General features: G+C 45.5%; 2 protein-coding genes across 4 annotated transcripts; both read right to left on the bottom strand.

The window, feature by feature from the left end:
* Positions 1-11,295: 11,295 nt before the first annotated feature.
* On the bottom strand, positions 11,296-528,681 carry LOC144792664 (solute carrier family 2, facilitated glucose transporter member 11-like). Its single transcript, XM_078667810.1, has 12 exons — positions 528,567-528,681; positions 457,870-457,965; positions 381,745-381,905; positions 322,073-322,197; positions 312,288-312,417; positions 311,727-311,875; positions 142,830-143,017; positions 99,934-100,044; positions 76,572-76,673; positions 42,792-42,867; positions 30,701-30,828; positions 11,296-12,128 (listed from the first exon to the last, which is right to left on the bottom strand). Exons 1-12 carry the CDS (start codon positions 528,588-528,590, stop codon positions 11,925-11,927), a joined length of 1,494 nt encoding a protein of 497 aa, XP_078523936.1. The 5' UTR covers positions 528,591-528,681; the 3' UTR covers positions 11,296-11,924.
* Positions 528,682-634,223: 105,542 nt separating this feature from the next.
* Positions 634,224-1,039,381, bottom strand: SLC2A11 (solute carrier family 2 member 11). Of its 3 annotated transcripts, none has more exons than XM_078667813.1 (12): positions 1,039,322-1,039,381; positions 701,761-701,859; positions 693,770-693,930; positions 693,487-693,611; positions 690,649-690,778; positions 671,213-671,361; positions 658,572-658,759; positions 646,164-646,274; positions 645,510-645,611; positions 640,631-640,706; positions 639,290-639,417; positions 634,224-636,376 (listed from the first exon to the last, which is right to left on the bottom strand). In XM_078667813.1, the coding sequence occupies exons 2-12, from the start codon at positions 701,839-701,841 to the stop codon at positions 636,176-636,178; spliced, it is 1,452 nt and encodes a 483-aa protein (XP_078523939.1). In that variant the 5' UTR covers positions 701,842-701,859; positions 1,039,322-1,039,381; the 3' UTR covers positions 634,224-636,175. The 3 variants fall into 3 exon arrangements, with proteins under 3 accessions (XP_078523939.1, XP_078523938.1, XP_078523937.1); XM_078667812.1 differs by lacking the exon at positions 1,039,322-1,039,381 and adding an exon at positions 848,096-848,132; XM_078667811.1 differs by lacking the exon at positions 1,039,322-1,039,381 and adding an exon at positions 733,088-733,371.
* Positions 1,039,382-1,153,433: the final 114,052 nt, after the last annotated feature.

Raw genomic sequence — 1,153,433 nt, forward strand, 5'->3', positions numbered from 1 at the left:
CATCATAGCGCTGTTTTTTGTTATTGTAAATGGAGGCTTAGCAATGGGGACGAGTGGAGGAGAGGAGACACAATAGGGACAGTAGGAGGAGGGGGAAAAGGGCAAGAAAACACAGGCAACGGAACAGAGAGGAAGTGGGTAAGTAACAGGGAGAAAGGGAGGACAGGTAGGGGCTAGCACATTTGATGAAATTGGGCACCATGCTGAAAACTGAAGCAGCCACCCTTGTAGGTTTTATGGCATGCACTAAAAATGCTGGCATCTTGAAGATGCTGTAGAGTAATGCAGCAGAGGGGGAGTGGAAGGGGCTAGAATGTATGTTTCAGGACTTTTTTTTAAATAATATGCTTGACAGTCGAACAGAATTTAAATAAAGGTTTTTTGTTTATTTATAAAAGTAGCCCTCGCTTATAATATCCCCCCCACAAAACGGCTGAAATACTCAATGGGTTGGATGTGGTGGGAGGGACAGATGGGAGCTGAAATAAACCACACAAAAGATCTAGCAGAAAATAAATACCAAGCAGGAGGGAGGAGGAGAAGGTAGGTGCAGCCCAAAGAGAGGGAACCAGTGTGGGCGTGAGCGAATTCCAGAGCCTGAACAAGCAATAATAAAGAAAGAGTACATGTAAAGTAATAAATATCATGACAAGTAAAAGCACATGTAAGAGAGACAGTCCTCATAGGAGGTTACAAAAGTAGAAAAGGAGGGAATACTGAGCATATTGCCCTAAGGAAAGCAGCCATTTATGAAGGACCATAAAAGGAACCAATTAGAAAGATGAGAGGTGCCTAACGCCCCTATTCCAGATACACCATGTCTCGAAGAGGTAGCGCAAGCACTACCTAGACGAGACATAATAAGCACTCATGACAAAGTCTGCTCCAAGACAATTTCACTCTGCCACGCCAGATTCAACCAATGGCAAAAAAAAGCTTAATCATGCATTAATAATCATCAGAATCAAAAAGGCCAATCCGCATCAGCTCACAGAGTTATACAATCTAAGAAAATTCTATAAAAAATCTTGTGGGAAGATTCCAGTTTACAACAGGATCTGTAGTGGCAGAAACGTATTAAAGCCTGCAAAAAAGGCAACTTAAAAACTTAGGCATATGGTCAATAGCGGTAACAGATCTATGAAGCCACTTCATATATGCTATATAACAGAAACTGACTGGTTCAAACATCTAACACTAATTCAGAGGCAGGTATCTGGAGATAGAGATGGAAAGGGGTACAACCAGTCATCTAGGGATATTTGTGGAAGCAAGTCAGCCCCCAATATTACAAAACAGATTTGTACTGTCATACGACAAGGCTGACAAGATGGTGCACCCAGCCCTAATGGAATCCCTCAAGCCCTATATAAAAATGACTTTGAGTTTTGGGCAGAGAAATTGAGCATATGATTTAATTATAGTTTGCAAACCAAAATAATTCTGGAAACCTGGCGAGGTTCGATAAATTGCTAGAAATCCAAGGGTGAAGACAGAACAGGCTAGGAAAATTATTGTCTGATAGCGCTATTAGGCGTCAAAGCTAAAGATTTTGCTACAGTCATTTAGAAAGATACTACTAGATGGGCAGAGGAGAAGAAGCCAATTCCAATAAATCAGTCTGGCCTTGTAAGTAAGTAAGAAATCGTTTATTGTCTGGTCATTAAAGGTCAATTAAAACCTTTACTATTTCTCATAAATGAAAAGTTATAGCAGCAAAGTTCATTATTTAAGACTAGTTAAAATACCATTTCATAAAACATCTGTGCATTATGCCAACATCAATGATGCAATTATCAATAATTGTTGTCTAATACAGTACATTGATAAGGGGTTTCAAAGTTTCAGTATATTGACGGATTTTCAAATGATTTGCTAATACTGTCCTTTCTCAGTTCCTGAGAATTTTTAGGAAGGAAAAGAAAATGTAGATGACTTAAAATTTGATAAAACATGTACTCAGGTCTCAGTGGAGGGATAAGTGTGCAATTATAAGTTGCTTTATGGACAGCTGCAGCAGTATGTTGCTGTTGACTGTTTTGCTGGAGCATATGTTGTCCGGGTGAGGGACAACCTAAATATGTGTTGTTTTCTGTGAAGTGACACTTAAAAAGTCATTTTATTGCAGTGCTAAAGTGTTTAACGACCGAGTTTCTCCCCTACCGCTTCCATAGATTGCACAAAGCGGCATGCTAGCTGAATGTCTCCACCTCTGAGGCATGCCATCATAGCTTGTCTACAGGCACCTTACTTACGAAGATTGGCTTCAGTAATTGATGTTGTTCAGCTTGGAGTTCTCTGCAGATGCACAAAAGGTGTAATACACTTTCATTGGCTCCCACACATAAACGGCATGTTGTCTGACCTGGTGATCGTTTCCAAGGGGAAGGAAATGATGGTAAAATGTCCATTTGGAGATGAAGATATTTTTCTTTCTTCCTCCTATTGAAACCTGCGCCTAGGTAAGGTTGAGGGGAGGACTTGACATAGCTTTGCACAACAAACCCTCTGTGGATTCTTTCTATGAGTGCAGCCTTGTCTTCTAATAGGGATAGTTTTTTCACTGTCGTATTTACAATTTGTTTAAAACAATGGTAGGACCCTGAGGCAGACCAAAGTTCCTCCAGACCCAGACGCTCTTTTTGTGCTATCAGATAGCACATAGCTGCGCAGTCCCTCTTTCGATGTATTCCGTTCCGTAGGCAGGTATTCAATGTTCCTGCTTCGGCCCTTTTGCTCTTGTACCAGTGCTTGACATATGCTCCTTTGCGGGCTAATTCTTGGCTTTGAAGGCCAAATTCTGACCTTATTTGGGCCAGTGGAACATACTTAGGTCGATTAAAAATCATTCTGGTCGCTCTTGAGACAGTGCTGTCTAATATGGCCGCATCTCTTCCCCTCAGGCACTCACTCCCATAAGTGATTGCCGGAAGGTATGGAGAGAGAGAAGATCAGGGCTATGAGTGTCTGATTGCCCACACTAAGCGAGAGTGGGAGCAGGACAAATGGGAAAACCTCACCATTTCTTTGGCAGCTAGGGACTTCCGCAAATTCTGGCGCAATGTGAATACAGGCTCTGAGGAGCTAGCCTCGGCAATAGAACCCAATATTGCCCCCAAGGCTTGGCAAAACCACTTCCAATCCCTGTATAGGGCAATCGATGGGGGCCGTATCCACCCTTCCCCTGTCCTCTAGCGATTGTATTGCGGGGGATTCCTTCACAGACTTGGAGGTAAGAGTAGCAATTGCTGGGCTGGCATCAGGCAAAGCACCTGGCCTTGATGGTTTACCGGGCGACCTATTCAGGCAGGTACACGATGTTTGGGTCCCATATTTAACGTTGCTGTTCAACGCAATCCTGAGGGGCATGGAGGTACCAGGCACTTGGCTGGGTGCAGAGATTGTCCCAATATACAAGAAGGGGTCGCCTCTGCTCCCAGCCAACTACAGACCCATCAGTCTTATCGATGTTTCTCAGAAACTATTCGGTAGACTGATACTCGATCGCCTCCAAAACTGGATCGATGAATTCGCCATCCTAAGTCCCCTACAGGCCGGTTTCAGAAGGGGGGTTTCAACTACGGACCAGATCTTCCGTCTGAACCTCCTATTCTGGAAGACTGCGAGAATCGAGGGCGGCAGCTTGTACACGGTTTTCGTGGACCTGCGAGCAGCCTTCGACCTAGTCCCTAGAGACAAATTGTGGTCCGTTCTAGCAGACCTAGGTATCCCGGTTGACATCTTGTCAATTCTGATAAGATTACACCAGGGGAACTTTGCTAGGGTCAGGTGCGGCAGAGGGGGGGCTCTCTCGGGAGGTTTACCCGTTGACAGGGGGGTAAGACAGGGCCGTGTGCTCGCGCCGACTCTGTTCTGCCTCTTTGTCAACGGGGTAAATGACCACCTGAATAGGCTCAGTGACATTGATGCCCCTAAGCTCAACGGCAACCGGGTGCCCGCTATTATGTTTGCGACACCCTGCTGCTGTCCAAGTCCCCCATGGGCATTCAACGGGCACTAGATGGGTTCTCGACCTTTTGCGCCGAGCGGGGGTTGGAGATCAACGCCCTTAAAACCAAATACATGATCCTCAACCCGCCATCCTCAACCCGTCCGAATCCTACCATAGGGCCCCTAAGACTCGAGAGGGTCTTCACATTTGAATACCTGGGGTTACAATTAACCAGAACATGACGTGGGACTCACACCGAGTCAAGGCAAACATGAAATTGGCCCAGCTAACGGGTGGTATCTGCAGGATGGCAAGTGGGTCGACTTACAAGCCTTTTGGCCCCCTCCTCCAAATTTATAAAATGCAGGCAAGAGGGGCAGTCACTTACGGTGGAGAATTATGGGGTCATATACCTGCTCGGAATTTGCAGATCAGCGAGAACAACTTTATTAGGCAGTTGGCAGCCCTACCATCTAGCACCCCACTGCTTCCGCTGAGATTAGACCTGGGTCTCAGACACATTACAGAAAAACTGGGACTCAAACCTTTAACTTTTTGGCGTAGAATCTGGACCCAGCGAGAACTATCCAATTATAGGTCTGAGCTTGAAGAGATCTTACGCCTACCTAATGCTGGACAAATCCCATGGCTGAGATATATCAGACAAATCTGTGAGACACTGGGCAGTCCGGAATTGTGGTCAGATCCAAGAAACGCATGCTGCAGGTTCCCACGTCAACGTCTTTCCAAGGCATTTTATGAGCACAAACTAATTGTCTCAACTGAGAGTATACGCGAGGGATCTTTAACTAATTTGTTTATTAAAATCAAAGACTCATACCACCTAGAACCTGTTCTTGATAGCATTAGCCCTGTCCTCACCAGGAAATTATTTATGCAATGGCGACATGGCTCTCTGCCTCTCAGGGCATTCACGGATCGCTGGGCAAAATTACATTCTACAACACAGTGCCCAGCATGCTCTTATCCCAGTGAAACTGACCTGCACATTATATTTTTTTGCACAGCTTACCATAGACCCAGGAAATACTGGCTTGTCCCACTTCTTAAAAACCGTGGCTTTAGGGACTATTCTCCAGCATATAGAATACTAAAGACAGATTTATCCCCTCCAATCGTGTTTGCAGTAGCAACATTTTTAACAGCCTTGTGGCATATTCGTAAACGCTACATTTCGTTAAATATAGGATAATGTACTGTATTTGATGATTCTAAAATCCTCTGTATTTTAATTTATCTTTATAGATTTATTGTACTGTTTTTATATTCTTATATTGTTTACTGCTTTTAAATGTGTTAAATTGCTGTACACTTTTATGATCTATATTGATCGAAATAAAGACCAAATGAATGAATGATTGCCGGAATGAGCTTTGCTTGCCAGACTTGTAAAAGTGGAGTAAGATTTGGGCCAGTGGTTTTATGTTTGATAGATTTAGTTGCTGCCGCAATAGAGTTACCTCTTCTTTTGAGAACATTTTTTGGTGAGTTAAGTGTGCCTCTATTGTCTATTATTAAATGTAAATGTAAATGTCAAGGTATTTGTAGCGCACACTGCCACCAAGCAGTTTCCTGGCGCTATTACTCATACCACTGTGGAGCCCTTCCTGGCTTTCCCTGTGAAGTGTCCACTCCTGGGCACCCCCAGGGTGAAGCCAGGTATCCTAGCGCTGTTGGGGCCGGTGTGCAGCGTGGGGCCCATGATTAGAATAGGCACCGAGGTGAGAATTGTCTGGTCCGAGGAAATGGAGCCCAAGACCCGCCGAGGCGGGATTTGAACCCTGGTCCCGGGCCAGAACTCTGCATCAGGGTCTGCGGCTCTAACCATTGAGCCACACTCCTCCACAAGCATTACTCCTAAGCATTTATATTGGTCAACTACTTCTATTGTTGAGTTGTCCAGGTGCCAGCAGAAGTTAGAGGTTTTTGTTCTTGGATGAATGCTCATTACCTTCATTTTGTTGTAGTTGATGGTTAAACCATTGTTTACTGAATATCTATTGGTTGTGTCTAATAGATGTTGAAGGCCAATGGGGGTTCGACTAACCAGCATGAGGTCATCTGCATACAGGAGGTTGGCAGCCCGCTTATATTTGGTGCATGTGAGTTACAGGTTTCCGGTACAGACGATAGATCAAACCTGTACAAGTTAAAAAGTGTTGGCGCCAAGACACACCCCTGTTTGAGCCCCATGGTTGTTGGGATTTTCCGACACAGGAACTTACCATCTCCTAGCTTGACTTGAACCCAGGAATTTGTGTGGAGAAGTATTAACTGATTTAGGAGAGCAGATGGTATTTTTTTTATCCTTGAGGTTGTGTCATAGCTTACTCCTGTCGATTTTACCAAACGCTGATGAATAGTCAATGAAACACATGAATAGTGTTTTGCTAATTTCACCCCATCTGCCATTAGGGACAGGGCAAGTATGTTTGTAGTTGTATCCATACCCTTGCAAAAGTCAGTTTGATTGATGGGTACAATTGATTTTTCGTCTGTCCGGGCAATGAGGTCTTCCAGAAGTAGGCCAGTTTAATATTTTACCTCAATATCGATTAAAGACACAATCCTGTAGCTATTTGCTAAGTTCTTGTCCCCCTTCTTGTATATTTGGGATATGATTGACTCCCTCCAAGAGTCTGGGATGGTGTTTTCTTCTGCGATTTGAGCAAGCAACGGTAGCAGTTTGGAAGACCAATAGTCTAGGTCTTTTTTTAATAAGCTTGGCGGAATCCTATTAGGGCCCGGGGCACCCTCCCGCTTGACTTTAGCTATCCTGGCCTTGATCTGGTCAGTTGTGAACGAAAGATGGTCGTTTTCTGGTGTAACATTTTGACTTCAAGGGATTGTCTCAAGGATATAGCATGTGCTCTCCTTTTGATCAGAATTGAATTGATGAAGCAGATCAGGGGACCAAGCTTCCTCTGTGAGGTGTGAGTTGATTCTTGGAGTGTTCAGATTGGCTAGGCTGTGTATTGTGCGCCAGAATCTTGCGCTGTTGTTTGATTTTGAGTCATGTAACAGTCTAGTAAACAGATATTCAACCAAATCCCTTTTTGCCTGACAGAATATTTTTTTCTTTTCTGCTTTGAGTTGCACTAGTTCCCTTTGTAAACTCGGATCCTGACCGGTATGCCAAAGACTGCGTAATGTTGTTTATTGCTCTCTTGAAATTACGGAGATTTGGAGTAATAAGAAATTGTTAGTCTTGATGATCTAAAGGCCTGTTTGTCATTAAGGCTGGAAGAACGCTTACTGTGTGCTTTGCTCCTAATGTTTTGATGAATTTTTCCCAGTGCGTTATCTCATTTATGTCAGTCTCATCCCTTTGTTCCCGTAATGACTTTGCTAAGGCCAGTAGTTCATCTAGTTGGTTGGTTTTGAATTTACTCCTCCTGAAATTGTCCGTATGTATGGACTCGTGGTCCTCAGCAGGTTGGTCTAGTGGTGATCTAGTTATTCTTGTTGAGATTTCCAGTGACAAGTGGGCACTTTGATCTTGGTGTCCCTACCTGAAAGCCTATAATACCACTGAAGAGTGATAAAGATACAAAGTTGTAGTCTATTAGCGTGCTAGAGATTGTGCTGTGAAATGTTGCCGCTGGGGGCTGATCTCCCGGGAAACGCCCACTTAGTGCCACAAAGCTTAGGTGTTCCAGATCCTTGAAAAAGTTCCTAGCAAGTACTGATTGGTGCTTCTTGGTACTCAGTTCATGACACGGAATATTCCAGGCTGTGTGTTGTTCCTCGAGTAGCTCGTCCCTCACCTGTGGCCCCATTAAGTGCATGTTGAAGTCACCCGTCAGCAGTAGATTTTAAGTTGGTTCTTTTTTCGGAGAGGAGCCTAATAATTTCTGCCTCCACCATTTGGACACCTTTAATTTTGTCACAAGCATGTATGTAGGTGTTTAAGAGTAGAATTTGTTGTGTAGTATTACCATCCCGTATACTCACTCTGAGTGCTTTAATTGCATTGGTGAAGGTGTCAACATCTTCAGTCGCTGGTACTGTTTTTATTGATGAATAGATTGTTAGGCCACCCTTTAGATGACCAAATTTGGAGTCTTTCACTGAGGGAGTATGATGGGTTTTGAAACCAGATAAATGGAAGGGTTCTTCTAACCATGTTTCTTCTGGCAGGATGAGATCGAAGCCTTGAAATTAAAACAAAAGATCTTTATCCAATGTTTTATTGCCCAGCCCGTTTATATTCCAGGAGCAGATTCGTAGGTGATGTTTGCTTGGAGGTGGTGGTGAAGTGGAATGGCAGTAAACATCATGCTACTCTCCTTTTTAATTGACCAAATAAGGGACATAATGCAAAACTCACATCTCTGTTTCATGGATTATAAGGCAGCCTTCGATGCAGCAGACATGCATGTCCTATGGGCCAAAATATACACGTTCAGCATACCGGATACGCTATTTGAAGCTAATGAGCTTCTCTACTCAAAGTCATGGATCAGAGCCAGCGACGACAGAATAGCGGGACAAATCCCAACAACGCAGGTCTTCAAACAAGGCTGTTTGGGTACCCTAGTTGTTTATTCTGTTTATTGGCCGACCTCTCACAAGCTCTGGACAGGGTCATTTCACACTCATCTAGACTCCTCAATAGATTGGGTATCTCCAATCTACTCTACACGGATGTGTTAGCTTTTGTCAACCAAACCAAGATTGGCTTACAGAGGATAATAAATACAATAACACAGCATGCTGAAGCATACATGATGGGGTTAAATTACACAAAGATAGTTACACGGTTGATAATAAAGGAAAAAAAATGCAACAATACAAATGCCACTGAAAGGATCAGCCCTTAGAAAACATTGCAAAATATAAGTACCTCAGAGTCATAATGGATGCTAAAGGAATATTTGGAGAACTAAAATGACTAATCACAAGGAAAGGACTGACAACTCAATGGACATTGAACGAGCCATTCTAAGAACGTATACATTTTATATTTCCCTCCCAAAATACGTATGACGTGGACAGATACAACAACGACGTATCCAAATTTAATTCTGGTCTTTCATCAGCGATTGATCTTATTGCCCCGCTGGTACCTCTTGCTTCTTTAAGATCTGAGTCTTCGGCCCCGTGGTTCTCATCGGATCTGCGAGAGGAAAGAAGTAGGTGCAAGAAATTGGAACGCATTTGGCGACAGTCTTATGATCCGGTCGCTAAAACTGCTTATAGAACTGCCCTCAAGCAGTTTCATAGACTCAAACGTTCTATCATGAAGGACTATTTTGTAGAGAAAATCAAGGCTGCTGAGAATTCATCCAAGACCCTATTTAATATCATTAAAGAATTCTCTAATCCCCCTGCCGTGGCTTGTCCGATTGTTGCTAGTCAGACCCTTTGTGATGGTCTTTCAGAAATTTTTAATGATAAAACTGTCAAGATAACGGACACATTTCATCACACTAGGATTTCCTTACCATCCATTCCCAAAACTACTCATAAGGACACTTTTGTTTCTTTTAAACCCCTAATAGAGGAATATGCCCAGACTTTGTTACTGCGATGTAAATCAGGTTCTCCTCTTGATCCTGCCCCTGCACAAGTACTAAGTAATCTGGCTCCCCTGCTGCTTAATCCACTTCTCGAGATTTGGAATCTCTCACTAGCCTCTGGCCTATTCCCTTCTCTTTGGAAACAGGCCATGTTGATTCCTATCCTGAAAAAGGCTGATGCTGACCCAACTCTCTTTGGTAATTATCGACCTATCTCACTCCTCCCTAAGCCTGCGAAAATCTTGGAAAAAGTGGTGCAGGAGCAGCTTGCGGAACATCTGGAATCAAACCAACTTCTTTAGGCCCGGCTTTAGCACGGAGTCTGCACTTCTGGAGGTGTCGGAGGCTATTCGAGAGTGCGTGGATGCGGGCGAGGAGGCCATGCTGGTCCTCCTCGACCTATCCGCGGCTTTCGATACTGTCTCACACGACATCCTGTTAGATCGTCTCCGAGATATTGGCTTGGGGGGACGCCTTTGGCATGGGTGAGATCCTTCCTAAGAGATAGAACTCAGCAGGTTTTCCTCCAGCCCTATGCTTCTGCAGAGAAACCTTTGATATGTGGCGTTCCGCAGGGTTCGGCACTCAGTCCCCTGTTTTTTAACGTTTACCTTGCACCTCTGGTGGATGTGGTTGAATCCTGGGGAGTCAGAGTGATCTCTTATGCTGACGACACTCAGCTTGTGTTTTCATTTAGATATCACTCTGAAGGCAATCTGTCCAATTTTCGACAGTGCCTGGTCAACATCTCCTACTGGATGACTACCAACAATCTGAAACTTAATGCGGATAAGACTGAGGTCCTATTTTTTAATCAAAAATCTCCTCTCCCGGCTAGAGTATGGTGGCCTGCTGAATTGGACCCTGCTCCAGCTCCTGTCTCATCTGCACGAAATTTGGGCTTTCGATTTGATAATGCTTTGTCTTGTAATGCCCAAGTTAATAAAGTTTCAGCAGCATGTTTTGGTAAACTGCGCATGATTAAAAAAAAATTCCCTTTTCTTCCGTTAGACTCACGGAGAACTGTGGTTCATGCGTTAATCACGTCTCATTTGAATTATGTAAATAGTTTGTATGTGGGATCCCCGGCCTATCTGATTAAACGATTGCAGATCGTACAGAACGCCGCGGCCAGGCTGATCTGTAACATTCCGTATCGCCACTCCATTACTCCATATCTGGCTAAACTTCATTGGCTGCCTGTGTCCTATCGTATTCAATTCAAAGCATTGGTCATTGCATTTAGGGCACTCAATGGTCTGGGCCCTGCTTATCTGAGACACAGGCTGAAACCTGTTCAGTCGGTTCGTGTTCTCAGATATAATCATCTCCGCCTGCTACACGCCCCCCGTTTACGTCTTTCTAGAACGGAGGTCGAGCTTTTGCTGTGGTTACAGTAAAACTCTGGAATCATCTTCCTCCGGACCTGAGGTTCATGACATCAGAGCCACTATTCCGGAGTAGACTTAAAACCTGGTCATTTTCTAATGTCTAGACTTCGCTGTACCCCTTTTGGTTGACTGCTGTTCGTAGCGCCGGGACACCCCCGTCGGGGGTAGCCGTGCGCTTTATAAGCTTCAAAATAATAATAATAATAATAATAATAATAATACACCTAGAGTTTGGAATTCCAAAACAAGTATTTTCAAAACATGGGGCTTGCTTGAAGATGTTTCGTAGATTCAAATTAGCTCTTAATGGAACTTTAAGTGAACAGTAGGGGAAGTAAACATTGGAGAATGTGTCAAGGTGAGAGCTCCTGTTGGTTGTTTGGAGTGGTCAAAGTACCCTAAGCCAATAAGAGTTGTGCAATTATGTATTAATGCTGTGAAGACAGAACAAGTAAGGATTTGGAATTGTAGTCAGGGAGAAGTGTGGGGACAGGCTGGATTCTAGTTTGAGTGGCGAAAGGGCTGGTGACAATTTAAAAGGTTCTTATGTGCGCATGGCCAACAAAACATTGACAAAACATTTATGCTTATACGACTGCATAAAAAAAAGATTGTTCATATGTAACTAATTGTGTGATTTTAGTTGTGAAAGGAGAAGTAGGGTTTTTTAGATGTACTAGAATATTCCAGCATTATGTAGTGTATGTGTAGAACATGTTTAAAGCCCTTGAGGGGTGAATATTCGATTGTGCTATGAAAGACAAGCAGGGCTCTTGTCAATTACTGCACAGGTTGTGGCATTGAATTAAAAATGACATCTTCTTCAACGTGTACATTGTGTGACAGATATATAAAAATTCACAGCAGTGCCTTTCAATAAAAGATGCTCGACTCCTATGCTTCGTGCTTCTTCTTCATTGGCTCATTCTGAATGGCATGTGGATGCCTGAGTTTCAGCTGGAGGGGACCACAGCTAAACCTTGTGTATCCTATAATAGATGGTGCTGGTATCCCATTATCTAGTGATAATTTTCCTGATCAGAGTTTAGTGGCAAGGATAGCAAAGTCATTGTTCTCCAGGTCCTCCTTCTTTTTACACTTCTGGAAGTTCAGATGGTTAAACGCTTCCATAATCTCAAGCATGGTCCTTCCCTTGGTTTCTGGCAAACACCCCCAGACAAAGACTGTCATCAACAGGGAGTACATCAGGAAAATTAGGAAACAGTATGTCCCCAGCCACTCCTGAAAGAGAAGTCAAAAGTTCAAGGAGAATCCCATCTGCCAAAATGCAAGTCCACAAACATTTCACATCTTCTTTACCCTGAAACATAGACTCCACTAAGGTCTTTATACTTGTATCAGCCCTTGTGTGCATCTGGTTAAGTGATAATCCATTCTATTAAGTACACAGAGCATTGTTTGTACAAAGTGCATATGTGCATTATTTTTGGAACGTAAATGCCCTCAGTGTGGTGTTTCTTTCAAAACTGAATTGAAAAGATATGCCATTTTTCCCCACAGCCTTTTTTTCTGCAACTGTGATGGATAAAAGAAAACTGTTATTTCTTGGGTGCCTAAAAGCCCAAGACTAAAGTGCAAGTGCTTTCAAAGAAATGTGTTCATTCATAACTTCTAAATGTTAACATTTCTGAAACCTGAGGATTCTCCTGTCTCTTAAAGAGAGGTAGCCTGTATCCTGTGTTCTGAGGTGCATTTGGACTGAGGCCTGACTACCAGTGTTAAGCCAACCAGGACCTTATACCTCCTTCTGGTAGCAGTGGGCTAGTCCAGCCTGCTGCTTTGCCCTGGCTGACTGATTTTATTTATATAGGTTCTATGGATTTTCACATCACTAACAAATTGATCATGACATACATACAGGCGCAGGAACAATTTGAAAAGGTACATACATATATGAAACATCCCAACATCCCAACACCCCCCACCTCCTAAGCTGCTTATTGAAGTACACAATAGGTATTCATACTACTTCAAGCCAGTAGGGCAATAGGCATGTGGTGTAGTTGTCCCTCCTCATAGTGGAGTTCCACACCTGCAGCTTCAGTGTTCTTATTTTTGCTTGTAAACTACATATCTCACTGGGACCCACTGCATTGCCTCCCAACTACTTGACCTGGCATCCCTACTCCCAGTGTGTTTTATTCCTATGGTACACTGCCAGTGCCATTTTTATGTGGTGCTTCACCTTGAAGATCTACCAGAATATGCCTCCATGCTGCCAAATCATGATCCAAACATTCATCGTGTCTCATCTGTTTAAATCTGACTTCCTCTGTTACCACCCACTCGGACAAATCACTCAACCATTCAGCATTCTTGGAAGGGTGTGCTCCCATCTATTTAATGGTGATTCGTCTTTTGGCGAGTACTCACTCCAACATTAGAAACTTATGGCTACGCTTCTTTTTTGGGAGCAGGGATCAGCCAAAGTAGTATTGCACAAGGGTCGTATGGGATTTCCCATCCTATCATATTAATTAAATATCGCAAGATGTTTTTTAAGGAGGGTACTATTGGGGGGCAAATCTACACCACATTATCAAACCCCACAACAGGGGCTCCGTATCGCAGACATCGATCAGACTGTGTAGGATGTATATCATGTAGTGCCTTGAGCCAGAGATACGCACAGACTGTAGTTATTTTGCATCAGCTTAAAATGTGCATTAGAACTCACAGTGTGCATCCCTGTATGGACTTTATCCCAGTCTCTTGAAGTGAAAACCTCACCCAACATCCCCTCCCACTGCTAATCCATCTTCTATTTTCGACAGACCCTCTCGGAGTGCACTGTATGAGTGCGCAAATAATCTATGGCCCCTAGACTGTTCTAACATGCTGGTCAGTGTTTGTGAGGGCTTGTGCATCCTTCCAATGGATTCTCAATATTATCCACCAACTTTTATAGATTTATGAAGATGACACCCAATAGTAGTTAAAAAATAGATTATATATATAATTGCATAACGTTTTTTAAAGACAATACATACATATATATATATATATATATATATATATATATATATACAAAAGTATACAAAAACATATACACATGAAAAACAAAAAAATCAAAAAATCTATCTGTATATATAGTCAACTTCCCTTTTTACCCTACGTTGATACTACGGATGCCAAACCATTGTTATCAGCAGTATTCCATATACCGAAGATAGCCCTCAAACATAGATAACCCAAATGAGGGGAAATCTCTACGCTCTTTTGTTGACGTTATTATATTTATTAATTACTTTTACAAAATGTAAATTTGTGGAGGGCTTCTCCAATCTGTGGAGTCGATGCATTTCATCCCTCGTTTCTTGGGCCTCATAAGGACAGGGGCAAACAAGGAAACCTTATTAGGGTCTCACACTCACTGGGACTTCTTATGACATAACATCCACAGTAACCTGGCGCAAATATCTACTTATGGACGTGATCGGGGGGAAAGGATCAGAGGGCACTCAAAAGGCAAGACAGCTCCAATCGGTTTGTTTGTACACTATTACTTATGTGTGTAATGATGAGGCCGTTATCATTCGATTATAAAGTGATCCGGTTGAGAAATAAAACGTGGCTGGGTGCGGCTAGGGAAGACCTTCAATGTCTTCTATCTATATATAAAAACCAAAGTATCCGATCGGCATGAAACTTTGGGAAGTTGTTAAGTACATTCCCGCGAAGGTTTCTGGCAAAAAAAAATATATATTTTTAAAATAAAAAATAAAAATAAAATGTTAAAAGTTGTTGAGTACAATCCCACGAAGGTTTCTGGCAAAAACAAAATTGTTAAATATCGCCCCCCCCGACCCCTCAGGGCCCTCATAATCTTTCCAATACTGAACGTTTACAGTTTCCGGTGCGACTCGCTTTTGCAATGACCATCAACAAAGCACAAGGACAATCGCTGCAAGTGTGTGGACTAGATTTGGAGAGTCCGTGCTTCTCACATGGACAACTGTATGTGGCCAGCTCACGCGTCGGAAAACCTTCTGATTTATTCGTGTACGCACCAGACGGAAAAACAAAAAATACCGTGTATCCACAAGCACTCGAATAAATAAACAGAATTAAAACAACACTTTAAAATGTTTTCCATATTAAAATGAATACGTTTCAATAAAAATGACACAATGTAAATTAAATGTTATCATAACAAGTTTCCTTAAATTTCCTTTCTTCTGAGATCGCAGCAACGCGCGACGGGTAAGCTAGTTTGTTATATATAACGTTCACCCAAAGGAACAATTCTGGAAAAAAACGCGGAGTGGGTTAGATTTCAAATCACAACGCCACCGAACAAAAATCGCCTAAAATTCTGCCTGGTGCATGCTAGTTCAGCGTCTCCATATCGCCGACTCAGATACTCAAACCAAGTGTTTGCGAGGGCAGCGACTCTTTAGGAAAACATGGCCAAATCTCATGGACTGGAGTTGATATCGTGGTGTACTGTAGATATTGTCCGTCCAAAGCATAAATGAATCCACTGCATAAACTGTCCCCCTAGATATAACTCAACTTCCATTTCGCCACTTCTGCACCAACATCACCTCTGCTATGGCTGAAAATGGCTTCAAAGCCCATATCTGCATATCGCACACAAAGAGCGCGTTACGGATTACCCTCTTTACAGTCCGTTCCAATATCCAGCTCACTTGCAGAACTAGGGACGGCATTGCGGCAGATACCCGTCTACCACTCATGAGCCGGTCTGGGAGATTGGTATCCCCATAGGTACCCCTGAGGAGTCTCTGCTTCCAGATGTCACCCTTACTTGACCAATGAATAGCATGTTGAAGATGGGCCGTAAAATAATAGAGTTCCAGGTTTGGGAGTTCAATCCCTCCCAATTCCCATGTCTGTTTCAATGTGGCAAGGCCAACCATTTTCTGTTTAGTGGCCCATAAGAGGTCTATGATCAAACTGTCCAGCTCTTTGAAATATCTCTCATTGAGCTCAGATAAAGTACCATGCAGTATATATAAACACCATAGTGACACCACCATCTTAACCAGGGAAGCCCGTCCCATGAGCGAGAGAAGGAAGTCTTTCCAAAACTGTATCAAATCATGGCGGCCTTCCATGCCTATATTAAGAACTAGGAATCCCTGTTCCCCGTGGGTAATCCGAATTCCCAGATACCCAACCTCTTCTTCACCCCACAGCAGCCCCACTTATGGCAGCAGTGCAGGGTCCAAGACGGTTAGTTCACCTAATGGTAACAGCTGGGATGTGCAAGGGTTTACCCGCAGCCCTGACACCTCAATAAAATCTTTCAGCACATGCGTAAGCACCGCGACAAATTCCTTTGGGTTCCCCAAGTACGCAAGGGCATCATTGCCATAGAGAGATACCAAATGTGTGCAGTGGGGGCCGCTATTTATTGGGGGATGGCAGGCCAGGAGGAGGAGAAGGGGTGGTTGTAAATTAACATAAATTTAAATAAAAAACGTACCTTCTCGCCGGCCACCTGGCCACACGCCGCCTCTTAGTCCGTTCGCCTCATCCTCTCTCCTCTGATGAGAGAACCAGGAGAGAACCAGGAATTACCCAGGATCCTGACTCACCAAGCCAACCACAACGCTGCAGTGCCGTGTTGTGATTGGTCTGAGTGCCGTGGTTCAGCACTCAGACGGGGAATGGGGGCCTGGGCATGTTCTGTACTCAGGCTTAATAGGAAATATAATGTGTTGGATGTGGTGTGTGTTACTTGTAGGATGAGTCCTTTGGGGAACAAACCCCCAGTGTATGCAGCGAGTAGCGGTCTAGCGTGCGCTTGACCAATGTTTCTTTAGTAAGGGGAAACCATGGATTGTCAGGGAGGGAAAGACTACCAGTGTATAAATGGCCTCCCCCTAGCAGTCGTCAAATTCTGTGGTAGGCCCAGCAGGTCAAAGAGACAGCCTAAATATCCTGGGTCTTTAGTGGTATGCTTTTAGACAACATCTGTGAATGTAATAATCCTTCTAGTTGAGAGCGTTCAGGGTGAATGTACGTGATGCGTGCCCGGGTGATACCACCAGTAAGTATCGAGGCACTGGGCAGCAAGATAGTTGAATTGGAAATCTGACACCCCAAATCTTCCCAAGTCGTGTGGGAGCATGAGGGTGTTCCATCGGGTTTGCGGATGGCACCTGGCCCATATCAGTCTTTGTAGTCTACTGCTTATTATGTGGAAGAATGTCTGCGAGAGCGGAATGGGAATGGTTGTGAATAAATAGGGGACTTTGGGAAGTATCACCATTTTAGTTATAGCTATACACCCGCCATGGAGAGGGGTAGCTTAATCCACCGCTCTACTTGTGTCATGAGGGAGGCTATGGCAGGGCTGTATTCTCTCTGCAGGATCTGATCCCTGTTCCTGTGTATGTATACACCAAGGTATTTTGTGCCATCTGTGGCCCATCGGAGGGGGAGGTCAGGAGTTAGTGGTCGGGCAAAGTTTGTCAATGGGAGGAGTTGTGATTTATTTCAGTTAACCCGGAGTCCTGATAATGCACCATATTGTACTATTTCTTGTATCAATGGAGGGATGTTGTCTAGGGGATTCCGAGCAAAGAGTAGTATATCGTCTGCTTATAGAGAGAGTAATAGGGTCCTGCACATCAACTGCAGACCCAGATGTGCGTGATTGTCCTGCAATATTCATATCAATGGGTCCATTCCCGCTATAAAGAGAAGAGGGGACAGAGGGCATCCTTGTTGGGTGCCTCGAAAGATAGGAAAGTGTCTGCGAGTGCCTCATTTATTCGTAGGTGGGCCACTGGGCCAGTGTATACCAGTTTATTCAGGGCTAGGAACGGGTGGGGAATTCCCAATTTACGTAGTACCACATAGAGAAAAGGCTATTCTAGAGAGTCTTATGCCTTTTCGGCATCTGATAAGGTCACTGCTGCAGGTGTAGTGGGTGAAACCTTGCTTAATACATTAAATATAGTACGGAGGTTTATTGAGGTCGACTGGTGGGGCACAATCCGGACTGCACCGGTGAGATAATCTGCTCCATCCTCATTGAGAGCCTGGTGGCTAAGATTTTGGCTAAAATGTTATTGTCTAGGTTTAATAAAGAAAGAGGACGATATGATGCCCAGGGGCTGCGGTCTTTACCTGGTTTTAATATTACAGTCAGTGATGATTCTCGGAGCGAAGGTGGCACCCCTATCCATTTCTTCATTGCAAACCACTTAGAGTTGTGGAGCCAACTGCAACTTATAAGCTTTGTAAAAGGCACCTGTCATCTCATCCAGTCCTGGCACCTTGGAGCTGTCGGTGCTGAGGTTGCTTGATTGACCTCTTCCAGAGGGGGGGGATCAGTGACAAACTCCTGACAAGCCTTCAACAACCACACCATCGTAATCTCCGCAAGATATGGAGTGATTTCGGAAGGGTCCCCGGTGGTGCGAGCCATGTACAGTGTCTGGTAGTACCGTGTGAACTCCTGTAGAATGTTTTCCCTCCACTTATGACCATACCGTCATCAGAGAACAGTGCTGCTATGTAGTCCTGTTAGCGGCTGGACGTAGTAGGTGCACCAGCGTACGCCCAGGTCTCTCACCGTCCTCGTATCCCATATGTAAGATCTCGGGGTTGGCTAGATCTCTGAATTCAGCTAAAATATCCCAGCGTTGGTTCAGCTGGGTCGCCCCTGTATCTGCAGTGTTCTCGTCCAACTTCTGCAGTTCGGTCTCAATGCGCCCCAGCTGGTTATGGGTGTCCCGTAGAACTCCGGTGTTTTCGAAATACACACTCCTCAAATATGCACCTTGAAGTCTTCCCAGAGAGTGGCTTGCATGGGTACTGTGCCGGTGTTTAGTGTGAAATATTCAGTAACAGCTATTAGCTCGGCTCGAAACACAGGGTCGTGCAGGGTATCCCCTTAAACTCGCCAGCTGAAGGCAGCTGGGCATCTGTATAGGATCTCTAATGTGATAACGGGGCTCTGATCCAACAGTGCATGGGGGGAGTAAATCAATGTTGGTAACCAACAGGGCTGCACTCCTGGGTAGAAACCAGTAATCTAGTCGGGTTCAGAATTCAGATGGAGTGGGGGATGAGTAAAATTAATGTCCAGGTGTATGTTGGTGGTGCGCACCAGATATCTACTAAGGAGTATGCATCTGTTATGTGGCAGGATTATTCTGTGGCGCAAGGTTCATTAGTAGGTTTGGCACTGCTTGAGTCAACCCTCAGATAGTGTGGCATGTTTCAGTCCCCTCCCAACAGTATGTGATCCGCTTCAAGGCCATCCACTTGAGTCAGTAGGCCGTGGAAAAAATCGGGATTGTCTGTATTAAGTTCATAAATATTTATTAATAGAACTCTAACAGCCTGATTCATGAAGCGAAATAGCGCCCGCAATGGCTGCGAAAACGCAATTGCGGGTGCAAAACACGGAATCGGCATTCAAGTATGAAATAGCGAATTCGCAAAAAAATAATAGCGATTGGAATAGCGATTACGCTGTAATAGTCGCAGACTCCGGGAAGTCGAGCATTAGCGATACGGAAATAGCGACCAACCACGGAATCAGCGAAATGAATAGCGAAACGCAATATTGTCTCAATCGGCATTCATGAAAGAAATACATTAGCGAAAAAGCGCTAAATCGCACGTTTGCGCGGCGCAATTTAAGGACAACTCAAAGCAGGTGGTAACCATAAAAGCCATGATTAAGTAAAATTTGAAAAACTGTTGGCCAATCACCAACAGGTCCAGGCCTGACCAATCACACATAAGGACATTCAGCAGCAGCATTAGGCGTTCCACAATGCCTGGGATGTACATGGTGGTGAGGCGGCGAAGGCTACAGCGAGCAGCACGGAGGAGACGCATGAGGCAGGCAAGGATTTACCGGCAGCGGGTCACCTTGCTGGGCCAAACCAGAGAACAGATTTATGCAAAATACAGGCTGAATGGGGAAATGATCACCTGGCTGATACAAGAACTCGACCCCATCATGCAGCACCCAACAAGGCGAAGCAATTCTGTGCCCACACATGTGCAGGTATTGTGCAGCCTGCACCTCCTGGCCTCCGGCAGTTTCCAGGGCATAGTAGCCGCTGCTGGGGGGATATCCCAGCCCACCATGTCACGCTGCCTCCACACTTTTGTTGACGCCATGCTCAGCCAGCTCCACCGGCACATCACATTTCCCACGAGCCAACAGGAATTGGACCTGACAAAACTACAATTTTATAATGTCGCCCATTTTCCCCATGTCCTCGGCTGCATAGACTGTACCCACGTCGCCATCTGCCCACCAGCTGGCACGGAGTATATGTACCGCAACAGGAAGTCCTACCACTCCCTCAACATACAGATGGTCTGCAATGCCAAGACCATCATCACTGATATTGTGGCCCAGTACCCAGGGAGTACCCATGACTCCTTTATCTTCAGGCACAGCGGACTCCACACACGACTGATCAGGGGAGAGTTTGGGGAAGGACACCTACTTGGTAAGTACACTTTGTCGACAATGTCACATTGCTATGAAGTAACTGCGCTGCACAGGCAATCAACATCTGCTCCTCTCATTCAGGTGACAGTGGCTACGCCCTACGGGAATACCTCCTGACCCCTTACCTCAACCCTGCCACACCTCAGCAACGGCGCTACAATGTTGCGCACATCCGGACAAGGAACTGTATTGAAAGGACATTTGGCCTGCTCAAGAGCAGGTTCCGTATACTGCACAAGACAGGTGGGGCCATGTATTACAGTCCTGCAGCGTGCTGCCGCATTGTGGCTGTCTGTGCAATGCTTCATAACATTGCAACCAAGCGCCGGATACCAGTTGACATCTCAGGCAGTGAATCTGAGGGGGACGACCGGCCACCAGCACATGCGCACCATGCACGCGGGGAGAACCCAGCTGAAGGCCACAGACGTCGCAACCACATCACAGCTAACAATTTCTAGCCCACCCCCTTCCCCCACCCCACATATCACAATTGCATGCAAAATGTAATGATTACACAAGGCGAATGTGTGCAGCAAAATAAATGTATTTGTTTGATTCACAAGAAAAAAGGGTCATGGTAACAACTATTTACAAAATACAGTATTCCTGCATACTGCATGTGAAGGTTCATGGCAGGCTTAGCGTCAGCCTGCGCCTGTGTCCCTCACACAATGTCATTGGCGCCTCCGGCGCGTAATTCCCAGGCGCCTGTGAGGCTCTTCCTCATCCTGGGCAGCTGTACCAGGCGTAGCCCTGGTGCTGCGCCTAGGTGGGGGGACCTGCGTGGCAGAGTGGCTGCTCACACTGGAGGCACCCTCACTCGCATCGTCTCCCCCTACAATGGCCGGTAGCACAGGTGTATGCAGTGCGGTAACGGCGGTGGTCAAGTGCTCCAGCACCCGGGTAATGTCCTCGCAGCACTGGACCAGTTGGTGCTGCTGGGTCAAAGAGCGCCGCGCCAGCTGGGTGGTGGCATTCGCTGCCACATAATTTGAGCGACTATAGGTCGACAGCCGGCTCAACAGTTGGTGGTGGCGCCTGCTTGCAACACTGCGGTGTTTCACGAGCGCTGCAGTATTGTCCTCCATTGCCGCCGTCATGCGGTCCATGGCCGCCGTCATGCGGTCCATCCGCTCGCCGACTCCCGCCACATTGCGGCCAATCTTATGCAGCTGGAGCTGGATGGCTCCTTGCTGCTGCGACTGGCGCTGGTGTATTCGGAGCATGCGGCGCTCCACGCTCATGCAGGCATGGAGATGCCCATTGCCCCTCCTGCTGTGCGGCCGCTGTGTTGCGGATGTGGCTGGCCCAGATCTGGTTGGACGAGCTGCAGGTGGTGTAGCAGCTGGTGTTGCAGGTGCGACAGGCACTGGAGGCACATTGGTGGGGTGACTGGCTCTGGCAGCCGGTGGGCCTGCAGATGTAGCAGCAGGTACGGTGGGGGCCCTGGTCTTGGCAGCCGGTGGGCCTGCAGATGTAGCAGCAGGTAAGGTGGGGGCTCTGGTCTTGGCAGCCGGTGGGCCTGCAGATGTAGCAGCAGGTAAGGTGGGGGCTCTGGTCTTGGCAGCCGGTGGGCCTGCAGATGTAGCAGCAGGTAAGGTGGGGGCTCTGGTCTTGGCAGCCGGTGGGCCTGCAGATGTAGCAGCAGGTACGGTGGGGGGCCTGGCTGCTGGTGTTGGCGCAGCGGCAGGGGCTGGTGGCTGGGTATCGGGTAGGGATTCCTCCTCCTGGGCCTCCTCATCAATCAGCAGCCTCTCGCTGTCACTGCTATCATCCGCACCTGTGAGGGTAAGTGGATACTCATTAGGTGCATGTGACTGTCAGACGTGCAGATGTTACATGCATGCTGGGTGTCATTCCCTGGATGGCTGTGGATTTGCGCACTTTGGAACCTTTCTGGCCGCATTGTGGTACTACTACATTGTGGACATACTACGTCTCCCACAATGCTTCAGGGCATTTCCTGATGCACAACATAGGCATGACTAAGGGCCAATGAGTGAGCCTATTTGGTCAGGGACGGTCATAGGGGACAGGGTCGCAGTCGCATGCCACTTACCTTGGGTGTCTTGGGTGGGGCGGGAGGAGTCCAGAGGGGTCACGCCAACACACGCCTCCCTCTCCAAGGTGTCCTCTACCTGGTCCTCCAGGGGGGTGTTGGGTGGGACAGTCGGTCCACCACCTCCAGTGCCTGATGCCTCACCAAGGCGCTCCGCCACCCTCTCCTTGGCACGCCCTCGGAGGTCGTACCAGCGCTTTTTCAGCTCCTCCAACGACCTGTCCGCAACGCCCACAGAGTTGACGCTGGAGGCAATCCCCACCCAGATCCTCCGCTTCTCCTGCTCTGGGACCCTCCTGGAGTTGGCACCAAAGAGCTGGTCGTGGTTGGCCACCACCCCTTCTATAAGGTTCTCCAGCTCCTGCTCGGAGAACTTTAGTTTGCGCTTGCGGCCAGCGCTGTTGCTGGGGCCAGGGAGAGGTTCGTCGGACATGGCGGTCGCTATTTCGGCCGGTTCGGGAGTCGCTAACGGAGGTTTAGCGGCAGCTTTCCGTCGTGAACACTCGAATGATAGCGTCACTGTGGTGTTTGGGGGTGGGATTTGGCTGCTTCCTGGTTGTGATGTCATCACGGTGCTCGGAATGCGTCTTCCCGTTTTCCAGATCCCGCGAGAATGCGACTCGCATTCCCGATCGCACAGAATTGCGAGTCGCAATCCCGTGCGATCGGGATTGCGAGTCGCAATCCTGTGCGATCGGGATTGCGAGTCGCAATCCCGATCGCAGGTAGCCGGAAATAGCGATTTTTCTGCGTTTTTTGTAGGTCGCTAACGGCTTTAGCGCCCGCGTGCGAGTCGCTATTTTTTCCCCGAAAAGTACATGAATGCCGTTTTGCGTTTCCTCAATAGCGAGTCGCTATTAATCGCTATTAGGGACACGCAAAACGGCCCGTACATGAATCAGGCTGTATGTTCTGCTATGGTACCCTGGAGTTTGCTTGGTTCACCCTAAACTGGCAGGGTATGCCCAGACCTGGGTCCCTTGCTCACTTTGCCACTGGATTCAAGCTAGACTGGCTGATGAAGGGTGTTACCCAGAAACTGGTCCCAGGATGCTTGCTTCCAGTTCAGGGAAGACCTGGCTTAGCAGTTCGGGCTAGACTGTTCCCATGTGGCAGAGGGTCAAGACTGAGTTGCATATAGCTGTGTTTGAACTGAGGTGGTGAAGTGAGCTAAAGAATGATGAGGGACTCAACCCAGATCTGTGACTAGGGTGTTTGTCTGAAAAGTTTCAGCCCTCCGTCCATCATCTCTTTGGGTTTGCTTTAATAGTGGGATTGGCACTGTTTGAGTCAACCCTCAGACAGTGTGGCATGTTTAAGTCCCCTCCCAACAGCATGTCATCCGCTTCTAGGCCATCCACTCGAGTCAGTTAGTCATGGAAAAAAATAGGGAATGTCTGTATTAGGTGCATAAATATTTATGAATAGAATTCTATGGTCTGCTAGGGTACCCTGGAGTAGCGTGTAGCACCCATTCGGGTCTACGTAATGTATCTGCCTAATATACGGAATACTTCTGTGGACCAGTATACAGTTGGTTCTGGAGTAAGAGCTGTAACATGAGTAATACCGTGAAAACCCCATTGTTTTGCAAAGAGTACAGGTGCATCAATGCTGTGGTAGTGTCTCTCCTTAATGCCTGGTGCCTGGGTCTCCTATGCTCTGTGTATCAAGGTCCCCTGCAGCTGGGACCGCCGAAGAGAAGGATCTCGGAGTATCTTTCTCAGGGCCAGCGGTTGACATATGCCGCGCTGGCGAGGATTTTGCCCTGATCTCCTTACAGAAGGCTCCCACTGCTGTTGGCGTGTCCATAATTTTTATGCATCCTTGGCATTCAACTCGTAGGCGCGCATGGTATAACAGAGCATATTTGAGTCCTCATTTGCGTAGCGTATTCTTGACATCCATGAATTTCCATCTAGCTTCTTGCACCATGGGGATGAAACCCGGAACTAACGATATGCTGGCACCTTGGTATCTAAGTGGGCCTTTTTCACGTGCTAGTCGGAGGGCCGTGTCCCTATCCCTATAATTGAAAAGGCGTGCTATGATGTATCATGGGGGGTGCCCTCTGGGGGCCTGTGACCAAGGGATCGTGTGCTCTTTCCACAGCGAAGGCAGTGGAGAAGCTAAATCTGTCAAAGAGTTCAACTAGTAAGTGTTCCACGAAGGCCTAGGGGTGGCCCGTGTTGGTCATCTTCACGATACCTGCTATACGGATATTATTTAGGCATGACCTGGCTTCATGGTCTTCATTTTTAATGGGTACCTATTTGAGCACACTTTCAATTTTTTCAACACGTTTTTGGGTAGGGGCCCATGCGCCCTCCAAATCCAATATCCTCTGTTTAGCACCTGCAAGCAATATTCCTTGATTGTCCAGCCATTCACCTAGTTTGTCTATGCGGCCCGTTAGCGTATCAAATTGGGCGTCTGTTGTGCTGAACCCTGCCTTTAGTTCAGACAAGATGGCTTACATATTGTCAGTGCCGGTTATCTGCAGACCTCTGTCCATGGGTTCATCCATATCTGAGTGCACACCTCTGCCCTCAAGGGGTTTTGTGTGATCAAAGGTGAGCTGTCTCTGTTTGGGATCCGTTCTGCCCATGATATAAGAGTTAGGGTGGAACTAGAGCCAGGGAGTCAGTAATGTTCTCTCCGTCATTTCCTTCGTTGCAGTTTGGTTGTGTGTATTTGCATTTTCCCTCTATTTGTTATGATGTTGAATGATCTACTACCACCAAAGCCTGCCGGGCTTCCCTTCAGTCGCCCTGTGACAGGTACAGTCTTCCCAGTGTCAGTGTGCAGTTGCTGTAGTCACAGCGCGTGGTGATAGCTAGAGGTGAGCTCTCAAGGACTAATGGCCCACTACCACATTGCCTCTCTGCCCCTGTATGGAGGGGGCAGGGTTTAAATATCAGTGGCTCAGGTCTGGCTGCCCCCGGCTGACAGTCAAAAGTTGCAGCAATGTCCTCCTCTATGGTACCTACAGCCGGCAGGGGGGCCAGGACAGTCCAGCGATTGAAAAGAGAACTCAGGAGAGCCAGTTCATTCATTGGTTGTGACATCCCTCTCTGCAGGCCCAGCTGCTGTCAGAAGCTGCCTCCACAGCCCTCAGGAACCACAGCGCAGCCGCATGGTGTCCAGAGCACATCTAATGGGAGCATTAGATTAGATTAGATTGAATGATCTGGAAGAAAGGGGACATGGATAATGGTTTACCATTGACCACCTATGTAAATCTTGTTTATATACCATTAGAGAGGGCCAGACATTGGACGGTCATCCATGGGATACGTGATCGATCGACTCGTTGGTCCTACTGAGGAGGGTTGTAGGTATGCAGTAATTCCGCAACGTGCAGGTAATGATCTATAATAATGTTGCAAGTGAACTGTGTGCCACAAGAATTCTGACCTCTACCATGTCATTGTAGAAGGCAGATTGATTTTTTAACTGGCTGTATGTGTTGTGTGTTGTTATCTACCATCACAGGTTTTAGCTAATACGCAGTAAAGATTGTGAAGGTGAACCCCCAGTTGCCCTGATGAAGTTGCGAGAGGATGTAGCAACAAAACATGTTGGCATTATGAAATTAAATATGGTTTGATGGGAACCATTTTTTAATTTGGAGGGCTTGCAGCTCAGAATAAAGGTTGGTTGGCCATCAAGCCTTACTAGTTTTTAATGGTGAGAATGATGTTCATTATTTCTCACAAGGGTTTACTGAGCACGTATACACAATAGTAAGCACAGTTATTTTTCCTAACTATCACATGTGCTACCACATATATTATTATTATTTTGTTGTGGTTCTCGTAAAGGAGAATAAACGCTGCCTTCCTTCTCCTTTTTTCTTTCATGCACAGAGAGAGAGTTGCCAATGATGAGAAGTTGGTAAACTGACGAATGCTAGTCAGCAACCCAGTTGGCGGTTCTACCGTGAGGTACTCTCTCTCTTCCCTCACATTTTTTCTAATTGTAGAAGTTGGGGAGCCAGAATGGTAATATCTGTTGTTATATGGTTTGAATAGTCATCGATACACTGTGACAAATTAGAGTAGTTGAATTGATCACACTCAAGGAAATTGGAAAAAGAATTGAAATCCCTGGGCTTGCCATTTTTGTTAAAGACTCTGTGTATTCTAGGTGAGGCCCTTTTGTTGTTTATAATGTTGTGAGTGGGGGGCGGCCTTGAGAACAACTTAGTAGTGTCAAATCTGGTTCCAGTGAATGTTTGTCTGTTGTGCCTCTGTCAGTTTATAAAGCGATTGAAATTTAGCTTTGCTGTAGCGACCTGTAACACGCACTGGTTCACGGAGTGCACAGTTTCCGCTGAGTGACCAGACATTTGCACAGACAGTTATATTGATAAAACTATGGAGAACAATTAGTAGTGTCAAATCTGGTTCCAGTGAATGGTTGTCTGTTGTGCATCTGCCAGTAAGTACCTTGATTTCTTTTGGCTGGGTTAAAATTATTGTTCCGTAACCCTTCAGGATTATAAAACTGTGCTTTACCTTTTCCTTTCTTCACTGCTGAGTGTGCCTAGTCCATTCACACTACTTGCCCACCTGCTATGACTCTTGTTGCTTAATCCAGCAAATATACCTAGTTCACTTGTTTTTTCCCTGGATTTGATTGCCCTCCACCAGACTCAAAGACCTGCTGTGTTTCCGCTTACCTTATAGCAACTTTGTAATTAAAGTTCGAACATTTTTACCTAGCATAGCCAGACAGTCATGCGTTGCCATTGCCCTCACTCATCCTATGCTCTTTGACATAGAGCGTAGAGCAGTGCCATCTTGTTGCCTGACACTTTATGATCCGTAGGGGGATAAAATAACTTCCTTTACAGCAATTCTACATGTTGTGCCCTACAGCAAACCTGTAAATTATTTACAAACATTTGTTACTCTGTAGAGTTACCACGTTATGCTAACTATTCAACAATAGCCTATTTACGTAAAAGCGATGTTATTGTCACTTTATAATGTCTATGCTGTGGAATAACAGTTACGCTGGAAATAATATATAACCAAACCATTAATGCTGGTTAGAACATTTCACAACCTTTGGGCCAAAAACCTGCCTTGGCCAATTTGCCTCAGTTGGATAATGGAATAAACTTTTTGCAAACTGAAGCCCTGTGAATGCCCAAAACCTGCTCCAGTCCCCCACTGCACCGCAAAGTACAACCACTCGACATCTTCACAATGGGGCACCGCAGCACCATGGAACGGGGCTGCAGATGCATTGGTCCTGCAGGAACCACTTCACTGCATCATGGTAGGGCTAATTTGTATACCTGGTGGAAGAAGGCTTCCGTAAGCTAGCCCCTACTGTACATCCCCAAAGTTGTTTCCACCTGACCCAAAGATGTAGGATCAAATAAAACGGATTCTTCAGAACACAAAAGAATCAGTCCTTACTCCCTCCTTAAATCTCTAGTCCCACAAAATGTTAACCGACTTGAGGTGGCCGCTAACCTTATTTCTAATTAAGTAAACAAACAAACCAAATCAGAACCGGGCGAAACCCAAGACCGAACCTTCCCACCCGCCAACCATGCCTGTCTGCTCCTCAGGTCACCATGTGGCCAGAGGGCAGCGTAAAAGCGGGAGGAGCAGAGAAGGAAGAATCTATGCAAGCTAGGACATGCAAGCGTCGCTCTCCTAACCCCTTGCTATGGAGGGCCAGAGTCTTGCTGGGGCCACATATGAAATTCCCCTAACTTAGAATAACAATTGGTGCGGGAGAACCATTGCTTACCACAAGCAATGAACTTGTAGAAATCATTTTACGTTTATAATTCACGTTTGAAGAAGGACACTTTAAAACTCCTCTAACTCAGAATAGCAATTGGCACGGGAGAACCATTGCTTACCACAAGCAATGCACTTTTAGAAGTTATTTTACGTTTATAATTCACCTTTGAACAAGGACACTTTAAACTCCCCTAACTTAGAATAGCAATTGGCATAGGAGAACCATCGCTTACCACAAGCAATGCAATTTTAGAAATCATTTTACGTTTATAATCCACCCCCTCACGGCCATCATCAGACAGCATGGACTCAACATAGTATCCTACGCTGATGACACCCAGCTCATCCTCTCCCTCACCAAGGACCCCGTCACCACCAGACGCAACTTCCAGGACGAATGAAGAACGTTGCAGCCTGGATCAGCAGCAGCTGTATGAAACTCAACTGGGAGAAGACAGAGGTCCTTGTCCTCGGCCCCTCCCCCTCTGCATAGGGCAACACCTGGTGGGCCCCCCCACCCTCGGCAGCCCTCCGAACCCCCACACACGGTGCCCAGAACCTCGGCATTGTACTCGCCTCCTCCCTCTCCATGATCAGACAGGTCAACGCCGTCACCATCAGCTGCTTCGACTTCGACACCCTTCACACCCTACGGAGAACCTTCAAGTGGATCCCTCATGAATCACGAAAACCGTCACCCACGCACTCATAACCAGCAGACTGGACTTGGGAAACGCCCTCTATGCCTAAATCAACAAATCCCTGCTCTACAAACTCCACACCATCCAGACCACTGGAGCCAGACTCATCCTCAGAATCCCAGGACATGAACACATCCCCCAGCACCTGTGCAACCTCCACTAACTCCCTGCTGAGAAGAAAATCACATTCAAGATACTCACCCATGCCTACAAATGCCTCCACAACACTGGACTTCAATAGGTCAACGAGAAGATGTCCTTCCATGTACCCAAGAGAAACCTCCATCTGCCGACCTCACCCATGCCGAAACCCCATGCATCCGCAGAGCCAGAACGGGGGGAAAGAGCTTTCTCCTACATAGTGGCCAAGACCTGGAACATGCTCCCGGTAGACATTCGACTCGTGCCCTCTCTGAACATCTTCAGGAAGATGCTCAAGACCTTGGGACCCTCACAAGTGAGTAGCACACTTGCAATCCTCCTGATTGATTGATTGACCTTTGAACAAGGAAACTTTAATCAGTGGACACCCCTTTCAAAACAAAGGAAGGTAGACCGTCCCCACACTGTGACACAGTTTGCAAGCAGGTCACTATCCCTGCAACACTGTGGCTGCCGTGAATCTACGGCAGTGTAACCAGAATGCCCCCCGCAACCTTTGCTCCCCTGATCTCGAACCACACTATTGAGCCACACTGGAGGCCGAGTAACTGCCCCTAAAGAGAGGGGGATTGGGGCTAGCAGAACAACAGGCCCCAAAGGCCCAAACTCACCACAACCAAACAACAAATGCTATCTCGAACCCGGAACGCAACATGACATGACCGACGGCATGACCAGGAGGAACCAAACGGACGGACAGATGGGCAGGGGTACCTTGCCCCAACCCTCTGATGTGCCGGTAGTGACACATAACCGGCGCCTGACTTTGTGGACTCCCAGGGGGTCACCGCCGCTAGACGTGTTGATGTGCCTAATGTGACGCTAAGGTGACTGCGCTCTTGAGTGGGCACTGCACGTACTGCGGGCAGCCTCATTTTTGCCTTTTCAATCTAGATGCTCACACTGAGAAAGCAGCATGCCACCCTTTTAGGATGAGGCAGCTCTTCAATGTGTGGTAGAATGAGGCAGCACTTAAATCATCCAGGTGTTTAGCGGGATTACTGTCCCCCCCTAAATCAGGGGGCAGATTTATGATGACTGGCGCATCCCCAGGGATGCGCCAGTCATCCTGCGCTGCTGCTCCGCCACCCATGGTGCGCCGCATTTACAATGCGGCGCACCATGGGGCAAAAACGGCACAGATGCGTGACGCATCTGTGCCGTAAAGGTGGCGCATTGCTGGAGCTGCGTCGCAAGCGCGACGCAGCTCCAGTAAGGCTCGGGGGTGCCCCATCTCCACAATGCTGCGTCAAGACCTACGCCTGCTTCAAGCAGGCGCAGGGTTTTGACGCAGCATTGTCCTGAAAGTGACTGAGTGAAATCTTATAGATTTCACTCAGCCACTTTTGCGAGGCGCACCTGCCCCGGAACGCCCACCCTGCGCCGGAACGCCTCCTTATGGCGCAGGGCTTTACAACGTGACTCATCTCCTAGATGCGTCACGTTGTAAATAGGGCGCCGCCGTTGCGTCAAATAAAGTGACGCACCGGCGGCGCAAGGCCTTCATAAATCTGCCCCCAGGTATTTAAGGTTTGCTAAAGTTCTAAAGCAGTCCTTAATCTTAACTCCTCCTTTTCATCCCTCTAAAAATCTCTCCACCCTTCCACGTTTGTGCCTTACAAAATGTAATAAAAATATCTCACCACAAGGAAAGGGAAACCAAGTCCTATAATGAACATTCCCAACCAGTTCACGAATCCGTACAAGGTGAGAGAGGCTGGTCTGTAAGTCTGCAGGAAGAGCTCTGTGGGCAGCGGGCAGGACACACTACCTAGAAGGGACATTCCAAAATGAAGACGAATGTAAAGAACTCTCTAGATAAAGAAACACAGCCTGGCTTCTGTCATTTTAGAGGGTGTGACTGTGTAAACTAGTGGTTTGTAGATTACTATACCAGCAAGCAAAATTACACTTTTATGGATTAGATATTCAATTAATCAAATCGAAAATATGTAATCAACTTTTTTCCAGACTAGCCTTACTTCATTACAAAAAAGTAAAACCAAAATTAGTCATGGTCTGAGCACAATTATTGCATCATTATCTACAGGTATTCCTCAAACAAATACAAACTTTCAATAACAAGAAGAAATTTCCACGGGTAATATAGTTAACAAATAATACTCTAGACTACAAAGGAAATTAAAATTAATAATACATTCAGCATTTACATTGGTTACTCAATCGTGCTTGCTGAGTAACATCTAATCAACTCTAAATCTTATGCACACTCAAAAGTAAAAAAAAAACCTATTTTTATTAACATTTGTATGACAAACGAGCGGTCAAGAAAATAATAAATTGACACATCTAATATTGATATTTCCACAGTACATGGTTTTGTTGACTAATATCATCAAACAAGCACACAATATACCTTGGTATGCTTGACTGGATATGATCCAGACACTCCACTTTTTCTATTCAGCATCATGTTTAATATTTACACAATTAATCCAAAACCGTTAACTACTTCATAGCAGTGAAAAGGCAGATTTTCCCTCAAGAACCATCATATGGTGTTAAAGCCTCTCCTTTTCAGAACGTCTTCTAAGGTCAGTACCATGCAAGAATGTTTTATAATTGGCCCAGTCTTAAGCTGAGAAAGTAAATGTAAATTGAAATGTAAATTGATACTTGTATAGCGCACTACCTCACCCGCAAGGGTCTCAAGGCGCTTGTACGAATACCGCTGTGGAACCCATCCTGGCTTTCCCTGTGAGGTGTCCACTCGTGGGCACCCCCAAGGTGGAGGCCAGGCATCCTTAGTGTTGTGGGGGCCGTTGTGGAGATTAAGCAAGCTATTGCCCAGAGTTGCAGAGTGGGACTCCATGATTGGAGTAGGCACCGAGGTGAGAATTATCAGGTCCGTGGAATTTTAAGCCCAAGACCCGCCGAGGCGGGGAATTGAACCCTGGTCCCGGGCTAGACCTCTGCATCAGGGTCTCCCGCTCTAAGCATTGAGCCACACTTCTCCACGAGTCCCCTTCTCTACCTTGGACATTTTTCTTGTTTTAAGTAGCAATCCAATCCACATTCCCCTGTGTATGTGATTGCTATATGTGGAGTATGCCCGTTAAAAAATACACAGAGGTGCATATTATCAAGGACTTATCGCCGAGTTATCTGCACTTTATCACAGCCAAAGTGGCGATAAATGTATCGCCCCATTCACAAGCCTATATCACTACTTTTCCTGTGATAGCAGCCGCAAAAAACATCGCCACAGATGACCGCGGCAAAAACGCTAATGAGATGCAGAGTAGGCGTTCCCGTGAAAAAGAGGCAAAAACACCACTTTGCAACATTCTCAATGACAATAAGATCCCACTGACCCTGCTTGCAGGCCAGGTCACCCCCTACTGCCGAACAGCACCACCTGTGTGTGCTCGCCCCGCAGCTGCCGCTCCTTGCGTGTGTTCGAGTCTTCGGTGCCCCTGTTCACCGCTGTACACTTGTTTTCCCTAATTTGCCTTTTTAACTTGCCTTTTGTATTGAGTTTGCCTTATCTTGTATTTTCTGCCTGTTATTCTGTGTCCACTTGCTCCGTTTTTCCCGCTGTTGCCCAGTTTGCTCCCCCACCCCCCTTTTTGCCTTCTGTTTCCCGCTTTCCCGCCGCTGCCTCCTCACCGCCTCCCAACCTCACCTCCCTCCCCGCCTTAAATGGCGGTCGCTGCCCGGCCGCGCAGCGGACGCGTGCAGCGGGCGTGCCACTGGCGTGCCGAAGGTGCACCAAAGGCAAGCCCGTCTGCGCCCGTCCGCGCGTGGACCGCGCCCAGCGCCAGATCCCCTAGACCCCAGGCATGCCACGACGCCAGACTCCGGTATGATGCCGACACCCTCCATGCTCTCAACACCAACCGAGACCACTGCTGCTTCCAGGCCGCCCCGAAACGAACCCAAGGGCCCTTCTCCTGCCACACCTGCCACTTCACCTGCGACAGAACTACCAAACCTCCCAGGACCGGACCCAACAACAACCTTCGCTGCATACTCCTCAACACCTGCTCCGCATGCAAACACGCTGTCGAGCTCTGGGACCTGCTCGACACCCCCGCCCCAGATGTTGCCTTCCTCACCGTGACCTGGTGGAACGACTCCGCGGCACCACACATCGCCAAAGCCATCCCGGACGGCTACAAGATCTCCCGCAGAGACCGCACCAACGGAATTGGAGGAGGAATAGCCATCGTCCACAAGTCCACCCTCCAGGTCCACACCCTCGCAGACGACTCCCTCAACTCTGCCGAACACCTTCACTTCAGGATCCACACTGACCCCAACACCACCCTCAGAGGAACACTCGTCTACAGACCCCCCGGACCCCAGACCCTCTTCAGTGACGCCATTGCCGACCTCGCCAGCACCCACGCACTTACCTCCACAGACTACATCCTCCTCGGGGACTTGAACTTCCACCTCTAGAACAACAACAAAGCCAACTCCACCACCCTGATCGATAACCTCGCCAACCTCGGCCTTCAACAACTCGTCATCGAATCGACCCACGCCGCCGGCCACACACTCAACCCCATCTTCTTTACAAGCACCAACATCGCCTTCAACCACACCACCGAACTCCACTGGACCGACCACCGCTGCATCCACTTCACCCTCAAGAAACCAACCATGCACCACCACACCCAACAGCTGCCCCGCCGCTGCTGGAGCAAAGTCACCGAAGACCAGCTGACCTTCACGCTCGCCGATAACCCGCCAACCGACCCCACCGACACAGATGCCGCCGCCCGAAACTTCAGACAGTGGATCGACGACTGCGCCAACACCCTCACCCCGCTCAAGAAACCCTCCATCAACCACCCCAGCAAGAAAGCCACCTGGTTCACCGAAAAACTCCAGACCTCCAAACGTACATGTCGGAAGCTGGAGAAGAAGTGGCTCCACGACCGCACACCAAACAGCCACGCAGCCCACAAGGACGCCACCCTCAGACATCACCACCTCATCAGATCAGCCAAGAGATCTTCCCTCAAAACCCGCCTGGACAACAACACACACGACAGCAAAGAGCTTTTCAACATAGTGAAGGAATTCTCCAACCCAGCGCCAACACCAACGACATCCCGCCCTCGCAAGATCTGTGCGACTCACTGGCCACCTTCTTCCATCGCAAGATCACCGACATCCACGACAGCTTCAACACATCACCCTCCCCGACCACAACAGACCCCACACCGACCCTCTCCGGCACCAACCAGCTGACCTCCTGGACCCACGTCAACGACAACGAGACACGCAAGGTCATGAACTCCATCCACTCAAGATCTCTGTCAGACCCTTACCCACACCACGATTCAACAAAGCTGATGCAACCATCGCACCCCAACTACGGAAGATTATCAACATCTCCTTCGACACAGTGACATTCCCGGAAAGCTGGAAGCACGCCAAAATCAACGCCCTCCTCAAGAAGCCCAAGGCGGACCACAAAGACCTCAAGAACTTCCGGCCCATATCCCTGCTCACCTTCCCGGCGAAGGTCATTGAGGAAATCGCCAACATACAGCTCACCCGCCACCTCGAGGACAACAACATACTAGACCCTTCCTAGTCTGGCTGTAGACAAAACCACAGCACCGAGACAGCCCTCATCGCCACCACAGACGACATCAGGCGCCAACTAGACGACGGCGAAACTTCAGCCCTCATCCTCCTGGACCTGTCAGCCGCCTTCGACACGGTCTGCCACCGCACACTAAGAACACGCCTCCAAGAAGCCGGAATCCAGAAGAAGGCCCTGGACTGGACCACGTCCTTCCTCTCCGACAGAACCCAATGAGTCCACCTCCCACCCTTACGATCCGAAGCCACTGACATCATCTGCAGAGTACCTCAGGGCTCATCCCTCAGCCCAACGCTGTTCAGCGTCTACATGGCCCCCCTCGCATAAATGGCTTGCCAGCACGACCTGAACATTATCTCCTATGCCGACGACACCCAGCTCATCCTATCTCTCACCAAGGACCCACACACTGCCAAAACCAGCCTCCACAAGGGAATGAAGGCCGTCGCCGACTGGATGAGGGAAAGCCGCCTGAGGCTGAACTCGGACAAGACAGAAGTCCTCATCCTCGGCCCCACCCCCTCTGCGTGGGACGACTCCTGGTGGCAGACGGCACTGGGAACAGCTCCAACACCCACGGACCACGCACGCAACCTAGGATTCATCCTCGACTCCTCCCTCTCCATGTCAAAGCAGGTCAACACCGTCTCCTCCTCCTGCTACAACACCCTCCGCATGCTTCGCAGGATCCACAAGTGGATCCCAACCGAAACCAGAAGAATAGTTACCCAAGCCCTCGTCAGTAGCAGGCTGGTCTATGGCAACGCACTCTACGCAGGAATCCCGGCCAAACACTTGTGATTACTACAATGCATCCAAAACGCCTCAGCCCGACTGATCCTCAACGTCCCCCGCCGCAGCCACATCACCACCCACCTGAGAGACCTGCACTGGCTCCCTATCACCAAGAGGATCACCTCCCTTCTCCTTACCCACGCACACAAAGCACTCCATAACACTGGACCAGCCTACCTGAATGTCAGACTCAACTTCTACACACCCGCCCACCATCTCCGCTCCACCAGCCTTCGCCCTTGCCACCGTCCTACGCATCCGACGAACAACCGCCGGTGGCAGATCCTTCTCCTTCCTCACCGCCAAGACTTGGAACAGCCTCCCCACCCATCTGCGGCAGACCCAAGACCTACTCACCTTCAGACTGCTCCTCAAGACCTGGCTCTTCGAGCTGTAGCAGCACCCCCTCAGCGCCTTGAGACCCTCGCAGGTAAGTAGCGCGCTTTACAAGTTCACTGATTGATTGATTGAAAACAGGTGATAAGGCGCGTTAGCAGCAGGAAGTTAACACCTGCTCTTACCTGGTATAAAGTCAGACAACAACCTGCACCATAAAAGGGAGGCCAGCCCAGGGCCACACCAGAAGAACAACAGATGCCATGGAGCTACTGATCATGCAGCTCGGAGCCCCAAGAGGGACACAACACCCACTGCCACCACCACCAGGCCTGCATCCCCCCCGACTCACCCCCTGCCCCCTCAAACTACCACTGAGGCAGCATAGACAAAGACAGTGGACCTTCAGAAAATGCACCAGCCTCACAGACCTATCACCAAAGGATGTCATTGCCCACTACAGGCTCAAAAGGACAACCATCCTCCGCATCCTGAACATCATAGCACACAGGCTGATGGTACCAACACAGCGGACAACCAACATCCCTCCGCAGACAGAGATGCTGGCTGTGCTGCATCTGTTGGCCTCTGGTACCTTCCAACCAACAACTGCCAGAGTCGAAGGAGTCTCACAGCCAGCCCTATCAAAGTTCCTCACAACTGTCTTGGTAGCCATCATCATCTTGGTACCCCAGTACCTTCACTTGCCCCACACTGCACAGGAACATCTGGAGAACAAGCATGGCTTCTATGCCATAGCCGGCTTCCTGCACGTGTTGCGGGCAATTGCCTGCACACATGTCCTACTTGTGCCCCCTGCCGACACAGCAAACAATTACCACAACAGAATGAACAAGCATTCCATTAATGTGCAGGCAATAGTGGACCACTGGGGACTCTCCACCAAAGTCGTCGTCAACTACACAGGCCTGATTCCTACATCTTCCGACAGTCCATCATCAACCGGTGCTTCCAGGATGGCACCTATGGAAATGCTCTGCTCATTGGTAAGTTCCAAATGAACACACCACACACCCCAACTCTACAATCATGCAACTCACAACTCTGGTAATGCACACATTACAAACTCACATAAAACATACCAAACAACATGACCACTCACCATACATGATGGCAAAACCTACTGTGGTAACCTGGGCTAGCCCTGTACATGGGCCATCAATGGCATGGCACCTCAGCCACACACTAGAAGAATTTGGCGAGATTTGGGAACCAGGCATGTGCAAAGGAGGCAAGTGACCCATGAATGAGTACGTACAGAATGCCAAGTGTGGCATGGATGCGCTGGCCAGAGTGCAGTATGCAGACCACGGGCATGTCTATGTCGACATATACTGCTTGTGTTTGGAGCGTAGTGGACAGTGGACGCAACCATGTCACCCCAGCCACTGGAGAAGATCGCAAAAATGTAGCTTGTTACGTCCCACCCTGTAAGCGTGAGCGGAGTGGGCTGGCCCTGCGTATGCTAGGCCAGGGTTGGGGTGTGGATAATAAGCACGTAGCTCTGGGCGTGGTTCTCTTCCAGAATGCCCAATGTGTCTGCCAGGGCAGCACCTCTCACCTCGCCACAAGGCCGATGCTTTCGCCGTAAGCGGTGGTGCCTGCGATCCTGTGCCTGCTGCAACCCGTCTTGGCCGCCCCTGCACAGCCAGACCTCACTGCTCACCTGCCGACACCGGCGTGTGTCAAAGAGGACCCACCACGTGCTCGTGCAAGCTCCAAGCCCGAGGCCCGAGACCTTGCCAGCCTCCTTAGACCATCACGGCCTCCGCGACACAGGCCCGCAGTACTCCTTTCTCATTGACATACTCCACCGCTGTCTCCGGCCTACACTGCAGTTTAGTAGGTCACACATTTGGAACTGATTCTTGATATCATTATGGCCGAGTTCATATGTCAATGGCTGCATTTACATCAATATACTCCCTTAGGGTGTGGTGCCACCAACTCTGTGCATAGCATTCCAACCACGCCGGTCTGTGGTCCCTTGCTGACTAGTGCTTTCAGCCCACACTGTGGTCAAGTAGGTCACACATTTGGAACTGAGTCTTGATTTCTCAATGGCAGAGTTCATATCATTGCACGCAAGGAGAGGTGTAAGAGGAAGACGCATTTCAGTCCGGAGGAAAAAAGGACCATCGTCATGAAGGTGATTGAACACTACCAACAACTGCTCTGGTGTCACTAACTCTGTGCATCGCAAGCCAACAACATGTGGCTGTGTGTCCCTGCTTTCCGCTGCCTCCGGCCTACACTGTGATCGAGTAGGTCACACATGTTGAACTGAGCCTTGATTTATTTATGGCAGAGGTTATATCACTGTACAGGCCTCATCGCAGACTGAATACCCTTTCAGCTCCGGTGCCACTAAGTGTGTTCCCGGACATACATGGACTCTCACTGGTTGAACTTTGGTGGGGTCTTAGTATATGGTCTGGGGGTTGTCCTCATCATCATGTAGCTGATACTGACCTGGTGGTAAAAATGAGTCTGTAGCATTCATCTCCTCCATATTGCCTGTTTCTGCTTGGTTCTATCCTCTGCATCATGCCCTGGAAGAACACCTTCCACTGTCCCCCGCATCCCTCCATGACATTCACCTTGGACAACGACGAGGGCCCACTGAGCCCGTGTGGCCCTACCACAGTGCACCGCAAATCACCGTCCCGTGACGGTGTGCCTGTGCCAGCCACAGTGCATCCAGGGCCACTAACTCTGTGCAGCTCAAGTCATGGACCCTTGCTGTTTGAACTTTGAACTTCTTATTGTCTGATCACTGTTGTAGTTGTTGCCATCACCAACCAGCCCCTGAGGGGTGGCTTACACTCACCCCACACACATCCAGCACAGGCGTCACTGGACATGTGACCCGGGCAATAAAAGGGGCCGGTCGCACGTGCCCGTAGCCAGTCCCACAAACTATCTAAGTGTGTCCGTGTGGTCATTATGTATGCATGAGGGCCCCGTGTCCTACCACATTACATTGTACTGTGTACAGCAGACGCAACCATGTCGCCTCAGGCACTAGGGTTGACCTGGGCTACTTTGCTGTGTCGTACCCCCCTGTAAGCGTAAGCGGTGTGGACTGGCGTATGACAGTCAAGCGTAGGGGTGTGTTTGATCAACCCGGGGCTCTGGGCGTGGTTAAGTTTTGGTGTTGCCAAGGAAGTAACTAATGCGTGTGTCTCTGTTGTAGTGTCAGCGACCCCAGTCCCGCAATGGACAAAGTTGCAATGTATCATACACCCGGAGTGCGTGCTCGGCCGAAGGGGTAAACGAGGGAGCGCAAGCCTGCTCGGGGTCAGGGATCATACATGCCAACTGTTGTATGTATCGCTATTACCCCTGCATAAGCCAAGGTCTACCCTCAATCGCTTGGCAAGTTCAGCCAGCTATGAACTCTACATCTGTGCCACTCTATCCTTACCATAGGCCTACACAAATGTGGCCTCCCACCTTCAGCGCACATAACAGTGTCGTTGTCAGGCTTGTGGACATGCGCAGACAGGCATGACAATGGTGTGTCGTAGGGGTGCAAGTGATGCACCCGCGCTACGCACACTAGTAAATTGGCCTGGGACAATGGAGGAACAGCAATGAGGCTACGTAATACACATTGATGCCGCTCATTTGCTTCAAGCAGTACATGTCAAACAGGAATCACTATGTCACAACATATCACCAATGTACTAGTGAGCCTGCCGACACATCATGCAGACTCAACTATTGACGCAATGTTTCTCTGCACTTTCACAGGTGATCAAGGATATGCACTCTGCGCTTAGATTATGACACCCCTCTGAGCCCCGAACACACAGGCCAAGAGGCAGCACAATTTGGACACAAACGCACCGGGGGCATCGTGGAACGCACATTTGGCGTGTTGAAGTCGAGTTTCAGGTGCCTGAACATCACAGGTGGAAGGCACCTGTACAGCCCAGACATCATGTGTAAGATGATTGTTGCATGTTGTGTGTTGCACAACATATGTGTACGCACCAATGCCCCATGGATCCAAGTGCCAGATGTACAGTACGATGATGATGAAGATGAGGCAGGTGGACCACACCCCACTGCAGACGCAGCAGGAATAGCTCGTAGGAACACCATCATTGACAATTTCTTCACATGAGCGCGTCACTTTGTGACAGTCCTTAGCAATCATGGGACAGTACAAAATGACCACAGGCACAGCATTTGAAAATAAATGCATTACAACACACATTACCTGAGTGCATGTCACTCATCTGTACAAGCACATCACTCAGACAAGTGTAAGTGCAACATGTAGTGCTAACAGTTTTATGATTTGATAATAGATGGTGTGTGCGTCACCTCTGTACAGAGGGGCTGGTTATTGTGTCACGTATTTGAAGTGCCATGTTTGTGTGTCACAGATAGTATGGTATCCCACTCTTCGGCGTTTCATATGTGTCCCACATCATTACATATTGGTAGTCATTTGTGTCCTACAAGTGATAACAGGGCTTCTTTTGGGGTCACATTTGTACCACCATGATGCAGGGTTGCACTCTGTGACTCAAGTCCCACAACATGAGCAACATGTACGTAAGGGGAAGTCACTGCCCCTACATTCGTCCATGCTTTCATACTTGATTAATCATAGAAATGTCACGTCTGTGTGCAGGAGGTATTTATTGTCCCTCTGAAATGTAAATGGGAGATGCGGTTTCACAGTGTGTTCCATGTATGTTTACGCATTGGCGCAGTTTACATACAGACTGCATGTCAATGTACATTGTGACTGTTTGTGAGGAGATGCCTATTTGATGGGGGACAATGGACATTTGTTCTACATCACAGATGTGAGGTTGTACTCATACATTGTCATCTCACAGTTTTTTCCTCTGCTGTTATGGTCCATTTTCTTGCAGGACGCATGGGAATTACAGGCCTGTCACTGGTTATCGCTGATGTTTGTTTTGCAGTTTGGGACATCGCAGCTTTTTTCGCATTTGTGTTTCGCATTTTTGTGGCGTCGCATTGATTTTGACGCATCATTTGATGCGTAATCTTGAGACTATCTCATGGTACCGCAGCGTTGAGAATACAACGTTAACACAGCGTTATTTTCCCATGATAGACTGCGACGTAATTTTGCAATAATTATCACACGTTCTTGATAATAACCCCCATAGTTTGATCTGAATCACTTCCTAGCCTCTTGCCTGAAAAATGTATGTAAGACATACCATTCTATGTAAGGTGATATAAGACAATTTAACATAATAAAACATGCTAAACCATAATATGTCAGCAAATGTAATCTATAACTGGGGTTCCCTGAGTGGACTTTAAGGGGGGCGACATTTCATAGCAATGAAGTTGATCATTTTTCATATCCCTATTGGGTCTCATTAAAATAGAGACGTTTAAGCTACTTTGCCTGACACATGAAGCTAACCACGGTCATGCAGCACCTACTTACTTTAATTAGTTCCTCATTATGCCCTACAATAAACTCTCTGATCCACAGTTGTGCGCAATACCATCACAAAAATCACAACCAAATGCAAATAGCACCTCAGCCATCTGAGGTTAAGCTTCTAAAAATGAAAGGCCCTCTGGTCACTTGGGGCCAGATGTAGGTGAAATAGATTTACCGATTTTAAATTACCGAATTTTACCGATTCGGTAATTAAAAATCGGTAAATCTATGGGGTCGACATGTAGTTTTTTCAGATGTGCTGGAATACCGAATCGGATGATTTCGGTATTTACCGATTCGGTAAATACCGAATCGGTAATGCCCATTCATTCCTATGGGCTATGAAGCCCATAGGAATGAATGGGCATTACCGATTCGGTATTTACCGAATCGGTAAATACCGATTTCCACAAGGGTGCAGGGGATGTCACTTTGACACCCTCTGGCACCCCCAAAACAGGCATGGGTGCCATGTGGCAGGCATACATGCCCTAAGGGCAGGTCTGCCTGTCACATGGCATAGGTGTGCATGCACACATGTGCATGCACACCGGAATCGGTATTTTACCATCAAATTTATTTGATGGTAAAATACCGATTTGGTAAGGCTCCTGGGACTCTGAAGAGTCCCACCTACATATGGGTGGCTCAGATTCGGTAAATTTACCGATTTTTTTATTTTACCGAATCGGTAAAATTACCGAATCGGTAATTTTACCGATTAGGTAAAATAAAGCCCCCTACATGTCAATCACCTGTTTACCGATCGGTAACGGCCGAAAATACCGATTTTCGTCCATTACCGGCCGACCTACATCGGGCCCTAGATATTCCCAGAACTGAAATTGTCTCCCTTACAATGATAAAGCACTTGTTGAATGTTGTTCACGACCAGTGTCTTTGCTTGTGTGACCAGGTAGGGAGAGTGACACACTAGAAATCATAAATGTAAATAGAAAATGCATAACACACTCCAAATTGCGGTTTTCATAGTCGCTTAAATAATATGTGATTACCCATCTGAATGGCACCCCTTTTATTAATCTTGGAAGTATGGAAAGCTGAATCATCTCATCAGGATTCAAACCTATGACATGTAAGTACTACAACGATTTCTGCAAGAAGCGCCTTAGCCCAATAAGCTAATTTCAGGTTTTTTAATGATTTTTGAGACTATGGAGAATACCATCTTTTACTGTAGCTCCAGATTAGGAGTACCCTTTGGGATGGTCGAGGAAGGCTGAGAAAGAACCAGGCATACAAGGAGTTGGATAGGTAGCTCCGAAATTAGGTTGGGTTGATAACTATGGTAGTACTTGTTCACATATGTCTCAGACAGGATATCTAAAAAGGATGGACATCGTGCTGACACCAGCAGTTGGCTTTTTCCATAGTTTGTGATTTCGGTGGTCCTCAAGCTCTCTTCTTATTAGGTGTAAGTGCCTCCTGTGGTGATCACAAAACTTGTTGCTTCCCCTCCGGTTTGTGCTACTGGGAGTGTCACAATGGCCATGAAAGGTGAGGCGGTAGAAAGAGAAGAGATACAAACCTGGCCCTAGTCCAAAACTCAGGATGAATAGGAAGATGAGCACAGTGGAGGAATAAGGCATCCAAGAGTACATGTCCTGAAGAGGAAAGGAAGATACAGTTAGTAAACAGTGCCTGTGACACTGCTAATGCTACCACAGGTGACAATCACTCATGAGTCAATATTACTAGTTTCAAGCAAAGGAATATTTTGTGTTTTGTTTCATAGTGGTAGAGTTGGTAGGTTAGAATCCCACATCACTGCCAAGTTGGTGAATGGATAAAGGCCATCATTACTCCATACCCTTAGTTACTGTACCATGCACCCCAGCCACTACAATGCAATTACAAGTTAAACTCAGTTGCAGTTAGCTCAAGTAACAATAACTTGTGCACAATTGTTAGAAATTGGGTTACTGGTTGACAGTGGTGTGAACTCTGCTCAAGCAGCAACCACAATCCTTGTAAGTGTAAGTCACAAACCCCATATTAGCCTGTGGTCATCCTTCGGTAGCTTGACACAGCGCAGTCAGGCTGAACTAAGAGGCAATGTGTAAAGTTTTTGTGCAACACTTAAACAGTGAAAACACCACATAAAATACCTCACACTAGGTTCACATATTAGACCTGAATTTAAGAAATACAAGAATACCAAAATGACAAAAATCCAATTAGTAGAATCAGAGTTATTGATTTTTAAAGTTTATAGTGAACATTGCACCAAAAAGAGCAAAGCACTATTGGGGATATATGGTCGTGCCAGGCCGGGACAAAGTTTTAAGGTGAGGCCGACAACGATGGAGCCCGGGCTGGCTACAGGGACCCAGTTAGGCCTGCTGACCAGAGTACCTTAAATCCTGGTTGCCTAGCGTTCTGTGGATCCGGGTTGAAGATGCATCACGCAGCTGAGGAGATGAGTCGGTTCTGAGATGCGTTTGAGGTACTGTTGCGTCGACGTTGAAGATTCAACGGGGTTTGTAATGTGGAGTCTGGTGTCAGGGATGCGATGCGCAGTCGTGGCGATGCGTCAATTCCGATGAGTGGTAAAACTGCATTGCAAATTTTCATCGTTGAAGCTGCCATCGATAAGAGATGCGAGGAGCTGAGCCAGGGAAAATGTTGTGCAGCAATGGTTCTGAGGGCAATGTATTGGTCCCAAGATGCGAGTTGCCATGGCGATGCAAGTCTTTTGCGATGGGTCCAATCCATGCAGCAGCAGCAATGCTGCATTGGTGCTCAGTATGTGAAGCTCACTCGAGGAGATGCATTGGTTTCTGCTCGGAGGTGTGCCTCTCATCAGAAAAGATGCCGCTCATCAGAAAAGATGCATCATCCTGCTGGCAAGCACCTCAGACCCACTTCCAATGTTCCAGGACTGGGATGGCACTACTTGGCAGTGCAGACTCACAGATGGCAGTGTCTAGATGCAGATGCAAGTAGGTTGGAAGTCTGTTATGTCTCTGAGGCTCCAGATCAGGAGGGCAGCCAACTAGCCCTTAGAGTTACTCTGGGTTCTGGGTTCAAGAGATGCAGGTACAGTCCTTCTAAACTAGGCAAAAGGGAAGCTGGCAGCAAAGCAGGAGTCCAGCAGAGTGCAGTCCAGAATAGTGGCAGTCCTTCTGTAGTACAGTGGTCCTTCTTCCTGGCAGAGTGTTCACAGGTCCAGAAGTGTACTGGAATTGTGGTGTCTGAGGTTCGGTATTTATTGTGAGGGTGCCTTTAAAAGATATGTCTTTTAAGTGCACAGATGTCTAGCTTTCCTTTGCCTGCCTCCAGGCTAGCTACAAAGGGTATGCAGCCTTTCGTGTGGGAACAGGACACAGCCTAATCAACTGTAAGTGAGTCTGTGCCCAGCTCCTTCCTCCCATCCAGCCAGTGATGGCCCACTGAGACACACCTAAACACCCATTGTGTGTGGCCCTCTTGGAGGAATACACAAAGCCCAACTGCCAACTACACCTAGTCATGTGACAAGAAACAGGCTGCAGGCATCAAATGGCTAAAGTAAGAGAATGCCAACTTTCTAAAAGTGGCATTTTCAGAAATGTAATTTCAAATTCAACTTCACCATAAGTTAGGATTTTAAATTAGGATCCAGAGACACGAAACTTGATTCAGTTATATCTTCACATTTGTAAATTACTCTTATAAAATATAATAAGCAACCCCAATGTTATCCTACAAGAGAAATAGGTCTTACAAAAGTGAAAAGCAAATGTAAATTCGCTACTAGATCATGTAAAACTAAGAGTACATGTCCTACTTTTTAAATACACTGCATCCTGTCCTCTGGGCTGTACAGGGCCTGCTCTTGCGGTGACTTATATCCATTAAAAAAGGAAAACTTGGGCCTGGCAAAAGGTTTATTTTGCCAGGTCACAATTGCAGTTTAAACTGCACACACAGGCTCTGCAACGGCAGGCCTGACATGTGTTTAAAGGGATACTTAAGTGAGAGGCACAACCAGTGCTGCAGACCCCCTAGTAATATTTAATGTACAGGCCCTACATACATATATTTTCACTTTACTAGTGACATTTAATTTACATGCGCTACATACATATAGTATCACTTTACTAGTGACTTCTAAGGACATTAAATATGGCATTTAGGGATAAGCCAATATTGCCATGTTTAGAGGAGAGAGCACAAGCACTTTAGCACCAGTTAGCAGTGGTAAAGTGCACCAAGTTGTAATGCCAGCAAAAACTAGGTCAGAAAAAGTAGAGGAGGAAGGCAAAAATTTGGGGGAAAGACCACCCTAAGGCTGTAACGTCTAACAACAATGTTGTCATAAATGAGATGTCCCGCCGCTTTCAATAGCGGATCCTGGTGCTTGCGATTGTGACTTCAGGCACCTTGTGGAGTGGAGGGGGCCTCATCTACGGAATGTATTGGCGGACAGTTTAGCTGCACCATGATTGCTTTCAAATTTGGAAAGAAGGTCGCAGGACCCACTGGGGTGTTTTTTATCAGCAACTCATGTCTTGACAAGTGATGAACTGCAGATACCAGAATGCTCTGCTTGTCAACGCCCACAGGGGCGGGACTGTGTTATTAATTAAATGAATTTCTGAGTGCAGCTGCCACCTCCGTGTCTCTGTGAATGCCAGTGAACAAGGGCTTACTGCTTGAAACGCGTCTGGCGAAATTCAGGAGGGAAGTAAGAAGGGCAGTAAGGCTGCCGCTGCCGTGGGTGCGAGTGTGGTAACTCTTCCAGGAGTAACATCTCCTCAGGGGCACCTTTTGTGTGTACTTACTTAGCGGCCGGCCGCGCCACGGAGATGTCCCTCCGCTTTCAGTAGTGGATCCTGGTGCTTGCGATTGTGACTGCAGGCACTTTGTGGAGTGGAGGTTTCCTAATCTACGGAATGTATTGGCGGACAGTTTAGCTGCACCATGATTGCTTTCAAATTTGGAATGAAGGTGGCAATACCCACTGGGGTGTTTTTTATCAGCAACTCATGTCTTGACAAGTGATGAACTGCAGATACCAGAATGCTCTGCTTGTCAACGCCCACAGGGGCGGGACTGTGTTATTAATTAAATGGAGTTCTGAGTGCAGCTGCCGCCTCCGTGTCTCTGTGAATGCCAGTGAACAAGGGCTTACTGCTTGAAACGCATCTGGCGAAATTCAGGAGGGAAGGTAACTCTTCCAGGAGTGACATCTCCTCAGCGGCACCTTTTGTTTGTACTTACTTAGCGGACGGCCCGGCCGCGGAGATGTCCCGCCGCTTTCAGTAGCGGATCCTGGTGCTTGCGATTGTGACTGCAGGCACCTTGTGGAGTGGAGGGGGCCTCATCTACGGAATGTATTGGCGGACAGTTTAGCTGCACCATGATTGCTTTCAAATTTGGAATGAAGGTGGCAGTACCCACTGGGGTGTTTTTTATCAGCAACTCATGTCTTGACAAGTGATGAACTGCAGATACCAGAATGCTCTGCTTGTCAACGCCCACAGGGGCAGGACTGTGTTGGTAATTAAATGGATTTCTGAGAGCAGCTGCCACCTCTGTGTCTCTGTGAATGCCAGTGAACAAGGGCTTACTGCTTGAAACGCATCTGGCGAAATTCAGGAGGGAAGGTAACTCTTCCAGGAGTGACATCTCCTCAGGGGCACCTTTTGTGTGTACTTACTTAGCGGCCGGCCCGGCCACAAAGATGTCCCGCCGCTTTCAGTAGCGGATCCTGGTGCTTGCGATTGTGACTGCAGGCACCTTGTGGAGTGGAGGGGGCCTCATCTACGGAATGTCTTGGTGGACAGTTTAGCTGCACCATGATTGCTTTCGCAACATTCTATTTGGAATTACTTTGGCGCCGGTTGACGAATCTTTGCGAAATTCTCAAAACTTACGGTCAGCTCCAGTTTGAAAGTTTCACGGTGATTCGTAAAGCGGGGGCTGAGAAAAAAGGGGGGTCCCAAAACGTGTTTTCCCCATGTAATTTCCTATGGGACCTTTAGCCACAGCTACAGCCCGAACTGCTGAACGGAATTACACCAAATTTGGCAAAGATGTAGTCCTCGGTTCAGCAGTTCCTGAGAAAATTACAGTTAAAAGCATTTATATATCTAGGAGTGCGCTCGGTCCGCGGACCATGAGCGCACCATAAGCGCACCTTTCCGATCACGCGCTGGATGCTAATTGGCTGTCAAGTGGTTGTCAACATTCGAAACCAGGAACTGTTGGAAACCATTTTGTGCCTCGGTACAAGCGAGGCAGAAGAAGTCAGTGGAATATGTGTGCAAAATGTAGAAAGGGGACAGGGTAGAGATACTTTTGGAAACCAGGAACTGTTGGAAACCATTTTGTGCCTCGGTAGAAGTGAGGCAGAAGAAGTCAGTGGAATATGTGTGCAAAATGTAGAAAGGGGGCAGGGTAGAGATACTTTTGCCCTCTAGACCTGCTAGGGCGTCCTAGAAGGACCCCCTGGGCCCCCAACATTTATTTTTTTAAAAGACACTCCAGGTGCGGTAGGGTGCGCGGACTCTACCGTAAAAAAATAAAACAGAGATTTTTTTATAATTAGCCCCCGGGGGGGCTAAATACTGGGGGAAACTTTCTTAAGTTTCATGGGGGACCCAGAGGGGCGCCCCAGCCCCGGGGATCGGAACCCCACCGGGGCTGAAAGAAAAATGGTGGGGGGAGGGATCCAAGGTCCCCAAAGCCACGGGAACCAACACTCCCCGGGGCGTTATGTATTGTGGGAGGGTCAGCTCCTGCAGTGTCCCGGTGTGTCCATCCCACCCTCCCATAGCAAGGAAATCTGTTCTCTCTTTTAAAATCTAAATCAGATTGCTTTTTCACATGAGGAGATGCATGTTAGTAGCTCCCCATGTTGAAAAGCAATGCCGGCTCCCAAACCTGTAGAAGTTGTGCACCAAAGGGGCTAGAGTTTTGCACCCTACAGATTATGAGTTGTACATTAAGCGCATGTACACCAGGGGGCCGGACTGAGCACTGCGCTGGGAGCGCGACTTCTAATATTACCGTAAAAAAAATAGCCCCTGTCAGTAATTTCTAATATCCCTGGGGAACCTTTCCCCCACTGTCCCGCCGGCTCTACGGGTCCTTCGGGAGCCGGCATTGCTTTTCCACATGGGGAGAAGCTAACTTGCATGTTGAAAAGCAATCTAGCTTGGATTTTGAAAGTGAGAACAGATTTCACTGCTCTGTCTTTCAAAATCCAAACCAAGTTTGCTATGGGAGGGGTGGGAGCCGCAAGACTCCCACCCTCTCATAGCAAACAGTCAATCAATCAATCAATCATAACACTTGTATAGCGCACTACTCACCCGGAAGGGTCTCAAGGCGCTTGGGGGAAAGGGTCCGCTACTGCTCGAACAGCCAGGTCTTGAGTTGTCTCCTGACGGCGAGATGGTCCTGGGTCACCCGAAGGTGGATGGGGAGGGAGTTCCATGTCTTGGCCGCCAGGTAGGAGAAGGATCTTCCTCCGACGGTGGCTCTTCGGATGCGTGGTACGGCGGCGAGGGCGAGGCTGGTAGACCGTAGCTGGCGGGTGTGCATGTAGAAGGTCAGGCGGTCGTTGAGGTACTTGGGGCCCAGGTCGTGGAAAGACTTGTGTGCGTGGGTGAGGAGTCGGAACATGATCCTCTTGTTGACGGGGAGCCAGTGCAGGTCTCTCAGGTGGCCAGAGATGTGGCTGCGTCGGGGGATGTCCAGGATGAGTCGGGCGGAGGCGTTCTGGATGCGTTGGAGTCTTTTCTGTAGCTTGGCTGTGGTTCCGGCGTAGAGGGTGTTTCCGTAGTCCAGTCGACTGGCTACGAGTGCTTGGGTGACCGTCTTCCTGGTTTCGGTCGGGATCCATCGGAAGATCTTGCGAAGCATGCGCAGGGTGTGAAAGCATGATGAGGAGACGGCGTTGACTTGCCTGGTCATCGAGAGTGAGGAGTCCAGGATGAAGCCCAGGTTGCGTGCGTGGTCTGTTGGCTTGGGTGCGGTGCCCAGGGCGGGGGGCCACCAGGAGTCGTCCCAGGCGGAGGGCGATGGTCCCAGGATGAGGACTTCCGTCTTGTCTGGTTCAGTTTCAGGCGGCTGTTCTTCATCCACTCGGCGACGTCTTTCATCCCTTCGTGTAGGCTGGTTCTGGCGGTGTCGGGGTCTCTGGTGAGGGAGAGGATCAGCTGGGTGTCGTCAGCGTAGGAGATGATGTTGAAGTTGTGTTGGCGTGCAATGGCTGCAAGAGACGTTGAAGAGGGTGGGGCTGAGTGATGATCCTTCGGTACGCCGCAGATGACTTCGGTAGCCTCGGATCGGAACGGGGGGAGGCGGACTCTCTGTGTTCTTCCGGCAAGGAACGAGATGATCCACTCCAGTGACTTCTCTTGGATGCCGATGTTGCTGAGGCATTGAACTAGGGTGCGGTGGCAGACAGTGTCGAACGCTGCAGAGAGGTCCAGGAGGATGAGTGCCGCTGTTTCCCTGTTGACGAGCAGGGCTCGGATGTCATCGGTGGCTGCGATGAGGGCAGTCTCGGTGCTGTGGTTGGCTCTGAACCCGGACTGCGAGGGGTCGAGGGATCCGTTCGTCTCGAGGAAGGCGGCAAGCTGTCTGTTGACGATCTTCTCGATGACTTTAGCAGGAAAAGGGAGGAGCGAGATGGGGTGGAAGTTTTTGAGGTCGGTGGGGGCTGCCGTTGGTTTCTTCAGTAGGGCGCTGAGTTCGGCATGCTTCCAGCTCTCTGGGAAGTTGGCGGTGTTGAAGGAGGTGTTGATGATGTTCCGGAGTTGGGGTGCGATGGTGGAGTCGGCCTTGTTGAAGACGTGGTGGGGGCAGGGGTTGGTTGGAGATCCGGAGTGGATGATGTTCATTGTGCGGACTGTGTCTTCGGTGGTCACCGTGGTCCAGGTGCGGAGGGTGGAGGTGAGGGGCGTTGGTTCGATGGTTGGGTGCGTGGATGGTGCACCGAAGCTGTAGTGGATGTCGGCGATCTTGCGGTGGAAGAACGAGGCGAGGGAGTCGCAGAGATCTTGTGACGGAGTGATGTCGTTGTTGCCGTTGCTGGGGTTGGAGAACTCCTTGACGATGCTGAAGAGTTCCTTGCTGTCGTGGGTGTTGTTGTCCAGTCGTTCCTTCAGGGATTTCTTCTTGGTGGTGCGGATAAGCTGGTGGTGCTTGCGGGTGGCGTGTTTGAGGGCGGTAATGTTGTCAGTGGTCTGATCGAGGAGCCAGGCTTTCTCGAGGGTGCGGCAGGTCTTCTTGGAGTCCTTGAGTTCGTCGGTGAACCAGGATGCCTTCTTGCTTCTGGGTCTGCTGGGAGGGTTCTTCAGTGGTGTGAGATCGTCGGCGCAGGCGGTCAGCCACTGCGTGAAGTTGCGGGCTTCTTCGTTGGGGTCCGTTGTGCTGGCGGGTGGGTTCTGGCTGAGGGAGGTGGTGAGCTGGTCGGCGGTGATCTTGCTCCAACTTCTGTGGGGAACCTGTAGCGGGTGGTGGTGGTGGGTCGTGGTTCTTCTGAAGCTGAAGTGGACGCAGCTGTGGTCGGTCCAGTGGAGTCCGGTGGAGTGGCTGAAGGTGATGTGCTTGCTGGATGAGAAGACGGGATCAAGCGTGTGGCCGGCGTAGTGGGTGGGGGTGTTGACCAGTTGCTTGAGTCCGAGGTTGGCGAGGTTGTCCAGCAGGGCGGTGGTGTTGCGGTCCTTGTTGTTCTCCAGGTGGAAGTTGAGGTCCCCTAGGAGGATGTAGGTGGCGGAGGGGAGGGCGTGCGGGCTGATGAAGTCCGTGTTGTCTTCGCTGAATTGTGTGCGTGTTCCCGGGGGTCTGTAGACGAGGGTGTCTCTGAGGGTCGTCTTTGGGTCGGTGTGAATCTGGAAGTGGAGATGCTCGGCAACGGCGAAGGTGTCGTTGGAGTCGGTCGTGATGCGGATGGTGTTCCTGTGGACGATGGCAATGCCTACTCCGGTCTGGTTGACGCGGTCCCTCATGATTATCTTGTACCCGTCCGGGATGGCGATGGCGATGTCGAGGGCTGAGGAGACGTTCCTCCAGGTTTCCTTGAGGAAGGCGACGTCTGGTGATGTTGCGTCGAGGAGGTTCCAGAGTTCCACGGCGTGTCTGTGGACGGAGCGGGTGTTGAGCAGGATGCACTTGAGGTGGTTGCTGCTGGTGCTTGGCTTGGCGGGTGCGGTGCAGGTTCGGAGGGAGGTGAACTTGCAGGCCTTGCAGGTGAAGGGTCCGTGGATGCGTCTCGGGGTGGCTTGGCAGCAGGCGGGGTTCCGGCCGGCATTGAGCGCGTTGAGGGCAGCAGCGTCGTAAGTCTGTCGGGTCGTCTTGCATCGGCGGGGGCCAGGGGTCCTGGCACTGGGCGCGGTCCAGGTGCGGACGGGCGCAGGCGGGCTTGCCTTTGGCGCGCCTTCGGCGCACAATTGGATCACCCGCTGCGCGTCAACGCTGCGCGTGCGTGAGGGCGGCATAAGAAAGGAGCCGGGAGGGAGGAGCAGCTGGGTGTTGGGAGCGGGGCGGCGAATGGGCAGGAGGGGGGTGTGTCTGCCGGGAGTCAGCGGCGGGAAAGTGGCGGCCCAGCGGCAGCTGGGGCGTCCAAGGCAGGCAGCGAGGCAAGTGGCAAAAGAGCGAGGCAGGAGTCAGCGGGAGCAGCGGTGAGTGGGGGTGACCTCGCCTGGAAGTAGGCTCAGCGGTCGCTCCCTTCACCTCGTGCGCGGTCCCCTTAAGTAAGGAGCCAGGAGGGAGGAGCAGCTGGGTGGCGGGAGCGGGGCGGCGAATGGGCAGGAGGGAGGTGTGTCTGCCCGGAGTCAGTGGCGGGAAAGTGGCGGCCCAACGGCGGCTGGGGCGTCCAAGGCAGGCAGCGAGGCAAGCGGCAAAAGAGCGAGGCAGGAGTCGGCGGGAGCAGCGGTGAGTGGGGGCGACCTCGCCTGGAAGTAGGCTCAGCGGTCGCTCCCTTCACCTCGTGCGCGGTCCCCTTAAGTAAGGAGCCGGGAGGGAGGAGCAGCTGGGTGGCGGGAGCGGGGTGGCGAATGGGCAGGAGGGGGGTGTGTCCACCGGGAGTCAGCGGCGGGAAAGTGGCGGCCCAGTGGCGGCTGGGGCATCTAAGGCAGGCAGCGAGGCAAGCGGCAAAAGAGCGAGGCAGGAGTCGGCGGGAGCAGCGGTGAGTGGGGGCGACCTCGCCTGGAAGTAGGCTCAGCGGTCGCTCCCTGGGGTAGGTACCCCGGGACACTGCAGGAGCTGGCCCTGGTGCGTGGCAGTCCCCAGGGCCCTCGAGGGCTCCAGGCGGAGGGCCACGCAGCCTGCCTCCCACAATGCACAAATCCCCGAGGGTGGTGGTTCCCGGGTCTTGAGGGGGGTCCTTGAGGCCCACACACTTCTAATTTTGCTGGGGGGGGGCTTGGACGCGAAAGTGGCACAAGGGGGTTGTAAATCTGGTACACAGTGTTCTGTTTTACTTTGCTTTCCTTTCTGTCATGTAGAGGATCCTGGGTAAATATAACAGTTTCTGTACAGCCAGTACCTTTCAACCCTACCCCCAAACTGTTTACTGCCTGTTACCATTGTAACAGTTCATGGAACACTTACTGTGCTGCAGTTTTAAACATTTTCCATAGGAACCGTTAGTGATAGCTATAGACTCAGGTAAAGAGCTGGTAAAGAGTTAGCCTCAGTATTATACTTCTAGTTATAAATATCATTACTATTTTTAAATGTTTTATAACTATATGATTATCACACTAAATAATAGTGAAATGTTGTGAGAAAAAGAAGACGTATATACTTTTTTAATTAACTTTTATTAAAACAACAATAAATAACTGGAAACGTTACTTAAAGATAACAATGTAATAAATAACTATAAACATAACTTTAAAAAAACAATTAAACAAAATGTGATATGGACTCCAATAGAAGTAGGTTAGGTAATCTGCAAAACAAAAATGAAAATAAGTGTTCAAAATTAGATTGATGTGACTAAATGAGGTCAAAATTACAAGTTATTGTAATACTTGGTGATATTTTTTAATTTGCACATCTGCAGTGCGCCTGATACATTCCACCTCTCTTATAGGCTCACATTCAAGAGGTGTCTGTACGGAAGTGCCTACTGCATCACATTTACAGTATGGATCAACAGGTCGTTAAAATGAGACAGAATTAGGTGAGAGATCAAGTCATTATGCAGGACATAATTCTTTGGGGCCTATTTACAAGTCCCTTGCGCCACTTTTGCGTTACTTTTCCCATGATAAATGTGATGCAAAAGTGGCGCATGGGCTTGTAAATAAGCCCCTTTATTTCTGACACATTAAATCGGAGGCATTGTATATTTAGGCCACTCTGCTTATCTTGTGTAAACACTGTGACCAACAGAGTTCACAACTTGAACTCAGCTTTGGTTGACCACGGCAGAATGGACAGCAGCTTCCATAACTTTAAAAGAGAAAGAGAAACGATGTGAGAGAGAGTGAGAGAGAGAAAGAGAGAAAAAATGACATTAAAACATGAGAGAAAGTTATAGATGGAGCAGTTAATACTGAAGGGAAGGAAATCTTCGTAGCTCAACTTTTGCCCTTGTTGTGTGTCCAAGCACCTGCTGGTTCATAGTGCACCCTCCAGTTTAGTTATCTGAAAGATAGTATATTGAATTAGTAATAGAATAGTACATACAACTGCACAAGTATATTTTTGGTTTATTTATTTGTACACTCAGGATAATGTATTTCATCAACTTCCACTGTAAGGAGGTGTCTGTGCGCTGTTTTTCTTCCAAAGTACTATATCCCATTCACTCCCACTGCATAGCGGTGAGTTTTCAATATTGCGTACCTAGACTGTTGCACCCCATTGACTCGCAGAGTTGGGAGGTGAGTGCTTTTCTTGCGAACTCAGAGGCAGTTTTACAAGCTCCTTGTGCCACTTTGCCCATGTTAAAAGTGACACCAAAGTGGCGCAAGGGGCTTGTAAATTTGCCGCTCAGACTGTTATAAACTATCTATTCTCACTGCTGGGAGGTAATTGTAGGTTCCTACGCAGTGAAGCTGCTGCACATTACCCACTCTCTCCGCCCACAGGTGACTTATTGTTGCGTCGGAAACAAGCTTCTTTGCTCACCTTGTGCCATTGGCGTGATTCAAAGAGGGTGCACCACGTGTCGAAGCAGCTTTCTCAGACGTTGTTACCATGGCCAAGCATCATCGCAGAATCCACGAACGCAGAGCTTTGGAGGTGTTTGGGCGGATGACGCTAATTTGTGAAACACAACCTGTAAGATAAAAAGGAAGATAACATTGTGCATCACTTGTTTATGAAAGGAGATTGGAAGTAAGAGAGTGACTGAAAAGAATAGTCGAAGCACACCTTTCTGTCACCGGTGTGTTTTTTACCACGCGCTGGGACATAATGCACCCTGAAGCTCTACATCTAAAAGATAGTAAAAGAAAGATGTTATGATTGGTATTTGTTACTATCTTAATGTGGAGTAGAATTACATTGCCCTTTCACACACCTTCCCTCCCACATTTAAAAACAACTATTTGTACCGTTTATATACCGGACATTTGACCGATTATAAAACGTTCCTGCTATTGGAAAAAACTTTTTTTAATGCAATAAGATACAGTATATAGGACTGCGTACGCCTAAATCGCTGCGTTTCTTTTTTGTATCCCATCTGCTGCACCCCATCAACTCCCTCTGATGCGCACCCAGGCCTCACTGCTCATCTTTTTGTGGACAGGACACCTTCTACATCATGCAGTCCCGCTCTGCCACCAAGAAATCTGATATATAGTGCAGAGTCATGATATCGGTATGTCTAACGACATATTTGTGCTCCCATCATCATCGCAGGTTCCTCACCCACTCAGTCCTTACGGTACCACTAACTCAGTGACCAAAGAGGCCACGCACATAGTGGTGGGCCCTTCTACTCGGAGGTTCGGGCCTACACGAGGCGTCCGAATCACCAGGACGGACCATCACAGTGCTTGGGATGGGAGCAACTCTAAATGGTATAGAGCACGTGCGCTCCGTCTTTTTTATTGGTAGGGTCACAGGTGTAGTGACGCATGTGCTGTATGGGTGTGGTATGGGTGTATACCAGCTAAGAGGGAGTGTGTGTGTGTCGTGCTGATAACTAGACCTGGAAGTAAGAAATCAGTACAATGGAAATCTGGGCAATGCTTAATTTTTGTTTTTTCCTGGTAGCGTAAGTGGAGTGGGCTGGCCTGATGTATGCCAATGCTGCCCGAGGCTGTGAACCATGATTCCGGAGCTATGGGCATGGTTCCGTCATGAGCTATATGAGAAATCAAGTGATTCGGGTGTCTGTTTTGTAGTGCTGACGTCACCCGGGTCTTAAATGCAAATGTGCCATTATATCTGTAAAGTTCCACAACATGGCCAACATGGAAGGTATGGGGTATCACTGACTGTATATTCATCCATAGTTGCACACATACAAGATGGTGGACATGACGCATTTCTGTGGTTATGAATGTTTTGTTGTACATTCAGTGGAGTGTTGTAGCTGTAGTAATACAGGGCTGTGAAAGGTTTAAGTAGCGGTTTTTGACACATGAAGGGCAGCTAATATATATATATATATATATATATATTCAAACGAAGAGTTGCCCAAAAATGAGGGAGCCACACAAGTTGAGCTTAAATCCATTTAATCAGAGGATTGCAGTCTTCCTGTCACTCACAGCGCAAAATGTAGAGCCAAACGCGTTTCGGGCGTGTCACCGCCCTTGATCACTGGCAAACAAATGAAGCAGCAGCAACAAGGGAACCATCTGCGCATAATTAAATATCCCGCCCCAGTGTTTGGCTCTACATTTTGCGCTGTGAGTGACAGGAAGACTGCAATCCTCTGATTAAATGGATTTAAGCTCAACTTGTGTGGCTCCCTCATTTTTGGGCAACTCTTCGTTTGAATGTTAGCGGTCTGCCGAGCCGCGAGGAAGCCCCACTGCCTACAAGCGGGTCTGCAGTGACGGAGATAAAGGGACACTGCGGAGGGATGAGTCCGTTTGGAGGATGGTGTTACTATGTGTCAGCCTGTCTGCTTTCCGCATGCCCACTGGGGCAAGATTGTACATTGGATGATACGGCAGGACCCACTGTGGTTGGAATGCCAATGAGGGAGCTTCAAAGACCAGCATGCAATCGCGCATACGCCCACTGGGGCGGGATATTTAATTATGCGCAGATGGTTCCCTTGTTGCTGCTGCTTCATTTGTTTGCCAGTGATCAAGGGCGGTGACACGCCCGAAACGCGTTTGGCTCTACATTTTGCGCTGTGAGTGACAGGAAGACTGCAATCCTCTGATTAAATGGATTTAAGCTCAACTTGTGTGGCTCCCTCATTTTTGGGCAACTCTTCGTTTGAATGTTAGCGGTCTGCCGAGCCGCGAGGAAGCCCCACTGCCTACAAGCGGGTCTGCAGTGACGGAGATAAAGGGACACTGCGGAGGGATGAGTCCGTTTGGAGGATGGTGTTACTATGTGTCAGCCTGTCTGCTTTCCGCATGCCCACTGGGGCAAGATTGTACATTGGATGATACGGCAGGACCCACTGTGGTTGGAATGCCAATGAGGGAACTTTAAAGACCAGCATGCAATCGCGCATACGCCCACTGGGGCGGGATATTTAATTATGCGCAGATGGTTCCCTTGTTGCTGCTGCTTCATTTGTTTGCCAGTGATCAAGGGCGGTGACACGCCCGAAACGCGTTTGGCTCTACATTTTGCGCTGTGAGTGACAGGAAGACTGCAATCCTCTGATTAAATGGATTTAAGCTCAACTTGTGTGGCTCCCTCATTTTTGGGCAACTCTTCGTTTGAATGTTAGCGGTCTGCCGAGCCGCGAGGAAGCCCCACTGCCTACAAGCGGGTCTGCAGTGACAGAGATAAAGGGACACTGCGGAGGGATGAGTCCGTTTGGAGGATGGTGTTACTATGTGTCAGCCTGTCTGCTTTCCGCATGCCCACTGGGGCAAGATTGTACATTGGATGATACGGCAGGACCCACTGTGGTTGGAATGCCAATGAGGGAACTTCAAAGACCAGCATGCAATCGCGCATACGCCCACTGGGGCGGGATATTTAATTATGCGCAGATGGTTCCCTTGTTGCTGCTGCTTCATTTGTTTGCCAGTGATCAAGGGCGGTGACACGCCCGAAACGCGTTTGGCTCTACATTTTGCGCTGTGAGTGACAGGAAGACTGCAATCCTCTGATTAAATGGATTTAAGCTCAACTTGTGTGGCTCCCTCATTTTTGGGCAACTCTTCATTTGAATGTTAGCGGTCTGCCGAGCCGCGAGGAAGCCCCACTGCCTACAAGCGGGTCTGCAGTGACGGAGATAAAGGGACACTGCGGAGGGATGAGTCCGTTTGGAGGATGGTGTTACTATGTGTCAGCCTGTCTGCTTTCCGCATGCCCACTGGGGCAAGATTGTACATTGGATGATACGGCAGGACCCACTGTGGTTGGAATGCCAATGAGGGAACTTCAAAGACCAGCATGCAATCGCGCATACGCCCACTGGGGCGGGATATTTAATTATGCGCAGATGGTTCCCTTGTTGCTGCTGCTTCATTTGTTTGCCAGTGATCAAGGGCGGTGACACGCCCGAAACGCGTTTGGCTCTACATTTTGCGCTGTGAGTGACAGGAAGACTGCAATCCTCTGATTAAATGGATTTAAGCTCAACTTGTGTGGCTCCCTCATTTTTGGGCAACTCTTCGTTTGAATGTTAGCGGTCTGCCGAGCCGCGAGGAAGCCCCACTGCCTACAAGCGGGTCTGCAGTGACGGAGATAAAGGGACACTGCGGAGGGATGAGTCCGTTTGGAGGATGGTGTTACTATGTGTCAGCCTGTCTGCTTTCCGCATGCCCACTGGGGCAAGATTGTACATTGGATGATACGGCAGGACCCACTGTGGTTGGAATGCCAATGAGGGAACTTCAAAGACCAGCATGCAATCGCGCATACGCCCACTGGGGCGGGATATTTAATTATGCGCAGATGGTTCCCTTGTTGCTGCTGCTTCATTTGTTTGCCAGTGATCAAGGGCGGTGACACGCCCGAAACGCGTTTGGCTCTACATTTTGCGCTGTGAGTGACAGGAAGACTGCAATCCTCTGATTAAATGGATTTAAGCTCAACTTGTGTGGCTCCCTCATTTTTGGGCAACTCTTCGTTTGAATGTTAGCGGTCTGCCGAGCCGCGAGGAAGCCCCACTGCCTACAAGCGGGTCTGCAGTGACGGAGATAAAGGGACACTGCGGAGGGATGAGTCCGTTTGGAGGATGGTGTTACTATGTGTCAGCCTGTCTGCTTTCCGCATGCCCACTGGGGCAAGATTGTACATTGGATGATACGGCAGGACCCACTGTGGTTGGAATGCCAATGAGGGAACTTCAAAGACCAGCATGCAATCGCGCATACGCCCACTGGGGCGGGATATTTAATTATGCGCAGATGGTTCCCTTGTTGCTGCTGCTTCATTTGTTTGCCAGTGATCAAGGGCGGTGACACGCCCGAAACGCTTTTGGCTCTACATTTTGCGCTGTGAGTGACAGGAAGACTGCAATCCTCTGATTAAATGGATTTAAGCTCAACTTGTGTGGCTCCCTCATTTTTGGGCAACTCTTCGTTTGAATGTTAGCAGTCTGCCGAGCCGCGAGGAAGCCCCACTGCCTACAAGCGGGTCTGCAGTGACGGAGATAAAGGGACACTGCGGAGGGATGAGTCCGTTTGGAGGATGGTGTTACTATGTGTCAGCCTGTCTGCTTTCCGCATGCCCACTGGGGCAAGATTGTACATTGGATGATACGGCAGGACCCACTGTGGTTGGAATGCCAATGAGGGAACTTCAAAGACTAGCATGCAATCGCGCATACGCCCACTGGGGCGGGATATTTAATTATGCGCAGATGGTTCCCTTGTTGCTGCTGCTTCATTTGTTTGCCAGTGATCAAGGGCGGTGACACGCCCGAAACGCGTTTGGCTCTACATTTTGCGCTGTGAGTGACAGGAAGACTGCAATCCTCTGATTAAATGGATTTAAGCTCAACTTGTGTGGCTCCCTCATTTTTGGGCAACTCTTCGTTTGAATATATATATATATATATATATATATATATATATATATATATATATATATATATATATATATATATATATATATATATACGTATGTGGTTATTCGGGTATACTGTGGAACTTGGTGCGGTAAATCAGTGTTCGAGCCTCAGAGTTGCGACCTCATCCTGGTATTGTAGAGAAATGATATAATTTACAGGTGCCTGAAAATGTACTGTAAATACGGTGTTCATGTAAATTGCTGATATACTTTTGGGTTGATTTGCACTATATAAATATGCTAAAAAATTTTTTTTAAAAAGGAGGAATAGCCCACACTTACTGTCAGAGGTAAGATGGTTGCATACTTTATTTATATCACAATATAATGTGGTAGGGCGCAGGAGCAGCATTTTACGAACATAATAATTATACAGACACATATAGATAGTTGAAGTGTGTACGGGCACGGGTGCTTGATTCCATTTTATTACTTTGCTGTTGGTAACAAGTAGAGTAGTAATCATCATATCATACACAGATATTCCATCATAAACGGTTTATGACTTCTGCTGTACAAAGGTAAGATCACTACATATAAAAAAATACACAGAAGATTCTATCATAAAGTGTTCATGAGTTGTGGTGCACTGAGGTAGGTTAGGTTTGTGTGGAACCTGCGATGATGTGTGGTTCAGGCAGACCGCACTGCTAACAATCTATTTGGCTACTGAATTTTGCCTTAATAAGGCCACGTGGTGATTATTTATGGTGCACTGAGTTAGTGGCACGTCTGGTAGTCAGCGTATTGCCTACTGGACTGCATGATCTGTAATCACGATTGAAATAAAAGATTAAACGTATGGAATACATTGTCAAAATGTGTATGTTGCAGGGACATTATAGTTCAAGTCAAGTCAAGTCAAAGATAGCTTTATTCGATTCCATTAAAAAAATCATAAAAGCACATAAAAGTACATGTATATACAATAAAATACAGCAGCAAAGTTAGTAAGTCACGATTCACAACCCAGCACAGGGGCCACTAAAGAAAGGCAGCTGATATCGATGTTCTCCACACACCTCCAGGGAACACACAAGAAGGCTCAGCAGCGCGCGGCACCCGCGAAGCGGGGGCCGCAAGATGCAATATAGGCTGCGAGCGGCAGGTGGGCTAATTAGGGGAAGAGGCACCAGCTGGCAGCAACAAGGAATGCTGGTCCTCGCAGTCCCCTGCACCCGCGTCTCTCCAGCAGCAAAGTTGGTAAGTCACAATTCACAACCCAGCACAGGGGCCACTAAAGAAAGGCAGCTGATATCGATGTTCTCCACACACCTCCAGGGAACACACAAGAAGGCTCAGCAGTTCAAGTTGTGACCTGTGCTGTCCGCAGTGTAGACTGCCATTGATTGTGCCTTTGCAATTGAAGCATGAATTTTATTTTTCAACTAAACCTAGAACTGATATAAAAGAAGTTTTTGAAAGAAGGTTACTAAAGGGATATTGTATAGGTTTTGATAGGTGTTTTATTTATTTTGGTACTGCACTCTGCAAATAATTAATAAAGAGTCAGTTGAATTCTGCCTGAATATGGCCACGTGGCGATGAATTATGGTGCACTGAGTGAGAAGTACCTTTGGGACTGAGCGTGTACGATACCTGCGATGATGCATGGTCCGGACAGGTCGCACTGGGAGTAATGTTTTTTGACTACTGAATTTTGCCTTAATAAGGGCACGTGGCTATTATTTATGGTGCACTGAGTTAGTGGTACGTTTGGTGCTCAGCGTGTGCTCACCCTGCAATGATGCATGATTCTAGCAGTCTGTACTCAAAGCATTGACTGTTGCATACTGTACTGCATGCACTTTGAGGGGAAAAAAACTACCATCAATGGTTATCAATTGCTCTGCAAACTAGGCCTACTGATAGCTACCCATAACAAATTAAACAATTGCATTTCACGCAGTGCATTCTAACTTTCTCAAAATGGGGACATATGTCTGGTGGTGATGTTGAAGGTGATGCTCCAGAGGTACTTGGTATTGCCGGTGGTGGAGGAACATTTTGGCGCTGTGTTCTACGTTCCTTATGAACATAGTTCACAGGATACTGGGATTAAAGCTGTTTGCGAGTACTAGCAGTGCCACAGGAGAATTATTTCTCTGTGCCTTAAATAAATGAAGGCTAAATTCTCTACTGTCCGTAGTATAGAATATGTATTTCTATTCAAGTTGTGAATACTACTGTCTGCAATGGACAGTGAAACCACTAGTCGGCACAGTTATAGAAGATTGCTTTTTTTCACTTATATAAACAAAATGTAAATACATACAGTATAATTGTCTCTGCATTAAGTAAATCAAGACTGAATTCCCTACTGTCTTCAGTGTACTTGTAAAGCTGTATTCAAGTTGTGAACCCTACTGTCTGCAGTGTAAATTGAAGGCAGTAGTTGACACAAACATCGATGAATGCTATTTTGTCACCGTAAACAGAATCTAAGGACACAGTACAATTGTCTCTTCCTTATATAAATCGAGAATTAATTTAATGTTGTCTGTAGTGCTGATGCGCTTCTGGTATCAAGTAGTGAACTCTGTTGATCGCAGTGTATATTTGAGAACAGTACTCAGTACACTCATTGAGGAAAGGTTTTTGTGGCATCCTTTAACAAAATTGTCTCTGCCTTACATAAATCAAAGATACCTTGAATGCTGTCTGTATTGTAGATGAAAAGCTGAATTCAAGTTGTGAACCCCGCAGTTAGCAATGTACATCTTAGGTTGCACTGCATTATCTGTAATGTACTCCATACAGTGACTGTTGCATACGGGACTCATGAACTGGTATCAAGTGATGAACTCTGTTGATAGTAGTGTACATTTGAAGGCAGTACTCAGTACAATCATTGAGGAATTTATTGTGTCGCATCATTTAGCAAAATTGTCTCTGCCTTATATAAATCAAGGCTAACTTGAATGCTGTCCGTAGTGTAGATGGAAAGCTGAATTCAAGTTGTGAACCCTGTTGTACGCAGTGCGGTACGCAGTGTGGATTGAAGTCAATAGTTGACACAGACATCGAGGAATGCTTTTTGTCACTTATTAAAACAAAATCTAAAGACATATAGTATAGTACAATTGGCTCTGCACTAAATAAATGAAGGCTGAATTTCCTACTGTTCATAGTCTAACAAAATATGAGGTCGAGACTGAATTCAATGTTGTCTGTAGTGCTTCTGCACCACTGATATCAAGTTGTAAACTCTACTGACCGCACTGTAGATCAAAGGCAGAAGTCTTTTAGTCTCCTCATTTCCTCTCTTGCAAAGTTTCCCCGATGTTTTGTCTGAAGATGTCTCCTCATGATTGCTGATCCACAAGACTATTTTTTTGTAGGGTCACCCCTGCACTGCACCGCCTTGCAGATTTTGCAAGTGACTTTGGTAGCATTAACCTTCTTCTGCCTCGGAGGAAAAATAAAAAACTTCCAGACAATTGATGTATACTTCTCTGGAGGGGGAGGTTAAGGCACAAATTCTTCATTTCCAGAGCGTTCTGAATCAGAAAATGCTTCTTTAGTAGCCATTTCTCCAAGTTTGCCCTCACAATGTAGATCGAAGGCAGTTGTCAGCACAGATATTGACGAATGATTTTTGTGACTTATGTAAAAAAAATCTGAACACATACAGTAGAATTGTCTCTGTATTACATAAATCAAGGCTGAATTCCCTACTGTCCATAGTGTAGGTGGAAAGCTGAATTCAAGTTGTGAACCCTGCTGTCCGCAGTGTAGATTGAAGGCAGTTGTTGACACAGACATGGACAAATGCTTTTTGTCACTTATTTAAATGAAATCTGAAAACATATAGTACAATTGTCTCTGCATTAAATAAATGAAGGCTGAATTTCCTACTGTTCATACTTTAACAAAATCTGAGGACATAGTACAATTGTCTCTGCTTTAAATAAATCGATACTGAATTCAATGTTTTCTGTAGTGCTGATACGCAACTGGTATCAAGTTGTCAATTCTACTGACCGCAGTGTAGATTGAAGGCAGTACTCAGCACAGATACCAATGACAAATTTAGATCCAAAGCTGAATTCAAGTTGTGCACCCTGCTGTCAGCAGTGTAGATCAAAGACAATAGTCGATACGGACTTAAGTCTGCGTGCTGTGGTACTGAATTCTCAATGGGCCTGTATCGAGGAGGCACGTGGTCATGTTGGCAGCCACGTGGCAGGGTGCGGGCTTTCGCTGTGGCACAGTCTCTTATCTTTGTAGAAGTGAACCATGCCCAAGGCGTAGCCTAATTATTTATAGTCTTGCGTTTACATTGTGTACGTTGGACCAGCCCAGTCCGCTTCTGTTTTAAAGTGGGGTGGTGAACACAGCTTAATGACGGAAATATTCACCAGTGTCTGAGATAATATGGTTGCGTCCACTATTTAATACACTACAAGTATCAATGGTATATCTACACACGGAAAAGTTTTTGGTTTGTATAGTGAATTGTGTATAGTTTTTCACCGGTAGTGATAGCGTTGTGTACATTATTGTTGATGTTCGAGTTCTTTCCCTTATACATACCTGGTTGCCACATCTCTGTACATTGAGCTAGTGTGCTGTTGAGGAGATATATTATTTTGGAAAGATCTGTTGTTCTGTTTTGCATTGCCTCTGAGGGGGGAAGGGTCCGGGGGGGGTGGTTGTGGTGGTGGTGGCGCTGGGTATTGTGATTTTGTTGTGTGTCGGAAGTGTATAATTAGAACCTCTATCACATATTACTCTTTAAATATGGGTGTGAGTTGGATGTAATTCATGCAGTACATATTCGACGTTCTTCCAGTAGTTAAATGTTGATGTTAATTTGTTAGTGGTAAGTGGAACTATTGCCTGATTTTTAAGGTAGCATTGCAGATTTGGTTTCTTATTGAAAATATGGGGAAGTGGTCAACATTAAAAGTAGGAATTGTCATTTAAAAAACCTTTCAAATTCACTGAAAAAAACATGGGTTTCAAGCAGGTTATAGTTAGGAATTATCATTTAAAAAACCTTTGAAATTTACTGAAAAAATATGGGTTTGAAGCAGGTTATAGTTAGGAATTATCATTTAAAAACCCTTAGAAATTCATTGAAAAAACCATAGGTTTCAGGGGTGTTATAGTTAGCTGGACATTTCACTCATACAAAACCATTGAAATTCCTCTGTTATAGTTAGTTGTACTAACTGTAACTCTCGCGCCCGCAATTCACTGGTGATGATGTTACATATTACATCATTCATGACATGGTCAGTGACATCATTGATGACATCACTGATGACATCACTGATGACATCATCCACGTGACAATCAGATACACCTCATCATACACTACTATAACCTTTCATCACTCACTATAAAATACAGAGTACCATATTTCAATCCATTGACACAGCAATACAAGTATCCCACTCAGTAATTACTAGATCCACACACACATCTAGGGCCCGATGTAGGTAATCAGATTTTACCGTTTCTTAAATACCGAATTTTACCGATTAGGTATTCAAAAATCGGTAAATGAGATGTAGGTAAAAAATCTGTATTTTTTACCAATTCGGTAAAATTCGGTATCGGACTTTCGGAAATTACCGATTCGGTATTTACCGATTCCGTATTTACCAAATCGGTATTTCCCATTCATACCTATGGGCCAAAAGGCCCATAGGAATGCATTGGAAATACCGAATCGGTAAATACCGAATCGGTAAATACCGAATCGGGAAGCAAGCAAAAGTGAAACTAATGAAAACAGCCAATCAGGTGCAACCACCCTCCCCCTCCCTACCAGGAAGTGGCTACCCAGGCAGCTGCAACTCATTAGAAGGTTCTGGAGAGGCAGTCAGAGCTGAGCAGAGACACAGAGCAGCAGGGAGTGATTTTTGGGAGTTTACCACAGTGAAAATGGTTAGCAGCAGTGAGAGTCAGAAGGCAGAGAGGAAAAGGAAAGTTAAGTTCAGCAGCATGGAGCTGCAGGTCCTTGTGGAGGAGGTGGTGAGAGTCCACAAGCAACTGTTTGGCAGGCACTCCCTCACTGTAGCTAAGTCAGCAAAACGCAAGATGTGGCTTGCTATTGGAGAAAGGGTCAATGCAGTGGGAGTTACAAGCAGGAGCATTGATGACCTTAAGAAACGCTTCTATGACATCAGGAGCCTCACTAAAAAGAAGATGTCAGAGCTTCATAAGCAGGCTGGTGTCACCGGTGGAGGCAGGAACCCAGCGCCCCCCCTGACTGACCTGGAGGAGTTGGTGGCCTCAACCATCGAGCCAGACAGTGTTGTGGGACTCGGAGAAGTGGACAGCTCAGCCAGAGCAAAGGAAAAGGTAAGACGCATGCGCAGCATGACACCCCATACCAACCTGCTACCCTTAACCCTTTGTGCACAGGGCAACCCCAGTCCAGTACTGCTAGCGCTATACAGGAGCAATGCATTATGGGAAATGTAGTCAGCTAATGTAAGACCATGTGTAACTGCACAGACATCAGCAAGGCAGTGAAAGTAATGCAGAATAATGACAGTAAAATGTGTAAAGCATTTATTTTAGTGACTGTGACACAGTAGCACTCAGTTGACATATGCTTATTTATACCTAGGGGCAACATCAGCCAGTCGAGCCACACCAACAGCAGGGACTGCAGCAGCGAGGGAGGAGAGTGACGAGGCAGGGCCAAGCCATGTCCATGCCTCGCAGGAGGAAGAAGACACAACTGCCATATCCCAGGAAAAGGAGACAATCCAGACCCCCGAGTTTCCCCACTCCCCACACCTTTCACAATCCCCTTCATTGGTTTTCTCTCCTGAGACCTCCCCATCACTGTGACTGCCTGCACCTGCAACCTCACCTGCCAGGAGGCGAGTCGTGGCCCCACTGCCAGTGAGGGAGGCAGCAGAGGTTGAGGCTCAAGCCACTGCACCTGTGAGTCCTGCTGCACTGCAGCCCACCAATGAGTCTTTCACCATGCGCAGACGGCAACGCAGGCCCAGCAGTGCAGGTGGACCTGGAGATGGCACTGTGTTCCGTGGGCTGGAGGGGAGCATGGTGCGCATCCAACGCATGCAGGGGAAATCCATACAGGCCTGCCACCGCCAATTTCGTGTCCTAAACGAACAAATTGGAGAAATGGGGAAGGGCATCAGAGACATTGTAGAAAGCAACAGGGAGGTAGCAAAAACAAATGCTGACCTTGCTGCAGGAATGCAGCAAATGAGCACTTCAATCACCCACCTGTGCTCAAAACTGGACAGCCTGGAGCACACAAGGCGCAGGGACGCCCGTGTCAACAATAGGGCTATGAATCGTCTGGCCACTGCCACATCACAGCTATGCCGTAGAGGCATTAATATGCAGGAGAGCCTCACTCAGAACATGGCCGAGGTCACCAGGGGCATGACCAGGATCACTAGTGCCCTCGAGGCAATGATAATATCACACACTGCACTGAATCCTGCCCTGGATGTGGGTGAGGGAGACGACAGCAGTAGCAGCAGCAGCTTGGCAAGCGCTGTAGTTCAGCCACGTAGGAGCAGCAGGCACCTAGCTGAGGCTTCAGACCATGAGGAAAGCAGTGACCAACATCCCAGTGGCTCTGGGAAGCGCGGGCGCAAATGACTTTGCCGGTGTGGGTGATGTAACCCAGGACATGTAGTCCCCACCTTTATTATGTTTAATTTGTTGCACTTCAGTGCATGAACGTTGTGGCAACAATAAATTACGTTCTTCTCATTCACAACCTGTCTGTGTCTCATTACTTACTCAGAAATAGTTGTAATCTCCTCACGTCTGTATCTGCCATCACTTGGTGTTGTCACTCCAGCAGGTTGTGTTTCAGGCACAGCAATGTCGTCGTCATGATCCTCGTAGTCAGACAACTCCACCTCAGTACCCTTCTTAACAGCAAGGTTGTGCAACATGGCACAGGCAGCAATTATCTTACAGCAGGTGATGGGGGTATACTGCCTTGCACCTCCACTCTTGTGCAAGCATCTGAATCTGCTTTTCTAGATACCAAAGGTCCTTTCAACAACATTCTGTGTGCTTTTGTGGGCCCGGTTATATCTCCTTTGGCTGGGTGCTGAGGGGTTGAGGTAGGGGGTGAGTATAAAAGAGCGGAGGGCATATGCACTGTCTCCTAAAAGGAAAAGGTAATACATTACTAACATGCATACATTTTCTTCTCACTGCAATAGGTATTATGGGGGTCAGGCACTGTGTCTTACCTAGGAGGTATCCTTCACCAAATTCCCCTGCAGTCAGCCGTGCATAGATGCCGCTGTTTTGAAAAATATAGGAGTCGTGGGTTCTCCCAGGGAATTTTGCCACAATGTCAGTGATGGTGCACTTTGCATTGCAAATCACCTGCACATTGATGGTGTGGGTTGACTTCCTATTCCTGTAGATATATTCTGTGTCAGCAGGGGGACAAATGGGAATGTGTGTGCCATCTATGCAGCCAATTATATTTGGAAATCGAGCCATCTGGTAAAAGTCAGATTTTGTTTGCACCAGTTCAGCATGGGTAGCAGGAAAAGAAATGTAATGCTCCATCCTGTGTAACATGGTGTCAAGGAATTTGTGGAAAAACCTTGACAGGCTGCTCTGTGTCACCCCACCTACCGCAGCAACCACGCTCTGGTAGCTCCTAGACGCAAGCAGGTGGAGGCTGCACAGCACCTGCACATGGGGTGGAATTGCATGTGCCTTTGGGGTAGTGTGCTGCAACAGTGGTTGGAGGTCCCTGATGAGCTCCAAGATGGTGTCTGGGGCCAACCTGTACCTCTGCAGTATCTCTGCCTCTGTGAGCATGAACAAGGTGACCCTCTGCCTGTAGACCTGCTCCTCTCTCTGCCATTCCCTCTCTCCTTCCTCCTGTAGCCATAGCCGTCTTTCAATTACATAAAATGCCGCCATTGTGCAAATAGAATTGCATTTTGGGTCCATTTTTATAGGTTGCACCTGGTTACCACCTGATTCCAATCCATGGTAAATACCGACTCTTAAATACCGAATTTGAAGCAAATTCGGTATTTAAAAGCTTCCCTACATCTCAATATCCATTTTTACCACTTCTTATTTACCGATTCGGTTTTTTACAGAATCGGAAAATTTACCGATTGGGTAAATTTACCGAATCGGTAAATTTACCGAATCGCAAACCGTTGCGATTCGGTAAAATTACCGAATCGGACAACTTTCCGAATCGGAATTTTACCGAATCGGTAACTTTTCCGAATCGGTAAATTTACCGATTCGGACTATTTTCGGTCTCCTACATCCCGAAAGCTCAATACCGGTCGGTAACGGCCGAAAATACCGATATTCGGCCGTTACCGATCGGTAAAGGGCTTCCTACATCTGGCCCCTAATCACTTATCTATAGATTCACTCATACATGTTGTCAATGATCAATACAACACTATCAAATATACGTATACACTTATATTAGCATTACACACAGCACACATCCTATTCAGTTATGCAGTCATCCTACTCACTTTTGCAAACAATGTATCTTATTTGTATTTACTCAACTACCCACTTATATAAATATCACTTCATGCATTCATATAAATAGTAACTCATACTTAGTGTGTTATGAAATCACTATTACAAGTATACAATTATCTATACAGTCACTTAGGCAATTAATGAGTTTTATGTACACTTAATTATATACAACAACTGTCACATACACTGTCTTTTACTTTTTTCTACATTGTTGGACATGTACCATTGAGAAATGTTTTTGCTCATCACCACACCCATAAAGATATTCACTCACCCAAACAAGTATTATAATACGTAGTCTTAATCTCATATACGTACTGAATTAACTATTCACATATCTTTGGGCAGTCACAGATCCCCCACCCAAGCACACACACATTCACACATTCACTCTCCATTGCAAATAATCAGTTAATTAATCAATAACTAATGTAGACTTTCACGTAGCTAGTAACCAACTGGTGCAGCAGTTTACACAACAACTGACCAAGTAATACAGGTATTCACACTGTTTAGTCACTATCCAATATATTTAGTGAGCCACTATAAATTACTCAAGTAAAGACTCAATCACACTGCTATTAAATCCTCTATCCAGGTTTGTATATATCCACTCATTCTTCAATGCAGATTGCTATATATATAATACATATTTAAATATGGAACCAAACCACATTCACTGGATGATGTCATCAGTGATGTCATCAGTGAAGTCATCAGTGATGTCATCAGTGATGTCACTGACCATGTCATTAATGATGTAATATGTGACATCATCACCTGTGAATTGCGGGCGTGAGAGTTTCAGTTAGTACAACTAACTATAATGGAGGAATTTCAATGGTTTTGCATGAGTGAAATGTCCAGCTAACTATAACACCCCTGAAACCTATGGTTTTTACAATGAACATATATATATATATATATATATATATATATATATATATATATATATATATATATATATATATATATATATATATATATATATATATATATATATATATATATATATATATATATCCAACAATACCAGGTTCCCAAAATTGAAGTAGACCACCTGGAAGCTTACGTTTGTAAAACACAAGGTTTATTTGCAGCATGCTCGTGGCAGAAATGCATGGGAAGCCAACGAACCCGCCCTTGTCCTTGATTTATATCACACACCTACCCCTGGGAGGGGGCGTGGCCGTACTCACGGCCTCTTGGGTGTTGTTGTTCAGCCCACTGGGGTTTTTATCATTGTTTATGGTGAACGAACTACCCACCCACTTGGGACATTAACTGTACTACAACACCCAAGAGGCCGTGAGTACGGCCACGCCCCCTCCCAGGGGTAGGTGTGTGATATAAATCAAGGACAAGGGCGGGTTCGTTTGCTTCGACTCAGTGCCACGGAAGAAGGGAGTTGGTTCCTCCCGAAACGCGTCTGGCCCAAGAACATTTGAATTGGCTTCCCATGCATTTCTGCCACGAGCATGCTGCAAATAAACCTTGTGTTTTACAAACGTAAGCTTCCAGGTGGTCTACTTCAATTTTGGGAACCTGGTATTGTTGGATTTTGTGCGGCCATCCCTGGTCGCGAAGAGGACCCCCCGTATTAATCACGGACCCGCAGCACCACCCGGTGTTTCTGCGAATGGAGGGAAGCCGGGTGAGCACTATTCCAGTATGTGCTCACTCGAACACCATTTGCAAGCAACAAAGCAGCGTGACAGAGAGCTGGCTGCCCCTTCAGCCCACTGGGGTTTTTATCATTGTTTATGGTGAACGAACTACCCACCCACTTGGGACATTAACTGTACTACAACACCCAAGAGGCCGTGAGTACGGCCACGCCCCCTCCCAGGGGTAGGTGTGTGATATAAATCAAGGACAAGGGCGGGTTCGTTTGCTTCGACTCAGTGCCACGGAAGAAGGGAGTTGGTTCCTCCCGAAACGCGTCTGGCCCAAGAACATTTGAATTGGCTTCCCATGCATTTCTGCCACGAGCATGCTGCAAATAAACCTTGTGTTTTACAAACGTAAGCTTCCAGGTGGTCTACTTCAATTTTGGGAACCTGGTATTGTTGGATATATATATATATATATATATATATATATATATATATATATATTTATATATATATATATATATATATATAGAGAGAGAGAGAGAGAGAGAGATAGAGAGAGAGAGAGAGAGAGAGAGAGAGAGAGAGAGCAAGAGAGAGAGAGAGAGAGAGAGAGAGAGAGAGAGATAGAGAGAGATATAGATATAGATATGTATGTGTGTACGTTTTATAGTAATACATTTAAGAAAATGTAAAATAATGTAAAATAAAGTTTTTAAATATAAGTTTTATGTAATATATCTGCATATAAATAACATAAAACATATATATTTATGTGCATATGTTTATTTAACTATATATTTACACATACTATACGATGTTACTTAAACTGATGTCTTTTACATTATAGTAATGTTATATATAAACAAATGTAATATTTACTATTTGAACCTATATATTCCTATTAAAACGATATTCTGATTTTTTTTACAATATTAATGTGAAACAATAGTTTTTTCCTCTCTTTTTGTATTTGCCTTTATATGTATAGTAAATATTTGTGTGTTAGATATTTTTGATACAGTATTTATGTATCACAATATTTGTGTTTTAAATTGTATGTCACTGATCAGTGAATATGTGGAAAAGTAAATTTTGCCATGTTCCGTGTCCCTACGTGTCATCCATCATATGTTATGTGTGCATGATTAAATATGCATATGCATTCCCTATGTTCGATTAATGACGCAATCACAGTTGTGTCCACCTCTAGTATGCCAGTTTCCAGTTCTCGTGAATACTACGAATATCAGGCCTATGTAAAGCTACGTTGCCACGTTTCTCAGTGTGCACGTTATTCTATTGAAAAGTCCCCGTTTCTAGGCCTCAAAAGGGCCCGGACACCAGATCCGGCTTCTGTCTCCTGAACCCTCGCTGAGGAGCGATACAGCCCCCACCTGTATCCTCGACCCTTCACTTACTTCCTGCCTCGCAGTGCCCGGCTCACCCTGGCTCTGCCTCTGAGTCTGCCAAGAATATGTTATGATTCCAGTTATCAGTTCAGTCCTCCTTCTCTACATTCCTAAAGCTACTGAATCGCATCGATAGTTTCCGTCATTGTCTAGCCTTCACGTCTCCACGTTAGAGGAATACTGTATTAATGGTCATTTAATATTCTTCATCACGCACTACATGTAGAATAATGCATGCTCCAGTCTTAGAATCAAGTTAGCCTTTCCCCTCCTGACTTCTAGTTTATATCAACATGTTCTCTAAACATCAGATACTAGATACTGCTTAGGTACATGTCGCCCTGACTCTCCAGACTTCAGTCTCTGCTCCTAGCACAGAGTTCATAGCCCCCAGCTTCTCCTAGTGATACGTCATTGCTAGTTTGCGCGCACCATCAGGTTAGAGGTCCCGGCTCCTCAGGTAGCCCCCTCCATGGTTTCCGCCCCATTCATGACATAATCTGTTACGTTTGCATCACATGTCTATGTATACGCCCTGTTACACCTCTTTTCACCCTTATCTTTCACGACTGCTATGCGTCACGCCTATTGCTCCACCCACTGCTACGCCTATTGCAATGTAATGCTATGTGTTTGCGTTATGTATATATGCTCATGCCCTGTTATTAAGAAATGATTCCCTTGTCCCGATCCTGTCCCCGGCAGCTGCCATCCTATTCCCGTGCAGGTCATCCTGTTCCTGTCCTTATGCTGTATTAAACCTGCAAAACTCCTACTACCTCGAATCTTGACTCTTATTTATTGAGCTATCTGTTATTCATTTATTCATTCAAAAATAGGGTATTATTTATTCATTTACCACATAATGGCGCCCGAATAGGGACTTGCCCTTTCCCCACGCGTCGGTGAAGCCACGCCGACCCCCTGACCCTCTGCAGTCGTGACGGAACTCTTCTGCGCACCGGCAGATATTTCTGCTTCAAGTATCCCTCAGGCCCACGGAGGAGACGGAGGAGGCGGTCCAGCATCCAAACGAGACGGTGGAGGAACGCGGCGAGTCCCGACCAGAGCCCAAGCCGAGAGTCCAAGGTCCGAGGTATCCGGAGGTCCACCCGTAACTGAAGTCCGAAGTTCGTCGTCCGTCGTCGAAGCGGTCCAGTCCAGTCTGAGGCCTTCCGTTCTTGCTGCCCGGTGAGTACCATTACTGGGGTAGTATCTAGACAGGGTCAATTTAATTGACTCTGGCCCGTGGGTTGGTGGTACACAGACCCACAAACGAAGTGTCCACTTCGGTGGATGCGGGTCCTGACGTGTCTCTTTATGAGACCGGTAAGTTTTGTACTGTTTCAGCAGTGCACCTAGTTTCTGTTCCAGTCAGTTCTGTTCTCGAGGAAATTCATGTATTCTGTGTTCCGTATTCCAGGTAGTATTCTGTTCGAACTGTTATTTTTAAATGTTCTTCATGTATTTTAATGTCGTGGTATGAATGGGGGATAAGTATCGTGTTCATTGTGTATTGTATTGTGTCTAGATTATAGTCCAGTCATGCCTTTGTTTTCTAAGTTACGTCAGTTAAAAACCAGAAAGGGTCTGCTGGAAGCAGCAGTTCCGGTTCCGCCTAGGGACAGTCCAGGTCATTTTATGTATCAGAAGCATGGCATAAGTGCCATACTATATCTAGATTTATGGGTAGAGTACACCAAACAGTTGGAAGAAAAGTATAGATGGCCCGTATCGGGTACATGGGATGCCGAGTGCATCATGCGAGTAGAAGAGGCATTATGGAAAAAGAAAGCCAGACAGTCACAGAAAGATGCCATCGAGTTATGGCGCAAAGAAGCTCATAAAAGAACCGAAAAAGAAATCAGAAAGTCAGAATTAAGTAGAGAATCCTTGGAACGAGCACAAGAAAAAGAATTAATCGAGATAGGTGAACGAGTTAGAACTGAACAATCAGACAGACAGAGGAATGCCCTCATTAAGGGTATGTATCCTCTTCTTGCCGAGGGCTTGCCAAAAGCGACCCCAGAGGCATCCAGTAATTTCCCGCCACCATTAGTTCCGACCAAGTTACGTCACAAACAGACCGCAGCTGATATTTTTATTTCGTCCTATTTGGACGACACAGTCCCAGAATATGCAAATCCTGTTCGCGCTCCGCCAGTCCCTGTAAATCAGGCACTTCCCGCTCCGTCACGCCTATTGCTCCACCCACTGCTACGCCTATTGCAATGTAATGCTATGTGTTTGCGTTATGTATATATGCTCATGCCCTGTTATTAAGAAATGATTCCCTTGTCCCGATCCTGTCCCCGGCAGCTGCCATCCTATTCCTGTGCAGGTCATCCTGTTCCTGTCCTTATGCTGTATTAAACCTGCAAAACTCCTACTACCTCGAATCTTGACTCTTATTTATTGAGCTATCTGTTATTCATTTATTCATTCAAAAATAGGGTATTATTTATTTATTTACCACAAATAGAATGGTCATTGTTAGAGTGGAACACTAAAAGGATGGATGGATGGATGGATGAAGGATGGATGGAAAGAAATGGTGGCTGGGTGAGTGAAAGAAAGAATGGTGAATGTGTGAATAGATGGATGGATGGAATGGTGAAAGGATGGACAGAATGATAAAAGGTTAGATCAATTAATTGCCTCTTGGTGGAGGGGATTGTGCGAGTATAAATAGATAGATGCATAATATAAGGATGGCCAAAACTATTTCTAGAACGTGTTGGACTTGGTTCGCTCACGTGGTGTCATTAGAGCTTTGCTTCAAAATGGGGGTGGGGCATTTTTAAATTTATGTGCCTCTCCCTTGTGTGTAGATAGTAAATTATTTAAGAAGGTTGGAGCAAATACAAAACAGAGAACATTTTCATGTGACAATATAAAAGCAGTGAGGTCATTCTATTATATGTCCAGTTGTGAGCAACATTAGGAAGTACATTTTGAAACCACTTTTTATAGCAGACTTTATAGGAGGTTAATTGGAATCAGCATATTGTGCTTCGAAGGTGAAGCTAACAAGTTAAGCAGCCGAAGAGAGGCATTATTATGTTATTTTCTGGTTTTCCCATCACGCCAAATATTAGAAAAGAAAACACAAAGGGGCTTATTTACAAGCCCCTTGCGTCACCCCTACGTCACTTTTCTCATGTTAAAAATTACGCAAAAGTGGAGCAAGTGGCTTGTAAATCTGCCCCAAAGAATCTTTTACCCAAAGAGTCATTCCTTGCATTCTGAATTACTATTATGGTGCAATATGTATGCCTTAAAAGACCGGTGTAATAATTTACTTGTATTTTAATTGATGTTATCTAAACAAATTCTTACCATGCTGTGAATCTATTCATTTTTTTATCAAAAATTCATAAATTGATTGTTTATAAAGCTGTGTAACACTGAGTTGTGCCTCATAGGAATCTTAATTTATCTTACTCATTTTATAGTCTGAATGTAATCAGAAAAAATGATAAGCTTAACATCGGAGCCAGATATTAAATTCAAACTAAACAAGTACTTATCGAAAATATATTTTTTTCTAAATAAGTATTAATGGACTTTTTCCTTGACTGTCCAAAATAAATGGATGAATTAGGAATTGTGCTATGGTCATCAATTGAATATCGATGCACATTTAATGAAAATGCATCCTCAGTGATAATACTGCATTGTGAACATAGGTCCTATTTTACGATGTTGGATGGACTGCCAGCGACAGACCATCAGTGGCTGTCTGCCTGATATCCAGGGCATTTATTTATTTATGAGATTTTTAGAGCGCGCAGCTACCCCCAGCGGGGGTGTCCCGGCGCTGGGGATGGCAAAGGCAAGAACCAAGAAGTTAGTAGCTGGAGAACAGCCATGTCTTGAGTTTACATCTGAACTGAGATTCTAACTCAATCAGTCGAATACTCAGCGGGAGGGAGTTCCAAAGTTTAGATGAAACCACCTCGAAGGAGGAGGCAGGGCAGTGATTTGACCATCGCATTTAGATGCAGCCGGTTGGACCGGAGGTTGGGGCGGAAAGATTGCCACCTCCAGCAGGATCCAAGATCCCACCAGGCAACAGCCGGAATCCTATCCCTTCAATGGTAGGGATTACAATGTCCCTTTACGACTGCCTTTTATGAGGGTCCCACCACCATGAGAAGGCAGATGGAAATGAAAGTCATGGTCCCCAAGGAGGGCTCCCAACCCCTCTCGGCCACTGCTAAGTGGCCCTGGGGGCACATGCAGTGCCCCCCACCCATCCATGTACTTTGTGCCAGGCACCATATGGTGCCTGGCATACAGTGCATGGATGTGCACAAAGTGTCCCTTTCTACTGTGGCTTGTGCTGCAGCCCCTTTTCCTGGGATGCAGCACAACACACCAACTGCACCGCGGTAATAGGTCGGATGGTCCCCTGCCCAATACGATGATGGTAGGCCGTCCGACCAACTTTCACTGTAATTAGGGCCATAGAATTTTATAAATAACCATTCACAGAACACAACATCTGCTACAGTGAAGTCCCTTCATTCTGAAATCCAACCCATTTCTGGTGCAGACTCCTGACAACCCTGATAACATTAAAATAAATTCAGATGTGCACGATGTGACTCAAGCCGTAAGCTGCTCGGCTCTCATGTAAGAGAACTGGACTATCTGTTGTACCTTCAGTGTGAGTGTGGCAGTCAGCAGTCCTAGGATCACAGTGATTGATGCGTAGCCACCCACAAGTAAGGTCCTTCTCCCAAAATACTCGATCACGCAACCCTGCAAGAAAGAATAACAACCACTGGTCAGAAAGCACTATGAAAGTTTATTTTTAAAACTGCAAATTGTTAGGGGTAATTCACAGACTTTTGGCCACTTAACAGTATGCTTGTAATGCGGCCAAATTCCACCAACGACTACATGGCGGAATTCTTTCCTCATAAGCGGCTTGCCTACAGTAATTTGGTAAGCAAAATTGGCATCCCCTGGCAGAATTTTTTGGGTGCTAGGAGGGCATATGCAAGATATTCACAATGTGGGTGATCATGACCATTCGCGATGAAAAAGCTGCCACTCGAGTAGAAAACTACTTGAGCTGCAGCAAAGAACCAGCACACCACATGGTGCCATACAAGTTGATTTTGCAGCATGGAACAAGCTCCTGGCACTAAAAATCAGCTAGAGTAGCGTGATGTGCTGATCTTGGGGTGTTTTCATGTACCTCCACGCAACTCCGAGAAGTGAAATTCCGCGAGTTCCAACCACCCCTATACATTTTATACTAATGAAAGACTATAATGGATTCAATCAGGAAACTGACATTTTGGAACAGCAGTTCTTTTTTTTCCTTTTTTATATCTCTTTATTAAACCAGCTCATTAGACATTACATGGCTGAATATATACACATGTATACAACCAGGTTGACTTGATAACAAAGATACATCTTGGAGGTTCATTTAATCACAGTCGTCTTAAAAGAAATCATAATTCTACCCTAAGCGCGGAGTGGATTATAGCAGGCTTACTGTCTTTTGTTGTGGGATAAGTGTGTCTGTGTGTAAGGGGCATTTGGCCTCTCTTTGCACCTCTGTAGCTTCGCCAGGGGGACCATATTTTTCCCATTTCTTTAGGCATCTCCTACTTTTATACACTACTTCCTGAGCTCGATGGCACTAGTCTAGGTCAATCTCCCATTCCGCCACTGACGGGGGCAGGAGCACAACCCAGTGCCAACAGCATTTCTTAACATTTGACGTTGAGGACTCCTGCTTAATCATTACTGGAATTTGGTAACCCCATTCCCAAAACAGTATTGGAATCTGGGGAGTCCCCCACTGAGACATAATTGGAAGCCTGTCTGTCTAAGCGATTTCAATAATTTGAACCTCAAAACAATACACAAAAGGTAGAAACAGGCATTCAGCAAACAAATACACAAATGTTTAGATATTTCTTTTATTTCATGAACAAATATAAAAATGTAAAAAAAATAGAATGGGAAGGGTGGAGCATTTCTAAATTCAATTGAGGTTGATCATACTACATACTGTATTATATTTGATGTTCTCGCACTGCTCTAATAAATACATTTGAGGAACTTTTTTTTAGTTCAGATTTCTTCACACTTACAGAAAATTTAAAAAAATCTGTTTTACATTCTGCTTCTTTAGTTGTATATACTTTATTATTCTATTCATATTATTTAATTTCCACACAATTGAGCACCCCCTGAGTAGGTAACCACGGATCAAGAAACACTTAGGGGTCCATTTGGATGTCGGGCGGTGGCACCACTGTGGTGTTGGCGATGTGGAAAAATGCATTTTTCTGCCCACGAGCAGCGCTACTCACGTCCGCCATATTAGTATGGCCAAACATAAGCCATTTCCCGTCCGCCGTGGTGCGACGTGCACCGCCATCAAAGTGCGCCCCCCGCCGCCGCGGTGGGAGACAATGGAGACTCAACGCCGTATGGAATGACGTCTGCCCCTCTCCACAAATTAGGATGCCCCAAACAAGCAGATGCACCGCAGTGGAGAAACCACACAATCAGAGATGGGGTAGCTCGACAGAGGAGTGCAAAACCAGAGTCCCGGGCCACACCACCCAGTCACGACTGCCATGAACCCAGCTCCACATGTTTTTCCAGTGCTGTACCTGCTACATCACCAGCAACTCATGGACCGCCGCGGACACCGCTGCAGGTACTCAATTACACAAACACAACACTCAACAAATGGGCAGACACAGGGTCCAAATCCACCCTGCTGGGGACAGGAACACATCCACAGGAGTACCCACACATGACCCACATGCCACCAAGTCACCCCTCCGAGTCCTGGACACATATCTTCCGCAACCATGCAGCAATGTCCCGCTCACGCCACCACAGCGGTGAACACAAGGGAATATATGCGCACAATGCAGAAGGCAGGGCCAGTGCCAGACATGGGCAGGGCACAAAGACCGCAGGACACACCTCCTACCACCACACATTAGCGCACCCCTAAAGGCACATGCCATGCGCTCCTTCTGTACACCCCCATGCATAACAACAAGCCAGGTCAAACCACACCCTGCACCACGCAACATATAACCAGGGATACAGCCACTGCAGGAGTGGCTGCACAAGAACACACAACACACAGCACAGTAGCACAGGGCGGGGAAACATACACACCACAATACCACCACACTCAGGGAAGCACCAAATGAACACATGCAAGGAACAAACATACAAATGGACACACAGGCTGCATAGTCACACAGACATTCACATTCCACAGACTGACACACAGACACATACACACCCCAAATACCAACAGCAATGGAGCACAACAAATAGGAAAGCCAAAGTGGGATGCACACAAATGGAAGGCCATGGAGACACACACAAGCATGTGTACATCACATGCAAGACAAGGAACACAGAACACCCCCCTCAGACCATCAAATCCACACATGGCTGGTACAGTCAGTGAAGTCAAACCACAGACATCACAGTGCAACAACACAGGGAGACAGCAAGGCAGACCATGTATAGGCACAAAGATGGAAGGAAGGCCCTGAAGTCAAACTGCGAACAGCCACACATGTATACAACTACTTCACAGGAGTACACCAACAGCACAAAACACTGGGCCCATTAACACACTTCATGAATGCCAAAGACCAGGAGGAATGTACACACAATACCCCCCTCACACCAGCAGCACACAGCACCAGTGCACACACACTGAAGGCTGTCAATACTTGCCAGTCTATACACACACAAACAAACACACACCCTGGGTGTAGCCACAAACATCACACACACAGGGATGCCTGAACAAATGTCTGAATAAAAACAACTGACAAACACATAACCCAACAGAAACACACACAGAACCACAACAAAAACAGACATGCCCTGTGCGGCCAAACTGTTGAAAGGCAATGGGAGCATAGACACCAGGAGTGCACAACCTCAACAGTCAGGAACAATTCACAGACAACATACCACAACACACACAAGAAGTTCACCATCACAGAACAACACAGCCACATCAAATAAACAACGGATGGAGAGGAAAACAAATCACAGAGCAAACATAGCAGGACATCAGGGGATGAACTCCAGGCAATGACAAGGCAACTTACACCCACAGCACTGCATGCACAACAAGCAGTGTGTGCACACCAAGCATACCAGGCACTCACAGACATGAGTGACACAACATCAACCCACATAACACAAATCAGCACTGCACAAGGAGAACAGCACACCCAGGAAGTGAAGCAACACCACAACCAACACACATACATCCAACACAACATCAACAGATGCACAAGTCTTGGATACAAAGGTGGAATCAACTTGACCAGATGAATGAGCAGCACACAGAGTTGAGCAGCAGATGAGCAACCATGACTGACAAACAGCACAAGAACATCACAAATAAACAATTGGGGAAATATCCTTAGTGGCACATTGCTTTTGGCCAAATAACTGCATCGCAAAGTGTCACAAATGAAGTGATGAGGAGGCACACACACTTGTAAACCAAGGGGACAGCTGACATGTAAGTGAAGTGTACTGCACGTCAGTAGTGGACACGGCAGGAGTGCACCATACACAAATAGAGGAAGTGCAGACCCATCAGGGTAGGCATCCGAAGCACAGATAGGGGATGGCATGACACCACACACAACATGCCATACTGAAGGCAAAAAGGTGACAACGATGCATGAAATAACACAACCACAATGGCAGTGAGGAGCAACAGGTCTGCACAGTTTCCACAAATAGTATCAAGACACATGGATGATCAACAAAACACAACACTGACTTGCCAGTCACACACTCTGCATACTCGCAAGTGACAAAAACAACAAGTAGGAGTCAGACAGAACTGCATGGACACACCAACACAGTGCACAGTGCACCGCATACAACTCACACATGTCCTGAGGCGGAAGCCGGGGCTGGAGGTACTCATTTGGTTTTTAAAAACTGTTCATGCACCACGCTCGCTGTTGTGTGGTGTCACTTATTGAAAAAAATTGTATTTTTTAAATTCACTACGAAGCCCTAAATCCAGCGCTCACTCGCTCTCACCTTTTAGCGCTTCAGCGCTCAGCTGACTTTGATAGCTGCTCGCTGCCCCCAGCTCCTCGCTCACAGCCGCCATCACCTGCGGCATGCGCGGTGACCACGCCCACTGGAGGCCACGCCCCCTTCTTTGAACTACTTAAACCGCTGACGACTAGCGGTCAGGTAGCAACCCTTAACCCAGTCCTGAGGCGGAAGCCGGGGCTGGAGGTACTCATTTGGTTTTTAAAAACTGTTCATGCACCACGCTCGCTGTTGTGTGGTGTCACTTATTGAAAAAAATTGTATTTTTAAATTCACTACGAAGCCCTAAATCCAGCGCTCACTCGCTCTCACCTTTTAGCGCTTCAGCGCTCAGCTGACTTTGATAGCTGCTCGCTGCCCCCAGCTCCTCGCTCACAGCCGCCATCACCTGCGGCGTGCGCGGTGACCACGCCCACTGGAGGCCACGCCCCCTTCTTTGAACTACTTAAACCGCTGACGACTAGCGGTCAGGTAGCAACCCTTAACCCAGTCCTGAGGCGGAAGCCGGGGCTGGAGGTACTCATTTGGTTTTTAAAAACTGTTCATGCACCACGCTCGCTGTTGTGTGGTGTCACTTATTGAAAAAAATAGTATTTTTAAATTCACTACGAAGCCCTAAATCCAGCGCTCACTCGCTCTCACCTTTTAGCGCTTCAGCGCTCAGCTGACTTTGATAGCTGCTCGCTGCCCCCAGCTCCTCGCTCACAGCCGCCATCACCTGCGGCGTGCGCGGTGACCACGCCCACTGGAGGCCACGCCCCCTTCTTTGAACTACTTAAACCGCTGACGACTAGCGGTCAGGTAGCAACCCTTAACCCAGTCCTGAGGCGGAAGCCGGGGCTGGAGGTACTCATTTGGTTTTTAAAAACTGTTCATGCACCACGCTCGCTGTTGTGTGGTGTCACTTATTGAAAAAAATTGTATTTTTAAATTCACTACGAAGCCCTAAATCCAGCGCTCACTCGCGCTCACCTTTTAGCGCTTCAGCGCTCAGCTGACTTTGATAGCTGCTCGCTGCCCCCAGCTCCTCGCTCACAGCCGCCATCACCTGCGGCGTGCGCGGTGACCACGCCCACTGGAGGCCACGCCCCCTTCTTTGAACTACTTAAACCGCTGACGACTAGCGGTCAGGTAGCAACCCTTAACCCAGTCCTGAGGCGGAAGCCGGGGCTGGAGGTACTCATTTGGTTTTTAAAAACTGTTCATGCACCACGCTCGCTGTTGTGTGGTGTCACTTATTGAAAAAAAAAATATTTTTTAAATTCACTACGAAGCCCTAAATCCAGCGCTCACTCGCTCTCACCTTTTAGCGCTTCAGCGCTCAGCTGACTTTGATAGCTGCTCGCTGCCCCCAGCTCCTCGCTCACAGCCGCCATCACCTGCGGCGTGCGCGGTGACCACGCCCACTGGAGGCCACGCCCCCTTCTTTGAACTACTTAAACCGCTGACGACTAGCGGTCAGGTAGCAACCCTTAACCCAGTCCTGAGGCGGAGCCGGGGCTGGAGGTACTCATTTGGTTTTTAAAAACTGTTCATGCACCACGCTCGCTGTTGTGTGGTGTCACTTATTGAAAAAAATTGTATTTTTTAAATTCACTACGAAGCCCTAAATCCAGCGCTCACTCGCTCTCACCTTTTAGCGCTTCAGCGCTCAGCTGACTTTGATAGCTGCTCGCTGCCCCCAGCTCCTCGCTCACAGCCGCCATCACCTGCGGCGTGCGCGGTGACCACGCCCACTGGAGGCCACGCCCCCACTCCCTGACCTACAAATGTGCTTACAGAGGAAGCGCAGCGGACGAGCGCAGCGGGAACGCCGTTTGCGCGCCGAAGGCGCGCCTAAGGCAAGCCCGTCTGCGCCCGTCCTCGCCAAGTCCTCGCCTCTCGCCAGACCCCCTGCCCAAAAATCATATGTAAATGACAGCAATATACTATGGTCGCTCAACCTTGGCACTAGATGTAATAATATAGAGGGATGCATTGGTCGAACCGCCCTTCACTATAAAAATTGTAATCTGGTCATACCTGAACCACGCCCTATCAGCCACAAAGAGAACAAAAGAAAGGAAACGTCACTTACCATCATGCAGCTGAATGTCAGATCTCTGGCTAAACACCATGCGGAGGTAAGAACTCTTCTAATGGACGAGAACCCAGACATAATGTTTCTGTGTGAAACCTGGCTTAAAGACGACCTAACTAGCATCCCCAATCTAGCAATACCAGATGGGTTCTCTATGACTTGCATCAATAGAGATTCAAGAGGAGGTGGCATTGCCGCCATCCATAGATCCTCCTTTACCTGCTCCTTTCAAAAGGAAAGTATTGCGGACAGCGAATGCGCTCGCTTCAAAATTTCCACAAGTCCCCATTGCACTCTTTCTGGCCTTTTTATTTACAGACCCCCGGGGCCTTCTACGAAATTCACTGAAGAGCTTACTGAGACAGCACACGCTATGATCACTGGCTCAGCCAACTTCACGATCTTAGGAGATCTCAATCTCCACCTAGACGATTTGTCGGATGCTAAAATCAGCAACTTCATTGCAGACCTAGCTGCCCTGCAGCTAATTCAGCTCGTCCGAACCCCCACACATGTCGCGGGCCATTTGCTTGACCCGGTATTTACTAACATACCAGAGGCCAAAGCTGACGACCCCAAACCCATGGCCTGGACGGACCACTCGTTAATAACCCTCTCAATCCCGAACAACTCCCCTCCCGTAAAAAAGTCACCCACCTCGTGCCTAAAACGACCTTGGCACAAACTCCAACAAAGTGATTTAGCGGTCAACCTAGGGGAACCTAACTTGGAGGATACAAACGACATTGAAACTTCATATGCGTCCTTCCAGGACTGGATCACCAAGGGACTGGACGCCATTATACCAGCCAAGTGGACAAAAGGGCGAAACAACCCTTCCAACCCCTGGTACGATGAGAACCTCAAAATGATGAGGAAGACTTGTAAAAAAGCGGAACGGCAATGGAGGAAGGAATACAAGCAGGAGGACAAAAACGCATACTTGGCCACTCTCAGAACATACCACAAGGCAATCCGGGTAGCCCGTGCTGCCTTCTACACTACTGAGATAAAAGCTAGCCCCAACCCCACGAAAACTATCTTCCAAATCGTGCAAAAATTGCAAAATGGAGACAAGCCGGCTTCTCACATCACCTCCAAGCAGCAATGTGAAGACCTAGCCACCTTCTTCACGGAAAAAGTGAAGAAAATTTACAACGCCTTCACCCAGGATAGTCCTGAGGACACCAGCCCCCCCAACGCCACCTTTGGAGACTCCAGGCTCACTTGCCTACCCGCTATCTCCGGTGAAGAACTTACCAAACTCTGTAGGAAGGTGAAATCTGGTGCCCCCACAGACCCGATGAGGCCAATTCACTTCCTGGGAGCTTTGGAATTCTTCCTCCCATCTCTGACCTCACTCCTTAATCTCTCATTTTCCACTGCCACGGTACCCACTTGCTGGAAACAGGCCTGGGTTACGCCGATTATAAAAAAACCTTCCCTAGACCCCTCTAAACCGGAGAACTACCGGCCCGTTTCACTGCTCCCATGGGTCGCAAAACTAGCGGAAGCCCACGCGAACAAAATTCTCAGTGATCACATGGCAAAAAACAACATCCTGGACCCCTCTCAACACGGGTTCAGGCCGGGCCATAGCACGGAATCCGCGCTCCTCACCTCTACGGAAAATTTACGGGAAATTATGGACACCGGTAAAAGCGCCGCGCTGATACTGCTCGATCTCAGCGCGGCCTTTGATACGGTCTCCCATGCCATCCTACTAAAACGCCTTGAAAACATCGGGATCGTAGATTCCGCGCTTCAATGATTCCGATCATTTCTAACCAACAGATCATTCAGGGTATCTGCCCCTCCGTTTATCTCCCAACCCCAAGACATAGGACAAGGAGTCCCACAGGGCTCTGCCCTCAGTCCCTCCTTGTTTAACCTATATATGCAACCTTTGGCGGAGGTTGCCAAGACATGGGGCCTCACAATGGTGTCGTACGCCGACGACACTCAGTTGGTCATCAGCCTCAATGAGGCCCCCTCTCCCGAGGCCACTAGATTCAGGGATGGACTGACTGCCGTCGCGAAATGGATGACAGCAAACTGCCTCCAACTTAACGGTGGCAAAACCGAGGTGCTGATAATGGGGAAAAACAGTGACAACTGGAATGACCTCTGGTGGCCCCAATCATTGGGCCCAGCACCCCTCCCGAAAACTCTAGCAAAAAATCTAGGAGTGTGGCTGGACTCTACTCTTAGCTTCCAGTTGCACACCAAAAAAGTTGCCGCAACTTGCATTGGATTACTGAGAAGTCTCAACCCCATCTTAGGCTACTTTGACTCCAAAACGCGACAACTTATCGTACAATCTACCATCTTGTCCAGGCTGGACTACGCGAGTGTCCTGCTGTTAGGAGCAAACAAAGCTGAAATAAAGAGATTCCAACGGATCCAGAATTCGGCTGCAAGGGCTATAGTAGGTCTTCCTAGAAGGTGCTCAGCGAGAGCGACCATTCACAAACTTCATTGGCTACCCATTGAAGCCCGCATCCAATTCAAGGCCCTCATATTCGCCTTTAAAATCCTGAAGAACGAAGGTCCAGAGCTCCTCCGTTCACTGTTGACCCCCTATATTCCCAAACGGAATCTCCGGTCCAAGGGGCAACACCTAGCCATGGTACCCCACATAAAGTTCTGCCGCATCGGAGGGCGTTCCTTCAAACTACTGGGGGCCAAGTTATGGAACTCCCTTCCCTTCCACATCCGATGCATCGACAATATGTTAGCCTTCCGCAGAGCGACCAAAACCCATCTCTTTCCCTCTTTGTAGGTCTCGTCTCTCGTTTCAGATGGCTGTGTTATGGTTCTAGCGCCGGGACGCCCCGTTGCTGGGGCAGCTGTTTGCGCTTTACAAAACAGATAACATAACATAACATAACATGTGCATACAACCACATCCACAGGGCTGAAAAATTCAACCAACACGCATCCACCTCCTGGGTAATACGTGTGTATAGTTAACAATGCAGGGGCACACCCACATCAACATTTCCTACAAAGTCACCCCTTTAACACTGCACACTTCTTGACTACCCAAGAGCACACATCGAATGTAGGCCATGGGACCAGGATGACTGGCCATCACAAGATGACCACACACATATACTGCTGGGCACACATAAAGGAAGAACACACATACATGATGACAATGGCCAGCCTGCCTGCAAACCTGTGGATAGAGTCACACTCTGTGCTGGCAGTGCCCCCCAACCTGACATGTGAAGCATTATAGCTAACATTAACAAATGTTGGGAAGGCGGAGGTACTTTGGACACCAGATTGGTGAACCACTGTACTGGGGGAACCCCCTTTCACTACAAAGCAGGTCAGGAATCTGGCAAATTCTGCTAGACAGCAAACTATTGTCCAAAGATTATGTAAAATCACTTTTGGGCACCTGTTTTGGAATCCTGAAGATACTGCGAAAGGTATTTCCTTGGATCCCCCTGGGTGCAAGAAAGACCCTGATTCAGGCGCTTATTATAAGCAGGTTGGACTATGGTAACGCCCTAGTGGTCAAAGCCAGGGAAGAACTGTTCACTAGGCTCCAAGTGCTGCCAAATACTGCTGTAAGTATGGTCTTGAATAAACCTAGACGTTCCCCTCGCGACCTTTGCTCCAAGCCCTACACTGGCTGCCCATCAAAAAAAGAGCAGTTTTCAAACATTTCACATTGGTGTTTAAGGCAAATCTAGGCCTGGGGCCAGCATACTTAAGGAAGAAGACGAGGCCTTATGTCCCTGCTCGCCTCCTCAGGTCAAGCAATCAAAACCTTTAGGTGCCATGCAAGATCAATAAATCTAAAAGGGGAGGGTGTGCATTTTCCCATCTTGCCCCCTTTCATTGGAACAGGATACCGCAAGAGATACGTCTCTGTACCTATCTGGGACACTTTTAAAAAAGCCTGAAAATCTGGATGTTTTAGGGGTTTGCATTGCTCATGGTCCCTGCTAGTGTCATGCCAAGGCGCCGAGAGGTCCCCTTGGGATGATCTGCTGTGCCATACAAGTGTTAAATAAATAAATTAAAATTAAAAATTATGAAAATGACAAGTGCATTACATGTTAGATTGACATCATAGACACCACAAGTTTCAGGGTCAGGAAGAACTGAAGTCCCTGTCACCTCAGTAAAAAAAGAGTAAGTGAGCCAAGACATTGGCAATGTTGAAGTGGCACACAGAGCATGGGGCACAGTAAACCTTATACACACACCAAATTAACTTTATTCAGTAAGGACACTGACAAAACAGACAACAGGAGTAACTGTCTTTATTTAAATATTGCACAGATAGGCACCAAGAGGAGATAAGAGCAAGGCACAAAATGCAGAGCACATCCATAAGAATCTGTACAGGCAAGGGCAAAACGCCAAGGCCAGTGGCCAGTTCAGGGAGCACAGCCTGTCCAGGAGAAGCTGCACAGGGAATAGTTAAACACAGCAAAGAGCAACAAGGCCAGAGGCCAAAACGAATTGCAGAGCATGTCCATGAGAATCTGCACAGGCAAGGGCAAAACAGCAAGGCCAGTGGTCAGGCAAGGGAGCTCAGCATGTCCAGGAGAAGCTGCACATGGAATAGTTGAACACAGCAAAGAGCTACAAGGTCAGAGACCAAAACCATTTGCAAAGCATGTCCATGAGAATCTGCACAGGCAAGGGCAAAACAGCAAGGCCAGTGGCCAGTCTAGGGAGCACAGCAAGTCCAGGAGAAGCTGCACAGGGAATAGTTGAACACAGCAAAGAGCAACGATGCCAGAGGCCAAAACAAATTGCAGAGGATGTTCATGAAAAGCTGCACAGGCAAGGGCAAAACAGCAAGGCCAGTGGCCAGTCCAGGGTGCAGAGTGAGTACATGAGAAGCTGCACAGGCAAGGATAAAAGAGCAGGGAAGGACAAGGCCAGTCCGCATGACAAAGGGCAGAGTGAGCACATGAGAAGCTGCACAGGCAAGGGCAAAACAGCAGTGAAGGACAAGGCCAATGGGCATGACAAAGTGCAGAGTGAGTACATGAGAATCTGCACAGGCAAGGGCAAAACAGCAGTGAAGGACAAGGCCAGTGGGCATGGCAAAGTGCGGAGTGAGCACATGAGAATCTGCACAGGCATGAGCAAAATAGCAGTGAAGGACAAGGCCAGTGGCCATGCCAAAGTGCAGAGTGAGCACATGGGAATCTGCACAGGCAAGGGCAAAACAGCAGTGAAGGACAAGGCCAGTGGGCATGGCAGAGTGCGGAGTGAGCACATGAGAATCTGCACAGGGAATGTGTGCGACTGTACCTTTCCATGGTCAGTAACACAGTCAGGGGGTACCAATGGGCAGTACAGGCCCACCTGTGTGAGAGACAGGTGTGTGAGTGTGACCACCACTCAGACTTGGCTTTCAGGTGGACTGGGAGCTGGCTGTGTGTCGGGGACAGTTGGAGCACTTGACCGGGGAGAGAGTGGCCCAGCTAAGGTAGGCTTGGCAAGCCGGCGGGCTGCTTGGACCAGGTGGTGTAGTGGCACGTGGAGGTGGAGTCATGCTGACGTGAGACACAGTGGGGATGGATGATTGTGGAGGGGTACCTTTCCACTTCTTGGGGAGTCTAAATGGCTTCACTCTCTTGGTAGGAGTGGGAGGTAGGGCGGACACAACAGGCACACTCTCCAACAAAGATGCATCCAGTGCACAGGCTGGCACTCCCTCTGGGGATGTGCTGGATCCAGCGGAACACTTCACCTGGCTTTGCCTTTGCCCCTCCATCCCCTGTTTACCAGGTGTTACCCATACAGTGCCCTCCTTCCCCTGCTTCAATGGGCTTGGAATGGGAGTCGAGGTGGTGGGTGAATATGCCTTGGGGCCCTTCTTAGGTGTACCCTTGCCATGCACCAACTCCTCAGTGGGCACAGAAATGGCATGCTTCTCTTTGCGAGACACTTTAGGGACAGGATAGTCCTTATCTGGGGATGCCTCTGAGGCAAGTGAGCCTGAGGGCTTCTTCTTTGCTTTTTGGGCTTTGGTGTCACCTGACTGACCTTTGTGTTTGCTCTCTGGTGTGGCTTTGGTCTTCTGTAGGGATGATGTCTGCGGCCGGGACCACTTGGGTTGTTGCTGCTGTGTGCTCCGTGTGCTATATCGTGACTTTCAGGTCTATGGAGCCTGGTCACTATTGTAAGACGTGGCCACTATCAGGGGGAGGACAAAGGCCGCAGAGCTGGACTGGGAGTATGTGTCTATTGCAGGGCAGACGTCACTGTGGAGGATAAAGCCTGGACAGTCCGGAGCATCCCACCCATGTCTGAATGTATGCCCTCTATGAAAGCAACCACCTGGGCCAATTTTTTGTCATGGTCAATGAAGGCATTGAGGAGAGCTGTCTGGCCTACACACAGCTGGCGAAAAAGCTCCACAGACTCAGTACTGATGGCAGCAAGGGAGTTAGGAGCAGGAGCAGTGGTGCCAGGAGTGAAGGAAACTCTTCCCCTCTTACTGAGGCGGACACGGGCAGCACCAGAGGAAGTGACTGGGAGGATGGCCACTGGCCATTGTGTGGTTGACGTTGATGCAGAGTCCCCGTCCTCTGTGCCCACCAACATGGATGCATCCATGCTGGCATCAGATGATGTGGTACTTTGCATCTCAGGCTTGGGATTTCTCCAGCAGACTCCTGTCCCCCTCTGAGGCGCTGGTGACATCTGGGTCACTGGGCTCCTGTGCAGCTGTTGCGCTAGTTTTACCCCCACTGGTGTCCGTCTCCTGTCCCTCTGTGACCACAGGAGATTTTGGATGAGAGAGAGAGAGATGTAGGGTCAGGTCAGTGGCAGCAACAGAACATACCTAGGCAAGCAATGCATTACAAAAGATTATCAAATCTACATGTTGCACACCACCCTCTGCAATCACATCGTGGCAACTCACTTTATAGACTCAAACAGTGCGTGGTACCTGGATATTTAGTCATGATTGAGCCATGGGTTGACCACACAACACAACACCCTGCTTGTGGCCCTATTCAACCAGACACAAAACTAGCTCTGCGCACACCTAGGGACATGATGGGGCACACCACTTGTTGCCACTGACAGATATGGATGGAACAGGAGGGGACAACACAGACACAGACTACAACATGACAGTCTACAATGGCAATGAGCCCATGCTACCCACCATGTTGTACTTTGGGGCCCAAAAAATGGTGCATATTGTTGTCAGATGTCTAGGCCTCCAAAATCTGGGTGCATGCAATGGACGCATTGATGAAGGCACACTCATATTGGGAACACTGCTGTTTCCTTCCAATGTGATTTCCAAGACTACCCCAATGCAGAAGAAACCTGAACAGCACAACTCAGACTGCAATGGAAATGGACAGCATTGAAAATTACCTTTGTCAGTACAGGTAGGGCAAGTGCGTGACACTGGCACCCAGCCCAGCAGCCACTTACATGCCACTGCATCGCACCACCACCATCTTATGTTTTTTTATTTATTTTAAAAAGTTGTATATAGCGCTGGCTAGACCCGGAGGTATCAGAGCACTTTACATGAGCATCAGATTATAGTTACAGGTTACATCGTTACAAAGGTTACACCGTTCTTAGAGCATGGCAACATAGTTACTTGTAAGTTTGAGATAAACAATAAGCACAACTACGTAAGGGGAAAAGCAGGCAAGGTGAGAGATTCAGAGGAGGGGGTTGGAGCAGGGGAAGTAGATAGATAATGAAGGCAGGAAAGAGGAGGGGAGGGTGAGAGACACAGCATGGGGAGAGGAGGGCAGTGAATTATTGTTGAATGTAAAACACTGCACAATAGCTATCACATTTACTGTGGCAGAGTAATACATATACCTACCCTCAGCAAGTCTTACTTTTTGGGTACATAATTTTGGGAGATCCTATCCAAAAACTTCTTCTAGCAAGCTGGAGCACTGGTGGGGATAGCACTGAGTATGCCTGTTTAGCTCGGGCAGGATTCTCAGCAGCCTGGTGTTCCTTTATCTTTCAGTGCATGGCAAATTCAAGGACAGAGAGGGGAGGTAAGTTTGGCAGTGCAGGACAGCTGCGGGCCACTTCATCTCTCCTTTAGAATTATACTATTAAGGGAGCCACTGGTAGTCTTCTTTATTCCTAATCTCCTTCTCGTTTTATAAGGGCTGGGCTTGGATAGTGTCTGGATCCAGATCAGTTAGAACTAGGGCAAGTTATAGAAGAAAACATCCAAGGAGGGAAATACGCTTCCTACCAGGTAGACTATAAAGAATAGAGAACCCACCCGCAGATAAAGATCTGTGGGATTCCTTTACCAGCTCCAGGCAGCCTAGAGGGTAGTATCTCTGGGCATCAGCAGCAGTAGAAAGAAACCGCAAACCATGACACAAGGAATGGCAACAGAGTGCAGGTCCAACACTTTTTTCTCTCGTGCTGGTTGTGGCGGAGTGGGCAGGCAGCTCTTGTAACAGCACTGAGAGACAGTGAGACAGTCACCATCACATAGCCCAGCGCCAGCATAGGCTCTGTACACATGCAGCCACTCTTAGCCAAAGTCACCCTCCCCAAATACTCACCCCTGGCTTGCTGCTAATGCTCCTTCAAACGTGCATCTAGCTCAGGCTGAGTAACTGCCAAGATGCAGTCCATTAGTGGTTATGCTGAGCCATGCCAAACGCCCAGTGCGCGGGAGCAGCCCCAAGGTCATCTCCGCCACGTTCTTGGCCAACCGGCTGATGTCATCCCACCTCTTGTGGCAATGGGTGCGCCGCCGGTTAGAGACCCCCAGAGCTCGCAACTTGGTTGCAATGGCCCTCCAAATGGCCTTACGCTGGTGTACCTTGAGCTGCAGGCATGGGAGACACGAGGTGGAAGTGATCAGTTATACAGTGTAATGTACCGACATCTATCAGTATAGCAGCAAGATACAGACTCATCACAAATGCAACAATAGATCTATCAGAGACTAGAGTACATCTCACATGGGACATCTGCATGGGACTTCTGCATGGGAAAAACTGATGTAAAGGCATACAGTTTTGAGGGGGAACACAGACCCTGCCCATCTCACACTGAAACCCCTATGTGGCCTTCCCACATCTCCAGTACATTGTTGGGTTGAGAAACACATACATCACATATCAACCTGTGTCTGGCACTCAATGTCCCTGCCCTGTGAATCGATAGCTGTGTCATGGGTGTTGCATTGAGGGACATGGACTCACAAATATGAATACCTCAACACAAGGCCGGTTGTGTGCAATCTACAGCGCTGAGATGGTGCAGAGCTGGAGTGCAATGAGAAAATACTGAGGTAATACGCTGTAAGTGAAGTGTTGTGTCCTTGTCTTTGTGGGCGGGCACTGTGCTGGCCAACTGGGCTCACACTGAGATGGACAACAGGGGCACATACAGCCATTCAGACAAGCAATCACTGTCCTGACTCCTGCATGAACAACCTTCTGCGTCACTGTATGGCTGAGAGCACAACACAGGTCACTCATACCCACATCTGCAGGCAGGGAAACCTGTGACATTGGGACACACACATTCACCCTGGAGACAGAATGTTTGGCAGTGCATGACACAAACCCACACTCTCAGGCACATACCGCATCAGTCCAACTACATGTGTGCCCCCCCTGCCCTACACCTCCACTTTTGAGGACTTACCGTGACATTTGGGGCACCATTCAGCCTTGGGTACTTTGTGAGAACCGCGTCCACCAGGACTTCCATCTCCTTGCTTGTGAATGGACTGGCACGGATTTTCTCTGTCCTTGCCATCACTGTGGACATGGAGCAACTGCGGCGGAATTGGGTGGTGAGGGGTATCTGGCAGCAAGGTCTGGAGGCAGCAGCAGGTCAGGGGTCTCAGGCAGCAGGCTCTAGAGGCAGCAGCAGCAGAGGGTTCTCAGGAAGCATTGGTCCCTTGAGGCAGCAGCAGAAGTGGGGTCTCAGGCAGCAGTCCCTGGAGGCAGCAGAAGAGGGGTTTCAGGCAGCAGTCCCTGGAGGCAGCAGCAGAAGAGGGGTCTTAGTCAGCAGGCTTTGGAGGCAGCAGCAGACGAGGGGTCTCAGGCAGCAGTTCCTGGAAGCAGCAGCAGCAGAGGGGTGTCAGGCAGCAGTCCCTGGAGGCAGCAGCAGCGGAGTGGTCTCAGGCAGCAGTTCCTTGAGGCAGCAGCAGAAGTTGGGTCTCAGGCAGGAGTCTCTGGAGGCAGCAGCAGAAGAGGGGTCTCAGGTTGCAGTCCCTGGAGGCAGCAGCAGCAGAGGGGTCCTAGGCAGCAGTCCCTGGAGGCAGCAGCAGAAGAGGGGTCTCAGGCAGCAGGCTCTGAAGGCAGCAGCAGAAGAGGGGTTCCAGGCAGCAGTCCCTGGAGGCAGCAGAGGGGTTTCAGGCAGTAGTCCCTGGAGGCAGTAGCAGAAGAGGGGTCTCAGGCAGCAGGCTCTGGAGGCAGCAGCAGAAGAGGAGTCTCAGGCAGTAGGCTCTGGAGGCAGCAACAGCAGCAGCAGCAGCAGAGGGGTCTCAGGAAGCAGGCTCTGGGAGAGTGGCAATATGAGGCTCCCTCCCACACATATATAGCCCCCTGGGGTCGTTTCAAAGGTGCCAAGCTGCAGCAATTGGTGGTCCTGGTCTGCCTCTTTCAAATGCATCCAGTGACCGCCTTCACGGTGGCGGAGCATGCCTACCGCGATTTTCAAAATTACATCATGCCACCGCAATCCACATTAACATTGGCTGTAAGGGCATGTTCCATGGCGGTAATACACTGCAGGGTCCCGGTGTGCGCTACTGCGTTGGTGCATCTTTCAAATGCATCCAATGACTGCCTCCGCAGCGGTGGAGCATGCCTACCGCGATTTTCAAAATTGCATCATGCCACCGCAATCCACTTTCCCATTGGCTGTAAGAGCATGCTCCATGGTAGTGACACACCGCTGGGGCCAGGTGGTAGTGATCGCGATTTGGGTGGCGGAGCATGCCCACCGCCATTTGGGCATGGCTCCATGCCTATAACTACCGCACTTGTGTGAATGGGGGTGCTGGAGACACACATCTCGGGTCAGGCGGTAGCTACCCCGATTTGGATGGCGGAGCATTCCCACCGCCATTTGGGCATGGCTCCATGCCTATCACTTCCGCACTTGTGTGAATGGGGGGTGCTGGTGACACAACGCTGGGGCCAGGTGGTAGCTACCGTGATTTGGGTTGAGGAGCTTGCCCACCGTCGTTTGGGCATGGCTCCATGCCGATCACTACCGCACTTGTGTGAAAGGGGGGTGCTGGTGACACACCGCTTAGGCCAGGCAGTAGCTACTGTGATTTGGGTGGCAGAGCATGCCCACTGGCATTTGGGCATGGCCCCATGCCTATCACTACCACACTTGTGTGAATGGGGGTGCTGGTGACCCACCGCTGGGGCCAGGCGGTAGCTACAGCAATTTGGATGCGATACAATGTCAATGGCCATCTGGCACACATCAATAGTGCACAATGGTCACATGGTCAATGGCTCATCACTGTGCACACAATGCCAATGTTCCATTTACTACACTGGTGACTACACATGCCATGTTTGTGTATGTGTTTCATAGATTGTGCTCCCTCACATGTCAATTATGATTTTGATGGTCGATGAGGCAGAACAGTGTTGTTGTGAACTCTACAATCTGTACACTTGTCAATGTGTTGAGGTGCAGTGAGAATCACAGCAATGCTTGTCTCAATGTATGATGTAGTTTCTTGCATGACCTCTTATCCCTGCTCATGCACACAACCGTCATTTCTGCGCCAATTGTGGTCACTGTGTTGTGGATGTGTGCCAGGTTGAAATGACGCACTAAGGTGTGACAGGTACAGCAGCTAGGTATGAGACAGTGGGGTTGATTTGTTACACATATGCCGGATGCTTTACTCCCAAACGTGCCCATGTATGATGTGGCTAGATCCCTATGTGCAACCACATTGACCAAGGTGGTGTTTGAAGTACTTGTTTTGAGTAAGTTGACATGTGTGCCCTTTGTGTAGATGAAGGTGTCCCTTAATGTAAGCTGGTCTGTTACTCAATTTTTAGGGCAGTCATTGGTGTTGTTGTGTCATCCAGAATGCTGTGCCTATCTCATGATGTATTGCATTGACATGTGTCCACTTTCATCTCAACTAGGAGGAGGCCAAATCTGCTTCATCACTTGACAGTGCTGGCGGACATGGAGGATGTGGCGATCATCCGGAAAATCCATCTGGATAGAGCCACCCTAAAAACCCTTTGTGATATGTTGGAGCCGCACCTGCAGCTCGCCGGACATATCCAACAGCTTTCACCCCAACTTATAAGGTTATGGCAGCCCTGCATTTTTTTGTCACTGGATCATTGCAGCAGACAGTAGCCAGTGCTGGTGGGATGTCACATCCAATGTTCAGCATGGTGCTGCGTGATGTTCTGTTCGCCATGATGATATACAAGGAAAGATATATCCATTTCCCCAGGGGTGCTGAATTGCCAGCTGTGAAGGGAGACTTCTATCCCCTTGGGCACATCCCCCATGTTGTTGGTGCCATAGATTGCACCCATGTCAGTCTTGTGCCACCACAGGCAAGTGAGCACATTTACAGGAATCGCAAACATTACAACTCAATAAATGTGCAAGTGGTGTGCCTGGCAGATATGATCATCTCCCACGTGTGTGCCAGATTCCCAGGCTCAGCTCATGACTCCTACATCATGCCTAACAGCATTGTGAACCAGCAGATGGATTATCTGCTTCCCATGCATGCATGGATTGTGGGTGAGTATGCCTAGTCATATAGCGTGCTGTGTGTGACTTGCTGCCCTCTGCCTCACCGACATAGCGATGTCTATTTGTGTTTGTCATGCCTATGTGACTCTGCATATCCCAACCGTCCCTGGTTGCTGAGTCCACTGCGGAAGCCCAGGCCCCCGGCTGATGTCCGCTACAATGATGCCCATGGAAGGACACGTCATGTGGTGGAGCGTACTTCTGGTCTGCTCAAGTCACGCTTCCGCTGCCTGGACAAAACCGAAGGTGCACTGGCATCCTCGCCCGGGAAGGTGTGCCAGATTGTAGTGGCATGCTGCATGCTGCATGCTCCACGACCTAGCCATTCGCAAGGAGATTCTCCTGTTGCTGGATGATGATGAGGACCCAAGGCCCCCGCCTGCAAACCAACCCATGTCCAGTGATGAGGACAGTGGAGAGGAGGAAGGTGTTGACCTATGCCAACAGATCATCACCCGCTACTTCACTTGAAGGTGGGTGACAATGTACAACATACCCATTGACTGATGATATTGCTGCTGTCATGAAGGGGTATGTGAGAACTGTAACAGCAGCCAGTTGAAGACTCAGCAGTGGCTGGCAATGTTTCCAGGACAGGTCATTTGGGGACATCTACAGGACCTGTATGTTGACACTTGTTGCCCATTGTGACGTGAGCATGTTGCCTTGTCTTGATTGTGGGTGTTGTGTGTTGTCTGTGATGCCACACCCAGACCAGTGAATGTTGTTCTGTTGTGTTTCCCTAGGTGCCTTCAACCTCTCCTTGCCTACATACACTCCAGTCTCCTGGTACATTTTAATCAGTATGAAGACTGTACATCCTGGAATAAACACGGAGCTGAAAAAACATGTGTATGTAAGGTGTGTTTATTTACAACGGGGACATGTGACAGGGGGTGGATATCTACGATAAGGTGATTGGTTGGGCAGTGAGTTGACCATCATGGTACATGAGGTAATCGGGTAGTCACCACATGGTTGTAGCGACCCAGTCTGACAGACAGATGCCGTTCACAAGGCAGTGTGGGGAAGGACAGTCCAAAGAGTCCATGCAGTGGTGAAGAGGGTTGCCACCAGGGCTGGCTCCATGACTGGAGTGTGGCAGGTACTTTGCCTCCAGATATTCCCGGTGTCTTCCTAGGATGGTCTCTTTGTCGCTTGGGAGGAGGGGGCCCTCCTGTAGGGCCAGTGGGGTCTGAGGACTCACCCCTCTCAGTGGGCACAGGGGAGGATGGTGAACTGTCATCCTGCGGCCCACCAGGGGGAGGTAGATGTGTTGTTTGTGGTGCAGGACTGTCCCTCAGTACCGCCCCTTGCTGACCCAAGAGTTCCACAATTTGGCCCATGCGGGTGTCAATGGACCTCATCAGCAGGTGAGCTCGCGTAACAGGTCGTCGACTGGCCTGTTTCTTCCTGGGCCTTTTCATAAGCACCAATGACTCTGGTGATGTGGTCCAGGGATTAGGTCCCAGCCTCCTGGTGTCTGTGAGTGACCCTGCCCCTCCCACCTACCCTGTTGCCACGGACCTTTTGCCTCACCACTGTGTGTATCCCCATCCTCTCCCTGCCATCCTCAGTTGGTGGTGTGGGGTGGTAATCCTCTGGGACAGGGAAGGTGTTGCAGGCAGCACTGGTGGTGGTGTTGGTGGTGGAAGTGGACACACAGTCCGTAACAGCAGGGGTCTGCAGTGAAGTTGCAATTGCAGCAGATGTGGTGGGGGGACGATGGGGTCCTGGGACCTGTTGGTCCCTGGCACACCAGATGGGCTGCTTCAAGCTCATCGGCAATAGGATCCTAGGAGTCAGCATCCAAGAGTCCATGTTCCGGGGGGGGGAGACTGGCTCTGCAGATTGCTGGTGTTGTCCTCTACAGTGAGTTCTTGGTCACCTGGGGATCAGATGGGAAATGGTCATTGCAGTACACCCTGCAAGCTCTGTGTTAGCTCTGTGTCATTCACTGTTTGTGTACTACACAATTAACTGATCATCACATTCTTTTCTATGTGCACTACTGTGCCTCCTGACATGATGCAGTGGTACATGCATTACTTGTCCATGGTGTGAAGGCCGCCAAGCCACACAACTAAGGATAGGCAAAGCAACACACCAGCACTACTCACACAACACACAGCACCACCACCACTTCCACACCTGCATCACCAACCCCCCTGCACATCACACACCATACCCATCACTACCATACCCACCACTCACACCCCTGCACCCACAAACACTTTGCACACCACACACCATGTAAACACATAAAATGCCCAAATTCACAGAGACTGAGTTGACAGTCACTCCCCCGGCTACTCCTGTGAGACTCTGGATGCAGTATTGCAAGCCCCTTCTCCTCCCATGGTGTGAATGGTTTTGGTGCAATGAGAGGGCCACCACCAGTCCTCTCAGCCAGCTCACGGTTCTTGCTTCTCCTCTCTTTGACAACCCTCTTCAGATCATGCCAGCGCTTCATGATCTCCTTTTTGGATCGTGCGGTGGTCCCTACTGCATTGACCCTTTGGACTATCCATGCCCATATTTGTGTCCTTGTGGCTTATTGTGTCTGTTGGACCAGGCTACCAAACAGTTGTGGTTCCACTCTGACTATCTCATTTACCATGACTGTCAACTCAGTCTCTGTGAATTTGGGCATTTTATGTGTTTGCATGGTGTGTGGTGTGCAAAGTGTTTGTGGGTGCAGGGGTGTGAGTGGTGGGTATGGTAATGATGTGTATGGTGTGTGATGTGCAGGGGGGTCGGTAATGCAGGTGTGGAAGTGGTGGTGGTGCTGAGTGTTATGTGAGTAGTGTTGGTGTGTTGCTTTGCCGATCCTTAGTTGTGTGGCTTGGTGGCCTTCAGTCTTTGAAAGTTGCAAAGAATTGTGGTCAGGGAAGGGGCTAGTTTTATACTCAGCTACGTGAGTGTGTCCGAATGGGGTATTGCGCTCAGGTGTGTTGTCCTGGGAATTGCCTTTTCCTTTTTGCCATGTGTTTGTGTCATTGGGGTGTGTTTTGTGTATTTGGGGGCATGGCTAGTTTGCTATGTGCACTGTTTGGCCTCATTGTGGGTTTTTTCTTCATCCGCAATATTTTCTACGAATCGTCCGCAGCGGTGGCTATGCTGCAGCTCTTCCGCCGGCTCTACCATTCATTCCAGTGTATGACCGCAGCGGTCGGAAACAGCAGAACATACCGCGGGACCATCAGGGATAGCCTAATTTCCCGTGTGGTGTCTCTGCTATGCTTGCGGCGGGTTGGAGTTTTTCTGTAGCGCATCCGACCTTCGTGGACGGATTTTGGCCATCACCACCCGTTACGGGTGGTTTTTCTTGGCCCCGTTCCACCACAGTCTGTGTTTTTTGACGGATGATCCTAATTTGCCCACCCATTTTTCCACGGTACCGGCGGGAGATTGTTTTCCGCTTCCATGGCGGTCAGGGTGGTTTTTTCCAATCACCATCCTACTCGACCCCTAAGGCTTCCATGCACGAGGTGTCCAAGTGGAAGAAACATCAGCCTACGTGATGGGCCTTTACTCATCATCAGTTTAGCGTTTGTGAGGTTTTAAGGGCAAGATAGACTCTGCCGGAGGTAGGGTCCATGGGTGCTATCACCAGGCAAGTAAGCTTCTCTAGCCAGGATAGGAGCACATCCATCTCTGATGGGTATAGTAAACAGGCAAGCATGTTTAGATGAATTAATCTTAATATTTGCTAAAGCAGGGCTAGACATAGTGCACACATTAAAGGTAATCTGGGCACAGGCACTGGGAGGATCATATGAATTCTGCACAGCAACCAGACAGAGGTTAGCAAGTAGGGGCTGATAAAGAGATTCAGATAGAGAAATTACAAAATGAATACGATGGTGCGTTATACATCTAACATAATATAACATCACATAAAAAAACAAAACATAGCATGAATATAGCAGAATATAGTCAAGAGAAAGGGATACATGGAATAAGAGGCTCAACAATGAAGGGCATAGGAAAGTGGTGGTCATGGGAAATTGGCAGGCAACAGGCTTTGAAACAGGGGGATGTGGAAGCAGTTCCAGTTGTACTTACACACAAGATGGTTGTGAAGATCTCTGTGATGGCCATTCCAAGGGCCATATAGCGAATCTGACCACTGGCAATTCCAGTATTCTGGAAAACATCATAGGCATAGAAGTACACCTGGGAAGAAGGAATATAAGAATGCTTAACAAGCTACAAGGATCAAAATGGATAGACAGAGAACCTACATATCTCACCAATGTTCCCATGCTCTTTGGCACATCCAATCAGTCCTACCAATTCTTGTTTTGATTCTTACTGAGGTTTTATTGACAGGTCAGACACAACTATAAGTTTACCAGCTTAGCCTTTAGTCTCATTAGCACAGCAGAGGTTTCAGAATATTAATGAGATTTTCACATCAACGAACAATATTGCATCCAGAATATTGACTACCATTATATTGTGAAGATAAATAAATATGAATACATATAGATTCTTACATTCACATCTATATCCTTAACAATATCTATGCACCTTATAGCCCAACATGCCTACATAGGTGTAAAGTTGAGAGAAGTAAGTCTGTACTTTATTGGTCATTCTTAACTTCATGATACTGTGGTAGTAGATAGTCTCGATTAAAAACTTTTTTGGTCAATGAGAAAAGCATAATATTTTGAGGTACAACTGCTCAGGTTGCATGTACCCCCGGGGAACAAACAGTGTATGGAATGCAGCTGTTGTTCGACAGGTTCATAAATCATCAGTGTCTCTTCCAAGATGTTTGAAAAATATTAGATCAAAGTGCTTAGGGAATCTTTTAACATTAGCTCAAAACTGTGACAGTCTCATGCAATTAGAATTTTTAAATGTTGTGCACTTAATAGCATGAACTTGGCCCCAGAGCATTAGAGCGCTTTACATGACCACCAGATTACATTACCCAAGGTAATTTTTTTATGCACAAGAATATTAAGTGATCTGCCCAGAATCACAGGATGTTGAGCTGATGCCTGAATTTAATCCTAGTTCCATAGTTCCAAAGCTGGTAGCTCAGGCAATAGGCCAGGCCACACCCCCGTCTTGCTCCTCTCCTTCTAAGGAGTGGCTAATTACACATTTACCACACACATGTAAAAATGTTGGGCCCTTATGTCATATTGGGGGTCTCTCTTGTCTTTGTGATCGCTTTAAATCACCATACCTGTGTGCCATTAGGTAATTCATTGCTGCAAGAACTTTCACTGAATCTATGTATTATTATAGTGCCTCAAGCTCTAGTGGCCCTCTTCTCTTAGAAAGTTCACTGCCCCACCATCTTAAATGTGTTTTATAGTTCTGGGGAGCATGACTTGGCCAGCCAGTATGGTGGACACATTAATCAGAGTTCTGCTGATTCTGCCTTGGCCTACTGGCGTGCTGCATACATTTCATAACTGTAATCAACTATGAGGCATTGCATACATCCTGCATAGATCTTGGAAGGTGTATTGGCTGCCGGATCCTGGTGAAGTGCAGACTAGCGGACACCAGAACAAGAAAGAGCCTTATGGAACCTTTTTGGATGCTCCCAAGGTCCTGCAGCAAGCATGAGTGCCTTGGTTGTTCGCTGAGATAGCAGAATAGGCATGGCTATGTGTATGTCACAACCTACTTCTCTGGAGCTCCCATACACCCTCCTTTGGAATGCCACCCAATCATCGTGTCCACTACCAGGTGGACACTGGTTTATGCCATAGCTGTTGTTCATGCTAATGCGAAATAAAACACAGGCACACAAGGTGTACTATTCAGCAGTGGCCACGAGCGACCATTCGCTCATTTATTTACAGCCCTGGGCTGCACCTTGCCCTCAGCGTGACAAACTGCAGCAATGTATAGTAGAGGGCTGATGGCACTCTATATCCCTGCCAACTTATACTGAACTGCACAGATTAGTGCATCTACTTGCACCTGACACACATGGTCCCTTAGTCCCTGCCTTGTCATGGGGTTTGGATGGAGATCATACCTAAGATTCCATATCCCTTCATCACTCCCACCTAACGGAGAGGGCATCTCTCTGCTCCCACTGGTCGGGGTGCAGATCAGCTCACCAGTGTTGCAAGCCATGAGACAGTGACCTCTCGAAAAGGCAGGGTCTTCCTGCGTTATCACTGGCATGTCACTCAAAGGTGAGTTGGGCTTGAACAGCTCACCCTTACTGTCGCTATCTGCATTCTCCAGCATGGCCCAGGGGTGCTGGCAGGACCTTGTGCCTCCTTGAACTAGTAGACGTTCCTCACAGCAGTGCTGGGCCCCATTACATGGTGATCACAGTTCCACTTACTTTCACAATGTGCCTGGTGTCTGCTTTATGATGGCGTGGTCCCCTACCTGGAACGGGGCTGTGGCTTCATCCTCCCTGCTTGTGCGATCATTGGTGGTTTGTCTTTTCTCTTGCCTGGTCTGGATGTCGAGGATGGCAAGTTGCCATTCGGGGCCTGCCGGGATACTGTCTCTCGTGGGATGTTTTTAACATGAGGTCTGCTGGTGCACAGCAGGTGGTGCTGGACAGGATCTGTTGGTATGCTCTCAGAAATCAATACAAACAGCACTCGGAGTCTTCACCCTGGTCCACTACAATTCTTAGTTCTCGGTTCAGGGTCCTCATAAATCGTTTGACTTTCATGTTAGCTTGGGGCCACTGGGGAGTCACTCTCCTGTGCTGGATGGCAAGAGATATTAGATAGTCTTGGAATTCCTGTCCCTGGAATGGGGGACCATTGTCTGTCTTAACTTCTCTGGGAGGCCAACCAGAGTGAATATGTTCTCCATAGCCGGTTTTACCTGTGAGAACACCATTAACTGTACCAGTTCCATGGCTGGAAATTTGGCATGAGACTCTATGAGGACTTCCGTCTTGGAATCTACCAGAATCCAAGCTCACTATTAACCAGGGTTTAAGACTGGGCTTTTCAGTTATCACTGGGGTGAGTCCCCACTGGTGAATGCGCCAGAATGGCAGTTGCTTATCATCCCATCCACTTGAGAGTCTATCCCTCAGAACCCCACTTTGTCCCAAAGCCTAGCCTTTGTTTTGACCACACCCTGGTGGAATTGGTGCACCAGGTTAACCACCTTGCTCCACAGGCTCTGCAGTATCATGATATGGGAAAGGTGCCTGCATGCGCGCTGTACTGGCAGTCATTCAAGCGTGCTGCGCTTAATATTGTAATTTTAAATTGCTCGTTTTTGACATTTGTATAATTTTCTTTGTTGAGCCTTGGTTTTAATTGTATTTTTGTCCAGCCCACATACTTGCATTTTAAATAGTGTCCCCACCGCGCTTAGCGCGGAGCTTACCGTTCTTTGCAGCTTCTTGGTGGCGCTTGGTCGCCATCTTGGGGTGGTCTCTGCCTCCTTCCGCCTTTTGCCTGTGCGCTCCAGCGCTTCCGGTAGCCCAGGTGAGCTGCTACTTAAGGCGAGCTCTCCTGTGGCTCACTCTTGGGAAAGGTGCCTGCATGCGCGCTGTACTGGCAGTCATTAAAGCGTGCTGCGCTTAATATTGTAATTTTAAATTGCTCGTTTTTGACATTTGTATAATTTTCTTTGTTGAGCCTTGGTTTTAATTGTATTTTTGTCCAGCCCACATACTTGCATTTTAAATAGTGTCCCCACCGCGCTTAGCGCGGAGCTTACCGTTCTTTGCAGCTTCTTGGTGGCGCTTGGTCGCCATCTTGGGGTGGTCTCTGCCTCCTTCCGCCTTTTGCCTGTGCGCTCCAGCGCTTCCGGTAGCCCAGGTGAGCTGCTACTTAAGGCGAGCTCTCCTGTGGCTCACTCTTGGGAAAGGTGCCTGCATGCGCGCTGTACTGGCAGTCATTCAAGCGTGCTGCGCTTAATATTGTAATTTTAAATTGCTCGTTTTTGACATTTGTATAATTTTCTTTGTTGAGCCTTGGTTTTAATTGTATTTTTGTCCAGCCCACATACTTGCATTTTAAATAGTGTCCCCACCGCGCTTAGCGCGGAGCTTACCGTTCTTTGCAGCTTCTTGGTGGCGCTTGGTCGCCATCTTGGGGTGGTCTCTGCCTCCTTCCGCCTTTTGCCTGTGCGCTCCAGCGCTTCCGGTAGCCCAGGTGAGCTGCTACTTAAGGTGAGCTCTCCTGTGGCTCACTCTTGGGAAAGGTGCCTGCATGCGCGCTGTACTGGCAGTCATTCAAGCGTGCTGCGCTTAATATTGTAATTTTAAATTGCTCGTTTTTGACATTTGTATAATTTTCTTTGTTGAGCCTTGGTTTTAATTGTATTTTTGTCCAGCCCACATACTTGCATTTTAAATAGTGTCCCCACCGCGCTTAGCGCGGAGCTTACCGTTCTTTGCAGCTTCTTGGTGGCGCTTGGTCGCCATCTTGGGGTGGTCTCTGCCTCCTTCCGCCTTTTGCCTGTGCGCTCCAGCGCTTCCGGTAGCCCAGGTGAGCTGCTACTTAAAGCTCACTCTGGTCGCGCAGCGGTGACGCGCAGCGGTCGCGCCTGACTCGCGCCGGAGTCGAGCCAGAGTCTGCCCGTCTGCGCCCGTCCGCGCTAAGTACGCGCGGGACGCCGGGGGTTTCACTCTGTTAGATCGCTGTATGCCTTCATCCTCCGATTTGATAGGATGATTGTTTATTCTAGCGCCTCGCTTTGAGCCATCAGGGATTCTCTTCCACGCTGCTCGGCCGCATCATACCATCCGTTATGTGGTCCGTGTCAGTGTGTCTGTGTGAGAAGTTGGCCTGATAGGTGATGTTTCCAATTCTGGAACCACCTATTATCAGACCAAACAATCCCTTATGGTGTCTGGTTGTAAGTCAACCTTATTAGACAAGCTATCCTAGGGGTAGCATGGACTAAGCAGCCTAAAGGCTTAACTTAAGAGGTCGTGTTAAGCGAGCTGTTTTACCACGTACAATCCTGTAATATCAAATGAAAGGACACCACACAAGTATATATTATAAAAATATATGTGTTTATTACTAAAAACAATCCCCAGTATTCTTTATGAATAAAGGGGCACAAGCGTTAAATCAAAAGCACTGTTTAAACATACAAGTTGCACAATTATGGATGAGGGCGGGTGGCCACTCAAACCATATACTAAACAAGTGGTATAAGAGATGCCACTCGAACAGTGGTTAGGCCTAGGGCCTAGGGAATCGCTGGGAGCAGTCAGGACAAGCAATGCTGAAGTCGGGAATGGCCCTCGGGATTCGGGAGATGTGCGGAAAGCGCACGCATGCACCAATGTTAACCAATGGTGCGTAAAAGTCATAAAGTTAAAGTTTAAGGACACTTCCGCTGGACCTAGAGGAACAAAACTTAACACACAGACCCTAGAGATGTGCACCAGTGTGGGAACACCGGCGGAGCAAAGTTACCTCACCCACAGGAAGTGGGTGCACAGGGTCGAAGTGGCGTCGGGTTTTGACACGCAGGCTCTTGGTGCTTGAAGCTGAAAGGGCTGCAGGCGGGTTGAAGATGAAGTGTCCGGTGGAGTCCAAGGGTGGACTCAAGTCGAAGGGTACCTTAAAGCAGAGGGGACAGAGTCTGGGTCACTCAGCAGTGACCAGGGTGGAACCAGGACGGAACCAGGCAATGTCGGGCGCAATCAGGTGGTCGTCGAGGAGCTTCTCTCCGCTGTCACGTGGGCTCTGGGGCATCTGCGACGTCCAGGAGCAGGTCACGATCTGTCCCACGCAGGCTCTCACCGTCGGTGCAGTCGGCTTCAAGTTTGGAGCAAACAAGCCTTGGCAAGAGCAATCCACGCAGGATCGGAAGATTGCTTCTCACTCGGACCAGGAAGGTCAGAGTCGGGGCTCCTTTTCAGGGGAGCTGGTGTGGATCTGGAGCAACCAGATTCACGAGTCTTCTTAGTAGTTTCGTTGGCACAGGGACCACTAGCCAGCTGGCAAGTGACCGGGCCAACGCGTTGAGCCAAATAGAGCAGAAGGGCCCCACGCAGCACTCGTCGAATGTGGAGGGCTGAACTTCGGCTCAGGAGTAGCTCAGGGTGGGGGCTTCTCAAACCCCGGTGCACAGCTTCGAGGGTCACTCGTGGGCTGCACGGTCAGCGTCTCGTGGTCAATTCAAGATGGCGTGCCCCACGCTTCCGGTCGCCTCCACGGGTCTCAGCTCTGCAGGGACTGTGGATCGGGCTGTTGGAAGGCAGGCAAGCTTGATCTCGTCAATCTCAGTCGCTCGAGTTCCGGCGGGAACTGCAACCAAGTAGACGTCGAGGGCTGGATGGTGCCTGCTGCTGCAGGGTGGTCGCTCCTTGACCACAAGGGAGATTCTTCGGGCTTCCACGTTGAGATGGAGGTCCAAGGGTCCAGAGTTTCGTTTCTAATGTTTCTTCCAGGAAATCTGATGTGCATTGGCACTGCTCCCACTCTTATTCCAATCTGGGGGGCGTGATTACCTGCTAGGTCCCCCCCTATGGGTGGGACCCAGGAAGGGGGTGGATACACCCCTTTCCTTTGATCCAGGCCGCCCTGGCACGAGGGCTGGAGTGCCCCAGAACCGGTTTGGCCGGATTATGCAAGGGGCAGCCTTGTGCGCCCCAGGCAGTGTCTGGTTTCTTTCAGACCTCCCTGCTACAATCCACTATCTCCTGTCTGGAGGGCGGTGACACCCTCCTGTGACAGGAAACCCTTTGTCCAGGACCCATTTGGCCGAGTTTCGGTCAGCTGCAGGGGTCCAGACATTTGTCTGTGGCAGAGGCATCCATTTTGTGGATCTAAGGTCTTTGGAGAAATTAACCGCATTACAGTAAAGGAACATGTCTTACCCCTCTAGAGGGGTGGAATGCTATCCCCGTCGCCAGAACTGGCGAGGGGATAGTATTCCAAATCGTATGACACCTTACACGACATGTTTTGATAAAGCCAAACCAAAGTTGCTATTTAACCGCGAGGATTATAAGGCACTTAAGAGTATATGGTATGGCATTATCCTGAAACAGCTTAGGGAGTTGTTCCCGACAGCTGCAGACAGGCTCAGCTCATGCTAGAGCTCCATCTCACATAAAACCACGCACTCTGCCTCTAGGATTGATGAGGCCTTCCATAGGAGTGGCTCACAGGTTTACTTGTGTCCAGATATAGGTTTAGATATAGGTATACTATATCTAAGCAAGGGGTGCTTACACCACCTTACCCCAGCTGAGTGATCAGCCAGTTGTGTCAATTTAAGAACCAACCAGGGGTGGCAAAAGATATGCTGCAGCCCCTGGTAGGCCTTGGTGGCCCCTATGCCCTGGGCACCTATAGTGCATTATACAGGGGCTGACAAGGAGTCCATTTCCAATTGGTATGTGCCTATAGCACATGTGTCAGTAATTTAGTGAGAGAACAGCAGGCTGGGGGTCTGATCAGCAGGCCCACAGCCTCAGTAGTCGAAAACCAGTGAAGCAAAAAGCAAAAATTTGGGGTGACCATAGGATAGCAGACCCTACTCTCCTACAGTCTGTACTATGTGGTCGCTTGATCGGCCTGTAGGGATTCGCGAGCCTGCTACTTCTCCCGCTCTACGAATTCGTCCCGGTGCTTTTTCTGCGCCTGGTAGCCTGGGACCTGGTCTACGTTTTTTAAATCTTAATACTAGGTCTTTAGCAAAGCACCACTTATCTGTGGCAGACCTTATTCTGGATGAGACACCTGATCTGCTGGCGTTAACTGAAACATGGCTTCTAGATACTGATGACGCCATAGTTAATCTTGCCTGTCCCCCTGGCTATTTATGTTTTAGATCTAATCGCCATTCTAGAGGAGGAGGAATTGCCTTATTTATTAAATCTGCTTTCATATGCACCTGGACGGTTTTGCAGATTGTAGGTTGCGAGAGCGCCCTGTTCAAAGTTACCATCAGCCCTCAGTTTACGCTGTCGGGGATGGTTGTTTACCGCCCCCCAGGCAGCGACGTAGCTTTTAGAGGTGCTTTTCCGGAGGCTGTGAGCCTACTGGCTAGTGGTTGCGCTAATTTTTCGATCTTAGGCGACCTCAACCTCCACTTTGATAGGTTGGAGTCTCTGGCCATCAGTGGTTTTTTGGCCGATTTAGAGGCTCTGCAGCTGACCCAGCTTGTCTCCCAGCCCACACATGTGGCCGGCCACATTCTGGACCCGTTTTTTACAACTCTTTCGGGTGTTCAGATTATGGCGGTTAATCCTGTGGCATGGTCTGACCACTACTTGGTGTCTGCCTGGCTTCCCCTCCCTACCAACCCTATTATTCCATCTCCTTTGCAGATACCTCGGCGCCACTGGAATAAACTTAGGCTGGAGGACCTTCACTGCATTATGGGTGCTGAGCCTCTGGGTCCTCTGCTGAATGCTACCTCGGGCTATGATCGGTTCTGTGACTGGATTACCAGGGCGCTTGATGCCCTGATACCTATCATCTCCAGTAAGTCCAGTCCTCGGCAGGCTAGCCCCTGGTATGACAGTGCGCTGCGTGCCATGAAGTCCTCTTGTAGACGGGCAGAAAGGGAGTGGCGCAAAACATATGACGCCGAGAGGAAATCCGACTACCAGGCCTTAGTCAAACTCTACCACCGAGCTATATGTAGGGCCCGGGCGGCGTTTTACGCAGCCGAATTCCGAAATAGCCTTAATCCGACTAAAACCATCTTCAAAACTATAAAAGACCTGATGGCAAAGAGAGTTTCCCCGCAGTTGGATAGTTCCACCTCCCACTGCGAAGTCCTGGCCACTTTCTTTCTGGACAAAGTTAAGAAAATCTACCAGGCGTTTCCGAGTCCACTGCCATCTGTGATTCCCTGGAGTGGTTCTAGTAACTGCCCGTCGCTGCATTCCCTTCCAACTCTTTCTAACGAGGAGTTTGTGAAATGGGCCTTGCGAGTCAAGTCTGGCTCGCCGGCAGATCCGGTAAGATCGGCCCTTTTCAGGGATGCTGCCTTTCAGGGGCGCACAATAGTGTGTTCTCTGATTAACCTCTCCCTGACTTCTGGCCTTGTTCCTGCCAAGTGGAAGCAAGCGGTGGTTTCCCCGATCCTGAAAAAACCATCTTTGGATCCATTGAAACCAGAAAACTACCGCCCGATATCTTTGCTCCCTTGGCCGGCCAAGTTCATGGAGGCCCATGTAAATCTGGCCCTCACAGAGCATATGACCCAAGTTAATGTTCTGGATCCCGTGCAGAATGGGTTTCGTGCTGGTCTCAGCACCGAGACGGCCCTTCTGGCAATGGTTGAGCATTTGCGGAGTGTATTGGATGCAGGTCAAACGGCAGCGCTTATTTTATTAGACCTGAGCGCTGCCTTTGACACTGTTTCCCATCGCATCCTTTTACACCGCCTGCAGGACATTGGCCTCTGTGGTTCAGCTCTGCAGTGGTTCCGCTCCTTCCTCAGTGATCGCTCCTTCTGCGTTGCCACCCCTCCCTTCCAGTCCAAATACCATCCATTGGACCTAGGGGTGCCTCAGGGCTCCTCGCTGAGTCCCACGCTTTTTAACCTGTACGTGCAGCCGCTGGCTGAAGTCGCCAGGCAATTGGGCCTAACCATGGTTTCCTATGCCGACGACACTCAGCTGGCGGTTACGATCAGCGGGGATGCCAAGAAGGATGCCCCCAGGTTCCGGAGTGGACTTAGAGAGGTGGCCAGCTGGATGAATAACAACTGTCTCCAGCTGAACGCATCAAAAACGGAGGTGATGATCGTTGGAAGGGATGCGGTCCTCTGGGGAGAAGGATGGTGGCCTCCCGAGCTGGGAACAGCCCCAGCCCCTGTCCTGGAACTCAGGAATCTGGGAGTATGGCTTGACCACACGTTAAGCTTTGTGACTCACACGAAGAGAGTGGCGGCCTGCTGTTTTGGAGTATTACGCGGGCTAAGAACCCTGCTTAAATTTTTTGATGCTCCTACAAGACAGCTGGTCATTCAAGCGATGATTATCTCTCGCCTGGACTATGCTAGTTCACTCCTTTTAGGAGCGAACCAAGCTGAGATACTCCGTTTACAGCGAGTCCAGAATGCTGCGGCTAGGGCGGTGGTCGGCCTGCCCCGGACCTGCCCTACCTCCAATACTCTGCGGTCCCTTCACTGGCTCCCGCTGAATAAGCGAATTCAATTTAAAGCCCTCACCCTGGTTTTTTAAATTCTTCGAGAGTCGGCACCTGTGTTGCTTAATAAATTGATCTCTCCCTATGTGCCAACTCGCGCACTTCGATCCCTGGGACAATCCTTGGTGGTTGTTCCCCGGTTCAGACTCAGTCGGATGGGGGGACGCTCTTTTCGAGTGAAAGCTGCAACCCTCTGGAATGCGCTCCCTTTGGAAATCCGTCTCTTGGATGACTTAATATCCTTCCGTAGGGCCTTGAAAACCTTTCTGTTTTAAACTTCCCCGGTTTTAAGTGTTCTGCTTTTTGTTGCTGGTTTTAGTGTTGTGTTGTGTCTGCCTTTCCCTGCGCCAGGACGCTCCTTCGCTGGAGCATCTGTGCGCATTAAAAATGTCACATAACATAACATAACATAACGTAACATAACATATGTTGGCTACTCAGCAACATGCCCTCCTCACTTCTGCTTAGCTCATTTTTTACTCTCCACAATTGATTTCTCATCCTCTGGTGTCAGTGATCAGGATCCATTGAGGAAAAATGTACACTGTTTCCTGGCTCTGGAGATGTTTTTGTCTTCTTTAGTAGAGTCCTGGATGTCCTGGATCATCCTTGTCTTAGGGCACACTTCGTGTACAATCATTCACACAAAAGCTGTGGCCACTTTGCCACTTTCCAGTTGGTCCACCCAGCTAGAGTCAGTGGGTATCTTGACAAGTAGTCTACTGGGTTGTTGGTGCCTGGCAGGTAGATTCCTTAGAAGGAGTAGGGCTGTAGCTGCACGGCCCACCTTTCTAACTTCAGGCATGCCAACCAAGCCAAACAGGTAAACAAAAGGACCAGAGACTTATGGTCAGTGAACACCCAGTACTGCCGGCCATATGGGTAGGGGAAGAAGTGGCAAAAATGCATACTGGATGGCCAGTGCTTCCCTTTCAGTCTGGAATACCTTAGCTTGTTGTGGAGAGTGCCCTGCTCTCATAGGCAATAGGTAACCTAGCAGGCTCAAGCTCCAGCTGGTAGTAGCCAGCATTCAAGTGTAACTTTGAAAACCACAGGGCGCCATTTACGTCTGCCACAATGTCACCCATTGTCAGCATGATGTGACACAACCTCTAAATAGCACTCTTAGGGAGCCTCATGTCCACACATAGCTTGATGGCTCTGGGCTTTCTTGACTTAGGTGCAATTACCAACAGGGATAACTACAACATGGGGTCATCAATATTTTCTATGACCCCTTTTTGATCTAGATATCAGAGCTCTTTCTCTGCTTGTGCCACAGGTGGAAGGGGACCCTCCGATTTTGTAGCACCTTGGGCTTGACAGTGTCATCGATGAGCAAGCGGATTTACTTTCTTTTTAATTTGCCAATCCCAGAGAACAGTCAGGCAAATTATTGTAGTATTGTTTCCTCTTGAGATTCATGGACTTGTTTCATGAAAAATACCATCTCCATCTCTTCCGCTGTGTGGTGCTCCGTATCAATGTGGCCATGTTTCCTTCAGTGATGTGGAATAATTTTGCTTTGGTTGAGGAGCCTTGCTTGCCATGTGTGTAGGAAAGTAGGATCTGCTTACTATGGTTACCCCCACTTTTTGCTGTGTTTCACTGATTTATCGACTTTAGTCTGGCTCTGGCCCTGCTAACCAGGCCCCAACCTAGCTGCTTCCTCTCTAAATTGAATGCATGTACATTAGGTACACTCCAGATTGGTTACTGGGTTACCCTTGTGAGTCCCTAGTATATGGTACCTTAGGTACTAAGGGCATAGGTAGCCCAGAGGCCTACCAGGGGCTGAAGCATGTATTATGCCACCCCTGGGAAGCCTTCCAAAATGACACCACAGGTCTGCTACTGCAGCCTGGGTAGGGTGGTACTTGTACCCCTTACTGAGATATAGTATCCCTAGATCTACCATTTAAAAATGACACATATGGACCTGTAAGTCACTCCTATGGCAGGCCTTGACAATCCTGAAGGCAGAGTGCTTGGTTTTGTGTGAGGGGGTGCACAAGCATGAGCTGAGCCCCTCTGCAGCTTTCAGAAACACTTCCTTATAGCTGTTCTGTGATACAGCCATACCACATACTCTTAAGTGCATTATAACCTCGAGGTAAATGCTAAATTTGGAATGGCTGCATCAAAACATGTCTTGCTTGGTGTCAAACATTTTGGAATCCTACCCCCCCGCCATTCGTGGTGGGTGGGGTAGAATTCCACCCGTCTAGATGGAGAAGACATGTACACACTTACTTGCCCGCTAATAGTTTTAAAGAGCCCAGCATCACAAAATGGATGCTGCTGCCACAGACACAGGTCTGACCTCCTGCTGCTGGACAACACTCCAGCAGAGGAGGCCTGGACAATAGGTTTCCTGTCCGGGGAGGTGCCAGCACCTCCCCAGACAGGCTTTAGTGTATTGGGGCAGGGTGGGTTGCATTCAGTGAATGCTTTTCAGACAGTGCCTGGGGCACACAAGGTGTCCCCGTGCATTTTCTAGTTCAAACCGGTTGCTGGGGCACTCAGCCCCAGCTCTGATGCAAAACTGGACAAAGGGAAAGGGGTATAACCACCCGCTCCCCAGGTCCTCCCATAGGCGGGACCTTGGAGTAAGTCCATCCCCTAAACTTAGTATAAGTATAGAACCCCAGTCCCTAGGACTTTACATTACCCATGACGAAATTCTGAAACATATATCTTAGAACTCCGACATTCCATTTCGACTGGAATACAGAAGAAATCTCCCTTGGGGTCAAGGAGTGACTCCCCTGTTCAAACAGGCACCGAAGAAGCATCTTGCCAGTCTGCATTTTCGAGGCTCCTGCCAGATCCTGAAGAATCTATGACACAGGAGATGGACTTCCAGACATCTCCAAGGCCAACACGAGTCCCCACCAAAGCACAGACCTGTAGCCATCACGAGAGACGTGGGACCGGAACTACTGGACATCCAGCACATTTTCAAGTGCATCAACTTACCGAGTTATCTCCAACTTGGGCATTGGGCTACTTGTAGTCCAAGCCCTGAGCATCTTTGCTTGAAAGATCACAAGCCTACACTCCATGAGTGTTCCGTGGGAACACTTCTAACTTGTCTGCTCGAGGTCCCCATGAAGGTAACTCTTCTACTTCTTGGGCTTTCCTGGTTGCTCCAGATGTGCCCTGACTCCCCTCCAAAGGTGAGTCCCTCAGAACTTGCTGGTCTGCACTGAAGCCAATCATTGCAGTTTGCATGGGTTGCTGTTGCCAAGGCTTGTTGGGTCGAATCTCGATACCGATACTGCAGCACTCGACATCCGGCATGGGCCAGCTCAAATGTACCTCCTTGTTGTCGTTGATGCCTCCTGGTCCTCGTGGCTGACGAGCCAAGCTTCACCTACAAGACTTGTTTTCAGGTGATGTAGGTGAAGCTTGACCCTTCAGCCACTTTTTTGCAGCTCTCCATTGGAAACGACGATGAAACCCGACACGAAAAGGCACCTATGCACCCGGCTTTCCTGGGTGAGGAAACACGAGTACATCGGTGCTCCCGTGGGTCTTGACTCTTGAAGTGTCCAGCACTGAAGGGGTTCTAATGTAGTCCACTCCTAAGTGTCCTTAATCTTTAAACTTGTAACTTTAACTTTCTCCATAGAAGTCAATGGTGATTTGCAGCTGTGTTTAGACATTGCACGCGTCCCCCGTGGATCTCCTGCGTCCCTACCTTGGGTGGTTCCTGTTTGCCCCAGCGATTCTACAGGCCCTAGGCCTTGTCTCTATGTTCTGAGCGGTACTTATACCACTTTCTTAGTATATGGTTCGTGAGGCCCCTAGGGCAAACATATATTGTGCTAATTTACTGTGTGCTATTTAAGTTCTTGTATTTTACATGTGGCTCTAGTCCCATTAAGAGACTAGAGGAGTGTGTTTAGAATAAATACATATCTTACATATATATACCTGATGTGGTGCTCCTTTCATTTGATCATTCATGAGATTATAGACTGGTAAAACAAGCTGCTTTACATTTCTTCAAGACCTAGCCGAAAGGCTGCTTTCCACAGCTACCACTAGGATAGCTTTCTATATAGGTTGTCTTTAAACCTACCATCAATAAGGATTGTTTGGACTGGTGGAAGGTGCCCACTAGAATAGTGGACAGGATATGCCAGACCAACTTCTCACATTGGTGTACAGCGTGTGGGATTCCAGCTTGCATTGGTTTACCAGATAATCTTGAGTATTGATCATTTGAAAAACCACTAAAGGTACCATAGGTACATATAATACAAGCTTATAATACTGTAAATTATACTGAACTTAGAGTTGTGTGTCAAGGGCTTAGCACACCCTTTCTACAACTCAAGAGAGTCCAGTAGGTACCCAACTAGAGTAGGTAGTGCATACACCACACCTCACTAGTAATGTCTTCAGGGGCAGGGCCTAGTGTGTCCTTGCCAGATGTCAGTATGTTACAGACAATCAAGTATGCCACATTCCCTTTTGCTGAGCTAAGGGCTCTGTGTACTATGAGGAAACTGAAGACTTGGAAAGGTGCCAACACCTAACGCCTCAGAGAGGTATTACTGTTAGATGACCTGAAAAAGGCTTCAGAGCCTGTAAGGGTGGGCAGTGGGTTGGGAGCAGCAGAGGAGGAGAATCCCAGTGGTCCAATCCCACAGGATTCAGACTCTGATGCTGACCAGGAAGTTGACAATGAACTATACCTGGAGAATCCAGTTCTGCCTAGAGATGAGGAAGGCCCACATGGCCCTCTCTCTGTCCCCTCTGGAAGAGTTGATGGTGTGCCAAGATGAGATAGGTCACCTTCAGTGGAATCCAATCATTCTGGTACATCTGTAGGGTTCCCTGCCTCTTCTCGTAGGAGGGCTACCTCCAAGGAGAAGAAGGAGCATCAGGTGAGGATGGAAGAAGCTCAACTGAGAATAAGGAGACAGAGAGTAGCCTTAGAAAAGGAAATCCGGGAGCTTGAAAGAGCAAGACAAAAGATGGGGCTAGAGCTCCATGGTGGCAGCAATTTCCCTAGTGGTAGGGATAGGTCTTATGTCCATAGAAACCTAAACAAGATTGTCCCTCCCTATCAGACTGGGGATGACATCCACAAATGGATAACTGCACTGGAGAGAGCCTGCAAACTACAGAAGTTACCCCAGGAGCAGTGGGCAGCAATCTTGTGGCTCTCCTTTGTAGACAAAGGTAGAGATAAGCTCCTCACTGTAAGAGAAGAGGATGCTGATGATTACAAGGTCCTGAAGAATGCTCTATTGATGGATTTGGCTTAACCACTGAGCAGTATAGAATACAGTTCAGAGACACCCAGAAGGCACAGGCTAAGGACTGGGTTGACTTTGTAGATTGTGCTACTAAGGCTCTGGAGGGCTGGTTATTGGGCAGTAAAGTGTGTGTACAGGATTGTATATTCTGATCATGGTCGAGCAGGTCCTTAATAACTGTCAAAATCAGCTGTTGCATCAGCACCTGGTAAACTCTGATCTGACCTCTCAACAAGAATTGGGAAAGAAGGCAGACACATGGGTCAGAACCAGAGTGAAGCAGAAGGTACAGAACTAAGGTGGTGACCAAGAGAAGCAAGATCAAAAAGGTGAAGCGAAGGGTAAAGACCAGAAGTCTTCACAAGGTCCTCAAAAAGCTTCTAATGGTGGGAATTCCCAAACCTCTAAAAAGAAAAAAATCCCAAGAAAACCATGGTGCAAAGTCTGTAAGCAGAATAGTCACTGGACCAGTGACTGCACCAAAAAGGAGATAACTCCAGCCACCATTGCCCCTAAGGCAACTGTTCCCCCTAGTTCAGCTACAAGTGGTGGTTCGCAGCAGAAAGGTGTAGTAGGGTTGACCCTGGGATCTGAGATGGACTCTGGCCTAGTCAGACTTCCAACTCAGGCTGTGTTGATCTGTGATGGAGGCATGGATATGAACTCCTCTGTGAGTCCCAATAACCTGGGTAAGTATAGACAAAAGCCTTTGATAAATGAGCGAAAGGCAGAAGCCTACAGGGACACAGGGGCAAGTGTCACAATGGTGACACCAGACTTTGTGGACCCTGGACATGTCATACTTGGTGAAACTTACCAAGTGATCAATGCTAGCAATGTCAGGACCAACCATAGCCTGTCAGTCTGTATTTTTTCCTGTGGAGGGGTAACTGGCCTTAAGAAGGTTGTGATTAGTGCAGACCTCCCTGTAGAATGCTTGCTTAGAAATAACTTAGAGACTTCAGCCTGGTCTGAAGTAGAGTTGAGGACCCTTGCAGCAATGCTGGGGATTCCTGCACATATGTTTGCTGTGATAAGGTCACAGGTCAGAAAGTCTAACACTGAACAGGCCCTGGATTCTGGAATTATGGACCAAGTGCCTTCCAGGAAAAGGAGCGATAGCGTTAAGTCAGTGCCTTCGCCCCAGACTCAGAGTCATGATCAGTCTTTTGAGGAAGCTGATTGTGAGCCTGAAGAAGGAACTGTCCCAAAGGAGCTTGAGCCTGATCAGGTTAAGTTCTTGGGTACAGGGGGCCCTTCCAGGGCAGATCTGAGTCAGGAGCAGCTGAGCTGCCCTTCTCTTGAACCCCTCAGACAGCAAGCTGCAGCTGAGGCTGCTGGGAATGCTAGTAGCACCCATACGATTTATTGGGATGATGGACTCCTGTACTCAGAGAGTCGAGACCCCAAGCCTGGTACATTGAAATTCAGGGGCTTCCAATTGACACTAGCCCATGATATTCCCTTAGCAGGACACCTAGGCCAGAACAAGACCTGGGTCAGAATTATCCCTCACTTTCACTGGCCCCACATGTCTGAAGACACAAAGGTGTTTTGTCGCTCCTGTGTAACCTGTCAAGCCAGTGGTAAGGCAGCTGGCACTACAAATGCCCTCTTGATACAACTACCTGTGGTGGGGTTCCCTTTGAAAGGGTGGGGATTGAAAATGTTGGACCAATGGATCCTCAAACTGCATCTGGGCACAGTTTTATCCTAGTGGTAGTGGATCATGCCACTAGGTACCCAAAAGCAATTCCCCTTAGGACCACTACAGCACCTGTTGTGGCAAGAGCCCTCTTGGGAGTTTTCTCAAGAGTGGGGTTTCCTAAGAAGGTAGTACAGAGGTGCAAACTTTATATCTAGCTACTTGACTGCAATGTGGAAGGAATGTGGGGTGAACTTTCAATTCACCACACCCTATCATCCACAGTGCAATGGTTTAGTTGAAAGGTTCAACAAAACCTTAAAGGGCATGATTAAGGGTCTCTCAGAAAAGCTCAGGCGGAAATGGAACATCCAGCTACCCTGCCTTTTGTTTGCATACAGGGAGGTTCCTCAGAAGGGGGTTGGCTACAGCCCATTTGAACTTCTGTTTGGACACCCTGTCAGAGGACCACTTTGTCTGGTGAAGGAGGGTTGGGAGTTACCTCTCAAACCCCCTAAAGAGGATATTGTGGACTATGTACTTGTTCTCCGCTCCAGGATGGCTGAGTACATGAAAAAGGCAACTAAAAACCTTGGGCCTCATTTATGAGAAATGACGCTTCGCTGCATGAAAGCAGCGATGCGTCACTTCTCAGTGCACACTCCTTGCGACATACCTGATGCGTCACATTTACTGTATGACGCATCATGTCGCAAAGAGTTACAGATACGTCAGTATTTCTGATGTATCTGTAGGGCGCAAAAGTGACGCATTGCTGGAGTGTGTCACAAAAGTGACACAACCCCAGCAATGTGTCCTTTCACATGGGGCAAGCCCCATGTGAAAGGGCTTGCGTCAGTCCTACACCTGCTGTGAGGCAGGCGTAAGATTTTGATGCATTTGAGTCCTAGAAGTGGCGCAGTGAAATCTGGTAGATTTCACTGCGTCACTTCTATGACCCTTTCTTGTGTGGGAACTCCCCCCCCTGCATACATTATACCTGGCGCAGGTATAATGTAGCGCAGGGGTTTACAAAGTGACGCATCTACCTAGATGCGTCACTTTGTAAATGTGGCGCAACAAGGCACATTTTTTACACTGCTGGTGCGTCACAAAAAGTGATGCACCAGTGGTGCAAAAGTGACGCAAGGGCTCATAAATGAGCCCCCTTGAGGCTAGCCAGGAATTACAGAAAGCCTGGCATGACCAAAAGGCTGTACTGACTGGTTACCAGCCAGGATAGAAAGCGTGGGTGTTGGAGCCTGTGGACCCAGCAGCTCTCCAAGAAAAATGGTGTGGACCCCAAACTATTGTTGAACAGAAGGGAGAGGTTACCTATTTGGTAGATCTGGGAAGTCCCAGGAGTCCCCATAGGGTGCTTCATGTCAACAGACTGAAACCATACGTTACCAGGGCACACATGGGCTTGCTCATGGCTACTGATGAAGGACAGGAGGAAGAGAGTGACCCTCTCCCAGACCTGCTCTCTCAGAACCCTGATGATGGATCAGTTGATGGAGTAGCCTTGGCAGGCAGCCTCACTGATCAACAGTAAACTGATTGCAGATAAGTTCTAAATCAGTTTAGACATATGTTTTCACTGACACCAATTCAGACTACCTGGTGCACACACGAAGAGGACACTGGAGAAAGTCTGCCTGTTAAAAATAAGATTTACAGGCAACCTGATCATGTCAGGTACTGAAGTCCAGAGAATGTTGGATTTGGAAATGATTGAACCCTCAGATAGCCCTTGGGCTAGTCCAGTAGTCTTGGTATACATTCTCACACCCAGGGAGATAAGAGAGAGATGAGATTTTGTGTAGACTACAGAGGTCTCAATGCAGTCACTAGGACTGATGCCCATCCAATTCCAAGAGCAGATGAGCTCATAGACACTTTGGCCTCAGCCAATTATCAGTGGAACATAGACCTGGGAGTAACAATGCATATGGACTCTCTAGATATATCCACTTAGAACATGAAGACTCAACTGGTCAAGGTTAGTTTAATGTCCCTGCGTTGGAGGGGGAGTGGTTGTGTAGGAGAGTAGGATCTGCTTACTACTATAACCCCCACTTTTTGATGCATTTCACTGATTTATCAATGTTAGTCTGGCTGTGGCCCTGCTAACCAGGACCCCAGCCTTGCTGCTTCCTCTCTAAATTGATTGCATGTACATTAGGTGCACTCCAGATTGGTTACTGGGTTACCCTTGTGAGTCCCTAGTATATGGTACCTTAGGTACTAAGGGCATAGGTACCCCAGAGGTCTACCAGGGGCTGAAGCATGTATTATGCCACCCCTGGGAAGCCTTCCAAAATGACACCTCAGGTCAGCTACTGCAGCCTGGGTAGGGTGGAACTTGTACCCCTTACTTAGATATAGTATACCTATATCTATCATTTAAAACAGACACGTATGAACCTATAAATCACTCCTATGGCAGGCCTTGACAATGCTGAAGGCAGAGTGCTTGGTTTTGTGTGAGAGGGTGCCCAAGCATGAGCTGAGCCCCTTTGCAGCTTTAGGAAAACCTTCCTCATAGCTGTTTTGTGATACAGCCATACCATATACTCTTAAGTGCATTATAACCTCGCGGTAAATGCTAACTTTGGAATGGTGTCAAACACTTTTGAATCCTACATCCCCCCCCCGCCCCCACCCCCTGCCAGTCCTGGCGGCGGGAGTAGAATTCCACCCTTCTAGAGGGAGGAGACATGTACACACTTACTTGCCTAGTAAAAGTTTGAAAGAGCCCCAGCATCACAAAATGGATGCTGTTGCCACAGACACAGGTCTGACCTCCTGCTGCTGGACAACACTCCGGCAGGGGAGGCCTGGACAATAGGTTTCCTGTCCAGGGAGGTGCCAGCACCTTCCCAGACAGGCTTTAGTGTATTGGGGCAGGGTGGGTTACATTCAGTGAATGCTTTTCAGACAGTGCCCGGGGCACACAAGGTGTCCCTGTACATTTCCCAGTTCAAACCGGTTGCTGGGGCACTCAGCCCCAGCTCTGGCCTGAAACTGGACAAAGGGGAAGGGGTATAACCACCCCCTCCCCAGGTTCTTCCATATGTGGGACCTTAGAGTTAGTCCATCCCCTAAACTTAGTATAAGTATAGGACCCCAGTCCTTAGGACTTTAGATTACCCTGGACAATACTCTGAAACATATATCTTGGACCTTCAACATTCCATTTCGGCTGGAAGTTGGAAGAAATCTCCCTTGGGGTCAAGGAGTGACTCCCCTGTTCAAACAGGCACCAAAGAAGCATCTTGCTGGTCTGCATTTCTAAGGCTCTTGCCGGACCCTGAAGAATCTGCGACACAGGACATGAGCTTTCAGACATCTCCGAAGTCGACACAAGTCCCCAGCAAAGCTGAGACCTGTAGCCATCACGAGAGACGTGGGACAGGAACTCCTGGACATCCAGCACATTTGCTAGTGCATCAACTTCCAGAGCTTTCCTGAAGTTGTGCATTGGGCTACTTGTAATCCAAGCCCTGAGCATCTTTTGCATCGAAGATTACAAGCCTACACTCCACTGTTTCGTGGCCAACATTTCTGCTCAAGGCACCTTTGTGATCCCTGGTCAGTTGACTGGTGGATCCCCACAAAGGTAACTCTTCTACTTCGTGGGTTTTCCTGGTTGCTTCAGGCGTGCCCTGACTCCCCTCCAAAGAGTGAGTCCCTCAGACCTTGCTGGTCTGCACCGGAGCCAATCTTTGCATTCTGCCTGGGTTACTGTTGCCAAGGCTTTTTGGGTTTAATCCTGATACCGACACCCCAGCACTCGACATCCAACGTGGCACAGCTCAAATCCAGCTCCTGGTTGTCGTTGACACCTCCTGGTCCTCTTGGCTGAAGAGTCAAGCTTCACCTACATCACCTGAAAACACACAACATCGGCTGGCAGCTTCTTGTTGCCTCGCTGGTCACTGGCTAGTGACCAGACTCTGTCCCCTCTGCTTTCAGGTTCTTCAGATCTCTGATCCACCCTTGGATCAATCCGGACACTTTTCACCTGGTCGCCTGCAGCACTTCTTTGCAGCTCTCCATTGGAAACGACGACGGAACCCGACACGAAAAGGCACCTATGCACCCTGCTTTCCTGGGTGAGGTAACACGAATACGTCGGTGCTCCCATTGGTCGTGACTCTCGAAGTGTCCAGTACTGAAGGGGTTCTACCGTAGTCCACTCCTAAGTGTCCTTAATCTTTAAACTTGTAAATTTCTCCATAGAAGTCAATGGTGATTCACAGCTGTGTTTAGACACTGCACGCGCCCCCCGTGGGTCTCCTGCGTCCCTACCTTGGGTGATTCCTGTTTGCCCCAGCGGTTCTACAGGCCCTAGGCCTTGTCTCTATTTTCTGAGTGGTACTTATACCACTTTTTAGTATATGGTTTGTGAGACCCCTAGGGCAAAACGTGTACTGTGCTAAGTTACTGTGTGCTATTTAAGTTCTTGTATTGTACTTTTGCCTCTAGTCCCATAAAGAGACTAGAGGGGTGTGTTTAGAATAAATACATATCTTTTATATATATACCTGGTGTGGTGCTCCTTTCATTGGATCATTCATGAGATTATAGACTGGTAATACAAGTTGATTTACATTCCTTCAAGACTTAGCCGGAAGGCTGCTCTCCACAGCTACCACTAGGATAGCTTTCTATATAGGTTGTCTTTAAACCTACCATCAATAAGGATTGTTTGGACTGGGGCAAGGTGCCCACTAGAATAGTGGACAGCATATGCCAGGCCAACTTCTCACAACATTGACATCTATTGTCCCCTTGAGGGGTACCTGCTTGGTGCCTCCGTAAGTATAGATTCTTGCTTTGGTGGAGATCACGTTGTGGTGGGGTGTGATTCGTTGTATTGTACTGAGTACATGACGCTTACCAATGCACCGGTATTGATCAGGGCTATGATGGCTGTGCCCCCTATGTTGATCGTGCACATCGCAGATGGCCTCTTCTTGTTGCCTTCTCTCCCAGCAAAAGATATTACACAGACCTCATGTTCGGCATCATCCAAGTATGTCCCTTGCTCACTATTACTGGGTGACGCTTCAGCTTCCCGCTCGTCTAGGGAGAGCTGTTGTGGGACTGCAGCTGTCTTACCCGGATATCCTGTGCTGGTCCCTTATTTTGTGCTTCTGCACACTTTGGTAAAATGATTCATCTTGCTGCATTTCGAACAAGCGCGCCCTCTCACTGGGCAGATATTTTGGGTCTTATGCTCCAAACCACAGTTGCCACATTTTCCGCCTGGTTGTCAAGGCACTACTTTGGCGGGACAGCGCTGGTCATCTTTGGATAGCATCCACTCATTCTTCTTTCACCTTTACTCTTGTCAGGGTCTCACCTATGGCCATGCATTTTCCTTGAGCTACTTCCTTGTCTTCAGCACTGCTGTTTGACAGTTCGTGGGACTGGGCTAAGACTAGGATTTCATCCAACAATATTCCCGGCTGCCTCAGGATGAGATGTCAAATCACTGCTGACTTGCATCCTTGTATTATCTAGGTGCAGATTTCTTCCTGTGGACTGATGCTCACGCACATGCCTACCAACTTTCTCAAGCATGTTTAGATCAACTGATTCATTCTCTGCCTCTCAGGCCAGGCATTGCTTGAAACGCTCATAATCTGGATTGAGCTGTGGGTCAAAGTGTCTATTTAGGGTTAGTACAGCAGCACGAACTCAGCATACCCTCCTGTGTTTGCCTGTATCTCGAACAGATCACAAAGTTCTGCCCCACCAAAATGCATTACCAGTGATCTCTTGATGGCTCCATCAGTTTCTCAGGTGGTGTGAAAGTTGGGTTGGATGCTATGTTGGGGCTGCTTGGTGGGGTCAGTTAGCTTGCTTAATGAGAGAGTGGGACGTCAGCGGCATGTGAGTACAGCACGGGATGGTATGCCTGATCAGTGGGTAGCTGTAACTCCTGATCTTATTGTTGGTCATTCATGTTACTGTGGCCAGCTCACTTGTCTTGCACTTGCATATGTGCTGTGTTTCCAGAGGTGAGCATTTTCTTTTCTTTTTCTTTTCCTTTGCTGTGCACTGTCCTTCAAACTCCATCTTCCTTCTTTCACAATTTTTTGGTTTTTGTTTTACAGGTTATTCATGTTGGATGCAGTGCCTCTCAGCTCTTCCTCATCCCACATTGTGCACTGAGATAAAACCAAGACCCACACTGAAGCTCAGCCTTCACATGTAGAGCACGTGACAACTCACCCGTCTTTCCTGCTTTAATTAAGTCCACATCCGCTTTCTCTGCAATGAGCGTTTGCCATTCACGCTGCTGGGCTGACTTTCCTGATGACACATTTTTCTGTTTGCTTCAGGGTGCGATGCACAGTCTGTCTGTCAGATGGCGCTGTGGGCATAGGTGACGTGCACTGAAGAGTGGTTTACTCTCCCCCCCCCCCCCTTGGTTCGAAGCAGGGACAATGAAACTGCAGCCGATGACTGGCCATAGAACCGCTGCAGGGCCAGATCAGGAGCCTGGACTCACTGGCAGCTAGGGAGCGTCCCCTGCCATTGTGGCCAATTCCGGGTAGAATCCCGGGCTTTGCCCACAGGCTACAGGCATGCATACCTCACGCACCATTCAGTGCACATGCAGGTCACCGTGGGCTGGCCTGCTCACAGCAAACACTGAGCTGTCCCAGTCCTTGTTGCCAGTGTCGTACCCATGGCTGGGTGGACACTGAATAGCGCAGTAGATATTGCTCACGCTAATGGTGAAAAAAACACATGCATACAAGGTGTATTAATCTGCAGTGGCCATAAGTGACCACTCGCTCATTTATTAATAGCCTCGGCTGCCCATCAGTGTGACAAACTGCAACAATGTATTGCGAAGGCCAGATGGCACTTTATTCCGATGATATGAACTAGTGGTGCCAGTGACGGCTCCACTGCTATGGGGGAGTAGCGTTGCACCACTCCTTTGGAGCAGTGAGAAGGAAAGGAAATATAAAATGATAATAATTTTAAGTCATTAAAATTATGTTTCCTTTGGGTGTGGACAGGGCTGCTCTGCTCACAGATCAGGATAGGGGAAGAGTGGATTGCCCACTCCTAAGTGTGCAATGACTGTTTGGTCGGCCCTCTCGGGCCACCTAAACCAGCCATGCACACTTTCCCCGTTCTCAATGCAGGTTGCATTATAGTCTGCGTGAGGGCAAGCCCAGGCCCCCATTTCCTGGTTGAGCGTCGAACCAGAAAGCTCAAAACAGCGTTATGATTGGTCAGGGGAGCCTGGGTGTTTACCAATTACAGTGCTGCATTGTAGAGTTGTGATTGGTCAGGGGAGCCTGGCTGTTCCTGGATTCCTATACCATGAGGAGAGCAGGAGCAAGGAGCAGAGACAAGGGTACTGGCGCCGGCAGCAAGGTAAGTGTGTAATATTTTTTTTTCCTCTCACATAGTTAAGCCTCGCGCTTCCTCCCCTCCATGGATACATCACTGTTAGCTAAGCATCACAAACACTTGGACATTCACACAAAGCTGAGTTTACACAACTACAAAGAATATATAGCATTATGTCACTTACACATCAGAGCCGCCTACGCCATCGCACCAGAACTGCAAGTGACATTCAACTGAACCCTCGAAATAGGCACATTCCCCGATGACTAGAAACTTGCAGAAGTCAAACCCCTCCTCAAAAGCCCTCCACAGACCCAATGGACCTCAAGAACTAAAGGTCCATCTCTCTTCTCCCCTTCGCTGAGAAAGTCAATGAGAAGATCGTCAACATCCAGCTAACGAACTTCATAGAATCCAACAACATTCTCGACAGATCTCAAGCCGCTTTCTGCAGCAACCACAGCACCGAGACTTCCTTCCTAGCTGCCACGGATGACATCTACACACTCCTTGATCAAGGCCACACTGCAGCCTTCACCCTACTAGACCTTTCAGCAGCCTTTGACACCGTCTCCCACTGCACACTAGCTGCCAGACTCCACGACGCCAGCATACAGGGAACTGTCCTAGACTGGATCCTCTCCTTTCTCGCCGAATGAACACAAAGAATATGACTCTTGCCCTTCCTCTTCGAACCCACAGAAATCAGATGCGGAGTACTCCAAGGATCCTCCCTCAGCCCCACGCTCTTCCCCATCTACATGCCCCCCCTAGCAACCATCATCAGAAAACAAGGACTCAGCATGGTATCCTACGCCTACAACACCCATCTCATCCTCTCCATCACCAAGGAACCCAACATCACCAGACACAATTTCCAGGAAGGAATGAAGGACAACGTATCCTGTATGAACATCTGCCTAAAGCTCAACTCTGAGAAAATGGAACTTCTCATCCTTGGACCCATCGCCTCTGTGTGGGACAGCACATGGTGGCCCCCTGACCTTGGAAACCCTCCCACAGACCATGCCCACAACCTCTGCATAATTCTTGACTCCTCCCTCACCATGAACCGACAGATCAATGCCAAATCCTCCACATGCTTCAACACCCTCCGCATACTCTGCAAGATCTTCAAATGGATCCCCCGAATTCAGGAAGACCATCACCCAAGCACTCATCACCATCAGGCTGGACTACGGGAACGTTCTCTACGCCGGAAACAACAAATCCCTACTTCACAAACTCCAGACCATACAGAACGCTGCAGCCAGACTCGTCCAAAGCATCCCACGACAAGACCATATCACCCATCACCTATGAGATCACCACTGGCTCCCTATTGAAAAAAGAGTAACCTTCAAGCTGCTCACACACGCCTACAAAGCCCTCCACAACACCGGATACCAATACCTCAACAAAATAATCTCCTTCTACGTCCCCAAGAGAAACCTCTGCTCCGCTGACCAAACCTTGGATGAAATCCCATGTATCCACAGAGCTAGTACAGGAGGCAAATCCTTCTCCTGCATTGCGGCCAAGACCTGGAACAAACTCCTCTTCAACATCAGACGAAGCTTCACACTGCAAGCATTCAGGAAGAGCCTCAAAACCCAGCTCTTCGGATGACCGGGGCTGCCCGAAACACCCCTCCCCCCAGCGCCTTGAGACCCTAATGGGTGAGTAGTGTGCTTTACATATCCCTGATTGATTGATTGATTGATTGATTGATTGATTGATTGATTGACAGAGGGATACATTGGGCAAACTCTTGGCCCATTTGATCTACTCAGACAATTCCCCCATGCACATCACAGCAATCAAACTTCCACAGAGATATATCTTCAACTTCCAGCTTGACAATTCTCAGTTTGCTGCTATCTATGAATTTTACATACTAAATGATTAAGCCTCTCAGAAACATTATGTATGGACAGTAGTGCACACTAGGTTGGGACTCCAACAACCTAAAGGGTCCATTGATATTGCCTCTGATCAAAGCAGTCATAAGCCATCGAGCTATTGGTAAAATTCCTCGATGTTCTGATTGACCTTTAGAATTTTACCAGGCCTTTAAGACAACGTTAGCACCTCGTTTGCTACAACATATGAGGCAAACTCGCACCCACAACTAAGGAGCTTGTTAACACTATGCTCCCTAAGCTTGGCAAAGATGTTCTGGACATGTCCCCATATCACCCTTTATTTTAAACTTAGATAATAACATTTTAGTCAAGATCCTTACTAACGGACTAAAATAAGTGCTAAAGGTTGACCAGGATGCCTATACAAAAATCCCACTGTAGGAGTACTTTGGGGACAATCTTTCTAGAACTGTTGGAAGTTTCATTCACCCATTAACTCCATTGCTTGTTGAAAAGCATATGTTTTGAGGAGTTCATTCATTCTTTCATTCACTTGCATCCTGAACTACATTTTTCTGTCTTTAGAAGTGTTACATTTTATTGTACACTGGTGTGAAATTTCCTGCTGCACCGAAATCATATTACATTCTGGAACATTTTGTCAGGATTGTTATGTTCTTCATCCAGGAACACAAACACCTATGCTCTGCCTACTGAGGGTGCTTAGGTTAAATGAGTGCAGCATTTTGCTCTCAGATACTTAGGCTGTGACATCCAGCAGTAGTGTTTTTGTACTCATTCCTTTAACACCGTTCTCCGTTCTCTGAGTGCTCAAGGCACTGATGTTTTTATGCTATTTTCTCCAGAACAAATGCCTTTGTTTCGGTACACAGGGAGAGCAGAGGGGAGATAGTCTAATAAGTGTCTTGTCAGCCGATAGAAAGAACTATGAGTTGCTTGAACATTTCAGAGATACAAACCACAAACTGGCTGAAAAAGAAATAAAATGTGGTCCTTGAAAAGCTAGAAACTTAAGTTGAATAACCAGTTGGACCAAAGTAGGAGGCGTGAACTGAGAGTTGTTCAAAGGTAAATAGTAAAAATAAGTTCAGCAGTAATGAGAAGTGTTTCCTTGTCGTTCTGACTGACTTCTTATTTATACAAACTTCTTTAACAGATTTGTAGATGTATTAATATTGTGCTTCACATCACTGAGGAGATGTGGCATGTGACTATGGTAAACCTCACTTCATTACTAAAAATGTGGCTTTTTACACGACAGATAACGTTTTTTTGCTCATGTTTAACATAATGCTTAGCTCGGCTGTCCTTTGATCAGAATACTACAGTGCCAAGACGCCTTTGGGCATAAGCCGCGCTTTCTAAATTTAATTACATTACATTACATAGGCTCACAGCTATTGCCTGCTCTTTGCCCATTACCAACGAAGTCCTGAAAACATGGGCACTCATATTATCTCTGGCACTGTTCCATAATGATTTGAACATCTGGGTGGATCACCCAGATGTCGAGAAATCAGCCTTATGGTTCTCCAGGGGTCATGCGAGCAGAACTCCATCCTCACCCAGTTAGGACTTTGTTTTCCATAGGCCCTAACAACTTATAGCAGTGGCAAAAGTATACACAGGTGAGGAAGAAGTAGAGAATGGGTAGGTGGAAAGGGAACTGGGAAGGCCCTCTGGGGCTGTGAAGCACAGGCCAGTGAGGTCAGCTAATGGTTTCACTTCATACAATGTGAACTGCCAGCTAAAATGACAGCAATCATAGAGCACTGTGCTGAGCAGTAGCGGTTGTTGGACTTTATCTGCTTTTGACTCTGTTTGCACCCATTTGGCATTGCTTCATGTTTTTTGTGTTTTCCCTTTGCACATTTCCCTCAGTAGTTAGCTCCCTGTTAGGCAGGTCTGTACCAGTTTCACCGCATTCCTATGTTGTCCTGTAGTTCTTTGTGACTTGTCAGTTGGCGTTCTTCCATTGATGGTGATCTCTTACTGATACATCTATGACTGAAGGCCCACTGGACTGATGCTCCCTTTCTTTTTTGTTTGCTAGCTATAGCCTGGTATCTGGCTAGCCAATCAATCAGTCAGGGGTTTGTTGAGCATGCTACTCACCCGTGAGGGTCTCAAGGCACTGGGGGGCGAGGGGGTTTGCAACTCCATAAGCAGAAGAGCCAGGTCTTGAGGGCCTTACTGAAGGTGTTCATGGTGGGGGCTAGCCTTATGTGTGCCAAGAGCTCGTTCCAGGATTTGACCGCAATGTGAGAGAAGGATCTTCTACCTGCTCTGGCTCTGTGGATGCGTGGGGTTTTGGCCAGTGTGAGCTTGGAAGATTGGACGTTTCTTTTTTTTTATATATTTCTTTTTATTAACAGTTTGACTAAACCACATCAATTGATTACAAGCAGGCAACTTCATCATTTCTCAGTAATATAATATACAATGTAAAATACGTTACAGTTGTCTGGTTGATTAGATCAAGTGGTTTCAAGAGTGTCAGTGTCAATCTGCCGACAAGGTGGTAGACAAATGTCACCTCTGTATCGGTTCCATGCTCCCCATACTTTATTCAATTTACCTGGGCATCCTCTAGCTATGAAAACTGACTTTTCCCTATACATGCACCAGTCTAGATCCTCTTTCCACCTCCTCAATTGAGTCAGCTGACAAGTGCCCCACTGCTGTGCGATGTTCCTTTTTGCTATCATATATGCTAATGTGGCCCATTGCGTAGTGTATGTGTTGAGATTTGTGGGTTCCCAGACATTTAGTATGCACCTCCGAGCCTATTGCTGCATGTCAACCCCCAGCACCGCCCGCAGTGTGCGGTGGATGGCTCTCCAGTACAATTGTATCTGTTGACAGTTCCACAGTATGTGGATGAATGTCCCTAATTCCCCAAATCCCCTCCTGCACTCTCCGCTTTCTGTCTGTCTCATTCAAACCAAGCAGGGTCCCGTAACATAGGTCCTATGCAATATTTTAAACTGCACTAATCTGATCCTGGCCATGATTGCTCCCACTCGAGGGGAAGAGACCACCTCTTGCCAGTCCTTGTCATCAAGTTCTAAGCCGTCACTGTACCATTTTCTTTTAAGGGTCTGTAATGGATCTTCCATGTTGTTGATCAATTTCCGATATATGAGGGAAATGTTTTTTTCTGGAAGGTGTCTGTCCAGCACTCTATCTTTCATGGGGGAGGCTTCCGGGAGCGTCGTGGTTCTAGGGATCTGAGTGAGTAACGCATGGCAGACCTGGAGATAACGGTAATACTCAGTGTCCGCCAAGCTGTACTGTACTTTAAGTGATGTGAATGGCTGAACCGTTCCCTCCCCCCAGACATCTTTGATTCGCGAGATCCCTATAAGCTCCCATTTATCAAAAGCCTGGGATTTCTAGAGGCTCCCCAGTTTCTCCGAGTTCCATAGTGGAGAGGCTAGTGTAGTGTGAGTTTGTCATCCCACTTCAGGTTTTTATTGACTGTGTGCTCTATCTGGACGGCGTGTGCTGTAGGTCCAGTTAGTGGGAATCTACGCGGTTTGGCGAATAACGCTCTAGCATAGTCTCTCCCTGGGAGTAGCCACCTATCCATGGCATATCCAGGATCATCTGGGTGGCCATATATCCTGTGGTTGATAGCCGCAAGCTGGGACGCCCAATAATATTTCTTTAGGTCGGGAAGACTAATTCCCCTGTCGTACCAGTTAAGAGTTAACTTGGAGAATGCTATTCGGGGCCTGCCATCCCAGAGAGGTTGCCTCTAGAGAACCTCAATTTTTTTGAAGTAGGACGTTGGGACCAGATCCATCGTATTTTGGAGTGCATATAAAAACGAGGCAGAGCCATCATCTTAAAAAGGACCGCCCTGCCTAGCATAGAAAGAGGAAGGGATCTCCAATGTGTGACATCGTTCTTGAGTCTCTGCATGGGTGGGTCCAAATTACGGGCAAAGCGAAGTTTTGAAACCAGCGTCACATAGATACTAAGATATTGGAAACCTTCAGGCGCAATCTCGATTGGGCAATCTCACGGTATTATAGGCGGGTCACCCTGAAGGACATGCACTACTGATTCGGACCAGTTTACTCTGAATCCAGAGTACCTCCTGAATATTGCCAGAACATCTAGGAGGCAGATCAATGATGCTCTTGGAGTAGTAAAGTAAAGAAGAATGTCATCTGCATATAGAGATATCTTTTCCTCCCATTCTAGGGACCACCGCAATTCGCGGATGGATCGGTCTTATCTGATCCAGGCCACCAGTGGCTCCAATGCCAACGCAAAGAGGAGTGGAGACAGGGGGCAGCCCTGCTGAGTGCCACTGCTCAGCTGGCAGTCTGGGGATTTGAAGTTATTTACCACGACCCGGGCCATCAGGCCAGAGTACAGGAGGCGAATCCAGCCTATGAATTCCGGACCAAATCCTAATTTGCCTAGAACCGCAAATAGATAGGGCCACTCAACCAAGTTAAATGCCATGGTGGCGTCTAATGATACTAGAGCTGCCGGCTCCCGTATGGTGGGTGTTCTACTCAGTACTCCATGTAGTCGACGCAGATTAAGGGCTGTATTGCGATGAGGCATAAAGCCTGTCTGGTCTCGGTGAACCAGAGTGGTAAGGACTTTAATCAGGCGTGTCACTAGCAATTTGGCAAGGACTTTGGGCTCCACATTTAGGAGCGATATTGGCCTATAGGATGCACAGCTGGTTCTGAGTTGCCTTCTTTATATATGACCACTATGTTGAAAACACGTTGGTCATATGGAAGCATTCCCATCTCTCTACTCTCCGTCAACATAGAACGGATATAGGGGGCCAGTTTGTCAGATCTCAGTTTATATAGTTGAATGAGAATACCATTAGGTCCTGTAGCTTTTCCTGAATTCACACCTCTGATAGCCTGCACCACCTCATCATCCATCAGTGGGGTTTCCAGGTAATCCCTATGCTTGTCTGAGAGTGTGGGAAGTCTTATATCTCTAAGCATCTCACTATTTTCTTCTTTAGAGAACCTGCTGGTCGAACTATACACCGTGTGGTAATAGTCTGCAAACGTGTCTGCTATGGCATGCGGGTCAGTTATTGGCCTGCAGTCTTTTCCCTGTATCTCGGGCACCAGTCGCGATGCCCACTCCCGTCTGTATAGCCACGCTATCAGCTTTCATGCCTGATCGCCATGCTCATATACTCTGCCCTGGACCTCTCTACTCTGAGCCCTGGCTCTATCTCTGGCGATGCTGTTGAACTCATCTTGCCTTAACTTCAGGAGGTAAAGATTTTCAGGGGTTACTGCTCAGGCTTACTCTCTTCTGACTTCAACACTTCTTCCTCCCCTCTTTAAAGATCAGCCTATCTTTCCCTCTTCTTCCCTGTGATCAGGGTGAGTTTTTCTCCCCGGATGACTGTTTTGTACGCCTCCCATAGGGTCTGTGCGGAGTCGACCGTGCCCTAGTTTTCCTGGAAATAATTATCAGTGGCTTTGAAATGTTCTTCCGGGTGGTCAGATCTTTCAAATACCATGGATTGATGGGGGCTACTCTGCCAACGCTCTTGTGATCCAATTCCATTCTCAGCCACACAGGGGAGTCTTCTGAAATGCCCCACCCCAGATAACAAATCTCATGGATAGCTTGGGTCTGTGCAGCCCGGACAAGGATATAGTCTATGCATGACAAACTGCGGTTTGCAGCAGATATGTGTGAATTGTGCCCTGTCTGGGTTGTGTGTTAGCCATCCATCCACCAGCCCCACAGTGTCTAAAAATTCAGGCCGCCATCTCTGAACGGGTCTAATTACATGTGGCGGATGTGAGTCTAGGTCCCCGGCCATCACTGCATTAAAATCTCCGACCATTATCAGGATTCCCAGAGGAAATGTCAAGAAAATCGAGCCCAGGTCTTTGAATGTTTCTGTCTGTAGGCCAGGGGGGATGTATACTGAGACGAATGTAGCTGTCTTCCCTTCCCATTGGCCCGAAACCCCTATATATCTACTCCGTTTGTCTGACCATGTGACCTGTATTATGAAAGGGAATGAGTTTTTGATTAGTTTGCCCACCCTTCGTGACCCAGAGGTAAATCCCATGTGTGCCACCAGCTTATACCCTCCCCTATGCAAGGCCATGCATTTCTTTACGATTAGGTGTGTTTCCTGTAAAAGGATCATATCTGGGGCGTGTCTAATGATAAATTGGTTGACCATGCCGCGCTTTATTTTATCCCCCAGTCCATTTACATTCCAACTGAGGACTCTGACACCTGATCCCTGTTTACCGCTCATCATTGTTTCTCTGAGGAAGTTGCTCTAGGACTGCTTTTCTCTTTGATAGTGTCGAAGAAATCAATTCTATAAACAATTCAAATTTAAGAAACAATTCTAAATTAAGAAACATTACACACCCCTCCCTGCACCCCTGCTCACTGAGTCCACCCATCACAAACTGGTAGAGTGCCTGTCGACCTATACACTAATACTAATAGATAACTAAAGGTAGTAAAGAGGAGGAAGCCCAGCACATCATCCCATCCATCTCCAAACCCACTTCTATACAAACAAATTGTCCCCTGAAGATCATGGAATGCATTGCTTTATTTCATCAAAAAACACAACAGAGAGATATAGGGTCACAGGGATATTTAAAGACCGGCCAACGTTCTAATCCCCAAATTATTCAATAACATTCTAGACCCCCGGTTCTGTTTGTTGTTGTTAATGCATTGCTTTATTGCAATAGTATGGTGAGAGCTTATGTCCAACTGTGGGGTCATACGACCCCTGTACCTGATAGCGTTCATACTGTCCATAAGCGTACTCACCGGTTCTCATTCCAGTTCCTCTGCCGACTGATCTTTGCCACTGTCCCGCATCCCAAAGCCACCGGTGGGACGACTGTCCAGCCAGTCAGATGCCACTTCAGGATTGACGAAAAACACGGTCACCCCTCAACCTCTACACGCAGTCACGCCGGAAACATCATGGCGTACTTAAGTCCTTTGTCCCTCAGTTTCTTCTTGACAGCAAGGAAATTCCTGCATTGTCTCTGCAGCAACTGCGTGAAATCGGGAAAGAAAGAGAGGGTGGCATTCTCATAGCACAGAGGGTGCGCCGCAGACATTTCTTTTGGGTACGTGGAAGTTGATTCTGTCATTGAGGTATTCAGGTCCGGTGTTCTGCAGGCATTTAGAGGCATGGGTGAGGATTTTGAAGGTGACTCTTTTCTCCACGGGGAGCCAGTGGAGCTTTCAAAGGCGTTGGCTGATGTGTTCATGCTGGGGGATGCCGAGGATGAGTCTGGCGTCGGTGTTCATGCCGCCATATAGAGCGTTTCCATCGTCGAGTCTGCTGGTGATGAATGTGTGAGTGACTGTCTTCCTTGACTCCTTGGGGATCCATTTGAAAGTCTTGCGGAGGATGCATAGGTTGTTAAAGCAGCTAGGGGTGATGGCGTTGACCTGTCGGTTCATGGTGAGGGATGAGTCGAGTACGATGCTGAGCTTTTTGGACCTTTGACCCTGATAGCAGGCAGGTCGCTCCCCATGCCACCACACAGCCGCCAGCTGCCTCGTTGCTCCTGCCGCAGCCGTCTCCCGCTCCCTCGTTCCCGCAGCTGGGTCCCTGCGGCCCTGCCCCCTCACAACCATTGGCCACCCTTCTCCCGCCTCCCAGCTGCTCCTCCCTCCCTTTCTTCCTCTTAAGGGGGCTGTGCAGTGGCGTAGGAGCGACATTTGACCCTGCTCACAGGCAGGTCGCTCCCCACGCCACCACACAGCTGCCAGCTGCCTCATTGCTCCTGCCGCCGCCGTCTCCCACTCCTTTGTTCCCGCCGCTGCGTCCCTGCGGCCCAGTCCCCCTGACACCCATTGGCCACCCGGCTCCCACTTCCCAGCTGCTCCTCCCTCCCGACCCACCTCTTATGGAGGCCACGCAGCGGTGGCACGCAGAGGTGGCTCGCAGCGGGCGCACCGCTGGTGCACCAAAGGCGTGCCAAAGGCAAGCCCGTCTGTGCCCGTCCGTGCCTGGACTGTGCGCCAGCACCCTCCACGCACTCAACGCCAGCCGAAACCACACCTGCTTTTGAGCCACACCGAAATAGACTTGCGGACCTTTCACCTGCCACACCTGCAGCTTCACCTGTGACAGAACCACCAAACTTCCAAGGACCAGACCCAAACACCTCCGCTGCATACTCCTCAACACCCGCTCCGCACACAAACACGCCCAAAGCTCGACACCTCCGCCCCAGACGTGGCTTTCCTGACCGAGATCTGGTGGAACGACTCCTTGGCACCCGACATTGCCATAGCCATCCTGGACGGCTACAAGATCACCCGCAGGGATCGCGCCAATGGAATCAGAGGAGGAATAGACCCTCAAGGTCACCACCCATGCAGACGACACCCTTAACACCGCCGAACACCTGCACTTCCAGATCCACACCGACCCCACCACCCTCAGAGGAACACTCATCTACAGGCCACCCAGACCCGAGCACAATTCAGCGACTTCATCGCTGACCTCGCCAGCACCCACGCACTCACCTCCAGACTACATCCTCCTCGGGGACCTGAATTTCCACCTCGAGAACAACAACGATGCCAACTCCGCCACCCCTGATCAACCACCTCCCCAACCTCGGCCTCAGACAACTCGTCACCGCACCCACCCACGTTGCTGGCCACACACTGGACCCCATCTTCTCCACAGGCACCCACTTCGCCTTCAACCACACCACCGAACTCCACTGGACCGACCACCGCTGCATCCATTTCACCTTCAACAAACCAACCGCACCCAACAGCTGCCTCGCCGCTGCTGGAGCAAAGTCACCGAAGACCAGCTGATCACCACCCTCGCCCAGATCCCACTCACTGACCCCACCAACCCAGATGCCACAGCCCGCAACCTCAGACAGTGGATCGATGACTGCGCCAACACCCTCGCCCCACTCAAGAAACCCTCCAACATCCACGCCAGCAAGAGAGCCACCTGGTTCTCCGACGAGCTGCAGACCTCCAAACGTGCCTGCCGGAAACTGGAGAAGATAAGGTTCCACGAACGCACTCCGGACAACCACGCAGCCCACAAGGACGCCAACCGCAAACATCACCACCTCATCAGATTAGCCAAGAGATCCTCCTTCAAAGGCCGCCTGGATAACAATGCAAATGACAGCAAAGAGCTCTTCAGCATCGTAAAGGAACTCTCCAACCCCAGAGCCAAAGCCAACAACATACCACCCTCACAAGAACTGTGCAACTCACTGGCCATCTTCTTCCACCACAAAATCGCTGACATCCATGACAGCTTCAACACCATGACCACCCGACTACGCCAGACCCCACCTCCCCAGTGAACACCACCAGCGCCAACCGCCTGACCTCCTGGTCCAACGTCAATGATGACGAGACACGCAAGGTCATGAACTCCATCCATTCAGGATCTCCGTCAGACCTGTGCCCACACCACGTATTCAACAAAGCAGACGCTGCCATCGCACCCCAACTACGGAAGGTCATCAACATCTCCTTTGAAACAGCCACATTCCCGGAAAGATGGAAACACGCCAAAATCAGCACCCTCCTCAAGAAGCCTAAGGCGGACCCCAAGGACCTCAAGAACTTCTGGTCCATCTTCCTGCTCCCGTTCCCGGCGAAGGTCATCCAGAAAATCGTTAACATGCAACTGACCCATCACCTGGAAGACAACAACCCATCCCAGTTAGGGTTCAGATGAAACCACAGCACCGAGACAGCCCTCAACGCTGCCACAGACGACACCAGGCGCCAACTAGACAACGGCGAAACATCAACCCTCATCCTCCTGGACCTGTCTGCCGCCTTCGACACGGACTGCCATTGCACTCTAAAAACACGCCTCCTAGAAGCCGTAATCCAAGAGAAGGCCCTGGACTGGACCACGTCCTCCTCTCCAGCAGAACCCAGAGTGTCCGCCTCCCACCCTTCTGATCCGAGGCCACTGACATCATCTGCGGTGTCCCCCAGGGCTCATCCCTCAGCCCAACGCTGTTCAACATCTACATGGCCCCCCTCGCAAGAGTGGCCTGCCAACACGACCTCAACATCATCTCCTACATTGACACCAAGCTCATCCTTTCCCTCTCCAAGGACCTGCACAATGCCAAACCCAAACTCCACGAGGAAATGAAGGCCGTCGCCGACTGGATGCAAAACAGCTGTCTGAAGCTAAACTCGGACAAGACGGAGGTACTCATCCTCGGACCTACCCCCTCAGCCTGGGACAAATCATGGTGGCCGACCACACTGGGATCAGCACCGACCCCCACCGACTATTCATGCAACCTAGGATTCATCCTCGACTCCTCCCTCTACATGTCTAAACAGGTCAACACAGTCTCCTCCTCCTGCTACAATTCCCTCTGCATGCTCCGCAAGATCTACAAGTGGATCCCGACCGAAACAAGAATAACGGTGACACAGGCCCTGATCAGCAGCATACTGGACTATGGCAACACAGAAATCCCAGCCAAACACCTACAATGACTAAAACGCATCCAAAACACCTCCGCCCGACTGATCGTCAACGTCCCCCGCCGCAGCCACATCACCCCCCACCTGAGAGACCTACACTGGCTCTCCATCGACAAGAGGATCACCTTCAAGCTCCTCACCCATGCACACACAGCACTCCTCAACGCCGGACCAGCCTACCTGAAAAGCAGACTCAACTTCTACACCCCGACCCGCCAGCTCCGCCCCTCAGCCTCGCCCTCGCCGATGTTCCCCGCATCCAATGAACAACCTCCGGTGGCAGATCCTTCTCCTACCTCGTTGCCAAGACCTGGAACACCCTCCCTGCCCACCTACGGCAGACCCAAGACCTACTCGCAGTAGCGGCACCCCATCCCCTCAGCGCCTTGAGACCCTCACGGGTAAGTAGCACGCTTTACAGCCACCAAGGGTTGTCCCATGCTGAAGGAGTGGTTCCGAGTATGAGGAATTCTGTCTTCTCAGCATTGAGCTTGAGGCAGATGTTGGTCATCCATACGGTGACCTCCTGCATTCCTTTCTGGAAGTTGAGTCTGGTGGTGGTAGGGTCTTTGGTGAGGGAGAGGATAAGCTGGGTGTCATCAGTGTAAGAGTCAATGTTGAGGCTGTGTTGTTGGATTATGGCGGCGAAGGGGGCGATGTAGATGTTGAAGAGAGTCGGGCTCAGCGATGATTGCTGTGGGACTCCGCAGGTGATTTCCGAGGGATCTGAGATGGATGGGGGGCAGTCTAATTCTTTGGCTTCTTACGGTGAGGAATGATCTGACCCAGTCTAGGGCTGTTCCTTGTATGCCGGCGTCGTGTTGTCTGGCGACGAGTGTGCAGTGGGAGACTGTGTCAAAGGCTGCCAATAGGTCGAGGAAGATGACGGCTGCAGAGTGGCCTTGGTCCAGGACTGTGGTGGCGAGTAGGGTGGTCTCTGTGCTGTGGTTGCTTCAGAAGCGGGATTGGGATGGGTCAAGGATGGCATTGTCTTCGATGAATTGTGTCAGTTCCCTGTTGACTGTTTTCTTTGCAACTTTGGCCGCTTAGAGGAAGAGCGAGATGGGCCAGTAGTTTTTGAGGTCGGTGGGGTCAGCTGTCGGCTTCCTGAGCATGGGCCTGACTTCTGTGCATTTCTAGTCATCTGGGAAGGTGCCAGGGTGGTGTTGATGGTGCATTGTATTCGGGTGTGATGGTGGTGGTTGCTCTGTGGTAGATGTGTGGGGGACAGGGGTCAGTGGGGCTCCTGAGTGGATGCCTTTCATGATTGCGGTGGTGTCCGTGACTGTAATCTGCGTCCAGGTGGAGATTGTGGGATGGCCGGTGCATGTGGGGGAAAGGCTGGCTCTGGCATGAGGTGGAGAATCAATTAAGTTGTTGAAGAGATTTTTGATCTTGAGGTGGAAGTATGTTCCAAGCTTGTCGCAGAGGTCTTGGGACGGGGTGATGTCTGTGGCTTTGTTGCGAGGGTTGGTGAATTCCTGGATGACAGTGAAGCTTTCCTTGGAGTTGGTGGATTTGGTGATGATTTTGGTGTGGATGAAAGTCCTCTTGGTGGTTCTGATTCGGTTGCGGTAGTTGGTCATGGTGTCCTTGTCAGTGGTGTTGTTTTCAAGTGTCTTGCCATTTCTCCAGTTCTTCTCCAGGTGCCTGCAGGTGCATCTCGTTTTTCAGAGATTGGCGGTGAACCAGGTGGCTTTTCTGGGTGCTGTTTGTAGGTGTTGGGTAGCGTGGCGAGCTTATCTGCGCAGTTGGAGATCCAGGTTTGGAGTTCTCGGGCTGCGGCATTGGCGTTGGATGCTGGTGTGTGCTTGTCTCAAGTGAGGGTGGAGTTGAGTTGCTCCTCAGTGACCTTGCTCCAGTTTCTTCTTGGTGGGCATGGGGCTGCTTTGTGTGTTTTGGGTTTGTCGATGGTGAAGTGTACGCAGTGGTGGTCAGTCCATGGGGGCTGCGTTGTGTAGCTGAAGTGGACGATTTTTCCTGCTGTGAAGATGGAGTTGAGTCCTGCCCTGTGGGTGGGTGTGGTGATGAGTTGGTTGAGTCCAATGTTGGTGAGGTTGTCCCGGAGGGTGGTGGAGTTGGGGGTCACTGAGTTGTCGAGATAGAAGTTCAGGTCTCCGATGGGTATGTAGTTCATTGAGGCTATGGCGTGGGGTGCGATGAAGTCAGTGATGGTGGCGGTGAAGGGTGCCCGGGGGCCGGGGGGTCTGAAGACAAGGGTTCCACGGATCGTAAAGTTGGGGCTGGTCTGGATCAGGAATTGCAGGTGTCGGCGGAGGGTAAAGTTTCACTGGAGGTGGTGAGGCAGAGAGTGTTCTTGTGAATGATGGCGAGGCCCCCTCCCGGGGGGTTGGGGCGGTCCTTCCTCTGGATCTTGTGTCCTTCCGGGATGGCGGCGTTGTCGGGCCTGAGGAGGCGTTGGTTCAGGTCTCTGTGAAGAACCCAATGTCTGGTGAGAGAGAGTCGAGTAGGTTCCAGATCTCCATGGCGTGTTTGTGCAAGGAGCACACGTTGAGGAGGATGCATCTAAGGGCATCACTGGTGTTGGTTATGGTGGTACTGGAGGCCGGGTTGGTGGTGATAGAGCTTCTCTTATTTTTTATACAAGTAAGAACTACATTGAGTCTAAGCTTTGGACTCAAGCATGCTTATTGAAGACTTGTTGCTGATGTGTTGTGTGCCTTTTGGTATAGAAACTAAGAGGTCTAGTGAGTTTTTGTGAAGTGCTGATCTGCATTGCCATCAGAACCTTGCGTGTCTCTTTTTCTAAACTGATCCCTCTTTTCCCTGTGGTAACAATATCTTCAGGAGTTGTATTCCTCACTCTGAGAGTGCGCTGACTTAGGGAGTGTCGTATTTTCCCCACTCTTGAGAAACCACAACCAGGCTTGAGTTCTGACACCAGGTAGGAAAGATATCCATATATGACAGAGGAGCAATACCTGATATAACAGAAAGCCTACCTAACATTGGTTCAAATGTTACTCTTACATTTTATTACATCATATAAGCATCAGCAAGTAGGCTTTTGAAGGGGTGGTGGGCTTTGGGCTTTGTTTTACCAGGAGGTGGTTACTGGTTGAACACATGGTGTGCATATTTATTTTCCCATCTTATATGATTATAAAGTTCTACAGTGATAAAGATGCCCATTAGTACCTGTGTCTAGAAAAAAAGAACCTGGCAGACAGTGTCTTCTTGTTGTTCAAGCATCCAAACATATTGTGGCATTCCGTTCTGTTGTAAATGTGTCTGTCATTTCAACCTTACATGTCCTGCCATGGGACATCTTGTGGTTCCTCTGGATTCTTTGTGTGATAGTTATAACCAGCAGATGCTGCCCAGGGACTGAACTGATAAATCATCCTCCTGGTGGTGTACTTGTTAGACCTGGCACCTTGGTGTGAGTTTCCCTTCCACTTTTTGCTGATGCGCCTCATATGTTTTGCTGGTGTTAGCCGATCAGGGCACCGTTCTACTGCCAATCAGTGCCACAGTGCAAGTGCTCCCTATGAAAAGTGTATACATTTATTGGATTCCATGTTTGACTTATATGGTTTACTGACAGACCCCAGTAAAGTGCACCAGGAGAGCCAGGGCTTGTAAATACAAATGCTGCTAGTGGGCCTGCAGCACTGGTTGTGCCACCCACAGAAGCAGCCCTTTAAAATGTGTCTAAGGTCTGCCATTGCAGAACCTGCATGCAGTCTGGTACTGTCATGCTGACTGCGCTAGTGCACCTACTTGCCAGTCCCTAAACCTTCCCTTAACTTCATATTAGTCACCCCTATGGTAGGCCCAAGGGCAGGGTGCATTGTAAGCATAAGGTGGGACAAGCCCTGATGTGTGTGGTATGTCGTAATAGTGAATTACAGCCATTTTCGTTTTTCACTAATGTAAGGTACCCGCACTCCATAGGCCAGAATGGGCTGCTGGAATTATTACACTCTATAATCCTAACAGACTCAGAGAGCATGGTAGAAAGTCAAGTTTAGTATGCCTGAACTCAGAATAATAAAATACTTATTTTAGTAAAGTTTATTTCAATATCCTGTGTTTGCAAATACTACTTTTAGAAAGTTAGTATTTGCTTGCCTAACCATTTCAGCCCGCCTCTGCTCTGATGTATATCTGCTGTCTGGTTTCTGTGTGTGACAGGGCTGGGGAATTCCAGGCGACAGGAGGGGCTGACAGGTGGTCAATAGAGAGATTACACCAGGATTGGTGGGGGGAGTGTCCCTTGACTCTGAATAGGGCTGTGCTCTGCCACCTCAATGCTGGCTCCGCCCCCGGGGGAGCGGCTGATGTCTCTGCCCTGCACCTTGTGAAGAGAGAGGGGAAGACTGTCAACAGAGTACTCCTGGACTGTACTTGTCACCACAATGCTGGCTCCACATCCTGCGGAGCGTCTGATGTCCCTGCCCTGCTCACTGAAAGGAGAAGCCAGAGTCTGCAAAACAAAGTGCTCAGGGACTGGACTGGATTAGGCAAATCCCCCCCAGGCCTGCAAGAACAAAGGATTTTGTGTATAAAAGTAGGAGCCCTGCTCCTAAAAATCCGATCCTGTTTGCGCCAAGAAGAAACTCTGCCCGCAGAGAAGGACCTGGGAAAGCTACATGGAGGACTACTGTCTCTGACCTGGGAGACTGGCCTGTGGTGGGTGCCGTGCTGCAAGAAGGAGAGGAAAAGACTGAGAGAGACTTTTTAATCTACTTGTACCTTCCTAAAAAGAAACGATCTCCAAGGGCTTGGAAGCAAGCTTGCCCCTGAAGTGAGCTCCAGGACCATTGGGCTCATCCTGCCTTCGCTGTCTGCTGCTGGTCTGCTGCCTTTCCCCCCTCGCTGGAGCTGTCATTCCCAGTGCCCCTCGCCCCCTCCTTGGTCCGTGACGCTTGTGCCTGGCCGCCCCCGCCTTGTGTGAGCCTCGCTCGATCCCGATCCGCTCACCCTATGCTTCACTGGGCTGCCCGCACTTTGTCACCTCGCCCACCTCGCATCGCACTGGGCGCATCTCACCCCTCCCGCCGGAATCCAATCCGAGTACTGTTCAAAGCCCTGGACGGCCCATACGTACGAGACGTACCTGGCCGCCCCGCTTGCACTCTGAAGTCCCGAGGGCCACGCCGCACGCTGCGAGCCTCCCGTACGTCCTGTACCGGAAGCCCTGTGCCGCGCCTGCCCCCCTTGCAATGCAGCTCCCCCCCGCAGACCCGAAGGTATGACTCGAACGTCGCAACGTCTCAACGTCCCCGAGGATCCGCCTCGTCCGCCTCATCACCCTGTAGCCCCCGCTCTCTGCCTCATTCCTACGAAGCCAGACTCAGCCGGGACCACCGCATCAGAAGGCCGACCTGCGCCCCGTCCTCCGCCACGCATGGCTTGCCTGTTTCGGCCGGACTCCTCAATCTCTATGGTACTGTGCCCCCGCTAAGGCCCCCTGTGTGCCCACCACGGACCCCTAAGTCCACAACGCCCGGGTAGCACTACTTGATTTTGTGAACAGTATAGGAGTCGGATAGAGAGTGCGCCACGCGCACACCAAAAAGAACTACACATTTATTCACAGAACGCTGGCCTAAACAATGTTGTGGCTCATTCTTAAAACGTTATTTGGTCTTGTCGTAAGTCTACTTAAAGAGTTTATATAAAGTACTTATTTTTATACATAACTACGTCTGGTGTCCATCTGTGGTGCATTCCTTTTTTACTGTATGTGGTCATAAATGCTTAACTACTGAAACGCCCTGAAGTTTAGCCTTGTCTGCTCGCGCCACACTACCTAGAGGGTGAGCAGGGGTACTTATTTTTAGGAGTAAGTCCCTTGCCCTGACTAGAGCAGAGCGTTCCTGTTTGTCACAAGTGCATACCTGTGCCAACCAGAGACCCCCAATTCTAACAGTACTTATATGCATACCTGACTACCTAACGTCTGTACATATCTACCTGATAATAAATATTAGTATGTAACTGTCTACCTCCATTGATATGTACCTGCAGCCACCATACCTTCAAATATAACACATTTTCCCTGAATCTAGCTTTGGTTTTTAGACCTGATCCCTCCCCTGGAAGTGATTCATAGGTCTGGGGACATCAATTATTTAAAGGATACCAGAAAAAAACATCTACATGTAGCGGTGTAAGTGATGTAAGAAGGGAGAATTACCACATTGATGCCAATGAACTGAAGACCTCCACAGACAAGCAGGAGGATGATGAGTTGCCGGCGGACCGAGTGGTCCTTGAGTAAATCCACCACACTCTTCGACTTTACACCATTAATCACCTCACGCTCATCCATCATGCTGGTCATCTCAGCCATGTGGTCTCTTCCTTTCCAGAGCTGGTTCATGGCTAGGGGTGAATAAAAAATAAAAGGTTATTCCAGGACAAGAAGGACCTCAATTGTATTAAGTTGGGACAGAGCAGAAGAGATAATAACTGATGATACTGCATTAAGATTGGCCAGTGTAATATGAGGGTGACTCCAGGCACTTGTCAGTGCTCCTGCCAAATGTCCGATGAATGTCCAAGGTGGAGAAAGGAAGACTCCAGGCATTAGAAGTGTTCTGGCTCACGGCCTTGGATTGGCCAGTGTATAGAGATGACTCCAGCCCATGCTAGTTCTCCTGCCTGCCACCATGTGTTGGGACTGTGAGTTTGAGATTCATTTCTGATACATATACCTACATCTTCCTGCTACCATGAGATTTGCTGTGGGAGGTGCTGTGACTCCAGGACCATTTCATGTGCATGATCTGTCTAAAGGCCTGGCTAGTGCAGGACAATCACTGAGTAACTGTGCTCTCTATCAGACCAATTATTGATTGGTTGATTGATTGATGTCATGGCTCGTATCCATTGCCCAGATTTTGGCAAATGAAATGGGGCATGGTGACTCCATCCCAATATCAGTTCATGAAAGTGCTGACTTGGGATTTTCAGAGGAGGTGATATTACACTAATGTCAGTGCTTCTGCCTGCTGACTTGTGATTTGAAGAGGAGGAGATATCACACCAATGTCAGTACTTCTGTCTGCTGCCTTGGGATTAGCCAAGGGCGGGAATGGTGACTTCAGGCGCATTATACATATATGCATGTGACCTAGAATCAGAAGAGTAGAAACACGTTATTTTTTGTTTATCAAACATAAAAATAACACATTTTCATCTACCCAGACCTGTTGGAATTGATTCTCTTCTGTATATATATATATATATATATATATATATATATATATATATATCCACCGATTCGGCTCTCAATTGCAGACCCCTGGCGCTCCCTTCTCCGGTGCTGTACTCCTCAGCAAAACCACGCTTTCATGTATTCAACAAACCTCCTTGATTAAGGAAAATGAGTACGCACTCACAAAGTTACCCGTTTCCCAAAGTTTTATTTGCAGTTATTTCCAGCAAACAAGCAAATAATTCCAAAACCGACGCTTTTTGCTACAAACGTGTAGCTTGCTCGCGGTTAATACTATGGAAAATTCTGAGCCCCTCCTATTTCTACAGAGGTCCCGCCAAACATTCTGTTGTGATTGCATCACTTCCTGTAACTAATGCCGGAAGCAACTTGGGAAATGTAGTTTTTACACAATATCTTCCATGTCACTATTTATTGAGGAAACTGGCGTTTTTTATTCAATGTTTATTTGTGCATATTTTATATCCCCCATCTATGGTCTATCTTAAAAAGTTACAGGGACGCCCATTTACTTTTGATGATATATTTCCGACCGTGTTACGACATTTAGTCACGTCTGATAGATAAATCCTTTTTGAATCTTGATATTTTATTTATAACCCTTTTTTTTGCCCTCCAGTGGGCCTTGACATTTTATTAAATGTTTACTTCAATCCTCCACAATTTTTTATATATAATAATTACAATGTGTAATTTATTTTTACATTTGTGGACGCCACCTAATTCATTTTACTCAATGCCATTTAGTGCCCTCTAGTGGGCTAATTGTGTGAGTATTGAAAAAAGCTATTGCAGATTCTACCATAAGTTGTGAAATTCATACTTTTAAATATTGTGTATGTGAATATATACTTGTTTATTTAGTGGTTGTCCCAGTAGTTTATGCACTGCAAAAGAAACTTAATTATCATCATGCCAGTTACTTCCTCTTTTTTTTATATAAAAGCATATGTTTATACTTTACATTCATTTCCATTTTTTATGTTTTTGTACATTGCAATTTTTTCCATTCCTCCTATTCCACTATTCTTTTCCAAATTACTCAAATCACCATGCATAATTAATTGACATCATATTCACAAGTGTACATACAGTTCCTCACTCTGATTCAGACCCATCGGGGTCATTGTCCTGAAATTGAGGATTTGTCGTGATTCTCTACACCTTACAATTCTTTCTCTATCCCTACCTCTTTCATGTGGGACGATTGTTTCTAAGGCGTAAAATTTCAACAAGGTCCAATCACCATTATGAGTAGTCTCCATATGTTTTGCAATAGCATTGCTTCTGTCCTTATTTACTGTCGCTCTTACATGCTCCAGAATTCTCTTTTTTAATTCATTCTTTGTGCTTCCGATGTATTTAAGAAGACACGGACATTCAATCACATATACAACATGAGTGCTTAGACATGTGATCAATTCCTTGATTTTTCACATTTTGTTATTTGGCATCAGTACCTCCTTTTTGTTTACTGCTATCTGACACACCTTACAGTGTTGGCATTTAATAAAACCTTTTGTTTTCATCCATTGTATTCCTTTCTTTTTTTTTGGTATGATCCTGATGATGACTATGAACTAGTCTGTCTTTAACGTTTTTAGCCCGCCTGAAGGTTACTTGTGGGTGCTTGCCCATTATTTTGCTTGTTGTTTGATCTAATTGAAGCAGTTTCCAATTTTTTCTTAAGATGCCCACAATTTGTTTGGATTCTCTTGTATAGTCTAACACAAGTCTTACTTTCCTTTCCTCTGGTTTACTCTTGTCCATGGTTTTTATGGCTTCACGTTTTGTTGTTAGAGCATCCTTTCTTTCTTTCTCTTTTGCTCTTTTCCATCCTTTTTCAATCATTTTCTTATTGTAGCCTCGATTTTTGAATCTAAGTGCCATTGCATGGCTAGTCTTTTTCCATTCGCTTTCCTCTGAGCAGATCCGCCTTAATCTTAAAAATTCACCATATGGAATGTTCTCTTTTACAGAAGGTTTGTGGAAACTGCTAGCATGTAGGGTTGAGTTTGTTGCAGTTTCCTTTCTATGTAAAGTAGTTTCAACTTTGTCATTTCGAATATATATTTCTGTATCAAGAAAGATTGCTTTGTCTTTACTGATGTTATAAGTAAATCTTATGTTTGTGCTAGATGAATTCAGGATCTGAAAATAGGCCTCGAACTCCTGATTAGTTCCTTCCCACACAATTAGTAGGTCGTCGATGTATCTGACCCATTTTGCTATTTTGTTCACATAGATATCATTATCCGGGTGCCATGCGACCTGTTGTTCCCACCAACCCATAGTGAGACATGCATACGCCGGGCTGAATGAGAAACCCATCGCACATCCTCTTGTTTGTTGGAATATTTGCTCTCCAAACAAAAAAATGTTTTGTGTTAGGCACATTTCCACCATGTCAATTAACATCTGATTTTGTCTGTTAAATTGAATGTCTCTTTCCTTCAAAAAGTAAGACATGCAGTAAGACATGCATTCAATCCAATGTTATTGTCAATATTAGTATATAATGATATCACGTCCATGGTGATGAGCATGTAATTTGACTGCCATGGGAGTCCCTGTAAATGTTTCAACAGATCAGTTGTATCTCGTAAGTAGGAACTTAATTCATAACAAACGGCATAAAAAAGAAATCAATGTAATTGGCTACTGGTTCCATAAGTGACACCTTTGATGACACGATAGGCCTCCCTGGTGGTTTTAATGGATTCTTATGCACTTTGGGCAAAAAATATATAGTAGCCATTACTGGGCGTTCTGTTGTCAAAAATTTGCTTTCATCCAGATCTATCAGATTTTGGTCTGTCCACAGCTTGAGTTTTTTATCCAGCTTTTCCTTGAAGATCTCTGTCGGATTCTTTTCCAACTTTCTGTAGTATTTTTTGTCTTCAAGTTGTGAATGGGCTTCCATCACATAATCTTTTGTATTCAAGATAACAATGTTGCCGCGTTTATCGGCCATTTTTATTGTTATTGTCTTATCCTCACTTAAATCCATTAATGCTGCTCTTTCTTCTGGTCTTAAATTATCTTGATATTTCATTCCCTTTATTTTATAGATGTCTCAAACGATTGCTTCCTTAAAAATTGCAATTCTATTGCCCTGCGGCAATTGTGGGTAGAATCTTGATGTTGTTTTCATACCACTTAAACCAGCTCCTTTTTGTGGGCACACTCCTAATTCCGAGATGTTTTCATCATCATCTGTTACATCCAGATTTGCCAGAGTAACTAATGCTGGTAAATCCAATGTTGTTAGGCCTCGCTCTTCTTCTGACAATTGCAGTCTCTTTTTCTTTTTTAATTTTGTGAAATTCGCCATTTGTGTATTTTCCTCAAAGATTTTGGCTAATTTGATCTTCCTTATGTACTTGTATAGATCGATACGGGTTTGAGCCATGTTCATAGATTCTGATGGACAGAAATTGATACCCTTTTTCAGGAGAGAAATTTCATTCTCATTTATAATTCTTCCCGATAAATTTATAACTCCCAGTTCTTCTTCATTGGGAATTATCTTCGACCAATTTATTTTTTATTCTTCTGGCGCATGGATCTGGTTTCCGTTCCTATTTTTTGGGGGCCATTTCCTCCTTTGGCTTCTTTTTGTTGGTTTCTTGGGGCCACTCCTGATTTAGGTACCCACTTGCGTCCTCTTCCTCTTCCTTTTGATGCTTGGGGTTGATTTTGTTCCCAGAATCTTTGTTTGAGGACCAGCCTCATGTCGCCCAAAAAATCTTTTGTTGTTTGGTCTTCATTTTCTGAGCCATCTTCACTCGTACCCGTGGATGTCATTGATGTTGCGCTAGTTGCGCTTTGGTATCCCGAGCCCTTTCCTCCTTGATTTTTGAAGATGTCAAATTTTCTTGCATATGTGAAAATCCTTCCATATGCGTAATCATCCGTGTCTCGCTGGAATTTGGATTGTTTCCGATTCCTTACAATCTCCTCATGTTTATCCACATATTTTTCAAGAGCTTCTTTCAATTTTGTCATTTCTGGATTCAATTCTATGGCTGCCAATTCTTTTTCCAATTCTGATAGTACATCTTTAATTTTAGCCAACGCTATTTCCAGATGCTTTATTAAAATTGTAATTAGACCAAGTGATGAGTCCAAGATGTGATCTCCCCATTCTTTTAGTAATTCATCTGTTGCATCCTGTTGGCTAGGCATCAATGAAAGCCTCAATCCCCGGGGAACTCTCTTTACTTCAAGATATTTTTTCAAGGTGATTAGTTCCCACCATTTATTGATTTCTTTCTTACTCAATCTTTCCCATTGTTTGAATTTACTCCTTGTGTCTGTTTTTTGAGTGTCGTGTTTATTTTTATCCTTACTGGGCAATGGTGTCTTTTGTTCGAAAAAAGAAGAGTCCAATAATTCAATTATTTTGGCGTCTCTTTTATCCATATTTTAACTGTGTCGTATTGCTATATGCTGGAAACTGAATTCATCAATTTTTACTGCTTAGTTTTGTAATTCCTTAAAATGTCCTGAAGGAATTAAAATCAAAGGGAATAACTTTGTGCAAACAAGTAATTGTCTATGTTGTTACTATTTTGTTTATCCGTTCCGCTCTTAGATACTTTGATCTGACTTGCGGTTTGTCCCAGTACAACAGAATTACTCTTAGTTCGCAAATTTAGCCAACTTCCCCTGTTCTTTTAATCCACTTCGTTAGTGGCCCGCTAGGTTAACCAACACTCCCCGTGCTTACCTTCACCCTTCGATGTCGGTCCGCCGGTTTGCGTTCGTTTTCCCCACAGGGCACTTCCACGTTGCAGCAATTCAACAGAGTTGGCGTTCACCGGGTCTGCTTTTTAAACATCCACCGATTCGGCTCTCAATTGCAGACCCCTGGCGCTCCCTTCTCCGGTGCCGTACTAGTAGCAGAGCCACGCTTTCATGTATTCAACAAACCTCCTTGATTAAGGAAAATGTGTACGCACTCACAAAGTTCTCCGTTTCCCAAAGTTTTATTCACAGTAGTTTCCAGCAAACAAGCAAATAATTCCAAAACCGACGCGTTTCGCTACAAACATGTAGCTTGCTCACGGTTAATACTATGGAAAATTCTGAGCCCCTCATATTTCTACAGAGGTCCCGCCAAACATTCTGTTGTGACTGCATCACTTCCTGTAACTAATGCCGGAAGCAACTTGGGAAATGTCGTTTTTACACAATATCTTCCATGTCACTATTTATTGAGGAAACTGGCGTTTTTTATTCAATGTTTATTTGTGCATATTTTATATCCCCCATCTATGGTCTATCTTAAAAAGTTACAGGGACGCCCATTTACTTTTGATGACATATTGCCGACCGTGTTACGGCATTTAGTCACGTCTGATAGATAAATCCTTTTTGAATCTTGATATTTTATTTATAACCCTTTTTTTTGCCCTCCAGTGGGCCTTGACATTTTGTTAAATGTTTACTTCAATCCTCCACAATTTTTTATATATAATAATTACATTGTGTAATTTATTTTTACATTTGTGGACGCCACATAATGTCATAGAATATATATATATATACATATATATATATATATATACATATACATATACATATATATATATATATTCTTTTTTGCACTGGTGTGTAAATAAATAACGCAAAAAACTATCTGTTGCTGTGCCGTGTCTTTGGTCTACTAAACGTAGGAAGAAGAAGCTGTGGCAATATATATATACATACATATATATATATATATATATATATATATATATATATATATATATATATATATATATATATATATATATATATATATTCTATGACATTATGTGTTTTTTTCCCTTTTACTGAACCTTGTCCCCTCTGACCTCCTTGGACAGTAATAACAGGTTAATATTTTTCTGTTATTGTATTAATCCGTTGTAATATTGGGCACTTGCCCTTCATTTTTATCACTTTTATTAATTCTATCATTGTATTTGTAATGAATATATGTATATTATATTATTTATATATGTGTATATATATATATATATATATATATATATATATATATATATATATATATATATATTGTGTCCTTTTATACCAATTTAGGGCATAGAATCCATTGAGATCTATCTCTACTCACACTATGTGGAGAAAGTTCAGATTCTATACACTATATATATATATATATATATATATATATATATTTCCTTTTTTATGAACTCTAAATACGATGATGTTATTAATGTACATTTGTGGCATTGAAGTAAAAGTGATAGCCAGCCGATTTTTATGATATAACATGAAATAGTATGTTCACTATGTCCATGTTCATTAATGGGAGGAGTCAGGGGGAGTGACCGACAGTATTTAACCACTTGTATCTCTGGGACTGTCATGTGATCAAGTCCGGGTTCCCCGGACGAAACGCGTCATGTTGCCGTTCCCATCGATGGAATAAAGCACTTTATAGGGCAAGATGTAGGTAACTTCAATTTACCGACTCATAAATACCGAATTTTACCGATTCGGTATTTATGAATCGGTAAATATGAAGGAGGGAGATGTAGGTAATTTTTGTTTTTAAATTACCAAATCGGTAACATTCGGTATTTACCGAATCGGTAAATACCGATTCAGTATTGCCCATTGATCCCTATGGGCCTTGAAGCCCATAGGAATCAATGGGCTATACCGATTCGGTATTTACCGGATCGGTAAATACCGAATCCTGCAAGGGTGCAGGGGGTGTCACTTTGACACCCTCTAGCACCCCAAGTACAGGCATGTGTGACATGTGGCACACATACATGCCCTAAGGGCATGTCTGTGTGTCCCATTGCACAGGTGTGCATGCACAGATGTGCATGCACACCTGAATTCGGTATTTTACCACCCAATAAGATTGGGTGGTAAAATACCGACTCTTAAGGGCCTGTGGCACTCTTAGGAGTGTCACCTACATATGGATTTACCGAATCGGTTAAATTACCGATTCTGTATTTTACAGAATCGGTAAATTTACCGATTCAGTAAATTTACTGATTCTGTAAAAGAATTGCCCCTACATCTCAATCACCAAATACCGGTCGGTAACGGCCGAATTCGGCCGTTACCGACCGGTATTTGGTGACCTACATCTGGCCCCTAATCCTTTAAATCCCTTGTTGTGGTCTGTACCTGTGTTCGTGTTGGTGCTGCCGGTGGGTCGCACACACTGCAGGATTGTGGAATCCTATATATATATATATATATATATATATATATATATATATATATATATATATATATCGCTCCAAATATCCCAGGAATATCACTCCAGAAGGAAAGTAGCACACGCAGGGGAGGTTTCCACAGATTTTTAATGGACAAACCAACGACGCGTTTCGCCTTGGGGCTTCGTCAAGTTGACGAAGCCCCAAGGCGAAACGCGTCGTTGCTGTTGGTTTGTCCATTAAAAATCTGTGGAAACCTCCCCTGCGTGTGCTACTTTCCTTCTGGAGTGATATTCCTGGGATATTTGGAGCGCTATTTTAAAACGGGTACACCCCCGTTTTCGTGTGCACCCACTCGTGTGTGCAATTGGTTGGTGTTTGGGAGCTATTATATATATATATATATATATATATATATATATATATATATATTCACTGAAAAAACCATAGGTTAGAGACCATATATAGTTAGCTGGACATTTTATTGACATAAAACCAATGAAATTCCATATATAGTTAGTTGCACTAACTATATATCGCGCACCCGCAATCCACTGCTGATGATGTCACATATTACATCATTCATGACATGGTCAGTGACATCACTGATGACATCACTGATGACATCTCAAATGACATCACTGATGACATCACTGATGACATCTCAAATGACATCACTGATGACATCATCTAGTGTCTGTGTTTTTGTAAAGTTTAAATATGTTTTACATATTGAAGAATGAGTGGATGTATGGAAGACTGAGTGTGTGTGTGGCTGGCTGGGAGGTGTGTGACTCTGTGCATATCAATGTGTACTTGTATCAGTGATTGTATAAGAGAGTAAGTATGTGTTAGTATATGTGTGAAAAGTATGGTGTTCTGTGTTTAACTGTATAGATGAGGAAATCGAACTGTGATTGATTCTTCACAGGACTGACTAGGTGTATGAGTGCATATGATAGTGTTGTAATAATGAGTGACTGTATGTATGAGTGATTGTATGGGTGAATGAGTGAATGTGTGTGTAGACGTAGGAATCAGTGAGTGCGTATGTAGTAACTGGTATTGGTGTGTCATGATGTCATCAGTGATGTCATTTGAGATGTCATCAGTGATGTCAATTGACATGTCATCAGTGATTTCATCAGTGATGTCACTGAAGTATGGTGTTCTGTGTTTAACTGTATAGATGAGGAAATGGAAGTGTGATTGATTCTTTACACGACTGACTAGGTGTGTGAGTAACTCCATGGATGAGTGGCAGTGTGTGAGTGTCTGCATAGGTGTATGAGTGCATATGATAGTGTTGTAATAATGAGTGACTGTATGTATGAGTGATTGTATGGGTGAATGAGTGAATGTGTGTGTAGACGTAGGAATCAGTGAGTGCGTATGTAGTAACTGGTATTGGTGTGTCATGATGTCATCAGTGATGTCATTTGAGATGTCATCAGTGATGTCATCAGTGATGTCATTTGAGATGTCATCAGTGATGTCATCAGTGATGTCACTGACCATGTCATGAATGATGTAATATGTGACATCATCAGCAGTGGATTGCGGGTGCGCGATATATAGTTAGTGCAACTAACTATATATGGAATTTCATTGGTTTTATGTCAATAAAATGTCCAGCTAACTATATATGGTCTCTAACCTATGGTTTTTTCAGTGAATTTTCAAGGTTTTGTAAATGCAAATTCCTAACTATATATGGTCTATAACCTATGGTTTTTTCAGTGAATTTCATTGGTTTTTTAAAAGCTAATATCTATAGCTGTAAAATATATTCTTTATTACGTGACGTATCACGTAGCCACGTGAGACGCCTCATGACGCGTCGCACAACCGTGACGTATCGGCTCTGCAGCGCAAACAAAACCCGTAACGTAAGCGTGCCGGAGCACGCTTACAGATATATATATTTTTTTTAACCTTAATTAGACAAAATCCACACGTGCACATATCTTGAGGCCTTGCAAAGGCACATCAAACAAACAGTCCCTACAATTTTGCCAAGTTTGCTGGAAATCTATTCCCTTAATTTTTTTTTTACTGTTTCTCTTGGTTTTCCCCTTGTTACGCTTACCGGGACGCTACCCGGTACGCGAACCGGATGCTCCAAAAACACAAGATGGCGGACTCCCGTTACGCTGCCGGTTAGCTGCCCGGTTTGCGTACCGGGAAGCGCCTCTACCGCGAAAAATCGCGTGGGACTTTAATATCCCCCTCATCAATCCTAGGGGGTCAGGAGGGGTTTACCTTGCCCCCTTTCCTTCATTTCCCCCTTCTTTTTTCACCACATCTTGTCTCTCGAACCTACCGAGAGACAAGATGGCGGCCGCTCCGGACTGTTTACAATGTTGACAGCTACGCTGCCGGTTAGCTGCCCGGTTAGCTGCCCGGTGAGCTGCCCGGTGACCTGCCCGGTTCGCGTACCGGGACACGCCTCTACGGCGTAAAATCGCAAAAAAAATTTTTTTTTTATTTTTTGCCCCGCGGGGCACTTTAATATCCCCCTCATCAATCCTAGGGGGTCAAGAGTGGTCTACCTTGCCCCCTTTCCTTAATTTCCCCCTTCGTTTTTCACCACATCTTGTCTCTCGATCGTACCGAGAGACAAGATGGCGGCCGCTCCGGACTGTTTAGAATGTTGACAGACACCGGAGAGCCAATCAGCTTCGCTTCGCGAAGTTCCGTTACGCGTCAGGTACGCGAACCGGGGCGCTAACCGGAGCGCTGTCACAGATATATATATTTTTTTAAACGTTAATTTCTCAAAATCCACTGGAGCACATATATTGAGACATAGCAAAGGCACGTCGGGCAAACCATATCTACAATTTTGCCAAGTTTCATGTAAATCTATTCAGCCGTTCGAGCTAAAAGTGAGTCCAACCGCCCTATGGAAAAATGAATGGGAAAAACGCGTTTTGGGACCCCCCTTTTTTCTCGACCCCCCCTTGACGAAACCCCCCCAAATTTTCAGGGGCTGCTCAGAAACAAAATTTCAGCCAAATCCGTCCACAAACGCCAAAGTTATTAGACATAGAATTTTCAGAAATCCCATAGAGAAAAAATCCTAACTATATATATACCCACTGGCTATCGCCAGTAGGTAATATACATATATAAACATATATAATCTGCATATCTATATAAATATAAATGCATGCATACATATACATATATGCATACATATGCATGTTATTTACATGAAAGTTTTAAAAACACTAATAAAAGCAAAGCTAAAAAGCCACCTCATTACAAACAGAATGGCTTTAACTTAAACGAGGGCGAGATCTATTGCATTTTCAATGCTTGTTTACTTTGGTTCTATCAAGAAGGCATTCAGATGTGTCACACATTTGCCATAAATTCTGAATGTTAGCACTCTAGTTGCTCATTAGATCACTGTAGTAAAGCTAGTGCTCACCAGGGAAGTCTGCTGCTAATCATGGTTTGCAGCCATTTTCCCACATTTTTTATCCCGCAGACTTTCAGTCCGCATACCATTATCCCGCAAGGTCATTGACCTCGCATACCATTATCCCGCATTTTTTCAAAACGCATGTGCATTTATCGCGCATGCCTTTACAAAGAATTACGTTTTAAAGGCATGTATGGTAAATGCATTTGCGTTGTGAAAACCACGATGACGAGAGAGGTAAGTGGGTTTGTGTTAATTTTTTCGTGGGTTAGTGATTGTGTAGTGTAGTGTAGTGTTGTGTAGTGTAGTGTTGTGTTAGTGTAGTGTAGAGTTGTGGTGGTTGTTTAGTGTAGGGTCATGCTGGGGGTAGTGTTTTTTGGTTTAGGGTTGTGTTGTAGTGTTTGCGTAGTGTAGGGTCATGCTGGGGGTAGTGTTTTAGGGTTTAGGGTAGTGTTGTAGTGTTTGCGTATTGTAGGGTCATGCTGGGGGTAGTGTTTTAGGGTTTAGGGTTGTGTTGTAGTGTTTGCGTAGTGTAGGGTCATGCTGGGGCTAGTGTTTTAGGGTTTAGGGTAGTGTTGTAGTGTTTGCGTAGTGTAGGGTCATGCTGGGCGTAGTGTTTTAGGGTTTAGGGTAGTGTTGTAGTGTTTGCGTAGTGTAGGGTCATGCTGGGGGTAGTGTTTTAGGGTTTTGGGTAGTGTTGTAGTGTTTGCGTAGTGTAGGGTCATGCTGGGGTGTAGTGTTTTAGGGTTTAGGGTAGTGTTGTAGTGTTTGCGTAGTGTAGGGTCATGCTGGGGGTAGTGTTTTAGGGTTTTGGGTAGTGTTGTAGTGTTTGCGTAGTGTAGGGTCATGCTGGGGGTAGTGTTTTAGGGTTTTGGGTAGTGTTGTAGTGTTTGCGTAGTGTAGGGTCATGCTGGGGTGTAGTGTTTTAGGGTTTTGGGTAGTGTTGTAGTGTTTGCGTAGTGTAGGGTCATGCTGGGGTGTAGTGTTTTAGGGTTTTGGGTAGTGTTGTAGTGTTTGCGTAGTGTAGGGTCATGCTGGGGGTAGTGTTTTAGGGTTTTGGGTAGTGTTGTAGTGTTTGCGTAGTGTAGGGTCATGCTGGGGGTAGTGTTTTAGGGTTTTGGGTAGTGTTGTAGTGTTTGCGTAGTGTAGGGTCATGCTGGGGGGTAGTGTTTTAGGGTTTTGGGTAGTGTTGTAGTGTTTGCGTAGTGTAGGGTCATGCTGGGGGTAGTGTTTTAGGGTTTTGGGTAGTGTTGTAGTGTTTGCGTAGTGTAGGGTCATGCTGGGGGTAGTGTTTTAGGGTTTAGGGTAGTGTTGTAGTGTTTGCATAGTGTAGGGTCATGCTGGGGGTAGTGTTTTAGGGTTTAGGGTAGTGTTGTAGTGTTTGCGTAGTGTAGGGTTATGCTGGGGGTAGTGTTTTAGGGTTTAGGGTAGTGTTGTAGTGTTTGCGTAGTGTAGGGTCATGCTGGGGGTAGTGTTTTAGGGTTTAGGGTAGTGTTGTAGTGTTTGCGTAGTGTAGGGTCATGCTGGGGTGTAGTGTTTTAGGGTTTTGGGTAGTGTTGTAGTGTTTGCGTAGTGTAGGGTCATGCTGGGGGTAGTGTTTTAGGGTTTAGGGTAGTGTTGTAGTGTTTGCGTAGTGTAGGGTCATGCTGGGGTGTAGTGTTTTAGGGTTTTGGGTAGTGTTGTAGTGTTTGCGTAGTGTAGGGTCATGCTGGGGGTAGTGTTTTAGGGTTTAGGGTAGTGTTGTAGTGTTTGCGTAGTGTAGGGTCATGCTGGGGGTAGTGTTTTAGGGTTTAGGGTTGTGTTGTAGTGTTTGCGTAGTGTAGGGTCATGCTGGGGGTAGTGTTTTAGGGTTTAGGGTTGTGTTGTAGTGTTTGTGTAGTATAGGGTCATGCTGGGGGTAGTGTTTTAGGGTTTAGGGTAGTGTTGTAGTGTTTGCGTAGTGTAGGGTCATGCTGGGGTGTAGTGTTTTAGGGTTTTGGGTAGTGTTGTAGTGTTTGCGTAGTGTAGGGTCATGCTGGGGGTAGTGTTTTAGGGTTTAGGGTAGTGTTGTAGTGTTTGTGTAGTGTAGGGTCATGCTGGGGGTAGTGTTTTAGGGTTAAGGGTAGTGTTGTACTGTTTGTGTAGTGTAGGGTCATGCTGGGGGTAGTGTTTTAGGGTTTAGGGTAGTTTAGTTGTTTAGTGTATGCTAAAGGCATATTCGTTCTAAAAGTTTTCGTTATTTTAATTTGCGGCCTAATAGTACATGCGGGATTTTTTTTGCGGACTGATGGTATGCGGGATTTCGTCATATATTCGCTAATCATACTTTCTATGGCAAAATGAACCCCCTCATTTTGTTCCTTTTTAAATTAAATGTTTTAAGAGTTACCACTTTATTCCAATCAAGATGGCTTCAGGTGTGCCATACCTTTGTAATAAGTAGGACTGTTAGCACTCTAGTTGTTCTTTAGAACACTCTGGGACATTCTGTCATTGGGCTACAGTTGGGCTACATCTGGCTGATATTTGGGCTACATTTGTTTTTTTTGTCTCTGGTGGCCACCTTTGGGCTACATTGGGCTACATTGGGCTACATTTGGGCTCCAACATATATATAGCCCAATGTAGCCCAATATATATTTTTCAAAGTAAATTTTCGTAAAAACCACTGGAGCCTATATCTTGAGACATAGCAAAGGCACATCGGGCTACCAGTCCCTACAATTTTGCCAAGTTTGGTGTAAATCCATTCAGCCGTTCAGGCTAAAAGTGAGGCCAACCGCCCTATGGAAAATTGCATGGGAAAAACATGTTTTGGGACCCCCCTTTTTTCTCGGCCCCCCCTTGACGAAACCCCCCCAAATTTTCAGGGGCTGCTCAGAAACACAATGTTCCATTTTCCTGAAAATTGCAGCCAATTCTGTCCTCAAACGCCAAAGTTATTCGACATAGAATTTTCAAAAATCCCATAGGAAAAAAATCCTAACTATATATACCTACTGGCTATCGCCAGTAGGTAATATATATATATATATATATATATATATATTCACTGAAAAAACCATAGGTTATAGACCATATATAGTTAGGAATTAGCATTTACAAAACCTTGAAAATTCACTGAAAAAACCATAGGTTATAGACCATATATAGTTAGGAATTAGCATTTAAAAAACCTTATTTTACTCACACAAAACCATTGAAATTCCATATATAGTTAGTTGCACTAACTATATATCGCGCACCTGCAATCCACTGCTGATCATGTCACATATTACATCATTCATGACATGGTCAGTGACATCACTGATGACATCACTGATGACATCTCAAATGACATCACTGATGAGATCACTGATGACATCATCCAGTGACTGTGTGTTTCTGTAAAGTTTAAATATGTTTTACATATTGAAGAATGAGTAGATGTATAAGTGTCTGGACGAAGGATTTAGTAGGTGCATGACTGAATGTATGAGTGAGTGATTTAATGTGTCTCACTGAGTGCATGGGTTAGTGACTAAACTGTCTTAATTTGTGCATCATTATGTCTGTTGTTCTGTAAACTGCTGCATGTGTTGATCAGTAGCTATATGATTAACTATATGGGTTATTGATTGATTGTCCAAGTATTTGTATAGGAGACTGAGTGTGTGTGTGGCTGGCTGGGAGGTGTGTGACTCTGTGCAGATCAATGTGTACTTGTATCAATGATTGTATAAGAAAGTAAGTATGTGTTAGTATATGTTTGAAAATGTAAGGTGCTCTATGTTTAACTGTATAGACAAGAAAATGGAAGTGTGATTGATTCTTTACAGGACTGACTAGGTGTGTGAGTAACTCCATGGATGAGTGGCAGAGTGTAAGTGTCTGTATAGGTGTATGAGTGCATATGATAGTGTTGTAAAGATGAGTGATTGTATGTATGAATGATTGTATGGGTGAATGAGTGAATGTGTGTGTAGACGTAGGAATCAGTGAGTACGTATGTAGTAACTAGTATTGGTGTGTCAATGGTTTCAAAAATTATACTCTGTATTTAACACTGGGTGAAACAGAGGTTATATTAAAACGTGAGGAGATGCATTGTATTGTCACATGAATGATATCATCAGTGATGTGGTCATTGATGTCAAATGAGATGTCATCAGTGATGTCATCAGTGATGTCACTGACCATGTCATGAATGATGTAATATGTGACATGATCAGCAGTGGATTGCGGGTGCGCGATATATAGTTAGTGCAACTAACTATATATGGAATTTCAATGGTTTTGTGTGAGTAAAATAAGGTTTTTTAAATGCTAATTCCTAACTATATATGGTCTATAACCTATGGTTTTTTCAGTGAATTTTCAAGGTTTTGTAAATGCTAATTCCTAACTATATATGGTCTATAACCTATGGTTTTTTCAGTGAATTTCAATGGTTTTTTAATAGCAAATATCATAAGCTGTCGAATGTCAAGTACGTGGTAAGTGAAAACATTTTCGTGTTTATGCACACTGATCTGCTTTGAATGGTGCCCCCTCCCCTCATTTCTATTAGGAGTACTCTCTCTTTGCAGATAGTGAAAGGTAGTTAACGCAGGCCTTTGCCCCCGTTGTAATCCGTCGTGCCTGCTTCTCTCTCCATTTGATTGATTGTTATCCAAGTATTTACTGTTTTAGAATTAGTTCTCTTTGGTTCATTCTCTATTTACAAACAAACACAGAGTCGCAATACTCTGTTTAGTCTTTGCAGATAACGAAAAATCGTGTAAAAAAAAAGAAAAGGAATCGAGTAAAATCAGTAGGCCACTAATGGGATCTCTTTTTGACCTCGCTAAAATAGAAACATTAGGAACAACCCCTCATGTCAAATACAAAACTAGTGAGATGAACTGAACTCCACACAATGATGGCTGCAAAACAGCTCGGCTCCGCCACCCACCCCGCCCAAAATAACGATAAAGAGCGGCTGCCATGATTGGTTGCGGAATGGCCACAACGGAGCTACGAAATGGTGCTGCTCTCATGCTAACCCCAGCTTCAGTCTGAAACATCCAGAAACACTGTAGACTACCAATTCGATCAGTTCCGGTAGCGCCCCAATGTAACCCGGTAGAGAAGAACTAGCCCTCCCCTCTTTGACTGATGGTTCTTGTTGCCTGTCCCTTCTGTTGTCATTTAACAGAACTATTTAGCCTGCTGAAAGAGGTTGTGTTCCGACCGCTGGTTGGTGGAGACATTTTGACTATATTCTGGACCTGCGTTGTCGCGTAATGCGTCATATGACGCGCCGCGTTAGCGCATCCGGAAGTCATCCGGGGCGCGCAGCGCGTAACGTAAGCATAACAAGTCATGTGACTTGTTAATAAAACTTTTCATTGGTTCATTTTACTTTTCTTATTGTAATGATGAAAGGCTTGGTCATATCACCTAAAAATTACGCTTTTCATTACTTCCGAACATTATTTTTTCTTAAATATATGTTATAATGTTCCAGGCTAATGTACTTTCCCGGAAATTTTACAACTGTCCTGCAAGTAAAATATATTCTTTTTTCGAGAAAAAGAGCGTTTCTTCGTCCCATGACGGAGCCGTTGAGCAAAAGAGGGTCGACCTGCTGTCTTAGTCGCCGATACGCCTGAATATGAGATTCTTATCGATCACTTTATGTTGCAGGAAAAGAAAACACAACAGCCCTTGACCATTTATCTTTACTGCGTTCCTTCGTATTATACCTTTTACCCTTCATGTAATTGGTCTGCTTTATTTCACTTGCCTTTTAATGATTCTAAAACAGTGACTATTATTAAAAACTTTACCAATGTATATACTACTACCATGTTTTCTTTTAAAAACCTTTATTGTGAAAATTTCATTATACAAATACGAGCCTATAACCACGTGGGCCTGCCACGGAGCAAACTGTAATCGTATATGATGAATAGACATTTACACTGTAGAGGAACGTAACGGGCGGGCCATTAGGTTGCAAGAACTAAGGTGTCTAACAGTTACGGAATCGGTGGACGTACATTTTATAATTAAAATACGACAGGGCCAGTTACAATAAAATTATCTAGATATACATTTGCGGGCAAGTACCATGGGTGACGTTAATTCGAACTTTCAACAGTACAGTAATCAATAACACATCAGAACTTAATATCAATAGGGATGTCGAAATATTCAATCAATTCTCGTCCCCGCCCGCCATGTGCTTCAAAACTGCATACGTATCTCGTGATTTCAAGGTTCTGCAACCAGTACACAACAAGGAGTTACGAGTCCCATTTATTCCGGCGCCATTTTGGGCGAGGACGGGCAAAATGTCTCTACCAACCATCGACTATGATGATGTTCATATGCTGTATTTATTAGAGTAACACTCATCTGTCCACATGAAATTAATTTGCCACAATCTAAACATGTCATTTTAATCTTTCCAAAGTTCTTCTAAATATTTGGGACCGTTTCCCTTGCCTCTGAAGCTCTCAGTGCCACTTCTTTGATGAATGTACTAGCAGGTCAGGGGTTCTCCTCCAAATCTCTCTTTTATGCAGCACTATAATTAATTGGTGCCACCTCTCCATATGACGATGCATGGTATAGTTACCACAACTATATTTTTTTTCGGTTCCTCTGGAGAGTTCATCGTGGCAGATGAAGCGTGTAACGTACCGGGCATTTACCTTTTTTTGCATGTACAGGAAAGGAAAAAAAAATCGAGCGTCCGAGTTCTAAGGTGTCCCAGGGCCATTTAAGTGGACCAGGCCCAAATCCAAAGAACAGGCCGCCATTTTGAGAGTCCTCTTGCAGCCGCCTGTTGCTGTAGCATCAACAGCAGCCGAAACTCAGCTGAATGGCAACTGAAACGGTAAAGGGGCGCCCCACTACAGCAGACGAGCCTCCACCTAGGAAGGCCCATTCACGCCGGCTCCCTCCCCCCCCCTTCGGGCACCCCACGCCGTTATTCGGAGCAGTATTGTAGGATGGCCACACCAGTGCGGCAACTTGCTAGACATCACCCCGGTGGTAACCGAATCTCAACGCCTTGTGGTGTCTTCTATTCAGAAAACATTGTTATGCTGCCTTCGACCTATTCGCCGCAAGTGCGCACACAACTCAACTGCATAGCTTGCTAGACACCACCTCGGTGCCATCCGGATCTTGGAATGTCAGCGCCTTTTGGTGTCTTCTCTTCAGAAAATATTGTTGCGCTGCCTTTGGCCCCATTCGCACATCGGTCCGCAACTTAGACATCACCTCGGTGCCATCCGGATCTTGGCATCTCAGCGCCTTGTGGTGTCAGTCAGAAAATATTGTTGCGCTGCCTTTGGCCCCATTCGCACATCAGTCCGCTACTGACACCATCTCACAGACCAACAGGGCGCCCCACGCCGACTTTTACCATTGTAGGATGGCCACACCAGTGCCACAACTTGCTAGACACCACCTCGGTGCCATCTGGAACTTGGCATCTCAGCGCCTTGTGGTGTCTTCAATTCAGAATATATTGTTGCGCTGCCTTCGGCCCCATTCACACATCGGTCCGCTACTGACGCCATCTCACAGGCCAACGGGGCGCCCCACGCCGACTTTCAGCATTGTAGGATGGCCACACCAGTGCGGCAACTTACTAGACACCACCTCGGTGCCATCCGGATCTTGGCGCGTTGTGCTGCCTTCGGCCTATTCGCACATCGGTCCACTACTGACGCAAACTCACAGGCCAACGGGGCGCCCCACGCCGACTTTCAGCATTGTTGGATGGCCACACCAGTGCGGCAACTTACTAGACACCACCTCGGTGCCATCCGGATCTTGGCGCGTTGTGCTGCCTTCGGCCTATTCGCACATCGGTCCGCTACTGACGCAAACTCACAGGCCAACGGGGCGCCCCACGCCGACTTTCAGCATTGTAGGATGGCCACACCAGTGCACCTTACTAGACACCACCTCGGTGCCATCCGGATCTTGGCGCGTAGTGAAGCTGCAGCAGCTGCAAATAAGCTTCAGACAGTGTTACAACCGCTGCTCAGAACTCTCAACTATGACACCACCTCGGTGCCATCCGGATCTTGGCGCGTTGTATTGCCTTCGGCCTATTCGCACATCGGTCCGCTACTGACGCCGCCTCACGTGCCAACGTATTTTCTCCGCATTTTATACCCTATGCCGCATAACAGGTCATGTGACTTGTTTATAAAACTTTTCATTGGTTCATTTTACTTTTGGTTTCCTAATGATGGAAGGCTTGATCATATGACCTAAAAACAACACTTTTCATTGGATGAAATTTTTTTTTTTTTCCCAAACGATGAAAGCCCCACCTTGTTTCTGGATGTTTCAGACTGAAGCTGGCGTCAGCATGAGAGCACCACCATCTCGTAGCTCAGTCGTGGTCATTCCGCGAGCAATCATGGCAGCCGCTCCCCACCAGAAGCCTGCAGGAGTAGGGGCCCCCAAAACTTTTGATGAATTCTCAAGGCGGAGGGGACGCTTTCGAGAATGGGGTCCAAGACCTAGCAGACAAGCGTCCGATTTCCAAGGTGTCCCAGGGCCATTTCAGTGGACCAGGCCCAAAAAGGAAACAGCCTGCCGCCATTTTGAGAGTCCTGTGACAGCCGCCTATCGCTGCACCGCAAGAGTGGGCGCAAGTCAGCTGAATTGCGGCTTTTGACACAGTGGACCAAAAACGGACGGAATGGCAACTGAAACGGTAAAGGGGCGCCCCACTACAACAGATGACACTCCACCTGGAGAGGCCCGTTCACGCCGCCTCCCCCGGGGCGCCCCACGCCGTTATTCGGAGCAGCATTGTAGGATACCAAAACCAGTGCGGCAACTTACTGGACATCACCTTGGTGCCATCGTTCTGCTGCCTTGGAACTATTCGCACAACAGTTTGCTACTGATGACCCACCCCCCGCGACGCCCCACGCCGTTATTTGCTGGGTGGCAACTTACTAGACATCACTTTCGTGTCATCTAGATTTCAGCGCGTTCTGCTGCCTTGGAACTATTCGCACAACAGTTTGCTACTGATGACCCACCCCCCGCGACGCCCCACGCCGGAAATCTGGACGTTGTGCTGCGTTGGGACTATTCGCACAGCCGACCGCTACTTCGTTGTTTTTCCCTAAAAATGTTTATATGTTATTACTATTTTTGTTTTCTTGTATATATTTATAAATTATTAAAGTTTTATAATCTTACTACTTTGTCGGAGTGCTATATATTTTTAATGTGACACATAATTGTAAAAACTTTGATGTACAAAGAGTCATCCCTGGAATCTTCCGCTTCAGGCTCGGTCCCCTCCCCAATCACAATACAGGATGGTTTTCAGATAATAGCAACGCTTCTGCTGTGACGGATCTCATCGAGTGTGGGCCTTGATCTACTATAACTCCTTTGAAGAGGGGTGATTCTTTACAGCTGTGGCCATAAACTACATCTGCAGGGCTAGCTGATACCCTAGGACCGGCCTGGACAATCGGACACAGAGGAAAAGGAGTGTCAGAGGGTGCGGTAGTGAATAGGGCAAAAGGGAGGTGTCGGGCGGGCACAGGGTGTGATTCTCAGGGAAGAGCAGCGCAGATGGGGGGAGGTTTATTACCCATGCATAAGACAGAGAGCGGGGGTGACCACTGCCTGGGGGAGATGCTTGCGAGGGTGGGGAGCCATGCTAAGGATCGACAGCGTGCACAGAGTGGGTCTGGTCAAGGCATCTAAAATGGCTGCCGTGCACGACAAAAGTGTGGCATTTGAAAAAAGACAAGATGGCGCAGACAATGTTTTTCAACACTTCCTGATTTCCTTCGAATCGAACGTTAACAGACGTTGGGGCATATTACCAAAGTTAAGCGATATTTATCCCTAACGATGCTTAGCAACGATTTTTTTACCGTCAGAAATTATCGCAGATAAACCTTGCTATTATCAAGGTTTATCGCAAATACGATAAAAAACGACCGCAATGCATTAATATCGCTGAAAACTCAGCGATATTCATGCATTACCGAGCTAATGCTCTTAGCCATGTTATCCACCTCCCATTGGATAACATGGCTAAGAACTGCTCAGGGCAGGTGGTAGCTTTTGGAGATATTCGCGCTTATCTCGAATATTTCCAAAAGTTGATAATAGGAGATAGCGATGTTAGCGACTGTTTCCAGTCGCTAACATCTTGGCATGCCCACTTTGCATGTCATTAGTGATAAATATCACTCACATGCAAAGTGGGGCCCAAGATGGTCGCTATCTTCTACTAGCCGTCGCTAACTGGTGTTAGCAACAGCTAGGTAATACACATATAGTTTTATCTCCGCGAAGCGGAGCGCTGTTACAGATATATATCTTGTTTTTGAACGTTAATTTCTCAAAATGCACTGAAGCACATATATTGAGACCTAGCAAAGGCACATCGGGCTACCAGTCCCTACAATTTTGCCAAGTTTCGTGCAAATCCATTCAGCTGTTCGATCCTACCGAGAGACAAGATGGCGGCCGCTACGGACTGTTTGGAATGTTTACAGACACCGGAGAGCCAATCAGCTTCGCTTCGCAAAGCTCCGTAACGCGAAAAGTACGCGAAGCGGTGCGCTGTTACAGATATATATCTTTTTTTGAACGTTAATTTCTCAAAATCCACTGGAGCACATATATTGAGATCTAGCAAAGGCACATCGGGCTACCAGTCCCTACAATTTTGCCAAGTTTCGTGCAAATCCATTCAGCTGTTCGATTATTATTATTATTTTTTTTTTTTGCCCCGCGGGGCCCTTTTAAAACCTCCACATCAAACCTAAACGGTCAGGGAGGATCTACTATGCCCCCTTATGGTCATTTGCCCCTTCGGTTTGGCCTCCGCTTGTCTCTCGATCCTACCGAGAGACAAGATGGCGGCCGCTACGGACTGTTTGGAATGTTTACAGACGCCGGAGAACCAATCAGCTTCGCTTCACAAAGCTCCGTTGCGCGAAAAGTACGCGTCCTGGAGCGCTGCCCGGTCCGCTGTTACAGATATATATCTTTTTTTAAACGTTAATTTCTCAAAATCCACTGTAGCACATATATTGAGACCTACAAAAGGCACATCGGGCTACCAGTCCCTACAATTTTGCCAAGTTTCGTGCAAATCCATTCAGCCGTTCGGCCTAAAAGTGAGGCCAACCGCCCTATGGAAAACTCAATGTTAAAAACACGTTTTGGGACCCCCCTTTTTTCTCGGCCCCCCCTTGACGAACCCCCCCCAAATTTTCAAGGGCTACTCAGAAACAAAATGTGCCATTTTCCTGAAAATTTCAGCCAATTCCGTCCACAAACGCCAAAGTTATTAGACATAGAATTTTCAAAAATCCCATAGAGAAAAAATCCTAACTATATATACCTACTGGCGACCGCCAGTAGGTAATATATATATATATATATATATATATATATAAATACTAGCAGCCCGTCCCAACGTTGTCCGGGTATGAAATGCTGCCGGCCAGTAGTATATTGTTTTGTAGGATTTCGTTTTGATAGCATTTCTTATCTATGACAGGCCTGTGAAACGCTCCGATTCACAGTGCACTGCTGATGCACTTAAGAGTGCACGTTCAGTCAGTAGTGTGTGAACTCGAGTTTCCCTACTTTATTTTTCCTTGCAATATTATATAGCACGAACTCGACAACATGGCATGAGCACAATTTACATTACAGAAGAACACATTAATTTGTGGTAGGCATGGGGAGACAAAGCGATTTGCTTGGAATCATAGGATGTTGAGCTGTTGCCGAGATTCGAACATAGCTCCTCAGCTCTAAAGTTCGCAATTCTAGAACTTGTTGCAGGAGGTGTGTCTAAAAGTGTATGTTGGTGCTGGCCATCAATGAGAGAGACCTGTGCATTTTTCAAATGGATGGTGAAAAAATATGAGTATGTGCTGGAGATGTGGGCCGCCGTGACACCAAATTACTTACCGGGGGAGGGTAAACACCCATTATTCCGCAACTTTATTTCCGCATACCATCACTCCGCATACTTTCTTTACAAAAGTACCATGACTCCGCAATGCCATTATAACGCATGGCATTACATTTTATATGCTTTTACCATGCATACATTTACAACAAAATTCGTTATAAATGCATGAATGGTAAAAGCATGCTTTTTAAAAATGTTTGGATAAGGTAAATATGGGTATAGGGGTATATGTTTTGGGGTACTGAGGTATATGTTTTGGGCTTTTTGGGTATTTTAAGGGTTCAGATATAGTTTTGGGTTATGGGGAATAGGGGTATTTTTAGGGTTTAGGGATATGTATGGGTTTTGGGTACAGGGGTATTTTTAGGGTTCAGGGCTAGGTTTGGGTTTTGGGGTATAGGGGTATTTTTAGGGTTCAGAGGTAGGTTTGGGTTTTGGGGTACAGGGGTATTTTAAGGGTTCAGGGCTAGGTTTGGGTTTTGGGTTACAGGGGTATTTTAGGGTTCAGGGCTAGGTTTGGGTTTTGGGGTACAGGGGTATTTTAGGGTTCAGGGGTAGGTTTGGGTTTTGGGGTACAGTGGTATCTTTAGGGTTGAGGCCTAGGTTTGGGATTTGGGGTACAGGGGTATTTTTAGGGTTCAGGGGTAGGATTGGGTTTTGAGGTACAGGGGTATTTATAGGGTTCAGGGCTAGGTTTGGGTTTTGGGGTAAAGGGGTATTTTTAGGGTTTAGGGATAGGTTTGCGTTTTGGGGTACAGCGTTTATTTATAGGGTTAAGATGGGTTAGTGTTTAAGGGTGTTGGGGTATTTTAAGGAGTAAGGGTGGGTTATGATTATGGGGTGCAGGGGTATTCTAAGGGAGCAGGGTGGACACCCGGAGCTGGAATGTACATAACCTGGAAAGAAAAAACAATGAAATATTGGGCACAACGCTCGCTTTTTTTCCGCAATCCTGCGCCCCGCACACGCTCACACCCCCAGCACACACCCACAGTACACGATATGAGACATGGCATGAAGGGCGGAACGTACCACACGCCCCCAGCGTTTGTCACGCCCCCAGCACATCTCCACAGCACAACGCAGACATGCCCACAAGGGACTACTTTGCTGGTAAGGTTCTTTTACCTTTCAAATGTATATGGTGGGCATCTTATAGCCTATGTCCTTCTGCTGCAACTGCCTTTTCCAATGCTGTATTGGATGTTGTGATTGGTGCTGTGGTTCCTGAGATTACCCGCCTCAAAGGTTTGGACTCTCTCTTTATAATATTAGTATGGATATATAATTAGCATAGCTATATAAATACAAATATAAATGCATTCATACATATACATATTACCTACTGGCGGTCGCCAGTAGGTATATATAGTTAGGATTTTTTCTCTATGGGATTTTTGAAAATTCTATGTCTAATAACTTTGGCGTTTGTGGACGGAATTGGCTGAAATTTTCAGGAAAATGGCACATTTTGTTTCTGAGCAGCCCCTGAAAATGTTGGGGGGGTTCGTCAAGGGGGGGCCGAGAAAAAAGGGGGGTCCCAAAACGCGTTTTTCCCATGTTAATTTCCATAGGGCGGTTGGCCTCACTTTTAGCCCGAACGGCTGAATGGATTTGCACGAAACTTGGCAAAATTGTAGGGACTGGTAGCCCGATGTGCCTTTTGTAGGTCTCAATATATGTGCTCCAGTGGATTTTGAGAAATTAACGTTTAAAAAAAGATATATATCTGTAACAGCGGACCGGGCAGCGCTCCAGGACGCGTACTTTTCGCGCAACGGAGCTTTGTGAAGCGAAGCTGATTGGTTCTCCGGCGTCTGTCAACATTCCAAACAGTCCGTAGCGGCCGCCATCTTGTCTCTCGGTAGGATCGAGAGACAAGAGGAGGCCAAAGCGAAGGGGCAAATGACCATAAGGGGGCATAGTACATTGTCGCTGACCCCCTAGGTTTGATGTGGAGGTTTTAAAAGGGCCCCGCGGGGCAAAAAAAAATAAAATAATAATAATCGAACGGCTGAATGGATTTGCACGAAACTTGGCAAAATTGTAGGGACTGGTAGCCCGATGTGCCTTTGCTAGGTCTCAATATATGTGCTCCAGTGGATTTTGAGAAATTAACGTTCAAAAAAAGATATATATCTGTAACAGCGCTCCGCTTCGCGTACTTTTCGCGTTACAGAGGTTTGCGAAGCTGATTGGTTTTTCGGCGTCTGTAAACATTCCAAACAGTCCGTAGCGGCCGCCATCTTGTCTCTCGGTAGGATCGAGAGACAAGAGGAGGCCAAAGCGAAGGGGCAAATGACCATAAGGGGGCATAGTAGATCGTCCCTGACCCCCTAGGTTTGATGTGGAGGCTTTGAAAGGGTCTCGCAGGGCAAAAAAAAAATATACCGTTTTTTTAGTTTTTTTGCGTGGAGTGCGCCCGGTTCGCGAACCGGGAAGCGTTCTGGGGAGCGTACTTTCTTGAAAATTAGTGAAAAAAGTTAGAGTAAAATAATAATTGTGAGTGATCAGATGTAGGGTAGCTCTGAGAAGAGCTTTTGGGTTTATGGTACATTTAGGTACTTATAAGTAGGTACCAATGCACAGTCTTAAATTCAGAGTGAAAACTCTGTTGCCCTCATCTGAGAAGTGAACTCCATCTCCTCTGTAGATATCTTGCATGTAGTAACGCAAGTTATTGTTGTACAGGGAGCCCATTCCATGGTCTCTCATGTAAGCTGAAACAGATTTGTTTACATGCTTCCTCGATTTCTCAATTTGTGGACAAAATTGGTTTGACCACCTCCATTTCTGTCTTTGGCATATATTTGAATATACCAAGGCAGTCTGAGGAAAAAGTGCCATCAATTGCTCAAAGGTGTCCTTTAAAAGCATTTCCAGACCTACCCCAGTCAAAGTGCCCAAATCATTACCTCCACAGTGCACAATTAACAGGTCAGGTTTTGGCAAATGCATAAAGGTTTTCACCAATGGTATCAATTGGTGACATTTTAATCCTCTGTGGCCAAACCACTTAATTTCCACATCTTGTAAATTGAGGTTAGGTAAATTCCTGTTTTCAGCGTACCTTTGAGCCCAATAGATGTAACTATGTCCAACAATCCAGACAGAAAACATGGTGAGAGAAGGTTCTGCTGCAGTCAGATGAAGTGTGGCAATGAAATGGCAGTTGAAAAAATGAGAGTGTAAAATGAAAAAAACTGAGGAGTTTCTGTGTTAATGAAGCAGTAAGAGTGATTGGTGGATTTTGATTGCTGAAAACAGAAAGTTAGTGTGCATGGATGAGTTCGTTGAAAGATGTATTTTGAGTGGCGAAGAAAAAATCATTAAATGAAAGAATGCTCTGGATATGCAGGTGCACTGAGAGTTCAGAGTTCAATTGCAACATTGTTGTGTGAGAGGTCTTGCAAGAGGTGGTTGCTATGCAGAAAAAGCAGAGAGGGGGCAGAGGGGGGAAGGGTTTTGCTTTGAAAAAAAGTGAGGGAAGAGTTTTGATTGGGTGACATGAGAGATATGTGTGAGGAATTACAGCATTTCTGTGCTTTTCATAGCTGCAGACTCTGGAGTGCATACCTTTTGCTCTGCTGAAGACAAATTGGTGTGTTTCTGAGACTGTTTTGAAACTCAAAGTATTTGCTAAGGTAAGAAAAGATTTCTTTAATTTAGATAGAAAATAGTGTGCTTTAAGGAGAAAATTATGAAGAAAGTTGTGTTTTTCAAATGTTGCTTTGTCTCAAGTGTTTCACAAATAGATTTTGTTTCTTTGAGAAATTGTAATTGGAGAAAATGTGAAGTATTAGTACTGACAGGGCTTTTATGTGCATAGGAGCTCTGGAGTGTTTTCAAATTATGACTTGTAAATCGTTTTTGAGAAAAAGCAATGGTTTTAATATTGATGAGAAGGACATAATGGTGTCTGCTTCTTTATAAGGTAATTGAGAGTCTCTGATGTTATTTTTCCCATTTCAATGTAAGAAGTTTGTCTGTGGAGCAAATTGCTTGTAAATATGCTCCCACCTGTGCATGGCAAATTTAGATTTTGAATGTTTCCGTTACATAGGCATGTTAAAGGTGACTGAAACATGCTGCAAAGGCAATCAAAAAATGCTTTTATGTGTCTTAAGGACATTTTAAGTCATTTCCCCATGTGCAGTGTTTTCAAATTATGAGTTGAAAATCGTTTTTGAGGTAAAGGAATGTTTTCAAAATTTATGTGCGCCATATGACCCCAAATTTCTTTTTCAGGGGTGCAGCAGGGTGTTCTTGAGACACCCCTGCACCGTCGGAAAAATTTGTAATTTGCGATGAGGTAATTGCTAATCGCAAATTGCACCTTCATTCCTATGGGCCTCCTGCTGCATGGAAATGAATGGGTAATTTGTAATTAGCAAATAGGTCATCGCAAACTAGGAATGGTAAAGAATCGCTATTTATTCCTTAAAGTTCGCTATTTAGGAAATGCAAAAAACTTTGATGATACATATGGCGGTTCATCTCTAACAAGATAAGAAGCATAGGGATAGATTTATGATGACTGGCGCATCACCAGGGATGTGTTAGTCATTCTGTGCCGCTGTTCCGTCACCTATGGTGTGCTGCATTTACAATGCGGCGCATCATGGGGCAAAAACAGCACAGATGCGTGACGTATTTGTGCCGTAAAGTTGGCGCATTGCTGGAGTTGTATCGCAAGTGTGATGAAGCTCCAGTAAGGCTGAGGGGTGCCCCTGTCGCAGGGTTTCTGTTCTCACACAGAACTGTGGACAGAGGATTGGAACCTCGGCGAATTAGGGTGTCCCAAAACTCACCTTAGTAATCAAAACCCCTTAGCAAGCTAGGTACAGTGTCACATTGGATATAACAAACTCTCAATGTTTAGACAATCCAGAATATGAACTTATAGTACCTCAGGATACGTGGAACTCATGAACAGTCGGTCGTTATATATTTCTTAGAAACCAGAACATGGAGTTAAGAAGAACACATGTGTATTTGAAATGTTTATTTACTAATGCCGTCTTCTCAGGCGTAGTATCTTAGATTATACAAGTACACATATTATCAGTAGCAAAATTACCAGCATAGTCAGTAGTACATAAAAAGCGAATGGTGACAGTATGTTAACATGCTGTAAATGAATAAGAGTTAGCAACACTTATAAGCAGCCGCGGGCCGTGGAGGGAGTTACGGTGGGGCAGGGAGGCGGGGAGGGGGAGGGGCAGGGTGGAGAGGGCTCCACCCTGCCCCCTCTCTCCCCGCCTCCCTGCCCCACCGTAACTCCCTCCACGGCCCGCGGCTGCTTATATCTCACCCTCCCTAATACACATAATATAATTTTTTGCTAAGAAGGTCTCTTTGTGTTGGTTTAGGGCGTGCCGATACTTTAGTGTCTTAGATTTGAAGGAATCACATCAGCATACACCAGCTCTCTCTTCATGTGAACCGCATCAAGTGTTGTGTATGTGTGTTCGGCAAAGCAATATAAAACCCGCCTCATGCCCAGAATTGGGAGAAGCTGCACTTATGTTATGAGTATGAAGTCGTGGAGATCAGACCTCATAACAATTCTGTATCGTGTTGTTCTTGAAACTTCAGCACTCGCTGTACAGATATAGTTTAAGAAGTAAAGCAGATAGTAGAGCAATAACATATTATTCTCATGTAAATCACGATGAACTATTAGGTTGAAAGCTAAAGCAACAACTAAGTGTCGTGTGCAGAAGTTGCAAAAAAGGAAAAAATGGCGTTTAAACCGGTAATGAGTCCATGCTAACTTAACACGGTGTAAAGATATCCAGGACCTAGATGACACCTCCCCATGATCCGGAAACGAACTGAATAAGATAATAGAAGTGCCATCTCATGAGAGCAGATTGCAACTTTATATGTGGACGGTCCGCAAGGTAAAACATTAAAAACTAGGAAAATGTAATGCTAAAGAAAAATAAAACAGCCAAGTACTTTATCGAGTCTTAAGCCAATAGGCAAGCTAAATAATAAAAACTTGACAAATAAGTCAATGAATTGTCAATGAAATGCTAGTACTCAGCATATCAAACATGAAAAAGGTCTATGACATAACTGTGTATGCAAAATAAGCTGCAACAGCCTCCAATAGGAAGTCACCGTCTTCATCCGAAAAGAGTTCAGCCATCCAATTTAAAAGCGGAAAAGAACATAAGTGCTCTCCCAGCACCGGATCCTCTATCAACATCAGAGGACAGCTCGGTGGGTTTTCAAGAAAGCTCTGTTCCAAGAAAGACTGTGTTGCCGCCAGTAAATTCCAGGGACCAATTAGTCCATGCATCAATGCCACAGCCATAATCCTTTCGCCAGGACAAACCAACTCGTGAGTAATGATAGGAGTCATCAGCTGATTAAAGTCGACGTCAGGAGAAACCGGTCCGCAGAGACACAAATCAATGGCCCAATCGAAATCACAAGTCAGGCAGTGAAATACAGGCTGGACACAGGTGAAGTAGGAGAATCGAAAAGATAATCCATATGCCGTGCTTAATATCGCCAACGGCATTGTGCCATAATATTCTAGCATGCGATTGCGGAACAGTGTCAGCAGCTGCAGGGCGGGAGCTTGCACAGGAGGGACATCCATATTTAAAAATGTAAAAAAGCACAAGAGCGTCCGCTGGTAATGCAAGTAAAAATGGGAATCCACGAAGCAGAGTGGAAAAAATAGAATGAAAGAAAGCAGGGATGACTCCAAAGATTTTCTCAAATGAAGTCACGAGACCACTGGTAACAACTTTAAAAAAGTGCGCCAGGCCCTTTGTGGAGGACGCGTTAGAGATAGTCCGAACCATCTTGCTGAAATGGAAAGGCGAATCTGTATTTAAAAGGGTCTGCACCTCTGTACGGGTGTTCGCTATGTGAAGCACGAAAGTTTCACGGGCCGAACTCAAGGCCACCTCTCTCTGAGACAAAAGAGCTCTTATTCTTGCCATGCCGTTGAAATGTGCTCCCAAGGTTGGTATTTGTGGCCAGATTGAAAACTCCCTATGTTCATGTGTGGGAGGAAATAGAACATTTCTGCAGCAAATAACCCGTTCATTTACTGTTACGATAAAATGAATACTTTTAATTAACCCAGAACAATCTTCATTATTGAGCATCAAATAACTACCATTTTCCAAGAACCTGAACGTGGGGATGATAGCAGGAACTGGTGTGCCTTGCAACACGCAAGCCATATTTGGTCGGTGTTTGTTGCATGAACCGTGTAACTGTATGTGCCTACACATTAGTGAATGATCTGGCGTCTCAGTGCATTCCTCTCCATTCAGATAAAGTTCTTGATCATCTTTGAAAATCTGTATGTGTATGGAAGCGACCAGACCTCATGAAGAAAACCACTACCTAAAGGTTAATAACGACCTATTGGTATATATTTCATACAATTTGAAAACTTATATAAAGCAAAAGGCAGCGCTATTAAACCGTGGATAAGGCACGTTGCCAAAGCAGTCAACCTTTTGGATTTATACTGGAAATGTTAAAGGAAGAATTACGGAGTAGGGCCTGTAAATCTTTAATGGACAACGAGTAAAATTACTCCAACCATCATATTCCTCTAACTCCGGGATAGTAGGGGTGTTTAATTTTTTAGAAGTAGCCAATCCAAAGCATTTGGTCTGGGAAATTGTTTCATTCACAAACAACATATGATTTGGGATGAGACATGCACGGTGGAAAGCCTCAGTGCCTTGTACCTGCCAGGTTCGTGAACCCCAAACTGATGTAGATCCTGGATATTTTTACTCTGTGTTACGTTAGCATGGTCTCATTACTGGTTTAAACGCCATTTTTCCTTTTTTGTAACTTCTGCACACGACACTTAGTTGTTGCTTTAGCTTTCAGCCTACCTGCGTCAAGATCTATGCCTGCTTCAAGCAGGCGCAGGGTTTTGATGTAGCTTTGTCCTATCTGATTGTAAATGCGGCACACCGTGGGTGGCAGAGCAGCGGTGCACGTTAACTGGTGCATCCCTGGGGATGTGCTAGTTAATATAAATCTGCCCCTTTACATTTAATTATGTGCAGGGGACACAGAGTAGGTGAGGTTTATCCAAGGTTAAGAAGAGATGAGTCCTGTTCAGTGAAAAATTGGAGATAGGCTTCAGTATATTATATACTTAAGTAGTGTGTTAAGTTTTTGATGACTGTTATTAATTTACTGTTGGGTAATAGTGGTTAATAACATTTTTTATTATATTTTACCACAGATTCAACTGCAGATTATTTCAAGATTTTAGGATGCCTAGCAAAGAAAGAGTGAGAAAGGCTGCAAAACGTCAAAGACAGCAGGACCATGGAATAATGCAGCAGTCCTCTAACAAAAAGATTTGTCAAGTCACCAAGAAAGCACCGGGTAAGAGTCCAAAAACAGTCATAAGAAATATGTGTAGTAAAAAAAATATTACTACAGAAAATGTTTCAGTCCAGAAAAGGAGAAAGAATTCAAATGGTAAGGAAAGGCCAATGAGAAATGTTACTGCTAGAGTAAGAGATAACTCTATGCATGAAAGTAGAAGGAAACAACAGTTTAGGGATATTCGTAAACGAATGTTCCGCAACAGGATAATTGGGAATTTGTTAAAAAATATTAAGAAAGGTCAACAGAAAGTGGTTTTTTATAAGAGAAAAAAAATAGTTGAGAAAGTTATTGATCAGGCATTTGAAATTAAACGTAAGTTATTTATTTTGACAATCAATAGAATTAGGAAGCTAAACAAGGTAATTTATGATTTCAAAAGAAATAGTAGATGGAAGAGAATAGTTAATCGTAGTAATTTTTGTGAAGTTTTTTCTGGAGAATGGATGCATAGTTCAAGCTCTGAGGCATTTTTTAATGAGGAGAGTTATTTCCAGGATAATGATTTGGTGCATGCAGTTGACACCAGTGGTCGAGCTTATGAAGTGAAAGATGGTTGTCCAGTTGAAAAAGAAAAAGTTGTGAGAACAGAGATAGAAGAGGTGTTAGGTAATGAGGTTTTAGGGAGACGTCCTAAGGGTCCTGTGTACACCTGGAAGTGTAGTAGTATTTGCAGTGTACGACAGGATTCCATCAATTTGCTTTGTGATTTTATACGGTCATTTAATAAGAAAAGTTTGAAGCAGAAAATGAAGTTGTTGCAAGAATTAGATCCTTGCAGAGTGAGAGAAGTGATAGGTTTGCATGGTCATTCACTGGCTTGTCTTTCCAGGAGAGTATGCCAGAGTGTTTTTCATCATTTCAGGATGCTAGCAGTGCATCATAATAAAGTGAGGAAATTAGTTAGAATGTTGTATTATGCTAAGAGTCCAGCAATTATGCTTAAACAATTATGCGCTGCTCTTTTGCATGGTTCTGAAATAGATGTGAAGAATATATGTGAAGAAATTGAGTTTTGTTACTTTGGAAGTAAAGAGGAGAATGTTGAAATTGACCAAGAAGAAGAGAGTAATGTGGAAGATAGTGTACAGGTTTCCAGTACAGATAATTTCCAGAGGGAAATTGCAACGTTTGAGGTGAAATCAAGTGAGAGGCCAAATTTCACTTGTGTGTGTTGTCGACGCACTTATTATAAGAATCAGACTAAGTTAGTGGATTTATATGGAAAAAGTGAAAGGGAAAATAATAGTGAATGGAAGGATTTTACAACATACTTGATGGTAGAAAATTGTTTTGATTTGGGATTGGATCAACGTGTGTGTACTTATTGTTGTAACAAATTAAATCAAAACCAGATGCCTGCTAGAGCAGTTCATAATAATCTGGAATTGGTTGAGATTCCTTCTGAATTGAAGGATTTAAATACTTATGAATCTATTTTGATTCAAAGTATCCATCCCTTTCAGGCTATTGTAAGAATGGAGCCAAAGACAGGGAAATTGCCTCCATCATATTTACAGAGAGGATTAAAGGGAAGAGTTGTTTATTTGCCTCTAGATTTGAAGAAAAACATTAACACAATTGGAGTAGAAAAAGTGGAAGAGGAACCTCTTGTTATCTTAGTTAATGGGGTTCCGACAAAGAATAAGAAAATATGGCAAGATTTAGTAGATGTTAGGAAAGTCAAAAGGGCAACATTGTATTTGAAAAAAAATAATAAATACTATAAAAATGTATATGTTGCAGAAGAGGAAGTAAGTGAGGAAGAGGATAGCGATTTGTGTGCTGGTCAACTTGAGAAAGTAGAACCCTGTACTAGTGAAGAAATATATGAACATTATAGTGTTCATCCTTTGCATTCCAAGGAAGTCATGGGGAATGCTATTGAGTTGTTTCAAATGAAACAAGCGAAAGGGAGTCCCATTAGTGTTTGGGAGGAAAGTTTGGAAGCTCGGTTGGTTGTAAAGCTTTTATTCGACACTTTGTCATAAAGCCGACACACACATATAATACATACAATTTAGTCATCAAAAAAAGGAAAAAAGAATGTTTTGATTAAAATTAGTAATACATTATCAACCATACTAATGTGCATATTCAATAGGTACAAGTATACATAAAGTGCAGGTCCAGTGCCATTCTTTACAAAAATTCATAACGTGATTCCATACATTTATAGACAATCTTCAATCCGGATATCTTAAAAGACCATAAGTAAAAAACGATTAAAACATTATAAATAATTAAAAATGCCAGATAAAACAATCTTATAATAACATTCCAAGTTTCTTTCTAATTAAGCATACACCATGGAGATACCTACTTAAACCAAATATTAATAGTTTCATAGTAGAAGTTCTAAGTATACGCTCTGCCTCTTTGAATGACCTTGTGCCCATATCTCTACAAAGAGGTATAATCCATTTCTTACGTAGTGATACATATAACGGGCAAAAAAAGAGAATATGAGCCTCGTCTTCTTTACATTTTAAGTCACACAATTTGCAATTTCGGTCTTTACGTAGCCCACCCCACCGATACGTATTAGCATTAATTTGCAAGACCCCGTATCTAAATTGCAAATAAACAGATTTGGCCAGAGGTGGCTCAATTTCATCCATAAAATATTCAAACGAGGGTTGGTCCTTAAATTGCAAGAACTTTTGGGTTAAAATACCAGTGGCTTGACCGTATACATTAACATTCACATAATACCAATAAGCAGATTTCACTTGTTCCTTACAGATATTTGGCGAAGTGATTGACAATGCTGGTGATTCCCAGAAATGTGATAAGCCAATTTTTATCAGCCAATAGGAAACATGTCTCAACCACTTGATTGAGTTAAAGGTATCCAACTCCCTTACTTCCACTAAACCTGCTCTATAATCAGCCAGTTCCGGTGTAGACCATAATCTCACCCAATAAAGCAATGGTCTTAGCCAGCACAAATAACCTGTGCGTTTTAAATTAATGTCCAGATAGACTGGAACTAGTGGTGTTCTTACTGGGATTCTTAATAGACGTCTGACGAATATATTTTCCTCTATGTCAAATGATTTTTTTGTGTAGGGTCCCCAGATCTCGGCACCATATAAGGTGGCAGATTGTGCTTTGGCTTTGAATACTTCAATAGCCGGGGTTATGGCTTTTGATGTACTCCCACCATGTATTTTTAAAATAGGGAGGGAATTCTGCTTCAATATTAACCTACTTTTTGACAGTTGGTTTATCCAAGACAGTCTGCTATCCAGCCTAATGCCCAGATAATCAAATGAATCCACATAGTCAAGTTTGGTACTGTTTAAGACTAAATTCTTCTTGAATGTTTTAGAGGGATTAATAGCCATGTATTTAGTCTTAGATGAGTTAATTTCTAACCCTTTTAACTCACAGTAACTGTTAAATTTATTTATTAGGTTTTGCAAACCTTTTGGCGTTTGGGATATTAGGATGGTGTCATCCGCAAATAGCAATGCTGTGACTGCCTCATTGCACAGTTTGGGAGAATCATGGTTGCATTGGGCTAAGTAGTGGGGAATATCGTTTACAAATAGGGAAAAAAGGGTTGGGGCCAATACGCACCCTTGCCTTACCCCCCTTTTGACTGGGATGGCTCGAGTAAGTTCACCATTCCTTCCCCACCTAACTTTAGCAAAATTACCCGTATGGAGTCTTATAAGATTAACCAATAATTCATCCGGGACACCCATTTTCTTTAAACAATCCCATAATAAATTACGGGGAACAAGATCAAACGCTGAGCGTAGATCTACAAATGCAACATAGATACTACACTTTTTTATCTTAATGTATTTCCAGCATATACACATAAACCTAAACACCTGATCTACCGTGCTTGTCTTTATTCTGAATCCAGCTTGGAATTTAGAAAGAATTTCGGTTTCCTCAATCCAGTTTAAAAGCCGATTTAAAATATGTCTGGCAAATATTTTTTGTAAAATATCAATTAAACTAATTGGTCTGTAGTTACCCGGATTGTAACGATCCCCTTTTTTGTAGATTGTCACAATTTCTGCACCCTTCCACGATTCAGGGATCGGGGTTCCCATTAAAATGGAAGCTCGGTGTTTCCCACAGCTTTTTCCAACAGGTCAGGGAGGAAGATATGATGAGCGACCTCATCAAATTCCTGCTTCTGAATACCGGACTTTGCGATTGTATGCAGGAGATCCTAGGTTTCGACAATGCATTCCTTATTTGTTTCATCTCCTGTTTGAAAGCGATCTGTCTGGACTGTCATATGCAGTGAACCACATCTTGAAAAGTGGTATACACATGCAAAACATCTCGGCAAGTGACTTTATGGATAAAGTCAATGTCCAAGACAGTATTTTGGATTCTCACCTGATTAATCTCATGGCGTGTCAGCGTGGTACTAATGAGTACTGGTACCGTCGTCATGGTGATTTAAAATGTATGCTGAGGAACTTAGGAACTCCCACATGGTTCCTCACTTTGAGCTGTGCTGAGTATGGCTGGGAAGACTTACTTGAATTTCTACGAGAGGCAAATGCTAACGTAGAAAACATTGAATTCAAGACACCCGGAGAACTGTGCTCTTTGGATCCAGTCAATGTATGTAGGTACTTCAATCATAGATTTGAAGGTATGATGTCTTTCATCATGAATAAGAAGAATCCACCTCTTGGAGAGGTGTTGGATTTCTTCTGGAGGAAGGAGTACCAAGCAAGAGGTGCTCCTCATATACATATGTTGCTGTGGATCAAGGATGCACCTAAATTTGGAACGGATGCAGACGACTCAGTGATGAGTTTCATAGAACAGTATTCTACGTGTGCTGTTCCAAACGCAAAGGAGAAAAAAAGCCTAAGAGAAAAAGTTCTACGTTTCCAAAGCCATCGATGTGGAAAGTACTGTCGTCGTAAATTCCGGAACAAAGACAAGTTCTACACCAAATGTCGTTTCGGCTTTCCACGATCGGTGATTTCTAAAGGAAGAGTGAACAGTTTGATGTCTTCGCTGCGACATAATGTGATGAAGAAATCACCTAAAAACACATACAATTTGAAGAGGAACGAAGAGTCTAAGTACATCAACGACTACAACCCGGTGATTTTGTCCATGTGGAATGCTAACATGGATATACAGTTTGTGGCTGATAACTGTATGGCTGTGGCTCGGTATGTGACATCTTACATCACCAAAAAAGAGAAGACAGAATTGAAGGATATGTGGGAGGACATTTCCCATGAAAAGAGCCTCAGCAAGAAGTTGTACAGTTTCAGTCTGAAGATGTTGTCGCATCGAGAAATCGGAGCTTACGAATGTTCTGACCGGTTGTCTTCAGCAAGTCTCTATGCCAAGTCCAGGAGTATCGTTTGGGCGAGTGTTGGTCTTGCTGCAACGCGTAATCGAGTTCTGAAACCTGTGCGGGAAATTGAGTATTTGGCGGAAAAGGAGCCAAACAGTACCGACATTTTGAAGAGCAACATGTTGGATACATATTATCCAAATCGAAGCAGTCACCTCGAGAATGTTTGTCTGTATGAGGTTCTGCAAAATTACATATTCAAGAGGAACATCAAAGAAGATACTGAGAAAGGAGTGTATGCTGTAATAGGAAGTGAGGGATGTCTGGTCAAGCAAAGAAAATGCCACTTGATAAACCATCGAAAATTGAGTGGCGAATCTCCTGAAAAAAAGGAGTTTTTCTATTTAGCACTTTTGCAACTTTTTAAGCCTTGGCGTGCAGAAGAGGAACTGCTTGGAGATTTCCTTTGTTACAAAGACTCGTTCAATGCTGCCAAGGAGACCATAGAATGTCCTGCTTTTCCCAAATATGTAGAAATGTTGAATGTGGAAATTGAGCAGGAAGCAACGATTGCAGCCGAGATTGCCAGAGACAGTTCTCAGGACAGTCAGAGTTCTGCTTCATTGAGTCAGGATCCACTAGGAGGACCTCTTATCGAAAATGAAGCTGCCACTGCTATGAATGAAGTGGAAAGAGCCATGGCACATGCTCAGGAGGATGCGGTTAACTTAGAAGAGTTGGAAAGACAACTCAACGTTGAGCAGAGGAAAATATATGACGAACTTACCATGCAAATTGATCATGGATTAAGTCATGACAAGAAAGAGTGCTCATGTACGTCGTTGAAGCCTGTCCGACTGTACGTGAGTGGAGAAGCGGGAACTGGAAAAAGTTTCCTTATTAAAGCAATTTCATGTTATTTGCAGGAAAGGACAGAGTCATCGCTGTCTTGTGTTGTCACCGCTCCAACTGGACTGGCAGCACATAACATTAAAGGGATTACTTTACATCGTTTACTGATGCTGCCAGTGGAGCATGACAACAAATTAGAATATCACAAGCTATCTGGAGATGCTTGTTTTGAAGTTTCAAGAGTCTTGAGGAAAATGAAACTTCTTATCATTGACGAAGTAAGCATGGTTTCCAATGTCATGCTTGCCTTTGTGCATTTGAGAATGCAAGAAGTTCTCAAAACAGAGTATGATGTGTTATTTGGTGGCAAACACATCATTGTTTTCGGAGATCTTCTGCAGCTGACACCAGTGAAAGGGCAACCTGTGTTCAAAATGCTCACGCATGAAGATACCAGGAAGTGCTTAGGGAGTATTGGCAACGTCAATATATGGTTAAACTTCAATTATGCTGAACTGCATGAAAATATGCGTCAGGCAAAGGATGAAGTTTACAAGACTATTCTACAAGATGTTAGAATTGGAAAAGTGACCGAGCATGGGAAAGAAGCTTTACATGCACGATTACTGACAAATTTATATCCAGACGAAGATGTTGTGCCTGAGAATATTTTTCAGAAAGTTACTGAGAAAATAATCTGGAATATGTTTGATGCCAACTCTTGCAGAATGTGCCAAATTCAACAACAAAATGTTGCATTTAGAAAAGCAAGAGATTGTGAAATTGGAAGCTATTGACAGAGTAGAGCATATGGGATCAACAATTATTTTGTCTGAGAATCTGAAAACAAAATTGGATTCATTAGAGAAGAGTATATCTAAAACTGCGGGTTTTGAAAAGACTCTGAATGTGTGCTTGAACTGCCGTATAATTTTAAGAAGGAATTTACATGTTGAAAGAGGTCTGGTAAATGGATCAATGGGTAATGTTGTTGATTTTGTGAAATACAGAAATAGAGATGGAATTGAATTTTTAAAAATTAAATTTGATGGCATTGAGGAAGTACAGCTAATTGCTCGTTGTTCTGCTAGATTTTTGCTTGTAAAAGACTTATATGTTCGTCGTAAGCAGTTTCCTGTTTGCTTGGCATATGCGGTGACAATCCATAAATCGCAAGGTTTAAGTGTAGACTGTGCATTGGTGAATATTGGCAGTTCTGTGTTCAAGGAGGGTATGGCATATGTGGCATTGTCACGAGTTAGGACTTTATCGGGATTGTACTTGATTGAGTGTGATGTCACAAACATTTGTGCGGATCTAGATTGTGTTAAGGAATACAATAGGTTGAGAAGAGAGTATGCGCCACATTTGCCTCAGTATCCTTTGTTTGAGAAACGTGTGGTAGGCCGGAAACGAAGAAATGTGACTAATACTGGGGAGGTTGTAGCAAAAAGACGAAAAGTCGATGAACCTAAAATTATAAGCAGAAACAAAAAGGATTCTGTTGAAGATGTTGTTGGTTTTCAATTTGAAAACAGTTCTGGTGTCAACTGCTATGCTAATGTAGTGGTTAATGTTTTGTTTTCTCTAGAAAATGTAAAAGAAGAGATTGTGGTCAATTCTGATCAAAGATTTTGCAGTTTGTTAAATTCTGTGTTAGAGAAATGTAGCACTGATAGAACAAACATAGAAAGTGTGTCTGAAATTCGAAATCTGTTAGACAGATGTTCAGGCCAAACACAATTCTCTCAAAATAGTCAGCAAGATTGTCAGGAGTTTTTAATGTATATGCTAGATGTATTGCATGAGGAAGGTGTAGATGTAGATCACCTGTTTGGGCTTTCTTATCAATGGCAGCATGACTGCGAGAACTGTAGGGTATCAAGTACTACTAGTGTAGACTCAGAAAGATTTATATATTTAACTTTGCCAGACAGTAAATCAGTCTCTTTTAATAAGCTAGTAAAAGCAGCTGATCACAATATGGAGTGTAGGCAATGTAAATCTGAAATGATGTCCACATTATTTATACGAACATATGGCCAGTATGTCATTTTAATGTTCCAACGATGTAGGCCTCATGTAACAAAATTGACAACTTTAATTAAAAATGTTGTGGCTTCACAGTTGTCAATATCAGGAAGGACTTTTGTAACTAGCAATTATATATCATGATGGTCCTTCAATAACATCAGGACATTATACAGCTTATTTAAAGTGTAGAAATGGCTGGTCATTCTGCAATGATTCTGTTTTAATTTTCAAAAAAAAATTGCCATATGACCTTAAAAACTCTTACCTGGTGTTTTTAAAACCAACATTTTAGGGAAAGAATCTCGGGATGTGCTCTGAGGAATTTCAAGAAGTTCTCATGGCTCCTACACTATTTGGCCTTGAGGATAAGTGTAGTACAGAGACATAACTTTTTACCATAACACTGGACGTCATTGAGAAATACGTGCACTTTGAATGAGTTCAGAAAAACTATTTCTTTTTATAAGCTAATTGAAGCAGCCAATCAAAACATGGAGTAGAGGGAATGTAAGTCTGCAATGCTGTCTACTGTTTTACATTGCTTTGTGATTAAAAGTGATGTAGAGAATTAAATAATTGTACTAGTCATAAAGGTAGTGTAAGTCTGCTTCATAGTAAGCAGTATCAGTGTGATAGGAAATGTAGAACATGATTGAGCAAGAAGGGGAAGATATTACTAGTCCAGGATTGTGTAAATGATCTTCAACATTTTAATTCTGAAAGTTGCGGAAATGCGAAAAGACGGGATTGGCTTACAAGAAATCCAAGAGTTATAAATGGCTTTGACAAGATTTGGCCTTGTGGAAACTTGTGGTAGAGAGCAAGAAGTCATTTATTGTATGTAACATGTTTTTGAAAACGATGAAGGTTTTCTTTCAGAAAGTGGCGGGTTGAAAGTAATAACAGCACAATAGAGTGTAAGCTGTTCATAGGACATCCTTGGCCGTCATGGAAAGTAAGTTAACTTTAAGGAGTTCTGAATTCTGATTTGGTATGTTGTATGGGTTTTTTAAACACAATCATTTTGATTGTGTTTTTTTTTCCCCGCTGTTATATGATGAATACCTTCAAGTCACTGTTTTTAGTGAAATTTGATACATTCTGAGAACAGCAAAAATAAACCATTTAACATGTATAATTAATTCTGTTCTGTTTGCATTTATGATGTACATGTAGAACTGTGTAGGAGGCATGGAGAAGGTGAGGCTTCTGTAAGTGTCAAAGTTGCTGCATACAGTGAACACATTCACACATCGGTCCACTCTTCCTTGGATGTGGTGGAGGTGGTGGGGAAGCACCAGCTGAAGCTACTAAAGAAGCCATTGCTCACTGGTAACAAAGGGTCTTTCTCTCACAATGATGAAAGTCAGAGTGAGGAAAGAAAGAGGGATTTTCATCATTTGGGAAAAACAATAGTTCTCAACCAATGAAAAGTGTTCATTTTAGATTATATGACCTAGTCTTACATCATTAGGAAACCAAAAGTGAAATGAACCAATGAAAAGTGTTATTACCAAGTCACATGACCTGCTGTGTTTATGTTACACGCTTTGCAGGGCCTTCCGGTTTGCTTCCAGAAACCTTTGCTTTGCGACTCGGTAAGCGTACCAGTTCGCTAACGTAGTACGTCATATGACGTATCACGCGACAACGCGAAACGTCATTGCGACGGGAGGCGTCACGATGTTGTTTTCTAACGCGGCAGTTGCGGTAAAGAAACGTTTACTGGCTCGCGGTCTATTTCGCGGCATCAAGGTCAGCTAACGGGAAGCTTCCCGATTCGCGAAGTGGGAACGAAGAAAAAAAAAATTTTTTTTAAAAGGTTATTAATAAACATATAAAATATATTTTGGGATTTAAAGAAGAATACATTTTACAGCTACAGATATTTGCTATTAAAAAACCATTGAAATTCACTGAAAAAACCATAGGTTATAGATTATATATAGTTAGGAATTAGCATTTACAAAACCTTGAAAATTCACTGAAAAAACCATAGGTTATAGACCATATATAGTTAGGAATTAGCATTTAAAAAACCTTATTTTACTCACACAAAACCATTGAAATTCCATATATAGTTAGTTGCACTAACTATATATCGCGCACCCGCAATCCACTGCTGATGATGTCACATATTACATCATTCATGACATGGTCAGTGACATCACTGATGACATCACTGATGACATCTCAAATGACATCACTGATGACAACATCCAGTGAATATGTGTTTCTGTAAAGTTTAAATATGTTTTACATATTGAAGAATGAGTGGATGTATAAGTGTCTGAATGAAGGTTTTAGTAGGTGCGTGATTGACTGTATGAGTGAGTGATTAAATGCATCTTACTAAATGCACGGGTTAGTGACTAAACTGTCTGAAAGTGTGCATCAATATGTCTGTTGTTGTGCAAGCTGCTGCATGTGTTGATCAGTAGCTATATAAGTAGCTATATGGGTTATTGATTGGTTGCACAAGTATTTGTATGGGAGACTGAGTGTGTGTATGGCTGGCTGGGAGGTGTGTGACTCTGTGCAGATCAATGTGTACTTGTATCAGTGATTCTATAAGAGAGTAAGTATGTGTTAGTATATGTTTGAAAATGTAAGGTACTCTATGTTTAACTGTGTAGATTAGAAAATGGAAGTGTGATTGATTCTTTACAGGACTGACTAGGTGTGTGAGTAACTCCATGGATGAGTGGCAGAGTGTGAGTGTCTGTATAGGTGTATGAGTGCATATGATAGTGTTGTAAAGATGAGTGATTGTATGTATGAATGATTGTATGGGTGAATGAGTGAATGTGTGTGTAGACGTAGGAATCAGTGAGTGCGTATGTAGTAACTAGTATTGGTGTGTCAATGGTTTCAAAAATTATACTCTGTATTTAACACTGGGTTGTAACAGAGGTTATATTAAAGTGTGAGGAGATGCATTGTATTGTCACATTAATGATATCATCATTGATGTGACCATTGATGTCAAATGAGATATCATCAGTGATGTCATTTGAGATGTCATCAGTGATGTCACTGACCATGTCATGAATGATGTAATATGTGACATCATCAGCAGTGGATTGCGGGTGCGCGATATATAGTTAGTGTAACTAACTATATATGGAATTTCAATGGTTTTGTGTGAGTAAAATAAGGTTTTTTAAATGCTAATTCCTAACTATATATGGTCTATAACCTATGTTTTTTTCAGTGAATACATATATGCATACATATGCATGTTATGTACATGAAAGTTTGAAAAACACTAATAAAAGCAAAGCTATAAAAGCCACCTAATTACAAACAGAATTGCTTTAACTTAAACGAGGGTGGGACCTGTTCCATCAAGAGGGTATTCAGATGTGTCAAACATTTGCCATAAATTCTGAATGTTAGCACTCTAATTGCTCATTAGATCACTGTAGTAAAGCTACTGCTCACCAGGGAAGTCTGCTGCTGGTATTCAAATGCATGTTTCAGTCTACATGTTAGAATCTTTTAATAAAATAGAAGAGGTTTTGAGAAGACAAAATGTGCCCTAATTTTTCTTTCTGCAGCATTAATCATAATTTCTATGGCAAAATGAAGCCCCTCATTTTGTTCTTTTGCAAATTAAATGTTTTAAGTGTTACTACTTTATTCCATTCAAGATGGCTTCAGGTGTTCCATACTTTTGTCATAAGTAAGACTGTTAGCGCTCTAGTTGTTCTTCAGAACACTCTGGGACATTCTGTCATTGGGCTATACTTGGGCTACATCTGGGTGATATTTGTGCTACATTTGAATTTTTTTTTTATCTCTGGCTGCCATCTTGGGAGACGTATTTGTTATGAAGTTTCCTAATTTCCTCATGTACTACAGTCTCTTCAGTAGGAAATACTTTCAGTGCTTTACTTTGGTTCCATCAAGAAGGCATTCAGATGTGTCACACATTTGCCATAAATTCTGACTGTTAGCACTCTAGTTTCTCATTAGATCACTGTAGTAAAGCTACTGCTCACCAGGAAAGTCTGCTGCTGGTATTGAAAGTACATGTTTCAGTCTGCATGTCAGAATTTATTTTAATGAAATAGAAGTGGATTTGAGAAGTCACTCAAAATGTGGCCTAATTTTTCTTTCTGCAGCACTAATTATACTTTGTATGGCAAAATGAACCCCCTCATTTTGTCCCTTTGTAAATTAAATGTTTGAAGAGTTACCACTTTATTCCAATCAAGATGGCTTCAGGTGTGCTATACTTTTGTCAGATTGTTAGCGCTCTAGTTGTTTTTTACAACACTCTGGGAAGCTGCAGTAGAACACAAAGTAATCAACTGACAGTCTCTGCCCTTGTTGGATCTACATGTTTTACTGAGAATGTCAGACTTCATTCTCACATGACTGAGAAAGATAATGTGAATTTACAGAAAATATGCTCTCAGTTTAGCTTATAGATCACATTCCAAACCTCTGTGGGAAAAGCATGAGAAAATAGTTTTGTCTCAAACATGATTCATGATATCCCAGCAGAAGGCTTTTTCACATGGTAAAATCACTTTAGAACACACCACAATTCCTAAAATGAGTATGTACCATTAACAAATGATTTATAATGTAACTATAGTCTTAAAACCTTCTATTAACTGCAATGCTTTTTAATGAGGTGCTATCACGTATGTATTATGGTGAGAGGAGGTCTGTCAGTGGGTGCGACAAACGGCAACAATCGCATAGCACATCCCCCCAAAAAAACGTGCTTTGAGGGTGTGTAGAAAACAAACGTGTGCGTTGGGCTGGGGGCGTGGCCAAGGCCAATGGGTGCGGCAATTGCGCTGGAGCAAGGGGCGTGGCCAATGGGCGCGGCAATTGCCGGGGCTTAGGTGGGGGCAGAAGCGACTGATCGTGCCTGCGGGGACAATAACCTTAAGGTATCCTGCGCGCTGTCGGCCAGTGAACTCTCTGCATAAAGGACCGTGCCTGCGGGGACACTAACTGCAGCGTCTCCTGCGTGCTGTCACACACAAACTGTCTGCATAAACGAATTGACACCAGGCGCACAACATCAACCAGGGCTGGAGCCGGGCTCAGGCGGTGGATGATGTGACTAAGCGCGCCTGCTGGGACACTAACCTTTGAACTGACTTCACTTTCCCACACGTGCAGCGTCTCCAGTGCACGCTGTCACCCACTCAACTCTCTGCATCAACGACTTTACACCACAAGCACAACATGAAACAAAACTGGAGCCGGGCCTTAAGTGGGGGATGATGCGATTCAGCGTGCCTGCAGGGACACGAAATTTACAACTGAATGCACTTTCACACATGCTTACCTACGGAAGTGGAGTACATACACACTAGAGACATCTGCTAATACTTCTTACTCCAAGGTACACACAGTATATGCACACACATGCCTAACTATTGAGACACTTCATGCTAAAAATATTGTCTACCGCGAGATTTTAAAATAAATTTCCCTTGCATATTACACACATTGCACACATTCTATTTCATACCCGGACACCGTCGGGACGGGCTGCTAGTATGTTTATATATGTATGTATATTTATATTATTTATATATATACACATACATATATATAAATGCATATAAATGCATATATATATATATATATGTATATATATATATATATATATATATATATATATATATATATATATATATATATATATATATATATATATATATATATATATATATATATATATATTACCTACTGGCGGTCGCCAGTAGGTAGTTATAGTTAGGACCTAGTTTCCATAGGAAATCCTCAACATTCTATTTGGATTAACTTTGGCCCTGGTGGATGAATCTTTGCGAATTTCTCAAGGAAGATGGCTCGGTCCGCTGCGCTCCTTCCCTGAAAGTTTGGGGGGGATTGGTGAAGTGGGGGCTGAGATAAAAGGGGGGTCCCAAAACGTGTTTTCTCCATGTTATTTTCCATAGGACGTTTAGACACGGCTACAGGTCGAACGGCTGAATGAATTTATAAGAAATTTGGCAAAACTGTAGAGTCCGGCTCGCAGATTACGCTTTTTTTGGAATGGTGTAAATCTGTTCAGTAGTTGCTGAGAAAATTAAAGTTAAAGTCAATTATATATCTATAAGCGCGTACGGGTGCGCGCACTCAAGCGGCTGCGCGCGAGCGGAATTTTTTTTTGCTGCGTGACGTCTGTTAACGTTCGATTCGAAGGAAATCAGGAAGTGTTGACCGCCATTTTGTCACTGCGAGTAAATATATTGTCATTTCAAAGCGCTGGAACATGGAAAGGGGAGAAGGTAGAGATTGTTTTGCTGCATAGGTTCTCTCAGGGTGTGCAGTAAGGCCCTTAAACGCGAAAATATATATATATATTTTTTTTTTTAAAGTTGCGGGGTGCACGCACCCGGGCGCGCACACCTATTTACAAGAGTGTGAAAATGGAGATAAATCAGAAGTGAGTGCTTTGATATAAGGTGGCTCTGAAAAGAGCCCTTGTGTTAATTGAGTTTTTTCTGCATTTATAAGTAAGTACCGATGCAGAGTCTGATGTTGCAGAGGAAGATTCTGTTTCCCTCATCCGTGAAATGAACACCATCTGTCCTATAGATGTCTGGCATGTGGTAACGCAAGTTGTTGTGGTAAATAGAACCCATGCTATAATCTCTGAGGAAAGCAGAAACAGATTTATTAACATGTCTCCTTGCTTTCTCAATTTGTGCACAATGTTGATTGGACTAATTCCATTTCTGTCTTTGGCATATATTGGAATATACGAAGGCAGTTCTGGCTTCGTTATTACGAGCACTAGAAAACAAGACATTCTGGGCAATACCATCCTTGACGCAGCCTTTTATTCTACAAGATGGTGTCTTTCAAAAGCCAGTGGTATAGGAGTATGTAACAAGCGAGCCATTTAATTGAAAAAACTAAATTTGACAAACGGTTGCAGGATCAGTGAAGGTTGATTTTTGTTATTGAAAGTATAACAGGATCAGTTACAATAAAATCGTCAATACGCATACCATGGGCGAGTATCATGGGTAACATTATTTCGAAGCTTTATTAATACAATAATCAATAATGAAAAATCGACATCAATAGGGTTGTCCGTATTCCTAGTCAGTACCCTTCCCCGCCCGCAATGTGCATAAAGACCGCATACATCCCCCATAACGTCAAGGCTAAGTAACTAGAACGTCATAAGGAGTTGCAATTCGCTCCCATACTGGCGCCATTTTGGTCGTGGTCAGGCAGGACCAGAGTATAGTTCAATGTGTCCAATAAGTAGCGGCAGGACCAGAATCCCTTTCGGCAGTTCTAGCTTCGTCATTACGAGCACTAGAAAACAAGACATTCTGGGCAATACCACCCTTGACGCAGCCCTTTATGCTACAAGATGGTGTGTTCCATTCAGAAAATATTGTTGGCAGCATTTTGAAAGGAAAGATAAACGGCCGTTCTCCTAGTGAGTCTCACATTGTTACATTTATGAAGAAAAAGCCTGAAGAATGTACAAACTGAAAACCAGTTTTTGTCTGCATAGCTTCAGCAGCAACACTTGAGTCAGCTTTGTGTGAAGCCGCCATCTTGATGCAATCAATACCGTCCCCCTGCACACATTCAGGGACCAGGCCGCATTGCGAGGGCACCGCAGGACGTGTCTTCAGGTCAAACGGATTGTGGGACAAGGTCCAGAAGACAAGAGTCACCAAAAGGCTAAAAGTCCCGCCGGACCCCGGGAGCCGGCCGCCTATGTCGGGGGCGATCTCAGATGGTGTCTTCCATTCAGAAAATATTGTTGGCAGCATTTTGAAAGGAAAGATAAACGGCCGTTCTCCTAGTGAGTCTCACATTGTTACATTTATGAAGAAAAAGCCTGAAGAATGTACAAACTGAAAACCAGTTTTTGTCTGCATAGCATCAGCAGCAACACTTGAGTCAGCTTTGTGTGAAGCCGCCATCTTGATCCAATCAATACTGTCCCCCTGCACACATTCAGGGAGCAGGCCGCATTGCGAGGGCACCGCAGGACGTGTCTTCAGGTCAAACGGATTGTGGGACAAGGTCCAGAAGACAAGAGCCACCAAAAGGCTAAAAGTCCCGCCGGGGGCCGGCCGCCTATGTCGGGGGCGATCTCAGATGGTGTCTTCCATTCAGAAAATATTGTTGGCAGCATTTTGAAAGGAAAGATAAACGGCGGTTCTCCTAGTGAGTCTCATATTGTTACATTTATGAAGAAAAAGCCTGAAGAATGTACAAACTGAAAACCAGTTTTTGTCTGCATAGCATCAGCAGCAACACTTGAGTCAGCTTTGTGTGAAGCCGCCATCTTGATCCAATCAATACCGTCCCCCTGCACACATTCAGGGACCAGGCCGCATTGCGAGGGCACCGCAGGACGTGTCTTCAGGTCAAACGGATTGTGGGACAAGGTCCAGAAGACAAGAGTCACCAAAAGGCTAAAAGTCCCGCCGGACCCCGGGAGCCGGCCGCTTATGTCGGGGGCGATCTCAGGCCACACCAGGGCAACAAGACTGAGATCAATTTGCTCATACTGATCCATAAAGCCCCGGCCTCTCCATGTCGTAGGCCGCAAGAGTGGGCGAAACTCAGCTGGCCGAGCGAGACTTGGGGAGGGCGCAGGAGCCTAGCGACCCTTGTCAGTCCGCGCCACCACACCACACCGCCCCTCGTGGGCCTCCGTCTAGCGGCTCATGGGGGCACCGCAGGCAGCGGTTCTTCAGATCAGTGGCTCTCACCGGCAAGGCTCCCCTCCGTCAGCAGCGATCGTTGGCGCTGTGGTTGCGGCTGGAGGCCCCGTCTAGTCAACGCCCTGGCCTCTCCATGTCGTAGGCCGCAAGAGTGGGCGCAACTCAGCTGGCCGAGCGAGACTTGGGGAGGGGGCAGGAGCCAAGCGTCCCCTCCCAGTCCGCGCCACCACACCGCCCCTCGGGGGCCTCCGTCAAGCGGCTCAGGGAGGCACCGCAGGCAGCGGTTCTTCCGATCAGTGGCTCTTACCGGCAAGGCTCCCCTCCGTCAGCAGCGATCGTTGGCGCTGTGGTTGCGGCCGGAGGCCCCGCCTAGTCAACGCCCCGGCCTCTCCATGTCGTAGGCCGCAAGAGTGGGCGCAACTCAGCTGGCCAAGCGAGACTTGGGGAGGGGGCAGGAGCCAAGCGCCCCCTGCCAGTCCGCGCCACCACACCGCCCCTCGGGGGCCTCCGTCAAGCGGTTCTGTGAGGCACCGCAGGCAGCGGTTCTTCAGTTCACAACAGAGTCTCATGCTCGATCGATTGAGCTGGCCGAATCAGGCAACATGAACGTGGGGAGGGGGGGCACCTCTTGCTCAACCACCACCTGAGGAGGTGTGGTTTAGTTCTAAACCAATGAAAAGTGTTACTTTTAGGTCACATGACCTAGCCTTACATCATTAGGAAACCAAAAGTGAAATGAACCAATGAAAAGTTTTATTAACAAGTCACATGACCTGTTATGCTTACGTTACGCGCTTCGCGCCGCACCCCGGATCGCTTCCGGAAAGCTGCGCTTCGCGCACCGGATGCGCTAACGCGGCGCGTCATATGACGCATTACGCGACAACGCGATACTACAGTGTTTCTGGATGTTTCAGACTGAAGCTGGCGTCAGCATGAGAGCACCCCGTGGCTACGTTGTGGCCATTCTGCGAGCAATCATGGAAGAAGCTGCCCACCGGAAGTCTGCGGGAGTCGGGGGCCCCGGTGACTCTTGTAGTATCTTCAAGGCTGAGGGGACGCTTTTGGGAATGGGGCCCATGTCGTAGCAGTCAAGCGTCCGAGTTCCAGGGTTGTCCAGAGCCATCCTTGCAGGCCAGGCCCAAGTCTGTGGAGCCGACCGCCATTTCCTGAGCTCCGTGGCAGCCGCCTGTCGCTGTACCGGAAGAGTGGGTGCAATTCAGCCGGATGGCGGGTGAGATGCTGTAATAGCAAGAGCAGGCGTAATTCAGCTGGCCGAGCGAGGCACTGTGCCGCAGGAGCGGGCGCAACTCATCTTGTCGAGTGAAGCGCTGGGGTGCAGCTGAGAAACCTCCACTTGGGGAGGTGGGGGAGGCTCGTTCGCGCCGCCTCTCCCTTCCAGTGCACCCCACGCCGTCTCCTGGCGCAGGTATATGTGATGGTTGGACCAGGGCACCGCAGGACGTGTCTTCAGGTCAAACGGATTGTGGGACAAGGCCCAGAATGGAAGAGTCACCAAAAGGCTAAAAGTTCCGCCTGACCCTGGGAGCCGGCCGCCTATGTCGAGTGAAGTGCTGGGGTGCAGCTGAGAAACCTCCACTTGGGGAGGTGGGGGAGGCTCGTTCGCGCCGCCTCTCCCTTCCGGTGCACCCCACGCCGTCTCCTGGTGCAGGTATATGTGATGGTTGGACCAGGGCACCGCAGGACGTGTCTTCAGGTCAAACGGATTGTGGGACAAGGTCCAGAATGGAAGAGTCACCAAAAGGCTAAAAGTTCCGCCGGACCCTGGGAGCCGGCCGCCTATGTCGAGTGAAGTGCTGGGGTGCAGCTGAGAAACCTCCACCTGGGGAGGTGGGGGAGGCTCGTTCGCGCCGCCTCTCCCTTCCAGTGCACCCCACGCCGTCTCCTGGCGCAGGTATATGTGATGGTTGGACCAGGGCACCGCAGGACGTGTCTTTAGGGGTGTAGCTGAGAAACCTCCACCTGGGGAGGTGGGGGAGACTCGTTCGCGCCGCCTCTCCCTTCCAGTGCACCCCACGCCGTCTCCTGGCGCAGGTATATGTGATGGTTGGACCAGGGCACCGCAGGACGTGTCTTTAGGTGAAACCCTCAACTATGGCACCCAACATCCAGGACTTATGACATTTATGGAAGGCAGTGACATCGAAGAATCTCAGGGACCAAGCATATGCAGAGTCTTCCCCGGGGTATTTGCACAACGGTCCTCCACCCCTAGGCCGCCAGCTATGCTACCTTGACAGGAACAGTGTCGTGCATTTGGATCGATGTTGCAGCAGGCTGCCATGTAAATAGTTAATTAATTAAACGTTTTACCCTGTTACTTTGTTGGTGTGTTGTATATATTTATAATATTTGCATAGGGTTTCTCGTTATTTTGGCAGGGGTGGGCGGCGGAGGAATTTCACTGAAAAAAACATGCATTTGGATCGATGTTGCAGCAGGCTGCCATGTAAATAGTTATTTAATTAAACGTTTTACCCTGTTACTTTGTTGGTGTGTTGTATATTTTTATAATATTTGCATAGGGTTTCTCGTTATTTTGGGCGGGGTGGGCGGCGGAGCAAATTCACTGAAAAAACTATAGGTTATAGACCATATATAGTTAAATATCTCAAGTCCATCTCTGCACTCGATGGAGATACAGGTCGTCGATCAAAAAATGTGCTGGCCACCTCTAATGGTAATAGCGTGGCCAGGGCTTTTGTCAATCCCTCTGCAAATTGCACAGGGTGCTCTTGTTTGACATGCCGCACCATGGTATGTATGGAAAAGGAATTTTTTTTGTGGGATTTCCTCTTGAGAGAAACGAGTCACATATCGTGCAGGTTACTTTTGGTGCATTTACTTTCTTTTGATCTTCAGGATAAGTGAAAAATTGCCAGATGAAAGATTCTTTTTTTCTTCTTAAAGGTAGTCGATCATTTTGTTCAGATTCGGAAGATGAATGAGATACGGTAGCCATTTCACCAAAGTCTTCCGAAAAATGTAGGACGTTGTTCTCTCTTGAGAGTAGAAAAGATAGTGAGAGAAGTGGGTGGAGTGCTGCGTGTAAATTCCAGAATAGAAACTAGTAAGAACCAATTGGAAGTGTTGTTTTCATGTTGCAGCAGGCTGCCATGTAAATAGTTATTTAATAAAACGTTTTACCCTGTTACTTTGCTGGTGTGTTGTATTTATTTATAATATTTGTATAGGGTTTGTCGTTATTTTGGGCGGGGTGGGCGGCGGAGCCGAGCTATCTTGCAGCCATCATGGCGTCGAGCTCGGTTTCTCTCACTAGTTTCATATTTCTCATGAGGGGTTGTTCCTAATGTTTCTATTTTAGCGAGGTGAAAAAGAGATCCTATCAGTGGCCTACTAATTTTGCTCGATTCCTTTTGTTTTTTCTAACGATTTTTAAGTTAAAGTTTGCTAGCACGATACAGTGGCTAGTCCGCATTTCATATATGTCTTTTTTATTAGGGGTCTCCTCCGGTGGAGTCGGACGATCTACCTCTAATAACCGGTAAGTGTTCCTCTGAAGGAATGCGTCTTGAAAGTGGCTGACTGTAATGTATGATATTTCACTCAGTGACTTTCAGGCCCATGCTGTTTCAAAACTGTGCATGTGCTTGAAGCAGGCGTAGGTATTGACGTAGCATTGTGAATATAGTGCATTGGTGAGCCTTGCTGGAGCTGCATCACAGTTGCGATGCAACTCTAGCAATGTATTAGTTTTTGAGCACAGATGTGTTACGCATGTATGGTGTTTTTGTACCGTGGTGCGCCACATTTCAAAAGGTACACCATGGGTAACGGAGCACTACCATACTGTGGTGCACATTAACTGGTGCATATCTGGGTATGAAGTAGTTAACATGAATCTGCCCCATAGGTTACAAATCCGCGTTTAGTAGACTGTTTGGCCTTTGTAGTTTTATGTTTTTTCTGTTATTCTATGTAGGTATGTAATATTGCAAGATTTTTGTCACGAAAAAGAAGCCATGAGTATTGGGTTTGTGAAAGATTGCAAGATTTTTAAAATTAAAAAGGAAAAATCATGGCATTGTTTAATATAGTATTGTAAATACTTATCTTTAACAATGATGACAGAGTAAAAAAAGGTTAACCTGATGTTCGAAAGTTATTCACAGGCTTCTTTAGAGGAAGTATTCTATATGATTGTAGCGTGGGTGTTTCACTTTTTTATAGGTAATAGAATGCATTCTGCAAGCATGTAGTACTCCTCCTGCTACAGCATAAATATTCTTCAGTGCTTATTTTCATTTCGTAAGTGGTATTGAGACCGACACAGAACTTCAATGGATCGGAGGGGCTGTTCCTGTGCATCTGGAGGACTGCCAAGCCGTTGCAGCAGTGGGAGTGAGGCCTCTCACGACAGAGAACTTCAATGGATCGGAGGGGCTGTTCCTGTGCATCTGGAGGACTGCCAAGCCGTTGCAGCAGTGGGAGTGAGGCCTCTTACAGGGGCGTAGCGCAGCTCCTTTTGATGTTCACAATTGCAGATAACAGGGTAGAGATGTGAGAGAAGTGGGTGGAGTGCTTCGTGTAAATTGCAGAATAGAAACTACTAAGAACCAATTGGAAGTGTTGTTGTGAAGTCACATGACTTCACATGCGCGTCTCAGGACGTGTACGCGGTGATATTATCTGGTCACGTACGCCATTTGGAAGTAGCGGTCTAATTCAGCGAAGTTTCAAAACGTGAAAAGGAGTAAATCCAAATATATCCGGATTTAATATATCTTCTGAGCTGGAATCAAGCATACAATTGTTAAAGTATAAAACCTTTTATATTTTTTTTTTAAATATCAAGGTGTGTACATTCGGTCACACACGAAAGTTTAAAAAGACATTCGGCTCCATTTAATGAAAATTTTCATAATAATAAAAAAGAAGCCTAGGTTTACTGTCTTTGACGTAGTATAAGTTCTTTGATGGGTCTATGAAGAAATTTAATAAGTTGCAATCGCGAAGTTTCCCGAAATATATAGGCGGGTGCGCGCACACGGTCGCGCACGAACGAAAGCCAAAAAAGGGGAGATAAACCCCCTTTATAATATGCTCCTGGAGCTGTTTTTGGTACAATGAGTTAGTTCTGAAAAGAATTTTTTTTTTTTTTAAACAAGTGTTATGTTGTTTTTTTTTGGACCAGGGCACCGCAGGACGTGTCTTTAGGTCAAACCCTCAAGTATGGCACCGAACATCCAGGACTTATGCCATTTGTGGAAGGCAGTGACATCTAAGAATCTCAGGGACCAAGCATATCCAGAGTCATCCCCGGGGTATTTGCACAACTGTCCTCCACCCCTAGGCCGCCAGCTATGTTACCTTGACAGGAACAGTGTCATGCAGTTTTTGATTTTTTTAACTTGCAACAACATTTTCATGTGTGACACAGGATCAAAATGAAATGAAGAAATTTATCTTTTCTCGGGGCATTTATGACTCTCAATTTTTAGTTTAGTAAGAATGAGGCTCTGCTCTCCGTACAGAAGAATTTCTCCACACTCGTTGCATTTCATGTGCACCTTTGCAAGATATGGTCTCAAGTCCAGCACAGCACTCGATGGTGATACAGGTCATCCACCAGAAGATGTGCTGGCCACCTCTGGTGGTAATAGGGTGGCCAGGGCTCTTGTCGATGCCTTTGCAAATTCCACAGGGTGCACTTGTTTGACATGCCGCACCATGGTATGTATGGAAAAGGAATATTTTTTTCTTGGATTTCCTCTTGAGAGAACCGAATTGCATATCGTGCAGGTAACTTTTGGCGCATTCACTTTCTTTTGTTCTTCAGGATAAGTGAAAAATTGCCAAATAAAAGATTCCTTTTTTCTTTTTAAAGGTAGTCGCTCATTTCCTTCAGATTCGGAAGATGAATACGGGGCGGCAGCCATTTCAGCAAAGTCTTCCGAAGGGTGTTGAACCTCGTTCTCTTTTGAGAGTATAAAAGATAGTGAGAGGAGTGAGTGGAGTCTTTCGTGTAAATTGCAGAATAGAAACTACTAAGAACCAATTGGAAGTGTTGTTTTCAAGTCACATGACTTCACATGCGCGTCTCAGGACGTGTACGCGGTGATAGTATCTGGTCACGTACGCCATTTGGAAGTAGCGGTCTAATTCAGCAAAGTTTCAAAACGTGAAAAGGAGTAAATCCAAACATATCCGGATTTAATATATCTTCTGAGCTCGATTCAAGCATACAATTGTTAAAGTATAAAACCTTTTATATATTTTTTTAAAATACCAAGGTGTGTACATTCGGTCACACACGAAAGTTTAAAAGGACATTCGGCTCCATTTAATGAAAATTTTCATAATATTAAAAAAGAAGCCTAGGTTTAGTCTCTTTGATGTAGTATAAGTTCTTTGATGGGTCTATGAAGAAATTCAATAAGTTCAGATTGCAAATTTTTCACGAAATATATAGGCGGGTGCGCGCAGTCGGTCGCGCACGAAAGCCTGGAAATGCGCTATCCATTTTATTGAGAACTGTTGCCGAGAGTGCGCACACCGGGTCGTGCACGAAAGTTTAGAAAGGCTATTTTTATTTACAGGCAAATTTTAATGCGTTGAAAAAAGGTAAGGTACAGACTTTCTAATTCTGTATCGCTTTACAAGGAGTCTGTATGCAACTTGAACAGTGAAGAAAACGGCTTGTTTCTGAAAAAAATATTGCCAGAACTTTATTGACAAAAGTATAGGTTGTATACACGAGATATTTCTGAATTAGCATTTTAAAAACCAATGAAATTCACTGAAAAAACCATAGGTTTTACACACGTTATAGTTAGGAAGTAGCATTTACAAAACCTATGAAATTCACTGAAAAAACCATAGGTTTGATACCAGTTATAGTTAGCGGGAAATTTTACTGATATAAAACCAATGAAATTCCACGTTATAGTTAGTTGGACTCACTATAACTTGCGCGTGTAATGCACTGCTGATGACGTCACATATTACATCACTCATGACATCACTGATGTATGGATTCTGAACCATAGATAAATACATACATAAATAACAAAGGCTAAAAGTACTCAACTGGTACTTCTAAAATACGCCTACCCCAATGTACCTAACCTAAGTCTAGTACGAGGGAAGAAGTGAGTGAGGTGTAGCCTAGGTTTAGTTTTTCTTTGCCAAGAATCTATCCAAGATTTCTCTTGGGGTCTAATCATCTCCATACCTTGGTTTTAGAATGAAGGAGGTATGGTATCTCTGTCTCTGGACTTGATTTCCCAACACCCCGCGAGGGGTGCTTGGAAACACTGGAGCTGGATACTCGCCAGGAGAAATGTAGCCTCTCGATCAGTGTGTCAGCTGGAGGGTCGGCTTCCTTCGGCACTTGCTGTAGCGAGCTGCGTCTGGCAAGTAGATAGTCGAGCTGCTCCGAACCACCGTGTGTTTGCTAGGGCAAGTGTAGGCATATTTATACCTCGAATGTGCCTAGTTTGACGTAAAGTCGGGCATAATAGCGTGATCATAGAACCCCAAGGGAATGGTAGTTCTTTGAAAACTCCATGAGTTCTTGGACAATTCAATACCAAGCAAGGGGATGTCCCTGACTGCTTAAGCCGATTTTTCCAAGAAATCGTTGTGGCTTTTTGGAACGGGTGGAAGTAGCCATGCCTGTATTTGGACTGCATGGGCTATGCCTAAATATGGGTATGATTTCTATCCCTATATAAGGGCAAAGTGAAATGTACCTATATAAGGGCATGAATCGGTAAATGTTGCTCGGATCCTAGAACGCCATACAACACCCACTCCACTTTATTATGTTCGATTTTACTAAATTCTGAGCATTTAAAACATATCTAAAGCATGATGTGTAAAAATTCCTCCCAAAATACATCAAATGCATTCGAAATGGTTGTACACGGAAGATCAGCATTTGTGCTGTACGCATTTTAAAAGCAATGTTGTCATTCAAAGCATGTGGTGTGACCTTGGAAGTGCTATCAGAATGAGACATGAAATACCATTTATGAAATGGCTCTTAAATACAGAAAAAAAAGGTCGAGACCATTCCATGACAGAATATATAAACTGTTTAGGTTGTGGACAAGGTAAAATATTGTCTCTTGGAAGCGTTTAAAAGAATTCTTATTCTCTAACAATAGTTCTACTTTAAGCAGATTACTTTGTGCCCAAAAAAAATTCAATTTTGGAAAAAGTCAAATCGCTGAAAAATAGAGTTTTAAAGTTGAAAGTTTTGTTTTGAAAAGTGAAGGTCGAATACAGAGTCCCATAGAACGCTGTGTGCTAACTTCAAAAGTCATTCTCGTTTGGAGAAAGCATCAAATCTTCTAAGCTGGTAAAGAATTCCTCTACCACAGTAGGTGAAAGTTGGACCACTTCGTTAAGTAAACCGATTGCACACAAATGTGAAGCATCGCCGCCAGCGTTAGCCACATTAGCAATGTTCGAAGGAGATGGGGATGGTACCTGTGTGCCTGTCGATCCACGTATCTCATTGTCAGCAGATTGCATCTGTGAGACCTCAACGAATGGCGTAATCAGGATTGGGTGCTGCTGGGGAGAACACAATGCATGGGCCGTTACTGAACCAAGCAAAGTATCAACATCCGTTGGCAGTGCTGATGGAAGTGTGAGACAGATTCTTCTCCACATAGCAGGCATTGTAGATAGAAGGTCAGATGCAATCTTGCCAGATTGGTCGGAATGATAGAAACCATGTGGTATTCAGATCTCTTAAACGAGCCAAGCCAAGAATATGTATCATGCGCTCACAACACTTCATTGCCAGGAGAGTGTTCTCTATGGTAATCTGGGTGTCGCTGGTGACCGGACTTGCTATTTCGGAGCAGAAGGAACAAGAATAGTATTCCCGCTACGAGTCCAAAAATTAGAGACAGGCCGCCAAACACAGAGTAAACGAAGTTTGGAAATATGCCAAGGACTGCTTCAAAAGATGCTAACGGTCCAGAAAAAACTGTCTTAAATACATGTAAAATACCACTGGTATCAGACATGTTTAAGTTACGACCTAACATTTCTACAAAATGTACAGGGCAGTTTGTCAATAAAAGGGCCTGTATCTCTGCAGTGGACCTTGCAACTTGTAGTTCATATGTCTCTTTGGACGAGATCAGTGGCACAGTTTTTTGTAAAAGAATGGCTTTCATTCTGCTTAAAGTATCAATTTGTATAGAAGAGATGTTCAGTGAAGGCCATAACGGCGACTCCCCGTCTGTCTTAGGTTTAGGAAACAATACTTGCATACAACAAGTGACCCTGGCTGACACAGTTACGAGATAGGCTATTCCTTGCAACATGCCACAGCAGCTGTCATCATTCAACATAATATAGCTTCCGTTAGAAATCTGCCTAAAAATTGGATCTATCACTGCACTTGGAGAACCTTGCAGGTGGCAGAATAAGTTGGTCAAAGAACCGTCACAGGCTCCATGTAAATTAATACCCCGACATAAAAGTGCGCTTTTACATTGTGTACCACTAAGAAATACTTCCTTTCCCCCACTCCAACATCTGTGTGTATATGGTAATTCCCAGGTTGACTTAATGTATTCTTTACAAAACCTTTCAAACAATATGTATGGTATATGTTTCAAATAATATTGAAAACGGAAAATTGTGACATACAGAGTGATTGTCCCGTGTATTAGTCATTCTGTTGCAGGTTTTTCTGAAACAGTTAATGATATTTTTTCCTGTTTCTCAATGCTCAGCACAGTATAGTCTGCTCCTTTTTGTGCCAATGTGATTTGTTTATCTGTAGGGTAAAATACAGAACACAATGATGTGGTGTTGATTAGACGCCATGGCACGTATCCAGAACGAAGATTTTGTAACGTCCAGCCTAAAAGCATTATAGAACGTAATTGTGACTGTCCATGCTGTAGCAAGAGCAAGTCCTGTTCCATTATGTCAATGGCAGAGGATACTATGCTGCCCAAAGAATACATTCTGGATGACAGAGTTGTTAACCCATTGTCAACTACAGAGAGAGCTTTCTCTAAATTAATACAATCAATTTCTCATATGTGTTCTGCAGTCTCTGCTTGTGCCGCTTTCCAAGCTTCATTATAAATGGCATATATACCAGCGTATATAAAACGTTTATGACGCCATTTCGCATGACCTTGTAAGAAGTCCTTTAAATCAACACCATCTTTAAGTAAAGATAAGTGTTGTTTTACCTCTGTTAGTGTGGATTTTTGTAGCCAGTCAAGGCACGGTTTTCTTATACTGTATTTTGTTACTATACCTGGATGTTGTCTCTGGACATATCTTGGATCTGGCCTAGTGAGTGTAAACCCTTGTGTCCTATTCAGGAATCTATCTTGACAGTTGTTTGTGTCTGTGGGCCAGATAAAAAAAAATTCCAATCAGGATCAGGTCTGTTTTTAAGTAAAATTGTTTTTACGTCGACCCCTCCTTCTGTAGTGTTCTTAGTATCAGGTGTAGTGTAGGTATGGACAGTTTGTTCAAATCTTTTATCTTGGCTAGGCCAAGGCAGGATGTCTGTTGCACAGTGTCATTCAAAAACATTATTTGTTCAAGGATAATGCAGGCTCGAAATAAAGCTTCTATTCCCTGTACTTGCCAGACTTTTGTGCCCCAGACAGTTTTTGTTTCAATGTTGTCTCTCCAAAAGTCAAAACCTAATGAGGACTGCTGGGCATAAAAGGCTGCAGAATAAAATTGCTTAGTATTAGTTAACATACTTTTCATTCCTGTTTTATTAACATTTTTAAAGTAAAACATTTCCGGGTTTTTGGTATTAAAACCTGAGAAGTATGGACATTTTTCATAGAATGTTTTTGAGCTACCTTTTAGTGGCGTTGGACAATGTTCCCAGTGATTAAAAGTATAAACATTTCTAGGATTTGCAGATTTGTGCAAATAATGATGACCATAGTGATTATAACCGTACCTTTGTTCATAATCTGATGAACCTTCTAAGTATTCATGTTTTGTAAATTTTGCAGACATCTCTAAGTCTAAGTCTGACATCATATTATTAACAGTCTCAATGTCCCAATCATCAGAAAATGTGCTGGGTGAAACAAAGTCACTCAAGGAAACCTTGAATTGATGTAGAATCTTCAACAGCTCTGCATAATCATAATCATAATCAGTTCTGTCCCATGCTATACCACCAGGTATAGGAATGGCTGTGATGTTCACTGATGTCAAGTCTCTCTGTTCCCGATGAGATGATTTGTGTGGCTTGAGGAGTAAGTTGATGTTCTTACTTGCTGTGTCCATTTTACTCTATCTTCCATTTATCAGCATTCCCAAACTTAATACAAGAATTAGCCAAAGTAGGAGAAAAAGTCCGCCTAGCACAACCCAAAGTTCAACCCATGGTGAAACCAGATAAGTTTTTTCAAGTTGCTGAAAAAGTTCTGTCACTTGTTCTTTAAAAGTTTTATATTCTGGCGTTGTTTCAGGTTCACTGGGATCCTCGGAAAACGTATCAAAGTTAATGACATAACCAGAGGCAGTTCTGTCAATTGTTGGTATTGCATCAGGATTACTTGAAATCGCTGGAGCTTCTGGATCCTTTGTCATATTAGTATAGTCAGATGTTACATTATTGTAGACAGGAGTTTCTTGCCGAACTGTTATTTGGGTCTCAAGAGGCACAAGTTCCATAGCTTTATTGCTTAGTCCTTCTTTTCGCCCTGCAGATTCTTCAAAGGTGATGAGTCTCTCAGTTTGAACCTCTTGGATAGAAGCAAGATTTGGTCGACTGCTACATCTTTGGAGTCCACTGGGCCTACTACTTATGATTGGCCACATAATGTGGTTTTATCAGGTCGATGGATACAAACCTGTTCTTCTTTCTTCCAGCAAGGGGCGGCAGTAACATTGTTCTTGTTCCGTGGATTGCTAGCACAGGTACTGGTTTTCTGTAAGAAGGTCTAAATTCCTTCTTATCCGTGATCTTTTCTCTGACTATATCCCCAATCTTTGGAATCCAGACAGGCCTTGCTGGGACGCGTGGTTCCCCTTCAGTGGTCGGTGGCTTCTGCAAAGTGTAGCTTTGACTTCTCCTTGTTTCATTTAAGTCCTTCAAAACAGCCAAACGGTCTTTTATATCAAAAGGTTTTTGTTCTACCACTGAAGTGTGACGATCAAGGTCCTGGACAAGAATTCTAGTAGGATTTCATATGGAGTGATTCCACCCAGAGAATTTCTTGGCAGATTATTTAGACTACGTTGGACACTTATGAGATGTTTGACCCACCTGTCCCCCGAGCCTAATACCCTAGCTGTTATAGATTGCTTTATGTCCCATTTTTTTTTTCTTTCCACTACAGAATTTCCCTCAGGATGGAATGGACTTGAATACCGCAATGCAAAGCCCAGATTGGCCATGGCCTCTTTGTAAGCTTTGGAGCTAAACGCAGGACCCTGGTCAGAATGTAGCTTGCCGACTGAGTATGTGCCAATAAAGACTCTCAAATCTTTTTTAAGAGTTTGGGCATCAGCCTAGCACTGAGGCTACATCCAAATGAATCTTGAGCATGAATCCACTGTGACCATGATATATTTGTAGTTACCATCCCTCTGTAAGGGAAAACAGTGGTGCAGGTAAACGCACTCTAATGGTTTATCTGAAATTAAAAGGGGCATCTGCGCCAGGCATTTCACTGTTGAAACCTTAATTTTCTGGCTGATTTCACATTCCAAAACATAGTGTCTGGCCTGTTTCCTCATGTGTGGCCACCAGTATCTTTGCTTTATTAATGACACTGTGGCGGAAACACCTGCGTGTGCAAAGGCAAGCCCATCATGTTCTGCTAAGATTAGTCCTAAATTATGTTCCATGTTTGGAATTACTCTATCCCCCACTCCAGGGATTCGAGCAAAAGGAACATTATTTGCATCAGTTATATATAAGTATTTGAGTGGAAAGACTTTTGGTAACGTTTTACCACTGTCTTTATCGGAAGTGGTGACAGCCTGCACTATTTCGCTATTTCGGTGCCGTTTGCACAGCTGCCTTCGCTGCTTCATCAGCCAATGAATTCCCTTCAACGTGAACGCCATCACGTTGATGACTCAGTGTATGGATCACGTGAGACTTTTGTAGTTCTTTCTGTAATTCATCTACTTGTTCCCAAAGCAATTTATGCTTGATTGTGCTACCTTTTGCATCTTTGAAACCGTTTTGAATCCAATTCGGCAAGTATTCATTGTAAGATTGAACGCAGTAATACGAATCGCACACTAGGAGTGTGGGGGATTCGCGATCTGTATTTTCAAGCGCCATCTTGAATGTCTGTAGTTCAGCTCGCTGAGCTGTACAATCTCCGAGAGATTGAGTTTTTGTGACCATAGGTCTGAATTTACCATCGCGCCAGCAACCTTTAACAATCGTGCATGCAGCACATAAGCTTGTTTACCCCCAATTGCGGGCTGTGCTGATCCGTCTGTATAAATTATACATTCGTACTGTTTTAGAGGCAGAATCTCAGTGGGCAGAGGACATTCTTGTTCGTATAGTAAGTAGGGGTCAAAAACGTATTCAACGTCTGTTGCATCAAGAGAGTTAACCCATTGTATCCATCTTGGATGTAAAGCCTTTGTATTCGGAATGCTTGCTTTTGTCACTGCCTCTAAGGCAGGTACAGGAGTAACGACCATTATGCGCTTACCCTGTGAGAGAGCTCTCTCTTTTGCTGCTGCAATTTGAACCGCTGTCAGAATTTTTTCTGTTGAAATGAATTTCATTTCTGCTCGTGTGTATAAGTGTGATTTACAAGCAATTGGTACTTTTTCACCTTCATTAAAGGTTAAGTACGAGAATCCGCATCTTCCTGGGATTATTCTGATTAGAAGATTGCGTACATTCACACGTGTCTGTAAATGTGTTGTTGCTAACATGTCTGTTTGCACTGAATGCAAAATTTGTGTGTGTTTTTGAGTCCAATTAGTTGTTTTAAAATCAGGTTTGATTAATTCGTAGAGAGGTTTAACCCTTTCTGCGTAGTTTAGAATGTAAGTTCTTCTGAAATTTAGGAAACCTAGAATTGACTGTAAGTTTTTCAGCATTTTTGGAGGTTGGAGCAGCGCACACTTTTCTAAAAAGTTATCTGCCAGGCTTTTGCCTTCACTTGATAACTCGTATCCTAGAAAAAGAACGTTGAGGTGGGCAAATCTTGATTTCTTAAAGTTGAATTAATACCCTTCAGAGGCGAATCCAAGTATAATGGTATTCACTCTGTTCAAGTGCCTGTCCAAGGCATCGTCTGTTAGATAGATGTCATCAACATAAGATAATTCCTGATCATCATACTTTTGTAGTAGCTCTGTTACTCTAGCTGAAAATAACCATGGACTGTTCTTGAATCCCTGGGGAGACGACAGACATGATGCTGTGTCCCCATAATTGAGAAAGCGGTCAAGACCTGCTTTCAGGTGCAATGTTTTGACAGAAGAAACCATTAGAAATATCTAATGTAGTTTTATATTTTTACACACAAAGTTATTCATTAGTGCTGCACTGTGTGCATTTTGTACAGGAAATGTTTTGCAACAGGAGTTTAAATGTCTGCAGTCCAAAACTAGATGATATGTATTGTCTGGTTTGGAGACAGGAAACAAAGGATTGTTAATGGATGAGGTGAACGTTTTAATTACCCCTTGGTATTCAAGTTGATCTAATATCTCCCTGACCTGTTTTTTTTAGCTTCTTGCTTAACTGGATCCTGCCGCTGTGCAGTTGGTTGAGTTTTTAACTGGATTTTATGATGAGGGGAATACTCATCCCATCCTACATGATTTTTGTATAATGCTGGAGCCTGGGCTACAGGCCATTTTCTGGCATAGGTGTATTTTAAGTGAATTGGAATATGATTGGAGAAGGCTGACATAATGATGTCTTCGCCATGTGGGTACTCCCTGACACATTTTGGTGGCCAGTCTTTTTCAGCTAGAAGAATGTCATAACCCTTAAAGAGCTTCTCCCAAAAGAGTGCTCTTATTTTCCTAGTCATGTCCCCCTCCATCTGGAGTGCTACTTTATATAACTTCTGGGGTACACTAACCCTGGTGTCAGCTGTTTCAACTTGAATGTACTCATTCAAGTCCACTGTCTCCAGATGATCCTTCAAGATCTTGCTAGCTATGGTGACTTCTGCTGCGCTGTTCAGCATTGTCTGGGCCCACTCCCCGTTCTTGAGTTGTGTCCTCAAGATCCTCGACATGTCTGAATTTTAGACCTGCTACCTTCTTTTTGGTGAATTGGGTTTTCTTATTTTTTTGGATGTGTTGATCCTCTTTGGACCTTACGCATTCTTCCTTGTGTTCTGACTGTCCTCTTCTTTCCGATTTCTGTGAGGAAGTTTGAAAGGTACGAGAGGAACGAGCATCTTGATATCTATTGTTTTGTTTTCAAAATATGCCTGTTCCTGAGGTTATACCTCTTTTCAGAGGGCTCCTTTTGAGGAGACCTTCCTCGGGAATGAGAATGCTTCTCTTTAGAAGTTTGTTTAGTGTTCTCCCACTTCTTTTTAGGAGTAGCTACAGTATTTTTAATAAAGACCTTTTCAGGACTTTCTGTTAGTTGGGGTTTAACTGGTTTCCCACCCAAACTATCTCTACCTAGTTCTTCATAGGATTTTTCAATTATTCTGGCCAGTGCATATGGTTGCTCAATTACATCAAATTCTCTTAATTTTTGGCGGATCGCCGCAGATGCTGCTTCACCTTTAATATTAGCTAATAATATAGCTGAGACCTGTTTAAAATCTTTCAGTAATTTCATACCAAGATTCAAAGCAGGCTCTGCCCGTACTCATTTTGAATCTGTTTCAGGACATCTGGTATTACCGCCATAGAGGGTACACCATGTATTTTAGTTTAGATTGCAGCAAAGACTGTACCCCATGTGTCACAGTCCTCCAGGTGTGATGTGATCCCCATTGGTACACAGATTGTTAGAATCCTGTGTTTCTCATGAGGGGTAGTATCCGGAAATACTGCCTCGATTTGGGTAATTTTTTGAGCTATCCAGAATGAAATTTGTTCCCATTTTGCGGGCAGTTTACCAATAACTGATTGTATAGTCTGTGGTGTGATTGTATTTGTGTTCCCCTGGTGAGGGGTTTGTTGTGGAATCCTCATAGGAGGTTGGACTGTTAGTGTCCGCATGACATATTGAACCTATTGTCTATGTATTTTTATTAGTTGTTTTAGTTGAACTAACAAATCTGCGTCTGACATTTCTTCAATGTCAGGATGTGGAGTAGTGTGGCCATGTTGCTCCTGTCTACCTAGTGCACCGAGCCTGGTAATATGATTTTGATGTTGTAGGGCGCCTTTAAAATAGAGCGCATGCTTTTGGTATGTTAGTGGAATTTCAACATCCTCGAAAGGAGTGTGTTCCGTTGGATTTTCTTCTACTTTGTAGAAGTGAAACACAGGTGATACTGGATTTGCTTCAGGGAAGAAAATCCATGAGTAGAATACCTCTGTCTGCCGATATTCATGTGCCTCTATGACAAAAATTACCCTACCACCTCTTGGTGATAGGCCATTTGTTATAAGCTTTATAGTGATGGCTTTCCTTAAGATTTCCTGGATGATTATAGCATACGGGTTGTTTTGTTGAAATCCTGTAACGTCTAAGCCCAGTTGGGTTGCAGTTCCTGCAGCTCCACCATTCTCGTTATTGTCGCCGTTATTCGACATTGTTTAATGAAAGTTTGCAGAACAAGTTTCAAGAAAACATAGATAAGGTGCACAATATTTTGGAACATTGTATCTGTAAACGTTGAACAAACCAAAAACTAATACATAGGATTTTGTCCTACTCAGTTATGGCGGATATTTTATCCTTTTACCCACTCCAGACATCGATTGGAGTATTTTAAGGGAAAAAGGGGTCTCTGTGAAAAGCACAACTGAGTTACTCTAGTATCTAGCGTTAAATTAGTGCCTTACCAAACGTTGGGCGCCATGTAGTGTAGTTCCTATATTCCCAATAGGCTCTGCGCATTGGAATAATATATCTTATAGATTTGACGTAGGACTTATGTCTACTAGGTCTCAATCGAATATATTAGACTTCATTGTGAGTGCCAGCTAGTTCAGAGGTCACTAGAAACTTTCTCGAATAAACAAGAAGGGATTAGTTTCTGACAACCGCATAAACATGACAACTTTGTTTCCCCAAGAATAAAGTATCTTCAGAGTCGTGGAAACAATAGATAGATATTTTACTCAGTCAATTGTGAATGCTTTGTTTCATCAGAGGTGAAGCGAAATTGAGAGACGGGTGTTTTCAATAGATGGATTTACTGAACAGTCTTCTTTCTCATGCAAGTAAAGTGAATAGCTACTATCGTAATACTGGCTGCAAAGTATAATGCGTACAGCGAGAAGAGTATTATAAAATAATACTGTAAAAGCATTGTATGGTTTCTAAACCATAGATAAATACAAACATAAAGAACAAAGGCTAAAAGTACTCAACTGGTGCTTCTAAAATACGCCTACCCCAATGTACCTAACCTAAGTCTAGTACGAGGTAAGAAGTAAGTGAGGTGTAGCATAGGTTTAGTTTTTCTTTGCCAAAAACCTATCCAAGATTTCTCTTAGTGTCTAATCAGCTCCGTACATTGGTTTTAGAATGAAGGAGGTCTGGTATCTCTGTCTCGGGACTTGATATCCCAACACCCAGCGAGGGGAGCTTGGAAACACTGGAGCTGGATTCTCACTGGGAGAAATACAGCCTCTCGATCAGTGCGTCAGCTGGAGGGTCGGCTTCCTTCGGCACTTGTTGTAGCGAGCTGCGTCAGGCAAGTAGTTAGTCGAGCTGCTCCGAGCCACCGTGTGTTTGCCTAGGCAAGCGTAGGCATATTTATATCTCGAAGGTGCCTAGTTTGACGTAAAGTTGGGCATAATAACATCATCAAAGCACCCCAAGGGCATGGTAGTTCTTTGAAAACTCCATGAGTTCTTGGACAAATCAATATTCAAGCAAGGGGATGTACCTGACTGCTTAAGCCGATTTTTCCAAGAAATCATTGTTGCTTTTTGCAACTGGTGGAAGTAGCCATGCCTGTATTTGGACTGTATGGGTTATGTCTAAATATGGCTATGATTTCTATGCCTATATAAGGGCAAGGTGAAATGTACCTATATAAGGGCATGAATCAGTAAATGTCGCTCGGATCCTAAAACGCCATACAACAGTAGCGAGGGTAGTAGAGAGTGAGTAGTAGAGAAAGTAGTAGAGAGTAGTAGAGTAGTAGAGAGTGAGTAGTAGAGTTAGTAGTAGAGAGTGAGTAGTAGAGAATGAGCAGTGGAGAGTGAGTAGTAGAGAGTAGTAAAGAGCGAGTAGTAGAGAGTGAGTGGTACAGAGTGAGTAGTAGAGAGTAGTAGAGAGTGATTAGTAGAGAAAGAGTAGTAGAGTGTGTAGTAGAGTGTAGTAGAGTAAGTAGTAGAGAGTGAGTTGTAGAGAGTGAGTAGTAAAGAAAGAGTAGTAGAGTGGTAGAGAGTGTGTGTTAGAGAGTAGTAGAGAGTAGTAGAGTGAGTAGTAGAGAGTAGTAGAGAGTGAGTAGTAGAGAGAGTAGTAGAGTAGAAGAGAATTAGTAGTAAAGAGTGAGTAGTAGAGAGAGTAGCAGAGAGTAGTAGAGAGTGAGAATTAGAGAGTGAGTAGTAGAGAGTAGTAGAGAGCGAGTACTAGAAAGTGAGTAGTAGAGAGAGAATAATAGAGAGTGAGTAGTAGAGAGGGAGTAGTAGAGAGTAAGTAGTAGAGAGTAGTAGAGTGAGTAGTAGAGAGTGAGTAGTAGAGAGAGAGTAGTAGAGAGTTGTAGAGAGTGAGTAGAAGAGTTGTAGAGAGTGAGTGCTAAGGAGTAATAGAATGAGTAGTAGAGAGCAGTAGAGAGTTAGCAGTAGAGAGTGAGTAGTAGAGAGTAGTAGTAGAGAGTAGTAGAGAGTGAGTAGTAGAGAGAGAATAGTAGAGAGTAGTAGTGAGTGAGTAGTAGAGAGTGAGTAGTAGAGAGAGAGAAGTAGAGAGTGAGTCGTAGAGAGTGAATAGTAGAGAAGTAGGGAGTGAGTAGTAGAGAGTGAGTAGTAGAGAGTAGTAGGGTAGTAGAGAGTGAGTAGTAGAGAGTAGTAGAGAGAGAGTAGTAGAGAGTGAGAAGTAGAGTAGTAGAGAGTAGTCGTCAGTGTCAGTCAGAGTCAGTCAGTGTCAGTCAGTCAGTGTCAGTCAGTGTCAGTCAGTCAATCAGTGTCAGTCGGTGTCAGTCAACCAGTGTCAATCAGTGTCAGTCAGTGACTGTCAATCAGTGTCAGTCAGTGTCCGTCAGTCAGTCAGTGTCAGTCAGTCAGTGTCGGTCAATCAGTGTCAGTCAGTGTCAGTCAGTTAGTGTCAGTCAATCAGTGTCAGTCAGTGTCAATCAGTCAGTGACAGTCAGTCAGTGTCAGTCAGTCAGTGTCAGCTAGAGCAGCTCTGCTGACCTGGTTCTCAGGCTCTAAAGCAGCTCTGCTGACCTAGTTCTGTGGCTCTAGAGCAGCTCTGCTAACCTAGTTCTTAGACTATAGAGTAGGTCTCCTGATCTGGTTTTCTGGCTCTACAACAGCTCTGCTGACCTGATTCTGTGGCTATAAAGCAGCTCTGCTGACCTGGTTCTCTGGCTCTAAAGCAGCTCGGCTGACCTGGTTCCATGGCTCTACAACAGCTCTTCTGACCTGATTCTGTGGCTATAAAGCAGCTCTGCTGACCTGGTTCTCTTGCTCAAAAGCAGCTCTGTTGACCTGGTTCTCTCCCTCTAAATCAGCTCTGCTGACCTGGTTCTCCGCCTCTAGAGCAACTCTGCTAATGTGGTTCTATGGCTCTAAAGCAGTTCTGCTGACCTGGTCCTCTGGCTCTAAAGCAGCTCTCCGGACCTAGTTCTCTGGTTCTAGAGCAGCTCTGCTGATCTGGTTCTCTGGCTCTAAAGCAGCTCTGCTGACCTGGTTCTCTGGCTCTAAAGCAGCTCTGCTGGCCTGATTCTCTGGCTCTAAAGCAGCTGTGCTGACTTGGTTCTCTCCCTCTAAAGTAACTCTGCTGACCTGGTATCTCTGGCTCTACAGCAGCTCTGCTGGCCTGGTTCTCTCCCTCTAAAGAGCTCTGTTGACCTGGTTCTCTTGCTCTAAAGCAGCTCTACTGACCTGGTTTCTCTGGCTCTACAGCAGCTCTGCTGACCTGGTTCTATGGCTCTATAGCAGCTCTGCTGACCTGGTTCTCTGGCTCTAGAGCGGCTCTGCTGACCTAGTTCTTAGACTATAGAGTAGCTCTGCTGATCTGGTTCTCTGACTCTACAACAGCTCTGCTGACCCTGTTCTATGGCTCGAAAGCAGTTCTGCTGACATGGTTCTCTGGCTCTAGAGAAGCTCTGCTGACCTGGTTCCATGGCCCTAAAACAGTTCTGCTGACCTGGTTCTCTGGCTCTAGGGCAGTTCTGCTGACCTGGTTCTTAGGCTCTAGAGCAGCTCTCCTGACCTGGTTCTCTCCCTCTAAAGCAGCTCTGCTGACCTGGTTTATCTAGCTCTATAGCAGCACTGCTGACCTGGTTCCCTGGCTCTAGAGCAGCTCTGCTGACCTGGTTCCCTGGCTCTAGAGCAGGTCTGCTGACCTAGTTCTTAGACTATAGAGTAGCTCTGCTGATCTGATTCTCTGGCTCTACAACAGCTCTGCTGACCTAATTCTCTGGCTCTAAAGCAGCTCTGCTGACCCTGTTCTATGGCTCTAAAGCAGTTCTGCTGACATGGTTCTCTGGCTCTACAGCAGCTCTGCTGACCTGGGTCTCTTGCTCTAAAGCAGTTCTGCTGACCTGGTTCTCCCCCTCTAAAGCAGCTCTGCTGGCCTGGTTTCTCTGGCTCTACAGCAGCTCTGCTGACCAAATTCTTAGGCTCTAGAGCAGCTCTGCTGACTTGGTTCTCTGGCTCTACAACAGCTCTGTTGACCTGGTTCTCTGGCTCTAAAACAGATCTGCTGACCCGGTTCTATGGCTCTAAAGCAGTTCTGCTGACCTGGTTCTCTGGCTCTACAACAGCTCTGCTGACCTGATCCTCTGGCTCTAAAGCAGCTCTGCTGACCCTGTTCTATGGCTCTAAAGCAGTTCTGCTGACATGGATCTCTGGCTCCAGAGCAGCTCTACTGACCTGGTTCTCTCCCTCTAAATTAGCTCTGCTGACCTGGTTCTCTGCCTCTAGTGCAGCTCTGCTGACCTGGTTCTATGGCTCTAAAGCTGTTCTGCTGACCTGGTTCTCTGGCTCTAAAGAAGCTCTGCGGACCTGGTTCTCTGGCTCTAGAGCAGCTCTGCAAATCTGGTTCTCTGGCTCTAAAGCAGCTCTGCTGACCTGGTTCTCTGGCTCTAGAGCAGCTCTGCTGGCCTGGATTTCTGGCTCTAAAGCAGCTCTGCTGACTTGGTTCTCTCCCTCTAAAGCAACTCTGCTGACCTGGTTTCTCTGGCTCTACAGCAGCTCTGCTGACCTGGGTCTCTCCCTCTAAAGAGCTCTGCTGACTTGGTTCTCTTGCTCTAAAGCAGTTCTGCTGACCTGGTTCTCTCCCTCTAAAGCAGCTCTGCTGACCTGGTTCTCTCCCTCTAAAGCAGCTCTGCTAGCCTGGTTTCTCTGGCTCTACAGCAGCTCTGCTGACCAAATTCTTGGGCTCTAGAGCAGCTCTGCTGACCTGATTCTCTGGCTCTACAACAGCTCTGTTGACCTGGTTCTCTGGCTCTAAAACAGCTCTGCTGATTCGGTTCTATGGCTCTAAATCAGTTCTGCTGACCTGGTTCTCTGGCTCTAGAGCAGCTCTGCTGACCTGGTCCCTTGACTCTAAAGCTGCTCTGCTGACCTGGTTTTCTCCCTCTAAAGCAGCTCTGCTGACCTGGTTCTCTCGCTCTAAAGCAGCTCTACTGACCTGGTTTCTCTGGTTCTACAGCAGCTTTGCTGACCTGATTCTCTGGCTCTAGAACAGCTCTGCTGACCTGGTTCTTAGGTTCTAGAGTAGCTCTGCTGACCTGGTTCCCTGGCTCTAAAGCAGCTCTACTGACCAGGTTCTTTGGCTCTAGAGCAGCTCTGCTGACCTGGTTCTCTGGCTCTAAATCAGCTCTGCTGACCTGGTTCTCTGGCTCTAAAGCAGCTCTGCTGACCTGGTTCTCTCCCTCTAAAGAGCTCTGCTGACCTGGTTCTCTGGCTCTACAGCCGTTCTGCTGACCTGCTCCTCTTCATCTAAAGCAGCTCTACTGTCCTAGTTTCTCTGGCTCAACAGCAGCTCTGCTGATCTGGTTCTCAGCCTCTAGAGCTCTACTGACCTGGTTTCTCTGCCTTTACAGCAGCTCTGCTGACCTGGTTCTATGGCCAAAAGCAGCTCTGCTGACCTGGTTCTCTGACTCAGCAGCAGCTCTACTGACCTGGGTCTTCGGCTCTACAATGTCTCTGCTGACATGGTTCTCTGGCTCTAAAAAAGCTCTGCTGACCTGTTCAATGGTTCTAAAGCAGCTCGGCCCACTCCTACAATCATCCTGACAGAAGCATGTGTTAGACCTGGCACCATTGGAGTGGGTCTCCCTTCCATTTCTTGCTGTTGTCTCCTCTGTTTTTGCTGGTATTGGATGCCCTGGGCGCTATGCCACTGCCATTCAGTGCCACAGCACAAATGCCCCCTGTGTAAATATGACTGTGAATTGGTATATCCCTGATTGGCTTATTTGGTTTACCTGTTAGTCCCTAGTAGTGTGGCCTGTGTGTGCCCAGGGCTGGTAACCCAAATGCTGCTGGCAGGCCTGCAGCGCTGGCTTGCGCCACCCACAGAAGCAGCTGGTTAAGTGTTCCTCAGACCTTCCACTGCAGTGTCTGCGTGCAGTCCAGAACTGCCATCTTGGCTGTGAAGTGTCCACACTTCCCAGCCCCTGAACCTTCCCTTAGCATCATGTTAGTCCCCCCTATGGTAGGTGCATTGTGTTTGTAAGGTAGGACATGGCATGTGTAGCATGTCCTGGTAGTGAACCACCCTCCATTTTGTTTTTCACTGCTGCAAGGCTACCTGTTCTCCATAGGCTAGAATGGGCAGACTGGCTATTACATCATATAGTCCTATCTAACTCAGGGAACATGGTAGAAATTTGAGTTTAGTATGCCTGAACTCAGAATGATAAAATACATCTTTTGGTGAAGTGGGATTTAACATTCTGTGTTTGAAAATACCACTTTTAGAAAGTAGGTATTTTCTTGCCTAAGCCTCCAGTGTGCTCTGCTGTTATGTGCATTGGCTGTTTGGGTTTAGAGGGGCAAGGCAGGCTTGAGTCAGACCTGGGTTGAATAGAGAGATCTACATTGAGTACTGGGAAGGGGTAGCTCCTTGACCTGAATAGGGCTGTGCCTGGCAAGGTGAATGCTGGCTTCACCTCCTACTTTGCGTCTGATGGCAGACCCCTCTTTCTGAAAGGAAGGATGCAACCTGGTAAACAAAGTGCTCCAGGCTTGAGCAGAACTGGTTCTGGCTGGGTTCAGTGAATAGAGGCTTTTGAGAACCAAGACTTTTGGGGTATAAATATCTGTGCCCAAACCCCTGATTTTTGTATTGCTCCTGGATGTCAAGAGGAACCTCTGTCCGTGTTACTGAAGGAATCTGCAGGAGAGGACTGTCCTTGTGCTTGTGAGCTGTTTGGATTGGCCTGCAGTAGTTCCCCTTGGACTTGGAAGAAGAGGGAAAAGTACTTTTGAGAGACTTTTATTTTGCTAAGCAATCACCCAAGGGCTAGAAGAGAGCTAGCCTCCTGCTGGAGTCACAGGCACATCTGACTCCCCCACAAGCCTCCTGATTCCTCCTAGCGAGGATTTCTATCTGCAGGTGAGGCCCCTGTGAGTTCCAGGGCCTCTAGTTGTACTACAAAGAAGAGAGTGCTGAAATTGTCGCTAACGGACGTTTGCGAGCCACCGCAGCTGAAGAGCGTAAGAAAAATCATCGCGCTGCTGCCACCGAGCGCTCGCAAACCAAAGATCATCGCATTGCACCCTTGCGTGCCACCAAGTGCTCGCTAACCCCCGAGATTATCGCATTGCACGTTTGCGGGCTTGTCGAAGGCTCGCTAACCCCAGATCATCGCATCGAGATCAGCACATCACGACATTGCAGAGCGGGCGCCGTGCATCCGCCATTTTCCTTGCGTCGCACCCGGATCGTCGGTCCCTCGCGGGGCGCCATTTTCTTTCATCGCAACAGGATCACACATGCAACAGGACCAGCGCGTCATCCTCCTTCACGGCAAGGATTCAATGCATCGCTGGCCTAGCGTGAAGAAGTCTGTCGCTTTGTCCCGCACGCACCTGCAGATCGGCGCATCATCCTCCCTTGCTGCAAGGATTCAACGCATCGCCGGCCTAGCGTGGGGAAAATCATCGCTACAGCTCGTTTGCGACATTTTGCTTGTTTTGCTACAAAATCCAGGTACTTTGTAAGTAGAAGGGTCGCAGAGATCCCTGCTTTGAACTGAACCCCTATTTGAACACCTTGAACTCTTTTACCAGCTTTTCAAGAGTACCCCCCTATTCAGTATTGTGGCTTTTTACTGTTATTGGTCTTATGTTAAGTCTACATATGAAGATAATTATTTTTTATAATTCCTTGTGTGGTGTCCCTTTGTAGTGTCCTAGCCTAGCTGCTCGTGCTACGTTACCACAGGGTTGAGCAGGGGTTATCAAAGGGTGTCGCCCTCTTACTCTGAATTAGGAAGAAGGGTGCCTATTTGGGCTGTGGCCAGCCACTGCAAACTAGAGAACCCCATTTCTAACAGCATGTCCTTATCTAATCACTCTGCTGAAACATAAATGCTTACAAATGTATCCTGCTGTCAACTACTAGCACTCTCGGAACCCAGTCACTGTCTATGCACTTGCAGAATGACTCAGGCATTGAGACAAGCAGTGGTACAGTCAAATGTGCACAATATATGCGGTCCCTTAACTCCTTGCAGACTACTGAGTCAGTACTGCAAAAGTCCAGGTAATAGTCATGATTGTCTGGAATCAAACTGTGAGTCTGTGTCCACTCCTACAAACATCCTGACAGAAGCATTTCCTTATCTAATCACTCTGCTGAAACATAAGTGCTTATCAACGTATCCTGCTGTCAATTACTAGCACTCTAGGAACCCAGACACTGTCTATGCACTTGCAGAAGGGCTCAGGCATTGAGACAAGCAGTGGTACAGTTAAATGTGCACAATATATGCGGTCCCTTAACTAATTGCAGACTACTGAGTCAGTACTGCAAAAGTCCGGGTAATAGTCATGCTTGTCTGGAATCTCACTGTGAGTTTGTGTCCACTCCTACAATCATCCTGACAGAAGCATGTCCTTATCTAATCACTCTGCTGAAACATAAATGTTTATAAACTTATCCTGCTGTCAACTACTAGCACTCTAGGAACCTAGTCACTGTCTATGCACTTACAGAATAACTCAGACCTTGAGACAATACCTAAGCACTTATAAATTAACTGAGCACTCTGTTTGCAGCACTGTCATCATTCTAGTGTCTAGTGATGTTCTTGTAGAATGACCTAAGCACCAACACAAGTACACATACAATATTCTGTGCACAATCCCTACAAACCTCTAAGCAGATACATACCATTGGTACACTCCACTAAATACTGAAGTAGTACTCATACAGCCTAGGGTACCTCCTGTCAGGCTCATGCAGTTCTTCAATCAGCCATCCAGCACTATGTTCTTATTGTATCACTCTGCCAATACCTAAGCACTTATGGGGCAGATTTACAAGCCCCCTGCACCACCAGTACATCACTTTTTGTAATGCAGTGATGGCGCTGTGGACTCCTCTATATTTACAAGGAGAGGAAAAGCCACCCTGCGTGACTTTTCCTCTCCTTAAAAATACGACCCATTCAAACGCAGTACTTTGCGTTGAAGGTGAGTTCCATGGGTGATTCTGTGTCTGTTCCCACACAACACCCAATGAATAACACATCTCAAGACTTACGCGAAAGTGTAAATCTATAGATATGTGTGAATGGTGCGCCACCCTAGAAGTGGTGATGCAAGACACAACAAGGAGAAATGTTTTCATTTCTCCTTGTTTTTTCGTCTTTCAATGCATGCTGCATTCCACAGCACACATTGAAGGAGGAAAATGCCTTTAGTGATTGTTTTTGTGCAGTAAATAGTCTCTTCCTGCATAAAAACAATCTCCCCACGGCACAGATATCCTTTCACCATGGTGCAAGGGTGTCTGCGTCACTGCATGGCTGCAGTTTATGTGCTAGTGCAGAGGTTGCACAGAATTGCGACATATTCCTATAAATATGTCACATCCCTGTGCTTCAGAAGTGCCGCCCTGTGGTGCAGATAAAGGGCTTGCAGTGTCACGCTGCAGCACTTCCTCATAGATCTGCACCATCAATTCATCATACAGCACTAATGCATTCTTTCAGTCAATCATGCTCTACACATACATTCAACCAAACTTTCAGACATTGCCATGCAATTATAGTTCTTTTTTTAAACCACATGAGGTAGTTCTGAACTTTTTTTTTCTTCTGTTTTTTGTTATCTATTTTTTTGTAGCTTTTTGTAACAATTTTGTACTTTTTGTGGTGTTTTTTAAGAATTGAACACAAAAGGAACTAATTGAACAAAAAAGGAACTAAGTAAACAGTTAGCTTTTGGAATTCAACATCATTCCCCAACATTTTTTTTTTAAATTGCATTCTTGGGTCCGTTGAGCTGCACAAATAGCATCCACTTACTGTTCACCATAACAGATGATGGTTTTGCACTTAGTGCAGTGCTGCTGCAGAAATGCAGATTCTGAGCAAATGTCTACTGGTGGTGCTGAAGTAGACGCTCCGGAGGTGCTAGCATTGTCTGGTGGTGGATTTTTTGCTGCACGCCTCATTTGTTCTTGTGCCAGATTCTTCGGGTGATTGGTCCGCAGATGTTTATACATACTCACTGTTCCACAGGAGTATTTCTTGTCACTGCCTTGCGACATGACCCTGTCATACAGCAAGCATGTGACTTTTCTTTCGTTGACCTTTTTTTCTCCGGCAGGAAAGGTGAAAAATTTCCATACTACTGATTCAGGCCTCTGCTTGGGTGGATCTTCCTCCAAGATATCTTCATCTGTAGAATGATGAGGAGCTTGCGAACCAGATGCCATTTCTCCAATGCAATTTAAAAAAAAAAAAAAAAATCAAAAACCATTCCTGTAAGAAGAAGAGATGTCTCTCATCAACTGCTCAAACGAGAATAATTAAAATGGGTGGGGTCATTCAATAGTTACAGTGGGAAATGTTATGAACCAATCAAATCTTTTTTTCTTGGGTCATACGGGATCCGCGCACAGTGCGCTCACGAAGAGTGCACCCGACGCGACTTTGCTAAAATATATTTTAAAATAATATATTACAATTTGAAATACATTATTTTTATGAATACCTTAGATAATCTTTTGCCCTAATATGTACATTAAAGACATGTACATATCATTTTAGAACATAAATATTTTCACAGGACTTGTGCACCCAGCGCACCCCAACACGTACATGAAGTCACGTTGGGCCCGCCACCGCGCAAGCGTCACGTACCATAATACGCACGTGTTGCGAATGCACAGAAGCTGGAGTCGCTGACCAGTCGCATACTGGTCGCGCACACCAAGTAACATTGCACGTATATGAAGTAACTGGAAAAACATGCACTCGTCGCTCACCATACGCAGAACCTTCACGACTTTTCCAAAATGGCTGCTAGAATACGCAGATACCCTGCGGTAGGTAAGCTCTGGGTGCGCAACTCCCCCAAAAATGTTGAAAAAATAATTAAAAAAGAAAATTATATAAATATATTAAAATACAAAAAAAAGAAAATAATAAAAAATATTTCAGTTTTAAATTTCTTTTTTATGTGCAATTTTCAGAAAAATATATAATGTTTATTAAATAAAATATTTATAAATAAACAGCTAAAAACTGTAAAGATTCAGTACAAAAAAATAGGTACAACTACTATTGCACTTAAAAATTAGCATTTAAAAAACCTTTAAAATTCACTGAGAAATCCATAGGTTTCAGAGATGTTATAGTTAGGAATTAGCATTTAAAAAACCTTTGAAATTCACTTAAAAACTATAGGTTTCATGAGTGTTATAGTTAGCTGGACATTTCACTCGTACAAAACCATAGAAATGTCTCCGTTATAGTTAGTTGTGCCAACTATAACTTGTGCGCCCGCAGTGCACTGCTGATGTCGTCACATATAACATCATTCATGACATGGTCTGTGACATCACTGATGACATCTCAAATGACATCACTGATGACATCACTGATGACATCATCCACGTGACAATCTGATACACCTCATCACACACTAGTATAACCTTTGATCACTCACTGTAAAATACACAGTACCATATTTGAAAGCATTGACACACACATATCAGTTACTACATACACACCCACTGATTCCTAAGTCTACACACAACTGTCCATTCACCCACAGAATCACTTATACATGCAGTCACTGATCAATGGTAACACTATCAAACGTACTCATACACCTTTATAGACATTGACACATCAGCAGTCATCCTAGTCGTTTATGCAGTGATGCTACTCACTCATGAAAAGAATCAATCACACTTACATTTACTCACCTACACAGTTATACACACACCTGATTTATACGTACTCATAGTAAATCATAGTTACTATGTTAAAAAATCACTATTACAATTATACACTCATTTATACAGTTACTCTCACAATCACTGACCCTTACTTATACATATGTATATACAGCAACTCTCATATACAAAGCCTTTTATTTTTCTAGTTTATTGGGGATGTACCACTGACACATATATTCACTTATCAGCACACACATAAACACACTCAGACACCCAAACAACTGTTTCCATAAACACTCCTAAACCCATATGCCTAGAAAATCAACCACTCACACATCTATGCATAGAGTTACAACACCCCCACCCAACCACAGATACAATCAGTCTCCCTTCCAAATACTCAGCCAACTAATCAATAACTAAAATAGACACTCATGTAGTTAGTGACCAATTGATGCAGCAGGTTAAACAACAACAGAGTGATACACACATTCACATAGTTTGGTTACTAACCCATATATTTAGTGAGACACATTTAATTACTCACTTAAACAAACAGTCAGACAGCTACTAAATCCTCCATCCAGACAGTTATATATCCACTCAATCTTCAATACAGATTGATATATAAATAATAGATATTTAAATTTCAAACAAAACCACATTCACTGGAAGATGTCATCAGTGATGTCATTTGAGATGTCATTAGTGATGTCATCAGTGATGTCACTGACCATGTCATGAATGATGTAATATTTGACATCAGCAGCAGTGCATTGCGGGTGCGTGAGTTATAGTTAGCACAACTAACTATAACGGAGGAATTTCTATGCTTTTGTAAGAGTGAAATGTCCAGCTAACTATAACACTCATGAAACCTGTAGTTTTTTCAGTGAATATATATATATATATATATATATATATATGTAAATTCACCTCCAGGGAAACTGAAGGAAGGAGCCACAAACGAGGACTGTGCAGAGAGGTTCTCTATTTGTTTAGCAGGCAAGGCGTTATGCATTTCGGCGTTTAGCCTTCTTCAGACGCCACTGCCCAACTGCAAGAACGTGCGCCCAGCTCATTTATGACTCTGCAGCACTCCTTAATTGATCGGTGCATGCCTGCCCCAACCATGTGATCGTTGATTGCAGTGTCGATCTGCTGACACTACAACTCCCAGCATACTCCAATCTGGGCTGATAGTACGTGGGGAAACCGAAGAAAAGTTCTTGTGTTTCAAGGCGTATGCAGTGCTCAGCGAACTTCAAACAGTCTTTAAAAACATAGGAACCCCTCAAGTCCCCGAGATACCGCTTCAACCCACAGGGTACAGGTCCACCAGGTCGTGGGTCGGTAATAATTCACCAATACCATCTGTGAAGTCATAGACTGCTCTCACGCAGCGTCCCGTGCTTTCCTGCTTAGCTATGGGTGGGTTGCCTTATGCCAATACCTTGACGAAAGAAACTGCAAGCGCAGCCACCAGAAAAAGGCAGCCAACTTCACTAAACGGGAGCTCCTTGACATATCTCTGGACGACACGGTAATATGCAAATCCACCTCCAGGGAAACCGAAGGAAGGAGCCACAAACGAGGACTGTGCAGAGAGGTTCTTTATTTGTTTAGCAGGTAAGGCGTTATGCATTTCGGCGTTTAGCCTTCCTCAGACGCCACTGCCCAACTGCAAGAACGTGCGCCCAGCTCATTTATGACTCTGCAGCACTCCTTAATTGATCGGTGCACGCCTGCCCCAACCATGTGATCGTTGATTGCAGTGTCGATCTGCTGACACTACAACTCCAAGCATACTCCAATCTGGGCTGATAGTACGTGGGGAAACCGAAGAAAAGTTCTTGTGTTTCAAGGCGTATGCAGTGCTCAGCGAACTTCAAACAGTCTTTAAAAACATAGGAACCCCTCAAGTCCACGCAATACCGCTTCAACCCACAGGGTACAGGTCCGCCAGGTCGTGGGTCGGTAATAGTTCACCAATACCATCTGTGAAGTCACAGACTGCGCTCACGCAGCGTCCCATGCTTTCCTGGTTAGCTATGGGTGGGTTGCCTTATGCCAATACCTTGACGAAAGAAACTGCAAGCGCAGACACCAGAAAAAGGCAGCCAACTTCAAGAAACGGGAGCTCCTTGACGTGTCTCTGGATGACACGGTAATATGCAAATCCACATCCAGGGAAACCGAAGGAAGGAGCCACAAACGAGGACTGTGCAGAGAGGTTCTTTATTTGTTTAGCAGGTAAGGCGTTATGCATTTCGGCGTTTAGCCTTCCTCAGACGCACTGCCCAACTGCAAGAACGTGCGCCCAGCTCATTTATGACTCTGCAGCACTCCTTAATTGATCGGTGCACGCCTGCCCCAACCATGTGATCGTGGATTGCAGTGTCGATCTGCTGACACTACAACTCCCAGCATACTCCAATCTGGGCTGATAGTACGTGGGGAAACCGAAGAAAAGTTCTTGTGTTTCAAGGCGTATGCAGTGCTCAGCGAACTTCAAACAGTCTTTAAAAACATAGGAACCCCTCAAGTCCCCGAGATACCGCTTCAACCCACAGGGTACAGGTCCACCAGGTCGTGGGTCGGTAATAATTCACCAATACCATCTGTGAAGTCACAGACTGCTCTCACGCAGCGTCCCGTGCTTTCCTGCTTAGCTATGGGTGGGTTGCCTTATGCCAATACCTTGACGAAAGAAACTGCAAGCGCAGCCACCAGAAAAAGGCAGCCAACTTCACTAAACGGGAGCTCCTTGACGTATCTCTGGACGACACGGTAATATGCAAATCCACCTCCAGGGAAACCGAAGGAAGGAGCCACAAACGAGGACTGTGCAGAGAGGTTCTTTATTTGTTTAGCAGGTAAGGCGTTATGCATTTCGGCGTTTAGCCTTCCTCAGACGCCACTGCCCAACTGCAAGAACGTGCGCCCAGCTCATTTATGACTCTGCAGCACTCCTTAATTGATCGGTGCACGCCTGCCCCAACCATGTGATTGTTGATTGCAGTGTCGATCTGCTGACACTACAACTCCAAGCATACTCCAATCTGGGCTGATAGTACGTGGGGAAACCGAAGAAAAGTTCTTGTGTTTCAAGGCGTATGCAGTGCTCAGCGAACTTCAAACAGTCTTTAAAAACATAGGAACCCCTCAAGTCCACGCAATACCGCTTCAACCCACAGGGTACAGGTCCGCCAGGTCGTGGGTCGGTAATAGTTCACCAATACCATCTGTGAAGTCACAGACTGCGCTCACGCAGCGTCCCGTGCTTTCCTGCTTAGCTATGGGTGGGTTGCCTTATGCCAATACCTTGACGAAAGAAACTGCAAGCGCAGACACCAGAAAAAGGCAGCCAACTTCATGAAACGGGAGCTCCTTGACGTGTCTCTGGACGACACGGTAATATGCAAATCCACATCCAGGGAAACCGAAGGAAGGAGCCACAAATGAGGACTGTGCAGAGAGGTTCTTTATTTGTTTAGCAGGTAAGGCGTTATGCATTTCGGCGTTTAGCCTTCCTCAGACGCACTGCCCAACTGCAAGAACGTGCGCCCAGCTCATTTATGACTCTGCAGCACTCCTTAATTGATCGGTGCACGCCTGCTCCAACCATGTGATCGTGGATTGCAGTGTCGATCTGCTGACACTACAACTCCCAGCATACTCCAATCTGGGCTGATAGTACGTGGGGAAACCGAAGAAAAGTTCTTGTGTTTCGAGGCGTATGCAGTGCTCAGCAAACTTCAAACAGTCTTTAAAAACATAGGAACCCCTCGAGTCCCCGCAATACCGTTTCAACCCACAGGGTACAGGTCCGCCAGGTCATGGGTCGGTAATAGTTCACCAATACCATCTGTGAAGTCACAGACTGCTCTCACGCAGCGTCCCGTGCTTTCCTGCTTAGCTATGGGTGGGTTGCCTTATGCCAATACCTTGACGAAAGAAACTGCAAGCGCAGAAACCAGAAAAAAGCAGCCAACTTCACGAAACGGGAGCTCCTTGACGTGTCTCTGGACGACACGGTAATATGCAAATCCACCTCCAGGGAAACCGAAGGAAGGAGCCACAAACGAGGACTGTGCAGAGAGGTTCTTTATTTGTTTAGCAGGACAGGCGTTATGCATTTCAGCGTTTAGCCTTCCTTAGACGCCACTGCCCAACTGCAAGAACGTGTGCCCAGCTCATTTATGACTCTGCAGCACTCCTTAATTGATCGGTGCACGCCTGCCCCAACCATGTGATCGTTGATTGCAGTGTCGATCTGCTGACACTACTACTCCCAGCATACTCCAATCTGGGCTGATAGTTCTTGGGGAAACCGAAGAAAAGTTCTTGTGTTTCAAGGCGTATGCAGTGCTGAGCGTACTTCAAACAGTCTTTAAAAACATAGGAACCCCTCAAGTCCCCGCAATACCGCTTCAACCCACAGGGTACAGGTCCGCCAGGTCGTGGGTCGGTAATAGTTCACCAATACCATCTGTGAAGTCACAGACTGCTCTCACGTATACATATATACATACACATATATTGGTCCAGTTGAAGGCAACAGTCGAAACGCGTTGATCGTCCTGTTTGTTTTGCACACGGTGTAATGTAATGAAATAAATTACCTGAAAAAAAGAAAGAACGTTGTGGACTCCCTCTGTGCTGTGGAAACTATGGTGGGAACCTTGCCAAGTTTTTCCTAAAGATACATATATATATATATATATATCCTTAACAAATGAGTTTCTGCCTAATCCATAATGTATTTATTTTTGATGGAATGATGGAACCCACTACCTACAAATGCAGGGAACAGCTATGAGGGCTCCCTTTGCCCCTACTTATATAATCTACTCATGGGGTACTGGGAAAAAGAAACAATATGAACTGATAAAATTCAGGATATGTTAGAACATTTGTCATTTTTGGTCATACCACTCTTTCATCACAGTTTGAAACGTTCCATGCACAAATTAGTCAAGAAGTAGCACCTTTTTGAAAAGTTTAATGGAGATTTATCAAACAGGGACAAAGTTATTACCAACACAAAACATTTTTTTCCTATGGTACAGCTGACCTAACTATAAAGACTGGCATAAGGTTTTATATATATATATATAAAAAAAGTTTAAAAAAAATTATATATATATATATATATTCACTGAAAAAACCATAGGTTATAGACCATATATAGTTAGGAATTAGCATTTAAAAAACCTTATTTTACTCACACAAAACCATTGAAATTCCATATATAGTTAGTTGCACTAACTATATATTGCGCACCCGCAATCCACTGCTGATGATGTCACATATTACATCATTCATGACATGGTCAGTGACATCACTGATGACAACATCCAGTGACTATGTTTCTGTAAAGTTAAAATATGTCTTACATATTGAAGAATGAGTGGATGTATAAGTGTCTGGACGAAGGATTTAGTAGGTGCATGACTGAATGTATGAGTGAGTGATTAAATGTGTCTCACTGAGTGCATGGGTTAGTGACTAAACTGTCTTAATTTGTGCATCATTATGTCTGTTGTTCTGTAAACTGCTGCATGTGTTGATCAGTAGCTATATGAGTAACTATATGGGTTATTGATTGATTGCCCAAGTATTTGCATGGGAGACTGAGTGTGTGTGTGGCTGGATGGGAGGTGTGTGACTCTGTACAGATCAATGTGTACTTGTATCAATGATTGTATAAGAGAGTAAGTATGTGTTAGTATATGGTTGAAAACGTAAGGTGCTCTATGTTTAACTGTATAGAGTAGAAAATGGAAGTGTGATTGATTCTTTACAGGACTGACTAGGTGTGTGAGTAACTCCATGGATGAGTGGCAGAGTGTGAGTGTCTGTATAGGTGTATGAGTGCATATGATTGTGTTGTAAACATGAGTGATTGTATGTATGAATGATTGTATGGGTGAATGAGTGAATGTGTGTGTAGACGTAGGAATCAGTGAGTACGTATGTAGTAACTAGTATTGGTGTGTCAATGGTTTCAAAAATTATACTCTGTTTTTAACACTGGGTGAAACAGAGGTTATATTAAAATGTGAGGAGATGCATTGTATTGTCACATGAATGATATCATCAGTGATGTGGTCATTGATGTCAAATGAGATGTCATCAGTGATGTCATTTGAGATGTCATCAGTGATGTCATCAGTGATGTCACTGACCATGTCATGAATGATGTAATATGTGACATCATCAGCAGTGGATTGCGGGTGCGCAATATATAGTTAGTGCAACTAACTATATATGGAATTTCAATGGTTTTGTGTGAGTAAAATAAGGTTTTTTAAATGCTAATTCCTAACTATATATGGTCTATAACCTATGGTTTTTTCAGTGAATTTTCAAGGTTTTGTAAATGCTAATTCCTAACTATATATGGTCTATAACCTATGGTTTTTTCAGTGAATTTCAATGGTTTTTTAATAGCAAATATCATAAGCTGTCGAATGTCAAGTACGTGGTAAGATTTTTTTTTTTCGTGTTTATGCACACTGATCTGCTTTGATTGCTGCCCCCCACCCCTCATTTCTATTAGGAGTACTCTCTCTTTGCAGATAGTGAAGGGTAGTTAACGCAGCCCTTTCCCCCTTTGTAATCCGTCGTGCCTGCTTCTCTCTCCATTTGATTGATTGTTCTCTTTGGTTCATTCTCTATTTACAAACAAGCACAGAGTCGCAATACTCTGTTTAGTCTTTGCAGATAGCGAAAAATCGTGTAAAAAAACAAAAGGAATCGAGCAAAATCAGTAGGCCACTAATGGGATCTCTTTTGACCTCGCTAAAATAGAAACATTAGGAACAACCTGTTGAAAATAGCAATGCGTATGTATATAAGCGGCGTTCATTTGTGTTCACAGTACCCCTTGTTGATTGTTTCAATCGAGCATTGAATTGTTCGAAGTTAATTCTCTTAACGATCTTCTCTACCTGCAAACGAGGAAGAATAGGAATATTCTATCTCCCTTTGCAGATAGTGAAGGGTAGGTAACGCAAGCCTTTAACACGTCGTACCTATTTCATTCCTCATTGATTGATTGATTGTCCGAACATTGACTGTTTGGGAATTAGTTCTTTTTGGAGGTATTCCCTGTTTGCAAATAAACGTAGGAAAATCTTTGCAAGTAGTGAAAGGGTACGTAATGCGGACCGTTCTCCCCCGTTGTAATCTGTCATGCCTATCTACTCCCCACTGATTGATGCACCTTTTTCACCCGGACCATTTACTAGAGATACGTCATCTGGCCCGACCAGAGAGCACCCCTAGTGAAAAGGACATATGCAATAATAACGAAGTGATCACTGTATCCTGTTAACAGAAACTTTACCATGAAACAACCTGGAAAGAAAAAAATAGGAAAACGAAAATCAGTAGGCCACTGATGAACATGAACTTTTATTAAACAACGAACAAAGAAACGATAACATAACGTAATGATAAAACCTATTAATGTCCTAGAAACAAGAAAACGTTAAAATATGCCAGTGGTGAGAGACCAGAAAAACAGTAAGAGAAACCAAATCACCCCTCGCTGTCCCACCGCCTGCCACGCCAAAAAAATCGATAGACTAGGGAAAATGCAAGTCAGTAGAACATCCACCCCCACTCTGGAAACTTCCAAGGTGGGGCAGGGTTCCGGCTACGCCCAGCCGGGAGCAGCCCATATAAGGCAGGTCCTGCTGCCACGCCTCGGCCAGGAGATCCTAACGTAGGGTGTAGCCGGAGGAGAGGCCGAGACCAGCGGGACCCGGCCAGGGGATTGCCTTTACAACGCTGAACAGTTGCAGGGGGGGGGAATGTCTCCTCGACCCTCCCCTCTCTCTCCCAGTCCGGCCGCGGTGGCCCTTGAGAGTTGCAGGTAGTCCCGCCACATGCTCTTCCGGTCCGACCACCAACGGTCGGGGGGCCGAGGCCGACGGGATCCGGCTGCAGCCGATAAACCAAGAAACCCGTTCATGGGGCCAGAGCCAGGGGCGTCCGGCCGACATCCACCGGAAGCCCGGCCCGAAGACGGACGGGACACTTCTTTCTTTTATAATGGCTGCGACAACACTGGAGGGGGATGTCTTGCACATGCCTCCGACCCCCCCCTCGTCCTCATCGCCTGGTCCGGCCATAACAAATCTCAAGCGAGACGCCGTGGGGTGCACTGGGAGGGAGAGACGGTGCGAACAGGCCTCTCCCGCCTCCCCAGGTGGAGGCTTCCCAGCTGCACCCTCAGCGCTCCAGGCGGTGGCATCCTAACAACTACAGTGCTGCACAGTTTCGGAACGACCTAGATAACGGTTCTTCCACTGTGGCCATGCTGCAACGTCTCGCCCGGCAGGGTGGAGCCCGTCCGCTCATGTGACCCCGCGATCGCCGGTAGCTGCCGAACTCTCAAAATGGCTGTCGACCTGGCAAGAGCGGGCCCAACATAAAGAAATGGCCCGGTCACTGGTTGACTCCACCACCGTAGTCCTCCACGACCTTGAAGATTCTAGAGGAGCCGCGGGAGTCTCCGACCCCCGATGGGGAATGACTGCCATGATCGCCCGTGGAGTGACGAAACTGTATCCGCGGGACGTCGGCGCTCCCATGCTGGCGCCAGCCTCACTTTGAATTACTACAATCCTGCAGACCTCACTTCCGGTGAAAGCACAGTGTGACCCGGTAGGAAAAATTATTGCACCCCCTCCCCTTTTTGACTGATAGTTCAAACCACCGATCCTTTCCTTTGCCCTTTTAACGGAACTTTGGACTGCCTCCCCCTCTTTTACATTTTCTAGAGAAAACAAAACATTAACCACTACATTAGCATAGCAGTTGACACCAGAACTGTTTTCAAATTGAAACCAACAACATCTTCAACAGAATCCTTTTTGTTTCTGCTGTGACCCTGCTACAGCACAGGCATTGTCCCCAGCAGTAATTCTGCAATGCCGGTAAGAATAGCTGTGGTGCCTACTGGACTCACTCACCCCCGCGGCGCCCCACGCCGTTTTTTGCTGGGCGGCAACTTACTAGACATCACTTTCGTGCCATCTAGATTTCAGCGCGTTCTGCTGCCTTGGAACTATTCGCACAACAGACCGCTACTGACAAGAATATTTCATTATTGGTGCTGTCAATTTCAATAAATCTATTGGATAATTAAAAAGAAATTGCCACGGTCTCTTCGTTGTTTAAATGTTTTTACTGTTTTTGTTTTGTTGTATATATTTATATGTTATTAAAGTTTTATATTCCTACTACTTTGTTGGAGTGCTATATATTTTTAATGTGACACATAATTGTAAAAACTTTGATGTACAAAGAGTCATTCCTGGAATCTTCCGCTTCAGGCTCGGTCCCCTCCCCAATCACAATACAGGATGGTTTTCAGATAGTAGGAACGCGTGTGCTGTGACGGATCACATCGGGTGTGGGCCTTGATCTACTATAACTCCTTTGAAGAGGGGTGATTCTTTACAGCTGGGGCCATAAACTACATCTGCAGGGCTAGCTGATAGCCTAGGACCGGCCTGGACATTCGGACACAGAGGAAGAGGAGTGTCAGAGGGTGCGGTAGTGAATAGGGCGAAAGGGAGGTGTCGGGCGGGCACAGAGTGTGATTCTCAGGGAAGAGCAGCGCAGATGGGGGAAGGTTTATTGCCCATGCATAAGACAGAGAGCGGTGGTGACCAGTGCCTGGGGGAGATGCTTACGAGGGTGAGGAGCCATGCTACGAATCGACAGCGTGCAGAGAGTGGGTCTGGTCAAGACATCTAAAATGGCTGCCGTGCACGACAAAAGTGTGGCATTTCAAAAAAGGCAAGATGGCGCAGACAATGTTTTTCAACACTTCCTCATTTCCTTCGAATCGAACGTTAACAGACGTTGGGGCATATTACCAAAGTTAAGCGATATTTATCGCTAACGATGCTTACCAACCAATTTTTTACCACTAAGCATCGTCAGAAATTATCGAAGATAAACCTTACTATTATCAAGGTTTATCGCAAATGCGATAATAAACGGCCGCAATGCATGAATATCGCTAAAAACTCAGCGATATTCATGCATTACCGAGCTAATACTCTTAGCCATGTTATCCACCTCCCATTGGATAACATGGCTAAGAACTGCTCAGGGCAGGTGTTACTTTTTGGAGATATTCGCGCTTAGCGCGAATATCTCCAAAAGTTGGTAATAGGAGATAGATATCTTGCATGTTGTAATGCAAGTTATTGTGGTATATGGAACTCATACCATAATCTCTCAGGAAAGCAGAAACTGATCCTTTTGGGACCGCCTAAAAAGGCCTAGGGGGTGAGGAGTACTCTACTTTGCCCCCTTTTCACGTTCCGAACTATTTTATTTTACTCTCTTCTGTAATTACACAAAATAGCAGCGATAAGATGCATCGGAGACACACAGTGAGAGAAAGGAGGCCGGAGATGAAGAAGAGATGTCAAATACACATTGGAGATAATATAGTGGCAGAAGGGAAGTAAATATGAGTAAACTTACCATGTAACATAAAAATGTTGCACTCTATACTATAAGTCTCATTTTATACTACAATCACTTCGCTACAACCTCATAAATTAAAAATAAAAATAAATAATGTCTCAAACAATTTTTGATTTCTAAATATAAATTTATTCTTCAGAATTTTCTAAATTTGAAGCAACTAGTAACATGTCCTCATCAGTAATTTCCTCTTCAATCATCTCATCTGGAATCTCCTCATTAAAAGTCTGCAATGATGATTCTTGTAACTCTATGGTCTCCAAACACTCGATAAATTCGCCATCAAGAGATTGATCAAAAAAATCATTCAAGTCATCTCCTCCTTCTGACAATATTTCATTATTGGTGCTGTCCATTTCAATCAATGTAGTGGAATCATTCAAGTCATCTCCTCGTGACAATATTTCATTATTGGTGCTCTCAATTTCAATCAATGTAGTGGAATCATTCAAGTCATCTCCTCCTTGTGACAATATTTCATTATTGGTGCTGTCCATTTCAATCAATCTAATGGAATCATACAAGCCATCTCCTCCTTGTGACAATATTTCATTATTGGTGCTCTCAATTTCAATCAATGTAGTGGAATCATTCAAGTCATCTCCTTGTGACAATATTTCATTCTTGGTGCTGTCCATTTCAATCAATCTAATGGAATCATACAAGTCATGTCCTCCTTGTGACAATATTTCATTATTGGTGCTCTCAATTTCAATCAATGTAGTGGACAATTCAAAAGAAATTGCCACGGTCTCTTCATTGTGAGCCATTTTATTTTGAAATTGCTTGCTGTAAATTGCAGAAAAAAATAATCACTTTCATTTATCGTTTTTAGTAATACATAATATAAAACTAACTTCATCAAGTATTTAGTATAACAGAAGGACTGCAAATAAATAACAGAAAACATTTTTCAAATTATCTTCAAGTGTACAACATAGTTCCCCTTACAAATTAACAACTCACCTTTTTAAAAGTAGCAGAAGTGTTAGTACTGTGTAAATCAAACACCAGAAATTCACCACCAAAAATTCCTCACAAATGTACCTCAGACAGTAGTATCACAAAATGGCTGTGGTTTCCTCTCATTTGACATATATACATAACCAATTAACTTTCATCACACACAAATACAAAACCAAAGTAACATTTTAATTGGTTCTAAATTTCAACACTTTCAAATGTGTTTTCCCCATGCAATTTTCCATAGGACATTTACATACGTCTACAGCCTGAATGGCTGAACGGAATTACACCAAACTTGGCAAAATGGTACATCAAACCTAAGAGGTCAGGAAGGATCTACTATGCCCCCTTATGGTCATTTCCCCCTTCGCTTTGGCCTCCTCTTGTCTCTCAATCCTACCGAGGGACAAGATGGCGGCCGCTACGGACTGTTTGGAATGTTGACAGACGCCGGAGAACCAATCAGCTTCGCAAAGCTCCGTAACGCGAAAAGTACGCGAAGCGGAGCGCTGTTACAGATATATATCTTTTTTTCAACGTTAATTTCTCAAAATCCACTGGAGCACATATATTGAGACCTAGCAAAGGCACATCGGGCTACCAGTCCCTAATATTTTGCCAAGTTTCGTGCAAATCCATTCAGCCGTTCGATTATTATTATTTTGTTTTTTTTTTGCCCCGCGGGGCCCTTTTAAAACCTCCACATCAAACCTAGGGGGTCAGCGAGGATCTACTATGCCCCCTTATAGTTATTTCCCCCTTTGTTTTGACCTCCTCTTGTCTCTCGATCCTACCGAGAGACAAGATGGCGGCCGCTACGGACTGTTTGGAATGTTGACAGACGCCGGAGAACCAATCAGCTTCGCTTGACAAAGCTCCGTTGCGCGAAAAGTCCGCGAACCAGAGCGCTAACCGGTCCGCTGTTACAGATATATATCTTTTTTTCAACGTTAATTTCTCAAAATCCACTGGAGCACATATATTGAGACCTACAAAAGGCACATCGGGCTACCAGTCCCTACAATTTTGCCAAGTTTCGTGCAAATCCATTCAGCCGTTCGGGCTAAAAGTGAGGCCAACCGCCCTATGGAAAACTCAATGTTAAAAACACGTTTTGGGACCCCCCTTTTTTCTCGGCCCCCACTGGACGAACCCCCCCCAAATTTTCAAGGGCTGCTCAGAAACAAAATGTGCCATTTTCCTGAAAATTTCAGCCGATTCCGTCCACAAACGCCAAAGTTATTAGACATAGAATTTTCAAAAAACCCATAGAGAAAAAATCCTAACTATATATACCTACTGGCGACCGCCAGTAGGTAATTATCTATTTTACCTGTAATGAGGCCATGCCCCTTTTTACACCTCTCTGCAACGCAGCCCCCTGGCGCATGCATGAGGTCCTGGTGGGTTAGTTGGCCCCCAGGGACCTCCAGTATTTAAGTGGATTTAGTTCCCCCTTTGGAAACATGCCAGGGGGCTGCGTTGCAGAGAGGTGTAATGAGGCCACGCCCCTTTTTACACCTCTCAGCAATGCACCCACCTGGCGCATATTGGAGGTACCTGGTGGGCTAGTTGGCCCCCAGGGACAACCAGTATTCAAGGGGATTTAGTTCCCACTCTGGAAATGCGCCAGGGGGCTGTGTTGCAGAGAGGTGTAATGAGACCACACCCCTTTTTACACCTCTCTCCAACGCAGCCCCCAGGCGCATACTGGAGGATCCTGGTGGGCTAGTTGGCCCACAGGGACCCCCAGTATGCAAGGGGACTTAACCCCCAACTTAGAACATGCTACGGGGCGCGTTTGCACAATGGTAAAGGTAGGGGGCAGGGATTGAGGTGATATGTGTGCAAACATGCCCTGTGGCGTGTTTTAAGTTTGGGAATTCATTCCTATTTAATCCAGAGGTCCCCTAGGGGCCAACTAGCCCACCAGGTACCTCTAGTAAGCGCCACGGAGCTGCGTTGCAGAGTGTTGTAAAAATGGGGCGTGGCCTCTGAACACCTCTCTGCAGCACAGCTCCCTGGCGCATACTGGAGGTACCTGGTGGGCTAGTTGGCTCACAGGGGACCTCAGGAATTAATTCCTCAACTGAAAACGCACCACAGGGCGTGTTTGCACACATGTCACCTCAGGTCCGACCCCCTTCCTTCACTATTGAGCAAAATATTCTTCTAAAATCAGCCGAACTACGAATTCCGATTTACTCACCTGTTATCACGGAAGACCTCGGTGCTGCATCTTTGAGTCCAGTACGGATCCTGAAAAGTAAATCTAAGCGTACTTACCAGTAACATGTACTTCCTTCTATAGGAATCTATTGTGTGGGTTTCACCAGAAAAGTTTCTAAGTGTCTATTTTTGAAACGTACAAATATTCCTCTAAAATCAACCGAACGGGGCGTGGCCAAGATGGCGGCGGTGTAGGACGTGCTCTCCTGTCCCTCCGGCACCGTCTGTGCATCTGCCTTGTTTAGCGCCCTATCTGGTGCCCATCTGGGCAGCCCGTGGGAATTTTTAGCCTCTGTAAACTGTGCTGCAGCTGCCGGTGTGTTTATTTCCTCGCTGCGGTGTGCCTGGTTGGGGTGGCGAGCGCCGCGGCCCAGGCACCTTGGAGGCCCCTCAGGCCTGGCGGGAGAGAGATACAGAGGCTGCCTCAGGCGGTGTGAGGCCCCGTTTGTTTGGGGTGGCTGCTGCCTTGAGTGACGGGAGGAGAGGAGCCCGCGTGCCCGGAGATGAGTGAGGCGGGGCCGCAGCGGTGAAGGACCGGTGCTTAGACCTGACGCGTGGCTGCCTTGTCCCGGTGCGGCAGCCTCTGCACATGGGGAGAGAGGGGCCTAGACGGTGGAGCGGCCTATAGAGGTGGAGGCGGCCCAGGCACTCGTTGGAGTGTGGCAGCTGAGACCGGGGCCCCTCCTGGGGGGCAGTGAGCCCCTGAGATGCGGAGAGGGGGAGTGCCCTTACCTGGGCCCTGGGACCGGCGCCTGCAAGGTGAGGAGCGAGGGGCTGCTGCCTCGCAGCTCGGAGACTGGTCCACGAATTGGCGGACGGCGGGAGGCCCCCACCTGTGGAGGAGCGGGGGTCCTCATTTCCAGCACTGGTGTGTGGTGTGGTTGGTGCCCCCCCTGTGACTGATAAGCTGTGGCCTGCTGAGTGGGCGCGGTGGCCACGCGGACTTGCCTTGTGAGCCGCGGTAATCTCCTTCAGTGAGCTGGCCTGATTGGTGGCACCGGGGGCGTGAGACCTGTGAGTGGTGAGGGGCCCTGGTTTGGCCTGCATGTCAGCGGGTGGCGCCTCGCATGCTGCTCCTCTGTCAACCTAGACCGCGCTTGGGGCCTGCCGCTGGCTGCGCGGCGGGAGCATCCCCACATCGGGGAGTGGCCTGCCTGGATGCATAGGAGAGGCCCGGAGCTGAGGAGGCGCATACATGTAGGCAGCTGGCTGGAGTACTGTGTTCTCTGGGTGTGCCGGCCACTGTGGAGCGGCGAAGTGCTGGGCCCAGCGAGGTAGGACAGTAGTGGCGGCCCACCCATCTTGTGAGCTGTGTGAGGCTGCAAGGACAATCTGCGCTAGGGTACTGCAGTGTTCAATACAGCGCCTTGAGTGATGCAGTGTGGTGATACGCAAGTGGAGCGCGTGCCCCGTGAGTTGCCGCCACCTCGGGGAATCAGGCCTGCTAAGTGAGTGTGGTGTAGAGCCTGGTGTTCGGAGACTGCTGTGTGGGTGGATCCTCAGAGTGGCCTGGAAAGGGGACTGTGATTGTGGCGGTGGAGGAGCGGAATCCCTGATCTGGAGTTCGTAGTTGCCTGTCTGTGCCACAGTCACGGCAGAGTGTGAGGGCACTGGGACTGGCCTGGGGGGAGTGTGGTGCCCCTCTGCCTCAATTGACTGGTGGACATAGCTAGGTACTCCCTGAGTGGTTGGTGGTCCGGGAGGCGGCCTGGTGTTCCACCTTGACGGTGCTGCGGTGGTGCAGGGGAGTCGGGGTCAGTGGGAGGTGCACCATCAACCCGCATATCGCCAGGCGGTGTTTCCCTCCTGGGTGCTGGGTCTGGGCCGCATAGTGAGGAGAGGGCACTGTTGTGGCCTGCACGTGTCCCGTTAGGAGCTTGGCTGTGCGGTGATGTCCGCCGCCAGGAGCAAGCGAGATAAACCCCTTAAGGACATGCTGCAGAAGACGGCGGGGGGGGGCTGCCTCGCAGTCGGAGGCTTAGTCCTCGCGGCCTGAGGATAATGATGCGCCGGCGATGAAGGCTTTTATGCTGGAGCTCTTCGCAGCCATCAAGGAGGACATTTTGGAGCTCCGCTCCCAGCTCTCTTTCACGAGATGAGACGCGATTTTGATGCCATTGGAGAGCGAGTGGCGACCCTGGAAGAACATGACCTAAGAGCTGCTGAGGAGGTGCATCAGCTTCAATAGGATGTGCTCCGTCTTACGGAACAAAATCTGGATCTGCAGGCACACACAGAAGACGTGGAGAACCACTTGCGGAGAAATAACATCAGGATACGAGCAGTCCCGTGGAAGAACGGGATATCCAGCTGGATCGCGTCCATCGCATTGGCCTGCCGAGGGGGGCCAAGGCTCCGCCACCAGACATTCTGGTGTGTGTGCATGACTTTCAGATTAAAGAACAGATCCTTCACAAATCTCGTGATCGTAATCCCGTACAGTTCAGGGGCCACCAACCCTCACTCTTTCAGGACCTAGCGGCCTCTACACTTGTCAAGCGCAGAAGCTTCAAACCCATTACGACCTATCTGCGAGAACAGGGCATCCCCTATTCTTTGGGATACCTGTTTTGTCTTATTTTTAAGTACAAAGGCAATCTCCTGCAGATCCGCTCGCTGGATGCAGCCTTGGAGGCACTGGGATTGGAGTGGCCCGCACCTCAGGCCGAGCCCGCTGGATCACCCTCTCAGCAGCGCAGATGTTCCACCGAATGGCAGCGGGTTGGGAGGTAGCCCCCGAAGGTGAAGCCGGACCTTTCTGCGAGCCTCTTGGAGAGGGAGGCGGCTGTCTCATCAGTGGCATTGGTGACTGATATTACTGGAGCCCCTTGAGGTCCGCAAGCTTGGCACTGGTTGGGCTCTTCAACGGCGCCAGAGGCGGGACGCCTGAGGGAGAGAGGGTTTCTTGTGTCTTTTTCTCTGTCCCGGTTGATTGGAGGTGCCCTATATCAGGGTTGGGTAAGGTTCTAAGATGGCACCATTTTCCCCCAACGGTTGGTTTTGCCAGACAGACTATAGTCATCCAACACGACTCTTGGTGTTTTCTTTTCTCCTTTTGATTCAGTACTTTCCAATGGGAGTTGGGGTTTGGTTTGGGGGTTGGGGTTATTTTTGGGGCTCTGCATCACGTCTCTTTGCTGCTTGGGGTAGTTTAGGCCTGCTGTCCCGGGGTACCGCGCTGGCTCTTCCCTTCTTTTTGGGGGTTATGGGTAGTTATTTGAAGATTGTAAGCCTGAACGTCAGGGTCCTAAATAACCCTGTCAAGTGTGTGGCCATCCTCTCCTTATTGGAGAATGCCGAAGGGGATGTGTGCTTGTTACAGGAGAATCACCTCCTCTCTAGGGATACTAAGCGGATGAAGGACAGGCGATTTCCTATACAACTGTGGTCCTCGGGTCCAGCGAAGAAACATGGGGTGTCAATCCTTTTTAGTGCGCGCGCGCATTGCAAAATTCTTTCCCAGGTGGTCAACATCAGAGGGCGGTTTTTAGCTGTCCGGGTACAATGGGGGAACACGCAACTAACGGTAGGGTCACTGTACGCTCCAAATGACTGGCAAGAGCCATTCCTGAAGGCGGCCCTCTCTAAGGTGTTGGCATCACCGGATGCGTTTGTACTGGTCAGGGGGGGATCTGAACATAGTAATGGACCCGGGGTTAGATAGGTCCGAGATGCAGTCCCACCAGGCAGGGGCCTTGTCGCAGGGGGGGAGGCAATGGTTACTTGAGGGTGGGCTGCATGATGTGTGGCGCGTCCAGCATCCCCTTGAGCGCGATTACATGTATTATTCCTCTGCACACAAAACTTATGCGTGCCTAGACCATTTCTTAGCTTCTTCCTCTCTGCTGCCTCACCTATATGCAGCGACTATCACTCCACGCTCCCTCTCTGACCATACTCTCATCTCAGTCCTGCTTATCTGTCACAGCAAGCGGCCGCCACTGTCGGTTTGGCGTCTCCGGGACTCCCTCCTCCATTCAGATTCTGCAGTTACCCGAATCAGAGACATTATCACACAATACTTCACCAACAATGATCAGCATGACATGTCCCTAGCATCGATATGGAAGGCTCTTAAGTTGGTGGTTCGGGGGCAGTTTATTGCGCTGGCCACGACATATGCGAGGGTGCGCAAGGAGAAGCGGGCGAAATTAGAAACAGAGGTGGGTGTCCTGAAAGCGATACATAAGAGGACGGGGGCCCCGCGAGTGTGGAGGGAGTTGGAGACAAAGCGGCGCATGCTAAAGCATCTTGACTTGGATAGGGCAGAGCACGCCCTCTTGCGCCTACGGCACAAATTCTACCTTAGTGGGGATAAAGGGGGGAGGAAACAAGCGCATAGGCTGAGAGCGTGAGCACAGCTGACGGCCATTCAATCCATCCGGGACTTTCAAGCCGTGGAACATACTACTGATTCACTTATTGTGGAAGCCTTTCGGCAGTTCTATCAGGATTTGCAGCAAGATTTTGCCTTTCAGTGGGTAACTTCCAATATTCAGTACTTGGGAATCCGTCTCACCCCCTCTATAGCTAAAATGGCCTCTCTTAACTATAAGCTGTTGGTGGACCAGACTGCCAAATCTTTGGTGGATTGGTCCCGCCTTAATTTGTCTTGGTACGGGAGGCTGGCGGCAGTCAAAATGATGGTGCTCCCTTGCATCCTGTATGTTTTTCAGATGCTTCCACTGAGCCCCCGTCGGGTGTCCTCCAGAAATTACAGGGACTCCTCAATATTTATAATTTATTGAGGGACTCCTCAATAAATATTTATGGGGCAATAAAAAGCTGAGACTTGCCCTATACGGCTTCTAAGTCCGCCGGGGGGATGGGTTTCCTCTTGCTGAAGGCATATTTTCAGGCAACATGTTTGCGTTATGTCATCGAGTGGAACAGGCCCTGGTCCAGTAAACACTGGAACTTTATGGATCAGACGGTGGCAGGGTGTAATATCTGGCGCGAATTATGGCTACCTCGCAAGCATAGAGCGTGGGGTCTGTACTCCTCTCCTGTGATGTTACCGGCGTGGCTGGACTACTTTCCCATCCCCGATGATTGTGGATAATCCAGATTTCCCTCCGGGCTGTGCATCCCTGATTTTCCAACGATGGAGGGAAGAGGGTTGTAAGAGAGTGGGCTCCCTCTTTGACCTTGACGGCCTGATCCCATTTCCCCAACAGTCCCGGGATTATTTTTCTCTTTTGGAATCCAATGCTTTTCCTTACTCGCAGGTGGCGCATTGGGTTACCCAACCTTCTAATATCGCCTCTATGTCCCGCCTTTTGACGGCTTTTGAAAAATGGGTAGTCTGCAAGTAGTATGACCGCAAGCTTATATCTGACCTATATGCTATGATCATGGCCCACTCGAAATCACCACATACGAAGGCGCAGGAGACGGAGCTGGGGCGCCCACTGACGCGTAAGGAGTGGGGACATGTTTTCTATGGTGCGCATCACACCACTGCTAACGTAGCGGGTACAGCTTATTGGTACTACACACCAGCATGTATCAACGCTTGGGATGCAACAATCTCAGGACTGTGTTGGAGGGGATGTGGTTCACCTGGTACTATAACGCATTTGCTGTGGCATTGTCCGAAGCTAGAGAGGTATTGGAGGGTGATTCTGGACGACCTGGATGAGGCCTTCCAGATCACATTCCCTCGAGCACCGGAGCATGCGCTCTTGGGGCTTCCACATGGTAAATTATTCCCTTTGCGCTCGCTGAGGGGTAGGCAGATAGCTTTAGCTTTGCTGGCAGCGCGGCTAGTCATCTTGTCGAGCTGGGGTTCCCCGGACCTTCCTGATCCGAGAGACTGGATACAGCGACTTTGTCACCTTTTAGCTATGGAATGCCTTTCGCTAAGCATGGATGGGAAGGGAGCTGAGTACGTGGAACAATGGGACCCATTCCTGCACCTGTTGTCCAGGGACTTGAGGGAGGTCACTTGTCCGAAGTACTTACAGATTCTTCAACTTATCCCTTTGGAACCTGGGGGTGCTGCTAAGCCTACCTGAGATGCGGAGTGGGGCCCTATTAGCGGTATGGAGTCTGACGAAGAAGGTGAGACTGATGCGGTGATTGGTGGGGGGTTGTGGAGGGGAGGTTTGGGGGGTGGGGGGAGTTTCTTTTGTTTCTATCTGTTTCTCTGTTCTGAAAAGGTGGTAACAAAGTTTCTGCCCTGGCTGCTCCATACAGCTTGATGCTTTCATCGCGGGGTCGCCCTCCGGGGTGTAGGCCCGAACGCTGTGTTAATTATTCCCAGAATTTGCTCTGCCGTCCAATGGATGTAGGCAGTTGAGCTGTGTTACGAGTTGTCTTGCCACTCAATAAAAACGATTGATTCCAAAATCAGGCGAACTACAAATTACGATTTACTCACCTATTATCAGGAGAGACCTCAGTGCTGCATCTTTCAGCCCGCTACTGATCCTGAAAAGTAATTCTAACCGTACTTACAGTAACTTGAATTTCCTTTCTTAGGCTAACATTGACTGGTTTCACTTGGAAATTCTTCTAAGTGAGGAGTTTTGGAACTTAAAAAAATTCCTCTAAAATCAGCCGAACTACAAATTCCGATTTACTCACCTGTTATCAGGAGAGACCTCAGTGCTGCATCTTTCAGCACATTACTGATCCTGAAAAGTAGTTCTAACCATACTTACCAGTAACTTGAATTTCCTTCCATAGGATATCATTGCATGCTATATAATATATATATAAATAAAAAAAATTAAAATAAAAAAAATATTACAATTTCAATATTTTTAAAAACATTTTATTTCAATTTATATTAAAAATATGTAATGTAATTTAAAAAATAAATTATCTAAAAATAAATAGTTAAAAACAATGTAGTAAATCAGTATAAAAAAATATAACAATTAATACATTTGAAAATTATCATTTACAAAACCTTAGAAATTCACTGAAAAAAACATTGGTTTCACACATCTTATAGTTAGCTAGACATTTCACTCATACAAAACCATTGAAATGCCCTTGTTATAGTTAGTTCAGCTAACTATAACTCGCGCGCCCGCAATGCACTGCTGATGACGTCCCATATTACATCACTCATGACATGGTCAGTGACATCACTCATGACATCACTGATGACATCTCAAATTACATCATCCTTGTGAAAGAGTGGCAGACCTCCTCTCACCGTAATATAACCTTTGATACACACATTCAAAAATAGAAACTCAAATTTTATAAAAAATGGAGATACTAATACCAGTTACAACAACCTATTCAGTAATTCCAACATCTACATACACATCCATTCATTCACCAAAGGTTCTATAGTCACTCATACATGTACTCACTCATCATATGTAATCATACACCTATACATCCTGTTACACACCAACACTCATCCATAGAGTTACTCACACACATACTCACACATGCAAATAAACTACCAAACATCCATTTACTTGCATATACAGCTAAACACACACCACTACACTTACTTCTACAGAAACGTACACATACTTACTCTCTTAAACAATCACTTATAGAAACACATACTTATTTATACAGGAACTCTTCCAATCTCTCACTCTCACATATACTCACTTATATACATCAAGACTCACATATACAAGTTTAAAACATATGTAGTTACTCATAAAATACTATTGAGACAGTCATCCACTCACTAACACACCCATACACACACTCATCCACCCATACAGTCCTGCACAGTATACATGCTGTCTTCAAAACACATACAAACAGTGAGTCAGTCATTCATGCATCTATGCGCTAAGTAATACTGCCCACCAAACCATACAGACACTCATACTGATACTCAAAAAACCAAATAATAACCCATATAGACACTAATGTAGCTACTCACCAACCCATGCAGCCACTTATACACAAAGTGAGACACTGATACAGATATTTACATATGTAAACATTACTCGCTAATACATGTATTCATTAAGATACACTTAGTAAGTTAGTTATACAATAATTTTTACCAAAAAAACATCCATTTAGACACTTATTTACCCATTTATTCTTCCATCGACCTTTAGATATAGATAAATAAAAAATATTTATTTTTCAGAAATACACCCATTCACTGGATGTTGTCATCAGTGATGTCATCAGTGATGTAATTTGAGATGTCATCAGTGATGTCATAAGTGAAGTCACTGACCATGTCATGAGTGATGTAATATGTGAAGTCATCAGCAGTGCATTGCGGGCGCGCGAGTTATAGTTAGCTGAAATAACTATAACGGGGGAATTTCAATGGATTTGTATGAGTGAAATGTCCAGTTAACTATAACATGTGTGAAACCTCTGGTTTTTCAGTGAATTTCTAAGGTTATTTAAATGCTAATTCCTAACTATAGCGTGGCTAAAACCTATGGTTTCCTCAGTGAATATATATATATATATATATATATATATATATATATATATATATATATATATATATATATATATATATATATATATTACCTACTGGCGGTCGCCAGTAGGTATATATAGTTAGGATTTTTTCTCTATGGGATTTTTGAAAATTCTATGTCTAATAACTTTGGCGTTTGTGGACGGAATTGGCTGAAATTTTCTGGAAAATGGAACATTTTGTTTCTGAGCAGCCCCTGAAAATTTGGGGGGGTTTCGTCAAGGGGGGGCCGAGAAAAAACGGGGGTCCCAAAACGTGTTTTTAACATTGAGTTTCCCATAGGGCGGTTGGCCTCACTTTTAGCCCGAACGGCTGAATGGATTTGCACGAAACTTGGCAAAATTGTAGGGACTGGTAGCCCGATGTGCCTTTGCTAGGTCTCAATATATGTGCTTCAGTGGATTTTGAGAAATTAACGTTCAAAAAAAGATATATATCTGTAACAGCGGACCGGGCAGCGCTCCGGTTCGCGGACTTTTCGCGGTACGGAGCTTTGTGAAGCGAAGCTGATTGGTTCTCCGGCGTCTGTGAACAGTCCAAACAGTCCGTAGCGGCCGCCATCTTGTCTCTCGGTAGGATCGAGAGACAAGAGGAGGCCAAAGCGAAGGGGCAAATGACCATAAGGGGGCATAGTAGATCCTCGCTGACCCCCTAGGTTTGATGTGGAGGTTTTAAAAGGGCCCCGCGGGGCAAAAAAAAAAAATAATAATAATAATCGAACGGCTGAATGGATTTGCACGAAACTTGGCAAAATATTAGGGACTGGTAGCCCGATGTGCCTTTGCTAGGTCTCAATATATGTGCTCCAGTGGATTTTGAGAAATTAACGTTCAAAAAAAGATATATATCTGTAACAGCGCTCCGCTTCGCGTACTTTTCGCGTTACGGAGCTTTGCGAAGCTGATTGGTTCTCCGGCGTCTGTAAACATTCCAAACAGTCCGTAGCGGCCGCCATCTTGTCTCTCGGTAGGATCGAGAGACAAGAGGAGGCCAAAGCGAAGGGGCAAATGACCATAAGGGGGCATAGTAGATCCTTCCTGACCTCTTAGGTTTGATGTACCATTTTGCCAAGTTTGGTGTAATTCCGTTCAGCCATTCAGGCTGTAGACGTATGTAAATGTCCTATGGAAAATTGCATGGGGAAAACACATTTGAAAGTGTTGAAATTTAGAACCAATTAAAATGTTACTTTGGTTTTGTATTTGTGTGTGATGAAAGTTAATTGGTTATGTATATATCTCAAATGAGAGGAAACCACAGCCATTTTGTGATACTACTGTCTGAGGTACATTTGTGAGGAATTTTTGGTGGTGAATTTCTGGTGTTTGATTTACACAGTACTAACACTTCTCCTACTTTTAAAAAGGTGAGTTGTTAATTTGTAAGGGGAACTATGTTGTACACTTGAAGATAATTTGAAAAATGTTTTCTGTTATTTATTTGCAGTCCTTCTGTTATACTAAATACTTGATAAAGTTAGTTTTATATTATGTATTACTAAAAACGATAAATGAAAGTGATTATTTTTTTCTGCAATTTACAGCAAGCAATTTCAAAATAAAATGGCTCACAATGAAGAGACCGTGGTAATTTCTTTTGAATTGTCCACTACATTGATTGAAATTGACAGCACCAATAATGAAATATTGTCACAAGGAGGAGATGACTTGAATGATTCCACTACATTGATTGAAATTAACAGCACCAATAATGAAATATTGTCACAAGGAGGAGATGACTTGAATGATTTTTTGGATCAATCTGTTGATGGCGAATTTATCGAATGTTTGGAGACCATAGAGTTACAAGAATCATCATTGCAGACTTTTAATGAGGAGATTCCAGATGAGATGATTGAAGAGGAAATTACTGATGAGGACATGTTACTAGTTCTTTCAAATTTAGAAAATTCAGAAGAATACATTTATATTTAGAAATCAAAAATTGTTTGAGACATTATTCATTTTTATTTTTAATTTATGAGGTTGTAGCGAAGTGATTGTAGTATAAAATGAGACTTATAGTATAGAGTGCAACATTTTTATGTTACATGGTAAGTTTACTCATATTTACTGCCCTTCTCCCACTATATTATCTCCAATGTGTATTTGATATCTCTTCTTCATCTCCGGCCTCCTTTCTCTCACTGTGTGTCTCTGATGCATCTTATCGCTGCTATTTTGTGTAATTACAGAAGAGAGTAAAATAAAATAGTTCGGAACGTGAAAAGGGGGCAAAGTAGAGTACCCCTCACCCCCTAGGCCTTCTCAGGCGGTCCCAAAAGGATCAGTTTCTGCTTTCCTGAGAGATTATGGTATGAGTTCCATATACCACAATAATTTGCATTACAACATGCAAGATATATATCTCCTATTACCAACTTTTGGAGATATTCGCGCTAAGCGCGAATATCTCCAAAAACTAACACCTGCCCTGAACAGTTCTTAGCCATGTTATCCAATGGGAGGTGGATAACATGGCTAAGAGCATTAGCTCGGTAATGCATGAATATCGCTGAGTTTTCAGCGATATTAATGCATTGCGGTCGTTTTTTATCGCATTTGCGATAAACCTTGATAATAGCAAGGTTTATCTTCGATAATTTCTGACGATGCTTAGCGGTAAAAAATCCGTTGGTAAGCATCGTTAGCGATAAATATCGCTTAACTTTGGTAATATGCACCAACGTCTGTTAACGTTCGATTCGAAGGAAATGAGGAAGTGTTGAAAAACATTGTTTGCGCCATCTTGCCTTTTTTGAAATGCCACACTTTTGTCGTGCACGGCTGCCATTTTAGATGCCTTGACCAGACCCACTCTCGGCACGCTGTCGATTCGTAGCATGGCTCCCCACCCTCGCAAGCATCTTCCCCAGGCACTGGTCACCCCCGCTCTCTGTGTTATGCATGGGCAATAAACCTCTCCCCATCTGCGCTGCTCTTCCCTGAGAATCACACTCTGTGCCCGCCCGACACCTCCCTTTCGCCCTATTCACTACCGCACCCTCTGACACTCCTCTTCCTCTGTGTCCGATTGTCCAGGCTATCAGCTAGCCCTGCAGATGTAGTTTATGGCCCCAGCTGTAAAGAATCACCCCTCTTCAAAGGAGTTATAGTAGATCAAGGCCCACACCCGATGAGATCCGTCACACCACACGTGTTCCTACTATCTGAAAACCATCCTGTATTGTGATTGGGGAGGGGACCGAGCCTGAAGCGGAAGATTCCAGGGATGACTCTTTGTACATCAAAGTTTTTACATTTATGTGTCACATTAAAAATATATAGCACTCCAACAAAGTAGTAGGATTATAAAACTTGAATAACTTATAAATATATACAACAAAACAAAAACAGTAAAAACATTTAAACAACGAAGAGACCGTGGCAATTTCTTTTGAATTATCCAATACATTTATTGAAATTGACAGCACCAATAATGAAATTTTCTCACAAGGAGGAGATGACTTTAATGATTTTTTTGATCAATCTCTTGATGGCGAATTTATCGAATGTTTGGAGACCATAGAGTTACAAGAATCATCATTGCAGACTTTTCATGAGGAAATTCCTGATGAGGACATGTTACTAGTTCTTTCAAATTATGAAAATTCAGAAGATGTTGCCTGGGGGTGGGTCGTCAGTAGCAGTCTGTTGTGCGAATAGTTCCAAGGCAGCAGAACGCGCTGAAATCTAGATGGCACAAAGGTGATGTCTAGTAAGTTGCCGCCCAGCAAATAACGGCGTGGGGCGCCGCGGGGGTGAGTGAGTCCAGTAGGCACTTCAGGTATTCTTACCGGCATTGCAGAATTACTGCTGGGGACAATGCCTGTGCTGTAGCAGGGTCACAGCAGAAACAAAAAGGATTCTGTTGAAGATATTGTTGGTTTTCAATTTGAAAACAGTTCTGGTGTCAACTGGTATGCTAATGTAGTGGTTAATGTTTTGTTTTCTCTAGAAAATGTAAAAGAGGGGGAGGCAGTCCAAAGTTCTGGTAAAAGGGCAAAGGAAAGGATCGGTGGTTTGAACTATCAGTCAAAAAGGGGAGGGGGTGCAACAATTTTTCCTACCGGGTCACAGTGTGCTTTCACCGGAACTGAGGTTTGCAGGATTCTAGTAATTCAAAGTGAGGCTGGCGCCAGCATGGGAGCGCCGACGTCCCGCGGATACAGTTTCGTCACTCCACGGGCGATCATGCCTTTGTCAAATGAGATGTCATCAGTGATGTCATCAGTGATGTCATTTGAGATGTCATCAGTGATGTCATCAGTGATGTCACTGACCATGTCATGAATGATGTAATATGTGACATCATCAGCAGTGGATTGCGGGTGCGCGATATATAGTTAGTGCAACTAACTATATATGGAATTTCATTGGTTTTATGTCAATAAAATGTCCAGCTAACTATATATGGTCTCTAACCTATGTTTTTTTCAGTGAATTTTCAAGGTTTTGTAAATGCTAATTCCTAACTATATATGGTCTATAACCTATGGTTTTTTCAGTGAATTTTCAAGGTTTTGTAAATGCTAATTCCTAACTATATATGGTCTATAACCTATGGTTTTTTCAGTGAATATATATATATATATATATATATATATATATATATATATATATATATTTATATATATATGTATATATGAAAGCTCAGAAAAAGAAAACCAGCACTCGCGGGGGGTTAAATCCCTGTTGGATTTATTTGGCACACAGAATATTGGTACAAACGCGTTTCAGTGGTACACCTTTGTCAGTGTATATGTATATGTATATCCAATAAAGTTTCCTCACGTACTTCTGTAAGAAAGAACGCCAAGCCCCAATTTTTCGTGCAGCAATGTTTATTTTATAAACAGCAGTGGCAAACTCCACCCGACGCGTTTCGGAACCAGCCGGCTCCTTGGTCAGTTGTTAGTGCACAATGTTTACGTGATATAGTGCAGAGTAATAAAAAGAGGACTACGGTTATTTTACTTTGCCTCGCTTTTCAGTTTGGTATTTCGTCGCCATGTTGGAACAGTTTGGTAAATCATAAATTCCCAATCATAGATACATTTGTTAACCCAAATAAATTGGTATATTCATACCTTTCATTCAATAACATGAATTCACACTTTGCGAGTTTTTAAATCAAAATTTGCCAATATTGCAATAAATGTTAGTCTGTGAAGCCCAAGTGGGCGATTTTCAACAGTTCATCAGTGTCCTTTAACCCAAGTGGGTTTCAATTCATTAGTGAACTATGATTCTCTTAGTGGAAATAATTCAATGATAATACTGCCCCAGTGGGCTGAAACCATAAGTCTCTTTCAATGTTCCTTCAAAGATCAGAAATTCTTCATTCTGGGCAAAATACTCCGTCTCCTACAAGTGAATAATGTGCGTATCAATAAAATGATCAAATATCAATTTAAAAACATTTGGTGACAAGCTTGAGATAGCAACATAGCGGCATAATCATTTCTTCAATTCTGAATAACACATAGCAATTATTTAGCCTAGGTGGACTGCTAGCTCTTCATCCTTATTAATCCCTCCTGGCTGCATTGTTTCGTATTTTATAATCAATCGAGATTCCAGTCTGCGTAAATATTGTTCCCTATTTCCACCCCTTTCAGATTTTGGGATTGAATCTAGAGCACAATACTGCAAAAGATTTGCATTTCCATTGTGATGTTTTTGAAAATGACGAGCAATCGGGTATTGTTTGTCGTCATTATATATATATATATTATATATATATATATATATATATATATATATATATATATATATATATATATATATATAAAAATGTAAGAACAAAGGAATGTCGCACTACAGTAGTTTAGCTGTTAGAGGTTTTTATTCTCCACTATCACCAACACGTTTCACCATACAGGCTTGTTCACGGTTAGGTAAGTCTGTTATCTGTTTCCATTTTATACTACTACTCCCATCTACCCATTATGAGGCATTCTGGGATATGTAGTTTTAGCTTTAGTATTTAAACAATATATTTACAAATACACAATTATGTAAACTGTTTTCATTCCAATCCTTTTCATGTATTTATTTCCTCGCCATATTGGGATGTCCACTTGTTGTTGAGTTAAGGTTTTTGGTTGGTTCTCCTTTATATGTATAGTTCTATTCAGTCTTAGTGACTAATTGCATCTTCAATGACTATAGTAGAGTATTCATATACTGTGTACTTTGTCCTTCATTTATGCACTATATTTAGTGGCAATATATAGGAGATCCTTCTCTCACTTTCGCCATAGTGACTTGTTTGACACGTCTGATGGTCTCTTACTGCCTAAGTGGCTTATGTGTCTCCCAACATGATCGTTTTGATTTCTGAGGATATGAGGATTGATATTAGCAATGAACAGTAAAAAGGAAAATGAATAAAATAATTCTCAACCGAGAACCTCAATTTTCAAAAAAAGAAAAAAGACTAATTGCGAAACATTTCACCATGTGCACAAGTGCAAAGAATCCCTCTGCTGTAAACATCAGAGGGATTTCCTTTTTCTTTTTGCCTCGGCAGGTGGGGAAGAGCTTCCCCAACCTCCTAAGGCATTTTTTTTCAATGTAATGACAATCGCGCCCATGGCGTGCTGTCATCATTACAATGAAAATGAAACTGAAGTTAGCTGATCGGCTAGTTTCAGTTACAGTGCTTTGGTGCTTGTGGGGCTATCTCAGTCCTCAAAAGCACCGAAACACAAGGGAGAGGTATCATTGGAAAATTGAGAATCTCGCCTCTCCAATGGTATCCCTCCTTAATGGATCCTTGCTTGAAGATTGCCAAGGAGGGCGATCCCTAAGCTGGAATTCACCCACTAGCACCAGGGAGGGGGGAGGGCCCCTTGGTCAAGTGTCTTTGCTCCCCCCATTTCAAGATGGACATATACAGTCTTTCTGCCCCCGGGTGGGCAGATGAGGGCAGTAGCCCCCAAATGTCCCCCCAGGGAGGGCAGAGAGCATCCTGAACACCATGGATTATTTTTTTATAGTTTAGGGGTCGGGGCTGCCCAGAATGGACATGCCAATGCCCCCACACTCATCCCTCCAAAATGCCAAAGTCTTTCTGCCTCACCCCCCATACCCTTCCACAGGAGGAATTTGGGCCTCAGAAATACCTGATTTGGGCTTCCTTATGGAGACTTGGTTAATCCCACCTCCACACCCGCTATCACTTTGGCCCTCCCAGAGCAATATTGATTTATAAGGGTTGATAGAGACTGTAGGGTGGGTGGAGGTATTGCTATAATTTATAAAGAGTCATTAAAAGTATCTAAGATTGAAGCCCGCACCGAAGACAAAATAGAAACTGCATCTCCAAAATTGAATTGTCACTGCAGGAATGCTGGAAAGCTGAGTTAGCATACCGTCCTCCAGGACCTCTTCAAGATTTCACCCTTAAACTGCTGGACTTAATTGGTATCCATGGGATTTCCTAGAAACATTTTATTCTATTAGGGGATTTCAACAATCACAGCGAAAACAGTGCGAAAGGGAAGTGGCACAGTTTTTGTCTGATCTGGCCTCCTAAGGTCTAGAAACAACCAATGTAGGGCCTGCGCACTCTGCTGGTCATACAATAGATTTAATTCTAACACATTCTTCTAAACTACAGTCTATAGCTCCTTGCCGGGTAGTGTGGTTGGATCATGCCATAATTGATTTTCAGATAGCTGGAACCCTGCCGGACTCAAAAATATTACCCTTCCCAGCTTTAAGAGACAATGGAATAAAATGTGCAACAGAGGCCTTCAAAGAAAAGTTTCAGGTGCCTTTGAGGGTGGTGCAAGGGGACATTAATTCAAGTTTAGCGCATTACCACGGGCTGTAAAAACTCATAATAATCATATAACCCCTTTAAAAAAAGCATAATCCTACTCAGAAACAAAGAAGACCTTGGTGTTCTCTGGAGTTAGGCAAAGAGAAATCAGCATGTAAATTGCTGGAAAGATGCTGGCGCTCATCTCAGAATCAAAGGGAGAGAGCAACTTATTTTAGCAGGAAATTCCTCTGAAGAATTGAACAAAACTCTTAAATCCTTTACAAATCCCATGGTAGCTAGGGACACTACCTCTCCTTCTCAAGGATTGTACGATATTGCTAATCACTTGGAAGATATAATAAATTTGATCCCTGCCTCATTTTGCACTACTGATAGACCTATTGAATATCTTTCTCGCCCCCCCCCATGATGACTAACATGATGCTCCTCTTGAACAGCTTTACTCCCTTACAAGTTCACACAGTGGAGAAAATGTTATAATCAGCCAAGTCTGGGTTGCCTACGGACATTATACCAGCTAAGGTTGCTGCCCTTTTATCTGCGCAGCTTGCAGCCGTGTGTACATTATTTAATCTTGTGATGAGTGAAGGTCTACTTCCCTGGGAGTGGAAGGCAGCGCAGGTTATTCCTGATTCACAAAAAGGTGGACATATCTGCATCAGTTCTATCAAACTATCGCCCCATCTACCTTCTTCCTCTAATGAGTAAATTATTGGAAGGATACATTAATAAAAAGATCACTGATCACACAGACTCTATTGGATGTCATGACCCTTCGCAATCAGGTATTAGACCTATGCATAGCACAGAGTCGACCCTGATTGTAGTATCTGATTACATCAGATGTTCCCTGGACAACAATTAAGCTTTGTTATTAGTGTTGTTTAATTTATCCACAGCTTTTGACACTGTGTCTCACTACATCTTATTGCAAAGACTTGAAGAGATTGGATTCTGTGTCTGTGCTCTTCAATGGTTTACAATCTTTTTGGCGGGCTGCATGCAGGTCATCAATGTGGGACCCTTCCAGTCCCGTGTGATGGACATTTCTAAGGTATCCCAAGGCTCCTGCTTAAGCCCCATGTTGTTTAATATATACGTGGCTCACCTTGCTACGATTGTTTAGGATTTAGGTTTCATCATCATTTCCTATGCTGATTTTACCCAACTGCTATTATCTTTCAATATTAATTCTCCATCCACAATATCCCATTTCTCAGAGGGCATGAAAACTATCTCCACGTGGATGACATACAATTAACTCCAGCTAAATGCTAGTAGGACGGAGATTATGTTGTTCGGTAAGCCAAGACACTTTGGTCTACAGATTGTTGGCCAGCAGACATGGGGACTGCCCCCGTCCCTAAAACGGTGGTAAAAGCTTGGGTGTTTATTGAGATAAGACACTGTCTATGTAGGACAAAGTGGGGGCTACCTTTGGGACTTGCTTCTATATGTTACACTTGCTACATACAGTCTTTTCACTCCTTCCGCTAGCCAGCTGGGGTATCCCAAAAGCTCTTTTAAAAATCATAATGCTCCTACATACCGATACCTGGGTACAGGTTAATCTAGGCACAGGGGCGCCTCTGTAAAAACAATGAAGGGCCTAAAACAGGGCTGCATGCAGGCACCTAGGATATTTAATTTATTCATGGCAGACCTACCACAGTTACTCAACACCAGCAATTTTCACGAGCCCAGGATGGGGGTCGCAACTCTGTCCAAACTCCTTTACGCTGACGGCGTAATCTTGAACAGCCACACAGTAGTTGGCTTGCAACATCTTCTCAACAGCATGCAGGATTATGGTGAAGCAAATAAGCTGTCAATTAACTTAAAGCTTAAAACTAGAACTATCCCAATCAACAACAAAAGGAAGGAAGTGAGAAGCCGGTATCTGGGCAGTACACAAATTCATTCAGCAGGAGCCTATAAATACCTAGGTGTCTACATTGACAAAGAAGGATAATTTGCTCGACACCTAGAACAGATTAAAAGGAAGGGGCTGGTGCTAGCACTAACTATGAAAAGCTTAACATCTGAATTATCGAGTCCAACATTGAATTCCGTACTGAATATAGCACAGACTAAAATTCTACCCACAATAACTGATGGTAGTGAAGCATTAAGAGTCAGAGATGCTAAATCGCTGGATACAACTTTAGTAAAAGCATATAGAATCACATTTAGCCTTCCAAACTACACTTTCCCGGTGCAAATTAGGCTGGAATCCGTCCTACTGAAGCAATCATGGGCCAGATACGGCCCATACATCAACTGCTGGAATAAGATCAGACTATCGGTCTCTAAAACTCTAAATCAGCATCTATGGCAAGATCTCCAACAGAGAGAGTATTCTCCTGCAAGAAGCTGTTTTCAGGAGGTTCTAGCATGTACTGGTCTCTTGGCCCTTTGGAACACACAGACTCACCATCCAGCTTTAAATGGAAATCCTTGAAAAAATTGGCATTGGTGGAGGACAAAGTAGCCTTTTCAGCAAGATCGCATGCCTGGATTACTTTGAACAATTACAGTCTTAGCCCCCCAAAAATATTTTAATTTGGGCTACCTTAAACCACAAAAATTGAATTTTTTAAAACTTTGCCTTGGCTTGATCCCATGCACCCAGAACCTTCCACCATGGAAGAGGGAGCCATCTCTAACATCTTGTGGTCTGTGCAAAAATGGTCAGGGTGATATAATCCCTTTATTATGTTCCTGCAAGGAGTTGATATAGGAAAGGAGACAGCTGGTAAGAATTCGCTCAAGGATACAAGCAGTTTTGGCATGCTTTGATCCAGCAACACCTCAATTAAACTGTAGACTAGTGAGATTCCTAGATGCAGCCGAGAAAGAAATGCCATTGTACACCCAAACTTCTTCCAGGCTAAGGGGCAACCCAATAGGCCAGCAACTCATGCAGATGGCCAGATGCCGAAATAATTCGGAATACTGTGTCTATCCATTCAAACTATGATATGAGACTGCCCCCAACAAGGTCGCCTTAGAAAGCCTCCGTACATGCGCTTGGACTGGCCTTTTAATAATGTCCTTCTTTGGTTAATAGCACTGCCCAGACAGAGTAATGAAGCTGGGCGGAATGCACAACTTAAATTGAGAGCTAACTGTATGAGGAACACGCACTTTTAATCTGATAGCAAATTAACTGTTTTTAAGCTCCTAATGATATATGAATTTTTGCAAATGTGTAATTAATATCGTATCATGATCTTATTGTCTTACTCGAAATTTGTAATGCAATGGTTTTAAGTGACTATGCAGATATAATAAATTCAATTCAATTCCTTCCGCTAGCGGTATGCAAAACCTTAGTGCAGCCACTGGTTATGAGTCGCCAGGACTATTGCAATGCGCTCTTGGACAATGAATCTCTACTAAATAGATTACAGGTTGTACAAAACACAGTAGCACACTTGGTTACTAATATGCCTCCTAGAACAGCCTCTCTTCCCCTCCTACAACAACTCCACTGGCTGCCCATCCACCAACAAATTATATTCAAAGTGTGCTGTACTGTCAACAAAGCCTTATATTGCAAAGGACCTAGCTATTTATCTTAGAAACGCATTCCTTACCAGCCCAGTAGAGTATTACACTCTGGTATGAAAAGTCTTTCTACTATTCCGTGTGAAGAAATTGCGTTCAGGTGGCAAAGTCTACACTTATAGTGCCCCATGGCTGTGGAACTCATTCCCCCATACTTTGCGCAGCTGTGATAATCACTTGCACTTCAGGAAACTCCTGAAAACTGAACTCTTTGTGGCTTAATTGACTGTAGCCCTAGCACTGCCTGATTTCAGCACGCAGAGCCCCTTCCAGGGCGATTCCTGTGCTTTATAAGCTTCTAAAATAAATAAATAGCCCCTGATCTGCCACCAGGGTGGGCAGAAAGCATACTAGACACCAGGCATTGCGTTTATTTATATGTAGGGGTGGGGGTCCCTTCCCAAATTTCTTCCAGGGCCACAGAGAGAAAACAAAGCACATCTTCTGAGCTAAGCTTTGAGCCCCAGCACTTATTGTTTTACAAATTAAGCATTGTATCCCGCAGTATTTGACAATAGTTGAAATTGCCAAATGAAGATGAAGGCTGCAGGCTACAGCAGAAAGATTCCATTCCACAACTTATTGTGTATATGTAATCTTGTGTAGGCCCTCAACATTTACCCACCCAATGAACAGTGCTCCAGTTAAGAATCTTTAGCAAAATCTTATGATGGCACCACAATTGGAATCTTGTGCTTTTGTAAACCTGAAATGTACTTGCTGTGTAACCAAGGAAGAGGTTTGGCGCCGCGGCAGGGTGACTGACTCCGGAATCTGGGGATCACGGTTCGATCCCAGGCACCGGTGGCAGATTAGCACAGCACCATGTGACTCTGGGCAATAGCTTGCTTAATCTGCCCGCAGCGCCTAGAGACCCTTACGCGTGGTTGTGCACTTTACAAATGTGGATTATTATTAATTCATGTCATGGTGGGTGAATCCAAATTGCAAATATGCCTTAAGACCCTTAACGTAGCACTTTATGTGTGGAAATGCACCATCTTTTCAGATTTTTAAGCAAAAGTTTGGAGTGATATTTGGCGCTGCACACATGCACGGTCTGGTTCCTTGCGCACATAGCCATGGTTGCAGCGCACAGAGACCCTCCACTACAACACACAGAGGAAAAAATTAGAGGGAACATTGTAGAGACTCCAGCGGAATTGTAAAAAATTAAAAAAGAAAATAGCGAGCGGGACAGCTTTCTTTTATTATTGGGAGGGGGCATGTGGCCCCTTCCCAGAGCCTTAAAAGGCCCCAAGGAAGCCATCCTACGTGGCCAACTCACTACCTATATCCTGGGAAGCCCTTAAACTAATTAAAAGAGAGGGGAAGTCACAAAGCCCCCCTCCCTGAGCTATTAATAGCTCCGAGGAACCCATCCCCTGGAGCTGCTTCACTAGATATGCCCCAGGGAGCCCGCACTCTGAACATAGAGGTTTGTGCTTGCTCCTATTTAGCGGGAGCACTTTTTAATCTCCCATCCAGAAGCAAACACAAAGTCTGCTCCAAGCAGGTAGGAACTTTGAAAATTCTCTTGCTGGTTGGGATCAGACTTTTGATGTGTTTCCTTGCCCACATTGATGCATGCAGGGAAACAGATCAAAAGATTGCTCCCACCCAAAGGGAGCAACAAACAGCCGGAGCTGGCATGCAGCAGGAGCATGCCAGCTCCGGCTGCATGCAGGGAACCAGATGGGGCTGCAGGGCCTTGGAGCTCCACCCACGTCCCCCGGTAAATGTATGGTGGATGCCATGGGTGGGCACCATGACACCAACTTCTAATGATACGGGCCCCTGGGGATTTTGGTCCTAGGGCCCGACAAGGAATGTGGAGGGGGGCGTGTAGCCCCCTCCCCTTTAACTTGAATGAACAGCCCTGGGAAATGGGCCATCAGGGCATAACAAAGCTCAGGGAGAAGGGGCCATGTGGCCCTCCCTCCCCTTTAATTAAAAGAAACAGTCCCAGATGGTGGGGTAGCCAGGGCCTACCACGGCTCAGGGATGGGGAGCCATGAGGTGCCTCCCTTTTAATACAAAACGGTCATAGGGATGAGGACCCTAGGGCATAACATGGCTCTTGGAGGGAGACCTCACTGAACACCTCCCCTTTAATTCAAAACAGTTATTTTATTAGTTTTGGCCCAGGGGTGTGCTCATTGTGGCCTATAATGGTTTGGACAGGGGGCATGTGGCTCCACCTTCCCTTGGAAAAAAAAGGGTATGGTGGACGGGGTCCCCAGGGCCAAATAAGGCATTGGGAGAGGGGGCCGCTTGGCCGCCACTCTGTAAAAAAGATAGATAGATAGATAGATAGATAGATAGATAGATAGATAGATAGATAGATAGATAGATAGATAGATAGATAGATAGATAGATAGATAGATAGATAGATAGATAGAAAGATAGATAGATAGATAGATAGATAGATAGATAGATAGATAGATAGATAGATAGATAGATAGATAGATAGATAGATAGATAGATAGATAGATAGATAGATAGACAGATAGACAGATAGACAGACAGACAGACAGACAGACAGATAGATAGATAGATAGATAGATAGATAGATAGATAGATAGATAGATAGATAGATAGATAGATAGATAGATAGATAGATAGATAGAAAGATAGATAGATTAAATATTAACCCTTGGCACTGCCGCAAAATGGGTGGAGTCAAGTCGGCTGTTGGCTGGCGGCAGCACTAGCGAGGTAGTACTCCCGTCGGCCAACGGCCTACAGAAGCAGGCAAAGGGTTAAACATTGGTGGTTGCAACTGTGTAGTTATAGGTAGGACAGACTTTCCATAGGATAACCCTCTTTTGTTTTGCTAACACCTTGCCATATTTTAACAAATCTTCACAAGCTTTTCCAGGAAGAAAGATTTTCCACCTCAGCTCTTTCCTGGAAAGATCTGGGGTGATCCGTAAAGCTGGGGCTGAGTAAAGGGGGTTCCCAAAAACAAAGTGCTACACACAAAATGGCTGCATAAAATTGCACCAAATCTGGCAGAAATCCAGATATTTCACCAAAAAACAAGCTTTTGCGATTTTTTTGTAAATTCATTCAGTACCATTAGAGAAACTAAAGTAAAAAATGTGCAACTATTTGGATGATTGGGCTTGCAGAATTCTAGCTGGGGTACTCCGGGCATTCAAATGTAATAATTAAATGCATTCTGATTGGCTAAGAGGCCCCTTTTTCCAATTGGCGATCCACTGGGTGTTGGGCGTAGGGCCCGAATGCAGGCCAAACCCTTCATCCAACCCGACGCTTTGCACTTATTAAACCCTTCTCCCAAAAACCTTCATCAGCACCCAACGATGGAAACTGTCTGAAGAAGACCTTCACAAATAAATATCTGTATCCGAAAATGCTAGCACACTCTGATGAGGAAATTCAAAGATTACAAGAAAACACTACAGGATTATTAAAAATGTATACAGTAAAATAAATAAGTAAACCAACATTACATGCTTGGATTGCATTACAAAAAGACAAGCCAGAGAACGCATGCTTTACCCTAGAGAAATATTAAAAAAATAATCAAATGCCTAGGGGCACATACATCAACATAAGGAATTTCGATTCCTTAATAGCGATTTTTTAGTAATCACAATTTAGGAATCGCAATTCCTTATGCATTTAGGAATCGCAAAACTATTTGCGAATCCTACATATTCCTTAATTGCGAATTACAAATTGTGATTCACAAATAAGGATTAGATTCACTTTCATTCCGAGGAGCCTAGAGGCCCATAGGATTGAATGGGAATTGCAAGAGCAATTTGTGACTACCAAATAGATACTCTCAAATTGCACATGCAATTTCAAGGGTGCAAGGGGGCCAAAAGGCCATCCTGATGCACCCCTGAAATTGGCATGTGAGCACATGTGGTGTACACACATGCCCCAGGGGCATGTGTGTGTGCCACATGGCACTTTGAAAAATGCACTTTTGTAAATTTTTCAAAGTTTATGCAAATTATCATAAATTTGAAGTTGATGGTAATTTGCGATTCCGAATTGCAAAATTGCAATTTAGAAGTGCATGATGCATTGCATTTAGGGAATCGCAATTTGCGAATCCCTAAATACATTAGCAATTTAGGTAATTGCAAAATTTGCAATTACCTAAATTGCGATTTTGCATTTTGGTTGATGCGTCCCGAATTTAAAAATACTGGTCGCAAAAGGGCCGATTTGCAGAATCAGCCCATTTGCTACCGGTATTTTCAATGATGCATGTGCCCCTTAGTTCTTTAAAACAACCAATCAAAGTAAAATTTGTTTAATATCATGAACAATTTCCAGGTGTAATCTTTGGGTTCATCTAATTTCATAACATGTACAATAGGTGAGATTTTCAAAAGATTTCACCTCTTTAGTGTAGACATATGAAGAATACAAGAAGACCTCAGTACACACATGCAGCAGGAAGAACTGGGGAAAGTTTTAAGAGAAATAGAGCCAAAATTAAACATTATGAAACAGAGAAAATACAAAAAAATATTCAAGATGATTAAGAATACAGCAACAACCTAGCCCATGACTGGGCAAAGGCTCATGCAGCATGGAAACAACTAAACCTCAGTTGCCCACAGGTGATAGATCATTCATGTGTGGCGACTATATCAGTACTTACATCAGTTATAAAGGAGAACCAAGCAAACAGGAAAATTGGGACATTTAGCATACAAAAAAATTCAACATTTCGCAATTTAAGTTCTTATTTTTGGAGAAAAGCCCCTGATTGGGCAAAAGATTAAACCATCCTAAATAAGGAAAACAAACAGTTGAGAAGACATAGTTTTGAGCATTTTTCCAAAAGATATAGAGGCAGATTTACAAGCCCTTTGTGCCACTTTTGTTTCACTTTTCTCATGTTAAAAATGACGCAAAAGTGGCGCAAGGGGCTTGTAAATCTGCCCCATACTATTTAGGACACTTAAAACACTTCATAAAGGCCTATATGTTGTACCAAAATCCAACGGTAATCAATTTGAAACCAGAATATCAAAATTTGGGAACAGTGTTATGGTGAAGTAGGACACAACCAGAAGTTAGGTTGCAAGGCGATTTAATCTTGAAGTATAAGTGCAGATAATATGACTGACTGAGCAGAGGAACAGCTCCAACTGCCAGTCAGGTTCCTCACAAAACATTTTGTCTACACATTCTGATTCTGGCATCAGAATCAAACCCAAAACATCTCCCCTCTCACATCTTTCCACACACAAAACAAAACAAGACAAAACATACATAAAAACAGTGTAACACAATCCATCTTTGCCATGAAATTTTGTAACGCATATTCTATGTCAATCAATGAAACTACAGAGGGTCACACATAGTCACGTAACTTAGTCTCCTTTCACAGGGTGCCCTTAACACACTACCAGGCCTCTGTTCAGCACGTACTCCCACACATGCATTACTACAACCTCTCTTTGTTCCATTTGTTGTCCTTCAACAAGACCACTCGATCATTGACTCCTCTGACCTTCTTTGGCTGGGAGATCCTAGATTGACCTATGATCCCAATACCTGGCAGTTAAACCCTGACCATATCACTTGGTTTAATGAATGAGGTATGCACTCTCTCTGGTTTAAATCCACCACCATACTTTTGCAATCTTTCACTCTTCAACTTCACAGATTGCAAACTCCTCTCCACCATGGAACCCCCATTCACACAGCCAAATAAACTTCGTTGTGAGTTTACAACCTTTGAGAAGGGTAAATGGCGACACCTCTTTGACCTCATTGGGCGCGGTGTGAATCACCCATAGTAAATCCTTAATTTCTTTTCCCCAATCCAACTTGCTAGTAATGGACAACTTAATATTGTCCTTGATGTTTCTATTACACCTTTCTAGAAGAACATTGCTGCGAGGATGGTCCAAAGACATTTTAGTGTGTTTCACAGCCCAATGGGAAAGAAATTCTTCAAACTCATCAGATGTATATTGAACCCCGTTGTCTGTCACCACCTCATTCAGAGCCCCTTCTCTCATTAATAACACTTGTAAAAATCCACTGACTTTTGAAGTTTTGGATAATCTCACGGATTCCACCGCCGGCCACAGTGAAAAATATGCAATAAGTGCAATTCCATATCTACAATTCTATGTCACAACATTGATGGGACCTATGATGTCCATTATCAATCTGGACTGTGCTCGGTCTGGAACAGATGCAGTTTCCACAGGACTGGGCACAGTAGCCTGGGATTGGTCGCTGATGGTGCATGCCACATACTCCCTCATAAAATAGTCCATCTCTTTCCCCAAACCCAGCCATCAAAACTTATCCCTAATCATCCTTTTCATAGCTCTCATCCCAACATGGTCTTCATGAGCTTCGTCCAACACCTTACCACAAATACCACTGGGTACAATCAAAGTTTCACCCCATCTAAGTATACCATCTGATTTATTTAACTCAGAAAACACAAGACTTTTCCTTGGGCCAATTCTTGCTGATCGTACTTCGAACATCCCTTTAAATTCTTGTTTCCCCCAACACAGCTCTCTATTTGCTTTCTGAAATACACCCATTTGTAAGACTGCAGATCACACCCACAACACGGAAATCTTCTACTCCGTCATCCACTGCCCTATCACCATTACTCAAAGGCAAACAATCTGCACATATATTCTTCACACCGGGAATGTAAGGCAGTCAGTACAAAAAATCCTGCAGTCTAAACTGTCATTTGGCAATTGGTGATGTTGCTTCCTAAGTAGTAGTAAAGAGATTGATTAAAGGCTTGTGATTGATTCTAATGGTGAATTCACACCCCACACATAGTTTATAAAATGGTTAATTCCCCATCAACATGTCAAAGCTTCCTGTTCGATGAGGGAATAGGTAAATTCGGAGCCCCTCATGATGCGAAAACTACTACTTCATCCTTCCTTTCACGAGTCTGCAAAAAAACAAAGCCTCCAAACCAATATTGATTGGCATCAGTGATGATGATAGAGAGGTCATGTGTGTTGAATGGCTTTAAAGGAATGGCACTACCCACTTCCTTCTTGATCACCTCAAACTGCCAATCCACCTCCATGCTCTACACAAACTCTCATTCTTTTTGAGAAAAATCCTGAGGATGCAAATTCTTTTGGTACATTTGGGAATGAATCAGGAAGAAATTCCAGCATGCCAAAGAATGACTGTAACTGATCCTTATTAGTGGGAGTCCGGGACTAAAAAATCGCCCTCACTAAGCTCTCCTTTGGTTCCACATCACTTGCTAAAGTCTTGTAGCCCAGATAGTCCATGTACTCAACCACAAATCTGCACTTCTAAGCCCTCAAAGCCATACCTTTCTCTTATAACATCTTCCATGCTCATGATGAGCTGAGCTTGTCATGAGCCACGGTGCTCCGGTGCTCATGACGAGCTCAGCTCGTCATGGCCCGTGGAACGCTCAGGTGCAGGGAGAATTCCCCCGCTGCGCTGAACGTTCCACGGAGCCAATGCACCTGTGACGAGCTGAGCTCGTCATGAGCACAGGAGCACTGTAGCTCATGACGAGCTCAGCTCGTCATGAGCATGCGGGTGCTGTGCGCGCCCCCCTCCCCCAGCACAGCAGGGGAATACCCCCGCAGCGAAGGGGTTAATGCAAACAAGGCTGTAGCCAGGGACTTATCATGGGTTGACGTATCATGCCCAAACACAGGAATGTTGTCCTAGAAGCATCAAACATTCGGTAGGCCTTTACACAGAGCCTCCACAACTCATTGAAAAAGCATGAGAGGCAGAGGCCAAACCAACTAGCATAAGCTTAAACCTTCAGGAGTGATGAACAATGTTAAATTCCTTTACTCATGTTTCAACGCAATCTGATGATGTTCAGCCATCATATCCAAAGTTGCAAACACCCTGACTCCCTTGAGAGAGGTCAACATTTCGGTTATGTTCGGTAAGGGATGCCTGTCCACCCAAATCCTTTCATTGAGGTTCCCTAATTCGATGCACATCCTCAACGACCCACGGGTCTTCCTTGCCAACAGAAATTGGGGATAGCCATTAGGAACACTCAATGGCTTCTATGATGTCTTGATCACACAGATTGTTTAATTCCTTCCTGAGCTCCTCCCTCATGGTCACAGACATATGTCTCACTTTATGCCCCACAGGGACAGCCATAGACTTTAGTATGATTTGATGGGAAAAACCCTTCAGCTTATAAAAGTTCTCTTGGAAAATGTCCAGAAATGCATTTATGCGCGTATCAAGAGAGAGAGAGAGGACTAGAAAGCTAGTCCGAGTCCCCGTGGTTTATATGTGTTATCAAAAGAGACTAACTTAAATATGACCAATATTGTTAGGACTCTGATTAGATTTGTCATGGGCACCTCGTTGGTGAGTTCATGAAGCCCTCACCCACCAACCTGGTTGGTGGCATGCTTCATCATCGGGCCCACCCAGTGACACCTAATGTGTCCCGGGTGTGCTGCGACGCCTGATTACAGCGGAGCTGGTATTTTACTGAGTGTGCAGTGTGAGGTGTAAAATGAAGTGTGAGTTAAAACGGCTTGGCGAGGGTCCCAGTACCCGAGGGTAAATTAAATTTTAATAACTGGGCCCCCGTCAGCGGTTAAAATAAGGCTTGGGGATGTTTAAGGGAGGTGAGTTACTACCTCCTACATCCATCAGTTGGTCGACATGTTTCAGCCAGTGCCTTAAACTAAATCTGGCTTTCCTCAGGACCTTTTTAAAATAGAGTGTAGTGCAGGTTAAAAAGGAGTGTAATCCAGGCTATGTGTTACACTCACTAAGGTGTTTCTCTAAGTGTGAGAGGGGGGATTCCCTTCTCATATATGCCTGTACCGACAACATTGAAGACATGACAATATTGGTCATATTTAAGCTAGTCTCTTTTGATAACACACAGAAATGCATTTGCCCATAGGCACACACCCACAGCACCAACTGCAACACAATTTTTCTTCAACAACATATTCTCTGGGCTACTGCGATCTACGATTATTCCCAACTTCCTTTTTTGTAAGCATCCTAATAGACATGATCCATCCTTGGTCATGTATACAGTAGACTAGGCCCTGTTCCTTTGAAATTCAACTCAGTATCAAGCTCCCTCACTACTTTGATGGACTTGCTCCATAAGCACCTGGTCGTACACACGACTTCCTCAAACTTGGATTTTTAAATTTCTCCGACTCTTTTGTACCAATCAGGGTGAAATATTGTCCTGAATCTGCCATCGTATTGACGGAAACATCTAATACATTCACCAAACAAAGTTGCCTTTGAACCCTTCAGATCCAATTTGTACACACCACAATCATTCTCCTCCTCCCCTGCTTCTTGTACACAGAATAATACATGCTCATCATCAGAGTCAGACTTGGTCACAACCAGGTTCCCAAGTTTTAGGGCCACCTTGTCAATGATAGATTTACACACTTTAGTGAAGTGTCACTTTTTCTTGCACTTTGCACCTTTTTATCCACAACAGGACATGATGTAGAATTGCCCAAGTGATATATATTCCTACACCTATAACGTTCAATAACCCTTTTTTGTCTCAGATTTCTTCTCTTTGTTTCACCTGCCCCCCCTTGCACAGCCTTTACATGTCAGCTTAAAGAATACTGCTTGCAATTTGAATAGCTCTCTCCAAAGTTAACTTTTTGGTCGTCAACAGCTTCTTTAAACCTTTTTGTTGTTGGTTTGCTCCACAACCTGATCCCTGATCATCGTTTCCTTGAACACTCCATAACTACATGTAGCTGCTAAGATTCTTAAAGCTCCAATGTAAGACTTAATGGACTCCCCGGACAGTTGTTGTCTGGAATAAAAGTTGTGTCTCTCCATTTTTATGTTGCAATCTGTTTGTTGAGTTTTATTTTTTACAACAAATATATGCGGTTTGCACATCTGACATAAAGAGTTAAATAGCAGCCATTAGTGTATTGTTTACATGAGTCAGATATATGGTGTACAGTAAGTTATGCTTTAAAGGTATTGTCTGTGTCAAAGGAGATGTTCATGTAATAGTTTGTATAAAGATGTCAAATGACATTGTACTCTTCCGGGTAATCAGTGCGCAAAACCAAGAGGTCCCAGTAATGAGGCCATTTGTGTATCCAACAATGAACGGATTAACTGAGTAAAAAACTATAACAAAACATCATCATTCCCATCTTAGCTCTCACCACAAATAGCTGCTTGACATGTGTTAGTCAATTAAGAAATATGCACACCGAGGCGTGATAACCAAATGTTATCCTGGGACCCTGTATGTGGCAGGTAGTGCCTACCCCAAGTAGAACTAGTGGTCATTTGACCAATTATTAATCTGTGTCCTAAGTCTGTTGTGGAGGTGAGTCTGATTGAGTGCCTGGAGCTGCTTGCATGGCGACTTGCAGGTCAACCAGGATGCCATCCCATTTGGCCGCTATGGGGTATTTGCATACCCTTAAACTGTCTTCCCTGTGCAAGGTGACACTTTCTACCTGGGCCCAAGACGTGAGAGACTGTGTCCAAGCTGCAAGTGCTGAGGGTTCCCGCAGCTTCCACCGTTGGGTGATGAGGCGCTTGACCGTTATTAGCCGTAGGCCTTAGGAATGAGATATGACCTTATTTTTCTTGATCCTGCGATATAAGCCTAGGATGCAATCCTTCCAGGAATAAGTGGCAAGAGCCCTGTACAGGTGGACAGCTGGGTGGTGACTCCCGCCCGTAACGCTGCAGGCACAGGCAACCCCAAAGCATATGTCGGTGTCTACTACATAACAGCGGTGGCAAGCAGTATCTATTCTCTGGAAATAGTGGTTTATTTTGGCTTGGGTGAGGTATGCCCTGTGCACAATATAGTATTGTATTAGGCGAAATCTGGCATTGCAAGGGAAATGTACCGGACCCTTCAGCAGTATCTCCCATTTATTGCTGGAACAAGGGCGAGCCAAATCTTCCTCCAACCTGTGCTGAAGGGACATGAGTTGCCACTCCACTCACGTGTGTCACAACATATAATGGTGTGTCTAACCAAGTGAGCAAATGCATCAAAAAACACTGGTCGATACTCCACACTGGCAACTACAAATGGGACAAACCCCTGTTTTCCTACAAAAAAGCACGCAGCATTAAAGACACTCTGGTAAATACTAGACCAAACAAAACTGTGACCATAAACCCAAGCATCACAGCCATATGGGGACTTCCTCCTGTCACGGGACATTCTAGATGTGGGGACTGCAGTGTCTGCCACCTCAATACCAACACGAAGACCTTGAATCTCGAAGAAGGCAAAATCTGGGAACAAAAAGCACACACCAACTGCAACAGTCACAATGTCGTGTATTTGATCAAATGCCCATGTGGCAAATCCTATGTAGGTATGACTACACGCAAAGTGAAACAATGAATATCCGAGCATCGCAGTACAATCAGATGCAGGAAGAACAATACCAGACTCACAGATCACTTTCTTACTATGTGTCATACCCCCAGTGACATGAGGTGGACCATAATCGCACAAATCCAACCAGGTCCTAATGTACAGGCATGCCTTTTCGAAAAAGAACAGTGGTGGATATATAGACTGTCCACCCATAAGATAGGAATGAACGATAATATTCCATGGGGCTCTGTATTTAAATAAACCCCCCCCCCTATATCGTGCCTTACTATGATCTGCCGCAGCAATTCCAATACTTTTCCACCCTTCTAACCTGTCCCCACAGCCATTGTGCCATGAGGACGAGCCAGCCCACGGTCTGGCTTCCCCTAGAGATACCATGTGACAATTTCTAGTATTTAAAACCAGTCGGGACATATACCATCCACCCTTGGGCTATTATTGCCAAATCCCTTTCGAATTCCCTTTCGAATTCCTGCTACTATATATTATTTATGGTCCCTAAATCACAACGCTACCATCCCCTCTTTTTTACGCTCCCTTCATGGGACATGAACATTCACCTACACGCCACGTCACTGCGTGACGACTGCAGGTCTCCGCCCCCTTCCGCAGGGTAGCCACGCCCACCCCGGAAGAGTGAGATCGCACTTTACCGGCCACGATCAGCGCAGCAGCACTAGCCGAGCAGAGGCCGGTAGAAGTAGGTGAATGGCCTTTCTCTCCGCCCGCTAACTGTAAGTAAGCACCTTTTCTCCTGACAGGAAGCCAGTTACATGATTCAGTCTTCTGGCATAGAACGCTCTCCGCAAGCGGGCAATATTCTCTTTTTGGCACAACCACTAGAAATCCCTCTCACTATTTTGCATTCCGCCATTACAGAATATGTTCTGACGGCGTGATGAACCTACCCCCTGCCCGTTGAAGCACAATAGAGCCTAATATTAAGTAAGCCCTTACTCAAACCATGGAATTTGTGTGTACTCCTATATGTTTACTTGTGTGTCAGTCTTGTATGTTATTACACGTTCATTCACGTTATGTAACGACTTAATGCACTATTGGAGCGCCGACTCTTTTAAACCACAAGATAATAATTGCCGAATGCGGCGATTATTTATATACGCCCCCATGTACAGGCACGTTCATAACGAACTACAAACTTGTAGTAATGCATCTATCGAGGCACAAACACGTCTCGAATGATTTATATGAGAGTCACTAAGTATAATGCATGAGAATATGCACGCATAGATTGGCAAATGCCTGTGTCTACCATACCTCACATGGACACATGGTTCATTATCTCACGGAGGGCCTCCACCTCCCTGGCATGATTTCTTGAGCACGGAGACACGTCACAACTTCTCTGGCATGACTTTATGAGCACGGAGACACGTCACGACGTTACAGGAGAGTAAGCATGATCACAACTGAATAATGTCTACATTTCTTTCCCCACAGGTCTCCCCTTTTTACATTTTTTCAGCTCATCGATTTTGATTGAGCTTGTACACCATTGGCCATTTTAGCCACTAGGTACTCAGGGGCACTGGATAGGGTGCGCCTTTTAGGGGGCGCAGACCTTCCGTCCACCTGATTTTGGTCCTGATGAATACCGGGCATCCGCCCTATTGGTAGAAACATGTCGACCAACTCACACCAACACATATAGAGACTCCCTGATCGTAACTCATCTACCAGGGTCTCGCCTTTAATTTTTAAACATTGTTCAGTTGCTCTAAAATAAAAGTATATTTTTAGTTAAAACCAGGACAATTTTTAACACTTTTTTACACCTACAGTCACAACCCGCTCCACTGTAGTACAGGTGTTGAAGCACATCCTGGTGACGCTAGGTCACCGGGGTGGACCCCGATGATGAAGCATGTCACCACTAGGTGGGTGAGTGAGGGGTTTTAAACAAAAGGCTGAATTTTCCCTTTTGCCAGAAAGTACGCCCTCAAGTGAGATTTTTTTGAAATCTCAGTAGGGGATACTCCTTCTTTTGTTGTACCAAGTTCCTTCCAGGGGAATAGGAGTAATCTCTTTTTTCACACCCTGTGAAAAAAACATCCCTTGCTCTCTCTCTTGTTTTCTAAGGGACATGAGTTGCAACACGGCTTGAGAGCATAGCTAGTCCACAAACCAACAGATCTGGTGAATGCCCAGTCCCATTAAATGCAGGTGTTGCAGGGTGAGGTGTGTCAGGCATTCCAGAGCCATGTCTCCCCATCTATTTCCCATGAGGGTCACCAGTGAATTGTATAGGAGGAAATTACCTGGTGGGATACCATCTTCTTCCATCAGAGATTCATACGACAGGAAGCTATTACCCCAATAGAGGTCCCATCTTCTGTGGATGCTCGCTGCATACCAAATGGTCAAATCTGCTGATGACCTAATGGTGAATCTTCTGGGCATGCCAAGTAGAGGTATCAATGGGGCATAGGAGGTTACTTGCAAAAAACCCAGTTGATGGACAAAAATGTAGAACAATGTCATACATTCACCCCAGTACAGGGATCTGGGCCTAAATCCATCGTTTTTTTGCACCCCACACCACCCTGGGTTAGACACTGGCTATATGCAAATCAGCTCTGACCCTGTGCCTTATGGGAACAGTCCAGTCCGAACTACCAAGCCATGTCTTTCCCAGACCGGAATCAAGCATCCAAGGACCGTTTTCTGGCTATCAGCCTTCATCAGCCTGGATAGCTTGACTCCAGTGGTGTGGAGAGCCTGGGACTCACGTCTGAGCATACCCAGCCCGCTCGGGGTGAAAATTGCAAAAAACACAGTTGATGGACAGAATGTAGAACAATGTCATACATTCACCCCAGTACAGGGATCTGGGCCTAAATCCATTGTTTTTTTGCACCCCACACCACCCTGGGTTAGACACTGGCTATATGCAAATCAGCTCTGACCCTGTGCCTTATGGGAACAGTCCAGTCCGAACTACCAAGCCATGACTTTCCCAGACCGGAATCAAGCATCCAAGGACCGTTTTCTGGCTATCAGCCTTCATCAGCCTGGATAGCTTGACTCCAGTGGTGTGGAGAGCCTGGGACTCACGTCTGAGCATACCCAGCCCGCTCGGGGTGAAAATTGCAAAAAACACAGTTGATGGACAGAATGTAGAACAATGTCATACATTCACCCCAGTACAGGGATCTGGGCCTAAATCCATTGTTTTTTTGCACCCCACACCACCCTGGGTTAGACACTGGCTATATGCAAATCAGCTCTGACCCTGTGCCTTATGGGAACAGTCCAGTCCGAACTACCAAGCCATGTCTTTCCCAGACCGGAATCAAGCATCCAAGGACCAGTTTCTGGCTATCAGCCTGCATCAGCCTGGATAGCTTGACTCCAGTGGTGTGGAGAGCCTGGGACTCACGTCTGAGCATACCCAGCCCGCTCGGGGTGAAAATTGCAAAAAACACAGTTGATGGACAGAATGTAGAACAATGTCATACATTCACCCCAGTACAGGGATCTGGGCCTAAATCCATCGTTTTTTTGCACCCCACACCACCCTGGGTTAGACACTGGCTATATGCAAATCAGCTTTGACCCTGTGCCTTATGGGAACAGTCCAGTCCGAACTACCAAGCCATGTCTTTCCCAGACCGGAATCAAGCATCCAAGGACCGTTTTCTGGCTATCAGCCTTCATCAGCCTGGATAGCTTGACTCCAGTGGTGTGGAGAGCCTGGGACTCACGTCTGAGCATACCCAGCCCGCTCGGGGTGAAAATTGCAAAAAACACAGTTGATGGACAGAATGTAGAACAATGTCATACATTCACCCCAGTACAGGGATCTGGGCCTAAATCCATCATTTTGTTGCACCCTACACCACGCTGGGTTAGACACTGGCTATATGCAAATCAGCTCTGACCCAGTGCCTTATGGGAACAGTCCAGTCCGAACTACCAAGCCATGTCTTTCCCAGACCGGAATCAAGCATCCAAGGACCGGTTTCTGGCTATCAGCCTTCATCAGCCTGGATAGCTTGACTCCAGTGGTGTGGAGAGCCTGGGACTCACGTCTGAGCATACCCAGCCCGCTCGGGGTGAAAATTGCAGAAAACACAGTTGATGGACAGAATATAGAACAATGTCATACATTCACCCCAGTACAGGGATCTGGACCTAAATCCATCGTTTTTTTGCACCCCACACCACTCTGGGTTAGACACTGGCTATATGCAAATCAGCTCTGACCCTGTGCCTTATGGGAACAGTCCAGTCCGAACTACCAAGCCATGTCTTTCCCAGACCGGAATCAAGCATCCAAGGACCGGTTTCTGGCTATCAGCCTTCATTTTTGGCCTCTGCATCCAGCTACTCTCTCCACAGCGCGGGGACACGCCGGGAAGGCGTCACCAGGCGCTTTATAAACTCATTTATTATTATTATTATTATTATCAGCCTGGATAGCTTGACTCCAGTGCTGTGGAGAGCATAGGAGGTTACTGCCTGCGTCAGATAGAGAATTTGAGGTAGCAACACAGTGGTGTAACCAAACTTGAGGAGGGAACCTGCAAAGTACATGGAAGTCTCCCCTCCAGCCAATAGTTCCAAAGCAAGGTACTATGCTAAGGGAGCCCTCTGGGGCTCTGGGCCCCCACATCACTTGACTGCAGGAGTCTATGCTACACCACTGTAGCAATGATATGCTACCTCCAACAACAAGGAGTTGGGTACTGGCATTCGAATGCAGGGGTGGAACGTGTGAAAGGGGACCAGCAGACTGCAAGCCGGTGAGGTCATCACCATGTCCCTCAGTGTCTGTTACCACCTCCTCAGTGGGAAGGGTTATCCCAGGTCAACAGCTTCTTTAAACCTTTAAACCTGATCCAAATTAACGCTCCTCTTGCAAAGGAGGAGAAGTTGGTAGCATAAATTTGGCCAAAATTTGTCTCTTCATGATGATGTTTTTCGTCTTCTTGAAATGCGTAATCAAGACCTTGATGACCATTGCATATTCCTCTAACAAGTCACCTTCTCCCGCCACATTGACAATTGGTAGGTGTAACACTTTCCTCCCCTCAGGGCCACAAGAGTGCCCTAAAATATCGATTTTTTTTACGTGTGAAAACCTCCTCTTCCATGGCTTCCAAATAGACCTCAAAACCCTACTTCACTGTTCCCATTCTATTTGAGGGGAGCCTGGGGTTGCCAAAAGGCAGGAGGAGGAACAATGTTCTGCTGAATATGTTTGAACGCTATTAAAATTCTAATAACACACTTGTACTGAAAGAATATGCAATAAAGTACATAAAAATTACTAGACGACAGCAACTGTAGATCATGCCCGCTAGTACCAAATAACATTACTGTTCAGTAATTAAAATTGATGTGTGAACCAAGCTGCCACAAAAATGATATGATTTACCACAAATGTGCATGTTACTACAGCACATTGTCACATGATGTGCAAATCAGCACTCATTGCTGAATTTGGCAAATACAGTCACACACTGTCATATGGTGGAGGAGAGGTGTGATGCAAAGGCCAGGGCGGCTGACTCCGGAGCGCAGGGCTCACAGTTCGATTGCCACCAGCAGCTCAACTCAGCACCATGTGACTCTGGGCAATAGCTCACTTAGGCCCAGATGTAGGTAATAGCACATTACCGAATGGTAAATACCGAATTTTAACGATTCTGTATTTACAATTCGGTAATTGCTATGTAGGTAAATAGTTCGGTAAAAATACCGAATCTGTAATATTCGGTAATTACCGATTCGGTAATTACCGATTCGGTATTTGCCATTGATTCCTATGGGCCTTGAAGCCCATAGGATTCAATAGCAAATACCGATTCGGTAATTACCGAATCGGTAAAATTACCGAATTTACAAGGGGGATAGGGTGTCACTTTGACACCCTGTTGCACCCCTGTTTCTGGCTTGTGTGCCATGTGACCCACATACATGCCCTTAGGTGTACATGCACAGATTTGCATGTACATTGGAATTCGTTATTTACCATGGAATATTATTCGACGGTAAATAACGATTCGGTAAGGGCCTGTGGCACTGATTACAGTGCCACCTACATCTTGATTTACAGAATCGTATATTTACCGATTCGGTATTTTACCGATTCTGTAAATTTACAGAATCAGTGAATATACCGATTCTGTAAATAAAATGCCCCCTACATGCCAATTCCCAAATACCGGTCGGTAACGGCCAAAATCGGCCGTTACCGACCGGTAATTGGCGACCTACATCTGGGCCTTAATATCCTTGATGGCCCCCTGCGACCTTTAGGGGTGAGTAGTTCACATTTTAAAAATATTGGATTTGGATTTAGTGGATTTTAGTGGATTTTAATACTTACCTCAAGTAAAAGTCACAGTACTTGTCAGGGTTAACCACTAATGTACCTAAATAAGCCTGAGATAAATCCCTTGGTAGCTATGACACAGAGCAGGCAGACTTAACCTATAGGCAATGTGTGAAGTATTTATGCAGCTCTAAATGCTGAAATGAAAAACAAAAAATGATAAAAGTCCAATAAAGGAATCTGGAGATATTAATTATTTAAGTTTCAAGTAGCAATAGCAGCAAGGAGTACACATTGCACTTAAAGACTCACAGGATGGCAGGCAGAGGTTCAAATTCAAATTCAAAATTGCTTGATTCGATTCAGTAATTCAAAATCATAAAAGCATACATATTAAAAACACATGTTACAAAATACATTGTGTTAAAACCAGTTCGATTCAAGACTGTTAATTTTGCCAGTAAAAAATTCAGTATTACACATCAAATAATTTGCACTCAGCTCATAGTGTTGCAAAACTTTACCACAAGTTTTAAAAAACAGTTCACTACATGAATTACATAATCGTCTTCCAGCCGTTGCAGTTTAAGAAAGGCTGGCTTACAGGATCGAATCCCCCATGCCTTAAGAATAGGTAGTAAGTACGCCCTTCGAGGTGCCTGGTAAAAATTACAAAATAGCACACAATGTATGTTAGATTGATAAGAAATGTCGTCGCAAGGACATACAAGCTTTAGCATGGACCAATTGTTACGATCGGGGAATGTAACCATTCGAAAGAAAGTATCGAGCCTAAAACGGGTAAGCAGCATGCGGGCATAGGGGCTACTAACAACTGATAGGTATTTTTGTAGCCCTTCTTGAGAAGTAATTTGCTGATATCTAAGAGTGCTGTGTTTTTCTCTTTCGATATTCCACCTCAAGATGACAAGGTGCTCCAGGGCCATCTTTTTAAGCTGGCCTCTTGGAACCTTCTCCATAGTGCTTGGTCTTAGGAAAAATTCCAGATGGCCAATCTCCTTAAACATGTTTTTCACAGAGTCTAGCCATTTGATTTTAAGGGCTCCATCTAAAGAAAGGCAGTCAGTGATTAATTCTCTATTTAGGGAGGTTTCTGGCGTGACCCAGACCTTGTGCCAAAGGAGCATCGGGGAAATCCTGATGGTATCTGTAATGTAAGAAAGACCTGCTTCTATGTGCAACATATACGTGGATGTGGTTTTAGGCACCCCCAGTAGATAAGTAAGGAAGTGATTTTCACACCTTTGCATCGCCTGTGCTTTTTCGATGCCCCATAAGCCAGCACCATAAGTGGCAGTTGAAACACACTTGTTTTTGTAGATATGAATTAATTCTTTGGCTGGCTTGCCTCCTAGTTTACTAGCGAAATTTCTCAAAGCGCCGACAGAGCGTAAGAAAGCTAAGTGCCTTGCATCAACCGCTGGTTGCCAAGAGCTTCTCCTGTCTAAGAGAATCTATCTGTGGATTCGATTCTCTTATCATCGATGAAGATTGAAGAGGGGGTCCTTTTTCTACCATTTCCGCAGACCATTTTATAGGTTTTGGATACATTTATTCTTAGACCACGGAGCTTCATGTAGATGTTAAATTTGTCTACGGTTCTCTGAAGCCCTAGTCTAGTCCTTGACATTAATGCTGCGTCGTCTGCGTATAGTAGTAGTGGGATGGGGGTTCCTTTGATTGTGGGGTAGTCGTGCTGAAAATCCCTAAGATATCATCCAATAGAGTTAATATATAAGGTGAATAGCAGGGGTGCCAAAATGCACCCCTGCCTGACACCCCTTTCTATGGGGAATTTATCTGAGCACTCGCCCCTGCGGCCAAACCTCACCCTTGCACCTGCGTCTCTGTAAAGTTCCTTGATGTATGTTATAATTTGACTGTCGATCCCCATGTCGCTGAGTATCGACCATAGGAATTCGTGATCAACGCAGTCAAAAGCCGAACTTAAATCTATAAATGAAATAAAAAAGTGACCGCTCTTTGCCTGAGTGTAGTTTGCGATAAGGAGAGCCAGATTTATACATTGTTCCGTGGTTCCTTTTCCTGGTCTGAAGCCGTATTGCAAGTTGGAGAAAATTAGTTTTTCCTCCCCCCAGGTTTGTATCCTATTTAAAACGATGCCACCTTTGCCAATGCATCCAAGAATTAAATTGGCCGGTAGCAGGTGGGGTCGTTCCTATTACCCTTTTTATAAATAGGTATAACTATTGCGTCAGACCAGGTAGGTTTAAAACCTTATTGGTTTGCTTTATTTAAGACATTGGTGATCATTGGGGCCCATAGATCCATCTCCGCCTTATAGGCATCTTTTAGCACACCGTCCGGGCCTGGTGCCTTGCCCGACGAACTGTCCTTTATGCCTTTAATGACTTCCTGGCAACTAGAAGTTAAGGTTAGTGGGAAAGAGCTGGAGTAGTTACCATCCAAAGGGTTGTTTACCTCATCAGTGGGGGCAATACCGTTATTACAGGGTGTAGATCTACCATACAATTTTTTAAAATGGGCAACCCAGAGATCACCTGTAATTGCAATATCAATGAGATCAGCCTCTTTAGTTTGTAGGAAGGGGTCGTTTACCACCTTCCAAAAGGCCGTATTGTCTCTTTTAGATGAAGCATCTATCAGAGCGGCCCATACCTTCTTTTTCAGGGTGGCTTTTCTCGTTTTTATTGTGCTTTTATAAGCTTTTCTTGCTAAACGGATTGAATCAGAGTTTTTTGGGGTGGTCTGCAGCACCTTTTTAAGATGTTGTAGAGCTTTCGTACACTGGCTATCAAACCACCTGTGGGGATTTAAGGCCCCGTTCCGATGTTTTCTTGTCATGAGTGATTTTACCGTAGCTTGTATTTTAGTAAAAGAGTTCATGACTCTTTCTGGCGCCTCTTCTTGTGTTAGGCAGATGGTTATGTCCTCGATGTGTAGAGCAACTAATTGTTCAGGAAGCCCATGGGCTCCACCTTCTCCCATTTGATTATATAACCATTTATTCAGGCTAATCTTAACACTGGGGTATATAACATATTGACCACTGCCCTACCCGGCAATTTTTTTATTTTGATACTAAAGACTATGGGGTAGTGATGAGAATGGGGAGCCTGACCAGTTTCCCAGGTTGCTACAAACCCACCATGTGATGCAGAGATTATTGTAAAATCAATTATAGTGTTGCACCCCCTCCCGTTAAAGGTAGGTTGAAATGGTATACTCGGTCTACAAGTCTCATTAATAAAAAGTAAATAAAAATAAAAATGTATATTGTTAAGAGAAGAACCGAGTTTTGTATGATAAAAATGGGTAGGGGAATCGTCCTCATGGTCAGATAGGCCTCACAAACCCATCGCATCATGAGGACAGATCGTACAGTTGAAGCCTCCCACCCATATCATAACGTTTTCTCCTACCGAATGAACATGAAGGGAGATTAGGGACGACAAGAGCTTGTTAAGTGTAGGCTCCCTCGTATCTGATGGTATATTATTGTAGAAATGTATTATTATCACTTTATGGGAAAAGCCCATTCTTAACCTAAATATCTGGTAGTACTCGGTCGTCAGAAATTTGTTGACTTCCATTCCCCCAGTAGTGGAAAAAAAAGTGCACAAACCCCCCTTATTACGGCCATGTGGACTTGGCACTGCAGGAGTGTGAAAGGTCTGAAACCCGCTAATGTGATATGGCTCCAGAGACCATGTTTCCTGCAGGCAAATAATGTTATGCCTGATAACAACATCTAACCAATGTTGATGAATCACTTTATCGGCTAGGCCAGCCACGTTCCATGAAAGAAAGCTTGTTTAGAGGTGTCAATTAATGGGACAAATTTTCCTTGCTTTTCAATTAATGTTTGCGAAGAATCTAAATCCGAAGCGTTATGAGAGAGTAAGGGTGGGTCGTCCTTAGCTGCTAGAGTGATTGATTGATCATTATGTAAATTACCCTATGGTATGCTAGTGTCCTCCTACATCAAGCCTTGCCAATTTAGGAGCATCTGACACTGTGATGTCAGCAATAGGCCCACTGTGATGGAGGATGGCCTGGCAGGGGGAGACAAAAGAAGGGTACAGGCTGTAATGAAATAATATTGTGACATTGTGATTGCATGTGGAATAGTTGAATGAGAAATGTTCAAGAGTGTAAGGGAAGGGCAAATTCAAGGTATTACAAGTCAGTTACGTGAGGAGATACTTAATATAAGATGTATTGATCAAATGCTCCAATAAACAAGATTGTAACTCTCTTACTGGCATTTCTCATAAATGGGAACTGTTACAATGGCAACGAGGAGGAAGACCCATGTATGCAACATGTCTGCATGCATCTGAAATGCTTTCTGGTAATTGAAGAAAAAATCATGAGCACGCCGCCTGTCTGAACCATGCCTGGTGTATAAAGTGATTGCTCCGCACTCAAAACTATTTGGGCTGGAAGGAAACATCAAAGGAAGTACGCGGTGAGTGCGCGAAAAGTAAATTAGAAGACAGTTGTGGACAGCGCACATGTGCAACATAAAATGAGGGCTTTCTGACTGCCATAACACATTCAGGCAGACTATTGTGAGCAGCACGTGTGTGCAGAATAAAGTGAAGGCATCCCAACAGCTATTTTTGAATCAGACACTCATGGGAAGTTGTTACATTTCATTCATGTATTATCATATGTGCATGTTACTGTTTAATGTATTCTGACCTGTTTCTTTAACAGCATGCGACTTGTGTATTTTCCACATGTGTTCTACACTCTTAATAGAATTCTCATAATGGACAGTTCCACTAGGTTGAGCCTAGTCGAATGCCTTTTGTCGTGCTGTAATTACATTTGTTACTTCACATTCATCTGATTCAAGAATTTTCTTAATATTAGGAACTAGCTGGACCTTTCACTCCTGCCTTTCCATAGCACGGGAGCGGAGTGTTGTTTGACCCACTGAATTTTTTTTTTCTTCTGGATATTCAATTTGTATTGCCCAGAAGTTTCGCTTTCACCGCACTGTTTGGATTTTTATTCTACAAGTTTTTGGATGTATGGTTTGCGGGATTCTACGACCATCGTTGTTCGAAACAATTTATTACTGGAGTTAATCGTCTTTCATTACCTTGGGCTCATCTTTCAAACTTTCACACAGCACAGGCCATTCTTACCTGACGCAAAACCTGCCATCAAAATCCAGTTGTCTTCGTTATTTCCTGGAATCCTAAAGAGGGAAGATTGTATTAACACGCAATAAGACCAGCACCACACGTCATTGAGCTGAACTTTGCGTGCGACATACAAAGCAGCCCTTTTGCCGTTACCTTGGTAACACTCTCTGTGCATCAGGAAGTGTGTTTGTATTGTAATTGACACACTATCGTGTGTGTTGAACTTGGAAACATTCACTGAGCATCCAGATGTGTGTTCAAGGTTTATTTCGAGCATATTATTAAGCACACTTTCTGTTCAAGTGGGGTGTTAAGTATTGGAGAACTCGAAGTGAGTATCTATTTCTTTTTTTTAATCATTTATTGCATGTATTACAGCCATAATTTGACATGCCACTTTATCAACTGGAGATAATAATCTGGTACTGTAGACTTATATTACAGTTTTTTTGGATTCTCAAACGTGTTATCAGTTAAAAGGTATTGTGATTTTTAGACGTAGATTCTTACAAAATGCAGTTTTTACCACCTGCAAAATTCCTTGAAATTAAAGGCAATCGACCCATACCGTAGCCTAAATGGAAAGAAGATATTCTCACCTATATAAAGGCCACAGATTGTGAGCGCATGGGCGCTGAAAGAAAAAATTGTATTTTGCTTCACTGCCTTGGTTCTTAGGGACAAGTAACGTTCAGAGCATTACCTCCGATTACGCTACAAAGTGGATAAGGTGACAACAAGAATGGATACGTTGAAGCATTGAACAGATTGGAAAAGAGGTTCAAACCTACATCTAATATCGCTTTAAATAGATTTGAATTCTACACCAGGGCACAAAAAGATGACGAGTCATTTGATGATTTTCTCACAGCCCTGAGATCCTTAAGTATACATTGTAATTTTGGCAATATCACAGATGAAATGATACATGATCAAATCATTGTACACGTCAAAAACAAAAAGATTCGATTCAAAAAACTTTATTCGATCATTAATTAATGATCATAAAAGTACATACATACATAAGTGATAAAACATGAGGAAACAGCAAATATTAAGTTAATCACATATCAAAAAGGGTGCTTTTCCTCAAACAAATCGATTTTAAAATAAATACAGCAGTAAAAAAACAGATGTCCTGTGAATCAAGTCCAAATAAAAGCCCCATGGCCGATACAATAGTGGATACATTATATTTTTTGAAAAGCGGTTTCAGATATATTTTTCGGAGGTGAAGATAAAGAGGGCATAACAATAAAAAGTGCTCCATACTTTGTTTTGTGGTCCCATCACACGGACAGGGGGCAGTAGTATAGGTCTTCATTACAGGATAAGCGACAAGCAAATGAACAATCCCCATCCGTAATCTTGTCAATACATATTGGTGGGATCGGATAGTGACCAATTTAAGATATCCTGAAAGCCCCATTTCTTCCTTAGTGTATCTGTCGTAAAAAACATGTGTAGAGAACTGGGCAATAGCTGCGTTACGCTTCCCCATGCTAACCCTCAAAAATTCATGTTTAAGCTCACTCTTCGGTATATCTAAGACACAAAAAGGGTTATCACGCACAGTAAGGTTAAAAACATCATTAAATGTTCGAATAATATAGTTAAGCCAAGGGATGCGGGCACATTTGTCCATATGAAGACAGTCTAAAATAATTTTCCTTGTGAAACCAGTCTGTTCCTTAATCCATATAGATCTCCATACTAACAGGGGTCTTAATCTGATCAAGTCAGATAGATGTTCTAGACCAACCTCCTGATGGATCAGCTTTGTTGAGGCAGAAGATGGTAAACACAGGAGTTTTTTGACAAATTTGTTTTCCTCAACCTGGAGCATGTTGTTATTACAATGGCCCCACACTCCTGAGCCATATAGGGCCAGAGCAACACATTTATGGCGGTATAAGTACAACATGTCTGGTATCCGTCTTGAGCCTAACTTGGATGCGAACTTAAATATGCCAAAAGAACACTTGGCCATTTTGGCTCTAACATTAATCTTTTCAGGTGTCCACATCCCCCCTCTGTTAAAGGTGATACCCAGATAACAAAATTTGTCCACCACTTTTATAGTTTGGTCCATAACTGTAAAGGGCCTTAAGTTTTTAATTTTCTTCCCACAGGGCATTATAAAAGTTTTTGAATTATTAATTTTTAATTTTCTCCCATTAATAAAATCTGCAAATTTATTCATAAGTTTTTGCAACCCAAGAGGGGTTTGTGAGAGCAGAACCGCGTCATCCGCGTAAAGCAATATTGGGATGGAAAGGCCGTCAGCAGTCGGTGCATCTGCACTGACGGTCCGTAGTTCCGACTCAATTGTGTTTATAAAAAGGGAGAAAAGAAGAGGTGCAAGGACACATCCCTGCCTAATTCCAGAACCTACTTTAATACTGGGTGTACACTCCCCCGATTGCCCGTAGCGTATCTTAGCCGTCAGATTCCTATAAAGTTGGGCCAAAAAATAGATAATATCCTGTGGAGCACCCATGTCCAACAAGGTTGACCACAGAAGACCATGATCAACCAGGTCGAAGGCACTGGTCAGGTCAGCAAAACAAAGAAACAACGAGCCTTGTTTAGCCCTTGTATATTTGCATATAATGAGATTTAAATTAATGCATTGTTCTATGGTGCCTAACCCCTTGCGGAATCCATACTGAGAATCCGCAAGGATCCCTTTATCTTCTACCCATTCCTCCAGACGACTCAGTAATACCCTACTCATAATTTTTAGGGAAGCAGTGAGGAGAGAGATCGGGCGGTAATTTTTTGCCTCACCCCTCTCCCCTTTTTTATACACCGGGATAATGATTGATTCCCCCCAGATGTGTGGGGCCGCAATCATTGCAGCTGCATTAAAAACCTTTGTTAACAATGGACTCCAGATAGAAACCTCAGCTTTATAAGGGTCAACGGGTACCCCATCGGGGCCCGGCGCCTTTCCCCCCTTACTGGCCCGGATGGCGGCATCCACCTCAGAGACTGTGATATTAAGAGGTAGGGGGGAAAAAGCCACGGTCTCCCTATCACCCTCTACAACTAATCCTTCAGGGTTAAAAATGCAAGACAAGTTATCGGTCATGGGTGATCCTAAATTAGATGAAGCAATTGCCACTACAAAAGCTAATAGATGGATGTGGTAAAACAGAATTCCAAAAAATCCACAACTAAGGAAGAAATTTCTGTTGTTAAAACAAAAAGTGAGGTGAGAAATGACATTTCATAAGGAAGATTTTCATCTAGATATAACAATTACAACCATTCTGGTAAAAGACATGGTAATTCTGCTAATTATAACACGTGTTACAGATGTGGAAGTAGATCTCATGTGGCATCTTTTCAAGGATGTCCGGCAATCAATAGAGAGTGCAGAGTTTGTGGCTGAATGGGTCACTTCAGCAATGTTTGCAGGGACAAACGCTACAACAACCAAACCTGAAGCCCTACGTCTGGTCCTTCTGATACCAACAAGGTCACCATTATCAGAGAAATTCCTGATCATATTAAAGGTTTTGTGGTTTCAATCATACATAATGGACCTGATATGAGTATTCGCATGAAGTCTCCCAAATGTATGTTTCAAATTTTAGGTATTGACCTAGAATCCATGGTGGATTCTGGATGCCCTTGGACAATTATCACTACACAATATTTTAAAGAAAAGTTACAATCTTTGTGTAATTATGATGATGTTCAACAGTCTGATATTAATGCTGAAAATTTTGAAGTGTCAAAAAATTGAAATGGAGGTTTTTTTTCCCGTGTTTCATTATATTTCAAAGGAAGATGTTCTCATATAAAACTATACATTGCTGTGAAAGGGGTAAATGTTTTAGGTTGGCGAGACCAGTGGAAACTGGGCATTATCCTCAATCCACGATCAGAAAATCCTGTTTCTCTTTGTAATGAACAAGAATTGCACAATATTGCCACAGTAAACTCAAATGTGGTTGATTTAGGAAGAGAAACAAAATTGGTGAATACATTTCACAGATTGGGGAGATTGAAGAATTTCTCACATAGAATCGTTTTAAAAGAAAAATGCTAGTCCTATTAAGCAGAAGTTGAGGGGAGTACTGATCAGCTTTAGAGATGAGTTGAAAGAGATGCTTAAAGAATTGTCAGATGAGGGTTTCATTGAGCCCAATGAGTCATCTGAATAGGTTTCACCCATTGTTTTAGTACGCAAACCCGACCAAAAACTCTGAGTGTGTGTGAATTTGAGAGCATTAAATTCTAACATTGTGATGGATTGCCACCCACTTCCTAATATCAATGAGGTAGTTTCATTATTAGAAGGTGCGCAGATATTTTCCACACTTGACCTAAGGTATGCCTATCACCAGATAGATCTTACAGAAGAATCAAAGAAATATACTGCCTTCATAACACCTCAAGGTCTTTTCCAATACACCGGGATGCCATTTGGGCTGGCATCGGCTGCGTCAGTTTTCCAAAGGGTAATGTTTCAGATTTTTAGGGACATTGACAAATATGTCAAATGTTTTCAGGATGACATTTTAATCTTCTCAAAGAATGAAGCAGACCATGAAGTCCAGTTTAGGAAAGCCTTGAAAACCTGGATTTTTAATCTTACTGATACCGCCTGTAAAGCCTTGGTGTAAAATGTGCAGGACTTTCCGAAACCCAACAGTCAGCCGGCCTCATTCCACCTGGCTATGGTACTAGCGCCAAGATGCTCCCCGGAGTGATAGCCACGCTATAAAAATGTGCCTTTACATTTACATTTACATTACATCACATTTAAATGAAGTATTTCAGAGACTTCAAAAATGCAGTCTTACTCTTAAGGCTCACAAGTGTAAACTTTTTAAACACTCTGTTGAATATTTAGGGTATACGTTGTCTGGTGAGGGTCTTAATGCTAAACAATTTAATGTCCAAGCCATCCAGAATGCTCCGTCTCCCTTAAACAAAGAACAATTACTGTCATTCTCTGGAAGGTGTGAGTATTATAGCAAATTTGTGGAGAATTTTGCCGCCAAGATGTAACCATTGAGGAAATTATTAAGGCAGAACGTTATGTATGAATGGAATAATGAGTAACAAAAAGCTTTTGAAGCCATAAAAAGAGACATTTTAATGCTCCCACTTTGAAACCATTTCGTATGAGGAAAGAATGCATTTTAACTGTTGATACCAGTTTATATGGGTTTGAAAGTGTTTTATTCCAAAGGGATGGTGGGAATGAATGGAGTGTAGCTTTTTCTTCAAAGACTCTCAATGAGATAGAGTGCAAGTATGCAGTAATTGAGAAGGAGTTGCTTGCATGTGTATGGGCAGTGGAACATTACAGAATTTATGTGTGGGGTAGCAAGTCCATACTTAGAACGGATCACAAACCGCTAGTACATATTCTGTCCACAGGAGGAGAATGGAACTCCACTGCCAGAATTGCCCGTTTATCTTCAAGACTCCAGGAGTATAATTTTAAAGTTGAATTTGTACCAGGAAAAAAAAATGTAACTGCTGATTTTTTATCACATCTTCCATGCAGCGATAATGTTGTCAATGTAAACGTTGTAAAGAGTTGGATTTTTCCTTAGGAATCACTGATGTTATTCCTTTACAGTACCAGGAAATCACAGAACAACACTGGAAAGAATGTCAACAGAGTGATGACAAGTGGTGTGATCTTAAAAAGTTTGTGAAGGAAGGTTGGCCTAGGAAGAAGGATGTGAGGTCAGATGTATTATCTTTTTACAATGTTGCAGATGATCTATGTATTGAAGGTGAATTACTTCTTAAAGAAGGAAAGTGCATTCCTCCAATTGGTATTCAAGATATTATCCTGAAGTTAGCTCACAATACATATAAAGGTATATCCGGTATGAAGCGTTTTTCTCAGAACTTATTTTTGGTGGCCTGGTATGGACAGGTTCCTTGATCGGACAGTAAGGGAATGTCCTGAATGCGTTTCCAGTGAAAAAATGTTAAAAGTACACATTCCCCCCCTTAAGATAGATAAATGGCCAGAGGAGCCATGGCAAAAAGTTGCTGTTGACATTAGAGGTTGTTTCAGTATGTTACCTGAGGATTCACGCTTTGCTTTGGTCATGATCGATTACCATTCTAAATGGGTCGAAGTTAAGCTTGTTCCTAAAGTCACCACTAGTGCTGTTGTGAACTTCTTTAAAGAAGTATTTGCATGTGAAGGATGTCCCTCTACTCTTATTTCTGAAAACAGGGTGCAACTTACGTCATCTGAAATGGAGAATTTTTTCAAAGGTTGTGGCATTAAACACATATTCACTTCACTTTATGAACCACACGAGAATGGTCAAGTTGAGCGTTTTAACCATGTGCTTAAGTGTTTTGTCACTGATTCTCTCAAACAAGGAGGAAATTGGTTGAGTGCTCTTAGGAAACATTTGTGGGTGTATTGTATTACCCCACATTCTACTACTGAGATCAGTCCCTTTAAGTTAGTCAAAGGCAGAGATCAGGCGTCCAGTGTTTGTCCCTGGTGGTTCAGGGAAAAATGCAAGAGTTTGTTGGAAAAAAAAGAATGTGTACATGATACTGCTAGAAGGGTGGAAAATAGACAAAAGAAAACCAAATGATGGTACAACAATAAATGGAGAACGAGGGAACATGATTTCAGGGTTGGTGATTGGGTAAGAATTTTAAAACCTGGATTCCGTATTAAAAGTGCCAATAAATATGGAAAGCCCATACATTTCAAAAATGTTTTAACAACAGCATTATTACTCAGGATGGTATGGTATGGAATACTAGGAAGGTTGCAAAATGTCCTGTCATGTTTTTCCACATATTTCTGATTATAAAGATGTTGACCACCAAAACGGTAGCCAGAGTAATGGATAATGTTTTGAATCTGTTGCTTCAAGAGTTAAAACCAATACTCGCATTAGAAATGTTCCTAAATCGTTTAATGATTTTATTTAGCTCTCCTCTTTACCCTCTCTCACTTTTGTTCTTCAAATGAGGGGGATGTGTTACATTTCATTTATGTATTATCATATGTGCATGTTACTGTTTAATGTAGTCTGACCTGTTTCTTTAACAGCATGCAACTTGTGTATTTTCCACATGTGTTCTACACTCTTAATGGAATTCTCATAATGGACGGTTCCTCTAGGTTGAGCCAGTTGCATCTGGACACCAACCTAGGTTTATGCCTTTTGCGGTGCTGTAATTAAATTTGTTACTTCACATTAATCTGATTCAAGAACTTTCTTTATAGAAGTGTCAAAAATAATTAAATAAATGATCGGCTAAATAATAAATAAGTAATCCGATACAAGTATTGACCTAAAATTTCAATGCGGGATGCGTAAAAAAATGTATGTGCATAAACAAAATTTAAAAAAGCTGAAATCTCGTGAGACTTCACTGAAATCTCGGAGGCTATCTTAAAACCACGCATTTTATCATGACATCCTAAGAAAAATTATAGAATGCTTTTTAAAATCAGGCTATGTATATTCTTCAGATAAAAAGACTGAAATTAACGCCAAATTGAATGATAAATTACACTAAATATAAAAAAGAGAAAAGAAATGTTAAGTGAGGAGACAAATAGTGAAGTCACAAGAAACAAGAGAAATTCAATGAGGAAGAAAGTTTAGGAGGTGTTTCAAGTACAATTATTAGAAGGCCATTACCTTTTGATACATCAGATCAGCTGAATATTGCCCAAAGATGGGAAAAATGGAAAAGAAGATTTGATTTTTTTTTTTAAAACATGTCAAAAATACACTGATGAACAAGCAAAAAATTTGTTGCTTAATCTTGTGGGAAATGAGTATCTTTCTGTGAATTTGAGACGTTAACGATGAAGAAGCAATAAGGTTGAGAATAAATCAAGATTGTAACTCAGTTAAACTCAGGAAAAAACTTCTGGAAAAAACATAAAATTTACAAGAAATCCTAGGTATGGCTAAAATAGAAATGCAAGCTCAAAAAAAATGCCACAAATATGGAAGAAAGCAGAATGAAATCTATAGAACAAGTAAGGCAAATGTCAAAGAAAAGTAGTAATAAAGACAAATGTTGAGGCAAAAGGGAAAAACTATACTATAGATGTGGATTTTAATGTCTGCATCTTTGAACATGCCCAGCGATTGGACAACAATGTAGAGAATGTGGAAATGCGAAATCTTTTTGCAAGTGTATGTAGATTTAAAAAAGAAAAGAAAAAAAATGGCATAAAATGAAAATTGGAACAAACAAGTTACTGTAGATGGTAAAAAACAAAGTGGTAATGCTAAGTATATAATACAACTGGATGATGTCGAAGAGGACTCTGAAGAAGGATCTGAAGAATCAGAAATACTTTATATGATGTGTGAAGAAACTTAAAAAGAGGTTCAATTACTCAATATGATCAAAAGAGAAAACATAAAGAAGACAATATCAGTGGATTTAATGGTTGGTCTTCAGAAAGTTCAATTTGTGTTGGATAGTGGAGCCACATGTACAATATTGTGCATATCAGAATATACAAAAATGAAAGAACAACCTATTTTAAGTCTGTCTAATGTCAGTGACTTTCAGTGTGGAGCTAAACATCCTGTATCTTCTGGAGGAAAATTTAGAGAAATATTAAAATATGGAAGCATGGCCAGTAAAGAGGAAATACGTGTCTTAAAACTTGAAGTTCCTGGACCATGCTTATTAAGCAATGTCACAGCTCAAGTTATGGGTTTGTTAACAATGGCATGTAATATAACAACAGATCATCCTGTGTTAAGAAAATGTCAAGAGTTGTTTAATGATTTAGGAAAGTTAAAAAATAAAACAATTACTTTGCACATAAATGAAGCAGTGGGACCAGTGGTGCAGACACATAGAAGAATTCCAATACACCCGCAAAACAAAGTAGAAAAAGAAATACAATTGTTGCTTTAACAGGATATAATTGATGAAGTCACAGGTCCAACGCAATTGGGTGTCACCCATTAAAGTGATCACAAAGAAAGACACAGTGGATATCAGAATTTGTGTTTAAATGAGACTTCCTAATACAGCAATTGAGAGCGAGAGGTATCCAGGTCCTCACTTAAATGATATGATTAGTAACATCAATGGTGCAATCATTCTCTCAAAATTAGATTTGTGTAAAGGGTATCATCAATTAGAAATTGACGAACAGTCAAGATATATTACAACATTCTCTACACATTTAGGATTGTTTGGATATGAGGTTAAATTTTGGAATATGTTCAGCTGCTGAGATTTTCCAGGAAACTATAAAAAAAAAATATCAGAAGGCCAATATAAAATACTATGAACGATAGTGATGATATTTTAGTTTTCATAAAAAATCTGAAAAAGCATGATCAAGCGTTGGACTAACACTTAATATAAACAAACTGGGAAATAAATAAACCTGAGTAAAATTTTGGGCATATATTTTCTCATGAACGAAAGAGGCTGGATTCTGTCTAGGTAGTAGCTTTAAATGCAATACGGAGACATAAAGATGTATCAGAATTACGCTCATTTCTAGGGATGGCTAGTTAGTGTGCAAGATATATTAGAAATGTTGCAAACATAAGTTCTCTGCTCAGAGAGTTAACAAAGAAAGGACAGATGTTTTGCTGGAATAATGACTATGAACATGCTTTTACTGAAATAAAACAAGAGATATTAACAGCAGCAAAACAGCAGCCAATTTGAAATGCTTTAATCTGGAATTGTTGCAAGGATTTCTGCTCATACAAAGAACTGTGCACAGAGACCTAGGACATTAGTGAATTGTGGTGTACCAGAAACTCACCTCAGTACCTAGAAGAACCCCAACCAGTTAGCATCAGTGTCTCATTAACTCTTCGTCCTATAGCAAAGAACCAATGATTAGACAACCTAGAACATGCGACTTAGGACCATCTCAGGAATGGTGGGAAGTGAGAACACTCTTTTGTTATACTCTCATACCAGTCCACAACAGGAGTAAAAAAGAGACACGGTAAGGTTAAAATATTTATTTTAACGAGATGATCTCATGTGCAGTATTTTAGCCAACCTAAGCAAACATATGATTAAGAATAATATGGTCAGCATGCTTACAATTCCATAAAATACAAAAGGAGGAATCATAAAACAATGATAGTGAAAACAGCTACTATATCGCCTAGTTTTAACACCCTCCCTATAAAGGAACTATGTATTATAAACTAAAGAAGGTCTCTTGGGCTTGGTTTGGGGGACCCCATTACCTTTCCGCTCAGTAAGACTAAATTACATCTGGATCAGCATAGTCTCTCTGCATCCCTGGAAACGAGAATCTTCCAAGTATGTGAAATCATGGCAAGTGTGTGATAATAAGGACGCCAGAATCTCACTTGGCTCACAACTGCCAAACTGTTGTGTCTAGAGAGCGTTACACGAACATGTTGAAAAACAGCGAACATGTTTTGATAACCTTGACAGGTCAGCACTGTTCAGACTAGGGGCACGATGTAAGTCTAGAGATGTCAAAAAACAAACCTTTTCTCATGTGTAGATCTTCGTGAAGGCTAACGACCAAAAACATCTATGCAGTGTCGATTGCGAAAGCAGCAAAAGGTAAAATGGCGTTTAAACTTCTAATAAGCCATGTTAACATAACATGCACGCAAAGCAGGCCACAGGCCATTCTACACTTTCCCTTGTTCGGGGAATGCACAATAAAGGGGGAAAGATTCATAGAACGCAGAGTTCAAGTTCGAATGAGATAGAACCAAGTTCAGGAATTTTGCCAAACGTGATAATTGGGAGTAAAAATCCAAAATGAAAAGTAACTAAGTTAGTGAAAACAATCATGGGTGGCCATGGTGTGAAAAAAGACCTAAAAGTTAAGAAAATTATTAAGGCCGTACGTGTCCATGAAGCAGAAAAAGGCACACTTCAGTCCAACAGCGTATAGGCACCATACGTCGCAACTGCCTCCAATAGGAAGTCGTTGTCATCATCCATGAACATTTCAGCCATTCAATTAAGTAACAGAAATTAACATACATGCTCTTTGATGGCTGGAGCCTCTAGCACCATCAGAGGACAACTAGGGCTTACTTCAATGTAATTGCATGCCAGAAAGTCATTGGCAGCAGTCCAAATGTTCCAATTGCCTAGCACTACATGAGCCGCTGCGCAGGCCATAATCCCGAAACTAGAACAATCTATTTCATGAGCAACTAGGACTCATTAGAAGATTAAAATCCAGTTCAGGAGACACCGTGTTGCAGAGACACAAATCCAGGGCCCATTCAAATCCACAATCCAGGCAATGGAAAACAGGCTGCACGCATGTGAAGCAGGACAACCGGAAAGATAAACCATACGCCACACTCAGAGTCGCCAGAGGCAGCGATCCATAGTATTTTAGTATCTGGTTACGAAGTTGGAGCAGCCGGGGCAGATCGTGGTGGGTCACAAATTGTGCATCCATTCTGGAGTAAACAAATTAACAGCAGTATGCCCGCTCCCAATGTGAGAACTAACGGAAAACCGCTGAGTACACTCAAAAAAATCATATGAAAAAATGCAGGGATCACACTAAATATAGCTTGAAATGAGGTCACAAGGCCAGAACATACTACTTTAAAAAATTGCGCCAGGCCAGTGGTCAACGAGGCTTTAAAAATTGTATGAATCAAAGCAAAGAAATGCATGGGCAGGTCTGTGTTTAATAAGGCATTCACCTAAGTACGAGTAATTGCAATGTGAAGGACGAATGTCTCACTCTCAGATGTATGGGGGACTTCCTTCTGGTACAAAAGAGCTCTTATTCGACTCATCTTGTTGAACTCTGCTTTCAAGGTTGGGATAGAAGGCCAGATGGAAACATCGAGCCTCCCATGTGGAGGAGGAAACAAGACATTCTTACAGCAAACCACACGCTGGGAAACTATAACGATATAAGGAATACCAGCAAGCATAGCACAACAATCTTCGTTATTTAATATTAAATAACTACTGTTTGCAAGCAGTGTGAAAGTCGGTGTGATAGCTGGAGTGGGGGTGCTTTTCAAAACACATGCCAGTCAGTATTACTTTATTCGGTTATAATGCACAATAACCATGAAATTACAATAAAATCACATTATCTGTTAAACATAAAATAAATATACAATACAGTATAAAAATGAAGCTATCCAGTTTCATACAAATTTCATACAAATTTCATACAAATGACTCATTACGATTTAGATAGTTATTGATTTCCGTGAAATAAATACATTTTTAAGAAAAGCCGAAAGGGATGCAGCAGTAAAAATATTATCTAACCTCTGTATAGCTAAAAAGGCAGGTCAACATTGTCTAAAATTCATATACTTTAAAATGGGCAGTATCCACCTTTTCCTGGGAATTGTATAAAACTTACAAAAAAATAAAATGTGAATGTCAGATTGATCAGACAAATCGTCACAGGGACACTTGACGATTAGCCTAGACCAGTCGTTCACAACGGGGAAACTTAATAACCTAAATAAAATACCAAATCTAAGACGGATTAACAAGAACCTTTCAAAGTCTTTCATTTGTCGATTGATGTATGGTTGGATGACATTTGAGGTCAATATTAATTGATGTGAAATCACAGATTTTTTATTGAGCTCCACATTTTCCCTACATTCCTCCAGGTAAGTTATACATAATTTTTTCTGCTCTTTCCTTGAGATCAAACTCATGAACGGGGGATCTTCATAATACTTCGAAAGACCAATGTTCCCAAGGAATATCTTAATATACTGTAACCATCTCATCTTATGGGCACAATCAAGGTTTATAGCGTCACCCAGAATGAGACGGTTAAAAGAACATTCCTCTGTGGTCCAAACCCAGTGCCACAGAAGAACCGGCTGCACCTTAATAATATATTCCAAGTACGGCAGTCGGAGTTCAGTATGACAATTAAGGGTGGACACACTATCCGGTACTGAAAGCAAATATCTTAGAAAATTATTTTCTATTACCTGAAGGATAGTCACATTTGTATTCCCCCAAATACCCGCCCCATATATAGCAATTGCAACACAACTTGCTTTATAAATACATAGGAGTTCTTTGACAGGTTTCTTTCCCGTTTTCTTACTAAACGATTTAAGCACCATGATAGATTTTAAAAACAGCAGCCGCCTAGTTTTTACTGCGTTGCACCATTGACCAGAACAATCAAACAAAATGCCCAAATAGGGAAAAGTTTGAGTAAAATCTAACGGTTTGGAGTTAATATACATTGTTTTCTTTAATTTAATTTAATTGTATGTGACCCTCAGTTCATACAAAAGGTTTTTGTGGAATTGACTCTCAAATCCAAGTTGGTCATAAAGGTAGCAAATGATGTGATCATTTTTTGCATTCCAAGTGGAATCCTGGCCATCAATACTGCATCATCAGCATAAATTAATGCTGGTATTGGGCGGTTGGAAGCCAGTGGCATATCCTGACATTCCTGCAGCAGAGTTTTTCTAAACCATTAATATAGATAGTGAATAAAAATGGGGCCAGGACGCATCCTTGCCGTAAACCCCTAGCTATGCAAAACATCCTGGTGCATTCACCATTTTTTCAAAATCTAATCGAGGCCCTTGCACCGTTATATAGAACCCTGAGGATTTGAATAATGTTGTCCGCCACTCCCAAACGTTCTAAAATTAGCCACAACTTACTGTGTGTAACACAGTCAAAGGCGGATGTAAGGTCTTCAAAAGTTAAAAAAATTCTACCACCTTTGGCTTTAGTATATTTTTCTAGAAGGATTAAGGCACTGATCTACAGTCCCAATGCCTTCCCTAAAGCCATATTGGAGGTCACTTACTATCTTATGCTCTTCTGCCCATATTTGTAAACGATTTAAAATCACTCTACCAAGGATTTTAACTGTCGAGTCTAGCAATGATATAGGGCGATAGCACGCGCAACTAGTCCTATCGCCCTTTTTAAATATTGGAACTATAATAGAAACGTACCAAGTTGATACCAATTCCACAGAACAAGAGGCATTAAAAAGTCGAGTGACCAGGGGTGCCCAAAAATTCATGTTATTCTTAAAAATGTCCACTGGCACCCCGTCAGGGCCCAGAGCTTTTCCTCCCAAGCTAGATTTAATGCTCGAAATGTATCCTCAACTGTAAAATTCAAATCAGAAGCAATCTTTGGGGGGTTGGGCGTGCCCTGCTCTAATACTACATCAGACATATCTTCAGTTGTGGTGCGTGTGCTATAAAGGGTTTCAAAAAAAGTACCCATTCGTCTTCGGTGATGGCAATCTCAATCCTTGCCCTAGAGTTATCGTTTAAAAAGGGAGCATGTACTGCATTCCAGAATGCTGTCATATCACAAGATTGTGAAGCATCACATAGAGCTTTCCAAGCTTCCTTCTTCTAAATGTCCTTTCTCTTCTTTTGAGCCGTGTTATGTCCCCTCCGCAGTTCCCTAATCAAAATCGTATCCCTGACAGGGGTATTTAGGGCACGTTTAAGATTGAAATAGGCCTTGGTACACTTGGTATCAAACCAGCTAGGTCTTTTTCTTTTCGGGTTCTTCATTTCAACCCATAGACTAGCCTTTATTTGTGCACTGCTAGTTTTAAAGTTATTAATTATTTCAGTGTTCTCACATGTCTCACTCAAGCAGACATTAAAACTAGATTCACAAGTCTTAAATAATTTACATAAGAAATCTTCAGGCACCATCTTAGATCACTTTAGTGCAAATCCGTTCTGTCTTTGCAGGGCGATATTGTTCGAGTAACGCCTAGATTCTTGATCATGCACAGGGTCAGAAGATGGGTTTACAACCTTGACCCTTGAAGGGAAGTGGTCACTAAGGGGATTCTCTAGTGTTTTATACCTTAGGACAGTTTCCTTACGACATGTCGATATCAGAATGAAATCAATTATCGAGAATACCCCTCTGCCATTAAAAGTAGGGGAAAATGGCATCTCTGGTTGACACATTTTGTTTGCGAACCCCAAACCACATGTAAAAATTATTTCATTCAAGAGGTCCCCAATTTCAGAATGATCAAAATGTGTTAAATTTGTATCTCTATCTAGCGTAAGACCACAAATCCCCCTCTCTCCCCGCATGCAAGGTGGACAGTTAAAATCACCCCCACATACAACAATAGACTCTTTAGTTTCCTTGCCTAACGAACTGCAAATATCGTTTCCCAAAGTTTTCAAAACAATTGGAACATCTCCTGAGGGGACATTGTTATAAAAGTTCACAATCAATATGAATCCTAACCATATGATAAAAACAATTATTATATAACATCTCAATACTATCACATTTAAGAAGGTTGGATACATAAGTGCAAAGCCCACCTTTGGTTCTGCCTCGTAATGAGCTAATAGCTGGAGTAAATATGATTTTAAAACCACTCAAATGGTGTGCTTCCACCATCCAAGTCTCTTGCAGACTAACAATATCGTATTCATTAACAAGTTTCACCCAATTATGGTTATCCAACTTGGATCTCAAGCCAGCAACATTCCAATACAAAATAGACCAAGTATCCATCTTAGTCACGTTACAGATGGTCCCCACGTCTGCTATGTTCCTAGCGTTATGCTCTTTATAAGACCTTTGTTCCTTGATTTCTATATTATACACTTTGTCTAAATGTACTGCCTCAGTAACCGCTCTTATTCCCGGGAATTGCTAGAAAAAACCTGAAGTTACATGTTTACCCTTCGCCATTTCGGGTGGAATCATTTCCGGGGCTTTCTCATATTCATTCTCCCCAATCGGTCAATCTACACACCCGAGCCCAGACAGAGAATCGTAACGGTTACTTGTTGGTACATTAAACCTGTTTTCCAAAGGGAAGCTGAGGCCACCTCGATGCCAGTTATAACGGAAGGGGCCTTTGAATGTTGGAAAGGGTGGAGGATAGAAGTATCTTAAATCAAAGCAACGAATACCCCCCATTTTCCTTTGATAATAGGAGCCACTTAAGTACTGTACCACAAGGGGATCTCTAAAATTAACGATGATACAGTCCCCAACAATGTCCTTTGTTCTGTGGCCCACCCAGCTTAATCTGCGAACATTTAATATTTCACCATGCAGATCCGGTCTTAGTGGTCTGTTCCTACTTAACCAAAACATGGTTTTGTTTTTTAATTCGTAGTATGTTTCAGTTTTGTCGTTATTCAGCTCTGGAACACCTGTTAATACAGCTACATAGGGTGTTGACTCCGGAGGGAGATCTAATATTTGACCACTACCAATTCCTTTAGATCTCTGTGGAGTGGTAGTATTGGGCACCCTCCTTGTATCATCTAATCTCAATTCGTCCCTAACACCCAAAGCTTCCTGACAATCCTCTCTTACATGGGGCTTAGATTTACCTGGTGATGATTTGTCTCCCACTAGCTTAACATTCGCCCGTCGTGGTGACTCATTATTCTGTGTTAAGGAGGTTTCAGATGGTCTAATTTGATGGTTAGTAGGGACGGTGGTTGCCTTTTGGAGTTCGATTGGCCTACTCTCAAGCAATTTGCCCAAAAGTGCAGAATTTGCCAGAGTTGCCTGTTCAAGCAGCTCTAGCTTATCGCTAATCCTTTTCGATCTCTCAACTAAAGGAAGGATTAAAGAGTTCACCAACTGTTCCATTTTTCCCATGAATCCCTCTATACTATCAGGCTTTGTACACACTAATACCACCACGTCTCTGTGAGAAGATTTATGTAAGGGCGCGGGATTCTGGGCATGTTTGGTTATATTATTACTGCCCTGAGTTGTTTTTACCGCTACCTTAGGGAATCTAGTGGCTTTTGTCTTTTTAGCGCAGCCTCCCTTCTGCGAATTACCACCCCGTTTCCTCTTAACGTTAGGACCCTTATCTACTAGACGATTGGGTAATTTGTTAGCATCAGTGTGTGAATTCGGTAATTGTTTTAATACACTAGAGCCAGAATCTGTCGATATATAGGCTAAAGAAGAATCACTGTTATCAACAATTACACTAGAATCCCCAATGACTAATCTATCTGGCTGATGTGGGATTCCAACTTCTACAGGAAGTTTGGGAGTACTCGTTTGCTCAGGGGAGGGTACAACCGCTATTGCCCCCAATGATGAGCGCTTATACATCGGGTCTAAGGACAAACGTCATTCGGTTAAAGCAATTTCATGTTCCAGGACCGATGTGGCCCTGACAATGAACGCATCTAGCGTTCCTGTAACACCACCACCCCTCCATGTACTTGTTGGCACATTCCCTTTCCCATTTTTCGATGCCATCTGCCTCGCAATGGAAGTATCAGTAGTACAAGGATACCGAGTAACAGTTCTAGATGGGCAGAAAATAAAGTCAGATACTTTCAATTGATAAGATAATGTTTAAGTCTTACAGAGAGGTCAACGTTCGGGGGGGGGGCGCAGCCCAGCCTCTTCCTGTCTCGGACGGGCTCAAACGGGCCCGCCCTTGGCCCGGGCTTCGCCCGGCTCGTCCCGCGCGCGTCCCGCATCACGAGAGAAGGAGCTTGATTAAGAACCTGGTGGTGGGAGGGGCTTCAGCAGCACGTTGTCCCTATGCCTCCTGGGTCATGTAGTCCTTGTGGCAATAGTTGTGAGTGCCCCAAGCAGCCTCGGTTGAACTGTGCGCAGCGTCTCCCGCGGATCGGGAGATGCAAGGTGTTGCAGGAAGTCCTTCCTGATAATCGCCGTTTAAGCCCCAAGCAGCCTCACTCGAACTCACTCACTCAAACTGTGCACAGCGTCTCCCACGAAGCGGTAGACGCAAGGAGTAATTAAAGCCCCCAGTCAGTGGTGGGGGGGGGGGGGCTGCAGCAGCACGTTGGATCCTATGCCTCCTGGGTCATGTAGTCCTTGTGGCAATAGTTGTTAGTGCCCCAAACAACCTCGGTTGAACTGTGCGCAGCGTCTCCCGCGGAGCGGGACACGCAAGGTGTTGCAGGTAGTCCTTCCTGATAATCGCCGTTTAAGCCCCAAGCAGCCTCACTCGAACTCACTCACTCAAACACACGTAAGATTTGGCGCCTGGACATTGCAAGAACCATGCAATTGCAGATTCCTACAAACGAATGAATGGTCTGGTGTGGATGTGCAATCTTCACCTTTCAAATAGACTTCCTTTTCTTCCCTCAAGCACCTATATGTAAACGAGAGATTCCAAACTTCATGAAGATAAGCACTACCTAAAAGTTCAAATCTACCAATGGCATAGTGCTTCATGCAAGATTCAAATTTAAACAGGGGAAAAGGTAGAGCAATCAACCCATGGATAAGCCAAACCTCATAATTCGACTCATCCACTGAAAAAGGGAACAGCTTTAATTTCTCAATATGCAACAGTGAAAACATGGCATCCTTCATTGACATAAATTGTTGTTTAACAGTCAAATTAAAAGGCAGATATAACAAACTTGTGTTCATGTAATCCCATGGCACCCTGCCATTTTTCTGCGTTTGAAGAGTCCATGCAAATTGCATAACAGAACGCAATTGATTCTGCCCATGGTATAGTACAGAAACCTCTTCTTGCACAATATCAACAACAGATGAAACAATATTGTCCAATGTGTAAATGCAGGAGGAAAGGGTGTTAATGCTATTATCTACAACGGCAAGCACTTTTTCTAAATTGGCCTGATCGATAGCTCTGAGCCTAGAAGCAGCTTCAATCTGTGACAGTTTCCAAACCTCGTTGTGAGCAGCATATATCCACCTCTTCGATCTGCCTGCACCAAGACCTTTAACAAAATCATTTGATTCAACGGTGTCAGTCAGCTTGGACAAATGTAGCTTAACAGCCGCTAAGGTCGAGTGTCTGAGCCAACTCTGACATAATTTGCCTACAGAATAGGTGGTGACTGAATGTTGAGTCTGAAAAATGGGGATCTACTCTAACCCAAACGCTTTTGTTACCTGGCTGCTGTCGGAGGAGGATACATCGCGCAGGCCGCCCTCTATCCCTCTGCTGAGGGATACCACCGCTACCCGCCGGGTGCCGCTTCGCGGTTAGCTGTGAGGGGCTGACGCTGCTTGGGCTCCAGTGCTGCTGTGCGGGAGGAAGATTCCAGGAGCCTCAGAGGTGGTGCATGAGCAGGGACTCTCTAGACCAGGAGTCCCTGCGCTGACCAGCTGTTCTTGGCCGCTCCCCCTGGGAGACACCCCCGCTCGACCAAGACTAAAAAGCGGGACCACCCGGGCCTTGGCGGGACACCAAACGCTTTTGTTACCTGGCTGCTGTCGGAGGAGGATACATCACGCATGCCGCCCTCTATCCCTCTGTTGAGGGATACCACCGCTACCCGCCACAACTCGCAGCACCCGCTTCGCGGGTGCCGCTTCGCGGTTAGCTGTGAGGGGCTGACGCTGCTTGGGCTCCAGTGCTGCTGTGCGGGAGGAAGATTCCAGGAGCCTCAGAGGTGGTGCGTGAGCAGGGACTCTCTAGACCAGGAGTCCCTGCGCTGACCAGGTGTTACACTGTTGTTTGCAGACAACACCCTCCTCATCGCCAAGACTCCCCAGGGTCTTCAGAAGCTTTTGACCCGATTCCAGGATTTCTGTTTGGCAAGGGGATTGGTGATCAATGTGGACAAAACAAAATACTTGATTATGCATCCACCACGGAAACCAGGACACCCTCCAGTCTTGAACTCTGTCCCTCTTGAGAAAGTTTCTGAGTTTGACTATTTGGGAATACGCCTGTGCGACACTATGAGCTGGACGTCACATATCAACAAGATGGTCCTCAGCCATAAAAGGGTAGGGGGTGCGTTGTTAAGGGAGTATCGCGCCTCATCCAAACAGTTTGTGGCACCCGCAATTGACATTTATAAAGCAAGAGGAGTCACTTCCGCACTTTACGGGGCAGAGTTATGGGGCCTCTGTAACCTGGAGTCCCTATCCAAGTCGGAGAGCAAATTTGTAAAAGACCTACTTGCTCTCCCCTTGAGCACCCCCACAGTCCCGGTATGCTTGGATGTGGGCTGCAATTCGATCAAGGATCAGGCTCGTCTCCGGCCGTTGCTTTTATGGGCTCGTTTGTGGAGGGTTCCAGAGTTTAAAATCATATGCTGATGGGCTGTCCGAGGTGATGGAAATGGGGGGCTGGCACAAGATCAAGTGGCTGAGGGATATTAAAAACCTCTTGGGGGAGCTGGGTGTGGGAGACTCTTGGGTTACAAAATCTGCTCCACCCAAGGCTATCCTGAAAAAACTGTACTGGGACTGGGTGTCCTCCCAACTTATCGGCAACCCACGCCACTGCAATTCGACCGCAGCATTTTTAAGAATTAAGGACGTGGTGGCCTACGAACCCTATCTGGATTTGATCACCATGCCAGTTGATAGGGCTCTTTACTTCAAGTTTAGAGTAGGCACTCTTCCGATTGGGGACCTTCTATCCCGATGGAAATCGCCAGTGCAGTTATCGCCCTTTTGTGCCTTCTGCCCTACAAGGCCTGAGACGGTGGCGCATATCCTCTTTGAGTGCCCAGACTACATTCGTCCAAGGAGGTGCTGGCTTAAACCCCTATTTAGACGCTTGGGGACACGCCAACACTTGGTGCCGCTACGCATTTTGTTAACTGACACTTCCCCTCCCATAGTTTGTGGTGTCTCCAAATTTTTAAAATGGTCATGGTTGATTCGCAGAAACAGATTGTCTATCTCAATTTAATCCAGTTTTAGTTAATTTATTGCATGCATAAAATGGCATTTTTACTTGTTCTTAATTTTTGAGACATTTATATTGTTGATCTGCAGTTTCTAAATGTATGTAATGCTTTCACGATATAATTGCATATCGAAATAAAGCTTTCAACCAACCAACCTAACCTCTGTATAGCCAGGGGTCAGACCCAGAAAACGGTGCTGACAGGAATCTGCACTTTTGTGCCATATCAACCAGCCTTCGAGATTATTGCTGGAGACATTAAAAGAGGAATTCTCCAACAGGGCTTGTAAATCACTGGTGTAATTATTCCAATGCTTGCAGGCCAGGTCGCTCCCCACGCCGCACAGCTCCTCCTGTGTGGGAGTGCCTTCTCGCCTCACTGCCGCTCAGCCCATGAGTTCGATCCTGATGGTTGTATTCCAGTTTTTTTGCTTTTTTAGTTTTGTGCCCCATTGATTGTGACCTACTGTCTTGTGCATTTTGACCATTGTTTTGCCCTTGCGTCCTCGCCTCCCCCTCCCCCTTTTCCTTCTTCAGTACCCTGCTGCCCGCTCCCACCGCTGCTCCCCCTCGGCCCCACCCCCTCGCCATCTATTTGCGCCCCGCTCCCATCTCCCAGCTGCTCCTCCCTCCCTAACTTAAATGCCGCCCACTGCGCGGCAGTGAGATTGACCCCTGACCCTGCCTACAGGCCAGGTCGCTCCCCATGCCGCACAGCTCCTCTTGTGTGTGAGTGCCTTCCCCCCTCACTGCCGCTCAGCCCGTGAGTTCGATCCTGCTGATTGTATTCCACTGTTTTTGTGCTTTTTTAGTTCTGTGCTCCATTGATTGTGCTCTACTGTCTTGTGAATTTTGACCCTCGTTTTGCCCTTGCGTCCTTGCCTCCTCCTCCCCCTTTTCTTCTTCTGTACCCCGCTGCCCGCTCCCACCGCTGCTCCCCATTGGCCCCGCCCCCTCGCCATTCATTCGCTGCCCCGCTCCCGCCTCCCAGCTGCTCCTCCCTTCCTCCCCGCCTTAAATGCCGGCCGCTGCACAGCAGTGAGAGCAACCCCTGACCCTGCCTGCACGCCAGGTCGCTCCCCACACTGCACAGCTCCTCCTGTGTGTGAGTGCCTTCTCCCCCTCGCTGCCGCTCAGCCTGTGAGTTCGATCCTGCTGGTTGTATTCCACTGTTTTTGTGTTTTTTTAGTTCTGTGCCCCATTGATTGTGCTCTACTGTCTAGTGCATTTTGACCCTCGTTTTGCCCTTGCGTCCTCGCCTCCCCCTCCCCCTTTTCTTCTTCTGTACCCTGCGGCCCGCTCCCACCTCTGCTCCCCCTCTGCCCCGCCCCCTTGCCATCCATTAGCCGCCCCACTCCCGCCTCCCAGCTGCTCCTCCCTCCTTCCCTGCCTTAAATGCCGGCCGCTGCATGGCCACACTGCTGGCGCCGTGGCGGCGCACCAGAGGCAAGCCCGTCTTCGCCCATCCATGCCTGGACTGCGCCCAGCGCCAGAACCCCTGGCCCCCGCGAACACCACAATGCCAGACTCCGCTACGATGCCAGCACCATCCATGCACTCAATGCGGGCTGAGACCACACCTGATTCCAGGACGTCCCAAAGCGCACCCATGGACCTTTTACCTGCCACAATTGCAGCTTCACCTGCGACAGAGCTGCCAAACCACCAAGGACTGGACACAACCACCTCCGTTGCATACTCCTGAACACCCGCTCCGCACGCAGACACGCCATCGAGCTCTGGGACCTGCTCGACACCTCTGCCCCAGACGTCGCCTTCCTGACCGAGACCTGGTGGAATGAGTCTTTGGCGCTCGACATCGCTATAGCCATCCCGGACGGCTACAAGAGCTCATGCAGAGACCGCACCAACGGAATGGTAGGAGGAATAACCAACGTCCACAAATCTTCCCTCAAGGTCTCCACCCACTCAGACTACGACAACCTCTGCACCGCCGAAAACCTGCATTTCCGGATCCACTCCGACCCCAACACCACCCTCAGAGGAACTCTTGTCTACAGACCTCCCGGACCCCGACCACAGTTCAGCGGCACTATAGATCTTCCTTCAAAAACCACCTGGACAACAACGCACATGACAGCAAAGAGCTCTTCAGCATCGTGAAGGAACTCGCCAACCCCAGCGCCAACACCAATGACATACCTGCCTCACAAGAACTGTGCGCCTCGCTAGCCACCTTCTTCCACCGCAAGATCGCTGACATCCACGACAGCTTCAACACCACGACCGCCGCAACAACGCCAGACTCCATCAACCCTGGAAACACCTCCCACACCAACCTTCTTACCTCCTGGGCCATCGTCAACGACGACGAAACACGCAAGATTATGAACTCCATCCACTCAGGATCTCCTTCAGACCCCTGCCCGCACCACATACTCAACAAAGCAGATGCAGCCATCGCACCGCAACTACCGAAAGTAATCAACATCTCTCTTGACACAGCCACATTTCCGGAAAGCTGGAAGCACGCCAAGATCAACGCCCTTCTCAAGAAACCCAAGGGGGACCACAAGGACCTCAAGAACTTCCGGCCCATCTCCCTGCTCCTGTTCCCGGCGAAGGTCATAGAGAAAGTCGTCAACACACAACTGACCCACTACCTCGAGGACAACAACAATCTAGACTCATCCCAGTCCGGGTTCCGAAGAAACCACAGTGCTGAGACAGCCCTCATCGCCACCAAGGATGACATCAGAATCCAACTAGACAACGGTGAAACATCAGCCCTCATTCTCCTGGTCCTGTCAACCGCCTTCGACACTGACTGCCACCGCACACTAAAGACACGCCTCCAACAAGCCGGAATCCAAGAGAAGGCCCTGTACTGGACCACCTCCTACCTCTCCGGCAGAAACCATAGCATCCGACCCCCCTTCCACTCCAAAGCCACGGATATCATCTGCTGTGTTCCCCAGGGCTCATCCCTCAGCCTGACACTGTTCAACGTCTACATGGCCACACTCGCCCACGTCGCCCACCAGCATGATCTCAACATTATATCATACGCCAAAGACACCGAGCTGATCCTCTCCCTCACCAAAGACCCACACACCGCCAAAACCAACCTCCACGAGGGAATTAAGGCCATCGCGGAATAGATGAAGAACAGCCGACTGAAGCTGAACTCAGACAAAACGGAGGTCCTCATCGTCGGATCCACCCCCTCAGCCTGGGACAACTCCTGGTGGCCAATCGCGCTGGGAACAGCACTGACACCCACCGACCAAGTACGCAACCTGGGAATCATCCTCGACTCCTCCCTCTCCATGTCAAAGCAGGTCAACGCCGTCTCCTCCTCCTGCTACAACACCCTCCGCATACTCCGCAGAATCTATAAGTGGATCCCCACCGAAGCAAGAAAAATGGTAACCCAGGCCCTCGTCAGTAGCAGGCTGGACTACGGTAACGCACTCTACGCAGGTATCCCGGCCAAACAACTACAACAACTGCAACGCATTCAAAACGCATCCGCCCGACTGATCCTCAACATCCCTCACCACAGCCACATCGCCCCCCACCTGAAAGACCTTCACAGGCTCCCCGTCGAATAGAGGATCACCTTCAAGCTACTCACCCACGCACACAAAGCCCTCAACAACACCGGATCAGCTTACCTCAATGGCCGACTACACCCCCACCGACAACTCCGCTCCCCCAGCCTCACCCTCGCCAATGTCCCCCGCATCCAACGTACAACCTCCGGTGGCAGATTCTTCACCTTCCTTGCCGCCAAGACCTGGAACACCCTCCCCACCCATCTACGACTGACCCAGGACCTGCTCACCTTCAGAAGACTCCTCAAGACCTGTCTCTTCGAGCAGTAGCAGCACCCCCCCCCCCCCACAGCACCTTGAGACACTCAAGGGTAAGTAGTGTGTTCTATAAGTACTATGATTGATTGAATGATTGATTGATTATTCCAATGGGGAAATTCACCCAAATCAGGAAACAATGGAGCATTACATTTTTTAGAAGTAGCCAACTCAAAGCAGGTGGTTTGTGAAATAGTAGCATTCAGAAACAACATATGGTTTGGGATGAGACATGCACGATCCAAAGCCTCAGTGCATTGCACTTGCCAACTTTTAGAACCCCAAACAGATTTAAGATCAATGGTATCTTTCCACATTTCATAGCCCCCAACAGCCAACTGGTCAATAAAGGACTTTGAATACAGTAATTTAGTGTGGGTAAGTCTAACCTTGGAAAAGGACTTCTCAGTCAACTTAAAATAAAATGCATCAGGGTTGAATTGATTAAAATCAGTAAAATAAAAAAACTTCCTTTCTCAAAAGCGTTTTTGAGCTGCCTTCCACTGGCGCGGGACAATGTTCCTACTGTGTGTAGGTACCCACATTTCTAAATGAATTTGTTTTATGCAGAAAGTGATTGCCAAAATGCTGTTAACAGTAAAAATCACCATAGTTTGCTGACTCTAAATATAAATCTTCAGCTTCAAAGGCAGCATAGTTATTTCAAATCAGAAAACAAAGCCTCTACGGCCTGGACGTCCCAATCATCAGAGCGAATATTTTGTTTAACCACATCCCCCATAGAAACACGGAGTACATTGGGAACATTAATAACCTCTGTGGGACCATGAATTTGGAACTTTACAGCATCCCATACAATCCCATCTAAAACGGGCCAAGCAGTTATATTCACAAATGTCTGGTCCCTTTTCATTTTGTGCAAAGAGGAGTGGGGGGGCCAAAGATCCATCAATCAGTCTAATTGAAGTTCTTTCTTGAACGTAGTGTCCATTAATAAAACAAAAAAAATACACCACAAATCCGATGGACATGAATAAAAAAAATTCAAAAAGCACCAGCCAAATGTAAGCCCAAGGGGGAATTAAAACTGTTTTTTAAACCAGGTAGCAAAAATCGAAACTTTTGAAGGGGCCTTAGATCTTGTAGAGCCAGTGTCAAATGAAAAACGGGATTGGGTAGGCACACGAGTCTCCAAATCAGGCATAGACAAGTCAGTGGGGTAAGTATATTCAGTATCATTAAGAGGATCACCAGCAGATGTATTCAATAAAGGGTTCGTAACTGTATTCATTTCAATGACAACATCAGGGCTGATGACAGGATCCATAACTAAAAGAGAATGTCGCACAATTGCTGGACACGAAACGGCAGGAGTCATACTATGAAGAATCGGCCACCCTGTGTAGTTTGACATTGTCAATGGAGATGTACCTGTTCCCCTTTCGCCCAGGAAGAGGAGGTAAATGACTGTTCCTGTAACCTGCATGCCAAGCATGGCAACTGGAGCTCGATAGGAAGGACCGAATTCTTTCTTGTTGTCGATCTTCTCTCGGACCAGTTCTACAACTCGTGATAGCCAGCCGACTACCGGAATCTGCAATGCAGCATCAAATGTAGTGGTAATATGTTCCTTTGCAAGACTGTCTCTGGTCTTTTGTAGGTTCTGTAAAACATTAGAATGTTCATCTATGTCAAAGGATGCGGCTGCCGCCACAAAGTCTAGACCATCAAGGTCCGGGACAAACATTTTGATGCCAAAGAGCATTTCGTATGGGGTCCGCCCACCCAGAGACCTTCTAGGGAGATTAGTTAGTGCACGTTGTACGCTATTAAGGTGGTTATGCCAGTCTCTGTCAGTACCTAATACGTTCGCTGTCAAGGATTGCTTTAAGTCAAGGTTCATTCACTCCATAACACTATTACCCTCAGGCCGGTATGGAGACGAAAATTTGACTTGGACCCCCAATGAAGCCATGGCATCCTTGTACTCCTTAGAGGTGAATGCTGGACCCTGGTCCAAATGAAAGATACCACACGGAAAAATTCACACAAAGACACGCAAATCCCTTATGACAGTCCTGGAATCAGCACTCCTTTGAGGTCACAGTCAGACAAAGCGTGTGCAAGAGTGAATTGCTACTACGATGTACTTATACGCGGTATTAGATGAGAAAGGACCGCAGTGATCTAAATAAACACACGCAAGTGGTTTATTAGATGTGTACAACTGAGTTTTGGGCAGGCGTGCAGCCGTAGAAGGTTTAATTTGCCGACAAATACCACATTGAAGGACATAATCACGCGTTTGTTTGTACAAACCCCGCCACCAATATTGTTCCTGGAGAAGAGAAACAGTAGCTGACACGCCAACATGTGATGAAGCCATCCCTGCGTGGGCTGCTGTAATCAAAGGCAGCTTGCGGTCCACGTTGGGTATTAACTTGTCACCAACGTTGTTAATTCTGACATATGGAACTTTATCAGGGCTTAAATGATAAGAGTATTTAGAAGGGAAACATTTAGGGTAATTACCTACCTTCTCTGTTGCAGCAATAGCTGCAAAGATGTCATCATCAATCTTACTTTTGGAATGTGTAACCACTGCTACTGCATATGTTGCAACTGCTGTCTTCGCAGCCTTGTCTGCAAGAAAGTTGCCAACAGCGTGAACTCCAACACGCTGATGACCCATAGTATGAATCACAAAGATAAGTGGCAGCCTCTCTTTAAGCTCAGCCACTCAAACGGGGTTTGTCAGCGTCGGGGACATCGTGTAAAGCATTAGACACCTGGAAACTAACCACATCCCCCTTGACATTAGCAAGGACGAGGTCGCGTACCATGTCAAACGCTCCCACGAGTTGCATTCCCAACTCCACAGCTGCCTCTGGCCCGTGTTCATCCTGAACACGCTTAATGAGGGAGGGCAGGACAGCCATTGACGGGGTGCCAAAGCACCTAGTATAGACTGCCGCAAAAATCACACCCCAAGTTGTACAGTCATTTACGTCTGGCACTAAGTCTTTCTGCAAACTTATGGTAAGAATCCTGTGTTTCTCCACAGGAGTAGTATTCGGGAATACTGGTTCCAGTTGGTCGAATTTCTCGGCAAGCCAAAAAGGCATCTCATCCTTATCCTGGGGACGCTTGCCCATGACTGCATTAACCATGAAGGGACTAAGCTTTAGCCCGCCTCCACCATCTGGTGGCGCTGCACCAACCCGGGGTCCCACCCGGGAGGTTGCGGGTAATGTAATGAACCAGACCCCCTAAGAACTGACATCGCAGAGGCATATAGGGGCCTTCGTTGCGGAGCTGCTAACGCCCCGCTGAGGATGCGGGGTGTAAGCAGCTAAAACAGGCCAAGTAGCACCTGGGATCGACAACGGCCCTTGTCTGACTGCCGTTATAATGTGTGGAGGGCGCCATCAAACCAAATGGCATGCTGCCAAGCAGAAATTGGAATTTACACTGTCCGATATGGAGCGTACGCTGCAGGGGCATCAGAAGGGGTGTAAGTGTGAAATACACCAGACACAGCATCTACAGCGTGAAACGTAACCCATGAGTAGAACAACTCAAACAGGTAAGCTGCGTCAGCTGAGACAACAAAAACCACCACCCGCCCCTCTAATGAAATCAGATAATCCTGCAAGTGATTCCGCACAGCCAAGCGACTGTGTGCCGGGATATCAACAGCCCTATCGACACAGTGATAGATAAGTACAGTGCAATATAAAAAGGCACAACTGGGTAGTAATTCAATAGAAAACCATTTTAAAATATCAAGCTTGAAAAGTCCTATGTAACTATAGGTAGGTTTTATCCGTCACTACTGTCAACCAGAAACAATAGTGAGGGGGTCGTAGACCAATATAAGCACTACTCACAATAAGACCACACTCGTTGGCGGCGCCATGTTGCAAGGATTTCTGCTCATACACAGAACTGTGCACAGAGACTTAGGACATTAGTGAATTGTGGTGTACCAGAAACTCACCTCAATTCCTAGAAGAACCCCAACCAGCTAGCATCAGTGTCTCATTAGCTCTTCGTCCTATAGCAAAGAACCGATGATTAGACAACCTAGAACATGCAACTTAGGACCATCTCAGTAATGGTAGGAAGTGAGAACACTCTTTTGTTATACTCTCATATCAGTTCACAACAGGAGTAAAAAAGTGACACGGTAAGGTTAAAATATTTATTTTAACGACGTGATCTCATGTGCAGTATTTTAGCCAACATAAGCAGACATATGATTAAGAATAATATGGTCAGCATGATTACAATTCCATAAAATACAAAAGGAGGAATCATATTACAATGATAGTGAAAACAGGTCCTATAGCGCCTAGTTTTAGCACCCTTCCTATATAGGAACTATGGGGCATATGTAGGTAGGCGTTTGTGATTAGTAAACGCTGGAATTCGCAGATTTACGGCGTTTACGAATCGCAAACGGCATTTTGGTATGTAGGTGGCACATAGCAAAATAAGGAATCGCAAAAATTGCGATTCCTTATTTTGCTCAAGCATTTAAGGAATCGCAATTTTGAAATTCCTTAAATACTATGCAGGGGTGCATTTTAAATAGCGATTTGGGCTTAAGGAATCGCAAAATACCACCTACTCCAAGTAGATGGTATTTTGCGATTTCCTGTCAAAATGCTTTTTTTTTTTTAATTCAAAGTGCCATGTGGCGCACAGACATGCCCTTAGGGCATGTATGTGCGCAACATGTACTTACAGGCACATTCCAGGGATGTAACAGGTGTCCTTTGGACACCCTGGCACCCTTGGAATTGCGATTCTCAAATTGCGATTTTCTCATAGAAAATCGCAATTTGAGAATGTATCCCCATTCATTCCTATGGACCTCTTGGCCCATAGGAATGAATAGGACACTCATTCCCTAATTGCGATTCGCAATTTGCTAATCGCAATTAAGGAATTTTAGGGATTCGCAAAAATCGCTATTTGAGAAACGCAAAATGTAATTTACCTACATATGCCCCTATGTATTATAAACTAAAGCAGGTCTCTTGGGCTTTTTTTTGAGGGACCTCATTACCTTTCCGCTCAGTAAGAGTAAATTACATCTGGATCAGCATAGTCTCTCTGCGTACCTGGAAACGAGAATCTTCCAAGTGTGTGAAATCATGGCAAGTGAGTGATAATAAGGATGCCAGAATCTTACTTGGCTGCAACACTGTTGTGCCTAGAGAGCGTTACACAGACATGTCGAAAAACAGTGAACATGTTTTGATAACCTTGACGGCTCAGCACTCACTGTTCAGACAAGGGCCACGATGTAAGTCTAGAGATGTCGAAAAACAAACCTTTTCTCATATATAGACCTTCGTGAAGGCTAACGTACAAAAACAGCTATGCAGTGTCGTGTGCAAAAGCAGCAAAAGGTAAAATGGTGTTTAAACTTCTAATAAACCATGCTAACATAACATGCACGCAATTCAGCTGTCATCAGCCTGGCTAGCTTGAATCCAGTGGCAAGTGAGCAAGGGACCCATGTCTGGACATACCCTGCTAATTTAGGGCGAACAAAGCAATACCAAATAGTCAGAAACCGGTCCCAGGATGCTTGTTCCCGGTCTAGGGAAGACATGGCTTGACAGTTCGGGCTGGACTGTCCCCATGAGGCACAGGGTCAGACTGATTTGCATATGGCCATGTCAGAACTGGGGTGGTGGAGTAAGCTAAAGAATGATGATGGATTAAACAGAGATCAGTTGACTGAGGGTGAGTGTTTAATTTTCTAAAGCGCTCCGTCCATCATCCCCTTTGGTATCATATTATAATAGTGGGCAGAATGATGGTGGTTGAGAAGCCTGACTGCCATGTATCTGATGGGCTCCTTGAGTCCGCGGTGGAGGCCCTCATATTCTCTACAATGGTGGCAGAGCCTACAAGGCCCCACCGTAGGGATTATGATGTCCCTTTCCACCTACCTGTTCATGGTGGGTAATCTGCCATGAACAGGCAGGTGTAAAGGGATTTTGGGGTCCGTAGCGGGCCCTCCTTATTTCCTGGCCCTAAGCTGTGGGCACTGGGGGCACCCAGGGTGCCACTACATATACCTGCACCATGAGGAGATACTTTAGATAACCTGTATTGATAAGATGCTCCAATGAACAATAATATAACTCTCTTACTGGTGTTTTTCATCAATGGGAACTGTTACACAGGCCTGGGTGTTGACTACATCTGCTGGTGAAAGGCTAGACATCTTTGAAGGTAATGAAGTCCTTGGGGTTTGCCCACAGGCAATCCTGTCAAGGGCACAACAGCACATCCTAATACCCAAATACTTTTTGTCCCTGTATTGGGAGAAAGTTCACACCTCTTTGCACCTATAATTAAAATTAAAATTACTTCCTGGCAGAAGTGAGGGAACAAAATGCCTGAGATTTCAGGAAGAGCAAATGTAAGTTTTCAAAATTCATCATTCCAAAATATATATTACAAACATCAGTAATTAATATTTCAAACAATTCAAAGATGTAGGGGCAGATTTACAAGCCCCTTGCGCCTCTTTTGCGCCGCCGTTGCGTCACTTTTGTGACACAGCGGCAGCGCAAAAGATGCACCATGGTGCGGGGTATTAACAACGTGACGCATCTGGGAGATGCATCACGTTGTAAAGCCCTGCGCCATAAGGAGGCGTTCCAGCGCAGGGGGGGCGTTCCTGCGCAGGAACGCCTCCTAAAAGTGGCTGAGTGAAATCTACAAGATTTCACTCAGTCACTTTTAGACCAATGCTGCGTCAAAACCCTGCGCCTGCTTGAAGCAGGCGTAAGGATTGACGCAGCATTTGAAGAGTAGGGCACCCTAGAGCCTTGCTGGAGCTGCGTCGCACTTGCGACGCAACCCCAGCAATGCGCCACTTTTACGGCACAGATGCGTGACGCATCTTTGCCGTTGTTGCCTCATGGTGCGCCGCATTGTAAATGCGGCGCATCCATTGTGGCGGAGGCCTGGCGCACAATAAGTGGCGCATCCCTGCTGATATGCAAGGATGCGCCACTTATTGTAAATATGCCCCTAAATGTATAGCCGTTTCCTAGCAAAATTTAACAATTATTAAACCTAATATTGTATCCCAGTGCTTTCCTTTCGAAATATCTTTTAGGGCTTTTTCATTATAAGGACAGGTTTAAATTATACTTATACATTTCGTACTTTTGAATACTAAGCACCCTTCCTTATGGGCAATAGGGCCTACATACGGGTGACTTATAAATACATGAAAGGAAGGTTTAGCCCTGTCAAAAAGGGCTACTTCAATAGGTCAAATGTGCAGTTAAAGCCTGCATAGCCAGGCTACTGGTATCAGACCTGGAATCATATTTACATTGTTGCTGTAGTGGATGGCACAACGGTTACTACAGTCCACATGTGACATTTAGCTTACAGGCTGTGGGTACCATACTAAGGACAAATAGGTAAGTTAAATATGCCAGCCAGGGGTATGCCAATTTCATCATGTTTAAAGGGGAGCAAAGTACTTTACCACTGGCTAGCAGGTGGTAAAGTGCAAATTCTATGGCCAACAAAAACAGGCATGGCAAAATTCTTTGGGAATACCATAGAAAAGACGGGCATTTCCAACACAAATTATCGAAATATGAAACTTGTACATGCTTTTGAATGACGAAACACTATACATAAAGGGAGATGATAAAGGTGCAAGAATAATCATTTAGCTTTACAATAACTTGATGAAATTCAATATCTGAAACTACCCTAGGATTAAACTCATGAACTACGTAGAAGCTGAATTAAAACGGATTGTATAGATGCTGGAAAAGACCTAAAGATTAATGAAAGAACCAAGCAAAATGTAATAAATATGAGTCCATGTATATTGAATCTATTTCACTTACCTAATTACACAAAAATATTGGAAAGCCATCTCCAAGACTAATGGTGTCCACTAATGAATCAGGGCTTAATAATGAATATGTTAGATGCCACCTCGAAAAGGTATTACCATTATTCATAAATTGCTCTAGGATGAAACACTTTCAATTAAACAGTTAAAAGATGTTTCAGTTTGCCTTGCTAACATTTTATTCATGTGCGATGTGCTACATATGTGAGACGCCATTTCCCAACTGGAGTATTTACACAAGTACACAAACTGATTATACAAAACACAGAATTAGAAATCGCCATGAATTTGATCATTTTCATACTCAACTTTATCTTATGCAACAGTTATTTCTGCTCAAAATCACTTACTGTTTGCAAAAAATTTACTTGGCCATGGAAAGCACAACAGTATCAGGGTAACCAAATATTTATATGCATTTCTAGAAGCAATAACATAACATTTTCTTAACATCTACACTGGTGGAAAGCAAAAACAACCAATGGTGGAGCTATAGATGACATTTTAGAAATTTGGACAGGAACAGATCATGAATTATCAATATTTGTGGAAGTCTCCAAATCACAAATCAGCCCACAAAACAGTTTTTTAATACTGCTGTAATACAGAACAAAATAAATTGAAAACTAATCTTTTCAGAGAGCTGCTTCACAGAAACAGGAATATTTTATTTAAAGCATAAACATTTTATCTAAACCACTTTTTTTTAATGAACTTTCTTGTCAATTGCTGAGAAGTCAAAGTGAAATAAAGGATGATGAATTGTACAAGACAAGGCAAAATGAAACACCTTTAATTGAACAAAATGTAGTGATCCACCAGAAACATTACACAAAGCCCAAACATGGATAGCCATTGCATCTACTCAACAAGCATTAGAACCTGCAACAAAAATACAGGATCAAAGGCACATGTTGATTATTCTACATACCGGACAATTGAGAAAAATGCAAAAAATAATTAGGAAGCACTGGAATGTTTTTTTTTAAATGATTGTGATTTATAAACACTCAAAATACAGCTCACTGAGATTCAGATCTACATCTAATTATAAGATAAGATACATATCCCTGTCTCACTGCACGCCAATGACATATTTATCTGTCTCAGCATACAACACCCACAAACAAGACAATGTATTCCTATCCAGTAATATGTTTTGTGTAACTCCTGGTATGTCGAACGTGTGTCTTCCATTGAATTTGTAACACCAAATCTAATTTGGTGTGACATTTTAGAGAGCCACAATATCAAATTCTTCCATTACAGTATCATATTTGTTAAATAATACGAATATCATTGATAAGTGGTGACATGAAAAAAATATACTTTCACAAGTCATATGAGATGGAAAAATTGTACCCATTAAAACCGGAAGGATTAAATGATGAGCAAGATTTGACATGGTTTTTTTAATGTGAATTATTTGTTCTGTTTAACTACAACAGCCAGAATTCAATGTAAAGAAGGCACCTAAGTCAGAAACCTAGATTTTCGAATTATGAAATATACATTGGGTATTGTAATGAATAAGAATATATCGCTTGTATGATTTCATGGGAAGTGTGAAAATGATTACATTGTTTTTGATCAGAGGAAACCAAACACATGGTGTAAAACAGCATTCATATGACTACAGATGCCAGCATCCCATATCCATACACCCTAATGACGCGTATACGGCTTAAGTAGTGGAAGGGAATGCTTGTTTGCTTAAAGGCAAACACTGCCGAACTGCATATGGAAATTTATCACGATGGTACTGATTGTTTGAAATGTGGCAAATGTTTTATATTTTCTGTCCAAATATAAGTTTCTCCGGTCTCTTTGAAATGATTTAGAAAAAGTACATAAAATAAACTGATATAAAGATTATACATTTCTCTCTCTGTTACTGTTCACATATACTTTTTAAAATTGCTCTCCTACTTTCGGTTTTATCCCGGAGTTCGTCAAGAACCATGGTATTTGTTCCTCATAAAAGAATAACGAAAGACGATGCAAAAATAAAATAACTTACATTTTTAAGTAATCATTTAAGAATTATCCCACAAATACATTTATTGTAATCCCATCTTTGAAGATCTGTTGAAGTGGAATTTTTCATCATTCACCGAGTTGTTTATGAACTACTATAGAAGACACCCCAGACTTTTTGCTTGTGCACATAATTTTTCTTGCATATCTTTAGATGGAGCAGAGGAGGAGACATGAGAATGACCAGAAAGCAGGAATTTTGCCTACCTGATGTGGTCAATGAAGGTGGTATATGATGCCTGAGACCCTTACCCAATGTTAAGACAGACAGGGGTGATCCTCCACAGATTGAGTCACTCAAGAGGGCAGTACCTTGCTTGAACACATGGCTGTGGCATATCACTTACATGATCCAGAAACAGAGTGGAGCATGGTACTAGGAAGCACTCTCATCTGTTCCAAGTTGGCTAGGGATAGCCGGATGCAAATGGCACTTAGGTACATCAGGTAGGAACACAAATGTAAGCTACAGTATCTCCAGTCCCATGGCTGGTGTATGGTCTACTTTAACTAATGCCACAGAAAGAGGAATAGTGACACCAGGCCCAGGGTAGTTCTACTGAGGATGTTCCTTTTACCTCACCTTTCAAGCAGCCTTCTTTGTCATCCATGTCAATTAATAGATACCGGGGTGACTCTGGAAAAAATGGCAGTGTAACCAGTTGTAAAAGTGCTGGAATTCCACTACTTGCCATAAGGAAAGGCCAGGCAGCTTCCGAAGCCAGGTACTCACTAAAAGAGAAAACAAGTAGCTTGAGCGTATCATTTCGGAAATTGCTTTTCCATCACATATTGAGTTGGCCATGGCCAAAGACATATGAGCGCAGTTTGTGTAGAAAGAAATTGTGGCTTTTGGAAATTGGTACTGGTACAGACAAAGAAGTCAAGGTGAGGAACAACAGCCACTCCTAGAAGAACCATCAGTAGCAATAAACAATAATAAAGGCTGCAGCAGGAAACATATAATATGGATGGCATTATTATACTATTTACAGACACATAAAACTCCAAGTGGGAGTTGTGTTACCCAATATCAAAATTCACGTTGGAGTTATTCTAAAGTTACAGAACATTTTTGAGTTTCATTCATAAAACACCGCTAGATTTTATGCTTTGTTCAGCAGCCTTCAAATGCCATGGCTACCTCATTCCAAAGGCAAGTCCGATGAGTTTTCCAACAGCGATGAAGAGTGAGGCAGACACAGTGATCATTCCCCACAACTTCCGTGGGGCACACTCCGCTATGTACATAATGTGAGAAAGCAGACCCAAACCTGTAGGAATAGAATCAGAACACGACTTACATGTAAATTCAAGAAGAAAACGGACACACTAAATAATGCCCTCTTTAGCTAATCTAGCCATCTACATAAGTCAAGAAATCACATGCAGTTCTTGGATGCAAGCAGCAGCTGTAGCTTTTCATGTTATATCATTACGACACCAGGAATAAATTGCCAACATCTCAAACCCATACATTCCATACAGGAATGTGGAACCTATAATGAACTTTCCAAAACATTGGGGCACATGCATCAACAGAAATTGCATTCGTAAATCGTGCGAATCGCAAAAATTTTCCGTTTGCAAATGCAATTCCATTTTTTGGGATGCATTAACATTTTTGTAATTTTCGCAAATTAAGAAATTGCAAAATTGCGATTTCTTAAATTGCGATTGCATTTAAGGAATCTCAAATTGAGATTCCTTAAATGCAATGCATCAAACTTTAAAAATTTGCGAATTCGCAAATAAGGGGAGCAAAATACCATGAAGTTGACCTTCATGGTAATTTGCGAAAACTTTTTCCATTTTACACACACACATGTCCTTGGGGCATGTGAGTGTGCAAAATGTACTTCCAAGCAGATTTCAGGGGTGCAACAGGGTGTCCTTTGGATACCCCTGCACCCTTGAAATTGCAATCTTAATTTGCGAATTTCTAATGGTGAATTGCAAATTAAGAATGTCTTTCCATTCATTCCTATGGGCCTTTAGGCCCATAGGAATGGATGGGGAGGTATTCCTTAATTACGATTCTCAATTAGAGAATCGCAATTAAGGAATTTTAAGAAATCGCTATTTTTATAGCGATTTCTTGATGTTTTGCAGTTTGCAATTCCTTAATTGCAATTCCTTATTTTTCGCAATTAAGGAATCGCGAAATGCAATATTGATGCATGTGCCCCATTATTCCTAAGCATCACATCACTGCAACAACGTCCCTCCTTACACATAATAATCTAAACATACTTGAGCATAGTATTACATACACACTCACCACCCCCAGCAAAATAATAATGAAACTAATAATGTTAATCCTAAGAAATACACAAACTATTCACACATATCATAATCAGCTTCAGGTATCAGCATGCTAAGTGCAAATAATAATAAGATTGTCTGATGAAATATGCATTTAAATCATACGCATCATGCCAGTATCAGTATGCTGTGCGTTAAACTTCACAGGTTTCCTTATAATCCTCTTTTCTCTGGTATTGCCTTGATAGGCTCCCCCTTCTCCTGGTGACAACGTATTACCATATTGTCTAGCTTGAGGGTGGTCACTCATGGTGCCTGGTCTAAAGTAGTTAGTTAGTGGTCATTTCCCTTGTGCACTTTCACTGCTCTAAGATTCCACCATTCGTGTTTCTTCACTATGACCACACTCCCCTGAACAGCCTCTACCACAAAGGGGTCTCTAAACTTTGATGACCCCTTTGGTACATATGCAGTTTTGTTTTTGCGAATCCAATCGCCCACCTGAATTTTACTAATATTCGTTCTGACATCATGTTTAACATAAAATACTGTTTTATCTTCATCTGAGACCTTTCCACTTTTGCACAAATTTCCAAGTCTGTTACTCATTTGTGCTCAGACCTGGTCCTCCAGCCTTTTCAACCATGATGGATAAATCACAAGTGAAGGTAAACGGATGTCATGATTTCAAATGGGATCTTGTCCGTAACATTATTAAGAATTGTGCAGTGGGAGAACAAAATGCTGTCAACAGCTTTGCATAAGTCAGCTCTATTTTTGATCGCCCCTGCACACACTCCACCAACATATGGTTCATTTTATATACAAGGCTGTTTGCTTATGGTTGATATAAAGCCACCCATTCATGAGTAATGCAACATGTTGTCAACAACTCTCTCATTTCACCTAACACAAACTGCACCCCATTATCTGACACTAATTCCTTAGATAAAATATTTTTGTAAAATCACAGCTTTAGTATTTGGCTCCTGCACACATTCGACCTCTCACAAATTACTGCAATAGCCAAAAACAACTATAACACATTTTTGGCTGTGTAGGAGCACCCTAATGGCTCAATAGAATCTATGGATAACTTTGACCAAGGTCCTTCTGGTAGTTCAAAAGGATGGAGTGGAGGTGTCTTTGTCTTCAAAGACTTATCACTAGTAGCACATATTACACACTCACTGACAGCATGAAATATTTCTATGTCCATGCTGGACCACCAGTACACTGATCTTATTTTCCTCTTGCTCTTTGTCTGACCTAAATGCTCTCATGCCCATCACGTACAATTTTGCTGTGTAATAGACTGGGCGGTACAAATTTGACTCCTCTCATTACAATGTTCTCTTTTTCCAAAGTTAGCTCATCAGCCACCTTTAAATACGTTTGTAAATCTGGGTTGTGATGACATCTCCTTCGGCCATCCTTCTGGATCGGCGTAGCTAGGGGGGGGGGGGCGGTCCGCCCCAGGCGTCACCTTTTTTGAGGCGGCCGGCACTGACTGACTGGAGGCCTAGGCCCGTTGCGGCCGCGGCGGGCTCTAGGACAGACAATTTCTTATTTCTAGGGATTGCATTTGCATTGCAATTTGCATGGCATACCAATAAAGTTATAAATAGTGTAACTGAAATCGGTTCGGCGTTCGTTCGAAAATAAGTGTCAACTAATCACCAATCTGTCTGTGTGACGACCGTTGTTGGGCCCCCCTCGCAGCCTCGCTCACACTAGTCCTCCAGGGCCGTCAATCCAGTGTTAGCGCGCGCGAGTGCAACCAATGACGGCCCTGTAAGGACATTTTTGGCCAGGCCTCACCGCCGGCGCCGCACCATAGCAGTGTGACGCGTTAAGCGCTCACAGCCCCCTACGCTCGCCCCTCGTCGTGTCGAGCCGAATTGGAGTCGGAGTGCGTGGAGACCACCCCCATTCTTCTTGCCCAGCAAGCCTGCTGCTTTCTTTTGTCTGTGTGGTGAGCGGCACGCACACAACTATAAAATAATTCAAGTGAAGGTGAGCTGGTGACTGTGAATTGTGCATGGTGCAGCTTGTGCTCCACCATGCTAGAGCTACATCTCTAATGCTTGTGACAATGTTATTGCTCAATTTAGGCCCAAGCAGGCAAATGGAGCGACTGGCGATGATTCCAGTGAACAATTCCATTCATCTTTGGATCCAAGCCGGCTGGCCGCTGCATGCCGTTGGCAAGTACTTATGGAATACATTTTGAAACTTACCTCCTGTCTGGGAGTTTCATTTAAAACACTTAGTTGTACAGATAATAGTATTTAGGGAATATTCTCCACTTCCAGCTAATCTAGTCCCACTTGGACCCACTCTTCGTTCTGTAAACCCTGTTACCCATTGCCATACTGATTGGAAATGGATGGAAATAGTAGATGATAGAAAACATTCCCTTTAGTAAATTACACTGCTGCTGTTTTTCCGTGATGCAGTTGAATTGCTGAGCTGCATTCTCCTGGTATTTTCACTCCTGGAATTCTATAGAAACACCACCACTTTTATATATTAGCAGCTTGCCAGTGGTTGCAATTAACATCCTGTGATTCTGGGCAAATCATTTGATCTCACAGTGCCTATAAAAAACAAAACAACCATTGGCATAGCCAATAGTTCACGTATTTCGCCAGAGCTATTGGCTTTGCCAATGACCGTGTCATGTATGTGCATGTAACTTGCATGATCAAGGTAACTGTTAGCAGCAATACTACGTGTCTCTCGGAGACTCGGACATCTTTCAAGTGCTCCCCGTCCTTTTTCCCCAGCAAAGGAGGGGGCGGCATTCTGAGGGGTACCCCCGGGCACCACAAGCTCTAGCTACGCCCCTGTCCTTCTGCCAAGTACTTTTGTGCCAATTTCAAATCCTCATCTGCCTCCAAACACTCAAACCACTCAATTTTTTCAATCCCACCTTCACAAGAAACTTCAATAGCAGCAATGAGACATTCATCATCATCCTCTTCACTGAACAAAAATGCTAATGTGTCTCCCCCCTGAGGTGCTCTTGACAGATAATCTGTCCTTATTTTCTTTCCACCTGGTATGTGTTGGATGCAAAATAATATTGCAAAAACTTCGAACTTAATCCAGCTATTCTTGGTAAATGATCCTTCATGACACAACTATCCAATATGTTAACTAACAGTAAACTTCCTCCCGCACAAACCTTTTTAATCATTTTACCACCCAACAACAGGCCAACAACTTTTTCTTGATCATGGAGACCGTTTTTTTATTGTCCCTCAGTGCTCTTGAGGGGAACCTGATTGTCCTTTACTCTTTGCTACTCAACTGTGGCAAGTTTGCCCCTACCCGACTATTGCTGGCATCTACAGTGATTAAACACGGACAGCCTGGATCAAATGGCGCGAAAACCTTGGCAGACCCAATTTCTCTGTTTAATGTTCAAATTCCATGTTGAAACTTTCATTCCACTCAAAAACATTGTTCTTCTTACGCAACAACCGTAAGTTTTCTAACGTGTCTGAGAAAATCTGATAAACTTTGAATACTCCTCATAGACACAAAGAAACTTGTTCCTTGTTTTCTGAAACGGAAGCCTGTTTAATGGCATCCAGCAACCCTCGACTTGGTTTCACCCCCTTTCTCAGATATCAAATGACCTAGATATTCCATGTTAGACCTACACTTCACAGCCCAATACCCCCACTTCACCTTACGGCTTGGAATAAAATATTTCTGATAAAGGGCCCCTATATGGGTGTCAATCAAGCATTGCAGCACAAGCCCGATGAGGAGCAAGCCCGATGATGAAGCATGATACCCAATTGGGTGTGTGAGGGCCCCAGTTCCAATCCGCCCCTTTGTACTCTAGACCAACCAACCATATATTCTCATGTTGTGATTTTGTCTAAAGGTACTGCATACTTATTTGTTACGATTAATTTTTTGAGGGGCTCGTATGCTGGACCTACAAGCACCCCTTGTCCCCTTTCCTTTAATGAGACCTTGCAAAAACACACTTGTCAATATTTGCAACAATTCGTGCCATGTCAAGTCTTTCTAAAATGATTTGTAAAACTCCATTGTATTTTGCTTCTATCAGTATGCCATCCTGAAATGTGACCACACCTTTAATACGTTGTAACACAGACTCCATAATGCACTGAAAAATGGATACAGGCAAAGCCAAACTGAAAGCCAGCCTCTTGAGCTGAAGCAATCCAATTGGAGAAAAAAATGCAGTAAGATACCTATTTGCCTGGTCTGACTCAACTGGTGATAGGCTGATGCTAAGTCAAAATTACTAAATACAAGGGAACTTGAAAAATTCATGTCAATGTCATCAATGCATGGTAACAGATGAGAGTCTACCCATTTAACCTTGTTTAAACTTCTTAGGTCAACACAGATTCATAGTTCTTCATTTTGTCTTCTTAGCAATCATTAATGTGGATAACCAAAATAATGATTTTATGGGTAGAATCACCCTATCCATGAACATTTTCTTTAGCATCAATTTTCTTTCCCTCACATGATGAGGGGCACATGTCCAGTGGTAAGAGCTCTTTCTTCCACCATTTGATAGTTAACAAATCCTCAGCAATGAGGTTTTTTGGCACCACAATCCACTAGTAGGTCTATTTTTTCCATCTACAATCTCCCCATATCGATCAACCCACTACAATTCGTTCTACCCACTCACAATCAATATTACATCCTTTGTCTTTTCAGTTAACTTATTCCAACCAACATCACTTTAATTCTCTCTTAGGGCACCCACGCTGCTCTTTTTACTATGACAAAGTGTCTTACTTTCCCACAATTTCGACAGGTTTCGAAAGGTTGCATTTGTTACTGGGCACTGATGACCAATTGATGTATGATTTGGGAACCCACACCTAAAAAGTTTTTTTTTATTATGGATTCAGATTTTTTTCCTCTTTATACACCCCTTGCCTCTTCTTCCTAGTTCCTAGTTTCCATGCATTGTGATCTTTGGTAATTTTTTCTGATCTTTATGTACTAGTTCTTTTGATGCTTTATGTGAAATCGCAATACTTTTCATGATATCAATAGCCTCTGACAAGGAAGGATTTTTCAATTTGAGTAATTTCTCTTATATATTCTTGTCCTAGCATCTGACTACTATTTGGTCTCTTAGCAGCTGAATGTGACTTCCCCAAATTCACAATCAGCAGCCAACATACATAAGACTGTCACATACATGTCTGTTGACTGTTCCTGGTGCTGCTCACGAGTGAAGAGCTTGTGCTTATTGACTTCAGGTTTGGTTGTGTGTCAGATTGTTTTTCAAATTTTTTCAGTCTCTTGGTACTCATCAAGTTTATTTTCCTCTTCTGACCACTTTTGCACTTCTGGAAATTGTTCTTAGATTGCCTGCCCTTCAAGACCCAAGTTGTGTTCCAATAAAAACCTTTTCCTTTCATGACACTATCTATTACCTCCAATGAAGCACAAATGTTTTGTGAATGCCCCGTACAAGGTTTTCCAATTGATAGGAAGATCACCTGGCATTTTCAAGAAATTCAGGGATGCATTAACCCTCTGCATGAATGCTGTTGACTCCAGTGTTTACACACTCAATGAATATAACATTTTCTCCACACACACACTGACACTTCATCACTAAAATCAATGTTGCCATACTTCTGTATATCTGTGTATAGTATCTCCACTGAAAGCACTAGGTTTTACTTCTGTTGTCCATTTATGAATGACACGCTCTTTTCTTGTTATCAGTGTGCATATTACTGTGATATGCTAACAGATTCCACTTGTGACACCAACAAGTGTGCATTTCATTGAACTTGTATGACCAGAAACAATGGCAGAGTACTGTTGTTGCCTCTGTTAAACCTTTATAGTCTGCACATCACTGATGCTTTCAGTTCCACACTTAAATATGGTGCCAGCACCACGCTGCCTGATCTGCCTTTCTAATAGTATGCAAGCAACTAATTGTTCCTTCAGATACATGTGTGCTCATTGCCACACCTTGGACAGAGGAGTACTGTTGTTGCGTCTTTTAAACTTTAATAGTGTCCGCCTCACTGATTTCCCTGTCAGGTATGCACTACAACATGGCGCCTATACCACGCCTCCTGATCTGCTTTTTTAATAGCGTGCATGTCACTGACTATCCCTACAGGTAAACGTGTTCTTGCTGCTGCACCTCCCAAAGATGGCGCCTGCACCATGCCTCTTGAGCCAACACTGCTTGTCTTTCTTTTAAGTAGTGTTTATGTCACTGACTGGTACATCACATTGACACCCACAATCCTTCAGGTGAAACCATCAACACTAATGCAAAGTGAGGCATGAAACCCCTCGAGCGAGCTGGTGAAAACACTAGGCTTGATGTCAAAATTTGAATGCAGCACTTGGCACAACCATAAGTGGTTATGCTTTTTTTTCAAGTAACACTGTCTACAAAACTTTGCCTCAAACTTAGCCTACTCACATTGCTTCCCTGTGTTACTCTTGACTGTCAATAGTCCAATTTTTTCCAGATAATAAAACCTTATTACTGTGTTGATATAGCACTTTTCACTTAGCGCTTACACCTTGATCTAAAACACCAACACAGTCACATACCTCAGCTCTGCCAGTTGGCAGCACGATTTCCTCAGCCAAAAAAAGTGTAATTTGATCCGCTGCTGTCACAGCGTCTGCTAATGTCATTTTTCTAGAGCAACAGGTCTCCATCATGAGATGACAATGAAGTTGAAAAGGTTGAATGTAGATGATTGCCAAATTGTAGAAGTCAGGAAATGAAACGCGGTTCTTGGGGGTCAGCAGCAACTGTGGTGTATTCATGTCATATCGTTACAATCCCAGGAATAAACTGCCAACTCCTCAAATCCATGCATTCCACGCAGGAATACGGAAGCTACGATGAACGTCGCTGAACATTTATCCTACGCATCACCACAACATCCTCAACTATTTTCTATACCTGAGGGCAGTTCCTACATATACTCCTGGAGCCATACCACCATAGCAAACAATTCTGAGATGCCCCCTTTCACTGTCACTCCCTTTTGCCAACTATCCAGCCACATCCCTTTTAATATCCATCACTGAGGAATATCCTTATTACCAACCATCCCTGAGACACACTGTTCTTAGCAACTGCTGCCAGTCAAACCCTCTTACCAACCACCCTTAAGCACCTCTCTTACCAACTATTTCCGAGCTATATCCCTTTTACTATCCATATCTGATTCACATCCTCTTAGCAACATCCAAGCCATACTCTGTTCATGCTCCATCAATGGGTCACACCCTCTTATGTACTACTCCTGAGCCAAATCCATTTTACCACCAATCCATGAGTGCACATTCTTACAACCCATCTCTGAGTCGGACTTCAATGAGACACAACCTCTCACCAAACATCCTCAAGCCAAATGAGTTTCACTATTCATCTATAAGTCAAATCTGACTTACGAACCATCCCAAGCCACACCTATCTCAACCAACCGTCCCTGAATCACACAACTATTACTAAGTGACATCCCTTTCACTCTCCAAATCCGAGTCACACTCTTCTTATCAAAAATCCTTGTGCCTCGCCTCTTTTACTATTTATTGATAAAACACATCTATCTTACCAACTATTCCTGAAGCATCATACCAAAAAACCCTGATTCACAGCTTTTTGCTATCCATTGGTCCACCCCTCTTACCAAACATCTCTGAGACACACACCTTTGAGGATCCAGTCTTTAACTATGCCTCTCATATCAACCGTCCCGTGCTACACGCCTCTTACCCACCATCCCTTAGTCAAGGTTTATGTCACACCCTTCTTGCCAATAATTTCTGAGCGACACTGTTCTTACGGACCATCCCTGAGCCACATACTTCAAACCAGTCCTTCATGGTCTACTTCTTCTTTCCAGCAATCCCAAAGCTAACTCCCTTTTGCAAACCATCTCTGAGCCATCTACTCTTTTAAGCCATCAGACCAATACCCATTTTAGCAACCATCATGCAGTCAAACTTTTTTGTCAATCATCCTTAAACCACTCACTTTTATAAGTCATCTTGAAGGCACACTAACCTTATTAATCATCTTGAATCTACACCTCTCTTGCCAACCATCAATGAGCCATACACCTCTTACCAAAAATTATGTAACTACACTCCACTTAACAACCACCACAAGGTACACTCCTGCTTCCATGGTGTGTTCTGAGCGCCACTAATCTCTGTAACAAAGTGAAGGTTTGCATGAAGCTTCCTTTGGATAACGTACTATTGATAGGCAGATGGTCCATGGATAGTTCTTGGAAAGTATGTAGTCTCATATAATGTGTTACAGGCATGCATACATTGATGTACCACTCACAGAAATGTATAGACTGATGCAAGAGCCATTTGCTTGAGCCTAATGGGTTAAGAGATGTGCCACACAATGCATATCGCCAAGAGTAGCCCAACTTGTGGCCCATGAATAGATTGATGCACATAAATCTGCATGATTACATGATCGCTACTCATAGCAACGTATGCCTCATGCACAGCATCATGTGTGACCTTCTATGGTCCCATGTGTAGGATACAACAGATCTTAATGCAATTCTCCATTGGGCCCATATACACGGTCCCCCTCCCCCTGATGCATGATATACGCATGTCTCCCCTACTCACCTGCATTGACCCCATATAGCATTCTTCCCAGAAGTATCACTTCGAAGGAGCCAACCGTCCTGCTGATCACCATAAGGACCGCCGCCAAGACAGCCACCAAGTTGTTGTACAGCAAGGTCCTCTTCCTGCAGTATGGCGAGAAATGGGAATGACATCTGAGTAAGGCTGATCCTTGCCCCCTGCCAGATCTCCTGCCATGGCTCCCACCCTTGTCCTTTCTCTCTACAGCTTTCGCTCGCTACACCTCTTTCAGTCTCCATGTTCTTCCAATTTAAGACCAGTATAATTAGATGTTTAAATTGAGAAGAGTGCTATGTTGTCATCCATGACCTCTAGTTCACATTCTCATCGACTCTAACTCCAGCCCAAGGGGCAGTGGCATAACCCAACCACAGTTCCTCAAAAGCACTTATTCCTTGAACAAGTATGCCTATTTATAGTAAACTAACTGTTCCTTTGTGGGTCGGTTCTTATACTATAGTATAGTGTGCTTCCTTCAATGACAGTCTCTTCCAATATTATTGTTTATCTTTCCCTCACTGATCATCCGTTTCTCCTTAAAATATAGCCCACATTCCCCTCATTGATTGTCTCTCGTTGAACTCTAGAATCTACTCTCTTCACTGACAGTCTCTTTCTATACTATTCCATGTTCCTCACACTGTTTGTCTCTTATTAGACTACAGTTACTGGCAGTGTGTCCTTTTTAGGTTTTCCCTACAAAGCACTTGTGCTGTGCTTATGATTAGGTTTCGCCTGCACAGCGCTTGGGCTGTGCTTGTAAACTATATTGCATTTAATATATCCTAAAAGGGCTTACATCCCCCTCCCCTTCATATTGATCTGTGTGCTTGTCACTTTACTTTTCCTTGTTTCTACTGGTTGTAGGCATTCTATTTCTTTGTGTTCCAAGTAGTTTCTCTTTCATTAGTCTCCTATGTCCAAAGTACTGGTTCTCATCTGCCCGGTTTGAAGGGAACTTCTTTTATTCTCGTAACGCTGCACAGGCTTTATTTGCTTTGACAACTGCATGCAGTAAAAGCTTGCTTTCTGACAGTCCTTCAGCATTCGCTGATGTCTTTGATTTACACGTTTTGTGTTAGCTCACATTTCAAGTGTGCTTATGAGTCAAAGACGGGACTCGTATCCGGCTCCCCAACTCCACAGTTGGCAGTTCAGGCTGTTATGCCACATCTTCTATCCTGACCATTCTTTTCTATTTTTACTTTGTTTCTGCAAACTTACTATGGTTTTTGGAGAAAAAAACTGTGCAAATGTACTGAAATCTGCTTTGTTTTTAAATGCAGACTCAAACACGGGTGCATCTGCAGGCCGTCTTCTCTCCTAGCTTCTCAGCCGCTTGCTTTCCTCCCGCTGTTACTTTTACTCCCCCGATGCCTGCCTGCTGTCTATTGTCATTTACTCACACTTCTGCCTGTGCAGTATCTGACCGCAGGCTCAGATTGGGAAAGTGGTCAATTGGGCATTGGTCAATGGGTCAGTGCCCTGGGGTCACCTGTGGGCCATTTTTTGGGGGGCCTCTGTAAACAAGCCCAAGAGACTGGCTTTCTTTCCAAGGCCCCACCGGGCCACTTTAATGTGGCGTCAGTATCTTGGTCCCTTTCCTGCCGTGCTGTAGATTGAGTTTCAAGCAACAAGGGAACCCCAATATTGAGACCAGGTGGGATTAAGCATTTTGAGGTCAGGGGGAGGCCACTGAGGTCCTCGTGTAGCCTAGGCTCCCGTTGAAGTCAATGGGAGTACTACCAAATCGTATCTGGAAGCATTCAGATGCATCGTACTCGGTTGGTTGGACTCTCCCGATCCGATTCGGTTGGAAACCATTCTCAAACCCATTCGGTCAGGAAGCTTTCCAAACCACATCAGAATTGGGCCCTTAATCTTTATACCGAAAATGAAAATTAATTTGATCTTGTGTTATGTAACTGGTGCTTATGTACATTGCTCCAGTGACTTTGGGCTAAGTTCACACTACAGACAACTATAACAAAAAACAACCGGCAGGATTCCAGTGAGACAAAACAGATAGATGGTAATCCATGAAAGGGATGATCAGGGACGTGAGCCACTTTTTTGAGAATGCCCGGGCGTAATTGTGATCCCAATCCAACCTTGTCTAACAGCACAACCTGTGCAAAATCTTTCAACTATAAACGCGGTACATCGGACAATTCAAGATTAAGAATATTTACCAGGCAAATTGGCAATTCAGCAGCTCGCAAAAAGATGCCTACTTGAGTAGCAAGTAAAGTAAATTAGCTTCTTAATCCTCTCTCTGTGTCCTCCCTCTCTCCCCTTCTTTTTCCTTTGTCTCCATCTCACATTTACTCTCATCTGTCACCTCCCTTGTCGATTGCGCGCTGCAGTTCGCAATTTCTGCCATAAAAGAACAGCAATTGCGTGCTTCTCTTTTCTTCTTCCCTAATGTATCTCGCTTTCTCTTTCTTTAGGATTCCCTCTCTCTCTCTCCTTCCCCCTTTCTCTTCTACTTTCTCCTCTCTCCGACTTCCTTTCTCTTTCTCCCCTTCTCATTCCTCCCCTCTCTATTGCACTCTCTCCTTCTCCATATACACACAATCTGTATAATGGTAATAGCAGCAAAGCGTAGCCTCGGTGTGCTTGTGTTTTAATTTAAAAAATGTTTGCATTCTATTATCCCTTTTCCTTCCAAGGCTTTTTCCATAATAAGTATGCTATAAGAATAATATCATAGTCGTGGAAAGCACAAAAACGCGGCAGAAAATGTATCTCTGTGTGATGCTACTGCTGCCGGTATACAACCTTTACCACGCATTTTTTACCACGCACTACCATTACAACGCAGGCATTACAACGAAAACCATTACAACGCATTGCGCTGGGGGGCGCTCTAGGATAGGGAATAAGTTTAATTTTCTATCCAACACCTTCCCTAGTGTCCACGGGGACTGGAGTTGGAATAGAAAATTATACTTACCACTATCCAGCCCCTCTAAGCACTATGCGTTGTAAAGGTATGCGTGGTAAAAAACGCGTTGTAAAGGTATGCGTGATAAAAGTATGCGTTGTAACGTCATACATCCGCTGCCGGTATACAACCTTTACCACGCATTTTTTACCACGCACTACCATTACAACGCAGGCATTACAACGAAAACCATTACAACGCATTGCGCTGGGGGGCGCTCTAGGATAGGGAATAAGTTTAATTTTCTATCCAACACCTTCCCTAGTGTCCACGGGGACTGGAGTTGGAATAGAAAATTATACTTCCCACTATCCAGCACCTCTAAGCGCTATGCGTTGTAAAGGTATGCGTGGTAAAAACCGCGTTGTAAAGGTATGCATGGTAAAAGTATGCGTTGTAACGTCATACATCCACTGCTGCCTGTCCATGCCAGGGATAGGGTTAATCATACATGTGAGCTATTGGGTGTACACACATCTGAGTAGAGCTCCTTAAGGATTTGACCGTTTTGCAGGACCACTATACCTTGCATGAGAAAAGGAATCGCTCACTTGCAAATTTCTTTTCGTGTGAGGGGATTTGGGAGTTAAGGTAGAACACTGTTCTAGTGAGGCTTACATACAATACATAAATGCAGTTTATGAAGCACATGTGGACAGTATATAAAGTATTTAGATTGTACTCAATAGATGATTTATACCAGTCATGGGAAGAGACACAGCTTATTTTCAAAAACGTTGGCCTTTAATGCCTGCAATTATCATTTGAATACTGTTACTACTTTGGTTACCTTTCTGGCATCTAAGTATACACAAAGGATGGCGGTGTGTGGACTTAGTTACTGTACTAAGTTTGTTGAGAGTGCTGCCTAGGTGGATTCAGAGCCCACACACAAGGCAGTTTAAAAGTTTAAAAAAAAGACACAAAATAGTTTTAAAGTTAAAAAAGAGTTATGTTGCAATCTGTGTTGACCATGTTATAGCGATGTTTCAAACTTTCAGCCATGCTGCAATGTGTAAGCATGCCCTGCTGTGTAACATCTCTAAAAAACATTGACAAAACCAACAGATTCCACAGAGGTGAAACCTATTTGTTTTTGCAAACACTTGTTTATACAGTACCTGTTAATCTATATGATAGGCTCTGATTATACAAAAATATATTTTCCTTTTTTTGCTGGTTTCTTTACCCAGAGCCACTGGAATTATGTGGCAGGCAAGCACCACATTATGCAGCAGAGTTGACAAAATAATGCTGCAAGGAAAGGCAAATTATGAGGCATATTGCAGCATAGTTTTTAATAAGTATTATTAAGTATTACTTCATTATTTTGTCATTTTTACACAGGCTAATAATGTCTGGTCAAAGATGTGACCTCATTTGTACCGGTTTAACAACCACATACAGAAATAGGCAACTGAAAGAAGGCCAGTTAATCTTTGTGAAAGGCCTTCCGCTGTGCTTGACATATGTTGCAAATATTTTTAGTAACTTTGGTCCATTTGAGCTAGAAACAATTTGTTTAGTTACAATCTGCAGATTATTCAGCAGATGATGGATTATGTGGCAACTGTGTCAAATCAATAATTATGCAAATAACAGCACAGCAGCACAATCACATAATTCCAGTAGATCTGTCTGGCTAATACTCTCTTATCTGTTCTGCCTACTTATGGTCCCTCCTTAGCCTTTAATATCTTCTCCTCATTGGCAGTCTCTCATTGCATTGTTCTATCTGTTCCCCTTTTTGGAAGTCTCGGCTTGGTCCATATTATCTGTTCCTCTCACTGTCAATCTCTTGAATCTGTTCCATATTATATAATATTATATTATATTATATTATATTATAAAAAATAGTTAGTAGTGTTCCCTATGAGGGAAAGAACTGCACATCAAATAAGGACAGCGTGACTATAACGGACAATAATGAGCATGAATAATTTTGTTGCTATAATTACAGCGAGGTGCTAAAGTAGCTTAAAAACACCTACTACCTAGAGGTGCTGTCAGCATGTTACAAAATAACATGCATATCAATACACAAGAAAAAAAGCTGATGCAGCACACCCATTACAATGCATAACAATCCAAAAACAATGTTGGACAAATACTAAACACAGTCTAGATTCCAATATATTCCTACGCACATGGGGATAATCCATCCAGACGAATGATATGCAGAGCATTAAAGTAGTCCAAACATGTCATCAGTTGATAATTCCTTTCCTTTTATTAATTTTTTTAAGATTTCCAGCACACAATTTAGCCGACACGTGTTTCGTGTTTACTCAGACTTTTTCAAGGCTGGAAGAATAAATATCATACAATCAATGTGCTATAAATATACAAAAAATATTTTAGTTTATAAACACCTGATACAAAAGGATAAAATGCCTCACATCCTTTGGTTTATCAGGACCATTCTACTTAGGTAGAAGAAGAAAAAACCTCACACAACATCAAAAAATCATTTCAGATCCCGTTCAAAAATATATTAGATTTCTGCTGATATTAGTCGAAGGGAGAAAATATCAAAAGACAACCAGTGTTTGAATCCTCGGAAGAAAGAAAAAAAGAAGAGTGCGACTAAGACCGCAGTCTGGTGTACATGCAAAAGATGAGTAAGAAAGTAAGCATAGAACCAAGTGATTTACTTTGAAAAAGGGAGTTTCCAAATATACCTAAAACTGTGTTGTGTAAACAGACATCATAAACCCAAGTGAATACATCCTTAATCTAAAAACTCAAAAAGAGACCCACCAAAATGGGAATAATGAAGCAGTAAATTCTAATGTGGAAATGTCCAAGTAGTATGTCCGGTTGCGTGTTCCGAAGCCCAAAATGTTCATATGATGTACCAGATGGTCTAGTTACACAAGATAAAGAAATTCAATGTATATATCCTGGAGACATACATATAAGATTGGAGTAAACTATACAAATAAAAGACATGTAAATCCAACATGAAATACAGTGGCGAAAAGCTTATAATTGTATGCTAAATCTGTCTAAGAAACAATAAAAATCGACCTAATAACGAGATATTGTAGCATGTATAGATGCATCCAACCTAGAAAGAATATTAGAGATAGGGCGATAGAATCCACAAGGTTACTTGACATGGCAATTCTCTAGGTTCATAAGCTAGAAAAGGACAAATTGATCCATGAGCTCGCTTAGTTCGTGGACCTAAATAATGATCATTATTCCTGGCACAGAGGGATTCTTTTAAAGAGGAAGAATCTTGGCCCGCTTCCATACCTCCGGGACATTGGCCTCCTGAAAGGACATATTAATGATGCTATTAACTTCCACATTAATAGTCTCAGCAGCCTCTGCCAGCAATCTGGCTGCACCGTATGTCAGATGGCGAGCCTGATTTCAAGCCCTTCAGAATTTTGAGGGAACCAGGCAGATAAACAAGAGGAAAGGCATGTACGAAATTGCGAATTTTGTCCATGAAGAAACCGGAGAGATTATCACATCAGGCATCTGTAGATGGAGACGTAGTTGATTGGGCAGTAGGGGACATAAAACTCTGGACAATGGAAACAATTTCCTTAGAATTGTTTTGGGCAGAGGCAATGCGAGCAGAATAGAATCACCTTTTTATATGGGCTATTGCCGCATAGTACTTTTTTTGATTACGTCTAAGTTTATGTTTAGCTGCAGGGCGAAAATCTCTATGACGCCAATCCCGCTCAAGTTTCTTTCATTCTTGTTTAAGCATTTTAAGGTCAGGCGTTAACCAGGGTTTGAAGGGTGACTCCCTAGAAAACCTAGGAGAGAGGTTTGTGGATAATGTATCCATGGTGTTAGACACCCAGCTTGTAAACCGGGCAATTCCACCCTCAAGATCTGATGGAAGGGCAGGCCTGGAGGCATCCAAGGCCTGGTTAAACATCAGCGGATCAATTTTGCTAAATGATGGTTTACAGTAACAACGAGCTGGTGGGTCGGCGTTGGCAACTAACCACGAAAAATAAGTTAAAAAGTGGTCAGACCAGGGAACTGGACAGGGGTCTTCCACCAAGATGGAAAAGTTGGAGCATTTTGGATCAAGAATATGACCCCCTTGGTGGGTAGGGAGGCTGATCCACTGTGAAAGTTGGGCAAGATGTAAAGTGTCAAAAACAATCCAGTGAGTCCCTAACATCAGCCTGGTCAAGTTGAATATTAAAATCGCTTAGAACTATATAGTGGGAGAAGCGAAGAGCCCAAGCAACCACACTGTCACCTGATGTTTTATAAAAGGCCCCAGCTGGGCCAGGAGGCCTATGAATCAAAGAGCCACCCAAGTGAAATGGGTCGAGAAGCGGATGCTGAAGTCAAGGGCTTCACAGTACCCCCAAGCAGTAACATCGCCCCTATGGAGGTCCCACTTATTATTGTAAATAATAACCACACCACCCCCCTACACTCTGGACGGTCTGCTCTTGGGATCTTATAGCCCTCTGGAGTGGCCAGTGCAACAATGGGATCAGACGTGCTATCTAGCCACGTTTCCGTAATAAACAAAAGGTCCACAGGTCTATCCACAAGGAGGTCAAAGACATCCAAATGGTGTTTTTTGAGAGAGCATGTATTAATCATGGCAGCCAAAATAGGGTACAGCCTTGTGGGCTTGCTAGGTGAGGTGCTGATTTGGGCAACGTTAGGTAATCCCAAGGCCAACCTGAAGCGGCACTTCGAACATATGTTGCCTTGACACATAGGCATAGCCCCATTGCATTGATGAGAGGAGGGGAGGGGGCGGAGTGACCGCAGAGCATCACCGGTGTAACACAACCTGCCCTCTGGAGCGGGACCCTGACGGGCAGCATGACTGGTGTTGGCCACTCCTGGGTCGCTGGCGGGTGCAGACCGGCTTGCCTTAGGCGCGCCTTAACGCACCAGCAGCTTGCCCAATGTGCATCCATGCCACACGCATGTTTATGGTCCCAGCAGCCAGGAAACTAGAGAATGCACTGCGCCAAGATGGCGGCTCTCAATGGCCAACCAGGGAACCAGGAAAGGAACAGCGCTAAAGAACAGTGAGCGGTGTTTAAATTCAATTCAGATTCAATTACAGCACAATACAGTAAAACAACATTAATTTGTTTAAAATTCATAAAAATATTCTAATATCAGCAAGCAGCATGTGAGAAATCAGCATAGAGTTAAGAAATCGTGAGCCCGGAGCATAGAAACACCTCAAGGCAAGGGCGTCCGCGCACCTATTTATGGTCCCAACAGCCAGGAAACTAGAGAGCACACTGCCCCAAGACGGCGGCTCTCAATGGCCAACCGGGGAACCAGGAAGAGAACAGCGCTAAAGAATGGTGAGCGGTGAACAAATTCAATGCAGATTCAATTACAACACAACACAGTAAAACAACATTAGTTTGTTTAAAATTCATAACAATATTCAAATATCAGCAAGCAGCGTGTGCAAAATTGGCGTAGCGTTAAGAAATCAGGAGCGGGGGGCAGAGTAACCCCTCAAGGCCTCCATTGAGGTAGTTAATAAGAGGCGCAGGGACATCAGTGCCAGGGTATTATCCGTGAGAGAAACAGATGCAATAGTGCACAGCGAGATAGTAACAGTTATTATATAGACTCCCTGTGAGAGGAACAGACACTGTGGGCCAAGTAAACTGTGTCAGTGAGGCAGGAGATCCTATAGCACAGGGAGAGACTGAGGGAGAGAGGAACAGACACTGTGGGCCAAGTAAACAGTGTCAGTGAGTCAGGAGATCCAATAGCACAGGGAGATACTGAGGGAGAGAGAAACAGACACTGTGGGCCTAGTAAACAGTGTCAGTGAGGCAGGAGATCCTATAGCATAGAGAGAGACTGAGGGAGAGAGGGACAGACAGTGTGGGCCGAATAAACAGTGTCAGTGAAGCAGGAGATCCTATAGCACAGGGAGATACTATGAGGGAGAGGAACATAATCTGTGGGCCATGTAAACACTGTGAGCGAGGTGTGAGATCCTACAGCACAGGGAGAGACTGAGGGATATAGGAACAGACTCTGTTGGCCAAATGAACAGTGTCAGTGAGGCAGGAGATCCTATAGCACAGGGAGAAACTATGAGGGAGAGGAACATGCTCTGGGGGCCATGTAAACACTGGGTTTGAGGCGTGAGATCCTACAGCACAGGGAGAGACTGGGGGATAGAGGAATAGACTCTGTGGCCACGTAAACAGTGTCAATGAGGCATGAGATCCTACACCATGGGGAGAGACTATGAGGGAGAGGAACAGACACCGTGGGCCAAGTAAACAATGTGAGCGAGGCATGAGATCCTATAGCACAGGGAGAGACCGAGGAAGAGAGGAACAGACACTGTGGGCCAAGTAAACACTGAGTGAGAGGAATAGACACTGTGGGCCAAATAAACACTGTCAGTGAGACATGAGATCATATAGAACAGAGAGGGACTGTGGGCCAAGGAAAAGCTGCCATTGAGGGTTAAGGTACTGTAGAATAGGGAGAGAGTGGGAGGAACTGATCCTATGGACTAAAAAGAGACTCACTCTTAGTGAGGGTGACATGGTGTAATATGGAAGAAGACTGTCAATGAGGGGTGTAGATACTATGAAGAGACTGCTGTTGAGTTACAGGTACTATTGTAGAAGGAGAGAGTGTCAGTGAGATAAACATATACTATAGTTGAATCTGAACCTGCTGGTGAGAGGATAAGATACTATGGGCACAAGTTACATTGTTTCTCTTCAGTCAGAGCCAGGCCCGGAAAAAGGATGGGGGTGGGGCCCCAGAACCAGCGCAGGAGGCAACGCAGAGGAGAGCTGACAGGAGAAAGGATGAGGTGGGGGCCCCAGAGACAGCAGAGGAGGCAGCGCAGAGGAGAGCTGACAGGATAAAGGATGGGGGTGGGGGCCCCAGAGACAGCGCAGGAGGCAGCGCAGAAGAGAGCTGACAGGAGAAAGGATGTAGGTGGGGGCTCCAGAGACAGCGCAGAAGGCACCGCAGAGGAGAGCTGACAGGAGAAAGACTGGGGGTGGGGGCCCCAGACCAGCGCAGGAGGCATTGCAGAGGAGAGCTGACAGGAGAAAGGATGGGGGCCCCAGAAACAGCGCAGGAGGCAGCGCAGAGGAGAGCTGACAGGAGAAAGGATGGGGGTGTGGGCCCCAGAGACAGCGCAGAGGAGAACTGACAGGAGAAATGAAGGGAGTGGGGGCCCCAGAGACAGCATTCCACACAGGGCACAGCCTCTGAGACGGGAGAGGACAAAGATGGGCGCGGGGGCCCCAGAACCAGCGCAGGAGGCATTGCAGAGGAGAGCTGACAGGAGAAAGGATGGGGGCCCCAGAAACAGCGCAGGAGGCAGCGCAGAGGAGAGCTGACAGGAGAAAGGATGGGGATGGAGGCCCCAGAGAGAGCAGGAGGCAGCGCAGAGGAAAGCTGACAGGAGAAAGGATGGGGTGAGGGCCCCAGAGAGAGCAGGAGGCAGCGCAGAGGAAAGCTGACAGTAGAAAGGATGGGGGTGGGGGCCCCAGAAACAGCGCAGGAGGCAGCGCAGAGGAGAGCTGACAGGAGAAAGGATGGGGGTGGGTGCCCCAGAGAGAGCAGGAGGCAGCACAGAGAAGAGGTGGCAGGGGAAAGGATTGGGGGGGGTAGAGACAGCATTCCCCACAGGACACAGCCTCTGAGACGGTAGAGGACAAAGATGGGGGTGGGGGCCCCAGAGACAGCGCAGGAGGCAGCACAGAGGAGAGCTGACAGGAGAAAGGATGGGGATGGGGTCCCAGAGACAGCGCAGGAGGCAGCACAGAGGAGAGCTGACAGGAGAAAGGATGTGGGTGGGGGCCACAGAGAGAGCAGAAGGCAACGCAGAGGAGAGCTGACAGGAGAAAGGATGGGGTGGGGGCCCCAGAACCAGCATTCTCCACAGGGCACAGCCTCTTAGACGGGATAGGACAAGGATGGGGGTGGGAGCCCCAGAGACAGCGCAGGAGGCAGTGCAGAGGAGAGCTGAGAGGAGAAAGGATGGGGGTGGGGACCCCAGAGACAGCATTCTCCACAGGGCACAGCCTCTTAGACGGGATAGGACAAGGATGGGGGTGGGAGCCCCAGAGACAGCGCAGGAGGCAGCGAAGAGGAGAGCTGACAGGAGAAAGGATGGGGATGGGGATGGGCACTGCAGAGACAGCGCAGGAGGCAGCGCAGAGGAGAGCTGACAGAAGAAAGGATGGGGGTGGGGACCCCAGAGACAGCATTCTCCACAGGGCACAGCCTCTTAGACGGGATAGGACAAGGATGGGGGTGGGGGCCCCAGAGACAGCGCAGGAGGCAGCGAAGAGGAGAGCTGACAGGAGAAATGATGGGGATGGGGATGGGCACTGCAGAGACAGCGCAGGAGGCAGCGCAGAGGAGAGCTGACAGAAGAAAGGATGGGGGTGGGGACCCCAGAGACAGCATTCTCCACAGGGCACAGCCTCTTAGACGGGATAGGACAAGGATGGGGGTGGGGGCCCCAGAGACAGAGCAGGAGGCAGCGAAGAGGAGAGCTGACAGGAGAAAGGATGGGGGTGGGGGCCCCAGAAAAAGCGAAATACAGTAAAACAACATTAATTTGTTTAAAATTCATAAAAATATTCTAATATCAGCAAGCAGCATGTGAAAAATCAGCATAGAGTTAAGAATTCGTGAGCGGGGAGCAGAGAAACACCTCAAGGCAAGGGCGTCCGCGCACCTATTTATGGTCCCAGCAGCCAGGAAACTAGAGAGCACACTGCCCCAAGATGGCGGCTCTCAATGGCCAACCGGGGAACCAAAAAGAGAACAGCGCTAAAGAATGGTGAGCGGTGAACAAATTCAATGCAGATTCAATTACAACACAACACAGTAAAACAACATTAGTTTGTTTAAAATTCATAACAATATTCAAATATCAGCAAGCAGCGTGTGCAAAATTGGCGTAGCGTTAAGAAATCAGGAGCGGGGGGCAGAGTAACCCCTCAAGGCCTCCAGTGAGGTAGTTAATAAGAGGCGCAGGGACATCAGTGCCAGGGTATTATCCGTGAGAGAAACAGATGCAATAGTGCACAGCGAGATAGTAACAGTTATTATATAGACTCCCTGTGAGAGGAACAGACACTGTGGGCCAAGTAAACTGTGTCAGTGAGGCAGGAGATCCTATGGCACAGGGAGAGACTGAGGGAGAGAGGAACAGACACTGTGGGCCAAGTAAACAGTGTCAGTGAGTCAGGAGATCCTATAGCACAGGGAGAGACTGAGGGAGAGAGGGACAGACACTGTGGGCCAAGTAAACAGTGTCAGTGAGGCAGGAGATCCTATAGCATAGAGAGAGACTGAGGGAGAGAGGGACAGACAGTGTGGGCCGAATAAACAGTGTCAGTGAAGCAGGAGATCCTATAGCACAGGGAGATACTATGAGGGAGAGGAACATAATCTGTGGGCCATGTAAACACTGTGAGCGAGGTGTGAGATCCTACAGCACAGGGAGAGACTGAGGGATATAGGAACAGACTCTGTTGGCCAAATTAACAGTGTCAGTGAGGCAGGAGATCCTATAGCACAGGGAGAAACTATGAGGGAGAGGAACATGCTCTGGGGGCCATGTAAACACTGGGTTTGAGGCGTGAGATCCTACAGCACAGGGAGAGACTGGGGGATAGAGGAATAGACTCTGTGGCCACGTAAACAGTGTCAATGAGGCATGAGATCCTACACCATGGAGAGAGACTATGAGGGAGAGGAACAGACACCATGGGCCAAGTAAACAATGTGAGCGAGGCATGAGATCCTATAGCACAGGGAGAGACCGAGGAAGAGAGGAACAGACACTGTGGGCCAAGTAAACACTGAGTGAGAGGAATAGACACTGTGGGCCAAATAAACACTGTCAGTGAGACATGAGATCATATAGAACAGAGAGGGACTGTGGGCCAAGGAAAAGCTGCCATTGAGGGTTAAGGTACTGTAGAATAGGGAGAGAGTGGGAGGAACTGATCCTATGGACTAAAAAGAGACTCACTCTTAGTGAGGGTGACATGGTGTAATATGGAAGAAGACTGTCAATGAGGGGTGTAGATACTATGAAGAGACTGCTGTTGAGTTACAGGTACTATTGTAGAAGGAGAGAGTGTCAGTGAGATAAACATATACTATAGTTGAATCTGAACCTGCTGGTGAGAGGATAAGATACTATGGGCACAAGTTACATTGTTTCTCTTCAGTCAGAGCCAGGCCCGGAAAAAGGATGGGGGTGGGGCCCCAGAACCAGCGCAGGAGGCAACGCAGAGGAGAGCTGACAGGAGAAAGGATGAGGTGGGGGCCCCAGAGACAGCAGAGGAGGCAGCGCAGAGGAGAGCTGACAGGATAAAGGATGGGGGTGGGGGCCCCAGAGACAGCGCAGGAGGCAGCGCAGAAGAGAGCTGACAGGAGAAAGGATGTAGGTGGGGGCTCCAGAGACAGCGCAGAAGGCACCGCAGAGGAGAGCTGACAGGAGAAAGACTGGGGGTGGGGGCCCCAGACCAGCGCAGGAGGCATTGCAGAGGAGAGCTGACAGGAGAAAGGATGGGGGCCCCAGAAACAGCGCAGGAGGCAGCGCAGAGGAGAGCTGACAGGAGAAAGGATGGGGGTGTGGGCCCCAGAGACAGCGCAGAGGAGAACTGACAGGAGAAATGAAGGGAGTGGGGGCCCCAGAGACAGCATTCCACACAGGGCACAGCCTCTGAGACGGGAGAGGACAAAGATGGGCGCGGGGGCCCCAGAACCAGCGCAGGAGGCATTGCAGAGGAGAGCTGACAGGAGAAAGGATGGGGGCCCCAGAAACAGCGCAGGAGGCAGCGCAGAGGAGAGCTGACAGGAGAAAGGATGGGGATGGAGGCCCCAGAGAGAGCAGGAGGCAGCGCAGAGGAAAGCTGACAGGAGAAAGGATGGGGTGAGGGCCCCAGAGAGAGCAGGAGGCAGCGCAGAGGAAAGCTGACAGTAGAAAGGATGGGGGTGGGGGCCCCAGAAACAGCGCAGGAGGCAGCGCAGAGGAGAGCTGACAGGAGAAAGGATGGGGGTGGGTGCCCCAGAGAGAGCAGGAGGCAGCACAGAGAAGAGGTGGCAGGGGAAAGGATTGGGGGGGTAGAGACAGCATTCCCCACAGGACACAGCCTCTGAGACGGTAGAGGACAAAGATGGGGGTGGGGGCCCCAGAGACAGCGCAGGAGGCAGCACAGAGGAGAGCTGACAGGAGAAAGGATGGGGATGGGGTCCCAGAGACAGCGCAGGAGGCAGCACAGAGGAGAGCTGACAGGAGAAAGGATGTGGGTGGGGGCCACAGAGAGAGCAGAAGGCAACGCAGAGGAGAGCTGACAGGAGAAAGGATGGGGTGGGGGCCCCAGAACCAGCATTCTCCACAGGGCACAGCCTCTTAGACGGGATAGGACAAGGATGGGGGTGGGAGCCCCAGAGACAGCGCAGGAGGCAGTGCAGAGGAGAGCTGAGAGGAGAAAGGATGGGGGTGGGGACCCCAGAGACAGCATTCTCCACAGGGCACAGCCTCTTAGACGGGATAGGACAAGGATGGGGGTGGGAGCCCCAGAGACAGCGCAGGAGGCAGCGAAGAGGAGAGCTGACAGGAGAAAGGATGGGGATGGGGATGGGCACTGCAGAGACAGCGCAGGAGGCAGCGCAGAGGAGAGCTGACAGAAGAAAGGATGGGGGTGGGGACCCCAGAGACAGCATTCTCCACAGGGCACAGCCTCTTAGACGGGATAGGACAAGGATGGGGGTGGGGGCCCCAGAGACAGCGCAGGAGGCAGCGAAGAGGAGAGCTGACAGGAGAAATGATGGGGATGGGGATGGGCACTGCAGAGACAGCGCAGGAGGCAGCGCAGAGGAGAGCTGACAGAAGAAAGGATGGGGGTGGGGACCCCAGAGACAGCATTCTCCACAGGGCACAGCCTCTTAGACGGGATAGGACAAGGATGGGGGTGGGGGCCCCAGAGACAGAGCAGGAGGCAGCGAAGAGGAGAGCTGACAGGAGAAAGGATGGGGGTGGGGGCCCCAGAAAAAGCGAAATACAGTAAAACAACATTAATTTGTTTAAAATTCATAAAAATATTCTAATATCAGCAAGCAGCATGTGAAAAATCAGCATAGAGTTAAGAATTCGTGAGCGGGGAGCAGAGAAACACCTCAAGGCAAGGGCGTCCGCGCACCTATTTATGGTCCCAGCAGCCAGGAACTAGAGAGCACACTGCCCCAAGATGGCGGCTCTCAATGGCCAACCGGGGAACCAAAAAGAGAACAGCGCTAAAGAATGGTGAGCGGTGAACAAATTCAATGCAGATTCAATTACAACACAACACAGTAAAACAACATTAGTTTGTTTAAAATTCATAACAATATTCAAATATCAGCAAGCAGCGTGTGCAAAATTGGCGTAGCGTTAAGAAATCAGGAGCGGGGGGCAGAGTAACCCCTCAAGGCCTCCAGTGAGGTAGTTAATAAGAGGCGCAGGGACATCAGTGCCAGGGTATTATCCGTGAGAGAAACAGATGCAATAGTGCACAGCGAGATAGTAACAGTTATTATATAGACTCCCTGTGAGAGGAACAGACACTGTGGGCCAAGTAAACTGTGTCAGTGAGGCAGGAGATCCTATGGCACAGGGAGAGACTGAGGGAGAGAGGAACAGACACTGTGGGCCAAGTAAACAGTGTCAGTGAGTCAGGAGATCCTATAGCACAGGGAGAGACTGAGGGAGAGAGGGACAGACACTGTGGGCCAAGTAAACAGTGTCAGTGAGGCAGGAGATCCTATAGCATAGAGAGAGACTGAGGGAGAGAGGGACAGACAGTGTGGGCCGAATAAACAGTGTCAGTGAAGCAGGAGATCCTATAGCACAGGGAGATACTATGAGGGAGAGGAACATAATCTGTGGGCCATGTAAACACTGTGAGCGAGGTGTGAGATCCTACAGCACAGGGAGAGACTGAGGGATATAGGAACAGACTCTGTTGGCCAAATTAACAGTGTCAGTGAGGCAGGAGATCCTATAGCACAGGGAGAAACTATGAGGGAGAGGAACATGCTCTGGGGGCCATGTAAACACTGGGTTTGAGGCGTGAGATCCTACAGCACAGGGAGAGACTGGGGGATAGAGGAATAGACTCTGTGGCCACGTAAACAGTGTCAATGAGGCATGAGATCCTACACCATGGGGAGAGACTATGAGGGAGAGGAACAGACACCGTGGGCCAAGTAAACAATGTGAGCGAGGCATGAGATCCTATAGCACAGGGAGAGACCGAGGAAGAGAGGAACAGACACTGTGGGCCAAGTAAACACTGAGTGAGAGGAATAGACACTGTGGGCCAAATAAACACTGTCAGTGAGACATGAGATCATATAGAACAGAGAGGGACTGTGGGCCAAGGAAAAGCTGCCATTGAGGGTTAAGGTACTGTAGAATAGGGAGAGAGTGGGAGGAACTGATCCTATGGACTAAAAAGAGACTCACTCTTAGTGAGGGTGACATGGTGTAATATGGAAGAAGACTGTCAATGAGGGGTGTAGATACTATGAAGAGACTGTTGTTGAGTTACAGGTACTATTGTAGAAGGAGAGTGTCAGTGAGATAAACATATACTATAGTTGAATCTGAACCTGCTGGTGAGAGGATAAGATACTATGGGCACAAGTTACATTGTTTCTCTTCAGTCAGAGCCAGGCCCGGAAAAAGGATGGGGGTGGGGCCCCAGAACCAGCGCAGGAGGCAGCGCAGAGGAGAGCTGACAGGAGAAAGGATGAGGTGGGGGCCCCAGAGACAGCAGAGGAGGCAGCGCAGAGGAGAGCTGACAGGATAAAGGATGGGGGTGGGGGCCCCAGAGACAGCGCAGGAGGCAGCGCAGAAGAGAGCTGACAGGAGAAAGGATGTAGGTGGGGGCTCCAGAGACAGCGCAGAAGGCACCGCAGAGGAGAGCTGACAGGAGAAAGACTGGGGGTGGGGGCCCCAGACCAGCGCAGGAGGCATTGCAGAGGAGAGCTGACAGGAGAAAGGATGGGGGCCCCAGAAACAGCGCAGGAGGCAGCGCAGAGGAGAGCTGACAGAAGAAAGGATGGGGGTGGGGGCCCCAGAGACAGCGCAGAGGAGAACTGACAGGAGAAATGAAGGGGGTGGGGGCCCCAGAGACAGCATTCCACACAGGGCACAGCCTCTGAGACGGGAGAGGACAAAGATGGGGGCGGGGGCCCCAGAACCAGCGCAGGAGGCATTGCAGAAGAGAGCTGACAGGAGAAAGGATGGGGGCCCCAGAAACAGCGCAGGAGGCAGCGCAGAGGAGAGCTGACAGGAGAAAGGATGGGGTGAGGGCCCCAGAGAGAGCAGGAGGCAGCGCAGAGGAAAGCTGACAGGAGAAAGGATGGGGGTGGGGGCCCCAGAAACAGCGCAGGAGGCAGCGCAGAGGAGAGCTGACAGGAGAAAGGATGGGGGTGGGTGCCCCAGAGAGAGCAGGAGGCAGCACAGAGGAGAGGTGGCAGGGGAAAGGATTGGGGGGGTAGAGACAGCATTCCCCACAGGACACAGCCTCTGAGACGGTAGAGGACAAAGATGGGGGTGGGGGCCCCAGAGACAGCGCAGGAGGCAGCACAGAGGAGAGCTGACAGGAGAAAGGATGGGGATGGGGTCCCAGAGACAGCGAAAGGAGGCAGCACAGAGGAGAGCTGACAGGAGAAAGGATGTGGGTGGGGGCCACAGAGAGAGCAGAAGGCAACGCAGAGGAGAGCTGACAGGAGAAAGGATGGGGTGGGGGCCCCAGAACCAGCGCAGGAGGCAGTGCAGAGGAGAGCTGAGAGGAGAAAGGATGGGGGTGGGGACCCCAGAGACAGCATTCTCCACAGGGCACAGCCTCTTAGACGGGATAGGACAAGGATGGGGGTGGGGGCCCCAGAGACAGCGCAGGAGGCAGCGAAGAGGAGAGCTGACAGGAGAAATGATGGGGTGAGGGCACCAGAGAGAGCAGGAGGCAGCGCAGAGGAGAGCTGACAGGAGAAAGGATGGGGGTGGGGGCCCCAGAGAGAGCAGGAGGCAGCGCAGAGGAGAGCTGACAGGAGAAAGGATGGGGGTGGGGGCCCCAGAAACAGCGCAGGAGGCAGCGCAGAGGAGAGCTGACAGGAGAAAGGATGGGGGTGGGTGCCCCAGAGAGAGCAGGAGGCAGCACAGAGGAGAGCTGACAGGAGAAAGGATGGGGGTGGGGGCCCCAGAGACAGCGAAAGGAGGCAGCACAGAGGAGAGCTGAAAGGATAAAGGATGGGGATGGGGTCCCAGAGACAGCGAAAGGAGGCAGCACAGAGGAGAGCTGACAGGAGAAAGGATGGGGGTGGGGGCCACAGAGAGAGCAGAAGGCAACGCAGAGGAGAGCTGACAGGAGAAAGGATGGGGTGGTGGCCCCAGAACCAGCGCAGGAGGCAGTGCAGAGGAGAGCTGAGAGGAGAAAGGATGGGGGTGGGGACCCCAGAGACAGCATTCTCCACAGGGCACAGCCTCTTAGACGGGAGAGGACAAGGATGGGGGTGGGGGCCCCAGAGACAGCGCAGGAGGCAGCGAAGAGGAGAGCTGACAGGAGAAATGATGGGGTGAGGGCCCCAGAGAGAGCAGGAGGCAGCGTAGAGGAGAGCTGACAGGAGAAAGGATGGGGGTGGGGGCCCCAGAGAGAGCAGGAGGCAGCGCAGAGGAGAGCTGACAGGAGAAAGGATGGGGGTGGGGGCCCCAGAAACAGCGCAGGAGGCAGCGCAGAGGAGAGCTGACAGGAGAAAGGATGGGGGTGGGTGCCCCAGAGAGAGCAGGAGGTAGCACAGAGGAGAGCTGACAGGAGAAAGGATGGGGGTGGGGGCCCCAGAAACAGCGCAGGAGGCAGCGCAGAGGAGAGCTGACAGGAGAAAGGATGGGGGTGGGTGCCCCAGAGAGAGCAGGAGGCAGCACAGAGGAGAGGTGGCTGGGGAAAGGATTGGGGGGGTAGAGACAGCATTCCCCACAGGACACAGCCTCTGAGATGGTAGAGGACAAAGATGGGGATGGGGGCCCCAGATACAGCGCAGGAGGCAGCACAGAGAAGAGCTGACAGGAGAAAGGATGGGGGTGGGGATCCCAGAGACAGCAGAGGAGGCAGCACAGAGGAGAGCTGACAGGAGAAAGGATGGTCCCCAGAAACAGCGCAGGAGGCAGCGCAGAGGAGAGCTGACAGGAGAAAGGATGGAGGTGTGGGCCCGAGACAGCGCAGAGGAGAACTGACAGGAGAAAGGAAGGGGGTGGGGGCCCCAGAGACAGCATTCCACACAGGGCACAGCCTCTGAGACGGGAGAGGACAAAGATGGGGGCGCGGGCCCCAGAACCAGCGCAGGAGGCATTGCAGAGGAGAGCTGACAGGAGAAAGGATGGGGATGGAGGCCCCAGAGAGAGCAGGAGGCAGCGCAGAGGAAAGCTGACAGGAGAAAGGATGGGGGTGGGTGCCCCAGAGAGAGCAGGAGGCAGCACAGAGGAGAGGTGGCAGGGGAAAGGATTGGGGGGGTAGAGACAGCATTCCCCACAGGACACAGCCTCTGAGACGGTAGAGGACAAAGATGGGGGTGGGGGTCCCAGAGACTGCGATGGAGGCAGCACAGAGGAGAGCTGACAGGAGAAAGGATGGGGGTGGGGACCCCAGAGACAGCGCAGGAGGCAGCGCAGAGGAGAGCTGACAGGAGAAAGGATTGGGGTGGGTGCCCCAGAGACAGCGCAGGAGGCAGCGCAGAGGAGAGCTGACAGGAGAAAGGATGTGGGTGGGGGCCACAGAGAGAGCAGAAGCCAACGCAGAGGAGAGCTGACAGGAGAAAGGATGGGGTGGGGGCCCCAGAACCAGCGCAGGAGGCAGTGCAGAGGAGAGCTGACAGGAGAAAGGATGGGGATGGCGATGGGCACTGCAGAGACAGCGCAGGAGGCAGCGCAGAGGAGAGCTGACAGAAGAAAGGATGGGGGTGGGGACCCCAGAGACAGCGCAGGAGGCAGCGCAGAGGAGAGCTGACAGGAGAAAGGATGGGGATGTAAGCCCCAGAGAGAGCAGGAGGCAGCGCAGAGGAGAGCTGACAGGAGAAAGGATGGGGATGGAAGCCCCATAGAGAGCAGGAGGCAGCGCAGAGGAGAGCTGACAGGAGAAAGGATGGGGGTGGGGGCCCCAGAGACAGCGCAGGAGGCAGCACAGAGGAGACCTCTCAGGAGAAAGGATGGGGTGGGGGACCCAGAGACAGCGCAGGAGGCCGCACAGAGGAGAGCTGACAGGGGAAAGGATGGAGGTGGGGGCCCCAGAGACAGCGCAGGAGGCAGCGTAGAGGAGACCTCTCAGGAGAAAGGATGGGGGGGCAGAGACAGCACAGGAGGCCGCACAGAGGAGACCTCTCAGGAGAAAGGATGGGGTGGGGGACCCAGAGACAGCGCAGGAGGCAGCGCAGAGGAGAGCTGACAGGGGAAAGGATGGAGGTGGGGGCCCCAGAGACAGCGCAGGAGGCAGCGTAGAGGAGAGCTGACAGGAGAAAGGATGGAGTAGGGGCTCCAGAGACAGCGCAGGAGGCAGCACAGAGATGACTTGGTCCAGAAAGTTTGCAGCTCAAGAAACAGGATCTGCTGGGACGCATTTGAAGGTGAGAGTTAGAGCTATTGATGTTGTAAAAGACGATGCATTTTACCTATGCATTTTACCTATGCGTTTTCTGTTTAGAGTGGAAGGAATGCGTGTGGTGTCAAGTGGACATATATGGTTTGGATTGAAATTGTTGGTTGTGGAATTGTGTTGCGTTGATTGTATCTGCGTAGTAAATTAATGTGGCATGGTGTGCAGTGTAAATATGTGGTATTGAGTGGAGTGGGATTGTGTGTCTTGGAGTAGTATTATCTGGAATGGTATTTTTTTGTTGTGGATTGGTATGTAGTAGAGTTTACTTATGTGGTGTGTTGTTAAATATTGTAGCATGATGTGGAATTTTGTGGTGTAGATTGGATGTATGTGGTGTGTTGTGCATTTGTGGTGTTGGTCTGAATTATGTAGTTTGTTGTGAATTATGTGGTGTGGAATGGAAATGTGTAGAGTTGAATTGTGTGACGTGGAAGTTGCGGTTTTGAGTGAAACTATGTTGAGTGGTATGATGAGGCATGGTGTGAAGTGTAGCTATTTGGAGTGTTGCTATGTGGCATAGACTGGATTTATGTGGAGTGTATGTATGCAGTATGGAGTACTGCTTAATTATGTGGAGGTTAATTATGTGGAGCTGTGTAGTATATGTGTAGTGCTATTATGCTGTATGATAAATGGCGTGGGGATGAAATGTGCAATTGTGTGATGTGTGGAATTATGTGGCGTGGTGTATAATTATGCGGAGTGGAATTATGCAACATGTTGCAGAGTTGTATTTTGTGGATTGTAATTATGTGTTTTAGAGTTGAGTGTAAATATGTTGTGTGAAGTGTAATTATATAGGTTGAAGTTGAATTATGTGTAGTTGAGTTGTGTGCAGTGTAATTATGGTGTTGGGAGTGGTATTAAATTGTGTGGAATGTTATTCTGTGATGTGGAATTATGTGGTATGGAGTAAAGTGGAAATATGTGTATTTGCAGGGTTAAATTATTTATAGCTGAATTGTGTGGCGTGGAATTATAAGCAGGGGCGTAACACAGGCCCCCGCAGCCCCCAGGTTGCAGGGGATGCCTGCTCTCCAGGGGCCCCCTCAGCGGTGCCAGCAAGCACTACACATCAGTGACCGTCTGGGGTAGGTAAATAATTAATATAGGTAGGTTATGTAACTTACGCTCACTCTAGACTTTTCTTCACAAATGAAATGGTAAAATGTAAAAAAATGGTAATGGTGCACACTGTGCAGCGTGCATATGTCTCCACTGCGCGGTCTTACTCTACACCCTTAGGGTGGGGCTGGTGACCAATTGTCATGGACATTGCTGACTGGTGAAGGGAGGAGGCATCCCAGAGGCCAGAGTGGAGACAATTGAGAGGTAAAGTGCGATTTCTCTGGCTAGCTTTGTTTGCCCTGTCTTCTGCGGCCCGCGAAGGTGAGTCTGTCTGTTCCCCCAGTCTATGCCACCCCCGCAGACAAATGCACCCTACCCAAAATTCCTTGCGACGACCACGTGTGTGCATAAGGTCTCCAGTTTAGAGTGAAGTCATTTAGTAAAAGAAAGGCGCCTTTGGTACATGAAGGTTGTTTGGAAAAGGGGGGGGGTTATGATACACATTAAAGATTAAAGGTGCGTGTCATCAGTTCCACCTGCACTTTATGTTGGTTTGCGGATTTTACAGAAAACACAAAAATCGTCATTGAAGTTTGTGGGCGCAAGAGAATGTATCATTCACCTATGAATTTACACCGTTGTCTGTGACTTTGGGAGAAGTTTCCAGGTTTCGCCCAACTTTATCAAGGCAAAGTGGTACCCACTTCCCCCCAAAACTGACCCGATTTCTTTTGTCGTTGATTTCGAGTTGCCGAGTGATGTCAGTTCTGAAGGGGCGGGTCCAAGTGAATTGGACATCAGGGTGTGAGTTGGTGGAGTTTGGGGGAGGGTTGGGACAGAGAGGGTGAGGATTGGGGCTGTGGTGGCAGTGGTGCTACATAAATTGCATATTGCAGAAAAAATGGTTTCTAGCTGAGTCAGATAAAAGTTACTAAAAGTACAGCAACAAGCATTGCTGCACAGTCAAATGCCCTTGACAGGCCACCTTTCAGTTACTCTCTACTGTTTGGTTGTTAAACTGAGTCTGAGGTGAAACGTTTGCCAGAACAGTCTTAAAAGATGTCAAAATTACAAAAAATTAAATATAAGTATCACAAAATGTGCGGCATTAGACCGCATAATTTGCCTTTTCCTGCTGCATAATTGAGTACCTACAGCATAATTCTCATTGCACTGCATACCATGTACTTCCCCTCTGTTTACTGCTGTCGCAAAGAGTCACCAATCCTACCCCATTGATATGAAAGGGAAAAAATAACATTTACAGCCCTTCTACCTTACGAAGCTTGTTCTACCAGAGGTTGATCGTGACTTCCGTGGAAACAGGCACCAGCGTGTGTAACTCTCTTCTCTTTCTGGACTTTTTTTTTAACACCAGCACAACCTACCTCACTTGCGACCTTTGAACTGTGTGGCGCTCCGTTCACTTTTCCGCCCTGAAGCCGTTGTACTCTGCTCAGTAGAAGTAAAAGGATCAATGTTTCTGGTCCATAAATGTCTCCAAATCCCTGACCCTGCACAGAATCCTTCCAGTCCCACAGACCTCCCCAAGCAGGGAAACCAGCCAGCCCCACAGACCACCCCGGGCACATAAACCTGCCAGCCTCACAGACATCCCCGGACCTCCCAAGCACAGAATCCTGCCAGGCCCACAGACCTCTCCAGGCAGTGAAACCTACCAGTCCCACAGACCTCTCAAGGCAAAGAAACCTGCCAGTCCCACTGGCCTCCCCAGGCACAGAAACCTGTTAGCCCCACAGACCTCCCAGGTCACAGACACCTGCCAACCCCACAGACCTCCCCAAGCGCAGAAACCTGCCAGTCCCACAGACCTCCACATGCACAGAATCTGCCATCTCCACAGACCTCTCCAGGCAGAGAAACCTGCCAGCCCCACAGACATCCCCAAGCACAGAATCTTGCCAGCCCCACAGACCTCCACAGGCAGAGAAACCTGCTAGTCCTAAAGACCTCCACAGGCACAGAACCTTGTTAGCCCCACAGACGTCCCAGGGCACAGAAACCTGCCAGACCCACAGACCTCCCCGGGCACAGAAACCTGCTAGCCCCACAGACCTCTCCAGGTGGAGAAACTTGCTAGTCCCACAGACCTCCCAAAGCAGAGAAACCTGCCAACCCTACAGACCACCCCAGGCACAGGAACCAGCCAGTCCTACAGACCTCCCAAGGCAGAGAAACCTGTTAGTCTCACAGACCTCCCAGGGTACAGAAACCTGCCAGTCCCACAGACCTCCCCAGGCACAGAATCCTGCCAGTCCCACAGACCTCCCCAAGCACAGAAACCTGTCAACCCCACAGACCTCCCCAGGCACCAAGACCTATTTGCCCCACAGACCTCCCAGGGTCCAGAAACCTGTCAGTCCCACAGACCTCCCCGGGCCCAGAAACATGCCAGTCCCACAGACCTCCCCAAGCACAGAAACCTGCCATCCCCACAGACCTCCCCAAGCGCAGAAACCTGCCAGTCCGACTGGCCTCCACATGCACAGAATCTGCCATCTCCACAGACTTCTCCAGGCAGAGAAACCTGCCAACCCCACAGACCTCCCCAAGCACAGAATCGAGTCAGCCCCACAGACCTCCACAGGCAGAGAAACCTGCTAGTCCCACAGACCTCCACAGGCACAGAAACCTGTCAGCCCCACAGACGTCCCAGGGCACAGAAACCTGCCAGTCCCACAGACCTCCCCGGGCATAGAAACCTGCTAGACCCACAGACCTCGCCCAGGCAGAGCACATTGCTAGTCCCACAGACCTCCCACAGCAGAGAAACCTGCCAGCCCCACAGACCACACCAGGCACAGGAACCAGCCAGTCCTACAGACCTCCCAAGGCACAGAAACCTGTTAGTCCCACAGACCTCTCAGGGTACAGAAACCTGTCCGTCCCACAGACCTCCCCAGGCACAGAATCCTGCCAGTCCCACAGACCTCCCTGGGCACAGAAACCTGCCAGTCCCACAGACCTCCCCAAGCACAGAAACCTGCCAGCCCCACAGACCTCCCCAGGCACAAAAACCTGTTAGCCCCACAGACCTCCCAGGGTACAGAAACCTGCCAGTCCCACAGACCTCCCCGGGCACAGAAACCTGCCAGTCCCACAGATCTCCCCAAGCACAGAAACCTGCCAGCCCCACGGACCTCCTCAAGCACAGAAACATGCCAGTCCCACAGACCTCCACAGGCACAGAAACCTGCCAGTCCCACAGACCTCCCCAACCACAGAATCCTGCCAGCCCCACAGACCTCCCCAGGCGGAGACACCTGCCAGTCCCACAGACCTCTCAAGGCAGAGAAACCTGCCAGTCCCACAGACCTCCCCGGGCACAGAAACCTGCTAGCCCCACAGACCTCACCAAGCATAGAAACCTGCTAGCCCCACAGACCTCACCCAGGCAGAGAACATTGCTAGTCCCACAGACCTCCCACAGCAGAGAAACCTGCCAGCCCCACAGACCACACCAGGCACAGGAACCAGCCAGTCCTACAGACCTCCCAAGGCACAGAAACCTGTTAGTCCCACAGACCTCTCAGGGTACAGAAACCTGTCCGTCCCACAGACCTCCCCAGGCACAGAATCCTGCCAGTCCCACAGACCTCCCTGGGCACAGAAACCTGCCAGTCCCGCAGACCTCCCCAAGCACAGAAACCTGCCAGCCCCACAGACCTCCCCAGGCACAAAAACCTGTTAGCCCCACAGACCTCCCAGGGTACAGAAACCTGCCAGTCCCACAGACCCCCCCCGGGCACAGAAACCTGCCAGTCCCACAGATCTCCCCAAGCACAGAAACCTGCCAGCCCCATGGACCTCCTCAAGCACAGAAACATGCCAGTCCCACAGACCTCCACAGGCACAGAAACCTGCCAGCCCCACAGACCTCCCCAGGCGGAGACACCTGCCCGTCCCTCAGACCTCCTCAGGCAGAGAAACCTGCCAGCCCCACAGACCTCCCCAGGCACAGAAACCAGCCAGTCCCACAGACCTCCCTGGGCTTAGAAACATGCCAGTGTCACAGGGCTACACTGGCACAGAATCTGCCATCCCCACAGACCTCTCCAAGAAGAGAAACCTGCCAGTTCCACAGACCTCCCCAAGCACAGAATCCTCCCAGCCCCACAGACCTCCCCAGGCAGAGAAACCTGCCAGTTCCACAGACCTCCGCAAGCAAAAAAACCTGCCAGACCCACAGACCTCCTCAGGCAGAGAAACCTGTCAGTCCCACAGACCTCCCTGAGCACAAAAACCTGCCAGTCCTACAGACCTCACCGCCGGGGCACATGAGAACATTTTTCTACTTTTTGTGCTGTGGCCAAAATGGAATAAGCTTACAATGGACTAATTATTGTTGCTATGTCAGTGCAAAATTAATTTGTTATGTTTTGTACCTGGTGTTAAAGTGGACTTATTGCGCGAAGTGGTAGGTCTGTTGTTTTTTTAATGAGATAGCTCAAAAACTGAAATAAGAGGCATTTCTGGCATCTTCATAGTGGCATAAGATAAGCCCCTGCAGCCCCCTCAGTGCGGGGTGGGCCATCAAGCTTCTGGGGGCCTCCTCTGCAAAAGTGGTAGGTGGTGGCACAGGAAGGGGGCCCCCTCCATGTACTTTGCAAGGGGGGCCCCCACAACTTTTGTTACGCCACCGCCGGGTTGAGTAATTGCCTGCGCATGGGCTGGGCTTGGAGGTGGTCAGCTGGTGCCGGCGATTGGGGTTTGTGCCCGCTGCCTGGGTTGCAACGCTGCTGGCGATGTGGGCGAGTGGCTGAGGCAGGCGAGGGTGACTAAAGGAGCCTGGCAACACCCGCTGGACCGAAGTGGCCTCATCGGCACTGCTGTTCATGCTGGCTCGGCACAACGATTGTGGTTGAGGGAGACACCGGTGAGGCACGGACAGGAGCGGCAGCGTGAACCGCCACACTGGCCAGAAAAGTCTTCCAGCTGTGAGCGTAGGTGACCGGCATGAAACATTGCCGCTATGAAGAGGGGGGAACTTAACAGGCTGTGTGCAAGGCGATAAGGAGCCTGGTGCAACAAGGAGCCTGGTGCAGCTGTGATAAGGAGCCTGCGGGAAAAGAGCCAATCCGCTTTGGTTGTGGCCCGATGTACTCGAGAGGCCCCTGACGGGGGGTTTAAAACCGCTAGATGACTTCTGCTGAATAAACCCACCTCATTCAGCAGAGAGGGACTTATCTTGTGCAGTGGGGGCTGCTGAGGAGAGGCGTTACTGCAGCATTACCATGTGTGTGTGAAACGCCACTCTACCTGATGACCGCTTTGACACATTCCAACCCCGCTGGCACTCGTTCAGGTGCCATACTGCCCAACTCTGGTGCCATCGCCCCTCCCCCATTCTAAACAGAGAGACACCTGCTGGACACTGAGTACGTTGACGGCACTGCCATGCTGAGGCCCTGGGCCGCTTCTAGCATCACTGCCAGGACTCTGCATGCATGCCTCTGCTACTGGCTAGAGCGGCCTTCCCTCTAAGCGCTCGCTCCCTTGACAGCAAAGCGAGCCTCATAGGCCCATTGACTGAGATGCCACTGGCTGCGTGACAACTGGAAAAACATCAAATGGCTGCCATTCAAGGATGGAAGATGAAGACATCTGCATTAACAGGCTACTTTACAGGGGGCTTTGTGTCCCAGCCTGCACTGGGGCCATCTCCCGCACCGTCAGCGCTATAAAGAGCTCAGCGTCATCCCACAGTGAGGCCTGTCCTTGCAAGCAAGAGGCAGGGTACGGCCACCCCATGGGAATCCGCATAAATTTTCCATGGGGGGCTAACCTGGCAAACGAAGGGGCGTGGCTAATGTTAATCAACAGGGCTTAAATGGCAGACAATCAGGATTGGGTAAGGCTCAGGCCAAGCTCAGAAAAAAAAAGTGGTGAATTCTGCATTTGAAACTGGACAACAATTAGAGCACACATATGAACCCTAATATTACCCCCTGGCCCCTTAACACTCATACATTCCCTGATCCCTAAAATTAGCCCCCTGGCATCCCAAAACCCATAACCCATACCCGCCCTGACCCCTAAAATTGTCCCCCTGGCACCCCAAAACCCATACCCGCCCTGAACCCTAAAATGTCTCCCCCTTGCAACCCAAAACCCATACCCACCCTGAACCCTATAATTACCCCCCTGGTACCCCAAAACCCGTACCCACCCTGAACCCTAAAATTACCCCTGCACCACCCAAAACTCATACCCGCCCTGAACCCTAACATTATCCCTGGCACCCAAAAACCCATATCCACCCTGAACGCTAACATTTCTCCTGGCACCCCAAAACCCATACCCGCCCTGAACCCTAAAATTACCTCATGCACCCCAAAACTCATACCCACCTTGAACCCTAAAATTATCCCTGCCACCCCAAAACCCATACCCACCCTGAACCCTAAAATTACCCCACAGGCATCCCAAAATCTTAACGCTACGAGGCAGATTTACAAGCCCCTTGCGCCACTTTTGTGTCACTTTTAACATGGGAAAAGTGACGCAAAAGTGGCCCAAGGGGCTTGTAAATCTGCCCCTACAAGCTTACACTACATTTGCATATTCGGAGGGGACTGTCCTCCTTGAGGTTTCCAAGCATGTAAGTCTAAAACACAGTAACCTAGATATGCAGCAGTAGGTAATGCTGGTGATGCAGTAGAATGCATTAAAATTACTGGAACTTACATAAAAACTGCTGCCTGCTCTTCTGATACTATTCAGTGGAGTCGGGCTGATCAGCAGCACTGTCGTCCTGGCATCCAGCCCCTCCCGAATGTCTCAATTTCTAGATGTGTGCCCATCCATGCAGCCGCGGTCGGTAGTGGGAGTAGCTGCCGGGCGGTGACGTCGAGAGGAGGAGGCGCAGGGTGGGGTTAGTAATCTATGGATTACGGAACTTTACAGGTAAGTAAACATATTAATAAATAAAATTAATTTTGTTGCATGCACTGCATCCCCAAATGCAATGCAGTGCACGCAAAGTAAAGCTGTAAAGCTCCGTAATCCATAGAATACTACCCCCGACCCTGCCCCTTCCCCTCCTGACATTACCGCCCAGCAGCTACTCCCACTACCAACCACGGCTGATTCCATGCCCATATTCATCCATTTACAAACCTATCCATCACGTTTCCTTCCATCCATCATTTCACTCATCGATCCCTCAATCAACCCTTTTACTCATCCATCATCCATCCATCCTTTCACCCTATCCATCCATACACTCATCCATCCACTCTTCCACCCATCTATCCATTAACTCATCCATCCAGCTATCCACCCGTTCAGTCATCCACTTACCCATCCCCCTTCATCTTTCAATTCCCCTTTCACTTAGCCATCCATCATTCCATCCACCCACCCATCTACTCATCCACTCATGAATCCATCCATTGAACCTATCATTCATCCATCCTTTCACTCATCCATCCACCCTTTCACTCCTTCACTCATCTATCCATTCTTTTGTCCATCTACCCGCCCTTACACTCACTCACCCAGCCTTATATGCACCCTTTCACTCATCCCTCCATCCATTCACACTTTCACTTGTCAATTCATCAATCCACTCTTTCACTTATCAATTCATCAATCCATCCACCCATTTACTCGCCCGTCATCCACCCTTTCACTCATTCATCCATCCATCATTTTCACTCATCTATCCAGCCATCCTTCCACCCATCCCTTCACTTACTTACTCACTCACCTTTTCACACTAATTATGAGACCCATCAAGAACTCCATCTTCGCTGTAGTTTCTAAAGCAAGGCGTGGGCGGGAGCAGGGTTCACTATACCCCTGCACATAGGCAATCTGAAAAAGTGGAAGGCATGTCATGAATGATGCACAGTGCCTTGACGTGGGGCGACTGTGACATGGTGTTGTTTCCAGAGCTTTAAGTGGAATGAAAAAAACTAGGGGTGGTCTCTCCAAAAGGGTGTTTGATGTAATAAAATGCGTGGCTTAAAACACATAAGCTAAAAATCTCTGCTTAATATAATGTGCCGCCCGACTGGTATTTTTGTTGCTTCTGTCATTGCATCCAGATATATAATACAACAAGTAACGTTACATTTAGAACAAGTAATGTTACACCCACAACAAGACAGAACTATTGGCCTTGTCTATAGTTGTTAGTTGCATGAAATAAAAAAGCAGCAACCGTGGCTGCTATACTATAACTATAATCCTTTCCTTTCAACTTCTTTCACCGCCTTCCTTTGGCTAACTGGATTCTCACCTAGCAGCAGCATGGGCGTTTTTGCACTTCCATGTGACAGAATGCCCTGCCCTGGACTGAGGCTGTAGGAGGCCACCACATGCTGTGCCAGCCCAGACGGCCCCATTGTCATTCTGTATGTGGCAATCAGCCCCACACAGAATGATAATGGGCGGGAGGGGCAGCTCTTGTGCTCAGAGGAGTGAGAGGCGACCCCATCAGGGAGCTGAGGCCTTTTGCAGAGGAACAGCTCTGTTCCCTGCAATGCTTACAATTACAGACAAAAGGCGATTTCCTGCCTGAGGACGAGCCCCGGCGTGTCAAGCCTCCCTCCGGGATGCATTTGTGCACATAGGCGTGCGCAGGGGGGGCAAGGAGATGTGCTCCAGGGGAGGGGCAAGCGCCCCTCCTTGCCCCCCTCACCCCCCCTGCGGACGCCCATGGCCACCCCTATTGGTTTTGCTCGTGACAAATCCATTCTTCCGGGATCTTACTGGTAGGCCCTGGCCCGCAAAGTAACTCACTGTATGGCACTGGACACGAACACTGGGTTCTAACAACAGGTGGCGTATGACTTGTTTTTGCTGCTCTATTGTTTGGGCTGTGGGAACTGCCTAATGCACCGAAAACGGCTGAACACTTGCCCGATTGCAGACACATTAGGAAGGGAGTGTATTTACTTGCACCTCTTTGAATGCATCAATTAGGGGTGTCGCTATACTTAAGAAGAAAACTTTTAAGGTGGAGGTACTTAGAACTGCTTACTTGCACCTCTTTGAATGCATCAATTAGGGGTGTCGCTATACTTAAGAAGAAAACTTTTAAGGTGGAGGTACTTAGAACTGCTGCAGACAAAGCCGGTAGATGGGCATTAGCACAATTTAACCTAATGAATTCAAAATATGTACTATGTGCCTTGTACGGATCAAACATAGACGATGCGGGGTTTTTGATCGTCTCAATATTGAATTTCTGGACTGGGAAGGGGACATAATAATGATGGGGGACTTCAACTGCGTTATGAACTACACAAGGGACACGACTAAGATGAATCCATCACAGCGTATGCGTAAAACCAGGGCAGCTATTTTAGAGCTATCGCGCATTCATAACTTAAAAGACGCTTGGAGGAACCTATATCCGAGACTTGCAGGATATACATACTACTCTGCCCCCCACCAAATGTGCTCCCGCATTGACATGGCATGGACGACAGATCGGGTTTTAGAGGGTAGTAAAATGGAGATCTGTCCAAAAGTAACTTCGGACCATAATCCAATCATACTACGGTTTAATATTGTATCCCCTAAACCGGCTGCCGGGTTATTTTTCAAGATACTTGTTAACAGAAACTTTTTTTGGTTCCCAATTAAAGAAACATATTAAAGAATTCTTAGAACTTAACTTGGACTCAGCACACCTCATTTATGTATGGGATGCATGTAAAACCAGCATCAGAGGGTTCGCACAACAATTTATTATGAGACAAAACAAAGAACGAAAAGATGAGATTTTGGAAATGACCTCTAGAATACGGTCACTGGAAGAACACTTGGCTGAGGCCATCATACAAGAGAACTTAGGGGGACGAATTTCGAAAAATAAACCTCTACTGGAACTAAAACTGACTACCCTTCGGTCTAAAACTAAAACTTTTTTAAGAGAAAAAGTTAGCTCGAAACTACACAAATACAAACAGTCTCAATACGAAAGTGGTGATAGAATCGGCAAAATTCTTGCTTATAAGGTTGCTGAAGATAGGGCCAATTCTATGATAAAAAACATTAAAGGGGTGGACGGGATTAGCTACAACCAACCTGAACAGATACTACAACAATTTGTAACATATTATAGTATCAAGTGATCAAGCGGTAGGGAGGAGGAAAAAATGTCCATCCAAAGGTTTAGAATTGTAACAAGTGTCCGTTTTTACACCTGATAACCCTTAACATATTATAGTAACCTTTATACACCTGAAACTACACCTACTGAAGAGAATATGCAAAGATACATAACCAAGAACTGGTCACTAGATAGGGAACCTGACTTAATGGAACCACTTGAAAGACATTTTTCAGTATCCGAAATACAAATGCCAATTTCTTCTCTCCCACAGAGGAAATCCGCTGGTGATGATACAATTCCAATGGAAATTTATAAATGTTGTAGCGAGGAATTGCTACCTACACTCTGCTCAGTGATTAATCAAATTGGAAACACAGGCAAAGCCCCTAACTCCTGGAAAACTGCCAAAATAATCTTTTTTTTAAAGAAGGATAAATCACCTGTCGAGTGTGGGTCTTACAGGCCCATTTCCTTGATAAACGCCGATGCTAAGGTTTATTCTAAGTTACTAGCCATGAGATTAGCCCCGTTAATGCCTAAACTAGTTAGTCAACACCAGCACGGTTTTGTGATGGGCAGAGACACGACAGGACATGTTAACACTGCTATTACTGCTTTTGACGTCACCAATACTAATTCCTCCCCACTCGGTATGGAGTTATTAGATGCAGAAAAAGCCTTCGACCGAGTGGGGTGGGATTATCTCTGGGCTATATTAAGGAGAATGGGCTTTAGGAAACAGTTTCTAACCAGGATTCAAGCACTGTATGATTCACCCAATGCAAAAATAGGATATGCCAATTTAATCTCTAATAGTTTCCCGGTTTTAAGAGGCACACGTCAAGGGTGCCCCCTTTCACCCCTTTTGTTTGCTCTCTCAATGGAGCCTTTTATTAATTCAATACTGACTCAAGAATGTATTATTCCATTTATGCATGGGGATAACTCCCTCAAAATTACTGCCTATGCAGACGATCTGGCAATTTATACAACCGATGTACCGAAAGCCATAGCTGGGATCATTAAGGAAGCTGACGAATTCGGCTCAGTTTCAGGATACAAATTAAATCTAAACAAAACGCAAATCGTTGTTAAGTATAAGCTTCCGGCCCCAGTTTTGGGGGTCTGCCACACTGCGAATTACTTGGGTATTAAAATAACATCCAACCTAAAAGAAATTATGGCTTTAAATTATGATACTTTACTGAAGGAGACAACAGGGACCCTTAAAAAATGGCATACGGTTCCCTTAAATTTAATTGGACGAATCAACCTTATAAAAATGAACATCCTGCCTAAATTTTTGTATTTGTTTAGGTCCATCCCTCTTTTTCTTAACAACTTATTCTTTAAAAAACTGGATGGCATTCTAGGAAGCTATATCTGGGGCTATAAAAAAAATTGTAGAGGTCTTTCTCTTCTCAAACTAACAGCTACTAAGGGCGGCCTTGAATTCCCCGACTTTAAATTGTACTTTTATGCTTCTTTCCTGGGTCGGATACGCAGCCTTTTTTCCTCTAGCTATCCTTATTTTTATCACCAATTTATGCTAGGAGCAAACTCTGCACAATTTTTAGCTAGAAGCAACGACCCGAACTACTACAAACGAGTGAAGTTTAAGACCGCTAAAGATGCGGTTCATATATGGAATACCGTCATGGCTATCAATAAAACTACATTCTTTCACCCAAAGCTAAGCATTTGGAATAATCCGGGCTTACCAGAGATTTTTAGCAATTCAATAGTTAGAACATGGGCTAATCTCGGTATAAATCAACTTTCCGATATATACGGATCATCAGGCTTTCTAACATTTGATACCTTAAGAACACTTTATAAACTACCGGTAAATGCGCTATTCAAGTATACACAGATACGTGATTTCTTCCTGAATAAAATGAAACTAAGGGAAATTTCAGACTCAGAAATATGGATCTGCATTTACGGGGAAACAAACAATGATATAATTAGCTTGGGGTACAAATGTCTTTGTCAATCTAAACCTGATGATTGCATTAAAATTGCACAGAAATGGACTACTACCTTAGGAATGCCCATCTCCCGAATAGCATTTCCACTTTTCTCCATAACAGCAACACTTTAACTAACTCTTCTAGCTTAAAACTCCAATCTTACAAGACTGTATGCCAGCTATACTACACGCCGCTTCACTTCTTTAAGTGGTCAGGGAACCATGCATTACCCGAACGAACAAAATGCCCAAAATGCGACCTACTAGCAGCAGATATAGTACATATAATTTTTTCATGCCCGGCTCTGCAAACATTTTGGTATGAAATAGAAAAAGTGCTGAAACTGAATAAAATGATCTTTGGTAAACTTTCTGCCGAGATGATACTTTTGGGAATACAACCAAATATTGTTACTTACAAGGACCTAATGTTTATTCTAACTTCTTGTGCAAGATTGATAATCGCTAGGGCTTGGATCTCAGATAGACCACCACTGGTAACCGAATGGTGGCTTCTGGTAAACGAGATATACGATATGGAACTTTCATCCGCAAAAATTCAAGGGATAGGTTCTTTGAAGAAAGTTGATAAAATCTGGGGTATTTTGTTCCCTACTCACGAATGAACGACTTTATCTTTGCTGTACTAGATTTGTGAATAGCTCCTATTTCCTTCACTTTAATTATTTTTTGTGCAGGATTTCAATTGCATAGCACTATTCCGACTATGATGTTTAGTCAACCCGGCTATTAACACTAGGGAATTCTTACTTAATTGACTATTTATTTATTTTTATTTTTTTTGGGCTTAAAGCTGGTCGAGAGCCTATTTGATGCAGATGAAACTGATGTATTTCTCTTTGATATACTGTAAATCTTTTTGCCTATTTGCTATTTGATTAAGTCTTCAAGGAACTGTATGTATTATAATTTTTTATTCTTGGAAAAATGCTTTATTTTTGTAATGTACGTCTGCTTGTGCTGTCAAGAAAAAAAAAAAAAGGAAGGGAGTGTAAGTGAAATCAGATCCATTTTTCTTTTATTTCCCTCCAACTTTTTATTTCCTTTCAAGATGGGCAAAAGAAAGGCTATAATCCACTCAAAGAAAAAATCACCAGAAAAAGCATGCATCACTTTAATGAAGTGTATCTGCAGCAATGTAACTGGGGCATGGGAGCACTCGAAAAACAGATTTTAACTGTGGAAGAGACCTTGAATTCAGGTGTAGAGTGGGCTGTAGCATCGCACGATTTGGGGTAAGGAGTCAACCCTGTTATTACAGCTAAGATTGGGAAGAGACATACAAATCAAAATGGGGGTATACTGTTTGTGCCTGACCATATATTTGTTAGTGAACCTAAGAATGATCTACAACCACCATCGAAATACCATAGAAACCCAGAAGCCAGTCCAAAAGATAACAATGCTGGGGTTGAAAGTTCTCGCTCTAAATTTAACTCATCAGCCACCCCAGTTATAGCGGGTGTTATGAGAAAAATTGGAATGAAAGCGCCACCAAAAATCTTCCCTTGCGATTTAAGAAAATTGACTATTGCAGTCGAAAGACTAGACACATTCATAAGAACAGCAATAGGCACACTAACTTCTAGAGTGGTTCAATTAGAGACCACACTAAATACATGCATGGATACCCTAAAGGCGGAAAGGGTTCAGCACACACCACAAAATCAAAGGGGAGATTGTAAGACTATAAATAGCGGTGAGGATACAACCATGCTATATGGCCAACGGGTAATTTAACAGACATCCGGGTCCGGAAAGGTACTGTAAAGAGTGTATGTTGAGAAAAGGTAAAATACATTAATAGGTAATATGACTCCTTCAAGACATCTTACACCTCTAGATAAGATGGAAGAGAATATAATGAGGAATGGAGACTCTTGCATAACTAGTAATTACCCGCACAACACAACGAACTATGTACAATTTAAGAATCTCCCTCATATAGACTGACTGGATTTGCCACCAGCAGCTACCCCCTATGTAATAGTACTAGCGATGGCCCGACTATACCAGACCGAGGAAAATATTAAAGAATCTTGGGATAAACTGAGGAATAAAGCCCTGCATTGAGTGCAAACCAAAACGGGGCAAACACAGGCTCTTTTCTCTGACATTAAAATGGTCAGAGGAGGGAGTTGGATTGGGAGAGACTGCAAAACTCTACTCGGCGACTGTGTTGTACTATCATTTAAACTCCCTGCCTGGTAGGAACCATTATCAATAGAGCTGGTACTTCTTTGGTCACCAGGCAGTGTCAACCTATTGCTGCTAAGCTACTTCTATCAACCAACAGGAAATACGGAGACAACAGAGGAGATAAAAGGAGGGAGGCCGTCATAAGGCTTTGTATAATATCCCAGTCAGCAACCGTTTTGAAGGATTTCCAACGCTAGATGGCATAGATTGACTCCCTGCCCAACATTCTATAAATATCGGACACAATGGGCACAGAATACACATGGGTCTATCCAGGGACGTTTCAAGGATTTTGGGGGCCCTGGGCCAAACTTATTTTAGAGGCCCCTGTTTGAAACTGCTTTGATTTTATGATCCAGTTTCAGCTCTTCCATGCCCTCTTTGGCCAGGTCACTGACAGTGCACAGGCACATTGATCCACATTCGAAATGGGTTTACAACTAATATTCAGGGATAGTGACCTGTTTTCAGTATTGTAACACAGCAGCACCTCATTAATATCGCTGCAAATAATCTCTGGTACACCCTCCCATTTCTAATATGCGAGGTCCTGTACTGATCTGAAATACGTTTTTGATGGATGTTGCATGAAACATAAACAAAACATTTTTCTGCAAAATATCTGTGATAGACTCTCACACATTACCCACATTAAAAATTAATTAAAGGAAACCCCTATTTACAAAGATCTGTTTAAGAATTATTCAAGGTCATCAGCGCAAGACTCTCTGCAGAACATAGCTGGCCCTATCCGTGGGCCCCCTGAAAGGCTGGGGCCCTGGGCCAGAGCCCACTTTGCCCATGCCTTAAACCGTCCCTGGGTCTATCCATACCTTTGCAAAGGGTTGATATAGGGGAAAATTCAGGAAACGCACTTGCCCCAGCTATTCTTACTATGACACCCTATCTCCCTCTAAATGCTAATTGTACTAAAACTATGGATAACAGAAGAGATGATCAGTGCACTGCGCTATTCTGGAATGTTGCGGGCTTACAAGCTAAATCCGCAATACCTGTATGTTTTTACCAACTTTAGTATTCTCTGCTTCCAAGAAACCTAGGCAGAGGATCCTATTAATATTAATGGGTACAAAAATGTCCATACTCTAGCCATATGGTCCGTACATGGAAGATCTAAAGGAGGGCTATGTACGTACATTTCAAATTATATGAATGTGATCAAGATAAAGTTGCTGGCATCCAAAATTCACTATCAAATTACTACAATTGAAATTGATAAGTACTGTAGCATAGTTGTGATACATTATCATAACAATCCTTCAACTGTACAGATTTGTGTGACTCTCAGACAATTGTGTGATGATCTTTTGTACATACACAATGACCCAGTAAAAGATATGTTTGTACTCTGGGGGGGGATTTTAATATCAGTTTGTGTCCATACCATGCAGGAAAAACCTGCCGGTTAACAAGCTACACTCACTTTCCTCATTCGCTCTATGGGGATAATTTGAATGATATTTTGTTTGAGTTTGATTTAGGATGTGCTAATAAATTATGCAATCCATCAGTTCCATTTGATTGCACCTTTAATGGGGGAGGTACGACCGCAACTATAGGTTTTGTGATAACAGCAAATAGGAACTCATCAAGAATCAATGGTTTTGAAATACACAATAATCCCTTAGGTAATTATCATTTTCCGCAGAGTGTAACTCTCAAACTCCCTAGCAAAGTAGTAAAAAGAAAGGGAAAGTGGTCACATGTGGTTAATGACATCTCTCTTAATAAAACAAATGGTTACTCCTTACGATGGTCCAAAGTTGAGCCAGGTACGTTCACCAAGCAGCTTGTAGGTTAACAAAACAAATAATTTTCAGCCTGCCTGGATTAGAATTCGGATTTTGTCAAAATTTTAGAATCCTTCCAACTGATCACACATGGGATTAAGGAATGTTTATCAGCCAAGAATAAAAAAGGGAATAAGAAACATCACGGTTGGTGATAAAATCTCGTTGAGCAAGCCTTACTGGACCATCTGTAGTAAGCTTTTCTTTTCGTAGCTGTAATCGCCGGGACGCCCCTTCGCTGGGGCAGCTGAGGGCTATATAAGTAGTTATAAAATAACATATCATAACATAATAGATGTACGAGGGCATATAAGATTCTGAAACAGGCTCTACACAAACTTTTGAAAGTGAACCAAGAAATCAAAGCATGTGGACTGGAATATAGAGAAGCTCTTAAAGAACGTAAGAAGGGCATGAGAGAGGTTGCATGGAGGACCCTGCAGGAAGCAACCTGGGCCAGAGATTGAAATGTGTTCTGGCGGGCAGTAAATGCCCCCTTCCTGAGCTCCCAGGCTACTCCAAACATAGAGATCGTGATCAGTGAAGAGGAATGGGTGAACCACTACTCCAATATGTGCAAACTCCCAGTAGGGAAGATAGGTACTGACAACATTCCAACAGTTACAAGTGCCACTGTTCCCCACTAGATTGTCAATAAACTTACAATTCACTCCTGAAGAGGTTAATCTGGCTCTAGAAGCAAGTAAAGAAGGGAAAGCACCAGGCCCCAACAGCATACCAGTAGATGTCTTCAAAGCCATTATTGCCCTGTGGGGCCCATTAATGGCACAGGTCACAGCAGCTTGCTGTACCATTGGTTGTATTGATACCTGGTAGGAATCACTTTTGGTTCACATATTTAAAAAAGGTGATTGCCAGAATCCGTCCTGTTATTGGCCAATCTCATTGCCTGATTCTTTGGTCAAGGTGTCTGGCTGCATTGTATTAGATAAACTCCAGGACTGGGCCGAAGCCAACAATATTTTATCTGAGTTGCAATTCGGCTTCCAACCAGGTATTTACACAGTCGAGCAGGGATTTAAATCTCAGCCTAATAATGGGGAAGTACATTATGGCCAAACAAGGTAGACTGTTTTTAGCATTTGTATATCTATCGCCGGCCTTTGATTGTCTAGAGCATGACAGATTATGGATTATAATGGCTAATTTAGGGGTGGAGCCACCACTCTTGGCATTCTTGAGACAATTGTGTCAAAACAAGGTTTCGATATGGGGTCATGGGTGAGTGCACTGCATCATTCTGTGTAAAGAGAGTGGTAAGACAGGGATGCATTCTGGCACCCTTTTTTTACGTTAAATATTAACGGTCTGGGACAGACGCTGTCCGATCAGTGCCTGGTTTTACCAAAAATTGTGCAGCGCCCAATACCTGCCCTCCTCTATGCTGATGATGCAGTGTTGATGGCACATGCTCAGCTGGGGCTACAACATCTATTGACTTGTTTTACCACCTACATGCAGAACTTGGGGTTACAAGTTAACAAATCAGAGACTTTTATAATGAAGTGTGGAAAAGAGAGCTCAAAGTGCAGCCATATCTTCATCAATGACAAGCACATAAAATAAACCAAGACATTTCCGTACTTGGGCGTCCTGTTTGACCAGAACGGCTAGTGGTACCAGGCAATCAAATCTAGAAAGTTACTATTTATGAAAGCCACGACTGCTTTGGCCAACTTCTCAAGGCAACTGTGCAAAAATCTGCCTGTAGAACTTATTAATATATATATATTTAAGGCTAAGTGCGTAACTACTGCTATGTATTGTGCTGGGGTATGGGGCTATTATGATTGTCAGCCCCTACAAGTTTTAAAGAATGGCTTTTTAAGATTTGTTCCAGCTGTTCCGGGTGGCTGGTCCACCTATATATGCCATGCTGAACTTGGGGTTACCCTATCTATCTAAAATAATTAAAATTTAGCCAGTCCTCTTATGGCATAATATCTGGTCTTTGGAGAAAACCACCCTTAATAGGGATTATATAAGGGACTGTCCAAGGTTTATCCAGGGTTCTACGTTGGGGTTATCAGTTAAAAAACAGCAAGCCTGTTTCATTAAGAGGTTTCATGTCTCAAGAAATCTTTGGCGAGATGGCAGGGAACTACTCTTTCTATCGTGATTTGTCTTTGGCAATAAAATTCTTTTGTGCACAAGAAGAAGCAGTAATTACTATACCGCCATTAGAACTCAAATCTTTATTAAAAACCGTAAGTGGCGAGATTAGCTAATTCGCTACAATAGATATTACATTTTGTAAATCTAAAGAGAGACTAAAGATAATAGCCAGGACAAATTCACAGAGAATCTCACAGAAATATTTATCTTGGAATTTAGAACATGGAACTCCACGACTGCGCACTCTAAGTCCTATGAATATCCTACCCTAAAATGACCTGACAGCAAACTGGTCCGAGAATTTAAACTGAACATTCAAACCTTGGATTATATTTTGTTTGTCTGTCCAGCATTGGTACCAAGTCGTCGTCGCTGGCTTCGGCAGATGTTTTTACAAAATTGTGTTAAAAATATAGCTCCAGCCCGTGATTTTCTCTTTTGTCTAAAGAACGAAGCAGTCTGTGTAAAACTATTTAATTATTTTAAGGAGTTTATGTATATATTTAAAATCATTTATATATATTTTTAAATGGGTTGTTAACCCCATGCCTGTAATTCTTTATGAAGTACTAATATTTTATCCTTTTTTAGATTGTACTTTGCACATTTACTGGCTGCTATTTATTGCTTTTTGTACAGTTAGGTTACGTAGTGTTTGTCTCTCATTTTTCTTTGTTTTCCTCTAGTTGCCAATTTTGAAATTTAATTTAAAGCGGGACATTGATCTGTACATTTCACATGAACTGGCTGCTACTGAATTGCTTTTTGTACAGATTAGGATATGCCCTGTTACTCCTTTTTTCTTGCTGCTAACCCTAAACTGAATTCTCTAGCGAAGCGGGATTGTGGATTATATTTTGCACTTCAACTAGCTGCTACTTATTGCTTTTTTAACACACTGGGATATGCTTGGCTACCTCAATTCTTCTGCTGTTAATCTCAAATCCTATCTCCTGCCAAAGTGGTTATGTGTTGCCTCCTAAATGCTTGAAAAATCTTAACTTGGCCTGATGTGATGCATATTATTCTAAATTTACATGAAGTTGTGTTTTTTAAGTATGGTCTTACACAGACCTCTTTTGCTGCTCTGGTTGAGGTCTCTCGGGCCTCTGTTCTACCCTATGAGCTAAATGGTAATATTGCTGAAAACCGTAGTTATTTCTCCTACTAGGGTGAATGTCAACATCTACTAATGATTTATAAGAAAAAATCTAGACCGGCTAGGTAGGTTTATGGAAATTTTTGTTGGTCCGAGTAATGAGTTTTCTTTATTTAATTCTATTTATTTAATATTTTGTATTTACTGTTCTGTGGACCTCTTTGGAGACCCAAATCTTTAATAAAAATTGAATTTAATAAGGGATTGTCTTAAATTACAACTGGTACTCAGCATACCTAGTATGAAGTCCATTAAAGACTTTACAAGTGACTCAGGCCACCCGGAATATTAAGAACAGCTGGAATCCATAAAGCACATCAACAAAAAAGACCTCAAAAGAGAGTGCATGATGTTACTGGAGTCTATAAGACTATTCTTGGAAATATTGAAGCCGAGAGTATGCAATAAACAAATTTTATTGCCAATTATAATATACAGCCATATTTACAGCTCATGGAGGGATGCATGATAGATTTGTTTTAACTCGTTTTAGGTTAGGCATTTTCCATCGCCTAACAAGCTTTCTTGTAATTAACGATGGTCAGGCATGCTTTGCAAGCATGTCACAGCAGGCAACAATCCAAGTAGTGCTCTTTTGTAAATTTTATGAAAATCAAAGAAAGGTTTGAATTTTACCGATCTTAAGGATCCCTGGCCTCAGACAATGTCGCCCAGTTTTTTTATCCCTTCATTTGCTTGCCAATGAATATAGTATTCAGTCTATGGAAATATTTTCAAAGAATGTAATTAGATGCAGAAAGGCCATCAAACTGTACTCTTCTGGTGATGTAAATATGATTGTATTCTTTGATTTATCTTTGAGCAGTAGTGGCTGTTACTTAAGACGTTTAATTTTTAAATAAGATTGTTATATACCTAATCAACTTGCACATTATTTTTTAGCTTTGCAAACAGTATCTGTGTTTTTATACATGTATTTTACTTTTATGGTTTCCACTGATGAAATCGAATAAAGTTTATTTTGAATTTGAATTTGACTGCAACCATCAAGGTTTCCCCCTGGGCGAAGGACTTCGCTACGCCCACGGAATGGGCGTAGTGTTGCCTACTTTGCCCTTTGCAAAGTAGGCGTAGCAGGCAACACTACATGCGCATTTCTCGCGAGAAATGCGCATGCGCGGGCGGCCGCGCATGCGCATTGGTATCCAAGACGGCGGCGTGAACGAGCAGAGGGAGCCCCGGGACGCAGCGGACAAGGTAAGTGCCTTTTATTTACTTTTCTTTGAGCATTTACAAAAATTAGGTATCTAGGGGAGGGGGCAGGCGGCGCGTAGTGGGGTTAGGGGAAGTGCGCAGGTGGGCGTAGTTTCTCGCCCACTTTGCGTAGCTTCGCGTAGCCCCACTACGCATACTACGCCCAGGGTTAGCATTTTCCCCTCCTTTGAGTACTTACTTTCTTTCCCTCTCATGGAAGACCATCAACCCTCCCTGTATGCCTCAATCTACATCTTTTGGTTTGGAAGTTGAAGTTTGTTAGAGCATAGACATTAAAGGAGGATTGTGGAAATGTTTGCCTGTTTAAGGCACCCAGTATGGTGGATGGAGCTTTCATTTTCAGAATCTCCTGGGTTGTTCCTGTCTCAGAAGTGGCAACTACATCAACATAATGACTATGATGATAATGAGTAGGAGTAATAGTAATAAGCATTGCTGCTAAGTAATAGAGGCATTATATAAAGTAAGAACAATGTTAAGAGCATCTAGAGTATTTGATGAAGGGAAAGGGCTGCTTTCTTTGAAAAAATTAAGTTCCTAATTCACAAAGTTAAACTCAACTTTTGTGTAAGTTTACTCGTTTTTTGTTTGCTCTTCATAAATTCTGATTTAATAGTCCGTTTATGACTGCAGAGGCTCTATAGTCGGGACGGAGAACTCCACACATAAAAAGATAGGCCTTTCCTATGTTTTTATGTGTGGAGTTCTGCCGAGTCTCATCAGTCGCAAACTTACTTTTGAATCAGAGTTTGTGAATAGCACAAAGAAAGGAAACTTACACACAAGTGTACGTTTACCGTTGTAAGTCAGGCCCTAAGTCATTATTTTATAATAAACATGTAAAGCTTAATGTTTAGTTAAAATTATAAATCTGGACCGGTGTGTTTACTTCCACATATGGCTGTAATGTATATGTTTTTAGAATTCACAGTGATTTCCAAGAGTTGATAGTCACAGCTTTCAAGTAGAAGGCAGAAAATCTTTTATGAAATCTCAATTATGTTCCTGTGAAAAGAGTCCTGCATGCATAATTAAATATAATGCACAATGAAGCATGCGCCAATGCATTCAGTGCAATTGTATATTTTATTTCCCCAAAGGAAAGTTTTTTCCTGGCAAAGAAATCCCTTCAATTACACCCACTCCAATGTAGGAGTGTTATTATTCCCAGTCTAGAAAGAGATTTGCTCCAGTTCCTGACAAAAGTAAATTTCTTTTTTCAGAGAGACAATTTGTTGTGAAGAGGGTTGTGAAACCACACAAACATTGGGTCCTGGAAGGGCACACACTTTGCAGGCCATTCTTGCTCCATGGAGCCCACTTCCCACTTCTGTAGAAGGTTTACTCTAACATATTATTATACTATGCTAGTGGAACATTATTCGGAAATAACCCATTTATGGGTATAATTTCCTTTTTTGAATTTCAAAATTTAATTTTCACTCTTATGGATGCAGGGATGTAGTATTTGCACAGTGTGAACCTAGCCTGAATACATATAAGTTCTTTAATGTAGAGAGACCATCAGCAATTTATTGGAGCAGTAGCTGGGCCCTGGGATCAGAAGTGTACTGTTACTGAATTGAGAAGTATTGTTCCTTAAAGGGATGCATCTTCAAACCTTTCCTGAATTGATGCAGCGGTGGGAGAGGATGTTGTTTCAGATTGTGGGTGCTAGATGGAGAAAGTCTGGTACCTTGATTTATTTTTCTTTTTTGCACTTCTTTGTTCCCACTCTGAATGTGTCCTGGCTGCCGGTGTGCTGACATCCACCAGAGATAGTGAGCTTATCAGTCAGATAGGCAAGAGTGCTGGTTGTGGTTGCTTTATAAGTGATTCACCTAGTTTTTAAGATAGTACAACCCGAAAGGAGAGACAGTGGAGTTCCATCAGATTGGGGGAGATGTGATTATATTTCTTTAGATCCTTGTTGAGAAGCACTGTGGCATGAGGATGCTCATAAGGGGTGGTCAATCTGAATTTGACGAGGCCATAAAGCACAGCGTTGCTACAATCCAGTTGCAAAAGAACGAAGGCTTGAAGTTGCTTTATGGTAGGAACAGTTTCACTTTCTTTAGAAGAAAGAGCTAGTACTACACTGTTTTTGTCTTCTCAGTAATGTGTTCTTTGAGGGGTGATATTGGTGTCCAGGTTAAATCTAGGTGATTTGGCAATGGCTGAAAGTTGAGATTCAGAGCTATCAAAATTCATGTTATTAAGAAAGGTCATGCCTATTTCTTATAGGAATTTCTTGGCAAATAAGAAGAATACTGTGTTGGCAGAGCTTAGCTCCAGACAGCTGCTGGTCATCCATCCCTGGATGAGTGCAGGAAGTGTTTGAAGCATTGGATGCCTGGAGAAGATGAGACTTTCAAGTTGCTGAATTGTGATGATAATATTGGTGAATAGATGCCCATGGGGTTTCAACTTCAAGTTGAAGATGATGGGGTACAGGATGGAACCCTGGGTCCTGGGCAGGTGCCAGTTGGAAGGATAGGAGGAGAACCAATGAAGGACTCTGCTAGTGAATCATAATCAATACTTCAGGGAGTGGATTCAAGTGGGATGGTTGATGTTGTTTTAGGTGGCTGAGAGGTCCAGAAAGTTCAGGAGGCAGGGGCTATCTTATCTTCATCTATTGGCAGGAGAGTATTATATACAATGTGTAAGCTATTTGTCACCAGGCCCGTAGTGTGTTCTGAATCCAGACTGGTAGTGATACAGAACCTGGTTTGCACTGCTAATCCAAAGACTTTTATCTACCATGCGGAGTTCCGCAGGGATCGTCGTTAAGTCCCACCCTTTTTAATCTTTATGTTGCCCCACTTGCAGAGATAATAAGAAATTGTGGTTTTACCCCAATATCATACGCTGATGATACTCAAATTGTAGTGACCATCAATAAAGACATAGAAGAAACAGCAGAAAAATTCCAACATTGTATGATACAGGTCAGCCAATGGATGGCAAGGAATTGCCTGAAGCTCAATGGAGACAAGAGTGAAGTGATGATATTAGGGGGTAACACAAACACCTGGTCCCCCGCATGGTGGCCTAAGGATATGGGCAGATGTCCTAGATCATCAGAAAAAGTAAAGAATCTGGGCTTTACCCTTGATATGAATTTATCATTTGAAGCTCAAGCCAATAAACTGTCATCATCACTCTGGTACATTTTAAAAATGATAAAAAAACTATTTCCATATTTACCACAGGATTCTCGCAAAACAGTAGTAACCGCATTAGGAAGACTGGACTATGGAAATGGTCTATATGCCGGAGCCAGAAAAAAGATCATAGATAAATTACAACGCCTGCAAAATGCTGCTGCTAGACAGGTTCTAGACATACCCAGGTTTGAGCCAATCAGACACAGACTGAAAAGTCTTCATTGGCTGCCAATCGAAAAGAGGGTGAAATTTAAATCACTCTGTCTAACCTATAAGACACTACAGGGAAAAGGATCACAATTTTTGAGGTACCATTTGAAACAGTATGAACCCATGAGATCTTTGAGATCGGGCCAGATGAAACTAATTGCTGTTCCCAGATTTAAAAGAGCTAACTGGGGTGGGAGAAGTTTCCTGATACATGCTGCACGTGCATGGAATCAACTGCCTTTTAACATAAAAACCTGCCCATCTCTGGAAACCTTTAGAAAGGAAGTAAAAACATGGCTTTTCTCTGAATAACACCAGACACTGCTACAGAGCTGGAAAGGACTTATCTTAGCGCCAAGACCCCCATGGGCAATCGTTGCGCTCTATAAATTGACAAATCAAATCAAATCAAAACTGCTATGATCATGTAATTGGTCGTAAACTGCTTTTTTGATGATCCTGCAGATGAAGGGTAGGTGAGTGTTGCACCAGTAATCAGGGAGGTTGTCAGGGCCTATTTATGTTTTGTTCAGGAGTAGCAGGTCCTGGCCTGTCTTGAGAGCTTCTTGAAAGATGCTTTACGTGAAGGCACCATTGACAATGGCAATAAGAGGCAACAGAGCACCACTGGAATAAGCTTTAAAAAAGAATAAGCGTAAGACATGATTTTCATAGGCGGTGTCTACGAGGGAGTTGAGTAGGTCGACAACATCTGTGAGAGCAAGGCTTTTGAAGGATTACCATTGCAGGATGCAATGAGAAGGATCGAGTCTAAGAGATAAAGTTGGTTTGATGCTGAGGTGCTTATGCTTCTTTTGTTGTTTTTCACAAGAAGTTGATGACATTATACTTGTCTGTGGAGTGTGGGATAGGGGAATTAAACAGAGGGTTTATGCAGTGGTTGAGTGTCTTGAAGAGTGTTCTCTTACTGTTCACAGCTTTACTGATGGTACAAGTATAGTATTGGCTTTGGCTGATTTATGAGGTGTCTGTGTGTTGCAAGGAGGGGCATAAGTAACATGACTTCATCAGGGGCTCTGCTTTTCTTCCATTTTCTTTCCTGCCTGTCGATGGAGTGTTTGTTGCCCGTGACATCTTTGGAGTACCGTAGTGCTGAAGGATTTGGCTTTCACTTGCGCATTTTAGTTAAACTATGGGTGTTCACATATTTTCCAAAAAAGTGTTAAAGTCATTTAAACTGTTGTAGATATAATACATGGAGTTGACAGGATGAGAGATGAGTTTGAGCTTTAGATTATTGATGGAGAAATCTTTAAACAACCTGAAGGTTTAGTGTTCTCTTTTGAGTTGACCTTGGTTTGTGGATTGGAAGCTTAGCAAGGAGATGGGAATGGTGAGTAGGTCTTTCCAGTGCAGGCATATGGGTGGTTGGCATGTTGGTAATGTCGAATAGGCAAGGTCAAACATATGACAGTCGGAGTGTGTTCACTGAATTGCATGCTGTACTACACTAAGGGGCCGATTCCGATTCGGGAAAAACCGCTCCGAATAGCCGTTCGTAGCGTTTTTCCCATACGAATCGTACCCTGCAACGTCCCCCGTACGTACGACGAAGTACGATTCGTACCAGGAGCCGTACTCCGTACGAGTCGTTCAGAGACCGTACGACTCTAATCTCCGTATGATTCTCCCTCGGAACCCGCTGTACGTGACATCTGTACAGTTCAAGGCTGGTTTTTACGACCCAGCAAGTACGATACGTATCGGGTACGCACCGTACGACCCTTTTTCTACGGGAGCTGAAAACTGCCGTAAAAGCAGAGTTTGCGCCGAAACAGGTACGGAACGCCCCCCCCGGGTACGATGCGTACCCCCCATGATCTCAGGGGTATGCACCGTACCCCTGAGATCATGGGGTGTACGAGCCGAACCCTATGTACGATGGGTGTACGAGCCGTACCCCATGTACGATGGGTGTACGAGCCATACCCCATGTATGATGGGTGTACGAGCCGTGCCCCATGTACGATGGGTGTACGAGCCGTACCCCATGTACGATGGTTACACCCATCGTATATGGGGTACGGCTCGTACACCCATCGTTCATGGGGTATGGCTCATACACCCATCGTACATGGGCTACGGCTCGTACACCCCATGATCGCAGGGGTACGGTGCGTACCCCTGCGATCATGGGGGGTACGGACCGTACGGTGTGAATGTGTTTGTGTGCATTTCCGTACGACTCGCCCTTACCTGACGTGGACCGTACGAATCGCGTCCTCATACCCCGGTCCGGATCGTACTCGTCAGGTCATACGGCATGTGTACGAGTCGTACGGCATGTGCAGGAGTCGTACGATTCACGGTTTCAGCCTTGCAATACGTATGGATCACGACGATTCGGACAGATTCACGGAATACGGATCGTACCGCGCGACTCGGACGGACGGGTACGATTCGTACGGAGAGGGCTCCGGATACAAATCGTACGGACGTTTTTTTTCCCAAATCGGAATCGACCCCATTGTGTGGCAATAAGGTTGAGAAGTGCATATCTCTTTTTTAAGTTGCTTTGCGAGGGAGGTTAAGTCACCCAGTAGAGTGGTGTGGGTGTAGCAGATAGGTGAAATGGTGAGGATGTTTGATAATTTGTCAATGAAGTCCTTGTTCTGTCTGGTAGAAATGCAGTTAAGGTTGGAGGTGTCAGTCATACTGAGTAGCAGAGTGGAAAGTGGCAAATAAGGAGCTCCGTGGAAAGGAGCATCATGGGTGTAAGATCAGAAGGACATACGGATGACCGCTTGACCTCCTCTCTTTAATGTGTATGTTCTTTCCATTGGATGCAGTAGGCTGTTGAAAAAATTGCACTTACAATATACAAGGCTATAAGGATGAGTCAAGTTTCTGTGATGAAGAGCACATGAAGCTTGTAATAATGTTATGCAATGTCTGCAGCATACAGTACTACAGAGCGTGCTTTAATGAGCATGAGCAAGAGGGTGTGTAGTGGTTAGTGGGATGTGCATGGGGTTGGCTCTGTGTTGTGTGGGGATGCAGTCTGAGGGCCTGATTTAGATCTTGCAGACAGGTTACTCCGACACAGTGGTGACGGATACCCTGTCTGCTGAAATATATATCCTATTATATCCTATGGGATTTATATTTCTGCAGACAGGATATCCGTCACTGTTCTACATCAGGCCCTAAGTGTGTGTGTGTGTGGTCTCGATCTAGCTACAAAATGTGATATTAATAATCTGGCAGGTACTCATTTTAGTTGCAGTGGAGCAGGGTTTCAGGCCAAAAAGCCTTCTTAAGTTTAAGCCTATGCGCATTCAGGTTGTATTTACATGTGCAAATTGTTTTGTAAATTGGGCATCTTAAAATATATTTGCCATGTTTCTCTAGTGTATTGCTAAGTGCAATACACTTTAGGACCGGTGAAACTTCCCGCCCATCTACTCTCTTCAAATGTCCCTCCCAATCATTAAAATTCACAAATGTTATATCTGCATCAAGTATTAAAAATATGCATATTTGTGCTTTTAAGCTTCCATGGAGGCCCTTGAGGAACTTCTCCTTTTGTTTCCTCTACCGTCCCACAAAATCATTGGGGGTGACTTTAATTCCCATTTTGAGCCGCGAGCTGGCATCCCCTCTGTAACTGTAGATGAGGACTCCAATTGGCATATCCCGGAGTGTACTATGTACCCGGTGAAGCGCATATCGCCTTTGGCCCTTGAGATTAATAAACTGGTAGTAACCCACTCCCTCAGGGCCTGAAATGGTAGAATACCTCCTGACGTACCTGGCACAAATACATTTAATAGACCAGGGAAAAGTACAACCATTGACTATATCTTGGTCAATGTGGATTTCTGGGCCCAACTTAGAGCGTTTAGTGTTATCTCAAGGGTAGATAGTGACCACAACCTCTTATCACTAGCATTGAACTACACACTGGGACAACGAATGAACTGGAGGTACTGGATACTCTTAACGATTTGAATTCAGTTACTGCGGCGGGTGGCAGATGCATTAGGTGGGAAAAGGTCGCTAGCCCCAGATAAATTAGCCGAGATATATCATTTTGTTGCTTGTTCCTTAGCAGACACAGATTCACACGAAAAGAGATTCATAAAGAAAAAGAGAAGAAAGAAGCCTATATTCCCAAACTAGTTTCAGAAAATACTTTTGATTTATTGGACATACAAAATTCAGATAAAACAAACTTCAGATAAAACAAACGCTCACAGAAAAGTGTTGGCAAAACAAAAGCAACCAACTCATATACCAAACACGTGGCTAACAAACAAACATTACATGTACAAAAGGAACAACAGAAATAAATATAATGTGTCCTTCACAACTTATGGCCACAGAATGCGTCAACGGCGTTTCAACCGCTGGGTGACTATGCGGTCAGCATCAGGACAAACAGTGACTTGAGCATTTTCAATAACAGCATTAGAAGTAGACCATTCAAAATTGGAACGGCGGGTGCAATACATTAAAATGTAATAAATAAGTCAAATATCCTCATAAAAGGAATCGAGGAATGATATTAAGCTTGCATTCCAGGATATCTCAGCAAGAAAAGAAAGGTCCGTGAAGAGCATTTAATTTTGGCCCATCGTTTGCCCAATCAATCGGCGTAAATACGTGGGTTATGCGGGACAATTCGTGGCACTGCTAACTTCGACACACACAGCCTGTGCCGCGAATTGTCCTGCATAACCCACGTATTTACACCGATTGATTGGGCAAACGATGGGCCATAATTAAATGCTCTTCACGGACCTTTCTTTTCTTGCCGAGATATCCTGGAATGCAAGCTTAATATCATTCCTCGATTCCTTTTATGAGGATATTTGACTTATTTATTACATTTTAACGTATTGCACCCGCCATTCAAATTTTGAATGGTCTGCTTCAAAGGCTGTTATTGAAAACGCTCAAGTCACTGTTTGTTCTGATAATGCCCGCATAGTCACCCAGCGGTTGAAACGCCATCAACGCATTCTGTGGCCATAAGTTGTGAAGTAAACATTATATTTGTTTCTGTTGTTCCTTTTGTACATGTAATGTTTGTTTGTTAGCCACGTGTTTGGTATATGAGTTGGTTGCTTTTGTTTTGCCAACACTTTTCTTTGGGCGTTTGTTTTATCTGAAGTTTGTTTTATCTGAATTTTGTATGTCCAATAAATCAAAAGTATTTTCTGAAATTAGTTTGGGAATATAGGCTTCTTTCTTCTCTTTTTCTTTATGAATCTCTTTTCGTGTGAATCTGTATTTGTTATTTAATTTTTGTACCTGAACCTTCTGTTAGGTGTTGCTATCAATTGTCCCTGGTTCAGGGTTGTTGGACAGCCTCTATTGTTGTTAATGATGTTCCTTAGCAGAGGCATGCGACCTCGTGGGTGCTAACCGTGACTTGCCCCACTTTCAGGATCTCCAACATATACATAATAAGCTCCTCTCTACTTTAGCCGACTATTTCTACACCATTGATAATAAGAGGCCACGGGTAAAAGACCAGGCACACTGGTTTAATAAAAATTGCAGGGCGGCTAAAAATACTATTTATTTATTTTATTTATTTTATTTGCAAGCTTATACCGCGCTGGGAATCGACTCCCTAGGGAGTATCTCCGCGCCATTGGCAACCTCAGAAAGCAAATAGCCCTGTCATGTCTAAATAACATACTACAAGTGTCAATAGTTGAATAAAAAAGTTTTTAGTTTTTTCCTGAAAGGAAGATGTTCCCTGCAAGATCTGATTTCCAAGGGGAGTTCGTTCCAGAATTTCGGGCCGGCCACAGACAGAGCTCTACCACCTTGTCGTGTTTTCCAGAATCTGGGGACACATAGTAGTTCATGGTCTCCAGATCTCAGAGTTCTTACGGGAATATATGGAGTGAATTTCCCTGTTAAGACCTCCGGGCCACTACCAGACAGGCACTTATGGATAGTACAACAAGTTTTAAACAGCACTCTCTGTTTTATGGTAAGCCAGTGGAGTTTTTTTAGAAGGGGTTTTGAGGGGGTTCTGGCCGGGGCGTTTAGAACAAGGCGGGCAGCCGTGTTCTGCACAACTTGAAGTCTAGCAATGACCCCTTCATTGGCGGATAGCAGCAGACCATTGCAATAGTCTAGTCTACTCAGCACGAGTGACTGAACTAAAGTTCTTCTGGTGGAATCAGGTAGCATGGGAAACACCCTACGGAGAAGACCAATAACGTGAAAACAGGAGCCTACTACAGAAGTAGCGTGATGTTTTAAAGTAAGCTCCTGATCCAGTTTGACTCCCAGATCTTTTACTACCATTTTTGGCTCTGGGACTGGGCCAAGATCACAGGGCCACCAGTCCGGAGTCCATAGTTGTTTTGCTTCCCCAAAAAGCATCACCTCCGTCTTGGAGACGTTGCACTGAAGGAGATTTGCTGCCATCCAGTGTGCTACTTCTTTCATCCCTTGAGCAAAGGAGTGGCGCACTTCAGGAGTCAAGATTTTAAAAGGAAAGAGGAGTTGTGTGTGGTCTGCATACGATACAGGGATAAACCCGTGGGATCTCACGATGTTAGCTAGGGGTGCCACGTAGATATTAAATAATGTAGGGCTCAAGCAGGAGCCCTGTGGCACCCCCTTTGAGATCTCCACCTCCTCTGACTGGTAGGAACCCAGTATTACTCTCTGAGTGCGTTTGCTGAAAAAACTCCTCAGCCAAGCTAGCGCCTTGCCACCCAGACCGATGTTAACTAGTCTGGCGGTCATGATCTCGTGTGACACTGTGTCAAACGCCGCTGACAAATCTAATAGCACCAGGATAACGGAGTACCCCTTATCCTGAAGCATACGAAGATTGTCAGTGACGGACAGCAAGGCGGTCTCGGTGCTGTGCCTAGGCCTGAAACCCGATTGAGAGGGATCTAGTCCCCCTACACTCTCAATGAAGTTGGATAAGTGCCGATTAACAAACTTCTCGGCCAGCTTCCCTAGGAAAGGGAGAAGAGAGATGGGTCTCAGGTTCGTGAGGTCAGTCCATGGAATGGAGCTGTTCTTACGTAGAGGCCTCACCAAGGCACGCTTCCAATTAAGGGGAACATCACCTGATGCTAAAGATAAATTAAGCACCTGTTGAATCCCTACTCCTAGATCTTCCCTTAGAAGAGACATGATCCGGGCTGGGACAATATCTGACGGGCAACCGCTCTTGGTCTGGTTGATTAGAGTATCAATTTCCTCGATAGATATACCCTTATAAAGGAAGTAAAATCAGGGTCTTTGTTGAGTATAAGAACAGCTAGGCAAAATTACAAAAGAATGACTACGGATGCTAGGACGGAGTGGGAGGCCACAAGGTGGGAAAGCATAAAAGTAGCCTTGGACGGAAGAGATTACAGGGCCTTCTGGAACCTAGTTAGATCAGGTTCAGCAGAGGGATCGTTAGCCATAACCCCTAACCTTAGTGAAGAGGTTTGACTAGCTCACTTTAGGCCCCTCTACTCATTCTCCGACCACTCAGCGGTAGTAGATCTAGCCCTATCAAAGAACACTCCTGATGTAGCTCAGCCGGATGCACTGGGTCTTGATTGCCCACCCTACACCCTGCTTGAAATCCAGGCGGCCTTAAAAAGTTTGACTACTGGGAAAGCGCCGGGTCTAGACAGGATCCCTGTAGATTTATACCTGAGTGAACACAAGGTATGGGCTCCCTATCTCTGGCTTTACTTTAATGCTATCCTACAGGGTATGGAGATCCCCCAAACCTGGTTAGGTGCAGAAATTATACCCAACCACAAAAAGGCTTCCCCTCTCGACCCAGCCAACTACCGCCCCATTAGTGTTATTTATGTCCTCCAGAAATTATTTGCCTGCCTCTTATTTAACAAGGTTGCAGAGTTGGATGGATGAACACCACATCCTAACCTCCCTGCAAGCGGGCTTTCGAGCAAAGGTTTCCACCATCGACAAAACTGTTTAGACTACAGCTTGTATACTGGAAGACGGTATCCTTGGGGGCGGGTAGTTTGTATTTGATCTTTGTGGATCTTCGTTCCACATTTGACCTGGTCCAGCGGGATAAGCTCTGGGTAATATAACTAGAGATGGGTGTTCCGGCATACTTGTGCCACCTATTTAAACACTTCCATCAAGGTACCTACGCTAGGGTGAGGTTCGGGAGTAATGGGGAGCTCTCGGCTCCGTTCCCAGTGGAAAAGGGCGTGAGGCAGGGGTGAGTGTTGGCCCCCACGCTCTTCTCCCTCTTTCTCAATGGGCTGATTGAACATCTAATGGGAGCAAGGGACCTATATTCACCTGTTTTGGCAGGCCGTAAGATATCAGCCCTGATGTTCACAGACGATACCCTTTGCTATCAAAATCTTCTATGGGTATTCAGCAAACACTGGAGGCGTTTTGTTCCTTTTGCAGAGTGAGGAATCTGGAGATTAACCTCTCCAAAACTAAGTTTATGGTTTATAACGCCAGATCATCCAACTGTCCCCATCCCCATTTGGATGGTCGGGGGTTGGAACGAGTGTCTACCTTTGACTATCTGGGGGTAACCTTAAACGATCGAATGGATTGGGGTCTCATATGGCGAAGGCTAACCTGAAGCTGGCTCAATCCTCTGGCGGTATCCTAAAGGTTTATAATGAGAGTTCTTCTAAGCCGCTGGGACCGCCCGTGGAAATTTACAAAGCCCAGGTGAGAGGAGGAGCATTATACGGCGCAGATCTGTGGGTCCATCTCTGTGCCACCCCTCTATCCCATACTGAGAACAGCTTTATTAGGTGCCTTCTGAAACTACCCAAGAGTTCTCCTCTGACCCCCTTACGGTTAGATCTAGGGCTGCTTCCCATCCAGGAGATTGTTTCAAATCACCCCCTGATGTACTGGAGGCGACTGTGGTCCACCCCTGAGCTCTCAAGCTACAGGGAGGACCTAAGGGACCTTCTGTCCAGAGTGGGCATGGGAAGAATCCCCTGGCTGATGTACATCAAACTGCTCTGTCACGCACTTGGTAGGGGTGACTTGTGATCTTCCCCTGAGGAATCCTGCGTTCTGATCTCCAAAAGTTCAATGAGTTTACTACTCAAGCGATACCGAACTGAAATCATGCTAATGAATTCCGCTTTGGGTAGGTTGACCAATACCTTCTTGGATATTAAGGTTATTCCCGACTTTGAGAAATTTTTGGGCAATATCCGGCCCTTACTGGCTAAGAAATTATATGTCCAGTTTAGACACGGAACTCTGCCTCTAAGGGCTATAACACATAAGTGGTCCAATGCTCCTCAGACTTAGAGTTCTTGCCCAGGGTGTGAGGGTAGTGAAGAGACGGATCTGCACGTTCTGCTCTTCTGCCCTTCTTACTCTAGGGCTAGAGCCAAATGGATCATCCAAGTTTGTAAGTCTAGGGGTCTCAGGGATTATAGGGAGGTATTCAGAATCTTAAAATATGACACTACCCTTTTGATTGTGTTTGCAACAGCAAAATTCCTTCTGTCTATGTGGTGCTCAAGAGGTGCTAAACTCAAAATGAAAAATTGTTAAATTGTTGCTTCCGTGCGTCCACTAAATATTGTAATACAGTAACTACTTTTTATAAAAAATAGCCTAGGGACTGCGTACGATTATCTCCTTTTTTAACTTGTATAGTTTTTTGTTATGTTTTAATTTGTGCCTTCTTCTAATATCATGTGAGTTCGGGCTGTTTTATGACTGTTACATACCACTTTTCTAAATCGTTTTTTTAATCTAATTGTGTATATGTGTGCTTTTATGGTTTTTAACCGATAATAAAGCTTTTTGACTGACTGACTGACTATTTTCTGTAGCGGGTTGTGGGTTTATAGGGGAATAGGGTGGGAAGTAATTTAATTATAATGAATTAAATATTTTAATTTAATTATTGGTATTTATTTTGAATTAATTGTTAATTAATTTTTAATTGGTAATTAATTAAAATATAATTGGTAATTCATTTTTATTAATTTATTAATTGATAATTATTTTCATTTTATTCATTTATTTTCTGTAGCGGGTTGTGTGTTTATAGGGGAATTGGGTGGGAAGTAATTTAATTGTAATTAATAACATTTTTTAATTTATTAATTGGTATTTTTTTTAATTAATTGTTAATTATTTTTCAATTGTTAATTAATTAATTGTTATTGGTAATTAATTTGTATTAATAGGTAATTAATTTTTTACATTATTTTTAATTGATTTATTATTATCATATATTAAATTGGAAATTAATTTTAATTAATGTGTAATTGGTATTAATATTTAATTTATTTTTAATTATAAATGAATTATTTTCTTTCCCTACTGTTGCTCTCCTTGGAGTGGGAATAGCAATTTTTACCCTCTCGCTATGCAATGCTTTCTTTACTTTTGCCCTCCCTGGAGTGGGAATAGTAATTTTTACCCTTACGCTATCCAACGCTTTCCCTACTGTTGCACTCACTGGAGTGGGAATAGTATTTTTTATCCCTACGCTATCCAACGCTTACCCTACGGTTGCACTATTTGGAGTGGGAATAGTAATTTTTACCCTCCCGCTATCCAATGCTTTCCCTACTGTTGCCCTCTCTGGAGTGGTAAAAGTAATTTTTACCTTCCTGCTATCCAACGCTTTCCCTACTGTTGCACTCCCTGGAGTGGGATTAGTAATTTTTACCCCTACGCTATCCAACGCTTTCCCTACTGTTGCACTGTCTGGAGTGGGAATAGTAATTTTTACCCTCCCGCTATCCAACTCTTTCCCTACTGTTGCACTCACTGGAGTGGGAATAGTAATTTTTACCTCTACGCTATCCAACGCTTTCCCTACTGTTGCACTCTCTGTAGTGGCAATAGTAATTTTTACCCTCCCGCTATCCAACACTTTCCCTACTGTTGCACTCACTGGAGTGGGAATAGAAATGTTTACCCCTATGCTATCCAACGCTTACCCCACTGTTGCACTCCTGGAGTGGGAATAGTAATTTTTACCCCTCCGCTATCCAACGCTTTCCCTACTGTTGCACTCTCTGGAGTGGGAATAGTAATTTTTACCTCTACGCTATCCAACGCTTTCCCTACTATTGCACTCTCTGTAGTGGCAATAGTAATTTTTACCCTCCCGCTATCCAACGCTTTCCCTACTGTTGCACTCACTGGAGTGGGAATAGTAATTTTTACCCCTACGCTATCCAACGCTTTCTCTACTGTTGCACTCAGTGGAGTGGTAATAGTAAATTTTACTGTCCCGCTAATCCATGGTAAAAATATTGAATATTTTTTTATTAATATTATGTTTATATATATGTATGTATTTAAAAATTAAATTGTATGTTTATTTATTTTTAACTTACATTAATTATTTATTAATTTTAAGGTTATTTAAGTATTTTAAGTATGTTTATTTCCTGTGATGTATCTGTATCTATGTCTTTTTTTGATTTCTATTAATCGAATAAAAGTATTTTGACTGACTGACTGAAGTATGTTTAAGTTAATTATTTTTAATATTTTATTATTTTTCAATTACTTTTAAGACTTTTAAAAAATTCAATATTTTGACTATCTATATTTTTTACAACGATATTTTTGATTCGATATTTTTGCACTTACCTGTTTGGAGATAGGAGTTCGATATTTTTGTATTCTATATTTTTTACTCGATATTTTGCTACATCGATATTTGTGTTATCGATATTATGTCAGTGATACGTGTGTGGTATGTGCTCCTCCAGACAGAAAATCTAAATTAAATATAAGTATTGCTTCCCATATATTCCTTACACAAACTATAGACTATAGATGCATTCATTTGTTGAATAATTTGATACAGTATCAGCCTGTTTCGTGCCAGCACCTTCGCAGTAATGAAAATGTCAAGTGATACAAGTTAAGGCAAAGGGTTGGTAATTCGGAATCAGACACAAAATTGTTACAACTTGTGTGGGAAAGCCTAATGGAATCTGCAGACAGAAAATACCTCAGAATCTGAGTTTTACCGCTTAAAAACTTGAAAGTATTCTGTACTGCATTATTCCCAATTCTGACATGTGGAACTCAGAATTGAGAGGTAATACAGCATTGGGTAAATACCACGCTTGACAATATCAGTATTTACTGGTGTGGCAGTACGACGCCAAATACCAGCGGAATCGTAACGGGACACACAGACAATACAACAATTCAGTTAGTTCCTTCAAATGTATACAGAGTAACTTTGTGGTGGTGCAAAGTTGGAAGTTGGATTCTTAATTGTTGTTCTCAGTATGTTTACATCTCTGTACCTCAAAAATCTTGAAGCGTCGCTTCAACTACTGAAAAGAGGATATTTGCGTATTATGAGTAATAAATGGTTAAATATTAACATAGAACGTAGATAGCAGTTCAACTAGCAATTTTCTGATCATAGAAAGGTCTAATTTCTTCATGTCATCACACAGCTTTTGGAGTGCTACAATATCTTCCACCTGAACAGTAAGTGGTAATCTAGCTCACAGATGTCCTACCCCTACTTACACCAACATTTAGAAAGAACAAAAAATGCATAATTGTGCAGTAACCTAAATCCTTGCTAATACAACAATTCTGGACTGAAGTAACGTAATTACTGCACTTGGTTTTACCACAGATTAAGATGACCCCTCTAAGTGATGGCCGTGATTCTTTTATAATGCACGTTCTGGCTCAAAATCTCTAAAGGTGTGTGTCTATATTCAGATGGGTGTAATCACAAAGGTAAATGTCCATGTGTAAATTTACTAACGTGTAAATTTACTACTGTAAATTTACTACTGCACCTAGGTGTTAATCTACAAATCTTTACTATCCACCATTTGAGTGGAGATTTACACAGAGGGGAAGAACTACATGTCTTCACTACCTGGTGCAGTCTTCTACTACATGATCTATGAGTGTAATGTTACTAACCTATATTTTAAAATGAAATATAAATGTAAAATAATTTAAAATATGTATTATAAAATGAGAATTAATAAAATAATATGTTACTTGCACATAAACTCATTACCTTGAGTGTATATGAAATAATTAATTAATTAAAAAGATCATTTCATTCATAAAAATCATTATTAAAGATGCTGTCTTATGTCATGGGTTGTTCTTGTAACAGAAGTTGTTACTGATGATGTTTGAAAATGGTAATCAAATGTGATTCACCTTTTGGAATCACAGCAAATTACCCCTGCATTTGTCGTACCTTGCTTGAGTTCAGCGCTCCCAATTTATGAGCTCTTTTTTGTCAGAGCCATGTGTGGTTGTAGTAACTTAAAAAATATAATTGGTCAATAGCTGTAAGTTTACTCTTTTGTGGGTGGCCATTTGTAGTAGTCTTTCCGTTCCTAGACCATTCTTTTAATTTTAACTACAACCCTTCCATTTCGTGGTAATTATTCACCATTTATCAGCCACAGAACAAAATGTATAAGGCCTTTGAGGGAATAACAACGGGACGGTTGATCAAACTGCAAAATTTCACTTTTGCTATCCATGGTGTGTTGGTGAACCTGCATTCACAGACTAGACTATAATATATATTAGAGACTATCTCTTAGACTATAATTGTCCTCCGACTCACTTGCCCTTCTGTGTCATAAATAGACAATTAACATCTGTGAGCGAGCAAGAGGATGAATAAATGAGTTGGTCAATTAGTCATTTAGTTTGTGAGTAATCAAACAACTTGGGACTTCACTGAATCAGTCAGCAAAAGCAAGTGAGAGAAGGAGACACTGAATGAGTTGATAAGTCGTCTGACGGTGAGTGAATCTATGAGACAGTCACTGAGTAGATGGTCTCAGTATTAATCAGTGGGTTCTAGAGTGGTCAGAAGATGGATTTTTCGTATTTTTCATTAATTTGCATGTGGGTTGCAGTACTGAATGTTTACAGATTCAAAGTCTGTTATCGTTGATTCAAATGGAAAAGTTATCATTGCTCAGGGAGGAAGTGAGAGGTTGAAAGTTACCTTCCATATTTACCACAGAGGGGACCTGTGAGTTGTGCTCCCAAGAGTCCACCAATGCTGTAGATCGACACGGTTAAAGACCATAGGAGCTTGACTGTTTCTTGACTGAAATGTGAGTCATATCTGTCCACCCAGGTCTGGTTCATGAATTTTTGGATATGCTGGCAAGAAAGAAAGTCATCACATTATAAAAAATAACTTCACGAAGGGCATCAAACAACTTAACACAATCTGTCACTGTTAACTCCGTAATAATGACACTGGTTTCAATACATTGTAAGCTTTAAAAAAATGTATCTGACTACATCCTACTGATTCCTGCCACTTGAGGAATTTAATAGACAATATTGCAGGTGGCTGAGCAAACAAAATCACTTGGGTTCCTGTGCAGGTGAAGCTTGGCGGTAAGGATGTCAGAAGGGCAAAAAAGGTCCAAGTCCACATCTTTATAATCAATTGCTTGGGCAATATCACCTTAGTGAATCCTAGAGTGAGAATAAAGAGTGTCTCTATAATCTTGAATCGTTTTGATAGGAAATATGGTAAGTTGTCTAATTGACTTTTTAAAATTCTACTAATGATGTACCCTGTTGCTATATAGTAGATCTTCCTGAATATTAATTAGAATTTAATGGAATGTAAAATAGGCAGAGATACTGTGGAAATCTATTCCAAAGAGTTTGCTAGATTAGAATTGGGAACAGATTGGCTAATTCTACAGTGATACAATGAATAAGATTATTGTGGAATAGATTTAAGATGACATCAAAGTGTACTTTGTTACTTACGTACAAAATATCTCAGTTTGCTAGAAAATGTCATTAAGAGTTAGAGAATTTTGAGCCGAGGGGCCTTTGTTATGAGATGTAGCCTAGAAAATATTACAAAATGGCAGTTTAAATGAGTGGTAAAATACTTATTGATGAAAAAGAGTAAATAGAAAGATCTAGACCTTCATTATAAGTTATTAACCTTCAAAAGGTATGTTTACCATTGTAAGTGGGGATAAAAAATCAAAAGAAGAAGAGAACTAGTATAAATGAAAAAATAAATGTATTTTCTCTTGGGAGATGATTAATTACCCCTCTAGCATTAGCGTTCCCTTTGCAGATCATTTTCTATGAAGAAGAGGTGTCACTCATGCATTAGATAACAAGAAAATTATAGTACGCAATGTAATCTTTAAATTTAACTAAATAATGGTGAAGTGGTTGAAGTTTATATTTCCTTTATTAATGACAGGTGATTTTGAATCCTATGAGAAATGTTATAATTTTCCTAGGTTGTGATGATATAAATATATATTAAGGATGGCTGAATAAGGCTGAACCTTTGAAGTTGCTTATTACCGGACATACGTAATCAAAATTGATGTCTCAAAATTAAAGACTGGTCACAAAAAGTAAATACACAATTTGCAACAACTTTTTGCAACCAATTTTTGGAGCATCTGGCTGACATGTTGTAACACTTTCAAATCACAGAAGAATCATTTGCTCCATCTAATTTGCCCTTCTTAGTCTTTTTCTTCTCCACCTGTACAGCACAGTCAGAGGAATTTGCCGTATTGCCAAGACGTTTCAGTCACACTAAGTAGATTTCTCTTCACTGCCTGGTAATAAAGCTACATGTAGAAAATGGACATGTGTACCATGAAACCTTATTACACGTATTGTGGCAATCGCAAAAATTAAAAATGTGAATGTTATCAAAAAAGCTACCATGAAGATACTTGCCAGAGAAAACTCACAGTAATTTTGCAATGATTGAACTGAGAGTGTTTACAGCGAGTGTCTGCTGTTTAAGGTAAGGCCATTGTGGTGAAGTTTGGATAAAAGGCTCCAGGTTGGTTACACATGAACACATGTGCACACACTTGTGTGCATGTGTGCAGGATGCGTGTGTTAGACAATTGTCATGTGCTGCCCAGTAATTGCCCACATGTAGCCTGGCACAGAAGGGATATTGCATTATAGGTACTGTAGTATTCAAGAGCCGGGGCAGGGTTTTAGTGAGAGAGGGTTGGATGGTGGTTAATTAGAGATTGGTAATTGTGGGAGGGTCCTGAACACATGTGTTGGGTTTAAATGTGGGCGACTGAAAACATCGGGCAATCCGTTTGTGAGAGAAAGGCGAGGATGAATGTTTCTTAGCAGGTACGTGAAGCAAGGATTGAGCAGCGCAGATAATTTCAGATGAGACTGGGTGTTGGTAAAGGAGGGTGAGGACAGGATATGAGTAAAGTGGAGGTTAACAGTGTGCGGTAGACAGCGGTTGAAAGTAAAAGCAGTTGTCAGTTCAAGGACGGAGAGAGTGCAGCGCGGTACACTCAATTTAGATGATTAAAATGAGGGTGTCGGCTGAATGAAAAAGAAAGGAGTGATATAATAAGGGGAGGATTTAGGAATGGTGTTGGTACGGGGGTACATAGTAGAGAAACATCAGAGAGTATGTCTACGTTTAATAGGAAGGTTTAACGATACGTAATATGAAAGTGGGAAGTTCTAATCTGGGAAATGTAATGGTTGTGTGGTCAGGGCAATGAGGCAAATAAGTAGAAGTTACCAGTTGAATAACGTGAAAGTACAACGTGAGGCTCTTGGGATTGTTAAATGGGTTATTATACCATAAACTGTGTGAATTAATAGTCATGCTGAAATGTGATAGTCACAGGGGACTGAAAAGCAGCCAATCACACATGAATGTTTTGAATGTTTTTGAATGTCGTTCTTTATGGAATTATAATGCATTTTTGACTGTTATTTGTAGTTACCCCTGACGAAGGGCCTCAGCAGCCTGAAATGAATTGGTTTTTTATAGAAACTGCTTCGGATGAACAATTCTTCTGTGCGTATTCTTGAAGAGAGGTCCGGATGGGCACATCTTAAATATGAGAATCCGTTGAAAATTGCATTACCCTGTGTGTGGAGGACATTGGATTTAAGCGAAAGAGCTGATAAAACAAAGGAGTAACAGGAGTAAAATAGAGTAAAAAGATGGATTGAAATTGAAGAAACAACATTGGCTGTGCCATTGCCATTGGGGCAGGAAATTGCCCCAAATATTAAGATATACTAAAGGGATTCTGCCAGGATTGGTGCTGGCCTGGGGTAAGCCTTATAATAATAATGAACATTAATAGATGGGTTTACTAGAAAATCTGTAGCGCTTTCTCTGCATTATACACATAGGTTAAATTTGCCACAAGGTACAGTTTCACTCTACTTAAGCCTAGACAATCCAACAAGGTGTCAACCTGGGGTAAAGCTTGCCTGCCCAGTTTGAATTTGTAGGTCCCAATAACCCACATATATGTCTAATGGGACTGCAGTATTGTCATTTTTCTCCGGCTCAGCTCATAATCAGATTCCAGGCTTTTGTCCCACCTGCTGGCCCAAGTTAATTACTTTGCCCCTCCAGCAGAGGTCCCAAAAGCCTCCCCACACAAATGGAGCAATTTTCAGTGACTTACCTAGCTCCTAGGTGAGGAAAGGGGCATGGGGGAATGTTTTAATTTTAGTTCTTATCCCATGACCTAACTATAACATCACTTTAACCCTTGATTTTCTTAACAGAGGTTAAAATTGTCTTTCCATACATAATTCAGTGTAAAACATATTTTATGCCTTAAGCCAGAGTTTTTCAAGCTGTGGGGCGCGCCCCCTGGGGGGGGCCAACACCATCCTAGGGGGGAAGTGCACTCCGCTTTAATTTTACCTTTGTTCCCTGTCGCAAGTCAAGGTAGGAGGGGGGGGAAATCGACGGGGCACGAAGTGCCCATGCTTTTAATATGTTCACCGTCCCCGGAGGGGGTTAATTCATTCAGCTTCAGCTGCACTGAGGGGGCAGGAAGACTCCTCTGCTAAATCCGAAGGCAAACGAACAGACAGGCCTATTCCTTGGCATTCAACAATATAGTAGAGGGGTCATCCTGCCTCTCACTGCAGCTGAAGCATTCAAGCTCTATGAATTAACCCCCTCCTGGGAGGTTTGGTGCTTCCCAGAAAGGAGACAAAGTTTCATTTATTGTTTGCAGGTGAACAATTCAGGGTACTGCTTCTGTTGCAAGTGTTAAATCTTGTGTTTAATGGTGACATGTATGCATTGAATGAAACAATGAAAAGATTGTTTTTCATTTATAATTGCACTCCCTGTATGAATTGTTTTAAAATAACAGTAGCAGATGAAAACAATTAAGGAAAATCTGGGAGTTTTAAGAAAGGAGTGAATCAGAAGGAGTCTACACTTTTAAAGCTGGTTAAAAATGTAACACTAAAAATTTAGAGTAGTTAATTAAAATGGTGCGTAGTTTTATCACTGTACAAAAAGTATTGTTAAAGCTTATACAGAATGCACTTGGAATGTCAAGCAAGCACTGTGGTATATTTTTAATGTTTTATCTGTGTTTTAATGAGATTATTTTTATATAGTTGCTAAACTACAAAAAACACTGTAAAAAAATGGTATGCGGACTACTCACACGTGATATTTTGCAGCTTTACTGTGTTGCCACTGCAGTAAGCAAGCTAAAATCTCCTATTACTTGTTAAGTTTTTGACTAAACACTGAGTAGGTGGAAAAAAAACGACACAGGCAGGCGCCCAAAATGCCAGCCAGCAAGCCATGTGTTCTTTTAAACAGACAGCAAATTGCTTGTCTATAAATAAAGAAGTATGTTCCTTTTTATTATCAGCCATAGATTATTCAGGCAGCCCTAGAAAACAAGTAAAAGTTATTTCAACTTATATTTGCTGTTCAAAGTATGCATGGACAAGTACTAACAAAACAGCTTTAGGTGATTACTTATTTGTGTACCGCCTGGGGCATCAAAATAATGAGCTGGCAATCATAATCACAAGACTGGGAGTTTGTTGCATGATCACCACATTATTTTTTTCCTACACCCTGATCCCTGGTTACTGCCATATTAGCAATAGTTTAACACATTTGAAACCCTACGCTGCCCTCAATAACATTCTGAGTTACTTCAAGTGTCTGGGAATGCACCTTGCATATAAACAACTCGCTTCTCATTCTCGCCCTTCACTTTCACGCTCACCCTGCACTCACACTGATCCGCATGTATTCACACCATTCACCCACTTACCCTGCACTCAGTGATCACTCTGCACTCACAATGCACTTGCACTGTGCACCCGGTACCTCAGCCTTGCCTTTCAGCTCGTTCTATTTATGTGAGATTGGGTTCTCAGCACTTGTGGTTTTAAAGACTAGGGGGCAGATTTACAAGCGCCCTACGCCACCAGTGCGTTACTTTTCGTGACGTTATGGTGGCACAGGGGGCTCCTCTATATTTACAAGGACGAGAAAAGCTACCCTGCGTGACTTTTCCTCTCCTTGTAAATACAGCCCCTTCACACACAGCACTTGGTGTTGAAGGGTTGTTCCATGGGTATTGCTGTGGGTGTTCCCACGCAACACCCATGGAACAAGACACATCTCCAGATTTACGTCGGTCCAGCAGCAACTCCCGGGAGCAATAAGCAAAGGGGAGACTGGAAATGGAAATAGGGCAAAAATTATACTAAACAGTAAGAAAGGAGCAGAGAGCAGACCACAATCCCAAGAAAGGGAAAACAGACTAACAGAAGGAATGTTAGGGAAAGAGAGAAAGTCATCCGACCTGAGTAGTAACTCATAAATGGCGGACATCTTGTAATACCCATTCGAATGGAAGAAGAGTAAGACTCCTATCATTAGTAGACACACCAAAAGGGAGGACATCTTGTAATATCAAGATTCCAAAACAAAAGAGTACAACAAAGGACAGCTTAAGATTGCTATCTGAAATCATAACAAATAAGTGCACTAAGTAATTTATGGGAAGAGAAACTGATATCCATTACCATCATAGTAGGAGAGTATCCAAAAGAGAAACTTGGTCACATAACCACAATTATGGAATACTACTAAAAAGCTGGATGCCTAGCGATATGCATCGTTAACTCTAGGGACAACTTAGTGACAAAGAGAAGAAACTTCATAAGGACTTATATTGTTTAGTAAATATGGGTGAAAGATACCCAGAGGCGGATGGTTTAAATGCCCATGTCATAAAATATCCACCTAAGTTATCCAAAAACGGAGCCAAAAAGTTTAAACACAATATCTTGAGGAAAAATGCGGACACACTGTTCTCCGACCCTTACTTTAATACAGATAAAGGCACTATAACTAATGACCTGATATTCTATACTAATAAAACGACTAAATGGCGCACTGCCTTCACTGGAATGCTCAACATAAAAGATACAAAGAACACTCCACATGGCACAAAAATAATGACCTCACCATCAAGAAGATGCAGAGCAGAACTATGCATCACCATATATAAAACCGGCATTGTATTGATACAGGCAGCTAACAGTGAACTAATGAAATTCGACAAGGTATTCCCTACTATAAAAGGATCACTTGAGAGCGTAAGACACCAACGACACCTGACCCCACCAGAAAATGAGACAGAACGAACAGAGGGATCCACGAGCCATGTGAATATACAACAAAACAAGCTCCAAAAGGAGAATACCACTAGCAGAGACGACGATCAAACTGGAGGCAGCCGAGAGCCAGATACCAAATCCGGAAAGAAATCCGAGATAGAAGTGTCTATAGCGAATAAGGAGACAGTAGGGATAGAGAGGTATACGAGTCATGTGAATAGAGAACAAGACCAACCCCAAAAGGAAAGGATGTCACCGTTGCTAAATACCGAGCCTCCCCAAGCAGAACCTACAGGGGCACAGAATGAATCATTCAAGGTGAATCTAGAAACCGAAAAGATAGGAAACATCAACTGTTCATTACCTATCTCGAATACTGTACTAATGCCAAGCAAAGCCCCATCCACAAAAACGCTCCTAACCTTACAAACCATAGATAACTCTCAAAACAGATGGTAAAAAGAATATGTCTGTGGCACTAAATAAAGATCAAAAACAGAGAAGAGCATTCTACAACCACCGGACACACCGACTAATCATCCCTAAGTATTCACTCAGGAACCAGAAGGTTATCAAAGATCTTCAGAAACTAGTCTGCAACTTGACTCAAGTCACAAAGAGTACCATACAAGCGATTGAAGAAATACGAGAAGTGACGGCAAGCACCTATTCAAGGATCACGAATATACAAAATCTCGTACACTCCTTACATAGAAAGAGCAATGAGAGGGATCTATCCCTAGCGAACAGGACCAACCGCCCATATTGGACGAAAGCCTTATCTAAGGAGGATGCCCTTGCCTTACTCCGAACTTATGAAGCACCAGACCGGAAGAATGAGGAGAACATCAAAACAGTTCCGATTGACTATAATAGAACAACAAGAAAGAAGGATAGAAAACCCAACCATAACAATTTACAACAAGTCCAGTTTAACTCTGAATACGAAAACTCGAATAGGAATAACCCGGGGAAACAGCTGACCTGCCTCCTACTCAACTGCCGATCGGCTACTAAACATGCATCAGACATAGCAGACCTCATCATTGACAAGGAAATTGATCTAGCAATCCTCACAGAAACGTGGCTATCGGAAGCATCATCTCCAACCATGGATCTCTTAGTACCACCTCAATATAACATTGTGAGACTGGATAGACCAAAAAAGTCAGGAGGAGGAATTGCCTGCATTCACCGAGCAGATTTAGAGGTCAGCCAAGTTCAAGCCGACCCGCTAGAATCCTGTGAATACTTAGGTATCAATATAAGATCAGCTACCAACCAAAGATGCAATATACACGCATTTTACCACCCACCAGGAGAGAATGCAAAGTTCATTGAGCAGCTAATTGAGATCATCACGATCAACTCAAACACAGATGCTAATAACATATTCCTAGGAGATTTTAACTTACATTGGGGTGACTGCAACGACAAACTAGTCAACACACTTAAGGATTTCCTTGCTGAGCTAAAACTCAACCAAGCATGCACGTAACCCACACACACTAAAGGAGCAACATTGGATTGGATTATATCAGGCAACAAAAACACATCAATCCTCTCAATTGACCCGTGCGACTGGTCTGATCACTATGCAATAACCTTCTTGATACCGATATTGAAAAAAGGCAAGACCATCCAACCTCCAAATTGCAAAAAATGGATCCGAGACACAAGAGAGGCTAACATTGAGCTACTAATAGAAACCTGTGAGAGAGACTTAAAGACACCTAATAACTTGCAGAATGTAAATGAGCTGACAGAACACTATCTAACTTCAGTCGGAAATATAGTCAACAACACCCTGCCATTAAAACTAAAAAGAATCACGGAGAAGATGAAAAATCCTTGGTTTGATGGATCACTAAACGAAGATAGGCGCAAACTGAGAATGGCGGAAAGAAAATGGAGACAACACCCATCATCCCCTGAGCTGAAAGCCCTTAGAAAAATGAGAAACGAATATAACAAGAAGATCATCAATTCCAAAAAGGAGTTTATAAGAGCGGAATTGGACAATGCCAAAAACAGACCACGAAAACTCTTCGAAATCCTGAAGCAACAATCGAACAAACTAGCCAAAACAGCACATGAAAACGCAAAAACGACGCTTAGCAGTGAGGAATTCTCAACGTTCTTCACAAAGAAGGCCAAATCGCTGGAAACAGAACTCTTAAGCGCCGCGACTAAACCCCCCAACCAACTAATGGCCATTGGCGAGGCCAACCCGACTGCAGGATGTAGAAATACAAAAAATAAGGCAAACTGGGACACATTCGAACTATATGATCAGGCCACGATAGCCAAAACGCTTTCCAAAATCAAACCTAACAACCACTACCAAGATCCCCTACCAGCGAAATGCGTAAGAGTAATTAGCCATATTGTGGTACCAATCTGGACCAAAATAATAAACGCATCACTATCACAAGGGATCCTCCCAGACTGCCTGAAAACAGGTCAAGTGGTTCCTCTGATCAAAAAACCAACTGCGGATATTACTGACCCGAATAACTTTCGACCAGTGACCAACATCCCTCTATTGGCCAAATTAATTGAGAAATGCGTGCAGGGCCAACTGAGCCAACACATCTCTAAGTTCTCACTACTAGATGAATGCCAATCAGGTTTCAGATCAGGGCATAGCAGGGAAACAGCGATCCTCCATATTGTGGATGACGCACTACAGGCGCTTGATCGAAATCAAGCATGCTTACTAATTCTCCTAGACCTGTCATCTGCATTCGACACAGTTAACCACGAAGCTTTACTGGCCAGGCTAAAGGACAGAATGGGACTGTCTGGAAATGTGCTGAAATGGTTTGACTCGTTCCTACGAAACAGAACACAACGTTTCCTGGTCAACCAATCAATATCACCACCTTGCCCCAACTCGATTGGAGTCCCACAAGGATCAACATTATCCCCTGACTTGTTCAACCTGTATGTAGAACCCCTTACAGCAATTCTCAGCAACTCAAAGATATCCTACCATATGTATGCGGATGACACGCAGATATATCTAAAGATATCTTCCCTTAAAGACATTGAGTGTATGAATGAAACACTAAAAATGACAATGGAATGGTTAACTACTAACCACTTGAAGCTAAATGCTCAGAAAACTGAGTTCTTACTAGTTTCTCCACCAAGGAGCGTTACAGATATAAAAGAGTGGACCAAATTGGTGACGGCGCTCAACTGCACCCCGACGCTCGTCAACTCAGCCAAGTCACTGGGAATTACTTGAGATGAGAACCTTGACATGAAAGCTCACATTAATTCAATGGCTAAAAGCGCCCGCTTCCACCTGAACTACCTAAGAAAACTGAAACCATTTATCTCGGAATCTGATATGAAACTAGCAACCCAATCCTTAGTCATTTCGAGAATTGAATATGGTTGCACTACCTTAGCGGGTTTACCAAAAACCTCCACAGCGCCACTAAAAGCCTGCCTCAACGCTGCGTCGAGACTCATCTATGGATCAAGGAAGTTTGACCACATATCCCCGCACTTGAAAGCTCTAAACTGGCTACCCTATGAGGCCAGGATTCAACTAAAGATCGCATGTATCACCCATAGAGCACTTCACCACAATACTCCTGGATACCTATCCAAGAAAATTGAGCTGTCAGGAGGAAACAGACCGGCCAGGAGCGCCAAGGAGTTGGTGCTGAGACCAGCCTTCTTCAGAAAGAAAAAAACTTATGACAGAGCGTTCTCCGGAGCGGCTCCTAGAATTTGGAACTCACTCCCCCCTAGCATTAGGAAGACTCCGAACACCTCAACATTTAAGCGGGAAGCGAAGAGCTTCTTAATGAGTAAATACCCTACATAGAAAATTTCATGGAACGCTATGTGTTACACTCCTGTACTCAAACTAAACACTTACGTCATCGAAAGAGAATTTTCGACGGAAATTAGATGAAAGAGAAACAATGAGGCAAAACTGATGACACCTCTTGTGATTAATCCGAACACCTACTGCTACCTCATGTTAAAGTGAACTTATACCACTATCTCTTCCTGAAACCATATAACCTACTACCTCTTATGTACAACGATAATGACTATGTTAATATCTTATGCTTTATAGTACGATATAATGTAATAGATAACCTCTCTAATGGAAGGTAGTTATTTATGCATTCACTAAAACCTTATAATTATCTAACTCACTCCTTATATGCTTGAATGGAAGGTAGCTATTTATGCATTCACAAAAGCATTATAATTATCTACCTCACACCTATATGCTGTTTAATGGACTTCATATTATTCATTTGCTTATCTTACCTCTATGTAAAGCGCTCTGATACCCACGGGTCTTGTTCGCGCTATATAAAACTTTTCAATAAATAATAAATAAATAAATAAATAATACGAGGAATCGTGAATCTGGAAATGCGTCTCAATGCTACGCCACCCTAGAGGTGGCTTAGCGAGGCGCAACAAGGAGAAATGTTTTCATTTTTCCTCGTTTTTCCCTCTTTCAATGCGTGCTGCATTCTACAGCATGCATTGAAAGAGGGAAATGCCTGTTGTGATTGTTTATGTGCAGGAAGGTGCCCCTTCCTGCAGAAAAACAATCTCCCCACGACGCAGGCATCCTTGCACCATGGTGCAAGGATGCCTACGCCAGTGCATGGCTGCAGTTTGTGCGCCAGCGCAGGGGGAAGTACAGAGATGTGTCATATTCTTGTAAATATGTCGCATCCCTGTGCTTCGGAAGTACGCAGGCATCCTTGCACATCCTTGCACCATGGTGCAAGGATGCCTACGCCAGTGCATGGCTGCAGTTTGTGCGCCAGCGCAGGGGGAAGTACAGAGATGTGTCATATTCTTGTAAATATGTCGCATCCCTGTGCTTCGGAAGTGCTGCAGCGTGGCGCAGCCAAAGGGCTTGCGGTGCCACGCTGCGGCACTTCTTTGTAAATCTGCCTATGGATGTGGAGCACAACCTGAGGGTGGCAGCAGCAAAAATCCATCCACATATTGACCGTCTGTGGCGAAAAACAGGCACACCTGTCACATTTATGTTGGTGGTGTTATCAATCAATGTCATGTGTAAAACAAAGCATCCTAGTAAAAACAATTTGCGCACATTTTATCTAGGAAAATGGTAGTTTGAGCTATGTAATAATCTGTCATTTCAGCACACCCACTCACAAACCTGCACTTAACTAAACACTATTATTATGTTGAACATTATATGCTGGATATGGCCGAGGATATGTGCGCGACGGTCAATTATGTAGTGTACCAGAATCCAGAAATTCCTGTCAGATGTTGGGGGGGCCCAACAGTTAAAAAAATTGAGCTGGGGGGCCTCAACCTACAAAAGTTTGAAGACCTCTGCCTTAGGCTAACTATAACTAATGCCCTCGCAATGCAAAGTTTTCTTATTAATAATTTGATTGCAGATCATGCAGTGATATTATCAATGATGTCATAGAAGATGTCATTAATGATGTTATATGTGAGGTAATTAGCAGTGTATGGCGAGTATGGCGAGAATGCAAATTATAGATACCGTAGGGCAGAAGTTATAGTTACCTGAGATATCTGTAACTACAACAGTTGAATTTCGGTAGTGTTTAGAGCTGTAAACAGTTTGTTGTTACTGAGGTCCCCCTCCCAAGTCCTATGAGGCCCCGGGTACCCTATCTCCTCGGGCTGCATGTTCTCATTGAATGGAGGGGGGCTGTGGACCCCCCTCATTGAGCTTATATTCTGCCCCAGGGCATTTTAACTTTAGAGGTGGGTGTCCACCCAGGGCGCCCACTGAGAACCATGTTGGGGGTCACATGGGGAGTTCCACGGCCACCGCGGCCAAAGCAAAATCCCACATGGGAGGGAGCCCGAGTTGCTTCCATCCAGTGGGAGCAACTGTATTCTGCTTGCTCCGCTTGGACAGGAACACGCAGGAGTGTGGTCTGGAAAACAGCACACAAGTCTGCTCCCAGCTGGCAGGAGCATTTTTAAATCTCCCGTTGTCTGGGAGCAGAATTGTATGTTGCTCCAGTTTGGAGGCAGATTAAAAAATGCTCCTTCCAGACCGGAGCTGACATATGTTTCTCTGCCCGCAAAAGTCCAGTAGTGCAGGCAGAGAAGCTACTGTGTCCTGGGGGTGGGCTTTCAGTGACCCAGTCACTGAGCGGATGGGTCCCTAGGGCCTTTAAAGGCTGGGAAGTGCAGCATGTAGCCCCTTTCCCCTTATGTTTACATGTTGGCCCTGCTGGATGGGGTCCTTTGGGCACCATTAGCAGTCACATGCCCCCCTCCCTTCATAAATAATATTAATCCATATGTGTAAAGCGCACAATCACCCGTAAGGGTCTCTAGGCACTGGGGGCCGTCGGGAAGATTAAGCAAGCTATTGCCCAGAGTCACATGGTGCTGGGCTAATCTGCTGCCAGTGATCGAACCGTGATCCCCGAATTCCGGAGTCAGTCGTCCTAGCCGCGGCGCCACACCTCATAGTAACATCTTCAGTTCCAGGGGCCCAACACAACCCCCCCACCTGAGCCTCTTTAGGCCCTGGAGACCCAATTTTCTTGGACCTTTTTTCTTTTAAAGGGGAAGGGGCAATGTGGGCCTGCCTTCCTAAATCTATTTAGGCCCTTGGGACCCCATCCTAAAGCCATTATAGGTGTGGGGTGCCCTCGCACAGGGTCAAAACTTACAAGTCTGCTCCCAGCCAGCTGGAGAATTTTCACAACTCCCACCAGTTGGGAGCAGGCTTAGTATTGCTGCAGATTGAAAATGCTCCTGCCAGTCATAAGCAAACACAAGTTTCCCTGCCCACTCCAGTGCGGGCATGGAAACTGATGTGTTTCAGGGCGTGACCTCCCCTAGACATTGCATGTGAGCTAGCCCAGGGAAATGGGGTCCCCAAAGCCATTATGGGCTCATGGAGGGAGGCCACATGTCCCTCTTTCTTTTAAGAAATTTAGCAGCCTCGGGGATGGAGTCTTTGGGGCTTGCAGAAGCTTGGGTGGGAGGCCTCTTTCCCCCAGAACAATAACTGTGGGCAGTGAGGATAGGAAGTTCTGGAGCCAAAGATAGGCAGGAGAGGGGGCCCCATGCCCCCTCCTGTGAAGAATAACCTCGGGCCCAAGACGATGGAGTGCCTGGGGTGAAAATAGCCTGGAAAGGCCCCCTTGCCTTATTAATTCAGGCCTGGACTGGGGTCGCCGGGGCCCATAATGGCTTAAAGAAGGGATGGCATGCCCCTTCCCCTTAAGTGAACCACATGTCCAGACAGCAATATATATTTTTTTAATTATTTTTATTGTGCTATTTATGTGGTATTACATGTTACTAAGTTGTTCTGTTTCTTTAAGCATGTATTCTAGTTTAGAATTGCGACATGTCAGATGTGTTGGAGTTCTGTTTTTAGGCAGTTACAGCTGGCTCTTAATTTGATTCAGTCGCTCTTCCTGTGAGCTCCTCTTTAAAGATATATTATATTGGTTATTACCAATTAAACCTATATTTAATAATCATCATCGCCTCCAGAGATTCTGTACTAGCCCCACACTACACATCAGCAGTGTTAGCAGACAACATTTCCACAGTACATTTCTGACAGTACACATAGAGCATCATGTTATACATTCAGAAAAATATTATTTTTTTCTGACTGGACAGTGATCCAGGTGAGCTGTCCCCACATCTATTGTGATCTCCCACCTACCATTGCATCCTGACTTCCTTCACATACCCCTGTACAGTTCCCAATGATTCCATACCCTTTCCCATTTCTTCGGGCAGCTACGACACTCACATATCGTTTTCTCTGCTGCGAAGTACCAGTCCATGTCCATTTTCCAAAGCGCCACTGTCGGTGGTTAGCTGGCACCCCAAGCCCCTGCAATATTTCTCTTGGCCACCAATGCAGCCACTAGTAGCCAGACTTTTTGATACTTGGGTCATTTTTGTTCCCCGGATACACCTTGAACATGCCACCGTGCCTCCAGAGGTATTACTGTTCCAAGGACTTCTGACATTACTTGTGTCACTCTCTCCCAAAATTGTTGTATAATCAGGCAGTCCCATGATATATGGAAGAAGGTGCCCTTCTGTGTACAGCCCTTCTGGCATTCCTCTGTGGGAGGCGACCCAGTCTATACATGAGTGTTCTGGTGGAATAGGACCTATGTAGAATTCTCAACTGGACCAGTCAAAATCGCGCCCTGATTGCCACCTCGCTGGGTCTTTGCACCGCCTCCACCCAGTCGTCATCTTCAAGCAAGCCTGGTTTGTTTCCTATGCCTCTCTTAACTTCACAAGAGGGTCAGGCTAATTGTTAATGATTTTCTTGTATGTATAAGACAGTGCCTTTTCAGATATCGGGTCCAATAAAAGCCTATTTAGTGGTGCTGTAATTAGGGAGATGTATCCCTGCCTTGATATGTTTATGTATTGCACGCCCTAATTGTCAGTGTATATACTCAATCAATCAATCAATCAAAGCATTTATATAGCGCACTACTCAACCGGAGGGTCTCAAGGCGCTAGGGGAGGGGGGTCCGCTACTGCTCGAACATCCAGGTCTTGAGCTGCTTCCTGAAGGCAAGGTGGTCCTGGGTCAGGCGGAGGTGGGTCGGGAGGGAGTTCCAAGTCTTGGCGGCCAGGTAGGAGAAGGACCTTCCTCCTGTGGTGGTTCTTCGGATGCGGGGGACGGCGGCGAGGGCGTGGCTGGTCGATCGAAGCTGGCGAGTGGGAGTGTAGAAGTTGAGGCGGCTGTTGAGGTATCCTGGGCCTTGGTTGTGTAGGGCTTTGTGTGCGTGGGTGAGGAGACGGAAGGAGATTCTCTTGTTGACCGGGAGCCAGTGCAGATCTCTCAGGTGTCCAGAGATGTGGCTGCGGCGGGGGATGTCTAGGATGAGTCGTGCTGAGGCGTTCTGAATCCGCTGGAGTCTCTTCTGGAGTTTGGTGGTGGTTCCGGCGTAGAGGGAGTTGCCGTAGTCCAGACGGCTGGTGACGAGGGCCTGGGTGACCGTCTTCCTGGTCTCGGTGGGGATCCACCGGAAGATCTTACGTAGCATGCGTAGGATGTTGAAGCACGACGAGGAGACGGCGTTGACTTGTCTGGTCATGGATAGGGAGGAGTCCAGGATGAAGCCCAGGTTGCGTGCGTGGTCCGTTGGTTTGGGTGCGCTGCCCAGGGCGGGGGGCCACCAGGAGTCGTCCCAGGCGGAGGGTGAAGAACCCAGGATGAGGACTTCCGTCTTGTCCGAGTTCAGTTTCAGGCGGCTGTTCATCATCCACTTGGCTATGTCTGTCATCCCTTCGTGTAGGTTGGCTCTGGCGGTGGCGGGGTCGTTGGTGAGGGAGAGGATCAGCTGGGTGTCGTCGGCATAGGAGATGATGTTGAGGTTGTGTTGGCGTGCGATGGCTGCGAGGGGGCTCATGTAGACGTTGAAGAGGGTTGGGCTGAGCGAGGAGCCTTGAGGAACGCCGCAGATGACTTCGGTGGCTTCTGATCTGAACGGGGGGAGGCGGACTCTCTGTGTCCTTCCGGCGAGGAACGAGATGATTCATTCCAGAGCCTTCTCCTGGATTCCGACGTTGCTGAGGCGCTGCACTAGGGTACGGTGGCAGACAGTGTCGAAGGCCGCGGAGAAGTCTAGGAGGATGAGGGCCGCTGTTTCTCCGTTGTCGAGCAGGGCTCGGATGTCATCGGTGGCTGCGATCAGGGCGGTCTCGGTGCTGTGGTTGGCCCGGAAGCCAGACTGCGAGAGGTCGAGGGATCCGTTTGTCTCGAGGAAGGCGGCCAGCTGTTTGTTGACGGTCTTCTCGATGACATTTGCAGGAAACGGGAGCAGCGAGATGGGGCGGTAGTTCTTGAGGTCGGTGGGGTCGGCTGATGGCTTCTTTAGTAGAGCGCTGAGTTCGGCGTGCTTCCAGCTCTCCGGGAAGGTAGCGGTGTCGAAGGAGGTGTTGATGATGTCCCGCAGGTGGGGTGCGATGACAGCGTCGGCCTTGTTGAAGACGTGGTGAGGGCAGGGGTCGGTCGGAGATCCGGAGTGGATGGAGTTCATCGTGCGGACGGTGTCTTCGGTGCTGATCAGGGTCCAGGCGCGGAGGGTGTTGGGGGGGGCGGTGGTTCAGTCGTGGCATGCGTCGGTTGAGTGCTGAAGCTGTTGTGTATGTCCGCGATCTTGTTGTGGAAGTAGGAGGCGAGGGAGTTGCAGAGGTCTTGTGAAGGGGTGATGTCGTTGTTTCCGGCGTTGGGGTTGGAGAGCTCTTTAATGATGTTGAAAAGTTCCTTGCTGTTGTGTGCGTTGTTGTCCAGTCGTTCCTTGAATGCAGTTTTCTTGGCGGCGTGGATCAGTTGGTGGTGTTTTCGGGTGGCGAGCTTGAGGGCAGTCATGTTGTTCGGTGTTGGGTCTCTGCGCCAGGCTTTCTCGAGGGCTCGGCAGTTCTTCTTGGAGCTCTTGAGTTCGTCGGTGAACCATGGGGCTTTCTTGCTGCCGGGTCTGCTAGGCGGGGTCTTCAGAGGGGCAAGGTCGTCTGCGCAGTTGCTGATCCACTTCGCGAGGTTGGTGGCCGCCTGGCTTGGGTTCGTTGCGCTGGTGGGGGGGTTCATGCTCAGGGAAGTCGCGAGCTGGTCGGCTGTGATCTTATTCTTGTTCCAGCTTCTGCGTGCAACCTGTTGCTGGTGGTGGTGGATCGTGTTCTTTATGAAGCTGAAGTGGACGCAGCTGTGGTCCATCCAGTGGAGTCCGGTGGCGTGGCTGAAGGTGATGTCCTTGCTGGATGAGAACACGGGGTCGAGTATGTGTCCGGCGTAGTGGGTGGGGGTGGTCACCAGCTGCTTGAGTCCGAGGTTGGCGAGGTTGTCCAGCAGGGTGGTGGTGTTGCGGTCGTTGTTGTTCTCCAGGTGGAAGTTGAGGTCCCCGAGGAGGATGTAATCAGCGGAGGGGAGGGCGTGCGGGCTGATGAAGTCGGCGATGTCTTCGCTGAATTGTGTGCGTGGTCCCGGGGGTCTGTAGATGAGGGTGCCTCTGAGGGTGGTCTTGGGGTTGATGTGGATCTGGAAGTGCAGGTGTTCGGCGGGTGCGAGGGTGTCGTCGGCGTTGGTCATGATGCGGATGGTGTTCCTGTGGATGATGGCGATGCCTCCTCCTGTCTGGTTGACGCGGTCCCTCCGGATGATCTTGTAGCCGTCCGGGATGGCGATGGCGATGTCGGGCGCTGAGGAGGCGTTCATCCAGGTTTCCGTGAGGAAGGCGACGTCTGGGGCTGTGTCGTCGAGCAGGTTCCAGAGCTCGACGGCGTGTCTGTGGATGGGGCGGGTGTTGAGCAGGATGCACTTGAGGTGGTTGCTGCTGGTGCTCGGCTTGGTCGGTGCTGGTGTAGTGTAGGTCCGGATGCAGGTGAACTTGCAGGAGTGGCAGCAGAAGGGTCCGTGGGTTCGTCTCGGGGTGCCTCGATAGCAGTCCGGGAATCGACCGGCGTTGAGTGCGTGGAGTTCGGTGGCGTCGTAGGTCCGGCGGGTGGGCTGGTGTCTTCCGGAGTCAGGGGTCCTGGCACTGGGCGCGGTCCAGGCGTGGACGGGCGCAGACGGGCTTACCTTTGGCGCGCCTTGGGCGCACAATCGGCGTACCCGCTGCGCGTGCGCACGGTCGCCATTTATGGCGAAGTGCAGGGAGGGAGGAGCAGCTGGGAGGCGGGAGCGGGGAGGGCACAGAAGGAAGGGGGCGTGTCCACACTCCCGCCGGCGGGAAGCGGGGCGGGTGGGCGCAGGGGAAAACTGCACAGGGGGGGGCAACAACACAAGCAAAAGGCACAAATAGGAATTAAATACAATTATAGTACAGTTAAATTACACAACAGAAAGCAAAGAAAGAGGGAGAACAACGAGCGGCGGCGGGGGGGCGGGGCCAGAAGGAATGCAGGCTCAGCGAGGCTGAGAGCAGCGGCAGGCGGGGGGCACACGCGACAGCTCGTGGCCGTGCGGCGCGGGGGTGTCCTAAGGATAGGTCACACTCACCTGTGCCGCACGGTCGCCATTTATGGCCAAGTGCAGGGAGGGAGGAGCAGCTGGGAGGCGGGAGCGGGGAGGGCACAGAAGGAAGGGGGAGTGTCCACACTCCTGGCGGCGGGAAGCGGGGAGCGGGGCGGGTGGGCGCAGGGGAAAACTGCACAGGGGGGGGCAACAACACAAGTAAAAGGCACAAATAGGAATTAAATACAATTATAGTACAGTTAAATTACACAACAGAAAGCAAAGAAAGAGGCAGAACAACGAGTGGTAGCGGGTGGGCGTGGCCAGAAGGAATGCAGGCTCAGCGAGGCTGAGTGCAGTGGCAGGCGGGGGGCACACGCGACAGCTGGTGGCCGTGCGGCGCGGGGGTGTCCTAAGGATAGGTCACACTCACTTGTGCCGCACGGTCGCCATTTATGGCCAAGTGCAGGGAGGGAGGAGCAGCTGGGAGGTGGGAGCGGGGAGGGCACAGAAGGAAGGGGGCGTGTCCACACTCCCAGCGGCGGGAAGCAGAGAGCGGGGCAGGTGGGTGCAGGGGAAAACTGCACAGGGGGGGGGCAACAACACAAGCAAAAGGCACAAATAGGAATTAAATACAATTATAGTACAGTTAAATTACACAACAGAAAGCAAAGAAAGAGGGAGAACAACGAGCGGCGGCGGGGGGGCGTGGCCAGAAGGAATGCAGGCTCAGCGAGGCTGAGAACAGCGGCAGGCGGGGGGCACACGTGACAGCTGGTGGCCGTGCGGCAGGGGGTGTCCTAAGGATAGGTCACACTCACCTGTGCCGCACGGTCGCCATTTATGGCCAAGTGCAGGGAGGGAGGAGCAGCTGGGAGGCGGGAGCGGGGAGGGCACAGAAGGAAGGGGGCGTGTCCACACTCCCGGCGGCGGGAGGCGGGGAGCAGGGTGGGTGGGCGCAGGGGAAAACTGCACAGGGGGGACAACAACACAAGCAAAAGGCACAAATAGGAATTAAATACAATTATAGTACAGTTAAATTACACAACAGAAAGCAAAGAAAGAGGGAGAACAACGAGCGGCGGCGGGGGGGCGTGGCCAGAAGGAATGCAGGCTCAGCGAGGCTGAGAGCAGCGGCAGGCGGGGGGCACACGCGACAGCTGGTGGCCGTGCGGCGCGGGGGTGTCCTAAGGATAGGTCACCGGATACTGTTCTGGTTCTGTTCGTTGAAACTCTTTTTGCAGTGCAGCGAATGAGGACAGGGCTTGTCCCCGCCATACATCTCCCAAATGCATTATATCAATCATTTTCCACTTACCAAACCCCTGTATCCTCACTACTTCCTTGAGCATCTCACTTTCCCACAAGGGGGCCTGGTCTGTGAGCTTGTTATTGCACCCAAGATATCTAGTGGCTTTTGCTCACACGTTGATCACAGTATTTGCATGCAGTGGCATATGTTTGTATACAGGGTGGGAGTATAACGCCCTCATGTACCCTCTTTCACCCATCGCCCAATGGTCCACTTGGTATGCTGGGTTGTTTCTGTCCATGAACACCCAATCATTGATAACCATAAACTGCGAGGCCCAATAATATTTTCGAACGTCTGGTTTGGCCAGACCACCATCATATACGCCTCTCAGTAGCTTAGCTAATGCAATCCTTGCCCCCCCCCCACCATTCCTTAGTAGCATCTGTAATTCACTCTCAACTTCCTTAAAGAATTTATCTGGAACTGGACACGGTGTATTCTGTAGAATATATAATAGTCTGGGAGAGACATCATTTTAAAAAGAACCGCTCTTCCCATAAGGGAAAACCGCAGGGTCCTCCAGTGGGCCACGTCACTTTTTAACCTGTCTAGTTGCGGTTGTAGGTTCTTTGCGAGAAAGTCTGTATCTGTTTTTGTAATTTGTATGCCCAAATATTTAAAGTTATCCTTAACCTGCAGTTGGGTGCCCGCCCCTAATAGTGGTGTGGGGACCATCTGACAGCATACATGACAAGGATTTGTCCCAATTAATCTGGTTTGGAGAGTATCTACCGAATAGTTAAAACATCTGTAGGTACCGGCTCACCGTGAATCTTGGCCGTGTCACGTACAGGAGGACATCATCGGCATGAAGCAAGATTTTCTCTTCCCATTGGTCCCCCCATGAATACCGGATATCACAGGGTCCCCTCTCACCGAGGCTACCAACGGTTCCAGCACTAGTGCAAATAATAACTGGGATAGAGGGCGCCCTTGTCTGGTAGCATTGTAGAGGGCAAAATAGCGAGACACCAAACCGTTCACTCTGAGCCAAGGGGCTGTGTATAGCAGTTTAATCCAGGATTGGAATTGGTGGCCAAACTCAAATCGCTTCAGAACTTCAAATAGATCATGCTATTCTAAGCTATTGAATGCCATAAGGGCGTCAAGGGATACCAGTGCCGCTTCCTTCTCCGGTTTTGTTTTCACTAGATGCATCACCCCATATAAATATCTGAGATTGAGACTGGTGCTCCCACAGGGCATACAACCAGACTGGTCTGGATGAATCAAGGTTGTGATTGGATCCAGTAGCCTATTTACCAATACTTTAGCCAGTATTTGAAATTCAATATTCAACAATGATATTGGCCGGTATGAGCCACAGTGGTCGGAAGGCTTGCCCGGCTTCAGAATCACGATTGTTGCCGTCTGCTGGTCCACCGGTAGACGCCCGTGTGGGGCTACTACACTCACGGTACATTTAAAAAGCTCCACTGGCAGCCCATTTGGCCCGGGTGCCTTCCCTGCCTGCAGATCTTGTTTCACCTCAATCATTTCCTCTGCGGTAATGTCCCTATCTATTTGTTCCTTACAATCAGTGGACAGTTCCGGTAGCTGTCCTTTCGGGTTGGGGCGCGTATATCTTTTCATAATAGTCTGCGAACACTCGCGCCACTTCCTCCCCGGTGTTGTACGTCTGTCTGTTCTCGTCACGCACTTCGGCCACCCAGATCCTATCTTTGTCTATCTTTTTGAGCCAGGCAATCATTTTATTTGCTTCATCCCCCAGGTCATACACTCTTCGTTACATGGTCAGAGCTGCCACCCTCGCCGCATTACTTGCTAGATCCTGCAATTCTTGCCTTTTGAGGTCTAGACGGTGTGCTTGATCTTGATCCTGTCACCTTCCCTCTAGATAGGTTGCCTCTCTCTCGGTCATCTCTGTCTCTAATGCATCCCACTGCAGTTTCTTCTCTTTATTCCTGGCCCCAATACATGCCTGGACATATCCCCTCATCACCGGCTTAAGCGCTTCCCACAGTGTGCAGGCCCTCGTCACTGACCCTTTGTTTTCCTGGAAGTAAAGTTGATCCCGCTCCCGGACTTTCTGTGCATTGTCCTCATTTTTTAAGAACCATGCTTTCAGTCTGGGCGGTGGAGTGAATGTCTGGCTAGGACCCCTCACTGCTACTTCTATTGGGGAGTGGTCCGATATACCACGGGGGTCAATTCTGTCACCGGTGAACCATTTTTTGCTTCTTCTGTGTGTTAATATGTGGTGAAGGCAGGAGTAGCTACGATGATGTGCAGCTGAGTAAAAGTTATATTGGCAAACCGCAGGGTTATGCATCCGCCAAAGGACCGTCAGTCCCATTTTGTTTTGTGAATGCTGTATGAGTCTGTATGTGTCTGGATGAGTTTTGTATTTTGTCTTTTTGGTATGTGTACATGTTTCTTTTCTGGGGGTCATTCGTTCAACAGTATACTGTGTGTACTCCTGAATTCTATGTGGAAATGCTGTTGACTTTTATCCATATAAACAAGAAAGAAATGAATTATTTTTTAATATATAAAGAAGCTAAATAAACAATGATGATTAAATCAATTTTATTGTTATGATCTAGTTGTTTATCGAGCCATGTTGCACTTAGTCCTGTTGTGATAAAAGAAATATAGGTCTTGAGGAAGCCCTTTATTTCATGTCACCACCCAGCACCAGCAACCCGGACAGGAGATCAACCAGCAGGGTCCCCAGTGCCGCGTACGCATCCGACCGCAGCACTGGAGGAATGTAGCTTGACACAACATTAATTGTATGTCTCTCCCATTTCCCCGTGAGGACCTCTGATCGTCCTAAGGGGTCATGCCAAATCTTATCTATTACTAATGGGAGACTCGCCTTTACCAATATTCCCACTCCCATGGATCCAGTCGTATAGCCTGCATGTGCAACAAATTTAAATCCATATCTATCTAATGCCCGGTACTTGTGACCTTTCAAATGAGTTTCCTGAAACAACACTATGCTTGGGGAGTGACGATGTAGGTATTGTAATACTATGCTATGCTTAATGCTGCACCCCAGGCCATTCACATTTTACAAGAAGATTTTTAAATCGGTTTTCCCATAGAGCTTATCCCGGTGTTTGCTATTCGAGGTATTACCTCTGCCCTGTACTGTCATTGTCTCATCGGCTGCCATTCCAGTGGTGTTGTTCCCACCCCTTCCCATCTGTGGTCACGCCTGTGTACAGTGACATTGAAGATGTAAATAACAAACAATAGCCCAATTAGAAAGAACAAAACTAAACAATTCCCCAGTAGAACTAATCCCCCTCCCTGCTACCTTGTTGGCGGTCAAAACAGTTCCCGCCTCCCCAACTCGCAGAGTGCCTGCCGTCTCAAAAGAAACACCTATGGTGGGGTAAGTCGGTGCCACATCATGCTGGCTCCCCGCCCCCGGCAACCCCTCCACCTGCCACCCGTTGGATGTCCATTTTATTCATGTTACAGCATTGCTATTCAGAAGACTGCGCCAAATGTCGTTCCATGAAAGAAGTTGAAGAACCCCCTCCTTCCCCCTACCTCTGCCCCCTATCCCCAACATAACTTGGACTTCATGTTCTTGGCGCAGTTCTGTGATAGTGTCCCCCATTCCAGACCCTCTGTCTGTCCCGGTCCTGACCGACCTTCTCGCCTGTTTAGTCATTGTTGTCCATCGCTGCTTTGGGCTGTTCTTGCCTCCTCCCTCGCTGAGAGCTAGATTCCACAGTGTGCCAACCTTCCAGCCATTCCCATGTGTCTTCTGGAGAGCTGAAGTACCATGTTTCCCTTTGGCCTCATCTCTCAATTGTGTTGGGAACATCATGGAGTATCTTAGTTCTTTGGCTCAGAGTTTTCTTTTAACTGATTCAAATGCCCGTTGTTGTCGTTGGACATTTAGGGTGAAGTCTGGAAAGAAACGGATCACAGTGTTTTCATGCTGTCGGTCTCCATGCTGACATGCCGTCTGTAGGATTCTATCCCTATCAAGGAAGTTAAGGATTTTGGTAATGATAGTTCTTGGCGGGGCTCCGGTTTGGGCTTTGGGATTGGGGCCCTACGCGCATGTTCGATCGTAAAATTGTTGGAGAGACGCTTTGGTTTCAGGTGGTTTGGATTAAATCCTCCAGGAAGAGGTCGACGCTAGGCCCTCCATACCTTTCGGTATTAGTAGATCGCCCTGGCCCCTGAGACCTGAGAGAAGACAGTATTCACAACCCCCTCAGGCCTCTTCCAGTTTAAAGTCCTGACTTTTGCCCTCCATGGCGCCCCAGCTACATTTCAGAGACTGCTGGATATAGTCCTACGACCCCATCAACTGTATGCAGCTGCCTACCTTGAAGACATTGTCGTATATAGTCCATCCTGGGAACAACACCTCCACCACCTGCAAACCGTGCTGAATAGCCTACGGCAAGCAGGACTCATAGCCAACCCTGCCAAATGCATTCTTGCAACCGACTCCGTGCGATTCCTGGGATACCACACACAGGAAGGGTGTCTCAGGCCACAGGTGGGCAAAGTAGATGCCATCAGGAACTTGCCCCTGCCCTCCACCAAAAAGGGAATAAGGGCCTTCCTGGGTCTTGTAGGGTATTATCGGAGGTTCATACCATTCTGCTACTTACCGAGCATGCACCTCTGGTATGGTTGGCCGGGAACAAAGACACCAATGTACGTGTGTTGCGGTGGTTCCTGGCCTTACAGCCTTTCTCATTTCAGGTGTTTCATTGACCAGGGGTACAACAAACCAATGTGGACTACCTCTCCAGGCCGGAGGTGGCTACGTGGCCCGATTGGCCATGTTTGGTGGGAATGCCATGTGACAGAGCAACCGTAGGGGTAGACCCAAAGTACCCCGGGGCGCCTTCAAAAACACACTCCCACTGGCTGGATGACCCACCGCTGACCTGGATGAGGAACGAAAAGGGGAAGCAGCAGAACAAGCAGTAGAACTCGTAAAGGCGGATGGAAGCAGTGGTGTAGATCCTGGAGACGTGGACTTCGAGGTCAACGAGGAAGACGTGAGGAGTGCGACGGTAACCAGATCCCAACCAGGCAGGAGCCGAGGCGTGGAGGACAAGGAACGCAGGGAGGTCAACGACGAAGCAAGCCCCGAGGGGACGGATGGCAAGAGCAAGAAACACTGGGAGAATACCCCTCCGGAAGGCTCGGAGGACGAGGCAGCCGTGACCCTGTTGCCGGGTCACTGTATTAGGCAAGTGCCGAGAGGGACAAAGGGGGTGTGGCAGAGCTGGGCAGTACCTTGGGTGTCATTTCTGGTCTATTAGGGTGTGGAGCTGAAACAAGTAGCCAGCAGTACTGCCTAACAGAAGAACACCACCAAACAATGCTAATATAACGGGGCCGGGCACATACTGACCTCAAGTGGAGATAAAACTCCTGGTCCTTCCTCCCCTTTCCCTCACGGGTGGGCTCCCACACAAACCCCTGCCTTTTCTTTTCTTTATGTTATGTGGACAGTCCTTGGAGCAACAGGGTGAAGCAACAAGTTGCTCGAAAAAACAAGTCCCTCTTTCTGTTGCCACCAAGTGGGCGGGAACGTTAAATAAAAGCACAGGGTCTCTAACTGCCTGTTCTGATCCCCAGTTCCTTGAGACGGAGACCCAAGAAAGAAGAGCCCTCCCAGAAAAGACCGGAAGAAGACTTGGAGAGAAGCCGAGAGCACAGACCAGAGACCACAGAAGCACAGTACAACAATAAAAGACCCAACTTTCACAAACTGTACCTCCATAAAAACGGTTTAAATCAAACCCCTGGCATTGCGTCCTTTCCGGTGCATGACAGTCATGTTGCTGCCTCCTCTCCGGGAGTTCAGTTATCCGTCAGGGTGGACACGTCAGGTGAGGTGCCAGGTCCCGGCCGCTTCCGGAAGGCTTTAGAGCCCCCCATCGGGGTCTCTCTCTACTGCGTCGCCACTCCACTCCAGAGGATTCTGCCAGGGATTATAGGCCCGGTGGCCCACTCAGATCTTAGCTGCCCAGGTTAAGATGGCGAGGGGGTGCGCCAGGCCCCCACCTACTGGTATCAGGCCCGGGCTCCTCCTATGACTCTCCCCAGTACCTCATCAATCGACTCTGCTGTTCCACTGAGGCGGCTGCACAATTTTCTGCGGTCTCTATGTTTTCACTGCGCCGTAGCCCGCTCGTGCACTCTGGGCCATTTCGGCTCCTCCAGACATGTGTAGATTTCCTCAGGACCGCAATCCGTTACAGTGGCTGAAGACACGACAATCACGCTATCTCATGTCCCTCACGTTCCAGTACACTGTCTGGGCATTTATAGTGCTGTAGTGATCGGCTGGTTGGACTGATTTACAGGTTTCAGGGACCCGGTCGACTGAACTCTGCTAAGACGCTGCCATTGCCTTCAGTGCCGACACCACGTCCTCCCAGGCAGCAATTTTCGTTTTCTCTTTTTTGATCCCACAATAGGATCATGGCAGAATCTTTTTTTATTTTGGCAAAAGAGTTGTCTCTTTGCTCTCCCCTCTGTATTGGGAATAGAAGCAGGATAGGGATACCCTGCCCCTTTATAGTTTTTTTTAAATTGACTACTTCAGGAGGGGGGACCAAGTCCCACAGTCTGGCTGCAGGTAAAACATGTCTGATGTTGCTGGCAGCTCATCAGAGCACTCGCTACCCCGGAAGTCTGACTCCCACTGGATCAAATTGGCCCAATTAAATAAAGCTCCCTCGGCCAATCAGAACACTCAATTTTTAAAGTGGCGCTCCTGCGAGGGACTCTTGAGCCTCTTGTGGACCCAATCATCCAGATATACAAATATTTTTGACACTTAAGGTCTAAAAAATTACTTAACTGATTTACACCAAATTACACAAAGCACAATCTGCAGATCAATACATAGTGTCATGTATTCCTATAGGTTCTGAATCGATCCCCCTATTCCTGACCCTATTCTAGTTAAACAAACCAACAAGTTAACTAGCAGTCAGCCCATGAGGCAGAAAACCCCCATGATGCAGATACCGTTATCTGACGCAGTCACACTACGGCACAGGAACGTGTTATCTGATTGGGTCATAACGCTTGCGATCTAATTAGACAAGCGATATTCCTCCAGCCCCTCATAAGGCATACGGAGTTCTCATAACAAATCAAACCTATGACAACCTGGGCAAAACCCTGCGGCCATTGTTTTGATTTCACCGAGAACTTCAGTAAAAGAATGTGCTAACGAGCAAGTCGTATGACATCTTTATTGACGTATCTATGTCCATCCTTACGTCAATCTCGGCACCTTAAAGGTATAAATATTACCGATCTTGCCCTATGCAAACACACGCGTGGTGACGAGACGGAGCAGCCATACTTGCCGAAGCCAAGAGCAGAGCAGACCCCGCTGGCAGCAGCCCCGCCTTCCTGACGCGCTGAGAGACGCGCTGCTTTCTCCTGCCGAGAATCCAGCACCGGCGTTTCTGGGCAGCCCTCGCAGGCAGCCTGGAATATCGAGACCAGAGAGAGAGATACCATTCCTCATTCATCCTAACTTCCAGGTACAGAACTGAATAACCCCTCACAGAGAATTCTTTAGTTATTCACTTGGCAAAAACAAACTTAACTTAAACTGTAACTTTCTATTCCCGCCCACGTATTAGGCTTAGGTCAGGTACACGGGGTAGGCGTATCTAGAAACACCAGTTGAGCACGTTTAGTCAAATGTATATGTGTATATAATATATTTTATTCATTTTAAAACATCTTATGGCTTAGAAACCATATCAATGTTTTTACAGTATTATTTTATACTATTGCTTTTAATGTATGCACTTTACTTAACTATAAGTATTGCAATAATATCGATCCATTTCTCTTGTATGAGAAAAGAGACTGATCAATAAATAACACCTTTTTATTGAACACGCCCGTCTCTTCCTTTTCTCTACATTCTGATGAGACTAAGAATGCACGTACTGACTGAGTAAAATAAATTGCCTTTTGTTCACACGACTCTCGAGATTTACTCTTGATTAGGGGAGAGCAAAGTTGTCATGTTCTATGGTTGTCAGAAACTAAATCCCTTCTTGTCTAATCAGGGAAGTTAAGTCCTCCTTGAACATTCGAGAAAGTTTCTAGTGAACTCTGAGCTAAGCTGGCAAACCCAAAACTTTAAGTCTAGTATCGACAGTAGTAGACCTAGTTAACGTCTGGCCTAGGCCTTTACTGCTGTAGGTATTATTCCAATGCGCAGAGCCTATTGGGATGATAGGAACTACACTACATGGCGCCCAACGCGTTTGGAAAGGGCGATAAAACTAACGTAAGACATTTAGAGTAACTCAGTCGTGCTTTCTCACTCAGACCCCTTTTCCCAAATACTCCAAAGACGTCTGGAGTGGGTGAAAGGTTATATCCGCCAGACCTCGCAGGAGGGAACTCCTATGTATGGTTCTTGGTATAGTCAACGTTGAAGGATACACTGTTCCAAAATATTGTGCATCTAATCTTTGTTTCCATAAGAAACCTGATCTGCAAACAAAAGAAATAAACTTCAGGACAGTAAAATGTCAGACAATGAAGAAGAAAGAGAGGCAGTTAGATTAGCAGCTGAACTCGCAGCGGCTGATGCTGCAGCACTAGATGCGGACGGGGATATAATACTCATCCCGGTCATCAAAAGGAGATCTATAACCCTGAAACTTATAGAAAATGGACTGACACCTAGAGGTGGCACAGTCATATTCGTAATTGAGGCACACGAATATCGGCAGACAGAGGTATACTATTCATGGATACATTTTCCAGCAGCAAATGCTGTAACAAAGTACTTCCACTATTACAAGATAGAGGAACCTCCTAATGAGTACACTCCTTTCGAGGAGGTGGAAGTACCACTCAAATTTCAAGAGCATTTGCTCTTATTTGATGGCGCCCTAAAACATAATAATCACATCACCAGGCTCGGTCCTTTAGGTAGACCAGGAGCAACGTGGCCGGTCCTAGCCGGATACACACCACATCCAGACATCAATGGGATGTCTGCAGCAGAGCTGTTAACACAGCTAAAACAATTAATAAAAATTCATAGACAATTAGTTCAGTATGTGATGCGGACATCAACAATTCAGCCAGCGATTAAACTTCCACAGCTGAGTCCTCACCAGGGGAACACAAATAAAATTACACCACAGAACATCCAGTCCTGCCTAGGTAAAGTACCGGCTAAACGGGAACAAATACCGTTCTGGTTGGCACAGAAAATCAGCCAAATAGAGGCGGTGTTTCCTGACACCACCCCGCTAGAAAAGCACAGGATTCTGACTATCTGCCTTCCAATGGGAATCGCACCACACATTGAGGACTGTGACACTTGGGGTACAGTCTTTGCTTCCATCTACACAAAAACGCACGGTGTTCCATCCATTTCGGTAATACCAGATGTGCTAAAACAAATTCAAGATGAATATGGTCCTGAACCCGCTTTAACTCTTGGTATGAAATTACTAAAAGGCTTCAAGCAGGTCTCAGCTATATTATTAGCCAACATAAAGGGAGAAGCAGCAAACGTGGCGATCCGCCAGAGGTTAAAAGAGACAGATATAGCAGACCAACCAGCTGAAATTGCCAGAATCATAGAAAAATCCTATGAGGAACTAGGTAGAGATAGTTTAGGTGGAATACCAGTAAAACCACAACTGACTGAAAGTCCAGAGAAAATATTTTTTAATAATAATTCACCAAAAAAGAACTGGGATGGAAACAAACAATCCAATCCTAAAGAAAAGAAATTCCAGTCCAGAGGAAGGTCTCCTAGGTGAAGAGAGAAATCTCCGAACCAAAGACACAGGTCACCCCAGAGTGACCCCTCTGGGAAAAGATATAACCTTAGAAATAGGGATAATATAAAAAAGCCTGATAGATATCAAGACTTTGATACCCGTCCCTCTCAATCTTTTCAGACTTCCTCGCAGAAATCGGAAAGAAGAGGACGATCAGAACAAAGAGAAGAGCACACCAAGTCCAAAGACAAGGTACCTGCTCAGCTAAAAAAGAAATTACAATTTCCAAAAAAGAAGGTAGCCAGTATCAAGGTAGTTAACAATGCCGAGAATACTGAGGACACAACTGAAAAACGGAGAGTGGGCTCAGACAATGCTAGACAGCGCAGCAGAAGTGAGCATAGCTCGCAAAGTCCTTATGAATCATCTGGAGACAGTGGACACGAATGAATATCTTCAAGTGGAAACTGCTGACACCAGAGTTAGCAAACCTCACAAAATATACGAAATAACATTGCGTATAGAGGGAGATAAGACTAGGATAATAAGGGGACTATTTTGGGATAATCTCTCCAAGGGCTATGATATCCTTCTAGCTGAAAAAGACTGGCCACCAGAGTTTGTAAGGGAATGCCCTCATGGCGAAGAAGTAATTATGCCTGCCTTCTCGAATCATATCCCGATTCATAAAAAATACACACTTGCCAGAAAATGGGCAGTGGCTTTAGCTCCTGCCTTATATAAAAATCATGTAGGATGGGATGAGGACTCTCCTCCTCACAAAATCCAGTTAAAATCACAACCAACTGCACAAAGGCAGTACCCAATTAAGCAAGAAGCTAAAAAACAGGTAAATGAAATACTAGATCAGCTAGAATACCAGGGGGTGATTGAAACCTGCACCTCGCAAATGAACAACCCTTTGTTTCCGGTCTCCAAACCAGACAATTCATATCGTCTAGTTTTGGATTACCGACACCTTAACACATGTTGCAAAACTTTTGCAGTGCAAAACTCACACAGTGCTGCACTAATGAATAACATAGTGCGCAAAAAATACAAAACAACATTAGACATCTCTAATGGATTCTTTTGTCAAAACATAGCACCAGAGAGCAGATATTTAACTGCATTCTCAATAAATGGCACTCAAAAACAATTCTGTCGGTTAGCCCAGGGGTACAAGAACAGCCCGGGGGTATTCTCAGCGAGAGTAACAGAATTACTACAACTATATGATGATGAAGCATTATCTTATGTCGATGACATTTACTTAACAGATAATGACTTGGAGACTCACTTGAAGAGAGTGAACACCATAATACTTGGGTTCGCAGCAGAGGGTTACAAATTCAATTTTAAAAAATCCAGAATTGCCCATCTGACAGTCCTATTCTTAGGATATGAATTATCAAGTGAAGGCAAAAGCCTGGCTGACAATTTCCTAGAGAAATGTGCCGTAATCCAAGCACCTAGAACACTAAAAAACCTACAGTCGATTCTAGGCTTCCTAAATTTCGGAAGAACATACATTGCAAATTACGCAGAAAGGGTCAAACCCCTTTATGATCTGATAAAACCAGATTTTAAAAGATCCAATTGGACTCAAATACACACAGAAATTTTGAGATCCCTACAAACAGACATGCTAATTAAAACAAAATTAGAAACACGTGATAACACACGCAATCTTGTGATTCGAGTCATCCCAGGAAGATGCGGATTCACATACCTGACCTCTAATGAGGGAGAAAAGGTACCAATTGCATTCAAATCACACTTGTACACTAAGGCTGAAATGAAATTTAGCCCTACGGAAAAAATTCTAACTGCAACACAGACAGCTATAGCAAAAGAACGAGCCCTGGCACAAGGTAAACGAATAATAATCGTGACACCGATACCAGCCTTAGAGGCTGTAACAAAAGCAAGCATTCCGAATGCTAAAGCACTCCATCCAAGATGGATACAATGGGCTAACTCTCTTGCTGCAACAGACGTAGCATACGAATTTGATCCCAACTTAAAAACACAAGAATTTCTCCAATATGAATTTGAATGTCCTCTGCCAATCGATATTCTGCCTTTACGACATTACGCCTGTGTAATTTATACAGACGGACATGCTCAACCTCCCGTTTGGGGAGAACAAGCATACAACCCCACATGTGGGATTACAAAAGAAGTGTGGCGCGGAGGTAAACTAAAAGCTCTATTAACAAAAACACACTCAGTAGAAACTAATTCTGAACAACAAACAGAAATAATAGCATTGAAAATAGCGCTAGATAATGCGGATCGCGAATTCCCGACACTTATAGTGTCAGATTCATATTATTGCGTCAAATCATATAACAAGGATTTGCAGACATGGATTCAAAACGGTTACAAAGATGACACAGATGCACCAATAAAGCAGAAACTGCTCTGGGAACAAATAGCTCTTTTACAAAAAGAACTACCAAAGACTCACGTGACACACTCACTGAGTCATCAGCGTGATGGCGTTCACGTTGCAGGGAATTCATTGGCTGAAACAGCCACAGCGGCAGCCACTAAAACGGCTCTCGTAGATCGAAAAAAGCGTACATTAAAATACATTGACGGTGAAACAGTGCTGGCAGTGAAAACGTCATCAAAAGGCGACTGCTCAGCGTTACCGATCAACTATCCACTCAATTATACATACATAATCGATGCAAACTCCGTCCCTTTTGCTCGAATCCCTGGAGTGGGGGATAGAGTGATCCCAAACATGGACAGGAGAAACTTGTTAATCGCAGACGCACATATGGGCGAGGGTCTCAGACACCTCAAACTAAAAGATTCTCTGGAAGAATTACAATCGCGGTACTGGTGGCCAGGCATGAGCCTGCGTCACACCATGTTTGTAAAAAACTGCCCAAACTGCAACAGAGATCGCAGTGGGGAGAGAAACAGTTTAATACCTCGTCGGTTTACTCCAGGAAAAATCAGGAGTAAAAAGGAAGGGTTGCGATTAACTTATACAGGCTAGTTCCACTTATAATGTAGATCACCAGCACTCGGCTGACGTCCGGACTGTTATACAAAGATTTGCGAGTCTAAATGGCATATACGCTAAGAGCATGCTATGTTTGACCATTGTCTCCACTCTAGCCCTCAAGCCTGGGGGGAAACATGGCCAAATGAGCATAGCCCAGCGGGAATCTTCTCACTTCCTTCCTGAGGGTACGGGATGGTGTAAAGAAAAAACCAAGGCATAAAGCAATCTATAACGGAAAGGATATTAGGTTCGGGAGCTGGGTGGGTCAAACATCTAATAAGTGTCCAACGTAGTCTCAATAACTTGCCAAGAAATTCTCTGAAGGGATTCAGTCCGTACGAATTATTATTCGGAACTAGGATGATTATCTCTGACCTTGACAGTCAGACTTCAGTGGTGAAAGAAAAAAGCTTTGATATCAAAGACCGTTTGGCTATTTTGCAGGACTTAAACAAAACAAGAAAAGACCTGAGCAACATAAAGTTGAAACAACAGCCAACAACCACTGAAGAACCACCACCTGTCCCAGCAAGACCTGTCTGGATTCCTAAAGTCGGGGATCTAGTCAGGGAGAAGATCGCGGTAAAGAAGGAATTTGGGCCTTCTTACAGAAAAGCAGTTCCTGTCTTGTCTGTCAACGGGACAAGATCAGTTGTACTACCGCCACTTGCTGGTAAAAAGGAGAACCGAGTTGTATCCATCGACCTGGTAAAAGCACAACATGTGGCCGATAACAAACAGTAGGCCAAGTGGACTCCCAATAAGTAGCAGAACACCAAGGTTTGCTACCAGTACAGAGGTTCTTACGAAGAGGCTCATCACATTCGAAACGCCTACAGAAGAACAACAAGGACTATGCAGCAATGCAATAGAACTCAGACCTCTGAAAACCCAAATAAAAACATTTAGCAGAGACACACCAATCTATAATGAAGTACCAAACGAAAATGCAAGAAACAGAAATCCTGAAGCAATTGGAACAATTGACAGAACTGCATCCGGATACTTCATAAACTTCGATGATTCCTCTTAAGGCTTCAGTGAATCAAAGACACAGCCATCATCAAAAACCTTTAAAGATAAAGCTAAGGAACTTTTGAAACAACTGAAAGAAACATATCTGATTTCTCCATGGATTGAATTTTGGGTGGGTTTTGGTGCATTTATCCTCATACTTTGGCTCATCATGATACTAACATTGGGACGCTTTATTGAGGGAAAATATGCAAAAATGGACACAGCAAGTCAGAAAATCAACTTGATCCTCAAACCACACACATCTTCACACGTCGAGAAAAGAGAACTTTCTTCAGCCAACTTCACAGCCAATCCGATACCTGGTGGGGTAGCCTGGGACAACACTGACTATGAAATTTATGGTCCGGTCGAGATCCTGAAATATCCACACCAAATTAAGATCTCCTTGAGTGTAAAACCAAACTCATTTGCTGATGATTGGGACTTCGAAAGCATTAATAATATGATGTCTGATTTAGTAATGTCTGCTAAATTTACCAAACATGATTATTTGCAGGGTTCTTCAAATTATGATAGTATGTACTGTTATAACCACTATGGTAACCATTTTTTACATAGATCTGCACAACCTAGAAATGTTTTAAACTATAATCAATGGGGACATTGTGCAACACCTCCAAAAGGGAGCTCAAGAACCGTTTACGACAAATATTCATATTTTTCAGGTTTTAACACAAGTAACGCTGAAGCATTTTATTTTAAATTATCAAATATGACAGGGACCAAGACCATGATAACCAACACAAAATTGATATATTCAGACTCATTCTTTGAACAAATGAATACTTTTGGTTTTGATTATTGGGACAAAAATGTTGAATTGAAAAGTGTTTGGGGTACAAAAGATTGGCAAGTACAGGGTATAGAAGCTTTGTTTAGAGCCTGCATGATCCCAGAACAAATGATATTTTTAAATGACACTGTTCAACAGACCACCTGTCTTGGCTTAGCCAAAATCAAAGATTTAAATAAACCGTCTATTCCAAAGCCAACAATGTTTAGCAATAACTCTGATACAGATGAAGAGATAGACGTAAACCATATATTAAACCAAAACAGAACACATCCTGATTGGAAACAGTGGTTGATCTGGCCCACAGATACTAATAACTGTCAAGACAGATTCCTGAACAAAACGCAGGGGTTAAAAATGACCAGGCCAGACCCTAGATATCCTCAAAGACATCACCCAGGGATAATAACCACCTACAGTGTGGGCAAATTATGCCTTCAATGGCTACAAACTTCCACACTGGCAGAAATTAAGCAACACCTAACTTTACTTACTGATGGTGCTGACTTGCGTGATTTCACTATGGGACCACGCAAACAGCGTCAAAAGCGTTTCATAGCAGCCTCTGTATATGCAGCATACAATGAGGCCTGGAAGGTTACTCAAATTGAAACAGCAGAGAGAATACGGGAAATTGACCGTATAAATTTGGAAAAATCACTTTCTGTAGTGGACAATGGGTTAATGACTCTGTCCTCCAGAATTTTTTCTTTGGACAGCATTGTGTCTTCAGCAATCGATATATTATCGCAAGACTTACTGTTATTACAACACGGTCAGTCACAATTGCGTTCTATTGTACAGCTTGGCTGGACGTTACAAAATCTGCGTTCAGGCTATGTGCCTTGGCGTCTAATCAACACAACGTCATTATTCCAAATCTTTAACCTTACTGATAGACAAATCAGTATGGCACAAAAGGGTGCTGATTATACAATCTTGAGCATTGAAAAACTCGAAAGATTACCAGTGACAATGTCAGAACGACCTGTCAGTGAATGGATAATACATGGGATAATAAATATTCCAATCTCAACCTTCAGGTTTCAATACTGCCAAAAATATATACAGGCTGACATGTACGAGAAATTGGGAAAGGGGTACCTTAAAACAACATGGAACCTGCCCTATTCACATGCATGTGACAGTAATAAAGGACAGAAAGTGTTTCTTAATGGCAACAATTGTGCGATGTCACTAAGTGGCACACTTCTGTGTAACGGAATAAGTTTGCATGGAGCCTGTGAAGGGAATTCATACAACCTTTCATGTCACCAGCAAGGCGCACCTGCAACAGAAATAGAACCATTCTTTCAAAGACTCTATAATGGGAGTTACATTCTTATTGTAGACCGCAGATGTTGTAGTCTTATGCCCGGGACTCCTTATCTAGTAACTACCACTGCGAAGGTCAAGTGCTGTGGACGCTCGTTGTTCCCCAGCTCCTTCCCAGACAGGGAGGCAAGGGCATGGCCCGATTTGAAAATTACTTCTATTCGAATAGATACTTTAAGCAGAATGAAAACAGTGCTTCTTCAGACGCCTACCAGGCTCTCGTCATCAAAAGAGACGTATGATCTACAAGTCGCAAGGACGACTGCAGAGATACATACATTATTATCAACTAATTCCCCCGTACATTTCGCGGAAATCCTGAATGAAATCTTAAATATTTCTGATACCAATGGGGTCTCAAAGGTATTTAAGACAGTATTTTCAATGGCATTAACACCATTCAAAGCCATACTGGGTATTTTTCCAGATTTCGTCCATTCGATTTTTGGCGGACTTCCCCTGATCTTGGGACTAATTGCAGGAATCCTATTCTTAGTCCTTATTTTTCGTTATGTCAACCCATGTCACAGACAAAACTCTGGCGACAAGAGAAGAAACAATCCTAGCCATTGGATACCGGGACCGGATATCAAAAATCCTGGGACTCTCCCGGCTTAGAGACCTGAACATGACTTGGTTTCTATCATTTCGACCAATGTGGCTAAGATGTGTTTTACCTGTATTAAGGTGTCTGCTATGCGGAGAAGAATGCGTGTTAGACACATGTCTGACGCTACAATCGGATGCGCCGATGGATGCAGAAACATTGTTGAGCCCGATCAAGGTTCATGCTTTGTGCTGCCCTCAAAGGCTACCAATCCTGATGACGGCATTCGTGGAAGCTTCACCACTGCGATTGATGGGTAGTGAAGTTCAAGATGAAAGCAGCATCGAACAGGTACGACCTTCTGTCAGCAATGCGAATCAGAATGTCAATGGAGACAATCATGCACAAGAATGCATGATTACACCTATTTCCGAGTTAGTGGAACTTTCCCAGGAAGCTGTTGACAGTTTTTTCGAAAGCCTAAATGATATGATGTTCTCACCCGAACAGAAATAGAGACTTTTGAGCAAGCTCGCACACGGCGTTCCCTGAATTCGGCCTTCAACTTTAAATAATAAAGTCACATGAACTATTTTTCACTCCAGTTCACGGACAGCAACTCTTTCAGAAGCCCCAATTCATTTTTTCGGTTTTTCGGGACACTTATCTTCTGCTTAAAGTAAGAAACTATTCCTAAAGAACTAAGATTTCTATTTTTAGATACTTTATAGACTTTAGCTGCCCGCTGGTATGTTCACAAATATTTTATTCTGTGATGGAATGGTCTCGAAACTTTTTTCTGTATTTAAGAAACCATTTCATGTGTAATTCTCATATACCAAATAAGCAATAATGTATACAAATGCGTGATTACTTTAGCATTATTCCATAGCTTGAGTGCATACGATATATATGTCTGCAAATTTTCCGTATATTTGAAGAATTTCAAAATGCATTTATGTATTTTGGGGTGGTAAGGTATACACACTACTCTATAGTATGTTGTACTATGTTATACTATGCCTAGATTAGTAAATATGTCCATAGTTAGCGTGGAGTGGGTGTCATGTATTCCTATAGGTTCTGAATCGATCCCCCTATTCCTGACCCTATTCTAGTTAAACAAACCAACAAGTTAACTAGCAGTCAGCCCATGAGGCAGAAAACCCCCATGATGCAGATACCGTTATCTGACGCAGTCACACTACGGCACAGGAACGTGTTATCTGATTAGGTCATAACGCTTGCGATCTAATTAGACAAGCGATATTCCTCCAGCCCCTGATAAGGCATACGGAGTTCTCATAACAAATCAAACCTATGACAACCTGGGCAAAACCCTGCGGCCATTGTTTTGATTTCACCGAGAACTTCAGTAAAAGAATGTGCTAACGAGCAAGTCGTATGACATCTTTATTGACGTATCTATGTCCATCCTTACGTCAATCTCGGCACCTTAAAGGTATAAATATTACCGATCTTGCCCTATGCAAACACACGCGTGGTGACGAGACGGAGCAGCCATACTTGCCGAAGCCAAGAGCAGAGCAGACCCCGCTGGCAGCAGCCCCGCCTTCCTGACGCGCTGAGAGATGCGCTGCTTTCTCCTGCCGAGAATCCAGCACCGGCGTTTCTGGGCAGCCCTCGCAGGCAGCCTGGAATATCGAGACCAGAGAGAGAGATACCATTCCTCATTCATCCTAACTTCCAGGTACAGAACTGAATAACCCCTCACAGAGAATTCTTTAGTTATTCACTTGGCAAAAACAAACTTAACTTAAACTGTAACTTTCTATTCCCGCCCACGTATTAGGCTTAGGTCAGGTACACGGGGTAGGCGTATCTAGAAACACCAGTTGAGCACGTTTAGTCAAATGCATATGTGTATATAATATATTTTATTCATTTTAAACATCTTATGGCTTAGAAACCATATCAATGTTTTTACAGTATTATTTTATACTACTGCTTTTAATGTATGCACTTTACTTAACTATAAGTATTGCAATAATATCGATCCATTTCTCTTGTATGAGAAAAGAGACTGATCAATAAATAACACCTTTTTATTGAACACGCCCGTCTCTTCCTTTTCTCTACATTCTGATGAGACTAAGAATGCACGTACTGACTGAGTAAAATAAATTGCCTTTAGTTCACACGACTCTCGAGATTTACTCTTGATTAGGGGAGAGCAAAGTTGTCATGTTCTATGGTTGTCAGAAACTAAATCCCTTCTTGTCTAATCAGGGAAGTTAAGTCCTCCTTGAACATTCGAGAAAGTTTCTAGTGAACTCTGAGCTAAGCTGGCAAACCCAAAACTTTAAGTCTAGTATCGACAGTAGTAGACCTAGTTAACGTCTGGCCTAGGCCTTTACTGCTGTAGGTATTATTCCAATGCGCAGAGCCTATTGGGATGATAGGAACTACACTACATGGCGCCCAACGCGTTTGGAAAGGGCGATAAAACTAACGTAAGACATTTAGAGTAACTCAGTCGTGCTTTCTCACTCAGACCCCTTTTCCCAAATACTCCAAAGACGTCTGGAGTGGGTGAAAGGTTATATCCGCCAGACCTCGCAGGAGGGAACTCCTATGTATGGTTCTTGGTATAGTCAACGTTGAAGGATACACTGTTCCAAAATATTGTGCATCTAATCTTTGTTTCCATAAGAAACCTGATCTGCAAACAAAAGAAATAAACTTCAGGACAGTACAATGTCAGACAATGAAGAAGAAAGAGAGGCAGTTAGATTAGCAGCTGAACTCGCAGCGGCTGATGCTGCAGCACTAGATGCGGACGGGGATATAATACTCATCCCGGTCATCAAAAGGAGATCTATAACCCTGAAACTTATAGAAAATGGACTGACACCTAGAGGTGGCACAGTCATATTCGTAATTGAGGCACACGAATATCGGCAGACAGAGGTATACTATTCATGGATACATTTTCCAGCAGCAAATGCTGTAACAAAGTACTTCCACTATTACAAGATAGAGGAACCTCCTAATGAGTACACTCCTTTCGAGGAGGTGGAAGTACCACTCAAATTTCAAGAGCATTTGCTCTTATTTGATGGCGCCCTAAAACATAATAATCACATCACCAGGCTCGGTCCTTTAGGTAGACCAGGAGCAACGTGGCCGGTCCTAGCCGGATACACACCACATCCAGACATCAATGGGATGTCTGCAGCAGAGCTGTTAACACAGCTAAAACAATTAATAAAAATTCATAGACAATTATTTCAGTATGTGATGCGGACATCAACAATTCAGCCAGCGATTAAACTTCCACAGCTGACCCCTCACCAGGGGAACACAAATAAAATTACACCACAGAACATCCAGTCCTGCCTAGGTAAAGTACCGGCTAAACGGGAACAAATACCGTTCTGGTTGGCACAGAAAATCAGCCAAATAGAGGCGGTGTTTCCTGACACCACCCCGCTAGAAAAGCACAGGATTCTGACTATCTGCCTTCCAATGGGAATCGCACCACACATTGAGGACTGTGACACTTGGGGTACAGTCTTTGCTTCCATCTACACAAAAACGCACGGTGTTCCATCCATTTCGGTAATACCAGATGTGCTAAAACAAATTCAAGATGAATATGGTCCTGAACCCGCTTTAACTCTTGGTATGAAATTACTAAAAGACTTCAAGCAGGTCTCGGCTATATTATTAGCCAACATAAAGGGAGAAGCAGCAAACGTGGCGATCCGCCAGAGGTTAAAAGAGACAGATATAGCAGACCAACCAGCTGAAATTGCCAGAATCATAGAAAAATCCTATGAGGAACTAGGTAGAGATAGTTTAGGTGGAATACCAGTAAAACCACAACTGACTGAAAGTCCAGAGAAAATATTTTTTAATAATAATTCACCAAAAAAGAACTGGGATGGAAACAAACAATCCAATCCTAAAGAAAAGAAATTCCAGTCCAGAGGAAGGTCTCCTAGGCGAAGAGAGAAATCTCCGAACCAAAGACACAGGTCACCCCAGAGTGACCCCTCTGGGAAAAGATATAACCTTAGAAATAGGGATAATATAAAAAAGCCTGATAGATATCAAGACTTTGATACCCGTCCCTCTCAATCTTTTCAGACTTCCTCGCAGAAATCGGAAAGAAGAGGACGATCAGAACAAAGAGAAGAGCACACCAAGTCCAAAGACAAGGTACCTGCTCAGCTAAAAAAGAAATTTCAATTTCCAAAAAAGAAGGTAGCCAGTATCAAGGTAGTTAACAATGCCGAGAATACTGAGGACACAACTGAAAAACGGAGAGTGGGCTCAGACAATGCTAGACAGCGCAGCAGAAGTGAGCATAGCTCGCAAAGTCCTTATGAATCATCTGGAGACAGTGGACACGAATGAATATCTTCAAGTGGAAACTGCTGACACCAGAGTTAGCAAACCTCACAAAATATACGAAATAACATTGCGTATAGAGGGAGATAAGACTAGGAAAATAAGGGGACTATTTTGGGATAATCTCTCCAAGGGCTATGATATCCTTCTAGCTGAAAAAGACTGGCCACCAGAGTTTGTAAGGGAATGCCCTCATGGCGAAGAAGTAATTATGCCTGCCTTCTCGAATCATATCCCGATTCATAAAAAATACACACTTGCCAGAAAATGGGCAGTGGCTTTAGCTCCTGCCTTATATAAAAATCATGTAGGATGGGATGAGGACTCTCCTCCTCACAAAATCCAGTTAAAATCACAACCAACTGCACAAAGGCAGTACCCAATTAAGCAAAAAACAGGTAAATGAAATACTAGATCAGCTAGAATACCAGGGGGTGATTGAAACCTGCACCTCGCAAATGAACAACCCTTTGTTTCCGGTCTCCAAACCAGACAATTCATATCGTCTAGTTTTGGATTACCGACACCTTAACACATGTTGCAAAACTTTTGTAGTGCAAAACTCACACAGTGCTGCACTAATGAATAACATAGTGCGCAAAAAATACAAAACAACATTAGACATCTCTAATGGATTCTTTTGTCAAAACATAGCACCAGAGAGCAGATATTTAACTGCATTCTCAATAAATGGCACTCAAAAACAATTCTGTCGGTTAGCCCAGGGGTACAAGAACAGCCCGGGGGTATTCTCAGCGAGAGTAACAGAATTACTACAACTATATGATGATGAAGCATTATCTTATGTCGATGACATTTACTTAACAGATGATGACTTGGAGACTCACTTGAAGAGAGTGAACACCATAATACTTGGGTTCGCAGCAGAGGGTTACAAATTCAATTTAAAAAAATCCAGAATTGCCCATCTGACAGTCCTATTCTTAGGATATGAATTATCAAGTGAAGGCAAAAGCCTGGCTGACAATTTCCTAGAGAAATGTGCCGTAATCCAAGCACCTAGAACACTAAAAAACCTACAGTCGATTCTAGGCTTCCTAAATTTCGGAAGAACATACATTGCAAATTACGCAGAAAGGGTCAAACCCCTTTATGATCTGATAAAACCAGATTTTAAAAGATCCAATTGGACTCAAATACACACAGAAATTTTGAGATCCCTACAAACAGACATGCTAATTAAAACAAAATTAGAAACACGTGATAACACACGCAATCTTGTGATTCGAGTCATCCCAGGAAGATGCGGATTCACATACCTGACCTCTAATGAGGGAGAAAAGGTACCAATTGCATTCAAATCACACTTGTACACTAAGGCTGAAATGAAATTTAGCCCTACGGAAAAAATTCTAACTGCAACACAGACAGCTATAGCAAAAGAACGAGCCCTGGCACAAGGTAAACGAATAATAATCGTGACACCGATACCAGCCTTAGAGGCTGTAACAAAAGCAAGCATTCCGAATGCTAAAGCACTCCATCCAAGATGGATACAATGGGCTAACTCTCTTGCTGCAACAGACGTAGCATACGAATTTGATCCCAACTTAAAAACACAAGAATTTCTCCAATATGAATTTGAATGTCCTCTGCCAATCGATATTCTGCCTTTACGACATTACGCCTGTGTAATTTATACAGACGGACATGCTCAACCTCCCGTTTGGGGAGAACAAGCATACAACCCCACATGTGGGATTACAAAAGAAGTGTGGCGCGGAGGTAAACTAAAACCTCTATTAACAAAAACACACTCAGTAGAAACTAATTCTGAACAACAAACAGAAATAATAGCATTGAAAATAGCGCTAGATAATGCGGATCGCGAATTCCCGACACTTATAGTGTCAGATTCATATTATTGCGTCAAATCATATAACAAGGATTTGCAGACATGGATTCAAAACGGTTACAAAGATGACACAGATGCGCCAATAAAGCAGAAACTGCTCTGGGAACAAATAGCTCTTTTACAAAAAGAACTACCAAAGACTCACGTGACACACTCACTGAGTCATCAGCGTGATGGCGTTCACGTTGCAGGGAATTCATTGGCTGAAACAGCCACAGCGGCAGCCACTAAAACGGCTCCCGTAGATCGAAAAAAGCGTACATTAAAATACATTGACGGTGAAACAGTGCTGGCAGTGAAAACGTCATCAAAAGGCGACTGCTCAGCGTTACCGATCAACTATCCACTCAATTATACATACATAATCGATGCAAACTCCGTCCCTTTTGCTCGAATCCCTGGAGTGGGGGATAGAGTGATCCCAAACATGGACAGGAGAAACTTGTTAATCGCAGACGCACATATGGGCGAGGGTCTCAGACACCTCAAACTAAAAGATTCTCTGGAAGAATTACAATCGCGGTACTGGTGGCCAGGCATGAGCCTGCGTCACACCATGTTTGTAAAAAACTGCCCAAACTGCAACAGAGATCGCAGTGGGGAGAGAAACAGTTTAATACCTCGTCGGTTTACTCCAGGAAAAATCAGGAGTAAAAAGGAAGGGTTGCGATTAACTTATACAGGCTAGTTCCACTTATAATGTAGATCACCAGCACTCGGCTGACGTCCGGACTGTTACACAAAGATTTGCGAGTCTAAATGGCATATACGCTAAGAGCATGCTATGTTTGACCATTGTCTCCACTCTAGCCCTCAAGCCTGGGTGGAAACATGGCCAAATGAGCATAGCCCAGCGGGAATCTTCTCACTTCCTTCCTGAGGGTACGGGATGGTGTAAAGAAAAAACCAAGGCATAAAGCAATCTATAACGGAAAGGATATTAGGTTCGGGAGCTGGGTGGGTCAAACATCTAATAAGTGTCCAACGTAGTCTCAATAACTTGCCAAGAAATTCTCTGAAGGGATTCAGTCCGTACGAATTATTATTCGGAACTAGGATGATTATCTCTGACCTTGACAGTCAGACTTCAGTGGTGAAAGAAAAAAGCTTTGATATCAAAGACCGTTTGGCTATTTTGCAGGACTTAAACAAAACAAGAAAAGACCTGAGCAACATAAAGTTGAAACAACAGCCAACAACCACTGAAGAACCACCACCTGTCCCAGCAAGACCTGTCTGGATTCCTAAAGTCGGGGATCTAGTCAGGGAGAAGATCGCGGTAAAGAAGGAATTTGGGCCTTCTTACAGAAAAGCAGTTCCTGTCTTGTCTGTCAACGGGACAAGATCAGTTGTACTACCGCCACTTGCTGGTAAAAAGGAGAACCGAGTTGTATCCATCGACCTGGTAAAACCACAACATGTGGCCGATAACAAACAGTAGGCCAAGTGGACTCCCAATAAGTAGCAGAACACCAAGGTTTGCTACCAGTACAGAGGTTCTTACGAAGAGGCTCATCACATTCGAAACGCCTACAGAAGAACAACAAGGACTATGCAGCAATGCAATAGAACTCAGACCTCTGAAAACCCAAATAAAAACATTTAGCAGAGACACACCAATCTATAATGAAGTACCAAACGAAAATGCAAGAAACAGAAATCCTGAAGCAATTGGAACAATTGACAGAACTGCATCCGGATACTTCATAAACTTCGATGATTCCTCTGAAGGCTTCAGTGAATCAAAGACACAGCCATCATCAAAAACCTTTAAAGATAAAGCTAAGGAACTTTTGAAACAACTGAAAGAAACATATCTGATTTCTCCATGGATTGAATTTTGGGTGGGTTTTGGTGCATTTATCCTCATACTTTGGCTCATCATGATACTAACATTGGGACGCTTTATTGAGGGAAAATATGCAAAAATGGACACAGCAAGTCAGAAAATCAACTTGATCCTCAAACCACACACATCTTCACACGTCGAGAAAAGAGAACTTTCTTCAGCCAACTTCACAGCCAATCGGATACCTGGTGGGGTAGCCTGGGACAACACTGACTATGAAATTTATGGTCCGGTCGAGATCCTGAAATATCCACACCAAATTAAGATCTCCTTGAGTGACTTTGTAAAACCAAACTCATTTGCTGATGATTGGGACTTCGAAAGCATTAATAATATGATGTCTGATTTAGTAATGTCTGCTAAATTTACCAAACATGATTATTTGCAGGGTTCTTCAAATTATGATAGTATGTACTGTTATAACCACTATGGTAACCATTTTTTACATAGATCTGCACAACCTAGAAATGTTTTAAACTATAATCAATGGGAACATTGTGCAACACCTCCAAAAGGGAGCTCAAGAACCGTTTACGACAAATATTCATATTTTTCAGGTTTTAACACAAGTAACGCTGAAGCATTTTATTTTAAATTATCAAATATGACAGGGACCAAGACCATGATAACCAACACAAAATTGATATATTCAGACTCATTCTTTGAACAAATGAATACTTTTGGTTTTGATTATTGGGACAAAAATGTTGAATTGAAAAGTGTTTGGGGTACAAAAGATTGGCAAGTACAGGGTATAGAAGCTTTGTTTAGAGCCTGCATGATCCCAGAACAAATGATATTTTTAAATGACACTGTTCAACAGACCACCTGTCTTGGCTTAGCCAAAATCAAAGATTTAAATAAACCGTCTATTCCAAAGCCAACAATGTTTAGCAATAACCCTGATACAGATGAAGAGATAGACGTAAACCATATATTAAACCAAAACAGAACACATCCTGATTGGAAACAGTGGTTGATCTGGCCCACAGATACTAATAACTGTCAAGACAGATTCCTGAACAAAACGCAGGGGTTAAAAATGACCAGGCCAGACCCTAGATATCCTCAAAGACATCACCCAGGGATAATAACCACCTACAGTGTGGGCAAATTATGCCTTCAATGGCTACAAACTTCCACACTGGCAGAAATTAAGCAACACCTAACTTTACTTACTGATGGTGCTGACTTGCATGATTTCACTATGGGACCACGCAAACAGCGTCAAAAGCGTTTCATAGCAGCCTCTGTATATGCAGCATACAATGAGGCCTGGAAGGTTACTCAAATTGAAACAGCAGAGAGAATACGGGAAATTGACCGTATAAATTTGGAAAAATCACTTTCTGTAGTGGACAATGGGTTAATGACTCTGTCCTCCCGAATTTTTTCTTTGGACAGCATTGTGTCTTCAGCAATCGATATATTATCGCAAGACTTACTGTTATTACAACACGGTCAGTCACAATTGCGTTCTATTGTACAGCTTGGCTGGACGTTACAAAATCTGCGTTCAGGCTATGTGCCTTGGCGTCTAATCAACACAACGTCATTATTCCAAATCTTTAACCTTACTGATAGACAAATCAGTATGGCACAAAAGGGTGCTGATTATACAATCTTGAGCATTGAAAAACTCGAAAGATTACCAGTGACAATGTCAGAACGACCTGTCAGTGAATGGATAATACATGGGATAATAAATATTCCAATCTCAACCTTCAGGTTTCAATACTGCCAAAAATATATACAGGCTGACATGTACGAGAAATTGGGAAAGGGGTACCTTAAAACAACATGGAACCTGCCCTATTCACATGCATGTGTCAGTAATAAAGGACAGAAAGTGTTTCTTAGTGGCAACAATTGTGCGATGTCACTAAGTGGCACACTTCTGTGTAACGGAATTAGTTTGCATGGAGCCTGTGAAGGGAATTCATACAACCTTTCATGTCACCAGCAAGGCGCACCTGCAACAGAAATAGAACCATTCTTTCAAAGACTCTATAATGGGAGTTACATTCCTATTGTAGACCGCAGATGTTGTAGTCTTATGCCCGGGACTCCTTATCTAGTAACTACCACTGCGAAGGTCAAGTGCTGTGGACGCTCGTTGTTCCCCAGCTCCTTCCCAGACAGGGAGGCAAGGGCATGGCCCGATTTGAAAATTACTTCTATTCGAATAGATACTTTAAGCAGAATGAAAACAGTGCTTCTTCAGACGCCTACCAGGCTCTCGTCATCAAAAGAGACGTATGATCTACAAGTCGCAAGGACGACTGCAGAGATACATACATTATTATCAACTAATTCCCCCGTACATTTCGCGGAAATCCTGAATGAAATCTTAAATATTTCTGATACCAATGGGGTCTCAAAGGTATTTAAGACAGTATTTTCAATGGCATTAACACCATTCAAAGCCATACTGGGTATTTTTCCAGATTTCGTCCATTCGATTTTTGGCGGACTTCCCCTGATCTTGGGACTAATTGCAGGAATCCTATTCTTAGTCCTTATTTTTCGTTATGGCAACCCATGTCACAGACAAAACTCTGGCGACAAGAGAAGAAACAATCCTAGCCATTGGATACCGGGACCGGATATCAAAAATCCTGGGACTCTCCCGGCTTAGAGACCTGAACATGACTTGGTTTCTATCATTTCGACCAATGTGGCAAAGATGTGTTTTACCTGTATTAAGGTGTCTGCTATGCGGAGAAGAATGCGTGTTAGACACATGTCTGACGCTACAATCGGATGCGCCGATGGATGCAGAAACATTGTTGAGCCCGATCAAGGTTCATGCTTTGTGCTGCCCTCAAAGGCTACCAATCCTGATGACGGCATTCGTGGAAGCTTCACCACTGCGATTGATGGGTAGTGAAGTTCAAGATGAAAGCAGCATCGAACAGGTACGACCTTCTGTCAGCAATGCGAATCAGAATGTCAATGGAGACAATCATGCACAAGAATGCATGATTACACCTATTTCCGAGTTAGTGGAACTTTCCCAGGAAGCTGTTGACAGTTTTTTCGAAAGCCTAAATGATATGATGTTCTCACCCGAACAGAAATAGAGACTTTTGAGCAAGCTCGCACACGGCGTTCCCTGAATTCGGCCTTCAACTTTAAATAATAAAGTCACATGAACTATTTTTCACTCCAGTTCACGGACAGCAACTCTTTCAGAAGCCCCAATTCATTTTTTCGGTTTTTCGGGACACTTATCTTCTGCTTAAAGTAAGAAACTATTCCTAAAGAACTAAGATTTCTATTTTTAGATACTTTATAGACTTTAGCTGCCCGCTGGTATGTTCACAAATATTTTATTCTGTGATGGAATGGTCTCGAAACTTTTTTCTGTATTTAAGAAACCATTTCATGTGTAATTCTCATATACCAAATAAGCAATAATGTATACAAATGCGTGATTACTTTAGCATTATTCCATAGCTTGAGTGCATACGATATATATGTCTGCAAATTTTCCGTATATTTGAAGAATTTCAAAATGCATTTATGTATTTTGGGGTGGTAAGGTATACACACTACTCTATAGTATGTTGTACTATGTTATACTATGCCTAGATTAGTAAATATGTCCATAGTTAGCGTGGAGTGGGTGTCATGTAATCCTATAGGTTCTGAATCGATCCCCCTATTCCTGACCCTATTCTAGTTAAACAAACCAACAAGTTAACTAGCAGTCAGCCCATGAGGCAGAAAACCCCCATGATGCAGATACCGTTATCTGACGCAGTCACACTACGGCACAGGAACGTGTTATCTGATTAGGTCATAACGCTTGCGATCTAATTAGACAAGCGATATTCCTCCAGCCCCTGATAAGGCATACGGAGTTCTCATAACAAATCAAACCTATGACAACCTGGGCAAAACCCTGCGGCCATTGTTTTGATTTCACCGAGAACTTCAGTAAAAGAATGTGCTAACGAGCAAGTCGTATGACATCTTTATTGACGTATCTATGTCCATCCTTACGTCAATCTCGGCACCTTAAAGGTATAAATATTACCGATCTTGCCCTATGCAAACACACGCGTGGTGACGAGACGGAGCAGCCATACTTGCCGAAGCCAAGAGCAGAGCAGACCCCGCTGGCAGTAGCCCCGCCTTCCTGACGCGCTGAGAGACGAGCTGCTTTCTCCTGCCGAGAATCCAGCACCGGCGTTTCTGGGCAGCCCTCGCAGGCAGCCTGGAATATCGAGACCAGAGAGAGAGATACCATTCCTCATTCATCCTAACTTCCAGGTACAGAACTGAATAACCCCTCACAGAGAATTCTTTAGTTATTCACTTGGCAAAAACAAACTTACCTTAAACTGTAACTTTCTATTCCCGCCCACGTATTAGGCTTAGGTCAGGTACACGGGGTAGGCGTATCTAGAAACACCAGTTGAGCACGTTTAGTCAAATGTATATGTGTATATAATATATTTTATTCATTTTAAAACATCTTATGGCTTAGAAACCATATCAATGTTTTTACAGTATTATTTTATACTATTGCTTTTAATGTATGCACTTTACTTAACTATAAGTATTGCAATAATATCGATCCATTTCTCTTGTATGAGAAAAGAGACTGATCAATAAATAACACCTTTTTATTGAACACGCCCGTCTCTTCCTTTTCTCTACATTCTGATGAGACTAAGAATGCACGTACTGACTGAGTAAAATAAATTGCCTTTTGTTCACACGACTCTCGAGATTTACTCTTGATTAGGGGAGAGCAAAGTTGTCATGTTCTATGGTTGTCAGAAACTAAATCCCTTCTTGTCTAATCAGGGAAGTTAAGTCCTCCTTGAACATTCGAGAAAGTTTCTAGTGAACTCTGAGCTAAGCTGGCAAACCCAAAACTTTAAGTCTAGTATCGACAGTAGTAGACCTAGTTAACGTCTGGCCTAGGCCTTTACTGCTGTAGGTATTATTCCAATGCGCAGAGCCTATTGGGATGATAGGAACTACACTACAATAGCTTCCTGCCAAATTTAGTGTAATTTCATTCAGCAGTGTTTGCTGTAGCCCTTCTTAACTATGTTTAAGGAAAATGCATGGGGATTTTGTGTTTTGGGACCCACACGTTTTTCTCTGCTCCCGATTGACAGATCCCCTCGAAACCTTCCATGCACACCCTAGTCAAAGAGTAGAACCTTTTTGGAATTTTTTTGTGGAGATTTGTCAACCTGGGCCAAAGTTATTAACCTATTCTGAATTGCGCTACCCCAAAAATTGGAAAACATCACCAAGATGCACTCTGGAATATATTTCAATAATTGTAAACAATGGTTCTTGAATTTTCCTTTTGTATCTTTATTTGTTCCTTCAAATTCGTTTTTTCATAACAATGATTGTATTCATCATGTTTTTCAATTATGCACCAATGCATTTCGGGCCTTGCCCTTCTTCAGGGGTATTTTTTCTGTAATTGGTAAAACTCATAGCGTTTAACATTTCAATCAGAATCACAATGTCATTTCTAGTTGATGCTTGGGAAAATATCATCACTGGTGAATACCTTATATCCCAAAGTGAGAGTCTTAAGCTCGGAGTGGTTAATGGTGTCACTCGATAAAGTTTTGTTGAAACAAATGCGTACAAAGAGTTATGACGTGAAATGCAAACTGAAAATGAACTGCGAAAGAAACCCTAACTGAGAATAAACAACATATGATATCACATTACTCTGAAAAGACCATACTAAGGTGCCCCAAACCGTATATCGCGGGTGTTCAAAAGGCCACCTAAAACCAAAACACTTACACATTTTGTCAGTAGACTCATATAAACTCATCACGGAAATTAGTACTTCAAATTTAAAGAACCTATGGGTCACTACAAGAAAACGCTGTCATATGTTGCAAACTAACCACACTTGCAACTGCGTTCAACATCATGGTTCAGGAAATGTAAAAAAGATAGAAACTCAAGGACGCGATGGGTGGCATAAGTTATGCTGCAGCTCATGGGAGATCCCTGGTGCACCTATACCCTGGGTACCTTAGTACCATATACCAGGGACTTAGAAGGGTACATCAGTAGCCAAATTGTAAAGGTACGAAAGTACTTACCATAGTCCAATTTAGGGAGAGAGCACCGTGACTGGGGTCCTGATTAGCAGGATCCCAGTCAGACTTGTCAGAAAACAGAATGACACCAGCAAAAAGTTGGGGTAACCATGCTAGAAGGATCCTACATAATTCCCCCAAATGAAACTAGATAAGTTGAGTCTCTATTTCCACATGGCCACATAAGGAAGGGCCTGCACTGGCATGGATACGCCCTGTGCTATGGTCCACTGAGAAGTTCCTCCCCTGTAGGGGCTTGGATCATCTCAAATGTTTGGGGTGTCTACCTGTCAACTGTTTAAGCCAAGAAAGGGGCTTGTGGTGTGTCTGACCAGGAAGTGAGGTCCTAATAGGGTTGGTCTCAACTTCCTCAGAGCACCAACAAAGCCTTTCCTCTCTATGACTGACCTGCAGTTATCCCTAAGAATCAACCTTTTTCAGATTACTGCTTTGGTTGATCCTGTTCGCTAGAAAAATGTGGGGCCAGTGAAGGTGTGGGACAGTCTTGTCCCAGGTCTTTCTGTGCTTAAAAGAGTCCCTTTGGCGGATGTCACTTGCAAGGGTAAGAGGGTTCCCTCACCTTGCTGAGGGCTATCTCCCGGAATAGTGCTACTATGCTGGGGGTCTCTAATCTATGGAGGAGGGGATTCCTCTTTGCAGAGGGCCCTGTGGGGTTCTTTGACATCCCTGGCCTCTGCAGCACCAGGCTGACTGAGGCTTGGCAGAGAGGGGCAGGATACCTGCTCCAGACGTGGTACCCCCTTGGAAGGTTCCCCTGCCCTCAGTGGCTCAGTCAAGACAGGCCTGACCTCTTTGGGTCAGTTTCTTCACAAGGGGCAGGATCAGTGCCCTGAGGAGGCTGACCCTCACCTAAGGTTTGGCGGAAAGGAACCTTTTCTTCCTCCCTTGTGCTCTCTGTTGGAGCTGGGTGGGCCATTCTTTCTTGCTGCACTGCCCCAGGGTTTCTTGGTGGTTGGCCTTGTACCCTAGGGGTCACACCAAGCTGCTCATAGAGGCCTATTATCTCTAGATGGGTCCTGAGTGCTTCTTCAGCCCAGGCTGAAATCTCTAGATCTTTATCTAGCAGACAATCTACGGGCAGGTTGAGGAATACTGCCACCCTTTTAGGGCCAGTTACCCTATTGATGTTTATTTTCGCCCCCACCCACTTCAGCTGGGCCTATCAATTTTGGAAGCACTGGAAGTTCTTTTCCAATCTCTTCCCCCGTCTGCTCACAAAATTATTGGCGTGGACCTCAATTGCCATTTTGAACCACTCTTGGGGATTTCCTCTATATCCTTGGATGAGGACGAAAGTTGGTCATTCCGGATTGCACCATGTACCCTGAAAAGCGGCTACTACTACTGGCCCTTGCGATTAACAAGTTGGTTCTTCTATACTCACTAAGGGCTTGTAATGTAGATTGGCCCCAGACGTTCCAGGGACTCGCACTTTTAATAGAGTGGTGGGAAGCTCGACAATAGACTACATATTAGTGAATGTAGAGTTTTGGCCCCGCCTTAGAGCTTTCTCTGTGATCCCAAGGGCTGACAGTGATCACAATCTACTGTCATTAGAATGATTAGCCCCCCCTTGGTTGTCACAATTAACTTGGGCGTGAGGAGACCGCCACTGACTGTAATTTAGTCACAGCAGCGGGAGGGAGAAGAGTTAGATCAGAGAGGATTGCGTTGGCGCCCGAGAGGCTGGCAGAACTTTATCAACTTGTTGTAAGCTCTCTTACGGAGGTCTCCAACCTCTTGGGTACCATTAGGGATCCTCTTCTTCCTTACTCCCAGGGGCTGCAACATATACATAACAAGCTTTTTGGCTTCCTAGCCAGTTATTTTTATTCTAGTGATCCAAAGAGTTGTAGGATAAAAAAGTGTGATCACTGGTTTAATAAAACATGTAGACACGCGAAGAGGTCTTTGATCAGGGAGGTTAAATCGGGTACAATCCCCAGCATTAGAAAGGCGAGGGAGGCGTACAGAAGCCTGATTAAGGAGGCTAGGGCTGAGTGGGAAGCCGCAAGGTGGGATAACATCAGGGCGGCACTGGGAACCCGAGATTTCAGGTTATTCTGGAATCTTGTGCGAGTTGGGTCGGTCCATGGGAAGTCTGCCATCATCCCTAATCTTAGTGAAGATGTCTGGCTAGATCACTTTAGGCCCCTGTACTCATCTGGCCATAGTGATTATTTTGGAGAGGCCTTAACCCTAACCTGCCCCCCAGAATTGGCTCTTCTGGTGGCCCCGGTCTTAGACTGCCCTCCTTGCTCTATCCATGAAGTACGGGCGGCCCTTGGAAGCTTGAAATGAGGGAAAGCACCGGGCCTGGACAGGATCCCATGCGACCTTTATCGCAGTGAACAAAAGGTTTGGGCCCCCTATATATGTGGTTATTTCGACACCATCCTTAAGGGCTTGGAGATCCCTGGCACCTGGTTGGGAGCTGAAATAATCCCCATTAATAAGAAAGCCTCCCCCTTTGACCCGGCAAACTACCGCCCCATAAGTTTGATCGATGTTCTCCCGAAAAATGTTGCCCGCATTTTGTTAACAAGGTTGCAGAGTTGGATGGATGACCAACACATCCTAACCTCCCTTCAGGCGGGCTTTCGTGTTAAGGTTTCCACCATAGACCAACTGTTTAGATTACAGTTTGTCTACTGGAAGACGGTCACTATTGGGGCGGGTAGTCTGTTTCTGATTTTTGTGGACCTTCGGTCCGCATTTGACCTGGTTCACAGGGACAAGTTTTGGGCACTAATGCTGGAGATGGGCGCTCCAGCATATTTGTGCCACCTAATTAAACGCTTGCACCAGGGTACATACGCTAGGGTGAGGTATGGGAGGAGTGGGGAGTTGTCGGCCCCCTTCCCGGTTGAAAGGGGAGTAAGGCAGGTGTGCGTCCTGGCTCCTACCCTCTTCTCCCTTTTCCTTAACGGGCTAATAGATCATCTCTCGGGGGCAAAAAATCTGGACTCCCCCAGTCTAGCCGGGCGAAAGATAGCTTCCCTAATGTTCGCTGATGATACTCTCCTGGTGTCAAAATCGTCAGGGGGTATACAGCGCACACTAGAGGCATTCTGCTCTTTCTGCCGTCTGAGAAATTTGGAGATTAATATCTCCAAAACTAAGTTCATGGTCTATAATAATAAATCGGCCAACTGCCCTCGCCCACAAATGAATGGAACGGTGTTGTACCGAGTGTCCACCTTCGAATATCTGGGGGTCACAATTAATGATAAGATGGACTGGGGGTCCCACAAGGCTAGGGCCAACCTAAAGCTGGCCCAATCATCGGGTGTTATTTTAAAGGTTTTTAATGATACCTCACTGAAACTTCTCAGCCCGCCCCTTGAGATTTACAAGGCCCAGGCAAGCGGGGGAGCGCTCTATGGCGTAGAGCTATGGAGCCATACCTCAGCTGCCCCCCCTGACGCTCACTGAAAACAGCTTTATTAGACGCTTGCTCCGCCTGCCTATGGGTTCTCCCTTGATTCCACTGAGGTTGGACCTAGGCCTGGTATCTATCCAGGAGATCGCAGCAAATCGCCTTCTCCTGTTTTGGAGGCGCCTTTGGGCGACCCCTGAGCTTTCGAGCTATAGGGAGGATCTGAGAGACATTCTGCAGAGGGGGACTTCGGGGAAAATACCCTGGCTGAATTATACCAAGTACCTCTACCATGCCGTAGGGAGAGGAGATCTGTGGTTGTTCCCCCAAGACACCTGTCCATTGCTCTCCAATAAATTACTGAATATGGCTCTAAGGAGGCACCGATTGGAGTCCATAACAAGTTATCTCTCCATGGGCAGGTTAACTGATACTTTTCTGAATATCAAGGATCATCCCCTTTTTGAAGTCTTCTTGGATGATATCCAGCCTCTCATGGCTAAGAAACTTTTAATCCAGTTTAGACAGGGCTCATTGCCACTGAGGGCTGTAACACACAAATGGCGGAATGCCCCCCCAACGGTGAGCACTTGCCCTTGTTGTTCGAGCTGGAGAGAGACAGATGTGCACGTTTTGCTCTTCTGCCCCTCCTACGCCAGGGCAAGGGAGAAAAGGATTTTGCAGCTATGTAGGGCTAGGGGCTTTAGGGACTACAGGGAGGTTTTTAGTATCCTTAAATATGATACTACCCCACTGATAGTGTTCGCCACAGCTAGATTTCTCCAATCTATGTGGTATACGAGATCTGCAATACTAAAGCTGGAAGCCCATATTTCGCCCTAAGGGTCTTTTTAGGAGGTGTCACACCTTTTTAACAATATTTTTATATATTGACATTTTGGTGTTTTAACCAATGTTTTTAATATCTGCAGTAACTGTCTATATGACATTTTTAACATTTTTAAAATTAGTACTATTAGTTTTAATTTGTTATTCTGATGTGTATCTTGTGTATATATGGCCTTTTTATGGTATGTTTACCGAAATAAAGTACTTTGACTGACTGACTGACTATTGCCATGGGGTGATCTGTTCTAACACCATCAGTGTTGGTCACCTAGTACATGTACCCAGTTTGAAGCTGAAAGTGGGACACACATTTCATGTCACCATAGTGACACTTACCCCTGTGTCCCTACAGGCTACAGCTTTCTGGCCATTGATCAGAGGATCCTGTATGTGCTTGCTCAAGATATTGGGACTTACAGTAAAAGAAGCAAAAGCCATGACATCATCATACACTAAGTTGGCCTGTGTTGGGGGTATGGCTCTACGGCAGTATCCCATGAGAAACCAACAAAACTCTTGGGTGCACTACTACTACTTGGGGTGCTACTACTAGGGGCACTAGCGGGTGTAGCGGTAGTAGTAGTCGTGGTATCCTTGGTACAGGCCTTGGGGCAATTGGAATCCCTTGCCTTTTGGCCTTTCTCTTTGCAGAGATAGCAATAGGATTTGTTTACCAGGAGAGGAAGAGGATTGGGGCTCACCCCCCATAGGAAGAGTTTTGGGGACCTTCAGAGGACTTCTCTTGGGACCTTTTCCCACCTTTCTCTTGGGGCTTGGAAGAACCTTTCTTCTGGTCACCAGCACCTTGAGACTTACTCCTAACCCTGGTACGAACCCATTTGTCTGCCTTATATCCTAATCCTTGGGAAGAGTTCAAATGAGAGTCTACCAGATACTGGTGCTGTTGTTGATTTTGACAATTATTAAGGATGTGCTCACTCACTTGTAACAAAAAAGGATACTGAGTTCCCCGGGGATCAAAAAGGAGGTATGGGAGAGTGGAGACAAAACTAAACTATAGTCAGGGAACTGGGTGTTCCCTTGTTGGAACTAAGGGACCTCACACACCCAGAAATCTAGGTGTCATGCTTCATCATTGGTCCCCTGCTCCTCGTCAGACTGGCGCTGCAATGTCTGACGGGCGCCGTAGGCGCTCTTTGTTGGAGATCTTTTGTTCCAGCCAATAGTTTGTATGCGTGTGAGGGGTCTGGTGGTGGTGTAGTCGTGAAGGGAAAGTGAGGTTTAAAAGGAGGTGAGTCAGTCCACAAGGGATTTTATTCGGGGACTATCCTGCTCGGGTTCCTAGTATCAAAGGATGATTCCCTGACTCTAGGTATACTAGTGGTGCCACCACGGGACTATAGTCCCACATGTTTCCAGCCCTTTGGCCTTCCAGGGTTCTTTATCAAGGGCCAACTGTTCTTGTCTGAGCTTGAGTCTAACTCTCTCAAGTTTGATCAGATGGTATTTCCTCTCTAAAGAGTCCTCCCTCTTGCTAGAGCTGGAGGTCCCTATGGAACTAACAGAAGCATTGGAATGTACAGAGGAGAATCTAGACCTCCTCTGCACCTTCCCAGGAGGAACAAAGGCGGGCCTAACTCTAGAACAGCCTTGGCCATGGCAACAGACGTGGAAAACGAAGAAGGTGTAATGTCAGAACCAGTAAGGTCCAAGGGACTCACCTAGTGCAGGAGAGTCATAGCAGGCTCTGAGCAAGCAGGGAAGCCCATTGGAGCCAAAGAAGACCATCAAGAGGACCCACAGGCCAAAGGCACAGGAGTCACAAGAGGAGCTTTGCATGTCACCAAAGATGCGGGCCCACGGTGCAGAGGATGTGGTGAGGATGAAAATCATGGCAGGAAGAGATGGTGGAGGCTGGAGCTTCTTGGAGCTTCAAGATCTTTGGAGAAGAGAGTCAACAAGCCTTGGCAATGGCAAATCGACGCTGTGCACAGGGGTTCTGTTCCAGCGGTTCCGGAGAGGGATGATGGCCTCAATCTCAGTAAGAAGACAATGCAGGCCTCGAGTGAGTTGCAGAACCACCACCTGTGTAGCTGGTCCTTATGAAATCCAGATGACGTCAGGAGAAGCAGACCGGTTAGCTTTGTTGTGGTGCCTGTAGATGCAGTGGAGTGACTCTTTCCCTCCAAGAGCGTTTCCTTCAGTGTCTTTGATTGCCACAGGCTTGGAGAGGAACCTGGATGAAGCACAGGCATGGATGACACAGAAGACTGGCAGGACAACAAGACCAGGAGCAGCAGGAGTCTTCCCAGATGCTGTCTCAGTTCCCAATGTGAAGTCGAATGAAGTCCAAAGTGCCCAGACTGTAGAAGTAGAAGCGGTTTTGGATCTAAATCTTGTCTAAGATAATCTGAAGAGCCACCCACAGGTAAGCACTTAAGTACCCAAAGGAAAGGGTTGGGACGATACAGACGTCCCTCCCAGAGGAGGGGCTGACCAGACGGGAGGATAGTCCCATGTCCTTTACCGAGTTGTGCGCCTGAGTGGGAGCCAACAGTTCCTTGAACTGGCTTCAACTGGGGTATGCAAGGAGGGCACCAAATGTGCCCTTCAAAGCAGTCTGGTGACGCTAGTAAGTGCCCCCACCCAAGCTCAATACACTAAGTCCAGTCCTGGAGGTGTTCACATCTCCCTGTGACAGGAAACCTATTTTTCTGCCTTTCCCTGCTCAAGCCTGGCTCATCAGCAGGAGGACAAAATCGTGTATATGGTCGGAAGCAGCACTAGCTTGTTGTTAGACCCTAAAAGGCTTGTACCGGGAATAGAGGGGGGCTCCCTAGGGGAGCCCCCAGTACATGGCATCCTACATTGAACACTAAAATCAGTGTTGGGGTAGGATTCCAACATGTTTGATACCAAATAGGTACCAAGATCGATTTTCATTGCAGTGCCCTTAGGTATAAAGAAAACATATATCTGTGGTGAGTGGTGCTAGCACCAGCTCACACAAGCGGCAAAGGCAAGCATGTAGTCACAGTTTGAGTCATCTCTGATTGGTGGCATAATGCATGCTGAAGCCCATGGGAGCCCCCTGTACCTTTGCCCCGTGTACCTTAGTACCTTCTAATAGGGACTTAGAAGGGTACACCAGTAGCCAATTAGGAAGGTACCAACATTTTTACCATAGTCCAATTTAGGGTGAGAGCACTGCGACTGATTCGCAGGATCCCAGTCAGACTAGGCAAAAACAGAATGGCACCAGCAAGAAGTGGGAGTGACCATGCTAGAAGGATCTTACCTTCCTACACACACCTCTTCATGTACATAAAGAGACATTGTCACACCCATTCACAAACCCATAGAGACACTATCACACCCATTCACATACCTAAACAGACACTGTCACTCCCATTCACATACTCATGGACTCTCTATTACACCCATTCACAAACTCAAAGATGCACTGTCACAGCCATTATGATAATAATAAAGACACACTGTCAAACCTATTTACAGTTTTACTCTCATTCACAAATCAATGCAGACACTGCCTCTCCCATTTAGAAAACTATACAGACAATGTGACACCCAATGACGTACTGAAACACACACGCTCACATCCATTCACATACTGATAGACACACTGGCACACCCATTTACAAACTCATACAGACACTGTTACATCCATTTGCAAACCCATAAAGACACTGTCATGTTGATTTACAAATCTATGCAGACACTGTAATACCCTTTCACATATACAAACAGATATGGTCACACCCATCGCATACTGATAGAGACACTGTTACACCCTTTCATAAACCCATACAGACACAGTCACGTGCATTCATATACCATTAGTGACTCTGTCACCCCCATTTAGAAACCCATAGAGGCACTATCATACACATTGAAATACCGATAAAGACATTGTCACACCCATTTACAAACCCAAACAGAAACTGTGGCATGCATTGATAAAGCCATACATACACTGTGACACTTGTACGGATGTAACCAGTTAATGTCACACCCATTTACAAACTAATGCAGACATTGTTAGACCCATTGAAAACCCCATACAGACGTTGACACCTATTCCCATACTGTTAGAGATACTGTAACACCCAATTACATACCTTTACAGACATTGTCACAGCCATTTATATACCATAAAGACACTGTTACCCCTAGTGAGAAACTCACTTATGCACCTAAACTGATACTCATTTTGACTCTGTTGTCTCCACTGTGATATGCATTCAGAAACATTTACTAGAAATATTAAACCTACTCTTTTGCATTTAATGTGTGCTTTTGGTTTGGGAATCTGTGTGGGATACACATAGTCAACAAATGTTGAAAAGAGGATTTTATATATATGATGACTACATAAATGAGTGAATGCAGAGTTTCAAGTTGTTCAGAAACACTCTGTTGCCTTCATCTGTGAAATGAACACTATCTCTTCTGTATATTCCATGCATGTTGAATTGCAGGTTATTACTGTAGACAGAGCCCATGTTATGGTCTCTGAGGAATGCTGAAAATGTTTTATTAACATGTTTCCTGACTTTTTCTATCTGTGGACAAAGTTCAGAAGACCAGTTCCATTTCTGTCTGGCATATGTTAGAAAACACCAACGCAGTGTGAGAGAAAAGTTTAATTCATTGTTCGAATGTATTCTTCATTAGGATTTCTAGTCCTACCCCAGTCAGCGTGTCCAGGTCATTGCCACCACAGTGCACAATCAAGAGGTCTGGATGTTGCTTCCCCATAATGCTTTTAACCACTGGAAGAAATTGATGCCACTCGAACCCTCTTAATATCCACATTAGGCAAACCTATGTCCCCGTCAATACCTCTGCTTCTAGCAAACTCTCTCGCCCAAAACAGAACACCGTGACCCACAAGCCACACTCTAACCATTTTTAAAGATGGACACACAGGAAAAGTCTGCAGCTCAATGAGGCAGTTTTCAATGTGATGTCAGTTACAAATAACTCTAGCAAGTGAAGTTTAATACAACACATTTCATTAAATGGTGTAAATAAAGTAGTGAATTAAACTAGGTTGTGCAATATATTTAAAATAAGAACATGTGTGATTGGTTATGAGTAACCCTGGGCAAAGCACTACACTACGCTTGCGTAGTTTGCGAAGTTTGCGCTACTTCGCACTACGCGAACTTCTTGTAGCACAGTGCAAACACGCGTAGCGGTCATTATTTCCTTGCTCGCGGTCCTCAACGTCAACTTGGTGACCGTGAGCAAGCAAAATGACATCCCGGCGAGACTTTTTCCTCGTTCGCGATCAGCAACATCAAGTTGCCGATCGTGAGTGTGGAAAATAAAACTCCCGGCAAGATTCTCAACGCGAGGAGGTCAGGTTTCTCATTGCAAGTGGTCCTGTATGCTCCCGACCGCTCGCGGTGAGAAACTACCAGTCCCCGTTGAGAAAGCTGCCGCTCAGGTAAAAATCTACTCGAGCGGCAGAAAACTACAGCTCGTACTGTGCAAGATGCCATTTTAAATGATTGCACTGTGCCGGATGCTTGTCCGCGCTGTGCAATCATTGAAAACGTCATCTTGCACAGTGCGAACAGGGTAGTAAGCAGTTCGCGTAGTGCTACACGTAGCTCACAAAGAGCGAAGTGCACTTTGCGTAGCTTCGCGTAGCACTACTTCACAGACTACGCCCAGCCCTAGTTATGAGGAATATTTATGTAGTTGTATACACTTGTGAAATTTGCCTTGGAAGTTAGCATGCTGCTGTAGAGACAGTTGTGAACTTCTGATCTACTGCTAAAAGAGAATGTTATATTGTTGGTTACCATGGAAGAAGAGCTACAGGAGTATGGGTCCACACTCAAGACTTAAGTTTTAGTCTTAAATTTAACTGAGACCAAAAAGTTAAACATAAGACCAAAACTTAAGTTTAACTGAGACTAAAGTCCAACTTTACAACTCGTAAATGCCCTTTGAATACCGAAAGTCATAAAGTTAGATTTTCGTCTCATTTTACCTTTCTGAATCGGGCCCATTATTTATACACAATATAGTGAATGTGATTTGTTTGGGTCTAAATTTAGGGTTTGCTATGAAGTGGTGTGTAAGTGGTAGTTTTTGGAGATAGTTTTTTAATAAGATCTCTATTTGCGGAGCAGATCTGCTGATTCTCTGTGAGGTTACATGGGGGCTGCGCTAACACACCCGGATTCCTTTGTAAATCCGCAGATACTGGCCACACTCGCTACCGAATTGAGCTATCTTCAGAGGATTTAAACAAAGGATTAAGAAATAGGACCCTGATTCAAAAGAGATGTATGATTAGTAAGGAAAGGAAATAAAATGAAATCACTATTTCTATTTGTTTTCAGTTTCTGTAACCTTGAAAGCAAAGGTAAATAGGTTGCCATTACTGGTTGCCTTGTTTGCCGCTGTTTTTCAGTGCTTTCTTGAGACAAGTTTGACAGCCTGCTACTGAGAAAGAAAAATACTCATCAATCATCACATTTAACAGCTATGTGTATTAAGCTGTAGCATCAAACAAAAGTTGATATAGAAGAACTGAGTAAGTGTGGGTGAAGGCGGATGGAAGTGAGTAAGATGCTTGACAAAAGTTAAAGGAAATGTTCAGAGTGAGAAGAAGATAAAAAAAGTAAAGTGTATTAATCAGGAACTATGAAGAAAAACTGGTGAAGAAAAACAAAACAGAGGTATACACCAATGTAGGGAGGGACATAAGGAGTGACATGCTAATGTATGGAGTGTGGAGGAGTGTGGCTCAATGGTTAGAGCGGCAGACCCTGCTGCAGAGTTCTAGCCAGGGGACCAGGGTTCGATTCCCGCCTCGGCGGGGTCTCGGGCTCAATTTCCTCGGACCTGTTAATTCTCGCCTCGTGCCTATTCTAATCATGGGCCCCACGCTGCAACTCTGGGCAATAGCTTGCTTAGCCTCCACACCGGCCCCAACAGCGCTAAGGTTGCCTGGCTTCACCCTGGGGGTGCCCAGGAGTGGACACTTCACAGGGAAAGCCAGGAGGGGTTACACAGCGGTATGAGTATCAGCGCCAGGAAGCCGAATAGGCGACACCGCAAGGTGACCGTCTGGTGACAGTGCGCTCTATAAATACCATGACATTTACATTTATGTATGCAGTGAGATATGAAGGTATTTTATTATTTATTCAATTATAGAATAACATATACTTAGATATGTACCACGCTGCAACTCTGGGCAATAGCTTGCTTAGCCTCCACACCGGCCCCAACAGCGCTAAGGCTGCCTGGCTTCACCCTGGGGGTGCCCAGGAGTGAACACTTCACAGGGAAAGCCAGGAGGGGTTACACAGCGGTATGAGTATCAGCGCCAGGAAGCCGAATAGGCGACACCGCAAGGTGACCGTCTGGTGACAGTGCGCTCTATAAATACCATGACATTTACATTTATGTATGCAGTGAGATATGAAGGTATTTTATTATTTATTCAATTATAGAATAACATATACTTAGATATGTAGATTAAGATGAGCTGATTCACACTGATGCTTTTGGTAATGGAGTAAGGTTTCATGAAATATATTTATTTTTTACACATAATGATCTGCATATAGTAACAGTTCAAAAGGTACAATGATGCACATATTTAGATAGCCAGAAGTAAGCTGATGTGTGCTTGCTTTCCTGTAATAATTTCAACCTCCTTTATACTCATTCACATGCTTATACAGACACCGTTATACCCAATCTCATACTGTTAGAAATGGGATCTCTGGTTGGCGGAGGCTTGTGCCAAAGCCAGGCAGAGACCACCACCCTAGTCAGGTAAATGGCGTTACACGCCAAAGATAACCCCTGCTCACCCCCTTGGTAGCTTGGCACGAGCAGTCAGGCTTATCCCAGTGGCCATGTGTAAAGCATTTGCGCATGCACACAGCGACAACATCCCAGGCACCCTACAAAAGGAACTCCACACAAGGTTATATCAAGAATAGTCTTTGTATTCTCATAACACATTAGAATAGTAGTCACACACCATACACTGTGCCGACTGGTACTGGGCAATATTTACAAGGGATTATCTACACATGACAGGGCCACATGGACCACTGTCAGAACCATCACAAAGTGAACTTAGTAAGTAAAACAGATCATAAACGTACAACCACTAACCACTGGTAATCAGTGTACTTAGCATCAGCCTGAAACATAAACTACATTATGCACTGCATCACATCAGGCACAAATTACTTTCTGCACCAACCTCACCAGCAAAACACATTATGCAATCCTCTGACAAGTCTAAACGCATTATACCCTAACCTCCTAAGTATAACTCACATTAGGGGCATAAATAACACCTATAGACATAATCTCATTAACATAAACCATGATGTGCAAAACAACCTCATAATCATATAATACCACATTGAGAGGTATAACACAGGGTGCGTAATCCTACTACATACATTACATTTCCTAGCACCACATCACATTAGGGCCTTGCGCCCTATAAAACTGTCCCCCTGGCCAATTGGCCATCTCAGAAAAGGGGCTCAAATGCCCTGTGTCCCAAAAGTCAGAGCGCACTGCCTAGCAGCGAAATCCAATTGCGCCACTGCACAAACCTACATGGTGCAGCTGGCACTAAGTGTTGCGCAGCTGTGAGTGTCAGGGGCAAAGGAGTGCAACTCACTTCTAACTCAGACATGCCCCCAAAGTCAAGAAAGACCTAAACGGTGCAACTGCCCACCACTTACTGGAATCCAATGAGGGCTGGCACCACTGTGCCGCTCCCGTCCCTCTCAGGGACTCCTAAATCAAACTGCGCCATTGCTGCAGCTACCTGCTCTCTCACAGGGCAGCTGAGATCAAGGGAAAATGGGCCCTGGCACCACTGTGCCTTGAAGACAAATGTGCCCGAACAAGCAAAGCATGGGCCTCTCTGGGCCGGCCTAAAACCATTATGGCCATTGTTGGAGCCACCTAGGCTCTTAAAGTAATTTTGCCGACCGTTGGAGCCACGCAGGCTCTGTCAACAACTATGCCCCAAGCTGGAGAGGCCCACTGCCATCCAGGGCCGCTCTGACTCTGGACTGCTGTCAGTGTAAAGTGCGGGCAACCCTGGCCTTCGGGGCCCCCACTGGGGCCTCTTAATCAAACCTGCTCACCACGTTGGAGCGGCCTGCAATGGTGGGCCATCTCAGGAAAGGGACTCTGGTGCTGTGCCTTACAAGGCACCGCTCTATGCATCGGGAGCTTCCCCCTAATCTATACTCACTAGGACTTCTGGCCAGCAGAGAGACTGCATGCAGGGCTCTCCTCACCTCGCGTGAGCCCCGCCTCCAGTGCAGTGCAGCCGGTCCTTCTCTTTTTGCCCGCACTGCCTTCATCCTCTTCACCCGAGCCCCCTCCTGGGACCCGGGATTTCCTCATGGAGCCTGCGAGGCTCCGACCAGCTCTCCTACGCAGCTCCGCTTCCTGGTCCCAATGTGGGGAAGCCCTCCAGCTTGAGCCAATCCAAGCGCGGCAGACCAATGACGTCGCAGAAGTCCCTGACAGCTGGGGCCAATCCCAGCGCAGCAGACCGATGACGTCGCGGGAGTCCCTGACGGCTGGAACCAATCCCAGCGCAGCAGACTGATGATGTCAGCGGCTCTTCTCTTCTCTCTGCAGCAACGAGGGGTGGGCTCCCTCATACTTGAAAAATATATAGTCGGGTGGGCTCCTGCTAGTCCATGAATAAATACCTGGCAGCCATTTGGGGTGGGCACCCACCATTGAAAACTCACATTGAAGCGGGGTGGGCACCCACATGGCAACTTCCTCATAAAGCGAGGTGGGCTCCCGGTTCGGTAGGCAAAACTCGAGGGAATCCCTACACCGGGTATTCCCTCCTGCACGGGCAGCTTTGTGCTGCAGGGCCCTTGCGCTTCTTCTTCCCGGGGACCTGCAAGTCACGCGCTCCTCCTTAGGACAAGTAGAGTGCTTTGCTGTCTGGAAAATAAAGCACTCCCATGGCTCTAGGACAACAAAAAGGTCCTGTAGGCAGATTAAATAAGTCCTTAAAGATGAAAGAAGGCAATGCAGGGTCCAGGGAGGCAAGCCTTCATGGTAGCCCCCCCTGGGCCCCAGCAGCAGCACGCCCTGGCAGGAACAGAAAACCAGAACTGAACAATTTCATGGGGTCACAGTCCCTATATTTATACCAGCAAATCCTTTGTTTAAAAGTATAGGCAATGGGAGAAAAAGATACAACTGGTTCAGGGGAGCTGTTGAGCACTTTGTTTTGCTCAGCTCCTCTCTTCCTTTCACAGGATAGAACAGGGACATCAGGGGGTCGTACATGGATGTTTAGGCTCTTTTTTTATTTTTTATTTCAAAATGAAAAATCTCGGCGTACGCGTACAGAAATACGTACAATTACGAGCAGGAGCTGCATGTTGATTGGATGTCAGTACTCCAAAACAGGAAATGTTGGCAGCCATCTTGTTTTTTCGCGAGAGCAGAGTCACAAGAAAACAGTAAAACAAAGTTGAGAAATAAGGAAAGGGGGCAGGGTAGAAACATTCTGACCCTATAGTCTTGGTCAGGGGAGTGGTACGTGGATCTTTAGGCTCAATATTTATTTATTTTTTTCAATAAAAAATGGCGGGGTACTCATGCAGTACTTGTACGCGGGGTAAAAGGTGAAAAAAAACTAGAAGTCCGTTTTGTTCATTAGGTCCCGGGGGGGCAAATTACGGGGGCAATTTTTGGAGCTATATTTCTATGACAGTATGTATAACTTTCCGTTTTTTTTCCTGCATCAGTTGTACTCTCTACGCATGTGCAGCCTTGTTTGCAAGTGCACTTTTTTTATTTTTCTTCAAGTTCGCCAAGCAAACTTCTCCTGATTTTAGGTATTAAATTTGCCGCTTTCTTTTCCCGGGTGGTGTGTGTCATCTGGTGCTATACTTTTGTAATATATTAATAAACATATTGTATATTACGAGCACGAGCTGCATGCTGATTGGATGTGAACTGTCTGTGAACACTGCAAACAGGAAGTGTTGGCAGCCATTTTGTTCATCGCTAGAAGCGAGTCACAAGAAAAGTGTAAAACAAAGTTGAGAAATAAGGAAAGGGACAGGGTAGAAATATCCTGACTCTCTAGGCTTGCTGAGGGGGTCGTACATGGATATTTAGGGTCAATTTTTATTTTATTTTTAAATAAAAAATGACGGCGTACGCGTATGGTACTCGTACGCGGTGGAAAAGGGAAAAGAAACTAGAAGTCTGTGTTATTCATTAGCTCTCGGGGGCAAATTACGGGGGCAATTTTTAGAGCTATATTTCCATGACAGTATGTAAAACTTTCAGGTTTTTTTTCCTGCATCAGTTGTACTCTCTACGCATGCGCAGCCTTGTTTGCAAGTGCACTTTTTTTTCTTTTTCTTCAAGTTCGCCAAGCAAACCTCTCCTGATTTAGGTATTAAATTTGCAGCTTTCTTTTCCCGGGTCATGTGTGACACCCGGTGGTATACTTTTGTAATATAATAATAAACATATTGTGTGTATATTTATTTGAAATGTAGTGTCGAGGCGCCAAACGTTGATTACATACTCCGTCCAACCGCCATTTTAGTAGTTTTCCTCCGTTATTTTTTATTATACCTGTTACTTTCATTTTACCCTGCGCATATTTTCTCTGTGATCAATGAGATTTTGTGCCACAGATACCACTGTGTTTGTCCTTGGCCTCTGATCTTATCAGACTTGGTCACACGTATACCTAGAAACTAATTTGAAGGACGTAAGGCACAGGCATTACAACACATTTTGGTCAACAAAAAAACATTATTAAGATTATGCGTTTATCATGTGTGGTAAATGCATACTAGTTGTAAAAGCATGTGTGGAAAAGCGATATGCGTGCTAATGGTTTTGTGGTGACGATCACGCGTGCTTATGAACCGGGTCTTGGCGTGGTGGAGTCTAGGGTACCAGGCGGAGGGGCACGCAGCTGCACTCATACAATATAGAAGCAATATAGGATTTTTAAAACTTAAAAAAAATTATTCCATAATTATCCTAGATTAAGTCTTCTGTTAGTATGCTCATTAAATACATGAATATATGTTTTTAAACAATTAAAAACATTTGTGTCTTTTTTGTACGGGGCGCCGTACATGACGTCACAAGGAAGCTTTGATGCGACGTGTAACGTCAAAGGGTATTCATAGCGTATGCTGAGAATGATTAGCAGTACAAACTATGGTGCAATCACTCTCTCACTGTATGCTTGAGCCACTTTTTCATTAATCAAAGGTGTCTGTCTGTACTTGCCCAGATTACTGGGGCTCACAGTAGTGGACAAATCTATGTCCACATCACAAATCAGAACAGCCTGTGTAGGGGTTCTGACTAGGCCAGACTCCCCCTCAGTTCCCAAGGTGATACCCACTACCCCCTTAGTTTGTGGACCAACACTGCTGACTGTACTAGTGGGTGCAGGTGCCTTAGGGGCTGCAGTGTTGGGGGCTCCACCCTTTTTACACTCACTGGTCCAGTGAGAGGTGTTTTTACAGGTCCTACACCAGGGTTTTCTTTGACCTTCTTTCTTCTTCTTCTTGGAAGTTTGGGACCCACCCTCTGTTTGGGGCCCTGTTGAAGACTTCTGGTCTTTAGCTTTCTGCTCCCCACCCTTCTGGTCTGCCTTCTTTTGGTCACCACCCTGGTTCTGGTTCTGGTTCTTTTGCTTAACTCTGGTTCTAACCCATTTGTCTGCCCTCTTTCCCAATTCTTGGGGAGAGGTCAGATCTGAGTCAACCAAATTTTGATGCAACTGCTGGTTCTGACAATTATTTAAAATTAGTTCTCTCATAAGCAAATTGTACAATCCTTTATAGTCTGTAACCTTACTTCCCGGCAACCAGCCCTTCAGAGCCTTAGTGGCACATTCAACAAATTCAGGTCAGTCCTGAGTCTGTGTCTTCTGGGTTTTTCTGAACATTAACCTGTACTGTTCAGTGGTTAAGCCCAACCCATCTATCAGAGCACTCTTCAGGACCAGGTAGTTTCTAGAATCCCCATCACTAACTGTGAGGAGTCTGTCTCGGCCTCTACCTTCAAATGAGAGCCACAAGATTGCTGCCCACTGCTCCTGAGGGATCTGCTGTACTCTGCAGGCTCTCTCAAGTGCAGTCATTCATTTGTGGATATCATCCCCAGCTTTGTAGGGGGGCACAATCTTACTCAGGTTTCTATTGTCATAGGACCTGTCTTTATCCTTAGGGATAGTGCTGCCACCAGTGGATCCTAATCCACTCTCTCTAGGCTGTCTTGCTTTAGCAAGCTTCTCTTGGATCAGGGCTACCTCCAGCTCTCTCTTCTGGATCCTAAGCTCAGCCTCTCTCATGTTGGCCTCATGTTCCCTTGTCTGAGGGCTAGTCATCCCCCTTCTGGAGTGACCATGAGAACCTCTAGAAGCATGGGAAGTGTCAGATTCACCTGAGTGATTCCTTCTCCTCCTAGACTCCTGGTTAAGTCCACTTGGGGGTCTGAGTGGGTTGGACTCTGACTCAGTCCCAAATTGGCTTAAGTTAGCCTGGCTAAGTCTCCTGACTGGCACCTGACTAAGTCGCTCATCATCAGAATCACTTTCTTCTTCCTCCTCTTCCTCCTCCTCATCCTCAGGCTGAGTATCTGCAGTGCTCTGGTTTTCCTCATCTATCTGGACAACAGGGACAGGGGTGTCAGTATTATCATCTTCAGTGGGAGAGTCTCCTTCAACATTCCCTGTGGGGTCTGCTTTAGAGGTCTTCAGAGCTTCAGACTGGTCTAAAAGCTCTCTGAGGTGTGCTGTGGTGGGGGCTGGACCCGTCTTGAGACCTCTTAGGGTACACAGCTGCCTCATTTCTTTAAAGTTTAACATAGCAAATTTGGATGGTGCCCTTGGAGGGTCCCTCTCAACAGGGACAGGTCCAGTGGACCCCTCTGCTCCAGACATTGCTCTAGTGTGGGTGGATATGTTGCAATCTACCTACACTGGTGTTTACCTACTAAACCTATCTAGTAGTTGTAGTCAGGGTGTGCTACTCCCTATCCTCTACAACAACTAAGTTCAGTAGAACTTAAGTATACTAGTCTTGTTTTATATGTGCCTAACAGGTACCCGTATGATCTTTCAAATGATACTCTCAAAGATTGTAATGGTAAAACAACAGCAAGCTCAAATCCCAACCGCTGCTCACCAATGTGAGAAGTTGGCCTGGTATATGATGCTCACTAGTTCTAGTGATCACCTTGTACCATGCCAAGCAACCCTTATGATGATTGGTTGTAAGTCAACCTTATAGACCAGCTATCCTAGTAGTGTGGACAAAGTATTCTTAGGCTAAACTCTGTAAAGGCATGTGAAGCAAGCTGTTTTACCATACACAATCCCCTTGAATACCAAATGAAAGGACACCACACAGATATATATTGAAAATATATATATATTTATTTACTACAAATATCCCCTATACTCTTTATGAGCACAGAAGCAAATGCGTTAAAACAAAACACAGTTTAAATATACAAACAATATGGATGAGCCCAAGGGGCCACTTAAACCATATACTAAAGTAGTGGTATAAGAACCACCAATTGGAAAGGAAATAGGCCTAGAGCCTGGGGAAGCGCTGGAGCTGTTCGGGACTAACAGTGAAGAAGTCTGGAAAGGCCCGCGGGACTCGGGTGCAGCGCTTAAAGCACACGCATGCACCAATGCAATGTCAATGGTGCGTAAAAGTTATAAAGTTACTGTTTTAGGAACCTTCCGACTGACCTAGAAGGACAAAACTTTAGATCTAGGCACTAGAGGTGTGTACCAGTGTAGGAACACCGGCGTTGCTGAGTTACCTCACCCACAGGATGCGGGTGCACAGGTGCCAAGTAGTGTCGGGTTTCGTCACGCAGGTCGATGGTGCCTGGAGATGAAGATGCTGCAGGCGGGTCGTTGGGGAGAGTTCCGGTGGATCCAAGGATGGATCTGAAGATGTGAAGACCTGAAAGCAGAGGGGACAATGTTCAAAGTCACTAGCCAGTGACTACCGTGGAACCAGGATGGAACCAGGCAATGTCGGGTGCAAACAGGTGATGAGTTGCAGCTTGTCTCCGCAGCCACGTGGACACGAAGAGGTCGAGGATGACCAGGAGTCGATCACGAGCTGTCCCACAAAGGCTCTAGCTGATGGCGGTGTCGCCAACTTGATTGGAGCAAACAGGCCTGGGCTAATGCAAGCCACGCAGGAAGTGAAGAAAGCTTAGTTCTCGGACCAGCAAGGTCAGAGGGGCTGCTCCTTTTTACAGGAGCGAGGGCCAGTCTGGAGCAACTAGACCAGTGGTTTAGATCGTAGATTTTTTCGCCAAGATGGCCACTAGCCACGTGGCAAGTGACCAGGATGACGCATCGAGTGGCAAAGTGCAAAAGGGCCCCACGCAGATCGTGGAGATGCTGGGGGGCTTATCTTTGGTGCAGATGCTGCTCGCTGGTGGGGCTTCTCAAACCCTAAAGCACAGCATCGAGGGAGCCTCGGGTGCTGCGCAGTCAGCTTCTAGGGGGTCTTTCAAGATGGCCGGTCCCACGTCTCTCGATGCCTCCACGGGTCTCTTCTTTTCAGGGACTGTGGATCGGGCTGTGAGATGTCTGGGAATCCAGGTCTTGTTGGGCTCTGGGCTCGGGCTCCGGCGGGAGGCGGCGACAAAGCAGACGTCGAGTTGCTGGTTGGTGCCTATATTCACAGGGCGGTCACTTCTTGGCCACAAGGGAGATTATCTTCAGTCTTCTGTGCAGCAGAATGTCGAAGTCCAGTTTTCTTCTTAGTTTCAAGTCGAGTTCAGGATGATCTGAATTCTTGGGACACAGCTCCTACTCTTATTCCAACTCTAGGGGCCGGATTACCTGCTAGGTCCCTCCTCTGGGTGGGACCAGGAAGGGGGGTGGCTACACCCCCTTTCCTTTGTCCATCTCCGCGCCAAGACTGGGGCTGGGAAGCCCCAGAACCGGTTTGGACTGGCTTATGCACAGGGACACCTTGTGTGCCCCAGGCATGTCTCATTCTATTCAGCCCTGTCCTACCCAATGCACAAAATCCTGTCTGGGGTGGTGCTAGCACTTCCCAAGGCAGGAAACCCTTTGTCCAAGCCTCCCTCGCTGGAAGGACTCCCAGCAGCAGGAGGTCAGACTTGTGTCTGTGGTGGCAGCATACATTTTGTGATGCTGAGGCTCATGTTTAACTTTACCCGGGTTTCAGGTTATGTACATGTCGTGTCCCTCTAGAAGGGTGGAATGCTACCCCCGTCGCCAGAACTGGCGAGGGGGTAGTATTCCAATTCGTATGACACCATACTCGACATGTTTTGATAAAGCCAAACCAAGGATAGAGGTTCATAATGCACTTAAGAGTATATGGTATGGCAGTATCATGTAACAGCTAAAGGATTTTGTTCCGAAAGCTGCAGACAGGCTCAGCTCATGCTAGAGCACCATCTCACATATTTCCAAGCACTCTGCCTCCAGGATTGATGAGGCCTTCCATAGGAGTGGCTGATAGGAACATATGTGTCCATTTTAAGTTAGATATAGACATACTATACCTAAGTAAGGGGTGATTACACCGACTTACCCCAGCTGAGTGATCAGCCAGTTGTGTCAAATATGGAGGCCAGGCCAGGGGTGGCATAATACATGCTGCAGCCCCTGGTAGGCCTTGGAAACACCTATGCCTGGGTACCTGGGTACACTGTTACAGGGGCCAATAAGGTGAACCAGTTCCAATTCGTAATGCACCTGGTGTGCATTGGTATTAATTTAGAGAGAGAACAGCAGGCTGTGGGTCTGATTAGCAGGCCCACAGCCACATTAAGTCATAAACCAGTGAAGCAAAAAGCAAAAATTTGGGGTGACCATAGGATAGCAGACCCTACTCTCCTACAGGTGGTCTGCATCTCAGGTTGAGCATGAGCTAGCTCATGTGTCCAGGGACCTTTCCTCTCTGTTTTCAAAAGGGAACATCTTCATAAATATGATAAGATGTGCCTTTTTAGAAAACAGCTGATGTGCCCTTCTTAATGTCTGAATATTATGAGATGTTGCCTTAGCAAGCACAGAAAAACCAAAGCACTGTGTTGTTGGACAAAATTACAAAATCTTAAGAAATGAACTAAATATTAATAACGTGCAGCCTATTTCTTTAATATTAGTGTGGAATAAAAATGAATTTGCTACATGCCATGGGCAAAGCATATGTGGCCTAAAACGTGCAGTTCGGCTAAAAGTTTAAACTACAATGGGCCAAAGAAGGAACTTACTACACTAGAAACATACTGTGATCTATTGGATCAGCAACTTTACATAAATTAAGGGAATAATGTTAATTAAAATGAATTAAAAAATAAAGAAATGTTGTCATATTGCTCTTGCAAAAATTATATTCTCACCAACATGGCTTTATAATTTGCAAACAAGTTACGCGATAACCTTCAAAGAAAAAGGATCCCTCCTAATATGGGTAAGGAAGTGAAGTAGAATACGTTTGGCAATCCTGAAAACTAGATACGGCCAAGGGAAGGCTTGAAACTTCCGGACCTTGAGCTTTTTTTATTTCGTAGTGCAGATGTAACATGCTACCTAGTGGTGTGAGGAAGAAGACAGTTGGGAAAAGAGACTGTTAAAAGGCTGCTACTGGAGCGACACACTCCAAACACGTCTGGGTAGGGGGCTGCCTTGATAATGACCATACATGATAAGGCATTCTGCAAATGTGTGGGTTGCAGTTGTGCATAGAGTGATTACTCACTCACCTTTTTCTAGATCATTAGAGATATAGAGGCTACAGTCATTCCGAAAGATAGCCCGAGAAATATCCATAGTATGATGTACAGAGGGTTGGTGCATGTTAATTGGAGACCTTTTTCAGGGAGACAGTTTCTTGATGTTCAAAGACACCCACAGCTTCCAATTTGTGGTGTACCCCAACAGATATTTTTAAGGGAGAGACAGGGGCAATTTCTTCAGTATGTATGACTGAGGAGGATGGTGAGAAGGCTTGGCTGGAATTTCCTGTAATACCTCCCACTGCAGCAACTCTGACAGAAATCCTGGAGACAAGTCACGATGTGCACGCAGTATCCAGACTGTACAACGCTTTGCAAACTGATAGGCAGGAATTTGTGCTACTAGTCCTTCAAACATGGGATGATAGTTTAGATATATTGACTAATAGGGACGGGAAACAAACTTGGGAGCTTGTAAAGTTGTAAAGACCATTTCTACTAATGGCCGATTACAACTCACATGCTTCAATTTCCTACAACGCACTATCTCACGCCACTGCAAATAACCAGAATTTACCTCACCAGATCAGTGAACAGTTCCAGGTGCAGGTTGGTTTTCTATATATGATGTGGAATTGTGAACAAATACAGGTCTACTGGCGAGTTATTGTTCCTAAACTGGTTGCAGTTCCTTGCCTACCTCTTGTAGTGTCAGTCAAACAATGTTTTCTCAATGGCATACCCCCAGGCATGAGAATGAAAATCAGGTACACATTTGCATTACTGGGCCTGGTGCTGGAGAAATGACGGTTTGCCATACAGTTGCTTAGATCCCGTAGACCAGCGCAGGCCTCCTGGGAGATACACCACTTGAAATAGGGGATTGCATAGGAAATTCAGAATGAAGTTGTTCGCACAGATTATAAACTGGCAGATGACCCAGAGGACTGGTCTGTAATGCTCAGGGAATTGCTAGAGTGTGGGGGGATGTCTGTAGGTGGGTACAAGAATCAATGCTACCACAACTGAATTATTGATGTCCACATATATGCATATGTAATACCGGTTCATACTTAGGGGTCCATTATGATGGCAGGCGGACAAAGTCCGCTCGCCACCGTAACCGTAAACGGGACCGACCGCCAGAGGTGCGGCAGTCCCGATGTGTCCATTAGGATGCAACCGCCACCCTGGTGGTCACATCCCGCATATTTAACATTGTGGTGGGCGGTGATTTGAGCACCACCGGCCACATTGTTAAATATGCATGTTGTGCATTGGCATGCACAATGTGACAGGCAGCGCGTGGTGCCTGCCACCTTGTGTATGCCAATGAAGGGGGGGTACCATGGGTACCCTCCAAGTGCAGCCCACCACCCCCTACCTCCCGGGGGCCTGCAACAGGCCCCCAAAGTTTTCACTGCATGCCTTTCAATGGCGGAGTCTCTGCCATGGAAAGGCATTCCACCGCAGGCATATTAATATGGATAGCACCGCCACCATATTGTGTCCCTTTCCCACCCGGCCAGCAATCTGACTGGCGGAAAAGCAGTGGATGGTCTTTCCATCCACCATGGTGCCCCTTGCCATGCTAATATGATGGGGTAAACCAGGGATATTTTGCGGGCGGATCGCCACAGTCGGGATGGCGGTGGCCAACGCCGGCCTGGCGCTGGCGATCCGCTTGATATCATAATTAAGCATGGGCGGATTTTGCGAATTGGCAATCCACGAAATTGCGTATTTACGGATTCGCAATCCGCAAAATCCGCGAACTCTCGCGAATTTTGCGGATTCCTTTTTTTTGTGTGTTCGCAAGGGTTTCTGCCATTTCGCAAGGGTTTTTTACCAGTTCGCAAACGCGAACTTACTTGTCGGGTAGCAACGGTTGCGACCATGTTGTTTCTACGTCTGGTTCATCACAGCACCCTTTGTTTCACCACTGCCACCCTCTGTTTCACCACTGCCACCCTCTGGCTCACCCATGCCACCCTCTGGCTCACCCATGCCACCCTCTAGTTTATCACTGTAGATTATGGGGGGGAAAGCACACTTGCCCTGCCTCAACTGACATGAATGAATTAGGGGCTGATTAATGTGTCACTGAATTTGAACTTCCAGGCTGGCACCTCCTTCCTTATCTGTAATTGCTTTCAGTTGTAGTGTAATTTTTTTAACAGGTCCTTTGTTGTATACTTGTAGCTATTCTCTGAGCCTGCTGTGAGGGTCAGAGCAGGGTCATAGAATAGTTGCAAGTAGGCTACTGAACTCTGAAGGGGCCCCTCAGGAAGCACTACAGGGAATGGTTACTAATGATAAGATTGAACTTTTGCACCTGCTGAGTGCTTTCAGTTTTGCAAAAATCCAAATATCCAGCAGCATCCACAAAAAGTAATCCTTCCAGGCACTACAGGGAATGGTTACTAATGATAAGATTGAACTTTTGCACCTGCTGAGTGCTTTCAGTTTTGCAAAAATGCAAATATCCAGCAGCATCCACAAAAAGTAATCCTTCCAGGTCAAGATCCAAATCAAAGTGACCAGCACATGAAGAAAGCACTGGGAGAAGCCTGCTGGACAGGAACAGGAAGTTGGAGACTGTGGGGCACTTCCTTCCTCCCACCCCCCCCCACCCCCAAATGGACTCCTTGCAAAAAAAAGTGCAGGCAAATGTCAACCTGAGGAGTTATTCTGATAAAAATCATAATTTTCAAGGTTTATGCTGCCTGCTGGTGGATTTCTTGTGCGAAATTGCGCAAATTCTGCAATCTCGCAATTGCGAGATTGTCACTGCCCGCCGCATCCACGTGTTCGCAAGTGTTTACTCCCGCGAAATTGTATAGTATTCTAGTTGGCAAGTGCGACCAAGCAAAAAATCCGCTTCGCACGGATTTACGAATTTTCGGCAAGTTCGCGAGAGTTCGCGGATTGCGAATTTGCCAAAAATCCGCAAAATCCGCAAGCGGAACGGATTTTACGCCCATGCTTAATCATAATGGGCCCCATAATGTTTTTTTATTACCTCTGATGCTAAGTCACCATTTGCTTTTGGTATCAGTGATAAATGCAAAAATAAAACTGTAAGCAAAATGAATAACAAAATTACTGAAATTGCAGACGGGAACCATTTAGTAGGATTTTGGATAATGAAAAAAAGTATTTCCAATGTATAATAATTTGTGCTTCCTGGGCTGGTCAGTGTAATTCATCTAAGAATTACATTTGTGATTCTCAATATATTTGTTTAGGCTACATTAAGAGTGTACTACTTTAATACATTTATCTTTAATTCACACAAGATTAAGAATTACGGCTGCACACATAATATTTGCTTTTTATTACCTTTCCACACAAATAGCCTACATTGGTTCTATTATTATTACAATATGAAATAACAATAAAACATAAAATAATGATGATAATAAATAATACAATTATTGTTAACATTGCATTGCTATTATTAATCAGCACACTCTTTTTAAGTTCATAATGTTTAAGTGAACAGAGTATATTTTTTGTCAGTGATGAGTTATCCTATTTTTATGTTTTTATTAAAAGGTAAAAGTCTTTATATAAAGCTGCATGCAATGAAATCTTTAAAGAAGAATGTGTCTCCACCTATCCTGATCACCCATGCTCTCATTGATGATCACTAATGAGGGAACATCACTGTGGTGCTTACCTTAGATGGGGAGTTGATGATGGAGATGTGTAGCCCAAACTGCAATGACCCGCCGATGCCCACTACTAAAGTCAGGCAGGCCAGCCTCCAGGTCATCTGTTGGGAGAGTGGGAAAGAAAGAGGAAGACAGTGAAATGATTAGAAGCGCTAGACCATATATTATATATTTGGCTTTTTCCACAAAGTGCTCAAATTGACCGTTGGATTAAATGTAATGTAGTGTAGCCCAAGACAGTTATCCTTTTTTCTTAGATCTCTTCAGAAGCTGCTTCAACCTACTGGGCTATCTCACCACTTACTGATTACTGGGTGGTTGCCTCTAGCAACTACTCTGCTTCCCCACCACAGACTCACCATTATATTTCCCATAGTTCAACATTGACGGTGATTCAACATTTCATGGAAATCAGCATAATATAATTGTATGGGTACCAGTATTTGTATCATGGATACCAGCAATAATTTTATGACAAAAACCAATAGTTTCATGGCACCGAGCAATTGTTTCAATGCTATCAAAAATAAATTAAAGGCAACCAGCAATTGTTGCATGGCAACCAGCAATAGTTGCATGGCAACCAGCAATACTTTCATAGCAACCAGTAATACTTTCATAGCAACCAGCAATAATTTCATGAGTGATCAATTATGTCAAAGCTGTTACTAACAGAACCCATGTTTACGTGTTCCAACTGAATTTTAGTGAACGCTTGCTGCAGTGTTAATGAACAACTTACCTTGCTAGAAGCCCTCTGTGCAAGTGGCCAGAATTTTAAAGGCAAATTTTCCATAGAAAATACCTGAACCTATATTTCGATCAGTGGAGTTTGCTGGAATTGATTATTACTCACAGATGAAGGGGAAAGGAGACTTAAGGTTTACTTGGGTGCAGCAATCATATGTAAAAGTGATGATATCTATGGAACAAGAGGTATTCGCTGCTCTAGCAGAGGAAAGAACATCATCAATAGAGGGAACAAAAATCAGAAAGGTAAACCTAGGAGGGCAATGAGAGACAAAAACCTGGGCCAAGGTACAGAGAGTGAGAAAATGCAGGGAAACCTCGGGATCTCCGGATACTCTCTATTATACATGTGGAAAGAAGGCAACATCAAGTCATTACTTTTCAGGCGTAATGTATTAAATGAAGTCAATTAAATTTGATTACAATGTAAAGGAACACAAATATATTCATATATTTGAGATGGGAATGATCCCAACTATCAGCCAGATTCTTCAAACCAAAATCCGCTCGCAAAGGGCCAGATTCTGAGAATCTGGCCCTTTGCGAGCGGTATTTTTGCATTTGGGATGCATTATCCCAAATGCAAAAATCGCAATTTTAGAAATCGCTACATTGCAATTATTTGCATTTAAGGAATCTCAATTTGAGATTCCTTAAATGCAGTGCATGAACCATTTAAAAATTGCGAATTCGCAATCTGGGGCCGCTATTTACTGCGAAGTCTAACTACGTGCATTTTTCTAAGTTGTATGTTACACACACACATGTCCTTGGGACAGTGTACATTACCATTTCAGGGGTGCAACAGGGTGTCCTTTGGACACCCTGGCACCCTTGAAATTGCTTCCTTATTTGCGATTCGCTAATTGCTAATCGCAAATAAGGAATGACTCCCCATTCATTCCTATGGGCCTTTAGGCCCATAGGAATGAATGGGAAAGCCATTCCTTATTCGCGATTAGCAATTAGCGAATCGCAAATAAGGAAGCAGTAGAAATCTCTAAAAATATTGCGATTTCTACATGCATCCCGTTTTGCGAGTCTTTAATAGCGAATCCTTAAAATTCGCTATTAAGGACTCGCAAAACATGACTTTGATGAATCTGGGGGTATATCTTTACAATGAAATTAACACAAGGGATTTTTTTTCAGTCAAACCAAATGAGGTAAAGCCTCAGGCCCACCAAGGTGTTACAAATTATGTTTATTGAAGGTACAGCAAGCAGTTGGACCCACTCTGCAGAAGAAAGCATGCTGCCTCTAGACCCTGCTGTCTACCACCTCGTAGCAAAAGGCATAATGAAAAGTGCACTGAGTTGAAAAAGAACAAAAAACAATAGGTTTGTAGTTATTGTAAATGAAAGGGTTTCATCATTGACTGGCAAAAAGACTTGCGTATGTTAGATTAAATGGGTGAATAAGAGAATGCAAAACTAAGTTTATGGTTGGCTGAATGAATAGATGGATGAGTAAATGTATTGAAGGATAACTGACTGGGGATAGATGGTTGGGTGAATAGATAAGCACATGGATTCATGGGTGAATGGGTGAGATGAAGGATGGATGAAGTGTCTGATGAATGACTGCATAGATGAATGAATGAATAGGTAGGACATGGGGAAAGAGAGCAGCAGCTACCTCAGCAAGCAGCAGTAAGAACCTTTAAAGTTATGCATCACTTACCAACAAGTTCTGAAAGCAACATATGCATTGGAACCCTTACAAATAGAGACTGTCAAGAAAGAGAATTTCCATAAAAATCATTGTATTCCATTCAAGAGGTTATACTGATTGGGTAACACGTGTGTTTCTCCCAAACAATAGCACCATTCCTAAGTTTCTGATAGCTCCTCAAGATTGTCCAATCTAATCTGCTTCCATGACACTAGCATCCCTAAAGGAGGGTTTGATTGGGCCAATGCCCAACTCCAGTTGTCCTGGCCCCGTCCCTTTGTGCCCCACCTTCACAGCTGTTGACTATTCCTCTGTGTCAAGAGGCACACAGGGAGAAAACTCCAACTTGCAACACACATTTAATATGTCCAACTCCCTTTCACTCCAAAGCAGCAAACCTTTGAGGCGCAACATGAGGCACTATATCAGCCTTCATATATGTGTGCACATCTATATCGTCCTAGATATAGGTATGCACACACATATATACAAAGGTTACAGTGGAGTTATAGTTCGGTTCAGATTTCACTTATACACAAGCAGTGAAATTCAGCAGTTATAGTTACCTGAGCTAACTAAAACCTGCCCCACACAAGCACTGCTTAAGACCTCATATTTCACATTGCTCATGACATGGTCAGTGACATAATTGATTAAATCACTGATGACATCTCAAATGATATCACTAATGTCATCATCCAGTGAGTGTAAGTGTTTCATGAACGTTTCTGAGACTTCAAGATGAATACTAAGCTACAGAATAAGTGATATTACTATTCTTTCTGTTCTACTGAGTGATACTGTTTCTAACATATGTCATCCAAGTGGCTTGGTGACCTTCTGTATCAGTGTGTGAGTAAGTGTCTGAGTGACTGTATGGTAGTGTGAGTGGTATGTGAGTCACATTATGGATCTGTCACTGGGTGTGTGGGTGGCTGTATATGTATGTCAGTGGCTGTATAGGTGTGTGGATTAGTTTTGTGAGTGTTTTTCTGGGTGTGTGATTGGGAGAGTGAGTGGTTGTATGAGTGTGTGAGTGGTTGTATGAGTGAGTGAGTAGTTGTATGGGTGTGTGAGTCGTTGTATGGGTGTGTGAAGAGGTGTCGGAGTAGCTGTGTGGATGTGAGTGGTTGTACGATGTGTGAGTAGTTGTGTGGGTGTCTGAGTGGCTGTTTGGGTATATAAATGAGTTTGTGAGTTCTTCTTTGGGTCTGTGAGCGGTTTTGCAGATGTGTAAGTGGGGGGTGAGTGATTGTGTGGGTCTGTGAGCTGTGGTATGAGTCTGTGAGTCTGTTAGTGGTGGTATTGGTTTGTGAGTGGTTGTACAGATGTGTGAGTGGGTGTTTGAATGGTTGACTCGGTGTGTGAGAGGTTGTGTGAGTGGGTGTATGGGTGTGTGAGTGGTTGTGTGAGCATGTGAGTGGTTCTGTTGATGATACATGTTAGACATAGTATCACACATTAGTAATTCACCTAGTATACTATGTTTAACACATAAACTCTTAGAAAATACTTACACTCACTGGCTGATGTCATCAGTGATGTCATTAGAGATGTCATGAATGATGTCACTGACCATTTCATGAGTGATGTAATATGTGAGGTCAGAAGCAGTGCATTACAGGGGGTGTAAGTCATAGTTAGCTCAGGTAACTATAACTGCTGAATTTCACTGGTTTTCTATGAGTGAAATCTGAGCCTAACTATAACAACCCTGTAACCTTTGTTTTTTTAGTGAATTTCTTAAATTTTTTATGTTATTTCCTTACTATAACGTCCCTATATTATTTGGTTTTTTTTGTGACTGTCTATGGTTTCTTAATGTTATTTCCTAACTATATAGTCCCTGTAGTATTTGTGAGTGGCTGTATGGGTCTGCAAGTGGATGTGTGAGTGGCTTTATGGGTCTGTGAGTGGTTGTGTGAGTAGCTGTATGGGTTGAGACTGGATATATGAGTGGCGGTATGGGTCTATGCTTGGGCACATGTGTAGCTATGTGGGTGTGTGACCAGTTTTGTGAGTGGCTGTATGGGTATGTGATTGGCTGAATGGTCATGTGGATGGATGTGTGAGTGGCTGTATGGATCTTGAGTGGGTGCATGAGTGGCTGTATGGATCTGTAAGTGGGTGTATGAGTAGCTGTATGGGTGTATTAGTGGGTGTTTCTATGGTTGTGTGAGTGGCTGTGTGAGTCTGTGAGTGAGTGTGTTAGTGTCTGTATGGGTGTGTAAGTGGGTGTTTGAGTGGGTGTTTGGCTCTGAAAGTGTATGCAAGAGTGGCTAAAAAGGTGTATCAGTGGGTGTGTGAGTGTCAGTGGGAGTGTGCCAGTAGCTGTGTGAGTAACTAGAAAAAATCTACCCAACTGGAGCACTTTCTATTGGTTAATTATTAAGTGCATAGTTGGGTAATAACTAGTGCATACTTTACATTACATCTGCATAATGAGCACACGAGGAAATGTCTCCAATGACCCTGTGTGCATGTAATTTCAGCAACTTTATTGTCTCTTGAGTGTCTTGATCACAGGTCTGTGATAACATGAATTCTTTTTTTTTATTATTATATTTATATTGAGAGTTCATGAAGACAGAATCAACATTTCAAAACACATTGATAAAAAAGATCATACAGTACTGGACACATAAATACAGAAACATGTTCAAATTTCATCAGTTCAAAACCTAATTTTAAAGTGCAATGTGCATAGGTAAAAATAATCTAGCAAACTAGTATTAGGAAGATATGATTCAGATTGGATATTGTCAGAGAACAGACTAGGATTCAAACAGACTAGGATTCAACACACTCCAGAATTTTTCATATTTCTTAAGAGCCCCTGATCTCAATGCATATTTTCTTTCCCTGCCCTGGATTTGTAGTAATTTTGCCTTCCATGCCTGAAATGTTGGTACTAGATCTGTTTTCCAGGACTGCAAAATAAGGGATTTAGCTATTAAAGAAGCTATGAAGAGGGGCTCGTCGTGTGGAGTCTGGATTGAGGAACAGCCTAAGACAGGAATTAAATCATCAAATACTATAGAGTCTTTGAGCTCGATAGAGAGGTATTTTTCAATTTCCTTCCAGAGTGGCTGAATTTTTGAGCACTCCCAGACAATATGCTTGGTACCTTTTTCTTTTCACGGAAAGCATTTGTCGGCAATTTGGGGAAAGATGTTGTGAAGGAAAGAGGGGGGTTCTATAAATTAACCATTTATTGTAAAATTGCATGTGTTTAAAATTAGCACCGCGGAAGATGGTTTTATTAAATGTATTTGTCTTATCCCATAACTGCGGGCTAATTTCGATATCTTCCCTCTTTTTCCACCTCTCAACGATCTTTTAGAACTATAATCCAACTGCTCAACCTCTTCTGTATTTGAGTATTCAGAGCTGTGGAGACATTTTCTTTTTTAAATAGATTTCCTATATCAAGCTCTCTAAGTTTTGAAATGAGCATGAGAAAAGAGCAGTTTAGAATTCTGTGGGAGTGTTGTAACTGTCTATAAATTTCATCCCAAGACTTCCCCCTGTTCCCCATAAGGAAGTCTTCGATTTTCACAAAGCCATTCTCCTTCCAGAGATGTATTATATTATTATCCATACAGCCCTCTTCTCCTAAGCTAAGGTTGGTTAAATCCGTTGTATTCCCTATTATAGGGATACAATAGAAGTTCAGAAACTGAGATTTCTGTTTAAAAATCCACTGAAGGGACTTATAGCGGACTTTCTTTGGATCTTTCATGATTCTAACTGGGTCAGTGATTTTTGATTCTGACAGCATCCTCTTCATAAAAAAGGATCTGCCTCGTGAGTTTCTAAAAAAAAACACCTAAAACTGTGGTGTGCAAAAGACACAAAGTAATATTCTCTAATATTCAGAAGAGATAGCCCTCCTTGTGCGGATGGAAGATATAAAGTGCTAAGTGCGAGTCTAGGAGATTTTCTTGCCCAAAGGAACGAGGAGATCAAAGAGCCTACTGTTTTAAAAAAGGAGACCTGAATAGCACAGGGTGCGGCGTTGAAAAGAAAATTAAAAAGAGGCAGAACCGACATACGCACTAGGGTTGCCCGTCCCATTAAAGACAAGGGTAATAAATTCCAGTGATCTAAAAGGGACCCCGCCTTCTTTAACAGAGGTAAGTAGTTCAGTGAATACAGATCTTCCAAATTATCTGATATAAATATTCCCAGGTATTTCTTTGGGGATGTGTTGTATATCTGCCTAAATTCTGGAATTAAACTGTCTATAGTGCAGTTGGCTAAAATAATTTCCGTTTTGTTAACATTAATCTTGTAGCCCCCTAATCTTTGGAAGTCAGAATTTTTTTTTTAAATTTTCAATTGACTTGCGGGTTTAGAATCTAAAAAAAGGGCAATATCATCCGCGTATAATTTTATATTTGTCATACCAGCTACTGGGGCTGTGTCGGACCTTATGTCCCTGATCGCGAATGCCAAAGGTTCAATGAATAGCGCGAATAAAATTGGCGACAGGGGGCATCCTTGACGGGTGCCTCTAGTGATCCGACATGTTCCAATGGTAGTATTATTAATGATAATCTGTGCCCTGGAATTCATATAAAGTTGTTTTAAAAGAGAAGTGAAAACAATCGGGAAATTAAAACTGTGCAAAATAGCAAAAAGACAGTCCCATGACACTAGATCGAAGGCTTTTTCTGCGTCTAAAAGCCAAATTTGAGCCTTCACCTTGTTGATCTTACAAAAATCTAGTGCTTCCAATAAACATTTTGTATTTGAATCAAGATGCCTGCCTGCAATAAAACCACACTGATCATGGGCTACTAGAGATCCTACTATTTTGTTCAATCGGTTTGCTAAAAGTTTTGTAAAAATTTTATAATCCGTATTTAAGAGACTTATGGGTCTATACGAATTTATGTTTTCCTTGTCCTTTCCTTTTTTAAAAATGCTGAACACCACAGCTGAATGAAAAGAGTCCGGAGGGGGCCCTCCTTTAAGTAAATGGTTAACTAAATGCAGTAATTCTTTAAGCAGGGTTCCTCTAAATTTTTTTAAAAATTCAATAGGAAGACCATCCTCACCATTAGCCTTACCGTTGGGGAGGGAGACAATCACCTCATCTAATTCTAACATTGTGAAGTCCTCTGTGAGGGATTTCCTGCCCCCATCATCTAATTTAGGTATTGCAAGTAGCTCTAAAAAATCTCCAATGGAATCGGATGTAGCCCCTTCAGTTGATTGGTAAACTCCCTCATAATGTTTCAAAAACAGCTCACCAATGGAGGTGGTGGTCTTAGCATGTAATTTAGTGATAGGGTCAGTCAGTTGATCTATCCTATTTCGGACCTGCTTTTCTTTGGCTTGCCAGGCCAAGAGCTTCCCTGTGTATTCACTCTCCTCATATATCCTTTGGGCATAGAGATTGCTAGTAGTCTCCCCTAAATTGTAGTAGAAGTCCTTCATCCTGGACTTTGCCTCAGTCAACTTTTGCCTAGAGAGCGTCGATCTAACCCTGTAATGTTCTTGGGTTGCCTCAGTGAGTTCGATTTGTAGATTGGCTTTCTCCTCCTTTCTTGCCTTCTGCTTTGGTATTTCTTTAGATGTAATTAGCCCTCGCAGGGTAGCCTTAAATGCATCCCAGGTCGTGTTTAATGGGGCAGTACCTCTATTCTGCACAAAAAACTGCTCGATATTTCCTTCAACATCTGTACACCATTGTTGGTCTAGGAGGTTCAATTTATTAAAAAAACCATCTTCTTAAAGGCCTTGCATCTTGTAATCCTAATTTTACCTCCATATAGAGTGCCGCGTGATCAGAGAAAGCATTTGGTAGGTGGACATAATAATGTGGCTCTAAAACATGGGAAGTTAAAAAAAAATCTAGTCTAGATGCAGAATTGTACTTAGCTGAATAACATGAATATTCTCGTTTGAGGGGATTGGAGACACGCCAATAATCAATAACGTCGAGGTCGAATTTACAGCTTTGAAGGGCCATAGCGACTTGAGGTTTGTTTTGGCGGCGATCTTTTTTGGAAGAGTCCAATAAAGGGTTTTGTAGAAGATTAAAATCTCCCCCCCCATATTATAGGCCCAGGAAGTCCTGTTATAGCATTCTTTAACTGTAAAATTGGTAGAGGGTCATCAAGAATAGGTGCATAGATTGTAGCAAAAATTATATTTGCGTTTCTTAATTTACCATGTGCAACTGCCCATCTACCTCTGGGGTCTGTTAGTGCCCCTTCCAGACTAAAGCCTACATGTCTTCCGATTAAAATACAAACTCCTCGCTGTGCCAGTCCAGCTGTTGACGATATCTTGTGGCCAACCCAGCTCTTGAAGATTTTATCTGACTCAGCCTGAACTCTATAATGAGTCTCTTGTAAATAGATAACATCTGCAATAAGATATTTTAGCCAACACTCAATAGCATTTTTTTTTCAAACATTGTTAAGACCATTTGCATTGAAAGAAATAAACTTCAACATACTATTTGTTCTTTAAAGTATTAAAAGCATCTATCAAGAACAACCAGTAATAGATCGATATATTCACAGAAGTCTTAAACCTCAGCATGTGCAAAAAGAGCAATAAGCAGCATATACATAAACTGGCAGCAATTGATCATACATAATCGTATTTAATCAAAAAAGAGCCACAGCACATTATTTGTTCTGGATCTCTCCTTGTGCAAAATACGCAGAAGAGCAGCACAGGTCTGAAGTAAAGGTAAGAAAGCCCAAAAAAGATCAGTATTACAATATTCTGAACCTCTCTTTGTGCAAATATGCAAAAGAGCAACACAGATGTGCACTAGCAGCGAAAGATATTGGACTAAACCTCCCCTTGTGCAAATACGCGGATAAGCAATGTTAAACCTCATCATGTGCAGATGTATGTTAAGCAGCATAGGTATATGAAAGCAGCAAATTGTCAAGGAGAAACAGCAGCAGCATTTTTATGCGGAAGGGCAGATGAGTACGTAACCAGCACAGTTGTGCAATTGCAGCAACACATGTAGTACTAAGCCTCACCTTGTGCAAATATGCAAATAAGCAGCGCAATTGAATAATAGCAGCAAAGCAAAGAAGAGAAGAAAGAAAACATATTACTTGGTCTTTAAAGTGACAAGTGCAAAATAATGAAATTGAAAGGCCTTTTAAGTATAACATTGTCCGTACCATAGCTGTGTTGAAACAAATAAATCTTCAATATATGAACTCTCTTTTTTTTCCCACTGTGACACCCCCCTTCACCTCCCTTCCCTCCCCCCCTAGAGTGGACGGTAACCCCCCGTGGCCCACTTCCTTCCTTCTCTGATATTTCTTCTTTTTGGATGTCATTTCATTGCATCCTTGTGTGCTTCCTGTCTCCACCATGTGTCCGCCATTCAAGAAGTTGAAAACTCAGCTGCAAATTTATGGACCAAGACCTTCAAGGAAAGACTGAGCCTCGTGCAGGATCGTAAAGATAAAAAAAATTCCCTTTGGCCAACACTTTAAGTTTTGATTGCTGCACTATCATGGCTTGAGCTCCCTTGCTTTTAAAAGAATCAATCAATTTAACAAAGTCCCTGCGTCTATCGGCAGATGCCGCCGACATATCAGAGAAAATCCGAAAGTTATTCGCCCCCTCCACGTTGAATGATATCTTGGAAAATGCAGTATTTAGAATTTTCTCTTTCACCCTAAAGTCTGAAAAATTAAGCAAAATTGTACGGGGATATTTCAAGTTCTTTGGTTTATACGCCGGGACTCTGTGCGCCTTTGTGATCGTTAGATCGCCCTGGAGCTCAGGTATGGCTTTTTTCAAGAGGGACTCTGACCATTTAACTACGTCCTTATCTTCCAGCCCCTCTGATATGCCTACTAGCCGTAGGTTGGACCTCCTATTGTAGTTTTCAAGGTCCTCCATTTTTTCTGCTAGTCGAGCTTTCTCTTTGTTGGACTCTGAAAGAACTTTCTGCATTGCCATTAAGGAGTCCTCTAAAGTCGAAATCCGAGCTTCAGCTTCGTAGACTCTCAAGGGAAGACTGCTGAGGCACTCCGCCATTTTCGTGAGCCTACTATGCAGCTGGGATATTTCCTGAGCCTGGGAGTCCTTAAAATCTCTTAGCTCCTGAAGGATGGTTCCAAGCATGTCTTCAATACCATTCACTTTTATGGCATTCGGAAGGGAGAACAAGCTGTCCTCTTGGTAGACCTGAGATGCTTGTAGACTAAGGTCTTGTCCGGAAAGCTTTCGTTGTTCGCTTGTGGCTTGGGCTAGTAATCTGCTGAGCTGGTGGTTGTGGTTGTGGGAGGGACTGAGGTAGGGCGGCACAGGGGGAGGCCATGGTTGATGTAAATTGTGCAGCTGGAATTGCATCTTCTGAGCCTACTGCCGCCCCTTGCGCTATTACTGGTGTCTCAGGCATTATGAGGCTATTTATATTCCCTCCGGCGTTAGAGACATCTCGGTCCGGCATGCCATTTCCCCCCTCTCGGTTGATCTCACCCCGCGCGGGGGTGCTCGACAGTTGCCCCTGTTGGAGAAGGGGTTTAGAAAAAAGAGGGTATTGCTTAGGAGTTGATTGACTCTCAGAGCCCTTAGCTATAGATGTTTTATCAGCCTTGACCCCTTTGTCCACCACTTTATCCACTTGGCCTGTCTCCACTCCCTTGCCCTTCCTGACTGCCTCTCCCTTCTCACCGACAGCCAGCATACTTAATTCTGCTGAGAGTTCCGACAGAGAAAGAGTCTCTGCATCCCCGTCCTCCTCGCCCTCCTCCAAGTCATCATCGATATCAAGATCTTCTTCAACTTGCTTTCTCAAGACATTATATTTATTTTTTCTGCACGACTCAGCAGCAGTTTCATTTGGTTTTTGTTTCAGGGCATTTGTTTGTTGTGTTTTCCTTCTATTTTTTCTCTTTCCCTTGGCCGCCGGTGGAGATCTAATTACCGCTGGAGATTTCAATAACTCCCTTCCCAATTCTGGCTTAGCCTGCTTGCTCTTTGTTCTCGCTGCCATAATTAAAGGGAGGATCTTAATCTCGTGAGCCTCACTGAGCCTCACTCAGACTGCACAAGTCCGTTTCACCTCAGTCCGTTTCACCTCTGTCCGGCGCTCTGCCCCTCTCCTTTGTGTGAGAACCCTGCCCCAAGCAACTCTGAGGCCCCAAAAGTTCCAAAGGAGGGGGTGGGGGGGAAGTAATGAGGCTCTACTCTGCAGCAAGGGTCAGCGAGGGTCAGCATATATCATTTAGCCTGCCCGCGGTACTGCTGCATGCTGAACAGGAGCAGGGGGAATCAAAGGTTTGAGCAAAATGAGTACCTCAGCGCTCCAGGCTCGGGCATCAGACTCGGGCACTGGATTCGCGCTCAAAGTCACAGAGGAAGGGCAGGGCGGCAGCTCGAGCTTCAAAACTCGGGCATCATACCCCGGCAGGCAGCGGCGAGGCGAGGCAAGGCATCCTTTAAAGTCAGCGGCGAGGCAAGGCGACCTTTAAAGTCAGCTTTGAAGTCAGCCGGTAATTTTCAGCGGAGCAGCGGAGCAGCATCTAGCAGCAGAGAGGCAGCGTTGCGGCTGTGGGCGGAGCCATGAGGGACAGGAAGCACAACAGCGGCATGCGTGGGCTCACGTCAGCCGCACATCCTCCCTTCCACAGCAATGATAACATGAATTCTCGTCTAGAGAAGAGGACAAGACTACAAAGAGGGGCATCTCCACCCAACAAGGGTATTTCGTCTTAACTATATAATATAAGTACTTCTTTGGTTGGTGGAGATGCCATTACACGTCACCCAAATCAGTGTGAAAGGCACTTGGAGACCTTTTAGTAAGCTGTCCATTAAGGTAGGAAAAGGCAGGAAGACCATTGCTTACTATTAAAAAAAAATGGGATGGGTCCAAATGGACGGACCTTGCAGATGATTTTGGACATTTTTATACTCAAAGGGGAGAACCATGGACTTTGCTCTCAAGACAAGAAATAAACCACTCATCACAGTCACCACAGATTAGATTTGCCTCCAATAGTTCAACAATGCATTCACCTCCATTAAGGATTTTAGATTTTTTTCAACATGAAATACAAGAGGAAACTCACTTGCTTTGCCTTCGTTAAGTCCAAGAAGTTTTAAGACAATTTGTGTTTTATAGCAGTAGAGCTTCAACTGGGGCACCAGCTGTGTTTATATTTCCAAGTGCTTTATATTGAGGTTAATTTGTGTGAAATGAGCATCAGGGCCATAACAGAACCTTTTTTTCCCAAGAAGAGTCTGCGGTTTTGCAGAAACCATAAACCCAACTGGAGTACTTACTACTAGTTAATTAGTAAGTGCTGCCTCCTTGGGTAAATGTCTAGTGCATATCTACACTACATCTGCGTAAAGAACCACAAGGTAATGTTTACAGTCACCTTGTGTGCATGTAATTTCAGCAATGTGATTGTTCCCCGATCATCTTCATCTACAAATTTGTGATAATGTGAATCCTCATCAAGGGAAAATGACCAGACAACAAAGAGGTGCGACTCCACCAAACACGGTACTCCCTCTTTTGTTTATGAAGTTTAGGGGAGGAGAGGCGCGCTGCCCCAATCTCTGAGCCAATTTTGGTCCCTGGAACCCCATCTGCCAGGGCCTGGCCTCTAGATGCCGGGTGCCCTGGAGCCCTTTCAAGACACCTAGTCAGCAGTGTTGGAGACAGTGGAGTGGAGCCTCAATGCCCCCACAGTACCTGCCAGTGTTATATTCCCGGGTTAGGTCCATGAAGCGTGGCAGCTTATTCCTTACATTGTCCTAGAAAATTACATTTCAGCTGTGACCTTTTGCATACATTTGCATGCATGACAATGTTGGATTCGTTTCTCTGAAACTATTTAGTTTAAACATCCAGCTCCGCATAACATTATCATGATGCCCTAAACCTCTTTGTAGTGTAGTTCATATATTCCCAATAGGCTCTGCGCATTGGAATAATATATCCTATAGATGTGACATAGGACTGAGGGCAGTACATCTCTATTGAATATACTAAACTTAATTGTGAGTGCCAGCTAGCTCAGAGGTCACTAGAAACTTTCTCGAATACATAAGAAGGGATTAGTTTCCGACAACCGCATAAACATGACAACTTTGTTTCCCTAGGACTGGAACAAATATCTTCAGAGTCGTGGAAACAATAGATAACTATTTTACTCAGTCAATCGTGCATGCTTCGTTTCTACAGAGTTGCAGAGAAAATAGAGAGACGGGCGTTTCAATAAAAGGGGTTTATTGAACAGTCTTCTTTCTCACGCAAGAGAGGTGAACTGCTACAATCTTTAGACAGAATGCAAAGTATAATACATACAGCGTAAACAGTAGTATCACATAATACTGTAATAGCATTGACTAGTGCTATGACATATAAATATACATACATAAATAACACAGGCTAAAATACTCAACTGGTGCTTCTAAAATACGCCTACGCCAATGTACCTAACCTAGGTCTAGTACGAGGGAAGAAGTAAGTGTGGTCTTTAGCATAGGTTTAGTTTTTGCAAAGAATTGCCAAAGGTTTCTCTAGGTTCTAATCAGCCCCATACTTCAGAATGAGAGAGGCTGGTATCTCTTTCACAGACTCAATTTCACAACACCCCGCAAGGGGGAGTCAGAAACTGGAACTGGATTTTCGACAGAGGAGGACAGTTTCTGATCAGTGCATCAGCTGGAGAGTCGGCTTCCTTCGGCACTTGCTGTAGCGAGCTGTGTCGGGCTAGTAGGTAGTCGAACTGCACCGAACCACACCGTGCTTTGCTGTAGCAAGTGACGGTATATTTATACCTTGAAGGTGTTTAGGAATGCCAGCTTTGAAATAAAGTCGGGCATATGAACATCATGGATGAACCCTCTAAGAACTAGTTGTTCTGCATAATAATGAGTTTCTTGGAGAAATCAATATCCAGGCTAGGGGAAGTCCCTTCTGCTTAAGAGTCTGGTTTTCCAAGAAATCGTTGTGATGTTTGATGAACGGATGGAAGTAGCCATGCCTGTATTTGGGCTGTATGGCCTATGCCTAAATAAGGACTGGAGTTCTATGCCTATATAAGGGCAATGTGAATTGTACCTATGTAAGGGCATGAATCGGGAAAATGCAAACAGAATCTAAAAATTTCCTCATTTAGAAGATTAACCGCACATAGATGTGAAGCATCGCTGTCAGCATTGGTCTCATTAGCAATGTTCGTAATGGATGGTACCTGCATACCTGTTTTCTCTCGTACCTCACCGTCATGAATTTGCGACTGTGAGATCTTAAAGAATACCGTCATCAGAATTGGTAGCCGGTGGAGACAACACTGTGGTACTGGTTCAAGCAAAGTATCAACATCCGTTGGCATGACTGATGGGAGTGTGAGACATGAGTCTAACATGCATTCTTATACACATAGCAGGCAGCACAGAACAGGTAAGATGCAATCTTGCCAGATTGGTGTGAATGACAGAAACCATGTGGTATTTAATTCTCATAGACGAGGTAGTCCCAAAATTTGGACAATGCGCTCACCACACTTCATCGCCAGTAGAGTTGTCTCCAAGGAGAACAGGGTGTAGCTGGTGAATTGGCCTGCCATATTGCAGCAGCAGGAGCAAAAATAGTATCCCTGCAGCGAGTCGCAAAATGAGAGGCAGTCCGCCAAACAGAGAGTGCACGAAGTTTGGTAATATTCCTTTGACTGCTTCAAAAGATGCTAACAGTCCAGAAAATACGGTCTTAAATACATGAACAATACCGCTTGTATCAGACATGTTTAAGATACAACTTAACATTTTTGAGAAATGTACAGGGCAGTTTGTAGATAAGAGAGTATGTATCTCGGCAGAAGTCCTTGTGACTTGCAGATCATAGATTTCTTTGGCCGAGGTCAGTGGCACGGTTTTTGCAAAAGAATGGCTTTCATTCTGCTTAAAGTATCAAATTGTATAGAAGAGATGTTCAGTGAAGGTCATAAAGTCTGTCTTGGTTTTTGGAAACAATACTTGCATACAGCAAGTGACACTGGCTGACACAGTTACTATGGTATACCTGGCAACATGCCACAGCAGCTGTGATCATTCAACATGAGGTTACTACCATTTGAAAGTTGGCCAAAAATCGGATCAATCACCGCAGCTGGTGAACCTTGCAGGTGGCAGGATCAATTGTAAGAGGAACCATCGCAAGACCCATGTAAATTAATACCCTGACAAAGGAGAGAACCTCTTAGTGAATTTTCACAGTTATTTCCGCTAAGAAACACTTCACGTCCCCCACTCCAACATCTATGTGTGTACGGTAATTCCCAGGATGTCTTGATGTATTCTTTACCCAACCTTTCATATGTGCCTGCTGGTATGTTTTTTAGGCAATACTGAAAATGGAAAATTGTAACAGGCAGAGTGATTGTTCCATGTATAATCTATTCAGTAGCTGGCTTTTCAGCGCCTGTAAATGGCAATCTTTCCAGTTTTTCAATGCTCAGCACCGTATTGTCTGCTACCCTTTGTGCCAATTTGATCTGTTTATCAGTGAGATTGAATTCTGAAATTAGTGACATAGTATTGATTAAACGCGAAGGCACATAGCCTGAACGTAGGTTTTGTAACGTCCAGCCTAATAGCATGATAGAACATAATTGTGACTGACCATATTGCAATATGACCAAGTCCTGTTCCATGATGCCTATGGCAAAAGACACTGTACTGTCCAATGAATATATCCTGGACGACAGAGTCGTTAACCCATTGTCAATTACAGAGAGAGATTTCTCTAAATTAATACGATCAATTTCTTGTGTTCGTTCTGAAGTCTCTGCTTGCGCAATCTTCCATGCTTCATATATGCAGCATAGATACGGGCATATATAAAATGGTTTTCTTGGGCCTAGCCAGAATTCCCTAAGATCAGCGCCATCTTTAAGTAAAGATAAGTGTTGCTTTACATCCTTAAGTGTAGGTCTATGTAACCATTCAAGGTACAGTTTCCCTACACTGCATGTTGTTACTATTCCTGGATGCTGTCTTTGAAAATATATTGGGTCCGGCCTAGAGAATGTGAAACCCTTTGTTTTGTTCAGGAATCTATCTTGACAGTTGTCTGTGTCTGTGGACCAATCAACCATTTTTTCCACTCTGGATCTGTTCTGTTGTGATGCAAAATAATAGTATGTACGTCAACCTCCCCCTCTGAAGTGTTGTTCCTATCAGGTGTAGGTGCAGGTATGGACGGATTGTTCTGGTCTTTTATCTTGGCTAACCCAAAGCAAAACGTCTGTTGGACAGTGTCATTCAAAAACATAATTTGCTCAGGGATGATACAGGCTCAAAACATAGCTTCTATCCCCTGTACCTGCAATCTTGTGTGCCCCAAACAGTTTTTGTCTCTATATTGTCTTTCCAAAAGTCGAAAGCTAGTTTAGACATTTGAGCATAAAAGGCTGCGAAATAAATTTGTTTGGTATTTGTTAACATCATTTTCATGCCTGTTTTGTTTACATTTCTAAAGTAACATGATTCAGCATTGGATACTTTGAACCCTGAAAACTACGGAAATGTTCTTGCAAATGTTTTGAGCTACTCTTTGGCAGTGTAGGACAATGTTCCCATTGGTTATATATTAATAAATTTCTAGGATTTGCAGATGTGTGCAAGAAATGATGACCATAGTGATTATAACAGTATATTTGTTCATAGTCTGATGAACGTTCTAAGTATTCATGATTTGTGAACACTGCAGACATTTATAAGTCTGACATCATATTATTAACAGTCTCAAAGTCCCAATCATCAGAAAAGGTACTAGATGAAACAAAGTCACTTAATGAAATCTTAAATAATTGTGCAATCTTCAACAGCTCCAACAGGACAAAAATGTCATAGTCAGTTCTGTCCCGAGCTATACCACCAGGTATATGAACGGCTGTGATGTTCACTGATGACAAGTCTCTTTGTTTACGATGGAATGATTTGTGAGGCTTGTGGAGTAAGAGAATGTTCGTACTTGCTGTGTCCATTTTGACATATCTTCCATTTATCAGCATTCCCAAAGTTACTACTAGAGTCAACCGAAGTAGAAGAAAAAGTACACCCAACACAATCCAAAGTTCAATCCATGGTGAAACCAGATAAGTCTTTTTCAGGTGATAAAAAAAGGTCTGTTGCTTGTTCTTTGAAAGTTCTTTTTACTGGCGTTGTTTCAGGTTCACTGGGATCCTCGGAAAACGTATCAAAGTTAATGAAATAGCCAGAGGCAGTTCTGTCAATTGTTGGGATTGCATCAGGATTCGTTGGAATCGCTGGAACCACTTGATCACTTGTTACATTCGTTTAGGCAGATGCTACTACATTGTAGACAGGCGTTTCTTGACAAACTGTTATTTGGGTCTCAAGAGGTACGAGTTCCATAGCTTTGTTGCTTAGTCCTTCTTTTCGCACTGCAGATTCTTCAAAGGTGATGAGTCTCTCAGTTTGAACCTCTTGGATAGTAGCTAGATTAGGGCGTCTGCTACTTGGTCGGAGTCCACATGGCCTACTGCTTAGTATCGGCCACATGATATGGTTTGACCAGGTCGATTGACACAAACCTGTTCTTCTTTTTACCAGCAAGGGGCGGCAGTAATACTGTTCTTGATCCGTGGATTGCTAGGACAGGTAGTGGTTGTCTGTAAGAAGGCCCAAATTCCTTCTTGTCCAAGATCTTTTCTCTGACTAGATCACCGAGCTTTGGGATCCAGACAGGCCTTGCTGGGACGGTCGGTTTTTCTTCAATGGTGGTTGGCTTCAGGAACATGTTGCTTTGTTTCGTTCTTATTTCATTTAAATCCTGTAAAATAGCCAAACGGCCTTTGATAGCAAAAGGTTTTTGGTCTACCACTGAAGTCTGACAATCGAGGTCTGCAATCAGCATCCTAATTCCAAAAAGGACCTCATATGGAGTGATTCCCCCTAGAGAACTTCTTGGCAAATTATTAAGACTACGTTGGACACTTATTAGATGTTTACCCACCCGTCAACCAAACCTAATACCCTAGCTGTTATAGATTGCTTTATGTCCCGTTTTTTTCTCTCCACAACTGAATTTCCCTCAGGATGGAATGGGCTAGAGTACCACAATGCAAAGCCCAATTTGGCCTTGGCCTCCTTGTAGGCTTGAGAGCTAAACGCAGGACCCTGGCCAGAATGTAGCGTGCCGACTGCGTATGTGCCGATAAAGACTTAGAAATCTTTTATAACAGTTCGAGCATCAGCTGAGTGCTGAGGCCACATCCAAATGAACCTTTTCTTAATATTTGTGGGACTGCATTTGTCCACAGGGATGTCTGTGGGTAGAAAGTCTAATGCTGTCTAACAATGGTGTCTGTACTGGGCTGGCTACACTGTAGTCAGGTATCTGGCGGCGTTCTGTGCTGCGATCTCTGTTGCAGTCTATGCAGTTAATTACCAATGTGTGAATGTGTACATTCATTCCTGGCCACCAGTACATCTCCTTTATTTCTAATATTGTTTTCGAGATCCCCTGATGTATCAGACCCTCTCCCAGATGTGCTTTGTAAATCAAAGGTACTCTTCTTTTCCTGTTTGGAATTACCCTAACCCCTACTCCAGGGATTCCAGCAAAAGGAGCGGAGTTTGCATAAATTATATACGAGTATTTGAGTGGAAACTTATTACGTAACGCTGCACCGCTGCCTTTGCTTGTGGCATTGACAGCAAGCATTATTTCGCCGTCTATTTTCATTTTTGAACGAGGGATTGCAGCTACGGAAGCCGTTTGGACAGCTGCCTTCACGGCTTCATCAGCCAATGAATTCCCTTCAACGTGAACTCCATCACGTTGATGACTCAGTGTATGTATCATGTGAGTGTTTTGTAGTCCTTGTCGTAACTGAACTACTTGTTCCCAAAGCAGTTTATGCTTGATTGTGCCACCTTTTCCATCTTTGTAACCGTTTTGAATCCAGTTTTGCAAGTATTCATTGAAAGATGGAACACAATAATACGAATCGCACACTATGAGTGTGGGGAATTTGCTGTCTATATTCTCTAGTGCCATCTTGAATGCTTGTAGTTCAGCTCGCTGAGCTGTACAATCTCCTAAGGATTGAGTTTTAATCAATCAATCAATCAATCAATCAATCAATCAATCAAAGCATTTATATAGCGCACTACTCACCCAGAGGGTCTCAAGGCGCCGGGGGGGGGTCCGCTACTGCTCGAACAGCCAGGTCTTGAGCTGCTTCCTGAAGGCGAGGTGGTCCTGGGTCAGGCGGAGGTGAGTCGGGAGGGAGTTCCAGGTCTTGGCGGCGAGGTAGGAGAAGGACCTTCCCCCTGTGGTGGCTCTTCGGATGCGGGGGACGGTGGTGAGGGCGTGGCCGGACGATCGAAGTTGGCGTTTGGGAGCGTAGAAGTTGAGGCGGTTGTTGAGGTAACCTGGGCCTTCGTTGTGTAGGGCTTTGTGTGCGTGGGTGAGGAGGCGGAAGGTGATTCTCTTGTTGACCGGGAGCCAGTGCAGGTCTTTCAGGTGTCTGGAGATGTGGTTGCGACGGGGGATGTCCAGGATGAGTCGTGCTGAGGCGTTCTGGATCCGCTGGAGTCTCTTCTGGAGTTTGGCGGTAGTTCCGGCGTAGAGGGCGTTGCCGTAGTCCAGGTCATGGAGAGGGAGGAGTCCAGGATGAAGCCCAGGTTGCGTGCGTGGTCTGTTGGTTTGGGTGCGTTGCCTAGGGAGGAGGGCCACCAGGAGTCGTCCCAGGTGGAGGGTGAAGATCCCAGGATGAGGACTTCCGTCTTGTCCGAGTTCAGTTTCAGGCGGCTGTTCTTCATCCCTTCGTGAAGGTTGGCTCTGGCGGTGGCGGGGTCGTTGGTGAGGGACAGGATCAGCTGGGTGTCGTCGGCGTAGGAGATGATGTTGAGGTTGTGCTGGCGTGCGATGGCTGCGAGGGGGCTCATGTAGACGTTGAAGAGGGTTGGGCTGAGCGAGGAGCCTTGAGGGACGCCGCAGATGACTTTGGTGGCTTCTGATCTGAACGGGGGGAGGCGGACTCTCTGTGTCCTTCCGGCGAGGAAGGAGATGATCCATTCCAATGCCTTCTCCTGGATTCCGACGTTGCTGAGGCGCTGTACTAGGGTGCGGTGGCAGACAGTGTCGAAGGCCGCGGAGAGGTCTAGGAGGATGAGGGCCGCTGTTTCTCTGTTGTCGAGCAGGGCTCGGATGTCATCGGTCGCTGCGATCAGGGCGGTCTCGGTGCTGTGGTTGGCCCGGAAGCCAGACTGCGAGAGGTCGAGGGATCCGTTCGTCTCGAGGAAGGCGGCCAGCTGCTTGTTGACGGTCTTATCGATGACTTTTGCAGGAAACGGGAGCAGCGAGATGGGGCGGTAATTCTTGAGGAGTTTTAGTGACCATTGGTCAGAATTTGCCATTGCGCCAACAACCTTTAACGATTGCGCACGCGGCACCATAGGCTTGTTTACCCCCGTAGTTGGTTGAGCTGATCCGTCAGTATAAATTATATATTCATACTGCTCTAGAGGCAGAATTTCAGTAGGCAGAGGACATTCTTGTTCGTATTGTAGAAATGCTTGTGTTTTCAAATATGGGTCAAAAACGTATTCAACGTCTGTTGCAGCAAGAGAATTAACCCATTGTAACCATCTCGGATGTAAAGCTTTTGCATTTGGAATGCTCGCTTTTGTCACTGCCTCAAAGGCAGGCAAAGATGTAACAACCATGATGCACTTACCCTGTGCGAGGGCTCTCTCTTTTGCTACAGCAGTCTGAACAGCTGTCAGAATTTTTTCTGTCGAAGTGAATTTCATTTCTGCTTGTGTGTACAAGTGTGATTTGTAAGCTATATGTACTTTTTCACCTTCGTTAAAAGTTAAGTATGTGAATCTGCATTGTCCTGGAATGATTCGGATCACTAAGTTACGCATGTTTACGCTTGTTTGCAAATGGTTAGTTGCTAACATGTCTGTTTGCAAAGAACGCAAAATTTCTGTGTGTTTTGTGTCCAACTTACTGTTTTAAAATCAGGTTTGATTAGTTCGTAGAGCGGTTTAACTCTTTCTGCCTAGTTAAGAATGTAAGTTCTTCCGAAATTCTAGAATCCTGGAATTTACTGTAAGTTTTTCAGCGTTTTTGGAGGATGGAGGAGCGCACATTTCTCTAGAAAGTTTGCTGCCAGGCTTTTGCCTTCACTTGATAAATGGTATCTTAGAAAAAGGACGTTTAAATGGGCAATTCTAGATTTTTTTACTTGAATTTGTAACCCTCAGAGGCAAATCCAAGTATAGTGGAATTCACCCTATTCAAGTGCTTTTCCAGGTCATCGTCTGTCAGATAGATGTCATCCACATATGACAATGCTTCATCATCATAAGTTTGTATTAACTCTAATACCCTTGCCGAAAAATAACCCAGGACTGTTCTTGATTCCCTGTGAAAGCATTTGGTAGGTGGACATAATAATGTGGCTCTAAAACATGGGAAGTTAAAAAAAAATCTAGTCTAGATGCAGAATTGTACTTAGCTGAATAACATGAATATTCTCGTTTGAGGGGATTGGAGACACGCCAATAATCAATAACGTCGAGGTCGAATTTACAGCTTTGAAGGGCCATAGCGACTTGAGGTTTGTTTTGGCGGCGATCTTTTTTGGAAGAGTCCAATAAAGGGTTTTGTAGAAGATTAAAATCTCCCCCCCCCCATATTATAGGCCCAGGAAGTCCTGTTATAGCATTCTTTAACTGTAAAATTGGTAGAGGGTCATCAAGAATAGGTGCATAGATTGTAGCAAAAATTATATTTGCGTTTCTTAATTTACCATGTGCAACTGCCCATCTACCTCTGGGGTCTGTTAGTGCCCCTTCCAGACTAAAGCCTACATGTCTTCCGATTAAAATACAAACTCCTCGCTGTGCCAGTCCAGCTGTTGACGATATCTTGTGGCCAACCCAGCTCTTGAAGATTTTATCTGACTCAGCCTGAACTCTATAATGAGTCTCTTGTAAATAGATAACATCTGCAATAAGATTTTTTAGCCAACACTCAATAGCATTTTTTTTTCAAACATTGTTAAGACCATTTGCATTGAAAGAAATAAACTTCAACATACTATTTGTTCTTTAAAGTATTAAAAGCATCTATCAAGAACAACCAGTAATAGATCGATATATTCACAGAAGTCTTAAACCTCAGCATGTGCAAAAAGAGCAATAAGCAGCATATACATAAACTGGCAGCAATTGATCATACATAATCGTATTTGATCAAAAAAGAGCCACAGCACATTATTTGTTCTGGATCTCTCCTTGTGCAAAATACGCAGAAGAGCAGCACAGGTCTGAAGTAAAGGTAAGAAAGCCCAAAAAAGATCAGTATTACAATATTCTGAACCTCTCTTTGTGCAAATATGCAAAAGAGCAACACAGATGTGCACTAGCAGCGAAAGATATTGGACTAAACCTCCCCTTGTGCAAATACGCGGATAAGCAATGTTAAACCTCATCATGTGCAGATGTATGTTAAGCAGCATAGGTATATGAAAGCAGCAAATTGTCAAGGAGAAACAGCAGCAGCATTTTTATGCGGAAGGGCAGATGAGTACGTAACCAGCACAGTTGTGCAATTGCAGCAACACATGTAGTACTAAGCCTCACCTTGTGCAAATATGCAAATAAGCAGCGCAATTGAATAATAGCAGCAAAGCAAAGAAGAGAAGAAAGAAAACATATTACTTGGTCTTTAAAGTGACAAGTGCAAAATAATGAAATTGAAAGGCCTTTTAAGTATAACATTGTCCGTACCATAGCTGTGTTGAAACAAATAAATCTTCAATATATGAACTCTCTTTTTTTTCCCACTGCGACACCCCCCTTCACCTCCCTTCCCTCCCCCCCTAGAGTGGACGGTAACCCCCCGTGGCCCACTTCCTTCCTTCTCTGATATTTCTTCTTTTTGGATGTAATTTCATTGCATCCTTGTGTGCTTCCTGTCTCCACCATGTGTCCGCCATTCAAGAAGTTGAAAACTCAGCTGCAAATTTATGGACCAAGACCTTCAAGGAAAGACTGAGCCTCGTGCAGGATCGTAAAGATAAAAAAAATTCCCTTTGGCCAACACTTTAAGTTTTGATTGCTGCACTATCATGGCTTGAGCTCCCTTGCTTTTAAAAGAATCAATCAATTTAACAAAGTCCCTGCGTCTATCGGCAGATGCCGCCGACATATCAGAGAAAATCCGAAAGTTATTCGCCCCCTCCACGTTGAATGATATCTTGGAAAATGCAGTATTTAGAATTTTCTCTTTCACCCTAAAGTCTGAAAAATTAAGCAAAATTGTACGGGGATATTTCAAGTTCTTTGGTTTATACGCCGGGACTCTGTGCGCCTTTGTGATCGTTAGATCACCCTGGAGCTCAGGTATGGCTTTTTTCAAGAGGGACTCTGACCATTTAACTACGTCCTTATCTTCCAGCCCCTCTGGTATGCCTACTAGCCGTAGGTTGGACCTCCTATTGTAGTTTTCAAGGTCCTCCATTTTTTCTGCTAGTCGAGCTTTCTCTTTGTTGGACTCTGAAAGAACTTTCTGCATTGCCATTAAGGAGTCCTCTAAAGTCGAAATCCGAGCTTCAGCTTCGTAGACTCTCAAGGGAAGACTGCTGAGGCACTCCGCCATTTTCGTGAGCCTACTATGCAGCTGGGATATTTCCTGAGCCTGGGAGTCCTTAAAATCTCTTAGCTCCTGAAGGATGGTTCCAAGCATGTCTTCAATACCATTCACTTTTATGGCATTCGGAAGGGAGAACAAGCTGTCCTCTTGGTAGACCTGAGATGCTTGTAGACTAAGGTCTTGTCCGGAAAGCTTTCGTTGTTCGCTTGTGGCTTGGGCTAGTAATCTGCTGAGCTGGTGGTTGTGGTTGTGGGAGGGACTGAGGTAGGGCGGCACAGGGGGAGGCCATGGTTGATGTAAATTGTGCAGCTGGAATTGCATCTTCTGAGCCTACTGCCGCCCCTTGCGCTATTACTGGTGTCTCAGGCATTATGAGGCTATTTATATTCCCTCCGGCGTTAGAGACATCTCGGTCCGGCATGCCATTTCCCCCCTCTCGGTTGATCTCACCCCGCGCGGGGGTGCTCGACAGTTGCCCCTGTTGGAGAAGGGGTTTAGAAAAAAGAGGGTATTGCTTAGGAGTTGATTGACTCTCAGAGCCCTTAGCTATAGATGTTTTATCAGCCTTGACCCCTTTGTCCACCACTTTATCCACTTGGCCTGTCTCCACTCCCTTGTCCTTCCTGACTGCCTCTCCCTTCTCACCGACAGCCAGCATACTTAATTCTGCTGAGAGTTCCGACAGAGAAAGAGTCTCTGCATCCCCGTCCTCCTCGCCCTCCTCCAAGTCATCATCGATATCAAGATCTTCTTCAACTTGCTTTCTCAAGACATTATATTTATTTTTTCTGCACGACTCAGCAGCAGTTTCATTTGGTTTTTGTTTCAGGGCATTTCTTTGTTGTGTTTTCCTTCTATTTTTTCTCTTTCCCTTGGCCGCCGGTGGAGATCTAATTACCGCTGGAGATTTCAATAACTCCCTTCCCAATTCTGGCTTAGCCTGCTTGCTCTTTGTTCTCGCTGCCATAATTAAAGGGAGGATCTTAATCTCGTGAGCCTCACTGAGCCTCACTCAGACTGCACAAGTCCGTTTCACCTCAGTCCGTTTCACCTCTGTCCGGCGCTCTGCCCCTCTCCTTTGTGTGAGAACCCTGCCCCAAGCAACTCTGAGGCCCCAAAAGTTCCAAAGGAGGGGGTGGGGGGGAAGTAATGAGGCTCTACTCTGCAGCAAGGGTCAGCGAGGGTCAGCATATATCATTTAGCCTGCCCGCGGTACTGCTGCATGCTGAACAGGAGCAGGGGGAATCAAAGGTTTGAGCAAAATGAGTACCTCAGCGCTCCAGGCTCGGGCATCAGACTCGGGCACTGGATTCGCGCTCAAAGTCACAGAGGAAGGGCAGGGCGGCAGCTCGAGCTTCAAAACTCGGGCATCATACCCCGGCAGGCAGCGGCGAGGCGAGGCAAGGCATCCTTTAAAGTCAGCGGCGAGGCAAGGCGACCTTTGAAGTCAGCTTTGAAATCAGCCGGTAATTTTCAGCGGAGCAGCGGAGCAGCATCTAGCAGCAGAGAGGCAGCGTTGCGGCTGTGGGCGGAGCCATGAGGGACAGGAAGCACAACAGCGGCATGCGTGGGCTCACGTCAGCCGCACATCCTCCCTTCCACAGCAATGATAACATGAATTCTCGTCTAGAGAAGAGGACAAGACTACAAAGAGGGGCATCTCCACCCAACAAGGGTATTTCGTCTTAACTATATAATATAAGTACTTCTTTGGTTGGTGGAGATGCCATTACACGTCACCCAAATCAGTGTGAAAGGCACTTGGAGACCTTTTAGTAAGCTGTCCATCAAGGTAGGAAAAGGCAGGAAGACCATTGCTTACTATTAAAAAAAAATGGGATGGGTCCAAATGGACGGACCTTGCAGATGATTTTGGACATTTTTATACTCAAAGGGGAGAACCATGGACTTTGCTCTCAAGACAAGAAATAAACCACTCATCACAGTCACCACAGATTAGATTTGCCTCCAATAGTTCAACAATGCATTCACCTCCATTAAGGATTTTAGATTTTTTTCAACATGAAATACAAGAGGAAACTCACTTGCTTTGCCTTCGTTAAGTCCAAGAAGTTTTAAGACAATTTGTGTTTTATAGCAGTAGAGCTTCAACTGGGGCACCAGCTGTGTTTATATTTCCAAGTGCTTTATATTGAGGTTAATTTGTGTGAAATGAGCATCAGGGCCATAACAGAACCTTTTTTTCCCAAGAAGAGTCTGCGGTTTTGCAGAAACCATATACCCAACTGGAGTACTTACTACTAGTTAATTAGTAAGTGCTGCCTCCTTGGGTAAATGTCTAGTGCATATCTACACTACATCTGCGTAAAGAACCACAAGGTAATGTTTACAGTCACCTTGTGTGCATGTAATTTCAGCAATGTGATTGTTCCCCGATCATCTTCATCTACAAATTTGTGATAATGTGAATCCTCATCAAGGGAAAATGACCAGACAACAAAGAGGTGCGACTCCACCAAACACGGTACTCCCTCTTTTGTTTATGAAGTTTAGGGGAGGAGAGGCACGCTGCCCCAATCTCTGAGCCAATTTTGGTCCCTGGAACCCCATCTGCCAGGGCCTGGCCTCTAGATGCCGGGTGCCCTGGAGCCCTCTCAAGACACCTAGTCAGCAGTGTTGGAGACAGTGGAGTGGAGCCTCAATGCCCCCACAGTACCTGCCAGTGTTATATTCCCAGGTTAGGTCCATGAAGCGTGGCAGCTTATTCCTTACATTGTCCTAGAAAATTACATTTCAGCTGTGACCTTTTGCATACATTTGCATGCATGACAATGTTGGATTAGTTTCTCTGAAACTATTTAGTTTAAACATCCAGCTCCGCATAACATTATCATGATGCCCTAAACCTCTTTGTAGTGTAGTTCATATATTCCCAATAGGCTCTGCGCATTGGAATAATATATCCTATAGATGTGACATAGGACTGAGGGCAGTACATCTCTATTGAATATACTAAACTTAATTGTGAGTGCCAGCTAGCTCAGAGGTCACTAGAAACTTTCTCGAATACATAAGAAGGGATTAGTTTCTGACAACCGCATAAACATGACAACTTTGTTTCCCTAGGACTGGAACAAATATCTTCAGAGTCGTGGAAACAATAGATAACTATTTTACTCAGTCAATCGTGCATGCTTCGTTTCTACAGAGTTGCAGAGAAAATAGAGAGACGGGCGTTTCAATAAAAGGGGTTTATTGAACAGTCTTCTTTCTCACGCAAGAGAGGTGAACTGCTACAATCTTTAGACAGAATGCAAAGTATAATACATACAGCGTAAACAGTAGTATCACATAATACTGTAATAGCATTGACTAGTGCTATGACATATAAATATACATACATAAATAACACAGGCTAAAATACTCAACTGGTGCTTCTAAAATACGCCTACGCCAATGTACCTAACCTAGGTCTAGTACGAGGGAAGAAGTAAGTGTGGTCTTTAGCATAGGTTTAGTTTTTGCAAAGAATTGCCAAAGGTTTCTCTAGGTTCTAATCAGCCCCATACCTTAGAATGAGAGAGGCTGGTATCTCTTTCACAGACTCAATTTCACAACACCCCGCAAGGGGGAGTCAGAAACTGGAACTGGATTTTCGACAGAGGAGGACAGTTTCTGATCAGTGCATCAGCTTGTGGTAAATAAATAAATAATACCTCTATTTTTGACTGGATATATAATAACAGATAGCTCAATAAATAAGAGTCAAGATTCGAGGTAGCTGGAGTTGGCAGGTTTAATACAGCATAAAGGACAGGAACAGGACAACCTGCACGGGAATAGGATGGCAGCGCTGCACAACTTTTAATAATAGGACACAAGCATATATATACTTAAACAAAATACATGAGGTTCAATACAATAGGCGTAGCAGTGGGCAGGGCCTGTAGCAGTCGCGAAAGATAAGGCAGAAAGTAGGTGTAACAAGAGGCGTGAACAGGGCGTATACATAGACATGTGATGTAAACGTAACGGAATATGTCACAAATGGAGCGGAAACATGGAGGGGGCTACCGAAGGAGCCGGGACCTCTAACCTAGTGGTGCGCGCAAGCTGGCAATGACGTGTTACTAGGAGGAACTGGGGGCTATGACTTCTGAGCTAGAAGGAGAGACGAAAGTCTGGAGAGTCAGAGCGACATGTACCTAAACACTATCTAGTATCTGATGTTTAGAGAACATGTTAATAGAATCCAAAAGTTATCAGGGTAAAGGCTAACAGACACTAAGACTGGTGCATGCATTATTCTACATGTAGTGTGTGTTGAGGAATATTAAATGACCATTAATACAGTATTTCTCTTACATGGAGACGTAAAGGCTAGACGATGACTGAAACTATTGATGCGATTCAGTAGCTTAGGAATGCAGGGAAGGAGAGCTGGACTGATAACTAGAATCATAACATACTCTTGGCAGACTGACAGGCAGAGCCAGGCCGAGCCGGGCACTGTGAGGCAGGAAGTAAGTGAAGGGTCAGGGATACAGGTGGGGGCTGTATTGCTCCTCGGAGAGGGTTCAGGAGACAGGAGCTGAATCTGAGTCCGGGCCCTTTTGAGGCCTAGAAACGGGGATTTTTACAATGAAATAACGAGCACACTGAAAAACGTGGCAACGTAACTTTACATAGGCCTGATGCTCGTAGCTTTCACGAGAACTGGAAACTGGCATACTAGAGCTGGACACAACTGTAATTGCGTCTTTAATCGATCATGGGGAATACATATGCATATTAATCATGCACATACAACATAAGATGGGGAACACGTAGGGACACAGAACATGGCAAAATTTACTTTTCCACATTCCCTCCTTGTCACTACGTTTCCATCAGGAAACATCAATATTCATGATACCATCTATCATTTCATACAGTATCATTTGCTCGTCTCGAATTGTCTTGGAACGGGATCTAGGACGGGACTTGGGACTAGGAATACAAGAGGTAGCACAAATGCCGCAAATCGCAGGGCCACATTGTATACAGAGGCAGCAACTGAATATGATCGCTACTGCAATACCTAGAAAGGACAATACTTTCCATCCCCAGGCAGAAATTATACTCCAAAACCAACCGGACCATGTCCAGGTGCCTGGATTCTGGTGTAACTGATGGGCAATTTTATGAAGTCTGGTTATAGCTGAATAAACAGACGGCGCGTTATTAGGAATGAAAATGCAGCAACTAGATCCGATGACTCTACATGCTCCTCCTCTATCAGCCAGTATGACGTCAAGAACGAGACGATTTTGGAGCACGACAAATCTCATAGCAGATTGCTCTTCGGTTAAGTTACCTAGGGCAGAGGCAGTCTCATTCACTACTGCTTCAAGGGTTCTGGTTAACCTACGGATTAACTTACTATTCTGGATAGGTCCTATAAAGAAGAAGAAACCTCTATTGAAGTCTGTATACTGTTCTAGAGCAGTTTCAGTTTGATCGACAATCGGGGACTCGATCTCCCTTCTATGTCTAATGTGTACTAGATGTGTGTTTCTGTGATAATCAGATGGGGCTAGAAAAACTGGTGGCAGTAGGAAGGCAATGTAACAGGTTCCATCCCAATCGAGGGGCAGACGAACATATGCGGTCTGACCACAAACAAAATAAGAATGACGTGAAGCTTTGAAAATAGATTTCCCACTGTCACTATACTTGACAATAGTAGTACAATCACTATGTCCTACATGTGCAGAACCATTATTTCGGACACATAATTCGCCTTTGAATGGTAGTACTGAAATAGCAGGTAAGTCTGGAGTAGGATCAGACTGAACATTCAGAACCATGAAATTCGAAGAATAATTACCTAAATTATAAACTTCATTTTCTAGGTCTAACCCGGTTCTATGGGTGAGACCTTGCTTGTCTGGAAAACATGTACTATTCAGAAGGGACATATCAGTTGAGGATGACGTTAACGTGGACCAGGCTCCACATGAACCATTATGTGAAAACGGATAAGGAAAGAGTGGCAGAACTCCCTTAGGTGTCTGGAAAGGGGGGAGTCGACCACACACCCAACAATTAGTGGCATTGCTGGTCTGGTGTGAATAATGTAACATACGGATAAACGTATTGTTGCGCATAGCAAGACGATAGGATAGTTCGTGAGGAGGCAGATCACTAAACGTATGCTCTACTGTAGCATTAGAATACTTATTTACATGAGAAATTGGAAAACATAAATGAAATGCATAACTTGTACAGGTAATCATTAAACTCAAAAACAATATAAAACTTAGAAAAACGATACATCGGATAGAGTTTTGACTAACTCTCTCACTATGGGGGTCTATCTCATACATGTCAGATACCTGTCTAACCGTTTCACCCAGGGGGACTTAGACAATTAAACTGGCTGACTTATTTTACTAGACCGGAGCTTACTTTTATACTCCTGCTGTGGAGTTTTCTCTAACAGGGAATCCTTTGAATCAGAGTCAATAGCGGGACAGTCCTTGATAATAGTATCTTGGCAGTCTTTAAAATCTTGACAATCCTTGGAAATGTTCTTGGAAACAGTTTTTAGTCGGAGTCCGTGAAATTTCTTGACATGCGACAGGTGCACCCACCCCTTCCTGCCTTCCAACTTGACGGCAGTGCGGGTGGTCAAAAGGACTAACTTCGGCTCCTTCCAGCGAGGCTCCAGCGGACTTGAACGATCGAAATTCCGGACAAGCACTAGACTTCCTGGAACTATTTCATGCGGTTTCACCTCGGTATTGTCTGGAAATGCGGCGGCAACCTGTGAACGACAAGAGTGTAGGGCAGACATCAAGGAAGCTAGGTAATCTGTCAGCATATTACTGGAAACATCTGTAATACTTCGGGGTCTAGGTGTACCCCACATGTTCGGGGGGCGGCCGAATACGACCTCATAAGGGGACAGACCTGATCTGGAATGTGCAACCATGCGCATATAAAATAGGGCGACTGGCAGAGCTACTAGCCAGTCTACACCTTTCTCTTTACAAACTTTGGCGATGCGGATTTTTAGGGTCTGGTTATGTCTCTCTACGAGACCGGCTGCTTCTGGATGGCGTACACAATGGAACTTCCACTGGTACCCTAACAAAAGGGACACATGCTTCATTAACTCAGATGAGAATGGCTGGCCGTTGTCTGAATACACGACCTTAGGGAGTCCATAACGGGGGAAAAATTCACGAACCAACTGCTTGGCAGTGGTCGCGGCTGTATAATCTGGGACTGGATATGCTTCTGTCCACCTGGACAAAGCGCATACAACTACAAGGACATACTTGAAACCTCGACATCGCTCCATCTGAATATAATCCATCTGGAGGGCTTCAAAAGGGTGGTCAGGAGGCTGGAATCCACCTTGTTCCACCGGGACACTTTTACCTGGATTGAACTGGCAACATATCATACAGGTACGGACTTTCTGCTTGGCTGCAGCTCGTAAATGCTTGTTGAACCAAATGTTCTGGATACTGTCTAACATGGCTTTTTCTCCTAAGTGTACTGGACTATGTGCAGTATTGATAATGACTTGAACCATTGAGTCGGGGAGAAACCATGTGGCTCTACCCTTCGTCACCCATCCCTGATCTGTCTGGACCCCTCCTTGTTCGGACCATTTCTTGATTTCCTCGGGAGTAGCATGTGACTGGATATCTATGACATCTTGAGTAGGGTCCTTAACTGTCATACAAGTAGTCGGTTCTAGAGTGGATGTCGGTGTCTTGTTAACTGGTATGTCTGGTGTCTGTGCTGTAAGCTTGGCTGTTCGATCTGCTAGATCATTACCTTGGGAAATAATGTCAGTAACTTTCGTATGTGCTTTGCACTTCATGATGGCGATAGCTGTCGGTAAATGTATTGCATCTAACAGAGCTTGAATAAGGAAACCATGCTGAATCTTGGTTCCATGAGAAGTCATGAAACCTCTCTCTTGCCAGAGCACTCCAAAGTCGTGTACGACTCCGAATGCGTAGCGTGAATCTGTGTAAATATTAACTTTCAGGTTATTGGCATGTATGCAGGCTTGTGTCAGAGCGACTAGCTCTGCTGCTTGAGCAGACAGGGTGTCAATACGGTGTGTTTCAATAACTTCAGTGTCAGTAGTCACTGCATACGCGGCTACTAGTTCTCCTGTACTTGTTCTCATACATGAACCATCCACATAAAGTGTCAGGTCTGGATCTGGTAATGGAATATCTGTCAGGTCTTGTCTTGGCTTTGTTATAGTGTTAACTATTTCCACACAGTCATGTGTGGCAGGATCTGAGGAAACTGACGGTAACAGTGTAGCAGGATTTAGAACGTTGCAGCGTCTGATTTCCATGTGTGGCTGGAACAGTGTCAATTCATAACCTGTTAAACGTGCAATTGTCAAGTGCTGAGTCTGTGTTCGGTTTAAAAGAACTTCCACGGAGTGTGGAACTTGTACTGTCAGGGAGTGTCCTAACACTATGGAATCACTTTGTCTGATAGCTAGTGCTGGGCTGCAACTGACTTGAGGCACGCAGGCAACGCCTGGGCTACTGGATCTAGTGTGCTCGAAAAATAAGCACAGGGCTTGTATTGTCCTGCTTGATCTTGTGTAAGAACAGATAATGCTGTACCATCACGTTCTGTGACAAAAAGCGTAAAAGGCTTACTGTAGTTTGGTGTAGCTAGAACAGGAGCTTGGCATAAGGCTTTCTTTAATTCATTAAAACTAAGTGTATGTTCAGATGTCCAGGGGAGAACAGTCGATACGGCTGCCTCCTGTGTCGTTAACTGTATCAGTGGCTTGGCTAGAAATGCATACTGAGGAATCCATTGTCTGCAATAAGAAGTTAGGCCGATAAAAGCACGTACCTCCTTCTGTGTCTTGGGCTGAGGAAGACTCGCTATTAACTGGATACGGTCAGGTGTCAACTGCCTACCCCACTTGGACAGTAAGTGGCCTAAGTAGATCACTTGCTGGACACAGAATTGAAGCTTCGAAGGGGACACCTTGTGCCCCATCTCGGCTAAGAAATACAGGACTGTAAGTGATGCTCGCTCGCAAGCACGTTCAGAACGGGCTGTGATCAGTAGATCATCGACATATTGGAGCAGGGCAGTGTCAGTTGGCATGTGAATATTGTCTAGTTGTCTCTTAAGTGCTTGACTGTAAATACTAGGACTTTCTGTGAAACCTTGAGGAGCTCGTGTGAATTTATAGCTCCTTCCATTTAAACAAAAACCGAAAAGGTACTGGCTGTCTGGATGAATGGGGACACTGAAAAATGCGTTTTTGAGGTCTATGACAGTGAAAAATGTGGCTTCAGAATCAATAGCTGTCAATAAGGAAGAAATATCTGGGACTACTGGATACTGGGGTATGATACATTTATTAAGTTCTCGAAGGTCAATCACTAATCGATATACTGGGGGTGCATTTGGATCAGTACGTTTCATGACTGGAATGATAGGAGAATTACATACATTGGAGTCAGTTTCTACAACTACTCCTTGAGCAATGAGCTCGTCAATAATTTTGGATAAGGCTGCTACAGCCTCAGGTGGCAATCTGTACTGTCTGATTCGTGGTAACACTACACCTTGCTTGAGAGTCACACGATGGGGTGTGATTTGCATAAAACCAACATCAGTTGGACCTTGTGCCCATAGGTGCTGCGGAACATTAGACAATCTCGGATCAAAATCTCGTAAAACATAGTGACCCTTAAAGTCACGCAAAAACAAACGTATTCCCTCTGGAGAACAACAAATAACTGCACCTAATTCTTTCAATGTCTTAATGCCTAACAAATTTTCTGGACATGACTTCGTAAGTAATAGATCAGTAGTTCGGGACAATGGACCAACTTCTAGAGTAACTGGCTTTGATATCTCGTTTACAATAGGCTTTCCTGAAAATCCAAGGGAAACATTTCTAGAGCCTGAGAGCGGAGCCCCTGGAACCTCGTCATGACTAATAGTCGTCCTACTTGCCCCTGTATCAATCAAAAACTTTCTGTCTTTCCCTAATACTTGACTATGAACATAGGGACCTTCTTGATCTACAGGAATCTCGATGAGAGGCAAGCCTACCTCCCTCTCTAGGCTGTTTCATGAATACGCTTGATACTCTGGATACTCGGACTGTGCATACTGGTACATCTGCTGTGTAACATGCTGTGTTGCAGCGATAGGCTGCGGTGCTGTAACTGTCTGTTGTGCATTCTGTGGCTGAGAAGTCTGTGAAACTTGTTCTTGTCTAGGCGGACGTGGTCTTTCTTTAGTTTTACCAGTGGCTATATTGTGTTTCAGAACTGCACACTCGTTTATAAAATGACCTGGCTGTTTACAATAATTGCAGGTCCCTTTAACAGGAACTGCAGGACGACTGGCTTGATTCGGACCCCTCTTCTGACTGTCTTGGGGAACAGATTGTGCAACTAGTACTTTCATTTTCGTGTCTTTCATACGTTTCCTTTCATGATCTTGCTCTTCCCTGATTCTATTCTGGTGATACTGGAGCATCTGGAGCATTTGGGACGGAGTATTAGCTTGCCAGGTACTTTTGACTTTCAAAACTCGATTCTTAACTTGTGGACTTGAATTCTCGACTAGTTTAGTAACAAAAAGATGAGGGTATGACTCACTACTCGTCTTCAAACCACTGTTAATGCTAAAACATTTCTCAAATCTAGAATAAAAATCACTAGTATCTTCGTCTGGTTTCTGTTTACAGGCTGAGATTGCATCCCAGTCTTCCTTTTTAGTGGCTAATAATCTAGGCAAAACTTGTATCAATAATTCTGGTAGTTCTTTACATTTGTCTCCAAGACCGGTACCTGGTACTCGTATCTTTCTTCAGCTTCTAGAACTGCCCAATCGATCTTTTTCTCTCCCACCTCCCAATCCTTTTCCTTGAGTTTTTCATATATGCCCGCAGGCAACAGGACCTTTAGCATTTTAATAATATCTGGATACGTGTATTCTCCCATACGGAGCATGTCTTTTAATTCACGGTGGAACCCTGCTGGATCTTTGTCGTGACAGGGAATTAACTTTTTCATCTCTAAGAGTTCCATCTTCGTAATCGGGGTGTAAACAAATACTCGTTGCATCTCACCACCCGCTGTCCTAACTGGGTGTACTTCTCGTAACGGATGCTGTCTGTCTATGTAAAACGGTTTACTTTCTGGAGGTGAGACATGAACAAAATGTGGGTTCAGAAACGTTCTATATTTATGGCGCTGTTCTAGAATGACACTAATTAAATCGGTACCTAAACCTTTCCATCTATACTGGAGTAACTCGTTCAGGATATCATGTAACGGACCTGGATCAGAATGTTGACCCTCATACAGCGTAATGAGGTGCTGGATCATATACATACCCACCAGTCGCTGCTCGGCTGGGGGCAATTTCAGAAACATTTGTGCCACTATTTCGTCTGGAAAAGTGGTAGAATCAGTAATCCATCGGACTGCTGATCGGGCTAGTTCTTGTTCATGCATGGTACTTAATTCACTATAACCGATTCGTGATTTCAGAATGTGATCGGTTGCTTGAAATACTTGTTCTAGAGAACCTTGTTCTGGTGCTGGAAGAGGAAAAACTTTCTTGTGTTCTAGGCGTGAATGTCGGTCTGGAAAATCTAGATTTACCTACATACGCTATTCTGGCAGTATTCTAGTCTTCCACCTCTTCAGTAGAAGAGTCATTTTCTTTCTCGCTTCCTAGAGCTTCTTTGCGTTGTTCGTGTAACCTTATTATTTCTTTACGTATTTTCTTGTACATACTCTCTATACTATTGAGTGTCTTGTGCTTACCCTCGGCTATATTATCACTCCACCTTGTCAGAACTTTCATTTCGGTCGGATCTTTAGTCGGGGAATCTTGTTCCCGTATTAAACAATTGATCAGAAACTTTAATAACATGAACTGGATCTCAGCTTTCCTGAGAGACATGACTTCACCAATACTTTCTGGATCTTGTCCTGTACGAATGAAACGATACATTCTGTCTAGATCTTCTTTCATATTTGGTAGGGTGTCCAAATACTCGGTCACCCGTCTTACACGTAATGAATATATAACCATACTATCATCACCTGGGACCGGATCATAACGGCATTCGGTAAGAGCTCGTCTGATATCTGCAACAGACTGATGTTTGGGCGTGCGCTGTAACGCACGTTCATGTAACTCGACTGACGTTACACGTTTGTGTGGCGGCGGGGTACCAGGAGGACCTCCTCCCGCGGCCCCTAAGCTGGAATTGTCGACTGATACTCTTCGTGCTGGCAGAGTGACTGATGTGGCGGGAATTTGTACTACAGGCTGGACCGGGGGTACCGTAACAGGTGCTGTAACAGGTGCCCCGGTGACTGGAGGAGCAGGATTTACATTATTTACAGGAGCTGGCGGAACAGTATTTGCATATTCTGGGACTGTGTCGTCCAAATAGGACGAGAGAAAAATATCAGCTGCGGTCGGTTTGTGACGTAGCTTGGTCGGAACTAAAGGTGGCGGAAAATTACTGGATGCCTCCGGGGTTGCTTTTGGCAAGCCCTCGGCAAGAAGAGGGTACATACCCTTAGTAAGGGCATTCCTCTGTCTGTCTGACTGTTCGGTTTTAACTCGTTCACCTATTTCGATTAGTTCCCTTTCTTGGGCTCTTTCTGAGGATTCTCTACTTAATTCTGACTTTCTGATTTCTTTTTCGGTTCTTTTATGAGATTCTTTGCGCCATAACTCGATGGCATCTTTCTGTGACTGTCTGGCTTTCTTTTTCCATAATGCTTCTTCTACTCGCATGATGCACTCTGCATCCCATGTACCCGATACGGGCCATCTATACTTTTCTTCTAACTGTTTGGTGTACTCCACCCACAAATCTAGATACAATATGGCACTTATGCCATGCTTTTGATACATAAAATGACCTGGACTGTCCCTAGGCGGGACAGGAACTGCTTCTTCTAACAGACCTTTTCTAGTTTTTAACTGACGTAACTTGGAAAACAATGGCATGACTGGGCTGGAGTCTAGACACAATACAATACACAATGAACACGATAATTACTGAACAACACATTCATACCACGACATTGAAATACATGAATGACATTTAGGATAACAGTTCGGACAAAATACTACCTGGAATACTGAAAACAGAATACATGAATTTCTCGAGAACAGAACGGACTAGAACAGAAACTAGATGTACTGCTAAAACAGTACGAAACTTACCGGTCTCAGAAAGAGACACGTCAGGACCCGCATCCACCTAAGTGGACACTTCGTGTTGGATCTGTGTACCCAAACCCACGGACCAGAGACAATGCAATTGACCCTGTCTAGATACTACCCCAGCAACGGTACTCACCGGGCAGCAAGAACGGAAGGCCTCGGACTGGACTGGACTGCTACGACGACGGACGGACTTCGGACTTCTGTTACGGGTGGGCCTCTGAATACCTCGGACCTTGGACTCTCGGCTTGGGCTCTGGTCGGGACTCGCCGCGTTCCTCCACCGCCTCGTCTGGATGCTGGACCGCAACCTCCGTCTCCTCCGTGGGCCTGAGGGATACTTGAAGCAGAAATATCTGCACGTGCACGGTATGGTTCCGTCACGGCTGCAGAGGATCAGGGGGCTGGCGTGGCTTCTCCGGCGCGTGGGGAAAGGGCAAGTCCCTATTTGGGCGCCATTATGTGGTAAATAAATAAATAATACCTCTATTTTTGACTGGATATATAATAACAGATAGCTCAATAAATAAGAGTCAAGATTCGAGGTAGCTGGAGTTGGCAGGTTTAATACAGCATAAAGGACAGGAACAGGACAACCTGCACGGGAATAGGATGCCAGCGCTGCACAACTTTTAATAATAGGACACAAGCATATATATACTTAAACAAAATACATGAGGTTCAATACAATAGGCGTAGCAGTGGGCAGGGCCTGTAGCAGTCGCGAAAGATAAGGCAGAAAGTAGGTGTAACAAGAGGAGTGAACAGGGCGTATACATAGACATGTGATGTAAACGTAACGGAATATGTCACAAATGGAGCGGAAACATGGAGGGGGCTACCGAAGGAGCCGGGACCTCTAACCTAGTGGTGCGCGCAAGCTGGCAATGACGTGTTACTAGGAGGAACTGGGGGCTATGACTTCTGAGCTAGAAGGAGAGACGAAAGTCTGGAGAGTCAGAGCGACATGTACCTAAACACTATCTAGTATCTGATGTTTAGAGAACATGTTAATAGAATCCAAAAGTTATCAGGGTAAAGGCTAACAGACACTAAGACTGGTGCATGCATTATTCTACATGTAGTGTGTGTTGAGGAATATTAAATGACCATTAATACAGTATTTCTCTTACATGGAGACGTAAAGGCTAGACGATGACTGAAACTATTGATGCGATTCAGTAGCTTAGGAATGCAGGGAAGGAGAGCTGGACTGATAACTAGAATCATAACATACTCTTGGCAGACTGACAGGCAGAGCCAGGCCGAGCCGGGCACTGTGAGGCAGGAAGTAAGTGAAGGGTCAGGGATACAGGTGGGGGCTGTATTGCTCCTCGGAGAGGGTTCAGGAGACAGGAGCTGAATCTGAGTCCGGGCCCTTTTGAGGCCTAGAAACGGGGATTTTTACAATGAAATAACGAGCACACTGAAAAACGTGGCAACGTAACTTTACATAGGCCTGATGCTCGTAGCTTTCACGAGAACTGGAAACTGGCATACTAGAGATGGACACAACTGTAATTGCGTCTTTAATCGATCATGGGGAATACATATGCATATTAATCATGTACATACAACATAAGATGGGGAACACGTAGGGACACAGAACATGGCAAAATTTACTTTTCCACAAGCTGGAGAGTCGGCTTCCTTCAGCACTTGCTGTAGCGAGCTGTGTCGGGCTAGTAGGTAGTCGAACTGCACCGAACCACACCGTGCTTTGCAAGTGACGGTATATTTATACCTTGAAGGTGTTTAGGAATGCCAGCTTTGACATAAAGTCGGGCATATGAACATCATGGATGAACCCTCTAAGAACTAGTTGTTCTGCATAATAATGAGTTTCTTGGAGAAATCAATATCCAGGCTAGGGGAAGTCCCTTCTGCTTAAGAATCTGGTTTTCCAAGAAATCGTTGTGATGTTTGATGAACGGATGGAAGTAGCCATGCCTGTATTTGGGCTGTATGGCCTATGCCTAAATAAGGACTGGAGTTCTATGCCTATATAAGGGCAATGTGAATTGTACCTATGTAAGAGCATGAATCGGGAAAATGCAAACAGAATCTAAAAATTTCCTCATTTAGAAGATTAACCGCACATAGATGTGAAGCATCGCTGTCAGCATTGGTCTCATTAGCAATGTTCGTAATGGATGGTACCTGCATACCTGTTTTCTCTCGTACCTCACCGTCATGAATTTGCGACTGTGAGATCTTAAAGAATACCGTCATCAGAATTGGTAGCCGGTGGAGACAACACTGTGGTACTGGTTCAAGCAAAGTATCAACATCCGTTGGCATGACTGATGGGAGTGTGAGACATGAGTCTAACATGCATTCTTATACACATAGCAGGCAGCACAGAACAGGTAAGATGCAATCTTGCCAGATTGGTGTGAATGACAGAAACCATGTGGTATTTAATTCTCATAGACGAGGTAGTCCCAAAATTTGGACAATGCGCTCACCACACTTCATCGCCAGTAGAGTTGTCTCCAAGGAGAACAGGGTGTAGCTGGTGAATTGGCCTGCCATATTGCAGCAGCAGGAGCAAAAATAGTATCCCTGCAGCGAGTCCCAAAATGAGAGGCAGTCCGCCAAACAGAGAGTGCACGAAGTTTGGTAATATTCCTTTGACTGCTTCAAAAGATGCTAACAGTCCAGAAAATACGGTCTTAAATACATGAACAATACCGCTTGTATCAGACATGTTTAAGATACAACTTAACATTTTTGAGAAATGTACAGGGCAGTTTGTAGATAAGAGAGTATGTATCTCGGCAGAAGTCCTTGTGACTTACAGATCATAGATTTCTTTGGCCGAGGTCAGTGGCACGGTTTTTGCAAAAGAATGGCTTTCATTCTGCTTAAAGTATCAAATTGTATAGAAGAGATGTTCAGTGAAGGTCATAAAGTCTGTCTTGGTTTTTGGAAACAATACTTGCATACAGCAAGTGACACTGGCTGACACAGTTACTAGATATGGTATACCTGGCAACATGCCACAGCAGCTGTGATCATTCAACATGAGGTTACTACCATTTGAAAGTTGGCCAAAAATCGGATCAATCACCGCAGCTGGTGAACCTTGCAGGTGGCAGGATCAATTGTAAGAGGAACCATCGCAAGACCCATGTAAATTAATACCCTGACAAAGGAGAGAACCTCTTAGTGAATTTTCACAGTTATTTCCGCTAAGAAACACTTCACGTCCCCCACTCCAACATCTATGTGTGTACGGTAATTCCCAGGATGTCTTGATGTATTCTTTACCCAACCTTTCATATGTGCCTGCTGGTATGTTTTTTAGGCAATACTGAAAATGGAAAATTGTAACAGGCAGAGTGATTGTTCCATGTATAATCTATTCAGTAGCTGGCTTTTCAGCGCCTGTAAATGGCAATCTTTCCAGTTTTTCAATGCTCAGCACCGTATTGTCTGCTACCCTTTGTGCCAATTTGATCTGTTTATCAGTGAGATTGAATTCTGAAATTAGTGACGTAGTATTGATTAAACGCGAAGGCACATAGCCTGAACGTAGGTTTTGTAACGTCCAGCCTAATGGCATGATAGAACATAATTGCGACTGACCATATTGCAATATGACCAAGTCCTTTTCCATGATGCCTATGGCAAAAGACACTGTACTGTCCAATGAATATATCCTGGACGACAGAGTCGTTAACCCATTGTCAATTACAGAGAGAGATTTCTCTAAATTAATACGATCAATTTCTTGTGTTCGTTCTGAAGTCTCTGCTTGCGCAATCTTCCATGCTTCATATATGCAGCATAGATACGGGCATATATAAAATGGTTTTCTTGGGCCTAGCCAGAATTCCCTAAGATCAGCGCCATCTTTAAGTAAAGATAAGTGTTGCTTTACATCCTTAAGTGTAGGTCTATGTAACCATTCAAGGTACAGTTTCCCTACACTGCATGTTGTTACTATTCCTGGATGCTGTCTTTGAAAATATATTGGGTCCGGCCTAGAGAATGTGAAATCCTTTGTTTTGTTCAGGAATCTATCTTGACAGTTGTCTGTGTCTGTGGACCAATCAACCATTTTTTCCAATCTGGATCTGTTCTGTTGTGATGCAAAATAATAGTATGTACGTCAACCTCCCCCTCTGAAGTGTTGTTCCTATCAGGTGTAGGTGCAGGTATGGACGGATTGTTCTGGTCTTTTATCTTGGCTAACCCAAAGCAAAACGTCTGTTGGACAGTGTCATTCAAAAACATAATTTGCTCAGGGATGATACAGGCTCAAAACATAGCTTCTATCCCCTGTACCTGCAATCTTGTGTGCCCCAAACAGTTTTTGTCTCTATATTGTCTTTCCAAAAGTCGAAAGCTAGTTTAGACATTTGAGCATAAAAGGCTGCGAAATAAATTTGTTTGGTATTTGTTAACATCATTTTCATGCCTGTTTTGTTTACATTTCTAAAGTAACATGATTCAGCATTGGATACTTTGAACCCTGAAAACTACGGAAATGTTCTTGCAAATGTTTTGAGCTACTCTTTGGCAGTGTAGGACAATGTTCCCATTGGTTATATATTAATAAATTTCTAGGATTTGCAGATGTGTGCAAGAAATGATGACCATAGTGATTATAACAGTATATTTGTTCATAGTCTGATGAACGTTCTAAGTATTCATGATTTGTGAACACTGCAGACATTTATAAGTCTGACATCATATTATTAACAGTCTCAAAGTCCCAATCATCAGAAAAGGTACTAGATGAAACAAAGTCACTTAATGAAATCTTAAATAATTGTGCAATCTTCAACAGCTCCAACAGGACAAAAATGTCATAGTCAGTTCTGTCCCGAGCTATACCACCAGGTATATGAACGGCTGTGATGTTCACTGATGACAAGTCTCTTTGTTTACGATGGAATGATTTGTGAGGCTTGTGGAGTAAGAGAATGTTCGTACTTGCTGTGTCCATTTTGACATATCTTCCATTTATCAGCATTCCCAAAGTTACTACTAGAGTCAACCGAAGTAGAAGAAAAAGTACACCCAACACAATCCAAAGTTCAATCCATGGTGAAACCAGATAAGTCTTTTTCAGGTGATAAAAAAAGGTCTGTTGCTTGTTCTTTGAAAGTTCTTTTTACTGGCGTTGTTTCAGGTTCACTGGGATCCTCGGAAAACGTATCAAAGTTAATGAAATAGCCAGAGGCAGTTCTGTCAATTGTTGGGATTGCATCAGGATTCGTTGGAATCGCTGGAACCACTTGATCACTTGTTACATTCGTACTACATTGTAGACAGGCGTTTCTTGACAAACTGTTATTTGGGTCTCAAGAGGTACGAGTTCCATAGCTTTGTTGCTTAGTCCTTCTTTTCGCACTGCAGATTCTTCAAAGGTGATGAGTCTCTCAGTTTGAACCTCTTGGATAGTAGCTAGATTAGGGCGTCTGCTACTTGGTCGGAGTCCATATGGCCTACTGCTTAGTATCGGCCACATGATATGGTTTGACCAGGTCGATTGACACAAACCTGTTCTTCTTTTTACCAGCAAGGGGCGGCAGTAATACTGTTCTTGATCCGTGGATTGCTAGGACAGGTAGTGGTTGTCTGTAAGAAGGCCCAAATTCCTTCTTGTCCAAGATCTTTTCTCTGACTAGATCACCGAGCTTTGGGATCCAGACAGGCCTTGCTGGGACGGTCAGTTTTTCTTCAATGGTGGTTGGCTTCAGGAACATGTTGCTTTGTTTCGTTCTTATTTCATTTAAATCCTGTAAAATAGCCAAACGGCCTTTGATAGCAAAAGGTTTTTGGTCTACCACTGAAGTCTGACAATCGAGGTCTGCAATCAGCATCCTAATTCCAAAAAGGACCTCATATGGAGTGATTCCCCCTAGAGAACTTCTTGGCAAATTATTAAGACTACGTTGGACACTTATTAGATGTTTACCCACCCGTCAACCAAACCTAATACCCTAGCTGTTATAGATTGCTTTATGTCCCGTTTTTTTCTCTCCACAACTGAATTTCCATCAGGATGGAATGGGCTAGAGTACCACAATGCAAAGCCCAATTTGGCCTTGGCCTCCTTGTAGGCTCGAGAGCTAAACGCAGGACCCTGGCCAGAATGTAGCGTGCCGACTGCGTTTGTGCCGATAAAGACTTAGAAATCTTTTATAACAGTTCGAGCATCAGCTGAGTCCTGAGGCCACATCCAAATGAACCTTTTCTTAATATTTGTGGGACTGCATTTGTCCACAGGGATGTCTGTGGGTAGAAAGTCTAATGCTGTCTAACAATGGTGTCTGTACTGGGCTGGCTACACTGTAGTCAGGTATCTGGCGGCGTTCTGTGCTGCGATCTCTGATGCAGTCTATGCAGTTAATTACCAATGTGTGAATGTGTACATTCATTCCTGGCCACCAGTACATCTCCTTTATTTCTAATATTGTTTTCGAGATCCCCTGATGTATCAGACCCTCTCCCAGATGTGCTTTGTAAATCAAAGGTACTCTTCTTTTCCTGTTTGGAATTACCCTAACCCCTACTCCAGGGATTCCAGCAAAAGGAGCGGAGTTTGCATAAATTATATACGAGTATTTGAGTGGAAACTTATTACGTAACGCTGCACCGCTGCCTTTGCTTGTGGCATTGACAGCAAGCATTATTTCGCCGTCTATTTTCATTTTTGAACAAGGGATTGCAGCTACGGAAGCCGTTTGGACAGCTGCCTTCACGGCTTCATCAGCCAATGAATTCCCTTCAACGTGAACTCCATCACGTTGATGACTCAGTGTATGTATCATGTGAGTGTTTTGTAGTCCTTGTCGTAACTGAACTACTTGTTCCCAAAGCAGTTTATGCTTGATTGTGCCACCTTTTCCATCTTTGTAACCGTTTTGAATCCAGTTTTGCAAGTATTCATTGAAAGATGGAACACAATAATACGAATCGCACACTATGAGTGTGGGGAATTTGCTGTCTATATTCTCTAGTGCCATCTTGAATGCTTGTAGTTCAGCTCGCTGAGCTGTACAATCTCCTAAGGATTGAGTTTTAATCAATCAATCAATCAATCAATCAATCAAAGCATTTATATAGCGCACTACTCACCCAGAGGGTCTCAAGGCGCCGGGGGGGGGGGGTCCGCTACTGCTCGAACAGCCAGGTCTTGAGCTGCTTCCTGAAGGCGAGGTGGTCCTGGGTCAGGCGGAGGTGGGTCGGGAGGGAGTTCCAGGTCTTGGCGGCGAGGTAGGAGAAGGACCTTCCCCCTGTGGTGGCTCTTCGGATGCGGGGGACGGTGGCGAGGGCGTGGCCGGACGATCGAAGTTGGCGTTTGGGAGCGTAGAAGTTGAGGCGGTTGTTGAGGTAACCTGGGCCTTCGTTGTGTAGGGCTTTGTGTGCGTGGGTGAGGAGGCGGAAGGTGATTCTCTTGTTGACCGGGAGCCAGTGCAGGTCTTTCAGGTGTCTGGAGATGTGGTTGCGACGGGGGATGTCCAGGATGAGTCGTGCTGAGGCGTTCTGGATCCGCTGGAGTCTCTTCTGGAGTTTGGCGGTAGTTCCGGCGTAGAGGGCGTTGCCGTAGTCCAGGTCATGGAGAGGGAGGAGTCCAGGATGAAGCCCAGGTTGCGTGCGTGGTCTGTTGGTTTGGGTGCGTTGCCTAGGGAGGAGGGCCACCAGGAGTCGTCCCAGGTGGAGGGTGAAGATCCCAGGATGAGGACTTCCGTCTTGTCCGAGTTCAGTTTCAGGCGGCTGTTCTTCATCCCTTCGTGAAGGTTGGCTCTCGCGGTGGCGGGGTCGTTGGTGAGGGACAGGATCAGCTGGGTGTCGTCGGCGTAGGAGATGATGTTGAGGTTGTGCTGGCGTGCGATGGCTGCGAGGGGGCTCATGTAGACGTTGAAGAGGGTTGGGCTGAGCGAGGAGCCTTGAGGGACGCCGCAGATGACTTTGGTGGCTTCTGATCTGAACGGGGGGAGGCGGACTCTCTGTGTCCTTCCGGCGAGGAAGGAGATGATCCATTCCAATGCCTTCTCCTGGATTCCGACTTTGCTGAGGCGCTGTACTAGGGTGCGGTGGCAGACAGTGTCGAAGGCCGCGGAGAGGTCTAGGAGGATGAGGGCCGCTGTTTCTCCGTTGTCGAGCAGGGCTCGGATGTCATCGGTCGCTGCGATCAGGGCGGTCTCGGTGCTGTGGTTGGCCCGGAAGCCAGACTGCGAGAGGTCGAGGGATCCGTTCGTCTCGAGGAAGGCGGCCAGCTGCTTGTTGACGGTCTTCTCGATGACTTTTGCAGGAAACGGGAGCAGCGAGATGGGGCGGTAATTCTTGAGGAGTTTTAGTGACCATTGGTCAGAATTTGCCATTGCGCCAACAACCTTTAACGATTGCGCACGCGGCACCATAGGCTTGTTTACCCCCGTAGTTGGTTGAGCTGATCCGTCAGTATAAATTATATATTCATACTGCTCTAGAGGCAGAATTTCAGTAGGCAGAGGACATTCTTGTTCGTATTGTAGAAATGCTTGTGTTTTCAAATATGGGTCAAAAACGTATTCAACGTCTGTTGCAGCAAGAGAATTAACCCATTGTAACCATCTCGGATGTAAAGCTTTTGCATTTGGAATGCTCGCTTTTGTCACTGCCTCAAAGGCAGGCAAAGATGTAACAACCATGATGCACTTACCCTGTGCGAGGGCTCTCTCTTTTGCTACAGCAGTCTGAACAGCTGTCAGAATTTTTTCTGTCGAAGTGAATTTCATTTCTGCTTGTGTGTACAAGTGTGATTTGTAAGCTATATGTACTTTTTCACCTTCGTTAAAAGTTAAGTATGTGAATCTGCATTGTCCTGGAATGATTCGGATCACTAAGTTACGCATGTTTACGCTTGTTTGCAAATGGTTAGTTGCTAACATGTCTGTTTGCAAAGAACGCAAAATTTCTGTGTGTTTTGTGTCCAACTTACTGTTTTAAAATCAGGTTTGATTAGTTCGTAGAGCGGTTTAACTCTTTCTGCCTAGTTAAGAATGTAAGTTCTTCCGAAATTCTAGAATCCTGGAATTTACTGTAAGTTTTTCAGCGTTTTTGGAGGATGGAGGAGCGCACATTTCTCTAGAAAGTTTGCTGCCAGGCTTTTGCCTTCACTTGATAAATGGTATCTTAGAAAAAGGACGTTTAAATGGGCAATTCTAGATTTTTTTACTTGAATTTGTAACCCTCAGAGGCAAATCCAAGTATAGTGGAATTCACCCTATTCAAGTGCTTTTCCAGGTCATCGTCTGTCAGATAGATGTCATCCACATATGACAATGCTTCATCATCATAAGTTTGTATTAACTCTAATACCCTTGCCGAAAAATAACCCAGGACTGTTCTTGATTCCCTGTGGGAGATGACAGAAGTGATGCTGTGTCCCCATAATTGAGAAAGCGGTCAAATACCTACTTTCTGGTGCAATGTTTTGACAAAAGAAACCATTAGAAATATCTAATGTGGTTTTATATTTTTTATGCGCAATGTTATTCATTAATGCTGTACTGTGTGCATTTTGCACTGCAAATGTTTTGCAACAAGAATTTAGATGTCTGTAATCCAATACTAGGCGATATGTATTGTCTGGTTTGGAGAGAGAAAAAAAGGATTGTTCATTGACAAGGTGCATGTTTCAATCACCCCCTGGTATTTAATTTGATCTAATATCTCCCTGACCTGTTTTTTAGCTTCCTCCTTAACTGGATACTGCCTCTGTGCAGTTAGTTGATTTTTTAGTTGTATTTTATGTTGAGGCGAGTCCTCATCCCATCCTACATGATTTTTGTATAATGCAGGAGATTGGGCGACTGCCCATTTCCTGACATAACTATATTTAAATGAATTGGAATATGATTAGGAAAGGCTGGCATAATGATGTCTTCGCCATGTAGGCACTCCCTGACAAATTGTGGTTGTCAGTCTTATTCAGCTAGAAGAATGTCATAACCCTTAGAGAGTCACTCCCAAAAGAGTGCTCTTATCTTTCTTGGTATGTCTCCCTCCATCCGGAGTATTATTTCATATAACCTATGTGGAGAACTAACCCTGGTATCGGCAGTTTCAACTTGAATGAATTCATTCAAGTCCAGTGTCTCCAGATGATCCTTCCAGTTCTTGCGAGTAATGGTGATTTCTGCTGCGCTTTCCAACATTGTCTGAGCCCATTCTCCGTTCTTGAGTTGTGTCCTCAAGATCCTCGGCATGTCTTATTTTTAGACCTACTACCTTCTTTTTGGTAAATTGAGGTTTCTTGCTTTTCTGAACGTGTTGATCGTCTTTGGACTTCACGCGTTCTTCCTTGTTTTCTGACCGTCCTCTTCTTTCGGATTTCTGTGACAAAGTTCCGAAAGGTTCGAGAGGAACTTGTAAAAGTGTCTTGAAATCTATCAGGTTTTCTCAAATTATCCCTATTCCTGAGGTTATACCTCCTTTCAGAGGGCTCCTTTTGAGGAGACCTACCTCTGGAATGAGAACACTTCTCTTTAGAAGTTTGTTTAGTGTTTTCCCACTTCTTTTTAGAAGGAGTAGGAGTGTTTTTAGTAAAGACCTTTTCAGGACTTTCAGACAGTTGAGGTTTAACTGCATAATTGTACTAATCTTTGTATATTACTAATTAATTCATCATCTGACATTCCTTCAATGTCAGGGTCAGGTGTGTAGCCGGCTATGGCCGACCATGTTGCTCCTGGTCTACCAAGTGGACCAAGGCTGGTGATGTGATTAAAATGTTTTAGGGTGCCTTTAAACCAGAGCTCATGCTCCTGGTAAGTTAGTAGAATTTCTATATCTTCGAAAGGAATATATTCCTCTGGCGGTTCATCTTCTTGTAGAAGTGAAACATCTGTGTTACTGGATTTGCTTCGGGGAAGACTATCCACAAATAGAATACCTTTGTCTGGTGATATTCATGTGCCTCGATCACAAAAACTATCCTTCCCCCTCTCAATGTTAGGCCCTTTTTTATAAGTTTTATAGTGATGGCTTTCCTTAAATTCATAGGAATACATATAGCATCCTCGTCGGTTTCTTGGAAACCTGTGATGTTAAAAGCTGCATCGCAGCTCCACCGGTTTCGGTGTTGTTGACGTTATTCGACATTGTTTATTGAAAAATTGCAGAGCAAGTTTCAAGGAAACAAAGATAAGGTGCACAATATTTTGGAACACTGTATCCTTCAACGTTGAACAAACCAAAAACTAATACATAGGATTTTTCAACCTACTCAGCTATGGCGGATATTATTCCTTTTACCCACTCCAGACGTCTATTGGAGTATTTATGGAAAAAGGGGTCTCTGAGAAAAGCATGACTGAGTTACTTTAGTATCTAGAGTTAAATGACTGCCTTACCAAACGTTGGGCACCATGTAGTGTAGTTCCTATATTCCCAATAGGCTCTGCGCATTGGAATAATATATCCTTTAGATGTGACATAGGACTGAATCAGTATGTCTCTATCGAATATACTAAACTTAATTGTGAGTGCCAGCTAGCTCAGAGGTCACTAGAAACTTTCTTAAATACACAAGAAGGGACTAGTTTCTGACAACCGCATAAACATGACAACTTTGTTTCCCTAGGACTGGAATAAATATCTTCAGAGTTGTGGAAATAATAGGTAACTGTCAATCGGGCATGCTTCGTTTCTACAAAGTTGCAGCGAAAATAGAGAGACAGGCGTTTCAATAAAAGGGGTTAATTGAACAGTCTTCTTTCTCATGCAAGAGAGGTGAACTGCTACAATTGTTAGACAGAATGCAAAGTATAATGCGTTTCGCGTAAACAGTAGTATAAAATAATACTGTAATAGCATTGTCTAGTGCTATGACATAAAAATACATATCTAAATAACACAGGATAAAATATTCAACTGGTGCTTCTAAAATATGCCTACCCTAATGTACCTAACCTAGGTCTAATACGAGGGAAGAAGTAAGTGTGGTCTTTAGCATAAGTTTAGTTTTTGCCAAGAATGGCCAAAGGTTTCTCTAGGTTCTAATCAGCTCCATACCTTAGAAGGAGAGAGGTGGTATCTCTTTCACGGACTCGATTTCCCAACACCCCACAAGGGGAGTCAGAATCACTGGAGCTGGATTCTCAGCAGAGGAGGACAGCTTCTGATCAGTGCGTCAGCTGGAGATTCGGCTTCCTTCGGCACTTGCTGTAGCGAGCTGAGTCGGGCAAGTAGATGGTCGAACTGCACCGAACCACACCGTGCTTTGCTTTAGCACATGAAGGTATATTTATACCTTGAAGGTGTTTAGGCATGCCAGCTTTGAGGTAAACGATTCAGAAAAGGGGGTGGTGATGAACAGAGTGTCTGAATTAAGCAGACCACTCTTACCCAGTCCAAAGATCAGGGCTTGATCCATCACCGTTATTTATCTCACTGCCCCATCCCAGCTCAGAACCTGGCTATATGCAAATTAGTCTGTCCCTGGCCCAGTGCATCATGGGAACAGGGCAGACCAAACTACCAAGCCAATTCTTCACCAGAAAGGAGACAAGCTACCGGGGACCGGTTTCTGGCATTTCAGCCTCTTCGGCCCGGCTTGCTTGAATCCTGATGGAGCAGTGAGAAAGGGACTCATGTCTGAGTATACCCTGCCACACCTATAGTTGTAAATTATTTTGTCCACCCTAAGCGTGGAAGGGTATACTCAGATGTGAGTCCCTTGCTCATTGCACCATCAGGATTCAAGCAAGCCGGGCCGAAGACGCCTGAAATGGCAGAAACCGGTCCCCGGAAGCTTGTTTCCTTCCCAGTGTAAGAATTGGCTTTTGTAGTCTGGTCTGCCCTGTTCCCATGATGCACTGGGCCAGGGACAGACTAATTTGCATACAGCCAGGTTCTGAAACTGGGATGGTGCAATGAGCTAAAAAACGGTGTTGGATCTAGCCCTGATCTCTTGACTGGGTGAGAGTACTCTGCTTAATTCAGAGACTCTGTCCATCACCACCCCTTGTTGTAAATTATTTTGTCCACCCTAAGCGTGGAAGGGTATACTCAGATGTGAGTCCCTTGCTCATTGCACCATCAGGATTCAAGCAAGCCGGGCCGAAGACGCCTGAAATGGCAGAAACCGGTCCCCGGAAGCTTGTTTCCTTCCCAGTGTAAGAATTGGCTTTTGTAGTCTGGTCTGCCCTGTTCCCATGATGCACTGGGCCAGGGACAGACTAATTTGCATACAGCCAGGTTCTGAAACTGGGATGGTGCAATGAGCTAAAAAACGGTGTTGGATCTAGCCCTGATCTCTTGACTGGGTGAGAGTACTCTGCTTAATTCAGAGACTCTGTCCATCACCACCCCTTGTTGTAAATTATTTTGTCCACCCTAAGCGTGGAAGGGTATACTCAGATGTGAGTCCCTTGCTCATTGCACCATCAGGATTCAAGCAAGCCGGGCCGAAGACGCCTGAAATGGCAGAAACCGGTCCCCGGAAGCTTGTTTCCTTCCCAGTGTAAGAATTGGCTTTTGTAGTCTGGTCTGCCCTGTTCCCATGATGCACTGGGCCAGGGACAGACTAATTTGCATACAGCCAGGTTCTGAAACTGGGATGGTGCAATGAGCTAAAAAACGGTGTTGGATCTAGCCCTGATCTCTTGACTGGGTGAGAGTACTCTGCTTAATTCAGAGACTCTGTCCATCACCACCCCTTGTTGTAAATTATTTTGTCCACCCTAAGCGTGGAAGGGTATACTCAGATGTGAGTCCCTTGCTCATTGCACCATCAGGATTCAAGCAAGCCGGGCCGAAGACGCCTGAAATGGCAGAAACCGGTCCCCGGAAGCTTGTTTCCTTCCCAGTGTAAGAATTGGCTTTTGTAGTCTGGTCTGCCCTGTTCCCATGATGCACTGGGCCAGGGACAGACTAATTTGCATACAGCCAGGTTCTGAAACTGGGATGGTGCAATGAGCTAAAAAACGGTGTTGGATCTAGCCCTGATCTCTTGACTGGGTGAGAGTACTCTGCTTAATTCAGAGACTCTGTCCATCACCACCCCTTGTTGTAAATTATTTTGTCCACCCTAAGCGTGGAAGGGTATACTCAGATGTGAGTCCCTTGCTCATTGCACCATCAGGATTCAAACAAGCCGGGCCGAAGACGCCTGAAATGGCAGAAACCGGTCCCCGGAAGCTTGTTTCCTTCCCAGTGTAAGAATTGGCTTTTGTAGTCTGGTCTGCCCTGTTCCCATGATGCACTGGGCCAGGGACAGACTAATTTGCATACAGCCAGGTTCTGAAACTGGGATGGTGCAATGAGCTAAAAAACGGTGTTGGATCTAGCCCTGATCTCTTGACTGGGTGAGAGTACTCTGCTTAATTCAGAGACTCTGTCCATCACCACCCCTTGTTGTAAATTAAATTGCTTTGAGGTAAAGTCGGGCATATGAACGTCTTGGATGAACCCCTAAGGATTAGTTGTCAATGCATAATAATGAGTTTCTTGGAGAAATCAATATCCAGGATAGGGTAAGTCCCTTCTGCTTAAGAGTCTGGTTTTCCAAGAAATCGTTGTGACGTTTGATGAATGGATGGAAGTAGACATGCCTGTATTTGTGCTGTATGGACTATGCCTAAATAAGGACTGGACTTTTATGCCTATATAAGGGGAATGTGAATTGTACCTATATAAGGGCATGAATCGGGAAAATGCATACGTAATCTAAATTGCCACACAACATCATGTACTATGCACAAGGTACAACGGTTGTCCTATCTTCATCCACGAGGCAACAGGGCTATCTACTTATCCATAACATCACTAATCTAGTGCGCACATCATGAAGGCTGATTTTTATTATAAATAATGGGCATCCTGATAAATTGGTAGAGGAGGCACTTCTGCTGACACAAAAAGCCCCTACATGCTGAGAAATCATCGTTCCTCCGGTCTGACATTCGGTGTGAGGTGTCCACCTTGAGTCCAAGATGGGGTCCTTCACTCTACCCAATCAGGTAATGGGGTTGGATCGTCCCTAGGGAAGATTATTGGCTCTAAGTACACATAGAGTAGGGTCTGCATTGTAGGAGTACGTTAAATTACCATATTACATACACGCTTGCATATATTCATTGCTTCAGCACCATGGTAGAAATGTATCTACTGTTCAGTAATGTCCTTTATTTACTTCTATCTCCTAATCATTACAGCACAAGTATTTTATACAAGAATAACATTGGTTCAATAAATATTATTGAAAATGTCCTACTGTGTATTCTATGTATATTTCTCTGAGAATAAGTGAACATGAGTGACTGAGCAACAGGTTCTGTACTGTTTCCACAATTCCTGAGTAATCAGGGTTGTCATGTTCAGAAGTTGCCAGAAACTGCTACCTGATAGATTAGGGGGGCATACAGTGGCACTGTGAGCTACTTGGTCTATGGGCCAACATATTCCGCGGGGGTGTCCAGAACCAGTCTAAGCACCAAACCCTGCGTTTATGTTGTCCAAACAATGCGCAGATCCTACGGATTAGTAGTGTTAGCCAGCACTGCTTCCACGTGTAGGGGGAAGAAAAAATTGCAGCTTTCTGGGTGTTGGGGCACTTTTTTCATCTATAGTCCTGCCCGCTGTCAAAATCTGCTCCCAGCCAGAAGGGGCAGTTTTCCTACTCCAACCCACTGGGAGCGGACTTACAGTTTTCCCTCACTTGGAAGAAGCTATCAAAGCTCCCGCCACATGAAAGCAAACTGCTATCTCCCAAGGGTGGGCACCTAAGGAAAATAAGGAGCCGGCCCTGGGGGGTGGTGGTCCGCACAGACAGACATCACATGGGTATCAGATGTACAAGGTTGTAGTAGGCACAGCAAAGTTGTAGCAACCACAGTGAGGCTGTAGGGGGTAAGTCTGGCTATGGAGTCCTGCCCATCACTTCCACCTTGGTCAGCAACTGCCCTAGGTGACCCAGGAGACTGCCGGATAGGGTCAACTGAAGGAACAGCATTAAAGGGGGTCAATGATCCAAAGGGGAAATGAAATACAGGCAACAGGGGTCAGAAGAAAAACAGCAGGAGCCAGCGCAAGCTGTCCCTGCACTTTGTGCATGTGCCCTCGTCACTGGGCTTGCAATTAAAAGAGCTCTTCTCTGTTCATGAATTGTAATGGAAGCCAAAATGTCCCTGCTCACTCATCTTCCAGTGCACATGATAAATCATGTATATAGCTGGGTACTCACTGGAATGGCATTGAGAGCAAAAAAACTATGGATTTAGACCCAGATTTTTGGAAAGTGGTGAATATATGACATTGTTCTGCATTCTGTCCATCAATTGTTCTTTTTGAATGGGTTGGGATAAAGGCATAAGCTGATATGTATTGCATGTCTTTGCTACCGATAAACTATCTATCTTTTGGTACCGCAATTCCTGGAGTGCTGCCCTTTCAGGTTATTTACTGTGGATTTCTTATTACAGGGGATTGGCACCATCCCCATGGTGTGCACTAATGCCATAAGGTTTATGTTACCTTCTGTATCTAAATAATGATATCTATCTATCTATCTATCTAACTATCTATCTACCATATATATGTTTATATATAAGTATATATATATATATATATATATAAATATATATATATATATATTCACTGAAAAAACCATAGGTTAGAGACCATATATAGTTAGGAATTAGCATTTACAAAACCTTGAAAATTCACTGAAAAAACCATAGGTTATAGACCATATATAGTTAGGGATTAGCATTTACAAAACCTTATTTTACTCGCACAAAACCATTGAAATTCGCATATATAGTTAGTTGCGCTAACTATATATCGCGCACCCGCAATCCACTGCTGATGATGTCACATATTACATCATTCATGACATGGTCAGTGACATCACTGATGACATCACTGATGACATCTCAAATGACATCACTGATGACATCACTGATGACATCATCCAGTGACTGTGTGTTTCTGTAAAGTTTAATTATGTTTGATATATTGAAGAATGAGTGGATGTATAAGTGTCTGGATGAAGGATTTAGTAGGTGCGTGACTGACTGTATGAGTGAGTGAATAAATGTGTCGTACTAAATGCATGGGTTAGTGACTAAACTGTCTGAATGTGTGCATCAGTATGTCTGTTGTGATGTAAACTGCTGCATGTGTTGATCATTAGCTATACGAGAGGCTATATGTGTTATTGATTGGTTGCCCAAGTATTTGTATGGGAGATTGAGTTTGTGTGGGGGTGGCTGGGAGGTGTGTGACTCTGTGCATAGATGTGTGAGCAGTTGATTCACTAGGTGTATGAGTTCAAGAGTGCATGTGGAAACAGCTACATGGGCGGTTGACTGTGTGCATGAGTGTATTGATGAGTGAATGGATATCTCAATGCTACATGTCATAGTAAGTACATATGTAAAACACAGTACATGTAAGAGTTGGCATATATAAATAACTGTGCATGAGAGCCACTGAATGTGTCAGTGGCTGTATGGATCATTGTGAACTTGTATCAGGGATTGTATAAGAGAGTAAATATGTGTTAGTATATGTTTGAATAAGTAAGGTGTGTATAACTGTATAGTTGAGGAAATGGAGGTGAGATTGTTTCTTTGCATGACTGACTAGGTGTGTGAGTAACTCCATGGATGAGTGACAGTGTGTGAGTGTCTGTATACACTGAGTGTATCTAAGGTTATATTAGAGTCTGAAGAGGTTCATCGTATTAGCACAAGAATGATGTCAAATGAGATGTCATCAGTGATGTCATTTGAGATGTCATCAGTGATGTCATCAGTGATGTCACTGACCATGTCATGAATGATGTAATATGTGACATCATCAGCAGTGGATTGCGGGTGCGCGATATATAGTTAGCGCAACTAACTATATATGCGAATTTCAATGGTTTTGTGCGAGTAAAATAAGGTTTTGTAAATGCTAATCCCTAACTATATATGGTCTATAACCTATGGTTTTTTCAGTGAATTTTCAAGGTTTTGTAAATGCTAATTCCTAACTATATATGGTCTCTAACCTATGGTTTTTTCAGTGAATTTCAATGGTTTTTTAATAGCAAATATCAAAAGCTGTCGAATGTCAAGTACGTGGTAAGTAAAAATATTTTCGTGTTTATGCACACTGATCTGCTTTGAATGCTGCCCCCCCCCCCTCATTTCTATTAGGAGTACTCTCTCTTTGCAGATAGTGAAGGGTAGTTAACGCAGGCCTTTGCCCCCGTTGTAATCCGTCGTGCCTGCTTCTCTCTCCATTTGATTGATTGTTATCCAAGCATTTACTGTTTTAGAATTGGTTCTCTTTGGTTCATTCTCTATTTACAAACAAGCACAGAGTCGCAATACTCTGTTTAGTCTTTGCAGATAGTGAAAAATCGTGTAAAAAAACAAAAGGAAACGAGCAAAATCAGTAGGCCACTAATGGGATCTCTTTTTGACCTCGCTAAAATAGAAACATTAGGAACAACCCCTCATGAGAAATACGAAACTAGTGAGATGAACTGAGCTCCACACCATGATGGCTGCAAGACAGCTCGGCTCCGCCACCCACCCCGCCCAAAATAACGATAAACTCTATGCAAATATTACAAATATATACAACACACCAGCAAAGTAACAGGGTAAAACATTTTATTAAATAACTATTTACATAACTATTTTATACTTTTTGTTGCCCGATCCGGCTAGCTCAATCGATCGAGCATGAAACTCATGCACTCTGATAGTTCAAAGTTTTGAGGAGTGCTTGTTAGACTGTCTGAAGCTTATTTGCACCTGCTACAGCTTCACTATTCTCAATGTAAGTGGGGGCTGTTTGAGGACGTGACTGCATTTGAAAACAATGTGATGCGGTGCCTCCCTGAACCGCTTGACGGAGGCCCCCGAGGGACGGTGTGATGGCGCGGACTCGGAGGGGGCGCTTGGCTCCGGCCCCCTCCCCAAGTCGTGTTGCCCTGGTGTGGCCTGAGATCGCCCCCGACATAGGTGGCCGGCTCCCGGGGTCAAGCGGAACTTTTTGCCTTTTGGTGACTCTTCCATTCTTGACCTTGTCCCACAATCCGTTTGACCTAAAGACACGCTGTAGTGGGGCGCCCCTTTACCGTTTCACTTGCCATTCCGCCCGCTTTTGCTACACTGTGCCTCTTCCGCTATTCAGCTGTTTACCGCCCGCTCTTGCGACTACAGCGTCTCGCTCACCATGTAGTTGAGTTGCTCCCGCTCTTGCGGTGCAGCGATAGGCGGCTGCCACAGGACTCTCAAAATGGCGGCCGGCTCTTCAGATTTGGGCGTGGTCCACTAAAATGGCCCTGCGACACCTTGGAACTCGGACGCTTGTCTGCTAGGGCTTGGGCACCATTCTCGAAAGCGTCCCCTCAGCCTTGAAGATTCTACAAAAGTCTTGGGGGCCCCCGACTCCCGCAGGCTTCTGGTGGGGAGCGGCTGCCATGATTGCTCGTGGAATGGCCACGACGGAGCTACGAGATGGTGGTGCTCTCATGCTGACGCCAGCTTCAGTCTGAAACATCCAGAAACACTGTAGACTACCAATTCGATCAGTTCCGGTAGCGCCCCAACGTGACCCGGTAGAGAAGAACTTGCCCTCCCCTCTTTGACTGATGGTTCTTGTTGCCTGTCCCTTCTGTTGTCATTTAACAGAACTATTTAGCCTGCTGAAAGGGGTTGTGTTCCGACCGCTGGTTGGTGGAGACATTTTGACTATATTCTGGACCTGCGTTGTCGCGTAATGCGTCATATGACGCGCCGCGTTAGCGCATCCGGAAGTGCTCCGGTGCGCGAAGAGCAGCTTCCCGGAAGCGATCCGGGGCGCGGCGCGCAGCGCGTAACGTAAGCATAACAGGTCATGTGACTTGTTAATAAAACTTTTCATTGGTTCATTTTACTTTTCTTATTCTAATGATGAAAGGCTTGGTCATATGACCTAAAAATTACACTTTTTATTACTTTCGAACATTATTTTTTCTTAAACATATATGTTATAATGTTCCAAGCTAATTTACTTTCCCGGAAAATTTACAACTGTCCTGCAAGTAAAATATATTCCTTTTTCGAGAAAAAGGGCGTTTCTTCGTCCCATGACGGAGCCGTTGAGCAAAAGAGGCTCGGCCTGCTGTCTTAGTCGCCGATACGCCTGAATATCAGATTCTTATCGATCACTTTATGTTGCAGGAGTAGAAAACACAACAGCCCTTGACCATTTATCTTTACTGCGTTCCTGCGTATTATACCTTTTACCCTTCATGTAATTGGACTGCTTTATTTCACTTGCCTTTTACTGATTCGAAAACAGTGACTATTATTAAAAACTTTACCAATGTAAATACTACTACCATGTTTTCTTTTAAAAACCTTTATTGTGAAAATGTCAGTATACAAATACGGGCCTATAACCACGTGGGCCGGCCACGGAGCAAACTGTAATCGTATATGATGAGGAGACATTTACACTGTAGAGGAACGTAACGGGCGGGCCATTAGGTTGCAAGAACTAAGGTGTCTAACAGTTGCGGAATCGGTGGACGTACATTTTATAATTAAAATACGACAGGGCCAGTTACAATAAAATTATCTAGATATACATTTGCGGGCAAGTACCATGGGTGACGTTAATTCGAACTTTCAATAGTACAGTAATCAATAACACATCAGAACTTAATATCAATAGGGATGTCGAAATATTCAATCAATTCTCGTCCCCGCCCGCCATGTGCTTCAAAACTGCATACGTATCTCGTGATATCAAGGTTGTGCAACCAGTACACAACAAGGAGTTACGAGTCCCATTTATTCCGGCGCCATTTTGGGCGAGGACGGGCAGGTCCAGGATATAGTCAAAATGTCTCCACCAACCATCGACTATGATGATGTTCATATGCTGTATTTATTAGAGTAACACTCATCTGTCCACATGAAATTAATTTGCCACAATCTAAACATGTCATTTTAATCTTTCCAAAGTTCTTCTGAATATTTGGGACCGTTTCCCTTGCCTCTGATGCTGTCAGTGCCACTTCTTTGGTGAATGTACTGGCAGGTCGGGGGTTGTCCTCCAAATCTCTCTTTTGTGCAGCACTATAATTAATCGGTGCCACCTCTCCATATGACGATGCATGGTATAATTACCATAACTATATTTTTTTTCGGTTCTTCTGGAGAGTACATCGTGGCAGATGAGGCAGGTAACGTACCGGGCATTTACCTTTTTTGCATGTAGAGGAAAGGAAAAAAAATTCGAGCGTCCGAGTTCTAAGGTGTCCCAGGTCCATTTTAGTGGACCAGGCCCAAATCCAAAGAACAGGATGCCATTTTGAGAGTCCTGTTGCAGCCGCCTGTCGCTGTAGCAGCAAGAGCGGGCGAAACTCAGCTAGACGGCGCTCCACTGCAGATGAAGTGCCTCAACCTGGAGAGGCGGGAGAGGCTCGTTTGCGCCGCCTCCCCCCCCTTCGGGCACCCCACGCCGTCTTTCGGCGCAGCATTGTAGGATGGCCACACCAGTGCGGCAACTTGCTAGACACCACCTCGGTGCCATCCGGATCTCGGCGCCTCACTGCAGATGAAGTGCCTCCACATGGAGAAGCGGGAGAGGCTCGTTTGCGCCGCCTCTCCCCCCCCCTTCGGGCACCCCACACCGACTTTCGGCGCAGCATTGTAGGATGGCCACACCAGTTTGGCAACTTGCTGGACACCACCTCGGTGCCAACCGAATCTCAGCGCCTTGTGGTGTCTTCCATTCCGAAAATATTGTTGGCAGCATTTTGAAAGGAAAGATAAACAGCCGTTGTGGCCCTCACTACACCGTTCTCCTAGTGAGTCTCACATTGTTACATTTAGGAAGAATGTTGAAGAGTAGTATGTTGAAAATCTGAAGCCATTGTTCTACAAACTCTCAACCAGCCTTGGATGGAAAAATCCTGAAGAATGTACAAACTGAAAACCAGTTTTTGTCTGTATAGCATCAGCAGCAACGCTTGAGTCAGCTTTGTGTGAAGCCGCCATTTTGATTCAATCAATAGCGTCCCCCTGCACACATTCAGGGACCTGGTCGTGTCTTCAGGTCAAACGGATTGTGGGACAAGATGCACAAAGGAAAAGGAAAAAAGTTCCGCCGGACCCAGGGAGGCGGCCGCCTATGTCATGGGCGATCTTAGGCCACACCAGGGCAATAGTGAAGCTGCAGCAGGTGCAAATAAGCTTCAGACAGTGTTACAAGCGCTGCTGAGAACTCTCAACTATGACACCACCTCGGTGCCATCCGGATCTTGGCGCCTTGTGCTGGTTCCGGCCTATTCACACATCGGTCCGCTACTGACGCCACCTCACAGGCCAACGGGGCACCCCACGCCGACTTTCGGCGCAGCATTGTAGGATGGCCACACCAGTGCGGCAACTTGCTGGACACCACCTCGGTGCCATCCAGATCTCGGCGCGTTGTGCTGCCTTCGGCCTATTCGCCGCAAGTGCGCACGCAACTCAGCTGCATAGCGAGTGAAACACCAAGGGGCGCCCCACTGCAGCCGAGGAACCTCCATCTTGGGGGCGACGCACAGCATCACATTGCTTTCCAATGCAGTCAGATCCTCAAACAGCCCCCACTGACTGACGCGAACTCACAGGCCAACGGGGCGCCCCACGCCGACTTTCGGCGCAGCATTGTAGGATGGCCACACCAGTGCAGATACTTGCTGGACACCACCTCGGTGCCATCCGGATCTTGGCGCGTTGTGCTGCCTTCGGCCTATTCGCACATCGGTCCGCTACTGACGCCGCCTCACGTGCCAACGGATTTTCTACGCTTTTTATAGCCCTATGCCGCATAACAGGTCATGTGACTTGTTTATAAAACTTTTCATTGGTTCATTTTACTTTTGGTTTCCTAATGATGGAAGGCTTGATCATATGACCTAAAAATAACACTTTTCATTGGATTAAAACATATTTTTTTCCCAAACGATGAAAGCCCCACCTTGTTTCTGGATGTTTCAGACTGAAGCTGGCGTCAGCATGAAAGCACCACCATCTCGTGGCTCCGTCGTGGTCATTCCGCGAGCAATCATGGCAGCCGCTCCCCACCGGAAGCCTGCAGGAGTCGGGGGCCCCCAAGACTTTTGTAGAATCTTCAAGGCTGAGGGGACGCTTTCGAGAATGGGGTCCAAGACCTAGCAGACAAGCGTCCGAGTTCCAAGGTGTCCCAGGGCCATTTCAGTGGACCAGGCCCAAAAAGGAAAGAGCCTGCCGCCATTTTGAGAGTCCTGTGGCAGCCGCCTATCGCTGCACCGCAAGAGTGGGCGCAACTCAGCTGAATGGCGGATTTTGGCACAGTGTACCAAAAGCGGGCGGAATGGCAACTGAAACGGTAAAGGGGCGCCCCACTACAGCAGACGAGCCTCCACCTGGGGAGGCCCATTCACGCCGCCTCACCCCCCCCCCCCGGGGCGCCCCACGCCGTTATTCGGAGCAGCATTGTAGGATACCAAAACCAGTGCGGCAACTTACTGGACATCACCTGGGTGCCATCCACATCTCAGCGCGTTCTGCTGCCTTGGGACTATTCGCACAACAGACCGCTACTGACGAGGCCTCCCCCCGCACCCCCTGGGACGCCCCACGCCATTTTTCGGAGCTGCATTGTAGGATACCAAAAACCAGTGCGGCACCCAGGTAACATCACCTGGGTGCCGTCCAGAACTCAGCACGTTGTGCTGCCTTGGGACTATTCGCACAAAACACAGCTACTGACCATTGTTGCTTCTTTTTTCAAAAAAATGTTTAAATGTATTTACTGTTTTTGTTGCGTTGTATATATTTATAAGTTATTAAAGTTTTCTAATCCTACTACTTTGTTGGAGTGCTATATATTTTTAATGTGACACATAATTGTAAAAACTTTGATGTACAAAGAGGCATCCCTGGAATCTTCCGCTTCAGGCTCGGTCCCCTCCCCAATCACAATACAGGATGGTTTTCAGATAGTAGGAACGCGTGTGGTGTGACGGATCTCATCGGGTGGGGGCCTTGATCTACTGTAACTCCTTTGAAGAGGGGTGATTCTTTACAGCTGGGGCCATAAACTACATCTGCAAGGCTAGGTGATAGCCTGGGACCGGCCTGGACAATCGGACACAGAGGAAGAGGAGTGTCAGAGGGTGCGGTAGTGAATAGGGCGAAAGGGAGGTGTCGGCCGGGCACAGGGTGTGATTCTCAAGGAAGAGCAGCGCAGATGGGGGGAGGTTTATTGCCCATGCATAAGACAGAGAGCGGGGGTGACCAGTGCCTGGGGGAGATGCTTGCGAGGGTGGAGAGCCATGCTAAGGATCGACAGCATGCAGAGAGTGGGTCTGGTCAAGGCATCTAAAATGGCTGCCGTGCACGACAAAAGTGTGGCATTTGAAAAAAGGCAAGATGGCGCAGACAATGTTTTTCAACACTTCCTGATTTCCTTCAAATCGAACGTTAACAGACGTTATCTCTCCCACACTACCGGTCCCCCTGGGCTTAAACGCCGAGATGGTAGGGACTGCATCCCGTGGAGATAGGCTGAGACGTCACTCAGCAGAAAAAAAAATAAAAAGTCTATAAACATACAATAAGTTAAAAGTCAATCATTCTTGTTTCCTTGTAGTACGCTCCCCAGTCCGCTTTCCGTTACGCGTACCGGGCGCACCCCACGAAAAAAAAAGATTTTTTTTTTTTTTTTGCCCCGCGGGGCCCTTTTAAAGCCTCCACATCAAACCTAGGGGGTCAGGGAGGATCTACTATGCCCCCTTATGGTCATTTCCCCCTTTGTTTTGGAGCTCCTCTTGTCTCTCGATCTTACCGAGAGACAAGATGGCGGCCGCTCCGGACTGTTTAGAATGTGGACAGACACAGGAGAGCCAATCAGCTTCGCTTCGCGAAGTTCCGTTACGCGTCAAGTACGCGAACCGGAGCGCTACCCGGAGTGCTGTTACAGATATATATCTTTTTTTGAACGTTAATTTCTCAAAATCCACTGGAGCACATATATTGAGACCTAGCAAAGGCACATCGGGCTAACAGTCCCTACAATTTTGCCAAGTTTCGTGCAAATCCATTCAGCCGTTCGGGCTAAAAGTGAGACCAACCGCCCTATGGAAATTAACATGGGAAAAACGCGTTTTGGGACCCCCCTTTTTTCTCAGCCCCCCCTTGACGAACCCCCCCCAAATTTTCAGTGGCTGCTCAGAAACAAAATGTTCCATTTTCCTGAAAATTTCAGCCAATTCCGTCCACAAACGCCAAAGTTATTAGACATAGAATTTTCAAAAATCCCATAGAGAAAAAATCCTAACTATATATACCTACTGGCGACCGCCAGTAGGTAATATATATATATATATATATATACATATATATATATATATATATATATATATATATATATATCCGCGCTCACTTTCCTGCCAATCTCGCGGATTAAGAACGGGAGCACCGCCACGCTGGATAGAGAAAGAAATTACACGGAACTGACTATCGCCGTTGACGGGGCTGGATCAGGACTTCGGAGGGAGGACTGAGAACGGACCACACGGTGGTAAGCGGACAACGTGTTTCTTTAATTTTGAAGCATACTTGGCAAGACGATAAGGGCGTAACAACTCCAATGCTGTATTGAAACAAACACGCAGTACAGAAACAATGGAAGGCGCAATGTTTAATGAGGCGTCCAGGCATGAAGCCGTTAAAGGGATGTTCAAAAAACGTAAAGAAGGGGCAGCAACCTCCAAACCCAGTCCACCTAGTAAAACGACTGACCTGGTAACATCTTTAGAGAGACTATATGAAAGAGAGGTCAGAAAGTGGTGGGAGGCAACCAGTCTGCAACACTATTATGATGAGCAAATGGTACCACGAGGATTAAGAGTTTACACGGTCCTGTCATATGAGAACCCTGATCCACAACTACTGACGGACTGGGAGGAACTCACCTCGCATTACTGCAAAGGTACCCTCGGTCTCTTAATCAAGTATGCATGGAGTGACCGGGATAAAGCGTTAGCAGAGATAAAGATCATGGAAGAAGAGTTAGCGAAGTTGGAGGAAGACAAAGAGGCGATAGAGAACATCAGGACACAGATGAAAGTTAGGCTTGGCAAATACGAACAAAAGATAAAAACGCGGAAACAAGAAAAATTTGACCGCGATGAAAGAGACTATTCCCAAGGAAGGATTCTGACGTTTGCGCGGAAATTCGATGTACCCAGAAAAGAGCTAAAGAAAAAAAGTGGGCAAGAACTAACAGTGACAGTAGAAACCTCAGAATCAAGCGCAACGGAAAATGAATCCGCAGATGAAACTGCAACAAGGGATAGAGTCCAAGCGAGAATTACCAATAGGACACCTTTTCAGGACGTGTTTCGAGTCATCAAACAGGCATGGTTACGGGATGGCAAGAACAAACCCCCAGAACGAGAAGAAGAAGAACCAGAAGAGGAGGGGGGGGCAATAAGAGGAAGAAGACGCGGAAGACCCAAGAGATCCAATTGGGTGTACCGGAAGAAGTAAATCAACTCCAGAAAATAACAGAAGATATCACCATCATCCATTTGACACCTAGAGTTTTAACCACAGCGGAGAAAAAAGTCCTAAGTCTAGGACTAACATTTTGCCCTACAAGCCACCTTGAGTATACCCAGACACGCATAGACCTGTTCAACTTTGTCCGTAGACTAAAATTACACAAATACTTCAAAATGAGACCAACTTTAAAGAACACGACTGGGACACCCATGAGAGTCACAGCAACTGATGCACTAAGAGGACAAGATTTACCTGCAGTAGAAACCATGCAGGGACTAGCCTTCGAGGAATACGCAAGTCAGCTTCCTCCAATCACGGATGAAGCATCAACCAGGGCAGCTGCCATAGGCATTGAACAACAAAGAGAGGAGAGTGGATATAAACCGAAATCAAATTTTAATCCACAGCTCACACTAGATGCCATTGACGTGTTCTCAGAGGCAATGACAAATGATTTGATAAAATACAGACAGAGAACATCGAAAATGGATAAACAGGGTAAGAACAGAAGCAACATTAACCAAGATGAAAGGAAAGCCATCACAGATCTAATGCGAGATAAAAATGTGGTAATAAAGCCCTCTGATAAAGGCGGCAACGTCGTCTTACAGACTAGAGACAACTATTGCAAAGAGGCGAATAACCAACTTTCGGATACAAGAAACTATGAAGTCTGTACTAAAGAACAATATCTAACCAGCATACAACATTATGATGAACTAATTCATAAATGGTATCAAAAAAACATGCTGGGTAAAGAAGAGTACTTATTTTTGAGAAGTGACAATCCGATAACTCCAACTTTTTACCACATTCCAAAAATTCATAAAAACTGCATTGATCCTCCTGGGAGACCTATAATCTCATCCCAGAATAGTCTAACCGAACATCTCTCTGTTTTTGTTGACCATTTTCTTACCCCTCTTGTGCAAGAACTAGACTCATACATAAAGGACACTAAAGCCTTTTTGTTAAAAATTGAAAAGATAAAGTGGGACCCAAGTTACAGAATGCTAGTATTAGATATAACTAGTCTGTACACGTGTATAAGCCATGGTAAGGATATTGAAGAAGTGAGATATTATCTGAACCAAAGACAACTGAGGTTTTTGGAACATAATTCAATGCCTGTAACCTTTGTAGAATTCTGTTTGAGGAACAATATTTTTATGTTTGGAGACACATATTACAGACAGACGTCCGGGACTGCGATGGGCACCTGCTTCGCCCCCAGCTACGCGAATTTATTCGTGGGCTGGTGGGAGGAGCAGGTGTCCAGGGCGGTGGAAATGGATGGGGAGAAGGGCCATGTGATTGAATGGTGTCGATATATAGACAACCTGTTTATAATCTGGCAGGGATCGGAACAAACAGCCATGGCCTATATTGATATCCTCAATAACAATGATGTAAATCTAAGATTCACAGGGTCTATAAGCAACAAATGTGTGGAATACCTAGATTTGAAAGTGTTCATCTTGGATGAAAAGATAGAAACTTCTCTATTTCGAAAAAGCACGGCAGGGAACTCTGTACTTTATGCAACCAGTAATCACCCTGATGCACTAATACAGAGTATCCCTTACGGGGAACTGCTGAGGCTAAAACGGAACAGCACGAGAGACTCAGATTTCCAGACAGCAGCATTAGAATGTGTCTCTAGATTCAAATATAGAGGCTATGCAATGGATACATTGGAGAGCGCTTTAAATAAATTAAAATCCATACCCAGAAAAAACCTGCTAAAGGAAAAAGATACAACAAGTGACACAAAAAGAACTGAAATGGGAAAATTCCGGCTGGTAACCCCCTATTCCGCAGAAGCCAATCACCTCAAACATATGCTTAGAAAAAACTGGCATATATTAAAAACAGACAGTATCATAAAAGATGATATCCCAGCTTTTCCATTGGTGACTTTTAAGAAATCTAGATCCCTGAAAGACATGCTGGTACAAAGTCATCTAAACAAAGTGGAAAAGAAATCCAATACTCTTGCAGATTTAAAAGGCTTCCATCCCTGTCATAAATGCAAAGCTTGTGCACACAGTAAGAGAGTAAAGAGCTATGAGATACCTGGCATAGGAATCAGGAAAACAATTGATAAATATCTTACATGCAGCACCCCATATGCAGTGTACTGTCTCAAGTGCCCATGTGGACTGTCCTATATTGGAAGCACCATCAAACCCTTGAAAATGCGAATTTTGGAACACTTAAGAGCAATCGATAAAAATGTTCAAACATATCCGGTTGCTCTGCATTTTCATGAGAAACACTCGAGCAATAGACATCAATTACAATATTTTGGCTTGGATCATGTAGTAGAGAGTCCGAGGGGAGGAGACAGGTTGCACAGACTTAGAAGGTTAGAGTCCCGATACATAATAGACTTAATGACAAAACACCCTAAGGGACTTTATGCGGGAGAAGAGCTAGCATCTCACATTGGATTCTAAAGCATAAGTCAAAGTGAGAATAGAAAGAAAATTAATCAAACTAAAGTAGCAAAAACCGATTAATTAGCTGGAATGGACATACTGAGAATCATACTGTGTAACACTAATAATAACAAACAGGAGAAAAAAACCTAAATAATGACAGTGCTTTTTGAATGGTGTTGATCTTTGATGAATTTGGTAATAGTATGCATATGAACAATTTTCTGCAAAACTTGTAAGAGAATCTTGGTAAACTTTTCGAATTTTGTAATGTATCCTTGAAAGAATGAGTTGTTCTTTAATTTATCAAAACCTCTTTGTAACTTTTTCAGGACTGCTTTGTTTAGAGAACGAATGATTGATTAAGCAACCTGATTTTGGGTATACCCCATCTGAACTACGGACATTATGCAAAATGTAATTACGGGAAACAATATATGTCAAGGGATTTAGGCCGATCCACGGCTTTATGACGTTTGAGAGATATACTCTGCCAACTGCAATCTGGTTAAAGCCGATACACGGCATAATTCTTTTATCATCACAGTCTCTTAAAAAACTACAAACATGGCGTTGATATCCTCGAGATAAATATGAGGCTACGAACGATACTTGACTTGTAATGATTCTATAATGTTGCCTAATTATCGCAGCATTAATCGAACCGCAATTTAAAAAACAAGACTGATTGCGCTTTAAAACCAGATTGCAAATGGGCATTGTAAACCTCACATATTAATATTTAACCAATGTAATGGCTTGAATCAGAAGTCCCTTGTTTGTTTCCGTCATGAAATCACAAGGATGTGTAGGATAAAACATGGCGCCAAACCACAATGTTTGTAACATTGAGGAAGGCGGAGCGCCGAAACGCGTCTGTTACAAACGAAATAAAATTGTTTGGAGAAAACGACCCTGGAGTGCGTGGTTCCTACTGAAGGTGGGGAAACCTTGAGCATCATATATTTATATATAGATATATATATAGTCCAAAGATTCAATCGGACCCTACGCATCATCACCTGAGGATCCTTTGGCTGAGGGGCGGAGCTTACATTCGCATTTATCCAGCGCGAGTGGGTGCACTTGAACTGCAGAGCGCCAGGAGTTCCGTTTCCACCACCGTAGGCGCTGATGAGGCCACTCGGCCGAAATGCATTCGCCATTCATTTGTCATTAAAGGCTCTGCCACTGAATTCCCCGCTGAGGCTCCTGCTTCTTTCATTGAGAGGAGGCGATTACTTCATATAACCGCGCGCTTTCCAGAGGCGCGTTTCAGGAACCCCCCCATCACAAGTGGCCTGGAGATTCTGGATTTTTGCCTTGGCACTGCGTGTTTCTTCATTTTCTGAATCTCTCCAGACCCGCCGGCAGTCCGAGGATTTGCAGCGTTACAGCGAGACATTGTTCTCAGCCAGGGCGGGTTGTATGCACCTCCTGCTCACGCTATTATTTTTGCTCGGACTTATGGTTGATGGGGTCTTGGGGACTCTAGGCGGGACCTTTCATTTCATTTTACGGGATGAACGCTATGCAGAGCACCTCTACCACATCTATTTTACTGGATTTCACCAATACCGTCCCCCAGCACTACTCACCTGGGAGCCACTGCTGCATCCTGGGCAATGGAGTCCAAAGATTCAATCGGACCCTACGCATCATCACCTGAGGATCCTTTGGCTGAGGGGCGGAGCTTACATTCGCATTTATCCAGCGCGAGTGGGTGCACTTGAACTGCAGAGCGCCAGGACTTCCGTTTCCACCACCGTAGGCGCTGATGAGGCCACACCGGCCGAAATGCATTCACCAATCATTTGTCATTAAAGGCTCTGCCACTGAATTCCCCGCTGAGGCTCCTGCTTCTTTCATTGAGAGGAGGCGATTACTTCATATATATATATATATATATATATATATATATATATATATGTATATTTACTTTTTATTGATAAAAATGAAGTCTAATTATTGTTTCATTGTATTATATTTTTGATTTTAATAATATAAAGAAAATTAAACTAAACTTTTTTAAATTATTTTTAAAAATATGAGAAGTATTTAAATGAATTTAAAATTTTATTGCATAATATTTAACCATGTTTATTACCAATTAAATAAAAATAAAAATGTTACTGCGGGCAATTTTCTTTTAATAATGATTAACAATAATATTTATAAATTAAGTTAATATACTAAAAATGTTTAATTCAAATTTATTTTGAGGATTTAATGTGCTGAAATATGTTAGTTTATTAATTTCAGGTTCATATTCCAGATCTGGCTAGCCAAGAAGCACTTAAAACTAAACACCCTCAAAACAGAATTCCTCCTAATCGCTCCCCCCAGCCAAACAACCATCATTCTCGAGTGGATGAAGCACCTAACAGCACTCCACAGTCAACCTCTCATTATCGACTCTGCGAAATTGCTAGGAATAACTCTGGATAGTAAGGTAAATATGCAGAGTCACTTCAGCACTGCAACTAAAGGAGCACATTTTCAGATGAGCACACTGAGAAGATTGAAACCCTTCATACCCGCAAATGACTTTAAACTGGTAGTTCAGACTCTAGTAATCCCCAGAATGGAGTATGGGAGTGAAGCTCTCAGCGGCCTTCCCAGATCAACGATGGCCACTCTAAGAGCCTCAATCAACGAAGCCGCTATACTCCTCACAGGCTTCAAAAGAAACTGTCATATCTCCCCAGATCTTCGTGCCCTCAACTGGCTAAATTTTGAGGCCAGAATCCATTTGAAAATCGCCTGTGGGACACACAAGCCATTGCGTCACAAAACCCTGAGATACCTAGCGGAGAAATTGGTACTATCGGGTGGTAACAGAACCACGAGGAGTTCTTATAATCTTCTACAGAAACCACAATAATTTACCAAGAATAAAACATATAACTGTACCTCCTTAGGAATGGCTCCCCGGATTTGGAATGCCATGCCCCCAGAAACGAGACAGAACACATCCGCGGCTTCTTTCAAAAAAGAAGTGAAATCGATTCTCTTGGCCAAATTCACCTGAACAATTTTACACATTCTTGTAGAAATTTGCTAGTATGTAATAGTTATCACTGCTGTATTAATATAACCTATAGTATTTGTATGTATATATGTTGCAGTACTATGTACATGTCTAACAACTATATTTGCCCTGTAAAGCGCTCTGATACCCACAAGGGTCTTGTTCGCGCCATACAAAACCTTCAAAATAAATAAATAAATATTAACTGTTTCACTTTATTTGCCATTTATGTTACACTTTAGATTTTGTCTCTATTTGTTCAATAATGAAGTTTATTAAAGGTTACTATTCTTTCCTAAAGAGAGATGCCCACCTGAATGGTACAGATCCCCAACAACAAGTTAAAATTTACTAGTAGTAATTTTACACTGGTAAATCCTGTTATAGAAGGCTCAAGTGCCTTACTGGAGTGCTATTCTTAGCAACGGGTCACCAGGAAAAACTGAAAAACTATATGATTCATTGCCACATAAAATGATCTGTCAGTGTATTTGTCTCCAAGAAAGGATGTGTACCATGCTCGCTGCCAGAAACATGATTTTGTGCCACCATCACATCCCAGTGGCGTAACACAAATTGAGGTGTCCTCCAGCAGTGTGTGTGGGGTCCTGAAACTGCCATCACAAATATCGGAATAGCGAAAGAGGGGGGTGCCTTGAAAAGAGGGGGGCATGCATAGCAGGCCCCTGTGCTACGCCTCTGTTACATCCCCTCTATTTAGTAAACTTAAAGCAGTGCTTTAAATGGGCCGGTACTGTCCGGTACGGAGTACCGGCAGTTTTTTATTTTGAGAGGAAGAGTACCCGCACTTCTCAAGAGTTACAAAATACTTTTAATTGGAAAGTACCGGCACTTCTCAGAAACAAGCAGGTACTGTGTTACAGGGTACCTGCACTTCTATTGTTCCATTTTAAGCACTGACTAAAAGGCCTGCTGGTCCCTAGCTGGGGCTGAAAGGGTCGAGCTTATCTGCTCGCTGTCCAATGGCTGCGTCCGACAAACCCACGCTTGAAGGCAAGAAGGGCATCACGGTCTGCCATCTGAGGGAGGGTGTGGATAATTGTTCTGCTCCCCATTGGAGAAGGGAGGAACCAATATTCAACGTTTAACCCAAACAGGTTGTGCCTTTGCACGGATGTGCGCTTGCAGAAAGGGGATGAGGTGGTTGTAAAATAGCCTCCTGTGCGAGATGATCCTTGTAAAAGCAAAATCACACCCACAGAATAATGGACAACGGAAAGAAAAAGGCGGCATTAAACGAAAGGCAAAAGATGAATTCTCATGCGCCTTTGCTGAGCAGTCAACTTCAGTTTTCACCACCAAATAAGACATTCCCCAAGAAAGCAGCCAAGCAAAGGAAGGGCAGAGCCCAGTGAACGTCACCTACCCCTGCAGCTGGCTGGGACGACATGGCCTGGAGCACGCGACGAACCCCTCTCGCCTGACAGCAGAATGTGGAATGACCAATGACTTAGTTCTTATAGAAAGGACACAGGTGGTTTGACTCCAAACCCTGGACACCGAGTCCTCTCCTGCCCTCCTCCCGCCCCTCTCATCTGCATATAATAATGAACTATCTTTTAATATTCAAACCCCATGTTCGGTCGGTTTGTCATTGGAACCCTATGTCTGGTGACCCAGTGTCTATGGATGACCGGGCCCGATAGCCAACAGCCAATGAAAAGAGAGGAGGCGAGGAACGCTTTTGCAGGACTAGAAAGAGGTGAGCGAGACTGGGTGGACAGGCGTGGGGTCAGCGTCTTTAAGAGGGGACATGCTGAAGGAAAAGAGTCTCTGACCTGTCCAATCTGGATGAGACCGGTTACCACGCTCAGTGCTCCTACCTGCCAGGTCTGCCGTGTAATACACAACAGTCGTCTTCATCTTGCCTTTGCCGTCGTTGGAATTGTTCCAGATTTCTGGAATACATTAACTTAAAAAAACAAAACAAAAGTAAGTCATACTTCATCCACTCCTCCACCCTGCCCTACCGATGGTCTGTCTGCACGGAGAGCTCTACACAAATCCTGGCTCTGCTTGGAACCAGTGTCAGGGCAGGGGGGCAGGGCATCCATACCTCTCCTGCTCCAGGACCAGAGCAGCCCCCCACAGACGTGGTTCAGCCTGGCATCTGCAGCCAGGCTGACGTCTTACACCCTGGTGACGTCACCGGGTGACGTATGGGCGAGATGGAGCTTGCGTGCTTCAGGGAGGTCCATTTCCCCGGCGCGCCTCCTGGATGGAGGGTTATAACGTGAGGAAACCTTCAAATCCCCGGACTCGCCCGCCCCTGTTCCATTCTAGCAGCACTGTGGCGACGAGAGTCGCTCTCTTGCTGGAGGGCAGCAGCCGCTCCCTCACATGGACTGAGGTCAGTGTGTGAGTGAGCCCCGGCTCCTCAGAGTGACATCATCTCGCGTCATGCACTGGCATTTTCTGTATTAGATGCTATGTAGAGAGCAGGCTTGCTTTGAAATGCATAAATAAAGGTTGCATCACAAGTGCGGGGCACAACAAGGGTAATAATAGCGCCGAGACAATTGCGAGCACGCCAGGGTTTCCACTGGAGCAGAATGAGCTGTTCCACCTCTGGGCCTTGAGGCAAACTCACCTAAACCTGCTGAACTAGTCGCGCTGCTCTCCCTGGCCCCTTCAGCCCTCTGGATGTCCTTTCCCGCCGCGCCTTCCCCACCGCCCATCTTCAACAACGACGCTAGGGTCATTAAAACTCAGGGGTCTCTTGGCTCCATAGGCTGTCCAGTTATGCCAACGCTCAGTGGTGGGTGAGGGTTTTACAAAAAACCTAAGGTTTTTCCCAGGTGAGGGGACTAGACTCCCCTTGCTGTAATAAGGTTGGGTCCTTTATTTCTATATATCATTCTGTTTGGAGAGTGGCCCCAGCCCACGTCCTCCGTCTCCACCCCTTTTGTTTTGTAGACAGTAATGACTTCATGTGGATGTTGAAAAGCATGGGTGAGATGATAGAGCCTTAAGGGACGCCTGCTTTCATGATGCAAGGTTTGGATGAGAAAAGAAGAGTATGAATGACATTTGTTCTGTTTTGAAGTTAGGATGTGATCCAATCTAGAGAAGTCAGTCACCTCAATGTCAGCTTCATGGAGTCTTTGGATTAAAGTGTCATGATCAACTGTGTTGAAGGCAGCTCAAAGGTCCAGTAGAAGTAGTGCCGGTCCCCCGTTGTGTGATACTGTGTTTTAAGGTCATTCCAGATGGTATTTAAGGCAGATTCAGTGCCTCTTCCTGGATGGAATCCTGATTGAAAGGTGGAAAACAGGGAGTTATCATCAATAAATTCTGACAACCTGGTGAATGCTGCTCTTTCTGTTAGTTTGCCCAGCAGTGCTCCATTTGCACTAGGTCTGTAGTTGTTTAGGTGTTGAGGGTCCATGTTTGTTTTCTTTAATAATGTGCGTATGTAGGCTTTTTTAAGTCTTCTAGAAAAGCTCTCGTTGTCAAGGAATTATTGATAATTTTTCTGACTAGAGTGGCAGCAGAGGTTGTTAATACAGTGTTCTTGAAAATTTGTGGTGGACAAGGGTCGAAATTGCAGCCAGTTGGCCTGCTTATTTTGACATGATCCATAAATGTAGTTTCTGATAGCTATTTGAATGAATGCAGAGGCTGGGTTAACCAATCCTTGGCAGAGATTGTTGGAAATTAATTGGTGCTGGTGGTTTTCATTTGGTTTAAATAGGAACCCAACATGCCTGCTTTGGCTGTGTAATGAGTTGCCAGTTTGTCAGTAAATTCTTTAGAAATGGGATGGCTTTCTTCTGTGCATTTAGGTTAAGGGAATTCAGTGAGAATTTTATATAATTCTTTATTTGAACATTTTGCATTCTGAATTCTGTTTGAATAGTAGATTTTTGAGCTTTTTGATAACTGACTTGTATATTCTGTTATGTTTGTGTAAGTGAGGTTTGTCTGGAGTGTTATTTGTTTTGAGCCAGGTGTGTTGCAGCTTTGCAATTTGTTGGTTTGTCTGTTTTAATCCTGCAGTCATCTAAGGTGCTTGTTTTCTTTTTGCATGTTTTGTTGTTTTTAGTGTTATCAAGATGTCAAAAGAATCCAGGAGCCATTCAGAGTTTTGAACAGAATTTATTGTTTTCAGATATGTGTTGGATGGTAGTTGTGTTTCTAGGTCCTCAAAATTCAGTTTGTTGGTCACTTTCAGGCAGTGAGGGAAGTGCGTTCCATGGGTCAGTCAATGACGCCAATTAGCTGTAGCATAACTAGCGACGCCTGGGTAGAGCACTTCTCAACTATTTATTCTGTCCCATCTTGACCCGATTTAATCCCTACTATTGGTAACCTAACGCCTATAGACATCGGCATCTTAGAAGTAACTGAAACAATTAATCAAAGCCTAGGCAATAAAGCGCCTGGCCCCGATGGGCTGCCCATAGACCTAATTAAATGGAACACGGCTTTCTGGGACCCCCTGCTTTTGAATATTTTTAATAATCTGACCCTGGCAAAGATTCCTGATACATGGGCCAGAAGTATAATAGTTCCGATCTTTAAGAAGGGCGATAGGTCACTCCTGTGTAACTATCGCCCCATCTCCCTAATCCCTAATCAACATTTTAGGTAGAGTTCTTTATAATAAAATTGTACATTGGACAGAAGCAAATAACATCTTAGACCCCTGTCAGCTGGGTTTCAGGAGCAAGGTAGGAACCCGGGAACAATGCCTTAACCTGAATCTAATCATCAGCAAATATGCCATCGCCAAGAAATCCCCGGTTTCTATGGCCTTTATGGATTTGTCCACAGCTTTTGACCTAGTAAATAGGTCAAAGCTGTGGGCAATCCTTCTGGCCAGGGGTCTGGATGAAACCCTGGTTAACTTCCTGGCCTACCTGCACAGAGACCTCAAGGCCGAAGTAAGAATTGGGGCGGGAGGAGAGGTTTCAGGATCCATCAACATCGGCAGGGGGGTCAGACAAGGTTGCGTGTAGGCCGTCCTGCTTTTATTATATATATTAATGACCTGAATGCCTCCCTGAAATTGGCCACACAAGATGTTCCATATATTAACAAAGTACCCATCCCTGCGCTGCTTTATGCTGACAATGCAGTTTTAATAGGTCGTACATCAAATTCATTACGCCTCCTTGTCCAAAATTTTAATATTTTTATGAAAAAGTTAGACTTGCAAGTTAATTTAAAAAAATCCTTTTTAATGAGCAGTGGCCCGGGTAAACATGCTATACGCCCGATCATAATAGACGGCCATAAGATGACCGCGGTAAAATCTTTTGTATATTTGGGTTTGGCCTTTGCTGCGAACAGCTCCTGGAGTTAGCACTTAGCTCACGCCAGGAGCAAGTTCTCAAAGGCCACCAATTCGATCCTAAGCATACCTCGCCCCAAGACCATAGCCGCAGTATTAGCCGTTCAAAAGATTTACAAACTCCAGTGCATCCCAGTAGCCACATATGGCGACGAGATATGGTGGACGGTCAACTGCTCTGGTATACAGCAGGAGGAGAATAGGTTTTGCAGGAAATTACTGAATGTTCCAATCTCAGCCTCTCATTACATATCTCATAAAGAGCTCAATATTAATTTTTTTACTGATTTTATTAGGGCCCGCCCGGCACTTATGTGGATTGCAGTATGGAAGAATGAAGCAGCCTCCTTGACACAGACAATTATTAAGGACTGTCTAGGTTGTGCTAATTGTCTAGAAATCCCATGGTTGAGCGATGTGTTGAGTAGTTTGCGCAGTATAAACTTTTTTGGCACCCTACACTCGCTACCTTAGTCGCAAAAAAAGAAATGCGGAATGCTCTGTACTCCCTATTTAAGATCGAGCGGGAGGCAGCAGAGGCCAGAAAAATTACTGTGCGCAACTACATGGACATTGAAAGGCATAGTCATCCACTTCATATGTATTTGTCCTTACCAATGAGCCGATGATGGGAGACAAGCCTATTGTTCCGTTTAAGAGCTGGCACAATTCGCTTTGCACTCTGCTTCCCACTTGGCCATAGTCCTAACTCACATTCGAACCTGTGCCCTTGTGATGGGAGGAGTGAGCAAACTATTAAGCACTTTATATTTTTTTGCAAATACTATTTTAAATATTTTGAACAGTTTTTATGTCCTTATTTTAACAAAAGAAGACCAATTAGTTTAGAGGCAGCATTTCGATCTATGTTAGCATTAGATGATGTGGACCTTATTTTTCGCACTAGCATTTTTTAAAAATTGGCAGTAAGGGCGCGCAGAACTATGATTGATGCCTGACATTGTTATAAATAGTTTTGTATTGTCTCTCTATTGTTCCTCTATTTAAACAATCTATCTGTACTGTCATGATGTATAGTTTTGCGCAAAGTCACTTTGGACTTGTAGAATGAATATTTTAAATTAATTTTTTATTGGTCAATTTTCCAATATGTACTTGTTTTTGTGCTTTTTTGGGTACTGTTGTATCCGAATAAAGTTGAACTGAACAGAACTGAGAAATGGGATGGCTTTCTTCTGTGCATTTAGGTCAAGGGAATTCAGTGAGAATTTTATATAATTCTTTATTTGAACATTTTGCATTCTGAATTCTGTTTGAATAGTAGATTTTGAGCTTTTTGATAACTGACTTGTATATTCTGTTATGTTTGTGTAAGTGAGGTTTGTCTGGAGTGTTATTTGTTTTGAGCCAGGTGTGTTGCAGCTTTGCAATTTGTTGTTTTGTCTGTTTTAATCCTGCAGTCATCTAAGGTGCTTGTTTTCTTTTTGCATGTTTTGTTGTTTTTAGTGTTATCAAGATGTCAAAAGAATCCAGGAGCCACTCAGAGTTTTGAACAGAATTTATTGTTTTCAGATATGTGTTGGATGGTAGTTGTGTTTCTAGGTCCTCAAAATTCAGTTTGTTGGTCACTTTCAGGCTCTCACGATTATGTAGGATTCTCAGACTTTTGTTGCCACCAATTGGCTTGGCGGCTGACAGGAGGTATATATGTTTGTTCCTGAATAATGTATCTTTAAGTATTACAGGCACTTTTATATTTCATTTTTGCTTTGGGCAGGAGTCAGTGTAAGTATTTGTATACCGGAGTGATCACATTTCTGTAGTAATGTATTCTCTTGTTCTTTAGAATGTTCCCTAGCACCATAGTAATGGAATATGTATATTAGAACTCCCAGGGACTGTTACTCAATTCCCTGGAAGCTGTGGAGATGAACGGTAATTAAACTCAAGGTTTACCACTTACCGTGTCTTTGTGTTTACTTCAATTGGCAACGAGTTGGTCTACCATTCTGTGTCTCTACCCACGCATGTTGCTGAGAAGAAGTGGAGCAGCCTGTGTACTCTGTTCTTTGTTTTCTGAAGTCCAATGACGACGGTATCTGCCAGGAAACTGCTGATGGGACATCGTGTCTTGGCTTAACGTGCTGTTCTGATTTTATGGACTGTAATTTCCATGCTCTCTCTGCTCTAATGCCCGAGATGAATTTTATAGTGCAACTTTTGCAATGGTTTTAATTAACTATGCTAATAAACGTACTTTACTTTAATGCCCGAGATGGTGGTGCACGAGGATTATCAAGTTGGAAAGTCAAGGGTGAATTCAGTGTGCCGATGGGACATTGTGTCTCGGTACACATTCTGCAGTCTTCAGCCTCCTTCGTTGTCCTGTTGAGCCTCGTGGTCTGCTCTGCAAAGCAGGTGCTTTTTTTTTATTTCTTTTTTATTAAATTTGTTTATTGGTTTCAATCACAGTCATACATACATGATTGGACAACATGTTCAAGTTAGTCAACATAATAACTGAGCAGACATTAATTCTCATTACATATTAAACATTGCCCACGTCCCGCTTGTCTATGCATCTCCATTTCAACAGTAGGCGACACACAGGGATCCCCTTGATATATATATACCAATGTGACCAATTCCTATCCCATTTCTTGGGGCAACCCAGAGTCTTAAAAACCTCGGTCTCTGCCGCTATGCATCTATCCATTTCTTTATCCCACAGGGTGACGAGTGGTGGGTTCACTCCCCCCCATCCTCTAGCCAGATCTCGTTTCACCAACGTGTATCCCAGTGTTGTAAATTGCTGTTCAGTTTCCGTGAGGTCAGTCGTCTCCCATATGTTCAACAGTCCCAGTTGTGGTTTTAATACTATGTCCTTTCCCAGGGCTGTTTGCATGTGTTCTTAGGCTCCCGCCCATGTGGCACGTATCTTTAGGCAACTCCACAGGGTATGATAAATGTGGCCTGTTGTCCACACCCCTTCATACACAGGTCGTCAGGTCTAGCTCCTATTCTCTAAGACAAGGAACAGAGGTAACCTTGTTCGCCAACCACATGGGCTGTATCAGAGGTAATGGATGGCATCGGTTACCATTGAATAGTCTTGTATTTAAATGAGTTCCCGAATTAATGAAGTTGGTTCTGCGGTCAAAGAGAAAATGTTGTTGATCCGTTTCTTCTGCTCATGGTTTTTTCTTCAATCTTTTGGCAATCTCTTGAGTATTACTCTCTATGTTGTTACATATTTCTAATTTAGCCTATGTTTTTTGATACTATAGGTACACGTTAGTATTGGTGCAAACATTTGTCTCTGGCTCAAGCAACCTATTTATTAGTGCTGTTTTTTATGATAATTATGCTGTAAGGACACAGTTGACTGATGACCCTTCCTGTGTGACATGCAATCAAAGTAAATGAACGATTTAAAACATCATTTCACAAACAAATCACTGTATATTTTTTTACTCTGTATCTGGCAGGTACCATTGCTACCTTAGTCCGTTTGACACGGCCTTTTCATGCCCTGAAGAAGGTGGTACCCGAATTGAGGTGTTGTACACCGAAAAGCGTGTCTGCTTTTTAAGAGGCCCCCCCTTCCTCTTATTCTTTTGGCATCGGAGGAATGTTACTCCTTTGAAAATACAACAAAATATGTATAATTATGTATGAAATTGTACAGTTGTACACTGATTTTCTGAAAATTGACTAGATATTGTGTGGGGCCACTGTGTTTATTTAGTTTCTTTTTTGTATAAGTGTGACATATGTATTAGTGGTGCTGTGTGAATCTGGTTTGAGTTTGAGAGTCTGTTGCGAATGACGGTTCATTAATGGGACCTCCCCTTAAGGTTCTAACAAATTTTGTTCTTTCAAAAAAATTTATTTTGTCACTTTTTAAGATATTTCTATTTATTAACTGTTAGCAGTATGCTCTAATGGGACTGTTTTTTCCTCTTTTTTCCAAAGAAAAATATGACAACTAAAATCAAATAATTTACAGATCCTACATGATTTTTTTGAATTATTATTTTTTGCTCCAGTCAGAGTGTCATTATTTGAATATATGATACATTGTACATATTTAAACATATAGGTAGAGAAACTTTTTCTGTGTGTCTTTTATTTATTTTATTCTCGCCAACACTTTCGCTGTGATGTATGATTGGTGAAGTATCCTAAGCTGAATCAGCCTGAATCTCTGTGTGATGGCAGCTTCTCGAGGGGATATGAGAGCCGTTTGCCAGTCCTCATCATCTATAGGACCTAAGTGGTCTTGCCACCGCTCCCTGAGCTTCGGAAAGGTGTCTGGTAGGTTATTGCTCAACTTCTTGTAAGTTAGAGATATTGCCTTTGAGTTGAGAGGCCTGTCTAATAGACGGTCTTCCAGTGGCGACGATTCTGGTATATCACTGAGAGACGGGAAAGCCACCTGCTCAGCATGTCTAATCTGCAAATACCTGTAGACTTCTCTTTGCGCCAGATGGTATTGCATCTGGGGGTCATCAAATGTAAGTAGTGCTCCCTTCCTAACCAGGTCTTTCACCTCTGAGATCCCGATGAGGTCCCACTTATCAAACCCGGGCTGATAGCACAGCATGCTCAGCTTCTGGGTGAACCACAAAGGTGTGGCCTGTGAGAGGGCGCCCGTCAACCCCAACCGGGAATTAACTATGCGCCAAATTTCCAGTGTATGTTGGGTAGGTCTGAAGAACCTCCCCCTATTCTTCCTATCAGTAGTGTACAGGGCCCCCAGATATCCGGAACAATCAGTTTGGTAACGATCAAGAACATATGCTGGGTCGTCCAGGGGATGATACACCCAGTGGTTAACAGTCACCAATTGCGCCGCCCAATAGTAACGCTGAAGGTTAGGGAGTGCTATGCCTCTGTCGTATCAGCCTTTTGTCAATTTTTGCAGTGCGATCCTGGAAGCCCTCCCATCCCACAGAAGCGTACGAATCTCACCTTCAACTGCTCTAAAATACGAGTCTGGGACTCTATGTGGACAGTTATGTAGTATATAAAGAAAACGAAGGAGGGCTAGCATTTCAAAGAGTGCAGCACGCCCCAACAGTATTAAAGGCAGAGATCGCCAGTGCTTCACATCTGCTCATAGCCTAGCCAAAGGGGGGGCCAGATTGGAGCTGGAAAAACAAGCTGGGTCTGATGTGACGAAGATCCCCAGATAGCGAAACCCCTCCGTTGCCACCGCTATAGTGCAGTCCGCCAGAAGTCGGGGGACTTGGCCCCTCAACATATATAATACAGACTTGTGCCGGTTAATCACATATCCCGAATATTTGCCAAAATTCGTGAATATGTCCAACACTACTCTGATTGATTTGTACGGGGAGGCTAGGTATACAAGGATTTGCGATCCTCCACTTCAGCTGCCCAGCGCATCCCTCGCACTCTCACATCCCAGCGCACCCAGGCCGCAAGAGTCTCTAGCATAAGAGGTGAGAGTGGGCATCCCTGCCTAGTACCCCTTCGTAACTCGAATGTCCGGGAGGTATAGTTGTTGACCCTCACCTGTCCCAGCACACTGGTATATTGAAACTTTACCCAGGCTATGACTTTTGGGCCCAGCCCCACCTCTTTTAGGACCTCAAACAGATACGGCCATTCGATAGAAACAAATGCCATTGAGGCGCCGAGAGATAGCACCGCCGCGTCCTCCTAAATATATTTCCTACGAGTCATCACATTGTGTAGACGCCGTATATTAAGGGTCATATTCCTGCCTAGCATAAATCCAGATTGGTCCAGGTGGACCAATGATGTAATAACTGTCACCAATCTTTTCACCAGGACTTTTGCCAACACCTTTGCCTCCACGTTAATCAGCGAAATTGGCCTATAGGAGCCACAATTATCCGCTGGTTTACCTTGCTTGTGGATGACCACAATGGTGGTTAGTCGCTGTTCTTCTGGTAGCCTACCCACTTCTAAGCTCTCTTCATACATGGTTCTCAAGTGTGGCACAGTCAGAGAGGCAGTGGCTTTCAAAAACTGGAATGGAGTGCCGTTAGAACCCATCGCCTTTCCGGACTTGATCTGTCCCAAGGCCTTGCGTATTTCTTCGTTCGAGAGGTCTGTCTCCAAGGTCTCTCTTTCTTCATCCGAGAGACCCGGCACATCGCTGTCCTGGAGGAGCTGAAGGGAGTCCTCAGCCGAGTAGTGTGTAGAGGGGGGAGTACACCCTTTCGAAATGGTCAGCGAACTCTTCCGCTATTTCTTGTCGATGTATCACTGTTTCACCCCCCCGTGTCGACAATTTGTGTACCCATCTGGATCCCTGCTCTCGTCTTTCTAACCACGCCAATGTCCTACCAGCCCTATCCCCTAGTTCATAGAGTCTGTGATGAGTGGCCCGGTATTTAGCCACCATATGTTCCCTGGTTTTTATCCTGTATTTGCCTTGCTTCAGTAGAAGTCTATGACTCATGTCTGGTGAGGGATTTTGTACGTGCTCCAGTTCGAGGAGGTCGGACTCCTCCTGGACCAGGAGTTCACGCTTTTTGGCGATATATCCCGTCTTCAATGACAAAGCTTGCCCCTTGAGAACTACCTTGTAGGCTTCCCAGATTGTTTGTGCAGAGTCCACCAAGCCCACGTTTTTGTTAAAATAGTTCTCTGATTGTGTGCGGAGTTCCTCCCTTATATCCGGTATATGTAGGAGCCATGGGTTAAGAACGATAGTGGTGCGTGCCTACCATTCCCAGTGCGTATAGTCAACCAGACTGGAGAATGGTCCGATATGCCTCTGGGTAAAACTTTATATTGGGCGAAGTTACCTATCGAGGACAGGTGTGTGAGGAAGTAATCAATACATGATAAACTACGGTGGACATTAGAGAAGTATGTGAATAATTTGCCAGTTGGTTGAATCGCACGACCTGCATCTGTCAAACCTAGTGCCGTAGTGAAATCAGCCATTAGGTCATTAGCTTTCTCTCTAGACTTCGGTGGGTGGCGATCCACAGTGTCATCTAATGTCATGTTATAGTCTCCCCCCATGATTAGTGTACCTTCCCGGAGTCCCGTCAGCCTACTTCCCAGGTCCTCCAGTGCTGCCTTAACCAGGACGGGCGGTAAATGTACTGAGATTATGTTGATGTCTCTTTCATCCAAGTGGGCCTCTGCCCCTGCGTAATGGCCTACCGTATCCGCCCATGTCTTATGAACAATAACGGGCGTACTTTTTAACCAATATGGCCGTCCCCCTCAAGCCGTGTTGTAATCCGCATGTACTAGAAGCCTGTATCCCCACCTGGTGAGGGCCTTGGATTTCTGGCCCACGAGATGCGTTTCTTGCAGCAAGACTACATAAGGTGAGTGTCTTTTTAGGTACTGTTGCACAATCCCTCGTTTAATCTTATCCCCAACACCATTAACATTCCAGGTCATTATAGAAAGAGTTCGGTCCCTATCCCCCCATATCTATGCATCACACAATTCCCTAGTACTCGGATTGTCGCAAATGGAGAAACAACTGTCGCCCGCTCAACAGTTGTCGTCCAGTGTTCAATATGGCTACGTCACGGTTCCGAATAACAGTTCACAGTGCTTACCAATAAAACAATCAAGAAAGAAACATCCCCAAATTCCAGACCCACCAGTTCCCTCCCCGCCCCCTCGTCCATAGAACAATGTAACGTCAAACACCCCCTTTCCCATCCCTCAACCTCCGCCCCCCCTCCCTGCCCCCCTGCCCGTGGATTTAGAACTACCCACTCCCGAACATGGCAGAGTGCCTCTCTGCCCCCCAAAATGCAGAAAATGCATGGGGTGCTCAACTCCCATCCCCGCCTACACATATTACAATTAACTTATACTTTAGCCATCCACAGTTTTTGTCATATGGTCCCTATCAGCTCACATCATTTGAACCCATCAAACTGAACTTTTGCTCTAGGTCCCCATTTGTAAGTCTCGCACTGATGGGTATAGCAACCCCTCACCCACTCCCCCTCTACTTGCGCTTTCAGTTGAGCACCGGCTCTCCATCAGTACAGCCAATGGTCATCACTCCTGCTCCTTCGACTGACCCTCTTCCTCCGCTGGGCCATTCTTAGGGGCATCCACACAGATACCTCTGTGTTGGTTAGGCCATCCAGAGCGATCTCGTCTTTGACTCTCCACCGTGCTCCAGCCTTCCATTTAGTCCCAGAGTGCCTCCGGCGAGTCAAAAAACCACGATTTGCCATCCGACTCCACCCTCGGCCGTGCAGGAGAGAGCATCGCAGTTCCCTGTTTACTGCCTGAAAGCTGCGACGTTGATCCTGGACCTTGGCCCTGAAATCAGGAAAGAAAGCCCCCTTATAGTTATCAATTTTCAGCGGGGATAGATCTCACTTTCTGCAGGATAATGTCCCTATCTTGATAGTTGAACTCTCGAGCAATGAGGGGTCTCGAGGGAGCTCCCGGTTTAGGTTTACCTCCTGGCACTCTGTGGGCTCTTTCAATTGAAAAGTAGCTGGACAGAGTCTTGGGCTTTAGGTACTTCATGATGAGGTCTTCTAAATATAAGTCAGCTGCCGCCCCTCCGTTATTTCCTGAACCCCTAAAATAAGGATATTATTCTGGCGAGCTCTGCCTTTGTAATCATTGAGCTTCTGTGACATCCTCTCCTGCTTCTAATGCATTTCGAGCATCTTCGTTTGAAGTTCCGACGTGCCCGTCTGTAGGGCACTGGCAACTATCTTGAGCTCTTTGACTTTCTCGTCCATTTTCCGGAGGTCTACCCTGATTAGAGAAACCTCCACCGTGACTGAGTCCACTGAAGTAGGCACTCCGTTAATAGCCGCCATAACATTGTGCAGGGTTGGCTCTGGTCCTTGTTTAGAGGTGTCCGCACCTTCTTCTTTCTCCAACTGCAGTGAATCACCTTTCTCTCCCACTTTGGACCAAGCGAATTTGGCCAGCTGCTTTTGGGCATTTGCTTTAGGTCCTTCCCACCTGTCGCCATGGAAGTGTGTTAGTACTTGGCCCCCCTAGTGAGAACACGGGCAGCACCGGAAAAGCAGCCGCAAAGTGTTGGTGAGAGTGACTAAGTTTGCGTGTATCACTTCTGGAGTCACCGTCTGGCTACCGTGGCCCCAAAACAGAGAGCATCCAGGCTGGACTTTGCACTTGGCGCCACTTTCGTTGATATGGCGTAGTTGCCTTCGCCAGCTCTCAACAGGAGGCGTCTCCGCACTCTGTCCGTGTCACTCTATTACATTATTCCCTTCAGGACTGGAGCTTTCAGCACCTCTCTCCGACAGTTCAGCCCAGGGTCAGAACGCCCCTTGGGCCCAAGCTTCAGCCTCCGCTCCCCCAACTTGTCCGTGATCAGCCCGGGAAAGTACCAAGAATCACTGCGCCCCCCCCCCTCGAAATCAATTGTGCCATATATGTGTTACCAGTAGTATGGCCCCGCAGGAGATGGCAGTCACCCACTGCGCCAGTGCACTGCAGTAGTAGGGAGTCATCAAGTCCAATAACCTCCGGCATCAAGCACCCCTCTTTGCCATCAACTGCCTCCTCTTATCAAGGCTTAGAGTCACTCCTATGTAGCGCTGTTGGCCTTATCCATATGTCAGGTCGCTTCGATAAGGCCCACTCCAGTCAGAATACAGGGTCAGCAGGCCAGCCAGTCACAACCTCAACTGCATATGCACGACTAGGAATCAGCCACGGACGCCCCCCTCCACCAATTCCTGGGCCTTGTGCACAGCAGAGTTGCTGAGCGGTACTTACTCAGGGTGGCCAGCTGGTATTACACCTTCGGATTCCATTCAGCAATTATCTCTGGGTGCCCTTTATCAACTAGCAGGACAGTATCCTCGATATTCAGCGCCCCTGGTCTGGCGCCCGTGTCTATGTATGCACTCATGTAGGCCGTAAGTCGGGGCCTCAATTTCACCCGCTACGCCTATTCCAGCGCCTGGTGGACCTCGGCGCTCTTCTTCTCAGGTGGACCACCAAATTCCGTCGCAGCAGCCAGGAGCATCTAATTTATCCAGCCATGGTCCACACAACACTCCGGCACCCACCCGGCACACTATCCGGAGCCAGCACACTTCTGTCGCTGACGGGCCGCAGAGACTGCAACGCAGTAAGATTTCCAGGCCCCGTAGCAGGGGCCTCCGTTGATCTTGGCACCCACCCGGGCTCTCCGCACCGGCCTCAGTGTAGGTCGCTGCCTTCCTCAGTTGCTACTGGAGGCACCATCGATCCACCCCCGGCGTAAGGGGTTTCCTCCGACTCACACTGGAGTGTAACAGGTCCGATCTACTTCCTGTCTCGGAGGCTGCCCCGTATTCCGATCCGCACTAGGGAGCCGCCATCACCGCTCGGGACGAGGCACCATACAGGACGATACGAGCCAGTCCACACTCCGCTGATGTATACGAATTTCTCCCGGGGGGGCAGGAATGAGCTACGGTCGTCTTAGTACTGTTTACTACCTTGGATGGCACAGGATAGGGCAGGTTAGACATCAGGGAAATGGGAGCTGATTCAGGCGGCGGCCATTCTCGAAGGCTACTAGCCACGCCCCCCCAGCAGGTGCGCATTTGAGTGTGGTGTTGTTTTATTGGGAGCTGCGCTGCGAGACTGGAGGGAAAATCATTGGTCTGCACTCTTCAGTTTCTGCGCTCCGAGTGATGACGTAGTCGAACACAACATCTGTGACGTGTGCTCTGCGCACGCTGTTTCTGCAATTCTTCCTTCATGTCCGCATTGGAACACACAAAAAGTGAAGAGACGTGCTTTAAATGAACGCAGCATCCGTCGGGTGTCTGTTGTCAGTTACGGACAAATGGAATTATCTACGCGCTGAAGGAAGAAGCCTAATTTTTAAGTTTATTTTGGCACTGTTATAGTTTAACCAGTTTAGTCCCACGTTTGTCGTTGAGGACATCTTGTACGCTTTACTGGTAGTCCCGCGTTGAGGACATCTTCTACGCTTTACTGGTGAGACTTTCTTCGTGGGATGTGTAACATTTTTGTGATTTACAGGTGTGACATCCTTCATACTATTTCAAACTTTGAGATTTTATTAATTTTTTTTTTAGTGTGTCGTTTTGTGACCTTAAACTTTAAAGAGTTTGTTTTATTTCTAAAACAACCGGACTTTCAAAAACAAAATGAATCTCAAAAGGTGTATTTGTTACTTTAAAGGGGGACGGAAGTTAGTTCACTCGTGATTGATTACTGTACACTATACATCTGTACTGTTTTTTTTAGGGATACAATTTCTGCTTCAGTGTGCACACTTTTGTATTTCTGTTTAATCAACATGCAAAGTGTACAAGCTCCTCCTCCTTTTTTACAGCTTCCAGGGGACCCATTCATTAGGTGGAAAGTATGGTATAGGGCTTTTAAAAATTATTTAGGAGCTATTGGAGGAATAAGATTTAGTGCAGAAAGAAAAAAATATATTTTAGAGCACAATCTTGGGCTAAAAGGACAAGCCGCTCTGGAACATTTACCTCCACTTGAAGTACTGGAGGGTTCGGAGCTTCTGAATGAATTTGACCAGGCTGTCGCTATGTTAATGTAATGTAAAAAAATTCTTGTGGAGCGCGACTTACACCGGACGGTTTCTTGGCGCTGGGGGAGAGGCACAGCAGGGAGGAAATGAGCGCCTATGTGTAGATGCAGCGGAAGAGGTGAGTTTTGAGGAGAGACCTAAAGTGAGGGTAGGAGGGAGAGAGTCTGAGTTCTGATGGGAGTGAGTTCCAGAATGAGGGAGCCAGGAAGGAAAATCTGAGACCTCCATGTTTTTTGCGCCTAAACCTAGGCGTCTGGAGGAGCGCATGGTGAGAGGATCGGAGGTGCCTGGAGGGGACGTAAGGATGTAGAAGAGAAGAAATGAAGGAAGGGCCGATGCCGGCCAGAGATTTATGGTTCAGGCAGCCTAGTTTGAACTTGCAGTGCTCCGATACAGGGAGCCAGTGGAGGGCTTTAAGCAGGGGGCGGACATGGTGATGTTTGGGTTGATGGTAGATCAGGCGGGCTGCCTGGTTCTGTACCAGCTGTAATCTTTTGATTTGATATTGTGGGATGCCTGCATACAGGGCGTTGGCATAGTCAATCCGGGAGATGACTAATGCCAGCAGTGCCAAAGTGAGGGCTTCGGTGGTCAGAAAATGGGCTATTTTCCGGATCTTCCTTAGCTGGAAAAAACAGGAGGACACAGTGGCACTGACCTGATGCTTCATTGAGAGATCATGGGAGATGTAAACTCCCAAGCTTTTCACCTTGTCCGCGGGGCAAGGAGAGGGGCCAAGGGAAAGGGGCCAAAAGGAGGAGTTTCACGGGTTGGATGGGCCTCCGACAAGAACAAGCTCAGTCTTGTCGGGGTTAAGTTTAAGGTGGTGAGCACCCATCCAATTACTGATATGGCAGAGGGTAGACTGAAAGTCCTGGACCGCTTCGTCCGAGGAGTCGAGGTTGAAGACAAGCTGAATGTCATCTGCATAGTTAAATGCAGTGTCATTCCTTCCCCGGAGGGAGCGGATCAGGGGGGCGAGGTACAAGTTAAATAGAAGTGGTGACAGGGACGAACCCTGCGGGAGGCCGCAGGTGAGCTTCATCCTATCAGCCGAGAACTGGGAGAGTCGGACAGATTGTGGCGGTTCGTCAAGAATGAGCGGACCCAGTTAAGGGCCGTCCCACTGATGCCCGCCTCCTTGACACGGTCGACTAAGATGGTATGGTCGACCGTGTCAAAGGCCGCCGACAGATCCAGGAGGATCAGGGCTTGACTAATGTTGGAGTCGGCACCTCTACGGAGTTCCTCCATGACAGAGAGGATAACAGCCTCCGTAGAATGGGCAGGTCTAAACCCTGCTTGCTGGGAGTCTAGGAAGTTGGAATCCTCAATAAAAGAACTGAGGACTCTGGTTACATGTGATTCGAGTACCTTACTCAGGTAAGGGAGAAGAGAAATGGGACGGAAATTACCCATGACCGCGGGGTCAGCGTTGTTTTTTTTTAGTATGGAAACCACCTCAGCGTTCTTAAACTGGCTGGGGACCTCACCGAGTAGGAGGGAATTGTTCAGGAGGGCCAGCGGAGGGGCAGGGCATGCCGTAAAAGCAGCACGGAGGATCACAGGTGGGCAACAATCCGTGGGGGAGCCAGATGAGACTTTATTAAGCAGAGAGAGAAAGTCTCCTTCTAGTATGGGGGGAAGCTGGGTCAGGGAGTGGGGGTTAAGAAAGGGAGTAGCCTCTGTGAGGGACATCACGGGGGATCCAAAGGAGATGCTGTTTTTTATTTTGCTGATTTTATCTGTGAAGAATTGATTGAGGGAATCACATAGTGCCTGAGATGGGAGGGGTTTGATGGTCACCCTGTCCGGGTGTGAGAGCTCCTCCACAATGGCAAAAATGTCTTTAGATTTTTGCGCGGAGTTAAGAATTTTTGTAGAGAAGTAGGCAGTTTTGGCGACTGAGATTGCCTGTTTGTATTCTCCAGATAGTTTTAAGAGTTTTAATTTTGCTGAGGGGTCATAGTTTCTACGCCAGCGGCGCTCGGCTTGGCGGAGTCCCAGTTTTAAGGATTTGAGGCTATCAGAAAACCATTGATGTGCGTCGTGGGGACGCTTAGTTCTAACTAACTTGAGGGGGGCGACCTTGTCGCTGGAGGACTCCAGCCATTTGACAAGTGCTGCTTCCTGGGAGTCGATGGAGCCGGGGCTGGGCAAAATCGAGGATGTTAAAGAGGTGAGAAATAGATCGAGGTCTGCTTTGTTCCAGTTGCGGGTTACGAGGCTAGGGCCTCGGTTACGGGGGGCGGTGGAGGGACCAGGAGAAGAAAGGAGATTAAGAAGTGGTCCGACCAGTGGCAAGGTGAGATCGCAAGGGACTTGATTTCAAGATTATAGGTCCAAACCTGGTCTAGGATGTGGCCCTTGGAATGAGTGGCCATATGGATGTGTTGAAGGCCATTGAGCCCACTTAATAGGTCGGTGAAAGCCAGGGAGTGAGAGCTTTCGTGTACGTCTGACGGCCAGTAGTTGAAGTCTCCCAGGACCAGGAGTTTGGAGTTGTTGATTGTGAGCTGGGAAAGTAGGTCGCCAAAGAGCAAGGGGAAGTTGGGCATTGGTTGGGGAGGACGGTATACCAGGACACAGGTGAGGGGAGACACCGAGGATTCGAATCTGATTGCCAGGCAATCAACCTGGGGAATAGTGAGTAGGGAGAGGGAAGTGAACCTAAGGGGGAGTTTGATAATGGCGGCTACGCCACCACCGGGTTTCCCAGCTGGCCGGTTGGCTTGGAGTATATAATACCCAGGTGGAATGGCTGCCAAGATGTCAGGGAGGGAATCCTCATTCAGCCAGGTCTCCGTTAGGAGTATAATGTCGGGTCGGTCTGAGTCCAGGAGGTGGCATATGTCAGATTGGTGGCTGACTAACGACCGGGTGTTAAGGTATGTGATTGCTAATTCCATATTGGCAGGTGCCTGAGCGGACAGGAGTTTAGAAAGAAGGGGGGAGGCTGTGTGCTCGGGGATGAGGGAGGACGGGAGGGTCCGGATCTCTGGAAAAGTACTGCGGGCTTGGAAGATGCCTAGTTGTTGTAATCTTGAGTAGGTGGTGGATTCCAGCGGCCAGAATGTGTGTAAAGCGGTCAAGTCCCTAGGGGCAAAAGATGTATATTGGGCAAGGTGACGGGCCCCAGGCCCCGGCCGGCCGCGGACGGGCGCAGACGGGCTTGCCTTAGGCGCGCCTTCGGCGCGCAATCATCGCGCCCGCTGCGCTTCCGGTAGGGACACATGCTATATACAGATAAAGGAGAGGGTTGGAAGGGGGCGTGGCCAACGCAGGTGGGCGTATCCTGCTGAACGCGGAAATGGCGGCAAAGATGACAACAAACACCTCACCTGCTGCAGCGCTGAATCCGCTGTGCGGGGGTGTCTATGGCCGAAGAGGATTAGGTGCGCCAAGGGTAGGTAGGTGAACAATTTTAAAAACACAAAGAACACGAAGAATTACAGTTTTAAAATTTAGCAAGATATTGTTGCTCCCGGCTGTGCCTCAGGAGAAATAAGTGAGCTGTGCGGCGCTCGTACTCAGCGCTATATGTAGACTTTGGTGGAGGGGGCGTGGCCAACGCAGGTGGGCGTATCCTGCTGAACGCGGAAATGGCGGCAAAGATGACAACAAACACCTCACCCGCTGCAGCGCTGAATCCGCTGTGCGGGGGTGTCTATGGCCGAAGAGGATTAGGTGCGCCAAGGGTAGGTAGGTGAACAATTTTAAAAACACAAAGAATTACAGTTTTAAAATTTAGCATGAGATCGTTGCTCCCGGCTGTGCCTCAGGAGAAATAAGTGAGCTGTGCGGCGCTCGTACTCAGCGCTATATGTAGACTTTGGTGGAGGGGGCGTGGCCAACGCAGGTGGGCGTATCCTGCTGAACGCGGAAATGGGGGCAAAGATGACAACAAACACCTCACCCGCTGCAGCGCTGAATCCGCTGTGCGGGGGTGTCTATGGCCGAAGAGGATTAGGTGCGCCAAGGGTAGGTAGGTGAACAATTTTAAAAACACAAAGAACACGAAGAATTACAGTTTTAAAATTTAGCAAGAGATCGTTGCTCCCGGCTGTGCCTCAGGAGAAATAAGTGAGCTGTGCGGCGCTCGTACTCAGCGCTATATGTAGGCTTTGGTGGAGGGGGCGTGGCCAAAGCAGGTGGGCGTATCCTGCTGAACGCGGAAATGGCGGCAAAGATGACAACAAACACCTCACCCGCTGCAGCGCTGAATCCGCTGTGCGGGGGTGTCTATGGCCGAAGAGGATTAGGTGCGCCAAGGGTAGGTAGGTGAACAATTTTAAAAACACAAAGAATTACAGTTTTAAAATTTAGCATGAGATCGTTGCTCCCGGCTGTGCTTCAGGAGAAATAAGTGAATTAGAAAAACAATTTGACGTTGAGGGTAGTTTAGTTGTGGCTAGGCACAAATTCTTTACTAGAGAGCAAGAAGCAGACAAAAGTATTGTATATTTATGTAGCTTCTTTGCGTATTCTGGTCTCAGAGTGTGAATTTGAACATTTCACTTCGCAGTTGATCAGATATCAAGTTGTGGTACGTTGTAAGGATAAAAAAGTACAAGAAAAGCTCTTAACATTGAAAAATCCCTCATTACAAGAAACTATTTCTATTGTTAATAGAATAGAGTTATCCCATATAACTTCTAGAGAGTTGAAACCAGACAAAACTGCTGTTGGTGTAATAAAAGAAGGGAAGGACCATGGGGAAAAACAAACCAGTGAACAAAAGGGAAATAGGTTACCTTTTGTTAAGCATGAAAAAAAAACTAGTCAACAAAGAAATCTTTGTCCGTAGTGTGGTTTGCCTTCACATTTTCCCAACAAACATGTGTGCCCTGTGAGGAATTTATCTTGACGAAAGTGTGGAAAACAATGTAATTTTGCCAAAAATGTGTATTTCCAGAGGTAATGTAATTGCAGTATGGGTTGACAATGATAAGTGTGACACATCTGTGGACATGGTAAGTTCTATGAATTATTTAATGTTACTGGTTAAGGATGACTGTGAGGACTGTGTAGATCCCATTGTTGGTATCATTGTAGATGGGAAAACTATTAAATTACTTGTTGACTCGGGTTCTCGTTTGATAATGATCACGGAGGAACTATTTGAGTCTGTGTGGACTGTTAAGTGTCTGGAAACTCCTGACAGAAATCCTGTCTCGTATGAGGGCAAAATAATTGAGTTGAAATGTTTATTTTTTAGTAACTTGGTGTTCAAAGAGAGATGTATCACTGGAAAAGTGTATGTTGCAAAAAAAGGTTCAAACATTTTAGGGTGGTACCACCAAGGGTTATTTGGTATGACTACTAGGCCTGGGACAAAGGAACCTGTGTCTGTGGTGGATGATGGTGTACATAATGAAGGTCCATCTCCTTGGGCTGTCAAGTTCAGCAGTGTGTTTGATGACAACCTTGGACTTATCAAAGGGTTCAAACATCTTATCAAGGTGAAGGATCAAGCCATTCCTGTTAAACACAAGGTGCGTAATGTACCTTTTAGGTTTGATTTATCAGAGGAACTTAAGATAATGTGTGAGTCGGGTGTCATTGAGCCTGTGGAATCGTGTTAGTGGTTAAGTCCATTAGTTGTGGCCCAAAACAATAATGGTAATCTTAGAGTCTGCATTGATTTGCGCAGCCTTAACAAGGAAATATGGGTTGATTCACACCCTTTACCCTGTATTGATGATATTCTTTCTAAATTTACAGGTTCAAAGTAGTTTTCTAAGATTGATTTATCTTCCACGTAACATCGGGTTGAGCTGGACTCATCTTCTAAACACCTAACTGCTTTTGTTTCCCCTGTTGGAACTTTTCAGTTTAAAAGGATGCCTTTCGGGCTCGCCTCAGCGGCATCCCTGTTTCAGCGTATTATGGAAAAAGTTTTGGTGGGAATTGAGGATACTGGTGTGTTCCAGGATGATATCCTGGTAGCGGGAAAATGTAAAACTTCACATGACAAGAATCTTACTGATGTGTTGAGCAGGTTACAAGAGAAGGGGGTTGTTGCCAACAAGCTTAAGTGTGTATTTGGTGTAGATTCCATTGAGTATCTGGGCCATCGTATTTCCGGTAAGGGAATTCCTCCGAGAGAGCGGTTGATTGACGCTATCATTAAGGCTCTATGTCCTAAGTCAAGGGAACAAGTGTCTTCGTTTTTCGGGAAGTGTGAGTTTTATTCTAAATTTGTCTCCAATTTTGCTGCTAAGACTGTTCATTTATGAGAACTTTTCAAAAAGAGGGCTACCTTTTAGTGGAAAAAAGTGTGCCAAGGTGAATTTGAACAGATGAAGCGTGAGCTTGGCACTTGTGAAATTTTAACTTCCTTTGACCCTTCTTTGCAGTGCATCGTCTCGGTTGATGCCAGTTTGGATGGTCTAGGTGGTATGATTACGCTAATCAAGCAGGGTGTCGAGCACACCATTGGGTTTGCCGCCCATTCTTTGCGTCAAAGTGATAAAAACTACTCCATCATTGAGAGAAAGCTTTTAGCTTGTTGTCAGGGTGTCAATAGATTTAAGACCTCTTTGTGGGGTAGGACTTTCAAGCTATTGACCGACCACAAGCCACTCATTCCCAATTTGAATTGGGTTGTGGTAAAGGAACATACCCCCAGGATAGCCAGATTGAGTTCTAAATTGCTTCAATAATAATTACTGGTTGACTACATTCCCGGTGGAAAAAATGTCAGACCTGATTTTCTCTCTAGATCACCATTACCTTGTTGTGAGTCTGATTTTCCTGGGTCTGATCATGATGAGGAGTGCTTAATTGCAGCTGTGGATATTTGCAAGATTGGTTGCTTCAATGAAAAGGAATGGTTTGATGCTTTGGATTCTGATTCCATACTCAGGAAGGTCAAGGATTTTATAGTTCAAGGATGGCCCACAGAAAAACATCTTGATTCTGAACTCCAGCCGTTTTCCATGATTGCTGATGAACTTTCTCTTGAGGGTGGTGAAATGATTGTATGTGGTGACAATTTTGTACCTCCAGTTTGTTTGAGAGATCGCATTGTTGATGCCGTGCATGAGGGTCATCTTGGACAGACCAGCACCAAACGTAGAATTTGTGCTGTTTATTGGTGGCCTTCCATGGACCGACAAAATGAAGATGCAGTCAAAAGTTGTGTTATTTGCTTCTCAAGTGACAAAGTGGTCAAAACAGTGACTCCTCCCAAACTAGTTGTTGAGCTTCCATCTGGACCCTGGATGAAGTTGGCTGTTGATTTTGTTGGACCTTTCAATGCTCTTCCCGACAGGTATGAGTTTTCCTTGGTGGTTGCAGATTATTAAAGTAGATGGTGGGAGGTGCATTTTATGGTTGATCCCAACACTCATGAGGTCATCAGATTTTTTGAAAATCTTTTTGCGAGAGAGGGTTTTCCTAAAGAAATAGTGTCAGATAATGGGGTCCAATTTATTTCAAAGGAAATGTCCAATTTTCGTGGTCAATTTGGCATCATTCATCGCTGTGTTGCTCTTTATCACCCGAAGGCCAATGGTTTTATTGAGCGCATGAACCGCATTTTGGTTGAGTGTGTTCAGTGTACTTTATCCAACGAGGTGGAGGTAAGAGAAGCTGTTCATGGCATGTTGTGGGCTCATCACACTACTCTTTGTGTGGTTGTGGGGAAGAGTCCTTTCGAATTGCTGCGAGAAAGAGAGTGGCCACTTTTGATATTTGTCCTGCTTGGATGAGGCGTTGAAGTTTGTGTTCTACTGTTACTCATGTCCCTGGAAGCTGTGTAGACAAACAGTAATTAAACTCAAGGTTTACCCACTTACCTTGCCTTTGTGTTTATTTCAATTTCTTAACTCCAGACAGAAGTCTAACCCCTGAGTGGATCACTGCTTTAATATGCCTAAAGTAGCCAGAAGCAACACATGCTTAAACCTACTAAAAATGAGACAACAGTTCAGAAATTAATAGGTTGGAGAAAGTGTTTCAGTTTTTAAAAAGCAAATAAAATGGTTTGGGTTTTGGTGGCTGTTAGACCTGGCATCATTGGCGTGTGTCTCCCTTCCATTTTGACGGATTGTCTCCTCTGGTTTTGATATATTTTTGCTGGATTTATTCTTTGGGCACTGTGCCACTGCGGATCAGTGCCACAGTGCAAGTGCTCCCTATGTTAAATTAATATAATGATTGGTTATTCCATGATTGGGTTATTTGATTTACCTGTCAGCCCCTAGTACAGTGCACCATGTGTGCCCAGGGCTTGCAAATCAAATGCTGCTGGTGGGCTTGCAGCACCGGGTGTGCCACCCACAGAAGCAGCTTGTAAAGTTTGTCTCAGGCCTGCCATTGCAAGGCCTGTGTGCAGTCTAGCACTGCCATGTCGACTTGGCCAAGTGCACCCACTTGCCAGTCCCTAAACCTTCCCTTTGCTTCATATTAGACACCCCAAGGGCAGGGTGCATTGTAAGTACAAGGTAGGACATGCTCTGATGTGTGTAGAATGTTCTAATAGTGAATTACAACCATTTTCGTTTTTCACTATTGAAGGCTACCTGTTCTCATAGGCCAGAATGAGCAGCTATTACATGCTATTAATCCTAACTGACTCAGGGAACATGGTGCACATTCAAATTTAGTAGGCCTGAACTCAGAATAATAAATTACATCTTTTAGTGAAGTTTATTTTAATATTCTGTGTTTGCAAATACCACTTTTAGAAAGCTGGTATTTGCTTGCCTAACCATTTGAGCCTGCCTCTGCTGGGTTGTGTATTCCTTGTCTGTTTGTGAGTGACAGGGCTGGGAAATTCCAGGAGACAGGCTGGGGCAGCCCAGTGGTGAATAGGGAGATCTACATCAAGATGGGAGGAAGGAGTGCACCTGGGACCTAAATAGGGCTGGGTCTTCCCTCTACAATGATGGCTCCACCCCCTGTGGCTTGTCTGATGTCTCTGCCCTGCACTGTGAAAGGAGAAGAGGAATCATGTCAACCGCGTGCTCCAGAGCTGTATCTTCCCTCCCCTGTGCTGGATCCACCTCCTGTGGGGGTGGCTGATGTCTCTGCCCTGCACAGTGAAAGGAAGAAGAGAGTCATGTAAACAAAGTGCTCAGGAACTGGTTTGGACTAGGCAGAGGCCTCTCTGCCTTCAGAGAACAAAGGATTTTGGGGTATAAATATTGGGACCCTGATCCCAAGAAATTAGATCACTTCTGGAACAGGAAACATTTCTGACAAGGAGAAGAACCAAGGAAGCTGCAGGAGTTTGGACTGCCCCTCTGCCAGTGTGCTGTTTGCTGGGTTGGCCTGCAGTTGTTGCTTCATTGCCAAGGGAAAGGAGAAGGAACTTTGTAAGGACTTTCATCTACAGAATATTCTCCAAGGGCTTGAACTGTGCTTGCCTCCTGCTGAAGTCCCAGGGCCAAAAGACTTCACCCCCAGCTCCCTCCTGAATTTCCTTACTGGGAATTCTGACTCCAGTCACTTGCGTGCCGCTGGGAGCTGGAAGCGCGACGCATCGAGAAGAAGTGTGTCGCCGCCGCAGCTGAAATCATCGCAACGCTGGAGAAGCGAGCCTTCGCCGCATCTCCCTGGAAGCGTGTGTTCATCAAAGCTGCCTGCTGTCCCATCACTAGAGAAGCGTGACAACATCGAGAGAGTCGCCATCGCATCACCTGAGAAGCGTGTCGCAGGGCCTGTCGCGGCTCCGAAGCACAGAGTCGTCGCAAGGCTGCCATGGCGTCATCGCATCGCCGCATCAAGGGCGCCATCTTTTCGCATTGCAACTGGATCATCGCATCAAGGCGCCATCTTGCGTACCGCAACGGGCCCACAAGCTGAGAATCTACGCATCACCTTCGCTCCGATAAGGCTCACGACGAGTCCCCTACTCTGAGCAAGCATTGAGGAAGGACGCAACCGTTCCCCTGGATCACGGAACCGGCGCATCTCTCCTTTTGCGAGCCTTTTGTTTACTTTTGCGTTACGCATCCAGGTACTTTGTTGAGAACTTTGTCGCATTTACCAACTTGAATTAAAAGACTTTAATCATCTTTTAAGTAATCTTAAGCGTAGTATTGTGGATTTTTGTCGTTTGTGGTCTTGTGTTTAAGTCTATATAAAGAATACTTATTTTTATAAAACCTGTGTTGTGTCCATCTGTAGTGTTTTCACTGTATAACTGTATATATTCACAAATGCTTAACACACTGCCTCTGAGATAAGCCTGTCTGCTAGTGCCAAGCTACCAAGGGGGTGAGAAGGGGTTATTAAGGAGTGTAATCCTCTTATCCTGATTTAGGAGTAAGGGTTCCTATTTGGACAAAGGTGATAACCCTTGCCAACTAGAGACCCCCAGATTGCTCAGGGATGCAGGCCAGATGAAGTTTAATATCAAGCCACATACCCAATATTTTTTACATGGATGATGCAGTAGGAGAACATTAATTTTTGTATTGAGTTGCAGCTCTATTAGGAGGAGTAATAGTTTTTTTCCGGAGTTTTGCATGATATGCAGATTTTCCATAGAGGAGATACTTTGAGATTGCTGGGTATCATATTGATGGAAGAATACTCCAGACTCTCCCTTCATCATTCCGAGGTGCTCCATATACAGATTAAAGAGGGTCAGAGCAAGGATTGAGCCTTGCGGAATACCTCATGTTATGGAGGTAGTCTGTGAAGTGTGTCTTCCAATCCTCGCTATTCATTAAAAAGGAAACAAAAAACACTCAATACTGCCCCTCCAATGGGCATTAATGCACCAAAATCTGTATGAGTCATCCATGGCCTACTGTATCTAGTGGTACAGATAAGTCCAGCGGCATCATTGTCTTAGTGCATATCACCAAGGATCATTGGATTAATTCTATAGAACTTGTCTATTTATACTGTTACAAAAGTCTGCCTGTGCCTCCCCAATAGGCACAGGCAGACTTTTGTAACAGTATAAATAGACAAGTTCTATAGAATTAATTAGAGCGTGGGTGGTATGGAATAGAAAACATGGGTATATTTTTGTAAGCTCATCACTTGTCAACATGCCGCAAAGGTCAGTCTGTCATAAAGGAAGAGGATAGAAGAGGGTGAGGTGATGGTGCACAAGAGGAGAGAAAATAGAGGGCCTCTGTTTGCAAAATAACAACATAAGGAACCGGCAGGAATTTTATCAGCCCCCTTTGGAGCTTTTGGACACATCGCTTCAGCCAATGGTGGATGAACGTGTAATTCACATTATGGGCCAACCTACCATAAAGTGTTCTTTTCACCAGACTCCACATCACTGGTGCATTAAGTAAATAGGTCAGCCTCTGCAGTGCCTACATTAACAAAGCCTGGACCAGGAAAGCAAGGGTGTAACACGTGAGTCAGCTGCTAAGGACAACCTCTTACTTGTATGCAGTAACCACTGACGAACACCCTCTCACAAGGTGGTGCAATCCTTTCGGGATTCAAAATGCAAACAAATGTTCCATCCAAAACATACTACTGATCCCCATTCTGCTATGAAATTTACTTTCTCTTCCTCCTAGTATTGGTTGAAAAGAATCACGTGGCCTCGAACTGGCTTCCAAAATCACATCTTCATTCTTCTCTCCTATTTACTGATAGGCCTTTAAAATCCCAAAAACTAAAAATATGAAAAAGGGGCCCAAGGGGAATCAGTATTTATAGACCTGCTTGTATCTTGTCCCCCAACTTAACAATATATTAACACACGGAAGATATCAAGGGTCTTTTGTAGTTATTCACTATGGTCGGTACCTATTTGTGGTATCCAGACTCACACATACCAAGAGGTTATCTAGGAGGTTGCAAAGGAGAGAGAAATGAAAGATCAAAGAAAAAGAAAAGATACCCATCAGCCCACTCATTAGCGGAACTTCATCATCTGGGTTTTCGTGGAAAGATGGTGTCCACTAGACACTTCCTCAGAGGTTTTCTTGAGGATTGCTAGTATCGGATCAACCAGTCAGACAATCAACCAAAATATGGGAGTTTTTAGGCTGAAGGGGCAAGTTGCAGTGCTCAAAAAGTGTGAAAAGTGTAAACAAATATAATGGTGATATAAAAATACCTGTTTTGATGTTCAAGAAAAACTTTATTGGATGCGACCATCAAAACGGCATATTTAAAAACAGAGTGAAAATAGTATGTAAATAATTACTATTCATCATGGATTGAAAATGGTCAACATGTTTCAGTCCCCACGGGCTTTCATCAGGACCTATGATGTACACTACTGTAACACTTACCACTTGACGTGATAATCAAGGTAGATTATGTAGACCTACCAGTTGTGAAGTAGTCTCATATATTAATTTTCAAACCTCTCCTATGGAACAGGAAACAAAAGAAAATATACACAAAACAGAGCAGGTGTCAGACATGAGGAAACGCTTCTGATGTGTTATACTAGATGCCTCCATCATATATTCCACTCACCTATTAATGTAGGGGGGAACAGCCTCACCTCGCCTGGCGCTCGCTCAGGACAAAGAGGCCACGCACTGGAACAGTAAAAACAAAAAAACGATATATGTGACATGGATACAATTATGCCATGATGTAACATACAATGGCTATGTGTCTCAAAATTCAAAATTGGAGATCAAGGCAGAGATGCAGGTACTAGGCCCCTGTGACAAATGGACTCTATCAAAGTATTCCAGCATGCTCAAATTGTAATTACATTTCATGAAGAAAAATGAATATGAATATGTGATACATCGCACATCTCTCGAGAATGATTGCCTCTGAACAAGTGTTGCAAAGCGAGGTGTGTTCAACATCGAAATCTACAAATATATAGACCTGAAAAGTAGCACACCTCTTGGATGTCGAATATCTGGAGAGTGACCTCCCAATAACGCGTCAGCATAGCTTCGCAGAGTGGCCCACCAGTAACCAAGCAGTACAGCTAAACACAGCCCGCACTCACCTTTCCGACGTTACCTCGGTCTGGCATCTGAGCCGAGGGGAAGGTGGCGAGGCTGTGTAGAGCTGGAGGTTATAATGCTCGAAGGCGGACCAGAGAGAGAGCCATCTCCATGGTTATTGGTGATAGGATGATTGGCTCTGTGCTCTGTCCGTTCTTGGACCTGCTGATTATTCCAAAAGAAGGACATCTCTCAAGTAGCTTGTATCGTAAACCTATGTCTCGCAACTCATTACTCAGGTTCGACAGTCATCATCCTCGCTCCCTACGAGAAAATTTACCCTTCGGGCAGTTTCTCAGGGTTCGAAGAAATTGTTCCGAAAAACTGGATTTTCAAATCCAAGCTAGAGACCTATCCAACAAACTTAAGCAACGCCTCTACCCTAGCTTGCTGATCAAAAAATCTTGTAAAAGGGCCTCCAACAACCACCGAGAGGCACTACTTGCACCACCTGTTGAGAAACCCCCTCTCAACAGATTAGCGTGTGTCACTACGTTCAGTACTGAATCATCAACAATCCAGAAGATAATTAGAAAGAAATGGTGCATTCTGAACAGTGCAGGCGACAAAATTCCCCTGCCACTTTTCTTGTTCAAAAGAAGTGCCAATTTGAGAGACGAATTGGTTCATACTAGACCCAGACACACCATCCAAGAAACCACACCGACACTGTGGAATCTTCCCCCGGTACAAGGACATCACCCTTGTGGCAATTGCTCGGTGTGTCCTCAGACTAAGAAAACATTGTCGGTCGACATTGGTACAGCACGCCCTTGGCTGTTAAAACAACATACCAATTGCAATAGCGAGAAGGTTATCTATCAGATTACCTGCCCATGTACCCTTCGCTATATAGGCATGACAACGAGGAAGATTAAGTTGAGAATACAAGAACATAAAAGCACCATCAGGCGCAACAAACAAGCAACCCGGTTGACGTATCATTTTCTCACCATGAAACATTCTGCGGATGAGTTGGAATGGCTAGTTTTGGAACAGCCATTCATACCTCCACATGTGAGCGACATTTCTCACTTTTTGCTCAAAAAAGAACAAAAAAGGATTTTCAAACTTAAATGTGATGTCAGGGGGTTAAACGACGAAATACGGTGGTTACAGTTATAAGAACTGATCCCATTCTACTATGACTAGCCATTAGAGAGAGTGATATGGTGCCCCCTGTGCGTTCCACAATAAGCGAGCATCACTTTCACTTTAAAGGTTTACCTTCAGACAGTCTGTCCCGAGTGATTTCGGTGGTGGTGGATGCTACCTCACACCATCTTCTGTTCAAAGTAACAGATTCCAGCATGCTCAAATTGTAATTACATTTCATGAAGAAAAATGAATATGAATATGTGATACATCGCACATCTCTCGAGAATGATTGCCTCTGAACAAGTGTTGCAAAGCGAGGTGTGTTCAACATCGAAATCTACAAATATATAGACCTGAAAAGTAGCACACCTCTTGGATGTCGAATATCTGGAGAGTGACCTCCCAATAATGCGTCAACATAGCTTCGCAGAGTGGCCCACCAGTAACCAAGCAGTACAGCTAAACACAGCCCGCACTCACCTTTCCGTCGTTACCTCGGTCTGGCATCTGAAGATTCCACAGTGTCGGTGTGGTTTCTTGGATGGTGTGTCTGGGTCTAGTATGAACCAATTCGTCTCTCAAATTGGCACTTCTTTTGAACAAGAAAAGTGGCAGGGGAATGTTGTCGCCTGCACTGTTCAGAATGCACCATTTCTTTCTAATTATCTTCTGGATTGTTGATGATTCAGTACTGAACGAAGTGACACACGCTAATCTGTTGAGAGGGGGTTTCTCAACAGGTGGTGCAAGTAGTGCCTCTCGGTGGTTGTTGGAGGCCCTTTTACAAGATTTTTTGATCAGCAAGCTAGGGTAGAGGCGTTGCTTAAGTTTGTTGGATAGGTCTCTAGCTTGGATTTGAAAATCCGGTTTTTCGGAACAATTTCTTCGAACCCTGAGAAACTGCCCGAAGGGTAAATTTTCTCGTAGGGAGCGAGGATGATGACTGTCGAACCTGAGTAATGAGTTGCGAGACATAGGTTTACGATACAAGCTACTTGAGAGATGTCCTTCTTTTGGAATAATCAGCAGGTCCAAGAACGGACAGAGCACAGAGCCAATCATCCTATCACCGATAACCATGGAGATGGCTCTCTCTCTGGTCCGCCTTCGAGCATTATAACCTCCAGCTCTACACAGCCTCGCCACCTTCCCCTCGGCTCAGATGCCAGACCGAGGTAACGTCGGAAAGGTGAGTGCGGGCTGTGTTTAGCTGTACTGCTTGGTTACTGGTGGGCCACTCTGCGAAGCTATGCTGACGCGTTATTGGGAGGTCACTCTCCAGATATTCGACATCCAAGAGGTGTGCTACTTTTCAGGTCTATATATTTGTAGATTTTGATGTTGAACACACCTCGCTTTGCAACACTTGTTCAGAGGCAATCATTCTCGAGAGATGTGCGATGTATCACATATTCATATTCATTTTTCTTCATGAAATGTAATTACAATTTGAGCATGCTGGAATCTGTTACTTTGATAGAGTCCATTTGTCACAGGGGCCTAGTACCTGCATCTCTGCCTTGATCTCCAATTTTGAATTTTGAGACACATAGCCATTGTATGTTACATCATGGCATAATTGTATCCATGTCACATATAGCGTTTTTTTGTTTTTACTGTTCCAGTGCGTGGCCTCTTTGTCCTGAGCGAGCGCCAGGCGAGGTGAGGCTGTTCCCCCCTACATTAATAGGTGAGTGGAATATATGATGGAGGCATCTAGTATAACACATCAGAAGCGTTTCCTCATGTCTGACACCTGCTCTGTTTTGTGTATATTTTCTTTTGTTTCCTGTTCCATAGGAGAGGTTTGAAAATTAAGATATGAGACTACTTCACAACTGGTAGGTCTACATAATCTACATTGATTATCACGTCAAGTGGTAAGTGTTGCAGTAGTGTACATCATAGGTCCTGATGAAAGCCCGTGGGGGCTGAAACATGTTGACCATTTTCAATCCATGATGAATAGTAATTCTTTACATACTATTTTCACTCTGTTTTTAAATATGCCGTTTTGATGGTCGCATCCAATAAAGTTTTTCTTAGACATCAAAACAGGTATTTTTATATCACCATTATATTTGTTTACACTTTTCATACTTTTTGAGCACTGCAACTTGCCCCTTCAGCCTAAAAACTCCCATCTTTTGGTTGATTGTCTGACTGGTTGATCCGATACTAGCAATCCTCAAGAAAACTTCTGAGGAAGTGTCTAGTGGACACCATCTTTCCACGAAAACCCAGATGATGAAGTCCTGCTAATGAGTGGGCTGATGGGTATCTTTTCTTTTTCTTTGATCTTTCATTTCTCTCTCCTTTGCAACCTCCTAGATAACCTCTTGGTATGTGTGAGTCTGGATACCACAAATAGGTACCGACCATAGTGAATAACTACAAAAGACCCCCCTTGATATCTTCCGTGTGTTAATATATTGTTAAGTTGGGGGACAAGATACAACCAGGTCTATAAATACTGATTCCCCTTGGGCCCCTTTTTCATATTTTTAGTTTTTGGTATTCTGTGTGCAGCCACGGCTGCGGGTCCGATTACAAAAAGGCGAGCTGCAGCAGCGGTGCCTGTTTCGAAGTTGAAATTTGCTTATGTGACAAGATGGCAGACTCTGCAGGCCTCGGTTTCGATGATGAGACTCTATCATCCATCTTAAGTGACAATCCTAGCATGCTGGATCTAGTACCTACCACAGTTTCTACACCCCCAGGTGACTGGGAAACTGTATTAAATCTTAAGAAAAGTCATTCACGCACGATCATACATGGACAAATTATGGCCGAATACCTACATGGGAAGTGCGCTCCCACAGGCCTGATTGTCACAAATGCGCCAAGACTATTCCTAACAGACAAAGCATTTGTCAAAGATTGGTCACTAATAGCTTGGCGCTGCACGCGTGACTGGCTTATCTTAATTATTACGACTGCCAAGAGGGTGGCAGATGCCATACTAGTAGAAATACAGATTTTAGAAGGCCAAATTAAAACTACACTTACGACCAAACGGTTCGAGAAACAACAAGAGGATTCTAACAAAGCCAACAAAGAATATAAAGACCCTATATTCTTTGCAAAAATTGATAAATTTAAAAAGGATTTAGCGAAATTCTCCCATGAGAAAGTTTATCCTTACACCAACGATAATTACATCCCTGCAGATTCCAACAAACAAGGGAACTCATACGGATCTAATTATGCCACCTCCTCTGATCCCGAATCTTCTGATTCAGACAGTAGTGGCACGTCCCAGTGGAGAGGGAAAGGTCACAATAACCGTCCAAATCGCATACGCAATGGACGAGGCAACATGTATCAACAAGGACCATGGTGGCCTCCCACCCCATGGGGGTATCCACAATTTCCACCACCCATGCCTCATTATCCGATGCAGCCTCAATATTATGACAGCCAGGCTTTTTTAGGACAGGGCCGTGGCGGGAACCGAGGGAGACGGAGAGGCCAGAATCAAGTACAATGGGCAGACAATCAAGAACCACCGACGACCCGCAGCAAGCAAGGTCAGTAACCACTATACCAGAGGGAAATGAGGATTTGGTGGTCAATTTAAGTGCTCGGATCCTGTCTCCCATAGAACATCAAGTACTCAATAAAGGCCTTGGCTTCGTCCCCACAAACAGTGGAGGCGCTTTCCAACTTCGTAGCGATATTGAAAGATTCTTTCGAACAGTGAGACTGTACTTCTTCTTCAAAGATAGCAGCAAGGACCCTACACAATTGAGTATAGACACTAACACAGGTCTAAAAACGAAGTCCACTTTCATGCCTCTTCTCCAACAGGTTTCATCAAGGGTAGGCATGTTCGAAACTGCTGTGTTACATGAGATGAAATCTCTTAATCTCTCTAGACACGGCAGTTTTCAAAATTTATCAAAGAATGAGAGGCAAGCACTTGAAACTCTGTCTAGTGACATGGACATCACGATCAAACCAGCCGATAAGGGTGGTGCGATAGTCATACAAGACACCACCTCTTATCGGACTGAGTGTTTGAGGCAGTTAGGCAACATTCATTCTTATTCACTCCTGAATGAAGATCCCACTACTAGACTACTCACTGAAATCAAACATTTAGTAGAGGAAGCGAGTGCGGAGGGCTGGATAACATCACAAGAGGCAAAATTTCTGGTTACATCCCATCCAGTCACTCCGTACTTCTATACGCTGCCTAAAATTCATAAAACAGCTAGGCCTCCTCCAGGACGTCCGAATATTTCGGGCATCGGATCCCTCCTCGAACCCTTGTCGTCCTTTGTAGATGTCTTCTTAAGTCCTCTTGTCAAAATAATGCCAACGTATCTCCAAGACACCAAAGATGTCCTGCGTTTACTACCTGAGGTCAAGTTCAACACCGATTCTGACATGCTTGTCAGTTTCGATGTAGAATCATTATACACGTGTATACCGCAAGCAGAAACTCTACAGACTGTGCAAGAACTTTTAGAAACCACCTCGCATGAGAGTATAACACCAATCCATTTTATTATGGAACTGGCCAGAATTGCCATGACAGAGAACTTTTTCAGATTCGAGGACTCTCTGTACCTGCAGACATCAGGGACGTCTATGGGCAGTAAATTTGCGCCAAGCCTGGCCAATTTATATGTCCATCATTTCGAGACTCATCATGTCCTCAACCACAACAATCCGTATTACCATCAAACGGTGTTGTGGAAGAGGTACATTGATGACATCCTGGTGGTATGGCGTGGAGATAGCCAGTCGTTACTGGCATTTCAAACTTGGCTTAACAATCAGAATCCATTTTTGAGATTTACTGTAGATCACAGCAGAACGGAACTTCCGTTCTTGGACCTGCTGATTATTCCAAAAGAAGGACATCTCTCAAGTAGCTTGTATCGTAAACCTATGTCTCGCAACTCATTACTCAGGTTCGACAGTCATCATCCTCGCTCCCTACGAGAAAATTTACCCTTCGGGCAGTTTCTCAGGGTTCGAAGGAATTGTTCCGAAAAACCGGATTTTCAAATCCAAGCTAGAGACCTATCCAACAAACTTAATTAACGCCTCTACCCTAGCTTGCTGATCAAAAAATCTTGTAAAAGGGCCTCCAACAACCACCGAGAGGCACTACTTGCACCACCTGTTGAGAAACCCCCTCTCAACAGATTAGCGTGTGTCACTACGTTCAGTACTGCATCGTCAACAATCCAGAAGATAATTAGAAAGAAATGGCGCATTCTGAACAGTGCAGGCGACAACATTCCCCTGCCACTTTTCTTGTTCAAAAGAAGTGCCAATTTGAGAGACGAATTGGTTCATACTAGACCCAGGCACACCATCCAAGAAACCACACCGACACTGTAGAATCTTCCCCCGGTACAAGGACATCACCCTTGTGGCAATTGCTCGGTGTGTCCTCAGACTAAGAAAACATTGTCGGTCGACATTGGTACAGCACGCCCTTGGCTGTTAAAACAACATACCAATTGCAATAGCGAGAAGGTTATCTATCAGATTACCTGCCCATGTACCCTTCGCTATATAGGCATGACAACGAGGAAGATTAAGTTGAGAATACAAGAACATAAAAGCACCATCAGGCGCAACAAACAAGCAACCCGGTTGACGTCTCATTTTCTCACCATGAAACATTCTGCGGATGAGTTGGAATGGCTAGTTTTGGAACAGCCATTCATACCCCCACATGTGAGCGACATTTCTCACTTTTTGCTAAAAAAAGAACAAAAATGGATTTTCAAACTTAAATGTGATGTCAGGGGGTTAAACGACGAAATACCGTGGTTACAGTTATGAGAACTGATCCCATTCTACTATGACTAGCCATTAGAGAGAGTGATATGGTGCCCCCTGTGCGTTCCACAATAAGCGAGCATCACTTTCACTTTAAAGGTTTACCTTCAGACAGTCTGTCCCGAGTGATTTCGGTGGTGGTGGACGCTACCTCACACCATCTTCTGTTCAAAATACACCCTCCAAAAAGCCTCTAACAAGCCCCGTGTGTGTGATAATGTCCAAAGAAAAATATAAAAGTTAAAACATTTTCAAGGCACCACGATAGATCGAAGAATTATACAACTATTGTGTTAGAGTGTGTGTAGTTGTCTGCATAACATCAGCATATATGGGCATATCAAACCCTGCTGTCTATGCGCTTTGGGGTCAGTGTACCTTTTAGTTACAACCAGCAGGTTTTCCGCTATGGTCTGCACCGGGCCCTTGTTTACAGGTGGATACGGTACTGAGGGCCGCCAGACTTTTTCTCTTCATCCGGCCCACGTTTTCATGTCAAAATCAATGACATTTCCAGTTGGTTCCACTGTTTCACTTTGCCAGCAATTATAGTATAACCATGCATAAGAGCTGGGCGACATAATAAATAGCGTCCTAGTCTTTGTTTACTTTCAGGCATACTCATGTTCCGGTTTAGTTGCCCTTCCGGTCCTGAGTTCGACCAATCAGCACTCTCTAATACAAAACCGCGCAGTCTTCCATCGCGGTCCGCTACAGGTCCTGTGAGTAGTCCACACTGTTAAGCATGATAGCCAGACTGTTCCGGTTCACGCCACCAATCGGAGCACGCTTCTGAGCACGAGCGGTGTCAATTCACACACCGGCTCCTATAGGGTCTTTAGTGTTTTAGCCCGACCATTCACAACAGCCGTTCCATTTGATACGACGGCATTCTAGTTTCAGCGCCATAGCGTGAGCACAGAGCCAATCATCCTATCACCAATAACCATGGAGATGGCTCTCTCTCTGGTCCGCCTTCGAGCATTATAACCTCCAGCTCTACACAGCCTCGCCACCTTCCCCTCAGCTCAGATGCCAGACCGAGGTAACGACGGAAAGGTGAGTGCGGGCTGTGTTTAGCTGTACTGCTTGGTTACTGGTGGGCCACTCTGCGAAGCTATGCTGACGCGTTATTGGGAGGTCACTCTCCAGATATTCGACATCCAAGAGGTGTGCTACTTTTCAGGTCTATATATTTGTAGATTTCGATGTTGAACACACCTCGCTTTGCAACACTTGTTCAGAGGCAATCATTCTTGAGAGATGTGCGATGTATCACATATTCATATTCATTTTTCTTCATGAAATGTAATTACAATTTGAGCATGCTGGAATCTGTTACTTTGATAGAGTCCATTTGTCACAGGGGCCTAGTACCTGCATCTCTGCCTTGATCTCCAATTTTGAATTTTGAGACACATAGCCATTGTATGTTACATCATGGCATAATTGTATCCATGTCACATATAGCGTTTTTTTGTTTTTACTGTTCCAGTGCGTGGCCTCTTTGTCCTGAGCGAGCGCCAGGCGAGGTGAGGCTGTTCCCCCCTACATTAATAGGTGAGTGGAATATATGATGGAGGCATCTAGTATAACACATCAGAAGCATTTCCTCATGTCTGACACCTGCTCTGTTTTGTGTATATTTTCTTTTGTTTCCTGTTCCATAGGAGAGGTTTGAAAATTAAGATATGAGACTACTTCACAACTGGTAGGTCTACATAATCTACATTGATTATCACGTCAAGTGGTAAGTGTTGCAGTAGTGTACATCATAGGTCCTGATGAAAGCCCGTGGGGGCTGAAACATGTTGACCATTTTCAATCCATGATGAATAGTAATTCTTTACATACTATTTTCACTCTGTTTTTAAATATGCCGTTTTGATGGTCGCATCCAATAAAGTTATTCTTAGACATCAAAACAGGTATTTTTATATCACCATTATATTTGTTTACACTTTTCACACTTTTTGAGCACTGCAACTTGCCCCTTCAGCCTAAAAACTCCCATCTTTTGGTTGATTGTCTGACTGGTTGATCCGATACTAGCAATCCTCAAGAAAACTTCTGAGGAAGTGTCTAGTGGACACCATCTTTCCACGAAAACCCAGATGATGAAGTTCCGCTAATGAGTGGGCTGATGGGTATCTTTTCTTTTTCTTTGATCTTTCATTTCTCTCTCCTTTGCAACCTCCTAGATAACCTCTTGGTATGTGTGAGTCTGGATACCACAAATAGGTACCGACCATAGTGAATAACTACAAAAGACCCTTGATATCTTCCGTGTGTTAATATATAGGCCTTTAAAATCTCCAAATTCAGAATATTAAACTTAAACAATTATGAGGTGCATGTTATTATGCACAGTTTGTCAGGAATTAAACCCCGGCTGTAATTTGCTAGCGCAACCTTATCAGGAAGTGCCACACATAGAGGGTGACACAGCACAGTCAGTCTGTACAGAAGAAATAGAACACAATCCCCACAAGAGAACAGACATTATCACGAAGTGGTAGAGAACGAGACTGTGCACATGGGAGCCAGGTTCACCAAACAATTAGGGCTCAGCACAAGGTCGCCAGAGGAGATCCATGGAGGTGGGAACAACTGTGGGCAGAGGGATCTCCTAAGTAATGTGCTCCATGGAGAACATGCCGAAGAACACAGAACCATCTTTTATTTGATTTTTTAATAGCGTCAACCAATCCGTGCTGGCCACCCAGGCTACCCTCCAATAAACCTAGAGAGCAGTGAACAAGCATTACAAATAGTTGGGTGGCTAATTAGGCGAGGCAATTATGTAATTTCATCATAAGGGCTATCACAAATAGCTTCCTTTGCAATCATGGCTGATTGATAAAATTAGGAGTGAATGTTTTATGCATAAAACACCTATCCACACCTACCCACCTGTGACTGCAAAACAGGGAATGTTTAGAGCAATAAACAAGCTTACATTTGGAAAAAATAATGCAGTGCAGACATGTTTTAATATTCAGTCATATCTGCAATAAACACAAACTAATGAACGCAACTGTTGCCTTACCATGTTATGTGCTGCTGTTATCTAGCAGTGAAGACGTATCATGTCAAATGTTTTATTTGTGAGACATTACAGAGTGTGCACAGAGGCACGAGGGCAGTTTAAAATGGATTTAAGAATCTTAGATGTTTGTGATCATCTTATGTTTTATTAGAGTTAGGAAGTGGGCACCTGAGTGTGTGAGAACTACATAAAAACAAAGATCAACTAGATATTATCACAAAAAGATGAATAACTTTTAAAGGATATTTTACCTATTGTAAATCGCACGTATATGTTACACATGATATGGAGTAGTTAACCCAGTAAAAATGTGTTACATTTTAAAGGGCACCTTTTCAAAAAATAAAACAACTGTTCTATGTTTATTGTTATAATGCTTCTATGTTAATGATCTTCTTAAGCAGCACACGTGACATTAACAAAACTAAATGCACCCGGACACGGCTGCACATATGATCACAGACTCATTTAAAGGACCACTTTTCAAAGAATAAAACAAATGTCATGGGTTTGATGTGGTAAAGCTCTGATGCCAGTGCTCTGACTCAACACATAGCACAATAAGAACACACTGTACGGTACACTGAAAAGGCTGCCCGTATTATAACAGGTACAATTAAATGGGCCAGGTTTTAAAAAGTAAAACCAATACTCTGTGTTTCATGTGCTAATGTTATGACACAGCACATACAATAAACAACACTCACGAAAGTGCACACTGGATAAGGGTGAACATGTGCTCGCAGAGGCGTCCAGATGCGATGGTGCTTGGATGTCACTGCACACACGAGCACCTTACATTAGGAAATAATTCACATAGCAGAAGACACATAACACAGAACAGTAGGCAGACATCCAACAAAGACCAGGTATTTCGAATAGCTGAGAGACTCCAAGCTCACAACAATAATAACTATTCCAATAACCCACTCTCAAGCACCAACAAAACACATTATGCAGAACAACATACTGTTAAAATGAAGACAAAGTTTAGGTAAGCGTGGAACTCTTCTTTATTAGTCTTTACACCACCACAGGTTCCAGTCAGCTGGAGTGCGCTGTGGAATGTTGGCACACAGAGAACAGGACAGTACCAACTGGGACAGGGAGAAGAGAGGGGGTCCGGAATGTACCATGAAGAGGAGATTACAACACATACGCAATCAATAAAGCTCAGGCACACCCTTGTTGGACCTTACCGAGCTCATAACAGCACTTCACTCTTTGAAAAAACACAATGTACCAAACTTTTTGCGTTGAGGTTGGAAGGTGGCAAATACTTTTCAATGTCCCATTCGTCTTTATGCTGTTAAGTCAAACTATTGAATGGAAGTTTTTACATAAAAAACAATAAACCACTTCATGACAGCACATTTACACCAAATCAACACCCTTGCAGCTAGCATGGTTATCATTACAGTGTTATACAAATGTCTGTAACATACCATTAATGGAATGTGTCATGGCAGCCAAAGTCTTTTTTTAAATTTGTTGGCTTTAGTTTTCATTTTGGAGTTCATCTTGTGTTACGCACCTTCTGTGGGGCGAAAAAACATTTCCAGTATCTGCCTCACTCCTTTCCTCTTCTGTGGACTCCTTGCAGCAATACAATTCAATTAAAAACCGTGTCACCCAAACTGAGTGAATCATGGAGCACAGCAACATATATCACATCCAAAGGTACTGCAGGTCCACCACAGAGACGCATTTATATTTTTGGAGGGTGGCGGGAATGAGAACAAAATGGCAGCTGCCACTGCCAATGAGCCTAATGACACCTCCAATCCCCATACAGTTTACTTTTAACAATATTCTATAAAATATTAAGCAAAATATTCCACTGCACATTTATGTGCCTGGCAGACTTGTAATGATCACAGTGTCATTTAAAATGTTATGTTAATGCACATTGTTCAATGGTCTTTAAAGGAACAGTATGGGATTCGTCAGGAAACCCCTTTTGTCGAAAGGTTTATGGAGGGTTGCAGGCGTTTTGCAGGTGCTTGCCTAGAACCATTGTTTTGTGGTTTCGGTTGTAAATGTTTCTGATGAGTTGTAACACCACTGCCTAAAGAAGCCATGTCTTGATGCGGTGACAAAGCTGGGTTTCTTACACAGCTATGTTTGAAGCCTTGAATTAGTGTAAACTCTTTCATATGTTACCAAAGCTATAGTAAGACAATAGCCCTTAAAAGTTGAATGCTGCAGTGAGACAATAGCCCTTAGAAGTTGATCTAGAATCCCCCAATTTAACAAGTTGGACCACCGTTATGTCCTGCCTAGTCTTTCCAAAGCTATCCTGAGGTCAATAAATTAGGTTTATACGGCAGCAACAGGAGTGCGGGTTGCCCTAAGTATCAGCATTGCTACTAGTGTCAGAAAGTTGTTCCCTATGCTACAACCTGGTTGAAATTTAGGGCCAGATGTAGGTAGCCCAATACCTGATTTTCGGTCGTTTCCGACCGGTATTGGGCTATGGAGATGTAGGGGCTCAAAAAACATACAGAATCTGTAATTTTACCGAATCGGTAAGATTACAGAATCGGTAAATTTACCGATTCTGTAAATGTTACCGATTCGGTAAATTTACCAATCGGTAAAATTACCGATTCTGTATTTTCAGATGTAGGTAGCACTTTGAACAGTGCTTCAGGCCTTTCAGGATTCGGTATTTACCATGTAGTACAATTGCATGGTAAATACTGAATCTCTGTGTACATGCACATCTGTGCCTAAGGGCATGTATGTGTGCCACATGGCGCACAAGCCAGTTACAGGTGTGCAACAGGGTGTCAAAGTGACACCCTGTCCCCCTTTGCAATTCGGTATTTTTACCGAATCGGTAAATACCGATTCGGTATTTGCTATTGAATCCTATGGGCTTCAAGGCCCATAGGATTCAATAGCAAATACCGATTCGGTATTTACCGAATCGGTAAATACCGAATCTTACCGATTCGGTAAAAAATACCGAATTTTTACCTACATATTATTTACCGATTCATAAATACCGAATGGGTAAAATTTGGTATTTATGAATCGGTAAATGAGATTTACCTACATCTGGCCTTTAGTTTGCTAGAAGGGTATTAGGTTATTGTCCTTTACCCAAGACTCTAATTCTTGAAGTAGCAGTTTAGTATATAAATTCAACCAACTATTGTCAGTAGCTTCGGGACGAGCCTGCCACACTGCCATCCTTAACCTTAACTTTATCATCAATCACAAGTTGAAGGCCTCTACTGATACTACAGTACAGTTAAAGGCCGTGTGCCTCTTAGGTCGCTGTGAGAAATCATGAAGAAATATTGTTAGGAGTGCAGCCATTTAAGGTTCTGAATGCCAAGCTGTGTCATTAATAAAATGATATTTCACCCACCTTTTCGCAATACCAAGTGGGGTGGTAGCAAGGTGGTATGGAGTGATGTTTATTATCCGCGACTATCCGTATTCTTCCTCCCCAAAAGAGAATACAGTTAAAGTTGCTAGTTAAAATTATGTGGGCGTTTTTGTAACTTGCTTTGATCGTAGTGTTGTGTAAAGGGGGTGCGGGGGAGCTTATTTTTCTTGTTCCTGGAAGGATTGATGTGAATATTACCTAAAACAAAGTGTGACCATCCTGAACCAGCCATGTAAGTGAAATCTAGACTGATGGCCAAGCATTGAGCAAAATGTACGTCAAAGGGGGAGAGGAGCTGCTTTATCTTGTTGGGCACAAAGTATGACCTTTGCTTTTTGGTTTTGCCATAGGAAAAAACACATTTGTGGTAACCATTTATGAGAAATTCGGAGAAAAAAGTATACATTTGCAGAGACAGGACAGTTTGAACAGTGAGAAAGGACAGTAAGAACATTCTAGGACCTCTCTGTTGTGGTGGGAGCACACAGTTCAAAGGCAGGGTTCATCTTGTACTCTCTAGGTTGCATCTTGTCCAAGAACGGAGAACACACCGGAAGTGATGAGATATGAACCCGAGGAGTTCATCCACGACCTGAATGCATGCCGGTATTGTGAGGAGGGGGGACGGACCACCCCAGTGTCATCCAAGGCAGCCGCCACCCGCACCACGCTTATCGGGCCTGGAAGAACAGTTGAAGGCTGCTATGAGATCCTGCAGCACTTGAGACGGTATTGCGAGGTGGAGGGGCGAACCACAAGCCCCAGTGTCACCCACGACGGCAGCCAGCCGCACCGCGCTTTTTGCACCCGGAGGCACAGTTAAAGGCTGCTTTGGGCTCCCTCAGTTCCAAAACGGGCCCGTCTTAGCCCCCAGGAGGCTGGGCTGGGCCCCCCCTCTTGCTTTTGCTTTTTGTTTATGGGATTTGATTCACTCATGTGCAAGGCTAATTCCATGGACTTGGTACATTTGTGATAGTTTAGCAAATCATTAAGTTAAGCATTTGCAGAAGACATCCAGTTTTTCGACCTACATTGCCCGTTTTACGGAATCCATTTTGTCTTTCTATCGGCCATTTTGTATGACATGAGCTCTGTCCTACCTGCCTGTCAACTGCTCTTGAAATCTGCCTAGAGACAAGATATGTTTAGTCTCCTCTACTTTGCACATGCTCAGCAGAGCATACAGCTGTCCCTAGCATGTAACTGTCAGGATGTGTTTACTCCAACTAGCTAACTGTTAGCTCCTCCCACTTGTCGACTGTGCATTTTCTGTATGACCTTGCATGTGCCTAAGAACAGCAGCTTGTACTTGTACCGTCTTCATTTGAGCCCCTGTGTGGGTATAAAAGGACCCAGTTCCTTCTAGTCAGTGTGCTACCTCATACTATACCGAAGGGTGTTGTGTGATTGTAGTTCCACCTCAAGAGGTTTAATGAATTCTGTCTTTTCTATTCCAGTTTCTGTGCCAACTTCTTACCACTGGTCTAAGGACTCTAAGCAGAGAAGGGCGAATCCCTTGCACTAGTAGGCCTGGCTGGGGCTTGCTACCACAATTGGCGCGTCCATCGTGGGGCTCATCAGCGACTCGGATGCCCGAAGGACTGGTCGAAACGAAGGATTGGATTCTTGCTTTGGACGTGATCACTGCCAGAGGAGACCCGAGTCTTGGCATCCACGGCATTTTCACTTTCTTTCTGATCTGACCATCCAGGTGGTGCCGGTCCTCTACTGAGATCTCTTCTGTTGATCCGCTGTGTAGTGACCGTTTGGTCAATTTGAGAACTTGGCAGGAGGAACCTGGACACTATTTCACTGCTAAGTGCCGTTTTACAACACTTGCTGTAAGTATGACGCCTTGTAATTAGTAAGGTAGTTTAGATACACTTACTACAGCAGTTTCCTATGTATTGGCCAAAAGTTTGAGATGATTCTATGTAAAATTGATATATGTCTTGCAAAACATATAGGCAGATAATGAGGAGATTTTTCTCTAATCCTATGAAATTCGAATGGTACAACGTACAGAGAGTACTTTAAGCGCTACTTTTTTTTATAATACTGCATATTTTGCACTATTTTCGGCATGCCTGTTTTTAGCACACTTCGTAAGTTGTGTTGCTTTTGTAGTGGTTCTAATTTGAAACTTGATAAAGCACAACCGGCCCCCCCTGGAGGGGACGCCTAATAGGGATATGTATATTAAATATGGTATTTCGTCCATAATGTACAGCACATTGTGGAATAAATACACCCGTAGGGATCCTGGGTTGCGTTGGCCTATGCATGGGTCATTTGATTTGCGAAAGATTCAGTATGTGGAGCAACGAATGTTCAAGCAAAAGGCTAGCCAAGATATGTTTGATTGTGTGCGAAAATGGGAGAAAGAAGTGCGTGAGCGAATAAAGCGTGAAAAGGCCTTGATTGAAAAAGAATAGCGTAAAAGTGTGCATGCGAAAGACTTGGATATGAAAAAAAAGAGATGAGAGAAACTAAAGAAAGGGAAGATAGGGAGCGTCAGTTACAGATAAATGGCCAATATGGTATTCGTAGGCCTCTCTATCCTATTCTTAATAAACCCCAAGATGATTCTCTTTTGTTAGATCGTTCTCCACCTCCGTATATTTTCCCTTCTGCTCCTAATGAGTCAGATGAGGACTCTCCTACAGATCATGATAAAGCCCGAGACACTCGCTCAATGTTAACTACCGAACGTTCCTCTGAGATTAGATCTGCGGCGCGAAAAGGGGATCATGGTATTCTCACTGCTTCTGAACTTCTAGATACCATTAAGAATTGGTCAGAAAAGGAACAAATATTTTACTGAGATATTGGCTACAGAGGTTGTTGAGCGATTTAGGAAACATTCGGTGGAAGTAGAGCCAGATGATATAGCAACTGATTGTTAGCAATTACGTGAAGGTTCTTTTGTCTTTTCCCAGGTGGCTGACATGATCAGACGCTTGGTTAAACTACATGATGAAGCAGTCCGTTTGCGGGAGGAGAAAAAAGGCCGCAGACGCAGCTGCACAAATATCTAGAATTAATATGGCACGAGCACCGACGCCCGAAACAGATAAGAATGTTGTAAATGTGGAACCCATGCGGGAAGCCACGCCTTTATATGTTCCTCCTAAAGGAACAGGCACAAGTGATGATAAGATTTCAATTGATGCGAAAGGGTATTTTATTTATAATTGGGTTTACACTCCTTGGAATAGAGCAGTTGTCATTCCTCTTAAAAATGCATTGCCTGATCCGCGAAATAATCCGACAGCTTTTTATGAAGAAATTGAGGATGCCATTAGCTCTTGTATTATGACTTTGTCTGACATTGATTTGTTTTTTGGATTAATATTACCGCCTGATATGTGGAGAACTGTGCTTAAAATTGACGATCGTGCGGTATTTGGAGCATTGTGGTCAGATAGAGAACAATCAGATAAAGATAGAGAACCTGCACAAAAACCGTGAGAGCAAATTTTACATCTTCCAGACGCTATCTTGATTAAATTAAAGACGATTATTCCCCCTAAAAAGTTAGATTGGACTATGTTAGCATCCTGTAAGCAAAAGACGGATGAATCGGTTTCAGACTTCTTCACACGCTTTGAAGAAGCATTCCACGATTTTAGTGGTCAGACATTGACAGATGACACGGGCAGGCATCTGTTCGTCGATAAATATGTCTCAAACCTTTTGCCAGAAATAGCTAGTCGCCTAAAAGCCAGCGAAAGTTCATGGACTACCTCCTCTCCGGCTTCTCTCCTAACTATGGCTCAGTATTATGAACGATAGGAATTAGAAGCAAAAAGTAAGGAGGATAAAAAATCTAAACAGTTAAAAAAAAAGGTTATGATGGCTCAAGCTTATAGCCCACCTTTTAGAGGTTATAATAGAGGAGAACGTGGATCTTAAGGGTCGTCTTTTCTTCCCTCTACTCGTGGAAATTTGTCTATTCATCAGTGTGCGTATTGCAGACAATTTGGCCACTGGATTTCTAGTTGACCGGTGCTAAGTGCCCAGCAGGGTTCACGTGGTCGGGGACAACTGAGAAATCATTCAGGATATTCAGGGCCTAGAGGAAATACAAATGATCGTGCTCGGTTTGATGCTAATACAGGTGGGCAAGAAGGGGCTAATACTTTTGATAGACGGAGTCAATATCAAATGTCTGACTATGAGCCATCTGATTTGCAAGTTCTGCTTATGCATAGGATTGCCTAGGATGGGGTAAGGAATCAGTTGAAGTTCCAGTAGATCAGAAGGGTCCCTATGTTACAGCACATGTTTTGGGTTTTACTGATCAGTTTCTGGTTGATACAGGAACTACTCATAGCACCTTGTCTAAACACTTGATTCCTAGGGCTCCCCGGTCTGGCTTAACTATTTCATCAATAGGTTTTGATGGAACATCCACCCATAGCCCATTGTCACAATCACTTGCACTTCATGTTGATAAGTTTACTACTCCATGTCCATTTTTGCTTTCTCCAAATACACCAGATAATATTGTGGGTCTTGACATGCTTAAATATTTCAGGGCCACGATATGGTGTTCTCCGGAAGGAGTACGGGTTATTTTAAATGACAACCACCCCATGATTGAGATCCTGTATTGTTAAAGAGAACATTGCCCTAGCTTCACTTCCTAGTACTTTGTGGGCCACTTCAGATACCGATGTAGGACAAATGGTTATTCCACCAGTGCATATTAGTGTCAAGGAGGGTGCTACATTGCCAAGACTGCCTCAGTATAACATTTCTCGAGAAGGAGAGGAAGCACTTACACGCATTGTTCATGACTTAATTAAAGTGGGGGTTGTGGAAGAGGTTCCTTACAATGTTTGCAATAGTCAGATTCTTCCTATTTTGAAAAAGATACTGACACTAAGGTTTATAGATTTATCATTGACTTGAGGGAGGTCAATAAGATTGTAATACCGCGATATCCTGTAGTGTCTGACATAACGACATTGCTTACCTTGGTCCCTCCAACAGCAACTACATTTTCAGTAGTAGATTTGAAGAATGCTTTCTTCTCAATTCCTATTCATCCTGATAGCCGATATTTGTTCGGTTTCACTTTGAAAAATCGATCGTACAGATTTTGTAGAGTTCCTCAAGGCTATACTGAAAGTCCTAGTATTTATAGTCAAGCCTTGAAATGACAACTTGATTCTTTTATTTTGCCTGATGGAGTGGCTCTCGTACAATATGTTGATGAAATTTTGTTAGCCGCTGATACACCTGAACAGTGTGAAACATGTACTTTGGCCTTGCTTTCTTTTCTTGCGGCACATCACCATAAAGTATCACGGAAGAAATTGCAATATTGTAGACCGAAGGTGACCTACTTAAGTCATCTTCTGTCTAAGGAGGGACGTGCATTTACACCAGATCGCATTCAAGCAATTTTAGACACTCCAGTACCTTCCACACAGAAAGATGTCCGTGCATGTTAGACCTGGGCTTACCAGTCAACATAGGGTAGCCTGGCACAGAGCGGGTTTGGCTAACCTCCCAGGCAACTTGCATCAATCACTTACAGTAACCCAATGCCTAGCCACTAAAATAACTGACACCACACCAGTTTCGAAAAATACGAGTACTTTTTATAAAAAATTCATTAAGTTATCTTGTTCCGTTCAGCTTATTAATGACACATATTTTTGACACCTCTTGCATCAACTGCTTGCACTTATAAAAAAACTCTCCAGTACATTGTTACATAGAATCAAAGGATTAACATTTACACTTATATCTTCTTTTGGAATTCACTGGATGTATTATATGAGGTTCACTTAAAGGACATTTCAGTTTAACTCAAACCAGTACATCAAAGCTTCAGACAGGTTGAAGAACCCCCTCCTCCTTATCTAGTTGAGCACTGGTTGATTTAGCTTATATTTTGCATAGAATTACAGGTTTTATTACACAATGGCTCTCTGGGACACTTCACAGTCTGATCAGCAAGACGCTAGGTTACTAGGTACTCAGATCATGTTTCTAATATCCCCCAAAGATTGTCTCCTCAGTTCAGCCCGACAGCTCCAATTTTATTTCCTCTGGGCCGTCTGGTCTCTAGGACCGGGAACGTAGGTGTCTATTTTTGGAACCCCTCACCTCTACCACAGAACCTGCTTACTTGTTTTAGCGGACCACCGCTTTCTCACTTCACTCCGCTTCACCAGGGATCTGCGAGCTAACCTCACCACCAGTCTCGGGTGTTCCGTGATGATTTCCCAGCACAATCAGGTCGCTTTACTTCAGAACCTGTGCTGAAAAAGAGTCGCGTTGATCGGCGGAAGCGTCGGGATCGCGTCTCTGAGTCTCCTCACTCGAGCGCCCCCGTCGCTCCCTTCACAAGCCGCACACTGGGCCTGTGCAAAAGAGCAGCGCCTGAAGCGCGGGGCCGCCTTCCTTCTTACGCAGCCGGCAAGCCCTCTTACAGTTCCGCCTCCAAGCGGCTGATTCTCCAAGGCCACTCCGCCCCCTGTCAATCTTGAACGATACTCAACGGGCCTGCGCAGGGGAGCAGTGTTTCCTCGATCCGGCCCTACCACCTATCGCTCTCCCCACAGTGCAAACATGGGCCTGATCTATTGCCTGCTCCAGGTCCACGGGGCAGGCTGTTTCTCACACAGCGGCTGTGCCACCAAACCCGGGAGGGTGACAGGGGGGGGGACCACTTTCCCAACAGCACGAAAGAAACCGATGGGACCCAGACTACATGGGCAGTGTTCAGGAAGGACAAGGTAAGAATAAGGCTGATTAATTCCCTCTGTCCGGGCCTTGCCCTCCCAAAGCTCCAAGGGTCTGTGGTTGACTCCCTTGCCAGAGGTAACAGGGTGGAATTCTCTATTCAGCTCGACCACACTACCCTTTTCTTCTCCTCAGTCTGTCAGGTCCAACCTAGTACTAGAGGTCAATTCCTCCTAACACGCCAGGAGACCCCAACCAAGTCCAAGAAGGTGGTCAGACAGCAGGGCCAGATCTGTAGGTAAGGGGGGTAGTGGCAACAGTAAGGCAGCAACCCTCTATCAAGAAGTCAAACCTCTGAGCTTCCTAACCCTCAATCCCCACAGCCTGCACTCCGACTTGTTCTGTGTCCACTCAAAATGGCCGCTCAGATTCTGGCCTTTTATAAACTGGGCTCTGGCTGTTAGAACCAGCCAGAAGGTTCTGGAATTTCCCATAGAGTCCTATAGCCCCAACTCTGAGGTAATATTCTGTCAGTTAACAGGCCACCATTTTGTGGGACTACATTTTCATGATAAAGGGGGGGCATCTAGGCCTAAAAGGAATTTAGAGGGTCAAGGACGCACCTAACCCCTAGGACAACACCAAAAAGTCAAGTGGACATAAAAATGAAAGGAATTGGCAGTCAGAAAGGGGACAAAAATAAATAAATAAATAGGAGGGACCACCCAAAGGGCTGACAGGTCTAACAGTGCATTTGTTGGTTTAACTTCATTTTGTAGTCAATGGATATTGGGTTTTTCACACATTGTTAAACCACTGCTAGCGCTTTTGACTAAAAACACTCCAATCCCCCTTCCTTGGACAGATGAATGTCAAAATGCTTTTCGCCAGTTGAAACAAGCTCTTTGCTCTGCACCAGTGTTAGGTACACCACTTTATACGAAAGCTTTTACACTCTATGTACACGAGAAAGATGGATGTGCATTGTCAGTTTTAGTACAGACACATGGTGACAAGCAACGTCCCTGTGCATACTTTTCTGCAGTTCTTGATCTTGTTGCTTGTGCATTGCCTGGATGTTTTCGTTCAGTTGCAGCAACAGCTGTGTCCATACGTCAAAGTGAAGGGATAGTCTTGTCACACAAACTGTTGGTGCTAGTACCCCATGCAGTAGATGCCCTTTTGAATCAGACTAGAACGCAGCATTTGACTAGTGCCCGCCTGACAGGATATGAATTGACACTATTAGCACCTCATATTACAATGAAGAGGTGTGCTACACTAAACCCAGCTACTTTGTTGCCATATCCTGTGACTCAGTCCCAGTCGAAGGAACCTCATGATTGTATATTCCTTACTTGAGGAACAGACAAAGGGTTGCATTGATTTGCAAGATACGCCCCTTTCAGATGTAGATGGGGAGTTATGGGTTGATGGGTCCTGTTTGAAGTTACCAGATGGCCCAACCTCAGCTGCATATGCAGTCACCACACTTGAAACAGTAGTGGAAACAGCTCGCATACCTCAGAAGTCAGCTCAAGCAGCTGAACTAATAGCTTTGACACGAGCATGTGAGCTTAGTACTGACCTATGTGTGAACATTTACACGGATAGTCGCTATGCTTTTGGAGTGGTTCATGATTTTGGCTTACTCTGGAAGGAAAGCGGCTTACTTACATCCCACGGGATGCAGATAATGCATGGAGAATTAGTGCATAATCTCTTGACTCCACTCACATATCCAAAGAAAGTTGCCATTATGAAGTGTAGCGCACACAAGAAGATCACTGATAAAATAGAGCAAGGAAATGCCTTCGCAGATCGTGCAGCTCGTGAAACTGCAATGCAACGAAGCACTACTTCTATGTACGTAGTGAAATCTCAAGCTGAGCGCTGGCATGATGCTAGAGAAGAAGTACTAGATGTTTAAAGATCTGCCTCTGTAGCAGAACTTGAGCAATGGTCCATAGAGGGAATATTGGACGATGAGGGTTGTTGGCGCAACAAAGACATGGATAAGTGGAAGTTACCTGCAGCCTATTTACAACCTATGGTTCAAATGGCACATGGGCTGGCACATGTTGGAGCTCTAGCAATAACTAAATTGCTTACACAAGTCTGGGAGCATCCTGAGATTGCCAGCAGAGCTAAAAGAGTGGTACAGTCCTGTTTGATCTGTTGGCAGTACAATCCTGGAAAAGGAACACGTACTCCTACAGGAGGGTTTGCTACACCAACCGCACCTTTTGAAGTTTTGCAGATGGATTACATCCAGCTTGAACTCTGTAATCATCTGAAATATGTCCTGGTGGTGGTATGTGCCTTCAGTAAATGGATAGAGGCGTACCCTACAAAGGATAATACTGCTCTTACTACAGAAAAGGTGCTTTTGAAGGAGTTTTTCCCTTGGTATGGTGTTTTTGTGGAGTGACAACGGACCTCATTTTATTGGGCAAGTTGTTGATTATGTCATGAAAGGATTAGGAGTCAAACAGAAATTCCATGCAGTCTTCCACCCACAATCAGCAGGATTGGTAGAAAGGTATAATGCCACTTTAAAATTGAAGCTGGCGAAAATAGTGGCTTCTACGCCCCTAAAGTGGCCGGATGCATTGCCTTTGGCACTGTTGTCCATAAGATCAGAACCACACTCACGATCAGGTCTCACACCATATTAGGTAGTATTTTGAAGACCGATGAATATTTGGAGAGTTCCTAAACCACGCCCTATACATGATGTACCTTTTGTTTTGTTGAGCGATTATTTGGCACAGTTAACTGATAGTTTGACTTCTATTCATCAACAGGTTCGAGAAGGTCTTCCTGATAGATCTACAGGTGAGGCCCATGATCTCCATCCTGGTGACCAGGTGATGGTCAAGGCGTTTGACAGATCAAACAGCTTGGAGCCGAGGTGGCGAGGTCCGGAGCAGGTGCTGTTGGCTACAAGGACAGCGGTTCGAGTGACTAACAGAAAGAATTGGCTCCATACCACGCATTGCAAATATGTATCGCCCGCCTCAGTGGAACCTGCTGTGCTGATCGACCATCGAGAGATTATGGAAACGGAGAAGGGTCAAGCTATCTCATCTGATGAGTCTACGGAAGCCTTCCCGGACCACACGATTCCTGGAACAGTGCGATATAATTTGAGACCGAGGAAAGAATCTGCAGTTTTGAACGAGACTGGTTGAGCTACCGCCCTGGGTTGTGAAATGGAGAGCCAATAAGGCAAGGGGGGGGATCAGCCCTGCATTAGTGTGGTGATACCCGTCTTAGCCTGTGGTGAAGAAATCAACGGCAACCCACGGGAAAAGAGCTCCAACGATTGTTTTGTTTTTTAGATTCTTTGAAAGATTGATCATCATTGCTATAGAAGATGAATAACACTAAGACAATTATTTGTGCTGTAGGGTTTGGTGTTGCCCTGATGGTTTTGGCAATAACCACTTGGTTTATTGAGAAAGCAGTTCCTGCTCGACAGCTTTTTGTTGCAACCACCCCAGCTCCACTGGAGCATCACTACTACACTCTTCCTTATCATGAGCAGAAACATCGACAGTCCTATCTGAATAACACATTCATTCAGATGTTGTATCATACCCATAATGCTACAAATACTACCAATTGTTGGGTGTATGGAATGATACCTGCACACCAGAAGAAAGGAGGAACACCTTTTATTCCTCTACGGTTTTCTCATAATGGTTCGTGTCAAGCTTGGTATGCCCTTTTGTTTGCTTATGGAAAGCGTTCAGTAGGTGGAATCATTTTTCAGTTGAATAAAGAATGTTACCAAGACAAAAATGGGTATCCTCAAGCTAAAGGGACTAAATGGGAATGGGATGAATACCAACCGGACAATATTTCAGCACCATATGTCTTCACAAATGTGAGAAATCTGAAGAACATTGGACCCTTTGTGATTTCTGTAACCAGAGCAAAAGCAGATTTATGTATTGGCAGTGTTGGGAGAATTCCCGTAGGACGAAGCGAATGTACTACTGTATTAAACATTGAAACTATTAACAATAGCAGCTTTGTAGCGCCTCACAACACCTATTTTGTGTGTGGTAACAAAGGATATTACCAATTACCTGTTGGATGGTCAGGGGTATGTTACATATCATTTTTGTTACCCCCTGTGTTTATAGCACCTGCATCATATCATCTTGACCTGAAACTGTTTAAAGATATTTCAATGAATAGATATAAATGGACAACAAGTACTGATGAGATTGACCAGACAGACACCGCCCTGTAACAATATGTTGATTTCAATTTGAGTTTGTTCTTCTTCGTGGGTGCTGCATTAAATAGCAGAAAGATCAGACGATTGACTCGTGTAGTGGAAGCTGTTACCAATCAGACAGCTATGGCACTTGGGAACATTACAGAAGAACTGCAAATTGCAAGAATTGTAGCACTCCAAAATCGGATGGTGCTCGATGTGACCTTGGCTGATCGTGGTGGTGCATGCCGCATCATCGGTAGCAGCTGTTGTGTCTTTATCCCGGACCATTTGCCTTCAGTTTATGATGCAATTTCTAAACTGCATAAAATTGCTGCAGACATTCACCAAGAGACTGGTACATGGACATTTTCAAACTGGATATGGACACTCTTTGTTACTTGGGGCTGGAAACTGACTTTTCTATGTATACTACTGGTGATACTATTTACATGCTGTACTTGTATACAATGTGGTCCCATGATTTGCTCTATGTGCGTTACTGCTTGTACACCTGCCAAGAGAAGTGTTACGAAAGAAGAACAATTGTTAAGCAAAGAGATTTCTGATATGATGAATATCAATGTACAGGATGCAGATCTAGATTACCCCAGACAGATAGATGTCTTCAGCAAATGCTGAAAGGTTCGTCTGATAGTTTAGCAAATCATTAAGTTAAGCATTTGCAGAAGACATCCAGTTTTTCGGCCTATATTGCCCATTTTACGGAATCCATTTTGTCTTTCTATCGGTATGCCATGAGCTCTGTCCTACCTTCCTGTCAACTGCTCTTGAAATTTGCCTAGAGGCAAGATATGTTTAGTCTCCTCTACTTTGCACATGCTCAGAAGAGCAAGCAGCTGTCCCGAGCATGTAACTGTCAGGATGTGTTTACTCCAACTAGCTAACTGGTAGCTCCTCCCATTTGTCGACTGTGCATTCTCTGTATGACCTTGTATGTGCCTAAGAACAGCAGCTTGTACTTGTACCGCCTTCATTTGAGCCCCTTTGTGGGTATAAAAGGACCCAGGTCCTTCTAGTCAGTGTGCTACCTCATACTATACCGAAGGGTATTGTGTGATTGTAGTTCCACTTCAAGAGGTTTAATAAATTCTGTCTTTTCTATTGCAGTTTCTGTGCCAACTTCTTACCATTGGTCTAAGGACTCTAAGCAGAGAAGGGCGAATCACTTGCACTAGTAGGCCTGGATGGGGCTTGCTACCACACATTCCCCACCTACACCTGAGTACTTTGCAACCTCTTAAGCTGACACCCTGGTAACATCTGATAGCAGCGGAGTGGATAGATGGCAAAGGCAGACAAAGGTGGGCGGTAAGTGACTCATTCTCTTTTCCCTCTTCTTTTGTATTGCTGCTTTGCCACTGTCTGGGGTTTCTCCTCAAGATTAAGTCCAATAGTGTTGCTGGGTTGTGGTAGATACAGGAGCAGAGGCCACATTGCACCCCGCACAATTGACGACTAAAATGGGGAAATGATCTAACAATGACACACAGCAAGTGCAGCCCCAGTTAATACCCACACCCCTGCCACAAACCTCAATTTATCCAATGCTCCAGAAGGCAATAGGGGTAGTGGCCAGTTGGCCAAGGAGATAGAACTCATAGAATGAGGGGTCTTGCTAACCCCAGACTTTCAATGCACAACGAACGGCTCAGCTCCAGTCTTAGTCAGTAGTGATCTTGAAAGAACCCCTCTGCGGTCTTTGCAAGCCCCAGTTACCGAAACTGGAAACACAACTAAATCATCCTTGAGGAAGAGGGGCGTGAACAAGGGTTCCGCAAACCCCAGTACACTCAAACAAGCTACAAGGGTTGGGATAAAGCATAAAAAATCCAATGGCGGGGGACCTTCACGTTTAGATCCACCGAGCAACCAGGCCTGGGACTATGGTCAAAGCTCACAACCGGATGTGGCATTCGCGCCCTGGGTGGATACCCTGAAGGAGGACCTATGGGCCAGATTAGAACTATTGTGAGTGACGAGCTCGCCCCTCTGGCAGCCCGACTTGACAAGTTGGTTAAAAATGTGGAGTAACAGGGACGGGAACACCCATGGAAGGGCCACTCTGGCCAGAGAAAGTGAAACTGACTCCTCTTGTCATACAGATACTGGCGATGCAAAGGTGATAGGAAAATCAAAAGAACCCCGGGAGGCAGACTCAACATTCGGCCCTGGCCGAAGGCAGTACAGAATCTGGACCCGGTGGAGTGGGTAGGTCGTGGACGAGGCGCAGAACGCATAACCTCAGTTACACATACGAGCAAAGCCTTATACGTGACACACAGGGTACTGTTGATGCCTGGGTACTCTACAGCAGTGTTTCCCAAACTGTGGTCCGCGGACCCCCAGGGGTCCGTGACACATTTGTGGTGTTGGGTTCAAATCAGGCCTACATACTCTGCTAAACTCTCGAACACCTTAGTATAGTGTCATGTATTCCTATAGGTTCTGAATCGATCCCCCTATTCCTGACCCTATTCTGGTTAAACTAACTATCAAGTTAACTAACAGTCAGCCCATGAGGCAAGAACAGCCCCCATGATGCAGATACCGTTATCTGATGCAGTCACACTACGGCACAGGAACGTGTTATCTGATTAGGTCATAACGCTTGAGATCTAATTAGACAAGCGACATTCCTCCAGCCCCTGATAAGGCATACGACGTTCTCATAACAAATCAAACCTATGACAACCTGGAAAATCCGTGCGACCATTGTTTTGATTTCACAGAGAACTTCAGTAAAAGAATGTGCTAACGAGCAAGTCGTATGACATCTTTATTGACGTATCTATGTCCATCCTTACGTCAATCTCGGCACCTTTAAGGTATAAATATTGCCGATCTTGCCCTATGCAAACACACGCGTGGTGACGAGACGGAGCAGCCATACTTGCCGAAGCCGAGAGCAGAAGCAGACCCCGCTGGCAGCAGCCCCGCCTTCCTGACGTGCTGAGAGACGCGCTGCTATCTCAAGCCGAGAGACCCAGCACCGGCGCTTTCGGGCAGCCCTCGCAGGCAGCCTGGAATATCGAGAGCAGAGAAAGAGATACCATTCCTCATTCATCCTAACTTCCAGGTACAGAACTGAATAACCCCTCACAGAGAATTCTTTAGTTATTCACTTGGCAAAAACAAACTTAACTTAAACTGTAACTTTCTATTCCCGCCCACGCATTAGACTTAGGTCAGGTACACGGGGTAGGCGTATTTAGAAACACCAGTTGAGTACGTTTAGTCAAATGTATATGTGTATGTAAATATATTTTAATCATTTTAAACATCATATGGCTCAGAAACCATATCAATGTTTTGACAGTATTATTTTATACTATTGCTTTTAATGTATGCACTTTACTTAACTATAAGTATTGCAATAATATCGATCCATTTCTCTTGTATGAGAAAAGAGACTGATCAATAAATAACACCTTTTTATTGAACACGCCCGTCTCCTCCTTTTCTCTACAATCTGATGAGACTAAGAATGCACGTACTGACTGAGTAAAATAATTGCCTTGTGCTCACACGACTCTCGAGATTGACTCTTGATTAGGGGAGAGCAAAGTTGTCATGTTCTATGGTTGTCAGAAACTAAATCCCTTCTTGTCTAATCAAGGAAGTTAATTCCTCCTTGAACATTCGAGAAAGTTTCTAGCGAACTCTGAGCTACGCTGGCAAACCCAAAACTTAAGTCTAGTATCGACAGTAGTAGACCTAGTTAACGTCTGGTCTAGGCCTTTACTGCTGTAGGTATTATTCCAATGCGCAGAGCCTATTGGGAAAATAGGAACTACACTACATGGCGCCCAACGCGTTTGGAAAGGGCGATAAAACTAACGTAAGACATTTAGAGTAACTCAGTCGTGCTTTCTCACTCAGACCCCTTTTCCCAAATACTCCAAAGACGTCTGGAGTGGGTGAAAGGTAATATCCTCCAAAACCTTGCAGGAGGGAACTCCTATGTAAGGTTCTTGGTTTAGTCGAAGTAGTGTGGCTCACTGGTTAGAGGCGGCAGACCCGAGAGCAGAGGACGGCCCGGGACCAGGGTTCGATTCCCGGCGCGGCAGGTTTCTGGACCAGGGTCAGCGGACTCGATAATTCTCTCGCCTCGGTGCCCACTCTGATCAGCGTTCACACTCGGCAACTCTGGGCATTAGCTTGCCTCATCTTCACTAACGGCCCCACCAGACCGCCGGGGATGCCTGGTCTCACCCTGGAGATACCCATTAAGGGACCATCTCTCAGGGAAGCCAGGAAGGGTTTCGCAGTGGTCGAAGCGCCTTGGGACCCTACGGGTAAGTAGTGCGCTATATAAATGCCTATACATATACATACATACAGTCAACGTTGAAGGATACACTGTTCCAAAATATTGTGCATCTAATCTTTATTCCATTGAGAAACCTGATCTGCAAATAAACAAAATAACCTTTCTAACAGTAAAATGTCAGAAAGTGATGAAGAAAGAGAGGCAGTTAGATTAGCAACTGAAATCGCAGATGCTGATGCTACCATGCAAGCAGCAGACGCGGATATAATACTCATTCCGGTCATCAAAAGAAAATCTATAACTCTAAAACTTATAGAAAATGGACTGACACCTAGAGGTGGCACAGTCATATTCGTAATTGAGGCACACGAATATCGGCAGACAGAGGTATACTATTCATGGATGCATTTTCCAGCAGCAAATGCTGTAACAAAGTACTTCCACTATTACAAAATAGAGGAACCTCCTAATGAGTACACTCCTTTCGAGGAGGTGGAAGTACCACTCAAATTCCAAGAGCATTTGCTCTTATTTGATGGCGCCCTAAAACATAACAATCACATTACAAGGCTCGGTCCTTTAGGTAGACCAGGAGCAACGTGGCCGGTCTTGGCCGGATACACACCACACCCAGACATCGAAGGAATGTCTACAGGAGAGCTGATAATACAGCTAAACCAATTACTAAAAATTCATAGACAATTAGTTCAGTATGTAATGCGGACTTCAACAATTCAGCCAGCGATTAAACTTCCACAGCTGACCCCTCACCAGGGGAACACAAATAAAATTACACCACAGAACATCCAATCCTGCCTAGGTAAAGTTCCGGCTAAACGGGAACAGATACCATTCTGGTTGGCACAGAAAATCACCCAAATAGAGGCGGTGTTTCCTGACACCACCTCGATAGAAAAACACAGGATTCTGACTATATGTCTCCCAATGGGAATCGCACCACACATAGAGGACTGTGACACTTGGGGTACAGTCTTTGCTTCAATCTACACAAAAACGCACGGTGTTCCATCCATTTCGGTAATACCAGATGTGCTAAAACAAATTCAAGATGAATACGGTCCAGAACCAGCTTTAACTCTTGGTATGAAATTACTGAAAGACTTCAAGCAGGTCTCGGCTATATTATTAGCCAATATAAAAGGTGAAGCAGCAAACGTGGCAATCCGCCAGAGGTTAAAAGAGACAGATATAGCAGACCAACCAGCTGAAATTGCCAGAATCATAGAAAAATCTTATGAAGAACTAGGTAGAGATAGTTTAGGTGGAATACCAGTAAAACCGCAACTGACTGAAAGTCCAGAAAAAATATTTTTTAATAATAATTCACCAAAAAAGAACTGGGATGGAAACAAACAATCCAATCCAAAAGAAAAGAAATTCCAGTCCCGAGGAAGGTCTCCTAGGCGAAGGGAGAAATCTCCGAACCAGAGACAAAGGTCACCCCAGAGTGACCCCTCTGGGAAAAGATATAACCTTAGAAATAGGGATAATATTAAAAAACCTGATAGATATCAAGACATTGATACACGTCCCTCTCAATCTTTTCAGAATTCCTCGCAGAAATCGGAAAGAAGAGGACGATCAGAACAAAGAGAAGAGCACGCCAAGTCCAAAGACAAGGAACCTGCTCAACTAAAAAAGAAATTACAATTTCCAAAAAAGAAGGTAGCCAGTATCAAGGTAGTTAAAAATGCCGAGAATACTGAGGACACAACTGAAAAACGGAGAGTGGGCTCAGACAATGCTAGACAGCGCAGCAGAAGTGAGCATAGCTCGCAAAGTCCTTATGAATCATCTGGAGACAGTGGACACGAATGAATATCTTCAAGTGGAAACTGCAGACACCAGAGTTAGCAAACCCCATAAGATATACGAGATAACATTACGTATAGAGGGAGATAAGACTAGGAAAATAAGGGGACTATTTTGGGATAACCTCTCCAAGGGTTATGACATCCTTCTAGCTGAAAAAGACTGGCCACCAGAGTTTGTCAGGGAGTGCCCTCATGGCGAAGAAGTAATTATGCCTGCCTTCTCGAATCAAATCCCGATTCATAAAAAATATACACTTGCTAAAAAGTGGGCAGTGGCCTTAGCACCTGCTTTATATAAAAATCATGTAGGATGGGATGAGGATTCTCCTCCTCACAAAATCCAGTTAAAATCACAACCTACTGCACAAAGGCAGTACCCAATTAAGCAAGAAGCTAAAAAACAAGTAAATGAAATACTAGATCAGCTAGAATACCAGGGGGTGATTGAAACTTGCACCTCACAAATGAGCAACCCTTTGTTTCCAGTCTCCAAACCAGACAATTCATATCGTCTAGTTTTGGATTACCGACACCTTAACACATGTTGCAAAACATTTGCAGTGCAAAACTCACACAGTGCTGCACTAATGAATAACATAGTGCGCAAAAAATACAAAACAACCTTGGACATCTCCAATGGATTCTTTTGTCAAAACATAGCACCTGAGAGCAGATATTTAACTGCATTCTCAGTAAATGGCACTCAAAAGCAATTCTGTCGGTTAGCCCAGGGGTACAAGAATAGCCCGGGAGTATTCTCAGCGAGAGTAACAGAATTACTACAACTATATGATGATGAAGCATTATCTTATGTCGATGACATTTACTTAACAGATGATGACTTGGATACTCACTTGAAAAGAGTGAACACTATAATACTTGGGTTCGCAGCAGAGGGTTATAAATTCAACTTTAAAAAGTCCAGAATTGCCCATCTGACAGTCCTGTTCTTAGGATATGAGTTATCAAGTGAAGGTAAAAGCCTGGCAGACAATTTCCTAGAGAAATGTGCCGTAATCCAAGCTCCTAAAACACTAAAAAACCTACAGTCAATTCTAGGCTTCCTAAATTTCGGAAGAACATACATTACAAATTACGCAGAAAGGGTCAAACCCCTTTATGATCTAATTAAACCAGACTTCAAAAAATCCAATTGGACTCAAACACACACAGAAATTTTGAGATCCTTACAAACAGACATGCTAATTAAAACAAAATTAGAAACACGTGATAACACACGCAATCTTGTGATTCGAGTCATCCCAGGGAGATGCGGATTCACATACCTTACCTCTAATGAGGGAGAAAAGGTACCAATTGCATTCAAATCACACTTGTATACAGAAGCTGAACAGAAATTCAGTAATACAGAAAAAATCATTCGTGCAGTTCAAACCGCAATAGCTAGAGAAAAAGACATAGCTGACGGTAGACATATCACAGTCAGAACAGCAGAATCAGCCTTGGAGGCACTAACAACACCGTGTAATTTACCAACAACAACATTGAATCCGGAATGGATACAATGGGTGAATTCCATCACAACGGACAAAGTATACTACTACTTTGATCCAGAACTAGAAGAAGTAAAAAAATCTAAAATATGAAAAGACGTATCCTCTGCCAATCGACATTCTGCCTCTACGACATTACGCCTGTGTAATCTATACAGACGGACATGCTCAACCCTCCGTTTGGGGAGAACAAGCATACAACCCCACATGTGAGATTACAAAAGAAGTGTGGCGGGGAGGTAAACTAAGACCTCTATTAACAAAATCACACTCAGTAGAAACTAATTCAGAACTACAAACTGAAATAATAGCTTTGAAAATGGCGCTAGATAATGCGGATCGCGAATTCCCGACACTTATAGTGTCAGATTCATATTACTGCGTCAAAGCATATAACAAGGATATGCAGACATGGATTCAGAACGGTTACAAAGATGACACAGATGCACCAATAAAGCAGAAACTGCTCTGGGAACAAATAGCTCTTTTACAAAAAGAACTACCAAAGACTCACGTGACTCACTCACTGAGTCATCAGCGTGATGGCGTTCACGTTGTAGGGAATTCATTGGCTGAAACAGCCGCAGCGGCAGCCACTATACCGGCTCCCGTAGATCGAAAAAAGCGTACATTAAAATACATTGACGGTGAAACAATGCTGGCGGTGAAAACGTCATCAAAAGGCGACTGCTCAGCGTTACCGATCAACTATCCACTCAATTATACATACATAATCGATGCAAACTCCGTCCCTTTTGCTCGAATCCCTGGAGTGGGGGATAGAGTGATTCCAAACATGGACAGGAGAAGCTTGTTAATCGCAGACGCACATATGGGCGAGGGTCTCAGACACCTCAAGCTGAAAGATTCTCTGGAAGAATTACAATCACGGTACTGGTGGCCAGGCATGAGCCTGCATTACACCATGTTTGTAAAAAACTGCCCAAACTGCAACAGAGATCGCAGTGGGGAGAGAAACAGTTTAATACCTCGTCGTATCAAGGCAGATAATATCACCAGTAAAAAGCAGGGCTTGCGATTAACATATACAGGCTAGTTTCCACTTATAATGTTGATCCTCAGCACTCGGCTGACGTCCGGACTGTTATACAAAGATTTGCGAGTCTAAATGGCATATACGCTAAGAGCATGTTACGTTTGACCATTGTTTTCACTCAAGCCCTCCGGCCGGGGGGGAAACATGGCCGAATGAGCACAGTCCAGCGGGAATCTTCTCACTTCCTTCCTGAGGGTACGGGATGGTGTAAAGAAAAAACCAAGGCAGAAAGCAATCTATAATGGAAAGGATATTAGGTTCGGGAGCTGGGTGGGTCAAACATCTAATAAGTGTCCAACGTAGTCTAAATAACTTGCCAAGAAATTCTCTGAAGGGATTCAGTCCGTACGAATTATTATTTGGAACTAGAATGATAATCTCTGACCTTGATAGTCAGACTTCAGTGGTTAAAGAAAAAAGCTTTGATGTCAAAGACCGTTTGGCTATTTTGCAGGACTTAAACAAAACAAGAAAAGACCTGACCAACATACAGTTGAAACAACAGCCAACAACCACTGAAGAATCACCACCTGTCCCAGCAAGACCTGTCTGGATTCCAAAAGTCGGGGATCTAGTCAGGGAGAAGATCGCGGTAAAGAAGGAATTTGGGCCTTCTTACAGAAAAGCAGTTCCTGTCTTGTCTGTCAACGGGACAAGATCAGTTGTACTACCGCCACTTGCTGGTAAAAAGGAGAACAGAGTTGTATCCATCGACCTGGTAAAACCACAACATGTGGCCGATAACAAACAGTAGGCCAAGTGGACTCCCAATAAGTAGCAGAACACCAAGGTTTGCTACCAGTACAGAGGTCCTAACAAAGAGGCTCATCACATTCGACACGCCTACAGAAGAACAACAAGGAATATGCAACAATGCAATAGAACTCAGACCTCTGACAACCCAAATAAAAACATTTAGCAGAGACACACCAATCTACAATGAAGTACCAAATGACAATGCAAGAAACAAAAATCCTGAAGCAATTGGAACAATTGACAGAACTGCATCCGGGTACTTCATCAACTTCGATGATTCCTCTGAAGGCTCCAGTGAATCAAAGACACAGCCATCATCAAAATCCTTTAAAGACAAAGCTAAGGAACTTTTGAAACAACTGAAAGAAACATATCTGATTTCTCCATGGATTGAATTTTGGGTGGGTTTTGGTGCATTTATCCTCATACTTTGGCTCATCATGGTATTTACTTTGGGACGCTTCATTGAGGGAAAATATGCTAAAATGGACACAGCAAGCCAGAACATCAACTTGGTCCTCAAACCACACACATCTTCACACGTCGAGAAAAGAGAACTTTCGTCAGCCAACTTCACAGCCAATCCGATACCTGGTGGGGTAGCCTGGGACAACACTGACTATGAAATTTATGGTCCGGTCGAGATCCTGAAATATCCACACCAAATCAAGATCTCCTTGAGTGACTTTGCAAAACCAAACTCATTTGCTGATGATTGGGACTTCGAAAGCATTAACAACATGATGTCTGATCTAGTAATGTCTGCTAAATTTACAAAACATGATTATTTGCAAGGTTCTACAAATTATGATAGTATGTATTGCTATAACCACTATGGTAATCATTTTTTGCATAAATCTGCACAACCTAGAAATGTTTTAAATTATAATCAATGGGAACATTGTGCAACACCTCCAAAAGGGAGCTCAAGAACTGTTTACGACAAATATTCATATTTTTCAGGTTTTAACACAAGTAATGCTGAAACATTTTATTATAAAATGTCAAACAAGACAGGGATGAAAACCATGATAACCAACACAAAGTTGATATATTCAGATTCATTCTTCGAAAAAATGAATACTTTTGGATTTGATTATTGGGACAAAAATGTTGATTTAAAAAGTGTTTGGGGTACAAAAGATTGGCAAGTACAGGGTATAGAAGCTTTGTTTAGAGCCTGCATGATCCCAGAACAAATGATATTTTTAAATGACACTGTTCAACAAACCACCTGTCTTGGCTTAGCCAAAATCAAAGATTTAAATAAACCGTCTATTCCAAAGCCAATAATGTTTAGCAATAACTCTGATACAGATGAAGAGATAGACGTAAACAATATATTAAACCAAAATAGAACACATCCTGATTGGAAACAATGGTTGATCTGGCCCACAGATACAAATAACTGTCAAGATAGATTCCTGAATAAAACACAGGGTTTCAAAATGACCAGGCCAGACCCTAGATATCCCCAAAGACATCACCCAGGGATAATAACAACCTACAGTGTGGGCAAATTATGCCTTCAATGGCTACAAACTTCCACACTGCCCGAAATTAAGCAACACCTAACTTTACTTACTGATGGTGCTGACTTGCGTGATTTCATAATGGGACCACGCAAACAGCGTCAAAAGCGTTTCATAGCAGCCTCTGTATATGCAGCATACAATGAGGCCTGGAAGGTTACTCAAATTGAAACAGCAGAGAGAATACGGGAAATTGACCGTATTAATTTGGAAAAATCACTTTCTGTAGTGGACAATGGGTTAATGACTCTGTCCTCCAGAATTTTTTCTTTGGACAGCATTGTGTCGTCAGCAATCGATATATTATCGCAAGACTTACTGTTATTACAACATGGTCAGTCACAATTGCGTTCTATTGTACAGCTTGGCTGGACGTTGCAAAATCTGCGTTCAGGCTATGTGCCTTGGCGTTTAATCAACACAACGTCACTATTCCAAATCTTTAACCTTACTGATAGACAAATCGGTATGGCGCAAAAGGGTGCTGATTATACAATCTTGAGCATTGAAAAACTAGAAAGATTACCAATGACAATGTCAGAACGACCTGTCAGTGAATGGATAATCCACGGAATCATAAATATTCCAATCTCAACCTTCAGGTTTCAATACTGCCAAAAATATATACAGGCTGGCATGTACGAGAAATTGGGAAAGGGGTACCTTAAAACAACTTGGAACCTGCCCTATTCACATGCATGTGTCAGTAATAAAGGACAGAAAGTGTTTCTTAGTGGCAACAATTGTGCTATGTCACTAAGCGACACGCTTCTGTGTAACGGAATTAGTTTGCATGGAGCCTGTGAAGGGAATTCATACAACCTTTCATGTCACCAGCAAGGCGCACCTGCAACTGAAATAGAACCATTCTTTCAAAGACTCTATAATGGGAGTTACATTCTTATTGTAGACCGCAGATGTTGTAGTCTTATGCCCGGGACTCCTTATCTAGTCACTACGACGGCGAAGGTCAAGTGCTGTGGACGTTCTTTATTCCCCAGCTCCTTTCCAGACAGGGAGGCAAGGGCATGGCCCAGTTTGAAAATTACTTCTATTCGAATAGATACTTTAAGCAGAATGAAAACAGTGCTTCTTCAGACGCCGACAAGGCTCACGTCATCAAAAGAAACGTATGATCTACAAGTCGCAAGGACGACTGCAGAGATACATACATTATAATCAACTAATTCCCCCGTACATTTCGCGGAAATCCTGAGCGAAATCTTAAATATTTCTGATACCACTGGGGTCTCAAAGGTATTTAAGACAGTATTTTCGATGGCATTAACACCATTCAAAGCCATACTGGGTATTTTTCCAGATTTCGTCCATTCGATTTTTGGCGGACTTCCCCTGATCCTGGGACTAATTGCAGGAATCCTATTCTTAGTCCTTATTTTTCGTTATGGCAACCCATGTCACAGATCAAACTCTCGCGACAATGGAAGAAACGATCCTAGCCATTGGATACCGGGACCGGATATCAAAAATCCTGGGACTATCCCGGCTTAGAGACCTGAACATGACTTGGTTTCTATCATTTCGACCAATGTGGCAAAGATGTGTTTTACCTGTATTGAGATGTCTGCTATGCGGAGAAGAATGCGTGTTAGACACCTGTCTGACGCTACAATCGGATGCGCCAGTGGATGCGGATACATTGTTGGTTCCTACCAAGGTTCACGCTTTGTGCTGCCCTCAAAGGCTGCCAATCCTGATGACGGCATTCCTGGAATCTTCACCACTACGATTGAAGAGTAGTGAAGTTCAAGATGAAAGCAGCATTAATCAGGTACGACCTTCTGTCAGCAATGCGAATCAGAATGTCAATGCAGACAATCATGCGCACGAATGCATGGTTACCCCTATTTCCGACTTAGTGGAACTTTCCCATGAAGCTGTTGACAGTTTTTTCGAAAGCCTTAATGATATGATGTTCTCTCCGGAACAGAAATAGAGACTTTTGAGCAAGCTCGCACACGGCGTTCCCTGAATTCGGCCTTCAACTTTAAAAATAAAGTCACATGAACAATTCTTCCCACCAGTTCACGGACAACAATTTTTTAGCAGCCCCAAATTATTTTTCACAAATTTTTCGGGACACTTATCTTCTGCTTAAAGTAAGAAACTATTCCTAGAGAACTAAGATTTCTATTTTTAGATACTTTATGAACTTTAGTTGCCCGCTGGGATGTTCACAAATATTTTATTATGTGATGAAATGGTCTCGAACTTTCTTTCTGTATAGCCATATTAAGAGCCATTTCATGTGTATTTCTCATATACCAAATAAGCAATAATGTCTACAAATGCGTGTTTACTTTAGCGTTTAATTCATAGCTTAAGTGCATACAATATATATGACTGCAATTTTTCAGTATATTTGAAAATTTCAAAATGCATTTATGTATTTTGGGGTGGTAAGGTATACACTATACTCTATAGTATGTTGTACTATGTTATACTATGCATAGATTAGTAAATATGACCATAGTTAGCGTGGAGTGGGTGTCATGTATTCCTATAGGTTCTGAATCGATCCCCCTATTCCTGACCCTATTCTGGTTAAACTAACTATCAAGTTAACTAACAGTCAGCCCATGAGGCAAGAACAGCCCCCATGATGCAGATACCGTTATCTGACGCAGTCACACTACGGCACAGGAACGTGTTATCTGATTAGGTCATAACGCTTGAGATCTAATTAGACAAGCGACATTCCTCCAGCCCCTGATAAGGCATACGACGTTCTCATAACAAATCAAACCTATGACAACCTGGAAAATCCGTGCGGCCATTGTTTTGATTTCACAGAGAACTTCAGTAAAAGAATGTGCTAACGAGCAAGTCGTATGACATCTTTATTGACGTATCTATGTCCATCCTTACGTCAATCTCGGCACCTTTAAGGTATAAATATTGCCGATCTTGCCCTATGCAAACACACGCGTGGTGACGAGACGGAGCAGCCATACTTGCCGAAGCCGAGAGCAGAAGCAGACCCCGCTGGCAGCAGCCCCGCTTTCCTGACGCGCTGAGAGACGCGCTGCTATCTCAAGCCGAGAGACCCAGCACCGGCGCTTTCGGGCAGCCCTCGCAGGCAGCCTGGAATATCGAGAGCAGAGAAAGAGATACCATTCCTCATTCATCCTAACTTCCAGGTACAGAACTGAATAACCCCTCACAGAGAATTCTTTAGTTATTCACTTGGCAAAAACAAACTTAACTTAAACTGTAACTTTCTATTCCCGCCCACGCATTAGACTTAGGTCAGGTACACGGGGTAGGCGTATTTAGAAACACCAGTTGAGTACGTTTAGTCAAATGTATATGTGTATGTAAATATATTTTAATCATTTTAAACATCATATGGCTCAGAAACCATATCAATGTTTTGACAGTATTATTTTATACTATTGCTTTTAATGTATGCACTTTACTTAACTATAAGTATTGCAATAATATCGATCCATTTCTCTTGTACGAGAAAAGAGACTGATCAATAAATAACACCTTTTTATTGAACACGCCCGTCTCCTCCTTTTCTCTACAATCTGATGAGACTAAGAATGCACGTACTGACTGAGTAAAATAATTGCCTTGTGCTCACACGACTCTCGAGATTGACTCTTGATTAGGGGAGAGCAAAGTTGTCATGTTCTATGGTTGTCAGAAACTAAATCCCTTCTTGTCTAATCAAGGAAGTTAATTCCTCCTTGAACATTCGAGAAAGTTTCTAGCGAACTCTGAGCTACGCTGGCAAACCCAAAACTTAAGTCTAGTATCGATAGTAGTAGACCTAGTTAACGTCTGGTCTAGGCCTTTACTGCTGTAGGTATTATTCCAATGCGCAGAGCCTATTGGGAAAATAGGAACTACACTACAATAGAAGTTGGCACGGACACTGGAAAAGGCAAAAGACAAGTTTATTAAGACCCCATGGGGTGGTGATACATTCCCACAACACCCTTCGGCAATGTAAGAAGTAGCACACCGAACATCGGTGCGCGACCTCTTTTATACAGTTTAATAGCAATAAAAAAGATAGGCGGTTACAAGTTACACATTTTCGGTACATATAAGGTCATTTTTGGAACACAGCCAGCACGTGGGAGGAGTTCAATAGCACTGGTCAGTTAGTGCTAACATTCCTAAAGAGTGACCAGTTGATGCATAGTGCGCATGTGTGCTTGACCAGTACTAAAAATAGCCTGTTGCCAAGCAGAATAGGTGACCATGGGTATCGAGGAAGGACGAAAGGGCACACTGACCACGAGGCAGTGTGTTCATAGAAAATGGAAGCCAGAAGGATTCAAAATGGCCCCCGTTCGTTTTGGTCAAGTTAACAAAAAGACCGTGTAGCTGTGCTAAACGCTAACTCAGGAGCTGCCAAAACACGACAGACGGCCCTTTTAGCGTTTAGCAAAAGCTACCTCATAGTGAACGTAATCAGAATGTTCATCATCAATGTTAATAGCCATTATTTTCAATACTTCATCATTGACCAGTTTCTCTTGCTTAACAATAGCTCGTTTAGACGGAATACAGGCTGTGATACATACAGAACATAATGTAGGGCCACATTGAATACATAGACAAAGGGAAAATAGTACTCCAATGAAAACACAGAGAATCGTTAATAATTTCCAACCCCAAGTACTAAGCAGGGTCCAGAACCAACCAGAAAAGGTCCATGTTCCATTTTCTGGGTGGATCTCAGCAGCTATCTTATGTAATTTCGTAATCGAATCATACACGGAAGGTGAGTTATCTGGTACGTACACGCAACAACTACTTCCGATGACGCGGCATGCTCCGCCCCTATCAGCTAGTATCACATCTAGAACCATTCGATTCTGGAGCGCTACAATTCTGGTAATTTGCAATTCCTCAGTAATATTCCCTAAAGCAGAGGCAGTTTCATTAGCGACAGCTTCCACCACACGTGTAAGCCGCCTTATCTTCCTGCTATTCAGTGCAGCTCCTACAAATGAAAATAACCCCAAGTTGAAATCTACATATTGTTGTAAAGTGATATCAGTCTGGTCAATTTCATCAAGATCTAATGTTCGTTTAACTCTGTTCAGTATGAAATCATGGTACAGAACGTAATCATTGTGGTACATGGGAGGAGCAATAAATACAGGTGGTAATACAAAAGCTATGTAACATGTTCCTAACCATCCCAATGGTAGACGATGGTATCCCTTATTTCCACAAATGAAATATGTGTTACGTGAAGCTACGAATGCAATTCCAGTTGGTGTATCAAAGGTAAGTGTAATATTACATTCACTGCGGCCTACAGGGATTGTACCTTTATTTCTAATACACAAATCTGCTTTTGTATCAATGACTGTTATCATATGCAAGCTCGTCACATTTATAAGTCTTTGATTCGTATATACACGAGGTGTAGAGACATTGTCCGGACGATACTCTTCCCATTCAAATTTAGTTCCTTCAGCATGTGGATAACCATCTTTGTCGTTATAGCATATTTTATTCAATCGAAAAAGTAGTCCACCTTTCGTTGGCCATCGCAGGGTGAAAAGAAGAGTGTACCAAGCATGACAAGAACCATTATGAGAAAACGGGAGAGGAATGAGTGGAGTTCCTCCCCTCTTCTGATGTCCGGGCAACATTCCACATACCCAACAATTGGACGTGTTGGTCATGTTATGAGTATGATGCAAAATCTGAATAAAGCTGTTATTCAAATAAGTCTGCCTATGTCTTTCTTCGTGAAAAGGCAAAGTAAAATGAAAATGTTCAGATGGACTTGGAGTGGTGGGCAGCAAATGTTCTCGTACAGGAAACAATAGTTCTATAGTCCAAGCTAATACTGCGATCACCACTACGGTCAAGACAAACAAAACAGCACCAAGAATTCTCCCTTTTCGTGTCGAAGGAGATGCCATAGTTCACAAAGCAATACTCTTCAAAAGCAACACTAAGCGAAAAAATAAAACGATGGTTCTGGACCGAGGCTGCCGTTGATTTGTTCTCCGGGATTCAAGACGGGTGTCGCTACACTGGGCAGAACTGATCCCCCCCCCTTGATATTCCCGGCTTCCGTTTCACAAACCTCAGAGCGGTTGCCAACCAGTTCAAAAATACAAAAAGGAATCTTATTTCCTGGGACGTAGATTGTACTTCACTTTATCAGAAACAACATGGTCCGGGAAGGCTCCCTCCAATTCATCAGGCGTGACAGCTGGGCTCTTTTCTGTATCCAAAATCTTTCTGTAGTCGGATAGCACCACAGGGCTCACCAGATCCGGAGAAACACGTCGGCAGTGCGTTGAATGTATCCACCGCTTCTTATTGGTGACTCTCACAGCAGTCCGCGTCGCCAGCAGCACTTGCTCAGGGCCATGCCATCTCGGTTCCAAGCTGCTGGAGCGCTCGAACACCCGGATCATAACATGGTCACCAGGACGAAGATCGTGAGCCTCACCAGTGGAGTTATCAGGGAGCGCCTCTCGAACCTGTTGATGAATAGAAAGTAAATCATTTGTTAATCGTGCCAAATAATCGTTCATCATTATACAAGGCACATCATGTATTAAACTAGGTTTTGGAACTCCCCAAATATTCATCGGCCTTCCAAACACCACTTCATAGGGTGTGAGGCCAGATCGAGAATGTGGCACTGATCGAATGGACAGCAATGCCAGAGGCAAAGCATCCGGCCATTTCAGAGATGTGGATGCCACTATCTTTGCTAGCTTCAGCTTCAGAGTTGCATTGTATCTTTCTACCAAACCTGCTGATTGCGGATGAAAGACAGCGTGGAATCGTTGCTTGATTCCCAATCCTTTCAGGACGTACTCCACCACTTTCCCAATGAAATGAGGACCATTATCACTCCACATAATTTTACAAACACCATAGCGCGGGAAGTACTCTTTCAGTAACACCTTAGCTGTTGTCAATGCTGTATTGTCTTTCGTAGGGTAAGCCTCAATCCATTTACTGAAGGCACACACCACCACTAGGACATACTTGAGATTATTACAGCGCTCCAGCTGGATGTAATCCATTTGTAGTACTTCGAATGGTGCAGTAGGTGGAACAAACCCTCCTTTAGGAGTATGAGTCCCTTGTCCAGGATTGTGCTGTAAACATATCAGACAGCTCTGCACTACTCTCTTAGCCGTGCTAGCAATGTCAGCATTTTCCCAAACTCGTGTAAGCAATTTAGTAATTGCAAAAGCTCCAATGTGTGCCAGCCCGTGTGTCATTTGCACCATTGTTTGTAAATAGGCCATGGGTAGTTTCCATCTCTCCATATCTTTACTACGCCAGCAACCCTCATCATCCAATACTCCTTCAGTGGCCCATTTCGTAAGTTCTGCCTCAGATGCTGACTTCTGTATATCTAGTATTTCTTCTCTAGCATCATGCCACCGCTCGGCTTGTGATTTCACCACGTACATGGGGGAATTATTTTGTAGCATAGCAGTCTCTCTCGCAATGCGATCTGCGAAAGCATTGCCTTGTCCTATTTTATCCGTCACCTTTTTGTGTGCACTGCATTTGACTATTGCTACTTTCTTTGGACGTAATAGTGCATTCAGGAGATCGCGTACCAATTCTACATGCATGATGTGTACTCCGTGTGAAGTCAAGAATCCTCGTTCCTTCCAGAGTAGGCCAAAATCATGCACTACTCCAAAAGCGTAACGACTATCCGTGTAAATGTTCACACATAGTCCAGCACTTAACTCACATGCTTTCGTTAAGGCTATCAATTCAGCTGCTTGAGCCGATTTCTGGGGTATTCGTGCTGCTTCTACCACTGTCTTAAGTGTCGTGATCGCGTAGGCTGCGGAAGTCGTACCATCTGGTAACCTCACGCACGATCCATCAACCCACAGTTCCCCATCTACATCTGGAAATGGTGTATCCTGTAAATCGATACGACCCTTTGTCTGTTCCTCAGTCAGAAAAACACAATCATGTTGTTCTTCCTTCTGGGTCTCAGCAACAGGATCCGGCAGTAAAGTAGCAGGATTCAGTGTCGCGCATCGTTTTAGTGTGATGTGCGGCGCCAACAACGTTAGCTCATATCCTGTCAGACGGGCACTGGTTAGATGCTGTGTTTTCGTTTGATTCAATAACGCATCTACCGCATGGGGAACTAACACCAACAATTTGTGTGACAAAACTATTCCCTCACTTTGTCGTATCGCTACTGCTGTTGCTGCAACTGCTCGAAAACATCCAGGCAATCCTCGAGCCACAGGGTCGAGTACCGCCGAGAAGTATGCACAAGGCCTCTGTTTGTCTCCGTGTGTCTGCACTAACACTGACAATGCGCACCCATCCTTCTCGTGCACATATAATGTGAAAATCTTCGTGTAATCAGGTGTACCTAACACTGGTGCAGAACAAAGAGCTTGTCTCAATTGTTCAAAAGCATTCTGACATTCATCCGTCCATTCAATGGAAATCGGTGTATCTTTAGACAACAATGCCAACAATGGTTTAACAATGTGTGAAAAACCCAATATCCATTGCCTACAAAAAGACGTCAAACCTATAAAGGCACGAACATCCTTCTGAGTGCGAGGAACTGGTGTATCTAAAACTGCTTGAATTCGATCTGGTGTCAATGCACGGCCCTCCTTAGACAAAAGATGACCGAGGTAGGTCACCTTGGGTCTACAATATTGCAGCTTTTTCTTCGAAACCTTATGATTATGTTTGGCTAGGAAGGAAAGCAAGGAAAAGGTACTCTTCTCACATTGTTCTGGTGTGTCTGCAGCAAGTAAGATATCATCTACATATTGAAGAAGAGCCACTCCATCTTGTAATTCAAAGGAATCAAGCTGTCTTTTTAATGCCTGACTATAAATGCTAGGACTTTCGGTATAGCCTTGAGGAACTCGACAAAATCTGTACGATTTATTATTTAATGTAAAGCCGAATAAATATCGACTGTCAGGATGTACAGGGATTGAAAAGAAGGCATTCTTCAAATCGATGACTGTAAAGGTAGTTGCCGTCGATGGAACCAACCTAAGCAACGTGGTGATGTCAGACACCACCGGGTACTGAGGCACTACTATCTTGTTTATTTCCCTCAAATCAATAATGAAACGGTAGACCTTAGCATCTGTATCTCTTTTAAGGATCGGTAAAATTGGGCTATTGCAAACATTGTAGGGGACTTCCTCAACTACTCCTGCCAAAATCAAATCGTTCACAATGTGTATCAAAGCAAGTTCACCTTCTCTCGAAATCTTATATTGTGGGACACGTGGCAGAGACACTCCCTCCTTTACAGTGATACGTACTGGAGGAATTATCATCTGCCCTACATCCGTGTCAGAAGTGGCCCACAACGTTTTTGGTAAGGAGGCCAATACTTCAGATTCATGAAGAAAACACACTCGCTCAAATTCTGGGTAATTCTCATTCAACACAACTCGCACTCCTTCTGGGGCACAGCGAATAGTAGCTCGAAAGTGTTTTAACATATCGAGTCCCATAATATTATCTGGTGTATTTGGAGACAACAAAAAGGGACAAGGGGCAGCAAATTTATCAACATGAAATGCAACTGGTTGAGACAGTGGGCTAGAAGTAGGTGTTCCATCGAACCCTATAGCTGTAATTACCTCGCCAGACAGGGGAGCCCTTGGAACCAAGTATTTGGACAAAGCGCTACGAGTAGCTCCTGTATCGACCAGAAATTGATCAGTAAAACCCAAAACATGTGCTTCTATATATGGACCCCTTTGATCAACTGGTACCTCAACCGATTCCACACCCCATCCTACGCAATCCTATGCATAGTGCTCATCCCGTGGCTCAGCAGAACCACCCTCATTTATCTGATATTGATTGCGATTATCAAACGTATTATAATCTGTCTGACCACGACCCCTTGCTCCATATCCTCCGCGATCATTCGTGCCATAACCTCCTCGATCATGCGTTCCATAACCTCCTCGATCATTCGTTCCCCATCCTCTTTGCCCTCCATAATTATTCCTAGACCTTCCACTTCCTCGCCCCCTCAAATTACACTGCTCTCGAAACACCGGACAGTCTGCAATCCAATGCCCAAACTGTTTGCAGTATGCACATTGATTCACAGAAATGTCAGAACGAGGGGGAGGAGCATTATTGTATGATCCTCGCCCTCCTCTGTTGTTTCCTCTCGTAGCCTGAACCTGAGCTAACATTACCTTCGTCTTCAAATCCTTCGCTTTCTTTTCACTACTTTCTTTTGCCTCCAATTCCTGTCGTTCATAATATTGAGCCATAGTCAATGAAGAAGCAGGGGTTGCTGTGGTCCATGAACTTTCACTCGCTTTTAATCGTTTCACAATCTCCGGTAGGAGATTAGCCACATACTTATCAACGAATAAATGCCTGCCTGTATCTTCTGTCAATGATTGACCACTGTAATCATGGAACGCTTCCTCAAAGCGAGAGAAAAAATCGGAAACCGATTCATCTGTCTTCTGCTTACAAGAGGCTAATATAGTCCAATCAATCTTTTTAGCGGGAGCAAGAGTCTTTAATTTTGTTAGTATGGCCCCTGGAAGGTCTAATATTAATTGACACGGCTTACATGCTGGTTCCCTATCCAAATCAGCTTGAACAAGATCTTTCCAAGTGGCCCCGAGAGTCGTGTGGTCATCAAACTTACGAATCGCTCTCCACATATCAGGGGGCAATATCAACCCGAAAAACAGATCAATATCAACTAATGTCATAATACACGAAGAAATTGCACTTTCAACACTTTCATAAAAAGCCGCAGGATTTTTACGGGGATCAGGCAAAGCATTCTTAAGCTCCATAACATATGCTCTATTCCAAGGCGTATAAACCCAGTTATATACAAAATACCCTTTCGCGTCTTTGGATCTTTTATCATCATCTGTGCCATCCCCTTTATGAGGGACATATAAAGGCGCAGCTTCTCGCATAGGTCTAACATTAATCGCAGCGATCTTATCTGTTCCAAAGATAGGGCATTCTTTGGATATCCCCGTCGCTCCGGACGCAGGCGGATTCTTCGACTTTTCCAACTCCCGTAGTCGTGTCGCCTCATTCCGTAGATGAATCAAACGTTTGAAGAATTCATCCGCATCTGAAAAAACAAAAAGACCTTTACGAAAATTCTCACGACCCTTGGATATATCCTTGGGTTCTAACTCTAGAGAATATTTTCTGAACCGGTCAACAACCTCATCTCCAAAATGATCTAAAAAATACAGTCGCTCCTGATCAGACCACTGTTCCATTTGCGCAGTAATTTCAGAAACAGTAACAGTATTAATATTTAGCTTTCGTGCAAACGAACGTAATTCCGCAGTTCGTTCCGCATGTAACCTTGTACGTTGTGTACGATCACTATCCTCGTCTGATTCCTCGTTCGGAGCCGTAGGGGCGACGTACGGAGGCGGACAGCGATCTAGTAATGAAAAATCATCTGTTTCATTAGTAAGGACCGGATAAAGAGGACGCCTGATAGGGAATTGACCATTAACCTGTAAATTATTTTCTCGCGTCTCTCTCTCTTTCTTTTCCTGTAATTCCTTCTCCTGTAGCTGTAAAGCTTTATCATGTGCAGCCTTCCGCTGCACCTTCTCCGCCAAGGCTTCCTCACGCTTCACTCGTTCACGCACCTCTTTCTCCCACATACGCACGCAATCAAACATATCTTGTCTAGACCTTCGCTGAAACAAACACTGCTCTACATATTGAACCTTTCGAAGGTCAAACGACCCATATAGTGGCCACTGTAATTCACGATCAGTTTTAGTATACTTATGCCATAACGTGCTGTACATTATTGGTGGAATACCGAATTTGACATACATCTCACGATTTGGAGTCCCCTCTGGGGGAGCCTGCTGTGATTCATTTAATCGATAATTGGTACCATTTTCAAAACAGCACATCCTTCGGAGTGTGCTAAAAACAGGCATGTTCAATAAGTACCACGAAAGCGCGATACTACACAAAATGGCACCTAACACGGTGTATCGTTCAAATCAAATAAATCAGAGAAATATCCCTACATGCCTGCCTATGTGAGGTGCACTTCACATATTCAAATTCAAATTCAAAGATTCAAACGTTAGCTAACTTCAAACAAATTCAAAATTCAAGAAGCCACAGTAAATGTCATTAGACTACCTCACCAATCAAAAGCTTACCAACTATTTTCAAATGTCCAAGGTCCAACTGCCAAGTTCTGTGGTCAAATCAGCCAAAACGGCACATCACGACAATCCAAAATCAGAATCTCAGTCGAAGACCGGCGCCACCTGGAAGGTCAGATCGGAAGGAAGGAAAAACACACCGTGGGTGCCAAGACTCGGGTCACTCAGTGGCAGCGTACGCGTCCATGGCGAGTTTCCTGACCTTCGTCACGACCTCTCCTTCGGGCATCCGAGTCGCCGATGAGTCCCTTCGTGGTCGCCAATTGTGGTGTTGGGTTCAAATCAGGCCTACATACTCTGCTAAACTCTCGAACACCTTAGTATAGAAGTTGGCACGGACACTGGAAAAGGCAAAAGACAAGTTTATTAAGACCCCATGGGGTGGTGATACATTCCCACAACACCCTTCGGCAATGTAAGAAGTAGCACACCGAACATCGGTGCGCGACCTCTTTTATACAGTTTAATAGCAATAAAAAAGATAGGCGGTTACAAGTTACACATTTTCGGTACATATAAGGTCATTTTTGGAACACAGCCAGCACGTGGGAGGAGTTCAATAGCACTGGTCAGTTAGTGCTAACATTCCTAAAGAGTGACCAGTTGATGCATAGTGCGCATGTGTGCTTGACCAGTACTAAAAATAGCCTGTTGCCAAGCAGAATAGGTGACCATGGGTATCGAGGAAGGACGAAAGGGCACACTGACCACGAGGCAGTGTGTTCATAGAAAATGGAAGCCAGAAGGATTCAAAATGGCCCCCGTTCGTTTTGGTCAAGTTAACAAAAAGACCGTGTAGCTGTGCTAAACGCTAACTCAGGAGCTGCCAAAACACGACACATTCCCAGGGGGTCCGTAGGCAACAGTTTTAAAAGCACAGAAACATTTCTTGTATAATTAGCAGCTTTCCAGCAGCAATAAAAGTGTCAAGATAAAGCCAGTGATTAATATACCTACTGGAGCTTGAGGAGAGTTTTGTTTAGTGGCAGCTTTGACTAAACTAATGTAGCACAGAGGGTTAATGTGCCTACTGCAAAGAACGTGTAACATGCATTTTAAAAAGCAGCATTTTATGTGCATAGGTTTGTGGTTACTGCTTTGTCACAGAGATTCTTTTGTTACTGTGAATTTCATTAGTGACAATCGTAATGTAGAAGAGGGACTTATAAACTGTCATCAAAGAGCTGCTTGCAAACTGCATGGTACCAGTTATTAACTTTTGTTTTTCCCAGTTATTCATTATCCTGATGCTGCTAAAAAGATTTATTTGGGTGGAAATACATTTTTAATGTTAAAGTCAGTGCTAGCCACTGTGTTATGTTCTGAATCCAGAGTTTGTGCTTTTCCTGACCAAGCACTCTTTAAACATTTTATATACACACAGTTTTACATGTACAATTTAATGTCTCTATATGTGTGTGATGTAAAGTGCTCTGACATCCCTTGGAAGGGGCATTCCCTTCCAAATAGCGAGTCTTAAAACCATGTAAAAATGTTTTGCGGTCGCAAAACACTCGCAATTACCACTTACTTCAAGTAGATGGTAATGCATTTGCAAAGGGGAAGGGTCCCCAGGGGACCCCTTCCCCTTTGCAAATGCATGCAAAATTATTTTTTAATGGCAGGCAGTGGTCCCAAGGACCTCTGCCTGCCCTTAGAAAATGAAACGAAAACGTTTCATTATTATTATTTTTTTTTTTTAAATGCATGGTAAATGGGCTGCATTTTTTTTAAACTGCTTTATTTAAAAGCAGTCCCAGACATGGTGGCCTGCAGAGCCCAGCAAGCACCATACCTAGGAGGGCTGGCATTCCCAATAGGCTCGCAAATTGCGAGAGGCTCATTAATATTAATGAACCTCGCAATTTGCGACCCCATTGGGAATCCGAAACAGTGTTAAACACACTGTTGTACATTCATTTAGCGACTCGCAATTTGCCACTCGCAATGTGTCACCAATTGCGAGGAGCTAAATGAAATGGTTCTACATCTGGCCCCAAAATCCTTAGGGGCAGATTTACAAGCCCCTTGCTCCTCTTTTACGCCACCGTTGCGTCACTTTCGTGATGCAGCGGCGACGCAAATGATGCGCCATGGTGCAGGGTATTTACAACGTGACGCATCTGAGAGATCCGCCACGTTGTAAAGCCCTGTGCCAGAAAGAGGCGTTCTGGCGCAGGAACGCCTCCTAAAAGTGGCTGAGTGAAATCTACAAGATTTCACTGTCACTTTGGGGCCCATGCTGCGTCAAAACCATGCGCCTGCTTAAAGCAGGCGTAGGGATTGATGCAGCATTAACAAGATTCGGCCCTCCCCAGAGCATTGCTGGAGCTGTGTCGCGCTTGCGACGCAACTCCAGCAATGCGCCACCTTTACGGCACAGATGCGTCATACATCTGTGCTTTTTTGCCCCATGAGGCGCAGCATTGAAAATGCGGTGTATCAATGGTGGGGGAGGCATGGCGCACAATAATTGGCGCATCCCTGCTGATATGCATGGATGTGTCACTTATTGTAAATCTGCCCCTAAGTACTTTGAGTATCTGTTTTGTGTGCACACGTGTGTATTTTTTTCCAAATACTGTTTTAATATTTGAAATTTAACTCCTACAAATTGCTTGGGGGTCCCCGGCTTCAAGTGGTGACTCAACGGGGGTCCTCAGGAGTCAAAAGTTTGGGAACCACTGCTCTACAGTATTGGGTAGATCCAGGTCCAAACAGGTATACTAATAATTAGATACTTTTACTGTGATACAATTCGATACCACTAATTCTAGGTGTAGATAGTCTAACCTTTCCGTTCCTGAAGAATCGCAAGTAGAATGAACTTAAAGCGAAAAGCATGTTGACCTACACTTTTCAACAAAGACACCCTAACCCAAGACATTAGACTTGGGCAAGTGCCTTGTTGTCTGTTTTTACTTAGGGTAGGAGACCCCCAGAATAAAGTTTGTCTTTCTAGATACTTTCAACCCTATTTTAAGCACCTTCCTACATCTACACAGGTCCGGCCCCACAACTGCACTTCACCATACGGCTGTTGGATAAAAGATCTCTGATAAAGTGCCCCTATTATAGGGAGCCCGTTGGGTATTGCACCGTTTACCCGACGAGGAGCAGCCCAAATGATGAAGCATGACACCTGAAAGGGTGTGTGAAGGCATTACAATCCAACATATGGATTCCCAACTCTAAACCCCTGCCGGGGCACAGTTGGTTCCGGTCTCCCTGACTCTAAAATCCTGACACTAGAGGAACAGCATAATTCTATTTTTTGAACATTTACACTGGGGCCTCTTTATGCTGGACCTCCCTCTCCCTTGAGAGAGGAAAAACCCCCAGTCCCTATTTTTGTAAACACACAGTACAGAATCTGGCCCTAAGCAGGGGGGTGGGTATTACTAATCAATGGTACCCTGAGGAACAGTATGGACATAGATGGGTCCCAGAAAAAAGAGGGTAGGGTAGGGTATGGAAACACGAGTAGGGACATGAATCGTGAGGATGTTTTACCATCAATAAACCTCCCTCCAGCCTTGTCCCCATACGTTATCGTACAAGCAGGTATAACTGAAGCTAAAGCAGGTCAGAGGGAATCCCAGCAAGAGCTCAAGAACAAATGCTTGTTTTGGCTGGCAAGGTATCGTCATTTTGCCTACACCTATGCAGGTGAAATTCTCATGACCCGTAGGGTGAGTTGGGTGGGCAATAGACCAAAGGATCTACGAGGAGATTGTGTAGTAATTGATTTTAATAACCCAAAGATTGTACAGCATCTCTTGCGAATGAATCATTCTGTCCAGGACGCAGGCACGTCAATAAAGTCGCTCCAGCGTACCTATTTTTATACCTCAAGCTCAATGGCCCAATCCAGCGCAGGTAAAAGTCTAATGCAGGATGGGTGGTATCAAAGCCAATCCCCACCGGGACGGTGGTGTCAACCACCTAGGCCACTATTATCTAATCTGCCTGGAAGAGGTAGATTGACTCGTAATAAAACCAAACAATGACCAGGTGATCATCCTTCAAAGGGATATACTGGACAGGGATACACGGTAAAGTATGAAGCACAAAATGAGTGTTCTGTATGGGACAGGTTGGAAAACAAGATGGTGCAAAAGAGAAAGACCTCAAGGGACAGGCACAGGGGTGTTATAACGGAAAGGCCTATGTCCACGAGTCTGTACACTAAGGATAACATTATGAATGTACATCTTAGTCTCACGGATTCTCATATTTACACCAGTATACCGGGTTTACCAGAAACCCAAAGTTCTGAATCAATCATGGTGTCACAAGAAAGAGTTTATCCCAGTTTTACTAACTCTCATGTTCAGACCAATATATTCGGAACACCAGAAACCCCAAGTTTCGAAATCGACTTGGGGACATAGCATTAACTGGTCCCACGGGAAAGAGCCCCAGTAACCAGATCGAAAGCGAATCGCTACCAAATCATGACACCAACGTTGGTATCCCAGCCGAACAACATGGTTTGAACAAACTGAAGAGATTGTCCTGGAATGTTGCGGGCCTTAAAAACAAACTGAGATGTTCTGACTGGGGGGATTTTGTTGACTCATTTGATATATGTCTGTTTCACATAACATGGGCAACCGAGGAGGTGTCGCGTATGGGGTTTGCAGCACACGGATTAGCTACCTCGTCAAGTGGAAAAGGAAGACCATCTGGGAGGCTATGTACCTGGGTAGGTTCCCACTTGGGTTGTACAACCATACAACTGGATTACCTCTCTGATGATATACTTTGTATTTTGCCTACCTTTTCACTGAATTCGACTGGGCACCTTGCCGCTCTGTGTCTTTACATGTAAATGGTCAAACTCTGCTCTGCATGAGTGCCCAGCTTGTAATTGGGAGTAAGAGTCAGAGCTTCATGTCTTTTTCTTTTGTCCTGGCTACAAACCAGCAAGGAAGCCTTGGCTTCTCCAAATCTGTAGAAACCTAGGATTTGTACACTGTGCAGAGGCATTTAGAGTTCTGGAATCTGACACTCGTATGCCCATTGTTTTTACCATTACATGATTTTTGATTTCAATGTAGCGTAGGTGCTGGACCTTTGTAAAATCGTTAGCCCCGCCGTAAGCAGCATATTTTCCCTAATCTCTCTAGGGTCTTAATTTTGTTTTATTGTTTTAACCTAAAGATGAAATTCGTTTATATTCTTTTAATAAATGTATAAACTTTTTTATTTATTTGTGGTTTATGCAATTTTAATCCAATCACCAATGTACGAGTAATCATAAGATTCCTAATGCTGCTCAATACTAATTAACTGTTTTTGTATTGACTTTATTGAAACTTTTTATATAGAATTTGTATCTATTAGCTACTGCCTTCTGCACAGTATACATTTTGCACATGCACTTTATTGAGCCTATTGGATTTGGATTTGTGATAGTATTGAATTTCAGGGCTCAATGTCATTTTAACATTTTACCTTTTATTCTTTTATTCTAATGAATTGTATGTTGTCTACTTTGTATACTTTTATGGTCGCAAAAGACCGAAATAAAGTTTTTCTGATTGACTGAAAATAGCATTGGTTAATGTCTACTCTAGGCCCGTGAAGCCCAGCCAAGAATCTTTGACCCTAGACCAATTAGATCGTTTTAGTCCCAGGCTTCCAAAAAATGTCTAGGTGATTATAGGGGTAGATCTTAACTGTCAATTTGAGCCCCTGAATGACTTTAGTGATACATTACCCTCCGATGAAGATGTGCTTTGGGATATTCCTGAGCCTAACATCTCTCCAATTACGGCATGGACAGCATTGGCTCTCAGATCAAGTCGCTCACCTTAAATCACTCCGTAAGAGCCTGCAATGGCCAAACCAAATCTGATTTTCCCAGGAGCCAAATCTTCAACAGAGTCGGCCATTCTTCCATTTTAGATTACATCCTGGTGGAAACCAGGAATTGGGGTAGGGTTGTCGATCTTACTGTCTTGTCACGACACAACAGCGATCATAATGCTCTGATCTTGGAGCTGCAGTTTCCAGCCACCTGGAACAATTTTGACTCCACTACACCGGCAGATGATAGATTAATACTCAGTAATGATAGGAGGAAAGTTAGATGGACGTGGATCGAACAATCGCCCAAAAGACTGGCTTCCTTATATGAATCTATCATACCGACCCGTCTGGAATTAGAAAAGCTTTCATCTGCAGGTGGTATTGCTGCATCTCTAACGGAAGTTGCCAAGATGCATGAGGCATTGACAGTTACTCTGGTGGATAAGTTCTGGCCTGTGGAGACACTGGGGCAAAGGTGAGGTGGTCTTGGTTTATTGGCAGCTGTTGGGAGGCTAAGAGGGCTCTGATAGAGGCTATAAAATCCAAGAACAGAATCTGAAGGGCCTCTTATAAAGATAGCATTATATACCTGGGAAATAGATCAATGGGCATCCCTGAAACAGGCCCTAGTTGTCAAGGATATGAAAGCCTTCTGTAGTATTGTCAGTGCAGGCAGCAATAATGGAAAGTCGTCGGTAAAGCCCAACATAGCAGCCGATAGTTGGAAAGAGCATTTCCAGGCCCTTTACTCCCCGCTAGAGGCTGAGACCAGTAGTCTTACTCTAGCAATCCAGCCACCACTAAACGCCCACATAGAGACCCTGACTGAAGTTACCAGTGCCATAAGCCAAATAGCCCCATGTAGAGCTCTAGGACTGGATAAAATACCCAGGCATCTTTCATGCTGAGCCTGAAATTTGAGGGCCATACTTGTGGGGGTTTGTTAATGCTATATTACAAGGGATAGCACTCCCCGCTACATAGGCTGGATAAAAAAGGGTCCCATTTATTGCCCACTACCTACATACCGATTAGTCTGATTGATGTAACCCAAAAACAAATTGCTCAGATTTTGCTGGATCGCTTCCAGACGAGGCTGGACCAACACAAAGTCCCCTCCAAGCTGGCTTCAAAAACAAAACATACACTATTGACCAAATATTTAGGCTCCAGCTCCTCTATTGTCTTTGTGGATTTAAAAAGTGCCTTTGATTTGATGCCCATAAATGCTCTTTGGGCGGTATTAATTGACCTTGGAGTCCCGTGTTATCTCTTGAACCTGTTAAGGAGACTCCATGAAGACAACTTCGCCTAAATCAGTTATGGGAAACACGGGGAGCTTACCTCACCTATCCCAGTCGATAGAGGAGTTAGACAGGGTTGTATGCTTGCCCCTACTCTGTTTTGCATTTATTAATTGGCCTGGTCGGTGTACTGAGCGGGCTGAAAGACATAGACGCTCCTAAGCTAGCTCATAAGATAGTGTCAGCATTGATGTTTGCAGACAACACCTTTTTGTTCTCCAAGACACCGATGGGCATCCAGAGAATCCTTGATGGCTTTGGAGAGTTTTTTGGAGCAGGGGGTTGGAGATTAATATACAGAAGTCAAAATATATGGTCTTCAGCCCCGTCAGCATGACCCGTCCCAATCCGCATATGTATGGCATCCAACTTGAGAGGGTAACTGTATTTGACTATCTAGCACTCACCCTTACAGAAAAAATGGACTGGGGGCCACAAATGGACAAATCAAGTCCCAAGCTAGCCCAGACCACAGTTGGACTGGCCAAGCTCTACAGAAATTATTTTCGTAAGCCCATAGGACCAGTCGTAGAAATGTATAAAACCCAATTAAGGGATGCTGCTATGTATGGGGCTGAACTCTGGGTATATTGTATATTGTTTTCCAAAAACCATCAAGACTGAGAACAATTTTTGGAGACAGTTATTTGGCTTTCCAGTGAGTTCCCTACTCACTCCACTAGGCTTCGATCTAGGGGTGAGACCAATCGCAGAGGAAACTGGCTGTAGACCCCTAACCTTCTGGCGGTGACTATGGGCGACACCTGAATTGACTGAATATAGGACAGAGCTAAAGGAGGTATTGGGACTCCCTAGTAGAGACAAGCTAGCATGGTTTGCATACATCACGGAAGGCTTCCACAATATAGGCAAGGAGAGTCTGTTGAGTAACCTGGAGGCAGCCTGCACTGCAATAACGCGCAAAGAAATAGTTAGTAGTTACAGGGTGGGTAAACTTGCTCAGATTCATGAAAACTCAGCCACTGGTTCTCTTACAGTCAACTTCTTAAAAATAAATGATACCTATAACCTAGAGCCATGTCTAGATGAGATACAACCAGCACTAGCCAGGAAACTGTACTTACACTGCAGGTACATTTCTGCCCCTCTGCATGCATTTTTCAACAAATGGGCTGGCTGTTCTGTCCTGCGGTGCCCAGCATGCAGTAGCGAAGAGGAGAACCAACTCCATTTACGTTTCTTTTGTCCTAGATACAATAAAATAAGGCAAGGGTGGTTGCTACAATTGTGCAAGAATCTAGGTACAAGGCGCTGCGAAGAAGCATTTAGGCTTTGAAGTATAACACGCAGATGCCAATTGTGTATGCTGTGTCGTGTTTTTTAACCTCTATGTGTGGGCACGGAAGGCTTTTTTAGGAACCCATAATGGACTTAATGCTGATTGATTTTTTACCTGTGTATTGTATCAATTTTTTCTAGTTTTCATTAGGTTTTAGCTTTCTAAATCCTTTTTATTATATTGTGGTTTTTGTAATGCTCTTTTATGGTCCATGGACCAAAATAAAGAAACATGATGATGGTGATGTATGCATATTGGTATACTAATTTTGCAGCCCTCTAAGCCAGTCACTGTTAGAGAGCCCAGGAGGAAGTTCACAGTGCAACTCTTCTTTAAAAGCAGCATGAGGTAGCCTGGTAAACTCGGGCCACATCCACAGTGAGGGGCAGTGTCAGCATAGAACTGACGTATGTGTGTTCTTTAGGCGAGTGATTGAAGAAAGGGAGTACGTATGCTCTGGGAGTTTCCACGGGTTCAGGGGGTCTCAGGCTGTTTGTGGTCTGACTGAGGGAGGGTCTTGCAGGTGACTGCCCAGAGGATAGTGGTATAGATCCTACCGCTTTGGTATAGAGGTAGTAGAGTGCGAAAGAAGACCTCTCTTTGATAAGACACTGGAAATAGTGAAGTGCCCTGCTGGAGGATGACCAGACCCTTAAAACCAAGGTCTGGCAATCTGGCACGACTGAGAGGTTTCAGCCACCGGCAGATAGATTCCCTAAGTCTGTCCAGGTCTCAGCCTGTCATCATCAGCTCCATTGCTCCATGGATCGAACTCCACGGGCACTTCCAGAGACTTTTTGGCCCTCTACCTTCCCTGAGACGGTGTCGGCTGCGGAGTCAGCTCATAACCTAGGGGTGATTTTCGGTCCTAACCTACAGCTGGACATGCACGTTAATAAGACCATCTCTTCGTGCATGATGCTGCTACGTATGTTACGTAAAGTCCTGCCCCTTCTCCCGGTACAGGCCAGGCCGGAAATAGTTTGCGGGACCCTACTGAGTCGCTTAGACTATTGCAATGCGCTACTTTTGGAGGCTCCAAAAAACCTGCTGGGGAAGCTACAACGGGTGCAGAATATGGCCGCTAAGCTGGCTCTTTCTCGCCCTTATTTGAGCTCCTCCACCCTAGCCCTAAGGGATCTACACTGGTTGCCGGTGCACTTGCGGGTAGTGTACAAATCGGCGTGCCTAGTATTTAAGGCGGTACACCAACAGGGCCCAGTGCCATTGCAAAATATGTTTGCCTGGTATTCTGCCCCGCGGACCCTTCGCTCTTCCTCGGCCCTACTGCTTGTGGTTCCGAGGTTCCAAAGAACTAGGATGGGTGGCCGCTCGTTTAGTGTCGCAGCGGCCAAACTTTGGAACTCCCTGCCACTCTCTTTGAGAAGTCAGAGGGATTACTTTCCGTTCAGGAAAGCCCTAAAAACGCATTTGTTTCCCTAGAACTGGCTGAGCAGTGGTGGTGTGGTTGACTGGATCTCAAGCGCCAGGATGCCCTTGGGGCGACAGGACTGCGCTATACAAGTATACAAAATAAATAAATAAACACAGAGGACCCAGTGGATTACCGATCCCGTGACTTCTGTGCGGGGAGTTAAAATCATACCCCACATTCAGCCCCTTAGGCAGCTCGGGAGTGGTGAAACTCACTGCTGATTGGCTGCCATCCCAGAATAGGTGTAGGATACGTCTATGTAAGTACTGCGGAGAAAGGAGGAGGTGGTCGCCATGTCTGTGGTGAGGTAGGATAGACCACAATGGTACATTATGACTATCTGTACACCACAAGAGCCTTTATGTACACGCATGGTCCTTTTTCACATAATCTAACAACAATGATAGTCCCAGAACCCAACAGGATCAACGACATATGGCCAGGGATTGACCAGATTAGCATGAAACTCTATTACCATCATCTTTCTTGCTACCACCTCCTTAAAGTTTCTAAATTTACTAAGCAAGGTTTAACGCACTGCACTTTTTTGCGATCCATGTAAAGTAGCCAGTCGCCGATCTCATGTTTTTTGGTTACAAAGAACTGCTCGAAGGCCATCATTCAAATGTAATTAACTAGTAAAGCAAAGTATGTAATTACATTCTAGACTTTTCACGCTATAACTGACTTAATTCGGCAAATCCCGACTCTAGTAGACAACCTCAGCTGGTTCCAAAAGCCAGTGAAAATGATTTGTTCCAGGAGAATTTAAAATCGATGCTTGTGCAACAATGCATTCACAAATGTTTCATAATACAGTAATGCAACTCTAAATCCTGATTGGTGGGCATGTCAAAGGGGGAGATCTTTTTATCCTGCCTTAATCGATACAAGAGGTGGTGGCAAGGAGTACAACAATAGAACATTTTCTCCAATGCCCTAACAACAAAGATTACCATTTACGGCCTCCGTTACAATACGCATGTAATTTGTCTAACTGTTGATGGAAATGATCACAAAAATGTAAAGCTCCCAACACAAGTTTTATTTAATACCAGCACCGCTCCGAAAGATGGCCTAGAAGAGGCACATGGAACACCAGAAGGAGTAAAAATGGCCCAAGGAGGTGCTACAACTAGCAGGTTATTAGGGGAAAGGAAGCAGTTTGGTTGAGAGGGAACCAAAGAAGGATCATATATACATACGATCTAGGGGCTGTCCAAATGCACTTTTGTCTGTAAAATTGGCCAAAATGTATAATTTAGTGCTTCGTGAAACGGTGAAATGTAGTTTTTTTGTCCTATCATACCACTGTGGACATAGAGCATCTAAAACCTCCAAGGTGTATAATGGCACAGTAAAAAGTCGGGATCTGGGTTTTGTCGAAAAACAATGATGCAAAACAATTAATGAGGGGATTCTAAATTTCGCTTGTTGAAAAACAATTCCCCCAAATGTCAGTTCAAAGCATTTTATTTTCCAGCGCAATAAATGAAAAAACTCTAACAAAGGTATTTGTTTATTTTGCTGAGAAACGAAATGAGAAGAATATAATTTGCTATGTTTTATTGCTCTTGTTTTTTTGCTGCGAGAACCAGTTTCTTTCTACGTTTTCTTTCTCCCACCCATTAATGTGGAATTTTTCTCACGTAATTTTAAGTCACGTTCGTGCAAAGTAAAAAAAAAAAATCTAAACAATTTCAAATAGTATGCGTAAGTGAGGTTCAGCAGTGTTTGCCATTCCAAATAAAAATAAAGCAAAGAGAATGAAATGGCGACAGAAAGGCTGCAGTATTCAACCCTTTAAACCCAGAACCACAGGCAGGTACCTGGTGCAAACATCTAACCATTCATTCGTGACTTTAAGAACAATCCACTAATTCACCAACCCTACCTTCCCCCATTACAAACAACCATTGCAGACACTGCAATTTTCATCCATTTTTAAAGAAAGAGAACAACCAACAAGACAGGAAAATAAACTACATTTATTGCGTTATATTCATAAATAATAAACAACATGCTCATTGGTTCATGCAGCAGAATCTCTATGACAGGACCAGGTTTATGGCCACCCCATAACACCTACTAGTCTCCAGTTCATGGCCATGAGAAATATTAACGCTGGTCCTTTTAGCAGAAATTATTCCCCTCGTGCATCCTCTTAAATAAAAAAGAAATACTTTTCACAAATTACCTGAAAATTATGCCAATGTGAAAACTGTTCTAGCAGAAAATGTGTTTCAAGAGACATTTTCTCCGCAAGAACATGTCCTCTTTGGTTTCTTGATTGTTGAACACGAGGCATGCCCTAGTGTTCAATTTTCACTTCAGTTATCCAAAATTGCATTTTGCATAATTAAGACATAAGTTTCTCAATATTTCATGCAATTTCATGAAACAAATTTTGCACATCTTTTTATTTCAACAGTCAGTTTTCGCCACATGAGACAGGGTAAAGGTTCACCTATTTATTGTTGGTAGCCTTATCTGTTCTGTCTCCACGTGGTGTCGAGCGACACCGCGGTATGCAGCAGTTCTAGACTTTGGAACAATATTTTGGACAGTTGATGGCATAGTAAAGAGCCCAGGCAACCAGAGAGTATGTGGCATTTTGGGATGTATGACATTACAACGCATGCTTTTACCACGCATGCCTTTACAACGCAGTTTTTACAACGCATGCCTTTACAACGCATAGTGCTTAGGGGTGCTGGATAGTGAATAGTTTAATTTACTATTCCAACTCCAGTCCCCGTGGATAGTAGGGAAGGTGTTGGATAGTAAATTAAATCTATTCCCTATCCTAGAGCGCCCCCAAGCGCAATGCGTTGTAATGACATGCGTTGTAATAGTTGCGTCGTAAAGGCACTGCGTGGTAAAAGTTGTATTGTAAAGGATGTTTCCCGGCATTTTAGATTATCCGCAAGCTGGAAAAGGCTACCTTGCGTTTCTGCTTGAGAAACCAAATATCATTTGTGGCATGTTCCTGGCATCTCCTTCAAAGAACCAGAGCTTTTGTCATCTGTTGCTGCTTCTCCATCTCCTGATACCAGCTGAATAAACCCAGCGGGCAATACCTCCCCTTCACCCTGTGTTCTTTGTTTAGGTGCTGAAAGATGTGAGGACCACAGATTCCCCATCTTCACCTCATGGGTTTGCTGATGCCTGCAATGTGGTTTCTACGGACCATATTCCACCCACTTTCGAAAAACAGGCGAGCTGAGGCTGGACTATTAAACTCTACTATTAGGTAAAGTTGGGGAGCCTGGGTTAAGAGACTGTTCTTCATGTAACCACAGCAGACAGCTTAAACCATGTAAAACCGTAGCAATTGCTGAAGAAGTGAATGGTGGATTAGAACCCAGGTCTCCATGTATCTGAGCCAACAGTTCAAGCATCCCACCACAGTTCTGTCCTGCGTTATTGGCATCATTTTCCAATGGCTCGGTGCAATTTCTGCTAAACAACCCTCAAAATCACTGCCCTCCCTTTCCTAATGTCTTCTGAAAGCTATAGCTTAGTGTCAAACGTAATGCAGTTTGGATGGGCTAGGACCCTCCCGGGAGTTCTGTAATGGACTGGGGTAGCATACTTCAAAGTAAGGATTCATAACAGAATCAAATCACATAGGGCGGTTCTGAGAGTCTAGATCAGAAGGCGGAGATGACCTTGAACTCGGCCTCTTTACAAGCGGTGAGCGACGAGGAGATATAAGGGAATCCATGCAGGCAACAAAGTCAGGGTTTCCGGGTGATGCAGTTTCTCTTTTGCTGTTAAATAAATGTGCATTGTCCTTCACTCCTTATGCGACAAAGATGGTTAACCGGTCTTTAAGTAGAGGTACAATTCAATTGGATTGGAAGAACGGAGTGGTTACGTCGCTTATAAATGACCTAGAGAGTCCTAAGAGGGAGAAGGTAAAAACCATCACCTTATTACCAGCTACGAATAAAAATCAAAGAAAGAGCTGTGTGCAAAAAGTTGACAAAGTGGCTAACATAAGTCGGTAGCGTACATGAATGTCAACTAGGCTTCAGGCTGACAGAGAAAGGGAATCAGCTACAGCCCTTACACTGGATGAGCTGAGTCTAACTGCTGGCGAAGGCAAAAGTGCTGGGCTGGTCCTGTCGATCTGTACGCAGCATGTGACAGTGTGGCTCATTACATCCTGATTTAGCATCCCAGGAGTCTAGGCACAAAGGAGGGCATACTAAATTGGTGTATTTCCTTCTTGGAGACTCGGTCTTATACAGTGATGGTAGCCTTCCCCCCCTCGCCCCCATTGCCGCTTGACATCGTAGAAAGTTCCGTGCAGAGTGGTCAGTGGTCGTCTTTATCACCTACTTTACTAATATATACATATATTCGGCCCGTTCTTGGCGCTCATTGAATCCTTTCTCTGAAAAGTAGGGCTCTATGTGGAGGACCCATAAATGATTGCGAAACTGGATCAAAATACACCTGCACTTGCAGGTACTTTTGCATCAGACTTCACTGCAGTACACTCCTGGATGGCTTGTAGCCTTCTGGAACTTAATACAAATAAAACAGAGATGCTGCTAAAGGGAAACAGTAGCACCAGGTGGAAGGTCGCCCTGTGGCTTGGGGGCATGGTTTTAGCTCGAGCCTCATTGTTTAAATTAAAGAAAAACTTGGTGTCCGTGTAGATGAACATCTGTTCATTGAAGGTTGATAGAAAAATCTTGTATTTCATACCAAAACATTTATACAAGTAAGTAGTTTCTGCTATTGACTATTGCATTAGGCTGTATCTGCTGTATCTAGGCCTTCAAGAATCCTCACTGAACACATAGCAGTGGGTTCAACATTTGAGCAGTAATCAAACCACAGAAATTCAAGCCTGTTTTTCAAGCAAGAATGAAGCTACACTGCCTTCCTGTCAGAGAATCCTGTTCAAAACTCACTGTTTGCAGTAGCGGCCTGTGGTGGGAGTGCTGCTGGGCGCTGACTTTGGGTAGGGGAGGGGTAGAGTGGGGGTAGTAAACTACGGATTACGGGCAATTAGAGGTAAGTAATCATATAAAAATGATCAAATGGATTTCGATGCACGCGCTGCATCGCCAAATGCGATGCAGTGCACGCAACAAAATTTGCTTTGTTTATTTATATGTTTACTTACCTCTAATCGGCCATAATCCGTAGTTTACTACCCCCCGCCCTGCCCCTCCCCTGCCCCACGTCAGCGCCCGGCAGCACTCCCACCACAGGCCGCTACTGACTGTTTGATGTTTAGGGTATTCTGGCGAGCCAAACCCACCCCCATTCATCAGACTGAACTGCGTTATAACCCGCAGAGATCTACATTACAACTCAAAACCATTATTTGTTGTGCTCCCAGTTAAAAGCTCTAGGATTGCAGGTAAAACTCTTTAACGCCTTCGACTATGGCCATGAAACAACTTTCCCCTTCGGATCAAAGCCACTGAGTCGTGCGCAGGCTTTCGGAAGGGTCTGAAGACCTCCTGTTTTGAAAGTTTTAATCATGACGTCTGTGATCTGTGCTTAGCTTGAGTGTTGACTGGCATGGGGCAGTCGGGCTGACATTGCACTGTATAGGTTTTGCATGTTCTGTACTTAATATACCTTTTCCAGGGATTCTGGAGACTTTGCCAACTTCCAGGAATGTTGCTGCCAACCGCCTTCTGCAGAAACAAGGAAGAGGCCTGTGGGAGTGAGGGCCCCGGCCTGAAGACGCCACCGGAGATGGGACGTCCCTAATTACACTGGAGGGAGAAACGACTGCCTCTTGAAATAGACTTCTGGAGGGTGACAGACTGGTGGGAGCTATGTCTAATTACTCAAAGGCGCAAAACCTGCCTTTTACTTCACTATGAAAAGCGAGGGGTTGATTACAGGTTGTCCATGATTACACCGGAGGTCCAGCCCGATTGACCCTGTTAGAGGAAATGAGTCTTGCCTGGAATACTCCATGCGAGGTAAGAGTGTGCTTGATTACAATAATGGGCTGTTCAGACTTTTTTGCTACTAAAGAGTTCCTATAAATGGGGAATAACATGTCCCATATTCTTTGGTTGATGAGTCACCATCAGTTAATCGTTGCTCTGAAACATTAACCTTTCACCTCCAAGATACATAAACACTTGGGTTACGCAATCGCACGACACCCCTCTCGCAATTGGTTGCAGCAAAATGACAAGGGACCAATCAACAGTCACCCCAGCCTCCTACGTGAGATCTGCTGGCGTCGCTCTACGTGGAAGCCGTGTCCTTAAATGACACACCGTGACGCAGCCGATAAGGGACGCTTACATTTTGTAACTCCAGGCGGCCAATGGGGTTTCATGCTGCTTGAAAACAAGCCCACAGAGCGTCTGACAGAGGGTCAGCCCTCGGACCTGTGTAGGTGAAAGGCAATACACCCAGGCGATAATTTACAGCTCCTACTCGGCGCAGTTATCACTCATTGATGAAAGCACGAGACTCCATTTCCATAGCAAAGCTGTGTTCTGACCTTAAGGACTTTTTCAAAATTAACCAGTAAGATTCAGCCGACATACTTAGGTAATAATGTTGGGGGTCTCATCTGCTTAGACGGTGACTATCCTTTCAAAAGTTTGGAAGGCCTGCTACCTAGTGGTAGGATGGTAAACTGCTTCCAAAACGAAGCACATACGAGGCTACCCGTGCACGACTGCGTCCACCCGCACGCTCTCTGCAGTTCCCCATTTATACCCAGTCAATGTTAGGACGTGGGTGATGAATGGGCAGCCAGTGGGAAATAACTTGTAAAACACGGGAAATGTCAGGAGTAATGGAATCACAATAACGGTAGTGTTTTAAAAAAAAAAAGTTTCTATCCCCTGGAACTGATTCACAAACAGAACGATAGACAAGGCTTGGTAATCAATAACATGAAAGCGGTTTAATCAAGCTTCACTGAGTGTCATAATCACATGATGGTATTTCCCTTCCCTCCCCCTCCCTTCTTGCCTCTCTGGAATTATCCTTCTCCTAACTGTCATCCTAAAGATTCTATTTGGTAAGAAAGAGACCCCTACTGGAAACAATCTTGCTAGCTGTAGGGAAAGAATACTATAAGGGGTAAGAAAGGAGCTAAACACAGATCTATAATATTTAAGTACTAATAAACACCAGGCCTGCGATCTTATACACATAAGTTTATGTGAAAATAAACATGTACCTATGAATGAGAACAATTCGTTTTATCACAAAATATATTTTTTATGTTCTCATTTTTATCCCGTTATATTTTTCTCTTATTTCTTGATCTTTTTGATATTTTTAATAATTATTGATACATATAGATAATGCAATATTTATGTTACATGAACACAAGCTCAAATGTACAAAAGCAAAATCCAATTTTTTCAATAAAAACAGTGAAATTACAGTGCTATACAAAGAAATCAATTTTTTTTAAAACATGAGAGAGAGTTCATAAGTTGGCAAATAGTTCAAAGGATGGCGGTCGATGAGATCACAACACACATTTCGACGTATAAGCCTTCGTCAGGTAAACCGTCTCAAACTTTCTCTATAATCCTGGGTCAAGACTGTGTTGTCTGCTAAAGGTCAGCAAAGATTATTAAACTTTGAATGTAAAAACGTCACACAAATTCTGTATTTTCTTATTAAAAGGGTCTATTGCTAGATGTCCAAATTGGACAGAACGATGTTTTATGCTTCGTGAAGATTTCTTAATAATAGATATATTTAGTGATGTTCATCCACATAGAGATTTAATTAAGATGTGGGGAATGTTTCTTCACAATGACGATAACAGTTCATTTGGAAGACTGCTGTTAGTGCCGGTTCCCCGTTATTGATTGCGGTAAAGACCCGATGAAGGGGAACACAAACCGTTGGTCTAAATTCATTATTTCATACTGACGCTGTATTTATCCTCAATAAGTTTAGATAGTATACGCCAGTTATCGTCATTGTGAAGAAACATTCCCCACATCTTAATTAAATCTCTATGTCAGTGGTTCCCAAACTTTTCCAAACTGCGGCTCCCTTTACCTATTGACTGATGGCCGCGGCTCCCCATTATTTTACTTTTTTTTGGCAGGTGGTGAATGTAAGCCCATTCTCGGTAGTACTTTCATGTTTTTCCCTTGAAATAATTGGGATGAAGGTGATGAAGGTATTATATAACATAGATGTAATCCTATTCTGGCCACTGCAGAGCGCCATGCTGTGTCAACGACTAATTGGGCTCATTGAACGGACATAGTGTTCTCAGAGAAGTGAACTGTAAATGCACATTAGTGTGCATGCATGAAACATATTGGCATGTGCACCACAGCCAAACAAATATACACTGGATAATACTATTGATAGTGACCACTGTTCTCTGGTTGTTTGTTCCCATTTCCTTTTAAATAAAATGTGTAAAATGACGACAATAGGAAAAAAAAAAGAATTAAAACGAACATGATCTAGACACAGTCAAGCACAATCAAGGTTTGGAGTAAGTCTGCAGCAATTTTTGGGAAACAGAAAAGGCAAATAAACATTAGATTGAGCACAGGCAATGCACATGGTTTTCCTGCAAATTCAATGTTATCTCATTTGATTTGATGGTCACAGCTGCTTCTGTGTGCTGGGCGCCTTCCTGTTGATCGTTCTAGATTTAGGAAAGAGAATAAGAAGGGCACAATAGGGAGCTAAAGGAAAGGCGTGATGAAGAATCAGCCTTGGAATTTAGAGGCCTGGATGTTAGCCCTTGTTTCGATCATCTCAAAAACCATGCAATTGTGGACAAACATCTGTTTCTAAGCTCACTAAATTGAAAATATTTGTAATAAAAAACAGCAGTGTCAAAACTAATATATTGTGCTGTAAGCTACTGCAATGTTAATCCAAAAGGTTTCTACTGGCATATTCTGTTTTGACCTGCAGGTCTGTTGCACGCTTATGACTGCAGCAGACTCTCAACCCTCTGAATTATCTAACTGAGATCGGAGCATGTTTTTTGTAACCTGTAAGTCACACTGTTTCATATCCCTTGCTCCCCACCTCCCACCTTTTTCTGAATAAGTGCATAAATAATATATGTGCCTCTTTGCAAAGATACTTTATCTTACTGCCTATCTCTGGCGCTAAGGCCTCAGCAGCAGCTTTAACATTTTTAAAGACCTTAGTAGAGTCTGGGTTGAGCTATGCTGCAATTCTTGTTTAGCCGGTCGCCTCCAGCTAAGCTCAATGAAGACAAATGACTCCCACTGTATGTAAACATGCCTTACTGAGTGTAAAAAGACCCACGGGTTGCTTGACGTGTTCTCTGTTGGTGAGACAGCGGGCTTCACCTCACAGGACAACGTGAAAGCAAATGCATTGAAATATCCTCGTCTCCCTGCTGTCCTGATACTAGATGCCTTGAAAGTGAGGTTGCACTGCCCTCTTCTGGCCCATGGCAACCACAGCAGGCCTGATCACACAGAGCAGTGTTAAATTTAGATGCACACAAGAAGAGCAACATACGATTTTTTAATGATTCCCAAACTGTGTGCTCATCTGTTCGTGGCGTCCCTGGCTACTTTTCATGGTGCACCAGGGAGCCGCGGCGCAAAGTTTGGGAACCACTGCTCTATGTGGATGAACATCACTAAATATATTTATTATTAAGAAATCTTCACGAAGCATAAAACATCGTTCTGTCCAATTTAGACATCTAGCAATAGCCCCCTTTAATAACAAAATACAGAATTTGTGTGACGTTTTTACATTCAAAGATTAATAATCTTTGCTGACCTATAGCAGATATCAGTCTTGACCCAGGATTATAGAGAAAGTTTGAGACGGATTACCTGACGAAGGCTTACACGCCGAAACGCGCGTCTCGCTCTCATCGACTGCCAGCCTTTGAACTATTTGCCAACTTACAAACTCTTTCTCTCTCCTGTTTTTAGAAAAAATTGATTTCTCTGTATAGCACTGTAATTTCAGTTTTTATTGAAAAAAAATCGATTTTGCTTTTGTACATATGAGCTTGTGTTCATGTAACATAAATATTGCACTATCTATATGTATCAATAATTACTAAAAATTTCAAAAGATCAAGAAATAAGAGAAAAATATAACGGGATAAAAATGAAAAAAATATATATATATTTTGTGATAAAAAGAATTGGTCTCATTCATATGTACATGTTTGTTTATTTTCACATGAACTTCTGTGTATAGGATTGCAGGCCTGATGTTTATTAGTACTTACATATTATAGATCTTGTGTTTAGCTCCTTTTGTACCCTTTATAGTATCCTAAAGATTCTAAACAGACACTGTATGCTGCCCAGCTGACTGGAATGTGATGGCACAAGTACATTCTAAGAAACCTATTGACAAGTAATGCGCTGAGAGTAACAGATCCCTGGGACTCTCACCTGAACAGCTGCAGAAGGATCTACAGCAGGAAACAAGAGATCCCAAAGCTCGAATGAATACAGAATCAATCAATCAATCAGTCATTTGTTAAGCGTACTACATACCCGCGAGGGTCTCAAGGCGCTGGGGGTGGGGGCCACTACTGTTCGAACAGCCAGGTCTTTAGTGTCCTCCTGAAGGTCAGCAGGTCTAGTGTATGTCGTAGGCTCAGTGGGAGGGTGTTCCATGTCTTGGCGGCAAGGTGGGAGAAGGATCTCCCGCCGATGGTTGTTCTTCCGATGCGCGGGACGGTGGCGAGTGAGAGGTTGGCGGAGCGTAGTTGGCGGTGTAGAAGGAGAGCCGTCTGTTGAGGTAGGCTGGGCCGGTCTTGTGGAGTGCCTTGTGTGCGTGGATGAGGAGCTTGAAGGATATCCTCTTGTTGACGGGTGAACCAGTGCAGGTTTCTCAGGTGGGGGTGATGTGGCCGTGTCGTGGTACATTGAGGATCAGTCGTGCCGAGGAGTTTTGGATGCGTTGTAGTTGATTGATGAGCTTGCTCGAGGCTCCCGCGTAGACTGTGTTTCTGTAGTCTAGTCTGCTGCTGACGAGGGCCCGGGTGACTGTCTTTCTTGTATCTGTCGGGATCCATCTGTAGACATTGCGGAGCATGCAAAGGGTGTTGAAGCAGGAGGAGAAGACGGTGTTGACTTGCTTGGTCTTTGAGAGCATTGAGTCTAGGATGATTCCCAGGTTGCGTGTGTGGTCGGTGAGGGTCGGGTTGCCCCCAGTGCCGATGGCCACCAGGAGTCGTCCCAGTCTGACGGGCTGGAGCCGAGGATGAGGACCTCCGTCTTTTCCGAGTTCAGCTTCGGACGGCTGATCTTCATCCAGTCGGGGACGGCCTTAATTCCTTCATGGAGGTTGGCTTTGGCGGTGATGGGGTCCTTGGTGAGGGAGAGGATCAGTTAAGTGTCGTCGGCATAGGAGATTATGTTGATGTTGTTCTGTCGGGCGACGTGTGCAAGCAGGCCATGTAAATGTTGAACAGTGTTGGGCTGAGGGAGGATCCTCGGGGTACGCCCAAGCTGCCAGACTCTGCCGGGACATAAACAAAAAGACTGATCACATTATTCAGGCGCTTAAAGGACTTTACTGATGTCCATGGGCGCAAAGAATAAAGTTATCATTTCCATTTTCAAAGAGCATTTGGGCCACAACTCAAAATACCTCTAACAAATAAATGTCTTTATGCTCTCCAGGAGAGACCTGATTGTGTATAGTCGAGATACACATTTAAATACGTTGCACAGTAATAACCTGAAGAGAGAAAGCATTATAACACTTGGATAAGCTACTTACCTTTGGTAACACTTTTTATGGTGAATGTTTTATCTGAGCACAGATACCTCACCTTTAGAACATTCCAAGGTCCCAGATTGGATCCAGAAATGTAAACATCATTGCTCCAGTGCACCAATAGGTGGTTTGGTGAGGCTCCATGTCCCATCCGTTCTACCTTGGAAGTGACGCATGGAGCTGCATATAAGTGCATCCCCCGCATGCCGCTGTAAGCTTTTCTCTTGATATCTCCGGAGGCCGCGCTTTCGCCAGTGAGTAGCAGACCTTAATGCAGAGGACTATCCACCTTTTCTACACCAGTTAACCATTCTTTGCCACAGAGAACCCCCAAAAAAACCTGAACATCCATCCGATGGGCCTTAGTGCTATCAATGTAAAATCTCAAAGTTCCTTTTGTGGTGCAGCTGACGGAGCCTCTCCTTCTCTTTCAAAGGGTGAGGCAGAGCAAAAAACACTGGGAGTGTGATGGATTGTCCAACGTAAAAGGGAGTCACGAATTTTAGCAAAAAAGCTGACCTGGTCTTCAACACCAGTTTGTCTAGAAAAAAGGTGGTGTAGGGCAGTTGCACCGAGAGAGCCTGCAGCCCAGCCAAACGACCGGCTGAAGAAATCACAATTAGGAAAAGACTTCACAGTCATAAGACACACTGAGCTGCTGTGGATCAGATACAAGGGAGTACACATGAGTAAAGTCTGGACCAAACTGAGATCCCACTGAGGATCATAAGGGTTTGGTGGGAAACATATGTGTCCAACCTTTTATATAACTCATAAGGTGATTTAAAGAAGGATAGCTGATTTGATAAATGGAAAAAGGCTGAAAGGGCTGGCAAATAACTTTTAATGGTGCCCCACTGCAAGTCCTTTCTGTGGCCGAGATATCACAAATAATAAGACATTCTTATAATGCATTTTTTATTCAAACTGGTGATGTACTTGTAAACACTTTCAGTCTTGTGATGTCTAATGAGCTGGTTTAATAAAAATATAAAAAATATATATATATAATAATAACACATTCAAAAGTTTGGCTTGTAAAGGGTCCATATTGTGGGCTCTACCGCAAATCACATATTTGTCCCAGCACACAGCGTAGATGAATTTTGTAGAGGGAGGCAGGGCAGGCAGGATAGCATCCATAATATTGGCAGAGAGATCGAAAGCAGTCAAATGCTGCCGCTCAGTCTCCATGCATGGAGGTGTAGATTGTGCAGCTGTAGAATCAAGCCCTGCCACTTCAAGAGAAGATACTTCAGAAGCAGTAGCCTGATCAGAGGACAGGTTCTCAAACCTAAAAGTTCCATGTTACACGCTCTCCTAGCCCCATCCAGAGCCACTAGGATGACTTAGGCCTGGTTGTTCATGATTTTCAGAGCTGGAGGCAGGGGAAAAAAGGCATCGAGTAGTTCTGTGCTCTACTCTAACCTTAATGACTCTGCTACAGAATGCCACTGCGCATTCTCAATGGTGGCAAAAAGATCCAGCAAGGGTTCTCCCTATTGTTGGAAGATGCTCTGCACCACCTCAAGATGCAACTGTCATTCGTGAGCCGCCAGGCATCTCTGGCTGAGCTCATCTGCCCTAGTGTTTAACCATCCCCCTAGGTTGTTCATGACCATGGATTTGCCCTGACGCTCTAGCTAACTACAGAGGCATAGTGTCAAGACACAAGACCCCACTCCACCCTGCTTTTTACAGTACCACATGGCTATGGTGTTGTCTGGGGGTATCTGTGCCAGCCTTTCTTAATGGACGGCAGGAAAGCCTTCAGTAGAAGGTGTGTTGAACTGCATTTAAAAATGACCCACATGACTCCATTTTGTGTTGCCATGCTCTCAGCAACCTGGTGAAGAATTGCTTTCCACGTCCCTGTCAAAACTTGCCTAACCCTCCCTGCTCCTTGTGGTCGAGCCGATTCCGAGAAGCTGCCTGTGTGCCTCACCCCCCCAGTTGTACTAGAGACTCAGCCACATCCTGTCCATTGTTGGTAACTCAACCTGTCACGACCAGCTACCCTGTGACCACACCAACTGATAAAGGAAGCATGAGGCTGTGCCCTGTGACCACACCAACTGATAGAGGAAGCACGAGGCTGTGCACTGTGACCACACCAACTGATAAAGGAAGCACGAGGCTGTGCCCCATGACCACACCAGTTGGGCAAGGAAGCATGGGGCTGCGTACATTGTGCAATCAGAGACAGATGTCCCCTGGCCACGATTACACCACACAAGACTGCCGAAGAACTTGTCAGATGAGGAACTTATCTGAATAAGGAACTTGTACTGTGCAAATGGGCGTGGCTAACGCCATAAATATGTGTAGGCTGCGGAGTAAAGCAGCAGTCTCCGTAAAATTGTCTTTGTACCATTCTGGGACCCTGTCCTTAGCTCAAGCTAATAAATAACTTACTTCCCTCCGCGGCTGGTTGTCCTGGTCTCTTTGGTAATGTATGATTTAAGCAAGAAGAACCCGTAGATTCTAGGTGTCCCCTGCACCGCTGGCTTTGACTCTCCTAGTGGGGAGGGGTTTCCAAAAAGCCGGTTCTACAGGTGAATGGCCCAAAGCTCTTGCAGAGAGATCCACATCAGTTGGGTTAGTGCCAGAGACCAGAGGCCTCCGATCTCCTCCTCTCCATGACGTCCTCCCCATCCCAGCAAAGATGTATCAATCACCACTGTTTTGTCTGGGTGGGGTTGGGAGAGGAGTCTTCTGCTGATTCAACTGCGGTTGAGCAGCCATCATTGCAGGTCTTTTGCAGTCTCCCCCAAAAGCTGGATGGAATCTGACAGGTTCCCTTGATGCTGGTCTCCCTGAGATTTGAAATCCCATTGCAGATTCCACTGCAGAGGCCATGTATGTCACCTGGCAAAATCAACGAGCAGGATGAAGGATACCTTTAGGCCAAGAAACATCAGAGTAACTTTCACTGAGACACAGGAATGAGGCAAATGCATCACGATCATAGGCCAAACGTCCTGGAATCGAGGGAAGATCGGAATTTCACCATACCGAAGATGGCAAAAATTAATGGGAGCCTCTGCAAAAGAATCAGGTGTGACTTTGGTACGTTGATCATGAACCCAGCTATGTTAGGAGGTTTGCCATTGTCTGTAGGTAGTCTACAACTTAATGCGGTAAGCCCGCCTTCAAGAGCCACTTGTTGAGGTAGAGCAAAACCGGCACACCTAATTTTCAAAGGTGTGCCTCAACCACTGCCATTGTTTTCATGAAAATCTGAGGGGCACTGGCGAGAAGAAAGGTGAGCATAGTACACTGAAAGTGTTCTTGTCCCACCCTGAACCGCATGTAATGTCTGTGGGATTGCAGGACAGGTACATGAAAGGAGGGGTCCTGTGAGCCAAAGGCCACTATTCAATCTCCCAGAACTAGGGCAGATAGAACCTAGGCCTGTTTGAGCATCTTGAGTCTGTCCTTTTGCAGAAAAGTATTCAGGTGGAAATTCACAATAGGACGAAGGCCTCTGACCTTTTTTGGCATCAGGAAGTAATAGGAATAATACCAGCCTCAATATCCCAGATCTGATACTCTTTCTTTGGCCAGGATAGTCTCCTCTGAAAGCAGCTCTGACATAAGCAGAAGATGCAGTGGGTTGCAAAGGAATGGCGGGGTGTGGCCCCACTGAATGATCTGAAGGACCTATATCTGTCGGATGCTATATTTTACTACGGTTAGTTTCTGTCCAAAGCATAGTTTATTTACATCCTTGTCCGAAGTTGAATGTGTTAGCAACAATGATTGTTAAGTTTGCAGTTACATTTGTAAGTGCAGTACAGGAGGTTCAGTCTGATCATAGTTTGACGTACTTTGAAGACCAACAGTTATTTAAACAATTAGTAAGCCTTTGGGCACATATCCATTTTTACAGAGAATCGCTAATGATTATGTAACTACATGTGTATGGACACACTAATGGTTTTTCATGTATTTCTTGTTTTGTTGTTGTTTTATTCATTGTCAGTGTTGAATATTTTTTTGGGGGTTATTTCAAACTTGTTAAGATGTTATTCAGCAATATTTACGTGTATTTTGTATTACAAGGCGTATTTTTTTCATTTCACTTCTCTGCACTGGTTGGCTGGATGTCACGTGGTATGCCCTAATCGCACAGTTTAATTCAAGAATATTCTGCACGCCTGCTTGTACTAACAGAACATTTGTTGATGGATCAATCCGTTTCGGTTCGGCTTCACTGGTGCCGTTAAATTGAGCGTTTTAGCTAATGGCACAATTATATTAACAGCTTCAATCGTTACCGTGTTTGAACAGGCACGTTTTGTGTTTTATTTTCAAATGTGTTTCACAAACACCATATGTTTTTCAGTATTTGGTACTAACACGTGGGCATATTTGTATTATGGACTTGGTTTTCGTTTTGGCACTAATCATTTAGGTTTATTCATAGCGATGTCGGGTTGGAACATTTACACAGGTTTAATAGTTCTAAATAAGCACCTACTTCACGCAGTCATTTTATTCTTTGGACGCACTCTGTGGAGGATTTTTATGGTATGCTATGCGCGAGCTTTTCTGATCACATAAGAGCATTTCTGATTACGTGCAGGACGCTGCTGGTTCTGATATCGTTTTTTCCATCACAGCTACCCCTGAAGAAGGTCAGTCGCCTGAAATGCAATGGGGATACAACATCCATGCTGATTTATGAGGAACACTGAACCCTCTGTGTGCTGAGAAAAGCCTGCATTGGCGTCTGGTTGAACCTGTTGTTTGTAACATTTTGGAACGAAACATTTATGGATTAAAAAGGATTACTTGGATTAAAAAAAAAAAGGTTTAAGCTGGATTCAGATCATGGCATCATTTTTCTTTTGATGGTTGTGCATTCTGTTTGGGGGACCTGACGAGGCTCCAGTTCTATTACAGGATGTTATAGTTTGCCACCCTTGGAGGAAATGTATGACCCTGCCCCCCCACAAAGCAGTTTTGGGGCAGATACTGCAGGGTTAGGGGACTGAGAAGTTTATTGTTCCAGATGGCTTGTACCCGACCTCAAAATGACTCGGGTGCTTGATGCGATAGTGGGAGGCCCTGACGTTGCCTGTACGCCACACCTCTGGAGTACACCTGAAAGGGACACAACTGCTGGGGAAACTGTCTAGCAGGGATTGAGAGACCCAAGGAAAGCATTGTAGCCCAGTTCTCTTTGAAGCACTCCAGGGCAGAAACAGCCATTTCACCAAATTGACAAGCTCCGTCAAAAAGCATATCCAAAAGAGATGCCTGCATGTGCCCGAAAATATCCTGTGATCTCACCCATGCAGGGCGATGAGGCACCACACTAGTGCTAACTGCGCGGTCCAAGCAATCAGTAGTATACAGGGCAGACCGAATTACATATTTGTTTGCATCCTATCTTAGATGGTTTGAGCCAGGAAGGCCGAATTTCCACAGTGAATGCAGCAAGATCTCACTGACCATGTCCTAAACAGCATGTGTATATCAGCCAAGCAGGCAGCCGGGGCTGAGTGACCTTGGGGCTAGGCTGGCTGATGAGAACATCCGTCGCCTGAATGCCTGGCTTCTCTTTGACTCTCTGTCCAGAGCGGCGAAGGAAATGAACTTGGGTTCATTTTGCTGGTGGAAGCATAGGATGTTGTGTCAAAATATTACTGTCTCCTGGAGTCAGCCTGTTGCATCTGGCTCCCTGCCTGTTCAATGATGGGCGAGACTAAAGCTCAATCCAGGTGCCCATTATTGTGTTGTAGAGGGACTCATTAAATGCTATTAAAGGTTCAGAGGGAAATTGCCCAGGCTTTAAACTTTTCGTAAGCACATTTACCTAAACTTCTCCAAAGGGAAACTGCAAGCCAACAACGCAGGTGCACATCTTATTACCACAGCAAAAGATGCAGTGTCTTCAGATGCTGATGGGGAGAAACCATGGGATGAGTCCAACCCACCGGTCTCCTGTAAGTCCATGTAAATATTTTCATCATTATGTGGGAGGTAAATCATCCCCGTCATTTCCATGGTCATCTTTGTAGACTAGTTGATTTTGATGAGTCCGAGTCAAAAACGTGGTGGAGCACAGGAGGGTGGGTCCCTGGTAAAGGAAGTGTCTTGTCTCAATCCAAAAGTACAGAGAACACACAAGTGAATTTGGGAGGCAAACTGAGTCCATACGAGATTGGCTGAAATGCGTAACAAGTTCTCTACTGCTGGGGACATTGTGGCCGGCATTTATGTTGAAGGAACCAGCATGGATTGTGGTGCAATAGTGAAAAGTGGCTCCGAAGCCAGTGTGGAACCCGAGACACGTTCAGGAGGCACAGATGGCACTGAGACAGATCCGCCACTGCTAATCTGACTGGAGGCCTCTGGAGTTCCCCGAGGTCCAAAGCACCAAAGGGAGCTGAAATAGTGAACGAGATTTGCAGCACAGCATCTTTCAAAGCCTCGATCTGCTATGACATCACTGATGGCTTAGTAAACTTAGGATGCATCAGGATCAAGGATGATATCAGCTTCTCTGAAGGAGTTCAGGAGAGAGACCGAGTAGCATCTTGAAGACTTTGTAACGTCTTTGTTGGAGAGAGGCGGGAAGGGTACAAGTCCCGCTTTGCCTTCTTATGCTTCCACTTCAACATGAAATTACCTGAAGACTTCGACTGCGAAGAGGACCTTTTGCATGAATGGCCTCAAGAGTGGGAAAATGTCTGCATCCTCGACTTTCAGCAGGACTTGCACAAGTTCTCCTTCTGATACTCAGCGAAGTGCAGCTACGCTTTTCGATCCATTATCTCCTGTGGGTTCATGAGGGCATACTCCTCACATGACAGTGTGGGTCTATCACAGACTATCGTTTGTAAAAGCCCAACAATGTTTAAACCATGCAGTCTTTGGAGGGAACATAGGGCCAGATTTACAAATGCAAAACAGCCTTTTCCTATGTAGAAAGGTCTTTTGGGAATGACAAAATGTGATTTCTACCCAGTTGAAACCGCATATTGCGATTCCCTAAATAGGAAATCGCAAAAGGGATTTCCTATTTGCGATTTCTTAGCACATGTACGAATCATTACCTAAATGCAAAATGAGCATTTCGGATATGCAATTACTTTCAGCTTAAAGTCGAGGGCAATCATGTGCAATTTTTTAAAAAGCAACCCAAAATGGTTTTATAAAGTGTAATATAGTGCACACATGCCCCTATGGCATTTGTGCGCTCTACATGTGCACAACTATTTTTGGGGTGCCTTACGGGCAGCCTTATGCCCATAGGCATCCTTGGTTTAGTATTTCCAAAATAGCGATTTCCTAATAGGTAATTGCTATTTTGGAAATGCAAAACCAGCCCATTGGTATGAATGGTATGGGGTTTCCTAATTGCGATTTCCTAATAGCAATTCTTATTCTGTAGGAATTTCTATAAAAAAATCTGTAATTTCAAACATATCATTTTGCATTGCCTAAATTGAAATACATATGTTGTCGCTATTTAGGAAATGCAAAAATGCATTTTCATACATCTGGCCCTTAGTTCCCTTGCGGACTGGCAGTTTTGGCAAGAAAACTTTTTTTGAAGAAAAACGCTCATCAACAGAAGAGAAAAAGTGAGAGTGGAACTCGGAACTGCATACAAATGTGCTGCACGAAAGCTACTGACATTGGCACACAGGGTTGGTGACTATACGTAGGTCCATGTGTCACTCCTTGGGTGGAATGAATTTGCCACAGAGCCGTATGATGCCATCTACGGGTGTTCTGTTTAAATCTTCCCAATCCAGTCTTATGCCTGGGGTATTCCATAGGTGAGGAATCTGTAGTTAGAAGTATCCATCAGAAATGTAAGTTTTCTAAATACAGTGATAGTATGAGCTTAATGACACTAGTAATCTATTCTAACTGAAGACATAACTGCCTAATGCTATGCCTATATCTCTCAGTTACTACAGCACTGTTTCTTGGGAACATATGCCTTTGAATATGAAACTAATACCTTCTTGTCGTGAGTGACTATATGTGATCTGCAAACACCTTCTCTATGATCTCCTGGGAGTAAAGTGGAGACATGGATTGAATTCCTGTCACATTCCATTTCTATGGTGGGAAATGTCCATTATGCAGTTTGGTTGAGTTTTTGAGACAGTCTGACAATTTTACAAACAAAAAATCAGTTTATACAAAGAAATGGGAATGAAAACTAAAATTATGAAAATCCAGGGACCCGTAGAGGATGAACACAGTCAAAAAAGTGAACAGGTGCTTTAAACTCAGTTTACATATGGTACTGGATGCAACAAGACCAGCAGTTAAACAGCACATAAACACATCCCTATAGAACATACATCAATAGCATTCTAACAATATAATATTTTGGGAATATAGTATTCACCAAGTGTGGCTAAAAGCAGAGAGACCAGCCTATAAAGACTAAAATACATTGGTATAGTGGCCTATACACAGAATATTATATAGAGAGGCAAGTCTTTAAGGAGTGTAAGGTGGAGGCAGTTTAATTTATAGAGACTAAGAAATATAGGCACACAGGTCCAAATACAGCGAACAGTAAAAGGGACCAGCCCATGTGGAATTAGTCATAGAGAGCCCCATCTATACTGAGTGCAAGATGTTAAGAGATTGGACTGTATAAAGTGAACCTCAGTTGGGAACAGTCTGAATGGAGTTCAAGACAAAGCAATGCAGACTGTAATATATTTGTAGACTGAGACAAAAGGAGGCCAGTCTGTATGGAGTGGAAGACAATGGGAATCAAATGAATAGAGGCTGCAATACATTGGCAAACTGCAGGCCTCTCAGCGATTGTTATGGGGCCGTGACACAAACTTCAAGTGAGACCCTTATCGTTCAAATATAAAACAAAATTCTCAGAGAATGAAGAAACTATTGCACCTCCAGCATCTGGTTCCATATAGTGTCAGGGTGTGTTTTCAGCCATACCATTAAAAACAATGCAGGTTTGCCTCAGAACTATATTTTTAGAAGCTGCGGAAGCGCAAGACCCTGAAAAGTGCTGAGCCTGGTGCATAGTGCCTGCTCTGCTCCATATTGGACAGCCTTGGGAGTCACAGGGTACACAGAGCTAATGAAAGAGGGAGACCAGTCTGTGTGGAGTTCAATACGAAGGGGCCCATTTTATACAGGCCGCCTGGTGGCCTGCCTGTATGGAGCCTATTGTATAGGAAAGTCTTGTTCATAAACAGTAATGAAAATATAAAGAGCCTGTGCAGGTTATGGAGTAAAACCAGTGCCAAGATAGCAGAGGGTTAACTTGCTTATCTACAGTACTGTGAAATGGAGACAAAAAGTTGGAGGAGAGGTGAGTACCTGCCTCACCATATACTTTACACCAAATGGCTTCAGATTTTGCCATTATAGTATGGTTGATTTCATCTCCGATAGCCTGGTCTGGCAATTAGATCATGGTTGGTTTCATCGCAGTGACCCTCGAATTGCCATTAAACCATAGTGAACTTGAGCTTGGATGTCTCATTCTTGGAGTTATAGCATGGTGCACATGATCTTGGAGGTTATTTGATGCCATCACTTCATGATGGACTTGATCTAAAAGGATTTTATCTTGCCATTACAGCTGGGTGTTTTTGATTTCAGTGGGATCTTTGCTGTAATCGCAGCATGGTGGACTTGATTCTGCTCGGTCGGCTATTGTCAATAAAGCATGTTGAATTTGATCGTTGTAGGCCTGTTTGTTTCTGTTTAGCATGGTAGGCTGGATCTCAGCCGTCTTTTGTTGCTTACAGTATGATGAATATGCTACTGACTGAAACTATGTTGCTCTTACAACTTGGTGACTTTGAGTTTTCTGGGCCTGTTACTGTCATTGGAGCATGGGGATTTGATCTCAACAGCTCTCTACTGCCATTAGAGTAGGGTGAATTTGATTTCGGACAATCAGGTGATGTTGTTCTAGCACGGTGGGTTTGATTGCGGTGGGACCTTTGTTGCCAGAGCATGTTTTTTTTTATTTTGCCTGTAAATTGTCATTAAAGGTTGGAGGACTTTTCAATACATCATGGGCAGCTTGATGTTGACAGGCCCTTTGTTGGCATTACTTGGCAAATTTGTTCTTGGAAGACCTGGTCCTGTTGTTATAACACAATGGGTTTGACATGAGCAGCCCTTTGCAGTCGGTACAGAATGGATGATTTTGATTTGGAGCATGGCCTACGAAAGCCATCACAACATGGTGGACTTGACTTTGAGGGGTCCGTTGAAAGCCTTGCCTCCGGCTGCACCTTTGAAGTTCCGCTTGTTGAACTCTTCTGTAATTTCCATTAGGGTCTTCCCTTTGGTCTCTGGAAGGAAGCAGCCAACATAGATGGATGTGCAGACACAGACGGTGAAGAACGGGATGTAGCAGAAGTGGCCCAACCCTGCCTAGGAGTGAAAGAAGAAATTGTACCACTTACTCCATTATGCCGAAATATGGAGCCTACCGCCCTACTTTTACTATCACAAATGACATTTCATATCACAAATGACTGACTCTGCTAAAGTTGGTACCAACGAGCATCTCCCTGCCTGGTCATTCCTCTCTGCTGAAGAAGGTTCTGTTTTTGATACATGTATTAACCCTGTTTGATCAACTAATGTGGGAACTCTCAAGGAGTGGTAACAATTGTGGAAAGTAAGCAAGTGATGGCACTACACAATGGGCTGAAGGATTGAGAGTGAATGTTATGAAAGTCCTACCTGCGGGGAAACAGGCAAAAATGCTGCTTTGGGAAAATGCAGTCTATTGGTAGGAATGGTGCTGATGTGCTGCTTTAAGGCCTGGAAGTGGAAGGGTCTGAGTCCAACGTGCAGGAATGCTAGAAGCAGTGATGCTGCAGGCTGTAATGGCCTTTGGGTGCTGGATGCTTGGGTATTTTAGGGAATGTTTGATAGCCATGGACTATGTATATTGCAAGCTTGGTGTAAGAATGCTGTAGGGACACTGAATGTAGGGGTGTCGGACATGGTGTGAAGCACTTTGTTGAGGAATGCTGTGTAGAATATATAAAGTGTGCTGGGTGCAGGTCTGCTGCAGAGAATGATGCAGGAATGCAAGTCTGCTTTAAGGAATGGTGTGGGGGTGCCGAATGGAATGTTACTGTATTGGATGGTATAGGAGGGCTGGAGGTAGTGTAGTGATGCTGTAGAGAATGATGCATGAGCACAGAATCTGTGGCTGCTCTATCAAATCTGAAGGAATGCTAAATGCTGGATGTTGAGAGATGGTGTTGGAGCTCTAGACAAAGGGGTGCTGTAGAACATGGCGTGGGGGCACTGGGAACAAGAATACTAAGTAGGGGATGGTATAGGAGCACTGGAAATAAGGTATTCTACCTTTACTACGCGGTCATTACTTCGTATTACCATTACTATGCCTATTTTAGTTCGCAGGTGCCATTACTTAGCATGTATTTACTTAGCTTGAATAAACGATACATGTTCCATTACTTAGCATGCACTTACTATGCATAATGGACCTGCTGTGCAAATTAAGTTAAGTTTAGGTTTTGGGGTGCTGGGGTAATTTTAGGGGTCATGGTGGGTTAGGGTTTTGGGGTGTAGGGGGTAATTTTAGGGTTCTGGGTGCTTTATGTTTTGGGGTACTGGGGTATTTTGAGGATTCAGGGTGTGTTTAAGGTTTTGGGGGGGCTGCGGTATTTTTGGGGTTCAGGGTGTGTTTAGGTTTTGGGGTACTGGGGTATTTTTAGGTGTCAGGGTGGGCTAGGGTTTGGGGTGTAGGGGGTATTTTTAGGGTTCAGGGAGCATTTAAGGTTTTGGGGTGCTGGGGTATTTTTGGGGTTCAGGGTGCATGTAGCTTTTGGGGTGCTGTGGTAATTTTAGGGGTCAGGGTTGGTTAGGGTTTTGGGTGTAGGGGGTAATAAGGTTCAGGGTGTGTTTAGGTTTTGGGGTGCTGGGGTATTTTTGGGGTCAGGATGGGTTCGGGTTTTGGGGTGCATGGGTATTTTGAGGGTTCATGGTGCGTTTAGGTTTTGGGGTACAGGGTTTTTTTATGAGTCAGGGTGGGTTAGGGTTTTGGAGTGTAGGGGTATTTTTAGGGTTCAGGGTGTATTTAGGTTTTGGGGTGCTAGGATATTTTTTGGGGTGAGGGTGGGATAGGGTTTTGGGGTGCTGGGGTATTTTTGGGGTTCAGGGTGCGTTTAGGTTTTGGGGTACAGTAGTATTTTTAGGTGTCAGGGTGGGTTAGGGTTTTGGAGTGTATGGGTATTTTTAGGGTTCATGGTGCATTTAAGGTTTTGGGGTGCTGAGGTATTTTTGGGGTTTAGGGTGCCTTTAGGTTTTGGGGTACAGGAGTATTTTTAGGTGTCAGGGTGAGTTAGGGTTTTGGAGTGTAGGGGTATTTTTAGGGCTCAGGTTGCATTTAAGGTTTTGGGGTGCCGGGGTATTTTTGGGGTTTAAGGTGCCTTTAGGTTTTGGGGTGCTGAGATATTTTTATGGGTCAGGGAGTGGGGAGTAGGGGGTATTTTTAGGGTTCAGGGTGTGTTTAAGGTTTTGGGGTGTATGGGATTAAGGTTTTGGGGTGTATGGGATTATTTTAGGGTTCAGGGTGTGTTTAAGGTTTTGGGGTGCTGCTGTATTTTTGGGGTTCAGGGAGCATTTATGTTTTGGGGTACAAGGGTATTTTTAGGGGTCAGTGTGGGTTAGGGTTTTGGTGTGTAGAGGGTATATTTAGGGTTCAGGGTGTGTTTAAGGTTTCGGGTGCTGGGGTATGTATGGGGTTCAGGGTGCGTTTAGGTTTTGGGGTGCTGGGATATTTTTAGTGGTCAGGGGAGATAGGGTTTGAGGGTTTAGGGGGTATTTTTAGGGTTCAGGGTGCGTGCCAGGGGATAGGTTACTATTACGATTCATTTTTTGTTTTAAAGTACCAATAACACGTTGTAATGGTATGCGTAATAATTAACTGCGAAGTAAAAGCATTTTTAATATATTTGTATATATTTGTGAAGTAAAAGCTTGCGCACTAAAATCATACGTAGTAATGGTATTTGCGAAGTAAAACTTCGAAGTAAATACCTGCGGAGTAACGGTATGCTAAGTAACATCATATATTCTGGACATAAGGATAACAAAGGAAGAATGACTGCCGGATGTTGCAATGGATAGTGTAGGGTCGCTACCTATGGATGCTGTTACCATTGTGCAGGAGCACTTGACTGCTCTACAGAATAAATTGGGGCACAAGGTGCAAGGATGCTAGAAGGCATGAAGTAGGAACGTAAACATTGAGATACAAAACGGTACTACACAAATACTGAAAACAAATCACCAGCAACTCACCACAATAAACGGAAAGGCCAGCCCAACCATGAAGAGCATGAGCCAGATGAGAGATCCCATGAGCATGTAGGCAGCTGGACGGGCCATCTGGTCGAAGATCTCAGTGGGCATTATCCCGGTCACACCCGCTGTCGAGGAAATAAACAAAGCGGTTATCAAATCCTAGTCTAACCACCAGCGGCATTGAAGAACAGAACTAGGGTCCTTCCTTGATGTAGTACAACTGGGCACAACAGGCACTCCCTTCATGAGCTCAGGTCAGAATCATGGTCCATTCTGGCCAAAACCCAAACACAACTTAAAGCAAAGGTCAAATAATAATATGCTGGTCATGGTTTACATTAATAGTGAAAATCCAATGAAAAAATGCTGTAAAAAATAACGTGGATTATTTGTTTTCTTTAGGGAAGCGCACTAGCACCCAGAGGTTTCTATGGACTCCTGAAGGGCTAACTTACATAACTTAACCAACTCCAGAAATAAAGTGTTATGACTCTTCCTGGGTCTTACCAGGTTGGGTTCAGCTCGTGTATTCAGAGGTAACAGACTCTGCTGGATCTCAAAGAGTGCTTAACCTGCCTGCCTTTGTCAGTGAACGGGCAGGATATATGAGAACGATTTATCAGTACCTCGTAATCTTCAACCTCATAAGCTTCTGCAGCTTCTAAAAATAAAGTTCTGAGACAAACCTGCACTGTTTATAAATGAAGTGGCTGCAAACACAACCTACCTCCATATGGCACCAGATGCTGGAGCTGCAATAGTTTCTTCATTCTCTGAGAACATTGTTTTATGTGCAGTGGAGAGGTCTCTAAATTGATTCATGTGCATCACTCACCGTTTTAAATAAGACCCTCTTGCGGATAGAGCCCATGTGATGCTGTGAGATGTTGAAATATAATTGTTTCTTATAGAAATGTATTACTTTTAACCCTCAATGGTCCTGTTGCTACATAAAAAATATGAACACCTGAACCAACTAGCTCCTCTGAGATTCGAACTTGTAAATCGGAGGTTACACACAGATTTTCATCGACAGCACCTTATCTTATGTTGTTATGTTATGTGAATTTGTAGAGCGCGACCAATCACCGGTGAGCGTATCCAGGCGCTCAGTAGGACGAGCCTGAGGAGGGAGGAGGAGATCATGCCTGTTTCGTGTATGTTATGTGAATTTGTAGACAGTGAGTCAGTGGACATCCCCATGGACCAGCCACTAAAGTCCAGAAATACATAGTAACTGACAGCAGCGATGGACTCCTGTGTACATCCATCCTTCCCTTTTAAGGGTCTGTGGCCTGCTCTTCAGAGTCTCTTCCTATGTATTCTCCTGGCACCTACCTGGTCCGATTCCGAAGCTGAGGATATAGGCGAAGATACAGGCCATGCTCAGGTAAGGCATCCAACTAACACGCCCCTGAGGACCAAAGAGAGACAGTGAGAGAGGGAGAGAGAGTCAAAGAGTGTTCCAATTTTAGCAGTTTTTTGTTGCCATAAAAACATTACACTGAATGCAAAAGGGCATTTCCTCCAAGCTCAGGCCGCTGAAATCTTCACTACTCAGCTTTTGAAAATGTAGTGGGTCTTAAACTGCCCATAACTCTTTATCCACGAGTACTGATGGGTGTGGCCTATCACCTTTTTAACAATAACTATAGACACAACTAATTTTGAAATGCCTTCTTGGGCGCACAGTCACAGCCAGCTAGTTACCAAGACCAGGTGAAACCTACAAGCTGCTCAGAGTCAATCCTTTTAAATCTTCCAGAGGAAGTATATCACTAAGTCGGGGCATAGCTATTCATTAGCCACTCTATTTTATTGGCCCAGCCCGCAGGTTCAATTTTAAAGATTGGTTCTCTTACAAAGGATGTTCATAAGCTCCCATGCATTTTTGTCCTATATGTAATAACAAAAATTAGGAAGGCCATTGGACGACAGCGCCTAATCACCCACAGAACACAATGAGGGTCTCCCACCCCAATTTTAAGAGACTCAAATAGGGGAGCAGCTGTATTTCCTCAGTAGCCCCCACACTTTGGAACGGCCTGCTTAGAAGTATTAGAGCGGTCCCACCTTATTGATTTTTAGGACGCTGCTCAAAACTTGGCCCTTTAACATTTAATCCTTTTTATTCTTCCCAAACTGCTAAACATACCAGCGCCAAGACACCCACGGGTAAACATAACATAACAGCGCCTAACCTCTTAGACCTAGACCAGCCAGTCACCTATTGCCCTGAGAACTCTTGTACCTCAACACACCTTTATCATTGAGTCCAGCAAACCTGCCATTCCCAGCACATGCTTCTTTGGCACACTGTGGCCTGGAAGACATCAGACCATTTGCAAAGTGTCTCCTGCAAAGTTCTAGCATGAGGCTTACAGGTAGAGAGAGTTTGATGTCCAACCAACTACTAGCCTGCTAAGAAAGAGCTGCAGCACTTCTCTGAATGCCCAGGGATAGTCAGACTACACGGTGGGGTCTCAGAAAAAAGCGAGCAGAAGTAAGAAGCCAGGATGGTCCTGGTGTACTGCAGTACCAATACCAGCCCCAGAACAGCTGCCCAGCAACAGTCACAGTTAAACCTGCAGTCAGCGGCCATGCACTCACTTCCAGGGCATTCATATGCAGATGAACTTCTCTTCCAATATAAACATCTTAGCTCCAACCCAGGAATATAAGAAAAAGGGCTTAATTTTATAAAATAAAAAAATGTGCGCGGATAAAAATGTCAAGGTATCTATATTACAAGGGTATTTCTGGAGCTCAACATCTTCCACCAGCACCCAGCTGTGGCTGTGAGGGGCTTCACAAGGCCAAATGTATTTTCCTTTTCCTGGCAGTTGACGTACCTTCTCCAAGTCCTTAGAAGGTCGAAACATTACTAAGTGGCAATATTTTTTTAAATAAAATATTTTTATTGGCATAACTCCTGCAAGTACTTCCAGAGCTAGGCTACAAAGGTGGAGCAACATCTAGTCCTCAGTCCTTCTCTAGACAGACACCGACCCGTCTGTTCTTCTTCAAAAGCTAGTTGTGTTTGTGGAGCTTTTCTTATAGAGCATGTTAGCCAGTGATTGGTGACAATTCTGGGTCCAGTCCAAGAAATTCCCTGTGCCCAGCATACCTTTAATACATCCTATTAGTTTCTGATGAATCATTCGAGCAAAGCTTAGTCTGGGCGAGTGTTATCAAAGTGGCAGGGGCCCAGGGCCCTTGTGTGGAGTTCGAGTCCCATCCCCATCCCATGGCGGCCTTTTAACAATGAAGAAATTCCCAATGAAATCCAACATTGGCTGGTTAACAGACCAGGTCGACTCCAAGTTAGCAAAGGGAGGCTGGCTGGGAACAGACCAGAATCAAATGCCTTCTCACACTAGGACGCCTGTTAGCTTCTGTATAAACACATGGCCATGCTTCAGCCTGGACTTTGTGATACCATCTGCTATTCCTGTCCACACATCTCCCACATGTCAAGATAAAAAGCAGTGTAATACCTGCACAGTAACTCCCCCTCGCTTTCATGCTATCACACCAAGCCTACAGTCTTCTCCTGTGGCAAGTATTTCACACCTCAGCAAAGAGCTAATAAGGCCATCTAGAGAGGGGAGAATCTGGTTTGAACTGAATTAAGCACTAACCAGTCTTTCACGTATAGAAAAGCAAGTTATAACAAACTCAACTTTCCAGCCTATTTCCAAAAATCTGTTTGCTACTCATTACATGTTTTATAAAGGTTATCATGTTAGAACTATAAGTACACAGTCACCTTTGCGGATCCTTTGATATAGATAAATATATGTTTATACTTTTACATTTCCTAAAAAAATAAAGTTGAAAGATAGTTAAAGTAGCCTGATATGAGAATGGAGGATGTGCCAATAAAACTAAAAAGGCATGAATTTCACAAGTTAAAGTGCTGCCTTCACCTCCGGTTCCAACCCCACCATACTCCACATACCAAGTTCACCTTAGCTACAACCCCTGTTATTACTTGAGAAAGCTTGAAATGAAATGTGCTTTAAAAAGTCATTGGTTAGGTCTATAGATGTGCAAGAGGTTATATTTTGGCAAAATTCATTTTTTTTAAAGTGTTATTGTAGGGCATAGAGGGCCCGATTCACAGAACTAACTTAAGACAAAATCCTAAACTTACTACCATTTCGGTATTCACAGAAGTTAGGAGTCCTAACTTTACTACTCCTAAACTGAGAAAAGTCCTAACTTTAAGACTTTCGGTATTCACAGAGGGCATTTAGGGGTCCTAAAGTTAGGTCTCCTAACTTTACCACTCATAAACTGAGAAAAATCCTAACTTTAAGACTTTCGGTATTCACAGAAGGCATTTAGGAGTCCTAAAGTTAGGACTCCTAACTTTACTACACCTAAACTGAGAAAAATCCTAACTTTAAGACTTTCGGTATTCACAGAAGGCATTTAGGAGTCCTAAAGTTAGGACTCCTAACTTCTGTGAATACCGAAATGAGTAAGTGCCTTCTGTGAATACCAAAATGGTAGTAAGTTTAGGATTTTGTCTTAAGTTAGTTCTGTGAATCGAGCCTAGAGTGTTTGGGTTCATGAAGGTTGAGATGATGGAATATGGCGCAGGTATTCGAATACGTCCAGAGCGTATGATGGCGGATGACTTTACAGGGCTAGATTGGGAAACAAAGGAAGCTCAGGTGAAAAGGTTCAAACTAGCGCCCACCCACTGTCTATCTGTTTCTTTCCAATCCTCTTTCTCTGTCTTCTCTGCAACTCTGCCGGCCGTTACAAATACCGGGAAGCTGGAGACCGAGGCAGTGGTCGCCCAGCTTGAAAGAGCAGCTTCTAAAGACTCAAGTCACCTGCGGAATGACCAATGGAATAAATGGCCAATCAGCCCTACTGCTTGGATACATATGGTAGGTGTGTTGGAGTATGATGGTGGCTGTGTGGATGTTTGATTGTGGCTGTGTAGTATTTAATGATGAGTGTGTGAACATATATTGGTGGATGTTAGAGTATGCATGTGGCTTTACAGTTATTGGTTATGGGGTGTCTAGGCCTATACAGGTGGTCGTGCACATATATAATGTTAAGTGTGTGGTCATCTATGATGATGGGTAGGTGACCTTATGATTGCGGAAGTGTTTCCAAATATTAGAGTTTGGACACAAGTATGAAGGTGGGGAGTTGGCACATTATGGTGCATTTGTTACCAGGCGTTCATTAGGTATAATGGTGAGTGTGCTAGCATATGATATACTGACATTTTATATTGAGTAGTGTGTTGCTTTTTATTTAAAATGGTGTGTGTACTTGCAAAGGCTGCATGCTGTGGGCAGGAGATAAGTTTGACTAAGTAGGGAGTGACTGAGGCCTAAGAGGAAAGCAGCTCCCCAAGTAGTGATTTTTCATTACTTTTAAGCTGTTATGCCAAATCCATTGCTTTTATACTTGTTAACCTCAACTCCCGTTCAATTTTAGTTTTTTTTGTGAATTGTGTTTTTTTGTGTTTGTTTTTCTTTTGCTTTTGTGTGTTGGCATATAATGTTGGTCGTGTGGATGCATGATAGGTTTCTGTAATGATGGTGGAGGTAGCAGTTATGTTGGTGGCAATAGTGCTAATGGAGGTGGTAATGGTATTGATAACGGATCATTTTGTGTAATATCTCCTAATCACATTATCTCTTTTTTACTAAGCTTTTTTGGGTGCTTTATTGCTTTGTTTTGGTCTGTTTTTTACTTAAATGCTGTGTTGGTGCTGCTTAAGGAAGTCATATTTCTCTCGGAGAAAGCCTATTGCTTTGTGCCACTGCTACTAGGGACTAACCCCTGGTTTGTTTATTGTACTGAGGTTTACCCAACAAGGCACTTGTTTGTTAACTTTGTCCTTCCATCCGTTCTTTTCCCACAATCGCACGGTAGGTGTTCAACGTATCGCATACTTGCTATGATTTGAGGAAGTGCCTTATCACTTCCACCAATCCGATTTAGCATACAACACTTAAAAAAGGTGTGGGCCAGTGTCATCTCTTATAACAAGACATGCTTGGGTAGTTGGGTGTGCTACGTTTTAAGTCTGTGAATACTGCTGGTGCTGACAGCTTAATCATGGTGGTGGTGGGTCTCTTATTACTGGTGGAGGCAGCCTGATACTACTGGCGAAGGAAGAAAGACATTTTAGTAAAAATACCACTAATACTAACAAAGTTACAAGGAAAGCTTGGAATACCTGTTGAGACAACGCAACCATGAATACAATGGCCCAGACTGACATGAGTCCGTATCCCCCGTATACGAGAATCCTGCGCCCCAGGCGCTCAATGACAAAGGTCTAAAATAAAAGAGCAAACAATTAGTTAGAGAGGAAATAAACTGCCATGTTCCACACACTACTTTGATAGTACTGGGGTTCAGCATCTACCTATGAAAAATAAACGGCGGAGTCATAATAAGAACCAGCATTCCAGAGGTTACCCTGAGCCTGTAACTGGCACCTCACGCAGAGGGGCACCATCATTGATAGATTTAAGGGTGTGCTACCACCTTTCATGCAGGGATACTCGTTGTGTGCCCACATTTCCAAGCATATACGCTCTCATGTATACATGCACCATTTGGAATGGGTGCCTTTTTGGACATGGTTACGTGTACACAACTATGTTTATATTTGTGTAAATATCTGGAGAGTTATAATAAATGCATAAATATAAAATAATAATGATTGATCTTTAATAGTGTGCCATTATTTATTTAGTCATTGGTACTTATGAATGATGGTGTCACTTTGGCAGGAATCAAACAAGTGACCTTTTGCTTGAGATTAGTTCTGTGGAGAGCCACATTGTATGGATAAACACGTCAGCATGGTGTTGGAGATACTCACACAAGTGATGGAGGTGATGAATTCGCAGCTCCCCGTGCCAATCACGACATACTGGATCTTTTCATAGGGGATTCCGGCCTCTTGGAAGACAAATGATGCATAAAAATACATCTACAAAAGAAACCCAGGTAACGTTACATGAGGGTAAATGTGTGGTGAAGTCAACCAGAAGGCATGGGTAAGACATACATGTAATGGTGATAAAACTAAGCAAAAAAGGCCTGGTTCTGTTACACAGCAGCACACTGTGGAGACCAGACTATGAGTAGAGGGAACATTGACCAGGCTTGGTGCAAGAGGAGAAATCTAGGGATCTGTAGAATTTTTTATTTAGGATCTCAGCAAAACTAGGAGTAAGCTAGCATTCAGTTCATCAATCTCTAAAAAATGAAGCCTTCATTAAATAAGTTATCTAACTGTAAGGGGATCTGGCAATCCATCAGACAGGATGAAGGCAAATTGAATGAGAGACCAGAGAGAATTTCTGGCAACCAGCATGTGTAAGAGGGATGATGAGACTAGAGAGTGTGCAGTGCTGATGTGGTGCATATACAGATTTAATGGGATGAAGTTCGAGGTCTGAGTAAGGCAGACATTTGGCAATCAGTGTGTGCAAGTGAGAGAACTGGAGGGAAGACAGAGTATGAAAGGTACTACTACCTTTCATACTCTACTAGACTTAATTGTCTACTAGACAATTGATTGTCCAGGCGGCCATTCTGTCTAGGCTTGATTATGCCAACTCACTTTTTTAGGGGGCAAATAAAGTCGAGATCATACACCTACAAAGGGTCCAAAATGCAGCGGCTAGAGCCCTGTTAGGACTTCCGAGAAGACGCTCCACTTCAGGCGCAATCCGGCACCTACATTGGCTGCCTGTAGCCAGGCGTATAGAACTTAAAGCTCTCTGCCGGGCTTTTAAAATTTGGAAACTCTCCTCTCCATGTATTCTGACTAACATACTGGTACCATACACACCTACGCGCCACTTGGGCTCTCTGGGGTCATGTCTTGCTGTTGTTCCGGGGGTAAAACGCATGCGTGCTGGGTGACGTTCTTTCCGCTGTTTGGCGGCCAAACCGTGGAATTTCCTCCCCATACATATCCGCAGCCTGGAGAATTATTTGACATTTAGGAAGGCTATAAAAACTCATCTTTTCCCTGCGGTTTAGGCTCTAGTGTTTTGGTCTGCCTGTAGTAAGCGCCGAGACGCCTCGTTGCCGAGGCAGCTGTTGCGCTATACAAGTCGGTCTAACATAAAATACCATAACATAAAGTTCTGTTGTGTAGACTAAGGAAGAGATCTGCAAATTACAGTGTGCAAGCAGGGAAGTCTGGTGATCAGACTATGTAAAGAGGAGATCTGGTATTATGCAAGAGAACAGCAGGAGATCAGGTGTTCACACCAAGCTCACATTAGAGATATTCTAATATAACTGGGTAAGACAGAGATCTGGTAATCAAGACTATACCTAAGTTCTTATAATTGTATTTCTGCATGTATTGTCTTCATGTTATATATATATATTGTTAGACTTGACATCCTTAGGGTGGTCTTCCCACAAACAGTTTTCCTGCTGGCCTCCTACTTTTGCTGATTCTTTATTTTACCGTAGGACTCTGAGCACTTTATCACTGCCAACCAGTGCTAAAGTGCATGTGCTTCTCCCCTAAAACATTGTTTGATTGATATATCCATAATTGGCCCATTTAATTTACTCACATCCCTAGTACAATGCACTATATGTGTCCAGGGCCTGTAAATTAAATGCTACCAGTGGCACACAACAGTGATCGTGCCACCCACATAAGCAGCACTTTCAACATATCTCAGGCCTGCTACTGCCAAGCCTGAGTGCTCAGTTTACACAGTCATTTCAACTTGGCATTTAAAACCCCTTGCCAAGCCTTAACTTCCCCTTTTATTACATATATGTCACCCCTGAGGTAGGCCCTAGATACCCCATAGGTCAGGATGCTGTGCAATCAAACGGTAGGACATGTACTTTTAAGTTCTGCATGTCCTTGTAGTGAAAAACTTCCAAACTCGTTTTTCACTATTGTGAGGCCTACCATTCTTATTGGTTAGCATTCGGTATTCTTTATTAAATGTAATATGCTGTAATACCTAATTGAGAGAAGGTAGAGCTGTGATGTTTGGTACCTCTGAAATGGTAATGATAAATCCTCTTTAATGGTAAAGCTGTATTTGAAGTTACCATTCTGAAAATGGCACTTTTAGAAGTTGTACAGCTACACTGCTGGACTGCTGCTGTGGAAGTCTGCTGCTTTGCTGTGCTCAATGCTGCCTACTGCTTCCTATAACTGGACCCACATCACCTAACCCAGAGTGACTTCAAGTGCTAGCTGACTAGCTTCCAGTTCCCCAAAGACTAAGGGACATCAAAGCCTTTAACCCTGCTCCTGTGCCTGGTTCATTGGAAGAGAATGTATCTTCTGCTGTGACGAGCAGAACCAACGCATTGCAGCGGTTACAGGCACAGAACCGGTGCATTGCTCCTGGAACTAGCACATCGCCATCGGAACAGCAGCATTAGAACCACTGAATCGCCGTCACTGCTAAAGGACAATCGGCACAGCCCTTCATTTGCTTGGAGAAACCAGGTGCATCAGCTTCGGAACCAACACATCTCAAAATCGGAGCTTCGTCTTTGAAACCAACGCATCGACATCTTTGCCTGAGGAAAATCAACACATCTCTTTTTGTGATCAGATTAGGTTACTTTGCTCAGCGGCTCCTAAATGGTTCTGTATCTGGCACGTGCTCCACCGCAGTCAGCCTGAACTCTTGACTTTGTCTTGGCCCAGGGCGAACAAATAATACTTTAAGTGCCATTTGCTTCAAAGCTATTTATGCATTAATTTTTAAAAATACATTTCTCAACTTCAACATATTGTATTTTTGGCGCTTTGGTCTTGTTTTATTGGTAAATTCATAATCTATTTTTTTAAATAAGTGTGGAGTCTTTTCGTGGTGACTTCACTGTTTTACTGTTTGTTGTATTGCACAAATACTTAACACATTGCTTCTTAAGTTAAGCTGCCTGCTCTGCTCCAAGCTACCAGAGAGTGAGCACCACAGGTTAATTCATGGTGTGTATCTGGCTTACCCTGACAAGGACTGCTTGGACAGGGTGCATAACTTCGCGAACCAGAAACCTAATTTGCAAATAGATATATATAAATACACACACACACACACGTTTATGTATGTTCACTGCAAAAAAAGGTTAAAGTGACATTGTAGTTAGTTGTTCAAAGGAGACATGAAACCCAAAAACCAAAGAAACATGCCTGTTATAGTATAGTGAACTAAGCAAACACAATAAGATGATGGACGGAGCGCTGGAACTTTTCAGACACACACTCTCAGTCACTATTAGATCTGGTTTGAATCCGTCATCAATCTTTTGCTCATTTCAACACCCAGGTTCAGAACCAGTCATAACCAAATCAGTCTTGACCCTGTTCCTCATGGGAACACTCAAGCCCGAACTGGCAAGTCAAGTCTTCCCTGGACTGGGAACAAGCATCCTGGGACCGGTTTCGGGTTAACACCCCTCATCAGGCAGGCTAGCTTGAATCCAGTGGCAAAGTGAGCAAGGGTCCCACGAATGGGCATTCCCAGCAAACTTATGACGAACTTGTAATATCCCTAAACGGGAATAAAAGGCCATATTACACAATTAGCTAATATGTATCCCCTCTCTCCCATCGGTGAAAGACATCAGTGTTGTCATCAATCATATAATTTGAGATGTCATCAATGATGTTGTTTGACATGTCATGAGTGATGTAATATGGGAGGTCATAAGCAGTGCATGGTGGGGGCACATGTTTTAGTTAGTAGAATTCAGGGTTTGCTTTCTCAGCTTAAAATTGTATTTTTAACAGACATTTTCACCTAGCTAAAACATCACTTTAGACGTGTAACATAAAGTAAGATATTATTATGGGACCTAACAATAAAGTCACTTTAACATTTGCTTTTTGAGTGAATTTGAATAATAATGCTTGTCATTAATAAAACTGACAGGGATATTTTTGACCTGCAAACCTAATGGTCTGGTGTTATTTTTCAGGAGCTCAGGTAACACTTGGGCACGTAACTGTGTGCGTATATTCTTCATTTAAGTTCCTTAACCGCTCTATTTTATCTAGATAAGTGCTTGGTATCACTCCCTTGTCGCCACTTAATAGTGACACATTTTCCAATAATTTATTTATCTATTCCTCAGTGCCGGGGGGTGGAGGGGTGAAGGGTTTATCCGTGTAAAATTGTATATATATTTGTATTCAGGTTTGTGGGGTACTCTAGATGTAATAAGTGATGGGTAATATAATATTTTTTATTGCGTGCAGTAATGTTCTTAATTAAATCAGGTTTCAATGAGAAATAAATGTCCCATTGTGATGAATATTGTGGACGCAATTGAACCCCATTCTATACCACTTTATCATTTGTTGACTGTTTAAGCCTAGGTTATATGGGGTTATATGGGCAAAGCCTCCTTCTTTTGCCCACACTAATATACAAGGCGGTACAAAAGGGGGTACAACAGGGGGTGGTGATGGACGGAGCATCTGAACCCATCAAATACTCACACCCAGTAAACAGATCTGGGTTTAATCCATCACCGTTCTTTAGTCCACTCTGCCACCCCAGTTCAGACATGGCCATATGCAAATCAGTCTGACCCTGTGCCTCATGGGAACAGTCCAGCCCGAACTGCCATGCCATGCCTTCCCTGGACCAGAAACAAGCTTCCTAGGACCCGTTTCTGGCATTTCATCCGTCTTCAGCCAGGCTTGCTTGAATCCAGTGGCAAAGTGAGCAAGGGACTCACGTCTGAGCATACCCTGCCAACTTATGGCAAACAAAGCAGTACAAAAGAATGCAGTGATGGACGGAGCATCTGAACCAATCAAACAATCACACCCAGTCAACAGATCTGGGTTTAATCCATCACCGTTCTTTAGCCTACTCTGCCACCCCAGTTCAGACATGGCCATATGCAAATCAGTCTGACCCTAAGCCTCATGGGAACAGTCCAGCCCGAACTGCCAAGCCATGCCTTCCCTGGACCGGAAACAAGCTTCCTAGGACCGGTTTCTGGCATTTCAGCCGTCTTCAGCCAGGCTTGCTTGAATCCAGTGGCACAGTGAGCAAGGGACTCACGTCTGAGCATACCCTGCCAACTTATGGCGAACAAAGCGGTACAAAAGGGGGTGGTGATGGACGGAGCATCTGAACCAATTAAACACTCACACCCAGTCAACAGATCTGGGTTTAATGCATCACCGTTCTTTAGCCCATTCTGCCACCCCATTCAGACATGGCCATATGCAAATCAGTCTGACCCTGTGCCTCACGGGAACAGGCCAGCCCGAACTGCCAAGCCATGCCTTGCCTGGACCGGAAACAAGCTTCCTAGGACCGGTTTCTGGCATTTCAGCCATGTTCAGCCAGGCTTGCTTGAATCCAGTGGCAAAGTGAGCAAGGGACTCACGTCTGAGCATACCCTGCCAACTTATAGCGAACAAAGCGGTACAAAAGGGGGTGGTGATAGACGGAGCATCTGAACCAATCAAACACTCACACCCAGTCAACAGATCTGGGTTTAATCCATCACCGTTCTTTAGCCCACTCTGCCACCCCAGTTCAGACATGGCCATATGCAAATCAGTCTGACCCTGTGCTCCATGGGGACAGTCCAGCCCGAACTGCCAGGCCATGTCTTCCCTGGACCGGAAACAAGCTTCCTAGGACCAGTTTTCTGGCATTTCAGCCGTCTTCAGCCAGGCTTGTTTGAATCCAGTGGCAAAGTGAGCAAGGGACTCGCGTATGAGCATACTCTGCCAGCTTATGGCGAACAAAGCGGTACAAAAGGGGGTGGTGATGGACGGAGCATCTGAACCAATCAAACACTCACACCCAGTCAACAGATCTGGGTTTAATCCATCACCGTTCTTTAGCCCACTCTGCCACCCCAGTTCAGACATGGCCATATGCAAATCAGTCTGACCCTGTGCCTCATGGGGACAGTCCAGCCCGAACTGCCAAGCCATGCCTTCCCTGGACCGGAAACAAGCTTCCTAGGACCATTTTTCTGGCATTTCAGCCGTCTTCAGCCAGGCTTGTTTGAATCCAGTGGCAAAGTGAGCAAGGGACTCACGTATGAGCATACTCTGCCAGCTTATGGCGAACAAAGCGGTACAAAAGGTAATATACAAGGCATGGCGACTGGCGTTGTCAAGGCGTCACCACATCATTATTTGAAGGCAAGCCTATTGGCTTTGTCAAAGGGTAATCACATATACAAGACAAGCCAACTGGGTTTGTCAAGGGGTCACCACATCCTTATATGAAGGCAAGTTATTGGCTTTGTCAAGGGTGACCACGTCAATATAAGAGACAAGCCTATTAGCTTTGTCAAAGGGTGATAACATCACTATACAATGGAAGACTACTGGCTTTGTCAAGAGGTCTTCACATCATTAAATATAAGGTGAGCCTATTGGTTTTGTAGCACAGTCACCATGTTATACAACACAAGCTTATTGGCTATATCGAGGTGTCACCACTTCAATATATGAAGGCAAGCCTATTGGCTTAGTCAACAATAAGGAACGTATGTTTCCTTTACACTCCTCAGGCCACATAATGCAGCCATAAGGCTAATAAAAAGAGACCCCTGAAACCCTACACTAGAGCAAAAGCTCCAATTCTTGGAATGCTTTGAAACACCATCAACGTTTCCCAGGGCCCGAAACATGTTACTTTAAAAAATGATTTCTGGTTGGATGCGCTCTCCTGTACACACTAAGAACACTTTTGTAACATGGTAATGGTGCTAATGCCCAGGGTGGGACATCACAAAGCAGGACAAAATATGAAAATTAGCAGACAAAGGGCATTATGGCAGAGAACAGTAAATAATAAATAAGCAGTTACGGTCACTCATTTATTATTATTTGTTTTGCCAGTTACATTTTCTATTTGGGTCCCTCGCCTCACCCGGGACATCCTCTTTTAATGTTGCGGGCCCCCGCCGCCCTGCCTCGTCGGGTCACCACAGGCAGGCCCGGTCCTATTGGCAGTGTGGGAGAAGGCAACATTTTCTGTGTTGGAGCAGTGTTTTTTCTTGGCTCCCGCCCGGTAAGAGAAAGCCCTGCTTCCTTGTCCGCTAGAAGGACCGGCATCGACCATGAACCCACTCTGTCCCGGGGATGGGGTCTGCGGGACAGCAATGTGTCGGGCCCCAGGGATGGGGTGCCTGGGGTCAGACATCAGCTCAGGGAAGGGGGATCACAGACCCCCTTCCCATTATTACATTTAAGTGCAGATGTGCTGAACACTGGGCCCTGGCCCATCCTGGGGGCATTTAAAAACAAACTTTGGCGTTCATGAACTAATAACAAATACAGTGATTAATTAATCTGCATGGAGTCTGGCCAGCTGTTAGCACATTAAGGGAAGGACTATGATGTGCTTAGGGCCTGGCTTGTGGCTCAACCCTGCAGACTACTCCCACTGCACACAGCTCAAGGCAATCAAAAGTGGGCAGGCTGCAGAATGACACAGAGGTGCTACCATTCACCACTACACATACCACACTCACATCACATATATCCACACAACCACTAGTGCAACACTGAAAGTAACTCATGAAAATCTTCTTTAGGAAGACACTGAAATTCACTGGAAAAACCCAGTTAAATTAAGTTACGATACATGCAGTGCAGTGCACTATACAAAGTACAGCTCGGACCCCAAACGCGCTGCTCACAACCTTAGTTACGTCATCACTGATGACATTTTTAATAACCTTCCTTATGAAATTACTGAAGGCATCTCAGATGACACCATGTATGACAATGCCACTGATATCACTAGTAATGTCACAGATGTGCTAATTGTTTATCAAGAAAACTGTTAAGATATTTACAGTTAAGTAACAGTTGTGGCCTAGCTTCAATCTTATGGGTATTTCAGATACACACACACAAACCACCATCTCAGATATTCATGCATCCATCACCTCACATACCCATCATTATGCAAGCACACAGTTACTATCAAACAACCATCTTAATGTCAACACACCTACCATCATACATCCAAACAGCCTAATTCATATGTGAGCACATGCACCATCACACAGTCAAATATTTAACATCATATAGCACCACACAAGCAAACAGCATACACTAACATCCACCATTAAACCACTCATATATCAACATAACCACACACACACCCAGCATCATATCCCCACACAATCAATAATGTAGGCACATGCACACACAACCAAATGACAGCACAGCTAACATCATACATCCACATACTCACTATCATGTCTGCACAACCACTATAAAAACTCACATACTTGCCATTATATTCCAGCCCACCTACCACCACATGGACGTACATCTACCTGATACATCTATGCACCCACCATAATGACCACAAAGCGACTATCATATGCCATCTCAATAACCAATCTACATCTATTCAACTGCCAAGCATCCACACAACAATTACAGACGAGCGCACACACCAATCTATTGTAAAAACAATGTTCACCATAGATAATAAATCATGCAAGCAAAGAAGAATCTGGTCTTGAAAATATTTTAATCAGATAATAAGATAATATATCAAGGGAAATGTTGAAGTAGGCACAAAACAGTACATTTGTATTGTATTTTGTATTGAATTTATTAGTTGCAGAGGAACACAGCATCCAGTAAGGGGGGTTTAACTAGTTAACATAGAGGAGTCTCGCTCGTTATCGAAATTATATGGCCCGGACACGGAAAGGATTGACAGATTGATAGTTCTTTTTCGATTTAGTGGGTGTTGGAGCAAGGACGTTCTTAGTTGGTGGAGTAATTCATCTGGCTAATTCCGATTACGTACGAGACTCCTCAATACTAACAGAAATAATTTGTGCCTTGTGACGGTTCAAGCTTAAATTACTACGGTTCGAAGTTGGATTAAACAACCCACCGCCTTAGCTGGACGCGCGTTCCTCTGCAGACCCACTGATGGTCAATTTCAAGGAGTCCTTCCCACTGGGAGGACCTGAGGTGCAGGGCTAAATCCAAAGTTACTTACTGGATACTAGGTGCTCGCACACCGTGTCCTGATGATGACCTCACATCTTTATAGGTTGAAATGTTGTCAACTATATACATACTGACTCCTTTTTTAACTGTATAAAAATAATCCACAGGTGGACTTCCGTCAACTTGAGACCTTTGTGGAAACATCAGGGGCGCTCCACCCAGCCCAGTCTGGTTTTAGAACATCTTTCAGCACGGAGACTGCGCTGGTTGAGATGGCTGAGGCGATTAGGGAGTGCTTGAATGGGGGCGGCAGAGCGGCTCTGATTTTATTGGACCTCTCTGCCGCCTTCGACACGGTACCTCACCGGCTCCTTCTCGCTCGGCTCTCCTCCATTGGCATCTCCAGTGAGGTGTGGGCTTGGTTAAAATCCTTTTTGGATGAGTGCACCCAACAGGTCTGGATGCCCCCCTTTTCATCCTCTGCCAGGAAGCTATCAACAGGAGTCCCGCAGGGCTCTACTCTGAGCCCGCTACTTTTTAATATCTACTTGACTCCTCTGATTGCCCTGGCTGAGGGGCTGGGTGCTAAAATCATGGCATATGCCGAAGACACACAGCTTTTATTTACTTGGTAAGGGTCTGAATTGTGTACTGGGGTTGCTCAGAGGTGCTTATCAGCCATGTTTACTTGGCTGGCCCAGGCTCATCTCAAGTGCAACAAAGAAAAATCGGAGATATTGTTGTATGGCAAAGTTCCCCCGCTTTTTAGAGAAGCCTTGTGGCCGCCGGACTTCCCATGCCCACGGTCGGAGGGCAGCCCGGCCAAGAACATAGGGGTATGGTTCGGGGAAGATCTCCGGTTCTCCGAACATATCAAAAAACTAACCGGCACATGTTTCGGCACACTTAAGACTTTTAGAACGTTTTTTCCTTTGCTACCGCAATCAGCAAAGAAAAGGGTGGCCTGGGCACTTATCCTTTCTAGGCTTGATTATGCTAATGCCTTATTCATTGGCATCCCTGGCTACCTGACGAATAAACTTCAATTGATTCAAAATGCGGTGGCCAGACTCTTATTTAACATCTCTAAACGATCCAGTGTGAGGCTACTTTTACGTGACCTACACTGGCTACCTGTGGCTCAGTGGGTTCAATATAAGGTCTTGACCATGGCCCATAAAGCCCTGCATGATTCTGGACCATCGTATATCAAGAAGCGCGTGGCCTTTTACAACCCTGGCCGCTCACTTTGCTCTGCCTCTCTTCGCCTGCTGTTCATTCCCCGGTTTTGTCGTCCTAGGATGGGAGGCCAGTCATGGTCAGTAAAGGTGGCCATTCTATGGAACAGCCTTCCCGACCTTTTGCAACATCCTCAGGATCTCCGCGTCTTCAAGAAACTACTTAAAACTCATGTTTTCAACCCTTCCAGCTAATTAATTGGGCTCCTTTGGTCTCAGTCTGTTCGCGCCAGGATACTCCTGAGTAATTGTGCGCGCTACAAATCATATATAACATAACATAACATAACTTGTCACTGCACGTTTCCACTTAATTGTGAGCACTGGATCTTATTTGACACTACTTGATCGATATACTTCAAATATTTTGCAATATAAAATATGCAATGAATAAATTAATTGCAATCAAAAATACTGGTTTTGTGCCTACTTCAGCATTTGCATTTGTATAATAACTAATTATCTGGTTAAAACTTTTTCTACACCAGAATCTGCTATAATTACATGAGTAATTATCTATAGTGAACAACAGTTTTTACAATACGATTTATAATCCCAGGTTCTCTAAAACTGTTGGGGTTCCTCTTGTTACTGAACACACACCCACTCTTATGCTCCAACACACACCATCATACAGACACATAGCCATTACACAATCACCACAATTTACAAACATATACAAAAGATACTACTCCTCACGCAAATTCAGGAGTGCCACAAACCCACCATCAAACAGCCACATAGCTGCCATACTACAGCTACTCAATCACCCCAACAAAAATATACAAAGATGCTATCATACACTAGCATACATACACCATTGTAAGGCCTCCAATCCATCATCATACACCTACACAACATGCATATCCGGTGAATATCTGTTCAGTAGGTTTTAATGGATCAATATCAACACATCAGTGACATCACAGGTGAGACATCATCAGTGATATCACCAAATATGTCATTTGAGATGTTATCGAAAGTATCACATCCGAGGTCGAAAGAAGTGCATGGTGTGGGCAGAAGTTATAGATTGTGTAGCATAACATAACTGGGTGAATTCCAGGGGTTTTAGGTTTTGTAATGGACCATAATGTCCCTTTAAATTGCTTTTGGAGTGAATTTGTTCATATAGAAGGATAGGAATAAGTTACTTTTAAGTGTGTTTTTGCAGTATAGAAGTTTCATCTCTTTGTTGTGATGATTTCACACAGCAAAAGGTGAGGCAGTCTTACACTGTTAATATCTGTTGACTACTAATGGTACAAAATACCTAAACTTTGTTGAGGACTTCAATGCAATGAAAAATAAGAACACAACAGATCTCAATCTAGGATGCTCAAGAACATATGTCTGGTGGGCTGGAGATGAGCTGCTCAGGCCATGTGCAAGGACAACATCAGGGGATCATACTATTTGCAAAATTATTATCTGTAAGAGGTGATTTGTTTAGACCATGAGTAAGGGAGGGATCTGGTTTTCAGACCAGGAGTAACTAAGAATATATTGATTGAATTATGAGCATGAGGCGATTGATAGTTAATATTTTGATACAGATAATAAGATTGCTATGAAGTAATATCTGATAAGCAAGTGAAAGAATTTCATAATATGAAGATGTGGTGCTCAGGCTACATGTGTCATGAAGATCAGTGGACCAGACTTTTTTTTTTAGAAGTGGAAGCCACTAGGTCAGATTTTACAATTAGGGAATTTCGTCAATAAACTGTTTGCAGGGCAGGAATTGTTGATCTGACTGTGTCAAGGGAAGAACTGGTAATGGCATGTTGTGATACAATGATGATATGGTGATAATGTACAAGCTATTAAGTATACGCAGTGAAAGTCCAAAGATTAGACCTATCACACCGTTACCATGCATTTTACATGGAAGGGCGAGGAAGATGGTTGTCTGAACTAAATATATTAGTTATAAAAGAAAGAAAACTGGGGTTTGGGGGATGTTTACTTCAATTAAACAGAATTTCCACCATAGAGTGTTCTTCACAAAATATTGTTTTTTAGTGCTGTCATTTTGTTATTTGATAACACGTTTATGGGGTACAGTCCAACACACCGAATCATTGCCACATAGCTGCATGGCACTGCTCAGAACAATGACGGTGATCAGCTGCCACCGGACGGATCGATCCCGGAACAGATCCCACAGCCCTTTGGCCTTCTGACCTTTGATGGCCGCTTGTTCCGCCAACATCTCCTCCATTTCACTGCTAAGGTCGCTGTTGCCTCTCAGCCGCTTCAGTGCTGCAAGATAAATAGAGAACTGCAATTATAAAAAGACCATGTGACCAATGGATGAGTAGTAACTCAAGACAATAGATCAGCTCCAGAGCCATACCTTATTAGCTTCACATGTCATATACAAAACATGGATCCATAAATGGCAGCCTCAAAAACAACACACCACTCTACTGGCAGCTTACTTCACCTTTGAAAAACATTCCACTGAAAACTGCATTTCACTCTTTAAGCAATAATCAACCAAAAAAAGTTAACAATTACAAAACATTTCACAAACATCACAGCATGACTGAAGAACAAAAGGATCCCTTATGGCAGAATTTCAAAGACGGAAACACGCCACTAATAAAACAGAATTCCACATGAACTCTTAAAACAAACTCACAGGATGATGTCATCAGTGATGTCATCAGTGATTTAATTTGAGATGTCATCAGTGATGTCACTGACCATGTCATGAGTGATGTAATATGGGAGGCCATATCAGTGTATTATATATATCCTACTGGCGGTCGCCAGTAGGTAGTTAGAGTTAGGACCTAGGTACCCGCCCCCCCCCAGGCCCCCTACAACCCCTAGACCAATTTCATCCCCAGGGATCACAGCCCCCCAGAGACCGGCCATTTACTAATAGGGGGGGTGGCCATGAGCACCACCCTTCCCTTTATTTAAAAGAGTGGCCCTTGTGATGCAGTCCCCGGGAGCTAACAAGACTTGGGGAGGTGAGTCATATGACCCCCCTCTCCTTTATTTAAATAAATAAGATTTTCCCCAAGGGATGGGGTTCCCAGAGGCCGAAAGAGGCTCAGGGAGGCAGGCTGAACAGGCCCCCTCCCCTTACTTTTCAGAAATTGCCCTGGCAGATGGGGTTCCACAAGCCAGGCCCTCGTCCCATGCATGGCAGGGGAGTTGCATTTAAGTATGGTAAATAAGTATTACTTTATGTTAAAAAAAAACCTAGAAATTCACTGAAAAAAACAAAAGGTTGAAGTAACATCATAGTTAGGTGTGAAAGAAAGACCGTTTTTTGTTTTTACAAAACCTTAGAAATTCACTTTGGAAAAAACAAAGATAAAAGTAACGATACAGCGGCTCATTAGGATCGCGGTTTTCCCGCATCCTCCGGGCCGGCGGAAGCCACCGCCGGCCCGGAGGATGCGGGAAAACCGCCGCGGAGCCTCCACAGACCCACCGCCAAATTAGGATGGCTGGTGGGTCTTGGTTTATGTCCGCCGCTTTTCCGCCGCGGTCGGCTTACAACCGCGGCGGAAAAGCTCTTATATGGTGGCGGTGTCTCTCAGACACCGCCAGCCATATTAGGATTGCGTATCTGATATGCTTTTCCGCGGCGGGTTCTCCGCCGTGGAAAAGCTTACGGATGTGCATTTCGGGGGCCCGTTGCGGGCCCCCAGGGTGAAGGGGGGGTGGGGGTGTGGGGGGTGCACATGGGGGGTAGCCCCCTGCATTACATGCAGACAGCGGCATGCACCGCGCGGTGCCCTCAGCTTTCTGCATGTAAATGCAATGCGTGCTTTTTTACCATTGCGGCGGGCGCAGCTTGAAGCCGCACCCGCCGCAATGTTAAAAATAGAGGATGTGACCGCCAGGGTGGCGGTCACATCCTAATTGCAGAGGAGGGAACGCCACAGCCCATGCGGATGTTCCCTCCTCCTCAAGGGTCGCGGACGGACTTGAGTCCTAATGGGCTCCATAGTTAGGTGAATTTGTCAATGACGACATAGCGCTTTGAGATTAAAAAAACACAGAAATCCACTAGTTATAGTTGTCAACAATAATTATAACCGTGCCCGCCACGTACTGCTTATGACATCACTGAAGACTTTCTCTATGACATCACTGATGGCATGTTCTATGACATCACTGATTACATCGGGGGGAAAACGCAAACTGATTACATCGCCCAAGGTTCATTTTACTGCATTCTGCTCTATAAATTACCATGGCATTAGAGGCCTGACAGTAAGTACAAAATAGCTCAGGAGAATATCAACCATCATTACTGTCATCACAGACACAACTCCCTTAGGTGTAGAAAACATGTGTTATGTGCAACATTGACCCTGTACCACACAATTTACAGCAACCATAGTTCATATTAACAATCAACCACAGATATATTGGAAACCCTTATTGAGTACGGTGTTCAATCTGTACACAGCTGTTCCCAGAAAGCCAAGTTCCTAAAAATAGTGAATGTCAGTTCCAAAACAAATGACCTACTATGGACAGCTCTTATCTGTATCAAACCCCTGAAGCTTACCGAACTTACATTGAGAAATAAAGTTGATAATGGAGAACTAGGTACTGTAAAAAGTGTTTACTCCTTGGAGAGAGTTTACTCTATACCACACTGTTTGCAAACACTGAAACCTTCATGAGAAACACACAACAGAGTATTAAAAATATCTGCTAAGAACAGTTTATACTCTATGCAATAGTTGTAAAAAAAAACAATATTTGCTCAAATTAACCAAGATCTGAAGGTACTAAACACCCCACTACCTGCACCCTTCATACTGCTGTGAAAACTGTACAGATAGCCCATCTTCTCAAGCAAACAAGCACATGTACATAGGTTAGTACCTATGCACACAGTCTTCTATGTTATGTAGAAATTGTTATACTGGGACAATTCTGTCTAATAACTCAAGGCTGCTTACAAAAACCTTAATCCAGTTGAAAACTGCTGTAGAGAACCAAAAAACCTAGTTGGAACATAATGAACACAAGTCAACTGTCATCTGCATACAGAGTTACTCTTGAATAGAAATATTTATTCAAGTTCAATACCTCTACACACTTATGGTGCATTAAGAGCACATGTTTTCTGTAAATACTTACACTCATTTGCTAGATCCAGGTTGTACAAAATTAGGTAAACAAGTAATATGGTAGTTACCAACCACTATGTAAACTATAAAACAAACTAGCATACTCATTGGATTATGTCATCAGTGATGTCATCAATGATGTCATGCGAGATGTCATCAGTGATGTCATAGAACATGTCATGAGTGATGTCATATGTGAGACCATAAGCAGTGCATGGCAGGAGCGCAAGTTATAGTTACAGTTATTTTTGTTGTTGTTCAAAACGTTAATGTTATCATTGACAAATTCACTTAACTATGTTACTTTAACCTTTGTGTGTTTCAGTATATATATATATATATATATATATATATGTATTTTATTTTTTTTCTTTCACACTGGTGTCTCTCTCCACTCCGATGCTAATCCCAGTTCTTCGACGCATATATAGTTGCTGCAGTCATCTTTGGAATGTGTGGCTCTGCAGGGGTGTTGCGTGGTGTCGGGCATGGCACCCACCCACAATACATGGAAATCCAGATGGTCCAATCCAAGACAAAAGGTACGTGCACTCAAGAAAGTCAAACATAAGTGGTTTATTGGAAAAAAAACACAAGCCCCTGCAACGCGTTTGGGGTCTTGACTGAAACGTGTAGCAGGGGTTGATGTTTTTTTTAATAAACCTATTATGTTCGACTCCCCAGCGCATGCATGACTTTCGTCTTTGAGCGTCTGGATTTTCAGGGCTCGAAAAATCCAAAAAATGGTACTAGTCCTGCAGGACTAGTACCTTAAAAAATGTCCTCGACCTAACTGCAACCTACTTGACCTCCGTCTCTGAAAGCGGAGCAAATGTGACAAAATAACAAGATTTAAAGGCATCTTTATTGCTCATTAACTTTGTGAGCAATACAAATGCCTTTAAATCTTGTTATCTTTTCACATTTGCTCCGTTTTCACAGACAGAGGACAAAAGTTGGTTTGTTTTCCTACTCATCAGAAAGGGCGAGTAGGACCTAAAAACAGCTCGACCTTGTTAAATTTAGCTCGACTATGCGAGCGGTCGAGTGGAATTTTCGAGCCCTGATTTTCATATATACATTTATAGTAGTAAATTTAAATAAATACTCCCAAACATTTTAATATAATGTAAATTATATATTTTTTATAAACATGTTACATTATATATATATATATATATATATATATTCACGCTCCAGGTTGTCCACCTTGTGAGTAGCACGCGAGCAGCAGCTTTATTTATGTGTAGGTGAGGACGGGGATCCGCTCGTAGATGCCGCTCCGTAATGGATCTGCCCGACGCGATTGGCGGGTGAGTTATATGAAATTGGAGAAGTGTAACGGGTGCGCACACCGCTTCCGTTAAAGCCCCTGAAGAGAAGCAGATGGAGCTTCGAAACGCGTCGGGCAGATCCATTACGGAGCGGCGTCTACGAGCGGATCCCCGTCCTCACCTACACATAAATAAAGCTGCTGCTCGCGTGCTACTCATAAGGTGGACAACCTTGGAGCGTGAATATATATATATATATATATATATATATATATATATATATATATATATATATATATATATTCACTGAAAAAACCATAGGTTATAGACCATATATAGTTAGGAATTAGCATTTAGAAAACCTTATTTTACTCACACAAAACCATTGAAATTCCATATATAGTTAGTTGCACTAACTATATATCGCGCACCCGCAATCCACTGCTGATGGTGTCACATATTACATCATTCATGACATGGTCAGTGACATCACTGATGACATCACTGATGACATCTCAAATGACATCACTGATGACATCACTGATGACATCTCATTTGACATCATTCTTGTGCTAATACGATAAACCTCTTCAGACTCTAATATAACCTTAGATACACTCAGTGTATACAGACACTCACACACTGTCACTCATCCATGGAGTTACTCACACACCTAGTCAGTCATGCAAAGAAACAATCTCACCTCCATTTCCTCAACTATACAGTTATACACACCTTACTTATTCAAACATATACTAACACATATTTACTCTCTTATACAATCCCTGATACAAGTTCACAATGATCCATACAGCCACTCACACATTCAGTGGCTCTCATGCACAGTTATTTATATATGCCAACTCTCACATGTACTGTGTTTTACATATGTACTTACTATGACATGTAGCATTGAGATATCCATTCACTCATCAATACACTCATGCACACAGTCAACCGCCCATGTAGCTTTTTCCACATGCACTCTTGAACTCATACACCTAGTGAATCAACTGCTCACACATCTATGCACAGAGTCACACACCTCCCAGCCACCCCCACACAAACTCAATCTCCCATAGAAATACTTGGGCAACCAATTAATAACACATATAGCCTCTCGTATAGCTAATGATCAACACATGCAGCAGTTTACATCACAACAGACATAATGATGCACAAATTAAGACAGTTTAGTCACTAACCCATGCATTCAGTGAGACACATTTAATCACTCACTCATACAGTCAGTCACGCACCTACTAAATCCTTCATCCAGACACTTATACATCCACTCATTCTTCAATATCTAAGACATATTTTAACTTTACAGAAACATACAGTCACTGGATGTTGTCATCAGTGATGTCATTTGAGATGTCATCAGTGATGTCATCAGTGATGTCACTGACCATGTCATGAATGATGTAATATGTGACACCATCAGCAGTGGATTGCGGGTGCGCGATATATAGTTAGTGCAACTAACTATATATGGAATTTCAATGGTTTTGTGTGAGTAAAATAAGGTTTTCTAAATGCTAATTCCTAACTATATATGGTCTATAACCTATGGTTTTTTCAGTGAATTTTCAAGGTTTTGTAAATGCTAATTCCTAACTATATATGGTCTATAACCTATGGTTTTTTCTGTGAATTTCATTGGTTTTTTAACAGCTAATATCTGTAGCTGTAAAATGTATTCTTCTTTAAATCCAAAAATATATTTTATATGTTTATGAATAATTTTTTTTTAAAATATTTTTTTTTCTTCGTTCCCGCTTCGCGAATCGGGAAGCTTCCCGTTAGCTGACCTTGATGCCGCGAAATAGACCGCGAGCCGGTAAACGTTTCTTTACCGCAAGTGCCGCGTTAGAAAACAACATCGTGACGCCTCCCGTCCGCATGACGTTTCACGTTGTCGCGTGATACGTCATATGACGTGCTACGTTAGCGAACTGGTACGCGAAGCGAGTCGCAAAGCGCAGGTTTCTGGAAGCAAACCGGGAGGCCCTGCAAAGCGCTTAACGTAAACACAGCAAGTCATGTGACTTGGTAATAACACTTTTCATTGGTTCATTTCACTTTTGGTTTCCTAATGATGTAAGACTAGGTCATATAATCTAAAATGAACACTTTTGATTGGTTGAGAACTCTTGTTTTTCCCAAATGATGAAAATCCCTCCTTCTTTCCTCACTCTGACTTTCATCATTGTGAGAGAAAGACCCTTTGTGATCACTGAGCAATGGCTTCTTTAGTAGCTTCAGCTGGTGCTTCCCCACCACCTCCACCACATCCAAGGAAGAGTGGACCACCTGCTCAAGTTGTAATTCAACAAGAAGAAGAAGAAGAGGAACAGGAGGACGAGCACGAAGAGAGGCAGTTTTTGCCTGAGCAGCCCAGGACGTCTCACCGGAAAGAAAACTTCATTTGGCAATTTTTTAAAATTCCCAAAGGTCAGAAAAAAGTAAATGCAAGATACGTAACTTGCCTTATATGTCAAGATAGACTGTCCAGAGGGACCGACAAAAAATACAGTTTCGGAAACTACACAATGCATCGCCATATGACTAGGTGGCATCCTAACAACTACAGTGCTGCACAGTTTCGGAACGACCTAGATAATCTCCCTATTATGGCCAGAAGATCTGTTGTACCGGAAGTAACGGGACCAGAGGGCAGGGAGATGGTGCCAAATATACAAATGAGATTTGGTGATGTAAAACACACCTGCGTATTTTGCGATGGATTCATTTCCTACGGAGAAAGAAGCATCACTCTGATCAACAGAGCTATTGACAATCATGCTCATGTTTGTCCGAAACGCCCCAAACAATAAATTCTTTTTTTTTTTGTTTTGTTGCTCCTGTTGAGCCCTTTACAATGAATCGTTTTCATTGCCCCCTCCAAGAAAAACCCAAAAAAATATAAAACTGTTCCGAAAAATTCAAAAACAGTAAAAAAATGTTCAGAAAAAAAAAAAAAAAAGTTCTTTTCAGAACTACCTCCCCGTTATTAAAAAATTGGTACAATATTTGGAACTGTGCCAACCTCTATTTCTCTTAGTTCGCTTCCTAGTTCGCTCGCTGGTACGCGAACTGGAAGCGAACCAAAAACAGTAAGTATAAGGGAAGGAAACACACACTTATGTTAAAAGAAAGACAGCTATAGGGGAGTAAACTAGAGATACCATTACCCGTAATCCACTGCTGATGATGTCACATATTACATCATTCATGACATGCTCAGTGACATCATCAGCAGAGGATTGCGGGTTTTTTGGCAACATGCCTTATCCACGGTTTAATAACGCTGCCTTTTGCTTTATATAAGTTTTCAAATTGTATGAAATATATACCAATAGGTCGTTATGAACCTTTAGGTAGTGCTTTTCTTCATGAGGTCTGGTCGCTTCCATACACATACAGATGTTTCAAAGATGATCAAGAAGTTTATCTGAATGGAGAGGAATGCACTGAGACGCCAGATCATTCACTAATGTGTAGGCACATACAGTTACACGATTCATGCAACAAACACCGATCAAATATGGCTTGCGTGTTGCAAGGCACGCCAGTTCCTGCTATCATCCCCACGTTCAAGTTGTTGGAAAATGGTAGTTATTTGATGCTCAATAATGAAGATTGTTCTGAGTTAATTAAAAGTATTCCTTTTATCGTAACAGTAAGTGAACGGGTTATTTGCTGCAGAAATGTTCTATTTCCTCCCACACATGAACATAGGGAGTTTTCAATCTGGCCACAAATACCAACCTTGGGACACGTTTCAACGGCATGGCAAGAATAAGAGCTCTTTTGTCTCAGAGAGAGGTGGCCTTGAGTTCGGCCCGTGAAACTTTCGTACTTCACATAGCGAACACCCGTACACAGGTTTGCCTTTCAATTTCAGCAACATGTTTCCGACTATCTTTAACGCATCCTCCACAAAATCCCTGGCACACTTTTTTAAAGTTGTTACCAGTGGTCTCGTGACTTCATTTGAGAAAATCTTTGGAGTCATCCCTCCTTCCTTTCATTGTATTTTCTGCACTCTGGTTCGTGGATTGGCATTTTTACTTGCATTACCAGCGGACGCTCTTGTGCTTTTTTACATTTTTAAATATGGATGTCCCTCCTATGCAACCTCCGACCCTGCAGCTGCTGACACTGTTCCGCAATCGCATGCTAGAATATTATGGCACAATGCCGTTGGCGATATTAAGCACGGCATATGGATTATCTTTTCGGTTCTCCTACTTCACCTGTGTCCAGCCTGTATTTCACTGCCTGACCTGTGATTTCGATTGGGCCATTGATTTGTGTCTCTGCGGACCGGTTTCTCCTGACGTCGACTTTAATCAGCTGATGACTCCTATCATTACTCACGAGTTGGTTTGTCCTGGCGAAAGGATTATGGCTGTGGCATTGATGCATGGACTACTTGGTCCCTGGAATTTACTGGCGGCAGCACAGTCTTTCTTGGAAGAGAGCTTTCTTGAAAACCCACCGAGCTGTCCTCTGATGGTGATAGAGGATCCGGTGCTGGGAGAGCACGTATGTTCTTTTCCGCTTTTAAATTGGATGGCTGAACTGTTTTCGGATGAAGACGGTGACTTCCTATTGGAGGCTGTTGCAGCTTATTTTGCATACACAGTTATGTCATAGACCTTTTTCATGTTTGATATGCTGAGTACTAGCATTTCATTGACAATTCATTGACTTATTTGTCAAGTTTTTATTATTTACCTTGCCTATTGGCTTAAGACTCGATAAAGTACTTGGCTGTTTTATTTTTCTTTAGCATTAAATTTTCCTAGTTTTTAATGCTTTACCTTGCGGACCGTCCACATATAAACTTGCAATCTGCTCTCATGAGATGGCACTTCTATTATCTTATTCAGTTCGTTTCCGGATCATGAGGAGGTGTCATCTAGGTCCTGGATATCTTTACACCGTGTTAAGTTAGCATGGGCTCATTACCGGTTTAAACGCCATTTTTCCTTTTTTGCAACTTCTGCACACGACACTTAGTTGTTGCTTTAGCTTTCCACCTAGTAGTTCATCGTGGTTTACATGAGAATAATATGTTATTGGTCTACTATCTGCTTTACTTGTTAAACTATATCTGTACAGCGAGTGCTAAAGTTTCAAGAACAACACGATACAGAATTGTTATGAGGTCTGATCTCCACGACTTCATACTCATAACATAAGTGCAACTTCTGCCAATTCTGGGCATGAGGCGGGTTTTATATTGCTTTGCCGAACACACATACACAACAGGTGATGCGGTTCACATGAAGAGAGAGCTGGTGTATGCTGATGTGATTCCTTCAAATCTAAGACACTAAAGTATGGGCACGCCCTAAACCAACACAAAGAGACCTTCTTAGCAAATAATATAATATGTGTATTAGGGAGGGTGAGATATAAGCAGCCGCGGGCCGTGGAGGGAGTTACGATGGGGCAGGGAGGCGGGGAGGGGGAGAAGCAGGGTGGAGCCCTCTCTACCTTGCCCCTCCCCCTCCCCGCCTCCCTGCCCCACCGTAACTCCCTCCACGGCCCGCGGCTGCTTATAAGTGTTGCTAACTCTTATTCATTTACAGCATGTTAACATACTGTCACCATTCGCTTTTTATGTACTAGTAACTATGCTGGTAATTTTGCTACTGATAATATGTGTACTTGTATTCTCCACCCTGCTTCTCCCCCTCCCCGCCTCCCTGCCTCACCGTAACTCCCTCCACGGCCCGCGGCTGCTTATAAGTGTTGCTAACTCTTATTCATTTACAGCATGTTAACATACTATCACCATTCACTTTTTATGTACTAGTAACTATGCTGGTAATTTTGCTACTGATAATATGTGTACTTTTATTATCTAAGGTACTACGCCTGAGAAGACGGCATTAGTAAATAAACATTTCAAATACACATCTGTTCTTCTTAACTCCATGTTCTGGTTTCTAAGAAATCTATAACGACCGACTGTTCATGAGTTCCACGTATCCTGAGGTACTATAAGTTCATATTCTGGATTGTCTAAACATTGAGAGTTTGTTATATCCAATGTGACACTGTACCTAGCTTGCTAAATAGTTTTTGATTACTAACGTGAGTTTTGGGACACCCTAATTCGCCGAGGTTCCAATCCTCTGTCCACAGTTCTGTGTGAGAACAGAAACCCTGCGACAGGGGCACCCCCGACCCTTGCTGGAGCTTCATCACACTTGCGATACAACTCCAGCAATGCGCCACCTTTACGGCACAGATACATCACGCATCTGTGCTGTTTTTGCCCCATGATGCGCCGCATTGTAAATGCAGCACACCATAGGTGACGGAACAGCGGCACAGAATGACTAACACATCCCTGGTGATGCGCCAGTCATCATAAATGTATCCCTATGCTTCTTATCTTGTTAGAGATGAACCGCCATATGTATCATCAAAGTTATTTGCATTTCCTAAATAGCGAACTTTAAGGAATAAATAGCGATTCTTTACCATTCCTAGTTTGCGATGAGCTATTTGCTAATTAGCCGAATGTAGCCCAATGAAGCCCAATGTAGCCCAATGTAGCCCAAAGATGGCCGCCAGACACACAAAAAAACAAATGTAGCCCAAATATCAGCCAGATGTAGCCCAACTATAGCCCAGTGACAGAATGACCAATCAGCTTCGCAAACCTCCGTTACGCGAAGCGGAGCGCTGTTACAGATATATATCTTTTTTTGAACGTTAATTTCTCAAAATCCACTGGAGCACATATATTGAGACCTAGCAAAGGCACATCGGGCTACCAGTCCCTAATATTTTGCCAAGTTTCGTGCAAATCCATTCAGCCGTTCAATTATTATTATTATTTTTTTTTTTTGCCCCGCGGGGCCCTTTTAAAACCTCCACATCAAACCTAGGGGGTCAGCGAGGATCTACTATGCCCCCTTATAGTTATTTCCCCCTTTGTTTTGACCTCCTCTTGTCTCTCGATCCTACCGAGAGACAAGATGGCGGCCGCTACGGACTGTTTGGAATGTTGACAGACGCCGGAGAACCAATCAGCTTCGCTTCACAAAGCTCCGTTGCGCGAAAAGTCCGCGAACCAGTGCGCTGCCCAGTCCGCTGTTACAGATATATATCTTTTTTTAAACGTTAATTTCTCAAAATCCACTGGAGCACATATATTGAGACCTACAAAAGGCACATCGGGCTACCAGTCCCTACAATTTTGCCAAGTTTCGTGCAAATCCATTCAGCCGTTCGGGCTAAAAGTGAGGCCAACCGCCCTATGGAAAACTCAATGTTAAAAACACGTTTTGGGACCCCCCTTTTTTCTCGGCCCCCACTGGACGAACCCCCCCCAAATTTTCAAGGGCTGCTCAGAAACAAAATGTGCCATTTTCCTGAAAATTTCAGCCAATTCCGTCCACAAACGCCAAAGTTATTAGACATAGAATTTTCAAAAAACCCATAGAGAAAAAATCCTAACTATATATACCTACTGGCGACCGCCAGTAGGTAATATGTTTATATAAACATACACATATATATTTGTTTATATAAGCATATATTTATATATGGCATTACATATTATTTATATGTATTCAATTTACATTGTTATAGGTTACAATATTTAAGATTTACTATTTAAAACTATATATATATTAAAAAAACAATATTTTTTTATGTTTCAAACGATATTAGTGTTAAACATTATTTTTGTCTGATATTTTTGTACTTACCATTATAAGTATAGGGAAACTTTATTTTTGTAACCAATTTTTTTGACACAATATTTTTGTATCACGATATTGTTGTTTTGGTTATTGTGTCAGTGATCAGGGCAACCAAAGTATGGCCTATATGCTTGGTTAATTTATATTTTCAATGTGTCACGGTCATACAAAATGCTTCCCAAAACGCAAGTTGCTCTTTCTGCTACATTTTAAGAGGCATTGCTTCTGAACTGTTTTCTCACAGACCTGAGAAGACATTATTGCTGCTAGTGGGCAATGTGAGAAGCTTCGGAGGCCTTTACACTCCAAGGCTCTCAATCTGCCCCCTATCTCCGGTACAACATTTCAATCCTAAATTATTCTTGGTGCCCGGAAGCGAATAGTCAACACTGTGGACTGAACATGAAAACTGATTCAAAACTAGAAACCAGATGGGAAAGGTTAGATCAGAAAGGTATAGGAATGAATTATAGTATTCAGAATGCAGTAATCCTGGCACTAATCAGCAGAGAGGGGGCGCTGAATGACACACAGTTCAGAGACACCAATTTGCTATTGGCAGGTACTGCACCAATGTTGTCACAGGGTACTCACCGGAGATGCAGGAATCTTTGTCCCCACGGTCAATCAACAGATATCGTGGGCTCTCTGGGAGCCATGGCAGGGTGATCAGCTGCAACAGGGCTGGCACTGCATTGCTGGCTAGCAGGAGAGGCCAGCTCTCTTCACTTCCTAAGATCTCCCTGAAACCATGAACATGGATACAAATAAACCAATGCATGAAAGGTAGATATACTCATATCATAATAATTTCTAATGTTCTACAAACCCTACAGACTCTTTGCGCTTGCCAAGTTTTCAAAAGAAGCTTTTATAGTTGTTGTCATGGTGAATATCTCAGGAAAAGTTTGGAACCCATGAAGATTGTGCAGAGCATCCAAACCTACAACCCATGACAATAGGCACTGAAAAGCCACTGTAAAAACAAAACTAAAGGCCAGATATTATCTCGGTGATAAAGGTCAATCCTCAAATTTTCTATCTCAAAGTTCTATCTATCAGGAATCGATTCCACCTTTGGAATTGTATTCACAATAGGCATAGTGTGGCAGATGATAACCTACATGTTGTTTTAGAAAATCATGCAATTACTGCAAGTAGTGCTAACAATCACTATGGCGGAGGATATTCCACAAGTGGATTACCTCCATATAAACATTGGATGTTACGCTACCAGCAGGCTATGAGAGACACACTCATCTCCTATCGAATTTCTTCCTTGATGCTCAATGCAAACTGTGTCATTTCACTAATCATATTTTCAAAGTTCTGTATTTCTTTGCATTTCCACATATATGAGGCATTAGCTAAGTTGAATGGTACTGTGTTAAAAGATGAAAAACACACTGAAACGATGGTCGTAAGGATAGGCCTGTCATACAAACCCTTGTCTGAGATACCTTGCCTCTGGAAAAGAGTTCCATCCTACAAATGTCGCCCTGTGGAGTTTGGAACCTGGCCATGCAGCTTAGAAAACCAACATGGCAGAGGGTAAAGAATGGCACAAAGAATTTAAATGGGCTGTAAATACCCATAGCACTCTGGTGAGGCTGAGCTCATAAAGGGCAAACCAAAGTTTACCATAAAGTATTCTTGTCTTTCCACTGTGTAGTTATGTCCAACCTCAAGACTTACAGCCAAAATGAGCATTTGGGATGCGGGTTCTTCGCCACAGAGGTGACAAAAGTACCCTGTCTGCTAAACCCTCGGTCCACTGCTCAATACGGAGTCGAGAGAAACGCAGTTTGGTCAAAGTGGAGTAGGGTCAGTCGGAGTAAAGCCATCAGACCATCCCCCCCTATTTAAAGTGGACAATTTGTTTACTCTTTTTCCTCTGTCTGTTACTGCCAGGAAAAATCTGGTGGTCACAGACACCCACTTTTGAAACTTGTTTGATGGACAGCCATCATAACCGACATGTCCTTCCCCAGATGTTTTTGTACCTTCAGAGGAATTTACAGGGCAGCGGTTCCTCTAAAGATGCAGAGGTCACTGCTGGGCCGGTAGTAATCTCTATATCTTACAAGCAGTATTCAATCACAGTGGCAGATGTAATTACATTTACCACGATGACTGACAGATTAACATTAACATTAACATTGGCAAGTCGATTCACGGCCTATAAGCGCCAAGCAGGCTTTTTTGGTCGACAGAGCCTGGTCCAGACTATCGATCAACGACTGGACCTCCAAGTTGGAAGATATGCCTCTTCCTTGTGAGTCGGACCCAGTTAAGGTGGATGCCAATATTAACCATTGGCTGTCTGCTTCTTTGGACGCTCTCATTCCGAAAAAGAGAGTTCAAAAGAGGGAGAAAAGAGTAGGCTCTGCTCCGTGGTATTCTGTCGAGCTTCGTACCCTTAGGAAGGGCTGTAAAAAGCTGGAGAGGTTATGGCGGAAGAAATGGGAATCATCCAGGAGAGAAGAATATCGTGTCGCAATGAGGGGCTATAAGTCCGCTCTTCGACAGGCAAAAGCCCTATTTTTTGAAGAGCGTATAAAATCTGCCTCTAGCTCTTCTAGAGAGAGTTTTAAAGTGGTCAAAGAACTTCTCAAAGTTCCCGAGCCGGCTGTCACTTATGACAAACAGAAATGTATGGAGCTTGCAGAGTTCTTCCACACAAAAAGTGTGAAGATCTTAAACACTCTGCCCCAACCCATGCTGTCTCAGGATAATGGTAAGCTGAACTTAGGAACACAGGCCAGAGAGACAGCTATACATCTCGACTCCTTTGGCCCAGTATCAGTGAGCGAGGTATCCAAAGTCTTAGCATCCCTGAAAAGTGGCTCCCCTATGGATCCGGCCCCTATGAAGTTCCTTAAACAAGCAGCAGCTTCCATTGTGGTTCCGGTGACAGACCTAATGAACGCCTCCTTTGCCCAGGCCCTAGTGCCTCCTACTTGGAAAACTGCTGTTGTTAAGGCTCTTTTAAAGAAGCCCAATTTGGACCCTTCGGACCTGTCAAACTTCAGGCCCATCTCTCTGTTGCCGGGCCTCGGTAAACTTGCGGAACGGCTGGTCAATCAACAATTGTCAGCCTTCTTGGAGTCCAACGGACTGCTCCGTGTCTCGCAAACCGGCTTTCGCCCAGGTCAGGGTACCGACACTGCTCTCTTGGCGGTCGTTGATGAAACCAGACGTATTCTGGATTCAGGAGGGTCAGTGGCAGTGATCCTCCTGGACCTCAGTGCGGCGTTTGACACCGTGAACCATCAGGTGTTGATTCGGCGGCTGGCTGAGGTAGGGGTGTTTGGGGTGGCCCTGCAGTGGCTGAGATCATTTCTCACCGGACGATAATCAGGTCTGGGACGGCGGCGAGCGATCTAAATCGATTCCCCTCCAGTGTGGAGTGCCACAGGGCTCCTCCCTTAGCCCTACTTTATTTAATGTTTATATGGCCCCCCTGGAGGACATAGTGTCCCCGTATGACATCAATATCGTTAGTTATGCGGACGACACGCAGTTGGTGGTTTCGTTATCCCAACTGGGTGAAAATCCGGATATTCTGTGCTCCTGTCTGTCGGACGTTCACACCTGGATGGAAGAATCGGCCCTCAAGCTGAACGGTTCGAAGACGGAAATAATGCTGCTAGGGAGCAAAACTCCTCGCCTCCCTTTGACCAGCTGGCCGAGCTGTATGGGAGACCTCCCGGACCCCAAAGAGGCGATTAAGAGCTTGGGAGTCTGGTTAGATCAAGACTTGTCATTTCGGAAACAAGCTAAGAAAACTGCAGGAGTGTGTTTCGCCCAGTTACTGTCTGCCCGAAAAATGTTCCCTCTCTTACCGGTAACATCGAGGAAGCTGTTGATTCAGGGCCTGATAACATCCAGACTGGATTACAGTAATGCCATCTTGCTGGGCGCCCCTGAATCCACCCTCAAGACACTTCAGCAGGTCCAAAATGCAGCGGCAAGGCTGCTTATGGACGTTCCGAGGACGCAATCAGCGAAACCCGCTTTAAAGGCGCTGCACTGGCTTCCAGTGCGGGAGAGAGTGATATTTAAGGCACTTTGTACAGCCCACAAAATCCTTTCAGGGAAAGGTCTCCTCATTTTAAAGAATTTAGCGATCCCATACAAAGCAAGCAGAACGTTGCGATCTGACCAAAAACACCTTCTTTTAGTCCCCAGAGTTAAAAGGGCTCGCACTGGCGGGAGAAGATTCTCATTCAACACGGCAAAGCTGTGGAACTCGCTCCCCTCAAAATTACGCGCCGAGACCTGCATATTGCGTTTTCGCAAAGGCCTTAAAACCTTTTTGTTTCCCGCTTGAGGGCTTTAAATTGGCCGTTTTTTACTATCTGATGGTGTCTGGAAAAGCGCTGGGATGCCTAAGGGTAGCTGCGCGCTATATAAAATTTTAAATAAATAATAATAAATAATTAGCATTATCTGGCCCTTAGTCTGAGGAATGCACTCAGAGGGTGCAAGCATCAAGAAATAAAATAAGTAACACAGTCAAGCGAAGAAAGGATAAGTTCTATATGCATTTAAAAAAAAAATTAATGTATTGCCTTACTATCCCAAAAAATGTGAACACAATTGATAACAAAAAAATAGGTTTTAACCATTTCAAGGTACGTCAACAGGAACAGAAGGGTCAACATGGAAGTCCACGGAAACTGGAGCTATGGAACGGTAAAAGTAAAATTCCAGGGGGGCGGAGCTTGGCCGTAAGCAAAGATGGCCGCGCTCTACTGAGCTCCGCATTTAGTGGTTACTAATCCTGTCATCCAACCATAATCGGATATTTGCACATCCAGCACCGGAATCGAGGTCCCTGGGGTTTGAACGACCTGGCCAGGACCGTGAAAACCGAGTGAGAGCAGCGGCCGCGGGTCTACAAGAGAGCCCCGGAGACGAGCCGAGAGCCATGAGGCCGTGATCTGGGAAGTGGATAGGTGCTCCAGCCGCAGAGTGACTACCTGGTGATCCCAACAGAGTGAGAAGATACCTTGGGGTGTCCCATGGAGTGGTGAAGGGTCTTGCAACTGAGCCGCGTCGGGGATGCCGTGGAGGAGGGTTGGAGTGTGCTGGGGCTCGTATACCGAGAAGATGGCGCCTGTTCCCCAACAGCGATAGCAATTGTGAGGGGCGGTGCCCGGTGTCGCGGCGGAACATTCCCAGAGTGTATGGAGTGCTTTGCCTGGGTGATCTAAAGTCACCAAGTGCTGCGGGGAGCCGTGGCCCAAAGACTCGAACCACATGTGGGGGCAGAACACACTTGTCACCAGATCAGACAGTGAAAGTTTGGCGCCAGGGCGCCACTTTGCCCACGAGATCCTCGGCGGCCCGAGTAGAGTTAAGAGGTGGCACACAACAGTCCACCACAGACCTTGGGAAACGTAGCGCCACCGTTCGGTTTGGGCGACGAGAGGGTGGGAGAAGACAAATAAAAGTGGGCACATTGGGCGGCCAGGTGAGAACATATAGGGCGGCCGGGTGAGAACAAGCCCACGGAGTGCTAATACAACTGCTGTTCGGCCCCCAGGTCTAGGATGGTGAAACCCAAGGGGCAATCCACAACATAATCCAACAAAATGGACAGCTACACAATCCCGAAACCTCCACCCATAGGGGGTAGCAAAGAAACCCCGTATCGCTCCCTGAAAACCATCATGGCCGCCACATAAGACTTAAAAAGCCCCTTGGAACCAAAGATAGACACAGTGACAATCTAAGTAACTCTAATCCAAACAGACCTATCCAAGCTCAGAGAAAAAGTAATGACCGCTGAAACACAAATAGCCCAACTACCATCAGTGACTAAACGACTAGAGGGGCAAGTGCAGAAATTAACCCACCACACCACGACGATGGAGGCTAAGCTTGCAGACCAGGAGGACAGGGCTAGATGGAATAACATTCGAGTAGTGGGGGTCCCGGAGGCAACAAAAGGCCCCGGCATGGAGCTGTTCAAGGAAGATTTTATTGTGAATAAGTTGAAACCTAAGAGACTGTCCACATTTTTCTCCATCGAAAGGGTGCATCAGGCCTCGGTCCCACCAGCCAGGCCAGGACAATAATCGCAAGAATCTTAAATTATTGTGAACGGGATGCCATCCTTCAGGCAGCCAGGGCCGCAGGATAAATACAGTTCGAAAATACTCAACATAGATTCTTTCCAGACTTTACCTTGCTGATGCAGAAGCAACAAAGGAACTTTGAGGAAGCAAAAAGGAAATTATGTGAGAAGGGAAGCAAATACATGATGCTGTTCACAGCCAAGCTCAAAGTCATTATGGACAGTAAAATCATCGCATTTCACCGACCCGGAGGAAGTATGGAAATGGCAGGAGGGGTGCTATCCAGGAGCTCAGACCCAAATAAGCATGCCGTGACAGAACCAAAGAGACCCCAACCGAGAACAACGATTCAAAAGGGGGTGGTGATGGACAGAGTATCTGAATTAAGCAGAACACTCCTACCCAGTCAAAAGATCAGGGCTTGATCCATCACCGTTTTTTAGCTCACTGCACCATCCCAGTTCAGAACCTGGCTACATGCAAATTAGTCTGACCCTGGCCCAGTGCATCATGGGAACAGGGCAGACCAAACTACCAAGCCAATTCTTTACTGGAAAGGAAACAAGCTTCCGGGGACCGGTGTCTGGCATTACAGCCGTCTTCGGCCCGGCTTGCTTGAATCCTGATGGTGCAGTGAGCAAGGGACTCACATCTGAGCATACCCTTCCACACTTGTAGTGGCCAAAACGATTCAAAAGGGGGTGGTGATGGACAGAGTATCTGAATTAAGCAGAACACTCCTACCCAGTCAAAAGATCAGGGCTTGATCCATCACCGTTTTTTAGCTCACTGCACCATCCCAGTTCAGAACCTGGCTACATGCAAATTAGTCTGACCCTGGCCCAGTGCATCATGGGAACAGGGCAGACCAAACTACCAAGCCAATTCTTTACTGGAAAGGAAACAAGCTTCCGGGGACCGGTTTCTGGCATAACAGCCGTCTTCGGCCAGGCTTGCTTGAATCCTGATGGTGCAGTGAGCAAGGGACTCACATCTGAGCATACCCTTGCACACTTGTAGTGGCCAAAACGATTCAAAAGGGGGTGGTGATGGACAGAGTATCTGAATTAAGCAGAACACTCCTACCCAGTCAAAAGATCAGGGCTTGATCCATCACCGTTTTTTAGCTCACTGCACCATCCCAGTTCAGAACCTGGCTACATGCAAATTAGTCTGACCCTGGCCCAGTGCATCATGGGAACAGGGCAGACCAAACTACCAAGCCAATTCTTTACTGGAAAGGAAACAAGCTTCCGGGGACCGGTTTCTGGCATTACAGCCGTCTTCGGCCCGGCTTGCTTGAATCCTGATGGTGCAGTGAGCAAGGGACTCACATCTGAGCATACCCTTCCACACTTGTAGTGGCCAAAACGATTCAAAAGGGGGTGGTGATGGACAGAGTATCTGAATTAAGCAGAACACTCCTACCCAGTCAAAAGACCAGGGCTTGATCCGTCACTGTTTTTTAGCTCACTGCACCATCCCAGTTCAGAACCTGGCTACATGCAAATTAGTCTGACCCTGGCCCAGTGCATCGTGGGAACAGGGCAGACCAAACTACCAAGCCAATTCTTTACTGGAAAGGAAACAAGCTTCCGGGGACCGGTTTCTGGCATTACAGCCGTCTTCGGCCCGGCTTGCTTGAATCCTGATGGTGCAGTGAGCAAGGGACTCACATCTGAGCATACCCTTCCACACTTGTAGTGGCCAAAACGATTCAAAAGGGGGTGGTGATGGACAGAGTATCTGAATTAAGCAGAACACTCCTACCCAGTCAAAAGATCAGGGCTTGATCCTTCACCGTTTTTTAGCTCACTGCACCATCCCAGTTCAGAACCTGGCTACATGCAAATTAGTCTGACCCTGGCCCAGTGCATCATGGGAACAGGGCAGACCAAACTACCAAGCCAATTCTTTACTGGAAAGGAAACAAGCTTCCGGGGACCGGTTTCTGGCATTACAGCCGTCTTCGGCCCGGCTTGCTTGAATCCTGATGGTGCAGTGAGCAAGGGACTCACATCTGAGCATACCCTTCCACACTTGTAGTGGCCAAAACGATTCAAAAGGGGGTGGTGATGGACAGAGTATCTGAATTAAGCAGAACACTCCTACCCAGTCAAAAGATCAGGGCTTGATCCATCACCGTTTTTTAGCTCACTGCACCATCCCAGTTCAGAACCTGGCTACATGCAAATTAGTCTGACCCTGGCCCAGTGCATCATGGGAACAGGGCAGACCAAACTACCAAGCCAATTCTTTACTGGAAAGGAAACAAGCTTCCGGGGACCGGTTTCTGGCATTGCAGCCGTCTTCGGCCCGGCTTGCTTGAATCCTGATGGTGCAGTGAGCAAGGGACTCACATCTGAGCATACCCTTCCACACTTGTAGTGGCCAAAACGATTCAAAAGGGGGTGGTGATGGACAGAGTATCTGAATTAAGCAGAACACTCCTACCCAGTCAAAAGATCAGGGCTTGATCCATCACCGTTTTTTAGCTCACTGCACCATCCCAGTTCAGAACCTGGCTACATGCAAATTAGTCTGACCCTGGCCCAGTGCATCATGGGAACAGGGCAGACCAAACTACCAAGCCAATTCTTTACTGGAAAGGAAACAAGCTTCCAGGGACCGGTTTCTGGCATTACAGCCGTCTTCGGCCCGGCTTGCTTGAATCCTGATGGTGCAGTGAGCAAGGGACTCACATCTGAGCATACCCTTCCACACTTGTAGTGGCCAAAACGATTCAAAAGGGGGTGGTGATGGACAGAGTATCTGAATTAAGCAGAACACTCCTACCCAGTCAAAAGATCAGGGCTTGATCCTTCACCGTTATTTAGCTCACTGCACCATCCCAGTTCAGAACCTGGCTACATGCAAATTAGTCTGACCCTGGCCCAGTGCATCATGGGAACAGGGCAGACCAAACTACCAAGCCAATTCTTTACTGGAAAGGAAACAAGCTTCCGGGGACCGGTTTCTGGCATTACAGCCGTCTTCGGCCCGGCTTGCTTGAATCCTGATGGTGCAGTGAGCAAGGGACTCACATCTGAGCATACCCTTCCACACTTGTAGTGGCCAAAATGATTCAAAAGAGGGTGGTGATGGACAGAGTATCTGAATTAAGCAGAACACTCCTACCCAGTCAAAAGATCAGGGCTTGATCCATCACCGTTTTTTAGCTCACTGCACCATCCCAGTTCAGAACCTGGATACATGCAAATTAGTCTGGCCCTGGCCCAGTGCATCATGGGAACAGGGCAGACCAAACTACCAAGCCAATTCTTTACTGGAAAGGAAACAAGCTTCCGGGGACCGGTTTCTGGCATTACAGCCGTCTTCGGCCCGGCTTGCTTGAATCCTGATGGTGCAGTGAGCAAGGGACTCACATCTGAGCATACCCTTCCACACTTGTAGTGGCCAAAACGATTCAAAAGGGGGTGGTGATGGACAGAGTATCTGAATTAAGCAGAACACTCCTACCCAGTCAAAAGATCAGGGCTTGATCCATCACCGTTTTTTAGCTCACTGCACCATCCCAGTTCAGAACCTGGTTACATGCAAATTAGTCTGACCCTGGCCCAGTGCATCATGGGAACAGGGCAGACCAAACTACCAAGCCAATTCTTTACTGGAAAGGAAACAAGCTTCCGGGGACCGGTTTCTGGCATTACAGCCGTCTTCGGCCCGGCTTGCTTGAATCCTGATGGTGCAGTGAGCAAGGGACTCACATCTGAGCATACCCTTCCACACTCATGGTGGCCAAAATAATTTCAAAAAGGGGGTGGTGATGGACAGAGTATCTGAGTTAATCAGAACACTCCTACCCAGTCAACAGATCAGGGCTTGATCCATCACCGTTTTTTAGCCCACTGCACCATCCCAGTTCAGAACCTGGCTATATGCAAATTAGTCTGTCCCTGGCCCAGTGCATCATGGGAACAGGGCAGACCAAACTACCAAGCCAATTCTTCACTTGAAAGGAAACAAGCTTCCGGGGACCGGTTTCTGGCATTACAGCCGTATTCGGCCCGGCTTGCTTGTAGTACTGTACTGTACTGTAGTCGTTTTATAGTGCAGGTTCAAGCTCAGGAAATAACACAAAGAAGTTACAACACTATACAGACCTACATCTTAGTCAGCATGCATCCCACCAAGAGACGGGAAAAGACGAGGGAGGTCAAATTAGACTTAGCCGATGGCGTCCCTTGAAACTGCACGAGGACACTTAAAAATTAGGTCCTGGATTGTCAATGGACTGAATGGAGGGTTGAAGCGAACGATGGTGCTTCAGTTCATTAAAAAGTATACCCCAGATATCGTTTTGAGTCAGGAAACCCACCTTCTTGGCAATCAATGCAAAGCACTAAACAGATATGGATATACCTTGCTGACACACGCAGGTTGTTACACAACATGGTCAGGGGGGTGGGTATATTATGTAGGGCATAAATTCCTTATACCTCGACAACACAATGCTCCGACCCGTTGGGCGGAGCATTGTGGCGGTGAGTGGCCAGTGGGATGTTAGGATCTTAAACTTATGCTCGGTGTACGGCCCCCGGGGCTACAGGGGCAACTCTCTACTTGGGGGGTCTAGTGCTACTGGTGCTCCCAGAGGGCCGGTTAATAATTGGAGGCGATATGAATGGCGTAGTATCGGGAGACCTTGACACCGGAGAGGCGCAGTGGCGAAAAGACAATTGGGCCCACTGAGCGAATTCCTCGAGATATTGGGGCTAACTGATATTTGGCGACGTTTACATCCTGGGTTTAAACAATACACACGTTTCATCACCTCACCAGGCTTGACTACATTCTCACTCCGGTCCAAAACCAGGGGGATTTCTCACATAGCACGAGGAGTGTCCACTCCTCAGTAGAAGTGATTCTAGAAGGACCACTGAAGGACCATACCCACCCCCCCCCCCCAGACTGGGCCCATGGTATCTTAAAGACCCCAAATTCAGGGGTGCTCTAAGGAAAGGGGCGGAACAGTAATTTATAGAAAATGTGGGTTCAGTTGATTAGAAAGTAAAGCTCTGGAAAGCGTTCAAAACGGTGATAAGAGGGCAGGCACAGGTTCATATAGGAGTGTCCAAAAAAGAAAAAAATCAGAAAAGTCTTGCCCTAGAGAGGGAGGTGTCAACCATTGAGGTCCAACTTCGGAATGGGGAGACAGATGATACCAACACAAGACACAAGTTACAACTAAAGCAAAAAGTCTTGAGGGACTTAATGGATGACAGTGCCAGAACCTTGGCCCGGGCCACACAGCATAGGCTATATGACGTAGGTGATAAAGCAAATAAACTTCTAGCATGGCTAGATAAAAAAAGAATGGAAAATAAATGGGCCCCCAGGATCATAGACGAGAACAGTCTCAAACACGAGGCTGGCAGGAAAAATGACAGAAGCCTTTGCCACATGTTACGAGTCGCTATACCTCTAATACTCTACAAAAACTGAAGTCGAATGTACGGAATTCCTAAAAGACATTTGAATGCCGTCCCTATCCGACGCTGACAAGGAAATGCTGGATGGTGATTTAACAGTAGAGGAACTCAAAGCGGCCACACAAGCGCTACAATCGGGAAAAGAGGTTGGACCGAATGGTCTGCCGGTTGAATTGTTTAAATCACTACTAGATAAAACAACGGAACACCTACTTGCAATGTACACAGAGGCCAAAATAGAAGGGGCTCTCTCACCCGATCAGAGGCTGGCGATGATTTTGAAGTAATCCCAAAGGATGGTAAAACCCCGAGAACTGTGGTTCATACCGGCCAATATCTCCGATAAATTATGAGGCAAAGGTTCTGGCCAAGGCGTTGTCAACATGACTAATGAAGGTAATTACGTCCCTTATAGATCCAGATCAGGCAGGATTTATGCCACACAGAAGCACAGGGCTCAATCTAAGGCGCTTGTTTGGGGTCCTACACATAACATCCATAGATGATTCAAACCCGTCTGCCTTGCTGTCCCTAAACGCCAAAATGTCCTTCGACAACATAGAGTGGAACTACCTGTTTGCGGTGCTGGGCCACCTAGGCTTCGGACCTAATTTTACCCTATGGGTGAGGCTCCTATACTGTCTACCTCTCGCACAAATTAGGGTTAACTCAACTATTTCCTCAGCTTTTACATTGCACAAGGGCACAAGACAGGGGTGCCCCCTGTCCCCACTCCTTTTTGCCCTGGCCCTTGATTCCATGGCAGTGTGGATTTGTTGTGATCCACTGATTTGGGGGATACCAATCGGGGAGGAGTGCGAAGAACGCATATCATTATATGCTGAAGACGTTCTACTATACGCAAGCAAACCCACGCAGTCGGTAGACAGGATGCTCCAAATCTTCTTTATATATGGTAATTATGCCAGATATCGCATCAACTGGGATACATCTTTGCTATTCCCCCTAGCGGGTGGCACCCCGACACTCACAAGTAGATGCGCGATCCCAATCAATCCCAATTAAAACAATGAAATATTTGGGAATTAATAATACCAGAAGCCCGCAAGAATTTTATCAGAGAAACATCGAACAACATCTGACCCACTTCAAGGCACATGCCGAAAGCTTGAAAACACTTCCCCTCATCATGATGGGTCACGCGGCCCTATACAAAATGATGACCCTCTCACGACTATTATACACCATACACCCCTAATGAGATTCCAGACACATTCTTTACCCGAGTTGAGGCTGAATTACGAGCCTTCATTTGGAGCGGCGGCACGCCGCGAATAGCTCTGCGGAAGCTACAAAAAGGGGTATACGATGGAGGGTTAGCAGTGCCAAATGTCAAGTGGTATTACTAGGCCTCGCAGTTAGTATGTGTTAATGATTGGGTGTTCGGAGACAGGATAGATCCAGACTATCAAGTCAATAAAGTATGGGAGAGGGAGGACACCCACGCCTCCTTTACAACTCAAGGGAAACCGAAAACCTACCACCACACACGCAAACAGTTATACAGGAAAGGAAAGCGTCCACAAATACTTGGGCTGGGATGACAAATTAACGGAGAAGACCCCGCTATGAGAAAGTAAACAACTCGATGGGAACTGCAGAGCTTCTAGAATTGGAGTTTGCTGGGCTTAGAAAGACTGGGGGATGTATGGAGAGGCAGGGCCTACATAACATTTGCAGTCTTGCAAAAAGAGTACGAACTAACACAAGGAGAGTGGCTGAGCTATCTCCAACTGGGACATGCCCTACAAGTCCATATACAAGCGGGGACTGAGGTGAATGTTTGACAATGTTCTGCATTCTGTCCATCACCTGTTGTTTTTGCCTTTGTTGCCCCGAGTGGGATGGGTATGCTCAGACGTGAGTCCCATGCTCTCCACACCACTGGAGTCAAGCTATCCAGGCTGATGACGGCTGATAGCCAGAAACCGGTCCGTGGATTCTTGATTCCAATCCAGTAAAGACATGGCTTGGCAGTTCGGGCTGGACTGTTCCCATGTGGCTCAGGGTCAAGGCTGATTTGCATATGGCCATGTCTGACCTGGGGTGGTGTGGAGTGCAAAAAACGATGGATTTAGGCCCAGATCTCTATACTGGAGTGAATGTATGACAATGTTCTGCATTCTGTCCATCATCTGTTGTTTTTGCCTTTGTTGCCCCGAGTGGGGTGGGTATCCTCAGACGTGAGTCCCATGCTCTCCACACCACTGGAGTCAAGCTATCCAGGCTGATGACGGCTGATAGCCAGAAACCGGTCCTTGGATGCTTGATTCCGGTCCGGGAAAGACATGGCTTGGCAGTTCGGGCTGGACTGTTCCCATGAGGCACAGGGTCAAGGCTGATTTGCATATGGCCATGTCTGATCTGGGGTGGTGTGGAGTGCAAAAAAAACAATGGATTTAGGCCCAGATCTCTGTACTGGGGTGAATGTATGACAATGTTCTGCATTCTGTCCATCACCTGTTGTTTTGGCCTTTGTCGCCCCGAGTGGGATGGGTATGCTCAGACGTGAGTCCCATGCTCTCCACACCACTGGAGTCAAGCTATCCAGGCTGATGACGGCTGATAGCCAGAAACCGGTCCTTGGATGCTTGATTCCGGTCCAGGAAAGGCATGGCTTGGCAGTTCGGGCTGGACTGTTCCCATGAGGCACAGGGTCAAGGCTGATTTGCATATGGCCATGTCTGACCTGGGGTGGTGTGGAGTGCAAAAAAATGATGGATTTAGGCCCAGATCTCTGTACTGGGGTGAATGTATGACAATGTTCTGCATTCTGTCCATCACCTGTTGTTTTTGTCAAGCAAGGGGGGACGCGGTTCACATCAGTCTAAGATTATTAAATTTGTGTGGCAAAAAACTCTGTAGGGCGCTGTATCGTGCCCTGGTCTGGAGCTAGAGGCACGACAGAAACCAACCGAGCAAGAATCCCCCACGCTACACGATGTGATGACCACGATAACTAGTGTGCACACTTTCTTGGAGGGACCCCTAGACTCCATCACCACAGACATATCCTTGCTCTGGGCGGACCATAGGAAGATGGACTCCAGGGTCAAAGAGGTTGAGGATGCTGCCCGAGACTTGAGTGCAAAGGCAACAACGCTAAAGAAAGAAGTCTCTGATCTTCAAATTTGCACCAAACCCCTAACAGAGCAGCTTGATGATTATGAGGGCAGATCAAGACGCAACAATGACTGTATTCTAGGAGTGCAAGAGAGGGCCGAGGGACCAGCAACTGACTTACTTGTCGAGGACTTGGTAATGAGCACCTACAAGCTAAAAACCTTTCAAACTATTTCTCCATAGAACGAGCATATCGCATGCCAGGGGGCAGGCCTAAGCCAGGGGCACCTCCCCGACCCTATTCTTCGAACTGCATGCAGTGCTCCGCCCCTCAAATATGAAAAAAGCACAATATTATTTTTTCCTGACTTCACCACAAAGGTACAGAGACAACGACACTCCTTCCTGGAGGTAAAAAAAAAAAAAACCTTAGAGAGTGGGAAATTAAATATTCAATGTTGTTTTTAGTAAAATTGCGAGTCGAGGCGGACGGCAAAAGTTGTTTTTTTACCGAGCCAGATGATGTCTGGGATTGGCTGGATGGATGGCGGAGAGTAGGCGATTGAGAGAACCCGGACCAGCAGGATCGACGAATAGGGAAGACGCAGAAAAGACAAGACACCACACAAGGAGACAGAGACCAACACTGCATGGGCGGCTTGTAAATCGACTGTAAAGATTCAGAAAAGGATCAGGCTGAGAGGTATTTTTTTGAGAAATGGGGAATCAGACAACACCTATCGGTGCTTCCCAACCTTGACGGATAAGTGACCTTGGAAACCTTTAAGATATCATCAGCCTGAAACAAGCCAGACAAGGTCGCTCAAGAGGGAGAAAAGCGGAAACAACGACCAGTGGTCATCGACACAAGGAGCGGATAAGTGTAAATTGACTGTTCACATATGTCTCCTGTAGCAGATGGAAACAGAGGTCAGTGAGAAGAGGAGGTTTGGCATATGACTTCTCCAACACAGGGATGGGAGGAGGATGGGTACTCTGCACAGTTGGGGAGGCGGGCCGATGGACACCGTCATGCAGGGAGGCTGGGTGGGTGTAGGGGGGAGTTGCTGTTGGGGGGGTTGCAGAATTGTTTGTTTTATTGTTCATGCTCAGCAACGAAACACATCACAGTGGTCGCCTTCAGAGTCGAACACACGGCCACACACCTTAGAGACACCAGGGTTCGTGAAAGGGGGGTATCATATTCATGTCTCGGCTCAGACAAAGTAGTGGGAAAGGGAAGTAGCTCAGTAAACTAGGAACCAGGACAGGTGTACAGAGGGAGACTTCTGGTTTTTGTTTGCCTGGGAGAGGGGGCCCATGTAGATCCTTCGCTACTCCGTCATCAAATAACACACACCCATCACCATGGCTAGTAAGAAAGGAAGAGACCTGAGGTTCCTCACGTGGAACGTGAACGGGTTAGGTGATAAGCTAAGTGTCAGACATAGCACTATTGCAAGAGACCCATCTCATTGGCAACACCTCTAAAGCCATAAACCAATGGGGGTATCAGCTCATAGCACATGCAGGATTAGCTCCTAGCTCCAGTTGGACGGGCATCCTTATTCACAAAAGCTGCCTCTATTTGGTCACCAAAACATGTGTTGATGCACAGGGTAGATACGTGGCGGCCATTGGCACATGGAAAGGGAAGCCCCTGAGCGTATTGTCAATATATGATCCCCCTGCACTACAGCAAACCACATTAATTGACCAAGGTAAATTCATTTTAGACCTCCCAGTGGGTTCCCTAGTTATAGGAGGGGATTTCAACCCAACGCTGAATGGAATCACTGACCGAATCCCACCGCGTAAAGACCCTAGCTCCGGGTCTAAGTTGGTGGAATTCCTCTCGGCCCTTGGCTTGGTCAACATCTGGAGACAGCTCAATCCCACTGTCTGCCAGTATACCTTCAACTCAGGAGCCCATGACAGCCAGTCCCGTATAGACTACTTACTCACCCACACCGAAGACGCCCCTGATTCTGTTGAGGCCCGTTGTTTGGCAAGGGGAATCTCCGACCACTCTCCAGTATTCACTAGGATGGCTGTGGACGTTCCACCTTAGCGCACAACCCTCACAATGAACCCATGGACTCTCAAAATTCCACAAATTAAAACAGAATTGTTGAAAGATACCAATCTATACTTCAGCGGAAATATTGGCCCAGTGACCTCGTCTCAATCTATATGGGGAGCATTCGGGCCGTTATAAAAAGTTGAACCTTTGCTCTAATGATGGGGCCCACAAAAATGAACTGACAAACCATAGAGAAAAGCTTGAAGAGATCTTAGAGGATGAGAAAAACCTTACCCAGGCCAGGTACGACTCGATCATACAAACACTAGACTCCAAGAGGCAAGATTATAGACAGCTTCCTACAGAAGCAGCCAGATCCAGGCAAAAGACAATATACCACAAGATATATGAACACAGGGAGCGGACAGGTAAGCAATTGGCTTGGCTCGAGAGAAGGGAGCAGGTGCTAATATGGGTCCACCGGTTGAAGGGGACAGCGGCATAGGGTAGGGACATAGTCGACCATAGGAGATAGCAGACACATTTGCCACTTACTTCGAGGCGGTCTATGAGTCTGCCTCTGAGTCCACTGCTCTTGATACCCGAAATCTACTTGCAACTATCCAGGTTACTGGCCTCTCTTCAGAAGAGTGGGAATCCCTCGAGGGAGACCTGACAGAAGAAGAGATACAGACAGCAATCCGAGATATACACTCGGGTAAGACAATGGGACCCAACTGACTCCCTATTGAGTTCTTTAAACTAGCTGCCACTAAGTTGACACTCCACCTTCGAGAAATGTATCTAGATAGCTACCAGAAAGCGTTACTGCCAGCCGAGATTCGATTAGCTACAATAGTTGTAATACACAAGCAGGGCAAACCAGTGGCATAATGTAGTGCATATAGACCCATCTCACTCCTTACTGTAGCAGTCAAAATCCTTGCGAAAGCATTAGTGAACAGACTTATCCCCATAAACACACATCTAGTTCATCCTGATCAATCAGGCTTTAAGCCAGGCTGAAACACTGCCTTATATCTACGCTGTCTGCATAGTGCTCTGTGAAGAGCGGATACAATACGGGCCGACGCTGCCCTGATCTCTCTCGATTCCAAGATGGCATTCGATACTATTGAATGGCCTTTCCTGTTTACAGTACTGGAACAAATGCGCTTTGGACCCAACTTTATGAAATGGGTTAAGCTTTTATATACAAAGCCAGAAGCACAAATAGTGGGTAACTGCCACACATCACGACACATCCACCTGAGTAGGGGAACTAGACAAGGATGCTCCATCACCATTAATTTTCACGCTGGTATTAGAACCACTAGCGACATGGGTAAGGTGGGACCCCCTGATACGAGAACTTAAATGGACAGAACAACACAAAATCTTCCTTTACACGGATAACATACTATTATACATAGCATCCCTGGCATCGTTAATTCATCGCATCCTACACATATTTCGTATATTCAGCAATCACTCTGGCTATACTATAAACTGGACCAAATCCCTTTTATTTTTAGTTCATGGCCCTAAGTCAAACTTGCCAAAAGGCTAGGACATCCCCGTGGTAACAGAGGGTTTTCGATATTTAGGAATCTACGTAACCACCGACCCAACATTATTCTATGACACTGATTTACAGGGGCCATTAACTCGCCTGCGCACTGATGTTCGACACTGGCGAGCCCTCCCACTGACCCTGCTGGGATAGGAAGCTCTTTTTAAAATGTTGGCATTGCCTCACTTCTATATACACTGCAAAACACTCCCTATAAGGTCCCAGATTCCTATTTTACGAACATTGAAAGTGCAGTGCGAACTCTGCTGTGGGATGGGAGGGCACCACGTATTGCAATGCAGAAACTGACGGGGGATGGTATGATGGTAGGATCGCTCTACCCGATCTCAAGCTATACTACTGGGCGTCCCAATTGACGGTTATCAATCGCTGGGTCCACTGTCCGCAAAGTGAACCAAGCCTTCATACAGATAGATGGCTAATGGGAAAGGGGGGATATCGTAGAGCCCTCTACACGAATCCCAAAAGCCTACAACTTACAGGCCCCACAGCCCGCTCTATAGAAATTTGGCAATGGGTTACTAAAAAAATAGGGTGGCATAAAAAGATCACACAAGTAACCCCACTATGGGGGCCCGAATAGTTAGGCAGACTGAGCGCTTGTCCCGGATTTGATAAATAGGACCTAATAGGCTTCTCAGTTGTGGAAGACATTTGGACCAAAAAGGGGCTGATATCATTTTCAGATCTACAGAAAGAATATCAAATGGCGCATTCTGAAACCTTCAGATACCTCCAGATCAGTCACCCCATGAAAATAGCGATACCTGAGGGAAGCTCTCTACCTGAAGCATTCCCTCTAGAAGATAGATTGCTACTAGTTCCTATGCCCAAGAAGGCCATATCTTTAACATATAAGAAGTGAATTAATAATCAACCGGATTTGTTGACACACATTAGACAGCAATAGGAGGTGGATGTGGGAGACATAGAGGAAGAAGACTGGCGGGACGCACTGGCCTCCCACTGGGAAATCGCCATCCCCATGAGACTCAAATTGGTTCAACTCAAAATTCTACATCGAGTCTGCCTGGCCGTGAGAACCCCGGTTAAGATGGGGAGGAGGACGGACATATATTGCCTCCGAAAATGTTCCCAAGAGGGAGCCTTTTTCCACACATTGTAGGAATGACCGGCCGTCCAAACATACTAGGCTGCGGTTATGTCTAAAATGGAAAATGTGTGTGGGGGGGAGGGGTGTCTGGGGGAGGAACGCCTTCCTGAACTTCTGCTTATTAAATATATGGGAAGGCACCCACCTAACCCATACCGAACAATCCTGGGTCTCATTGGGGTGTGCCCTCGCAAAACAGAACATTGCCCAGAAATAGGGAGTCGAGGAACCACCATTGATAAAAAGATGGGTAGTCGACATGGACAAGGCTATGATAGCAGAGAAAGACGACTTTGAAAACAGGGTTGCCCTGAAAAATGGGACCGTAAGTAGGCAGCTTGGATAACATATCGAGGCGAAATATGCTTGTCTCCCACTGTTGAATTACGCCAGAAGGAGGAGAGGCCGCGGGGCTCCCTGGATGCAGAGGGCGAGTTATAATAATGTTGGAATGTCTCGGACTGATACGCCAATTGTAATGAGCATCTGTGATGTACCTGACTGTTGTCAAATTGCTACCTGTAATGCTGAGCTTTTTGTTGTTTTGTCAAATAAAAAGAATTAAAACAATAAAAAAAAAAAAAATTAAGTATAACAATACAAATGAGATATATGGTTACAGACCCCACACTTATTCCTTAATCTCCCATACATTTCGAGTCTAGGCATGTTTCACCTGAGTCCTACCACCTGTCCCAGGACCAGCCCCAATGCGGTGAAGGTGGCAGAGGTCATTGCTACTGCTCCTCGAAATTTCTTTGGCGCACTCTCCCCGAGATACATTGGCTGGATGTTCATGCTTACACCTGAGCAGAAATAGAGGCATAAGACCAATGTTAGCATTAAGGTCGTAGTATGAAAAGATATGAAATATAAATGTTTACATGAATTGTCGACATTTATGGTACAAATGGCAGCTAGCTGTCCTGAATTCTTTTTATAACACTTCACCAGAATCCCATCGCTTGGATTAAAAAATGCAAGTGTGAGTCAGAAGACTACCCTGTACTTCCTTCCCAAGGTTATTTTCTCTTTCCAATTGTCTTTTTCCACTGATTCCCTTCTTGTTCTGCACACTCTTTGCTCTTCAAGGTCTCAACCCTCACTGCCCATCACAAAGGACTCTACCATTAAGTGCTTCCTAAGGTCCATATATACACACCTTTACATTTTCCAGAAAATACTGAATAAATAAGAACTGCTGTACCTTGTGCACATGCTCAAGGCTCTAGTTGTCCAAAGTACATTACGAATCTATTGAGTTCTCATACTACCGTCTCCAAAACACAATCACAACAACCATGGGTAAGTGTTTTTTCTGTGTTCCTTCCTTATCCTTGCCATTCTTTATGTCTATCAACAAGAAAACACCCAATTGAGGCCCTTTCTTCCCTAATCTTAGTAAAAGCCTTCTGTTGTGAACTAAGCCACATTCATTTCAAACTCCAGTTGAGTTGTACTAAGATCTCTAAAACTAGAGAAATGCAAAAAGTAAAGATAATATATATATATATCAATATATAATTGAGTGAGGACCAATGGAGAGCTTTCAAATGTGGTGGAACTGGGAGCGTATAGAGGGAGGCCTCAGAAATTAATGTTTGAAGGGCATCTAGGTGGATAGAAATACAGTGAGTGGCATCAGACAAGGAGGGAGTGTGATTAGAATAAGCACAGTATCCTCTTGTATTTTTTCCTTAACGTCTTAGACCCATGTGGGAATCAGTATACTTGACAACACAAGTGAAAAGTGTATTATATTTCGAGAGATACGCGTCACAGTTGGTTTTGTGTCATAACAGTTCAGACTATCTATCTATCTATCTATCCATAAATATATATATATATATATATATATTCCAGCTCATGAACCGTTTCATTCAGGAAACGAAAAGCGCACTCCAGGGGTAAAGCAGCAAAGTTTATTCAGCCCACAAACACTCGTGCAACATGTGTTGCACGAGTGTTTGTGGGCTGAATAAACTTTGCTGCTTTACCCCTGGAGTGCGCTTTTCGTTTCCTGAATGAAACGGTTCATGAGCTGGAATATTTTTCACGAGTATCGGCGTGGAGCCTGCACCCGCTGTTAAGAGTGCCCTGGGATTACCGGTACAACTTGGAGCTTCAATATATATATCTATATATATATAGATATATATATATATATATATATATATATATATATATCTATATATATATATATATATATATATATATCTATATATATATAGATATATATATATATATATATATATATATAGATATATATATATATATATATATAGATATAGATATATATAGATAGATAGATAGATAGATAGATAGTCTGAACTGTTATGACACAATACACAATACCATATAAATATATATATATTTATAGATAGATAGATAGATAGATAGATAGATAGATAGTCTGAACTGTTATGACACAAAACCAACTGTGACGCGTATCTCTCGAAATATAATACACTTTTCACTTGTGTTGTCAAGTATACTGATTCCCACATGGGTCTAAGACGTTAAGGAAAAAATACAAGAGGATACTGTGCTTATTCTAATCACACTCCCTCCTTGTCTGATGCCACTCACTGTATTTCTATCCACCTAGATGTCCTTCAAACATTAATTTCTGAGGCCTCCCTCTATACGCTCCCAGTTCCACCACATTTGAAAGCTCTCCATTGGTCCTCACTCAATTCTGATACAGTGTTTCGAAGTAAAGCATTAAAGGTGATATCTAATATGTAACCATCACTTCTTTGGTTTAGTAAAACACAAACTAGAGACAGCAGTAGCTTCTAAAGACGGTGATGCAGTTTCATGTAGTCATCCTGTAAGTGTTACTTTCTGGCCTTCCAACTGTGTCACTGTTGATCCATTGCTTGGTATGACAGAGCTTACATCGCACGCCGAGCAGTAGGAACCACTATGCTGAAGATGGGATAACGAGCCGGTTTAAGATCACTGGACAATACACTTCCAATGATAGACTTTTGCATTATAAAGTAGCCCTTTCTTGAAGCTGGAATCCTGGTTTAGTCCTTTTGAATGAACTGGATTTCAAGTACAAGATTGCAATGCCTTGCAAATGTAAATAAAGCTCAAGGTTGAAGCATGGTGTATCCGTCGACATGCAGGCATATACTAAACATGTAACATATGAATACATGGAATAAGGAAGCCTCCATTCTAACTTCATTTTGCAATACACCATAAAGTTAAAAACCACGATAATGCTCTTCAAATCAGCCACACCTCATATGTAACACACAAAATCCCTCCTTCTGCGCTATATGTTACTTTCCCTCTTTACAATATGCCATCAATCCATAAAAGGTAGAATTGACAACGTCTCTAGCCAAATGGACAAGATTTAACTGGTGCAGGATACAGTCTAACTGAGCCCTGCTGTGCAGCATTGCTCAGGCACTGCCTCAATATGTCGCCTAGGGGACACTGCACAGGTGTGATATAAGACCCAGCGCCAAGCCAACAAAGACCAAACCATACGCACCAGAATTGATCCCAGCAAAGATCCTTCCCAGCACGATCATCTCAAAAGACTTGGCAAGCTGGCTGAACCCACAGAGCACGGCAGCGATGATCACAAACAGGTTGTTGAAAAGCAGCGAATTTTTCCTTAAAGGGCAAAAATAGAAAAGGATAAGGGACAGCACTGCCTGACCTTGTAGGTTTCACAATTCAACGCTCAGAGATGTTTATGTCTGAGATTCAAATGTTAATCAAGCATACTGACGCACTTTGTGTGCCTGATAAGCCGATCAACACAGCCTTACCTTCCCAGTCGGATAGCCATGGGTCCGGCCAGCAGAGCCCCTAGGAAGCCCCCGAGGGGGTATACAGACACAATGATCGACCAAATAAGAGTAATGATGTAGCTCTCCAGGACATTGCCCGTGCGATCCAACCACGTTTGATTCACAAACTTCTGAATGTGCTGAAAGAGAGGAACAGTATTCTCAGTACTAAGCGGTCAAGAGTAATCTACTTCTTCAAACACAACATCCTCAATATCACTCAGTGGCCAATAAAAACAAGAGCTAAGAAAACATTAATTGCATGAAACTTGGCCCTTGGAAACATTTAGGACCACTTTCTGAGCACCCCGGAAATACAGTGCAGCAGTTCTGCTAACAATGTGGTTGGTCCCAGGGGCAGAATTAATACATGTTGTTTACTGCTAGGAATGCGACATAACATGTGGAGTCTGAGTTAGAACATCTTATTTATGTGCATGTTCCATCTTTCTGACCAGTTTTCCCCATACAAATGTTGTTAGGTATAAGCCGCTGAACCGTCGACTAGTATTTTAAGATTGGAAATGGCTGAGGAGGGCATCACAGGTAAGCAAAATCACCATACAACTAGCATTACTAGGATTTGGCATCAAAATAACTGATAATGCAAGGGATGTAGTGTGCTAAGCACACAAACGGGTAATAATGAGCCTATACTGCCTACACTTCAGAATGTGCTCGATATTGTCAGTGAAGAAAGGTTGTTATGTTATTCATGACTGCACAATATAGGGATAACAGGAATTTGTTTTTCAAATGTAACGAAAGCATAGAGGAAATGGATCTTAGCAATGAAGAAACCATCTTACTTGGAAAAGAAGTAATGAACAAAGTAGATATACTTAAGCACTGTTTATTGCATATTGGTCAGTCTGATCTTTGTTCAGACCTAGTTCAAGTTCAAGTTCCAAAAAATTGTATAGCGCACTACTCACCCAGAGGGTCTCAAGGCGCTTGAGGGAGGGTGGGTGTGTTACTTATCGAAAAGCCAGGTTTTTAGCTGCTTTCTGAAGGAGAGGTGGTTCTGTGTAAGGCGGAGGTGAGTGGGGAGAGAATTCCAGGTTTTGGCCGCTCTCGTGATCCTGTGAGGGGGCTTCAGGTCCACGTACACTGCTCTGCTGTGCAGGCTAAGCACGTCGGTTCTTTGCTCCCATTGTGTCTGCAGCACAACGTTGGGCTCAGAAACCCTCAGGAAACAGTCCGGGGAAGGAGGGTCTGTATCATTCTCTACATTGGCCCTCTATGGGTACATTGGTGGTTGATATCCATGAGTGCCCCATAAATGCTTAGCAGTTTTAAGGAATTTAGCTATTGAATACCCTTTTCTGCACCAAATGGGTTGGCCACGGTTCTGTCACATCCCAAATTCTGAATAAGGGATGCACAATCTCTCCTGGTCAGATTTCTTCCTTACACGTCTTTGGTTACTGACCTTGCCTATTTCTTAAACCTCTTAGGGGATTGAGTGCCATGTTTTTTAGACCCAAGACTCTTAGCATATCAGTTCCTTGAAAGGTTGAAGTGACCTCAGTGACCTCCTAAGCAGGAAACGAGAGATAGTAGTATTATCACACCCTGAGCACCAGCAGTGCATGGGTAAACATTACAAACAAGTGGTGCCTGTAATATTTTCTTATGTGTGTAAGTTGATCTCAGCGACTGCTGGCTGGCATTCCAACATTATTTACTGTAAACAAGGAAACAGACTATGTAGGTGTTCAAGCAGTGTGCTTGCTTTTAATCAATAGGTAAGCATTTATAACATAAAATGTAGCACTTTCTTGGTGCTCCTAGTCGTCACACAGTGAGAAAAAACAGTTATGTGATAAGTCTGTAAATATGAGTATGGCTTCTGACCAGAATGCATTCACAAATACTAACAAATATTTAAATCCATGGCATGAGGTCATTTATAGGATCATCATTAGGACATGGCAAGTAACAAGCTTGCATGTACAACTCTGAGGAGAAGTGAAGGCTGACACTCAGCCATGTAAGTCAGAACAGAAGTGATGCAACTCAAGAGCTTCAGTAAAAGTAAACATGTATTCTGTCTCAGGAACAGAGGACTCACAGAAGCGGAAAAGACGAAAAAAATAGATAACAAGAGGAACAAACAATATTAATTAGTAAGGGTGTCAAAATGTGTGTCCCTTACGAGGCACACACATTTTCACCAGGTACAAAATTAAAATGTCGTAGGTTGGTGCTAAAGAAAGTGAGTTGCAAAATACTGCACAGAAAAAAGTAGACTGCCAAAGACCTCAAAATACTGCTTCTACTGAAGTAAGACAGGAGCCAAAAAGTTCTCCCTGGATTTGCAAACCTAGTGGGGTGCCATAGCTGACCAACAAACCAGGGCAGCTGTTCTTTAAAGTGTGGTGGTCGGGGGCGTGGCTACGAATCGACATGAACTGAGGTTACAGTAGCTCCTCTCGTATTATATGCTCACCGATAATTAATCCAACTAATGACTCTGTACCCACCGCCATAGTTCACGACCCATGAAGACACGTAGCAGGGGAGGTGGTTGAAAGCGATTTGGCCATCTCTGAGGGTTCAGAAACGCTGCGTCCTGCATCGGGCATAAAACTACATGAAAGCCGCGGACTCGCCTGTTTGGCCGAGCCCCGCGAAGCTGTCCCACACTGACTCGACGGTCGGGAGCCTCGAAGAATTCCCTCAGTGCAGGAGGAGGTCCGATCACCAGACCCAACTTCCCGAGACCCAGCAAAGCCAGTGTCGACCGGGAACCTGCACCGGTGAGCCCAACTGAATCCCTCGATGTAAACGGCGCAGTGCATCTGCGGTCTGCAGCGGCAATCGAGACCCCAGATGGGCTGCCCGGACAGCGACTGAAGGCATGGAGGGCGGGAGATTGACCACCCCAAGCTACGTACCTCAGAGAGGACGAGAAGACCCGAAAAATAAAGAGTGACACAGCAATGTGACTCTTGGTACCGGCTGCACTCGGTGAACCTGGCGGTGGAGGCCCTCCGTCCGATCACTCCATAGAAATGGCCAGATGTATCAAGCAAAATTGCGATCGCAAAATCATAGTGTACAATGTAGGGCCAGATGTATCAAGCAAAATTGCAATCACAAAAGGCGAAATTCGCAGAAAATTACACCGTTTGCGATCACAAAATCATAGTGTGCAATGTAGGGTAGAAAGGGCCAGATGTATCAACATTACATTTTGCGAATCTATAATAGTAAATTTTACCGATTCGCTATTATAGACTCGCAAAATGCAATGTATGTAGGAATCTGTTAATATTTTGCGATTCCTACGCATTCCTTAATTGCGACTCGCAAATAAGAATGGCTTCCCATTCATATCTATGGGCCAAGGGGCCCATAGGAATTAATAGGAATTGCATGCGCAATTTGTGAGTACCCAATAGGTACTCGCAAATTGCGCATGCAATTTCAAGGATGCAAGGCTCCAAAAGGACACCCTGTTACACCCCTGAAATGTGCATGTGTGCACATGTGGCGCACATACAAGCCCTAAGGTCATGTATGTGAGCCACATGGCACTTTGACAAATGCAAAAACGTGCATTTTTCTAGAAAATCGCAAATTACCACCAACTTGAAGTTGGTGGTAATTTGAGATTCGTTAAAGCAATATTGCAATTTGCGATGGCTACTAGAATAGCATTTAGGGAAACGCAAACTGCGCAAAATAGGGAATCACAAATTTTGTTCTAACTGTATTCCGTAGACTAGATACCATACTGACCATTCTCCTACGGGGCGGATCACAAAAAAGAATGAAACCTATTCCACTTAAACTACCTTATGCAAAGTGAGACTTAACAGTGGCAGATTATGAATGCTACAACTTTGCATTAAAGATGCAGCACCTGCCACTCGAGAGAAGAGGGCATCAACAGGGAACGAGGCCTCCTGGCAGGACGGAATGCCGTAGAATCTTTGGGAACAGCGCATCTGGCAGAGCAACCAGTCCCCTACCTTCTGGTCTTGATGACTCAAATCCGAGATCAATATTGCAAACGTGTGTTGGAGGGAATCCCCTTTCCTGTCAGATATGTAAATTGGGGATTTGCCTTTCTTCCACAGGATAAAACGGATGACAGAGAGGGCAGGCTGGAGGGCGGATGTAGCGACCTAAGGGATCTATATGAGGAGAGGACTTTATTTTGATTGACGAGGCTAGAAGAAAATTCTAGTTGGGTCCAGGCCAGTTTCTAACATTTACCAAGAGGACGGTCACAGCTTGGCGATGCTGGAGAGGGTTCCCATGGTGCCAGCAGGAATCTGCAACACTGCAGGGGATTGCGGACCTCGCCGATGAGGGTAGGAGAGTCTCCTGCCTATATACAGCATTGATACAAGATCGGAAATCAGAACATCTGAAGGTTTGTGCCATGTGGGAAAGAGACTGGGCAACTCCATTCACAGCCCCAGAGTGGGTTAGAGTACTACAATATCACAAAACAGCTTGCTGCAAAGCCTGCTTCAGCCGGGCTCAATTTACCATGTTACACAAGGCGTACCTTTCACAACAAACTCTCAGTTAAATATATCAGACTCAATTGGACAAATGTGCCAATGCCTCCTTAGTGGTCCAGATTTTATGCATTTGATTTGGGCTTTCCCAGTGTTTAGTGAATATTTGGCGAAGATCGTGAAGGCTCTGGCACTGGTTCCAGGAGTACGGATAGATTGCTCTTTGACCCAATCTATATTGGTGTTGCATCCTATACCTACGAAGGGAAGATAAGCGTAAAGAGTAAAGATTATATATTTTCTGCGGGTATTTGCCAAATGTAGGCTAACAATCCAATTAATGCAACCGATAGCCCTTCACTACAACTGTGGTATAAAGATATCTCGAATGGTCCCTACAAGATGCAATCCGGTTGGAAATGGTTCGGACTAATGAAAAATTGCGGGATGATGTACACGTCTGAGGGGAGGGGACAGATTTGCTTCTGGAGAGGAGTGGCACTCTCGACATGCCACAAACATCCAACCCCACACAAACCCAAAAATACTGTGCTAGTAGGGGAGATTGACAATCTATGTGTCTAGAATAGCGCATGGATATTGTTGGTGTTAAAATTGTGCTCCTGATTGGTCAGTGAATACTGGTATTACAATGATATTATTGTATATCTACTTTGTGATGAAAAAAATACAGTAAAATGTGTTTTTTTTAATGGGCTTATCGCCAAGGAAATGTGTATGCAAAGGTTTCTCACTGATGAGAAACTTTTGAAATGACTTGAGAAACTGAAGGGGTTTGCTAGAAGTAGTGCTTGATGATGGGACAGGGTATCCCAGGTCTAAATTGTATTGTGGTTTTATGAGCCAAAGTGTTATGCGGAGTATGAAGAGTCTATTGAGATACTGTCCTAGTTGTGCGGTGCTTTGTGTGCCCAGGAGGGATGCCTTCTTGAAAAATGTCTTGAAGTGAGGTCTATCAGCCTTTCAATTGGGTATTACTTGGCATAGATATTATAAATGTACAAAAACATTGTATTGTGATACGTAATAGGCTTCACTTTGTTTTAAAATAGCTGCCTGGTTCAGGTGAGCGCCTATGGGAGGAGGTGGTGGGCTTTAGAATTGTACTGTGTTTTAGTTACTTTATTAACCCGTTGACAACTTACCTGAAATGTTTTAGAAATAGAATGACCCATAACACTTAATAACCAGATAAAGAATACTGTTATTCCTTATAATATGTGTATGGAGTCTTACATGTACTCAGTCCTGCGCCCTGGAGTACAAAACCGCAATATAATATGGACAGCAAGGCAGAACAGAAGTAGAAGGGTCTGTCTGATTTTTCGCGTTGGACTGTGAATTGTTTTACTGAAAAGAACTGGTGCCAGAGCCTTAAGTTTCATGCTGGGTTTGGCGAAATCCCCATAGAATGTTTTACAATTCCTAAAATGAATGTGATATCAACAACCAAGCATTTACATTTTAAGAAAATGTTTTTATCAACCATTGATGTAACCCTCAAGAGCATTCACTCACTTTAATGTATTTCAATAGAAAACTCATGTTGCTCAAGAACAAAAACACGCCAGAGCCTAATCACCAAAACCAAATCGGTATCCTTCATGTAACCCTCAACAATAAAGAACCATAAAAAGACGCAAAAGCTAACAATCAATTGTGTAAATCATAGTTCAAAGGTCCGGTTTATAATAGCACTGTTAAGTACGGGGATTAGCACTGCAAAGTAAATATTCACAGGAGTGGCGTAGGATCAGGGCGAAGTCCACTCCACTGGGTATCTGCCAAGGAGTGCCCTGACACCTGGATAATATTGCTTAATTAGAACACCAGACCGTCCATCTCACACAGGGCCACCATATGCCACACAATATCAGCTCCTTTCACCCGGTGAGGAGCAGATATCACAGAGTGTGCAAACAGTAACTGGAAACTCCTGCAGAGAGAAGGTTTCCAGCCAATTGTATGGGGGATCTGTGCAGTCTATGTCCATTCCAGGGTGTGAAACCTCCCCAGGGCATCTGCTGATGACTGTTTTTTTTCTTCTAATCTGGCATATCAGTGACACACCTGTCTTCCTCAGAAATGTTTTCATGTTGACAAACAAAACTTATAAACTCTGAATTCACAAGGTCGTCACAGCAGGATGTCACGCCTCTGCACATGAAGTCTAAGTTAATAAAGATGGCTGCACCTACTAATGTTGCTGCAGCTGCTACAATTATAAACGATCTCTCCCAGGCAGGCCACAAGGACTAGTGCAAGCACTCGCAAAGCCAATAGGTCTGGAGTTAGCCACTAGCGCTTTTTGCTTGGTCAGTGCAGATCCTATTTTGTCTTTGGTGTGTTAGGGTTTTTGCAAAACGGTATTGATGAGGAAGTTTCTGGGCCTTGCTAAATTAAAAAAAACAACATTGGCTAAAAGCAAACAGATTGCTCATCAAACACACATTGCCATAGAAGTCCCAAGCAATGAAGGAAATTACTTTGCGTGTGCACGTGATCCAAATGAAGGAAGACAACCTGTAACTCATAGTGAAGTTAGCTAACGACTGCACTGGGCTGACTCTTTGCCGCATGCTGTAGTAGGCTGATAAAACTATGATGGACACAATAAAATGCCAATGGATGAAGAGGTCTGTCTATAGTAAAATCAAAAGCCATGGCTAACGCCAGACCTAAAAATGGCCAAAAAGAGGTCGGGAATGCATGTAATAGCTGGATTTACCGGTTAAATGTTTTTTGCAACAAGAAAGTACTGTAAGGCAACACATTTGTAACATCCCGTAACAGCCCTTGGGAGAAGTGGCTGTCAGTAGCCCATGCCATACACCCACCAATCCTTACAGATGCAATAGGTCTAACCAATGCCAGAGGTTGCAGGAAAAGAGAGCGCCTCAGCTGAGTCCAGGACTCGCACAGGTTGGAGCATTGATGACTGTGAGGTAGAGAGTGGCAGGAACTTTGAAGTATGTTCCATACCACAGATTAGTTCAGGGATCCCCATAGTTGGGGCACTGATGATTGCAAAGTGGGATGAGGCAGGAAGTTAGAACTGGTTTTCGGCTCCTGAGCTCAGAACTGGGAGTGTTGATGTCTACAGCGCAGCATGGGGCAGGGAATGTGAACGAGTTCTCGGGTGGCACAGCTTAGTAAGGGCTTGTAATAGTAGGGGCATTGAAACTGATTGCAGTGGTTGTCCCCTGGCCGAGCTTAATTCAACACTCACCATTGTTGGGTTGTAAATGAATACAAAGTAGGTTAGGCAGGTAGTTTGAAATGGCTGTTATGTGACTCCGCTCACTTCACAAATAACTTTTGTTGGGGGTGTTGATTAGGGCAACTCAGTGTGGGGCATGGAGTTAGAACTGGTTATCGGGTGACCCATCTCAGTCTACGACTCCCAATAGTTGGGACATTGATAATTGTTTGAAGAGGTCGTCTCCTGGCAAAGCTCTGTTCAAGACTCACCATTGTCGGGGCGTTGATGATTGTGAGGTTGTAGCCATACTGGAAGGTGCCGCCGATGCCAGCAGCGCACACGGTCAACATCAAAACACGAGCTTGGAGCTAAGGGTGGAAACAGAGAAAGATGGGCCGCACATTATTGACTTGTTTCTTCACACCTAGTGGTTCATTCACAGGAGACTCTTGAATCACTGTGAGGGAAAACAACCGTGGCTAGTGCTACTTGCCCGGGAAGCATCACTTTACACAAATGTATTCATGTTTAGGAGCATAAACATTTAAAGTACAGCATTCCTGTATTGTAATTTCCTTCTATTGCCTTTGATGAGAAAATGAAACCATATTTATTTGAATTCTAGTTACCCTCAGGATGGTAGTGTGTGTGTGCTGGTGTTTTCATGGCCTGCAATGATAGTGCAACACATGCAAATAATTTTTTTCTATGGTTTTACCTGCTATCTCCGAAAGCCTCCACAATATTCCAAAAACCCTGCATTCAAACTGGCTTTGACTTAAAACTTCCAATTTTCTACATCTCCTTTTTCTTTTCAATGACTCTTTCCTTCCTTTCCATGCTCTGCATGTCTCATTTCTCCAAGCACAGCCTACTCTAAGGGCCCCCTGGAATTGCACCCTCATTCCTGCACGGTGAGCATTCATGACATGGTGCATGCCATACCATGCAGGAAGGTGCTGCAGGCACCTTCACGGCGGAGGTAGGATAAGGCTCTCCTATGAGCCAAACACAGCTGCCGTCGTGAGACAGCCACTGCACCGCCGCACACCCTGGATTAAACTCAATCTGGTGGGCGGGCTCACCACAGCCTTGGTGGTCTACCTGGGACCGTGGCAGTGGGGTCCCATTGGAACACAGCCAAAGTTGTAATAAGGCCAATAATACCTAATCTCCTCTGGCTCATCTATTAATACCGCCAACCATTGTATAAATTCAGATTCCCCCCTACCACCATTTTACCAAAGACACCCCTAAGTCCTATTAATTGAATATACACCTCCCCCGCCCCCAGGATATTGAGTAATAGATTACAAATGTTTGCAGCAAAAAAAATGGGAATTTTGTAGCACAAAAAGGAAAATGTTGTGGCATTATAGCAGCACTTTATCTTACACACAATCATTCTTTTTCAGCCTTAAATCAATTGAAACTCTTTCATCTGAATATTCCGATTTGAAGTAGGCATGTTTAAAGAGTATGAGAGAGTTTGCCTCCAATACATTCCATGGTAATAACATTCTTTAATACAGGCACAGCTACTGGAATTAAGAGATTCAGTGGCTGCAGTTTTTCAGCATAATCATGGCTTGGCTGTATTTGTCACATAATCCACCATCTGCTGAATAGCCTGCAAATGTTAACCCAAAAAATAGTTTCTAGCTCAGACGGATGTAAATGTATGGCCACAGGTGTCACTGTGCAGTGGAAGGCCCTTCACAAAGATTGACAGGTCATCTTTCAGTTGCTTATTTGGGTGTTCATTTGCTACTAATAAAGTGAAATTGTTCCCAGAAAGAAGAAGGAGAAAGTTCTTTATTGTGCGATTAGTTACAATCATTACAGTAAAAACATTAATTCGGTCATACACATCAGCAGCATTGTGGACTTTACAGAGCCATGAACGAGGGATGGACACTTTTATTTTTTTTCGAATTCATAAAATGTTATAGATGAAAGTTGGTCAGTGTGTCCATCAAAAGTCTATTTATCTAAAGTGTACGAAAGTACAAAAAAAAAGTACATTTGATTAAAGTGCAAGCACGCCAATAAAATGAGATACTTGTCCCTTGGTGGATTGTATACCTACCACCAAGGCCCCTCTTAATATGGACTGCTTAGGCCCCAGTTAAAACACAATGGCTGAACTGTTATTCAAGACCTACAGCCTTATTCATCAACGGGCCGTTTTGCGAGCCCCTAATAGCGATTCATAGTGAATCGCTATTAAGGACTCGAAAAACGGTATTCATGTAGGAATTGCTAAATAAATAGCGATTCCTACACATTCCTTATTTGCGAGTAGCAAATTGCTAATCGCAAATAAGGAATACTCCCCATTCATTCCTATGGGCCAAAAGGCCCATAGGAATGAATGGGGAGTATTCCTTATTTGCGATTAGCAATTTGCTACTCGCAAATAAGATAGCGATTTAAAGGGTGCCAGGGGTGTCCAAAGGACACCCTGTAGCACCCCTTAAATGCAAATTGAAACAGGTGTTGCGCACACACATGTCCAAAGGACATGTGTGTGTGCAACATGCAACTTAGAAAAATGCTTTTAAAAGCATTTTTCTACGTTTTGGCTATTTACCGAGAGGTCTGACCTCTCGGTAAATAGCGGCCCAAAATTGCATTTTCGCAATTTTAAAATGCTTCATGAATTGCATTTAAGGAATCTCAAATAGAGATTCCTTAAATTCAATTCTTCGCAAATGTGCGAATTCTTAAATAGCGAATTTTGCATTAGGGATGATGAATCCCAAATGCAAAAATTGCACTCGCAAAAGGCAAGATTCTGAGAATCTTGCCCTTTGCGAGTGCAATTTAGCTTGATGAATCAGGCGGCTAGTCTTGAACTAAAACAAGTCTGCCGGAGGTGTCACCTCATGGAATTTCGATGAAGTCGCACGAGTGGTATAATCAGGGCCGGACTGGCCATAGCAGGCACCGGGCAATCCCCCGGTGCGACGCACCGGTGGGGGGGGGGCAGGGGGGGCGGGGTCGGAGGGTTTGGGCCCCTGGGGGCCGTTTTTGTTACAGGGCCGCTTTTGCAGCATAGCGGCAAAATCGGCCCTGTAGCAAAATCGGCCGAAAACCTGCCCCGGCAAAGAGCTCGGCGGCAACCCCAACCCGCCCGGGTGGGGAGGGAGGGGCCGGCCGATCACTTTGCCAGGGCCAGTTGTGGTTCCCATTCCGGCCCTGGGTATAATGTGTCATTAAGCGGGACACTGACAGGGCTTTTCCTCTCGGCTAGACTTTCATTGACACTGCATTTAAACCGGAGGAGAGTTGTTGAGCTCTTTGGGGAAATTGAACAGTTTATTGTAACACGCTTTCACTGTCCCTACCGGTAATGCTAGAGCAGCTCTCATAGGTCTAGCCTACAAGGAAGTTCATGGTCTTGGTCCGGACTTCTTGAACCAGAGCTTCAAACAGTATCTCCCGCAGAAATCTTAGGTCAGCAAAGACAAAATTATTATTAGTGTCCAGATTCAAACAAGTACAATAGGGAGGAAAAAGCATTGTGCTTGAAGCCTCCAGAACATGGAACTTACTTCCTCTCGGTATAAAAACAGCACCCAGCCTTCTTGCTTGTCTTAGGAAATTGGTAAAAACTCAGCTACTCAGGTCTTAGCACACCCTGTTACTCCTACTTGCCACTTGCAGTCGTAACTTTACAGCGCTTAGACGCCTCAGGGTAGTAATGCGCTTTATAAATCCAGATAACATAACATAAACTTCAGGAATTAGTCCACCAACGGTGAGGACTCGCTCTTCAGGCATGCTTCGACTGCTTCGCTGCAGGGTCTAATATTTAGCGAGCGCCATATTGGACAGCTTTTCACATAAGCAGAGGATGTAGGTCAATGCTTCTTCTATTTTTGCGCAGAATCTGCTGCGTCTCTCCTGCTCTTCCCTAATTTTGAGACCATGCCAGAGTGATTTTAATCGAATTAAGCCCAGTCGCATCCTTAGTAGCTCCTGTTTTAGTGCCGGGTTTAAAGGCAGGGAGAGGTAAGTCGGCAGAGCCCCTGGTTCGTATAGAGCGAGCACCCAGCCGCCATGGGCCAGGTTCTTGATTGTCTGCATGTCCTGCTCCCTTGAGTTGATTTTTGCTAGCTTGATTATTAATCTCGAGGCTGTTGGTAATGAGGAGCCACTAGAACAAATCTCTCGCGCCTCTAATGAGTCCAGTGCAGAGCTGAAATACATACACCAATTTGTCTGGGCATTCTTTGTGGTTTCCCAGATTATATTGTTTTGCGACTTTTCCTTGGCTTTTCTGGCTTTCACACAAAATATCAAGAATGTGGCTTTGAGTGCCCAGTGCTGTGAGATCAGGCAAAACTCCCCTCTTATTTGAGCGTGTGCCGTGCAATTCAGGAGATGAAAAACAAACTCTTTGATAGCACACTGATTGGGTCCTGTCGAGCCAGTTTGCCATTCTACCTCTAAAGGGGTTTGCTCCGTGCTTCCCTTGCCCCTGCTCCTCTTTTGGATTTGATCATAACCATTGGATAAGAGTCGATCTCATGTTATAATTATTACTTTTGTGTAACTTTTTTTGTCTTTTCTTGTTTTTCCTTTCCATGGTATGTTTCCCTTTTTCCTGTATTTCTAAGTTTTTATTATGTGTTTGTGGTTGCGGCATCCTCTGCACTGGGCCTAGCTGAAGTAGGCTGTTGCTTACCGGTGGGGGATCGATTTCACTTGCATTAAGGTTGCCAGGTGAGGCTTCTGCCTGTGTCCTTGCCCGGCTTTTCCAGTTCTTGGGAGATGCATCTTTATCCTCCTGGGTTTGATTGCTTTCTGGCCAGGGGGCTGTCTTGGAGTCTTCTGTTCTCTTGCGTTTTGATTTTGAACCAGTTCGTTATTAGTGTCCTGAGAGATGGCGGATTTTTTCAGGTCATAGATCAAAGTGGTCATCATTGCTGGTAGAGTCGCAACATTTTTTAATATTTGGCCACAAGTGCACGTATCCCACTTTTGTTCTGCTTTGACGGAGTCCTGAGCTGTAACAATTAAGTTGTTTAGGGTGTCTGACTTGCAACATATTTGTGTGTTTAATGTAGCAATTGTTTGCAGCATAGAGATTTGTACTTCCAGCTTATCTGCATGTAAAAGTGCAGCGGTGGCCATTGTACCAGTGTTTTGTTGATGTTTACAATAGCAATTTGAGATGTTGCGGCTGTTTGCTTTTCTGTAGTTCCATCTGGTTGCTCGCGTTCCTGGGTATAGGTGTAGCAAGTGCTTGAGAAATCCGAGCACCAGCTTGACTGAGAGGACCTTTCTTGAGTGATCTCTTATGGCCTTGCCCCACACGCTTGTCTTCTAGCTGGTCTTTTCAATGTTGCCAAGGCATTTGTCGGGGAACTGGCTTGGGGCGTGACTTTTGGACCTTCTATGATGTTGCTATTTGCAAGCTCCTTCTTATGTGGTGGTTGTTATTGTTCCTGTTCTTACGTGGCTCTCTACCTCTACTCTTTTTTGTTTGGGTGTCATGACATCTCCTGTAGTTGCTGCTCTGTCTTGTGGTGTCTGGGCAATAGGAGAGGGGCTATAGAGGCGTAAGTGCTTGAGGGGCCTACTCAGAGTTTCATAGCCTGGGGCTGTTTCTCCATTCCCAGTTAAATTCATGCTATCTTTCTCTGTAGTCAACTTTCCTTTTATTACTCATATCTGTCGGCTTAATGGAACCACTCAGCGCATTAGCCAGTTGATGGTCACACTATTGGTATCGTTCTCAGGGGCAGCTGAGGCTTCTTCTGTTGGACTCAGTGCTAGGGGTGGAGGGGTTCCCCAATAATGGACTTTTATTGGATCTGGGCTAGGACCTGAATTGAGGGGACTTGAGGTAGACCTTTGTTTTGCCTGCGGATGATGGTTCCTATTTGATGAATCCTCCGCGAGCCAACAATGTTTTTTTGGGGCCCGCTGTCTAGCCTTGTGCGGTCTGGTTCCTGCCTCCTGGTTGATTTTAACTGGGTTGTGATTGATGTTTTGGGATTTTCTGTCTGCACCAAGAAGCCCTGTATGTCATTCTTAGATGGTCTAGCTTCCCTTGTATTCATGAGCAAGCCAGGGCAGGATCCTCCTTGTACAAAGTTAGCCCCTGATTCTTTTTGTCCAATGTGGCTCCTTGGCGGTTTCTGGATCCTTGTTTGCAAATATACAGACGCCTCCCTTTCTGGTGTTTTGCAGATTTGTGTGGTCTCTGATGTACCTGGGACGGAGCATATGCTGCACTGCGAACCCAAATGTATTATTATTGCAGCAGTGGATCTTTAAGGATGAATAGTTACGGGTTTCACTTTTCCTTTTAGTTTTTTTGGCCTGGTGCTACCTATGCTTTCCTGGTAGGCCTGAGCCGCCTCACCCCTACGCTGGGTTTACTTGTTGTATGGCGGAGGCCATGGAGTGCCCAACAGGCATTTGGCTCCTTGCTATTTTTCCCAGACCCTTGGGTTACACCAGCGGGTCTTACTGCTGTCTCTGTACGTGGCCTCAAGTGGCAGGAGTAGAGGTTGAGGTAGCGATTGAGGTGACCGGAGATGTGGCCGGGTGGCAAGACGGACTGCGGGCCACCGAGGGATCAGTCTGGGACTGGGCTCTGAGGGAGTGGAGCTGCACAAGACTGCAAGCTGCACTGAGTCAGACCCTCCGTTCTCTGGAGTCTGGTTATTTTTTAAGCCCAGTGTCCACCACACCTCACCTTTTTTCACCTTGCTGTTGCTGGTGGGTTACTTGATGTCTCCCTTCGTAAGGGGTTGCTTGCAGTCTCCCTCTGCCCCTGCGTCCTTTGGGGCTTCTGGGTTGTCGTTAGTTGCTTGACGGCTGGAAGCTTAGGGCTGTGTGAGGTGTTTTCCCTCCAACAGCGCAGGACCAGGTCCAGAACCCGCAGCTGCAAGTTGGGACAAGCTGGGCAAAGCAAAGTACTGCTGTAAACCCCTCCCCCAGGGGTGTAACACAAACATGTCACAATATCAGCCAATCAGTGATGATACAGCACAGAAGGGCATAGGAGCAGGAGGATGTGATGTGTGGAGCGGATGGGTATGGTGCCGCGAGCATCCAAGCAGGATGTCCTTCTGTCATTTTTCAGACCCATATGCTGAGAACTTCATGATTTGTAAAGAGGTGCTTTTCAGCAGCCAATGTTTGTTTACATAATGGCTGGAGGGAGGAGCAGCAGAAACACAGGTGCGGGCACAAAGCTAATTCAATGCTTTGTTGTCTCGATGATCGCACTATACATGTTGTGCTTGGAGGACCACAATCTCAATATCAGTCTGATAATCTTGCCCCAATGAACTTTTAATTCTTTTGGTTATGTAGCTGGCAATATTTATTTTTTTGCTCATTGCTATGGACTGATTGGATTAATGTTTAACAGTGGTAGGAGAATTCACATACTTCAAGGATATTTTCACTATTGAAGTTTAAAGTGTAATAAAGAAAGATTAAATCAGAAGGAGTTTATGATCTCAGATGAAGCGTTTCAATGGAATTTATGTACATTTCTGAAGTTAAAGGACAGACACATGGCATCACAATTTAGATGACATAGAACGGACCAAGTGCACCATCGCTCACACCTTGAGGATGGTTGTTTTTTTTTGTCGTACTGTATCGGGACAGTTTTCATCTGGCAATCTCCCCGAATACGAAATTAATTTTTTTAAATGTGCTAAATGCTGCACTCTTCGGCATTTCAATTAACTGTAAATACGGATATTCACATTCCTGAGTTTATTGCAATTTAGTTTATCACCTTAGGAAGGGCGAAAGCCTGCATTGATTTTAGTGGGACTCAAATACATAACCTGTTAGTGACAATAAAAGGAAAGCTGTGAGGACTTAAGTCCTTGAGTCATTTGGCCCTAAGTATCAAGCCCTTTTCCCGTTCGCAAACAGGCTGATTCTCTGAATCAACCACACTTTTCGACCTTTATATGGCATCAATGACACAGATCTTCAATCAAGCGAACCTTGAATATCATACGTATTCAGATGATACACAGATCTACTTACAGATTTCCTCTCCAGACATCATCCTCGCCAGTGACACCATGATGAAAACCCAAACCTGGCTTTCAAGTAACCATCTTAAATTAAACTCCAAGGAGACAGAATTCCTACACATCTTCCCTACCCATTCAGAAATGAATCAATCACCTTAACACACTCAATTGTAAACGAGCCATTATAGATTCAACAAAATCCCTTGGAATAACCCTGGACAAGAAACTCAACATGCAAGCACACATCCCGGCAGTCACACGCAATGCTATTTTTCAACTCAACTTCCTCAAGAAAGTGGAACTGTACATCCAGCCACCAGACTTCAAGACTACAATGCAATCTTTAGATGTAGCCAGAAAACACTATGGGAGTGTCTTCTTAACTGGTCTACCTTAATCACGAAGGGCTCCATTCAGGGCAACACTCAATGCTGCAGCAAGACTAGTAACAAGAAAGAGACGATTAGACCACATCATACCCTCCCTCATGTCTCTCAACTGGCTCCCTTTCGAAACCAAGATCCAGATGAAAATAGTGTGCATAACGGACAAAGCCCTTTACCAAAAAAAAACAGGTATTTGTCACAAAACATTAAGATTTCATGAGGCAGCCACTCTCTACGGAGCTCCAGCTCCCTCCTGCTGGGTCCAACGAGATTTAAAAAAGAAAACTTACACCTGCACATTCACCAGATCTGCCACAAGAATCTGGAACTCTCTCTAACGCTGAGATCAGGGCTAATCCATCGACCATCTTCCTAAGCCAAGAGGTCATGAAGATAACAGACTCCTTACACATGACCTGGCCCACGATGACCTCAATTCTGTTGGACATCACAAGGTTTCTCTCACAAGACAATTTTATCTCCGGTCTCGCTACTTCAAATTACCTGATTTTTGTTTAACTTTTTTTATTGAGAGTTTTGGTCTTCATAGTGCAACATATTGCATATGCAAGTTAGATGTTATGTCAGGTACATACAGACAGGCAAATAATATAGACACATTCTGTAACCGCCATCCCATTAGACATCGCCCACATCGACTGAGAGTTATCCCATCGTTGAACTATATTTCTCCACTAAAAAGCCTGTGTGGGGTGCAGTGGGGTGGCTACCGCTGTGTGCCAGGCTGAGGGAGTTTCCGGAATGGCACGGGTTGGTATGTAGTCCCCTACTCCATATTAGTGCCCCTCCTTGCTTAATGACCAGTGTGCTCCCAAAGTGTATGTTTCTACTCTGCATTGTCAAAACATGAACATGAAACTGTGGACAAATGGTGGGGGGTGGGTTTGAGGCAAGGGGGAAATCCGGGGAATTTGCATAGATAAAGGGGGAGAGGAAAACAGAAAAAAAGGGGATATGGTGCGTCAGGTGTTTACTCTGCAGTGGGTACCAGTACATCTGTGAGATGCCTACGGTGTCAGAATCAGGATGGGGGATATCTACAGTGAGGCTATGTTTCCCTGCAGTTGTCTGTGAGCGTATCAAGTAGGTTCCCGATACATGACCGGCTTTTCGTATGGATCAGCTATTGCGCCATGGTATGTGCTGACGCTACCGGGGACAGGGGTGGGGTTTGGGACTGGGCTGGCGTGTCCCTGAGTGAAACGTCTTGTGTGGTGTCTTGCGTGAACTGGAACAGCAGTTGTGCGCTTCAAATTACCTGATAACCAAGTATCGGCACCCATAGCTTCTTCTGCTTAATCTCTTTCACAACACAGGTCAATACACAGGTCTCCAATTGGCTCACAGCTATTTAGTAAGGAACGGTACTATGTTTCTTCATACATAACTATTTAAAAACCGATCTATACTTATCCTTACTAAGGAAATGTGTCAAAATGTGAAATGGGTCAAGGGCAGCATACAATGTATATGTACAAGTATAAACACTACATATATGAAGTACACATTCTTCACAATTCAATTGACTTCGGTTGGAGATGTCTTATTCTCGTCAATCACAAGGAAAGTTCATTAGCACCATCATTCTCAATATCAGGACGTGACTTCTCTTCTTTAAAACCCCCACAACTGCTAACATATTTCATAAACGAAACCCTCTTCTCAAGGCATAAACAAATGAGTACAATGATGACGTCCAATGTGAGCCTACAGGACATCCTCTTTAGAGACTTACATTTCTGTTTCCTGATTAATTAAATCAAAGTATTTTTAAGAAAGAATAATGTGGGGAAGACATCCACTGTGAGGGTGAGGTTTATCTAGTATTGGTCCAGTAACTGGCTGGAATACAATGGGCTAGTGATACTGGTGGTGCTCCTGTTCTGGGTTGCTGCATCCGTGCAGAAAGGCCAGGAAAGGTGAAGTGGTCAAATGTACAGAAAGATTGGAACAGGATCAGTGGCTGTATAATGGGCTCTGTGTTCCAATAGACAAAGCCAATAGGAGGGTTCTTCAGGCTCTCTCAACATTACTGGACTGTCAGGAAGTGGGGATGGAGTTGATGTATATCGTGTAGGGTGCCATGTGAACAGGGAAGTGGCACTCCAGACCTGCTTGCACTAAGTTCCTTTCAGAGAAGGAGCAGTGCCATTGATGTCTGAATTGAGGCTGCACATACAGAGGACATGTTGCACTGCAGTATACTGGCAGGCCACAGACTCTTGCATATTCTAGAGATGTGGTCATCTTGGATTAGCAGATATAACTTCCCTAATGGTTCACAGCATCCTCTACTAGCTAGGCAACCGTGATACAATACTGCTACAGACAGGACCCTGTCACATGGCTATTGGATTTTTCTTACTAAGACCTATTGCTTCCTACAAATATTTCTCCCACTGCGATGGGGAAATAGTTGTTTTGCTTGTGTGGTGTTTCAGGTGTCATGCTCCCCTAGTAATCAAAGGCAAGAATCTCTTAATATCATTTTGTTTTAATACCGCTCACAAATCATCCAATCGTTGTTTATTGGTAAGAGTTTTTTTAAATGTGAAAACATTCTTTAGTTCTTGTCTGAGTTTCTTTGTGTTTATCCCGAGTTTCCTTGTGCAACCCAGATCTATTTGGTAAGTCTAATTGCGATCAAATCATATTGACTTTTTGCTTTACCTCCGAGTGTGTTACCCTTCTTTCAACACCAAATCAACCAGTCCCACTGCCAATTCGTCATGACTTCCTTCCTACATTTTTCTTAAATCTCTGTCACAGCTGACGAATAGACTCTCATGTAACAAGGGTTTTTGGTGTGTGTGGTCAATGTGGTTGCTGTCCTTCGCTCAAAAATAATAAACTGTGACAGCAGAGTACTTCCTATGATTAAAATGTAATCCAGCACATAAGAACTAGTTGTTGTCCATCAAGTGCCCTTTAACAATATATTTCCAATTGATCTTCTATTTAACATCCGATAGGTAAAGGAGCTGAGGTGAGGCAAAACTGTCAACTAGTTGGCATCAGCAGCTAGATTGACAGGCTGTTGCGGCTCTCCCATGCACTGTTGTACTGTAATGTGCTGATTTAGGAATCAGAGATAAGCATTATTTTAACGTTAAAGTAATCAATTAAAGTTACAGTTTATTCATGTCCTTTGCATGCTATTTTCTGAGCAGTGCTTTGATTACTTTGCTAACTGCATGTGAAGTAAGAGTTGGAGAGATTTAAAGACAAGAAAATGATTGCTAGACTATACAACAGTAGTTTAATTGTTCATTTTCCCAATGTGTTGAACTATGGTTTGAAAGAGAACCTGAATTGTCATCAATTCAACGAAAATATTTTTTTAAACATGCATGCAAGTATGTTTTTTATCCTAGTTACACCTGAAGAAGGGCTAATGAGCTCGAAATGCATTGGATTACCTTCTGGGATTTTCAGATCATATTCGCTATGTATCCTGGGTTGTGGGGCCTGACCAGGCTCCAACATTTTGCATGAGTTACGCACGAGCACAGACGGGGCGCGTTCCAGGGGAGCACACATCAACACATTGCCTTAAGCATCATAGAACGTTGAAACTACATCATACTAAGGAGTGCATTCTACCATTTACTTATGAAGTTAAACCTCTTGCCAGGCCCAAACCTTCCTTTTTGATACGTATGAGCCATCCCTAGGGTAGGCCCTGGACAGCCCAGAGGGCAGGATGTAATGTATTTAAAAAGTAGGGCATGTACTTTTAAGTTTTGCCCTGGTAGTGAAATACTCCTAAATTTGTTTTTTACTACTGCAATGCCTATATCGCCCGAAGGATAAAACTAGGATTAACTTATTACATTTTATAAGCATAATTTCCAAAGTGGAAGCTATCACTAACTCAAGTTTGGTGTTTCTGAAATCACAATTTAAAATCCAAACTTATGGTGTAGTCGGATTGTAAATTTCAATTGTTAAAATGCCACTTTTAAAAAGTTTAAAAACAAAAAGGGGGAGGTTGGACCTATTTTTTGTCAGCACGACTAAGCCACTATAAATTGAACAATCACCAAAAAACGCCAAATGTGACACTATTCTTAAGAGATTTTTTTGATCAGGCGCGGTGCGTCCATTGGGGCGTTGGGGCGTAGCCCCACTAAGCCACATGGAAGCACGCACGCTAAGCAGGCAAAATGCAATTGTATTTGCCAATGCTCCTTACCTTGACCTTCTGTCCTCGACTCCTTCCTCACCTCATGCGTCACGCTGCTGAAGCCTGGGGGTGGGGCGACACCGGCTGGGCTGCGGCAGCTTGTTTGAGTGGCACAGGGCTATAACCAGCCCGAGCATGCGCAGAGCACAGGCTTCCACCTTTACAAGGGACCCAAGGGTGCTGCTTCATGCCGCCAGGGCCGCGGCAGCCCCCGGGTCTAAATGGGCGATCAGGGCGAATACTAACTGTGCCCCCCCAGGCACAGTGCAGCCACGTCACCGGCGCACACAGTCACGCTAGACCTTGTGCTGGTGCGTGTAGTGAGTTCAGTGACTGTCTGCTGAGTCTGACTGCTGGCTGGCTTCGTCACGTCGTCACTGTGACCACCTCAACTTTTCTATCTTGCAATAAACTTCACACTTGAAGTTATTCTATGTATGTTGTCCTTCATTGCAACACTCGCGCAGACTAATTGCCGGCTCGCACCTCTTATGATAAAACTCGTGTCAGCGCGAAACGGAACATTAGGAGGAGGCCTGGAAAACTGACCATGAGGCCTGCGAGACGAGTGCCAGGGCCCCTTCTGGAAACGGGAAGAAAGGAAGGGAAGAGAAGGAGAGGAGAGCTGAGGGGGGGAGGGGACAGGATGGGAGGGAGGGAGGAGAAGGAGAGAAGAGAGAGAAGAGAAGAGAGAGGAGAATTGAGGGGAGGGGAGGAGAGGAGGGTAGTGGGAAGGGTAGAGAAGGGGAGGAGAGTACATGAAAGAAGTGGAGCTAAGGAGAGGAGGGGCGGGCTGGGCTGGGGAGGGTGACCGGCAGAGGAGGAGAGGAGAAAAGGGGTAGGGGATGGGAGAGGAGAGGAGAGGAAAGGAGGAAGGAATCGAGAAGGTAGGATGGAAAGGCCAAGTACAGAAAGAAGGGCAGGTTGAACAGAGAATGAAGGGAGAGATGGAGGAATTAAGGCACCCACTTCTACAGTCTTTAAATATTACCATTCTACATACTGTGGTAATTACTGTGCAGTAATACCTGTGTGCCTGTCATTACAGATTTATGGCCAATCACTGTGTGACTTTAGTGAAGCCATGCAGTAGCGATTGGCCATGGCTGTGTGTGTGGTGACGTCCCAGGTGCAGCACAGCCCACGTCACCGGCGCACACAGTCACACTAGACCTAGTGCTGGTGCGTGTAGTGAGTTAGTGACTGTCTGCTGACTGCTGGCAATTGCTTTATTAACCTTCCTGCTTTCTCAAATTTGCTTGAAAGTGCACCATTTTTCTTCTCTTTTTTCAAAATTTTCTCTTATGGTGGTTCGGGCTCACGGCGCAGTATGCCAATCATTTTACGCCCTACCACTTTCAAATGTCACCAGCCGCCCCTGCAAATAACTAGTGCATAAGAAGGAATCAGTGCCCGACAGGATAATGTGTTCGATTATGCAGGTTTGCAACCCTTAAGATTTAGACAGTGCTGAGCACCAGCAGTTTTTTAGAGGGGCGCTCGAAACGGGTCTCTATCGGGCTCTGTTTTGTGCCATGGCACAGGGTGTCCGGTTTTTTCGGAACTGCAGGCACATCGATGTGCGCGTGCTTACACTGCTCACCTCTCAGTTACGGTATGACGTCATGCCAGGTAAACATTGTAGGGGAAGGGAAATCCTTTAAAGAGAGTTATTTCTTCCCTGGATTTCCTTTCTCTTTTTCAAACTCTCAGGAGCAGCAACATTTGTTGAGGTGTCACCAGAGCTTTAAGTGGAAGCTTTATCAATATTATATAGGACAAATCCATAGTTGCTGCTTATTTATCTTAAGCAACTAAAAACCATTGACAAAGACAATAGCCCTGACGTGTTTTCAGTATGATGTTACTTGTTGTATCATATATCTGGATGCAATTACAGAAACAGCAAAATACAACTCAGGTGGCACACTATGCTAAGCAGAGATTTTTAGCTTAATGCTTTTAAGCCACGCCCTAATTACAAAGGCCACGCCCCTTTAAGAGCCACCCCCAGCTTTTTATCCCACTTAAAACCCTGGGTACAGAGATAACCCAAACGTACCCAAGCTAACGAGATCCGGACAGCAAAACTTGTGGTCAACCATAGGAAAATTTCGTAGGAAAAAGTGAAAGGTCGAAACCAGGTGTTCTTAATTAGGGACGCCAAGTCGTGCAACGCATGGAAATGATGCAAACTGAAAACAGACTGCTGAACTATAGGAAAAGTGCACTGGGCTGCTAAGTGAAGAAAAAAGTAAAAAATCGGATCTTGTGAAGAGCATAATGCAAATGCGTAATGATTAAACGGAGCTAAACTACAATGCCAAGTACTGCTCTTCACTTTTATTGTAATCATGTAAACCAGTGTTTCCCAAACTGTGGTCCGCTGGGGCATTCCCTTCCAAATAGCGAGTCTCAAAACCATGTACAAATGTTTTGCGGTCGCAAAACACTCACAATTAGCTCCTACTTAAAGTAGATGTTAATGCATTCGCATATGGGAAGGGGTCCCCAGGGGACCTCTTCCCCTTTGCAAATGCATGCAAAATAATTTTTTAAGGGCTGGCAGTGGCCCAGGGACCTCTGCCTGCCCTTAGAAAATGGATCAAAAACGTAATTTTCTTTTTTTTTTAAATGCATGGCAAACGGGCTGCATTTTTTTTTATCTGCTTTATTTAAAAGCAGTCCCAGACATGGTGGCCTGCAGAGCCCAGCAGGCCACCATACCTGGGAGGGCTGGCATTCCCAATGGGCTCACAAATTGCGAGAGGCTCAATAATATTAATTAACCTCGCAATTTGCGACCCCATTGGTAATCCCAAACAGTGTTAAACCCACTGTTGGACATTTCATTTTAGCGACTCGCAATTTGCCACTCGCAATGTGTCGCCAATTGCGAGGTGCTAAATGAAATGGTCGTACATCTGGACCCAAAATCATTAGAACTTTGAGTATTTGTTGTGTGTGCACACGTGTATTTTTTTCAAATTACTGTTTTATTATTTGAAATTTAACTCATACAAATTTCTTGGGGGTCCCCGGCTTCCAGTGGTGACTCAATGGGGGTCCTCAGGAGTCAAAAGTTTGGGAATCACTGATGTAAACAGTTACAAACACATGCTACATTATACGCTGGGCACAAGTCGGGGATACACGCGGGTACACGGCGTCCACCCACTAATTTCACATGGTCAAAGGTTGGACGGCGTACACCTTGCAAGAAGTGGCCTCCAGTGAAATATGCTGAACTACTCCTGGTGTGATTTTCAGACACCAGACACTTTCAGCAGCGCTTGCAGGTTCTCTGCTTTCTTTTAGAGCGGAAAGGTGAATGGGGCAAGGTGTTTTTTCGTATTTTAGACTTCATCTGGGCCCATAACAAATGCCGAATTTAAGGGGCCATTAGGCCTCCTTTTGTTCCACTATCCTGACAGGGAGCTTTACGAGCCTCACACCTCAATGCAATGGAGGGGAAACAAAAGCACACATCTTAGCTCTTCACAAAATACTTTAGAGACATGCTTTTTGCTTTGTTTGATCCCTGTATATAAGATATGCATGCACTGTAAGGATGTCAAATGTGCTGGTCTGTCCCTGTATTTACACAAATAACATTTTAAAATACCATTATTTTATTTTTCTATAGCGCTAATCTTCCCAATGCAGGGTGTCAGAGAGCTTTACTTCACACATACACATTATACATTGACAATAAATGATATGATGTGTTATAAAGGACAGTGAGCGTTACATGCTGTAGGAGTCAATTTAAGAACTGCAAGCAACAAAATGATCTCTGTAATAAAAGCAGTAATCCATTAACCTAGCTACATTAAATTAAAATCTTTAATTTGATTCAAAGCTGGGACTAGAGAAAATACAGAACTCTCCAGCAAATGCGTTACCCTCTGAAGTTACCTTACCATTATTATTATTCCATGAAATGTACTGCCCACACAAAGATCTCTGCAGCAGGTGCCTTAACCCCATAAGATTTTTAAAAATGCAGACTTTGCAACCAATTAAGCAGAATAGATATGCTGCCACATTTCTTCTGGTTGCCAATTTTTTTGTGGCAGAGTTTTTACAAAATAAATGCATACGTTGAGGCATACATTTTGTGTCAGTGATGCGTCACTTTTTTGGCAAAACCCTAACGCAAGATCTTGTTTGTTAAATCTTGTAATGTGCTCAAATGTACTCATGATAGACCTAAGAAACATATGTGCGAGGTGTTAAGATTTGATGTCACTTCCTGTGAGGTCATGGGTTGTGATGCCACTTCCCGTGATGCTGTACTGTGATGTCATGGCCCATGATGCTACTTTTATACTGTCTAACTCGGTTAGTGCCCCCACTTCTATTTTTAGGACTTGTGCCCTGATTATACGGTAGTTGCGAAAGCGCTAGGAAGCCTATGGGTAGCCATCTGCTATACAAAAACCACAGAATAGACTGTTGTAATGTCGATATACAGAAATCTTGATGTGCAATACTCCTAAACAAAATGCCATATTTTACAATTGCAGCACTTATTAACATATGAATGCTTAACATTTTTAGGTCTCGCGCCTAGCGTTACACTCCGTAGCAGTGCTTGGCGCAGCGCGAGGCATTTTGTAAACGAAAAAAGGGGTTTTCAGAGCCACTTTTCACAGTAAAATGCTCGTGCGTGTCCTTTTTTTGTTTACTGTTACTTCATTGGCCTTGGCGTTGTTTCCATAATGAAAGACTTAAATCTATTGGCTTTTTCCGCGAGCATTGCTCCTCCCATGGCCTATTGGTGTCTATTACGCGCATGAAGCTCGTAACCGACACCAATAGGCCGTAGGAGGAGCAACAGAGCTACGGGCATGGTAAGAAAAATAACACGCCTTGCTGTAGCGCACGCGCGTGTGTCTTTATCGATACAGAGAAGTACAATGGTAGGAGTGAGATACAAGCTGGAAGAATGCGCATGTTTACCAATTACTTTATTTATTTATTTATGCATTTTTATGTACTACGGACTTTACACCGAGGCGTCAGAGCGCTTCACACTAGGAACAGAACTGATAAATGAGGAGAACATAACACGTGAACATATTACAAAAGCAGACGTTAACTTACATAAGGTAAAAGTGATAGTTGTGAGTAAACAAAATACATGAGAGCAATGACACGCCTTGCTGTAGCGCGCGCGTTTCGCAATTACGTTTTTTTTTTTTGTTGTTGAACGGCGTGCTTTAAGGAGCAGTAATAGAAATGACATGCCTTGCTGTAGCGCGCACGCGTGTGTCTTTATCGATACAGAGAAGTACAATGGTAGGAGTGAGATACAAGCTGGGAGAATGCGCATGTTTACCAATTACTTCATTTATTTATTTATGCATTTTTATGTACTACGGACTTTACCCCGAGGCGTCAGAGCGCTTCAATCTAGGAACAGAACTGATACATGAGGAGAACATAACACGTGAACATATTAAAAAAGCAGACGCTAACTTACATAAGGTAAAAGTGATAGTTGTGAGTAAACAAAATACGTGAGAGCAATGACACGCCTTGCTGTAGCGCGCGCGTGTGTTTCGCAATTACGGGCTAGAAGTACAATGGTAGGAGTGAGATACAAGCTGGGAGAATGCGCATGTTTACCAATTACTTTATTTATTTATTTATGCATTTCTATGTACTACGGACTTTACCCCGAGGCGTCAGAGCGCTTCACACTAGGAACAAAACTGATACATGAGGAGAACATAACACGTTAACAGATTACAAAAGCAGACGTTAACTTACATAAAGTAAAAGCGAAAGATGTCAGTAAACAAAATACATGAGGTATCAAAAAGTGCACATTGCAAGTGTGTAGGTTACAAGAGAAAAGACAGTACAATTAGAGTAATAATACTGCAATATATGCTAGATGCTTAGGCAGTAGAACCAACGTTAAGTAGGCAATGGTAGCACTTATGCAAGTTTCCTTATGTTTTCAGTCCCTCTCCCGGGCACTTTGTCTATGATTGTTAGAATTTACCTTCCACCCCCGAAAACAATTCACTTGTCCCCTTAGGCTTTTCTTATGGATGCGCGTGTTTACCAATTACGTACTTGCAGGTGTACAGCATTACTTAAGTGATATTTAAAACACCATTTACTTGTAAATTAGACTTGTGTGTGTTTAGCAATTACGGGCTTTTTTGGGGTGAACGGCGTGCTTTAAGGGATTAAACTGTAGTTGGCTGTCTGCACAGAGGAGTATAATGGTAGGAGGAGTGATATACAAGCAGGAAGAATGCATGTTTTCCAATTACGTACTTGCAGCTGTCCTGGACTAGTGATGTATACTGAAACAAGTAGATGAACACGCAGTGATGCATACACTGACCACAATGTATGTACAAAGACACACTCACAAACAGGAAGTTATACTGAAGCCACCAGCGTACTCTCATATGCAATGTTCAGCTACAAACCAAGAAACACAAGCACCAACACAGAGTCTGAAATATAAATGTACCCACAGGCCTGTACACAAGTACAATGTTCCAAAACAGCCATACTTTTGTAAGATACCCCTCACACGCCAAGTATTCATTTGATGTCATGCTTCATCATTGGGGTCTTCCTGTTCTAGCTACAGGGCGGGGCGTGCTGTGACTTACATACACATAGGAGCACTTTTTATGACAAACACTATGTGTTTTGCACGTGCGATTACTGCACTTGAAAAGGATGTTGCTGTGGGGGCCTATGTCAGTCCGTTGTAAGCGTTTTCAGGTTACTTTTCCTGAGATTCGTTTTAATGTCCGCTACATTAGGTCTGTGTTTGCGTGTTGTCCTGAGTATATGCGGTACTATAAAGAAGGACATACAGTGGCTACTAAATGTACTGGCATGTATCTGGGCAGGTACGAGCAACCAGGCACAAAGACAGAGACACAGGCTTTCACAAACAAACATACACAGAAGCAGACTTATACACACTCACAGACTACTCAAGAATTCACTGGGCTATCTTCCACACATGCCACCTGTAAGGGTAGTGGTCTACTGGCCATGCTTCCTCTGTTATGCTCTATACCTGCTATTTGCAAGTGGGGTTGTCCACTTGGCACTACCTGCGAACATGGACAATGGGAGAGACACAGGCTTTGACAAACAAACATACACAGAGGCAGACGTATACATACTCACAGGCCACTCAACAATTCACTGGGCTATTTTCCACACATGCTACCTGTAAGGGTAGTGGTCTACTGGCCATGCTTCCTCTGTTATGCTCCATACATCCTATTTGCAAGTAGGGTTGTCCACTTAGTTACCTTCGGTCATGCACAAAGAGATAGACACAGGCTTTCACAAACAAACATATGCAGAGGCAGACTTATACACAGTCACAGGCTACTCAACAATTCACTGGGCTATCTTCCACACATGCTACCTGTAAGGGTAGCGGTCTACTGGCCATGCTTCCTATGTTATCCTCCATATATGTTATTTGTCAATAAGAATGTTGTAGACACTACTTCTCATGTATCCTGTATATGTCATCGTTAATAGAAATAGTCTAATTGTCACTACCTATGATATTTTTCATACTAGCCATTTCTAAGGTTAATAGTGTACTTGGTAATATCGCTACTAGGGTTCATATATGTTATCTTTAAGGTTCATGTTATATTCGGCAATACACGAGCAATGCCACATACAGTTCTTGTGTAAATGTAATGCTCTCTTTAGCAGGAGCTCTTAATGCCTCATAAATAAATAATAAAATCACTATTAAAAGTGCTCTAATTACAACATCCCTGCTATATACCTTCTGTAATATTATTTATCTGCTTAGCATCATCTACATTCATGAACTTTAGCTGTTTTGCACACAATAGGAATACAAATTTACATATAAAATGCAAAATATAGGCGAACATGATCACAAACAGGTCGTGCAAAACGCTTTCATTTATTCATTACAAAAACTAAAAGTACTATCAGTTTCACTTTTACTTTTGTGACCTCTTCTGTGATCCGGATGTCTTTAATTACCATTTTGTTACTTTGCCCTAGCATTCTTATTTGTTTCTTTTTCTAATGTTCTTCCTCCTTGTTCTTATTTGGTTAACAGTTGTTTTGGCTGAGGGATGGTGTTCTTGTGAACAGATTCTGGGATGCAGTTATTGAGGTCGGTGATGGCGAACAAGGTATTTTTAGGTTGAACCTCATGAGCAGGGATTTGGAATTCTTGTGTGCATTGCTTGCTTCAAGCAAGGAGATCCAGTGCCCAAATTCACCTGACTACTGTGCTCAGGATATAAACAGACATCTTTCTGGAACTTTAGGATGCAGCCCAATCGATGGTGAGTATTCGGCCGTCTCGCTGTCATCCTGCATTTGGGTACCAGGTCGAGAAGCATTGTGGTCTGAGGGCTGAGGTTTCTGCTGAGACCTAGGACGTCTTAGTTGGAATTGTGGCTTTGTCACATGACCTGATATCTGATATTAATACAGTCACTTAGTACCTTAGTTTGTGTATCTGCCATAATTGTAACAAGCATTTGCAATGCAATAGGTCTCGCATTATTACAGTTTGAGGTATTGGTGTTGCATTATTTAGCAATGCCAATAGCTCAAACTTTAATAATGCGAGACCTATTGCATTGCAAATGCTTGTTTAAATGATGTGCTATTGAAATGTGCCTCGTGATGTTGTGTGGTATGTACTCCTGGTATGCAGAATAACATGTTTTACAACGACTGCAGTACTTCTTAACTTGCCCATGCTTGAAATGTCATATTATGTGCTTTTGGATTATGTCAAAGTAAGAAAACTATTATTACTATCTAGAAACTATCACAAGTGCAGAAATTGTCATATAATAGTACATGGGTTGTCGGTTTCAGTAATTTAAACAAAAGCGAAATACCCAAACATGTCAGTGAATAGTGAATCGAAAACACAGTAGTGGAGCAAACCAAACATGGTGTGAGTTTCAAAATCACTGAAAACCAGTTTATAACACATCTGCTATGTGAATAAAACAACGTCATAGTACGAAATAATGTCCACAGATACGAGGGGTGTCATCATGAAACATGTGTAGGTGATAATTGTAGTTCTATCGGGAAAGCAGATTGGGATGACATCTAACTACCCGAACCCAAAGGAAATAGAGGCAGATTAACAAGGGAACCACGTTAATTGTAGGACAGTCAGAGTTGTGAATACTCTGCCAGGAAGAAGAACTGATGTGCTGCTTAAGGACTGCTATTCTGCTGGAGTGGTGCTCTGGATAACATACTGCTTTGCTGTGCTGACCTGCTGTCCTCCTTGCCTGGGTGAGAAGGATTGGACCTTCATCACTGACTCCAAGGGCTAGTTTGCTGGCCTTCTGACCTGAAGCCTTAGGGACATACCAGGCTTCGATTCACATTGCATCTGCACTTGCAACTGCTGCCACTCCAGTCCTGACCCTTGGAAGTTGGCCTTAGGTGCTTACCGGTGAAATCGTTGCAGTTTCTCTGCTGAGCGGTGCACCCTTGAGCCAAATTATGCATCTCCTCGGCTAAGTGGCTCATCCCCCAGTTGAACGGACGCATCGCCGCTACTAAGTGCATTGGGCCCGGCACAGAAGGTTCGCATAAACCTCGCATCTTTGAAACTGATGCCTCACCTAGGTTGCGGCACATTACCGACCCAGATGCTCGCATCCCTCGTCGACAGCAGCTCCGTCAACGCTGACCTCTGCATCGCAGCCTCATAGCTCTTCTAAACCAACCTCAGTTGTGCGTCATGTCCTCGAAGCCCTGACCGCTTCACAAGCTCCATTGACGGAGTTCTTGACGAAGCACAGACCTCACACCGCAGCCTGACTGCTCTGTGCCAAGCTACGAGAGGGCGAGCACAGGTTAATTTGGGAATTGCTGCTGCCATACCCTGACCAGGATTGTGATTACTGCTCTATCAGGGCTCACACCCCAGTCAACCCGAAACCCAATTTCTAACAGTCTCCCTGGATCTTAGCCAAGCTGACGACAGATCGCAAAGTAAAATTAATAGCTTCTAATGATGGAGGGGGCAAGGGGAGAGTTGGAGTTTTAGTAAATGAAACCAAAGCTAACTCACCACAATATCCAGGTTTACCAACAAACTCACTGACTCTGCACTCACTCTGCAGTCACACTCACTCTGCACTCACTAAATTCCTAAAAACGTGATGACGTATTCGCTCACAGTGGAAGGACCTTCACAAAGGTTAAATGGTCAGCTTTCAGTTGCTTATTTTTGTATTTCGCACTTAAACTGGAACTAATGATTTGAATTATTTGCCCACTATTACTTTGTGTGAAAATTGCAAAATAATGAAGTACCAAGAAAAAATGTGCCACTTTTTGCTGCATAAATTATTTTCTTGTTACACACGGAAGGAAGGTGCGTTGTACGTAAGCAGACGCTAAACTGATGGCCCACACAGTCCATTAGAAAAACATACACCCCTACCACAGATAAGAATGTTGAATACCGTTCTCCTTCGGTGTTGAATTCTATCGCTCTTGTGATATTTATCAAACTTTCCTGAGCGCTGGATCCACGCCTTAAAGTGCCCACCAGCAGGTCCTCGGTGCGCTATGCGAGATGGGCCGTCAGTCTTTGGGTGGATGCACTCCGGGTGGTGTCCAGCCAGGCCCTTCGTAGGCTCCTTTGGGCATATATTGCTGTATTTCTCTTTGCATGTCTTTGTAGGGCGGTGTCGGGTGCATCCCCTCCTGTGTTTTCCTGCAGTCGAAGCCCCTGTTATCCAGTCCTTTGCCGGCGGTGCCTCGGCACCGGCTAATAAGCAGTTATTTTGTGATGTAAAGTTGTAATTGGGCCCTCCCTCAAGGTGGGTGTTGTGTGGACTCGCCCCAGACAACAATGCGTTTATTTGACAGTGAGGGAAGGACACCTCCCCTGTGCTAGTTGTTGTGTTAATCTGCCCTGCCCCAGATGGCTGCACACAATGGCTGCGGCCGGGTTGTTTGTAAATGCAGATGGTGCCCGGCGGGGTGGTGCTGCTGCGCACTGGGCTAGGAGGACTGTGAACTGGAGGGGTGCTCCGGGCGCATACTTTTTTATTTATTTATTTAATGCGATTTTATATAGCTCGAACTGTACCCGAAGATGTCAGAGCGATTTACATGAGAACCAGTTGAAAAACATAAGGACTTGGGATTACATGCGTTACATAAAAGATACACACACAAAAAATTGCAAATGTACAAGGTGTAAAGTCACACAAGGGGGAGATACAAACCCTCGCCGGCTCCCCTATCCTTATCTCTCAACATTCCTTCTCCTGGACGGCCCCTCCACCCAACCCGGCCCTAATCGGACCCGATGATGCCTCCTCCCTGGCTACTTAATTGGCTCGCTTTTCGCTCTCTTTACCATGGCCTTAAAGAGACGTTCTCGCGCATCCCATACTCACTCCGCAGTATTAACCGAGCAAGATACCTGTATTTATCCCTTGACATTACACAACTATGCATGATACAAATTACCCCGTGAAGTGCCTTCTTTCACAGGAGGTCCTGCACCTTCCTTATCTTACTCGGCACTTACTCAGTGATAATAGTTCAGAGGTCAAATCGCCCTCTTCCTCACATGATGTTACTAATCCGCGTAAACAGCAACCAAGACCTATGCCAGCATCCCTCGCCTGTCGCTCCCTTGCAACCACACTTTCGTCTAACAGTAGACCCCATCCCACCGCGACTTTGCTCCACCGCTAAGTGAACTCGACACCCCCACCCCCCACATTACAAGCGGCACTTCAAACGATCGCGAAAGTGATCGAATTGTAAAACAAGCTGAGGCAGCATGGCCGCTGGAGAGGGAGGGAGGGGTTGGGGCCGGGGGACCGCAGAGCGTGACGGAGGAGAGCTGCGGCAAAGGGGGGGAGGCGAGAGCGTGACGGAGGAGGGCAGAGGGAAGAGGGGAGGCAAGCGGAGCCGAGCAGCTCCTGAAAGCAGAAGGGAAGGGAGGCGAGCAGCTCCGGAAACACCACCACATTTCTCCGAGGCAAAGCAGAAATGCCTCTGAGAAACACACGGCCATTTTCAGATTCGGGGGCGTGTTTTTGCAGTTGAGTGACGGATGATGTCACTGATTAAAAACTGCAAAAAAACACGCCCCCGAATCTGCTCAAGACGGGGCCTGAACCAAGTGACGCCCCTCTCCTCTAATGGCTGGCCAGCATTTACGAGGCCAGCCAATGGAGAAGAGGGGCGGGTTCAAGCCCCCATACTGCAAAACATAAAATCTCGGACTCCGCCCACTGCGTGGGCTGCTTGTCCGAGACCTAAAAAGGGGCAGATGTATCAAGCGGTTTTTTTGTCGCAAACGCTGCGAATCGCAAAATAGCAGCGTTTGCGACAAAAAAACGGAAAATACGATGTATGAAAAAAATCGCATCGCAAAATTAAGGAATCGCAAAATTTGCGATTCCTTCATTTTGCGCTACCATTTGAGGAATCGCAAAAAGCGATTCCTTAAGTGGTATGTAAGAAACAAGAAAGTTTTGCGATTTCACACTAAAAAATCGCAAATTACCACCAACTTGTAGTTGGTGGTAATTTGCGAATTCTTTTACAAATGCACTTTTTGCAATTTGTAAAGGTGGCATGTGACGCTCATACATGCCCTTAGGGCATGTATGTACGCCATATGCGCACACATGTCAATTTCAGGGGGTGCAGCAGGGTGTCCTTAAGACACCCTTGCACCCTTGAAATTATTCTCAATTTGAGATTAGCAAATTGCGAATCGCAAATTGAGAATAATTTCACATTCATTCCTATGGGCCTCCTGGCCCACAGAAATGAATGGGAAATTATTCCTTAATTGCGATTAGCAATTTGCTAATCACAATTAAGGAATTTTAAGAAATCGCTAAAAAATAGCAAATTTCTACATACATACCATTTTGCAATTCTCAAATAGCGATTCCTTAAAAATCGCTATTTGGGAATCGCAAAAGGGTATCTTGATACATCTGGCCCAAAGCTCTTACTCAAGTATGTTGTATACTTGCTGACACAGGTCTCACTTTAAATGCAGAAAAGTGTGTTTCATAAAACAAAACTCACGTTTTTTGGTCATACCTTTTCTAATAGGAGAATGACTCCTGATTCAAGTAAAGTACAAGCCTTGTCATCCACTACTCCCCCACAAGATGTAACTATGATCCTTCCTTTGTAGGGCCAGTTATTGTTCAAGGCATAAAAGTGACTTTGCCTCCGTGAAAGCTCCATTGAAAGACTTAACTAAACAAAATGCTCCATTTCGATGGTCATGTGACTGCAAACAAAGCTTAAAGAACATCAGACATGCAATTGAGAATGCCACTGAAATGGCATACTTTGATCCAAAATTGCAGACGGAGGTTGTTGTTGATGCGAGCCCAGTGTATTTAGGTACCATCCTTGCCCAGCACACTGGACATTCCAATGCACCAAGACGCACCGTGGCTTATGCTAGCAGGAGTTTGTCATCAAAAGAAAGTGCATATTCACAACCTGAAAAGAAAGCCTAGCTGTGGTGTGGGCTTGTGAACATTTTCATGTGTTCCTGTATGGGAAGCATTTCACGGTTATCACCGAGCAACCACTTTCTACAGTCGTAAAGCCAAGATGCCCCCTCCCATTGAGAGGTGCGGTTGCAAATGCAGGAATATTTGTATACGATTGTGCATCATCCAGGAAAATATAAAAATACTGTTATTTTTCACTGTGTCATGGCACCACTTCTAAAGAGGCTGATACTTATGGTAACTTCATCGTCAAATCCAGTACACCTGCTGCCATATCGGTAGAACAAATCAGTGCTGCTACAAGCAGTGACAGCAATTTGCAAATTCTCAAAGACATTACCCATCAATTGTGGAGAAAGCATGCTCAACCTCTTCATGATGACGTAGAATACCAAAAATTCAAAAATGTGCAGAAAAAGCTTTCAGTCTTTCCAGAAGGTATCCTCTTAAGAGGAGCGAGAATTATCATACCTGAGAATCTGAGAAAACAAGTCATTGAGCTGGCACATGAGGGACATCGTGGAGCTGTACAGGACAGAGAGTGGTTCGCTCGTCTTGATTAAAGAGTTGAAAAGGAATCAAGGGCCTGTCAGTTGTGTCGAAAGCGTCACTGAGAGATTAGAAAGTATTTTTGCAACATGGGGTGTACCTTTTATTTTGAAATCTGAAAATGCTCCACCTTTTAATAGTTGAGAACTTAAAAGATTTTCTCACTCATCTGAATGTCAAGTATCAGAAAACACACTTCTCTGGCTACAGGTGAATGGTATTGTCGCGTGGTTCATGAACACCCTTAGGAAGTCCATTAAGTGTGCTGTGTTAGAAAAGCTTGCCCTCAAATGAGTTCTTCAGTCTACGCTTCGTGCATACAGGTCAACTCCCCATACTACCACTGGTGAAAACCCGGCCATCTTAATGTTTTTGGGAGCCATAGGAACCAAGTTACCACAAAGGACGTTGAAAGATCATTTGACATTGATGCACATCATGCTACTGATTCATATCATAAACGAAGAATGAAGACCTATACCGATAGACACTGCTGTGCTTGAATCACTGTGTTCAAAAAAAGGAGACCATATCATTGTTAGGAGCAAACAGAAAAGCAAATATGAAGCTCCTTGACTCATTGAGGGTTGTGACTAGTAAAGGACACATGGTGACTGCTCACCGTCCTGGAAAGTCCATTACGTGAGTTTCTTTGCATTTCAAGCACCTGCCTTGACATTCACAAAGTCCAGATGTCAGAGAGCTCAACAACTGTATCAATGTCTCTGTTGCCCGTCATGGACACTTGTCAACAGCCTCACAGGACAAGATCTGGGCAAGTGATTTGAGCACCAAATCGACTTACTGAAGAGTTGTGATGTATAAATATATATTCAGGGAAGACACTTGTCTTGCAATGTCAGATTAAAAACTTACACGGCTTGCACCTTAAATTCCTGTGTTGGTCCGTGATTTCAAAGGAATACATAAGAGGTCCGCACCTGCAATGGTCCGCCTAGTATCCGGTGGCCAGGAGGTTTAATGCATATATATATATATATATATATATATATATATATATATATATATATATATATATTCAATAATCTCTTTCCAGTAAAGAAAAGAAGTTGGGTCACACTCCAATACTTCTTAAAGCAAATCCATTTTGTTTTCAAAAAGACCTCCAAACACCAACGCGTTTCGATCTCCCACTGAGATCTTGATCACGGTACCGCCCTTCTTTTGCCATTAGTTTTTAAAGGTCATGAGGTACGCTACAACCCTCCCCCTTTATGGGCAAGGCACTCTGGTTAATATAGTGCTATTTACAACAAACAGTGACAATAATAAATAAAACTTTAAAGTGGGTTGCTATTCAAACTTATATGTGAAATTAATTCAATTCTAATAACAAGTTTCTAATAATTACTGAGTTCATAGTAATTAAATTCATTCATGACTCAATCTCCATGTATTTTATAACGGATAACTCCAATTAGTCCATGTCTATCCTGTATGTTGTTGGCCAATTCATTTGTTTCCAAGAATCACCAAAAAACCTCAATGTCTTTGACACATAAATGCCTGCAGTGGCATAACAAATATTATCATCATTAGTCCAACACAATTTTCATTTTTTCCTAACCTTGATAATAAACCCAAAGTTTATACGTCCAACCATTTGTTCAACATGTGTGATTTATCCTCATTATTAGAACTTGTTGTGCACTTAACTCAGTTCTAAAGATTTCCACAGCTAACTTGATGCTAAATTCGAGACATTACTCTTTTTCTCTGCCTGTTTTGCATGATGTCATTCCAGTTCCAAAAACTATTTACAAGTGTATATACATTTCCTCACTCTGATTCAGACCGTACGGAAACATTGTTCGTAGGCTGAGGATGTATCTGGATTCTTTCTTCCTCAGCATTAGTTCTCGGTTTCCTCCTCTCAGTGGTTTTTTTTACTGTATCAATCCCATAGATTTTTAGATTTTTCCATTCGCTGTTATGATGAGACTCCATATGTTTGGCAACTGCATTGCTTCTATCCTGATGTATTGTTGCCCTCACGTGTTCCAAAATTCTCTTTTTTAGTTCATTCTTTGTGCTGCCCACATATTTTAGTTCGCAAGGGCATTCAATTACATAAACCACATATGGTGTTATACATGTGATTAACTCATCAATCTTCCAGATCTTACCATTTGCACCAAATCTGAAAGACCGCCTAACAAAGAGTCATTTTTTCAAAGAGGAAAAGAAAGTATGGCTGAAAGGAAAAGGCTTCAAAAAATGCTTCAACTGTAAGGTTTGTCAAATATGTAAACCGATCCAGGAAATAATGTTGGCAAATGGTAAGATCTGGAAGATTGATGAGTTAATCACATGTATAACACCATATGTGGTTTATGTAATTCAATGCCCTTGCGAACTAAAATATGTGGGCAGCACAAAGAATGAACTAAAAAAGAGAATTTTGGAACACGTGAGGGCAACAATACATCAGGATAGAAGCAATGCAGTTGCCAAACATATGGAGTCTCATCATAACAGCGAATGGAAAAATCTAAAAATCTATGGGATTGATACAGTAAAAAAAACACTGAGAGGAGGAAACCGAGAACTAATGCTGAGGAAGAAAGAATCCAGATACATCCTCAGCCTACGAACAATGTTTCCGTACGGTCTGAATCAGAGTGAGGAAATGTATATACACTTGTAAATAGTTTTTGGAACTGGAATGACATCATGCAAAACAGGCAGAGAAAAACAGTAATGTCTCGAATTTAGCATCAAGTTAGCTGTGGAAATCTTTAGAACTGAGTTAAGTGCACAACAAGTTCTAATAATGAGGATAAATCACACATGTTGAACAAATGGTTGGACTTATAAACTTTGGGTTTATTATCAAGGTTAGGAAAATATGAAAATTGTGTTTGGACTAATGATGATAATATTTGTTATGCCACTGCAGGCATTTATGTGTCAAAGACATTGAGGTTTTTTGGTGATTCTTGGAAACAAATGAATTGGCCAACAACATACAGGATAGACATGGACTAATTGGAGTTATCCGTTATAAAATACATGGAGATTGAGTCATGAATGAATTTAATTACTATGAACTCAGTAATTATTAGAAACTTGTTATTAGAATTGAATTAATTTCACATATAAGTTTGAATAGCAACCCACTTTAAAGTTTTATTTATTATTGTCACTGTTTGTTGTAAATAGCACTATATTAACCAGTGTGCCTTGCCCATAAAGGGGGAGGGTTGTAGCGTACCTCATGACCTTTAAAAACTAATGGCAAAAGAAGGGCGGTACCGTGATCAAGATCTCAGTGGGAGATCGAAACGCGTTGGTGTTTGGAGGTCTTTTTGAAAACAAAATGGATTTGCTTTAAGAAGTATTGGAGTGCGACCCAACTTCTTTTCTTTACTGGAAAGAGATTATTGAATTTACGGCGGTCTGCTCGACCGCGGGATACCGCACGGCTGGGAAGCAGCGCCGGGAAGCAGCGCCTGGAACGCGAAAACAAGCACATAGTGGATATATATATATATATCAGGGGCGGCCTTAGGCATGTGCAAGCTGTGCACCTGCACAGGGCCACCATACCCCAGGGGCCACCACGCCAATATATATCCTTAATATAATAATCCTCTGAGGATGGATACACATTTGCAGGGATTTGGCGGCCTCCTGCTCTGTTCTACTTCCAAACACCCTGACCCCACCTCTTCACTGGCCTCTGCGCTCTGCCCCGCCCCGCCCAGACCCTCTCTTCCCGTGCCCCCTACCTACGCTCCCTGCCCAAGGCCGCCATGAGCCTAGAGCCACCCCTGTGTGTGTGTGTGTGTATATATATATATATATATGTATATATATATATATATATTATTTGTAATTTTTATTTAACAATGCAGATGTAATGTTGTGTGAGTTAGAGAAGATGGGTCCCTTTTGGTCCTTGACAGACTCCGTAAAACAGGGACATATGTGCTTGGGCGCGGGGATGGAATTCATGCATTAGAATGTTATTTTTCCAGTTACACAATTAGGACATAGACATGTAATACCAAAGTTCCATGTGTGGTGTAATTATGTTCATGTTCCTGCGCTAAGGAAGACACTACAACAAGGAGCTGCCATTACTGTGCCACAAACTCTTGTTGCAATATTTTTCTCAGCAAAAAAAAAGGTGACAATCTTGAATAAGCAATTTTGTAGTAATAGCGCATTAGTATTTTCCTTATACATACCAGTAAGCAATGTAACAAAAAATATCTTTAGGAAACTTCTAAAGCGAGGCTTGCAAATAAACCATAAAAAGCTCAAGCATTGAAAAGGATTCCTACGGGCTCAGACAAGTTCAAGGGTACTGAAGGGAAAGCAGATATGGCATCCTGGACAGGACGGGGGAGTTTATCCTATTTAGCTGTGTTCTCAACCATTCAGATCTGTTCAGTTTCAAGTGTAATCACACAGCATTTCGTGAGGTTTTCGCTGATCCCTGCACATACCAATGAATCATTTAAAAGTAGAAAGCCGGGCAGGGGGATGGAATAACCTCGATAACTGACAACTGACCGGAAATGCGTCACTCTGCGGCTAACGGTTCAACAAAAAGAATACGACACAACGCGCTATTTTGACGACGAAGACGCACGCCCTGGTGCCTTTGTAGAAGTGGAGGGGATATAAACGTTAAAGGAGGATGACATGAGCAGTGATTATTAAAACCAATATCCTCCCCTTTTAAGAGACCGATGGTGGGGTCCGGAAACGTCATCAATGTGCGCCCCTGGGGAGGAGGGTCCGCTACCTTGGGTGACGGGGCGGCCGGGGTGAAGAGGTACCGAGGGGTGCTGACGGCAAGGGGTACAGAGAGGGGGCTGGGGCGATGGGTACATGGAGCCGTCACTTACCCACGGCCTGTGGGTGTTCACGGGTCCTTCCTCTTCCTCGTCGGCCTCCCCCTCGTCCATGGCGGGGCTGCGAGCCTGACAGCGGAGCAGGCAGGCCTCGGCAGCGGCAAGAGCCTGACTGCAGCCAGCGGCGAGGCAGCGCCGCGTGTGGTGCAGAGGCGGGGACACAGGGAGGGAGTTGCCCCCACCGGCTGCACCTGTCCTCGCAGGAACCGAGCGAGAGGTGAAACGGGGCGGAAGGGAGACACGGGCCCGAGCGGGGTAGTAACAGCGAGCAGATGACGAGGACTCGAGGATGGAAACGGGTCTAAGAGAGGCTAACCTATCCATAGAGCAGGGGACCGTGGAAGCAGCCCGGCTGGATCAGAGAGCAGGGTTGGGAGATGGAGTAGAACAGGACAAAACAGCAGAAAACGAACATCAATACTAGTATAAATAAATGGGTTTTATATGGCGCTAAATGCCTCCCTTCTGCCGTCCCTCAGAAATGTTAAAGGATTTCTTTTTTAGGGGGTGGGCGAGCCAGCAAACTAACAGGGCGAACTAAGCCAGGAGTCTTGAACCTTGAACATGTTTGCTATGTAAACCATACAGAAAACACCCCTCGAATATGATAACGTCTCTTCAGAATTAAAAAAAAGTGTACGTCAGTAAAATGTGGACGTTTTGACATTAACGTATCCCATTACGCACTGAGAAGTAGTTATTAGAAGTTATAGTCTTAAATATCAACTTAAGGCCATCACTGCTGCTGGCCCACACTTTCTTAATGAAGTAAGAGGAAGGCAGATGTTGTATGAACACTGTATATGGCCCAGATTCTTACAGATAGAGAAACGTTTTAGTCTATAAAATCACACACAATAGGATTTTGTACAGCTTATATTCTAAACTCAATTATTTGAAAGTGCTTTCATAGGCAATAGTGAAGAAAACAGAGGTTTGATGAAATAAAATCTTTGCCTAAGCTCACTCAGTTTGGTTAAGCGGAGAAGCAGCAATAAATCCAGGTTTTGTGGTGTGGGTGGGTGAAGGTAGGTCAGCAAGGCGTAAGACGAATGGACTTGGTATTCACACTGATATTCGAAGGCTATGGAGGATACACTTTTTGGAGATAAAGGTAGAGTGTGTTCCATAGGCCACGCGAACATGTACTGTTGCATACATTTTTATTACATCATTTTATCAGTGCTTCTAGTGGCACATAAAATGTTCCACCACATCTTGAAGGGGATTTCTCTGGTGGATTTTCTTTGTAGTATAACTGTTTAAGTTCCTAGGATTAGCATAAGGTCCAGTAGAAGCGAGTCATGCAGGGATAGGTTAATGTTAGGGTGGTGTGCCACTTGGCCAAGTGTTGCGGTCAGTAGGGGTGGAGTGATTTTAATTTTATAGATGTCGTGAAAGGTTTGTTGTATTTTGGATCATAGCGGTTGGACCAGTTTACATGTTAAGAATATATGTTCAAGCGATCCGGGGGATGCCTCACAGTGCTAGCATTTGTCTGATTGCAGGATCCCCAGTTTGTGTACTATGGATGGAGTCCCATTGTGCATCGGGCAAAATCTGGATTGTGCAATTGCCAGTGTAGTTTTAGACAGAAAAGGAGAGTGCCAAATGCTACGTCCAGTAGAGTCAGAGAAGTATGAAATTAGGTCTTCAGGAATATGTGAAGACCATTTTCTTTTGCAGATTTTTGAGGCGGTGTAGCCTTGGAGGGTATAATGGTTTATAGATGAGAGAAGCAACATGGCCTATTCTTTTGAGTTTCCTCAGAGGGTCTGGATTGTGCAATTTTTGGAGCCTCCTAATGCTTCTTTTAAGTTTTAAGAAGTTGTAGAATTCAATCGGGGGAGTTCATGGCGTGCGCTCAAGTCAGCAAATGGGATGGGATTTAGTGTTGTACCTAGGTCTGCAATAGAGTTAAAGCCTCTTTCGACCCATTGTTTCCGGAATAGGGTTCTGCCTTCTAGTTTAATTTTGTGATTATGCCATACAGAAGCAATGGTAGAGTCAGCGAGACGGTTGTACAGGGCTTTATTAACTCTTAGACAGCTGATTCCATATCTGCTATTATGGGAAAAGAATGGGCCACTGTTAGTTTTTGGAGGCCGTGAACAGTCAGCGTGGAGTTTAGCGGTATGGGGGAGAGTAGCTGAGATTAAATTTTCATGCGGGGGGGGTGGAGTCTGTGGTCTTATTAGACCACCAGCTAACAGTTTTAGGATCAGACCGGCGATCCTAGCTCTGTTCCACTTCCATATGAAGTTCAAAATAACCCCCTTTTTTAACGCAGTGAACAAGGCTATGTAGGTTTATGGGAAGCATGCTGGATAGAAAGTTGACTAGGGGTGCTATCCTCATTTTCAGTGTGTCCACCCTGCCCCACCAAGTTAGGTATTTGGGAGACCAAGAGGCTAATAGGTCTTTGATTTTGGAAAGTGTTTTACCCTCATTGATTGAGGCTGAGACATGGAGGTCTTTGCCAAACCAGATGCCTAAATACTTGAGTGCCTCGGGTTCAGACCAGAGTCGCCAAGAATCGTGGGGGTACAGTGGATATTCATGGGGAAGATCTCCATTTCAGTGTGGTTATGAGTGTTGCTAAATACCCTAGAGTAGTTTATTTCAGTTATAATGTGTGGGATAGCTTTGTCTGCATTTTTAGAGCTTAGAACGTTGTCGGCGTGGATGCAACAAGTTGCCTTCCCATTTCAAATTTCACACCTTAGATGTTTTAGTTCCTTTTTGGGAGCATAAGAGAAGTTCGATAACTAATACGAAAAGGAGGGGAGAGATGGGGCATCCCTGTCTGGTGTCTTGGGTAAAAGAAATGAGTTGGACAGGAAGGCATTTATCCTGACTTTTGCCACTGGTGTTGCGTAGAGATTCATCACCATTCAGATGAAGTTGTCGCATAGTTGGAATTTGCAAAGTGCCTCTTGTAGGTAGGTCCAGGAGACCTTATCAAAGGCTTTTTCCACGTCAAGAGCCATCGCCATGTTGGGCGAGGACGATGACGGGGCTTTTTCAAGAGTGTGGCAGAAGACTCCGATGTTATCGGCAGCTAGCCTGCCTTTCAGAAATCCAGTTGGGTTGGGGCGATGATTTCTTGTATTACTTTATCTAGTCTTTGTGTCCGGATTTTGGCATATATTTTACAGTTGATATTGATTAGCGATATCGGCCTGTAGCTTTTGACGTCCAATGGGTCCTTTCCTTCCTTTGAGATAACTATTGTGGTCTCTGAGGGCGAGCCGGCGACATGGCTGGTGTATGCATAAGAGTGAAACAGGGCAGTTAGAGGTTCTGATAGGAGAGCAGGGAATTTTTTCTAAAAAGTCACCGAGTAGCCGTCAGGGCCTGGAACCTTACCTGGCGTGAGGGATTTAATAGTCAAGTAGATTTCTTCAGAAGTGATTGGAGCGTTCAGCCGGGCTCTGTCATCTGCTGAGGCTGATGGAAGTGAGCAGGTGTTGAGGTACAAAACGCAGTCTTTGGGTTGATTTTATTGTTTGAAGTGTAGATATCAGAGTAGAAGTTATGGAAGACCTCCAGAATCTCAGGTGGGGAGGTGACTGTAGAGCTGGGTTTCTTTTTGATAGCCATGGTGATGCATTTGTTTTTGGAGTATTTTGTATAGTTAGCAAGGGCCTTCCGGCTTTGTTTCTAGTGGTTGGTTTTTCCGCATTGGCAATGTCCAATCATTTCTGCGCTCTAATACTTGAGATTTGGTTGTACTCATATTGTAGTTTGTGCAGTTTAGGGATGTCCTGAGAGCCTGCAGAGTGCCTGATGGATTCATTTATAGACTTTATTTCTGACTCAATACAATCGAGACGTTAATTCGGGGATTTGTTTCTGGTAGCAGCTAGATTAATTAAGGTGCCTCTGAGAGTGGCCTTCAGGGCGTCCTACCTAATCAAGTCAGAGGTGTCACCTTCTTTGTTTTCTTGCAAGAATTGTTGAATTACTTCACTAATTTTGGATATGGATAGGTCACCCTCCAAGAGTTCATTATTAAGGTGTCAAACATTTGGGAATGGGTGAATATCTGTGAGTGAAAGAGCAGGGCAGGTACGCCGCTTGCAGCAGTTTTAAGAGACCGCTTCTTATTTGGTGCTGTTCAGCCGGCGATATGCGGTAGCGAGCTGTTTCAGAGCTGTGGTGCTGCAGCAAAAGTGGTGTCCCCCCCTGGAGCTGGAGTGCCACATGATCACAGAGGTTGTGAGCGGGTCAGTATGATCAGTTGCTAGTTATGAAGCTGGCATGGGGCGAGACAGCCGTAGAGGAAGGCTCACAGAGGTAGCGATGCCAGCGGAGGCCCCGGGGGATAAAGGTGGGTTCCAAGTCGATCAGCACGCTGAAATCATACTTCGGTAGCACCGCCGGGGTGCTGCATTTGTCTGGCTGATGGCAGGGTCGCATCATTGTCAGGATGGGCGGGTTGAGGGTATGAAGTGAGTGGATGGAACACCTGCCGACTGTCTAGCCAGCCATCGCTCTTGAGCGCAAGTCTTACATGTCAGGTTTCAAACGCATGAAGTCTGGACCACCACATCTGTCAGCAGTGAGCATTCAGATTGCAAAACCATCCTTCCCTATTATGGAGCACGGGAGGACAAGCCAAAAGATTAGCAGGGAGAGCCAAACCATTACAATGTTTGGCATGTAATTTGTGCAACAAACATCTTGTGAAAATATGATAGTCTCTTTAAGGGATTGGGAGATATTTATCATATTTGTTTCACTGTTCTCCTTTTCTTTCTTTACCCTTTGGCTGGTGGGGGTGTGTGCCGTTGATAGTGTCAGATTTGCAGTCCTTTGACTGCATAAAAAAGCTAACACATTTAACGCCTTGACTTGGAATGCACGAGGCATGGTAACCCCTGCCAAGAGGCACAGAATATATGCTTGCCTTAGGCACCGACATGTCCACTTTGCATGTTTTCAGGAGACACACCTAACTAAGGAGTAACTTGAAATAGTTGGTAAACAATGGAACCGTCATGTGTATGGTATGAGCTTCTCGACATATGCCCTTTGGGGTTTTGATTTGGGTTGCCCCAGAGTTTTTTTCCGTAAGATGTAGGCTCCTGATCGACATAGAAGGCAGATATGTGGCCCTAGAGAGGGTCCTAGATGGCCGCTTATTTTTCATAGTATCTATATATGCACCCAAAACTTCACAGGGTGAGTTTTTGGAGTGCCTCTCCCCAGCCATGTTGCTTGAGTCATAAGCTCCGGGGCTATGGGTGGTGATTTTAACTGCCTACATGATACAGACCTAGACTGTTCTGTCTCCCCAACTCCCGGGCATACAAAGTCTGCAGGCTACAAACACTTTCAACACTTGGCCCTGGCCCTCAACATGCATGATTTGTAGAACCTTGTACAGCCCTGGGAGGTGGAATATTCTTACTGTGCATCGGGGCACCAGGTTCATACTAGGCTAGACTACTTTTTTAGTAACACCGACTGTTGGCCCCTTATATGTGGCTCTGAGTATATAGGCCAGACTCTATCTGACCACAATCCACTTCAGGCACGTTCCGGTGGAGGAGGCCGAGGGCCGTCATTTGGACCAGGCACCTCCGTCCGGAGTTGCTACAGGACATAGTGTACTGGGATACCATCACTACACACCACAACCAATATTTTGCTGATTACTCGGGCTAAACGGACTCTCGAGGGCTTGAATGGGATGCCCTGAAGGCGGTCCTGAGAGGGCACTTTATAAATACGATGTGGCGTGTCTGAAGAGCACTTGCACGCACCGTGTTGGACATAGAAACTTGTATTCGAAAGGCAGAGGCAATGGCAACACCTGCCGCTCGTCCCCGCCGTAAGTCGTCAATATAGGGAGGAAATTCACCAATTCTGTGTCCTGGACTATTAGAACTCCTTGGCTCGCCTCCATGACAGGAGGATGGTGATAACCCAGGACATATATTAGCATGGTTGCGGCGCTCTGAGGTACCAAGACAACGATTGGTGCCATACGGGACAATGGGTGGTGAACACGCTAACTGAGATTAATAAGGTGTTCAAATACTACTATGAATGGTTGTACACCCTGCCCCCTGGACCGACTTCAACACAACTGCGAGATTATCTTCGCACAGTGACACTTCCCCGTCTGACCCCCAATACAGCTGGGGGAATTAGAGCAACCCCTCCAGCTAGAGGAGATTCATCTGGCTATTAGCCAGATGGCTTGCAATAAGACATCCGCTACCGACTGGTTTCCTGTGGAATATGCCGCCTACAATTAAATCTTTGCCCCTCGTCTGTTGGAGATTTACCAGGAGGCAAACGGCCAGGGTCTTTTTCGAGGACTCTTCAGGAGTACCTTATAGTGGTGCTACCCAAGCCAGGCAGAGTCCCTGTTGAATGAACCACATGCTGTCCATGATGAACATTCATTATAAAATATTAAGCAAGGTCCTCACCAACAGACTGATCCCAGTGCTCAGTTCTTTAGTCCACTCAGACCAATGTGGGTATGTGCCGCAGCGAGCGAGTCACTCCAATTTTTGGCATTTGTAACATATCATGGACACTGTTTCCCAGGAGGCCGACCTCCCAGTGGTGGATTTTGAGAAAGTATTTGATACACTGCGTTGGTCCTATGAACTCCAAGTGAGGAATGGGCCCCTCTTCTTAAAATGTGTCAGGATACTGTATAATGCTCCACAGGCAAGAGTCCTTATAGGCTGTCAGTTTTCATATTCTTCCCCATCAGGAGGACCCGAAAAGGGTGCCTCCTTAAACCTATGATCTTTACGCTGGCCATGGAGCCGTTAGCTGTCCAGCTGCCTGCCAGGCATGGGCTGTCAAGGCAGGAATGGACTGGCACACAGTGTCTTTATACGGGGATGATCTTTCAGTATTTCTTCAGGACCATGCTCTTGCTCTACCGGACCTCTATGCCCTGCTTGATTTTTTTGGAGACATGATAGGTCACAGGATTAATTAGGGCAAGTCTTTTATTTTTCTGCAGCACTGGGTTGCACCTGAATGGTGCATGTCACCACCGAAGGGACATCTCGCCTGGAGTTATGAGACCTTTCGCTGCTTAGGTGTTTCTGTCTATCACACAGACTGGGACTGGATTGATGGGAATTATGGTAGGACCCTGACCTTGCTTTGCCAGTCCCTTTATTTTTGGACTAGATGACCTCTCTCAAGAATTGTCCGCGCTTCAATAGCTAAGATGCTTATCCTCCCAAGGCTTTTATATTTTTTCGCGGCTCTACTGTTGGTTCTCCCCCACCCAGCCCCTCCACCTCCCAAGATCCTTTTTTGCTATATTACAAAGCTTAGAATCTGCATTGGTCTGGGGATCCGTTAGGAAGCAAGTTTTGTTTCCAATGATTCGGCATCCGATTCTTGAGGGAGGGTTTGGGGCTTCAGATCTGGAATTGTATTTCACTGCATCCCAGTTACAATGCCCATGCGCCGGCTAGCTAGTGTAGAAGCTGAGGAGGGTAGATTTATACAAGCAGACCTAGGGGACTTGAATGTGCTAGACTGGCTGGTGTCTCCGGGGTATCCAGATGGGGCCTACGCAGACTATCACTTGAGGCAAAGTTGTTCTTTGTATGTCACATGCGCCTTCGCAGCGCGCCGGTCCCTTTTGCACTGCAGCTACACTTATGGAGCGTGCCCACTTTTAAGGCCTTGCTTGTGGCACACAAACCTTCCCCTTGGCTGGAGGCAGGGATTACTCAGCTGGGCGTATGAAGAGTGGGCTTTGTACTCCTTTCAGGGCCTCAGGGAACTATATGGATTGGGGCCAGGCCTCCTTCTTGCTCATAATTCAATAGTGGCCGCGATTGGGAATATATATATGGTCAATTGGATAGGCCAACCCTCCATTGCCTTCTGAATTGTAATGATTCTTGATACATGGCTTGGGCAGCGGAGGGTATACAGACAGTTCGCACTTAACTTCAGACTCGAGACAAGCCTAGGTGGGATGAGTATTTAGGGAAGGATTTAACAGCCAAACAATGGACCATGTCCTTGGAGCAGGTGAAACGCATTTCCCGCAACAACTGTCTGAAGTTTACACAATTCAGTTACCTGCATCAGACATATCTTACACGACACCGCCTCCACTCAATGTTTCCGGTAGTATCACCAGCCTGCCCACGTTGTGGACATGCGGATGACACATTTTTTCACATAGTATGGGAGTGCCCCCGTTACTTTGGATATGGACCCAGGTAATGAAACCGGTATTGCTGGTGATTGATATTTAGTTACCACCGGACCCACTCTTATGTCTGCTGGGATCACGAAACGCACCAAGCGCAATAAGCACTATCTCAAGCTGGTGGACCTGGCGCTAGTCTTTTTAAGGGCCTAATGGATATAGCTTGGAGGCTCCGCTGCTGCCCACGCTTGGATCCTGGCTTCAGGTGGTTGACAAATGGGCTCGAGCTGAGGCAGATGGGCGTGATTGTCCATTTAGGGGAGGTGGTGATGGTGCTGCTACGCTCTGGGACACGCACGTTCTTAAATTGTTTGACAAAGTACATGAGCCCCCAGCCCCCCCCACCCCAACTCCCCCACCAACTAGGCGATAGCGTTCTCTACACTGACCCAGGGAAATACTACAGGAGTTTTAGGTACCATGGCTCTCCTTGAACCTGCATGGGTGTGGGGTGGCACTGTGCCCCGAGTGGGCTCCTGGAGAGGTCCCTGTGGAGGTGCTCCTTGCACCCTCCTCTCTCCCCACCACTCTGTTCACCCACTCGCAGCCATTTGTTGACACAGTATTGGCAAAGAGCGCCTGATTTGTCTTATCGCTCCCCGTTCTGCTGTTTCTAAGCGGAATTAGCAAAAAGATTTTTGTTGATTGTCGTTTTGTTTTTAGTTTCTAACAGGCAATTTTATAATTTCCCTGTCGGATTAGATGCAATATGTTGCTAATGGTTTTTCCTGATTATATCAAGTGCCACATGTTTCTATTTTCCTTGTATGATATGCTTGAAAACTACTATCTACTTTACACATTGGGCCATGGTTGAGTACTCCCTTCTTGATGATACCTTTAATTGCATTTCTGTACTGTATGATGTATCAAATATAAATGCCAATAAAGATATATAAAAATAAAATACAGTCTCTTCAAAATTCAAAAAAGTTTACTTAACTCATGGAAGAGTTTCAAGTTAATACATCATTTGATATCACTGCAGTAAGAAGCATTCATTAAAAGCGGGAGTTTTTAAACATGAACTTAGAAGCATTCAATCCCCGTGCCAACAATGCAATTAGTGAACTAGGAGGCAAGTCACTTGTCATGCGCACCCTGTTGTGGCCTAGATTTATTTATACATGGAGTAACATTTTAACCAGTTGAAGCAAACATAACCAATATTTGCCTCACATCACATGATTTGGTGAAGGGGATTGATCCCATGTTTTCTGGGTTCACCTCGTGCAATTCAGCAACTAGATGGGTATCTCTTTCTCCAGTTTTACATCAAAGAATAATGCTTTGTCTTTAATTCGTGGCGCATGTACTTAGATTCTGGAGTAGCAGGCAGAAGCCACCCGACAGCTAATCTTTTTTTGGTCACGAGGGTCCAAGAGGAACTTTAGCTGAACCGGAGAGAGGCATCTGGCTGGAGCCTTGAGTGGCCCGCACATTTTTAATATAGAGGGAAACTGGAGGAGAACTAGGGAAGAGTGTGCCCAGTGGAATGGAAACGGCCAGAGAGCAAGGCTTGGAGGGACAAAAATACAAGCCCAGGAGGGAGCCTTCCTGGAGAGCAGGGCTCAAGAACTATAGAGAATGGGAACAGGACCAGAGGCGGAGGGGGCAGAACTGCACTGGGAGAGATGCAGAGATGGAGGTGATAGCGAATAAAGGATGAAGGAAGCAGGAACAGGACCAGAGAGCAGGGAAGTGTAGTAAGATCTCAAGCGATGGAAAGAAAAAGGACCAAAAGTGAGCAGTAAACTATGGTTCGAGATCGAGAGGGAACGGCCCAGAAAACATAGAACAAGGATAAACGAAAACAAAGGCCAAGAGGGAAGGAAACAAGACAAGAGAGCAGGGTTTAATATGAAAAAAAAGTGGGGCATATATGTAAAGAGCAGGGATGCTGACCTGAGAAAGAAAGAAAGAACAGGACTAGAGATCTGGGGCGATGACCATAGAGGAAGAGAAGCAAGGCTACAAGGGAATAGGATTGGTGAGCAGGGAGCCAGGACTCAAGAGAGAAGGAGGCGACCAGGGGCATAAGTTGAGAGACAGAGAGGACTGGATCAGAGAACAGGATTGAAAGAGGACTAGAGATGGTACAGAAGTCAGAAAGTGATGTTCAAGGGGTAGTGGTTGAATAGGACCAGGCCAGAGAACAGGAAGGAAGATTTGGAGACAAGCGGCTGAGAGGGAGCCAGGGCACAGAATGGAAAAGGCAGCCAGGCCACATAATGGGGACAAGGACCTGAGAGGGAGGAGGACCAGACCAAAAAGCATCCCAGGCAGTGTCAAGAGAGGAAGAGGAACAAGGCACGAGGGAGAGGTTTGGGGAGTATGGAACAATGACTAAAGAAAGGGGGTTGTCAGTGGAAGGGTATAGTATTAGAGCAAGGGGAAAGAAACAGGAGCAGGTCAAGAGGAGAACCGGGCCAGAGAGTTTGGGGGGGGGACACACACATAAGGGGACAGAACTAAAGAGCATGTGTGGCGGTTCAGAAAGGGAAAGGATCAGTAAGCAGGAGGGGAAACGAACCACAGAGCAGATGACGTGCTTCAAATATTTAAAATGTAAATACAAGCTCGAGTAGATAGTCACAGAAACTATACAACTTAAAGTATATAACAAAAGGCTTGCCAGAGCAGCTCCCCCCCCTCCTCTTGAACGGCGACGGGTACACCCAAGTGTCTACTAAACATAGCCCACAGAGACCCAGTTTGACTCATCGCTGCAGCAGGCCTACTGTAAATAACACTGATTTGGGCACGGTTGCCGTCAACACTGGTTTACAGCTCAGACTGAGCGTGAAATCCCTTCTAGATGGGCGGGGCTGTAGAATTAGAATTTCGATTTGCTCTCGGATTAAAAGTAGTAAAACCGGTCATTCAGATTCCTGTAATTGCACTTGTAAATCCACAGCTCGTGACAATAAAGCAGTAATGTATCGCTTTGGAAACAACTGCAAACCTGTTGCGTGGGCGTGAAATAGCCTGCAGCAGCATGACAGCTGTATTAATTAACATAAGTGTCAGATTTATATAAGTTTTGTTCAGTGTGACTGGCTATAGTATATAGTATTTTTTCTATTTTGCAATATAATACAAAAACATTTTATGTTATGTGTTTTTCATATAGCACTCGTTTTACAGCTACTTGCCATTTTTGCATTTTTTGTTGCAGAGCATGAGTCTGCGCTTATGGGCTTACCCACAGGGTGTCTCAATAGGGTGGTTGAAGTTTGGCAGGTCATCAGACTAATCTTGCCCAAGTGAGTGCATTATTTGCATATAATCACATTATATATCTCTTCATAACCCTGAAGAGATGCCAAAACGCTTTTGGTGTACTCTGTACATTTTAGACCATGAATAAGAGGTTAGTGTGATGAATATGGACTTTGATTCTTTGCCCTAGTAGGGTACAAATAATGTCCTTAGCATCTCCTTGCTCAGTGAAATGCGGAGTGTGTGTATTGTAATGTGAGGATTTTTCCCGCTGTGGTGCTGTGTCACGACTGACAACAATCAATCAATGAGGGTTTTGTGAAGTGCGCTACTCACCCATGAGGGTCCCAAGGTGCTGGGGGGAGAGGGGGGAGGTGCATGCAGCTTCAAATCAGCCAAAGAGTCAGGTCTTGAGGCTCTTCCTGAAGGTGTGCAGAGTGGGGGAACGTCTGATGTTGAGCAGGAGCTCGTTCCAGGTCTTTGAACCGATGTAGGAGTAGGCTCCCCCACTTGCTCTGCGGATGAGTGGGATTTCGGCGAGGGCGGTGGAGCAGAGGTTTCTCTTGGGTACGTGGAAGGAGACTCTTTCGCTCAGGTACTGGGGTCCGGTGTTGTGGAGGGTTTGTAGGTGTGTGTAGCATGAAGCTTACTCTCTTCTCGAAGGGGAGCCAGTGGAGGTCACATAGGTGCTGGGTGATGTGGTCATGTCGTGGGATGTCGAGGACGAGTCTGGCAGCGGTGTTCTGGATGGTCTGGAGTTTTCGGAGCAGGGATATGTTGATTCCATCATAGAGGGCGTTTCCGTAGTCCACTCTGCACGTGGAGGAGACGGCGCTGATCTGTCGGGTCATGATGAGGGAGGAGTCGAGTAGGATGGCGTGGTTTCGGGCATGGTCACTGGGTGTGGGGGTTGCGGAGGGCAGTGGGCCACCAGGTGTTGTCCAATGCTGAGTGGGTGGGTCAGAGGACGAGGACTTCTGTGTTCTCCGAGTTGAGCTTCATGCAGCTGCGGCTCATCCAGGATGCAACATCTTTCATTTGTTCCTAGAAGCTGAGTCTGGTGGTGTCGGGTTCCTTCGTGAGAGGTGTAGGATACTATGCTGAGTCAATGCTGTGTGACTACGGCAGCGAGGAGGGCCATGTAGATGTTGAAGAGCGTGGGGTTGAGCGATGATCCCTGTGGGTTCGGAGAGAAAAGACATGAGTCTGACTCTTTGGGTTCAGCCGGTGAGGAAGGTGCGGATCCAGTCGAGGGCTGTTCCCTGTATTCCGATGTAGAGTCTGGCGGTAGGTGTGCAGTTGAAGTTGGTATTGAAGGTTGTAGAGAGATCCAGTAAGATGAGGGCCAGCATGTGGCCCTGGTCGAGGAGGGTGTGGATGTCGTCTGTGACGGAGAGGAGGGCGGTCTCAGTGATGGTTGCTGAGGATTCCGGATTGGGAAGAGTCGAGGACAGAGTTGACTTCGATGAAGTTTGTGAGCTGGATGTTGACGATCTTCTCACCGACTTTGGCCGCAGAGGGCAGGAGAGAGATGGGGCTGTAGATTTTGAGGTCCGTCGGGTCTGCGGAGGGCTTTTTGAAGAGCGGCACGGGTCTTTGTGGGCTCCTGAGTGAATGCTCTTCATGGTTGCTGTGTCTTCGGTGGTGACCGGGGTCCAGGCGGAGATGATAGGCTGGCTGGTGTTGCTGGAGGTATGAGTGGTTTCGGTTTCTGGTGTCTGTTCGTTGAAGTTGTCATAGAGGGACTTGATCTTGAGATGGAAAAAGGAGCCGAGCTTGTGGCAGAGTTCCTGGGAAGGTGTGACTTCTGAGGCTTCGCTGGGGCGTTTGGTGAATTCCTGAATGATGCTGAAGAGTTTCTTCGAGTTACTGGAGTTGGCGAGGATTTTGTCCTGGATGAAGGTCTTTTTGGTCGATCTGATGCATTAGTAGTATTCTGTCATGGTGTCATTGTAGGTGGTCAGGGCTTCCGGGGTTTTGCTGTTTCTTCACACTTTCTTGAGATGTCTGAAGCGGTGCGTCTGGATTCTCGGCTGTAGGTGGTGAACCAGATGGCTTTCACGGGGCGCTGTCTGTCAGTTACGGAGGGGGGCAAGTTTGTCTGGGCAGTTGGTGATCCATCTGTGTAGTTTGTTGGCTGCAGAGTTGACATTGGTAGTGGTGGGAGGGGGATCGTGGTTGAGGGTGACGTTGAGGTGCTCCTCGGTGACCATTCTCCAGTTCCTTTGCAGTGGGCGTGGTGTAGGTTTGTGGGCGGTGGTTTTGTTGAAGGAGAAGTTTACACAGAGGTAGTCCATCCAGAGGTGTTGAGTGGTGTGGCTGAAGTGGATGTTGTTCCCTCCTGCGAAGATGGGGTTGAGGGTGCGTCCTGCCTTGTGAGTAGGGCTGGTGGTGAGCTATTTCAGTCCGATGTTGGCGAGGTTGTCCAGGAGGATGGAGTTGGGGTCGCTGAGGTTGTTGTGGTGGAAGTCCTAGTCTAAGAGCAGTATGTAGTCGATGGAGGCGTTGGCATGGGGCGCGACAAAGTCATTGATGTTTGTGGTGCATGCGGTTCCCTGTCCGGGAGTTCTGTAGGCGAGGGTGCCGCGTGGGGTCGGTCTGGGGCTGGTCTGGATACGGAAATGGAGGTGTTCCGAGGGGGACGAGGAGTCGTTCATGCTGGACGTGGTGAGTGGGAGGGAGTTCTTGTGTGCGATGGCGAGTCCTCCTCCTGGGTGGTTGGGGCGGTAGCGATGTTGGCGGCGGTGGTGGAGTTTGTCCAGGTTTCCGTGAGGAAGGCGATGTCTGGGGAAAGGGTGTCGACGAGGTCCCAGATCTCTATTGGGTGTCTGTGCAGGGAGCGTATGTTGAGGAGGATGCCCCTCAGGGGTTTGGGTGCACTGGTGTCCGAAGGGTGGGCGGGGGCCGTGGTTGTCCGGAGGTTGATGAAGATTCTGCCGCAGTGTCAGCAGGAAAAATGTTCGTCAGTGGTGTCCGGCGACGATAGCTGGCAGTTGTTTCTTCCGGGGTTGAGTGCGTGGAGGGCAGCTGAGTCATATCTCTGGGTAGTCGGAGAGCCAGTGTTCCTGGCGCTGGTCGCGGACGGGCGCAGGCTGGCTTGCATTTGGCACACCTTTGGCACGCCAGCGGCCGCCATTAGGTAGGGGTCGGGGAGGGTGAGCCATCTGGGGGCAGGAACACGCTGGAGGGGGAGGGACCACTGGGGCGGCAGCGGCGGGAATGAGGCAGAAATGAAAGTAAATAAGAGAATAAGGGAGAAAGAAATGAATAAAGGAAATACATGAAGGAAATGAGAAGAGGAAATAAATAAATAAAGGAAATGAGGAGAAGGGAAGGGCAGGAAACTAGAGGGCAGAGAAGGCTGCTGAGAGGCCAAGGGGAAGCAGGCTAATAGCGAGGCAGAGCAGAGCAAAAGCTTTGAACCAGGGTCAGAGGACGGTGCAGGGGGCAGAGGCACTCACGGTGGAGCTGCGTGCCAGGAGAGGAGTATCATGGCCAGAATGTCAGGGGACCTGCTCGCTTGGGCACGCAGCGGCCACCATTAAGTAGGGGGGGTGGCGGGTCAGCTAGCGGGCTGGAGTGTGACCAAGCGGGAGGGGGAGGGCCAGCGGGGGCGGCAGTGGCAGGAAGGAGGCAGAAATGACAGTAAAAAAGAGAATACGGGAGAGTAGGTAGAAAGAAATTAATAAAGGAGAAAGGAAATAAAGGAAATGAGAAGAGGAGAAAGGTAGGAAACTAGAGGGAAGAGAAGGCAGCAGAGAGGCCAAGGGGAAGCAGGCTAATAGCGAGGCAGAGCAAGGTGCAGGCCTCGAACCATGGTCAGCGGAGGGTGCAGGGGGCAGAAGCACACACGGTGGATCCAGGGGTCCTGCTCCACCCAGACCTAAATGGGATTGATATAAGGTATGGACTGTCTCTGCAGGCTACTCAGTGGGTTGGTGTCTTACAACCCTCCACCTACCCATCTAAGCTTTGGTAATGTTCTCTAGCATTATTGAGGGTCATGAGTGCCAAGTCTATTGCCTTTTCATGGAACGTAATCTGTGCGCCTTAGAGTAGTTGTAATTTGGCATTTTAGCCTCAGGAGCTCTAAAGTGCGGTGCCATGGCCACGAAAGAGTGGCTGATGACCTGCAGGCTAACAACAGCTTTGGTTCTCTATACTGCGCAAACTTTCGCGCTATGGCAATGGGAAGCTGCAATAAGGGCAACAAGACAAAAAAAAGCATTGTAACACTTTTTAGGTCTCGCCTAGACGAAAGCAAAAGCGAAGCTTTTGCTGTCTAGGGAGACAACTTATGTTGCCGCTTTCTGGGGAATGAAGGGGAATGTGGACAGCAGACTGTTTCGAATTTCTTCTGCTGGAGATTAGACCTCGTGAGCGCGCCAGTCAGTTTCACTTTGAAAGTGCACGCGTCAATGGGTCTGTTTGTTCATGTGGAGTGCCTTTTGACCTCGTGAGCGCGCTTTGCCTGCATCTAATGTGCACACGCATGTACACATACAGAGACATTCCCCCCGCCCTGCCGCATACACAGAAGCGCCCCTGGCCGCCGCATACATACAGAGACATCTCCCCCCCCTCCCCCGCCCCCGCCGCAGCTCTCCCCCCCCCTCCCCCGCCCCCGCTCTCCCCCCCTCCCCCGCCCCCGCCGCAGCTCTCCCCCCCACCTGACAACACTCACCGGCACCGGGCTCTGCTGGCGGGGGCTACACGAGAGCTCCCGCTCCTCGGGGCTCTTTCCGTAGCACTTCTCTTTGCTCCCGGTGTGACTCCTCGGCTCTGCAGCTCTTCTCCGGGGCCGCGGGACAAAAGCTACTCCTCTGCGCAGGCGGCTCCGGGGCACTCCGCAGCTCACGGGAGCCCCGGGCCGCGGGAAGACTTTTCCTCTCCTTTCTCGGGTGCTCGAGGAGGCGGGACTTCCGGCCGGGCCGCGATGCAATTGGCTGTCCGGCCGGGCGGCTGGTTGCTTTCGCTACCTTCTAAGATCTGGTTTTTATTGCGGTGCCCATTTCATTTACACTATTTAGCGCAGTGCCCATTTCATGAGTGCTGTGCTTTCATCTTCAAAACTCGATCTCCCTATTCAGCGCGTACCTATTTTATGAGCGCTGTGCTTTTATCTACAAAACTCGATCCCCACGTAGGAGGCCCTCCCTCCCACCACAAAAAATAGGCTGCCTGTCTAATTCTCCACCCATTCCAGCTGCCGGTTAACGAGTTGACCTCAGGTGGCCTCTGTGAGCATGCCGTGTATTTTCACATTCCCCTCCTCCACGCCCGCTGTTCGAGCATTGTGGTTTATATTCCATAATATTTATTATAATACCCAATATACCTATTACTGATGTGTTGGCTGCGGCTGATTGCGGAGCGATCGCTCTGCTGGGAGTGTGGTGCCCGGAGTGTTAGGAGCTTCCGCGGACTCGAGTCTCCCAGCCCAGCAGTTTGTGAGGAGCTGCGGCACGGTGATGTGCTTTGTATTTTCTCACCCGCTCTCCCACACCCTAGGAAGTGAGGCATTCAGGAATGTTGCCTTGGCCTGTAACTGCTTTGAGGAGTGCTCCTTCCCTCCTTTGCATTGGGAATAGTAGCTAATTGCGGCATGCCCGGGATGTGGTGTGTGTGTGTCTGGTTTGGCTGTGTGCGCAAGCTCTCTGCAGGTATAGTAACTCGCCATCTGTCACAACAATTAATCATGTGCTGCCTCCTGCTCAGAGCTTCGGCTGCGTTTCTCCGTTCTGAATGTAGCGCCTGCCCTCAGACATGTGTCATGCCTACGCACATGCACAAAAAATTACACCGACCTGTTTACCTGCATGCAATTAGTCTAGACCGGATATTACTACAGCGCACAAGATAATTATTCAGAGCTTTCTAATTTAAAGGCTTTTGTTGCAGGATATATGTGTTTTAGGATTAAAATTAATTTCCTCGTCTTTTGCATTATTTAGACTCCGCTTTGTGCTTACTCGAGTACCACAAGCACGTTTCAATAGATCGGTGGATTATATCCATTTAACTGCCCTTAGGAATGTATACAGCTTCTGCTGAATGCATGAGTTGTGTGCGACATGCACGGTTGTGACTGCCACCACAACATACATGGATTCAGAGGCATCCAAAACTCGTGAAATGTGCCCAGTCGATGTATTTTTGAACATGCTGTTTTTCCAGTGACTCCTTTGCTTGCAAATGCACGGTATGCAAAGGCGCCGAAATGGCCGAATGTCTTTTCAACAACCATCCCAAGGGACAGCGATCCAGTAGCATTTCTCAGCTGTACGCCAAAGGTAGCCTTACGAATTGTGGGCATAGTGACAAAATAATTTGGATGCTTGTAAACGGCGGATCATGGCACCGTAGATTATCATCAGTAGCTATGACAGACATCCTGGGGAGTCACTCGAAGGACTAATAATCTTATGTACCTGTCCTGTAAAAAACACAAAATGGAAAACACATTGTTTTCGTCTATAATCATTTATAATAATAAGAAAAAACTGAGTACTGTGAAACTTAATGTTAACAGATTTCTTTCATAAAGCCCTCTTTATATATTCTGATCAGCTTCACTTTCATGTCACAGTTGGTAACTTAAGATTCGAGTGCACTTATATCAGTTCTTCCCTTCCACCACTTGTCTACTCTTAACAAGTGCATCGTTTTACCGGTTTGTGGTTGCTTTCCAGATAAACAACATTCCGTTTCATACAGCGCTTCAATACCGTTCTGTTTCAGACAGCGCTTTAATACCGTTGTTTACCCTGTTCCCCAATCCGGTCACTTTTGCCAGAGGGAGTCTCTGAGGCACACATAAATAAAGTGGAATGCCCAGTAACACACACCACCCCACACACAACGCCACACACACACACACACACCCTCACCCAAACCCCCCACACACACACGGACACCACCCCACACACACCCCCCCGCACACAACCCCACACCCCCATCCCCCCACACACAACCCCTCACACACACACACACACACAACACCCCACACACAACACCCCCCACACACACCAAACACACACAACACCCCACACATGCAACCCCCGCCCATACAACCCCACACACACAACCCCCCACCCACACACACAACACCCACAAAACTACACACAACCACAAGCACACAACCACACTCAGCCACACACACAACAATCTATCTATTGCACTCACTCTATCTATATATCTATCGCCCTCACTCTATCTATCGCCCTCACTCTACCACCCTCTCTCTATCTATCTGTCTATCTATCGCCCTCACTCTATCTATCGCCCTCACTCTATCTATCGCACTTCCTCTATCTATCGCACTTCCTCTATCTATCGCACTCCCTCTATCTATCGCACTCCCTCTATCTATCGCCCTCACTCTATCACCCTCTCTCTATCTATCTGTCTATCTATCACACTCACTCTATCACCCTCACTATATCTATCTGTCTATCTATCACCCTCTATCTATCGCCCTCACTCTATCTATCGCACTTCCTCTATCTATCGCACTTCCTCTATCTATCGCACTTCCTCTATCGCACTCCCTCTATCTATCGCACTCCCTCTATCTATCGCACTCCCTCTATCTATCGCACTCCCTCTATCTATCGCACTCCCTCTATCTATCGCCCTCCCTCTATCTATCTATCGCCCTCCCTCTATCTATCTATCGCCCTCACTCTATCTATCTATCGCCCTCACTCTATCTATCTATCGCCCTCACTCTATCTATCTATCGCCCTCACTCTATCTATCTATCGCCCTCACTCTATCTATCTATCGCCCTCACTCTATCTATCTATCGCACTCCCTCTATCTATCGCACTCCCTCTATCTATCGCACTCCCTCTATCTATCGCACTCCCTCTATCGCACTCCCTCTATCTATCGCCCTCCCTCTATCTATCGCCCTCCCTCTATCTATCTATCTATCTATCGCCCTCCCTCTATCTATCTATCTATCGCCCTCCCTCTATCTATCTATCACCCTCCCTCTATCTATCGCCCTCCCTCTATCTATCGCCCTCCCTCTATCTATCTATCGCCCTCACTCTATCTATCGCCCTCACTCTATCTATCGCCCTCACTCTATCTATCGCCCTCACTCTATCTATCGCCCTCACTCTATCTATCGCCCTCACTCTATCTATCGCCCTCACTCACTCTATCGCCCTCACTCTCTCTATCGCCCTCCCTCTATCTATCGCCCTCACTCTATCTATCGCCCTCACTCTATCTATCGCCCTCTATCTATCGCCCTCACTCTATCTATCGCACTCACTCTATCGCACTCACTCTATCTATCGCACTCACTCTATCTATCGCACTCACTCCATCTATCGCACTCACCCTATCGCACTCACTATCTATCGCACTCACTATCTATCACACTCACTCTATCTATCGCACTCACTCTATCTATCGCACTCACTCCATCTATCGCACTCACTCCATCTATCGCACTCACTCCATCTATCGCACTCACTCCATCTATCGCACTCACTCTATCTATCGCACTCACTCTATAGCATCACCACAGTATCACTCAGGGGCACCACAGCATCAATTTGTGCATCCATTCAACAACTGGTTCAAATATGTTCTCTCAATGTCTCAACCTTTATTACAAATGTCACAAAAAGATGTTAATATTTCACTTCTGGTCTTGGATTTTCGTCACAATAAAATACACCCAACACAATCTTCACAAAAGTTATTTACAAAAGTTTAAGCTATTGCTATTATAAATTACAATAACTTTATTTAAGTATTAATTATTAAAAAAATTAAAAGCCATTGTTATTTGTAATAGCAATACATCTAAGTCACGTAAATTCAACACATATTGCATTACAAATGCTATAGGTGTCACATTTGCGAAAGTTATAACTATTGGCATTGTAAATGACAAAGCTATTAATTTAGCTATTTTCAAAACCAACACAAAAATAAAAAATGTGTCATTATCAATACCAATAGCTCAAAATTTCCTAATGCGAGACCTATTGCATTGCAAATGCTTGTTTTTCTGGTGGTGGGGCCTGAACGACAGGTGGATGTGGCTGGGAGGGAAAGAAGCACCACTATAAAATTTAGATTTTATAAGCTCAGATTTTACAAAATAACAGGACATCTGTAGCTCCTGTCTATCTACAGTACTTTGCAGATCAGTTATAAGAACACAAATCAAAAGAATTGGATTATAACGTTTTAAAATGTCCAGATATACAAATATGTATCCATCCAAAAGATACTGCACACAGACAATTAAAAAACAGGATACTGTGAAAAGCACAATAATACAAATATGTAACACCAGTCTCCATAACAGCAATCAGGCAGGCATCAGTCAGGTCGGTTCGAGTCAAGTTTGCTCTGTATAAAAATGACAAAAAATGAAGAAATAGTACCTCAATATTAGCGCGAGCTGAGGGCAGAGACTAATTTGGATAAATCAATCTGTACTTGGTCCATGGACCACACGAAGAAAAAGAACTGAAGCCTCACATGCGCTGCCAGATTAGAAGGTAGCAATGAACAGTGATTATTCTAGCGTTTTTTTTTCTCGATACAATAGATTGTCGCCAAGTCAACAGCGCATGCGTCCTGCCTGCATGCAAGACCTAAAAAGCGTTGCCACCACTGCCTATTCCCCTTGAAGCTGGCACCCCCATTCCGAAAGGGAAAGGTGCCCAAATGAAACACTTTCCTTTGACAATCAGTTACTACCTCAACTTGAGAGTTGGAAACTTAGCAATGATTTGTGACCACAATTATGGTTGCAAACCATTGATACATAGAGTTCTGATTCGCTAAAGTGTTGTACATCTGGCCCTTACAGGCTTTTTGTAACAAGAACAGAGATTGTATATAGTGCTTTAGAACAAATGAATGTAATGTTATCTGAAAAGGTGTGGCCGAGGTAGGTTGAGGTGGGCCAGATCCATTACAGATTCTCAGGATAACTATTATGTACTTAAGGACCATTTAAATTGATTAGATTTAAATTAGTTTTATGCAGATAAACTGAAAATCAGATCAGGCCTCTTTCAGTTATAGCCTCCTGGACCCAAGTTGGCCACTCCTCATCTAAATAATGTTAGTAAAATAAGGTAAACATTGTTTGTGGCACTGAAGTACCTATTGCACACATTACACTGCCCCTGGAACATCAGTAAAGAGATGGTGAATGTGTTTTGAGTGCCAGCTCAGCTCCAATATGTCTAATGGTGGCAGCAAGTTTTCTCCAATGCTTGGTAGGCAGACAGACTTTATTTACGTTGTAGGTTCGTGTAAGGGAGGTTTGAAACCTTTTGTAATAAGTCGATCTGTTTTATGCACCGTAAGATGCTGGAAAACAGTAAATGCAGAGGTGTGGAATTTAATAAAATATCTACTTGTCCATGGGACAGGTAGCTTCATAACTCTACTTGTCCTGTAACAAAATCCACTTGTCTCTTTGGTGCCATGTAGTGCGGCGACAAATGATGGCAGCAATCTCATTATATAAGAGATTTGATATAGCCTCTCTGAATATGCCAAGCCTCATATAATAGTAGGGTTTGAATACTAGCAATCCCCTTATGTGGCTACGTTTCCACAGATCTACATACTTGGGCTGAAGGTAGTGGTAAGAAGTAGTTCCTTTTGAGTCTGTGCAAACCTACTAACGTGCATGTTTTAAGGGTTTTCAACAACTCTTCTCTTATCTTTTCCTATACTGAGAAACGTTAGAAATGTACTCCCGACAATGGCAGATGTAAATCTTCTTCCAGAGTTGGGAGGAAAGTAAACTTTTACCTATTAGGGGCCTTAGGGGGAAAAAGAGGGTTTATAGAGGCCGCCCCCCCTCAAGACATATAGAACAACAATGGCCTGCCCACTTACACCATGGAATCAGTGATCCCTGTTTTAAGTATTTGTGCCTCTTAGACAGAGTGTATTCTACCACTTCTTGTCTATGTGTGCTCAATAAAGTCGCAACTTTCAAAAGATAAAACTGTGTGCGTGACACCCGTGTAACTGAACCATGTGCTCCCAGTGCCTTTCTGAACTGATGTAATATTCAGAAAAGGGGGAGGGGAGTTGGCAGAGCCTCACGGGTTCAACACCCGGGGAGGAGTTAACAGGCTGGTACTAGCCTGTATCCTCACGTTCTCATCATCAGCATCTGCCAACTATCAACATAAGAGGGACAAAAAACAGTGCAGAAAAAGAAAACCTGACGTGTTGTGTATAGAAGACCCAATGTGGTATGCCAAACTCACACGTTGAGATCTGATCCCACCACCTGTTAAAAAGAGCTAGGCTACACTGGCTCGACTAGTTTTATTCAATGCTGTGTGCCCACTCTGTTTAAAAAGCCAACATGTTTCATTGCCTAGTTTTATTTACCAGCAATTTCATCAGGGTCAGCGTGATCTCTGCATGTCTTGATTCTCCATATATTGTACCTGTGGTTGTACACGGAAATAAAAGCACACACAGACATTTACTCACTGTGTCTTGCTGGGGTCTGCCCAGCGGCAACTGCAACTACACTGTCTAGTGTATCAAAGAATACATTACCAGGTGGCTTTTGAACTCACGCCTACCACTGCCCCCGTAGAAGAATCAGGGTTGACGGATCCTATGGTTCACATTAGGTACCGGGAACCGCCCTTGGTCAGTTTCTACAAGGGGAAACATATGTTCAATTAAAAAACATTCGAAACAGTCATATCCCTTCATCACTGTCACTCGTTGCTGGCTCCCCCATGTCTAAATATTTATGTTGCTTGCTAGTATCGCTGCGCCCTTCTATGTTTTGACCCTGGTCTACTAGGGGTATCACAGATTATATGCATCATCTCCCCGTTAGAATAAATTTTTCCTTAAAAAGACGACGCCCTGCCACACGATTCAAAGTTTCTTCGAAGAGGAGGCTTAGGCGTCAGGGAAGCCAAAGTGCGCTCGGCTACACCCCTTTCTCGTCTTCCTACCTGCTGTACTCAAGCCAAGCTTAAACAGCGTGATTCTGCTGATGCAGTGGGAAATATGTCAGCCTTACCAAAATTCGTGCAGGAATGGCCTCCGCTCACCCGCCTATGTGGACTGCTTGCTGGTGATTGATTATTAAACACGCCGAGCCAGCCCACGTGATTCAGGCGTCCGTGGTGACGCCCTGACGGCCCAGTGCGTGAATGCCGGAGCTGGCGTAGGCTGTGTACACCGCAGCCATCTTGGAACGGGATGCTCAATCTGAGTTTAATCAGAACGCTGCTATATCTACTACCCAGCGCTGCCTCAATGTTAATTCCGGTTTTAAATATAAAATCGGATGTGTGTCAATTTACTTATTACCAGTGCTTTTAGTCATTTCAAGTAGCCCACTCATCCTTCGAGTCGGGGATACAGTCATGATTTCTACACAGAGGTGGGTGTGGCTGATTAGTAGTGCATATGTATTGTTATAGCACATAAACTAGTCGCTACACTCTCGGTGGGTGACTACTACCCCTCATTGGCCTCTGAGCCCCTGGAGCTATTTTGAGAGTTCACTGTAAGTGTACCTTTACGTATATACACGTCAGTGGCTAATACTATATATTTGACTCAGAGTGCCACTCCAGTGTCCTATCAACAGTTACTGTGTATAAGCACAGGGCAAGAATGCCCAGTCGGTCACCACTCCCTCACAGAACTATTCATGTATATCATCATCCATGCATACGGTGAGTTGCTGGGTATGGGTGGATGTAATATCCTGGGCCCTAGTTAGGACATTGTGCTCTGTATTGATCATCATGAGCTGGCAGACCACCAGTTAATGGTGCGACCTGATGCTGATTATCATGATCTTTGTGTAATTACAGTATTGTATGAACTAAGTGGTGGATATTCTGTTCCACTCAATAACATCGGTCAGGCCATGACGGTCTGTGCCTTCTTCAAAAATCCAACGTGCCTCTTTCCTGAAGAGTCTGTTATCCATGTTAAATTGGTTTCCCGTAGCAGGGGACGAGCGCCAATATAGACCCTAGAAACAATATTGAGGTCAATCTATCAAATTATACACTCACTGAAAGCGAAAACGCAGTCCTAAATAAAGGCTTGGGGTATGTCCCTACTCCGAAACATGACAGTTTTCAATTCAGGGGGGAATTTAATGGATTAATGCGGAAGAGAAAACTTTAAAAAAAAATTGAAGGCAAAGAAATGACACCCACGACTTCGTTTTGCACCAACTTACGGCGACCCTCAAACTTCACACCCCTTAACCATCAAGTGGGCCTGGAAGTGATGGTCTTTGAGCAAAAGGTCCTCAAAGACATCAGTGACTTAGAACAACAACAGACGATAACACACAGCAACATGTCTAAAGCAGATTGGATGGCTATTAAATCCCTCCAGGACAACAGCTCCATCACCATCAAACCCGCCGACAAAGGCGGGGCGGTGGTGGTGATGAACACCACAGATTATGAGAGCGAAATTAACAGACTTCTTGGAGTTAGAGAACATTACAGACCACTGGCCAAGGACCCCACCGAAGAGTTACAAACCATCATACGTGCCATGGTAGCGGAAGCTAAGGAGAAGAAATGGCTCACAACTAAGGAAGCTGAATTCCTGGTCAATCCATCACCCAGGATACCAGCTTTTTACATCGTGCCGAAAATACATAAAGCCCAGCGCCCCCCCCCCCAGGGCGGCCGATTGTTTCTGGTATCAATTCAGTACTTGAACCTCTGTCCCAGTTCTCTGACTTCTTCCTCAGAGAATGTATGATTTCGCAATTGTTCTATGTGCAAGACACTACAGACATACTTAGACACCTACAGACAATGACATATGATCTGGCTGAACAATTTCTAGTGACGATAGACATCGAGTCACTTTATACAAACATCCCCCAGGAAGCAACGCTGGTGGCAGCAGCACGCTCCTTGGGGGAGTGTGAATGGTTTTACGACACGGCACCCACATTTGTACTGCAATGCATTGAGATTGCACTGACGCGCAATTTGTTTACGTACAAAGACCAGCTTTACCTCCAAACATCTGGGACCTCGATGGGGGCAACTTTTGCCCCCAGCTTGGCGTGTATTTATGTAAGACAGTTCGAAACCAACTATATTTACCATGCATCTAATCTCTTCCAGGGGAACATTGTCCTCTGGAAGAGATATATCGATGACATCCTGTGCATCTGGGGGTCTGACACCACAACTCTCCATTGGACGGACCACAGCTGCGTTCACTTCAACTACAAAAAGACTACGACCCACAACCACACACAACCAATTCCCCGGAGAAACTGGAACAAAATTACCACCGACCAGCTCTTCACATCGCTTCACCTAAACCCTCCTGCAAAATCATCGGACCCAAACCAAGCAGCCACCAACCTCACACAATGGATCACCCACAGCGCTGACGAATTAGCACCCTTGAAAAACCATCAAATCAAGCAAGGCAGCAAAAAAGCCCCCTGGTTTAATGATGACCTTAAGAAATCCAAGAAGATCTGTCGCACCCTCGAGAAAGCCTGGCGAAAAAACCCAACCACTGACAACCTGGCCACCTTCAAGAACGCCACCCGCAAACACCACCAACTGATCCGATCCACCAAGAAATCAACATTCAAGGATCGACTCGACAACAACGCCCACAACAGCAAAGAACTATTCAACATCGTCAAAGAGTTTACCAACCCCACCGCCGGCACCAACGACATCACTCCCTCCCAAGACCTCTGCGACTCTCTAGCATCGTTCTTCCACAACAAAATCGCTGACATACATAACAGCTTTGGAGACCAGTCCACCCCACCCACCTCCGAACTCAAACCCCCCCCAACAACCTTTGCGCCTGGAACCCAATCACCACTGAAGACACCATCCGCCTGATGAACACTATTCACTCAGGAGCGCCGACCGACCCATGTCCCCACCACATTTTCAACAAAGCAGACTCCATTATTTCACCCCATCTCCGAGACGTCATCAATTGCTCCCTCAACCCCGCTACCTTCCCGGAAAGCTGGAAACATGCCGAACTCAGCGCCCTCTTGAAGAAACCTACAGCAAACCCCACTGAACTTAAGAACTACCGCCCCATTTCGCTCCTCCCATTCCCTGCCAAAGTCATTGAGAAAGCCGTCTACAGTCAACTCGCCGTCTTCCTCGAATCCAACAAATCCCTCGACCCTTCACAGTCCGGCTTCCGAGCCAAACACAGCACCGAGACCGCCCTCATCGCAGCAACAGACGACATTCGAACTCTACTGGACAACGGAGAAACAGCTGCCCTCATCCTACTTGACCTCTCCGCAGCCTTCGACACAGTCTGTCATAGCACCCTTATACAACGCCTCAGCAACGTCGGAATACAAGGAAAAGCTTTAGACTGGATAATCTCGTTCCTCGCCGGAAGAACCCAGAGAGTCCGCCTCCCCCCTTTTAGATCAGAGGCCACAAAGTCATCTGCGGCGTACCCCAAGGATCTTCACTTAGTCCCACCCTCTTCAACGTATACATGAGTCCCCTCGCATCCATTGCGCGCCAACACAACCTCAACATTATCTCCTACGCAGACGACACCCAGCTGATCCTCTCCCTCACCAAAGACCCAAACACCGCCAAAACCAACCTACACGAAGGGATGAAAGAAGTAGCCGAGTGAATGAAGAACAGCCGTTTAAAACTGAACTCGGACAAAACGGAAGTCCTCATCTTAGGATCATCCCCCTCCGCCTGGGACGATTCATGGTGGCCACTGGCCCTGGGAACCGCACCCATACCAACGGACCATGCACGTAACCTGGGCTTCATTCTGGCTCCTCCCTCACGATGACCAGACAAGTCAACGCCGTCTCATCATCATGCTTCAACATCCTACGCATGCTCAAAAAAATCTTCCGTTGGATCCCCACCGAAACAAGAAAGACAGTCACCCATGCACTGGTCACGAGCCGACTGGACTACGGAAACATCCTTTATGCCGGAACCACAGCCAAACTACAGAAAAAACTCCAACGCATCCAAAACGCCTCAGCCAGACTCATCCTAGACATCCCCCGCCAAGCTCACATTTCTGGTCACCTGAAAGACCTCCACTGTATCCCCGTCAACAAGAGAATAATGTTCCGCCTCCTCACCCATGCACACAAAGCCCTCTACGACCTAGGACCCGAATACCTCAACACGCGCCTGTCCTTTTACACCCCCACCCGCCAACTTCGATCGTCCAATCAAGCCCTCGCCACAATTCCACGCATCCAAAGATCCACCAGGGGAGGAAAATCCTTCTCCTACTTAGCGGCCAAGACCTGGAATTCTCTCCCCACCCACCTCCGCCTTACACAGAACCACCTCTCCTTCAGGAAACAACTAAAAACTTGGATATTTGACAAGTAATGCTCCCCCCCCCTCCCTGAAGCGCCTTGAGACCCTCTGGGTGAGTAGTGCGCTATACAAATTTAAACTTGACTTGACTTGACTTGAGACTGAACTGCAGAAATTTTTGGCTTGGCTCAATAGCCTGGACAGATGTCTCAGATTCACATGGCATGTGGATCGGTATGATGCCACGTACCTGGACCTTGACATACAGGCTCTAATTAACACATTAATAACAACGGTCCATCAGAAACCGACCGATAAAAACTCGTTATTACACTACAGGTCCTTCCATCCAAGGGCGCTCAGGGACAACCTCCCAGTGGGACAATTTTTGAGATACCGCAGAAATTGTTCGTCCACGGAGAAGTACTTCGAACAAACTGAGGAACTGACCAGTAAACTCACCGCGAGAGCCTACCCTTGGAAAGTCGTGAAACAGGCACGGAAGCGGGCCCTCAACACCCCAAGAGAGGCCTTAATGGAAAAACCCACCAGGGAACAGAAGGAATGTATTCCGGTGGTTACCACGTTTGGTCCCTGCTCTACAAAAATACGCCAGATAATCAGGAAACACTGGCACCTACTGAGCACTACTACGATGCAAATGTCCCAACCCAGATTTGCCTTCAAACGGTCCTCAAGCCTTAGGGACAGACTGGTTCACACGCGCCCTGTGCCGCAGACGAAGGAATCTGGTATTCCACCTGGACATTATCCATGTGGGGGCTGTACAGTCATTGCACTAACGAGCAAAGCTAAATATCACACGGACTAATGGGAAGACCTGGTATCTCAACAATTTCAGTAACTGTAACTCCAATAACGTTATCTACAGACTTACATGCCCTTGTGGGATGCACTATACAGGGCTTACAACAAGAAAAATTAAAATAAGAATCCAAGAACATCTGAGCACACTTAAAGCAGCCAAATTGACCACCAAACTGGTACAACACTTCATCACACATAAACATCAACCCAGGGATCTGCGGTGGCTTGTGATAAAAAATGTGTTGGGAAACCAATTTATAATGGAGAAAAGACTCTTCAGGAAAGAGGCACGTTGGATTTTTGAAGAAGGCACAGACCGTCATGGCCTGAATGATGTTATTGAGTGGAACAGAATATCCACCACTTAGTTCATACAATACTGTAATTACACAGAGATCACGATAATCAGCATCAGGTCGCACCATTAACTGGTGGTCTGCCAGCTCATGATGATCAATACAGAGCACAATGTCCTAACTAGAGCCCAGGATATTACATCCACCCATACCCAGCAACTCACCGTATGCATGGATGATGATATACATGAATAGTTCTGTGAGGGAGTGGTGACCGACTGGGCATTCTTTCCCTGTGCTTATACACAGTAACTGTTGATAGGACACTGGAGTGGCACTCTGAGTTAAATATATAGTATTAGCCACTGACGTGTATATACGTAAAGGTACACTTACAGTGAACTCTCAAAATAGCTCCAGGGGCTCAGAGGCCAATGAGGGGTAGTAGTCACCCACCGAGAGTGTAGCGACTAGTTTATGTGCTATAACAATACATATGCACTACTAATCAGCCACACCCACCTCTGTGTAGAAATCATGACTGTATCCCCGACTCGAAGGATGAGTGGGCTACTTGAAATGACTAAAAGCACTGGTAATAAGTAAATTGACACACATTCGATTTTATATTTAAAACCGAAATTAACATTGAGGTAGCGCTGGGTAGTAGATATAGCAGCGTTCTGATTAAACTCAGATTGAGCATCCCGTTCCAAAATGGCCGCGGTGTAAACAGCCTACGCCAGCTCCGGCATTCACGCACTGGGCCGTCAGGGCGTCACCACGGACGCCTGAATCACGTGGGCTGGCTCGGCGTGTTTAATAATCAATCACCAGCGAGCAGTCCAAATAGGCTAACATATTTCCCATTGCATCAGCAGAATCACGCTGTTTAAGCTTGGCTTGAGTACAGCAGGTAGGAAGACGAGAAAGGGGTGTAGCCGAGCGAAGAAACTTTGAATCGGGCGGCAGGGCATCGTCTTTTTAAGTAAATGTTATTCTAACGGGGGGATGATGCATATAATCGGTGATACCCCTAGTAGACCAGCGTCAAAACATATAAGGGTGCAGCGATACTAGCAAGCAACATAAATATTTAGACATGGAGGAGCCAGCAACGAGTGACAGTGATGAAGGGATATGACTGTTTCTAATGTTTTTTAATTGAACGTATGTTTCCCCTTGTAGAAACTGACCAAGGGCGGTTCCCGGTACCTAATGTGAACCATAGGATCCGTCAACCCTGATTCTTCTACGGGGGCAGTGGTAGGCGTGAGCTCAATAGCCACCTAGTAATGTATTCTTTGATACACTAGAACATGGGTACTCACAAACATTCTCTCGGGGGCCAAATTTACAGTGTGGTTTGTGGCCGAGGGCCGTACCGGTGGAGGCGGGGTCAGTGGGGGAGGGGGAAGAGGCTAGAAAGAAAAAACTGTGACCATGAAGTTGAACACAGGCCCCTGCAGCTGGCACGTTTATCCACTGAGCCAACAAACCAGCATACACACACATCTCTCTTTCTCGCTCTCTCTCTCTCTCTCTCCCTAACTCTCCCTCCCTCTGTCTCCCTCCTTCTATCTCTCTCTCTCGCTCCCTCCTTCCCTCTCTCTCTGTTTCCCTCTGTCTCTCTGCCTTACCTATCTTTCTCTCTGTCTCCCTCCCTCTCTTTCCTTCCCTCTCTCCGTCTCCCTCCATCTGTCTCCCTCTATCTGTGTCCCACTGTCCATCTCCCTCTGTCTCCCTCCCTCTGTCTGCCCTCTGTCTGTCTCCCTCCCCCCCTCTGTTTGTCTCCATCCCTCCCTCTGTCTCCCTCCCCGTCTCCCTCCCTCCCTCTGTCTGTCTCCCTCAGTCTGTCTCACTCTGTCTTTCTGTCTACCTCCCTCTGTCTGTCTCCCTCCCGCCCTCTGTCTGTCTCCCTCCCTCTGTCTCCCTCTGTCTGTCTGTCTCCCTCCCTCCGTCTGTCTGTCTCCCTCCCTCTGTCTGTCTGTCTGTCTCAGTCTCCCTCTGTCTGTCTCCCTCCCTCTCTCCCTCTGTCTCCCTCCCTCTGTCTGTCTCCCTCCCTCCCTCCCTCTGTCTGTCTCCCTCCCTCCCTCTGTCTGTCTCCATCCCTCCCTCTGTCTCCCTCTCTCCCTCCCTCTGTTTCCCTCCCTCCCTCCCTCTGTCTTCCTTCCTCCCTCTGTCTGTCTCCCTCCCTCCCTCTGTCTGTCTCCCTCCCTCTGTCTGTCTCACTCTGTCTTTCTGTCTACCTCCCTCTGTCTGTCTCCCTCCCTCCCTCCCTCTCTGTCTCCCTCCCTCTGTCTGTCTCCCTCTGTCTTTCTGTCTCCCTCCCTCTGTCTGTCTGTCTCCCTCCCTCTGTCTGTCTCCCTCCTTCTGTCTGTGTCTCCCTCTGTCTCCCTCCCTCTCTCCCTCTGTCTCCCTCCCTCTGTCTATCTCCCTCTGTCTGACTCCCTCTATCCCTCTGCCTCCCTGTCTCCCTCCCTCTGTCTTCCTCCCTCTGTCTCCCTCCCTCTGTCTCCCTCCCTCCCGCCCTCTGTCTCCCTCCCTCCTTCCCTCTGTCTGTCTCCCTCCCTCTGTCTCCCTCTGTCTTTCTGTCTCCCTCCCTCTGTCTGTCTCCCTCCCTCTGTCTCTCACTCCCTCTGTCTGTCTCCCTCTCTCCCTCTGTCTCCCTCTGTCTGTCTCCCTCTGCCCCCTCCCTCTGTCTGTCTCCCTCTGTCCGTCTCCACCCCTCCCTCTGTCTGTCTCCCTCTGTCTCCCTCCCTCTATTTCCCTCTGTCTGTCTCCCTCCCTCTGTCTGTCTCCCTCCCTTTGTCTGTCTCCCTCTGTCTGTCTCCCTCTGTCTGTCTGTCTCCCTCTCTCCCTCTGTCTGTCTCCCTCTGTCTGTCTCTTTCAGTCTGTCTCCATCCCTTCCTATGTCTGTCTCCCTCTCTCCCTCTGTCTCTCTCTGTCTGTCTCTCTCTCCGTCTGTCTCTATCGCTGTCTCTATCGCTGTCTCTATCGCTGTCTGTCTCTATCGCTTTCTGTCTCTGCCTCTATCTGTCTCTGGCTGTCCCTGTCTCTGACCCTATCTAGCTCCGTCTGTCCCTGTCTCTGTCTGTCTCTGCCTCTATCTGTCTCTATATGTCTTTATCTGTCTCTATCTCTATCTGTCTCACCTCACCCGGGCTCTCACTCCCTGCTGCCCTCTGTCACCTCACCCGGCTCTCATTCCCTGCTGCCCTCCCACCTCACCCGGCTTTAACTTCCTGCTGCCCTCTGTCACCTCACCCGGCTCTCACTCCCTGCTGCCCTCCGCCTCACCCGGCTCTCACTCCCTGCTCTGCCCTCCACCTCCCTCACCCGGGCACTCACTCCCTGCTCTGCCCTCCCACCTCCCTCAACCGGGCTCTCACTCCCTGCTCTGCCCTCCAACCTCCCACACCCAGGAACTCACTCCATGCTCTGCCCTCCCACCTCCCTCACCTGGGCTCTCACTCCCTGCTCTGCCCTCCCATCTCACAGGGCTCTCACTCCCTGCTCAGCCCTCCCACCTCACCCGGCTCTCACTCCCTGCTGCCCTCCCACCTCCGTCACCCAGGCTCTGATTTCCTGCTGCCCTCCACCTCCCTCACCCGGCTCTCACTCCCTGCTCTGCCCTCCACCTCCCTCACCCGGCTCTCACTCCCTGCTGCCCTCCACCTCCCTCACCCGGCTCTCACTCCCTGCTGCACTCCACCTCCCTCACCCAGGCTCTCACTCCCTGCTACCCTCCACCTCCCTCACCCAGGCTCTCACTCCCTGCTGCCCTCCACCTCCCTCACCCAGGCTCTGACTCCCTGCTCTGCCCTCCCACCTCACCAGGCTCTCAGTTCCTGCTGTCCTCCCCCCTCCCACCCCCTCTCCCCTGTGCGTCAGCCTGGCTGACAGAGCCTCCCAGGCACCCCAGTACTTAACAGGTCTTTAAACGACCATTTGTTTGTTAATGAGGCTTTGTTCACCTCTAAGCGCCCCTGCAGCTACACTCTTGACTGTGGCTGGAATCGCCCTGGCCCCCACAGAGCAGTGTCTCTGACTCGCACTGCTGCTCCCCGAGGTGTTTGCTGAAGATAAGAAAAAAAACACACACAGGTGCGATGTCTCAAGCTCCGCGGGCCGCCACTGAAGGCTTGCCGGGCCGCTACTGGCCCGCGGGCCGTACTTTGAGTACCCCTGCACTAGACAGTGTAGTTGCAGTTGCCAGCAAGACACAGTGATTAAATGTCTGTGTGTGCTTTTATTTCCATGTACAACCAGAGGTACAATATATGGAGAATCAAGACATGCAGAGATCACGCTGACCCATAGCCCTGATGAAATAGCTGGTAAATAAAACTAGGCAATGAAACATGTTGGCTTTTTAAACAGAGTGGGCACACAGCATTGAATAAAACTAGTCGAGCCAGTGTAGCCTAGCTCTTTTTAACAGGTGGTGGGACCAGATCTCAACGTGTGAGTTTGGCATACCACATTGGGTCTTCTATACACAACACGTACAGGTTTTCTTTTTCTGCACTGTTTTTTGTCCCTCTTATGTTGATAGTTGGCAGATGCTGATGATGAGAACGTGAGGATACAGGCGAGTACCAGCCTATTAACTCCTCCCCGGGTGTTGCTCCCGTAAGGCTCTGCCAACTCCCCTCCCCCTTTTTTGAATATTACATCAGTTCAGAAAGGCACCGGGAGCACATGGTTCAGTTACACGGGTGTCACACACGCAGTTTTAGTTTTTGAAAGTTGCGACTTTATTGAGAACACATAGACAAGAAGTGGTAGAATACACTCTGTCTAAGAGGCACAAATACTTAAAACAGGGATCACTGATTCCATGGTGTACTTGGGCAGGCCATTGTTGTTCTATAGGAAAGTAAACTTGCAAACACTCAGATTTTTGCTTGAGCAAATCTACACATGTATGTTTGCTCAAGCTAAAATGCAGTACACAAATATTTTCTAGGAGTAATATTTCTTTACCCACTTCTGTAAATTCTTGGGAATTCACGAAAGCCGTATAGCTGAAATTAATGCAAGGACATATACAATGGGTGGACTTTGAGACTTTCTTTAATAATTGGGCCCCTAATTTGGTCTTGCGTTGACAATGACCTTTTGCGTTTAATAAAATCCAGTCTCTCTCTTTGTATCAGCTGGCTTCACTGTGAGTAACATCATTCTGCTCTTTCACAAGGAGCATATCGGCATACAAAGTGTTTTTCTTCAGTGCCAGTAACTACTGTGGCAGTGTGTGCTATTTGAGACCAAAAACAATCTTTGCTATTGCCAATGTTTGTTATAATGGTGAGGGCCCGGCAGCGCCCACACCAATAAGGTTTTACAAAAACCATGCCAAAAGATGTCACACATGGACAAAACAAAATAGCTGACCAACAATTTCAGGCCTACTGGCCTTGCCAATGCTTGTTTATTTTTGTTTCTCATAATCTTATTGAAACTTGTTACACTGATTTTCCATTAAGAATAATTTTGGGAAATACAAGCATGCATTAACACATGTTACTAAATGATGCTACAAAGAAATGGTACCTGAAATTTTACAGTAGTTTAGCACAATGTTTTTTGTCCTGATTTAATTTTTTTAGGAACATTTTATTTGGAAAGCAAAGAATCATCAATCTTACTTTCATGCTTCTGCATATATTTATATATTTGCATCAAATCAACGAGCATTCTGGGACCATAATACATAGCCTCAAACTGCTAAATTTTGAAACGTGTGTACACATTTTTATACTGGAACCTCTGTCAGTAGTACAGTCAGAGCTTGCAGCATTTACTTAGAGCGCCCACCAATAATAAAGGCTTTCAATTAATGAACCATAAATACAAGCTTGAACAGCGTTAACATATGGACAAAAATATGACCTTAACTGCAGACAGTGCCCTTCCCTGATCAATAATGTGGTACTGCAAACTGGCAGTCAAAGGCTCTGTGCTGCAGGAGGTTGTGCTTACTTGCCCCAAGGACAAAATACACATGAAAACTTGTTGCCCTTGACCCCTAACAATATGTCCAGGGCGTCGGGCTATAGGAATTCCACATCCCTGAAATGGAAACGTGGAGTAATAGATTGAGGATTTAGGAGAGGTTTAATGATTGAACATCATCTCTTTTATACTTTATAGTTTAAAACGATGTAAACTCTCCTGCTTCAAAATGGTTAGGAAATCAAGGAAACAGCATTGCGAGAATGTAACATTTTCATAAAAAGCCAGAAGAGGGTGGCACAACTTTTTCATTGCCTAAGAATTTCACCCATTAGTGTTTCAATAATTTTACTTTGGCTGAGTTTGAGAAGGGGTGAGCGGGAACTCGATGCGCCATGGTAATGGTTAAATCTCCTTCAAATTCAAGTTTCTGCTTGATAAATATGTTAACCCATTGCAGGGTTTGAGTCCCTTTGATTCCTTCGGGGACCCCCACTGTTTGAAGGTTTGACCTCCGGGAATGGTTCTCAAGTTCTTTGAGCTTATTCTCCAGGACGCTTTTGTTTTTCGCTGCCTCCTTCACCTTCCCAAGCATTTCATTCATTTGGTCCTACAGCAGTGAGATTCTAGTTACCGCTTCCTGTAGTTTGATTGGGAGACATGTCATTGCCTTTTCTATTTTCCTTAACCTTTGATGTAGAGAGGCAACTCCAAGTTTTTGTGATTTTTTAAAATTTCTCGAACCTCTTCCAAAATAAGGTTCAGCATGTCTCTTATATCCACCTGATGCATAGAGGGTGCTTCTACCCAGTTGCTGCAGTTAATTTGTGAAGTCGTCCCAGCCAGGTTTGAATTTTGAGCTAATGTGCTCTCTCTTTCCAGTGAAACGCCGCTTGGTGGTATTCCCCCTCTTGAGAGTTGAGACTGATACTGGGACTGAGACTGAGGACGGAGTTGAGACTGGGATAATGCTAGGTCCTGTGATGGCAGAGAATATAAAGATTCTCTTTCTGGCATCCTATTGCCGTCAGAAGGAAGTAGAAGATACCACAAACAATCCTGTTGAACTTTGCAGACTTTCGTGTTAAGGAACGTATCTTAATGTATCTTGACTAATCTGTTGGCCTTCAGGAAGGCCCTAAAAACCTAGCTCTTTAACAACTAACCATCAACATTCACTTTTGCAATCCACGGGTAGGACCTCACCTCAGCGCCAGGACACCTTTGGGTAGTAGCTGCGCTTTACAAATGTAGTTAACATTAACATTAACATTAACAAAGGCGATTCAGCAGAGACAGTTTGCTGTAAATGAAACCACTAAATGCTGAATATTCTCTGATATGACAGCGGTGGCAGCACGTAGACGAAAATAATTTGTTAAGATGCTTTATTTATTCAAAGCTCAGGGGGCTCAAGCATCTATTGCACAACAGTCAAAGCTACGGGTTTTGGTTAAGGGGAAGTTCCATCTTTTCCCAAATTTGAAGGAGGTCCAGGGGCTATTGAAAGAAATCTCGGCAGGATCTTAAACTTGATCAAAATATTAAAGAAAGTTTGAAACTTTTATTTACTGGGGGCAGCAGGGTCACCTCAGGCGTGGTACCATGACACCCAAGGGTTCAGTAAGTTGGCCTGAAATGTGGGTAGCCTGGTTAGGGCGGTCTTTTCCACATTTCTGTGGGTGGGTGATTCTTTTGTTTCAGGGTTTGAGCATGGGTTGGTGGGGGGATCAGTAGCAGAAAAAAGAGCAGTAGCAAAAAGAGCAGAAAGTGGTATATACAAGTTCTTGTTGTTTAGCAACCAAGAAGCTTACCTAAGAAATAGAAACAGAAATGGCTAGTAAATGTAAGATTCTGTCACTTAATGCTAATGGAATGCTTAATAAGCAAAAATATGGCAGGCTCATTAGGTGGCTTGCCTCGTTTAATGCACATGTTTTGTTTTTCTAAGAGACACATCTAAAAACGAACTCACCCAAATTATATGTACCTCAGGCATTTTTGGACGCTTTTTTTGCGTCATCAGGCCTGGCCATGAGAGGGGTTGCTATATATTTTTCTAGGAATCTGCTATGGGAATTTGAACAAATTCAAAGTGAGCCACAGGGGAGATGGCTATGGGTGGTAGCAAAATTGAAGGGGAGGTTCCTAAACTTGATAAATTACTATGGCCCAGTCACGGATGATGCCTCAGGCCTGGTTACGATTAATAAACTTCTAAGAGGGCCCCCGCGCATACCATTATTGGTGGGGATTTAAACTACATACAGGATCTAAAGAAGGACACCTCAAATAAAAATAAAAAACAACTGAAACCAAATAAGAAATTGTTTTTGGAGGCTATCAGACAGGAGTACCAATTAATAGATCCATAACGGAATATTATTGTGGATAAAAATACCTTTACTTATCATTCACACCGCTATCAGACCGCTTCCCGAATCGATTTTTTACTAACATTGAGATCCCTGCTTGTCTCAAGGGCAGATATCGGGACCAACCCCTTTTTGGATCACGCATATGTAGGGCTTGAGCTCAAACTTGGTGCAGAGAGAAGGGAGCCACCCAGGTGGCAGATGGAACGCCTCCTTCTCCAGGATCAAGAATGGGTGGAGAATTTTAGAGTTTGGATCTCTGAATATTTTAGGATTAATGCGGAGACGGCTGAACCCTTTGCGATCTGGGGGTGTTTCAAGGCTGCAGCCCTTGGGCAAATAATCTCCTTTTCGGCTGCCCAGTTTAGGTCCTGGCGGACGAAAATAGCTGAATTATAGGGTGTGGTGGAAAGGGATTACGCCCAGAGGACCCATTCATGTACACAGCAATTGGTGAAGGCTAGAAAGGCCTGAGAGACTTCTTTGTTCTTGAAGAGATCACTAGTTCCCGATCCATTCAACAAAAGGTTTATGAGGATAGTCAGCTGGTCGGCAAATTGTTCTTGAAGAGATCACTAGTTCCCGATCCTTTCAACAAAAGGTTTATGAGGATAGTCATCTGGTCAGCAAATTGCTGGCCAGCTCCACAAAAACTAAACAGGAAGCATCCATTGTTTTGAAGGTTACCGATCCTAAGACCGGAACAGAAGTAACTACTAGGGAAGAAATTCCACAGATTTTTTTAGAGCACTTCCAGCAACTCTACACTACTGAGTATGTGGTGGGGAGGGGACGAAAAACAAATATTTTGATAATGTAAATATTCCTAGATTATCCGATTTTTGGATTGATCAGTTAAAATCAGATATAAATACCGCTGAGATCGGGGCAGCTATTAAAGCAGCGGCTGAGGCTAAAGCGTGTGGGGAAGATGGGTTCCCAATAGAATTTTACAAGACGTTCTCAAAAGAATTGATTCCACATATGAAAAAACGTTTTAATTATATCAAGAACGGTGGTCAGGTTCCTCTGGCCTTTAAGGAGGCAATTGTTATTTGGTTTGTAAAAAAAGACAAGAACCCGAATGACGTCAATTCATATAGGCCCATTAGCCTCCTCAACTCAGGCTATAAGATTTTAATGAAGGTGTGGGCCGAGCGTTTTTTAATGGCTGCACAGGAAACAATTCATAAAGATCAGGCAGGTTTTATAGCAGGAAGATCCATGGTAGCCAATACAGAATTTTTAATACAGGCTCTGGATTATTGTAACACCAACTTTATCCCCCGCCTGTATAATGATGGTTGATGCGGAAAAAGCATTCGATTTGGTGAATTGGAATACTCTGTTTTTTGCCCTTCGCCAATTTTGTTATCCCCCCAGGTTATTGCAATGTTACGTAATATTTATCAGGGGGCACAAGCCCAGGTGGTGATTAATATGGAATGGGAAGGTAAAGTAAAGATAAAGCGGGGGACGAGACAAGGATGCCCTCCCTCCTCCCCTTTACTTTTTACTTTTTTTATAGAACCTCTAGCTATTAGAATGCGTAACAATGTTGCAAATAAGGCCCCAATCGAGGGCATGGCTAAATTAAAACTCTTTGCGGACGATATTATTTTATACTTGAAGCCTAATCATTATAATTTGGAAGTGGTGTTGAGGGAATTTAGTAAATTCGAATTGATTGGGGGCTATAAAATAAATTCAAACAAAACTGAAGTCCTTGTCTTAAATTCAGATATACATTTTCTTCCATCCTTTCTAAGGGTGAAAGCTGCAAAGCCAGATCCAATTAGATATCTGGGGATATTTGTGTCCAATCAATATCAACAGTTATACAATCTGAATTATGTAAGAACACAAGAAAGAATAAATAGATTATTAGAGCAGTGGCTTTTACTTTCCTTAACCTTAGTGGGACGGGTATCACTTATTAAGATGTCCGTACTGCCGCTACTCATTTTTCTATTTATTAATTTACCTATTAAAATAAATATGTGTGGGGGGCGCTAGGTGGCGCCAGACCAAGATGGCCGCGCTTATGTGAGGCTTTGGCCCTTCTGAGCAATTCATCATACTCCACACCATCTTACTGCGTACTTTTCTGGACAATTTCCCTACCAATGGCATCATGAGAAGGCGAGGAGTCCGCCGACACCACATATGCTGAGCTGCCTGCTGCTGGGTCCAAGATACAGGCGCCTGAACTTGCCCGGGAGCTGTGACCTGGTCCCGAGGTGCCAGCGACCCAGCTGCTGCTTCCACGCCGGGCCGGGGACTGAGGGCCTACTGAGGTGAGGCGGCCTGCCTACAGTGAGGTGACCCGCGCGACCGCGCTACTGGCGGTGGCTACTCGGGGCCTACACTGGGTCTGTGATTGGGGACGCGGCCGTGGTGCCCCACATCCGTGAGAGGGTGACCCAATAGACACCACCTCCCACCCGGCCGAGACCACTAGCGGAGGCCGTGGACTCGGGCATTGCATTTCGCGACCGGCTGCCTGCGGGGCCGCTGCCGCCGGTGGTGCGGAGTGTGCATTGGCCCTTCAACGGGTGTCGCGGCGGAGGGTTCGGGACCGATTTGGAGCTCTGATTACCGCCTTACCGGCCTGCTGCTCCGGGCCCGCCACATTTGCGGCTTGAGGCGCGGTATATTAGACGCCTGCTGCCTACTCCCGGTCCTTTCCCCATTGAGGGCCGTGCTCTGATTACGATCTGACACCCTGGTGCTGCTCAGCCATACCTGGCACTAAAAACTCTTCACACACTGACAGAGCCGCCGCACACCTCCCGGATCCCGCTTTCAGACTTCCAGTGAGCTACGGGCCGTGGGCTCAATTCATAGCGGCCATCTTAGGAATGAACTGTCCCTCTTAAAGCTGCAGCCGAACTGGGGCTGCCTGGACCACGCTAGGCCCACATTTGGGGAGACGACTGGAGTGTCTAGAGCCGCCATTTTGCCTTGCCCTCCATTTTGAGTGTCCTTCTCCCCTGCACCAGCCTCTGGCCTCGCTGACAGCCCGCGAGCATCCTACGGTGGTACCTCCAGCACTACAATCACGATTAGCTGCCCTTGGGCCTGCATTGTATCACCGCCCAGCCACTCCCACCCGCTCTGCAATACTGACGTCTGGGCTAGGTCCCCTGTTTCGGAAAGGGCCACGAAAGCCGGCTGTCTGCTGGGCCTGCCAGCTACCTGCAGCAATCCGACCAGTGGCTTGGTGAGTCTTCCCTCGCCCCCACTCCCACACACTCTGCAACTGCGGGACTTATTCTTTATCGGGTACTCAGCTGTCCCCTGGGTGCCATTTCACGTCGGTTGCTTCGTGGGCTCGCCGGGGCTTGGATAACTATCATCTGCACTATACTGTGGTTACGGCCGGCCCGCCCCGCCCTTCATGAACAGACGCGTCCTCCCATTGACGACCTACACTTTGCTGCTTAGTTTGCCATCTGCTACACGTGGAAGCCTCGCATCGAGACCTCTTCTCAAATCGCTGCAAAATGGGCCGGAATGACGCCAGACAATCCAAACTGCCATTCGAGTCCCGGAAGACCCCTGGATCCCAGACTGCAGATCACTCAGAATCCGGGGCTGAGGCCCCAGCAGGAGGAAGACTGGAAATCGCTCCTAATAGGGATGAAACAAAGCCTGACGTCCATAGATACTAAAATAGATGCGCTTAATACCAGAATGGACACTGTAGTAGCTAAACTGGGCCAACACGACACCCGCTTGAAAGAGGCTGAGAGTAGAATCTCTGACCTAGAAGACAATGCAACAACTAACGGCCGCCAGGTCACGCAGATGGACAAGCTACTCAAAATAATAGCTGATAAGAACGAGGACCTGGAGGCACGTTCTCGAAGAAACAACGTGCGGATACTGGGCCTTGCGGAGACAACCAACACGGGACGTATGGAGGACTTCATAGAAAAGTTGGTTGCTGATCTTTTTGTCAGGGACTCCTTTTCCCCACACCTCACTGTGGAGAGAGCACATCGATCTCTGGTGGCCCGTCCCCCTCCTGGTGCATCACCCTGGCCCATTATCGCTCGCTTTTTGAATTACAGAGAGTGTGACACGGTTCTCCGGTTGGCCAGGGAAAAACAACAGGTACCGTATGAGAACACAACGCTGGCATTTTATCCAGACTTTACACCAACGGTGCAGGAGGCGAGACGCAAATTCGCGGGAGTGAAGAAGAAATTGCAATCCCTGGAAATCCCCTACGCTATGCTCTACCCGGCCAAACTTAAGATCACGCATCGTGGGAAGCAGCATTCTTTCACCTCCCCGCAGCAGGTCGAAGAATATCTAAAATGTCACAAAAAGGCATCTTCCAGAGAGTTTAACTCCGGCAGCCGATCCAGATCGACCTCTCCTCTCTCTCGTCAGGACTGACTCATGCAGTAACAGAAGCGCCAGGCGGAGAATCTTATCGCCTTGATAAGATGCTGTGAAACGGACTGCCTTGGTGATGTACATGACTGTTTTACCTTGTTTAAAGTATGCACTCCTTATAATGCTCAGATAATCATCTCCGTCCCATGCTTGAGTACCAGACTTATTGCTGCGGTACCAGTGGGTGAAAGTAGGGAGATGTATGGGCAGGTCTGGTGCCCCTAGTGGTTTTCCTCTCCCCTCTACAGGGCAAACCCCTTATCCCCTCCTTCTTGTTGCTTTGGGGAGATGTGCTGTTTCATGATGGGACTTATTTTCATGGGAGGGTACTCTATGCCCGGAAAGTTGGGGATGCCGGTGTGGGTGGGGGGTAGTACTGTTGGGCAAAATGCATTAATGTACGCTGAAGGACTGATGATAATATTTAGATCGCACAAGAAGTCTAGCATAGGGCTCTTGTTGATTTTTTTTAACAGACAATTTACACACTCTTGTCAAGGGAAATGTAACACAAATAGGCATGGGTTCCCCTGGTGAGAAGAGTGCACTACAGACCATTAAGTTGACCACATGGAATATTCGAGGCCTAAATGACCCGAGAAAGCGCAGGCAAATATTGGGATACCTAGATAGACATGGGATAGCCATCGCTCTCCTGCAGTAGACACACCTTGCACCCAGCAACACTATACAATTTGCATCCAGATGGGCCGCGTGTCGAACGTTTTCCTCCTACTCTAGCTATTCCAGGGGCGTTACTATTCTAATTAAACGCGGAGTAGCGTTCACTCCTAAGGGTGTAGACACTGATGCCGAGGGCAGATTCTGCTTGGTGTGGGGCTGCCTACATTCCTATGATGTCTTATTTGCCAATTACTATGGCCCTAATGTTGATGACCCTAATGCTCTGCTCATATTGTGGGGGAAAATACAGACGCTGGGAATCACATATGTCGTCTGGGGGGGGGGGTGATTTCAACACCGCACTGAGGCCTCTCATGGACAGGTCACGGCCCCTCTCCACACATTACAAACCACGCAAAGAATGCTGTGCGATATAGTGGATGATAATGGCTTAATAGATGCTTGGAGGCATGCCCACCCTATTCTAAAGGAAGGCACACACGGATTGGTGTCACTACAACGCGGTTTTTTACAACGCATTCCGTTAAATCGGAATTTTTACAACGCAGGATCCATTACATCGGATGCCATTACAACGCATGGCATTACATCGCAGATGCTATTACAACGCATGGCATTACATCGTAAGTATAGGTAAGTATACCTTTTTAAAAAAAATGTAATTAAGTTAATTTAATTAATTTAATTAATTTAAATAAAATACATTTTAAAATAGTAATTAATTTAATGTAATAGATTTAAATCTAATATAATGAAATTAATTTAATTTAAATATTTTTAAAATTGTAATTAAATTAAATTAATTAAAAAAAATTATTTAATTTAATTAAATAAAAAAATGTAATTAATATAATATAATTAATTTTATTTAATAAATATATTTTAATTAATTTATAAATGGTAAATATAATTTAATTAGCCCTAAGCACAAACCCAACCCTGAACCCTAAAACACCCCTGTACCCCAAAACCTAAACCCAACCCTAAAACCTAAAAACACCCCTGTACCCCAAAACCCAAACCCTGCCCTGAAACCTAAAAACACCCCTGTACCCCAAAACCCAAACCCAACCCTGAAACCTAAAAACACCCCTGTACCCCAAAACCCAAACCCTGCCCTGAAACCTAAAAACACCCCTGTACCCCAAAACCCAAACCCTACCCTGAAACCTAAAAACACCCCTGTACCCCAAAACCCAAACCCTACCCTGAAGCCTAAAAACACCCCTGTACCCCAAAACCCAAACCCTACCCTGAAACCTAAAAACACCCTTGTACCCCAAAACCCAAACCCTACCCTGAAACCTAAAAACACCCCTGTACCCCAAAACCCAAACCCTACCCTGAAACCTAAAAACACCCCTGTACCCCAAAACCCAAACCCTACCCTGAAACCTAAAAACACCCCTGTACCCCAAAACCCAAACCCTACCCTGAAACCTAAAAACACCCCTGTATCCCAAAACCCAAACCCTACCCTGAAACCTAAAAACACCCCTGTACACCTGTACTTATTTTAAAAATTACTTTAATTAATATAATAAATAATAAATTAATAATATTAAAAAACATAAATATATTTAATTATAATTAATATTAATAAAATTAAAAAAAATTAAATACTTACGATGTAATGCCATGCGTTGTAATAGCATCTGCTATGTAATGCCATGCGTTGTAATGGCATCCGATGTAATGGATCCTGCGTTGTAAAAGTTCCGTTGTAAAAGCCTCCCGTTGTAAAAGTTGCGATGTAACGGTGCATAGTCGCACACACTATTCAGCCATACACTCTACCTGGGCTCGGCTCGATTACGTCTTTATTTCGGCGGGCATGACCCCCTGGCTAACACATGCATCCCATCTGGCCCGCACGTACTCAGATCACTCCCCAGTTATGTTAGAACACAGAGTTCCCCTAGATTGCTCCCCTTATTTGAGTTGGCGGCTTAATCCTGCTCATTTTAGGGACGCTGTGTTCAGGGCTGAAATGGAGCAAGATATCCGGGACTTTTTTTCCCACAACATGTCTTCCGTATCTAGTGTCACAATGGTACGGGAGGCATTTAAGGTTACTGTTAGAGGATGGTGCATAGCCAAGGGAGGTGGAATCTTGAAGTCCCTGCGTAATGGCCTGCATAAGTTGGAGGCCGAATTGCGCGAGCTTGGAGGCACCATCGCTCAAAGCCCAGGTGACAGATCAGCCCAGGCCCGCATGCGAGAGAAACTAACTGAATATACGGCGGTGGCAGATAGGGAATGCAAATTTCTAGGTAAACCCCATGCTGCCTGTATTTATGGGGAGGGAGATCGGCCAGGAAGAGCACTGGCAAACTCGATTAAACCCCCCAGATTTGTCAATTATGTTACCGAAATTCAAGATGCTCAGGGCAATGCATACAGGAACCTCCCAGATCAGCTCTGTATTTTTCAGGAACACTATCGCAAACTATACTCCTCACATAGGGAAGAACCTCTTGACCTGCCCACTTATTTTGAAGACGTCGCACTGGCCTGGCTGGGGGACACCCAACAAAAATTCCTACATTTAGAACTGGAACTGGATGAGATCACAGAGGCTATTATGTCTATACAATCTGGTAAGGCCCCTGGGTCCGACGGACTCCCGATCGATTTTTATAAAACCTTTGCTCCCCTTTTAGCCCCCATTTTAAAACAGGTATTCTATGCGGCACTCAATGAGGGCAGCCTCCCCCACACCATGCGCGAGGCACTCATAACTTCCCTACTCAAACCCGGCAAGCCCCCCACCCACTGCGACTCCTACTGCCCCTTGTCGTTACTGAACTGCAACACCAAGATTTTGGCCAAAGTATTGGCGACTCGCCTCAATCTCCTCAAGGAGCGTTTGGTCCTACCTGATCAGGCTGGGTTTGTCCCGAATCGCGCAACCTCACACAATCTTCGTACCCTCCATGCTGTACTACAGGACATTGATCCAAATTGCAAGGCGGTGGCGGTATTCTCAGATGCCACCAAAGCCTTTGACTCGCTTGAATGGGTCTATCTACTTGGAACACTGCAGCACATGGGAATGCCTTTCAGTTTCATAGATTGGGTGCGGCTACTATATCATCAGCCGACAGCTACGGTGCTGCTCAATGGCGCTAGGTCCACCCCTTTTAATATTCATAGAGGCACACGCCAAGGATGACCCTTATCCCCTATTCTTTTCGCGACTGCTATCGAGCCTCTAGCCGCGAAACTCCGTCAAAGACACACTCACCGCGCTCTCATTTACCCTACCAGACAGCTGCTTGTCTTGCTCTACACAGACGATATGACACCATACATTACACTATACCAAATCTGGTCATTGCGCCGTGATGTTTCATCCCCCTCTATACTCCCTTGCATTTGGTCTGATCATTCCATTATTTCATTTTCCATTTTCTCGGCCTCGGCCGACAAGCTGCCTCTACCCAAAAATATTCTGGCTCACAGTTGGAACCAAACTGACCTTAACTCTCTTTCGCTCTCCCTGGCCTCTTCAGCTCCTGATTTTACCGACCTCTCTTTGGATTCGCAGACAGATGCCATTAGTACCTGGCTCTCTTCCTCCTACGATCAAGTCGCCCCGCTCAAGAAGGTCAAATCTGTCCGCTCCTATGACGCGCACAAATGGTTCACCAGTGAGCTCAAAGACCTCAAACTCGATCTCAGGCGGTCGGAACGCCACTGGAGACGGAACTACTGTCCCATTCTTCGCGCTAAATACAGACTTCTCCTTAACGACTACAAAAGAGCGATCCTTGCGGCCAAAACTAAATACTTCACCGAGAGAGTTGCCCTCTCTGCTAATAAACCTCGAGAAATTTTCTCCCTGGTCCATAACCTTGCTACTTCTGGCCGCACTAGCACTAGTCTTGTCCCATCTCAGATCCTCTGCTCTTCACTCAATGATTATTTTATTGATAAGATCGCCAACATAAAGGCCAATATTCCTACGGTGCATCAATCTGGTGCCTCCTGCTCCCTCCCTCTGCCCTCCTCCTCTCTGGATCATTTTCCACCCATCTCCATGGACCGTTTCCTTAATCTGCTTACAAAAGTCAAGTCTGGTTCTCCGGCGGACTGTGCTCCTGCACGGATCCTCAAAACTCTTTTCACCAGCTGTCCTGCCCCTCCTCTTGCCCTTCTTAACGCTTCCTTGGCTCTGGGTTCTGTTCCTTCCTCCTTCAAATCCGCCATAGTTTTTCCTATTCTTAAAAAACCTGGTCTAGACCCCTCTCTTCCTTCTAACTTTAGGCCTATCTCTCTTCTCCCTTATCTGGGTAAGATCCTTGAAAGCTATGTTACATCTTGTCTGTCCACCTATATCGAGGAGAACCACCTCTTGGCCTCCCATCAGGCGGGTTTCCGCCCAGGTCATTCCACGGAGACAGTGGTCATCGCGGTCCTGGACGAACTCAAGGGGAAAGCTGACATCAATCTTCCCCAAACCCTGGTCCTCCTCGATTTGTCCGCTGCGTTTGACACGGTCGATCATTCCATCCTTCTCAACCGTGTCAGCGCAGCAGGCATTCGGGGCGCAGCCTTTTCTTGGCTTGCGTCCTTTCTTCAGGGCAGGTCCCAAGCGGTTTACCTCTCAGGTTTCTCCGCTCCTCCTCTCTTGGTTACCTGTGGGGTCCCCCAAGGTTCTTCCCTCTCCCCTCTTCTTTTCAATCTTTATATTTACCCTCTTATCATTTCTCTTCTCGAGCTGGGGGTCTCTGTGTACAACTACGCGGATGACCTCCAGCTCGTCTTTGATCTCTCTTTCCCCTCTGACTCTCTCCCTAAGTTTTGCTCTACCTTAGTCTTTATTTCCGAATGGATGAGCATCAACTACTTAAAGCTCAACCCGGACAAGACGGAGCTTGTCCTCACGGGTGGTCCCTTAAATCCTTGGTCCACGGTTCACTGGCCCCCTTCCTTTGGTTCCCCCCCCTCACCGGTTTCCTCTGTTCGGACCCTGGGCATCAAGGTCAGCCATGACCTGTCTATGCATGCCCAAATCAGCTCCGTTGTATCCTCTTGTTTTCTGTCCCTTCGCCTCATTCGGGAAGATTTCTCGGTATTTCTCTGCGGACGCCCTCAAATCCATAGTCATGGCTCTTATCACTTCCCGCCTTGACTATGGGAACGGCCTGTACGTGGGTATACCCGCTTATGAAACCCGCCGTCTTCAGGCCATCCAAAATCAGGCAGCCCGCCTCATTCTTCGTCTTCCCAAATCTTCCCACATTACCCCTGCACTCAAGTCCCTTCATTGGCTCCCTGTGCACCTTAGATCTTTTTTCAAATTGGCCTGTCTGGCTTTTCGGGCTCACACCCACTCAGCTCCCCTCTTTATCAGATCTCTCATCACTCCTCACGCCCCTAGCCGCACTCTCCACTCCTCCTCTCTTTCCCTTCTGCACGTCCCCCGCTTCCGTCAATCCAGAACGGGGGGCACCCGATTTTCGGTTCTGGCCCCCTGGTTCTGGAATAGTCTTCCTCTTTTCATTCGTTCCATTCCCATTTATACCCATTTCCGTAAAGCTCTCAAAACATTCTTGTTCTCCCAGGCATTCCCCTGCTAGCTCCCTTGGATCCCCTCGTTGAGTCTGGCCAAGTCCCCAGCGCCAGGAAGCCGCATGGCCGCAGTGCGCTTAATCAAGTTCTTTTTTTTCATTTCATTTCATACATTAAGAAACCCCAGGACAATTTGAACCCAGTATTGCGTGAAATCACTAAAGTTGGCGGTCTTGCCGGTGTGCAAATCAATTGGGCCAAATCCGCAATATTCCCGTTAACTGACAACACTCACCCATACCAGCTCGACTATCCTCTAGTGTGGGAAACGGATGAATTGAAATATCTAGGCATCCGAATCAATAGACAAAAGGATACCATGATGCGGGCCAACTACGGCGCGGCGATTGATAAGATAACGTACAGCATCACCAAATCGATACGCCTCCCACTCTCAATGGCTGGGCGAATTGCTCTTACCAAAATGGTGATACTGCCAAAATTACTGTACCTTTTTGTCAATATACCATACAACCCAGGGAGATTCTTCTTCCGCTCACTAAAGACTCAACTGACAAGATTGATCTGGGGAGGTAAACAGGTGCGTGTTAGCCTTGACACACTCATGCTGCCGTTCCATCAGGAGGGGTTCGAGGTTCCCAACTTTGAAAGATATTACGACTGCGCCCAAGCACACTTTGCTGTCTACTGGTTCCATTCGCCACCATACATGGCTCACCTGACTGTGGAAGATGGACACATGGCCCCACTGGTCAAGACCGGATATATATATACGCAGACAGGACACAGAGAACGTGACCCGTCCACAGTAGATTGCACGGCAGCGGCGTGGCACCGCATGGCTCACGCCATGGACAGCCCGCTCTTCTATTCCCCTAGAATACCCTTAGAAAATGATCCCCGACTGCTGGTCACTTGTGAAGCAATTTGCCGTAAACTACTTACAGAGCTGGGGCATCGACTTTGGGGAGAACTGTATGTGCAGGGCAAATTCCGCACCACTGAATAATTTTTTGGGGAGCGACTACCCTCAATAATGGATACCTTTTTGTATACTCGCCTTAGGCAGAGCGTCCGAGCGATTACCCCCTCATTTCCAGAAGAGCCTGAAATCTTTGCGCCTCTACATGCCACACTACAAGCTGACGCCCCTCGACATGTCATATCATTACTCTACAGACACGTACAGAGCACTCCAAGGGCCGTCCCAATGCGGGCTCGACTGGAATGGGATAAAGATCTGGCTATACCTCTGTCAGATGTGCAGTGGGAGACTACCTGCACACAAACGAATGCTATCACAGGTAACAATAGGCTACGCCTAATACACTACAAATTCCTGCATCGTGTTTACCACACACCTGCTAAATTACACAAATTTCATTTACGAGAGACGGATTGTTGCATGCGGTGCGGGGCGGCTGGGGCTGATTTCATTCACCTCACTTGGTCTTGCTCTCAAGTTGCTGATTATTGGACAAGGGTTTTTGCAGGCCTCTCTGAAATGCTGGGCGTAGCTATAACTCCCTGCCCATTGCAAGCGCTGTTAGGATTGATACAACCTGTAGTGACAGTACATAACAAGTTTCTGGCTATGAGTCTCCTACTGGCGAAAAGATTGGTTGCATGCCGGTGGGGTCGGGGGCACGCCCCCAAGTTTAAATGCTGGATTCTAACCATGTCCACGTGGCAAGAACAATTGCACGAATACACTGAACTACTGCCGCTGAGGGAAAGGGGGGAAGACATTTGGGGGCCACTGTCGTCCTACCTCCTTCGACAGCAGGCTGGTGAGGAGGCTGGACAGGGCGGGCTTGACATTCTTGACGGGGGAAAATCGCAGCCCACTGCCTAATTCTGCATCATGTTTGACAGTCACATAATATCAGTCACAGCTGTACAAGCGTTATGGGCAGAAGCCTCTGGAATGTCACACACCTGGGTTGAGGAAGTGGGCTTTGTATCAACAGGTTGCCTCATAAACAGTGCAGGTAATGCTTCAACAAGAACCGCGAAGAGACACCCTTTGACAGTATGTCCTGTTACACACTACTCTTAGACTCTATCACGGACTTTGCGATTGCTGCTTATTTCGGATAATGTCATCTATCTTGATTCAATGTGCGTAATGTTCAATGGTTGGGAGGGTGAGGTTTTGTTTCATGTTTTCTATGTAAGTTTCTATGTATCAATATACGACGCTATGCACGAGAAGATGCTGACATCTCGCATGTCCATGTGGTAAAATGTTGCCCGAAGTAATTGCATTGATGTATCGTGCTTGATATACAATAAAGGTTTTTGAAATCAAATATAAATAAATAAATATGTGTTTTTTTAAAGAAATGGAAACCCTGATCAGACAGTTTGTTTGGGGAAAAAAACAAGGGTGAAACTTACAGCACTTCAAATAACGACTGAACAAGGAGGTCTGACTTTACCCCATTTAAGAACCTACTAACATGCTGCTTTTGTGGACCTATTAGCGGGTTCAATGGGCTCAAATGGTGTTATAGATAGTTTTTCTGTGGACAAAATGGTACAGGAAACCAGCTCTCAGATCTTAATATTTTTTAAAACCTCCAAACTGCCAAAAAAACAAGATATAAGACACTTAAGGACTATTCTTTTAGACGCATATATTCTTTAAAGCAACGGGTTCCTCTGGGTTACAGTATTTAAAATTGCAGGAATGCAAGAGCCTCGGCCTCCATATTCAATCAGGCCACTTGAGACTCTGGGAAGGTTGCGGGATTAGGATGCTAAGTGATTTCTCAATCCAGAATAGGGTGATCTCCTGGCAGGAGGTGTTGCTGAGGGATGGGAGCCAGAGGAAGCCCACCTTTTTCCAATACTTACATAGTGTCCATTTCTTAAAAAAAATTGAAAGGTATTTTTGACACACCAAATAAACTGGTTATAGTGCTTTTTGGGGCCAAATTGGTGGCGTAGGGAACTGGTTTAATTTATTACGAAATCAGGGCCAACTTCCATTGATTGAGAACTATCTGGAAAAGATGGCCCGCGAAACACAATTTATTTTTACCATTTCTGAATGGGAAGCCCTATGTCTTCGTGGAAGTAAGTCTTTGAGAGCAGCCAATTTTAAAAGGATGGCATTCCTATCCCGGTGGTTGGCCTACCTTACCCCGTAAGCACTCAAAACAAATATCCAGATGCGGAAGATAGGTGCTTCTGATGCCAGGCGGAAGGAGAAGGGGGCTGGCTACATATTTTTTTATGTGTCCTAGGCTGGGACCTTTTTGGAAGGCAATCTTCTCTGCCTTCAACCGGGGGTTTGAGAAAAGGTTGTTGCCGGAGGCTGGAGGTGCCTTGTTTGGAGTGTGTAAAAATAGAACATTTTTAACGGAAGCCGAAGCAACTTTTCTTTCTATTACTTGCTTAGTGGCCTGCTCCTTAATCCTACAAAATTGGAGGTCTAGGGATGTTCCCACCTATGACAAATGGCTGAACAAAATGAAACGGATGCAGGCTTTTGAAGAAGCTTACGCAAGGTAGGTGGGAGCGCCCAGAATTTTTTTTAAAAATGGTACATTTTTAAGCAATGTGGAAAACCCGCTAGAGGGATAGAATATTTGGAATTCAGAATTGAACCATTGCTTTATTATTCTTATTCTATTTGCAGGAATTAGAAATATGCTTTGATTAAGCACTTTTGCACTTTAATATTGTGATTGTTTTGCAAGTTTTGCACTAGCATTTGCACTTTTCTCTTGCACTTTTGCACTTTGGTATTATATAAGCTATAATTACTCTATTTTAGATATTTCTGATAGCCATGTTTTAAAAAGAAAACAAAGAAAGATCTATTGTGCCATTGCTTGTAACCTGGAAAGATGAAGTTAACGATTTTGTGCCGATTAAGGTTAAATATATGCTTATATGTTATTTATTGCTCTTGATGCTCTAGTCAATAAAACATTTTTTACAGCAGTTAACACAGCTTTGGACTATATATACAATAAATTAAAGGAAATAATTTCTGCTAGAGAATGAAAACAGAAGGGAATTTCTGGGAACACGGTACTAGCAAACTTGACAATAGGTGTGACCCTGACACATGGGTATGATGAACATGAAAAAAAACTGTAAGCATATGCTACAAAAATAAATAGGAAAACATGAAAGTATGCCCTCACCTAAACAAGCCTGCCTTATGCTTGCAATAAGAATGTTGAATTTAGAAAACAATTGCCATTGCTGATATTTTGTTAGTAATATTTTTGAACCTCAAGTCTTTCAGTGAGACAAGAATAAACCAGCACTGATAAAGCACTCAAACAGCAGGCAAACTTATAATGCAAACTTAAAAAATCTGGCAAAATCAAAAGCTAGTATTTAAAGTTAAAAAGTGCATTTCGGAGGGGCATAGTTTGGACAGCAAGCATGATGGCCGCGTAGTTGAGGAGCTTCCCACCGACGTCCTCTTGTCATCTCACTAGGGACAGAGAAAAGATTTTCTGAGCTGCAGGAATGCAAGTCGGGATCGTTGTAGTGAGCTAATAGAGCTATTTAATTGCCAATTCCTACTTTTTTTCGACAATTCTGATGTTGCACAATATTTTCTTTGTTAAGGGTTGCCATTTTGTATATCCACCTCATAACGTTTATACCTGCAGCAAACTGGTGTTTTTGGCACTTTTCAAAGCTACTCATCGTGTCTCTTACTAAAGAGTTGCCATTTTGTGGATTCCACGATGCACTGTATAAGCACAGCATTAACTTTGGCTTTTGCTTTTTAAAGCAACATCCTGAATATGGATTCTCGAGGTGGGCAAGTGAACTTCCTTAATTGTTAATTCCTTGCTATTTATGGCAGTTTCCTCACTATACTTTGGTTCACCAGAGGCAATCGGAAATAAACGACTTACCAAAGATCTTGAAAACAGAAACCGTAGAAATAATTTGCTAATTTGAGATTTACCGGAAAATGTGGTGGGTAATGACACTCTCCAATAGTTTTAAGCATTGATTCCACAAGTTCTGGACCCACCCGCGTCTACCTCGCTGAACATACAACAGGCGCATCGATTGCGTCCCAGAACTACTTCTAAACATAGAGGTGTCATCATCTTATTTGTGGAACACACTGACCTCATCATGGTTCTGAGTGCAGCAAGAACGAAGAAGTAAATATTAAGGCCCATGCAAAAACTTTATTTTTCTCAAGACGTTGCACAGATTACAGCAGACACAAACACTTTCTAGATCTTTTCCCACAGCTCCGAGCTATGCTAGCTATGGCCTCATTCACCCTTGCTGTTTCAAAATAATCTATAAAGATAACACAATGCTGTATGATGACCTTACGGAATTAAAATAGTTTCTTCATCAAAGTAGAGAAGATTTAATGGAATAGCTAATAATTTGATTGTTGTCCTCTAAATTTATTGACTATTTACTTATATGTTGTTCTTGTATCTGTTTCTCCTGGTTAATACTATAGTTTCCCTTTGTCCATCTTGTCTATCATGTTATCCCCACGCCATGTGCTCTCCACACATCAGTTTTATGAACTGTACTGTCTTTTTCTTCATGTTTATTATCTGTTTAATCTATCCTTTTCTTTTTTATTCTCTTCTATTTCTCAGTACTGTCTCTCCTTTTTTCTTTGTGCAATTGCTATTTAACAGAAGTCTTGTTTTTCCTTTCATATTCAAGTTTCACTCTCCATTGTATTGTTTATATCACTGTAAGCACTGTTTTATTATACCATTTTCTAATTGTTATCATTCAGAGTAGTCTACTGGAAAGTTACAGGTTTAAATAATCCAATTGAAAGAAAGCAAGTTCTCTCACATGTATCGAAATCAAATTCAGACATTACACTTTTTTTAAAGAAATTTGTTTAAATGGCATAGAAGCTATAAAATGAAAGACAAATTAGGTTGGTCGTGTATTTTTCTCTCTTGCGGTACAGAAGAAAAATTATACTATAATTCTATTTAATAAAAATATTACTACTACATCACAATCCACAGACATGGGTATGATGAACATAAAAAAAACTGTAAGCATATGCTACAAAAATAAATAGTAAAACATGAAAGTATGCCCTCACCTAAACAAGCCTGCCTGCCTTATGCTTGCAATAAGAATGTTGAATTTGGAAAACAATTGCCACTGCTGATATTTTGTTAGTAATATTTTTGAACCTCAAGTCTTTCAGTGAGAAAAGAATAAACCAGCAATGATCAAGCACTCAAACAGCAGGCAAATTTATAATGCAAACTTAAAAAATCTGGCAAAATCAAATGCTAGTATTTAAAGCTGCAGGAATGCAAGTCGGGATCGTTGCAGTGAGCTAATAGAGCTATTTAATTGCCAATTCCTACTTTTTTTCGACAATTCTGATGTTGTACAATATTTTCTTCGTTAAGGGTTGCCATTTTGTATATCCACCTCATAACGTTTATACCTGCAGCAAACTGGTGTTTTTGGCACTTTTCAAAGCTACTCATCGTGTCTCTCACTAAAGAGTTGCCATTTTGTGGATTCCACGATGCACTGTATAAGCACTGCATTAACTTTGGCTTTTGTTTTTTAAAGCAACATCCTGAATATGGATTCTCGAGGTGGGCAAGTGAACTTCCTTAATTGTTAATTCCTTGCTATTTATGGCAGTTTCCTCACTATACTTTGGTTTTTCCTATGAAGGACCACCATTTTCTTGCTCTGTCAGCGAGCTTTAGAGGACCTCAGCATCTTCAAATTTCCCTACCAGGAGGCTCTTTATTACAATCTTTTTACCCTATCTGTGACTCTCCTCTAAGTCCTTTAACCCACTTTAATGACCTTGTGTGAGGTATTTGAATTTGCCATATTTTCATATTAAATGAGCTAACTATTTTATCTTTCTTCAGGATGATTTAACTTCCTCACGTCCTGTTACATATGCTGCATGAAGTACTTCAATCTACATGATATGTTTTCTAACTTTACAGTGTAGCATTTTCTCTCAGCATACTACTTCAGATAATGTAATAGTGTATACTGCATTTCATTGAATATTATTCTACATATCTCCTTTCTGCTCATTATTATACTTATCAGAGCTTTTGTACTCAAGTTTAATTGGTTTTCTCATTGTTTTATGGGAAGAATACAACACTGGAAACCGCCACATATCTCCTCTCCGGCATTCTCATAAGTTCTTAAGTTCTTCTAAACTTCAAGTAGTAAGTCTTCAGTATCAATGGCAGAGGCACCGCTTGCCTGAGGTAATTCCTAAATCTCAAATATCGGGCAACTCTTGGCCTTCTTCTTCTTCAAATAAGTGTCCGAAGAAAGATCCTCCGTCTCCAATTGAACTAATACTAGAGGAAATACGAGCATTGAACCTTTAATGGAGGATACTTCAAAGACACTTCACAATCTTGAAGATAAATGGTCATGTATGGACAAGCATGTCTCTGATCTAAAACAACGGGTCAGTGATATCCAAGATTCCGCATTCAAAATTTACCAGAGGCAATCGGAAATAAACAACTTACCAAAGATCTTGAAAACAGGAACCGTAGAAATAATTTGCAAATTTGAGATTTACCGGAAAATGCGGTGGGTAATGACACTCTCCAATAGTTTTAAGCATTGATTCAACAAGTTCTGGATCCACCCACGTCTACCTCGCTGAACATACAACAGGCGCATCGATTGGGTCCCAGAACTACTTCTAAACAGAGGTGTCATCATCTTATTTGTGGAACACACTGACCTCATCATGGTTCTGAATGCAGCAAAAACGAAGAAGTAAATATTAAGGCCCATGCAAAAACTTTATTTTTCTCAAGACGTTGCACAGATTACAGCAGACACAAACAATTTCTAGATCTTTTCCCACACCTCAGAGCTATCAATGCTAGCTATGGCCTTATTCAGCCTTGCTGTTTAAAAATAATCTATAAAGATAACACAATGATGTATGATGACCCTACGGAATTAAAATAGTTTCTTCATCAAAGTAGAGAAGATTTACTGGAATAGCTAATAATTTGATTGTTGTCCTCTAAATATATTGACTATTTACTTATATGTTGTTCTTGTATCTGTTTCTCCTGGTTAATACTATAGTTTCCCCTTGTCCATCTTGCCTATCATGTTATCCCACACCCTGTGCTCCTCCCGCATCAGTTTTATGAACTGTACTGTCTTTTTCTTCATGTTTATTATCTGTTTAATCTATCTTTTTCTTTTTTCTTCTCTTCTATTTCTCAGTACTGTCTCCCCTTTTTTCTTTGAGCAAATGCTATTTAACAGAAGTCTTGTTTTTCCTTTCATATTCAAGTTTCACTCTCCAATGTATTGTTTATATCACTGTAAGCACTGTTTTATTATACCATTTTCTAATTGTTATCATTCAGAGTAGTCTACTGGAAAGTTACAGGTTTAAATAATCCAATTGAATGAAAGCAAGTTCTCTCCTCACATGTATCCAAATCAAATTCAGACATTACACTTTTTTTAAACAAATTTGTTTAAATGACATAGAAGCTATAAAATGAAAGACAAATTAGGTTGGTCATGTATGTTTCTCTCTTGCGGTACAGAAGAAAAATTATACTATAATTCTATTTTATTAAAAATATTACTACTACATCACAATCCACAGACACACAGAGTAGATGGATGCAGTTGATCTATTAATCAACAAAATCCCTCTTTCACTGTTTAATGTTTATGGTCCCTCGATGATAAATCATTATTTTTGGTCTGATATCACTAAACATATTTTGAATATTACTGGTGAATATTTTATTATGGGTGGTGATTGTAATGGGATTGCAGACCCAATTTTGAATAGACTTTCTAAAGTTAAATTAGTTCCCTCTAAAATGCATAAATCCTTTTGTTCAACCATAGCATAAAAATCATTGATTGGCTTCTGAAGAATCTTTAATTCCACTAAAAGAAAATATACCTTCTTTTCCTAGTACACAGTACTCAATCTAGAACTGATTATAACTTCACTTCCAAAGCACCAGCTCAAAATTCATTCATGCAGAAATTGTCTATATTTTGATTTCTGATCATTTTCCTACTATTGCTTACGATTTATTGCCAGTTCATCCTCACCCAAAAAGATGGTGATTTAATAATTCCCTCCTTTTAGACTCCGCATTTAACACCCAATCACATACTTCAATAGTGAGTTCTTTACATCAACACCTTTCAAGACACCCGCTGCATATGTTATAGGACTCTTTTAAAGCCTTGGCAAGAGATTTTATTCTTCACTAGGAACACTGTAAAATAAAATCAGCCGCTTTCAATTCCTTACTCAAAGAAATGAGCTTGCATTTTACCATTCCAAATCTCCTGAATGTCTTCAAGACCTAATACAGGCAAAATTTCATGTTCAATAAATTGTCTCCCAATTAGTCTGTCTCTACCTCTCAGACAAAATGCTTGAAATTATGGAGGTCAGAATAAAACAGACAAACTCGTAGCCAATTATTTAAAGGCCAAATAATTCTTAAAGATGAAGATATTTTGAAAATATTTTCTACCATTTATAAATCTTTATATACACCGGAAACTAACCCCCCCCCCACACTTCACATATTTCTACTTACTTAAATATTATTCCTTAAACCTCATTTTAAGGACAGGAGTTTTCCCCACTTGGAATCTGACGTTACCGTTCAAGACATTATGGCAGCTGTCAAAAAAATAAAACCCAACAAATCTCCAGGACCAGATGGATTTACATCTGAATTTAGCTCTCACATTTCCACACTTATATTTCCATGGCTCCTTAAAATGTATCACCATTTGGCTCAATCTCGAACAGCTTCCAGTGCTTTTCAAGAAGCTCCTATTTGTTTAATTCCCAAAGAAAATAAAGACTCTCAACAATTTAAAAATTATCGACCATTTCCCTAGTTAATGTTGACTATAACATCTTCGCCCAAATTCTTGCACTCCGATTAGATCCCCCACTCCCCCATATAATTAGCCCAGAACAAGTTGTATTTATAAAAGGACCTGTTTCCTCTGATAACACTAGATGTCTTTCTAATGTCCTCGGTAGAGCCTCTAAAGTTTCTCATGAATTCGCTGACATTGCTTTGATGCTGAAAAGCTTTTGATCGAGTTAGTTGGCAATTTATGTTTGAATCTTTGAAGTGGTTTTGGTCCAAAAATCCTAAATCTCATTTCATTACTCTACTCCACTCCTAAAGCTGCAATTTTTTGCCAACGGCATGACCTCCCCCCTTGCATAGAGGAGTACGGCAAGGTTGCTCCCATCATCATTTATATTAAGAATCAAACAAAACAACACCATTTCTGGTTTTTCATATAATGATTCCCAGTTAAAATTATCAACATTTACTGATGATATTCTTCTTTACCTTTCTAACCCATCTAACTCCTTTACTGCCTTTCAGTCCTGTGTCCACTAATTTGCTACCTTTAAGGGTATAATTAAATTTAGATAAATCTGAGATTTTACATCCTAATACATTTTGTATAAAGAATGCCATTAAAGTCTGGGATTTATGTGGAGCCCAAAAAAGATTGATTACTGGACTTTGTGATTCACCAACTCTATTAAATCCATTCCTAAATTACATTTTGTCAAGCTATTACAAAAATTAGATAATTATTGTACTAAATGGAACCCTCTATTTTTATCTTGGTGGGGTGTATTAAGTTCTATTAAAATGATGCTCTCTCCCCGTGTGATTTATCTTATCTCCATGATCCCCGTCTATATTCCATTACAGTTCATCAAAATAATAGATTCAGTACTTTTGCATTTTTTATGGAATAATAAATGTGCTCACATGTCCCACTCACGGTTGAAACTTCCCAAACATAATATGGGTGTAAACTGTCCCAATTTTTCTAAATTTCATGTAGCTTTTTGTCTTAAACAATCCTCTCATTGGCTACAAGACAATTGTGAGTTACCTAAACCGTTATGGTTTTTCATTGAACCTTCGTTCATTTCCCCTTTTCTTTTAATACATTTTTATCCTTCTCATCTAAAAAAAGTTTCCTTTCTTATCCCTCTATTGCATGCTCATATAAACTTCTAAAACCCCTGCTTTTTCCAAAGCACCTCTCTCACACAAATATTTTATAAATTACCGCCCTTGGCATAATAAATATCTTCAAATAAATAACAGAACCTTCTTTTGGAAAACTTGGAAAGATAAAGGCATTAACCTAACTAACCAACTAATTCTTAATAATAAGCGTCTTTAATTTCCTTCAGCCCAGATTCTTTTTCATCTACCTTAACCATTCCTTAATGAATACACAGAATTAACTCAGCACATTCAAGAATCTATGTCAATGTTTCAGGATGATAATGTGTAATCTGAGTATGAACATATTTTACTTACTTTGTTAACACGTAAATCCAAGCTGGCTTTTATTTATAAACCCTTCAAATAGAAGCAAATCTACTGTAGAATTGTAATGGGAGAATGATTTACAAGTGGAATGGTTTACTCAACTCTGGTCTAAATTACATGCAGCTTCCAGAGCAGCTAAGGTTACCCAAACAATGTTTATGTACAATGGATTACTTATTACTCCTGCATTATTACATAAAATGAATGTCGTTACACAAGATGCTTGCTGGTCATGCAATGAACCTCATTGTGAGTTGTTCCGTATGTTATTCCTTTGTTTTCTCACTCATGCTTTGAGAGAGGGGGCAACCATATTTACCCTGCTGGGTCTTGTCACCTGCTCGGATACCAAGTGAGTCGCAGCGGCCAGCAGAAGCTCCCACAGTTCCTAAAATTTGAATGTTCAAAAGCTTTTATTGGAATATCATTTTCATCTACTTCTTGCCATCTCCCATTGATCCAGAACTACGACATTAAGTCCCTTGAATGTTTAATAACTAGGGAGGGGATCGTTCGAAGGACAGCAACGAAACTCCCAAGGACTGGAGTGAGGTGTGGTTGGACTCCCCATGAGAGGCTTATGAGCCGCCACAAATCCGGAGAGTTGCGGCATTGGCATTAAGTGCCTCGAGCAGGGGAAGGGAGGGAAACCTAAAAGAGGGTGGGGGCAGGACTCTTGATTTGAAGTGATTTCAGCAAAACGTATGGAAAACCACGCAGTAAAGAAAGTTATAATTTGCACAGAGAGAGGACTTATTAGGTTAAATTGGCCAGACATTGTGTTCGTTAAAACCCGCCAGATGTGGTAGCAAGTTAAAGTGTCAACATGCGAGATACACACTATCTTCGATAGCTTATATAAGGTTTGGAGGTCAAAGCTATTAGAAGCCAAGCAAAGGCGAGTCATATTTATTTTTATTTTTTTATTATTGTTGATTATTTCTTTTCTCTTTTCAACATTGCTCTGATATAGTTCTTCTCACCTTCACCTCCCGTTCACTTCTGTAACTGTCCCAAGAAAGGAAGAAGGAATAGGGAGTGTTTGGAAAATGGGAAAGAGCTAGGAAGTCAATTCCCCACTATTTTGATCCTGTCCAAACCGAAAGACCCTATCACGCCTGAATAACTTCTCTCCCCATCACCCCGGGTGTGGTGAAAGGAACCTCTCCTCTCCTCCATACATAATTTCAGAAGTACCGCAGTTTTCTTCTCCTTCGAGTATCCTGGGAAGCCCTCCTGGATAAGACAAACCCTGGAAGAAAAGAAGGAAAGAGAAGACGCCACCTAGAAGAAAATCTCAGGACTTTAAGTGCCATTTCTGACTTGTGCACCCCATCACCCAATAAATTGCGGGACTTGCTGCCTGTTTGCTGCTCCCTGCCCTGGAGGGACTACCTCTCCCAGGGCTCACTGAACTGGCCCACAGCTGCTGATAATCAAGGAAGTGAACATGCTCAAAACGCCTCCTCACTTCCTGTGGCGTGCCCTGGCAAAGACCGGGCCAAGAGCGGGCCTGTCTGCGCCCGTCCGTGTCTGGACGAGGCTGGGCTGGGCCTACCCTCTTGGTTTGCTTCTGCGGGACATAGACCGGGTTCATGAAAAAACTTCCACCAACGCTTGTCAGTTCAAAGAGTTGACACAGGACACAGGATCACCAGTGAGTACCCTTTATTGCCTGGCGAGTTACCTTTGGGATCTGTGTTGAACCTGTGTGAATATCTGTAGCCCCTTTGAGTTGCCGGAAGACGCGCCGCTGTCAACAGGGGAATACTCGTTATCGATCGCACTTATCAAATACCGATTGGGGCAACCAACCCATATTATTCAATCCTTCACTACGCGCTGTTGGACTATACATCTAATATGGATTACAAACAGGGTCCACAGATACCTTTTAAAAGATACCACACTACATTCTTGAAGGACAGCGGAGACATTGACCAGATATTTACTTGGAACGTTTGACCTTTATCGGATGAGAAGATCCTTTCTCGTCTGTTGCAGTGCTACTCCTTTAGAGCTTCATTTTCCATCTTCACTCAAAGTCAATTTCCATTAGCAGAAGCCCTGAAGAAGTCCCTCTAAGGGATGAAACGCATTGGCTGTATTGTGCTTCAATCTTTTTTGAAATAAAGAAATCAAAACGAGGAACTTCATTTTCCGTGACTTACTGAAAGTATAAATCAAATGCCAATGTTGTGGTGCACCTGTGCTGTTATGTTCAGTCCCCTTTGAGTTGCCTTTGGCAATTGGGTCTATCATCACTGGGCTCGGTTTTATTTAGTACAATGGGAAAAAGGAAGGCGCAGCCAGTCACTCCCATGGGGCAGCCGTGCCTCACTATTGAAACATTTTTGGCAAAGGCGGTGGGAGCCATTAAGAAGGAGATAGATCAGGCTGAGTAGTGGCTCTCAGTCGACATAGGTAGCTACCGGTTGTGTCTTTTGCCTACCATACTATCGATCCCTAAGGCCCATGACCCGGCCGTGCCGCACCTAGATACATCTCCATTGCCTTCCAAGTCGTTTTAACTTCTCCCGAGCCTCCAGCCTCTAGGCCTGTATCTGTGCCCTTCCCTCCCCTGTCTACCTCAATTACTAAAGTGGCGAGTTCTCCAGCTCCCAAACGGACGTGGAAGGTTAAGAGGGTGATTGAAGCTCCTGTGGTCACGCATCAGGGGCAGGTAAGTGTTGTAACCAGTATTGACACAGAGGAACTGTTGAACCACCTGGCGCCAGCTCTACACAAAATTATGGTGACCCTCACTGAACTTTTTTCCCCACTTGTGAACAGACGTGGCAAACTGGAGTCAAGTTCCAGGGACCTTGTAAACAAAATGAACATTTTCTTTTACTTCTTTGGATAAGCACTCACATCCCCAAGTGCCATATTGCCCTCCACAAGTTGATACCATGCCTTTTGTTAATCCCCTGAGTAGCTGTGATACTTCGTATGCCAATGTTCCTCCAAAACCCAAGGCAGTACTGCCTCAGCATACCCTGCAAGGGTCATGTTCCTCTAGTAGCTCTTGTCTCAAGCGGGATGGTGCACCCCTGGTTGCCGTATGCCGGGATTTCAGCGTGGAGCAGCGTCGTCGGGGATACAAAGGCGTCGCTCTGAAGTGAGCGGTGCGGAGTGCGGTGCCCACAGGTCGCAGTGCAAGCAGCCGCTCAGTGGCGGCGTCAGCAGGTGGCGTCGGTGAGGCCAGGCTCGCGGTGCGGCATTGCAGTGGTGACGTGTGCGGTGCCAAGGCATCGTTGTGAAGTGAGGTGGTGCGGAGTGTGGTGCCCACAGGTCGTGGTGCGAGCAGCGGCTCGGTGGCGGCGTCAGCAGGCGCCATCGTGAGACCAGGGTCACGGTGCGGCGTGGCACTCTGTAGTGCCGTCAGGACCCAGAGTCGGAGCGGCGCAGTAGACCTCGTCGAGTTGCTTTTCCTCTCTTAAATAACATTATGAAGCACTGTTATTTCTTTTGCACACGGTCTTTTCCTTTTTAACTATTTCCTATATGGAATGTGATATTTTGTGTAGTATTTATATGTATAAATCGATAACACATTGTATTGTATTTATTTAGGGGGCTTCTCCTGCAAAAATCAATTGTCCTGATGATGGTCTTATAGACTATTGCTGCAAAGACCGAAACGTCGACATTCACATCATCTCCAATGAGATTTATTTTCTGAAGAGTAACATTTATTTACTGTTGGTTTCAATTGCTCTTTTCTTATTTCTAGGAGCTGATGTATGTTATGAACTGTCTGGTTAATTGATTTACACCATAAAAAGGATACTGTTCCTAGAGCAGGATAAAAATATCCAACACTCTCAAACAAAAAAGAAGGAAAGAAACCTAGGTCATAAAGGGACCCACCAGGGAGAGGAAAGAACAATTCGAATCTCCTCACACACCCCGAAGGGTGTCATGCTTCATCATCGGGCATTTGCTCCTCGTAGGGCCGGCGCTGCAATCCCCTATGGGCCCCCCGAAGGGTCACTTTATCGGAGATCTTTTGGAGAGTGCCGATGGTGCATGCGGGTGTGTGGGGGGATGGGGCCCAAGGAGAGGGTAAGAAAAGTGCGTGCATTGTGAAATCAAATAATTAAATAAAAAATTACCAGGGGTTGTTCTTTAGAGATTATCATTCAATCTGCCCCTATGGGTACAAGTTACCCCAACAGATACTCTGTGCCTGGTTGTAGCGAGTCGACATGTTTCGCGCCTCTACCGCCACACAGGTCGTTGGCGCTTCATCAGGACTAAAAACGTGATGTGCATGTTAAAATCATAATAAAAACAGTACCCTCAGAAGGAGACAGGCCACGTCAAAACACTGTGTAGCCTACAATGTGGCTGATGGACGAGGCCTCTCCTGAAGCATACACCTAGGAGAAAGGAAAGAGAGATGAAAGATAGGGAGTGTGCATCAGTCAAACTTGATGTACAGAGATGTGCCACAATCGTGTGCGCATCGTCCCGCAGTTTAAAAAGACATGAGCTACAAGGATGCCTCATGGAGCTCACACCCCATGGGGCATTACAGCTAAGTCACATGGTGAGCCCGGCGTGAATAGCGCCAGAAATGTTGACCTTCACGTACAAGGTCTCACCATCGACCCTCACCGATGTCCACACTGGGAACCGTGCCACCATAATGAGCAATCCAAAATAAAGGATTCGTGCCCGTTGGTGGCTAGATCAAGCACAGCAGGACTTCATAAACCTACTCCTATAAGAGAGGATACCACTTGTCGGAGCGGGGTATCAAACTCCTATCTCCTTAATGTCCTGCCGCACTAGAAATGCCATACACAGATCAGGATATCCTCACTCTCTAATACCAATAATGACATTCACAAAAAGTTATGCTGTCAGGATTCTTACCCGGTACTCTGAGGTGAACTAATCTAATGGCTCGAGGCGATGGATACCGGCGCCTTGTCGGGCTAAATGGAGAAATGTAATGTAAAGAGTCTACATGAGCAAACAGGCATACCAACCCCATGGGTTGTCAAAATCGATATTAAAATAATTCATAGGGCCCATCCTACTGCCACACACACTCCTAGACTCAGTTTTGACGGGTGCCGGCTGCCGTGCACCTACCCCATACATGTGTCTGCCAAAAAGTGGAATGATGCAGGCACAGACTTAAATAGCGTAAGCAAATGGTGCGTAGGTGGCTCCCATTTCCGGTACGCTCTATCAATGCGTGCCGGTAGGTAGTGCGCATGTGCGGAAAATGGCCAGCGAAAGGAATAGCTGGTCCCCCGGGCCTGCGCATTTGCATGTTAAATTGAAGGCGTATTCATAATGACAGTAAGAGAAGACAAGCCCAATACATGAAGCACAGGAATGATGCTAGTATCCCAGTACGAGGGACCTGATGCACTAGCTCTAATCCCTCTGCTTATTCAAGTAAGGTTCCCCTGCAGATCGTAATTATGCCGCTTAAAGCGGTACCGCCAATCTTCAAGAAGTGAAGAAACGTGGAAAAAAGATCTCACAAGGTGCTTGTATAAATATGCCTGGATGCTTAAAGAACAACCCCTGGTCAATTTTATTTAATTTTTGATTTAATTTTTTGATTTCACAATGCACGCACTTTTCTTACCCTCTCCTTGGGCACCCCCCCCCCCCCCCCCCCCCACACACACACACCCGCATGCACCATCCGGCACTCTCCAAAAGATCTCCGATAAAGTGGTCCTTCGGGGGGCCCGTAGGGGATTGCAGCGCCGGCCCTACGAGGAGCAAGTGCCCAATGATGAAGCATGACACCCTTCGGGTGTGTGAGGGCAACAGGAGATAAGAATTGTTCTTTCCTCTCCCTGATGGGTCCCTTTATGACCTAGGTTTCTTTCCTTCTTTTTTGTTTGAGAGTGTTGGATATTTTTATCCCGCACTAGGAACAGTGTCCTTATTTTAGTATGAATATTATGTTTAAGGACCATGGACACTGGACCATACTTGGCTCCTTGGTCCCCCCCTCTCTTTTGTTTTTGTTTAATTGATTTATACATCTCTTCATGACATTTTTTGCTTGTGTTATTTCCCTTTTTTGTATCCCCTTGAATTAATTCTTGATATATAAAATATATAAACTTTCTTTATATAAATAGGATTTTCTGTGTGCTTCTCATCTTATATTCACATATGATGTTGTTGTCCTGTGGAAACGTTTGAGTTTGATCTTATGACTCACTCACAGATTTGAATTTAAAAAAAACTGAATTGGACCACAAATAAAATCCCTTGTAGACTATCTTTACATTGTACTGTTCACTGCCCAAGCCTACAAGGGTTTATTGGGTTTCCCATACCTCTTAACGCTTTTCCTCTGTTACAGCACAAAACATGATGGGCCTCATTTATGAGGCTGTGCGTCACTTTTACGCCGCCGGTGCGTCACTTTTTGTGACACACCAGTAGCGTAAAAAATGCGCCTTGTTGCGCCATATTTACAAAGTGACGCATCTAGGGAGATGCGTCACTTTGTAAACCCCTGCGCCACATTATACCTGCGCCAGGTATAATGTATGCAAGGGGGGCGTATTGAAGCAAGAAAGGGTCGTAGAAGTGACGCAGTGAAATCTATGAGATTACACTGCACCACTTCTAGGACGCAAATGCGTCAATTTCTTACGCCTGCCTCACAGCAGGCGTACGTCTGATGCAGGCCCTTTCACATGGGGCTTGCCCCATGTGAAAGGATACATTGCTGGAGTTGCGTCACTTTTGTGACACACTCCAGCAATGCGTCACTTTTGCGCCATACAGATACGTCAGAAATACTGACGTATCTGTAACTCCTTGCACAATGATGCGTCATACTGTAAATATGGCGCATCATTGGTGTCGCAAGGAGGGCGCAGTGAAAAGGGACGCATCGCTGTTTTCACGCAGCGATGCGTCACTTTTCATAAATGAGGCCCACAATCCCCAGTGCTGCAGGCAGAAGAGTTTGAAGTCTTTGTTGTTCCTGAGACTTTTTGAACAGGGGGCAAGCTCTCCCTCAAGCCTTGGAGAAACTCACAAAGCAGATTGCAGAAAGTTTAGTCCAGTCCTTTCACTGCCCAAGACAGAAGCAGCCACTGCAGGCCAACACAGCAAAGCACACAGCAAAGTGGTAGGTCTTCCTCACAGCTTCTCCAGCTCTTCTTCTTGGCAGTCTTCTTTATCCCAAAAGAGTACTAAAGTTCAGGGGTCTGGGTCCCAATATTTATATCTCAAAATCCTTTGATCTCTTAGGCAGAAAGTGTCTGTGCCCAACCAGAACCAGTTCTGCCTTCTCTGGTGTGAATTCCTGGCAGGAGGTGGAGACTGCATTGTCAGAGGCAACCCAGGCCCTTTGAAGTACAAGGAAATCTCCTCCCCTTTCCCCCATTGCAGCCCAGGTCTATTCAGCCCTTGCCTGACCCTACCTAGACTATCTGGAGCCCTCCTGCTCCCCAACCTTCTGTCATCCAAATCCCAGACAGGCAATCCACATTCCAGCAGAGGCACACGGAATGATTGAGCAAGAAAATACCTACTTTCTGAAAGTGGTATTTTCAAACACAGAATGTAAAAATCACCTTCACTAAAAGATGCATCATTAGATTCTGAGTTCAGGCATACTAAACTTTATTTTTCCACCTAGTTCCCAGGGCCAGTTATGTTTATAAGATGTTATAAACAAACTTCCCATTCTGTCCTATGGGGAACAAGTAGCCTTGTAATAGTGAAAAATGAAATGAGCTGTAATTCACCATCAGGACATGCCACACACACCAGAACATGTTTTACCTTTCACATACACTGCACCCTGCCCGCAGGGGTACCTTGGGTCTACCTTATGGGTGACTAACATGTAGAAAAAGGAAGGTTTAGGGACTGGCAAGTGTGTGTACTGGCCAAGTCGACATGGCAGTTACAAACTGCGCACAGACTCTGCAATGACAGGTCTGAGTTTACCTTTTTAGGGCTACTCATGTGGGTGACACAATCAATGCTGCAGGCCTAATAGTAGCATTTAGTTTACAGGCCCTAGCACACTCAGTGCACTTTACTAGGGACTAACAAGTAAATAAAATACCCAGTCAGGGAAACACCAATCCATAACACAATTTACACAGAGAGCATATGCACATTAGCACTGATTAGCAATGGTAAAGTGCCCAGAGTCCTAAAACCAACACAAACAGGTCAGGAAAAAATAGGAGGAAGAAGCAAAAGTTTGGGGATTACTCTGCAAAAAGGGCCATTTCCAACAGCCTGGTTCTTTGATCTAGATTGTCTGAGTGGGCCATAGATAACCAGATTTGATCAGATGTCCAATTAGGTTCAGGGAAGGCATGTCAACTATAGACCAATGTCTTAACCTCTACCTCCTGATATCTAAATATACACTGACACAGTTGGGTGCCTTGTATTTAGCTTTCATGAACCTTACGACCGCCTTTGACAGAGTGAACGGGACTAAGTTGTGGGCCATATTGATTTCTCTGGTAGTGGATTATGGCATTGTTCACCTACTTACATCATTCCATGCCCACATGTCAGCTGCAGTGAGATTTTCCCACGAGGGGACCCTTATCAATCATTTTAATTGCACACTGGGGTGCATCAAGGCTGCATTTTTAGCCCCATTTTTATATTATATTAATATTAATGGTCTTGAAGCGGCCCTTTTGGCACTACAGTCGGACCCCCCGAGAGTGGGTAGAAGATTTTTACCAGTCTTAGTCTATTCCAACGATGCGGTGCTCATGGCCCGTACTGCCTGGGGCCTGCAGGCTTTAATAGATGGCTTTGTGTTTTTTATGGACAGGCTGGACCTGTCTTTTAATTTGACTAAGTCCTATGTTTTGGTTGCAGGACCCCAGGGAATACGGATGAAAAGCTTTAAAGCTGGTCACCATACTCTCGCTAAGGTCCCGGTTTTCCCTTAGGCGTGTTATTTGATGAAATGAAAATTGGTATTTTTATAGCGCTAACTCACTCCGAAGGGAACATCCTGGCGCTGATACTGAAGTGAGATGAAACTCTATGTGTCTAAATGAGAGAGAAGCAGAGTTTGTCTGTTGCTCCGAAGATCCAAGTTTTTAGAGCCTTTCTGTATTGGGTCTCGGTTTTCTGCGTTCTTAGTTGCAAAGGCAGTAGGTTCCATGCTTTGGAACCTAATACTGCTATTGTTTTACCTCCTTTAGTTTTGCATCTAAAATTGGGAGGTTTGAGTAGGTTAGCTGATGAGGACCTGAGAGTTCTGTTTGTGATATAGGGGGTGAATCTCGATGAGAGATATTTTGGTCCTGTCTTATGGAACGCTCTGAAGGTGATTAGAAAGATTTTGAACAAGCTTCTTTTATGTAGTGGAAGCCAATAGAGGGTGTTGAGGGCTGTCTTAAAACAAGATGTGCTTCTGTGTGTTGGACCACCTGGAGTCTTTTTACTGTTTTTTTGCTGGCTCCTGCCAAGAGGCTGCTGCAGGAGTCCAGTCATGAAAGAATTAAGACGACCGCCACTGATTTCCTTGCTGCGAGAGTAAGTAAGTCGACATTTTTTCTAAAGGATCCTAATATGCTGAAGCAGGTCCCTGCTACCTTCACAGCATGTGGTTGGAAGCTGAGGGTGGAGTCAAATTGCACTCCCAGATTTCTTGCTACTTTCACAGTCTCTGGTGGGGGTGAGGTACCCTCTGGCCACCAATCGCTTGGCAGAAATGAGACTTCTTTCCCTAAGGGTAGGATCTCAGTCTTGTTGGTGTTGCACCTAAGGTGGATAATCCTTCATCCACTGAAGGACCTTGGTTAGACATCTTTTAAAATTGAGTTCTGTATCCTTAGCGTTCTGATCCTGTGATAGTATCATTTTGGTATCATCTGCTTTAGAGGTTACTTCGATCCCTTATGATGTGATCAGTGAGATAAGTGGAGCCATATAAATGTTGAACAACAATGGGCGCAGTGTGGACCCCTGAGGCACGCCAGTTGTAATGTTCCGTTTGACAAATAAGAAGGTTCCCAGCTACACGACTTGTTTGCGCTCATAAAGGAAGCATATTATCCATTCTAAAGCGCTATTCGAGATCCCACTGGATTTAAGTCTTGATAGGAGGATGCTGTGTGATAAGGTTTCAAACGCGGCCTTCCTACCTCTGTCTGCTATCATTTTTTAAATATCGGTTATTTCCAAAAGTGCAGAATCAGTGGAGTGTTTGGGATGAAAACCGGATTGATGGGGGTGGAGGATGTTGGCCATCTTTATAAAGAAGGATAATTCTTTGTGAACACATTTTTCTTTAATTTTGCCTAAAGCAGGCAGCAGTGATATCGGTTGAAGGTTAAAGAGTGATCCTGAATCAATATTCGGCTTCTTTTTTAGTGGTTTCACAATCGCTAGTTTCCAGTCATCAGGCACAGTCCCTGCGCTTAAGGATGAGTTAACAATCTTATTTATGACTGGGTTGATTATGTCTACAATTCAGTGGAGAATTGTAGGGGGACAAGCATCCAGGGGAGAGCCTGACTTGCATGCTAGTATTGCTTCTCATGTTTGATCCAGTACCACTGGTTTGAATGAACACATGGAGTGTTTAGTGGCTTCCGGTTTGTGTTCAGGGACGGCGTATGTGGTCGGGACTGGGTCCGTAGTGAAGTCCTTTTTAATATTCATGATTTTATCTTCAAAGTAGAGTGATATTTGATTACATAACATCTGGGATGGGGGTATTTCTCTTTGAAGCACTTTGGGATTGGTATAGGACTGTACAACTGAAAAAATGTTTTTTGGGTCAGATTAGCTTCTAGTATTCTATTTGTATAGTATTCTTTTTTAGCTAGTTTGATCTGAATGTGGTAAAGTTTTCTTCTTGCTTTATACGCTTGTTTTTCTGCTGCGTTATAACCTCTTCTCAATTTGCGCTCTTGTTGTTTACATTTTAGGTGTGCTTGTTTCAGAGTAGGTGTAAACCAGGGGGTTTGCTGAGATGTTTTCTTTCTGTCAATTTGTTTTCGAATTTTAGCTTGTGTGATGAGTTCATCGCTGACAGTAGTCATCCAATTATGGAAGAGATGTGAGTCTACTGCAGTGTTCCCTTTCAAGTAGGCCTCAGAAACAGAATCCGTTTGTACCTTTGTGTCATGGCTAAACCTCTGTGATCAGAATATTTTCTTCACAGCTACAACCAGCCAAACATGTGTAGAATTCCTGGACATCAACATCTCTAGCAAGGACTGCCAACTAACTGTAGATTTGTATGTGAAGCCTATCGCTCGCAATACATTACTACATTACACCAGCTATCATCCGCTGGCTCAAAAATCAAGCATCCCATTTGGGCAATTCCTTCGAGTTCGAAGGAACTGTACCTCACTCACAGACTTTGTCACCAGAGCAGAAGAAATGAAAAACAAATTCATATCGCGAGGCTACCCCAAGCGCCTAATTCGTGAATCCTACAAAAGAGCTAGGTTCTTTGATAGACAACATCTTTTAACACCACAGATAAAAGAACCTAGTCCTAAAATGGTTTTTGTCACTAGGCATTCAACTATGAACGCAAAACTCCAGCACATAGTTTTCTCCAACTGGCATATATTGAATGCCACAAAACCTAAGGAACATCAGCTACCCAAACCAGTTTTCGCCTATAGAACAAATAAGAACCTCAAAGACTTGATTGTACGGTCAAGAATGGAACAAAAAAATACCGAACCCGTACAAAGATCTATTAGCGATATGAAACCGGTTGTGGGCAATTTCAAATGCTCCACATGTATTGCATGTGACTCAGCTATTGAAACCAAACATTGGACTTTCAACACCAGAACTCTTACGTCCCAAACTATGACGAACTGTAAAACCACAAATGTGGTTTACTTACTGCTCTGTCCATGCAACCTGGGCTATGTGGGGGAAACCGCCCTCATGATGTCCACCCGTCTATCTGAACACAGATCGGCCATACGCATGGGGAAAATCCAAGCACCTCTAGTTAAACATTTCAAAGAGGCCCAACACCATCTCAATGACATACGGTGGTATATCTTGGAAAAAATACGTAAATCCTCAGGCACTTTGAGTACTCAGATACGCAAATGTAGAGAAGTGTACTGGATTTTTTCTCTGGACACCTATACAAAAGGGTTAAATAACGAAATACCTTGGGAACAGGTACTCAAATATAATTATGGTTAATGTACCCATCTGTGTTCCCTAAACCTCTGCATATCGACACCACTATATCATGATGTGGAATACATTCAGTCTACATTCTGAAAATATGTTGTGGACCATATAGATAGCCATGTCAACCCAGGGAGCTATAACTGCACCATAGAACAAAGATTTTTAATAAGAAAAAGGTTTAAAATATTTCCCATCCCATCTCTAACATTTGGCACTCTAAATTCATTCATATTGGCCACCATGTTTTAAAATCCTCCAACACTGGTCGCTGTGACCTTTTACTGACATTTTTCAGCAATTTGGGTCGATACATCGACATAACAGTTATGCCCAGTGTTTTTTCATATACATCACTCGTCTTTTTTCATATACATCACTCGTCTTTTTTATATACATCACCCGTTATATAGATATACAATAACACATTGCCAATTTAATTTTCGTCATACAATTAGTATTCATAATTCTTTCCAACTTGGCCGCCACGTTACAATGATCGCCGCATAGAAAACAAGAGCACATTGCCGATCTCATTTTTATAAAACCACTAGTACCCATATCCCTCTCCAATATGGCCACGTTACCTCGAACCCTTCAAAGAGAACTCCTTGTAGTTCCGGGTTCAAACTCCGTTCACTTTGACCTTCCCCTTTATGCGCGCGCAATTCGTATACAAAAGGAACAACCTGGGATTGCTGTTTCCCTTCTCGAACAACAGCCGGGACGCGAATCAGCCAGAACCCACGATTGGAAGGCACGCCAGACTCTTTGACCAGGTACACATCCGTTTTTTTGTGCGCACACACTTGGTGCACAAATAGAACAACTTGTAATGGCCCTTTTTCCTTTTTTTCGATTAGCGGCCGGCACGCGAACTAGCCAGCACCCACGATTGGGTAGCACGCCAGACCGCCTCACCAGGTACATATCCGTGGTTTTCACTCATCCCAGTCCCTATCCATTTGCACAGAATCTCTCTCTTTCTGTGGTCGGCTAACCCTAACTGTTCCATCCTGCCCCCAGACTAATTCCACGAGAGTCTTGGACTACATGCTATGAATCCACCCACTGCTAGTAGAGAGAATCCATCATTTGGGCATATATCGGACTTCAGCAAGAGGTATGCCCTTCCCATTTTGTCCCTACCAATAACATAATTAGTCTCTTTTTTCATTTCTTGGTCATATTGATCGGGCACCATTTCTCATTTTCAGAGAAATAGCTGACTAGCTCCATCACCGCCACCCGACCATCCCCAGAACTTAAGACCCAGAGACTCCTTCATTGGAGGATGCAGCGCAACCTATAGATAGGTATTGCGAATCTTTTTAAGCAACTGTATAATGCATTCCACCATCGGTATATATTTGGACCGCAATGTTGTTCCCCCCCTTTTCACACCCAGCACATTTCTTGTCCAAAATGTGGCTGTATTGTTTAAGATTTTGTAATCATGCATTTTGATTTCCCATGTCTTCCATAAGTCTATGCCTATTGCGATGATGGTTATTTATTCACAATCATACCACTAATGGTCACCACCGATCCTGTCCATACATAGGTACTCCTCGTCATTATATTTCACAGTCATACATTTTTACTGTGTCTTCCACCCATGTTCCAACCATAACAAATAACCCATTGTATTTTCCCACTAGAGTACTACTTTTCACTACTGGCAACCTAAGATATCTTACCCATTACTCCTGTGTCAACAACGCAGGACGCTACATCTATCAGTCTCCGGTGAGCACTCTTCTTTTCCTATCTTTCTATCTTTGCTATATATATATTTTTTACTTAGTTGCCTCTTGTGGTTCCATTCCAGTTTTCTAAATCATTATCTTCCAATCCAAAACTGGTATCTGTTTTATACAAGCAGATCACCTTTGTCCATCTGTTTGCTCTTTATTATGTGAGAGCATATGCCATCACAGTCACCATCCCTGAGGCCATGCTAATTACAGAGGCCACCTTGTTCCAAATGTACAGAAAAGCTATTGTTGCCCTTGCATGTGCAATAATTCATGTTGAAGTGTCAAGAAGGTTACTATCCTGAGCATGTGAAAATATGTATATAAAAATATGTACAGAAGAGTATGTAAATAGTTGTAAATATGTGCACAAAATAGAATTAATGTGGTGTAATCTACCTCAGTACTGTTTTCCTTTTAGGTTTCATCCTATTTGTATATATGTGACGTTTTTAGATTTTGTATTGTAAATATAATTAGGACATTACACTGACACTGATAGGAATCTTTTTCTCACACATATGTTTTTTCATTATTTCTTTTTTGTGGCTGCATAGGTACTTCAGAACAATTCATCATGGCTTCCTGATGAAGGCTAAACAGCCAAAACGCGCGTAGTAGTAGTAATCAAATCTTTAGCCATGCTTTTTAATATAATCATCTACACAGTATTAGAACTGTAAAGTATAAATAATCTGCATAGAGAAACAAATACGCATAATCTCATGCCGTTGCAGAATGTATAATATAAAGGAGATCAAAATATAATAAATGTAAAAAATACTGTTTTTTTCCCCTTCTTTTATAAATTATTGTTCAATAAAAATGCACAAACCTTATTTGTACCATGCACTCTGTTTATGATTCAGTTTTCCTAGTTTTCTGTCAGTAAATGTCCGCTTTATAACCTTGTTCCTAATTATTGTATTGACACACCCTTTCAAGTAGGCACCAGGGTCTGTGCGGTATTAGCCAGCTCAGGGCTGTTTGCTAATTGTTTCCAGTGACACCTGGGCTGCAGGCTGATTGGTTGTGTGTCTTGATGATTTGTCAAAGAGATCTTCAACGTAAGGGGCACAAAGTTATGGTCTGACCATATTAGAGTGATGGGTGGGTCTATCAAAAGGGGGTTAAATTAGAGCAGACCCCATCAAGTGTGTGGCCAGCTTGATGTGTAGAGGCGTCTACCATCTGGGTTAGCCCTAACATTTCTGTTATTTGGAGGAAATGACCTACGCCTGGCTCTGTTTTGTCTTCAAGGTAGAAGTTAAAGCCACCTAATAATGTGAAATTTGCATATCTAAGTAGGAGGTGACTTAGGATGTCCCCTAACGAGTCAGTGAAAGTGGTGCTATGACCCGGTGGTCTATAGATCAGGCCATCTGAGAAGGACACAGAGCCACTTAATGCGATGCAGAATCCAAGACTTTCTGCTCCCTTGAGTGTGTCTATTTCAAAGTTAGTACAGTGAACTTTGTCTCTGAGGATAATGGCTAGACCCCCTCCTCTGGTGTTTTCTCTGTCATTTCTACAGATCGAGTACAGTGGTGGTACGGCTATCGCGATGTCCGGGTTGCACCAATCTTTAAGCCAGGTCTCTGTAATGAATAGGAAGTCCAGTTGTTGCTCTATAATTAAGTCTCTGATATCTTGGCTATGTTTGCGCATAGTACGGGCATTGATTAGTGCCCCTTTAATTTGGGTCTTATTAATGGGTGCGACTAATTTGTATTTGTCCGTTGCAATAGGGATTTCTAATTTGCAGTGGTGACATGAACATGCCCCCTTTAATTTCTCCAGTGCTATTTGGCATTTGCCTGATCCCCCTTTGTTAAAGGTTTTCAATGCTGTGGATGAATATACCAATTTAGGGTCGATTTGGGTAGAGATTCCTGCCCTTGTAGCGTCCTTGGTGCGGGCGGGCGCAGACGGGCTTGCCTTTGGCGCACCGGCGGCGCGCCCGCTGCGCATCCAGCCCAGCATATGATTAAATAGCTGGCCGGGCGCGGGAAAGGCTGTAGTCGTAGTTCCCGACCGGAAGTGAGCTAGGCGAGTCAGGGGGGCGTGTCCACTTCCCTCCAATCAATCGGCTAGTACCGCGTCGGACCGGGGAAGTGGAAACAACGGGAAGAGTTAAAAAAGGATGCAGGTAGGAAAACGCTACTGTGCCAAGCTGCTGTCTAAGTTCTTTTAAACAAAAGATGTAGATGTGGAATTAGTAAAAAGAGCGCGATTGCGGGGTAAGATAAAAGACCAAAGGCTGTTATTTAAAAGCGCACCTATGGGGCGATATAAAAAGACCAAAGGCTTTTTTTAAAAAAAGACTGTTTTTCTAAAAACCCAAGGCTAAAGTGCAGTGCTCGCTTCTAAGTGAGCGGTACAAAAGGGGGTGGTGATGGACGGAGCATCTGAACCAATCAAACACTCACACCCAGTCAACAGATCTGGGTTTAATCCATCAACGTTCTTTAGCCCACTCTGCGACCCCAGTTTAGACATGGCCATATGCAAATCAGTCTGACCCTGTGCCTCATGGGAACAGTCCAGCCCGAACTGCCAAGCCATGCCTTCCCTGGACCGGAAACAAGCTTCCTAGGACCGGTTTCTGGCATTCCAGCCGTCTACAGCCAGGCTTGCTTGAATCCAGTGGCAAAGTGAGCAAGGGACTCACGTCTGAGCATACCCTGCCAACTTACGGCGAACAAAGCGGTACAAAAGGGGGTGGTGATGGACGGAGCATCTGAACCAAACAAACACTCACACCCAGTCAACAGATCTGGGTTTAATCCATCACCGTTCTTTAGCCCACTCTGCCACCCCAAGCTTGGCTGAAGACGGCTGGAAAGCCAGAAACCGGCCCTAGGAAGCTTGTTTCCGGTCCAGGGAAGGCATGGCTTGGCATTTCGGGCTGGACGGTTCCCATGAGGCACAGGGTCAGACTGATTTGCATATGGCCATGTCTGAACAGACATGGCCATATGCAAATCAGTCTGACCCTGTGCCTCATGGGAACCGTCCAGCCCGAAATGCCAAGCCATGCCTTCCCTGGACCGGAAACAAGCTTCCTAGGGCCGGTTTCTGGCTTTCCAGCCGTCTTCAGCCAAGCTTGCTTGAATCCAGTGGCAAAGTGAGCAAGGGACTCACGTCTGAGCATACCCTGCCAACTTATGGCGAATAAAGCGGTACAAAAGGGGTTGGTGATGGACGGAGCATCTGAACCAATCAAACACTCACACCCAGTCAACAGATCTGGGTTTAATCCATCACCATTCTTTAGCCCACTCTGCGACCCCAGTTCAGACATGGCCATATGCAAATCAGTATGACCCTGTACCTCATGGGAACAGTCCAGCCCGAACTGCCAAGCCATGCCTTCCCTGGACCGGAAACAAGCTTCCTAGGACCGGTTTCTGGCATTTCAGCCATCTTCAGCCAGGCTTGCTGGAATCCAGTGGAAAAGTGAGCAAGGGACTCACGTCTGAGCATACCCTGCCAACTTATGGGGAACAAAGCGGTACAAAAGGGGGTGGTGATGAACGGAGCACTTCTCACCTCTCGTATCGCTGGGCGTCCGGCAAAGCATATGATTAAATAGCTGGCCAGGCACTGTAAAGGCTGTACTCAGAATTCCCAACCGGAAGTGAGGTAGGTGAGTCAGGGGGCGTGTTCACTTCCCTCCGATCAATCGGCTAGTGCCGCATCAGACCGGGGAAGTGGAAACAACAGGAAGAGTTAAAAAAGGATGCAGGTAGGAAAACGCTACTGCGCCAAGCTGCTGTCTAAGTTCTCTTTTAAAAAAGGTGTAGATGTGGGATTAGTTAAAGAGCGCAATTGCGGGGCAAGATAAAAGACCAAAGGCTGTTATTTAAAAGCGCACTTATGGGGCGATATAAAAAGACCAAAGGCTTTTTTTTTAATCAGACTGTTTTCCTAAAAACCCAAGGCTAAAGTGCAGTGTTCGCTTCTAAGTGAGAGCGCATCTCACCTCTTGTATATCAATTACATTGGACAACCCTGTTAGAGGGTAAGCTGAGTGAGCCGAATAAATCTATGGGGGCTATTACCAGCTTTGCTAGTAGATTGGGCACATGCCACCGGAGGTCATTCTAAAACTGTATTAGTCCAAGGCATTTAAAAGATTTTGGGCCAGATGTAGGTGTCCAAATACCGGTCGGAAATGGCAGAAAATACCGATTTTCGTCCGTTTCCGACCGGTATTTGGACATTGGTATGTAGGGGCATGTAAAATTACAGAATCGGTAATTTTACCGATTCTGTAATTTTATCGTTTCGGTAAAATACCGAATTGGTAAAGTTACCGATTCTGTAATTTCAGATGTAGGTAGCACTGTTTTCAGTGCTACAAGGGGTTAAGAATTCTTAATTTACCACCAACTAGTAGTTGGTGGTAAATTAAGAAAACCATTTAAAAAGCATTTGTTTTGCTTTTTACACAGTGCCATGTTGCAGACAAACATGCCCTAAGGGCATGTATGTCAGCAACATGTGCATCCATGCATAACTGAGGGGTGCAACAGGGTGTCAAAGTGACACCCTGCAACCCTTCAATGTTTCCCCCAATTACCGAATCGGTATTTACCGATTCGGTAATTGACATTGATTCCTATGGGCCTCAAGACCCATAGGAAACAATGGCAGTTACAGACTCGGTAAATACCGATTCATTAATTACCGAATCATACCGATTCGGTAATTAATTCGGTAAATATACCTACATCCCGATTGCCAGTTCTTAAATACCGAATCGGTATGATTCGGTATTTAAGAATCGGTAATCGGGGATTACCTACATCTGGCCCATGATATGGTAGTGAAATCTGGGAGTATGTCCCCTCTCACAGTTAACATTCCATATACTGTGTATATTATATTTTTGGGCAGTCTATCCAAAATTTGGTCCCAACTCACACCTCGTCGGTTTGATACCTTATTAGCAATAGCTTTCCACCAAATAACTTCAAATTGGAAAAACAACATACATCTTTTATATAAAGCATGGTGGTACTATGTGTCTTTTAACCACCGACTTAATAGAGCTTTTGTATATCCAATTTCTTTAGCTCTTCAAAGAGAATGTATATGGTCACCTTTACCATTCTTTCTTAATAGTTCAAGTTATCATTGTAAATCTGTTGATATTGTTGCTGAAGAGGTTTCCAAATCTCCCTGAAATGTTTTTCGCTTATACCTCTACTGCTCATACTGTTTTCCTCTATTTTGGAAAGGGAAGATTGTAAGTCTTTAATGTTAGTAGGTGATATGAATGCTAACGTTTCCTCACATAGTATTAGGGTATTGTCTAACACTGAAAAAAATGAAGCCCTAAAACTCCCCACTGCCCAATTTCCAAATAAAAACAGGACAAATAAAAGGGGTGCCATATTACTTGAAGGTCTGAGAAGCTTAGATCGTATAATTGCTAACGGGAGGTTAGAAAACGATATTCCTGCATATTATACTCATAAGGCCCCAACAGGGAATTCTATTATAGATTATCTAATTGGTTCCTCTGATTTTCTTTGTAATCTCATAAGTATGGAGGTTTTGGGAACTGATTTTAGCGATCATATGTTGATCTGTTTCAAACTCAATTATACCTGTGCTGAGGGAGGCCCCTGGAACTTTAAATGCAGCACAGTAGGGTTTAATGTAAAAAGAATGGTAGAATGCACTGGAACACTCAAGCGACAGTATAAGTAAAAGCAAATTTAACAGCTCTGTTAAAAGATCAGCACCATCTAGTAATGACCGAGCATGATTTGCCTCAAATTGATGAAGCTTTTTCCCGTAATGTAGGTTCTTTGGCTGCATTAAGTAAATCATTGCAGGTTCCAACTAAACAGAAATCTCATTTTAATCCAATTCTTATCTTAAATATGGAAATCAATAAATTGGTGAGGGCTCAGTTCCTGAACTTTACTATTGAACGAAGTAATTTAATAAACTTATTAAAGAGGAAAAGGCAGAGGAAGAAAACGCTCTTTAAAACAAATAAAGGATGATGACCCAAGGGTGAAGTTAAAAGAGGCGGCTTCTAAAAATAACTCCAAAAAATGTTGGGAAGTAATTACTGACTGCTGTGGCACAAGAGTAAAATCTCTCCCCATTCCTATTAACCCCTTCTGTGCGGCGCACGTTCAGCGGACGTCGTGTGCACTACCTCGGTAGTACTGCGCACGTCCGCTGAACGGTCCAGTCCCGCCTGCGCAATAGAACGTTCCGCACCAGCGCGGAACATTCAGCGCAGCGGAGGGGTTAAAGAAGAAGATTGGAAAATCCATTTGGTAGAACTCTACGCAGCAAATTCTAATTCTCCCAGCTTCATCCCCGCCACCCCTGACCTCATGGAAACTCCTATATCCAACTATGTACACTCATTGATTGACGTAGTTGGATTTATAAAAAAATGAGATCTTCAGGAGCAATGGGTCCGGATGAAAACCCTATGACGGTAATTAAAAAGGAATCACTCTTGTCGGGCACGTTTCTAGTCCCACTGTTTAATTTCTGTTACTCTCAGGGGAAGACCCTGCCGTCGTGGTCTGGAAGTATTTTAATCGCGCTGCACAAAAAGGGCCCTAGAACTCATCCAGGTAAATACTGGCAAATAGCTCTATTAGATGCAGTGGGGAAAATATTTACATGCAGTATTCTCGATCATCTCATGGAATGGGTCATGGAGAATAAGGTCCTCCCTATAGAACAAGCAGGTTCTAGAACAAATCATTCCACCCTGGATAAAATCACCATGTTGAAATTAATTGAGGAGAAATATACCATGTCTCGTAGGTCAAAAGTTTACATGGCCTTCATAGATTTCTCAACGGTCTTTGATAAGGTAGACCGGCCGTTACTATGGAGGAAATTACATAGTATGGGATTGCCTGCTCTCCTTAATTATTGCATTACATTCTCAAACTTGGTGTCCGGTATTAGTGGGAGGAAACCAATGTTTAACATCTGTAATTCCCATAGAAAATGGTTTGAAACAAGGTTGTTTTTTAGCGCCGCTACTATTTTCCATATATTTAGCAGATTTACCCAACTGTTTTTCCCAGCAAGAGGGCGATGCACCAAGGATAGGCAGCTGTCCTTTCGCATGGCTCCTTTATGCAGACGATATAGTAGTGATGGATCTTACCCCTATAGAGCTGAATAAAAGGTTGTTATCATTACAGAATAACACAACGGCTCATTTCTTGAAGATCAATGTCTCTAAAAGTAAAATTTTAATCATGAAAGGTAACAGAAGTAGAAAACCAAGTAAATTCAAATGGCATATTGGTCTCGAAAAGCTGGAGGTGCTTGATTCATATTTATATTTAGGGAAAATGATAGCGAGCAATACGAAGAATAAACTTCATATCGAACACAGCTCCTGTATGTCCCACGCTAATGGTCTGCACATTTTTTATAGTGCAATGGGTAGAAGGCATTTTTTACATCTTCCAATGGTTTTTAAAGCAAAACTTCCATCAACTTTGCTCTATGCTATTGAATGAATCCCAGTAAAAGACTGAAGGTTTTTAGATAGGATAGAAGGCCAGATTTTTCGTAAATTGTGTAATTTTAATACCCTAGTTCCTTCAGCTGCTATTAGATCGGAATTTGGATTGATAAGCACCTATACCCTAGGCGTTTCCAGAGTTCTACGCTGGGGATACCAGTTAAAAAATAGTGAACCTTATTCACTAAGGGCCAGATGTAGGTAATCCCTGAATACCAATTTTTAAATACCGAATCACCGATTCGGTATTTAAGAACTGGCAATCGGGATGTAGGTAATTTTACAGAATTAATTACCGAATCGGTATGAATCAGTAATTACCGAATCGGTATTTACCGATTCGGTAATTGCCATTCATTCCTATGGGCCTGGAGGCCCATAGGAATGAATGTCAATTACCGTATCGGTAAATACCGATTCGGTAATTGGTGGAAACATTGAGGGGTGGCAGGGTGTCACTTTGACACCCTGTTGCACCCCTCAATTGTGCATGGGTGCACATGTTGCAGAAATACATGCCCTTAGGGTATGTATGTCTGCAACATGGCACTGTTTAAAAAGCAAAAGAAATGCTTTTTAAAGGGTTTTCATAATTTACCACCAACTTCTAGGTGGTGGTAAATTAAGAATTCTGATTACAGTGCTACCTACATGTCAAAATACAGATTCGGTAATTATAACGATTCGGTATTTTACCGATTCGGTAAAATTACAGAATCTGTAATTTAACATGCCCCTACATCCCAAACTCCAAATACCGGTCGGTAACGGCCGAAATCGGCCGTTACCGACCGGTACTTGCCTTCCTACATCTGGCCCTTAGAGGTTTCATGTGTCAAGAAATCTTTAGTGGTGTGGGGGGGAAATATTCCTTGTATCGTGACTTCTCTCTGGCACTAAAATGTTTCTGTGTACAGGAAGAATCTGTGATTTCCCCCCCATTAGAATTTAAATCCTTTATAAAAAACTTAAGTGGTAAGATCAGTTATAATAGAGATATTGAATCCTGTAATACTAAAGAAAGATTAAAGATAATAGCCAGGACAACTTCCCCAAGACTTCCCCAGAAATATTTAACCTGGAACTTAGATCATGGAACAAGACGCTGGTTCTCCTTCTTTCACATAAATCTCCTACCTCTAAAGTATTTAACAGCACACTGGTCCCAGAACACGAAAAATTAGAATTTTTTTTAATTTCTGTGAACTGAGCATTCAGAACCTGGATCATGTTTTGTTTGTTTGTCCAGCACTGGTCTTAAGTCGTTGTCGCTTGCTTAGGCCGATGTTTTTACAAAATGGTGTTAAAGACATAGCTTCAGCTGGTGACCTTCTCTTTAGACCAAAAAATGAAGCAGTTTGTGTAAAACTGTTCAACTATTTTAAGGAATTTATGTACATATTTCAATTGTATATCTATTCAAATGGGCTGTAATCCCTGAGCCGTTGCCCTACTATGTAGTCTTAATATTTTCTCCTCTTTACAAATGTATTTTGCATTGTTTTGCTACTATTTTAAATGTTTTTGCATAGTTGGGATAGGTTTAGTTTTAGCTCATTGTTCTTCTGCAATAAAAAAAAAACAATTCTATAAAGAAGTTGGATTTTATTCTGTATATAAAGCTGCTGTAACACAACTGATTTTTTTCAAGTTAAGTCTTTGCTGAAGCTGGATTATTTAATTTCAATTGTAAATGTGCACATGATCCAGTTGCTTTCTAATTGTTATTTGCACAACTCAGGATATGCTCTGTTTCCTCATTGTTGGCTGCTGATTCCAAACTTTGGGGCATATTATCAAGGACGGGCGATACATTATCGCCGCTTTTATCGGCAGGAAACTGCAGATAAAGCGGCGATAATGGGCTTGATAATATGCTCTATGAATTCCTATCGAAGCCCATGTTAGATGTGAAGACGGGCAAAGGGCGGGCCCTCATCGGCAGGAGGAGGCTGGACTGGGCCAGTCACCCTGCCCAAAAAGCTGTGGAGGTATCTAGCATAGGTTTGTAATTTATGGACATCTCAAAATATCACTCTGTTAATAGTATGGAGATGCGTGAGACAAGAAGCAGGGCAGCAGCGGGAGGGAAGAAACTAACAGGCACCTTAGATGACTTTATTGTGAGAACTAACATATTGATTGATGGGGGGATCTCTTTGATGGAAAGAAGGGTATCGCAGGACTTGGAACATGCAAAAAGGTCCTCTATGGGCCATTTTGCTAATGTACGGAGCCCAAATAGAGGAGAGAATACCAGTTTATCTACAGATGTGACTAGTATAGCTGTCTCTCAAACTCCTCTCGAAACTACTCAGATTCCCTTGGTTCAAACTCTTATATCCCCCCAGGCATCTACTAGCGTTCTGATACACATAGCAGCCACACCTAAAGATTAAAATGTTGTGCTACAGGGGATAAAGGAAGGGGCAATCCCCAAAAAGAGGACAAACCAAACTATGCTCACTAACACAAGTGGCAATGACTTATTGATAGACACAAGTAATGCTCTTACTGCTAATGGAAATACACAAGGAGAAGACAGCCTACCCCCTAAAGCAGTGTGCCTAGCTATCCCGGATGACACCATTTTGGATGATTCGATGGCTGACTTAATATCTAATAGCTCTAGTAATAGCTCACCTGAGGGTAGTCTTACTGTTGGTAGGGAAAGAGAAACTACAATGCTCTACCTGTTGGAGACCTCAATGAAAACTTTATTAATTCCCCTGATAGATCATCTTAAGGAGTTGGAGAAACAAATTCAAGACCTGAAAAGAGACACACATACGCAGTATGAGAACTTGGCTAAACAAATAGCCAACGTAAGCGCCCCTAAGGCTCAAGCTATAGTAACATCATCTAATAAACCTGGGCCTATACTGCCAAAGGGTGTCCCAAATAGTACTTCTCTGGGTACAACTAAGCCCGACAAAGGAAAATTACCTAATAATCCACTATTAAAAATGGCATTAACACCTAAAAACTTAGCCGTTTCTACCAATAAGGCTCCAGCTCCACAAACTCCTGTTCAAGTACCTGTCAAAGACCAACCAGTTATAAGTGATGCACGCAGAAATATAAATTTACCACCAAAAGCCTCACCATATGTCGTGGTTTTGACCGGAGTTCCGGAATTAGATGCTCAATCAATTGAAACCAATGGGGCATTAATAAATAAGGCCATTTACTGGCTTAATAATAACTATCCTCTCCCGCCAGCGATCAAAAGTAATATCCTAATGGCAGAAAGGGCACCATGGATTGGGTATAATAAAAAAAGGGCTCAAGGCGACTGTGTGGCGATAACTTTTGAAAACCCACGTACTGCGGAATACATCACAACGAGGGCCCCTAGAAACCATGGCCTGTCCATTGTAGCTAGGGCACTACCCTATTTTTACAATGATGGGGAACATCCGGATAATGGGTGGAGCTGGACTAGGGACAACCAATATCCAAGAGGCAGAAGTGGTGTGGACTATGATAGGATTTAGTATAACACACAATGGGGAGGGGTGAATGAGGATGGATGGAATGTGGTGAAACATAGGGGGAGGATTCCGCACTTTTTCCCGCAAAGGTATGAGCCAGGATGGTTTGGTAATCAGCAACTTCCTCCCATTATCCCATGCCATAATCGTTTTGACTGTCTAGAAATGTTGGATTGACTCCCTGAGGCCAAAGAGGCTCTAAAGGTTTCTACTCCTATAAGCCCGGGGGAGATTAATCTATCCGGGTATGATGTGCCACACGAAACTGGAGTGGAGGCTATGATAACACAAGGGATGCAGGGTGGCCAAGCAGGGGTAGCTGTAGAGGTGTCCCCTAAAGAAAAGTTCTGTAAAGTGATCTTTTGGAATGTAGCAGGCATAAAACAAAAAATTGTCAATCCATCTTGGGATGATGTAATTACTGGTGTAGGTATACTAGCCTTACAAGAAACTTGGGCCACTGCACCGATACATTTAAATGGTTACAAAACCTTCTTTACTCCCGCAGTAGGGGGTGTATATGGAAGACCCAAGGGTGGTTTAACAACATATATATCTAACCTGCTAGTATATGATAAGATTTCTTTCTCCCCTGGATCCAGCTATTATCAGAAAATAGTGATAGACACAAGGAAGGGCCCAAGGATTGTCTTTTTAAATTTCTATAATAACTTCTCAAGTAGCATGATTAAGGAAGTACTCGCATTAATAACTGAAGAATTGCAGACTGAAATTGACAAGAAAAAAGGGGCGAAGTAATGATCTTGTGGGGGGGTGATTTTAATTGTACATTGTGTAAAAAGGGTCAAAAGGGTATATGCGGCCTGATGTTGGAACAGGATACTAATTTAACGCACTTCGAACATACCCTACTTGGAGACTCATTAAATGAGATGATTTTTAATTTTGATTTTGGGTTCACGAATGAAATAGCCAACCACACAAAGTCATTTGCTCCAACTTTTGTGGGTCGGGGGGCTTCGACTATTATCGATTTTAGTCTTTGCACAAATAGCTCTGCTGGAAGATTGATTAGCTCTAGTATAATGGACTTAGCACTAAGTGACCACTTTCCACAGGAGGTAAAAATGGAGAATCTATTTGTCCCACCCGAAAATGCAGTAAGCTCTAAGTACACGGTGCAGGATGTGAAGTTAGGTTCCCAAAATGGTTATACTTTTAAATGGAGCAAAGTGGTCCCGGATAACTTTTTGTCCAAAGTGATGACAAAGTGTTTGAATAGCTTTTTGATCTGTTTGAGTGAAGATGCAGAGAGTAATGATATTTTAGCCCATTTTAACATTATTGCTACCACAATTAAGGAGGTGCTGTGGGTTACACGAAAAAATTGCCTAAAGCTTACCAGGAAATGGTTCGATAATAAGTGCACTAAAGCCTTAACAAATCTTAGACACGCAATCCATCAGAGACCGCGGGACGTAATCCTAATTAGAGACTCAAGGAGGAATTACAATACAGCATTGAAGGATAGGAAGAACGTGATAAAAAGGGAAGCGTGGGATGAACTATGCTCGGCTTCACAATCGAAGGATTCAGCCGCTTTTTGGAGGGTTATAAATACTCCGCTCCTGTTTGACAAAAAAGCATGCATAGAAATTGCTGTCACAGAAGATGAGTGGGTGGCCCATTTTTCCTCCCTTTATACAGCTGCTGAACCAGTGCTCGATATAGGTCATGATTCCATGATGGTAACTATAGATCCACCTAAAGCTCTGGTTGTAACTCTTCCTGAAGTACTTGAGAGCTTGAAGGCAACTAAGGGGGGTAAGGCGGCTGGACCAGACGGTATACCAGCCGACCTTTATAAGGCCAATACTGACCTATGGGGGCCAATGCTAGTTAAGCTTTTTAATGCTGCCTTGGCAAAAGGCCTAATCCCTACTTGGTTTACATCAATAATAGTCCAGATTTTCAAGAAAGGTGATAGGCAGAACTGCACATGTTATAGGCCAATTTCGTTATTAGATTCCTCCATAAAAATTCTGGGTAGAGTGGTTTTAGTTAAGTTGCAACGCTGGGCAGAAGAAAATGGGGTGTTAAGCGATTTCCAATATGGCTTCCAAAAAGGTTTAGGGATCACAGAGCAAGGGCTAAACTTATTTATCTTGCAACAGAAGTACATAAGGGTTAAAAAACAACGTCTATACCTCACTTTTGTCGACTTATCTTCGGCATTTGATTGCGTGTCCCATAACAAGTTGTGGGTAATAATGGCCGAATTGGGGGTAGACAATGCTATTATATGCTTTCTGAGAGATCTATATTCTGGGGTGTTGGAATTAGGTAGCCTGGCCTAGGGCAAGACTAACATCTAGAGGCACAGTGTAAAGGTTGCAGACCACCCAAAAGTAATTTCACGCAATAGCACTCAAAAAGAAAAACACTACACCAAAATTTATATGAAAATACGTGTTGCTTTATATAAAAATAATATGCTCTGTGTTGTCACGTCAGTAATTCACATATAAATAATTCAAATCAGTTTAGATCACTTTCAGGGTTAGCAATTACACGTTTTAAATCATTAGCAAATAATCACTTTTTAAATTACTAGCAGTCACTGTATTTCTGAATTCTTATCACACTTTTACATTCGGATAAACTGTACTTCAGGTTCAATCAGGCTAATTATTAACCCGCTAGAATCTTGGGAGAAAGCTACTACTCTCTATAAGCCCAAACAGATATCATCCCAGGAGTAGCATTTGGTTTTAAAACAGGATGACTGACCTTAAGTATTTACATCACATCACTAAATTTCCTGTTAGTTAACTATTCATTTACTGTACTCTGCGCACCTTATCCTAACTCTTAACACCGCATTACTTTAAAGGTTGGCAAGAGCTACACATAAATCAGTTCAGAGCAACACCCTGTTGCATGGATAACAGTACAGCTTTTCTTCTATTCCTCTCTCCAAAGCAACTGGTTAAGAACCACTCAGATCAATAGTTTATTAAGACCTGCCAGAGTTCCCTTAGGTAGAAGGCTCTTTCCCCTTACACTACCACCTTACTTGCATTTCAGGGTCCTGAGTTGTCAGAGAGCGGGTGGAGCGGGTCATGTGCCAGGTTAGGGATGTTTAGCACTAGCCAGGCACCTCAGTCTCCAGGACACCAGCGTTCCCCTCTCCCACTCGAGCGAGTTCCTCTGGTAGCGCTCGAGCGGGAATGGATTTCAACCGCTTCACTAGGAGTCAGCCGTTTCTTCTGTTTCTCGCCTCTCACTCGCGCCGCTCCTCCGTTTGGCGCTCGAGCGAGGGAGTGAGGCCAAACACCTCCTCAAGCTGCAGCGGTGACCGGCGCTCCTCCGCACACGCTGATGTCGTCGCTCAACGCGCAGCCTCCAGCGAAGGACGCTCTTCTCTCCCGGACCTGCCTTCTCCTATCCGGCCCCGCCTCACGGAGCCCGGCAGCGCAATGGGCATGCGCGAAAGGCGAGTGTTTCACCGCCTGAGGTCGCGCTTTGCAATCGTCGCCGCCTTCCTTTTCCGCCCCCTTGGACACTGACGAGGGCTTGCGCAGTCCGCTCCTCACCTCAGAGCTTCCGATCACAGCTCCACAACAGCCCCGCTTTGCCCACACCGAGGCAGGGACAGCACGGCCAGCTGAACAGCCGTTTCTGCTCCTTCAATAATCCCCTGCCGACCCAGGTGTAGAACCGCTTGTGGTCCCGCTGTCTCCGCTTCTCCAGCCCTGGTGGTCTCAGGTAGGGGGACGGTCACAGCAGGGTTTTGGCACCAGGGGGGGCGCGATTCCCACAGTTGGGCAGCACTGGGGTACAAGCAGAGCAAAGAGAGGGCACCAGGATAAGCCCCTCTCCGTGGGAGAGTCCTTCTTCACAGTCTCTTCAGAATCAAGCTGCTGAGCAGAGGACTGCGCTCCGCAGCGCTGCAGTCTCCTTCTCCTATAGACTTCCCCTTTATATTTTAGAAAGGGGCAAGTTAGGCGCCCAGGGTCTCCAGAAACTTCCCACAGCGGGGCCAGGACAAATAACTAAAAGGGGAGTTGGGGGTTTGGACCAAATAGGCAGCTTCCCAGTTCAGGAGGTCAACCCTAAGTCTAACCTTTTCCCACCCTTAGCTACCACCTGTCCTCCAGCTGACTTCCACAGGTAGACAAAATGGCTGCCCCGCATTCCGCCTTATATAGGCTGCCCTACAGTGGTCCAGAATGGACCAGAAGGTTCTAGAATGCCCTATGTTAGGCTATGGCCAAGTTCTGTGTGTGACAGTTAGGGCAGTTGGTGGCCACCATTTTAGGTGGTGCCAACTTTCCTGTCAGAACAGGCCTCTGGGCCTCAGGTAAAAGATTATGAGGGGGGGAGAAAACACCTATCCCCCTGACCAACACCTACAAAAAGTCAGTAGACCCAAAAATTAACAAGGGTATGAGGGGCAAAAAGGGGACAAAATAAATAAAAATTAGGAGGGACTTCGCCAAAAAGTCAGACAGGTCTAACACGCGTCCCCCCCAGCTGAAAGTGGGGAGAACTACCCAACCCCTTGGGAGTCCTCATCACTAAGGCGGAAATACCTGGAGAGACCGTCTGCATTGGCGTGGTCCACTCCAGGCCGATGTTCCACCCGGAAGTCCATTCCCTGTAGGGATATGGACCACCTCAACAACTTGGGATTTTCCCCCTTCATTTGCATCAGCCAACGAAGGGGTCGGTGGTCGGTCTGAACCAGGAAGTGCGAGCCAAAGAGGTATGGCCGCAGCTTCTTCAGAGCCCACACCACCGCAAAAGCTTCCCTCTCAATGGCACTCCACTTCTGTTCCCGGGGAAGTAGTCTCCTGGATAAGAAGACTATAGGTTGATCCAGGCCCTCTTCATTGAGTTGCGATAACACTGCCCCAATGCCATGTTCGGATGCATCTGTTTGCACAATAAACTCCTTGGAGAAATTGGGAGCCTTCAGGACCGGTGCTTCGCACATTGCCTGCTTCAACTTTTCAAAGGCTCGCTGACAAGCCTTTGTCCAAACTACCCGTCGAGGTTGTTTCCTAGAGGTGAGCTCTGTGAGGGGCGCTACAATAGTGCCATACCCCTTCACAAAGCGACGGTAGTAACCTGTGAGGCCCAGGAAAGCTCGGACCTCAGTCTGTGTCTTGGGGGGTTCCCAGGCCATGATTGCCTCAATCTTCGCCTGTAGGGGTTGCACGGACCCCCTACCCACCAAGTGTCCAAGGTACACAACCGACCCCTGCCCAATCTGGCATTTGCTGGCTTTGATGGTCAATCCAGCTTGTTTCAGCGCCTGGAGAACTGCTTGCAAATGTTGCAAGTGGTCCTCCCAACTGCTACTGAAGACAGCAATGTCATCCAGGTAAGCAGCCGAGAAACCCTCCATTCCAGAGAGGACCTGGTTCACCAGTCGCTGAAATGTGGCAGGGGCGTTCTTGAGCCCAAAGGGCATCACACAGAACTGGAAGTGTCCCTCAGGCGTGGAGAAGGCTGACCTTTCCCTTGCTCCATCTGTCAAGGAGATCTGCCAGTACCCTGAAGTGAGGTCAAAGGTACTTAGGTATTGGGCAGCTCCTAGCCGGTCAATTAACTCATCCGCCCTGGGGATGGGATGAGCATCAGTTTTGGTAACTGAGTTCAGTCCTCGGTAATCCACACAGAACCTCAGTTCTGGTGTGGTGCCCGGTGGGGCAGCTTTTGGGACTAGCACCACCGGACTGGACCAAGGGCTGCTGGACGGTTCTATCACTCCTAGCTCCAACATCTTGGCAACTTCGCCATGGATGCTAGCCTTCACCTTGTCCGACAGCCTATAGGTCTTGGATTTCACTGGGGGGCTGTCTCCTGTGTCCACATCATGGGTACACAGGTGGGTTCTGCCTGGGACAAGGGAAAACAGTGAAGAGTACTGCCCCAATACCTGTCGGCAGTCCTCTCGTTGCTCAGGAGTGAGAGACGGGGAGAGAATCACTCCCTCCACCGACCCATCCTTCTCTTGACATGAAAAGAGGTCTGGGAGAGGCTCGCTTTCTGCTTCCTCAGCACCATCAGTCACCAACATCAGGATGACCTCTGGCCTCTCATGGTGGGGTTTGAGGCGATTGGCATGCAGCACCCGTAGGGGCTGCCTCGGGGTCTTAAGATCCACCAAGTAAGTGGCCTTACCCTTTTTCTCCAACACCTCAAAGGGGCCTGTCCAACGATCCTGAAGGGCACTTAGCTCTCCAGGTTCCATCACCCAGACTTTCTGGCCAGGCTCCAACTCCACCGGGTGAGCATTCTGATCGTACCATTCCTTCATGACTGCCTGACTGGCCTCCAAGTTGTCAGCAGCCTGCTTCCACAACTTGGCCATCTGGCTTCTGAAGGCCAACATGTAGCTCACCACATCCTGGGGAGGTTTTCTGGGAGACTTCTCCCATCCTTCCTTCACCAGGCTGAGAGGCCCACGCACTGGGTGCCCATACAACAATTCAAATGGGCTGAAGCCCACTCCTTTCTGTGGCACCTCCCTGTAGGAGAACAGTAAGCAAGGTAGGAGGATGTCCCACTTCCTCCGTAAACTCTCTGGCAGACTTCTTATCATGCCCTTCAGGGTCTTATTGAACCTCTCAACCAGTCCATTGGACTGGGGGTGATAAGGAGTGGTGAACCGGTAGGTCACCCCACACTCCTTCCACATAGTCCGCATGTAAGCAGACAGGAAGTTAGTCCCCCTGTCAGACACAACCTCCTTTGGGAATCCTACCCTAGTAAAGATTCCCATCAGGGCCCTAGCCACCACAGGTGCAGTAACAGTCCTCAGAGGGATGGCCTCTGGGTACCGTGTGGCATGATCCACCAGAACCAGGATGAACCTGTGACCAGCTGTTGTTGGTGGATCCAATGGCCCTACAATGTCGATGCCCACCCTTTCAAAGGGGGTGCTAACGACAGGAAGTGGTTCCAGGGGAGCCTTTAGCTTCACCCCTGTCTTCCCACTGGCCTGGCAGGATACACATGTCCTACAGTATGTGTTGGACGCGGCTTTCATCTGAGGCCAGTAAAAGTGGAGAACAAGCCGTGCAAAGGTCTTGTCCTGGCCTAAGTGTCCTGCCAGTGGTATCGCATGAGCCAATTCCAGCAGAAAGGCTCGGTATTGCTGCGGGACCACCAAGGCCCTTGATGAGCCAGGTAGAGGAACCTTAGGTTCACTGTAGAGGAGGCCATCCTCCCAGTAAATATGGTGGTGTCCCGTAGCATCACCTGCTGCTTGGGCTTCAGCCTGACGCCTCAGTCCCTCAAGGGTAGGGCACTCCCTCTGCCCCCTACAGAATTCCTCTCTGGTAGGGCCTCCCTCCACATGCCATTCAGCAGGGATGGGCAAATCCTCCAGAGAGTCTACTTCCCCCTCCACGGACTCCTGGCCTACCACTGCAGGTGACCGATCTGTCACATGGGGCGTGGAAGCAGGAGCAGGCTGTCCCTGTCTCCGTTTCTGACCCTTTTTAGCAGCGGGTTGGGCCATTGTTCCAGGCTCCAACCCAGGCGAACTCCCTCTCCGGGCAGTCGCAGACCTTGTGCTGACACAGGCCCAGTTAGGTGTACCCAGCATCGCAGAATGCGTCCGGTATTCCACCTCTCTCCAAGTGTTGTGTTCCATGTCATTCCCCAACAAACAATCGACTGGCACGGCAGGGCTTACGGCAACTCGAAGTGAACCTGCAACCCCCTCCCACTCAAAGGGAACCTCAGCCACTGGATAGTGGCCCATTCTGCCGTCAGCCATCGCGGCGGGGTGGAGTACATTAGGAACAACCTGCTCTGGGGACACCAGCTGACTTCTCACCATAGTCATGCTGGCTCCTGTATCCCTCAGAGCCTCCCCTCTCTGGCCATTGATGGTAACCCATTGCCCATACTTTGTAGTATTTGGGGGCACCTGGATCTTTGGCACCATCTCCCGCTCTCCCAGGGACACTAAGGTGACACCCGCCCACTCACCCCCCTTATCTAAGGGCAACTCCTCCCCGAGCGCTACACTAGCTACTCCCGGTGACTTTCCTCCGGTGGGAGGGGGTGGTCTCTTTGGGCATCTGACATCTCCCTTATAATGTCCAACGCCACCGCATTCAAAACAGTGGGGAACCCTGGGCTGCTGGCTTTGGCCAGGATAAGGGTTCCGGGGCGGGTTTGCCCTAGGGGTGAAACCTGCTCCCTTCCCTTGGAAGTTATTTTGGGGACCTTTAGAGAACTCTTTCTTTTTCTCCCCCCCCTCCTTCTTCTGGGGGGCGCCCTGTCCGGCTTTTTGAGATTCCCCTCCAGTCCCCTTGGAGGACACCCGAGTACTTGTCCAGATGTCCGCCTCCTCTGCAAGCTTCCGGGGATTGGTCAGCTTGCTGTCTACCAGGTGTTGGCGCAGCTCGGGAAAACATTTCTCGAGGAGGTGTTCTTTCAAAAATAAATTGTACAGCCCCTCATAATCCTTTACCTCACTGCCCTTGACCCAACCCTCTAAGGCCTTTCTGGCATAATCAAGGAAGTCCACCCAGTTCTGAGTGCCCATCTTGTGACTCCCCCTAAACTTCTGTCGGTACCTCTCTGGGGTGAGCCCAAACTTCCTCAATAACGCCAACTTCATGGTGGGGTAGTTTGTCTGTTCCTCTGGATCCAGGGCCAGCAAGGTGTCCCGACCAGCAGGAGGCATGTACTTGTACAAACTACCCCCCCAGTGCTTCTCCTGCACTCCATGAACCTTCAAAGAAACCTCATAAGCGGCCAGCCACTTAGCTACATCATCCCCCTGACTGAAGCTCGCTATCAGGTCCTTTGGAATATAGGGTTTGGTCTCCCTGGCTGACTCTTTTGGTTCGCTGCCACCATTCCTAACAGGAGAGGACCCCCGTCGCAGACTTTGGAGCTCCAGTTCCTTCAGTCTAAACTCATGGACCATCCTCCTCTCCTCTTTCTCCTGGTCCAACTTAGCCAACTCCCACTTTAGCTGTCTTTTCTCTCTCCTATCGGTGAGCTCGGCTTCTGTTAGGCTTCTCCCAGAGATGCTACTGCCCTTACTGGAATAGGACATTGGTTTGGTGAGTAAGTTTTCCCCCTCATCGCGGAATAACTCTTCTACCTCCCCCAGCATGTCCTGGTCAACCTCTTCATCCTCCTCCTTTGTCTCTTGGTGTGCCTCCACCCAGGCCCTAAGGCTAGTCTGGAGCTCCCCCTTCCTGGCACCCTGTTTGAAAAAGACCCCCATTTGTTGGCAGAACATTCTCAATTGGGGCACGGAATAGACTTCCAGGTTTTCCACCGCAAACTCCATTGTGAGACAGGCAAACCTGGATACACACCAGAAATTTTAGAGTGGCAAAGGCAACCTAAAGCCAACTCCACCCACCACCAGGAATAAATTTAGAAAAAACAAAAAGACTAATTGAGAGGGCCGCAAGGAGAAAACTCCTGGTGTAGGTTAGGTGTATTACGTCAAATTACTAGTAAGTAGCTGCAACCAAGTCCGCAATCCCACCGCTAGGCACCAATATGTTGGAATTAGGTAGCCTGGCCTAGGGCAAGACTAACATCTAGAGGCACAGTGTAAAGGTTGCAGACCACCCAAAAGTAATTTCACGCAATAGCACTCAAAAAGAAAAACACTACACCAAAATTTATATGAAAATACGTGTTGCTTTATATAAAAATAATATGCTCTGTGTTGTCACGTCAGTAATTCACATATAAATAATTCAAATCAGTTTAGATCACTTTCAGGGTTAGCAATTACACGTTTTAAATCATTAGCAAATAATCACTTTTTAAATTACTAGCAGTCACTGTATTTCTGAATTCTTATCACACTTTTACATTCGGATAAACTGTACTTCAGGTTCAATCAGGCTAATTATTAACCCGCTAGAATCTTGGGAGAAAGCTACTACTCTCTATAAGCCCAAACAGATATCATCCCAGGAGTAGCATTTGGTTTTAAAACAGGATGACTGACCTTAAGTATTTACATCACATCACTAAATTTCCTGTTAGTTAACTATTCATTTACTGTACTCTGCGCACCTTATCCTAACTCTTAACACCGCATTACTTTAAAGGTTGGCAAGAGCTACACATAAATCAGTTCAGAGCAACACCCTGTTGCATGGATAACAGTACAGCTTTTCTTCTATTCCTCTCTCCAAAGCAACTGGTTAAGAACCACTCAGATCAATAGTTTATTAAGACCTGCCAGAGTTCCCTTAGGTAGAAGGCTCTTTCCCCTTACACTACCACCTTACTTGCATTTCAGGGTCCTGAGTTGTCAGAGAGCGGGTGGAGCGGGTCATGTGCCAGGTTAGGGATGTTTAGCACTAGCCAGGCACCTCAGTCTCCAGGACACCAGCGTTCCCCTCTCCCACTCGAGCGAGTTCCTCTGGTAGCGCTCGAGCGGGAATGGATTTCAACCGCTTCACTAGGAGTCAGCCGTTTCTTCTGTTTCTCGCCTCTCACTCGCGCCGCTCCTCCGTTTGGCGCTCGAGCGAGGGAGTGAGGCCAAACACCTCCTCAAGCTGCAGCGGTGACCGGCGCTCCTCCGCACACGCTGATGTCGTCGCTCAACGCGCAGCCTCCAGCGAAGGACGCTCTTCTCTCCCGGACCTGCCTTCTCCTATCCGGCCCCGCCTCACGGAGCCCGGCAGCGCAATGGGCATGCGCGAAAGGCGAGTGTTTCACCGCCTGAGGTCGCGCTTTGCAATCGTCGCCGCCTTCCTTTTCCGCCCCCTTGGACACTGACGAGGGCTTGCGCAGTCCGCTCCTCACCTCAGAGCTTCCGATCACAGCTCCACAACAGCCCCGCTTTGCCCACACCGAGGCAGGGACAGCACGGCCAGCTGAACAGCCGTTTCTGCTCCTTCAATAATCCCCTGCCGACCCAGGTGTAGAACCGCTTGTGGTCCCGCTGTCTCCGCTTCTCCAGCCCTGGTGGTCTCAGGTAGGGGGACGGTCACAGCAGGGTTTTGGCACCAGGGGGGGCGCGATTCCCACAGTTGGGCAGCACTGGGGTACAAGCAGAGCAAAGAGAGGGCACCAGGATAAGCCCCTCTCCGTGGGAGAGTCCTTCTTCACAGTCTCTTCAGAATCAAGCTGCTGAGCAGAGGACTGCGCTCCGCAGCGCTGCAGTCTCCTTCTCCTATAGACTTCCCCTTTATATTTTAGAAAGGGGCAAGTTAGGCGCCCAGGGTCTCCAGAAACTTCCCACAGCGGGGCCAGGACAAATAACTAAAAGGGGAGTTGGGGGTTTGGACCAAATAGGCAGCTTCCCAGTTCAGGAGGTCAACCCTAAGTCTAACCTTTTCCCACCCTTAGCTACCACCTGTCCTCCAGCTGACTTCCACAGGTAGACAAAATGGCTGCCCCGCATTCCGCCTTATATAGGCTGCCCTACAGTGGTCCAGAATGGACCAGAAGGTTCTAGAATGCCCTATGTTAGGCTATGGCCAAGTTCTGTGTGTGACAGTTAGGGCAGTTGGTGGCCACCATTTTAGGTGGTGCCAACTTTCCTGTCAGAACAGGCCTCTGGGCCTCAGGTAAAAGATTATGAGGGGGGGAGAAAACACCTATCCCCCTGACCAACACCTACAAAAAGTCAGTAGACCCAAAAATTAACAAGGGTATGAGGGGCAAAAAGGGGACAAAATAAATAAAAATTAGGAGGGACTTCGCCAAAAAGTCAGACAGGTCTAACACGGGGCCACTGCAACGGTCCGGTACGGGAAGGAGGGAGAATGTAGCAGACACTTTGGGATTGGTCGTGGTGTACGCCAAGGATGCGTTTTAGCACCCTTTTTATTTTTGTTGTACACAAATGGCTTGGAGCAACGCCTCGTGCACGAGGGCAGGCACATGCCTATGGTTGGTGGGAGGCCGGTCCCTGCCCTACTGTACGCGGATGATGCAGTCCTGATGGCACGCACCCCTATGGCACTTCAAACTCTGGTTACAACTTTTAACACCTTTATGCTTAGTTTGGACCTGAAAATTAATTGTTCAAAGACATTTTCTATGTATTGTGGGACAAGAACAAGCAGGCATTTGAAGTCCATCTTCATAAATTCAAATCCCTTAGAGAAGACTCCTACTTTCCCATATCTGGGCATTTTGTTTCAGGAAAGTGGCTCATGGAGTAGTGCTATTAATGCTAGAACCTTGTTATTCTCCAAAACTATTATGGCTTTACAGTGCTTTATAAAAAAGTTAGAAAATAAACCCATAAGGGAGATTTTAACCATTTATAACGCAACTTGTATAGCAGTAGCCATCTATGGTTCAGGATTATGGGGCTACTCAAATGTCAGTGCAATTCAAACCATGGAAAATAAGTTCTTACGGCATATTCTGTCCATTCCTGAAAGTACTGCGACCTTTATATGCCACGCTGAATTAGGTTTAGTGTTTGTTACTGACACAATCAAGACTCAGCCGATTTTGCTCTGGCACAGGGTTTGGAAAAACGGCGAGTGTGTGGTCAACCGGGCAATTTTAAAGGACGTCCTAGCATTGGATAATATTAATAATTGTAAATGGATATGTTATATTAGAAAGTTTCTTGAGGAACTAGGCTGTGCTCAATATTTTGAGAATCCATTATCTATGGTACACATCTCAAGAAAAGGACTAAAAAGATTGTGTATCGCTCACCTCATGGAAAAGAGACAATTGGAGGAGATGAAAAAGAAGACTGTCTCTGCCCATCAGGCAACTACAATTGGAGAGAAATTACAGCCATATTTAACTTTATACATGTCCAACCATGAACGTTTCCTTTTAACCCGGTTTAGACTTAACATCATTTTCAGATTATTATCCTTCCCTGTAATGAACTGTTGGTTGAAAGACTTATGCCCATGCCCATGTGATGATGTGTCCCTGCAATCCGATATCCATATTTTATTTTTTTGTAAATGTTATACTTCTTATCGGAAAAAAGTCATTATCCCTATTCTTAAAGATTTGAAGGTATACAGATGTCGCCTAGCGTTTTTAGAGTTTCAAAAAATGGAAACTGTTTTTATGGTAGCGTCACTCTCTGAATTTCTTAAACTAGTTTTTAAGTGTCGTAAAACTCTAAACATGAATTAACTTTTTGTACTTATGTTTTTGAATATGTTCTTCTGTTGAGATTTTAAATAATGATCACCTGACCCACTGTAAACTGTATTTTTCATGCTACTTTCATGGTTATTCTCTGTTTTTAACCGAATAAAGTATTTTGAATTCTGAATTCTGACAGAAATAGTGCTGACTGAGGTGCAAGAGTAGGCATGAAGTAATAACTGATAGAACAAGTGCAGGGAAAGTGTTGATAGATGTAGTAAGTGCACAGATAAATGTTGGTAGACCTGGTATCAGAAGAGCAGCGATTAATAGGGAGAGCAGGCCAGGCTGAGGCACTGATGGGGGCAGAAAGGGCACCTACATGTGGAAAGAGATAACATGTGTACACTGAGTGTTGCTATCTAGATAGTTGAGTGACTGGGCAGAGTATTAATAAAGATAGTGAAGGCATCAGATTCTAGATGAAGTGTACGTTTGGAGTGTTTCTAAGAAGCTATAATATATTGTGAGAGGAGGGCTGGAATATTGTTAGAGATAGTGAGCGTATGGCAAAACCATTGAAATAGTGCCACCAGAGGTATTAAGAGTAGGTCTAGAGTATTGATATAAATATTGACTGTTCTGTTTTACTCTTGATATAAATAGTTTCAGCAGAACAACAGTGTGAGAAGTTGGCCTGATATATGATGCTCACTAGTTCTAGTGATCACCTTGTATCATGCAAAGCAACCCTTATGGTGCAGGTTGTAAAGTCAACCTTATAGACAAGCTATCCTAGGGGTAGCATGGACTAAGCAGTCTTAGGCTAAACTCTGTAAAGGCATGTGAAGCAAGCTGTTTTACCATACACAATCCCTTGAATACCAAGTGAAAGGACACCACACAGATATATATTGAAAATATATATAGATTTATTACTACAAATATCCCTGATACTCTTTATGAGCACAGAAGCAAATGCGTTAAAACAAAACACAGTTTAAATACACAAAAGTTGCACAATATGGATGAGACCTAGGGGCCACCTAAACCATATACTAAAATAGTGGTATAAGAACCACTATGGGGAAAGTGAAGAGGCCTAGGGCCTGGGGAATCGCTGGAGCTGTTGGGGACTAGCAGTGAAGAAGTCGGGAAAGGCCCGCAGGACTCGGGAGCAGTGCGGAAAGTGCACGCTTTACCAATGCAATGTCAATGGTGCGTAAAAAGTACAAAGTTAGTTATAATGGAACCTTCCGAGTGACCTAGAAAGCTGAAACTTGAGACACAGACACTAGAGGTGTGTACCAGTGAGGGAACACCGGCGGAGCTGAGTTACCTCACCCACAGGAAGCGGGTGCATAGGGTCGAAGTAGTGTCGGGTTTCGTCACGCAGGTCGATGGTGCTTGGAGCTGAAGATGCTGCAGGCGGCTCGATGTGAAGAGTTCCGGTGGATCCAAGGGTGGATCTGAAGAGGTGAAGACCTGAAAGCAGAGGGGACAATGTTCAAAGTCACTAGCCAGTGACTACCGTGGAACCAGAGTGGAACCAGGCGATGTCGGGTGCAAACAGGCGTCGAGGTGTAGCTTCTCTCTGCAGCCACGTGGACACGAGGGGTCGAAGACGTCCAGGAGTCGGTCACAAGCTGTCCCACGCAGGCTTCTCGCTGTTGGAGGTGTCGGCGACTTGATAGAAGCAAACAGGCCTTGGCTAATGCAAGCCACGCAGCAATCGAAAAAGGCTTGTTACTCGGACCAGCAAGGTCAGAGCGGGTGCTCCTTTTCACAGGAGCAAGGGCAAGTCTGGAGCAACCAGACCTGTAGTGAAAGTTGTAGGTTTCGTTGCCAAGATGGCCGCTAGCCACGTGGCAAGTGGCCGGGATGGCGCGTCGAGTGGCACGGTGCAAAAAGGGCCCCACGCAGATCGTGGAGATGCTGGGGGGCTGATCTTTGGTGCAAGGGCTGCTCGAGGTTAGGGCTTCTCAAACCCCAAAGCACAGCGTCGAGGGTGCCTCTGATGCTGCGCAGTCAGCGTCGAGGGGGTCTTCCAAGATGTCCGGTCCCACGTCTCTCGGTGCCTCCACGGGTCCCTTCTTTGCAGGGACTGTGGATCGGGCGGTGAGAAGTCTAGGAGTCTGGGTCTTGTCAGGCTCTGGGCTCGGGCTCCGGCGGGAGGCGGCGGCAAAGCAGACGTCGAGTTGCTGGTTGGTGCCTGTATTCACAGGGTGGTCACTCCTCGGCCACAAGGGAGATTCTTTTCCGTCTTCTGTGCAGCAGAATGTCGAAGTCCAGTCTTCTTCTTTATTTCAAGTTGATTCAGGATGATCTGAAGTCTCAGGACACAGCTCCCACTCTTATTCGAATCTGGGGGGCCGGATCACCTACTAGGTCCCTCCTCTGGGTGGAACCAGGAAGGGGGGTGGTTACACCCCCTTTCCTTTGTCCAGTCTCGCGCCAGGACTGGGGCTGGAAAGCCCCAGCACCGGTTTGAACTGGCCTATGCACAGGGACACCTTGTGTGCCCCAGGCATGTCTGTTTCTTTTCAGCCCTGTCCTACCCAATACACAAAATCCTGTCTGGAGTGGTGCTAGCACCTCCCCAGGCAGGAAACCCTTTGTCCAAGCTGCCCTCGCTGGAAGGACTCCCAGCAGCAGGAGGTCAGACTTGTGTCTGTGGTGGCAGCATCCATTTTGTGATGCTAAGGCTCTGTTTAACTTTAACCGGGGTTCAGGCTAGGTACATGTCGTGTCCCTCTAGAAGGGTGGAATGCTACCCCCGTCGCCAGAACTGGCGAGGGGGTAGTATTCCAATTCGTATGACACCTTACTCGACATGTTTTGATAAAGCCAAACCTAAGATAGCATTTAACCGCGAGGATTATAATGCACTTAAGAGTATATGGTATGGCAATATCATGGAACAGCTAAAGGACATGGTTCCGAAAGCTGCAGACAGGCTCAGCTCATGCCAGAGCACCATCTCACATATTTCCAAGCACTCTGCCTCCAGGATTGATGAGGCCTTCCATAGGAGTGACTGATAGGAACATATGTGTCAATTTTAGGTTAGGTATAGGCATACTACACCTAAGTAAGGGGTGGTTACACCGACTTACCCCAGCTGAGTGATCAGCCAGTTGTGTCAAATATGGAGACCAGGCCAGGGGTGGCACAATACATGCTGCAGCCCCTGGTAGGCCTTGGAAGCACCTATGCCCTGGGTACCTGGGTACACTGTTACAGGGGCCAATAAGGTGTGCCAATTCCAATTGTGTATGTACCTAAGGTACATGGAGTCCATTTTAAGGAGAGAGCAATTAGCCTGGGGCCCTGGATAGCAGGATCCCAGGCCAACTAAAGTCAAAAACCAGCTAAACACCAGGCAAAAAGTTTGGGGTAACCATAGTCAGATATCCACCTTCCTACATAACCCCCCCAAACGAAAGGAGATAAGGCTATCCTTGACCAGGTAAGCCTATATTGCCTAAGTGGCCATATAAGGAAGTACCAGCTCTGGCTTGGTTACCCCCTGTCTCATGGTCCACTAAGCAATCCCTCACCCTAAGGGTATCTGAGGGTCTCCACCAAAGGGAATCTCTACCTGTGGTGTGTCTTTGCAAAGTTAAAGGCTGGTGTTGGGATGGAGTACTGAAGTGAGATTCCTCTGTAGGACTCAGCTTCCTCCAATCACTCTCCACCATGTGTGCCTTTCTTTCTTTGACTGAGTTGCACTGTGCTCTCAGGGTCAACCTCTGGCTACCTAAAGCTGGAGGCTGGGTCCCTCTTTTTGGTTTACTGGAGGGACAGTTCAGGTTTGGGCCCTTGGGATCCCAGGTTTGGCTGTGCCCAACAGAATCCATCTGTGGGAGGTCCCTAACTACTTTTAAGGGGGCTCCCTCAGGAGTTTTTAAAGTTTTTACCTCACTAGGGCTACTAGTTTCGGTGCCCCTAATCTGTTGATGGGGGTGCTTTATTTGACAGGGGGCCCTTTGGGGCTCACTGTCCTTCTTGTCCTCTGCAGCCCTGGGCTGACTAAGGCAAGGTAGAGAGGGGCAGGTTACCTGCTCCAGACTGGGTCCCACCTGAGAAGGGTCCACTGTCATCAGAGGCTCTGTCAGGCCAGGCCTAACAACCTCTGGGACAGTTCCTTCATCAGGGGTAAGATCAGTTCCCTGAGGAGGCTGATCCTTTCCTAAAGTCTGGTGGGAGGGAGATTTCTCTTCCTCCTCAATGCTCTCTGTTTGTGTGGAGTGATCCATCTTTTCAGGCTTCACAACACATGTATCAGTTTGAGTTTGGGCTGTGGCCATCACAGCCCCACCAACCTTTTCAGGAGGATACTCAGTTTGGGTATGGGCTGTTACCATCACAGCCCTGCTAATCTTTACAGGAGGGAAGTTAGCTGAAGATGGGGCTGAGGTTTGCTCAGCCCTACCAACCTTTTCAGGAAGGACATCTTGTATTGGGGCTGTGGCCAGCACAGTCCCACTAACCTTTCCATGGAGATTTACCATTCTAGAATGGGTTTCCTGTTCAACCTCAGCCCAAGCTGAGATTTCCAAATCATTCCCCAGTATACAATCTACAGGCAAGTTTGATGACACTGCCACTCTCTTTGGGCCAGTGACACCTCCCCAGCTAAGATTTACTACTGCCATGGGGTGATTGGTTTCTATTCCATCAATGTTTGTCACCTGATATGTGGCATCAGGTAAAAGTTGCCTTGAGGGGACTAGACATTCAGCCAACATGGTGATGCTAGCCCCTGTGTCTCTAAAGGCCTCAACTTTCAAGCCATTGATGAGGGGCTCCTGTCAATACTTGCTCAAAGTGTTTGGGCAAGCAGTGAAATTGGCAAACCCCATGCCAGTCTCATAGACAAGAGTATCTGAGGTAGGGGACCTGGTTAGGCCAGAATCCACCTGTCCTCCAAAAGTAAACCCACCCAGATTCCTGGGTGTGCTCCCACTTCCTGGGGGATTACTGCTGACAGTAACAGGAGGTGTTGGAGCTGGCTTTGGAGGTATATTCTCTTTATTGCCATTCTTGGGACAACAGCTGTCTGTTTTGTAATGCCCAACCTGTTTACAGACATGACAATAAGGCTTTTTCTGGGTTGAAGAAGTGTCTTGGGACCCACCCCCATCCTTGGAGTTTTGGGGCCCTGGGGAAGTCTTTTCCTTACTTTTATCCCCACCCTTCTCTTGAGGCTTGGTAGTCTCTTTCTTTTGGACACCACCCTGGTTCTTAGGCCTGATCCTGGTTCTGACCCATTTGTCTGCCCTCCTACCCAATTCTTGTGGGGAGGCTAGATCAGAGTCAACCAGGTGCTGATGTAGAAGCTGACTTTGACAATTACTTAAGATTTGCTCTCTCATAATCAAATTATACAATCCTGTATAGTCAGTAACCTTACTTCCCAGCAACCAGCCCTCCAGAGCCTTAGTGGCACATTCAACAAATTCAGACCAGTCCTGAGTCTGTGTCTTCTGGGTGTCTCTGAACATTAACCTGTACTGTTCAGTGGTTAAGCCTAACCCATCAATCAGAGCACTCTTCAGGACCTGGTAGTTTCTAGAATCCCCATCACTAACTGTGAGGAGTCTGTCTCTGCCTCTACCTTCAAAGGAGAGCCACAAGATTGCTGCCCACTGCTCCTGAGGGACCTGCTGTACTTTGCAAGCTCTCTCAAGTGCAGTCATCCATTTGTGGATATCATCCCCAACTTTGTAGGGGGGCACAATCTTACTCAGGTTTCTATTGTCATAGGACCTGTCTTTATCCTTATGGATAGTGCTGCCACCAGTGGAATCTAATCCACTCTCTCTAGGCTGCCTTGCTCTAGCAAGTTTCTCTTTGGCCAGGGCAACTTCTAATTCTTGTCTCTGGATCCTAAGTTCAGCCTCTCTCATTTTGACCTCATGTTCCCTTCTCTGAGGGCTAGTCAACTCCCTTCTGGAGTTGCCATGAGAACCTCTAGAAACATGGGAGGTATTGGATTCACCTGAATGATTCCTCCTCCTCCTATGCTCCTGGTTAAGTCCATTTGGGGGTCTGAATGGGTTGGACCCACCTTCAGTCCCAAATAAGCTTAAGTTAGCCTGGTTAAGCCTGCTGACTAACACCTGGCTAGTCCCATCATCAGATTCACTCTCTTCCTCCTCCTCCTCCTCTTCTTCTTCCTCAGGCTGAGTATTCCCAGGGGTCTGGTTTTCCTCATCTACCTGAACTACAGGGGCAGGGGCATCAGAGTCATCATCTTCAGTGGGGGATCCTCCATCTCCAGTCCCTGAGGGGCCTGGTTTGGAGTCCCTTAGAGCTTCAGACTGGTCTAAAAGCTCTCTGAGGTGTCCTGCTGTAGGCGAAGGACCTGTTTTGATTCCTCTCATGGAACACAGTTGCCTCAGTTCCTTAAATGGAAAGGTAGCAAATTTGGATGGTGCCCTTGGAGGGTCACTCTCAACAGAGATGAGTCCAGTGGATCCCTCTGCTCCAGACATTGCTCTAGTGTGGTGGATGTGTTGCAATCTACCTACACTGGTGTTTTCCTACAAAACCTATCTAGTAGTTGTAGTCAGGGTGTGCTACTCCCTATCCTCTACAACAACTAAGTTCAGTAGAACTTAAGTATATCTAGTCTTGTTTTAGTGTACCTATCAGGTACCTGTATGATCTTTCAAATGATATTTTCAAAGATTGTAATGGTAAAACAACAGCAAGCTCAAATCCCAATCCGCTGCTCACCAATGTGAGAAGTTGGCCTGATATATGATGCTCACTAGTTCTAGTGATCACCTTGTATCATGCCAAGCAACCCTTATGGTGCAGGTTGTAAAGTCAACCTTATAGACAAGCTATCCTAGGGGTAGCATGGACTAAGCAGTCTTAGGCTAAACTCTGTAAAAGCATGTGAAGCAAGCTGTTTTACCATACACAATCCCTTGAATACCAAGTGAAAGGACACCACACAGATATATATTGAAAATATATATAGATGTATTACTACAAATATCCCTGATACTCTTTATGAGCACAGAAGCAAATGCGTTAAAACAAAACACAGTTTAAATACACAAAAGTTGCACAATATGGATGAGCCCTAGGGGCCACCTAAACCATATACTAAAATAGTGGTATAAGAACCACTATGGGGAAAGTGAAGAGGCCTAGGGCCTGGGGAATCGCTGGAGCTGTTCGGGACTAGCAGTGAAGAAGTCGGGAAAGGCCCGCGGGACTCGGGAGCAGTGCGGAAAGTGCACGCTTTACCAATGCAATGTCAATGGTGCGTAAAAAGTACAAAGTTAGTTATAAAGGAACCTTCCGAGTGACCTAGAAAGCTGAAACTTGAGACACAGACACTAGAGGTGTGTACCAGTGTGGGAACACCGGCGGAACTGAGTTACCTCACCCACAGGAAGCGGGTGCATAGGGTCGAAGTAGTGTCGGGTTTCGTCACGCAGGTCGATGGTGCTTGGAGCTGAAGATGCTGCAGGCGGCTCGATGTGAAGAGTTCCGGTGGATCCAAGGGTGGATCTGAAGAGGTGAAGACCTGAAAGCAGAGGGGACAATGTTCAAAGTCACTAGCCAGTGACTACCGTGGAACCAGAGTGGAACCAGGCGATGTCGGGTGCAAACAGGCGTCGAGGTGTAGCTTCTCTCTGCAGCCACGTGGACACGAGGGGTCGAAGACGTCCAGGAGTCGGTCACGAGCTGTCCCACGCAGGCTTCTCGCTGTTGGCGGTGTCGGCGACTCGATAGAAGCAAACAGGCCTTGGCTAATGCAAGCCACGCAGGAATCGAAAAAGGCTTGTTACTCGGACCAGCAAGGTCAGAGCAGGTGCTCCTTTTCACAGGAGCAAGGGCAAGTCTGGAGCAACCAGACCTGTAGTGAAAGTTGTAGGTTTTGTCGCCAAGATGGCCGCTAGCCACGTGGCAAGTGGCCGGGATGGCGCATCGAGTGGCACGGTGCAAAAGGGCCCCACGCAGATCGTGGAGATACTGGGGGGCTGATCTTTGGTGCAAGGGCTGCTCGAGGTTAGGGCTTCTCAAACCCCAAAGCACAGCGTCGAGGGTGCCTCTGATGCTGCGCAGTCAGCGTCTCGGGGGTCTTCCAAGATGTCCGGTCCCACGTCTCTCGGTGCCTCCACGGGTCCCTTCTTTGCAGGGACTGTGGATCGGGCGGTGAGAAGTCTGGGAGTCTGGGTCTTGTCAGGCTCTGGGCTCGGGCTCCGGCGGGAGGCGGCAGCAAAGCAGACGTCGAGTTGCTGGTTGGTGCCTGTATTCACAGGGTGGTCACTCCTTGGCCACAAGGGAGATTCTCTTCCGTCTTCTGTGCAGCAGAATGTCGAAGTCCAGTCTTCTTCTTTATTTCAAGTTGATTCAGGATGATCTGAAGTCTCAGGACACAGCTCCCACTCTTATTCGAATCTGGGGGGCCGGATCACCTACTAGGTCCCTCCTCTGGGTGTAACCAGGAAGGGGGGTGGTTACACCCCCTTTCCTTTGTCCAGTTTCGCGCCAGGACTGGGGTTGGAAAGCCCCAGCACCGGTTTGAACTGGCCTATGCACAGGGACACCTTGTGTGCCCCAGGCATGTCTGTCAGCCCTGTCCTACCCAATACACAAAATCCTGTCTGGAGTGGTGCTAGCACCTCCCCAGGCAGGAAACCCTTTGTCCAAGCTGCCCTCGCTGGAAGGACTCCCAGCAGCAGGAGGTCAGACTTGTGTCTGTGGTGGCAGCATCCATTTTGTGATGCTAAGGCTCTGTTTAACTTTAACCGGGGTTCAGGCTAGGTACATGTCGTGTCCCTCTAGAAGGGTGGAATGCTACCCCCGTCGCCAGAACTGGCGAGGGGGTAGTATTCCAATTCGTATGACACCTTACTCGACATGTTTTGATAAAGCCAAACCTAAGATAGCATTTAACCGCGAGGATTATAATGCACTTAAGAGTATATGGTATGGCAATATCATGGAACAGCTAAAGGACATGGTTCCGAAAGCTGCAGACAGGCTCAGCTCATGCCAGAGCACCATCTCACATATTTCCAAGCACTCTGCCTCCAGGATTGATGAGGCCTTCCATAGGAGTGACTGATAGGAACATATGTGTCCATTTTAGGTTAGGTATAGGCATACTACACCTAAGTAAGGGGTGGTTACACCGACTTACCCCAGCTGAGTGATCAGCCAGTTGTGTCAAATATGGAGACCAGGCCAGGGGTGGCACAATACATGCTGCAGCCCCTGGTAGGCCTTGGAAGCACCTATGCCCTGGATACCTGGGTACACTGTTACAGGGGCCAATAAGGTGTGCCAATTCCAATTGTGTATGTACCTAAGGTACATGGAGTCCATTTTAAGGAGAGAGCAATTAGCCTGGGGCCCTGGATAGCAGGATCCCAGGCCAACTAAAGTAAAAAAGCAGCTAAACACCATGCAAAAAGTTTGGGGGTAACCATAGTCAGATATCCACCTTCCTACAAACAGTAAAGATAGTGTTTTGTAAGTTAGAGTGTTCCTTGTAATGACAATGAGTAGCTCTGGGTGTTCACAATGATGACATGAGTTGGGGTAGAGTATTGATAGAATATCAGTTGTTAGCTTCTAGTGTTGATAAACATACTCATTGTTACCTTAGAGTGATGGTAGAAATACCAATTGGTAGCTTAGCACACAGATGGAACAAGCATTGGTAATGCCAATAGGTCGCTCCTATGAGAGAGTTATTGACTTTGTCAATGTTGTTTAGTCATGTTGTACAGCATGTAAAAAAAAAAGCGCTATGACGAAGTCAGAATTAGTGCATTTTTTTATTGTTGGTGCAGCGGGCTGACAAGAAGTAACACAGAGGGATGGAGGGCGGGTGGGGAGGGAGGGAAACATGAACAATGGAAGATGTGGGATAAAAGAGCTATGACACAGCCAGCGCTGACCATCTAATAGTACTTTCTTGTGTATTGTGAGGTGTGAGGCAACACGGAGGGAGATGGGCAGGAGGAACCACAGATGAGGGAGGGGATGGGTGCAACACAGAGATAAGGTGGACAAGTCGAGTGCAACATGGACAACATCGGAGGGTGGTAGGGAGGGGCAAGCTGACAACAACAGAGGTGGGTAGGGGCTGGGGGCAAGCAGACAAACAGCAGAGGGTCAGCAGGAGAAAGAACGTGAAGGGGCAAATAGGCAAGGGAGACAGATCAGAAAAACACACTTGTGGAGTGTTTAATGACGAATGCAGAAGTAGCACTTAAAACAAGCATTGGCATAAGCCAATAGGTCTCACCTTTGGGGCCTTATAAGTGTTTAGTCAGAGCTATTGACTTTGCCAATGTGTTTAAGCTGTGATGTAGAGAAGTGTAGCTGCTGTGCAGCATGCTGAAAAGTTGTAATAAGAAAGGGCCAGAAGCATTTTTGTTACATTATATATGACCAAGAAGGCATTATGTCCAACAGAACGACCATGTTAAAAAATGTATGTACAATAAAAAAATCCTCATTTTTCTTTTGTTCTTGCAATGCTGGCAACTTGGTTTTGCCTATTCCAATGGTTGTTTGTTAAAGTTTTTTTTTGAGTGGGCATAAACAATTGGAGTTTGAAGGTTGTGAACTAGTACCTGTATTATAACACTAGCAGGAGCCAGACGCTAGGGGAGAATCAGCAAATGGCAGATTCCGAGAGCAGGCTGAGGGGGTGTTGAGTGATGTTGAGGTGGTAGTGGTGGTGGTGGTGACTGGTGCTGAGACGACGCTGATGTGATGCTGAATGACACTTACGTCTTGCTGAGTGATGATGATGTGGTGGTGCACTATTGCAAAGGCGATGCTGAGTGATACTGATGTGGTGTTGAGTGATGTTGTGGTGGTGCTGAGTGATGCTGTGGTGGTGCTGATATGCTGCGGTGCTGCTTAGTGATGCTGTGGTGGTGCTGAGTAAATCTGGGGTGGCCTTGAGTGATGCTGTGGTGGTGCTGAGTGATGCTGTAGTGGCACTGAGTGATATTGTTGTGACCCTGAGTGATGCTGTGGTGGTGCTGAGTGATGCTGTGGTAGTGCTGAGTGATGCTGTGGTTGTGTTGAGTGATGCTGTGTTGGCCCTGAGTGATGCTGTGGTGTTGTTGAGTGATGCTGTGGTGGTGCTGAGTGATGCTGTGGTGACGCTGAGTGTTGCTGTGGTGGCGCTGAGCAATGCTGTGGTGCTGCAGAGTGATGCTGTGGTGATGCTGAGTGATGCCGTGGTGGCGGAGAGTGAAGATGTGGTGGTGCTGAGTGATGCTGTGGTGGCATGCTATGGTGTCACTGAGTAATGCTGCTGTTGCGCTGAGGGATGCTGCTGTTGCACTGAGTGATGCTGTGATAGTCCTAAGTGATGCTGTGGTGGTGCTGAGTGATGCTTTGGTGGTGCCGAGTGATGCTGCAATGACACAGTGTCTTTGCTAGTTACAGTGGGTAGAAGAGGGGTAGAAGAGGGGTAGAGGGGTAGCAGAAGGGTAGAGGTGTAAAGGGGTAGAAGAGGGGGAGAAGAGGGATAGAAGAGAGATAGAAGAGGGGTAGAGGGGAAGAAGGGTAGACAAGGGATAGAGGGGTAGAAGAGTAGAGGGGTAGGAGAGGGATAGAAGAGGGATAAAGGGGTGGAAGAGGGGTAGAGGGGTAGAAGAGCGGTAGAGGGGTAGAAGAGTTGAGGGGTAGTAGAGGGGTAGAAGAGGGTTAGTAGAGGGGTAGAAGAAGGGTAGAGGGTAGAAGAGCGGTAGAGGGGTAGTAGAGGTGTAGAAGAGGGGTAGAAGGGGGTAGAGGGGTAGAAGGGTAGAAGAGGGGTAGAGGGGTAGAAGAGGGGTAGAGGGGTAGAAGAGGGTAGAGGGGTAGAAGAGGGGTAGATGGGTAGAAGAGGGATAAAAGGGATAAAAGGGTAGAAGAGGGATAGAGAGGTAGAAGAGGGATAGAAGGGGTAGAAGTGTAGAAGAGGGGTAGAAGAGTAGAAGAGGGTAGAGTAGAGGTAGAGGGGTAGAAGAGAAGTAGAGTGGTAGAGTAGAAGTAGAGAAGTAGAGTAGAGGCAGTGGGTAGAAGAGAGGTAGAGGGATAGAAGAGAGGTAGAGGGGTAGAAGAGAGGTAGAGTAGAGTTAGAGGGCTAGAAGAACGGTAGAAGAAAGGTAGTGTAGATGTAGAGTGGTAGAAGAGGGTTGAGGGGTAGAGGGGTAGAAGAGGAGTAGAGGGGCAGAAAACAGGTGGAGGGGTAGAAGGGTAGTAGAGGGGTAGAAGAGGGGTAGTAGAGGGATAGAGGGGTAGAAGAGGGATAGTATAGGGGTAGAGGTGTAGAAGAGGTGTAGAAGGGGTAGAGGGGTAGAAGAGGAGTAGATATGGGGTAGAGGGGTAGAGCGTAGAAGGTCGAGGGGTAGAAAAGGGATAGAGGGGTAGAAGGGTAGAAGAGGGGTAGTAGAAGGGTAGAGGGGTAGTAGAGTGGTAGCGGGGTAGTAGAGGGCTAGAGGTTAGAGGGGTAGTAGAGGGGTAGTAAAGGGGTAGAAGAGTAGAAGAGGGGTAGAGGGATAGAAGAGGGGTAGTAGAGAGGTAGACAGGTAGTAGGGTAGAGGGGTGGTAGAGGGGTAGTGGAAGAGAAGAGGGGTAGAAGAGGGATAGAGGGGTAGAAGAGGGATAGACGATGGATAGAGGGGTAGAAGAGTGGTGGAGGGGTTGAAGAGGGGTAGAGGGGTAGTAGATGGGTAGAAGACGGGCAGAGGGGTAGTAGAAGGGTAGAGGGGTAGTAAAAGGGTAGATTGGCAATAGAGGGGTAGTAGAAGGGTAGAGGAGTAGTAGAGGGGTAAAGGGATAGAAGAGGGGTAGAGGAGTAGAAGAGGGGTAGAAGAAGGGTAGAGGGGTAGAAGAGTAGAAGTGGGGTAGAGGGGTAGAGGCATAGAAGAATAGAGGGGTAGAAGAGGGGTAGAGGGGTAGAACAGGGGTAGAGGGGAACAAGAGGGTAGAGGGGTAGAAGAGGAGTAGAAGGGGTTATAAGGGGGTAGAAGAGGGGTAGAAGAATAGCGGGTAGAGGGGTAGAAGAGGGGTTGAAGGGTAGAAGAGGGTTAGAGGGGTAGACGAGGGGTAGAGTGTTGAAGGGCAGAAGAGGGGTAGGGGCATAGATGAATAGAGGGGTAGAAGAGGGGCAGAGGAGTAGAAGAGGGGTAGAGGGGAAGATTAGGGTAGAGGGGTAGAAGAGGAGTAGAAGAGATGTGAAGGGGGTAGAAGAGGGGTAGAGGGGTAGAAGAGTAGCAGGTAGAGGGGTAGAAGAGGGGTAGAAGAGGGGTTGAAGGGTAGAAGAGGGATAGAGGGTTAGAGGGGTAGAAGAGGGGTAGAGTGGTAGAAGGGTAGAAGCGGGGTAGAGGGGTAAAGGGGTAGTAGAGGGGTAAAGGGGTAGACGAGGGGTAGAAGAGGGGTAGAAAAGGGGTAAAGGGGTAAAGGGGTAGAAGTGGAGGAGAGGGGTAGTAGAGGGGTAGAGGGGAAGTAGAGGGGTATAAGAGGGGTAATGGAGGGGTAGAAGAGGGGCAGAGGGGTAGAAGAGAGGTAGAGGGGTAGTAGAAGGGTAGAGGGGTAGTAGAGGGGTAGTAGCGGGGTAGTAGAGGGGTAGAACGGTAGTAGAGGGGTAGAAGAGGGATATAGGGGTAGAAGAGTGGTAGAGGGGTAGAAGAGGAGTAAAAGAGGGTAGAAGGGTAGAAGAGGGGTAGATGCGTAGAAGAGTAGAGGGGTAGAGGGGTAGAACAGGAGTAGATGGGTAGAAGTGGGGTAGAGGGGTAGAAGAGGGATAGAGTAGTAGAGGGGTAGAAGAGGGTAGAGGGGTACAAGATGGTAGAGGGGTAGAAGTGCAGTAGAAGGGAAGTAGAAGGGGGTAGAATAGGGGTAGAACAGTCGTAGAGGGGTAGTAGAGGGGTAGAAGAGGGGTAGACGAGTCGCCGGTTAGAGGGGTAGTAAAGGGGTACAGGGGTAGAAGAGGGGTAGAGGCGTAGTAGAAGGGTAGAGGGGCAGTAGAGGGGTTAGACGGGTAGTAGAGGGTAGAGGGGTAGAAGAGTGGTAGAAGGGTAGAAGAGGGGTAGAAGAGGGGTAGAGGACTAGTAGATAGGTAGAGGGGATGGAGAGGGGTAGTAGGGTAGAAGGGTAGTAGAGGGGTAGAGGTGTAGAGGGGTAATAGAGGGGTAGAGGAGAAGAGGGGAAGAGGGGTAGTAGAGGGATCGAGAGGTAGTAGAGGGGTAGAAGGGTAGTAGAGGGGTTGAGGGGTAGTAGAGGGGTAGAAGGTAGAAAAGGGGTAGTAGAGGGGTAGTAGAGGGATAGTAGGGTATAGGGGTAGAAGAGAGGTAGAAGAGGGGTAGAGGTATAGAGGGGTAGTAGGGGTAGAGGGGTAGTAGAGCGGTAGTAGAGGGGTAGGGGGTAGTAGCGAGGTTGAGGGGTGGTAGAGGGGTAGAAAAGGGGTGGAGGGGTAGAAGAAGGGTGGAGGGGTAGAAGAAGGGTATAGTGGTAGAAGAAAGGTAGAGGGGTAGAAGAGGGGTAGAGGGGTAGAAAGAGGGAGAGTAGAGGTAGACGGGTAGAAGAGAGGTAGAGGGGTAGAAGAGAGGTAGTGTAGAGGTAGAGGGGTATAAGAGCGGTAGTGTAGAGGTAGAGGGGTAGAAGAGAGGTAGATGGGTAAAGGGGTAGTAGAGGGGTAAAGGGGTAGAAGAGGGTTAGAAAAGGGGTAAAGGGGTAGAAGAGGAGGAGAGGGGTAGTAGAGGGGTAGAGGGGAAGTAGAGGGTTAGAAGAGGGGTAATGGAGGGGTAGAAGAGGGGCAGAGGAGTAGAAGAGGAGTAGAGGGTTAGTAGAGGGGTAGAGGGCTAGAAGAGGGATCATAGAGGGGCAGAAGAGGGATAGAGGGATGGAAGAGGGGTAGAAGATGTAGAAGAGGGGTAGAGTGGTGTTAGAGGGATAGAAGAGGGGTATAGGGGTTGAAGAGGGGTAGAAAAGGGGTAGAGGTGTTGAAGAGTAGAGGGATAGTAGAGGGGTATAAGAGGGGTAGAGGGGTAGAAGAGGGGTAGGACAGGGTAGAGGGGTTGAAGGGTAGAAGAGGGATAGAAGAGGGGTAGAAGGGTAGAGGGGTAGGAGAAGGGTAGAGGGGTAGTAGAAGAGTAGAGGTGTAGTAAAGGGGTAGAGGGGTAGTAGAGGGTTAGAGGGGTAGAAGATAGGTAGAGGGATAGAAGAGTAAAAGACAGGTAGAGGGGTAGAATAGTAGGAGAGAGGTAGAGGGATAGAAGAGTATAGGAGAGGTAGAGAGATAGATGAGAGGTAGAGGGATAGAAGAGAGGTAGAGGGACAGAAGAGAGCTAGAGTAGAGGTAGAGGGGTAGAAGAGAGGTAGAGGGGTAGAAAAGAGGTAGAGGAGAAATAGAGGGGTAGTAGAGGGGTAGAAGAGGGGTAAAGTAGTAGAGATGTAGAGGGGTAGAAGAGGGGTAGAGTGGTAGTAGAGGGGTAGAGGAGTAGGAGATTGACAGAGGGGTAGTAGAGGGGTAGAGGGTTATAAAAGGGGTAAGGGGGTAGAGGGGTAGTAGAGGGTAGAGGTGTAGAGGGTATAAGAAGGGTGGGGGTAGAAGAGGGGTAGTGGGGTAGAAGAGGGGTAGAGGTGTAGAGGGGTAGAGGGGTAAAAGAGAGGTAGAGGGGTATAAGACAGAGGGGTAGAAGAGTAGAAGAGAGGTAGAGGATAGAAGATAGGTAGAGTAGAGGTAGAGGGGTAGAAGAGAGGTAGAGGTGTAGAAGAGAGGAAGAGTAGAGGTAGAGGGGTAGAAGAGAGATAAGGCTATACAGGCAAATGAAAAGGAAGCTATGGACTTCAAGCATGTGAATTAAATCTCTCCTGTCTTGAAAGCTGATTACAAGCATCTCCAGTCTTTGAAAGTTTCCCCTCGTTTCTCAGGAGATGCTTGTAATCAGGAATAACCTGATTCATTTAATTTAACAGTTGGCTCTGCCCAGGATTGCTTAGTAACGCAAATGACAAGGAAGCTATCGACTTCAGGAATGTGAAAGAAAGCTCTCGTATCTTAAAAGCTGATGACCCATGACGAGAGAGGAAAGCCAGATGGCGCCTCTGCTTGTTTAGCGCTCGCCCGCGCGCGTAACAGCAAGCTCTAGGCCACAGTGGTAGCATTTTCTGAAGCCCACTTTCTTAAAGTCTCACCAGAGCAGCGCATGTGCTGGCTCAGGTGAGACCTAAAAATGAGCAGTGGAAGGAAACAAGAAATCCTTCCCTGCTCCAACTGGAAGGACAGTCATATGAAGAGTAAGGAAGCATGCAGCAGCGGGACACTAAAAAGCAAGGAAAAGAGAGGGTCAGGGAAGCCAACTAATGGTAAGCAAGCGGTGTCCTCTAAGCCCATGGTGAGAAATAAAAGGTCCAGAAGAGACAGCATATCTTCTGTCTAGGGAACAACAAAAATCATTTGTTCCCTTAGAGTGCTGATAGAAAAACGAGATGGTAGGTTTAAGCACAGATAGAAATACCAATTGGTAGATCAGAATGCTGGTAGAAAAACAAATAGCTAGCTTAGAGCACTGATAGAAAAGCCAAACATTAGTGTACAGCGTTCATAGAAATAAAAATTGTTAGCTTAAAGTGCTGGTAGAAATACCAATTGCTAGATGAGAGCACTGATAGAAAAACCAATCATTAGTGTACAACGCTCATTGAAAAACAAATTGTTAGTTTAAAATGCTGATAGAAATACCAATTCTTAGCTCAGAGTGAAAGTAGAAATATCAGTTGTTAGCTTAGAGCATTGATGGAAATGGAAATTGTTAGTTTTAAGTGCTGATAGAAAATACCAATTGTTAGTTTACATTGCTGATAGAAATACCAATTGATAGCTGATAGCACTAATAGAAAAAACAAATGTTAGTTTATAACCCTTACAGCAATACCAATTGTTAGAACAGAGTGCACATAGAAATAACAATTATTAGTTTACAGCACTGATAGAAATACCAACTGTTAGTTTACATTGCTGATAGAAATACCAATTGTTAGTTTACAGTGCTGATAGAAATACCAATTATTAGTTTACAACACTAATAGAAATACAAATTGTTAGCTTAAAATACTGATGGATATACCAATTGTTAGCTCAGAGTGATAATAGAAAAGGACTGATAGAAATGTCAATTGTTAGTTTACATTGCTGATAGAAATACGAATTGTTAGTTTACAGTGCTGATACAAACACAAATTGTTAGTTTACAGTGCTGATAGAAATACAAATTGTAAGCTTAAAGTGCGGATTGAAAAAACAGTTAACTCAGAGTGATGATGGAAACAGTTGTTAGCTTAGAGTAGTGCTAGAAATGCCAATTGTTAGTTTGCAGTGCTGATAGAAATACCAATCGTTAGTTTACGTTGCTGATAGAGGTACAAATTATTAGTTTACAGCAGTGATAGAGATGTCACTTGTTAGTTTACAGCGCTGCTAGAACAATTGTTAGTTTACATTGCTGATAGAAATACCAATTGCTAGCTGATAGCACTAATAATTTTTTTTTAAATGTTAGTTTACAGTCCTTACCGAAATACCAATTCTGACCACAGAGCTCAGTAAGAAATACCAATTGTTCGCGCAAAGGGCTAATAAAATTCCATGGATCCAGCTAGTTGCATTTGAGTGTAAAGAAGGCAAGAAGAAACTGAACTCAGGAGGAAAAAGGCAGAAAGCAGCAGGAAGCATCAGTGCACACAGTGTGTCCTGGGCCATCATAGGAAGCAGAAAGTGCAAGAACCACAACCCTCTGACGGGGTGGGTAGCCCCTACCAGTTTCTGCGGCATGTCTCCTTTATCAAAGGACCTGTGTTCTTCAGCTCTGTTCATTGCAACAGTCATCTGAAGGTTTTAGCTGCTGAAGGGAGAGTGCAGGAATCGGTCTGTGGTTAGTCATCCATTGACAGCCTTTAACAGAAGCTTGGTTTGTCTAGTCTCTCGAGAGCAAGGCGTGCTGCCCAACTGGAGGTTAGGTGCTACTAGGTTGATGTTTAAGCTTCATTCAATGTGACATGCAGGAAGGGTGTGTTCAGTTCTTACCTTTCTTGAGGTGAGAAACTCGACTGCCAGCAAATCTCATTTATTCGCACTGTCAGTGGTGTGTGTCTGGTGAGCCGCTTAGAGTCACAAGGTGACAAAGGTCGCGACACCAATGTAGCGTAAATAACATTACAGCAGGATGGGTGGTGTGCACCTGGTTTTGACCTGATAATGACCTCTGTAATTAGTACCTTGGATCAGCATGTACAAATGATTTTGCTTCTGTTTCTTCTGTGTTATTACCCTTTGCACTCTGTTTTGTAGGGCAGTTGCCACCAGCTGCAAGAAAGTGGCAGACTGCTAAGAACCAACCTGGTGCAATCTGCAGATAGATCATTATCAGAGCAAGTGTTTAAGTGGTTGCAAATGCTACTGCATCTATGTTTGTACTTACTCAGGGTTCTAAATGACCCCTGTATATCCACCCACGTCGGTCCTTGGACACTGCAGGGAAGGTTCAATCTGTAGAACCATTACCTAATACGTCATGTCACTGGGTCCTTAAACTTCTGTAGTAGGGCTCCTATAACAATGTAATTTAGTCAGCCTCTTTCCCACATAAATAGACTCCTAATATTGATAGGTAGTGGAGTTACTTTTCCTATCTTGCGGGCTCTAAACCCCTTCACGGGTGGTCGTTTGTTTGCCTACAACTGGCCTCTTCACTACGTTGAACGCAATAGCTTCGTTGCAAGCTGAGCCTTGCAGCCAAGCTGATTGAGCGCGTTTCTCAGTTGAAGGATTGACCCTCAGCTTTGTGGTGAGTTTCTGCCCCAAATGGTGCATGCTGTAAGGGCCAGGGACCTGGGCAGCCAGTGGCCACATCTCTGGCATCAACTCTGGAACCTTTTCCCCTGAAAGTGGCTTTTTCCTTTAGGGAGAGGCTGTGGGCCTAACGCACATTTGCTTGTGGTCAGGCTGGAAGGCCTTTTTTTTCTAGGTTGCCGCTATAGAAGTACCATATACATACATACATACATACCTAAATAAAGTATTCATTGTGGCACATAATCCTAGGGAGATGGATGAGGCTGCCGATGCCATGTCTTGTTTTAAGTGGACTCATTTCAGCGGACTGGCCCTAGACACAGGGGATGAGAAGCCCCTTGACCATGAGCTTGAATCGCTCACTGGTGAGCCGCCAAGAACCTGTGCAGCTTCAGTGTGTTGCACCTTTGACTCCTTGATTTATTTATACAATTTTGGCAAGTCTGTCTGAATTTGGATGCATTTTTATTTCCTGTAAAATGAAGTTTCAACTTGTGTATTTCTACAATTAAGTACAAAAATGTACTCAAACTTCAGTGTCTAGGATTTTGATGTACGCATAATGATGTGTGGCCTACCTAAGCTTCATTAATAAATCTTGCACCTTTCCTGAACCCCCTATACTGTCAACATGCATGGCTGACATCACAGAGAGGTACCGGAGAGTACTAATTTTGACCTATTTCCATTTAAAATAGCCAGCTTTCATCATTCTTTGAGGAGCACAATATTTTGGGTGCTGCGTAATCTGGCTTTGGGACATCTTAATATGGAGATGGCTCTAGTCTCTATTTTTGATGACCTGTGAATAGTAGCAGACCAGGATATATCTTCTGCATAGTTGCTAGACCTATCAGCTGCTCTTGACACAGTGTCATGAGAGGCTAATTCTCAGGTTATTAGAAGTCGTAATCTGTGGGCCTGCCGTGCATTGAATTACATTTTAGTGCAACATCGGGCAGTTTATCTTGCATCTTCTTTTCTGAGTTTAAACTGTAAGTTCAAGATGTGCCTCAAGGCTCCTCACTGAGTCCAACGCTGTTTAATCTGTATATGCACTTCTGATTTGGTTGTCCTGTTTCAGTTTAATGAGCATGCGGATGACACATTCTAATTTCATTTGACCAGCACTGTTCTCAACTGTTGGACAGTGTTCATGGCTGTATGATAGCAATGGTGGTGTAACTGGAGGACACCTCTCTGAAATGTAATTCAGATAAGTCAAAACGACTTTATGTACCTGGGCGGAAAGCTCCTGTAAGTCTTCTAGTAGACTTTTCGCCACACAATTGGGCCCTCCCCTAGCTCCAGTGGCCAAGGTACATAATCTCTGGTTTCATTTTGACACAGACCTTTCCTTAAACAGCCAAATCTGAAATCCGTCATCCACTTCCTTTCTCCGTCATCCACTTCCTTTCTCCATCATCCACTTCCTTTCTCCTTCATCCTCTTCCTTTCTCCATCATCCACTTCCTTTCTCCGTCATCCACTTCCTTCCTGCTAATGAAGATGCTACATAAAATCCTTCCAGCGCTTCCCCCCTCAGACTTGTCCTCTGGTGGTGCAGGCCACGATGCGTAGTCATCTCGACTAGTGCAATTCACTAGTTCTGGGTTCTGCCTCAGACCTGTTTAACCTCCTGCATCATATTAAAAATCCTGCATGAAAGCTTGCACTCAGTGGCCACGCACTTCTTCATCTTCAACAGCGCTGACAACTCTGCTCTGATTAGCAGTCTCCAAACATGTCACCTTTTATGCACTTTGCATGGTCTTTCAAGCCTTGCACCACTTTGGTCCACCTTACCTTCAACAAATGTTTAATAAATATCTTCCCTGTTCCAGTTGAGGTCTTCTTATGCAAACCATTGGGTGTTCCTCAGGTCTGGCTGTACCTGACTTGGGGGTGTACTTTCTCAGGTGGCAGCATCCAAAGTTTGTATTTCTTTACCAATGCCACTGCAATTTTGCAATCAACTACTGCCCTTTATGAAAGCTCTGCAAACCTGGCTCTACTCGAAGTAGGGTGATGGCCATTTTAGTTTCTACTGGTTAGATTACTTTGTGTCTCCTTATCACTAGGACGACATTCAGGTAACCGAGTGTTTAATAGGTCTATTTTTATATTAATTTACAAATATGCTAAGTTTGGCTATCTTCCGATTTATTTACCTGATAAATGTACACCCACACTTCAATGTTTCTAGGGTTTTTTTGGGTGTGCAAAGTAGCCTTAGACAGTGAAAACAATACACCCTCCAGAGCACATTAATATCGAAGCACTAGCATGCCTAGTTATTTAAACTTCATTAGGAAATCTCCTCCCTTTTTTAGATCGAAGCCTAGCTGTCTGGTTGTGAAAAGGCTTCCTGTGGGCATTCTGAAAGCTTCCCTAGGAATGATTTTCGTCCATTGCTTACCAATGGCTTAGTGGTTTGGAACTCACATTTTCTGCTTTTCTGTTTGCTGGCTTTGTTTAAGGCTGCCCAGCATGCCTTCGTCCCTCCTTGGGGCTTGTTCACCATCACTCATCGTATTCTTCCACACGTCCGAGCTTTCTATAAACAGGCCTTTACATTTTGTTCTTATCTTGTCACACTTGCTGTGCTTTTAATGATAGAGATTGAATGACAGGCTCTGTCTTCCAAGGGAGCTTGGTGTTTACTTTTCTTTCTCTGACTTCAAAGTGAGAGAATTTATGTGACAATCTTGCTGGCTACTGGAAAAAAATGTTCTAGCACACAACAAAAGTGTAATTCGGAAGTGTGGTCAAAACAAATATTTTAATATGATCAAAACAAATCAGTACACTAGATGATGCCATTCCACACATTATCCTTTGTGCACTGTATAGCTTCATTAGTAAAACTGTGTGTGCAAATTTAATGGTAATTGTTTTAATTGAAGATGTGTTGTCTGTAGTGGCAGTTTGCTACCACACCACTCTACACCACTCCACTCTACAACACTCTATGGCCCTCACCCTATGACACTCTGCTCTACTCTACTCTACGTCACAAGCTCCACTCCAACACACTCCACTCCATGCCGCTCTTTGACACTTCACTCTAGGCCACTCTACAACACTCCACTCTGTGTCACTCCAGTCTACGACACTCCATGCCACTTTACTCCACTCTATGCAACTCCACGCTATACCACTCCACTTTATGACACTTTTCTGCACTATTCGCTACTCCACTCCACTCTATGGCACTCCACTCTACTCCACGACAATGTGAGAAGTTGACATGGTATATGGAGTACACTTATGTAAGTGGGCACCTTGCACCAATCCAGACAACCCTTATGGTGATTTTAGTGGTCTTAGACAACTTTAGAAAGCTCTCTAAGTGGTAGCTGAGGGGAGCAGCCTTCAGGCTTAGTCCAGAAGGAGTGTAAAGCAGCTTCTTTTACCAGAACATAATCTTATTGATATAGATTAAGTGAAATAGAACCAAACAGTATATTTATAAAAACATGTATTTATTATAAGGCACTCACTAACACATACAGATATCTCCTAGCCTGAGATATACACAATGCACACACTACTTTTCAATAGAAACAGGTAAGTAGCACCAGTTTATGGTTTGGTCACGCGGAGACCGAGCTGTGTCCACTGTCCTGCTGCAGCAGCAACCCAAGTTGCTAGCAAGAGGATGCGGTGGCCTGCGAGGGATGCCGTCCCTGTTCTTCACAACTAGAATTGGATGGCAGAAATCTTCTTCCAAGATGCGGTGCCATTGGGTAATGGCTGTAAGGATGCAAGCAGGGATAGTGATTTTTTCTGGACGGATTGCACGGTGACATGTTGAGATGTGATTTCTGTGCAGATACAAGTTTCCCAACTTTTTTTACTAGCAGTTAAGGCAGACCAGGTTAACGGAAGCCAGCGGATTATAGTTTCCCGCTACCTTGCCTCATTTTTGCCTGCTGTTTTCAAAGCATTTCTTGTAAACCTTGTTAACACTCAATAAAGTACCTACCTCGTGGTCAGTATTACAAGTTTGTTGTCATTACATTTTTTATCTTGATCTTCTGGTGTGATAGCCAATATAGTCGATATTAGCGCCCTCTTACTGAACCCCTCCCCCACCGACCTTTCATGATGCTTAGGAAATGAGTTTCAAACAGCCAACGCTGCTAGATGCAACTGCTCATTTACACTTGTCATACTTCTAGGTCAGGCGCGCAATGCCCATTGGGCTTAAAGGGCTTTCCCCTAACCCCCCTGTCGTGTGTGTCAGCCCAGGCTGAGACAGCTTCCCGAGCTGGCGACCGCCTTATTGCAGCCGCACCCGAATACTTCACAGGTCCTTAAAAGACCATTTGCATTCTAACGAGGCTTTGTTGTCTGTTCACCCCTTCTTAGAGCTCCTGCAGCTCCACTCTGACTATTGCTGGATGACTTAGCCACTCCCCTGGAATTTTTATTAGCCCACCCCGAAATTTGGCTCTAGTTGCGGCTCTGCTCTTGGGTATTTACAACTGTCTGTTTTACACCAGCTGTTTTTTTTTTTCATGGATCATTTGGCAATCGGTTGTAAATACCTTTCTATCCCTTCTCTGCTGAGATAGCTCAAGGATTGGACCCTAACTTGTGTGTTCATTACCTGTGCTTGTACTAATTGCACTAGATGTTGCTAACAAAAGTAATTTGAAATAGCCCTTTTGTCAGCAATTTGTATGTTTGACTATGTAATTATCAGCTTTAAGAAAGACACCCAGTAACTCTTTGTAAGTGTTTTGGTTCCTGTGCCTGCTTTGCTAAATGTTTCTTATATTTGTACTGACTATAAGGTTGGTAGCGTAAACTAGTCTTAGCCAATGTATTTTGTTTTTTGTAAGTAGCTGACATTGATGGACAGTTAAATTGTTATCAAAGCCATCATTGTGGGAACACCACTGCCACCTCATTGCTCTGATTGTTTTGGTTGCTTATTCTATGCGTCGCTTTAAGTACATCTCCATTATTTAAAAAAAAAAAGAGCACTTTACAATAATGCAAGCATTTGCAATGCAATAGGTCTCGCATTTTAGATACTTTGACTTATTGGTATTGTAAATAACAATGCCTTGGATTCGTTGCTTCAATACACAGAAATAAAAGGCATTGGCATTTACAATGCCAATAGCTCAAAATCTCGCAATTGCGAGACCTATTGCATTGCAAATGCTTGTTTTTAGGTTTCGGCTACCGTCGCACTGCGTAAGCAGTGGGCGGAGCCGAAATCTTTTGTCTGTAGTACGGGGGCTGAACACGCCCCTCTTCTCCATTGGCTGGCCTCGTAAATGCTGGCCAGCCATTGGAGGAGAGGAGCGTCACTAAGTTCAGGGCCCGCCTTGACGCGATTCGGGGGCGTTTCTGGGTCTTTTTTTAAGTACCGCCCTCTCCTCTTCCCATTGGCTGGAATTTTACCTTCCAGCCAATGGGAAGGGGAGAGCACGCAAACACGCCCCCGAATCGCGAAACGACCTGTTGCTCTGTTCCAGTCCTGCTCCCCCTCCCTCCGCAGCTCTCCTTAGTCCCGCTCCCCCCGCAGCTCTCCTCAGTCCCGCTTCCCCCCCTCCCTCCGCAGCTCTCCTCATTCCCGCTTCCTCCCTCCCTCCGCCCGCAGGTCTCCTCAGTCCCACTCCCCCCCCCCCCCTCCCTCCGCAGCAATTTGCCTCCATGCCTCGTCATCCAAGGCATAAATCACGTTTTTTCAACAAATTACCATATGTAATCTGTATACCTCTTAAAACTTCCTGCTCTCCACTGCGAGTTATGGTTTCCATGGGACGGTCGCAGCTGGGGGCTGCTGCCTCCCGAGCCCAGCTCCGTGCTCCGCAGCTGTGAGCAGTAGCGCATCACTCACACTTTGGCAGCTCTGCCCTCTGTACATTCCTCACTACTCTCAGTCTGTCACTCCCCCCTTTCCCCGTCAAAAACAAGCACATGCGCTCAGCTGCCCGAACCCCCTCTGAAGTAACCGCGAAGAAGAGTGTGCTTGTGAAGGTTTTGCTCGCACGCGCTTGCCAAGGGGCTCCAGCTGCGCTGACAGCGGGGGCCAGCGGAGCGCGCGCCCGGACCTGCGGGCGGCGGCGCGCCTGACCCTGCTTTGTGCCGTTGGTTGCAGCTTGCTTTGCTGGATGCAGTGCTTCTCCTCCACCAGGGCGAGGCGCAACGTCCCGGGGGCAGCGGGGCCATGGCCACTGAGCCGGTGGGAAGCAGTAGCGGCAGCAGCGACACTTCGAGCACTGGCGAGGAAGAGCGCATGAGGCGCCTGTTCCAGACGTGCGACGGGGACGAAGACGGGTACATCAGCAGGTAACTAAGGGAGATTTGAAACTCTGCCACAACTTCTGCCTGGCAGCATTCCTGAAACTTTAGTGCGAGCGTGGTAGGGACAGAGGCACTGTGCAGGGCGCGCGGGCGGCGCAGTAAGGAAATTGCTGCCAGTAGGGTGGCTGGTACTTGGTAGACAGAGGAGTCGTCCCAACCTGCCCCGGGAAGGCTTGTCATTAGCTTGGGCGATGTGCATTAGGAGAGCTGGTGGCTGAGTCCCTGTGGTGAGGGCACTGTGCCCTCCCGCATCACCAGGCCACTTTCAGACAGCAGGGACAATCTCGCAAAGGTGGCAGAGTTGCACGTGAGGCTACCACAACGTGCCAGCTCCAAGTAAGGCCGGTCTCAAAAGTGCCCAAGCTCAAAGTCACGTTTTGATGCTGCTGTTCGTGACTCTGGATGAATATCCGTGGTCGTCCCTGGGGGTTCCCTGTAATATCACTGGATACAAATTAGTTTGAGTTTTGTTTGAGTAGGGATTATATCACATTGCAACCTATAATGGCATATAAACATTTTCATATTATGCGTAAACATTTACGTTCTACTTATCTAATTTGTACTTTACGCAGTTATTTGCAGCCTCTTTACAGCTATTGACAGTCACTCTGGTGGTGCCTAGTTAAGAGCTGTTGCTTTTTGTTTCAGTGAAATGCAAGATCTAGTCTGAAAGTTGCAACAATATTCTTAAAGCCACAGGTTTTGATGGTTTTACCGGTATTGTTTGTTGAGAATATAAACACCTAGGCTTTCTGTTTTTTTTTTTCTCACTATGCATTTATAAACAAGCTGGACAGGATGTTTGAGTAATCAACTCGGAAAACATAATTATTTTTGCACACAAAAATAAAGTTTACATTAAACCGACATGCAGGGAAGGACACGAGATGTGCCAGACATGCATTCCTGAAAGGCCATTCTTGTCTAAAACTCTCGACCAAACAAATGTTGAAAGTAGCCTAATAGGTATTCAGGTGTGGAGAAAATAAACATTACAAGCTTGCAATAGACTTGGATTTGAACTTTTAGAATATACATACGTTGTGCAATGTTTTCTAGGCATTCTGCCACAAGGCTGCCCATTTGCAAAGCATCTAACCCCTCGACCCATGCCAGAAGTTGCTGCCTAATTACCTGTTACATTAGCACAGGCCATGGACTGGCAAACGTTCTCAATTCAAAGACATTTTTCAATTTAAAGCTGTCATGAAATGCATATCTGCAAAAGTCAATGATAAAAAAAACAGATAATAACTTTTATGATGGAAACACAATACGCTTGAAGAAGAAATAAGTGAGCCCTAAGTTGGCGAGTGACTTTTTGTATAACAAGTGTTGGCAGTTTTTTTTATAGATCGGATATTCTGAATCAGAACAGAAATAAAATGAGTCGATTACATATTATGAAGCATTGTTTCATACAAATTGTGGATGATGTTTATTAGGATTCCACGATATGGGGTATTATATAAATAACATGACACCAAGTTCTAATTGGAAGGCACTGACGTCCTCTAAACAGTCATTCTTTCCAGGATGCTGGGATGGTCGCTGTACTGATATTAGTCTAATAGACATTACAAATCAGCCCGGGTGTAGACTAATGTCTTTAACATGTTAACCCCTTATGCAGCACCCATTCTTAAATAGCCTGCTAGATTCTAACTTTTTGTCCGAATAGATATGTTCATTCAGTGGTAAATGATAAATTGTTTAGCACAAATTGAATAGCAGGAATAAACTAATTACAAGGGCGAGGGCCTCAGACAGCTAACCATTTACCCTTTCCGGAATTGTTGGTACTTTTAGGGTGTTTTTGCTAGCAGATGCAGGCATTTATAAATGAGATATCACCTCAATTTGTCTACAGACTGTTGCACATAGTTTACTCAAATTTTCACAAAAGATCTCCTCAGTTACTGAAAGTGGACACATTAATATCTGTAATATGGACAGAAGCAGATCTTTCCCCATCATTTTGTCTCTCAAAACATTTTTGTTCTTTCTCGTCTTAACTACTGTTTTTCCATTCATGTCGGCCTGCCCAAATATATTACTGTCCCACTTCAGTATATGTAATATTCATACAGTCATGTTCTAGTCTCTCTTCCTCGTCAAGCACACGTTTCTCCTTGTCCCAAACAGCTCCGATGTCTTCCTATGTATTTTCAATCTCACTTTTTCCTTCTTATTAGTCTTAGAAAATGTTCACCCCATGACCCATTCTTATTTATGTACTTTCGACTCTCATACTCATTCTCTTTACACCTTTTATATGACATGAGATCATATTGCGATTAATCTCGTTTTCAGTTATTTATTAGGTTTCGACCTGGCGAGGGGCACGCAGTGCCACTCCCAGATCGAAAACTATTGTCTACAGTAGGGATGTCGGCACCGCCTCTGCCTCTCATTGGCTAGCTCCATAAATGGAGGCTAGCCATTGGGAGACAGAGGCTGTCAATCGCGCTTTCTCCAGAAAACGCAATTCGGGGGCGTTTCTGGTGCTTTTTTAAAGCCCCGCCCCTTTGTCCCGGGCCGCGCTGTGATTGGCTGCCGGCCCGGGACACCCCCGTGACGTCAGCCAATCACAGCGCGGCCCAGGACCTGACTTGTCTCAACATTCTTTCAGCATTCGTTTGTAAAAGCGAGTTCCGGTTCGTCTACTCCAACCCCGCCCCTTCCCTCCTCTAAACCTACCTGAAATTGAAACTAAAAAGGGACGAATATGCAAAACACAACCAAACATCATTATAATTCGATCGCCATATTTGCGTATCAGTGCATTTCCTCTGTTATTGCGCTCAGGCAATATTTAACAAGCATTTACAATGCAACGGTTTCGCCTTTGGAAAAGTTTGAGCTATTGGCATTGTAAATGACAACATTTGTATTTATGTGTTGGTTTTGAAAACAGATAAATAAATGGCATTGTCATTTACATTGCAAATAGCTTTAACATTTCCAAAGGCGAAACCGTTGCATTGTAAATGCTTGTTTTATAATGCTCCCATTCCGGTTCCTTGCTCTGAGGTATTCTTAAGATCTTTCTGTAAGCCTGCCTCTTTCAGTCGTTATTTGGTTCATTTAGTTTGCATCCTGCTTTATTTGCACCTGTTTCTCTTCTTATCCTCCAGTGGGTCTAGAGTACCTCAGCAAGTAGATGACCAGCGCTTCCATCCTAATGTCTGCTATTCCATCGAATCAATTCCTTGGCTCTTCTGAAGCTAATCTACCGCCGAGAAGCTTTCCTCGTGCCGCTCGCCAATACATCCCTGTTGCCCCGGGGCCTCCTCGTTAAAACCTGTGTAAATGTTTTCTACAGACTTAAGAGTTCAGGTTCGAGCTGCGTGATTTCCTTGGCACGGTCCACTGGACCTTTCAGAGTCAAACAAACGAGTACATCAACTAAATCCAGCGCTCGCAACTCAAGTTGTGCGAAGTTCACTTGGTTATTTTTTTCTTTTAATAAATACCAGTGTGGTATGAAATGTATGTTCATGTCCAGTTGTGAGCAATTAAATACAGCCACAAATTTAGGGAAAATATCTACAGCATTTTCAAGGGAATTATTTAGGGCAAGGAGGCTAATATATATATATATATATATATATATATATATATATATATATATATATAAACCAAAGAACCTCTACTCCCCATCAGGAAAAAGAGCACGCACTCGAGGGCTATTCAGGTAAAGGCTTCTTTATTGAATTATGCCTCCTCCGACCCAGCAAAGAGAGACGCGTTTCGCCTGTCACAGCAGGCTTTCTCAATCTAATGAGCGCCATTTTAGTGGTGGCCTTTATACTCAGACATAGTCATAGACATAAAAGAGTTCATTGTTAACTAATGTTAGTCAATCAATTAAAATGTGGTGACCACTTACCTAAAAATACATTTCATTTCAAATATGTACATTGTGGCTATTTACATCGTAAAATGATAACGCTCATCGTCACAAACAGTTCGTCAGTTTGCTTTAAATACCACTATAGTACAACAAGTTAAATGTAAATGAGCACCAACATAATAAAAACACTTTCATGTTGCTGTAAAACAACTGAAAATCGAGGCCGTATATTAAACCATTGCGCTGGTCACATAGTTACATAAAATACTGAATATGCATCGCGCTGCAATAAATGCAAAACAGGGGAGACATGCTGACATAATATCAATCCTTTCTACCACGGGCCTGCACCAGGTGAAGCTGCTTGTGAAATCACGTTGGGCTCCTAGAACAGTCTCAGGCATAATGTAAATGCAAAGCACGAACAGGGTTACATTTCCACTGCATAACACGGAAAATAAAGGTCAAATAGCAGGTCCGCCTAAGTGTGTTTCAGGCCTCATAGTTAATTCAAATGTTGTGTCCGGCAACTCCTTACAGGACTACTGCTCCCACAGTGCATCGGTAATGTTACATTTAAACACCAAAATCCACGCAATGGAGAGCGACTTAAGGCTGGAAATGTGGACAAGCTTAATTCCGCGGTGACATGGTGTGACACAGTGGTGTTGATTGATTTCCCCATTTGGCAGCACAAGCCTGACATTGCTGAGTTCGAGCCTGAACTCCCCGGGGCTTTATAACACATTTGTCCCATAAACACTGGAGTATAAAACAGGCAAGTCTCCTCTCATGGCGGCATATATCCTATGCGTCCAAACACACAAGCGAGGTCGGGGGAGACCAATTGTACAAAAATGAATTAGCCCTATAGTCCTCACCGCTTGCCACGGTGCCCAGTCACCATGAGTTACGCCGGCATTCCGAGTAGGGCATTTCTAGACAGGACAGGATTCGACCCTGCGCTGAATGCCAAATGGCTTCCTCGCAGCAGAGGTACTGCCTCCCAAACTGCTGTCATCCGCAAATCCTCATCCCAGCGAACATCATGGGGGCCATCAGTATAGCATTACCATGCTTGCTTATATATATATGTTATCCAAACCTTCGTTATTGCAACGAAAAAAGGCGCTGACTCCGTGGGATTCAACAAAGAGGAATTTATTCACCTCAACGACGACTGCTTACGCGTTTCGGTGGGACAACCGCCTTGCTCACAACAACTTAAAAGTGAAAAATGATACGAATATATACACACACCCCCATTCCTTCTTCTCGTGGGTTTGTCAAAGCCTCCCGGTGACGTCGGTCAGTTGCTATGGTTACCCTCCCCCTTGTCATAGACATGGAAGAGATACAATAAGGTAACAGAAACATTTGTATCACGAATAATTCCGGGCATTTGCAAATTCTAATTACAGATTAATATTAGTCGTAATATGCATCATTCTATTTGCAAAACTTCACCAGTTTGTACCCGTACAATCTAATATGTATTAACACTCTCAATTGTTCATAATTTTGTGATATTTCTGTGATAATGTAATCATGCAACGAAAGTACCCATGTTCATAACTGACTAACAATGGTCTAAGGAAAAACCATATTTCTGTTTTTAAAACAGTGCAACACATTTAGTTTGAAAAAAAATATTGCATATTTTGTGAAAAATTTAAAAACAATGTGACTTCTCAGAGTACTGTGTCATTCTTTAGCCATCAGTGTACAACCACATAGTCCCTCCAATAGCCCATATTAACAACAATTTCAAGCATCTTTACACAAAATATCTAGCCCCAGTGGGCTCTTGATCACTTGTGGGCTATTGTAAGACTCCCATATATATCGTGGTAATGTTGGCCTCCAATATCTTTCTTTTTTTGTCTCATATTGGGTCAACCCAGTACTGTGATTTGTGACTTAACTTGTGACCTTAAAGAAAATTTACTTAAAACTGTGTGCTCAAACAAAACCCCAAAATTTCTCAAAGTGAAAATTTATTTCAGTCTGAAGTATTAATACTGTGATTTTTTACACATATCCCTATCATAAAGTTTCAGAGGAGCGGGGTATGTGATTTTGCATGGAGCCAAACAGATGAAAAGGATATACGTCTGAATACAGGGCTAGTCTTTTGTGTTATCCACTTACAAGTGCACACTTAATGCTGCGTCGTAGTTTAAGCAATTAGGAGCCTTGGTATCGAGCAGAATAATATACCTCGGTTCCAATCGCCTAAGTGCTAGGAGTCTGTTACCTCCTCTTGGATTTTTGTTGACGCAGTCAATAACAAAGTATTGCAAATCTTCGACTCTCCCTCCGTGAAAAGCATTAATAGGGCGAGCCACAGGGTAACTTTGATCATTGTTAGCCACGGCTCTCAAATGTTGTAAGATCCTTACATGAACTGGGTGCAAGGTGCTTCCAACATATCGTTTCTTGCAAGTGCATTGCAAAACATAGATTGCATAATCCGTTTTGCAATTGAAATTCCCTCTCAATGCCAGAGGTGTTTTCCTGAGTGGAAGGTGTACTTTGCTAAGATTGACACCATGCTGGCATGCTTTGCACTTGAAAAATCCTTTCTTCTGCTGAAGCCAATTGGTGTTACTCATTTGGCTCGGAATGTTAGATACCAATTCCTGCTTCATAGACTTAGCCCTTCTATAGGTAATCTGCGGCAATTTAGCACATGATGATCCTAGTGTGGGGTCACTGCGTACTATAGGCCAATGCCTATACAGAATTTTTCGTACATTGGTATGGTACGCATTGTACCCTGTGATGATTCGCGGTGTCTCAGTTTTTGTATATGATGTTACTGATGGAGTATTCCTGAGTACAAGATCTTCTCTGCTTTTATTCTTTGATTTATTCTCAGCTGTGTCAAGAATTTTATCAGAGTAGCCTCTGGAGCGCAATCTTTTAAACAGCTTCTTTTTTGATGTTTCAAAGCTGTCCTGTGTACTACAGTTACGCGTCATTCTGAGGCACTCGGCATAGGGGATGCTGGTAATGAGGCTGTGTGGATGGAAGCTTCCGGCATGCAAGATGGTATTGCCGGAAGTTGGTTTCCTATGGGTCCTCGTTTGAATCTTGTTTTCGGAAACAAATAGTTCCAAGTCTAAGAAAACAATCGAGGTTTTGCTTGCTTTACATGTGAACTTCAAATTCAGTGAGTTCACATTTAGTTCTTCTGCAAACTCCCTGACACTCTCCTCACCTCCCTTCCATAACAGGAAAATGCCGTCTATGTAACGACTGTAGTGCATCACATTGGTCGACATTTGTGTGTTGTGTTTTGTCATGAGCACTTGCTCCTCCCACCAGCCCATATGCAAATTAGCATAGCTGGGGGCGAACCGAGTGCCCATGGCAGTCCCCTGAATTTGCCGGTAGAGCAGTTTGTTGTACATAAATGTGTTATTTTCGAGACACTATTCGATCATCTGTAACAGCATGGCAGTGTGCTGGTGTAATGTTATATCTCTGGTGTTCAGATAATGTTTGATGGCATGCAACCCGTCACTGTGTTTGATACTGGTGTACAAACTCTGTACATCCAAAGTGACTAAGACAAAATCCGAGTGCCAATCCACATTATACATTTTTGCTAGAAAATCCCCACTGTCCTTGATGTATGAAGACAATTTTTGTACATAGGGTTGCAAAAAGTAATCAATGAACTTGCTAGTGTTCTCAAAGAGGCCCCCAATTGCAGATATTATTGGTCTTCCTGGGGGGCACTGTTCATTTTTGTGGATTTTGGGAATGAGGTAAAGATGTGGTGTCACTGGGTAATTGTTTTTCAAAAACTCAAACTCATACTTTGAGATCAACCCTGTCGATTTCCAAGTGTACAAACTTTGATGGTATCTCTCTTGTATAGTTATCACATTGTTTGAACTAATTCTGACATAGCAATTCCTGTCAGAGAGTTGCAATGAGGCTTCTCTGTTGTACATTTCCAGGGGCCACAGTACCACATTTCCTCCTTTATCTGACATACGTACCATGATGTCCTTTCTCATCTTGATTTTGTTCATAACACCTTCATACTCAAATATATATATATATATATATAAATTAATTAATTAAACGGCAGGCACCATTCATTCAAAAGTCGTAAATAAATGGAACACATTTGTTGTTTGGATTGAGTGCAATTTTGAAACAGGAGCACATAGGGTGTATTGACCACAATTGCTATTTTAGTGTATTCATTTAAGAACACAACAGTGACTACTTTTAATAATTTTGTTTACTATTTGGGAAAAAGGCAATAATCTATTACAGACATAGTACTTATAATATAATACCTCAGTATGTTGCAAATGTTGCCTCTGGCATGCTGTGTACCTCTTCCAAGAGAACCTGACATGCGATGGGCGGAATGGGATGATGCTTTTAAGATATACACGCTTGCACCTGGAGGAGAACGTTTACTGATGATTAAAACAGGTCACCTCAAGGCATTGTTTGGGTAAGAAAGGATTAAGAATGTATCGCATTCTCCCAGGGGTGCAATCTGAAGAAGGTGGGGACAATTTGACTCTATACATGAAATTCTAAAACAATTGGTAAATTATTTTTGGTTGCAAACTAATATTATTTTAGAACGCTATAAATGATTCTGTGTTGCTCATTATTCTGCGATCTTTGGGGACTCCCCTTTAATACTCGACACCACAAGTTCTGAGGAGTCTGATATCACCAAGGGTAATATTTATCCTATCGAGATCAACTTCGATTTAGCGGAGGTGACCATCGCCCTGACTTCCTCAAAGACCGGGAAAGCTCCCGGCCCGGACGGAGTCCCTCTTGACATCTTTGTGAGCAACTTAGACCTATGGGCCCCTGTTGTCACGCAAGTCATGTTAGCAGCACAGCAGGTTGGTCTTATCGATTCCTGGTCTTCCTCAGTGCTTCTGCCTATTTTTAAAAAGGGCGATCGCGACAACCCGGCCTGTTATAGACCCATCTCCCTCTTGGACTCGCTGGGTAAGGTCGCCGGGAGACTAATTCTGGAACGTCTCCAGGATTGGGCTACGGAAAAGAAGATCTTAACAGACTTACAGTTCGGGTTCCAAGAGGGATTGGGTACTGTTGAGCAGGCCCTCAACCTTACTTTACTTATGGGCAAATATGCTTGGGCCAAAGGTGGTAAGCTTTATCTGGTCTATGTGGACCTAAGCTCCGCCTTTGACTGCGTTATTCACTCTAAATTAAGGGAGATCCTGTACAACCTCGGTATTGATCCTCCACTTCTGAAATTCTTACGTGAGCTTTATTCGGATGCCAACGCTCGCGTGAGGTATGGCATAAACGGAGAGTTATCGGATACTTTTAAAATCACTAAGGGCGTCAGGCAGGGGTGCGTCCTTGCTCCATTCCTATTTAACATCTACACAAACGGACTGGAGCAAGCGATGCTGGTGGACGGTAAAGACCTTCCATGTATAAATACCCGCCCAATCCCCGCGTTACTGTACGCCGACGATTCAGTCATCCTAGCGAGAACACCAATCCAACTCCAGCTCCAACTGGATAAGTACTGTCAGTATATGCTTTCGCTAGGCCTAAAAGTTAACAAAGCTAAGACCTTCGTCATGCAAATTGGCAAAAAAGCACCTAAATGTAAGCCTCTCTATATCGACGGCACTAGGTTAGAATCCGCTAGAAAATATCCATATCTAGGGATTCTTATTGATGACCGGATGTCGTGGAAACCTGCCACCTCTAGTAAGTCACTGCAATTTCAGCGCACTACAATGGCGCTGTCTTCATTTTCTAGGAAATTGGGTAAACCTGCCCCTGCTGTACTTATGAAAATATACCAAGCCAAATGCCTGAGTGTGGCCACTTATGGAGCGGGGTATGGGGCTATGCTCCCGTAAACGAGATCCAAGTTATTGAAAATGATTTCATAAAATATGTATTAGCTCTCCCCCGCAGTGCCCCCAACTACGGTAGCCACGTTGAGCTTGGCTGGGATTACATCACTGATACCATCAGATACCAACCGATTCTCCTCTGGCACCGTATTTGGACTAAGGAGCAATGTCTCCTTACTCGGTTGTTAATCACAGATTGCCTGACACTGGCTCACTGGAAAAGGATCCCTTGGCTTTTGTATGTTTTTAATTTCCTGAATGATCTGAATTGCCCAGCGTTTTTCACAAACCCTGTTTCATTAACGTCTATTCCAAGAAAGTCTCTGAAGAACCTATGTGCCACCCATTTAAGAGCTTTACGCATATCTTCTGAAATCAGTAAACCTACTAATACCCACTTAATATTGGCTCAATCCACCTTTGGTATGCAACCATATCTGTCTTTTTATTTATCAAATTACGATAGATATGTCTTAACTAGATTTCGATTTGATTGTTTTTACCGTCTTGTGTCGTTCCCTGTGCCTCTAGACTGGTCCCGTGAACTACCCAGATGTCCCTGTGACGGCTGTTCTGTCCAGTCCACCTTGCACCTAACACTATTTTGCAGCCTGTATGAGACCCCGCGTAAACGCTGGCTGATTCCACTACTACGTCAGTTTGGGCTGAGAAGCTGCAGACCTGCCCTTTTGGCATTACAGTTCTTAGATTTTTCCATACGTGGCCAAATCAATAGCCTGCTTCTTAAAGGCTTGCTTGAAAATTCGCTCTTTATCTGCTGTCTCTGCATCGTAAAATACTCTGTTTATTGTGTGTATAACTCTCACAGGGATCACATAGGATTCAAATGTACAGATGACGTCAGGATTTACTAATTTTATACCTTTGTATATTGCAGCTAATTGTGTTTTTCCCTTTTCTTCTAACAGTTGGAAAATTTTATAACAATGAACTTGTATGATTGTAAATTCAATCGAAATAAAGTTTGATTTGATTTGATTTGATTCTGTAGAGTTAGGGAATTAATCAATAGTTTAGTAAGAGCTTTAGGAGGGTTCATGGCGCATTTATTGGTAAACAATTAGTGCTGCACAGGTTGAACAAAACCATTCAGGAAAAGCTTTCGGGTCCCCATTACTATACACTAATAGAAGCTTTTGGTGTAGCTAGGGGAGAAGAGATTACATCAAACTTTGCAAAATATGTCAATGAACAGAAGGAGGAACGTATGGTGATGAAAGTGCAGAATAATGCATTGCAGGGTGATTGCGAAACTGTATGCTGGTTAAACACTCAAGTGTCTGATTCACACAAGTACTTACGTGTAGTAAAGTTACGATTGTGGAGTCTCTGCACTCGGGGCAAAATCTCTGCAGTGAGAACTGCAGAGCAGAGATTCCCGCCCGACGGCAGAGACTCCACACTCACAACTTTACTACACGAGACCCTTTGGGAATCAGGGTCAAAGGCTACATGAGAGGTACATTTGTAATAGTTAAAAAGTTATCAATAAACCTAAGGGAAGTTGTATGAGATGCAGCAGCATCCACTGTTTGCCAGATGATGACTTGTATGGCTGTGACTGCAAGAAAATTGACCAGTCACCATTCTAGGATGTGTTACCATCGCAATATGAATGTACTTTCGAAGAGTAAAGATGATGGTGAAGAGGATGATATTGATAAGTACAGTGCATTGAGTGTGGAAAAAGAAGTAAGCACGGGCTGCTGTGCAATATGGCTTAAAGTAAAGAAAAAAAGAGCTATGAGGCAGCCAACATTGACTGTGTCATATTGTTTTTTTTCTTTAACACCTTCTAAGGGGGTAGGGGGGCCGCATGGCGCGCACATGCTGGTGACGGAACCGCTCCGTCATCAGCCTCGGTTGAGCTGTGCTCATGACGGAGCGGTTCCGTCATGGCCCCGCCCGCTCAATAGAACGCGCCCCGCAGGCGCGTCGAGCGGGCCATGACGGAACCGCTCTATCATCAGCACAGCGCTACCACGGCTGATGACGGAGCGGTTACGTCATCAGCGCGAAAGGGGTTAAGCTATGTTGCACATCGTACCACACTGAGGTGCGATATGTCTAAAAAAGCACGGGGACAAAGCATCACAAGGGAGGTGTGGGAGAGGTGGGAGAGAGCAGCAACATTGGACAGCAGGAGTAGAGCTAGGGAAGCGATATGACGGAGGTGCAGGGGAGGATGGAGGGAGCAGCAATAATGGAAAGCGGGAGGAGAGGGAAAGCAACATGAGGGAGGTGCGAGTGAGGGAACAGCAACAACGTGAGATGGAGGGGAGGGGAAATTAACATGGAGGTGCTGGGGAGTAGGAGGAGAGCAGCAACAGTGGGCAGAGGGAGGAGGGCTAGAGGGGCAAGCAGCACGAGGAACGGACAGAGGTACAGAGACTGACTACAGGCATATACACTCTTATGGAGTGCATGGCAAAAGTTTTTAAAAAGTATCTTCAGGAGCGCACAGCCAGTGGAAGGACACTAGCTGGTGACAAGAAACTGTCCTAGGTCCATGCTCCACAGCAAGAATAAACAATGAAACCCCAGGAGGAGCCAACCAGTAAGAAGCAAGTAAACAAGAGTGACATCGAAGCCAACCAATGGTAAGTAATGGGCGGGCTCTAAGACCGTTTTAAGCTTTTTTTATTTGTTAACAAAAGATTTTGAGTGCACATGCAAAACCTAACTATCCTGCAAAAATATCTTTTGCAGGAGAAACCTCATTACATATCCCTTTTCACAGGAGAATTCTAAGTTTTTAACAAAGAAAAGTCCCATATCTTTTGTAACAAATTTCAGCCACAGAAGACGTTTTGTGACAGCTCTATTAAAAGGCGGCACCTTAAACCTTGTTACACTTATTATATGACTTTAGTAGTACTCAAAAAGGTTGCCATTCGAATCCATATAAACCACAAATAAGCTTCTTTGACACCAGAATACATTGTCATGCCTCCGCATTTCTTCCTTGTGACAGCCAAGGAGGAGGTTATGTCAATTGATTAGTAATTAACTTTACTGATAAAACATTAAGCTGATTGTAGTAAAGGATTATGCATAAGTTGCTACTGCTGTGGGACAGAGAGCATGCTACACACCAATTGCAACAACTCTCAAGCTCAGAAGCAAGTTTTCTTCCGGTGACCTTTAGCCCCTGTGTTTACGTTGGCTACTTGTATCCTATTTGTATGTCCTCTTTTGCATGTCCATGGCACCTTACCCGGTTAAATGTGACAGTGGAATTGATTGCACTGAGCTGGCAATGTCTAAACCAACTCACGAGAGGCACAGAGGAGAAACCTAAAGAAAGGTCAGGCATTGGGTGCAAATTGAATATGACAAACTGCACAGCTTGAGAACAGATACCGTGTACGGCACAGAAAAAGCTGGTTTTTTTCTTAATTGCTCTTGAATTTTGCCAGAACTTTCCTTCATCTGAAAGGGTTACCCCCTTTACAAAAATTCAAATTTAAATTCAAAAAAATCTTTATTTAGATTGTTCATCTTAAAAGACATATATAAAATACACATTGTATCTAATACGCCATAAAACATAATGTTAAATTACATATTTTTAATAAAATATATAAATACCTATAATTACATTTTAAAAACACTCATTAAGACCATATTAAATATATTGCATACAAAGACTTTCTATGTAATAAGTAAGTTAAAAGGCAGAAGCTATCAATTCATATGCTGACCATCTAACAAGGTCCCCCTATTTTTCTCCCGTATAGCCCAGGACCAACCCAAAAAGTTGGCAACCCTATGACTGCGATGTCGTTGCCCCCAGTTTTCAGTAGCCTTTTGGCACATAGGGCTGAACTACTTCCCAGGGATCTGCAAAGGGGTTTAAGCCACATTCTTCAGTGATGCTGGTAAGCAAGGCAAATGTAAAGGAGATGACCAATATTTTCAATATGCTCGGGACAGAACAGGCATTTATCTCCTGTACCTATTGCCCACTTACATGTGAACTTCCTTAGTGGGAGACACTCAACTCGGAACTGATGGTAAAGCTTGCGATCTCTTGGTTTCATTATTAGATCCCAATAGTTTTCCATACTGGGTTCATCTTTAAACTCACAGAAATCCCTAGTCAGGGTAGAACTAGACAGAGATGAATACCTCCTGTCTTTAATGAAATTCCAGTAGGCTGCTCTATAAATTGCTTAAGTTGGAAATTCAGCAGTCTCTGGACTATCCCACAAGTGCCTCATCCCCATATTGGTGAGTGAAACTTTAATACTAGTGAACCATGAGATTTTATTAGAGCCTTCCATTCCCCTAACTTCTATCAGTCCCTTAGCAAATAAGGATAATTCGGGGGTTATCCAAAGCCTTCTCCAGAAGGCCAGCATTCTGTATCGTGCAATGTCCTCTATGGCGTGGCAACCAAGGTCAAGCAAGAGGGGGATACGCGGGGTAGATTTCGGGAGGCCCACAATTGATCTTAAAAATTTGCTCTGAGCAAGTGCTAGGTGGTACAAATTAGTGGCTCCCCAAATCTCAGCCCCATAAAGTATTGCGGGGATTATTTTCGTGGAATACACTTTGACAACAGGGGCTATAGGCTTAGTATGTGACTGCCTATGTTCCTTAATTAGTGCGCCCACTAATTGCGAGTGTTTGAGGTGACCAACTCAGTCTATCGCCAAAGGTAACCCCCAGGTAGGTGAAGACGTTAGTTTGCTCCAAAAGCCTTCCGCTCATGAAGACTCTTGAAGTTACGGGCCTAGCCCCATGGAAAACCATGAACTTCGTCTTCTCTACGTTAACAACCAAGTCATGATCGCAGCAGAACTCCTCAAAACGAGACAGAGTCAGCTGAAGCCCCTGTCTCGTTTTGGATAATATCAGGGTGTCATCTGCGAATATAAGCAGGGGTACCCTATGGCCAGCAAGCAGGGGCGCATCCGTAGGATAGTTCTCAAAGTACCTCACGACCCCATTAATAAATAGCGAAAATGGGGTGGGGGCCAGCACACACCCTTGGCGAACTCCCTTCCTCACTGCAAATTTCTCGGTAACCTCCCTGGTTTCCCCCATCGGACTGGAGCATAATTCTCACTGTGAAGCCTAACCCCCTTTACTTTTGGGCTGCGTAGACTCTGTCCTCTTAGGATCTTGTAGAAGAAACCACTATTTCTGTCAGCTGTCTGTGCGCATCATGACACCATTCATCCAGTGATATCTAACCAAATCCCAAGACTTTATCTATGATTCTTTAATTACAATCTCTCTCTCCACTCACTGGTGTACATGCTGCTGAAGGTGGGAGTGGACGAGCCAACAAGTTAACAGAGAGAGCCAAGCCAATGGTGGGCTCTGGTTCTAAGATTCCAGGCAAGAGTCGAGTTCTGAAATATTCAGCATATAAGTCAATTAACAAAGATCATTTTAGAATATGTAGAGGTGTCTTCAAAATTGAAAAAGGTGTATTGCGTTAATTTGTGAAAACGTTAACCTCAGAACATTATTTCAGAAGCATTTATTGAAAGTGAGAGTTTTTAACAAAAACTAAGAAAAATTCTTGCCTCCACCCCTGATGGCAATGCTATTGTTGAACTAAGAGGCAAATCAAGGGTCATCTGTACCCTATATGTGCCCTATATTCTTATTTTAGATGGAGCCTGTTTCTACAACATTCTACAACACACATGCTGAACTTAAGTATTCAAAGGTGCTCTCATATGTGATAATGAACAAAAAGGAGTCTCAGTGAAATAAAGTTTATGCCTAGGATCACATCATTTCATTAAGCAAGGAAGTCTGTTTTGATCCCAGAGTTTCCAGTTTCACACTGTGCAACCAAGCTACTAGAGGGCTATCTCTTTCTGACATCAAATGGTAGACTTTTGTTTTTAATTCTTGGAAAATGAGAGAGGTATTTGTATTGAATGCTCACTCACCCTTGAGGCGGAAGCCGGGGGTTCTTCGCGCTCTCTTGCGCGCTGTTCATTTATTGAAGGTCATTGCTGTCATTGGGTGTAATTTGATTAAAAAATGCACTCGTGTTTTTAAGGATTGTAAATATTTTAAATAGGAGCTTTTTAGCAGCCCCACCTAGAACGAGACTTACATCGCCCCAGGGCCCCCTCTCGTGTCTGGCAGCGCCACTGTTGCTAGGCGCCAGGCACCACTCCACAATCTTCAGGCGCCATCTTGGCCTGGGGAAGGATCGCGGGTCAGATCTCCGCCCCTCCACCCTCCTCCCTCTCTCTTGGATGGATAAAAACAGACCACCTTCCCGTCCGCGCAGCGGGCGGGCGCAGCGGGCGCGCCGGCGGCGCGCCGAAGGCGCGCCAAAGGCAAGCCCGTCTGCGCCCGTCCGCGCCGGACACGGGCCTAGGGCCACCCCCCCTGGCCATAGTGTTTGCGTAAACACAGTATCCTACCCACGCTCTGCGTTGATTGACCTTCGCCCACAAGCCACTGAAAAATGCATAAGGCACAGCCCAGACTTTACATCATCTAAAACTGTATTGGATTGTAATCATTGCCAAATGTCCATTCCCCTATTAAATAAAAGAGCTAGTAGCGAAAACTCCATCCAGGTAAATCAAGTGTTTACGATAGCCCTCATTAATGTACGCTCATTAGCCAAACATAGGCAAGAAGTAGCCGATGTACTTATGGATAGGAACATAGATGTAATGTTCCTGACAGAAACTTGGCTGGACAAAGCCTCTGACCCGGACCTCGTCATAGCCGTTCCACAAGGTTTCAAGTCTTACAGATTAGATAGAATTGGTAAGAGAGGCGGTGGGGTTGCCATAATCGCCCGTGACTCTTTTAGAATTCGTACTACTGTCATTCCTTCAACGGCATGTGAGGCGCTTCAATTCGATATCTATCTGTCCCCTTCACACAATTTTAAAGGTGTATTACTATACAGAAGACCAGAATCACGGTCGGAATTCCTCACAGAAATACTCACTATCCTAGAAACTACAGCTATGGATAAATCTGTGACTCTGTTAGGTGATTTTAATTTCCATTTGGAATGTAGCGAAGATAAGGAGACTACCTCATTGCTATCTGAAATGGAGATCTTTGGCCTAGTTCAGTTGGTGAAAGGACCTACTCATAACGCAGGTCATACCTTAGATGGTATTTTCACCAACTTGGAGAATATACTAGTGACTGATGTCCTACCAATGACGTGGACTGATCATCACTTGGTACTGGCCACAATATTAATGAATAAAAAACCCATAGCCACTTTGCTCCCCCCCAAACATGATATGTTTAAGGTCTGGAAAGACGTTAATATTCCCAGTCTTCAGGAGGCGTTACAGAACTCTACACCCACATGGGCTACTGATCCAGAAACTGCTACTAATCAATATCATATATGGGTCGGCCAGGCGGCCAACAAACTGGTACCTGAAAAAAGAATGTCCAGGAATAGAAGATCCCCCTCAGCACCATGGTACACGGAGGAACTAAAAAAACTAAAACAGCAATGCAGAAACAAAGAAAGAATTTGGAGGAAAAAGTATGAGAACGAGGATAAGATAGTGTACAAGGGACTGCTAACCCAATATAAACTATTGATCACAGAGACAAAAAAGAAATTCTACACTGAGCAAATTGAAAGCGCAAAAAACTCGAATAAAAAGTTGTTTGAAATAACTAAACAGCTTGCGGGAAGTGTCCCAGACCTTAACCCCCCGTGCTCACAAGATTTCTGTGATTCATTGGCGTCATTCTTTTTTAGCAAAGTGAATGACATATTTTCAGCCTTCAACCTAGCCGATAACCAATGCCTTGAAAAAATAAATACCCCATCCCCAAGTATAAATTTTTCCTGTTTTGCAGAGGTTACGGAAGTTCATATTCAGGACATTATTAAAACAATTAAATCTGGATCAGCCCTGGATCCATGTCCCTCAAACACCCTCCGTTCAATACTGGATACGGTTATCCCAGCCATTACCCAAATAATTAACCTCATGTTCCGCACAGGCATCTTTCCAAACCAGTTAAAAAAAACTTTACTCAAACCCCTTTTGAAAAAACCTGGCTTGGACAAAGCAGAACTTAAAAACTATCGGCCTATAGCGAATTTACCTTTCCTTGCTAAAATAGTGGAAAAAACTATGAATACTCAACTTACGGAATTCATCGAGCAATACCACCTGCTCGATGAAACACAATTTGGATTCCGTAAATATCATGGAACGGAAACAGCACTCATCAAAGCTGCAGATGACATTCGACTCATCAGAGACCAAGGTGGCACTGCACTGTTGGTACTCTTAGATTTATCTGCTGCTTTCGACACGGTTGACCATAAAATCCTGGTCAACCGTGTCGAAAAGATGGGTGTACAAGGCCTAGCAAAAGATCTGCTAGCGTCTTTTCTAGCAGAGAGATCCCAGGCAGTTATACTGGGCCAGTTTGAATCCGCTGAGTTATCGCTGCCATGTGGGGTGCCTCAAGGTTCATCCCTTAGTCCGACACTATTCAATATATATGTGTCGGACCTCGCTAATACCATCAAAGCGCACGGGATGAACCTTACCTCATATGCGGATGATACACAGCTGATACTGGCTGTCAGGAACAATGGGGAAACAGTGGCGGAAAATTTCAAGACAGGTATGCTGGCCATTGGAAAATGGATGTCAGCAAACTGTCTGAAATTAAATTCTGATAAAACTGAGGTGGTCACCTTTGGCCACCTCAGTCCTAGCTGGTCCCCAACCTGGTGGCCATCATCTTTTGGAGCCGTACCCAAACCAGTTACGAAAGTAAGAAATTTGGGTGTCATCTTCGATGACAAGCTAAATTTTCTGGCTCATGCTAATCAGACGGCCTCTACGGCGTTTTACAAACTACGTCTGGTTAGGAAGATTCTTCCTTTTCTTCCTACTAATGTGGGAAAGACACTGGTCAGCGCTCTGGTATTGTCAGCACTGGACTATTGCAATGGCTTGTTTGCAAACGCACAAGTCAGGATAATAAAGAAATTGCAAACAATCCAGAATGCGGCAGCCAGACTTCTCCTGAACATTCCTAAATTTAAGCCAATACAAGAATCCCTGAGGAGTCTTCATTGGCTCCCGGTCAGGAACCGAATTAAATTTAAAACACTTTGTATCGTCTACAAGGCTTTACATCAACAAGCACCTCAATTCCTGCGCGACCATCTTGTCCCATACATTCCCACTCGAATGCTACGATCAGCAGGACAGAATGACTTGGCAGTGCCTCGGACTAGGCTGGTCAACTGGGGAGACAGACGTTTCCTAGTTGCCGCCCCAAGATTGTGGAATTCTCTCCCACAAATCATAAGATCATGTCCGAACTTAATGTCCTTCAGGAAGAAACTGAAAACCTGGCTGTTTAACCTCTGAAAAACATCCTCAGTATCAAACAAGTGAGTAATACAATACAGCGCCGAGACGCCTGCGGGCAATTGTTCGCGCTTAATAAATTCTAAAAATAAATAAATAAATAAATGAGAGCTTGGCTGACAGGTAGAATCAACCTTTAATATTGGTAATTGTATGTACCACAAACCTTGCCCAAGGACTTAAGGGTGCTTCAAAGCAGGCATAGACTACATTTTATTTTCATCTCAGGGAGATTTGCTTGTATTTACAGAATGCTGACTAAGGGCAAGGAATCAAACCTGATTTCATGGTATATGGCGAGCAGCTGTAGCCGCTAGGACATATCGCATTCCATGAAACCTTTACTTGTTTATGGACTCAAGGTTCCAAGATGACCTGGAACTGTGCCAGTGCCAGCCGTCTGGCTCAGTCTTTAAGTGGCTGGCCCTCCGCTAGCTGAGGGTAGGGTATGGTTGATACAGTGGCTTTATTGCTCCTATAGCCTGTCAGCTCAGTGTTAAGTTGTAGTAAGCAATTGCCAAAAAAATAAACACGAGGTACAGCTGCATCAGTGTGTTTATGGTGAAATGTTTACATTGTGCACATTATAAACATGAATACTTGTTAAATTAAACAAAATGTACATCCCTAGATGACTCCGAGCAAATAAGTATTCAACAAGCATGGGCAGTGCCAATAGGCATGACTTCTAAGTGAAAGACATCAGGCGAGCCACTGGCAACTAGAAGGCTACTTCTGCCTATGCCCCCCGCCAAACATGATTGGACCTGGCTTCCCCAGGCCCTGATAAGTAACAGAGATTGTTAAACAGGGGACGGTATTCCATAAAATAAGTCACGGGGACCTACATCCTTACCCTGTGCACAACCAACTCCAATACAAATGTGCTCATGGAAAACATCTGGCTTTGCTACAAAAAAAGTCACCAATTTCATGGTGGTTCACTACCTGCGGAACTTACAAATCATTCTTCTCCATGAACCATTGGCCGAGCAGTTGGTACCTATGAAAGGTTACCTTGAATTTTACAAGCACACACAGAGAACAAGCTCTAGAGGCCGGCCCAAAGGTGGCCTTGTGATATATATTTCAGCTCTGCTCAAATTCAAGTTGGAGCAAATCGATGTTGCGCAGAACTGGCTACAAGCTGTTAAAATAGAGAACTGGACACAGGTGAGAAAACAACCACACATCTTACTCAAGGTATATATTGACCTGTGCTCCAGCACCAGGACAACCGCAATGAAGCCTCTTCAAGAAACAATAATTAAGCTGGTAACAGAGAACGACACGCACTACATAATAATATCCGGACATTTGAATTCTAACCTGCTCCATTCTGAAATATAAATCAAGAATATAATCGCTCTGGAATATCCCAGAACAGACATCATCTACACCTAGAAGAAAGGGCTCTTGGGGCCTGCAGCTTGCACATTTGCTTGACGTCTACGGTTTTCACACATGGAGGGCCAGCTCCTGTCTTGGACACATATTTCACATATGTCACCGTCCATAATAAGCCAGTCTGCCACAACCCTACCTTTCATCAAATACATCAGCAGCTTTTGGATTAATGAACGCAAAAACAGTGATCATAACAGATAATAACGCTAAAACTCGTCCCCGCGTTCACCACCCCGCCCATGCCTTCAATGCCGACTTCACAGCATAACATCTGAGGTGGCTAAGGTGGCAAGGGAATTTGTCTGAACAATTGGGCAAGCATGCATTGAGCTGCCAGCTGAGCCGCAGCTAATAATACATAATCCGATAATAACGTGGGAACAACATTGCAAAATGCTATTAAAGAAGTTCTGAAACAGTCAGATTTCAGTGCACGTGGTGACTATCAAAAAGAAATCCCAACCTTGGATAACCAAGCAGCTCTTCAGAGCAAATATATCACTCGACAGAGAATTTCGTAAATGAAAAAAGAACGCCATTGGCACAACTCTCCAGGAGAAAATAATAACTATGCGCCAGAATTATAAGCGGGCTGCGTGGACAGCCCAAAAAGATCACTCAGAGAAATTCTGAGCCAAGGTGATTCACACATGCAAAGCAAATAACCCTAAAGCTTTTTGGAAGATTATAAATGAAGCTGACAAGGATCCAACAGCCTCCTGCAAAACAAACACCACCAAAGAATTGTGAGTTCAACATTTGAGTAAACATAATCCCATCATGGTCCCAACCAGGCCCGGTTCTAGCGGGTGGGCCGGGTGGGCCCGGCCCACCCAAAGATGAGCCTGGCCCACCCAAACAGGAGCCTTGGCCCTCGCAGTGAGGGCTTGAAGGCAGGCGTGCAACGCACAGGTCGTGTGTGTCAGCCCGGGGAGACAGCTTCCCGGGCGCACACACAGACAGACAGTTTAAGATTATCGCAGCCGCACCAAAGTACTTAACGGGTCTTTAACAGACCATTAACATGTTAACTAGGCTTTGTTTACTTTTTTCACCCCTTCATCTCTGCATGGTGAAAGGGGACAAATCCTTTCTTTGACAACGGTAACCTTTGGTAACCTTTGCCTACTGTCCTGCTGCGTTGATATTTCTTTTTCTTTGCAGCGCAGGGGAAAAGTGGTCTGTTTATTCCTAGTCACCCCCTGACCCCTGCAGCTGCTTATCACATAAGGCTGTGACACAAAGTATGACTAATGGAGTAGGTAAGAGAATGTGTTACACAAAAAATTCTTTTTAAAATCTGCACAGGCCCAGCAGGACACATACTTCGTATGTGCTTCATTTAAACAGTTTTTATCATTTCATCATAGCCGATGCTGGTCAACAATAAAACGATACAAAATGGCAATGCCCAGATAAAGTTGGTGATTAATGATCCTGCTTTAGAGCAATCGTTTGTCTGTTAGTATTTTTTAAATGCAGACGCACTGTATTTTATGTGGATAGCTCAGTGGGTTACTGCCTTTGTCACAGAGATCCTTTTGTTACTTCAGAAGTTACAATCCTAACAAAAGGCAGTGAACAATGAACTGCCACCAAAGAGCTGCAAACAAACATGAATGGTATAATTAGAACTTCGCTTTTTTTGTTTTGTGATATAGTTATAACTTCCCTAGTCTTTTCATTATTCTAATGTTGCTAAAATGAGTGTTTGGGCAGATATACATTTTTATCAGTAAAGCTGACCCCCATGGAATACTCTTTAAATCCTAAGGTTGTGTTTCCCCAGACCAAACCCTCTTAAAATATACTACCCACCAGAATGGATGACCTATGATTCCTACACCTTGTAATCCTCATTGGCTTATGTGACATTCCCTGTAGACTGATTTACATACTTGCATGATTCATTGTCTCTGTAAGTGTGTGCGTGGTGTAAAGTACTGACACACACTACATTGATATGAGCAGCGTTATACAACAAATTAAATGCATATGAGAGAGGGGATACGTAAACATGAGGGGCGCTGGTGGAGGGTGCCAGTGAGGGAATCCGAGGAGTAGGTAGTGGGAGGGGCTATGGAGCGATGAAGGGCACTGTTGGAGGATGACAGTGAGGGAATCCGAGGAAGAGGTCATGGGGTGGAGGGGGAAGCTAGGGAAAGATGAGGGACACCGGTGGATGGTAGTATTGAGGGAGTCTGATGAGGAGGTCATGAGGGGGAGGGGCTACAGAGAGACGAGGGGCACTGGGGGAGGGTGGCAGTGAGGGAATCCGAGGAGGAGGTCACAAAGGGGAGGGGCTATGGGGAGATGAGGGGCACTTGTGGCGTGTGGCAGTGAGGGAATCCGAGGAAGAGGTCAATAGGGGGGGGCATGGATGGATGAGGTATACTGTTGGAAGGTGGTAGTAAAGGTATTTATGGAGAAAAAGGTTTTTGGTGCAGCGCCAAAAAAGACTTTTGCATCAGCGCTGTCATGGCCTTTCTGTTTATGTTTATTATAATAATCCACATTTGTAAAGCGCACAATCACCCGTAAGGGTCTCTAGGCGCTGGGGGCCGTCAGGAAGATTAAGCAAGCTATTGCCCAGAGTCACATGGTGCTGGGCTAACCTGCCGCCGGAGCTGGGGATCGAACCCTGATCCCCAGATTCCAGCGTCAGTCGCCCTGGCCGCGGCGCCACACCTCTCCCTTATTTAATTAGCAGTCGGGCCATAAGGGCCACTGTGGAACATACTTTAAAGTGCGTGCTAATTATATTTATTGCTCTATTCAATGTTTTAAGTATGAAGGTGATTTTACTAATGTTTTTACCGGGAGATGGTGCCTGACATGGGGCGGGGCCCAAGGTCATCTGTGAGATAAGGTGCACTGGAGAGGAATAGTGGCTAATCAAGCTTGTAAGGGAGTGCGTGTTCAAGAGTCCGTGGTCAGGTGGAGGTAGTAATTAAGAGGGATTCTCCCTGAAGGCTCACACAGAGGGAGCCCGAGAAGTGTCACTTGCCTGATACTCCCACCTCAGAAACCTCCTCTTCCCATCAAAGGAACATTACATAGAAAAAACACTTTTTGTGAGTGATAACATTAAAAAGAGATTTGGAATAGAGTGCGTTTTACTGGGCCTTGTAAGACTAAGAAGAGGTAAAGGAGGGCCCTGAAGCAGGCCTGCCTAGACATATATGCGACAAATCGAGCCCGCAGTGGCCCACCCAAATGCGTCCTTGGCCCACCCAATTAAAAATTCCTGGAGCCGGGCCTGGTCCCAACACAAAACAACAATAAGGTGCTTTATGTTAAATCATACAGTAGCAAAGGAAATCTACAACAGCCAACCCCACTGCTGCAAAAAGAGTTTACACAGGAAGCGCACAGTCTTACAACTATGCCCTCAGGAGTGGCCAATTCTGACAGTCGGCCCCCCGAGCTCACTTTAATATCTAAGAAGCCTAGAAGACATCATTAGGAAGAGCAAGGAAGATGGGGTTCTGGCTTCCAACAGTTTGCCTGTTGCGCTTTTTAAGTCTAACACAAAGTACTGGACAAAAACCCATAATCTTTAATTTAATTCAGTGCTTTAGAACCAGCTGACTCCTGAGTCATGGCCTGGATCAATAATACACCCAATCTGCAAAAATGGAGAGAGGTGCACGACTGGCAAGTACTGATTGATAGCTCTACTAGACCTCGATTCCAATGTTTTGCAAGTCTAGTCCTGCAAGACCTAGTAGCAAGGCCCAACTCCCTAGACCTCATTCAGTGAAATCAATCAGGTTTTCGCACGGGGCAGGGCACATTGTCAAATCGAATTGCCCTCGACGTCTGTATTAGATCTGCCTTTGACTCGAAAACCACACTTTACACATGTTTGTTGACTTTAAAGCGGCCTTTGATAAGGTCCCATGCGACTTACTATGGCAGAAATTAAAACACAGTGGGATCCTAACAAATAGTATAAGAGCGATTCAACTCTTGTACACAACACATGGCTCTATGTAAAGCTGGGAGACGGCAGCAAACTCTCACAAAAGATACAACAACATTTAAATTTCATAAATGTTCACCCCCAAAACTTGATGGTCTACCCATGATGCACATATTGTATGCTGACGACTGTTAACTCCTGAGCCTGACTCCGAAGGATTACAGCGCCTCATGAATACTCTTTTTTCTTACACACCACAGAACAAATTCTAAGTGAACATCTCTAAAACTAAAGAGGTACAATTCTGGAAGAAATTTAAAACTTCAGGCGCCTGGACTTTCGGCGGACCCTGTCTTAAGTGCACCTTGCAGTATAACTCTCTTAGGGACGGTAAACAACCGTTACAACGCAACTATTACAACGGACTACTTTTACAACGCAACTATTACAACGCAGGATCCATTACAACGAACTACCATTACAACGCATGTTTTTACATCGCAGATGCCTTTACAACGCATGCCATTACAACGTAAGTATTGGTAAGTATATAATTATATTAAAAATGTTATTTAATTATTTTTATAAAAATAAATAAATATTAATTAATTAATATATTTAGAAATAAAATATTATTTATCTATAAAAATAGTTTAAATAATTCTATTATTAATTAATATTGTTACCCCTACACTATCCAGCACTTACCCTACTATTACACCCCCCTGGAGTTAGAATAGTAATTTTTAACCCTACACTATCCAGCACTTACCCTACTATTACACCCCCCTGGAGTTAGAATAGTAATTTTTACCCCTACGCTATCCAGCACTTACCCTACTATTACACCCATTCTTTTAAAACACTTAAATTATTAATTTAAAAATATAAAAAAAGAAAAATAAATCAAAATCAAAATTAAAATACATTAAATTATATAAATTTTAATTAATTACATTTTTAAAAATATTATATACTTACCAATACTTACGTTGTAATGGCATGCGTTGTAAAGGCATCTGCGATATAAAAACTTGCGTTGTAAAGACATTCGTTGTAATGGATCCTGCGTTGTAAAAATTGCGTTGTAATAGTAGGCGTTGTAAAAGTATGCGTTGTAACGTCATACATCCCTTAGGGACATATCAAACCCAATTTCACCGCTTTTGTGGCCGTTTGTGGCCGAAAAACTGCAGTTTAATTATCGCTCTATTATCAAGGACACACTAACCTGTGTTTCCTTGAGTTAGCAGCAGTCTTTTCTCCACTTTGCATGTCAGCAATATATATCGCTAATGACATGCAAAGTGGGCATTCCTCCCTTAACCTACATGGAAACAGTTGCAGAAACAACTACTCACTATTAACAATGTGGCCCCGGGCCCGCGACGCAATAAAAAAAGTCACGCTAAGCGGGGTGTTGCAGGATTTTTATCACTTGTCCTTATATGCCCCTTGGAGTGGTGTTTGACTCTAGTCTTGCGGTTCTTTCCCCCTGCACATGGAGATGAAGCTAAAGTCCGCCCCTCTAATATCAGGATTTATGCTGCTCGCTAAAACTTTGCATGGCCCCATTCTCAGTCCTCTACAGCAGGTGATGGATGCCAAATTCCAGCCCACCATAGCTTATGGCTCTGAAATTGTAGGAGAGAAAATGGCAAAACGTTTAGCCCTATTAATTGCCAAGACGAACCTCTCCGTTTTTAAACTCCCAATTCACATCATGCAAGCTCAGCTGCCTTTTGAATTTGGCTCGTAATCACAATCAAAAGTCTTTTGGTAAAAGAACAATGTAACACACACTGGAAAATAAGTTTCAAATTGTATATTTGAGGATCATCTCAAATATTGAAGGCTAAAGCAATATACATATTTAGTTACACACAAAGGGAATCAAGTGACTGTGGTGACTTGTTGTGATAGGTGATATGAAAAACACACTATATACAGTACAAAAATGCAGTGCAGTGAACAGGGGGAGAAAATTCTAGTTCGTCTTGACAACTTTGTACATACGGCCCAGAGTCAATATTGTTTTGAATCTAAAAAGAAATTGACATACCTGACAGGACCGCTGTGTTTTTTATTTAATCCTAATCCCAGGTCCTGAGGGACACCTGGCAACCCCATTGTGGTTTTCTAATGCCTTTTGAATTTGGCTTCACGAAACATAGCTGGGACATTAAAAAAGCCTTCCTGAAAACGTGCCAATCTTTCTGTCACGCAGAAAACAACACCGGGTTAGCCCGGTTTGGCAGGAAATAAACTCCTGGGGCCTCATTTATGAGGCCTTGCGTCAGTTTTGCGCCGCCGGTGCGTCACTTTTTGTGACGCACCAGTGGCGTAAAAAATGCGCCTCAATGCGCCATATTTAAAAAGTGACGCATCTAGGTAGATGCGTCACTTTTTAAACCCCTGCGCCACATTATACCTGCGTCAGGTATAATGTATGCAGAGGGGGCGTTCCCCCGCAAAAAGCCTCGTAATAGTGACGCAGTGAAATCTATGAGATTTCACTGCGTCACTTTTAGGACGCTGTTGCGTCAAAATCTTGCGCATGCCTCACAGCAGGCGTAAGACTGACGCAAGCCCTTTCACATGGGGCTTTCCCCATGTGAAAGGACGCATTGCTGGAGTTGCGTCACTTTTGTGACACACTCCAGCAATGCGTCACTTTTGCGCTTACAGATACGTCAGAAATACTGACGTATCTGTAACTCCTTGCGACATGATGCGTCATACTGTAAATATGACGCATCATTGGTGTCGCAAGGAGTGCGCAGTGAAAAGTGACGCATCGCTGTTTTCACGCAGCGATGCGTCACTTTTCATAAATAAGGCCCCTGGGGCCTTATTTATGAAGGCCTTGCCCACCGGTGCGTCACTTTTAAAATGGGAAAAAGTGACGCACCGACGGCGCAAGGCCTTCATAAATAAGGCCCCTGTAACGCAAAGGAGGAGCTACACGTCTATTTAAAGAATGTAACACACTCCCTTCGTGCAGGAAACACATGGTCAGCGACTAGCTGCCGCCTCCCCCCCCAATCCGGCACCCAACACCCAGGAACGTGGACACGAGACGTCTTTACTTTTTGGAAGGCGGGCGCTAGTCGCCCGGCCGTATTTATTAAAGTATGAAATTAAAAGGTTTTAATTGCATGATCAACAATGAATACAAAAATCAGCAGGACATTTAGTTCACATTCTTATCAACAAGTTTGAGAGCCTGACCTTAACAAAACTCTAATACATGTTGTTCCTAACTTAGACTAAGCATCCTAAACTTGATTTTTGTACATTTCTGGCCATATGGCAGGGTCACTACCGGTGTCAGGTCCTACAAGCTGCGCCTTCCCCCTAGAAGTGCGCATGCGCAGTGTTACCCCGGGAATTGCCCGGTCTACGCCCTAAACTCCATTTACCCACTAAAGGAGGGCCCTTACTCTGCGCCGGTGGCGTCATGAGTCCACGCGCGCGGGGTGGCTACCAGCCTAAGGAAAGCGTGAACTACTCCTACCCGCGCTCCTTTGCCTATTACCTTGCCCCTGGAGTTGTGGGAGTGGCCCGCAGGCCCCTCCCCCTGGGCGGGAACCTCCATAGGATGATGCCCGCCCCCTCAGACCTCAAATATGTGCTCACCGATAATGACCTTACCGCATGCCCCATACCTAATAAATACGACGACCTATGGGAAAAATTCTAAAGGACAGCTACACTGGCTAATAAATAACAGTATCAACGTATAGCTAAAAGGGAAAAAAGGCCTAACGACACATGGCATTAAAATACAATTCGCTTACACATGTTACGCTAAATAACAGTACCAACGTATAGCTACAAAGGGAAAAAAGGCCTAAAGACACATGGCTTCAAATACAATTCACTACACACATAATTTGCTAAAAAGGGGAAAAATTCCTAAACAAACTTATCACAAAATACAACAACAGATCCGTCTCTCCTGTGGACCGTACCTTCGAAATTTACCATTGAACCAGACATAAAACTTACTCCAAACTTTGTTCCAAGGGATGGTGGGTGGGAAAACAAAGAGGCCCCGAACGCGGGGCACAACGTACAGCGGGGGAGCGTCCAGGGACAAGGGGGTCTCCTGGGCGCTCCCCACCTCTTATTCCCGAGGGGCCGGTTGGCCCCTCCTATCGCCCGTCCCCCCTGACCCGGAACCACTAAATTGGATCCGGGTCAGGGCGGCCGCCGGCCAATCAGCGGTGGGCCGCACCCCCGGGGCACGCCCCCACCGCCGAATGACGAAAAGGAAACAGGGGGGGGCGGCGGTCGCCGCGCCGCCATGCGTGCGTGGGGGCCGAGGGCCCCCCCTTTTCACATGGTCAGCGACTAGCTGCCGCCTCCCCCCCCAATCCGGCACCCAACACCCAGGAACGTGGACACGAGACGTCTTTACTTTTTGGAAGGCGGGCGCTAGTCGCCCGGCCGTATTTATTAAAGTATGAAATTAAAAGGTTTTAATTGCATGATCAACAATGAATACAAAAATCAGCAGGACATTTAGTTCACATTCTTATCAACAAGTTTGAGAGCCTGACCTTAACAAAACTCTAATACATGTTGTTCCTAACTTAGACTAAGCATCCTAAACTTGATTTTTGTACATTTCTGGCCATATGGCAGGGTCACTACCGGTGTCAGGTCCTACAAGCTGCGCCTTCCCCCTAGAAGTGCGCATGCGCAGTGTTACCCCGGGAATTGCCCGGTCTACGCCCTAAACTCCATTTACCCACTAAAGGAGGGCCCTTACTCTGCGCCGGTGGCGTCATGAGTCCACGCGCGCGGGGTGGCTACCAGCCTAAGGAAAGCGTGAACTACTCCTACCCGCGCTCCTTTGCCTATTACCTTGCCCCTGGAGTTGTGGGAGTGGCCCGCAGGCCCCTCCCCCTGGGCGGGAACCTCCATAGGATGATGCCCGCCCCCTCAGACCTCAAATATGTGCTCACCGATAATGACCTTACCGCCACAGGCCAGCGTTGTTAACCGACGATCTGGCCTCCCCCCTCTAACCCCTACTTATGGAAGCCTCCTACTCACAAATCCCTCTAGCCAAGCCCAGATATTGTCAGACCACAAGACATTCCCTTCCTGAGTTAAATGAACCCCGTCCCTCAAGTAATACTTGTCGCCCCAGATACACCCATGAGGTATTGACTGTAACAAGGGGGATCGAAACAACCTATCCAACCGTGTGTTGATCCTCTTTACCGAGTGATTCAACGCCCTGACCGAATGTCCCCCCCGCCACTGTAGTCGAGGAATGAGTTGTGACCATACCAATGTGCAACCGGGGCAGGTCCTAGCCATCCAACCCGCCGTTGAAATAATCTCCTCAATCAGAATGCGTCTACCCAGTGTTGCCAAATCATTCTCCCCAAGGTGAAGTATCACCACTGCCGGTGGAGATTGTTGGCGTGCTAGAAGCCCCTGGAAAAATCCCCTAAACTCGTGAAGACACAACCCCCCTCTGCCAAAGAACGTGATGTCCAACCCTAGTTGTGCCGCCCTTTTCCTCTTGTCACCTGACATAAACACACATTCTGCCCGCTTCACATATGAATGACCAACAATCCAGATATTGCTCTTCCTTGTTTCCTGGTCGCCGCTCCGTGTTGATGAATGTTGCCGGTGCCCGACGACAGATTCCTCCCCTGCGTAACAGGTCTGAGAAACTGTAAGAGAGCGGAAAGAAACCAAGCGTGAGCGACATGTAATCATAGCATGTCAATCCGAACATAACGTTTATAGCATTCTGAAGACCACCTCCCAATTGTCTTCACCCTTTCCACTGGAAGGCCCCCCGCCACCGCCTCAGTTGCTGCCCCAATCCTGAAGGAATGAGAGCCAAACTCTTTAGGGTCCAGACCTGCTTTCCTAACCCCCATCTCCAATACTTTCCTGAATTGATACCTGGTCAAGGGGCTCCCGTCAGCGTGACAGAGCAATGTCCTGACCGCTGAGCCTACCAAGAGTCCGAGGAATAATTCCACGTGCCTGACCGGGCAGCACGGGTTGGCGGGGGCCCGTTGCAGAACTATGGTGTGACCCCTAGCCTCCTGGTCTGTTTTAGACTTCTGGATAATCACCCACATGGTGTCCCCCCTTATCGTCACACTAGCCCTTTGCAAGCCGCCCAGTAGGTCCGACTTTGAACCTGCCACAAGTTCGCTAATTCTCAGCGCCCCATAGAATGCCAAAGAGAATGCCGCCCTAAAAAGAAGCACCTCCCACTCCGAGCTACAAACAGTCTCCAGCGTGCCCAGTAAGGCTGTCAGCCGGGCCAATCCAATGGGCTTTCTCTTATCCTTCTGGTGTCCCTGAATACGGCGCCATCCCCTTAAAGCCTTACGTATCATAAAGGTATTAGTGGGATCCCGGAAGCCCCTAGCTTGAGCGAAGAATGACACCGCTGCTCTATGTCTGTTCGCAGCTGCCACCGAGCGCCCCTCCCTATGCATCCATTCTAAATAGGCTGCAAAGCCATCTTCCTCCGCCCAAAGCGCTTCCCACTGTGGCCCCAAAAAGGAACAATAAGACAGAAACGCCCCTTCGTAAGCCGTCTTGGTCCTGGGGGCTAGGCTAGCGACCACGAGGTCCTGTAATCTGGGGCACCAATCTGCCAAAGTGCTGCTGGGAAGTGTGCTGGCGAGGGGTCTGCTGAGGGGAGATGCTCCCTGAAAACCTGCATTTTGAAGCGAGAGAGGGAGTCAGCTGCATTGTTTAGAACACCAGGGACATGTTTGGCCCTAAAATTAGCATTCAGTTTAAGGCACCGCAGAACAATTTCTTTGACCAGCCGAAGTATGAAAGGACACCGCGCCCCCTGCTGGTTGATACATTCTACCACTGTCATGTTATCTGACCAAAACACCACTGATTGGTTACATAGGTGTTCGGGCCAGACCATCAGTGCCACCCATATTGGGAAGAGTTCAAGGAAGCCAATGTTGCTGGTCAGACCCCATGTCGTCCATTCTTCCGGCCACTGTTGGGCGACCCACCTGTTCCCTAGGATGGCGCCAAAGCCCACACTACCGGCCGCGTCAGTCCATAAGCCCAACTCCGCTGATGTTGTGAGCGGGCCGGGCCAGACCACCCTACCGTTAAAATCCTCCAGGAATGCCATCCAAATAAGCATATCCTGGCGAATTTCAGCCGATAGGCGAGTGCGGTGGTGCTTTTCCCTCAGCCCCTTCATCGCGTGAGCGATGGAGCGAGAGAAAGGGCGAGCCATGGGGATGATTCTCAGTGCGAAATTCAATTGGCCTACCACCTCCTGTAGTTGCTGCAGAGTGACCTTCTCCTTGCGGAGGCATAAATGCAGTGCTGACTTGAATTTGTCCACTTTGTCCCTAGGTAATCTAAAGCATCCTTCTAGCGAGTCGATCTCAATGCCGAGGAATTCTAAGCAGGTGGTCGGGCCAACTGTCTTCCCGGGCGCAAGCGGGACCCCAAAAGCCCGCATGAGCACGCAAAATTCCTGCAATGCCAGTGCACACTCCTGAGATCCCGCTGTACCGAGGAAGAGGAAATCATCTAAATAATGCATGACCCGCTGATGGCCCGTTACTTGTCTCATGGCCCATTCAAGAAAGGAACTAAACATCTCAAAGTAGGCGCAAGATATAGAACAACCCATAGGCATGCATTTGTCCATGTAGAACATATCCCCAAAAGTGAAACCTAACAGACGCTGATCTGCTGGGTGAACTGGAAGGAGGCGAAAAGCTGATTCTATGTCTGATTTCGCCATCAGCGCCCCAGGACCCGTGGCCTGTAATAAGTTAACAGCCTGGTCAAAAGAGGCGTATTTAACACTACAAATCCCCTCGTCAATGGCATCATTCAGTGACGTCCCCCTGGGTGCTGACAAGTTATGGATCAATCTGAATTGCCCTTTCTCTTTTTTGGGGACAACTCCTAGCGGGGAACACACAAAATTGGGTACCGGCACTTTAGAAAAAGGGCCAGCAATCCTGCCTAATGATAGCTCCTTGTCAATTTTGGCGGCCACCACCGCCGGGTTATGCTTGACTGACAATTGGTTTCTACAGTGCGCGCTACCTGTGTATCCCGCTGCCGGGATCCTGAAGCCTTTAGAAAAACCTTCCTGGAGTAGGGTGGCCGATGTGTGGTCCGGGTATCTGTTCAACCATGGAATCATTGCCGCCACATCCACTGGAGTGGGGGGGCCCAACCGGTCTATCTTAAAGTGGCTTTCCCCTACCCCGCTGACCTGTATTTCCCTGCTTGGACCTACAGGCAGTTTCTGGATGAGAGGGGTGCCCACAGGAGGAACATGCATGTCTAAACTTACACGCGGCCCTTGTACAGGTGCGCCTATTAAAATCCCAGCACACCCCTTTTTTCTCTTACCCATTTGTCCTAAACTTCCCAGGTACCTCACTCGTTTGGGGGGGCCGAAAGGGCTGTTGTGGCCGTGTGAACACCTTGACAGCACTGAACTGAGGGGGGGGTGCGGTATCGGAGAACTGTTCATGCCACGCCATGGAGTCTACCGTGTCCCATGGCAATGATCTATTGAATTCCAATGCCTTCCTGAAATTGACGTCATACCCCTTCCATGCCTCCCCAGAATACTGTTCACTCCACCCCACCATCCTGCTTGAGTAGCATGCCAATGCTGCCTGTAAATCCGGAGGGCGCTCAGCCTTAATTGCAGTGAACACAGCCCATGCTTTCATCCAGTTGTTGAGAGTTTCCTCAACCCTAAATCTAGTACACTGCGCCCTCCATTCGCTTGGAAGCATCCACTCTTTTAGTGCTTTCGCCTGCTCCATTTCCCTATTATCTAACAACAGAGAATAAATGTACACGTAGTTATCCGCCCAAATCATCTCTTTCACAGCTAATGACACATGCTGGGCCAAATTCTCGCTCCTGGAAGGTAGAACACCGTCCCCCAAGAGCGGCAATGCCACTTCCTTACCAAGTGCGGGCACCGGGAGCGGCTGCCCATTCAATCCGTCCAGCTGGGGAACACTTGGACCTGCAAGGGGAGAAGAAACTGGCAATGCAACACTGTTGGCAACCGCTGCCAATCTGATTTTATCCACAAACTTCGCCGCCTCTGCTGCATGGTCTGCAGAATTCGGGAAAGATCCCCCTTTTTGGAGCCAAGGCATCAAGGCCGTTATCTGGGATACCAATTCAGGGGGCGTTGACTCGAAAGTACCCCCCGGGACAACAGGTACCACTGGGGTTATGCCCTGTGGTACCGGCACAGCTGGCAGGGCGGGTGCCGGGATTGTGGGCACCGGTGGGGAAGCAGGCCCAGCGTCTACTGGTTGACCCGCAGGCACCGGTACCACGGGGGCAAGGGGTGTAGGCATAGGTATATGCGGGGGTGGCACGACTGCCGACGGCACGGAAGGTACCGGCCCTACTGGCCCTGGGGTGGGGGTTTCATCCCTGGGTCTCTTGGACTTGGACTTCGTAAGTGGGGTGATAAAATCCCCCCTTGGCACTGGTGCAACCCTCTTGCGGATAGGCCTACCCGATGGGCCTGGGGCGTCACCAAGCCTCTTATTAAACCGTGCTTCCAGCTCATTTACTTTCCCTAGCTGCTGTTTCATTTCTTTCATGTCACGCATCATGGCCAGCATCATAGCCTCCATGTTGGGCCCCCTCTTTCCACCCCGTGGACCTGGCATGATGCTACCCCAAACAACTGCAGCCTACTCTCTCAATATCACGACAGGCCAACTCTGTGTACCTTTTTTGATGGAGGGTCACCAGGGGGCTTTCAGCACCATGCAACGGCGACCGCAACACTAGCGGCTTGTCCGCTTATGTAAGGGGGTGAGTAAACCTAATGTAGACCCACCCGGCGGCCACCTGGAGCGATGAGTGCTAGCCCCCCGTACCCCTCTTACCGACCAGTCCTTTGTCCCCGCCCGCGACACTGTTCTGCGGCTCCGGTCCACACCACTTTGCGCGTTGGATGCTCTTACGTCCTGTCCGCTAGTGATTGCCCCCAATAACGTCGGTAAATTGCCTGGAATTAAAATTAGTGTTATCACCGTGTATAAGCGAGATTCAAAATGACACTCCTTCCAAGGGCAGGACAATTCTGAACTTGTACCTGCACTTAGTCCCCAGAACTGTAGGGATATGCACACTAAATCACTTAAACAGTAAATTACCACATTTACAGTCGTAAAAACTTAACAAACTGTCACCTTGTTTTCAGCAATTTGCACACTTGTGTCCCACCCAATAGAAAGAATTATAAATAAGTAGCGTGCAAAAAGAATTAGATAGATGTACTTATGTAACGATAGTAATCAAAATTGCTTCATAGGGAAAGAAATGACCTTGTGAGAAAATCCATAAACATCAATTCACTTTCTCTAATAATTGTAAAACAATTCTGCAGCCAATTTATAAGAACTCATTCACTTTGTTAAATTGCAAATTCTTCCCCTTCTTATTACCGCTTTACACTCGAAATGGGGTCTCCCATCCAGGTCCTGCCCTGGTCGACCCTGCTTCACTTCCCTGCTCCGTATACCGTCTCTACCCCGGCCTGTGACTGTAAGCGCGGGAAAGCGGAAGGCGCGATCACAGGGAAAAAGATGAATCACACCAAACTGCCCGCACCTTATTTCTACCAAAAAATGCTCCCGCAATCTCTTGTACATGCGCCGTGTAATCGAGCTCCTCAAGCCCTTTCAACCGGCCGCTCACCGAACAGACTGCAGCCCTCAAGATCAGTCGGGTCTCCTTTCAAACCGGCAGCTCACCCAACACACTGGCTGGCCGTCCCTGGAACACCCGCCCCGCACAATACCTCGATGAGCCTGTGGCGGCCCGCACCACTCTCCACAGCCGCTCTTGCCTGCTCCTACACCGGCGCCTCGAGTTCCCAGACGGAGTCTCCTCTCGCTGTCCCGACGCCGAAAAGGCGATGCCGCGGCCCCTCTTGCGATACTGCTGCCGCGCTGTAAGAAAAAACGGGAAAAAATTACTAAAAACAAAGAGGCCCCGAACGCGGGGCACAACGTACAGCGGGGGAGCGTCCAGGGACAAGGGGGTCTCCTGGGCGCTCCCCACCTCTTATTCCCGAGGGGCCGGTTGGCCCCTCCTATCGCCCGTCCCCCCTGACCCGGAACCACTAAATTGGATCCGGGTCAGGGCGGCCGCCGGCCAATCAGCGGTGGGCCGCACCCCCGGGGCACGCCCCCACCGCCGAATGACGAAAAGGAAACAGGGGGGGGCGGCGGTCGCCGCGCCGCCATGCGTGCGTGGGGGCCGAGGGCCCCCCCTTTTCAAATGGGACCTGCAAATCTTATCCAAAGAATTCTAGAGACATATTAACCGTAACACCAGGTCACTTTCATTAAAGGAGAACAGAGCCACTCTGGCTAAGAAACGGCACGCCTGGCTAGTTATTAATTCCTACAAAGTCTTAAAACCTCAGTCTTATTTTGATCAAGGATACCCATTCCATCCAAAGTTAGCACTCAGGCTCCTACGTTTTCTTGATCAACCCGCCCGGACTATATCTGTGCCTGGCCCAGGATGGATGAAGGGGACAAAGGCGGGTTCTGGACAGCGAGAAGGGAGACTAGGGTTCACATCTGTCCGCCCGGCGTCACTTGCAGAAACAAGGACATTATTAAAGGGCTTTTTCTTTTACTCTTGAGTAAGAACCTGTAGACAAGCCCTCATATAGGACTTCAACCTCGAAACCACATTCCCGAATATAAGGGCTGTCAAATGTGCACATTTCTTTTTGGCAAAAGCAAATTTCAAGCCGGTGATTGTAAAACAAAAACTATAGATACAACCGGCATAGAAAATGAAGTAGTTTGTCCATTGGAGCTGCCATATATTGTAACAACAAGACACTGTTATCTTCTGACTCAGCATGAAATACCCTGGTCTTCAATGCATTTGTCATTTTTTTTTACTGCAATGGTTTGAAAATGTATTTTGTGTAATGGTTTTAATTAACTCTGCACTTTGTTAAAACAAAAATCTGAAATCTGAAACTGAAAGTGCTTCTTCAGTTACTGGTGAGGTTAGATACTAAATAAATTATCATAGGTGCACTCTGACAACCATCCTTGCACTCATGCATTTATCTGCTGGCTCATTCTTACATTCACCCACAACCCATCCACAATAAAACACACACGAAAGTTCAACAAGCATATGCAGGAGTTAGTAGAAGAATACAAGTAGAAAAAAGAAAGCATGCCGCTGCCTAAGTGGTACACTTCTAATACAAATTAAATTAAACATAGCAGCGGGTGGCTGTCTTGCAATGATTTTGTACATAGTGTATCTTTGTTTTAGAGTTCCAACATGGCTGCCATTTTTTGAACCAATATGTTATTGTCTTCCGTAGGATAATAAATAATAATAAATATATAACAATATAAAATATATATATATATATATATATATATATATATAATAAATATATAACAACAATAAACTATTGACAAAACCATTCCAAAATCCCTGATTAAGAAGCAGTTGGCTGCATACGCTGCAGAACAATGCAAATAAAACAAGCAGAAAGAGGGGGGCCTGTGTCACTCTCTGGAGAACTTCACTATGCTATAAAACATGATAGTAAATTGAGAAAAAAGAAGAAAAGAAATTAAAAAAAGAAAATGGTAAACGGAAGGACTGGCTTTTCAGCCATGGCACTGAAGCACATTTATTTTTAGGCAGTATTGCATGTATGCTCAAGCAAAATGTCGTCATTTGTAGGGCAATTGAGGCAATTGATGAGAGGGCTGATCAATTGCCCGTGCTGTATGCTGTCGTGGATAGAAGAAGAGTAAGAATGACCCTCAAACAGACCAATGGCAGAAGAGGACAGATCTGAAGCCTCTTTTTGCATTCATATGTTTGTAATTATATGGATTTCATTTGCTATGAATTTTCTTTTAGTACAAGAGCCTGGCAGACAACTAACCCCCAGATGTCCTACTAAAAGGGTCCAGGAAGGATTATCACAGTGCAAATTTTCCAATCAAAGCCAGTAAATGGATACAAAGACCCTTGCCTACAAAGGTAAATAATGAGAGTCCATGTTACAAAATAGGTCTACAAGCCTCAACAGGGTGTACTAACAATCTACTATTGAGGTCAACTGGCCATAACATACACTTTTTTAATAATAAATTAGTCAGGCTTACTGCTTTTGCTACAACTCTGTTGTAGCGTAATGGTTGACTGCAGGGCGTGTTTTCTGCTGTGGATTATCTGCAAGATGTTATCAATTCTTCCTTTAAACTGCTGCAAAATGCTTGCCTGCTACTATAATGTGTGAGATTCATTATATCAAAATACCTCTCCACATACTTAACACTGAGTAATAACAGCCCTCCTTTATAGATCTATTTGGTTTAACATATGCTTTTCACAATAAATACACTATGCCAACCGACTTTGTCGTAACTTTAAATATTGATCACTGAATAAATAATTAATTACAATACAAGCATTATTTTTCAGTGTAAGAACACGTCTGCCTTTTCAATTCTGTGCTCAAGGTAATACACATGAGGGTTTAGTCAACGCCCCTCTCTCAGTAGTGCATCTGAATGCTCTTTTTCTGTTGATCACATAAGGTCAGGCAACAGATACACTTATCGGCTAGGCCTAAAAATTATTCTCCACTGTTGGGCAAGGTCTTCAGACACACACACCTGGAGCCTCCCTGTAAGGAGGTAAGTTATTTTGTCCATGTTGGGCCCTTAGTAATCAAAGACACATAATCATCGCTCTCTTCAGAGCTCCATCTCCATTCTAACTGTAATTCAGCGCCAGGCAAGCCCCAGCAAACACACCTAAATTTCATGCATCATCACATTTTTACAGCATTCACTCAACGTTACACTGCATGTCCACAGAGCTCATGCATAAATGGGCACATCATGTCACTACATAATGCTCTTTCCTTACACATAGGACAACAAAGTCTTATGAAGTCACTACTCCCACCTGTGAGATGCCACCATGAGTCTCTTGATTTTTCTGAGAGCTGTTTAGGAAGTATAGAAGGGATTAAGATGCAGGAGCCCTGAACCCAACTTGTCCAACCTTGGGTACCACACTGGGTACTATGGTTAAAGCCTCAATATCTGAATTCTCACTACCAAAGTAAAAAATAAAATCTCACAAGCTTACCACCGAAAAGGAGACCCCTGTGAAGTTAACAGTGCTTCCTCATAGAGTATGGGTAGGCTGTCCTGTTTTCAGTTTCTATTTTTGGTAAATTCTGGTGTTTTTTTTTCAGTGTTTTCAATATCTTAAAAAACAGTTGTTATCAGTGGTTACACATTTTCACGCCACTAAAAACAAAAAAAAAAGTGTTTTTCCGGTGTTTATGGAACGTTTTGCTTTTATCATTGCTTGCTTTCTGCACTGAAAAAACATGGTATATAGACAGTGTACGTATAGTGTATAATAGGTCGAAAGATATTTTTGCAAATTAATCTTATTGTAGTACACCATACAATACTTCTTCAGTGAGTCTTTGGTCATGTGCGCTAGCGCTTTCCTTCCCATGTAAACTTCTGTGAACATGCCTTCTCAGCATTCATAGCCCCTTGGACTGAGAACCGTCAGCTAAGGGACATAGTTGGGATGATGCTTTATTTGATGCCACATAAAGCACAAAATGATAAATATTTGCGTTTTAGTTCCTGGGCATAAGAAAACAGTGCACCAGAATGGACTAAAAAGTCAATAGCATCCCTCATTAACTCTGAAGATTGTAAAGATGCTTTCAGCATACCATCTAACAAGTGGCAAGGATCTCCTACAGGGAATCACTTCAGCTCGGGTATCAATTTTGACAGGTCATCACACAAATGTTTTATATACGTAGCTGAATCACTACAAAAACAAACAATATCCCTTCAATCTTTGTTGAACTTGAAAAGAACCTTTTTTGCAGAGCATAACAAGTGACACTGCGTTCCATGTTTTCCAAAAGTCTGGTGTCACGTTTTCACCACTATCCCAGATGCTTGGTGATATATATACTTGTCACTATACCTTGCATTTACTGTTTAAAGCCTGAGGTGTTGGCAATTCACCTACTATCAATACTGACCCACTAGAAACTATGGTCTGATGTATTAAGGGTTTTTACCCATTCTCTGTGGGTAAATGTGATGACACATATTAGGAAAGATTTTTATGAAACTAGCCATTTTACCTATCTGTGAAAGAATCAAATGCAGCCAAAATATCAAATGTGAGTTTGATATGTCCTGATCTCTACAGTTTATAAAATAATTAAACTAAATCTAAAACGTGAAACTAAACCCTGTATCCTTAGACCAAAGGCCATAAATCTGAAAAAAGTAAAAGGAAGAAGAAACAATATTTTAGTGGCATCCCTAAAGAACAAAACTCAAGCGGAATACTGTTAGCCAGTCTTTCCTACTACTAAATTGTATAACAAAGTTACATTTTATTTACCCCTTTAATTAAGAACAAAATCACTCTTTTACTTTCATTTTACTTTCTTTGACTGGCATTTAGTTTGTGGTTGTGCAGGTGTTTTTTCAGAGTTTATATGTTTTCACCGGTGAGGGCTATTTTCTTTCAGTGGGGTTTTATCAGTTATTATAGGTTTAAACCTAAAACTCCACAGCCTAAGTATGGGGTAGAGACACTGATGGCTTGTTAGCGAAAGGTTCACGGACACGTTCATCTCTACAAGGTATGCAAATCATATTATATATATGACTATTGACCTTAAGAGGATTATTAGTTGGTTTACCTCTTTTTTACACTCGCTATCATTGTGTTAATTACAGCTCCCAAATCCGTTACTGCAGCCTTTTAACCAGAGTACGCTCCATACCGTGTCTCTACGCATCTTTAGTTTTGACGGTTTGGAAGTTACACAATAGGTAGGCATGTTATCTACAGCAGTTGATCCACTCGAAAACAAAAGTATTAAGTTCTTTTCTGAAACCATGCTATTCTTGTTTCCCACAGCTCCTTTTTCTAAGAATCACTACATCCCAGCATCATTCCACTTTACCAAGAAGTTTATCTATCATCTCAAACGTGTACTTATTTAAAGTAGCATATTGGTGCTGTAACTCACACATCTATTGAAAGTGACATCTACAGAGTTTTGTAGCCTGGAAGTAAGTACACCCCCTTTTAATCCTTGTATTTTTCAGGCGGTATAGAAGAATAATAGAACAAAAAAACTTTTGTTCATAATACGGTTCATGTCTTGCTCTCCATTTGTCCAGACATGTAAGCCTGATGTAGTATCCACATCAAGAGATAGGCCAGCTTATCATAAAAATATAAGATATCAGTTTAGGTTTTCCTTGTGCCTATCCTGTTCTCTTTCCACTCTGGCCTTTATGCTCTTACCATTCTAAGGACAAGTGATCATAGACTGTGCCTTTGGACAATTTATCCTTGCTATGTAATTTTCAGTTTACCCCTATTTCCTTCTACCTTGAGCACCGAGGCTTCCTTTTGATTCCCCATATTTGGGATTGCTTGTTAAATATACAGGACTACCTCCTCCCCACTTCCTATTACAGTGCATTGTATTTATGAATTCATGACTGTTTAAATTTTTCTTGTGAATTATGTATCGTTTCTATTGCTTTTTAAGGGGAAATAATTTTTATTCCTTGTCACTAATTGTGATTTTAATTTTAGGTATTTGAGTTTCTGTCTTGAAGAAGGCGCTGGCCGCCGAAACGCGCGTCGACAAAACACTCATTATATGTCTTTATAGAGAGTTTATATGTGTTTTTTATGAATTATTGTTATTCTATGTAATTTATTTTTAAGTAATTTGCTTTATAATTTTTCATTTCTAATTTGGAATTTGTTGTACTACACATGCATGGTCCACATGCTTTTTAACTTTATAATTGTAATTATGTTCTTTTTGACTTATGTTTAATAAAAATTGCCTTTAACTGGAAGTTGGTTGTCCCAGTCCTACCACTATTACGTGGGCAAGCTCCTTATTACTGCCTAGGTTGATACCTTCACTACGTTGTTAGCGAAATGGCCATGTGTTACTGATGCACAACAACCAACACGATTGGTGTTCACTCTTAGTGATAAGTCAATGAAGCGGTTGACCAGTAGACACAGGGGGGCTCAAATGGTGCCTTTAGTTATTAGGGGCAGTTAGGATTATTTGCCGGTCACGGTCGCATTTTTCTAGTGACAGGAGCACTCTTAAGAACAGGGATCCACTGCAGTTACTGGTAGTACCAGGTACTATTAGTAATTGGTGATTATTAGAAATTGTTCGCAACTTTAAAAGTTGATTATTCCTGAACCTGATGTTAGAAGAATGGTTCAGATTGTCCCAGAATCAAAAAGACCTACTAAAATAGATTTGGCCGAAGCTGAACCTATTCCAGGGCTATAATGATCAACGGCCTCCTTGTCCTTGTGGGGCATAGGACGGGGGCACAAGCTATATAGGCCTCATTAGTTCACTTGGGAAAGAGAAGTTATATCAGATGCAGTAGAACTGATCTCTTTATCATGAAAACTTATTGCGCAGGCAGTAGGTCTAGCTATTGTGGAAAGTATTTGTTAAAGCTAAAGAACAAAATGGGTCACTGAGGGACTATCGGAACCAAAAATATCATGTGGACAGAATATTGTATCAAAAATATCGAGGAACAAAATATCGAGAAGGTAAGAGCAACTAGGTAAGTATAGGTTTACTATTCCTAAGTCCACATCTATATACCTTGAAGATATATATATTGTCATAGTACATGTATGTGGAGTTATTTATCCTCTTGGATGCTCATGACAAGGTCAGCTCGTCATGCAGTACACTGGAGCTGTACTAATGACGAGCTGACCTTGTCATGAACAATGGGAATATACGATAATCAGCACCCAGCGGGAATTGCCTTAGCAGCCAAGGTGTTAAAGTAACATTTTACTTACCTATGGAAACTTACCTTTATGATATTTTTTCCTTCTAGACAGCACGGCAAAATTAATGGGCGGAGTGCTATTAAATAGATTAGAGACATGAGCGTTGCCAAATAATGTCTTGATCCCGGCACAATACAGTTTCAGAAAAGGAAGAGGCACTCAAGATCAATGCCTGAATTTGAGCCTGCTTATAGCAAAGTATACCCACGCTAAGCAAGGCAATTTATACCTGGCCTTCATGGACCTTAGCGCGTCTTTTGATTGTGTATCTCACCCACAGCTTTGAAGAATCATGAGGAAAATGGGGGTAGACAAGGCAGTGATTACCTTTATTAGACAACTGTATTCAAGAGCTGAGGCATGCGTGAGGTATGGGCCACAGGGAGAATGCGCTAGGTGGTTTCCAGTAACGAGAGGAGTTCGGCAGGGGTGCGTTCTTGCACTTTTTTTGTTCTCGCTGTATACTAATGGGGTGGAGTTTAAATTACTAGAATCAGCTATAGATGTGCCCAAAATAAAGAAGTTGCACATCCCAATTTTATTATATGCAGACGATGCAGTGTTAATCGCGCAAGCGGGAAGATCCCTTCAGAAAATGTTAAACACATATGTGAATTTTATGAAAGGCTTGGATCTTCATACAAATGAATCCAAGTCATTTGTTTTAATTGCAGGGCAAAAGTTGAGTAAACCATCATCCTTTTTTATCTCAAATCGCAAAGTGACACAGACGAAGTACTTTTCATATTTAGGAGTCACTTTCGACTATAAGGCATCCTGGAGGAGTATGGTAGAGAACCGTGGGATCATGAACTAATGCTATACGCTCATTTTCAAAAAAGCTGGGAACAAGAAGCCAGGATATTTTAAGAAAGGTCTACGGGGCTAAATCCAGGGCAGTAGCTACGTATGGTGCAGGGGTGTGGGGCCATGTTAATGCAAAGAGGATACAAGCAACAGAGGATCTGTTTTGGAAATCGATGATGAGTCTCCCCACTGGTTGTTCCAATTTTTAATTTACAAGAAGAATCAAGCATCTCCTATATGAATGATTGGATAAATGTCACACCCATTCTCCTATGGTACTCAGTATGGTGTAGAGACACCGTGTCACTCACCCAACAAATTATACAGGTCTACCTATCCCTTGAACACAAATAGAACATCCAATAGCTAAAGTATGTGAAAGATACTTTATACACCCTAGATCTAGGAAGCTTATTTGTATCTCCAGAAAAACGTAATTCTGTCTTAAAACAAGCACTAAAGACCCGTTTCTTAAACACTGCTAAAGAAGGTAGATTGAATGTACAGCGTAACAAACATACCGTTAGAGAATATATTGAAGGCTCCTTGCAGGTTGAGGGGATATCCCCCTACCTGGAATTTGTAACAATCCCACGGCACAGATTTATTTTGCTGAGGTTTTGGCTTAATTATCTCCCTTGCATGTTGGGCCACCGTTCTGGTATCTTTTCCTCAAATGATCTCCCGGGTTGCCCATGTGATGACACCACACAACAGTCTGATTTGCACATTTTCTTTTCCTGTAAATTTTATTGTGCACAACGGAAAAGGTTTTCAATCCGGCTTTTACGTAAGCATAATTTTAGACAATGTCGCCTGGCCCTGTACTTCTTACCTATGTTGCCTGATCCCCTAAGCTGTTACAGTGTTGCTTCCTTTTTAGGCCTCGCCTACACAGAGCGCATGCGCTGCATAGGAGGCAGTGGCAGCTGGTGACATTTGAAAGTGGTGAGGCGTAAAACAATAATGGTACTGTACTGCGGCGGGCGTGTGCAGCGAGCGAGCCCGAAGCACCTAAAGAGTGGGCAAATGGTGCATTTTCAAACAAATTTGAGAAAGAGGTGACAACCAAGAGACAATGCCCATGATGGTGTGGGGCTCAGGCTCAGATATATGATGCAACTATTTCTCTGCCATGTGACTCTCTCTCACCATCTCATTTCCTTTCTCACCCACTTTCCTTTCTGCTCTTATTTGCCACCTTCGCCTTCTTTACCTTCCTTCCTAACTCCTTTTTGGGTGGCTACTCTCTACTCTCTGTCTCTCAAACTCGTGTCCTGCTGTGCTTAGAGGCGCTTCCTTTCTACGCAGGGAGCTATCTGCTTTCCACTCGCACGCTTGATTCCTCTGTTCTTTTCAAAGCTTTATTGTCCTGTCTCATTCCTGAGTATCCGTAATGAGCAACTTTAACACACTATCACTTATGAAAAACACCTACATCATATCCCATAGACATCAGAAACTACTGACTAATCGATATGCAACCTACTACATCAGCATAATCCTCGAAAAAGATGAAACATTTGAAATCAATGTGTACGACAGACCCCGCAGCCCGCCTCAAAAACAAAATAAAATGACATTGCTCATTCAGATTTGCAACTAAAATGTTTCATGCGAGAGTTACAATATCAAAATGAAATTCACAAAATGCTGCAGATGAAAACCTCGATTTTAAAACAGATTTAATGTGGCAATGAATTGGCGGTAAGTTGAGATACAAGGCGGACGTCTTAAGTAGACAGGACTTACTTGGAAATCACACGGAGAGGACCTTGCACAGCCCTGTGCAGAAAACAGGTTTTTTGATGGTGGGTCAAACCATTGTAAATTAAAAATGGCTTGTCACACACATAGAAACTGAACTTACAAAGAACATCATAAACTATAAATGTAAAAGGCAGTGGGTGAGCGCATTGTAATACATTTCATATAACATTTCAAATGCAGACTTTCAGGTGAGGTCTTTGCGCTGTTGATTTGTGTTCTGTTGAGAGGCCCTATTTTGGGGTGCGGAGTACTTGTTTTAACACAGCGCTCTTGTTAGATTTAGTTCTATCGAGGTTTTTGTACGGGGAGATTTTACAATAGAGATTTTATCTCTGTTTGTAAGGGTGGGAAACCCCACGAGTTCCCTTTAAATGTTGAATGTATGTATGTATGTATAAACCATTTTATAACGCGCTCTATTACTTGGGAGTATCCTGGCGCGGTGGAGAAAGGCAGATAAAGACAGAGAGGGGACCAGCTTATGCCATACCGGTAAACAGATGAGTTTTCAGACTTTTCTTAAACTGACCCACGCACTGAATGGAGCGTAGGTGAAGGGGAAGGGCATTCCATGCCCTGGCAGCCACCACGGCTATGGACTGACCCCCTAATCTGGGCCGCTTGAAGCGAGGAAGAGTCATTTTAAACAGGGAGGACGATCTAAGGGTGCGTGAAGGGGCATAAAAGATAAACCGTTTCTTCAGGTAGGCTGGCCCTTGATCGTGAGTTGCTCTAAAAGAGAGCACTAGGGATTTAAATAGTATGCGCTGTGCTACAGGCAGCCAATGAAGGATGCACATGTGGGAGCGCACGCTCTTCCACCTCAGAACATTAAACAAGAGGCGGACAGCGGCATTCTGGATAACCTGTAAACGTTTGACCAGATAAGCAGGGGTACCGCTGAACAAAGCGTTCGTGTAATCCAGTCTTGATAAAATGAGAGCCCGGGCAACAGTCTCTTTTGCTTCTCTGGGGAGCAGTGGGAAGAATCTTCGCAATGCTCTCAGGGTAGCAAAACATGTCCCCGATAGTTTCCTTATATGGTCTTCAAATCTTAGATCCTCCCCAAACCATATACCCAGATTTTTAGCGGGACCACCCATCACCTTAGGGCTGGGAATGTTTGGAGGCCACAGCGAATCTTTAAAGCTGGAGGGAAAGGAGCCATAGAAGAGAACCTCGGATTTGTCCTCATTGCATTTCAGCTGGGCTATGGTCAGCCAGCGAAAGACTGAGGACAAGCAGAGCTGGACTGCCGTGGTATCCAAATGATCGTCCGGCCAGGTGAACAGCAATTGTGTGTCATCAGCATAACCAATTATCTTAGCCCAATACTGTTCCGCCAGGTAAACCAGGAGGGTGATGTAAACATTGAACAGTAGGGGACTAAGAGTGGAGCCCTGGGGGACCTCAGTGCGAAATGCTTTAGGCTCTGAGGCATGGGGCAGCAACCAGACCTGTTGCGTCCTATCCGATAGGAATGATGTTAGCCAGGCCAAGGCACAGCCACCAATGCCAATAGCAGACAGCCTGGCGAGGAGGAGCTCATACGGAACGGTGTCAAACGCGGCAGAGAGGTCCAGAAGAATCAGGACCGCTCTGCCGCCACCGTCCAAACATTCCCGGATTGCCTCCGTCATTTCAACCAGAGCTGTCTCAGTGGTTTAGGCCGCCCTGAATCCCGATTGAGCTGGATGCAGAGCGTTGGAAGTCTCAACAAAGTTCTCAAGTTGACGAAAAGCCACTTTCTCACAGATTTTTGCCAATGCCGGCAGAAGGGATATAGGACGGTAATTCCCTGGAACAGCAGCATCCAGCCCTGGTTTTTTTAAGAGCGGCAGAAGCTGTGCCTGTTTCCAGCCTGCAGGAACAGTTGCTGAAGATAAAGAGAGATTCACAATCTGGGTGACCTCACTGCATACAACACTGGCTACTTCTGAGAGTACCCGAGCAGGGCAGGGGTCTAAGGGTGAGCCAGATTTTAGGGACTGAAGAAGTGTCAGTATATCGCATTCAGCAGCCGCAGAAAACTCTGTGAACTGCTGTGTACCACAATGACATAGTATAGGGGGGGGGCCTACCGCTGTGCTGGCTTCTGGCAGCGCAGAGAGCAGGCCCTTCTGAATCTTTGCTATTTTATTAATGAAAAAGACAGACAATTCCTCACACCATTGAATGGAGGAAGGGATTGTGGGTGTGTCAGAAACAGGGGATAGAACGCTTTTAACAATGGAGAAAATCTCTCTACTGTTATTTTCCGCTCTGGCGATTCTGCCTGCATAGTAACTGCCTTTTGCTGTCTTAATGGCGGCATAATAGTCCTTTTGGGCTATACGCAAGGCGGCCTTTGTCTCCAAACTATACTCATGTCTCCATGCTCGCTCCAGCTTTTTACACCCCAGTTTCAGCACCCTCAGTTCGGGGGAGAACCATGGTTGAGAAGGGGTGCGGTGGAGCCTTAACATGGTGTTATGTTTTCGTAGAAGCATCCACCGCCTGCTGCACCCACCCATTGAAGCCACTAACCGCCTCGCCTACCTCAAGGGTAAGCGTCGGGCGGCTCTAGATAGGGCTTGGCCGAACGCAACCAGATTGATCTTATGGGGGTGGCTAGTGGGCGGGGCGTAAGCCGTACTGGCTGCGTCCTCCACCTCCCAGGAGAACCTGATAAGTTTGTGATCGGACCACGTCACTCTTTCTGAACTTAGTGCCTTGATGGAAAAGTTAGAGCAGACTAGGTCCAGAAGGTGACCGCCGTCATGGGTCGGAGAGTCCACCCACTGCTTGAGTTGAGCCAGATCGAAAATTTCCCCCAGGCGGCGGGCCTCAGTAGAGTCGGAGACATCCACATGAATATTGAGGTCACCGACCAGAAGAAATTTCGGAAAGCTCAGTGCCCGTGGCACTATGCGCTCCTCCAACACATCAATGAAGTGGCTAGCATAGCCTGGAGGCCTATAAATCAGTGATCCTCCCAGAGTGAAATGGGGATTAATCGTAAGGGAGAAATGGAGTGCTTCTCCATCAGCCATTTAGTCGGACTGCTCAGTGGAGAAGTGCCACCTCTCCCTATAAATTACTGCTAGCCCACCTCCTCTGCCGGTGATGCGGTCAACTCTGGCAATCTTAAAACCTCTGGGGACAGCGAGTTCCATAATCGGAGCACAGGTGTTAGTAAGCCATGTCTCCGTGATGAAAAGGAGCTCTAGCTGTCCGTCGGCGAGTGTTTCAAAAATGTCAGCCGCATCTTTTACCATGGATCTAGCATTAATTAGCCCTGCCTTAATTGCAGTAGGTCCTGATCCACTGCCTGATCGTGTGGGTAGATTCGGCTGGGGCAGAAAACCACAGTTTGAACACTTCCCGGCAGTACAGTCCCGCCCCGCCCGCGTACAGAGACCCTCTCCAGCTGTCGAATTGAGTTTCAAGAGGTCACTGCGAGGATAGCTGACCCTACCGGCCGCTCTCCTCCAGGGGAGATACCGGGTAAAATGGCTGGCCCTGGGCCCGTCCGAGGCACGGACGGGCACTGACAGGCCCTCCTTTGGCGCTCCTTCGGCGCGCAGACGGCGCGCCCGCTGCGCGAGACCGCTGCGCGTTCTAAAGCGCATCACTATTTAAGGCCCAAGCCCCTCCCCCAGCTGGACCGCTAACTCGAGTCTAGCAGGGGTCCGGGACTCACCAAAGATGGCACCCGACCTGGCCCTCCACAGCAATCGGCACCAACAAGCCGCGGTGGAACGGGGCACAGGGAGACCGGGTAGCAGCGCGCAAAGATTTTAAAACGGTACAATTAATTATTTAACATGCAACACAATTATTATATCAATTGATTGTAAAATGTTTAAAAAAGCTATTGCAATAAAACTCCGGAGAGCGAGTGAGCAGAAGAGAATCTCTCGCAGTCTGCTCGCCTTTCCAAACGATGTAGCAAGGTGCTACCACCACCCAGATCGATCGCACAGGCCCCCGGAATCAGAATCTATTTAAGGCCCAAGCCCCTCCCTCAGCTGGACCGCTAACTCGAGTCTAGCAGGGGTCCGGGACTCACCAAAGATGGCGCCCGACCTGGCCCTCCACAGCAATCGGCACCAACAAGCCGCGGTGGAACGGGGCACAGGGAGACCGGGTAGCAGCGCGCAAAGATTTTAAAAGGTACAATTAATTATTTAACATACAACACAATTATTATATCAATTGATTGTAAAATGTTTAAAAAAGCTATTGCAATAAAACTCCGGAGAGCGAGTGAGCAGAAGAGAATCTCTCGCAGTCTGTTCGCCTTTCCAAACGATGTAGCAAGGTGCTGCCACCACCCAGATCGATTGAATGAAGTGTCGCTCACAATGTCAAACTAACGCATCACAGGAATGGTCTTCGAAATGCCACGTGAAAAGGGCAGATATGTAAATAAACAACAGGAGCGAAAAAACGGGGTGCGTGGGCATCAGTGTTTGCCGATATCCACAGAATCAACCTACAGAGCCAGATAGTAAGGTCATCGGGTTTCTTCAAAAAAATCGATTCCCCAAAGTGGCCTCTGACTGAGACCCGCTAATTTTAGAGTCCTACTATGGAAAGAAAATGGCCCTGCATTCCTCGCTGCTTTACTGGGTTTAGGTGTTGTGTGCACGTCCTTCAGTTATGGCCCGGGGTTATTTATCTTTAATCCCAGCGTCCGTCCAGGGGTCATCGCGGGGGGGATGTGGGGGAGGCAGGAGGGATTTCATTAAAAAATAAAATAAAACTTACCATCCCCCACCACCTCAGCTTCTCGATGGGTCCGACAACCGCTGTTTTCGAATTCCATTTTCTACAGCTCTCATCGTCATCATCATGAAAGGCAGTCTCCCTCCCTACCCTCTGCCAATCACTTGGTGAGGCGCAGGAGAGAGCACCCCAGCCGGGCCATTTTCTCTATGTAGGCTGCAGCATGCAGCAGCCTACATAGAGAAAAAGAGGGGGTGGGCGGTACTGCTCAAGGGTAGTGGGGAGTGGCTTGCCCACTGTTGTGCATACTTACTGTTTGGTCAGCCCCAGGGCCGGCCAAACAGTCAGTACGCACAACAGTGGGCAAGCCACTCCCCCCCACCCCCCTGCCCTCGAGCAGGACTGCCCACCCCCAACCAGGCACTTCTGCTTTCTCGGCGTGCGAGAAGGCAGAAACATAAAATTGTAGTTTTTTTACCATTTATGTTTCTGCCTTCTCGCAATGCAAGAATGCAGTGAGGCGACACCCCCATGCCCCAATGGGGGAGCCGCCACTGATAGGAGGGGACCTTTTGGAATCGATCAGCTTTTTGAGCAAAAACGTGCACGTTTTGCATTGGTTTGTATTGCAACGCGTGCACGTTTGGCGTTTTCCTTGCAGGAGCGAGCTTTGGCAACATCTGTTTGTAATTATCTTGCAAACAGACTTTGCCCCTGCTCGCTCCTGCAAGGGAAATGCAGGGTGTGTCTGGGATGCAGGCTGTGTCAGTGTCAGTTGCCTTTGAATTCGATGCGTGACCCGCACGGTGCTGTAATCACTCCCTCCCCCCCAGGGTGCCACCTAACAATAATAGTGATAATAAAATGATTATTATTGTCAACAACAATAGTGACAACAACAGCAAAAATACTACTATTAAGTACATTATTAATAATACTATTAATTTTCACATTGTTATTATTATTATTTTTGTCATAGAATCGCGCGCACGCCTGGGCGGTTGCATAGAGCGCCAGTGACGTCAGGGCAGCCGTGACGCTGTCTGAGGTGGGGAGGGTAGATTCACGTGAGAGCACTGGACGGCAGGAGCCCTGACGTCTTCCAGACCTGGTTGCGTTAAACAACGCTGCACGAGATGCCTTTTTTTCCTGACAGTGAAAGTGGCTGTTCTTCAGTGGAGAGTAGTGTCGCCGAGGCATCTCGCTATTCTGTGGTTTTGAACACCAGGGCGTAGGATCTGATCAATAAAAAAGACAAAAGGCAGCAAGAGGACGCGCGGGGCCTTGAGCTGCCTTGTAAACATCTGTCACCGTTGGGGTAAGGAGGTTGCTCCACCCGTGCAAAGGCTGCATAATTACACACCGGGGCTATGGGAATTTCACATGCACAGAGCAGGTCTCACGGTTACTCTGGCCACTGCTGAGGTGTTTATTCATTCCCAAGGACTCCCCCCCCCCTTAAAAATAAAAAAGCATTGGCATAGCCAATAGGTCTCAACTTTGGGACCTTAGAAGTGTATTGCCATGCAACAGTTGATGTTGTTGCATCAAGGATATTGTGCTGGATAACGAAATACTTATAAGGTCCCAAAGGCGAGTCCTATTGGCTATGGCAATGCTTGTTATGTTTGATCCTGAAAACAAGGAAATCATTTATTGATTGATACTGATGAATTCCTTCTTTTAATATTTTTAACTGTGATGTATACTTGTACTTTTATGATTCATTTGTATGAATCGAAGAAAGTAATTGATTGATTGATATTTTTGTCCTCGATATTCTTGACAAAATATTTTGTCCCACAATATTTTTGGTTACGACATTATGTCCAAACACCAAACAAAATGTCACTAAAACTACAAAAATCGAAAAAGGGGAACTAGAGATATGTTTATACCTAAATGTATCATCAAAAAGCGTTAATCACCAATGGTGTTCATCTGGTTGCACTTGACTGGCATCTACGCACCATTTCTGGCTGAGCACAATAGAGCACAGGTCATATAGAGAAACCCGGTTCATCTCGACCAAAAGTTTCACCTTCTGACTTAATCTCTGAAATAAAAGAAAAATATTCTGAGCGGGGCAATGCAGCAGGCTGTGGCCAAGAAGGGCTTCATGAGGCCAGATTACCATATGACGAGGTCCCAGTGAAGTTGTTGAACTTTGGCAGAAAAGCACAGAGCGGGAGACATTCAAACTTTGTGCTAAATGAAGGTCCCCAGTGATGGCTGATGCAGGTAAGAGTGGTGGGCAGTGGGATGTGTGAGGGGGGAAGTTGACAGATGACGATGAAGGAAAATAAAATAAACAAAAACACTTACATTGCGTTTGCCGCTGTGGCGAGCGCAAGGTAAGTGTTTTTCTTTTTAAAATTAAATTTTCCCTCATCGTCGTCTGTCGAGCCCCCAGCCCCTCCCGCCTCAACGATCTTCCTTGCACCAGCCGTCACTAAAGTTCCCCCGCCAGCCATATACTTTTGGCAACTTCACCCTGTGAAGATTTCTATGTTCGAGCAGAGGGTCTATTTACTAAGATTTTACACCGTGTTTGTGACACAAATTAACACAAAATCTTTTTTACCTATTTACTCTCAGCACTAAACTTGTTTAGCACTGGAAACTCACTTGAAAGTAACACAACGCAGAGCATAGCGCTGCTTTGCATTACTTAGTGCCAGGGGGGTGTACCATGGGTGGTGCATTGGCGTTTCCATTCAACACCTAAGCTTTCTGATGCTAAACACTACTTACTTAAAAAAGTAGACAGGGATTATCATCAGAACATAGTGCCCATTTCAAGTAAGCACTATAAAAGAGAAATGCTTTAATTTTCCTTCCTTTTCCAACTTTGTATGTATGCTGCACTGTGCAGAACATATACAAAGTGAGAAATGGATTAAAGTTAGTATGAGTGTAGTATTTTGTACTAGAAGGCTATCTTTCCAGTACAAAACCTATACTAGAGGCACGCAAACACCCTTACACTATGGTGCAAAGGTGTGTGAATGGCACTCAACATCTAATTTCAGCGCCGGTGCTAGCAAGAGGGGGAGAGAGTGCCATATTTCAGTAAATATGGCGATCTCCTGCTCTCTTCTTCTCATGCAACGCAGCGCAGCTTTTTTGCCTGCTGCACTGTGGTATGTGAGATTTTATTGAATCTTCCCCCAGTCTCTTTTTTTGGAGTTTGGATTCTTCTAGCAGGGCAAGGCTGCGAGCGGTAGCCAAACAGGGCTCCACAAGGCTGGATAGCGTCTCTGCGATGTTCCACTGAAACAGGTATGGTGCTGTGGAAAATCTTAGAGCAGGAACACCTGAATCTTAGTCTCATTGGCAACGTGCCTTCGTCGGATTGACTTGACAAGTGTTGACCTCAGTTTCCTCAGGATCAGTATGTAGTTAAAAAGGCCCCCTTCAGATCTATCCAAACCCAGATTGCTATTAAAGCCGTGGGCTAAAGACGGATCAGATGAGGGCTGCAGGAACAAACGGGAAGGAAAGGAAGGGGACAGCAGGGAGGGAGAGCTGGAAGACAAAGAACAAAGACAATGAAATATGTTCTTATTCAAAGAAACATAATCAAGGACGTGCATCTACTAGTTCCCTACCTGATAAATGAATAAAGGCTGCGATACTCAAAAGATACCTCTCGTCTTATGAGAACAGGCCTTGTCTGAATAACTGGGACCTCCCTTCTGTAATACACAATTTGAACCAAGGTATGAAATGTCATACACCAACGTTATCATATAACAAATGGAAATGAAGAACTGAAACTCCACCTACCCTAAACTCCCTTTGTTCAGGTATTAAGTGGGGGTCTATGAACATGCCTTCTCAACAGCCAAGTAAATAATGAATAAAGGAAATGGGTTACGTCACCCTAAAGAAGTAAAGTTCAATCAGTACCTTTGTAGTCTGGAGCCACACGAACCAGCCTCCAAAAGGTTGAAGAAAATGCAGCCTAGGTTAACTCCACCAAGGCCACTCCTCCTGAAGCAATACTGACGAATTAATCCTCTGCAATAGCCGATGAAAAAAGGCTCGCCAACAGAGGATTAAATAGAATTGGAAAAAACCCTTTCCGCATTAGCCGATGCAATAAGGCTATCCAACGGAATAGGGTTACGATAATACACAGCTATAACAATTCCGTTTCCGCAAGAGCCGATGCAAGGAGGCTCGCCAACGGAAACGGAGAGACTACTGTCGCGCTGGCCCCTTCAATTCCTGTCCTCCGCATGAGCCGGTGGTAAGGCTCGCCAACGGAGGTACAGTGAAAGCAGCGCACAAGATGGACTCTGGAGCGCCTTCCGCATGAGCCGAGGAAAAGGCTCGCCAACGGAAAGCCGAAGAACGCGCAAGATGAATCTCCGTTCTCAGGAGCGTCCCACCAGGTTCGCAACACTCCAGCAAGAAGAACAGCAATACGGACGGATCCACACCAAGAACACACGATCGAAGCAGGTCACAACCCAGCCGGGTCACGAATCAGAATATCCGACATCGGAAACAGGAAGTAAGGCCCTTTTATTCCCTCCTCCATGCCGCTAAGCATTCTGGACCCTGTAGTTGTTGCTCTCCGTGTCAGTACAGTGAGGCGCGAGTATGATCATAACAGTATATTCCCCCTCACCTAGAGCGCCGAACAGGACCTGGACTCAATGGATGCAGGCGATGAAACTCGGCAACCAGCTGAGGGGCATGTACGCCAGACGCCGGCTCCCAGGAATTCTCCTCTGGTCCGTATCCCTTCCATGCCACCAAATAACGCAACCCTCTACCATGCCACTTGGAGTCCAGGATACCACTCACTTCATATTCCGCCCCATCGGAAAACACCAAAGGTGGAGGCAGACGTTGGACAATCCGCCCCGCCGGTTTCAGCAAAGAGACATGGAACACAGGGTGGATCCGGAGATGTTGAGGCAACCGTAATTTCATGGCCACAGGATTGATACATTTCATGATAGGGAAAGGTCCAATGTATCGAGGGTTGAACACGCTGTACTTCTTAAAACGAAAGTTCTTAGTTGACAGCCATACCCTGTCACCCACCTGATACATAGGGCCAGGACGTCGTTTCTTATCAGCTGAGGCCTTATACGCCACCTTCGAGGCCTTCAAAGTGTCCTGAACCTTGACAAGGACGTCCTTAATTTCCCCAATCCTCCTAGCCGCTTCAGGGACCGAGGTTTCTTGAATGGGATGCAAGAATGGCATGAACCTAGGGTGGTGACCATACGTCCCATAGAAAGGGGACACCTTGATGGCCGAATGCGTGGCATTGTTGTACGCCACCTCAGCTAACCACAGATATTCCACCCAATTGTCTTTCCCTTGGGACACAAAACACCGCAGGTATTGTTTCAATGACTGGTTGAGACGCTCAGTTTGTCCATCGGTTTGAGGGTGGAAGCTGGTTGACAGCGACGTTTCGATGTGCAAAGAGGAACACCAAGACTTCCAGAACATAGCTGTGAACTGTGAGCCACGGTCCGACACTATAACCGCAGGGAGACCATGTAAACGCACAATATTCACCATCAGCAAACGTGCCAACTGCCCAGCAGAAGGAACCTGCGGACAGGCGATGAAATGGCCCATCTTGGTCAAAAAGTCAATGACCACTAACACTGCAGTACATCCCTGGTCCCTGGGCAGACCCACCACAAAATCCAAGGAAATTCTTTCCCACGGAACTGACGGAGTGGGCATGGGACAAAGAAGACCAGCAGGACGCCTATGATCCGACTTTGCAGCAGCACACACAGCACACAACGAAATCCACTTCTTTACATCAGCCCGTACTGAAGGCCACCAGGATTTACGCGTGATCAGATCTAATGTTTTTTCTACCCCCATATGACCAGCACTTGGGGAAGTGTGACACCATAGGTACATTTGTTTGCGAAGGGGTTCTGTTGGGATCAACAAACGCCCCCGATTGACGGGGAATCCATCCCTCAATTGCCATTCCGGATGAGAGTGCAACCACTTCCGCCATTGGTCGGTGGAAACGCCTCTAAGTATACCCTGCAAAAAGTCATCAGGTTGGAGGGCACCAATCACCTGTGTAGGTTTCACAATGGAGGTATCATTCCCCGTTGTAGGCGTCTTCGAAGAAGACTGGCGAGTGAGTGCATCCGCTTTTCGATTATCCACCCCCGGGCGGAAGGTGATAACGAAATCGAATTCTGAAAAAAAAAGCATCCACCGAAGCTGTCTAGGGGACAAATGGCGTGCTGCTGACATAAATTGCAAGTTTCTATGATCTGAATAGACGGTTATCTTATGCCTGGCCCCCATCAAAAAGTGTCGCCATTCCGTGAAAGCGATCTTGATCGCCAAGAGCTCCTTCTCCGCGATACAATAATTCCTTTCAGCCTTATTAAGTATCCGTGACATATATGCCACAGGGTGCATAATCCGAGTCAGCTCATTGCGTTGAGACAGGACTGCCCCTACTGCCACCTCTGAAGCATCTGCCTCAACGATAAACGGCAACTCAGGATTAGGGTGAACAAGCACTGGTGCTGACACAAACGCCTGCTTCAAGGTCTCAAAGGCGGCCTGAGCTTCCGAATCCCAATCAAACCTCTGATCCTTGTGCAACAATTTTGTGATGGGTGCTACTACTCGTGAAAACTGATCTATAAAGCGACGATAAAAGTTAGCGAAACCCAAAAAGCCCTGGATGTCCTTGACATTCTTTGGGATTGGCCAGTCTCGAACCGCCTGTATCTTGCGCTCAGCCATTTCCTGACCCTGAGGGCTAAGCATAACCCCCAGAAATTCTACGGTAGACACATGAAAGTCACATTTTGACAACTTACAGTACAAGCTGTGTTGTCGAAGGATGGACAGGACAGATTTCACATGACCTACGTGCAGGGCCTCAGACTCTGAATAGATCAGGATGTCATCGATATACACGATGACATATTGATCCATGATCTCCCGCAGCACATCATTAAGAAAAAACTGGAACGCGGCGGGAGCGTTGCATAGGCCAAACGGCATAACCAGGTATTCAAATAACCCATACCTGGTTTTAAATGCCGTTTTCCATTCGTCTCCCGACCTCATCCTGACTAAATGGTAGGCCCCTTTCAAGTCCAATTTAGTGAATATCTTTGCACGCTTCACTTGTTCCAACAGGACGTTGATCAAAGGCAATGGGTATCTGTTCTTGACCGTGATCTCGTTAAGCGCTCTGAAATCTACACACGCCCTCAATTCCCCATTCGCTTTTAGAATAAAAAAGAGGGGTGATGCAGCAGGGGACTTGGAAGGGCGGATGAACCCCAATTTCAACAGTTTGTCCAAGTATTGTCTCAAATGGATATTCTCAGGTTCAGTTAAAGCATACAGGCGTCCCGAAGGCACCACAGCCCCGGGCATTAAATCAATCTGGCAGTCATACTGCCTATGGGGAGGGAGACCTTCCGCCAATACCTCATCAAAAACGTCTTGAAACTCGTTGTACATGTGTGGCAATACCACATCTTTTTCAGCAGCAGTTGCTACGCTATTCCCATTAGCTAGGGCCAAAGAGGGTCTCTGAGTACAACTAAAACAGTGCTCCCTACAGTACTGTGAATTCATGGTTACGCTGTTAGTACCCCAGTGAACCTCAGGGTTATGCCTCTGCAACCAGGGTAATCCTATTATTACACCATACTGAGGGGCTTGTATGACACTGAAAGTGACCTTTTCGCTGTGATTCCCGTACCTCATCTCGGTTTCTGCAGTCTGATAACAAACAGGACCTAGATCTAATTTTCTCCCATCCACAGCATATACCTCATCAATATGCTCCTTAGGAATCAGAGACATGCCCATCCTTTCCGCCTCAGCCTTATCTATGAACATCCCCGTGGCCCCTGAGTCCACCATAGCTCGTGTAGGGACTGGCACCTGACTGATCACCAATAATATGTTGAGAAACAAATGTTGCGCACTTAACACCGGATTTACCATTGAAGGAATACAAATATGACTCCACGAACCTCCTTCTTGCTCCCTAGAGTCTATTCGTTTTCCGCCGGTTTCTCACTAGCAGCAGATACCCCTCTATTCGGACGAAATTTGGAGAATTTGGGCTTTATAGGACATTCTCTAACAAAATGACCTTTTTTCCCGCAATACAAGCAGAGGCCATTCTTCCGTCTTTGCTCTTTTTCTGTGGGTGTAAGAGAGGCGCGTACTGCACCAATCTCCATGGGTTCAGAAGCGGGAGTGAAAGGACTATCCGGGGATTTAATAGGGCCAGATACCGGGATGGTTCTGGACTTGGCCTTGGGATCACCTTTTCTATTCTTGAGACGGTGATCCAGACGTAATGCCAGACTAATTAAGTCTTCGCAAGTCTTGGGCTGGGGATCGATCTGGGCTATGATGTCTTTCATGTCTTCTGTCAAACCCTGATGGAACAGGGACGCCATTTTCGCCTCTGGCCACTTGGTCTCGGTAACTAATCTCCTAAAGGAATTCAGATACGTTAAAATATCTTGATTTCCCTGCCGAAGCTCCAACAACTCCTTGTCGGCAGTATACGAGTCGGCTCTTCTATCGAAGACTTTAATAAACTCATCCCGGAATGCCTCCCAATCATGCATCAGGGGGTCATCCCTTTGGATCAGGGGAACCGCCCATTGTGCCGCATCCCCGGCTAAATAGGATATCACGAACGCTACTTTGCTTTGGTTTGTGGGAAAGGAGCGTGGTTTGCATGTAAAATGCATCAGTACTTGGGACAAAAACACTTGTACAGAACCAGCGTCTCCCTTAAAACGTTCAGGATTTGCAAGTGGGACACTTGTGGGTATTTCTAATACCACTGGACTGGGCTGATTAGAACCAGAAGCCCCGGTATTAAAGGGGTTTTTCTGTATGTTGTCTAATCTATTACGCAACTCCGTGGCCTCTTGTCTAGAGGAAAGGAGTTCGGTCTGTACTACGACTAGAGCAGCCAACACGTCATCTAGGGTAGCCATGCCTACACACTGACCGGGAGGATGTGTAACCGTGGGTCGGATATTCTGTTGACCTCAGTTTCCTCAGGATCAGTATGTAGTTAAAAAGGCCCCCTTCAGATCTATCCAAACCCAGATTGCTATTAAAGCTGTGGGCTAAAGACGGATCAGATGAGGGCTGCAGGAACAAACGGGAAGGAAAGGAAGGGGACAGCAGGGAGGGAGAGCTGGAAGACAAAGAACAAAGACAATGAAATATGTTCTTATTCAAAGAAACATAATCAAGGACGTGCATCTACTAGTTCCCTACCTGATAAATGAATAAAGGCTGCGATACTCAAAAGATACCTCTCGTCTTATGAGAACAGGCCTTGTCTGAATAACTGGGACCTCCCTTCTGTAATACACAATTTGAACCAAGGTATGAAATGTCATACACCAACGTTATCATATAACAAATGGAAATGAAGAACTGAAACTCCACCTACCCTAAACTCCCTTTGTTCAGGTATTAAGTGGGGGTCTATGAACATGCCTTCTCAACAGCCAAGTAAATAATGAATAAAGGAAATGGGTTACGTCACCCTAAAGAAGTAAAGTTCAATCAGTACCTTTGTAGTCTGGAGCCACACGAACCAGCCTCCAAAAGGTTGAAGAAAATGCAGCCTAGGTTAACTCCACCAAGGCCACTCCTCCTGAAGCAATACTGACGAATTAATCCTCTGCAATAGCCGATGAAAAAAGGCTCGCCAACAGAGGATTAAATAGAATTGGAAAAAACCCTTTCCGCATTAGCCGATGCAATAAGGCTATCCAACGGAATAGGGTTACGATAATACACAGCTATAACAATTCCGTTTCCGCAAGAGCCGATGCAAGGAGGCTCGCCAACGGAAACGGAGAGACTACTGTCGCGCTGGCCCCTTCAATTCCTGTCCTCCGCATGAGCCGGTGGTAAGGCTCGCCAACGGAGGTACAGTGAAAGCAGCGCACAAGATGGACTCTGGAGCGCCTTCCGCATGAGCCGAGGAAAAGGCTCGCCAACGGAAAGCCGAAGAACGCGCAAGATGAATCTCCGTTCTCAGGAGCGTCCCACCAGGTTCGCAACACTCCAGCAAGAAGAACAGCAATACGGACGGATCCACACCAAGAACACACGATCGAAGCAGGTCACAACCCAGCCGGGTCACGAATCAGAATATCCGACATCGGAAACAGGAAGTAAGGCCCTTTTATTCCCTCCTCCATGCCGCTAAGCATTCTGGACCCTGTAGTTGTTGCTCTCCGTGTCAGTACAGTGAGGCGCGAGTATGATCATAACAACAAGTCTGTCCCAGTCCTCCAGATGTAATTGGAGCCAAAAAGTTTCATACTCCCAGGTTTTTTAGGATGTAAGGTAGAGTACACTGTGACACAGCCAGGGGTCCCAGGACCTCAAGAACAGCACTTTTAGGCCAAGACTCACACCAGTAAAAACCACCAGCAGGGTCCAGGACTGGTCCAGTTGGAACTGGTCAGCTGGTCTCTTTAGGAAAAGATTTTTTCTTGCAACTTGTTACTCGTTGTGTCCCTGTAGCTTAACAGGAGGTCAGCAAACTGATTATTGGAGTCCATTTATTTGTCCTGAGTACAAGAGGTGCAGGGCCAGCCCTTTAGGTCTGCTCACAGGTCTCAACAATAGGTGCAGTCCTCTTTCTGTCTTCCATTGCTCCAGAATTGTTCTACTGAGTGTGAACAGATGTGAAACAGTTATGTCTGACACTACACTGTAGGTGGCAGGGACTCCTGGCCCCTCACAAGCCAAAGGGGAAAGTTCCCTGGGGTAACCCTATCCACTTTTGTAGCAGCTCCTTTGTGCCCTACTGCAAACAATCCCACAGTGACCCTCTCTACCTAAAACAAAGATGGCAGAACTTTTCCTACCCTGTGCATTACTCCTGTGCCCAACCCAGAGGTGTGGCCAGGGAGATATGTAAATGATCACCTGTGTCACTTCAAACCAGTTCTGGGGGTAGCTACTCTCACATTAGGATTGGTGCCTGCCTCAGTAGGTGAACAAAAGAGGTCCCTGCCCAGGTGCCTGCTAACATTTGCCAGTGACAGGGTAAACTAATAAAGTCCTTGGTCACCGCCCAGATGGTATTCCTGCCAGAGTGAACAATTGCAAAATCTTAGCTGAAGAGTAAGAAGACCCGGTGCACTCTTGGAAACGATGTGTGTTCTGTATCTGTACACAAAGTTTTTATAGAACAGTCGTGGTTTGAATGGTTTCCAAAAGTTTTATTCAACCATGTCGCATTATTTCATCATATTAGTAGCATATGGTGAAATTGTAAAAGTTGGTTCATCATGGGTTATCCATCATGCATGAAATTACATCCATAGTGTAATATAATCCCCGATATGTAAAGCGGATAAAGGTGGTGCGATTGTAGTTTTGGATTCAATATATTATCAAGAATGTCTTCAAGAACATCTACAAAATCCGGATCTATACATGCGCATGAACTCGGATCCTACCATGGTCTTTAAAGAAACACTCACTAAGATCATAAACACAGCCATATCAACGAATGCCATTAATGAAAGAGACAAAAAATTTCTTATTAAGGAATACCCACAGGTACCATACATGTACCTAGTACCCAAGATCCATAAGAATTTGACACAACCACCATTTAGACCTATTGTGAGTACCACCAATTCTATTCATGCACCTACAGGAGCTTACATTGATAAACACCTACAAGCCAGTGTAAAGGGTATGACCACGTATATACAAGACACTACCGATTTTTTAAACAAATTGCAAAACATTTTGATTCCTGTCGACCAACCAATCATTCTATGTACTATTGACGTCAACGCCTTATATACCTCGATCCCCCATAACTTGGGGTTGGAAGCTTTGGAAGAGGCCTTAGTACAAACAGAAAAACCTCTGGAACTTCAGGTCTTCATAATGGAGTTAATGCAATTTATTTTACACCACAGTTACTTTCAAACTAATGAAGGCCAATACTATCTTCAATTGTCTGGAGTAGCCATGGGCAACTGTGCTGCTCCGGCATATGCTAATCTCTTCATGTATTCCTTTGAAAAACAACACATCCTCCAAAACGCTTCATGGCAACCTTTTCTATGTGCATACTTTCGGTACATAGACGACATCTTCCTTGTGTGGCGAGGAAATGAGATACAATTGGTCTCGGCCATAAGGGACCTCAACCAAGTGAACGAACGGATACAATTTACCTACACGTTGAGCGTGACTGAAATATCATTCTTGGATGTACAAATTCAAATACATGAGAATCAATTCATTACTTCAACTTTTTCCAAAGCCACTGATCGTAATAACTATTTACATTACAAAAGCTTTCACCAACCCAGCCTGAAACGTCACCTACCATACTCACAGTTACTCAGAGCAAAACGCATTGCATCAACGGAACACCTGTACCTAGAGAATAGTTCCAACATTCTGAACAAGTTCCACCAACGAGGTTACCCAGAACCTATCACACTCATGGCTGAAAATAGAGCTAAAATGAAGAATCGTGTAGAACTTCTGAAACCTGCATGTAAAGATTCGCAACAAACAAGTAGACCTGTTTTTGTTTCCAAATATTCTACTCATTCAAGACAAATTAAAAATGTGATTCGCAAACACTGGGTATTACTACAAACTGAAGTCGACTTTAACCACATTTTTGAGAGGCACCCAATTTTTGCATACCAACGGACCAAGACTATACAATCTTTTTTGAAACAACCGACCATGATCATGAACACCAGGTTCAAAGGAACAATCCCATGTTACAACTGCAGTCATTGCAACAGTATAATACCTGGATCCACATTAACCCACCCTACCCAAGGAACACCAATCAATCTTGCAGTAAATGCTACATGTGACTCAAGTAACGTGATCTACATGATTAAATGCCCATGCGGCCTCCCATATGTGGGCAAAACTGAACGAAAGATTAAAATTAGGCTCAATGAGCACAGAAGCAACATTCGCACAAAGAATCTAAAATCTAACATAGCGGCTCATTACACCCAACAGTCGCACAACCCCAGTCAAATTAGATTTTTGATCTTGGAAACAGTGGAGAAAAAGCCTCACAAAGATAACAATAAGATTCTGTTACAACGTGAACTTGTTTGGATATACTGTTTGCAGGCTACTCAGCCTAAAGGACTTAATGATAGACTTGAATTCAGTTGTCACTTGTAAATACATGTACCCATTTACACACATGATTTTATGATCTCTCCAGCAGCTGTGATGACCTTGTTCACCTTTGCTACTTATTCTAGCACTTTGACTTTTTCTTGGTTAACTCTATAGAATAGCTTCTCGGACACTCATTTCCATCTACTTTTTGTATCTTTGTTAAACACGTGGCACTCCCTTCTTTATTTTTTTATCATAGATTCACACATTTATATATATACATAATTTATTTTATTTGGGCACCGTTACATATTTATTTGGTACTCTCCCATCAGATACTAAATAGCATCTACACTATCGAGGATTCTAGTGGTACTTTTATCGCTGATTGCTAATATGTAGTTGTTTTCACGATCATTATTCATACTCGGTGAGTCTTTTTTCTATCTTCTTCCACCCTTTGTTACTAATGATCACACAACGCGCATGCGCGGCGTCTTCCGGGTTCGCGGCTACACGGAGCCCGTTTCTCTCTGTCACACCGTCTAAGATTGGAACCAGAATACTTTCCACTACGGGTAGGAATACTATACAATGTAGATTTGATTCACACGGTGTCATGTACCTCTAATCACCATTCTAGTAATCTGGGTTAGCGCACACCATCGGAGCAATTGTTCATACTTAAGCACCCCATGACCCAGGAGGTGAACACCCGATGCACCTATAAAATTTTCACTATTTGATCTACCACTCTATAAAAAACGTTCAGCACAATAAGGAGTGCAACGGCTACTATTTCATTTGCATTCCTGCCAGAGTCACAGAGCACCTCGTCACACCCAAGGCCTTTGCCTCAGCTCTAGGAGCAAGTTCACACATTGTCAGGGCAGCTATTCAGCTCCTGGGCGACAGTTGGTGGTTATTTAAATGAGCTTTGAGATGGGCTAGCCAGGGAAAAGGTACCTTTCTAAAAGTACCCTTTCTAAAATATATATTGCAAATCTGACTTTACCAGTGAATTGGGCTTGTAAAAATGTTTTCAGACTCAAAGAAATAATGTTATAGCCTTACCTAGCAGAAGATAACATTAATAATAATAATAATACATTCTTTATTTCGGTTTGTTCACAGTGGAAAAACCATAAAAGACACAATATTCAACATTCATTACATTTTTGTATGGTTAAAAAGAAGAAGCTATTATCAAAAGATTATTTAAAAAGTTTTTCTGTAACAGACTGCATGGAGTAGCAACGATAAGACGGTTTATAAGTTATTTCTGTGCTTCAGGATGCATTTTAAAAAATTGCTCACGAAATAACAAACATTTTCTGATTCCAGCATTTGAAGTCTAAGGAGAGCTGGTCTACATTGTCTAAGACCCCAAGTCCTTAAAATTGGCAATAACCAGATTTTTCTGTGGGTGCGGTGGAATTTGCAGAGCAAAATCACATGTAAGGTTGATTGTGTGGATACTCCATCGCACGGACAAGGAGAGAGAGGATCTTTCCAGCAGTTTTTCTCAGGAAACGTGAACAGTCTAAAAAAAGAATTTAGTCTAAAACGTGTTAGTAGCATTCTCTCGTAGATCGATAGTTGCAGAGTCAGATATGGATGGATGCCATGAGCTAATTGTACCATGTTCGCGTGGACAACCGACATTTTCGTTGCGTTTGATGATAATCTTAGCGATTCCAGGTGGCTTAGCGCTTGGTGTTTAAGAGCTCTCTTTGGAATGTCCCTAATGGTATCTGGGTTGAGGTAACAGTGCTGGAGGTCTAGGTCTGTAAGATTTTTTTTTACATACGACAGCCACTTTATACTAGAAGATTTTTCAAGTGCCATCGAGTCTGTGATGATAGACTGAGTCAGATTGTTTTTTTCAGATGCCCAAATGCGCCGCCACAGCATCACAGGTTCTATTTTAATTAGGGCCTCTATATAGGGAATTCCTAGTTCTTGATGCATGGCGTATGTTGAGGTACCTCTCGGCGTTGCCAGGAGGAATCTAAGAAAGGTGTTCTCCGCCTTCTGAATATAACTGGCGTCAACGTATCCCCAAACACCCGCACCGTATGTGGCGGTAGCCAGGCACTTGGCAGTGTAGATTTTTAGTAGCTCCACAGGGGGCCTTTGTCCAAGTCTCTGGGAGAAGCTCGTTAGAGCAGCTATTGATCTTTTGAAAAGGTTACCCCTTGTAACTACTGCTGGCTTCCATGTTAGGTGGTCGTCGATCATGATGCCCAGGTAGGGGTATTGGGAAGTCACGTCGAGTTTCTGAGCTTCAAGATGGATGGCTTTTGTTCTTAGGGAGCCCCTACCTGCTGTCATAACAAAGGTTTTCTTCACGTTTACCTTGAGGTCCAAATTGGTCATAAAAGTCGTATACCTATTAAGTGAGTTTTGGAGCTCGCGGGGAGTGCGCGCAAGGATGACCGCATCATCCGCGTAGAGCAGAGCGGGAATCAGGCGATGATTAATGCGTGGGAGGTCCCGAGCCCCCCTCAACATCTCCTCCTCCAAGCCATTTGTGTAGAGGGAGAAGAGGAAGGGGGCCAGGACGCAACCCTGCCTGACTCCTCGCCCTACGCTAAACGGGGCCGTCAGCTCGCCATTTACGCCGAATCGTACTCTAGCAGTAGCGCCAGAATAGAGTTCGCGTAGAAAATCCAGGAGGGGGGATCTACTCCCATTTGGGCGAGAATTGTCCACAGCTTGGCGTGCGAAACGCAGTCGAAGGCTGCGGAGAGGTCTACAAAGACCATGTAGATTTTATTAGCTTTGGCCTGTGTATATTTTCCCATCAGAAGGGTGAGGTTGAGGGCCTGTTCAACTGTTCCGAAACCCTCTCGGAAGCCGAATTGGATGGTGGAGATGATGCAACGGTCCTCACTCCACTGCTGGAGACGCTCTAGGATCACTCTTCCCACTACTTTCCCGAGCGAGTCCAGCAGTGAGATGGGCCTGTAGCACTTTACATCTTGTCTGTCCCCCTTTTGTAAAAACGGGGACCATTATTGATTTTGTCCAAGAGGATAGCACTCCCTCATGGACTGCAGCAGTACACACTCCTGTCAAAATCGGGGCCCAAAGATCTAGGTTGATTTTAAAAAAGTCCACTGGGACTCCATCAGGGCTTGGCGCTTTTCCGATTTTACTTTTCTGCAGAGCCTCCAATAGATCGGGAATATCGAAAACAAGCGAAATAGGATACTGTACTCCTGGGGTCGTTAAATCTTTTGGGGAAATTTTTTTTAAAATGTTGGAGAAGTGCTCGACCCATGTCTTTTCATCTAGGCGACTTCTATTCTAGGGGCGCCTGAATCCGATAGGTATGGGGTTCTGACTATACGCCAGAATTGCATGCTGTTTTTCAAAGCCGCGCTCTCATGGAGATCGGCCCACAATTTCTGTTTTAATTGGACAGTTCTCAATTTTCTTTCACTTAAGTATTTGCGCCTTAGAAGTTGTATTTGGGCTACATCTCTTGGTTTATTGTGAAGAGACAATTTTAAAGTTTTAAGGGCCTTTGTACAATTGTGGTCAAACCACCTTTTCTTTATTGGATGGTTGGCTTTGGGTTTTGATGTCAGTAGGGCCTTAATGGTGACCAAAATTTGATGGAAGTTCTCTAGGACTTCCTCATGATCAGAGGATAGATCAAGGCATTTTAGGATGTTTGGGTATGTCTGTACTATAAGTTTTTTAGTGACTTCCATCGGGTTAATCTTAGCCCATCTGATTGTATAGCCATTCTGTTTGCCAATCTCTAGTTTATTTTGTCTTAACGTGCTTGCAATCTCCACATTTAGAGTATTGGTTGGTGACAGGTGCAGATTAACCTTTAAGGCTGAGTGGTCACTGAGTGGGTTACCGATGACCTCGAAATCTTTGACCAGAACCCGTAGACCGGGTGATAAAAGTATATAGTCTACTGTCGTGGAGTGACCTCTGCCCACGTAGGTCGGAGTAAATACATTAGGTTCTATTTGGTAATTGTTCGCAATTTGCAGGTCCAGGTCGGAGAGGACTGAATTTAATAGGATCCCTGCTTTACTATGTGTAAAATGTGCCAGAGGGACATCGAGTTCATCTGCCATCCCACAACAAAGGGGGTTAGTCTTTAGGCATGAGTGGAGATTAAAATCTCCACCCCAGATTAGATGAGATGTCTTGTTACCAGTTTTCCATTGATAGGATTTTTTCAGGCTCTCATGAATGTGTCCAAGGAGAGTTAGAAATTGATCTTCCGGGAGGTTGTTATATATATTAGTCAGGAAGATAGTCTCCTTGTTAGCAAAGGTTAAGGAGAGAATTTGAAAGTTGGAATCCTGGGAAACTATAACAACTTTTGTCAGAGTCAGGGTGTTAGCTAAATAAGTTACTAACCCACCTCTGGGTCTTCCCATTGTGCTGCTTATAGCCGGGATAAAGTAGGATTTATAACCTTGGAAGTGTAGTTCTTCTGTGATCCAGGTCTCCTGGAGGCAAATAATATGATATGGATTTAGGAAATTTTGCGCACTCCCATCCTCGATTTTGGAACGAAGACCTGCTACGTTCCAATAGAGGAGAGATATCAAAGAGGTCAGGGGAGTGGCCTCATTTGATTGTGCGACTAAGGGTACGTCTTCCAGGTTATGGGAGATCGAAGGACTATTCATGTAGACCGGGCTAAGTGGTACATGGAGATTATTAGGTGTATTATCGGTTGATGGTCAGTCAACCATTTCAAGTCCACTGTACCTATTTTGCAGAGGGATGTTATACCATGGGTCCCATCTAGGATGGTCTCTGACTAGCTGTCTTTGTTGATAGGGTCTCCTGTCTTCCCATCCTCCCCCTTGATAGCGGGAAGGTATTTTGTTCCAGGAATAATCTATGTCATAAGGTCTTGAAGGAGTCATTCTGTCTAGGGAGTGGGACTGTCCAAGGAGGCTCTTGTTCGTAAATATCATTTGGTTGTCTGAAGGGGTAGAAGAAGGAGAGGGATTTGATCTTAATACCACCCTTTGGGGTGATGTCCTCCCATGAGCAGATGTGGTCTGCTATTCTCGGATCCTCAAATGTGATCGCTAGGCAATCCCCGGGGATAGTTTTACGAGTGTTGCCCACCCAGGGTACTCTTACAACAGATCTGATCCTTCCCGTCCATGTAGACGGGATCGGACTGTTGGTCTGCAACCAGTGTTGGGCTTTATTTTTTGGAGACCAGGCAGGTTCAGAATTGGGGTCAGTAAGCTCAGGCACACCAGTCATAATTGCCACGTACGGTGAGGCTTCAGGAGGGAAAACTGCTGGAGATCTTGTTTTACCATTGTTTTTAACGGTGTTTCCCCTGGGCCTCACCGACGAGGAGTTCGGACCTGGGTGCTGAGGGACCGGGGGTGTACTAGACGATTTATTCGAAGTTTGATTAAGAATTTTATTGGTAGTTTTGTTAGATGGCACTATAATCGGTGCCGGAGTAATTGGGGTTCCTGGGGTCGTCAAAAGAGATATGTTTGTTGAGGGATTAGGGATCGACGGAGTGGTTAGTGACCTCTGGTTAGTAGTGTTGGTGGGGGCAATGGAAATTGTGGTTTGGCGTGTCTTCTGTTGGGGATTAATCGAATGTAGCTTGTCGTTGGTTAGATTTACAGTGTGTGGCTTTTTTACGTTGTTTCCCCCTCCTTTTTGGCAGCCTACAGGGTGATCGTGATGCTGGTTTTTTATGAGCTGAGTCTCCAGATTCACTAGTCTTTGCTCCAAGGGTTGCAGTGATTGTTTTAATATTATAGCTATTTTGGCCAATAAAGGATTAGGAACCTCCGATTCACTCGATCCCCTGGGGGATTGTATGTTAATTTGGGATTCCAGGGGAAGCGAGGGGAATGTTTCAGACTCTGAGTGATGTACTAGTGTTGGGACGGCTAGATGTTCTGCTCTCGCCGGTCTCTCTGCTTGTGTACTTGGTAAAAGGGTCAAATTATTTGAGATAGGGATTTTTGGAACCACCCTTTTTTTGCTTATCGCCCCCTCCCTCCTTCCCCTTTCTACCATTTTTTCTAGGGAGGAAATTGGTGGGGAAGTTTGCATAACTAAGTCCGGGGTTTTTTCAAGATCAGCGCTAAGCTGTGAATCAGCTAGTTGGGAGACTGATAAATCAACTATGTTGGGTAAACTGCGTCTCTCTCGCGTTCGGTTGGCCTCGGCTACTGTGGCTCCTCCTGCAGCTGGTGATCTAGCGTCCGCCAGGTTTCCCAGTGAGGACCTCTTAGCAAAAGCAAGGTCCAAAGAGACCCTTTCTTCCATTAATGAGATACTTTGGTCTATGAACGAGTTCGCCTTCGTGATGAACTCGTCCATGGGCCCGAGCAGTTTTCCAACGCTACCCGGGGCTTTTAATTTGGGACCTCTGGTGACAACCATTTTTCTCAGAGTGATCAAATACTACTGGTGGCTATGTAGTTGGTGAGAGCACATACAGTAGACAAGGGAAGGGGAGTGGGCCAGACCAGACTCTCCGGGCCTCGAACGGCCTCAAACGGCCGCTCTTTGCCCGGTCTTCGCCCCGGGCTGCGTCCCGCGCGCGTCCCGCGTCGCGGTTGTGATGCTGTTGTTAATATACTTGTTGGCGGTGGGCGTGTCCGTGGGCGTGGCCGCCGGGGGAAGAGGAACCAGCTGAGGAAGATGGAGGATGCTGGTCCTCGCAGTCCCCCGGCTAGCTGCTGGTAGTTCGCCCAAGCCTCTACCCTCGGGTCTCAAGCCGGGAGCGCGAGGCTAGCTCTGCCGATTGCAGAGCTCGCTCCCACCAGCGAGTCCTCGGCAGGGGAGGCAGCAATCCGCAATTCGGGAGAGTTTGTCGAGTGGACCTTCAAGGCGTCCTAAGCACAGCAGGCAGCAGCGTTCTATTTAGCAAGTGAGTGGCACCCGCGAAGCGGGTGTCACGAAAGGTTTTAAGGGCGGTCGGCAGAGGGCGTGTCTGTGGGCGTGGCCGCCGGGGGAAGAGGAACCAGCTGAGGAAGATGGAGGATGCTGGTCCTCGCAGTCCCCCGGCTAGCTGCTGGTAGTTCGCCCAAGCCTCTACCCTCGGGTCTCAAGCCGGGAGCGCGAGGCTAGCTCTGACGATTGCAGAGCTCGCTCCCACCAGCGAGTCCTCGGCAGGGGAGGCAGCAATCCGCAATTCGGGAGAGTTTGTCGAGTGGACCTTCAAGGCGTCCTAAGCACAGCAGGCAGCAGCGTTCTATTTAGCAAGTGAGTGGCACCCCATTATTATAACATTATTAAATTGAATATTTATTAGAAATTAGGTTTCTGGTTGGCCGAGGTATGTACCCTGTTCAAGCATTAACCACAATTCTAGTCAGTGTAAGTTTAGTACATACTAAAATCTTTACCTGTGCTCACCCTCTGGTAGCTTGGCACAGAGCAGTAAAGCTAAAGAAGCAATGTGTAAAGTATTTGTGCACACACAGTAACTCAGTGAAAACACCAAACAATTACTCACACCAATTGAAAAAAAGAGCCAATATTTATATGAGTAAAACAAGACTAAAATGACAAACATCCAACATACAGAAGTCAAGCTATGCATTTTGCAAGGTTATATCAAATGTAGTGCCTAGAAATGAATAGCCCAATTGGGGATATATGGTTGCGTTTGACCAGGGGAAATCCAAAAGTTCAGTCCAACTGCAATGGATCATGGGACAGATACAGACATCACGCAGACCTGCTGACAGTACCTTGGATGCTTCGAAGCTCAGGAACGATGCTTTGAAAAATGGAGGGGATGCATTGCTGTCAAAGGCAAGGTGTCTGTACCTAACTTGGGCAAAGTTGTTGATGCATTGATGTTAAAAGCGCCATCTGTCGGTTTTGAAGGGTCTATGTTCAACTGCTGGGCAATTCGTTGGTTTGCAGCCGTGCAGGGCCAGGAATGCCTTGGAGTCGGGGCAGTGCATCACAGGCTTTGGTGATGTGGAATCTGAGACTCACACAGCAGCAGTGATTCGGAGGCGCTGCGTCGACAAAGTTGGCGTTACGTTGTAAGTCGAGGTCATGGTGTCACACACTCCACGTATTCTGTGCAGGCAGCGGCGCTACGCCAATATCGCAGGGAAATGCACATATTCCAAACGACACTTCAGTGTCGATGCGTTGGTATCTTGGGTTGCAGCACCAAACACTCACTTCCAAGGGCCAAGGACTGGATTTGGCACCACTTGGCAGAACAGGACAGGACAGAAGTTAAGCCCAACAAGCCCTTGGAGAACCTTTAGAGATACTGGATGTAGAAAGTCAAGTCCAGTCCTCTTATTCCCAGGTAAAAACCGCTAGCAGCAGACTAACACAGCAAAGCAAGCAACAAAGTGGCAGTCTCATCTGGCAATACAACAGCTCTTCTTCCTGGTAGAATGTCCTCAGTTCCAGAAGTGTTCTGAGTATATGGTGTCAGAGGTCCAGTACTTATACCCATTTCAGCCTCTGTAGTACAGAGATTTCAAAGTAAGGGCTTTGTAGTGCACAATACCCAGCCTTTCCTTGCCCTGGCTCCAGACACACCTCAAGGGAGTATGCAACTCTTTGTCTGTGTCAGCTCATCCCTTTCAATCTAGCTCAGGAAGACCCATCAGCTTGGTGATGGGCCATCAGGATATGCAGGGGACACCTCAGCTCCATTTGTGTGTGACTGTCTAGAGGGAATGCACAAACACCCGCTGTCACCCAACCCAGACATGTATTCCAGAACAGGCAGAGGCACAGAATGTTTATAGTAAGAAAATGTCAACTTTCTAAAAGTGGCATTTTTAGACTTGCAATTTAAAAACCAACTTTACTAAAAGATGTGCTTTTAAATTGTGAGTCCAGAGACACCAAACTCATTCTTCCTAACTTTTCCCAACTGGACTTTACACTTGTGAAGTGTTACAAGGCAGTTCAAATGGTAACCTGTGGAAGAGGAACCAGGACATGTAGAACTCCAAAATACATGTTCTACATTTTAAATACACTGCACCCTGCCCCTGGGGCTAACTAGGGCCTAGCTTACAGGTGACATATGTAATAAAAGGAAAGGTTTGGGCCTGGCAAGCAGGTGAACATGACAGGTAAAAATTGGAGTTTAAAAGTGCACACAAGGGCTCTGCAGTGTGAGTCCTGAGACTTAAGGGGCTATACATGTTGGTGGCATAATCAGTGCTGCAGGCCCACCAGTAGCATTTGATTTACAAGCCCTGAGCACATATAATGCACTGTACTAGGTGCTTATCAGTAAATCAAATATGACAATCATGGAGAAATCAAATGCCATTACATCTTAGAGCACATGCACCTAAGCATTGGCTAGCTGTTAAAAAATGCAAGAGTCCTAAAGCCAGCAACAGCTAAATCAAAAACAGAGGAGGAAGAAGGCAACACGTTTAGGCTAACCCTGCAAAAGGGGCCATTTTCAACAATGTTTTATTCCAATTCTTTTCTAAATGTCACGACACGGCCTGGTTGGTCAGAGCAGGACACCCCCTCTACACTCCCCCCCCACTAACCCCCCTTCTCTCTCCCTCTCTCACTCTATCAGTACTTTCCACAGAGTAGTCCAGGGGACAGGTGCCAGCCGTACCTCAGGGCCCAAGTCTACCAGCCAATCCTATCAGGCACCCTCCCAACTCATAGGGCCGCAGTTTACATGTTCTATGTTTTATGTTAATTGTTTTACAAGGGCATTAACTGGGAACACAAGCCTTTGTAACCCAGGCTACCAATACCGTATCCTAAAGTGTTTGCCTCCCTGTATGGAGAACGCAATATATAAATGTTTAATGTCTTATCTCTCTGTGAAGATCAAATACAAATATTTTACCCAAAAAAATAAAAATCCATGTCCTGCTTTTAATGTTTTACTTTTAAATATCATGCACCCTGCCGTAGGGGAGGTAAGGCCTACTTGGGTGAACTTATTAATATTTAAAAGGAGGAGTCATACCTGCGAAAAAGAGGTTATTTGGCAGGTCAAATTTGCAATTTTAAAACATACACAAACAGGCTGCAGTGCTAGGCCTGCAGTCAAATTTGCACTGTAACTGTATTGGGTGGCACAAGGGGTGCTACAATCCACTGGAGATATTTAATTTACAGGCCCTGGGTACACTTTGTGCCATATAATAAGGACTTATAAATAAGTTAAATATGCCAATTAGGATTATAGCCAATTCCATCACAAAACTTTACAGAAAAAAAGTTTGGGCTCCTCAGCTTCTTCCTGGAAAGTTTCAGGGTGTACGTCAAGTGGGGGGTGAGAAGAAAAAGGGAGTCCCAAAATGCAATTCCCCATGCAGTTCTCCACAGAATAACACCAACTTTGGCAGAAAGCTAGATGTTGGTCCAGAAAGAGTGCCTTTTGTGAATGGTATAAATCCATTGGGGCATAGCTTCAGTTGGGTGTTTGAAGTGTTAAACCCCCCTAATAAATGTATTTCCTAATAAATATTTGGGTACAGGAGCTTTCAGTCAAGTATCGTGATGCATCTGTCGGATTTCACATCAGATTTTGTGCATGCACACACTGACAAAAAACACTCACTCTTTCTCATCTCTGTTTTGAAAGCCCTAAAAAAGTCTGATTATTTTACAAAATATTGTTTCTCTCACTTAGTACTCCTACCAATCTGCTTCCTCATCCTTTCCACTGCCCCTAAAGACCCCCTTATGTCCTACTTCTCTTATAATGTGTTTAAGATGTCCCAGCATGATTGTTGGGAAATCTGAAGCTCGCACCCACCCAATCTTAATGACCAAGCGACACCCCTGGAATCCATTCAGTAGTTTTTGATAAATTAAGGTTCAATATATTTGTAGATCTGGAGGATTTGGTTCAGAAAAGCTAGTGAGATTCCTGCGATCACTAGAGAGATGTGTTTGGCCGGGGGGATATTTAATTTCTTGTTGCCGGCCTCTATCCTGCGGGAATGGGAAACTCCCACAGGAGCTCATACTGTGATTGGATGGCCACAACATTTAACAGGGCAGGATAGGGATACATCTCCCATGTGGTGGTGGTGTCCCATGGGAGGTAGCGGGCTCCCTGGATTTCTATTGCATAAAAAAGTGCAGGGCTGTGCTGGTACCCGCATCAGTCTCATGGAATTGTGAAAAAAATCTTTTAAAGGGGGCAGGCCTCACATGTTTGTAGTGAGTAGCTGCAGACGAGCAGTTGTCCTTGCGGCTAACCCACGACGTGCACAGGCCAAGCCTTGCAGCCAACCCCACACCGCATACAGCCTTTGGCCCTGTGCTACTGGGTTTGGCATACCTACATAGGGTAATAAAATATTTAGTTACATTTAAAAAAAGGTTACAGTGACGTTATAGTTAGGTATAGTAATAATATCTTACTTTGTTTTATAATGAAACCTCAGAAATTAAACTAAGTTTAAACTGATTTTATAGTTAGGTGAAAATGTTGGTTTAAACATAACATTTTAACCTAAAAAAGCCACCGAAATTCACCAGCCTTAGTTATTTCAAGTAACTGTAACTCGCGCCTTTGCCATGCACTGCTTATCACTCAGATATTACAACACTCATGACATTTTCTATAACATTACTGATGGCGAATTAAATTACATCACAGATGGCAACACTGTTCATGGTGGGGGCATAAGTTATAATTACTTGAAATAACTACAAGGCAGGTTGGAACAACGTGTGGCAAGTTATAAATCCAACTTTTTCCCCACCTTCTTCTATTCCCATTAGTTGATCTGTTTCACTGGGGGAGAGAAAGTGGTGCTCTACTCACATTGCAAACAACAGGAACGAGACAGTCAAAGACCACAAAAGAATATAAAATTCACTTTTCTTTATCTACAGCATAGAGTAAAAGCCTAAATGTAATTGTGGGATACTGATCCTTCTTTCTTTGAGTTTAAAGATTTTTATTTAATTTTAAATGAGAAGAACCAGAATGGTATGGTTTGACAGCGCAGCTGCTGCCAGACAATTATGTAAGCAGCAGTAGAGATTGGCTTTGGCTCCGCCCACTTGGAGCCAGGAGTACATGTGGACATCTTGGTGTGGTCTAGATAGGCCAGGAACAGTGCAAGCATTTTCACCACTACATGCAAAACAGCATTTTGCTTGCTGAAGCACTTCCCAGGAAGCAAAATAAAACAGCTTTCAACCCTTCTGTAGTAACTTGCCATCGCCACTAAGTGGCACCCTAATGCTGAGCATTACATCGGCTTACGAAAGTACTGGCCATGTAATAGGCACACATAATCATTGTCAGGGCACTGTAAATATGCAATTGTTTGGGCCCCATTGCTTTCGCATAGCATGGCCAAATATTCAATCCTCTAATGCATAATCTGTAGATTGCAACAAAAAATAGTTTCTAGCTCAAATGGCTCAACTGTTTTGCAGAATGGTTGCATAGACCTTGCAAAGGGTAACCGTATACTGTCCAGATGATGCTTTATATAGGTCTTAGACGCCTACTTATGAGTTGGCAGCCAGGATTAACATCCCAAACTGATGGACAGGGCAAGGGCTTTTGTCTGCATCATAAAATAAATCCTGGTATAGTTAAGTGTAATTCCAGCAGGATAGAAATGCTTGCTTTACCATGAACGGTTTTGCTTCCTTATTTGTATAAATTCATCATCCACCGCAGGCACAGTTCTCAAAACAGTAGTTATTTTAAGAAGGCACTCCGAGTATAGAAAATGACATTTTACTTCTCTTTTAAAGCTATGATGACTTTTACATCTAAGGAGGTTTTTTGGTACTGTCAATCGTCTCCTTAAACCCCCAGTAAATAGCTCTGTTGTAGCTGCATCGGAGGAACTCTGCAATTCCTGCCAGGTCATTGTCACTGTTTAATCTGGTGACCTTGGAAAGGTGCAAGCAATATCTATCAGCAGTTGTATGTTGGATGGAAAACAATACTCAGACACTATAGTGATGCAACATAGATTTCGTATAAAGAACCTCCACCTGGCCCTCTCACTAGTGGTCATCCAAAGGGCCACAGTGCAGAGCGAAATCAGAACTAAAAGTCAGTTCTAAATCCCAACTGGGATTCACATTTCATTGCATGCAGGCTTGTTTTATGCTTAGAACAACTTTGCGTGTTTTACACGCCCTCCGGGAGGGAGAAGGGGCAGTGTGAATGCCACAATTGTTCACTTGACACAGGCCTCGCTGAGTTAACAGACTGTTGCAGCCAAGATCTGGAAAACCGCAATGCATTATTGTTGAACCTGTAGTCCTCTGCAAGTTTCTGGAAAGATGAGCGACCCTGCCCTGTTCAGTCTTCTTTAACCTGCCCTGTGTGTTAGCCGAGTGCCCTCCACAGTCTCTGAGTCCAGTGCAGGCGGTCCCTCTTTTAATGGGTGTCACCTTAGGAAGAGGTGTGGCGCCGCGGCCAGGGCGACTGACGCTGGAATCTGGGGACCACGGTTCGGTCCCCGGCTCCGGCGGCAGGTTAGTCCAGCACCGTGTGACTCTGGGCAATAGCTCGCTTAATCTTCCCGACAAATGTGGACTTTACTTTACTTTACCTTGACAGATCCTAGATGTGTTTAAGGGAGGTAACCCAAAGTGTACCCTCTACCCACATGAAGGTGGCTACGCCCCTCACCCCGAGCGATGTGGTGAGTGTTTGGAGGTGGAAACGGAATTATAGGCCAGGGGCACAGGGCTTTTACCTGCATTCATGTCCCTACTGGACCTCTTGTGTTAAGATCTGTCCAGTAAACTTTTTGCGTAGCCTAATGCGTAAACTGCATGGGGCAGATTTATGAAGGCCTTGCGCCGCCGGTGCGTCATTTTTAACATGGGAAAAAGTGACGCACCGGCGGCGCAAGGCCTTCATAAATCTGCCCCTATGTGTTTGTGGGGGATGTGTGTGTATAGGTGCTTAATATGTATGTTGGGTTCCATTCCAACAGCACATGCATCCGCTGTACAAGGTGGTGTGTTGGAGACTGCCCTTTGTCCACAGTGGAAGTGACAGCTTGCACGTTGCTTTGCTCAGCCCCCTTGAAACTGTATTGCAGTTAGTATAGTGTTGCCATTAACTTTCAGAAAGTCACCCTTCTTTTTTCCTGTGTTTTGGACTTAGCCCTTCTTGGGGGGTTTTCCCTAAAAGTTTTACTTTTTGTCCTCCTGGTTTTTGCCCAGACTCTTATCCTGACCTTAGGACTCTGGGCACTTTTCTACTATACTGCAGTGAGAAAGTGCACTCGCCCTTCCTACACATGCCAGAATAGGGTGCTTACTTGATTGGTTTAGGTGTAGTACATGTGAGTGCCCGGTTAAAAGGTAGACCACATACCCAGGACAGAGGCGACACAGGCTAATGGAGGATGCAGCATTGATTGTGCCGCCTTCCAGAGTAGCCTATCAAAAATGTATCATGCTCAGATTGGCCTGGCTAACTCCATGGCCAACGCTGAGGGGGCAATTCCCTACCACCACACTGGGGTAGGTGAGGGGCCAGAGAGGTACAACTGTGTGTGCACTGCCTGGGTGGGGACGAACCCCCATGTGGGTTTTCCCTACCTAGGGGGTTGGAATCTGCCACCTTCAGGAGGTGGCAGATTCCCTTATTGTTGCTTTAGGGCCTGGGGCACTTTCCCACTGTAAAAGCAGCATGATATTGCGCACGCCCTTCCTACACACGTTGGGTAGGGGTGCTTATCCAAGGTTTCTAAACATAGGTCAGGTCTGACAGTGTAGGCCGGTGTGTGTGCCCACTTGCACCTAAAGTGGTGGTAACCCGGTGCTCAGCCTGCCAGTGCAGTCCAGTGTGCACACAGCACATGCATGTTTTAAAACCTGTGTCTAGCCTGCCATTGCAGGATGGGGTGCACATTTGCATTAATGGTGTCCCCGATTATGTGACCGGCCTGCCTGCCATTGCAGATCGGGTGTGCACTTGCACCGATGGTGTTGCTAGGTGCATATCCAGCCTGCCGTTTCAGGCTGGTGTGCGAAGTGGCACCAATGGTGTTCTAAACATGTCCAGCCCACCATTGCGGGCTGGTGTGCGCATTGGTACCGATGGTGTTTTCTACACACGAGGCCAGCCTGCCATTGCAGACTGGTGTGTGTATTGCCCCACTAGTGTTTCTGAACACGTGTCTGGCCTTCTATTGCAGGCTGAGGTGTGCTTTGCACTGATGGCGCCTCTGCATATGTGACCAGCTGCCATTGCAGACTGGTACACGTGTTGCACCACTAGTATATCTAAATATGCAGCCTGCGGTGAACAACCTTTACAACGAAACTATTACAACGCACTACCATTACAACACGGTCATTACAACGCAAACCATTACAACGCATTGCGCTGGGGGGCTCTCTAGGAAAGGGAATAAGTTTAATTTACTATCCAACACCTTCCCTAGTGCCCACGGGGACTGGAGTTGGAATAGTAAATTAAACTATTCACTATCCAGCACCCCAAAGCGCTATGCGTTGTAATGGATTGCGATGTAAAAACCGCATTGTAAAGGCAGGCGTTGTAATATCCTGCGTTGTAATGTCATACATCCGCAGCCTGCCTTTGCAGGCTGGTTTGTGCTATGCTCCAATGTTGTCTCTACATATGTGACCAGTCTGCAGACTGGTGTGCGCATTGCACCAATGGTGCCTGTGTCCAGCTTGCCATTGTTGGCTGGTGGGAGCCCTGGTACCGATGGTGCTTCTAAATACGTGTCCAGCCTGCCATTGCAGACTGGTACTTTGGGCTGCAACAGAATTGCAGTGGCGCTGCCTCATCATGTTTCCTATCATTGGATTCAGAGTGACAACGCCTTTCAAGTGGTGAAGGTGGCTTTGTCATGATTCACAAAGAAATGTCACTACTAAAACATGGGCATTTCTGTGCTCTAAAACTCTTTTGTGTGCCTTTGTGCTTGGCTCCAGTCCACACAGGAGGTTGGGGGAGCATGTCTGGACATTCCCCAGTGATAGCTATGAAACACATGGAATGCAACTGGAATGACAGACCTCTGCTATTTGCAGGCCTAGGTGGAGAGATTGAAGGAAGAGGTTTTGACACTTGGCATCTGGATCCAAATCAAGGCCCCACTAAAGATTAGAATCTGCATTCCACGGCTTTATGGCAGACAGGACCCTTTGAACCACCCCCAACTTTAATAACACACTGTAGTATAACTACTCATACCACACTTCAGCAAAGGGTGAGATATGCTTGTGGGGATGCGGTACAAGAGAACCCGGAACTACGTGGTGCACACTGCGGTGGACTCTGTTGTGCACAAGTAGGATTACTGCCATTGAAAGGGACTGTGTACCCTTCCTGAATAGTGGCTGGCCTGGTGTGGTAAATAAATAATTAATTACCTGTGCTATTTTTGACAATAAACAATAAACGGTTAGCTCAATAAATAAGAGTCAAGATACGAGGTAGCTAGAGTTGACAGGCTTTAATTAAGCATAAAGGACAAGAACAGGACAGCCTGTACGGGAATAGGAATGATGCGCATCAGGGGCAGGGAGCGGATAACTTTTAATAACAGAACATTAGTATATATAGTTAAACAAAATACATGGAGTTCAATACAGTAGGCGTTTCTCGTAACAGTCGCGAAAGATAAGGCATGACTGATGCAACAAAAAGGCGTGTTCAGGGCGTATACATAGACATGTGATGTAAACGTAACAGAATATGTCATAAACGGGGCGGAAACATGGAGGGGGCTACCTAAGCAGCTGGGACCTCTAACCTAGTGGTGCGCGCAAACTGACAATGACGTGTTACTAGGGAGAACTGGGGGGCTATGACTTCTGCGCTAGAAGAGGAGACTAAAGTCTGGAGTGTCAGAGCGACACGTACCTAAGCATATCTAGTATCTAGTGTTTAGAGAACATGTTGATAGAATCCAAAAGTTAGCAGAGCAAAGGCTAACAGACATTAAGACTGGTGCATACATAATCCTATATGTAGTGCGTGTGCGGGGAATATTCTATGAATATTAATACAGTATTTCTCTTACATGGAGACATAAAGGCTAGACCATGACGGAAACTATTGATGCGATTCAGTAGCTTAGGAATGCAGAGAAGGAGGGCTGGACTGATAACTAGAAACATAACATACTCTTGGCAGACTGGAGGCAGAGCCAGGCCGAGCCGGGCACTGTGAGGCATGAAAGTAAGCTAAGGGTCAGGGATACAGGTGGGGGCTGTATCGCTCCTCGGAGAGGGTTCAGGAAACAGGAGCTGAATCTGAGTCTGGGCCCTTTTGAGGCCTAGAAACGGGGATATTTCAATGAATTAACGTGCACACTGCGAAACGTGGCAACGTAGCTTTACATAGGCCTGATATTCGTTGTATTCACGAAAACTGGAAACTGGCATACTAGAGATGGACACAACTGTAATTGCGTCTTTAATCGATCATAGGGGAATACATGCATATCGATCATGCACATATGACATAACATGGGGAACACGTAGGGACACAGAACATGGCAAAATTTACTTTTCCACATTCCCTCCTTGTCACTACGTTTCCATCAGGAAACATCTATATTCATGATACCATCTATCATCTCATACAGCATCATTTGCTCGTCTCGAATTGTCTTTGAACGGGATTTAGAGCGGGACTTGGGACTAGGAATACAAGAGGTAGCACAAATGCCGCAAATCGCAGGGCCACATTGTATACAGAGGCAGCAACTGAATATGATCGCTACTGCAATACCTAGAAATGACAATACTTTCCATCCCCAGGCAGATAGGATACTCCAGAGCCAACCGGACCATGTCCAGGTGCCTGGATTCTGGTGTAACTGATGGGCAATTTTATGTAGTCTGGTTATAGCTGAATAAACAGACGGCGCGTTATTAGGAATGAAAATGCAGCAACTAGATCCGATGACTCTACATGCTCCTCCTCTATCGGCCAGTATGACGTCAAGAACGAGACGATTCTGGAGCACGACAAATCTCATAGCAGATTGCTCTTCGGTTAAGTTACCTAAAGCAGAGGCAGTCTCATTCACTACCGCTTCAAGGGTTCTGGTTAATCTACGTATTAGCTTACTATTCTGGATAGGGCCTATAAAGAAAAAGAAACCTCTATTGAAGTCTGTATACTGTTCTAGAGCAGTTTCAGTTTGATCGACAATTGGGGACTCGATCTCCCTTCTATGTCTAACGTGTACCAGATGTGTGTTTCTGTGATAATCAGATGGGGCTAGGAAAACTGGTGGCAGTAGGAAGGCAATGTAACATGTTCCATCCCAATCGAGGGGCAGACGAACATATGCGGTCTGACCACAAACAAAATAAGAATGACGTGAAGCTTTGAAAATAGATTTCCCACTGTCACTATACTCGACAGTAGTAGTACAATCACTATGTCCTACATGTACGGAACCATTATTTCTGACACATAATTCGCCTTTGACTGGTAGTACTGAAATAGCAGGTAAGTCTGGAGTAGTATCAGACTGAACATTCAGGACCATAAAATTCGAAGAATAATTACCCAAATTATAAACTTCATTTTCTAGATCTAACCCTGTTCTGTGGGGAAGACCTTGCTTGTCTGGAAAACATGTTCTATTCAGAAGGGACATATCATTTGAAGATGACGTTAACATGGACCATGCTCCACACGAACCATTATGTGAAAACGGATAAGGAAAGAGTGGCAGAACTCCCTTCGGTGTCTGGAAAGGGGGGAGTCGACCACACACCCAACAATTGGTAGCATTGCTGGTCTGGTGTGAATAATGTAACATTCTAATGAACGTGTTATTGCGCATAGCAAGACGATAGGATAACTCGTGAGGAGGCAGATCACTAAACGTGTGCTCTACTGTAACATTAGAAAACTTTTCCACACTGGGACAACTACCTGTTGCTGTGCGGCATCCTGAAGTGTGTTCTCCAAGACCTTGTTGAGCTTGCCCCTGTTATTCAGGGGTCTTAGGGACATCAAAGGTCTCTTTAGAGGGACCCCACCGTCTACCTGTGACACCTGTGACACCTGGAGAGAGGTGCCCTCTCAAGTGCCCACATAGCCGGCTCGATTCCAACTTGTAACATTGCGTAGGCATCAAACTAAGAATAGTGCCTGGAGCCTGGATTGTTTCGTGTAAACACCAAAGTCTTACCCGCATCAAAGGCATAGGGACCTTGGAATGCATAAGCATCTTGTTGGTGGTGAATGGATTTACCGGTTCCAGTGAGGTACGGAATTACAACCGTTCATTGGGTGTGAAAGGAAGGATCTGGTGCACTTGTATCCTCATGCACCCAACGTTGTCCCAGATTGTCTGGTGCAGCCAATAATATGGGCACCAGACATTGTGCCCCGATTCCAGGCAGGTGCTGATTTTACAACTCTTTGTTGTTTGTGACCATCACAGTCTGGTGCGAACCAATCATCGCGCACCAGATATTGTGCTCAGATTGCCTGGGTGTGAATCTGATGGATGTGTACCTGACGGAGTGCCTCTTCCTTCCAAGAGGCCTCCCTCCCCTGCTTCATTCTTCATTTCTTGATTGTTCCCTTTCTGGCCCTCAGCCGGGTGAACCAACTGCCCTCTCCTCACCCTTCCTCCCCCAACGACATCGTGGTGCCAGGTAGTCTGGTGGTTTACTGGGCTGGAGGAATGCTTCCGAGAGCGATCAGAACTGGGTCGAGAGACTGCATGACCCCCCTGTTCTTTACAGGGCTGGGCTGATCTTGGAAGGCCTGTGTGGAACCCTTTGGTGTGACCACTATTGCCCTCAGCCCGTTCCTGCTCTGCATCCCGTGGGTGAACTTCTTGAGTGGCTTCCAAACCCCTTTTGCCAACAACCTCGTAATTGACCTTGCAGCCTACCCCTGCCTGCTTCCCTACGACCCTGACTAAAAGCGACTTTAGCCGCATGTGGCCTAGTGCCTGGGGGAGGATGCCGTGTCACCAATCTGGGGGGTGTAGGATAGTCAGGGTGATTTGGAGGGTGTAGGGAGGCTTGGGGCCACAGGGTCTGCAGCGTGTTAGTTAAATATCAGTGGCTCTGCATTAGGGTGCTGGCTGCAGATGTGCGCGAGCGTGTTCCGTATAGACCTGCCTGATATCTGGAGTGTGTGTGCGTAGGAGTGACAGTAGTTGTACCGCCTGTGGTTCAAGACATTGGCCGGCGGTTTGTTAAATATGTTGATTTCTTGCTAGGAAAGCATTACGTTTGAAATTGGTTTTACCCAATCGGCCTCAGACCGGGATTTTGCTAAAAAGCGGTACATTTACATATTTCTGATATCATTGTACCCCGGGGTGCACCATCTAACTGTGTGATGTAGACTTACAATAATTGCTGGGATGAGCCTGGTGTGGACAACGTATTGCACTGCATAAGGGTGCTGGGGGGAGTAGATTCTGATCTTTCCCAAGTGTGCACATTGCTAATGGCCCTAGTTCGGCTAGAAATAATTCCAAATGGGATTTATGCCCAGAAGTAAATGATTATTATTATTATTATTTATCGGTTTTGTATAGCGCCCGGTTACCCTAGAGCATCCCCGCGCTTTTACCTCCGAGAAAGCTGAAACGAGGAAGATAAAGATTAACAGAAGAGGAGGGTCTTAAGTTGTTTTCTGAAGCGCAGAAGACATTGTTCTGCGCGCAGATCTAGGGGTAGGGCGTTCCAAAGAGTGGAAACATTGACCGAAAATCTCCTACCGCCCGATCGGGCCTTTTTTACCCTGGGGACGACTGTCAGATGTTGCTGGTCTGAACGTAAAGTTCCGTTCGCTTTGTAGAGGACCACCATTTTCTGCAGGACAGGGGGGCCTTTGCTTTGCAGGATTTTGTGTGCGAGGCATAGGGATTTAAATTTCACTCTTTCCCTTATAGGCAGCCAATGTAGTGCCCTCAATGCTGGTTTGGCAGAGCAGGACATGGGGATGTTGTAGAGCGTTCGTGCTGCCGCGTTTTGGACTTGTTGGAGTCTGTTCAAAGTGCTCTCCGGGGCCCCAAGGTAGATTGCGTTGTTAAAGTCTAGCCTGGACATAATTAGACCCTGTATCAAGAGCTTTCTTGATAGAAAAGGAATGAGAGGCAGTATCTTTCGCACTGATCTGAGGAGACCAAAACAGACTCCCGCCAGTTTGGAAGCTTGGGCTCTAAGGGAGAGGTCTCGTTCCATCCAGATGCCTAGGCTCTTAATCTCCTCCTTGGGTTCAGGAAGACACCCTAAGCAACTAGGCCAGGCTAAGCTGGGAAAGGAGGGGTTTTTTGGTCCCATCACCATGATCTCCGTTTTGGACCCGTTCAGTTTAAGTGCTGAGTCCCCCATCCAGGAGTGGACCTGTGAGAGGCAGTCTTGGAGTACATGGGAGTTCTCCGAGGATTGGGAAAGGGCGAACACCAATTGGGTGTCGTCGGCGTAGCTCACGATCTTGATGTTGAATGGAGCCACCACCTCCTCCAAGGGGGCCATATACACGTTGAATAGTGTAGGGCTCAGGGAGGAGCCCTGAGGCACACCACAGTGGAGGAGGGTGGATTCCGATCGTGCGCTCCCTTCCCATACCTGAAAAGATCTTTCGCTAAGAAATGACCTGAGCCAGGTTAGCGCTGTTCCTCTCACTCCGGCATCTGATAGTCTCTGGAGTAGCACTTGATGGTTCACAGTGTAAAATGCTGCACTCAGGTCCAGGAGGATCACTGCCACTGATCCCCCTGAGTCTAGAATGCAGCGTGCCTCCTCCATGACTGCCAGCAAGGCGGTGTCCGTGCCTTGACCCGGGCGAAAGCCAGTTTGGGAGCTTTTTAGCACTCCATTGGTCTCCACAAAATTGGACAACCTGTAGTTGACCAATTTTTCTGAGATTTTGCTCAGCCCTGGAAGGAGCGAAATGGGCCTATAGTTGGCCATATCTGAAGGGTCTAGAGAAGTTTTTTTTAGCAGGGCTTTCACTATTGCATTCTTCCAGCTGGGTGGAACAGTGCCGGTGCTTAATGAAGCATTAATGACTTTGGTGATGGGTTCTACAATAGAGGGGGCCACTTGTTTAAGGATTCTCATGGGGGCAACATCCCGGGGGGAGCCACTCTTGATAGAGCATAGGGCTTTGAAGACTTCATCCCTGGTGACTGGGCCGAAGGATTCCAGCGTTGTCTGGGGACCTTCCCCATCCTCCCAACGCCCGGATCTTATCTTGGGCGGTGGTAATGAAGTAAGAATTTTTTCAATCTTCGTAATGAAGTATTCCGCCAGATTCTTACATTTGGCCTCCAAGTTCTCCGTAGGGGCCGATGGTGTTGGAATTTTCAGGAGTTCTTTGACCACCAGGAAGGTTTCTCTAGAGGAGTTGGATGCGTTGTTAATTCTCTCCTCGAAAAACTGAGTTTTCGCCAACCGGATGGCGTTTTTGTACTTCCTCATAGCCGTTCAATAGTCCGTTTTACTGGCTTCCTCCAGGAGCGCTCCAATTTTTTGCAGGCCCTCCTCATGGCCCTTAGCTCGGATGTATACCAGGGGGCGGTATGAAGTCTTTTCTCCCTTATGCCTGCCGATCTTATGGGAAGGACAGCGTCTAAGGTGTTCGATATCCACCTGCAGAAATCTGCTTCCGCCAAGATGGGATCCTGTGGAAGAGATGGACGCGAGGCTTCTAGGCTGCAAGTGAGATTCTCCACTGAAAGCCTAGCCCATGGTCCGTCAGGTACACCGATATTGGAGGGGGGGATGCTATCACGTTTTATTTCCCAGGTGAAGGGAATCAGAAGATGATCCGTCCATGGCAGGGGAACAGGGGGAGATGCTTTCATGGTGGGGATGTTTGTAAATATGGGATCTAGCAGGTGGCCTTTGTTGTGAGTCGGATCTATATTAATGAGGTCTATTCCGTAAGTTTTGAGGTCACATAGGAGGGCAGTCGCCAGCCGCTCTTCCTGATCGTCGAAGTGGATATTAAAGTCTCCCAAGGCGGTGAAATTGGTAGCAGAGGCAGCATCAATCGTTACCGTTTCCATAAGGGAGCTGATAAAATTACCCGACTTTCCAGGGGGTCGGTAAATTAATAGCCCGGACAAGGTGGTGGTAGGTGAAATTTGGAATGAGAACTTACAGCTCTCACAGTCTTCCAGTTCACCTTTCTGAGTTCTACAGGTAAAATCGTTTTTATACAGAATGGCTACGCCTCCTTCTCTACCCAGAGGTCGATCCTGTGCAAGGATATGGAAGCCAGAGGGAAGAGCGTTAACCATATCTGCCTCTGCACCCTGTGTGAGCCATGTTTCGGTTAGAAACAAGATATCTAGCTCCTGCTCTTGGATAAGGAGGTTCACCTCAAGCGAGTGTCTGGGGAGGGATCTGCAGTTCAGCAGTCCAAGGCGAATTGTGTGTTTTCCCGGTGCTAAATTGGGGGGGTGGCATCGGGCGCAATGAGTAAATGGCGCTGAGTCTGTAATGAAATGATGTTCATGTTATGTTGATTATTATGTGTGTGTTGAATACAAACGATATTTATATACATCATGTGTGAAGCTATTTTTGTGACGCTCAATGTATTTATTGTGTGTGAGCGCTGTGCTAGTGCTTTACACATTGCCGCTGTGGTAAGCCTGACTGCTCAGTGCCAAGCTACCCGAGGGTGAGCGGAGGTTATACAGTGTGTGTAAAAACCTGCCCCTGACAGAAGTGGTAGGTTCTGCCTGGCTGGGGGAGTGCCTCAGCCAACCACAAAGTGCCAGTTCCAACACTGTGCTAGTGTGCTAAACGACTGCATAGTAATGATATACGTTTGTACATATTACAGTGTTGTAATGAAATGACTCCGTATAGAACATGGCTACTTCCATCTCAAAGCATTTGTGTATCTCCAGTATCCTCATCTCCTGCATCCTGCAGCATCCTTAGCTTTCATCATACATGCCAAGCAAGAAAGACCTACATCCCAATCCCCAGGATCAGATGGAAGAGAAGCACCCCAGCTCTAAAAGTCTGGATCCCAGCACCTCTCAGCAACATTTTGAGACTCTGCATTCAATAACTGATTCAAGGAAACCATGCATGGGCTCCCCAGAATAAGTATAAGGCAGCCAAATGCACAGTCTCTGAGCCCCTATATTTGGACCAGCATGCACCCAGGCCCTGTGCACCTACACCAGATGACAAGCAGAACACAGGGTTAGGATCTCTGGAATCCGAGAGGCACCCAGGGCACCGAACCATGGGCCAAGCAATACAGGGCCCCTGTAATCCTAATGATCACTCCCCTCCACCATGTTGGAGTGACCAGATTATCACTCCAAAACTAGGACAGGCCGGGGGCACGTCTACTGCTAGGCAATGAGCACTGACAAGGCACAGGGCAATGACACAAATAACAGTGTGTGCCCTTATTAGGAGGGTTGCCAAAGCTAGTTCAAGAACTAGGGAGCACTGCTGTACCTTTAATGTGGCTTTATCCGGAACATCTGGATATTGCTGATATTTTTTAAATATATGCAGAGAAAAATACTAAAGATGGTATATTTAATGGGGCACTGCCAGATATAGGGATCAGATTCTAGTTTATAATTCAATACTGATAGATTTTTAAGTAATAGCAAAGAAGCCAATGATTGAATGTTTACGGAGTCTTGTCTATCCTTTTAAACTCATCAGCACGTTACCCATAGTGGTGTTAATTACACAGTTCCACTGGAAGTATGCAATTCTCCAACCGCTGCATTTTTCACATAGTTATGGCCTTGAAGCATTTTCCACATAACCCATCATCTGCTTACAAAAGAAACATAGGGTCAGATGTAGGTAAATTCAATTTTGCGAGTCCTTAATAGCGATTTTTACCAAACCGCTATAAAGGACCTGCAAAATTGAATGTAGGTAGGGATCGCAAAAATATTTGCGATTCCTTAATATCCTTTTATTGTGAATCGCAAATGGAGATTCACAATCAAGGAATACCATCCTATTCATTCGAATGAAAATAATTTGTGGCCGCAATTTGCAAGTAACCAAGAAGCACTCGCAAATTGCGGGTGCAATTTCAAGGGTGCAAGGGTTCCAAAAGGACACCCTGTTGCAACCCTGAAATGTGAATGTGTACCACATCCACATGGCACTTTTAAAAAAGCCAAAAAGTGCTTTTTGAAAGGAAATCGCTAATTACCACCAACTTGAAGTTGGTGGTAATTAGCGATCCCTTAAGGCTAAAGTGCACTTTCTTTTGTGCTACTTACATTGCATTTAAGGAATCGCAATTTGCGATTCCTTAAATGCAATTGCAAAATAGGGAATTGCAATTTTTGCGATTCCTTATTTTGCGAGAAGGTTTAATCTTACATACATTGCTCAAAGCCAAATTGCTATCGCAAAGGCTAAAATTCTGCGAATTTCGGCATTTGCAGTCACTATTTGGCTTCTTACATTTGGCCCATAGTTTCTAGCTCAAACAGATCGAAAGTTACTAAAAATGTGCCGACTGTAGGAGAGTAGGGTCTGCTTTCCTATGGTCACCCCACTTTTTGCTTTTTGCTTCACTGGTTTTCGACTTAGATGTGGCTGTGGGCCTGCTAATCAGACCCACAGCCCTGCTGTTCTCTCTCTAAATTCACACCATGTACTTTAGGTACATCACCAATTGGGAATTGGGTCACTCTTGTGAGTCCCTGTACAGTGTACCATAGGTACCCAGGGCATAGGTGCACCCAAGGCCTACCAGGAGCTGCAGCATATCTTTTGCCACCCCTGGCTGGCCATCCAAACTGACACAACTGGCTGATCACTCAGCTGGGGCAAGGTCGTGTAATCACCCCTTGCTTAGATATAGTATTCCTATGTCTACCCTTATATCTAGACACATATACACCGATAAGTCACTCCCATGGCAGGCCTTAACAATCCTGGAGGCAGAGTGCTTCGTTTTATGTGAGATGAGGCTCTAGCATGAGCTGAGCCTGTCTGCAGCTTTCGGAACCATGTCCTTATAGCTGTTCTAGGATATAGCCATACCATATACTCTTAAGTGCATTATGAACCTCGCGGTTAAATGCTAACTTTGGTTTGGCTTTATCATACCATGTCGTGTAAGGTGTCATACGCTTTGGAATATTACCCCCTCACCAGTTCTGGCGACGGGGGTAGCATTCCGCCCTTCTAGAGGTGGAAGACATTTTGTTCTTACTAATCCCGGTTACAGTTAACCAGAGCCTCAGCATCACAAAATGGATGCTGCTGCCACAGACACATGTCTGACCTCCTGCTGCTGGGAGTCCTTCCAGCGAGGGAGGCTTGGACAATAGGTTTCCTGTCTTGGGAGGTGCGAGCACCACCCCAGACAGGCTATCATGTATTGGGGCAGGGAGGGCTGAATGAAATGAGACACTGCCTGGGGCACACAAGGTGTCCCATGCATAGTCCAGTTCAAACCGGTGCCGGGGCACTCCAGCCCCAGCTCTGGTGTGAAACTGGACAAAGGGAAAGGGGTGTAACCACCCCCTTCCTGGGTCCCACCCATAGGAGGGACCTAGCAGGTAATCCAGCCCCTAAATTTGGTATATAGGTAGGAGCTGAGTCCCAAGACATTAGATTTATCCTGACTGAAACTTGAATCAAAACTCTGGACCTTCGACATTCTACTCGACATAGAAGACTGAAGAATCTTCCTTGTGGTCAAGAAGTGACCACCCTGTGCAAGCAGGCACCATCAAGCGATCAACGGTTTGGTTTGTCGACGCTCCCGCCGGAGCTCGAGCACAGAGCCTGACAAGACCTGAACTTCCAGACTTCTAACAGCCTGATCCACAGTCACAGCAGAGCTGAGACCCGTGGAGGCGACGAGAGACGTGGGGCCGGCCATCTTGGAAAGCCAGCGAATTGCTTTCCGTGCAACTTCTGAGGCCCCCTCGAAGTTGTGCATTGGGGATTGAGAAGCCCCAGTCCCGAGCACCAACTGCACCGAAGATCAGGCCTTCACACTCCACGAGATCTGCATGGGGTCCTTCTGCATTTTCCTGCTTGACGCGTCTGTCCGGTCACTTGCCCATTGGCTAGTGGCCTCTGTGACGATGAACCTTTTGATTTGCACCACTGGTCTGGTTGCTCCAGACTGGCCCCTGCTTCCCTGAAAAGGAGAAGCCCATCAGACCTTGCTGGTCTGATCAAGAAGCCATCTTCGATTCCTTCATGGGTTGCCTTTGCCAAGGCTTGTTGTCTCCAATCTGGAACCTGACACCGCCAACAGCGAGAGTCTTCATGGGACAGTCCGTATCCAGCTCCTGGTCATCGTCGACACCTCCTGGTCCACGTGGCTGCAGAGACAAGCTTCACGACATCACCTGATCGCATCCCGACATCGCCTGGTTCCTTCCTGGTTCCTTCCTGGTCACTGGCTAGTGACCCAGACTCTGTCCCCTCTGCTTTCAGGTACTCTTCATTCTCGATCCGCACTTGGATCCAACCGGACATTTCTCTCCTGGTCGCCTGCAGCATCTTTCTCCAAGGCTCCATAGGAATCAGCGACAAAACCCAACACACTTTGACACCTATGCACCCGCTTCCTGTGGGTGAGGTAACGCGAGTACTTCGGTGCTCCTGTGGGTACTGATTATCCTAGTGTCTAAGTTTTGAGTAGCTTTTCCCTAGTCCATCCGGAAGTGTCCTAAAAGAACTAGTTTCCAATTCTTTTGTTCCCATTCTAACTCTATGGTAACTCGCGTGTGTGTCAAGACACTGCACACGCATCCCGTGGATCTCCTGCTCCCTAACCTTTGGTAGTACAGCGTAGCCCCAGCGATTCTCCAGGCCCTAGGCCTTTCCTTTGTTCGTGACGTGGTTCTTATACCACTATTTTAGTATATGGTTCGAAGTGCCCCTAGGGTATTACTGTATTTTGTGCAACTTATTGTATGTTTATTAAGTATCTTGTTATGTGCTTGTGCCTCTGACCTCATAAAGAGTTCAGAGGATTAATTTAGTAATAAATACATATATATTTTATATATATAACCTGTGTGGTGTCCTTTCATTTGGTATTAAAGGGATTGCATATGGTAAAACAGCTGGCTTCACATGCCCTCTTGAGTTTAGCCTAAGACTACTTTGTTCATACTACCACTAGGATAGCTGGTCTATAAGGTTGACTTTACAACCATCACCATAAGGGTTGTTTGGACTGATACAGGGTGCCAACTAGAATAGTGGACATCACATATCAGGCCAACTTCTCACACCGATGTATTCCCTCACAGCAGAAGGCCTTTAGCAAAGGTTGGTCGGTCATCTTTTATTTGCCTAATACCGTGTCTGTCTGGTAAACTGGTACTAATGAGGTGAAATTGTTTCCAAACTGTGTTACCATGAGTAAAAATTACAAAATAATGAAGCAATGCTATTACAAATGTGCTGGATTATGCTGCATAGTTTGCCTTTTCTTGTTGCACAATTTATTCACCCCTTGTTGCATAATTTGGTCCTCCACTGTTCCATAATTCCAGTGGCCCCTAGGCATACTAGACAAAATCTGATCTCAGCCAAGATATTGATGTTTTCCTGAGCATTGAATCGCATCCCCCCTTTAGACTCCTGAGTAAGAGGCATCTGTGCAGAATGATCTCACAGACACCTTGAAGGTGCAGCCGGCCACAGTACAGATGGCCCTTGAGCAAAGCACAGGGGCCTATCTTGAAAAGCTGTGCTGACTCCGCACAGAGCTGAGCGCCTCAGTTTGAGCGGTGTAAAGTCCATACTTATAACCCTGCATTTCTACGAGTTCATGCATGAACTTTAGACAGCACAAGTTGGAAACAGAGAAAAGCAATCTACTGGCTGTTCCTAACTTGTCCTGTCTGCATTTTAGGAACTAACTAGGAGAAATTCTGAGTTATATGTATGAACTTTAGACAACGTAGTCACGTTTCTCACCTGCACCAAACACAGGCAGAAGCACTGCAGTCTTTCCAGACTAAGAGAGCTACAGTGACAGCTGTTTAAGCTGCCCCTGAGATAAGCACAGCCAGCTTAATGGGGTGCATTGAGAGGGAAACATCAACAAACATGGAGGACAGAGGCCCCATGCGCATGCCTAGGTGACACTACTGGCAACACGATTAGGGGGCATAAGAAACATAAGCTTAACTTCCCCAGGTGTTATCACGGGGAAATGGCCACTACAACGCGGCCGTTTCCACGTAATCCTTTACCACGCATGCATTACAACGCATGCGTGGTTACAACGAGATGCTTTACCACGCATACCTTTACTACGATATACGTAGTAAAGGCATGTGTGGTAAATGAAAAGAAAAAAAAAGCGGGGTTTGGGGGTTCTCCCACATAAAAAAAAAACGTTGGAATAAAAAGGGGGGCTGGGGGGGTCTCCCCCCCCCAAAAAACAAAACTAACCTGAAGAGCCGAAGCTGATGCAATCAACGTCGTTAGAGAGGAAACGGAAAGTAACTTCCGCTTCCTCTTAACGACGTACGACCGATGTAACCAAAGAAAATGGAGAGAAGGCGAGTTAAAAGGTAAGGGGTGTTTTAGTAAAAAAATATATATATATATTAAGGGTTAAGGGCAGGGGTAAATATAAGAAGTGGAGGCTGGGGGCATGTAAGGGGAGAGTTATAACCTTTATCAAGAGTATGCCCTCACCATGCATAAATTTACAACGAAAAACGTTGTAAATGTATGCGTGGTAAAGGAATATTCGAGGTAAAGGTTATGCGTGGAAAACGAATTCCGTTGTAACGCATGCGTGGTAAAGGCATGCGTTGCAACGGAATTCGTTGTAACGTCATACAATCGTTATCACATTCCTCTGATACCTGTGACCCTCCAACTCTAAGCAGAGACCTCCATGGTGCAAGGTGGCACCATCTCGAGAAGAACAATCTCACCAACACGAGGCTGCTTGCAGCCACCTCCCATGCGCTGCCTCTGCACCTTTTCTGAGAGTCGCTCTTCCCTTCCTCCCTTTAGACCTGATTCAAAAAGGTAAATTACACTTTTGAGTAAGTTTACACTTAACAGTAAGTTGACTACATCCCTTATTCACAAACTCCAAGTATAAGCTTGCTACAAAAGTGTAAGTTACATGTCTCCACTCCAGAGTAATGCAGTTGGCTTACTCTTGTGTGGGTGGATGACGTCCCTCCCTAAACCTCTTCCGGATCCTACCTAAGCCCCTCCCTGGCCCAACCCCCAAACTAAGCCCCTCTTACTTCTCCCTAATCCCATCCCCTTTAGTAGTAAGTCTGCCCCTTTTCGCACCCACTCCCCTGCATCCGTCCCACATTTACTAACAAAATCGAGACTTACATCTGCGGAGACTCCTCTGTCGCGACACATATGACCATAGGAAAAAACGTACACTTTGTAGCATGTTTTGTAGAACTACAAAACGTACTACAAAGTGCTGTTTGTGAATCGGGCACACCAAGTACAGTCATTCTCTCCTTCCCACTCTTTCATCTCCTGGTCGCTTAAACATAATAGAAGGAATGCCACCTACTAAGAGCTCGCCCCATTGGCTCCTGGCTGGGGAGATTCATTGGTGTGATGATCCACACTCAGACGGCATGAAGTCAGAAGGGAGTCTGACAAGTGCTGATGTCCCGGCTCATGGGTGCTGAAGAGTAATAGGGTGTGTAGGTGAGTATGGCGGATGTATGATGATACAACGCTTACCATCACAACACGGTATGTTATATTGCTGTGATGACAATGCAAGTCAAATACATTGACTTGCGCTGGAGGGCACTGGATTTAGGAATAGTGTGAATTACTATTCCAACTCCAGTCTACGTACAGTAGGGAAGGTGTTGGAATAGTAATTGTAATGGTTTCATGGTAAAGGATGTCTCCCGAGTATGGCAGACCACTGCAGTCCTGCGGGCAAATGCTGCACTGCATTCATGAGACCATATCGCCAGATCCTGGAACAAGGTTCACTGATGTCTTCAAGAATCTAGTGGAATGAGTGTTTGCACCTTTTTAACCGTACGGCAGATATTCATTCTAGCCTCCTCAATCTGAAAGACATGAAAGCTGCTCTTATCAGGCAGCCTGGTAAACACTGTGGTCTTAGGAGCAGAAGGCCAGTGTTCACCTGAGGGCCTCTAACAAAGTCTGGTGGACCTCAAGGGCCTCTGGCACCTCAGGACAACAGTAGTAGTAATAGTAGTAGTAGTATAACTATATTAGATTTAATCATACAATCATAAAAGGAAAAACAGAATAAAAAAACAAACATGAAAAAGAGCCTGGATCTTTGCATAAAAAACATGATGCATCTACAAAAACACGGAGATTACAATACATGTACGAAAGGCTTACAGTTCCACAAATAAAAAGTAACACAATTATAGAAACAGCCAATGAGGAAATATAAAATCCAAATGAACACACTCATCATGAATGTAACATCCTAGGTAAACAAGCATTTACAATGCAATGGTTTTGCCTTTGTTAAAGTTTGAGCTATTGGCAATGCTCTTGACATTATTTTTATTTATGTTTTTTGTTTTAACATAAATAAATGGCATTGTCATTTGCAATGCCACTAGCTTTATCTTTCGCAAATGACACCCACAAACACCTACAGAGAGGTCCCCCAACACACACCCACACAGAGCCCCCCCACACACTGCGAGCCCCCCACACTGCGAGGCCCCCCACACACTGCGAGCCCCCCACACACACTGCGAGCTCCCTCCACACACTGCGAGCCTTCTCCACACACTGAGAGCCCCCCCCACACACTGAGAGCCCCCTTATCGTAACGGTCCTTCATGCTCTCACTAAATCTAGAGTTTACACGAACACATGCTTGTGCTCAGCTGACTCTCAGCCCCACGATTTCAGCACGATAAATAAAATCTGGCATCGCACAGAAACAGGGCATCCTAAATGTACATATTGACAAATTACAATAAATAACAAAGGCCTTAACAAAGCTTACATGCGCAAACATTTACATCTTAAATGCACAGTTTGCCGATGTATAACTTTGCACTGAAAGTCGTCGGATCTGACCTTATCCTAACGGTCCTTCATGCTCTCACTAAATCTAGAGTTCACACGAACACATCCTTGTGCTCAGCTGACTCTCAGTCCCACGATTTCAGCACGATAAATAAAATCTGGCATTGCACAGAAACAGGGCATCCAAAATGTACATATTGACGAATTACAATAAATAACAGAAAGGCCTTAAAATGTAAGCATTTGTTAGAATTTGCAAAGTCCAGGAATAAAGTTGACATGCGTAAACATTTATATCGTAAATATACCTATTGACGATGTACAAAAAAGAACTCAAAGGCATTTAAAAAAAAACATGGTTAAATTGGCCAAATGTATATGCAACACAATTTAAATGTAAAGTGATACGTATTCTTACTGCTTTGTATGTGCGTATAAAACAGAAAAATGTGCTCGTAAATTACCTGAATAAGTCACGGCAGGATCAAAATTCCGCCAATAGCAGCGCATCCAGAGCAGGAAGGCAGATGCCAGCAATGCCGGACCAGATTCAGGGGCGTTCCCGAGAATTGGGAGAGACTGAACAACCAACAAAGCGCCTAGAAGATTGACTAGCACCAAAAACAATAGCCTGTGACTTAACCCTGGATCGAAAACCCAAGCACTAATGCAAACAATGGCACATCCCTGGATGAATCATCACTTACACTGACAACAACCACACATACGACCCACGATAACACCAAAACTGGTTGGTGGATCGTTTTCCTTAGGAGAGAAAAAACACCGGCTAACCCGCTGCTGAAAAAACTCAGGACAGCGCAAACACGCCAGCTCGCGAAAAACACTTGAGCAAGGGGGGCAACTCTGAGATAGTAAGGAGAAAAGCAAGACAGAGAAGGATCCCACCTAGCAGAGAAAAGACTTACCACACACCATGCACCAGCAGCACATCACTGGCTCAAAATCTGTCAACACTATTATAGCCATGTGCACACATGACACACTGTTTCTAGACCGTGGACAAGTCTAAACTCCACTCCTAACCATGAACATATTTTAGCCTCTTAGGTGCTGCGCCTATTCCAACGGCCGACGGCACCACTACCTCAGGAGTGCTGCCGTCGGCAGTTGGACGTTCGAACCTCACCTGCGCAATGGAACGTTCAGCACTGGAGCTGGACGTTCCATAGCTGCTAAGAGGCTAGTCTGGGACAACCCAGTGTTTGGCAATACTGAGCAGAGGACTCCAGTTCTATGAGAAAACATAGCTCCAGGACAGCACAACTCCGGGCCATAAACATGCAAAGCAAAAAACAGCTGTTAAAGCATGGAAATCAGCGAATTGCATATTCTACAGCAACACATTCTGTGGCAGGTCATGTGATCACTCATTAATCCACATGTCCCATGTCCTTTGCGTGTATCTTGCCACTTATATTTTGCAAAGGAGGGACGGATTCAAAGTGGACAGGAGCAACAGATATTCCCGAGAGGAAAAGAAAGCGATCCCTGTAGGGAAGCTCGAAGGGTCATTGATTGTGGTGGGTCAGTAATCCAGGGGAGGAAAGGAGAGCATCGGGATGAGGCAACGTCTCCTAAAAATGCGGGAGGTGGCAAGGTAGGGGGCATCGGCGCATAAATGGTGCCAGGGGGACAGCTTCTAAAACGGAGAGAGATACACAGTGTGAAGGAGTGCACCAATTCTTTATTCCCATTGAGAGGGGCCTCGTGATTGCCAAGGGGGGCGGGTATGGGAGCAGGAATAGCTGAGGTCGATTGATACATGTAGCGCAGTAGTCGACACCTCTTCTTGTAAAGTTTAAATCCTCACTTTAATCAAATAAAAAAAACATCCTTTACAAAATGATGAGAGCTGCTTTCTTAGATCATGGCATTAAATGCTGACCATGATCGGTGAATAGCGAATCTGGTCCTGCTTTGACGGACAAACGTGTCTTCCAATGGCTAGCCTCCATTTATGGAGCTAGCCAATGGAAGACTGGGGCGGATTCCAAGCCCCATACTATACTCATTAGGTTTTTGCCTGCGCGAAAAAGCTGCGCAGAGCGCAGCTTTCGCCAGGCAAGACCTAAAAACAGCGTTGTAGAATATCAGTCCTGCAGAATTCCCCTACGCCATAGAAAAAAACACAAAACCATGTCATGCACCAGGTACAACTGAGCTCCCATGAGAGTAGAAGATTATAAAAAAAATCCTCAACCAAAGTATCGGGCCACATGCTATCATAACAGTCCACATATTACACCCCTGGAAGGTTAGGAGCACAACTGAAGACAGTGGATTTTCCGAGGGCTAATAATGGCTGCTACAGACCTTCTGCTCAAATATTCCAGTATTTGTTTAATTATTTTGTCAATATAATTTAGAACAATTTACACTTAGAGGGAGAAATTTTCTGGTAGCTTGATAGCATTTCTGCTTTCAGCATTAACAGTCATTAAAGGCCCTCCCTCATTTGGTCCCACATCTGCAGCTTAGGTGCATAACTTGGTAGACAGCCAATGAAGAACTCACCAGGGGGGTTGATGATATAGTGAAATGGTCTATGATAAAAATAAGATGCCCTTTAGAATAAGGAGGTCCAATATAAACGAGCCTCACATGGGATGTTGCATAATACAGATACACCATTTTACTGAAGACATCAATGGTCAGATGTTCAAAGAATACTGGTAAAAAAAAAAGTTGTCAGAATTTACCACCACACTTTCTGAGACCAATCCTTAATTTTGCAAACCGACCACGGAGATAAAAAATCCGTTCACAGAAAAAGAATCACCTAAGAACAACCTTCCTCATAAATATATGTTAGGCAGGTCACAATTTGCTCCCGACTGTTATTGGCTGCAGTCACACAGATGTTGGCCTGCAAGGGACAGCAGACTACCATCCCAGGCAATGTTTCAAAATTGACTACAGAAGAAAGCATATGGGCCTCATCGTCAGCCCTACACCGCACTTATTTCTGGCATACCCGATGGAGTGTGAGAAAGAGGGCTTTGGAAGTGCCTGAAGTGTGCAATGCAAAGGCCACACAGCATCGTGACAGCACTACAAAACGTGTGGCTATATATAGCGCTCCCTGCTCTGCAGACTTCACTAGGAGGCGATAACATACTCATCTAATCGATGGGTTGTTGTTACTAGGGCGACTGACAGAACCCAACGCAAGTGTCAAAAGCTGGCAAAGTGGGATGGAATGGGGGTCGGGCACAAGGATGTCAAGCTGCGAGATTCTCCTCCTCTGCTGCGTGAGGCTGACACTTATAATGCACAGTGCTCTTCTGGTGTATGCAATAAAAGCCATCCTAGCGTTAGTACAAGCAGTGCGGAATGCAGCCTCCCGGCCACCTACAGCCACAATCACATCACCTCACTTCTGATATCACAATATTGCCTGTCATTTTCTAACCTACGTCGCCATCTATATAGGCCATTGTGAAGGTGCACACACACAGTACAGTAAGAACACTTTGAGGCAAATTCAGAATGAAACAGATAGTATAAGACCTGGAACATTGGTGCAGACTGATCAAAGGGTATTTGGGTTATTAGCAAAAACTAACAAACATTGGCAAAGCCGATTAATTTGATCTTGCTAACCTATTGGCTTTGCCACTGCTTTTAACCAATAATTAAAAAAAAATAGAGAGAAAGGCCCCAAGGTAGCCACTCCTGTCTGTTATGTCATTCAACAGACGTGCGCAAGCATGATGATGTATACTCCATCATACATGTGTGCTTATGCAGAAAAGTGGTTTAAATACTGCTGACCTGCCAGCACAAACGGATGCTGCCAAGCCCTCCCAAAAGAAATACAAATACTACACAGCTAGGGGAGCAAATGAGAAGCAGGTTGGGGGGTATTTGATGAGGGTGAAGCAGCACAAAATGAGACAAATTAATGACCTAAGTACTATATTTCTTAAAAACTGAGATCTATATTGTCCAGCTGTCATTTTAGAATTGGCGACAGTGACTGTAGGTACAGTTAAAACGAAAGACCCACATGAAATGTTTTCTACTGATTACTAGTAACTTTTACATCATTTGACAACATTTTCCATCCTTAAAAAAAAAGGAAAATATATGCCTCAGAGATGGTTCCCAAACAGCTTTGCGCACGCTTGTCAAATGATGGCGTGTTTGATATTACACTACATTTTCCATAAAAGACGGCATTTAATCCAATTTAGTCGGTTTCATTTGAAAAAAAAAACAAATAAAACCTAATTGAATAAGAGGGTTCATGAGTCAGAATCTGGCTGGCTCTGTCAGTCAGCTCACACAGCAATTCCCTGTTTGTGAACCACTTTATGGAAAGAGAAGACAGTGGGTGACGTTTCAGGAGAATGGGCATGCTGCCTCCTAGGAAGACTGGAACAAATCCTATGTCAAGTGTGAAGAGTGCCCTTTGTCTAAAAAATAAATAGTTATGTTTGACCAGAAGGCCGGCAAACTCAAATTAGTTTCTTTGAGTCAACATGCACGATTTCTTTCCCATGAAATGCCGCCCATTCAATCAGCACTAGTACTGAAGCAGAGAAACACGGTTTGGGGAGCGCTTCACAGTCTTTGTGTATGCGTTTTGTGTCTGAGTGAGGGAACCACAAAGCTCAAACGTGTTTTGTGGTTATGCAAACATGAATGATTGTCAATTGCACGTGGATTGTGTTGTAGGGGGTATCCGGTTGCCAATCCACAAAATGGCTCCATATGCTGTATGGTTGTGGACTGACTGTAATGATTAATTATACATCTGTGTGGGTAGTCTGCTATCGCCTCGTCGCAGTATACGCATATAGCATGCAAACGAGGGCCCAGCTCTGTTTACACTACACAGAGAGAGCGAACGCCGAGGCAGCCTTCGTGGACCCGGCAAGCTTGAACCCCTCCGCAACAGCATTTTATCAAACGTCGTGGGGCAGGCCAAGGGCAACAGTTTTCACTTGGGCAGGGCACGTGCAAGCATAACGGCCGATGTGAGCTTTCCTATGTGCAAGAACAGATGCGAGTGCAGGGAGGACACTGCCAGTGCTGACTGCAGACTAGGGTTAACATCTTCAAGCGGCTCGTGCCTTCACCAGAGGTCCCTCCCTGGTACTTACCTCAGTAAATTAAACCCTCCTTTGGGCATAGTCTTTACCCCCTTACTAAGCCTGCTAGCTGTTTGGCTGATTAACAGGTCACCAAGGGCACTCATTAGTTATTCCATTTTCTTGCTCACTCTACGTGGGCTCAATGCATTTCTGCGGGGACTCGAGTTATGTGCGATGCTGGACATCAATAGCAAAGACCGCAGTAGAGCGCCTACTGGCATTTGAGATTATGTAGCGCTATACAAGGTCTTTCATGTGTTCATAAAAGTGAGCAGGGTCGACAGCCCTAGATGCCAGGTTATGACGCGACAGAAGGTAAAATACACTCATTTCACACTAACAGACTGCTCCGATTATTCATTAACAAGAATTACACCAGGGGCAGACCTTCGGGTCCGTGACGTGCACTCTTGAGCCCAACAGAACAGTACCTTTGATACGGGGTTTATTTATAAAGTTTTATATAGCGCAAACTTGATCCCGAAGGATATCGGAGCGCTTTACAATTTGAGGCAAAGGTAACAAATCAGAACAGAGTGTTTGGATTGTTTCCCCAGTCTTTCACTATCCTAGAAAAAGGGTCCATTTGGATATAAATCAAGTATGATTATTATAGAGAACCCCAACCATGGTATTATGTTTACAATTCTGAGTTTGTGCTTCTCCAGACCAAGCACTCTTAAACTATACTGTCTACCAGTTTGGATGACACCTGGCAACCACACCTTGCAGTCCTCTGTCCTACGCAACATCTCCTATACACCGATCCACACACCCACGATCGACCGTCTCTGCGCAGTGTGCGTGATGTGAAGTGCTCCTACACCCCACACTGGCATGAGTGGCACTATGAAAAAAATTAAATGCATCTGTGTGGTGCACGGTGGCATTCCCTCCCCATGCCTCGCCCCCTTTCCGCTTCCCTCTAAATCAGCTTGAAAAAAAGCGTAGCCACACTATTTGTCTGGGTCTAAAATGAAGCAATCAACAAAAGCTGCACTGCTTGCACGACCCAACAACCCACCCACCCGCAAAGCTTAAATACAAAAAAAACACTGAATGGATTCTCTGCAAGTAGTTCAAATTACTTGGTTTGAAACACAGGCAAACTTGGCACAGTTATCTTCGAAAACTAGGAGAAAGAAGAAAGAAACATGGCCCGTCTTCATTTGAAGTGAAGTAAAGCTGGCTAGCATCTTGGCAGCGTGCTTTCCGCTCTGTAGCCATGGGCATCGAACGGGTGCTGGGCCCTACTGCAAGCTGGCATGGGGTAAAATGCCATCAGGCCCCCTTTGCAGGTGCGGGCCGGCTGGGCATTGTTCTGGGATGCAGTCACCGTGCAGTAAAGGGGCGCACACAACAGTGTAGCGAGGCCTGTCCCATTCATTCCCGGTCACTGCGGCCCTCGAGGAGAGAGCCGGAAGGAAGCCGCGGACCCGGCTGTGCACATGGCGATAGTGCGGGGTGGAAACGTGGAACCGTGGCAACCACGAAACTTAGGAAGTCTTCAGGGTGGAGTCGTGGTGTCATGGTTCAGAAACAGCTGACCTGCCTCGTCCTGCTCAGTAGCGATCAAAACTTGTGGAAACTGATGTCATGCATAATGGTAGCTCAGTGGGTGCAGGACCCGCTCCTGAGATATGCGCGGGTTCCTACCACTTACTGATACTGCCTCGCGCCTTCTGTCGAGCTTTACGTGTATTTCGTGGCACACGGGTTCAAGTGCTGCAATACGTCCAATCATACAAGCACAAAGAGACAGCCCAGTTTGCGGTATGCGCTATAAAAACAGCTCAAACCCAAATCAACAAAATACACCTCTTCAGAGTATTGAGTGATCCTGTCCCACACAAGAATTGGGCACCATTCATTATTTTAAACATTCGCATGCACCATTAGCTAAGGTAGCTCAGTGCACGAGCGCCTGCTGCAGAGACCCGCTTTTGGCCTGGAAGGCCCCAGCTCCTGCTTCCTTTTATCTGCAGACAACACAGCAAGAACCATTGTGAGGTAATATTAGCACCTTCCGCTAGCGCCTAGAAACGATAGTTAGTTTGTACTATATGTGTGTGCTTGGTGTGAACACAATATCATCCTTATGTAATTACTACTGTAAACCATTGCAGAACGCATCCGCACCACCCACAGTAGTTCTAATACAAAAAAACACAAACATGTCTATGCATATTCCTTGTTAGAATGGCTCCATACTCTGGCGTCTGCACGAGACAGCGAGGCTGACTTCGCCCCGGGGGCACCGGCGATGGTGAACTGAGATTTTGTTTGGCTCTCCTGCAGGTGCGGATTCGCTCTTTTCGGATATTGCCGTGGACAATGCGGGGAACAGCAAGCCTCCACGCCATGTAAGTGAGGCTCCTTCTCCTTCAGGCGGGTGCTGGCAATGCCGGACCAGATTCGGGGGCGTTCCCGGCTTTCGGCTGACGTCGCGTGACGTCGGCAAAAGCCAAAGAATCTCGGGAACGCCCCCGAATCTGGTCCGGCATTGACGGACAGGCCCCTCGTCCAATGGCTAGGCTCCATTTATGGAGCCAGCCAATGAATGACGAGGGCCGACCCAAACCCACACTACAGTTCTCATCAGGTTTTCGCCTGCGCGAAAAAGATGCGCAGAGCGCATCTTTTCGCCAGGCAAAACCTAAAAACATAACAGAAAAAAGCACACATTGTGCAAAGGTAAGGGTTGTACAAAAGTGCGCGTCTCACCTGTGTAAAATTCATGGGTAAAATCAGTGGACGAATATATTGATGGTGTAAGGTATTAAATCTGGGACAGAGCATAAAATATGTGGAGTGTCGGATAGGAAGATATAGTCACAGGGACATGCTTGCAGTTCCGATTCCTTTATCCAACCCCGCGTTAGAAAACACCATTAATAAGATTAACTTATATTTTATGTAGGGCTTCATAAGACACATACCATTTCTAAACAGGATAAAGAGCAGATTATACAAGTTAGGATATTATATAGTCATACACAGCCTTACTGGGGCCGGCGGCTTTGCATTTAAAGAGCACTTCACACAGCTGTAAGGCCAACATCCCGAAGGGGTGGCAGTGATATGCACTCAAACCCTTCCAAAGTCTGTATGTAAGTCATAACATTTGGCATATACAATACTTATGGTCGAGACTCCCTCATAGTGTACTGTAAACTAGTGTTCGTACAACTTATATAATTACTTAACAATTATTACATATACATTTTAACAACTTATGTAGTATCACACGTGACATTCGACACTTGATCTATCTGGATTCCCTTCTAGACTCCTTGTAGGAAGGTAGATCCCTGACTATGGTTGCCCCTAACTTTTTGCCTGGTGTTTTGCTGGGTTTCTGACTTAGTTGACCTGGGGCCCTGCTATTCAGGACCCCAGACCCACTGCTCTCTCTGTTAAAATGGATTCCATGTACCCTAGGTACATATCTGATTGGATACTGAGTCACCTTATCAGTCCCTGTACAGTTTACCTTAGGTATCCAGGGCATAGGTGTACCCAGGGCCTACCAGGGGCTGAAGCATGTATTATGCCACCCCTGGCTGGCCATCCAAAACTGACACAACTGGCTGCTTGACAGCTGGGGCAAGGTGGTGTAATCACCCGTTGCTGTAGATATAGTATTCCTATATCTAACCCAAAAATGGACACATATATTCCTATCAGTCACTCCTATGGCAGGCCTTATCAATCCTGAAGGCAGAGTGCTTGGAATAATGTGAAATGGTGCTCTGGCATGAGCTAAGCCCGTTTGCAGCTTGCGGAACCAAGTCCTAATAGCTGTTCCATGATAACGCTATACCATATACTCTTAAGTGCATTATGTACCTCGCGGTCATATGCTAACTTTGGTATAGCATTATCAAAACATGTCGAGTAAGGTGTCATACGAATTGGAATACTAACCCCTCGCCAATTCTGGCGACGGGGTTAGCATTCCACCCTTCTAGAGGGACACGACATGTATGTAACTGTGAACCCGGTTAAAGTTAACTCAAGCCTCAGCTCCACAAAATGGATGCTGCCACCGAGACACAAGTCTGCCCTCCTGCTGCTGGGAGTCCTTCCAGCAACGGAGGCCTGGACAAAGGGTTTCCTTTCAGGGGCGGTGCCAGCACCATCCCAGACAGGATTTTGTGTATCCCAGGTAGGCAGGGCTTTAGAGGAAGGTGACTGCAAGTGGCACCCCGGTGCTCACTGTGCATAGGCCGGCTCAAACCAGTTCTGGGGGCACACCAGCCCCTGAGCTGGGGAGAGACCGGACAAAGGAGAGGGGTGTAACCACCCCCCTACTAGACCCACCCATAGGGCAGGACTTAGTCGCGTGCCAGCCCCTTTTCTCAGGATAAAGGTAGGAGCAGGCCCCCTTCCAAACTAGATCATCTTTGAATCCTGAAACTACTTTCCACGAAAGGAACTCAAGACTCTTCTCAAGATTTCTCCCTTGTGACTAAGGAGTAGTCACCCTGCAGCAGCAGGCACAATCCAAGCATCGCGGTTTGCTGTAAGTCTCTCCTCCGGATCAAGACTGCCCAGCTCGACGAGAACCGGCTTCCCTGGCACCTCTGACCTCTACCTGCATCATCAGCCCAGCTGAGATTCGTGGGTGTGACGAGACCTCGAGGGACCGGCCATCTTCAAGACTGCACGACGCTGCCCAGCACGACTACTGAGGGATCCTCACGTGAGTGCTTTGGGGTTCAAGAAGCCCCAACCCTGAGCAGCTCCAGCACCGAAGTCCAGCCCCCTTGCATCCACGAGATCTGCGTGGGGCCCTTCTGCTCTTTGCTGCTCACCGCGTTGTCCAGGTCACTTGCCCGTTGGCTAGTGGCCCTTCTGACGACGAACCACGACGACAACACCGCTGGTCTGGTTGCTCCAGACTGGCCTTTGCTCCCCTCCAACAGAGGAGCACCCCGGACCCTCCTGGTCCACTCCAGACGCCATTTTGAGTCCACCACGTGGGCTTGCATTTGCCAAGAGTTGTTGCCCCAATCCTGGGTCCAGCAACGTCGACAGCAGATACCTTCATGGGACAGCTCGCACCTCCATCCTGGTCGCCGACAACGCCTCCTGGTCCGAGAGACTGCAGAGCCCAGCGTCGCCCTGGTCGAGGTCAAGGTCGAGGTGACTTCGTCCGGTGCCATCCTGGTGCCCACCTAATCACTGGCTAGTGATTCAGAACTTGGTCCCCTCTGCTTACAGGTCTCCTTCTTCCCCGATCCAGGCTTGGATCCCTCCGAATCTCTCCACTGGTTGCCTGCCAGCAACTTCTTCTTTCAGGCTCCATAGACTGCAACGAGGATTCCCGACGTCTTTTCAGACCTATGCAGCCGCAGCCCCTGGGCTAGGTAACCTGAGCATTTCGGTGCTCCAGCATAGCTTAACTATCTAAGTGTCCAGATCCTTTTTCGTTTCAGCTCTACCTAGTCGGATTCGTCCGATAACACTAACTTTACGAAATCTAGCATCCATAGACTTTGTTCCGCATCCCGCGTGAGAGTGCACACTCTGCACCCGATCCCCCTAGGCCTCCTGCTAGTAATCTAAAGGTTCAGTAGTACAGTCCTAGCGATCCCAAAGCCTCTGAGATTAGTTACTTACCTGCTAGTATTTCGCATTCCACTTTTGTAGTATATGGTTTTTCATGCCCCTCGGGCATTTGTGTAAATTGTGTAACTTTCAGTATTTCTTTAAGAGTTTTGTTGTGTGCTTAGCACCCTGTCCTCATAAAGAGTCCAGGGTTGTTGTGTTATAAATAAATATACTTTATTTTCATAACAACTTGTGTGGTGTCCTTTCACTTGGTGTTCAAGGGGTAAATGTGATGGTAAAACAGCTGGCTTAACACGCCCTCTAGAGTCTAGCCTTAGACTGCTCTTGTCCATGCTACTAGGATAGCTGGTCTATCAGGTTGACTTACAACCAATCATCAATAAGGGTTGTTTGGAATGATACATAGTGATCACTAGAATAGTGAGCACTGCATATCAGGCCAACTTCTCACATTGGTGGCAGCGGTGGGATTTGAGCTTGCTGTTGTTTTACCACACGTATCCTAAGAATATCATTTGAAAGATCACATAAGTACCAAGGTACATATAACTTAGCTTAGAATACTCTGAGTTCTACTGAGCCAGCTGTTGTAGTTCATTAGGGCTTAGCACGCCCTAAACTACAACTCTAGCAAGGGATCAGTAGGTAAACCCATAGTGTAGGTAGGTGCATCACTTACACCACACTAGAAGCATGTCTACCCATGGAGAGTCTTCAGAGACTCCCCTAGTGGCTAGTGACCCTCCACAGGTCATCTCAAGATATGCAGCTCTCAGTTTCCAGGAGATGAGACAAGTGTATACCTCCAGGAAACTGAAACAGGGGTCTAACCCCACCATTCCCTTTCTGATAGGTCTCTTAGAGACATATGATGCTAGGAAAGCTTCTCATACAGATGGGAATATGCCAGCCTTAGAGGGTACCCTTGGTGATCCAGACCTCCTTGACACTGAAAATGCAGTTGAGGAGGAGGAAGAAGAGGAACTCTCTGGGGATGAGGCAGACAACAGGCCTGAACTAGTCAGCAGACTTACTAGGGCCAACTTAGACCTACTTAGGGAAGGATCTGGGGGACCCCCAGTACTGACCCTAATGAGGCCTAACCTTGGAGTTAGAAGAGATAGATCTCCTTCTAGGGACTCCAATAGATCTCTGCACTCTAATGCCTCATCTCAGAGGAGAAGGATTTCTCCCCAGAGGAGATTGACTTCCCCTCAGAGAAGAGAACATGAAGCAAGGATGAAACAGGCTAATCTAAGGATTGAAATGGAAGAACTTGCCCTGGCCAAAGAGAAGCTTGCCTTTGCTAGAGAGCAGCAGATGAGTGGGACAGTTCCCACTGGTGGCAGCAATATCCCTAGAGATAAAGAAAGGAGTTTAGACACTAAACACCTGAGTAAGATAGTGCCCCCCTTTAAACAAGGGGATGACATCCACAAATGGATGGCTGCTTTGGAGAGGGCCTGCACTGTCCAGTGCATCCCCCAAAGTCAGTGGGCAGCTATACTGTGGCTCTCATTTGAAGGCAAAGGTAGAGATAAGCTCCTCACTACTAGAGTTGAGGATGCTAACAATTACCAAGTCCTGAAGAATACACTGGTTGATGGGTTTGGCCTAACCACTGAGCAGTACAGGTTGCTGTTCAGGGACACCCAGAAAATTCAGTCTCAGGATTGGGCTGACTTTGTTGATTGTGCCACTAAGGCTTCGGAAGGCTGGCTACTGGGTAGTAAAGTTATTGACTTCACAGGATTGTATAATCTTATTATGAGAGAGCAAGTCTTAAATAATTGTCAGAACCAGTTATTACACCAGCACCTGGTAGACTCTGATCTGACCTCTCCACAGGAATTGGGTAAGAGGGCAGACAAATGGGTCAGAACCAGGATTAGGCCCAAGAACCAAGGTGGTGACCAGAAGAAGGAATCAACCAAGCCTCAAGAGAAGGGTGGGAATAAATCTACAGATCAAACCACATCAGGGCCCCAAAAATCCTCTGAGGGGGGTGGGTCCCAGAATCCTTCCAATACCCAAAGAAACCTTATTGCCAAACCTGCAAGCAGGTGGGTCATTGGAAAACTGACAGCAGTTGCCCAAAGAACCCCAATAAGGAAAACATACCCCAAAGTAACATTCCCAAGCCCCCTGTTACTACTAGTAGTAATCCCCCAGGTGGTGGGAGTGCCCCCAAGAATTTGGGTGCATTTACTTTGGGAGTTCCTGGGGACTCTGGCCTAACCAGGTCCCCTGACTTAGATACTGTCTGGGAAAATGGCATGGGGTTTTCCAACTTCACTGCTTGTCCCAACACTTTGAGCAAGTACAGACAGGAGCCCCTCATCAATGGTATAAAAGTTGAGGCCTATAGAGATACAGGGGCTAGCATCACCATGGTGACTGAGAGCCTAGTCCCCTCAAGGCAACTTTTACCTAGAGCCACATACCAGGTGACCAATATTGATGGAGTGCAGAGAGATCATCCCATGGCAGTAGTAAATCTCAGCTGGGGAAGTGTCACTGGCCCCAAGAGAGTGGCAGTGTCATCAAACTTGCCTGTAGATTGCCTACTGGGGAATGATTTAGAGATCTCAGCCTGGGCTGAGGTAGAGCAAGAAACCCATTTCAAAATGGTAAACCTCCATGGTAAGGTTAGTGGGGCAGTGATAGCCACAGCCCCAGTCCAAGATGTCCTCCATGAACAGGTCAGGAGGGCTGTGCCAGTCACAGCCCAATCTCAGACAAATTCCTTCCCAGAACAGGTTGGCAAGGCTGTGAGGGTAACAGTCCATACCCAAACTGAGTCCCCTCCTGAAAAGGTTGGGAGAGTTGTGATGGCCACAGCTCAAACTCAGACAGATAATAGTGTTGTGAAGCCTGAAACTATGGATCACTCCACTCAGACAGAGAGCATTGAGGAGGAAGAGAAATCTCCCTCCCACCAGACTTTAGGAAAGGATCAGCCTCCTCAGGGAACTGATCTGACCCCTTGTGAAGAAACTGCCCCAGAGGTAATCAGGCCTAGCCTGGCAGAACCCCTGATGTCAGTGGACCCTTCCAAGGTGGGACCCAGTCTGGAGCAGGTAACCTGCCCCTCTCTACCCTGCCTCAGTCAGCCCAGGGCTGTAGAGGTCAGGGAGGCCAGTGGTGGACCCCAAAGGGCCCCCTGTCCAAAAGAATTCCCCAATCAGCAGATTAAGGGCACTGAAGCTAGTAGTCCTAGCCAAGTGAAAATAAAACAAACTCCTGAGGGATCCCCCTTAAAATTAGCTAGGGACCTCCCCCAGATGGACATTGTTGGGCACAGCCAAACCTGGGGCCTAAGGGCCCCAAACCTGACCTGTCCCTCCAGTAAGCCAAACAGAGGGACCCAACCTCCAGCTTTAGGTAGCCAGAGGTTGACCCTGAGAGCTCAACACAACTCAGTCTTGGAAAGAAAGGCCTCTATGGTGGATAATGATTGGAGGAAGCTGAGCCCAAAATTCGTGGAGCCTCACTTCAGTACTCCATCTCAGCACCAGCCTTTTACTTTGCCAAAACACACCACAGGTAGAGATTCTCTATGGTGGAGACCCTCAGACACCCTTAGGGTGAGGGATTGCTTAGTGGACCATGAGATAGGGGGTAACCATGCCAGTGCTGGTACTTCCTTATATGGCCACTTAGGCAATATAGGCTTACCTGGTCAAGGATAGCCGTATCTCCTTTCGTATGGGGGGGGGGGGGTTATGTAGGAAGGTAGATCCCTGACTATGGTTGCCCCCAACTTTTTGCCTGGTGTTTTGCTGGGTTTCTGACTTAGTTGACCTGGGGCCCTGCTATTCAGGACCCCAGGCCCACTGCGCTCTCTGTTACAATGGATTCCATGTACCCTAGGTACATATCTGATTGGATACTGAGTCACCTTATCAGTCCCTGTACAGTATACCTTAGGTATCCAGGGCATAGGTGTACCCAGGGCCTACCAGGGGCTGAAGCATGTATTATGCCACCCCTGGCTGGCCTTCCAAAACTGACACAACTGGCTGCTTGACAGCTGGGGCAAGGTGGTGTAATCACCCTTTGCTGTAGATATAGTATTCCTATATCTAACCCTAAAATGGACACATATATTCCTATCAGTCACTCCTATGGCAGGCCTTATCAATCCTGAAGGCAGAGTGCTTGGAATAATGTGAAATGGTGCTCTGGCATGAGCTGAGCCCGTTTGCAGCTTGCGGAACCAAGTCCTAATAGCTGTTCCATGATAACGCTATACCATATACTCTTAAGTGCATTATGTACCTCGCGGTCATATGCTAACTTTGGTATAGCATTATCAAAACATGTCGAGTAAGGTGTCATACGAATTGGAATACTAACCCCTCGCCAATTCTGGTGACGGGGTTAGCATTCCACCCTTCTAGAGGGACACGACATGTATGTAACTGTGAACCCGGTTAAAGTTAACTCAAGCCTCAGCTCCACAAAATGGATGCTGCCACCGAGACACAAGTCTGCCCTCCTGCTGCTGGGGGTCCTTCCAGCAACGGAGGCCTGGACAAAGGGTTTCCTGTCAGGGGCAGTGCCGGCACCATCCCAGACAGGATTTTGTGTATCCCAGGTAGGCAGGGCTTTAGAGGAAGGTGACTGCAAGTGGCACCCCGGTGCTCACTGTGCATAGGCCGGCTCAAACCAGTTCTGGGGGCACACCAGCGCCTGAGCTGGGGAGAGACCGGACAAAGGAGAGGGGTGTAACCACCCCCCTCCTAGTCCCACCCATAGGGCAGGACTTAGTCGCGTGCCAGCCCCTTTTCTCAGGATAAAGGTAGGAGCAGGCCCCCTTCCAAACTAGATCATCTTTGAATCCTGAAACTACTTTCCACGAAAGGAACTCAAGACTCTTCTCAAGATTTCTCCCTTGTGACTAAGGAGTAGTCACCCTGCAGCAGCAGGCACAATCCAAGCATCGCGGTTTGCTGTAAGTCTCTCCTCCGGATCAAGACTGCCCAGCTCGACGAGAACCGGCTTCCCTGGCACCTCTGACCTCTACCTGCATCATCAGCCCAGCTGAGATTCGTGGGTGTGACGAGACCTCGAGGGACCGGCCATCTTCAAGACTGCACGACGCAGCCCAGCACGACTACTGAGGGATCCTCACGTGAGTGCTTTGGGGTTCGAGAAGCCCCAACCCTGAGCAGCTCCAGCACCGAAGTCCAGCCCCCTTGCATCCACGAGATCTGCGTGGGGCCCTTCTGCTCTTTGCTGCTCACCGCGTTGTCCAGGTCACTTGCCCGTTGGCTAGTGGCCCTTCTGACGACGAACCACGACGACAACACCGCTGGTCTGGTTGCTCCAGACTGGCCTTTGCTCCCCTCCAACAGAGGAGCACCCCGGACCCTCCTGGTCCACTCCAGACGCCATTTTGAGTCCACCACGTGGGCTTGCATTTGCCAAGAGTTGTTGCCCCAATCCTGGGTCCAGCAACGTCGACAGCAGATACCTTCATGGGACAGCTCGCACCTCCATCCTGGTCGCCGACAACGCCTCCTGGTCCGAGAGACTGCAGAGCCCAGCGTCGCCCTGGTCGAGGTCAAGGTCGAGGTGACTTCGTCCGGTGCCATCCTGGTGCCCACCTAATCACTGGCTAGTGATTCAGAACTTGGTCCCCTCTGCTTACAGGTCTCCTTCTTCCCTGATCCAGGCTTGGATCCCTCCGAATCTCTTCACTGGTCGCCTGCCAGCAACTTCTTCTTTCAGGCTCCATAGACTGCAACGAGGATTCCCGACGTCTTTTCAGACCTATGCAGCCGCAGCCCCTGGGCTAGGTAACCTGAGCATTTCGGTGCTCCAGCATAGCTTAACTATCTAAGTGTCCAGATCCTTTTTCGTTTCAGCTCTACCTAGTCGGATTCGTCCGATAACACTAACTTTACGAAATCTAGCATCCATAGACTTTGTTCCGCATCCCGCGTGAGAGTGCACACTCTGCACCCGATCCCCCTAGGCCTCCTGCTAGTAATCTAAAGGTTCAGTAGTACAGTCCTAGCGATCCCAAAGCCTCTGAGATTAGTTACTTACCTGCTAGTATTTCGCATTCCACTTTTGTAGTATATGGTTTTTCATGCCCCTCGGGCATTTGTGTAAATTGTGTAACTTTCAGTATTTCTTTAAGAGTTTTGTTGTGTGCTTAGCACCCTGTCCTCATAAAGAGTCCAGGGTTGTTGTGTTATAAATAAATATACTTTATTTTCATAACAACTTGTGTGGTGTCCTTTCACTTGGTGTTCAAGGGGTAAATGTGATGGTAAAACAGCTGGCTTAACACGCCCTCTAGAGTCTAGCCTTAGACTGCTCTTGTCCATGCTACTAGGATAGCTGGTCTATCAGGTTGACTTACAACCAATCATCAATAAGGGTTGTTTGGAATGATACATAGTGATCACTAGAATAGTGAGCACTGCATATCAGGCCAACTTCTCACATTGGTGGCAGCGGTGGGATTTGAGCTTGCTGTTGTTTTACCACACGTATCCTAAGAATATCATTTGAAAGATCACATAAGTACCAAGGTACATATAACTTAGCTTAGAATACTCTGAGTTCTACTGAGCCAGCTGTTGTAGTTCATTAGGGCTTAGCACGCCCTAAACTACAACTCTAGCAAGGGATCAGTAGGTAAACCCATAGTGTAGGTAGGTGCATCACTTACACCACACTAGAAGCATGTCTACCCATGGAGAGTCTTCAGAGACTCCCCTAGTGGCTAGTGACCCTCCACAGGTCATCTCAAGATATGCAGCTCTCAGTTTCCAGGAGATGAGACAAGTGTATACCTCCAGGAAACTGAAACAGGGGTCTAACCCCACCATTCCCTTTCTGATAGGTCTCTTAGAGACATATGATGCTAGGAAAGCTTCTCATACAGATGGGAATATGCCAGCCTTAGAGGGTACCCTTGGTGATCCAGACCTCCTTGACACTGAAAATGCAGTTGAGGAGGAGGAAGAAGAGGAACTCTCTGGGGATGAGGCAGACAACAGGCCTGAACTAGTCAGCAGACTTACTAGGGCCAACTTAGACCTACTTAGGGAAGGATCTGGGGGACCCCCAGTACTGACCCTAATGAGGCCTAACCTTGGAGTTAGAAGAGATAGATCTCCTTCTAGGGACTCCAATAGATCTCTGCACTCTAATGCCTCATCTCAGAGGAGAAGGATTTCTCCCCAGAGGAGATTGACTTCCCCTCAGAGAAGAGAACATGAAGCAAGGATGAAACAGGCTAATCTAAGGATTGAAATGGAAGAACTTGCCCTGGCCAAAGAGAAGCTTGCCTTTGCTAGAGAGCAGCAGATGAGTGGGACAGTTCCCACTGGTGGCAGCAATATCCCTAGAGATAAAGAAAGGAGTTTAGACACTAAACACCTGAGTAAGATAGTGCCCCCCTTTAAACAAGGGGATGACATCCACAAATGGATGGCTGCTTTGGAGAGGGCCTGCACTGTCCAGTGCATCCCCCAAAGTCAGTGGGCAGCTATACTGTGGCTCTCATTTGAAGGCAAAGGTAGAGATAAGCTCCTCACTACTAGAGTTGAGGATGCTAACAATTACCAAGTCCTGAAGAATACACTGGTTGATGGGTTTGGCCTAACCACTGAGCAGTACAGGTTGCTGTTCAGGGACACCCAGAAAATTCAGTCTCAGGATTGGGCTGACTTTGTTGATTGTGCCACTAAGGCTTCGGAAGGCTGGCTACTGGGTAGTAAAGTTATTGACTTCACAGGATTGTATAATCTTATTATGAGAGAGCAAGTCTTAAATAATTGTCAGAACCAGTTATTACACCAGCACCTGGTAGACTCTGATCTGACCTCTCCACAGGAATTGGGTAAGAGGGCAGACAAATGGGTCAGAACCAGGATTAGGCCCAAGAACCAAGGTGGTGACCAGAAGAAGGAATCAACCAAGCCTCAAGAGAAGGGTGGGAATAAATCTACAGATCAAACCACATCAGGGCCCCAAAAATCCTCTGAGGGGGGTGGGTCCCAGAATCCTTCCAATACCCAAAGAAACCTTATTGCCAAACCTGCAAGCAGGTGGGTCATTGGAAAACTGACAGCAGTTGCCCAAAGAACCCCAATAAGGAAAACATACCCCAAAGTAACATTCCCAAGCCCCCTGTTACTACTAGTAGTAATCCCCCAGGTGGTGGGAGTGCCCCCAAGAATTTGGGTGCATTTACTTTGGGAGTTCCTGGGGACTCTGGCCTAACCAGGTCCCCTGACTTAGATACTGTCTGGGAAAATGGCATGGGGTTTTCCAACTTCACTGCTTGTCCCAACACTTTGAGCAAGTACAGACAGGAGCCCCTCATCAATGGTATAAAAGTTGAGGCCTATAGAGATACAGGGGCTAGCATCACCATGGTGACTGAGAGCCTAGTCCCCTCAAGGCAACTTTTACCTAGAGCCACATACCAGGTGACCAATATTGATGGAGTGCAGAGAGATCATCCCATGGCAGTAGTAAATCTCAGCTGGGGAAGTGTCACTGGCCCCAAGAGAGTGGCAGTGTCATCAAACTTGCCTGTAGATTGCCTACTGGGGAATGATTTAGAGATCTCAGCCTGGGCTGAGGTAGAGCAAGAAACCCATTTCAAAATGGTAAACCTCCATGGTAAGGTTAGTGGGGCAGTGATAGCCACAGCCCCAGTCCAAGATGTCCTCCATGAACAGGTCAGGAGGGCTGTGCCAGTCACAGCCCAATCTCAGACAAATTCCTTCCCAGAACAGGTTGGCAAGGCTGTGAGGGTAACAGTCCATACCCAAACTGAGTCCCCTCCTGAAAAGGTTGGGAGAGTTGTGATGGCCACAGCTCAAACTCAGACAGATAATAGTGTTGTGAAGCCTGAAACTATGGATCACTCCACTCAGACAGAGAGCATTGAGGAGGAAGAGAAATCTCCCTCCCACCAGACTTTAGGAAAGGATCAGCCTCCTCAGGGAACTGATCTGACCCCTTGTGAAGAAACTGCCCCAGAGGTAATCAGGCCTAGCCTGGCAGAACCCCTGATGTCAGTGGACCCTTCCAAGGTGGGACCCAGTCTGGAGCAGGTAACCTGCCCCTCTCTACCCTGCCTCAGTCAGCCCAGGGCTGTAGAGGTCAGGGAGGCCAGTGGTGGACCCCAAAGGGCCCCCTGTCCAAAAGAATTCCCCAATCAGCAGATTAAGGGCACTGAAGCTAGTAGTCCTAGCCAAGTGAAAATAAAACAAACTCCTGAGGGATCCCCCTTAAAATTAGCTAGGGACCTCCCCCAGATGGACACTGTTGGGCACAGCCAAACCTGGGGCCTAAGAGCCCCAAACCTGACCTGTCCCTCCAGTAAGCCAAACAGAGGGACCCAACCTCCAGCTTTAGGTAGCCAGAGGTTGACCCTGAGAGCTCAACACAACTCAGTCTTGGAAAGAAAGGCCTCTATGGTGGATAATGATTGGAGGAAGCTGAGCCCAAAATTCGTGGAGCCTCACTTCAGTACTCCATCTCAGCACCAGCCTTTTACTTTGCCAAAACACACCACAGGTAGAGATTCCCTATGGTGGAGACCCTCAGACACCCTTAGGGTGAGGGATTGCTTAGTGGACCATGAGATAGGGGGTAACCATGCCAGTGCTGGTACTTCCTTATATGGCCACTTAGGCAATATAGGCTTACCTGGTCAAGGATAGCCGTATCTCCTTTCGTATGGGGGGGGGGGGTTATGTAGGAAGGTAGATCCCTGACTATGGTTGCCCCCAACTTTTTGCCTGGTGTTTTGCTGGGTTTCTGACTTAGTTGACCTGGGGCCCTGCTATTCAGGACCCCAGGCCCACTGCTCTCTCTGTTACAATGGATTCCATGTACCCTAGGTACATATCTGATTGGATACTGAGTCACCTTATCAGTCCCTGTACAGTATACCTTAGGTATCCAGGGCATAGGTGTACCCAGGGCCTACCAGGGGCTGAAGCATGTATTATGCCACCCCTGGCTGGCCATCCAAAACTGACACAACTGGCTGCTTGACAGCTGGGGCAAGGTGGTGTAATCACCCTTTGCTGTAGATATAGTATTCCTATATCTAACCCTAAAATGGACACATATATTCCTATCAGTCACTCCTATGGCAGGCCTTATCAATTCTGAAGGCAGAGTGCTTGGAATAATGTGAAATGGTGCTCTGGCATGAGCTGAGCCCGTTTGCAGCTTGCGGAACCAAGTCCTAATAGCTGTTCCATGATAACGCTATACCATATACTCTTAAGTGCATTATGTACCTCGCGGTCATATGCTAACTTTGGTATAGCATTATCAAAACATGTCGAGTAAGGTGTCATACGAATTGGAATACTAACCCCTCGCCAATTCTGGTGACGGGGTTAGCATTCCACCCTTCTAGAGGGACACGACATGTATGTAACTGTGAACCCGGTTAAAGTTAACTCAAGCCTCAGCTCCACAAAATGAATGCTGCCACCGAGACACAAGTCTGCCCTCCTGCTGCTGGGAGTCCTTCCAGCAAAGGAGGCCTGGACAAAGGGTTTCCTGTCAGGGGCGGTGCCGGCACCATCCCAGACAGGATTTTGTGTATCCCAGGTAGGCAGGGCTTTAGAGGAAGGTGACTGCAAGTGGCACCCCGGTGCTCACTGTGCATAGGCCGGCTCAAACCAGTTCTGGGGGCACACCAGCGCCTGAGCTGGGGAGAGACCGGACAAAGGAGAGGGGTGTAACCACCCCCCTCCTAGTCCCACCCATAGGGCAGGACTTAGTCGCGTGCCAGCCCCTTTTCTCAGGATAAAGGTAGGAGCAGGCCCCCTTCCAAACTAGATCATCTTTGAATCCTGAAACTACTTTCCACGAAAGGAACTCAAGACTCTTCTCAAGATTTCTCCCTTTTGACTAAGGAGTAGTCACCCTGCAGCAGCAGGCACCATCCAAGCATCGCGGTTTGCTGTAAGTCTCTCCTCCGGATCAAGACTGCCCAGCTCGACGAGAACCGGCTTCCCTGGCACCTCTGACCTCTACCTGCATCATCAGCCCAGCTGAGATTCGTGGGTGTGACGAGACCTCGAGGGACCGGCCATCTTCAAGACTGCACGACGCTGCCCAGCACGACTACTGAGGGATCCTCACGTGAGTGCTTTGGGGTTCGAGAAGCCCCAACCCTGAGCAGGTCCAGCACCGAAGTCCAGCCCCCTTGCATCCACGAGATCTTCGTGGGGCCCTTCTGCTCTTTGCTGCTCACCGCGTTGTCCAGGTCACTTGCCCGTTGGCTAGTGGCCCTTCTGACGATGAACCACGACGACAACACCGCTGGTCTGGTTGCTCCAGACTGGCCTTTGCTCCCCTCCATCAGAGGAGCACCCCGGACCCTCCTGGTCCACTCCAGACGCCATTTTGAGTCCACCGCGTGGGCTTGCATTTGCCAAGAGTTGTTGCCCCAATCCTGGGTCCAGCGACGTCGACAGCAGATACCTTTGTGGGACAGCTCGCACCTCCATCCTGGTCGCCGATAACGCCTCCTGGTCCGAGAGACTGCAGAGCCCAGCGTCGCCCACTCACCTGGTCGAGGTGACTTCGTCCGGTGCCATCCTGGTGCCCACCTAATCACTGGCTAGTGATTCAGAACTTGGTCCCCTCTGCTTACAGGTCTCCTTCTTCCCTGATCCAGGCTTGGATCCCTCCGAATCTCTTCACTGGTCGCCTGCCAGCAACTTCTTCTTTCAGGCTCCATAGACTGCAACGAGGATTCCCGACGTCTTTTCAGACCTATGCAGCCGCAGCCCCTGGGCTAGGTAACCTGAGCATTTCGGTGCTCCAGCATAGCTTAACTATCTAAGTGTCCAGATCCTTTTACGTTTCAGCTCTACCTAGTCGGATTCGTCCGATAACACTAATTTTACGAAATCTAGCATCCATAGACTTTGTTCCTCATCCCGCGTGAGAGTGCACACTCTGCACCCGATCCCCTTAGGCCTCCTGCTAGTAATCTAAAGGTTCAGTAGTACAGTCCTAGCGATCCCAAAGCCTCTGAGATTAGTTACTTACCTGCTAGTATTTCGCATTCCACCTTTGTAGTATATGGTTTTTCGTGCCCCTCGGGCATTTGTGTAAATTGTGCGACTTTCAGTATTTCTTTAAGAGTTTTGTTGTGTGCTTAGCACCCTGTCCTCATAAAGAGTCCAGGGTTGTTGTGTTATACATAAATATACTTTATTTTCATAACAACTTGTGTGGTGTCCTTTCACTTGGTGTTCAAGGGGTAAATGTGATGGTAAAACAGCTGGCTTAACACGCCCTCTAGAGTCTAGCCTTAGACTGCTCTTGTCCATGCTACTAGGATAGCTGGTCTATCAGGTTGACTTACAACCAATCATCAATAAGGGTTGTTTGGAATGATACATAGTGATCACTAGAATAGTGAGCACTGCATATCAGGCCAACTTCTCACACTCCTTTCACTGTCTGCGACACTAGGCCCCTCTCTAAGCTCGCCATGTGGTGGGTGCGTCATTGTGTTCGCACTACGTATTACTGTGTGTTGGGTTAAGGCACTATCATTCCCCTCCGGGTCTGCACCCCCCCTGTGTCTCCTCGCGTCGGTTAAGCAGATATATTGTGTAAAGCTACCAGACGTTCTTAGGCCTACTCCGAGGCGGGAGCAATTCACAAAAATTCTCTGATTGAGTACAACAATAAATCATATCATGGGACCATTGTATGATAATGGGAACAGGTCCTCTCATCCATCCCATTGGCACTCTGCGTTTTGCCATTAATAAACCCATGTCTACAAGTCTGCGGATCGCCTTGGGCAGATTTTTACAGTACCCCAAGAGAGCTGCTGCAGGATCGGGCACAAGTTACATTTCCACTATATTCCCTAGTTCCAGGAAGATAGCCTCCCAGTACTTAAATATTCCTGGACACTGCCATGCCAGGTGTATAAAATCCGCTGCGCGAGCATGGCATCTGTCACAGGTTGGATCGTCCCTCAAACCGTACCTATGTAATCTCTCTGGGGTATAATACACTCTATTCACAAACTTGAAGTGTATGAGTCTGTGCCTGCCATGCAAAGATATGAGTCTCGTATTTGTGCAGCAGTAGTTCCACATTGAGTCATTTGGTATAAGTTGTAGATCACGTTGCCAGGCCAACCTGGCTTTTGTATATTTGTTCGCTCTGTGGGATATAGCCAATTTATATATGGTAGAGACTATCTTGCGAGGAGATTTCGTCTTTATTACATACGACAGCTCCGGCACCTCTGGTGGTTCATTTAGGTCCTCCACCAACATGTCACTCAGAGCACTACACACTCTATAAAACTGGAAGTATTGCAGCAAGGTTCCCGCATCCGCCGTACATATTATTTCGTCCCAAGTCTTAAGTACTCCGTCCTGAAACAGATCACCCGCCGTATTTATGTTTAATGTCTGCATCGTTTGCATCACTCCACCGTCCCTGCATGGGGCCAGCTAGAGTGTCCACTCAATCGGCATAGCCGGTGAACACAGCAATGCTCCCGCTTGCAGTTGCAACAAGTTATGCCAGGCATGACGTGTCGAATTGATGGAGTCCAGGATGCACGTTCTCGGGTCTATGGGTTCAAACATCGAGGCCGGAAGGGGGAGTGGATCAGCAAAGAGTTTTTCCATGAGTAAAAATGGTATGTCAGACGCCCCATGTATCCAGTAATGAGCTTGAGTGGCTCAGGCCGCTTTGAAGGATATGTTAAAATCTGGTGCACCCAGTCCCCCCATGTGATACGGTAGAGTGAGTACCTCCATTGCACACAAGCTTGTTTACCCGCCCAAGCCAATTTTATCAATAACACAGTGAGTCTGTGAAACAACGAGTGCGGCAAAACTATAGGTATATTTGAAAAAAGGAACAGAAATCAGGGCAGTATCACCATCTTCATGATGGAGACCCGGCCAATCAATGACAATGGTAGCTTGATCCAGGTCTCAATGTCGTCTTCCAATTTAGGAACTGCAGTGCCATAGTTTTCCCTGAACAGGATCTCTGAGTTTGTGTGCAGTCGATTCCCCAAATAGCGGATCGCTTCGGCGGACCATTGCAAGGGATAATCCATCTCAAATTGTACTGTGACTGGGGTAAGCGGGAATACAATGGACTTGGGCCAATTGAACCACCTCCTTAAGGACAAAAGATAAATTGTTTTCTGGGTCACGGACGTATAATAATGTGTCATCCACATATGTAGACACTACGGGCTCGATTCACAGAACTAACTTAAGACAAAATCCTAAACTTACTACTTTTGGTATTCACATTGTGTTAAAACAGACTTAAGACAGACTTAAGACAGACTTAAGTTAGGATTTTGTCTTAAGTCTGTCTTAAGTATGTCTTAAGACAAACTTAAGACAAAATCCTAACTTCTGTGAATACCAAAAGTAGTAAGTTTAGGATTTTGTCTTAAGTTAGTTCTGTGAATCGGGCCCTACGATCTTATAGGTCGGGAAACCGATATCCCTATGACCATGATATTCCCTCAGTGCACATGCCAAAGGCTCTGTAACCAGGGCATATAATATGGGGGACAAAAGACACCCTTGCCTAGTCCCTCTTGATATAGCAACGGATTCCGTAACCAAGTTATCTAATCTTTTTTTTTTTCCCTTTTTTTTTGTCCTCATTAGCTGCATTATCGTTCCAAGAAATATCCAACCACCATTAATGTCCTTGAAAGGCTGGAGACCAGAAAGTGGCCTCATTCTTTCCCAGGGCAAACTGGCGGGAGGTATCTTCCGGAAGATCTTACTCCGTCATGGCTTATTTCAAGCTGTCGGCCCAGTTTCGTCGTGGCACGGGGGGCCTCCCTCTGGACCTGGAGTACAGGGCCTAATCATCGGACCCGGGGAAAAAAAAAACGGATGCCCAGATGATTTTTCATCTCAACTTAAGTAGAAAATTCCAGAAGGCGAGGCTTCTGGAACTGCCAGATCTCGCCATGTCCACTTTAGGAAATTTCATAAAGCGATGTCAGCCACTCTGCATGAGTCGGAGGGTTGGTATTGACCCAGTTTTTACATATTTGCTGTCTTGCTAAAAGGATAGCATAGAACAGAAATATTCTTTCTGCCCCCACTATGTTGTCCTTTAGTCCGAATATAACTAACGACAGGCAGAGAGGGATCGGAGTTTTAAGGATTGACTCTAGAGAAGTCTTGACTTCCTCCCAAAATGTACTAAGGTTAGGGCATTCCCAGAACATGTGGACATCAGAAGCTGCCGGAAGAAGGCATTTATTGCAGCACTTCCCTGGTTGGAACTTAGAGAGTCTTTGGGGAGAGAGATATGCTCGATGCAGAGTAAATAGATGGTTACGCCTCAACCAGGCAGGCTTGATGACTTTGTACAGGAGGCTGAAAGATCTGATCCATAAGTCCTCCATCTGAACTTCGCCATCACCTCCCCACAGTTCACTCGGGAGATCGAAATCTCCGTCAGCTTCCTCCATGAAGGACCAATACCAAAAAGTCACCTCTTTGGGGCCCCTTGATCTATCTACCAGATGTTTTTCTAGAGAGCTATACCCCCCAGGTTTTACATTTTTCTTTAACTGTTCTCGGAACCAACTGGCCAATTGCACGTATTTAAACCAGGATAAAGCTGAACCAACCCTCTCAGAAAAACCTTCCCATTCTACCAAGATCCCTCCCGCCACCAACTCTCCCCATCTTAGTACCCCTGCATCCAATAAAGGAGGTGTAAGGCTATCAGCAAGACAAGGGGAGCCCCAAGGAATCCCAGATTGGAGCAAGATTAGAAAAATATGCCAACCCAACCCTAGCTTTTATTTGGGTCCATTCTTTTATGAATAGGTATAAAATCTTTAACCTCACCCTCTTGAAATATCTCTGATGTCCAAATTTGAACAAAAAAAACATCCAGTGGTAGATTAGAGCCAGATAGCATTGCCTTAAACATACACCCGTTTGAGTTGTCTTCGGGGGTCATCAGCAGCATCCTGGAGTGAGACAGGTGGAATGCCCAGGCGTAATATTCCAGGTCTGGCAGTGCAAGGCCTCCCTTCTCCCTCCTTCTCCTTAGTTTTTTCCAGGCCAGCCTGGCGGACCTAAATCCCCAGATGAAGGAGGTAATATATTGTTGGCATTTGTGGAGTTGTTTAGAGTCGAATGCCAGTGGGATAGCATTAAAGATAAATGTATATTTGGGGAGGATGGTCATTTTCACTAGGCTTGTTCTCCCATACACCGTGAGACGGAAGAAGGACCATGCTTTCAAAAGTGCCTTGGACTCGCGGGAAACCCGATCTAGATTCGTCTGGGCCAAAATACAGATGTCATGGGTAATTCTGACTCCCAGGTAGGGGATTGAAGGTGTTACTGGAAGTTGAAGGTTATCGATATTCCAGGCCGAAGATCGGTTTTCCCAGCATTAATTTCATAACCCGAGAACCTCCCAAACTCCTTTGCCCTCCTTACGACCGTGAGGAAGGCCTGACCGGGGTCCGTTGTATAGATAAGAATGTCGTCAGCATAGAGCCCAACCTTTTTCTCCCAACCATGGAAGGGGAAAGGCGGAATGCTGCAGTCATCCCTAAGAGTCTGAACAAAGGGTTCAACGTATAAATTAAACAGGAGGGGGGAAAGCGGACACCCCTGTCTTTTCCCCCTCATAATTTAGAAAGGCTCTGTACGGGCGCCGTTGACCAAGAGGCTGGCCCATTATCCCTATATAACAGGTTTATTGCTTGACAAAATTTAGGACCAAGTTGGAATTTCCTCATTACGGCATCTAGATAGGGCCAGTTGACCCTATCGAATGCTTTTGTGGCGTCGAGCGTCATGATCGCGAGAGGGAGAACAAAAGTTGAGGCGATATAAATCGCCCCAACCAGGTCATAAGTCAGGTCAGCCAGTTGGCGTCCCCGGATAAAACCCTTTTGGTCATGATGGATAATCGTACCGATCTCGCTCCCAAGACGTGCTGCCAAAATTGCTGCAAAGATCTTATAGTCGTTATTTAGGAGCGAGATCGGGCGATAAGATCCACAATCGACCGGATCCTTTCCCGTTTTTAGAACTAGGGCAATATTTGCCTCACCCCATGACATGGGTGGCGCCGCTCCGTTCATTAAGATGTTATTAAACAAGTCAGTTAAAGATGGAACAATAGTCGTGTCTAAAACGCGATATAGTTCGCCGGGTATGCCATCAGGACCTGCGGCCTTCCCCCGTTTCAACTGTTTGATTGCTCTGGTGACTTCCGCTTCTCTTACCTCCTTATCAAGACGATCGCTCTGTTCCTTGGTCAGTGTAGGGAGGCCCACCTTCCCTAGCCACGCATCCCTCTCCTTTGCGTTAATTGAGATTCCATCAGTGGAGAAGTGTGGCTCAATGGTTAGAGCGGCAGACCCTGATGCAGAGGTCTGGCCCGGACCAGGGTTCAATTCCCGTTTCGGAAGGTCTTGGGCTCAATTTCCTCTGACCTGATTTCTCGCCTCGGTGCCTATTCTAATCATGGGTCCCACTCTGCAACACTGGGCAATAGCTTGCTTAATCTCCACAACGGCACCAAAAGCGCTGGGATGCCTGGCTGCACCTGGGGGGTGCCCAGGAGTGGACATTTCCCAGGGAAGCCAGGAAGGGTTCCTAAGCGGTATACGGACAGCGCCGGGACACCTCCGGTGGAGGTAGCTGTGCGCTTTACAAATTCCGACATTTACATTTATATATGTTCTGGAAAAACGCCCGAAAGGCTTCCCCTATTTCTGAGTTGGAGATCCTAGTGGTGGCTTCCCCCTCTACTCTCACTTCTTTAATGTAATTTCTGGCTTGGTCTGATTTGATTTTCCAGGCAAGCAATTTGCCTGCAGCCTCACCATATTCGAAGTGTGAGAGCTTACTGGCCTCCCACCTCTTTGCCACTCTCTCCTGCAGTATAGACTCTAGTTTGTCTTTTAGGTCGTTATGTCTTTTTAGATTTACTGGAGACGCGGGGTCATTTGAGTCTATGAGTACCAAATCCCGCTCTATGTTTAATACCTCTTCTCTGTATTTCCTCTTTCTATAAGAGGCACGGTTGGTGATACATCCTCTTAAATACGCCTTCCACGTCTCCCACACAGACACTAAGGGGGCAGAATTTAGATTATGTTCTAAGAATGCGGCGGACTCATTTATAAGAAATTCCCTCTCGTCTTCTTCGAGTAGGATGGTACGATCGAAGGACCATGAGGTGTGTGTGACATTCTGGCCTAATACTAACGTCAAGAGAATAGCCGAATGATCGGACAGATGAGAGGGAAGATAAGTCAAATTTTTCAGAGTGTCCTTGAGAATAAAACTGAACAGGGCATAGTTAATGCAGGATTTATGCTTATATTTATGATTATGAAAAGAAACCCCCAAGGTGTTACCGGCTCTCTCCCGCCAAAAATCCACTAACCCCAAGTTCGACATACATGTAAGAAGGGTTGACCTTGCCTTACTATGTGGTTGTGCTCTAGATCTAGCTGATTTATCCAATTTTGGATTTAAGACAAGGTTGAAATCGCCCATCCATATCACAGGGTTCTGAGAGGTGATCAGGTGGTTCTGGATTGTATTGAGGTGGGAAGGGTCGTCCTGATTGGGACCATAATACCCAGCCAGGGTGAATGCCCTCCCATCAAACTGGACATTGGCTATTAGCCATCTACCACTCGGATCGTCCCTGTAATCTGTGATCTGAGCTTTGGCTTGCTTTTTAAAAATGATGACAATCCCAGGGATATTGGCATTATGGTCCGTACTGAGAAATTTATCTACCCATTTCAGATTTTTCAATATCTCGATGACCTCTTGTTTTAGCAAGTGCGTTTCCTGGATTACTATGACCTGCGTGGGGGAATCCCTAATATATTGCAAGATTTTATGCCTCCTTCCCTTCACACGCAGGCCATTAACGTTCCAGGATAAGAACTGGAGCTACCTCATTTATCTTGCCGACCACCCGCCCGTCGCCAATCCTGCCAACCCCTAGGAACCCTGCACTCCTCCCAGCAATCTTCCTGCCTGACCTGGATATTGTTTCCGTAATGACGGTTAAGGTAATTCTTGGAAAATACATAGTACAAAAGAGAGAAAAACAGCTTCTGAGGACTTTTTAGTGCTTTCTCCCCCCCCAACCCCCCCCCTGGAAACCCCCCCCCCAACTTACTCTGGCTAGATGTCTTGCCAGATTCCGTCTCCGACATGACCCTTACCCTTGCCCTATCCAACATGGATAAACGATGTTGACCGGCCGGTGTATAGGTGTCAGGATGTATATGTGAGATGGAGAGAGGAAAAAAAGTGAGATGGAGAGAGAAAAGAAAGAACCCCCCAATAGTTAATAAAATAATGGGGAAGGTTTAACCCTGTTTAATGAAGGTGATATTTGATTGCATTATCAATTAATATGTATGTGCATATTGTTTATCTGTTTTTCCCTTTATTACCTTCTCTTTCTTTTCCCCGTTTTTTTTCTCCATTTTTTTCTTTTCCTTCCCCTTCCCCTTTTTTTTCTTTTTTTTTTTGCCCTTCCCTTTCTTTTTTTTGTTTTCCCTATTTTTCTGAGATTTCTTCCACCCCCCCCCCATTTTTTTATTTTTTTATAGCATTGTTATTGAACTGTATTCAGTTCCATATTCAACGACAGTGCTCCTGCCCATTTAACCTTGCTATCTCATGTGTAGGCTTGTGGAAAGGAGCAATATCACTACGATAAGGAGGTGGGATGGTGTCAGGGTAGGTGCAGATACAAGGCTAACATTAGGAAATGAAAGACTCTAAGAACCCCTCTGTGCATACTCACTGATGGAAACTAGCAGTTCGTCTGCGTCTAGAGGTGTTCGAATGTTGTGCATTTTGTTTTTGAACATTACCCTCAGGAAAGCGTGGAACCTCATCTGCACTGTGGCCCCCAGGGCCCTGAACTTCTCCATTCTCTGCCCAAGCTCCCACTGTCTGTCTAGGGTGGTTTTCGACAGATCCGATCGGACATCAAAGGAGAAGTCCGGGGCCTTCAGTGACTTGGCTTTAAGAGCGAGATTCAAAACCTTCTCTTTAATGGAGTAGGTTAGGAAGTTCACAAGGATTTTCCTGGGCTTTGTCCGCCCTGGGTTCAGGCGGAGCGGTCCCGATGTATCCTCTGTATATCCGCCTCCAGCTCCGCTGCCGACTCATCCAAGTTAAGGGCATTTGTGAGAAGGGAGACAACATAATTCTTGATTTCGCTCCCTTCCTTTCCTTCCGGGATCTTTAAAAGTCTGAGGTTGTTCCTCCTAGAATAATTTTCCAGGGACTCAACCCTGTCTTTCACTGCTTCCCCTTACCTCCGTAGTGACTGGATTTTGACTTCAGCATGTTCCAGCTTAGCCTTAAGCTCCCCCACTGCACCTTCCAGGCTCTCTGTCCTCTCGAAGAGGCCGTCCACTTTCATCTCGAGAGTCTCACACACAGCCCTGATCTCAGATTGATTCTGTCTGGATTCTGCGAAACCGCTTTTAATTTCGCTCCTCATAGCTATTAACATAGCCTGGAGGGAACCCTCACTGTTACTCCCTGAAGTGCTCCCCGAAGTGCTGGTGTCGTTAGCCTCACTCCTGGGATCTACCACCTCCTCAGAGACTGAGACAGGTTCCATTGCCGCCACCGTAATTTCTGTTTGCCCTGATGCTCCTGTGGCCATTGTATCTACCTGCCCCAGTAGCGCTGGTCCCTCGAGGCTATGTGCCTCTATATTGGTGCTGCTAGGGGCGTTAATGGCTAAGGGAGGGGCGCTCAACATCTTGAAATGCACTGTATTTACAGCCTCTGGGCCCTGTGGGTTTTGTGCTATATTCAAAACTTGTGGTAAGACTTTGAAATAGGACCTTAGGGACGGAGTTATTTGGGCTGCTGTTTTTGCTACTCTCTTTGCTTTAGCTCTCTTTGGCAGCTGCTTATTTGGGGGGGGTGTTATAGACAACCCCCACAGCCCTTAAAGTGGCAGCCTTGGGTGCAAGTTGTGCCGCCTCCTCTGAGGTCCCAGCCCCTGGGTCAAACACTGGCTCAGACCCTGACTCGGGCTCGGGGTCGGGCTCACTGATTGAATCTCTATCCACAGACCGGAGACCCTTCCCCCGCCTCCTACCCTTCCCACCTCGCTTCCCCAGAGTTCTACTGGGCCCGTCTCTTTTCCTCAGGTGCTCTCCCCCCTTGACTGGAGCCTTCACATTCTCCTGAGCCAACATGTTGGTTTTTAAGAGATTGATCCTGCTCCTAATTTCAGTCACCCTGGACGCGGAGTCAAGGCAGGAGCTTGCATGAACTGGTGTGTTCGGGGCAGAGGTTGGAATACCTTCGGGGTTCTTAGTGATATCGGGCTCGGCCCCGAACCTCGATGACAGTGCCCCTGTGCACCCCCCCCACTGTACCGCTTTGATGTTCCGCCGCCGAACAGACCGCGAGCCGCCGCCCTGCGGCTCCTCCGTAGCTCCACGGCTGCCTCTGACCAGCACAATGACGCAGGGGGCGGAACGAGGCTGAAACACATTGGCTGCCTCTATCCGCGGCAAACCGTGGACAAACTCCACAGCGCGTCAGTGCAAAACGTCCAGGAGAGCCGGGGGAGCCAAGGGGGGGCCGCCGCCACCCACAAATTTTACCCCACCTCACCGTATCCATCTCACCGGTCGATCTAGGTAGGAGTTTGCTGTTTTACATAGTTGGAAGCGCAGGGCTAGGAGTATCCGTCGAGCCGTGTGCGCCGCCCTAACCAGCGGCCGCCATGTTTTAGCCCAAATTCCTGATTGATTGATCAAAGTTACCTAATCTTATTCGTGCTGTGGGTGCGTTATACAATACTCCTATCAATTGGAGAAAGACTGAGCCCAGTCCCATCCTGGTCAATACCTGACGCAGGAAAGGCCACTCGACTGAATTTAAGACCTTTTCCATATCGAGGAAGACCGCAACAGCCCTAGTATCCTGTTTAACATGCTGCATAGTTCCGAACACCGTACGGAGATTGTATGTAAGGTTTCTATCTGGAATAAACCCTGCCTGCTCTGGAGCTACCAGTACCGGGTCCAGGGATGCTAAGCGGTTGGCCAGTATTTTAGCAAACATCTTGGTATCGACGTTAAGCAATGATAGTGGTCGGTATGACCCACATTCCTCCAGCGATTTGCCCGACTTAGGAATAGCTACTATGATTGCCTCCTACATAGACTGTGGCATTGTGCCTGATACGCACATATCATCAAATAACTCTGAAAGACGGGGAAGTAGTATGTCAATAAAAGCTTTGTAAAAACCGTCCGTGAGGCCGTCTGCCCCGGAGCACTATTAGACTTCATTCCCGGGGCCTCCACTAGTTCATCCTTTTCGATGGGGTGCAAAAGGAACTCTCTGTGCAAATTGGTGAGGAATGGCAGTTATATATTGTTAGACCTGTCAGCCTTAGGGTGGTCTTTCCCTGCTTTTTTTCGCCTTTGCCTCGTTTTTTCCCACCTTCTTTTTGTTGGCCTTAGGTCTCTAGGCACCTTCCCATTGCTAATCAATGCTAAGGTGCAGGTGCTCTCTTCCCCCAACATGGCTGCCACTGACCCCTGTTACTGCAGCGTGGTCTTTTTAGACGCACTCTAGTAGCCAAGAGCAGGCTGGAACCCCTAAACAATGTTGCGACTCCAGCCTGCCTGCCCATAGATAGAGTGAGGGAGCTCCCGGAACCTTCCGGAATAGGGGAGTGGTCACCAACTGCCACTATAAAAGAAAAGGGAGGGAAACTTTCCAGTCAGTTGGGGCATCACTGACCTGGGGGACCCTACGCAGGAGACTTAGGCGGTAGGGCCTAGTCAGGGGCCTATGCCACTGGGGGTGAGAGGGCTTAGGTGCTGCCTTCCAAGTAGAGTGAGAAACCCTGAACTAGCCCACTGATCTGACCCGGCGGGAGGGGTACCCAGGGACCATCTGAAGTGACCTGCTGAGGAAAGCCTTCAACTCAACCCCCCCCACCTCAAGAAACCAAGAGACTGTAACCTATCAAGGGCGCAGGAACCACCAAGCGCCAAGGACAAACCTATCTGCCAGGACTACTGGGGATCAATCAGGTACTGGGCCTGCGCTGTCCTGCCTAACTCCCCTTTGCTGTCCTTCATCATCTCCACTGTGGTGCTGCCTGCCCTACCTGCCCAGCGCTCCCCTACTGTGCTCTGAAGCGCTAGTGAGAAACCTGTCCCCAGCGCTATCCCTACTAAGCGCTGCATTCCCCCCTGAGCGCTGTGCCACCTGTGAAGCGCTGCAGTTCTGCCTCAAGCGCCCACCTGCTGGGTCCTGCGAAGCGCTGGTATTGGCGACCCTGATAGGGACTTCCAAGCATTCCTATTCCCCGCGAGACACTGCGAGGAGTGGGAGCTGTATGCCTTGTGGAGCGTCTCCCCCTTGCTGTCATCTGCCCGGCGGCCCCGACGCCAGGAGAGGGCCGCCGCCGTGCTGCAGTGGGTCGCGCCCGGCCCAGGAGGAATTAGGGGGAAAGGCGCTGCCCTCCGGTGCACCTGGTGGGGCCCCATCACCGCGCAGCCCAGCCCGACCATGAGGAGTCCCCGCGGCGGCCCCTATGGCTGTGAGAAGGCTGCCGCGGAATTCTAGTGAGGCCGCGTTAGGCCCGAGAGGCTGAGACACTCATCCCACGTGACGGGTGCGCGTTCCAAGCCCCGCCCCCACCGCGCACCAATTGGTCCGCGCTGCTGAGCCCCGTCAGGTGAGGCCGCTGATTGGCCGGGCACCAGGAGAAGCCCGGTCGGCCCGTGAACCCACACGGAGAGGGCCCAGAGGAGCGAGAGTCCCCTCCGTCATGCTGCACCCGTGAGGCTAGTTATTTCATCGGTGCTGGGGCCCGGGAAGCCCGGCTGAGCCCCACAACCTGCCCCCACAGCGCCAGCCCTGTCGGAGAGCTCTGGAATGAGCACGAGCCCCCCGACCAGCCGGAGATCTCCGCAAGGGCTCAGGAGGAGCCGAAGAGTCAAGGTAACCCCCGGGGAGGAGGGCAGAAGGCCTGAGTTCACCCCTCCCCTGGGGAAGATTGTTGCTGGGCCCCGTTGGCCCCAATTGACCACTTTCAAGCACTGGAACCAGGCCAGGGCCCCCAAGAGACACCGTGGGGGCCACAGCTGATAACAGGTAACCCCTCGTTAGGGGAAAGGCCCTGATTAAGGAACAGTTGGTTATTCTTGCCCCATGAATGGTGGTTATCCTGGCCTAAGGAAATGCTCATTTTACCGGGAGGCATGGTTTACTAGTGCCTGATGCCTAACTAATGAACTGATGTATTGTTTACCTAATGAAATGGTTACTGCTGAGCAATGAAATGGTTATGAATTCCAACAGGTAGCTGCTGAAAGGGTTGTCTTACCTACTGAAGGGTGTACTTCTAATTAATGAATTGCTTTATTCCAGCACTATGAAATGTTCTACGTCTGCCGTTGAACTTCTTATCTTTGCAGCTAGGAAATGTTTTACCCCCATTTAATGATATGCTGATTCCTGCAGCGATGAAATGTTGATTGCTAAGTAATGCAATGTTATTTGAATGTCTCTATAAGGAATTCTTTGCAGGTGCTGACTAGGAGCAAGGCTGATGTCAGGCCTACAGTTATTTACTATTTAATATACATTTATTTATGTATTTATGGCCGAGTAATGGAAAATATGCGCTTTTAAGGAAAGGTAACAAGTTAGTATTACTGTGATTTTTGATTGCCCTGATCTCGATCTTAGATAAACTTATTTATTTGAGACAAACATACTGGTGTGGTCTCAGTCTTTGTGTGCATTTATTGTCTCAGTGGATGTGTGTGCTGTGTAGTCACTTAACACATAAGCTTTCGGGTGCCTACCTGCTCGGGCCAAGCTACCCCCCCCCCGCGGATCTGGTGACCCCAGGTCCTACATTGGTTGCAGCGGTGGGATTCAGGACCTGTGGCTATACAGCACCCTCCAGTGAGACAGAGTGCGCTGCAATTAGACCAGACAACTATCTATGCTCTAAATATTCAAGAATTTCTTCTTCAGCTCCTAGGGTGCGGGAAGTGAATAATTCCGAATAAAATTGTTGGAACTGAGCCACAATGTCTACATCCTCAGTCACCATCTCGCCCTCCGCTGACTGAAGCCCTGTGATCAGAGTTTTACTGCTTTTAGCTTTCAAGATTTTGGGCAGTACCGAACCAGGTCTGTCCCCCTCTCCATAGACCCATGCTGTAGCATATTTGCACAGGTGTTTGACATCGCTATCAGCAGCTTCTTGGTATTCACCCAGAAGGGCCTTAATTTCGCCATTAACCTCCTCTCCCTCACCAGCTCCTTGACATGTTTCCAATACCCCCAATTTCTGCTCGAGGTCAGCAAGCCTCCGGCGTATGGAACATAGAACCCCTGAGTGCTTAGCCACTGCTACTCCTCAGATATATACTTTGAAGGCCTCCCAAACTGTTTGAAAGCTGTCTACTTATCCTACGTTACAGAAAAAAACGTGTCTATGGCATCTGCAAGTTCTTCCTTAAAGAGAGGGTCCAGCAATGAGTAAGGGGGAATCGACATGTGAATGGTTGTATAGATTTCATTAGTGTAGCAAGAACCAACAAAATTGGTGAGTGGTCCGACAAAGTGCGAGGGAGCACCACACAGTCTCGGGTCTGCGTCAGGAGTGAGGAAGAGGCGAGCCAATAATCTATTCTGGTGAGCAAATTGTGATAGGCGGAATAGTGTGTGAAACCTCCTTTATCTGGGTGTTGTACTAGCCATACATCGTTAAGATCCATGCCTAGCATATTACTATCCAGTGCTCTAGCCGCAGCCACGGGACGCCTCACCCAACCCCCAGATCCATCTAAGTTGGCATCTCTGACCAGATTGAAGTCTCCACCCCAGAGGAACTGTGCTTCTGGGTATCCATTCGCACTGTTTGCCAGCGTCGTAAAGAACTCCGGGCAGTCATAGTTGGGACCATAAACATTTACTATGATCAAGTCCATACCTCTACCCTGACATTTAGAGATCACAAAGCGGCCCTCTCTGTCTGAGGACAACTGTTCAATAGTGTAGTCAGACCTAGGGTTAACCCAGGTCAATACCCCCGAGCATGCGTCGTAAATCCAGAAACCTTAACATTGCCCAGCAGGCCCCTACTGCGTAACACAGGGATAGTCAGTGGGAGATGTGTCTCCTGGAGCAAGGCTAAATCTATTTTCTGTCTAATCAAATAACTCAACACCTTACGCAATTTACGGTAATCGTTCAGCCCCCGGATATTCCATGTCAGCGCCTGCAGAGAATCTATCACCTTCAGAGTGCTCGTCCCACTAGGTGTCGTCATCTTGTGTTGGAAAACCAATAGTGCTTCCTGATTTTTGTCGCGTGTGTGAAATGTACATATCTTGATATAGCAACTTTAGATCCTTAAACAACCAAGTCAACGTTACAATATCCCCCCCTCTCTCACCACCCTCCCACAGCGGTCCGCCCCCAACTTAGTCGCGCAAATTCTCTGAAAACTCCCCCACAACACCCATATCTCCCCCCCTCCTGAAGACAACAATTACCCCTCTAGTGTGTGTCACTCGTTTGCAGAGGCTGCTCAACTGGTATAGAATATTATGAAAACATCCTCCGGCCCCGTCCCTCGTATACCGTCTTTAGCTATTACACAGCACTTGCTTTCATGCATTGTCTATGCACCCAGGCATGCGTAATGTCCCATATGACGTTATCTTAACCTTTGTAGTGGGCTAGTGTTCCAAGAGCTCATCACCGACGCAATCGCGCATTCTGGGATTTCCTCAGTGTGTCCCCCGCCTAGTTACATCCTGTCTGTGTCCCTGTGTCCCCCTTCCAGGAATAATCTACTTTACGTAGCGCCACACCCTGCTGATGACACGTAGAATAACTCAAAAGACAACAGATAAATCTCTTGCGGTTGCCTCAGTTGGGAGATAACATCCTGCAACTACTGTCAATGTACTTTCACCTACCAGACCGCCCCTCCTCCCATCTCTGAACGCCCCTAGTAATACTTATCAACCGATGGATGCCAGACCAACTCAGTCCTGTTCTTCCAACGACCCTCTGGCTGCTTTGTCGAGTAGGTGCTGCTCCGGGTTCCGGTGTTGCTCTTTGGCCCAACCTTTTAGAGCCTTCTGTCGGGCTTTCGGGTCCGTAAAGATGTGAGAGCGACCTTGTCTGTTAATTCACAACTTAGCAGGGTACAACATGGCGTAGTCCATTCCCAAGTCAACATTGATGAACTGTATAGCCATCAAGCTACCGCACTGTTGAAAATGCAGTTCTTTTCTTCCAGTCCTAATTCAATGACAATAACACATTCCATTGAAAGAGCCTGTGGAGAAGCTAATCTCCGATCCTCAAGCATGACGCTGGTAGCTCCATTTAAAGATCCAGCGGAGAAGCTATACTCCAGACACCAAGCATGGCGCTGGTAGCTCCATCTAAAGATCCTGTGGAGAAGGTAAACTCCACTGCTCAAGCATGACGGTGGTAGCTCCATTTAAACAACATGTGGAGAAGCTAAACTCCAATCCTCAAGCATGACGCTGGTAGCTCCATTTAAAGATCCAGTGGGGAAGCTAAACTCCAGACCTTAAGCATGACGCTGGTAACTCCATTTAAAGATCCAGTGGAGAAGCTAAACTCCAGACCTCAAGCATGACGCTGGTAGCTCCATTCAAAGATCCAGTGGAGAAGCTAAACTCCAATCCTCAAGCATAATGCTGGTAGCTCCTTTTACAGATCCAGTGGAGAAGCTAATCTCCAATTCTCAAGCATGGCGGTGGTAGCTCCATTTAAAGATCCAGTGGAGAAGCTGAACTCCACTCCTCAAGCATGACGCTGGTAGCTCCATTTGAAGATCCTGTGGAGAAGCTAAACTCCAGACCTCAAGCAGGATGCTGGTAGCTCCATTTAAAGATCCAGTGGAGAAGCTAAACTCCAGACCTGAAGCATGACGCTGGTAGCTCCATTTAAAGATCCAGTGGAGAAGCTAAACTCCAGACCTCAAGCATGACGCTGGTAGCTCCATTTAAAGATCCGGTGGAGAAGCTAAACTCCAGACCTCAAGCATGATGCTGGTAGCTCTATTTAAAGATCTAAGTGGAGAGTCTAAACTCCAGACCTCAAGCATGACGCTGGTAGCTCAACAATTTGTAACGCCTGCAGTTCTTCCTCACATCATAGCACATATCACCTCAATCAGGTCTTGTTATGAATGAATGTGACTTTGCAGAGAATCATTACAGTTTAAAACTAAACAAGGATTGATAAATCCAAAAGGTCTTTCGGCATTTTTATTTAAGGAGCCCTGTAGGTAAAAGCTTTAATGGAGAAAGAAGCAGCATATATATAATGATGCATGTTGGCATTGTTATGACAAGCACAGCAAGAGTTGTAAAATAACATTATTTTTATGGCAAAATATATGAAAAGTAGCTGACTTGAATATGCTTTGAGTAAAAGTAAGCTGGCATGCAGTTAGCATGTCTGAACATTTTTATGGGAGCCCTCCATGTTATGTATTTAACCGCATGCGCGCTAGCGGTTTTCCCGCTGTGCGTGTTTTTTTTTAAAAACGCGTTACATGACGAGATCAGCTCGTCATGAGCGTACGAGCGTCGTAACTCATGACGAGCTGAGCTCGTCATGAGCGGGGAAGGGGTTAAAGATGCTTTATGTGTTTTACCATAAAGTATTCATTTGTATTTGTACGTGGAAAGTGGATTTGTCAATTTAAAATGAAAAGCTTGTGCTGAGGTAGATATTTGAAAGACGTGCACACACTTAAGAAGTTCAGGGAAGACCTGGCTTGGCAGTTTGGGCTGGACTGTTCCCATGAGGCCCAGGGTCAAGACTTATTTGCATATAACTGGGTCTGAACTGAGGTCGCAAAGTGAGCTAAAGAATGATGATGGATTCAACCCATATCTGTGACTGGGTGGTGAGTGTTTGAAAAGTTTCAGTGCTCCGTCCATCATCTCCTTGTGTTTGCTTTGTTCGCCCTAAGTTGGCAGGGTAGGGAAACATCATTTACCACGAAGGCATTACAACTACTAACGTTTACCACGTGACACTTACCACGCAGGGTGCCTTCCACGCAGGGTGCCTTCCACGACGTCTTTACCACGGGCTGGGGGGGAGACGTGGTATTCCTTCAAGTCGTTCTGCGTGGGCTTGGGGGGCAGAGGGGGGGGGCTCGGGGGGGGGCTCGGAGGGGGGCTGGGGGGGGTCCCCCCCCCCAAAAATAACAAGCAGGTTACTTTAAATAAAAAACGAACATAAATTTAAAAGAAAAAGGAAAGAGCCTCCCCCAAAGACGTGCCGTGTACGTCAAAAAAGCAGTCCTTTTTTTATTTTGGTATACGTGTTTTGACGCTTGTTTTAATGGAGGATGGAAGTAAGGGCTCGTAGAGAAAGACGTGCAGGTAAGACGTTTCTAGGCGTAGTAAAATCCTACGTTGTAAATACCAGCGTGGTAAAGCCACTTGCGATGTAAAATTCGCGTGGTAAAGCCATGCGTGGTAATTGGAATCGTGGTATAATCATATATTCGGCAGGGTATGCGCAAACATCGGTCCCTTGTTTACTTTGCCACTCTGTTCACTCTAGCCTGGCAGATGAAGGGTGTTACCCAGAAACCGCACCCAGTATGCTTGATTCCGCTTCAGCGAAGACCTGGCTTGGCAGTTCGGGCTGGACTGTTCCCATGAGGCACAGGGTCAAGCCTGATTTGCAAGTAGCTGTGTCTGAACTGGGGTGGCAAAGTGAGTAAAGAACAATGATGGATTCCAATCAGATCTGTGACTGGGGTTGAGTGTCTGAAAAGTTTCAGCGCTCCATCCATCATCTTTGTTTGCTTCAAACTTAAGAAATACACAGAAATGTGGCGCACTGGCAGCACTGCTGATGCTTACTGTTTCTGACTGGGAAGCTTGCACTGCAGCTGGACTTGCTGTGACCGAACTGTGGGTATGATGAAGTATGCACTGTTGTTGCATGCAGTCTGACCTCTGTGTAATTGTGTTTAGTCTTTGGCAAGATTCCACTGCTTGAAAAAGCGGCACCAGTATTGTATGCTAGTGAAGCTTGGTGAACATTTTTCACTGTACAAAAGCCAAATCTATTCACACTGTGTAGGGGTAAGACAGTGCGGAGTTGAAAGGAGTGATGTGCACAGGGTCCAATGGGGGACCTAGAGTAAAAGTGGGAGCCCAAAGCTGCATGTGAGAATGTAGATGTGTATTCAGCTGCAAGCTTCCTCGGCACACAGAACAAGTACTGCACGTGCAGCAGTGCATCCCTTCTGACACGCACAGAATAAGTTCAACAGGGCAGACTCCCTTCACATGTACCCAGGACAGGTACCGCGCAGAAACCTTTCCACTAGGCACATCCAATACTGTACACCGAGAACACAAACCACATGGGCAATCCCATTGCAAGCTTCCCTTGCACACACAGAAGGAACCATGTGGACATTGAAAATACAAGCCTAACTTGCACACACCTGAAATGGACATAGGCACAGGTGTGCAAGCCTTCCTCACACAGAACAAGTGCAGCAGAAGCCACGGCAGTGCATTCATCTCTCACACATAACAGGTGCAGCAGAAGTCGCAGCAGTGCAGTCATCCTTCACACATAACAGGTGCAGCAGAAGCCACAACAGTGCATTCATCTCTCACACAAAACAGGTGCAGCAGAAGCCGCAGCAGTGCAGTCATCCTTCACACAACAGGTGCAGCGAATCCGCAGCTGTGCATTCATCCCTCACACATATAACAAGTGCAGCAGAAGCCGCAGCAGGGCAGTCATCCCTCACACATAACAGGTGCAGCAGAAGCTGCAGCAGTGCAGTCGTCCCTCACACATAACAGGTGCAGCAGAAGCCGTAGCAGTGCAGTCATCCCTCACACATAACAGGTGCAGCAGAAGCTGCAGCAGTGCAGCCATCGCTCACACATAACAGGTGCAGCAGAAGCTGCAGCAGTGCAGTCGTCCATAACACATAACAGGTGCAGCAGAAGCTGCAGCAGTGCAGTCGTCCCTCACACATAACAGGTGCAGCAGAAGCTACAGCAGTGCAGTCGTCCCTCACACATAACAGGTGCAGCAGAAGCTGCAGCAGTGCAGTCATCCCTCAAACATAACAGGTGCAACAGAAGCTGCAGCAGTGCAGGCGTCCCTCACACATAACAGGTGCAGCAGAAGCTGCAGCAGCGCAGTTGTCCCTCACCACATAACAGATGCAGCAGAAGCCGCAGCAGTGCAGTCTTCCCTCACACATAACAGGTGCAGCAAAAGCTGCAGCAGTGCAGTCGATCCTCACACAGAACAAGTGCAATAGAAAGAGCAGTAGTGCAGAGATCACTCACACAGAACTACAGCAGAAGCAGCAGCAGTGCAGTCGATCCTCACACAGAACAAGTGCAGCAGAAGCAGCAGCAGTGCAGTTATCCCTCACACATAACAACTGCAGCACAAGCAGGAGAAGTGCAGGCATCTCTCACACAGAACAAGTGCAGAAGTAGCAGTGCAGTCATCCTTCACACATAACTGCAGCAGAGGCATCAGCAGTGCAGTCATCTCTCACACAGAACAAGTACAGCAGCAGCACAGCTATCCCTCACACAGAACAAGTGCAGCAGCAATGCTCTTGTCTCACACACAACACGTGCAGCGGCAGTGCAGTCATCCCTCCCACAGAATAAGTGCAGGAGAAGAGGCAGAAGTGCAGTTGTTCCTCACACAGAGTGCCACTGAAACACCAGTAGTGCAGTTGTCCCTCACACAGAGCAAGGGCATCAGAAGCTGCAGCTGTGCATGTGTCTCTCACCCACTAGTGCAGCAGCAGGGCAGTCTGCCCTCACACAGAACAAGTGCAGCAGAAGCATCAGCAGTGCACTTGTCTCTCACACAGATCAAGGGCATCTGAAACAGCAACAGTGCATTGCTCTCTCACACAGAACAACTACAGCAGAAGCAGCAGCAGTGCACTTGTCTCTCACACAGATCAAGTGCAGCAGAAGCTGCAGCGGTGCATGTGTCTCACACCCACTAGTGCAGCAGCAGGGCAGTCTGCCCTCACACAGAACAAGTGTATCAGAAGCAGCAGCAGTGCAGTCTTCCTTCACACAGAACAAGTGCAGCAGCAGCAATTATCTCTCACACAGACCAAGTGTAGAAGAAGCAGCAGCAGTGCAGTCATCCCTCACACAGAACAAGTGCAGCAGAAATAGTAGCAGTGCACCTGTCATACAGAACAAGTGCAGGAGAATCAGAAGCAGCGGCAGTGGACTTGTCTCTCACACAAGTGCAGCAGAAGCAGCAGCCGTGCATGTGTCTCTCACACACAAGTACAGCAGCAGCAGGGCATTCGGCCCTCACACAAAACAAGTGCAGCAGAAGGCGCAGTATTGCAGTCAGTCATCCCTCACACTGAACAGCACATACAGTAGAAGCAGAAGCAGCAGCAGCTCAGTCATCCTTCACATACAGCAAGTGTAGCAAAACCAGCAGCAGTGCAGTCATTCCTCACACAGAGCAAGTGCAGCAGAAGCAGCAGCAGTGCAGTCATCCCTCACACAGAACAAGTGCAGCAGTGCAGTCATCCCTCACACACAACAACTGCAGCACAAGTAGCAGAAGGGCAGTCGGCGCTCACACAAAACAAATGCAGCAGCAGCAGTGCAGTCATCTCTCACACATAACAACTGAAGCAGCAGCAGTGCAGTCATCTCTCACACAGAACAAGTGCAGCAGTGCAGTCACCCCTCACACAGAACAAGTGCAGCAGCAGTGCACTTGTCTCTCACATGCAACACGGGCAGCAGCAGTGCAGTCATCCCTCTCACAGAATAAGTGCAGAAGAAGCAGTAGAGGTTCATTTGTTCCTCACACAGAACAAGTGCAGCTGAAACAGCAGTAGTGCATACTCCTCCCTCACACAGAACAATTGCATCAGAAGCAGCAACAGTGCATTGCTCTCTCAAACAGATCAAGTGCAGAAAAAGCAGAAGCAGCAGCAGTTCACTTGTCTTTCCCACACACATGTATCAGAAGCAGCAGCGCTCTCGTCTCTCCCACACAAGTGTATCATGAGCAGCAGTAGCGCCGTCGTCTCTCACACAGAACAAGTGCAGAAGCAGCAGCAGTGCACTTGTCTCTCCCACACAAGTGTATCAGAAGCAGCAGCAGTGCAGTTGTCTCTCACACACAAGTGCATTAGAAGCTACAGCAGTGCACTTGTCTCTCCCATACAAGTGTACCAGAAGCAGCAGCAGTGCAGTTGTCTCTCACACACAAGTGCATTAGAAACTGTAGCAGTGCACTAGTCTCTCCCACACAAGTGTATCAGAAGCAGCAGCAGTGCAGTTGTCTCTCACACACAAGTGCATTAGAAGCTGCAGCAGTGCACTTGTCTCTCCCACACAAGTGTATCAGAAGCAGCAGCAGTGCAGTTGTCTCTCACACACAAGTGCATTAGAAGCTGCAGCAGTGCACTTGTCTCTCCCACACAAGTGTATCAGAAGCAGCAGCAGTGCAGTTGTCTCTCACACACAAGTGCATTAGAAGCTGCAGCAGTGCACTTGTCTCTCCCACACAAGTGTATCAGAAGCAGCAGCAGTGCAGTTGTCTCTCACACACAAGTGCATTAGAAGCTGCAGCAGTGCACTTGTCTCTCCCACACAAGTGTATCAGAAGCAGCAGCAGTGCACTTGTCTCTCCCACACAAGTGTATCAGAAGCAGCAGCAGTGCAGTTGTCTCTCACACACAAGTGCATCAGAAGCTGCAGCAGTGCACGTGTCTCTCCCACACAAGTGTATCAGAAGCAGCAGCAGTGCAGTTGTCTCTCACACACAAGTGCATTAGAAGCTGCAGCAGTGCACGTGTCTCTCCCACACAAGTGTATCAGAAGCAGCAGCAGTGCAGTTGTCTCTCACACACAAGTGCATTAGAAGCTGCAGCAGTGCACGTGTCTCTCCCACACAAGTGTATCAGAAGCAGCAGCAGTGCAGTTGTCTCTCACACACAAGTGCATTAGAAGCTGCAGCAGTGCACTTGTCTCTCCCACACAAGTGTATCAGAAGCAGCAGCAGTGCAGTTGTCTCTCACACACAAGTGCATTAGAAGCTGCAGCAGTGCACTTGTCTCTCCCACACAAGTGTATCAGAAGCAGCAGCAGTGCAGTTGTCTCTCACACACAAGTGCATTAGAAGCTGCAGCAGTGCACTTGTCTCTCCCACACAAGTGTATCAGAAGCAGCAGCAGTGCAGTTGTCTCTCCCACACAAGTGTATCAGAAGCAGCAGCAGTGCAGTTGTCTCTCACACACAAGTGCATTAGAAGCTGCAGCAGTGCACGTGTCTCTCCCACACAAGTGTATCAGAAGCAGCAGCAGTGCAGTTGTCTCTCACACACAAGTGCATTAGAAGCTGCAGCAGTGCACTTGTCTCTCCCACACAAGTGTATCAGAAGCAGCAGCAGTGCTGTCGTCCCTCACACAGAAAAAGTGCAGCAGCAGCAGTGCTGCCGTCTCTCACACCGAACAAGTGCAGCAGAAGCAGCAGCAGTGCGGTCGTCTCTCACACAGAACAAGTGCAGCAGAAGCTGCAGCAGTGCATCTGTCTCTCCCATACAAGTGCATTGGAAGCTGCAGCAGTGCGCTTGTCTCTCACACACAAGTGCAGCAGCAGGGCAGTCGGCCCTCACACATAACAAGTGCAGCTCAAGCAGCAGTAATGCAGTCATCCCTCACACAGAACAAGTGCAGAAGAAGCCGCAGAAGTGTAATCATTCCTCACACAGAAAAAGTGCCCCTGAAACGGCAGTAGTGTAGTCGTACCTCACACAGAACAAGCGCATCAGAAGCCGCAACGGTGCAGTGCTCTCTCAGACAGATCAAGTGCAGCAGAAGCTGCAGCAGTGCACTTGTCTCTAACACACAAGTGCAGCAGGTCAGTCGGCCCTCACATAGAATAAGTGCAGCAGAAGTAGCAGTACTGCAGTCAGTCAGTCAGAGAACTTTATTTCAGCCTCCGGGGTTCCATAAAAGTGTAAACGCAGAAAAAATACATCATAAAAAGAAAACACAGTACATTTTGGCGTAACAGATTCATAATTCGTGTAGGTTGGTGCTGATAGTAATACAATAAAAGTTTAAAAAAATATCCATTACATATACGGAGAACAAAAATTAGCAGTGTTGATCTCCGGACCTGGAGCACAGCAAAACTCCTCAAAACGATGTCGAAGTTTCGGCCCCCACTCGGGGTCTCGGAGATCAGCAGCATATCACCACCAAACAAAAGAACCGGGGTAGTGCAGTCCTCCCTCACACAGAACATGTGCAGCAGCAGCGCAGTCCTCCCTCACACAGAACACATGCAGCAGCAGCACAGTCCTCCCTCACACAGAACACGTGCAGCAAAAGCAGCAGCAGTCCTCCCTCACACAGAACATGTGCAGCAGCAGCAGTGCAGTCGTCCCTCACACAGAACACGTGCAGCAGTGCAGTCCTACCTCACACAGAACATGTGCAGCAGCAGCAATGCAGTCCTCCCTCACACAGAACACGTGCAGCAAAAGCAGCAGCAGTCCTCCCTCACACAGAACATGTGCAGCAGCAGCAGTGCAGTCCTCCCTCAGCAGCAGTGCAGTCCTCCCTCACACAGAACCATGCAGCAGAAACCGCAGCAGTGCAGCCATCTCTCACGCAGAACAATTGAAGTAGAAGCAGCAGTACTACAGTTGTTCCTCACACAGAGCACGTGCAGCAGCAGCAGTGCAGTCATCCCTCAATCAGAGCAAGTGCAGCAGCAGCAGTGCAGGCATCCCTCACACTGAGCAAGTGCAGCAGCCGTGCAGTCATCCCTCACACAGAGCAAGTGCAGCAGCAGTGCAGTCATCCCTCACACAGAGCAAGTGTAGCAGCAGCAGTGCAGTCATCCCTCACACTGAGCAAGTGCAGCAGCAGCAGCAGTGCAGTCATCCCTCACACAGAGCAAGTGCAGCAGCAGCAGTGCAGTCGTCCCTCACACAGAGCAAGTGCAGCAGCAGCAGTCATCCCTCACACTGAGCAAGTGCAGCAGCAGCAGCAGTGCAGTCATCCCTCACACAGAGCAAGTGCAGCAGCAGCAGTGCAGTCATCCCTCACACTGAGCAAGTGCAGCAGCAGCAGCAGTGCAGTCATCCCTCACACAGAGCAAGTGCAGCAGCAGCAGCAGTGCAGTCATCCCTCACACAGAGCAAGTGCAGCAGCAGCAGTGCAGTCATCCCTCACACAGAGCAAGTGCAGCAGCAGCAGTCATCCCTCACACAGAGCAAGTGCAGCAGCAGCAGTGCAGTCATCCCTCACACCAAGCAAGTGCAGCAACTGGATTGCAGTCATCCCTGGCATCGGACAAGTGCAGCAGAAGCAGCAGCAGTGCAGAAGGCCTCACACAGACGAAGTGCCAGAGTCCCTCACACAGCACAGGTACAGTACAAGCAGGGCTTTAAATGAGGGCGGGTCCTGACACTGCTCAGACCAGGCTGTAATTAAAAATTAACTTTGAAATGGGTCACTGCTTTTCCCTATATTCATGTTTACAGGCAAAAAATGTGTAGAGTTCTCTACAGTGACGCCAGGTAATCCATGTCAGAGATGCAGGTGGCACCTTTCACTTCACATTGCATTCCTTAGGAGTTTGCTTTTTCCAGATGTCTTTTTATGTTTATTTTTAATGCAACATGTGGCTCTTGTATATGGAATGTTGTGACCTGAGTTGCCTCTAGTTGTCTGGGTATCTTCAGATTATGGTGGCTGTCCATGACGGGCATGATTGACAGCTCTGGAGTTGAGGCTGAGGGCAGTGCTTCTGGCAGCCCCTGAAAGTGACTCATAAAAGCTTTCAACAACATGCTCATTCATTCCGTGGCCTCTCTGCAGGGCTCACAGAGTGAATGTAACATATGTGCCAACTGCAGCTGCCATCTTGTGTCTAAGTGTGTGAAGGAGCTACACAGCTGTTAGGAGCTTTTGATCGCGAAAAATAAAGGTGTGTGAGTGGGCACAGTGAAGGGGAGGTGTCACAAAGGAGAAGATGCCAACGGACAGAAAGAACAAGCATTGAAAATGCAATAGGTCTCGCAATAACGCGAGTCTGAACTATTAGCATTGTAAATGATTATGCCCTTTATTTTTGCGTTCTGGTTTTTGGAACATAAATAAAAGGCTTTGCCATTTACAAGGCCTATAGCTTAAATTTGCGTTAAAACGAGACCTATTGCATTGCAATGGTGGTGGTGCTGCTGAGTTTTCTCTGAATCTGCACCCACAATCTGCACCCACAATCTGCACCCACAATGTGTGAGTGGCTTTGCGTGTGTGAGTGGCGTTGCGTGTGTGAGTGGCGTTGCGTGTGTGAGTGGCGTTGCCTGTGTGAGTGGCGTTGCATGTGTGAGTGGCGTTGCGTGTGTCAGTGGCGTTGCATGTGCGAGTGGCATTGCGTGTGCGAGTGGCGTTGCGTGTGTGAGTGGCGTTGCGTGTGTGAGTGGCGTTGCGTGTGTGAGTGGCGTTGCGTGTGTGAGTGGCGTCACATGCAGCAGAAGCCACGGCAGTGCATTCATCTCTCACACATAACAGGTGCAGCAGAAGTCGCAGCAGTGCAGTCATCCTTCACACATAACAGGTGCAGCAGAAGCCACAACAGTGCATTCATCTCTCACACAAAACAGGTGCAGCAGAAGCCGCAGCAGTGCAGTCATCCTTCACACAACAGGTGCAGCGAATCCGCAGCTGTGCATTCATCCCTCACACATATAACAAGTGCAGCAGAAGCCGCAGCAGGGCAGTCATCCCTCACACATAACAGGTGCAGCAGAAGCTGCAGCAGTGCAGTCGTCCCTCACACATAACAGGTGCAGCAGAAGCCGTAGCAGTGCAGTCATCCCTCACACATAACAGGTGCAGCAGAAGCTGCAGCAGTGCAGCCATCGCTCACACATAACAGGTGCAGCAGAAGCTGCAGCAGTGCAGTCGTCCATAACACATAACAGGTGCAGCAGAAGCTGCAGCAGTTCGGCCATCCCTCACATATAACAGGTGCTGCAGAAGCTGCAGCAGTGCAGTCGTCCCTCACACATAACAGGTGCAGCAGAAGCCACAGCAGTGCAGTCGTCCCTCACACATAACAGGTGCAGCAGAAGCTACAGCAGTGCAGTCGTCCCTCACACATAACAGGTGCAGCAGAAGCTGCAGCAGTGCAGTCATCCCTCAAACATAACAGGTGCAACAGAAGCTGCAGCAGTGCAGGCGTCCCTCACACATAACAGGTGCAGCAGAAGCTGCAGCAGCGCAGTTGTCCCTCACCACATAACAGATGCAGCAGAAGCCGCAGCAGTGCAGTCTTCCCTCACACATAACAGGTGCAACAAAAGCTGCAGCAGTGCAGTCGATCCTCACACAGAACAAGTGCAATAGAAAGAGCAGTAGTGCAGAGATCACTCACACAGAACTACAGCAGAAGCAGCAGCAGTGCAGCCGATCCTCACACAGAACAAGTGCAGCAGAAGCAGCAGCAGTGCAGTTATCCCTCACACATAACAACTGCAGCACAAGCAGGAGAAGTGCAGGCATCTCTCACACAGAACAAGTGCAGAAGTAGCAGTGCAGTCATCCTTCACACATAACTGCAGCAGAGGCATCAGCAGTGCAGTCATCTCTCACACAGAACAAGTACAGCAGCAGCACAGCTATCCCTCACACAGAACAAGTGCAGCAGCAATGCTCTTGCCTCACACACAACACGTGCAGCGGCAGTGCAGTCATCCCTCCCACAGAATAAGTGCAGGAGAAGAGGCAGAAGTGCAGTTGTTCCTCACACAGAGTGCCACTGAAACACCAGTAGTGCAGTTGTCCCTCACACAGAGCAAGGGCATCAGAAGCTGCAGCTGTGCATGTGTCTCTCACCCACTAGTGCAGCAGCAGGGCAGTCTGCCCTCACACAGAACAAGTGCAGCAGAAGCATCAGCAGTGCACTTGTCTCTCACACAGATCAAGGGCATCTGAAACAGCAACAGTGCATTGCTCTCTCACACAGAACAACTACAGCAGAAGCAGCAGCAGTGCACTTGTCTCTCACACAGATCAAGTGCAGCAGAAGCTGCAGCGGTGCATGTGTCTCACACCCACTAGTGCAGCAGCAGGGCAGTCTGCCCTCACACAGAACAAGTGCAGCAGAAGCAGCAGTAGTGCACCTGTCTCTCACGCACAAGTGTATCAGAAGCAGCAGCAGTGCAGTCTTCCTTCACACAGAACAAGTGCAGCAGCAGCAATTATCTCTCACACAGACCAAGTGTAGAAGAAGCAGCAGCAGTGCAGTCATCCCTCACACAGAACAAGTGCAGCAGAAATAGTAGCAGTGCACCTGTCATACAGAACAAGTGCAGGAGAATCAGAAGCAGCGGCAGTGGACTTGTCTCTCACACAAGTGCAGCAGAAGCAGCAGCCGTGCATGTGTCTCTCACACACAAGTACAGCAGCAGCAGGGCATTCGGCCCTCACACAAAACAAGTGCAGCAGAAGGCGCAGTATTGCAGTCAGTCATCCCTCACACTGAACAGCACATACAGTAGAAGCAGAAGCAGCAGCAGCTCAGTCATCCTTCACATACAGCAAGTGTAGCAAAACCAGCAGCAGTGCAGTCATTCCTCACACAGAGCAAGTGCAGCAGAAGCAGCAGCAGTGCAGTCATCCCTCACACAGAACAAGTGCAGCAGTGCAGTCATCCCTCACACACAACAACTGCAGCACAAGTAGCAGAAGGGCAGTCGGCGCTCACACAAAACAAATGCAGCAGCAGCAGTGCAGTCATCTCTCACACATAACAACTGAAGCAGCAGCAGGGCAGTCATCTCTCACACAGAACAAGTGCAGCAGTGCAGTCACCCCTCACACAGAACAAGTGCAGCAGCAGTGCACTTGTCTCTCACATGCAACACGGGCAGCAGCAGTGCAGTCATCCCTCTCACAGAATAAGTGCAGAAGAAGCAGTAGAGGTTCAGTTGTTCCTCACACAGAACAAGTGCAGCTGAAACAGCAGTAGTGCATACTCCTCCCTCACACAGAACAATTGCATCAGAAGCAGCAACAGTGCATTGCTCTCTCAAACAGATCAAGTGCAGAAAAAGCAGAAGCAGCAGCAGTTCACTTGTCTTTCCCACACACATGTATCAGAAGCAGCAGCGCTCTCGTCTCTCCCACACAAGTGTATCATGAGCAGCAGTAGCGCCGTCGTCTCTCACACAGAACAAGTGCAGAAGCAGCAGCAGTGCACTTGTCTCTCCCACACAAGTGTATCAGAAGCAGCAGCAGTGCAGTTGTCTCTCACACACAAGTGCATTAGAAGCTACAGCAGTGCACTTGTCTCTCCCATACAAGTGTATCAGAAGCAGCAGCAGTGCAGTTGTCTCTCACACACAAGTGCATTAGAAACTGTAGCAGTGCACTAGTCTCTCCCACACAAGTGTATCAGAAGCAGCAGCAGTGCAGTTGTCTCTCACACACAAGTGCATTAGAAGCTGCAGCAGTGCACTTGTCTCTCCCACACAAGTGTATCAGAAGCAGCAGCAGTGCAGTTGTCTCTCACACACAAGTGCATTAGAAGCTGCAGCAGTGCACTTGTCTCTCCCACACAAGTGTATCAGAAGCAGCAGCAGTGCAGTTGTCTCTCACACACAAGTGCATTAGAAGCTGCAGCAGTGCACTTGTCTCTCCCACACAAGTGTATCAGAAGCAGCAGCAGTGCACTTGTCTCTCCCACACAAGTGTATCAGAAGCAGCAGCAGTGCAGTTGTCTCTCACACACAAGTGCATCAGAAGCTGCAGCAGTGCACGTGTCTCTCCCACACAAGTGTATCAGAAGCAGCAGCAGTGCAGTTGTCTCTCACACACAAGTGCATTAGAAGCTGCAGCAGTGCACGTGTCTCTCCCACACAAGTGTATCAGAAGCAGCAGCAGTGCAGTTGTCTCTCACACACAAGTGCATTAGAAGCTGCAGCAGTGCACGTGTCTCTCCCACACAAGTGTATCAGAAGCAGCAGCAGTGCAGTTGTCTCTCACACACAAGTGCATTAGAAGCTGCAGCAGTGCACTTGTCTCTCCCACACAAGTGTATCAGAAGCAGCAGCAGTGCAGTTGTCTCTCACACACAAGTGCATTAGAAGCTGCAGCAGTGCACTTGTCTCTCCCACACAAGTGTATCAGAAGCAGCAGCAGTGCAGTTGTCTCTCACACACAAGTGCATTAGAAGCTGCAGCAGTGCACGTGTCTCTCCCACACAAGTGTATCAGAAGCAGCAGCAGTGCAGTTGTCTCTCACACACAAGTGCATTAGAAGCTGCAGCAGTGCACTTGTCTCTCCCACACAAGTGTATCAGAAGCAGCAGCAGTGCTGTCGTCCCTCACACAGAAAAAGTGCAGCAGCAGCAGTGCTGCCGTTTCTCACACCGAACAAGTGCAGCAGAAGCAGCAGCAGTGCGGTCGTCTCTCACACAGAACAAGTGCAGCAGAAGCTGCAGCAGTGCATCTGTCTCTCCCATACAAGTGCATTGGAAGCTGCAGCAGTGCGCTTGTCTCTCACACACAAGTGCAGCAGCAGGGCAGTCGGCCCTCACACATAACAAGTGCAGCTCAAGCAGCAGTAATGCAGTCATCCCTCACACAGAACAAGTGCAGAAGAAGCCGCAGAAGTGTAATCATTCCTCACACAGAAAAAGTGCCCCTGAAACGGCAGTAGTGTAGTCGTACCTCACACAGAACAAGCGCATCAGAAGCCGCAACAGTGCAGTGCTCTCTCAGACAGATCAAGTGCAGCAGAAGCTGCAGCAGTGCACTTGTCTCTTACACACAAGTGCAGCAGGTCAGTCGGCCCCCACATAGAATAAGTGCAGCAGAAGTAGCAGTACTGCAGTCAGTCAGTCAGAGAACTTTATTTCAGCCTCCGGGGTTCCATAAAAGTGTAAACGCAGAAAAAATACATCATAAAAAGAAAACACAGTACATTTTGGCGTAACAGATTCATAATTCGTGTAGGTTGGTGCTGATAGTAATACAATAAAAGTTTAAAAAAATATCCATTACATATACGGAGAACAAAAATTAGCAGTGTTGATCTCCGGACCTGGAGCACAGCAAAACTCCTCAAAACGATGTCGAAGTTTCGGCCCCCACTCGGGGTCTCGGAGATCAGCAGCATATCATCACCAAACAAAAGAACCGGGGTAGTGCAGCCATCCCTCACACAGAACACGTGCAGCAAAAGCTGCAGCAGTGCAGTCCTCCCTCACACAGAACATGTGCAGCAGCAGCAGCAGCGCAGTCCTCCCTCACACAGAACACATGCAGCAGCAGCACAGTCCTCCCTCACACAGAACACGTGCAGCAAAAGCAGCAGCAGTCCTCCCTCACACAGAACATGTGCAGCAGCAGCAGTGCAGTCGTCCCTCACACAGAACACGTGCAGCAGTGCAGTCCTACCTCACACAGAACATGTGCAGCAGCAGCAATGCAGTCCTCCCTCACACAGAACACGTGCAGCAAAAGCAGCAGCAGTCCTCCCTCACACAGAACATGTGCAGCAGCAGCAGTGCAGTCCTCCCTCAGCAGCAGTGCAGTCCTCCCTCACACAGAACCATGCAGCAGAAACCGCAGCAGTGCAGCCATCTCTCACGCAGAACAATTGAAGTAGAAGCAGCAGTACTACAGTTGTTCCTCACACAGAGCAAGTGCAGCAGCAGCAGTGCAGTCATCCCTCAATCAGAGCAAGTGCAGCAGCAGCAGTGCAGGCATCCCTCACACTGAGCAAGTGCAGCAGCCGTGCAGTCATCCCTCACACAGAGCAAGTGCAGCAGCAGTGCAGTCATCCCTCACACAGAGCAAGTGTAGCAGCAGCAGTGCAGTCATCCCTCACACTGAGCAAGTGCAGCAGCAGCAGCAGTGCAGTCATCCCTCACACAGAGCAAGTGCAGCAGCAGCAGTGCAGTCGTCCCTCACACAGAGCAAGTGCAGCAGCAGCAGTCATCCCTCACACTGAGCAAGTGCAGCAGCAGCAGCAGTGCAGTCATCCCTCACACAGAGCAAGTGCAGCAGCAGCAGTGCAGTCATCCCTCACACAGAACAAGTGCAGCAGCAGCAGTGCAGTCATCCCTCACACAGAGCAAGTGCAGCAGCAGCAGTCATCCCTCACACAGAGCAAGTGCAGCAGCAGCAGTGCAGTCATCCCTCACACCAAGCAAGTGCAGCAACTGGATTGCAGTCATCCCTGGCATCGGACAAGTGCAGCAGAAGCAGCAGCAGTGCAGAAGGCCTCACACAGACGAAGTGCCAGAGTCCCTCACACAGCACAGGTACAGTACAAGCAGGGCTTTAAATGAGGGCGGGTCCTGACACTGCTCAGACCAGGCTGTAATTAAAAATTAACTTTGAAATGGGTCACTGCTTTTCCCTATATTCATGTTTACAGGCAAAAAATGTGTAGAGTTCTCTACAGTGACGCCAGGTAATCCATGTCAGAGATGCAGGTGGCACCTTTCACTTCACATTGCATTCCTTAGGAGTTTGCTTTTTCCAGATGTCTTTTTATGTTTATTTTTAATGCAACATGTGGCTCTTGTATATGGAATGTTGTGACCTGAGTTGCCTCTAGTTGTCTGGGTATCTTCAGATTATGGTGGCTGTCCATGACGGGCATGATTGACAGCTCTGGAGTTGAGGCTGAGGGCAGTGCTTCTGGCAGCCCCTGAAAGTGACTCATAAAAGCTTTCAACAACATGCTCATTCATTCCGTGGCCTCTCTGCAGGGCTCACAGAGTGAATGTAACATATGTGCCAACTGCAGCTGCCATCTTGTGTCTAAGTGTGTGAAGGAGCTACACAGCTGTTAGGAGCTTTTGATCGCGAAAAATAAAGGTGTGTGAGTGGGCACAGTGAAGGGGAGGTGTCACAAAGGAGAAGATGCCAACGGACAGAAAGAACAAGCATTGAAAATGCAATAGGTCTCGCAATAACGCGAGTCTGAACTATTAGCATTGTAAATGATTATGCCCTTTATTTTTGCGTTCTGGTTTTTGGAACATAAATAAAAGGCTTTGCCATTTACAAGGCCTATAGCTTAAATTTGCGTTAAAACGAGACCTATTGCATTGCAATGGTGGTGGTGCTGCTGAGTTTTCTCTGAATCTGCACCCACAATCTGCACCCACAATCTGCACCCACAATCTGCACCCACAATCTGCACCCACAATGTGTGAGTGGCGTTGCGTGTGTGAGTGGCGTTGCGTGTGTGAGTGGCGTTGCGTGTGTGAGTGGCGTTGCCTGTGTGAGTGGCGTTGCGTGTGTGAGTGGCGTTGCGTGTGTCAGTGGCGTTGCATGTGCGAGTGGCATTGCGTGTGCGAGTGGCGTTGCGTGTGTGAGTGGCGTTGCGTGTGTGAGTGGCGTTGCGTGTGTGAGTGGCGTTGCGTGTGTGAGTGGCGTTGCGTGTGTGAGTGGCGTTGCGTGTGTGTGTGGCGTTGCGTGTGCGAGTGGCATTGCGCGTGTGAGTGGCATTGCGCGTGTGAGTGGCGTTGCGCGTGTGAGTGGTGTTGCGCGTGTGAGTGGCGTTGCGCGTGTGAGTGGCGTTGCGTGTGAGTGGCGTTGCGCGTGTGAGTGGCGTTGCGCGTGTGAGTGGCGTTGCGCGTGTGAGTCGCGTTGCATGTGTGAGTGGCGTTGCGTGTGTGAGTGGCGTTGCGCGTGTGAGTGACGTTGCGCGTGTGAGTGGCGTTGCGCGTGTGAGTGGCGTTGCGCGTGTGAGTGGCGTTGCGCGTGTGAGTGGCGTTGCACGTGTGAGTGGCGTTGCGTGTGTGAGTGGTGTTGCGCGTGTGAGTGGAGTTGCGCGTGTGAGTGGAGTTGCACGTGTGAGTGGCGTTGCGTGTGAGTGGCGTTGCGCGTGTCAGTGGCGTTGCGCATGTGAGTGGCGTTGCACGTGTGAGTGGCGTTGCGCGTGTGAGTCGTGTTGCGTGTGTGAGTGGCGTTGCGTGTGTGAGTGGCGTTGCGTGTGTGAGTGGCGTTGCGCGTGTGAGTGGCGTTGCGCGTGTGAGTGGCGTTGCACGTGTGAGTGGCGTTGCGCGTGTGAGTCGCGTTGCGCGTGTGAGTCGCGTTGCGCGTGTGAGTGGCGTTGCACGTGTGAGTCGCGTTGCGCGTGTGAGTGGAGTTGCGTGTGTGAGTGGCGTTGCGTGTGTGAGTGGCGTTGCGTGTGTGAGTGGCGTTGTGTGTGTAAGTGGCGTTGTGTGCGTGAGTGGTGTTGCGCGCGTGAGTGGCGTTGCGCGTGTGAGTGGCGTTGCGCGTGTGAGTCGCGTTGCGCGTGTGAGTGGCGTTGCGCGTGTGAGTGGTGTTGCGCGTGTGAGTGGTGTTGCGCGTATGAGTGGCGTTGCACGTGAGTGGCGCTGCGCGTGTGAGTGGCGTTGCATGTGTGAGTGGCGTTGCGTGTGTGAGTGGCGTTGCGTGTGTGAGTGGCGTTGCGTGCGTGAGTGGCGTTGCATGTGTGAGTGGCGTTGCGTGTGTGAGTGGCGTTGCGTGTGTGAGTGGCGTTGCGCGCGTGAGTGGCGTTGCGTGTGTGAGTGGCATTGCGCGTGTGAGTGGCGTTGCGCGTGTGAGTGGCGTTGCGCGTGTGAGTGGCGTTGCGCGTGTGAGTCGCGTTGGGTGTGTGAGAGGCATTGCGTGTGTGAGTGGCGTTGCGTGTGTGAGTGGCGTTGCGTGTGTGAGTGGCGTTGCGTGTGTGAGTGGCGTTGCGCGTGTGAGTGGTGTTGCGCGTGTGAGTGGCGTTGCGCGTGTGAGTGGCGTTGCGCGTTTGAGTGGCGTTGCACGTGTGAGTGGCATTGCGCGTGTGAGTGGCTTTGCGTGTGTGAGTGGCGTTGCGTGTGTGAGTGGCGTTGCATGTGTGAGTGGCATTGCGTGTGTGAGTGGCGTTGCGTGTGTGAGTGGCGTTGAGTGGGTGAGTGGCGTTGCGTGAGTGAGTGGCGTTGCGTGTGTGAGTGGCGTTGCGTGGGTGAGTGGTGTTGCGTGGGTGAGTGGCGTTGCATGTGTGAGTGGCGTTGCGTGGATGAGTGGCGTTGCGTGGATGAGTGGCGTTGCGTGGATGAGTGGGGTTGCGTGGATGAGTGGGGTTGCGTGGGTGAGTGGTGTTGCGTGGGTGAGTGGCGTTGCATGTGTGAGTGGCGTTGCGTGGAGGAGTGGCGTTGCGTGGATGAGTGGCGTTGCGTGGATGAGTGGGGTTGCTTAGATGAGTGGTGTTGCGTGGATGAGTGGCGTTGCGTGGATGAGTGGCGTTGCGTGGATGAGTGGGGTTGCTTAGATGAGTGGCGTTGCGTGGGTGAGTGTGGTGTTGCGTGGATGATAGTGGGCTTGCGTGGGTGTGAGTGGCGTTGCGTTTCTGTAAGTGTTGCTGTGTCGGTGAAAGTGGCACAGAGCCTTTGATGTGGCCTGGCGCAGGAGAAATGCTGCTGCTGCTAATTAAATACAAGAGCGGCCGGGAAGTGGCCAGGAAACACAAGTACGGCCGGCCACATAATTAGGGGAGGAGAAGCCGCACAGCACACGCTGGGAAAAGCCCTTTGATGTGCTGTGCGGCCGCGATGCGCGCTCTGTGCTGGGGGAGGGCCATTAGCCTGAACTCGCGGCAAGATCAAATGAAGGGTGGGAGGGACATTGAGGAACAGGAACAGATGGCCATGAAAGTGTATGGGCCAAAAGCGCGTGCCTGTACGTGCACTCGAAGAAAACGCCACGAAAAAAAGCGGTGGTTTGACAATCAGTTCGAGCACTTGAATTCTCGCCATTTCCCATTCCTTCGGAATGGTAAAGGACGAGACCTAAAAACAGTGATGAAGAGAAAAGAGATGTTCACATGGAGGCTTTCAGAAAGACTGAGTGGAAAAAAAGGGCATACGTGCCTAACAGAGTGAGACATTCCAAATGAAGCTGTAAAGGGAACACCGGACTGACTGAGGCACTTCGAGTACCAATATCCCTTCCACAGACCTTAGCAATGTTTAAGTCACAGATTTGAAATATTTTCAATGCTAACTATTGGCAATGTTACTCATTTACCTAATATTAGAAGTAGCTTCATTTAGACATGTGCTCATGAGGCAATAACAGAAGTCACACAGCAGCACAAAAATTCTGTACGATTTGCACACCGTGTCAATCATAGGATGCCAGCCCTAACCTCTAGTTCAAAGGTTTTGGGCCAAACCCTTAATTACATAGGCTATGAATCTAGGAAAGGATTCCTATTTATGCTTCATAGGCCGCGCTCTTTTTAGAGACCCCCCCACCCCCTCCCAGCCTTTTCAGCCCACTGAAAGCACTGAGCACACGCAGCCGAAGTGCAAGCTTCACTCACATACAGTTGCCCCGGGCTTGGCTTCGTCAGTAAGATTGGGGGGTGCAAGCTTCACATTTTCCAACAATCATGCTGGCATATCTTGTTAAAATACATTATGAGAAGCAGGACACGAGGGGGCTTAAGAGGCAGTGGAAAGAGAGAGGAGTGCGGATTGTGAGGGGAACTTAAAACAATAGTTTTCAAACGAATTAAGTTTTAAGGCAGAGACGAAAGAAAGTGTGTGTGTGTGTGTGTGTGTGAAGCTACGCCCCTGACAATTACGCCTCCCCTACATTTTATCATTCTTTCACACCGCCGCATTTCAAAAGAAATTATAACTTTTGTTACATATCTCTTACAATGAACGGGTTCTAATTTCCAGAGTTCCCGTACGGCTAAGGCTAACCATGTTTCCCAAAAATATGAATGAATGTGCAGGAGATGGCAGCTAGCCACCGCTCCTAATGTCACTCGGTCAGTCAGCACAAGTGTAGCGCACCTTATGTAAGTGCCCATGCCACACCTCAGGGCGTTAATCATCTGCAGAATTGCAATGACGAGAGAGGTGTATGGAGTGTTTTGGACACCAACCAGATTCTTGTTTCCTGTTTTAAGGTCACTGGCAGCAGGAGGTTATCTGAGTGCACAACGACTGGAAGGAAGATTTTCTCACAATAAATATGTCAGCCTGGCAGGGATTCTAAATTGTAAACTAAAGGCGCATGTGTTGATGTGCTGTCCTGCAGCTCTCAGTATGTACATGTGTCGATGTGTTATCTTGTAACTCTCAGTATGTGTATGTGTTGATATGTTATCTTGCACCTCTCAGTATGTACATGTGTCGATGTCCTATTCTGCAGCTCTCAGTATGTACATGTGTTGATGTGCGGTCTTGCAGCTCTCAGTATGTGCATGTGTCGATGTGCTGTCCTGCAGCTCTCAGTATGTGCATGTGTCGATGTGCTGTCCTGCAGCTCTCAGTATGTGCATGTGTCGATGTGCTGTCCTGCAGCTCTTAGTACGTGCATGTGTCGATGTGCTGTCCTGCAGCTCTCAGTGTGTGCATGTGTCGATGTGTTATCTTGCAGCTCTCAGTATGTGCATGTGTCAATGTGCTGTCCTGCTGCTCTCAGTATGTACATGTGTCAATGTGCTGTCCTGCGGCTCTCAGTATGTGCATGTGTCGATGTGCTGTCCTGCTGCTCTCAGTGTGTGCATGTGTCGATGTGTTATCTTGCAGCTCTCAGTATGTGCATGTGTCAATGTGCTGTCCTGCTGCTCTCAGTATGTACATGTGTCAATGTGCTGTCCTGCGGCTCTCAGTATGTGCATGTGTCGATGTGCTGTCCTACAGCTCTCAGTATGTGCATGTGTCGATGTGCTGTCCTACAGCTCTCAGTATGTGCATGTGTCGATGTGCTGTCCTGCTGCTCTCAGTGTGTGCATGTGTCGATGTGCTGTCCTGCTGCTCTCAGTATGTACATGTGTCGATGTGCTATCCTGCTGCTCTCAGTATGTGCATGTGTTGATGTGCTGTCCTGCTGCTCTCAGTGTGTGCATGTGTCGATGTGCTGTCCTGCTGCTCTCAGTATGTACATGTGTCGATGTGCTATCCTGCTGCTCTCAGTATGTGCATGTGTCGATGTGCTGTCCTGCAGCTCTCAGTATGTGCATGTGTCGATGTGCTGTCCTACAGCTCTCAGTATGTGCATGTGTCGATGTGCTGTCCTGCTGCTCTCAGTGTGTGCATGTGTCGATGTGCTGTCCTGCTGCTCTCAGTATGTACATGTGTCGATGTGCTATCCTGCTGCTCTCAGTATGTGCATGTGTTGATGTGCTGTCCTGCTGCTCTCAGTGTGTGCATGTGTCGATGTGCTGTCCTACAGCTTTCAGTATGTGCATGTGTCGATGTGCTGTCCTACAGCTCTCAGTATGTGCATGTGTCGATGTGCTGTCCTGCAGCTCTCAGTATGTGCATGTGTCGATGTGCTGTCCTGCTGCTCTCAGTGTGTGCATGTGTCGATGTGCTGTCCTGCTGCTCTCATTGTGTGCATGTGTCGATGTGCTGTACTACTGCTCTCAGTGTGTGCATGGGGAAACATCCTTAACCACGAAAGTTTTACAACGCGGTACCACTACCACGCAGGTTTTACAACGCAAGTCATTACAATGACTTGCGCTGGAGGGCGCTGTAGGATAGGGAATAGTTTAATTTACTATCCAACTTCTTCCCTACTATCCACGGGGACAGGAGTTGGAAGAGTAAATTAAACTATTCACTATCCAGCGCCCCACAACGCAAGTCATTGTAGCGACTTGCGTTGTAAAACCTGCGTGGTAACGGCACGCGTTTCAAAAGCACGCGTTATACCGTCATACATCCGTGTGCATGTGTCGATGTGCTGTCCTGAAACTCTCAGTATGTGCATGTGTTGATGTGCTGTCCTGCAGCTCTCAGTATGTACATGTGTCAATGTGCTGTCCTGCGGCTCTCAGTATGTACATGTGCCGATGAGCTATCCTACTGCTGTCAGTATGTGCATGTGTCGAAGTGCTGCCATGCAGCTCTCAGAATGTACATGTGTTGATGTGCTATCCTGCAGCTCTCAGAATGTACATGTGTTGATGTGCTCTCCTGCAGCTCTCAGTATGTGCATTTGTTGATGTGCTGTCCTGCAGCTCTCAGTATGTGCATCTGATGATGTTCTATCTTACAGCTCTCAGTATGTGCATGTGTCGATGTGCTGTCCTGCTGCTCTCAGTATGTGCATGTGTCGATGTGCTGTCCTACTGCTGTCAGTATGTGCATGTGTCGAAGTGCTGCCCTGCAGCTCTCAGAATGTACATGTGTTGATGTGCTCTCCTGCAGCTCTCAGTATGTGCATTTGTTGATGTGCTGTCCTGCAGCTCTCAGTATGTGCATCTGTTGATGTTCTATCTTACAGCTCTCAGTATGTGCATGTGTCGATGTACTGTCCTGCTGCTCTCAGTATGTGCATGTGTCGATGTGCTGTCCTACTGCTCTCAGTATGTGCATGTGTCGATGTGCTGTCCTACAGCTCTCAGTGTGTGCATGTGTCAATGTGCTGTCCTACTGCTCTCAGTGTGTGCATGTGTCGATGTGCTTTCCTGCAGCTCTCATTATGTACATGTCGATGTCCTATCCTACTGCTCTCAGTATGTGCATGTGTCGAAGTGCTGTCCTGCAGCTCTCAGAATGTGCATGTGTTGATGTGCTCTCCTGCAGCTCTCAGTATGTGCATTTGTTGATGTGCTGTCCTGCAGCTCTTAGTATGTGCATCTGTTGATGTTCTATCTTACAGCTCTCAGTATGTACATGTGTCAATGTGCTGTCCTGCTGCTCTCAGTATGTGCACGTGTTGATGTGCTGTCCTGCAGCTCTTAGTATGAGCATCTGTTGATGTTCTATCTTACAGCTCTCAGTATGTACATTTGTCAATGTGCTGTCCTGCTGCTCTCAGTATGTGCACGTGTTGATGTGTTATCTTGCACCTCTCAGTATGTACATGAGTTGATGTGCTGTCCTGCAGCTCTCAGTATGTGCATCTGTTGATGTGCTATCTTACAGCTCTCAGTATGTGCATGTGTTGATGTGCTGATCTGCTGTTCTCAGTATGTGCATGTGTTGATGTGCTGTCCTGCTCTTCTCAGTATGTGCATGTGTCAATGTGCTTTGACTCCTGTCCTCCAGCTCTCAGTATGTACATGTGTTGATGTGCTGTCCTGCTGCTCTCAGTATGTGCATGTGTCGATGTGCTGTCCTACTGCTGTCAGTATGTGCATGTGTCGAAGTGCTGCCCTGCAGCTCTCAGAATGTACATGTGTTGATGTGCTCTCCTGCAGCTCTCAGTATGTGCATTTGTTGATGTGCTGTCCTGCAGCTCTCAGTATGTGCATCTGTTGATGTTCTATCTTGCAGCTCTCAGTATGTGTCGATGTGCTCTCCTGCTGCTCTCAGTATGTGCATGTGTCGATGTGCTGTCCTACTGCTCTCAGTATGTGCATGTGTCGATGTGCTGTCCTACTGCTCTCAGTGTGTGCATGTGTCAATGTGCTGTCCTACTGCTCTCAGTGTGTGCATGTGTCGATGTGCTTTCCTGCAGCTCTCATTATGTACGTGTCGATGTCCTATCCTACTGCTCTCAGTATGTGCATGTGTCTATGTGCTGTTCTGCAGCTCTCAGTATGTACATGTATCAATGTGCTGTCCTGCAGCTCTCAGTATGTACATGTGCCAATGAGCTATCCTACTGCTGTCAGTATGTGCATGTGTCGAAGTGCTGTCCTGCAGCTCTCAGTATGTGCATTTGTTGATGTGCTGTCCTGCAGCTCTCAGTATGTGCATCTGTTGATGTTCTATCTTACAGCTCTCAGTATGTACATGTGTCAATGTGCTGTCCTGCTGCTCTCAGTATGTGCATGTGTTGATGTGTTATCTTGCACCTCTCAGTATGTTCATGAGTTGATGTGCTGTCCTGCAGCTCTCAGTATGTGCATCTGTTGATGTGCTATCTTACAGCTCTCAGTATGTGCATGTGTTGATGTGCTGACCTGCTGTTCTCAGTATGTGCATGTGTTGATGTGCTGTCCTGCTCTTCTCAGTATGTGCATGTGTCAATGTGCTTTGACTCCTGTCCTCCAGCTCTCAGTATGTACATGTGTCGATGTGCTGTCCTGCTGCTCTCAGTGTGTGCATGTGTCGATGTGTTATCTTGCAGCTCTCAATATGTGCATGTTTTAATGTGCTGTCCTGCAGCTCTCAGAATGTGCATGTATCGATGTGCTGTCATACAGCTCTCAGTATGTGCATGTGTTGATGTGCTGTCCTGCTGCTCTCAGTATGTGCATGTGTCGATGTGCTGTCCTGAAGCTCTCAGTATGTGCTTGTGTCAATGTGCTGTCCTGCAGGTCTCAGTATGTGCATATGTTGATGTGCTATCTTACAGCTCTCAATTAGTGTTGTGTCCCATGCTGCCTTGAAGCTTTGAGTTAGCGCTGTATTGTCGTGCTAACTTGCAGCTCTCAGTATGTGCATATCGCCGTGCTATCTTGCAGCTCTCGGGTTGTGCATGTGCTGTCTTGCAGCTCTCGGTTTGTGCTATATCGCTGTGTTTTCTTGAAGCTCTCGGTTTGCTCATGTGTCATTGTGATATCTTGAAGGTCAGAGTATCTACATGTGTTGATGTGCTGTCCTGCTGCTCCTAGTATGTGCATGTGTTGATGTGTTATCTTGCAGTGTGTGCATGTGTCGATGTGCTGTCCAGCAGCTCTCAGTATGTGCATGTGTTGATGTACTGTCCTGCAGCTCTCAGCATGTGCATGTGTTGATGCGCTGTCCTGAAGCTCTCAGCATGTGCATGTGTTGATTTGCTGTCCTGCTGCTCCTAGTATGTGCATGTGTTGATGTGCTGTCCTGATGCTCCCAGTATGTGCATGTGTTGATGTGCTGTCCTGATGCTCTCAGTATGTGCATGTGTCGATGTGCTGTCCTGCAGCTCTCAGTATGTGCATGTGTTGGTGTGCTGTCCTGATGCTCTCAGTATGTGCATGTGTCGATGTGCTGTCATGCTGCTCTTAGTATGTGCATGTGCGATGTGCTGTCCTGCAGCTCTCAGTATGTGCATGTGTCGATGTGCTGTCCTACAGCTCTCAGTGTGTGCATGTGTCAATGTGCTGTCCTACTGCTCTCAGTGTGTGCATGTGTCGATGTGCTTTCCTGCAGCTCTCATTATGTACATGTCGATGTCCTATCCTACTGCTCTCAGTATGTGCATGTGTCGATGTGCTGTCCTGCAGCTCTCAGAATGTACATGTGTTGATGTGCTCTCCTGCAGCTCTCAGTATGTGCATTTGTTGATGTGCTGTCCTGCACCTCTCAGTATGTGCATCTGTTGATGTTCTATCTTACAGCTCTCAGTATGTACATGTGTCAATGTGCTGTCCTGCTGCTCTCAGTATGTGCACGTGTTGATGTGTTATCTTGCACCTCTCAGTATGTACATGAGTTGATGTGCTGTCCTGCAGCTCTCAGTATGTGCACCTGTTAATGTGCTATCTTACAGCTCTCAGTATGTGCATGTGTTGATGTGCTGATCTGCTGTTCTCAGTATGTGCATGTGTTGATGTGCTGTCCTGCTCTTCTCAGTATGTGCATGTGTCAATGTGCTTTGACTCCTGTCCTCCAGCTCTCAGTATGTACATGTGTTGATGTGCTGTCCTGCTGCTCTCAGTATGTGCATGTGTCGATGTGCTGTCCTGAAGCTCTCAGTATGTGCTTGTGTCGATGTGCTGTCCTGCTGCTCTCAGTATGTGCATGTGTCGATGTGCTGTCCTACTGCTGTCAGTATGTGCATGTGTCGAAGTGCTGCCCTGCAGCTCTCAGAATGTACATGTGTTGATGTGCTCTCCTGCAGCTCTCAGTATGTGCATTTGTTAATGTGCTGTCCTGCAGCTCTTAGTATGTGCATCTGTTGATGTTCTATCTTACAGCTCTCAGTATGTGCATGTGTCGATGTGCTGTCCTGCTGCTCTCAGTATGTGCATGTGTCGATGTGCTGTCCTACTGCTCTCAGTATGTGCATGTGTCGATGTGCTGTCCTACTGCTCTCAGTGTGTGCATGTGTCAATGTGCTGTCCTACTGCTCTCAGTGTGTGCATGTGTCGATGTGCTTTCCTGCAGCTCTCATTATGTACATGTCGATGTCCTATCCTACTGCTCTCAGTATGTGCATGTGTCGATGTGCTGTTCTGCAGCTCTCAGTATGTACATGTGTCAATGTGCTGTCCTGCAGCTCTCAGTATGTACATGTGCCGATGAGCTATCCTACTGCTGTCAGTATGTGCATGTGTCGAAGTGCTGTCCTGCAGCTCTCAGTATGTGCATTTGTTGATGTGCTGTCCTGCAGCTCTCAGTATGTGCATCTGTTGATGTTCTATCTTACAGCCGTCAGTATGTACATATGTCAATGTGCTGTCCTGCTGCTCTCAGTATGTGCATGTGTTGATGTGTTATCTTGCACCTCTCAGTATGTTCATGAGTTGATGTGCTGTCCTGCAGCTCTCAGTATGTGCATCTGTTGATGTGCTATCTTACAGCTCTCATTATGTGCATGTGTTGATGTGCTGACCTGCTGTTCTCAGTATGTGCATGTGTTGATGTGCTGTCCTGCTCTTCTCAGTATGTGTATGTGTCAATGTGCTTTGACTCCTGTCCTCCAGCTCTCAGTATGTACATGTGTTGATGTGCTGTCCTGCTGCTCTCAGTGTGTGCATGTGTCGATGTGTTATCTTGCAGCTCTCAATATGTGCATTTTTTAATGTGCTGTCCTGCAGCTCTCAGAATGTGCATGTATCGATGTGCTGTCCTACAGCTCTCAGTATGTGCATGTGTTGATGTGCTGTCCTGCTGCTCTCAGTATGTGCATGTGTCGATGTGCTGTCCTGAAGCTCTCAGTATGTGCTTGTGTCGATGTGCTGTCCTGCAGGTCTCAGTATGTGCATATGTTGATGTGCTATCTTACAGCTCTCAATTAGTGTTGTGTCCCATGCTGCCTTGAAGCTTTGAGTTAGCGCTGTATTGTCGTGCTAACTTGCAGCTCTCAGTATGTGCATGTAGCCGTGCTATCTTGCAGCTCTCGGGTTGTGCATGTGCTGTCTTGCAGCTCTCGGTTTGTGCTATATCGCTGTGTTTTCTTGAAGCTCTCGGTTTGCTCATGTGTCATTGTGATATCTTGAAGGTCTGAGTATGTACATGTGTTGATGTGCTGTCCTGCTGCTCCTAGTATGTGCATGTGTTGATGTGTTATCTTGCAGTGTGTGCATGTGTCGATGTGCTGTCCAGCAGCTCTCAGTATGTGCATGTGTTGATGTGCTGTCCTGCAGCTCTCAGCATGTGCATGTGTTGATGCGCTGTCCTGAAGCTCTCAGCATGTGCATGTGTTGATGTGCTGTCCTGCTGCTCCTAGTATGTGCATGTGTTGATGTGCTGTCCTGATGCTCTCAGTATGTGCATGTGTTGATGTGCTGTCCTGATGCTCTCAGTATGTGCATGTGTCGATGTGCTGTCCTGCAGCTCTCAGTATGTGCATGTGTTGATGTGCTGTCCTGATGCTCTCAGTATGTGCATGTGTCGATGTGCTGTCCTGCTGCTCTCAGTATGTGCATGTGCGATGTGCTGTCCTGCAGCTCTCAGTATGTGCATGTGTCGATGTGCTGTCCTGCAGCTCTCAGTATGTGCATATGTTGATGTGCTGTCCTGCAGCTCTCAGTATGTGCATGTGTTGATGTGCTATCTTACAGCTCTCAATTAGTGTTGTGTCACCATGCTGTCTTGAAGCTTTCAGTTAGCGCTGTATTGTCGTGCTAACTTGCAGCTCTCAGTATGTGCATGTCGCCGTGCTATCTTGCAGCTCTCGGGTTGTGCATGTGCCTGTGCTGTCTTGTAGCTCTCGGTTTGTGCTATATAGCTCTGCTTTCTTGAAGCTCTCGGTTTGCTCATGTGTCATTGTGATATCTTGAAGGTCTGAGTATGTGCATGTGCAATGTTCTGTCTTGCAGCTCTCGGTGTGTGCTATGTTGCTATGGTACCTTGTAGCGCTCAGTTTGTGCTGTGTCACCATACTATCTTGCTTCTCTGGGTTTATGCTGTTTCACCATACTATCTAGCAGCTCTCAGTATGTGCATGTGTTTATGTGCTGCCTTCAGGCTCTTAGTTACAGGTGTGTCACCATGCTCTCTTGCAGCTCTTAGTTAGTGCTATGTTACTGTTCTGTCTTACCGCTCTATGTTAGTGGTATGTAACTGTGCTATTTTGCAGCTCTTTGTTTGTGCGTGTGTCTTTGCTATCTTGTAGGTCTCGGGTTGTGCTGTGCAACTATGCTATTTTTAAGCTTTTGGTTTGTGCTGTGTCCTTGTGCTATCTTGCAGCTCTCGTTTCTGCTGTGTCGCTGTGCTATCTTGCAGCTCTCAATTTACTCATGTGCCGCTGTGCTATCTTGCAGCTCTCAATGTACTCATATGTCGCTGTGCTATCTTGCAGCTCTCAATTTACTCATGTGTCACTGTGCTATCTTGCAGCTCTCAATTTACTCATGTGCTACTGTGCTATGTGCTACTGTGCTATCTTGCAGCTCTCGGTTTGCTCATGTGCTACATGTGCTATCTTGCAGCTCTCGGTTTGCTCATGTGCTACTGTGCTATCTTGTAGCTCTTAGTATGTCCACGGGTTGATGTGCGGTCTTGCAGCTCTCAGTATGTCCATGTGTCGATGTGCTGTCTTGCAGCTCTCAGTGGTGCATGTGTTGACATGAAGTCTTGCAGCTCTCAATTTGTGTTTTGTCGCATTGCTGACTTGCAGCTCTCAGTATGCCCACGTGTCGATGTGCGGTCTTGCAGCTCTCAGTATGCCCACGTGTCGATGTGCGGTCTTGCAGCTCTCAGTATGTGCATGTGTCGATGTGCGGTCTTGCAGCTCTCAGTATGCCCACGTGTCGATGTGCGGTCTTGCAGCTCTCAGTATGTGCATGTGTCGATGTTTCTGACTTGCAGCTCTCAGTATGTGCATGTGTCGATGTGCTGGCTTGCAGCTCTCAGTTAGTGTTTGTTGCGCTTTGCTGCCAGAAACATGGACTGGCTCGAATGAGGGACACCTCGAGGTAGCATATATTGTAGGGTGGTGCTTAGTTGACGCCTGGATGTCGGATGGCCTAATGTAAAGTTATATCAAAAGAGACCAGTTGGAGCCTGAGACAAAGATTTACAGACAGACATTGACTAGAAAGACGAGTTCTAAGGTTTTCTCTGGAATTGGAGGGACAAACTATGGATTTGACCTGCAGTGAAAGATCGTTCCAGAGTTTGGAAGCCAAGTAAGAAAGAGGAAGAGACTTAAAATGCTTGGCATAGGTGGAGTGAAGAGAACGCAAACAAATGTGTGACTCCTCCAGCCTACCTTAATGATTGTCAAATATTAAGAGGAGGTGATCTCCTAAAATCGTTACTGTGATCAGGAGTATGGGGATGGAGGAACTGAATGCTGTTATACCACATTTATTGAATGACTTAAAGGATTTGTCTTGTTTTCTGTAAATCTGAATATTATTTTGACCATTCACATCAACTGTTCAAAGATGGTGAAAGAGTAAGGAGACAAAAACGTGAACTGGAATATTCTCGTTTAATGTAAAATGAAACATAAGAGGGTTTATCAATATGATAGTGTGACTAGTGTTCACACCACCGTACAACCAGAAGGAAGAAATATGCCAGGGTTTTTGATTATTTGGAGACAAGGTAAAATAACTCTTTAGTGACCAGAAAATAAAGGGGTAACATGATGTTAGACTAATTGTGGAGTTTACTAAATAGATATTTATTTTTTAATCATTCTAAAAATGGCTCATACTGTTCCAGATGAAGGGACAATTTCTAAAATACATTGAGCAAAATTAGCATTATTACCAATGTTGAAAATGAATGGAAGAATATTCTGTCGTTAATGGAATTCATGAAAAATTAAATTTACCAGTATGTACTTAACGAATGTTTTAAAGTAAAATATGACAATTTGGTAAAATTACTTTCTTGGACTGCACCAATTAACAAGTCATATTTTCTTAAGCTGACAGTAGTTGCTGGAACCCGTCCGCTAATTGCAGGTGGGACTTGTGGGTAAAGATATGGACGTGGAATTTCTCTATGGTGTCAACGTCTTCAAATTACTTCCAGTGAATTCTGAATTTTCATATTGCAGCATGGTTCAAACCTTGCTTTCACAACGGGAAAAACAATTCATTCTTTTGTCAAAGAAAAAGCATGTGTTTGATCCCGTATTTTATCCTGGGAAGTCCATTTCTTGAAAGATAAGCTTCAGTGGTCCACAATATCCGACTGCGTCACATGTGAAACCAGCTGTATGAAATGTAACAAAATAAGTCCCTTCCTTTGTGGAACCATCTCACTGCTGCACTAATAAAGTTACAACATTCCATTCATGTAATAGAAAAAGTACTTATGTAATAAATGGAAATATCAGTGGCGGCTGGTAGGGAACTGTGACGGGGTAGGAGGGTGGTGGGATTTGAGGGGTAGAAAATAAAAAAAATTAAAAAATAAGAAAACGTACCTGCTGGTTGCGTCGCCAGCTGCCGTCTCGCCTCCGTCGCAGGAAGCACCTGGGCTCCCAGGCTCCCTCAGCCAATGACAGCTCTGCAGTGCAGCATTTGGATTTGTTCCTCTAAGCCAATGAGAATGCCGCAATGCAGCGTTGTGATTGGTCTGAGCACCGTGGTTCAGTGCTCAGATGGGGACAGAGAGCCTGTGCATGTTCCCCACCAGGCTGTGTAATGCAGCCTGGTGGGGAACATGCAAAGTGAGCATCACTGTTTGTCTTTGTCCGGCCGTCATTTGCGTTGCAGCGCGCGCAATGTAATTTGTTTTATTTATTTATTTATTTATGTACCTACCTCTGGTCGACCGTATGCCGGAGTTTACTACCCCCTGCCCTGCCCCTCCCCGCCCTGCCCCACCACCCCGCAACACTCACACTACGAGCCGCTAGTGTCCAGAATTCTCCTCTTATAGTAGATAAAATTAGCTCTGTGACAAAACATAGGCTATCTCAGGCAAAAAATTACTGTTTAGGTGTAACCTACGTGTAAGCTGTCTGATTGCGAAAGACCTATTGTGAGCTTACAGTGGACTTACAGCCCACCCATTGCTTACCATTGGTTGGTTGTATTGTAACTCATCTGCTTGCTTCTTATTCAATTGCAGTTTTCCTCTTCTTGTGTTTGAGTCTCTATTGGAGCATAACTTCTGTACAATCCTACTTATTGGCTTGTTTGTAGCTTTCCACAGCTCTCTTTTAGGGAGCTGCTTTTTTCATTTTGGTTAAGCACTCCAAAAGAGTGCATGAGTCTTCCTACTCTCTCACGCTTGTGCTTCTCACCCCATCCCTTCAGCTCCATGTTCCCCTCTCCTCCCTCCCACCCCAGCATTCTCCCCTAGCCCTCCTTGTTGCTGTCTCCCTTGCTTATCCCCTCCTCCTGGCTTTATTTTTGTTTTATTCCTTCCTCCTCTTTTGATGCCCTCACCCCATCCATGTGAACCTTTTTTTAATTAAATGTTTATTTTTTTAGCAGGGCCAAACAGCAGGGTGGTGCCACCCCCGTCTTAAAAATAGTTTTGTGCTTTTTCAAATACATTTTTATTTTTACCAATGTCATCCAACATGCGCGAATCAGTCAATCAATCAAGGGTTGGTAAAGGGTAACTATTCACCCGTGAGGGGCTTAAGGCGCTGGGGGTGGGTGACATGTAGTGTGCTGACGACATCTGAAGAGCCAAGTCTTGAGGTCCTTCCTGAACTGTGGAAATGTGGGATATTGACGGAAGTGGATGAGTAGGGTGTTCCAGGCTTTGGCAGAGAGGTAGGCAGAGGACTTTCATCCCGTTCTAGTCTTGTTGATATGAGGGACAGTGGCCAGAGAGAGCTGGGCTGATCGCAGGTGTCTTATGAGTGTGTGGAAGGAGTATCCACTCTTATTCTTTTTTCTACCGGAAGCCAGTGTAAATTGTGCAGGTTTTGGGTGATGTGACTGCGACGGTGGATGTCGAGAATCAGCCTGGCTGCAGCTTTCTGGACAGTCTGAAGTTTGCAAAGGAGTTTCTTATTAATTACTGCATAGTGAGCGTTGCCATAGTACAGTCTGCTGCTGATGAGTGCATGCATGATGTTTTTTTCTGGATTCGTTGGAATCCATCTGAAAGTCTTTTGGAACATGCGGAGGGTGTTGAAGCAGGTCGAGGATACAGCATTGATTTGGAGTTTTAATGTGAGCGAAGAGTCTAGTATGATGCTGAGGTTTCGAGCGTGGTCCCTCGGGGTGGGGGGATTGTTGAGGGCAGAAGGCCACCAGGAGTGATTCCATGCGGAGGGGGTAGAGCCAAGGCTGAGGACTTATGTCTTTTCTCAGGGGCGTAACACAGACCCCCGCAGCCCATGCGGTGCGGGGGGGGGCCCTAGCTCCAAGGGGCCCCCTCGGCACTAAACTCTGGCCGGGAGAGCTCCTAATTGAGCCCGGAGGGGGGGCCCCTAAGTACCGTGCAGGGAGTCCCCCTCACTTTTCGTTATGCCAGTGTCTTTTCTTAGTTGAGTTACAGGCAGCTGTTATTCATCCAGGTGGTGAAGGCTTTTATACCTTCTTGGAAGGTTGTGTTTGGGGATGTTCAGTTCGTTGGTGAGGGAGATGATCAGCTGGGTGTCGGCGTAAGAGACGATGTTGAGCCCGTGGTCCTGATGATGGATTGCGAGGGGGGCCATGTAGACATTGAAGAGGGTGGGGCTGAGGTGGGATCCCTGGGGAATTCTGCAGTTGATCTCTGTTGGTTCCGATAGGTAGGGAGGGGGTCTAACCCACTGAGCTCTTCCGGTGAGGAAGGAACATATCCAGTTGAGGGCCTTTCTGTGGATACCGGCGTCAAGGAGTCTGGTGGCTAGGGTGCAGTGGGAGATGGTGTTGAATGCCGCTGAAAGGTCAAGTAGGATGAGGGCGGTCGTTCCGCCCTGGTCGAGGAGGGAGCAGATGTCGCCGTGGTGGCAAATAGGAGAGTCTCAGTGCTGTGGTTGCTTCAAAATCCGGATTGGGATATGTCCACGAAATTGTTAGCTTTGATTAAGTTTGCTAGCTGGGTGTTGACGGCCATTTCAATGACCTTGGCTGTGAAAGGAAGCAGAGAGGGGCCTTAAGTTCTTGAGGTCCGTCGGGTCAGCGGAGGGTTTTTTAAGGAGGAGGTTGACTTCAGCTTGTTTCCAGTCAACGGGGAAGGTGGTGGTCTTGAAGGAATAGTTGATTGTCCAATGTGGTTTGGGTGCAATGGCAGAGGCAGCTCTATAGAAGATGTGGTGCGCGCAGGGGTCTGATGGTGCCCAGAGTGGATGCTTTTGATGGTGCCCCGGAGTGGATGCGTTTAATGGTATTCAAGGTGTCTTCTGTCATGAGCAGGATCCATTTGAGCAGGGTCTGTTGGGTGACGTTGCATGAGGTGGGATCTGGTTTGGTGAGATGGTCTTGGTTGTTGAAGTTGTTGTAGATCATCTATAAAATAGCATGCCTGCCAGTAGTGGCCCTGTCATCAGGCCTTTTATTTAGTTTTTTTGTTTGTCTATTGTCCTTGCTACACAGTATCACCCAGAGGCAACTGCAAATTCAAAAGGTCCCAAAAGCAAGACTTATTGACTTTGCCAGTGTTTGTTTTCATTTTACGTAGTATCACTCCCTTGTGCCTCCACATCCAGCCCTCCTTTTCTATTTCCAGATCTTTAATAATGTGTTAGGTAACTTATTTTATTGGTTAGACATAGCACTTTTTAGATTAATTTATGTTTTTCTAGTTTGCATTAAAAAACAAGACCGACATCTAGCAGTAGGGTTAAAATCTACAGCATTTCAACAAAGCGTTTGTAGTTCTGTATCCACCAGGTGGCAGTATAAGAACAGCAATGCCTGCGTCTGCAGCGTTGCTTCAAATTTCACAGCAAGCATCAATTGTCAGAATTTCTGCTTACCAAACATGAGCCACTCAGTGGGAACTCAATCTCACTGCCCACTTGTTTAAAAATAGCGCTGAGCAGCTCTACGTCAGATGATTAAGAAACAACTTGTTATTTAGAGTTTAGAAAGGTAGGAGGAGGCCAGCAGCCAGGCGACAGTCAGAGTGAACAGCACATTCTATAGGTATTGGAAATACTTGCCAGGCACCTAATCAAAGCAGCACTTAGGAGCGTCAATTGTACCCCAAAGCAGGGATGTCAGAAGGGGAGGGTATCCAGAGCTCTGTACCCCAAAGCTTGCGCGTCATGGGTCCCCATCCTGCTGTAACATCACACTTTGAAGCAGTAAGAAACAAAGGTCTGACCTGCCCGTCCTTCTTGTTGCTGTTAGAAACACAGATAGACAAGGCCATGGCGGTGTTTTCTCTTTCCCCAGCCGCCTTCATATCTGTGTTACAAGCTGCACCTTGACTCAGAGAGGACCGGCCCTGCACAAGCTTCTGACATGCTCACTCCTGTGCAACAAATCTCTAGTTCACCAGCTCCCTGCTCCAGTAACTGAAGGTGTTTTCTTTGCAATCTGGGCCTCTTGTGCTGTTTTGTTTTTGTAGTGATCATCTAAGGGGGTCGGGGGGGGGGGGGGGGGGAGAGTGGGGGGGTCAGGGCAGTCAGTTCAGTCCTCCTGCCAATACTACTGAGCACCAACGAACTGAGGGGCATATTATCAAGGGGGGTTATCTCCGCTTTTTTGGCTTTAAAAGCCAAGAAAGCGGAGATAAAATTATCTCCCTATTACCTAGCTGTCGCTAACACCAGTTAGCGACAGCTAGTAGGAGATAGCGACCATCTTGGGCCCCGCTTTGCATGTCAGTGATATTTATCACTAATGACATGCAAAGTGGGCGCGCCAAGATGTTAGCGACTGGAAACAGTCGCTAACATCGCTATCTCCTATTACCAACTTTTGGAGATATTCGCGCTAAGCGCGAATATCTCCAAAAGCTTACACCTGCCCTGAGCAGTTCTTAGCCATGTTATCCAATGGGAGGTGGATAACATGGCTAAGAGCATTAGCTCGGTAATGCATGAATATCGCTGACTTTTCAGCGATATTCATGCATTTCGGACGATTTTTATCGCTTAGGAGATAAACCTTGATAATATCAAGGCTCCTAAGCGATAAAAATCACCGCAGCTCGGCGATAAAAATATCGCCGCTAAAACAACATAGCGATAATTATCGCTAGTTGTTGGTAATATGCCCCTGCTCTCTTTAGCGGGTGGTCTTTTACTATTTTTTGCGTTCTCAGAGTATCATCTCTTGCACACATTACACTGCAGTTCCTAGTAATCTGAGAAGTAGAATACTATGGAGTTGTGACTATATCATATGCAGTTTCAAAATATAACAAATTAAAAGATATCTCATCATTTCATCTTCTTTTTAATACTTTGCACACTTGTGTTTCTTGGGAATATCTCTAACATTATTTAAGTGGTGACTGGTTGGTTGTGCCCACGATTGTTGTGACTACAATTCCAAGTACACCAAGTGGTAGAGCACCGCGGAATTGTGACGTCATTACGTCAAGTGCTGTGTTTATTTAGACAGGTTCACACTTTTTTTTATTTACTTTTTTATTGAGATTTTCAAAATTACAACAAACAGAAAAAAGAGAGCTTATCATTACAGTGCAGTGACAAGGATAAAAAATGTATAACAGCATAGTACATGACAATATATCCAAGTGCGGTCATAGCTAGACCCATACAACACCAGAAACAAATCCTTACCATAATAATTCCGGCAGGATAATCAGTTATTGACACAATGGTTTTTACAATGGTACACTTATTCCAGTTAATGCTTTATTTTACTTCAGTTCCAGTGGGTGCACGCTGATCCTGTGTGGGGGTGTTATTACCATCCCGTGTTGCCAGGAGATACGATTGAAATGGTTGTCAAATGTCTACGGGCCTAGCAGCCGGCGGCTGCAGTTGTGCATAGGTGTCACTCATGGTATTACAAAATCTCATACTATGAAGCCATGCATTGAGTCTGGGCGACTGTGTGCAGGCCCATTTGATAACCACCTCATGCTTAGCGATAGGAAGCGCAAAGGCAAAAAAACAGTGCTTAGATTTGGGAAGATCATGAACGTACCCCAACAATGCCATCAAGGGTGACGGCGCAACATCAACCTCTACCATCTTAGATATTTCCCCAAAGACCGAACTCCAATAGCTCTTTATTCTAGTGCAAGTCAATGTTGTGTCTGGAAAGTCGGCCTCTGGAGAGTGACACCTCGGGCATATATGTGGACGAGAGGGGTCCATACAATGTAGTTTACTGGGGGTCATGCATGCCCTCCACAGAAATTTAAAATGCAACAATTTGTGCCGGTGGTTGGGAGACACACGGTGTGTTTGTGCACAGCATCGACCCCACTGCACATCTGTCAACGGGTAACCAAATTCATGTTCCCATGCCGCCCGCACACCCGTATTGTGGCACAGAAGCAGTGCCACTGCTGCCTTGTGCATCCATGCCACCAAAAGGCTCCCATCCCCGCCCTTGATAACCCCAGTTTAGATTGAAAATTCAGGTGGTTCCAAAGGATAACTATCCAAGCGTGCGTACAACGCCCTCTGCACTCTTAGCGGTACAAAAAGGGGCGGTGATGGACGGAGCATCTGAACCAATCAAACACTCACACCCAGTCAAAAGATCCGGGTTTAATCCATCACCGTTCTTTAGCCCTCTCTGCCACCCCAGTTCAGACATGGCTATATGCAAATCAGTCTGACCCTGTGCCTCATGGGAACAGTCCAGCCCAAACTGCCAAGCCATGCCTTCCCTGGACAGGAAACAAGCTTCCGAGGACCGGTTTCTGGCATTACAGCCTTCTTCAGCCCGGCTTGCTTGAATCCAGTGGCAAAGTGAGCAAGGGACTCATGTCTGAGCATACCCTGCCACACTTATGGCGGCCAAAGCGGTACAAAAGGGGGTGGTGATGGACGGAGCATCTGAACCAATCAAACACTCACACCCAGTCAAAAGATCTGGGTTTAATCCATCACCGTTCTTTAGCCCACTCTGCCACCCCAGTTCAGACATGGCTATATGCAAATCAGTCTGACCCTGTGCCTCATGGGAACAGTCCAGCCCGAACTGCCAAGCCATGCCTTCCCTGGACCGGAAACAAGCTTCCGAGGACCGGTTTCTGGCATTACAGCCTTCTTCAGCCCGGCTTGCTTGAATCCAGTGGCAAAGTGAGCAAGGGACTCATGTCTGAGCATACCCTGCCACACTTATGGCGGCCAAAGCGGTACAAAAGGGGGTGGTGATGGACGGAGCATCTGAACCAATCAAACACTCATACCCAGTCAAAAGATCTGGGTTTAATCCATCACCGTTCTTTAGCCCACTCTGCCACCCCAGTTCAGACATGGCTATATGCAAATCAGTCTGACCCTGTGCCTCATGAGAACAGTCCAGCCCGAACTGCCAAGCCATGCCTTCCCTGGACCGGAAACAAGCTTCCGAGGACCGGTTTCTGGCATTACAGCCTTCTTCAGCCCGGCTTGCTTGAATCCAGTGGCAAAGTGAGCAAGGGACTCATGTCTGAGCATACCCTGCCACACTTATGGTGGCCAAAGCGGTACAAAAGGGGGTGGTGATGGACGGAGCATCTGAACCAATCAAACACTCACTTATCCATTATAGTAGCGGTTCTAAAATGGGGGTCTTCGGTGTGCGAAAAAATATGTCCTGCAGGAAACAAATCACTAAATGTTATCAACTGATATTTAGCCAATGTGCGCTTCACTAAGGTCTCCTGCAAGATGGGAACCCAACCATTTCCCGCAACCGGTAGCGCGGATGAGTATAATACATGAGCACCTGTTACACGCAGCAGCTTATGCCATGCCCAGCTGGTTGTGGACACTGTCTGGATGTCATGCGGGTCCCGAAGGAACCCACATGGCAGCAGAGTATTGAGTGGTGGCGGCAGCACCAAATCAGCCTCAGGTCTATAGTATGGGATCCAATGTCTGCACAATTCCAGTGTCCAGCAAAGCTCACATGCGCTACCAGATAATCGATCTGAAAGTTTGGTAAACCAAACATCCCCCTCTCATACAGCAGTATTAAGGTGTCCCAGCCAATGCAAGGCTGTTTACCACCCCACACCGTATAATGGTATAAGAATGTTTAGAAAGAGATACAAAAATTGTGGGAGTACCACCATCTTAATTATAGTTATCCTACCAGCCATTGACAAGGGCAGTTTCAACCAGCGTTCAATGTTGCGCCCCAGTTTCTCAAGCACTGAGCAATAGTTCAGCTGTAGGATACGATCCTTATTCCAATGGATGTGGACTCCTAGGTACTTCACAGAGTCATCACACCAGGTCAGTGAGTAATCCACCATCCTATAACAGGCTGCCTCAATCAATTGGAGGCCCTCCGACTTCTCCCAATTTCTATGCAGACCCGTCTTGGTACCTGTCTCGTCACTTCCCGGAGCAATGGCGTTAAATTATTGTCCAGGTGCCATACATATAGAATGATATCATCGGCATAGAGTGTGAGTAATAAGGGCCCATTGTTAAATTGTAATCCCCAATGACTATGCCTTTCTAGCAATTACAAATAACAAGGGAGATAAATCTCGCTTTCCCCATGTAAGTGGAAACGCTTTGGGCAATGTGCCATTCAGTTGAATATGTGCCATAGGCAACGTGTACAACAGCCGAACCACTGTCAGGAACCATTCCGGCACCCCCAGTCTCTCCATGGTGACATACACAAAGGGCTACTCAAGCGAGTCAAATGTTTTCTCAGCATCGTGGAGGACAGTGGCTGCCGGGACTGTCGGCAAGATCCTATTCAGTGTGGCGAATAGCGTGTGAGTGTTGAGGGCTGTGGATTATGGGGAATGAACCCCGATTGCGTTGGTGAGATCAAAATCTCCACAATCAATACATGCCTTGTCGCCAGCATTTTAGCTAGAATTTTATTATCGAAAATTAAGAGAGATAGGGGACGATATGAGCTGCATTTCTGTTCATCCTTACTGGGCTTGGGCAACAAAATTATTACCACTTCTGTCAAGGTGAGTGGAAGTACTACAGCCTCAATGGCCTCCAGATACATATCGATAAGATGAGGCATAAGGAGGCTTTTATATTTCTTATAACAACAACTTGTGAATCCGTACAGCCCTGGTGCTTTAGAGCCATCCAATGCATTGATGGCCTCCGTTCCTTCTTCTGAAAAGGGCTCCCCCAGGAATTCCTGGTGAGCCTTGTTCATCCTGGCAAGTGAGACCTCATCAAGGTAGTCACTGTAGTCCGAAGGGAGTTCAGTAGTTCTGGAGGGATATAATGTTATGTAACACTTAAGTATCTCCCTCAGTATTCCTACATTACCAGTGATTCGCTCTCCATCATTTCCATTTAGTTCAGCTATGTAGGTGGGTCTACGGGTTTGTTGCATCAGTCTAGCTAGCGTTCTACTGGGTCTTTCACCCTCCCTATACCACTTAGCCACAGCATATTTAGCTAAAAAATGCGCCTCACGTTCCGCGGCATCTTCAAATTTGTCAGCAGTGCCGCACGTCTTTGTAAATCAGGGGGGCCAATGTTAGCTGCGCTACGATCCAACTCGGTAAGCTGTGATTCTATCTGCGCAAGCATACGGCACAGATCCCTTTAATAAGCTTTAAAAGCCTCCCATAGGGTAGCCTTAAAATCCATTGACCCAACATTTATCGTGAAATATTCAACAATCGCTTCCCCAAGTTCTGCTGCAAGGACAGCATCCCTCAAAGCCATATCCGGGAATCACCAAGGTCGCTCTACCCCCCCCCCCCTGCTCTGGGGATCTGCAATTTTACCAACGCAGGAGAGTGATCCGATAATGTGCGCGCCAGGTGGGTCACCGTATCAACACATACTGCCACCCCAGTAGATAGGCACCAATAGTCCAAGCGTGTCCAAGTATTATGAGGTGCAGAATGATGAGTATACCCCTCACGGTCCGTGCAGTGATATCTCCATGCATCGACCAACCCAAGCCTTTCTATAGTGTCCAGCACCACATGTCTCGCCCTTGGTTTTGTGGCTATCGTATGTGCTGTGCTATCACGTTCCGGATCAAGCAGCAAATTAAAGTCTCCGCCAAATAAATACAGTCAGCCCCCATGCGGTCAATGTGGGGGTGGACAGTGTAAAAAACTCGGGGTCATCAACATTCGGGACATATACATTGACAAATAGCACAGAATGTTCAAGCATGGAGCCCTTAACCAATAAATAATGACCCCCCGCATCCCGATAGACCTCCTCCTCCCATAATGGCACCTGTTTATGTATCAACACTGCAACCCCTCTGGCATAAGAAATATATCCTGCAAAATATTTATGTGCACCCCAGCTCGATGCCAATGATGTCTTAGCATTAGCTGCGAGGTGAGTCTCTAGTAGAAAGGCAATGTCTACTTGATATCGCTGCATATATTTGGTCACCTGTTTACACTTATGGGCATTATTTAAGCCTCTGACATTCCAAGACATCAGTACCACACTGGCCTCTGCCACTACTTTATTAACCATAATCTATATTCTGTATTTTTGACCCATTGGCACTTTGACCCCTCGTGCTACTGTAAATGACAACTGCAAGAACTGCAGACTACAAACATTAGCCTGCAAACTTTGTTCCCCCCCTTCCACCATCCCCCTCAGCTAACTCTAGGGGGAAGTCCCCAAGGCTTATAACCATGGTCAAATAATTATACAGACAAAAATAAATTACACTATAATCCTGCATCAACTGAGACATGTGCATCCGCACTGGGAGAGTGGCAACACCCCGCCGCTTCCCCTGGTCTTGGCACATAGTGCCTGCATACTTGCATATTGTGCATCCATAACGGCGTTCTAACATGCCACAGGCACGAGTCCATAGCGGTGCAGTTCAAGGATTATGAAACGCGACATCATAGAGCCTTTGCTTTGAAGACGAGTTCTGTGTAACTTACTGGCGGTGAAAAGGTCCGCACTTGCACCGGAGTCCGGTATGTCCTGTGTCTGATGTGGTGATGCTGTGCCCCATTTCTTCACAGCGTTGGAGTATTTCTGGTAGAACACTTGGGCATCACGGGGGAAGTCGAACACTTGGGCCCGCCCGTCAACACCAACCTTCAGCCGTGCTGGATATAGCATTCCATATCGTAGCCCCATCTTCCGTAGGACCGCCTTTACCCCTGCGTATTTTCTGTATGCTTCCTGAACCATAACAGTGAAGACCAGGTACAGGGATATGCTAGAGTCCTGCCATTCAAGTTGGCCTTTCACACGGCCATCCGTAGGGCAGTATACCTGTCTCTAAAGTTCAGAAGATGGGCTATAATCTGTCTAGGCGGGCACCCTGGAATAGGTTGCGGTCCCAAGATGCGGTGTGCATGTTCAATGATAAATGTAGTGGTAAAGGACTCACAGCCAACTATATCTGTAAGGAGCGTTTCCACAAAATGGCCCCAGCCGCCCAGTGTTGGTAGATTCAGGTACCCCATAATTAGGATGTTATTCCTCCGCCAGAGCTTCTAAATCCTCATTCTTAAGGGCGACAGTCTTAATTAGCTTTTCCATTCTCTCATATTTCTGAGTAGTCTGGGCAGCGACATCCTCCAGATCGGAGATTCTACCCTCTGCCACAGTCAGACACCCTTCCTGCTGATCCAGCTGGGCCCCATTGGAGTACAACCTCTTGTTGAGGGCATCGAAGCAAGTGTCCGGTGCCTTGAAGCCTGTCCTCAATTCCATCAACAAACTGTCGGGCCCAGATACCTCAGTTGCGTGCGTCACTCCTCCCTCCGCCATGCCGATCTGCTGTGCAGCAGTGTTGGAGGTCGGTGCTTTGAAGCACAGGGTGCTTTGCTTGGGGTCTTTACGCCCCATACGCAAAGTTGTTGCAGCGGTCTAGGTCGTGCCTATGGCCCCTTAGTGAACAACCTACAGATCAATGATGAATGGGCCCCACTCGTGGATAGGCTGCACACCAGCACGGTTCTATTCAGATCCACCGTCCTCTCACTCCATTTATTTAGGCCAAAATGGCTATCAGCCTGGTAACGTCACCATAGATATTTATCCACATCTGCAGAGGTGCCCTTTACGCGCCCCATGCGTGCTCCAGGATGAACAAGGCCTTGCCAGCAGTAAGGTAATTGTAATAGGCCATGGAGGAACTCTCCAGCCTTCCAACCTGGTGCCCAGGAGGATAACACCTGTGCAGTTCAGAGAGATAGCCGCCTGCGCACTGGTCCTTGCTCACAATGCGCCCCTACTGTGTGGCTCTTCTCAGGCCGGATGGGCCCTGCCATTACCATGTGTCCCATAGTAGTGCATAGGGGCAGGTCTCACTACCATGGTGCAAGAAGAAGAGGGGGATCGCGGCCGCGGGGGAGCAGCACTCTCAGGCAACACAGCACCTGGCCGAACCGACAGTCCCCAAGCCCGTCCACATCCCCTGACACCGCAGGGCTTCCAGGGAATGTCTGTGCCCCGCCACCGGCTTCACAAAACTTCTAGCCCCCACCGCAACGACTTACCTCAGCATGCCTGCCACCCGGTCTCAGTTCTCGGCAGTTCCGCAATCCGCGCCTCGGCTCCGGCTGGCACGCTACTCAAGTGCCCGGCGTCCCTCATGGCAGAAGGTCACACCACGCTCAGAACAACAGGTCAGCGCCGATCTGTGTGGTGAGCCGTAATCAGGCAAATTTTACCAGCAGGAGACACACCATCTTCTCCTACACCTCCCGCGGTGTCTCGGAGTGCAGCATCACTGTCATTGCCGCCATAACAAGCGTGGAGCAGCGAAGTTACAAGCCTATGTAGCCATCACGGTTGGCGGCTTGGCCACACAACCTTAGACAGGTTCAAACTTACTATTGCATTTCCCTCGGTGTGTGGAAAGAGGCCAACGAGTAGTGGCACAAACTCAAGCAGGTATGAGAAGGTCTTGATAGGAGTAAGGGGGATTCCATGTTCTATCTACTTAGGGTTCCCATTGAAGGATGTTGCATTATTGTTAGTAACAATAGTGAAGAAAAGTAGATTTATCATGATGGCAGTATGAACATAGTGTAGTGATATACACCCACTGTTGTGGACTAGTGTTCAATAGAAGCTCTTGTAGTTCCACACTTGCGCTACTTAGCTGTTCCTTACCAGTTCACACCTTGCACACACACGCACACAGTGAATGGCAGCGCTGGGGTCCAGTGCCGGATTAAACCCTGTGAAGGCTCCTAGGCAGTCGAAATTTCGGGGCCCCACGCAAATTATCTTCTGATAAGTTTTTAATTTTACCAACCAACAATTTTAATAAACCAATTTTATTAAACAAAAATAAACATTATCAATTATTACTGTTATTAAACAAAAATTAAATGTTTTTCATTTTAGTAAACCAACAAAACTTTAAATATTCAATAGGTACATTCATATAGTATTTTCTCTATAGAGTCTTTAATGTAAAGTTTTAGTTTTATTGAGTGTATTCATTTTTTTCTATCTTTTGGAAACAATTTAAGAAAATTTGATTGTATTTTTCTTTCAAGATCAAATCAATATTATTTTGATCCATTATCGTGGGGTCCCTAAAAGGAGTGGGTCCCTAAAAGGAGTGGGGCCCATAGGCCGGTGCCTACTTTGCCTATTTGGTAATCCGGGAACTGCTGGGATTCGATTCAGTTAGTTATATTGCAGACTCTATACTGCCATTAACAGTGTGGGTGTGTTGACCATGGGACTTTGTGAGTGCTTAGGCTGGCTGACACTTCTAGGTTCTGCAAATGAGCTGTGCTAACTACTGCACTATGTAAAAGGCAGCATCGCTAAACTCGGCATCATCTGTATCATGTACATGGCTGGACTCTACGTCCAAGAGATACCTGCTGGCAACTAGCGAGCGACTGGTACCTCCAAGCTAGCGTTGGAGACCCTCTGAACTAGAAAAAGTAGCTAAAGTCCTACTTACTATTATAAAAAAAAGATAAATAAAACACTGATATCTGGTATTCATAAACAAACACAGTTGATGTGGATTTTTCATATATTTATTTCAGGAGACATCTCTCTTCAAGCAGGGGCACTCGAGCAACTGTCCCAGTTGGAATTCCCTGCTCAATGACATCAACACATTCTTATATCATTCCATTCTGTGGCTGACATCACCACACAATACCATGCCAGGGGTTGCAAAGCAGTCCAGAAAGTTTGTGAATAGCACCACACAGAGCTCTCAAGTTTCCCAATTAGGTGTGGTAGTACCTCATCGAGCCCAGTCTTTTTATTTGGATTCTGAAGAACCTGAATGTTAAAACAAACACTGTACTGCACTTGATTTGTTGATCACTCATGAAATCAGGAATTTTGAGAACTCCATGGGCAGGGATTGCTTCCTATTTGCCCCATGGTTTGTGCCCTTGATGTCAACTTTCCTAGATTTATTAATCTTAATCTGCAGTGCCCAACTGTTCCTCAGCTATTTTGACTGGTCCCAAGAGCACATGTCTGACTACACAAGCAAAGCAAGATATTCTGCCTCCGTGTAACTGATCATGAATTGTTTTCACGGCTCAAGTCCAATGTCCAGTAACAATACCACAAAATGAGCTTTAATAGCCTCACAATCCTTGCACCCTTACTGATTGTCAGGACAGTTGTCTGCTACTGATGACGTGTGTTACTGGCTTTAGGACTGGCAGGTGTAACATGGGGTATTCCATTAAAAGGTGCTATGCATTTGGTCTCTTTATCTGCAGTTGACTTGCTCCTCTTCAGTAAGGGGCGCCTGGTGTTTATTTGAGATACTCCAAACAATGCAGGTATGTAGTGCTAGAGGCACTCCTATGTTTTGAAACCATGTGATGACCTTTGACTACCATTATTGTAATTGACTTTTTGTGTTTTATTTTACCCTAGCCGGAATGTATGACATCATTTTTCCCTGCATGTGCATGTTTCCTTGACGATGTATTTCGTGTAATCCTGTAGTTTTAAAGTGGGAGAGCTTTCATAGAGTAGAACAGCCTTGCCAGGAACAGAATGTGTTGGATGTGCATTTGAAAGCATGAGAAAGAGAGAGAGGTGTGGAATGTACCTCTTGGTCTTGGAGTGCAGTAGGCAGTGGTGCTCAAATGTGCACTGTGTTGTACATTAAGAAGTATTATGAAGTATTATGAAGTTCTTGCCCTCATGTCATCTTGATTCTGACTGTCTTGCTTGAGCTTTTTGCACGCACAGGAGGGCCCCTAGATAACTCGAGTTGTTTAGGCTATTCACGTTCAAGATTGTTTTGTTTTCTGTGCTTTGGGAGATTGTTGAATGTACTGCCGGAGACTTTCGTAAGCTTTGTTAAGATAAAGGCTGGAACATGTTTAAGTGCAGAAGGAACTTGAGAACTCCTTTGCCTTTGGAATGCTTGCATGGAAAGTGGCCGACTCAAGTAAGTTTCCTTGGCACAAGGGAGGGCCTCTTGGAACCTTCTAGTATGTTTTGAGATTGTAAAGATGGGTTTGGTTGACTTGGAGACTGGGATTTGTTTGGCATGAACGATGGACGCATTTACTGTGCAGCAGTCTCTTGATCCCAGCTGTGAATCCTCCAGTCTGGAGTGGGCCAAGATGAGTTTGCAGCTGGTGATGTATTTTGTTTTTGATTATTGCCATTGTGATGTGTGAGTGTCTGTGTGCACATTCAAGTCTCCAGTGGCTTAATCATCTGAGGTTTTTTCTTTGAGTATTGACTTTGGCAGCTATGTGAGTTCATACCAGCCTAGGAAGGACCCGGACCAGTATTCTGCTCCGACTACCCTCCTGGAGGAGCGTGGCTAACACAGATGCATGCCTGTGTAAGAGGGTGAAGCAAACACAAGGAGATGATGGATGGAGCACTGAAACTTTTCAGACACTCACCCCCAGTCACAGACCTGGATTGAATCCATCTTCGTTCTAAATTTTCAGCGCTCCGGCCATCATCTCCTTATGTTTGCTTTGTTTACCCTAATTTGGTAGGGTATGCCCAGACGTGTGTCTCTTGTTCACTTTGCCACTGGATTCAAGCTAGTCTGGCTGATAAGGGGTATTACCCCGAAACCGGTCCCAGACATTGTTCCCAGTAAACTGCGCGCACAGGCGTGTGTGCACCGGTCTCTCCTCGAGCACGCAGTGTGGCATTTGAAGCGCGCACAACAGCAGCAAGTGTCTCCCGCATTTGCTGCATTTCTTTTGTTGAAAGGGCGCGGCTGCAGGGGAGATTGTAAGCCTTTGTGAGAGTATTCATGTTAATCGCAGCGCCCATCATGCGCTACAATTAACATGATTACTCTAACTAAGGCACACAATCTGCCCTGCAGCCGCGTCCTTTCAACAAAAAAAAAGCATAGAAGTCTACAATCGCGACTTGTGCTTTCAGAATTACCTGAAGGCACACGTCATGCTTGTAGACTTGCTGAATTTCTTTTACTAATAGATCAGAGCAGATTGTGTGCTGAGTTCTATTAACAAATATAATCGTTCAGGCCCACTATATGTGTTTTCAAACGATACACCCACTGTTGTTCACGTTCAAGCAATCTCTGCTGTAGGTTGGGCGTGTCTTTCATCTTCTCTATAATGGTCCACCTAATCTCAGTATCTTTATGTCCCTTTTCTCAGTAATGCGCCGTGAGTTTTGTGGCTGTTATTGCTCGACGTATTGTGCTTCTATGCTCGCTGATGCGGGTCTTAATTTTACGGCTTGTCATGCCCACATACATAAGATTGCATGGACATCTGATGAGGTATACTACTAACTTAGAATTACAGTTAGTATGGGGTCTTTGTTCCCAGGGTGATTTTAGTCCCAGTTCTAGGTGTTTGATGTGTTCTGTGAATGGGCACGCTACACAGTTCCCGCAGGGATAATGACCCATTACTGAAGGAGTATTCCATAGTGTAGATTGACTCTTGGGTGGGGGTATACGTCTGCCGATGTGTACCAACGAGTCTCTCAAGCTTGTATTTCTTTTAAAAGAAAACATGGGTATTTCAAATTGGAGTTTGTTTGAAGTGAGGATGTGCCATTTCCTATTTATTATCTTCTTAACATCATCAGACGATGAACTGTATGTAGTGACACATATGAACTGCTCAGGTTGTGTTTTTGCATGTGTTTCCAAAAGGGCTTCTCGAGGAGTGTTGCGTGCTCTTTTATTTACTTTCTGAATAATCTTTATTGGATATTTCTTATTTTGTAATTTCTTAGTGAGGAGAACTGCCTCCTTTTTATATGTTTGTAAGTCTGAGCAGTTTCTACGAACTCTTAAAAACTGGCCCATTGGAAGGTTCTCTCGTAGTGGGCGTGGGTGTGCACTATCAAACCTGAGTAGGCTGTTTTTATCAGTTGGTTTAGTGTAGAGTGTGCTAGCTAATGAGCCCTCTCGTGCTATAAGTGTGACATCAAGAAATGAAATCTGTTCTTTATGTGAGGTCATAATAAAGCGAAGATGGGGATTCAAAGTGTTAACCCATTCTTTAAATCCAATGAGGCCTTCCATGTCACCTTTCCATACCATCAAGATGTCATCGATATACCTATACCATTTACAGATATTGTTAGTGTAAGGGTTAGGAGTCCAGATATGTAGGTCTTCAAATTTGCTGACATAGAGACAGGCTAAGCTTGGGGCAAATGTGCTGCCCATCGAGGTACCATGTACCTGGAGATAAAGTTCATTCTCAAACTTGAAAAAGTTCTCCGTAAGTGCCAGGTGTATGAGTGTAACAATCCACTCTATAGGGGCTGTCCATGTCCATTCGTCCGCTTTCAAGATCTCTTCCACTACTCTGATACTCTCCTCTTGTGGTATATTTGTGTACAATGCTTCTACATCTAGACACATGTGGTAGAAAATGTCTTATCACAAACTCAAGGAGCAGCTACTCTGCCCTTGCTTTCACTGACAGGATAGGGCAGTGGTTCCCAAACTGTGCGCCGCGGCACCCCGGTGCGACGCCATGAGAGGCCTGGGGCGCCGCAGACACGATGAGGGAAACTGAAGCTGACAAGATCGTGTAAACAGTACGAGTATGGAAATATGCCGGCCCTGCTTTTGACCTGCTAACCTGCCTTCAGTCAGGGTCGGATTTGGAAGGTGGGTTATTCGCTGGTGCCAGGCGATAGATTCCTGAGGACAGATGTGGGATGTTGTTTTTCAGGGACTGGCCAGGCTCCCCACTTCTCAAAACCTCTTAGCCGGCCATTGTCATTCTGTACAGAACGACAATGATCGGCTGAGCAGGCACAGCATGCAGGGAGTTTCCTCCAATCCTATGCTAAGGGCCCAGCAGGGAGGCCTCTGCCTCTGAACAGGAGTGTTCACCACCCCCATGACAAAGGCAAGTGCTGGGGGCAATAGAAGGAGCACGGCGACTATACAGTGAACAAAATGTTACTGTATATTTAGTTTTTTGTATACATATCTCCCTAGGTGCGGGACTTTGGACCCAACACTCCTGAAAGAACCGCTGTATTGAGTATATTGGAGTAAGGCACGGAATCCTGTGAGGACACAAGCATATAGCGATCCGGGGGGCAGCCTTGGAAGCTGGCAGCGGTCCCCAGGTAGAAATTATAGGAAGAAAAAAAAACAAGCATTAGCAAAGTCAATAGGGCAGGCTTGCTTTTTGATAAAATCTGCATACGCAGAAGAGCTAGGCCACTGAATTTGCCCTTCAGATGCCCTGACCTGAGGAATCAGTGAGTAATTGCAACAAGAGATCAGTGCGAAAAGGAAGGAAGAGTATGAATTCTATTTTCAGAATGTTCACTGAGTGAATGATTGTTTATAGCACAGCAGTAGATTGAATCAAGTATATTAACACTCCCGATTGTTTTCGCACATGTTGACAATGAGACACGTGAAGATAAAATAATGTGCCCAGGATCACACAATTTGATGAAGTGGGAAAACACTTTCTAGAACCCAGCTATTTTAAATCACTTCTTTTATTGCTGAAATGTAATTCTTTTGTTTCTGTTACTACAGTGAAAACAATAACAACCTTGCTGACATCTTTAAGATTCTAAAACACCCCAACTCACTTTACTCTTACTTGACTTTCGAAAGACGACAGGAAGTACTCCGGAGGTCGGTCTCCTCCTCCTCCCCCCCCCCCCCCCCACCCGCCCACTGGTAAAAAAAATGGTGGGGAGCCACGGCCAGCTGCCAATTAGTCCAAGGGAGCCACAGGTCAAAAAAGTTTGGGAACCACTGGGATAGGGAATTCCCCTTACTGTTCCCCAGGGAGGCCAACCTGAGCCCTGAAGAAAGTCCTGGATCTTTAAGACCCCATAGGGACTGAAACATGTTGGCACTAGGGTCCTAGGACCATAATACTCCTATACCAACCCACCTTTTTAAGTTATTTTAATAACTGTGACGAACTCAACAATAAAGGGAAAATGGGGTTCCGCCACAGGTTTTTTACTACTTTAGCCCCCCTGGTCTTCTACAATCTTCAAAGAGTTCCCAACACTGTGGTCAAGCCCACCCCGGCTTCTAGGCGTCGGGGTGACCCGATGATGAACCATGACACTACTAGGGTGTGTGAGGGTAATTAAATAAAAAGGATTTTTTTTCCTTCCTCACCGAGTGGTGAAGCTACACCTGCCTCCACACACCATAAGCTTCAGTTTCTTCCATCTGGGTGCATTTCGGATTGACCATCATACGGTCAGTTGGAGTAATTATTGTGGTTTACTATGTATGAGGGTGCCACACCAGCTGGTAGGGGCACCCAGTGCAACATGAGAAGTTCACAAATAGAGAATGGTGATCGGGTGTAAGCTACGGGTGGGAGATACAGGAGTGAGAGCAAGAGAGGAACTCCGCTAAGGGAAACCGTCGTGTTTCTGTTGCTTTAGTTTCGTTGTTGGCAGGATTTGCCTTATTTAATTGACTAGGTAGTGAGCTGAGAAAAAGGCAGAACACCGTATAAGGAGCCTGAGCTAAAAAAAGAGATCAGTTTGGAAAGACAAGTGAGATTGGCCAGAAAATAGTTAGGAAAGATTATTCCTATTTTTTAGTAAAGCTACCACTAGAGAAATAAGCACTCCCATTTTAGGAAGGAAAGGAAATATCCCAATACAAGAAAATAGGAAAAGAAAAGCTAAGGAGTAGAAAACTCGGCAGAGACAATTACCTTATAGAAGTTTTTTGTTCTTCTGAGGGTGGGAAGCTCCACAAACGGCCCATCCACGTAGTCCTGGAGAGAAGGGAGAAGATAGCGAGTTAGAAGGAGCGAACCCAAGAACTACACATGAAGCTTCAGAAGAGGAATCACAATATCCCAGGATGAGAAACAACTAAGTCATGCTTTTTGTTTTGAAGGTACATTGCTACAGAAAAAAATGTTCTCTGTTCTACCATATTTTCCCTGTACACACAGGTGAGAGAGGAGGAGAGAGAAGGAGAGAAGTGGAATTGAAGCAAGAGAGACAGTGTGAGAGAAAGGGCTCGTGGGAAATTAGAAAGAAAGCTTTATAATATATGAAAATCTAATATACTCCCCAGAGTGGAAACAATTCGTTTCCAGGAAGCAACTTCTATGTATGTATCAGATTAAGCATCATTGTATCATCACCGTCGCCATGCAAACCCTTCATCTGTTGCTAGGGTTGCCACTTTTCCAAGACAAAAATACAGGCCATTTGTTATTGTTTTCAAAGTCTGCAAAAGCCCAGACAGGATACCAAATAGCACATCAAACAAAATCATATGTATTCATTTGTAACATGGCTTTTCTGCCTTGGTTTACTTCATAGTAATGGATCATTAACGCAGGCCTAGAGCACATTTAAAAGTGCTTTCTATTTATATTTGCTGTTTGAAGTATGGAGAGATTAGGACTAAAAATATCCGCTTTATGTATTTTGCTTATTTTTATACTGTAAAGAGAGACATTAAAATACCGGTGGTGCAGGTAGAAACCCGACCAGGTGGCAGCCCTGTGACGGCTGTTGAGATGGGCCTCAGTTAATGGTTCCGGAACAGTATTGCCAATAATGTCAGCCAGGAGTGTAGGTGACGTGCTCTCCATCCCCAGCTCTTCGCACCGTCCGGCTCCCGCCTTTTCCTCCGCACGTGATGACAGGGCTGTAAATCGCTGACCGAGCTCCTCGTCAGCTCTTGGCCGCCGCAGGCCTGAAGTCAGCAGAACCAGGAAAACGAGCAGCTGGTGCTGAGGACAAGACTGAGTCACGCACCCGGAGATCAGAGGGCGAGGGCGGGAGCCCAGTCGTTGGGCGTTTTGATCTCGAGGCCGTCCTCCAGGCCTGTCACTTTCAGCCTGCCCCTGTTATTACTCGAGATGTCTGACTCTGCGTCGCTGCTGATCTCACAGCTCCCGACTCATCACACCACAGGTGCAAATTTGTCTTGGAAGTTCTAATGTTAGTCATTATGCATGCTGGTGTCACAGGGCGTCCGCCAGCACCGTCTGACATGACAATACATTACGTAATGAACCTGCCATTTACATACGCAGGCCTTCTGTTGCCAAATCTGATAATCAATTCCTCTTAACGGGTAAACATTAGAGCCTGTTGGCAGAATAAAAGCGTTTTCTTCTAAAACAAGCATGCTTCAAGATTCTCGCCATGCTGCCTCTACCTCCTTTTATTCGAAAAAACTCACCACTCCCTCCAGGAATTCTATCCACTTCCTCTTCAGTGCTTAGGAGACAGTGGTATATTCTTGCAACTTTATGTTTGTAGGTCTAATGTGGCACCAGATTCCAATGTAATTGAGGTTCCATGGGTCAATCTGGCCATATCTGAACTCGGAAAACAAGCCTGTGTGGTTCTCTGTATTTCGTCCTAGACCACTAACTTGCCCTTTTCACCACCACAAAGTTCTCAATAGTACAGAAAACAAGAGTTGCGCTATAGATTAGCCCCATGATTTGAGGGGTGCACAGGAATTAACATCTGTCATCCAGGAACAAAGCATTTATTGTTCGGAAATGATATATTAGAGGATTGGCATGTTTGATATTGTGGCAAAAGTCTAGAAATCCATTCCTGATCTCATGATTCATTTCTAATGTTTGTTTGGATTCAGAATACATCTTCCCTACCCAGGTTGACGCTGTTTCAATTTGAACACCCGGGCAAGATTACAGCCACTTTTTGCATTTTGCTCCATTTTAGTTGAAGCCACCACTTCCCATTTCTTGGAGGTCAGTCTCTGAGTTTTAGTCCTAAAAAGGGCTTTAGTAGTGGTAACTGGTTGCATATCTGCTGTTCAATGGTCTAGCCTCATTTGATTTGAACACCTCTTCCAGATGGACCAATTCTGCTTTCTCTTTGTAGCAGTTGTAAATGCCCACTGTTAAACCTCCACTAATGTAGGTTTGTAAGCATTCCATGCTCCTGAGGGCTCCGCTCTTTTATTAATCTCTGTGCATACGTAGGTAGCTTTATTCTTTAGTTCCTGTTGGAGTTCACCCATGTTCTTGAATTCCCAGATTCAACGGTCAAACACCCAGATCACTGAATTGTTTTCATTTTTAAAGACATGCTTAAGCTGGCTGTTGAGTAATCAGACAAGTGTCTGGCGGTTGTATTTTTTATTATTATTTCTTTATTTGCATTTCAGCTGTCAAAAAAGCAACTATGATTTTATACAGGAGACATCATCAAGGAGGAGAAAGGTGTTCACAGCAGTCAACACAAATCGTCAAACATTAAACAAATTTGGGGTGAGCGCCCCCCCTGCAGACGCAGCAGTTCTTCTCTGCATAATCAAGTATAATGTGTCCACTGCCGAAACTTAGATCGGTGATGACATGACATTTCTTTTGCAAATTAAAATACTATAACCCCCACAACACTCCCCCCTCCAACTCCAACCCCTTCTATAGCTTTCCCTTGTCAACTTCTACACTTTATTATTGTACTGTGAGGCGAATCAGAGAGGTGGACACATTGTTTAATCTCACCTCTAATGAACATAAGTATTCATGTGATTATTGCCCTACCTCCCCATAGTAAAAAGAATTGTCTTTAATTAAAGAGTTTTGATTATACAAATACCTCAAATATTTCGCTTCCTTGTCAGCCCATTCAGGGCTTGTCTTGATTTTTGATTGCAAATGTGCGTAAACTTAGTAGTATGATCTAGGGCAGGGTCTAGATCAACACTTAAGTCCATGCTGAGCTAAGGTAACTTTGGGGGCTTGAATCGACTCAGGCTCATCGGAGTTGGCCCCCAATATCAGCCAAATATATAATATCATTGATATTCATGGTGCACTGTACTGGGATCCATCTGCCCTGAGTATCAGCTTCAAGATATGTGACACCCACGACAATGCAACTCTCACCAAACTTCCTCTACCCATGTAACTCAGTGGAGGATGGTCTGAAGCCCCGGTCTATCCAATCTGCCTTGTGCATACTCTGGGCTTTCTGTTTCCCTAAATGTAGCAAGGGTTTGCAACCCCCATTGCAGTTGAAAACCACTATTGGGATCCCAACACCCGAAGGAGGAGCTATTCCATCTGCACTGCAAGAGACAGCTTCCACTCTCTGTGTATGGCTTGCTGGTATTTGGGTACCTGCCTGCTCACCCCATAAACCTTAGCCTCATGCCATTGTTGTCATTGCAGCACCATTCACTTCATTGGACAGGCATTGCATTGTTGGCATTCCTAGAGAAATAAGTGCCTCATTAATATACATGAGGTTGAATGTCTGTGTTTCACTGAATGGTCTTTTGTGCACTGCTACTGATTAGTTAGTACATCCGTCACGTCCAAGAAACGGAGTGGCTTGCATCACAGCGCTGTGCTAAAACAGCGACAGCCCTTTCCTCAGTGCATGGAGTCCTTCGTCCTGAGGGTGCTTCCTGGCTAAAAATGGGAAGGCTCATGAGATAGAAGAGGTGGGTATTGTGTTGTGATGGGACAGGAGGAGTCGTCACACCGGTGGCCTCCATCTGGTTGGCCACCTGTATAAGGTCACATATTCTCTAAACTGAGTTGGACACCGCACCAATTGGTGACACTGCTACTCTCGACCAACAACTACCCTGCCCGTTTAGTTACCATGAGGAGCCACTAACTACCTTCCCTCGAGGTGACAAGCAGGGGACAAACTGGGGCCTGGCAACTTAAGTTGCAAAACTGTAGGATACCAATGAGCAGAGGTCATCTAGGCAAGAGAGGTGGGTTACAAGGGGGGTCCTCTGCAGCCGCAGTGTGAGCCTCAGCACCTATCACACCGATATGGTGCACAGAGGCCAGCAAGTCCAAACTGGTTGCCAGATTGGGGGCCCTGTTAAGAAAAGAGAAGCACCAAGGCATGAGGGGTGCACCCCCATAATAAAAACAAAGAAAAGGAAAATGTGGAAAGCAGAAACCTAAATCTACATTGGAGTCACAATTCGTTCGGATAAAACAGCTCTTCCTCAGGAAACACCCGCACCTAGAGTGCGCTTGTCCCAAAGTGAGTTATCAACAAATACAGGATTGCAGAGCAAGCTAGCCCCTTGGAGTCCAGTTGGCATGAAAGGTTACCATATGAGGTAACTAGGCTCCTGTCCTGAAATGCCAGGGGCTACCAAAGAGGCAAACATTTAGCCAAAGAACCATGTTGTAGTTGACCATGGCATTGGGCAGCCGCAGCCCGTGCAGGTAAGAGCGGTGAGACCGGGTTGGGGAAGGATTCAACAGACGACTACGAGGGAAAATGAAATAAATCATTTCCCCTCAAAGTCGTTTTTCGAAATCTCCCCCCAGACGGCACCACTGCTCTTACCTGCACGGGCCGCGGCTGGCATTGGGATTTTTCAATGCACTTTATCATAAATGTTAATTCTTTACATTAATTTGAAAAATATCCCTGTCAAGAGACGTTCTGTTAGGAAGTATAAGGGGATCAGACGCCACCTTAGATACATCCTAGTGAAATGGACTAATCCCAGTTCTTCTCCAGAGTGGATACACTACCATTGTTGAAATGCAATGGTCTTGGCGGACGGGCCTTCGTAGCAATTGTAAAGCGAGAAAAATACATGCCAACCTGCCACCATGCACAGGTTACAGCCCTAACCCTGTATTCACTCAGCCAGTCTATGCCTTCTGTCTGTACAAATGGATTACTGCAGGTGCTTTTCAAATCAAATAAAAAAAAAGAGCTTTATTCGGTTTGCCAGAAACGATCAAAGCTTACAGTAAAACACAGATAATGGTAATTAAAAATATAAAATGACATTCATGCAATATACAATACAATAATCATAAAACATATAACTAACAGGTGCTTTTCATGTTCACTGTTTAATTGCCACTAAAATATATGTTACTTGTAAAGTGGTTATCTTGCTGTTGTGGTGAAAAGTGAAGTGCATCTAATAATGTCTCACGAGCTCTGTGGGGCATATTACCAAGCATGAGCAAAAAATATCGCTCAGCTTGGTTAGCGGCCAAAATTATATCAGCGAGCATCGCCGATTTTTATCGCTTAGGAGCCTTGATATTGTCAAGGTTTATCTCCTAAGCGATAAAAATCGGCCAAAATGCATGAATATCGCTGAAAAGTCAGCGATATTCATGCATTACCGAGCTAATGCTCTTAGCCATGTTATCCACCTCCCATTGGATAACATGGCTAAGAACTGCTCTGGGCAGGCGTTAGCTTTTGGAGATAATCGCGCTTAGCGCGATTATTTCCAAACGTTGGTAATAGGGGATAGCGATGTTAGCGACTGTTTTCAGTCGCTAACATCTGGGCACGCCCACTTTGCATGTCATTCGCGATAAATATCGCTGACATGCAAAGTGGGCCCCTAAATGCCCGCTATTAGCTGTCGCTAACTGGTGTTAGCGACAGCTAGGTAATAGGGAGATGAAATTATCGCCGCTTTAGCTGGAAAAATTCCCGCTAAAGCTGAGATAAGGCCCTTGGTAATATGCCCCTGTGTTACTAATAGTGTGTCCACCTCCATCCAGGTCATGACAGACGAGAGGTGGGCGAGCCACTGAAAGCTCGAGCCAGGCTCGGGCCAGAGGCCCGGCTCTGGTTTAGCTCGGGGTGCTGTTGGAACCTCAAGCCCAAAATGAGTCATATTTCAGGTATCTTCTGCCTGGCACCCACGCTCTCGCCTCATACCCCAAGAATAAATGACAAAGTTAACTTGATGTTAAAAAAAAAGCAAAGGAACTACCCATTGAGTGGATGAATTGCACAATGTGAAACTAGAAAACCTGGGATCAACCCCAGCTTCCCTACTTGACCAAATTGTGTGATCCTAAGCAAATATTTTGTTTCAGTGAGCCTCGATGTTTTTTATTTTCACATGAAAACAACTTCAATTATGTGTGCCTACAAAGGCTGCTTGTGTTTGAGTTAAAAGACTGTATGTTGATTTATCTAAAACAAGAATCTGCGCCACACACACAGGGGACACATGACAACGGACTTGCCTCTTAGGTCACTAATGGCATTAACAGCGGGGGCGGGATGGTTCCTACCTTCATGTTAACAAAATTATCACTTTCAATAAATACCGCCCCCTGGAGTGATATAATCTGTAGTATTAAAGTGAAATGCATCTTAAAGGAATACACTTTTTCAATTTTTAAAAGACGTTTTCGTATTTCTACATGATGTTTGTTTCATGATTGACATGATTTCCACGGCTTGGCTCGTCGTGCACGGCCTCTTCGAGCCAAGACATTATCGCGGCTCGGCTCGCCTGTGGCTCGGCTCTCCATTTTAATTTCTTGACTTGTTTACCTCTATGACAGCCGCTGTGTACAGTCCTCGACTTTCACTTGATCACAAAAGGAGTTCTGGGAGTTGTAGTTTTGCTTTTGAACTAATTAGACTATCAGAGCTGAAAACACCGCGTTGTAGGTGGGAAGGTCAGATTTGGAGAGGGTATCTATCTGTACGGCCCTGGGGCCTCATTTATGAAAAGTGACGCATCGCTGCGTGAAAACAGCGATGCGTCACTTTTCACTGCGCTCTCCCTGCGACATGATTGATGCATCATATTTATAATATGACGCATCATGTCGCAAGGAGTTACAGATACGTCAGTATTTCTGACGTATCTGTAGGCGCAAAAGTGACGCATTGCTGGAGTGTGTCACAAAAGTGACGCAACTCCAGCAATGCTTCCTTTCACATGGGGAAAGCGCCAGGTGAAAGGGCTTGAGTCAGTCTTACGCCTGCTGTGAGGCAGGCGCAAGATTTTGACGCAACAGCATCCTAAAAGTGACGCAGTGAAATCTCATAGATTTCACTGCGTCACTATTACGAGGCTTTTTGCGGGTGAACGCCCCCTCTGCATACATTATACCTGACACAGGTATAATGTAGCGCAGGGGTTTACAAAGTGACGCATCTGCTTAGATGCGTCACTTTGTAAATAGTGCGCATCAGGAGGCATGTTTTACGCCGCCGATACGTCACAAAAAGTGACGCATCGGAAGCGCAAAACTCACGCAAGGCCTCATAAATGAGGCCCCTGGAGAGGGGCCATCACCGCACTCATTACCGCCCCGTGCCAGCAAGTGCTGTAACTGCAGTTTTACGGCGCTAGTGGCTGCCAGAGCATGGCCCTACTGCTAGGTCTGTTGTTACCCCTCCTAGTTTTAAGTTGTGGGAATCTGGCCACCTTAATCAACTTTGGCATCGATTTGTGCCTCATCAAAGACCTTATGTGATATCACAGTTTCCCCTCGGACATCAAACATTCTCAACAATGATTTTGTGTCTTTTCCTGCAAAGAGAACCAGCGCTGCCTCTCGAGGACACGAACTTTGTGTTGACAATGCCTCTCTGTTTTTGTATGTACTGAAGTTGCTGAAAAAACCGAGATAAACAGATTCCGCTGCCTCGTTTGATTTCTGACCGCAGACCCTGCTCCCCATTACTGAGGCCAGCGGAAAAAAACAGTTGTTTGCTAAATGATGGGGTAGGAATTTAGAAATGCTTCTTCCATAAGCCCCGTTTTCTATAAATATCCCGCTAGGCCGCTCGGACCCGAACGCGATGTCACGGCAGCGGGAGCGCCGGGGCTCATCTGGTTCCGCTTTGAAAACCATTTTTAAAAAGTTAATCTCCGAGCGCTGCATATCAAGGGAAAGCGGAGGAGCCGCGGAGGACGCGTCCCAGATGGGTTTATAGGGCCTGGAAGCGAGACAAGCGCGGATTGTCCGAGTTTCCGAAATTACCGGAAGATCTGAAGGATGGGATGACGGGGACGAAGCGCTTTCATGTACTTTTCATGAGCAGTCCGCCAACCCTCGCGTGCACACGGAGAGCACTGTGAAACCGCCCCTCCCTCCAGGCCAGGATGACCCCAGCTATCCCTCACTCACCTTCTTCCCTCCAGGCCGGGATGACCCCAGCCCCCCCTCACTCACCTACCTCCCTCCAGGCCGGGATGACCCCAGCCCCCCTCACTCACCTACCTCCCTCCAGGCCGGGATGTCACCAGCCCTCCCTCACTCACCTTCTTCCCTCCAGGCCGGGATGACCCCAGCCCTCCCTCACTCACCTACCTACCTCCAGGCCGGTATGGCACCAGCCCTCCCTCACTCACCTACCTCCCTCCAGGCCGGGATGTCACCAGCCATCATCCCTCACTCACCTACCTCCCTCCAGGCCGGTATGACCCCAGCCCTCCCTCACTCACCGCCCTCCTTCCAGGCCGAGATGACCCCAGCCCTCCCTCACTCACCTCCCTCCTTCCAGGCCGGTATGACCCCAGCTCTCCCTCACTCACCTCCCTCCTTCCAGGCCGGTATGACCCCAGCCCTCCCTCACTCACCTTCTTCCCTCCAGGCCGGGATGACCCCAGCCCCCCCTCACTCACCTACCTCCCTCCAGGCCGGTATGACCCCAGCTCTCCCTCACTCACCTCCCTCCTTCCAGGCCGGTATGACCCCAGCCCTCCCTCACTCACCTTCTTCCCTCCAGGCCGGGATGACCCCAGCCCCCCCTCACTCACCTACCTCCCTCCAGGCCGGGATGACCCCAGCACCCCCTCACTCACCTACCTCCCTCCAGGCCGGGATGACCCCAGCCCCCCTCACTCACCTACCTCCCTCCAGACTGGGATGACCCCAGCCCCCCTCACTCACCTACCTCCCTTCAGGCCGGGATGACCCCAGCCCCTCACTCACCCACCTACCTCCAGGCCGGGATGTCACCAGCCATCCCTCACTCACCTTCTTCCCTCCAGGCCGGGATGACCCCAGCCCTCCCTCACTCACCTACCTCCCTCCAGGCCGGTATGGCACCAGCCCTCCCTCACTCACCTACCTCCCTCCAGGCCGGGATGTCACCAGCCATCCCTCACTCACCTACCTCCCTCCAGGCCGGGATGTCACCAGCCATCCCTCACTCACCTACCTCCCTCCAGGCCGGGATGACCCCAGCCCCCACTCACTCACCTACCTCCCTCCAGGCCGGGATGACCCCAGCCCCCCCTCACTCACCTACCTCCCTCCAGGCCAGCATGACCCCAGCTCATCCTCACTCAGCTCCCTCTAGGCCAGCATGACCCCAGCTCATCCTCCCTCACCTCCCGCCAGGTCGGCATGTCCCCCAGCCCTCCCTCACTCACCTCCCTCCAGGCCAGCATGACCCCAGCTCATCCTCACTCACCGCCCTCCAGGCCAGCATGACCCCCATCCCTCACTCACTCACCTCCCTCTAGGCCAGCATGACCCCAAGCCCTCCCTCACTCACCTCTCTCCAGGCGAACAAAACCCCCTAGCACTCCCTCACTCACCTACCTCCCTCCAGGCCGGGATGACCCCAGCCCTCCCTCACTCACTCACCTACCTCCAGGCCGGGATGTCACCAGCCCTCCCTCACTCACCTTCTTCCCTCCAGGCCGGGATGACCCCAGCCCTCCCTCACTCACCTACCTCCCTCCAGGCCGGGATGTCACCAGCCATCCCTCACTCACCTACCTCCCTCCAGGCTGGGATGTCACCAGCCATCCCTCACTCACCTACCTCCCTCCAGGCCGGTATGGCACCAGCCCCCCCTCACTCACCTACCTCCCTCCAGGCCGGGATGTCACCAGCCCTCCCTCACTCACCTCCCTGCAGGCTGGGATGTCCCCAGCCCTCCCTCACTCACCTACCTCCATTCCAGCATTACCCCCAGGCCCCCCTCAATCACCTCCCTCCAGGCCAGCATGTCTCCAGCCCTCCCTCACTTGCCTCCCTCCAGGCCAGCATGACCCCAGCCCTCACTCACTCAGCTCCCTCCAGGCCGACATGCCCCTCAGCCCTGCCTCACTCACCTCCCTCCAGGCCAGCATGCCCCCCAGCCCTCCTTCCCGTGACTCCCTCCAGGCCAGCATGACCCCCATCCCTCACTCACTCACCTCCCTCCAAGCCAACATGACCCCAGCTCGTCCTCACTCACCTCCCTCCAGGCCAGCATGACCCCAGCCCTCCATCTCTCACCTCCCTCCAGGCCAGCATGACCCCAGCCCTCCATCTCTAATCTACCTCCAGGCCGGGATGCCCCTCAGCCCTCCCTCCCTCACCACCCTCCATGCAAGCATGCACCCTCCTCATCCTGCACACTACTCCTTCCAGGCTAACATGCTGGTCTCCCCATCACTCACACCCACCTCCAGGTCTGCATGGTCCCCTCCCCAGCCCTTGCGCACCTCCCTTCAGGTCAGCATGACCCCCTAGCCCTCCCTCCCTCACTCACCTACCCCCCTCCAGGCCAGCATGACACCAGCTCGTTCTCACTCACCTTTCTCCAGGCCAGCAAAACCCCCTAGCCCTCCCTCACTCACCTACCTCCCTCCAGGCAATCATGACCCCAGCCCTCATTCACTCACCGCCCTCCAAGCCAGCATGACCCACATCCCTCACTCACTCACCTTCCCCCTGGCACCATGACCCCGGCCCTCCCTCCCTCACCTCCCTCTAGGCCAGCATTACCCTGGCCCTCCCTCACTCACCTATCTCCAGACCAGCATGCCCCACAGCCCTCCCTCACTCACCTACCTCCAGGCCAGCAAACCCCCCTAGCCCTCCCTCACTCACCTCCCTCCCTCCAGGCCATCATGACCCCAGCTTTCACTCACTCACCGCCCTCCAGGCTAGCATGACCCCATCCCTCACTCACTCACCTACCTCTAGGCCAGCATGACCCCAGCCCTCCCTCGCTCACTCTCCTACCTCCAGGCCAGCATGCCCCCAAGCCTTTCCTCACTCACCTCTCTCCAAGCCAGCAAAACTCCCTAGCACTCCCTCACTCACCTACCTCCCTCCGGGCCAGCATGACCCCAGCTCGACCTCACTCACCTCCCTCCAGGCCAGCATGACCGCAGCCCTCCATCCTTCACACTCTTCCTTCCAGGCTAACATGCTGGTCTCCCCATCACTCACACCCCCCTCCAGGTCTGCATGGTCCCCTCCCCATCCCTTGCGCACCTCCCTTCAGGTCAGCATGACCCCCTAGCCATCCCTCCCTCACTTACCAACCTCCCTCCAGGCCATCAAGACCCCAGCCCTCACTCACCACCCTCTAGGCCAGCATGACCCACATCCCTCACTCACTCACCTACCCCCAGGCCACCATGACCCCAGCTCATCTTTACTCACCTCCCGCCAGGCCACCATGACCCTAGCCCTCACTCACTCACCTACCTCCAAGCCGGCATGACCCCAGCTCATCCTTACTCACCTCCCTCCAGGCCATCATGACCCCAGCCCTCACTCACTTACTCACTCACCACCACCCTCCAGGCCAGCATGACCCCCATCCCTCACTCACTCACCTACCTTCAGGACAGCATGACCCCAGCTCATCCTTACTCGACTGCCTCCATGCCACCATGACCCTAGCCCTCCCTCACTCACCTACCTTCAGGCTGGCATGCCCCCAGACCCCCCTTACTCACCTGTCTCCAGGCCAGCAAAAACCCCTAGCACTCCCTTACTCACCTACCTCCCTCCAGGCCAACATGACCCCCATCCCTCCCTCACTCACCTCCCTCCAGGCCAGCATGTCCCTAGCCCTCCCTCACTCACTTACCTCTAGACCAGCATGCCCCCCCAGCCCTCCCTCACTCACCTCCCTCCAGGCCAGCATTACCCCCAGCCCTCCCTCACTCACCTACTTCCCTTCAGGCCAGCTTGACCCCAGCCCTCCCTCACCACCCGCCAGGTCGGCATGTCCCCCAGCCCTCCCTCACTCATCTCCCTCCAGGCCAGCATGTCCCCAGCCCTCCCTCACTCACCTACCTCGAGGCCAGCATGACCCCAGCCCTCCCTCACTCACCTCCCTCCAGGCCAGCATTACCCCCCAGCCCTCCCTCACTCACCTACCTCCCTTCAGGCCAGCATGACCCCAGCCCTCCTTCACTCACCTCCCTTCAGGCCAGCATGACCCCAGCCCTTCCTCACTCACTGCGCTTCGGGCCATCATGACCCCAGCCCTCACTCACTCACCGCCCCCCTGGGCCGGCATGACACCAACCCTCACTCACTCACTGCCTGTGAGAAGTTGGCCTTGCATATGATGTCCACTATTCTAGTGGGCACCTTGCACCAGTCCAAACAACCCTCATTGATGGTAGGTTTAGACAACCTTTATAGAAATCTATCCTAGTGGTAGCTATGGAGAGCAGCCTTCAGGCTAAGTCTTGAAGGAATGTAAAGCAGCTTGTTTTACCAGTCTATATTCTCTTGAATGATCAAAGGAAAGAGCACCACACCAGGTATATATATAAAATATATGTATTTATTCTAAACACAACCCCTCTAGTCTCTTTATGACTAGAGGCAAAAGTACAATACAAGAACTTAAATAGCACACAGTAAATTAGCACAGTATAGGTTTTGCCCTAGGGGCCTCACAAACCATATTCTAAGAAAGTGATATCAGAAGCACGTGAAGGATAGAAGTTACCCCTAGAGCCTGTAGAACTGCTGGAGCAACCAGGAACCACCCAAGGTAGGGATGCAGGAGACCCACGGGGGACGAGTGCAGTGTCTAAACAGAGCCGCGAATCACCATTGACTTCTATGGCGAAAGTAAAAGTTAGAAAGTTAAAGATTAAGGACACTTAGGAGTGGACTACAGTGAAACCCTTTCAGTACTGGACACTTCGAGAGTCAAGACCCACGGGAGCACCAAAGAACTCGTGTTATCTCACCCTGGCAAGCCGGGTGCATAGGTGTCTTTTTCGTGTCGGGTTTTGTTGTCGATTCCAATGGAGAGCTGCAAAGAAGTGCTGCAGGCGTCCAGGAGAAGAGTGTCCGGATGGATTCAAGGGCGGGTCGGAGATCTGAAGTACCTGAAAGCAGAGGGGAGTCTGGGTCACTAGTCAGTGACCAGGATGGTGACAGGAAGATGCCAGCCGATGTCGGGTGCTTTCAAGTGATGCAGGTGAAGCTTGACTCTTCAGCCACGAGGTCCAGGAGGCGTCAAGGACAACCAGGAGCTGGATTCGAGCTGTCCCACATACGATGTCGAGTGCTGCCACGTCAGTATTAGGATTGGACCCAACAAGCCTTGGCAACATCAACCCACGTAAGATGGCAAGATTGGCTTTGGAGCAGACCAGCAAGGTCTGAGGGACTCACCCTTTGGAGGGGAGTCAAGGCACATCTGGAGCAACCAGGGAAGCCCAAGAAACAAAGTAGATTCCTTCGTGGGGACCCCCTAGTCAACGGACTAGGGATCACAAAGGCGCCTGAAGCTGAAATACTGAAAGCGGGCCCATGGAACACTCATGGAGTGTAGGTCCACAATCCTCAATGCAAAAGATGCTCAGGGCTTGGACTACAAGTAGCCATGTGCACAACTTCGGGAAAGCTCGTGAAGTTGATGCACCAGCAAATGCGCAAGATGTCCAGGAGTTAAGGTCCCACGTCTCTCGTGATAGCTACAGGTCTCAGCTTCACTGGAAACTCCTGTGAGCCTCGGAGATATCTGGAAGTCCATGTCCTGTGTCACAGATTCTTCAGGATCTGGTGGGAGCCTCGAAAATGCAGACTGGCAAGATGCTTCTTTGGTGCCTGTTTGAACAGGGAAGTCACTCTTTGACCCAAGGGGAGATTTCTTCCGTCTTCCAGTCGATAGAGAATGTTGAAGGTCCAAGATTTATGTTTCAGAGTTTCGTCCAGGGTAATCTAAAGTCCTAGTGACTGGGTTACTATACATATACCAAGTTTAGGGGTTGGACTAAGTCTAGGGTCCCACCTATGGGAGGACCTGGGAAGGGGGTGATTACACCCCTTCCCCTTTCTCCAGTTTCACGCCAGAGCTGGGGCTGAGTGTCCCAGTAGCCGGTTTGAACTGGGAAATGCATGGGACACCTTGTGTGCCCAAGGCAGTGTCTGAAAAGCATTCACTGAATGCAACCCACCCTGCCCCAATACACTAAAGCTTGTCTGGGGAGGTGATGGCACCTCCCTAGACAGGAAACCTATTGTACAGGCCTCCACTTCCGGAGTTTCGTCCAGCAGCAGGAGGTCAGACTCATGTCTGTAGAAGCAGCATCCATATGGTTGTATGCTATAAGTTGCCAGGGTTAGCTGGTGCTGGATCACAGTGCTTTTCTTAATTTTCATTACAGTTCTTAAGGATTCTAAGTGTGACAGGCATAACAATTTAAAGTCCTTCCTGGAAATGGAGTTTATGGTATCAGGATGAATATAATAATGAAGTCTATCCAAATCTGTTTAAATCTTCTGATATAGTTCAGCCAAGTGATCCTATTTGCATAGCATAGACTCACGGCGTCTCCAATGATTTCCCTATTCAACCCTGTATTCGTGGACGTCCAGACTCTATGCCTTGAAATTAAAAACTGAAGAACTCTGTGGAACTGCTAAAATAAACCATATCAATATATTTTCCACAATTGGTATTGGGGATACTTCGTGGTAACCCCAGACTCCTGCCCCATGCATCGCGATACTCATACATTTAGCCTGGTCGGGAAACAACCTTTACAACGCAACTTTTACCACGCAGTGCCTTTACGACGCAACTTTTACAACGCAAACCATTACAACGCATTGCGCTGGGGGGGCGCTCTAGGATAGGGAATAGGTTTAATGTACTATCCAACACCTTCCCTACTATCCACGGGAACTGGAGTTGGAATAGTAAATTAAACTATTCACTATCCAGCGCCCCAAAGCACTATGCGTTGTAATGGTATGCGTTGTAAAACTTGCGATGTAAAAGCATGCGTGGTAAAAGCATTCGTTGTAATGTCGTACATCCGCCTGGTCCGGTACTGAGTAACAGCACTTTTATATGTTGAGAGGGAAAGTACTGGCACTTCGCAAGAGAAATATAATACTTTTAATTGGAGAGTACCGGCACGTCTATTGTCCATTTCAAGCACTGCTAAGGAGCAGCAGGACGAAGGGGGCACAGCCCTTTTCCCTTTATTAACGAAACGAGCCAACATTGGTCAGCATGCTTCCCCCTGTACCTTAGACATCTCCATTCAGGTTAACATGCCCCCTCCCCATCCTTCACACTCCTCCCTCCAAATCAGCATGCCCCACTCCCTGTCCCTCACACTCTTCCCTCCAGGTCACCATGCCCACTCCTACTCCCTCCCCCTCCCACTCCTCCCTCCAGGTCAGCATAAACCCCTCCCTCCCCCTCACACTCATCCCTCCAGGTCACCATGCACACTCCCTGTCCCTCACACTCCTCCCTCCAGGTCAGAATGACCACTCCCTGTCCCTCCCACTCCTCCCTCCAGGTCAGCATGCCCCACTCCCTGTCCCTCACACTCCTCCCTCCAGGTCACCATGCACACTCCCTGTCCCTCACACTCCTCCCTCCAGGTCACCATGCACACTCCCTGTCCCTCACACTCCTCCCTCCAGGTCACCATGCACACTCCCTGTCCCTCACACTCCTCCCTCCAGGTCAGCATGCCCACTCCCTGTCCCTCACTCTTCTCCCTCCACGTCAGCATGCCCACTCCCTATCCCTCACACTCCTCCCTCCAAATCAGCATGCCCCACTCCCTGTCCCTCACACTCATCCCTCCAGGTCACCATGCACACTCCCTGTCCCTCACACTCCTCCCTCCAGGTCAGAATGACCACTCCCTGTCCCTCCCACTCCTCCCTCCAGGTCATCATGCCCCCTCCATGTCCTCACACTCCTCCCTCCAAATCAGCATGCCCCACTCCCTGTCCCTCACACTCTTCCCTCCAGGTCACCATGCCCACTCCTACTCCCTGGCCCTCCCACTCCTCCCTCCAGGTCAGCATAAACCCCTCCCTCCCCCTCACACTCATCCCTCCAGGTCACCATGCACACTCCCTGTCCCTCACACTCATCCCTCCAGGTCACCATGCACACTCCCTGTCCCTCACACTCCTCCCTCCAGGTCAGAATGACCACTCCCTGTCCCTCCCACTCCTCCCTCCAGGTCAGCATGCCCACTCCCTGTCCCTCACTCTTCTCCCTCCACGTCAGCATAACTCACTCCCTGTCCCTCACACTCCTCCCTCCAGGTCAGCATGCCCACTCCCTGTCCCTCACTCTTCTCCCTCCACGTCAGCATAACTCACTCCCTGTCCCTCACACTCCTCCCTCCAGGTCAGCATGCCCACTCCATGTGCCCATACTCCTCCCTCCAGGTCAGCATGCCCACTCCATGTGCCCATACTCCTCCCTCCAGGTCAGCATGCCCACTCCTTGTCCTCACACTCCTCCCTCCACGTCAGCATGCCCCCTCCCTGTCCCTCACACTCCTCCCTTCAGGTCAGCGTGCCCACTCCCTGTCCCTCACATTCCTCCCTCCAGGTCAGCATGACCCCTCCCCGTCCCTCACACTCCTCCCTCCAGGTCAGCATGCCTCACTTCCTGTCCCTCACACTCCTCCCTCCAGGTCAGCATGCTTCACTTCCTGTCCCTCACACTCCTCCCTCCAGGTCAGCATGCCTCACCCCCTGTTCCTCACACTCCTCCCTCCAGGTGAGCATTAGCATGCCCCCTCCTTGTCCTCATACTCCTCCCTCCAGGTCAGCATGCCCACTCCCTGTCCCTCACACACCTCCCTCCAGGTCAGCATGCCTCACTTACTGTCCCTCATGCCTCACCCCCTGTCCCTCACACTCCTCCCTCCAGGTTAGCATTAGCATGCCCCCTCCTTGTCCTCATACTCCTCCTGCCTCCAGGTCAGCATTCTTTCCGGCCCGTGACCACCGAACTCTTCTGTCCATTCTGTGTAAATTCATTCTGGCGGGAAGGAGCGGTGGGGGTCATTTATCAAGTAAGATCACACAAAGTTTATTTCAAGACACAAAAAGCCATGTCTACCAAAAGTGCGTAAATCATTGCCCCCTCCTTTATTCAGTTCTTTTGATAGAGGTCCAGCCCGGAACTCCAAGCCAACTTCTTTTAAACTCTTCAACCCGACACTGCACTAAGCCAGGGAGATTTACTCCACTCAGGGCCATCGCTGGCGCCCCTAGAATTTACTGTCTGTGCGATAAGCACCCCTCAGTCCATGACTGCTCCGGCTGATTACACTGACTCCCAGCATATCCTTTCTGAGGTCTGCCTGCGGGCAGTGCTTAATTTGTAAAAGGATAAATGCCGGTGCCCTAAGTACGGCTCAGAAGCCCTTGGCCAGCGAAGTTTAAACCAGGGATCAGGGATGTCAAGAACCCCTGAATGCTGGAGGGAGGCGGGAAAGTGTGTGTGTGTGTGTGGGGGGGGGGGCTACAAATTAACAGGGCGAGCGCCGCACGAGCACAGTGCAGGGTGGGCTCTTGCTTTAAGACCCCATGCACCAGCCAAGCTTTGAAAATATATGGAATGTAAATCATGCAACAAACATTGTTAAAATGTGGCAAGATATGTCAAAATTCAAAAAAGCATACTTCTTTAACACAACAAGCATTTATCCTTGGTTCATCGGATTTTGTCTCTGCAGAGAGAATAATGTATTAAAAGTGAGGGTTTTTAAATGCAAAACTAAAACAATCCTGCCCCACCATGAAGTCAACGAGTGAACTAAGAGGCAAGTCAGTTGTCATGTGTACCCTATATGTGTCCTTTGATTCTTATTATGCAAAGCAACATTATGGGTCATTAAATAATTTATTAAACACTAGAGGTTTTTTTACACCGCACATCCTGATCTCACATAGTTGGAGGTGCTCTAATATGTGATAATGAGCAAAAAGACTGCTCATTTACAAAGTATTTGCCCAGGATCACTCGAATGGTCAAGCAAGTAAGCTGGGATTGATGACAGTCTCTCCAGTTTCACACCATGCAATTCCACCACGAGATGGGTATCTCTTTCTGAAACCAAAGGTTAATGCTTTGTCCTTAATGCTTAGAAGAGGAGATTAGCAGGTGGTGAAAGGCAAAATCCACATTTGGTTTTTAGCAGCGTCACACAGCACAAATCTTTCTCCCTGAAACATGGGCACTTCACAACAGTCACATACTATTTTGCACGGTTTTTAATGACACATGGAGATTTACAGGATTTGGAGATGTAGAACCCAGACCGGATTCGAACCGGGCTCCTCATGTATTATGGTGGCTCGTTTTGAGCTTGTTGTGTGTACTCTGTTTGTGGCCCTAAATTCTCATTATACGCAAAGGAATATTATAGTTTATTAATTAGTTTAGTAAATCAAACACAAGAGAGGTTTTTGCATAGCACACATTTGATCGTGCTCTAATATAGCCTTATAGCCCGCCGTAGCAGGCTATATCGGCTATTAAAGGTCCACTCCCACGTTAAAGGCCTGACCCGAAGGCATGGGACTTTAACAAGGGACGGGACTTTAATAGCCGTATAGCCCTGCTAGGAAGGGCTATAAGGCTATTAGAACATTCTGCCACTAGAGGGCAGAATGTTCTAACAAATAAAACAAAGGGGCAGATTTATGTTAACTGGCGCATCCCCAGGGATGAGCCAGTTAATGTGCGCCCCAGCTCCGCCACCCATGGTGCGCCGCATTTACAATGCGGCGCACCATGGGGCAAAAACGGCACAGATGCGTGACGCATCTGTGCCGTAAAGGTGGCGCATTGCCGGAGTTGCATCGCAAGCGCGACGCAGCTCCAGCAAGGCTTGGGGGTGCCCCATATTCACAATGCTGCGTCAAAACCTACGCCTGCTTCAAGCAGGCGCAGGGTTTTGACGCAGCATTGGCCTGAAAGTGACTGAGTGAAATCTTATAGATTTCACTCAGCCACTTTCAGGAGGCGTTCCTGCGCAGGAACGCCCCCCCCTGCGCAGGAACGCCTCCTTATGGCGCAGGGCTTTACAACGTGACGCATCTCCTAGATGCGTCACGTTGTAAATAGGGCGCATTGTTTGCGCCGCCATTGCGTCAAATAAAGTGACGCAATTGCGGCGCAAAAAGGCGCAAGGGCCTCATAAATCTGCCCCAAAGTGTTCTTGAAGCTCGAGGGGATTTAAATCCCCTCGCGCTTCGAGAGGCCTTTGTAAAACATTGGAATGTTGCTCTGCGGGCCTTTACCGGCCCGTAGAAGCGGGGAGCACTCCATTGTCTTCAATGGAGCTCCCAACATTCCAATGTTCTAATATATTATAATTAGGGCTCTCGGTTTTCCGTTTTTACGGATATTTACATATAAATACAGACGGAAATCTATATTTCCTTTGTCTGTATTTATATTTAGAAACGGCAAAACACTGGCAAATGTTGCCGCGCTGCCGCTGAATGCTGTTTCCTTTGCACGCCACTGGGAATTCATTTTAATCCCTTACAATCACTGTCTATGAGCGCCCTCATGTGGACCTATTGGTACAGGGACGGCCGTTCCCCTGACCCAATCCTCTTCAGAATCAAGCTGTGTGTGTGGGCGTGCCAACACATCCAGCCTCGCCCTCATAACTTTTTACCTTTACTTGGGGGCTCACCTGGCTGAATTTCTTCTTTCCCTGCCCGGTTGGAAGACGCCTTCCTGCCACCATCAGCTTGTGTACCTGCACCGGCCCTTCTCTTGACGTTCGGCATCTCGGGGGCCACTCAAGCTCTGCACCAGCCCGCCGTCGTTTCTCCTGGCAAGATAAGAGGATTTCCCCTCCCCCCCATGCCCTGGCAGCAGCAGAGGATCGTATTCTCCTTTGTCATGTGGGTGAGGGGGAGGTGGGGGTTGTTGTCCTTGATTTTCTTAATTGCCGTGTGTGTTGAATGCCACAGGCCATCTCAGAAGGTTGAACACCTGTAGCAGCAGTTTTGCTGAGGCCATGTTACATAGTATATTTATCTCCACTGCAAATCAGCATAGTACCGTGAGCTGTGTGTTTTCTCTCTGGCAGCTGAGACCTAAACGCTGGAACACATTGATGTTGCCTCTAAAGTAATCATCGCATTTCTTTAGTTGAAAAGTTCCGCAGAACTCACCGCCATTCTTAGGACATGCGTTCATCTGAACTGTAAGGGGCAAAATATATTTGAAAGGAAAACAGACCTATTTTATTAACCCCACCATATTGCCCTTAAATTTGAACCCGCGACCTACAGATTACACTGAACAGTTCTCGGCAGGCTCTAAACTCTTGTCTGGAGGAGATCAATACAAACATGCTTGATCACGGTCCCAAGAGTGTACCTCATGCACTGAGACAGTGGCTCTGAGTGTCTCACCACGCTGATGCCCCAGCTTCACATGGGTGTCTTGTCAAAGTCAGTCTAAAACTCTACAGCAGACACTCCCAGGGAGCATACTCATCTTTCTGGCAGGAACAGGTATCTTACACACTGAGCTATCTCTCAGAGGTTGAAACCAGCGACCTGAATGTCAAAGGCAGATCGCTGCTACAGACGCATTGTCCAGCTGTGCTTTGCTGTCGTACTGGTTTACTCCTCCACTAGCTGGCCATGAATACTTCTCTTTCCTACGCAGTTTGGCCGCAGCGCCCTGTTCCATGCCCCCCTTGTGCCCTCTCCAATGCCGCATAAGATGAGTACCTGCGAAAACAGAACAGAAAAGCTTAATAGTTTATAGCCGGGGTGGAGGGAAAGGGCCTGCCGTTGCGCCATTACATGATCGATTGCCTACTTAGCATGAGGTTAACAACTGGGGGGGGGGGGGGTGAGCGGGATAGGGGTCACACGAAGTTTAAATGCCCCCAGGTTGAATGCTAAGGCTATGAATTCTGCTACAATCCGGTGCTTGTCACTTCCGCCCGAAAACCTTTCAGACCCCCTCCCCACCGCACCCTCTTTATTTTATGGGACATTACACGTTCCTCTAGTGAGAGATCGGAGCATTGCAGGACGAAAATACCCAGCTACAAGTAGCGCTCTAAAGCTCCATGGTGAGTCTTTGAAACCAGGAAGACCCTTAACCCCAGCACCTCCCTCCCCCAACTCATTTTCACCCGATATCTGCAAGCACAGACTCAGTTTACAGGCCTGATGGAATCGCACCTATGACCCGCAGATCACTGCATGCGTTCAACTCACTGTGCCATCCTGAGATATTGCATTCAGTTAATGTAATAGGAACTCATTTACGTAGTCAGCGGCTGTCCTGGGCACATCTGATCCGGGTCCGGCTCTCCTGGGCCTGCGTTGGGCATCCTTCTTGCACCGCCAGATATAAAAGATCCGACGTCCCACTGCACTGCTCTCACCAGCACGTAACATGGAAGGGTTAAACGGTTTCCATAAATGCACTCTACTATACTTGCAAATTAACAAGTGCCACCCCCCAACACACACACGACAGCTCTCCAAGGCTGACAGTCTCTACAGATCTGAAGGCCCGAGAATGTGTCCTACTGATACTATAGAACCCGAAGACTGGGGTGCCAAGTAAGCGCTAGAGCGGCCAACGGACCTCCCAGACATCATACCTACGTTTTATAATTTTTTTTTTATTGTGTCAGCAAACGCCGGGACTCGGAGAGACTCTGCTCTGTGGGGGTAGGGGGGGGGGGGGGGATGATTGTCAGAGTGGAGATGCAGGGGCGCTAAGAGTTGAAATGTGAAATTCCAACAAAGCTTAATTAACGTGTAAATGGTCCTTTAAGACCTGTGAAGTGCTCGGGTGCGGCTGTGTGTGTGTTTGCGGGTGCTGGGGAAGCTGTCTCAGCCCGCCCCAGACCCTATGCATCAGTATCGTACCAGGGTAGAGATTATTGCTCAGGTCGGGTTTCCTTTGCCACTGCTGCTCGGTCCATCTCCCCAGTATTCCCGTTGTGCATATTGTTAATATGGCCTCAGCCCTAGGCTGTGCTAGTCTTATTTGCGCCATTACATCTCATTCCAGATCTCTAAATAACACTCACGGTGTGGCTCACATGTGCATATACATTCTTAAGCTGACGCCCTACCCATTTCAAGTATTGAAATCGTTTTTTTTATCTTACATCTCAAGAAGTGGTGTAGTTATTTTATTTTTTAGGAATCATTAGCTAAGATATTTACAGAGTTAGGCACGAGGGAGATTTCCTGACTGGAGAGTAGCTCAAGTGTCTCATCACCTCTCTTAGGATAAATGCAGGCACTGGGTGAGGCACGGCACAGGGTGGCGTCCATACACCCAAACTCCTCTGGATACCCCTCTGTTCTGCACATCTCTTCCCAACACTGGATCTTAGGAGAGTGCATTGGTTCTAGATCAGCCACACATCGCCAAAGCAAATGTGACCAGGCCACAGAAGAACCCCAATTGCCATCTATATGTGCAAGTTACCAGAAAAAAACGGAAGGTCTCCGAAATGTTTACTTATCGAATTTTACAAGTTGCCCTCACAGGATGTTAACTGAAAGGCAGCATATGCAGCATATCCTTGATCACTTGCACAAGCTTTCACAGGCCAGTCTTCATTTAAAAGGACCACTGGCGGTCTATCATGCTTTTTTTCACACAGGGTGTTCAGTTTGTGGCAGCAGGCATCCACTGGCACACCACACCTTTAACATGGTTTTAACAAAGTATGAATGGACAAGGACAGACGTATCCTCCTGGAACAAACAATGCCCAGTACAGACAGGGAGGCAGGGAGGGAGACAGAGAGAGGGAGAAACAAGAATGGCCAACACTGTGTAATCTTTCTTTGAATCTCTTGGCAATTCCAGTCTCATCAGCAAATATTGAACGGGTTTTCAGTGGTCTTCATTTCATTAACAAACCTGAAAGAGCCTCAATGTCTGCAAAGTCTCTTGAAATGCACATATGCTTGTACTACAATGGCAAAGTTTTCAGGTGAATGTATTGTGTTGTCCAATAACAACCAGGCGCTGGTGTGCATTGTCAATTTAAATAAATGCGGAAAAATACTAGCTGTAGCGGCATCTATTGCTTGTGGCAAAAATAAATGCGGATAAATACAGAAAAAATGCCCAAAAAATAAATACGGATAAATACAGACGGAAATGGCAAAAAAATAAATACCATAAAACCGGGAGCCCTAATTATAATGAACAAAAAAATTGCTCAGTGCCAAAGTGTTTGAACAAAGGATCACACAGCTGGTCAAGCAGGGAAGCTGTGATTGATGCCAGCCTCTCCACTTTTACACTGTGCAATTCAGACACTAGATGGGGATCTGTTACTGACATCAAAGGTTAATGCTGTGTCCTTAATTCTTATCAGAGAAGATTGGTGGATGGGTAACAGGCAGAATCTACATTTTATTTTTAGCAGCATGGAAAAAAATTGGCACTTAACAACAGACACAGGCTACTTTGCGTGTTTTTTTAAGAGATTTCCCGGACTTATAGGACGCAGAGCCCAGAACTGATTTGAGCCTGGTGCCTCATGTTTCTAACCGGCCCTCAAGCTGATCCAGAGCCAAGAATCTGGCTCCAGCCTGGCTCGAGCTTTCAGTGGCCCGCCCACTACCAAGACTGTGTAGTCTTCATTCCACCTCCTGCCTCTTTCATTCACCACCAGGGCCTCCCTTTCCCTTCATCTTACTCCTTCAGGTTCATTTTCATCTTTGCTTTGTTTCTTTGCCACCAGTTGTGGCCGCCACAATAAAGAGGTGGTGGGGTGAGTCGAAGGGGCGTGAGGGAGCGTGGGAGGGGGAGCTCGCTCGGGGGGAGTTATAACAAAAAATAAATGATAAAGAAAAAGGTACCAGGAGCTGTCTCCCGCGTCGCACTCGGCATGGTCCTTCCAGGTCCCAGCCAGCACTGGGCCCACTTCACAGACTCCCTGCAATCCCCGACCTGCCCTCATGGAAGAGCAGCGTGGGGATTGGTCTGAGAGGGCAGGAAAAACGCCCTGCTCAGACCAGGGAGTCTGTGGGGTTTCTCCAGCTCGGCTGCTCAATGCAGCCAGGCTGGAGAAACCTAAGTGCAAATGTGTTTTTTGGACGGCTGGTCAAACACATATGCGCACTTAAGCTGGCTCAGAGCTGGAAAATGAAAAATAAAAATGATTACAAGGATTTATTTTTCATTTACTGGCTCTGAACCAGGCTGTAGGGCAATGCTCCTCCGCCACTGCCGATGAGCCGCCACTGTTTGTCACTGTTTTTTTTATCTTTCTCTTCTCCCATCTTTCTCCCTTTTGTGCCTTTCTCTCTCTTGCTCTGGGCTAAAGTCTATAGGGGCAGATTTATGTTGGGAATGCGCCACGTTTGCGTCACGCAACTGCGGCGTAAACGTGGCACATCCCTACGACCCATTTACAACGTGACGCATCTAGGCAGATGCGTCACGTTGTAAAGCCCTGCGCCACTTGTGGGCGTTCCGGCGCAGGGTGGGCGTTCCGGGGCAGGTGCGCCTCGCAAAAGTGGCTGAGTGAAATCTATAAGATTTCACTCAGTCACTTTCAGGCCAATGCTGCGTCAAAACCCTGCGCCTGCTTGAAGCAGGCGTAGGTCTTGACGCAGCATTGTAAAGATGGGGCACCCCCCGAGCCTTGCTGGAGCTGCGTCGCGCTTGCGACGCAACTCCAGCAATGCGCCACCTTTACGACACAGATGCGTCACTCATCGGTGCCGTTTTTTGCCCCATGGTGCGCCGCATTGTAAATGCGGCGCACCATGGGTGGCGGAGCAGCGGCGCAAAATAACTGGCGTTTCCCTGGGGATGCGCCAGTCATCATAAATCTGCCCCAAAGTGTTTAAATACGCGCTGGTCGACAAAAAGAAGTGCTGGTGAGTCCCAACTGCAACCATTGCTAAAATTAAGCACTGTCTGCGTGACTTTTGAAAATGTATTGTATTGTAATGGAATTTAAATAATGTATGCGTCTTGCAAGGTATGAATCGCTTTCATATATTGACATTTGGATAACCCAGATCTTAATTTAGCCTTGGGTGGAAAGTAAAATCCTCCATTTTCCTTCTGTCCCCTTATTGTGTACTTCCATACTTCTAACAATTCTAATTGCTGTATATACCCCTCTGTTTCCAAATGTAATGATACTCAGTTTAAGAATATCGGATTGAAATCGGACTTGGTACTGTTAGGAGATATCATCAGTGGGCATTCAGTTACTGCAGTAGTTTACCAGCTACCCATCTTCTCATAGGCTTGCAAAGGCAGTTAATCTGTAGCTGCTGAACATATTTGAAAGATAATCTAGTAGAATTTTTATTATTTCCCCCAATGCCATCCTCAATATGCTATAAATGGTGTGCGCCCTCCTACAATCCCAGTTCATCAAAACTGATGACATTTCTCCTAAAACAGTTTCAGCAGAAACATTTTAAGGCATGGTCAAAGGGGGCTCTGGCCCAGGGCCCCAGCCTTCTGGGGATGGCGTGGGGGGAAGGGAGAGGGGGGGGCTGATAAAGCCAGCTCTGTTCTGCAGAAAGTCTTGACCTGGTGACCTTGAATATTGTTTTTTTACAGATTGTGGAAAATTGCGTTTTTCCATAATTTATTTTTAATGTGTGAGAGTATATTAGAGACATTTGCAGACAAAATGTGTTTATGTTTCATGCAACATCCATATAAAAAGAAAGTTTCTTTTAGATCAATACAGAACTTCACATGTGAGAAATGGGAGGGTGTCACTGAGATTATATGCAGTAATATTAGTGAGTTGCTGCTGTGTTACAATACTGAAAACACACATCTCTATCCCTGAATATAAGACGTACACACATTTAGAATTTGACCAAAGAGGGCATGAAAGAGCTGAAACTGGATCATAAAATCAAAGCTGTTCCGAACAGGGTCCCCCAAAATGCATTTGGCCGAGTGCCCCTAAAATCCTTAAAATGTCCCCGAGTTTCAGTACTGCACACATGTATTAGATATCATGGGTGTGTCCCTCTATGCACCCCCACTCTGCCAGAGTACACTAGGGGTGATGTGGTTTCCCTGTTGCACTTCACTAGTGTAAGCGTGCATTAGATGACACACGGGTACCTCCTATCCCAGTACTCTAATAGAACTGGGATAGGAGGTACTAAGGGTTATTGAGGAGTGCCTGATGTAATTCCTGTAGTGTAAGAGTACATTAGCGGTCATACGCTAGCCCATATGCACTCTCAGTACTATAAGAGTACCTTAGGTATTTTGGAGTTGATCCTTAGGGCTAACAGGGGTTATAGAGTTATCCCTCTACTAGCCCCCAATCCTGTAAAAACAGGAGGGTCTGAAGGTGTTACCCTTTGCACTCTCAAGACTGCACTAGTCAAACATTACAGGTTCTTGCATCTCCTATGCATGCTCAGTACTGTGCTAATACAACACATGTGGTCTGGGTGTCTCTTACGCAGCCTGACGAGGGCGTCCACTTCTAAATGAGTGGTTGTCTGGGCATTCCCAGTACTAACATATCATGTGTGGTTGAGTGCCCCATGCACTCCCAATAGCACAATGCTTTTGTATCATGGATAGTTTGGTGGTCTCCTTGGCACTCCCAGCACTCTACCAGTACATCAGAAGGTTTGGGGTCCCAGTGGAGCGCTCTATGGCTTCTTGGGTTGCTCTGGAGCCCCTGTTCACGTGTGCACTGTTCAGATGTACATCACCTGTTGACTGGGTAGTAGACATGACGTTAGCCTTATGAATATAATGGTAATAAAGTCATGATTTCATCGTCGTACACTTTTATTACTTCCCTCAGAAAGATTGGACTGACAAAGAACCTATAAAAATATTTGCAAAAACAGCAGAAGTACAACAATTATATTTATTATCGCTTTGCTGGTTGGCCTGCAGCCTGGCTAAATGCTGCACTTCAATCAGATATCACGGCTGTCCGCGAGATGTCAGCTGCCTGTTGCAAAACGGTGGAGCAGGCAGCACACACAAATACACCCCTGCTCCACGTGCGATTACAGAGCCTCCTCCAGAAGGCACCAGGCTAGTCCTTTCCAGCTGAGGTTGCATTATGAGTGCATTAACCTAGGTTTGGACATGCTCCTTGAAGCATTCCTTCAGATGGATCTACGTATTATTTATAGTAAGCAAAATACTGTAATAAAATTCACAAAGAATGGCTGGACTAATGAACTGCCCAAGTAACAGTAAATGCCTTTTACATAAATGAACCGGTGCAGCTTATGTTTTAATCAACTAATATTTAATACAGTACTCAGCGCTCAGGTGATATGTGAACATGTGTATATACTGTCGCAAGGATTCTGCTCATACACAGAACTGTGCACAGAGACCCAGGACCGCAGTTAATTGTGATGTACCAAAAATCTCACCTCAGTGAATAGAAACCCTAACCAGCTAGCATCAGTGTCACATTAGCTCTTCGCCCTATAGCAAAGGAACCAATGATTAGACAACCAAGAACATGCAACTTCGGTTATACTCAGGAATGGTGGGATGAAAGGACACTCTTTCGTTATACTCTCATACCAGTCCACAACAGGAGTAAAAAAGAGACACGGTAAGTTTAAAATATTTATTTTAACAAAGTGCTCTCAGATGCAGTATCTTTGCTAACATAAGCAGTCATATGATTAGAAATAATATGATCAGCATTATTACAATTCCATAAAACACAAAAGGAGAAATCATATTACAATGATGATGAAATCAGGTCCTATAGTGCCTAGTAATTCACCCTCCCTAGGTAGGAACTATGTTTTATAAAATATAGGAGGTCTCTTATGCTTGTTTGGAGGACCCCATACCTCTAAGATCAGCAGTGTATCTCATCAGGATCTGCAAACGCTCTCTGTCTGTCTGGAAAAACGGGATTCTTCCAAGTGTGTCAAATCATGCCTACAGAGTGATATTAAAGGCGCGAGAATCAAGTTGGCTGCAGCTGCATTTGTGTTATGTCTAGAAACGCGATCAGCTTCGAACAACAGCTACCTTGTTATGATGGCATTGGTGCTTTAGAACTCAGTGTGCAGACTAGAGTCTTGAATGCAAATCCAGGGATGCTGAAAACAAGCCATTCTCATGTGAAGCATTTCACGCAACCTAACTTACAACAACAGTTATATGCAGTGTCGTGTGCAAAAGCAGCAAAAAGGTAAAATGGCTTTTAAACTTCCAATAAGCCTATGCTAACTTAACAATGTGCACAACAATGCCAAGCCCACACTACACCTCCCCTGATTGGAGAACGGACAATAGCGGGGGCACATTTTTAAAACGCAGAGTTCAAGTTCGAATGAGAATGAACCAAGTTCAAAATTTCGCCAAAGTGGATAATTGGGAGTACAATCCGAATTAGCAACCAAAAAAAGTTTTTAAAATCCAACAGGGATGTATAGTGTCAAAAAACATGTAAACCGAAAATAATAGAAAGGGAAGACAAAAAATGAAGGAAAAAATTCTTCAGTCCATTACGTGTCTATGAAGCAGAAAAAATTATAACTTCAATCCAACAGCGTATAGGCACAGTACGTTGCAACCGCCTCCAACAGGAAGTCGTTGTTTTCGTCAGTGAACATTTTAGCCATCCAATTCAACAATGAAAAAGAACACACATGTTCCTCAACAGCCGGAGCCTCTAGCACCATGAGAGGACAACTCGGGTGTTCTTCGAGATAAGTGCGTTCCTGAAAGTCATGGGATGCAGTCCATATGTTCCAATTGCCCAGGATCCCATGAGCCGCTGCGCAGGCCATAATCCCGATTCCAGAACAATCTAGTTCATGAGCAACTAAGGGACTCATTAGTAGACCCTAATCCGGGTCAGGAGACACAAATCCAGAGCCCATTCAAATCTGCAATCCAGGCAGTGGAAAACTGGATGCACGCATGTAAAGTAAGAGAACCGGACAGATAAACCATATGACACACTCAGAGTCGCCAGAGGTCGCGATCCATAGTATTCAAGCATCCGGTTACGAAGTTGGAGCAGCCGGGGCAGACCGTCTTGGGGCACATGTGCTACCATTTTGGAGTAAGCAAATTAACAGCAGGACGCCGGCACCCAAAGCGAGAATTAACGGGAAACAGCCAAAGATGCTGGAAAAAATAGAATGAAAAAATGCCGGTATCACACCAAATATAGCTTGGAATGAAGTCACAAGGCCAGAACTTACTACTTTAAAAAAGTGTGCCAAGCCCGTGGTCGAGGAGGCTTAAAGATAGTGTGAATCAACGCCCCAAAATGCAGGGGAAGATCTGTGTTTAATAAGGCATGTACCTCAGTACGAGTATTAGCCACGTGAAGGACAAATGTTTCCCGTGCAGATGTGAAGGTGACTTCCTTTTGAGACAACAGGGCCCTTATTCGACTCATATTGTTGAATTCTGCTTTCAAGGTCGGAATGGAAGGCAAGATGGATTCATCGAGCTTCCCATGCGGAGGAGGAAACAGTACATTTTTGCAACAGACTACACGTTGGGAAACAGTCACTATGTAAGGAATTCCCGCCAGCATACCCCAGCAATCTTCATTATTTAATAATAATTAACTACCGTTTGCTAACAAAACAACGTGAAAGTCGGTGTAATAGCCGGAGCTGGTGTACCTTTTAAAATGCATGCTAAATTTGGTGCTTCCTGGTTGCATGAACCGTGCAATTGTATATTTCTACAGACCAATGAGTGATCAGGGATAGAAGTGCAATCTTCACCTTTTAAATAAACTTCTTTTCCCTCCCTCAGACACCTGTAGGTGAACGGAAGAGACCAAACTTCATGGAGATATGCGTTACCAAATGGCTCATATCTGCCTATGGCATAGTGTTTCATGCATGCTTCAAATTTAAACAGCGGAAAAGGTAGCGTTATTAACCCGTAAATAAGCCAAACTGCTAAATTGGTTTCAGCCACAGAAAATTGTAAGGGTTCTAACTTTTCAATATGCAAAAGTCAAAACGTAGCATCTATCATTGACATATATTGTTGTTTAATAGTCTGATTAAATGGCAAAAATAGTGAAGAAGTGTTCATGTAGTCCCAAGGCACCTTTCCAGCCTTTAAGGTTTGTAAAGTCCATGCAAACTGCATAATAGAACGCAATTGATTTTGACCATGGTACAAAACTGAGACTTCATCCTGCACAATATCAACAACAGAAGAAGCAATATTATCTAATGTATAAATCCTGGAAGAAAGTGTGTTACTGCTATTATCTACAACTGCAAGCACTTTTTCTAAATTAGCTTGATCAATAGCTCTCAACCTAGAAGCAGCTTCAATTTGGGACAGCTTCCAAACTTCGTTGCAAACTGCACAAATCCATCTTTTGCACCTGCCTCTTGCAGGACCCTTCACAAAATCGTTCAAATCAACATCATCAGATAATTTGAACAAGTGCAGATTAACTGACACTAAGGTGGAACGTTTGAGCCAGTTCTGACATAGCTTGCCTACTGAATAGATAGTGAAAGAATGACCACTCTGAAAATGGGGATCAACTCTAACCTGTGTATAGCCAGGGGCTAAACCCAGAAAACGGTGCTGGCATACATCTGCACTTTTGTGCCACAACATCCAACCTTGGGGATCCAAACTGAAATGTTAAAGGATGAATTTAGTAACAGTTCATTTAAGTCACTAAGGGACCTACTGGTGTGATATTCCAATTGGGGTACTCTTCCAAATCAGGAAAAGAGGGGGGCATTTAATTTCTTAGACGTAGCCAGTCTAAAGCAGGTGGTTCGTGAAATAGTCGAGTTCAGAAACAACATATGATTCGGGATGAGACATGCACGGTGCAAAGCCTCAGTGTTCTGCACCTGCCAATGCTTAGAACCCCAAAAAGATTTAAGATCAATGGTATCTTTCCACAATTCATACCCTCCAACAGCCAATTGGTCAATAAAGGACTTTGAATATAATAATTTAGTGTGGGTAAGTCTAACCTTGGAAGAGGACTTTTCAGTCATCTTAAAAAAATGCATTAGGGTTTGACTGATTAAAATCAGTAAAATAGGAAAACTTTTTCAAAAGAGTTTTGGAGCTGCCTTCAATAGGAGCTGGACAATGTTCCCACTGGGTGTAATTAACCACATCCTTAATGGTGTTTGCTTTGTGCAGAAAGTTATTTCCATAGTGTTCATAACAATATAAATCACCATATTTAGCAGAATTTAAATGCAACTCTTCAGCATCAAAGGCAGCCTAATACTTTGAATCTGAAAACAAAGCCCCTATGGCTTGGACGTCCCAATCATCAGAGCATATATTTTGTATAACCACATCCCCCATAGAAACACGAAGTACATTAGTGACATTAATAACCTCTGTGGGCCCATGGATTTGAAATTTTACAGCATCCCATACTATCCGATCTAGGACAGGCCAAGCAGTGATATTCACGATAGTCTGGTCCCTCTTCATCCTGTGTGAAGAGGAGTGGGGAGCGGGGAGCCAAAGTTCCATCAATTAGTCTAATTGTAGTTCTTTCTTTAACATAGTGTCCATTCAAAAGACGGAAAAATACACCACAAATCCAAATGACATGAATACAAAAAATAGAAAAAAGCACCAGCCAAATGTAAGTCCACCGAGGAATTAAAAAATGTTTTTTAAATCAGACAACAAAAATAGAAATTTTTGAAGAAGACTTTGATGTTTGAGAGTCAGTGTCAAATGAAAAACATGATTGATTAGCCACACAGGTCTCTAAATCAGGCACGGATAAATCTGTGGGCTAAGCGTACTCAGTGTCATCAAGAAGATCAGCAGCTGGAGGATTCAATAAAGGATTTGTAACTGTAGGCATCTCGATGGCAACATCAGTTCCGGCAGCAGGTGTCGGAACCAAAACAGAGTTTCGCATCATAGCTGGACAAAAGACCGCAGGTGTCATACTAAGAAGAATCGGCCACTCTGTGTAGTTTGACATTGTCGATGGAGATGTACCTGTTTTCCTTTCTGCCAGGAAGTGGAGGTAAAACAACTGTTATTGTACCCTGCACGCCAAGCACAGGAACTGAAGCACAATATGAGGGACCAAACTCCTTCTTGTTTGCGACCTTTTCTTGGACCAGTTCACCAACTCGGGGTAGCTAGCCAACTACCGGGATCTGCAATGCAGCATCAGTTGTGGAGGGCAAATGTTCCTTTGCAAGACTGTCTCCGGTCTTTTGTAGGTTCTGTAAAATATTAGAATGTTCATCTACGTCAAAGGATGTGGCCGGCGCCGCCATATCTAGACCCTCAAGGTCCGGAACAAACATTTTGATGCCAAAGAGCATTTCGTATGGGGTCCGCCCACCCAGATACCTTCTAGAGCAAGGGTCTTCAAACTGCGGGTCGTGACCCCCAGGGGGGCAGTGGAGCGATGCAAAGGGGGTTGCGCCTTCACTTTCACACTTCTGCCCAGGCCCAAGGGCTTCAGCCCCCCTCCCCCTCATTGTGTGTCTCAGCCCAGCTGCTGCTGCAATGAAACTCGAGCTGCTGGGGGCTCAGCTGGGCAGTGTCTGGAGTCCTCTTTCACAGGTCTTTAAAGACCATTTGCATATGGCTTTGTAAACTGGCTAACGAGGCTTAGTTCTTTTCCTGGTTCCAGTACCCCCTGGGCCCCACTCTGCCTGATCCTTACATTTGTATTTCACAATTACTGTTGTACTGTGAGAATGCATTTATTGAGAAGGAATATAAAGTAGAGTTGCCAAAAGAAAAATGCCTGCTTTTTTGTTTAAAGAGTCTGGAAAGACCTCCTCTTCACACTAAAAAAGACTTATAATTACAAAAGTATGTGTGCATTCTTTATGTGACTTTTCTGTCTTTTTTTCTCTTTGTCAGTTATGATGGATCATTGAGGCGGCCCTAGAACACAATTAAAAGTGCTGAAAATACAACTTTAGGTGACTGCTTATTTTTGTACCGACTGGGCAATCAAAATAATCTGCTGGCAACGCTAACCATAGGACTGTAAGTTTGTTGCAGGATCAACACATTATTTATTTTCTCCACCCTAAGTCCCCGATTATTGCCGCAATAGTTTAACTTAGATCTTAAACCCTACGCCTCCATCAATAACATGCTGAGTTACTTCAAGTGTCTGGGAATGCACCCTGCATTCAGACAACTCGCTCCTCATTCTCGCCCTTCACTTTCACGCTCACCCTGCACTCACACTGATCACCATGCACTCACACCATTCACCCACTCACCCTGCACTCACAGTGATAACTCTGCACTCACAATGCACTTGCGCTGTTCACCCTATACCTCACCCAGCAGGCACACGAGTACACTACTCATCCTGCACTCATGTGACACTTCACTCACCTGTCCCCCTCACTGCTCAACATGCAACTCACTCAAACAATCTCATATTTATTTATTTATTTATTTATTTATTTATTTACGCAACTTTTATAGCGCGACAAATACCCGAAGGTGTCTCGGCGCTGTGGAGCAAACTGGAGTCTATCATCAAACCATCCTCTTACTGATTAAACAGCCATGTTTTCAAGAGCCTGCGAAAGCTCATCAGATTCGGGGCGGTTTTGATGGCTAGTGGCAAGAGGTTCCACAGTTTTGGAGTGGCCACAAGAAAGCGCCTGTCTCCCCAGGTGACCGATCTTGTGCGTGGCACAGGGAGGAGACTGATATTGGCCGATCTTAAGTAATCATACATTCATTCGTCCCATTCTGAACTTGCGTTCGCACCCAAATTCATAAATTCATACGCCACCTCACTCGCCCTGCAGTCCCTCCTTTTACCCTGCTCTTGCACTGTTGCATCACTCACCGTGCACTCACATGGGCACTCTTATCACCCACACAGTGTGCAGAGGGTTAATGTGCCTGCTACAAAGAACGTGTACCATGCAGATCACAGAACTGAGTGTGAGTAAACTATGAGTAGCGCTATAAAAAATGAAATATTTGTCAGAAAGGTGCTATAGAGAGATGAGGTGCATTGTTGGTGAGGGGCAGTGAAGGAATTCATGGAGGAGGAGGAAACGGGGGTGGGGCACCAAAAAAGACTGTTGCACCGTGTGCGACCAGTGTTAGGACCAGCCCTGGCTGGGAGTGTTAATCCTCCCCGAATTTCTGGTCTAGTGACTCCCCTGCTTCTGCTTATTATTATTTACATTTGTAGTGTGCTACTGTTACCAAAAGATGTCCTGGGGCTAATAACCATCTGCTGCCTGTAGACAAATGAGAAACAAACAGAAGGAGAAGGAGAACCAGCCAAATGGGATAACCTGCAGAGCAGAGAGAAAGGTTTTTATATCTTCCAAAAGGATAATAGATTCTTAGTGGAGTGAAGCAAAGGAGGGTGCAAGTTCCATAACTGCGTGGCCTGCACCAAAACAGCGAGACAGACAACTCATGCCTTCTTGAATTAGCGAACAATAAGCAGAGTGGCACAGGCCGAGAGGACCATATGGGTCAGACCCATATTCTTGGTGAGGAGAGATTAGAGGATGAGAGAGGACAGCAAGGGAGTGAGAGAATTCGATTGAAAAGGTCCGGGATGAGGAGAAATGTAAATTGCCGAAGAGAAGTGTGGACACACAAGAAGTGAGTGTAAGCCAAAGGTGAGGGCTTCTGTTAGAACAAGGGGGAGATGTGAAAGTTGAATGGGGAGACTGTAGAGGTGTAAGATACAAATAGACAAAAATTGAATGGAGAGACGAGGTGAATGAGAAGTGCTGAGGGGCACGGGAGGTGACGGGACCAGAGAGGCCATGAGATAAATGCGAGAGACTGTAAGAGATGAGGGCAGTGAAAAGAGAGAATGGCAAGAGGTGATTAAAGGTGAAGTGAGAGGTTGAATGGGGAGAGTTCAGAAGTTGTAAAAAGGGGTGAAATAAAATGGCATGCAAAGTGAGAGAGGGATCCGGGGTTAGGAGATGAGAGGGGGGTGGAAGGGAAGGGTGAGAGGAAAGCTGCATGGGTAAACTGCTTAACTCTGCACAAAACCGCCAGGTTTTTAAGGGACACCTGCTTCTCCTGGCCAGGGCCAGGTGAGCTTCTAATGTGGCAGCACGTATTCCTGCGGAGTGGAAGGCCCTTACCAAAGTTGGCTAGAAATGTTTCTGATGTTAATTGCTGTATTTTGGTTATAAACGGGTACTGATGGGGTGAAATCTTTCCTCAGTGTTACCGTGTGTAAAAAATGTCAAAATAATGAAGCAATGCTATCCCAAAATACGCGGCATCAGATAACATCACTTACATTTTCTTCCCACACATTTTAGTCAAGCCTGTCGTGTAATTTGGTCCTCACCTGCCTCATAATTCTAGTAGCCCTGCCTACAGGTTTAGAAATTTTTGTCAGGAGGGGGTCCTTACGCTTCAAAATGTTGACAGGGGAGTCTCCGCATTCAAAAGTTTGAAGAGCTCTGTTCTAGAGGGATTATTAAGTACACGCTGAATGCTATTGAGGTGGGATAGCCATTTCCGGCCAGTACCTAAAATTCTAGCTGTCAAGGATTGCTTTAAATCATGGTTCATCCACTCCACAACGCTATTGCCCTCAGGCCGATATGGAGACGGAAATTTGACTTGGACCCCCAATGAACGCGTGGCATTCTTGTATGCCTTAGAGGAAAACGCTGGACCCTGGTCCGAATGGAAGTTACCACATGCAAAAATTCCCACAAAGACATGCAAACCCCTTATGACAGTTCGAGAATCAGCACTCCTTTCTAGCCATAACCACACAAAACGTGTGCACGAATCAACTGCAACTAAGATGCACCTATACGAAGTATCAGAGGAAAAAGGACGGCAGTGATCCAAATAAACACACGCAAGTGGTTTATTGGATATGTACAACTGCATCTGGGGCGGGCATGCAGCAGTAGTAGTAGGCTTAATCTGCTGGCAAATGTCACAGTGAAGGACATAATCACGTGTCTGTTTGTACAATCCCTGCCACCAGTAACGCTGCTGTAGGAGTGATACAGTAGCTGACACGCCGGCATGCGCTGAGGCCATCCCCTCGTGAGCCGCTGTAATCAAAGTCTGCCTGCGTTCCGCGTTGGGAATCAACCTGTCACCAACGTTGTTAATTTTCACATAAGGAACTTTATCAGGACTTAAATGATAAGAGTATTTAGAAGGGAAACCTTTCGGGTAATTACCTCCCTTCTCTGTTGCGGCAATAGCTGCCAAGATGTCATCATCAATCTTACTTTTGGAACGTGTAACTGCTGCTTCTGAATATGTTGCAACTGCTGTCTTCGCCGCCTCATCGGCAAGACTATTGCCTACACGCTGGTGACCAAGAGTGTGAATCACAAACATGAGTGGGAGTCGTTCTTTTAGTTCAGCCACTTGAACCCAGATCATTTTATGTTTTATTGTGCGACCTTTGGAATCACGAAAGTCATTTTGAGTCCAAAAGTGTAAACTGTCATTGTATGCTTGAACACAGTAGTAAGAGTCACTTACGACAAGAGTAGTCACACTAGGTTCTGCGTACTCCAATGCAAGCATCAGGGCACAAAGCTCTGCCAATTGGGCGGTGCAGTTCCCTAATGTCTGTGTATGCACAACATCGGACTTGAATTCACCATCCACCATCCACCATTGTACTGGTGGAGAAGTGTGGCTCACTGGTTAGAGCGGCAGACTCAGAAGCAGAGATCATGCCCGGGACCAGGGTTCAAGTCCCGACGCGGCAGGGTCTTGGGCTCAATGTCCGCGGACTCGATAATTCTCGCATCGGCGCCTACTCTAATCATGGGTCCCACGCTGCAACTCTGGGCAATAGCTTGCTTAATCTCCACAACGGCCCCTACAACACTGGGATGCCTGGCTTCACCTTGGGGGGTGCCCAGGAGAGGCATCTCACAGGGAGAGCCAGGAAGGGTTCCACAGCGTTATACAGCGCCGGGACGGCTGTGCGCTTTACAAAATACACTACATTTACATTTACACATTTACCAACCACAATCGAGCAGGCTGAAACATAGGCATGTCGGTTGCGCAGAACCGTCAGTGTAAATGATACAATGGAAATCCTCCAATGGCCACATGCTCAGAGGAGCAGGATGAACAAATTCATACTGCAAAACTCTTGAGTCTGCAGAGAGGAATCAAAAATGAACGCGACATCCGGAGATGTCAAGGACGTAGCCCATTGTATCCAGGGTGGGTGCAAAGCCTTTGAATTGGGTACACTGGCTTTTGTCACTGCCTCCAAGGCAGGATACGGAGTAACAACCAAAATGCGCTTCCCTGCGCCATGTGCACTGCTGTCAAAACTTTCTCCACAGTGGAAAATCGCAACTCAGCCGAAGTGTATAAGTGTGACTTGTAAGCGATAGGGACTGTGTCACCCTCATTAAAAGTCAGGTACGTGAAACCCACCACCCCAGGTACGATTTTTATTACCAGGTTGGTGTGGTTATCACGAGTCAGCAAGAACCTAGATTCTAGAAGATCAGCCTGCAAAGATTGCAAGATGGCTGAATGTGTTGGCCGTCAGCAAGATTTGGAGAAAGTAGGTTGCACCAAAGCGTAGAGACTTGATGCGCTTGGCATATTCAGTAATGTAAGTACGCCCAAAATTTAAAAAGCCCAGTAAAGATTGTAGTTTTTCAGTGTTGAGGGAGCGCGCTGCTGTGCGCATTACTCCAGGAAGTGAGGAGCCAAACCTCAACCTTCATTGTTGAGCTTGTTGCCCAGGAACAACACTGTGTACTCTGCAATGTGTGACTTTGCAAAGTTCAATTTGAAAATTGAATATCTGCAAAATTGCAAATTATACGGTCAATGCGACACAGATGCGGCCATAATTAATCGTCTGTGAGATAAATGTCATCCACATACGAACTTGCATCTGAATCGAGTCCCTCTAACAGAGAGACAATGCGGGCGGCAAAGATGCCTGGACTGTTTTTGTAGCCCATAGCCAAATGACGGAATTGGCGTTGTTTGCCACCAATGGTAAAAGCTGTCCATTGACTACAAATAGAGGACAGGTTATGGGCAAAAAAGCAATTGGATATGTCAAGTGTGGTCTTAAACCTTTTGCGTATGAGACTATCCACAAGAGCGGAACTGTGAGTATTCTGTACCCCACCTGTACGACAATGGGAGTTTAAGTGGCAGTAATCCAATACCAAACGGTACGAGCCATCCGGCTTGGTCACAGTAAAAAGAGGGTTATTCATTGGAGACACACACGTTTCAACTACACCTTGATATTCTAATTGTTCAAGGATTCTTGCCACTGGAGCTTTCGCTTCATGCCGCATGGGGTATTGGGGATGAGGCTGTAGCATAGACCGCAAGGGAATCTCATGTCTGGGGCAAAATATGTCCCAACCACAGTGAGTACGGTACAAAGCCGGCGCAAGCGCCTTAGCCCAATCTTCTGCAAAATGCAGAGCCTGCTCTTTCGGCACTGTGTGCTTGAAACTAGGGAGGATCAACTCCTCCCCCGCAGAGTTGCTAAAACAAAAGGTGGGGGCCAGTCGACCTCCGCCAACAAAATGTCATAAGTAGTTGTTAGATTTTCCCCAAATTCCCATTTTACAGTGCATTATATGTCACCTTCAATTAAAATGACAATTTCAAAAAGTCTCTCAGCGGGTGCCACTCTGGTGTCAACGACTCAGTCGCTGTCACCTTCAGTAGTAGACGCAGCACCTCTCGAACAATGGTAATCTCCACCGCGCTGTCCAACAGCGTCAGCACCCATGTCAGATTCTGAAGCTGCGTTCTCACTATCTGTGGCATATCTCCCTGTTAAAGCAGCAACTTTCTTTTTCTGAAACTGGGGTCTCTGAGGTGGAGAGTCGTCCTGCTTGCCTTTACCATCTGTCTTGCGGGGCTGCTCTTGCTTTGCACCCTGTCCTTTGCCGCCTTCTCCTCCACCGGTAGATGAGACCAATGTATCCTGCAAAGAGTGAGGAGAACGTTGATCAGGAATCAGGTCGCGCAATTCATAAGTGCGCTCAGGTATTGGGGAAGCGGGACGGGACCCCTGATTCTGTTGCTTTTTCCCCTGTTTCTTATTTTTAGTCCAATTTTGTTTTGGAACTGGGGGTCGATCATCTTTGCCGCCTGTGTTTGTTTTTGCGCTGCCTTGGCAAAAGGCTTTTCGCCTAAACTATTACGACCAATGGTCTTATAAGCCGCCATAATTATTTTCGCAAACTGATGGGCTTTCTCTGCATCAGGGACATCGCGCAAAGCATTAGACACCGGAAAGCTTACAACATCTTCCTTAACATTAGCAAGGACTAGATCGGAAACTATGTCAAACACTCCCACAAGTCTCATTCCCAATTCAACAGCTGCCTCCGGCCTGTGCTCATCCTGAACATGCTTAATGACGGAGGGTAGGACAGACATTGATGGGGTGCCGAAGCATCTCGTATAGACTGCCGAAAAAATCATACCCCAAGTGGTACAGTCAGTAACTTCAGGCACTAAGTCTTTCTGCAAACTAAAGGTAAGGATCCTGTGTTTTTCCACAGGAGTCGTATTAGGAAACACTGCCTCCAGTTGGTCAAATTTCTGGGCAAGTCAAAAAACCACTACCCACCACCACCCGCAACAGGTTCCTCACAGAAGCTGGAGCAAGATCACCGCCGACCAGCTCACCACCTCCCTCAGCCAGAACCCACCTGCCAGCACACCGGACCCCAACGAAGCAGCCCGCAACTTCACGCAGTGGCTGACCGCCTGTGCCGACGACCTCGCGACCACTGAAGAACCCTCCCAGCAAACCCAGAAGCAGGAAGGCCCCCTGGTTCACCGACGAACTCAAGGTCTCCAGAGAGACCTGCCGCACACTCGAGAAAGCCTGGCTCCTCGACCGGACCACTGACAACATGACCGCCCTCAAACACGCAACCCGCAAGCACCACCAGCTCATCCGCACCACCAAGAAGAAATCACTGAAGGATCGACTGGACAACAACGCCCACGACAGCAAGGAACTCTTCAGCATCGTCAAGGAGTTCTCCAACCCCAGCACAGGCAACAACGACATCACCTCGTCACAAGATCTCTGCAACTCCCTCGCCTCATTCTTCCACCGCAAGATTGCCAACATCCCCAACAGCTTCGGCGCACCTTCCTCGCACCCAACCGTCGAACCATCGCACCCCACCGCCACCCTCCGCACCTGGACCGCAGTGACCACCGAAGACACAGCCCGCACGATGAATACCATCCACTCCGGATCTCCGACTGACCCCTGCCCCACCACGTCTTCAACAAGGCCGACTCCACCATCGCACCCCAACTCCGAGACGTCATCAACACCTCCTTCGACACCGCCACCTTCCCGGAGAGCTGGAAGCATGCCGAGCTCAGCGCCCTACTGAAGAAACCAACAGCGGACCCCACCGACCTCAAAAACCTCCGCCCCATCTCGCTCCTCCCTTTTCCTGCCAAAGTCATCGAGAAGATCGCCAACAGACAGCTTGCCGCCTTCCTCGAGGCGAATGGATCCCTCGACCCCTCGCAGTCCGGCTTCAGAGCCAACCACAGCACCGAGACCGCCCTCATCGCAGCCACCGACGACATCCGAGCCCTTCTCGACAACGGGGAAACAGCGGCACTCATCCTCCTGGACCTCTCCGCCGCGTTCGACACTGTCTGCCACCGCACCCTAGTCCAACGCCTCAGCAACACCGGCATCCAAGAGAAGGCACTGAAGTGGATCATCTCGTTCTTCGCTGGAAGAACACAGAGAGTCCGCCTCCCCCCGTTTCGTTCCAAGGCCACCGAAGTCATCTGCGGCGTCCCGCAAGGATCATCACTCAGCCCCACCCTCTTCAACATCTACATGAGACCTCTCGCAGCCATCGCACGCCAACACAACCTCAACATCATCTCCTACGCCGACGACACCCAGCTGATCCTCTCCCTCACCAGAGACCCCGACACCGCCAGAACCAGCCTCCACGAAGGGATGAAAAACGTCGCCGAGTGGATGAAGAACAGCCGCTTGAAACTGAACTCAGACAAGACGGAAGTCCTCATCCTTGGAACATCACCCTCCGCCTGGGATGACTCCTGGTGGCCCCCAGCCCTGGGCACCGCCCCCAAGCCGACAGACCACGCATGCAACCTGGGCTTCATCCTGGACTCCTCCCTCTCGATGACCAGACAAGTCAACGCCGTCTCCTCTTCATGCTTTCACACCCTCCGCATGCTCTGCAAGATCTTCCGATGGATCCCGATCGAAACTAGGAAGACGGTCACCGAGGCCCTCGTCACCAGCCGGCTGGACTACGGAAACACCCTCTACGCCGGAACCACAGCCAAGCTACAGAAAAGACTACAACGCATCCAGAACGCCTCCGCCCGACTCATCCTGGACATCCCTCGACGCAGCCACATCTCCGGCCACCTGAGGAACCTGCACTGGCTCCCCGTCAGCAAGAGGATCACGTTCAGGCTCCTCACCCACGCACACAAGTCTCTCCACGACCTGGGCCCCAAGTACCTCAACGACCGCCTGACCTTCCACACGCCCACCCGCCAGCTACGGTCCGCTAGCCTCGCCCTCACCGCCGTACCACGCATCCGAAGAGCCACCGCGGGAGGCAGATCCTTCTCCTACCTGGCGGCCAAGACATGGAACTCCCTCCCCATCCACCTTCGGCTTACCCAGGACCACCTCGCCTTCAGGAGACAACTCAAGACCTGGCTGTTCGAGCAGTAGCGGCCCCCTTCCCCCAAACGCCTTGAGACCCTTCCGGGTGAGTAGCGCGCTATACAAGTGTTATGATTGATTGATTGATTGATTGATTGATCCTTATCTTCGGGACGCTTGCCCATAACCGCATTAACCATAACGGGACTAAACTTCAACCCGTTCGGCCCAACTGGATGCGCCGCAACACCAGGGCCCCCACCTGGCATGTTGCGGGAAATGTAATGAAGCAAAGCCCTAATAACCGCAAATGCAGAGGCATAAAGGGGCCTTAATTCAAGAAAGGGACATTCCCCTGTACGCGGATGCTGCGTAAATCCAGCCAAAACAGACCAAGACGCACCTGGAATGGACAAAGGACCTAATCTAACAGCCGTTAAAATGTGGGGAAGGGCGCCATCAAACCAAACGCGGTGCTGCCAAGCAGAAATTGGATTCTCCTGTATAAGGAGTGTACGGGTATGCTGCGTCAGCACTCACAACAAAAATGGCTGCCATGCCTTCTAAGGCGACGTTGTAACCCTGCAAATGGTTGCACACAGCCAATCGACTGTGCTGTGGGATATCAACGGCAGCCATAACAACACAGTAAGAATACAGACAATACAATGTAATGTAGCACAACCGGGTAGTAATTCAATAGAAACCATTTTAGAATTTCAAGCTCGAAAATACCTATTTAACTATAGGTAGGTTTATCCGTCACCACTGTCAACCGGGAACAATAGTGAGGGGGTCGTGGACTGATACAAGCACTACTCGAGAGTCTCACTATATGACCACAACGTTAGGTGCGCCATGTCGCAAGGATTCTGCTCATACACAGAACTGTGCACAGAGACCCAGGTCCTCAGTCAATTGTGGTGTATGAAAAAACTCACCTCCGTGCCTAGAAACCCTAACCAGCTAGCATCAGTGTCACATTAGCTCTTCTTCCTATAGCAAAGGAACCAATGATTAGAAACCAAGAACATGCGACTTCGGTTATACTCAGGAATGGTGGGAAATAAGCAACAACACTCTTTCGTTATACTCATACCAGTCCACAACAGGAGTAAAAAAGAGACACAGTAAGGTTAAAATATTTATTTCAACGACGTGCTCTCAGATACAGTATCTTTGCTAACATAAGCAGACATATGATTAGAAATAATATGATCAGCATTGTTACAATTCCATAAAACACAAAAGGAGAAATCATTTTACAATGATGTTGAAAATAGGTCCTATAGCGCCTAGTAATTCACCCTCCCTAGGTAGGAATTATGTTTTATAATATATAGAAGGTCTCTTAGGCCTGTTTGGGGGACCCCATACCTCTAAGATCAGCAGTAGTGTATCACATCAGGATCTGCAAACGCTTTCTGTCTATCTGGAAAAACGGGCTTCTTCCAAGTGTGTCAAATCATGCCTACAGTGTGATATTAAAGGCGCCAGAATCACGTTGCCTGCAGCTGCATTTGTGTTATGTCTAGAAACATGAGCCGATCAGCTGCGAACAACAGCTACCTTGTTATGATGGCCTTGGATCTTTAGAACTCAGTGTGCAGACTAGAGTCTCGAATACAAGTCTAGGGATGCTGAAAACAAGCCATTCTCATGTGAAGCATTTCACCAGCCTAACCTACAACAACAGTTAGATGCAGTGTCGTGTGCTAAAGCACAAAAAGGTAAAATGGTGTTTAAACTTCTAATAAGCCTATGCTAACTTAACAATGTGCATAACAAGGCCCAGCCCACACTACAATACAAGGAAGCAGCAAAATACCATCAAGCTGTACAACTGTTGCAGTCAATTAAAGTAATGCTTTTTTAGGCACTCTCAACTACACAAAAAATGTATCTGATCTAAATGCCTGTCATGGCAATGACGTTTCAACCCGTCAGTGACCATAGGTTTATCATCAGGATGCTAAAGCATTCAGAGAGTATGCAAAAAGTTCTGTAAAAGTAACTACAGGAAAAGTTACTAAAGATCATTGAAAACCAAAAAAAGTAATGTAAGTTGCTCTGCTGCTTGCATGAAAACGTACATACACGATCGACAGGAATATTTCCCAATCATGAAAGCTACAACAGGTTGTTTAAGATGGTGTGTCAGCGTTTACAAATCTTTCCTAAATTGGAGAAGGGTTGGAGCAGTCCTAATGGATATAGAGATATTTTTCAAGATGCTGGATATATAGATGTAGAAGGCCTGTTGCCTTGTTTTTTTCTTTGTACACCTATTTGTCTCCAGTTTGATTGTGCCCTGGCTGCAGGTGTGCTGAAAGCCACCAGAGATGGCATAAGCAACAGATCAAAGATACTAAACATCATGAAATTTGTAAAGCTCAACTCAATATTACAAAGTGTTTAGTTTTCTGTGAAAATCAAATGCTGTTTGAATATTATAATTCAATTATTCTTATTGTAACTACATTTGGGGGTCGATTCCGATTCGGGAAAAAACGCTCCGAATAGCCGTTCGGAGCGTTTTTCCCGTACGAATCGTACCCTGCAACGTCCCGCGTACGTACGTCGAAGTACGATTCGTACCAGGAGCCGGACTCCGTACGAATCGTAGAGACCTTACGACTCGAATCCCCGTACGAGTCTCCATCGGAACCCGCTGTACGCGATATCTGTACGGCTCGCGGCTGGTTTATACGACCCACCAAGTACGATACGTGTCAGGTACGCATCGTACAACCCTTTTTTTACGGGAGCTGAAAACAGCCGTAAAAGCAGAGTTCGCGCCAAAACAGGTACGGAACTGCCCCCTCTGGGTATGGTGCATACCCCCCATGATCGCTGGGGTACGCCCCGTACACCCAGCATACATGGGGTACGATGTGTACCCCCCAGGATCGCAGGGGTACGCACCGTACCCCATGTACGCTGGGTGTATGTGGCGTATCCCTGCGATCATGGGGGGGTACGCACCGTACGGTGTGTATGTGATTGTGCGCTTTTCCGTACGAAACGCCCTTACCTGACGTGGACCGTACGGATCGCATCCTGATGCCCCAGTCCGGATCGAACTCGTCGGGTCGTACGGCGTGTGTACGAGTCGTAGGAGAGGGCTTCGGATACGATTCGTACGGACGTTTTTTTACCGTATCGGAATCGACCCCTTGGTGTACACTCTAGCCATTTTCTTATAGCCAGAAGGGCATTTCTAAAGGGAAGGGGATTTTTATTTCACTTGCAATGCTGTTATTTTCCTGTTTTTCTCCATTGTATTTGATCTATAAATGTAATTAATTAATTTGTAATGAGTTGCATGAAATTGCCAATTCCTACTTGGTATTGTTCGCAATGTATGCCAAAGGCAGGGCCACCTGCCATGTTGTTCCTTAATAGCTTTTTTTCTGTAGTGTTTTGAACATGGCATATGGCACAAGTTATGGCCCATCCACATCAAGTTGGGTGCTGGGATACTGAATTTTGCTGAAAAAAAATCAAAGTTAAAATCTGAGTTATGGTCCTGGCTCAAACGTGCGAAACAACTGATATTCGCCAGTCTGGGTTATCAACATACACAACGCAGACCATAATTTGTGCACACCATGCTAAAAACACAAATGTGTCAATGCTAGAGAAGCAAAAAAAAAGAGAGCTATGACGTGAACATAATGGTGGTTTGCACGAGTTTAGAATTTAGTTGTGTGCTCTGGTAACCAAAGTTGGCTAATTTCAATGGCTTAGCATTTGATTCAGAAACATGACTCAGCGTTTAACTGTGTCTTTTTAGTGATGTGTGTGAGTGTACATGTGTGCATGCGTGCGTATTTATATTTTCTCTAGCTCTTCCAATATTACACTCCTCAAAGAAACTGCAATCTGCGCTCGCTAGTCGATTTTTTGGAAAAATATGTTACTGAGTTTTAAATGGACATGAAATTATCAAATAATCATTTCAAACAAAAAGCAAAAATACACAGTAACAAATCCTAGTGATTGTCAACATTAAAGTCCACATTTGTAAAGCGCACAATCACCCGTAAGGGTCTCTAGGCGCTGGGGGCCGTCAGGAAGATTAAGCGAGCTATTGCCCAGAGACACATGGTGCTGGGCTAACCTGCCGCCGGAGCCGTGGATCGAACCGTGGTCCCCAGATTCCAGCGTCAGTCGCCCTGGCCGCGGCGTCACACCTCTCCCTCAACATTCAGTCACATGTCCTTCTCTCCTCCACCTCTCACCCCCATCCCCCTCCCTCCCCCCATGGTCGACACAACACATAAGATATTTTACACTATAGAGATCTTTCCCATATACTCCCTGTTCCTAGGGCGGAGCCTTCTTCATGTATCCTGAAGCCTTTCAGATATATTGAGTGTATCCCATCTTGCATTTACGGTGTATTTGTTATTCTGTCCTGCAGCTCAAGTCCTGGGTGGGCATATTTAAGGTGTTGTGTCCGTGATGTACCCTTGCCCCAGGAACACATGGAGACAGGTAGGTGTTTCTCTTCCTTTATTGTTTACTTCTCTGCCGTGCTCGCAGGCATGTCTTCCTTCTTCTCTGGTGTACACCGAGTGCCCCGTCCCCTTCCTTGACCGGAAGTGGTGTCCGGTGGCTGATCCCTCCCATGGTTCATGTGCAGGGTCCTAGTGCCCTCTACACCACATCATGATATCTCCCCATTTGTGGAGAGAAAAGAAAGGAAAAGAGAGAGAGAGAGAGATAAGAGAACACACTGATATTGTCCTTGTTTGCTTTGCTGTTGGTGGTGTTTACTGACCCCACCATTATATTGCCACGATAAGTCTCTCTGGCCTTCTGCTCACCCTCTTTGGGCACAACCCTTCTGTTCCTTTGTTTGGTACCCCATCCACTAGGTCTTGTCTCTCACTGTTGTGTGACATCCTTTCCATGCTGTCCATGACTTCCTCTTTGACATGTGTTGCGTGGCTCTTGGATGCTGCATCTCCTTCGTCCTCATCTGATGTCTTTAGTCCCTTGAAATGTGAGCTATTTCTAGTGATCCGGTAGGGGACTGATGCAGCTGTTATCATTGGCCCTTTGACAATTATTATTGTTAGTGGTTCACTTGAGAAAATGATGTCCGATTTCCTTGCTTGTTGTTGACGCACCAGAACTGAGACCCATGCTTCAGCTTTGATGGTGTGGCATGTCTCCGGGCATCTGCATAGAGTTTCATTTTCTTCTTTGCCTCTTGATCTCTTGCGGCAATGCTGTTGTGTTCTGGTGGTGCCTTTCCGTCCAGCTGGGGCAGTCTTGCCCTGCTTGTTTTTCCCAGCCCAGTTCTGCTGGGCATCGTCCTGTGGAACTGTGAGGGGTGTTTTGGTAGTCTCTTAATATATGAAAGAGTGCCTGGCCCACAGAGATCTGTGCCAGTTTGGCGCATTGGACTGCTTTCTTGATGTTTCCCATGAATCTTTCCACCATGCCATTTGCTTGTGGCCACAGAGACGTTACCTTCAGGTGGTGGATTCCCAGGTAAGCCATGAATTTGCGAAACTCCTCTCCCAAGAAGGGTGGCTCATTATCTGTCTTCATCATTGGTGGGGAGCCCCAGGCTGCAAATATGTCATCTAATATTGGCAACGTTGATGTGGCTGATGTTGATGACACTTGCTGTACTATGGGAAACCTGAAGTACTCATCAATAACTACTAGCAGGTAGTTGCCAATGTCCAGTGGTCCATAGAAATCAGCTGCCAATGTTGTCCACACTGCCCTGGGAAGGTCGGACATCTGTAGCTGTCTGGCTTTGCTGGGCTTCCTGTAACTTGGCATAGGTGACAGTTCTTTATGGTGTCTTCCACCAGTCGATCCAACCCTGGGAACCATACTCTTTCTCGTAGCATCTTCTTTGTTGCTACTATGCCTCTGTGGGACTCATGCACTAAGTTCAGTCTGTGGCCGTAGTGCTTTTGATATGACTATCCTTGTTCCTCATAGTACAATGCCTCTTTCTGTTTCCCTTCTTACTCCTTTCTCCCATGGAGCTGCTGTTGTTCACGTCTCCATCTTTGCTGTTGTGTTGTTAATTTGACTGCTTTCATTGTGTGACCCCTTTGTTGTCTCTCGCTCCAGCTTTTCAATTGTTATTGGAGCCGGAGTGTTCTGTCTTAACGCAAAGTTTAGGTACTCTTCTGTCATGGATATGTTCTTTGGTGCCTGTGGTAGAAAATGCTGTGACATGTAGTCAACTGGGTTATGTTTCTTTCCAGGTTTGTGCACTATCTTAAAGTCATAGTCCATAAGTCTTATTCCCCACCTTTCAATGTGCGGTGGTATTTTTGCGTTTGGGTTTCCATATATTGTTACTAGCGCTTGGTGGTCAATTACAATGGTGAAAGGTTTTCCGTAGATGAACATGTGGTAGTGACCACATGCCCATACTACTGCTAAGCTTTCCTTCTCTGGTTGTGAGTATGCCCTTTCTATGTCCAATAGGCGCTTGCTCGCATATGCAACTATTTGCATGGGTGAATGTCTTCCAGGTATTTGTTGTGCTAGAATTGCTTCTAACCCCACCGGGCTGGCGTCAACAGTGAGCTCAGTGCATAAGATGATCCACTGCGTGACTATGTGTCTGATGGCCTCAAGTACCCTGTTGGAATCATTGGTCCAGAAACATTTCTGGCCTTGCTTCGTTAGGTCCCGAAGTGGTGTGCTCACTGTGGTGAAGTCCTTTATGTATCGAGCACTGTAGCTCACTAGCCCTAGAAATTACCTCACTTCTGCTACCTCTGTTGGAGGTCTTGATTTTTCCAGTGTTTCCACTTTGCTGGGATCTGGCATCTTTCCTTTTTTTGAAAATATGTGTCCAAAGAATACTAGTTCTCCCTTCCCCAGCTCACACATGTCCTCCTTTATGGTCAGGTCTCCTTGTTCCAATTTGCTCCAAACCTCTGGTAGGGCCTTGCTGTGCTCTTCATCTGAGCGTCCGAATACCAAGGTGTCATCGCTGTAATTCAAGCTGTTCTTTTACAGGCCAGATCACTTATCTTACTGTCTCTTGAAATATTTCTGTTGCTGATGATATTCCAAAGCTGAGTCACTTGTAGCATAAGAGACCCATGTGAGTGGAAAATGTTGTGATGTATCACGATTGTGGATCAAGCTCCTGTTGATTCCAGTTGATGGTATCCTCTGCATAGGTCTAACTTTGAAAATCTGCATGAGTCAGTCAGACAGATAATCATGTGATTTAATTTAGGCCCTGGGTGTCTTGCCCTCTCAATTGCTGTGTTTGGTATTCTCATGTCAACACAGATGCGGATTCTTGATGTGTTCTTCTTTGGTACTGCTACTATCGGAGATACCCATGGGGCGGTCCATCAGCTGGCTCTATGATGTCTTGCGCAAGTAGGCTTTGTAGCTCCTCTTCCACTTGTGGTTGCAGATATATGGGCACTCTTCTGTGATGCTGAGCAACAGGCTTGACTGCTTCATTGATGTGCAGTCTTATTTGTTTGTCTCTCAGTTTACCCAGTCCTTGTAGTATGGCTGGGTGTTCCCTCAGAATGGTCTGTCATTCAGACATGTGATACGTCATTGCTAAGAGACCCATCACCTGCGTGGTGACATTGCTTAGTAGACACGGTACTTGGATGTCTCCTCATAGCACATGTACTTCCTCTTTTCTCGATCTTTCTTTGTAGGTCAGTGTCTCTATGAACTTAACCATGTGCACCACTGGTTTTCTTGAGCCCCAGATGAAGACATCAACAGTGGACGGTGATAGCGGCGGTTTCTGTCTCACCTTTTCATATTCTGACATGCACATGATGTTGCATGTAGCTCCACTGTCCAGTACAAAGCTTTTGCTGTGATTCCCTACCTCAATGTTCACAGTCACTGTTTTCTTTACTTGTTGTTCGTCTACGAGGTGGATGTCCTCCGGTGTGCAACGTTCGGTTGGTACATCTGACATCAGATACAGCCGCTCTGCTGCCTCTTGTGTGTTCGCTCCATCCAATTCAGCAGCGTGTCCATGTGCATCTGCTTGTCGTTGTCTTGCTGTCTCCCTCGCTCACCTTTGAATTTTCCACTCATGCAAGCACTCGCAAAGCTCTGATTGGCCAGCTTGAGAGATTTCGACTTGAAATCCTCGCAGGAGGCTCGGGGCTATCTCCTTAGTCAGCGGGCGGCTGCGGACCCCTCCCATGGTTCGTGTGCAGGGTCCTAGTGTCCTCTACACCATGTCACGCTATAAGGGATATAGCCTCCACAGTCATACGTCTGTCCAGTAGTCTCCTCTCCAGCAGCAAGACCTCTTTGGCCTCCTCATCAGAAGGGCTCATCACATGTAGGGCATGTTATAGTTGAAGATGTTTAAAGGTCTGTGTCATTGCATCCCCAGTTTGTTGGTGCTCAAAGAGCACTATGTCATTTGAGCCCCACACGTCCACTAGTGTCGAGAGACCGACTACATCTCATTTTGTAAAATCCGGCAGCGTGGTCACTGGGCCTAGTCTTAGATTTTTTATTTAATCAATGCTCACACGACACTTGCAAAATCACGGACTAATAGGGAAAGTTGTAAGATGAGGAAAGTGACTAAAGCAAGAGTGGGAAAAGGAATGCTCGGAGAAGCGCCTTAAGTAAGGACTCACAGAAAGCTAAGCAGAGAAAAACACTAACAGCCTGGATTAAGTTGGACATGCAGATTACTATATAACATGAACAGGATGTCCCCAACTACCAATGAAAGGAGGACCAAGAGTTCCAAAATATAGAAAAATCCCACCCACAGAGCAGATCAGTTAGATTTCTTTATTTATTTTTCAAAATTCAATATTTTATCATTCTATTTTTTTTAGAAAAGTAGAAGCAATCTAAAATAGAACACATAAATACATTCATCAAGTAAAGCTACAAAAGTCACATCACAATAACAAAAATTCATCTAAATAGCACATAAAATGTCATCAATCAATCAATCAATCAATACATTTGTAGAGTGCGCTACTCACCCGTGAGGGTATCAAGGCGCTGAAGGGGGGTGGGGGGGGGGGGGGGGGGGGGGGAGGGGGCGCTACTTCTCGAATTGCCAGGTCTTGAGGTGTCTCCTGAAGGTGAGATGGTCCTGGGTCAGTTGTAGGAGTTCCATGTCTTGGCTGCCAGGTAGGCGAACGATCTTCCTCCGGTGGTGGCTCTGCGAATCCGTGGGACGGTGGCGAGGGCAAAGCTCGTGGAGCGGAGCTGGCGGGTGGGGGTGTGGAACGAGAGGCGGTTGTTGAGGTATTCGGGGTTCATGTTGTGGAGTGCTTTGTGTGCGTGGGTGAGCAGCCTGAACGTGATCCTCTTGCTGACGGGGAGCCAGTGCAGGTTTCTCAGGTGGGCGGATATGTGGTTGCGGCGAGGGATGTCGAGGATGAGTCGTGCGGAGGCGTTCTGTATGCGCTGAAGCCGTTTCTGAAGTTTGGCTGTGGTTCCTGCGTAGAGGGCGTTCCCGTATTCCAGTCGGCTTGTAACGAGGACCTGGGTGACCGTTTTTCTGGTTTCGGTGGGGATCCACCGGAAGATCTTACGGAGCATGCGCAAGGTGTTGAAGCATGAGGACGAGACTGCGTTGACTTGCTTGGTCATCATGAGGAAGGAGTCCAGGATGAATCCCAGGTTGCGAGTGTGGTCCGTGGGTGTCGGTGCGGTGCCCAGCGTCGTGGGCCACCAGGAGTCGTCCCAGGCGGATGGGGATTGTCCGAGGATGAGGACCTTCGTCTTGTCCGAGTTGAGCTTCAGACGGCTGTGCTTCATCCATTCTGCAACATCTTTCATTCCGTCCTGGAAGTTGGCTTTGGCGGTGAGAGGGTCTTTGGTGAGGGAGAGTATCAGTTGGGTGTTGTCGGCATAGGAGATGATGTTGATGTTGTGTTTGTGTGCGATGGTGGCGAGGGGGCTCATGTAGATGTTGAAGAGGGTCGGGCTGAGTGAGGAGCCCTGGGGTACACCGCAGATGATCTTGGTGGCCTCGGAGCGGAAGGGAGGGAGGGAGGCGGACTCTCTGGGTTCTGTCGGAGAGGAACGATGTGATCCAGTCCAGGGCCTTTCCTTGGATCCCAGAGTTGTAGAAGCGGGTTATTAGCATGTGGTGGCAGACGGTATCAAAGGCTGCCGAGAGGTCCAGGAGGATGAGGGCGGCTGTCTCTCCGTTGTCCATCAAGTTTCTGATGTCATCGGTGGCTGCGATGAGGGTGATCTCGGTGCTGTGGTTGGCTCGGAATCTGGACTGGGATGGGTCGAGCGAGTTGTTTGCTTCGTGGAATGTAGTCAGCTGTTTATTGACGGTCTTCTCGATGACTTTAGCCGGGAAGAAGAGAAGAGAGATGGGGTGAAAGTTCTTGAGGTCTTTGGGGTCCGCTGTTGGTTTCTTCAGAAGGGCGTTGATTTCTGCGTGTTTCCAGCTTCCAGGGAAGGTGGCTGACATGAAGGAGCTGTTAATGATGTTCCGGAGGTGGGGTGCGATGATGGTGTCGGCTTTGTTGAAGATATGATGAGGGCATGGGTTGGAGGGGGAGCCGGAGTGGATGGTGTTCATGACGCGGGTGGTGTCTCCAGTGCTGATGGGCGTCCATGCGCTGAGGCTGGTGGTGGGGGTCGTTGGTTTGATGGCTGGAGGCGGCGTCTGGGGTCCGAAGCTCTCGTTTATATCTGCGATCTTGCGGTGGAAGAATGCGCCGAGGGAATTGCAGAGCTCTTGCGAAGGTGTGATGTCATTGTTGCTGGCACTGGGGTTGGATAGCTCTTTGACAATGCTGAAGAGTTCCTTGCAGTTGTGGGAGTTGTTGTCAAGCTGCTCTTTGAACAATGTCCTTTTGGTGATGCGGATCATCTGGTGGTATTCGCGGTTGGCGCTCTTGAGGGCTGTCATGTTGTCTGAAGTCCGTTCGTGGCGCCAAGCTTTTTCGAGGGTTCGGCAAGCTTTCTTAGCGATTTTGAGGGCGTCTGTGAACCATGAGGTTTTTCTGTTGCTAGTCTTGCCTGGGGGTTTCTTCAGTGGAGCGAGGTCGTCGGCGCAGTTGGTGATCCACTGTGCTAGATTGTCTGCTGTGTCGTTGGTGTCAGGGGTGTCGGCAGGTGGGTTCTGGCTCAGCGATGTGGTCAGCTGGTCTGTGGTGACTTTGCTCCAGCATATGCGGGGGATCTGTAGCGTGTGGTGGTGGGATGTGGTCTTTTTGAAGGTGAAATTGATGCAGCTGTGGTCGGTCCATTGTAGTCCCGGGGAGTGACTGAAGGCAACGTGGCTGCTGGCAGAGAAGATGGGGTCGAGGGTGTGGCCGGCGTAGTGGGTGGGGGTGTTCACCAGTTGCTTGAGTCCGAGGTTGGCGAGGTTGTCGAGCAGGGTGGTGGAGTTGTTGTCGTTGTTTTTCTCCAGGTGGAAGTTCAGGTCCCCTAGGAGGATGTACTCTGGTGAGGCTAGGGCGTGCGGGCTGATGAAGTCGGCAATGGTTTCGCTGAATTGTGTCCGTGGGCCCGGGGGTCTGTAGCATTCATGAAGCATACACAGAGAAAACAGCCCAAAATATACAGTATTTGAAAAAAATATATACAATTAAGGTTCACACTATATAAATCCAACAGCCATGTGACAGTCAAGAAAAGGAAAAACAGTAAATCCAAAATACATTTAAAGACAAAAAAGCATTAGACATTACAATGACAAAAAAATCATACAGTTCATAACTAGAACTAACACAGAAGAAAAGCACCGACGCGCATTTCGGAAAGTACCAAGGACATTTGCACAAATTCCTTCATCAGGGCGCACCTATTGTGTTTTGTAAATCATTCATGGACCTGAGTTAAATCATCTTAGAATTTTTTATAAAAACCAGTGTGAACATTAGGGTTGAAGAGTCTGTCTTCAGGGTCCTGAGACAGAACAACTCTTGCTAAGAGCAGAGCCCAGAGTATCAAAATGCCCCCGGAGAGCCAACAATGCCTGAGTATAAACAATGCGGAAAAAGGTGCAGGCAGAGAATCCTTTTCCTTACGTAAATGATGCCCCAGGTCATACGTACGGTGGTAATAAAGAGTCCAATAAATCCCTGCATCGAGACCAACCAGACCCACAAAATCTGGTTCTAGCTTCTCTCACCATCCATGCAAAAAACGAACGAGAGGAGCCAAAATAATGTCGACGGATTATTTAAAAATGTATTAGGGTCCTGATTAGAGTGATTCCTCACGACGGGAAGAACGGATCAAGCTGCCGTCATCATAGCGGTCATAGTGGACATGCAGATTACTTCAACAGACTTGAGGACTCAAAGAGGTGTGATCGCACTGTAGGTGGCAAGTACACCACACGCAGGGAAACTACTGGAGATCCGTGGCTGACTATAGAAAGCAGGAGATACTGATGCTTTGCAGTATGGCAAGGAAGGATAAGACTGGTGGTTTCCACAAACACACCAGAAGCAGCGCCTGTACCTACGGATGACTTGTGGACAGGTTTGTAGTGGGAAGATAGCAGAAGGGAGGGGAAAGATTTCAATGGGTGGTGAGATTTTTTTCAGGAAGTTTTGTAATTATGGGGTAAAAGTGAGAATTCATCCACATCAACAGCTTTGTTTTCTTTGGAGCCTGATATGATATAGAGCTGTAAGAATATAATGGTTTGAATAAATAAAATACACTACTAAAGGTTACATGGGCCCTTACACCAGAATCCATTTAATAAGAGATAAAGCAACCCTTTCACAAGAGGATCAGCTTGTTTCTGTTTTGGGGTTTACTGTTTCTTCTCATTCAAAAAGGGCAGATGATTTCTATTCTGTGGTTGAGAATGCAAGCCCTTTTAAGATTCACTAAAGTGCAAAGAAAGAAAGGAGAGCAGAGAAGTGATAGGGGCATAGGGGAAAAAAGCTCTATACATTTTATTTATCAATACATAACAGGGATTTTTTTTTTGTTACAAGGAGCCTACAAGTACACTTAAAGGAGAAGATATAAAAGGAGAAGTGAACTTCTAAGACCTGAAATAAAACAAAATATAAGACCTCTTGGAACTTATAAACATAAGACTGTTTATTACCCACATACCAATTCACTTCACAACATCTATATGAGGCTATCGAAGTACAACCAAACAGTGTTTAAGATAAATGTAATATATTCATAGATTGCTTCCAAAAATCTACCACGGCGTAGCTCAGTCAATCAGATTTCGTGGGGGGGAGGGGGTTGAATCTCACATTTCTCAACTAAAAAAGCAGTGTACTGCAGGGTGGAGGCATGAGATGATCAAGGTTTGGGCAGGCGCGGCCGGCACAGGTAAGAGCGGTGGGGCTAGGTGGGATGGAGGGAGGAAGTGACCAACGAATGCTACTCGGAGGGATTGCCACTGTTTAGACTATTTACAAACATGCATCCTATCACCTTTTGGGTGTTTGATTGCCAGTTGTATGCCTGAAAACCTGACCTGAGACTGCTGCAGCTTTCCAAGCCTTCTGCTGCCAATGACTATGAATTACAAAAAGTAGTACATTTACACCCATTCAAGTAGTACTTCTACGGGTGCGGATTTATTACTTTTTTGATAAACTGGTCACCATATATATTTAAGACCCCTATCCAAAAGATGAGCAAGTTAAAAACTCTTACTGAAATGAGAATAAGGAGAAGAACCTTCAGTCATAGCTGACAAGACTGAGAGCACCCAAATGCAAATACCAACCCAAGAATGCATTTGAATGATGTCACACCCCAAACACCCCCAATGAAGCTGCGCCCATGTCCATCCCATCTGGGCCTGGTAGCTCTTCCTAGGAACTTACGACTATGGCCACCTACAAGACAACGGCTGGAGTCCCTGCCCTGGCATCAATTATTTTATGTGTATTTTCACTGCATGCAATTTTTTTTGTCTCTGCTACAAGAAGCCTTTATAGTAAAGTTGTTGAATCGGTGCATGTTTCATGTTTTTGCCTTTTACAAATCATTTTACCAAGTGACCGATGAACCAAAGTACTAAAACCGAGTTACAAAAAGAGGCGGGTGCACAGGTAAATTAATAGGATCAGCCACGCTAGAGCTGAGTCATGGGTCTGGCTTGGCTCTAAGAATCCATGCACCAGCCAAGCCATGAAAACGTTTCACATGTATATCATGCAGCAAACATAATATAGAAATATGATACAATCACTTCAAAATTTAATTAAAAGAAAACATGTACTTCTTTAACATGCTGAAGTGTTTCACCTTAGTACATCAGAGTATATCACTGCATAGATAGACATTTATTAAAAGTGATAGTTTTTTTAGACATTCAAGGTTCACCCCCCTGACAATGCCATTAGTCAACTAAGAGGCAAATCAATAGTCATGTAAACTCAAAATGTGACTTAAATTATTTGTTATAGATGGAGCAACATTATAATATATTAAGTCAAGCATAATGGTGCGTGTACAGAGTACATTCTAAACTCAAAAATGTACCTATGTGATAATAAAAAAGGAGGCTGCATCACAAATTGCATACCCATTTGCAAACCAGTTCGTCCGTAAATTATCCATCCTGGTTTACAAATGGATCTGTGTGCACCAAGCACCACCACTGATTGTAGACTGTGTAAATATGCAGAGTTTGACATTTTCATGCCTCTAACTCCAAGTAAACTATTAGTCAACAATATTATTTAACATTTCATTTTACAATACCTAAGAAGGCTAGATTTTCTGTTGATAGACATTGGGCAGTAAATGTCTTGTCCGCCCCCCCCCCACCCCCACCGACCCTTGCCCCCAAGTAAACCTGATTCCTAAGATCACCATAAAATAAGACTTATGGCTTCTGAAAAACATTACACTGATGTACTGATGTAGCCCAGGCAGAGCACTGCTGGTCGAGTACAACAACCTTCATTTTAAAAAGTGAAAACAAGCATTGCTGTGTTAAAACACAATGATCCTCAAACTCAAGAGCGAGCCGCTTTCTGCTTGGGTATATTTCGGATACAGTGAAAGTGAAGGTTTTTTCAACAATATTTGCAAATAAAACAGCCACATCTCTATACACAATTACCTAATAATGCAAGAATACGTGGATGTCAATCTGGACTATGATATAGGGCCATATTACGAGTTCGGCAGTCCGGGGACCGCTGTACTCGCACTGGTGGTCCGACCACGACCACTCGTCTGCCCTATTAAGACCACCACAAGACTGCCACCTCCGCCGGGATCAAGGATCCCTCTGCAGTGGTGGTCTTCAAAGGGCCTGAATATGCTGGCAGTGCCAAAGCCGGCACCGGCGAGCATATTACGACCTGCATAGCCACCGCCCTTTTCAGGGCGGTGCCCCCACCATGAAAAGGGTGGTGGAAATGTAGGTAAGGGGGGCCCTTATAGGGCTTCTGGCCAAATCTGGACCTGGGAGTACATGCAGGGGGGCACTTGTTGTGCTTCCCCTAGAACTGCACTCTTGTTCCTGCACGGTGTGCCGTGCACGAGATGGTGCATGCCACACCATGCAAGAAAGTGCTGCAGGCTCTCTTGCAGCAATGGTATGCTTGTTAGGCTCTCCTATGAGCCTAACATACCACTGCCATAAGACTGCCACAGCGCCCCCTGCTCACCCTGGGTTAAAGTCGGAATCTGGCGGGCAGGTGCACCACTGGCTTGGTGGTCTTCCTGGGACTGTAGTGGTCCCAGCCAAAAACCTTCAAGCTCATAATAAAGTCCATAGATTAGATCACTATTGTTATTCTTTCATTTAATCGTCCAATGCAATAGCAGATAAATACAAAATAACCCAAGATGGTCCAGATTGGCCTGATCTCCAAGGAACAACCAAGCGAGAAGGGTAGGGGCTGGGGACTACATCTTGATGTATTGACAAAACAGAGTGGTAGGTGGGAGGTTCATTGCAGAAATGTCCTGGCAGAGTAACACCATACCTGCATGACAATTCAGGCACATCCAACGTGGCAGGCACTAGCAGTTATTATAAGCCGGAGCCGGAGAAAAAAGTGCTGCTATCCGGAAGCCGATATCGCAGTGTTGTATGGGTGGCTGATGGAGCGCTGCCGACAAGGCGATCCGAAGTAAGCCTGGGAGAAGGTCCTCTTCTGATTCACCAGATACTGCAAACCATGTGAGATGAATAAACAGGAATCAGCTTGTGCTAAAGCACAAATGAGATGCAGGTCAAGTGGGGACATGGAGTCCCTCCTCCCTGAGTAGTGACACAATATATGAAGGAGACAAGGAGGGGCCCTCGCTTTATAATGACAAATTTAAACACAAATGGAAGAGGGTTGCAGGAGGAACCCTTTACCCACATACACATATATTAACTATAGGTGTTTGTAGTAAATGTCAGTGGGGCAGGCGGGAGTAGCTGGAAAATGGGTAACATTTACAAATAAAGGACAGGGGATTTATAGAGTACGAGGAGTTAAGGAGAGTAAGTTAAGGGTTCATGGAGGGACATGAACCCATCCACAAAAGAGAGAGCCCACTCCTATACACAAATATTCTATAATTGTTGCTGCCTAAAAAGACCTAAAACAAGTTTTAAATGTACTACAACTCAGAGCTAGAGTAAGCCCAGCACCACACATGACAAATCACTGCTACTACAACACCCTCCCATTGAAAATAATGGAGGTAGGGACTTAAATTAGACCCATCATAGGAAATATGGGCAAATCAATTTATTTAAAGTAGGTAGGCATTTGAATACTTTAAATTATTGTAATTCAATGTTAGAAAATAGTTGGTATGTATAAAAATGGGGTAAGATACTGGAAAAACCTAGCTGTGATGGGTTAGGAATCCATAGTATACGTCAACATGTTTCGAGCATTCCCCAGAGCTCTTCGTCATGACTACACAGGGTCCAGCCCTGTTTACGCCACTCCAAAATGACGTATTGAGGTAATAAGTCAAAAGAAAAAATGAAAATACGTTGTAACTAATAAGCATGCTTTAATATATATGATAAATCATTGTCACGTAGTATTTATATGTAAGCAAAATTGTGCCCCATGGTCTTGGGGGGATGAGGGTTCTCGTATTCTAATTTTGATGGGAGTTCCCCTCACGGTGTGTCACCTAGTTAGTTCCCCTCCAGACCAAGATGCCGTGACAATGGTTTATCGTATCAACTAGGAGCAAGAATAAAGTTATTTCGCCCACTAGCTAGGTATTTTAACTCACCTCTGTCCACACCACAACACCACTGCACCACACATAGGGGGTCATTAGGATGACGGGCAGACTTAGTCCGCCCCCCATCCCATCGGGGGAAGGGACCGCCCGCCATAAGGGCGGGGGGGGCCCATGGGGGGTATTAGGATGTGCCCGCCACAGTGGCGGGCGCATCATGGATGTTTAACATTGCGGCGGGCCATGTTCACACCAGCACCCGCCGCAATGTTAAAAATGCTTGTTATGCATTTGCATACACAAAGCGTCAGGCACCGTGAGGTGCCTGCCGCATTGTGTATGCAAATGCAGGGGGATACCACAGGTACCCCCATGTGCACCTCCCACCTCGCCCCAAAGTAAAGACTGCATGCTTTTCCGTGGCGGCATGCATCTGACGAATCCCATCCTGATATGGATGGCGGTGTCTGATAGACACCGCTACCATATAAACCCTTTTCCGCCCCAGTCGCAAGGCGACCGGGGCAGAAAAGCAGCAATCGGTCTTTCCGTCCGCTGCAGACCCCCCAGCCATGTTAATATGGCGGGGGGTCATTGCAGCGAGAATGGCGGGTGGATCGCCCCCGCCAGGCCGGCGGTGGCTACCGCCAGCCTGGCGGGGGGCGATCCGCCCTCCATCCCACTGGGCCCCATAGTCTTCACTAAAGTGCTCCTACGTAATTTCACAAGTCGCAGCACACCTCAGTTTGCAGCGGATTGAGATGGCCCCTGTGATGAAGCATGTCACCAAGTAGAAACCCTGGTGAGTGAAGGGACTCAAGAAAGAACGTTTTCTTTCCTGCTGATTTTCTGGCTCAGATTGAGCAAAAATCCTTTCCTTTTTGCTAGGTTCTTTACCCAACATCTCGGGTTTTACAGGTTTATTATTATGTATGCAGTCATGCTTGTTGAAATGCCAATAAAAAAAAAAATGTAATAAAATAGGGAGGCTCCCCAGTAGGAGCCGAGATCTACGTATAGTAAAGTATAGGGAAAGGAAAAAAGTTTATTTAACTTGAAATACTTTTGCAGGTAATTTCAGGTCAACCTGTTTTACCAGCTTAGATGGTTGCCAAGAAGGGCTGAACTGCTGTGCGGGTTCTCACTTACAAACTTTAGTGTCACTTTTGAATGCCAACATGGCTCACAGAAGCAAGTTTAAGGGGCTCTGTCACAGATCATTTATCCAAAAGTGGTCTTCTTGGCCGAAGTCCAGATAATGACTTGCTGTTTTTATATCAGAACTGAACTCACCTTTGTTTGATACATAAATACATGCGTACCATGCAGTGCTTGATTTGTAAAAGAAAGAGTGCCGGTGCCCCAAGCTGTACTCAGAAGCCTGCAGCCGGTGCTATTAAAAGTCAGTGTGCTGAATAACAAGGATAAGTAGTCTTAAATTCGCCCAGGGCCTATTTAATCCTCTGCCAGACACTACCTCCCCCCATTACCTCACTCCTGCAGGTCCCTGCTGTCTCCCTTTCTGACAGTTTTCCATCTTTCTCCTTTTTTCCCTTTTGTTTGTTTTCCCTCTCTTGCTCTCTGGAAATGTCTTAAGAGGAAAAATAAGTGCTGGTCCCCAAAAGGTAGTGCCAGTGGCTGACACCGGCAGTCACCGGCTCATATTTAGCACTGAAACCGTAAAAGAGGAACCTACTTCTAAACAGATGTCTTCCCCGTCAGATCTGGTTGCAAACTTCTTACTCCAGCATAGTCAGGGTTTGAAACAGATGCACCCGGAAATGGCTTATCACGGAGATGTGTCTTGCACTACAGTTGCCTTGGAAGGATACGTGTGGAGGCCTTCATCCCTACTGATACTGTGAGTGTTTTTGTGCCCTGTCCTTTTTCTGTTGATATTTAAAAGAACGCTCCTACACAATGTGGCCGGAATTTTAGAGCAGAATGTGCCTTTTAGTGTGCCACAAAGTATGTTTGATCTTGCTAAAGAATATATACGTTGAAGTGGCATTGAATATATTCATTATGGTGAGAAATAGGTCATATATCGAGCGACCTAGTGTTCCTATATGCCAGATGTCCTTCTAATATAGGACTGAGCAGCTATGTGCAGTGTAAACATTGGGTGGAGAAACGTCATCATCTCTCCACTCCTCTTTATCTTTAAGTTTAGGACTAAAAGACGTCTAACACAGATCAGACCACAACTTGTGGCATACATCTGCTGCAAAGCCGACGTAAGTGCCAGGACATAAACCATTGGATACTATGGCCTCCCTCCAAACCAGGCCCTGGTGACCATTGACCGTTACACTACCCCCACACACAGGCCTCCAAACCAGCTAACAAAGGGGAGGGCATCCCAACAGTGACCTAAACCACCTGATAACTTAATGCTGTTGTAAGCCGTACAATTGTCACAATCTGCACTACTGCTGCAGGACCTTTGTAATGCAGTGGACAGGGTGAAAGGCACAGAGGACACAGGTTCTGGAACACCACATGGAAGATGCAGAGAATCACGCACAGAGGAACAACCTGCACTTTATTGGATTCCCAGAGGGCTTGGAGGGGGCAAGTGGCTCTCGTCCTGGGTCCTGGCAGAGAAACTCTTGTCCTAGTTTGTGGTTGAATTAGCATAAAGGTCGCTTACAGCAAAAACCCCACCAGTCACTCCCCAGTGCCCTATCATTGTGAAAGTACTCAACTACAGAGACAGGTACCTGATCCTAAAGGTGGAGAGGGAGAAAGGTGAACTAACCAGTCCTTCAAAATCCTGATTTTCTCAGACAACATCCATCAAGTACAACAGCAGCGCAAATCGTTTGAAGCAGTAAAGCAATAATTAAGCAAAATGAAGTTACCAAACAAGCTCCTCTTTCTGGACAAACTCAGGGTGGCACATACCTCCAAATCCCATTACTTTGACAACCCAACAACAGCATGGGTAAGAGCCACAGAACAACAGCCTCTGTGGGGTCACTCTCCTCTGCCCAGGGGAGCCCGACAACTAGTGCCTGAAGGAACGCCAAGGAGTTTGCGGGGAAGGCAGGGTAGACACGGGAATGCCAAATGAAGGAGGCGAATCAGAGATGGTTCACCCAGATCACTGAGGTCAAATGTAGAAGAGCTGGGTCTGAGATGCAGCCCAGGCGTTCCTGTATCTCAGGACGCTCTGGATATGAAAAATAATCTTGGGGATTATGAAACCACATAATCACAGAGGTTGACGTACTCTCAGAAGGAGGGGGCCCACCGGTAGAGTGATGCCACCCTGTGGTGGCCTGTGGGCTCGTGAAGCATTCAGAAATGTTTGTGCACCAGCAACAAAATCTCCTAATTGTCTACTAGGGCCCCGGAAGAGCTGACTCAGGCACTACAAAGTTGGGAAGTTTTTGCCTGTTACTTTTACTGTGGCAACAGGAGTTACGCAGCCCTGTTGGCTCAGTGTTACAACTGTTCTGAGAAAATGGTGAGACTGCAGGATAATGGTTTCCTACTCTATACCTCACCCATCGACCCACCATGACAAGATTTACAGTCATGGCATGGAATGTCAACTTCTTACTTGATCAAATAAAGAGGTGGGGTGAGTGGTTATGGGTTTTGCACAACAGCACACACCAGAGGTCATGCTGCTCTAGTAGACACATATGCTGGGGATGGGGTGTCAGTTTCTCACTCAACGGGGGTATGGCAGTGTGTAGCACTTTGGGCACTCCAGGGGATCCCTAGGGGTGGCTGTTCGCATACACTCACCTTTTGTCTTAGTGGTGACCCGGGTGAAGTCGGATGACCAAGGCAGATACCTGGTGGTGGAGGAGATGGTAGTGGGCCAGGTTGACATTTTCCTCAGTGTATATGTCTTCAAAAAATTGGTGAACCTCAAACTAGACAAGTAAACGAGGATGTTCTTGGCCTCCATAATGGCAGCACAATTCTGGGAGGAGATTTTAATGTCGTGATGGACTCACGGATGGACCGCACTGCAGAGGGAAGAAGGGCCTGAAGGAAAGATACTGGGTTAGTGACATGATCTGCCAGCCTTGGCCACTGTGACGCCTGGAGGATGTGCTACCCATCGACATTAGAATACACTCATACCTCAGCAGTGCATGGCACATAGTCACAGATTGACCTCTTCCCTGTGCCGGACCTATTTGTAACCACAGGAGCAAATATTCTACCTATGGGCATCTCTGACCACTCCCCAGTGGTGCTGTGGGTTGGAGGCCTGAGCAGTGGATCTCGACCCATATGGAGACTAAACGCCTGGTGCCTCATGGATAGAAAGGTCTCATACTTCCTATCAGATGAATTGAAGGTATTCCTGGAACAAAATGAGGAGTCGGTGGAGTCCCGGGAACACTGAAGGGGTGGGAAAGCCTTTATGTCGGTTGTCACCTGATCGCACCTTAAAGCAAGCATTAGGAGGATACAGTGAAACATAGCAGAGGTGGAGGCCCACATAGCAACTCTAGAAAAACAGTTTGAGCGAGACTAATTTGAAATCTATCAGGTGGCGATCAACAGAACGATGCTGCGGCAATGGTCCTTGTTGGACTTGGCCCTTCTGTCAGGTTCACCCCTGAACTTTTTGCCTTTTAAGGTTACATCATTATAGTGATTTCTGGTCTTTGCGCACTTTAGCACTGTGGTGCAGTGTAAAGTGCGTGCGCTCTCTGAGTGCATGTGTGAGATTGGCCTGCCTTCCATAGGAATGCATGGGGGATATGTGTGTCCATGGTAGTTCCTGATGTGTGGGGAGTGCAGGCTCGAGTTTGGTATGTGCGGACTCGTGTGATTAAATGCTGTGCGATGATGTGCGTGGATTTATTGTGTCTAGTGTGGAAGTGCCACTTCTAAAAGCTGGCATGTCTGTGTCATAAATGTGAATTGACTGTCTGGCTTGTGATTGGCTGGAGCTGGCTGGTGTGCCTGGCTCCAGGAGTCAGGATGGGTCTGCCCCGGTGGTGAATGGGGAGATCTGCATGTTGATGGCAGGGAGGAGTGCACCTGGGACCTGAATAGGGCTGGGCCTTCCCTACACAATGCTGGCTCCGCCCCCTGTTGTGTGTCTGATGTCCCTGGCCTGTCCTGTGGATAGGGAGAGGGGCTGAGCAAAACAAAGTGCTCAAGAACAAGTTGCATCTGGTTCGCCCCTTGCCTACACCTTTGACAACAAAGGATTTCTGTGTATAAAAAGAGGCTGTGACCTCATGTTAAATGTTATTGTTCCTGACTTGAATCTACCAGGGGCGTGCTGCTGCTGGGGCCCAGGGGAAGGCTTGCCTCCCTGGGCCCTGCCCAGCCCCTGGATGCCCTGGATGCTGGAGGACTTTCCTTTGTTGGGAGCTGCTTGCCCCATCTTTTGATGTCCAGGACTTTGTGGGACCCTCCTTATTGTAGGGGTCATTTCTGGTGCCTTTGGTGCTTTCTGTGCACCCAGCGCCTCGTGAGTGCTTTCTTTCTATTTCTGGGCAGAGCGCTGTCATTTTCCCTCGGGGGAAGCGCTCCTGCCCTTTTGTTGCCCTGCGGGTGCCCAGCCCACTTATTTAATTATTTACGGGTGCCTACCCCGTTCATGCCGCTTATTTGTTTATTTTAACGGGTGCCCACCCCGTTTCCACGTTTCTTTTTCACTTCGAGGGAGCCTACCCCTCAAGTTCTGTCCCCGAAAAATGCCGCTGCCGCCCGTGGTCCGCCTGACTGTGGGCGGGGCCGCAGGACGGAAGTCCTGAGTGCGGCCGGAAGTGGTGTTTCCAGAGAGGAGGTCGGGAGCCCACCCCGCCTCTTCGAGCCCCAGAGAGAGAAGGTGGGAAGTCCTTCAGCGGCCCAGGGCTCCCGTGAGCTGTGGAGAGCCCCGGGGCCGCCAGCAAGGAGTAGCGCGAGGAGTCTGGAGCCTTGCGGGCTCCATCGGCGAAGTCCCGGTCCCGAGATGGGGGACCGGGTAAAGATGCGGCCGTGAGCTGCACTGCGGGGCTCCCAGGCGGAAGGGAGAGCCCCGCGATGGCGCCAGGCGAGAGAGGAGCCGCCCCGTTGTGGAAAAGTAAATTTTGCCATGTTCTGTGTCCCTACGTGTCCTCCATCTTATGTTATGTGTGCATGATTAATATGCATATGTATTCCCCATGATCGATTAAAGACGCAATTATAGTTGTGTCCATCTCTAGTATGCCAGTTTCCAGTTCTCGTGAAAGCTACGAGTATTAGGCCTATGCAAAGTTACGTTGCCACGTTTCCCAGTGTGCACGTTATTTCATTGTAAAGTCCCCGTTTCTAGGCCTCAAAAGGGCCTGGACACCAGATTCAGCTCCTGTCTCCTGAATCCTCGCTGAGGAGCGATACAGCCCCCACCTGTATTCCTGACCCTTCACTTACTTCCTGCCTCACAGTGCCCGGCTCGGCCTGGCTCTGCCTCTGAGTCTGCCAAGAGTATGTTATGATTCTAGTTATCAGTCCAGCCCTCCTTCTCTGCATTCCTAAGCTACTGAATCGCATCAATAGTTTCCGTCATCGTCTAGCCTTTACGTCTCCATGTAAGAGAAATACTGTATTAATGGTCATTTAATATTCCACATCACGCACTACATGTAGAATAATGCATGCACCAGTCTTAGAGTCTGTTAGCCTTTACCCCGATAACTTTTGGATTCTATCAACATGTTCTCTAAACATCAGATACTAGATATTGTTTAGGCACATGTCGCCCTGACTCTCCAGACTTCAGTCTCTGCTCCTAGCACAGAGTTCATAGGCCCCAGCTTCTCCTAGTAACACGTCATAGTCAGTTTGCACGCACCATTAGGTTAGAGGTCTCGGCTCCTTAGGTAGCCCCCTCCATGTTTCCGCCCCATTTATGACATATTCTGTTACGTTTACATCACATGTCTATGTATACGCCTCTTGTTACACCTACTTTCACCCTTATCTTTCGCGACTGCTATTGACCACACCCACTGCTCCGCCTACTGTATTCATTGTAATGCAACTGTTTTAGTATATATGCTTGTGTATTGTTATTAAAGTTAGCGCGCTCATCCCAGATCCAGCCCCGGCAGCTGCCGGGCCACGCCAGTCCAATCCTGCCCCCCTGTCAGGCCCTGTCATCCTATTCCTGTGCAGGTTGTCCTGTTCCTGTCCTTTATGCTGTATTAAACCTGCCAACTCCTACTACCTCGAATCTTGACTCTTATTTATTGAGATATCTGTTATTACTATGTCCAGTAAAATCTAGATCCGGTATTATTTATTTATATACCACATAATGGCGCCCGAATAGGGACTTGCCCTTTCCCCACGCGCCGGTGAAGCCACGTATGCCCCCTGACCCTCTGCAGCCGTGACGGAACTATACCGTGCACCGGCAGATATTTCTGCTTCAAGTATCCCTCAGGCCCACGGAGGAGACGGAGGTTGCGGTCCAGCATCCAGACGAGGCGGTGGAGGAACGCGGCGAGTCCCGACCAGAGCCCAAGCCGAGAGTCCAAGGTCCGAGGTATCCGGAGGCCCACCCGTAACAGAAGTCCGAAGTTCGTCCGTCCGGCGTCGAAGCAGTCCAGTCCAGTCCGAGGCCTTCCGTTCTTGCTGCCCGGTGAGTACCGTTGCTGGGGTAGTATCTAGACAGGGTCAATTTAATTGTCTCTGGTCCGTGGGGTTTGGTGGTACCCAGATCCCAAAACGAAGTGTCCACTTCGGTGGATGCGGGTCCTGACGTGTCTCTTTATGAGACCGGTGAGTCTCGTACTGTTTCAGCAGTGCATCTAGTTTCTGTTCTAGTCAGTTCTGTTCTCGAGAAAATTCATGTATTCTGTTTTCCGTATTCCAGGTAGTATTCTGTTCGAACTGTTATTTTAAATGTTCTTCATGTATTTTAATGTCGTGGTATGAATGTGGAGTAATTATCGTGTTCATTGTGTATTGTAATTGCGTATTGTGTCTAGGTTACAGTCCAGTCATGCCGTGGTTTTCCAAACTACGTCAGTTAAGAACTAGAAAAGGTCTGTTAGAAGAAGCAGTTCCTGTCCCGCCTAGGGACAGTCCAGGTCATTTTATGTATCAGAAGCATGGCATAAGTGCCATATTGTATCTAGATTTATGGGTAGAGTATACCAAACAGTTAGAAGAAAAGTACAGATGGCCCGTATCAGGTACGTGGGATGCCGAGTGCATCATGCGAGTAGAGGAAGCATTATGGAAAAAGAAAGCCAGACAGTCACAGAAAGATGCCATCGAGTTATGGCGCAAAGAATCTCATAAAAGAACCGAAAAAGAAATCAGAAAGTCAGAATTAAGTAGAGAATCCTTAGAACGAGCCCAAGAAAGGGAATTAATCGAGATAGGTGAACGAGTCAAAACCGAACAGTCAGACAGACAGAGGCATGCCCTCATTAAGGGTATGTATCCTCTTCTTGCCGAGGGCTTGCCAAAAGCGACCCCGGAGGCATCCAGTAATTTTCCGCCACCATTAGTTCCGACCAAGCTACGTCACAAACCGACCGCAGCTGATATTTTCATCTCGTCCTATTTGGACGACACAGTCCCAGAATATGCAAATCCTGTTCCGCCAGTCCCTGTAAATCATGCAATTCCTGTTCCTCCAGACACCGGAGTACCTGTTACGGTACCCCCGGTCCAGCCTGCATTTCAATTTCCCACTCTGCCAGCACGAAGAGTGTCAGTCGACGATTCTAGTTTAGAGGCCGCAGGAGGAGGTCCTCCTGGTACCCCGCCACCACACCAACGTTTAACGTTAGTCGAGTTACATGAATGTGCGTTACAGCGTACGCCCAAATATAAGTCCGTCGCAGATATCCGACGAGCTCTTACTGAATGCCGCTATGATCCAGTCGCAGGTGATGATAGTACAGTTATATATTCCATCCGTGTAAGACGGGTGACCGGGTATTTGGACACCCTACCAGATATGAAAGAAGATCTAGACAGAATATATCGTTTCATCCGTACAGGACAAGATCCAGAAAGTATTGGCGAAGCCATGTCTCAAAGAAAAGCTGAGATCCAGCTCATGTTATTAAAGTTTCTGATTAATTGTTTAATAAGGGAACAAGATTATCCGACCAAAGATCCAGCCGAAATGAGAATCCTAACAAGGTGGAGTGATAATATAGCCGAGGGTAAGCATAGAACTATCGGTAGTATAGAGAGTATGTACAAGAAAATTCGTAAAGAAATAATAAGGTTACACGACCAACGTAAAGCAGCAGAAGTAAGCGAGAAAGAGAATGACTCTCCTACGGAAGAGGTAGAGGACGAGAACCCCGCCAGAATAGCGTATGTAGGAAAATCTAGATTTCCAGACCGACATTTACGCCTAGAACACAAGTCAGTTTTTCATCATCCAGCACCAGAACAAGGTTCTCTAGAACAAGTATTTCAAGCTACCGATCACATCCTGAAATCACGAATCGGTTATAGTGAGTTAAGTACTATGCATGAACAAGAACTAGTCCGATCAGCAGTCCGATGGATTACTGATTCTACCACTTTTCCAGACGAAATAGTGGCACAAATGTTCCTGAAATTGCCCCCAGCCGAGCAGCGACTGGTGGGTATGTATATGATCCAGCACCTCATTACATTGTATGAGGGTCAACATTCTGATCCAGGTCCGTTACATGATGTCCTGAACGAGTTACTCCAGTATAGATGGAAAGGTTTAGGTACCGATTTAATTAGTGTCATTTTAGAACAGCGTCACAAATATAGTATGTTTTTGAACCCGCATTTTGTTCATGTCTCACCTCCAGAAAGTAAACCGTTTTACATAGATAGACAGAACCCATTACGAGAAGTACACCCGGTCAGGACAACAGATGGTGAAATGCAAAGAGTATTTGTTTACACCCCGATTACAAAGATGGAACTCTTAGAAATGAAGAAATGAATTCCTTGTCACGACAAAGATCCAGCAGGGTTCCACCGAGAATTAAAAGACATGCTCCGTATGGGAGAATACACGTATCCAGATATTATTAAAATGTTAAAGGTCCTGTTGCCCGCAGGGGTATACGAGAAACTCAAGGAAAAAGATTGGGAGGTGGGAGAGAAAAAGATCGATTGGGCAGTTCTAGAAGCTGAAGATAAGATACGAGTACCAGGTACCGGTCTTGGAGATAAATGTAAAGAATTACCTGAATTGTTAATACAAGTTTTGCCCAGATTATTAACCACTAAAAAGGAAGACTGGGATGCAATCTCAGCATGTAAACAGAAACAAGACGAAGACACTAGTGATTTTTATTCTAGATTTGAAAAATGTTTTATTATAAACAGTGGCTTGAAGACGAGTAGCGAGTCATACCCTCATCTTTTTGTTACTAAATTAGTCGAGAATTCTAGTCCGCAAGTTAAGAATCGAGTTTTGAAAGTCGAAAGTACGTGGCAAGCTAGTACTCCGTCCCAGATGTTACAGATGCTCCAGTACCACCAGAATAGAATCAGAGAAGAGCAAGAACACGAGAGAAAACGTATGAAAGACACGAAAATGAAAGTACTAGTTGCACAATCAGTTCCTCAAGACAGTCAGAAGAGGGGTCCGAGTCAAGCCAGCCATCCTGCAGCTCCCGTTAAAGGGACATGCAATTATTGTAAACAGCCAGGTCATTTTATAAACGAGTGTGCCGTTCTGAAACATAATATAGCTACCGGTAAGACTAAAGAAAGACCACGTCCGCCTAGACAAGAACAAGTTTCACAGACTTCTCAGCCACAGAATGCACAACAGACAGTTACAGTACCGCAGCCTATTGCTGCAACACAGCATGTTACACAGCAGATGTACCAGTATGCACAGTCCGAGTATCCAGAGTATCAGTCATATTCATGAAACAGCCTAGAGAGGGAGGTAGGCTTGCCTCTCATCGAGATACCTGTAGATCAAGAAGGTCCCTATGTTCATAGTCAAGTACTAGGGAAAGACAGAAAGTTTCTGATTGATACAGGGGCAAGTAGGACCACCATCAGTCACGCCGAAGTTCCAGGGGCTCCGCTCTCAGGCTCAAGAAATGTTTCCCTTGGTTTTTCAGGAAAGCCTATTGTAAACGAGATATCTAAGCCAGTTACTCTAGAAGTAGGTCCATTGTCCCGCACTACTGACCTGTTACTTACAAAGTCATGTCCAGAAAATTTGTTAGGCATTAAAACACTGAAAGAATTAGGTGCAGTTATTTGCTGTTTCCCCGAGGGAATACGATTGTTTCCACGTGACTTCAAGGGTCACTATGTATTACGAGATTTTGATCCGAGATTGTCTAATGTTCCGCAGCATCTATGGGCGCAAGGTCCAACTGATGTAGGCTTCATGCAAATCACACCCCATCGTGTGACTCTCAAACCAGGTGTAGTCCTGCCACGAATCAGACAGTACAGATTGCCACCTGAGGCTGTAGCAGCCTTATCCAAAATTATTGACGAGCTCATGGCTCAAGGAGTAGTTGTAGAAACTGACTCCAATGTATGTAATTCTCCGATCATTCCAGTCATGAAACGTACTGATCCAAATGCACCTCCAGTATATCGATTAGTGATTGACCTTCGGGAACTCAATAAATGTATTATTCCCCAGTACCCAGTTGTCCCAGATATTTCTTCCCTATTAACAGCCATTGATTCCGAAGCCTCATTTTTCACAGTCATAGACCTCAAGAACGCGTTTTTTAGTGTCCCCATTCATCCAGACAGCCAGTTTCTTTTTGGATTTTGTTTAAATGGAAGAAGCTATATGTTCACACGAGCTCCTCAAGGTTTTACAGAAAGTCCTAGTATTTACAGTCAAGCACTTAAGAGACAACTAGACAACATTCACATGCCAACTGACACTGCCCTGCTCCAGTATGTCGATGATCTACTGATCACAGCCCGTTCTGAACGTGCTTGCGAGCGAGCATCACTTACAGTCTTGTATTTCCTTGCCGAGATGGGGCACAAGGTGTCCCCTTCGAAGCTTCAATTCTGTGTACAGCAAGTGATCTACTTAGGCCACTTACTGTCCAAGTGGGGTAGGCAGTTGACACCAGACCGTATCCAGTTAATAGCGAGTCTTCCTCAGCCCAAGACCCAGAAGGAGGTACGTGCTTTTATCGGCCTTACTTCTTATTGCAGACAATGGATTCCTCAGTATGCATTTTTAGCTAAGCCACTGATACAGTTAACGACACAGGAGGCAGCCGTATCGACTGTCCTCCCTTGGACATCCGAACATACACTTAGTTTCAATGAGTTAAAGAAAGCTTTATGCCAAGCTCCAGTTCTAGCTACACCGAACTACAGTAAGCCTTTTACACTTTTCGTCACAGAACGTGAAGGTACAGCATTATCTGTTCTCACACAAGATCAAGCAGGACAGTACAAGCCCTGTGCTTATTTTTCTAGCACATTAGATCCTGTAGCCCAGGCTCTGCCTGCGTGCCTCAAGTCAGTTGCAGCCACAGCACTAGCTATCAGACAAAGTGATTCCATAGTATTAGGACACTCCCTGACAGTACAAGTTCCACACTCCGTGGAAGTTCTTTTAAACCGAACACAAACTCAGCACTTGACAATTGCACGTTTAACAGGTTATGAATTGACATTGTTCCAGCCACACATAGAAATCAGACGCTGCAACGTTTTAAATCCTGCTACACTATTACCGTCAGTTAATTCAAATCCTGCCGCACACGACTGTGTGGAAGTAGTTAACATTATGACTAAGCCAAGACAAGATCTGACAGATATTCCATTACCAGATCCCGACCTGACACTTTATGTGGATGGTTCATGTATGAGAACAAGTACAGGAGAACTAGTAGCCGCGTATGCAGTGACTACTGACACTGAAGTTATTGAAACACACCGTATTGACACCCTGTCTGCCCAAGCAGCAGAGCTAGTTGCTCTGACACAAGCCTGCATACACGCCAAGAACCTGAAAGTTAATGTTTACACAGATTCACGTTACGCATTTGGAGTTGTACACGACTTCGGAGTGCTCTGGCAGGAGAGAGGTTTCATGACTTCTCATGGAACCAAGATTCAGCATGGTCTCCTTATTCAGGCTCTGTTAGATGCCATACATTTACCGACATCTATTGCTATCATGAAGTGCAAAGCACACACTAAAGTTACTGACATTATTTCTCAAGGTAATGATCTAGCAGATCGTACAGCCAAGCTTACAGCACAGACTTCAGACATGCCAGTTAATCCGACACAGACACCTATTCCAGATCCGACTACATGTATGACAGTTAAGGACCCTACTCAAGATGTTATAGATATCCAGTTACATGCTACTCCTGAGGAAATCAAGAAATGGTCCGAACAAGGAGGGGTCCAGACAGATCAGGGATGGGTAACGAAGGGTAGAGCCACATGGTTTCTCCCCGACTCTATGGTTCAAGTCATTATCAATACCGCACATAGTCCAGCACATTTAGGAGAAAAAGCTATGTTAGACAGTATCCAGAACATTTGGTTCAACAAGCATTTACGAGCTGCAGCTAAGCAGAAAGTCCGTACCTGTATGATATGTTGCCAGTTTAATCCAGGTAAAAGTGTCCCGGTGGAACAAGGTGGATTCCAGCCCCCTGACCACCCTTTTGAAGTCCTCCAGATGGATTATATTCAGATGGAGCGATGTCGAGGTTTCAAGTATGTCCTTGTAGTTGTATGCGCTTTGTCCAGGTGGACAGAGGCATATCCAGTCCCAGATTACACAGCCGCGACCACTGCCAAACAGTTGGTTCGTGAGTTCTTCCCCCGTTATGGACTCCCTAGAATCGTATATTCTGATAACGGCCAGCCATTCTCATCTGAGTTGATGAAACATGTTTCCCTGTTGTTAGGGTACCAGTGGAAGTTCCATTGTGTACGCCATCCAGAAGTAGCTGGTCTCGTAGAGAGACATAATCAGACCCTGAAAATCCGCATCGCCAAAGTATGTAAAGAGAAAGGTGTGGACTGGCTAGTAGCTCTGCCAGTCGCTTTATTCTATATGCGCATGGTCGCACATTCCAGATCAGGTCTGTCCCCGTATGAGGTCGTATTCGGCCGCCCCCCTAACATGTGGGGTACACCTAGACCCCGAAGTATTACAGATGTTTCAAGTAATATGCTGACAGATTACCTAGCTTCCTTGATGTCTGCCCTCAACTCTTGTCGTTCACAGGTTGCTGCCGCATTTCCAGACAATACCGAGGTGGCACCGCATGAAATCGTTCCCGGATGCATGGTTCTCGTGAGGAACTTTGATCGTTCAAGTCCGCTGGAGCCTCGCTGGAAAGAACCCAGACAGGTCCTCCTGGCCACCCGTACTGCCGTCAAGCTGGAAGGCAGGAAGGGCTGGGTCCATTTGTCTCATGTGAAGAAATTTTACGGACTAAAGCCTGTTTCTAAGAACATTTCCGAGGATTCGAAAAATTGCCAAAGTACTATTCTTAAGGACTGTCCCGCAAAAGACAATGATACTGAACCCTCCCTGTTAGAGAAAACTCCGCAACAGGAGTATAAGCAAAAACTAAGGTCTAGTAAAATAAGTCAGCCAGTTTGATTGTCTAAGTCCTCCCCTAGGTGAAACGGTTAGACCGGTTTCTGACATGTATAAAATAGACCCCCATAGTGAGAGAGTTAGTCAAAACTCAATCCGATGTATCGTTTTTCTAAGTTTCATATTGTTTCTCAGCCTTATGACTACCTGCACCAGTTATGCTTTTTATTAGTATTTTCCAGTTTCTCATGTAAATAAGTCTTCTATTGTTACAGTAGAGCACACGTTTAGTGATCTGCCTCCCCATGAACTTTCTTATCGTATTGCTATGCGTAATAATTCCTTTATCCGCATGTTACATTATTCACACCAGACCAGCAATGCCACTAATTGTTGGGTGTGTGGTCGACTCCCCCCTTTCCAGACACCGAAGGGAGTTCTGCCACTCTTTCCTTATCCATTTTCACATAATGGTTCGTGTGGAGCATGGTCCACGTTAACGTCATCCTCAACAGATATGTCTTTTCTTAACAGTACATGTTTCCCAGACAAGCAAGGTCTCCCCCACAGAACAGGGTTAGATCTAGAAAATGAAGTTTATAACTTAGGTAATTATTCTTCGAATTTCATGGTCCTGAATGTTCAGTCTGATCCTACTCCAGACTTGCCTGCTATTTCAGTGCTACCAGTTAAAGGCGAATTATGTGTCCGAAATAATGGTTCCATACACGTAGGACATAGTGATTGTACTACTATTGTCAAGTATAGTGACAGTAGGAAATCCATTTTCAAAGCTTCACGTCATTCTTATTTTGTTTGTGGTCAGACCGCATATGTTCGTCTGCCCCTCGATTGGGAGGGAACCTGTTACATTGCCTTCCTACTGCCACCAGTTTTCCTAGCCCCATCTGATTATCATAGAAACACACATCTAGTACACATTAGACATAAAAGGGAGATCGAGTCCCCAATTGTCGATTATACTGAAACTGCTCTAGAACAGTATACAGACTTCAATAAAGGTTTCTTCTTCTTTATAGGACCTGTTCAGAATAGTAAGTTAATACGCAGATTGACCAGAACCCTCGAAGCAGTAGTGAATGAGACTGCCTCTGCCCTAGGTAACCTAACCGAAGAACAATCTGCTATGAGATTTGTCGTGCTCCAGAATCGTCTCGTCCTTGACGTTATACTGGCCGATAGGGGCGGGGCCTGTAGAGTCATCGGATCTAGTTGCTGCATTTTCATTCCTAATAACGCGCCGTCTGTTTATTCAGCTATAACCAGACTCCATAAAATTGCCCATATGTTACACCAAGATCCAGGCACCTGGACATGGTCCGGTTGGTTCTGGAATATAATTTCCGCCTGGGGATGGAAAGTCTTGTCCTTTCTAGGTATTGCAGTAGCGATCATATTCAGTTGCTGCCTCTGTATACAATGTGGCCCCGCGATTTGTGGCATTTGTGCTACCTCTTGTATTCCTAGTCCCAAGTCCCGTTCTAAATCCCGTTCCAAGAAAATTCGAGACGAGCAAATGATACTGTATGAAATGATAGATGGTATCATGAATATTGATGTTTCCTGATGGAAACGTAGTGACAAGGAGGGAATGTGGAAAAGTAAATTTTGCCATGTTCTGTGTCCCTACGTGTCCTCCATCTTATGTTATGTGTGCATGATTAATATGCATATGTATTCCCCATGATCGATTAAAGACGCAATTATAGTTGTGTCCATCTCTAGTATGCCAGTTTCCAGTTCTCGTGAAAGCTACGAGTATTAGGCCTATGCAAAGTTACGTTGCCACGTTTCCCAGTGTGCACGTTATTTCATTGTAAAGTCCCCGTTTCTAGGCCTCAAAAGGGCCTGGACACCAGATTCAGCTCCTGTCTCCTGAATCCTCGCTGAGGAGCGATACAGCCCCCACCTGTATTCCTGACCCTTCACTTACTTCCTGCCTCACAGTGCCCGGCTCGGCCTGGCTCTGCCTCTGAGTCTGCCAAGAGTATGTTATGATTCTAGTTATCAGTCCAGCCCTCCTTCTCTGCATTCCTAAGCTACTGAATCGCATCAATAGTTTCCGTCATCGTCTAGCCTTTACGTCTCCATGTAAGAGAAATACTGTATTAATGGTCATTTAATATTCCACATCACGCACTACATGTAGAATAATGCATGCACCAGTCTTAGAGTCTGTTAGCCTTTACCCCGATAACTTTTGGATTCTATCAACATGTTCTCTAAACATCAGATACTAGATATTGTTTAGGCACATGTCGCCCTGACTCTCCAGACTTCAGTCTCTGCTCCTAGCACAGAGTTCATAGGCCCCAGCTTCTCCTAGTAACACGTCATAGTCAGTTTGCACGCACCATTAGGTTAGAGGTCCCGGCTCCTTAGGTAGCCCCCTCCATGTTTCCGCCCCATTTATGACATATTCTGTTACGTTTACATCACATGTCTATGTATACGCCTCTTGTTACACCTACTTTCACCCTTATCTTTCGCGACTGCTATTGACCACACCCACTGCTCCGCCTACTGTATTCATTGTAATGCAACTGTTTTAGTATATATGCTTGTGTATTGTTATTAAAGTTAGCGCGCTCATCCCAGATCCAGCCCCGGCAGCTACCGGGCCACGCCAGTCCAATCCTGCCCCTTTGTCAGGCCCTGTCATCCTATTCCTGTGCAGGTTGTCCTGTTCCTGTCCTTTATGCTGTATTAAACCTGCCAACTCCTACTACCTCGAATCTTGACTCTTATTTATTGAGCTATCTGTTATTACTATGTCCAGTAAAACCTAGATCCGGTATTATTTATTTATATACCACACCGTGACCGCCAAGAGAGCCGGTGAGTTTAGATGGCTGTGGGGGAGGGAGATGGCGTCAGAGCGGCCACGAGTGCTCAGTGGGCCGCTCCAACGTAGCGAGACTGGTTCCTGGGCCAGAGGGGCCCGTTATTGCCCCCGTTAGGGGCCTGTTCATTCCACGAGCCAGAGGGCTCCAACGTTTGGGGGCATATGGTATTTAAAGTCCCGTGTAGTTCCCCCGGCCCCATGAGTGGTCCCGAGCCAGGTGGCTCCAGCAGGGGCCATGTTATTTGAAAGAGCCCCGTGGTTCCGAGGCCCCAGTCATTTCCAGAGCCTTGAGGGCTCCAAAACCCGCAATATATGTTCTAGAACCTAGAGGGCTCCAAGGATTGGTGCAGTTTGTTCAGAGGGCCAGTGAGGGCCCATGCCACAGTTTTGATTCTACAGCTGCCCAGCAAGTAGTGGGCAGCTGCACCGTTTAGGTTTTGCTTCCTAGGGACTTGCTCTTTGTGACTCAGGGGTGAGGCATACTCCTTCGTCCTTACTTTGGCCTTCCCCGGCTGCCCAGCACTTAGTGCCAGCTGCAGCGTTTAGGCCCCAGTTCATTGTCCTCAGCTGCCCAGCAAGTAGTGGGCAGCTGCTACGTTTAGGTTTTGGCGCAGTGGCGCAACCTGGAACTTGATGTGAGTTATGTGCTAAATGTGATTTATGTGCTAATGCTTTGGGTGTTAAGAAATGTACTGTGTGTAGTATGTTTTACGCACCCTGTGTTCTGATACCTCTAGACATGGCTTATGCATAGGAGGTTGTTTTACCTATTTAGGTTTATGTTAGGGAGATTGTACTTCCCTGTGTGATTTATGCCCCTAGTTTAAGGTTTTACTTAGGTGGTGAGGGTCTAATGTAGTTAGACCGGTGAGATAATGTGTATGATGGATTTCATGGCACAGACTGTTGCAAGTGCAGTGATTATCAGTGTTTACTGACTGTACGTTCTATGACCTCATGCTACTTGTATGTTTTAGTTCACCTTTACCAAGTTCTCTTTGAGATTATCCTGACAGTGGTCCATGTGGCCCTGTCAGGTGTTCATAATCCCTTGGAAATATTGCCCGTGCCAGTTGGCACAATGTACATCCTGTGATTATGATTCTGATGTGTTGTGATGATACAAAGGCTATTTTTGATATAACCTTGTGTGGAGTTCCTTTTGTGGGGGGCCTGGGATGTTGTTGCTGGTGGGTGCGTGCGCAAATGCTTTACACATTGCCTCCGAGATAAGCCTGACTGCTCGTGCCAAGCTACCAAGGGGGTGAGCAGGGTTTATCTTTGGCGTGTAACTTCCTTGCCCTGACTAGAGTGGTGGTTTCGGCCTGGCTTTGGCGCAAGCCTTAGCCAACCAGAAATCCTCATTTCTAACAGTCCTTGATGAGGCCCACCAATGTTAGCTAGTGTCCACCAACAGAGTATACAAATGACGGACAATTCTAGCAAACTACTCTTTTGGTTGGTGAGCCATAGAGATGCCAACTGGCTGATTCCAGGGATCAAAGGACCCTCCCTTTGGATAATCACCGAGGCAGTGGTTGACGCCAATGCCTTAGCAGAATGCTAACAGGCCCTATATGCGCACCGGGAATGACCCTCCCGGTAGAGATCCGCACCCATGATCGTAGACCTACAACTGAAATCTATATCAGCACTAAAACGGACTGAGATTGAAGAACCCATAATGCTGGAGGAGCTGGAAAAACCTCTTGCTGTCAAGAATAAAAAGAAGACCCCTGGACCAGAAGGGCTCCCTATAGAATACTATCAAAGGTTTAGGTTGCTGCTCCCGCCACCATTGTAAGCCATGTGGAACATGGCCATTGAAAAAGGCCACTTTCTGGATGGCCTAGACATGGCTACTATTGTATTTCTATTGTATTTCTTCATAAGGGAGGAATGCCCCTACTACCGGCCCTTATCATTGATTAACAGTGAGCTCAAGCTCTATGCCAAGGTGCTCTCCAGTCGACTCCTTACAGTTCTTCCATCACTGGTCCACCTGTATTGATGCAGCTATGTGCCCCAATGAACAAAAAACACACAGTATAAGACAGGTGAATGCAACCGTGGCATACCGAACCTGCACAGCCGGGCCTAGTGCCTTTCTCCTCAATGACTTTGAGAAGGAATTTGATTACCTTGCCTAGGAATTCCTGTGGGACGTACCCCGGTGCATGGGATTGTGACCGCAATTTATAACATGTGTGCAGGTATACACACCTTCCCAACAGCTTGGATTCGCATGAATGGGGTTCCGACTCCTGACTTCCAAATCTGGCATGGCACCAAGCAGAGATGCCCCTTATTGCCTCTATTCTTTGCGCTAGCAATGGAGCCACTGACAGCGTGGGTCAGATCCATTGCACAGGTGTGGAGAATGGTATTCCAGAACAGGCTGGAAGACCGTATCACTCTCTATGCAGACAACTTCCTGTTTTTTCTATCCTGGCTTGAAACCACTGGGTACAGGATCCCTCAAATGCTCGAACTATACGGTCAGGTGGCAGGACTCCTAGTTAATTGGTCTAAATCCCTGATGTTCCAGCTCACCGGTGAGGTGGAGACAGGAGGCTGGCATAACCAGGTTAAGAACTAGGATGGGTGGACCCTCCTTCTACTCAGTGTTCTGGGGAGGTTGCCCCTTTTCTAGATGATGATTTGCCCAAATTTCTATATACTCTCTAAAACTTCACACACTTGATTCCACAAAAATGGTTCACAGACGTTCAGGCAACGATAAGGTGGATATAACGCTGTACATCGCCTTTAGCAAATGCATACAATCTACATATGATGGTGGCATGGCTGCAGCTGATGTGTGCCGGTACTATTGCATTTCACAACTAGTAGTTCTCAATGACTGGGTATACGAAGGCTAGGCAGACCCAGCAGTCAGGACAGAAGTACTCAATCCAATCCAATCTTTCTTTATTTCGGTCCATAGACTATAAAATAGCATTTACAGATATATACAATATATAAAAACAGATTACAAAGCTAAAACCCGGATAAAACAAGATTGGGTAATACATAACAGTTAAAAAAATCAATCAGTAGTAAATCCATTACAGGTTCCTAAGAAGACCTTTCGTGTCCACCACATAGAGTTTAAAAAATGGGATACAGCATACACAATTGGCAATTCAGTGTTGTATTTTAGGAGCCTAAATGCTTCTTTACAGTGTTGTGTGCCTAGGTTCCTGCACAATTGGACCAGGCATCTGTGTCTGATTTGTTGATATCCAGGACAGAACATAAATACATGAATTTCGGTCTCCTCTCCCCTACTGCAGGCTGGGCACCCCAAGGCAGAGCTGCCGGACCATTTGTTAGTAAATGCACACAGAGGGAGAGAGCCGTGCCTAAATTGTACGTACAGTTTGCTGGTTAGAGCTAGTTGTATTTAGTCTAAGCAAGGCTCTAGATTGTACACATCCTTTATATCCAGAAAATTAACTGCGAGGGGAGCAGGGGCAGACTTTTCATAGAGTTGAGCAAGTCCCCCCTCCCCTATAGCTACTAACTAGTTGATTGCGTGTAATTGCCACACAAGCCGACTCCAGATTAATCCATAAATTGTCTCTTCCTATGATACTGAGACCTTCCTTGATGTGCGCAACCCATGCCAGTATACCTATACCAGGGAGACTCAGTAGTTCTTGTAGCTCAGACCTATATTAGGCCAGTTCAGGAGTCACCCATAAGCGCCGCCAAAATAGTAGGGGTCTAAACCAATTTCCTCTGCAATGCGTCTCACCCCTAGATCCAATCACTGTGGAACTAATGGGGAGCTCATGGTAGACTGAACTGCTGTCTAAGGAAACTGTTCTCAGTTTTAATGATGGTCTTGGTGAGACAATGTCCCCAGAGTTCAGCCCCGTACAAAACAGCACTCCTTAGTTAGGTTTAGTAGATCTCTATGACTGGGCCTACAGGCTTATTAATAGAGTTTCTATAAAATTTGGCCAGGCCGCCAGCGGGCTGGGCCAACTTGAGACTTGACATCCGTTTGTGGCCCCCAGGCCATTTTTTTGGTTAGGGTAAGACCGAAGTAGTCAAAAACAGATACCATTCATATGTGGGTTGGGGCAGGTTGAGCTAGCGGGGTTGAATGCCTGCCAGTCCGTAACCTCGTCCTCGAGCCTGCCCGTCCTTTCTTCTACTTGCGCCACTCGCTCTTTTGTATATTGATCTCCAGCCCCCGGTGTCTACAAAACTCGCAGAATCCATCAAGGATTCTCTGGATGCCCATCTGGGATTTAGAAAGCAGGAGGATGTAATCTGCGAACAACATTGCTGGAATTAGCTTGTGTGCTAACTTGGGGGCATCTATGTTCTTCAGTCCACTCAGCGCACCTACCAGACCATTGATGTAAATACAGAACAGGGTATGGGTGAGCACATAACCCAGTCTGACTCCCCTGTTGATTGAAATAGGCAAAGTGAGTTCCCCCTTCCTCCCATACCTAATTTGGGATCACTCAATACCAACCAACGTGCATCTCTGGCAACCAAATCAAAGGCACTTTTAAGATCCACAAAGACCAGATAAAGACTACCACCTTCCAAATACACTGGTGTCCAGGAAAGGATTTGGAGCCTAAAAATGTGGTCTATAGTGGAAGTTTTGCTATACATCGATCAAACTGATCAGCCTGTAGTTGATGGATAGTAGGGGGGGGGGGGCTTTTTTAAATACTGGAAGAATCTCATCTCCAGGCCTGGCTGATGATGGCTGATTAGCTAGAAACTGGTCCCAGGATGCTTGTTTCCGGTCCAGGGAAGACATAGCTTGGAAGTTCGGGATAGACTGTTCCCATGAGGCATAGGTCCAGACTGATTTGCACATGGCCATGTCTGAACTGGGGTGGTGGAGTGAGTTAAAGAATGATTATGGATTAAACCCAGATCAGTTGACTGGGGGTGAGTGTTTGATTTGCTCAAAAGCTCCGTCCATCATCCCCTTTGGTATCGCTTTGTTCGCCCTAAGTTGGCAGGGTATCCCCAGACATGGGTTCCTTGCTCACTTTGCCACTGGATTCGAGCTAGCCTGGCTGATGACAGCTGATTAGCCAGAAACCAGTCCCAGGAGGCTTGTTTCCGGTCCAGGGAAGACATAGCTTGGCAGTTCGGGATGGACTGTTCCTATGAGGCATAGGTCCAGACTGATTTGCATATGGCCATGTCTGAAATGGGGTGGTGGAGTGAGTTAAAGAATGATTATGGATTAGTTGACTGGGGGTGAGTGTTTGATTTGCTCAAACGCTCCGCCCATCATCCCCTTTGGTATCGCTTTGTTCGTCCTAAGTTGGCAGGGTATGCCCAGACGTGGGTCCCTTGCTCACACTGGATTCCAGCTAGCCTGGCTGATGACAGCTGATTAGCCGGAAACCGGTCCCAGGATGCTTGTTTCCGGTCCAGGGAAGACATAGCTTGGAGGTTCGGGCTGGACTGTTCCCATGAGGCACAGCGTCAGACTGATTTGCATATGGCCATGTCTGAACTGGGGTGGTGGAGTAGGCTAAATAATGATGATGGATTAAAGCCAGATCAGTTGACTGATGGTGAGTGTTTGATTTGCTCAAACGCTCCGTCCATCATTCCCTTTGGTATCGCTTTGTTCGCCCTAAGTTGGCAGGGTATGCCCAGATGTAGGTCCCTTGCTCACTTTGCCACTAGATTCAATCTAGCCTGGCTGATGACGGCTGGTTAGCCAGAAACCAGTTCCAGGATGCTTGTTTCCGGTCCAGGGAATACATAGCTTGGCAGCTCGGGCTGGACTGTTTCCATGAGGCACAGGGTCAGACTGATTTGCAAAGGGCCATGTCTGAACTGGGGTGGTGGAGTGAGCTAAAGAATGATGATGGATTAAACCCAGATCAGTTGAATGGGGGTGAGTGTTTGATTTGCTCAAACGCTCCATCCATCATCCCCTTTGGTATCGCCTAATTACAAGGCAGGCGGTCGGAATTAAAACCTTCCGGTCAATCCGACTGACTTCAGATGGGCTGCAGGAGCCCACGTGCCAGTCCCAATAGGAAGGCGTTTCTGCTGTCGGGCATACAATGTCAGTTTCCGGCAGCATTTCTGTGATGGCCTTTCAGACACGGAAAGGCTGTTGCAAAGTGACTTTGGGGCCCCCATAGCAGGGCCCCCTAGCTTCTGCGGCCTATAGTTGTGGGCCTGGGTAACACCTATAGTGCCCACCTGTAAATCCCTGCACCCTGTGGCTGGCACCTTGAAGATTTACACAAACTCCTATTTTTCAATGGGAGCTTGTGCTACGGCTGATTTACGGCCGTAGCACAAGCTCCCATAGAGAAATGGGAGTATGCAACTGCACAGTGTGTGGTTGCATCATAATTAGGCGGTCAGGACCTCCGACCTCCATTTCCGCTAATGTTTCAGGCGGACACAGGTCTGCTGGACAACGTAATAAGCCCCAATGTTTGCCTCACTTGATATTTTTGGTCAAGATATTCTAGCAGACAATCCATCCATTGCTTTTACTTTCTATAATGTAAGATATCTTTATTAACGTGAAAAATACATTTGTCTTTCCTTGTTTTCTGGGACACACAGAATTTTCCTTAAATACAAAAACCCTTAAAACCTGTTACTTGTGTGTTAAAATGCACATAGGCACCCTTGCCTTCACACAATACCTTCCTTTATAGTGGCCACTGACCTGGCAAGCAAGCCTCAAAACCTTGCATTGCTTGTTGAGCATTTGCACATCCTTGAATACAGCACTAAGATGAAGGTTTCTTCTCCTTGGACTAAATACCAACATGCTTCTAGGGCTAGTAGGTTCTGTTACTTTCCATCTCCATGTCCTTTTGGGTGTGATCAGATTGACAGCCACATGGGCTACTCTTCATACTTTTTGTAAGTATTTCTCCAGACACAATTTATCCTCATGCTCCTGAGGCTATAGCAGATTCTGTTGCTTTCCGCCACGACGTCCCTTTTCGATGTCATCTGCTTGGCGCTTCTCTGCTGACTATTTACCAGTATGTTACTAGGCTTATAGCAGATTCTGTTGCTTTCTGCCAGCTCCTCTTTGGATGTCAGCTGCTTGGTTGCCACATGGGCACCTCTTCATGCACTTTTTTAGTGCATTTCCATTGTTGTTATCACTAGGGTAGATATCCTGCTTAACGAAGCCTCCCTCAAAGTACCTTTAGCTAAAATTAGTGCATTGTCTTTGACCCCTTTTAGAACTCTCATACCTTACAATTGTCCTCAAGTCTGCAGCAAGGCAGTTTGCATGTACCACTTAGTACAAGATACTGCATCAGAGTGATTCTTCCATTGTTGACTCTGATCCCCCTTTTTTGTGGGGGAACCTGCCTCCATAACTCCCTCCTCTCGACCTCCATTACTTTAGGAGGGATGGGAATAAAAATGCTTTGGTGACAAGATGTGGCAAGTTCTTAGGGGACCTCCATGCATGCCGGGCTCCACTTTCATGATAAAATATTCTCTCTGGCCTGCAAAGAAGGTTTGTTTATTTATTTAAGCAGATATTAAGCAGATTTATTTAAGCGACCTCAAAATCCTCTACTAAAACATAGAGAATTTAGGGGACTGAGGAAGGGGGTTACAGTACAGAAACGGTTCTAGGTCCAGCATTCTCCAGTTGCCTCAGCCCCCACTCCCCCTTATTCCAGTACTGTGTCTTGGAGCCAAGACATCCCAGGCATTAGAGGAAGGGCTATTAAGGAATACCAGTGCAGAGTCCCTACGGTAACTTGGGCTTCATGGGGCCTTCTTGGGCGCATTGAGGCTTCCTCGATATATGTGCTCTGCAAATGCCTATGTCAAAATGAATAAACAACAAATCGTAATGTGGCTTGTTACTAATAGTCTTGGCACTATTTAGGAAAGACTAGGACAATATTTATATTACTTTATAACTATGTACAGACTTTGTGGAGATGTATTTCTGGGAAACATAAGGCCCTCACCCACATATTGTGGCATGCTTCATTATCGGGCTTCCAACTCCCAGACCTCAGTGTGAGTCCAGGTGGCTCAAACACCTAGGGGCCTATTTCATTGTCAGTTGGAAAGCTTCAGTTCAATGTAGGCAGTTGAATGTGAAACCATCCATTCATTCCGGCTGGATTCCGACGGGCTCAAGGAGCTCGTTGGCCAGTCTGAAGCGGCACGAAATCACTATAGGACGGCGCTTCCACCATCGGGATTACGATGTCGGTTTCTGACAGGTCTTCCATGACAGGCTTTCTGACATAGAAAGCCTGTCGGAAAGCGACTTTGGGGCCCCAGGCAGGGCTTTCTTCTCTCTGCAGCCTTCAGTTGGGGTCTGAGGGGGCACCATGAGGTGCTTGCCACACGATGCAGGGATTTGCACAAACTCCCATTTCTCTGTGGGAGCCTGTGCTATGGCCGGTTTATAGGGAAATGGGAGTATGCGACAGCACCCTGTGTGGGCATATTGTAATTATGCGTTTGGGACCGCCGCCGGGAAGTCGGTCGGTCCCGAATTCTTGATGATGTCAGTCGGAGGCATCTCCGACAGACAGCATCATTGGGCCCCTAGTGAGAGAGTTTTTTTTTTAATTTGTGCAATAAGTTTGAAACAGTCTAGAGATATCCACTGCAGTGTATTTATTTAGGGGATGCCCTGGATGGATTATAAGTGTCTATTGTGTTGTCGACAGATTGGAGTTATTAACTCTTAGATCGTTAGCTTTTTTCGGCCTCATATATTTTCCCAAAGGGTCAGCAGCCTTTGTCAGAAGAATATAGTCACTGGTAATATAAATCTTTTGTGGGTGTTGAGACACTTCAACATATATAGTCATACATGTGACATGCACCACTCAACAAAACAATAAGTGAGTGTTACTGATATCCAGTTTGTACATTTTTTATCAGCTAATTTCTGTGGGTGAGTTGACACAAGAATTAATTCATTCCACTTTGCTTCTCACATTCACTCTTTTTACTTTTCATGCATGACTGAAAAATAAAAAGATGAGACACTGTACTCCACGAAACACACAGCATACTATGCAAGGAATGTCTCCATGTGTACTCACAATTGCACATGCATATATTCTATTGTGTTTGTTCTTTTCCTCGAGTTGGGCTATTTGCTCACAACCCAGAAAAACAGGAGAGTGTGGCCCTGTAGTCACACACTGAATAAATGTACTGGTTGGAATTAATGAAGATGCAACCCAGAGTAAGAATGATCAAGGTCAGTGGGAATGCCCCTCAGCGGGATATTATTACATGTACATGATTAGATTTCTAGAAGCCTTAGTCAGTTTTTTTTATTGATTGGCTTCTTGGTGGTATCTAATGCTATTGCCATTTAGTTGCAACCCCTTTTTAAAAAAAAATATCTTAGAAAATTTAAAATTAAAAATTAAAACTTGCTTTCCATTTACCCAGCCATGCCTGGAGGTCAAATGTAATAACAGAGTAGTCTCTATAATGAGGCTAAGGGTGTTGCACTACTTACTTTGTCAAGGGTCAGATGCTGCAAGAATCATGCCCTGTGTTCCCTCTGCCAATACCCACTTGCTTGAGCATCATTTATTTAAAGCTCCACAGTAGAACCAGGTCAAGCGCCTTACAGCAGGGGCGGCTCTAGGCTCATGGCGACCCTGGGCAGGGAGCGCAGGTAGGGGGCCCGGAAGAGGGGGTCTGGGCTGGGCGGAGCACGGATGCCAGTGAAGAGGGGGGGGGGTCAGGGTGTTTGGAAGTGGAACAGAGCCGGAGGCTGCCAAATCCCTGCCAGGGGCTGCCACGCAAATATGTATCCATCCTCAGAGGATTATTATACTAAGAATATATATTGGCGTGGTGGCCCCTGGGGTTTGGTGGCCCTGTGCAGGTGCACAGCTTGCACATGCCTAAGGCCGCCCCTGCTTAAAGGTTCGAGTCATGACATGCGTACAGGTTGTGTCTCTGATGGTATCGGCTGTAAAGGTTTTTCCCTTACCTTTGCAACCCACGCTCGGGTGCGGGGTCCACAGCCTCTGCCGTGACCTTCTTTCCCTTGCCGCCTTCAGGGGGAGACCCCAGCGCAACCTCCCCTCAGTGCAGACTCTTGCCTGCATTCTGCTAGCTGCTGTGTGGAACGCATCGGCATTCAGAGCTGCCCCCTTTTTTTCTTCTTCCTCTTCTCTCTTGCACATTCTGGCTCACAGTGAGTCGCACAAGGCAGCTTGCTTCTGTATGCAGACCTTGCATGCAGGAAAGTTTTTTTCTAACCAGGGAAGTTCTGAACAATGCTACATGAAAATATATTCTCATGACTATTTTCAGACGTATTATAGGTTAGTCATGGTTTTTTCTTTTATTATACTGGATATTTTTTCTTTTGTTCATTTCCCAATCCAAGGTGGCCGAACCAATCGTAGATGATGTCATGTCCTGTTTGCCAGTATTAAAGGGAGTTCTTTGCAAGTCCAATTGTATTGCAATTGTTTATGCTTCATTACCACTCACTGGACTCTCCTCTTTACTAGTTCTTGCTTAAGTTTTCCTGCACTTCACATTGCTGCTTGGCCTGGTCAGCTGGAGGTGTTTTTCTGGTCTCCAGTTTTCTCTCTTCCTGCTCGATTTGCTTTCCGGAGTATTGCTATAGTTCAAATTACAATCTGACACTGTTTCTGGCGATAGAAGGCTGTATCTGCAAGCATCACCAAGAAGACCAGTTCTTTAAAGGTTGCGATGCCAATGGATTCCAGAAATTAGCAACTTAAAGCTGCTAGTCCAAAATCTGACCGCTGAAAGTGCTGTACTGCAACAAGACTATTTGGATCCCAATCTGTTCAGCTTGGCAGAGTTGAAATGCAACAGTAACCAGAGGAAAATGAAGACCTTTTTGGGCAGCTGCCATGACTATTTTACCTTTAAGCCTTACATTTCTGCCTCTGATTGATCTATGGCGGGATTCATTGTCAAAAATCCCACAGGAAACTCTAGGGACTGACCAGAACATAATAATAAGGGGCATGGTTTATCGACCTTGTACTCTGTGTTCAGACTAAACTCTATGTTGCCTCTAGTGCCTCTAGTTTCAGATTCCAGACCACTTCTTGGCAATTGCCCGCCTTTCTCACTGAATTTAAAAGATGTTTGCCCATTAAGACCTTAAGTTCTCTGCCCAAGAGAATATTTGAGAGCTCAGTCAAGGTTCCATGAATTTTTATTTAAATGTTTCCCTAGCTTGGGAAATTGACTGGCCTGATGCTGCTCATTTCACCTTATTTTGAAAGTGCTTAAATGAATTGAAGGATGAACTTACTAGAGTTGCTAGGCCAGTTTATCTAGGAGATCTTACTCAACTGATCATTCTGATAGACAGTCATCAGGAAAGACTAATGGAACTGCATAAACAATCCTTGTCAAAGCCTATCATTAGACCACTGTTCAAGATTCCATCTAAGTCTGTCAAATCGAAAGTTAAGCTCATGCAAACAAATGTTATCAAATGTCCCTTATCTGAGATCGTAAAGATAATACGGCGTAAGCAAGGGTTGTGCTTATACTGTGGTCACAAAGATCACCCTCTGAGTTCCTGCCCTTCTTGTTTTTCAGGGAAGTCAGAAAATTAGGAAGCTTGGTTCCAATGCAGGGAATACAGATGAGTAACAATCAATCACTTCTTCCTCCACCTGTGAAATGTTCCATTTTCATCCTTCTGCAAGGGGAAATTGCAATCCAGCCTAAACACCTCTAGATATCTGTTGTTTTTGACTGTGGAACCTCCAATGTCTATATGGATATTCAATGAGCTGCTTCAGAGCTCCAGATGCCAGTCTCTAAGAAGGAAGTTCCAGTGGATAGAACTTTAGTGGCTTCTGGCTCAATAGTTGAGGAAACACAACCTTATTTCTAAGGAGAGCTACCCTTTATGAGAAACGTTATGCAGAAGGCCAACGGTGAACTCCAAATGCCACACAACCCCTGGAAGTTTCCCAAAATAGCTTGAGCTAATCGTATTCATATGGTGTGCATCCACGACTCCTGGGCCCACCGTTGCCGGGCACAACCCGTGATCGGTAAACAGAATTGCAAGATGATGGAGTGTTGCACTACCCAGGTGTTCACAAGATAATAATGAAGCTCAATCAGTTCCTTCATTGAAAAAGAAGCTTTATTCAAATGAATCCAAATGTGTGAGAATAAAACAACAGCCAACGCGTTTCGTTCACAAAAGAACTTCGTCAGGGCGAATGTATCTGTTGGATGAATATCACGCTATATCGGCGGATTAGGAGATTCCTGGATTTGTCTTTATAGGAAGTCACAGGGGCCACCTTGATAAGGGCCCGTGATCGATCACTGAGTAGAGATCGTAGTGCGACGGCACCGGATACTTTATGAGAAACGTACCTTCAATTTGATTCCCTCCCCTAGTTATCCTAATATTTTAGGCATCTATTGGTAAGGGAGACACAGTCCTTATTTAAATTTATCTGCAGAAACCTTGTCCCTTGATTCTGAGTTGTGTCTCTCACTGTACAACTGATCTTTCTTCCATGAAAGTTTTGAGGTAATTCATAATAGATCCTCCCAGTCAATCGCACAACTGTCTGAAATTCTTGACCTCTATCATGAAATAGAACAATGTGTTCCAGTAGTCAACTAGCAAGAAGTTAACTCCTCACCACTGTTTTAGTTGTGCAACTGACATCATTTCCTTTGCAATAGTTCCTTATAGGCATATCTTTTCCATGATTCCTCTTGAATGGCAAGCTCTAAGGGAGTATCTTGACGCTAACATAGAGCATGGTCTGCTAACTCCCTCAAAGTCTCCCTCTCAAGCCTCTTTGTTTTTTGCACCTAAAAAGATACTTATAAACTTTGGCTGTGAAGGGATTAGAATCTTGTAACAGTAAAGGATTGTTATCCCGTACCCCTATTTTCTGATATCCTGGAAGCTGTCCAAGGGGCAAAGATAGTCCTCAAATTGGATTTAAGAGGAGCCTATCACTTGATTTGGATCTGATGGAAAACAGCATTCATAACACCTTTGGGCTCTCTGAATATGAAGAGATACCCTTCGTCTTTTATAATGTCCCAGCTGTCTTCCAGCATTTTATGAATTCTATCTTCTCTGATGTGATCCTCCAGATGATGGTCTTCTACTTCCATGACATCTTAGTTTTTTCTATGGATCCTGTAGATCATCCATTGCATGTCAAGCAAGTCCTGAAGCATCTAAGAGAAAACAATTTTCTGTCCAAAACTGAAAAGTATCTGTTTGGGAAATATTCAGTAGATGACAGGGTATCTGCCAGAATACCAATTTCCTAATTGTGATTATCTCTGAATTGCATTAAGAAAATTGGTCGGTATTCCTAATGTGAAAAACCTTTTATTTATATATAGAGATTTCAAGTAAGTCGCAAATCAATCTAAGTCATGAATAATAATGAGGAACATCGCAATATTAGACCCATTAGGAATCAGCACCATCGCAGGGATGGCGGCGTCCTTGGGTCAGCAGACTACCATGCTTGTTACTTCTTTTTATTAGAGCATTTTTATTTAAATGCAGCCTATTTCACTTAAAGGAAAACTAGTTTCAAAAAGAAAATGAAACGCTTAAGTTTAATTTTTATTTTTTAATATTCTCAAAGAGGAAGAGGTCCTGAGGGGTTCCCCCCACTATTGAATTGGTGGTAAATTATTTATGTTTGCGTCCAAATTTGAGTGCAAAGCAGTAATAGATGCCATACTGAGTCGGTATTTGGACGGGACGCCCATTCCAAATTCTGAATTGGTATTTGTTTGCAAATCCAAAGGGGTGATTCGGTAACAAGTTACCAAATCACAATATGGTGTCTATACATTTAAAAAAGCAGTTTTGAGGTTGCAAATGGCCCAATTCTGCAAATTTGGCCAATTAAGACCACAAAAATGCTTTGTACATCTGGCCCTATTCTCTGTCATTTGAAGGAATAGCTAAGGATACTTCGGGTGCCCACTCCTACTACGGTAAAAGAAACACAAATCATTTTAGGTCTAGCAACAACAGCAAATCAATCAAGAATTTCTCTAAACTTGTCTCACCGATCAGTGGTCTGCTTAAAAAAACAAGAGCTTTTATTGGCATAACAATGCCACCCTACCCTTCAAAAGACTTAAGGAACAGTTTATTGAAGCTCCCATTTTGCAACAACCTGATGCATATAAGCCCTTTATTCCAGAGACTGATGCCTCCGATCTAGCTATGGAAGCAGTCTTGATTCACCTAGGTCAAGATGGAGAAAAACAACCCGTCACCTTCCTCTCCAAAAAAATGCCCCCAGCAGAAAGAAAGTATTTCTTTCGGAGAAAGAACTCTTGGCTATCTAGGCAGCCTTGATTGATTAAAGACTCTTTAAGCTTAAAAAGATCACTTACGAGTAATTGTCCACATTGATCAGGAAATCTTCAAGTACTCCAAGTACGGAATAGCAGGCAAACCCGTTGGTCATATTTTTTCTACAATTAGATTTTTTTCCTTACCGACATTCCCAGATCTAAAAATGTAATTTGGGATTTCCTCTCCAGGTGATATCCTGAATCTGAAAGCTCCAGGCTCCTTGAGAAAATCATTGTTCCTCAGGCCTTCATTTCTGTAATGACTTCCACATTTCTTGAGTCAAGCCGTCACAAAACCAAACTATTCAATCTCCACAAACTCGAAAAACATTTTCCTTATTTTCAGGTAAAGAATTATAAATGTTCTGATGTTTGTACAAAACAAACTCTTTATTCCGTCAAGATATTCATAAAAAGTACACTTCAACTATGCCACAATTCATTAATCTCTTGACACAGACGTCGAAGAATCACTCTAGCCTAAATCTCACGGGAGTTCTCGTGGACTTTTCTTCAAAGAAATAGCATAAAATTCAACAACTTCTGTGAAGTCTGCACTGAATCACAAAAAACAGGATTATTGTTCACACCTGAAATTCCTTCCATCCTTGGGAAATTATATCTACTAACTTTAGAGTAGAGTTGCCTTCATCTAAGAATTGTATCACAATTTTGGTTACTGTAGACTACATACACTAAAATGGATCACTTTTTTGCACCTCCAAAGTTACAAACTGTGTCAGAACAGGCTGAGGTTTTCTACTCTGACATATTTCGTCTCCACTGTTTGCCTTTGAAGATCGTGGCTCTCAAAATGTCTCAACATTTTGGAAATCCCTTCGTCATAAACTTTGCAGCCAAATAGCAATAACTTCCATCTTCTACCCTCAAGCCAACTTGAAAACAGAAAGGGAGATTAGAACTCTTGTATAATTTGAGGGTGCTACATTTCTGCTACCCAAGACAACTGGAAATTTCTCTTACACTTACAAAGCCCTACACGACGAAGGATCAGCGTACCTGAACCACCGTCTCAAATTCCACGTAGCCAACAGATAACTCTGACCCTACCAACTCGCCCTCACCTTCGTCCCCAGGATCCACAAGATCAGAACCGGAGAAAGATCGTACTCTTACCTAGTCGCCAAGACCTGGAACACCCTACCCCTTCACCTTAGGCAATCAGCGTCACTGATCCAATTCAGGAAGGACCTCTTCGACCGATCCTCCACCAAGTTCGCCAAGCAGCCCCATTCCCCCAGCGCCTTGAGACCCTCACAGGTGAGTAGCCGCATTATACAAGACCCTCATTGATTGATCGATTGACATTTATGAATTCCAACCAATACTTTTATTCCAAGCTGTGACTACAGGGTGATGCTCTGCAAATTCCGTGGACTAAGAACAAATAGCCCAACTCCAGGATAAGAACAAATCTAAAAGTATATGTGCAAGTACAATAGTGTATACACACTGATGCCTTCACACGCACCGTGCTGTGTGTTTCACAGAGTGCAGTGTCTCACCTCTTTCTTTTTCAATCCTGCATTGAATAAAAAAAGTAAAAGGTGCAGTAAGCAAAGTGTAATGTATTAATCCTTGTGTTCTCACAGAAAGTAGATGATAAATAGTAAAAACTTGATATGAGTAATCTTCATCGATTATTTTTTTTGAATGGTGCACGCAAGAATGCCACATGTTTATCCATATAAGTTGTAGTGTCTTAACATCCACAACGGATTTGTAAGGCCAGAGACTACACCGTTTTGATAAGGTTGCTGACCCTTTGGGAAAATATATGTCGGCCGAAACAAGTTGATGATCTGAAACAGCTAGGTGATAATACCCCAAATACATTTACAACTACATAGGCACTTTTAATCCAGGCAGGGTATCCCTGAAAAAAATACATTGGAGTGGGTAGGCCTAGAATATCTTAACCACCACTTTTCTGGCTCATAATTGCACTAATCAGAAATAAAACTCACTCCCACATTATGGGCGTATTACAATGTAGGACCGACCAGAGTCCTTCTGACATAGGGCCAGATGTAGGTAAAAAATATTTACCGATTCTTAATTAACGAATTTTACCGATTCGGTAATTAAGAATCGGTAAATATGAAGGGTGGACATGTAGGTCCATCCAGATGTGTTTTTTACCGATTCGGTAAATATCTGTATTTACCGAATCGGTAAATACCGACCGGTAATGCCCCATTCATTCCTATGGGCTTTGAAGCCCATAGGAATGAATGGGGCATTACCGGTCGGTATTTACCGATTCGGTAAATACCGATTTTGACAAGGGTGCATGGGGTGTCACTTTGACACCCTCTAGCACCCCCAAAAAAGGTTTGGGGGCCATGTGGCAGGCATACCTGCCCTAAGGGCAGGTCTGCCTGTCATATGGCACAGGTGTGCATGCACACATGTGCATGCACACCTGAATCGGTATTTTACCATCAAATTGAATTTGATGGTAAAATACCGATTTTGTAGGCCTTGTGGGACTCAGAAGAGTCCCACCTACATATCAATTTTACCGATTCGGTAAATATACCGGTCGGTAAATTTACCGACCGGTATAATTACCGAATCGGTAAAATTACCGATTTGCCCTGTTTTCGTTCCCCTACATCTCAATAGCCATATACCGGTCGGTAACGGCCGAATTCGGCCGTTACCGACCGGTATTTAGCTACCTACATCTGGCCCTTAGTTCTGTAAGCGCGACCAACCGACCTCCTGTTGGCGGTCACAAACTAGCATTTAGGATGCGACCCAACACTGTTCGGTCGCAATCCTATTCTTTACAATGAAGTCATGCATTCCGAATGGAATGCATGCTCTCATTGCAAAGAGTAGAGGTGCAGTTCATCCCTGCACCCCGTGGCAGGCACCTCAAGGTGCCTGCCACTGGATGCCTGGATCAAGGGCCACCATCGGAGGCCTTGCTCCCATTGGGGCCCTGCTGGGGGCCCCCAAAGTGGGATTCCCACAGCCTTTCTGTGTCGGAAAGGCCGACACGGAAAAGCTGAGGGAATCCGCCATCGTAACCCTCGAGCAGAAAGAGCAGCCCATGGGATTACTCAAAGCATTCCAATTTGAGAACGGGCTCTCCGAACCTGTCAGAAGCCAGTCGGAATGTCCAGTTGCATTTCTTTCCAACAGACTCCATCATAATGGGTCGGTCGGAAAGGAATCCAACTGCCTGTTTGGGATGAGGCCAGAGCCGTTTCCATCCGCATCCTAATCAGACCCTAGGTGGTTGAGGATTGTGGACTCACAATGAGGATGAGGGCCTTGCTTTTCCCAGAAATGTATCTTCACAAAGTCTGTAAGTAGATGTAAGTCAATATAGCCATATTCTTTCCTAAATAGAGAGTTGACTGATTAACCTGGGAGGACTGCATAATAGATCTTTAGTGCCACTCTCCCTCCAGTAGTGGTTACGTCTTAAAGATTGTTACTAATAACCTTTTAAAGATGAGGAAGTAGGGAGTTGACTTAGTATTAGATTACATGATTTATCAGCATGGCCGAAGAAGTCTTATATGTGATGTCCAAGAGTGAGGGAATTGTGTGATAAGATGAAGAAGGGAGTGGAAGTGAGGTAAAAGGAAGGGCTTGTATGTAGATAGCAGTGGATGTGGTGGGGAGAGCAGAATGCATGCCTGGGGAGTAGGAAATGTGGCAAGAGGGTGCAGAATGTTCAGAAGAGGAGATCCGAGGAGGTACTGAGAGAAAGGGGCAGAGTTGGACGGGAAACATCGTTTACAACGCTGTGTTTACATCGCACTACCTTTACCACGCTGCCATTACAACGCAAGTCGTTACTACGACTTGCGCTGGATGGCGCTGTTGGTTAAGGAATATTGTAATTTTATATTCCAACAGCTTCCCTACTGTTACGTGGGCTGGTGTTGGAATATAAAATTATAATAATCCTCAATCCGCGCCCTCCAACGCAAGTCGTTGTAACGACTTGCATTGTAGAAACCGCGCTGTAAAGTACAGCGATCTAAAAGATTGCGTTGTACTGACATACATCCGAGTTGGACTCAAGATCCAAAAGCAACCCTAGCAAAAATGTTTTAACCGTCACGCTCTTTGCGTCTCTTTGTTTCTCTTTCCATCCATCTGTTCTCTCTCCTTCTCTCCTCTCTTTCTCCCTGATCGCTTTTTCTCTACCTTTCACCTCCCCCATTCTCTCTCTCTTGAAACCTTTCCATGCCTGCTGCAATTTTCATCAATGAGCTGGGGAAAGTGAGAGGCACTAGAAGTGAACCTGGGCTTTCAAAACCTGCCTCTTAGGGCTCCGACGCACCAGGGAGATGGCCGGTGGGGAAAAAAGGCCTGTCCAGCCCTGGGGAGAGGGGGTGTTGTAAGAGTGAACGTGGAGTTTAGTTACGGTGTCCAGATGTCCCGGATTTGACATTTAAGTACATTTATCACATGCCCTGGTGTTCGAGGAAGTTGACTGAACACATCGGAGGCATGCCTTCATGTGTTCCAGTGCAGGACTAGATGGAACCCCCTCGCAGGAAGCAATTTAGTAAAGACAGATGATACTGTGTGTAAAGTTGCATTTAATGACCTTAGTGCCTCATTGTCCTGTGTTTTCTACGTTGGTGAGCTCTGTCAAGTACATCATTCTGTGCACCTCGGACAATGTAACATTCTAGTCCTAAATCTATGAATATTAAATGTTGCATTTTGTTTTTCAAAATATGGTCACCCTAAATTTAGTAGAGGGGGCGGTGGGGTGGTATGAAGGAACAAAGATGTGGTAGGAACATGCAAAGAATGTGTTACGAGGGAGCAGAGGTCATGGTAGGGGGAAGCACATGGGGGCAGATTTACAAGCCCATTGCGCCACTTTTGCATCACTTTTCCCATGTTAAAAGTAACGCAAAAGTGGCGCAAGGGGCTTGTAAATCTGCCCCATGGTGTGTGGCAGGAGCGATCAAAATGTTGGGTAGGAGAAATCATAAAGTGTGGTGGGAGACAGTGAAGTGAGCATGGAGTTTATGGGGGTAGTAAAAGGAAGCAAGGGTGTGGTGGGAGGGAGATAAAGGTTAGGTAAGAGAGATCAGTGGGTGTGATGGAAGAGAGTGGAGGTGTTTTAAAAATGAGCATGGAGTATAGTAAGTGGGGTTATGGGGTTGTAAAATGGAGCAGGGTGTGGTAAAAAGGGGTGGGGTGTTGTATGAGAAATAAGAGACTGTTGAGACATAGCAGGTGTGAGGAAGCACAGGGTGTTGTAGGAGGAAGCAGGGGGAGTTGCATGAGACATCAGAGGTTGTGGTGGGAAGGAGCAGAAGGTGGAATTAGGAGGAAGCACGGGTTTGTAGGAGGGAGCAGGGGGAGTTGCATGAGACATCAGAGGTTGTGGTGGGAAGGAGCAGAAGGTGTGGTAGGAGGAAGCACAGGGGGGTTTGTAGGAGGGAGCAGGGGTTGTTGCATGAGACATCAGAGGCTCTAGTGGGAGGGAGCATAAGGTGAGTAGGAGGAAACACAGGCTGGAAGGAGGAAGCAGGGGATAAGACAGGAAGCAACATAGGCTGTGGCAGGAGGGAGAAAGCACAGAGGATGGTAGGAAAGATCAAAGGGTGTCATTGGAGAGAGATAGGCGTGAGCATGGAGTTTATTAAGAGGGGTTATGGAGTGGTAAAAGGGAGCAAGGTTATGGTAAGAGAGGACAGGGGATGTGGTAGGAGGCATTAGAGGCTGTGGCATGAGCAGAAGGTTAAGGAGAAGCAGAGGGTCTGGTAGGAGGGATCACACAAGGTTAGGTAAGAGGGTGCAGTGGGTGAGAAGTAAGGGTTTGGTAGGAGGGAGAATAGAGTATGGTGGGAGGAAGTAGGAGGATATGGTAAGAGGGAGTGGTGGCAGAGAGCAGAATCATATGGCAGGAAGGAGCAGTGAATGTGGTGGTAGAAGGTGTCATAGAAGGTGGTATAAGGAAATAGAAGTATACAGGAGGATGATAAAAGGGTATGGTGAGAGGAAACCGGAGGAGACTGAAAACCATAAACTGTGTGCCTGCCTTGCACACTTAATCCATCACCCTGCTAAGCGCTGCGCCCCATAGCACAATAACAGTCAAGCACAACATGGAAACACTTCCAGCATAGGATCAAAACAAAGACAACGCACTTGCATCCACACACCCTGCATGGTGTGGTGTGCTGCCTATGTAAGCAAGCACCTATATATATAAATGTTGCACTACAATACAATATGGTAGGAGGGTGCTGTGAGAGGAGAGGGGCAGAGGCTCTCTACCATTCCTATGTGACTATTAGAGTATATCCATCCGTATCCCTTCCCTATGTATATAGAGATAACTCTAATCACTAGTATATGCAGTAGACCTTTGTACTCTCCGCCATTCCTATGTGACTCTTAAAGAGTATATCCATCTGTATCCCTTCCCTATGTATATAGAGATGACTCTAATCACTAGTATATGCAGTAGACCTCTGTACTCTCTACCATTCCTATGTGACTCTTAGAGTATATCCATTTGTATCTCCTTGTGTGACTTTACATCTTGTACATTTGCAATTTTTTTCTGTTTGTATCCTTTATGTAATGCATGTAATCCTAAGTCCTTATGTTTTTCAACTGGTCCTTATGTAAAGCCCTCTGACACCTTCGGGTAAAGTTCGCGCTATATAAAATAGCATAAATAAATAAAAAAGAGACTCTGCGAGCAGGCAGTGCAGAGTGGGGTGCATGGGGATTGCTGGGATGAACTGAGCGTGTAGCAGGAGCGAGCACAGAGTGCACCAGGAGGATGCAGGTATTCGCCTGCGGCACTTGGCGGTAGGTGTTCTGGGCCCCCATGGAGCAGCTCCAGAAGAGGCTGACTTGACTCCCGTCCAAGATCCGGGTTCTCTCCAGGACACACAGCATTAGCTGGAAGTTCATTCAGAATATTGCAGGCCTGCTTACAATGAAGACATTGTGGTTTAATGCTTGTGTCAGCAAAAAGCTGGGAGCGTGCCTGACCTGGAACAAATTCCTGTCTCCAACACTCTTTGTGTCTAATCTTAGGCTGTGCCTCTGACTCTGACCGAGGGTAGGTTACTTTGTTTCCACACTCTCTCTCATATGATCTCACAAAATCGTCTGACTCCATGCCTGGCCTTGAATCACCTAAGGTGTCTCCTTTGTCCTCTGTCTGGTCTTCATTCTTCTTTCAACACCCTGTCTGAGCTTCAGCAACTTACCATGACTCAGGCTAACACCCCTCTTTCTCTGCCTCTCATTTGTCTAACCTATGACGTCAGACAGCTTCTCCTACTTCATCGCACTGATATCACAGCTCTGTCTTGGGCTGCACGTCTTCTTACTTATTAACCATATTTAACCCCAGCCTTGCTAAATGATGCAGACACATCAATTACAGCTCCTCAGTCTGATCTCAAATTTGCAGTTTAAAGCTTCCACTCCTTCCCTTCAGCGCACCTCATAGAACTCTGGACTCGCTTTACGCCACTTACCACATCTGTATAACCAGAGCTAGGGCAGCTCTACCAGTGAACCGATGCATGATGCTGGTGACTTCATCTTACACGTGCCTCTTTACGAGACGTTCCATGCATCCTGGTGAATTTACCTGAACTGCACTGCGGGTGACACCATGCATGATCTTGCTGTTTTTACCTTATACAACATAGCTCTACAGGTGATGCCAGGAATGAACCTAATGGTTTCATCTCACTTATAAAACTTGAACACATCTCTATGGGTGACGCCATGCCTGATCTTGTTGTTTTACCTCACTTATAAAACATAGCTCTACGGGTGACACCATGCATAATTTTGGTGTTTTTACCTCACATATACAAATTGATCACAGGTCCCCGGGTGACTCCATGCAAGATCTTGGTGTTTTCACCTCATCTGTAGATGCTGAGTGCACCTCTGCCGGTGACTCCACGTAAGATCTTGGTGTTTTCACCTCATCTGTAGAAGATGAGCATGAATGTGTCTTCATGTAACGCAACTGGTGCTATGTAAAGCGCTCTGGTACCCGATTCGGGTCAAGTACGCGCTATATAAAACTCTGTAAAAAAAAAAACTCACATGGGTGACTCCAAGCAAGATCTTGGTGTTTTCACCTCATCTGTAGAAGCTGAGCGCACCTTTACGGGTGACTCTACTCATGATCTTGGTGTTTTCACCACATTTCTATAAGCTGAGAAAACCTACATGGGTGACTCCACGCAAGATCTTAGTGTTTTCACTGCATATCTATAAGCTGAGCGCATCTTTACGGGTTACTCCACTCATGATCTTGGTGTGTTCACCTCATCAGTAGAAGCTGAGCACACCTCCATGGGTGACTCCACTCATGATCTTGGTGTTTTCACCTCATCTGTAGAAGCTGAGCACACCTCCATGGGTGACTCCACTCATGATCTTGGTGTGTTCACCTCATCTGTAGAAGCTGAGCACACCTTTTTGGGTGACTCCACTCATGATATTGGTATTTTCACTTCATCTATAGAAGCTGAGCACACCTCCATATGTGACTCCACGTAAGATCTTGGTGTTTTCACCTCAACTGTAGAAGCTGAGCACACCTCCATGGGTGACTCCACTCATGATCTTGGTGTCTTCACCTCATCTGTAGAAGCTGAGCACACCTAACTGGGTGACTCCACTCATGATCTTGGTGTGTTCACCTCATCTGTAGAAGCTGAGCACACCTCCATGGGTGACTCCACTCATGATCTTGGTGTGTTCACCTCATCTGTAGAAGCTGAGCACTCCTCCATGGGTGACTCCACTCATGATCTTGGTGTGTTCACCTCATCTGTAGAAGCTGAGCACACCTCCATGGGTGACTCCACTCATGATCTTGGTGTTTTCACCTCATCTGTAGAAGCTGAGCGCACCTTTACGGGTGACTCCACTCATGATCTTGCTGTTTTCACTTCATCTATAGAAGCTGAGCACACCTCCATATGTGACTCCACGTACGTTTTTGGTGTTTTCACCTCATCTGTAGAAGCTGCGCACACCTCCATGGGTGACTCCACTCATGATCTTGGTGTCTTCACCTCATCTGTAGAAGCTGAGCACACCTCCCTGGGTGACTCCACTCATGATCGTGGTGTTTTCACCTCATCTTTATAAGCTGAGCGCACCTTTAAGGGTTACTCCACTCATGATCATGGTGTTTTCACTTCATCTATAGAAGCTGAGCACACTTCCATATGTGACTCCACGTAAGATCTTGGTGTTTTCACCTCATCTGTAGAAGCTGAGCACACCTCCATGGGTGACTCCACTCATGATCATGGTGTTTTCACTTCATCTATAGAAGCTGAGCACACCTCCATATGTGACCCCACGTAAGATCTTGGTGTTTTCACCTCATCTGTAGAAGCTGAGCGCACCTTTACGGATGACTCTACTCATGATCTTGGTGTTTTCACCACATCTCTATAAGCTGAGCAAACCTACATGGGTGACTCTACGCAAGATCTTAGTGTTTTCACTGCATATGTATAAGCTGAGCGCACCTTTACGGGTGACTCCACTCATGATCTTGGTGTTTTCACTTCATCTATAGAAGCTGAGCACACCTTCATATGTGACTCCACGTAAGATCTTGGTGTTTTCACCTCATCTGTAGAAGCTGAGCACACCTCCATGGGTGACTCCACGCAAGATCTTAGTGTTTTCACTGCATATGTATAAGCTGAGCGCACCTTTACGGGTTACTCCACTCATGATCTTGGTGTGTTCACCTCATCTGTAGAAGCTGAGCACACCTCCATATGTGACTCCACGTACGTTTTTGGTGTTTTCATCTCATCTGTAGAAGCTGAGCACACCTCCATGGGTGACACCACTCATGATCTTGGTGTCTTCACCTCATCTGTAAAAGCTGAGCACACCTCCATGGGTGACTCCACTCATGATCCTGGTGTGTTCACCTCATCAGTAGAAGCTGAGCACACCTCCATGGGTGACTCCACTCATGATCTTGGTGTGTTCACCTCATCTGTAGAAGCTGAGCACACCTCCATGGGTGACTCCACTCATGATCTTGGTGTTTTCACCTCATCTGTGGAAGCTGAGCGCACCTTTATGGGTGCCTCCACTCATGATCTTGGTATTTTCACATCATCTATAGAAGCTTAGCACACCTCCATATGTGACTCCACGTAAGATCTTGGTGTTTTCACCTCAACTGTAGAAGCTGAGCACACCTCCATGGGTGACTCCACTCATGATCTTGGTGTCTTCACCTCATCTGTAGAAGCTGAGCACACCTCCCTGGGTGACTCCACTCATGATCTTGGTGTTTTCACCTCATCTGTATAAGCTGAGCGCACCTCCATGGGTGACTCCACTCATGATCTTGGTGTGTTCACCTCATCTGTAGAAGCTGAGCACACCTCCATGGGTGACTCCACTCATGATCTTGGTGTGTTCACCTCATCTGTAGAAGCTGAGCACACCTCCATGGGTGACTCCACTCTTGATCTTGGTGTTTTCACCACATCTCTATAAGCTGAGCAAACCTACATGGGTGACTCCACGCAAGATCTTAGTGTTTTCACTGCATATGTATAAGCTGAGCGCACCTTTACGGGTTACTCCACTCATGATCTTGGTGTGTTCACCTCATCTGTAGAAGCTGAGCACACCTCCATGGGTGACTCCACTCATGATCTTGGTGTTTTCACCTCATCTGTAGAAGCTGAGCGCACCTTTACGGGTGCCTCCACTCATGATCTTGGTGTTTTCATTTCATCTATAGAAGCTGAGCACACCTTCATATGTGACTCCGCGTAAGATATTGGTGTTTTCACCTCATCTGTAGAAGCTGAGCACACCTCCATGGGTGACTCCGCTCATGATCTTGGTGTGTTCACCTCATCTGTAGAAGCTGAGCACACCTCCATGGGTGACTCCACTCATGATCTTGGTGTGTTCACCTCATCTGTAGAAGCTGAGCACACCTCCATGGGTGACTCCACTCATGATCTTGGTGTTTTCACCTCATCTGTGGAAGCTGAGCGCACCTTTTTGGGTGACTCTACTCATGATCTTGGTATTTTCACTTCATCTATAGAAGCTAAGCACACCTCCATATGTGACTCCACGTTAGATCTTGGTGTTTTCACCTCAACTGTAGAAGCTGAGCACACCTCCATGGGTGACTCCACTCATGATCTTGACGTCTTCACCTCATCTGTAGAAGCTGAGCACACCTCCCTGGGTGACTCCACTCATGATCTTGGTGTGTTCACCTCATCTGTAGAAGATGAGCACACCTTCATGGGTGACTCCACTCATGATCTTGGTGTTTTCACCTCATCTGTAGAAGCTGAGCGCACCTTTACAGGTGACTCCACTCATGATCTTGGTGTTTTCACTTCATCTATAGAAGCTGAGCACACCTCCATATGTGACTCCACGTAAGTTTATGGTGTTTTCACCTCATCTGTAGAAGCTGAGCCCACCTCCATGGGTGACTCCACTCATGATCTTGGTGTCTTCACCTCATCTGTAGAAGCTGAGCACACCTCCATGGGTGACTCCACTCATGATCCTGGTTTGTTCACCTCATCTGTAGAAGCTGAGCACACCTCCATGGGTGACTCCACTCATGATCTTGGTGTGTTCACCTCATCTGTAGAAGCTGAGCACACCTCCATGGGTGACTCCACTCATGATCTTGGTGTTTTCACCTCATCTGTGGAAGCTGAGCGCACCTTTACGGGTGCCTCCACTCATGATCTTGGTATTTTCACATCATCTATAGAAGCTGAGCACACCTCCATATGTGACTCCACGTAAGATCTTGGTGTTTTCACCTCATCTGTAGAAGCTGAGCGCACCTTTACGGGTGACTCTACTCATGATCTTGGTGTTTTCACCACATCTCTATAAGCTGAGCAAACCTACATGGGGGACTCCACGCAAGATCTTAGTGTTTTCACTGCATATGTATAAGCTGAGCGCACCTTTACGGGTTACTCCACTCATGATCTTGGTGTGTTCACCTCATCTGTAGAAGCTGAGCACACCTCCATGGGTGACTCCACTCATGATCTTGGTGTTTTCACCTCATCTGTAGAAGCTGAGCGCATCTTTACGGGTGACTCCACTCATGATCTTGGTGTTTTCACTTCATCTATAGAAGCTGAGCACACCTTCATATGTGACTCCACGTAAGATCTTGGTGTTTTCACCTCATCTGCAGAAGCTGAGCACACCTCAATGGGTGACTCCACTCATGATCTTGGTGTGTTCACCTCATCTGTAGAAGCTGAGCACACCTCCATGGGTGACTCCACTCATGATCTTGGTGTGTTCACCTCATCTGTAGAAGCTGAGCACACCTCCATGGGTGACTCCACTCATGATCTTGGTGTTTTCACCTCATCTGTGGAAGCGGAGCGCACCTTTTTGGGTGACTCCACTCATGATCTTGGTATTTTCACTTCATCTATAGAAGCTGAGCACACCTCCATATGTGACTCCATGTAAGATCTTGGTGTTTTCACCTCAACTGTAGAAGCTGAGCACACCTCCATGCGTGACTCCACTCATGATCTTGGTGTCTTGACCTCATCTGTAGAAGCTGCGCACACCTCCCTGGGTGACTCCACTCATGATCTTGGTGTGTTCACCTCATCTGTAGAAGATGATCACACCTTCATGGGTGACTCCACTCATGATCTTGGTGTTTTCACCTCATCTGTAGAAGCTGAGCGCACCTTTACGGGTGACTCCACTAATGATCTTGGTGTTTTCACTTCATCTATAGAAGCTGAGCACACCTCCATATGTGACTCCACGTAAGTTTTTGGTGTTTTCACCTCATCTGTAGAAGCTGAGCACACCTCCATGGGTGACTCCACTCATGATCTTGGTGTCTTCACCTCATCTGTAGAAGCTGAGCACACCTCCATGGGTGACTCCACTCATGATCCTGGTTTGTTCACCTCATCTGTAGAAGCTGAGCACACCTCCATGGGTGACTCCACTCATGATCTTGGTGTTCACCTCATCTGTAGAAGCTGAGCACACCTCCATGGGTGACTACACTCATGATCTTGGTGTTTTCACCTCATCTGTGGAAGCTGAACGCACCTTTACGGGTGCCTCCACTCATGATCTTGGTATTTTCACATCATCTATAGAAGCTGAGCACACCTCCATATGTGACTCCACGTAAGATCTTGGTGTTTTCACCTCAACTGTAGAAGCTGAGCACACCTCCATGGGTGACTCCACTCATGATCTTGGTGTCTTCACCTCATCTGTAGAAGCTGAGCACACCTCCATGGGTGACTCCACTCATGATCTTGGTGTCTTCACCTCATCTGTAGAAGCTGAGCACACCTCCCTGGGTGACTCCACTCATGATCTTGGTGTTTTCACCTCATCTGTATAAGCTGAGCGCACCTCCATGGGTGACTCCACTCATGATCATGGTGTGTTCACCTCATCTGTAGAAGCTGAGCACACCTCCATGGGTGACTCCACTCATGATCTTGGTGTGTTCACCTCATCTGTAGAAGCTGAGCACACCTCCATGGGTGACTCCACTCATGATCTTGGTGTTTTCACCTCATCTGTAGAAGCTGAGCGCACCTTTACGGGTGACTCCACTCGTGATCTTGGTGTTTTCACTTCATCTATAGAAGCTGAGCACACCTCCATATGTGACTCCACATACGTTTTTGGTGTTTTCACCTCATGTGTAGAAGCTGCGCACACCTCCATGGGTGACTCCACTCATGATCTTGGTGTCTTCACCTCATCTGTAGAAGCTGAGCACACCTCCTTGGGTGACTCCACTCATGATCGTGGTGTTTTCACCTCATCTTTATAAGCTGAGCGCACCTTTACGGGTTCCTCCACTCATGATCATGGTGTTTTCACTTAATCTATAGAAGCTGAGCACACCTCCATATGTGACTCCACGTAAGATCTTGGTGTTTTCACCTCATCTGTAGAAGCTGAGCACACCTCCATGGGTGACTCCACTCATGATCTTGGTGTCTTCACCTCATCTGTAGAAGCTGAGCACACCTCCATATGTGACTCCATGCAAGATCGTGGTGTTTTACTTTTCACCTCATCTGTAGAAGCTGAGCGCTCCTCTATGGGTGACTCAATGCAAGGTCTTGTTCTTAGGCCCAGAGCACAGCTCTACGGGTGACTCTTTGAAGATATTGGTGTTAACCACTGAGCACAGATCTACATGTGAACCCATGCATGCCTCTGGTGAGTCCACTTCAGCAGCTGAATTGATCATCATAGCTTTGTCAATGACTTCACCACATTGCAGAACCTGCACCTGAGCGGGCTCTACCAGTGACTCCAGGTCTGATCTTGGTGTCTTTACCCTACCTGTAGAACCAAAGTCATACCATACAGACTACGGCAACTGCCTTCACCAACCGCCACCCGGCCTTCTACCCCCCACGTCCATCATCAGCTCGGGGATCCCTCCAGGCCCAAGTTCACGTCCCGTGATGGCAACAACACCTTGAAGGCCTGGCTGAAAGCAAAAACCCCAGCAATGGCAGGAAGATCATGCTGTGTAAATATGTAATATATAATGGCCCAACCTTAATCTCTTCAACTTTCCCTAAAATGTCATCTTAAATGAATCTGCAACTTGTACATATGTAACTCTAACCACTAGTGTCTGTAGTAGACGCATGTACTTAACTACCATTCTTATGTGAGTTTAGAGTTTATCTGTTTCGTATCTTTTATGTAATTCGTGTACTCTGTCCTGATGTAATGTAACTGGTTCTATTGTAAAGTGCTCTGACGCCTTTGGGTAAAGTTTGCGCTATATAAAAACACATAAATAAATACATACATAAATATCATTGCCAGTGACTCCAGGTCTGATCTTGGTGTCTTTGCTGTACCTGTAGAACCTGAGTCATACCATTTCTCTGCCAGTGACTCCAGGTTTGATGTTGGTATCTTTACCCTACTTGTAGAACTGGAGTCATATCATGTCTCTGCCAGTGACTCCAAGTCTGATCTTGGTGTCTTTACACTACCTGTACAACCGGAGCTTTAAAATACCCTGCCAGTAACTATTATTCCCTTCGACCCATAAGTAGGTTCTCAACCTATTTCTCAGCATCCTCTGGACTCCGCTAACATCTTTGCTGCATGCCCTGTTGCTTCCTCTCTTACAAGGTCTCCTTAGGAATTGCATGAAATAAAGAACAGCAGAGCACCTTTAGCCCATTTTATTAGTTGTTCTTAAAGGAGTTCGGGGGCTTCTCCAATGTGCTTCCCACAGGTACCACTCTTCAGACTTCTGCCCATGCAGGACCTGTTGTCCCACCCGCGTGGCTGAGTCCCATCACCAGTGGTACAGAAGGACCTAAAGGACCACTGTCCGCAGTGTTCCCTCACTTGCCAGGCCCACCATGCCCACAAAAGGACAGGGTCCTACAGACATTGCACTGGGATAAACTCAAATATTTGCAAACCAGTGCTGTGGTTGGTTAGTCTTTGGAGATGCCCGCATAAATGTAAACTATGCTTTGAACACCATTCTAGAGCACAGTTTACTTACAAAGCAACTTAAGAAACAGAGTCAGATAATATCGTTGATGCAATAAAAACCTATTAACGTTACTGGGTATATTTCATTAATATCAATAAAATACCTATTTCTTTCTCTAAATAGCATTGCTTGGACAATCTATAGGAAGTCATCAATGCACAGTCACATTCTATACCCGCATGAAGAGTATCCATGACTGTTAGACGATACAACTAGTCCCTGAATATAAAAGCCTAAAATGGAAGCCCTTGAAACATCAGTGAGCTTACAGGAGCATTTCCTTCCTGCTTTTAATTTTTCTCGTCACAAGAATTACCTATCTAGAGAACCGACCTGATGCTACATTTTTAAATTCCTACGCGGACACATTTAGGCCAAGTGTTGTCATCTGTAGTATTAACAGTGACAGATACTGCCTAGATCTTTCTTGATGAGAATTTGAAATTGGGTATGAGAGGTTTGCAGATGCGAAACCACCACCTTGGTGTATCGCCTCTGAATTCGCGCCAAATATAGCATGTGACACGGATCCACAGAGCACGGGTGAACAAGTGACCACAGTAATTGTTCATTTAACACTCAGAAACTGAAGAATGTCTGTGTGCTCTACAGAAGATACTGAATTAGGTCTTATGTGTCTAGAAGAATAGGCATGATGTCTCCGGTCTGTTTTGGAGACAAGAGGTAGCTGGAGTAAAATCTCAGGCCTTTTTTCTCACCTGGAACCAGTCTGACAGGTCCAGGGTGCTGAAGCCTTTGCATCTACTGTAAGGGAGGATGAGAAACAGGTAGGGGTTGAAAGAGAGATCATCCAAAATTATTTTTAATACCCATTGGTTGTGTGTAATGAAAGACCACTGTATTTAAAAGGATGAAAGACGATCACCCTCTTGAAATGTCAGATTTTTGGTCACTGATGAGGAACTGATCTTTGCAAATACCCATGAAGACATCTTGGCTGTATCAGTGGAACTGATAGACTGAGAGACAGTTTTGTGCTGGGGACACAAACAGTAAAAGAATGGTACTTTTCTTTTGGAGCCCGAGCGGCCTTAAAGGCTTTGAAAGCCTCTGAATGTTGATAAAAGCCTTTTTGTTGACTTGTAGAAAGGAAGTTCAGTTATTTAGCTGGTACTGCACCTGGTTTCAATTTTGAAATATATTTTCAGTCAGTAGTGTAAATAACCTTTGTCAACAAAGGGCAAATCTCTGACCTGTGTTTGAAAGTACCCATGATGGAAACATTATCTTGAGACATGCATATTTGTACATACAGAGTGAGTCATTCATGGTCATACCTATAGCATCTCCTAGGTCAAGGGTGATCTGTAACTGATGTCAGATGCCTTCCTGGGCTTCCGAGGTCTACAAGAGAAACTCTTAAGCAGGCAGAGGGGGCAGCATGTATCAATTCCACTTTTTTATTTGCTCTTCCCAATTTGAAGTTTATAGTAGGAGGACATACTTGTAGCAGTGGTTCTTTAGCACATGGAAAGAACAACGGGGCATATTATCAAGCCTGTGCGATAAAATTATCGCCGCTTTATCGGCCGAAAACGGCCGATAAAGCGGCGATAATGGGCTTGATAATATGCTCTATGGAATTCCAATCGAAGCCCTCTTCACATCTAACATGGGCTTCGATTGGAATTCCATAGAGCATATTATCAAGCCCATTATCGCCACTTTATCGGCCGTTTTCGGCCGATAAAGCGGCGATAATTTTATCGCACAGGCTTGATAACATGCCCCAACATCCCTGCAGCTTTTATACTTTAATTCTCCCACACTTTAGCCTCCTTGTCCAAACCTGAAGAGGTGGGGAGAGCGGGAATTTTACACCTGGCCAATGCTTCACTGACAACTGTCAACTGAGACGCGAGATTCCCCTTTGCTGTGAAAGGATTGTCCTTCTGAGTGCAATACTTCATATCCAAAGCTTCCAAATCTGCCAAACCGAATGTCTACATGATCAGGTAGACAATTATTATTTATCATTTGAGTTTTCTATAGCAAAAATAGGCTTAGATGAATGTAAAGGTGTAGATATAGAAAACAGACACCGAGGCTTTGATTGTGCTACCAAACCCAACACCTTTATGCTTTTAACTTAAGGTGATGGAACTGTTGAGTTGGATTTGGTTTCCCTAATTCTATTGTGGAAGTTAAAGTTTCCAATAATCCAAAAGACATGGATTCAGATAAAAACTCGCTTTCATTTCAGAGAAGAAACTCCTGCCACAAATACAGGAAGCATCCAGACAAACTGCCGCTCCCTGGCATTCAACTATTTACATTCTAAATGGAATTCTCTGCAGCAGCAGAATAAAACTATAGAAATAGACAAAATTCAATTAATAATATGAAATATAAGGTCTGACAGGAAACAGCATTAATAGAGAAATGATATGATATATCACACATCTTCCCTCCATAATAAAGCAAGCTGAAGAGGACTTACTCATTCTTTATCTTTACCAAGCGGTTAAAGTTCCAAATGCGTCCATCATCCAATTTGGCTGCCCCCAAAACACTTTGGTCACAGAAAACGTTTTGCTGAACTTAGAAACACTCCGAGATTTTTCTGGTAATTTTACTTTTACAATATCGCCAATATTTACCTGAAAAGGTTTAACAGCATGACATTCATCATCATTTTTTTTCTCTCACTCTGAACATGCAGCTCTCTTTCACGGGACGTTTTCAAAATTTCATAACTACACAATACATTCTTGCGGTGACTACTAACCCATGGAGGTTCCGCTAGTGTATACGGCCTGCGTTTTTTAAACAACTCAAAAGGACACAATCCCGTAGTTGAATGTGGAGTGAGTCTATACTCCTCAACTCTTCTTTTGACAGCATGAATCCAATCATTCCCACTAATTATGGAAATGAGTATAGCTTCTTTCAATATCCTATCGATCCTTTCGATCATACCGTTAGATTCTGGGTGGTACAATGCACACTTTTTGTAAGAGATACCCCTACTCGTCAAAAACTCCATCATCTCTTTTGAAACAAATTGCACACCATTGTCGGTAAGAATACACCCCTGGTTCCATCCCTTGGCAAACACCTCAGACAGAAATTTAACAACAGCTGAAGTATTAATTTCACTAGTTATCCCAACCTAATGCCACAAAGAAAGCATACCCATAACAACCAGAACATACCTGGATGTACTCCCGACATTGACAGGACCAAGTATGTCAAGTGCAATATCCTCCCTCACCTCAGTTGAAACACTTGAGATGAGCTGTGCACGCTGGAATAGTTCGGGGAGGGAACAGCTTGTGCTGAACAGTTGGCTCGAGAGCATATAATAAAAGCGAGAAAAGCAGAATGAAGGCAGCAATATGTCCAAATCCTTCAACAAACTCAACAAATACTAAGATACATGTGATGCACCCATTATTAAAAACCGAATAGGAAGTCAGCAACCCAAAACCGGGTAGAGTCTGATTGTAGAAAGAGAACAGGTATTGGTAGAACAGCAAAACACACAAGATGATGGACGGAATGTTGCACAATGGCAAAACATGCACCCCCAGTCACAGATCTGGGTTTAATCCATCGTTATTTTGCTCACCAAGCCACCCCAGTTCAGACATAGCCATATGCAAATCAGTCTTGACCCTGTGCCTCATGGGAACAGTCCAGCCCGAACTGCCAAGCCATGTCTTTCCTGGACCGGAATCAAGCATCCTAGGACCGGTTTCTGGCTGTTAGCCGTCTTCAGCCAGGATAGCTTAACTCCAATGGCTTAGTGAGCAAGGGACCCACGACTGGGCATACCCTTCCAACTTAGGGTGAACAGCAAAAAACACAAGATGATGGACGGAATGTTGCACAATGGCAAAACATTCACCCTCAGTCACAGATCTGGGTTTAATCCATCGTTATTTTGCTCACCAAGCCACCCCAGTTCAGACATGGCCATATGCAAATCAGTCTTGATCCTGTGCCTCATGGGAACAGTCCAGCCCGAACTGCCAAGCCATGTCTTTCCTGGACCGGAGTCAAGCATCCTAGGACCATTTTCTGGCTGTTAGCCATCTTCAGCCAGGATAGCTTGACTCCAATGGCTTAGTGAGCAAGGGACCCACGACTGGGCAGGCATGGCTTGGCAGTTCGGGCTGGACTGTTCCCATGAGGCACAGGGTCATACTGATTTGCATATGGCCATGTCTGAACTGGGGTGGCAGAGTGGGCAAAAGAACGGTGATGGATTAAACCCAGATCTGTTGACTGGGTGTGAGTGTTTGATTGGTTCAGATGCTCCATCCAACACCACCCCTTTTTGTACCGCTTTGCTTGCCATAAGTTGGCAGGGTATGCTCAGACGTGAGTCCCTTGCTCACTTTGCCACTGGATTCAAGCAAGCCGGGCTGAAGACGGCTGGAATGCCAGAAACCGGTCCTAGGAAGCTTGATTCCGGTCCAGGGAAGGCATGGCTTGGCATTTCGGGCTGGACTGTTCCCATGAGGCACAGGGTCAGACTGATTTGCATATGGCCATGTCTGAACTGGGGTGGCAGAGTGGGCTAAAGAACGGTGATGAACTAAACCCAGATCTGTTCACTGGGTGTGAGTGTTTGATTGGTTCAGATGCTCCGTCCATCACCACCCCCTTTTGTACCGCCTTGTTCGCCATAAGTTGGCAGGGTATGCTCAGACGGGAGTCCCTTGCTCACTTTGCCACTGGATTCAAGCAAGCCTGGCTGAAGATGGCTGGAATGCCAGAAACCGGTCCTAGGAAGCTTGATTCCGGTCCAGGGAAGGCATGGCTTGGCAGTTGGGCTGGACTGTTCCCACAAGGCACAGGGTCAGACTGATTTGCATATGGCCATGTCTGAACTGGGTTGGCAGAGTGGGCTAAAGAACGGAGATGGATTAAACCCAGATCTGTTGACTGGGTGTGAGTGTTTGATTGGTTCAGATGCTCCATCCATCACTACCCCCTTTTGTACCGCCGGTATTCGTAGAAAACACGGTCAATGTGACATAGAGAAAGTTAAATTTGTAGAATAAATGCCTGCCCACAGATGTCACCAGAAAATGAAGAAGTCCAGAATCCTTCCGGGGAAAATCAAGGAGAAACTTGAACACTGAACAGCACAGAAGTGTTGACGTTTCTTCTTGTAAGTGCCCAATCTTCGCCAATGTGGAAGTTAAAGTTCCCAACAATCCAAAAGACGTGAAACCAGATAAAAACTCGCTTTATTGTCAGAGAAAAAACTCCTGCCACAAACACAGGAAGCATCCAGGCAAACTGCCGCTCCCTAGCATTTAACTATATATATTCTAAATAGAATTTTCTACAGCAGCAGAGTAAAATCATAGATATAGACAGAATACAATTAATAACATGAAATACAAGGTCTGACAGGAAACAGCATAAAGAGAGAAAAGATATGATTTATCACACCTATCTATGCTCCATGTCTAACGATCTCAATCACAGTTGTTCAACTGGTTATGCTGAAGGGAGTTTAAAATGCCAGCTAAAGTTTAATGAACAGGTTGTGAATCAACACCTGATCCGGTCTGTGCTGGTATAAGAACTAATTCCGGACTGCTGTGCTCTTGCTTCTTACCCTTTTTGTTTGACTGTTTATTGTACTTCTGCTTCTTGTGCATCCCAGAAACAGGAACATCCTAAGAAAATCCCGGGACAAATACACACCTCCTCTCTCACTCCATATTGAGGCTTTTAGGTCCAATGTGAGACTTGGATTTTTTTCTGGCTAGTTAACACAGCGGCACCAGATCCAGGTAAGACCAGTATGGGAATGTGAGGAAATTTGGTATATTATATAGTGTGGGGTGACCTCTCCGTGGAATACACTCACATTAGCAATTGGGGTCCCGTTAGGGTCATTTGTTAAACCTTAGCTTAACCCCTGGATGCTGTGGCTTTGAGCAGTCAAACTTAAACAAAGGAACAAGTGTAAAGCATTTAGAAGTACCAAAACAATGTAATAAGAAAGGCATGCAACACAAAAGAAATCCAACACCAATGTTTAAAAATCGATACTATTTTTATGAATTTTTAGACCCCAAAATGAACAAAACCCACTGGAGGATTTCGGAGATAAAGATTTTCAAGAAAAACGTAAATCCCAGCTTTTCACTCAAAAACATGAACATAATTTAGAAACTTTGTAAACTGAATTGCACTTGACTACTCTGGCCCGTTGACCAAATCTGACAGGGGGAAGATCAGGGGAGATAATGAGGATTAGGAGGACAGTTGACATGGCACCAAAGTAGTCTCACGCCCAGTTCCAGGCTCTATGAGTGAACTGCCATAGACTTCAATGGATTTATATTGATGCAAGGATTGCAGGATGTTGAAGATGCTGTAAGATGCTGAGGATGCAGTGCGGTCAACAGGTTGTTTCCCGGGGATACTCCTCGATCCACGTCTTTGTGGGATTAGTTTGGCCACAGGGGTTGATGTGGTCCTGCGAATATCCAGTTGCCACTGGACTACTGGGCTCCGGTCACAGTAAAATCCGCGGTTTCCTTTATTGAAGGCTAGTGTCCGTCTTAAGCGACCAAACATTTTGTGGCTACTGACAGGCCAGAACTGGCTTCTTCAACTTTTGTGGCTTTGGTGCTGTAACAGGAAGTAAGCCACTTGACTCTTGGAGTTCACCTCTTCTGTCTGGGGCAACTTTTCTACAAGACAGGAACCACACACACAGTACTCTCTTTGCTAGCCCAAGGACCAGAAGGTGCAGCCCAGCAGTTGGTACAGCCTGTCTTGCCAGGTCCAGAGAACAGCAGGGCATTGCTTATTCGGTCCTCTCACCAGTCCAGATGTGATCTGAGGTCTGGGGTGCCAGAGGCCCATTGTTATGTGCAGAAAGTGCCCCAATGGGCTACCAGGATTATCCCTGCCTAATGATGATTTCCTGCAATGCATGGCATCTAGCTATCCCAGAGTGCACCTTTGTGCCCACTCCCATGATGGCTGAACCCTTCTCTTAGTTTGTGAAGCTTGGTAGCCCACCACAGAAGTGTAGCTACATGGGGGCTACATGCCCATAGAAAACCAGTTTAACAACTGGTCTACCCTCTCGGTCCCCAATGCCAGCCTGTCTACCTAAAAAAAAGAGCAACCCCTCTTGTGTGTATTCACCATTTGCCCTTCACAGGTGGTTTCTCTTTTGAAACTCGCCTTTTGGGCTCACACGCTGTGTGGCTTCTTGCCAGGGAGAGATGACACTTCTTCAAACAGCAGGCCTCTATTGTTTATGCTCCTGGGAGTCGTTCACACTTCTACCCAGGAAGGCAGAAGGCCATCTTGTGTCGAGCATCTGCGAATTGCCACATGAAGACTTGGGCAACAGAGTGGCAGCTTTCTAAAAATTGTATTTCTTAACAAATTATTTTGAATCCTGGAAATATCAACCTTGGATAATCTCATTCAAAGGTTAGCACAGCTGAGTTATCAGTGTATAACTCTGTACTCACCAATGGAGATACTAGCCTTTTCACAGTAAAAATTACAATTTGGTGTTTTTACTGTTAAGACATAGAGGAACACATGTACTACTTTTTAATATTCAGCACCCTGCCTTAGGACTCAAGCGGCCTACTGTAGGGGTGACACATGTATTAAAAATGGAGGTTTGGGCTTTGCCTTAAATTTAAATAGCAAAGTCGAGTTAGCAGTTTAAAAACTACCCTACCAGTCTGCAGTAGGAGGCTGGGGACATGTTTCACATTGTCACATCCAGGGTTGCACAATAAGTGCTGCAGCTCTGGAGGTAAAAACATATGGTATCCCAACTGATATTATTTAAAGGCAGTTAGCAGGGATATGAGTACAACATTATCCAAAAGGAAGCAAGGAGGCTCTGTATGATTGTAGCATGTGCTCAAGGCATCATTTATATAAATCTTCACGGGAAAAAGAAAAACATAGGAAGTAATTTGCAGTTATTGCAGCACT

The sequence above is a fragment of the Lissotriton helveticus genome, chromosome 11, assembly GCF_964261635.1.
Source record: "Lissotriton helveticus chromosome 11, aLisHel1.1, whole genome shotgun sequence".
In the NCBI taxonomy this organism is placed as follows: domain Eukaryota; kingdom Metazoa; phylum Chordata; class Amphibia; order Caudata; family Salamandridae; genus Lissotriton; species Lissotriton helveticus.

What these genes read in the sequence shown, in the direction of transcription:
- LOC144792664 (XM_078667810.1), bottom strand. Translation starts at nt 528,590, where the DNA reads ATGTCGTCCCAGCCAGCTGCAGGG. An exon ending in AGTTCATTGGCATCAATGTG is followed by an intron (nt 100,045 to 142,829) that starts GTAATTCTCCCT and finishes CCTTCTTCCCAG; the next exon opens with GTGTACTTCTATGCCTATGA. An exon ending in CTGCCACACTCACACTGAAG is followed by an intron (nt 42,868 to 76,571) that starts GTACAACAGATA and finishes TTTCCTCTTCAG; the next exon opens with GACATGTACTCTTGGATGCC.
- SLC2A11 (XM_078667811.1), bottom strand. Translation starts at nt 733,147, where the DNA reads ATGGACGAGGGGGAGGCCGACGAGGAAGAGGAAGGACCCGTGAACACC. An exon ending in AGCTATGTGGCAATGATTCG is followed by an intron (nt 646,275 to 658,571) that starts GTGTGTTGGACT and finishes TTTCTTTTGTAG; the next exon opens with ATGTATTTTTATGCATCATT. An exon ending in CAGCTTCGGAATCGGACCAG is followed by an intron (nt 639,418 to 640,630) that starts GTAGGTGCCAGG and finishes TTTCCTCGACAG; the next exon opens with CGGGTGTGACCGGGATAATG.